General features: G+C 43.3%; 7 protein-coding genes, 2 non-coding genes and 2 pseudogenes across 30 annotated transcripts; 5 read left to right on the top strand and 6 right to left on the bottom strand.

Annotated features, from left to right (window-relative positions):
* Window positions 1-19994: 19994 nt before the first annotated feature.
* On the bottom strand, window positions 19995-20855 carry KRTAP7-1 (keratin associated protein 7-1). Its single transcript, XM_003927674.4, has one exon. It carries the CDS (start codon window positions 20643-20645, stop codon window positions 20382-20384), a length of 264 nt encoding a protein of 87 aa, XP_003927723.1. The 5' UTR covers window positions 20646-20855; the 3' UTR covers window positions 19995-20381.
* Window positions 20856-52137: 31282 nt separating this feature from the next.
* On the bottom strand, window positions 52138-52302 carry LOC120368481 (U1 spliceosomal RNA). Its single transcript, XR_005582597.1, has one exon. It is a non-coding gene; the product is annotated as a U1 spliceosomal RNA (small nuclear RNA).
* A 14937-nt stretch (window positions 52303-67239) lies between these two features.
* KRTAP11-1 (keratin associated protein 11-1) lies at window positions 67240-68170 on the bottom strand. Its single transcript, XM_003927673.4, has one exon. The coding sequence runs from the start codon at window positions 68087-68089 to the stop codon at window positions 67628-67630; it is 462 nt and encodes a 153-aa protein (XP_003927722.1). The 5' UTR covers window positions 68090-68170; the 3' UTR covers window positions 67240-67627.
* A 131469-nt stretch (window positions 68171-199639) lies between these two features.
* Window positions 199640-727972, bottom strand: TIAM1 (TIAM Rac1 associated GEF 1). 19 transcript variants are annotated; one of them, XR_012514870.1, is made up of 37 exons: window positions 641911-642018; window positions 517402-517583; window positions 452342-452518; window positions 439713-440686; window positions 423746-424193; window positions 416121-416293; window positions 395496-395720; window positions 392971-393156; window positions 386985-387131; window positions 382384-382458; window positions 379404-379574; window positions 371242-371346; window positions 361566-361647; window positions 350945-351031; window positions 343339-343563; window positions 325325-325428; window positions 314083-314262; window positions 312905-312973; window positions 312470-312595; window positions 307247-307355; window positions 302817-302996; window positions 302611-302729; window positions 297058-297166; window positions 291789-291847; window positions 291064-291166; window positions 287971-288058; window positions 285272-285444; window positions 278484-278644; window positions 249944-250098; window positions 242980-243115; window positions 237833-237944; window positions 230969-231092; window positions 225118-225342; window positions 219937-220039; window positions 216845-216880; window positions 201582-211027; window positions 199640-201218 (listed from the first exon to the last, which is right to left on the bottom strand). XR_012514870.1 is itself a non-coding variant. In XM_010338326.3 (29 exons), exons 5-29 carry the CDS (start codon window positions 440673-440675, stop codon window positions 281147-281149), a joined length of 4776 nt encoding a protein of 1591 aa, XP_010336628.2. In that variant the 5' UTR covers window positions 440676-440686; window positions 452342-452518; window positions 517402-517583; window positions 641911-642020; window positions 727717-727972; the 3' UTR covers window positions 279202-281146. The 19 variants fall into 19 exon arrangements, 10 of the variants coding, with proteins under 10 accessions (XP_074245456.1, XP_010336628.2, XP_074245451.1 ...); XR_012514872.1 differs by having other exon boundaries at window positions 203238-211027; XR_012514873.1 differs by having other exon boundaries at window positions 210950-211027.
* Window positions 630972-663824, top strand: LOC101054169 (mitochondrial transcription rescue factor 1 pseudogene; annotated as a pseudogene).
* A 76950-nt stretch (window positions 727973-804922) lies between the features above and the next one.
* On the top strand, window positions 804923-814794 carry SOD1 (superoxide dismutase 1). The gene is made up of 5 exons (XM_003927668.4): window positions 804923-805107; window positions 809260-809356; window positions 812584-812653; window positions 813384-813501; window positions 814586-814794. The coding sequence occupies exons 1-5, from the start codon at window positions 805036-805038 to the stop codon at window positions 814691-814693; spliced, it is 465 nt and encodes a 154-aa protein (XP_003927717.2). The 5' UTR covers window positions 804923-805035; the 3' UTR covers window positions 814694-814794.
* LOC120368475 (small nucleolar RNA SNORA81) lies at window positions 809772-809947 on the top strand. Its single transcript, XR_005582591.1, has one exon. It is a non-coding gene; the product is annotated as a small nucleolar RNA SNORA81 (small nucleolar RNA).
* On the bottom strand, window positions 812863-881780 carry SCAF4 (SR-related CTD associated factor 4). 2 transcript variants are annotated; one of them, XM_039480406.2, is made up of 20 exons: window positions 881305-881780; window positions 855614-855697; window positions 854452-854496; window positions 852497-852658; window positions 850652-850787; window positions 850192-850334; window positions 849389-849565; window positions 844458-844639; window positions 844010-844118; window positions 842706-842873; window positions 842141-842226; window positions 840937-841127; window positions 839651-839751; window positions 838631-838744; window positions 837640-837796; window positions 834891-835048; window positions 832980-833145; window positions 832806-832892; window positions 832456-832647; window positions 812863-818305 (listed from the first exon to the last, which is right to left on the bottom strand). In XM_039480406.2, exons 1-20 carry the CDS (start codon window positions 881332-881334, stop codon window positions 817353-817355), a joined length of 3441 nt encoding a protein of 1146 aa, XP_039336340.1. In that variant the 5' UTR covers window positions 881335-881780; the 3' UTR covers window positions 812863-817352. The 2 variants fall into 2 exon arrangements, with proteins under 2 accessions (XP_039336340.1, XP_039336341.1); XM_039480407.2 differs by having other exon boundaries at window positions 832456-832581.
* A 126-nt stretch (window positions 881781-881906) lies between these two features.
* HUNK (hormonally up-regulated Neu-associated kinase) lies at window positions 881907-1136223 on the top strand. Of its 3 annotated transcripts, XM_074389349.1 has the most exons (13): window positions 881907-882908; window positions 896660-896763; window positions 902519-902575; window positions 1052072-1052364; window positions 1065714-1065769; window positions 1071929-1072064; window positions 1084600-1084727; window positions 1095883-1096018; window positions 1103134-1103296; window positions 1111830-1111913; window positions 1119434-1119481; window positions 1125740-1125920; window positions 1128748-1136223. In XM_074389349.1, exons 4-13 carry the CDS (start codon window positions 1052159-1052161, stop codon window positions 1129404-1129406), a joined length of 1797 nt encoding a protein of 598 aa, XP_074245450.1. In that variant the 5' UTR covers window positions 881907-882908; window positions 896660-896763; window positions 902519-902575; window positions 1052072-1052158; the 3' UTR covers window positions 1129407-1136223. The 3 variants fall into 3 exon arrangements, with proteins under 3 accessions (XP_074245450.1, XP_039336559.1, XP_039336560.1); XM_039480625.2 differs by lacking the exons at window positions 881907-882908; window positions 896660-896763; window positions 902519-902575 and adding an exon at window positions 1000124-1001970; XM_039480626.2 differs by lacking the exons at window positions 881907-882908; window positions 896660-896763; window positions 902519-902575; window positions 1119434-1119481 and adding an exon at window positions 1000124-1001970.
* Window positions 887077-919266, bottom strand: LOC101053525 (L-lactate dehydrogenase B chain-like). Its single transcript, XM_039480598.2, is given in 3 exon segments — window positions 887077-887956; window positions 918126-918219; window positions 919195-919266. Coding segments are annotated over 3 exon segments (819 nt in total). The 3' UTR covers window positions 887077-887303.
* On the top strand, window positions 962382-964424 carry LOC101053212 (translationally-controlled tumor protein-like; annotated as a pseudogene).
* Window positions 1136224-1153433: the final 17210 nt, after the last annotated feature.

Here is a 1153433-nt window from a genome sequence, read left to right as displayed (position 1 = left end):
TTCTAGAAGACTGTTCTAATTCATAGTATTGAAATAGTACTAAAATTAAAAATGGAGTGTTTGGATTAATTCTCGTACTGAATTGTCAAATTTAATTTTATAGCCTGAAACATTTTCTCAACTAAATGTTGAAACTCATAAACAGAAAAATGAATGAAAAAATGACCATAAGATTTAGAATATTTTTTCTCTGAGATCTGATAAAACCAGATTGTCTGAAAAAATGTGACATTATAAAGTGCCAGATGACAATATGAAATCAGTTGTTTCACTTTTAGAATGATCATTCACCCCAGGATAAAGAAGGAATGTTATTCCTCTCTAAGCACAGAGTTAGTTCTCAAACATGAATTGAAGAAGGGAGAAGACTGATCAAAACTATCATGGATCATGTAAGACCTGATGTATTATTTATTCCCAGGCACCTGCGTTAAGATTTCTTACAGTGGCACTTAGTGGAGAACTTGCGGAACAAATAGCCGAAGAGGACACGTGGAACAGAAATGAAAGGCACAGAGATATGGGAATCATTCTAGAAGGCCACAAAACAGATATGTATTACACATGAGCTCCCCTAACTTTTACTTCATAACCCAGAGGTAATTTTGCTCCCTGCTATCCGCAGCTACAGATCAAAGACTGAATCCGAGAACAAGATGAGACACTTGGAAAATGCAAAACCATGCTAGCGTTCTAACTGGTTGTATGTCAGAGGCATTTTTTAGTATATTTTTGATTTTTTTGGAGGTGGAGTCTTGCTCTGTTGCCCAGACTGGAGTGCAGTGGCTATTTTGGCTCACTGCAGCCTCTGCCTCCTGGGTTCAAGCACTTCTCCTGCCTTATCCTCCCAGGTAGCTGGGATTACGGGCACGTGCCACTATGCCCGGCTAATTTTTGTATTTTTAATAGATACGGGGTTTCACCATGTTGGCCAGGCTGGTCTCAAATTCCTGACCTCAAGTGATCCACCAGCCTCAGCCTTCCAAAGAGCTGGGATTACAGGCATAAGCCACGACACCTGGAGATTTTTTGATACAGATATGCAATGCTTAATAGTTACATTCTGGAGAATGAAAACACCTACAGTACCCTGCTTCTTGAGCAAACCTGGATGGCTGCCTATGGGGATTCAGCATTTAAAATTCAAACAATACATGCGGCTTATAGCTAAATAAGTTCAGGGAATTGAAATTGGATTTATTCCCAGAAAGTAAAGGTATTCAACAGCAGATTATTCCCTAAAAGTCACAGAATGATTTGCATTCTATTGCTACTGGCATCACATTACTGTGTTTCATGATGGAAAATTTGGTAATGTTAGGGAAAAATAAAAATTAAACAAAAAGTAGCATTGTAGAATGGAAAATTTAAAATTGTGAATTCATATTGTCAAAGGTCAGCTGATGCTCTATTTAAATGAGTTCTCCCATTCACCTACCCAATCTGACAAGAGGCTAGCCTTGCCTTCTGCAGCGCAAAATCTAGCTCTGTACATGAATAGTAATTAAAATATGTTGTCTTTTTTAAAACTTAAGCCTTATTTACAGAGAACAGCTTGAATTTTCTCTAGAAAGTCTACAGAAAATTCCAACAAAAGAAAATTTTAGGGAAACATATCATTTAGCAACAAGTCATTTAAAACTTAATAGCAAACTTAATCCTATATTGAGCCTGTGAAAGCTTTGTTCTGATATTAGGCTTATCAAAGAAAGAGGTTTTCATAAAGCCTGTAAAGTATACAATGTTGAGAGCCCTCTTTGTTAAAAAGTGCACAATATGACAAATATTAAATCAAGTACAAAAGTAAATATTTGTTAAGATGCTTGAAAATCACAAAAAAATTAAACAGTAGCAAAAAATACAAATATTACAAAATTCAGAGAAAAAATATAATTTGTATTATGAGTTGCCTGGCACATTACTGTAATAGTTTTCTTTCCCACAGGCTAGCTTCTAGCTCCATCATTTAAAACTGTTTTCCCCTCCACTCTCATCCTGTGCCCTGTGCCATGGGAAAAAACTCAGGCTGAGATATGACCTCTGGCCCTGCATTTTCACATCACACACTCTGGGTGGATCAGCAGAGTGGTGGAAGAATTCCTGGGAGCCATTCCCACATAAGAATGGCTAGAAGTAGCCTAATTAGATACAAAAGTGGCTGCAAAACACATAAATATATCCCACGATGCCCGAACTGAGTGTATCACTGACTCTACTTCTCCTTAACCAGATCCTAAAAGTGTCCACGGTCTCTCCGGTGCCGCCCTGCATGAGGGGAAATGTGATTGTGAGGCAGCCCAGTAGAAAGCAGCAGCATTTCAAACCAATTGCTGTTAAAATATCTCCTTTTGTAAATCTTCCCTGCAAATAAGCTATGTCACATGAAGGTTTACGAAAAAGAAAAATATATTCTCACATGTTAACTAGCATGGTAATAGACTGATCATTGATGGATATTTATTGGCTTGGATAAAATTTATGACCCTCTTCTCTTTTAATAACAATCCTAAAACGTTGTTTAATAAATAATTTGACTTTTTCTTTCGCATTTCTTTGATTTCAAATAAGACATGACATAATAAAGATAAGAAAAATTCCTGCTTTTTGACTTTCTACAAGGGAGCAGGAAATATATTGTGTACAAATTTCAGAAACAGAATCAATTACAATATGCACAACAAAAATGTTCCTTTCTTATCAGCTTCAAATATAATGTCTATATCTTCAACATATTACAATTTATTAGAAATGAAAGCTAAATTAGAATGGAATAATTTTGTTTGTTTTTATTTTTGTTTTCGTTTGGGTTTTTGTGTTTATTTGTTTGTTTGGGTTTTGGTTTATTTTGAGACAGGGTCTTGCTCTGTCACCCAGGCTAAGTGTGTGGCATGATCACGACTCACTGCAACCTCCACCTCCCAGGCTCACATAATAGAATGGAATGTTTTAAATGGGTTTTAGAATACGTATCAGTGGTTACCATAGAATATAAAAACTACCTTCCACTCATTTTTTTAAACATCTATGCTTACAGACATTTGTTGATCATGTATTATGTTCCATACATTATGTAGGTGCTGGGGATCCAAAGATGAATGAGAAATGGTAACTAAATTAAAAATTACAAATGAATGAAATACCTGTTATATGTTCTGTTGTATGTTCTAGCCTACAAGTCCTACTGCCCCTTGTAAACTTCTGGAGTAAAGGAGACAGTGGATGATTTTACCTGAAGTAGGGGCTACTTGCAGGAAAATTTCAGCATGAAAGGGATAGATAAACTGGGTCTTGAAAGGGGGTATTTTACTGGTGAACATTGGGTAGGAAGATAGTTGGATATAGGGAATATTCCAGAAGGAGGAAGTAGTTTAAAGCAAAGTCTCAAAGATATTAAATATTCCAGTGTCTTCCAGGAACTACAAATAATTCAGAAAGACCATAGCCTTGGATATAAAAGAATAATTAATGGAAGGTGATGCTGGAAAGGCAGTCAGGGGCACATGACTGTATGTGTTGTGGAAGGAAAGGAGCCACTTCATACACTAAAATGGGGGTGACACAAACAATTTTACACCTCAGAAATATCACTACTCAGAGTATGGAGGGTAAATTAGAACAGGGAAACCAAAGAGTCTGAAAGACAAGGTTTAAAACTTTATTTTTTTTTTTCGAGACAGAGTTTCGCTCTTGTTACCCAGGCTGGAGTGCAATGGCGCGATCTCGGCTCACCGCAACCTCCGCCTCCTGGGTTCAGGCAATTCTCCTGCCTCAGCCTCCTGAGTAGCTGTGATTACAGGCACGCGCCACCACGCCCAGCTAGTTTTTTGTATTTTTAGTAGAGACGGGGTTTCACCATGTTGACCAGGATGGTCTCGATCTCTCGACCTCGTGATCCACCCGTCTCGGCCTCCCAAAGTGCTGGGATTACAGGCTTGAGCCACCGCACCCGGCTTAAAACTTTATTAGGAATGCTTTTGGCTGAAAGTTACAAAAACCCCATTTGAAAGTTGATTAAACAGAAAGAGTTTATATTTCACAAATAATAGGAAATGAGAACGTGAGTAATTCCAGGGTTGCTTCAGGCCTTGACAGTGTCAGGGTTCAGGGCTGGCTTCACAGCGATTCCCTCAGCAGTTACATACTTCATATTCTTATGCATCAACATCCAAAACCAAGAAAAGAAAGAGGACTTCTCAACAATTCCTCCTCATTTTGTTTCAGGAAGGAATATGTTTCACATTTGTCCTCCCATGGATTTCCTTTGGGGTCCATTGTCCAAAACTGAGTTACATCTCATGATTGAGTTCTAGGGGAAGGCAGCAAAATGTACACCTGCCCTTTCTGCCTAAATGATGTGAAGCAGGCTCTGGAAGCACAGAAAAAGGGAGAAATAAATGGCCTTTGGATTGATAATCAATAGTGTTGCCACAAAAGCCATCACACTAACTTAGGCAAGACATAACGTGAGTCTGAACTAAGGTAGTAGCATTAGCAAGGGGGTGAATTTAAGAATTGTTTGGGAGTCAGATTTAACCAGACTGCAGCTACTGTGAGGCGGAGCTGTCCTGTGCCAGTGTTCTAAGTCATCCCATTTTCAACTCAGGAATGCACTCTCAGCCAGTACCATGTTGTCCTCATGTGGACAGGCGCTCCTTCTAAATCCCAGCCGTCCGAAATCGATAGTCAGTAGTCCCCATTCCTGCCGGCCAGCCTCGCGCACATAATCACAGGATCCTCTCCTGGCTCACGATGCCTCTTTAAAAAACTTCTCTTCCAGTGACATGGCCTTAAACAATGGGGTCCCCAAATGTACAGTACTTCTCAATGCCGAGGTTGTAACTGGTGCCCTTTCCATCCTTATAGGTGCTGGTCAAGATCCTCAACCAGCCTCTCTTGCCCCAGGGTTCACCCCACGAGTTCCGGACAATCCAGTACTCAGTCCCATCGCTGACACCCCACCCAGCCACGGAAACGACATGGTTTATGAAGGTGGTGCCGTGGTATTCGGCATAGACGCCTCCAGTGTAGTTAGCCAACCTTTCGGTTGCCATTATTCCACAGCTGATGGGACCGTTTGCGTAGATTTCTGTCATCATTTTCTCCCTCCCGGAGACAGAGCCGTAGTCTCCAGAGGGTGTAGTTTCGGATGGCATGGCACTCTTTGAACTCATTGCATGTCCCACATTGGTTAAACTTGTCACACTCTGACCAGTTCAGGAGAATTCTTTCTGGCTGAACAATAAGGTCAGAGAGGCAAAGTAAGGGAGCCCCGCTAGCAGAGAGTGGTACCCAGGAGTTAATTATTGTCTGCTGGGATCATCACCCAATGTCACCAAGGGGGATTTTGACACCAGATATTCATGAAAGACACTGTGAGAAGGAATGACAAAGGCCAGTACCTTTCAATCTTTTCGCATTATATATTCTTATAATGTGACGGAGTAATCTGACAAGACTCACGGAGAGGAGGCAGACATCCCAGGATCTCTGGCACCTGAGATTCTGCCAAATCCGGCAGGTCAGCCACACCTCTGGCACACCTGTAATTCATTGCTGAGGTCCTAGAATTATGAAGCTCTGCAAAGTAATTGGGACAATTAGAGATAATAAAATAGCAGCTAAGGGACAATATTTAATAATTGCTACAAGGAAGCATACAAAGAACACAACTTCATGCTTCCAGAATGTCGAGTTACTTATCCCAAGAAAGATGCTCACTTAGACTTTCCGTCTAAACTCCTAACTCTTGTCTTTCAGTTACTATTGCCTGATAAACAGATACTATGACTCTCAAGAGTGACTTCCTTTCAACTAATTTACTAACTTGCATATAAAATTTAATTATTGTTGTCTAGAATCTCACATTAAGAAACTGCATCTGGTTTTTGCTATGAAACCAAGTTACACCCACGCCTTAGGATGATGTCATCTGAATAAGAACTGAGACTTAGGATTGCCCTGGGCACCCCCTGCATATGCAAATCCAATGTGTCACAACATGCTGTCAGTTTTACCTTCTTCAAGTCTGTTGGATCCATTAATTTCTATACTGCCTCAATTGTTATTGTTTCTAAATGCCACACATTACCACAAAATTGGTGGTTAAAATTTATTATCCCTACAGTTCTGGGTGACAGAAGTCTGAAATCAAGGTGTCAATAGGGCTGGCTCCTTCTGCAGGGACTGAGGGGACAATTCTTTTATTTGCTTTTTCAGCTCTTAGAGGACGTCTGCATTCTGTGACCCATGGCCACTTCCTTTCATCACTCCAATCTCTCACTTCTGTTGTCACATTTCCTGCTACTAACCCTGACCCTCCTGCGTCCCTCTTTCAAAACCCTGCTACAATCAGATTCAAACCAAATAAGACTTCACTGAGACATATTATAAATAAACTGTCAAAAAAAAAAAAGCAAAGACAAAGAAATGTTTGAAAGCAAGAGAAGAGATTCATCATATACAGGGGAACCCCACAAGAGTTTAAGCAGATTTCTTAGCAGAAACCTATCAGGCCAGGAGAGGACAGAATGACATATTCAAAGTGCTAAAAGAAAAAATCTGCCAACCAATGACACTTTATTTGACCAAGTAGTCATTCAGAAATGAGAGAGTGACAAAGACTTCCCAGACAATAGCTGAGGAAATTTATCATTACTAGGTCTGCCTTACAGGAAATGCTACAAGCAGTTCTTCAAGCTGAAATGGATGTTAATTAGCAAAAGGGAAATATATGACAGTATAAAATGCACTGGTAAAGGAAAGCACATCATCTAATTGAGAATTTTCTGATACTGTAATGGTAATGTATAAATCACTTATAATTTTAGGATAAAGACTCAAAGACAAAATTATTAAAAAGGACTTTAGCTAGGATAATTTGTCAGTGGATACATAATAAAATAAGGTTTAAATATTGACATCAAAAACGTAAAGTGTCGGGGAGGCAGCAGAAATGCACAGTATTTGTTTGTGATCAAAGTTAATTTGCTATCAGCTTAAAGTAGACTTTCACCTAAGGCATTCCAAAGTCAAACCTATAGTAGTTATACAAAAGACAAAGAGAAATGAATCAAAGCATACGACTTTAGAAAATCATCTATTTACAAAGGAAGACAGAAAAGAAAGGAACAAACTACAAAACAACCTGAAAACAATTAACGAATTGGCAATAGTAAATCTTTACCTATCAATAATTATGTTAAATGTACTGCTGGCTAAAGACTTGCTTCACTTTTAAGGATGCACACAGATTGAAAGTGAAGACATGGAAAAAGATATTCCATGCAAACAGAAACCAAAAGAGAGCAGAAGTAGCTTCAGACAAAATAGACTTTAAGTCACAAACTGGCACAAGAGACAAGGAAGCTTATTATTTAATGACAAAGGGGTAAATTTATTGATACATAAAATAATTCTAAACACATATGCACCCAACATGAGAGCTCCTAAATATATAAAGCAAATATTAATAGATCTGAAAAAAAGATAGAAATATATTTATAGTACAGAGCTTCATGCCCCGTTTTCAACAATGAATAGATAATCCAGACGGAAAACCAATAATGAGACATTGTACTTGAACTTAGACCAAATGAACCTAACAGGTGTATACAGATAGTCCATCCAACAGCGACAGAATACACATTCTTCCCAAGCACATACAGAACATTTTCCAGTATATATCATGTTAGGCCACAAAATAAGTCTTAATAAATTTAAGATTGAAATCACATCAAGCATCTTTTTCAACTATAACTGTATGAAACTAGAAATCAGTAATAGGAGGAAAATTGGAAAATTCACAAATATAAGGACCTTAAACAACATCTTCTGAACAGCCAGTGGATCAAATGAGGAATGAAAAACATCTTAGCTGGGCATGGTAGCTCATGCCTGTAATCCCAGCACTTGGGAGGCCGAGGCAGGTGGATCACTTGAGGTCAGGAGTTCAAGACCAGCCTGACCAACATGGTGAAACCCTGTCTCCACTAAAAATACAAAAATTAGCTGGGCATGGTGGCACACGCCTGTAGTCCCAGCTATTTGGGAGGCTGAGGCAGGACAATTGCATGAACCTGGGAGGTGCAGATTGCAGTGAGCTGAGATCTTGCCACTGCACTACAACCTGGGTGACAGAGTGAGATTCTGTCTCAAAAAAAAAAAAAAAAGAAAAAGAAAAACATCTTAACACACTAAAAAAAAAAAAAAAAAAAAAAAAAAAAAAAAAAAAGAAAGAAAGAAAAAAGAAAAAAGATACCAAAACTTTGGAATGCAGTGCAGGTTCTAAAAGGTAAGTTTATAGCAATAAATTCTACATTAAGAAAAATTAGAACTTCAACTAAACAACCTAATTTTATATTTAAAGGAACTAGAAGAAAAAGAACGAACTAAGTCCAAAGTTATTAAGAAAAAAAGGAAATAAAGATCAGAGTGGAAATAACTGTAGAGCCTAAAAAACATAGAAAATAGCAACAAAACTAAGAGACGATTTTTTAAAAACATAAACAAAATTGTCAAACCTTTAGCTAGACTAAAAAAAAAAGAGGAAAAAAGACAAATAAAATTAGAAATAAAAGAAGAGATAATATAACTGATACTACAAAAATATAAAAGATCATAAGAGACTACTGTAAACAATTATATCCCAAAATAATTGGATAACCTCCAATAAAAGGATAAATTCCTAGAAACATGCTACCCACCAAGAATAGAAGAAATAGGAAATCTTAACAGACCACTAACAAACAATGATATTGAATCAGTAATAAAATATCTTCCAACCAGAACCAGATGGCTTCCCCATTGAATTCTATAGAACATTTAAGAAGAACTAATACCAATCTTTCTCAGTCCTTCAAAAAATTAAAGAGAAAGAAACATTTTCAAACTCATTTTATGAAGCCAGCATTACCCTAATACCAAATGCAGACAAAGACACTATGAGCAAATGAAATGATAGGGCAATATTCATAATGACCCTAAATGCAAAAATACTAGCTAACCAAATTTAAAAGCACATTAAAAGGATCGTACACATGATCAAGTAGAATTTACCCCTGATATGCAAGAGTGGTTCAGCATACACAAATTAATCTATGTGATACACTTTACACATTAATAGGATAAAGGATAAAAATTATTTGATCATCTCAATCAATAACCCAGCAATCCCATTACTGGGTATATACCCAAAGGATTATAAATTATTCTATTATAAAGACATATGCACACATAAGTTTATTGCAGCGCTGCTCAAAATAGCAAAGGCTTGGGACCAACCCAAATGCCCATCAATGATGGACTAGATAAAATGTGGCACATATACACCATGGAATATTATGCAGCCATTAAAAAGGATGCGTTCATGTCCTTTGCAGGGACATGGGTAAAGCTGGAAACCATCATTCTTAGCAAACTGACCCAAGAACAGAAAACCAAACACCACATGTTCTCACTCATAAGTGAGGGCTGAACAATTAGAACACATGGACACAGGAGGGGAACATCACAAATCTGGGACTGTTGAGGGGTGGGGGGACAGAGGAGGGATAGCAAGGGATGGGGGTTCGGGGAGGGATAGCATTAGGAGAAATACCTAATGTAGGTGACACAGTATGGATGAAGCAAACTACCATGGCGCGTGCATACCTATGTAACAACCCTGCACGTTTGGCACATATACCCCAGAACTTAAAGTATAATAAGAAAAAAAAAAGAATTTGACAAAATTAAACAATCCTTCATGATAAAAATTCTCAACAAATTAGGTATAGAAGGCATGTACCTCAACATAATAAATGAATAAATCAATAACAGTCTTAGAAATAAATGTTTCGATCGCTCCTACTGCTTTTAGGATAATATTTTTTACTCTTTAAACTAACCTAAAAGTTCTAAACTCCCTCTTCACTAAGTTTTGCTGTCCTTTAGTTCTTCAAACTTCACATGCTCCTCTACTCTCAAGCTTTGACACATGCTGTTTTTTCTGTATGGAATTCTCTTCCTTCCTCCCTCCCCTCCTGATCAACGCCCATGCAACCTTCACATGCCAGCTCAATCACTTCCTGTGGGAGGCCTCTCTGCCATTCCTAATTAGCTGGAGCCCATCTGTAACATCACAGCAGCCAACCTCTTTCTCATATCTGTAGGACTGAATCACAGTTGCCATATAACCTTCACTCATGTGATTGGTATCTGTCTGCCTCATTAACATCCCTGTTTCCCTGAGAGCAAAATGGTGTTTTTAATCAGCCTTGATTCCTCGGTGCCTTGCTCACTACTGGGCATAATATAGGTTTCAATAAGTATCAGTTGAATGAATTAATGAAAGAACATTCTAAACCTAACTTGGCTACCTACTTGCTGTGAAGATTTAGGCAAACCACTTTTCCGGGCCTAGTGTGACCCGACTCTAAAATGAGATGAGTTGATTTCCTGGGACGTCCCACCCTAAACATTGTATGATTCTGCCGTCAAAATCACTGATGAGGCAATCCAACACTTTCCCATTGGAATTTGGTCAATTAGGCATGTGACTACCCAGAGTGCTTTTTCTCATCTTGTTACACGTTCCTACAAACTAATGAGCTTCCAGCTGCCATCACTTTGAAAAACAAAATGTAGTGACAGGAATCACAGAAATGTTGAAACTTTTACAAGAATACCATAAGAGTTTTAAAAGTTTAATCTGCGCAAGAATCTCCCAGGATACTTGTTTTAAATGGATATTTCTGAGCTCCATGCCTATAGATTCTGATTCCATGCATCTGATGTGGGGCCAAGGAATCTGAATTTTTTTTTTTTTTTTTTGAGACAGATTTCACTTTTGTTGCCCAGGCTGGAGTACAGTGGCGCGATGTCAGCTCACCACAAACCCACCTCCCAGGTTCACGCTATTCTCCTGCCTCAGTCTCCTGAGTACCTGGGATTACAGGCATGCGCCACCATGCCTGGCTAATTTTATTTTTATTTTTATTTATTTTTTTTTTTTTTGAGACAGAGTTTCGCTCTTGTTACCCAGGCTGGAGTGCAATGGCGCGATCTCGGCTCACCGCAACCTCCGCCTCCTGGGTTCAAGCAATTCTCCTGCCTCAGCCTCCTGAGTAGCTGGGATTACAGGCACGTGCCACCATGCCCAGCTAATTTTTTTGTATCTTTAGTAGAGACGGGGTTTCACCATGTTGACCAGGATGGTCTCAATCGCTTGACCTCGTGATCCACCCGCCTCAGCCTCTCAAAGTGCTGGGATTACATGCTTGAGCCACCGCGCCCGGCTAATTTTATATTTTTAGTAGAGACGGGGTTTCTCTATGTTGGTCAGGTTGGTCTTGAACTCCCAACCCCAGGTGATCCGCCCTCCTCAGCCTTCCAAAGTGCTGGGAGGAATCTGAATTTTTAATAAGCAGACCAGGTGATTCCAATAAAGGCGGTGCTTCATTCAAACTTTGATAAATTTGCAGTGCTCCTTAATAAGATACCTGAAAAGGCGTCCTCTTTAACAAAACGTACAACATAAAATGGGATGGATGTGAAATAGTCAAGGAGGAAACAAAGACACTCTTTTAGCCAGGCTTAATGGCTAAGACTCGAGTTGATGTGACATCGTTATGGGCAACTGTGCTCCTAAGAGGACATCTGACAATGTCTGGAGACATTTTTCTTTGTCATAACTCAGGGTGGGAAGGGTTGCTACTTAGCATCTAATGGGTAGAGGCCGGGGATGCTTTCAGACATTCTGCAAGGCACAGGACAGCCCCCACATAACAAAGAATTACCCAGCTCAAAATGTCAATAGAGCTGAGATCAAGAAACCTGGTCTGAAGTCAAAAATCACACCAAGTCGCCGGGTGTGGTGGCTCAAGCCTGTAATCCCAGCACTTTGGGAGACCGAGGCGGGCGGATCACGAGGTCAAGAGATCGAGACCATCCTGGTCAATATGGTGAAACCCCGTCTCTACTAAAAATACAAAAAATTAGCTGGGCATGGTGGCATGTGCCTGTTATCCCAGCTACTCAGGAGGCTGAGGCAGGAGAATTGCCTGAACCCAGGAGGCGGAGGTTGCGGTGAGCCGAGATTGCACCATTGCACTCCAGCCTGGGTAACAAGAGCGAAACTCCGTCTTAAAAAAAAAAAAAAAAAAAAAAAAAAAATCACACCAAGTCAATTAAAATCACCAGGCAATATTAAAAAAAAAAAAGAAAAAAAAAAAAGAAAAAGAAAAACCTGTCATGTGACAGGATCAGAACTTGCTGACCAGGACTTAGGCTAATTTAAGACACAATTTCAGTACCATGCTACCACAGCACTTTTAGGGATAAGCCACGTTTGTGAGGCTTTGTGGTTAATTATCACAGCAAGCATCTAGTTAACAAAGTTTAACTTCATTTGATGCAGAACCTATGTGGTTTTCTTAAGAAATAACGTGATACCACAACAATGCCTAGATGCATAATAGATTCATGGACTCTGGTGAGAAACACCTCATATGTGATTCATAATGAACATGAAAAAGCAGTTCAAAGGAAGGCACGTTTTCTGCAGCGTGCTTTTTACCACTGGTAGAATAGGAAGGTCAGTTCGGGCACCCATCCTCTATTCTTGGGGATGCAAAATGGAGGGATTAAGGTCCTCTTCTATGACACGAAGGCAGAGTTAGAACCAGCAACTGGAATTGTGTATAAATTTAGATCAAAGCACCAGCCTGCAGGCTGAGTTAGTGGAAAGGGTAACAGATATGGTCAGTTGCACCACCTCAGTGTGAAGACGATCTCACCGAAGAATAGAATCATGATGCTTCAAATCATTTACTCATTGATTGGCCTTTGGAAGACCAAGGGCAAATCCTTCTGACAATCTTTAAAATAATGCTTCCTGTTACTGGCTAACAGCAAATGAAATGGCAAGCTCAATATGTTTTCGAAGTCTTCGCTGATCAAAACTAAACATAAAGGAAATTTAAATTTAACCAAAAAGTATGACCAGTTACAAACATTTCTTTCTTAAAATTTAAGGTTGTTCATAAGGAAAGTCATAAAAATTCTGAAGTTGTGTTCCAGCGCATCAGACATGGAAGCTTCAAAGTGGAAATCAGAAGGCACACTTGCAAAGTAGATTACTAAGAGAGGAGGATGATTGAAAAAGGAAAAAAAAAAAACAACAGAATACGGTGGTGCAAATACCATTGTCAAATATAACGTCAGAAGACTCTGAGGCAAGTCACTAAAAAGGAATTGGTGTCTGAGAAATAACAGCTTATTTTCAGAGACAGCAATGCTTAACATGTTTAGTTTTATAGAACACCTGAAGAGTTCCCTGCCTAGCAAGCTTTAGAATCTGGAAATATTTCCTTTTATCTAATAGAAGGCTCTCCTGCTACAACTTTAAGTTATTTTCCTCTATCCTCAATGGAAATGAAAAACATAATCTGATTTTTCTGTAAATAGCAATTAAAAAAATAGAACAAAAGTATAGGAAAAATAATAAAAAAGAGAAAACTTTCTTTTCTTGATAAAAATATTGATACTATTTCATCAATTATTTTAAGAATCAACAGTGAGAAGTATCTCCCTTTCTGTTTCCTTTGGGATAAGAGTCAACAGAACTGGGCCGGTCCTGAAACTTTATGTCCACACAAATCACCTGAGAATCTTGTTAAAGTGTAGAGTCTAATTTAATAGAGGAGAGGCCGGAGATTGTGAATCTTGAACAAGCACAAGATGATGCCAATGTTTCTTGTCTGCAGATCATATTTTTTTGAGACAGGGTCTCACTCTGTTGCCCAGGCTGGAGTGCAGTAGTGTGACCATGGCTCACTGCAGCCTCAATCTCCCAAGGCTCAGGCAATCTTCCAACCTTAGCCTCCTGAGTAGCTGAGGCTACAGGTGCACACCATCATGTGTAGCTAATTTTCATATTTTTTATTTATTTATTGTTTTGTAGAGATGGAGTTTCATCATGTTGCCCAGGCTGGACTCAAACTTCTGGCCTCAAGTGATTCTCCCACCTTGGCCCCCCAAAGTGCTGAGATTACAAGTGTGAGCCACCATGCCCAGCCTGCAGGTCATATTTTAAGCAACAAGGAATTGGACTTTTTCTCTACAGTTTTAAATAATTATATTAATTCAAAAAAATATTTATCAGCTGGGTGCAGTGGCTTATGCCTGTAATCTCAGCACTTTGGAAGACCAAAGTGGATAGATCACCTGAGGTCAGGAGTTAGAGACCAGCCTGGCCAACATGGTGAAATCCCATCTCTACTAAAAATACAAAAATTAGCCAGGCTTGGTGGTGGGTGCCTATAATCCCAGCTACTGGGAAGGTCGAGGTGTGACAATTGCTTGAATCCTGGAGGTGGAGGTTGCAGTGAGTCAAGATTGTGCCACTACACTCTAGCTTTGGCGATAGAGAGAAATTCAGTCTCAAAAAAAAAAAAAATTATCAGTTGTCTGGGATCCAGACCACAAGTGATGTAACACCGAATAAAACATGGTGCTTGACCTCAAAGAACCTACAGAATACATGGTGTAATGAGGGAATCACAGCCATCAGCTAATGAAGGCACCAGTAAGAAAGATAAACAGCAGCCCTGATAACACTAACATCAAACTAGAGAATCCCCTACTTCCCATCAGCAACTTCCAGAACAGCAAATCGGATGAGGTCAGGCTGTGATGCTGACAGAGTGAGACAAAAATTAGACCCCTCTGTAATCATGTCTGAGACGGGGGAAAACAAGTGCCGTGAGCTACACAAACCACAACAATGACCACACGTTGCCTTTGATGACTGCTGCTTCTTTACCAATTACAAACGTAGACTTGTTCCACCTCCCAAATAAAATTATTTGAAACTAGAATTAGGCTGCAACAGGCAGAATAATGTTCCCCCAGAGATGTCATCATTCTGATCCTGTGAGTATATTATACAGCAAGGCTGAATTAAGGTTGCCAATCTGTTGACCTTAAGACAGGGAGATTATCCTGGATTACCTGGGCAAACCCAGAGTCATCACAAGGTTTCTTATAGGGGAAGACAGGAAACTCCTGGATATGTATCAGAATCAAAGACAGAGCTGAAAGGTGCCGTGCTGCTGTCTTTGAAGAGAGAAGAAGGGGCATAGCCATGAAATGCAGGCAGCCTCGAGAGGAAAATGTAAGGAAGTGAATTCTGCTCTACACCATCCAGAATGAGTGCAGTGTTACCAGCACCTTGATTTGAGCCCAGTAAGACCCATTTGGAACTTCTGACCTCCAGAGAGATTCGAGAATAAATTTGTGTTGTTTTAAGCCACTAAATTTATGGTAATTTGTGACGGTGGCAATGGGAAACAAATATGTAATGTAGACGAGACCTCTGTCTCCTTCAGTCTTCTGGAAAATCACCTAATTCAAGCCCAAATCCCGTAATGAAACCCTCCTCACACTCTGTTATTGAGATATCTTGCAGATTCTCATGTTTTGTGGTCTCTGCTGTGACAAGGTAACGAGCCTAACTTGTTTGACTGTAGGTGTGTTTCTGGTGCTCTTGGTTAGTGGGCTTCAACAGCGCAGTGTGAACAGTATGACATCAAAGTAAACAGAGACAAGACTGTTCAACTGGGAAAAGGAAAGCACCCTGGGGTGGAGGGAGGCCTGTTGAAGGACCTGTGGGAGTTCACTAGATTAAAAAGAATGCAGAAGGGAACAAAAAACCGCAGTAGGCCTCACCGCAGGGAAAAAGGGAGCCCGTTAAGATGTAGGAAATAAGGCTAGAAACATTGGTAGATCTGCGAGCATCCACTTGATCATTGTCCTGAAAGCTGTGGAAATTTTTTTTAAAAATCACCAAAGAGTTTGTGGAAAAGAGCTACATAATTAGACTTGCATTTTGAGAGATTATTGAGCCTGCTGTATGGAAGATAGATTGGAGACTGCCTGGCAGAACAGAGAAGTAGCTGGGCTACTAACCCAGGCAAGAAATGATATGGGTGTGAACTGAGGCAAAAACATCAGGAATGAAGTCCTGACAACATTTCTTAGAAACAGTGAGAAGTGAAAATCTAAGGACTTAGTATTAAGATAAAGAATAGAGCCTAACAATTATGAAAATCTTTTTGGAAAGCTTGTGAAAACCCTAGGGAATCCTCTTCCCAAATAAATGATACAGCCTGAAACAAGTTATTTTACTTTTGAATTTTGGCATCTTCAGTAATAGGAGGATAATAAAATCTACCTCTAATAATTATTATGCAAATAGTGAAACTGTCTATTATTGAATCTGTCACATTCCCGCTGCAAAAGAAAGCCAGTTGTTGTTGTGATTTGTTAATCCCTCTTGACCCTCTTTAAGGAATTTATGGCTTTTAGGTGCAAGTTGTCAGAGTTACCTATACAGATTTCGCCCTCCTATTCCCCAGAAGCCATTAAATTATAGCAAGGGAGTGGAGGAGTGGAAGCCAGTAATGACAGAGAATTGCAGGAATGATGTCAATTGAAGAAAGGTTAACTACATTTCTGGAAGTTGCAAAGGAGATGACGGAAGATCACAAAGAAAGAGGAGCCGTAGCAGAAACGGTGACAAGAGGGAGCTGAAGGAAGGAGGAAGCCTTCAAGCTCCCAGAGAGAACTGAGACTCACAACACTAAGAATAATAAATGCCAGGATTAAGGCTGAAGCAGAGGAAAGGTGATATTAAATCTGGTTCAGGAACAGGGAGTACTGGTATAGTCACTTGGTCAGCACAAAAGACCTTTACACTCTGGCATTTGAAGACCTTCCTCCTGCCGATAGGTCAGCCTCTCTTTTACCTTAAGCAAATTCTGCCCCTCAGTGAATTCTGTTCCCACACACAGAGCTCTAGTGCAGCTTCCGAGTGTGTCATTCTTAAATCAGAAGGAGCAATTAAGGATCATAACAATGATTGTCATAGCATATGATATGCAGCAATGACAGCACAGCATTGAGCTACCTTACCACCCATATCTTACTTTTTTTTGAGTTGGAGTCTTACTCTGTCAGCAGGCTGGAATTCAGTGGCGCCTGAATTCACCTCGGCTCACTGCAATGTCCACCTCCCAGGTTCAAGTGATTCTCCTGCCTCAGCCTACTGAGTAGCTGGAACTACAGGCATGTGCCACCATGCTTGGCTAATTTTTGTATTTCTAGTAGAGACAGGGTCTCACCATGTCAACTAGGATGGTCTTGATCTCTTAACCTCATGATCCAACTGCCTCAGCCTCCCGAAGTACTAGGATTACAGGTGTGAGCCACTGCGCCTGGCTCTTACTTTCTAACTACCAGTTTGCACTTTAAAAACTCAGGACTCCTGGGAGAAATCCCTGATTCTATGATTAGAGCAGAAAAACCCAAGATGAGCCAGGCGGGAATATCTTGTTGAGCCAGAAAGAAAGAAAATGATCAAATAGTGATAGGGGACATTTCTGAAGGACATAGAAGCCAGCACAAAGGTATTCCCACTGTCCAAATCTGAGACAATTTCAAGATCAAAATAAATATTACTGGATTATTATTATTATACATTGAGTAAAATAAGAATCCATGAACCCCTACTGATGTAAGCATGGCACATATAAATAAGCAAACAAAAAAGTAATAAATGGAGAAAAGAGAAAGTTCTTTCTTACAGTAGAATACCAACTAATAAATGTAAAGGGATTTATTAATATAAAGTTAGAAATTTATGGATGAATCATAAAACTGACAAGTAAAATCTTGATAAGAAATAAGATATTTATATAGTGTCAAAGTATCAATGCACAAAATAATTATTCATTACAAAGGGGAAGGAGCAACTTTACAGTAAGGAAATATGAAAGATACAACTTTCCCCAAGTGATTAAAGTTAGTATCAACCAAATTTAAATTTGCCAACATAACGTGCCTCCTGATATGATGTGCTGGGAAGGATAAAACATCACTTTTATGAAGGTCTCAACAAAAGGGCATGATATAAATCTAATCGTGAGGAAAGTCAAACCCAAATCACGATAAGTTCTGTGAAATGACTACCTGCATTCTTCAAGTTGGTTGAGGTCAAGAAAGGCAGAGAAAAGTTGAGGTACTGGTCCAAATTAAAGAAGACTAAGGAGACATACACAATACTGGACTGCATCCTGAGGTGGAGGGGGAGAAAACTATAAAGGACATTAGTGAGACAAGTGATTAAATTTGAGTATGCACTTTGGGTTAGAGAATAATATTAGACTAATAGTAAATTTTTAATTTGTATAGTTATATTGTCTTTGTTCTTGAGATAAATGGTATGATACCTGCCACCTATAGATAGATAGATAGATAGATAGATAGATAGATAGATAGATAATAGATAGATAGATACACACACTATATGCATACATCGTATACACTATTTGTAATTATACATTCAGTGGAGAAAAATGTAAATCTGAGAATGCAGGGCCTTTTTGCACTATTACAGCAAATTTTTCATAAGTTTGAAATTTTCAAAATAAAAATTAACAAAATACAAAAACATGGACTTAAAATAGAAAATAAATGTTAGTCATAAGGATAGAATCTAAAGTCTTGCGGTAGAGATCTCAAATCACCTGTCCAGTACCCAACACCCCTGGAATCTTTCCATCAACAGGTCGTTCTACCTATGTATTGGAGTCTTGCCAGTGACAGTCTATTTCATCTTTAAATAGCCCTATTCTTTTTCCCATTTGCACAGCCATGTTTATCTTGATATGTAACACATACTCCCTCTCATGGTCATGTTTATATACCGAAGCTTTCCTTCTGTGCAAGCCTGTAACACTTTGTATATACGCATGGTTCTTATCACAGGCTGTGTCCAATATTGAGTCCTGGGAAGCAAATGGGTAAGGAATGTCTACTTGTCTTTGGATAGTCATTTACAGCATATTGATCGATATAGAATAGGAGACTATTAAAAGCCCTTTAAATATTGGATAAAGTGTATTTGATTCTTGAGGGCGACGATGTGTTTTAGCTATCTCTAAGATTTGTGTCCCCAAATCTTAAGCCAATGCTGTGTTATACTATGTGATGGGTGCCCCTTAAATGAATAAATCTTGAAGACAGTCAGCTTCTCAGACCAAAAGGACCTCTGCCTAGGTGTTTTTACAACTGCAAAACTATTAACACAGTGCCCACAGCCCAATATTTGATGCATGAACTTTACATTGGACAATACAATATTTTGCACCCATACAGCAGAGATTTAACAAGTAAAATCAAAGAACAATCAAGCACCTTCTCTCAGGCAGAGGTGCAATAAATACATGATATGTAAATGAATCAGTTTTAATTCAAACATGAAGTATTTTGCTTCAATAAAGCAGAGATTTTTCAGTAAGCAAGACAGGGAGAATTTTCTAAGTGCAGACCACATATCATTTCAAGTGCCTTTGATGGCAACTATTATTTCAAAGAACAAACACTTCATTTTTAGTACTATTTATATGTATAATCAGAAATAAAGAAAATGGAGAAAATAAAACCCGTCTATCAAAAAGTATTAAAAATGGTATGTGATTTTAGTAGTTGGCTTCCCTTTATTGACCAAATTTTAGGAACTCCTAAAGATACTTTAATAACTCAGTTGATTTAGTTCCAATTCTTCCAACAATCTGAGGGGTTCAAATCTCACCAGAACTGAGTTTTATAAGCAGTAGGAAAGGAAAAAGGAACAAAATGGAATCGTGTCACTAACGAAAAGGGAAAAGAAAACATGTTTTAGCATTCAACAGCTAAGAAATATTCCTGCTTTATAATCAGCATTGAGAAATGCCAACGATTGCAGTATGTCTGGGTTAAATTTGGGATGCTTCCAGGGAGTTTTTAAAATTGAAGTATCAATGTAAAAATAAAAAATTATTAGGCAACACCCTATCCTGACTATATAGTCTGAAATCAGAATAAAATTTGATTGAAGTCAACCATTACAGGTTTAAACTGGTTGATGAATTCAAGAGCATAAAAGCAAAGTAAAATAAATAACCAGAACAAAAATGTTTATGCTGAAGGAAATAGATTTATTAGGATACTAACAGAAAATCCCCTTCCGACCCACACCCAATTTGTAATACATTAATGTTGATGTAGAAGTTAATAATACATGAGCAGAGCAACCATGGGAGGCAAGCTACTGTTTCACTGCTAAAATTCAAGTATGACAAAAAATGCATCTTGCTTCCTTTGGCTGTAGATGAGTATCAGTTCAGTACTTGAGTCCTGGGTGACTTGTCCAACAGCATCAAAGACAAGGACCACAGCAAGAAGTCAGCAAGAAGATGGAAGACATATCACCCAAGCACTTGGGAAGTCAAGAAGACAGTCATTGCTCTTCAGGTTGCAGAGAATTGATTGAGAGTCCTGTAGTCGCTGGAGCCACTGGTCCATCAGTAGGTGCTGTAGCCAAAGCCAGAGCCAGAGCCCCATGGCCTGTAGAAACTGCCACCATAGCAGCAGTCCAGGTTGTTGATGTTGCTACCACCAAAGCCGTAGCCCAGGGAGCTGTAGCCATTGCATCCACAGCCATAGTTCAGGGGAGAGCCCAGAGGCACAACACAGTTCAAGGGGGTGGCTCTGAAGGTCCTGTGGAAGTTGGTTCCATAGTAGGGATACCCTGGGAAGTAGCTTCCACAGCAGAAGTAACGAGTCATGGTGGCAACAGTTGAGAAGTCTTTAGGTGGATTGCGAAGGGTAAGTTACCCAAGTGTGAATGAAGGTCTCTTCTTGCGCAGGGCTTTTTATACCTCAAGCAGGTGGGCACAACACCTCTGTCTAAACATCTTCCCACTAATTTGCGTAGGTAATCCCATTCTTTTCTAATAAAATGCTTATAAGGAATGCACAGACTCATTGCCCACATTTTTGTTGGCTTTTCTCTGTACTATTTTTAAAGCCAGTGACCATACTTGACATGTAATTGAATTCTTTTCATCAGAGTCCCATAGTTTAACTACTGTGCTTGATTGCATCATGTGAGACTCTTTAAATCCTCTGATTATAAACCCTTCGCAACTGACACAGCTAGACTAAAAAAGCTTTGGCAAGAATGAAAACACTTCAAGCCAAGACAAGGCCATCTATTGAGGTCTTTTGAACATTATTTTGAAAGATCAAACTGAAATTCTATAACCTCTTGAAATTTACTCCACGTGCCATTTTAAAACAATTGTATATCAACTGGTTAATGGGTACAGAGTTTCCTTTTGGAGTGAAGAAAATCATTTGGAACTAGACAGAGGTGTTGATTGCAAAACATTTTGAATGTACTAAATATCACTGAATTTTTCACTTTAAAATGGCTTGGTTTATGTTATACAAATTTTACCTTAATAATGTATTTTTAGTTTTAAAAATCATTGCTACAGAAATCCATCCAAATGACTGTTTTTACAGAGGCTGCAAGGGTGCCAGATAATAAATTGGCTGTGGACAACCTGCAAGTAATTTTCATCTATTTCATTTATGAGCATTCTGTTTGTTAATACATATTTTATTTTTCATGGAGAACATACCACGTTTTCTTGTAAATCATCGTGAACATTGCCAAACTGTCTTTTGTGGAGCTGCCACACTGGCCCTGAGTGGGATGATGCCCAATTTCACAGTCATGTTATGCCACGCTTGCTTCTTACTGACTCCTATAAAACAAGCTTGAATACCATGATCCATTATGAAATACCAGTTATATTTAAGGGTGCAACACTTTCTTCTGCTCTTAGTTTGCCTTACATAACCAGTTCTCACGAAGAACATAAACCAGAAAGAATCTGAGCTCAGCAGAGCTAAGTCTATTTCAATTTAAAGGTTTAAGACATCATCTTTCTTATGTGAATGAAAGTCAGGATTCTCTTAAAGTAGAAGAAAAAAATTCCTGAATACCAATTTCTTTTTTTTATTTCCACTTTAACAATCATAGAGTCCAACAGGCAAAACTAATCATTCCTCTCAGACATCTCTCTCTAAGATTCTATCTCTCTCAGATTCTCTGACAGAGAGCTGCCAACAGAACACTCTATAAGTGTATATAATTTCTTTTATTCTACAAATTAATTATATGTCATGAGAGTTTCTATAGAAAATTAAAGAAAAATAAATTCTATTTTCAAATTCAGTTTAACAAAAAGAATGAATTAAAATGGTAAAAGGCTATGTCCTTAGGGTGCAAATTACATAACTCTACATCCAGAAAACTCAAAGATACGTTTATGATTAGGAGAGGGCAGGGGTGACTAAGAATTAAACGTGGCTGAAGGGTGGTGACTTGAAAAATTTACTGATTCAATCAGGTGACATTGGAACCTGTAATTTGTATATTTTGCCACCAGGTGGCAGTGGTATTTCAGTTACTCCATATAAACCACAGGACTGGATTTGAAATTCTCAAATGTAAACAAGTAGAAGAATCTCCTAAAGAATTTGTTTGAAATTCAGAATTCCAGGAGCTCTCCTCTCCCACCACCGCCTGATATTCTGGAAATCTATATTTATAATGGGTATCTCAGATAATTATCATGAATAATCATCCTGATAAATTCCAAGGTCAGTTTGTCACGAGAATTCAAGAAACTTTTGCTGGGCTGTGTGAAATTGCCCAGAACTGCTTATCTCTTATTGGCAGGAGTGTTTGGCTTCAGTTGCAGGTGAATTAAATCCTTTTACTCTGGATGATAGAGATAATTAAAGAAAAAGCTTTAGTTTGTCTTCTTCCATTTCTTGATGCTGTCTGCTTCTTGTCTCAGGACACACCTGATTAGAAAGGGAAGGTAACGACAATATGTTCAGGCATCTTCCCAGAGGTAAAAATCCACCTGTGTGGGTGCTGGTTTTGTTACCCATAATCCAAAGAAAAAATTATATTTTCCCCTTTGCTTGTTTTTACTTTCCTGTCTCTTAACAGACTTTCCCAGAGAAAACTATCATCCAACTACTTGATTGCTATTCAATAATTTTTATTTTAAATATTGGTAATAACAAAAAGTATTCCTTGAGGACTTACTCTGTGCTAAGGTCTTAGAACAGAATTTGCACATGCTACTTAACTATATATTTTAGCTCTATATATAGGAAAAAGGTTTACTATGCACCATTCTGGGCACTTGACAAGTGTTAATTCATTTAATTTTTATAATGATCTTATGATGTGGGTATTATGATTCTTAATAAGAAAACTGAGTCCATAGAGTTTAAGAGAATTATTGAAGGTCACATGGTTAATAGCAGAATCAAGCTCCAAACTCACGCCATCTACCTCCAAGCTATGCTCTTAACTACTTTACTATCTTGCTTTTCATATGCCATTAAAACTTTAAAAGGCTGTAGCTTCTATGTGCCTCAAATCTATAATTCATTGCATTATTTTCTTGAAGAACGTATGGGTATAGTTTTTGCTGCTAGCTTTTGCTGCTAAAAACTAGAAAACAAAAAAATTAAAGGCTAATTTTTGTTGCTATAACAGACAGATAATCCAAACTTCCATGTTGAGAAATGTATTGCTTGCTCACACTTCAAATTCCGCTCAGATCGGTGAGTGTCTTGGATACACATCATTCTCATTCAGAAAACTTAAGCTGACAGTACTTTCATTATCTGAAACATTACAAACGGGGGAGATGAATAGGGTAACCCACGGTAGCTTTTAAAGGCTCTCCCCAAATACTATACGCCACTTCCACATCTTTCTCATTTCCTAAAGCAAGTTCCACAGCCGCATCTAGCTTCGCAGGTCATGAAGAGCAATGCTACTACGTGCCTGGAGGGAGAAAGCCCACAGTGTCTCAGAACATTCATGACTTCCATGGAGTTTCTAGTCCTTACATGGGCTAAAATAATTTTAATGGATTTTAACACATATTTCAAAAGATTAGATAAGAACAGGAATAAAGTGTTTTTAGGGCTTTACATACGATATTTTTAAATGGTCCTGATAATTCCAACACTAAACAATTTTAAATACGTAGGTTTTCTAGGTTGTGCAATTCATTTATTCTTAGTCTGCCTTTGGTTTTAGATTAACATATAGCTTTAATTCCTTTTCTTTGTCTTCTTTTCTCCATTTCCCCCTAATTACCATGTGTTCTAATTGAGGGAAAAGCTGCCATAAATATTAGCTTTGCAAAGAAAAATCCCTCAATTCAGGGACAGATTAGTTATAATACCAGATTTTATTTGACTTATTTGAATGCATATATTTTCTTTAAAGAAAAGAGAAAATGAATCAACATAATAGTATTTACAAGGATAAAAGCAATAAGGAGCCTACTTGACATATTCACTTGGATATTTGACTCACCACATACTATTCTTCCTCCCTTCCTATAAAACAGTGAAGAATATCTCCTTCCTCACTACCCGTCTTCCTCACCGGAATTCTCTGAAGGTAGGCATCTCTTCTGTCTTGTTCACCATTGTATCTCCAGCATTCTGTGTCATACCTGACTACTACATAATTGGGACTCAATAAATATCTATTAATCTGTTAAATATATGAATGAATGAATGAATGAATGAATGAATGTTTGAATGAATATTGTGGAAGGTAATACCAGTACAGCTAAAGATGATAGAATTCCAAATACTCTCCTGATGGCAAGATAAATATCTGACATCTCCTTGCCCCCAACAAGTCTAGCTCTGTGTTGACATAACCCCTGGCCTCCCAGACTGTGTAACGCTAGTTCTTGGACACTATGTAGACCAGGGATCAACCCATAGTGGGCCTTGATTCTCCTGGATTCAGGAGGTGGAGGTGTCTTTGGCTTTCTAGAATCTTGCGTTTTGATGAGACAGACAAAAGAATGGCTAGGTGTAGTGGCTCACACCTGTAATCCTAGGATTTTGGGAGGCCAAGGCAGGTAGATTGAGGCAAGGAGTTTGAGACCAGCCTGATCAACATGGTGAAACCCCATGTCTACTAAAAAATACAAAACTTAATTGTTAAGGTGTGCCATGAAGGACAGGTATGATTTCAACAGGTGGAGGAGAAAAAGGATATTTGTGAAGCAGGAACACCAAAGGCAAAGACAGAGCATGAATGTCTGGGTTTGTTTGGGGATTGGTGAGCTGACCTATTTCAGGAGAACTTTCCGGCAAATGAGTGCCAGAGTGAAAGCAAGGATGGGCGTATGTGCAGAACAGGCACAGGACTTAGTTAAGAGCAGCTACTAAAACACTTAATTGAGGAAATGATGCAATTAGGACTAACTTAGTGTGAATGATGGATTCTAAAGGAAAGCTATGGAGAAAGGGCCATCTTTTAGTATTCTATCCTAATCATCAATACAAGAAATAATTGAGAATCTGAATTCAGTTGGGGGCGATACAAATGGGAAAAAAAGAAGACAGATCTGAGTAAAACTGGGGAAGAAGAATGTACAGAACTTGTTTAGCAATGAAAAAGATGGCAGATAAGGAGGAAAAAAGATATCCAAAGAATCACTCCTGGTGCTTCTAGTAATGACAATAGAGGAGTTAAGAGAAGGATTTTAATGGTGAGGACTCTCATGCCAATAGGTTGTGATTAAATATTTGGAAATAAAGAAAAACGGCTTAGAAGAAAATAAGCTAAATATAATAATCAAAGCGTCATCTTCCAAGAAGTGATACTTCCAGGAATGTTAGATAGATAGAGAAGACCCACCAGATAAAACAAAAGGCTGAGAACAGAACATTGAGGATGTCTAGTTTTAGAGGGATGAAAAGTAAGAGAAGTCAGAGGACTCAGAGTCAGAGGGTCACGGTGTTGGAGCTCACAGAAGCCATAGGACATGGAGATTTTCAAGGCAGAATAGTCAATAACACCTAATGCCACAATAGAGCTGGGGAAGAGGGGATCAAGAATACTTCGCTGATTTGGCCAGAATCGTTTATTGATGATTTTTAAGGGAGAAAAAGGAATAAGGGAAAAATCTGTTCTGCAAGTGACTAAGAATTGCAGCACCAACAAAAAAGTAATAAATGTAAACTCTGCAGATGCTTAAGGGAAGAAAGAAGAACTATACGAAAATACAGCTCAAAGAGTATACAGATCAGGGCGAAGTTTCTGTTCTTTGGGTCTTTTAATACTAAAAGAAATCCTGGATGTTAGAGCTGGAGTAAATGCCAGTCTAAACTCACATTTCCTTTTATACATGAGGAAAATGAGACTCAGAAAAGAAAGTGAACTGCCCAATATTGCATCATCAGTGTTGATTTGAGCCTAAAATCAAAATGTGAAGTTCTTGTCCATTACAGATTTGAATCAAACCAACTACTCAACAACAACAAAATGTATTCCTTGCCTGCACCTGATATCTGGCGGTTGGCAGACTCAAAGGCAACCCCATGATCCCTGCAATATAGTGTCCACACCCTCAAGAAATACCTTCCTGTGAACATGTGTGGAGTCAGTGGCTCGCTTCTACTCAACAGAGTACAGTGAAGGTGGCAAGATGTCACGTCTGTGATGACATTTATAGACTGTAGTGTCTGGCTGGTTGAAAGACTGTCTCTCTTGCTCATTTTGATAAAGTAGCCATGCTGCCGAGATCTCATGACCAGAAAATGGAGAAAGGAGCCAGGCAACAGCCAAAAAAAAACCAGGCAGCACACACCAGCACTTTGGGAGGCTGAAGCAGGCAGATCACAAGGCCAAGAGATCAAGATCATGCTGGCCAACATGGTGAAACCCCATCTCTATTAAAAATACAAAAATGAGCTGGGCATGGTGGCACACATCTGTAGTCCCAGCTACTCGAGAGGCTGAGGCAGGGGAATCGCTTGAACTGGGGACGCAGAAGTTGCAGTGAGCCGAGATAGCACCACTGCCCTCCAGCCTGGCGACAGAGCAAGACTGTCTAAAAGAAAAAGAAAAGAAAAGAGAAAGAAAAAAAAAGCACTTGAGGTTCTTAACCTAACAGGCTATTCCACCAACAATGTAAACATGGAAGTGAGTCTCTATCTCAATATCTTGACAGGGCAAATATAGACTGAGGCCCCACTCAAGCCTTGAAGTGAGACTGCAACCCAGGCAGACAATCTGGTTGCAACTTTCAAAGAAAACCATGAAGCAGAAAAGGAAAGCTGTGCCCAGGATCTCAACCCCCCCAAAAAAACTGAAATAATAAGTGGGTGCTGTTTTAAACCACTAGGTTTGTGGTAATATTGCTACACAGCAATAGTAAAGTAATACAACGTGCATGTGTGCATAAAGTGGCAGACCCAACCTGCCACTGAAACAGTCTGCTCCAAAATTTGTCTCAAATACATTCACATCTTATTTCTACGGTCACCAGCTACCAAAGGAAGTAGCTCTTGACTCCCTGCAATTTCTGCTTCAACCTTAAGGTGAATTTCTCATCTTCACACTGCCAAGCATAGGGAAGAAGGGGCACTGGCCAGCTCACCCAGCCCCTCCTGAGAAGCTGTCCTCACCAGACTATCAAAATCTCCTGCACCTGCCCCAGCAGACCTGCGTGTGCCCAATCCTGTGTACTTTCTGTCCTTACAGGATTTCATACTTCTGTTGTCTTCTGATGGCAATTTTTTTTCCAGGATTCTTACAGTTTATTATTTTTAAAGAAATTATCTTTCTATCATTTCTATGTCTGTGGGGAGAGATTTGAAGGCAGGCTCCTGTGTTCGGTCTGTCATTTCGATACAATCTTTTTTCCAGGGTGATTGTGATGATTTCATGCTGTCTCCAAAATAAACAAACAAAAAAATCCATTTACAGACATTTTTTTTCAGAAACTAAAGTCTGGTGGAGACTTTTTACAATGGTTCTTGTAAGTACTATGCAGCTACTGCAAATTACATTTATAAGGAATGTTTAATGGTGTTGCCATAAGTTCATACTGTAAGGATAAGTTATAAGACAGTACAGAAAGTATATTGAAGCATCATCCTCCTTGAGGTGAAATGTTAAGCCATGTGAATGAATGATGTACGCAAGAAAACAGAAGAGGGCTGAGAACAGATCTCAGGAAATCCCCAGATTTCAAAGAGAAAGAGAGAGAGACAAAGAATTAGAGAGAGAAAAAACTGCAGACAGAGAGATAAAGGCACTAAACAAGATTGTGGACGTGCTGGAAGGCTTCCTAAAGTAGGACCCAGGTGAGCTGATTCTGCAAGATAAGTTGGAAGGATCCAATAGAAGTGATCAGAGGAATAATGGACCAAGGAATGAAGGGAGAAAAAGGAAGAAAATGAGAAAGCATTTAGATTTGGAGACGCTGGTGTCACAGAACCCGGCACACAGCTGAATTCAATAAGCATTTTTAATACATTAATAAATTGGTGCTAATTGACTAATTAACAAAATCAAAAAAAGTGGTTCAGATAAAATCAACATGGTAGCATTTTTACAGCAGCCAGACCTGCAATTCGAACCCTGGACTCTCTGACGAGCCTGGACCTGCAGTCTAAGCTGAACTCTCTGCTGCCCTCTTGTCTACAGTCACCATCACCGCGCCGCTCGGAGCAGCCAGGGTCCTGGGCAGCCTGCAGTCAATGAGTCACATGTATGAGTCTTCTAACTTTGAGCTACCCGCGCTTTCTATCTCGATATCTTCACAGGGCAAATACAGTCTGAGGCCAACAGAGAGGTACCAGGAAATGGTAGGTCTCAAAAAGCAATTGATACATTATTATTAAATACCTTTAATTTAACTCACCTATGTTTCTGAGTCCCTATGCACCTGTCATAATTATTCTGATGATGCCTATTGCTATACTTTCTTTCTAAATTGCTTCCCTCCTTGGTTTTATCAGTGAGAAGCATGGTGTGGGCTTTAGGTAGGAACTGAGAGATGTCCTTTGGCTCAATCTAGTCCAAGAATATGTTTTCCCTATTTTCCAAGCAGAAAAAAGCAAAACTGAAAAAAAAAATTCTTTTAAAAAACCCAGGTTATCAGAGTGCCTAAATATCATAAAACACAGGCCCTGGGTCACCCTGCAGTGATTGGTCTTGCAACTCTGTGCATTCTTTCATATATTAATTTATAGAACACTCTTGTCCATGCACAACAGCTATAGAGAAAAATCAGAACTTTTTCTACACTGGGCTTGATGCTCTCTGTAAAATTATAGTTTAAGGGACAGAAAAAATTGGAGCAAACTTCAAAACTAACAGTGAACAAATGAAGAACTTAACTACAGAATTATGAAAAGATTTTTTTAAGTTCTAGTTTCATAATTCAAGAGAAAAATAATTATTACATATATTTAATCATTCAATCAAAACTGTATATTCAGTTACTTTTTGACTCAGAGATTGCCTTCTGAATATCTATCCCAAAAATGCAATGGCAAAAATTTAAAATGACATATGCACAAAGCTATTCATTGCATCATTTTTTGTGAAAGTAAAAATCTAGAAACAAGTCCTATATCCATCACTAGGATACTGGTTGAATAAACTATGGTATATCCAGAGACTGTAGGAGTAGGCAACTCTAAGCCAAATAGGAGAAACTCCCAAGATCCCAGCATAGGGAGTTATATTCAGAATTTACTCATTAAAAAAAAATCACAGTGTGGAATATTTGCATTATGCTACATTCTGAGAAAATAAAAAGAGGAATATACAAATATGTATCTATATTTGCTTGAATTTTAAAATAAACAGTGAAAAGGTAATTCAAAAACTCATTAAAATAGTCACCAGTGGGGGTGAGAAGCATGGAGGGATATACCTTGTTTTACTGTTTTGACATTGGGATAACAGATATTTTAATAAATTTTAAACACTAAATAAAAAGAAAAAGGCAATCTGAAAACAGAAAATGATGTGAAATAAATGAATCTAACTAAATGTCAAATCAGTAGCACAACTCAGAGAATTATTTCAAGTGACTCTGAAACACAGAATTTTGGTTGTACATCCCTAGAGGTAAAATATCCTCAGATGAAAAGAAATATTAAAAAGCCTTCAATTGTATTCAGTAATCTTATTGTTCACAATGACATTTGTTTTATTATTTTGAAACTGTCATAGGTAACGATAAGATAAAATAAATAAAAATGAAGATTTTCAGCTTAAGAGGAAAACAAAGATGTTTAAAAATCAAAGAAGAAAATATGAATTTGAAATATCAGAAAAGATTCACTATTTATGTTTCTCTCTCAAAAAATACAGATCCCCTGGCTCTGTTTATTAAAACTGTAATGACAACTCAGTAGCAATGTGGACTCATAGCGTCAAGACTGTGCGCTCTTAATGTCAATTTGTAGCAATAGGAAAGAGCTCCTTAGGAAAATGACTGCTTCCAGGTCTGGAGAAAGACATGAATAAAATGAGCTTGAACCACCTGTGCCTGAAAGCACGTGAGCTGTCAAAGACACCTGGAGTCACAGCAAAAGGACAGAAGGCAACCTGACAGTATTCTTACTGGCCAAAGGTGATATAATATAAACACAAAAATAAAAATTACTATAATTGGTTGAGAAAAAGATTTTTTAATTCCATGAATTGTTAATAATATACAAATAAATGAACTGGCAATATTGAAGGTTGCTATGGCACCAAAATTTTTAGGGTGGGGGGGAGGTAGTTGGTAAGCAAATTTATAAAATATGCACTTATCTTCCCTATTCTATATAAATTCTAAGAGTAAAATGAATAATCGATGAGAAAAAATTAATCTTCATAAAACAACTTCACCTTATAAAGTAACGGCAAAAAATATACAATTTCCCTCCACAACACTTAATGAAATCATGGGTCCTAGCAATGATCATCAATGGATCCTAAAACTATTAGGTAAAAAAATAATGTGACCTGTACAGGGTGGCCAAAAGGTCTGGCAGCATAGGTATTATTTTACCTGGTATTGCCATGTAACATCACTAAAACATTCATGATGCATTTGCCTGTGATTTGAGACTTGGCGGCCACTCTAACAGGTAGATTAAACATACAGAACTCAGACTTACTAATTGATCCCGGCAACGCTACCAGAAAGTCGACCTGTGCCTCCTGATGTCTGCTGTGATGCAATGGAAGTATACGGAATTACCTAGGAGATACCTTTTTGAAGAAGGAAGAAAGGAAGGAAGGACAAATGACTGAGAAGGGAAAGAACAGGAGGGGAGAAGAGAAAGGAAAAGAATGGGAAAGGGAAGAAAGACAAAGCCTGAATTTAATCAAACCCTGAGATCAGAGTTTCTCCACCTCGGTACTATTAAAATTTTTTGAGCTACATTATTCTTTGTGTGAGGGCCGTTCTTTGCAGTGCAGGGTATTTATTTAGTAGAATCTTCAGCCTCTACCATCAGATGCCAACAGCACACTCCCCAACAAAAGGTGACAATCCGAACTGTCTTCAGACACTACCTAATGTCCCATGGTGGTCAAAATCATCCCATTTTAGAATCACTGTTCTAGCTCTCACTACCGTTTTAGATTAAGACAGGATATAAAAGAACAAGTAAATGAAACACGAAGAAACAATGAGCTAAACCTAGAATGAGTTATCCCCACAACACTCCCCATCAGCAATAGAGCCCTTCAGCCATCTGACTGGTTAGTGATGGAGAATCCCTCTTTCAAGAATTTACTTTCTTGGACTATTCCTGTTTTTCATGTCTAAGTCAGTGTTATCTGAGAATCAGTAAATGAAATCAGGTTTGTGTCAAGCAGTTCCCTTGGGAAGAATTAACTCGGCAAGCTGAGGCGGCTGGGATTGTTACATGCCAGCCCCCTAGTAGCACTCATTGTAGACTGTGCCCTTGCATGTTAATTCCTTGGCACTTCCAGCCTGCACCACACAAGAGCTCCAGAGCTCTCTACGGATCCAGAGAAAGGCACTCCGGCATAGAGATTACAGATGCTGATAGCTGGCACCATGCTGGAGCGAGATTTGGGATCATCTGAGAGTTAAGATCAAATGGTATTTAAGATTTGTTTTTAAATACTTAAGCAAAGAAAAAAGTAAGGGAAGATAGGCAAAAAATATATAGGCAAATGTCGATCATTATTGAAGTTGCTGTCTGCACAAGAGTGTTTTTATCAGTCTCTCTGATTTTGTGTTTGAAAGTTTTTATAAAATTTAATAAGAATAATACCACTACCTATCACTGTGTTTATTATTTCAAGAACCATTAACTTCTGAGAGCCCCATCTCTTCTCTTTTATTTCCACTAGTAAATATTTGTGTGAAGTATTGAGACTTTATCTATATTGAGACTTCATCTCAATAGCCTTCATCTATTGAGATTTCTTCCTCTCATCATCTATAAAATAGTATTGGGTTGGTGCAAAAGTAATTGCAGTTTTTGTTATTGAAAGTAACGGCAAAAACCACAATAACTTTTGCACCAATCTTAATAAATGAAAATTACATAATTCCACATTTTTATGCTGTACACAGGATTTGAGTCTAAATAAAATAAGCACTTGTATCATGTCCCAAACTATATATGTAACTTCTATGAAAACATTTAGACCATGACAAATATTAATAAAGAGCATGTACTAAACAAATAAAACAGAGGCCAGGCATAGTGGTTCATGCCTAAGATCCCAACACTTTGGGAGGCTGAAGCAGAAAGATTGCTTGAGGCCAGCAGTTCGAGGTTACAATGAGCTATGACCACACCACTGCATGCCAGCCTGAGCAACAGAAAAAGACTGTGTCTCTAAAATGAATAAATAAGTAGAAAGATGAACACTTATGTTTATAACTTAGAAGAAGAAAAAGACAAACTATTTCTGAAGAAAATTTAGCATATAGACACCAAAAGGAGAACTCTGTCATTTATTAATGATTTTTAAATAGACAAAATAGCAATTCTATGCCAAAAGAGAGGACATTTACCAGGGTGTCAAAGAACAAGCGGCCATTCTGTGGGCTGTCTCATATGGAGTACAAGAAATATAATTAATCGTTCACAATTAAATGGAAGGTTATATTTCCTTAAAATATATTCATTACTAACAGTGACTCAATGAACTATAGAAGTTTTTAGAAAGCTTAACAGAGTTTATTTTATTATGGTTTATTTCACAAATATGAATAGAAGTTAATCTAAAAAATTGTTCCGCAGCTTTGCCGCAGCCCCTGAATCATACAAACCTCCTGAACATTAAGATCTTCACTAACCTTAGTGAAAAGTTTAACAGGAACTCAGGCATAATAGTGTGACATGGAATATCACAACTTTTTAATAAAGGAGAAAGATTTATTTCTTTTCCAATATCCTCAGAAACTCTCGTCTGCATCTTGTTTCATAATAGAAAAAAGCAATTGGCAAGATAATGGTATGCTTTTTATATTTTTACATGTATTCTGCAAGTCATTCATTCATTTTCAAAATACTATTCTAAGAAACACTGCAATCTTATCCTTTTTCCTTTCCAAGAAATATAAAACTTGTAAAACATCTTTCCACATAAATGCTCAAATTTCAAGAAGTTATTGACAAATGAACCACCACATCTGTTCAAACAGGAAGCCAAATTTTGTAAACTCTAAATCAATTTGCAAGAAAAAAGGAGAGAAAAGGAAAATTTTCTCTGTACTTTTGGTAAAGAAATATCACATGCCAAGATAGGAAATAACTTATAATCTTATATCTTTTCTGAAATATCACAATGGCTTCTAATATCTCTCTGATTTCAGACTCTCCTCTTCCTACCCATTTTGCAATTGTTCAAATGTGTCTTTGTAAAACCCTGTGTCATTATGCTGTTGGCCCATTCAACAGCTCTCATCCGTTTTCCATTGCTACTGAATTTCAAACATTTCAATCAAAGATAAAGCCCTCCAAAATCTGTCCCCAGCCAAACTTTCCAAGCATGTCACTCACTATCCATTCCTCTTCCTTTTGCAACGGGGAACTTCAGTGATCACCATTTCCATATGTGCTTTTTCTTTTTCTGTTTTTAGACAGAGTCTTGATCTGTCAGCAGGCTGGAGTGCAGTGGCACGATCTCAGCTCACTGCAACCTCCGTCTCCCAGGTTCATATGATTCTCTTGCCTCGGCCTCCTAAGTACCTGGGACTACAGGTGCACGCCACCACACCCAGCTAATTTTTGTATTTTTAGTAGAGGCAAGGTTTCACCATGTTGGCCAGAATGGTCTCAATCTCTTGACCTCATGATCTGCCCGCCTCAGCCTCCCAAAGTGCTGGGATTACAGGCATGAGACACTGCACCTGGCCCCAATTTTTTACTTTTTATTTCCACTGCTTATTGAAATGACCCTTTCTCTGAAATCCCCTCTGCCTTTGACAGAGCCTCGTTTCAGTCATGACTCAGTTACATGCTACCTCTTCTGAGAAAGTAACCTGACCAAACATCAGAAGTGATTTTTCCTACTCTGAATTCCGTGAGCCCTTGTTAGAGCATATTAGAACCCCTGGTAGGGCAAATGTACCCTTTATGCTTTTTCTTTATCTGAATTAACCCATGAGCCTTTTACAATGATGATTGCAGACATTTTCCTTAGACCTACCTAGCTGTGAGTTTGCCAAGTTCCAGCAAAGGACCAATATTCAACAGGAAGAAAACAGCCCATGCACTCACCCCCTCTAACTGAACTGGATACTTCTGAATGATTACTTCTTGGATGGGTTGAGTGAGACATATGGATGAAACTTTGGGAAACTGAGAAAATTATAAATTAACTTTCCTAAGAACAGGGATAGTAAGACATGTTGTAGGAGGAAAAAAAATCCAGAGGGGAAGGAGGAAGGCTAGAGAAATTATGACTGATGAAGGGAGCCAGGAGGAAGCAGAGGAGGAAGACGTAGAGCAAGAAATGAAGAGATAAAAACACAGACCATGAGAAGAAACCAAGTGACAATTCCATGGGGAGCGGAACTTTGGAGAGGGAAAGAGAGATGAAAAGAAGAATTTTAGGAACTTTAGTTGCAAGGTATGCATATAATCTCCTTCCCTTTATTATCTATCAAATGCCTTGATGTTGAAATTTGTGACACTTTTTAAGATGTGGCAACTTGCAAGACTAGCTTTAAGGGTAGCACATGTTAAGAACAGAACTGCCTGAAGGGAGTCAGTTTGCAATGTATCACAATTAATTCCAGAATCATACTACATTTATATCTGAATATTAGTTTGGGGTCCTGGTACACATGCAGACTCTACAAAAGCTAAATATTAGGAAATTTTATGTAAAGTTTTGATTCACTTATTCTCTAGTATTTATTTCATTATCTGTGCAATATTTCTTTATAAAAGGAAACTCATCTGGTATTATTAAAGAAACACAGTACCTTAACTACAGGAACAAAGTAACACCTGCAGACAATGTTATATCTAATATTCCAGATACCGAGAAGCAAGATCCCTTTAAAGAATTGAGCATAGACAAAGTCTATTTCTACCCCAGTGGGCTGCACTTTACACTAACAAAGGGCATTACTTTTTGACTGGCTGAGGAATGAGTGAAAAATGAATAAATTAAATTTCTCTGTCTCTATTCAGAATTATAATTGAGATTAACAGACTTTTAAGTCAGTGAGTTATTTCCATTACTATATTAACAAATTTGTGTTTTGTCTGCCAAGAATATTTCAAGGCCTTGTGAGTCTCCCACAAAAAAAATAAATAAATAAAAACTCTTTTTAAAACTTATCATTAGACTCTAAAATTGCTTCTCCTCTTTTCTCACAAAAATGCCATTCTCTTAGAGCCAAACAATCCCAGTTAGGTATAGACAGCAGGATGTAGGGGCTGGGGAGTGGATGGAAGAAGCTGAAAACACCAATTATGTGAAATTAACTTATATGACCACTGATCTTTAATTGGTGACATTTCAGTGACAGAAGGGAATCATTTGGGTGGAGATTTCATTTCCAGGGATCTTTAAGAGTTTCCTAACCACATCCTAGGTACATTTTACCTACAGTAAATTCAACACTGAAGATAAATTTTTGGAAGATAAATCTGTACAATCCATCCTCTCCCCCATTCTCCACTTCCAAAGTAACTGAATTAGCTGGGTCAAAAATTTGGCCGATGAAGAATGGTGACATTTAAAATAGCATACTTGCTACTGCACTTTGAGGATTAAACAGAAGCTTGATATAAGACAATAAATCCAAGATCTCTCCAAATGGAGTTGAAAATTAATATGCACCGTCACATCTTAGCAAAGACTTAATCATCTACATAAAGTATATGCTTTCAACATACTGCTCATTATCGTCATCTGAGAGTAAATGCTTTGAAAAAGATAAATGTGAAAATGATTCCTTGAGCTGCCTGCAACTATCAGGCCCAAGGTACATCACTTGAAATCATTTAAATAAGTGAAAGAATGTGACTGCCACAGTGGCTTTACCATCTGTGATCATTTATTAGAAAACGAAAACAGAAAATCTTTACCTCCCTTAAACAGAGCAAACAGAGAAAAATAAACAAACAGGCACCTTTTAGAATTTAAGAAAGCTTGTCCTTGAGCATTTAATATTTAAAGAGATAATTTCTGGATAAAGACAAGCTGGATTCTTAAGAACTATGCATGCAGCTTATGTCCTGACAGCATCCATTAACTCAAAACTGATCTTTGAAACTTAGCCAATTCAAAAATGTTATTGCAGAAAACACATCACCAAACACATTAGCCTAAGAAGTGCTTTGTCCATGACCCATGACCCAAGGTCATCAAAACCCACTGTAGCCCAGCAAGGACCAAGACCCCATGAGCAGCAGCTAACAACATGGACATTGCATTGAAGACATTACTAACTGTTGGATGAATTCAACTCCATGTTCCCAACTGGTCACAGAGTAGAAGGAAAGGTATACTATCTGGATTGAACTGACCTAGGGTCAAAGTCTTCCTAACCTGGACACTTGGAACCAGTTTGTACACCTCTAACATAGAAACATTATTATTTCTAAAGGACTGTTTGGAGGTTATAGAAGAAGATAAGGATGAAATATGTGTCTAAGCATTAAAATGCACTTTGTTCTTGTCAACCACTCATAATTAACACAAATACTCTAACAACTAAGAGCAAATTCTAAAACCAAGTGAATAAAATTCCATTTGTATTATATGTTTAACCTCGAGGGATTAAAAAATGTATCTTGAAATCTCACAGCAAAGAGGTATCATTTAGAAAATGAGATATGACATAATCTGAAGTGTGTTACTTTCTGAAAATTTTTCAGCATGTTAAATCAGATATATCCAAAGTTAAGAAATTTAAACATTTAAAATCATAAAATAATACTTTTAAACATTTTAAATTACTTTTCTAAGAGTTGAAAGTTGAATCAATTAGTAAATTTTTAATAATAATATGTATAACAACTAGAAAAAATAGCAAAATCAGTGAAATTTTTATTGTTAGGTAAGCTTTAATCATTTTTGTAATGTGAGGAGAGTAAGAGTAGAAATGGTCTTTAAGAATTTTGTTATTTCTGTCTCTTAGGTTTTATTAATAGATTCACAATGGAGACAATTATACTATGCTCTTGCTAGACGATGGATGTAGCACTATGGTGAGTCTTGGCATTGCACTTTAAGAGGTAAATTAATAAACGTTGATGTGATGTAGAAGGACAAAGTGCTTGAAAACACATTTATGTACAGAAAGGTTAAAGAAACTTGGGCTTTTGAGCTTAGCTTTTAAAGACACGGAAGAAATAACCATTACTTCCAAATATTTGAATAGCTACTAAAATTACAGACACTAGAATTAGAAATAATTGCAGGCAGCTACAGGAGACTATATATCATTCCTTTTCTGAAAATAGTGCATACTATTAAAGAGGAGGATGGACAACTGTTGAATGTCATTAAAGAGATTTTAATATTAAATGGAGTAAGTAAAAAGTTACACTACATCATATACAAGGTCCCTCGTAACTCAGATTTTATGATTCTATAACTTTCTTTCTTTTATAACTCAATGTAAAACAAATGCAATATATGCAGCTGAAATGTGCCAACAATCTTACGTGAACCATGTATGCGTTTTTTACTAGCATAGCTCTACAACTTAAGGGTGATACTGGCTTTAGAACCAGAAGAAAAATAAATTGAGTTAGAAAAATGTCTTCTCACAAACTTGAAATATGAAAAATGTTAAATGTCCTTTCAGAAAATACAGAAAAAGGGCCCTTGCTGACTTCCACTTTGTGAAGTGCCAGGAAACATCCCTATTGAAAAATAAAAGTAAATTAGTCATTTTTATGCTAGTATCATGCTGTTTTGGTTACTATAGTTTTGTAGTATAATCTGAAACCTGTTAGTATGATACATCTCCAGCTCTGTTCTTTTTGTTCTGAATTGCTTTAACTATTTGAAGCCCTTTGTCATTCCAAAGGAATTTTAGAATGGGTTGGTTTTTTGTTTGTTTGTTTGTTTGTTTGTTTGTTTGTTTTTTCTGTTATCCATTGTGCTATGAGAGAGAACAATTATCCCCTAATCCTCCTGTGTTGTTAAAGACAAAACTTGCACTTCTTGGGGTAGGAAGTGGAGGTTTAGGATAACACTCTGTGTTCATTCCTTTTTATTATCTGATTTGATGAGAGTGGGAGAAAAAACCAAGCAGGTTAGGTTCAAATCCCTCTGGGTTCCCTCTGAGAATACATATATTCATTTCCTTTGCCATGTGGTTTTCTGCCTGCTGCAATGTGGTGACTTGCAGTTGTCTGGCACTTACCTATGACTGTGTCCTAAGCATTATTTAGGGGTAAGTGGAGAGGGTATAGAGCCTAGGTATGAAAAGGCTGTATTTTCTCATTCATTTCTAGGTAACAAAGCTGAGATAGTTTCAGTAGCCATCTGCTGAAAACCTATGTTTATTTTTGAAACTGGCTGTAACTAATGCATGAGGGAAAGACATACGATGAATTATTTGCTTCCAACACACACACAAGTTTTGCCCAAATGACAGAAACACTTCACGCTGTATGCAAATTCATGCTGGCATTGTCCAAGTGACCATGTTTATTTGGGCAGAAGAAACATCCACTAAACACAAAAAAGCAGCAAAGAGGGAATAGACACATAATGAATTTAGAAAGAAACAAAATAAATCCTTATTCAACATATAGAGATTTTTGTTCTTTTCTTACTGTGCAAAGTTATAGATAGTAGCTATTGACTGCACTAAGGGAGAAGAGTTCACTTCAAATTTACTATAAATAGATGAATGAAATACAGCTGGTTTTGAAACTTTACTAAAACCTTACCACAAAATAAAATGTTTTTCACTGCCTATGAAAGGATTCTATAAGAAATGAAAAGAAAATATTGCACTCAAGAAGAAAAAGCAAAACATTTTTAAATAATTTATTACAGAGAAAAGAAAATGTTAAACGCATATGTTGTAACCTCCATAAAATACAAGTAAACAAAAACTCTAGGAAATAAAAGATAAAGATAAGATTAAAAAGACAAGATGAGATAAATAGGGAAATTTTCTGAGATGCAAGTTGTAGTCAAAATGTTTCAAATAATATAACAAAATATTAAAAAGAGTAATAGAATATATATATATGTATACATATATATGTGGGGTTTTTTGGGTTTTTTGGGTTTTTTGGAGATGAAGTCTCACTCTGTCACCAGGCTAGAGTGTCGTGGCACAATCTCGGTTCACTGCAACCTCTGCCTCCCAGGTTCAAGCAATCCTCCTGAGTCAGCCTCCCAAGTAACTGGGGCTACAGGCACACACCACCACACCCAGCTAATTTTTATTTTTAGTAGAGACAGGGTTTCACTGTGTTGGTCAGAATGGCCTCAGTCTCTTGACCTCATGATCTACCCACCTCAACCTCCCAAAGTGCTAGGATTACAGGCATGAGCCACTGTGCCCAGCCAGACTTTATATTTTTAGTACATTGAATACAGAGTAGGATTAGTATGATAGAAATAAGTCTATAAAATGAAAAGAAAGCTTCAAAAATCACAAATGTAAAGGTTAAAAAAAAGATTTAAAAAGTAAGAGCAGTTGGTTTCTATTTTCACCTGGAGCTAAATGGACCACAACAGAATAGAGATGATAGTAAAATAAAATACACTAAATTTTGAAATACTGGCTTCAGTATTTTCAAAACAAAAACATTTGCTTATTGCGTTAAAAAGTCTAAAACATTAATGGTAGGCTCACGCACCAATAAGAGTTATGCAAGAATATAAATATGTGAATCACTGTAGTTAAAAGACAATCAAAACTTTGGGAACTGGGCAAACAGAACACATATCCTATCTAAAGGCCCCCCAAAATAAAAATTTTAAACAAATTTGCAAGTCAGAAAGCATGTATATTAGCTACATTGGGCTCTCTTGTAACCCCCGGCCAACAAATTAACTTCTCTTGATTTAAATCCCTTTATTGTTTTCTCTTTCTTATATATACACTTATATAGATTGTTTTATATATATATATATGCATGTGTGTACATATATATATATATATAAAACAAAACATGAAAATATTGCATTCAAGAAGAGAAAGCAAGGCACTTTAATTAAATGATTTATTGTAGAAAATAATAAATATATACATACATGTATAGATTTATATACACGCAAATAATATATATAACCATGCCTACTTCTCAAAAGGTGTGAGTTATTCAATTAATTTCAAAAAATGTATACATGCATAATAAGGCTCCTAAAATACAGTGTGGAAGCAAGAGCCATATGCCATAGAAGGTGATGGCACATCTTGAAACCAGTTGAATGGATAACACTGAAGCATAGCACTGAGCTTCCTGGCAGGCTCCTTGTAACTGGACTTAAGTTTTGGAATCACAGAGGCAAAGTCTAAAAAGATGTGTGGAATCTAATCAGATAGCACTTTATGATTTATCAGTTGTGATCTGGCCAAAAAAGTGGAATATGAAAAGAATTCAGAAAAGGTTGGACTTTAAATAAATTAACTGTATTCAGTTCAATGGTAAATCAAAAGATGAGAGATTGCAGACCTAATCATACCAATAAGAAATTAGCAGTAGTAATAAACACTGAATACCATGCTGGTTCCAAAACCCTTTCCATCTGAAGTGAACAGACTTAAAAGTCCTCAGTGTCACAGAGACTATCAAAGGGTTTGGTCACAACAGACCTAAAGGAATTCAGATAGTTAGCTGACCTCTTACACTCTGACCCATTGACCATGAAATTTGTAGCTAAGATTTTGACAGGAACAGAATAGAAAACTTCTACATCAAAATCTCCAGTAGGCCTTAAAATGTAAGCCAGCTAAGTGTTGACTCAAAGACAACAATTGATATTAGATACCTTTTCTTGGTCAACCTCCACATTAAAAAAAAAAAAAAAAAAGGCAAACTTAAGTCTGACTAATACTCTGGCCCACATGAAAAGACAAGACAAGGCTCCATTTGTCTTTCTTGGGCCTCCAGCAGAAGTCACAGTCATTTCCATTCCTTACCTTGACAGTTTGGGGCAGGATCAGATATGTGAGACTCTACCCTGTGCCTAATCAGATCATGGCAAGAGCCCAAAATGGACATACACTCACTGAAATATTTGAAATGTCATAGAGAGCCTGGATGAGTGACCATGGTTGCAATTAAAAACACTTCTCCAAAATTTTAGTCCAAGACTCCTCATCACATATTTCAGACTCTATTCATCAAAACTGAACACACCTCAAAAACAAATCTGCTAAATGCAGCCACTAAAATAAATGAAAATATGTGATCATCTTGTTGACTTTGGTAACATCATTATACTTATTTAAGAAGTAGAGCAAAAATAAAGAAGGGAGCATGTTCAGAATATTCTTCTAGAAAAGTGAACTCAATTGTCAACATCAACAGAGCTCAGTCACAAGTAAATACGATCTGGAATTTCGACAGCTACAGATGGTGACTGTTGCATTGGAAAGACCAAGACAACAATTTGTCATTAGCTAAAAAATGATTGTCAAAACCTAGGAAAGCAAAATAATTGTGTAAATCTGCATAAATCTGTGATCCCTGAATTCTAAAGTGTGGGGATTGGTTGATGCTGTGGGCTCAAGTTCAGCTGAATCTTCAGCCTTCAGTAACTGCCACATTCGCAACCAGAGCCAAATCCCCTTGACTTAGCACTGCTATCCTTCCTGTTTCCTCTGGTGCCACAATTCACTGAGCCAAGGTCCCAGCCACTGGAGCTAAAGCTGCCAAACCCAAAACTATAGCCCAAAGAAGAACAGTTGAAAGCCTGCAAAGTCAAAATGGCCAGGCCTATATGCATCCCCGGAGAGAAAACCCAAGATGAGAGCCAAAGAGAGAATGGCACCATTGAAGCAGAAATGTTCCCAAAAGATGAGGTTTGGCTCATTGAGTCAGAGTTTGTAAATGAGGTTTATCGAGCAAAAAAGTTGCCAGAGCTTGATGTCTCTTCTCACAGGCACTGGAGGATAGGGCTTCATCCAGAGCCGTTCTTTCTCAACACCCACATTCGTTTATTTGGAAGATTGTTCTGTTTAAAGACAGGCAAATACGTGTAGGTATGTATGCATATACAAAGTGAGTTTATATGAATACACAGCATGCTAGTGTTCCAATCACTGACGGTAAATAAGAAATGTCCCCTTTAAACGGCAATGTAGGCCAGGCACAGCGGCTCATGTCTGTAATCCCAGAACTTTGGGAAGCCGAGACAGGTGGATCACCTAAGGTCAGGAGTACAAGACCAGCCTGGTCAACATGGTGACGCCCTGTCTCTACCAAAAATATAAAAATTAGGTGTGGTGGCATGTGCCTGCAATCCCAGCTATTTGGGAGGCTGAGGAAGGAGTTCAATCACTTGAACCCAGGAGGCGGAGGTTGCAGTGAGCCGAGATTGTGCCACTGCACTCCAGCCTGGGCGACAGAGTGAGACTCTGTCTCAAAAAAATAAGAAAAAAAGTAAAATAAATAAAAGACAATGTATAGTGACTGGATGGGGCATGAAGGCCTTCTAGGAACTGGTCATGCTCTGATTTCCTAATCTGATTTCCTGATTTATGCAGATTTATGCAATTGTTCTGTGGCACGTACACTTTGAAAAATTGTGTTGCCATACGCGTGTACTTTCTTTTTACTTTCTTTTTATATTTCAGTGAAATTTGCATTTAAAAAGTCAATGGGCATGTACAAAATTGCAATCCATTCCTCACTGGAGTAATTGTGGTGAATCAAGTGCATTCTTACTCATTAACTCCTATTAGCATTTATTTAATATGTTTGGCACATATCTCCCTGTACTTAAGGCTTCTCCTATAACTAATGGTTTCAAATTAACATCTGACTGCAACATTTGGCAAAATGACTCCCAATTGCATATTTTTTTATCTATAAAGGTCAGATACCACCACACATTGCACAAAGAATAAACAATATATCAAGGAAATTGAGAGTTTGGGCTCTGAAATCAGGCTGCCTGGGTTGAATCCAACTCTCTCACTACTTTTTTGGTGTATTTGAGAAAATTTATCCTCTTTGTAATTTTTTAATTTGCATAGTAGTAATAATAATAGTGCTACTTCCTAAGTTAGGATCATTGTGAGGATTATTTTTATTAATTCATAAAAGCTCTTAGAACAGTGCCAGCTCATGGTACGTTTTAACTGTGACTTCAAAAGGTGGAAGTTTATTTTCTCTCATACAGCGATAGGCAAGGTTGGTAGACAGTTCTACCATCCTTAGTACATAGATTCCACGTGGCAGTCCAAGTGAACTGCTCCTAACTTTTGCCACATCGTAGCAGACAAGAAAGTTGCCAAGAGGAGCACAAAACCAGCTCTTTTAAAAATTAAAGTAGGTGGGAGGAGGGTGAGGATTGAAAACCAACCCATCATTGTGTACTATGCTGAGGGCTTTGCTCATGGGACTTCTCAGTTTTCATAACTACAACAGCCGATCCCTCACAATAAACCTCTTTTTGTATATTTATACTATATCTATGTTTATATCATAATGGTCTGTTTCTCTGAAGAATACTCATTGTATAGAAATTGGTGCTGAGAAATCGGTGTTGCTATATAACAAATACCTAAAAATGTGGAAGAATCTTTGGAACTGAGTAGGGATAAAGTCTGGAAGAGTTCTGAGGTCCATTCTAGACAAAGTCTACATTGCTGTTGCAAGTGGACAAAACACAAACTGCTCTCACAAACACCAACACAGAAGACTTTTTTCTTTTTTTTTTGAGATGGAGTTTTGCTCCTGTTGCCCAAGCTGGAGTGCAATGGCGCGATCTCGGCTCACCGCAACCTTTGCCTGCCTCCTGGGTTCAAGCAATTCTCCTGCCTCAGCCTCCAAAGCACTTGAGATTAAAAGCATGTGCCACCATGCCAGACTAATTTTGTATTTTTAGTAGAGAGGGATTTTCTCCATGTTGGTCAGGCTGGTCTTGAGCTCCCAACTTCAGGTGATCCACCCACCTCAGCCTCCCAAAATGTTGGGATTACAGGCGTGAGCTACCACGCCCAGCTAACACAGAGGACTTCTATCACCAAATGTGTGGGGATCTCCTCCAATCAACAAGAAAGCAATCAGTTTTCCAATGGACACCAGCTGAGTATCCTCTGGTTCAGTTCATACTGTCTACCTGGAGATAGTGTCAGATCCCTTAGGTTAAGGGCTCAGTCCCACAAGACCATCTCCTACTTCCAACACCAACTGCAAGCTCCAAGTTATTTTCCCTGTGATACTGACCAACCAGCTATACACTGAAGTTCCCACGATTCCCTCCTTGGATTTAGCTAATATGCTAGGGCCGCTCACAGAACTCACAGAAACACTTATGTTTACTGATTTATTACAAAGGATACAGATGAAGAGATCCATAGGTAAGTTAAAGGGGAAAGAGTGCATAATTTTCATGCCCTCCTCAGGCACTCTACCCTCCAGCAACCTCCACATGTTCAGCTATTCAGAAGTTCTCTATACCACAACCTCTTGGACCTTTCATGGAAACCTCATCGGACAGGCATGACTGAAGCATAGACAGCCATGTAGAAACGTGACTGGACTAGTACTAACAGAGTGAGTGGGAAATCCAGAAATATTTTCATTGGCTTTTCCTCTTTGTGCAGCATTTCTTCCTGCAGGGTATGAGGCCAAACACTTACTGAAATTAGGTTCTTATGACCTACAATCAGATAAGGCAGGTCAGAGAATGTCGCTATGGCCAGTTCCAAGATAGAAAAATGGGTAAAGATTAGAGTATATTTTTAGTTTCTATGGCCTGCCTTGGGGAAAAATAATTAGGGCTATTGGAGTTACGAGCCAGGAACCATGAACAAAAACTATGTCTATATAAAATCACAGCTGTGAATGGACCTATAAAGCAATTACGGTGACTCGGGAATAAAAGAGGAGAGACGTACAGAAAACTTCAATCTTCTTAGATGATATATAAATAATCTTGAAGGGAATATTGATAGAAATACAGATGGTAAAAGCTGTTTGAGGAGATCTCAGATGAAAATGAGCACACGTTATTGGACAATGTAGAAATGATGATCCTTGTTATAAAACAGCAAATAATTTGACTGAATTTGTTCATGTTCTAGTGTTTTGTGAAAGGCAGAACATGTGAGCAACGAATTGGATATTTATTTGATGCTATTTCTAAACAAAGTGTTAAACGCACAGCTTGAAGTCTCCTGACTGGCTATAGTAAAATATGGGAAGAGAGAAGTTTCCTAAAGATGGAATTGTTAAGCAAAAAATGAAGCAGGTCTCAAAGATTTGAAAAACTCTCAACCTATCCATATTGAAAAAAAAAAAAAAAGAGAGAAAGTGTATTCAAGAGAGAACCCTTAGTGTTGTCTAAGGGTGTGGCCAAGAGTTCCTTGGATAAAGAGATTAATATGGGTGTAAACCATGAACTTAATAAGCCATTACAGCTGGAAGCCAGCTTAAACTGAAGAGGAAGAAGATGGAAAGAAATGAAAAAAGGCTGTCAGACTTCCTGGATTTTACAGGCCAGAGAGATAGAGTCATTCAGCTGAGAATGTGCACTATTCTTAAAGAAAAGGGGAGCATGACCACAAAGATGATTCAGGATCATCAGGGCTGCCTTCTCATTTTCAAAATGGGGAACCATTAAATTGTTTTCAACAGGCCAGATGGCCTCTGCCAGCAGCCATGGGGACAGGGCCATTTAAAGTCATTTTTTGTGAGGGGTCGGCCAGACCTGTGTGCATGGGACCTCCCCTCAGAGCCCTAGGGCTGCAAACTCTACCAGTTAGAGCTGGAGGTAAGGGGTCAGGACTTCCACACCATGGGTCCAGAAGGTGAAACCACTGACTCAGTAGGTCTAGAAGGCAGCACTCTTCTCCAGTGGGCCTGAAGCACAGAGCATCAAGCCAAAGAGGATTATTCTCAAGCCTTGAGATTTTGTGCCATTTTCCTTGTAGTTCGGACTTACATAGGACCTTTTTACCCCTTTTTTCTTTTTCTGTTTCTCCTTTCTGGAATGGAAATGTCTGTCCTATGCCTATCTCACCACTATATTTTGGAAGCACACACCTTATTTGGTCTTGAGTCTTGCCCATATCTGATTTAGATGATGTTTAGATGAGTTGTTGGCTTTTAGACTTTTGAGTTGATACTGGACCAAGTTAAGACTTTTGGGACTGTTAGGACAGAATTAATTTATTTTGCATGCAAGAAAGACATGAATTTGGGGTGGGGAGGGGTAGATTACTACACTAAATCTTTGTGTCTCTCCAAAATTTGTATGCTGAAATCCTAACCTCCAATGCGATGTTATTAGGAGGCAGGGTCTTTGAGAGGTAATTAGGTCATGAAGGTGGAGCTCCCATGAATGAGATTAGTGCCCTTATAAAAAAGACTGCAGAAAGTTTCCTTGCCACTTTTCACCATGTGAGGATACCGTGAGATATACCATCTATGACCAGGAAGCAGACCCTCACCAGACACCAAATCTGCTGGCCTTGACCTTGGACCTCTCATCCTATACAAGTATGAGTAATAAATTTTTGTTGTTTATGAGACACCTAGTCTGTGGTATTGTTATAGCAGCCCAAAAGGACTAAAACAGTCTCTCAGAAAGGTTTAAAACCATCATCCATGAAAAAAGAGGAGGGTGTTATTAAAAAGAGGAAGCCATAAAATAAAATTTTAAAACTCTTAAAAATAAATGATTTTTAAAATTCAAAACTTCAGTAAAAGATTGGAAAGATAAAATCAGATGATTTTTCCATATACTACAACAAAAATATAAAGGAATAGAAAACGTAAAAGAAATGAGAAACAAATAGGATCATTCTGAGAGATCCAAAATATAGCCCATCAATTTTGAAAACAGGTAATGATTGGATGCACCTTACCAAAGAAATAATAGAAGAGAATTTTCTATAAATGAAGGGAAGAAAATCAGGAAAAAAGGAATATTCCAGAATATTCTGGAAGGCTTAGTTCGTTTTATGCTGCAATCAGAATATTCTAATTAAAATGATCCATTGTGTATCCAGAATGGTGACTAAAGATAGATTACATCTACTGTTTCAGTTGTCTACTGCTGTATAACAAATCACCCATAGAATCTACTAAAGTAGATTATATCTACTGTTTCAGTTATCTACTGCTGTATAACAAATCACCCATAGTCAGTGGCATAAAACTACAACTACCTTATTATAATCATGGATTTTGTGGATCAGGAATTCATACAAAAGACAGTGAGGATGGTTTTACTTCTTTCCATGTCTGGATTCTAAACTGGGAAGACTTGAATGTCTGGGAGTGATCCAAACAGCTAGAGAGTAGAATCCTCTTGTGGCTTCTCCATTCATGTTTCTGGCACTTGGACTGGGCTTATCTTAAAGAATAAGTTTAGCTCACGGCTGTCAATCTGATCACCTACACATGGCTTCCACACAGGGCCTTGGCTTTTTACAACAAGGCAGCTAGGCTCTGAGAACAATATGTAGCTTCCAGAGAGTAAGAGTTTCACAAGAACCAGGTGGAAGGGGCAAGATCTTTCATGACTTAATCTCGGAAGTCACCTAGTGTCACTTCCTATAAACTTTATTTGTTCAGGCAGGCTTTGACTTTATTTGTGACAAGCAGTCACAAGTCCAGATTCCATAGGAGAGAACATAAACTCCACCTCTCAATAAGAGAAGTATCAAAGAACTTGGGGGTCATGTTTTAAAACTGCAACTCCTACATACATCACTATGAAATTTCATAACACCAAGGATAAAAAGAAGATCCAATACTTCCAGGAAAGAAGGGAGAAAAATGAGCACAAAGTAGAGTCTGCTATTGCAATCAACTAATATTGCAAAAAAAAAAAAAAACAACAACAACTAAAGACAGAGAATCAAACCTGTCTATAAAGTTATAGAATATTATTTTCAACCTCATATTCTCTACCTAGTCCATCACTCAAGTTTGAGAATAATAACGCATTCTCAGATGCAGCCATCCAAAATTCAGACAACTTACACTCTACACATTCTTAAGGATTTACCATAAGCATTGCTCCAACAAAACAAAGGATTTAACCAAAGGCTGGAAAACACAGTGTCTTAGTTCATTTTATGTTGCTGTAACAGAACACTATAGACTGGGAAACTTACAAAGAATGGAGACGTATTTGGCTTGTGGTTCTGGAGGCTGGGAAGTCAAAGATTGAGGCTCTACATCTGGCGAGCAACTTCTTGCTGCCTCACATGTAGCAAAAGGGTCACATGGTGAAAGAGGGCATGAGAGGCTGAAAGTTCATGAGATAAACAGAGAAAACAGGAGCTGAACTTTCATCAGGAGCCCACTCCAGTGATAACTAAATGTGACCCAACACAAATTCATAAACTTTCTTAAAACATTATGAGATCTCTTTTGTAATTTTTTTAACTCATCAACTATCATTAGTGTTAGTGTATTTTATGTAAGGCCCAAGAAAATGTTTCTTCTTCCAGTGTGGCCCCGGGAAGCCAAAAGATTGAACATCTCTGCCGTAAACCTTTTCTCATAAAATTACTGCTTTAAAAACAGCACAGAAAAACAGATTTGAGCTTCACTCAATCTTGTTGAGTTGACATGCAATACAAAGCTCTTTTTTTCTCCAAAATGTCAGTGTTATAGCACTGGCTTCTAATGCATTGGACAGCAAGCTCCTTTTCTCTGTAATAGTAGAGTGTGGAAAGAATGTGGCCTTGCCAGTGAGCACTGTCATCCCTGTTCCATGTAACAATCACTATAATAAACAATGGTCTGCATGATGTAGCTTAGCTTTTAAAAAAGAATAAGATGATGTCTTTACTTTATAAAACTACATCCATGACATATGAAGACCAACAGATGTTTTTCTTTTTCTCTTACCAGAGCATGTAGGGTCACACAGCTGTGGGAAGATGAAGCAGGAATAGGAAGAGTTTACAGTAGCAGGACGTTGGCCAGAGTGGTAGTGCCGTTGGTGAGAACAGTCACAGAAACACCAGGAAACATGAAAGACATGCACATCATTCCCCATGACTTCTCCTTCAGAAGGTTCAGGACACGTTTTTTCTTCAGAAGAGCTTATTTTATTCTTTGTGTCAACAGAGACCACAACTAACTTATTAAAAACTTTCTCTTACGAGGCTTAAAGTGCTTTTCTAACTAAAATGTTCATTTTTATGTCTCGAATGCTTGTTCTTGTTTTTAGTATTTGAGGATTCCTCAAGAAAATTGAGATCGCTTTCTGGCCCTTATTCTTTAAATGCCTGTCATCTTTCTGGTATCTCCTTCTAACTTTCACCTTTCCAGGGAGGAAATCCATAATTTTTTTTTTCTTCTTCTTCTTCAGAAGCTAGCTTTCTCCTTGAATAATTTAGTTACACTTCATGTTTACCTCCTCTTACATCTTAAAATCCAATGATACCTGTAAATAATTGTTCAAAAACCTAAACAAAAACAAAGCCAAACTAACATAATGTCTTCTTCCAGAGGCATGTGAATAAATACTCCAGTTGGTGATGTGATGTGGCTTTAGTGTGGTTGACAGAGGAAAAGATTCACTTGGACCACATCTCCTTAACTTGTTCCTGGCCTCCCTTCTTTAATCACACACTCCTCACTAAGAGCAGGATAAAACGTGAAATATCAATGTGAGGACCATATTTGTGAATGGCTAGAAACTATTCTTCATCTCTCCACCTCTAGCCAAATTTTCACTATGTTTCAGCAGGAAAAAAAACATAAAAGCCAAAAGGACTGCTAGGTAGAATTAAACAGAAGAGAAATGTATTGAATCAAAATAAATTAAGGATGTGTTGTAAAGTTAAAACTTATATGTTATAATGCATACTTGAAAGTGTTGAATTAATAGAAATATATTAGGTTAGTAAATTCAGAAGGCTTTCCATCTTTTAGGAAGACCTAGGAAATCCTGGTTTTATTCTTATGAATGAAGAAAATATTAACTTTTGATGAAGTAGAGCAAAGGCAGCATCCCGTATTAAGCTTACTATAGTAAGAAAATTTGGTGGTTACTCAAGCACATTGCCTTGCTACCTCTACATTGGGAAAGAGACTGAAAAAAAAAAAAAAGTTGGGATAAGTTTGTGAAGTAAGATCATGAACATGGATTGTAAATTTAAAAGATTGAAATGAATCAGCAAGATCTAGAATTTCGGAATAGCCTGTGTAAATAAATAAAATAATCATGAGCACACACTGCCCCTGTATTCAAACTGGTATCATTTTTTTGAATGGAAAAAAACCGAGTGGACATAAAGAACCATTCTCTCAACGCTTTATAAATTGACTTGGGTTGTGAATGGCACGCTTGCTTGTTACCATAATTGTACTTTGTGTCCCTTAATACCACCAGAGAGGACCAAGTCCACTGAGGGATCAGCACAGATGGAAGAAGTTCTAACTGACATTGCAACGTGTTTGAGCTCACAACGTGTATCACATTAATAGCTAATACAATCTTCTACTATCCCAATAGCAATTCAATGTCAAGTTTTGGCTTTCATCTATGCTGAGCCCAGAGATAATCTTATGAGTATTACTGTACTATATTTTTTTCTAATGATTAGGTTGCTAAGCCATAATGGTTTTAAATGGATTCTATTTTTCAGTTCAACATAGTTACATTTTCAAAAAAAGAAAATTTCTTCTCGGTTTCTAGAGTTGTAAAAAAGTAGTTTAATAATTCAACTCTTTTGACAGAAAGTTAAACAGGCCTACTTCATTCTGTGTGATGTAGTTATGGTTGAAATAACAATTACATTAAAAGAACCAAATGCTAAACCATAAGTGGTCCTTGCAATTTGCTTGTTTAATTGGTTTGTTGTAACTACGGTGCTCTCCGCTGTTCCAAGGTTGTATATGATGTTTAACCTTAAATGTAATGTTTTCCAAACAACTCAGTCTAGAATGATCAAGGGAGATGGAGTGCGGAATAGCAGGCCCAACAATACATATCCAACTCCTAACCCCCAGCATTCATGAATATGGCCTTCTTTGGAAATAATAGAGTCTTTTCAGATGTGGCTAAGGATCTTGAGATCATCCTGGATTCAGGATGAGCCCTAAATCCAATGATGTGTATCTTTACAAAAGACAGAAAGAGAAGAGACAAAGAGACACAAGACAAGGCCGTGTGAAGACAGAGGCAGAGACTGGAGTGATGCTGTCAGGAGCCCGAGACCACCTAAAGCCCACAAAAGAAGAAAGAGTCATGGAAGGAGTCTTCCCTATGTCCTTCTAAGGGAGTGTGGCTCTGTCTACACTTTAATTGCAGAATTCCGTCCCCACCGCAGCAAGAGAATAAATATTGTTATTTTAAGCCATGCAGTCAGTAGTGATTTGTTACAGCAGACCTAGGAAACGCATACAGAAGGCATCATGGAAACACAGCATCTCAATGCCACTTTGGAGAACGGGAGGAAATTCAGCAGGAAAGGGATCTAGAAAGGATGCTTATGTATGAAAACCCAGGGCGTTCATAGATAAATTTCTATTTTGAATGAATTATCCTGTTCCTACACACAAATGGTCACATATAGACTGGAAAAGTAATTGCGGCCTGATAGAGCCTTAATGGTCAGCCTCGAAATACATATACAATACTTTATTGAGCAATAGTAGTACTTTACAGGTCTGTTTTGTTTCAAAGTTTACAAAAAGTCTTCACATATGATCTCATTTAAATCCCACAGCAAACTTATGAATTAGACAGCAAGGTTATTACTATATAATTTCTTTTCTGTTTAGGGGAAAGCACAAAATGCAGTCCCCCACTACCACAAATTATGCAGTTGAGTTTCCCACATTTGGGAAAATCGCAGGGGTCAGCACATCTAGACTGCAATGGATAAACCTCGCCCTGGGAAAATCACTTTCGTGACCATGGTATCTGCCCTGCCAGGTAAGTACTGCTATGTAAATGTTATAGGTAGAAATGGATTCACCTCTAGTTGTTAAGTAACCTGCTCAGGGTTGCACAGCTCATAAGTGGCTCTCAAGAATATAAATTTTTCACTTGAAATCCAATATTCTGTTCATTACATCTTGATGATTTTAGGAAATGACAATGACCTTAAAAAGTATGATTATGAGATCACAATGGTGCAGTAAGAATATTAATTTGGATAAGAGATTATAATTAGGCAACCCTATTAGCCAGCTCTTATAATAGTCAGATATGAAACAATCAAGGCCGAGGTCAATGCAGGCACATAAGGGCACATGCAGAAAATGCTGATGAAAAAGCCTCAGCCTATGTTAAAGTGTCCACCGTGCCTTACCAATGTTGTCATATACTCCTAAATCCTTTCCTACTTTGAATTTTCTATAAACATTAATTGCATTCCTGTAGACTGAGATATGAGATATATTATGTTTTTTCTGGCTTCTCCATTTAGCATAACTTTCTGGACACTTTGGTACATCTATTTTTCTACAAAAGAACTAGCAACAACTGCTAGCCTCATCTTTGCATCAGGTAGGATTTATTCTACATGAAATCTAACAAAAAGATTCCAGAATTAAAATTGGTTAAATACAACCACAGCCCCCCCCCACACACACACACATACACACATGAACACACACAAACACACACACACTTGGATTAATCACCTAAACCTATTGTACTCATATGAGTTCAGATAAAATTCTCTGATGACATAAACCACTTACATTGAAAGAGACTCTAAGAAATTGTTATTGGTTTGGCAGATTGGGGGAGCAAATAGACTAAGATTGGACCCCAAAATCTGAAAAACTCTTTCTTACACAATTAAAATTTTTAAATAGCAAGAATGGATAGACCTTGATAACTAAAAGAAAATAGTTTAGCTAACATAGCTACATTTTAACAAAAATTACCCATGTCAGATTGAGTCTATATACCTCAATGCATGACTTCAGAGAATGTGTTTAACTAGACTCTGGTCTCTCAAGAAATTCTAGGGAGAAAAAATGTTTGGGATTTATTCCAAGGCACATTTCACACTGAGACAGTCACAATGTACATCAGCACATTGAGACTGAAATAGAACATACAAGCAGGAAACTAGCTTAACTTTCCTTCACTCAGCATTTTTCACATGTATTTCACCTGGAATTTTTTTGATGGGAGGGATAAAAGAGAAAGGAGGAGTATCTCTTTTTTATCAAAAAAGAAGGATGTCTTAAATCCTTCTTTGGGTGTATATGCTGCAGTATTCCAACATGAATTTTTCTGTGGGTTAATGGATAGGTTCAATTAAACACAGATTTATGTGGAGATTGTCTCCACATAAATTCACGGAATTAGAGCTCCATATAATGCTGCTCCAATATGTTTAGTCAACGTGCCTGCTATGGAACAACTATTTTCCTTTGTGCAAGTGGCAGTGGTTAGGGACAAAATATGAAACAATTCAAATAAATGGCAAGATGGGCCAACCTTGTCAACTGAACTGGTGTCATTATTTTTGTCAAGAAATATAAGATTACACACAGAAACTGAGAAAGCAAAAAGAAAAGAGAAAAAGTGCTGATATTTTTTTAAAAGTATTTGGGAAACAAGTTTTTTCTTTCAGTATTATGCAAACTATGCTCTAGATGAAAAACATCTTGGTTCTTCGCACTGAAGAACAAAACACATGAAACAATATTGCAGAAATGTAGATCTCAAGGCACAGGCAAAGAAGATTGTGACCATTCCAAATCTACTTGCAAACTCTTCCATAGCTGCTGATTTCAAAAGAAAGTGCCATGACCAGTCAACACGATACAACATGTTTTCTAGTCCACAATTTCCAAAGCTGATCCCAAGCAGCAGACCTCAGAAGTTAAGGGAGAAGGGTCCCACTGATAACTCAGAATGGAAGACATTGCGCCAGATATATATTTTTCTATAATAAAATTGCAAGACCAAGGTTTTGGGCAAGTTATCCGTCCTGTAATAGTACAAAAGCAAGTTCCCAGAGAAAAAGTTGTGATTCTCTCAGTCAGGAGAGAAAGATAAGGCGCAAAATGAAGAACAAATTCCTGGAGTTTGATGTTACCTTCTGCCTAGAAACATCTATAACTTTTCCCTCATTAAAAAATGTGTCCCTTGGCTGGGGGTGGTGGCTCACACTTGTAATCTCAGCACTTTGGGAGGCTGAGGCAGGCAGATCACCTGAGGTCAGGAGTTCGAGACCAGCCTGGCCAACATGGTGAAACCCCATCTCTACTAAAAATACAATCATCAGCTGGGCATAGTGGCATGCATCTGTAGTCCCAGCTACTTGGGAAGCTGAGCTAGGAGAACAGCTTGAACCTGGGAGGTGGAGGTTGCAGTGAGCCAAGATTGCGCCACTGTACTCCAGCCTGGATTACAGAGTGAGACTCTGTAAAAAACAAACAAACAAACAAACAAGTGTGTTCCTACCTAAGGACCTTCCTTTGCAGGGTGTGTGCTAATTGATTGAAAAATCCCTTTCTCTAAGCTTAAGTAGCAATATTCCCTCGTTCAGTAAGACATTTACTTAATTTTGCAGAGGAATTAAAGCAACAAATTATAGAAGATATATATACATACATACATATGTATGTATGTATGTATGTATATATATATATGTATGTATGTATATATACTGTTTTCAAAGAGTGGATAGGGCTATTAAATCCATGCACCTTTGATATTCCTCAAGGGACTGCTCTTTCTGCAACAACTTTATTACTTTGTCCTTTGTGAAGGCTACTGTCAAGCCATTGTCAACCTAGTATTTCACAGTATCAAAACACATCAATGATTTGTGAGGGAAATCATGTAAATTTATTTCTAGATGCAGCAAGTGATCAATAGAAATACACAGAACTTGATCATGGAGACAGTCTCCACATAAATCTCAGTGTATTTAATCAAGCCTGCCCATTAACCCACAGAAAAGTTCATATTGGAATAGTGCAGCATACACACCCAAAGACTCAATTGTTTATCTGATCGTACCCACCTGGAGTTCTGTCTATGTCTCAAATGCTGTAAGTGCTAAACAAAAATCATTACCTATCGTCCACTACATGTAATCTTTTAACATGTTCCTCCTCTAGATAAAGGACACGCTATCCACCTAGTCTTTCAGAACAGAAATTTCAAAGCCATTTTTGAGTGCCAGTTCTTTTGGAGATCACCCTTCACCTTCAACCTCACTGGGATCTCTGATCATCAAGAAAAGACAACTCTAAACACCCTCTCATGAGGATTTATTAGTTACATTAAAAAACTAAACTCATCACATGACATTCAAAATACCCAACAAAGAGATTATTGAATTACACTTTGTATTCCTCCATTAATGTTCACCCACCATGCTGGGCGCAGTGGCTCATGCTTGTAATCCCAGCACTTTGGGAAGCTGAGGTCAGTGGATGGCTTGAGCCCAGGAGTTTGAGACCAGCCTGAGCAACATAGTGAAATTTCATCTCTAGAAAAATTAGCTGGGCATCGTGGTGTGCACCCATAATCTCAGCCACTTGGGAAGCTGAGGTGAGGATTGCTTGAGCCTGGGAGAGTTTCAGGCTGGGGTGAGCTGTGATCATGTCACTGCACTCCTGCAGCCTAAGTGACAGAGGGAGACCCCGTAAATATATATATATACATTTTACCCACAATCATGTTATTGTGAAGCCACACTTATTCCAAACACAATCAACATTGTTGGAGCCACATCAAACCTCACTGTTTTCCAAATGTAGTATAAGCTTTCATGCCCCCACAGTGTGTGGCTTGCTGTTTAATCTATGAGAAGCTACCCTCCTTTTTTTCCCCATTCTTCCCCATCCAACGTCACTACTCCTCCCTTTACCTTGTGGGCATCATGACCTCATCTATTCTTTAAGACCCAGGACAAATTATTTCCTTCAGGAAATCGTCCCATAAGTCTCCACTCGAGAAAAATCGATCCTCCTAACTTGATAGATTCACAGCACTTTACATACACTTCTATATTGTGTAACTATTTCATGTCAACTCGTTACTCACCTATCTGCTTCCTTACTATATTAGAAACTTCAAAGAGGCATTGTCCAAGTACTAACAGATATTCAATAAGTATGCACCAGATGAATGAACAATTAGCTGAATGATTGGTTTAGACTGTAAAGTCATTCCAGTACTCCGTGATTTTAAATGTGAAAATGACATCTCAGAGTTACTGAAAACTCCCTTTTCAATATGTCTCCTGAGGTCATCTTACACATTTCTTCTCTTGGAGATATGCAAATTTAGGGGATGAAATGAGAATATAAACCATCAAATAAGAAATGAAAAAAGGAAAGGAGTAGGAGGAGAATCTAATCATAAACCATCAATTTTCCCTATGATCCTGAAGAGACCAGTCAGCAGCTTTGAAAAATCACTCACTTGATAGATTCTGCTCAGAAATAAGTTATCTGGGAAAAAAAAAAAAGAATCAGAGAACCATTATAAAGTATGAAAGGTTTTTGGTGTTTTCCAACTGGTTTTATTTGGCCTTAGAATGTCACACCTCACTTTGAAACGACAAAGCTACCCATCAGAACATTACACGACTCAGTCAGCTATATTTACTCATAGATGTATTTTGCATTTTCAGTTACAGTTGCACCAGAGATACAGGCAACCTCAAAGAATTTCACTGAGAGCCACTCACATAAAACATAGCCTAGACATGTTAATTTAGCAGCACATATGGAACACTGGAGAGCTTGGCAGCCTTAACTTTGAATCAGAGCAGAATTTGATCAGCCAGCCTGTCTGACCCTTTATATCACAGAATGTAGATGATAAAATAACGTAATGAGCCTTCAAGATTATGCTGCACAGGTTCTAGCTCAAGTCACATGGATATTTCCATCTTTCTTCTTAAGATTCATGTGTCTTGGTCTTCTCACCCATATCTCACATTAGAAAAAGAGTGGAATCCATCTCATGGAATCCTGGCACTCGTCTTCCCCAGTCTTTTCCAAAATTCCTTTCACAGAATGATAGTCTCACTAGAAGCTCCAGATAAATTGGGTTCCATAGTTCTAACATACATATATGTACATATGCACACACTGAATATTGTGTCCCAACAGAAGAGATTCATAGTGCCTAGTAACATTATTAAATATCTGAGAGGACCAAGGAAACAAATCATATTAAATTAACTGGATCTGAATTTCCCAAACATCTGCCCTACTGAACACTTTTTTCTCTGCTACTGTTTATATCACATCAAACAAGATGTTTGCAGAAATTTACAAATAAAATACAGGACCCTAGTTACAATTGAGGTTCAAATATCAAAAACGTTTTAGTATGAGTATATCCCAAATAGTTGTCCCAAATGGGATATGTCTATATTAAAACATATATGCATATGCATTTATATATATATATATATATATATATATATATATATATATATATATATAATCAACAAGACCAAAGTCAGCAACAGTGAGAATTTGACATGGCAGAAGGATGATGAGATCTTGTGAAGATGTCCTGAGGTGATAAAGAAAACAATAGCTGGGCGTGGTGGCTCAAGCCTGTAATCCCAGCACTTTGGGAGGCTGAGGCGGGTGGATCACGAGGTCAGGAGATCGAGACCATCCTGGTTAACACGGTGAAACCCCGTCTCTACTAAAAATACAAAAAATTTAGCTGGGCATGGTGGCGCGTGCCTGTAATCCCAGCTACTCAGGAGGCTGAGGCAGGAGAATTGCTTGAACCCAGGAGGCGGAGGTTGCGGTGAGCCGAGATCGCGCCATTGCACTCCAGCCTGGGTAACAAGAGCGAAACTCTGTCTCAAAAAAAAAAAGAAAAAAGAAAAAAAAAAGAAAACAATAGGATTGTGAGATAGGAGATGGCAGACTCATCAACTAGAACCACCTACCAGTTTGCAGGTGCTTGTTGCTATGCCAGCTCAGCCTTCCAGTACCATGATAAGCCCCCAAGGACAGTGGAGGTCACATCAAACAGGACAGGGCAGACATCAGGAGGAGTGGGCCAGGTCTTTGTGCTTAGAGAGCCAGCTGAGTCCTCTTGTGTAAAAACAGCTCCCTTAAGTATAACATAGAATTACTTTCCTGCATAGTCTTATGTGCAGGATATCTGATATGTGTTATGAGCAGGATATCTTTTATCTGTTGTTTATGTCTTAGCAACAAATATAAGACTCTAAGTTACATTTGAATTTCAGAAAAGTAAAACCTAATTATTTTGCTAAATGAAACAGGTTTAAAGGCCCTTGTCAAAGAGCATAGAATCTAAGAGGAAATCGAGAATCTATGTAAGTAGATGGCCCACCCCCGGTTTCACCCACCCCTGGGCCACCTACTTACATAACTCATTAGAAAATGTGAATATTTTTACTATAAATATGAAGGCAATGCTATTCAGCCACAAAATCTGAATAGTGTTGCCTTCATATTTATGGTAAAAATTCCCCAATCAGAAGTCATTTAGTGATTCTATCACTGTCTTTTTTTTTTTTTTTTTTTTGAGACAAAGTCTCACTCTGTCACCCAGGCTGGAGTACAGTGGCCCAATCTTGGCTCACTGCAACCTCCATTCCTGGTTTCAAGCAATTCTCCTGCCTTGCCTCCCGAGTAGCTAGGATTACAGGCACCTGCCACCACACCTGGCTATTTTTGTATTTTTAGGAGAGATGGGGTTTCACCATATTGGCCAGGCTGATCTCAAACTCGAGACCTTGTAATCCACCCACCTTGGCCCCCCAAAGTGTTGGGATTACAGGCATGAGCCACCAATTGGACAACAAAGTCTCCCTCCCTATTTCCTCATCCATTAAGTGAGGGAGTTGTATTAAGTTAGTTCTAAGGTCTCTTCTAACACTAAGATCTTACAAAAAATATTGTCACACAATGAAAATAAGGAACAGACCTAGATAATGTAAGATGATATTATTTGGTTTATATATAAAAATAGATAAATAGAAAAATTATGTGCCTTAGTTTCACTTATGGAGCTAGTTTCTGGTCAATTTCTATTTTTATTTCAAGTGTAAAATATCTAAATTATTTCCAATTATTGTAGACATTACCAGAATTAGCTCCTTTTAAATGAACACTAATTGCTAAAGTCTCAGTTTTAGTCTGGAAGTATTTTCCCTGGGATTTAAAAAATAATGCCTCCTATAAAGATGGATCCTTTACTGCTGTGCACAATCTCTGAATTTGTTAGACTAGTGCCCATAGATAAGGGAGGAGTCAGTGCAGAATTACTATGAATTCTTGTTTCCTAAAGCAGGGCTCCTTTGGTGGGCAGATGAAAACAGAAATCTAGTTCAGATTCAGCCAGCACTTTAAGAGTGCCTACTGTGAGTCAGACTTTAATATCACATTCTTTCATTCTCACAGTCACATTTTAAGGAATGGCAGACACAAACTCGCTCTTCACCAAACCCATTTTCTCCTCTTCCTTTGCCCACATCGAGACCATATAGACCAGACTCCTTTTAAGAGTGGCTACATCCATGGAAACTTGCCAATGAAATGTGAGCAGAAGCCATTGGGGTCACTTCCAAGGCAGCTCACAAAAATTTTCCGTGTGCCTCCCTTGCTCTCTGACCTTCTGCAACTACACTGGAAGCCATGAGTTGAAGCTACAAGACGCACAAGATAAAATGCGCCTATGTCCTCAAATCATATTGAAGAAGAGCTACCCACTAACCAGAACACCTATTCAAGGCTTGAAATGAGCAGGAAATAAACTCCTACTGGGCAAAGCCACCAAGACTACACAGTTGATTTTGTTGTTGTTGTTAACAGCACTGCATATTTATTTTATATATGTACATTTACAAAACTGCAACAATGTTGCATATTGTTCTATTAATCGCATTTTTTTATTTAAAAACAGCACTACTAAGTATTGTTTTGATGGTTAAATTTGTACAGATATTGTCATGATTTATTTAACCACTCTACTACTGCGAAGGTCTTTATGTGGTTTCTAATTTTTGATACAATAAGAAGCACATAATAACATATCTCAATATAATTAATTATGCACATTTATGACTATTTTTCATGAATTAATTTTCTAGGAATAGAAGTAATGGCGCAGTACATAAACTCTCTCTCTCTCTCTCTTTCTCTTTCTCTCTCTCTTTCTTCTGTCTCTCTCTCTCTCTCTCTCTCTCTCTCTCTCTCTCTCTCTCCGTAGCAATGCTTAGAATCCAAAATGCATGTTCCTTTCATCTCTGGACATTTACACCGTTTATCTTTTGTAACAATGAGCCTCGACCTTAGCTAATACTTGCAGTTAGCATTACTGTCCTCATTTACACGGGAGGAGACAGTGACTGAGAGATCAAACAACTGAACTTACTGTCAATGTGCTAGAACTGAATTCAATACTGGACCCCTCCCTCCAAGTCATGTGACTTTTCTAAAGCAATGTTTTCCCTATTCTAGCGTTTCTGATTTCTACAAGAATATTACACATGCTTTTCAGACCATTTGCATGCTTTTCTTGAAAAAGAAACATTTTTTCAAGCTCATTCCAGACTCACATACAGAGATAAGGGAAGAGTCAATGAATTATTATCTTGGCAAGAGCTAACAAAAGATTAAGTTCTTTTCTCATTTTAATCGAAGCAATTTGAAAATGAATGCAACCCTTAACCCCAGGATTTAAAACTATAACTTTTGTCCATGGAGTAAGCTTTGGGGGTAAATTTGCTTCACTTTCCAGTGAATTTTATTTCCATATTTTATTATTTACCATGGAAAAAGAAAGAGGAACAGACTATTGAATCTGTTACTGAAACCACCCAGTTTGTAGCACTTGGGCACCCACAGCAAACTAATCCAGATAGTTCTGCTAGTGTTATGCAGAGAGACAGAGGCAGAAAATAGAAACACTGGGATCGGTTAGGGGCTTATTTTGGGCCCCAGTATAAGGCAAGTCTGCCCACAGTAAGTAGAAGTAGAGGAAACGCTAAGAAAATCACCAAAAGAATTACTATGCTTCCTGGGGAAGAAACAATAACTCTTGGCGTTTCATTAAATATGTGAAGTTAGGGGAAAAGAGGTGAAATGCCAATAACAGAATTTCAATTCTAGGTGACTTGGAGGATGCCGGCACCATTAACCGAGAGGCAAAAATTAGTATGATGAGAGGTTTTAGCAAAAGAATATTTTATTTTTGTGAAAGTCTTCTCTGCCATTGCCAATTGATGTGTTCCTAAGAATGTTTGCATTGGCATTAAAAACACACACACACACACACACACACACAAAATTTCAATAAAGAGAAAGGTAGTTTAGGGGCTAGAGTTTCAGGCCCAAAAATATAAAGTCTTTTTCACGAAGAAATCTAGAGATCATCGTTCTCAGCAAACCGACACAAGAAGAGAAAACCAAACAGCGCATGTTCTCACTCATTAAGTGGGTGTTGAACAATGAGAACACACGGACACAGGGAAGGGAACATCACACACCAGGGCCTGTCACGGGGTGGGGGGACCAGGGGAGGGATAGCAGGGAGTAGAGGGATAGGAGAGAGATAGCATTAGGAGAAATACCTAATGTAGATGATGGGGTGATGGATGCAGCAAACCACCATCGCATGTGTATACCTATGTAACAAACCTTCACGTTCTGCACATGTACCCCAGAATTTAAAGTATAATAAAATATATATATAAAGAAATTCTAATAACTTGTTTTAGCAGTAAGTACATAGCTAAGAAATCCATACATCACTAAATAAATTCTACCCTAGACCACATCCAGTTCTGGATCAAGAGTAATCACCTGTCCGGAAGGATCACTTGAACCGGGGAGATTGAGACTACAGTGAGCTGTAATCACACCACTGCACTCCAGCCTGGGTTGCAGAGTAAGATTCTGTCCCAAAAATGAAAATAAAAAGAGTAATCACCTGTCTTTCTTATGGGAACCAGCAACTATCATTAATGTAATTATTACATACTCTTATTATCTTTATCATCTGTTTTTACAATAGGGCACAAAACAACCAACGCAAAGCAATCATATTTGCTTATAATAGCTTTTTACCTGTGCTAATGTGTACTGGTTCCCAATCATAATTGTTTTATATGAGGTGTACAACACAAATCATGTCTAATTAATAGAATAGATTATATTATAACAATTTGAGTTTTGAAAATTTCTTTGAATATTGGTCAGGCACAGTGGCTCATGCCTGTAATCCCAGCCCTTTGGGAGGCCAACACAAGTAAATCACCTGAAGTCAGTTCAAGACCAGCCTAGCCAACATGATGAAACCCCGTATCTACTAATAATACTCATACAAAAAAAAATTAGCCAGATGTGGTGGCAGGTGCCTATAATCCCTGCTACCCAGGAGGCTGAGGGAGGAGAATTACTTGTTGCAGTGAGCCGAGATCACCCCACTGCACTCCAGCCTAAGCAATACAGTGAGACTCCATATCAAAAAAAAAAGAAAGAAAATGTCTTTTAATGTTACTCTAGGCATCTCTCTCAACATGCCCATCAGGCAGTTAAATACAGGAAAGCACAGTTTATAAAAGAGGTTGAAGTGAGAGATCCTAGTAAGTAAAGCTTTCAGGTGTATAAAAGCAAAACAAATTCTTTCAGATAGGAAACCATTTACAAATTCCTAAGCACAGGTAGGAGTTTTCAGAAAATCTACAAAGACCAAGCCTAGGTCTTTACCAAGGCTAGAGTCGAAGATCAGAGCCCACCTTTATCTACCTACACAGATAGCTTTAAAGGGACTGTTCTGGACTGTGTCCCAATGTGTTGAGTATTCATTCCTGCTATTTGACCAAATCTCAATGTCTTCCTTTGAGTCTTATAATCCTTAGATCACTCAGATTTAAAGACACATATTCCAAAGGTAGGTTATACTTTCAGCTTTCATTGTAGTTTCATTACAAGCAGCAACATGTAAGTAAAAGGATAGAATATCCACCCATCTTTTATTGAGAAATTGCATGATGTCGCATCTTGATAAGCCTTTACATGCATTGGAGGAGAAACGTAAGGTATTTAGAAGTAAAACGCGAAGCCCTAAGGGGAGCAAAACATATAAAAGAAGACGGTGAAGAATCAGTGCATTTGTCCTCCACAACCCAACCATGGGCTTCAGGAGAGCAGGAATAGTAATGGCTTTGTTTGCCACTGCATAACCAGCACCACACATAGAAGCTGAAACATTAGAGGTTTCCTTTCTTTCTTTCTTTTTCTTTCTTTCTTTCTCTTTCTTTCTTTCTGTCTTTCTTTCCCTCCTTCTTTCTTTCTGTCTTTCTTTCCTTTTTTTTTTTTTTTTAGATGGAGTCTCACTCTGTCCCCAGGCTGGAGTGCAATGGTGTGATCTCGGCTCACTGCAACCTCCACCTCCTGGGTTCAAATGATTCTCCTGCCTCATCCTCCTGAGTAGCTGGGAGTACAGGTACATGCCACCACCCCGAGCTAATTTTTTTGCATTTTTAGTAGGGACGGGGTTTCACCATGTTGGCCAGGATGCTGGCAATCTCCTGACCTCAGGACCTGCCTGCCTTGGCCTCCCAAAGTGCTGGGATTACATGTACATTAGAGATATTCTAATGTTTGTTGAAAGAAAAACAGAAGGAAGAGAGGGAGGAAAGGAGGCAAACAGAGAAAAGGGAGAAAGGAGAGGGTGAGAGAAGGTGGTAGGAAGGGAAGAAGCGAGAAAAAGAGGGAGAAATTTGATTTTGAGCTGGGACCCTGAGATAATGTCCCAAAGACAATGGCCAAGAGACTTCAGTCTGGAATGGAGAAAAAGTTCTGGAAATAGTGACATGATATCGTGAATTTACTTAATGCCACTGAATTGTATGCTTGAGAAGACTTAAAATGAAAACTTTTATGCTATATATACATATGTGTATTTTACCATGATAAAAAAAATTTAAATTATATACACTAGAGTATAAATGTCCTCTGTCCTCAGACTTTCAATAAAGTGTTAGAAACACAAATGCCTTGTGTAAGTGGATCTTGTGAAAATAATGGAAAGGAAGTGTAAATATCTGAATCACGGTAGTCTGAACAGAAGCTGACCACGAAATAGGAAGAAAATTCATGAAATGAACTAATTCTTCTAAATTAGAAGCTCAGAGCCCAAGAAGATAAGAAAACAGTTAGGCATCTTCCCCCAACCTCTCTATTCTCAGTTTCCTTGGAGATGTTGGGAATAGCCACGACTTCTACCTAACAGCAAAAGGATATAAGAGAGCTATTTGTGATTCAATGTTAAATGACAGGATGTCTCAGCTGATACTTGGGTTACATGCATATTATCTCAATTTACTCCTGAAAACAAAGGTGTGAGATGCTACCATGATCTCTTGTTCACACACAGATGAACTAACTGCGGCTTAGGAATGTCAGCAAACCTGCACCCAAGTGACAGAACCAGAAAAAGTTATGCTCCTTCCCTGCAGCTATGAGATGCTGGACACAAATTGCATTTCTAGGTTGTAAATGAAGAGAAAGAAATCATCACTGCCCTGTCTTTTAAAAGACAGTTCTCAAAAACAAACTTTGAAACTTTACAATTTATTATGTAATAAGGCAAAGAATGGAGAGAACTTCCAAAGTTCAAGTACAAATCGAATAGCTCTAACAGCAAAAAAAGATGATTCCCCAAACAGAAATGAAGGCAAGAAAATAGCTTTGCAAGACAGCTACCACAGCCTTAAATGTTCACACTGTCACAATAAATAGCCCAAGCAAAAGCTCGTTCATATATATACAAAACCTGTGTTCTTATATATTATTAACATAGAAATCTTCTCTGATAGAGCCAAGTAACCATCTAAATAAAAACATAAAAAAGGCATCTCTGTCCTTATATTTTTTATTGACATCTGGAAAGCTGAAAGTTAAAAAAAAAATTGTAATCTGTCATCTTCTTAAAAGTAGGAATTTTCCAAATCATATGTAGAGTGACTAAAATAAACAACAAATGAGAATCATGTAAATAACAGTTTTGAAAGGGCAATGTAGAGTTCCCCGAGTGATTTCTATTTGAAAATAAATCAGAGCATTCCCAAAAGCTAGAGGGCTTCTTTTAAAAAGAGAGGGCATGAAACTAATATAGACTAAAAAACCACGTCTTGGTTTAATGAGATGTTACCATGAGCCATACATACTAACATTATCCAATTTAATCCTAAGAGAGTCATCAATAGGAAAAATTTTAAATATTGCATCTATATGGAAATAATCTATACATTTTGCCTCTGAAAACCCTTCGGAGAAATAAGAAATCTGTTTTGCACTGACAACACAGAGTGAGATCAAATTCTGCACGAGGCACCAGCATTTCTGTTATGAAAAAGGACATCCATTGTTGGCGGTACGTGTATCTCATATGTTTCCATTTTCTGTAAAAATCATCTGCTTTTGTTTCTCCTTGAAGAACTCTAAAAAGAAAATTGAGATGTTTTCTCTGGACAGAACAGATGAGAAAGGCAAAAGCAAACCAGTTGGTAGCCAGTCTTCACTTTCTTAAAAAAAAAAAAAAAAAAAGGTAAAGGGACTTAGCATGTTGACCTCCACCTATCCAGATGGTTTGTTTTATTTAGTACATGAGTTCCAGAGGAGAGCAAGCAAGAAGTGTGGCTAAGTGTTAATATAAGCCAACAGGGTTTTAAGCTTCTTTTGAAGATTTACTAAAACACAGAGCTTTAGTTTTCTCAGAGCTCTGACTTGATCAATCATTTGGAATCCCCGGTTGGGAGATTCTACCAATCTGCTGCCAGGAGTGAAGAGACTATAAAACTAGAGCCAGAGACACCTTTTTGATGTGATGAATTTCAGGGCCTGAAAATTGACTTCCCTTTCTTCCTCCTTCTCCTTCTATCCCAGTTGATCATGATGAGATCTTTTGCAAATGTTTCCACTGTGATCTTCTAACTAAGTAAGACTGAGAACCTCTCAATGATCCCGCTGCCCACTTCCCTGTACACCTCTCTGTAGTATCTGGTTTTCCGGGTGACTTTTCTTTATCCTACATAAAAGTTATGCCATGTGCCCCTAGAAATTGGGGGAAATGTAGAAGACAAGATACTCCTAGAAATCTCATAGCCCTGGCCTGTAATCCCAGCATTTTGGGAGGTGGAGGCAGCAAATCACTTGAGGTCAGGAGTTCAAAACCAGCCTGGCCAACATGGTGAAACACTGGCTCTACTAAAAACACAAAAATTAGCCAGGCACAGTGGTGAACATCTATAATCCCAGCTTCTCTAGAGACTAAGGCAGGAAAGTCACTTGAACCTAGGAGGCAGAGGTTACAGTGAGCCGAGATCATGCCACTGCACTCCAGCCTAGGCGACAGAGCAAGAATCTGTCAAAAAGAAAAGAAGAAAAAGAGAAGAAGAGAAAAGAGAAGAGAAGAGAAAATCTCATAGTCTTTACTTCACCACACAGCTGAAGACTCTCTCCGAACAAGTAAAATATAAGATAATACTTTGCTTGGTCACAGGGCATAATGACTAAGCCCATATTCAGAAAAAAAAAAAATAGACCCTGATTAGCAAAGACATTTGCAAACAAGGAACTCTGTTGAGGAAACCAAATACCACCTGTTCTTACTAACAAGTAGGAGCTAAACGTTGAGTACCCACGGACATAAAGATAAAAACGATAGGCACTACCACTGAGAGAGTGGAAACAGAAGAAGAGGGAAAGGACTGGGAAGCTACCGATTGGGAGCTATGTTCAGTACTTGACAAACGGGTTCAATCATACCCCAAACCTCAGCTTCACACAGTACACCCTTGTAGCAAACCTGCACGTGTACCCACCCACCCCCAAATCTAAATAAAAAGTTGAAATTTTTTTAAAAGAACTCTGCTGAGACATACATTTGCAATGCCAACTCATGCAGGTTTATTGAGAAATACATGGCGAAACAAGCTCCCTTTTTGAGAGATACAAAAGCAGAGGCCAGGAGATACAGCAGCACAGTGAAAACATGTTAAAAGCATTAGAGACTGGGGCGTGGGTGGTAAAGCTTCTGGACACATCCAGAGGCATACACAGCACCAGTGAGCAACCCTTAAAACAGGCTTAGGGCTGGCCAGAAAACTTTGAGAGTGCCAAAGACAGCGTGTGCATGGCTAGTAGCCAGCAGTCAGGCAGTCAGAAGAGGAGTCAGCGATGAAGAGCTATTAGGGACAAGCAGCGTGCTGGAAGATCCTGGAAACAGCTGGCAGGTCGTGGAGTCTTGATTCGCTCACCGGCTCCCACACACTTAGCAGGTTCTTCGGCAGCTGGACATGCAGGACGGCTGGTACGTCCTGGAGACCCCACAGGCTGGCTGGCAGACAGTAGAGACTCCGCCCACTGGTTGGCAGACACTGGAGATGCCTCCCAGGGGCTGACATCCACTAGAGACAAAGGTGAGTGGCCGGCTGCAGGTAGTTGAACAGGGGTTGGCAACACAGGTAGTTTGCCGAGAGCAGGTCACCTGGCAAGGGTTGGAGACGCATGAAGTTCGCTGATAGCAGGTTGGCTGGCAAGCAGTGGGCCCACAGCAGGTTTCCTGACAGTGGTCCAGGAGCCAAGAGCCAGTCTGGAAGGAACTGGGCAAATAGATGCCACCCAGGCAGTCAGCATCAGTGATGGAAGTCGTGGCAGCTGGGGCCATTGGAGCAGTGCAGCGTCCTCCAATTGGCCTGGAAGAGCAATTTCTTGTGGAGCAGTTGAAGGACATGATGTCAGACAGAGGGCTGCAGGTAGCTTGCTGAAGTTACCTCCTGAGTTGTGAATGTCACTTCAGGCTCCTGAGCTTTTATATATCCTCGCTGGTGGGTGGGGCTCTCTCCCTGGTCTCCCTGGCTTCTTTGGCTCAGACCAGCTTGCCTTAGAACATCTTATGAATCTACACATTAATTGTCTCTTAAGAAGCCTTTACCCTCATAAAGAAATTTAGTAGTTTGGTAACTAAATCACAAGTCTCTGTACTGTACTTAGTCTGATTAAGAAGGCTGGTTGGCAGCTTCAAAGTTATTGGTCATCCCAGCCCACACTTTGTCCTTCATTCATCTTGCTTATGATGAGTATTGATCTGACAGTAACCAAAGTTGCCACCATCCTACCATCACACACTCTCTCCCTCCATACCAGGACCAATTACAAGCCAATGGCCTGTCTGGTTTGTCACTGGACTTAATATCTTTTAAACATAACTTAATCAGTCACTATACCATGCCTAACGGAGCTCCTCATTAGGAAGCTACCTCTTCAAATATGTTTCAAGATTACAAGGACAACATCTGCCAGGAAAAAGGACACAGAGACTTGTAACCAAAGTCTGAGCTGGCTCTCCAAATTAATCAGCTGACTCAAACAAGATGCCCGTGGGAAAGCTAGAGGGCAGTGAGACCCACCCTTTATGTTCAAGTGACAAAGCAAATTAGAAGCTAATTAAGTGCAACGTATTTGTAGCCAAGGCCTTTTCTAAATAGATTGGATGAGCTTTATTCCTAAAATGTTTGATTTAATAACAATGGATAATAGTGACTCCTGGGTCTCATTAATATGCCAGTGGAAAAGGCTTACTTAATTTTTTTAATTATCATAATGTTAATTTGAAAGGGTATACTGTCTTTCTCCCAATTTGCTCAATGTGTTCCAAAAATATTTATTTTCACACAGATACTTATAGATAGAATGCATTTTAATAATAGGCAAACTAAAGACTCTTCAAGGTCACTGTCTCGGTCAGGAATAAGGGGGAGGCAGAGTGTGGGGAAGGAGGCACTTAATCAATGTTTGGTAATGAAGAGACGTGTGAAGTGTGTGCCATAATATTTAATTATTCTTTTTATGCTTGGGGAAGCTATAAGGGTACCATTCTCTTTTATTTCATCTTACTGCGATATAATGAATTTTGAACACCAGAATGATGGCTCATTTGGTCCACCTGAACACAGATGAATAAACTGCCTGACTCTGGCAAAATAAGCAACTTCAACATCACTTCAAGTGGTCAATGGTATTTCTGTCCCAAAACAGCTGTAAGATATGACTCATTTTTAAACTAGCTTATATGGGGGAGTCCAAGGGGATAAAATGGATTTCCATATATTTGAGGGCTACAGGTAATAAGCTATGTTTTAAATGTCCACAAAGCAAACAGTGTTACATCAGGACTCATCAGAAATCCACTTGCAAAAGTTTCATTCATCTAATTGGAAGCTAATGACACACCCAAACAAGAGGGTGCTGTGCTGTGAGCAATAGCATGATTCCCAGATATCAGACCTCAATGTCCCGACCCTCCCTCAGTGACTCACCGTGTGTTCCCTGGAACTAGGCAAAATTAATGAGATGACTACTTTCCTAAATGTTGTGGCTACACTCTTCCCACCAAAGAGAGTATCTTAGTTGGTGTTTGAAGGCCTGAGTCCTTGGTCCTAGGGCCTGGCTTGCATGTTTTAAAATGGATTAGTAGTTTACAGGCTTCTCCCAGTCATAGGTTACAGGCTACTGTGGAAGAGTACTTCTTTGTGGGAATACCCAAAACGTGGCCAGTAGTAGAATTACAAAGGAGAACATCTCCATACCTGTTGCCACATTCCTGGAATGGCAGAGAATTTTATCAGTTATTACTTTGCCTTGATTCCTCTTTCTCATTGAAAGCTGGAAATTACCGATAAAAGGGCCCTGGCAAATATCTTCCATTGCTTCAGAAAAAAAAAAAAAAAGAACATGAGTGTCTTTCAAGTGCTCCACTCTCTTCCAGACATTGAGTTAAAGGTTTGCACAACTCATCTCACTGAGTTCTTACAGCAACTCTACAGAGTAGGTATCACGTCACATGCCGGAGCTGAAGTTCAGAGATGTTGGGTGGCTCGCCAAGGTCATGGAGTTTATATTTGACTAAGTTGAGATTCCACTAAAACAAAGTCTCTGAGCTACCAACTCATACCAAGGATACTTAAACGTGATGAGATGCCTTCCGTAAAGTTATGAACAAGAATGTGTTATTTTTAATCAATCAATCAATACTTCATTGAAGACATTATAAGGAATATAATCATTTATCTTTTAACAATTAACAACGGAAATAAATAAAATAGTAAGTCACAAGCACTGCTGTCCTACTTCATATGTTTTCTTCATTCTGTATCCAATTTAACAATTTTTAATCCTTGCAATAAGATGCAAGGTCACTACAAACAAAGCAAAAAAAGAATAGAGAAACATGAATAGCTTAAAGTTAGTTTGAAGTTATAATTATGTATAATAGCTGTGCATACAACTAATTTTCAGAGCATAGCAGATAAGTGAATTGACTTTTCAGTCTCATCCATTTTCCAGAGTCTGCCATTTTTCAGGTGCTAAATAGAGGGGAAATGTTGAGTAGATCCCTTTGATTAATTATTCAAAGAAACTTTGGCTTACATTAGATCATTTCTGAAGTCTTATATTAAATGATTTCAGAGTTTGTGAATAACACTTCTCAGAAAGGTCTTGCCAACTAGACTTGAAAAATAGATACGCTTCTCTGCTGTTCTCTGAAAATACACCATCCAGCACAGAGGTAGACAAGCTACTAAATATTCTCATGTATTCTATTGTTACTTGCAAGCACTTCCACTCTTTATCTGCATTCACTGTAGGCTGCAAAAGTGTAGAAACATGTACTGACAGTCACATAAGCTTGATGAAACTACACAATTTTAATTTGACAGTGTTGTTCAATGAAATTAATAAGTCATCCTTTCCTTAAAATGTAAGAAAAAATTACACGGCCAATTGCTATCACCGTGTAGTTAGGCACAACATGAAACTTCAACTCAGCAAAAATTCTTATAATGATTATTATTCTCATGTCTGCAGAGCATGAAATGAGGGCAGGGGTATGTAATGGGAGCAGATGAGGAGAGATCAAGGAACTACTACCCATTATCTTCATCACTGATGGATAATTTGCTCTCTTTTGTATAGAACAGTCTAAGCCTTATACAATAATTATCACAGACTGGAAATGAGCAATTCTTTCCCTCAAAACTGAATCACAGCAATCACTTACAAGGCCAAGCATTTGAGAGTAAAATGAACTAAGCATGTGAGGGAGACTGGAGGTTTGATACACAGAAAGGATTTTTTTCCATCACAAAATTGATGATAATGTTGACCAACGCCAGTTCAGAGAAAACCACTTAGCCTCGTCGAATGGAGGAATAGTGAACTTGCTCAAAAATTAATATATATGAAATGAAATGCTGTCATTCTGTACTTTTTCAGGGTGATCACCCTCTCAAATTGGAAGCTATTCATTGTCTCCTAAGAAATGTAAAAAGGAAATTCAGAAGCTTAAGTGTAGAACTTAATGGTTGTCTTAAAAATTAAATACACGTTGGCAGGGTTGTGCTGCTTTCTTTCCAACTTCACACAGACCTCTGGGTTGAATCTCCAGAATCTTTATTAGCCAAGACATTATAAACCCCTGGAGGCTGAGTGATTTGCACCACAAAACTGAACTGAAATTCGTTTTCCAAACTCTTTTCAAAATGCATCAATCATAAGAAGGGTTGAATAATTTGGGCTGGAAGGAAGTCTAGGGTGAAAGAAGCAAGCAAAGACCAGTTGCTGCTTTTAGAACCTGAAAATAGCAGTCACTAGCTACATGACTTGTGTAAAAATAAACCTTCAGAGGACAGTGTCAAGGTTGAAAAATTCTAAATTGAACCATTCTCTCTCTTGATGCCTGTTTTCAGATTCATGTGTTTTTTCATGTGTGTCTTCATTGCAGATCAAAATCAGGGTGCTGTCAAGAAAGGTGAGTAGCATCCCAAGTATTTTTCAGCACAACAAACCCCGCTGTCGCAAAGCCCATGTGTAGTTGGCATGGACTCCAGTCCTGGCCTTCCAAGGAAACAGAGGTAGACCCATTAGTAACAAAGTATGAGTAGTTTTTATGTATAGGGCCTAAGAGAGGGCACCAAGTCACCTAAGATGTATCATCCTTCCCTGATCCAGAACTATTCAGGCCCTATTAGGTACTCTGTGGTGTAAGGATACTGGAATCTATGTAGAAGACAGGCGAAGTAGATATGTCTTTTCTTAACATCACTTAATTGACCTGTGCTTATACCCTTTCAACATAGTCCTTCTTAGTCTGATCTGCCTTTCTGGGGGATTAAAAGTGTAACATTAGGCCAGCACTCTATCAGGTTGGTAATTAGACTTCCAATGCTGGATTTTAAATTCCTCTCATATAATTCTCTTACCCGATTCATGAGAAACGAAGTCCCAAACAGGGAGGATCTTTGCCAAGCACATCAAACATTCTTGTGCACTACTTCGAAACTGTCTCACTTCATTTCTTACTGTAGCCTGTTTGCACATGCTTAAGCCAGTTTCGTGATGGTACAATCCCAAAGTGCTTCCTTCACTTAGAGACAACTCACATGCTCCTTGCTTCTGGCTGGGTATTACCTGATGCCATGGCAAGGAAAGTCCATGTTAATTTTCTCTGCAGTCACATAGGTACCACCCAGAAGTCGGGTCAGCTGTAGGCAGCAGAGAATGCAAACCAAAGGATGAACGCTCCCCACTTTTGTCCTCCAGGTAGATAATACTTGATAGGGCTTTGTCGTGTCCCCACCCAAATCTCATCTCATCTGGTTGTGGGAGATACCCAGTAGGAGATAATTGAATCATGGGGGCAGTTTCCCCCTTACTGTCCTTGTGGTAGTGAATTATTCTCACAAGATCTGATAGTTTTTTAAAGGGAAAGCCCTTTGGCTTGGCTCTCATTCTCTCTTGTCTGCCACCACGTAAGACGTGCCTTTTGCCTTCCACCATGATTGTGAGGCCTCCACAGCCGTGTGGATCTGTGAGTCCATTAAACCTGTTTTCTTTATAAATTACCCAGTCTCAGGTGTGTATTTATTAGCAGTGTGAAAATGGCCTAATACAGTACTGAAACTCATTTCAGAAAGTCCCAGGTCATCATGCACGAGTTGATTGCAGCAGTGGCTGACCTGATAACATTTTCTTGTGGTTGCTCTCTGTACTCTTCTGTTTCACTACCCTTGTGCTACAATCCCTGGAATAAAATTCCAAAACAGTCTCAAGCTTTGCTGTTCAGGAAACTTGGTTTGAGACACCCAGGTTCCAAATACTTGCTGTTTGAAAGAATTAGAAATAATAAGCAGGCCTTCCAATCCCTAGCTTAGGTCCCAAGGATACATGCACGCCTCTGTCCACACAATCCCAGGAAAAGACTTGTACACAAGCTGAGCATCCAGCAAGTCTCATTTAGGTATTTAAAGCCATTTCTTCAATGGCCAAATGAGTAACCACAAAAGTCTTGAAATGCAGCTAGATTCTTAATAGATTTTCAAATGTATTCCTGATAATTTGGATCTACTATGCTGGTGCCTTGACATAGACCAGTCCCTAAGAGTGACATCAAAAACACTAAAAGGTTGGCAAGTACTATTGCCAGTTTCGTGTCACTGTTTCTTTCCAAAATGAAAAGATGCTATTTAACAAAGTAAGACATGCACCAACTGTGAAATGGGAGAAAATTTTAGGTAGTAAATGGACAACTTCTTTATATCTTTAATTAGCCATGAATTTATTTGTAAATGTATTAATAAAATAAGGCTAGGTTATCCAAGCCAGAATTTTGAGGATAGTACATAAAATGGAGCTTAAGCAAGTTTTTTAAAGTGAGTTACTATTAATAAACATAATAAAAGTTAATATAATATAAAAATTAAACATAAATAATATTTGTAATGGTGAGGTTGATATGAAAATAATGACAAAAATTGTCAAGATAAAAATCACAGCAATGTGTTTAATAAATATTTAAATGATTTCATACAATGGTTTCATAAATATTGAAATAATAAATACTTCAGCTTAGTATTTTTTTAATTTTCCAAAATTCGCTTTATTTTAGAGAATATGTCATTTAAAATTCCCATTCACACACATTCACACACACACACACACACGCACACACACACACACCACATTCCAAGTGCTCTGCTCCCTCTTCTGCTTATCAACTAATTTGTAACAAATTACCCCAAAACATAGGAGCATAAGGCACCCATTTATTATGCCTATGGATTCTGTGGCTTGGGAATGTGCACAAAGTGCAGCAGGGCAGTTCCTCGCTGCTCCAGATGTATGGGGAGCCTGCGATTGTCTGAAGGTTCATTCCTTTCAGACGTATGGCAGCTGACACTTGCCATAATGGGAATACCTATGTCTGGCCTCTTTGTGTGACCAGTATTTCTCCCAACACTGAGGCTGGTTCCAAGAGTGAGAGCCTCAAGAGAGTATATATAAATATATGATATATATATCACATATAGGATACATGTATATCATATCATATATATAATAAATATATATCATATGCTTATATGGTATATACTTATATATAACATATAATATATATTTTTATATATAAGTATATACTTATTAATTATATATTATATAAAAATAATATAAAAACAATATATACTTATATATACATATATAAAAATATATTCTATAATATATAATATAATAATATATAATAAGTATATATATAATATATACATATATATAAAAATATATAATGTATTATATATTATATATTATATATAACTATATGTTTATATATTATATAATATATACTTATATATTTATTATATTACTTATATATTATATATTATATAAGTATATATAATATATAATAAATATATTGTGTTTATATATTATGTAAGTATATATCATATAAGTATATATAAGAAATATATTGTTTTTATATATTGTTATATATTATGTAAGTATATATAAGTATATATAATAAATATATTTATATATTATGTATCATGTATTTTTTAAAAATACATATATATATAATTGCAGTTTAGATTTTGGGGTACATGTAAAGAACATGCAGGATTGTTGCACAGGTACATACATGGCAGTGTGGTTTGCTGCCTCCATCCCCATCACCTACATCTGGCATTTTTCCCCATGTTGTCCCTCCCCAACTCCCTACCCCTCACTGTCCCTCTCCTAGTCCTCCCCACAGACTTCAGTGTGTGATGCTCCCCCCCTGTGTCCATGTGTTCTCATCTTTCAACACCCGCCTATCACTGAGAACATGTGGTGTTTGATTTTCTGTTCCTGTGTCAGTTTGCTGAGAATGATGGTTTCCAGGTTTATCCATGTCCCTACAAAGGACATGAACTCATCGTTTTTTATGGCTGCATAGTATTCCATGGGGTATATGTGCCACATTTTCCCTGACCAGTCTATCATCCATGGGCATTTGGGTTGGTTCCAAGTTTTTGCTATTGTAAACAGTGCTGCAGTGAACATACATGTACCTGTGTCCTTATAACAGAACAATTTATAATCTTTTGGCTATATACCCAGTAATGAGATTTCTGGGTCAAATGGAATTTCTATTTCTAGGTCCTTGAGGAATCGCCACACTGTCTTCCACAATGGTTGAACTAATTTACACTCCCACCAACAGTGTAAAGTGTTCCTATTTCTCCACATCCTCTCCAGCATCTGTTGTCTCCAAATTTTTTAATAATCGACATTCTAACTGGCATGAGATGATATCTCAATGTATATGTATTATATATTATGAATTGTATTATATTATGTATTATATATTATCTTTTATTATATATTATGTTATATTAATATATGTTATAATATATAATATGGTTATATATTAATATAACCATATTATATATTGATATACTTATCAATATATTCATATATTTTTATGTATGATAAGTCTATATTAATAAAATATTAAATATTACTTTTTCTGACCTAGGAAGTCATCTACCATCATTTTTGCCGTACTTTACATAGCAAGGCATCCCAAAGACCCATCCAGATCCCAGGAGAGGTAAAATGGACTATACTTCTTGATAGAGAAGTGAGAATGTTCTGGAAGAGGACATGAGACTGAAGATGTTGTTTTAGCCATGAAAATAAAACTACTATCATTCTCTAAATTGCCAGTAAACCAGGACGGGGGATCCCTGAGATAGGCTTAGTTGATGCTCATAAAAATTGAAATGTCATTTTTCACATCATTAGAAATGTTCAGAGTAGAGAGACAGCTCATTATCAAGGAACCCTGTGATGGGGATTCTTACAGAAATTAGAGAGACCAAGGGATGCCTTCAACATCCTAAGACCCATGTGCTTGATGCAGTGAATCAGGCTAATGACCGGCACCCTCGGTACTTTCAAGGAGCATCAGCCACTCCAGAGTCTTCATTTATGCTGGCTCCATTTCTTAATTAAACACTTGGACGCTCCAGAGCCTGTGGAGAACATGTGTATTCAGGGTTTTCCACATCAGATGAAATAGTCAGGCACATGGAAGCTCTCAGAGGTTATAGGAAACTACGGCGACTTCACCAGTCTTGATGGGTCAGATTTTTGAAGAATACACAGTCTTATACACAGTCTAATACCATAAGGGAAATTGTTTTGCAGTTCGTGGTGGATTGAAGAACATGAAGATGGAATTAATAATGGAAAAATAAAATACCGGTAGCAATGCTGAGAATAGCTGACCTAATTCCTCTTAATTGCTCCCAAGTCTGGCCTTCCATTTTCTGTATCTATTGTATATTCTAAGGTGGTTTCCTCGGGCTGTCTCTTGCTGATACTGAATTCCCATTATTTAGGGTGAAGGTCAAACTGGACGCAAACATCTTTTGTGTTTTAGGACAACGTATCTTTCCCCGAATGCTCCTGAGCCACAGGTAAAGAAGGTCATAGCCCAGGCAAAGGATCAGTCATCTTACACTAATTGCAAAGCATCGCTCAGTCCTTGCTTTTCTGATCACAGTTATCATTGATACTGAACTATGAAGTGAACCTGAAGCAAGCAATTGCTTTGACTAAACAGCAAAAGACCTAAAGGTTGATAAAACGACCCTTCTGGAAAATAATCAACCGAGACTGATATACCCAGTCTCATCTTTCACATCCTTCCTTAACTTCAGTATCCTTTTTCCCCTACTAATATCGACACAGCCACCAACTCTTCTTTCCTTCCCAAGAAAGACACAGTATAAATTCCACAGTAACTTTTGGTTTCTGCAAAAATATCTAATGTAAAAAAAATAAATAAATAAGCTCAAGAAAGAAAACTAAAAAATAACTAGGAAGAACTAAAAGGAATGACTAACTTACAGTACGAAAAATTATATAGTATATTATATAAGGGTAGTGGTAATCCCCAGAATTTTGAGTAGTAATTCAGAAGGCAAGCATGGTAATAGAAATTAATGAGGATCAATATAAAAAGAAAGCAATAAAGTGAGTGAAATGTGGTGGGCATATTCAAAATAATCAACTTTGGAAGGCATGACTTTCAAATGGATTGTGTTCAGACCAGATTGTTTTCCACACCTCAACACCCATGCAAAAGCACAATTTTTATTACAGAAACTGTTGTCCAACTAATGAAAACACATAAAGGGTAATGTTATCTTTGCCTACAGGTAGAGTCCTGCACAGCATCCAATCGGCCCCACAAATGCTTTTACTCTTCACTAGGCAAATATATCTTTTTCAGACACGACAGACATGCCATTCAGATCATCTGATCCTTGAAACAGACTTTTCAAATAGAATTCTGATACTGACTTGGTTTTTCAAGTCTCCTTACCTACTAGAAATAAAACACCTTCAGGACTTAGCATAAGTATGCCAATCTGATTTCAGCGTGAGTTATATTTGCACCCTGGTTTGTATGTCAGTCTCTCTAAAATTTGGCCAACTTTGGTTAGTCCTTCAGAACCCACTAACCCTGAGTGAACTGACAAAACTAAAAGCCTCAGCGGCAAACTGGAGGAACAGACCCTGATCCTGTTGTCACTGCATACCTCCAATCAAAATGTAGACACCAGCTTCAACTGGGACAGTCGACCCATCTCCCTCAGTGACCAAACCATTTTATTTGCTACAGATAAGAGGTGCACATTTCACTAAAAGACTATTTTCTCATATTATCTAATGAACTCCTCCTTCTCCAAGTACTTTTAGCAAATGGAATTCTCTTTTAAGTTGAATATAACACAGGTTGAACTGACTAAATGACCTCTATGAAAAGTGGCTTCCAGTTCCTTCACATGCCATCAGAAAAGCTGTTTTGTAATGAGCAATAGCTGTTCTGATAAATTTTTAAAATTATGCCTTCTGTTCACAATAGCAAAGACTTGTAACCAACCCAAATGCCCATCAATGATAGACTGGATAAAGAAAATGTGGCACATATACACCATGGAATACTATGCAGCCATGAAAAGGGATGAGTTCATGTCCTTTGCAGGGACATAGATGAAGCTGGAAACCATCATTCTCAGCAAACTAACACAGGAACAGAAAACCAAACACCACATGTTCTCACTCATAAGTGGGAGTCGAACAATGAGAACACATGAACACAGGGAGGGGAGCGTCACACACTGGGACCTGTCATATGGTGGGGCGCTAGAGGAGGGATGGCATTAGAAGAAATGCCTAATGTAGATGACAGGATGATGGATGCAGCCAACCACCAAGGTACACGTATACCTATGTAACAAACCTGTACATGTACCTTAGAACTTAAAGTATAATAAAAACAAAATTATGCCTTAGCTTACATGCATCTGAAATTGCAATATATTTTTTTTTTCTGGCAGCTCATCATGCCAAATAATTTGGTATGTTGACCTTTGAATTTAGCATTTAAGTTTGCACATTATTGCATACCCAAATAGTTCAGCGTGTCTACTGAAATTAATTCTTGCATATTACACTGCACTTTCTACTATTGCATATTTTAAGCATCTTCCCTCTTTAGTTATGCATATTACATATTGGAAGCCACAAAAAAGTATCCTGGTAGTAGTCCAACAAGCTTTCATTTATATACAAACTTAAAAGCTAAGGCAAATTTTAAAATGTATCAGAACAACTATTGCTTGTTACAAAGCAGCTCTTCCAATAGTTCTTCACTTATCTTCCTCATTTATGAATGCTTACACTTCTTAATGTGTCAAATTCAAGGGGTATGTCAAAAGTTCTGCAAATTCCTTCCCCAACTTTCCCACTGACTCATTGCCTGAGCTGAGGCTGCTCATTGAAACTCCGTGGGTCTGTTTCATGATCATCTGTAAAACACGGATAATGGGATCTGCCTCACCGGGGAGCTGCAAGAACTGAGTTATGGTTTGCAAAATGCTTTGTGATTCACACATAAAAGGCATTGTAAGAAAGCAAACTATCATTGAGCATTACAAACAGTTTTCATCTCAATTATTTTAAAGTAAGAAGAGATTAATATTCTAAGCTTCCAAAAGATATTAAAGCAGCATGATATTACATAGAATTTCCAAAACTAAGGCAGGCAATTTGCTGACACAGGTTTTTTTGTTTTTGCTTTTGTTTTTGCTTTTGTTTTTTTTGCTTTTTTTCTGGGAAATCAGAAATGTCATTCACAGATAAATGCAGGGAACGGCAAAACTGAGGGAGTCCTGATTATTATTGGCTCCGAGATCTGGCAATAAGAGAGTATCTCTGCTTTCAAGTTACCCGTTGGAATCAAGCCCAAGAGAAATGTAAATAAAATATTGTTCCAGTCTTCAGTTGCCTACCCAAATCTTGTTTTGACTTAACTCTTCTTAAAGTTATAGCAATAATTTTCATATCTTAAGGATAAATTAAGGGTTAACCCTATCAGGATTGTTCTTACACTATAGGAGACTAAAACTGAAAAATTAAATTCTAAATTGTACAAAGTGATGGTGAGACATCTATGCTGCACTTTCAATTTTCTACAAATAGCATAAGAGAAGCCTCCTGAGGCATTAAAATAGTCCCCCCCAGGCTTATTCTCAAGGGATATCTTCCAAGATCCCCAGTGGATTTCTGAAACCATGGATAGTACCAAATCCTACATAGACTATTGTTTCCTGGATATGCACACTTATGATAAAGTTTAATTTATCAATTAGGCACAGTAAGTGATTAACAACAACCATAATAAAATAGAACCATCATAACAATATACTGTAATAAAAGTTATATGAATGTCTCTCTCTCTCTGTCTCTCTCTCTCAAAATATCTTGTACTGTCCTGAGGGTAACTAAAACCACAGAAAGGGAAACGATGAAAAAAGGGAGGCAACTGTATTCACAGCTTGTAAAGTTATAATATTTGGCACTAACTAGTAATCGCATTTAGCTGCATTGTACTTATTTTCACCTTTAAATTACAACCACACAGGGAAGGAGTAAATTTTGTCCTATTATCATTTGGTGTATTTCCACATTAAAAAGCCTCTTGGGCACTCTTGGCACTGAAAATATCATAATAATAATTTAAAGGATTAACATTCATCCTCTTCCAATTAAGAGAGTGCCATAGCTGCAGTGATCCAAAGGTGAATGCCAATATCTTGGCTATAATATAAATAGTGGGACTAGAAATTAGCAATATGTAAAGAATGAAAAGAATTTTTTTAAAACAATTACCACAATGATTATTTTTTAAAAAATTAAACCAAGGATGGCCAAATAAACTTAGGGTAACCAAGGGACTTCTTCCGGAGAAATTCTTAAAATTTCAAGTTTCACAACAGCCTTGCCAGATTTCTATTACAGAAAACCCAATTGTCCAGGTAATTTGCATCATTTAAATGAAGCAAGCAAAAACCATTGGCTGTATAGAATATCTTAGAGTTTACTGTGAAGATTACAGATGAAAAGTGTGCTCAACTAAGCTAAGAGGTGGGGTTTGACTGTGAAAGCAAGGCTTGGTCACAGACCAAATTGAGGACTAGCTAAAACAGGTCCAGGGTGGACGCACCTCCTTATAAGACACGCCCACCAACATGTCATGTCAGTTTACCATCATCATGGCAAGGCCCAGATGTTACCACCTCTTGCCATGGCAACAACCCCACCAGTCAGAAGTTACCACCATTTTCCTAGAAATTTCTGCATAAACCACCCCTTATTTGCATGTAATTAAAAGTGGGTATAAATATGAGTGCACCGCTGCTTCTGAGCTGCTACTCTGGGCACACTGCCCGCTCCACAAGGAGCAGTACCTCTGCTGTTGTACAGAGGTGCTTGCCACATCAATAAAAGTTTCTGTTTAACATCACTGGATCATCCTTGAATTCTTTTCTGGGAGAAGCCAAGAACCCTCCTGAGCTAAGCCCCAATTTGGGGGCTTGCTTGTCCTGCCTCACCACCACTTAACCATACAGAACCGTGGGAAAAGCTGTAAGACTGCTAAACCTCTTTTCCCTAACTACAAATGGAAACAACAGTAGGACCTACATAGACTTTGTGTGAGGACTAATAAAGTAATGCCTGGAGCATGTGGACATTCGATACATAATGGTTCTCCACTCCTTTTTTTCTTTCATTTAAGACAAGGCTTTATAGGGCTCCAATTTTTCCCAAATAAAAATTTCAGTTTATTTAAAGTTGTTATACATTCCTAACCATATATAACTTCTAAGTGCATGCAATTCATAAAATACAGACTCCAAGCAACTTATAATCACTAACAATTACAGCTTCATACTTTTAGATTGTGAATAGGGCTCAAGATTTCAACACAAATCCCAAAATTTTGTACTAGCTATAGTTAAAAGGTATTTCATTTCTTCATAACCTTTATAGCTATGGCCAAGATCAACTCACTAGGCTGCCATTCCTCGCCGTGGTGGCAGGGATAAAGGTGGTCCTCCTAAGCTTTAGGATCCACACTTCTGAAAGAGGATGCCTGAAGTGGTGGGTAATACTTGATGCAGGTGGAGAGGAGTGGGAAATGGGTGAGTTCCAAACCTGTCTAAAGTAATTCTGATGACAGTAGAGAGCAAATAAATATCCTTAGGAAATACTGATAGAATCCACTGGGAAGGAGCCTAAAGTGGCCCAGAGCAAGTACAAAAATGTTTTTTGCGGTGGCTCAACCCTGTAATCCCAGAACTTTGGGAGGCCGAGGCGGGTGGATCACGAGGTCGAGAGATCGAGACCATCCTGGTCAACATGGTGAAACCCCGTCTCTACTAAAAATACAAAAAATTAGCTGGGCATGGTGGCACGTGCCTGTAATCCCAGCTACTCAGGAGGCTGAGGCAGGAGAATTGCTTGAACCCAGGAGGCGGAGGTTGCGGTGAGCCGAGATCGCGCCATTGCACTCCAGCCTGGGCAACAGGAGCGAAACTCCGTCTCAACAACAACAACAAAAAAAAAAAAAAAAAAAAAAAATGTTTTTTGAAGACATATTTGGTCTTAGTATCATGGTAGAACCATTATTATCCCAAAAGCAGCTGATTCTTCTTAATGAAAGAATCATTCCTAACCATCTTATTTAGGAACTTCGGTCAGTTCTTTGGAATAGAGGATGAGGCTCTCAGAGCTCTGTTTTTTGTCAGCAGAAGCCAAGGCAACAAAGAGGCAGCTCGTTTACTGAGCCACTGGTACAACCAGAATTGCTGGAGAGAAGAGAAAGGTGTCAAGGAAGAGGAGAGGGACAAGGGACGTAGATGGAAGAGGAGACAATGAGCCAATCTCATATTTTAAGGCTGAGAGATCTCATGGAAATTATGTCAGCTATCTGCATGTCGTAGAAAAGTATAACACTGATCTGAGTTCTTTATCCGTGCTTAACAAAACTTCCTCCAAAGGTAGCGGTGTGAAGGAAATTTCAAGAACGGGAATATCTGTTTTCCACTGTGAAGCTGTTCAAGTTGTCATTATGTGTTCTCTCCCCCACCTCCCCTTCATCAGTATGGATGATACTAGTGAGGTTTGTATTGAAGAGGGAAGAGAAAATTAATGAAACAACATGATACGAAATTGAAATAACTCTAGCAAGCAAACATTGTTTGTAAGAAGGTCCCACCAGAGCCTAAGTTAAGGAGAAATAGTAAGTGCCTCTTCTTCCTTCTGCAGAAAATTAACCTTATCTATTCTCAACATTCCTTAAGAGTTCTCTAAGTCCCTGTTTTCCTTGTGGAACAGCTGCAAGGCCACCGCACAGGTAAGTTATGTCACAAACATGTTTTTTAAGATATAAGGCATGCCCCAAGACAAGTCAGGGATGATTAACTGCCTTTGTGCCCATTTCTGTAAAACTTACTTCCTGCTTTGCATCGAAAAGTATAAAAGAAAGCCTTTCTCCTTTGTCTAATGTTCAGCCATTTTGGACATGAGTCCGAGCCGGGCCTATGTACACCTAAAATAAACCTTTCTGCAACCTCTACAGGCTCTCCAGTCTCTGAATCTCACTACATTTCGCGTGTGTTGGACAGGGCCTAATTTTCACATTTGGTCAACTCAAATGTTGACAAAAGGAGCATGCATCAGATAGATGCCCAAAACAATTCCTGGAAAGAGGCACGTGGTGTTAGGGTATAGACGGAGAAGATAAGTGCCCTAGGAAGACGTCAGGGTCTTCAAATGCCTTTGGACTTCCACAAAGGTGCAATGAACTAATCATTGCTAGATACGGAGCCAGTCTTCTAATCTGTAGCACTCTGATGATGAGAGAAGCTGTTATTTATTTATTTATTGCTGACATGCATTACTTTTTTAGTGAATTGTCTACTTATGGCTATGCCCAATTTTCTATTCAGGCACTTACTTTTCTTACTCATTTGTAACAGATCTTTACATAGTAAACATACAAGCTCTTTAACAGAGATTACATTATTTTTTTCTTTTCTACTCTTGCCTTTTAATTTGGATTGTTGTATTATTCACATACACTTATGAACTATTGACGTTTTAAAATAGTTTCTTCCTTTGTTATTTAGGCTAAAATAGACCTTTCCCACACCAAAAGGTTCATCTACTTTTTCTACTCCTTTGGTAAGAACTTTGTTTTTGACATGTAACTATAACTTTTCTGGAATTTAACTTGCTATAACTCTATTTAGAATGTTGAGATGAGATTTATAAATGAAATCGGTGTTTTGGATTTTTTTGTATTTTCATGACCAGATTGGGGTAATAATAGTTTGTAAAATAGTATCAACTATCTATATATCATAAAAGAGTGTATAGAGTATAACACTAACCTATATTCTTTATCTGTGCTTAACAAAACCACAGAGCTTACCAGTTCAGTGTCTGGGACCAAAGCATTTTCAGAAAGTGATTTTTTAAAAACATTTTTATGTCTAGCTTGATGTTTTATTCAGATGCTCAGATTTTTTGTTTTTCCTTTCTCATTGAGTCATTTTATATTCATATTCCCTCCTATTCATTCATTCTTGAGATTTTAAATTTTAGAAAAGAGTTTTAAATATTTGCCGGTAATTTTTAATCTGTTATTGCATTCCCTTTTTATGCAGATATTTTATTTTTAGGTTTTCTAATTTCATTAATTTCTGCCATCTGTGTGATTTTCCCTTTTTCTTTTGTAAATTATATTGTGTTACTTATCGAATTTTTAGTTATATACTAAGTATATGCTAAGAAAAGAACATGTGCTTTTTTTTTTTTTTTTTTGAGACCGAGTCTTGCTCTGTCGCCAAGCTGGAGAGCCAAAGTGGTGTGATCTCAGCTCACTGCAATCTCTGCCTCCTGGGTTTAAGCGATTCTTCTGCCTCAGTCTCCTGAATACCTGGGACTACAGTCACGTGCCACCCTGCCCAGCTAATTTTTGTATTTTTATTAGAGACAGGCTTTCACCAAGTTGGCCACGATGGTCTGGATCTCTTGACTTCACGATCCGCCCGCTTCAGCCTCCCAAAGTGCTGGGATAACAGGCATGAGCCACCGCGCCCAGCAGTACATGCATATTTTTTAATTTCCTGAATTATACCTGAATTTGTGTTTTTTTGTATAACTTGATATTTTTATAAGTTTGGATTACAAAATGTTTTTACACTTGTCTTTAATCACAAACCATTTTTTTCTGTTTTATATTTTTACCTTGAAGCCTAATTGTTTAATATTATTACTGTAACTCTAGATGTTTTGTTTGATTTTCTTAATGTAGTGTTTTTGTTTTGTTTTTGTTTTCATTTTTGACACAGAGTTTCATTCTTGTTTCCCAGGCTGGAGTGCAATTGTGTGATCTCTGCTCACTGCAACCTCCACCTCCTGGATTCAAGTGATTCTCCTGCCTCAGCCTCCCAAGTAACTGGGATTATAGGCATGTGCCACCATGCCCAGCTAATTTTTGTAGTTTTAGTAGAGACAAGGTTTCACCATGTTGGTCAGGCTGGTCTCCAGCTCCTGATCTCAGGTGATCCACCCACCTTGACCTCTCGAAGTGCTGGGATTACAGGTGTGAGCCTTAATGTGTTTTTTCTTACTCTTTTACTCTTGACCTTTCTTCATTGTTTACTTTATGAGTACTCATAATAAATAGCTCACATTCAGATATTGTTTTTTTAAATTAAAAAAAAAAATGGGGTTTCACCCTGATGGCCAGGCTGGTCTTGAACTCCTGACCTCAGGTGATCCACCCACCTCGGCCTCCCAGAGTGCTAGGATTACAGACATGAGCCACAGCGCCCAGCCAATATTTAGGTTTTAATAAAAAGTACAGTGTTCAGGGCCAGGCATAGTGACTCACGCCTGTAAAACCAGCACCTTGGAAGGCCAAAGTGAGATGGGCAGATCACCTGAGGTCAGGAGTGCGAGACCAGCCTAGTCAATGTGGTGAAAACCCCGTCTCTACTCAAAATACAAAAATTAGCCACGTGTGGTTATGCGCACCTGTAATCCCAGATTCTAGGGAGGCTGAGGCAGGAAACTTGCTTAAACTGGAAGGCAAAGGTTGCAGTGAGCCGAGATCACATGACTGCACTCCACCCTGGAAGACAGAGCCAGACTGTCTCAAAAAAAAAAATAAAAAAAATTAATGTGTTCATATTTATTTTATAGGTTTGGATTTGCTTTTGTCAGCCCATTTTGTAAGTCCTCCTATTTTAAGATTTCCTACTTTTTTTTAACCATTATTTTGATGTACTAATATTTGTATTTTTTTAACCCTACATCTTTATTCAATTCTGTACGTCATCATCTTGTAAAATATTTGAAGACATACATCTCATAAAAGCCAAGAATTGCAAATATGCCAAAAGTTCACCAACATTAGAAGGGATCGATCTATCATATGAAGAGATAATGAAATTCTATAAAGTAATAAAGTTAAATAAACTAGGCTGTATCAACAACATGAATGACCCGAACTATTGAACAAAAAAGCAACATACAAAATAATACATTCACACAGAATTTAATTCTACTTATATAATATTCGAAAGCAGGCAAAAGTAAATCATATTGTTTAGGTGGCAAAATGATTTTATTTCAAAACAAAAAAAGTTAGGATGATGTCCATGGCTAAGGGGAAGGAATGAATTTATAATCAGGGAGGAACAAAGCAGGCTGCTGGGGTAGGCTGGTATCATACTCCTTCTGCCCCTGGTGTTAGCTTTATGATTAACGCACTAAATTCTACCCATTCATCGTGTGCGAGATTCTCTATGGAACACTGTATCTCACAATGAAATAATCTCACACATCTTTATAATTTAAAAAAAGTTAATATCAGAAAATACACAATCGATTGATTCTCCTCCATGGAACTTGAAGACATTCATAATGTTACATCATACTCCCAAACTCTCACTGATATTTTTGTTAGTAAAACTCAATTTCCATTTTTTAATTTGTATCACTTTTCAGTAATTATTTAAAACCTATTTAACTGACTTTACAACTACAATCATAAGACTCATTTAATTATTTTATTCACTATTCACCATTAATCGTTTTGAGGTTTTCTTTCTAATTTCCTGTAGCTTAAGAAGAGAACGTTATTAGCAATCTACATTTTTAGCTAACTATTATCTGGATATGTACTTCAGTTGCATTGCATATGAATAAAAACCCAATTAAGTATTAAACCAAAAATATTAAGGGCAAACATATTCTTTCTCAAAATCCTGCAAGTCTTGTTTCATTTCTTCTTGCAGTTAATGTTCAAACGACAATTCTGAAAGACCACATTCCATCTATTACATTTCCAGGATTCATGAACCATATCATCTTCTCTCTCATCAATTTCATTCTTTATCCTCTTCATCTGAATTCTGGAAAAGCTTCTCAAAGTTGTTTTCCACATTGTGATTCATTACATCACAGAAAAACTTCTCCATTTTAAGCCTCCTCATACAGATTTTAGTCTTTCTCATGCAAATTTTAAATCAGAGATTACATTTTTGTTTCATCTTTTGATGCCTCATCCAACTCACTGAATATTCCTTCGCTTGCTCTCTCTCTCAAGCTGGATCCCTTTTTAATCATTTCCTGGGTTTTTTTTTTTTCCATGCTTCTGCTTCATATTTTCCAGGGTATTATTGAAAGCACAAAGAGATTATTTTACATTTGTTCTCTTTCTTGTGGAAAATATTTTAGAAATACGACATCTGCATCTTCTTTTTCAGCTTGAGAACATTTTCTTCGGTGTCATACTGAGGCATTTTGGTGTGATCCATCCATATTTAATGAGGAGGGGGCAGGCTCTTTGGATCCCTCTCATACACCGTGTATTTTTCCTAAAAAAAAATTTCAGACCTTTGGCAGAAAGCTTGGTTGCTCTAACTCACATGGGAACACGGCTGCTTCAGAGGCTGAGGAGCGACTCTATCTGGTGATCCATTCTGCTGAGGATCAGCGGGGAGCCTTTTTCTCTCTCTGGTTCACGGTAATGCCCAGGTTCCTGGCAAATCTTAACATAATCTGTTTTACCAGGATACTGCTTAGCACGTCAAATGAAAAAATCAAAGGTGTCTCAAAGACATCTTGCCTCCCTGGCAGCTTTTTGCTTAATGTGAATCCTATATGAACTCTAACATCTCCTAATACAAGCACTCTCATAGACTTGATCCACATCCGTGAACGAGGAGTTGGGTGAACCCAAGTCACCATCTCCAGGGTACACACAGCCTCTTACACTCATCCCTGTAAGTTCATCACCAGTGGGACTTTTCTGAAAGTCTCAGACAGCCCCAATCATTTGTTTTGGAAAATTCTACATTAAATATAAAGAAACTTTGGGAGGCCAAGGCGGGTGGATCACGAGGTCAAGAGATCGAGACCATCCTGGTCAACATGGTGAAACCCCGTCTCTACTAAAAATACAAAAAATTAGCTGGGCATGGTGGCGCGTGCCTGTAATCCCAGCTACTCAGGAGGCTGAGGCAGGAGAATTGCCTGAACCCAGGAGGCGGAGGTTGCGGTGAGCCGAGATCGCGCCATTGCACGCCAGCCTGGGTAAGAAGAGCGAAACTCCGTCTCAAAAAAAAAAAAAAAAAAAGAAAAGAAAAGAAACTAATATCCCCAGATGTTTGAGACTGTCTCGCTCTGTCACCTAGGCTAGAGTGCAGAGACACAATCTCTGCTCACTGCAACCTCCACCTCCTGGGTTCAAGCAATTCTCCTGCCTCAGCTTCCCAAGTAGCTGGAATTGCAGTCATGCACCACCACGTCCAGCTATTTTTTTTTTTTTTTTTTGTATTTTTAGCAGAGATGGTTCAATGTATTGGCCAGACTGGTCTTGAACTCCCGACCTTATGATCCGCCTGTCATGGCCTCCCAAAGTGCTGGGATTACAGGTCTGAGCCACTGAGCCTGGCCTATCCCCAGCTTTTTAACAGTACTTTCCCATAATTTCCAGTGATAATGTTTGCATCTCAATATTTTTATATTTCTTCGGATGTTTCTACAAGGACCCAAGGTAGAAATGTTATACAAATTATCACAGTCTTTGTTGTGTAGAAGTCATAATATAAACATTTTTAAACCAATAAATGAGCTAGAAATTCCAGAATTTTCCAAGTGGGTCAATCCTGAAGGAAAAAAAAAAAAAAAAACAAAAAGTAGAGAAAGGCAGAGAGAGAGAACCTTGAAGTATTTTGCTTTTGGTAAGCCTCAAATAATACATCTGTCATTTTGGTGAGCCATCTTATTTAGGCTGCTTTTAACTCAATTTTCAGGTGAGTCACCTCAAAACTTCAAACTGCAAAATGGCCAGCTTGCATCAGGAAGCAATGAAGCTCTCCCAAATCTTGTGAAATAAGATGATTTGTGAGCAGAATCACCCAAATACTATTTCTCTAGGTTATTTTAGGCTTTCGTTTTTCTTGTCTCCCTGATAATTTCAGCTCAGATAAGTACACGGAGCTTCACGATGCTAATCTAAAATATATATATATTAAAATTGGTATTATTGTAAATCAGAATCCAGTTATAGGAATAGATTGGCACAGTTTCATATTACACTGTACAAATATCAAAATGAAATTAAACATCTTTCCTAAAGTCAGAAATCTGAAAAAATATATGTTCTGAATTTCCCCATGATCTGCTGAGCAAGTTGAAATAATTATTTAGTAACTGGAAAAATATGATGGACACATTTCACATGCTTTCTGGGGTTGAGAAATATTTCCTGGTGTTTTTTTCTTTCCATTAAATGACAAGTTGATGAAGAATAGAGCATGTGAGACACAAAGAAAGAATAACACCTACGTGCCCTGGAGTGAGAAGTTTGCCTATAGCAAAAGAGAGACCACTGCTGCCACCAAGCTACAGCCTAACCCTAGACCCACTATCCCCTGAATTCGTGATGCAGCTGCAGAAAAGAAGGAACAACTGTTAAAGGAAAAAAGTCTTCAACGGCCCTTGTTAAAGTAGAATAGGAAGTCTTTGTTCAGGACCACCACAATGGGCATAGGGGCCACGGATTTTGCACCAGAAGAGAGAGATTGGACTCAGCTTTGAATACAGCATGGGCAAGGGGGAATTTATAGCCAAGAAGCAGTGTGGGGGTCAGTGGACAGAAAATTACTAAGAGGAACCATCAGAGATAAGGGGAACTCTGGCTAAACTGACCTAACAGAATTCTTGCCAAAGACGGACAAGGATGATTAGACATCATCTGGGGAATGGTAGAGAATGAATAGCCAAATCAGGTATCAAGGATGGATGGTTTTTACTAAGCGGAGTTCTTGGCTAAAACTGGATTTTACAATGAAGTGCAAAGATGGGTCTAGGAGAAGCTTCAGGAGCCTGAGTAAAGTTTGGTCAAGGATATTTGTTATAACACAAACTCCTCTGTCTTGTATTCCTGTACTTCCAATCAATTAACCTTCAGCTGTCTTGAAGGTCCCTCCTGACCAGCTCTCAGCATCTGATCATCAAAATGTATGAGTTTGTAAAGTGCTACATCACCAATTTAGTCATAAAACCAGATGTTGATGAAACTATGTTCTACCCATTATCTACCACAACACTATGTAACAAACCACCCCAAAACCAAGTGTAAAAAAAAAAAAGCTTTAAATTTACCCAGAGGTCTGCGGGTTGTTGATTTAGTCTGGGTTCAATTGAGCAGTACTTCTGGCCTCGGCTGGCTCAGTCTCAAGTCTGGGGGTGGCTGGCTGTTAGGTGATCTAGGACAGCATCAGCTGGGGCGTCTGGGACAACTCAGCTCTGCTCCATGTGCCTCATCTTACAGCAAGCCAGCCAGGCATGTTCACATGGAAATCACAAAGCTTCAAGAGACTCATCAAAAGCACGCAAGCACTTGTTCAGGCCGCTACTTCAGTTACATTTTCTAACACGCCATTGTACAGGGCAAGTCATGTGTTCAATCTAAAGTCAAGGTGTGAGATGGAATACCCAGCCAGAGGGCACTGAAGAATTACAAGGCAAAGGGATTGGGTACAGGGCGGGTATAGAATGAGGACTGTTAGGTAATCAACCTACTGTACACCTTCAATGACAGTTTGTCTCCCATTTGAGCCATGAGGATACCAAGTAGGCTGGTTATCAATAACAAACCTAATCCCTGGGTTAGGACATCAAAGTCTTCAAGCTACCCACCCAAATAAAGACATCTAGTCAGTTAGCTCCAAAACAGTGGCAATTAAGCTACTGAATAATGAAAATTAGCAATCAATAAACTTTAATTACTAATAGGTAAATACAATTAGTTCATATTCCAATAACACATGCAACCGTGGTAAATCCACATTTGTTCTCTAACAAAGATTATTTGTTAATAATCTTGCATGCAAGATTATCCTCTAACAAAGCAGCAAGTTCTGGAGAAAGGTTGAAGTAAAATCTTTACTGGGCATGAAGGCAGGCAAATTAAGAGTAAGCAACAAAATTAGGTTCCCCAAAAATAAAATCACTCCTTTGGAAGTGCAGGGTCATCAGTATTCCAAATAATAAATACAAAAATAAATTGAAATTCAAAGACGTATTTCCTGAAATAATCATTAGAAATGAATAGGCCAGGCACAGTGGCTCATGCCTGTAATCCCAGCACTTTGGGAGGTCAAGGTGGGCAAATCACAAGGTCAGGAGATCGAGACCATCCTGGCTAACACGGTGAAACCCAGTCTCTACTAAAAATACAAAAAACTTAGCCAGGAGTGGTGGCGTGCACCTGTAGTCCCAACTACTTGGGAGGCTGAGGCAGGAGAATCGCTTGAACCTGGGAGGCAGAGGTTGCAGTGAGCCGAGATTGTGCCACTGCACTCAAGCCTGGGAAACAGAGTGAGACTCTGGCTCAAAAAAAAAAAAAAAAAGAAAGAAAGAAAGAAATGTATCACCCACATATTTAATATATGCATATTAAAGATTTTCATGGTTAGATCTTCACTCAATGTTTTAAAAACAAATTCTGTCTCTAGCTGGAAGCAAAATTCTTTTTTTTCCTTTTTTTTTAATTGCATTTTATGTTTTGGGGTACATGTGAAGAACATGCAAGATTGTTGCATAGGTACACACATGGCAGTGTGATTTGCTGCCTGTTGGAAGCAAAATTACCAGCTATGCTTTCTTAGTTGTTGCATGGATTTGTTTGATATCAAACTTTTTCTCCAAAAAGCTGAATATGATTCAAATATCTCAGGTTAAATAAATTTTTGAGTTAAAATTCAGAGTATATTTTGCACCGTGAAACCCTGAGATAGGAAACCCAAATTACTTGTGATGGTATAAATGTTTCCATAGTAGAAAATTATGAAATAAATCGAATTCTTAACATTCATGCTTTTGTAATAAATTCAGTAATAACCTTTTTTGGTCATTGGCACAGTCTACCTACGTTTTATAAACTTAATCTAATCAGCTGATTTGGATATTTCATTGGGTAAAATTCTGGTTGATAGGACCATAAGTTTTATAGCTTATTCAATGAAAACTGAGTGGATTTTGCATATCTCATAGTTTTTCCTCTTTTCAAAGTCATGTTAATGATAGTGCTTCCAACCCAAAGGACTTTAAATAAAACAATTCTCTATCAAGGTAGCAGAATCACACCCCATTCCAACTCAATTCTTTTTTGGCTGGTTATCTGTGAAGTTTCTTTTCTCTTTCATGATCCACTGTTTCTATCTCTAGGATAAGACAGAATTTCTCTAAAAAACTGCTGCACTGCCGATTTAACTCTCTCTCTTTCTCTCTCTATTTTTTTTTTATTTTCAGACTAAAATATGAAGCAGATCACACGGTACATTGTGATGAGAGTCCTAACAGCAGTCGGCACCTTTTATCCAATTTCCCTTGTAATAGCAGACAGCTGGTTGGGCTGAGGCACTTTCAGAGGCCATAGAATACAGCAAAGTCTCCTCATCCACAGAGAATTATATGCCATGCCAGGAACATAAGGCCTTCTCAGCAATTCTAAAACGGAAAATGGAAAGATTCTACCAATATCTTTCTTTTGTAGAGCTGAGAGACCTCCCCAGCCTTGCCTCAATTTTCAGTCCTAGCTGTCATATGGAATGAACAAAATTATGAAAGGAGCTCTTTATCAGAGAAAGGTTTATTTCTTCCTAAATCTATTATTAGTGCAGCTTGAATAGGCATTCAAAGAAAAGATAATGAAACTTCATTGATGGAATTTTATGAAAGGTATCAGGAAATAAAAAAGCAAATTTATGTCTTTCCACTCTTGAGTAAAGAAGATTTTACTATTTGCTAAAATACACCACAATAATAAAATACCAAAATTTTTTTCTAGCCTTTGTTCCCATTGCCAAACACCCCTCAAAGTGATCTGAAACGTATTTACATCCTGCCCAGACTTTCCCTACCTTCACTTTCTTCTGCCTCAGATGTTACTGAATGTTATGCTGAATGTCAGCAATGTTATGCTGAAATTATTCTCCTAAAGGTCACCAATGACTGCTTTACATTTGACCTTATTTTATTGTAAATGATAATGAACCCACCTTTGCAAAAATTGTAACTGAGGAAATTATGACAGTGAAAGACATCAGCCCTAACCGACTCCATCTTTCTTCTAACCTTTAAGCTGTCCTTGTTCATTCCCAGGCATAGGCCAAACTAACTTTGGGGAGGAATTCGGTTCATGGTTTAACTCTGAAACAAAATTGATAACAGCCCTTTCCCGAAAAGCCTCCCTTCTTGCCTGGGGACCAGTCTGCCTTTGCAGAATTAACAAACTAACTACAAGATTAGGAATTACGGTTTAGGGGTTATGCAGCCTCTGGCTCCAAGAGTCTGAACCTCCCCAGATTGCTCCTGGGAATAGCATCACTATTGTAAAACCTAAAATCAGTGCCTCAGATATTTTGCAGACCCTGCATTGGATGGATCAACTGACACCACCCAGACCAGTAATCTGGTTCAACCAATTCTACGATCCCACCCAGGGACAGAAAACAGCAAGAAAAACTCACTTCAGCCCCCTAGGATTCCATCTCCAATCTGAGCAATCCACAGTCCCCACTTCCCAAGCCCCTACCTGCCAAAATATCTTTAAAAACTCAGATCCCCAAATGTTCAGAGAGATTGATTTGAGTAATAATTAAACTGTGGTCTCCTGCACAGCCAGCTCTGTGCGAATTACTCTTTCTCCATTGCAATTCCCCTGTCTTGGTAAATTGGCTCTCTCTAGGCAGCCAGCAGGTTGAACCCACTGGGTAGTTATATTAACACATAAACAGAAAATTACATAAAACAAAAACACTAATAAATCATCACAACATATTTGTAAAATATCAACTGTCTCTCATGATGAAAAAGAATAGAACATTGCCTAAGCCTTCTCTCCACCCACAAGACCATCTCTAACCTTATGCCTAACACTGGTGTTTCATTTTTCCTGTTTTTCATCTTTTTATTAATGGACTCATGTGCTGCCTTATGGAATTGTGTCTAGTTTATTTCTTCAACATTCTGATGGTGAGATTTATCCATGCCATTGTATGCATCAGTTCATTCATTTGCATTGTTATACAGCATTCGTATTGTATGTGTATTACAGAATTTATCTATATTACTATTAACATTTGGATTGTTTTTAATATTTGACTGTAATAAACAATGTTTCTATGAACATTCTTATGTAGTCTCTTACTGTACTTGCACACAGATGTCTGCTGGGTAACTAAAAGTCAAATTTCAAGACCATACAGTACATATATATTAGCACTAATAGGTAGTTAGCAATTGTACCTATTTCTACTACCTCCAACAGTTTCAGAAAGTTTCAATTCCACGTCAACATTTCATGTTGTCAGTCATTGTAATTTTAGCCATTTAGGGACAGACATTGTACCTCAAAATGGCTTTAGTTTGTAATTTGCTGATGAGGACAGCACTTTTCCATGTCTGTGGCCATGTGAATGTTTCTTTTGTGAAATACCTGTTCAACTCCCTTGAACACTTGTGACGTTCCTTTATGTGATAGGGACACTAGCTCTTTGTCCGTTACTTGCTATGCAAATGTTTTCTGCTGCTTGGTGATTTACTTTTTACTTTCTTAATGAAATACCTTAATCCTGATGTTGTCCTGTCTATTGACATTTCCTTTACTTTATGTTTAATGGGTTTGGGGATCATGTTTATGAAATCTTTCTTCAACTGCAATATATGTGTGTGTGTGTGTGTGTGTGTGTGTGTGTGTGTGTGTGTGTATGTGTGTGTGTGTATTCCTAGCTCTTATCTTTTAAAGTTTGTATGATTCTGCTTTTCACATTTTAATAGAGAATCTAGGGAATTGAATTTTTGTCTACTGTATGAAGTAGAGGTAAAGCCTAAATTTTCCTCCTAAGGATGTCCAATTGCCCCAGAGCCATGCACTGAAATGATTCCTTTTTGCCCACTGTCCTGTAGCACCACCTTTAACAAAAATTGTTCTGTTCCTAGAACATCAGTTCTATCCCTTTGTCTAGTTTTCCTTGTGCCAATATCACATTGTCTTAAATATAGTACAGCTTTATAGTAGGTCTTGACATCTTTATAGCATAACTCTTTTAACTTCTTTTACTTCAAGAGTACGTTGGCTACTCTTGGCTCTTTGCATGTATGTATACACACACACACACACACACACACACACATATGCAAATTGATATATGTATCAGTTTGTAGGGAAATTACTATCTTTACAGTATTGAGTCATTCAATCTATAACATGGTGTAGCCATCCATTTCTTTTATTTCTCAGAATAATATTTTATAGTTTTCTGTGTAGAGATTGTACACATCTTTCACTAGATTTATTCTTAGGTGCCTTATATTTTATGTTATTATGCATAGCATTTTAAAGTTTCATTGTCTATTTGTTGCTGACACACAGAAATACTTTTGATTTTATATACAGACCTTATGCTCAGAAAATATGCTAAATTTGTTTAATTCTTCTACCAATTTACTTGTGATTTTGTTCCTAATTTTGTCCATACGTGATCATAGGATCTGTAATATGATAGCTTTATTTCTTTCTTTCTAACTATAAAGAATTTTGTTTCTTACATTTGCCTTTTTGCAGACAGAGACTCCAATAGAATGATGACTAGAAGAAACAAATATCAGGCATTCTTATTTCAAACACTAATCTCTCAAAATTTCACTACTCAATATAATGTTTGCTGAAGTCTTATTATACGTATTATTGATCTGGAGAATGAAACACCCTTATATTTTTCCAATACTATGTCTTCAATGTATTATTATAAACAGATGTAAAGTTTTATATACTTTTTCTGCATCTATTGGGAGGACCAAATGATTTTTCCCTCCAAATGTTTTTCTACACTATACTTATTTTCAAATACTTAACTAACCTTGCATTTCTGCAATAATTTTACTTTTTCATTGAGTTATAACTTACATAAAATAAACTTCATTCATTCTATGTATACAATTTGATGAAATTTGGCAAGTGCATACAGTCATGTAACACAATCAAGATACACAATAACTCCATCCTAATCCCTAAAATGTTTCCTCATGCCCTATGGCAGTCAGTCACTACCTCTGGTGAGTGGCTTCAGGGAACTACTAATTTGCTTTCTGTCACTATCGTTTAGTCTTAGAGTTTCAGGTAAATGAAATAACAGATTATGTAGTCTGTGGTGTTTGCATGATTTCACTATTTTTGAGATCCACTATTTTTGAGATCCAATGCATTGTTGTATGCATTAATATTTTACTACTTTTTACTTCTGAATAGTATTCCATTGTATAGAAATACAACAGTTTTTTTTTTAATCATTTGCCAATTGATGACTATTTGAGTTGTTTCTACTTTTTGGCATCCATGAACAATACTGGTATGAGTATTCTTGTGCAATATATTACATGCACATATGTTCCATTTCTCTTGGATGATTAATTAGTAATGAGATTACTGAGTTATATGTTAGGCGTAGTTGTATGTTTAACTTCATAAGACATTGCCATATTGCATTCCAAAGTATTTGCACAAGTTTTGCATTCCCACTAACAATATTGTCACGCAACCTCACCAACACTTGGTGTGGTCAGTCTTTTTAATGTCAGCCATCCTAATAACATGTGATATCTCATTTGGGTTTTTATACTGCATTTCTTTGATAACTAATAATATTAAGTATTTTTATATGATTATTGGCTAGTTAGATCTTTCATTTGTGAAGTATCTGCCCAAATCTTTTGTACATTTTAAATAAAGTTTTCTTTTTATTGGGTTCTCTAAATTATTTGTAAAATAGTCTTTAAAATATAATTTAAGGAATTCTTATTCTTTAAACAAATCTTTAATTGCATCCCACATTTTGATATGCACTTTTTAAATTATCGTTGATTTCAAAATAGGTTCTGTTTTCCCTTCTGGTGTCTTTTTTGACCCATCAGTCATTCATTTCCAAAAGTGAGGATTTTCTGGTTAACTTTTTTTACAATTGAGAAATAATACTTGTCTATATTCATGAGGTATAATGGGATGTTTTAATTTATGTATACATTATGGAATGATTAAATAAAGCTAACTAACATTTCTTCCACCTCACTTTTTTTTTTGTGGCACAGACATTTAAAATGCTCTGTTAACAAATTTGCAATGTATGTTACATCATTATGAACTATAGTTACCTTGCCGTGCAATAGATCTCAAAGACACATTCCTTCTAATTGAAACTTTGTACCTTTTGGCCAACATCTCATTCGCTAGTCCCCACAGCCAACCTTTGGTAGCCATCATCCTATTCTCTACTTCCATGAGATTAACTTTTTTATATCTCACATGTCAGTGAGATCATGTGGTATTTGTCTTCAGTGCCTGGCTTATTTCACTTAGCATAATCTCCTCCAGGTTTATCCATGTTGTTACAAACAACAATTCCCTTCTTCTTATGGCTGAATAGTATCCCATTTTGTATATATTCCATGTTTTCTTTATCCATTCATCCATTAATGGAAACTTAGGTTGAGTCCATTCTGGTTAACGTTTTTTTACAGATTTGTGGTTTAATTGTTCTTTACTCAGTGAAATCTTCCATATGATTTAAATCCCTAGAAATCTGGGAGGATTTGCTTTCTGGTCTTGCATGTGGTCAATTTATGTAAATATTCCATGTCTGCTTGAAAATAGAGTTCATCTTACAGTTGTTGAGTATAGTCCTCATGTATCTAATTAAGTGGTAGTTATTCTTGTTCTCTAATTCTATTTTCTTACTGATATTTCTGTCTGGTTGCCCAGTTATTTTTGAGAAAGACATTTTTAAATGCTTCCTTAGGATTAGTAATTTTTCCACTTTTGAAAATTTTGCTTTATATACTGGTATTGGGTATATGCAAACATTGAATTTTTATCTTCTTGTGAATTAAATATTCATTTCAACACTTCATCTGTATTTTATTTATGTTTTTGTTCTAAAATGTATGTTGCCTGGTACGTAAATATATGTACAAACTTTCCTTTGGTAGAGTTTGCATGGTATATCTTCTCTCATCTGTTTTTCCTTTTAACCCTATATTTTTTGATGCAAGTCTTATAAGCTATAAATTGTTAACTTTTTAGTCCATTTGACAAACTTTGTGTTCTAATTGGAGAATTTAGTTCATTGACAATTAATATAATTAGTGACATATTTCAATTTGCATCTGCTATCAACTCAGTCCCTTCTATTTACCTAAACTGTTCTCCTTTTTTTCTTTCTTTATCCTTCTGGATAAAATATTTTTATTATTCCACTTTTTATCACTATCAGCTTAGTGTTAATATCTGGCCTTCCTATTCTTCATTGATTTCCCTAAAAAATCTAATGTTATATGAGACTTTTTGTCTCTTCTAGAGGAAGGCAAAAAATTGAAACATTTTTAATTTCATAAATTCTCCTGTCACTTACATAATACTGTCATGTTTTCTCATAAGGTTCTACTTTTATTTTTTACATAGTCATTAAACATTTAAATTTCTTCATCTGTTTCTCATTTTTATTGTTCCTTATTTCTTTCTGTATCTGAGATTCTGAGCCTGAATAATCTTTCTCTGTCTTTGGTGTAGAGTACAGGTGATGAATTCTGCCAGGTTTTACTTATCTAAAAATGCTGTTTATCTATTTTTGGATGTTATTTTCCCTGGATACAAAATTCACAATAGCAAGTTATTTACTATGAGCAGTATGAGAACTCTGAAGATAGCATTTTATTACTAGCTAGCTTTCATTGTTTCACTTCTTCAGTCAGCTTGCCACTAACAGTTGTCCCTTTGAAATTAGTTTGGCTTTTTCTCCTCTGAATGTCTGAACGCTTTTATTATTTTTTCTTTGTTTTGGCTTTCAGATGTTTTAATATGACAAGCCCAGGTTTGTTTGTTTGTTTGTTCTCTTGCTCAGGATCTGTAGGATGATTGAATATGTGACTTTATGGTTTTTGCTAACTTGAGAAAATCGTCAGATTCAATCTCACTATATATTGCTTCTGGCCCATTATCTCTCTTCTATGCTCCAGGGGATCCAACTCATTTTTTTCCAATGTTATTTACACTCTCTTCTCTATTTCCTAATTTTAACTCTCCATATTTCACTTTGTATTTTGCAGTTGTAGATTTACGTGTGATTCCTTTTTACATTTACTATTTTTTTGCCAAATTTTTTAATGTTTTATTTTCTGGAGCATATTAAGCATAGTTATTTTAAAGTTTAGATTTGATAATATCATTATTTACAGACCCTGTGGGGTTTTCTCTGGTGCTTTATTTGGATTTTGATCTATGTTGTTCTGTCATCTGCTTATTTTCTGTTGAACACCAGATACTACTAATTTGAAAATTGTAGAAATAATTATGCAAGTTGTAGAAATAATATGAATCCTGTGTTATCTTCCTCCAGGGGAAAAAAATATCTTTTCTCTTTCTAGTAGATATCCAAGATTACAAATAATCTGGAATTGCCTTGAATTCAATTTCAGGAAGTAAGATAATTCAAATTGTGGCTTCAGTCCTTGCAAGGACTCATCTAGTTCAAATTTACCCCAACTCCCAGAGCATAACCTTTTGGGTTCTCAACTTAAAATAGGAAGTTTTACAGTGTTCCAAAAGAAGGTACTTCAATTTTTTCTCCCAAATCAGCTTTCAAAATTTCTCCCCAGTTATCCTAGCTTCTCAATTTTCTTTTCCAGATTTCATAGATACCTGTAAGTCAAAAAACAGCCCTCAATGTAGTCTCACTTCTCTGAGTGAGTCAACCCAATTGCTTCCTTAATAACTTCAAGCAGATAAACTTTTTTTCGTTGACATTTTGTCCAGATTTTCTGATTGTTCTCAACAAGAGAATCCAGATGGACTACCTCATCATTCTCAGAGTACAACTCATTTGTTTTAAAATCCAATCTTTTTTTCTGAATGCTCACTCTCCTTTAACTCTCTGAGGCACCCAATTCTGTTGTTTAATTTCTTACTTGAAAATTTTCATTTTCATCACATTATACATTTCTGATTTTTAAATTTTTCTTATTGCTCTCTGTATTTCTTAAATTCCTACATATGCTCTATATTCCTTCCTGACTTATTTTACAGGACTATGCTTATTTTTACACATATTCTTTTTACATAGGTGTCTCTCAGGATAAATAACCCTTTTAAATATATTCCTTCAATAAATGGATCTACTCCTACAGCTGTAGTTACATGAATGATTTCTGTATCTTCATCTTTAGTCCTAAAATAATCATTTGTGCTCACATTTCGTATTTTAAACTTCCTAGAAGACATCTTCATTTAGATATTCTGTCAGTCTATGTTGTTTTGTCACTTGCTTATTTTCCATTGAATGCCAGACATTATGGATTTTAAAATTGGTTTCTTAGAGGTATGCTTAGAGAGACCTTAGAAAGAGGTCAGCACCTGTCTCTAAGCATATCTGTTACCTCCCTTCAAAGCCAATGTTTCATCTCAACTAAACTATTTTGAAGGGTCCAAGCCACTGGGGAGGGACAGAAACAAACACAGAAAAGGAGCAGAAGCAGGCACACATGCCAGAAAGAGCCACATTAAGCTAGTAGGTGACTTCCTGGATTTAGGAAATAAGGAAGAGAGAATTGAAGATGATTTCAGGTTTTCTGGATTGAAAGATGAAAAAGTGCCTTCATTTGACATAAATTAGTTGATTGGGAAGAGAACAGTTTTGGAGAAAGAGATGATGTGCTTGTCTTCTTTTTTTTCTTTTTAGAGACACAGTCTTGCTATGTTGCTCAGGCTGGCTTTGAACTCCTGGGCTCAAGTAATCCTCCCACCTCAGCCTCCAGAGAATCTGGGACTACAGGTGGTGCCCATCATGCCTGGCTATGTGCCTGCCTTCCTGTTACCCACCTTCCTATCCCCACACCAGCCTTTCAACATCACCTCCATTAGAAATGCGTTGTGAATAATGTTGTCATATTAGTCCGCCTAAAACACATTTCTCACATCACTCCAAATATTAAGAATCCAGAGGTGTAATGTACACCATAGTGACTATAGTTAATAAATGTATTGTACACTTGAAGTGGCTAAGGAAGTAGATTTTAAATGTTCTTGCCACAAAAATGATAAATATATGAGGTGACAAATATGTTAATTTATCCATTCTCTAATGTATACGTGTATCAAGCCATCACGTTGTACATCAAATTTTTAAAAAAAGAATCTAGAGTGGGCCATGCACTGTGGCTCATGCCTGTAATCCCAGCACTTTGGGAGACTGAGGAGGGTGGATCACGAGGTCAGGAGTTCAAGACCAACCTGGCCAAGATGGTGAAAGTCCATGTCTACTAAAAAATAGAAAAATTAGCCGGGTATGGTGGCAGGCTCTTGTAATTCCAGCTACTTGGGAGGCTGAGGCAAGAGAATCACTTGAACCCAGGAGGCAGAGATTACAGTGAGCCAAGATCCTGCCACTGCACTCTAGCATGGGCAACAGAGCAAGACTGTGTCTCAAAAAAAAAAAAAGAAGAAGAAGAAGAATCCAGAGTGTCTCCTGTTACCTTCCATATAGACTCCAAACTTCTCTGCCAAATTTTCAAGGTCTTTTATAATCTGTTACCACTCTACCTAGCCATTATTTCCCATGATGCAACCTCTACTCTAATCAATAACTTTTCTCAAAAATTTCATCTTTCTCATTTCTAGAAGCTGGAAAGTCAAAAAGCCATCCTAACAACAAGTAAAAAGCTGAAGAAGTTGAAAAAGCAATGATGCTTCTTAGGTTCATCAGGGAAGTGAGGTCACAGGGCAGGTCATAACCCCCTAAATTGGAAAGACAAACTGATGGAAACCAAGAATCACAACTTACTGGAGCAGAAGCTTATAAAAAGAAACTCTGGGCAGATAGAAAAACCCAAACCCTCATTGATGAATTTCCAGAGACTCAGTGTGGACAAGTCTGCAAGTTAAAAACATGGGAAGCTCAGGCATAAGGGGTCCCCTATGCTTTTGTGAATTTTACTTCCAGAAGCTCTATTCAGTTCTCACAGTGAAGACTAGAGAAAAATCCCCTCATGCTCCCGGCAGAGAGAGGTAAAAAGTTACCACTTTGAAATACACAGTCCTCTATTATTCATAACAAAGCTCTTCATCAAGAGAAACTATTATACTCTTTGTAGTCATCAGAGAACAGCAGACTAAAGAATGCTAAATAAACTAAATTCCTTAAAAAAAATGAGTCCTTCCTGAGTTAGCCAATACCGGTAGCCTCTACCAACCCTAAAGCGAGAGCACAGCAGTCAGAGGAATGAGTCTGCACTAAGCAGAAGTGTTTTACAGTAGACAAAAAAGATCACTTTAACAGCCACAGGGGGGCTGGCATGAATGACCGACTTCAATCTGGAGGACTCCCAAGCAAAGATTGGTCTTCCTCACTAGACAATTCTTTCGCACATAACTTCAGTGAAATAAATAACAGCACTAGGAATTTAGGGTCAGGAAAGGAAAGGGGAGAAAGAGGGAAGGGAAGAGATATCTTTAGTTCTGGGTAATCAGATTCCAAAATTCTGCTTAAAGATATTAACACCAGACGTTAATTGAAATTACCTGGAGAGTCAACCAATCCACCACTGAACCCAGCTTCTGATTTGATTGAATACTTTAATTTCTCACTCTAGCTGCCTCAAAAAAAAATGGAAAGGCAAGCCTTTTCTGAGTCCATGAATATCTAATATTGTTTCTACTACCCTTTCCTATACAATGTCTAGTATGCAATAAACTATTATAATACAGGTAAAGAAGTGAAAAAATATGACCAATTATTAAGACAAAAATAGTCTCCAGAAAGATGACCCAAATGTTGAAATAACTTTAAAAACACCATATTAACTTTATCAACTTTTATTACATTTAACTCTATTATTTAGAGAAACAATGAGAACTTTCAGCATAAAAAAGAACTAAATTATTATTATTATTATTAGGTGGATTTAACAGAAGACCAGACAGAGCAAGATAACAGGTCAGTGTACTGAAAAACAAGGCAATAGAATTAGTTTTCCAAATTAAAGTATGAGAGAAAAAGGAATTGAAACAAATCAAAACAAACAAACAGAAATTAAGGGAAAATATGAAATTATCTAATTTATATGCAATTGGAGTTACAGAGCAGAGAAGAAAGAAAGTGGGGGAAGAAACTTTAGAGAGATCATGACTGAGGATTTTCTAAAAAGTATTAAAGTCATCAACTCACAAATCTAAGCATGCAGCAAGTCTTAAAAATAATTTTCAAAATAAAATTTAGAAGTAGACACATTACAGTCAAACTGCTGAATAGCAAAACTAAAGAGGCAGTCTTCAAAGCATTCAGATAAAAAGACTCCTATTCACAGAAACTGCATTAACAGTAATCACTAAATTCTCATCAGAAGAAAAAGAAAAATAGGAGATAATGGAATAATTCCTTAATACAGTACATCTATAGCCAGCACCAAAATCTTCAAAAAATGAAAGTGAAACAAAAATGTTTTCAGGCCAATAAAAGCTCAGGAAATTAATTGCTACAAGAAATAGTAAAGAAACTTCCTCAGAGTAAAGGAAGAAATGAAGGCAATGGAGAAAGGCGTACCACACTGCAAAGCTGATCATGCCTCGCTGTTGGTTCTGATCCTCATTCCTCATTATGACACAGTCTCACTATGCAGCATAGAGCAGCGAAAGCTACAGGCTCTGAAGGAGAAACAACTACAGGTTGTCTCAGTCTGTTTTCACTCTGCTATAAAGAAATACCTGAGAGTGGGTAATTTATAAAGAAAAGAGGTTTAATTGACTCACAGCTCCACGTGGATGGGTAAGCCTCGGCAAACCTACAGTCATGGCCAAAGGGGAAGGGGAAACAAAGGGCCTTCTTCACACGGAGGCAGGAAAGAGCAGAGGGCAGAAGAAACTGCCACTTACAAAATCATCGGATTTCATGAGAATTGACTCACTATCACGAGAACATTCTAGGGGAAACTGCCCCCCTGATCCAATCACCTCTCACCAGGTCCCCCCGTTGACATGAGAGGATTAGAACGATTACAATTTGAGATGAGATTTGGGTGGAGACAAAGAGCCAAACCATATCACAGGTTAAAATGGTCAATAAAAGCAAAGGTGAATCCTTTGCTTGGTATTTGTTTGGCTTTAAAAAATAGCAGCAACAGAGAAACTCTCAGAGTTGGAGACTGGGTGCTGTGCATATGAGATATTACAGAGCAGAAACCCATACGATGGCTCAGTTTTCCTCATGTGGCAAGTCAAACACAATGATTGGGCTAATGGGAAAAAAGAGGGTCATCCCTCCCCTAAAAGAATAGTATTGCCTAATGTTAGGGAAACTGGTACCCAGCTGAATGGTTTCAGTAGTATAGAAGGGTAATGTCAAAAGACATAAATGTTGTCATCTTGAAGGCAAAGCCAATATTTTCAGAGAAGATAATTATTTGTCTGGAAAAGGCAGAGATTATATTGAGAAATGAATAGAAACATGATACTTTAGTAAGATGATTGTTCATAAGTAAAAATGCCAAAATCAAGGGTTTACTCAAAAGCCAAAAACGAGCAATGAGAAAACATTCATAAAAAGCATATTCAGAAATTTAATGTGAAATGAAATAATTTTCATAACTTATAGCGCTAAAGGCCATTCACTTTACACCTGTGCATTTAAAAAATAAATAAAAAGTTAAAGACATTAATTCTCTCCCAATTTATATGCAAATTTGATGCAATCCTAATCCAAATGCCAGCTTAAAACCAAAGAAGCCGGGAAAGCAGCAAAGCATAAGACAATAAAGTCAAAACAATAGAAGAGTTTCGGGAAACAGATGTCAGGTAATTTTGCATTCATATGGTAATTTAGGAACTAATTAAAGGGTCAGTCTCAATAGTGGGAAAAGGATGGACTACTTTCTGAAAAATAGTGTTAGTGTAACTAATAAGCCATTTGGAACATTTTCTTAATAACTAAGAAATACAGAGGGCTCAATATTTAAACATTTCTTTAAAAAAAGAAAATTTTATTTTACTTATAATATATAGCTTAACATTCAATCCTTGGAGTGCCTGGTAGTAGAAGCCTCCATTGCTGAATAACTGAATAAAAACGGAGCCATACTTTGGGGCTATATTCTATCCCTACAAAAGCTAGAAAATGAGTGTTTAATAAGGAAATTGTAAGTTTATATTCGAGTTTGGAACAACTGAGTATAAGATACATTTTACCCTTTTTATTTTCCCTGCAGCAACTAATACAATTTTAAGATCTACAGACTAAAGCAACAGTAAATATAGTATTGATTGATTCAACATAAATACTACGGTTTATTTCTAGATGGCAAGGAAAATCACATGTAAGAGGTTTCCATTTAAAATAATTCCACAATTCATAAAAATTTTCATCTATTCTTAAGATTGTTTATTTCAAACTAGGTTTAGAGTAGCAAAGCATATGAATTTTACATTAGAAAACATGAGAAAGATATAAAAGTTTGTTTTCTGTTTTCCTTCAAAATTCTTATTTTGAAGGCCTTTGGGGCATGTAAACTATTGGAACTTATCATCATTTAAACTATTTCCTGTAAAGATGAGAATCAGTAAGATTTAGAGCACTGTTTGCACTGCACAGCACATGTTTTAGTAAATACTCAAAATGAATTTCTCTCCCAAAGAAAAAGCTTAAATTAAGTAAATTACTCGATGACAATTTCTCAGTATGTGTCTCAGAAGTCTGAGGGTGGGGCAGATACATAGGGCTCCCCAGCTTGCCTTCTGGGTGGTTTTATTTTAAGCTTACAATCCAGAAGTCTAGAAATGAGTGACTAAATCTAGTAATTCTGGTTTTAGAGTCTAAAATGTTGCTCTAGCAAAAGTCTTTCTCCTTCTACATTTGGGGTACCTTTAATCTGCTTAATTGGAAGTAAAGAGAATAGGTTGGTCAGGAATGGCCAAAGATATCTGGAAGGATAACTTGATCTAAATAGCTCCCTTGTACATGTGCACAGGTAGAAACTTAACATTCTTTTAAAATTTTGAGAGGGACAATCATATCACTTAGTCACATAACAATCTATTACATAGTTGAGATCTGCAAAGGAAAGAGAGAAATTTTATATTGGAGAGAGGCCAGGGATGAAAGAGAAGAGGACCATTGTGGAGCATAGAACACTCTCAGACAAAGGTAGTGTAGTAAGAAGGTGGTGTTCCAATGAAAACATTTCAACAAGAGGACTCTGTAGGTCCAGGATTCAGGATCAGGACAGGAAAGTTGCTAGGAAGCAAGAGATAGTAGAAGAAAAATAGCTGAAAATGCTGTAGTGGTGTCATGGTGACTGTCCAAAGTCCATTCCAAAGCTCATTGTTTGTTGCCTCAAAGTTGTTAGAATAATCAAAATCAACTTCAAAGGTGGATTTTAACTGTTTCAAATCAATCATTCACAAAATGCTGTGGTCCTGAATTAGCAATATTATCATTAGCTGAAAGTGACTAGAAATGCAAATTGTGAACTGAATCAGAGACTCTGAAAGTGAAGTCCTGTGGACCATGTTTCTACAAGCCCTCCAGATGTGTCTGATGCTGTATCGAACTTGAGAAACGGTGGTTTAAACCCATTGTGCTAATCCGATCCCTTGAGACAGTGAAATGGCCTAGGTCAGAGAGCACACACATTCTCCCAGCATCAGTTTTCAGATCAGGACTAGATGCCTGGCCTAAGCTGACCTCATCTAACCAAAGAGAAGATTTCTTTCTGTATTCTGCCTCCTTACCCCCCAAGAAATGAGTAATTTGGCATTTAGTTACCATTGCCTCATCAAGAGAGGGAATACTGCTTAGAAAGATGCTGTCTCAGTTCATTTGGGGCTACTATAACAGAATGCCTAAGATCAAGTAATTTATAAGAAAAAGAGATTTATTTCTTACAGTGAAAGTAGGGAAGTCTAAGGTCAAGGATTGCATCTGGTGATAGCCTTTGTGCTATGTCAGCTCATGGCCGAAGGTAAAACAACAAGAAAACATGTATGTATGAGAAAGAGGAAGCTCAATCTTTTACCAGGAACCCATTTCATTGATAATTATCTATCTCCACAATAATAGCACTAATCAACTCATGAAGGCAGAGCCTCTTAAAGATCCCATAGCTCAACACTGTTGCAATGGGGATTAAGTTTCTAGCACATAAGCTTTGGGGGACACATTCAAACTATAACAGATGCCAATTTTTCAAATGGTGGAGGACATGTAGAGAGACAATGTTCAGTGGCATTGAATCACCAGGTCAACCAACCTAAAGTCTGCCTTACCCATGAACACTTCATAGCTGAGTAAACATCCTTCCTCATTGTTTAAGCCCTTGTAAGTCAGATTTTCTGAAACATTTCCTCACTAATAGAGGTCACAATCTTCACTACTTGGCAAGTGTCACTACTGCCAAAGACTCTAGTATCACCAACCCAAAGTCAAATGCTTGCATGCAAGCAAAAAGTCAATAAAGCATGCAAGTGAAAAGTCAATAACATTGTAGGCACGATAGAACTCCAAGTAAAATAACAGGTGTAAAATATAAAGAGATAGTTCCAACTATCTTCTTGGAGTTGGTTCTAGGACAACATAATCCTTAGACTAAACGTCTACCTGCAGGAGAAACAAACCCCAGCCAGCAGGAAACTCAACAAAAACAATCACAGCTTTTGTTTGTACTCCCTTGAATATACCAGGCAAGATGCTAAATGTGCTCTCTAAACAAAGAACATAGAAAGAGTGGGGGACTATCACCATTTGTCCCCAAATCCTCTCTTGACTGCAGTCAACAAGCAGGCTAAGTTTTGCTTGGCTTCAGGACCAACTACAAACAGACATTAATCAGTTACCAGGCCCTGACACAACACTGAGGGTGCTCTACTTCCAGGGACTGCATGTTCCTGCCACCTTCCTAGACTCAGATGCATTGAACATTGCCTTCTTTGCAAAAACAAACAGCTGTATCCTTAGAAAGAAATGTACTAGTTCACATCTCATAGCAACAAGGTCAGGACTAGGATGAGACAAACAGGTGACTAGGGCATAAAATTTAAGGAGGCAAGGTCATGCAAGTGTTGACTCTGCCCTTGTAGAACCCTGAAAGTGAGTATCTCCTTAAATTCTATGCCCTGAGCACCTAACTCCAGATTATGCCAGTGCAGATTGCATGACCTTGCCTCCTTACATTTTGTGCCCTGGTACTTTGCTTGTCTCGTCCTGAACCAGAGCCTAGTGCTGTGTGATGTGAATGAGTACATTTCCCTCTAAGAATACCACTGCTTGGTTGTTTTGTTTTGTTTTGTTTTGTTTTGTTTTGTTTGCAGACAAGGAAGGCAACATTCAATGTACCTGGTTGAGTAAGGATGGCAAGAATGCTCAGTCCCTGGAAGCTGAACACCTCAGTATTGTGCCGGAGCCTGACATCTGCATAATTCCTGCATAATTCCTGGTTCATATTTGTACTGAAGACCAAATGAAACTCGCCAAGGCCCACCCCTGCATTATGCCCCAGGTTACATATACTCGATAAGAATTTGTAGGCTTGTATTTTCTTTTCACCTTTTTATTTCTCTTCATGACCATTTTAATCAACTGCTCAAGAAAATTTTAAAAACAAATGGGACTCAACTCAAATTTATTTTTCCAACCTTAAAATATCTATTCTTTAATTTTAATGTGCATAAAAAATCACCTGTGGGATATCTTAAAAATCCATATTCCACCTGTTACTGTGGTAGGGCTTCCATAACGAAGTACCATATACTGGGTGTCTTAAACAACAGAAAGTAACTTTCTCACAGTTCCAGAAGCTATAGGTCCAAGATCAAAGTATCTGCAGGTTTGATTTCTTCTGAGACTTCTCTCCATGGCTTGTAAATAGCTGTCTTCCTCCTCTGCCTTCACAAGATCTTTCTATGCATCTGTGTCCTGATCTCCTCTTCTTACGATACCAATCATATTGGATTAGGGCCCACCCTAAAGGTCTCATTTTAACTCACTCACTTCTTTAAAAGCCCTATCTCCGAATAGTCACATTCTCAGGTATTGTAAGGAGTTCAACATATGAATTTTGAAGACACAATTCAGCCCACAGCACCCCCTCACTCCAGCCCCTATGTTTTGATCCCGTACGTCTGAAATGGAGCCAGAGATCTTTCATGGGTTTCTTTTTGTTTTATTTTGTTTTGCTTTAGTTTTCACAAACACTCCCGTGATTCTCACAACATAAAATATACTTTGAAAGGAACATTACTTTAGGCTCATTTCTCCAGAATTTCCTTAGGAATCTCCCCTCACTTCCCTTCCTAACTTATTTTCATAACCACTCATAGTTTCTCCACCAGTTCGTAAGTTTGGGGCTATTTGTCCTCTTCCTGATAATTTTGGTCTATATCCAATGTATTTAACCACTTTTCTGAAGTGCACATGAGTTAATGAAGTAAATCAAATTTCATCAAGAAAAAACATAATTTGTCTTTAAGTATGCATCTCAGTGGCTGAGAAACAGAATTAGAGTAAAAAAATCCTTAACAAATCTTGAGACACCAAGTTCCCAATCCATCTTCAGGAGCAGCCATTTTTCTCCCAACACAGGAAGCACTGTAGATCCTTTAAAGAAAAGCTACTAGCAAAGTTGCTGGTAGCACAGAAATCTTCATGGGATTAAGCAGAGTCCCTGCCTTGAAGGCCTCCATACAAGGCTGACCCCTTTGGGCTCCCATGGGAACACCTAGGTAACACAAGGTACTTGACTCCAAGCTAGCAGTAAACTAAACCAATGATAGCACACCACCAGCCATTATGAAATACACACTGGTTCCAGCCAGATGCATCTGTCCTCTCTCAGCTTCAGCATATGCTGACCACAGGAATTTCAAAAGAATACTTTTCTAAGAGATTCCACTGATTCTTTGCTTCCAGTTTGGCTGCAGCCTGCTAGAGCAGCATTTTTTTTTTTTTTCCAGCTGGCAATAACCCAAAGTAAAAAGCAAAACACCCAACCCACAGGCATATTTACCACTTGACGCTTTTAAACAGAAGCCTGTGAATTAATCAAGATCTTAAAAGCACTTTTCAATTTGTCTTTTAATAACATGATAGTCTAGAGACATTATATTTCCTTTCCTCTCAGGCACAGTATTTCACCTGTTACTGTACTAGGTGGGGTTTATATGACACAGTTATTCAATAAAAGCATTTCATATGAAATTCCAAAAATATAGTAATAAGAATCATTTATAATTTCAAACTTAGTTTGTTTTGATCAGATTTTTTTTAATGTTTACAATGTTTTGGTAAGGAAAATCAGAAGTAAAACCAAAAACTATTTTTGATTTAAAAACCTGAAATATTAAGATGTGTCATATGATAAAATTTAATGTATGTACCAAGAGGTTTTCTGAAACAGGTTTTGTTTTCTCAATTCAATCAATGTTTTTTCAAGATAAGGACAGAAACAGCATTTCAAGGATGTTCTCAAAGATACATTGAAAAAGACCCAAAGACTCCAGCTTACAGGATGCCACAGACAGAGTTAGCTCAATTGAAAAAGTAATCTACTTCAAGAATATCAATATTTTATAAATCTAAGACAATAGCAAAAGACACAAATGTAGCTTTGGTAGCAGCAGTGTGGCCATGAACCAACGAATAACTCAAGGTTACCCTTTCTGCCAGGGATGTGTGTCCAATCCATAATAATTTGCTAGTCCCAAAATTGTCTCATCAGTCACCTCCAATTACACACGTATCCAGGGAACTAGTTTGAAAGATAGTTATGCCCTTTTTTCCTTTCTCTTCCTCATCCTTCTTCCTTTGAAGGCAGTGTGGGATGTGGTAACCCGCACAGCAGCACCTGTGGTAACCATCAAGAGATACGCATGATCAGCCGGATGGCTGACTCCAGGTGCCTAACACTCATTTCCACTCAACATAAAAAGGACCAAAATAACAAATGACTGGATCTAGACTAGAGCATCTAAAGAAGAGTGCTGGAGTACAAGGGAGTAGAGGAAGCCCTGTGGAGCACAGTGAAAACTCAAGATGGCAGCCTGGAGAAGAGAACCAAGCATGCTGCTTCCGTCACCTCTTCTCCCCAGATGAGACTGGTTTAGAGCCAAAAAGCACCTCTCTTTACAGGAAAAAGGTAAGGAGGAGATCCTGAACGGCCTTCATTACCACCATGGATACCTGCAGTCTTTGCTGCTGGAGCATCCCATAGTCCTCACAGACCCTGAGCCCTGTCTAGGGAGATGCCTCAAGTTCACATGGCCTCACTGTTTCAGAGAAGAATCCCATGTTGTGCCTTTCCCAACACCCATGACTCAAGCTTCTAAGGCACAGCGCCATCTTGAAACCGTAGCCACTGCTAGAGTGCATCCTGCAATCCCCATCTGCTAGAGTAAGCACTGCATCTCTACCGTCATTTCACCATGCGCACACAAATGGCTGCAATGCCATGCCCTGAGCTACTCAGAGATTAGGTCCAGTAGAACAGTGGTGACCCCAGTACAAAAGCTCACATGGTTCCCTGCCCTCAAGTAACAAGCAGTCCTGCACAGCAGGGAAGCAAAGCCCAAGTCAGTGCACCCACAGCATACACCCTCTTGGTTTGGGAACCAGTCACCAGTCCAATGTTTGACCCCCCAGGAATTCTACCCCATTATTGGGTACATACCCAAAGGAATATAAACCATTCTATTATAAAAATACATAGATGCATATGTTCATTGCAGCACTGTAGCAATGTCATGGAATCAACCTGAATGCCCATCAATGATAGACTAGATAAAGAAAATGTGGTACATAAACACCATGGAATACTATAGAGCCATAAAAAGGAATGAGAGCATGTTCTTTGCTGGGACGTGGGTGAAGATGGAAGCCATTATCCTCAGCAAACTAATGCAGGAACAGAAAATCAAACACCACATGCTCTCACTTATAAGTGGGAGCCGATTGATGAGAACACATGGACATGTGGGGAGGAATGACACACACTGGGCACCTGTTGTCAGGGAAAGAGGGAGAGCATCAAGAAGAATAGCTAATGCATGCTGGGCTTAATACCTAGGTGACAAGGCACTCTGTGCAGTAAACCACCATGGCACACATTTGCCTGTTAACAAAACAGTACATCCTTCACATGTACCCTGGAACTTAAAAGTTGAAAAAAAGTAGACAGAATGGAATCATTTTTTTAAACACTCTACTATGTGCTGCCTATGTGAAACTCACTTTGCCTGTAAGGATGCACAGAGACTGAAAGTGAAATGATAGAAAAAGACATTCCATACAAATGGAAATCAAAAAAAACCTGAAGTAGCCATACATCTGTGAGATAAAACAGACTAAGTCTAAAACTGGGGAAGAAAAAGTGTCATCTCAGCTGAGAGATCTGTTCAGCAAAAGGATATAACAATTGTAAATATATATAAACCCAACACTGGAGCACCCAAATAGATATAACAATTGTGCAAATATATATATATATATATATATATATATATATATATACACACATAAACCCAGCACTGGAGCCCCCAAGTATATAAAGCAAACATTATTAGATATAACAATTGTGCATATATATATATATATATATATATACACACACACATAAATACAGCATTGGAGCACCCAAGTATATAAAGCAAACATTGTTAGATTTAAAGGTAGAGATAGACCACAATATGTAATAGTAGCAACCAGGCACAGTGGCATACGCCTGTAATTGCAGCACATTGGGAGGACAAGGTGGGTGGATCACCTGAGATCAGGAGTTCGAGATGAACCTGGCCAACATGGCAAAACGCCATCTCTACTAAAAATACGAAAAGTAGCTGGGCCTGGTGGCATATGCATATAATCCCAGCTACTCAGGAGGCTGAGGCAAGAGAATTGCTTGAACCTAGGAGGCAGAGGTTGCGGTGAGCCAAGATCATGCCACTGCACTCCAGCTTGGGTGACAGAGTGAGATTTCATCTCCAAAATCATCATAGTAATAATATGTAATAATAGGGACTTCAACACTACACTCAGAGCAGCGGAAAGATAGACAGAAAATCAACAAAGAAACGTCAAATTTAAACTGCGCTCTAGACCAAATTGACTTAACAGACATTTCAGATCTGTTCACAGAACATTTTATGTAAATGTATGGAACGTTTACCCAATAGCAGCAGGATACACATTTTTCTCAATTGCACATGAAACCTTCTGCAGGATAGATCATAGGTTAGGTCACAAAGTAGGTCTTAACAAATTTAAGAGAATAGAGATGATATCAAGTATCTTTTCTGACCATGATGGTATAAAACTAGAAATCAATGACAGGAGAAATTTGAAATACTTTACACAAACATGGAAATTAAATGACACACTCCTTAATAACCAATGGGTCAATGAAAAAAATAAAATAAAAATTTAAACATTTGTTAAGACAAATGAAAATGGAAACAACATTCCAAAACATGTAGAATACAGCAAAAGTGATACTAAGAGGAACTTTATGACAATAAATGCCTACATCGAAAAAGAGAAAGAGTAGTCTAACAATGCACCCCAAGAAAATGGAAAACCAAGAGTAAACCAAGCCCCAAATTAGAAGGAAATGCAAAATAAAAATAAGAGCAGAAATAAGTGAAATTAAGACAAAAATACAAAAGATCAACAAACTGAATAGTTGAATGTTTGAAAAGATAAAATCAGCAAACCTTTAGTTACACTAATAAATAAACAAATAATAAAATCAGAAACAAAAAAAAAACGTAACAACTGACAACACAGAAATGCAAAACCACTAGAGACTATTAAGAACAACTATGCACCAACAAACTGGTAAACCTAAAAGAAAGAAAGAAATTCCTGGACACATACAACCTTCTGAAATTAAACAATAGAGAAATAGAAACCCTCAACAGACCAGCAATGGGTAACAGGATCAAAATAGTAATAAAATGTCCTCCATTACAGAAAATCCCCAGTCCTGACAGATCCACCACTGAGTTCTACTAAACATTTAAAGAACTGCTACCAATTCAACTCAAAGTATCCCAATAAACTGAAGGGAAGGGAATATTTTGACACTTATTCTATGAGTCCACCATTACTCTGATAACAAAACCAGACAAGGACACAGAAACACACGCACACACCACACACATACACACGAAAATCACAGGGCAATATCCCTGACAAGCATAGATGCAAACATCCTCAACAAGATACCAGTAAAGGGAAGAAAGCAACATATTAAAAGAATTGCATACTGTGGCCAAGTGGGATTCATTCGGGTAAACAAGGACAGCTCAACATATGTAAATCGATCAATGTGATGAATCGCATCACCAGAATCAAGGACAAAAACCTTATGATTATTTCAACAGACACTGAAAAAGCATCTGACAACATTCAACACACCTTCACAATTAAAAAAAAATTCAATGAATTGACTATAGAAGGAACATACCTCAAAAAAAAAAAAAAGGCCATAAAAGGGGACTTCACAAAGTATGTGAAAAATTAAAAGATAAACGTAAAAAATAGAAACTTGGCCAGGTATGGTGGCTCATATCTGTAATCTCAGCACTTTGGGAGACTAAGGCAGCAGGATCACTTGAGGCCAGGAATTTGAGACCAGTCTCAAAAACATAGTGAATCCCTGTCTCTACCAAAAAAGAAAAATTTAGCTGAATAGGCCTGATGTGGTGATTCATGCCATAGTCCTAGCTACTCAGGAGGCTGAAGCAGGAGGATCGCTTGAGCCCAGGAGTTCAAGGCTGAAGTGAGCTATGACTGTGCCACTGCACTCCAGCCTAGGCGACAGAATTATACCCTTTTACAAATAAATTATATATATATATATATATACTCAACTGTCCTCGTATCCCTGGAATGAAACCCACTTGGCCATAGTATACAATTCTTTTAATATGTTGTTGTCTTCACTTTGCTGGCATCTTATTGAGAATGTTTGCATCTATGTTCATAGGGGATATTGCCCTGTGATGTGTGTGTGTGTGTGTGTGTGCGCGCGCGTGTGAGTGTGTGTGTCCCTGTGTGGTTTTGGTATCACAGTAATGCTAGCCACATAGAATGAGTATCAAAGTATTCCCTTATCTTCAATTTATTGGGATATTTTGAGTAGAATTGATAGTAGTCTATGTATATGTGTGTGTGTGTGTGCGTGTGTGTGTGTGTGTATTTACATATATATAATTACATAGATATGTAATTTCTCGACTTCATCTCCAAGTTCAAGGTAATTTTGTATGATACTAGCCACTTAGTCAATTCCTAAAGAACTGGGGGTCCTGGGAATTTAACTATGTCAAAGCAGCCCTTTTTATATTATTAACTGAAGATAATTAGTCCCCTTTAAAGTTTTTTAAGGTTAGAAAACAGAAAAAAGTCAGAAGAAACCAAATCAGAACTGTAAGGTGGATGGCCTTGTTTGATCAGCAGGAGATTGTCATGATGGAGAAAGACTCGTGGAGCTTTCCCAGATGTTTTTCTGCTAAATTTTTGGCCAACTTTTACCAACACTCTCATAATAAGCAGATATTATTATTTTGCCCTTGAGAACATTGATAAGAAAAACGCACTGAACACCCCTCGAAATTATTGCCATGACCTTTGCACTTGGCTTTGATTATGCTGTCTTCAGGATCATATGGATAAAGCCAGGTAGTATTTCTTACCGCAATTTTTTGAAGAAATCCTTTAGGATCTTGATCCTACTTGTTTAAAATTTCCATTGAAAGATCTGCCCTGTCTGCAGCTGATCTGGGCACAACAGTTTTGGCACCCATCAAATGGAAAGTTTGCTCGGCTTCAATGTTTCAGCCAGAATTGTGTAAACTAAATGAAGTGAGATGTCTGTGGTGTTGGCTATTGATTATGCTGTTAATTGTCAGTTCTCTTCAACCAGGGCATAAACAAGATGAATTTTTTTTCCCAAAAATTAATGTGGCTTGTCTGCCACTTCAAGCTTCATCTTTAACATTGTCTCATCCCTTCTTAAAATGAGTTATCCATTTGTAAACTGTTGATTTCTTTGGAACATTGTCCCTGTAAATTTTTCACAAGGCATCAGTGATTTTACCACTTTTTTAAGCTTCACTATAAATTTGATGTTTAGCAAAATTCATGTTGCTCTAATGGGAGCTCTTTTCAAACTGATAGCTTATCTTTCTTAGTGCCTCAAACTAGATTATGTTCAAACAAGTTATAAGTTAGTGTGAATGTGTGTAGGTACCAAAAATTTGAAATTCATGAATAATTTCTCATAATCCTTATTTTGCATGAACCTTTTGAAGACCTCTTCATATGTAACAAACCTGCCACTAATATCATACTGAATAGTGAAAAATTGAAAGCCTTTCCACTAGGATATGGAATTAGAAAAAGATGCCCCTTTTTACCAGTTTTATTCAACGTAATTCTGGAGTTTCTAGCCAGAGCGTGAGTAGACAAAAGAAAGAAATAAATGACATTTAAGTTGTAAAAGAATAAGTCAAATTATCCTAGTTGTAGATAACATGATTTTACATATATAGAAAACTTAAGGACTCCACAAAACCTTTTAGAACTGATAAGCAAACTTAGTAAAGTTGCAGGATACAGAATCAACATACAAAATCAGCAGCATTTCTCTACACTAATTACTGATTGACCTAAAAAAGCAATCGAGAAAGCAATTCTTTTTTACAATAGCTACAAAAAAAAAAATACCCTAGAGATGGATGTAAACAAAGAGGAGAAAGATCTCTACAGAGAAAAAAAAATGTACAAAAAAATTGTCGAAAGAAATTGAAATTGAAAAAGGGCCAGGTATGGTGGCTCATGACTATAATCCCAAACTTTGGGAGGCTAAGATGGGCAAATGGCTTGAGCTCAGGAGTTTGAGGCCAGCCTGATCAACACGGTGAAGCCCCATCTTTTCTAAAAATACAAAAATAAGCTGGGTATGGTGGTGTGTGCCTGTAATCCCAGGTACTCAGGAGACAAGAATCTCTTGAGAACTCAGAAAGTGAAGGTTGCAGTGAGCTGAGATCACACCACTGCATTCTAGGCTGGGCAACAGAGCAAGACATGGCAAAAAAAAAAAAAAAAAAAAAAAAAAGGAAAGAAAGAAGAAAGGGAGGCAGGAATGGGAAGGGAGGGAAAAAGGAAGAAAGGAAGAAAGGAAGGAAGGAAGGTAGGAAGGAAGGAAAGAAGGAAGGAAGGAAGGAAAAAAAAGAGTCTGGCATAGTGGCTCACACCTGTAATTCCAGCACTTTGGGAGGCTGAGGCGGGCAGATCACAAGGTCAGGAGTTTGATACTGGCCTGGCCAACATGGTGAAACCCCATCTCTACTAAAGATACAAAAAATTAGACAGGTATGGTGGCATGCGGCTGTAATCCCAGCTACTCGGGAGGCTGAGGCAGGAGAATTGCCTGAACCCAGGAGGCAGAAGTTTCAGTGAGCTGAGATCATGCCATTGTACTGCAGCCTGGGTGACAAGGCAGGACTCTGTCTCAAAGGAAAAAGAAAAGAAAGAAAAAGAAAAAGAGGAAGAAAAGAAGGAAGGAAGGAAAGAGAGAGAGAAAGAAAAAAGAAAGGAAGAAAGAGAAGAGAAGGAAGAGAATAGAAAGAGAAGAGAAGAGAAATTGAAGAGGGGACAAAAAAAGTGGAAGCATAGCTTATGTCCAAGAACTTGAAGAAATTATGTCATTAAAATGTTCATACTACCCAAATTGATCTACAGATTCATCATAATCACTATGAAAATATCAATGACATTCTTCACAGAAATAAAAAGAACAACTCTAAAACTTATATAAAACCACAAAAGACCCTGAAGCAATGCTGAGCAAAAAGAATGGAGCTGGAGGCATCACACTACCTGACTTCACACTAGAAAGTTATAGTAAGCAAAACAGCATGATAGTGGCATAAAAACAGACACATACACCAATGAAACAGAAGGAAGAACCCAAAAATAAATCCATGACTTTACAGCCAATACATTGTTTACAAAGCTGCCAGGAAGATACATTGGGTAAAGAATAGCCTCTTTAATAAATGGTGCTGGGTAGGCTGGATATTCGTATACAAAAGAAAGAGCCTAGACCTCTATTTCTCACCATATACAAAAATAAACCGAAAATGAATTAAATACTTAAGTAGAAGGCTGTAAACTATAATATGAAACTATGGGAAGAAAGCAGTGGGGAAATGCTACAAGACATTGGTCTGGGCAAAGGTTTTTTGGGGTAAGACCTAACAGTGTAGAAGTCAGAAACAAAAATAGATAAATAGGATCATATCAAGCTAAAAAGTTTCTGTACAGCAAAGGAAACAATCAACAAAGTGAAGAGGCAATCTACAGAATGGGAGAAAATATTTGCAGGAGGAAACTACCTGAGAAAGAATCCATAACCAAAATATATAAGGAACTCAAACAACTCAATAGCAAAAAAAAAACAAATCATCTGATTTTTGAATGGGCAAAAGACCGAAACCTATAGTTCTCAAAAGAACACAAAAATGGCCAACAGGTAAAAGTAATCATCATCACTAATCACAAGATAAGTGCAAATCAAACCAAAATGAGGTATCATCTCGCCCCAGGATAAAGTGGCTATTATCAAAACGACAAAAGATCACAAGTGTTGGGAAGGAAATGGAAAAGAGGGAACCCTATAAACTATTGGGAGAAATGTAAATTAGCATAGTCATCCTAGAAAAGAGTATGGAGTTTCTCAAAAATTAAAAATACAAATACTGTATGATCCCACAGCCCCACTACTTGGTATATATCTAGAGGAAAGGCAATCCATATCTCAGAGACAGATCTGCTCTCCCATGTTTACTGCAGCACTATTCACAATCACAAAGATATGGAATCAACCTAAGTGTCCAACGATAGGTGAATGGATAGAAAAAATGTAATATATACACGCAATGGAATACTATCCAGCTATTAAAAAGAATTAAATCTTTACATTAAGTGAAAAAAGCCAGGCACAGAAAGACAAATACCTCATGATCTCACTCACATGTGGAATCTCAAAAAGCTTACATCACAAAGGAGAGGGTAGAACAGTGGTCACCAGAGACCTTGGAAAGTAGGAGGGAGGAGGGAATAAGGAGGGGTTGGTCAATGGGTACAAAGTTACAGTAAGGAGGAGCAAATGCTGGTTTCCATTCCGAAGTGGGATGACTATAGTTAACAATAATATGTATTTCAAAATAGCTAGAAGAGGCCATTTTAAATATCCTCACTGAGATGAGTTGGCTATGTGTCCAACAAAATCTCAACTTGAATTGTATCTTCCAAAATTCCCACATGTTATGGGAGGGACCCCGGGGGAAGTAATTGAATCATGGGGGCCGGTCTTTCTCGTGCTATTCTCATGATAGTGAATAAGCATCAAGAGATCTGACGGGTTTATCAGGGGTTTCTGCTCTGGCTTCTTCCCCCTTTTCTCTTGCTGCCGCCATGTAGGAAGAGCCTTTCGCCGTCCACCACGATTCTGAGGCCTCCCCAGCCATGTGGACCTGTAAGTCCAATTAAAACTCTTTATTTGTTAAATTGTCCCATCTCAGGTATGTCTTTATCAGTAGCATGAAAACTGGACTAATACGCTCGCCACAAAGAAATAATAAATGTTTGAGGTGATAGATATGCTAATTACTTTGATTTGATCATTACACAATGTATACTTGTATTGAAACATAACATCGTACCTCATAAATATGTGTGATGACATGTCAATTACAATTTTAAACAGGGAAATATGCATGAGATGAAAAGCAATCACTTTAAACCTTAAGGAGCCAATGGATAGAAAAAACCTGAGGACAGTGGACCCTTGACATACCACTGTGCTGGTCAACCAATGTTGAGAACCTCCTGTCTCCGACTTCTGGTTCATTTGTCAACTAATGCCTTGTGATTTAAGCCAGTGGTGCTGAAAGTGAGACACCTAGACCAGCATCAGCGCGGCCATGGAACTTATCAGAAATGTACATCCTTGAGCACCACCCTGGGCTGAATGAAAGATCCTGGGGGTGCGGCCCAGCAACCTGTTCTTTAGCAAGTCCTCCGGGTGATGTTGGTACAAGCTAGACTTTGAGAACTACTAATTTAAGCCATCAGTAGTTGCGTTTTGGTTTTTTTGTTTGTTTGTTTGTTTTGAGATGGAGTTTCACTCTTGTTACCCAGGCTGGAGTGCAATGGCATGATCTCGGCTCACCGCAACCTCCGCCTCCTGGGTTCAGGCAATTCTCCTGCCTCAGCCTCCTGAGTAGCTGGGATTACAGGCACGCACCACCATGCCCAGCTAATGTTTTGTATTTTTAGTAGAGACGGGGTTTCACCATGTTGACCAGGATGGTCTCGATCGCTTGACCTCGTGATCCACCCGCCTCAGCCTCCCAAAGTGCTGGGATTACAGGCTTGAGCCACCACGCCCGGCCGGTTGTTTTTGACTGAAAGTGTTCCTGAATAACATGAGCAATTGTGTCAAATCTCAGTAAGTGTTGCTTCTCTATTATTTATTACACAGGATTTTTCTTCTAACAGTCCCTGTTGCTTTGTGGATGGCAGTGGTGGGCCAGCCAAAGCGTCTGCTGCCATGGTACCAGTTAGAGTGGGGTGCGGGCCTGGGCCACAGTTTCTCAGGTGCTGATGCTCAGGCAAACGGTGTCTGGAGCTTGCCACTTGCGAGCTGCTGCAGAGGGGCCAGGCGCGGCCAAGCCACCCTCCAGCAGGGGAATGGCACAGTCAGGCATGGAGGGGTCCCAAGGTGGAGCTGGGCCTGGGGCAGTGCTGCCCTTGTGCATGGAGCTCAGGGGCTGGGCCCAGAACAACAGAGGTGGCCACGCTGCAGGGGCCTGGGACGGGAAGCAGGAGTGGCACCCATTTCCCAGGCCAGGCCAGCGATGCAGCTGCCAAGCCCACCCTGCCCACGGTGCCAGGACCCTGTGCCTCAGCTGGAGGCCCAGGATCCACCCCGCATCAGTGTGGCTGCAGAGCCTGGCACATCCATGGCCAGGCTGGGGCCAACAATCCACTCCCGGAGGCTACCCCCTGGTAGGGTTGTGAGCTGGGTGAGGGGGACCCCAAGCCACTCCTGAGCACAGGGGTGCAAGGGGAACTTGTGGCAATGTCACCACTGCCCCAGTGACCAGCCTGGCCTAGCACGGGTCTGGAGCTGTGCCCCAGGCTGCCAGGAGGCAAACAGGGCAGCAGAAGTGGCTTCGGGAGCAGCGGTGGCTGCAGTGGTTCCCCTGTGCCCATGTCCCCAAAGCAACTGACTGTGCCCCCCCCCCACCCTCACGTGGCCAAGCAGGACCCACTCCCAGGCCCAGAGCCTCCTCCGCAGCCTCAACCTTGCTCCCTGTCATGTCCCTGGAGCCCAAAAGCACCAGGCAAAAGGCGCATCCGGGACTCGCAGGACTGGTCCCAGGAGCCTCAAGTTCTTTTGCACAGGGTTGGCAGGGACCACTGTGCCACCCACACCTCAACTGCTGCCACTGAGGGGAGATGCAGAGAAACGGCATGGCCAGGGCTGTACACTCTGCAGAGCCAGGGACAGGCAGGACCCTTACCCCACCTTCCCCCTCGTCCGCCAGCTGGCAGGGCTGGAGCTCCCCAGAAGCAGCTGCAGCCACCCAGGTCATGGCTGTGGGCCTAGGCTTCCCGGTCCTCTCAGGACAAACCATTGGCTCCTTAAGGTTTAAAGTGATTGCTTTTCATCTCATGCATATTTCCCTGTTTAAAATTTTAATTGACATGTCATCACACATATTTATGAGGTACGATGTTATGTTTCAATACAAGTATACATTGTGTAATGATCAAATCAAAGTAATTAGCATATCTATCACTTCAAACTGACCGCAGGCTCAGGGGTGTCCGCTCCCACTGCCTGACCTCTCCCCACTCGGAAATCTTGAAGCATCTGCTCAGATCTTGTAGCAGGGTTGGGGCCCAGCCCGGGCACTGTTGCAGCCCAGCTGGATGTGTGCAGGCTCAGGGAAGTGCTGACATGCTGGTCCCCTGCTGCCTCAGACCCTCCAGACGCTGGGCACCAATGAGTGCTGGAAGGATACAAAGATGGCAGTGGGGGCAGCTCAGCACTGGCCTGCAGCAGCCCCTTGGCTCCAGCAGCCTGGGCCCCATGGGCAGCAGGGTACAGACAGGCTCTTGGATGGGAAGGGGTGGTTCCCCAGTGAGGCCCCACCTTCAGGCCCAGGAGGTTTCTCTTCCTGAGATATCAGTGATTACATAATCCTATTCATCATTCTAAAGGCCTTGGTTGGTTTGTTGTTTGTTTTTTCCACAGGAAAAATATACAATGGCAAAGCAGCCGGCAAATGCCGAAAAGAGATGCGAAGATGTAAAGAGAAGCCCCACCCCACGGCATTTTCTCGGGAGGCCAACCCTCGCAAAGTGTCACCCTTGGCATTTGCTGACTTGCTGACTCTTACACTATTTAATCTTGGTCACAAGTACACAAACAAGGAAAAACAATGTCATAAGTCTGCAACTTACCACTTGTAACTGGAATATATTGAGACACTGCCTTATCTCACACCCCTTTTGTATCTAAATATTAAAAACGACTACAAGGATTTCTTCTTTTTTTGTTTTTGAGATGGAGTCTTACTCTGTCACCTAGGCTGAAGTGTGCCGTGGCATGATCTTGGCTCACTGCAACCTCCACTTCCCGGGTTCAAGGGATCTTCCTGCCTCAGCTTCCCAAGTAGCTGAGATTACAGGTACCCACCATCACGCTCAGCTAATTTTTGTATTCTTAGTAGAGATAGGGTTTCACCATGTTGGCCAGGCTGTTCTCGAGCTCCTGACTTCAAGTGATCTGCCTGCCTTGGCCTCCCAAAGTGCTGGTATTACAGGCGTGGGCCACCACACATGGCCGGGATTTCTTCCTAAAGTGTATTTATTATTCCTTTCAGAAATTTTACATTTCTTTTCTTTATTTGAAAAGGACAGGGGAGAGAACTGATGAAGATTCAAATGTTCAGGTAAAACTAAAATTAACCAATCCCCAATTACATTTACAGGAAGTGTGAGGTGCCTGGGTTTTTTCCATTCATCATGATTATCTAATTTAGCCACATAAGCAATGCACAGCATCCTTCATCATCTCACAGATCAAAGGCAGACCAAAAGTACATGTGTCCCAAATAACCAACAACACACATTATTTTTCATGGAATCATACTTACAAAGCTGAGCAAACTGGCTGCCCAAATTAAAATTCCCAGACTTGCAATCCACACTGCAATAAACCTGGAGTCTTTTTTTTTTTTTTTTGAGATGGAGTCTCCCTCTCTCGCCGAAGCTGGAGTGCATTGGCACAATCTCAGCTCACTGCAACCTCAAAACACATATTCAAAAGACAATTTCAGCAATGTCATACCTAGTAGGGTACAACTAACACCTGTTGATCCATTACTCTAGTTCTTTTCCTTTAGGAAAAAGATGGAGAAACATGGATCAAAGTCTCTTGACGTCTCTATGTGAGTAAAGTACCTGCTGTACCTCGTTTTCCTTTGTTTTCTCTTTTCGTGGGTCAGGTTATGCACACACACGCCTGTAAACTGCCTCCTAGCCTCTCTCCACACTCCCCAGCAGTCTCTGGTGGAAATCACAGCTGGACGACCCAAAGACTTATGATGAAATCTGACTAAGCTCTTTGACATCATCACATTCAAGGCATAGAACAAAACTATGTCATTCCAAAAGCGAACGTTGTCATCTCAATTTTACAAAAGAGAAAAATAGAGGTGCAAAATACAAAAAGATGAGCCCCAAATACATTAGACATTTATGATAAATTAGGCTATTTTTCAGAAATATTCACCCCATTCTTTTATTCTACTGTATTTCCCCACCCTTGGCTTTGGGTGGGCCGGGTGACCTTCTTTGGTCAAGGGAGAAGTGAGGTGCTGCTAATTTCAAGCTTTAAAAGGTCATGCATGTTTCTGGCCGGGTGCGATGGCTCACACCTATAATCCCAGCACTTTTGGAAGCAGCGGCGGATGGATCACGAGGTCAAGAGATCAAGACCATCCCGGACAACATGGTGAAACCCCGTCTCTACTAAAATTACAAAAAAAAAAAAAAAATTAGCTGGGCATGGTGGCACACACCTGTAGTCTCAGCTATTCAGGAAGCTGAGGCAGGAGAATTGCTTAAACCTGGGGGGCGGAGGTTGCAGTGAACCAAGATCATGCCACTACACTCCAGCCTGGCAACAGAGTGAGACTCCGTCTCAAAAAAAAAAAAAAATCATGTACATTTCCACTTGATCTTGTCCTTCTGCCATGCCAAGGGGAAGAATATGTCCAAGTCAGCACACCCGATAAAGCAGGAGGACAAGAGATGCATATTGCACAACAACCCTAGTGGGACTCTGTATGCATGGCCAATCCTGAACGAACCCACAGACATGTTAGCAAACCCAACTGAGATCAGCAGAGCTGACTGAGGCCAGCTGGCTTCAGTCAGGCAACGTAAATATGTAAGCCAAATAAGCATTTTTACCATTGAGATTTCCACGTTTGTTGTCTTGCAGCATTAGCTAGCTAATAAATATTTCTTAGATGAATGACTGCATAAGTGAATGAATGGGGGCCTCCAATCAGATGGTTAGTAACTCATACATGGAAGGTTTTCTGAATCCTTGTCTTTTGTTAGTTCTACTCCTCTTGTTTTCTCTTTAGCTAGAAAAGAATGCTATAAAAGAATTTAAAAGTTAGGGGGAAAGAAGGATGACGTAGCCTGGGTAATACAGTGAGACCTCACCTCTACAAAATTTTTTTTAATTGGCCAGGTGTGGTGGCATGCACCTGTGGTCCTAGTGACCCAGGAGGCTAAGGTAGGAGGATCACTTGAGCCCAGGAGGTAGAGGCTGCACTGAGCCATGATTGTGCCACTGCACTCCAGCCTGGGCAACAGAGCCAGACCCTCTCTATTTAAAAAAAAAAAAAAAAAAAAAAAAATTAAAGATGGTGGACAAAAAGGAAATTGAACTAATTACATGGACAAAAGAATTTAAAATGAAATAATTATGCTCACCAGGCTCCAATATGCAAACGATGCCTGAATAGCATCAGTTGTTTTTCAGTCCTCAAAACAAAATGAATTTAATCTGAAAGGGAAAGGCTTGGGTTAGATCCGAAAGAGAATCTGCAAACTATAGGAGTTATTGAGATTGAAATTATGCCACCAAAGTCACCAGAGGAGTCTGAAATATCATTTCTACAGATGTTCCAAAATAATGTATATGCTCATCTTTGCAGAAAGTTTTAGGCTGGTGTCTTCCAAAGGTAGGTATGCAGGCAGAGGCTAGGCTAGCTCTCCAGCTTCTAGAAAAATACAGATTTCTAGACTCAACCACCCCAAGACTCAAACTAAATAGGTAGGGGGAATGCCCAGGAATTCATATTTTTAAAAGGTCCTGAGAGGTTCTGATATACAGCCAGATTTGGGACCCTCTAGTTTAAGGGGCGAGTGCTGAGGAACCTGATCCTTTACCTTAGCAGCATTTTCTTATGGTTTCTTATTTCCCTGAAGGTACTGAGTGAAGACTAGAGTCTGTCAAGCAGCCTGCTGGTAGATAGAAGGAAGATGTAGGACGAAAAAAATGCAGTGAGGCCATTTCATTCAAATGTGTGTTATAAATTAGAAACGTAAATTTAGTTATGATTTCCACGAGTTTCTCGTTAATTTTTTAGTTGGTCTTTTGTATGTTTGTTTGTTTGTTTGTTTAAGACAGAGTCTCCCTCTGTCAGCGAGGCTGAAGTGCAGTTACTCAGCTCACTGCAACCTCCACCTCCTGGGTTCAAGTGATTCTCCCACCTCAGCCTCCTGAGTAGCTGGGACTACAGGTGCTCACCACCACAGCCAGCTAATTTTTTGTTTTTTGTTTTTTGTTTTCTTCAGTAGAGATGCGGTTTCACCGTGCTAACCAGGATGGTCTTGATCTCCTGACCTCATGATCCACCCACATTAGCCTCCCAAAGTGCTGGAATTACAGACATGAGCCACCATGCCTGGCCCCTTACTTTCTTGAAGGTTGTGTATACTCTGCACGTGCTAGGGGGCACTTTGCATCAGATCGGATTTAGTTAACAGGGCACAGTGCTTCTATTCTTGTGTTTTATTTTAGGATACATTTTCATTTTTATTGTTACCATTAGGTCACATTTTTCTCCCAATTAATGAACACGAATCTTTGGCTCAAAGAAGTCTTCTTGGAGTACAAAAGCAGATATTTAAAAAATAATATGAACAGAAGAATGCTGGATAATGTAAATGCAAATGGTGAACAGGAACTTATTGCAAATATGGATTGTAAATTTGTGTATACTAAGATAGCAATCTGTGAATATGATTATTTTATATAAGGTCAAGAAAGAAAAGTATGACTATAGTATCTGTTCACTGGGTTTTGTTGAACTGGCCATCTGTCACCCTAGTGAGTAGTCTACTATGAAATTTTGTCAAGCAGTATCCTAAAGAAACCAAAACTTTTTCATAATTTTTGGTTTGTTGTTTTCAAACAGGGTCTTGATCTGTTGCCCAGGCTGGACTGCAGTGGTACAATCATGGCTCACTGTAGCCTTGACCTCTCAGATCAAGCAATCCTCCCATCTCAGCCTCCAAAGTAGCTGGGACTACAGGTGTGTGCCACCATGACCAGATAATCTTTTATTTATTTTACTTTTTATAGAGATAGGGTCTCATCATATTGCCCAGGCTGGCAGTTTCATAATTTTTAAAGCAAGTCCAGTAACACCTTTTTGTTACAGCAGCTTCACCTACACACGGCTTCTAATCTATCAAAACTAAACTGCTAAAGCCGGGCATGGTGGCTCACGCCTATAATCCCAGCACTTTGGGAGGCTGAGACAGGTGGATCATGAGGTCAAGAGATCAAGACCATCCTGGTCAACATGGTGAAACCCCGTCTCTACTAAAAAAAATACAAAAATTAGCTGGGCATGGTGGCACACGCCTGTAGTCCCAGCTACCCGGGAGGCTGAGGCAGGAGAATTGCTTGAACCCAGGAGGCGGAGGTTGCGGTGAGCCGAGATCGCGCCATTGCACTCCAGCCTGGGTAACAAGAGCGAAACTCCGTCTCAAAAAAAAAAAAAAAACTAAACTGCTATAGATTATCCATCCATCTGTACACAGATGAAGTACAGAAAAGAAGCACCTTGAGACCAGGAGCTACTAATTACAATGGCCAGAACTAAAGCTCAAATTTCCTATTTTGTGTGTATGTATATATGTGTGCACACATGTATGTGTGTTTGACATGTAGTAAACTATTTCCCGTTGATCATCTCATATCACATAACATTTTATCACATTATTTTCACTTAATTATTATCTCACATGTCTTGTATCATTTCTTCCCAATAAACTTGGGGAGCTCTGGGGAAAAAAACAGTAGCTGGCAAACACAGAGCCTATTGAGGAGAAAAGACAGTCTCCATTTAAACTCTCAGCCACTCCCAACCTACTTTCCAATCCTCTTCTAAAAGGTGGGTCCTGGTTTCTCATGGAAAGCTCACTGTGTACTGTGTACCATTAGCCATTTGAGAATTCCCGGCATCCTATTCTTAAAATTACATTTGGCAAGTCAGTACTCTACATTCAGCCAAATCTACTTCAAAAATACCCCCTCTGGAGTTTTTGCAAGCAAGTTCAAAGTCATGTATAATGGTTTGCACATTTGTACTTTCCCTTATGAACTGATGGGATAATCACCTAGGCAGTGGTAGCTAGCTCCTCTGTGTCAGTATTGAACAGTTAGCATTAGCAGTCATGGCTGATAACACATTACGTTCCAAATAGATCAGTTCGAAGCCTGTGCATCTGGGAATGCATGTTGAGTCCTCAATGAAATGGCAATTCAACCGCTCGTTCAGTTGGGTGGCAGTTTATGTGTCTAGGGAGTGAACTGTGCCAGAGTGCAGCCAAGCAGATCATTTCATTTCCTCAGATCCATAAATTCTAATGCCTCCCTGCTTCCTAAACTCTCCTGAACTCACACCCCATCACCCAGTCATGAAAATAAGATATTTCCCTTCACTCAGAAATCACAGTTGATCTTTTTTGTCAGCTGCAGAATACCTCATCTGAAACCATTTCTTATTATTATTAGATTTATTTTTTATTTAGTGGAGTAATAAGAACTTCAGTCAAAAAAAAATGAGGCTTAGTTTAAAAAATGTCTGAGCTGAGCCAATAATTGTATTTAATAAAACCTGAGTATTTTTCCTACAAGGCACTTACTCTGTCCCTACTTTTTCTTCATAAGCAAGTATAATACAACCAGTTGCTGAGTTTCCCACTTTACAACTGATTAGAAACATTTAAAAATGGGATTGAAGTAAAATTTGAATGAGCCATGGACGATCAGACATCAAGGGAGAAGATAAAAAAATTAAAACAATAGATTATGAGAATCAAAAACATTATTCATTTTATGTGATACCAAAAAGCTCAATAATCTTCAGTGGCCCAGAAGGCACCAGATTTTGTATAATACCAAATAATTTATGTGCTTAATAGTAGCCTGAGTAAAGATACTTGTCACAGCAGCATTTATGAAAGTACAAAAAAGGTGAAAGAGCTTAATCATCCAACAATGAAGTAACCATTAAAATTATAACTACCCAGCCGGCCGTGGTGGCTCACATCTGTAATCTCAGCACTTTGGGAGGTAAAGGTGGGTGGATCATCTGAGGTCGCCAGTTTGAGACCAGCCTGACCAACATGAAGAAACTCCATCTCTACTAAAAAATACAAAATTAGCCAGGCATCATTGCGGGCTCCTATAATTCCAGCTACCTGGATGGCTGAGGCAGGAGAATAGCTTGAACCCAGGAGGCGGAGGTTGTGGTGAGCTGAGATTGCACCACTGCACTCCAGCCTGGGCAACAAGAGCAAAACTCTATCCAAAAAAAAAATTTATAAATACCCATGCAATCAAATATTCTACAATTTTTTTCACTTTTTTGTTGATGCATAATTGTACATATTTTGGGGGTACATGTGATATTTTAATGCATATATACAATATATAATGATCAAATCACAGTAATAGGGGTATCTGTTATCTCACTTGTCATTTCTTTGTGTTGAGAAATTTCAATTCTCTTCTAGCTATTTTGAAATATACAATAAGTTATTGTTAACTGTAGCCACCCTATTGTTCTATCAAACACGAGAATTTATTCCTTCTACTTAACAGCATTTTTCTACTCATTAACCAATTTCTCTTTTTTACCCCCTTATCCCTACTTTTTCCTGCCTCGGGAACCAACATTCTACCCTCCTCTTCCATGAAATCCATTATTTTTTTGGTGGTGGGGACAGAGTCTCACTCTGTCACCCAGACTGGAATACACTGGCACGATCTCAGCTCACCACAGCCTTCGCCTCCTGGGTTTAAGTGATTCTCCTGCCTCACCCTAGCAAGTAGCTGGGATTACAGGTGTGCATCACCACACCTGGTTTTTATTTATTTATTTATTTATTTTTTGTATTTTCAGTAGAGATGGGGTTTCACCATGATGGCCAGTCAGGTTGAACTCCTGACCTCAGGTGATCTGCCCTCTCGGCCTCCCAAAGTGCTAGGATTACAGGTGTGTGCCACCACACCCTGCCAAAATCCACCATTTCAGCTCCCACATATGAATGAGAAGATACAGTATTTGTCTATCTGTGCCTAGTTTATTTCACTTAATGAACTCCAGTTCCATCCTTGTTGCTGCAAATGACAGGATTTTATTCTTTCAATGCCTAAATAATGTTCCATTGTTTATACATACCACATTTTCTTTATCCATTCATCTGTTGATGAAGGACACTTAAGTTGATTATATCTTGGCTATTTTGAATAGTGCTGTAATTAATATGAAAATGCAGACATCTCCAACATACTGATTTCCTTTTATTTGGATATATAGCCAGTGGTGGGGTTGCTAGCTCATATGATAGTTCTATTTTTAATTTTTGCGAAACTCCATACTGTTTTTCAAAGCAGCAGTACTAATTTACATCCCCATCAACAGTGTCCACATCCTCACCAGCATATGTTACTGTCATTTTGATAACAGCCATTTAATAGCTGGAGTGTGGTGACATCTCATTTTGGTTTTGATTTGCGTTTTCTTTGCAGATGAAAATTTATTATTTGTATTTTATTTTTTTAATTTATTTATTTTTGAAGATGGAGTCTCACTCTGTCTCCCAGGCTGGAGTACGATGGCATGATCTTGGCTCACTATAATCTTTGCCTCCCAGATTCGGCAATTCTCCTGCCTTAGCCTCCTGAGTAGCTGGGACTACAGGCGCATGCCACCACACCTGGCTAATTTTTGTATTTTTAGTAGAGACAGGGTTTTTCCATGTTGGCCAGGCTGGTCTTAAACTCCTAACCTCAAGTGATCCAGCTGCCTCGGCCTCCCAAAGTACTGGGATTACAGGCATGAGCCATCATGCCCAGCTGATGGCATGGTGTTACAGTTAGAAAAACCTCAACTGTCCACCAAAAAACTCTTAGAACTGATAAATGAATTCACTGAAGTTGCTGGATACAAAACCAAGCAAAGACATCACAAGGAAACTACAGACCAGCATCCTTTATGGATATAGATGTAAAAGTCCGCAACAAAATACCAGCAAACTGGAACCAGCAATAGATTGAAAGAATGACATTCCATGACCAAGTGGAATTTATCCCAAAAAGGCAAGATTGGTTCAACATGCAAAAAATCAACGAATGTAACACAACATATTAATTAAGAACAATAAGAACATGATTACCTCATTGATGTAGAAAAAGCATTTCACAAAGTCTAACATTTGATGGCAAAAACATTCAACAAACAAGGAATAGAAGCTAATCTCTCACCTGATAAAACGTATCCACAAAAAGAGTCACAACTGACATCATACTTAATAGGTAAAGAGGAACAGTGCCCCCACCCCAACAAAGATCAGAAATAAGACAATAATATCTGCTGTCACCATTCTACCCAGTATTGTACTGGGATTTCTAGTAGGGCAATTAAGTGAGAAAAAGAAATAAAAGTCATCCAGATTGAAGAGCAAGAAGTAAAACTATCTTTATATGCAGATTTCATTACCTTCTGTGTTGAAAACACTGAGGAATCCCCCAAAAAATTATTAGAGCTAATAAATGACGGAAGCAAGGTTGCAGAAGATCAATATACAAAACTCAGTTACATTTTTATATACTAAATGAACAATTTATGAATACATTTTTTTTTTAAAGTCCAGGTCCAGATGAGTTCACAGCCAAATTCTACCAGACATACAGAGAGGAGCTGGTTGCATTCCTTCTGAAACTATATCAAATAGTACAAAAGAGGGAATCCTCCCTAACTCATTTTATGAGACCAACATCATCCTAATACCAAAACCAGGCTGAGACTTGACTAAAAAAGAAAACTTCAGGCCAATATTTAGGATGAACATCAACACAGAAATCTTCAATAAAATACTGGCAAACCGAATGCAACAGTACATCAAAAAGCTTATCCATCACAATCAAGTAGGCTTCATCCCTGGGATGCAAGGCTGGTTCAACATACACAAGTCCATAAACGTGATCCATTACATAAATGGAACCAAAGACAAAAACCACATGACTATCTCAATAGATGCAGAGAAGACCTTCAACAAAATTCAACAGTCTTTCATGCTAAAAACTCTCAATAAACTAGATCTCAACAGAATGTATCATAAAATGATAAAAGCTATTTATGACAAACCTACAGCAAAAATCATACTAAAGCAGGAAGAATTCCCTTTGAAATCAGGCACTAGACAAGGATGCCCTCTCTCACCACTCCTATTCAATATTGTATTGGAAATTCTAGCCAGAGAAATCAGGCAAGAAAAAGAAATAAAGGGTATTCAATTAGGAAAGGAGGAAGTCAAACTGTCTCTACCTGCAGACGACATGATTTTATATTTAGAAGACCCATCATCTCAACCCAAAATCTTCTCAAACTGTTAAGCAACTTAGTCTCAGGATACAAAATCAATGTGCAGAAATCACAAGCATTCCTATATACCAAAAACAGACAAACAGAGAACCAAATCGAGGGTGAACTCCCATTCAAAATTGCTACAAAGAGAATAAAATAGGAATACAACTAACAAAGGAAATCAAGGACCTCTTAAAGGAGAACTACAAACCACTGCTCAATGAAATAAGAGAGGACACAAACAGATGGAGAAACACTCCATGCTCACGGTTAGGAAGAATCAATATCATGAAAATGGCCATACTGTCCAAAGTAATTTATAGATTCAATGCTATCCCCATCAAACACCAATGACCTTCTTCACAGAACTGGAAAAAAAACACTTAAAACTTCATATGGAATCACAAGAGAGCCCGCAAAGCCAAGACAATCCTAAGCAAAAAGAACAAAGCTGGAGGCATCAAACTGCCAGACAGTTTGAACAATGAGAACACATGGACTCAGGGAGAGGAACGTCACACACTGGGGTCAGTTTCAGGGGGCTAGGGAAGGGACAGCAGAGCATGGGGAGGGTAGGGAGGCATGATATGGGGAGAAATGCTAGATATAGACAAAGAGGGAATAGAGGCAGCAAGCCACCTGGTCATGTATGCACATATACAACAACGTTGCATGACCTGCACATGTACCCCAGAACCTAAGGTAAAATAAAAATTTTTAAAACTTTATAATAAAATCAAAAATAAGAAAATATTTAGGAACAAGTTTAACCAAAAAAGTGTAAGACTTATACATTGAAAATATTAAATATTGCTGAAAAAAATTAAAGACTTAAGTAAATAGAAAGACCATGGATCTAAAAACTTATTATTAAGATGACAATACTTCCCTTATTATTGATTCTACCCAATTGTCTATAAAGCTCTCAGCTGCCTTTTTTTGCAGAAACTGACAGGTGATTCTAAACTTCTTATAGAAATCCATGGGACCCAGAATAGCCAAAACAATCTTTAAAAAAAAAAAAAAAAAAAAAAAAAAAAAAAAAAAAAAAAACCAAAGCTGCACAACACATATTTCTTAATTTCAAAACTTACTACAAAGCTACTATAATCAAGACTGTATGGTACCTACATAAGGATAGACACACAGATTAATTTGATAAAATGAGAGTACAAAAATTCTTACATTTGTAGTCAATTGATTTTTGACAAAGATATCAAGAAAATTTAATTAGAGAAACAATAGCCTTAACTGTGACAAGTGAGCATTTACATGCAAAAGAGAGTAAAGTCAGATTCCTACCTCACATCATATGCAGAGATTAACTCAAAATAGATCGAAGTCCTAACTGTAAGAACTAAAACTATAACACTCTTAGAAGAAAATATAAGAATAACTTTTTAAATTTTGATTTTAGGCTTCTTTATATGTAAGTCTGAGTGGAAAAGCACAAACTGTCTTTCCTTTGCTCTCACACCGTAACAATCAATATAGACAATTTATGTGACCAAGAGTGTGGGAGCGCCTCCTCACCAGCAAGCAAGCAATGAATTTTGGCATGGGATGCAAGCTAGGTGTCCTGAAATCCAACTCAATTCTGACACTGTTTACCTGGAGACAGCAGCAGATCCTGCAGGTTGAGGGCTCAGTCCCTGAGCCAGCCCCACCTTCAGATGCCAATTGCAAGCCCCGATTGTTTATACCTGTACTTCTGACTGGCTGCCTATAAATCTGGGATCCCACCACCTTCTCCTTGAATCCAATTAGTTGGCTAGAGTGGCTCACAGAACTCAGAGAAACACTTACTTTTACCAATCTATTATAAAAATATATTACAAAGATACAGATAAAAAGATGTATTCTCAGATTGCTCTTGCCCTCTCTGTGCAGTGTTTCTTCCTTCAGAGTGTGAGTGAGGACTTCTTCTAAAATGGGGGTTTTATAACCTAAAATGAGATAGGTCAGAGAATTTCTTTAAGGGCAGCTCAAGACAAAAGACTAGAGTATATTTATATATCTACAGCCTGCTTTGGAGAGAAAACATAAGAGCTATGGGAGTTATGAGCCAGAAGCTGTGAATAAGAATATGTATTCATATGATTTATATACATAAATATCACAATTGTGGAATTTGTTCATTGTCGGACAAATAAGCTGTAAATATTCCAAGATTCTAAGATTATCATGTCGTTTGACTTTGCTTATAGAGATTTTGCCTGGCAATAATTTTTTATTTTTATGTTGTTAAATTTAATCAATACTTTTCCCTCTTTTTTAATTGCATTTTAGGTTTGGGGGCACATGTGAACATGCAAGATTGTTGCGTAGGTACACATATGGCACTGTGATTGGCTGCCTTCCTCCCCATCACCTATATCTGGCATTTCTCCCCATGCTATCTCTCCCCAACTCCCCACCCCACCCCCCACTGTTCCTCCCCTATTTCCCCCCAACAGACCCCAGTGTGTGATGCTCCCCTCCCTGTGTCCATGTGTTCTCCTTGTTCAACACCCACCTATGAGTGAGAACATGCGGTAATTGATTTTCTGTTCTTGTGTCAGTTTGCTGAGAATGATGGTTTCCAGATTCATCCATGTCCCTACAAAGGACATGAACTCATCGTTTTTTATGATTGCATAATATTCTATTATGTAGATGTGCCACATTTTCCCTGTCCAGTCTATCATCAATGGGCATTTGGGTTGGTTCCAGGTCTTTGCTATCGTAAACAGTGCTGCAATGAACATTCGTGTGCATGTGTCCTTATAGTAGAACGATTTATAATCCTTTGGATACATATCCAGCTAGGAGATTGCTGGGTCAAATGGAATTTCTATTTCTAGGTCCTTGAGAAATCTCCACACTGTCTTCCACAATGGTTGAACTAATTTACACTCCCACCAACAGTGTAAAAGTGTTCCTATTTCTCCACATCCTCTCCAGCATCTGTTGTCTCCAGATTTTTTAATGATCACCATTCTAACTGGCATGAGATTGTATCTCATTGTGGTTTTGATTTGCATTTCTCTAATGACCAGTGATGATGAGCTTTTTTCATATGTTTGCTGGCCTCATGTATGTCTTCTTTTGTAAAGTGTCTGTTCATATCCTTTGTCCACTTTTGAATGGGCTTATTTGTTTTTTTTCTTGTAAATCTGTTTTAGTTCTTTGTAGATTCTGGATATTAGCCCTTTGTCAGATGGGTAGATTGCATTGCCTACATATTTTGTAACTTATCTCACAGGACCTTCTATATTATGAAATTACTAAAATTACTAGAAGAACAGGGTGGCAGAGACTACTGGATGTCCACCAAAATCTGTTTTGCAATTTTACAATAAAGAATTGAAGTCGAGCAAATGATGATGCAGCTCAAGGCCCTATTTCCCAGAATCCCTTGCATCTATGTGAAAACACTTGGTTAAGTAACCATCAGCGGAATGCAAACAAACATATGTGACTTCTAGAGATGCTTCCTTAGAGCAGAAACACAATGTGCCTGCAAACTAGCTTCACTCCTGCAGCAGGGGACATTGTCCTAGCAAATGTGATACACTAAGAAGGAAAGAAACTGTGTCTTTGACAGACCATGGGGAACAGAGCTAACCACCACTCTAAACCATTCACTCCAAGATTCTTATTTTAACAGGAAAATAACTTACTATTTTCTTTTAAAACACATTTATGTCCTCTCTATTATAACAGATAAGATTTAATGTTGTTTTCTTTTACCATTTAGCTTTCAGATCAATCCAGAATTCATCCTGAGATAAGGTGTGAGTTATGAATCCAAGCACACAGTTATTTGTTTTTAAATGGCTTCATTTTTTTCCCTTCTGAAATTTGATCTCTCTCATTTACTAAGTTATCCTATAGACTTAGATCTATTTCTGGACTTTCTATTCAAGTGCCAATAACCAATACACCTTTATAATGTTTTAACATCAATCCAGCAGTGTTGTGTCCTTGTTTTGCTTGTAATTTTCAGACTACTTTTCTTAGCTATTCTTGTTGCTTATTATTCCAAAATTTAATTCATAAATTCCAACACAATTCCCAATAAAATACTAATATTCTCTTTTTAATTGGTAAAACTAATTCTAAAGTTCACTGAGCTTTTTTTGTAATGAAAATACATTTCTTTAGTGTTGGAAGTGGAAGTTTTACTTGATTCTTCTTTAAATCTCTTTTTTTATATAGTGTGTTATCCACCACAGCTCCCATCCCTAATCCTTGGGTTCAATTCCATCATGTCTTAATGATTTTAAACAGACTTAGTGTACATTGTCTTTATATCCTTATTGTAGGTATATTATCTCAAAGTCTAATATTCTAGAATGCAGGGTTCCGATCTTGCTGTTTATGATTCCTTGTCTCACTAATTTTGGATCATATTATCATCTGATCATTTTGATTAGTAATTATTGAGGAGTTTTTTCTGTAAAAAATCATTTATGCCTCAATTTATGTCTGCTTCTTCAGGCAGCTTAATGAATATCCCTAGTAAAAAGAGTTCGAAATGTTCAAAATACTGATGTGGTTCGCAAGGAAGAATGTGGGCAGGAGGTGGGAGGGGAAGGAGGTACAGGCAATAGCAGGATTTCTAAAAGCAAAATCAATAATCCCAAACAAGCCAGGCACAGTGGTTCCTGCCTGTAATCCCTACAATTTAGGAGGCCGAAGCAGGCAGATCGCTTGAGGTCAGAAAGATCAGCTTGGCCAACGTAGTGAAACCTCGTCTCTACTAAAAATGCAAAAATTAGCCTGGTGTGGTGGCACACACCTGTAATCCCAGATACTTGGGAGGCTGAGGCAGGAGAATTGCTTGAGCCTGGGAGGAGGAGGTTACCGTGAGCCAAGATCATGCCACTGTACTCCAGCCTGGATGGCAGAGTAAGACTCCATCTCAAAAAAAAAAAAAAAAATCTCAAACATAAGTCAAATAAACAAAAAGAAATTTATTTTTTTTTAACTGAAAGAACACTAATTACAATAGGCATATGATAGGACTCACCATCAGATCTCAGCCTCAAATAACTACCGCAGTCTCCCTGCGCACTCCCTTTTACCTGTTCCTGCTGCCCAGTCAGCTAGATCCAACTTTGACCCCTCTAATGGAGGCAGGCCCAAGAAGGGGACTCAGAAGCTGGTGTTCTGCCATCACGCTCTGCTTGGATCTTTAGGGCCTAACCCAGAAAACCCCAGCAGGCTTTTTAGAACAGACTCCAGGTATTCAGTGTAGTTCTTCTCCCTACGACTAGTAAGCAAGGAGATAAGGATGCTTTGGGCTGGACTCCCTCAGCCAAATAAGTCCACAATTATTTGTGGCTATAGCAACATTATTTGTGTTTCAGATGGGAGGAGGAAAGAAGAAGAAGAAATACATATATATACACACATACATACACACACATAACAGAGAGAGAGAGGTAGTCGAAGATAATAATGCTCACACATTAGCGTACCTAAGCATCATCTTCACAGGTCAGCAATGAGAAGGAAATTTTTCAGATTTTTATTTGGCATTCCAAGTGATTCCAAGGAAAGTGCCCTTTTAAATCATTCTTGAGAAAGAGTACTGAGTTAGGGAAAAAAAGCATTTTCTTTATCCTTTGATTCAATATTGCCCCACCATCTTTTTGGATTAAGAATAAGGATCATTTTCCCATTACAGAATGCTATTCTTACTAGGGCAGATTGTCCAATCCAATCCAGGGATGAAACAACAAAAGCCAATGGAAGGAGTGTGTGTGTGTGCGCGCGCGCGCACAGAGCCTTCGAAACAGACTTAATCTACGACCATAGTAGAATGGTGGAACACTGGGTTCTGGTCCCACCTCTGCCTCTTAGGAGTCAGCTGACATTGATCATATCACAATCTCTCTAGTTCTCAATTTTTTCATATGTAAGATAGAGATAATAATACCTCTTGCTTCACAGAACTGCAGGAGAACTCAAATAAAAAATTGTATGTGAAAGAAACTTGTAAAGAGGATAACACAATAAAAATTTATTCCTTTTCAGTGTTGATTTATAAAATTATTTTCCCCACAATATCAAAAGCCTTTTAAGTTTTATATTTCTTCTCTGTGCAACATCCTCTTCATCTGAGTAATTTCATGAGGGCTGTTCATTCTGCTTCACTGGCTTCTCTCCACTGGCAACACACAGGGTCTTATCTTCACTCACTCACTCGTGGGCTATATGAGAGCAACACTGGTGGTATTGCTTAATACCATAAGCAACACTTGCAATGTCTGGTCTGGAATTTTCGACTTGCCCTTTGAAAGACCCTGAAAGTTCAAAAGTCATCTAGTTTTGTCCAATGTAGCCAAGAACATGCTGGAAACAAGAGTTGTTTCTGTTTCTGCCTTAACTAACCTCACCACAAAAAAGAAAAGGAAAGAATAAAACCTGCCAAAATTACTATTCTAAATGTTTAAAGAAGAAGACTTTCAACTGAGAGATGAATAAAATTATTTCCATAAAAGATAAAGATAGAAACATCAGAAATAATCACAGAAGCAGCAGCAACTTTTTACTGAATCAAAAATTGATCACAAGGAGAACTATATCCCTTGCTTCTACTTACAAATGGTGGTTCCTATTCTCTTTGGCAACACTAAACTATGTTTTCATGCTAATACAGTGAGTAAAATTGCTTCCTATTTTTATTTGTGATTTGCATTACTGATTCCAATTGGGACAGAAATAAATAGAATATGTGTATCGGGATCTCCCTAGCAATTTCACACCAGCCTCATGTGGTTCTGTCAATGACGGCAATTATAATTTTGAATGAATATGTTTGATGTTCACTTAGCAGGAAACTGAACTCAGAGAAGATTTTTGGCCTTTCACTTTAATGTATACACCAGCTGGCTCCCAAATGAGTCAAATACAAATGTCTCCCATCCTGTATTCAAAAGAAATAATAATAGTACCAGGAGCTATTAAATCAGAATATCTTCTTGGGCCTGAAGTGGCACGAAGGAATTACAATGCCATATACCTGCTGTGGTCCAAAGACACAAGGCAGTAACCATAAACCAAAAAGCAACACCCATCTAGACTGAATGTAGCAGGGCTTAGTACCAGATAATTGTATCCATAAGTCCTTGCTCTGCCCAAATGCTCACTTTTTAGGCACAGAAACTTCAAGGGCTGACTTTTATCATTTGGATTCCAGTAGGGTTTATAATGGCCCACCCAAAGATACCAGGTCCCAATACCTGGAACCTATAAATAAATGTTACTTTATAAAGAAAACAAGATCTTTGAAGATGTGATTAATGGGGAGGTTAGCCTGGATTATGCAGGTGGGCTTTAAATGCAATCAAAAGCGTCCTTACGACCGAGTGCGGTGGCTCATGCCTATAATCTCAGCACTTTGGGAAGCCAAAGTGGGTGGGTCACCTGGGGTCAGGAGTTCGAGACTAGCCTGGCCAACATGGTGAAACCCCGAATCTACTAAAAATACAAAATTAGCTGGGCCTGGTGGTACATGTCTGTAATCCCAGCTACTTGGGAGGCTGAGGCAGGAGAATCGCTTGAACTTGGGGGGCAGACGTTGCAGTGAGCTGTGACCACACCATTGCACTCCAACCTGGGCAATAAGAGTGAAATATTGCCTCAAAAAAAAGGGAGGGGTTCTTACAAGAAAAAGACAGAGGGCAATTATACACACACAGCGGGGAAGGCAGTATGAAGAGACAGGCAGAGATGGGTGTGATGTTGGCACAAGACAAGGAACTCTGGTGGCACCAGAAGCTGGAAGGAGCAAGAAACGAAGCCTCCCCTAGAGCCTCCAGAGTGACTTTCTGTTACCTTTACCTAACTGCAAGCCTGTAATTTTCTATCCTGTGATTTTCCAACATTTTATTTTGAAAGTTAGTCATACTGATGAGCCTGGTGGCTCACGCCTGTAATCCCAGCACTTTGGGTGATCGAGGCAGGCGGATCATCTGAGGTCAGGAATTCGAGACCAGCCTGACCAACATGGAGAAACCCCGTCTCTACTACAAATACAGAATTAGCCAGGCAAGCTGGCAAATTCCTGTAATCCCAGCCACTCAGGAGGCTGAGGCAAGAGAATCACTTGAACCTGGGAGGCGGAAGTTGCAGTGAGCCAAGATTGTGCCACTGCACTCCAGCGTGGACGAAAAAGCGAAATTCCATCTCAAATAAATAAATAAATATAAATAAAAGAAAGTTAATCATATTGTGTATGAATTGAACATGTTGTATGTAGTTTATTAATTTTTAAAACTATATAGCATTCTACTGCATGAATATACCATGATTTATGGTATACACTCTGGTGGGCTCCATTCGGGGAACATTTATAGGGATGCATCCTTTTCAGGAGTAAGAGTTTCTCTAGATGGATTCTCAGTGGTAGAATTTCACCTGAATTCCAAGCTATTTCATTTCACTTTCGTCTACCTTAACCTACACATACAGGAAGTAATTTAAGGCCACAATATTTGTTTCTTTCTGTCTACATGTTTCTCTCATTTGAAATTTCCTGTGCTGGGGGCAGTTCCATACCAATGGATACAGTCACCTGACAGGCTAACAGCGCCATGAGGACGAGGTGGCATCCCACACCCTTAAACAACATTCCAGAGTTTCTCTTAAATTACATTTATAGTTTTTCCAAGGGAAAAGTGAGTCCTCTTTAATAATTTATGTTTTGGTTTTGACCCTCTGTTAATATGATTTGGAGACATTTACTTTCTTCTAGACAAGCAAATTACATTAAATCTAATTTAATGCCCTGAACTATTTACCAGCTATTATGAATATGGAATATGCTGGGCATTGTGAAGGAGATCAAGTCACACAAAACAAAGTCCTGGCTCTCAGGATACAGCCATGATACTAGTTGAGAAAAGATCTAAGCCGTTTCATCCATTCAGAGCTATGTCAACTATTATAATGGCACCTCACCATCAAAAATCCAAACACCTGGCAACTTTCTGTTTAGGTTGCCACCATGAAGCAATCCCTTTGAAAAGAAAGATGCCACAAAAGGTACACACTATGCATAGGGATGCCCTTGGTCCTTACAGCCTATTAATACTTTTTAGTGCCTACAGTTTTATTAAGCTAACATCTGGTTTACAAGGCTACCACAAGTCAGGACTAGCAAGTAAAAGGAGGCAAGCAAGACCAAGGACAAGTGACAGCAAACGCGCGACAGCTAGGGAGAAGACCAAAGAGCTAAAATGCAGATCAGCACACTGACACGTCAAGTGAGACATACAGGGACAAGTTGCCCTTCATGGATCAATAAGTCCTGAGGCATTCTGCACTTCAGCATAGCCCGGGAAACAGCTGTGCCTGTTAATGGCCTTGGTGTATCAGAATAAGACAATGCGGGCCCGGTCTGTTCTATGTAAGCAGCAAAGTGAAGGTGTAATACGATATTAAGGTCTTCTATCTAAAGAGTTATGCTGTTAGAGTGCTTTAAAGCTGAAATCAACATGCTTTCAACCTCAAAATCTCAGGTATCTCCTAACTATTATTTCTTTTAAGCTCTATTATATGCCCTGAGCATGTTCCGCCACCTCAAAGACAAAGGCCATTACCCTTATTAAATTGAGACTCAGAGGGGTTAAGAAATGTTCTCAAAGTCACACATATGGCACCTAGCTGATCCAAGATACACACTCTTGTCTTTGTGACTCCAAAATCTATGTTGTGTCATTATCCCATGTGATTTTATGGATCCAGAAGTCACCTTTCTAAGGTTACTAAAATGGTACATTTTTTCTCTCCGTACATTTTACAGAATTAATAGTAAAAGGTTTAAGTTTATAACCCAGAGTTATCAGTATGCTTGAGTTACATATCTGCCTTAGGGAATAATTAGATATCTAGGTTGCTACTGTGTTTAATTTGTACCTACCATATGCCCTGGTGCCCTGTGGAGGAATGGATGAAGAACCTTTCGGCTGACTGCTGAGTTCCCCAGATCCTGAGTTCAGAGACTGCTGGGAGGTAGGGACAGGCTTTGCACTAGAACTTCTGGAGGTCAGCCTGGTAGCAGATGAGGCAGGGTGTCCTGGTCCATCCCAACACGGAAATGGAGGCTGTATCACATAGGCAAATTTACTTAGCAAATGCAGACTTCTGAGTTTTGTTCTAGGAAGGCAGTTTGTGGAAAGAGTTGAAGTGGAAAAGAAAGCTGTACACCCAGCAGCACCCTTGGGAACAAGGACAGATCCTTGGAGGCCAAAAACACACCTAGCCACACATTCATAAAGAGCAGAACCAGAGCTAAGAGAAAGCCAGAAAACTCAGGGATCAATATACATAACAGTTTAATGCAATACTTGAAAACACAACAATCAATAGAAAAAGTTAATGATAAAAGATTATAAATTAAGATTAATATTTCTAATTTTTCCCTTTGCTTCAGGATTCAATAGGGCTTTGCACAACCCCAACAGAGAGTTAACAAAAATGTTTCTTTATAAAAGGAGGGTGAATACATGGTTATAGAAATCCAGTGATTTGGGAGATAATTTTTAAATTATCAATTTCACTAAATGAAGGAAACAGTAATTATCTTCTTGCAGTCTTGTTAAGTCTGGGAGTCTCATGCAACATGAGATAGCAATTCTCAGTTGTAACTCTGCTCAAAATATCTACCATGAGAGGTCTGCCCAAGGAATGTAGCCTAAAAGTACTGTCAGGTTGCAGAGCCCAATGAAGCTGGGCTTGGCCACATGACTTATTTTGGCGCAGTGGAACATGGGCAGAAGGAAAAGACTAACAGTGCCAAGCCTAGGCCTGAGAAGACATAAAATGTTTCTCCTCCCTTCCCTTGCAGTTCTACCATTGTCATGAATACCGTGCTAGTCCCCCAAAAATGAGAGTCACATGAAACCAAGATAAACTAAACTCATGGCCAGAAGCCAAGCCCAGTCAACCATATTGGGGTCATCAGAGCTCCCCAGCCACTCCTGAGATGCACATGTGGACAATAAATGCTTATTGTTGTGGAATTTTGTAATTATCTGTTACACAGCAATAGCTCATTGATGCATTCTCAGTATACCAAAATATTCAGTAGCTTCTTAAGCTTTTGCATGGATCATTCAGTCTTAACCTTGAGTGCACAATAAAATGGATATTCAATTGTCAGAATACCAATGCCCAAGTCTCATCTTAGACCAGCTGTTTCAGAATACCTACTGGTAGCTCCTGGATATAGGCTTTATTTTTAGCCTTTAGCTTTTATTATTATTTTTATTTTACTCATAAATGTCATGGAGAGTAATGAATTGTATATATTAAATACTTAAGAAATATATCTGGTATAGAATTATCACTCAGTAAACGTAAGCAAAAATTATATAGTTGAGGCAATTTTTGAATTAAAGCAATCACTTTTTTGTAAATTTAGTGTTATGAGCTGAATATTTGTGTCCTCCCAAAATTCGTATGTGAAGCCCTAACCTCAAATGTGATGGCATCTGGAGGTGGGGCCTTTGGAAGGCAATTAGGCTTAGATGAGGTCACCAAGTTAGGGCCCTCATGATGAGACTAATCCTCTTACAGGAAAAGGAAGACAAAGTACATACACTGAGGAAAGACCATGTAAGCACACAGCAGGAAGGTGGCCATCTGCAAGCCAGAAAGAGAGCCCTCCCCAGATACTAAATCAGTCAGCACCTTGATCTTGGACTTTCCAGGCCCCAGAACTATGAGAAATGGAGTCTGTTGGTTTAAGTCACAAGAGTTGATGATATTTTGTTATAGCAGTTCAAACTGGTAACAACATTGAATAAACTACATTTGTATATAATCTGAGAAGATTTTTCCAGGAGGATTATAATTACAGAAGAACATAGTTGTCAAGAATTAATATCTTCATTCTGAGCAAAATCTAAACTCTTTTCATGCAAGAGATTTTTATCCTGAGGTCCTATCCAGTTTCTTATGATTGATCTGATATTTGAAAATGGATGTGATCACTGTGCCCCTGCCAAGGAGAAACCTAGAATCCCTAAAAAGAAGAGTGGGACCTGCATCAGATGGTCCCAGGTCCTATCCCAGCTCTACTATCTGCTTGCACAGAGCCCCTCGAGGCATCATTTAACCCCTCTGAGCCCCAGTTGTTCATCTATCAAAAGAAGATAAGGACAGAACCGTATGCAGATAAAATTAAATGAACTACTGAATTAGAAAAAGCTCCTGAAACCATGACACAAATGTTAATCTGTATCATTAGTGAAGAAACCTTTTCCAAAAGACCTCAAGCACAGTGCTGAGCATTCTTAGGATTTCAAAAAGTTGCTTTGAAAATTGGAGCTCTTGTCTCCATCTAAATCTGTCTCCTCCTGTAACTGTTGGCTTCTATTTAACATCTGTTCAGACTTAAAACAGGAAGTTAGAAGGGGAATTAATAATTTTACACAAAAATCTTAGTTAATTATTTACTACAGAGGGAAATAAGGGTTTGTTGTTTAGTTTTTTATTTGCTGTTTTGTTTTAATTTTTTTTTTTTTTTTTTTTTTTTTTTTTTTTTTTTTAGACATGGAGCCTTGCTGTGTTGCCCAGGCTAAGTTCCAATACCTGGGCTCAAGTGATCCTCCCACCTCAGACCCTCAAGTAGGTGGTACTACAGGTGTGTGCCACTATGCCTGGCAGGACTTCTTACTTAAATAATCAGTACATCTGAATCTTGACCAGAGATATGTATACTTTTTTTCCAGCCACGTCCCCCAGGTTTCCAAGCAGAATTTGTCTTCACCTAGCTGTGCTACATATGGTTGTCCAGGTTGTGCACTGCACACACAGGAGGGTCACATCATATAGCCTGATGCCCTCTAGAGCTTTGCAGAATAGAACTACCTAGCTTTACATGGCAGCCTGGTTTGACCAAATACGTTCCTCTGTCACTCAGGGACCTATCTTCTAAGAAATATCCCATAGATGCGGTGGCTTCACCTGTAATCCCAGCACTTTGGGAGGCTGAGGCATGTGGATCACCTGAAATCGAGAGTTAGAGACCAGCCTGAACAATATGGAGAAACCCTGTCTCTACTAAAAATACAAAAATTAGCTGCATGTGGTGGCACATGCCAGTAATCCCAGCTACTCGGGAGCCTGAGGCAGGAGAAACACTTGAACCCTGGAGGTGGAGGTTGTGGTGAGCCGAGATCGTGCCATTGCACTCCAGCCTAGGCAACTAGAGGAAAACATCATCTCAAAAGAAAAAATAATAATAACCCATAGATATTTAGCTTTCACCTTCCAGATTCCCTACTAACTGAGCTTTGGAAATGTTGTTTATCCTAAACTTTGTGTTTCATTAACAGCTAATAGGTGATTAGCAGGGCTGGTTTCATAGACAAGCATGCAGCCTGTGCAGAAACATCAGTCTCTGTACTTGGTTTAATGCTTTGCTGTCTCCATCTTGAAATTCTTAATAATGTTTTGAACAAGGATCCTGCATTGTCATTTTGTACCAGGCCCTGAAAATTATGTAGCCAGTTCCAATGATTAGAGTAAATAAAATTCAAAAGCTCATCAAATTGTATCCAGATATGAGAAAGCCTATAAAGAAATCATCAGCAGGGACACATATATTAAGATCCACAGTAATGTGCACAGGTGGCCTACCTCAGAATCATTTGGAGAGTTTGTAATGTATGCAGATTCCTGGGCCCATATGCTGGAGATTCTGATTTAGTAGGTGTGCCTCTCTGCGGTGTGTGTGTGTGTGTGTGTGTGTGCATGTGGTTTTCTTTTTGTAAATGTCACAAGTCATTCCAATGCACAGCCATGTCAGGAAATTATTACTGTGGGACACACTACCTCTTACCAAGAAGTGGAATCAGAAGAAGTCAATTTCAGTGAAAGCTCACAAGTCATCCTTCAAATGTCCACTGAGATAAGGTTGACTCTTTGCTCTGCTATTGAAATTCCCTTCCCAGGAGCCTAAGAAAAAGACTTTAAACCTTAAACATGGGAGAAATGGCTTTTAAAAATCCAGGGTCTTTTAAAAATCCAGGGATTTTTAATCAGATGTTGTTAAAATCTAAGATTAAAAAGGTAGGAGCTTTTTGCATTTTTCCCCACCTCCTTCTGTCACTAGAGGATTTTTAGCGACTGGAGAGTGTTCCAAAATACCCCTAAATGGTCACAACTTTGGAAAAGAGAACATGAGGATACGAAAGTAAAATGAGATTGTTTGGTGCATGAATGTCATTCTGGAAAATTCCATGGATGGCAGGATGTTCCAGGTGCACATTTTAAGCAATAATTCAGCACAGAGTCAGATTGTGTAGTGTAACAAAACTGTCCTTAGCAGCATGTTTGTCAATCTTTCTGGAAGGTTCCCAGCTCCCCCAGGATGGCAGCTGACTCTCCTCCCTGAGGTCAGAAAGAACTCCTCCCCTGCTACACTAGGACTCACAGACCTCTTCACAAAAGACACAAACTCTGCAGTCAAAGTGATGGACTATGTTAACTTCTCTTCCCAGGTCCACAGAGGCATAGTTTCAAAGGCAAGAACTTCCCAGTGCCATACCTCCACCCACCTCCCCATCCAGGAGCCTAGAGTTCTTTGCCTAACTTTCCCGCTGGCTTGTGGGAAGGTAAACAGCCCAGGTGAACGTCCTTTGTCTAGAAAGCCCGCCAAAAGCCGTGGAAGGAGGGGCCCTATTGTGAGCCAGGCAGCCAATCCAGCATCAGAGTTGAAGATCAATCACTCCAGAGGAAGTTTAAAGGAATCCTCTCATAGAACAAGAACTTGAATGGGGCTGGAGTAACTCCCAGACTAAAAGTCCCCCTACCTGTGCAGACTCCATCTCTGGATACCTTCCCATGACAGCATGGGAACTCACTCTCTCTCTCTCTCTCTCTCTCTCTCTCTGCCTAATAAATCACTTTTCTGCAAAACTCTCTGGGTCCGCTACTTACTTGAACAAGCTCACTGCACCACCAGGGCTCTCTCCCCATTCTTGGGTGAATGAGGCCCAAGGACCTGGGAAAATACATCTGATCAGGAAACAGTGAGCATCTTTGGAACACCCCTGCAACCTGCTCCCATCCCCTGGTTACAAAACCACATCACACATTTTCTATTATCAAGTTTCTCTGTTTCATTGCATTTGATTTCTCCCCCCGCCACCCCCCCCCCCCGAGACAGCGTCTCACTCTGTTACCCAGGCTGGAGTGCAGTGGTGCAATCTCAGCTCACTGCATGTAATCTTCACCTCCCAGGCTCAAGCAATTCTCCTGCCTCAGCCTCCAGAGTAGCTGGGATTACAGGCACACATGTTCCACTGAGTTGGGCTAATTTCTGTATTTTTAGTAGAGACGGGGTTTTACCATGTTGGCCAGGCTGGCCTCAAACTCCTGACCTTGTCGTCCACCCGCCTTGGCCTCCCTAAGCGCTGGGATTATAGACGTGAACCACCTCGCCCAGTCCATTGTGTTTGATTTTGTTTGGTTGGTTGTTTCTCTTTTTTTGGCAGAGGCAGGAAGCGGAGCAGACCATTTTCTATTTGTTATCAAGACGAATAAACTAGCAGGCAAACCACCACTTTATCCTAAAGATCTGTTTTGAGAGAGCCATAGTCAGTTTCCCCATTGTAAGGAGGAAATCGTTGCTCTACACTGGAAAACTTTTCGGAACGTTTTCAGGATACAAAATAGATTCATTCACTCAAGTTTATTCATGGGTGGCTGATGTCAGGAGAATTGTGCCCAGGAGTTCAATGTGTGTCAATCTGACACTGAACCAGTCTCTAACCCATGGCAAGGACTGAGAAGCGGAGGAAATCCCACTAAGAGGAGACCCCTCAGGTGATCATTTCGTGAGTTTAATTCTAAAAAATAGGCAGGGAGTCTGAAACGTATCTGTAAGGCATCTTACAGAACCCATGCATCATTCTAGGGGGTTACGGAGAAGTAGGGGTGGAGAAGGGACAGAAACACCTACCCAGCCCATTTAAATCCTCTCCTACCTCTACAGCCATCCTCTTCAGGACAGATGAGTGCTCAAGCCTCTTTCCCCAGAGCCTTACAGAAATTCACAGACCCCTTGTCTATTTTTGAGAATTAAACTTGGGATAGGGTTACCAAGGAGTCTCCTCTGGGTGTGACTTCCCCCACTTAGCCCACGCAAAACTGGTTCAATATGAAATTGATGCACAGTGGGCTCAAAGCTTCTACTTCACAGGCTTCTCATGTACAGCCAAATGTTCCTTCACCTGGGAATGTTCTGAAGAGCACTGTTGCTGTCTTAAGGGAATATTCTTTTAATTTAATGGTTGCCAAGAGCAGGAGCCTTAGAAGTGTGGTGCCAGCTCTCCTCAGAGGCTGTCTTCAAAGGTCAAAGGGACCCTCAGGAACTGAATCTCCAAAGTGCTAAGAGACCACACTGGGCTCATAAATCAAAGGGGGAAAAAAAACACATCCAAACTTCCTTCTGGGAGGGTACAGTCTAGACTGTCTTATACACTCTTTGTCATCCATTAAATTAAGTAGTTAAATGTCGACACATAAAACAAACTACTCACAAAAAGAAATAAAATGCAGTAGAGTTGCATATTCTGATGGAATTTTCAAAAGCACTAAGTTTGTGCAGCAACTAGAGAAGTGACTGGAGAAGTTTCTTTAGAATCCAGGGGAGATGCTAGGCAGAGTGAACAGGAGTAAGAAATGGGCTGGAAATGGGGGATCCGCTAATGGTCTTTGTTGGAAATAGATGCTCAGTGCCATAAAGAAAAATGAGCACTGAGACAAAGGATCTTTTAGCAACACAATTTTTACTCCCTGGACTGCAGGAAGGGTACTCTCACTAGCCATCCTGCCACCAGAGTACAAAGAACAAAGGAAAACAGAAAAAGGTATTTCTTATGCATTTAGGGGCTGTCTTTACTGCTGTGTCTGATCTCCATTGATGGGAGCCAGACCTCACCATCTAACTAAAACCCGATTGGCTAACAGCTTAAACCTTTTCTAAACAGGTAAAAGCAATGGAGAGCAGGGACATGTCTGTGAGCACCTCCAGCACAGATATCCTGGTTAAAGCACAAGGACATAGAATGTGCTACATGCCTGTAGGCACGGCATAGCTAACAGCCACATAGGATAGGGCTTCACAAAGGTATTAGCACACTTACTCTTTAACAAGAAAGGAAACTTTAAAAAGGAATTTTTCTACATCCCATAGTCTTTATTCAGAAAAACAGAATCTACTGGCACTTCTACCCTCATTGTCCACCTGAGCTCAGGGCTGCAGACTTCAGGCCTGGAGTAAAGGAAATGTAATCCTAGCCCCTTCACGATCCAAGAATAACCCATCACCACAGCTATGTAAACAACAGCTAGCAGTTCTCAGCTCTCCACATTAACTCCCGGACAGCCTCAGAAGACTTGCCGATGTTTGCAGAACCACATAAATGTTAAAGAGTCTGGCAACAGTGAGAAAAGAGGAGGGAACCAAAGAGAAGAAAGTCAGAGGTATTAAGACAGAGAATGTGTGAAAAGGGAAACTGTGATAAAAAATGTATGGAATGAAAAAATGGCTATTTTATTATTTAAAGTTACATTGATGATCAACAGAAATTTTCAAAAACACGAAAAACAAGAGGAGGGGAAGGTGTTCAGAGGGTATCGTAGTAGTGTGAGTGTGAGTCAAACCTTTGTCATAGTGGGAAATCAATAAATGGTACTTAATTTATTTTAATCAAGCAATTTTTTGAGTTGTGGAGTTAAGACATAGAACAACCAAAAACAAAAAGATTCAGAGGAGTTTTCTCCAAAAAATGGAACTGATGTCAGAGAAAGGCTGGGGGAGATGATTGCTTTTTACAAAATCTCCAATATCACATCATGGTTTCTGTGCATATGCATGAAATGGTGACAAGGGATAGAAACTCTGAGACCTGGCCATGCGCTGTGGCTCATGCCTGTCATCCCAGCACTTTGGGAGGCCAAGGTGGGTGGATCATGAGATCAGGAGTTCAAGCCCAGCATGGGCATGGTCAATATGGTGAAACCCCATCTCTACTAAAAATACAAAAATTAGCCAGGCGTCGTGGCATGTACTTGTAATCCCAGCAACTCGGGAGGCTGAGGCAAGAGAATTGCATGAACCCTGAGAGGTGGAGGTTGCAGTGAGCCAAGATTGTGCCACTGCGCTCCAGCCTGGGTGACAGAGCAAGACTCTGTCTCAGAAAAAAAAAAAGAAGAAGAAGAAAAGAAGGAAGGAAGGAAGGAGGGAGGGAGGAAAAGAAAGAAAGGAGGGAGGGAGGAAAAGAAAGAAAGGAGGGAGGGAGAGGAAAGAAAGAAAAAGAAAGGAGGAAGGGAGGAAGGGGGAGAGAGAAAGAAGAGAGACGAAGGAAGGAAGGAAGGAAGGGAGGGAGGGAGGGAGGGAGGGAGGGGGAAAAGAAAGAAAGAAACTCTAAGAACTTACCAGCTATGTGATTTTCAGCAACTTTGTCTAGCTTTTTGATGCCACAGTGTCCTCATTTATAAAATGGAACCAGTATTAATGCTTACTTCATACAGTTGGAAGAATGACGTTGGATGATACAACTACAGCATTTAGTGCAATGCCTGACCAACAGTCATTTCTCAATAAAGGTTTGCTATAAATAAAAATATTTGTTTATTTTTATCATCACTTGGAGAGTTGCTTTTATTCACTTAATACATCATAAGCAGCTCCACAAATATAGATCTATGTATCACTCTTGAACAGCTGCATTAAAATCTGTAGAGTGGAGTGGCATAAATCTTCAGCCTTTGGACTATTAAGGTTCAAACAAGCTTCTTTCCTAAATCTCATGGTTTCTCAACATCAGCTCTACTTAGATTTCGGGTCAAATTATTCCTCTTTGTGGAGTGCTGTCCTGTGTGTTGTTGGGTGTTTAGCAGCGTCCCTGATCTTGACCTGCAGGGTATACCACTACCCCCAAGTTCTAGCAGCCAGAATTGTCTCCAGACATTGCCAGATTGCCCTGGAAGGGAGCGGGGAGATAGAATTGCCCCCAAATGAGAGCCACTGATCAAGCTAGCATGCCTAAAATCCATTCTAAAGACCTCAGGGACTGCTCACCTACAGCCAGCTTTCTTTTCATGAGAAAACCTTCTGAAGCCAGTTACAGGCAGACATGAAACACTGCAGTCCCCATTTCATGTCTCTCACCTGGAAGCAAGGGTCAGAGACACAGCTTTGCAGTGTCCTCAGTCTAAGATACACTTTTAAAGAGTTTGGAAAGGAAACAAGAGATACGATCCAAGGAATTAATAACACTCACCCCTCCAATCAAATAAACTAATTGAGGCCAGGCGCAGTGGCTCACACCTGTAATCCCAACACTTGGGGAGGCCAAGGCAGGCTAATCACTTAAAATTAAGACATCAAGACCAGCCTGGCCAACATAGTGAAACCCCATCTCTACTAAAAACACAAAAAATTAGCCAGGCATGGTGGTAGACACCTGTAATCCCAGCTACTCGGGAGGCTGAGGTAGGAAAATCTCTGAAACACAGGAGATAGAGGCTACAGTGAGCTGAGATCACGCCACTGCACTCCAGCCTGGGTGATAGAGCGAGACTGCATCTCAAAAATAAATAAAAATGAATAAATAAACAAACTGATAGAAAAAATATTGAGCTGATATCATTCCTGCTCTTGCATTTTGTAATCTCAGTTGATCATAATCTTATTAAATGAGATTAATGGGTACAATTTCGGTAGGGCCAGTTAATTTGGCATAAATAATGCTTGTTCTTCCACAAACTGTCTTCCTAACCAGGGCCAACAACCTTACCATTATGTGTCAAATGAGTCAGAGGAAACAGGCAAGCAACTCCAGGAGGCCCAGCCCCATAACTAGGTAAGGACAAAGCCCAAAATCCTCATCTAAATAACACTAGCTCAGAGTTGATTTTCATATATGGGGAGAGGGGACAGCTAATAAATTCAAGTAGAATCTCCCAATTATAAATAGCGTTTTAACATAGAGTTCTGTTCAGTAAAATTATTTCCATGTCCTTTGGGATGGCTTATAATAATGGTGCTTTGCCAATGTGGTTTCAGAAAATTATATTAAATGAAAAATCCTGTAGAACAGATGTGCTCACAAGTCCCTGTCCACATAGCAGCCAAACTGCTTAATGAAAACACGGCTATGGTTCAGAATTAGTGCTTTCTACTGTTACAGTATTGTTATATTAGCATCTCAGAAGAGTAAAGAAGGCTGGAAAGGAATGAGAGAGCGAAATTACCAGAACTAGGGGTCAGGGATGGAATATCTCCAAGGCAAGTACCTCAACATGATACAGAATAAGAGGGAGATGAAAAAAAAGTGCTTTTTTTTAAAAAAAAAAAAGAAAGAAAGAAAGAAAGAAAGAAAGAAAGCAAAACCAAGACATAGAAATGAAATGCCTGCTTTATTTAGATAAACTAAATCAAGTAAATAACACCACCTCTGTGCTCCGTTTAATAGGTTCCATTTAAATATAATTGGAATGTAACAGAGCTATTTCTATCTCCCTCAAATTCATTAAAATGAGATTTTACCGGTGTTCAAGGCTGTTTTTACCCAAATCATCCTTGTACCAGGTTACTCCAAGGACCACTTAGTTTGCTCTCAAAAGTCATACATGAAATTCTATTTGATTCTTCCACGTCAATTTGCAGTGACTGCTTGGTCATCTTTGGAATAATTGATAGATGTTCATATTTTGTCTCCAAAGCAAGCAAGAACAACCTCATCTGAGGGTCTGCAGCAAAGAAGCTCCACTATGGCATTTCTCTTTTGCTGTGTGTGTGTTAACATCTAACAGAAATCACTCAGCATGACCTTTCCCCCAAAGAGCTTTACTTCCAGATAACACACAGTCCCAATCTTATTCCACTATGGTTTGAACATTTGTCCCTTCCAACACTCAAGCTGAAACTTAATCCTTAATGTAACAGTCTTAACAAGCGGGGCCTTTAAAAGGTGACTGAGTCATGAGGGCTTTGCCTTCATGAGTGGATTAATACACTTATGGATTAATTGATTAATGGATTATTATCAAGGGAGGAAGTTTATAATAGAGTGGATCTGTTATAAAAATCAGTTTGGCCATCCCTCATGAGCCTCCTTGCCATGCAATTCCCAGCACCACCTCAGGACTCTGCAGAAAGTCCCCAACAGCAAGAAGGTCCTCACCAGATGTAGCCCCTAGACTTTGGACTTCCTAGCCTCCAGAACTGTAAGAAATAAAATTATTTCTTTATAAATTATCCAGTCTCAGGTATTCAGTAATAACAACAAAAAACAGACTAAGACACATGTCTACCCTGTTCATCTTTTTTTTTTTTTAATTTTTTTTTTTGAGATGGAGTCTTGCTCTGTCACCCAGGCTGAAGTGCAATGGTGTGATCTCAGCTCACTGCAACCTCTACCTCCCAGGTTCAAGTGATTCTCCTGACTCAGCCTCCTGAGTAGCTGAGATTACAGGTGCACACTGCCACGCCCAGCTAATTTTTTGTATTTTAGTAGAGGCAGGGTTTCACCGTGTTGCCCAGGCTGGTCTTGAACTCTTGAGCTCAGGCAATCCACCCACCTTGGCATCCCAAAGTGCTAGGATTACAGGCATGAGCCACCAAGCCTGGCCTATCCATTCATCTTGAAATTGCAAATAAAGACAATTTTATCCCATTAAAAATAAGGTAATTTTAAAGAAAGCCAATAATTTAATTTTAGAGAATAACAAAATAGGCTAGTAAAAATAAAGGTTACCCTTGAAAATAATAACATTGGCAGTTTTAGAGGACACAAAGCTGAAGGATAAAATTTCAATCTTTTCCTGAATGTTGAACCTGGCTAAGAACTACCAAAAGTGTCGAGGTTTTTATCAAATAGCATGCCTCTCCTCCTAGAGATACCACCACACACATTTTTCACTTGAACAGATGAGTTTTTATCTTAAAAAATAAGAGTTTAGATCAAAGCTGGGAAAATGCTTCTCATTAGAAAGAATACAAAACAAATATTTTAATAAAATCTATCCCCTAAGACGTTTCTGAGGTGAAGCCGACACTGCATGCTCAGTTTAAATTAAAATGAATATATGCATTCTCACAGATCTCTGAAACCATCTCTGATAGCAGCTATGCTATTAGTTGCTTTCCAGCTCTTGCTGAAAAAAATAAACAATGAACATCTTATCTGAATTTTGCTGATGCAGGTAGTAATAAAGTTCTTTTAAACAGAGAGATACAGCTAGATTTGTCTTTTCCAATAGCATTATTAAAAGAGATTAATATATGTATTATCCTTTCACAATTTCCAATGCATATACACTATCTCATTTAATCTTTCCAGCCAGCCTGTGAGTTTGGTAATATCATCATCATTTGTAGTGAAATAATTAGATGCTGGAGAAGGAATGGATTTTTGCCAAATATTAATCAACTCAAAAGTGGTACAGACAGAATTTAGTAGAACCAACTAGCTTTTATAAAGTACATCTTGTCTTCCTCACATAAATGAATGAGTTACCCCCTACCAAGAAGTATACACTCATACACATAAGACACAGTTGTTTTAAAAACTTAAAACAATTGGTGACTTATTTGAGAAATTCTTCACAGACTTGAGATCTTTGATAACTAATTTTCTCCTTATGGGCTGCAGTCTTTGTTTGATTACTTAGTGATTTCCATGTTAAATTGAAAGTAAAACACCCTGCTGCTTAGGGTCCTGCTGGGTTCTCCAAGGACAGCCATAGTGACACCATCCCCCAATGAACCCCACTTCAAAAGCATTTTTCATTTTTAATTCAAAGAATACACAAAGTCCTAAAGTCTGTACTAAGTCCAGTATCAATTAATCAAACAAATTAAACTTCTTTCACTTTCATGAAATGTTTTGGAAGACTTCCTGTGATTTTCAATTTGCCTACTAAAATTATGTTATTCAAGAATTTTTTTTAATATGTATCTTTTTGAAAAAAAGTTACTTAGCATTTTTCCATCTCTCACTTCTGATACTATTTCACAGACAGATTTCTCAATGAAAACATCCCACTAAATTATTTAGACCTTGCAAAGAATATTCAAACAGAAAGACAAACAGCAGGCTTCATTTGGTGTGTGACTAAATTAAGCTGGAAACTAACATTACAGTTAACGGTGCACATGCTGGAACTAGGTTCCCTGACTTCTCATCTCAGCCCTACTGTTTTTACTAGCACTGCGAATTTGGAGCACATTATTTAAAGTTTCTGTGCTTCAGTTTTCTTATCTGTAAAATGGGCATAATAATAATGCTTCTTATCTCACTGGTTTATTGTGAGAATTAAGGGAGTCAGTCAAGGTAAAGGTACTTTGAAAAGTAGCAGGCAGAAAGAAAGTGCTGTAGAAATACAGTATTGGGCCAGGTGCAGTGGTTCACGCCTGTGATCTCAGCACTTTGGGAGTCCCAAGGCAAGTGGATCACAAGGTCAAAAGATTGAGACCATCTTGGCTAATACAGTGAAACTCCATCTCTACTAAAAATATAAAACATTACCTGGGGGAATGCTGGGAAGATGGCCACCTAAGAACAGCTCAGGACTTCAGCTCCCAGTGAAAGTGCAGAGGGTGAGTGGACGCTGCATTTCCAGACGAATTTTTATTGGCCACAGACCAGGAGCTACCCAGGCAGAGGGATCGCCAGCTCCGCAGTCCCGGCAGGTGCGGCTGCTTTGGCCCCCACGGGGCTGATTTGGCCCGTGCGGCTGCTGTGACCACGCCCTGTTGCGGCTGCTGTGACCACGCCCTGTTGCCGCCGTACAAAAGCCACTGGTCTAGGAGCCCTCTTAGCTGGCGATCGGATCCCTGAGATGGCAGAGTTGCCCATTCATCTGAAATAGCGAGCCAGGCCAGGAGATTCCCAGGCAAAAAATCCGCCAGGAGCCGGCGTCGCAGTTCGAGCCGACTCCGTGAGTCGCAGCACGGGAGATCCCGATGCCTTTTCAACAAGCGACTGGAACGCGGGGTCGTTCAACTTAAAAGACTCTGAATCAGGGAGCCAGGTGATCAGGCTTGGTTGGTCCCACCCCCTCACCCTCAACAACAACGAAAACAAAAACAGTAATTGGAAACCCTCTGAGTTGAGCGTTTCAAAGCAAGCACAGCTGAACCCAGGACTGTCTGGCTCGGTGGGGGAGGGGCGTCCACCATTACTGAGACTCTCCACCGCTAAGGAGACAACCCGCCGTTGCCAAGGCAACCTGCCACAACAGAGAGAGTCCGCCATAACAGAGGCGGGGCCACTGTTGCCGAGACAGTTCTAACTATGCTCATATAAACAGGACTGCAGGGAAGAGCTCAGGGCAGCTGGGCGGAGCTCACAGCAGCTCAGCAAAGCCTCTGTGGGCCGCAAGTGGCCAGGTGGGCTGATAGCTGGGTGGGGCAGACCTGAAAGAAAAATCAAAAAAGGCAATAGCACAACGGAAACTCATAAAGCCCTAACTCCCCGGGACAGAGCACCTGGGAACAAAAAGTGCTTTATGAGTTCAGCTGCAGCAGACCTAAACGCACCTGCCCAGCAGCTCTGAACGAACAACGGAGCTCACAGCTCAGGACTTAAGCCCCAATAAAAGATAGACTGTCTCCTCAAGTAGCTCCCTGACCCCCATAGATCCAAAGACTCACCTCATAAAGGAGAGAACGGACTGACAGCTGGCGAGCATCCTTCTGGGACAAAGACAGTGGAAGAGGAAACTGGTAGCAACACTTACTGTTCTGCAGCTGCTGCAGGTGATCCCCAGGCAAGCAAGGCCCGGAGAGGACCTCAGCAGTCCTACAGCAGAGGGGCCAGATTGTTAGAAGGAAAGGTTAAAAAAAAAAAAAAGAAGAAGAAGAAGAAGAAGTAACTTGAGCATTCATGAACTAGAAGCTCACTCAGAGACCCAATCTGAAAGACGGTAACTACAAAGACAACAGATGGATAAACCCACAAAAATGGGAAGAAACCAGTGCAAAAAGGATGAAAACTCCTGAAACCAGAACACCTCTCCTCCTAAAAGGGATCACAACTCCTCACCAGCAAGGGAACCAGACTGGATGGAGAAGGAGGGTGATGAAATGACAGAATCAGACTTCAGAAGGTGGGTAGTAAGAAACTACAGTGAGCTAAAAGAACATGTTCTAACCCAATGCAAAGAAACTAGGAACCTTGAAAAAAGATTGGACAAAATGCTAACGAGAATGGACAGCATAGAGAGGAATATAACTGAATTGATGGAGCTGAAAAACACAACACGAGAACTTCGTGAAGCATGCACAGCTTCAACAGCCGAATTGACCAAGCAGAAGAAAGGATATCAGAGGTCAAAGATCAACTCAATGAAATAAAAAGAGAAGGCAAGAACAGAGAAAAAAGCACAAAAAGGAATGAACAAAATCTTCAAGAAATGTGGGACTATGTGAAAAGACCTAATCTACATTTGATAGGTGTACCTGAATGTGATGAAGAGAATGAATCCAAGCTGGAAAACACTCTTCAGGATATTATCCAGGAAAACTTCCCCAACCTAGCAAGGCAGGCCAATATTCAAATACAGGAAATACAGAGAACACCACAAAGATATTCCTCAAGAAGAGCAACCCCAAGGCACATAATCGTCAGATTCACCAGGGTTGAAATGAAAGAGAAAATGCTAAGGGCAGCCAGAGAGAAAGGTCGGGTTACCCACAAAGGGAAGCCCATTAGACTCACAGCAGATCTCTCAGCAGAAACCCTACAAGCCAGAAGAGATTGGGGGCCACTATTCAACATCCTTAAAGAAAAGAACTTTCAATCCAGAATCTCCTATACAGCCAAACTAAGCTTCATAAGTGAAGGAAAAACAAAATCCTTTGCGAACAAGCAAGTACTCAGAGATTTCATCACCACCAAACCTGCTCTACAAGAACTCCTGAAAGAGGCTCTACACATATAAAGGAACAACCAGTACCAGCCACTCCAAAAACACACCAAATGGTAAAAGAGCATCAACACAATCAAGAATCTGCATCAACTAACCAACAAAACAGCCAGGTAGCATCAAAATGACAGTATCAAATTCACACATAACAATACTATCCCTAAATGTCAATGGACTAAATGCCCCAATCAAAAGACACAGACTGGCAAATTGGATAAAAAGCCAAAACCCATCAGTGTGCTGTATCCAGGAAACCCATCTTACATGCAAAGATACACAATGTCTCAAAATAAAGGGATGGAGGAAGATCTACCAAGCAAATGGAGAGCAGAAAAAAGCAGGAGATGCAATTCTCATCTCTGATAAAATAGACTTTAAAGCAACAAAGATCAAAAGAGACAAAGAAGGACATTACATAATGGTAAAAGGATCACTGCAACAAGAAGAGCTAACGATCCTAAATATATATGCATCCAATACAAGGGCACCCAGATACATAAGGCAAGTTCTTAATGACTTACAAAGAGACTTAGACTCCCCCACAATAATACTGGGAGACTTTAACACCCCATTGTCAATATTAGACAGAACATCCAGACAGAAAATCAACAAGGATATCCAGGACCTGAACTCAGACCTGGAACAAGCAAACCTAATAGACATTTACAGAACTCTCCACCCCAAATCCACAGAATATACATTCTTCTCAGCACCACATCACACCTACTCTAAAATTGACCACATAATTGGCAATAAATCACTCCTCAGCAAATGCAAAAGAATGGAAATCATAACAAACAGTCTCTCAGACCACAGTGCAATCGAGTTAGAACTCAGGATGCAGAAACTAACTCAGAACCACACAGCTTCATGGAAGCTGAACAACTTGCTCTTGAATGTTGACAATGAAATGAAGGCAGAAATAAAGATGTTCTTCAAAACCAACGAGAACAAAGACACAACATACCAGAACCTCTGGGACACATTTAAAGCAGTCTCTAGAGGAAAATATATAGCAATGAGTGCCCACATGAGAAGAAAGGAAAGATCTAAAATTGACACCCTATCATCAAAATTGAAAGAGCTAGAGGAGCAAGATCAAAAAAACTCAAAACCTAGCAGAAGACAGGAAATAACTAAGATCAGAGCAGAACTGAAGGAAATAGAGACACAAAAAAACTCTTCAAAAAATCAATAAATCCAGGAGCTGGTTTTTCAAAAGGATCAACAAAATAGACAGACCACTAGCCAGATTAATAAAAAAGAAAAGAGAGAATAACCAAATGGATGCAATAAAAAACGATAAAGGGGATATCACCACAGATTCCACAGAAATCCAAACCATCATCAGAGATTATTACAAACAACTCTATGCACATAAACTAGTAAACCTGAAAGAAATTGATAAATTCCTGGACACCTGCATCCTCCCAAGCCTAAACCCGGAAGAAGCCGAAACCCTGAATAGACCAATAACAAGGTCTGAAGTCGAGGCAGCAATAAAGAACCTACCACCCAAAAAAAGCCCAGGTCCAGATGGCTTCATAGCCGAATTCTACCAGACATACAAAGAGGAGCTGATACAATTCCTTCTGAAACTATTCCAGACAATCCAAAAAGAGGGAATCCTTCCCAAATCATTTTATCAGACAAACATCATCCTGATACCAAAACCCGGCAGAGACTCAACAAGAAAAGAAAATTTCAGGCCAATATCCATGATGAACATAGATGCAAAAATCTTCAATAAAATACTGGCAAACCGGTTGCAACAGCACATGAAAAAGCTCATCCACCATGATCAAGTAGGATTCATCCCGGGAATGCAAGGCTGGTTCAATGCAAGTCCATAAACGTAATTCACCACATAAACAGAACCAAAGACAAAAACCACATGATTATCTCAATTGATGCAGAGAAGGCCTTTGACAAAATTCAACAGCCCTTTATGCTAAAAACTCTCAATAAACTAGGTATTGATGGAACGTATCTCAAAACAATAAAAGCTATTTATGACAAACCATCAGCCAATATCATACTGAACGGGCAAAAACTGGAAGCATTCCCTTTGAAATCTGGCACTAGACAAGGATGCCCTCTCTCACCACTCCTATTCAATATAGTACTGGAAGTTCTAGCCAGAGCAATCAGGCAAGAGAAAGAAATAAAGGGTATTCAAATTGGAAAGGAGGAAATCAAATTGTCTCTCTTTGCAGATGACATGATTGTATATCTGGAAGACCCCATCATCTCAGCCCAAAATCTCCTGAAACTGATAAACAACTTCAGAAAAGTCTCAGGATACAAAATCAACGTGCAAAAATCACAAACATTCCTATATACCAGTAACAGACCTAAAGAGAGCCAAATCAAGAACGAACTGCCATTCACAATTGCTACAAAGAGAATAAAATACCTAGGAATACAACTAACAAGGAACGTAAAGGACCTCTTCAAGGAGAACTACAAGCCACTGCTCAACGAAATAAGAGAGGACACAAACAGATGGAGAAACATTCCCTGTTCATGGTTAGGAAGAATCAACATCGTGAAAATGGCCATACTGCCCAAAGTAATTTACATATTCAACACTATTCCCATCAAGCTACCAATGACCTTCTTCATAGAACTGGAAAAAAAACACCTTAAACTTCATATGGAACCAAAAGAGAGCCCACATAGCCAAGTCAATTCTAAGCAAAAAGAACAAAGCAGGAGGCATCACACTACTGGACTTCAAACTATACTACAATGCTACAGTAATCAAAACAGCATGGTACTGGTACCAAAACAGAGATATAGACCAATGGAACAGAACAGAGGCCTCAGAGGAAATACAACATACCCACAACCATCTGATCTTCGACAAACCTGACAAAAACAAGCAATGGGGAAAGGACTCCCTGTTTAATAAATGGTGTTGGGAAAACTGGCTAGCCATGTGCAGAAAGCAGAAACAGGACCCCTTCCTGACACTTACACCAAAATTAACTCCAGATGGATTAAAGACTTAAACATCAGACCTAATACCATAAAAACCCTAGAAGAAAATCTAGGCAAAACCATTCAGGACATAGGCATAGGCAAGAACTTCATGACCAAAACACCAAAAGCAATGGCAACAAAAGCCAAAATAGACAAATGGGACCTAATCAAACTCCACAGCTTCTGCACAGCAAAAGAAACAGTCAGTAGAGTGAATCGGCAACCAACAGAATGGGAAAAAAATTTTGCAGTCTACCCATCTGACAAGGGGCTGATATCCAGAATCTACAAAGAACTAAAACAGATCTACAAGAAAAAAACAAACAAGCCCATTCAAAAATGGGCGAAGGATATGAACAGATACTTTACAAAAGAAGACATACAGGAGGCCAACAAACATATGAAAAAATGCTCATCATCACTGGTCATCAGAGAAATGCAAATCAAAACCACATTGAGATACCATCTCACACCAGTTAGAATGGCGATCATTAAAAAATCTGGAAACAACAGATGCTGGAGAGGATGTGGAGAAGTAGGAACACTTTTACACTGTTGGTGGGAATGTAAATTAATTCAACCATTGTGAGACAGTGTGGCGATTCCTCAATGACCTAAAAATAGAAATCCCATTTGACCCAGCAATCCCATTACTGGGTATATATCCAAAGGATTATAAATCATTCTACTATAAAGACACATGCACATGAATGTTCATTGTAGCACTGTTCACTATAGCAAAGACCTGGAACCAACCCAAATGCCCAACGATGATAGACTGGATAGGGAAAATGTGGTACATATACACCATGGAATATTACACAGCCATCAAAAACGATGAGTTCACGTCCTTTGTAGGGACATGGATGAACCTGGAAACCATCATTCTCAGCAAACTGACACAAGAGTGGAAAATCAAACACCGCATATTCTCACTCATAGGCGGGTGTTGATCAATGAGAACACATGGACACAGGGAGGGGAGCACTACACACTGGGGTCTGTTGGGGGGAAATATGGGAGGGACGGGGGGTGGGGAGGTGGGAAGAGATAGCATGGGGAGAAATGACAGATAACAGGCGAGGGGACGGAAGGCAGAAAACCACACTGCCATGTGTGTACCTATGCAACAGTCTTGCATGTTCTTCACATGTACCCCAAAACCTAAAATGCAATTAAAAAAATACATTAAAAAAAAAATTACCTGGGCATGGTGGCACGAACCTGTAGTCCCAGCTACTCGGGAGGCTAAGGCAACAGAGTTGTTTGAACCTGGGAGGTGGAGGTTGCAGGGGGCCAAGATCAAGCCACTGCACTCCAGCCTGGGCGACAGAGCGAGACTCTGTCTCAAAAAATAAAATGAAAAGAGAAATACAATATTGACTACTATTACTGCTATCATTATAGCAATGCAAAAAATCTCCCTCTTGATCCTTCAAAGAAAAAAAACTAAAGCAGTTTCAATATAAACACACACTCATTTTTTTCCCTGCCTTCTTTCTAAGGTTTTAGGTTAGGGCTTAGCAAACTTCTGCCCGTAAGCTAAATCCAGCCCACTATCTAATTTTGTACAACCAGCAATCTAAGAGTGGCTTTTACATTTTTGTTTTTATTTGTATTTTTATTGATTGATTGATGGATGGATTGAGACAGAATCTTGTTCTGTCACCCAGGCTGGAGCTGTGGCATAATCTTGGCTCACTGCAACCTTGCCTCTGAGATTCAAGTGATTCTGCTGTTCTCAGCCTTCTGAGTAGCTGGGATTACAGGCATACACCACCACACCTGGCTAATTTTTGTATGTTTAGTAGAGATGGTGTTTCATCATGTTGGCCAGGCTGGTCTTGAACTCCTGACCTCAGGTGATCCACCCATCTCAGCCTCCCAAAGTGCTGGGATTACAGGCATGAGTCGCCATGCCCAGCTTAGCTTCTACATTTTTAGATGATTGAGAAGAAAAGTTACAAGAAGAAGAATATTGCATGATATCTGGAAATTATATGAAATGTAAGTTTCCCCAAATAAAAGGTAGCAGGAGCTCTTAAGTTTAATTAGATCCCATTTGTCTATTTTGGCTTTTGTTGCCAATGCTTTTGGTGTTTTAGTCATGAAGTCCTTGCCTATGCCTATGTCCTGAATGGTATTGCCTATGTTTTCTTCTAGAGTTTTTATGGTGTTCGTTCTTATGTTTAAATTGTTAATCCATCTGGAGTTAATTTTTGTATATGGTGTAAGGAAGGGGTCCAGTTTCAGCTTTCTGCACGTGGCTAGCTAATTTTCCCAACACCATTTATTAAACAGGGAATCCTTTCCCCATTGCTTGTTTTTGTCAAGTTTGTCAAAGATCAGATGGTTGTAGATGTGTGGCATTACTTCTGAGGCCTCTGTTCTATTCCATTGGTCTATATCTCCGCTTTGGTACCAGTACCATGCTATTTTGATTACTTCAGCCTTGTAGTATAGTTTGAAGTCAGGTATTGTGGTGCCTCCAACTTTGTTCTTTTTGCTTAGGATTGTCTTGGCTATGTGGGCTCTTTTTTGGTTCCATATGAAGCTTAAGGTGGTTTTTTCCAGTTCTGTGAAGAAGGTCAACGGTAGTTTGATGGGTGTAGAGTTTCTGCACAGCAAAAGAAACAATCATTAGCATGAACCACCAATAAACAGAATGGGCAAATTTTTTTCCAAGCTACCCATCTGACTGAGGGCTAATATCCAGAATCTACAAAGAACTAAAACAAGAAAAAAAGAAATAGCCCCATCAAAAAGTGGGTGACAGATATGAACAGACATTTTTCAAAAGAAGACATTTATGTGGCCAACAAACATATGAAAAAATGCTCATCATCACTGGTCATTAGAGAAATGCAAATCAAAACCACATTGAGATATCATATCACACCAGTTAGAATGGCGATCATTAAAAAAAACTCTGGAGACGACAGATGCTGGAGAAAATGTGGAGAAATAGGAACACTTTTGCACTGTTGGTGGGAGTGTAAACTAGTTCAACCATTGTGGAAGACAGTGTGGCAATTCCTCAAGGATCTAGAAATAGAAATACCATTTGATCCAGCAACCCCATTACTGGGTATATACCCAAAGGATTATAAATCAATTATAAAGACACATGCACACGTTTGTTCATTGCAGCATTGTTCACAATAGCAAAGACTTGGAACCAACCCAAATGCCCATCAATGATAAAGAAAATGTGGCACATATATACCATGGAATCCTATGCAGCCATAAAAAAGGATGAGTTCATGTCCTCTGCAGGGACATGGATGAATCTGGAAACCATCATTCTCAGCAAACTGACACAAGAACAGAAAACCAAACACCGCATGTTCTCACTCATAAATGGATGTTGAACAATGAGAACACATGGACACAGGGAGGGGAGCATCACACACTGAGGTCTGTTGGTTGGTGGGAGGCTAGGGGAGGGATGGCAGGGGTGGGGAGATTGGGGAGAGATAATTGGGAGAAATACCTAATGTAGTGTCACCTTAGTGGGGGATGGATGCAGCAAACCACCATGGCATGTGTATATCTATGTAACAGTCCTGCAAGATCTGCACATGTATCCCAGAACTTAAAGTAAAATTTAAATCTAAATTTATTTAAAAAAAAATGTAGCAGGAAACCAGCAAGTTTATTTCTTTACATGGTGTCTGAGGCTGCTCTTGTGCTAAGAGGCAGACTGAGGAGTTGTGAAAGACCTCAGGGCTCACAAAGCTTAAAACATTTACTCTCCAGCCCTTACAGGAAAAGTGGCCAACTCATATTTTATTGGTGATTGGTATGTGTACTGCAAACTTTGGAATGTTTCTAAACTTTAGAAACATTCACTTTCCAGTGAATGGAGTGCAGACAGATCCTGAAAGGAAAAATTGAGATTCAGGAAAATCACAAAGTAAAATGCAAGTACTTAGCATTATTCCGTTTTTTTTGTTGTTGTTTGTTTGTTTGTTTTGTTTTGTTTTGTTTTGTTTTTGAGACATCATCTTGCTCTGTGGTCAGGCTGGAGTGTAGTAGCCCAATCTTGGCTCACTGCGACCTCCACCTCCCGAGTCCAAACAATTCTCCTGCCTCAGCCTCCCGAGTAGCTGGGACTACAGGTGCGTGCCATCACATCCAGTTAATTTTTTTGTATTTTTAGGAGAGACAGGGTTTCTCCATGTTGGCCAGAATGGTCTCAAATCTCCCGACCTCGTTATCCACCCATCTTCGCCTCCCAAAGTGCTGGGATTATAGACATGAGCCACCTCACCTGGCCAACATTATTCCTTCTGAAGCATTAGGAAAGATATGATAATGAAGTCCATTAAAAGTATATGCTAAACTAAATTTTGTATATACTATGAGGTTTTATTATTCATAATAAACAAAAATATTCTGCATTCACAGCATAGATGCTCGGTTTTATAATAAAACTTTTATGCAGCAGCTGAAAATGCGTAAGGCATAATCCCCTGCACAGCCAGCTTTACCACTTTCTTTTCTTTCATTTTTTAAAATGCATTGCATAGTTTTTAAAGTCAAATTTGAGCCAGGCGCAGTGGCTCATGCCTATAATTCCAGCACTTTGGGAGGCTGAGGCAGAGGTTGGATCACAAGGTCAAGAGATCGAGACCATTCTAGCTAACATGGTGAAACCCTGTCTCTATTAATAACAGAAACTAGCTGGGTGTGGTAGCATGCCTGTAATCCCAGCTACTCGGGAGGCTGAGGCAGGAGAATTGCTTGAACCCAGGAAGCGGAGGTTGCAGTGAGCAGAAATCGTGTCACTGCACCCCAGGCTGTGACAGAGAAAGACTCTGTCTCAAAAAATAAATAAATAAATAAATAAATAAATAAATAAAATTTTGAACCTGAAAAATCAAAGATTCACTATGAAATAAGTTTACCTAGCCTATCCACTTTCTGATTTGTCTCTGGGATTCTTCTCATTTTTTCTGGGTAGAATCAGTTCTTTCTTTTCTCACTAACCATAATCACATGCTTAACCTTCTCTCACAGTTATTTTATGGCACTTCATTATGGAAATATTTACATTTAGGATTTGTTCATTGTTATGGCCTTCCTGCTATTGTCTTCAACTTTCCTCATCGCCAATGAAATCTTTTCTTATACTTTGGTGAGGCCAAGTTGAAGAAGAATAAAATGGAAAATTCTGATCATGTCTGTCGTTTTTTTCTTGCTTAAGCATATTCTTTCTTTTATTATTTTAATAGAATTATTTTTCCTAAAAGTGTGGTTTCCCTTATAAGTTCATGCAACAACAGCTTTGGGGATATTACAGTTAAATGAGCACTAGGATTCAGGAGTCCTGTGGAAAGTCACAAAAAGTCCATCAGCTCATTTTCTTCACCTGTGAAATGGAAACATCAAAAGAGATGGCTCTGTATTTCTTTTTATTTATTTATTTATTTATTGCGTAATTTTTCTTTATTTAAAAAGTTTTACAAGTAGAACTCAATTTCATATTTTAAGATACAGGAAAGCAAAGTAAGCAGCAGCTGAAAAATTTCAGATGAGCTATGCTTCAGTGTATCTATGTATCTGTGATAGAGACAGCAGACACCCAGGGCTCCCAGGTGAAACCCCTCCTTGAAGCCTGAAACAGCCCGAAGGCTGAAAAACTGGACTGCGCGTCCCGGGATGAAGCTCGTGCTTTTCGGACTGATTACCTCTGAATAACGCCCACCAGTGCACTGGGAGGACAGGGTGGAGCCTCGGGAAGTTCAGGGCGTTTGCAGGAGGGAGGAGTCCGGCCCCTTCCGTTCCTAGGTGATGACCTGGGATTCAACCTGTGAGGTGGGAGTCCTGCCGCACGACTCTCTCGCTTTGCTGAGCATCCATCTTTCCTTCTTTCCTTTTGCCCAATAAACCCTCCCCTACCCACCCTGCAACGTGTCCGCGTGCTTCCGTTTCTGGTCACGTGACAGAAATCTATTTTTTTCTCCATCTGTCTATTTATCTATCAACTTTCATCTCTATCTCTAACCAAATGTGTATTATGCACATGTGTACATGTTTTAAATACAGTGCACATATTGAAATAAATATTGCCATTGATCCATCAATTAGGGGACCCACATTTTTGGCATTTGAAAAATCAAAGGCATAGAACTTTCAATGTCAATAGGAAATAAATGAACAGTTTTTAAAAAGTGGCTCTGTATTTCTATGCAACTCTGAGTTTCTAAGATTCTTGCTTTATTCACAATTCTTGTAGTTATTGGCTCTTTCCGTGGACAATAGTTTCATAATTCTTGCTTTATTCACAGTTCTTGTCGTTATTGGGTCTTTCCATAGATAATAGTTTCTGATGTTGTTCTAACATTGGATAAAACTATTTATTTCTGAATCTCTACAACTCTGTATTCTATACAATAGTTCTAAATTCTGAATTACTAAATCACTTTCTAATTCTCTACTTGACTATGAGCTTGTGACCCAGATTCATCAGCTGTCTTTGCAGCTGTTTTGAAAGACCAGAGGTTGAATGTGAGCCTCCAGGACGTGAGCCCCAGGCATATGGATATCCATTAGGGCTGCTAAAAACCCCACTTCCCTTGCAGTAAAATTGAGAGTTATTGAAAGCCCAGTACTTTTCCTGTCCAGTCCTTACAAGGCAAAGCAGAGTAACAACATTTAAAATTACAAAAGTAATACAAGAATCATGCTCTTTTAAAAAATTCAAATTTTAAAGAATTAGATATAAGAGACAAAATTACCCATTTCATCCTCTTAAAATAAGACCACTCTCTTAGGCAACCAGAGTATCCTTCCAGAACTTTATGCATTTATGTGAATAAATACAGATTTATAGCTACAGATACAGATTCAGATGTCTATTTATGCTTACAAACATAGATTCATACTACACATATTATACTGAAACTCTGAAACAACTTTTTAACTTAATGTTACATCTTAGAGTTCCTTTCATTTCAGTACATACAGATCTACTTGATTCTTTTTATTGGTTTCATAGAATCCTTATATTACCAGTTTCTAATGATGGACATAACAGGTTATTTTCAATTTATTTATTCTGACAAATAAATAATTTTTATATTTTTTGTGCATATATATAAATGTGTGATAGATAGAAAACCTAGGTTAAAGGAAATTACTATTTTAAATTCAGGTGAAAATTGCCAAATCTCTTCAAACATTATTTGCTACTTCATATTCCCATCAATAATGTGTGACAAATGTTCACTTTTTATGTTCATATTATATTAATACATTATTAATAAATGTTCATATTATTTTTGCTAGCCCAATGGATGAAAAATGCTCAATCTTATTATTTTAATTTGCGTTTTTTGGTTAAGTTAGCTTCCTAATTTTTCACATTCCAATGGACTGTGAATCGATTTTTCCTTATCGTTGTTCATTTTTCTATTGGGTCATTCCTTTTAGTGACTAGAGAGTGTTTTACATATTATAGAAATTGATCTTCTGTTTATTTTGCCATTATTGTTTTTCTCATATTACTTATATTTTATCTTTGCTTATGGACAAGTTTAAAATTTTAAACTCTATATCTTTATAGTAACGTGTTCTGTGTCTTAATTAGGAAAATCTTCCCCACTCAAAGATTATTAAAATGTAAAACAAATGTGTATATTTTAGAAAATCAGTTTAAAAAGATGAAAAACCTAACAAAAATGATGGCACAGTTTCACACATTTCGAATGGTCAAATGGTAAAAATGGTGCATACGTTTGATAATAAACGTGGCACTTGACCTTGAAGAAGACCTGGAGCCTGCCCATGGATGCGGGCTTGAAAGGGCAGCAGCTTGTAATTTATGGCGGGGTGGTGGGGACAGGGTTGTCTGAAATCTGACAGAAAGCTGTAACCGCAGGTGTGGATGGGTGTGGCTTATAACACGGTGTTTTGAAGAATTCGATAGACGTTGAGGGGTGTGCACGTGCGTGCCTTTCGTATTCCCATGTAGTGTGGCTTAGCAGATCGTTTTCTGCATTCCCCTAGTGCTTCTCCAGGATGAAATCACGCATTGAGAAATAGGAAATGTGTGGCTCATACCTGTAATCTCAGCGCTTTGGGAGGCTAAGTCAGGAGAATTGCTTGCGGCCAGTCTGGGCAACATAGTGAAACCCTGTCTCAAAACAAAACAAAACCAACCAAACAAACAGAAAATTTGTCTTGTGCTCATATTGTTTCCTAATATTTCAATCAAATTGAAAAAAATAAGTCCTGCATGTTCTTCTTATATTTATAGGGTGTTTTTTCCAGTTTATGTCTTTAAACCGTATGGAATTTATTTTTATATATGGCATAAGGTATAGAATAATTTTTTCAAACATTATTGGCCATGTATCATTTACGAAACAGTCCAATTATAAATGCTTAATTACCAAAGACACATGATTCTGTGGATTCTCAATTCTATTCCATTTATTTGTTCTTCTGTTTCCATGACAAAACTACACAAAACCACACTGCTATGGAAAGTTTTGTTTTGTTTTGTTTTGTTTGCCATCATAGCATGGCTTTATTTGGAGAAAATTCTAAAAAAAAAATTTTGATTGGAATTACATTGAATTTATAAATTAACTTGGGAAGAAATTGCCAGTTTGCAGTTCTGTCTTCCCAACCAGAAATGCTGTGTATCTCCCCAGTATTCACCGCCTCTTTTATGTTTTTCAACAGAGTGTTCTAATTTTCCTTGAACATTTCTCAGGCTCTGAGGTTTATCCTTAGGCATTTCAGAGTTTCTGAGGTTCTGCCCTTATTCTTAGGCATTTTGGTCTTTTTATTCTTATGAATAACATCTTTATGTGCTACTCTTAGATAACAGTAAATTTGTGATCTCAGTGTTTGATCTTATATTCAGGCAATTCAATGAATTCTCATATTAGTTCTAAAAGTTTTTTTAGTTTCTTTGATTTTCTAGGTAGACAATCATACCAACTACAAATGATTGTGGTTTTATCACTTCAATTTCAATGTTTGTACACTATTTCCCTCTTGTCATATTTCATTGGCGGGTATCTGTAGTACGATCAGGAGTAATAACAGAGCTCCCGATTTTAATTAATGTGCTCCCAATGTTTCACTGTTACATAAGATGTTTGCTGTTTTAGTAGATACCTTTTATCTAAGTTTAGGAGGCTGTTTCTTCCTAGTTTTTACCAGGAGTATCTGTTGAATTGTTATAAATTGCTTTTTCTGTACCTGGCAAGATAATCGTGTAATTTTTACCTTTTTCTTTAATGAACTGAAAAAATGCTAATAGGTTTCACAGTATAGAAACATGCTTTCATTTCTGAAATAATCATTTAGTCCTGATGTGTTATTCCTTGTGATCATCACTAAGTTTCGTTGGCTAACATTTTCATTCAAATTTTTGAATCTATTTCAGTAAATAAAGTTAGCCTGTGGTTTTCTTTTGTTAGGCTGAATTTGTTCAGTTTGGAAATCAAAATTAAAGTCATCAAAGAATAAACAAACAAGCAAAAAAATTTGTGAAAAATTTGCAGAGGACTGTGGTTTAAAGTGTCTGTTCCTGTAGGAGTCTAATCTTGTAACATTGGCCAAAAAACAAAAACAAAAACAAAAAAACTATATTTTATATTCCTGTAATTTGCTGTTGCAAATTATAGCTGTAACCCAGATATGAAATAGGTGACATTGGCAAAGAACAATCAGAAACCAACTTGTTATTTTCTCCCCTGCTAGTCGAGGCCATTTTGTGTTGCTGATATTCTTTGCCTGTGGATGAAATCTTGCCTTGCTCCTGGTAAAATCTTGTACAGACCCCGTAAGACATCCCTTCACTCCATGATCACTTAGTTCCCTCTAATCACTTCCACTCCTAAAGGTAGTTTTATTTCAGTAATTAAATATAACATCCTGTGTAACGTCAAACTCCAAACTTTTTTTCAAAGTGAAAGGAGGAAGGACCTCTGCTCTGATTACCTCACCCTCCCAGCTGTGGCTTCTAACTTCTCTAGGACCTGAGCCAAAGAGGAGAGAAGAGATAAGGAGACAGGAAAGAACTCACTTGAAGGGCATCTGTGCGACATAGCTTTGGTTCTTGCTGGTGTTCAGTGACAATGCTGTTGTGGGATACTTTGTGTCTTCTTTGGACAGCATCTCCAAGCTGGGGGTGCCTTACCTGTAATTTCCTTGATGAGCATAAATATATCTTCTTGCTTATAGCTTAGAATTCCTCCTTCAGTCCTGGCATCTACTGGCACACCTCCAAACCCACGCTGTTGATATTTTCTTGCTCATCCTGGAAGCCCTGGTGTCAGGATCTAAGACAACCCCAAGCTGGTGCTCTGACATGTGGCCTTCATCTGGCCTCCAGGTAACAGAAATGTCTGACCCACCATCAGAGGGAGCATACCAGACCCAAACATAACCCTGTCCTCAGCTGCCACAGCTTGTCCAGCCAGCCTCTCAGCTGTGAAGATTTTTTTTTTTTTTTTTGTAGGCATACATTATTAACCGAAGGGCTCATAGCGCCAGCTGTGCAAATAAGCCCCTTAAAGCCTCCTCTCTTACCTTGAAAAAAGTGAATCATTTTTAGGTTAGGAGGTGACGGAGTGGGCAAGAGAGGTCTGGAGCTTGGGTGAAAAATGAAACTCAAAGCCCACGTTTTCCCAAACCAGTCCGCTCTCCAGACTCCAGGTTCTTCTCTCAGACTCTCCGACTTCTTTGACAGCCTTGTGTAGGTGATCAGCTAAAGGCCACAAAGCAGGATTTTGACCACCTCCTTTGCAAGTTCCTGTTAGGAGTCCCATTCTCACATTTTGAAATGTGTGTCGTTGAGACATTATCTCAGAATCTCAACCAAAAATGAGATAGGCAAGCGTATTCAGGCGATGTAGACTGTTTCTCCCACACATTTAAATTTACTTTTGAATTATTTACCTTCAGATGAATATCCAAAAGAAAACTGTTTGTCTCACTCACAGTGTCTCTAGTCCATCGACATTTAAAATCCCCACTCTGAGAAATAAATTATACAATAACTTAAGTGTGTTCTTAAGCCAAGCCAACAGACCAAACATCTTTGATGTGTGGCTAAAAGCCAGGCCATGATGAATCTGAATTTCATGTTTCTCTTCAGTCTATGGGCTTCACTCCCTGACTTTGATCCACCCTTCATAAAGCTATTGGCAAACATATCCCTGATTTTGTTCTTATAAACTACACATACATTCACACACCCTCGTATTCGCCTTGTACTAGAGATGGCAACCTATAAAAGATGACGCAGCAATGACTCAAGAGTTTGAGCAGCTGCCTCACCCCTTTGTATAGGTCTTCATCCAAAATTCTCCCTGGGAAGCGTCCTTGAGGTTCAAGGCTAGTAGCCGAGCAGGCATCTGTCTCCCTGCAAGTGCTTGCAGATCGTCACCCCAGGAGAATCCCAGCTGAGAGGAGAAAGGAAAATAAAGAAAAGAACTCTTTTAACGAATAAACAAGTATGGAATATAGTCCAGAGCCCTGGGTATCTGCATCAGCTTGGGACAGAGAAGCCAACAACTGTTAATCAGGAGGAGACAGGTCACAAGAAGGAGTCATTTCCTCTCTCTAGGCCACCACCTGAGCATCACTAAATGTAGGAATATGAGAAAAGTAATTCCTAAAATTCTGGGATTCTAATTAGCATTGACGTGATTATATTTCTTTTACACTGATTTTCTTGGAGCATCCATTGTAACTAGGATTCTTCAGGGTACATATAAGAAACATTCCAGGTCAGGCACGATGGCTCATACCTGTAATCCCAGCACTTTGGGAGGCTAACGCAGGCGGATCACAAGGTCAGGAATTCAACACCAGTCTGACCAATATGGTGAAACCTCATCTGTACTAAAAATACAAAAATTAGCTGGGCGTGGTGGTGGCGCGTGCCTGTAATCCCAGCTACTTGGGAGGCTGAGGTAGGAGAATTGCTTGAACCTGGGAGGCGGAAGATGCAATGAGCTGAGATCATACCACTGCACTTCAGCCTAGGCAACAAAGCAAGACCCTGGCTCAAAAAAAAAAAAAAAAAGAAAAGAAACTTTCCATAATGATTCTCTACAAGAGGGATAAACAAACTAAGGGACCTTCGTGCAAGCCAGACCACCACGTGTTTTGGTACCACCTGTAAGCTAAGAATAATTTTTAAATGGTTGGAAAAAAAAAATCAAAAGAAAAATAATAATTTATATCCTATGAAAAGTATATGAAATTCAAAATTGGGCTTCTGTACATACAGTTTTATTGTAACCCAGCCACGCGTCTTTGTTTGTGTGTTACTTTGTTTGTTGTGGCTACTTTCACACTATGATGGCAGAGTGCAGTATTTGCAATTGAGTGTGCACAAGGCACACAAAGCCTAGAATACTTACTCCGTGGCCCTTTATGGAAAACTGATCCACAATCATGAAGAAGGCCATGGAAAAGGAGGTGACATCAGTAGGAAGAGGTAGTCTGGGTCCAATTCACTCCCTAGAACAATGGTGAATGTCTCCCAAGTAGCACTGGTGTTTCTACCTTCTAAAAAAATTTAAAACCCAAAACCACTGAGGCACAGAACAGGTATCTTTGTGGACTCTAGAAGAATAAAATGGGGTGGGGAGGGGAAGTGGAAAGAAAAAAAAAAAAGCAAGGGTGTCAAGTCAGTGATTTCTCACATGCAAATGAGCTAAAAAGTTTTTGAGCTCTTAGTAACGAAAGCCAAATGATCTGTGCTTCATTCCAGGTCCAAGATGCTCTGATTTCCTATTTTTGTTTTCTTTCAGGCCTCGAATTTCAAAACTTTACTGTTATCGTATTTAGGGTCACTATGAAAACAGCTTAGAAGTCAGCGTTAGAATTTCAGATCAGAGATATTGGAGACTTTTGTACTTTAAAGGATGTTTGTTTTATTGCCTCCAAATGCCTACATCCAAAGTTTTGCCAGGAACGTATAAGCCAACAAGGAGCTTATATTTGTGGATTGACTAAAAATCCCTAAAAGCTATTAGAGTATAAGTTTCCAATGAAACTGTAAGTTTCCCCAATTAAATAGATAATCCCTTGAGTGGAAAGCATGCCAGCCTCAGTTCTCCTCAAAGAGCCTAGCACCTAGTAAGAAGACATTGTAAATACTTGCTGAATAAATGTTCTATTTATTGAGAGAAGTTGCTTCTTGTCACCAATTGCAATTGTGTGTTAATTATTGACATAATTCTGGGTATTTAATATATTTTAATGTGATCATATTAACTTAAATAAGCATTTGCATCTGCACATCACTATACCATACCTAAGGAATTCTACATGCACAAATGAAAGATAGCAGATATACCATCTGCCCTGCAGACCAATCCAGAGATTTGTATCATGCAGATCAAGATGATATTCCTTCACGTAATGAGAATCTGCTATATGAAATGAACATTGTGAAAACATTTCCCAAATGACAATTAAACATAACTCATCCTGTAAATAAACATGAAGAAGAAAGCAAATTCCTAGGAAAGCAACACAGACAATGTTTGACTGTTGAATCTGGGTGAACATTTGAGGGTAACACAAACCAAAGAATCCATTTCCTAAGTAATGGCAAAAACATTCTTTGGATAACCCTCCACTAGAAGATATTATTTTCCCTTGTAAAGCTAAGACTATTTATAGAATTTCTCTCATTACAGCATGAATTCACAAGTAATTGCATCAGGAATACCCAAAAGAGTATTAGCAGAACCAATTAAAACAAGAATTTGGAGTAAGTTTGTATCATCAGCACTTGCATGGAATGCACAATTAGCCATTAGGAGCATAAAACATTAGAATAATAGAAACACAGTGACTAAAGCTGTGAGTAGTTCAGACACTTGACTTGGAATACATATGGTAGCTGACACAAAGTCTCATTCTCAAGTTCAAAGAAAACGTTCTTCTATTATTAAAAAGAGATACTTGGCAAAATATGTTCTACTTTGTAGTCAGTGTCCTGGGGCCCAGAACAGGAGTGCTGTTCAGGGTTCTTGATTCCATGTAAAGGAAACCAGCATTGGTTACTTGAAGGCAAAATGCAATTTATCAGAAGGATGTAGGTTAGATGACAGGATTCAGGCAAAGGCTAGTCAACCAAGCACAGAAAAATGGACAACATGAAAGGATACCAGAACCACAGCCAAAATCATAATAGAAGATCCTCCATAGATTCTTACTGTGGCATTATTGTACTAGCACCACTGCCAGTCCTGGCCAGGATATTCTAGAATGCCCCCTGCTTCTTTGCCCCATGGAAAGCAGAGCAGTTGGAAACTCAGGCCTCCTTAATGGGTACCAGGATCCTGCTTCCACCAATCTTGAGCTTTCCCAAAAGAGGGATGGTCTTCAGAGTCTCAACTAATGTCCTTTTGGGATTTGCCTCCCCTTTCTCAAGGAACTGCAAAATAAACACAGCTATCACTATTACACACACAAAAAAGAAATAAATTACCATACTAGATGAAGTATGTACTATATACCACAAATGTTCTATGGTCAGTCCTATCTTATGGAGAAATAACACTTCACTTCTGCATGTTTTTTATTCTTTCTAGAATTGAAACCCATGAGGAGGAACGTTAGGTCAACACTGCTCCTCACATGCCTGCCAGAGCAATATGATGTGAGCACTGCAGTTCCATTGAGCTGTGGCAACTGGGGCAGTTTAGGAAGACAGTGGAGAACAGCAAGATGGTTAGATTCCAGTGAAAGGAAGAAGTATCCATGTTTATCCCAACAATGAAGTACATGTTGACAAGTACGGGAACCTTCAATTTCAACTCTACAGCAACAGGAAAGAGACTTGGAACTGAAGGATCCTTAACCAACAATGAGGTAGCTGCAGACATGCATAGAAGCAGTATTTTCTGATCAGCTCCTAAACACCCAAATGTGGAATGCTAATCAATAGCACAGCTATGTGACGTCAACACACTGACTTTTTGCCTTGGGCTGGAAGCCCCAGGTTCAGTCAACCCACGCTCATATGAGACACACACAACCCCAGAGTTTATCAAAATCTAAAGCCATACAGTTTTTAATTGCTTCTCTTTCATAATTAAAAAGAAACTCAGACTACATTTCTAAATTTCTCTGGACAAGGAATGTTTCATTAACTCAAGCGCTCAGCTGGGTTTAAGTCCTCAAAACTCATGCCAATAGAACTATAACAAGAAGAGTGGTTTTTGTCTGCAATTTTTTAAATGGCCCCCATTTTAGAAAAGACAAACATTCATCTACTCAATGCACATTGCAGTGTAGTAAGTACCTCCACTGTATTATTAAAGAACACTCAAACTGGCCAGGCGCAGTGGCTCACACCTGTAATCCCAGCACTTTGGGAGGCCAAGGCGGGTGGATCACGAAGTCAAGAGATCGAGACTATCCTGGCCAACATGGTGAAACCCTCTCTCTACTGAAACTATAAAAATTAGCTGGGCGTGGTGGCGCACACCTGTAGTCCCAGCTACTTGGGAGGCTGAGGCAGGAGAATCGCTTGAACTCAAGAGGTGGAGGCACTGAGCCAAGATCATACCACCACTGCACTCCAGCCTGGTGACAGAGCCAGACTCATCTCAAAAAAAAAAAAAAAAAGATTTCTACATTTTGGGTAGATTTATTTCCCAGTGACTGCAACTGTACACATCGGTCAGGTCAAAGGGAAGGACACAATCCTCGCTGCAGGAGTTAGTGACCTGATACCAAAGAGCTGATCCAGCCCAGGATCAGGGCAAATTCTTCCTGCTTTGCCCCAGACTCCTGTCCTCGGGGCACAGACATAAAGAGGCTGGCATGCTGGACTGAAGGACTGATGTGGAAGGAGACCACATGCATTCAACCCTGTAGGGGGAACAGGCTGGGCATACCACCCCAGAAGCCAAGCCTACTCAGTCAACCTTTCTCAGGCTTGGCAAAGGCATCCTGTAATTAGACATTAACATCTAATAAATAATAAGTGAATGCCATTGTAAAACACTTTGCAAATGGAAAGGACACTATGAGTATGTCCCTATCATCAATAATAATGGTGTTCTAGGTAATCACAGCACTCAGGAAGCAGTTTAGACACAGGCAGCCTCAGCAGGGAAACCACTAAATGTCCAAAGGCCTAAGCATAAAATTTTTCAAATACTGGCCTGGCTGGAAGGCTGCCCAGAAAAGATGACAAGCCCACAGAGCTCAGGAGGTCATGCCTGAGAACTCCACGGAAGATTGTAAACATTGCCAGGGAAAATCATTTCGTTTCCTTAAAGAATATTTGGAGCAGCAAGCTCACTTGTAGATTTACTAAAGTGGAAATCTACACTAGAAGCAGCAGAAACTGAGAAAATATAAAAAAATCAGCCGCCCTCACTAGCCACTTTCATAATCCCAATTAACATCAATAAGATTTCAAGGAGAAAGTCAGGTGGTAGATGCTGTCCACTGAACAATTTTAAAAGGAATTCTAATTCCTTTATATTCTAGTTTTTGTATGTGTGTGGATTATTTACCTGTGAGTATAGCTTTTGCAGAGACTTGGATTTTTATTTTATATTTTATTGCTTTCTAGTTTTACAAAATACTTCATTGCAGCATCTGTCCAAATTCTGCAGCTTCACTCATTTCTCCATTTTTGGATGTCTGCACTGCTAAAAAGTGGGGACTACACAGACATATTGTATATCATCTCATCATATTCTCTTATTTTTTTTATTTTTTATTTTTTTTGAGATGGGCGTCTAGCTCTATTGCCCAGGCTGTAGTGCAGTGGTGTGATCTCAGCTCACTGCAACCTCTGCCTCCCAGGTTCAAGCGATTCTCCTGCCTCAGTCTCCTGAGTAGCTAGGATTACAGGCACCTGCCACCACGTCCAGCTGATTTTTGTATTTTTAGTAGAGACGCGGTTTCACCGTATTGGTCAGGCTGGTCTCCAACTCCTGACCTCAGGTGATCCCCTCACCTCCGTCTCCCAAAGTGCTGGGATTACAGGCGAGAGCCACCAACGTCCAGCCAATATTCTCCACTTTTGACATGTAATTAAATATTTCTCTTCATCTCCAGAATAAAACCATAGAGACCAAGGACAGTGTTTAAGGGCACATCTTTGGATTTCCTCTGGGACTAACATGATAATCCTAATTAGTCAAAATTGCTCTACTCTAAGATCCTCTAACTGGACATTTCCAATCTTAATATTCAGAAAACTTCAAGCAATGTTTTTTGGAAAAACATTAGGCGGAAGCGAACTTCACCTTTGCTTGCAAGTTCCTACTTCATAGGCCAGCTGATCATTTAAACAACATCTCGGAAAGAACACTTAGTACTTGAGGACAAAGCAAGTATGCACAAGACCTTCCTAAATCCTCATTCACTTTATAGTTGACAGGTTCACTCACAGCTCATTTAAAGGAAAGGAAAAAAAGGTAAGTAGTTTTCCTAGCAAGGTATTTCTAACACTTTCAGACCTCCCTCTTTTGAGAGCTTTTTTAAAAAAAATGTAATGTTGAATTTTCCATTTATCTACAAAATCATTAAACAGTCAGTGTCCCCAAGCAAACTAATACAGAGACATTTACAGGAGAAACCGAAGACCTCATTCCCATCCCACTTCACCCTAACAAGATAACCAGAAACAGCATTTTGAAGTATGTTTTCATGTTTTTCTTGCTGAAACATACCAACATGTGTATATTTACATAACAGCTTTTGGTTGGTTGGTTGGTTGGTTTGGGGTTTTTTGCTTGCTTGTTTGGGTTGTTTCCTTTTTTCATTTTTTTTTTTTTTTTTTTTTTTTTGGTTGTTGTTGTTTGATTTTTTGGGTTTTTTTGCAAAACTGAGACCATATTATACACATTATTTTGCAACTTGGCTTGTTTTTCACTCACCAACACATAAAGAACACTTTTCCAGGTCACCTTATCAATCATTCTCCTTCTTTTCAATACTTACATTATATTCCTTTGTGCATGTATACTATTTTTTTCGACTTTCCCTATCATTGAACATTCAGGAGTTTTCCACTGGACACCTCACTTCATTTATCTACCTTAGTTTGAACTCTAAGCTTTTCTCTAACTCTAAAATTTGGAATTCACCTAAAATAAAATCCAGTTACTTGGGAAAAGAAAGAGAAAAGCTCTTTTCCTGGTCAAATTAGTAAATATTTATTAAATTGAATTTCTTAAAGCTGATTTGGATCTGAACTTTAGAACATTCTGATATTCTTGAGGACATCAGATTGTTCTAAAATAGTACTTTTATAACAGGGAATGTTCATGCCTCCGTAATTCCTTTAAAATAAGTAAAACATGCAGCTGAAAATTCTGGCATAATTGCATTACTGTAACACAGATTCAGCTGTGTATATATACATGTATTTATACAAACATTTTCTACACGGCGTTCTGGGGAACACTGTCCAGGGAAATGCTAACAGTGATCAAGTAAGTTTAGGCCAATCAGTTTTAAATTAAATATATGATTTTTAAATTCAGATTTTCCTGTAAAGATGATTACTTCTAATCTCTTTCCCTAGATTTCCTCTTAAGCAACAGAGATACATCTGTACACCTTTATTGAACATCTGTATCTCTGTACATCTCTACTGTATATCTATACATCCCTATGTCTCTACTGTATGTCTATACAGCTATTCATCTCTATTGTACATCTATACATCTGTCCATCTTTACTGTACATCTGTACGTCTCTACTGTATGTCTATACATCTACACTGCACATCTATACATCTGTAGGTCTCCACTGTATGTCTATACATTGATACATCTCTACTGTACATCTATATATTGCCTATCTTTACTATATGTACTATATGTACATCCATATGTCTCTAATATGTGTCTGTATATCTATATGTCTCTACTGTACATCCATACCTTTGTACATCTCTACTGTATGTCCATACATCTATACATCTCTACTGCACTTCTATACATCTGTATATCTGTACATCTCTACTGTGTGTCTATACATCTGTATAGTGTCTATGGTACACCTATACATCTGTATGTCTCTACTGTACATCTATATATCTGTACATATCTACTGTACTTCTGTACACCTGCACATCTCCACTGTATATCTATACATGTGCACATTTCTATCATAAGTCTGTACATCTGCATGTCTCCGTATACATCTGTATATCTGTACACCTGCACATCTCTACTGTATATATGTACATCATACATCTTTACTGTACATCTATACACCTGCATGTCTCCAGATACACTCTGGTCAGTACAATAGAGGACTTCATACTACAAGGTCCCTAGTTCTAGGCACACAGAGCCACCAGGCAAATATATGTAGCCCTCCAGCATCCCTGCCCACCCCTTCTCAGCACACCTCTTTATTCTACATACATTGTCCCTTGCTGAAACATTAAGCAATCAGTCCAGATAGAAGTAAAAAATCATCCTCCTCATTTTTTCTGTGCCCTCAATCTTTTTTATTCTTAAGGCTAAAATGAAAGTGGCATTTGGTTTCACTTTTTAAAAGTTTGTCACTCACAAGAAACTACCTGAAAGTATGGAGGGAAGTGGCTTAGTTTTAACCTAGCAATCAGAATGCCACTTAAACACAGGCATATGGATATTCAATTCTCACCTCCAGCAAAAGAGAAAAATGAAGCTTGGCCTTAACATGCCCACATCAGGGAAAGTGGAAGTACGTCTTGGAAATTCAAACAGCCTGAGGCCTTTTCACAAAGCCCAATCAAGCCCTCCCACCCCCACTCACAATTCAACTCTTACTTTTACAGTGCATCAGAATAGACAGGAATTAATTTTTCAAACTGGGTAAAGTCCAAAAGATTTGTCTTGCGTATCTACTCCTTGGGAAAATCTGTGCTAGAGACTGAGAATCAAAAGAAACTCTTTGGAATAAACATAAAGCTTTAATTGAAGCAATAAATCAAATGCATAGAGATAAGCAGCCCAGGATGTTAAGGGGTAAGAGCCTAATGGCTCACCACTGTTCTCAGAAATGACAGTGCTAGCACCTTCCAGAACAAGAATTCTTGGGCAGGACTAATAATCACAGATAACAATCACCTGGGATTGATCAAGGGCCTGCCCAGCCCACACCTACCTCATCAGACTCACCAGAGTGAGTGCCCTGGAATCTATGCTTTGAATCAGCTCTCCAAGGGATTCCAGTGAACACTAAAATCTTAAAGCCATAGGACAGCATTTTTTCCTGAAATCTGGTTACCAGACCAGCAACATCTGAATCACCTGAATCTCATCAGTGGTGCAGATGTTCCCCTGCACCACAGACCTACTGCACCAAAAATCCTGGCAATGGACTCAGTGATCTCTGTTTAACGAGCCCTCCAGATGGTTTTGATAGCATGCTAGAAGTTTGAGAACCATGGCTATCGTATGTCTCTGCAGACTTCAGTTTGAAAAATATTGCAATAGTAATAAGAACACAAGAGTTTAAAGAGGAGGGCCATTGCCTGAAGCAGGAACAGCCTGTAGAACCTTAAAAGAGAAGAGCTCATCTATAGGATGGGGCATTGAAATAGTGGATTACGTAGTGGAAAAGAAGAAAAGGAAAATGAAAGAAAAGGACAATGGGCAGAACTATGCATCAGTAATCACCTCAGTGAGCACAGAAGCTTCATGCCATTTTTGAATTATAGGATTTACAGTTACACAGGTATGCTAAGCTTGATCTAGGAGAGAACTTAAGAGTTACAGGAAAGAGTGCAGACTTTCTGTTTCTGGCATTGGGGAAACCTTAAAAGAGAATGAGCTGGGGAATATCAAGACACAAGGTTGTGTTTAGGAGATGTGATTATGCATTAATGCACCTAGAGAAACGTAAAGGAGAGTCTAAAAGTAGGTGATTAGATTAAAAGTCTTGCAACATTTCAGAAATAAAGTTATGCAGCTCTGGATTAGGGTGCTAGCTGTAAGAGGCAAAGTTAAATAGATACGGAGATGAGAGGAAGAAAAATGAGCTGTACTTGGAGTTTGGATGGGGTGGGGGAGAGCGAAGGAGGAACCAAAAAAGGAAGGAAAGTGGATAAAGATGCCAGCCCAGCTTCAAGGCTGATCAATGAGGAACATTTATGAACACAGGAAATCCTGAAGGGGTGTGAGCTTGGGGCAGGGAGCAAGGGTGGGGGAGAGATGGAGCCTTATCATTTCTTGCAATTTTCTCCAACCTTTTTATCACATTCAGTTCTCAAACTAAATCATTCTACTGCAAAGGAGAAAAGATAATCATTCTACAAGTTCTGTAGCCAATGGATACCAAGGGCCCTCTGGCTTACAAAGAGAGGAAGTCTAAATTCACCCAAGAAATGTTGTTTATCCGTATTACATCTGGAGAGCAGATTCAATCTTAATCCTCAAGATCTTCCAGGAAATTCCCCAAGGAACCTAGAATACTGGCTCTCATTTACGGCAGCTAAAAACACCTTGGCTAACTTGGACACGCATTTGACCTAAAGTATCTGAAATTTCAAATCTGCCAACAGAAAGCATTAACTTTGCCTTTGCATGAAAATATATCAGGTAAGAAGGTCCAATCTGAAGCAGTCTGAAAGCACATTTTTGCTTCTGCCTCCTCTCATTAATGCCATGCCAGTGTGTTGCTAAAACATGTAAACATTTCAGGGCATAGAAAAACCTGTTTGATGCCAGCATTCCTGCTTAATTCTTCCCTCCCCTGGCAAACCTTCTGGAATGTAGTTAAACTCCCAGGTGTGCTGATGGGTAACAGAATGATTAAAGAGTAATAAAACATTAAAGGTCACTTTCTGGTTCAGGATTTGGCGATGACCTAGCTCCAGGGAAACTGAGTCAGAGGCTCTGGACTTGACTCAGAGATGGTGCTCACATAGGGCAGACTAAAATGCTCTGCAAAGCAGAGGCCAGCAACACACACCAGGATGGGAGACAGAGATGCCTGTTACCAACCACTGCTGCCAGCTGAAAGGGCTCCCAATGACCAAAGCCTGAAAAAGTTGAGCAATAAAATAAATAACATTATATGAGATTGTAATGCAAAATATAAAATAAGCATTCACAAACTCATACTCATTGTATTACTTTCCTATAGCTGCCGTAACAGATTAACACACAGTGGGTGACTTAGGCAAGAGAACTTTGTTTTCTCACAATTCTCAAGGATAGAAATCTGAAATTAAGATGTTGGCTGAGGTATACTCCCTCTGGGACTTTGGGGAGGCTCCAGTCTCCTCCAGCTTCTGGGAGCTCCAGATGTCTCTGGTCTTGTGTCTGCATAACTCCAAGCTCTGCCTCTATCTCCACATGGCCTTCTCCTGGGTGTGCCTCCCCTTCTGTGCCTTGTAAGGACATTTGACATTGGATTTAGGACCCACCTAGATAATCCAGGATAATCTCATTTTGAAATTCTTAATTTAGTTACAACTGCAATGAACCGTCTTTGCAAATAAGGTCACATTCACAATCTGCAGGGTTAGGTAGTGGGCATATCTTTTTGGGAGTCACCATTCAAAAACCACTACACTGATAAAAATGAAAGACTGATTGAATAAATGGCTGAGTAAACAGGCAAATAAATGGAGAGGACAGACAGATCTCCCATGCAAAAGAATTTCAAATAATTGATGGAGCTTCTCCCCACCCAAGTGAAACAAAATGTCCCACTTCTTAAACATGGGCTGCACATAGTGACTTCCTTCCAAAGATTACAGTGTGAGAGGGGGTGGGGCAAGAGTCGCTTTACAGGGGAGAAACCTAAAAAACGCTACCCAAGCCACGTGATCAACGTTCATGTCAACAGCAGAGCCATGTTAATAGCATGACGTGAAGAGAATGGCATTTGTTTCTGTTGTCTTCCTTCCAAAAAAAAAGAAAAAAAGATATCCTCCTCTAACCCTGAAAACAGCATCAGAAAAACCTTAATTGAAAAAACTACATACAAAATACATGACTAGTACTCCTCAAAGCTTCTCAAGGCCACCAAAACCAAAGTCTGAAAAAAGTCACAGTCTAAAGGAGCCTGATGAGATGTGATGACAAAGCATAATTCTGGACGGGAAAAAAGGAGGTTCACTAAAAACTAAGGACATCTGAAAAAAGGGTGGACTTTAGTTAATAGCAGTGTATCAATGTTGGTTTGTTAATTGTGACAAATGAACCATAGTAATGTGAGATTAGGATAACTGGGCCTGGGGTCTATGAGGACACCCTGAACTATCTTCGCAACTTTTCTTTAAATCTAAAACTATTCTAAAATAAAAATGTATTTTAAAAATCCAAATACTGCTGCATTCCTTTGATTAAGGGGGGCACAATTAAGTGGGGGCACGGTGGCTCACGCCTGTAATCCCAGCACTTTGGGAAGCTGACACGCACCGATCACCTGAGGTCAAGAGATTGAGACCATCCTGGCTAACACAGTGAAACCCCATCTCTATTAAAAATACAGAAAAATTAGCTGCACACACACCTGTAGTCCCAGCTGCTCAGGAGGCTGAAACAGGAGAATTGCTTGAACTTGGAAGGCAGAGGTTGCAGTGAGGCCAAGATCACACCACTGCCCTCAGGTGGCACAAGGAGGGGAACACAGCCTCATTGCCTAAGACCCCTTGCTGGATCAGCAACCACTCTTTCTATGAATCCCCCTTTCTTTCATTCAATGCTCATCTTGAATGAAATGTCATGAAATCTAGTCTTCCCTTTACATAGAGTGTGGGGATAGCACAACAATCCACTCTTCTTTAGCGAGGCATTTGGAAGAGGGATTTGCCACTTCCTAGCATTCCGTTTAAAGTGTAGAAACACTTACTGCTCATTATCCTCAGCTTTGGGACTTTAGCTGAAAGTCCTGGCAATAGGAACTATCTCCTTCACCATCCTGTTACTCTGTGTACAGCTTCATTATAAATAATATTACTGGCCAGGTACCTTGGCTCATGAGTGTAGTCACAGCACTTTGGGAAGCTGAGGTGGGCAGATCACCTGAGGCCAGGAGTTCAAGACCTGCCTGGGCAACATGGCGAAAACTTATCTCTACTAAAAATACAAAAAATTAGCCAGGCGTGGTAACACACTTGTGTAATCCCAGCTATTCAGGTAGCTAAGGCATCTGAATCACTTGAACGTGGGAGGTAGAAGTTGCAGGGGGCAGAGATCATGCCACTGTACTCCAGCCTGGGTGACAGAGTCAGACTCTGTCTCAAAAAAAAAAAAAAAAAAAAAAAAGTATTATTTAAATTCTTGGCAGTCTGAGATGTTGACCAGGTAGAGGGTTTATCTCACCAGATATGATGAAAGATAGACCTATCGCATCTAATAGTAACTCAGCGGGCTGGGGTCTGTGCTAAGGCATGCAAAATAAACACTGGGGAGGCAAGGATAGGGACAATGTGAAGAAAAGCAAGAAATAAGCCTATCACACGCCAGCATCATGACGATGTTACCAAGAGCCCATGACTATTTGGGATCCTGCAGTAACACGAGGAAACAAAGATCAGTGTCACACACAGAAATAGGAGGACATGTTGATATCATGAAGATCCTCAAAGGGACCTCAGGGGTGACAATCCTTACCGTAGCTTCAAGTGACAACCTAAGCCAGGCTCACATGGCAAAGAGGAGAATAAGAGAAACCCTCATCCTATGGTGACATCTCAAGACTGTCTCCTGATCTAGCCCCTTCCCATCACCATGCCAACCAGGAGGCGTCAGCCAGGCACTAACGTGGAACTGCTTGTGCTCAGGGTCTGCCTGTTTTCTCCTGGGACCTCTGGGGATTTTGTGTTGCTCACTCACCTCTACTTCTTGGCCTTTCAGCCTTCTCCAAGCACAGCATCAATAGATGAGAAAACATTCCAAGTTACATTGATCTTTTTTTTTTTTCTTTTTTTTTGAGAGTGAGTCTTGCTCTGTCACCCAGACTGGAGTGCAATGGCAGGATCTCGGCTCACTGCAACCTCCAGCTCCTGGGTTCAAGGGATTCTCCTGCCTCAGCCTCCTGAGTAGCTGGGATTACAGGCACCCACCACCATGCCTGGCTAATTTCTTGTATGTTTAGAAGAGATGGGGTTTTGCCATGTTGGCCAGGCTGGTCTTGAACTCCTGACCTCATGATCCACCCTCCTCATCTTCCCAAAGTTCTGGGATTACAGGCATAAACCACCACACCTGGCCCATTGATCCTATTTATTAAGCAAAGGAAGAATATTCTAAGATATAAGGAACAGCTGATAACCAATATAATGTTATTTAATAGATAAGAACTAAAGGATGACAGAAGGTCATGACATTGATCAACCAGGAGAACATTTGGAAGGAAATATTAACCAGGGTAGCCTTGATGCCAGCCCCCATTCCTCAGAATTAGAAGGCTAAAGGTAATCAGAACAGCTCCTGAGCATCCCAGCAAGGATCCCTAGATTTACTCAATTCTAAGATACCATCAACTGTGAGACACAACCCCAAAAATGGGAGGAAATAACAATTTATCAAAAAAAATAATTTTTTTTTTGAAAAGAAGTCTAGCTCTGTTGCCAGGCTGGAGTGCAGTGGTGCCATCTCGGCTCACTGCAACCTCTACCTCCTGGGCTCAAGCAATTCTGTTGCCTCAGTCTCCTAAGTAGCTGGGACTGCAGGTGTGTGCCACCACACCCAGCTAATTTTTGTATTTTTAGTAGAGACAGGGTTTCACTATGTTGGCCGAATGGTCTCGATCTCCCGACCTCGTGATCCACCCACCTTGGCCTCCCAAAGTGCTGGGATTATAGGCATGAGCCACCACGCCCAGCCCAATTTATCAAAAATTTAAACATTCAATCAACAGTAAGGTGCTTCTCAATTTCATGAATATTAAAATGTGAGGGGGAAAAATAATCAGAAAAACAGAATAATTAAATGACTCCTAGGACTAGAATAAAACCTTGAAAGGTCTTTCAGCTGACCCCATGCCTTGAGGCGGGTCCCTACACTTCCACCCAAATCAGAGAAAGCCTGACTCATTTTAAAGATCAGGCTCTTTTCATTTTCCATGGCATTCTGTCAGTGAGAGTGAATTATAATTTGCCACTAATATAAAGAAGAGGGAAAAATGTGCATACAATTTGCATACTAAAAATTGCAAGACTAATGAAGACAAATCACTCTCCTCAGGGAAATGGTCTGCTACTAAAATTCTTTTCCTCTGCTTTTAACTTGGCTTAGTGAAAAATAAATAACTTTTTAAAAACTGGGGAGCTGGGCAATGAATTTCATTTAGAAAGTATTTCAAAGGTACCCTGACTTTGTGCATTTTAAACGTGAATTTCAGTAGATGTATTTATCTTTTTAACTATATTGTGCATGCATGCCAAGTTACTTATAGCTCTTGCAAGAATTTGAAATTAGAATCTGCCCCACTGCAGAGAAAAGTGAAACTGTCTTCATTATACTAGGCAGTATAGGGTAACCTCTGGCTGTGAGCCTCCGGAAACTAGGTTTGAAATTCAACTTTATAACTCACTTCAGCCTCTCACCTCTACCTCTTGAACTTATTTCTTGATTTATAAAACGGCGCAAATAATTCCCGTACATTACATTCAAGATTAGGTGAGATAACCTGCATATATAACACTTTACACAGTGCCAGGGATTTGGTTACGTTTTTGGTCTATCCTCTTATCTCTGCCCCTTTCAAAGAAATTATAATGGAGTTTTTCAAAGTAAATGCTAATTTTAAAGTCAATCACATTGTTCTTAATTATGCTGGTTTAGATGGCAACATTCATGGGAAATGAGGAGGAAGCCTTCTGTTTTTATTTAACAAACAAATGGTGCCTAGTTTATGCCACACTCCATGTTGTGAGAATGGACAGAGAGGAGATGGTGGCACAGTTCTGGTTCCCAAGGGTTCCACCATCTAGTTGCCCACTGAGGAGCATAGCGAAGCCTCGCCAGACACAGTGAGCCAGGCCCTAACAGAGGCATGGTACCAGGGGCGGGACCTTCAGGCTGACAACCTGGGATCACTGATGAGGGCTCCATAGAGGTTCAGGATCCAGAGTACAGCAAGAAATGTATGCAGTTCCTTCTGAGCAACAGGGCATCCAGTTCTCGTTGCAGGGTGGAGTCTGCAATGAGAACTGGATGCCCTGCTGCTCAGAAGGAAGGGAATCAACTGTCATCATGCCTGTGAGCCAAGGGGCCCGGGGAGGAGATCATGCCTTCTATCTGCATAGCTGCCAGAGCATCCAAAGGTCCAGAAAGATCTGGGCTCCTTCAACTTTACTCCTCAGGGACTCTGCAAAGTCTCAAATCAACCCCCTGACCAGCCCTGCTTGGCTTGCTCTTCTCCTGTCTCAGGATTCCAGTGCCTTGCAGTCCCCAGGCTCTTATTGCATTTCATGACCCTCTTGTATATTAGGTTCTAATTCCCAATGCCTCTTTTCCTAGAAAAGCCATGGAAACTTGCATGGTTGCTGAAGCTTAGAAAAACGTCTTGCTCCAGGCTGGCCTCAAAGGATGACACTAAACCAGCAGCTCACCTCTCCGGTATTGATGCAGTTTCTCCAGAGCTGCAATGACCCCTAATGCCATCACAAATGAAGGTCTGGGATCAAATGTAGGGTCCAAATGTAGAAAGAATGTGGGCATCGAGAGGAAATGGGTCTGGGATGTACAGCCACGAAATCACCATGCAGCAGAGAACACACCTGAATGTGCTGAGACTAAGCCATTAGCTTCTGAAAGAACAGCAGGAGCTCTAGAATTTAACACCTCAAAGAGAACGCTTGGAAGAGCCCTCCAAAGGGATGGGAAGCCCCAACCTCCCTCTGAGCCTCCGTGTTCTTGCTCCAACATTCTTCTGCCTGTTTGATTTTTCTTTCAAGCCACAGATTAATACCTGGCACAGCAATGAGCAAACTCCATAGCCTGGAACATTTTTCCACCTAATATTCACCCCTGCCGGAGACTGATTTATGTAGAAATTGTCTCAGTATAACAGGTGACACCTTGTAACTTGGCTGTCCTTCACTGTCAACAGGGGCCCCTGGAACATGCCTTCCTCTCCTGCCTGGTGACTCTGCACCTGTGATTCTTGATGGCTGCTCACTCACCCCTTGACTTACTGGCAGAGGCAGAGGCTGCTGATGGCTGGTATTCATCTCCCCACAGTGGTACCTCACAGTCCTCAACTCCAAGTTGCAGAGGGAGGAAGGGAAGACACAAGTGCCTGTGTCATCTCATTTGACGGAAGCAGTCACGGGTGTTGGATCAGGCAGGGCCCTCACTGGGGCACTTCTGTTCCAGGACCGTCTCCAAGCTGTTACCACCTTTCCATCTCCTTTGGCAGCTGCTCTAAGATCAAATGACTTTGAGATAAACTCTTGCCCAGAGCTGGGTCCGTGGCTCCGACTGGATGCTCCTGAAAGAGATCATGGAGAAGGAGGGGCGGCGGGGGTGGGAGGGGGATGTTCAAGTCTACGACCTCCCGGGAAAATTATTTGAGACTAATTAAAAATAATTTGACTTAAATACAGTTGGGGTTCCCAGGGTAAAACACATCTCTTTTGATGGCAAGGATTAGAAAAATTACATTCAAAAACACCAATGCTCTGAAGCCCCAGTTTGCAAGAGTTTGGCTTTTCTCTACGTTTTTGCAGGAAACATAAATTGTCTGCAATACAGTCCAAAAAGCCTCACCCAACAGCAAAGCCAAAGTGCTTACATTGCACAATCTTGATGGTTCTCTACCCACTCTCAGTAATGGATAATTCTCATGACATGAATAATTTGTTATCTCAAGTGTGAATAAGGTTAGACATTTCTCCCCGTAAGTGTCTAAAACTAATACTGGGAGAGCCTCTTATATATTGACTCAGTTGCTCTTTGGCAAGAAAAGAAGTGTATGTAAGGTAAAAAGTGTGTCCCTCTAATTTTTCTATTCTAACCGAATTATTTTATTTCATGATCTATATCCTAATTGCAGGTGTCAGAAATAACAAGTGCTACCACTTACATGGTACTTACCATGTGCCAGTTACTGGTTGAAGTGCTTTTCTGAACATATCTAATGCCTCAAACTACTTTAGGATAGGCTTAATGATTATCAGTGCCTTTTAAATTATGAAACAAAGGCACAGAGAGATTAAGCAGCTTGCCCAAGATCACACAGCTTGTCCTGTAAGAAGCCAGACCTGTATTCATACCTGAATGTTCTATGTTTAATGTCTGTGCTCTTACCCATTGTTATACTTTTGTGTCTCTCTAAAAATGTCACAAGTGTGAAAAAAGTTAAATATGTTCCATATGTAAGAAAAATATTTTAGTTTTGTTTTTTTTTTTTGGTCTAAATTGGGGGATGTTTAGGGTCTCCAAGCAATTTGTAAAAATTATTTATTGCTAGTGCTAAGAAGAAAAAATCCTAGAGATTATTGAATACAACTCCTGCCATTTTTTAATCAAGGAGGCTCAGAGTAATTAACAGAGATTTCCTTGAGAACTAAGATTTGGTTGCTTTTCTCCTAGTAATCGTGAATAATACTACCAGACAATGAGCGCTTGTATCCTGGTCCCAAATACCATTAATTAATCTTGGGTTAATCCTAATGAGTTTTCTTAGTTCTGAAATGAGAAGCTTAAAATAAATGTTTTCTAGGGTTTCCTTAAGCTGCACTTTTTTTTTTTTTTTTTTTCCGAGACGGAGTTTCGCTCTTGTTACCCAGGCTGGAGTGCCATGGCGCGATCTCGGCTCACCGCAACCTCCGCCTCCCGGGTTCAAGCAATTCTCCTGCCTCAGCCTCCTGAGTAGCTGGGATTACAGGCACATGCCACCATGCCCAGCTAATTTTTTGTATTTTTAGTAGAGACAGGGTTTCACCATGTTGACCAGGATGGTCTCAATCTCTTGACCTCGTGATCCACCCGCCTCGGCCTCCCAAAGTGTTGGGATTACAGGCTTGAGCCACCGCGCCCGGCCAAGCTGCACTTTCAATGATTTTAAATTGACCGACTTGTGTCGGGTCAAATAGTTTTGTGAACAAGGAAAAATATAGGAGAGGGGTAAGAAAGGCAAGTACAACTACTAAGAGGGGTCTGGAGGAACAGGGCTGCACCGTCACTGGAGTGGAAACAAAATTCTCTAGGTGTCTTTTGTCTCATCTAGGAACTGGCTTCAGAGCATGAAAGGAATAAATCAGAACATCAGCCCTTCACCTGATCTTTGTGTGAGTTAAAGCAAGACCTACAGAGGACAGGGACAGCAGAGTATAGCTCAGTAATGAGTCCCGAATTATGCAAAGGGAGATTTGGAACCAAGCTAAACCCAGAATACTAAATTTCAGTGCACCTTCAAGTACAGAGGAATTGAATTTCACTAGGGAACCTGAGGATTGGAGGCCTATAAATCCACAGAAGGGAGTTGTGCCAAAAATATATAACCAAGCAGCATGTAGGATGACTAAAGAAATTGTGATGACCTTTTGTCTGCTCTTTTGTGACTATGAAAAATAAATACATGCCACCTTCCAAAAGAAAAAAAGAAAAAACTGCAGCAAAATCTGTTACGCCAATGCTTATTTGAGAATATAAAGATTGGGAGTTCAAGTTCCACATCTGTTTTAGCAGTGAGCAGATATAGTAACAGTAGGAGAGAAGACTGGATTACAGTCTGTAGGTTTACTAAAAGCAGAAGCCCAGCCTGTATGACCTTTATATATTATGTGACATTTTTTTAATGTCTAGGAAAACATGAGCTCACAGTCATTTTGAAAAGCCTTGAGGAGGTCCTTGGACCTCCCTTGAAATGTTAGATTGACTTTCCTATAGTGTTAGCTAACTCTCCACATGGACAGTGAACACTGGATGACATCTAAGCTGCAATTAAAAAGAACAGAATCAGGACTTCCCAGCAGAGGTAAATGGAAAAAGATAGTGGGTTCTCAACCTTGGCACTCTTGGCATTTCAGGCTAATCATTCTTTGCTGTGAGGGGCTGTGCTGTGTACAGTGTAGGAAGTTAAGCAGCATCCCTGGTACATTGGTCTGATCTCACACTGCTAATAAAGTCATACTTGAGACTGAATAACTTATAAAGGAAATAATTTTAATGGACTCATAGTTCAACATGACTGGGGAGGCCTCACAATCATGGCAAAAGGAGGAGCAAAGTCACGTCTTACATGGCAGCAGGCAAGAGAGAGAGCAAATGCAGGGGAACTCCCCTTTATAAAACCATCAGATCTCATGAAACTTATTCACTATCACAAGAACAGCATGGGAAAGACCCACCCCAGGATTCAGTTACCTACCACCAGGGCTCTCCTACAATACATGGGAATTATGGGAGCTACACTTTGAGATTTGGGTGGGGACACAGCCAAACCGTACCACCTGGTCTCTGCCCACTGGATGCCAGTAGCATCTTCCCTGCTTCCAAGTTGTGATCAAAAATGTCTCCAGATACTGCCAAATATTCCCAGAGTGGAGAGGAGGGCACAAAACCACCCCCAGTTGAGAACCAGTGGAGTAAAGTGATGAAATTAGAAAGTGGTTCAGCAAGCAGACACTGAAACTAAAAAAAAAGCAGGGGGGAAAGGCAGTCAAAACCAAAACCTCATGTATCACTTTAAGACACTTTATTCATGTTAATCAAGCTGAAAAATCTGGAGACGATTTGAGATTCAAAGCTTTGTCACTAATTATTTTAACAAGTACCCTCCAGATGCCCATTGTATTTTCAAATTTTATCTTTTAAAGACTCATTATTTTTCCTTCCTAGGACTGTCAGCTTCCTTCTCCATATTTCTGGGTTTTTTTTAATACTTGTCAAAGTTTAATCAATCTGATTACCAGATTTGAAAATGAATGGCTGTAAAATGCAAGATTTTAAAAACAGCAGATCAATCAACATAATTGTGCACATATCTAATAAAAGGTTTCAGGAGTAGGTTCTCCATGCCAGGAAGCCATGACCCCAGAGACAGTTTCTCAGCATAATGAATTAACCTTCTCATTACCAGAAAAGTCTGATAGCTAATGGGTCACACCCTGATTCAATTATAATAGCTACCTGGAGTGAAGTGATGTATCAGATTCTTAACTCTCATGGATGTGGTGATTGAAAGTTAGGGAAGGAGTATCTGGGAATCTCAAGTTAACAGAAATGTTATGGGTTAAATTGTGTCCAGCCCCCTGCAACCGAAAATTAATATAGTGAAGGCCGGGCGTGGTGGCTCACGTCTGTACTCCCAGCACTTTGGGAGGCCCAGGTGGGTGGATCAGGAGGTCAGGAGATTGAGACCATCCTGGCCAACATGGTGAAACCCCATCTCTACTAAAAATACAAAAATTAGCTGGGCGTGGTGGTGGGCACGTGTAATCCCAGCTACTCTACTACAGAGGCTGAGTCAGGAGAATCACTTGAACCCAGGAGACAGAGATTGCAGTGAGCAGAGCTCATACCACTGCACTCCAGCCTGGCAACAGAGTGAGACTCCATCTCAAAAAAAATAAATACATAAAATAAAAGATTAATATATTGAAGACCTAGCCCTCAGTAGCTCAGAATGTGAACTTATATGGGAATAAAGTTATTAGAGGGTGGGGAGGTGGGAAGAGATAGCATGGGGAGAAATGACAGATACAGGTGAGGGGACAGAAGACAGCAAATCACACTGCCATGTGTGTACCTATGCAACAATCTTGCATGTTCTTCACATGTACCCCAAAACCTAAAATGCAATTTAAAAAATGTCATTTAAAAAAAAAGTTATTAGAAATATAATCAGTTAAGTTGAAGTCATGCTGGAGTAGAGTGGGCCCCTAATCCAATATGACTGCTATCTTATAAAAAGAGGAAATCACCATGGAGTACTCTGCAACCATGAAAAAGGATGAGTTCATATCCTTGGCAGGGACATGGATGAAGCTGGAAACCATCATTCTCAGCAAACTAACACAAGAACAGAAAACCAAACACCACATGTTCTCACTCATAAGTGGGAATTGAACAATGAGAACACATGGACACAGGGAGGGGAACATCTCATACCGGGACCTGTTGGGAAGTGAGGGGCTAGGGAAGGGATAGCATTAGGAAAAATACCTAATGTAGATGACAGGGCGATAGATGCAGTGAATCACCATGGCACATGTATGCCTATGTAACAAACCTGCATGATCTGCACACGTACCCCAGCACTTAAAGTATAAAAATAAAATTATTTTAAAAATTTTAAAAGTTAAAAAAAAAAGAGAGAGGAAATGTGGATACAGATGCAGAGTGAACCCATGTGAAGATGAAAGCAGAGACGTGATGCATCTACAAATCAAGGAACACCCAAACTTGCCAGCAAACCACCAAAGGCTGGAAGAGAGGCCTGGAGCAGACCCTTCCTTGCAGACACAGAAGGAACCTGCCCTGCTGACACCTCCATCTCAGATTTCTGGCCTCCAGAATTCTGAGACAATAAATTTCTGTAGTTAAAGCCACCCAGTCTGTGGGACTTTGTGACGGCAGACTTAGACAATGAACCCAAGAAGCCTATTTACAGCTCTGCTCTCATTTACCTCCATCCAGCCACATCCAGGACATGAGCAGATAATCTTTCTTCAAACTGGTGTGGCTAAAGTATCTCCTACTAGACTCAAGCAAATGGCATCAGCAGAAACTACGTTTTTTAAAGTGAGTACAATTCAAATGCTGCCCAGAGGTCGCATCAGAGGCCTCAAGAACTCTGGCACTTCCCAGCGCATTTGGAGGTTTCAGCCAAGATCACTTATGCGTCTAAACTCAAAACCATTGGCCCTCACAGCTCTGAAACTGGTTTTCCTTTCCATCTCCCAGACCTAATTTTTGTTTCTTTGTATAGGCTCCAGAAGCTTGCATGAAACAGATTTTTTAATATTCTTTTCTCTTTATAAACCATGTACAGACCTGTAGCCAAAGAAAAGCGCAAGGCTCTCGAACACCTTATTTGAGTGGTTACCAAGGAAAGAAATTCAAGAGATGCAGTTTTGCCCAAAGGGATCCAATTCCCTTTTCTAAATCCTTAGCTTTCTGAATTAACAGGTTTAACGAAAGTAATCCAAAATTTTCACATGAGCTATGTTCCAGAGATTATTTATAAAAAGACTTCATTATGAGCATTTTCTCATAGTAATAATATTATGAAAGAATCCCACGCAGTTCAAGAAAGAAAAAATAACTATTTAATCCATAATGTCACTGAACTACCATTCCCAAAAGAGCAGGCTGAGTTTGACATCCTGGGAGCAAGGGTTCCTGTACTTCCAAAGGGAAAGCCACTTTTAAAATGTTTTTAGGCAGGGTGTGGTGGCTCGAGCCTGTAATCCAAGCACTTTGGGAGGCCAAGGCAGATGGATCACGAGGTCAGGAGTTTGAGACCAGCCTGGCCGACATGGCAAAGACCCCGTCTCTACCAAAAATACAAAAAAAAAAAAATAGCTGGGCATGGTGGCATGTGCCTGCAATCCCAGCTACTCGAGAGGCTGAGACAGGAGAATTGTTTGAACCTGGGAGCCAGAGGCTGCAGTGAGCCGAGATGATGCCACTGCACTCTAGCCTGGGCGACGGAGCAAGGCTCCGTCTAAAACTAAATAAATAAACAAATAAAATGTTTTTAGTTCTTATATTTATTTTACTTCCAGGCAGAAGTGGATGTTTTCATGTTAAATTTGGTTTGGCTATGCAACAGGATATAGACTGGGGCTTTGCTTGACTCAGGATTAACTTAGGCACCAATCAAACAATACTCATGTGACTGTAAAATTCAAACCTCCACAAAGAAAATTTATAGGTTGGGTGCAGTGGCTCATGCCTATAATCCCAGAACTTTAGGAGGCTGAGGCAAGAGGATCAGTTGAGCCCAGGAGTTCAAGACCAGCATGAGCAACGTAGCAAGACCCCCATCTCTACAACAACAACAACAACAACAACAATAACAACAAAAATTTAATTAGCCAGCACAGTGGCACATACCTGCGATTCTGGCTACTCAGGCGGCTGAAGTGGGAGGATCGCTTGAGCCCAGGAGGTGAAGGCTGCAGTGAGCCAAGATCATACCACTGCACTCCATCCTGGGTGACAGAGCAAGACCCTGAAAAGGAAGGAAGGAAAGAGGGAGGGAGGGAGGGAGGGAGGGAGGGAGGGGAAAGTTTACACTGGGATTTGAAGACCTGCTCCAGAATTCTTGAATTTCCTCACCTATTACAGGAATATGAAGACTAAAGGCAGTGGCAATGTAGAAGGAAGGTTTCTTTGGTGAGAGCAGGTAATAACCCCTAATTGAGCCTCCAGAGCTGCGTCCTCATCTCGAGTGTGATGAGAGGGGCTTTTACTCTAGGGTGCTCTAAAACCATGTTTTCTGCAGTTCAGTGACTCCAAGGACTAGCACCTAACCCCAGACAACACTAAATAAAACTGTGAAATTTCAACTTCTGGCTATGAGAGCGTAGCTTGTGTCAAAGCAGCTTTCCCTTAGATAAACTATAAAAGCTGAATTTCTGTTTAAAATAGCTGTTTCAAACCACAGCAGATAAAGCAAGGTAGCCAACACTTGAGGGATCAAGATCCAAAGAGAAGGAAAAGGCACTGACATGACCATAATATTCTCTGCCACATTTCTCCTCCTGGCGTTTGCCAGTTTCTCAGTGGCATGGCAGAAGAGACAAGAGAGTCAGTACACACAGTTATCCTTCCATACCGATGAGGTATTGGGTCTAAGACCGCCACCTACCCCCAACCTGCCACCTTCGATACAGATACCTGTGGATGCAAGGGACTTAAGAGTCCCTTACAGAAAATGGCACAGTAGTTGCATATAAGTTATGCAGATCCTTCTGCTTCCTTGTGCTTTATCGATATCCAGGTTGTTTATAATACCTAATACAATGTAAATGCTATGTAAGTAGTTGTTACACCGTATTGCTTTTTATTTTGTTATTTTTATGGGCTACTTTCCTTTTTCTGTTTGTTTGTTTTTAGACAGGGTGTTGCTCTGTCATTGAGGCTGGGATGGAGTGCAGTGGTGTAAACAAAACTCATTGCAGCCCTGACTTCCTGGCCTCAAGCAGTCTCCCTGCCTCAGCCACCTGAGTAACTGAGAACACAGGTGCCTGTCATCACACTCGACTAATGGTTCTAATTTCTGGCAGAGACAGGTCTCTTTAGGTTGCTCAGGCTGGTCTTGAACTCCTGGGCTCAAGCCATCCTCCTGCCATCAAAAAATGCCAGGCATGCCAAGAAATAGAACCAAGTAATTATAAAAAAAGAGAGAGGAGGAAAGAAAATGGCCAATAGATACCCACAGCTCTTTAAAATAAATGTGATTGATGTGTTCAGGAATTGTTGATAGCAAGATGGGGAATTTTATCAGAGAATTGAAATCTACTAAGAAACAATACATAAAATTTAGAAATAAAAAATTCATCAGTTGAAATTAATAACTCCAAGAAATAGGGTTAACACCAGCTTAGATAAATAGACGAAATGATTATTGAACTGATATTGCTCATTGTAAAAATAACTATTATTGAAGCATGATGGGGGAAAAAGAAAATACTTGAGTGGAATCACTCTATAGACCAAGGTTAGAAAAAAAAAAAAGCCTAAAGCATGTATAAGTGGAGTCCCAGGAAGCAAAGGAAGGGCGAACAAACAAGAAATATTTGAAGCGATTATGAATGAGCCTTTTCTGAACTGAAAGACAGCCATAGACTCAAGTTCTGCAAACCACATGCAAGACAATCATTAAGAAATCCACACTGGCCAGGTGCGGTGGCTCACGCCTGTAATCCCAGCATTTTGGGAGGCCGAGGCAGGCAGATCATGAAGTCAGGAGTTCGAGACCAGCCTGACCAACATGGTGAAATCCGATTTCTACTAAAAATACAAAAATTAGCTGGGCTTGGTGGCATGCACCCGTAATCCCAGCTACTCAGGAGGCTGAGGCAAGAGAATCACTTGAACCCAGGAGGCAGAGGTTGCCATGAGCTGAGATCACACCACTGCACCTTAGTCTGGGTGACATAGTGAGACTCCATCTTGAAAGAAAGAAAAGAAAGAAAAGGAAAGAAAGAAAGAGAGAGAAGGAAAGAAAAAAGGAAGAAAAGAAGAAGAAAGAAAGAGAAAGAGAGAGAGGGAGAGACAGAGAGAGAGAGAGAGAGAGAGAGAGAAAGGGGGGGAGGGAGGGAGAAAGGAGAAAGGAAAATCCCCACCAAGGCATATTATGGCAAAAACTGCAAACTGCTGAGAACCAAAGATGAGGGAAAAAAGAAACATGCTAACGCTTTCAGAGAAGCACGAAACTTGCAGAACACTCCTTTCCTTCTGTAATCTGATTTCTATGAAGAGGTGTATTTGGGACTCATTGCCTCTGTCCGCTCTTATCCCCAGTCAGCCTATCCAGAAAGGTGGTCAGGTAAGGAGAATTTCTCTCTATTTAGCAACACAGTCAAGCGGCTCACTTCTTGAAATGGAAGACGCGCTCTGTAATTGTTTGCATTCATTTGTGGCAGAGAGTGCCAGTTTCCTTCTCAATCATTACTCTCCCTTCCTCTTTACAAACAGAACCAGGGTGTCTACCTAAAACCAGACAAAAACCACACTCCCTCATTTCCCGGCATCCACTGCAGTTACGCATAGCTGTGTGACCCAGTTCTAGCCAATGATAATTAAGTAGCATTTTTTCACGTGGCTGCCAGGAAGCACCTTCAACTGGGATAGAATCAGCTGGTGTACAGAAGGTTTGTCCTCTGTGCTTCACTCTTCTCTCCGACTTGCAATGCAGCTATGATGGCGGGACCTACAGCAGACATATTACAACTGAAAATGAAAGAAAAATCTAAAGAATTTCAAAAGTCAATCTTGACATTCGTGAGCTGCTCCACAAACTATGGCCTGACGATCCCAAAACTTCTTTGCCATTTGAAAGGATAATCACACACTAAGCCACTATTATTTGGATTGCTTTGATATATGCAGCTAAACCCAAACTCTGTTAGAACTTCCCTTTTCTTGTGGCTTGAAACAAATCTATGGAAAAAAAAAAAATCTTCTATTGAGTTCAGCTTGTTGCTGCTTTGAGGCTAAGGAAAGCTTCAAAATAACTGACCTAAGAAGAAACTAATCAGTTTCTTATTCTCACATGGCATTTTTTCAACAGATGGGACAGATGATTTAATACAAGATACATGATCATCAAATTCTGGGCCCTTACTCAAGGAAAATCTGATTAGGTAAGATGCAAGTCAACCCAACTTTCATCTCTATTATCTACTTCAGCTCAGAACAGAGACCACAGTATTTAATTATGTCTCAGATTCAGAACACAGAGGAGAATTGGGGAATCCGTTTCCTTCTAACCCTGAGCCTACAGTGAAGGAGCAGATTTTTTTTTCCAATCCATCACAGAGCTATACTTGCATAAAATATAAGAAAAATGAGGCCAAGCATGGTGGCTCACGCCAATAATCCCAGCACTTTGGGAGACCAAAGCAGACAGATCACCTGAGGTCAGGAGTTTGAGACCAGCCTGTCAATATGGTAAAAACCCCATTTCTACTAAAAATACAAAGTTAGCTGGGCGTGGTGGTACATGCCTGTAATCCCAGCTACTTAGGAGGCTGAGGCAGAAGAATCACTTGAACCGGGGAGGGGGAGTTTGCAGTGAGCTGAGATAGTACCATGCACTCCAGCCTGGGCAGCAAGAGCAAAACTTTGTCTCAAAAAAGAAAGAAAATTGAATTACTGGGAAAGTGAACATTTTTTAAAGCATACAAAATACTTATCTCAATATTATATTATCAGTTCAAGAGACATAAAGCAATTCTGTCAAATTGCTTTTGCTTTTAAGTTTCTTAAGTCTTACTCTCAGTTTTACTATTTGTCTTACTGAACAGCTATGGCATTATCTTAGTCAGCTAGGGCTGCTGTAACAAAGTGCCCCAGACAGGGTAACTTAACAGGAAGGTATTTCTCACAGCTCTGGATACTGAGCTCCAACATCAAGCTGTCAGTAAGTTTCATCTCTCCAGAGGCCTTTCTTCTTGCCTTGCAGGTGTGTCCTTATCTGGCCTTTCCTGTGTGCACCTGCATTCCTCTCTCCTCTTATGAGGACACCAGACCTATTGAGTTAGGGCCCTACTCTTATGACCTCATTTAACGTTAATTCTCTCATTAAAGTCCTATCTGAAAATGCAGTCACACTGGGAATTAGAGAATCAACATATGAATTTGAGGTGATAGAATTCAGTCCATAACAAGAGTAATGCTCATAGAAGTTTCTGCAATCGTTCTCTGCCTTAGCCTCGTTATAATCTGAAGAGAGAGACCTCTAGATACGCTTATCTCCGAGGGGATTAGAAAGTGCAAAAAGAAAAAAAGAAAAGCCACTCACAGACAGTGTTCATTTACACACAGTTCATCTCCAATCCAAAAAGATCATTTTAACAAATCAGCTTGTAAATCTCTCCAGCGTGATTCTTCCACCTTCTTCATCTGTTCTGTTTACCTTTGCATAGATATCCTCTGAAGAAGTCCTAAAGGGTCTAGAAAAAAAAAAAAGAAAGAAAGAAAACAGAAAAAACAAACAAAAACCTTTTTTAATGAGTATTTCAAAGTGCAATTGAGCAAAACAAACAGCTTTTGAATAAAAGCATCTTGCCTTTCTTTACCATGACTGTTGGACCTGCTGTGTTTTTCAGGTGTTATTTTTTTGTTTACATTTTACTTAGGTTTCCTTGGGATTTCATTTTGATGTGTGAGTTTTAGTTTGTGTTCCCTCAGCTCAGAGATGGGGATGGAGCTAATAGAGAGCAGAACCGTAAATCAGGTGGTTTTTCTAACACATCTGTAACAGTGTGAGGATACTCCTGTGCTGGTATCTTTGTCTCCTGCCAGCTGTGACCCACCTTGTGTGCGCCCAAGCAGATCAAATATTTTGTCAGGAAGACCAGGAACCACAACAGTGTTCACTTTGTTTGGAGTAAAGATTTTTCTTTCTCCATTGTCTGCAATAGAATACATTTATACTGTCAAATTATGTATCTTGCTACTAAAGATGTCTTTGGTTCTTTTTCTAATTCCACAGCAATCTGCTGATTTAACTCACGTGTCTCTAAAAGGTGACAGTTCAAGAAATCTGGCACATACAATTTGATATTTGTAATCAGTTCTATTAATGGCTGGTGCAGTAAGTCTACTCTTGTTGATAATATTTCAGAAAATGAATGATTGTCAGACTACTTAAAATTGCATTTGTAAGCAACAAATAAATGTTTGATTTAAACTACGTACCTTGAGAGGCCCTTCAAAGAAAATATCGCCACTCAGAAAGTCTTTCTTCAGGACTTACAATCCTTTTTTAATAAGATAAATTAGAATTTTTTGTTTTGTTTTGTCTAGAGAGACAGAGTCTTGCTCTGTCACCCAGCCTGAAGTACAGTGGTACCATCATAACTCACTGTAACTTTGACCTCCTGGGCTCAAGTGGTCCTTCTGACTCAGCCTCTTAAGTAAATGGAACTACAAGTACACACCACCACACTTGGCCAGGTTTTCCTTTGTAATTTTTTTTTTTTTAGAGATGGGGTCTTGCTATGTTGCCCAGGCTGGTTTCAAACTCCTGGACGCAAGCAATCTTCCCACCTTTGCCTCCCAGAGCATTGAGATTGCACGTGTGAGCCACCACATCTGGCAAATTAGAATTTTTAAGTAGAGAAAAGATGACTAGACTGCAGAAATATATGTTATTTATATGCTAATGTTATCTTTTATCATATAAACTTTTGGGCCTGGCACCGTGGCTCATGCCTATAATTCCAACACTTTGGGAGGCTAAGGCTGGCAGATCACTTGAGGCCAGGAGTTACAGACCAGCCTGCCCAACATGGCAAAATCTCATCTCTACTGAAAATACAAAAAGTAGCCGGGCATGTTGGCACATGCCTGTAATCCAAGCTACTTGGGAAATTGATGCAGGAGACTTGCTTGAACCAGCAGGTGGAGGTTGCAGTGAACTGAGATTGCATCACTGCATTCCAGCCTGCATGACAGAGTCAGACTCTGTCTCAAAAAACAAAATTAAAAAAGTTAGGATTTTATTAAATCTACAAACAAAGATCAGAAAACTTCCTTGTGGAACCTACGCTCACCTATAACTGTCGTGAATGTTCAAATCACAGTTAACGTCTGGTCATATTTTAAAATGTACTTCTAACATTTTGTTTCCATAGAAACATTTTTGCCTTATTAAGACTTGCTTAAAATAGCCTGTCCAAGCCTTTGTTTCTTGATCTGCAAAACTTAGAGAATTAGTCGGACTAACCATTTAGAGGCATTTTAATTCCTTTATTCTTTTTGCTGACCTGCATGTTTGTCATCTTGTGATCTAGTTGTTGCTATTCTTGCTTTAAAATTTCACATTATGTTTCTTCAATTAAAATGTAAGCTCTTAGGAACAGAAATCATACCATATCTGTTTTATATCTCAGCCTCAGTTTGATTGTACTGCTATAACAAAATACTTGAGACTAAGTAATTTACAAAAATAGAAATTTATATCTTACAGTTCTGGAGGCTGGGAAATCCAAGATTAAGGCACCAACAGATTCTATGTCTGGTGAATGCTGTTCTCTGCTTCCAGATGGCACCCTGTTCCCACATCCTCACCTGGCAGAAGAGATGAACACTGTGTGCATCCTCAGATGGCAGAAGATGGAAGGGCAAAAAGGGATGCAGCTAGTTCTTTCCATCCCTTTTATAGTGGTGTTAACCTCATTCATGAAGGTGAAGCTTTCACGACCTAATCACCTCTCAAAGGCCCTACCTTTTAATATCATCACCTTGGGGTTTGTGTTCCAACATATGAATTTTGGAGGAACACATACATTTAGACCACAGTGATCCCCTGTAGTGGAGCTACTCAAAATACTGGGCCTCAAATTATTTGTTACTGGTTCCTGATGAGGTCAGGAGCTTATACCAAAATATAATTCAATCATGCAGCAGATCAACTATATCACTAAGCACACTGTTTAATTGAGCCAACATTTTTTTCTGAGAAGGACTTTCTTGATGAAGGAATCTGTATGTTGATTTGCTTTCCATGAGCCAACAGTCTTACCCTCTTGTCTTACTTACTCTGAGTTAGACATATGCCCCTTGAGACTTGAAATGACCTAATACAAGAAATGGGTAGATGGAGTGAAGGCTTGGTGGATGTTGGAAATATTGGGACAACAAGGAACAGAACAGAGGCCTCAGAAACAAGACCACACACCTACAACCATCTCATCTTCGACAAACCTGACAAAAACAAGCAATGGGGAAAGGATTCCCTATTTAATAAATGGGAAATTTATAAAATAAAATGATTTCCTATTTCATAAACTGGCTAGCCACATGCAGAAAGCTGAAACTGGACCCCTTCCTTACACCTTACACAAAAATTAACTCCAAATGGATTAAAGATTTAAACATAAGATCTAACACCATGAAAACCCTAGAAGAAAACCTAGGCAATACCATTCAGGACATAGGCATAGGCAAGGACTTCATGACTAAAACACCAAAAGCAATGGCAACAAAAGCCAAAATAGACAAATGGGATCTAATTAAACAAGAGCTTCTGCACAGCAAAAGAAACTATCATTAGAGTGAACTGGCAACCAATAGAATGGGAAAATTTTTTACAATCCATCCATCTGACAATGGGCTAATATCCAGAATCTACAAAGGACTTAAACAAATTTACAAGAAAATAAACAAACTCTTCAAAAAGTGGGCAAAGGATATGAACACTTCTCAAAAGAAGACATTTATGCAGCCAACAAACATATGAAAAAAAGCTCATCATCACTGGTCATTAGAGAAATGCAAATCAAAACCACATTGAGATACCATCTCACACCAGTTAGAATGACAATCATTAATCAGGAAACAACAGATACTGGAGAAGATGTGGAGAAAGAGCAACAGTTTTACACTGTTGATGGGAGTGTAAATTAGTTCAACCATGTGGAAGACAGTGTGGTGATTCCTTGAGGATTTAGAAATAGAAATACCATTCGACCCAGCAATCTCATTGCTGGGTATATATCCAAAGGATCATAAATCATTCTATTATAAAGACACATGCACACGTATGTTTATTGTGGCACTGTTCACAATAGCAAAGACTTGAAACCAATCCAAATGTCCATCAATGATAGACTGGATAAAGAAAATGTGGCACATATACACCATGGAATACTCTGCAGCCATGAAAAGGGATGAGTTCATGTCCTTTGCAGGGACATGGATGAAGCTGGAAACCATCATTCTCAGCAAACTGACACAAGAACAGAAAACCAAACACCACACGTTCTCACTCATAAGTGGGAGTTGAACAATAAGAACACATGGACACAGGGAGGGTAACATCACACACCGGGGCCTGTCATGGGGTCGGGGGCTAGGGAAGGGATAGCAGTGGGGGGATCAGGGAGGGGTAATATTAGGAGAAATACCTAAGTAGATGACGGGGTCATGAATGTAGCAAACCACCATGGCACGTGCATACCTATATAACAAACCTGCACATTCTGCACATGTACCCCAGAACTTAAAGTATAATAAATAAATGTTTTTAAAAATGATGATGGCATGCTATTCTTGAAACTGAAATGAAACATAAGGCAATAAAACACTTGTTAATATGAAAGAATGAAGATGGTTAAAGACAGAGATGAAGTGTGTCTGCATCTCAGTCTTTAACTCAAGCAGGCAATAAATAATATATTTTTCTACAACTCAACCTAATTGCTATTATAAGCCCCCATTCCACTGGGTTGGTGGAAATTTTTATCCCAGTTGGTTCTGTCAAGGTGCTGGGGTGCTAACAGAATCCTGAAACATGGCTGGGGAGAAGGGAGTAGAAATACTGGTCTGTGAAGTTTTCTGCCAAGCCATGCCTGTTTCTATTCATGGTGGCTTCAAGTCTGGTGGCTTTTCTGCTGTTTCTATATAATGCCAGTGGCAAGGGACTTTCCCTACCACCTTTGTGCCACACCGGGGGTGCAATAATCTCTACTAGACTAAGGGCCCATCTGCTATACACTGTGAGCCCAATTTCTCTCTGCAATTCTGCTAGACAAGGCAGCAGGTGCACTCTCTCTAGGATTTACAAAGAGTGGAGCCTCTGTTCTCACATCATCCCAGAGGAAACCTCTAGTTTGGGGAAGGGCTGAAGCAGGACAGGGATGAGAATTCTTCTTCTTTCATGTTTTTCCCCACTATTGAGTCCGTTCTCAGTTGCCCTCTTTTTCTTAAGAGCTCAGAATATTTGAAACCAAAACCATTAAGACCTACCCTGTCCTACCCCTCCATTGAGATAACAAACATGGAGACCATTTACTGCTTCTATGGACAGGAAAGAAATGATGGAAGGGAAAAAAAAGTGGATAGAGGTTAATATCTCGAAAATATTATCCCAACACTCAGAGAACTTTAGAAATGAAATAAGAAAAAAATGAGAGGAATTCTCATTAGATGGACTTGATCATCTCAGTAAAATAAGCAGTGAGAGTTTTCTGTGGGGAGAGGAGAGCGGAGGATTGACAGCTGATTAAGAGGATTGCTGAACTGCAGAAGGAACTGGGCACCCAGACAACTTGAACTTACCGGCAAGCCCTCAGCACTGTTTCTCAGCTTCCTCTATCAGGTCCTGGCACCCAGAAATGGCATGAGAAAGGGTTTGCTAAGAAGTATCCAGACATGAATGTGACAAATGGGGACAGTGAAGGGCTAAGGGTGGTGAGGGATGCTAAGGTACCAGCGAGGAAGTCACGCAAAGGAGCCACGAGGTCTGGGCTCGGTAGAGGCACAACAGAGGCAGACTGGGGTGAAGATTTCAGACAAGAGAGCAGAGCTGTGGGAGCAGATGTCCCGGTGAGGACGAGGAGCCACTTCAACATGAATGAGAACATGACGGTTGGAGAAGGGGAGAGTCCACATCTGACCAAAGTCCTAAGAGATGATAAAGAATACTGCTGGAAGGTCCACGTCCCCTGCCTATGCGGAGAACCAGGTCTACTATTAAACCCAGAGACGCCCACCCTACGCTATCATCCACCCAAAGACCAACTATATCAGTTTCTGTGGACTCTCTCTAATAATAAATAGGACCCAGTTTCTCTCAAGGAACCTGGAACTGTCCCCACCAAATATTTGGTTAATTCAAGATTTCCAAAGTCTTATGAAAAGAGGGACTAAGAACATTCACAGACCTTTAAGGTACACACTGGATATTAGCAACGTAAAGCAGCCATTTGGTGAAGAACTCCACAGAGTCTAAGGTCTATTGCATGGGGATTGCTGGATGTTTGCACAAAGAGGGCATCAGGCTTTTAATCTTCATTTTGCACAGGATTTTTGCTCTTCTTTGGGTAAGGTAAATCTCACCATTAGTTTTTGTTGTCATTGTTTTGAGATGGGGTCTCACTCTGTCACCAGGCTGGAGTGCAGTGGCAGGATCATGGCTCACTGCTGCCTCAAACTTCTAGGCTAAAGCAATTCTTCCACCTCAACCTCCCAGATAGCTGTGACTACAGGTGGCACCATGACACCTGGCTAATTTTTAATTATTTTTTTTTTAAGACGGTGGTCTCACTATGTTACCCAGGCTGCTCCTGAACTCCTGGCCTCAAGCACTTCTCCCACCTCAGCCTCCCAAAGTGCTGTGATTACAGTCATGAGCCACTGCACCCAGCCTCATCATTGGTTTTTATGTTTTAAGTTTCTCTATGTACTGAGAATAATACCTTTCACTGAGTGATATTGTTCCTGGGATTAAACTGCAAAGTGTATACTTAAAGCTGGGAAATTGGCAAATGTCTTTATTTAACTCTCTCCACTAAAGAGCATTATTTTGCATTTCTAGAGAAATTTGAAGCTTCTGAGAGTTTCCGTGCCATCACTTAGCTGGTGCCTGTGACCTTCTTACAGAAGGAGATGGTGGATTCTACTTTTTGAATAATATACAGGAAAAACAGGCATATTCTCAACAGAGGTGGCATTTGTACACAACCGTTCTCAGCTTCCTGTCTTTTATTCAGGAAACTCATTTCTAATTCTGACTTATAAATGCACACGTCTCTTTTTCCTTCCTGTTGATAGTATGTTTCAATTGTCTCTGTTTGCTGAGGTCTTCAAAACACAAATGCAATCATCTTTATGCCTTGTTTACATTTGTTTCTTGGAAACTGCAATAATCTTACAGAAAGCCTCACTGCCTCTATTTTAAAATCTGGGACACTGGGCAGCTACTAACTAGTTATACACTAGGCGCGTAAGGAAATAAATCAAGCTTGCATGGAGGATCCCCAGCCAAGAAAAAGCTTTTATTTTTTTACATTGGATTGGTAAATCGTATAATCAGGATCTCTCTAGGACTTTGTCCCTGGCATAAAAGGTAAACAATGTTGTGTAAACTCTTTTGAGGGAATTGAAATGCTCAAGGGCATGAGGGGAAATTTCTCAACGAAAAGAAAATAGACAAGAACACACAAATACTGCACTGCGATAATTTGATTAAGAATTGCAATAGAATTGCCCAACATCTCAACAGTTACAGGATCACCAGATTCTCTGAATGACCTCAACACAGAGCCATTATTCTGAGTCTGGGAATGCTAAACGAAATCCATGCCTACTCTGTATGCTTTAAATCAGAAACTAAAAAAGACCAATTTAATTTCATTGTTGGTAGTATGTTGTTATCGTTTTCATTTATGCTTCTTTTGAAGTATCTGCTTCTTTTCCCTATTAAATAATCATGAATTACACTTGCAAAGTACATTCAATATCTTTTGCTTTAAATCCTTCTTCGTGGCTGTTTTCTAATTCATTCTCCACAGATAGGGCAGCTCTTGTCCAAATTTCATAGATGAAACTCAAAGAGGTAAAGTGCAGACTTAAACAAAGCCTTTGGCAGAATCCACTACCCAGAGCGAGGTGTGGGAGTAAGATGCTGTCCACGCAGTCTCCCTTGTCCAGGTCATGGGACTACCTTGGGTCCAGTCAACCTTGGACAATTGTACGAAGCCTTACAAAGCACCCACGGGAAGGGTGACACTTGTTTAGTACAACATCATATTAACCATGTATTTCCGATGCTTTGACATCTTGGGGCCTTGCTAATCTTGAAGGCACTGTCACATACACACCCCCTCCTCCCCAACACTTCCCCGATTGCTAGAAGTAGTAAAGGACTCTCTTGCAAACATATTGCCTTTCACATGCAAACCAACCAGTTCGATGCAAACCAACCAATCTCTTGAGAGGCAAGAGAGCCCATGCCTCTCAACCACCCCCTTTATTGGGCTCTGATACTCTAGGCCAGGCGTCCCCAGACTTTTTACACAGGGGGCCAGTTCACTGTCCCTCAGACCATTGGAGGGCTGCCACATACTGTGCTCCTCTCACTGACCACCAATGAAAGAGGTGCCCCTTCCTGAAGTGCGGCGAGGGGCCGGATAAATGGCCTCAGGGGGCCACATGCGGCCCGAGGGCCGTAGTTTGGGGACGCCTGCTCTAGGCCATTATTTCTTTGTCCTAATCACCCCAGAGCCAGGTACTAGACAAGTGAGGACATTCTCTGCATCTCAAAACCTGCTGAAATTATTCAAACAAACCAATTGTAAGTCGGCTTACCCTCCCTCACCTGCTGTTTCCTATGGAAACCACAGTAGAGATTCTTGCCCATGTTTTCCCCTCTCTCCCTCTGCCTCCTGACCAACCCTCATGCTTTTCTGGGTGCCCCAAGTCCCTGGAGCATAGCAGGTCCCTCTGCTTGAAATCTATAACAAGTCATCTTTTCAATGGCAGTCATCTGCTAACACATTCGCCTCACTATATCTGAATAATGAAACCTACATTTGAAAACATGCACATTTCTTCTCTTGCATTCATTAAACTCCAAAAAAATAAAAATTAAAATTAAAATAAGCTTGGACCAGCAGATGAAGGATAATCCTAACATCTGACTCTCCCTCCTGAACCCCCGCAAAGCCATCACATGTGCAATCAACATGATTTCTGAATTGGAAGATCATCTGCTCAGCTTGAGTTATTCCTTCAAGCTGAACAGGCAACAGAAAGCAGACAACAAATGGCCTAGCTGATGATAAATGTCTAAGTCAAAAATTCATAACAGTTTTCCTCTAACGCAGCCCTTCACACACGTTCATCATAAGGTGATTTCATCAGTTCAGGGCTTACTCACTGAAGGGACTGGTTAGAAGTGGTTTAACTTCCAACAGGACCTTTGCATTGTGATGGGAGCATACAGCACCTACTCGCATTTTTTTTTCTTTTAAATGATACTTTAAGTGCTGGGGTACATGGGCAGAACGTGCAGACTTGTTACATAGGTATACATGTGCCATGGTGGTTTGCTGCATCCATCACCCCGTCATCTACATTAGGTATTTATCCTAATGCTAGCCTACTCTCATTCTTTAAGGCCTGGATTGGAAATAATTTTGGAACTGAAACAAGTTTTGGAGTTTATTCTGAGGTTGGGAGGTGGGGATGGCAGATAGGACTTTTTAAAAAATTCTATTTGCGGTTTTCTCAAGGTACAGAAGACTGCAGGAGAGAAAAAAATAAGTTTCCTGTACATTTGAAATACAAACTCCCTTTTATAGATTGGTTTTAAGATATTATATTCTTCTTTTTATTTCAAAGAGCAGATGAAAATGGAAAATTGTTAGCTATTCTAAAAATCATATAATCATAATTATCAATTTGAATACCTATTTCTAATTCTTGCAACAGCAGTGAAATGATTTATCATAAAACACATCTTGGAATTTTAATTGTGTGCCCTTGAATTGTATTTGCATATTCTCAGCACACTTCATCATTTTCATTCCTGATAAAGCACTTCCAAAGAAACTATGCTCTGTCAGTTTAAAATGTATTGTTTTTGCATATGTTCAAAAACTATGGGTAATTGCTATCACATTCTGAATATGTTTAGGATTAAAGGTAACATGGACTTTATGAAATGGTGCCACCAAGCTAAGATTTCAAGAATGCTGGTCTAGGTGTCCAACATTTAATGTTATTCATGTCCACACCCTGTATAATATTATTGAAGGGGTTTCTTGCGTGATGGTTGAAACTGCAGCAACGTTTCCCTCGAAAGTGAAATTTTCTCAAAACCCATCTTCTTCCTACCTCCTTAAGGAACCAAGAAGCCAAAAAGGAAAAGGAGGCTGATAAGACATTAACCAACCGGATCCTAGTCTGTGGTTCCTTCTGTTTTCCTTCTTCCATCCCTGACTCATGGTCCGCAGCATCATGCTTTTCCCCTCTGAGGACAAAATGGACTAAGAGTCATGAACAAGTGAATGCATCGTGTGTTTTTTAAAAAGTAATAGTAATTCTGTTTAATGAATCCAACAAAAGCACAAACCTAACCCTTCCCACCATCAAAGAACAAAGTTAATGATCTACCTATCACTTATTTAAGCTTTATTTTATTTGTATACCTCAAATGTACATCGATATAAATGTCTAATAGACAATGGATAGATCTTTTGCAGAGCTGAGGATTGTCCATTGAAAATTAACCCTAATCTAGCCAAATATATATATGTGTATATAAATTCAATTCTCTTAGGCATCAGTGTCAAAGGTGTTATGATGCAATAACACAGTAAATAAAATAGCTTCAAAATACTTAAAGCAGGCTGGGCTCAATGGCTTATGCCTGTAATCCCAGCACTTTGGGAGGCCAAGGCTGGCAGATCGCCTGAGGTCAGGAGCTCAAGACCAACCCAGCCAACATGGTGAAACCCCATCTCTACTAAAAGTACAAAAAATTAGCCAGGCACAGGGGCGGGTGCCTGTAACCCCAGCTACTCAGGAGGCTGAGTCAGAATTGCTTGAACCCAGGAGGCAGAGGTTGCAGTGAGCTGAGACCACATATTGCACTCCAGCCTGGGTAACAAGAGCTAGACTCCATCTCAAAAAAATAAAATAAAGTAAAGCAAAAATTCAGAGAAGTACATAAAAAATAAGTGCTTTTACCACTATAAAAAATATTTTAACATACTTTTTCTGACAATAAATCAAACAAAAAATAAATTGGTAAGGATATAGATTGAACACCACCCAAAACATAATCTTATGTGCATATATCGAACACTATATCTTCAAAATATATTCTTTTCAAGAACATGAAGAATATTTCTATTTAAAAATGTATTAAAACTGACCATCTCTTTGACCTAAAGTCTTTAAACATGTCAAATAATTGATCTCATATAGATCACTTTTCAACCAAAAGTCAATGTAATTATTACTTATAATGACAAAAACATACATGAAAATCCCCATATGTCTGGTGATTTAAATGGACAAATTCAATAACTCATAGGTCAAAGAAGAAATCATAAGAGAAATCATAAAATTTAGAATTGAAATGATAAAAAAAAGTACATGCTCGATAAAACTTGTAATATAAAGGTAAAGTGGTATGTACAGTAAAATTTATAAAGTAATGTGATTATAATAGAAAACTTAAAGTGCTGAAAATTTATCTATATATCCCAAGAGTGCTAAAGGACGAGAAACTAAAGATAAGAACATCTAATAGAGGAAAGCAAACACATAATACAAAGTAATGGTGATGTGAGAACTTGGTTATTTGAAATAACAAAACTGGCAGCCCTCTCTAACAAGTTTAATCTAAAAAAGAGAGAGAGAATAAATAATATTGAATTAAAATTAATCAAAATTATAGATGCTACACATATTAAAAAGATAATAACTTGATAGTTATAATTATGAAAACAGATGACATGAACAGAGCATTGAAAAATATAATTTACAGTGAGGCACGTGGCTCACACCTGTAATCCCAGCACTTTGGGAGGCCAAGGCAGGCGAATCATGCTGGCCATGCTGGCCAACGTGGTGAAACCCCATCTCTACTCAAAATACAAAAATTAGCCAGGCATGGTGGCGCGTGCCTGTAGTCTTAGCTACTCAGGATGCTGAAGTAGGAAAATCACTTGAACCAGGAGGCAGAGGTTGCAGTGAGACAAGATCATGTCACTGCACTCCAGCCTGGTGACAGAGCAAGCCTTCATCTAAATATGTGTGTGTGTGTGTGTGTGTGTGTGTGTGTGTGTGTGTAATGTATATACTTATATATTTATATGTATATAAAATATATATATATATACCCTTTATAAAATGGCCTAAAGAACAACTAAAAAACAATAAATATACTTATTAACATTTTTTATTGAATTAGTAAAAAAAAAATTCCTGAAAAGAAAATATTAGTTCCACATAGTTTGATTAGCAAGCTCCAGGAATAAGTAATGGAAAGGTAAGTTTCTAAGAATAAAAAGAGAGACGCTCACCAATTCATTTTATAAAGCTGGCATAACTTTATGTGAAAAACTGGCAAGGTCATTATGAGAATAAAAAATTACAGACCAATCTCACAAATAGCAATGTAAAAATCATATATGTGTCTACGTGCATGGCATGTGTGTTTTTATATATGTCAAAATTTGGTTCATTCAAAACAGTAAAATGGCAAGCCATTAGTAGAAAAAGATATTTACTCTCTATATAGAGAGATAGAGTAAATATATTTATTTATATCATTATATACATGACAAAAAAGTACATTCATAATTCAATTTTTTTAATGTAATGTATATTCACCAGTAAGAAAAAGTAAAGACTATCCAATTAAAGTGGGAGGGAAAGCAAGAAACTACACCTAATCTAGACTTCCCAAATGAAAATATTAATGATTTATCATAGCACAGAATGAAAATGATGAAGTGTGCTGAGAATATGCAAATACAATTCAAGTGCGCACAATTAAAATCCCATATCATGATTAATCATAGCAAATGTGTATGTATATTCCTAGCAATAAATTGAGCAAAATATGCCTAAGACTATGACAGACATGTTAGTTATCAAAAGACTTCAAAGAAGTACTAATTAAATGGAGAGCTATACAAGATATACCACGTTCATGGAATAGAAGAAGCAATATAAAACAAATTAGCTCTCTGCAAATTCATGTATAGATTAAAGGCAATTACAGTCTAAGTTGCAATGAATTTGTGTGTATGTGAGTATATGTAACTTGTCAAAAGAAATTTCCAAAATACATATGGAAAGCACAGAACCAGGATAACCAAGACATTTTAAGACAAGTTAGTGAAGCTTGCTTTACCATATATCAATAATTCTTATAAAACTTTTATATTCATGACACTATAGGATTATCATAGGGAAAAGCAAACAGATCAGTGGAAAAATTAAATCAAAGCCCTTTTTAACCTCTTGCACAGAAATATTCCAGATAGATTGAAGACTTAAATATAAAAGGCAAAACTATAAAACTTTTAGGCAAAATATAGGACAACATATCTGTGATATTAGGAAAAGGAAAAAAGTCTCTTTTTTTTTCTTTTTTTTTTTGGAGATACAAGGTCTCACCATGTCATGGAAGCTGGTCTCACTCCTGACTTCAACCAATCCTCCTCCCACCTTGGCCTTCCAAAGCACTGAGATTACAGGTAGGAGCCACCACACTAGGCCAGAAAAATTGTCTTAAGATGCAAGTCATTTTTTAAAAATTATAAATTAGCTACATTAAAATTAAAGATTTCTGTTCCCTAAAAGATATCAAAAATAAAAAGACAACCCATAAACTGGAAATAAATGTTTTCCCTATGTGTTACTGACAAAGGAATAATAACTGAGCAAAGAACTTTTGCAAATCATTTTAAAAAGCAAATGACTCATAGGAAACTGCAACACGAAATTTAAACAGGTCTTCAGAGAAGAGAACATCCAAAGGACCAAAAAAGTACAAGTAAGATTCTCAGCTTTGTTAATCACCAAGAAAATTAAAATTTAAACCACAATTAGATACTATATTATGATTTCCAGACTGACAAAAATTAAAGAGCCTGTCAAAATCTAAAGTTGGCAAGCATATGGAATTATCCTTCTGGTGGGATTATAAATTGAGACAAGCATCTTTGAAGACTGTATCAACCAGCAAGTGCTTCTTCTAGAAGACAAGTGTATATTCATAGCTGTCCTTCTCATAATAAAAATAGGAAAAATCCAAATGTTCATGAAGAACAGCAGAAATAAACTATGTGAGAGTCGTGCAATAAAAAGACTGCCTTCTTGTGACAATGAATACATTACAGGTAAATGTAAAAACGTGGATGAATCTTCAGAGACATAATGTTGAACAAAAAAAAGCAAATATCATAACACATACCCTATAATTTTATCTATATAAAGTTCAAAAATATGCAACATTAAATAATATGTTACTTAGGGAAATACCATCAAGCAAAACTGAAATTTAAAAAGAGAGAGAGAAATAAACACAAGTTAATTCAGCCAGGGTGGTTTTGTCTGAGTAGAGAGAAAAAGGAATGGGACATGGACTTCAATGGTAACAATAATTTCTTTTTTTTTTTTTTTTTTTTTGGTAGTGGTAGTGGTGGTGACCAGGTATGATACTCTATATGTTCGTTGTATCATTAGTCTTTATATTTTATGGACATTTTACAAGTGTTGGGGGGGGGGGTTCCCTCAATGTTTAATCCTTTAAAAATTTAAAATTTTTAAAGAATGGTCTTCAAGGGTTGTCTTTCAAGAAGTAGTGGGATAGATGGACAAGAAGATTTGGAAGTTAACTAGACTGGATACTCTGGCTGAAATATGACAGGAGGGACAAAAATGGTCAGTTGCAGAATCGTAGTCTCAGAGGGAGTGGCATAGCAGATCAAAAACCAGAGGAGAGGCTCAGATGTAGTAAAATAATCTGAGGATCCAGTTACTGGAAAGAGGTCAGAGGAAAGGGATGGATTACACAGAACAAAGCTAGAACCCAACCAGGGCCAACACTCCAAGTAAATCAGCACTGAGGCTGAATCATTTGAATTATTGTCCTGAGTTCCTTTGTCACAAAGGAAAGCACGGATCCCATTGCTGTTGTACAGGGTTGAATATTAAAGGAGGTTTTTGTTTTTTGGTTTTTGTTTTTTTGTTTTTTTGAGACAGAGTTTCGTTCTTGTGGCCCAGGCTGGAGTGCAATGGCATGATCTTGGCTCACCACAACCTCTGCCTCCGGGTTCAATCTATTCTCCTGCCTCAGCCTCCCAAGTAGCTGGGATTACAGGCATGTGCCACCACACCCTGCTAATTTTGTATTTTTAGTAGAGACGGGGTTTCTCCATGTTGGTCAGGCTGGTCTCAAATTCCCGACCTCAGGTGATCCACCCACCTTGGCCTTCCAGTATGCTGAGATTACAGCAAGCCTGGCCTAAAGGAAGAGATTAAGAGAATCAAGCCTTAAATGAGAAGTCTACAAAGGTGAGAATCTAAGTAGGTATTTATATCATTGTCAAAGAAAAAAAGGAGTTTCTTCGTATTTTACAAGTAGAGCCCCCAAAAGGAGTTAAAGTGACTTATCTGAAGTCATTTCATCATCAATTTGGAACTAGAAATAGAATCCATCAGTCTTAGTTTTTTTTGTTAATGCCATTTCTGGTCTATGCTCCCTCATTCATAAATTACTTAGCAGCTACACACAGGCTTTGCAGGAGGCAGACCGTGATTCACAGGCTCAGGTGTTTCAGATAAGATTTTATTTCTTTATTTTCAGTTCCCATCTTTTTTTTCAGCTCTAAAAACAGAAGCTGTGCCAAAAAGCAGTCAATGGAAGAAAGAAAGGAACCAATTTATAGAGCAAAGGACTAAAATAGTTTACCTAGCATTTATACTATGCTCTTTGGAGTTCAGGGTCAAAATTTTCAGCAGGAGTTTTCTTTAGTAACCTAAAGTTAGTTACTTTCTTTTACTACATCAAAATGGTTTTAAGTGTCTATTCACATAACAGTGAATGCAAGGGTCTATCCAATGCCAACAAGTCAGATCACTACTGAGGTGGAAATAGAGTGGCTTAAACAAGTCAACAGCATATAATTGAGGTCAAAAAAAGACGTTTCACTGGAAAACCCAAGAGGCTGTGGTACTAAAATATGCCTGAAAATGAGAGTAGAAAAGCAAACTATAAAATATTTCCCTACATAAGTGTCACAACTGCATCAGACATTAAACTCACCTTCAGAATTATCTTGCACAAAAGAGTAGTCCTCTGCTTCCTAAACGAAAGAAGATATTTTAAAATAAATAAAACACATTTAAACAACCCAGGTCTACCTCCAGTTTTCTCTATGACCTTACACAAGTTTCCTCTGAGCTTTGGTTTCCCAGCTGGTCAATGGCCATTCCTGACTCCCCAACGAGAAACAGTTACTAGAACACCTGACTGAGCATGAAGAGTCATTCAAATAGTGAATCAGAAGTGCAGTTGAAATTGGATTCCATGGAATTTTCTCATGGTAACCCTAGGAATATCTGGGGGAAATGGGTAGAAGATAAGAAATCCAGCTATTTTGATTCATGAATTGCCCAATGAGAGAGAACTGGTGGTTTCTTTTTAATCTGAGAGGATGTATTAGATTTCTATTGCTGTAAAAGAAATTACTCAAAATTTAGCAGCTTAAAACAACACATTTTCTTATCTCACAGTTCTGTAGGTCAGAAATTCAGTAAGCCTGGCTGGATTCTCTGCTTAGGATTTCACAAAACCAAAGTCAAGGCATCAGCCAGGCTGGACTTTTATCTGGAGGTTCTGGAGAAGAATCTAATTCTAAGCTTGTTCAATTTGTTGACAGAATTCAGCTCTTTGTGTATATAGGTCTACAGTCCCCATTTACTTGCTGGCTGTTAGCTAGGAGCATCTCTCTGCTTCTAAGCAGCACCTGCATCCCTTCATATGGGGTCCATTTCATCGTTAAAGTCAGCAACGATGTGTTGAATCTCCTTCACGCTTCGAATCTCTGACTTCTGCTATCAGCAGAGAAAACTCTCTGCTTTTAAGAACTCATGTGATTAGATCAGACCTAGCTGGATCATTGCAAGGTCAAGTGTGCCATGTAACATAACACAGTCATGAGAGTGCTATCTCATCCTATTCCCAGTTCCCATGAGTCAGGGCAGGGCATTTTTGTGGAGGCCACTGTAGAAATTCTGCCTATCACAAAGAAAGTAGAGGATAAAAACTAATAACGTGGGTTTTGGTGAGGACTGATTTGGTTTCAAATTCCAGCTCTGTAATTTGACTGGGTCTCTGTTTAAAGTCAGATTAAATTGCTAAACTTCTCAAGCTTTACCTTCTGTAGATTACAATCTACTTAGGAGCAGGGGTACCAACTACCACTTCTCATATACTTTGAGCAGTGCCCAAGACATGCCAGTGTTTGCAAATATGTGAAAGAATGAATGAATAGCACTGAAAGTTATTCCAAAAACATACTGTAAAGCCATATTTGGCCCTGTTTTGCCAGTGTTTCTTTCATTGACTTGGGCCAATGAGATGGTGATAATGAATTTACCCAAACTGACTTGGGTCAGTGAACAATAGCACAGAAGTAATGTACGTTACAGAGATAAGTGAAACAAAGCTGGGCCAAACATTGGGTAACACAGCCGGAATTAAGAAGAGTCATAGCAAACAAACAAACAAACAAAAAAAAGCAAGTATGTCAATCAAGTAAAATGAAGATGAATGAGTTTCCTTCATGACCCTGGCAGCCAGGAAGCTTGGAGCTAGGGGTTTTTTTTAACTGAATTGCAGTTTTCCCTTAACCTGGATTACCTGGCAGAGTTGGCCTCTTGTCCTTTGTCTCTAATGCTTGATGGTTTAATGTGATACTATGTTTTACTGTAAATCACCTGAAAGCTTATTAGGAAGCATGCAAGTTATAACGTATGACAAAATGGAGAAAAATCTGTTTTCCAAAATTTCAGGAGTCCTAAGGAAAAGAGCAGAAAGGCATTTTTCCCAGTGAGATCCAGAAACAGAATCACTTACTTAAAGATTCACATAATGAATGTGTCACACATGCAGAGTGTGAGTTTGGGCAAAGCTAGGCTGGTAGGAATTGGCTCCAAGGCAAGATGGTGGAGGTATTGGCCTTATCTGACCATTTTTCCATCACTCTGTGCCCCTCCCACCCTGAAACGTCAGTTAAAGTCCTAATCTGTCAAAACGTTATTATGTAAGTGGAGTGTGGGGGAAGGGGGGGGTGCGTGTGTGCGCATGCACGTGTGTGTGTGCGCACATGTGTGTGTGCAGATGGTTAAGGCCAGGTGCAGAAAGAAGATGGTACAGACTTAGCTGCATAGATAGAAATGGGAGTAAGGAAAAAAAGAGACTTTGTGCTATTATAGGTATTTGAATGTTTTTAATCATAATTGCTAAGACACAGGAAGACCCCAAGCAAGGTGATAACTAAAGAAATAAATTGATAATTATTAGATAAGCTTCAATTCCTACCCTTATGTACCCAAAACCACTTGGCAAGGCTACTCCTGAAGAAATTCATCCATTTAATGTGGGATTCATTGCTCTCTCTATAATTTATTTTTTGAAAACCCAAGATATTGAAAACATAAGCATCTCTTTGTTATGTTTATATGATTTAAAATTTAAATATTTTGTAGATTTAATACCTGTAACATATAATGATAGGAAGGCACATAGATATATGAATTTGGATATTTATTTAAGATTTGGAGTTCCAGGCTGAGTGCGGTGGCTCACGCCTGTAATTCCAGCACTTTGGAAGGTCAAGGCCGGTGGATCACAAGGTCAGGAGATTGAGACCATCCTGGCCAACATAGTGAAACCTTGTCTCTACTAAAAACACAAAATTTAGTCTGGCATGGTGGCACACGCCTGTAATCCCAGCTACTCGGAAGGCTGAGGCAGGAGAATCGCTTGAACTGGGATGCAGAGATTGAAGTGAGCCGAGGTCTCATCACTGCACTCCAGCCTGGTGACAGAGCAAGACTCCATCCCAAAAACAAAAAAAGACTTGGAGTTCCAATAAAGCAGCTCTTACCATTTAGAGTGACAAAAAGGTGTGTCAGCCTAGAAAACCTTTCTACGTCAAGTGTGGAAAATTTACCCCTGATCTTTCCACATCTCCATCATATGTGCCTTTGAGCTACAATAAATTTCAAAGACAAATGGAGCAAGGGATCCCTAAGATACACAAAACAATGCAGTTCTGGCTGAGAAAAGTAACTATGGAAAGACCACCAATTCTCCCCTTTTGGGGCACATAGAGATGTAAGATTGAATACTTGCCGATGAGAACGGGAGCAGAACTGATGTGTTTCATCTCATCCAAAGCAGTCAAAGGCAGGTATGTTTTCTCCATGTTCTGTTCTCTCCTTTCAGGTGTAGCTGGAACGAGAGAGCAGAGGTATAAGACATAGCAGCCCAGATCCCGGAGTCACTGTAGAGAGCTCCAGGGAGAACTGACTCACTAAGACTTAGACAAGAGTCATAAATAACTTTACTGGGTTAAGCCTAAGATTTGAGGGTCTTCTTGTTACTGCAGCATAGGCTCTATTACCCTGATCAATACCGAAACATTATTCCAACTCATAAACTCAAATATTTCTTGATCTGAAGTCAACTGAGATTCAACTCTTTCAAATTACCTACAAAACAAATTAGACATTATAGAGGAACTAGAAAAAAGCTTACTTCTTTATTTATAGATATTTATCATTTATAGACAACTAATAATAGATAAGAAAATAGCCAAAAATCAGGGACATTTACAAAATGCACAGAAATTTTGTTTTGTTTTACTACTTCCAAGCACCTTCCAGATAGTAGTCACCCAAAGTTTAATTTAAAAAATACTAATTTTGGCTGGGTACAGTGGCTCATGCCTGTAATCCTATCACTTTTTGAGGCTGAAGCAGGTGAATTGCTTGAGTTCAGGGGTTCAAGACCAGTCTAGGCAACATGGTGAAACCCTGTTTCTCCCAAAAATACAAAAATTAGCCAGGCATGGCAGTACGTGCCTATAGTCCCAGCTACTCGGGAGGCTGAGGCATGAGAATCACTTGAGCCCAGGAGGCAGAGGTTGCAGTGAGCCAAGATCATGCTACTGCACTCCAGCCTAAGTGACAGAGTGAGATCTCTCTCAAAAAATAAAACAAAAATTAAAAAAATACTAATTTTAAGCAACAACAAAAAATTATTCTTAACAAATATTCTAAACCTTACCATACCCCAGCTTATTTTGCCACATAGGATTAGTGCTAATTATGTTCCAGCACAAACAGGTGTTTTTAAAGCCTCTAGACCTGGCATCATGGGTGGTATAGAATGTCATCTCTCTCTAGGTCATCAGAATGATTCTTAAAGGTTTCCTTTCTTGTAAGATGTGAGCTTGGTTTTCTGTTTAGCTGGTGAGTTGAGGATGAATGTACTTTTTTTTTTCTAAGCCTTGAAAGTTTAATCCATTCTGTGCAAGATAAATCTCAGCAGGCATTTGGGGAAAGTTGAATTTGCCAAGAGGTTCATATGTGGTATATTATTTCTGTCAAATAGAAGATACTAGCTGCCAATGGGGTTATAAAAGCAACTGCCTGGCCAAGATTTGTGCTGATCACTATGTTTATCACCCTCATGAGTAACTCTTAGTTCTCAAGTCATTGTTTTTCCATATATATTTTTCAGACATATTCATTAGCATGAGGAATGTTTAATATCTATCAGCTATCCCAAGCACATCAGACAACACTATTGAAATGCTGAAGACTTCATATGAAATCAAGAATATTGTTGCCTAACTAAAATATCTTTGAGAAACACAAACAATATTATTAACTGTATATCTCTACTTATCCAAACTATTTTAATAGAGTAGATAAATTAATTAAAGGAATGGCAAACAACATTTTTGTTAATATATTTGCGTCTTCCTATCAGCACATTTTCTCACGAATTCAAAAGAATAATTTAGCCTATTATATAATTTTCAAAAATCATCTAGAACAATTTTTAGGCATCAAAATTCCCTTTGAAGTTTTGTCAAAATTGAGCTAGATTTGTTTTCTCTATTCATCATACATATCTCCTACTCATATCACCCACAGCACACTCAGCAAATATACTCAGGGCCCATTGAGCTTCCTACATAAGCTAAAGGGAGAGACCCACAGGTAAGCAAGTTTCTTAATTCATGTTTTTTACTTGATTTTCTTTGTGGTTACTGTTTAACTTTTTTTAGGTCTTATTCTTGCAGATATGATTAGATTTGTGACTAACAATATTAATAACATGTATATATCCTAAAGTTGGGGCTTAGACACATTAGGAGAAACTTCCCTAATCTTCTCCTAAATTTTGAAACAGAAACTCACCACCCACCTCTCAGACCTCCCTTCCCCACCTATGCCTCTATTAAGGGATGCTATATTTTGAGTTTCTTGACACCAAAAGCAATGTGTTTATTCATTTGAAATCTCCATATATCCTAGCCACCAGCATGGAATACATAGTAGGTCCTCAAAAATGTTTGAACCAGCTGAATTATCTGCTCCTAGATGGCACTTTTAAAGTCATGGAATATTGTCAATTTTTAAACAAATTTTAAATTGGAATATAACAAACATGCTGAAAAATACACACCGCATAAATTTAATGACTTAGAAAGAACCTCCATATAACCACTTCCAAATCAAAACATGGAAAATTGCCAGCACCTCAGAAGCCACCCTCAAGCCTTCCCATGAATACTATCTTCCCAAAAGTAACCACCATCCTGACTTCTAACCCTATAATCTCATTTTTCTTCTCCAAAAACTTAAATAAATGGGCTCGTATGGTGTTTATTCTATTATGCCTGGGTTCTTTCATTCCACATTATGATTGTGAGGTTCAGCCAGGTTGTTGCCTATAGCACCAGTCTGGCCATTGTCATTGCTGTGTTATATTCCACTGTAAGAATATGCTGCAATTTATTTTTCCGTTATAATGTTGATAGACATTAGGTTGTTTATGGTGAAGTCCAAGTGTGCAAGTTACGTGGCAAATTTTGTTTGTTTTCCAGTTATGTGGCAAATATTGTTTCCCACTCTGTAGCTTGCCTTAAAAGCAAATAATTTTTTATCTATATTTCTTGACAAAATGCAAGGCATTCTGCTTGACTCTCTAAAGGTATATATATGGAGTGCCACTGTTGAGGGTTTTTTTGTCAGCTGCTGGGATAAAAATAAATTACACGTAAGGTGAGAGATGTTTGACCAGAGTGTGTACATGTGTGTATAAGAGGAAATGGGGTGAGAGGAGGGTGGAGAGCTGTAAAAGAACACCATTATCCCAAAATTAGATGACATTTTAGATAAGCACTGGACAGATTAAAACTGATTTTATATTATAACACCAATAGGCAAGTTTCTTAATCCACAGATATTCTTGTCTGCCTTATACGTGCCGGGCATTCTCATGAGCACAGAATATTCAATGGTGAATGCACACACACAGACCCCGGAAGCTTGGGTCTCGTTCTGTGAAATGAGTCAATAGAAATGAAACCAAGTGAAACATACCAGCCACAGAAATACAAACACTGCACAATTCCACTTTATATAAGGTATCTAAAAGAGTCAAATTTGTAGAATCAAAGAGTAGAGTAGCAGTTACTGGGGGCTGGGTGAAGGGGGAAATGGGGAGTTACTGACCAAGGGGCATGAAGTTTCAGTCAAGCAAGGTGAACAGGCTCTAGAGATCAGCTATGCAGTGTGGAACCTGTAGTTGACAATAATGTATTGTTGACTCAGAAAATTGTTAGGAGGGTAGATCTCATGTCAAATGTTCTTACCAGAATAAAATAGAAAAAAAATTTTTTTAACCAAAGCTGCTCTACTATTAAAATTAGTTTATTGAAATAAAAGAGTTGGGCTGGGTGCGGAGGCTCACACTTGTAATCCCAGCACTTTGGGAGGCGGAGGCAGGTGGATCACAAGGTCAGGAGTTCCAGACCAGCCTGGCCAACACAGTGAAACCCAGTCCCTACTAAAAATTAAAAAATTAGCTGGGCGCAGTGGCAGGCACCTGTAATCCCAGACACTTGGGAGGCTGAGGCAGGAGAATGGCTTGAGGGGGAAATGGGGAGTTACTGACCAAGGGGCATAAAGTTTCAGTCAAGCAAGGTGATCAGGCGCTAGAGGTCAGCTATGCAGTGTGGCACTTGTAGTTGACAATAATGTATTGCTGACTCAGAAAGTTGTTAGAAGGGTAGAGTTCATTTCAAGTGTTCTTACCACAATAAAACAGAAAAGGTGACAGTGAGCTGAAATCTTGCCACCGCACCCAGCCTAGGCAACAAAGTGAGACCCCATCTCAAAAAAAAATACAGCTTTCATGTTAAGACTTCTCACGGTGTAGATTTAATTGCATGAAAAGTATCTCATTCTTCTTAAAACTATAGGACAATTCCTGACACTAATTAAAGCTATTTTCATTTGATTTCTGTGCAGTTTGGATTCCACAGGATGATTATGCTGTCTTCAAAGCCCTCTTGCTTTGACCATCATAGTTAAAGCTCCATAATCAGACATCAGAGCAGCAATCAGCTCCAATTTTGTCACCTAAAATTGTTCTTTCATTACAGCCCCTTCACAGTATCTGATTCTTAATGTATTCATTTCACAAATATTTAATGCCCAACTAATGCATCCCAGGCCCTATGCTCAGAGCTGGAGGTACAACTGTAAATAAGACCTGTCCTTCCCAATCCCATGACTTTTGCCCCTTTATCTTTGTTATTTCAGTTAGTGAAGTAATAGAAGAAGTACACTTACTGTATAAATCCAACAAAGCGGAGCTGACAGCACAACAGGATCACATTTATTTTTTAAGAGAGAGAAAAAACCAAATGGCAAAATTTTGTTTCATTACACATTACTAGCCTTTTATTCAATGTCGTTTATGAAATTTTGATGGCTCTTAGGTCTGACTGCTAGACTTTTTTCTTTATGCAGTGTTCACATAGGAAATACCACTAGGGACAAGAGTTGTGGGTGTGATTTTTGCTAAGTAATACCATATTTTTCATTTTTGTAATCTTCTTCTTTTTAAAAAGTACTCTCCTAAAGAGACTGACATCTGAGTAGCAGCTCTACCCATCTGACTCCACAGCCACAGATAGGCAGGCAGGCCTCTCTGCCTCACTAAATTCCTAACACAATCAGCAAATAGGTTTTAAAAAGTTGTTTTCCAAATTCTAAGATTCTATCTTCTGTTCTCTAAGGAAAACTTAAACTATAATTTATAAAAATATGTAAAATTAAAAGTACTTAAATATGATATTTTCTTTTTGAAGAATGAAGCTCAGAAAACCTCCCTCAGAGGAAGAAGCGGAAGAAAACGATTTCATTACTGAATAAACGTTAGACCAGAATGTGGTGCATATCTCAGGTGACCCATGAAGAAATCGTGAAGACAGAAAGAAGTCTCACCTTTTTATATAGCCAAGCAGATACAGCCTGTTACATACATGTTCTCAGGATAAACAACACCTACGCCTCCATGAGAGACTTGGCAGCACCATTTGTCACACGTGGCTCATCCTAGATTCATTGGGTAATTGCAGTGACCATCTGTGTTTTCCAATTGGTTTGATTCAAAAGAAAAAATTAACTTCTTATATCCCAATAATAGAAGGTAGTTTGAGATCAAGAAACCTGCGAAGTAAGAGAGAATTTACAATGGCAAATTTTCTAAAGTAAATGCTCTAAGAAAAGGGAGGTATCTTTGACGCTTCTTTTTTTTTTTTTTTTTTTTTTGAGACGGAATCTTGCTCTTGTTGCCCAGGCTGGAGTGCAGTGGCAGGATCTCCACTCACTGCAACCTCTGCCTTCTGAGTTCAGGCGATTCTCCTGCCTCAGCCTCCCAAGTAGCTGGGATTACAGGCACTCACCACCACACTCAGCTACTTTTTTGTATTTTTAGTGGAGATGGGGTTTCCCCATATTGGCCAGGCTGGTCTTGGACTCCTGAACTCAGGTGATCCACCAGCCTTGGTCTCCCAAAGTGCTGGAATTACAGGCATGAGCCACCGTGCCCAGCCTCTTGTTTGTATTTGTATTTGCCTTTACAGTACCTGGAAACCTTTACACTTGAGAGGTCTTCCTGGAAGACAATTTAGGTGATGCTCCAGTGAGCAAGGTGGAGAATTATGGAGACAAGAAAAGAAGAGACACGGGATCCAATCAAGCTGTCTTGTGTTGTCTGTTATAGACCTTTAGCTCTTCTTACAAGATGAGAAGTCATTAGAGAGTTTTTCCTAGAGGAATGATACAATTTGGCTTACATGTTAGAGTCACTGATTGTTCATAAGTGTCAATTAGCAACTCTATTCCTGGGACTGTTCTTGGTGCTGAAGAAGGTACACAAGAAACAGAGCTTTGTTGTAAAGTTTTTTACTCTCCTGCTGGGGAAATAACCAGGCAGAGGAGCCACTAGTAACACACGTCATATAAGCAGCTGTCAGTGTACAGAAAAAGGCAAGAAGAAAAGAATACAGAGCAAATGGAAGACTAAGGACTGGAATAGTCACAGAACGCATCACGGGGAAGACAGAATTTGAACTGTGCATTAAAGGGTGGTAATCGTTGGAAGACAGAGAGGAAAATAGCATAACTTAAGGATCAGGAATGACCCAGAATATATTGAATTGGATTTGGAGCAGGTTGGAAAAACTAACAAGATTGCAGAAGTCTGAAGCTGCAAGAGGCCGAGGGTTACTGATAAGGAAGGATAATGAACAGATCATCATGTAACTGGCTTGTAGAAATGTTCCCATTCTCTGCTCTGATATCTTCATCTGGAGCTGAACAGAGTGCCCATGTATTTGCAATGGCCTTCTCCTTGTTACTTTCTACCAATTAGCTGGGTTTAACAAGAAGCAATTATGACAATTACTTCTAATTACTTCTGCCATTCCCTCCTCACCCTATTCTTCCCTTCCTACCCCTTAGATTAAAAACTCACCCTCACTGGTGTGTAAAACTTTAAATAACTTAGAAGCTTTGGACAAAATGCCAGTTTACTGGAGGGTGAGGAAGGGGGCTTCAAGATTGATGAGAACCAAAATTATGATGGTTACTTTTATTTGGCAAACTGACTGGGCCATGGGGTGCTTGCTATTTTGTTAAGTATTTTTCCTGGTGTTTCTGTGAAAGTGCTTTGGATGAGATTAACATTTAAACCAATGGACTAAGTAAAGCAATTGCCCTCCCTAGCGTCAGTGGACCTCATCCAATCAGCTGAAGGTCTAAATAGAGCAAAAAAGCCACCTCTCTCCCAAGTAGGAGGGAATCTCTCCTGCCTGACTGCCTTTTGACTGACATGGGTTTTTTCCTGCCTTCAGATTCACACTGAACCACAGGCTCTTCCTGAGTGCTCAGCCTGACGGCCTTTGGGTTGGTGCCACAACACAGGCTCTCCTGGTTCTCAGGCCTTTAGATTCAGACAGGAACCAAACCATCAGCTCCCCTGGGTCTCCAGCCTACCAACTCACCCTGCAGATATTGCGACTACTCAGCCTCCGTAATTGCATGAACTGATTTATTGCAATAAATCTCTTTCTACATATATACATCCTGTTGGTTCCATTTCTCCAGATAACACTAATAGAGAAACGTATCAGAAAATTTCCCTCCTCTTGTTTTGGGGATGTGGGTTGCCAAGGGGCTGAGAACAGTGAAAGCAGGAGAAGGCTGGAAAGGTATCAGAATACTGGGACTTCTAAAAGCATTTATGGGATTCCCTCAGGCCCAGAGCATTACCCACTCTCATAGGGTAATAAATGTCAGGGGGGGTCACAAAACATGAGATTCTTCTAAGCAGTGGCCTATTTGCCTTGGTACCTAAGGGACTGCCACTAATAAAGTCTGTACAGTAACAATTGAGTACAGATTGGAAGCCACCTGGCCATGCCACAGCCTTCGGGGAGGCATGAGAGACACAGCTGAATACAGCCCTTGGACACACGCCTAAAGACATTTTCCTATAATAGTCACAAACATAAATACAGTTTCTAGTGAATGCTTAGTAACAGATACTGTGCTATGGGCTTTGGGTCCATTGTCTCATGTAATCTTTGCAACAACTCTAGAGGCAAAAATTACTGTCCTCACTTTTCAGATGGGAAAACAGAGGTCTAATGAAGTGTCCAATTAGACAGGGTTCTCCAGAGAAACAGAAAAATGGAATATATATACACATATATACATATGAGACAGAGAGAGGTTTATTATGGAAATTGTCCCATGCAACTCTAGAAGTCAAAAAGTCCCATCATATGCCATCTGCAAGTTGGAGAAGCAAAAAAGCTGGTGGTGTAGTTCAGTCCAAGTCCAAAGGCCTGAGACCCAGAGAAGCCAATGGTACATCAGGCTACATCCAAAGCCGCAAGTACCAAGAGCTCTGATGTCCTTGGTCCTTGAGACAGAAGACAGTGGATTCCCAGCTCGAATAGAGCAAATTTGCCCTTCCTCTGCCTTTTCATTCTATTCAAAGCCTCAAAGTATTGGGTGATGTCTGCCCACATTGGTGAGGGTGATTCTTTAACTCAGACTGATTCAAATGTTAATTTCTTCTGGAAACCCCTCACAGACAACACAGAAATAGCATTTTCTCGGTTATCTGGGCATCCCTTAGCCCAGGCAAGTTGACACATGAAATTAGCCATCACATGAAGTTAAGGGAGAAGTTACAGCTGAAGACACTGAGGGTCCAAGAATCTAAAACTGTGTTGTAAGGACTGAATGAATTGTTCTCAGAAGTGTGTGCAGCCAAACGTCTGGCATGTGATGAGAGCTCAGTAAATGAACTTCATTATGTTCACACTGTCATCATTATCATCATCATTATTATATTCTTCCTTCATTATACTTTATCAACTATGAATACATTCTCTGGCTTTTATAAGGCTAAAATGCTCAAGGAAACACTCTGTATATGCCCTTTAAATTCAAAGCTACCTGAAAGTGTGTTTCTTAAAACTGTCCCACAGGTATAAGGGGTATTTGAGCTTCCTTCTTAGCTCCTTAAAGAAACAAAGATCACCCTCTAGTCTGAAACCCAATTCAAAACCTTTCACCAGGCTGGGCGCAATGGCTCATGCCTTTATAATCTCAGCACTTTGGGAGGCTGAGGCAGGCAGATCACTTGAGATCAGAAGTTCAAGACCAGCCTGACCAACATGAGGAAACCCCATCTCTACTAAAAATACGAATATTAGCATGGTGGCATGCGCCTGTAATCCCAGCTACTCAGGAGGCTGAGGCAGGACAATTGCTTGAACCCAGGTGGTGGAGGTTGCAGAGAGTGGAGATGCCACCTGGACAACAGAGTGAGACTCTATCTTAAAAAAAAAAAATAACTTTCACCAGCGTTTCTCAGGTGTCCATGGGTTTTTTCTGGTCCCAAATATCTTCTGACTGCAGCAGCAAGTAAGCTCAAGGCCATCTGCTGGGTACTTCCATAGGGTTTTCCTTCAGCATCCTTGCATGCTCTAACCCAGAACTTACTCAAGGTATATAGTAGGTACTAAATAATCACTTGCTTAATGCAAACTATTTTCAAGCTTTCTCTTCAATCTTGTCTCTGCATGCATTCAAAAGTAATTTAGAGTTGACCATGTGACTATCACAAAAGGCTGCCTACATTATTTTAATTGTATTTTGTCTTTGACAAAAATACAATTAATACATTTCTTCCACCCAGAAGAAATGGACAAATGTCCCTTAAATTAATGTTTCTGCCCTGTGCATCATGAGCAACCTGATTACATTGAAATCATTTTCTAGTCAATGCCTTTAATTACTTTTCCTTTTGTGGTGACTGTCATGATCCTGCTGCTATTTTCTTCTCCAGACAGTAGAATTATACTGAAATATATCTACTAGTTGTCACACATATATCTTGCAGGTTGCTTATTCCTGATCCCACTTTAGTCCTCATTAAATACAACATGAACTTTGCCTTTGGACAAAGGAAGAGGCAAATCTAGCAGTGTTCCTTGAATTTATGAGGCTGCAAAATGAGCTGTGATTTCAGATAAGACACCACTCCAGAGAGCAAGGTTACTACATCAAGGAAGAAGCTCACGTGACCACCTTCTCCTCTGGCACTGGTGATCCCAAGGTATTCACAGCCAGGGCTTGGTCTGGCTTCCTCTGAAAAGACTGTGATAATGTGCCCTGGGACCTAGTTTTTATGTGAATGTAGCATCTGCTCTTTGAGCACTAGAGGGAAAAGAGGGAAATAATCTACATTTCTTGATCCTTTATTATCAGGCTAATCTCAATAATAAGCATTGCACAACCAATTGCATTCAAACTTACACAGGTGACAAGTTTTTTGTTTTTGTTTTGTTTTTTGTTTTTAAGACAGGGTCTTGCTCTGTCACCCAGGCTGGAGTGTAGTGTGTGAACTTGACTCACAGCAACCTCTGCCTCCCAGGCTCAAGCAATTCTCCTGCTACAGCCTCCCAGTAGCTGGAATTACAGGTGCCCACGATTTTTTGTATTTTTAGAAGAGATGGGGTTTCACCATGTTGCCTAGACTGGTCTCAAACTCCTGACCTCAAGTGATCCACCCACCTCAGCCTCCCAAAATGCTGGGATTACAGGGGGTGAGCCACTTGACCCAGCCCATAAAAGTTTTATTAAATCTGTTTTGTTAAATCTGTTTAAATGAGGAATCTAAAGTTCTGATAAGCTAAATAACTTGACCAAGACCACACAGCTGTGAGTAAGAAGTAAAGTGGGTTTCAAACCCAGGCTTGTGACACCAAAGCTCAGCTACTTCTCTGCATATGACCATGAAGCCTAGAGATGAGACACGTGTTAAACAATGAGCTAGAATTTAGAAGGACAGTGGTGCAGCTGGAACGGTGCGACAGTGGGGGGAATCTCATGACCAATCATCGAGGCTATGAGATCGCTTTCTTCAGTGAGTCTCAGAAGCCACAGAGTCACAACGGAAAAAGCAGATGATCTGAGTGACAATGATCCAGAGTCCGCATGATGGGGGGAGTGGAAGCCCCCAAGGTGAGAAGTTTGGGGCAAAAAAGAGGGCAAGGAAGAGTCCTGGCTGTGTACAGAGGTAAATAACAGCAGGAAGCAGTGAAGGGACTGGGACATTGCAGAGGGACCTGCAGTCTGAGGAAAGGTGGCTGGATGAGGGTGGGGACTCAGGAAAAAGACAATAAGAGAAATACTCAAGGAAAAGGATAGGCAATGTTGTTAACAGGGGGCAATTTCAGAGCCGGAAATAATACAGGCAGAGCCAAAAGCATACCTCATTCTCCAACAAGCTGCTCCTGTCTAACTGTCAAGGTGGGATGATCTGATAAACTAGTTTGTGCAGTCTGTGTCCTGGGATATGCTGCCAGGGTTATCTGTACTTCAGCAGGAGTCTCTTCCTAGACAAAGCAAAGGTACTTGAAAAAAGGATTCTTTCATGATAGGAATGACAGGCACCACCAACAGACACGAACGATTGTACTTGTGAGAGCAATAGTTTCTGGATAAGGACGTCCTTCAGTACGTCCCTCAAATATGATTATGCAAGCGAGGTCTAATCTGCCCTAGAAAGCCTCAGCTCCGCCTGAAGCTCAGCTCTCGAATGGCCTTCGTAGAAGGGTTGTAACTCTCAGTTTGAGGACCTCGGAGCCTACAGTCTCCAGGCCTCCTTCCCTGCTTTTTCCTCCACCCTGCTGCTCTCCCTTTCCCATCCCCTTCACTCATCTCCAGCCACCCAGGTCTCTTCTCAGTGTCTCCAACATTCCTTTCTTCCCAAAAGACTTTGCACATGCTATTCTTTCTGTCTGGAAACTCTTCCATCGACTTTCCAAGAGGCTGCTGCTTCTCACTGTTCAGGTCTCAGCCTGAAGGTCATCACCTCAAGAAGGCGTACCCAACCACCCACCCTCAAACAGGTCCCGCGCCCACCACTCTCAGTTCTTCTCCCAGAGGGTGCTTTGTGTATTCCTTATCCCCCAGCTCTCCCACAGGAAGTGGGGGCTCCTTGCAAGCAGGGATTGCTGGTATGTGCTCAGCCCCTCACACAGCCTTGCCACAGTAGGGGACCTGATAAATGAGTGAAGGAGTAACCCATGAGTAAGCATCTGAGAGAGGCAGCTGAAGGATGAGGGAAAGAGGAAGTGGTTCCATCAGCTGCCACTTACTCTTCCTCTCACAGTGTACCTTCTCTGCCAATTTTTCTTTTGTTGATTTGAGATAGAGTCTCACTCTGTCACCCAGGTTGGAGTGCAGTGGCGCAATCTTGGCTTACTGCAGCCTTGACCTCCCAGGCTCAAGCAATTCTCCTGCCTCAGCCTCCCAAGTAGCTGAGACTACAGGCACGCACCACCGTGCCTGGATAATTTTTGTATTTTTTGTAGACATGGGGTCTTGCCTTGTTGCCCAGGTTGGTCTCAAACTCCTAGGTTCAAGCGATCTGGCTGCCACAGTCTCCCAAAGTGCTAGGATTGGAGGCGTGAGCCGACACACCCAGCCTGTTCGTCAATTTTAATAAAATTTCCCAGCATGGAAGGCTTGTAGGCAAGGAGATGGGAATTTGTGATTTTTGTTGGGTCCCACTGTGCCCTAAGGATGATACTGGGTCCTACACAGCCCAGAGCCCAACTCTGGACATAAGAACATTGTTATGGGCTGAATTCCGGCCTTCCCAAATTCATATGTTGAAGCCCTAACCTCCAGGACCCAAGAATGTGATCGTATCTGGAGATAGGGCCTTGAAAGAAATGTTTAGGTTAAATGTTGTTGGTAGGGTGGGACCTAACAAAATCTAAGTTAAGTCCATATAAAAAGAGGAAATTTGGGCACACGAGAGATGCTAGGAATGTGCGCACACAGAGAGAAGACCACGTGAGTTCACAGCAAGGTGGTGGCCAGCTGCCAGCCAAGGAGAGAGGCCTCATGAATAAAACAATCCTGCTGGCTTTGATTTTGGAGTTCCAGCCTCCTGAACTGTGAGAAAATAAATTTCTGTTGCTTAAGCCACCCAATCTATGGTGTTTTATTATCACAGCCTGAACAGACTAATACAAATGTTAATATAACAGTCTTATTACATCATGGATGTCTTCAGTAGACAATGGTGAGTTAGACAGAGCAGATCCCAGTCCAGGGAAATGCTGTGGTGAGGGTGAAGGACACAGACTTTGCAATCATATCCCAAGGCCACCACCTGCCCCCTTGGGCACGTCACTTAAACTGTGAATACATATCCTCTTCTACAAAGTGACCCTCACGGAAGCATCGCAAGAGATAAGGTTTACAAAAGCACCTTTCATCGTTCTTAAAGGTCATTGTTCAACACATGTCAATGCCCTGCCCTCGCCTTCCCATCCAACTCAGTTACATAGAAGTAGTAAGACCTTGGTTCCAAGAGAATTGCAAAATGACCAATAGATTCATAAAAATTACTGGGAGAAATAAACGTGTATAAGCCTGAGTGAGGGTTCCTAACATAGGGCAGGTGTGACTGTTCTCTGAGCCTATTGTGTAAGCCTGGGATCCATTCTAATGAGCAATTTTGTGCTATAATTATAGATGGATAGTCTAACACCAGAGGCCACAGGTGACCCTGGTGGAACATTTGGAAGAAAAAGCCAGAATTTGATGGAGTATGTTCACCAGTTTCCCAATGCCAAATAGAACTAAAATTAGACTACTGGCCTAGTAAAGAAGAATCCACATAAATTATTAAGAACATGAGTCGTTTTGAGGCTCCTTGGAATTGACCATGTCTTTGAGATAGTCACGTTCTTCTGTAAAGATCTCCCTTAAATGATTATTTTAGTGTGACCTTCCAGAGGAGGAGAGTCCTCTTAAAGTTCCTCGGTTCATGTTGAGCTGCCAGATCCCAAAATGATCAAGTGGGACAACAAGCCAAACTGGAAGAAGCAACCAAACTTTCATTAATTTACCATGAGATTGAAGGCAAGCGACAAAGAAAAAGAAAAGGGAGGGAGAGGGAAGAACGAGAGTTAAAAAGTACGGGGCCAGAGCACCCAATGAGGAGAAGAGTCTTAGTCAAAGTCCCCTGTAAGGAGTATCTTGGTGGACATACCTGAAAAGTGGCCCCCACCCTGCAGGGCTACAGATTACGAAGACCCCGAATGGAGGTGCCTGGACCATGAATGCAGCTATCCCTAAGCATATGAGGAATAAGGGTGGGGGAACCCAAATCCTTGACTTCACCTCCCTCCTCCAGAGATTGCAATGTGGGGAAGACAGCTTTCTCCGATGAGACTGGCCAGGAAAAGCCTTGCAAATGCCTTTGGTCAGACCTGAGAGATCATGCCCAGATCATCACTTTAACCCGGAGCTACTCCTCACTATTTATAAGATCTCCAGCCTGGCACGATGGCTCACACCCATAATCCCAGCACTTTGGGAGTCCAAAGTAGGTGGATCACAAGGTCAGGAGTTCAGGACCAGCTGGACCAACATGGTGAAAGCTGTCTCTACTAAAAATACAAAAATCAGCCAGGCATGGTGGCAGGTGCCTGTAATCCCAGCTACTCAGGAGGCTGAGGAAGGAGAATTGCTTGAAGTTGGGAGGCAGAGATTGCAGTGAACCGAGATTGAGCCACTGCACTCCAGCCTGGGCAACAGAGCAAGACTCTGTCTCAGGGAGGAAAAAAAATGATCTCCACCACACCTTGGTCTGAAATCATGGGTCTTAACCTTAGAGTCCGGAATTTCAAAGCTATGAATCCTCTCCTCTGAAAATGCACATAGGTATATTTAGCATAAAATTTTATGAAATGTATAAAACCATGAAGTCTACCTGTAAACCGAAGGTTAAGAAATCTATGAACTAGAGAGAAATAGATTACTTTGTCAGGTATTTCAACAATGTATAGGCCCGTGTAACTTTATTGTGGGATGTCACTAAAGGATGAAATCAGGTAACCTGACCAGTGACTGCGGAACACTCTGATAGCACCCCAGAACTTTGATATGGTTTAACCATCATGCCCACTTTTATTTATTTTTTTTTTGAGACATAGTCTCACTCTGTTGCCCAGGCTGGAATGCAGTGGCACCATCTCGGCGGCTCACTACAACCTCCGCCTTCCGGGTTCAAGCAATTCTCCAGCTTCAGCCTCCTGAGTAGCTGAGACTACAGGCGCATGCCATCATGCCCACACCATCCCCACTTCTAAAGGTGAATACTGGTATGGGGTGTGTGTGTGTGTGTGTGTGTGTGTGTGTGTGTGTGTGTGTGTGTATAAAACATCTGACTCAATAAATTTAACCCAGCAAGCATATATAGCTTGTGAGACTCAAGAAGTATTTAAGTTGGTGCTCAGTAATTGTATTAGTCTGCTTAGGTTGCCATAACAAAATGCCACAGACTGGGTAGCTTAGACAACAGAAATTTATCGCCATCCTAGAGGCTGAGAAGTCCAAGATTAAGGTGCCAGCAATGTATGTCTCATTCTGAGGCCTCTTCTCTTGGCTTGCAGATAGCCACCTTCTTTTTCTTTAAGACAGGATCTCAGCCTGTCACCCAGGCTGGAGTGCAGTGGCACAATCTCGGTTCACTACAACCTCTGCCTCCAGGGTTCAAGCAATTCTCCTGCCTCAACCTCTCGAGTAGCTGGGACTACAAGCATGTACCACCATGCCCACCTAATTTTTTGTATTTTAGTAGAGACAGGATTTCATCATGTTGTCCAGGCTGGTCTCTAACTTCTGAGCTCAGGCAATCTGCCCATCTCAGCCTCCCAAAGTGCTAGGATTACAGGCATAACTCAAAATTCTCAGCCGGTCTCTCTCTCTCTCTTCTTATAAGGACACTAATCCTATCAGCTTAGGGCCCCACCCTTATGACCTCACCTAACCTTAATTGCCTCCTAAAAACCCAATCTCTAAATATAATCACAATGGAGGTTAAGGCTTCAACATACAAATTTTGAAGGGACACAATTCAGTTCATCATCATGATATTTATACCAGTTCTTCCTTCTTGATCTCAAAATAATTTATCCCACTAAATTGAAAGTCTCTTTGCACTACTGGAGTTGAGCCAACCATGAAAAAACAAGTTACTTCCAGAGATACCCAACATCCTTGGATCATGTTGAACATTTAGCCCCAAAAGCATAGAACCTACCTATTCTTAAAAAGGCTTCTTTCTGCAAAGGAAAATTAAATTTCTTTCCAAAATTTTATAGATTATTCTGGTGGGCTATATACATTGATGGGGAGTAACCACAAATTCACACTCCACTGTGAGATTACATTCCATTCCTACACTACTTCAGCAAGGTCACAAACCCTATTAAAAGCATAGTGGCCATGCAGGGCAGAAATTGATGTGAAATTCTTCACCCTCAAAATGTTTAATGGAGGACATGTAGCCACCATTGACCTTTTTGGCTCAAGGTAAGGTCTTGGTGGAAAACTGCCAAGCCACTGCCCTTTTAATATACATGGCTGATATATCATCATTTGGAAGCATTTACATTAAAATAAGTGAGGTACATTAAAATCTGTGCACTACCCTTTAACAAAATTTTTACAAATATCAAGCTCTCCTGCTTCTTGAACCCAAGTTAGCACTAGCAAGGCTCCATTCTCTTCCAGGGTGTGAGGGTTGTCAGTGCCTAAATGTCCCTTGTTCATTCTCATGCTGCTAATAAAGACACACTGAGTAATTTATAAAGAAAAACAGGCTTAATGAACTCACAGTTCCACATGGCTAGGGAAGCCTCACAAACATGGTGGAAGGCAAGGGGGAGCAAAGGCACATCTTACATGTATGGAGGGAGGCAAAGAGGGTTTGTTCAGGGAAACTCCTCTTCATAAAACCATCAGATCTCATGACTCCTTTTCACTATCATGAGAACAGCATGGGATAGACCCACCCCCATGATTTAATCACCTCCCACCAGGTCCCTCTCATGACACATGGGAATTATGGAAGCTACAATTCAAGATGAGATTTGGGTGGAGACATGGTCAAACCATATTATCCCCGAACCATTCAGCTTCTCCACTTTCTAGAAAATTCGTATTCTTAGGGTACTTAAAACATCATGATTCACTGCATTTTGCCTGAAAGGTGATTCAAACACTCATAAGAAATTATCAGAAGAAAACTAGTTCAATTCAGAAAAATAATAAACGGATTCAGTTAGAGAAACTCAGAGGAATGCATGAATTGGACTGAGAAAACACAGTCACAACAAGAGACCCTCCTCTAGCTCAGCAGCTAGGATTTCTGCATTTCCATGTCATTAGCTAACATGCTCTAAATAACTTTAATTGTTCATATAGATCAGTAACTGAGGTTATACCATGCCCTACATAAAAGGCTGTTTTTCCATAAGTAAGTGAAGGCTTCCGTATTGAAAATTCATTCAAAGTTACCTAATGAATTGCCCAAGGAGCAAATAATTGAAATTATCAGAGTGTCAAATAAAAATATGTTTAAGTCCACTTTAAAAAAAAAAACCTATAAAATGTTGCTAACAAAGTAATTTTTAGTTTTCATTTTTAAATTGTCAGTGCTTTTTTCCAGATGCCATTCATCCTTGAAAAAAATTATCTTTTGGTCTATAACTGCAAAAATTATTTTTCATGGGTAGTTTCATATTTTTAAATGTCACTGCATTTTAATTTTTGTAATTCTATCAATTTCATGTCTGTAGTTCTTCCCTGCCACCTCAGCTGAGCTCACATGACCATTGTAGGTGCTGTGTTTCCCCTCAGCATTATAGCCTTAAGGTACTAATGTTTATTTGAGAGAGGAAGGAAAGAGGAGGATTCTTGTAAATGACTCTGAGCATCTACTGAGGGAGAGAAAACTTTAACTAAAATCAACTTGGCTCTTGAGAACTCATTTTTCTTTGACGATTGAAACACCTAATCTTGTCATTCAAGTTAAACTCAATTTGCTACCATTTTAAAATGTAACGACTGAATATCAAACTCAGTCAATTCAAGCCTCTGTTCCTCAGCTTCTTTCTCCTTGGGAATAATTTTTATTGGTGGGTGGGTTGCAATGTCCTGGTACCAGGTGTAAGAGGCAACTGGAGTTGGCATCCACAACTGACTTCCTCCAAACCCAATCAAGTTTGCCTTAGGTTCATTAGCTCTGTCCCAGAATGCTGCAACTCACCTCCAGTAGAAAAACAGGACATAGAATGAAGGTACCGGGAAAATCTAAGTGACTTTTCTCTGCTCTGCCTCATGCACAGTGAGGTCTAGTGTATTAGTCCATTTTCATCCTGCTAAGAAAAAATAGCAGAAACTGGGTAATTTGTAAAGAAAAAGAGGTCTAATGGACTCACAGTTCCAGTTGGCTGGGGAGGCTTCACAATCAAGGCAGAAGGCAAAGGAGAAACAAAGGAACGTCTTACATGGCAGCAGGCAAGAGAGTGTGTACAAAAGAATTGTCCTTCATAAGACCATCAGATCTCATGAGTCTTATTCACTATTATGAGAACAGCATGAGAAAAAACCCACCCCCATCATTCAGTTATCTCCCCCACAAGATATGAGGATATCTAGAAAGTTCAATATGAGATTTGGGTGGGGACACAGCCAAACCATATCATCTAAACTGTGTGAGACTCTCTCAGTTTATTACCTGGACACTCTAGCCATACAGTCTCAGAGGCCATGCTGGACATTCTTGGGTCAAGAGGAACAAAGTGTGGTCTGCAAGGCCAGGGAGACAGGTATCTTCAGAACACACCAGCATCCAAATCATCCCAAAATCTCCTTGCTCCAGCTGGATCAACTTTTATTTCCTTTCGTTCCCAGTCTTCTTCCCATTTTCACTCCCCAGTTGATGTCCCTGCCTCCTCATATTCCTTTGTGAACTCTGCCCATTGTCCACTTGCACTAGCATTTCAGAAGGCAGGTTATAGACATTTCTCTGATCCTCCAACCCCCGCTTGTAAACCACACTTCTGCAACCCCATCCATAATGGTATAAGGCCTTATTCCTATGATAAATCTCTTACTCTATAAAACTCATAATGGTTCTACTGTCTTTATTGTGCCATGACTGACACAATGTATTACCATTTTGTGCAAAAGAAATTGTGCTAATGTTCCAAGCATAGGCAGTAAAGCACTAACACTGTTAAATGATTCTCATTTCTTGTCCCATTCATCCACTCATTCATTCACTGAGGAAACATTTGCTGAGTGCCTACCATTGGTCAGGTACTGTTCTAAAGTAGCAGACTCAAAATACACGAAGGGCTGTGATGTGAAGATGATCAGCATCTAAAACTATAACCATCGAAGGAAAATTGCCAGGAGGAGATTTCAGTTCAGTATTAAGAACTTTCTGACAATTAAAATTGCCTCAAGGGAAAGACCTCTCTGTTCTAAGGTAGTAAGGCCCTAATACTACAGAAATTACCTAGCAACTTTCTTACCAGGGACACGTCAGAAGCCCGAATGTATCAGTTAGTAGAGTTTAAATATTCGCCAGGTTCACTTTTAAATTTTATGTCTGATGATTCCAATATACTATATGCTATCTGTGAGATTTTGAGACTCTATATTCTGTCTGTATTCTAAGGTGACTATGAGATATATATAGGGATTGTGTTAGTCTCAGAACAATACAAAAAGGGAAGAGAACAGGTATTTTTGGTTTACCACATGCCAGGCAATATTCATTAGTTGTTTTATAATCCTCCCAAAACTCTAAAACGTAAGTGGTATTATCCCCTCTGTATGGATAAAGACACTGAAATTTAGTAAGTTATAGTGACTTATTCAAACATCTCAGCCACCAAGCAGAAGAAACTGAAAACTTTCTGACCCCAAATCCATGTTTTTTTCTTATTCTGTATCTCCTCAAATTTCAGCATTTTTATGTAAGAATTAATATAATATGATTCCTATTCAAAATTGTTATGAGTATTAACTCTCACGTAATAAAGCATCATTTTTCATTTATCAGGTCAAATCTTAATGCATGCATATTTTAATATATATCTTAGAATATACATTGTATTAAATATATTAAGCAATAACATAACATCATTTATCAAATGTCTTGTATGTTCCAACCACCCCGAAGTGCTTTACATTCTCATTTCATCCTCACAGGAATTAAATGGAGATTTTTTTAGCCTTATTCTACAGATAACAATGAAATTCAGGGAGGCTAAGACACGTTTCCAAAGTTCACCAGCTACTAGAAAGTGGCAAGACTGGAACCCATTTTGTTCTGGTCGACTTTGAAGCTCTTTTTCTGTATTCTGGGTACCCTGGATTACTCTTTCCCTTGGGCTGGATCAGGGATGGCAGATTTTTCTTACCATATTTTGCAAGATGACTTGCTCTTTCGCCTACATGTTCCAAGATTATTTGCTGCTTCTCCCTCTAGATGTCTCCTTAAACAACTTGTTGTTTATTTCTACAACAGTTTCTACTTTCAGCCCCATTTAAAATAAAATGTAGGAAGATTCACCCCATCAAGCCATTTCAATATGAGAAATTGGTTGAGCAAATAAAACAAAATATTTGAGAATATTGAAGTTGTCATGAATGACATACTATTACCATTCATTGTAATGTAGGTGTTCTAAGACTTTTTTCTTCTTTTACTTCGCTAAATCAACCACTCCAACTTGATGGCCTTGCTCCTAGCTGATTCAAGTCCACAGAGGATTTCATTTTGACTTTAAACTATAGCTGACTGTTGCTGTAGGAGAGGTTTAAGACAACCAGAGATATAAATTGCCTCATCTACCACCAGGGGAAAAATGATTGCATCGTGTAATACAGACCACAGGATAGGGACAAGCTTGTCTGCTGTGTACCCCTGTTACCAATATCAGCTCCAAAGAAGAAAAATAGACTTGAGGAGAAGAGAATTTGTTTTCAGCTCATTATAGGGAAAGGAAAACTATGTTACTATATATGCTTCATATATAAAGAGGAACATATACATAAATATACAGTGGGAGAGAAGAAAGCTAGCATTTATTAAGGCTTAATATATACCAAGAGCTTCAGGTACTTTATAACAACCCTAAGAGATGTGGTTATTTCCATATGATAAAGGAAAGAATTGGGAAAAAAAAATCTTAGTTTATAAACTCCTCCAACTCAAAAGTCCAAGCTTTCTCCACCATATTCTATTGACTTTATGTACAATCTTACATAAATTCCTCTTAGAAATTCTGAGATCATTGTATATCACGTATCTTTTTAATTATTTCTGAATGAAAATAAAGTCATGAATCTCCAAAGGGGACTTTAGACTCATCTGCAGTCTCTACCAGTTGTCCCCTCTTCTTGAGTTTTTATTACCCAGTTTACAAGTGTCCCTATGTTTAAGTCTCGACAAAAGTTCTTTGAAAGCCTTGACATTTATATGGAAAGTAAATACAAAAAAATTTTCTCCTCACATTTAGAAAGCATTATAAAACTTCTGGCTACCTGGATATGACATCTATTGTTACAAGAAGCCCAAAGCCCATCTCACTTGATTTAGGGGCAATGCCCTGCCCTCTTGTGAAGAAGCACTACCCTCCTAGCTGGTGGTGTTGATGGAGCTGTCATTTAGTGTCCCTCCCCTTTCTTGATTCAAGGGTGAAAAACTAGATCAGATTCTCCCTGCTCCCAGCAAGGATTCAGATTTTGTGCAGCAAACTTCAAGGATAGAAAACACTTGGAGAAGATTTATCCCAAAAGTGATGCTCACAGACACTGTCCATTATTCTTCTGACTCTGCCCCCATTCTTGTCCCACTTATTGATTATTTATTAATCTTTCTTCAGTTCTGTGTGCTATCCCATATCCTCCCAGTACATTTCTTTATTTTCTCTTTTTATTATTAGCTTAAGGTAGCTTCTGTTGCCAGCAACCAAAGTGCCTGAGCTGACCGTCCAAGCTTTGATGGGATACATAGGGCCCCAGTTAGACAATTCACTGCCCTGGGCCAAATTGTGACGTTGGCTCCCTTGGTCTCTCTTTCCTGGCTGCTTGCGCCTCCTTCCACCTGTGTTTACAGGATGTGACTTTCATCATCAATTTGCCATTGTCAGCCAATCCCATCTGAGATGACAATGAATGGTAATAGCTAAGGTTGCATCATCCACTAAAAGAGATTTTAATTCAGCAGGAAGCACAAGAAAACTAGAAAATGTGGCCAGGTGCAGTGGCTCATGCTTGTAATTTCCGAATTTTGGGAGGCTGAGGTGGGTGGATCACTCGAGGTCAGAAGTTTGAGACCGGCCTGGGCAATATGGTAAAACCCTGTCTCCACCAAAAATATATATAAAAATTAGCTGGATGTTGTGGCATGCACCAGTAGTCCCAGCTACTCAGTAGGCTGAGGCACCAGAATCTCTTGACCCCGGGAGGCAGAGGTTGCAGTAAGCCAAGATCCCCCCACTGCACTCCAGCTGGATGACAGAGTGAAACCCTGTCCAAAAAAAAAAGTAGAAAGTATGGCAGACACAGAAGAACGACACACTAATTGCGGTATTCCACATGTGCTAAAAAAAAAAAAAAATACGTACAATAAATCTTTATACGTGATCTAAACGGCATCTTCCAAGACTCTCCATAATTTATGGAATATCCCAGTTAGGGACTCTGTCTATATCAATACTTAATTAACTAATTACTCAGCATTGTACCTAAGACCATGACAGCTTATGCTCTGCCATTCCATGCTCTTCCATACCCAATACAGATAAATTTATTGGGGTTTAATTCGAATTGTGTACAAAGAAAAATCTGCACATTTTTTTAAAGAGGGATCATCTACTCTTTCACTATTAGGAACAGGTTTTAAGCAGATTGCTCAAATAATAAATTCCTGGGATTGAAGCCTACCTACATTATCTTATGCTGCTTGTTTTTCTCTTTGCACATAAACAGTGTAATCAGAGTAAACCACCGCAAGCTGTGCCATCTTGCAGATGTTTCATTACATTCTTCTATGGAATGGGCTTCTTAACCAAGGACAAGAGAAACTGTCAATTAATACCTGTCTCATTTAATCTGCAGGTGAATATGGGGCTCAGACAGCTGTGTTTCCTCAGGGACTTCCTATTAAAAAGGATTAAGAACATATCCCTGCCCTGGGCTTCCCAGATTTCGCAATACAATTGCTTTTACTCCAAGAACTTCAGCTATAGCGGTATCCTATAAATACCAGTCATATTTTAAGACAGGCTCAAATCAGGTAACTAGAAATGCATGCATGAAGTTAGTTCTAAATGGGTTCTGGACCCTACACACTACAGATTCCCACTTTCCCATTTATTTACCCCAGGTGCCTACCTGGAAAACGCTCTCTCCCCTTTCTTCAGTTAAATCCTCCACGTCCTTTGAGGCACATGTCATTCCCTTCCTCCATGAAAGGCTCTGTGACCCGCTGACTTCATGGTGTAGCCCTCCCCTGGGATCCATGAATCCCCTGAAATTGCAAGAGTCACTTGAGGCACTTAGCATGGCTGGTCACACACTCTGACCTCTAGGGAAATCCCAAGGCTTCTCTCCTCCTGTTTAGACAACTTTTTTAAAAATGTCCTTGGACCCTGCCAGACGGACCAGGAATATTTTGAAGAACAGAGATATAATTGGGGCACAGAGCTGACAGGGCACAGGAGGAAGATGCTCAGCTGGAGGAGTGAAAATGAGGTGAATGATCTGCTTTTAAAAAGATTTAAAAGGATTGCCTTCTCTTGTGTGTGGCGTAGGCTATAAGTTAAATTTATCAGGTCAAGATCAGCATTTGGTATAACCTTGATCTACCTCTAGTCTAAGTCTAAATTTACAGGGATACAGGGAGCCCTTGAAGCTGGGCATGATTCAGACAAGCAGCAGCGTTGGAGTCTCCAGAAAAACTAGGTCTGTAGGTAATAAAGAATTCCTTATCTGCAGGGCTCTGTACATGGTATCTATCTAGGGCAGAGGCTGGCAGCTGAAGGGAGACTCCAGGAGTCCTGGGTTCTGCTTCTGGCCTAATCTCATTCTATTAAAAATCATACACTACCCTGTAGAGTTAGTTGTCTATTTTAGATGCTTTCCAATTTTACTAATAGATTGGAAGCCCCTTGAAGAGAATCTTTATCTCCCTAGCATCCATTTATCATGCCTTCCACATGATAAATGCAAAGTGCTCAATGGTTTAAATTAGAAATGACTTCTTAGTGAAAAAAAAAAAAACTCACATGGAGAAAAAGAAATATCCTAACCAAAATATCCTAAACAACAAGTAAAACAGGCTATTTGATACAGCTATGAACTGTAGAACTTGCTAGAATAATTGCTTCCCCAGACTGCAGTCTCCAAGGGGAAAGAGACTATGGATTCACCTTTGTGCCTGACACAGAGGAGAAGCTCTATATAAATATTATATTTAATATAAATACTATATAAATATATTTAATATACTATATAATATATACTATATATATTATATAGTATATATTTATATTATATTTATAGTATATATTTATACTATATAAATATATTTATAAAAGACTATATTAAATATAAATACTATATTTAACTAATTAACTACAAGTAACCCAAAAGTTAATACTTCAACACCACCACCACCCCCAGTTTTCTATTGCCACTACAACAAACTGCCACAAACTTAGTGGCTTACAATGACACAGATTTATTGTCCTACAGTTCTGTAAGTCTAAAGTCTAACAGGACTAAAATCTAGGTGTCAGGAAGGCTAGGTGTTTAGGTATAGGGCTAAGTTCATTCTGAAGGCTGGAGAGACAGCATCAGAAAAGCAGCAGCTCTCAAGCTAAACCATGAGGGAGAGCTTGCAATAAGTAATACCCAAAGACGGAGGGTATGTAATCATTCTGTGATCACCTACTGCATCAGGTGCTGTCCTAGAAACTTTCCATGAAATTGTCCATTTAACCTACCACTCTGTCTGGGAGAGTTAAGGATACTACTCCCATCACCAATAAGGAAGCTGGCAATACAGTTAGGTGAAGGTCATTCAAAGTGGCAGAAAGAGCTAAAGATGTGGAAGAGTTGAGGGTTGATTAAGGAGAAAAGAAAAAGATATTTTTAAGTGGTAGATGACCCCCAAACCCAAGAGGGTCTTCAGAGCTGGGCTGTAGATTTGGGACATTATTAGGTGACAGTGAGGTAAGCAGGGAAGTTTTATCTCCTGAGGAATGACTTGTGTACAGAGTTTTAGAAGATAATCTTGCCGGTGGCATGAAGAACGGAGGCAGAGACCAATAGAAAGATAATCAGACTTCTGTCTTCCATGTAGAAGAAGACAAAGGTCCTGGTGACCTTGAAAACCTGGAAGTGAACAAGATGGTGGGAAGGGTGAAGACAGCCCCAGGGTTCTTCCAAGAGCATATCGTGGTAGCCCAGTGCAACTGAGGGAAACTACATTCCCTATTTGCACTTCTGCACTAACTGTGCAAAGCTCTCATCGTGAGACCTGGCTCACCCAAAGGCTATAGACAAGTGTGAAACTTTCAACTCTCTGTGACTCAGGGGTTGATTTCCAAAGACAGAGAGTGCATGAGGAATCAGGTCCAGCCCTGCCTTAATTCTCACATCTCTCCTGTAGTTGCAGAATGATATCACGTGGCCCTTCCATTTTCAAGCAGTTCTAGAACTTTCCAGATGCGCTTGCTAATTATCACAGACCACTGGGTGCTGGGAAAAGCAGCTACGGTGATCACAGCCATGATCAGAGTACAGTTGGGCCAAAACTAGTGGCTACATTAAAATGAAATGCACAAGACCTGTTTCTTTGCAACATGGCATCATATTCACGAGATAAACATGGAACTCATGAATTATCTTTCAACCAGTAAGATGAGGAACTCTTAGGAAATGATGTCCTACCTGGGATGAGAAAAAATATAGTTTATTATTAATGAAATAGGCAACCTCATACGCAAACACTGATAGGAGATGGGTTTGTATGAGCTTTGTGCTGTTCCAGAAAGCTAAGTCTCCCTGGAGAGTCTGAAAAGGTTATCACACGTGGTTTCTTAATATCAGCCTGTGGGCGAGGCGGGGTCTGTAAGGAACGGTCTCAAGCAAGAGCCTGTCTTAGGAGCCAGTAAATTGCACTCTCTGGAGTCCGCTCCCCACCATCCTTCAGGCCCTTCTACCCCTCCTCAGCAATCACAATTCCAAATCAGTTCCTCTCACTGCCTCAATTTGTGCCCCTAACCTCCACTTGAGGATTCAGAGTATAGAGTTTAGATCTCTTACAGGTCTGCTGTAGAAACTGGCTTTGAAAACATGACTTTAAACTAGAGCATAAGCAACCAGAGAAAAATATTCAAAACCTAGAGAGAATTTCAGGAGAACATTTATACATATCATGGTATGGTATAATAAGTGGAATGGTGGTCCCCAAAACAGGGCCAGGTGTGGTGGCTCATGCCAGTAGTCCCAGCACTTTAGGAAGCCAATGTGTGAAGGATCATTTGAGCCCAGGAATTCAAGATCAACCTGGACAACACAGCAAGACCCTATCTTTACAAAAAAAAAAAAAATTAGCCAAGTATGGTGTTGCATGCTTATAGTACTAGCTACTAGGTAGGTTGAGGCAGAAGGATCTCTTGAGACCAAAAGTTCAAGCCTACAGTGAGCTTTGGTCACACCACTGCACTCCAGCTTGGGTGACAGACCATGTCTCAAAAAAATAAATAAAAATAAAAAAGATACATCCCCATCCTAATTCCCAAACCCTGGAAACGTTCATTCATTGGGGAAAAGTATCTTTGCAGTTGTAATTAAGAATCTTGAGATAAGACGATCCTGGATAATTAGGTGGGCTCTATATTCAATGACAAGTGTCCTCATAAACAGAGGGCAGAGGGAGATTTGAGACAGACAGAAGAGGGGAAGGCACAGAGAATAGGAGGAAGCAATGTAACCATGGAGGTGGAGACCAGCGAGATGCAACCGCAAGCCCAAGAATGCCGACAGCAACCAGAAGCCAGTGGGGCAATGGATGGAACGTCTTCCAGAGCTTCTAGAAGGGATATAGCCCTGATGACGCTGCCATTTCAGACTCCTGGCCTCCAGAACGCTGAGAGAATAAGTTTCTGTTCTAAGCTACATAGTTTGTGATAATTTGTGACAGAAACCACAGAAAACGAATACACCTGGTTTTTAGCAAACAGCTCAAACCACTATTAATCATGTCTTCTTCCATGGCCTGCCGTGCCATACACACAGGCCCGTACACATTAGCAACACTACCGCAATACAACAGCATCTTCTGAAAAGTTTTACTTACATGTCGTTCTGCAGATAACAACCCTTCAGTGCCAGCAGAAGACCCAGTAAGGGATTCTTGCTGAAACTGGTGGGAAGAGAGGACAGGGGATTAAGGGGGAATGTCAGGAGCTCTCTTGAGACCACAGAGGGACATCGGGCTGAGATCCGAGTCAGCACAGAAAAGAGCAGAGTTGAGAACAGAGACATCAAGGCAGCATCCCAAAACACCCCTGGAACCCCTCAGCTTTTTAGTGAAGTGAGATAGATGTGTCCTTGCTTTGCAATTTGAGTTTATGGACCTTTTTTTCACTTGCAATTGACTTGATTTGAGACACAAAGCAGCACAGACCCCAAGAACAGAAGCAACTCCTGAGGTTTTCTGTGAGAACAGCCTGAAAAGCCAACAGTCATTTGAGTGATGATTCTCATCAGTATTTGGTTTTAAAGTTAACACAAGATAAAGTGAAAGAACAAACCAAAACATGAATTTTATCTGTGGTTCGGTTTTCTATATTTTCTATGACATCATCCTGGTCCTGGCTACTGTGTTGTAGAGTCACCAATCTTTCAGCTCAAAGTTGGTAGTTTAATCTTGCCTCCTGTCAGCATCTCTAGCCAATCTTCCAGGCTTCAGAGAAATGGTGTATAAAATAATAGCTTTGTTGACATGGGAGAAGAGGAGCAGCATGTACCAAACACAGCATTAACTAGGTAAGGACATTGCTTCACGTCCTGCTGGAAACAATGGTCAAGTCACATTCCTCTTACCCAGAGGCAGAATCCACCCAAGCCGTTAGCAAGGATATTCAATGTTTGAGATGTGCATGGCACTTTATAGCTTAAACAGTGCTTTCTTTTTAAATTTACTTTAATTTTTCAACAGATATGGGGTCCCACTATGTTGCCCAAGTTGGCCTCAAACTCCTGGGCTCAAGCGATCCTCCTACTTCAGCCTCCCAAAGTGCTGGGATGACAGGCATGAGCCGTTGCTCATAATCAAACTGCTTTCCTATTTTCTCATCTGATTTTCTCTACCTCCAGCCCTGGAGGCAGGCAAGCAGAATGGTACCCTGGCCTGCCACAAATGAGGAAACGGGCTCAGTGAAGTTGAGTGGTTTGGTTGCAGCTATACAGCTAATGCCTCTAAAAGCAGGAACCATGCCATCATGACGTAACAGTGAATCTGAGGAATGCTTCCTTTGCCTCAATAAAAGAACAAAGAAGCTTTGCTTTCCCTCCACTATCTCGCAAGTCACTGAACTAAGGCCTGGGTAAGCTTTTCTATTTTGATTTGGCTGACTACAGCTGTAGATGACTTAGACAACGTAGCTGGGCATGGTGGCATGCGCCTCTATCCCAACTACTCTGGAGGTGAGAGGGTCACTTTAGCCCAGGAGTTAGAGCCTGATGTCAGCTATGATTGTGGCAATCCACCCCTGCCTGAGCAACAGAGTGACCGACCCTACCTCTTAAAAAATAAAAAGAAAAAATATCCAATGCAAAAATATAGTTGTGATAGTTAATATTGAGTGTCAACTTACTTGGATTGAAGCATGCAAAGTATTGTTCCTGGGTGTGCATGTGAGGGTGTTGCCAAAGGAGAACATTTGAGTCAGCAGACTGGGAAAGGCAGACTCACCCTCAATCTGGGTGGGCACCATCTAATCAGCTGCCAGCACACCTAGAATAAAAGCAGGCAGGCCGGGCACAGTGGCTCACGTCTGCAATCCCAGCATTTTGGGAGGCCGAGGCGGGTGGATCACAAGATCAGGAAATCAAGACTATCCTGGCTAGCACGGTGAAACCCCATCTCTACTAAAAATACAAAAAATTAGCCAGGCATGGTGGAGTGCACCTGCAGTCCCAGCGCCTGTAGTACCTGGGAGGCTGAGGCAGGAGAATCACTTGAACCCAAGAGGCAGAAATTGCAGTGAGCTGAGATCACGCCACCACACTCTAGCCTGGGCAGCAGAGCGAGATGCTATCTCAGGGAAAAAAAAAAAAAAAAAAAAAAAAGCAGGCAGAAGAACCTGGAAAGACTAGCCTGGTCTAGTTTTCTGGCCTCCATCTTTCTCCCATGCTAGATGCTTCCTGCCCTCAAACATCAGACTCCAAGTTCTTCAGCTTTGGGACTCCAACTGGCTTTCTTCTCCTATGATCATGTGAGTCAATACTCCTTGATAAACTTCCCTTTTTCATATACATCTATCCTATTAGTTCTGTACCTCTTGAGAACCCTGACTAATAAAATAGTCACTTCCCGTATGGTATGTATTTTTGTCACACAGATGATAGGGGCGAGCTACTTTTCAAATGTGTATATTTCACACAGTCACCCTGTTTTGTTTCTTTGTTTTCTTGACATGACAGAAGCTGAAAAGACATATATCAGACAATAGAGGAAGGTCAGCCTAGGAAGTCGATTTTCACCAATGACTACTAAATTCTACAGTATTCCCTTGGCTGTCAGTCTCTTGCTTGCTTTTATAAAATCTGTCCCGTTTGTTTCTTTTCTTCTAACAATAGTAACAGTCCATGGCCATTAATCAATTTCCCTTCATTTTGAGCCAAAACTGTTGTGGTAAAATAAAATAATTTTTTGAAGTTGAAGGTGTAAAAAATTTGCAACTCTCTTGTTTTTTTTCTTTTTTGGTTTTTGTTTCTTTGAGATGGAGTCTTGCTCTGTCACCCAGGCTGGAGTGCAGTGGTGCGACCTCAGCTCACTTCAATCTCTGCATCCCAGTTCAAGCGATTCTCCTGCCTCAGGCTCCTGAGTAGCTGGGATTACAGGCGTGCGTCACCATGTCAGACTAAACTTTGTATTTTTAGTAGAGACGAGGTTTCACCATGTTGGCCAGATGGTCTCAAACTCCTGACCTCATGATCTGCCCACCTCGGCCTCCCAAAGCGCTGGGATTACAGATGTGAGCCGCCGCCCTCGGCCAAAAGTTTACAACTCTTTTACAAACGCTTTATGAGACTAAACCAAAATGTCCAAGGGTGCCTTTACCTGTGCACTTTCTAAAAACAAGCCATCTTTAGAAGAGCAGCCTGATTGCAGCCTCCTCACACCTCTCTCCTGCCACAGCATTATCAGATCAGTGCTATGATGATGCTCCCATCATGGTTTTCAGACTGATGGACCATCAAAATCACTTTAAAAGCCTGAGGAAAAAAACACACAGATTCCAAGTTTAGTAAGACGGATACATAGCAGCTGTTCTCCAAGTGCGGTCTCCTGAAACTTGCAGAAATACAACTTCCCAGGTCTATCCCAAAACTCCTAAATCAGACACTTTGAGGCTAGAGCCAACAATCTGTAATTCTGAGACTCACTCATGTTTGAGAACCTCTGTAGTATGAAATATTCATGGCATAGGAAGTCTAAGCAATGATAGTAATATGGGAGAAAAGGTGGTTTGTAAAGAAGTGTGTTCAGTCTATTTCTACTTTATAGGGAAATGAACCTCCTAGAATTCTATAAACAAAATATCAAAAGTGGTTACTTCTGGATGATGGTTTTCATTTTTTTCTTTGTCATCTATTACGCAACTTTTCTCAAATAGGTATATATTACTTTCAAAATCAAAACAAGTTAAAAGAGAAACAGAACTTTGAGGCTGAAAGGGAATTAATTTAAAGTTTATAGCACAAGATTTACCATTTTGAGTATTGCATTTTTAAGATATTCAAAAAAAATTTTCCCTTTTCATTTCACACAGAGATTTAGAATAATTTTCCTTACCCCTATAATCACAGTGGAAGATAGGGCAAAGGGAAAAATCATGAGTTGCCGTGGCTTCATGGAAATGCAAATTTATCTGGTAAATTCACAGGCTCCATCCTGGAGAATATGGCTGATGATTATCGTAATTATGGTCACTGTGTCTTCAGTGAAATCCCCAAGGTAATTCCTGTCAGTTTCTGCTCCATGTCACTTCTTTATCATTACCGACAATCTGCTTCAGTGGGTAAAACCAAAACTAAAAGGAAGTAGACCAGCCAGGTGCAATGGCTCACACCTATAATACCAGCTCTTTGGGAAGCCAAGGTGAATGGATCACCTAAGATCAGGAGTTCAAGACCACCCTGGCCAACATAGTAAAATCTCATCTCTTCTAAAAGTACAAAAAACAAAATGGCTGGGGGTGACACCATGCCTGTAGTCCCAGCTGCCTGGAAGATTAAGGTAGGAGAATCACGTGAACCCAGGAGGCGGTTGCAGTGAGGCAAGATCACATCACTGCATTCCAGCCTGGGGGACACAGTGAGACTCTGTCTCAAAAATAAAGAAAAAGAAAAAGAACAATAGACAGAACACAGGTCTGGCTGCATTTCTCAACTTTAATGTGCTCAGTAATTGCCGAGAAACCTCTCCAAATACCTAAGAATTTCATTCTAGTACGGATTCTGATACAGCGGGTGTGGGGTGGTAACCAAGATCCAGCATTTCCAGCAAGCTCCCAGGTAATGCCAAATGCCCACGCTGCTAGCCCTCAGACCATCCTTTGAATTGAGCCCTCATGGAGGTTTCGAGCCCATCATGTTGACGGGCTTGTTGAGTGGTTTTCAGCCTATAACACCAGGTGAATGGTTTGCTCATGTCCTTTGAACAGGGGCTGCACTGTCCCTGTTCCCTGAAGGCGCATTGACAAAACAGCCACCAGTGGAGATCCGTGACCTCAAAAGCAGCTTCCCCCGACAGTCCCCTCTCAGGCGATCCACTTGCATTTTACTTACGGCGGGCTTATCTTGCCAACTCATTTGTAAATACACACTACAAAGGCAGGAAAATGGGCCCAGGACAGTCTTTTTCACAAAAAGTCGTTTCTCAAATTGATTAATGAGTCACAGTGGAAAATGGAAGATGCTAATCTTCCAAAAAGCATAAGCTGGGCACAGTGGGGGGTGGGGTCACACCTGTAATCCCAGCACTTTGGGAGGCCTGGGTGGGAGGATTACTCAGGCCCAGAAGTTTGAGACCAGCCTGAGCAACACACCAAGATTCAATCTCTACTAAAATTTTTCTTAAAAAATAACCAGGCATATGCTTGCAGTCCCAGCTACTTGGGAGGCCAAGGCAGGAGGACCACTTGAACTTGGGAGTCCAAAGTTGCAGTGAACTATAATTCCCTATCTCCAAAAATAAATAAATAAAAGGCATAATTATAAGTTGGCAGAAATAATAATTACGTAATAATTACTACAGTGATAGCTGTCTTTACAACAATCCTACCCACGAGGTTGGTGACATTTTTATCTTATTTTTTGAGATGAGAAAATGGAAGAACAAAGAATTTTAAAGCTTGCTCACCTACTGATAAAAGTAACAAAGCCAGGACTTGAACCCAGGAAGTCAGGCTCCAAAGTGGTCTTTTATTTTATTGATTCACCTTCCTTTTTTCCCCATTCCTGTTCAACTAGAGGCTAGGATCAAAAGTCTTTCCAGAACCAAAAGAAAGGAAAATACAATCTTGTATTTATTGATATTCTGTCTACTTTACTGTAAGGTGAGGCAGTTGCTTGGAATAGTGAATCAGAATCTGAACACGGTGCTTCTAAGACAATAAAGTCAGGGAGAATCATAGAGCTGGCATTCAGAAGATGTCACAGGTCACATCATTCCACATCTCATTGTGTGACAGGGACAGCTGAAACCTTGACAGATTCAGGGACAGGTTCAAAGTCACACAAGCAATGGAAATATAGTTGAAACCAATTTAGGAGGAGGGCCCCAACCAACCTCCTCTTGTTAGTGTGAATAGCCTGAATGAGAAGGAAAAGCGGCATGATATCAATTAGAAGCAGGAAAGCTCGTCTGCCTCCTAACTCCCTAAAGATCCTTCAGCCCCTTTAAAAGACATAGCATCCAAGACACAAATAACAAGTCCATTGAAGGTCTCACTAACCACGTTGTGTGATGAGGCACTTCTGCAGATGACTATTTTTTTGGAGCTCTGAATCATCTCATCCTTAAAGTAAATAATTCTTCCCTCCTGCCCCCACAAGGTAATTTAGAATAAAGAAGTTGTGCTTGTCACACACCTTTCCTGCCCCCAACACACATGCACCCTGATCCCCTCATCTGTCAGGCTACAAAGTTCTTTTAAAAAAAAACTTTTTTCTAATTGATAAAATTTGATTTTGCTTGTTAACTCTCCCAGTTAAAAACCCTGGCTGAGCCGGGTGCAGTGGCTCATGCCTGTAATCCCAGCACTTTGGGAGGTCGAGGCAGGCAGATCACAAGGTCAGGAGTTCAAGACTATTCTGACCAACATGGTGAAAACCCTCTCTACTAAAAATACAACAAATTAGCTGGGCATGGTGGTGCACACCTGTAATCCCAGCTACTCTGGAGGCTGAGGCAGGAGAACTTCTTGAATCCGGGAGGCGGAGGTTGCGGTGAGCCAAGATCGTGCCACTGCACTCCAGCATAGGTGACAAAGTGAGGCTTAATATCAAAAAAAGAAAGAAAAAAAAAAGCCCTGTTTGGATACTTTTTAAAGTAACACAGGTGGGGATACAGGAAAGCAAAGATCAGAAACATTGGTGAAAGCACTGAAAGGAAGGAAGGAAGAAAGGGAGGGAGGGAGGGAGGGAGGGAAGAAGGGAGGGAGGGAGGGAGGGAGGGAGGGAGGGAGGGAGGGAGGGAGGGAGGAAAGAGAGGGCCAGAGCGAGGGAAAGAAAAGCAACAAAACCTAAATTTCCTTTCAGCTGCTTAACAAACTTCTGGAAAGCGATAGTGTCCATCCAGAAAATGAGTTTTGGCTATCAAGTGTCAAAAATCTAAATGCTCTCCAGATTTGACAATGGGTTTTTCTAAACAACTCCCATGTTGCCCTCTCTGGGGCCAGAGCAGGCTCAACTCTGAAAATGAACGGCTGAGGAAAGGAACACTGAACTCTGCCATGTGGCTGTTCAGCTGTTTATCTACACCCAAAAATGAAAGTCCGTTTTCACCCTTAAAAATAGTAAAGGGGAAGGAAAAGTATCTTTTCCATTTGGTCCATTTTCTTGGCAAGTTTGTTATTAAAGGAAACAGTAGTCGTTGGGGAAGAGGTGAATAAATGTTCAAAGAATGTGATGAACAGAAATATTCCTTTCTTGGTATCACATCTGGGCTGACTTACTGAAATAATAGGAGGAGAAGGAAATAAAAAAAGGAAAGGAAAGGAGGAAAGGAGAGAGAGAGAGAGAGAGAGAGAGAGAGAGAGAGAGAGAGAGAGAGAGAGAGAGAGAGAAATGAAAATAAGAATGACAATTTTTGGACCCAACACTATGTATGCTAGAGTTTGCTTTGGATCCTAAAAACATTCATAGTGAAAGAGCGACCTCCGCTGGTCACTGGCAGGAAATTCAAGAACTTCCCTTCTTAAAGTCAATTTTAAACTACAAAAATGGATAGGTTATTACATTGGAAAAGAACTGCATTCAACATTTACTAAATCTGCCATTGTGCACTAAAACCGTATAAACTAGAAAACTCAACCCACACTAAGTGTTCTGAGGCTGAAGAGTTCCAGCAAAATCCAGTGAGAAGTTGGAGTTGGGTAGGCTCTTGCTCACTTTCAATCTATTCTCCCTCACAGTGGTCTTCCCTAGTTACATTAAGTAAAAGTTCAAAATTATCCTCCATGGTGAAACAATTTTCCCAAAATGGTCACCATGGTCTGCTTGTACTCCATCTGGAGCCAGATAGACCTAGATTTGAATGCTGGATTTATACAGCTGCATAAGTTTGGACCAAGACTTAATCTATTTTCCCATCTGTAAAATGGGCCCCATAGCACCTCTCAGGGTTTCTCTGCAGATGCAGGGAAATCACACGCAAAGCACCATGTAGGAAAAATTTTGACAATGTCAAGTTGAGCACCATCCTGTTGCTATTGCAACAGGATGAGTCCAGTATAGCTCATAGCTCATTGAATTGTATGTCTAATTTTTTTTTTTTTAAATGGTGTCTCGCTCTGTCGACAGGCTGGAGTGCAGTGGTACGATATCGTCTCACTGCAACCTCCACCTCCCAAGTTCAAGCAGTTCTCCTGCCTCAGCCTCCCTAGTAGCTGGGACTACAGGCACCTGCCACTAGTTTTTTGTATTTTAGTAGAGACGGGGTTTCACCACATTGGCCAGAATGGTCTTGATCTACTGACCTCATGATCCACCCACCTTGGCCTCCCAAAGTGCTGGGATTATTGGAGTGAGCCACCGCCCCTGGCCATATGTCTAATATTTGTGTATTTGTACTTTTTTATGTTTTACTCATTTTAAAAAGTGAAGATTGTCTTTATAATTTTTATTGTGGAAAAACGTGACATTTGGTAAAATATAATTTACCATTTTAACCATTTGTAAGTGTACATTGTCAGTGGCATCAATTATGTTTGCAATATCGTCCAACCACCACCACTATCCATTTCCAAAACTTTTTCATCACTCCAAATAGAAACTTTGCATCCCTTAAGAAATAATTTCTCCTCCCTTCCTTCTCCTCTCTTTTCTGGTAACTTCTAAACTACTTTCTGTCTCTACGAATTTGCCTATTTTAGATATTTCATATAAATAAGATTATGCAACATTTGTCCTTTTGTGTCTGGCTTATTTCACTGAACATAAAGTTTTCATCCATGTTGCAGCATGCATCCAAACTTTATTACATGGCGTGTGGTGGCTCACGTCTGTAATCCTAGCACCGTAATCCTAGCAAAACCCCATCTCTACTACAAATACAAAAATTAACCAGGTGTGGTGGGCCATGCCTGTAATCCCAGCTACTTGGGAGGCTGAGACACGAGAATCGCTTGAACTCAGTAGGCAGAATTTGCAGTGAGCCAAGATTGCGCCACTGCACTCCAGCCTGGACAACAGAGCAAGACCCTGTCTCAGAAAAAAAAAAAAAATCCTTTTTATTGCTGAATAATTTTTCCTTACATGGATACATATGTTGTTGAGCCATTCATTTGTTGATGGACACTGAGAAATTTCCACCTTTTGGCTATTGTGAATAATAAGCATTAGTGCACAGGTATCTGTTAGGCCTCTTCTTTCAGTTCTTTTTATATATATCCAGAAGTGGAATTGCTGGAACATATGGCAAATTATATGTTTCTTTATTTTTATTTTAATTTTTATAGACAGAGTCTCCCTCTCTTGCAAAGACTGGACTCCAGCTCCTGGACTGAAGCAGTTCTCCTACCTCAGCCTCCCAAATAGCTTGCTTTACCATACCCAGTTATGCTTAGTAATTTTTTCCTTTTTTTTAGGAACCATCCCCTTACTCTTTTCCACATCAGGTGTACCGTTTTACATCCCCACAAGCAATGTACAGGGTCCTAACTTCACACCCTTGCCAACAGTTGCTAAGGGGATTTTTCATTACGCAAAACTGAAACTGTATCCATTAAACAACTTTGGTTTTCTTTCCCCTACCCCTGGCAACCAACTTTTCTTCACTACAAACAGAAACTTCCTACCCATTAAGCAATAACTTCTCCTTTCCTCTCTCCCAGCTCCTGGTAACTTTCAATCTACTTTCTTTCTATGAGTTTGGCTACTTTCCATGCCTCTTATCAGTGGAATCATACAGTGTTTGTCTTTTTGTGACTGGTTGGCTTCATTTAGCATAATTTCCTCAAGGTTCCTCCATGTTGTCACTTGTAACAGGATTTTCTTCTTTTTTTAAGCTGAATAATATTCCTTTGCACGTATATTGCATTTACTTTATTCATTCTTCCATCAATGGACGTTTGAGTTGCTTCTGCCTCTTGGCTCCTGTGACTAATGCTGCAATGAACACCGGTGTGAAAATATCTCTTCAAGCTCCTGCTTTCAGTTTTTTGGCTATATACTCAGAAGTAAAGTTGCTAGATTAAATGATAAATCTTTTTTTTTTTTTTTTTTTTTTTGAGAAATCTCCATGTTGTTCTCCATAGCAGCCTGTACCCTTTTACATTCCCGACAACAGTCCACAAAGGTTCGTTTCCCCACATCCTCTCCAACACTTGTTATTTTGTGTTTTTTGATAGTGGCTATACTAATATGGGTATGAGGTACATTGTGATTTTGATTTGCAGTTCACTAATGATTGAGCATCTTTTCATATATGCTTAGAGGCCATTTGAAACCATCCCCGGAGAAATGTATATTCAGGTACTTTGCCTTTTTTTTTTTTGAGACAGAGTTTCACTCTTGTCACCCAGGCTGGAGTGCAATGGCATGATCTCAGCTCAACACAACCTCCGCCTCCCGGGTTCAAGAGATTCTCCTGCCTCAGCCTCCTGAGTAGCTGGGATTACCAGTCATGCACCACCATGCCTGGCTAATTCTGTATTTCTCACAGAGACGGGGTTTCTCCTTGATGGTCAGGCTGGTCTCAAACTCCCAACCTCAGGTGATCCGCTCAGCCTCGCAAAGTGCTGAGATTACAAGCATGAGTCACTGCACATGGCTACTTTGCCCATTTTTAATTGAGTTCTTGTTGTTAGAGGTAGTAGTTCCTTATATAGTCTATGTATTAATCCCTTGTCAGATACATGATTTGCAAACATTTTCTCCCATTTTGTAGCTTTGCTTTTCACTCTGCTGACTCTTTCCTTTGACGTAAGGAAGTGTTTGTGTTTGGTGTAGTCCCATCTGTCCGTTTTTGCTTTTGTTGCCAAGCTTTTTTGTGTCACATATAAGAACTTATTGCCAAATCCAAGATGACGAAGATTTATCCCTGTGTTTTCTCCTAGGAGTGTTATGGTTTTAGCTCCTATATTAAGGTCATTGATTTATTTTGAGTGAATTTTTTTTTCCTGTTTTGGGGCTTTAAATAAAACAAAATTTTATTGAGCTGTAAAATTATTTATACATAAATTTTTGGCTTACATTTGTATGAGACATCCACTCCAAATGAAATTTCAAATGAAATTTTTGACATTTTATTTCAAAATTATACTTGTGCGGTTTTCTGCATATTTACAAGTCGTTTTTGTTATTTTTTCTTTTATAATTCATTCTTAAACTATAAATGTCCTGATAAATGACTTAGATATCCTTAATTCCTCATGATGTGTCAAACATTTGCTGATTTTATTTCTCTGTATTTTATAGAGGGTATGTCTCAGGTTTGGGATAGTATCTTAATACAATAAAGTGACTTAACACCTGCAAAAAGCAAAAATTCAGATAAAGTCTTATCAAAAAGCAAGAATATTTTAGTTAATTTGATAAGAAAGAAGAATGAACTCTAGACACCCTGAATCAAAAAGAAGCATTGCTGTTTTTTTACTCATCATTAAGAAATATGGGTTTGGCTGGGCTCGGTGGCTCATGCCTGTAAATCCCAGCATTTTAGGAGGCTGAGACGGGCGGATCATGAGGTCAAAAGATCGAGACCATCCTGGTCAACATGGTGAAACCCTATCTCTACTAAAAATACAAAAATTAGCTGGGTGTGGTGGCACGCAGCTATAGTCCCAGCTACTCAGGAGGCTGAGGCAGGAGAATCACTTGAACCAGGGAGGCAGAGGTTGCAGTGAGCTGATATCACACCACTGCACTCCGGCCTGACAACAGAATGAGACTTCTGTCTAAAAAAAAAGAAAGAAAGAAAGAAAGAAAGAAATATGGGTTTTAATTAAAATTTCTATAATTAACTATTGAAAATTCTTTTTTTCTCTTCTATAGTTTTTTATTGATATATAATAATTACACACAATTATGAAGTACATGTGATATTTGGTTAGATGTATACAATGTGTAATCATCAAATCAGGGTAATTAGGATATCTATCACCTCAAACATTTATCCTTTCTTTGTGTTTCTAATACAGAAGTGCCAAATCTTCTCTTCTAATAATAATAAACTATTATTAACTATCATCACTTTATTGCTCTACCAAACATTAGAACTTATTCCTTCTATTTAACTGTATTTCCTTTACTGGATAAGAAAATACATGCCCAATCTCCACTATCCTTCTCACCCTCTGGTAACCATCATTCTATATTATACTTTCATAAAATCAACTTTTATGAGACACATGAATGAGAACATGTGATACATGTGTCTTTCTGTGTCTGACTTATTTCACTTAATATGTCCTCCAGATTCATCCATATTGTCACAAATGACAGAATTTCATTCTTTTTTATGGTTGAACAATATTCCATTGTGCATCTGTGCCATATTTTTTAATTCATTCATCCATTGATGGATACTCAGGTTATTTTCATATCTTGGCTACTGTCGGTGCTGCAATAAATATAGAAATGCAGATATCTTCAACATACTAATTTTTTTTTTTGAGACAGGGTCTCTCTCTGTCACCCAGACTAAACTGCAGTGGCATGATCTCAGCTCACTGCAACCTCCACCTCCTAGGTTCAAGCAGTTCTCCTACCTCAGCCTCCTGAGTAGCTGGGATTACTGGTATGCACCACCACTCCTGGCTAATTTTTGTATTTTTAGTAGAGATGGGGTTTCACCATGTTGACCAGGCTGGTCTTGACCTAACCTCAAATGATCCACCTGCCTCAGCCTCTGAAAGTCCTGGGATTATATGAGCCACCACAGCCAGCCGCTGATTTCTTTTCTTTTGGATACATATTTAGTCCTGGGATTGCTAAATCCTACAGTGAATCTATTTTGAAGTTTTGAAGAACCTCCATACTGTTTTCCATAGTGGCTGTACTAATTTACATTATCATCAACAGTCTACTGGCATGCATTTGTTAATTCTTATATTTTTGATAATAGCTATTTTAACTGGGGGGAGATAATATCTCATTGCATGTAATATAATATCTGATTTGCATTTTCCTGATGACTAGTGACGTTGAACATTTTACCACATATCTGTTGGCCATTCCTATGTCTTCTTTTGTGAAATGTCTGTTCAGATCATTTGCCCATTCTTTAATCAGATTTTGGGTTTTTTTGCTATTGAGTTTCTTATATATTTCTTATATATTTTGGTTATTAATCCTTTTGTCAAACGGATGTAAACATTTTCTCCCATTCTGTAGGTTGCCTCTTCGCTCTGCTGATCATTTTCTGGCTGTGTAAGAAGTTTTTAGCTTGATATAATCCTGTTTGTTGATTTTTGCTTTGTTTCCTGTGCCTGTGAGTTTCTACTCAAAAAAAAATCTTTGCCCAGACTAATGTCCTGAAGCATTTCCCCAGTGATTTCTTCTAGTAGCTTCGTATCTTACATTTAAGTCTTTAATCTGTTTGATTTGATTTTTTAATATGGTGAGAGACAGAGTCCTAGATTTGTTCTGTGGCATATGGATAGCCAGTTTTCCCAGCACCATTTATTGACAAGACAGTTCTTTCCCCCAAGTATGTTCTTGGCATCTTTGTCAAAACTGAATTGGCTCTATATGCATAGGTTTATTTCTGGGCTCTATATTCTGTTCCATTTGGTCTATGTGTCTGTTTTCGTGCCAGTACTATGCTATTTTTGGTTACTATAGCTTTGTAGTACATTTCGATCCCTGGTAGTGTGATACCTCCAGCTCTGTTCTTTTTGTTCAAAATCACTTTGGTTATTCAGGGAGTTCTGTTCTATGTAAATTTTAAGATTTTTTTTTCTATTTCTGTGAAGAAGGTTGCCGTAGTTTGGATATTCGACACCCCCACTCCACCACCAAATCTCACATTGAAATGTGATCCCCAATGTTAGAGGTGGGGATGGGCAGGAGGCGTTTGGGTCATGGGGGCAGATTCCTCATGAATGGCTTGTTGCCATCCTCCTGGTAATGAGTTCTTGCTCTGTGTACAAGATCTGATTGCTAAAAAGGGCCTGGCACCTCCTTCTCTGCTCTCTTCCTCCCTGTCTTGTCATGTGATCTCACCCGGACCTTTTTCAGCTTCTGACATGAGTAGAAGCAATCTAAGGCCTTTGCCAGAAGCAGATGCCATGCTGCTTCTACAGCCTGCAGAACCATTAGCCAAATAAACATCTTTTCTTTATAAATACCCAGGTATTCCTCTAGAGTCACAGAAACAGACTAAGACAAGTGTCATTGGTATTTGGATAAGGATTGCATTGATTCTGCAGATCATTTTAGGTGGTGGGTGACATGGTTTGGCTGTGTCCCCACCCAAATCTCATCTTGAATTGTAGCTCACATAATTCCCTCATGTTGTGGGAGGGCCAGTGGGAGATAACTGAATCGTGGGGCAGTTTCCCCATGCTTTTCTTGCGGTAATGGACAAATCTCACGAGAACTGATGGTTTTATAAGGAGAAACCCCTTTCGCTTGGCTCTCATTCGTTTCTCTTCTCTGCAGCCATGTGAGATGTGCCTTTCACCTTTCGCCTTCTGCCGTGATTGTAAGCCCTCCCCAGCCACATAGAACTGAGTCCATTAAATCTCTTTTTTTTGTAAACTGCCCAGTTTGGGGTATGTCATTATCAACAGTGTGAAAATGGACTATTACAGATGGTATGGATACATCAGTATCAGTTTTTCCAATCCATAAGCATAGGATATCTTTCACTTTTTGTGTCCTCTTCAATTTCTTTTGTTAATGTTTTGTAATTTTCATCGTAGAGATCTTTTACTTTGTTGGTTAAATTTATTCCTGGGGCTCTGTTTTTGTTTTGGATGCTAGTATGAATAGGACTGCTTTCCTTTTCAGATTGTTCTCTGCTGACATATATAAATGCTACTGACGAACAGGCATGGTGGGTCATGCCTATAATCCCAGAACTGTTCAAGGCCAGGGTGGTAGGACTGCTTGAGCCTAGGAATTCAAGACCATCCTGGACAACAAAGTGAGACTTTATCTCTACAAAAATGTTTTTAAAAATTAGCCCAGTGTGGTGGCACATGCCTTTAGTCCTAGCTACTTGGGAGGATGAGGTAGAAGGGTTGTCCTAGGGATGTCTAGGGTTCAGTGAGCCGTGATCCTGCTACTGAACTCCAACCTGGGTGACTGAGCAAGACCTTGTCTCCAAAAAATAAACAAAAAATGCCACTGATTTTTGTACATTGATTTTGTATTTTGCAACTTTACTGCATTTGTTCATCAGTTCTAACAGTTTTTTGTTTTGTTTTGTTTAAAAAAAAAAGAAAAAGAAGAAAGAAAGAGGGAAAGAAAGAAAGAAAAAAAAGAATAATTTAAAAAATAAGGAGAGGAAGAAAAAGGAAGAGGAAGAGGAAGAGGAAGAGAGAATGGGGGTGTTGCTTTATTGCCCAGGCTAGAATGCAATCTAAAAATGGGTATGCCTATAATTGTGCTTAATAATGGAGACATGAAAAAAAAATGAGGGAAGAAAATAACAAACAAGTAGCCAACCAATATTTCATTTAAACCTATAAGTAGGTGTGATGTGGTACTGATAAGAGTGTGTAGTTTGTGTATTGAAAGTGGAGAGTTCTATAAATGTTAGTTAAGTTTACTTGTTCCAGATCTGAGTTCAAGTCCTGGATATCGTTGTTAATTTTCTGTCTCATTGATCTATCTAATATTGATGTTGAAGTCTCCCACTATTATTGTGTGGGAGTCTTAAGTCTCTTTATAAGTCTTATATATCTGGGTATTCCTGTATTGGGTTGCGTATATATTTAGGATCTTTAAGAGGTCGAAGACCTCTTTATATTTAGGATCTTTAGCTCTTCTTGTCGCATTGATCCTTTTATCATTATGTAACGTCCTTCTTTGCTTCTTTTGATCTTTGTTGCTTTAAAGTCTATTTTATCAGAGGCAAAAATTGCAACTCCTGCTTTTTATTTAGTTATTTATTTTTGCTCTCCATTTGGTTGGTCAATCTTTCTCCATCAACTGTTCTAACAGTTTTTTGGTGCAATCTTTAAGTTTCTCTAAATGTAGAATCATCTCATCTGTAAACAAGAATGATTTGACTTCCTTCTTTCCTATTCGGATGCCTCCTATTTCTTTCTCTTACCTAATTGCTCTGGCTAGGACTTCCAGGATCCTACTGAATAAAAATGCTGAAGCTGGACAACCTTGTCTTGTTCCAGATCTTAGAGAAAAGGATTTTGATTTTTCCCCATCCAGTAGGATGTTAGCTATGGGTTTGTCATGTATGACTTTTTGCCATACAAAAGTCATATACGGCTTTTATTGCTTTGAGATATGTTCCTACTATACTCAGTTTGTTGAGAGTTTTTATCATGAATGGATGTTAAATTTTATCAAATGCTCTTTCAGCATCTATTGTAATTATATGGCTTTTGTTCTTGACTCTGCTAATGCGATGCATCGCGTTTACTGATTTGCATATGTTGAACCATCCTTACATTCCTGGGATACACGTGATCATAATGAATTATCTTTGTAATGTGTTGTTGAATTGAGTTTACTAATATTCTGGTGAAGATTTCTGCATATATGTTAATCAGGAATATTGGCCTGTCATTTTTCTTTTATTGTTGTGTCCTTATCTGGTTTTGGTATCAGATTAATGCAGAAATCATTTTGAATTAATTTTTGTATGCAGTGTGTGGTAAGAGTGCAACTACATTCATTTACATGTAAAAATCCAGTTGTCCCAGAACCATTTTTTGAAAAGACTATTCTTCCCCCACTGAATGAACTTGGCGTCCTTATCAAGAATCCATCGACCGTAGATGTATGAGTTCGTTTCTAGACTCTCAATTCTATTACATTGGTCTCTATGCATATCTTTATAACGGTGTCACGTTGTTTTGATTACTGTAACTTTGTATTCAGTTTTGAAACCCAGAAGTGTTAGCTTTCCAACTTTCTTCTTCTTTTTATTAACTTTTATTTTAGGTTCAGGGGTACATGTCAAGGCTTGTTATATGGTATATTGAATGTCGTGGGGGGGGTGGCATACAGATTATTTGACCACCCATATAATAAGCACAGTACCCATTAGGTAATTCCTATTCTTCTTCTTTTTCAAGATTGTTTTTGCTATTTAGGGGCCCTGTGCAATTATGTAAAATCTAACAATTGGCTTTTTTCACTTCTGCAAATAAGACTGCTGGGGAAACTGTTTTTCAATAAGTAAACTGAAAAGATCTTAAAACAACACCCAATGCAAGGTTTTTTTTCAGATACTTAGAAGTTAGTCAGAAGAGTCAAGTTAGTCAGAGAGCAGATACTACCCACGACAGAATGTCTAAGTAATGAGACTATTAGTCAGAAGAGTCAAGTTAGACAGCAGATTACTACCCACGACAGAATGTCTAAAATGAGACTATTAGTCAGAAGAGTCAAGTTAGTCAGAGAGCAGATACTACCCATGACAGAATGTCTAAGTAATGAGACTATTAGTCAGAAGAGTCAAGTTAGACAGCAGATTACTACCCACGACAGAATGTCTAAAATGAGACTATTCCTGCTCTGGAAATAAGAGGAAACAAAAACCTGTCTCATTTACATGTTCAATCAATCCAATTAATCAAACATGGTTTATATTTCGGTTAAACCTGCATAAAAGCCCAAACCAGAGTTTCATTCTTACTTTGCAAAATTGTAGTAGCTCTGCTAAAAACAATGCCTATGAAATAACGTCTTTGGCAAGGATGTCACCCAAGCTGACTCAGCCAGATAAGCTTTGATCCCAAAAGTGGTCCCAGGGGGAAGAAATTATATTTCCAAAGAGGGTGATTTTACCCAAAAATTCTCTATGGCAACTGCTGCACTCACAATAGATTTAACACATGCACACATCCATCCAGCCACACATACACACACACACATTCTAATTCCAATCGGGTCACACCTTGCTTTGGAGTAAAATTGTGTAATAGCGTATTAGCTACTTGTTTATCATTTCCTACATCAGCTTTGTTGTCTTATATATATGACGCTCTGTTTCCAACCAGAGCTTGTTCCTGCACAAGCTTTTAAAGCACCCATCACAGCCCCAGTCTCCTGCGACAGCCTCACCGGCTCATCTGTTCCACCTGTGGCGTTAGCTTGGTCTACTCCAAGGCAACAGGTTTTGTGAATCAGAGTTTGAAAGCCTGAGAAAGCCTCTCTACTGGGGAGACTGAGGCAAGAGAATCACTTGAACCCGGGAGGCGGAGGTTGCAGTGAGCTGAAATCACACCATTGTCAGCCTGAGAAATGTAGCACTACTATGTGTCACCTCTGTGTCCCCTGGGTGTATTAGTCAGGGTCCTCTAGAGTTTCAGAACGAATAGGATAGATGTATATGTAAAGGGGAGTTTATTAAGGAGTATTGACTCACACGATCTCAAGGTGAGGTCCCACAATAGGCCGTCTGCAAGTTGAGGAGCAAGGAAGCCAATCTGAGTCCCAAAGCTGAAGAACTTGGAGTCTGACGTTCAAGGGCAGGAAGCATCCCGCACGAGAGAAAGATGGAGGCCAGAAGAGTCAGCCAGTCTAGGCTGAGCACGGTGGCTCACGCCTGTAATCCCAGCACTTTGGGAGGCCAAGGCAGACGGATCACTTGAGGTCAGGAGTTTGAGACCAACCTGGCCTACATGGCAAAACCCCATCTCCATTGAAAGTACAAAAATTAGCTGGGCATGGTTGTGGGTGCCTGTAATTGCAGCTACTGGGGAGGCTGAGGCAGGAGAATCACTTGAACCTGGGAGACAGAGGTTGCAGTGACCCAAGATTGCGCCATTGTACTCCAGCCTGGGTGACAAGAGCAAAACTCCATCTCAAAAAAAAAAAAAAAAAAAAAGCAAGCCAGTCTAGTATTTTCACTTCTCCTGCCTTTTTTTTTAAATTCTGGCCTGGCTGGCAGTTGATTAGATAATATCCACCCAGCTTGAGGATGGATCTGCCTTTCCCAGTTCACTTACTTACTCAAATGTTAATCTCCTTTCGCAACACCCTGACACAGCCAGGAATAGTATGTTCCATCTTTCAATCCAATCTAGTTGCCACTCAATATTAACCATCACACTGGGTCATAACCCAAAATGTAGTTTTAGTTAGAACCAGAGTTCTAAATAACAATCATGTGGCATCTCCTCTCTCCTCCGCTTTATGACCCTTGCCTCTCTTCCTCCCAAATCATCCCCTCGCACCCTCCAGGCCATTTAAACCCTGATGAAAGGCCGGCTCCATCCTCAGCTGTCATCACGCCACTCACTTCCATATCGAAGCTTCCTGGTTTGCACCTAATTGGGTAAAGCCCAGCACACACATCTGCATTCCAGTTCCAAGGGGTACACACCCCTTACTGGGAGGGCTGGAAAAGGAATTTGGCCAGATTCTACCTTGAGAAAGCAGGACAATGCTCGCAAGATGAGACACTATCTACACAAGAAGGGTGCTCAGCATTTAGGCAGCCACAGCTGGAAGACATCCACTACCCAGGTTTACATAATCATAGGCAAGGGGAAGTTTTGGCAGTGGAAGATTTAAGATAATTTTTTTACCATTTTTATTTTTTTAAAACAGGGTCTCGCTTTGTCACCCAGGCTGGAGTGCAGTGGCACGATCTCAGCTCACGGCGATCTCCATCTCCCGGGTTCAAACCATTTTCCTGCCTCAGCCTCCTGAGTGGCTGGGATTACAGGCGCCCTCCACCACGCCCTGCTAATTTTTATATTTTTAGTAGAGACGGGGTTTCGACTTGTTGGCCAGGCTGGTCTTGAACTCCTGACCTCAACTGATCTGCCCACCTCAGTTTCCCAGAGTGCTGGGATTACAGGCATGAGCCACCGCACCCGGCCTAAATTTTACAGGAAGCAGGACTCAGTGATGGATTGGATATGGATGACAGAGAGAGATGACGAGTTTGAGCAACCTGAGAGAAGGCGAGGCCATTTCCTGCAATGAAATGTGATGGAAGAGGATAAAGTGAAGGGTGGAAACCCTAAGTTCAGTTTGGGACATACTGGCCTTGAGGGGCTTTGTAAGTTTCAGGTTCTGAGGCTGCAGTGGTGAAAGCAGTAATCACCCGTGGCCTTGTGTGCGGCAGCCAGCATCTGTTCTAATTCCATCCATCACCAGCTGGTTCTCATTTCCCAAACCTCTGTTCCGGCTGTCGACCTCCAGAGATCTGGGTTACCCTCTCCTGTTCCTAAACACTGTCCCCAGCCAAACCTCACTTCCCCTCATTACCAGGCAGGTGAGCCTGGGCAAACCGCTTCCCTGCTTTAGTCCTCGATTCCTCGTCTGTAAAATGAGAGGGTTACGAAAGATGCCTTCCAAGGGTCCTCCTTCCAGGTCCGCGGGGGTTCTAAAGAAAACGCGGCACTTCGCGGATCCACCGCGAGAGGGCACCAGAGAAACGTCCTCGCGCAGGACGGCACTGGAAGCGCCCCAGCCAGCCAGGGGACCAGGTGGGAGGAAGGTGGAAAGCCATCCCTCCGCACCCCCCTCACTCAGGAAAACCCTTCAATCTGGGAAAAACCCTCGAAAAGCAGCAACCGCAGCCAACGTCCTATTGATACCCTTTATTTCTTTATCAAGGCAAAAAGCATCGTCCAGCTCTTCACTGCCAGTCTGTTAGTCAAATGCATGAATTTTCAAGGTAAACTCGATCCAGCTGGCACATACAATCAATCAATCACCTGGGTGCTCTTAAATGCAACGATGCTCCGCTCCCAACCCAGAGCAGCGCGAAGGGCCACAGCCCTCTCATCAGCTAAAAGATGAAAAAAAAAAAAAAAAAAGAGCTTGGGACGGATTCCTGCTCGCCTCCCACTCCTGGCTCCTGAAAACTCACAGCGTAGCTGCTAAGTCAAATTCAACTCTTTTGTGGACATTGCCAAAAAATCTTGAGATGACCCTACAGGTAGGTCTCCAGCAGGGAGCAGTGGGGCACACGTGGCACCCTCAAAGCTGGTTCGGCAGAAAGCTCTTAGCATGTGGTGAGCTTGCTCCCTTACCCTTACTACGAACAGCAGGGCAGAATCCTGATCCTTGGATTTCTAGCATGCAGTCCTGTTATGATAGTTCATCAGTGAACTTTCTGTCTGGGAAATGCCTGGCCTTGCCAATCTTTCCCTCTGTGTGCCGTCTAGTCCCGGTCACAAACACGGAACACAAAAGCTGCTGTTTGTGGTGCAAGCCACACCTTCTTCTCTCACCTCTAAGATGGCGAGAAAAGATAAGCGTATCCATCTCCTCACCAGGTTTGTGAGGACGAGACTAAGGTATCTGTACATGTTCTGAAGTGTATACTACAAATGCAAACTCCCGGTGGAATTATTTCAAAGGTGTGCTTATTCATACCATTAATAATGTAATGATACAAGGGTGTAATTATTTTCAAGGTAATGTTCACATCACAGTGTCTGATTTACAATAGCTAAAAGGCAAATGATCTAAATGTCCAAAATTATCAAATATCAAGTTGAGACCCTCGTCAGCAAGTATTTGAGGACCTATGGTGTCTTAGTCTGTTTTTGCGTTGCTATAAAGAAATGCCTCGGTCAGGATTGATACAATCCCATGCACTTTGGGAAGCCAAGGCCGGTGGATTGCCTGAGCTCAGGAGTTTGAGACCAGCCTGCGGACTAGCCTGACAAATATGGTGAAATCCTACTAAAAATACAAAACTTAGCCAGGCATGGTGGCGAGTGCCTGTAGTCCCAGCTACAGCTACTTGGGCAGCTGAGGCAGAAGAATCACTTGAATCTAGGAGGTGGAGGTTGTAGTGAGCCGAGATTGTGCCACTGCACTCCAGCCTGGCAACAGAATGAGACTCCATCTCAAAAAAAAAAAAAAAAGAAAGAAAGAAAGAAAAAGGGTACCTGATGCTGGGTAATTTATAAGAAAAGAGGTTTAATTGGCTCGTGGTTCTGCAGGCTGTACAAGCATGGCTCCAGCATCTGCCTCTGGTGAGGCCTCAGGAGCTTCCAATCGTGGCAAAGGAGAAGGGAGAGAAGGTGATGTCACATGAAAGATGCAGGGGGCCGGGCGCGGTGGCCCAAGCCTGTAATCCTAGCACTTTGGGAGGCCGAGGCGGGCGATCACGAAGTCAAGAGATCGAGACCATCTTGGTCAACATGGTGAAACCCCGTCTCTACTAAAAATACAAAAAATTAGCTGGGCATGGTGGCGCGTGCCTGTAATCCCAGCTACTCGGGAGGCTGAGGCAGGAGAATTGCCTGAACCCAGGAGAGGCGGAGGTTGCGGTGAGCCGAGATCGCGCCATTGCACTCCAGCCTGGGCAACAAGAGCGAAACTCCGTCTCAAAAAAAAAAAAAAAAAAGATGCAGGGTTGACGGGGAGGTTCCAGACTTTTATACAACCAGATCTCACGTGAACTAACCAGCAAGAACTCACTTACCACCTGGGGTTGGGGATGGTGCTAAACCATTCATGAGATACCTGCCCCCATGATCCAACCACCCCCACCAGGCCTCACCTCCAATAGTGGGAATCACATTTCAACACAAGATTTGGAGGGAGCTCACATCCAAACTATTATACAGTGTGTCAACCCAAAGGGGATTTTTGTAACCATTAAAAAGTATGTTACAGGGGCCTAGTGTGGTGGCTCATCTTAGCACTTCGGGAGGCTGAAGCAGGTGGATTGTCTGAGATTAGGGGTTTGAGACCAGCCTGGGGAACACGATGAAACCCCATCTCCACTAAAAATACAAAAAATTAGCCAGGCATGGTGGTGTGCGCCTGTAATCCCAGCTACTCAGGAGGCTGAGACAGGAGAATTGCTTGAGTCCAGGAGGTGGATGTTGCAGTGAGGCCAAGGTGGGTAGATCACCTGAGGTCAGTAGTTTGAGACCAGCCTGGCCAACATGGCAAAACCTTGTCTGTACTAAAAATACAAAAATTAGCTGGGTGCAGTGGCAGGCGCCTGTAATCCCAGCTACTTGGAAAACTGAGGCAGGAGAATTACTTAAACCCAGGAGGCAAGAGGTTGCAGTGAGCCAAGATCACGCTGTTGTATTCCAGCCTGGGAGACAGAGCAAGACTCCATCCTCAAAAAAAAAAAAAAAAAAACCCTAAATGCACTGGACTCTGGAACAACGTAAGAGGGACAACTCCCTATGCAGTCAAAGATTCATGTGTAACTCTCAACTCCCCTAAGACTTAACCACTCATAGCTTATTGTTGACCAAAAAACTTACCAATAACGTCAAGTCAGTTAACACATATTTTGTATGTTATATGTATTACACACTGTATTCTTACAACAGAATAAGCTGGAGATAAAATATATTTACTATTCATTAAATGGAAGTGAACTAGCATAAAAATCTTGTCACCTTCACGCTGAGTAGGCTGAGAAGGAGGAGGAAGAGGAGGGGTTAGTCTCTATCCAGCCTTAGTTTCCTTTCAGCTTCTTTGCCTTCCCACAGTTTGCTATGCCTAAGACTGCCGGTCCTTCTCTTTATCTTGTCACTTCTATAAAGATGTATTGCTCAAAGTACTACATACACCAAAATTCTCAGCCACCTGTTTGACAATTACTCTATGAGTTTTCTCCCATGTGTATATGAAATATACATGTAATAAGCTTCTGTTTGCTTTTCTTTTGCTTACAGAGATCCCAGTTAAAAACTAAGAAAGATAGAAAAACTGTTTTTCCTCCCACAGGCAGTCAATTACAATTTTTAAAACTCAGGTAACATTTTTTAAGAGAATTTCAAGATCAATTGCTTAAGAAAGAGAAATATCAAGAAAACTCTGGTAGAATTCTCAGGTGTGTACCGTATAAAAATTGAGTGAATAATTTTAATTAAAACAAATTGTGTATGTCCTGAATAAGATCATGGAAATTTTTTTTTTAATGGAACAGTTGATGGGGTTTCATGTGTATTTGTACTATAGATTCCTTTCTGGTGAGCAGAGTTATAGGAGAAATCTGAAATTCAACCAGCAAAAAAAAAGGTAGTAAATTTTTCCTATCTTTGCTAAGACACAGATTGTGTGTTTTAATTCTTTTTAAATTCCCAAACTGGGGTACTTCAGACTGAGCTATCTGAACATGAATTATTGAGTAATACGGCAGTGACGCAGGGCTCACCCACGAAATTGCTAGTTTGAGTACAGCGTCCATATTTGCTTTAAAAATCAGGCCAGGAGGGATGATTCCCACCTGTAATCCCAGCACTTCGGGAGGCTGAGGCAGGTGGATCACTTGAAGTCAGGAGTTTGAGTCCAGCCTGACCAACATTGTGAAACCCCGTCTCTACTAAAAATACAAAAATTAGCTGGGCATGGTTGTGTGTGCCTGTAGTCCCAGCTGCTCCGGAGGCTGACACAGGAGAACTGCTTGAACCTGGGAGGCGGAGGTTGTGGTGAGCCAAGATTGTGCCACTGCACTCCAGCCTGGGCAACAGAGCAAGACCTTGTCTCAAAAAAAAAAAAAAAAAAAAAAAGGCCAAGTACTTTTGAACACACTGTCAAGGTAGCTTTTCTGATTTTTAAAATTCAGTAGGAAAATGTTTACTTTTATTCTAAACACTTGGATCACTTTTAAGTCTAGATTGACTTTTACATATTTAACAGGGTGGTGCATAACTTTACAAGTGAATACAAAACCCTAATTAGAATAAAGGCGTTTTTCGGCCTCTTTCTCTACAAATGCAAGTTTTCATGTGATTGGTCAAAACCTGAGCTAGAAGTTTTCAAAGCAAACTTGGCACCATCTCATCATCTCAGAACACTGAGAACACAGAGGCTCCGCTGCTTCCTCCATGCGGGCTAGGGGAGGGAGACACAGCAGGTGGTGACCGCTAATTGGTCACGTGCTAAAGTAGGTATTATTATCCCCACTGCAGAGGTGCAGAAAGAGACACAGAAGGATTGGTGTTTTGCCCAGGTTCACACAGCTGGTCAATGGAAATGTCAAGATTGAAGCACACAGGGGTTCCACCCCAAAGCCCATGCACGTTCTCTGCATTCAGACTCCCTGTTCTCAACAGAGAGGGGAGATTGACAAAGCCTGGACTGCCCTCGAAAACAACCCCGACTTCTCAGCAATAATTTCCAATTTCTTCTCAGAAACTCCCCAAGATCATTTTGAAAATATATTCCCTCTGACAGCTAAATGCCATAAATAAGGGTTTTGATTATAAATTTAAGTAGTTTCAAAGAATGCACTGCCTGGCGATGATAGATTATGGCGGTAATGGTCCCAAAAGAGTCCCACTTCTTTCCTGGATCCAGGACGAGGGAGAGTTCCTTCCCAGCTGGACAGCCGGCTTGCTTTCGCCAAGCAGTGTGGAAAGGAGAGTCAGGAAGAAGCCCGAAAATTGCTCATGTTCTGGGGCTTGCTCTTGCTACTCTTTGGAACCTGTGGTCGCCATGTAAGAAAGCCTTTGCTAGTCTACTGGTGGAAGAGAGATCACGTGAAGCAGAGACAAGCTGTCCCGGCTAAAGTTCCTAGACCAAGCAGCCCTCCAACTGACACATATGTGAAGCCGTAGGGTGTGAGGACACGCAGCCCCAGCTGAGCTGAACCACGAGCTGACCACGGAGATCCACCAAGCCAGCCATGTCCAGAACCACGCAGCTAACCCCCAGATTCATGAACATTGTAAATGCTTGTTGTATTAAGCCACTAAGCCTTTGGATGCTTTTCTTACTTAGCAACTGATACATATTATAAATGTGATACTTTCAAAAACTATTGTCAGTTTTAATGTACCCAGTGTATCCAAAATCTCAAATCAATTTGATGCCCATCATTCATTCAAAAGATATATTTAGGCCAGGTATGGTGGCTCATATCTGTAACCCCAGCACTTTGGAAGGCCAAGGCAGGCAGATCACGAGGTCAGGAGATCGAGACCATCCTGGCCAACATGGTGAAAGCTGTCTCTACTAAAAATATGAAAATTAGCCGGGCGTGGTGGCATGTGTCTGAAATCCCAGCTACTCTGGAGGCTGAGGCAGGAGAATCACTTGAACCCAGGAGGTGGAGGTTGTAGTGAGCTGAGATGGTGCCAATCCAGCCTGGCAACAGAGTGAGACTCCATCTCACACACACACAAAAAAGGTACATTTAAAAACTCAATAATTTCATAGCATTCCTTTTTTCTTTTAGCCCCATTTTATAATACTTTATTACCCTATCATACTTCTTTACAACAAAGATATACACAAAGTTTTATGTTAAAACTTTTGGCATTTCCTATGACCATAAAGCTACAACAATTTTTTTAAAAAATGACTTCCGGATTGTGTTACCATTGCAATTATTATTGGTACACAATTTATCAATATTGGTACACAATTTATCAATATAAAAATGTATCAGCTAGGCACAGTGGCTCATGCCTGTGATCCCAGCACTTTGGGAGGCTGAGGTGGGAAAACGGCTTGAGGTCAGGAGTTCAAGACCACCTGGGCAACATACGGAGATCTTGTCTCTACAAAAATTTTAAAAATTAGCCCCAGTGGTCATGGCATGTGTCTGTAGTCCCAGCTATTCAGGAGGCTGAGGTGGGAGGATTGCTTGAGTCCACTTTGAGGCTGCAGTGAGCTATGACTGCACTCCTTCACTCTAGCCTGGGTAACAAAAATAAATCTCTCTCTCTCTAAGATATATGCCAAAATATATATAGATAATAAATCAATCTCTCTCTAATATATATATATATCTCATATATTATATAATCTATATTATCTCTCTAATATATATAATATACATATTAGAGATTTACTATATATAATTTATATATATATAAAAGAGAGAGAGAGATTTATTATATATATAATTTTGTTTTGGCATTTCCTATGACCATACATATGGTCATAGGAAATGCCAAAACTTTTAACATAGAAATTTATCTCTCTATATATAGAGATAAATTTCTATGTTAAAAGTTTTCTATGTTAAAATATATATATATATTATATATATATGTTAGAGAGAGAAAGAGAAATATAAAAATATAAAGAATAAAATTTCACTGGAAATAATCTCTTAATGAAATGGACAGAGATTTTTATTTTTCAATTAGTTCATGTATCCATTCAGTGGATCTGATTTTTAGCTAGACAGAGTTCTGCTCAATTCTATTTCTGTTTTTCATTTTTGTAGATGCAAGCACAGAAGAGCCTTGGCTGAAGACGACTGGGAGTGAAAGGAGTTTAATTAAGGCAGTTTTGTGTGTCACTCAATTCTCTGACCTCTTGAATTATATGTACCAAATCAGAGATATCATGTATAATTAATGATTTATCACCTGACGACCTGATTAGGTCCTCCTTCAAACTGATTAGGAGCAAATAATTAGAAGCCACCTGGCTCACCCAAGGATTAGCTCCCTGGTCGGTGGTGTCATTTACTTTCTGAACACACCATCACTCTGTGACCATTTGTTTGGGGTCCCTGAGGCTCTTCTCCTTAAGTACAATACAGGACAGCTGAGAGGAGTCTCTCTCTGTCTCTCTCACTCTGTCTCTCTATCTCTCTCTCTCTGTCTCTCTCTCTCTCTATCTCTCTCTGTCTCTATCTCTCCCCCTCTCTTTTTTAATAAAATGGGAGCAAAATGACTCTGAAGAGAGAGGGAGAGAAGAGAATGTGCACTTTATCACAAGCACATTCCCAGGCAGATCAATTTTAGGAAAGGGCATTTGACATTGAGTCTCTAGATACAGATTCCCCTTAAGGCATCTGCATCCCTGAACTCCTGGAAAGTCACATTTTGGTTCAAGGACCGTTGCTCTGTCGGGTCTGATGCACCTTATTCCAACTGGTGGAGAGAAACTCCCTGAGACCGGAAAGGGTAAAAGAAGATCCGCCAGTCATCGTCTGTTTTCCCTGGTTTTCCACAAAAACGTATCTTGTATGCAATGGCTTTTAGTAAAAGCTATCAAGATTTGTTTCAAGTGAATGACACTCCATCCCTACCTTGACTTTCTATCCATTCCCCAAACTGAACAACTCTGTTCCGGGAGCCATTACCACTTTCCCATCTGCTGGAGTCCTTAACGCCCATCAGCAGGGAATTGGTCATGTAAATTTTGGTGAACTATGACCATCGTGATGGATGTGACCATGACTTACAGTGATGAAGACCTTTTTAGAATGTCATACAAACGTCTACAACTTGTATCATTAAGAGTAAAAATCAGATTAACAAAACAGTATGTTAATAAAATATAAACTCATTTTTAAGTGTGTCCACAGGCATACCCCATGCATATACTCAAGAAACCAATCAATGACAATCAAATGTTACAATCTTGATTGAAAGTGAGAGGCTTATAATTAACCAACCATTAATGTCTAAAATACAAGGTAACAGCATCAGTCAGAACAGACAAGCACAGAGATGAGAACAGAACACGGGACATCCTGTTTCAGACGTCAAGGCGCCAAACTCAGTAACCAAATCATTCTTGGGAGCAGCCCAGGAAGCCCCAGGTGGTGCTCAAGAAAAGAAATTAAGTATTGAAGTCAAAAAGGATGAAGCTGATGCCTAGAAAGGCAAAAGCAATTCCACTAGGGCCTGACTGGCTAAAAAAACCGAACTTTGGCTTGCTCTGGCTATGAAATATGTTGAAGAATATGGAAAAAAATTCTGAAGGATTGGCCAGGCACGGTGGCTCACACCTGTAATCCCAGCACCTTGGGAGGTGGAGGCGGGAGGATCACAAGGTCAAGAGATCGCGACCATCCTGGCCAACATGGTGAAACCCGTCTCTACCAAAAACACAAAAAAATTAGCTGGGCATGGTGGTGCGCACCAGTAGTCCCAGCTACTCGGGAGGCTGAGGCAGGAGAATTGCTTGAACCCGGGAGGTGGAGGTTGCAGTGAGCTGAGATCGTGCCACTGCACTCCAGCTTGGTGCCTGGCAACAGAGCAAAACTCTGTCTCAAAAAAAAAAAAAAAAAAAAAAAAAAAAATTCTGAAGGACTGTGTGGTTCCTGATTTTTTTTTTTTTTTTTTAAGTATTAAGGACACTGGACTTGGTTTTTTAAAAAAGTGTACCTCCCCAATGTGAAAGTAGTTAACTGTACAGAAAGTGCAAGGTGTCCAAATAGTCTATATCCCTTGTCATTTTTAATCCCAAGTGACCGCCTGTAATCTCAGCACTTAGGGAAGCTAAGGCAGGTGGATCACTTGAGGTCAGGAGTTTGAGACCAGCCTGGCCAACATGGTGAAACACTGTCTCTACCAAAATATACACAAATTAGTCAGGCATGTGATCCCAACTACTTGAAAGGCTGAGGCAGGGAGAATTGCTTGAACCCGGGAGGCAGTGGTTGCAGTGAGCCGAGGTCAAGCCACTGCACTCCAGCCTGGGGGACAGAGTGAGACTCCGTCTCAAAATGAAAATAAACAAATAAATAAAAGAAAGAAATCCTCAGTGACTAAACAATCACAGAGGATCTACTGCACACAAGTTAGAAATCGCAAGTCCGGCTTGACAGCGGTGACATAAAGATGTCCGTGGGTCACATGTCACTCAGGAACACAGTTGAGGTGGTGAACTCAGTGACAATAGAAATGGACTTACTGAAACAGCAGAATTTATAGGCTAAAACTTGCTTCATGATGTAGAAAGCATAGACCAGAATAAACTCCATTGTCGACAAGTGTTGGTATATGGTGGGGGGCGGGAAGGCATATGACAGGCAGAAGAATGGAAGCAAAGTGATCCCAGGAACAGGACCTGGGACGGTTTATATCCTGCACTGTCCAGCAGAAGACAGTAAATTGCCAACAGCATCCATACCCCACGTGTTTACAGAGGCTTTGCACATTCATGATTTGGGCTATAAATATTCCTTTTTCCTTCTTCCAACAATGACTTCCTGTAGAGAAGCCTAGGGGGATTGTGACGCTGCATTTTCTTTTTTTTTTTTTTTTTTTTTTTTTTTTTTTTGAGATGGAGTCTCACTGTCTCCCAGGCAGGAATGCAGTGGCACGACCTCAGCTCACTGCAGCCCCACCTCCCGGGTTAAAATGATTCTCCTGCCTCAGCCTCCCAAGTTGCTGGCATTACAGGTGTGTGCCACCATGCCCAGCTAATTTTTTATATTTTTAGTAAAGATGGGATTTCACCACATTGGCCAGGCTGATTTCGAACTCCTGACCTCAAGCGATCCGCCTGCCTCGGCCCCCCAAAGTGCTGGGATTACAGGTGTGAGCCATCTCACACAGCCGTGACGCGACAATTTCAGTATCACACATTCTTTGCGTTAAGTGACTATTTTGAGTACTTCTGTCTCTCCTTGTATGTGCACTTCTTCCCCGCAACCTGTTCAATACCGCCCTCCTCAGGCAACTGTCACAGCGGTTCCCTATCACGGAATAGGAATAGGTTCGTGCCAAAAAGCAGAATTGCTTATAAAACTTAGGTATCAACAAAAAGTTTGCAAAAAACACAAGGGCTCCCCACTGCAATCCGGTTTCTCTGTCCTCATCCCCACAATCACCCATACACAGAAAAGGCGACCGCACCTGGCTGGGAACACAGGCAGCAGAGCTCCGTGCAAGGCAAGAAACCAGAACTTGGACGAGGCATCCTGGCAACGCCCCAGAGGGGAGACAGAACGCTGGGGACCCAGGCTCCTGGGTGTGCAAAAGGAAACACTAGAGAGCCCACTGGCCTGCATGAAGGAGCCTGTGGATGGATGGGGACGTTGGTCGCCGCTACAGTTATCTTTGCAGAAGGGAGCACCCCACCCCCACACCTCAAGAACAGAAAGAGAGAGGTAACCTGAGGATGTTTTCTGCAGCCTGGTGGGAGATGAGCCTGAGAACAAACGATAAGAGGGGGAAAGGTATGATGATGATTCCTCTACAGTTGACTTTGAGCACTCATTTCACCCGCACATATTGGCTCCGCTATTGGTGAGGAAAGCAGCCCAAACTGCTAAATCCATTTACACCAGGGTGCAAACTGCTGAAACAACTTCACGGAGTAGGTGTTAAAGCTTCAGTCATCCCCCAAGACGGATGCATTGGCTATGGAGAGAAATCTTTTTGCGCCTTAAAGATGTCTATATTGTTGCTTAATGCCTGAACAGATTGAAAATAAAGAGGAATGTGGTCCAAATCACTGCTCAACATCAAAATGTTTGAAGGCCACCAAACCAACATGTCTCAAACATAAACATGACTGAGTCATCAGAGGATCCTGTTAAGACGGAAGCTGTGGTTTAATGCCTCTGGGTGGGGCCCAAGTTTCTGCATTTTTCTTTTCTTTTTTGAGACAGGGTCTCTGTTGCCCAGGCTGGAGTATGATCAGATTTCACCACAAGCCTCAAATTCTTGAGCTCAAGCGATCCTCCCACCTCAGCCCCCTGCGTAGCTGGGACTATAGGTATGAACCACCACGAGTAGCTATGTATTTTATTTTCTGTAGGGATGGGGGGGGGCGGGTCTCACTACGTTGCCCAGGCCGGTCTCAAACTTCTAGCCTCAAGTGCTCCTCCTGCCTCTCCATTTTCTGCACTTCTGACAGCTCCTGGTGACACTGACATTTCTGATGTCAGGACCTGCACTGAGGGGCAAGTGGCAACACAACAGGGCTCCCCAGGCACCAGAGAGAGGCTCTTCTAGTGACAGGAGGGGGCAATCTTTTCACCGAGGGCAGGGATGGATGGGGTAACGTTGATGGGAAAGGTTTGTAAGGGACTCAGGAGGGTCAGATCTGGGGACTCTGACAGGGACAGAAAGACAGCCCAAGAGTGTACTTACCTTGTTTTGTGGTTCTGTGGAAGACTCAGGCAGCAGGCCCACGGTGATAAAACGTGGAGTGACTCTAGAGCTCAGTCAGTCAGGCCAGTTGGAGCTCTGCACTTCACCCCAATATTTTCACAGGAACCCCCCAGCCTGCTCCCGTCGGGATAGGCAGGAGACTGGAAAAGAAACAGTGCCCAGTAGGGGAAACGTTAGGTCCAGATGCCAAGCGACTGTCGTACACCTTTTTTTGTTGTTAAAACTTCAAGCTCTCGGCCGGGTGCGGTGGCTCTCGCCTGTAATCCCAGCACTTTGGGAGGCCGAGGCGGGTGGATCACGAGGTCAGGAGTTTGAGACCAGCCTGGCCAACGTAGTGAAACCCCGTTTCTACTAAAATACAAAAAGTAGCTAGGCGTGGCGGTGGGTGCCTGTAATTCCAGCTACTCGGGGGCTGAGACAGGAGAATCACTTAAATCTGGGAGGCGGAGGTCAGTGAGTCGAGATTATGCCACTGCACTCCAGCCCACTCAAAAATCTCACTTTTTTGAGATTCCATCTCAAAAAAGCAAACAAACAAACAAACAAACAAAAACCCTCAAGCTCTACCACAACAGTGCTCTCCTGATGATCACGAGTGATTTCCATGAATGACATTCCCAGGCATCTTCTCCCATGGCCTCTCCCACCAACAATTCATACTCATCCTCCCATCCAAAAAGGCATAGAACCATCCAGACACTTTTCATTATTTTTATTGTTTGACAAGCATTTACAACGTTCCATTCATAGACCTAAAAACATAAAAATAGACCTTCTTTCAGCTTATAAAAGAAATATATAAGAACTTTTGACATAGACACGTCATGACCTTATGTACAAGAGACAATGGCACCCTCTCCAAGCACCAGACTTCCGAGTGTTTTCAGATGGATATGTTGCACTGGGACCAGTAAATGCGACGATTAGAAGCCTCTGCTTCCGTTTTCCATCTGGACGCAATCGAACCGGAGATGATATGGAAAAATGCAGTGATACAAAGGGTATAGAAACCATTCTAAAGCTTTTAAGAAAACCAGAAGATATAGCAAAAATTTAATAGAATAAAACTTTCAAAAGATCAAGCTCAAAGCCCTGGAAACCCGAAAGGCGGGGGGAATACGGGGTAGGAAAGCGGGAAAAGCAGGCAGAGGCACAAGAGCGTGATGCTGAACTCTCTATTGTCTGGAAATATAAAGTCATAACTGATTTTTATAAAATATAACTCCTAAAGCTACTATAAAATTCAGGTTTTTAAAGTACCTATTGATGTGTCAGACACCAAATAGATATTTTCCCCAAAAAGAAAGTTTTCATAGTATTTAAACCCTTCTTAGGAAGTGGACGTTGTGACATGGGAAAAGAAAAAGCTATAAACCTTTAAAAAAAAAAAAATCGAAAGTGCTATAACTTGTTTTTCTTCTTCGTATTTGGATATGTGTTTAGACCGTTAACGTTTTGAGCGTGTTTACCCTGTTTTGTTGGCATGAAGAATGTGTTCAACACAAGAGATGTTTTTAAAGAGGTTTTCTGTTAAAAGGTTTGGTTATGGACTGTCAGGGAAGGGGAAGGTAATCTACGGATGAAGATGCAATTTCGATGGAAAAAACCAATGATCAACACGGCAACCTCATGAGAAGGAGGCTCCCCTCCCTGCCACGTGCAACAGACACATACACCGCCCACTTGGGTGTCATGTTTAATCCAACCAAACTCCTGTCTCAAATATAGATTCAAACACTAAAAAAAAAAATAATCATCATCATCTCCTTCTTGGGAAAAAAAAGTGTATCCTTAGCATGAGCTTGTTGGCCTTTCATATATAAATATAAATCCACCACGCCTCAATCTCTCTGTAAAAGATTATATCCTCATTTTTTAGGCTCAGGGTTACACTAACACTGTAAAATTCTCATCTATTTGTGCCCCTGTATATCAGGTAAAATACAAAAAATAGTGTTTCTTTTCTTTCTCTCAAGTGATAAATTTGGATCTCTTTCCAAAGAGTTTGGCATCTCTATAATTCTATGCAAAACTAGAGCTTCCGAACGCGGACATACAGTAAGACCAGCCATAGACTAAAACAGGAAGAAAAAAAAAGGCTAATTGAAACATGAATCGCCACCCTCTCCTCACACATTCTTAAAATACACAGAGATTCTCAGACATGGAAGAGGGAAGGGTACAGTCAGAACACTGCAAGCTGTACACGTTTCATTTTGTGTTTGAAAGTGGTTTCCCCGACTAGGAGACTGATTTCAGATAGAAGGATCGTGTGTGTGCTACTATCCCTTAAATTAATCTGTCGTACGTATGTCAACTCCTGGGGGTGATTTGCTTTCCAGTGCTATAGAATCTTTTTTCTTTTAATTGTTCAGGCCCTGATTCATTGAGAATAAATAAAAGCCCTTAGTAACTATACAGAAGATAGGACTCAAGCTTATCTGGGATTCTGGGCAATTCTTTCTGATGTTGTTGAAAATGACAAAGTTGGGTGGCTACATGGCTTCAGGACCAAGTCAGCTGCCAAAACCGTGTGTGCAAGAGCGCGACCTAAGGGGACATTCTTGTCGACGGTACGGGAGGGTGGGCAGAGTTAGGGCAGGAAGTATCTACACACATTCTCTACGGGGCAGGGCACACAGTCAGATCTCAGTGTTGAGTTTCCGGGAGGGGGCAAAGTCTTCGCGCCTAACCCAAATGACTTCCTCACTTGCGCTTTCCAGACCTCCATTGATCCCCGACAGGGCAGCTTGCTTCTTGAGCTGCGCCATGCGGGATGCGTGACTATCCAGGGTTTTCCGGCCTCTTTCCCGCTGACTGATGGAGGCGGCCTGAAGCTGCTCTTGCAGGTCTCTGTCCACTGAGGCGCCCTTCACAGACTCACAGAACTCATCATCGTCACTGAGAATGTCTGTCTCCTTGATGTCATCTTGCTCCTCATACTGAGCAAGATCAAACTGCTCCTCTACCCATCGGTCAGTGTCCCCGCCACCGGGGGGCTGCTGGGACTCTTTCTCCGGGCTGCTTGTGGAGACGGCATCAGAATCAATGGTAAACCTGTTTCGAGCCAGCCGCCGCCTCCTCCTCCCAAGAGACTTGCTTGGGGCAGACACTGCACACACACACAAAAATATAAAAATAAAACCCCCACATGCTTTATGTGAGATGAAAATCCAGAAAGCAAAGGACAGTAGAAAATGAAACCTCAACAGTATGCACGGAATGCCTTGATGTCTTTCGGGGCTTAAAGTCTAGATATCACCGGTGTGTCTTGGAGTGTTTACCTTGTCGAGGTGTCTGGACTTAGAAGATGTCCCAGCAACTGATGGAGGGGCAACAGGGAACCGGGGCACACAGGAGAGGTTGAAGGTTATGGGAAAAGGGGAACCCAACTCCCTCTGAAATAATCTGCTGTTCTAACCTGTGCACCTAAGAGACGGATCACACAGACTGCAGCTGCTCTCGAGAGACAGACCACTGATTTGGGGATTAGTGTCCTCAGCGCAGTACATGTCCGATGGCCCAGTGCTATGAAGATCCCCCCAGGGTGTCCCAGGGTTGTTTAGCTGGAATAGGTCTTTAGTAAGGCTGGGGGTGCATCTATGGTTTTTCTCTCTTTGTAGAAAATGCCCCTCTGCATCAGGGAGGCAGAGGCACTGGTCCAAGTTACTTGTTTTCTGGGAACTTGAACGTAACATTTCTTGGGATCTGCAGTTAGATTAAGAGCACCACATCCCTCTTAGACAGCCTAAGAAAAAGAGTGGCTCTCAAAGACACAGAGTCTTCAGTTACGTCCCTGTCTTCTTTCTGACGAAGTCCCACATGAGCTGGGAGGCTAAGCAGATGTGAGCCCGTCTCCTCCCATTACATTCTGTGTATCGCTCTTTCTTCTACCGAGCAATTACCTTATCAGTGCCTCAGTGGAATGAGAAATAAAACACCAATGACACCCAAGCACTTTGATCAACAAAGTGCTGTATAAAGTGATGACTAGTTAAGAAGAATTCATTCTTTCACCTACCGCCCTCTAGGAAGCCAGAATTAAAAATAAGTGAACAAAAGACACCATCCAGTCAAGCCAACAGTCCCACCACGCGCACACACAAGAGACTGCTCACAGGGAGGGCTGCTGCTTCTCCCTTGAGAGTGAAGCAGTGATTACATTAGACACAAAAAGGTGAAATGCAACACAGGCTTTCCAGAGGAAGGGCAGAGTCTAAACGCCAACTGGGAGCTGCTTTCCTGAAACCTAAGCCCCCAGAAACCGTCGAACTTCTTCGATGCCGCCAGAAGATACCTCGTTTGCATTACCGCCAGATGCAGCCTTCTCTTCACACACAGCAGGCACAAGGTTAGACATCTCAACAAGGGGCTGAACTGGCTCCCACTGCGGCTCTCCTCTGCCTCGGACCCCTGGGTGTCCATCACTATCCCTGAGTGTTCTGTCATCTTAAAATGCGGAACAAATGGACACCACTCTTGTCTGAGGATGGGAATAAAAGCTATTTCCAGGCAAAATGGAAAAAAGAAATAGAAAAGAGGAAAAACTACCACCTACTTCTACTGAGAGGAGACAAAAATTCTTGTTCACTTTGATCTCAGCACCAGCAAAACACAGCATCTCTCTGCAATCGCTGCATTAGAACGACCCCAACTCAAAGCTACTGGAAATATTGGCTAATGACTTCATGCTGAAGTATCTAGGGGTCAAGTGTGTTAACGTCTACATCTTTGAAATGTGTCAAAGATAAGATGAGGTGGTGGATGACACGGATTCTAACAGATGAGTGATAATGAGAATACAGAAAAATCTTATAGAATATAGATGGTAGGTATGAATTGTTTCAGAAATTCTGTAAGTTTGAAAATTTTCATAAGAAAATAGAAGAAAGAAAAAATTTTTCATTGGGTTATTGGCAGCCGGATAGTACTTTAGGTTTAGTATGAAGCAGAGCATTTAGCTTTACTATCCTGGCCAAACAGAACAGAGGGTGAAATCAACCATCTGAGTATTCAACACAAAGCAGAATGAAGCATGAGAATCTGTCCTTAGTATGCTTAAGAACCCGGCTACGATTACTGGGTTCTTCGAAGTCCTTTAGGGATGCGATCTTTGACTATTTCCAGGGCTCCTTGTTAAGACTGACCGGCCGCTGCTGTGCTGATCTACTCAGGCACCATTTTAAAATCCTCTAGTAAGAAGATTCTGAGGATAGCAAGGTGCCTCCAAAGCAAAGTGATAGACTTTCTTCAGCCAAAAATGAGCCATCAGGCAGAAAAATCTTTCAATCAGCGAGATCCAACAGGCTATGACATCAAAGCTTTCTCTCAGTAATCATGATGATGGATGATGGTGTCAAATTGTAGGCTGGTTTTGTTTTCTTTCCAAATGGATCTCAGCAGGAAAACTTCTGAGTGACAGACTAAGCTCGCTTAGCTTCAAAGTCAATGCAGCTCTGAAGTTCGGTTCATTGATTAACAACTGAGACAGGTGAGTCCCCTGAGGCTGAGATACATATTCCCAAATCTGTTTAAACATTTCCCTGGCAAGCAAGAGGGGCGGGTAAGACAAATCCAAGCTAAGAATCTCTAAAATGAGTTAGAAAGGATCAATAAACTATTCTTCCATGGGGCCCCCATGAAAAACTGCAGATATGGACACACGCAAGACTCTTAGGATACCTTGGAAAACCTCACAAAGTGCTGGGTGTTCATTGCACTAAGTTTTCAATAAACATTTATCAATTGATTGGAGGGGAGATTCACAATAACTAGTCCCCTAACATTAAATTTAAGGTGCTTAATCAATGTAATAGCCCATGTCAAGCCAGGTACGTTTTGTCTATGAAAACCTTCAAGCATTCTCACTTCCGTCCCTGCCTTGTCAACAGGCAGAATGGTCATGGGGACAAAGGCCAGAAACCTTCTGGCAAGTGCAAAGGGGGTCTCTTTTAATGAAATCCTCCCTGCAAAAATTCTAGGCTGCCTCTTGAGAAAGTTATCATAAAAACGTTAGTATCTTGATGTCATTAAGTCCCTAAGTATTCTGAAAACAGCTTTCTTCCTGCATAAATTTTGCTGCCATTTATAGGTGGTAATATTCATTTTACTTCTTCACTGCTCCACTGTGATGGACTAAGTCCTACCAGAGTATTTAATTGGGATCGTTTAAACTCTGTATTCTTTTTTTTCCAAGAATAACTCAAGGCTTCCCTAAATTCACATGGTGACTAAAAGTTGCAGGCACAAGGCAAGGATAAAAACTGGACGTGTCATGTGGGCTCCAAACCTAGAATCCTGACTGCTGAGAGCAGCCATTGCTGGGCTGCCAGTCCGTGGAGCCGCCCTGTTCTCAGAACAGAGGGCTGTGACCCTGCTGATCTGTGACACACGGCTTTCTGCTAGACAAAGCTGGCTGTCATGCAAAGCAGCAACTCTCATTCTGCAAGCAGGCCGAGACAGCCTTTCCCGAAAGAGGATGTGTCAGCTTCCTGGCTTGGCGAATGAGAGAGGAGCTCACCAGCCAAGAGGAGAAGGGAGGCAAAGGGAAGGCTGGAAGGAGGGCGAGAGGTGACACAGGGCGGATCCCCAGGAGCCACCAGGAAGGAGCCAAGGGCAAGGAACCTCACACCAGGGAAGAATCACCCTCCGACGTCAGCCCCCACCCGGCCACACCTCACCCCCACTCAACGAGGAGGTCAAGCTCACTGGATTCTACAGCGGAGTGGGGGTCACGGGGATCTTGAACGTCTGAATCCCCACAGTACCTGCCCTGCTCATGGCCGGCCTGGCCCCCTTCAGTGCACACAATCTTTTGCCTCCAAAAGGGACATATTGCTGGGATGAGGGCAGGCTCTCGGTTTTGAGGAGCTGTCTTCTGTGCTTATCACGCAGGACTGAATGCACAGCCTTCAGGAAATCCTTTCGGCTCTCTGGGGAGCTAGGAAAGAAAGATTTGCACACGTTAGAGAACCAGGGCTTAACACATGGGGAACGTCTAAGGTTATCAGGGACAACCAAACAAACATCCCTCGGGGCCAAAGGCTAAAGACTGAGGCCATGACTCCAATTTCTGTGCTAAGCGGTGATTTCACGGCCAGGGATAAACGGCACAAAACTCCTTTCCCGTCATGCTTTCGGATCCATCTCCTGCCGCTGATGCAGGGCAGAGCAGCCATTAATGAACAGACCTATGGACTGTGGGAGTTTGTACCAGGAAGCTGCCACATTCTGCCTGGTGCGTAAGGCAGAGCTTTTCACTGTCCAATGTTTTTGAGGGCAAATGAACCACAGGATTTGTGTGGCTCTGCAGAGCACCCTAAGGCTGACATCTCAATGTTCCTAATGTCCTCTAGAGCTCAGCTCCCTCCTGTTGAGTATCAGTGGTTCCCATGACGCATTTCAACTTGTAAATATTAAGGCTGTGTGTGTGTGGTTTTTTTTTTTTTTCTTTGAGACGGAGTCTCACTTTGTCGCCAGGCTGCAGTGCAGTGCCACGATCTAAGCTCACAGCAATCTCTGCCTCCCAGGTTCAAGCAATTCTCCTCAGACTCCTGAGTAGCTGGGACTACAGGCATGCACCACCACACCAAGTTAATTTTTGTATTTTTAGTAGAGATGGGGTTTCACCATGTTGGCCAGGATGGTCTGGATCTCTTGACCTTCCAAAGTGCTGGGATTACAGGTGTGAGCCACCGCGCCCGGTCCAAGGCTATGTTGTTAAGAACTATAGGCCCAGGAGGGTAGATCACAAGATCAAGAGATCGAGACCATCCTGGTCAACATAGTGAAACCCTGTCTCTACTAAAAACCCAAAAATTAGCCAGGCATGGTGGGGCATGCCTGTAGTCCCAGCTACTTGGGAGGCTGAGGCGGAAGAATCGCTTGAACCGGGGAGGCAGAAGTTGCAGTAAGGTGAGATCACACCACTGCACTCCAGCCTGGGTGACAGAGCGAGACTCCGTCTCAAAACAAATGCTTCCTAGGTGAGTTATTTTTCTTGTTTTATTCCCAATATTTTTACCCAGGTAAGTTTAACCTGGTATTCCTTATTAACAATAAATACGGCATCTGTGTAGGCTAGCTTACTAAACCCTGTAAATGTTACCAACAGCATCACAAAGGGATGAGCCAAAACAGACGGTAAAGGTGGTGCTCAAACCCCACGTGGTTATACAAAAAACATCTCACCTGCAATCCTGACAGCTTCCCGGGGATCTGCCCCTTGTTGACCTCTGTCACCCAACACAGAGAAGTGATGTAGCAACACAAAACGTGGGTTTTGACGTTAAACCCACCATTCATTTTCTTTTCTTTTTTCTGAGACAGAGTCTCGCTCTGTCACCCAGGCTGGAATGCAATGGCGTGATCTCGGCTCACTGCAACCTCCACCTCCCAGGTTCAAGTGATTCTCCTGCCTCAGCCTCCCAAGCAGCTGGGATTACAGGTGCCTGCCACCATGCCTAGCTAATTTTTGTATTTTTAGCAGAGATGGAGTTTCACCATGTTGGTCAGGCTGGTCTCGAACTCCTGACCTCAAGTGGTCCGCTTGCCTCTGCCTCCCAAAGTGCTGGTATTACAGACGTGAGCTACCACGCCCAGTCCCAGTATTCATTTTCTAAAAGGCCTTAGGCCAAGTACTATCTCTGAGCCTTGCTTCCCCATTTGTAACCAGGAGTAGTAATAGTATTAAGTTGGTGCAAAAAATAATTGCAGTTCTTGCCACTAAAAGTAACGGCACTTTTAATCACTTTAAATGGTAAAAACCGCAGTTTCTTTTTGCACCAACCTAATACATTGGTCTGACTAAATGAAATAATGAATGTAAGGTGCTTAGCATATTTCACACTTGGTATATGTACATTCTTACTACACTAGCATAATAAAATATTGCTAACAATCATATAGTATTGATTCTATTGTCTTTTATAGGTAATCCACAGTATATGAGTACTCACTGTGTGGGGTTACTGGGTAATTATTGAGTAAATTGCTGAGTGTCTATGATTAAATTAAAGCAAGATTAAATATGGGGCACATTTAAAGCCAAAAACATTAAATGTCATCTGTTGGGGTCATGCATCTCATATTTTTAGAAAAATAAAAGAATATATTGTATATGGGAGAAGATCTCAAATTCTCATGGAAGAGGGAGAAGAGAAGAGAGGGAAGAAAGAGGGCAGCGGGATAGAAGAAAAACCACAAGACATAAGTAGAACCCCATGTCACGAGCCCAGCTTTCCCTCAGGACGTGCAGGTGATCAACACAGGCTGTTCTCAAAACGAGCAGGAATCCCGGTAACACCTTCCCATGTTGTCACCTCCTCCCAGGTGACTCTGCATTTACTGTATCTCAGCAATGTTGTAGTACAATGTACCAAACATCAAAACATAACACGATGAGACCGCCATCTCGTTCCCATCTGCAGAATGTAAACACGGCCTCGACCTCACAGGCGCAGCTCACCTGCAGCACAAGTGGAAGACCCTCTCCGGCCTCCCTTCAGACTCGGATTTCACATGGACAATTTCACACACGGCATTTGCCTCTGCATCTAAAGAAATGAAAGCAACAATGAATCAGGGTCTGTTTCAGATGGGTTTATTGACATGGTCACAAAAGCATTTTCCAGCTGTGATTGAGGATTCATAATGCAGAGCTGTACAAGATCGAAGATATTTTCCCACTATCCCACAATCTAAAGAGACGAAGCAACTGAAAAGCTTAATGGATGCCAAGAAGAGAACGCTTGGAGAATTTCCAGTTGCTAAAATCTTCTAGATGGTCTAAAAGGCCAATCAGTCAATCATACTGACTGCACTCACCCTTTCAGCCATGCAGTCTGTTTAACTGAACTGTGCATTTCAATTAAATGATTAGTTGTTTTGGCAACAGCTGGACTAAATGGAGCCAAAGCCTCCTATCCGGATTTTATCAGGCCAGGGATGACAGGTGAGCCCTTGCTGTCTGTCAAGGAAGCCTTCCCCCAGGTGGCTGGACCTAAAGCCCTGGAGACCTAATGGGGTTTCTCGTCTTCCCCTGGGGTCTACTTTGAACACAGCAGAAATGCCAAGAAGGTAAGGAACAATTTTAAAACAGTTTTGAAGCTCTGCAGTGCCTATAATAGAGCAGTACTTTAAGTCATGAATACAGTGTTTATGAAAGGAACAATTACCTACAGACATCCAGGCTACACATTGTGAAGTCTCACTTTTATCCAGTGGTTTAGAACCCTGGTCACAAACCCTCACGGTGGTTGCACGATTTAACCTTAACCAGAATCTATCTGCAAAAAATTTTACAAACTTTCCCAGACTGAGATGAAAACCCAGAAATTCCATATTCTGATTCTCCAATCCACTAAAGTGGATTTCATAATGAAAGACATCTTTGCAACTCAACTAAAATAAGCTTTTATCTTGATGATTTTAAACTTGACTCGAATGAAAAATAGAGGGCGAGAATGGAATGTCATGTCACAAAGATGACTTTGTCTTCAAAATTTAAAGTCTTTATGTGTTTACTTGACGCAGGCAAAATTCCTGGCTTAGAAGCTGTCAGTTTGCTATAGAAATGAACTTTCCCATTTATAAACCTGGCACAAAGAAACAAAGCAACCAGATAATTCATAACCTATGATTTTAAAGTAAGACATTAGTATTTACGTGCTCAAACCTCAAAATGCTACTTGTAGCTATCCTGGACTCACAACTTACAGGTGCCTGCAAATTCACATGGAAATCAATTTTGCAAATCACATCATAAGTAAAAGGACATCCGGCAAATCACTGCTGAAAGCTTAGAGAGAAAACTTATAAGACAAATAATCATTCCAAATATATTTGCCCTACATGGTTTTTGCATTTGAGTTTTTAAAAACTGTGAAGGAGGAGACACCTTGTTTAATTTGGAAAAATAATTCAAAGTGTGCAAAATATTGCAAGAGTGTTCTCCCCATGATGTTGGACTGGGGTGTGGTGGTTTTCTGAGGATCGGATCCAGTTTTACTGCTTATGACAAGTAGAAACAAAGCCAGGCTATACAACAGAAATCGGACAGTAAGAACTTAACATTCACATTAGGTATCAAAAGCCTAAAATAGAAATTCACATTGCCAGCTGGGTGAGGTGGCTTAGGCCTGTAATCCCAGCACTTTGGGAGGCCAAGGCAGGCGGATCATGAAGCCAGGAGTTTGAGACCAGCCTGATCAACATGGTGAAACCCTGTCTCTACTAAAAAAAATACAAGAATTAGGTGGGTTTGGTGGCATGTGCCTGTAATCCCAGCTACTCAGGAGGCTGACGCAGGAGAATTGCTTGAACCCAGGAGGCGGAGGCTGCAGTGAGCTGAGATCGCACCATTGCGCTCCAGCCTGGGTGACAAAGTGAAACTCTGTCTCAAAAAAAAAAAAAAAGATGACAAAAGAAATTCACATTGCTCATCCACCTGCATGTCTCCACTGCCAGGGCTTTTCCTTACCAAAGCTGTACCCGCTGACCAAGTGGAACAGGCAACAGGTGTGGCTAGAGCGTTTCCACCTGACTCCCCAGAGATGCTCTTTCCAGGGTACACCCGGGAGAGCTTGTACTCAGCCCATTCCTCCTCTCGAGAACTTGGTCTTAAATTAGGCCCAGGAGGGGGAGCTTCTGAGTCACAGAAATATCACTTTCCTTAGTCAGTACCCTGCTACTCATGTGTTTAAAGCATTGTCTAATTATATTATTAAGTATACTCATAGCTACCCAACAATTCCTTTCACTACTAGGTGGATTTTAGAAAAAGAATCAACATTTCCACATCTGTAATCCCAACGCTTTGGGAGGCCGAGGCAGGAGGCTCACTTGAGCCCAGGAGTTCAAGACTAGACCCCATTTCTACAAAATATTTTTTAAAATAGCTGGGTGTAGTGGCACACGCCTGTAGCCCCAGGTACTCGGAAAGGATAGCTTGAGCCTAGAAGTCTGAGGCTACAGGGAGCTACAATCAATCGCACCACTGCTCCCCAGCCTGGGCAACAGAATGAGACCCCGTCTCTAAAAAAAATCAACCTAAGTTTTAAAAAGAATCAACATTGTAAAAGCCTTCACATTAATACCAAAGGCAAACATTTGTAATACTTTAGGGAAAAAAGGTTTCATCGATGCTTTTTAGTTCTTTTGGTGGTATTTTTGATCTCTCAGTTAAAAAGCAAGTGAGTAGTTTACATGGGCTTTGTCTGTTCACAGTCTCAAGGATTCTTTTAAGAACCACAGGCTCACTGCTGCTCAGACGGTAGTCACTATACTATTAATACATAGAATAGAATAACTAGAATCTCTGCCAGGAATTTTGAAGACATTACACATCCATTCACTGAGTTCATTCATTCACTTGGTTCATTCATTCAATATTTAATCAATGGCTGAGTAAATAAGAGACAATAAAGAGACTGAGAAACAAGAGAGTTAAGTATAGGGAAAAAAAGATGGTAGGGTGGTTATACTAAGAGTGTGAATTCAAATAATTCCTACACAAACCAGAAATATATGTGTGAAAAACCCAGCACAGGCCAGAGTTTACCTGCACTCGCCAAAGCTCGAACCTGCAGTGCCTCCGTTGGGATCATGTGTCGAAATCGGAAGGGGTCCCAGTCCTCATAAATGGAAAGCCTGTGCGATCCTACCTGCAGAGGAGAAGGAACCAGCTGCATAAGAAGAATCTAACCTGCCCTGGACCAGTTCCCGTTTTCTAAACCAGCGACAGACTCTCACGCAGTAACTCCAGGTGTGCCCAGAGGATCTTCCCGCATGAGCTCCTGTTCATCCAGCAGGAAGTGAGAGGCTGCATGATAAATATATTGAGGGGAGGGTGTGCAAATACATTCGCTAAGCAAATGCAGTGAAGAGAGACACACAGGAAGAGGAGAAAAGGGATCCCAAAACAAGAACAGGGCAACAGACAAAGGGAAGGGTAGTGTTGGAAAGGTTCTGGGCCATGGTAGACCCAGTCACCAACGGCATCCAATGGATTTCAATTCACAAAAATGAGACCAAGTCACCAATTGATTCCAATTCACCAACTGGTTCCAATTCACAAAAATGAGACCAATTCATTTTTTTGCTCTAAATATGAGCCTGCCTGAAAGAAGGCAGGATGGGTGATCTCAAGCATCCTTAGTAACACTTAAGAAAGTAAAAAAGATTTTTAAAAGGCTCATACTGACAAAGTGGTAGAATTATGCAGATACAACTGATAAGCAGATAGAGAAATACTTTCAAACCATGGGGCAATGTAAGAAGTCTTACAAGTTTCTTCTTCTGTTTGGAACCATCTTTATACACAAGGACCACAGCAGTTTTGAAGACTGGAAAAAATAAAATACAGACAGTTATGGCAATGTCACATATAGGGTTTTCCCCTTAACATCACTAACTTGTGGTAATAAACACTACAGTTATGAAGAGGATGTGGAGATCCCGGTTAACTGACTCCCACCTACCTTCCATTCATTCATCACATCTGTGAAAATCAAAAGCCTATTGAGACACAATTTTCCGGGTTCAAAATAAACATAAAAAGCCTACATAAATGGAAATCACCTACGCCCCCAAAAAAACTTTCGGGTAAAATACATTAAGTATGATATCATTTTAAAGTTAAAACTTCAACTGATACATATTCCACAAAAACGTACTAATTCAATAGATGGAGGAAGAATATAAATGTCTTTCATACTAACAATGCAATTCTGAAGATGATTTACATTTATGCAAATTAAGGTAATAGCGCACACACACACACAGTGATAAGTCAGGAAATACAACTCATCTTTTGACCTAAAGAAACAAAAATGAGTTTATGAAATTAGAATTCGACTGTACTTCTTCCCAAAAGACTGAATCAGAGTAAGCTCTCTAGGAGTGGTAAACACAGAGTTTCATTCTTACATTCTCTCAGGGGATGGGGAGATACAACGGAGTTATGCATAATCTTCCAGAGAATTTGTTAAGCAATGCCAAGCACGTTTTACAGTGATTCTGATTCCTCCTAGAGGGGGAAGTAGAGTTGGCACTCAGAAGGACTGGAAGGGGCACTGAGCCCTGATGCTCCTGCGTTCTCTGTGTCAGGGTCTGCTATGGTCCAAATGTTTGTGTTTCCCCAAAATTCATACCTTGAAACTAATCACCATTGTGATGGTTTCAGAAGGTGGGCCTTTGAGAAGTGGGGACTCTGTCCTCATGAATGGAATTACTGACCAATAAAAGAGACTTGAGAGAGCTGCCTTGACCCTTTTGCCATCATGAAGCCACAGCTAGGAAGTATGAGAAAGCAGGATCTTGGACTTCCAGCCTCCCCCACGGTGAGAAGAAATAAATCTCTGTTGTTTGGAAGCTGGCCAGTTTATGGAGTTCAACTCCATTTTGTTACAGCAGCCAAACGGACTAAGACAGTCTCCATTATCCCTTCCTACTCTGACTCCAAGGAATAGCCCAGTCACACAGCAGCTGAAGGAGGCATAGCCTTGTATACCAGACATGGAATTACAAAAGGAACAAACTTCCAGACAATTCTCAGGGATGGGCCCACCAGGCTCAAATGCCCTTTGGAGACGAACCCCAAGTATCTGGTTTAACTTCTGTCCTAGGTAGGGCAGGTTGGTCTTGTCTTCTCTCTGTGTAAGATCATGCTAACCTCCACTGCAGGGAAATAAGCCTTGAGATGCAAAGAAACTGACTCCAGCCGCTGGGTCTAGACCTCCCATAGCCCTTCACACCTCACAGCATCTGACCGCTCAAGGTCCCCAGAGCACAGACTGGCAGGTTCCCTCCGAAGGCTCACACTGACCAGACGAGGCCACACCAGCTCTGCAGAGCAGCTGAGCACAAGCAACCTGAGGATGCCCTTCATTCCCACCATGAAGCCCTCAGAAACCACAGAGGCTGGGACAACTAGGTCCTCTTAGAAGTGAAAGTGCTCGGCCAGGTGCGGTGGCTCAAGTCTGTAATCCCAGCACTCTGGGAGGCTGAGACGGGGGGATCACAAGGTCAAGAGATCAAGACCATCCTGGCCAACCCGTCTCTACTAAAAATACACAAATTAGCTGGGCATGGTGGGGCACACCTGTAGTCCCAGCCACTGGGGAGGCTGAGGCAGGATAATTGCTTGAACCTAGGAGGCGGAGGTTGTAGTGAGCCAAGATCACGCCACCGCACTCCAGCCTGGATGACAGAGTGAGACTCCATTTCAAAAACAAAAACAAAAAGAAGTGAAAGAGCTCTACCCCAATGACTCTAATCTCAGAAAAGCCACCACAGCACTGAGACCACAGCTCAGTGGTGTAACTGCCTCCATTTCCCTCAATCTTCATCATCATGGATCACAGCAGGAGGCCCAGAGAGTGAGCTTTGGCCTGGCACCCGGACCTCAGCCTCTCCCTTTAACTTGCCCTAACCCTTGGAGCTAGTGCTTCTCAAGTGACTCCACCGCACTGTCCAATCCCTTCAGACACGGCCTTGATCTCCAAAACTCATGCTACTTTCCCAGCCTAAAGCATCCTCTCTTTGCACCAAAGGGTGAACGTCAAACACTCTTCAAGGCAGAAGGCTATTTCTATTTTTGTTTTTGTTTAAGGCAACGATCGCCAACATTTGGTCCACATGAGCCATCCTGTGAGGGAAACATCAGGGTACCTCGTTGGCAGCAAGTCAACTTCAGTTTCGTAAGAAAGCTGAGCTACTTCCTGAGGTTAGAGGTTTAAACCAAAACAAGACGACAACCACATTTTAACCCCAAATCTGCCTGACTGAGGGTAACCACTATCCTTCCTTCATAGTAACTCTTCCTTATTTCAACTCCTTGCTCAGCCTTTCCATTAGTTCTGCCTTGCTGCTTGAAAACACACCCAAACCATGAAACTTGTCTCTTTAATGACTGGGAATCCGCAGCTCACCCACATCCACATCCACATCAGGACTAGAGCCTTTTTGTTCATAATCCCAATTTGAATCCTTCCCCTTCTCTTTTCTATCACTCTGGAGAGGATTCTGAATGATGATAAATCCGTCTTGGTTCTCAGAGCCTTCAGTTTTTCTCTTGTGAACTGCAGCCCCTTCTGAGTTTGCTGACAGTGTGATGCCCTGATGCTGATGCTGGAGCATGCAGGCTCCATTTCTACCTAAGACAGGAGGCTGAGGCAGGTGGATCACAAAGTCAGAAGTTCAAGACCTGCCTGGCCAACATGGTGAAACCCCATCTCTACTAAACATACAAAAATTTGCCAGGCATGGTGATGAGTGCCTGTCATCCCAGCTACTCAGGAGGTTGAAGCAGAGAACTGCTTGAACCCAGGAGGCAGAGGCTGCAGTGAGCCAAGATTGCACCACTGGACTCCAGCCTGGGCAACAGAATGAGACTCCATCTCAAAAAAAAAAAAAAGTACCATATGTAACCTTTAACATAAAAGAGTTTGCCAACCCATTTTCTCCTACTTAAATTATTTTCTTATTCTAAATCTGTTGCTTTCTAACTAAGTGAATCTGTAATATTGAGGGCAAAGTCATGAAAACTCTAAATGTTGACTTTGGAATTGCTAGTCTGTAGGCCCACATCATGGTGTGGGGCATTTACATCCGTAGCTTGCATCGCACGAATGACCCACTAAGCAGCATCGGAGAGAACCCAGACTCCTCCGAGAAGAAATCACAGTAGAAGAAACCCAAGTGGTGATGTTGAAAAGAAAGCAAAAACTAATGCCCTCACCAAACCCCTACGCCATCAAAACCTACCAACTTGTTAAAATCTCCTCAATACTCCTCTGCATGGCCTTTTTAGTCACATGCTTTCTCTGCACTTACGTGTTCCTTTTTTTTTTTTTTTTTTTGAGGCAGAGTCTTACTCTGTCACCCAGGCTGGAGTGCACTGGTGCAATCTCAGCTCACTACAACCTCTGCCTCCCAGGTTCAAATGATTCTCCTGCCTTAGTCTCCCAAGTAGCTGGGATTACAGGCACCTGCCACCACATCCAGCTATTTGTTATATGTTTAGTAAGGACGGCATTTCACCATATTAGCCAGGGTAGTCTTGAACTCCTGACCTCAAGTGATCTGTCCGTCTTGGCCTCCCAAAGTGCTGGGATTACACCACACCCGGCCTCCCTTGTTATTTTTAATGAAATGGCATCAACAGCTACAGGGACTCTGGAAATTTTAGGAATATCAGTCAGTAATTTTTTAATGAAGGCTAAGTGATCTAAATAGAAAGTACAATGAATCTTTGCATTAAATACTCTGATTTTTAAAATCACTAGGACATTCCATTTGGGAATACCCTGTTCCTATCATGGAGGAATAAAAAGTTTAAAGAAGGAGTAAGCAAGCCCCACTCCCCACAAGCCCACAAAAATAATGTAAGGCAAGAGAATGATAAGCCAGATTTCCATTATATTATGTTCCTACCCATGAGTCTTTTAGCAAAAGGCTAGGACAAAACGCAACATAAAACAAAAGCATGGAGTGTTGACGGTTTTATATTCACGAACACAGCAATATGCCAATGAGCATTTACACTGCAACAACAAGCCTACATTATGCATAATTCCCAGTATGCTCACCCATGGTTTTTCTCTCTTTCAAAAAGCATATTACAATACAATTACATGAGATCTCTAATTGCAGCAACTGCATCCATCTAAACTGGTTTATTAAAAAATATATCATTCACAAACATGTCTAATTTCACTAGTATTGAGCAGCAATGGGATCAAGATGCACCTCACAGCTGATCCAGGCACTCCAGAGTTGCCACAACAGTTCAGTTGAGAACCAGCATCCTATATCCTAGTCTCTTTGTTTGTTTCTGAGACTGAGTTTCACTCTTGTTGCCCAGGCTGGAGTGCAATGGTGGGATCTCCACTCACCACAACCTTCGCCTCCTGGGTTCAAGCAATTCTCCTGCCTCAGCCTCCTGAGTAGCCAGAACTACAGGCGCGCGCCACTACACCCAGTTAATTTTTGTATTTTTAGTAGAGATGGGGTTTCACCATGTTGACCAGGATGGTCTCGATCTCTTGACCTCGTGATCCGCCCACCTCAGCCTCCCACAGTGCCGGGATTACAGGCGTGAGCCAACACGCCTGGCCACATCCTGGTCTTAAGACCAAACAGCAACAGAGTCAGGAAGAAAATAAAAGATCTAGGATTTCAGAAACAGAGGCCATTTTGTCTTGATTTTTTACTTTGTTTTTCCTTGGTTTATAGTTAACCCATTATTTTGAAAAGATACCCAGAGCAGCCGCCAAAGAGGAAAATTCTTTTCCCGCCCGTGTGTTTATATCTGGAGAAACTTGGGCACTGCCATTTCCGCCCACCCACGTGGCTGAGTGACCACAGAGTGCAATTTAACTCGAAGGTTTCATTTCGTGTTTGTGAAATGTTGGTGGCTACAGCAGGAAGACCAATTCAAGTAACTGCAATTAACTTTATTTTTAATGAATTGGGTCTTGAAAAAGAAATGTTCCTGTTTTGAAAAATAAGCTAGACGTTTCCCCCTTCCATAAAACCCTTTTCTGATACACACCAAAGGCTGCCAATTCTGGTTCCTTTTTCCACTTGCCCAGCGAGGCCGGCGGGTTCAGCCAGATCACCGTGGTGTGCAAAAGCAGGTCTCCCATGCTCAGATCAGCAACCTGAAAGCCAGAGACATGACCAAGTTTACTGAGTGGTGTTATCAATACTCAGATTTTCATGATGTTTGAAAATTCAGCATATGAATATTAATTTTACTTCAAGAAAATACTCCTAAAAACATTTGCTTTAGTATGCGACATAATGCATCAGTTATGCTTGATTTAGCCATTCCGCAATGTAGCATATCAAAACTTCATGTTGTACACTATAAGTATATAAAATTTGTCAATTTCTTTCTTTCTTTTTTTGAGAAAATGGCACCAAAATGACAGATTACATTGTAAAAAAAAAAAAATACTCTGAATTTGTGACTGTCTGAATAAACACCACCTCCCATCGAAACAGGCTGAAGATACAATATCCAAGTTAACTTTTCTAATGGGAAATAAAGTATCATTATGTTCTAGCCAAGTCTGAGCTAGGAAAAAAACCATGAAATTTTAACAACAACAAAAATTCCTTTAGTTCATATGAAATCTCCTAATTGAAAAATAAATCCTCTCTATTCCCAAAGAAACACACAGAATACAGGGGAGAGAAAACATTCATCTTTTTTTCCCGACTTCATTCCATGTTTGTCTACTAGAATTTCAGAACAAGATGGCAAATAGTTACAAAATGGGCTCTGAAATTCACAAGTTAGTCTGTCAAAACTGATCTAAAAAACTAGAGATGTTGGGGCCGGGCGCGGTGGCTCAAGCCTGTAATCCCAGCACTTTGGGAGGCTGAGGCGGGTGGATCACGAGGTTAAGAGGTCGAGACCAACCTGGTCAACATGGTGAAACCCCGTCTCTACTAAAAATACAAACAATTAGCTGGGCATGGTGGCGCATCCCTATAATCCCAGCTGCTCAGGAGGCTGAGGCAGAAGAATTGCCTGAACCCACCCAGGAGGCGGAGGTTGCAATGAGCCGAGATCGCGCCATTGCACTCCAGCCTGGGTAACAAGAGTGAAACTCCGTCTCAAAAGAAAAAAAATTAGAGATGTTTTGTGTTCAAATAGAGAGAGTTTCCCAAGGAGATGCTAATTGCTGTCAATAGCAAAGACCCACCCCAGATAACTGCAGACATTTCCGCCAGTGAGTATCCTCTTTTGGGAAGTGTAAGCAAATTATTTCTTTTTCTAATCCATTTCGAAGAAGATTTCATTTCACTTTAGATGAAGGAGAGAGAAGCCAAATAAAGAGTCTGAAGATTCCTCTATTGGCACGTGCAGCATGAGTGCTAGAATCCCAAGAGACCATGAGGTTCAGTCACTCGCCCCCCAGCAGTCACATGCTAAAGACTGCCAAGCGCTGGTTGTAGAGCCATCTAGACACAATGATCCCAAGAGTCTGATGCAAGTTCAATGTCTATGCCTCCTAACAGTCAGGTCTGCTTTTCTCACGGGAGTCACTGACCCCTTCCAAACCTAGCTGGGTTTCTTATACGGCAGCAACCTGGCAACCCTCTGCTGCTCACAGTGCAGTTGGGATTGCCCTTCTCCAGCCTCCAAAACAGGCTACCGTGTGGAGATGTGGCTCCATCAGTACAGGATACAGAAGTAGTACTGCCTCCCTTGATTGGGATTATTAGAATCATCACTGTCATTACTTCTGAGCTAGAATATCCTAGTACAACCAAGGGTTAAAATAGTTTTCAAGCAGCTGTATTATTTTGTCTATAGATATTAAGTAACTCATCCACCAAAGCCCCAGGATATTATCAGCCAAGGTAATGACACAGTCTCCACTACCTATCCCCCAAAGACCCACATGGAAGAGGAGGAGTTATATACATGAGGCAAATTCCCAGGGGCCACAGCCTAACGGAGTATATCTTTAAAAGTGATTAAAGGCCAGCATGGTAGACTGTCCAAACTCTATTTCCTCCAACAGAATTACATTATCTGCTATGTGATTTTCCAGCACCTCCCACTAGATAGGCAGGGTACATACATTGCTGACCGATGACTTTGGGTGTAGCCAAGTGACTTAGGCAGTGGACATGCCGTAACAAGCCCCTCTTGGGCACCCACCTTCCAGCCAGGGGAAGGACTTGCCCAAAACAGCCACTGCTGCTTTCGCCTGAATGCTGGAAGAAGAGACGAGGAGCACACCAGAACCCTCGGAACTGGAGCCAACCAAGAGAAATCAAACTTTGGTTGACCTACAAAGCCACACATGAGATAACTATTTGGTGGAGATAACCACTGGTATTTTAAGTTATTTGTTACATAACTTAGAACAGGCTGATGCTGTGCCTCTGCACAAGGCTTCTCTCTGGACAAGATTCCCATGCCAGATGGAATAGGAGTCAGGGTGCTCCCTTCGGTCACAGTTTCTCACTGGGGCTTCCACTGGTTCCCTTCTGAATCTTCCTTCCAAAACCCAAGAGAGAGTTCTACTGGGAGGCCTTTACCTTACTAAGGACTGGGATGCCCTAGTGACCTAGGGCTTTTAAGGACTTCTTTTATGGGGAAACACCCTCTGGGATTCTTCTTCCTACTCATTAAGCAAAAGAGATTCCTTAGCCCAACAACCCAAAGTTTAACATCCAGGGGTAGGAGGTTGAAGGCCCAGTTTTCATCAAAAGCTGTTTCTTTGCCATCTTTGTTCTCTGTGAACATATCTGCCTTCAGAGATACCTTGAGGCAAGTTGGCTGAAGATGGGATTCAGGTACCCTGTGTTCCTAGAATGTTACCATTTCACTATAAACCTGCTGTTACCAGCAAATACTGATAGATGTTCCTATTCCTGTTTAGAAAACTTCATAAATCCATTCTAGGCTGTTACTTCATACTGCCACTAACAGGGAACCACAAGGATCAGGAATTCAGGAATTATCTTTGTGAAAATCTGAATATAATTTGGGTACCTCCACAATCACCTGCCTGAGTCTCCATAATTCTTCCAACATGCTGCTGAGAGCAGTGGAACAGAATTGTCATTGATCTTGGCACAGACCATCCTATTTCCCAGGACTCATTTTCCCTAGGGTTTTGTTCTTACAGCATTGAGGCTACTGCATCCTTTCAGTTTAAAGGCCATTCTCCTCAATGGAAGGAAAAGAGATGAAATGGGGCTTGAGGTTTCTCCTTGAGTAATCAACTGCCTTTGAGTAACTGATTCCCACTGGGGGGACTGTTTCCTGCTTGTTTGTCTTGCCCTGCCAAAACACTCTTCTTCTCTTGCTCTCTTTGGCCTCTTTTCCAAGCCAGAAATTTTCTGGGCTTTGCACCTCCTGGTAAAAGTAGGAATTTCCTCCTCTTCAGTCCTGGGACTCAGCCAGTGTCCCTCTTTCCATCTTTTGCACATTTCTTTTTACAGTCTTAGCCCACGAAAAAGACTTTGTATAGCACTGTATCACTGTTCCTCACTGGAAAGATGTCTTACATGTCAGAATCTCATTTTAAAGGACTTCCAGTTTCACTGAAGCCATTTTCCTTTTTATAGTCTCTGACTTTTGATCATATTCATCTTTTTTTCCTAAATTCTTTGCCATCCACTATCCATTTTGCCTTCTAATCTTTAGCAGCACGGTCATTTGCTCCTAAGGTCATTAAAATCCAGTAATTAATTTGGCATATAGAGAAAATAAAAGAGAATGTAATGAAAACGTTCACTTCCATGGGCTAGTAAAATGCTCTTCTGTCAGAATGAAATAAACCAAAGGAAGAGAGGCTGTCTTATAATTTTTAAAATGTTTATAGTATTATTCATATTAGTCAATTAAAAAACAGCATTAAAATTCTGTGATCGACATAAAATCAAGGTATAAAATTACCTTCAAGATACAACTATTTAAACATATACATAGATACTAATTTTTAAAAAATCAAAATCAACACCAAAATACGTTAAGTTGTATGTCTTGAAATCACGGAAGAGTTTTTTTCTTGCCTTTTTCTATATTTTGCCTTCTGCTTTAATAAGTATAATTTTTTTTTCTTCTTATAATGTTTTATAAGAAATGAGAACCAAGTCCAGGGTGGCAACCTTCATTTTTTCCTACACTCTGATAGATTAAATTATCTGCCAAGTAGTCTCGGAACATTCTTATGCTCTGCTTGTCATGTTATGTTAAAAAAAAAATGTGTTTCAGTTGAAAACTAAATATCCTCTACAGCAGACCTTCCTGGGCTATCAGATTCTGACTGTACAGTATCTCTGAGCCTCTGCAACACTTTGTAAGGCGTAGGTAACAGAGACAAGTGTAAATTCTATCCAGTCTGATACTGGCCTGGTTGATTTCCTCCAGCTGTGGAAAAACCAGTTTGTCTCATTTACAATTCATCTAGTCCCTTCTTCACTCTGTATATAACTCTGTGTGATTGTGACTTTTCCAATGAAACCTTAAAACACTTGCCTGGGTCCCCCATATCTTGTGAGTAAAATAAATGATAAGATATCATAATTTTACCTGTTTCTGAAAATGATCCATGAACAGCGGGAAAACTTGTTTCATTTCACTCAGGACATAAACATGAACCTGGATAATGGCCGTTAATATCTCTGGAGATAAGGTGCTTTCTCTAGTCTACACTAAACAACCAAACTTTGCCCTACCCACTTTTTTAACCCTGCTGCTAGTCACAGCAAGAGTGTTTTTCTTCTAAGTTCCTTCCCACATTTTCTCTTTTCTAAGGTGGAAAGAAAAACTGAGTCTAATATTCTAGTTGAATCTGAGTGTACAGAGGCATTGATGAATGTTACTATATATCATTTGCCTATGATCCCTCTAAGTATTAATGGGATTTTTAAATTGAAAATTAGTAATTGTATGTATTCAGGGGTACATATGATGCTTTGATACACGTACTGTATAACCATCATATCAGAGCAATTAACTTATCCATGATTTCAAATGTCTACCACTTCTCTGTGTTGGCAACTTAACTTCATTCAGGCGAGTGCTGCTTGATGACTCAGGCACACCTGTTAGCTTTGCCGTAAGTCTTTCTCAGGTCTATCTGTTCCTGCCACTGCTCTTCCAAGTAAGTTTTTGGGTAGAGTTAAATGATTCAGAGTCATCTGAAATGTTCATTCATTTGACAGCTATTTATTATACACCTGCATTAAACACCAACTATATACCCACTATGTGCCTGATGTCTTTCTAATCTCTGGAGGTAGAGCCCTGGCCTGTTAATAACTGTTTTCTAGAAACAGCCAGATTGTGGTAATGGAAGTTCACTTTCACACTTAACACAGAATAAAGCCAGAGATCCCCAGGGTGAGGAACTGACCATCAGGAAAACATTTCCTATAGGAAGAAAGAGCCCAGCTGAGGAAGAAAATTCCCATTGCAGCCTTGGATAAAGCACAGATGTGCCCCTAAGAAAAACAACTGCATCCTAACTTATTATTTTACTTACAAATAACACCTTAAAAAAAAAAAAAGAGAGAGCAAATGTAAACTCGGCTTTCCTGACAGGTGTCCTGAGAAGATGGGGACTCTCACCTCTTTTTTCTCACCAGTCTGTTCAGCGATCAGCTGGTCAAACACAGCCCCAAACTCTTCGTGGATTTTCTGCATCTCATTGATGTGACTGGCCACCTTGTTCATGGTCTTGATGGCCACTGGAAGAAAACAGGTGGTGAAATGAGAGGCCACTTAGAGACCCTCGTGGATGCAGGCCTGTGGAGAGGTTCTGGGCCGAGGCCTACCGTCCAGGTGGTAGTGCTCCTCGCTCTCGGCATCGGTCAGGGCGAACAGCTCCTTGAGCAGAAGCGGGTACTTGAGGATCCTCTGGATGGGCTTGATGAGGTACGACTCGAGCGTGGACGAGTGCTGCTGCTTTGGGTTCTGGGCATCCAAGAACGCCTTGAAAGCCGTGTCTGTCTTGGCTGGCAGGGTTTAAATACAGGGCATCAGGGTGGAACGTCCACGTGACTCCCTTCCCACAATTTCCCTCCCTTCCTCACTGAGACTCCAAGGTGCCTTTTTGCAGCACTGAGCAGAGAGTGGGTGGCAGGAAGAGGGAAAGGTAGGGGTGGGGGCGGTCAGGGAGACCACGGGAAGGGCCTGTCCCCCACATAAAATCAGTTCTACGTATTTATGTGTCGTGGGGGTGGGGAGAAGCCTGATGAGTTAAAGGATGACAGAGTGTAGATTGCAGACACCCAGATTTCCAGGGGCTGCTGCTGATCCTCCTCCATTAAGCATGGTTTTTTTTATCCTGATGTTTTAACACCTGGGGCCTTGGTATCCCTGGGGAGACCGCCCCGCCCACACTGGCTAGTTCCTGGAGGTAGTCAAAGATTTGCCAGGACATGTGCCTTTTATAGAGTCCCCACACACTGCCACCTCCTCTCTGAGGCTCTTACGCCCTGGGCCACCATCCTCCTGCCCTGGTCACTTCAGGGTGGGGAGCAGACGTCTCGGTTTTGAGCGCAGCCCAGTTCCTACCCTCAGAAATCCCAAGAAAGGCTCTTGGCCACGTTTTCCCCTCACTCCCTCTGCCTCGTGGCCGAACCTGCGTGTCCTCATCTGGCCCGCGTGGCAGGGAGTGCCTGTGCCTCTTGGGAACTGTGAGTGACAAACTGCAGAATCTTCCATCCCCTGAGCTGCTGGTCTTGTCATTTCAAAATAATGATACACCTACATTCTGAACACTCCTTACCCTGGTTTTCCAAGCATTTCACCACTGGAAAAACCTCTTCTGAAAAAGGCAAGCAGGCCGGGTGCAGCAGCTCATGCCTGTCATCCCAGCACTTTGGGAGGCTGAGGTGGGTGGATCACCTGAGGTCAGGAGTTCGAAACCAGCCTGGCCAACGTGGTGAGACCCCCATCTCTACTAAAAATACAAAAAAACTTAGCCGGGCGTGGTGGGAGGTGCCTGTAATCCCATCTCAGGAGGCTGAGGCAGAAGAATCACTTGAACCCGGGAGGCGGAGGTTGCAGTGAGTTGAGATCATGCCACTGCACTCCAGCCTGGGTGACAGACAGAGACTCTATCTCAAAAACAAACGACAACAAAAAAGGCCAGGCACAGTGGCTCATGCCCGTAATCCCAGCACTTTGGGAGGCTGAGGCAGGCAGATCACAAGGTCAAGAGATCAAGACCATCCTGGCCAACATGGTGAAACCCGTATCTACTAAGAATACAAAAAATAGCTGGGCATGGTGGCACGCGCCTGTAATCCCAGCTACTCTGGAGGCTGAGGCAGGAGAATCATTTGAACCCGGGAGCAAAGGTTGCGGTGAGCCAAGATCATACCACTGCACTCCAGCCTGGGCAACAGAGGGAGACTCCATCTCAAAAAAAAAAAAAAAAGAAAAAAATGGTGAGCAGAAGCAGCACCTCACAATGCCGGGAGAGCAGCGCAAGGCAGGATCTCCCACGGTGATCTGCTCAAAGTTAACTGAAATCTGCTCCAAGTGGCACCACCTATTCGCGTCTGTGGGCTCCGACCTGATGCAGCTCAGGCAGCACGTTCCTCACCAGCCGTGCCTTCCTCTGTGTCCCAGCTGGTTTGGGAAGCAGCCCTGGGGAGTTGTGGGGCCGCAAACAGAGGTACCAGCAGCGGCTGATAGAAAGCCGTGGCTAATGCCTTCCACGTGCAAAGCAATTCGCGGGAGGGCAAAACATGGGAAGAGGAAGGGGCAGTGTATCCAAGCAACTAACGGTGGATACACGTCACTTCTGGGCTGGTGAGCACCTGGGGCTGCTGAGAGGGTGGCACAGCCGGCGTGGGCACAGAAACTCCATGCACCCCTCCCCGATACTGCGCCCAATCACCTCTCAATCTGGCTATTCCTCGGATGCATCCTTTATGATAAACCAGTAAATTAACACAATCAACATTGGAAAAAGCACATTCTTCACATTCAGCACCTAAATATTGATCTGGATGACTTTCCCCTACTCAAAATTAGACACAGCACTCCACCTGTAGTCCCAGATACTTGGGAGGCTGAGGCAGGAGAATCCCTTGAACCTGGGACGTGGAGGTTGCAGTGAGCCGACATTACACCACTGCACTCCAGTCTAGGTGACAGAGTGAGGCTCTATCTCAGAAAAAATAAAGAAAAATTATGGGTCATACCTACCGTTTTAAGGAATAGTTTTAAAAGACACTGTAATTTTTTTTTTTAATTGAATTAAGAAAAATCCATGGGGGCAGAATTTAATCTAATTGAGTGATTAAAAATAACAAATTGCTCTAGGGCCATGACGGGTATATAATGTCACTGTAGATTAAAGCACTCTAAAATTATTTAACAATCTCGTAACAATCAGCATTCAATAAAGGTTTTAAAAGAAACACACTGCACACACAGAGCCCTATGACCAACACAGGACACGGGAAAGGTCAGGCAGCGTGACAAGGAGAATCTCAGGTCCCCTCTTCCTCTGGGGCTCCACCGGGACTCTGTTGCATAGAGCACCACTACCAACAAGACTGCTTTTATCTGGGGCAGCTCTTTGTTACCCAGAGGTCTGCACTGTGCTATTATTTCCTATAACAGGTTTTAGGTTAAGTCAAGCTAGTTCTCTCCGGCAGCAAACATAAACACAACACCAGGACATTATTTACATATCCGGGGACCTGATCGGCAGCTGTTTACTTGGCAGCTACAGCGAAGTGTTAAGGAATCGCAGGCTGATTTCCAGAGATTCTTTGAAATCAAACTTTCTGTTGGTGCTACTGTTTGCCAAGAAAATGTTTCCTTAATCCTTTTACCAGAACCTGCCATATGCTGAACTAGGGAGATAGAACCTCCTTCTGGAGACTCTCAGAATGTTCCACCGCCTTCTCAGAACCCTTAAGAAAAAGCGGCTTGCCAATATAAAAACTCTACTTTGTCCTGCACAAAAATAACTACAAATGCAGCAATCTTCGAGGCTGAGACAACTTTTAGAAATGCTTTTGGGAACTGTCATCACACTCCCAGGAACAAAAGTAGGTGAAGGAAAGATGAAAGTCCACAAAAAGGTATACAGTAAGTCTTCACTTAATGTAGTAAGTGCTGCGACTTCAAGGAAAATAACATATAATGAAACCAATTTTTTTCCTCACCAACATTATAATGAAGTTGAACAAAATGACATTAGTTGGGGACCTGCTGTACATCATGTCACAGTTTCCAAGAACCTATCAACAACGTGAAATGAGGACTTAGTTATGAAGTGTGGTAGGTTATAATTGAAATTAATGAAAAACAGAAATAAAGCAGGGAATTTCTAAACCACCTACGTTTTTACATAACTGCAAAACGACCCATCAATTCTAGCCCAAAATAGCAAGGTAAAACTTTCATTGCAAGAAAATTGACAAAATCATTAATTCAAGATCCTGGCCAGGCACAGAGGCTCACACCTGTAATCCTAGCACGATGGGAGGCCGATGCAGTCAGATTACTTGAGGTCAGGAATTCAAGACCAACCTGGCCAACATGGTGAAACCCCATCTCTACTAAAAAATACAAAAATTAGCCAGGTCTGGTGGCAGGCACCTGTAGTCCCAGCCACTCGGGAGGCTCAGGCAGGAGAATTGCTTGAACTTGGGAGGTGAGGTTGCACTAAGTGAGCCGAGATTGCGCCCCTCCACTCCAGCCTAGGTGATAGAGCAAGACTCTGTCTTAAAAAAAAAAAAAAAAAAAAAAAAAAAAAGCCAGGCACAATGGCTTACACCTGTAATCCTAGCATTTTGGGAGGCTAAGGCGGGTTGATCACCTCAGGTCAGGAGTTTAAGACCAGCCTGGGCCAACATGGCAAAACCTCATCTCTGCTAAAACTACAAAAATTAGCTTGGTGTGGTGGTGCACCTCTGTAATCCCAGCTACTCAGGGGGCTGAGGCAGGAGAATCACTTGGACCTGGGAGGTGAAGGTTGCAGTCAGCCAAGATCATGCCACTACACTCCAGCCTGGGCAACAGAGTGAGACTCTGCCACAAAAAAAAAAAAAAAAAAAAACCCAAAGAATGTATTGCATTGCTCAGCACCCATATCCATATCACTGGCTTGCTGCAACATCTATCTGACAACCAATGACTCTTAGATTTCTGTCCAAAAGCCCCCAAGAACCATCAGCCACACAACTGACAAGCGACAACCCCCCACCCACCGCCTCCATATCCTCAGAGGCCTTACCTTTCACCAGCACCTTGGGAACTTTTGTGTGGCTGGCGCAGAAGGCACTGTAGAGCTTGAAGCGGTCAGCATAATACAGGAACGATCCCCCCAGAGAGAACAGCACTTTCTGGATTTAATGAGAGAAGGCACAGGTGGTTTATTTCCTTCCTCCACTGGAAGTAGCAGCAGGTTATGACATGGCGCTCACTTCTGCCTGGCCCGCCCCACAAATCAACATCTTCCGTGCCTGTCGGAGCCTTTCTTTGCTATCAAATGCCCTAAAACTGCCCACTGCAAAGTATATGCATGTACAAGTTGGTGTAAAAGGTGTTGGACTTTTTGCCTTCTCCGTATTTACAGGGGAGATGTTTTTGGTTTTGTAGGTGTCTTTTAATAACCCGTGTAAGCTGTTTGAATGTTGATAAGTATATATTTTTGAAAAGTCAGAAATCTCAATCCTCTCATTAGCTCCTATCAGCAAACTAGATAAAGGCAGGAAATGCTCATACTGCCCCCCTGAAGTAGACAACATGTTTCTCTGATCACTATCTTCATACCTTCCAAAACCACCCTCTCCTCTAGCAGGTAAGAACATAAGCAATATTAAAGAAAGAAACATGCTCAACTATGGAAATCAGGTATCATTTCCCCAGCCTGTGTGTTCTGTCCCAGTAGGATCACTGGTGGGTAAAGCCCTTCTCATTAAGACTTTCGTATGCCTGAGAGGATACTTTGTATCCCACCTAGTTTATATAAATAAATAAATATATATATGAGGCCTCAGAAAAACATCTTCTGTGAAAGAGTCTTATTCAGAGAGAGGCCTTATTATTGAGGCTCAGATTTAAAAGGTAGGTTTCAAGCAAAGAAATAAGGTTTTTTAAAATTTGAGTAACAACTAGGTTCCCCAAAGTGCAATTTATGTAATGAACAGTGAAGAGGCTTCTGATAGTCTGTCCATGACTGAGAACAAGGTTTATTTAAAACCATACATAATTGGTAATGAGAGGCCTCGTTTCTCTTCCTACGTGTTCTCCTTTTCCTCCTTTGCTTTCCAAGTCCTCCCCAAATCTCCACTCTGGCTCGGAAGGTGTCAGCAGGAGTACCCTGGGTGCTGCCATCAGACCGGGAGGGACAGTTATCCTTGGAGCCTGATATGGTTTGGCTGTGTCCTCACCCAAATTTCACCTTGAATCGTAGCTCCCATACTCCCCATGTGTTGTGGGAGGAAGGCAGTGGGAGGTAATTGAAGAATGGAGGCAGGTTTTTCCTGTGCTGTTCTCATGACAGTGAATAAGCCTCATGAGATCTGATGATTTTATAAAGGGCAGTTTCCCTGCACATGCTCTCTTGTTTGCCGCCATGTAAGATGTGCCTTTGCTCCTCCTTCGCCTTCTACCATGATGTGAGGCCTCCCCAGCCATGTGGAACTGTGAGTCCACTAAACCTCTTTTTCTTTATAAATTACCCAGTCGCAGGCATTTCTTCATAGCAATGTGAAAACGGACCAATACAGACCATACTCAAGAATTCAGCAAAAAAAAGTTACGGAAAAAAATGCGCTAAATTTAACTCCTCCCTTTAGCCATCCTAAAGCCATTCATTTAACTTAATATTTACTAAGTGTTTACCCTACAGTAACCACGATGAAATATTAAAGTATTCATTTATTCTTTCTGCCTTAAAAAGTCATTCTCAGGGAACACGGGGCACACAAATATGACGGGTTTATATACAAAGACTGCATTTCCCCAACGTTTCTGTTCTGTGGGACCTGAGAATGCTTCTCATAGGCTGATATACATTGCAAATTTCCATATGAAAATTTTATCAAAACTTATTTGAACTCAGAACTAAGTATTTCTGATACTGCCTTGAGACTAGTGCTCTATGCAACACAGTTTGAAGATTTTAACAATTTTTCTTTTTTTCCATCAAATATACAATGAGGATTTTAAAAAGAGCAGCAATTGTGGAAATCAACAGCAACAGGTTTGGAACCAACTGACTCTCCAGAAACCAACTCAGAGAACCTGGAGAGAAGCCTGCAGGAAGGCATGTTCAGTGTTCATCAGGCATCTCACCTGACAGCTGGAATGGAGACGATCAGACTGTGCCATAAGCAGCAAAGAGAAGGTCTATGAAGAGGGTCCTGCTTATATGGAATTTAGAAGAGTGACCACTGAGTATGAAGTACAGGTTTGCTATCCTTGATCCAAAATGCTTGGGACCGGAAGTATTTCAGATTTTGTATTTTTTCAGATTTGGGAATATCTGCATTGTATTTACTGGTTGAGCATCAAAAATTGAGAATCTAGAATGCTCCAATGGCCATTTCCTTTGAGCAACAGGTTGGCACTCAAAAAGTTTCAGGTTTCAGAGCAGTTCAGACTTCAGATTTTCAGATTTGAGATGCTCCACCTGGAGCTAAAGTCCCTCCCTAGAGAAACACTGCCGTCAGTGCACTCAAGTTCCTATCAAAGTTCTGTTACCCAAAGTCTCCTTCTTGTGAATCCTTTTAGTGATTAACTGGACCCAAACTCAAAGAACTAGCCCCACAGCAAAAAAAACTTGTAAACGAATATAATGAACGTTAGCAACTTCAGCTTAAAACATAGTATGTCTGTATCTATTTTTTAACCAACCCTGGCCTACAGAATACATCCATTTTTATTAAGCAGCTTTTTTGTTTGTCTGACAAACTGCCAGGCCACATTGTGTGTTCTACAGTGCAAATTATTAATTTACTATTTAGAAAACAGATTATCATTACAAACAGAGACAACTGAAACTGTATTTCAAATGAAGAGCGTAACCAGCAAGAAGCAACTTTTGAAAACAAAAATGAACTACATGGAGTATTCAGGGTGAAAAATAGATTATGCTTCCAACTTTCTCTTAAACGGTTTGGGAAGAAAATATTTTATGTGTACACAGATGCACCATACGTGCATACATAATGTACACACAGGCACACACACATACTTATACACATAGGAGACAGAAAGGGAAAGAAAGAGTAAAGCAAATGTAGTCCGATGTTAATATCTGGGGAATCTAGATGAAGGGAATTCAGGAATTCTTTGCACTATTCTTGAAACTTCTCTGTAAGTCTGAAATTATATCCAAACAAAAATGAACACCAATAAATATACATAGATATTCACATATTTATGTGTGTTTGTATGTGATTCTTAGTAGCTCCTGTTTCAGAGAGGCAATGTAAAGAGATAACACACACACAAATATATAGAATGAGTTGAGGCAGTCTTTATCCTCAGCTCCTAAACTTGTACCCTAACATTGCACAGCTAGATCCTGCAAGTGCTGGAGGTCAGGAGAAGTGTATGGGGGCCTATACATATATGAACAACTGATTCTTAACACAAATGCAAAAGAAGTTGAGTAGAAAAAGGTTCAAAGATAGTCATTACAACAAACAGGATTAGAAAAATTGGATATTCAGACACACACAAATTAACTTTGATTCTTACATCAAACAATAACAAATTTAAGTTCAAATAGATTAGAAGACAATGTAAATCCCCAAACTACAAAACTTTTAAGAGAAAACACGGGAAAAAGTCTTTATGATCCTGATTTAGGCAAAGATTTCATAGATATGACACCAAAAGTATGATTCAAAAAGGGAAAATGTGAAAAACTATACTTCACCAAAATTAAAAGCTTCTGCTCTGTGAAGGGCATCGTCAAGAGAATGAAAAGACAAGCCTCAAATACAGAAAAAAAATTCTACAAATCATAGATGTGATAAAGGACTTATAGTCAGAACACAAAAAGAACTCTCAAAACTCAATAGAAGTAAACCAGTAAAATAAATGAGCAAATTATTTGAACACCTCACCAAAGTGGATATACTGAGGGCAAACAAGCACATAAAAAAAGATGCTCATCATTGTAAGTCATTAGGGAAATGAAAATTAGAACCAGAATGAGGTGCTACTACACACCTGTTAGAATGGCTAAAAAAAAAAAAAAAAAAGTGACCGTGACCTCATCAGAACAATGAAGAGGCACTGCTGGAGGGAGCTACAGTGGTAAAAACCACTTTGTAAAACAGTTTAGCCATTTCTTAAAAAGTTAAACATACCCTTACCATATGGCCCAACCATTCCCGTCCTGGGTACTTAAGAGAAATGAGAGCAGATATCCATGCGAAAACTTGGACACAAATGTTCACAGCAGCTTTCTTTGTAATTGCCAAAACCTGGAAACAACCCAAATGCCCAACAAAGGTGAATGGATAACAAAGTGTGGTCTATCCATCCAATGGAAGACTATGCAGCCATGAAAAGGGATGAGCTCTTGATACACACAGCAATATGGACGGATCTCGGTACAACTACACTGAGTGGAAGTAGCCCAGAAAAACAGGTACTTGGTGTGGGATTCCACCAACATAAAATTCCAGAATGTAAACTTATCTATAATAACCGGGAGCGGAGCACAGAACAGGGGGAGAGTGGGAGGGCAGTAAGAGGCAGGAGGGAAAATCACAAAAGAGCAGGAAAAGACTTATAGGGGTAACGATTATGTGCACTGTCCCGATTGTGGAGATGGTTTCATAGAGGTGTATGTGTGAATTCATCAGATTCCACACTAAATATATGCAGCATATTCTACTGCAAAGTTATACCTCAACTGATTTGTTAAAGTACATGAGGGTGACATGAAAGGTGACACATGAAGCGATGTGCTTTGTTAATTGGGGGTGCAACACAGGAAATCTGCAATAAAAGAAAGCCAAGCAGGGGAGCGGAAATAAGCAGGCTTGCTAAGGCACTAGTCATAAATCCTCATTAGGCTGCAAGGACACCGTGTGCTGGAAGATTGTCTTCCTCCTGAATAATGATAAGCATTTCCATTAAGCAAAGCTTCCCAGAACAGGATAAATTAATTTGTTTACTGGGTGACCAGGAGTGTCTATTCTAATTCACTAATAGCTGAAGTATTAAAGGTCCTCACATAAGCCAAGCAAAAGGTCAAGGTTGGTACATCTTCTCGAGTAAAAGCCAGCAGCTGAACCAGTTTAATGCAAATCGATGGCAATGGTCTGCCCCTAACCAGACCAGCAAGACACATTCAGTTCCCCGCTCAGACAACCTTAAGGAACCGACCCTAATGTGGCCCTCCAATGAAGAGGTCAATATGATCAGGGGATTCAACGTGACCCACATCATAGCCCTCTTCTGATGCCAGAGGCAGCTTTGCACTGGTTACCTTAAACTGGTCGACCTTCTCAAGCTTTTCCAAATCAGGTACCAGTCTCACGCCATCTTCTAGAGTTTTAAGGAATTCTACTTGAAACTCTACCATTTCCGTTAAATTTCCAAAAAGCACGTCAAGCTAGAAATGAAACAGAATTTAATACACCTCATATCTCATTAGTCTTGCTAAACTTTATTTATATCTGATTACAAGGTTTTTCTATCAATTCTTATCAATTACAGTAATAATCCCACTACCAGAGAGTAGAGCAGGTCTTTGCTCTCCATGAGCGCACCAGAGCTTAGCAGGCAATGATCTCGCCCAGCTACTACAATTAAATACATTTAAAATGTTTTCAATGTTACACGTGTCCCCCCATTTCTTCTTTTTACCAACAAGTCAAAGCACAGCGTGACGCCCACAAAGTTTAAACCATTTCCACCCTACCTCATCTTGGGTGAGAAAAGTTTCTTTTTGAAGAGGCTTCAGATATCTCTCCATGAGACAGTTTAAGTCCTAAGAATTGAAAAGATACCTGGTTAGCATATTTTAAAGTCTATAAAAGGATCTAGAAGAGAACACACAGATCACGTCCCAAAGGCTAACATGAGAGGCGTTAGGTCACGAAGGTCCATTTCAAGCAGGAGTAAGCCAACCTTTTCTCTCAATATTTTAGGCTTCGAGGCCTAAAATACGGTCTCTGTTGCCACTTCTTCAACTGTAGCACCAAAGCAGGCATAGACAATACATCAAGGAATGAGTGTGGCTGTGTTCTAATAAAACTTTATTTGCAAAAAATAAATAAGTAAAACTTTATTTGCAAAAACAGGCAGCAGGCTGTATTTAACCTAAGGGCTGTCATTTGCTAACCCCTGATTTAAAGACCAAACTATACATACTTAAAGAGATCACACTGCTTTTGCACGGGGAATGTGGCCAGGTGTCAGAAGCAGTGACCGCACAAAGACAGCAGACCTGATTAATTCAGATTGTGAAGACCATACTCTCAACTTTTCTAAAAATTAAATTTAACTTTCTTACTAGGTCAACAACACACACACACACACACACACACACACACACATATATATATATATATATATATATATATATATAAATGAATTGCTGTAAAATTGCTAGGCTTCCTTAAAAATTACAAGGAGGCTTGGCGTGGTAGCTCTCACCCCTATAACCCCAGCATTTTAGGAGGCCAAGGTGGGAGAATGGCTTGAGCCCATGAGTTCGAGACCAGCTTAGGCAAAATGGTAAAAACTCCTCTCTACAAAAAATAGAAAACTTAGCTGGGCATGGTGGTGTGTACCTGTGGTCCCAGCTACTCAGGAGGCTGAGGACGGAGGATCACTTGAGCCCAGGAGGTCAAGGCTGCAGTGAGCTATGAACACACCACTGCACCCCAGCCTGGCCAACAGAGCGAGACTGTCTTAAAACAAACAAACAAAAACCCTCGAAACAAGCTTTTAATATTCAGAGTAAAGGCAAAGTTCCAGGAGGAACCAAGACACTCTTCATGACCACGGTTTGACTCTGCTGTTAGTGAAAACCGGCACAGACACGCCAACTTCACTCCTTTACGAGGCAGAGGGAGGGCAGGGGGAGAAACACACCTTCACATAGGTGCGCTCAGTCTCCAGGAGCTCGCAGATCACCTTGCGCAGCTTATCCGCGTCGGAGAGTTGTCTCATGGTTGCCAGCTGAGGCCCCGTGGAGTCCTGAGGAGATGGGCTCTGGTCAGAGGTGTTCATCTCATGCAAACTGCGGCAAAATGCGGCCACCTGTTCTGTACTCTTCAGAGCACACGGGAAAGGGAAGGCACAGGTCATTACCCCTCATTAGACTCACCTGACACCTAGACCGCTTTGCAGCATTCTTCCTGGTTAATTAACTGTCATATATGAATGTTGTCTCGTGTTTCCACAAATTGCTCCACATATAAGAGAGCTTCCCGAATGCTCAAAACAACCATGATAACAATTGCTAACATACACTGATTGATTCCCACGCGCCTAGCACCGGTCTGATGCATTTCATCTTCCCACACGGTAAAGACAATGGAGGCCCAGAGGGGTTAAGTAACTCATCCAAGATGACGCAGTACGTAAGTAGCAGAGCTGGGATTTGAACCAGGCAATCTAGTTCCAAAGCCTATGGATCTACCACTCCCCAAGAAGTTGATAAATCAGGAGACACAGAAGTTAGCTGCATTTCACCCAAGGCATGAGCCTAATTAATTATCAGACTCCCAGTTCAGCACACTATCTACTTTGCAATGTTGCAAAGATGATTTTACAAGCGAAGGTTCTTCCTGTTAAAAATGGACTCTGAGTCAACTTTCTAGATTAAGAAAGATACTCATACTTAAAAAAAAAAAAGTTTCTTCCTCGCCAGCTTCTCCAAAGGCAGAAAGAGACCACTCCCCTTTAAAAATAAGATAATTAGCCCTAAAACAGGCCTCAGAGAGATCCCAGTCTCTACAGCTACCAGGGATCACTCAGGTGCAGACCATAAAGGTTGCACATATTTTGTTATCCATTTGAAATTTAGGATTCCAGGATTCTAAAATTCCAACCCTTTCAGTTATGCAAACAGTTCTGCAAAGCATGGGCTTCTGTAAAAACTCACGGGACCAGTGGTTCTCCACCTTGGCTGCTTATGAGAATCACCTGAAGAGCTTTTAAACATCCCAATACCCATGCACACCAGAGATCAATTTAATCAGAATCTTTGGGGTGGGATGAGCAGATATCAGGTTTTTTTGTTTGTTTGTTTTGTTTTTTTGAGACAGAGTCTTGCTCTGTTGCCCAGGCTGGAATGCAGTGGCATGACCTCAGCTCACTGCAACCTCCACCTCCCAGGTTCAAGCAATTCCCTGCCTCAGCCTCCTGAGTAGCTGAGATGACAGGCACGAGCCACCACGTCTGGCTAAATTTTGTATTTTTAGTAGAGACGGGGTTTCACCATCTTGGCCAGGCTGGTCTTCAACTCCTGACCTCGTGATCCACCCACCTCGGCCTCCCAAAGTGCTGGGATTACAGGTGTGACCCACCGCACCTGGTCGATGTCAGTATTTTTTAAAGCGCTCCATGTAATTGCTCTAGAGGCTATTTTATAGCACAAAATCTAATTCACTAATACTTGTTCCAATGCACCACTCAATGAATGTTTAGTGGAAATTTTCTTGAAGGTAGTGGCTACCTTTCTCACACTTCTCTCTCTGCTTCTATTGTCTTATTCAACTCTAGGCACAAGGTATTTCCAGTAAATACCGGTGCAAATAAAGAATAACTTCTTCTATCACCCACCTACCTGGCAAGAACATGAGAATATCCTCCCAAAAATAACAGTAGGTACATAGAGCGAAAAGTCAAGCGAGTGTTTTGTGCAGGGCAGAAAAGCTAAAAGCAAGGGTATGCCATGGAGCAATTTTAAACACAGAGGAAGGTAGCTAACACTGAAGAGCCTTTCCCTCATTAGCATATCCGAAAGGGAAGGAAGTCTGGAATAAAGATGGAGCAAACACAGGGAAAATCAGAACCTGACAAAGACGCATTAGCTGCAGTGGCATGACAGGACAGAGGAGAGCCAGCACCCACATCCACGTAATTATTACTCTAATTATCGTACAATCACCACGGCTTCTTTGTTGCCTGCACTAACACTGATCTTATGTGCTGAAGGTGTCAGTCACACATCAGTGGCACTATTTGGAACTATTCAGTGTTTTCTGTGGAAATGCATGTTTCTGACACGGAATAACCCCAGAAACAATTTTCCCCTAGGTGACTGGAAAAACTCATCAAAATGGGCTGTGCTGTATGGTATGTGAATTACATCACAACAAGGCTGTTAAAAAAGAAAAACAATATGTTTTTGATCAAAGTTCATCTCAGTAGAAATAAACTCAACAATTTTATTTAGTTATGCTAGAATTTCACTAATTTGGCCGGGGGAAGTGGCTCATACCTGTATTCCCAGCACTTTGGGAGGCCAAGGCGGGGGCACACCTGAGGTCAGGAGTTCAAGACCAACCTGGGCAACATGGTGAAACCTCCCTCTCTACTAAAAATGCAAAAATTAGCTGGGTGTGGTAGCATATGCCTGTAATCCGAGCTGCTCAGCAGGCTGAGGTAGGAGAAATGCTTGACCCCAGGAGACGGAGGTTGCAGTGAGTGGAGATCACACCACTGCACTCCAGCCTGGAAGACACAGTGAGACTATATCTCAAAAAAAAAGAGAACTTCACTAACCCAAAATCATCATTAAATATACAGTCAATTAGGGCTTTGTCTTAAAAATTACAAAGGAACAAATACATCCATTTTAGCAAAAATCTTCATGTGTCTTTTAGATGATCCAGTGATAACTGTAATAGAAAACTCATTGTAACATACTCATAATGAGAAGGAAAGAAAACCCTTGCCAGAATGAAAATCCATGGACAGACAGTGGTAACAGCTGACAACTAACTGTGCCCTGCCTTTATCTTATCCCAAACTCTCCTTGGTTGCTTTGATTTGATACCTGGCAAAAGCACCTAACACAACAAGTGTATAATTGGCACCTCTGTTTATACTATGTTTTTTTAAATGGTCCAGTTGTAACCTCAGCTGCCTGTTCTTCACAGAATTAACAGAAAAGCTACTACTCATGGCAAATAGATCCTTCACTGCAGTCTATTACAGTGAGTCTTAACATGGTTTATAGGTTCTTGGAAATTGACATAAGAAACCATTTTTACTGTAGGCTATGATACAAACAAGTTCCTACAGCACACTTCTGGTCACAAAAAGCATCACCACACTTCTAAATAAAGAGCAAAATGCTCCTAATATTAAACACTGAAATAAATGTAAGCTAGATATACATTTAAGTAAAATAAACAAAAACAAGTTAAAAGAACTATTTACCCAACTTTTGGTGAACTGGTGGGTGACCATGGTCATAGTGGTAGTGTGTTAAGTCAAGCGATAAATGTTTGCAAAGCAAAAATTGTAAGAAGCACCTCCTCCCACCATGCAGTTCAAAACTAGCAAGAAGAACTCTGGCAGGATCTCTGAGTACTTTGGTACTGCCCAGTTTACCGCTATGCATTTGTATGATTGTATGCAAATTTTTATTTTATAATTATTTGTATTCATTTATTCATCATTTTCCGACCCACTTATTCCAGCTCAGGGTCACTGGAGCCTATCTTGACAGCTCACGGTGCAAGGCAGGAATTAACCCTGAATAGAATGCCATTCCACCATGGGATGCGTGCACACACACACGGACCACTGAGACATACCAATTCATCCCACGCGCAAGTTTTTGGGATGTGAGAGCAAACCTGAGTATCCAGAGAAAACCCATGAGGATCTGAATTGAACACACAAATTCCACATAGACAGCGGTCCTAGCCAGAATTTTTTCACATAAACCTTATGATGAAATGACGTTGAACAAAACGTTATCTGAGGACCTGCCACAGAGGCACAGCACACCTTTTATGATTTAGGCAAACTGTCCCTGTGAAATCAGTGATTCACAAAAGGCAAACCATTATAAACATGGGGATCTGACACATATCAAAGGCAGGAAATTCCAAAAGACAAAGGAACCTCGCACATTCCTCTGTGCCTCCAATTCACACCTCACTACCTCTGGGTTTCCATTCCATCTGTTCTACCAGAAATACTTTGAGAATTCCATTTTTAAGAGTGTGAATGGGGTTTCTGACTTTGTCTATGTAAAGTTTACCCCTTCTGAGGTTTGGCATCCTTCGTTTCAAGCAGGCCTGTGGGGCGAGCTCAGGTGAGTGGGATGTAGGTGCTCTAAATCCAGCTGTATGCTACCTCAACCTCACCCTCAAACAGCCAGAGCTAAGTTCTGGATTATATTAGGAAATACCTTTAACATCTCAGGAGACAACTAAAATTCCGTTGGGTCCTCTTTGGTCATTTCACTGCCTTAAGTATCCGTCTTTTTTTGTTCTTGTCTTTTTTTTTTTTTTTTTTTTAAGACGGAGTCTCACTCTGTTGCCAGGCTGGAGTGCAATGGTGCGATCTCGGCTCCCTACAACCTCCGCCTCCCAGGTTCAGGCGATCCTCCTGCCTCAGTCTCCTGAGTAGCTGGGATTACATGCACGTGTCACCACGCCCAACTAATTTTTGTATTTTTAGTAGGGAAGGGGTTTCACCATGTTGGTCAGGTTGGTTTGGACTTCTGACCATGTGATCTGCCCGCCTCAGTCTCCCAAAGTCCTGGGATTGCAGGCGTGAGCCACCGCACCTGGCCAAGTATCCCATCTTTATCAGATACAACCTAAGCCTATGACAGATTTAGCTGAGTGGTCTCTGAAGTTGAGCAAAGGGCAGAGCCGTTTCCCCACTGGCAACCCTATTCAATGACTCAAGGCACCAACTCTCAGGTATAGCACAAGGAACTGAGTCCAAATGGATGTAATCTCTTTACTGTCAACTGCACGTTATTTGAATAAAGAATGAAAAGGTATCATATACATAATTACAAGTTATAATGATATCAATGTTATTAAGGGGTGTTATATACAAGGCTCTTAAAATTTGCTCGGAAACAATGTAAAAGGATGTCATCAGGTTTGAAATTCCGTTTTATTAAAATTATTACCCCCCCGAAACGTTTTTTGGAAGGAATTAGGAAATGTAGGATTTCTTTAGAATACTTCTAAGCTAGAGATTTTGCCATACTGTGGTGCTCAGCTTTTAAATCCCCCTCCCTCTCTACTGCGGCCAAACTTCTTTACATCAAAATCCATCAGGCCTTCTCCATGCAGCTTAGCCATGATGTAGAATGCAGGAGGAGTAGGGGGCAGGGCTTCGCCACGCTCCTTCATTGAGTGTTAGAGATGGCATCCTGGTCATTCCGACACCAAGCGCTGTAGCCACAAGTACCCAGAAAGGTGGCTTCAATGGGAGGTTTTCAACCTGCCCCCAAAAGCCCAGCATCCTGGATCTGGAAGGAGCAGCTCAGACTCCAGCAATGGGAAGACAGACCAGGTTTCTCCAGTGCGAAAAGTACAAACTTCTCCCCTGCTTGAGGCCTGTAATCAGTCACCCTGGAAACCAACAAGCACTTACAGGCATTTTGAGGGTTTAAAACTGTTCAAGGGTAGCAGAGCTTTTCCACTGTCAGGACTTAGAATTATCCAACCAACCTAGAGAGAAGGAGAGGACAATGGCGAGAGGAAATGGGCCACTTGACTGAGACCAGCGTGATGCTCAATGTTTATAATGCTGCTTTCCTCCTGTGCAAGATGAAAAGAAAGTACAAATAGAGAGGGGTAGACTTTTAAGTACACACTATCAACTCAAGCCACCCAGCTGTTTAAGCTCTTCCTGTTATGCAACCACCAAAGGCAATTTCTAACTCTAGATGAGTTCACAGTTCTAAAACTGTTCTTTGAGTCTGACCGATTTAACACATCCCACAGATTTAAAAGAGGCCAGAGTGGCCTAAAATCTTATAGCCTTTACTTAAGCTTTTTTGGGGGGACAATGCACTCCATAATTTCAGAGACGTTATGTATAATGGTAATCCCTACAGTTCTCTATCACCTTTTCAGTTTCCTCTGGAACAAACTTCAAAGAAGAAATATCCAAGAAGGAAGAGGCTGATTTGAGCAAATCAAGTGCACGCGCTGTAGAAATTCAAGTTTGCTTAAATGACACAACATCTGATAGTTGGCAGACTCTGCTATTAATAATAAACTATTAAAAGGTTGAATCCGATTTTGTTAAATTATTTCTTGCCATGACCCCACTACCCTTCCTTACCGGAGATTTGGCATTGACTGTAGGAACAGACCTGTTCAAATAGGTCGGTTGCCGTCAAACCATTAACACGTCCACTGAGCCAACACTTCTGTATCAATCTGCTTCTCAAGTAAGCAGAAATAAAGTCAAAAACACTTCAAGCCTTATACAAGGAAGCAAGCTGAACATCCTATTCCCAGACCTCCCTGCCAATCACTCAGACTACCCGTTCGTTCTGAGGGAGGATGGGAGAGTCTCACCATGCACATAACACAAAACACAATCAAAATCTCAATTACCTAAACGAAGGCAAAACACACAACTGATCATTAATTGAAGAAAAAAATGCAGATTACATCCTTCAGCCATTTAAGTATGAAAGAGTAGAAAAATGTCAAGATTCTAGGCAAATTCAACTCCATACCAACTGCGGACGTCCCACCTCCTCCACCAAAAGTCATCATAAATACCGTTTATCAACCAGAGGGTAAAAGGATAGAATACGGGGAAATGGGAAAGGTACAGTCACCGTCATTCGGACTGAAAAACAACTGAGCTAGAAAGTCATACCATAAACCAGCCTAGCTAGATAGGATTCAAACAGCAAAGGTGCTCACCAGATGAAGTGTTCGATAAATAGAGTCACCAGATTTGTCATTGTTTTCAATCCTCGGCTTGCGCTTTATTTTCCACAGTGCAGACATCCTCAGGAATGTATTCTCATGGTAATTAATTCTACCACCTGACGTGTTCAGCACGGAGACAGAAGTTTCTTAAAATACACGCCTCCCAGCTCCGAAGAGAGCATCCTCTCAGATGGACGTCCCATGCTGCTTTTCCCATGAAAATCTACAGCCACGTTTCAACGCAGCAAGGACAGTGCCGGTACGACCCCGGCGCTGCGCCCGCGTCCCATCACTGCCCTCTAGGGAGCTGTCAAAGGCTAAACTCTGGACCAGAACTCAGGCTTTGACTTCACCTGGCTAAACCAACAAAAGTTTCCGAAAGGGAGAGCTGAAACTGGCAAGAAAACAAAGCACAACGCCTCCCCGGGATGCAGGCGTCTCAGCCCTGCAGCCTGAGATCAGCTGATTGGCCAGCATCCTGCACTGCCCAGGAATATTAAACCTGCCCGGCTCCCACAACTTCCAAGGCATTCCACACCAAGTCAAGAGCAGGCAACTAAAAAAAGTTGTGTGTGTGTGTGTGTGTGTGTGTGTGTGTGTGTTTTAAACAGTTGATAGTTTCACATTTTTCCACTCATGCTTTGTTATAAAGGCAAACATTTCTGTTTGCCTTTATATGGATTAGATAATATGGATTAGAAAGAAAAGAAAGTCATTCCTAGTGGAAATGTCCTGAAAATGATTCTAATACATTTGCTAAATGGAAAACAAAATCACAGCTGCCAGGAGGCCTGGAATGCATGATGCAGGACTCGACTGCCCTGAAGCTAATTAGCATTCATTTCCAGAAACAAGAGTTTTCAATGAGAAGCAGAGAAAAAAGTAGCCAGTGGTAATGAGGCTTTTTGAGGTTGTCACCCACAGTCACAAGAGAAAGGAGGCAGTTCACAAAGAGAAAGGTCGCTAGACTGCCCCTGCGGTGTGACGGGGCCACCCCCCTTCAGTGGCTGTGACATTCCAGTGTCACCACGCTCAACAACAAACATACAATTATTTACTTTCAACTCCAAAAGGCCAGGCACAGCAAAAACTGCTATTCAAAATAAGTGAAAACCACTGAACTCCAACATGGTTTTTCTTTATCCTGATAGAAATCATGTAAAACAGTCCATTTAGAAAGAAAGCAGGACATTAAAAAACAAAATCAACAGCTCTAACATATTCAGCTGGAATAATAAATGATGACTTGCTTCTGTTTACTTATTTATATATTTACATCTCTATACTCAGCCTGGTGCATTCAGACAGGGTTAAATCATGCTTCCACGTTTAGACAGCTAACAACTTAAAAATTAATTTTCAGTTTATTCTCAAGAAAAATTTCACGCTTACATAGGAGATGTGTAAAAAATATTTAGCCTTAACCAAGAAACTAAAGGTGTTTGCTTGCTCTTACTTTAAATCATAAAAAGAGACACACAGAAACGGTAAGCATTAGGAAAATATTTAAGTGGTTTATGGCTGTATATATGAATGGCTGACAGCATCACTAAGAAGTTAATTCCTTTTTTTTTTTTTTTTAAATGAAGCCTGATATTTAACACCAGATGTTAACAATCTAGACACAAGGTAGTCTTAGCATAGCCACTAACAACACAAGACCTGGAGCCAAACTGGATTTGTATCCTGGTTTTGTCATCACAGAGCTGTGTGACCTTCAGTAAGTTGCTTAACCTCTCTGTTCTAGTGCCCTCATCTACAAAAGAGGGCAAATAATAGCATCTCTCTCAAGAATGTTCTGAGGCTGAGTTAATATAGAACAGTGCCTAATATATACCAGACTTAAGTATTACTTCTCATTTTTTATTAATAACACACACTAGAACTCAGTCACCAAGAACTGCATTTAAGCTTTTAGCTTTCAAATATCCTAAGTGAGAAATTTAATTGACCAAAGGTTATTTTAGCTAATTAATTTGGGTTGCATGACAAAATTTCAAATACAGAAGATGAAGATTGAATCAAAGCAAAACTAGGAAGTATTTCGGACACAGAATTCCGCAGTGCTCCCCCCACAACCAATCTCGCGGAAAGGAATACAAACTTATGGTCTGAACGCCGTCTACTGCACGATCTTTAAAACTATTCAAATCATCACCCAAACTTCTTGTTAACAATTTTTTTTTTTGAGATGGAGTCTCACTCTGTCACCCAGGCTGGAGTGCAGTGGTGTGATCTCAGCTCACTGCAACCTCCGTCTCCCAGATTCAGGCAATTCTCCCGCCTCAGCCTCACGAGTAGCTTGTCAATAATTCTGAGAAAATTCTGTCCGTTTTTAGAAAGCCCACTAGGAATTTCTACAAGAAAATCTTGGAACAGCACCATCTATTTCTACATCTGACCCTTTGTGTTCCAGATGAGTTCCAAGGACCTTGTTCTCTGGAAAAGGAACCGCCGAGTCAGAGTGACACGTGGGACCAGTCCACAAAGCCCTGCAGCCTCTTCTGTCCTCCCTACTGCCAGACCTCATATTATGCAGGACTCTGTTTATGACCTCATGACTCACTATATTTAACACGGAAACGATCTCTCTCAAAATCCACAAGGAGATGAGAACACTGACCTATTAAAGTCAAGTAAAAATGATCCAGTCATTTCTGATCCAATACTTTTTTAAGTGTTCAGAAATAAATGTTTTGGATACAGGAAAAATAGCTGTTTGTCTAAATCCAGTTAGACTGAAAATTAGTATTTTTAGTTTCTATAACACAGTAACCTAATAGATACCCTTCAAAATCGCTTACATCAGTACAGAAATAGCAGTTTCTCCTGAGGACAACTGAATAAATTGCCCCTCTCCCCCGGCCCCCCCCCCCCCACACACACAAATAAGTAAGCAAAAGAAATGTAAGGGTCACCTGCATAAAAAGTCATTTTAAACAGTTTTTTTTTTTAATTTGCCTTAAAAAAAATCTGCATTTCCACCGATCTGCTTTTTAATAAACAACCAACAACATAACAGCTTTCAGTCTATGAATGAAAATCCAATGCTCAGGAAAGAGAAACAAATATGGATAAAAGATATTGAAGAACCAAAGATGTGCACCCAAGAAAGTCCTACAGAATACACACCTACAGAGGAATCAACAGGAAAAGTACAAATGTAGGTTTTAAAAAATAATAGTTTGGTTGGGCACAGTGGCTCACGCCTGTAATCCTGACACTTTGGGAGGTCGAGGAGGGTGAATCACGAGATCAGGAGATCAAGAGCATCCTGGTCAAATGGTGAAACCCCGTCTCTACTAAAATACAAAAAATTAACCGGGCGTGGTGGCACACACCTGTAGTCCCAGCTGCTCAGGAGGCTGAGGCAGGAGAATCACTTGAACCCAGGAGGTGGAGGTTGCAGTGAGCTGAGATCGCGCCATTGCACTCCAGCCTGGCCACAGAGCAAGACTCCATCTCAAAAATAATAATAATAATAATAGTTCATGTTTGAGAAACATTTTTCCATTATCAATGTGCTTTCTCATATTATTTAACCCACCAAAAATCCAATCTCCAGGCAAAGGCAAGAATCACCCTGACTTTGCAGATGAGAAAATGAAGGTATAATTTAAAATTATGTGATTTGCTTAGATCAAGTGACCAGCAAGGGTCAAGCAAAAAAAAAATGAGAGATTATAAAGAAATATAAATATCTCAACAACATTAGAGATAAAGATGAATAAGTATGGAAACATAATCATACACAATTGCCTTTTGTAGAAGGGAGTGTCTTTTGGATTGGGGTAACACAGAGGTTTTAAGTTGGGTTGTGTTTTGAAGACTGCGATAAAAAGAGGCTGCTGACCCACGGCACAGAACGCCTTATGAAGCAGAATAGAAGCACGACCCATTATAGGCAACAATTTTAGTGTCTGGAACCAAAGAGTCAGAAGAACTTTCTTACTATGTTCAACTAAGGAAACGTATATTTGGATTAATTTTAAAATATGGTTTCTTTCCCTTTAACATAAAAGTTGCTCATTTTTAACAAGAGTGGAACACAGATAATTCAAAAGGAGTTCATTATAGAAATCCTAAGTAGCAAAAAAGCATAGCTGACTCAGCCCCACATACTTTGAATGCTACTTCATTCTACACAAATGAAGATGTAATAAGGAAATGGGATAAAATTATGGCATTAACTGGGAGCTCCAGCAGTGGCAGAAATTAAAGAAAAAGGATTCCATTTCATTAGGAGTGATTTCTGCCCTACATTCTCACATCCAGGTTTGTTACCAAGGCTGTAATTTGGATTTCATATCTTGCTATTCAGCAACATCTCAGAAGTGAAAACACTTGGTCCATGGAGACGCCTGGTAACCACATACAGCTGCGAAGGTGACGTGTCAGCTGTGATTCTTCAGTGGTTCAAGGCATGGGATGTGAAAATGAAAATCTCTCACCTTGCTGCTGTGATCAGTCTCATCTGAGGATTCCAAGTCTGGCCCCTCGGTCTCCTCTGGAGCGGTCTCAGCACTGCTGCCCTGCTCGCTGCAGAGGCTGTGCCCTGTCAGATGAAATCAGAAGAAAATGTGGGTCAACATGGATAGTAACTGCTAAAAGCCACCCCTGTGCGAGAGGGACAAGGAGCCGTTTTCATGACATATACACATACTGTAAGACCCTCCAAGTACAAGCTCCGACACCTTGGTTCCATCAAATTAAAATGATAGTTGTTACTGTTACTACTAGTATTACTTTTATTTTTCATAATAAATAATAATTATTGTGGATTGATTGTCTTTGTCTCCCCCCCAACAAATTCTTATGTTGAAGACCTACCCCTCAATGTAATAACAGTAGTTAGAAGAGGGATGTTTGAGAAGTAATTAAGTTTAGATGAGGCCATGAGGGTGGGGTCCCCAGGGATGAAATTAGTGCCCTTGTAAGAAGAGACAGAAACCAGAATTTATTCTCTCTCCACTACGTGAAGACACAGTAAGAAGGCAGCTGTCTGTAAGCCAGGGAAAGAGCCCTCACCAGGGAACTAAATTGGCTAGCATCCAGATGACGTGGCTTCCCAGGCTCTAAAACTGTTAAGAAATAAATGACTGTTGTTTAAGCCATTCAGTTTACAATATTTTGTTATAGCGGCTTAAGCTAAGACAATAATAATTTATAATAAAAGAATGTGTGTGTGTGTGTGTGTGTGTGTGTGTGTGTGTGTGTGTGTGCATTTTTTTTTTTTTTTTGAGACACAGTTTCATTCTTGTTGCCCAGGCTGGAGTGCAATGGCGTGATCTCAGCTCACTACAACCTCCACCTCCTGGATTCAAGCAATTCTCCTGCCTCAGCCTCCCAAGTAGCTGGGATTATAGGCATGTGCCACCATGCCTGGCTAATTTTGTATTTTTAGTAGAGATGGGTTTTCACCATGTTGGTTAGGCTGGTCTCAAACTCCTGACCTCAGGTGATCCGCCCACCTTGGCCTCCCAAAGTGCTGGGATTACAGGCATTGGCCACCATAATAAAAGAATATATATTTTATGTATTAAAAAAGTAACTAATTTTGCTAATGTTACAATTAATACGTTGATGAATTAATTCATTAATTACTAAAATAATTTTTAAAAACATACTGAGACCAGTACAACAAAAAAAATGACTTCCCATATCCATTACCTGAAAAATCCTGCAAAATCTATCTTTGCCAAGTCTGACAAACTATAAATATCTTATAATACCTGCTCTTCCCATGAAATTCTGTGCAAAAATGCAAGCAACTTTCTTCCTTTGCTATTTACTGAGTGCTTACTACAGTGAATCTCTATAGTAGTTCTCTGCATTGAGAAGAGAACATGAGGATCACTTTCCCAAGGGGTGCTTCTCAGACTGACAGAGCATCTGAATCCCTGGGGGATCATGTTAAATGCAGACTCTCATTCAACCGGCATGGGGTTGGGCCTAAGATTCTGCATTTCTTACCAGCTCTGAATAATACTCATCAAAACTGCAGGTCCATGGACCATACTTGGAAGAGAAAGACTGCAACATTGAAAACCTTTCTCTAGCTGAATCTGAGAAGACAGTGGTGTGAGTACCACTGTCCTACAGTAGGAGGCACTGGATCGCGGACTAGAGCATCAACATAACCAGACAAGAGGGAAGGAAAGAGAAGAAATGGAAGCAGAAGGAGCCTCTGATGCTTTAGATGAGAGGCTGCAAAGTGGCTCCCTTGCTCCAATGACACCATTACAGCCATTAGCTGCCTGGCAACGCTTTCTATTCAGGTCCAAGCCGGCCAGGAAACTTAGGGAGGAGGTGGACCTCTGAGCCAACCTGGCACCAACGCTGCCTCCTACTGTCCCTTTCTCCTTCTCTGGAATGAGGCACCAACTAAGTGACGGTACCTTGAATGGCTTAGAGGCTTCTCTTGGTTTCTCCACTTTTTGGCTCTGGCACTTGGATTTTCTCGAGTTTCTTTTCATTATTTGATCACTCATTGCTAGCTCTTAAGGTGGTAGTGGTCAAAAAAGGAAGCTCAACTAACTTGGCAGAAATCATCTATGTCAACTGTCATTGCCAAAACAAAAGTGCTTGAATATTTTGCATCGGGGCAATGACCTAGGTATGGGGCCAGAAAGAAGAGGAAGAGTTGATCCTTGATGTGGAAGAGCTGACAAGCTCATGTGGGAACACGATGGCAACAGCACTCAGTGCTCTGATCACAGGAACCATGCCAGGCTCAGCGCGAAGCCCAGAGCAGCCAGATGCACAACTGACAGGGTCCCCCTTCACAGTGTGGTCTGCAGAATCACAACCTCCTGGAGTTGTACAACCGGTAGACGGTGCAGAGAAATGCCGTAACCCTGCACACCCATCGCTTACAATGCCTAGGATATAGTTGATGCTCATGAAATAGTGAGAAAGCAAATAAAAGCATTTTCTTTCTTTCTTTCTTTCTTTTTGAGATGGAGCTTCACTCTTGTCACTCAGACTGGACAGCAGTGGCGCAATCTTTGTGCCACTTCGACCTCTGCATCCTAGATTCAAGCAATTCTCCTGCCTCAGCCTCCCAAGTAGCTGGGATTATAGGCACCCACCACCATGTCCGGCTAACTTTTGTATTTTTATTTATATATTTTTTAATTATTATTTTATTTTATTTTAAAGATGGGGTTCCACCATGTTGGCGAGGCTGGTCTTGAACTCTAGACGTTAGGTGATCTGCCTGCCTTGGCCTCCCAAAGTGCTGGGATTACAGCCATGAGCCACAGTGCCTGGCCGGACTTTCATTTTTTCTTCCTTCTTTTTTTGAGGTGAAGTCTTGCTCTGTCGCCCAGGCTGGAGTGCAGTGGCTTGATCACAGCTCACTGCAACCGCCGCCTCCCAGGTTCAAGCGATTCACCCTGCCTTAGCCTCCCAAGTAGCTGGGACTACATGTGTGCGCCACCATGCTCAGCTAATTTTTGAATTTTAGTAGAGACGGGGTTTCACCATCTTGGCCAGGCTGCTCTTAAACTCCTGACCTCGTGATCTACCCTCCTCGGCCTCCTGAAGTGCTGGGATTACAGGCGTGAGCCACCATGCCCGGTCAGGATTTTCATTTTTAATAATACTGTGAGAGCAAGGTACCCTGAAGAACAAACAAATAAATCTACTTCTACAAAACACTCAGAGATGCTAAAGTAAAACAAATATCCTTTTAAAACAAAGCTGAGCTCCAAAAACTCTCCAAAGCCCAAGTGAAGAAGATAAAGGAGATAAAAGAAGTGGGGTGGTGTCCATCCCATGGCAGCGTAAGTATATCCATCAATCCCCAAACCCTAAAGCTGTGTTTCCCAAAGGGTGAGAGAACGTGTTGGTGTTGGCAGGGGGACAATTCCTTTGGGACAGAATTGTGCACTTGGTGTGTATACTTGGCACTAGGCTCCCTGGCTCCTGAGCACTAAAACAGTTAAGACTTGATTGTCCTGTGACAATAAAAAATGCACCCACACATTTCCCTACAGCATCACCACCCAGTTTGAGACTCACTGCCCTGAAGCCTTTGGTTTAACTGTAAGGCCTTCTGTCTTTAACAGAAGACAGGGCTTGGGTCTGCACAACTTCTGGAGTTAGAAGTAAATTTCCGGCCAGGTGCGGTGGTTCATGCCTGTAATCCTAGCACTTTGGGAGGCCGAGGTGGGTGGATCACCTGAGGTCAGGAGTTCAAGACCAGCCTGGCCATCATGGTGAAACCCCATCTTTAAAAAAAAAAAAAAAAAAAAAAAAAAAAAATATATATATATATATATATATATATATATATATATATATATATATATAATTTCCCACCTTTCTATGCTTCTGAGGGGTTATGCCCCTCAGTCTAAAAAGACATAGACTAAAAGAAAAAAGTGCTCACTGGCAAAAGAAAAAGAGATGGAAAAAGAAATTCTGCCTATACTTTGGGGTAGGAGGAAAGTCACTCTGTCGCCTGGGCTGGAGTGCAGTGGTGCGATCTCAGCTCACTGCAACTTCTGCCTCCCAGGTTTAAGTGATTCTTCTGCCTCAGCCTCCTGAATAGCTGGGATTATAGGTGCCAGTTACCATGCCTGGCTAATTTTTGTAGTTTTAGTAGAGACGGGGTTTGCCATGTTTGTCAGGCTGGTCTTGAACTCCTGACCTCAGATGATCTGCCCACCTCCCAAAGTGCCGAGATTATAGGCATGAGACACCATACCCTGCCGCTTCCCTGAAATTCTAATCACAGAACTGACTTTATGTGTTTATATAAGGCATCTGATAGGAGAAAAAAACAAATCTACTCTGGAAGAATTCACTCTTAATGATAGTATCATATAATACTCAGAGATAGAACTTGATCAAACAAGGACCCATAATCCCATATTATAAAACCCAAGAGGCAACACATCACTATAAGCAAGAGGCAACACACACAGTAAGTGACAAAATCAGACCCCCAAGGAATGACACTGCAATGATCATATATAAAACATCACGTAAGTATGCTTAAATATTTTTTTTCTTTTCTTTTTTTTTTTTTTTTTGAAACAGAGTCTTGCTCTATCAATCACCAGGCTGGAGTGCAGTGGCGCGATCCTGGCTCCACTGCAACTTCCATTTTCCGGTTTCAAGCAATTCTCCTGCCTCAGCCTCCCGAGTAGCTGGGACTACAGGCGTGCGCCACCATGCCCAGCTAATTTTTTGCACTTTTAGTAGAGATGGGGTTTCACCATGTTGACCAGGATGGTCTCGATCTCTTGACCTCGTGATCCACCCACCTCAGCCTCCCAAAGTGCTGGGATTACACGCGTGAGCCACCGTGCCCGGCCTTAAAATATTTTCTTAAAAGAAGAAGAAAGGGGGCTGGGCACAGTGGTTCACACCTGTAATCCCAGCACTTTGGGAGGCCAACGTGGGCAGATCATCTGAGGTCAGGAGTTCGAGACCAGCCTGGCAAACATGATGAAATCCCATCTCTCCTAAAAATATAAAAATTAGCTGGGCATGGTGGTGAATGACTGTAATCCCAGGACTCAGGAGGCTGAGGCAGGAGAATCACTTGAACCTGGAAGGTGGAGGTTGCAGTGAACTGAGGCTGTAGTGAGCCAAGATTGCACCACTGCACTCCAGCCTGGGATTGAGATATATAATATATATATATATATTTTTTTTTTGAGGGGGAAAAAAAAAAGAAGAAGAAGGAGGTAACTTCAAAAAACATCAAGTAAATTAATAGAATTTTTAGAAATAGGAACTATAACCACTGAAATGAAACTCAATAGACGAGATGTAAATTGACGCAATGAGAAAAGACTGAAACATTTGTCCAAAGACATTGCCTTTCTATAGCATAGAAATCTTCAAATGTTAACGCTATCACTATGGAATAGCATTTTCAACTAAAATATCATCCAAGAAAGAGACTTTAATAAAGACTGTTGAGAAACAAAGAGTGAAAAAGTTTACCATGAACAGAATCTCACTGAAAAAGTTCTCTAAAGAATGTACTTGAGCGTGGGGAAAAAAAGAAAAAGATCTGGTATGCAAGCTAAAATGAGAAACAGATGATACACACACAGATAAGTCTTGGTATATATGAAAACCCCCAACTCCCCAAAAAAAGTACTGGGGGTGAAACAAAATACAAACTGCAACTAAAACAGTAGTGGAAGTGATTATATTTAAAGCCATTTCACAGTTTTGTCCAAGAAGAAACTAGAAAGACTAACTTTGGGAGGCTGAGGTGTGGATCACATGAGGTAAGGGGTTCAAGACCAGCCTGACCAACATGGAGAAACCCTGTCTCTACCAAAAATACAAAATTAGTTGAGCATGGTGGTGCATGCCTGTAATCCCAGCTACTCGGGAGTCTGAGGCAGGAGAAGCCCTTGAACCTGGGAGGCAGAAGGTTGCAGTGAACTGAGATTGTGCCATTGCACTCCACCCTGGGCAACAAGAGTGAAACTATCTCAAAAATAAATAAATAAATAAATAAATAAATAATCATGTTAAAAATTTAAGATCAAATCGAGGATATAGGTCAAAAGGAGAAAGCAGAATTTATAAATGCAACCTAGAAGAGGACAGGAAAGGAAAACAAGATAAATTCAGGGAAACAAGATCATAGGAACAAATAAAAATACACAGCTATTCTAATAAATGTAAAACAGCTAAACACCATACTTAATCCTCATGTTTAGATTAAAGAAGAAAAACAATGCAAAACAAGCCCCCGCTGCATGCTCTATGGAAGCCATAGACTTAAACATAAAAGACACAGAAGATTAAAAGGATGGAAAACTCCATTAGGCAAACATAAGGAAAGGTTCATAAACGTCAGACACAGTCGATTCATCGGGATACAGAAGGTGTAAACATCAGTAATTATATAGCTTGATCCATGAATGCATTTCAGACCTATTCCCAAGAAATTGGTGAATGTACATTTGCCATAAGAATTAGTGATTTCTGCAACTAGGCCACATAGTAGCCACAGTATAAGTTTCAAGCAATAACAAAGAATCTGTATGCATGCAGACCACCCTGGCAACATTTTTTCTTGGAACTAAATATTTTATGAAAGAAAAAAAGGCCAGTAACACCAAAGATAGTTTTGAAACAGAAAAACAAGATTAGGGTATTTTGGATACTGGATCTCAAAACATATTATAAAATTATAGTAATTTAAAGCAGTGCAGAAGAGGCTAACAGAACACAGAGCTCAGAACAGTGCCTCCATCCCATGCAGATGTTCCTTGAAGATGTTCCTTAATTTATGATGGGATTATGTCCCAATGAAATCATTAAGTCAAGTCATCATAAACTGGGGCCAACTGTATATGGGACATGTGAAATACAGCAGTTGTAACATTGCAGACCAGTGAGAAAAGAATAGAATATTTGACAAATGATGCCAGGACGGTGGATGACCCACATGAAAAAACATTACACAGGATCCTAACTCACACCATGCACAAAAATCAGTACCAGAGACATAAACCAGTAAGTGAATAGCTCAAACTGAAAATATAGAAGACAGTGTTTACTACTTCAGGGGCGAGAGAGATTTCTTAAACCAGCTATAAAAAGTACAAACCATATAAGATGGAAAATCCAGATTTTACTGAAATTAAATACTTTTGTTTGTAAAAAGACATCAAATATAGAAGAAACATCATAGACTGATAAAAGTTAACTTCAATACATGTATAACTAGCAAAATACTAACATCTAAAATATAAAAGAACTTACAAATCAATACCTGGAGGCATATCTGATTCTAAAGCCTAGTTTTTATCCCCAAGTCGTATTTTCTACCCTTAACTGAAGATAAAAATCAATAAAATGAATTAGAATGGCCAATGCAGTTTGTAGCAGGTCATTTGCAAAGAGGACAGTTATTGTTTCTTTCATCTCTTTAAGCACAGACTTTTGTGTCTGTTTTGCCACGCCATGAATTTGGGCCGGCTCTGTGATTTGCTTTCACCAACAGAATGCAACTTAAGAGATAATATACTAATTGTGAGCCAAGTCTCTGGTCTTGCCCTGCTGGGAATTCCGAGCTCACCGTACAAAGAAATCTCAAGCTAGCCTTCTATGAGAGATCCCAAGGACAGGAAGCACAGCTGTCTAGTCACCATACGTGGGAGTGAGTACATCCATCTTAAACCCTCCAGCCTCAGTCAAGCCACTGGACCACAGAGCCACATGAGTGAATCCAGGGAAGGTCAGCAGAACAACCAAACAGCTGAGACCAGGCCAAACTGCTGAGTCACAGAACAGGGAGCAAGTGAAACAGCTTTCAGAGTGATTTGTTACATGGTAGTAGGTAACCAATAAGTGGTTAGAGGGAATTTCACAATACAAGAAAGCCACACAGGCAGGAATTGATATTGGTACACTTCAAGAAAGCTGAGGAGAGACATCAGCATGGCAGGAAGAGGGAATTCAAATGGGAAGGGGCATTGTTCCTACTCCCATACTTCAGGACCTTTTCTAAACACCCCCAGCTTAAGAACTGTAGACAACAACATTGTCAAGTTTGTTTGTTTTTTAATCCCATACAAACAGTTCTGCAACTTCCTACTCCAGCTTCCTTTGAACTACTCACAGTAGCAGTAGGCGAGTGGCTTTTCCCTAATGATAGACATTGGAGGAATTATCTTCTTTGTTCTGGACTTTCCTGTCCCCACCTATTTACCAGTAAACAAGGCACCAATCACAGACAAGAAAGTTGACGATGAGGCTCAGTGGTGGCCAAAGTAGCAGCCAGAGCAAGGAGAATGCCCATTCATAGCCCAAACCGAGCACACTGCCAGGCATGGAGCAGGGGCCCAGGAGAGCGGGCACAGGGGCCCAGGAGAGAGGGACCAGGGCTCCATCTAGACAGACAAAGCCTCAGGGAATTAAGAAGCCCAGAGCAGGACTGCAGCCCTCTCAGACAGGGACCATCCACCAAACGAAAAGCCACTGTAGAGGTGGGCGCAGTGGCTCACAAATGGAATCCCAAACTCTTGAGAGGCTAGAGCAGGAGGATGCTTGAGCCCAAGAGTTCAAGGCTGCAGTGAACCATGATTATGACACTGTTCTCCAGCCTGGGTGACAGAGTGAAACCCCAACTCTATTCGAAAAGAAACAAAACAAACACACAAAAAACTGCTGTAATGCCATAAATAAAATCCACTGTGGTGAACAGGTAAAATCAATGCTTTGCCTTTCAAGTTACTTCCAATAATAATATTTTTGTGACTGCAAAAACGTTTGCAATCGGTACTTTCCACACGCCGTTAGCAGGACAGACACTGGGGAGACCTTGGGAAGTGCAAACATATTAGTATATGTTCACACTGAGATTCACCTTTCATTTACCCGGATTAGACACATCCACTTTAAAAAAGTCTGGCCTCGTGAGGTGTCTTAACAATGTGTTTTAAGCAGACCCTCCAATTCAAACGCTTCCCAAGAAAAAAAGTCGTCACACTGAATTTTTAAAAGGTCTTATTAATGCTTGCGTTTAAATCCCTGATTGGAAAAAAAGAGATTGGGGATGGGGTAAAAGAAAGCTTTGACGCTGTCAGTGAAGATACTCAGCTTGGACTCAACCATTAGGATACGATTTTATTTTGCTTTTCAGTCATTTTACTGTTACAAGATTTTAAGAATTCCGTATAAATGCCCATAATAATATCAGCACAAACATCCCTGCAACACAGCTAAAACACAAACCAAAACAACTATTATAGAATGAGAGAAAGAAAAAAGAAAGAGAAAGAAAGGAAAGAAAGAGAGAGAGAGAGAGAGAGAGAGAGAGAAGGGGGGACGTTACAACTTTAACTTGGTAGACAATAACTTCTTTTTAATCAAATGTCACAAAATCTCAGTTTTTGTTTCCCCTAGAGAGAAATTTAAAAATCCATAAAAACTGTAGATTTGGACCTTACTAATCCTGTTAGCTTGTTGTGACAGTCAAATATAAGAGACATTAATAATCGTTAAACATATAAAAATAGATCACCTCAGTCTCTGAAACATTTTGTTTTCCCACAAGCAGGATTTGACGGTGGCATCAATCAAATCACACTGGAAGTCACCCCGCCCCGGCCCCAGCAGGGCCCACCCAAGCAGGCCATGTGCTGTGTGACAAGCACAGCAGGCCGACAGTTTACAAGGCGCGCATGGCTCCAAATGTTATCAACAAACAAACAGAGGACCATGTGCTGCCGCGTATCTGTGAAACTTCAGAGAATCTGAAGCCCTGGACCATATTTGTTTGTGGGAAGAGAAATCTGTGCAGTTCCTCTTCCTTTGCTGCCCCTCCCTGCCGCCTGACTGTCTTCAGTTTTCAGAATCGAGCTCCAGGCCATCTCCATGGAACATCGGACCAAAATAGAACCTCACACTTCACGGGGCCTGCACAGAGGCACGTCCTGCCCATGCGGACCAAGCGGCTGTCCGTGCTCTGCACCTGGCAATTTCCCACTCTGAAGCAAGGTGCCTTGGATTTTCACGGCTATCACAGAGGCCTTTCCTGTTAAACAAATGCTGCTTAATCTACTTCCTGCAGGAGGGACATTGGTCCAGACCACAGAGCACAAGCTTCCACTTGGCATCACACAGACACGCCTGAGGTTTTTATCAAAGGGGCTGACTTTCCAACTCCAGCGCTGGCCTTAATTGCCTTTAACAAGCCATGGGGCTGCTGCTAGCCACAGGCACTAAGCTTTCTCCAGCACAGGAGCAGGAATAACCATTTACTGAACAAGAAGCAGCTTCGGTCCTTGGAACTCTGGAACTTTTATTATTTTTTAAATTATTGTTACTTATTTTTCTTTTTCTTTTTTTTTTTTTTTTTTTTAAAGTTTCGCTCTTGTTGCCCGGGCTGGAGTGCAGTAGTGTGATCACAGCTCACTGCAACCTCCGCCTCCTGGGTTCAAGTGATTCTCCTGCCTCAGCCTCCGGAGCAGCTGGGATTATAGGCGCCTGCCACCATTCCTGGCTAATATTCTGTATTTTTAGTAGAGATAGGGTTTCACTGTGTTGGCCAGGCTGGTCTTGAACTCTTGACTTCAGGTGATCCACCCTCAGCCTCCCAAAGTGCTGGGGTTATAGGCGTGAGTCACCACACCCAGCCTGTTTTTTTTTTTTTTTTTTAGAGATAGGGTCTTGCTCTGTCACACAGGCTAGAGTGCAGTGGTGTGATCAAGGCTCACTGCAGCCTCAACCTCCTGTGTTCAAGGGATCCTCCTGCCTTAGCTGCCTGAGTAGCTGGGACTACAGGTGCATACCACATGCCTGGCTAATTTTGAAATTTTTAGTAGAGACAAGGTCTCACTATGTTGCCCAAGATGGTCTCGAACTCCTGAGCTCAAGTAATCCTCCCACCTCAGCCTCCCAAAGTGCTGAGATTATAGGGGGAGCCATAATCAACGCCTGGCCTCTGGCACTTTTATTGTCATCCTGTGGGCTACTCCTTGAGATAAACCAAGGCACCTGCTTCACCTCAACTGGTCAAGTGGGATTCTAGGGACAATCACAGCAGAGCTGCGTGAAGCGAAACATAAAGTGAACGTGAGCCCGAAGACAGCTATAAACAGGCGCCTGAAACCTTGGAAAGACACTAATGGTGTCACTTGAACTGTGATTCTTATAATTTGCATAAAAGCTGAGGTTTTGCATAATTACTGTTACATAATTGCATTTATTTTTTTCTTTGCTCTCTCCTTGATGTAAAAAGGAAAAACAAGGCCATAAAAGGGTATTTGTGTTGGAATTCTCCCAATAAATGGTTTATAAAACTTTTTTTGGAGATGGAGTCTTCCTCTGTTGCCCAGGCTGGAGTGCAATGGCACAATCTATGCTCACTGCAACCTCTGCCTCCCAGGTTCCAACTATTCTTTTGCCTCAGCCTCCCTAGTAGCTGGGATTACAGGCTCCCACCACCACGCCCAGGTAATTTTTATATTTTTAGTAGAGAGTTCCACCATGTTGGTCAGGCTGGTCTGGAACTCCTGACATCAGGTGATTCACAAGCCTTAGCCTCCCAAAGTGCTGGGATTACAGGCATGAGCCACTGTATCCGGCTTATAAAACTTTGCTTTTCGGCCGCGCATGGTGGCTCACGCCTATAATCCTAGCAGTTTGGGAGCCTGAGGTGGGTGGATCACCTAAGGTCAGGAGTTCAAGACCAGCCTGGCCATCATGGTGAAACACCATCTTACTTAAAAAACAAAACAAAACAAAAAAACAACCACAACTTTGCTTTTCATATTTTTGAGACAGAGTCTCACTCTATTGCCAGGCTGGAGCATAGCAGAGCAATCTCAGCTCACTGCAACCTCCACCTCCTGGGTTTAAGCCATTCTCCTGCCTCAGCCTCCTGAGTAGCTGGGAATACAGGCGTGCAGCACCATGCCCAGCTAATTTTTTTTTTAATTTTTATTTTTTTGTATGTTTAGTAGAGACAGGTTTTCACCATGTTGGATGGTCTCAATCTCCTGACCTCGTGATCCGCCCACTTCTGCCTCCCAAAGTGCTGGGATTACAGGCTTGAGTCACTAAGCCCGGCCTATAAAACTGTTTTAAAAACCTATTTTACATCTAGATTTGCTTTGCTTTCCTATATCGATGTTCACTGCAACATCTCCCTAACTGGGTGATAAAGATGTATCTTTTAATAAATCAGGCCAGTAGTTCTCAACTGGGGAGATCTTGCTGCTCAGTGGACTTCTGGCAATGTCTGAAGGTATGTTTGATGGGCACGACTTGGGGAGGTGGTGTACCATTGTCTTACAGTGGCTTGCAGGGGTACTGCGAAACATCAATGCACAGGACAGCACCCCACAGCAAAGCATTACCTCGCCCAGATTGTTAACATTGCTAGATAAGATCAGCATGTAAAATAAATCACACAAGAACACGAGAGAGACTTTTTTGAAACCTCACACAAATACAGTTCTGCAACTTCCTAGTCCAGCTTCCTCTTCACTACTGAGATCTTTTTATAATAACAGCCGCTGGAGGAACGATCTTTTTGTCCTAGACATCCTTCCCCTTTTTTGCTACAAATACATATGAAAACAAATGCTTTAAGAAAACCAAACAGATGAAAGTAGCTTCATAAGACTGCAAACCAGAACTCATGGATGGCAAACAGCCAAGAGTAGGAAACTGAGTTTTAGAACACTTAGGATAGGATAGACTCTCCTCATGCAGATCCTAGCTTTCTTTTTTTTTTTTTTTTCCTGAGACAAACACAATCTTGGCTCACTGCAACCTCCGCCTCCTGGGTTCAAGTGATTCTCTTGCCTCAGCCTCCCTAGAAGCTGGGATTACAGTTACCTGCCACCATGCCCAGCTAAGTTTTTGTATTTTTAGTAGAGACAGGGTTTCACTATGTTGGTCAGGCTGGTCTTGAACTCCTGACCTCAGGTGATCCACTGGCCTCAGCCTCCCAAAGTGCTGGGATTACAGGCGTGAGCCACTGCGGCCAGCAGATCCTGGCTTTCCAAGCCAACATGGCAGCACATTCAGCAGGCTTCCCTCATAAACCAAGGAACTGGAGAAAGGACAGCGTCCTACAGGACCACCTAACAAATTTTCATGACAAAAAAATCTCAGTGAAGCAGATCACAAAATGTGATCAACAAACTATAGAAGGTTTGCCCGTCACCGTCACCGAAACATTCCAATTATCTTATGATTCCACCAAGATAAGAAAAAGTGGTGGGGAGAGGGGGAGGGAGCAGGGGAACAATAACCAGGAAGAGTTGGTGATGTAAGGGGTCGCCAATCAGGGCTGCACATTAGAAGCAACCACCAGAGAACACGAGGTCAGGAGATCGAGACCATCCTGGCCAGCATGGTGAAACCCCGTCTCTACTAAAAATACAAAAATTAGCTGGGCGTGGTGGCACATGCCTGTAATCCTAGCTACTTGGGAGGTGGAGGCAGGAGAATCCCTTGAACCCGGGGAACACTCCAGCCTGGTGATAGAGCGAGATCCCCTCTCAATTAAAAAAGAAAAGAAAAGAAAAAAAAAAGCAACCACCAGAACAAATGCAGACCCAGACCCCAGACCCCATCTCGGACTAAGTGCCTCATGAGCTCTGAAAAAGGGCCCAGGAACTTCAGCATTCTAGGCTACAGCATTCATTTCTTTCGATTTGGGCAAGGAAAATATAAACAAGGTGTAATTCATGAACTTCGTTATCAGGCAATCCACCTGTTTCAGACTGAGGTGGTGCAGAAGGCAGGGAGATGACTGAAGAAGAGCCATCTCTGGTCACAGGCCGGGGAATCCTCAGGTCCCCCGTGACAGAATGGGTTCAGATACAAAACATTTATTTAGTGCTTACTGGGTAATATTCTAAATGCTTTATTTTTATGACTCATTTAGTCCTGACAACAGCCCAGTGAGATGAGTGTGGCATTATCCCCATTTTGTAGGTGAGGACACCGGGGCCCAGAGGGATTAACCACGACCAGGTCAAGGTCATGAAACTGATGAACATAGAAACAAACGGAGTTCCGGCCGGGTGCGGTGGCTCAGGCCTGTAATCCCAGCACTTTTGGAAGGCGAGGTGGGTGAATCACCTCAGGCCAGGAGTTCCAGACCAGCCTGGCCAACACGGTTGAAACCCTGTCTCTACTAAAAACAGAAAAAAATTAGCTGGGCAGGGTGGCAGGTGCCTGTAATCTCAGCGATTTGGGAGGCTGAGGCGGGAGAATCAGTTGAACCCGGGAGGCAGAGGTTGCAGTGAGCCGAGATCCTGCCATTGGATTTCAGCCTGGGCGACGGAGTCAGACTCTGTCCCCGGCAAATGACTGAGTTCCAAAGAAATGGACTGAGTTCCAAAGAACTTGGTTCCAAGGCCTACTTAGCCAGCAGGCTGTGATGCTTCTACACAGAAGAAATAAACCTCTCCATGAGAAAGCAGTTCAGAAATAATCCAACTCTGAAAGCTAATCCCATACTCACTCAGGGTTCCTAGGCGAGGACCTGGCCGAGTCTGTACCATGGAGCTTGTGAGACAGTGGATCTCTGCAGGACCAGCGTCCAGCACCAGGCAGCAGCCATCACTCACGTGAACCCCAGGGTCCCTGAGACGTGGCAAGGCCGTCTCCCGAGGACGCCAGTCAACCCACACTCCCGTCAAACCTCAAACCTGCCGCTCAGGATGGTTCTTATTTTTAGTTACTTCTAAATTTAGACTAAGGTTGTAGGCCAGCCTGCCTATTGTACAACATTTTCTCGGTTGTTTTCTACTTTAACTGCTGCTGTCTGTCGATACCGCTTTATCTCTGCCCCATCACGGAACAATCTTTCAGTTCTTTTATCCTGTTTACTTTCCTTTGCTTTTACCTTCCACTGTAAAGTGGGGACTAGCAGCAGAAGCGATGAGAAGGCAGAGACCCAGGCGGGGAGCTACAGGCCTTCTCCCCTCGCGCAGGTCCACTTGGGCTGCTACTTGACCAGAGTATTCAGGAATTCTTCTGAAATTTACTAATTGTGAAGCCAGTTTAGAAACCTTACCAAAAAAAAAAAAAAAAAAAAAAAAAAAATACAGAGGCTTTACGTTCACGCTTTATTCCTGAGTCACTCTGATTGCCTAACTTGACAAAGCAGACTGTTCTGAAGGATTTTTGATGACTGCAAAATTTTAAGAGATAAAGCAATGTGGCCGGGCACTCATGCCTGTAATCCCAGTACTTGGGAAGCCAAGGCGGGTGGATCATCCGAGGTCAGGAGTTTCAGACCAGCCTGACCAACATGGTGAAACCCCAGCTTTACTAAGAATACAAAAATTAGCTGGGCAAGGTGGTGGGTGCTTGTATCCCAGCTACTTGGGAGTCTGAATCAGAAGAATCACTTGAACCCTGGAGGCAGAGGTTGCAGTGAGCTGAGACGGCACCACTGCACTCCAGCATGGGCGACAAAGTAAAACTCTGTCTCAAAAAAAAAAAAAAAAAAAGAAGAAGAAATAGACCAAAACATTAACAGTGGCTATCTTTAAAGAAACAAATTGTGAGCAATCTCAGTCACACTTCATATCAGAGGACAGCAAATTTTATGTGTAATGGGCCGTAGAGTAAATATTTTTGGCTTTGCAGACCCTAAGTCCTTGTCACAACTACTTACTTGACTCTGCCATTGCAGTAGGAAAGCAACCAGAGACAAGGCGTAAATGAATGGCATGACTGTGTTCTAATAAAACTTTATTTACAAAGACAGGTGGTGGGCTGGTTTTAGTCTGTGGGTTATAGTTTACCAACCCCTGTTTTTTTAAAATATATATATATATATATATTTATTTATTAATTTATTGGTATCTGTAAACCAGAAGGGCTCAGACAGAAAAAAAAATCCAAAGAAAGTTGAGTAGACACTGTTGCTTGCAGCATCGTAGCATATACGTGCAAGCTTATAAAATCCTTTAAATAATCTAACCTAACATAATAGGTCTCATTCAAAGTCATATTCCAGAAACAACTGTATCTGTGAACCGTTTTATGGGGTCAAGCCTGCCATCTTGTGGCCACATGAAGTAACAGCCTTTGTGCTCTTCATTCTCCTTCATTAAGGGTATGCAACTCACTGGAGCCGCTTTTCAAAAATTTGACTGGGATGTGGGGACCAGAGTGACATTAAAATGAGCCAAGGAAGTCAACTGTAACTGAGAGCAATCAATTTTCTGAAGCTTCAACTTGTCAAATTCTTCCAAGGAGCCAATGAACAAAAGAATGAGCTATCACAGGGCTCCTGCTTCCTCTGCAAGCCAAGCTTCAGAAAATGATTTGAAAAACAATGGTAGGGCAAGAATACCCACGTCCCAAGAGCCTTCCGCTTCAGATTTTGAATGGAACGCTCCTTTTTTATCCCAAGTTTTGAAAAGAGAAAATAATGACAAAACCCTAACTCTCTAAATGAACCCAATAGAGAAATAAACGACAGCAATCTGTGCTGTTCATCTGGTCATTCACTCACCCTCTTGCTGAACAAGATGGGGCCAACCTGTGTAGTGAACCACATGTAAGGAGCCAGGAAGACAAACACGAGGAATATAAACCCAGTCCCAGGAAATACATTCACGCAAAAAGAGACACAAGCAAACAAAAATTGCATGATTGAATGAGGGCCCACATGGAAGTCAAATTTGCAGGGTCGTGGGGCCCAGAGGAAGGAGCTAACTCTGTGGGGTCTCAGGAAGACTTTGAAAGGCAGGTAGCACTCACGCTGCTTCTGGGAGAATGAGCACGGGTTGCCAGAGGGAGGGGGAGAGGAAGGAAGGGCAGGGCAGGGGGTTCACAGATGGGTTCTGGTTCAGCCTTCAGGTTGAAAAAGTCCAAAAGACAAACAGCAAACGAGCGCTCTGCACACATTTCCACTGCGGGCCTCTCAGCATCTCAGCTCACATCCTTCTCCCAGACAGCAGGAAGGCAGGGCTGGGTGATTTAGAAGATGACGACAGGGAAGGCAGGAAGAGAGGCAGGACTTTGTCTCAGCATCTCATGTGATTCTCAGCACTTGTTCTTTCTTTTTGAGACAGAGTCTCACTCTGCGCCCAGGCTGGAATACAGTGGTACGATTTTGGCTCTCTGCAACCTCTGCCTCCTGGGTTCAAGCAATTATCCTGCCTCAGCCTCCCAACTAGCTGGGATTACACAGCTTGGGATTACAGGCACACGCCACCACGTCTGGCTCATTTTCATATTTTTAGTAGAGATGGGAATTTGCCGTGTTGATCAGGCTGGTCTTGAACCCCTGATGTCAAGGAATCTGCCTGCCTCAGCCTCCCAAAGTGTTAGGATTACGGGCATGAGCCACCGCTCCCAGCCTTTTTCTTTCCTCTTAAGAGACAGGCCTCTGACTCTGAGGCTGGAGTGCAGTGGTGTGATCACAGCTTACTGCAGTCTCGAACTCCCAGGCTCAAGCAATCCTCCTGCCTCAGCCTCCAGAGTAGCTGGAACTACAGGTGCTCACCACTACGCCCAACTAATTTTTTTTTTTTTTTGGTAAAGATAGAGTTTCACTATGTTGCCCAGGCTGGTCTCAAACTCCTGGCCTCAAGTTATCCTCCTGCCTCAGCCTCCCAAACTGCTGGGATTACAGGTGTCGGCCACCATGCCTGGCCCAATTTCTAACACTTTTGTGCCTCCATATCTCTCTCCACAACCAAGGGCTTCTAAACATTCACCTGTCTCCAAAATGACAAACAGAAGAAGCATTATAAAGCTGTCCATGATGACAGGTGGATTTGTAGCAAAACGGTTCTATGAGAAAATAAAGCTCCCTGTGCCTTTGAAATTTCAACAGGAAATGCAGGGCCAGTCATCAGCCCATCTTGCACACACATTTTATACCACCTGCCAGACAGAGAAACTCACTGAAATATACAAGCCGCAGGACAAACTCCCTGGGCTGTGGTGGAACGGAGCTCAGACTTGCCCCCAGCACCCTGCAAAGTCATACCTGGGTTGCTGGTGAGAAAGGCGAGGGGGCTCTCGCCGAGGTCCGCAGGGCCGTCCACTCGGTGGGGTGGGCTTTCCAGCAGCTCCACTCCTTCCTCTAGCTCAGGGTAGGTCCTCACCAGGAGGCCCAGCGAGGGCTGTGAGAGGAAATCTTTGAGTATAGACGAGTTCAGGGCGCCAGCAGCACGATTATTGATCTCAAGAATCTCATCTCCTGCTTTCAAGCCTGCCAACGCAAGACGGAAAATTTTTAATTTCACACACAACAGCTTCGGAGCTCTGTTATAAAGGGCACACCTGCTGTGGGTCTCACAGCCCCAGGTACTGCTGCAGACAGACTTCGGTGCTCAGAAGTGACTCTCAGGAGAGGACATGGGCCTCAGGTTCTAAAGGTTCTAGATTTGCAGGTTACAACATGCCTCGCCAGTCCTCGATACGTCAAGCAAACAAGCTTACCCCTTTGTTAATCTCCTTCCTTCCAAGCATCTGCCAATTGCTCACAAATGCTAATTAATTCTGGCTATCTTCCTACACTTTTGGGGCGGGGCGGGGAGAATGGAAGTGCTCTCTGATGACTGCCATCACTGTGTTTTTTTATACATGTTCATGCCTCAGTGCACACTTAAGCCACAGCCAGCTAATATCCATTGATCATTTCCATGGAACCAAAATGCAAGGCGTTCACTCTGGCTCTGAGGACAGAAGGAAGGATGTCTCATTCCAAACACAATTAGAGATGAGTTTCAAAAACCCAGTGCAATCATTTTTGCCCTTTTTGGTTTTGTTTTCAAACTACATCAAGACCTTGGGGTGAATCTCTTTTGGTAGATCCCCAAAAGATCTGCTGGGGGGCAGGGTGCAGTGGCTCACGCCTGTAATCCCAGCATTTTGGGAGGCCAAGGCGGGTGGATCACGAGGTCAAGAGATGGAGACCATCCTGGTCAACATGGTGAAACCCCGTCTCTACTAAAAATACAAAAATTAGCTGGGCGTGGTGGCGCTTGCCTGTAATCCCAGCTACTCAGGAGGCTGAGGCAGGAGAATTGCCTGAACCCAGGAGGCGGAGGTTGCGGTGAGCCGAGATCGAGCCACTGCACTCCAGCCTGGGTAATGAGAGTGAAACTCCGTCTCAAAAAAAAAAAAAAAAAAAAAAAGATCTGCTGGGGAATTGCCAAAGTCTGGCCATGAGCAAGCCCAACCTAGAAGAACAGGAAGTTGAGACACTATGGTGCAGTTCAAACCGGCACTGGAAGAACATTCCAGCAGCTTGAGAAAGGGAGAGGTTGGGAAGAACATGAAAGAAAATAAAATAATCCTTTCAGCTAGGGAAAGAGAAGGAGCCCAATTTCTCATTTTATATACCAATATGGAAAAACCAACTTCAAAAAGAAAGTGAGTGAAGGGCGGGCAAAGACAAATGCTAAATTGCAGGAAAGAGAAGCCTCCCGGGCCCTCAGGCATCCCACCCAGATTCTGCAGAAAATGACCCGATGGACAAGTTCTCACTTCCCAGCATCACAGAGTCACATGCCCTGACATCCTCATTCAGGTTTCTAAAATACCTGAAATCAGTTTTCTTTTGTTTTTGGGAGGAATGGAGTCTCACTCTGCTGCCCAGCCTGAAGTGCAGTGGTGCAGTCTTGGCTCACTGCAACCTCTGCCTCCCGGGTTCTAATGATTCTCCTGCCTCAGCCTCCCGAGTAGCTGGGATTACAGGTGTGTACCACCATGCCCAGCTATTTTTTGTATTTTTAGTAGGGTTGGGGTTTCACTATGTTGGCCAGGCTGGTCTCAAACTCCTGACCTCAGGGGATCTGAAATTATTTTTATTTTTATTTCTTTATTTTTTCTGAGATGGAGTCTCACACTGTTGCCCAGGCTGGAGTGCAGTGGCATGATCTTGGCTCACTGTAACCTCTGTCTCCTGGGTTCAAGCCATTCTAGTGCCTCAGTCTCTGTCTCAAAAAAAAAAAAAGAAAAGATAAGATAGAAAAGACAGTTCTCTTATTTGAAGCCACCCCGATGGCATTGTTTTGTATGGTGAACTACTACAGGGGTCTTCCTGAGTGACAGTACTCTCGGTATTAATAAGTAACTGGGACTATAGGCGTGTGCCACCATGCTTGGCTAATTTTGTTTGTTTGTTTGTTTTGTTTTTTGAGATAAAGTTTTGTTCTTGTTGCCCAGGTTGGAGTGCAATGGTGTGATCGTGGCTCACTGCAACCTCTGCCTCCTGGGTTCAAGCAATTCTCCTGCCTCAGCCTCCCGAGTAGCTGGGATTACAGGTGCATGTCACCATGTCCAGCTAATTTTTTCTGTATTTTTAGTAGAGATGGGGGTTTCATCATATTGGTCAGGCTGATCTCGAACTCCTGACCTCAGGTGATCCACCCACCTCAGCCTCCCAAAGCGCTGGGATTACAGGCATGAGCCACTGTGTCCAGGCTTTGAAATCAATTTTCTATCATAAGATACTCTGAGAAACATTATAGTGGGAGGGGAAATGAAGGGAAAGAAGAATGGTTTACTTCATATCAGAGGCCAAATCCTGAGAAGCAAACCATTTCATTTTCAGAGAAAAGATTTTGGCATCAAAGTATTTGATTTGAAAACACAAAATTTCTACTACATTTGACAAGCGGGGTTTTTCTTCTTTTTCTTTTCTTTTTTTTTTTTTTGGAGACAGAGTCTCGCTCTATCGCGCAGGCTGGAGTACAGTGGCAGAATCTCGGCTCACTGCAACCTCCGCCTTTTGGGTTCAAGCGATTCTCCTGCCTCAGCCTCCCAAGCAGCTGAAATTACAGGTGTCCATCACCATGCCCAGCTAATTTTTTGTATTTTAGTAGAGACGGGGTTTCACCGTGTTGACCAGGCTGGTCTCGAACTCCTGACCTCGTGATCTGCCTTCCCCGGCCTCCCAAAGTGCTGGGATTACATGCCTGAGCCACCACGCCCAGCCTGAGGTTTTTTGTTTGTTTGTTTGTTTTTGTTTTTGTTTTTAAAGAAGTTACGGGTTTATATGACTGGCAGAATAGGACTGTGCACTAGGTTAAATGGTATCACCCTAAAAGATACATCTACATTCCAGAACCTGAGAATGGGAGCTTATTTGGAAAAAAGATCTTTGCTACTCTAAGGAAGTTAAAATCCTTGAGATAATATCAAGATGGATTATCAGATGGCTCCTAAGACCACTGATAAATGTCCTGGTAAGAGGTACACAGGAGAGAGACAAAGAGAGAAGGTGGCCGTGGGAAGGTAGAGGCAGAGACTGGACTGACGCAGCCACCAGCTCCAGCCACATCTGGAGCCACCAGAAACAAAAAAGCAAGAAAGGACTCGCTCCTAGAGCCTTCAAAGGGAGCATAACTTGTGTACAGCCTGATGTCACACTTCTAGCCTCTCCAGACTGTGAGAAAATATCTTTTCCTTGCTGGGCTCAGTGGCTCACGCCTGTAACCCCAATACTTTGGGAGGCTGAGATGGGCAGATCACTTGAGGTCAGGAGTTCGAGACCAGCCCGGCCAACATGGTGAAACCCCATCTCTACTAAAAACACACAAAAAATCAGCTGGGCATGGTAGCGTGCACTGTAAACCCAGCTACTCGGGAGGCTGAGGCAGTAGAATCACTTGAACCTGGTAGGCAGAGGTTGCAGTGAGCTCATTCAGGAGTCTTCCTGAATGAGTACTCTTGGTATTAATAAGGCATCCAACAGCTGTGAGAAATGAGGAGCCTTGCCAGGGTCTTTCTGTCACAGCTTCCCCATGTCCCAGGTCTGTGACTGTGGACATGTTACTGAATCCCTCTTAGCCTCAGTTTCATGTAAGAGGAATAAATGGGTTAAGTGAGATTAAATAAAACAATCAATGTTAAACTCTTAGCATAGCACTGGACACATTGAAATATTCAATGGCTGGTCATGGTGGGTCATGCCTGTAATCCCAGCACTTTGGGAGGCCAAGGCGGTGGATCACCTGAGGTCGGGCGTTTCAGACCAGTCTGACCAACACAGGGAAATCCCATCTCTACTAAAAATACAAAAATTAGCTGGGTGTGGTGGCACATGCATACAATCCCAGCTACTTGGGAGGCTGAGGCAGGAGAATCGCTTGAACCTGAGAGGCGGAGGTTGTGGTGAGCCCAGATAGCATCATTGCATTCCAGCCTGGGCAACAAGAGTGAAATCCCATCACCAAAAAAAAAAAAAATTCAATGGACATTGGCTTCCGTTATTAGTATTTGGTAGAAGAGAGAGGAACAGTTTTCTTTCTAACAGAAAATCATAGCCTCCCCAGAAATAACCCCCAACTGACCACGGGAAACTTGTGAAGTATCCAAGCAATCCAGAGTAATATGACACATGGCTTCCTCTACTGGCCTCTGCCCTGGGTGACAATCCAGAAAAAACTTAAATGCCAGCAAATAACTGTCAGGTGACCCCACGAGTAGAAAGATGAGCCATAACAAACATGCCCACATCAAATAGAGAATGTCCCAAAAGTCAATTCTATAAGTACAGCCAATGTGAGGTCCAGCCAGAGCAGTCTAAGTGTGGAGGGGAGACGGTGGGAGCAGGAACTGAGCTCCCCTGTCACCTTGCTCAAGCTGAAGCCCAGTGAGGCTAACAGAAATAAATCAACAAAAAGCCGAACGTGGGCTGATTTTACACAAGCAGGATATTCAGATTCAATCAGGCTGTGTTCTGCTCCACTCTTCCTGGTTGTACCCCACTCTGGACATCTTAACAGGCACAGTGGCACCTTGTGTCTGAAAGGCAACACCCGGAGTGTATTCTACTGTAATAAATGGCTGAAGGATTTGGAAATGGTATCTGGAAAAGAAAAAGACTCAGCAGTTGTAAGGTTTGGGTAGCAAAGGCTGGCTAGAAAGAAGACTCAGGTAAAACCTAGAACCATCGACGGAAGCGAAAGGAGGAGGGTATTTTATAATCAGAAAGAATCCACAAAGAGGCGGTGGGATCCACAGCACTCTCTCAATCACAGGTGGAGGGGATCTTCAATTCGTGGCTTAATTTTTTGTATTTTTTTGTAAACAGTGTCATTCTATCGCCCAGGCTGGAGTGCATGGTACGATCTCAGCTCACTGCAACCTTCACCTCCTGGGACTGAATGATTCTCCTGCCTCAGCCTCCCATGTAGATAGGATTACAGGCGCACACCACCATGCTCAGCAAATTTCCGTATTTTTTGTAGAGATGGGGTTTCACCATATTGGCCAGGTTGGTCCTGAACTCTTGCCCTCAGGTAATCCACCTGCCTTGGCCTCCCAAAGTGCTGGGATTCCAGGCATGAGCCATCGTGCTCAGCCAATTCATGGCTAAATTTAACACAGAATACCCCCAATATCTTTATAGACACACCGAGTATTGGGATCATGTGTGTGGACCAGGAGGACAAAATGGACATCACTCTTGCATCTGCTGAGGACAGAGCAAGGGGGTTGGTGCAGACGACCGTTTCATCTTCATTTAACACCAGGGTTCTCGGATTCAAAGAACTAAAACAGGATGTGACTGAAACCCAGGGTGGCAGATTCCCCACCCCCATGCCACGCAAACCGGCACACTCATTGTGCTGAAAGAGATAAAAATCAGTCTTTGGGCTTGAAGGGGAAGAAAGTCTGTCATCTCTGCTCTTAGCTGAGCTGCAGCTCAGTGACTGTGTCACACTTTGGCCCCAGGCTGCCTATGGCCTAGAAAGTATGGAAAGAAAAAGAAGGAAAATGCTCCTCCGTGACAATCAGCAGCAGATCAATTATTCTGACTTTACTTCCCACTCATCGTGCCTTTGCCTTTCTGTGCACGGCCAAGTCCGCAGCTGTGCTTCTCCAGCGTTTACAGGACAGGTCAGTGTAACTGGCACAGATAGCTCACAAGCCATGAACTACCCAGAACTCGGCTGAACCAGGACAGAAAAGGCAGTGGCAAAGATCAGCACTCAATTTCCCTCTTCTGCTCCGCTCAGCAGCAGTTAACACGACAGATGCAAGGTGAATACATCTAAGCACAGTTGACCTGGATGTGTTGGTCTCTGACGTTCAACACGTATTATTTTGCCACCGCTTGGATGAAAATTACAAATCCCATAGCAGGAAGGAAGAAACAAAGGTGGATTTCCAGCCCTACCTACCAGTCCCATTTATTTACAGTGAGTACAGTGGGTTGAAGAGCGTGTCCCCGCGCAAATTCATGTCCACCCAGAATGTCAGAATGCAACCTTCTTTGGAAATAGGGATAGATCTATATTGCAGATGAAATTATAAGAATCTCATCATTATAATTATATAATATTACACATGAAATTAAGTTACAATGAACTCATAATGATTTAGAGTAGGTCCTAAATCCAATGGCTGGTGTTCTTATAAGAAGGCCATGTTAATGACACAGAGTGGCACACAGGGCAGAAGCCATGTGACTTAGGGCAGAGATTGGATGATACAGACATAAGCCACAGAATGCCAAGCTTCCGGTAGCCCCCAGAAACCTGAAGGAGGCATGAAGGCATTCTTCCCTCAGAGGCTCTGGAGGAATCAATCTTGCCAATACCTTAAGTTCAGACTTCTGGCCCCCCAAACTGTGAGAGGATACATTTCTGTTATTTTAAGCCACTCAACGTGTAGCAATTTATTACAGGAACCCTAGGAAATTAACACTGTGAGTAAATCATCTAGGTTGCAAAGACTAACCAGCAGTAGAAAAAGAATGGAGAGTTGGGGTTCCCCAGGTAACCCAAATGTATTATGGGCCCTTTCAGAGATGAAATGAAACAGGCAGGGTATAGCATGGAAGTGCTCTCTAAAGAAGGGGAGGGAGGCTGGATCTGAAATCCCTAGGTTCTTAACTTCTGCAGATTCTTTCATGAATGGAAGCAACAGAGTATCTGATTTGAAAGAGCTCTGAGCCTTCAGACAATGACCAGTGTCGGCTTTGACCAGTGTGGACCAAAGTACAGAGGGGTCTTTTCCCATGCCCTGCTCCAGAATAACCCCCCGCCCAACCCCCCAGATACTCCACACCATCCTAAAAGGTGGAGAAGAATGACCACATGATTAGAATGGGATTTCCCACCAGCCCCATGGAAATGGACTCAATCAGATTTAAAATCCAAAAATGTATGACTTGGGAGGCTGAGATGGGAGGATCGCTGGAGGCCAAGAGTTCAAGAACAGCCTGGGCAATACAGCAAAACCTCTGACTCTGATGAATGAATGAATGAATGAATCAGGTGTGGTGGCATGCACCTGCACTCCTCTAGGGACTCGGGAGGATGAGGGGAGAGGATAGCTTGAGCCCAGGATTTCAAGGCTGCAGTGACCTATAATTGCACCACTAGACTCCAGCCTGGGTGACAGAGCAAGACTCTGTCTCTAAAAATTAAAAAAAAGAAAAAGTTCAAGAATGTGACCTTTCCCGTATACTTAAGTCAACGGAATAAAAACTACATTCCCTGGAAGGGTTTTCAATGAGAAAATGTTCAAATACTTTTCACAAATGAATCCTTTGGGCATATGTTTCTCATTCAAAAACTGGAGAAGCCTTAAAGGGCATTTAAGATGGACAGACCAGCCCTTTATTGACTTACCTTTCTTGGAAGCTAAACCGGTTTTCTTCACACTATTCACGTACAGCCTTCGAATACCATCTTCTTCCACAGAAGAAAGTGAAAACCCTGCGAAACACAAAGACAGAATGGCAGGGCTCACACCTTCTGACTGTTTAGCAAACAACAGGAAGTGCCTGCTGTGAACAAGGTATGTTTCATGTTTGTGACTATAGTTTGGAGTGATTTGTTTTTTTCTTGTTTTACAAAGCAGAAAAGTGTATTTTTAGATCACTCTGGAAGTCACTACTTGCAAAAATAAAGATTACTAGATACATCTATCTTCATCTTACCGACCAATCAATTCAAAGGAAAGCAAATTATTTTGTTTGACCTTGCTTCCTGGTAAGCGCCATCACTGTTTCTTTCCCATACACTCCTCCAAAGCAGGAAACAGAAAGATTAGCTTCCCTCAGAGTCCCCAGACATTTCTCATCAAATCTACGTCCTGGAATATGTTGCCACTGTACTGTTGGAGGGTGTGTTCATTCATATGTATGATTGTTAAGGACGCTGCTTTAATTTAACACAATTCTGCAAACAGGAGCAAGATGCAACTCACAATACAAATCTGTAATGTGAGTTACACATTACAGAAACCATACCTGATTTCACCCTCTACCAGTATCTGATTATAAGATTATCTTATATTTCTCTGGGCTGCCAGAGTTCAAAGCCCATTTGTTAATTAACCTTGAGCTATGCTACATTCTTCAGAGAGTAAAGCAGAGTGAGGTCCAGGTATTATTTATGTATGTATTTATTTTTTGAGATGAAGTTGCGTTCTCATCACCCAGGCTGGAATGCAGTGGCGTGATCTTGGCTCACTGCAACCTCCGCCTACTGGGTTCAAGCAATTCTTCTGCCTCAGCCTCCCGAGTCGCTGGGATTACAGATGCCTGCCACCACACCCAGCTAATTTTTGTATTTTTAGTAGAGATGGGGTTTTGTCATGTTGGCCAGGCTGGTCTTGAACTCCTGACCTCAGGCAATCCACCGGTCTAGGCCTCCCACAGTACTGGATTACAGGCATGAGACACCGCGCCCATCTGAGGGCCAGGTATTCTATGTGGCTTGAGGATCCTGGGTACTTACAACTCTATGGTTATAAGCCCTGCTCACTTCTGTTTCCAGATGGCCTCATGTAAAACGCTTTCCTAATCAGTTACTTGAATGTCCTCTATGAATACCTACTTTGCTGAAGTAAAGAAATACCTTTGCAGATATTTCTAAAAAGGGCAATGAAAACACATGTCATTGTGTCTCATTTCAGCTCTGGGAGAAAAATCATCCCATAATATAGATACCTGCCTTAATGCTGAGGGGAAAGCAGGGATTGAAAGAAAAAAAAACCAACAGGCAAATAGCAAAACAACAAGATTTGGTTCCAGGGAGTCATTGAGCCTTTTCAGGGCATGTCATGAGGAAGACATGGTTTTTCGTTTAGTTTACTAGACCAGGAAATAACCTCGCGTAGGCAAAACAGCTAACTGCCATCGCCCGCTTAAGTACTGTAACACCCTCAGATAGGGAACAGCACAGGGCCACCCCCGAGGACTTTCCAAAATCTTCATTTCGTTCTCTTATTTTAAATTCTCTTCTTTCAGCAACTTCTAACTTTCAGATTAAGTGTCAACAAGCCTTACTAAAATCAAAATATTTTTACACAAGAACCATTTAACTTACATTAGCCTTAACACAAGCGTATTTATCTGCATTTTAGGAGAAATTTTTAAATAAAAATTTGTTAGGATAGATAGAATCAAGGGTTATGTCATAGGAAAGAATGAATAGGAGTCATCTAAATATTGGAATTTCCTTTCTGAAATGCCATCATTCTATAACATTCGGAGACCAATTTTTTTTTTCTTTTTTTAAAAAGAGGCATGGTCTTGCTCTGTCCCCCAGGCTGGCGTGCACTGATGTGATCTTAGCTCATTGTAGCTTCAAACTCCTGGGTACAGGCAATTCCCTGCCTCAGCTGCCAGAAGAGCTGGGACTGCATGTGAGTGCTATCACACTTGGCTAATTTTTAAATTTTTTTGTAGAGATGGGGTCTTACTATGCTGCCCAGGCTGCTCTCAAACTCCTGGCCTCATGCAGTCTTCCCACCACAGCCTCTCTGGCAGTGTTGAGATTATAGGTGAACACTACTGTGCCTGGCCCCAATTTCTTTTCTATTAAAAAATTAGCACCCCTGGGCCAGGTGCAGTGGCTCACGCCTATCATCCCAGCACTCTGGGAGGCCAAGGCAGGTGGATCACGAGGTCAGAAGTTCGATGCCAGCCTGGCCCCATCTCTTCTAAAAATATGAAAATTAGCCGGGCACGGTAGCAGGTGCCTGTAATCCCAGCTACTCAGGAGGCTGAGGCAGGAGAATTACCTGCACCCGGGAGGCAGAGGTTGCAGTGAGCTGAGATTGCACCATTGCACTCCAGCCTGGGTGACAGAGCAAGACTTTGTCTCAAAAAAAAAAAAAAAAAAAAAAAAAAATTAGCACTCCTGTGGAGTACCAGGAAATACCCTTGTTTGACTGGAAGATGGCAGGAGAGCCAACACAGTGAGAATCTGCTACGAGTCACCTGAAGTCAAGTTGATGAAGACATCTCAGGTATTCATTTGCTCCATTCCCTTTTTTTTTTTTTTTTTTTTTTTTTTTGTGATGGAGTCTCATCCTGCTGTCTAGGCTGGAGTGCAGTGGTACAACCTCGGCTTACTACAGCTGTACTCTGTCTCCCAGGTTGAAGCAATTCTCCTGCCTCAGCCTCCCTAGAAGCTAGGATTACAGGCACATACCACACCACACTACGCTCAGCTAATTTTTCTATTTTTGGTAGAGATGGGCTTTTGCTATGCTGGCCAGACTTGTCTCAAACTCCTAACTTCAAGTGATCCGCCTGCCTCGGCTTCCCAAAGTGCTGGAATTACAGCTGTGAGCCACCACACCTGGACATTCCCTCTTTTCTTGGTCTTCTTTTTTTTTTTTTTTTTTTTTTTTTTAAATAATCAAAAGGTTAAAAATAGGAGTGAAAATGGAGGAGACTTCCAGTCTGAGGACTGCAGTTGATTATGTTATTTGTATCAGACCACTGGCTAAAAAGAATGGGTCTGAAAAACAGATCATACATTTCTAATTAGTGGGGAAATCTCTATGATAGGAAAGAGGATGGAAAAAAGGATGATGGGCGTGAAGACCACCCAGATGAAAGCTGAAAACTTACAAATCTGAACAGCACTTTAGCTCTGTACTGGAACTCATACTGGACACCAGTTTAGGGGTCAAACAGGAGCCCCTTTCAGTGTTCCAGGAAGACAGCTCTCCCGACACCCCGCCTTGGAACAAACATGTGAGCGGCTTCCACTGAAAGATGCCAACACTTTGCTCAGTAGGGGTAAAACACTATAATCATCTCCTATATTAACAAATATAAAGAAAATTATGAAATATCCTACAGCTGGATTATGTGGAGCTGAATGAAGAACATAATGATTTTAACAGTTAATCAGCAAAGTCAGGTCTATGTCTTTTCAATAGGACAGCAATATTCTAAACCTAAGCAGACAACTCTAACATCATCCAAAATGACCATCCACAGAGGACAGAGGGAGATTGCTCAATATAAATGGATGTATCGACCAACTGGAAGGCTGTTAGTTTCAAAGACAGGAAGGCATCGTGAGTGGCAACTGGAATAATGATCAGAAGAATGAAGGAAATGATTCATAATAACTAAGTGATGAAACTAAGGCCAGGCGTGGTGGCTCATGCCTATAATCCCAGCACTCCTGGGAGGCTGACACAGAAGGAATGCAGCAGGAGGAATGCATGAGTCCAGGAGTTCAAGACCAGTCCTGGCAACACAGTGCGACCTTGTCTCTATGAATTTTTTTTTTTTTTATATTAGCTGGGCGTGGTGGCACACGCCTTGTAGTCCCAGATACTTGGGAGGCTGAGGTGAGAAGGGTCTCTTGAGCCTAGGAGGATGGGGCACAGTGAGGCATGATCGTACCACTGCATTCCAGCCTGGGTGACAGAGAAAGACCCTGCCTCAGAAAAGAAACTAAGAAGAACAAACTCATGAGATGAACAACCCAAAGATTCCTCACACTGGAAAAACCATAACCTGATAAACAACAGAGAATTACTCAAAACTAGAGACCAGGATACAATGAAAATTCAGATAACAAGCACAGGCACCTATAACATGAGGACACATGACTAAAAATTGTAATAGTTCTAGAAGTACCCAGAGAAAAGGAACGCTAAGTTGCTTCAATGGCAGCCTAGGGTCTCATGCTCAGTCTAAGTATCACGTAACTACGTATGTGAACTAATTTCAACAGTAAGGTCTGGAAGTGAGCTGAGGGCTGAGGTGGAGAGAGGGGCAAGAGAGGCAAATTAAGTAAATGTTTCCTCTTTAAAGGTGCTCAATCAGTTGGATTATTAAACGACATTTTCCTCCCTGAAGTGTTCTGAAATAGAAAGCAGCATTGGATCTGTATTGTGATGTGTTTCTGTGTTTGTGCCAGTAGCTTTTACTTGTGCCGAACTCAGTATCTAACCAGAAGCCACTTAGCTAGGTGTTAATCTTAGATAGACATGGGCTGAATTTCAACTCTGTGGGCACTTTTAATCCAGAGGCAATCAGGTCTCTGAGGATTGGGGGAATCTTTCACCTCTTCAATCAATATGCTGTTGGAATCTCATACACCGAAACCAACCTGAGCACTGAGAAGAAATGATTTACCTGAGCATGTTAGCTGTGTGTGGCAGGGCTTTTCAGAGTGAGGGCCAGGAACAGGTGCCAACGGTTTGCTAATGGCAGTAGCGTTAAGGACAGAAATCGCGACTAAACATTGAGAACCTCTTGGAGCCTCGACATTGCCACAACCTCCATGCGTGGGATTTTGTATTTCACAAAAGCAGTGGTGGTCACAAAAAGTGGAAATTGGCCAGGCACGGTAGTTCACACCTGTAATCCCAGCACTTTGGGAGGCTGAAGCAGGCGGATCACAAGGTCAGGAGTTCGAGACAAGCCTGGCCAATATGGTGAAATAGCACCTATACTAAAAATATAATAATTAGCCAGAAATGGTGGCGTGTGCCGGTAGTCCCAGCTACTCAGGAGGCTGAGGCAGGAGGATCACTTAAACCTGGGAGACGAAGGTTGCAGTGAGCCGAGATCGCACCACTGCACTCCAACCTGGGCAATAGAGCAAAACTCCATCTCAAAAAAAAAAAAAAAAAGTGGAAATTAAAACACCTGCTTCTTTACATCAGATGAGTTGAGAAGCACTAAGATTGATGCCTGCTGCCCTGTCATACCCTCCTTAGGTAAATGGGTTCTGTGAGTAATTCAGTGACTTTAATAAAAAGTATTAAAAAGTATACAAACAATAACAGTTTTATGCCTAGTTCCTATTTTTGAGTCCCTGAATCACTCAATCTTAGAATTAGAGTCCCAGGCTGGGTGCGGTGGCTCACACCTGTAATCCCAGCACTTTGGGAGGTCGAGGCAGGTGGAACATGAGGTCAGGAGTTCAAGACCAGCCTGGCCAACATGGTGAAACCCTGTCTCTATTAAAAATACAAAAATTAGCTGGGCTTGGTGCACATGCCTGTAATCTCAGCCACTCAGGAGGGTGAGGCAGGAGAATCGCTTGAACCAGGACCTGGGAGGCGGTGGTTGCAGTGAGTGGAGGTTATGCCATTGCACTCCAGCCTGGGCGACAGAGTGAGACGCCATTTCAAAAAAAAAAAAAAAAAGAGTCCAAGAGCTTTGAAATTCAGCCTTCTGAACTTGGTCTTTGCTAGTTCATCTTTCCTCAACAAAAATTAAGTAGACTGAAGAGAAAAAGAATAATCATTATGGAGCATCTAATTTTGGAGGATCCAGGCTCCAATTACAGCTCTAATTACTGAGGTTGGCCTTTTGCTGCATAATAAGCTGCTCATAAACATTTATTCCTTGCCACCAGAAACATTCTCCTGGCTTTATGATGTCTTTGGTTTTAAGGTCAAGAGATAAACAGCATGAAGTTACACTGCAAGTGGCCAGTGTTCAAAATTGGGCTATCTTCATTAGGCCCAAATCCTTTGTTGAGTATTCCGAGATGAAGATTGGTGGCCTACAGGGGAAGGTGTAGAAGGAATATAACATCCCACAGCTCAGAAAAGAGTTTATTTTCATATGCTAAAAAGCTTCATCACTTGGGCTGGGTGCAGTGGCTCATGCTTGTAATCCCAGCACTTTGGGAGGCCGAGGTGGGTGAATGACGTCAGGTTCAGGAGTTCAAGACCACCTTGGCCAACACAGTGAAACCCTGTCTCTAATGAAAGTACAAAAATTAGCTGGGCATGGTGGTGTGTGCCTGTAATCCCAGCTACTCGGGAGGCAGAGGCAGGAGAATCACCCTGGGAGGTGGAGGTTACAGTGAGCTGAGAACATGCCACTGCACTCCAGCCTGGGCAACAGAGCCAGACTGAGTCTCAAAAAAGAAAGCTTAATAACTTGATTCAGAAAATCTTTTTTTTTTTTATACGGAGTCTCACTCTGTTGCCAGGCTGGAGTGCAGTAGTGTGATCTTGGCTCACTGCAACCTCTGCCTCCCAGGTTCAAGCAATTCTCCTGCCTCAGCCTCCCAAGTAGCTAGGACTACAGGTACATGCCACCACACCAAGCTAATGTTTTATATTTTTAGTACAGACAAGGTTTCACCATATTAGTCAGGATGGTCTCGATCTCTTGACCTTGTGATCTGCCCACCTCGGCCTCCCAAAGTGCTGGGATTACAGGCATGAGCCATCACCACCCAACCTGATTCAGACAGAAATCTTGAGTGAGCATATGCAGGAGTCTTTATGTCTTTCCACCAATAACTCTGTTCTCCTTCTAGCCAACAGTAGAATCACACTTCTGTGCTCCCTTGTACATAGGTATGGTGGTGTGACTTGCTTTGGCCAATGAATTGGGAGTGGGACAATACCTGCTTTCCCACCTCCTCTAACCCGTCTGCTCAGTGACAAGCACTGTCCCAGGTGACAGCTGCTCCAGGACTGGGTGTAGAATGAGGACAACATATGGAGTCTCAGCCAACCCACAAGGGATGTGTGGTGAACGTGAGAAATAAATTTCCCTGTTTTGAGCCACCAGGCTTTGGTGGCTGTCTGTTACCTCAGCTAACCTTGCCGCGCCTGACTGATACAGCACAGTATGGATTTTCCTCACTTAATTTACTCAGGCACCAACTCTGTTACTATTCAAACCATACAGGGTAATGCTAAGTAAAGAAGACTGGTCTTAAACATATGGAAAGGAGTATATATTTAACTCTGCCAGAATGTAGACAACCGCATAGGAAAGCATGAACACCACAGCCCTGACTGCTATTCTTCGAAAGACCTGCTTACCAATTTGGACCTTGGCTGGCATCCTGAGAACTTGGATTTTGGGAAGGTTCCCAGCACCCTCAGTGGCTTACAGCACCTAAACGGTGTGTACAAACAATGGCACTTATGGTGAACGCTTACGCTCCCCCTGGGACTCTGGAATTTTGGTGTGTTCTAGGCAGAGGGTGCCTACGGAACCAGCCTCCCAGAAAAGTCCCGGGCACTGAGTTTCTAACCACCTTCCCTACCGTAGCAGGACTGGCAGGGAACAAACCTCTCGAACACCAAACTGAGAAAGGAAGAGGCTTTTTATTTGGCTGGGAGCTGCGGGAAGCTAATGCCTTGACTACCGAGCTCTCCAAGAAGCAGCTCCTTTCCCTTTTTAAGGGCTTACAACTCTAAAGGGGAGCAGAGGTGAAACTCTGTTATTGTCCATTGGCTGGACGTTTGACCTCACAACCTTTGGCTTCCCTGATTTGCCAGTTCATATGCAGCGCCAGCGGGAACAGGCAGGGGAGGGGGCTTACAGAGACAAGATAAAGGCAGTCAATTACTAGCTGATGGACGTACTTCTAGGAGGAGATCTGGGTCATGCAAACGTGGAGGACATGACCCAGTGCTGGACGTGACCCAGTGCTGGGCGTGATGCAGTGCTGGTAGTGATAACATTCTTTGCAACTCCTTCAAGGCTTATAGATAGCAGAGACTCCGGGAACCGAAAAGGGAGTCATTTTCCCAGTCCTTCGGCCTCTTTATGGCCTGGTCACTGGCGTCAGCAAGTCGCCTGACCACAGATTCAAGCTCTTCGGTATTTTACTTCTTTTGTTTTCACCCTCCTTCCCATCCAGCGGGAGGTAGGGAGGGGGGTCTCCCCTCTCATCCCCCACTTTGAGAACACTATGAGGGAGCATTTCTCAAGTGTTGTCACAACCTGGTGCTGGGGGAGTTATCCTCATTCTCTGTGACTCTGCTGAAACAGGCCTAGCTGAAACTCACAGCTGGTGTCCCCCAGACTTTGCTCCATGCGCTCTTTCCCTTTGCTGATTTTGCTTTGTATTCACAGAGGAGTTAAGATGAAATAATTTAGGCAGATAGTAGGGGAAGAAGGTCCTCAGTAGGGCTTTCCTTTTAATGAAAAGCAGCCCCCAAATAATTTTCTTTCCTATCAAAAAGCAGCCTGTAAAAATCGAGCTGCAGACACAAAGCCGGAAGCTTACACGGGTGAATGGCGGCAGCTGTACCAACAGGCAACGGCTAGCTGGGACGAAGCACGTTCAACACGGCGACTCCATCCACTCTTCTCTTTGCCAGCACAGTCAGGAGCAGGCAACGTGGTCGAGGCCAGGCAAAGACTCCATTTGCATAATAAAGATTAGGATGGGGCAGATGTCACACCTGGTCCAACCAATCGGTGGGCCCTATGTAAATCGGACGCTGCCTCCTCAAGCCTGGCTATAAAATCTAGTGCACGCTGCCCTCCGCGGGAAGACCCAGTTGGGCACCTCTCTCTCTTCGAGAGAGAGCTATTCGCCTTTCTCTTTTTTTGCCTATTAAACCTCCACTCCTAGACCCACTTCTTGTGTGTCTGCATCGTCAATTCCCTTGGCATGAGACAATGAACCTTGGGTATTTACCCCTAGACAATGAAGCTGCTTTGGTATCATTTCGCTATAAAAAAAAAATTCATAGTTATTAGTATGACCAGATGCTGAGCTCTGCGGGTCTTCCTAGGAATCAGCAAACCTAGGGATGGTCTTGGGGACCTCCCCTCAAAAACACAATACCAAGGTAAGTTCCTGTAGCATTATTTGTGTGGGATGGGAGGATAATGTCTATGTTTTCAGGAGAGGAGTGTAAAAGAATAATTCCTGCCACGTGTAGTGGTTCACACCTGTAATCACAGCACTTTGGGAGACCGAGGTGGGCAGATCACAAGGTCAGGAGTTTGAGACCAGCCTGGCCAATATGGTAAAACCTTGTCTCTACTAAAGATACAAAAATTAGCCAGGTATGGTAGCAGGCACCTGTAATCCCAGTTACTCGGGAGGCTGGCGCAGAAGAATCACTTGATCCCGGGAGGCGGAGGTTGCAGTGAGTCGAGATCAGGCCACTGCACTCCAGCCTGGGAAACACAGTGAGACTGTGTCTCGGAAAAAGAAAAAAAAAAAAAAAGAAGAATTCCTACATTTCTAAGGTATATCATAGTATATGTTAAAAAAAAATTAAGGAAGGTCATTGTTGCGAACTGAGTTTTTGCATTACGTCCAAAAGGCTAGATCAAATAAAAATGGAGTCACTCATGCTGGATGCTACATAGAAACTTTCAGGAATCAGGTAGAACCCGACACAGACCAGTTTTTCCTTAAAACAAGAGATTCCAGTCTACCTGAGTCAGCAAAATAAGTAGGTCCCCTCTACTTTAACCCTTGCAAAAAAGTGACCTGAAGTAAAAACAATCAGGTTTGTTCTACTTTTCTGTTTCCTTGTCTTCCCCTTACAAAAATCACTGTTCTGCTATTGCCGAGAGGGGGGAGCACTCATTCTTTTTTTTTTTTTTAAAAGACAGAGTCTCACTCTGTCACCCAGACTGGAGTGCAGTGGTGCGATCTCAGCTCACTGCAACCTCCACCTCCTGGGCTCAAGCAATTCTGTCTCAGCACCCCGAGTAGCTGGGACTACAGACACCCGCCATCACACCCAGCTAATTTTTGTACTTTTAGTAGAGATGGGGTTTCACCATATCGCCTAGGCTGGTCTTGAACTCCCGACCTGTGATCCACCTGCTTCAGCCTCCCAAAGTGCTGGGATGATAGGCGTGAGCCACCGCGCCCAGCCTGGTAGCTCTCATTCTGTTTTGTAGGATAGAGGCTGCCTCATGCATGAATCACAAATAAAAGCTAATCAGATTTATAACTAAATTTGCTGTAACTTTATCTTCTGACATATAAAATATCTACCCACTTCCTTTTTATGACAGTAGAACCCCAATAATAATAAGTTATGAAATTTAACAAGTTATGAAATTTAACACCAAAGTCTGCGTTGTACCCAGAGAAAATATTCCTTTTTTTTCCTACTGTGACTACCCTCCACAGCACAGGAGCCAGGTATGCTATCTGTTTTAGAACGGACCCAAAGGCATTTTGTTGAGTTGTAAATAAATACATGCTTACATAAAAAAATACTTTAAAACCCAAAGAAAAATAAACTTACCATAAGTATCAGCGGCTGTATCTGACTTCTCAATGTGGATGCTCTGAGTGACTTTTGGACAGATTTCAATTTCTTTGTATAGCTGAAAGTTACAAAGAGGAATCTAATTAGAATTTCATTTTCACTAAGTTTTAAGAATGGTCATCATTTCATGAATCTATTTTCTCACAACTGACATTTATCATGTGAATTTGCACTTCACCATCTTTTCATTAAATGGAACTCGTTAAGAGTAAAAAGTCCAAGTAAAAACTTGGCCAGGCACAGTGGCTCATGCCTGTAATCCTAGCACTTTGGGAGGCCGAGGAGGGCGGATCCCAAGGTCGGGAGTTTCAGACCAGCCTGGCCTACATGAAGAAACCCCATTTCTACTAAAAATACAAAAATTAGCTGGGCATGGTGGTGCATGCCTGTAATCTCAACTACTCGAGAGGCTGTGGCAGGAGGATCACTTGAACCTGGGAGACAGAGGCTGTAGTAAGCTGACATCTCACCACTGCACTCCAGCCTGGGCTGCAGAGCAAGACTCTGTCTCAAACAAACAAACAAATCTACAACTGTCATCCTCAAACACAGCTGCAGTTTAGTTTCTAAATAATTCCTCCACATAATTCTGTCTTCCTACCCAATGTCTATCACAGACCTGAAAAAAATGGAAATCTCTAGTTGTGGGGAGAAAAGTCTATTAAAATCAGGAAGAGGTTCTAAAGATCTTGGTACGGAATCCACGGAAATAAGGTACACCTCTGTGCTTCCATTCCAAAAAGTCCATGGTAGTACAAATAGGTAGAGACAAAGGATAGCATTGAAACAGAAACGAATTACGCAAAGGAGGATATTCTTTTTTTAGCCACTGAACTGTATCAAAATTAGCTAGAAAACTGAAGTACACAAATTAATCAGCACTCTAAAAACTCAAGAAAGGAAATAATTTATGACTAAGTCCTCAAATGCGATTGCAACAAAAATGAAAATTGAAAAGTGGGACCTAATTAAACTAAAGAGCTACTGCACAGAAAAAGAAACTATCAATAAACAGGGAACCTACAGTATGGGAGAAAATATTTGCAAACTATGCATCTGACAAAGATGTAATATCCAGAATCTATAAGGAACTTAAATCAACAAAAAATGAATAATCCCATTAAAAAATGTGCAAAAGACATGAATGGACACTTCCCCAGAGAAGACATACATGTAGCCAATAAATATATGAAAAAACGTACACATCACTAATCATCAGAGAAATGTAAATCAAAATCACAATGAGATACCATCTCACACCAGTCAGAATGGCTATGATTAAAAAGCCAAAAAAACAACAGATGCTGGAGAGGCTGCAGAGAGAAGGGAATGCTTTTTTTTTTTTTTTTTTTTTTTTTTGAGATGGAGGCTAGAGTGCAGTGGTGTGATCTCAGCTCACTGCAACCTTTGTCACCCGGGTTCAAGCAATTCTCCTGCCTCAGTCTCCCGAGCAGCTGGGATTACAGAGGTATGCCACCACACTGGGCTAACTTTTTTTTTTTTGTATTTTTAGTAGAGATAGGGGTTTGTCATGTTGGACAGCTGGTCTCAAACTCTGACCTCAAATGATTCGCCCACCTCAGCCTCCCAAAGTGCTGGGATTACAGGCGTGAGACACCATACTGGGTGGACAAGAGAATGCTTATACACTGTTGTTGGGTAAACTTTCCACTTTAGCCACTGTGGAAAGCAGTTTGGAGATTTCTCAAAGAACTGACAACAGAACTACCACTTGACTCAGCAATTCCATTACTTGGCATATATCCAAAAGAAAACAAATAATTCCACCAAACGGACACGTGCATGTATGTTCACTGCAGCACTATTGACAACAGCAAAGATGTAGAATCAACTTCAATGCCCATCCAGGGTGGATTGGGTAAAGAAAACGTAGTGCATGTATACCATGGAATACTATTTAGCCATGAAAAAGAGCAAAACCATGTCCTTTGTAACAGCAATGGATGCAGCTAGAGGCCATTATCCTATGTGAATTAACACAGGAACAGAAAACCAAATACTTTCTCACTTTTTTTTTAGGTGGAGTCTTGCTCTGTCACCATGCTGGAGTGCAATGGCATGATGGTGGCTCACTGCAACCTCCGGCTCCCGGGTTCAAGCGATTCTCTTGCCTCAGCCTCCTGAGTAGCTGGGACTACAGGCACCCGCCACCATGCCCAGCTAATTTTTATATTTTTAGTAGAGATGGAGTTTCACCATGTTGGTCAGGATGGACTCAATCTCTTGACCTAGTGATCCACCCAACTTGGTCTTCCAAAGTGCTGGGATTATAGGCATGAGCCACCGCGCCTGGACCCTACCTTCATGCTTATAACTGTGGGCTAAACAATGAGTGCTCATGGACATAAAAATGGCAACAACAGACACTGGGGACTACTAGAAGGGGAAGGAGGTGGGGGACAAGGGCTGTAAAACTAACTGCTGGGTACTAGGCTTACCACCTAGGTGATCGGATCAATAGTACCCCAAACCGCAGCATCATGCCATATCCTCCGGTAACAAACTTGCACGTGTGACCCTTGAATCTAAAAGTTCAAATTATTTAAAAACTTTTTTTAAACAAAAAAGCCTAGAAAAAGGGCTTTTGTACAAAGCCAAGAGAAGAATGATGCAGAGATCACACATCAGAAGCATTCTTGTTTAAACGATAATTCATTTCATATGTCAAAATCTATCAAGACAATAACTTAAGGAGTTCTGACCACGCGCCATGCCTCACACACTAACTCCATGAGACAACCATGATCTCCACTTTACAAATACAGGCAAGAGGCTAAAGAGAAAGTGCTTTTCTAAGTTCAGAAAACCAGTACGCGCATAGCTGGGATTTGAACCCAGGTCTCGCGGGCTCTAGAGCCAAAGTTCTTCCCACTATACTACAATGCCTCCCAGGCCAGCACTCACTGGAACACAGGGTATGAAAGCAAAGGGAACCTACCCTCTCAGGTCAGTCAAAGGTTCAAATCCAAAATGTATAATAAAAATCTAAAAACAAATAGATGTGTCAAATGCCCATGTAGAATTTTTAAATTATTACTCCATCTTGAAATGAAAACCAATTTTGAGCCAAGGTCAGTAACACAAAACGTGGCTGTCAGCACTAAAGAGAAGTCTTGATGGTTATCTAAACTTGCCCGCAGCTCTGACCACACAGCCATTTGTCCAGAAACAATTTTATTCAGGCAGGTAGAAAAGAGAGGCCAGTTTATTCTCTTTATTTGCTCGGGGCATTTGAGAGGTCAGCATAAGACTTGCGACTCAGGAGCCTGAAAAAACAGTTTGCTGTACCAGAATGCCAAGGAGTGTGGCGGACAGGAACGAGGACAGGACAGCTTGGATCCTCTTCAACACCTTAATTTGATGCAACTTCTACCAAATGCATATGTCAAGGGCATAACTCGATATGGTTTTGGTGTCGTACCTTAGAAATGTTTCATACAAATAAATTTACAAATTAGAATAGATCAGTTGGCCCAGCACAGTGGCTGATGCCTGTAATCCCAGCACTTTGGGAGGCCAAGGTGGGCGGATTTCCTGAGGTCAGGAGTTCGAGACCAGTCTGGCCAACACAGTGAAACCTTGTCTCTACTAAAAATACAAAAAAAAAAAAAAAAAAGGCTGGGCGTAGTGGCATTTGCCTGTAATCCCAGCTACTCAGAAGGCTGCAGCAGGGGAATTGCTTGAACCAGGGAGATGGAAGTTGCAGTGAACCAAGATTGCACCACTGCACCCAGCCTGGGTAACAGACTCTGTCTCAAAAAAAAAGAAGAAATCAGTTATACTACTTTTTCATTCAGAAAATAGCCACCCAAACTCTAAATATTAAATTATTAAATTCAATAAGGTTTACAATATATATCATAACACCACAGAATGTTCAGTGAAACATTATCAACTATATTCATTTCAACCTAGTAGGAGCATTATTTTTTAAAACTTTAGGAGCCAAACTCTTCCTCCAGGTGGCAGCATATAACTGTGTGTTCTAATCATTTCCACAGGATCTCGTGGGAATAGAGCTTTGCGCATAATCTTCCCTGTTTTTTTTCATAATAGTTTTTCCTAGTTTTCTTTGGAATTAGTGTGAATGTCGCTGTGTCTTCTGCTGATCTCAGACAATAATTCAGTATCATATAGACAGGCCCCCTGGCCACACATCCTTAGACTGGTTACACTAAAGCCAGGTTTAGGGAACACCGCTAAAATAGATAAAATTTCAAGAAGGATTTGTCCTTTAAAATATATAAGTGCAGGCCGGGCGCGGTGGCTCACGCCTGTAATGCCAGCACTTTGGGAGGCCGAGGCAGGTGGATCACAAGGTCAACAGATCGAGACCATCCTGGTCAACAAGGTGAAACCCCCGTCTCTACTAAAAATACAAATATTAGCTGGGCATGGTGGCGCGTGCCTGTAATCCCAGCTACTCAGGAGACTGAGGTAGGAGAATTGCCTGAACCCAGGAGGCGGAGGTTGTGGTGAGCCGAGATAGCGCCATTGCACTCCAGCCTGGGTAACAAGAGTAAAACTCCGTCTCAAAAAAAAAAAAAAATATATATATATATATATATAAAAGTGCAACCACAATATTTGGAACTAGAAATTTTGAAATTCAGTAGTTTTATACACAAATGAATTTAACAATGAAATATCTCACATATTCCCTGTCTTTTTTTTTTTTTTTTCCTAACCCTAACCCTTCCCTTTCTTTTATTAAATCGATAATGTTGCAAATTTCAGTTTTCAAAAACTGGTTGAGATCATCAGATTTGCTTTGCTTACCTAGGCTCTCGGATTCTCACAAAATCATGATCATTTCCTTCTCTGTCTCCTTTGGATGGCTTGATCTGAGCCACCATCAGGCTCTTGCATGACAATGGCTCCCTACAGCTGCCTTATGGCCCCTGCCTGCTCATCTTCTCATACGCTGTGGGCCACTCACCTGCCACAGTTAGCCCTTCAAAACAGATGTCAAACAATGCCCTTTCTCTCTGGGGTTTCCTATGGCACTTAAACTCTACATGGCCTGTCCTTTTTCCCTCCTCCCCTCATCTCATCTCCTGGATCCCCCGTTTCGCGCCCTCCCCACCCATCCTCCTCACACACGTGTTAAGCCACCCTCCACCACAGCCACCCTCCAGCTGCCTGGGCCTTAGCCAGCTTTGTTGTCTCAGCCTAGAACACTTTTTTTCGTTTTCTGAGACAGAGTCTCGCTTGGCCATCCAGGCTGGAGTGCAGTAGTGTGATCTCGGCTCCCTGCAACCTCCACCTCCTGAGTTCAAGTGATTCTCCTGCCTCAGCTTCCAGAGTATCTGGAGCTGCAGGCATGTGTCGCCACAGCTGGCTGATTTTTGTATTTTTAGTAGAGACGGGGTTTCACCATGTTGGCCAGGCTGGTCTTGAACACCTGACCTCAGGGGATCCGCCTCCCTCAGCCTCCCAAAGTGCTGGAATTTTGGGATTACAGGCATGAGCCACCAGGCCTGGCCAGCCAAACACCTGTCTGCAAAATACCTCTATGAGTCTACTCCCTCACTTCACACACCTCCGCGTTCAAACATCACATCTCAAACAAAATCCATAAAATAAAATAAAATTAAAATAAATTAAAAAGCAATAAGACCTGCTGCAGTTGCGCCATCTCCCTCTCTCTACTTGCCCCAGCCTCTTGCCTTTCCAGGCCTTGAACATTCCCTGACATGTTACACATTTGCATGTATTTTTATCTGTTTTCTGCAAACTTGAATACAGGTTGCACCAGGAGCAGAATTCTTTTGGTGTATCCCCAGTGCCTAGAACAGCTAGAATAGTGCCAGGCATGCAAATGCTAAATAAGTATTTGCTAGATGACAGCTGGGTGTGGTGATGGGCACCTGTAATCTCAGCTACTTGGGAGGCTGCAGGAGGAGAATCGTTTGAACCCAGGAGGCAGAGGTTACAGTGAGCCAAGATCGTGCCACTGCACTCCAGCCTAGGCGACAGAGACTGTATTTCTTTTTTTTTGGAGACGGAGTTTCGCTCTTGTTACCCAGGCGAGACTGTATTTCAAAACAATAAAATAAAAAATATTTGCTGGATGAGTGAATAAACTAACCAGTGTTTCTGCAAACTTTATTTCTACCTGTCACTTTTTAGAAATGCATTTAGTGTGGGTTTTTGAAAAGAGCTTCCACAGACTACAAGCAATCGTTCTGTGGACTGGACCCAACAAACAAGTCATCAAGAAAAAATAGCCAAACGGGTGTCACTTACATTAAAAACACAACCAGCAAAGCAGGGAAATCAGTGGCTAACTATTCCTGAGTATTCATAAGCAGGAGAATCCCCCGACCGCCAAAATAAACACACTCGACCCTCCAAAAAGATCTTTAAAAAAATATAACGCACACTTTTGCTAATAACTATTGGCCTTACCACTAAAGACTGACGAAACAATGGCATAGAATAAGATATTTTCGGAGAGTCATACACGAGTGAGTCATTTCTAAGGAACTGGCTTGCAACACTTGAAAGCTTCCCATGTCCATCAAAATCAAAATGGACGTGAGCTGGGGAAACCAATTCCCTGTGTGTGGTCTGATGCTTATTCAGTAAGGGACAAGACACTGAATACCTGCAGACTCTCAAAAAGCATCCAGGAATGCTGTTCAGAAACCCCTGTCTCAGAATGACGCTACACCCGCTTAATGGCCTAACGCAGAGATTCAAAACCAGGGATCCATGAATCGAGTTTAAGTGGTCTGTGAACGTGGATGATGAAAACCAGTGATATCTTTATATTCACAAACCTTAAACTGAAAAATCAGCATTTCCTTTTATCATAAATGAATGTAGGTAACAAACGTAGTAAGGGTAGCAGTGCCTGTGACTCCGTCACAAATAGAAAGCACAGTTATTTTCGTATCATGTTTTAGCTGCTGTTCATGTCTCAAAACATTATTTATGCTCATTGCTACTTCAGAACAGTGGTAGCTATTACACCTACTGCTAGGTCTTGTAATTTAATGGCCTGGCTATTAGGTCTACGTCTAGCTATTAAGTCTTATAATTTAATGAGCTAATAAATAAGAACATAAATTATAATTTAAAAAATATTGTTGAGAACTATTTCAATATATTTAGGGCACAGGTAAGCCTATGTATTCTATTTTATGCAATTGAAAATATCATTCTGAGAAGGGGTCTGGAGGCTCTACCGGGCTACCAAGAGTATCTAAAGGACAAAACAGTTAAGAAGCTTGGTCAAAACAGGGGTATTGTAAGACTGTGGCATTTGCATCCTTAGAGATCTATCGCCTGGAGACCTTTTGCGACAGGCCAAGAAATAATACCATGGTCTCTCTGTACTTTAGATTCTTTCGCAATACATATACGGCTGTATGCATACAAAAACTGTAGATCCAAACAGACTAAGCTTGGCACACCTTAGTGTCCTATGTTGGAGGCGACCACACAATGGCCAAGGCTTAAAAATAATGAACGAGGGCCAGGGGCAGTGGCTCATGTCTGTAACCCCAGCACTATGGGAGGCCGAGGAGGGTGGACCACAAGGTCATGAGATCGAGACCAGTCTGGCCAACATGGTGAAACCCCATCTCTACTAAAAGCACAAAAATTCGCCGGGCATGGTGGCACGTGTCTGTAGTCCCAGCTACTTGAGAGGCTGAGGCAGGAGAATCACTTAAACCTGGGAGGTGGAGGTTGCAGTGAGACAAGATTGCACCACTGCATTCTAGCCAGGTGACAGAGTGAGACTCTAGCTCAAAAAAAAAAAAAAAAAAAAAAAGAGTCCAAATAATTTCAAAAGCTATGTCTGAAGTCCCTACACCACTTATGTGTAAAATATGAGGAACATGGAAACTGGTTAGGTATGATCCCTATAATTCAGGATGCAAAATATTCATTAACCTCAAGATACAAAATATATAATCTAATAATTCTTCCAGTGTCAGCAGGAAAGCACTTCCCTTTTTTAAGTAAGATAAAAGGGTTTTCTTTCCTCTACTCATACAGCACCAAGATTGGCCTTTTCCCCAGGCCAGAGAATGAACACATCAGCCCTCTCTGTCAAATATACTGAACACAGAACAGTTACTGATTAAAGTGATAGTTGAAAAAGGGCTCATTATTTTGATCATCTTGTATTGCATAACATGCTAAGAGTGTTACAACAGCACACCCTCTCTTGTATTTCCTTAAAAGCCCTTAAAGGGGCACGAGGTAACTTTTTAGGATAACAGAAGTGTTCCAAAGCATGATTGTAGCAGTGGAAACAAGACTGTATACATTTGTCAAAACTCATTGGATTTTGTCCTTAAAGTTGGCGTGGGTTTTATTAAATGCAAAGTATGCCTCAATAAAGTTGACTAAAAACACACTTTCCTACTCATTTTTAAATCATGCTTCCCTTTTCCAAAAAGAGAATACTACTCGGGTTTAAATGCTGAGTTCCGCTTTCTGTGGTGAAACTCTGAAGTCACTGTTATTCACACATCCATGGCAAGCAGAGCCCCCAGAGGGATGACTAAGTACAGACAGAGCATAAGGAACTCCAAAATAGAGGCGCCTCGCTCCCAAAATGTTTCTTTCCTGGACTGACAATGCACCACTCTGCTAAAGAGCAAAGAGCGTCTCACTGGCTTATTGCAATAATAACCATTGTAATTTACCAAGTAAGCGTATTATCTCTAATCTTTGTAAAATCCTAGAAATTAGGTATTAGCCTCTCACGTTTTTTTCTTGGCCAGTTCCATACGATGAGTAAGCAGGTCTGATTCAGAATCCAAATCCCATAAGTATGTCCAATCTCAAATATACGTAAATGTCCCCTAGAAGGTCTATAAATACAGTTCCAAAAGACTAGGAAGTAGATGGCAGCTTTTTTCACCCAACAAGATTTGACCCAGCAGTTTCAACATGTCTACGGATGTCACCCAAAATTAGAATTAGCACTGTTTTCCGTAACCACAGCCAGCTGATCTTTAAGTCACCAACTTTAAATAAAAGACTAGCTGTGTGTGATGACTCATGCCTGTAATTCCAGCACTTTGGGAGGCTGAAGTGGGAGGATCACTTGAGCCCAGGAGTTCAAGACCAGCCTGGGCAACAAAGGAAATTCCTGTCTCTACAAAAATAAAAATGCAAAATAAAAGTTCATCAGCCATGGTGATGCATGCCTGCGGTTCCAGTTACTCAGGAGGCTGGCACAGGAGAATAGCTTAAGCCCAGTAGTTTAAGGTTGCAGTGAGCTACTATCATCACACTGTACTCCAGCCTGGGTGACAGATGAGATCCTGTCTCTGAACAACCAAATAAAATACTAAAATAAAATAAAAGATTGTCAGTGTAAGGGAAGCTAGTATTATAATAATGACTAAAATTCTATCTAAGAGATAGTTCCGGATTTTGATTTTTCACGATAGCATAGCACTGCTTCTTGCATCAACAAAGGTGGCCATTCCACTCTGGAAATACTGAGCTAACTAAGGCCATCTCCACCAGCTTAAGGGTTCTGACTGAAGCTCATTTATTTTTGAGCTCGTTCCACTCCACCAACTACAATTAACACAAGAACACATCTAATTTGAAAATAATCTCCCACAAAATGTGTTTGGACAACAGTCGTTGACATTACCAGCTCATAGATGTCTTCCTCGGGCTGTGGGACATAGTGCTGCATTTTGTTTTCTATTAAAAACTTCAGACGCAGGTAATGAGCAGAATGATCCAGTTGATGTGTCTGGGCACAAAAAAAAAAAAAAAGAAAGAAAGAAAATGCCTGTTCAATAGTAAATAGGCATAATTAGTTCTCCACCAACATATTATGTATTCCCAAGACAAACAGAGATTTTTTTTTTTTTTTTTTGAGAAGGAGTTTCATTCTTGTCACCCAACATGGAGTGCATTAGCGCAATATTGGCTCACCGCAACCTCCGCCTCCTGGGTTCAAGCGATTCTCTTGCCTCAGCTTCCCGAGTAGCTAGGATTACAGGTACCCACCACCATGCCCAGCTGATTTTTTTATTTTTAGGGGAGACAGGGTTTCATCATGTTGACCAGGTTGGTCTCGAACTCCTGACCTCCGGTGATTCACATGCCTTGGCCTCCTGAAGTGTTGGGATTACAGGCGTGAGCCACCATGCCCAGCCCAATAGAGATTTGATACTAAAAGGAGGTATAAGATTTCTACACTTTTTAAAACATTCACATCATGAACACAAACTTTTAAAATAACTTTCATTGAACACATTGGTAACATTCCAAGGATATCTTAGGATTCAATAGAAACAACCAAGTCCCATCTTGACTTCTTATTTGAGTCACTGTGCTCTCTAACACTGGTAAATTTTCAACAAAATACATCAGATCAAAAAGATACTTAAACATAACTTCATACACAGGTGATTAAAGAACAGAGTAACAAGAAAGGCAGGAAAAGACTGGATATTTACAATGAGAGAAAAATGCTGTGCCTGGGCAAAGCTGTTTTTTCAACCACATGGGGACAGTGGGGCAGTTGTTAACAGTTCATTTGCAAGTGAGTCAGTGTGAAGACAAGGCTTTTGGATTTCAGTCTTATTTATATACTCCCCAAGTGAGACTCCCTCTGAGGGCAGTGCTAATAGGCGTGTGTCCAACGATGGAAACACACTGAATGGCTTGCTCAACGAAAACACTTCTAAAATTGAATTTCCAAGGCTTCTCCTTTGATCCAGGATGGGACAATCGGTTTTTTTTTTTTTTTTCTGTCTAAAAATCCTTGAATTAATTTTGAGGAATAAGTACTAATAGACACATGGTTTTATAAATCATTCTCAGTAGACGTCAGGAGGATACAGGGAAAAAAGAAAACGCTCTTCGAAAGTTACATAGCAACATGAAAACATATTGTTAGAGAGAAAATGTTTAAAACAAGTGATTTTTTCAAGCGTCCTTATCTTTTAGAGATAGATCCCGAAGTGCTAACAGATAGAAATGATATCATGTCTGGAATTTGCTTCCAAAATAAATAAGAGTTGGGGGTGCGAATGAGCAAGTGAATAGAGAAAACCGAATTTGATCATTACAGATTCTAGGCGACAGATACATGAGAACGTATTACATTGTTCCCTACTTTTATATAAACTAGAAATTTTTCACAAAATCAATATAAAACCTCTTCAAATTCAAAGCTCTGGGTGAGAATTCCTTCAAAATATATAAAATTAATTTTTAACTGGTTCAGTATTCTTTCTACTTACCCCACCCTCAAAAACAAATTTCTAAAGCCAAACTAACAGCATTCCAATAACTATTCCAGTAAAATATATTAAGTTATATCTAACAAACTCTTAGATACGCCAGACACCATGCATAGCACTGAGAATACAGAAATTAATACAATCTAAACGCAGTCTTCAGAAGCGTCTGCAGCTTCAGGTGAGAGCTATGTAGATGTAGGCAGTGGAGCAGCAGTGGAATAGCATCTTAAATACATACATATGTGCAGACCAGGCGCCATGGCTCACATCTGTAATCCCAGCACTTTGGGAGGCCAAGGCAGGTAAATCATGAGGTCAGGAGTTCAATACCAGCCTGGCCAAGATGGAGAAACCCTTTCTCTACTAAAAATATAAAAATTAGCTGGGCATAGTGTTGGGTGCCTGTAATCCCAGCTACTTGGGAGGCTGAGGCAGAGAAATGCCTGAACCCGGGAGGCGGAGGTTGCAGTGAGCCTAGATTGCGCCACTGCACTCCAGCCTGGGTGACAGAGTGAGACTCTGTCTCAAAAAATAAATAAATAAATAATACATACATACATACATACATACATGCAGGACAGGCAACTTACACTCTTGCAAAAGCACATTTCCAGAAGTGGAATTGAGTTTGCTTTGAACACAGAGCAGAAGGATAAAGTTTTCCATCAGTGATTCCTGGGAACCCCAACCTTTCTCCTCTCCAGAGTAACAGGATAGTTTGCCGCCTGCTGTGTCCGACACAGACGCCATTCACCGAACACGTCCCCAAGCACCTGGCTTTTGTCCTTTCACTGCCTACATTTGAGACCAGAAGCTCAAGGTCCGACAGACTCATGATTGTTGATGTCAAAGATAATAAGTGTGGATGCAAAAGCCCAGGGAAACATAAAACAGGGACTTTTAAAGTGTGCTACCTACTGCCGGATAATCATCAAGACAAACAGCAACAAAATACTAGTATTAAGGTGATGTGATGAGCAATAAAAGTTTTCCTAAGAGAGATCGAAGCTGCAAATGCTTCCCACCTACCTGGGTCCTCACTGAAATCTTTAATTAGAAGCAAACATTTTGGTTCACCATCTGTTTCCGACTGAGGCGGAAGGGAAAGAAATGAAATTTCATGGGTTCTTAGTAACAGGAACAAATCCGCTTGGAAACCTTATCATCATCATTAATAAACACTTTGTGGGCACTCCTTAATGAGACTGCCACTGAAACAGACTGTCTTCCAGAAATCAGACCAAAATAGCAACCTCACCTAAGAAGATTCTGGTTCCTGAAACCTCAGTGTGAGAGACAGTCCACTCTCAGGCACAAATAGCCTAAGGAAGTCCCGGCGTGGACTATGGGGAGCTCCATCATCCCCTAAATGCTACAGTGTTGAAAACATTTATAAATACATGCAGAGAATGTCAAGGCACCTCACCTAAATTGCATAATACATTGCAGAGAATTAAAGAACGATAAATATAGCAATGGTAAAAAGAATGATCCTTCGCTGGGCACGGTGGCTCATGCCTAGAATCCCATCACTTTGGGAGGCCAATGCAGGTGAGCAGCTTGAGGCCAGGAGTTTGAGACCAGCCTGGGTAACATGGTGCAACCCTGTCTCTATCAAAAATACAAAAATCAGCCAGGCATGGTGGGGTATGCCTGTAGACCCAGCTACTTGGGAAGTTGAGGCGGGAGGATATTGCTTGAGCCTGGGAGGTCAAGGCTGCAGTGAATCATGACTGTGCCACTGTACTTCAGCCTGGGGGACAGAGTGAGACCCTGTCTCAAAAAAGGAAATAAATACATAAAAGGAAAAAAAGAGTCTTGCCATCACCCATATTTTTCAACTTCTTTAAGTTACAATAATGTCTTGATAACTTTAAAAAATAAAAATCAGCACAAGCAGCAAACATAAAAATTACAATGATCTTAGTTGTAACCTAAGAACCCTTATTTTGGTCAGTAAATAGTTACTGTCAAAACAGGACATTGGATTATTTTGGTAAAAGTTTCTGAATTACGAGCCCTTGTTAATCATGGCTGGTATAACATAAAAAGAAAATCCTAATGAATTAATTAAATGAGATCATCAGAACTATCAAGAAGAATTTTATGCTCCTGAGATATCTCTTAGTATCAAAGCAAGTCAAACAACTAACCATGTTCACAATACATCTTTGTGCAAAAGAATTTCAAATGTTAATGAATATTTAAACATAGTAATTCTAAATGTGTGGCCTTGCTTTAGACATAAAACATTCAAGTGGAAATTCAAAAGAAACTTCAGACTTGTAAAACATTCAAGGAAAATTCAGTTACGGAAAAATTTAAATGGTATAAATTTGTTTCCCAATGTACACGTACTGAAGTTACTTAGCATTTGATTCATTTTGAGGCAATGCAGCCACAAATTATACCATAAGTATTATGGTACAACAATTTTTAGTTTAGTTGGCATAATTTTTAAAATTAGCATCTTACTCTATTTCAAAGGATGAAACAGCAAAACACAATGTAGATATTTTCAGTAAACAGTTTGCACCAATTAAAATAGATAACATGTCTGAGAATTTACTGCCTGAGATCTCCTAATCCATTATGTTTTGCTCTTCTATTTCTCTTCATATTCTTCCATGTCAGTCAAACTGCTAGGAGACATATAAACATGCAATTACTGTATACAGAAATACAAACACGCAGTCACTGCAGACGGAAATATGAATACACATACACACACACAAAGCGCTATTGTAGAATTTCTAAAGATACTTCCCTCCCCTTCAAAGTAACCTGTCATTGCTTTAAACACCAATGGTTATTAGCATATCCAAAGCCATAGCTGACACAGTAAAAGCATGAAATAAAACTGACACATGGTCATATGTGAATAATATCAGTAAGTATAAATGAATGAAAATATGTTGCAATTATTTTTGTAGTTGTAACGATCAGAATGTATCCAAAACCGACAGGCCAACACGGTTACCTGCTATATTTAGCAACAATCATTCCAGTAACGTCTCTGACATGAATTGTATAGGAAATGAAGATCTTGAAACATGCACTATACCAGAACTTGACTGGTGCTCAGATGGCAGATGGCAAACTGATGTGAAATGATGTGGATCAGATAGAATAGGAAAGAGAATGAGCTGAATGCAAGAGACAGAAGAAACAGATTGATTATTAAATATTAGAGAAAGCGTCTATCACCAAACATTGAAAACAACAATAATGAAACAAAAGACAGGCATTCTTACAATCATCTTTGTTTTCAATGGGGGGAAAAAAACCATTCGCCATTATATAAGATTGCTAATAACATGGGAAACTGTTTTCTCCATTATCTCCTTCCCTCTTGAGAATAAAATCAGGGCCAGGTGCGGTGGCTCACGCCTGTAATCCCAGCACTTTGGGAGGCTGAGGTGGGCGGATCATAAGGTCAGGATATCAAGACCATCCTGGCCATGGTAAAACCCTGTCTCTACTAAAATACAAAAAATTAGCCAGGCATGGTGGTGGGCACCTGTAGTCCCAGCTACTTAGGAGGCTGAGGCAGGGGAATTGCTTGTATCTGGAAGACAGAGGTTGCAGTGAGCCGAGATTGTGCCACTGCACTCCAGCCTGGTGAAAGAGCAAGACTCTGTCTCAAAAAATAAAAAAATAAAAATAAAATAAAATAAAATCAGGTCCACTTATTACAATGAGGTGTTTTCCAAGGAAGAGGCAAGCTCTAGAAGGCACCTGGCCCTGAGATACTATATCACTTTCCCTACATGGGTGCTTCTCCAAAGACCATTAATTCCTGAAATGCACATACAAACCTTCCACTTTTAAACTCATGACATTTTTTTTCTGCCTGTGTGTATTTTCAGTAGGGATGAGGTTTTGCCATGTTGGTCAGGCTGGTTTTGAACTACTGGACTCAAGTGATCTGCCCACCTCAGCCTCCCAAAGTGCTGGGACTACAGATGTGAGCCATCATGCCTGGCATAAACTCATGAGATAGAAGCTTGTTCCACATCACATTGTCTTTGCTTTTATTTCTATGTCTTGGGAAAAAGAACTGAAGATACAGGGAAAATTAGGCAGGACTACCCTTTACTGTTAGAGAAAGGGATTTGTACCATAACAACATCGTCAGAAACCTTTCAAGTGACAGAAATAAACACTTTAAAGGGGAAGGGGTCCACTACATTATCTAGATAATGGTCTCTAAGCAGCAATGACAGTATCGTATCATTCTTCATTGCCCTAGTTTCTTCCAAAGCAAAAGCTTGAAACATATCTAAAATTGGGCCAGTCACTCATTGCTTCACTCATTGATCAATTTTCCACTAATCAATGGTTATTGGAAAACTCTGGCTTAACCTTCAATTCCTGATTGAGTTTACAGCGAATGTGCACAGGATGCTCCAAAGCCATGTTATTCCTCTGGAACCAGGAAGTCCTACTTTTAACACCTTCAGCTGCAGATCTGACAATAACGCTCCAGCTCTGCAGAATATCAACGGGTCTCTAAATAACTGTGCTAATCTATAAATAAAGGAATGCAGAAATCCTCAACAGACCAATTTTATTAAGTAATTAACATGAAAACATTGTGAAAAGACATACCATTATCTCCAAAAGCTAGAACCTCACACATGAAGGATTCAAAGCACATAAGGTGATATCATTTATTTTAACATCCACGTTGGGGCTGTCTTTGGTTATGGCCTGAAACAAGTGATTCTTCTGTTTTTCCTCCACATACGGAAGACATTGTAAGAGACTAATTTGAGCTGGACTGTTCCATTTCCCTGATTCACATGAAGAGTCATGTTTTTTCTTTAAAAAACCCCCTGTAGAACTACAAAGTTGAAGTACTGGCAGAGGTATTGAAAGTCATTCAGTATTTACGAACATTGTGTTGAATGATGAGGTCTTGAAAATGTCATTTTATCCATCCAACTTCTTCTAGGATAAAATTGTGATAGAAAAGCTTTCCACTTTTTTTTTTTTTTTGAGACAGACTCTTGCTCTGTCACCCAAGCTGGAGTGCAATGGCACAATCTTGGCTCACTGCAACCTCCACCTCCCAGGTTCAAGTGATTCTCCTGCCTCGGCCTCCTGAGTAGCTGGGACAATAGGAGCATGCTACCATGCCCAGCTAGTTTTTTTTTTTTTTTTCTATTTTTAGTAGATACAGGGTTTTATTATGTCAGCCAGGATGATCTCAATCTCCTGACCTCATGATCCACCCGCCTCAGCCTCCCAAAGCACTGGGATTACAGGTATGAGCCACCACGCCTGGCCTCCACTATTTTCTTTTTAGCAGCCCCAAAGAAGGCCAATTCACTCCCCTAAGAATATATTCTGGATCCTTCTGAGCCTTACTGATTGTCCTACCTGAAGACTGACCCAGTTCTGAGAGTTTTTATGGACACCCAGCACTGCGGATGCACTCAGCTATAGAGAAGCCAGATGTGTGTTCAGCCTCTCCTTTGCAACTGACTGTGATGTGAGTTCAGGCAAGCAGCTAAGGCCCGCTGAGCTTCACTTCCTCCATCTGTAAAATGGTAAACTCTGAGCTCTTTCTCAGGCTCAGACCTGGTATGACTACTACACAGAACTATTAATGCTATTCATCATGTAAAAATAAAAACAAGCACATAAGGAAAGTTCTTTCCTCTCTATCCCCTCACTCCAGGCCACGCACCTGGCTGCCCTTCAGGAGGAAAAATGAAACCAGGTTCACTTTGAAAAAGATGGAAGGCATTTCTTCTACGGCTTAAGGGGAAAGTAGAGAAAAGGAGCTCAGTCATTTGTCTTTTTTTTTTTTTTTTTTTTTAAAGGCTAATTCTGGCCAGGCGCGGTGGCTCACACCTGTAATCCAAGCACTTTGGAGGCCGAGGCAGGGGGATCACCTGAGGTCGGGAGTTCAAGACCAGCCTGACCAACATGGTGAAATGCCGTCCTTTTTTTAAAAAAAAAAAAAAAAAGTCTAATTCTGTGTTCACAAGAAGAGGAATTTCCCACCAATGGAGGTCAAACTTGTATTTCCTTCCATTTTCCCCTATTCTAAACATAGCCATAGTGTATTGGTTACTGATTAAAGAGCAGGTGACAAAATGATACTCATAATATGATGCCACTGAACACATGTATGTGTATGTGTGTGGAAAAAAGAATGAATGGTCAAACGCCAAAATGTCTGCAATGGTTATTTTTGGATTTTGCGAATAACAGTGAATAATTAGTGAAAAGTTTGCTGTTCGTGTTCTTCACCTAGATTTTCTAAAAGGTTTGCAACGAGCACGTGATATGCACGTAGGCAATCTATCAAACACGCGCATTGAAAGATGCAACTTAGAAGACATCCTCTCCTCCCAAAGGCGAAGCGTTCCCTAATATAATTAAGAATATTACCACAAAGGAATGCAACGCTACTCTGAAATGAAAGGCAGGTGTGTTTTAAGCACCTTCCCCTCCCGGGACTCAGGGTTTCCACATGTGCCTTTGAAGATTCCTACACCCCATTCTGCTCTTCTTGGAAAAACAACCCAAAGCAGCTCCATACCTTGCAAATCAGCTCCAGGGTATCCCTTGCAGTGTCCCCGGGCCGGACGACCGTCAGGGCAGGCTGATTATTGGGCAGACAGAACCAGGACGGAGTGAAATACTCGTGGACCCAAATGTCGCAGTCAGGGTTGTGCTGGTGAACGCTAGGTAAAACCACTTCTTTCTCCCTCTATAAAAAGAAATAAAGTTAGCCGGGTGGCCGCAGTGGAGCTCTGACAACCCTAGATCCCCAGACTGCACACAGCAATCACCCATTCCTATGAAAACGGCCCAGAGCGGAGGCAGAGGCAGGGGAACCCTTGGAGAGAGATTTTTAACCTCAGCTGTGGGGCAGGCTTCACACCTGGTCCACAACATCCATAGGTGGTCATGGCGGGAAGGAGGAAAGGAGGGAAGGAAGAGAGAAAGGAAGGAAGGAAGGGAGAGAGAGAGGGAGGGAAGGAGGAAGTGAGTCACCCATTTAGCTCAGCTTTATGGCTCTTATTGCCTCCACAAACTCATTTCAAGTTTTAAACAGGGAATTCCTACAGCAAGCATACTTGCCATGGGAACTGATAGTTCAAAACCATGATGAAGCTCCTAGAAATTTTTTTTTCAAAAAGACAATGCTCTAGCGCTACCTATTTATATTTGTAGACAGCATCATTTTTATGCTCTCCTTGGACCTTCAGCACAACCCGGGACAGAGACAGTTCCATTTGCCAGACAGAGTTCAAAGAACTTCACGGATAACCTCACGGCACAAGGTGGCAAAAACAAGCCTCCTTGGCGGCCATCACTGTATCCTCTCCATCACTCTGCCTGAGGACCAGGGAGTGGAATGCAGTCTGTGAATGTGGGAGAAGAGTCCTATGCCCTCCCTCACAGCTGGGCTAAACGTAAGCAAGCGAAGCAGATGAAGCAGAAGACATCCTTAGATTGATGCAATGTTAGGAGCCCCGTGAAATAAGCAAGGGAAGAATGATGTTAGATTTCAGCAATGTAAACGTAACACTGATGCCCAATACATGTTAAGTAATATGTTTTCATTATTGACTTATAACCAAGCCACTACTTGGTAAATATGCATCTACAGATCACGAAGAACAAAGCTGGTATCCGCAAATTACAAGAAGAAACAAATTTCCCAATGAAAGCTGAGAGGTAGCAACATAACCTCTATTCATAAGAAGAACAGGATTTGAGAATGGGGAAACGTTTTAGTAAAAGCCACTAAACTAAACCCAACTGTGGAAGATAATTTCAGCCCTGCCTTTGAATACAGTTGCTTTGGCAGATAAGCTGGACCCCAGGGAAGGAATTGTCAAAAAGCAATCAACATGCCTAAATCCCATTAACTATAATTGGAATCTTCCAAGTCTATTCCAGTGTGCCACATTAAACAAATGCCCCTTAGCATTGGATCAACCCAAGTTTTGCATCTAACCTTTTTGAAAACAAGGCATTCTAGCCTGGATGTGAGAGAAAGAGGTATCCTGGAAAAATGGAAAACCAAAAATGGTACACAGAAATCCACTGGAAAAACTTTTACAGTTTCCAAGTTCTGTGGCTCAGAGAAGGTATCTCAGCACTAAATGTGGACTAACAATACTATGCAGGATGAATTGGTCAACCTCAGAAATGACCCAGTTAACACCGAAACCTATGCTTGGATTGAACGTAGGTCCAACAACTGAATTTCTTCAAATGTCATCGGAGACAGATGCTCAGACAGTGGCCATGGATGAGGATTGCCAAGGACAGGGGCCTTTATATCCAGGATAGTGTCATTCATGAATAGTTGGGATATAAAGGAAAGAAAAGGCCTTCCCATAGCCACCACTCTTTCCTTCCCCTCCAACAGCGGAACTCCCCACGGCACTCTGGTTTCTGAAGCTCAGCTCCATCTAGAACATGGGGCTGAGCCGCTGATGATGGACACTGTTCGGTTGCATGGCAAGAGAATTCAGAGGGCTGAATTCTGTCATATTGTTTCTGAGCCCAAGAACCAGAGGATCACACCAAGGTCATATTATCAACATCAGCCCAACCCCTCTCCCCTATAAAAACAGGATCCCAGTATCACTACTAGAGTCTTGAAAATCAGAGATGTCTATTTACTTAGACACTAAAAAAGCGGCCAAGAAAAAAAAATCAGTATTTTTATGGACTTTCAATCAGAGCAGTTTGGAAGGCTCTATTAAATCCAAGCACAAGGTTGAACCAAGTCTGTGAATCTTTAATTGAATATTTGACTTGCGAGGCAAATGTGTTCTTGTTGTTGTTTTAAAGAACACACTATTGGAACAGTTCGTTGGAATTAATGGGAGCAAAACAGCATGTGTGGGCAGAGAGGGAGTGTGGTAAGAGCACACCTCTTAGGAAGAGAAGTTGTACATGAAAAGAAATTGACAATGGCATAAAATATTCAGCAATTCAGAATCCACATTTCCTCTTACATTCTAGTTAGAAATTCATACATCAGGGCTGGGTGGGAGGCCGAGGTGGGTGGATCACCTGAGGTCGGGAGTTCAAGACCGGCCTGACCAACATGAAGAAACCCTGTCTCTACTACACATACAAAATTAGTCAGGCATGGTGGCGCATGCCTGTAATCCCAGCTACTCAGGAGGCTGAGGCAGGAGAATTGCTTGAACCCGGGAGGCAGAAGTTACAATGAGCCCAGATCATGCCATTGCACTCCCAGCTGGGCAACAAGAGTGAAACTCCGTCTCAATTAAAAAGAAAAGAGAGAAAAAAAGAAAGAAATTCACACATCACATCAAACGGTAAGTAAGAGAACTGTTATGTCAGCAGGAGAATGTTCTCATTATCACTCAGTTTTAAATATAAAATGATTTTCCATCTCTTGTGGACTTATTACATAACTTTAAAAAACTGATAATTTCAGTTTTTAATATTGAGTTTACTTAATTTTAGTAGCCCAAGAAAACACTGCACTATGTATATGCTGATGCAGAAAACAGGTTTATTTTTACCTTGCCATCTGGAACAATGTCATCAAATATTCCCTCTAAAGATTTCTTTACAGCTTCGGTTCCCTCTCCAAACACCTGCACATACAAAAGCACCATCTTAAAAAGGAATCTGAGCAACAGGGCAAATGAAACCTAAGAAGGGGGAAGGAAGTGGACATGGCCGTGACAAAACCTTACACACGTGTTCAGAAGCTCCTACATCAAATCCCAAAGCAGGTGAAATAATTTATGGGCGCAGACCTTGAAAAACACGTCCCTGTATCTAGATCACTTCCCTACTACATCTTTGACAGTTGGAAAAATAAAAAAGTTTGCTTTCAAATCTGGATAATACATCTCCACTTAAAGAAAATAGGCTGGGCATGGTGGCTCACACCTATAATCTCTAGCTCTTCGGGAAGCTGAGGCGAGAGGACTGCTTGAGCCTAGGAGTTCGAGACCAGCCTGGGCAATATAGTGAGACCCCTGTCTTTACAAAAAAAAAAAAAAAAAAAGAATTACAATGCTGGGTGTGGTGGCTCACACCTGTAATTCCAGCACTCTGGCAGGCCTAGGAGGGTGGATCACGAGGTCAGGAGTTCAAAACCAGCCTACCCCATATGGTAAAACCCCATTTCTACTAAAAATAAAAAAATTAGCTGGGTGTGGTGGCATGCGCCTATAATCCCAGCTACTCAGGAGGCTGAAGCAGGAGAATTGCTTGAACCCAGGAGGTACAGGTTGCAGTGAGGCAAGATGGTGCCATTGCACTCAAGCCTGGTGACATCTCAAAAAAAAAAAAAAAAAAAAAAGAATTTCATTAAATTAGCCAGGCATGTTGGTGCGCACCTGTAGTCCCAGCTACTTCAGAGGTTAAGGTGGGAGGATCACCTAAGCCCAGAAAGCAGAGGTTGCAGTGAGCCAAGATCACGTCACTGTACTACAATCTGGGCAATAGAGGGAGACCTTGTCTCAAAAACAGGAAAGAATGAAAGACATTAGGCTAGACGTGGTGGCTCACGTCTGTAATCCTAGTACTTAGCGAGGCTGAGGCAGGAGGATTGCTCAAGCTCAGGAGTTCAAGACCAGTTTGTGCAACAGAGTGAGACCCTGGCCCAACAAAAAACCCTGAAAATTAGCCATGTGCAGTGGCATGTGGCTGCAGTCCCAGCTACTCAGGAAGCTGAGGTGGGAGGATCACTTGAGCCCCGGAGGTCAAGGCTGCAGCAGTGAGCTGAGATCGCTCCACTGTACTCCAGCCTGAGCAACAGACCGAGATCTTGCCTCAAAAAAAAAAAAAAAAAAAAAAAAAAAAAAAAAAGATTAAACAAAAGAAAAAGCAATGAACTAGATAAACTTACAAGGAAGCATTTCTCCTATAGCCTCATATACCCAATCCGATACTTGTAACTAAAATTCTGCTTGCTTTGTAATACTTTTTTCAGTAGAATGTAGGAAGATTACAGTTTTTTTAACTCAACATGGCAACATGGGTGTTTTTTTTTTTTTTAATTTAAAACATAGAAAATTGTCTCTTCTTTGAAATGTAATCAATCCTGCTAATAAAGATATCACGAAAATTAGAATAGGGTAGGATTGCCACTAGGTACTGAAACTCATGGACATGAGGAATTTTATGATTATCCCTAAAACAAGCAAGTAATGTCAGGATAATGTACACAATTAAGAAAAAGCCTTTCCTCCATGCAAGTAAAACATACAAAAACATACAATGTGTTAAATTTTTTTTGGTAGAGATAGGTTGTTGTTATGTTGCCCAGGCTGGTCTTAAACTCCTGGCCTCAAACAGTCCCCCACCTTGGGCTCCTAAAGTGCTAGAATTACAGGCATGAGCCACCACGCCTGGCCAAAAAAAAATTTTGTCCATTTCAAATTACAGAATTAATGAGTAAATTTCTACTGGTATGTTTATGGTTAAGCAAAAGGTTCTTTAAAACTCATACTTTAAGAAAAAAATTACAAGAATTGTTTCTAAGACATTATTACATTGTGCTTTGATTTTAGAAAAATGTTACAACAGTCTCTTGAATTCATTTAAATTTAGTCATATGTTTCAGGAGAAATAGGATGTAACGGCTGGGTGCTGTGAATCACTCCTGTAATCCACCTTTGGGAGGCTGAGCTGGGTGGATCCCGAGGTCAAGAGATGGAGACCATCCTGGCCAACATGGTGAAACCCCATCTGTACTAAAAATACAAAAATTAGCTGGGCATGGTGGTGCGCACCTGTAGTCCCAGCTACTCAGGAGGCTGAGGCAGGAGAATCGTTTGAACCTGGAAGTGGAGGCTGTAGTGAACCGAGACTGCACCACTACACTCTAGCCTGGAGACAGAGCGAGACTCCGTCTCAAAAAAAAAAAAAAAAAAAAAAAAAGAAGAAGAAAAACAAAAGAAGAAATGGGCTTTAACATAACCTGGTGCCAATCACGCAGAAGCACATGAACAAAGCATTTTGCTAGAAAACAAGTCTGATCTGTGAAGTGCTGAAGCAGTGGGCTGAGCCATCTCTAAGAGAAGAAGATACATACATGATGGCACCACCACCTACCAAAAACAAGAGAAATGCTGCTCATTCATGCCTTCCTTTTGCTGGTTTTAACTGAGAACCATCAAGTCTATGTGATTTTTCCGAAGAAATGCTGACATTCCTCCACGGTTTTTCCTTTAGATTTACATAAAAGCAAAACCCATGGAAGCAAGCTCGATGTTCTACTCTCCCAAAAGATCACAGGACAAGCTGCAAAAACTGCTTCAGTCTCACACCGGCTTATCATTTGCTCATCTGCTCTCTCCAGGTTCCATCAAGGACAGAGAAATACCACGTTAAAACAGTGCGTATCGAGCAGGCGTGGTGGCCCACCTCTATAATCCCAGCACTTGGGAGGCCAAAGTGGGCAGACCACTTGAGGTCAGGTGTGCGAGACCAGCCTGGCCAAAATGGTGAAATCCCGTCTCTACTAAAAATACAAAAATAATTAGCTGGGCGTAGTGGCGCGCGCCTGTAATCCCACTTACTCGGGGAGCTGAGGCAGGAGAATTGCTTGAACCTGGGAGGCGGAGGGTGCAGTGAACCTTCATCCTGGGCGACAGAGTGAGACTCCGTCTCAAAAACAAAAATTCTCCAGTGAGTATGGTAGTCAGCTAAGGGACTCAGTGTTATCAGCTTTCAGGATAAATCTCTTTTCTAAATTTCTTAAGTAAATTAATGGCTGGAACTGTCAGAGCAAACAAGGAGAGATCATTCTATCAAGTCAGTCAATGACATCTTCTCACTTTGCGTAAGGGCGCAGGGTGAATAGGTCAAACTAGCAGTTGTAGTCATGACCTCCAAAATGCTTAAGGCCTGACTTTCCAGCCACTGCGGCCCATGAACTGCACATTCTTCTTCCAAAAGCTACAGATGCTCATGTTCCTTTAGCCCCTAAAGTCTAAACAAGCAGTTCTGGAGCTACTCATTTCTCAAAGCCAAACGCCAAGGAGGACAATAACAACAGAGAGTGAGCTTCGCGGAAGTAACTCCAGCAGGAGGCTGGCCTTGGCCAGTGAAGAAGTCAAATTAATGGGGAGGAACTAGGGGGTGCACATGGTCAGTGGAGACCCGTCATGGCACCAGGCTAGGTTGTGCCCTCATGGACATACCTTTCCAGCCCTGGAGCTGAGCAGAAGGGGACTGTGGCAGTGGGCAAGCGCATTTGGATTCCTGGCTCCTCATTCCAGCAGGCAGAGGATCTGCCCATTTAATGCCAACCCCAAAAAGTCAGGGGCACAGAAACAACCGGATTTCCCTAGAGGCTGCCTTTCATCCAGCATAAAGACTTAAAAAGACTCTGCACAGCTGGGTCCAGTGGCCCGTGCCTGTAATCCCAGCACTTTGGGAGGCTGAAGCGGGTGGAACACAAGGTCAGGAGTTCAAGACCAGTCTAGCCAACATGGTGAAACCTGTCTCTACTAAAAATACAAAAATTAGCCAGGTGCAGTGGCTCACACCTGTAATCCCAGAACTTTGGGAGGCCAAGGAGGGTAGATCACAAAGTCAGCAGACCGAGACCATCCCGGCTAACGCAGTGAAACCTGTCTCTACTAAAAACACAAAAAAATTAGCTGGGCATGGTGGTTCGTGCCTGTAGTCCCAGCTACTTGGAAACTGAGGCAGGAGAATCACTTGAATCCGGGAGGTGGAAGTTGCAGTGAGCTGAGATCGTGCCACTGCACTCCATCCAGCCTGGGCAACAGAACAAGACTCCATCTCAAAAAAAAAAAAAAAAAAAAAGACTCTGCATTCAGGTGCCCACTTGACTTCATCATAGAGCCTGCTCTGTCCTAAAGACTCGGGGTGAATTGTGCTCCTTGAGTAGGTCTGTAATTAACCAGGGTTTGGAAAGGATGCAGGCGGCAAACTGGAGCTTAGTGATAGACTAATAGCAGAGTTCAATGTTATGTGTATGCATGACCTATCAAGTGTCTAGCAGAGCTAGCTTCTTTGTGTCAACTACTGATTTTAAATATCACTCGGTCTCAATAAAGAAACACACACATCCCAAACTGAGGTGGCCACAGAAGCAATCTGTGCAGGCTTGCTTGTCATCTGCTCTGGAACCTACCTGGTTGATGCTTGGGCGTCCCTGCTTCTTTTTGGAGGTAGTATCCAGACCCCAAAGAGAAGAAAACCTGCTCCTTCGCTTGCTTGCAGATCTGGACATGGCCTGAGTACGTCTTCTCACTCCAGTTTCGCCAGTGCGTGCTGCAACCTGAGGATGGCAAAGACAAACAGCCACAGGGAGATGCGTGAGGACCACCCGCCTGTGCCCTGAGGTCCCCAGTAAGTCCCACCTTCGGAAACCCCTCCTCCATCATGCCAGCCAACCCTGACCCCAACGTTCAAAGTATTCAATCCATGACCCAGACATATTGGGACTTTGAGAGCCCTTCATGAATTCAGAATGGAAATGAAAGGCTGGCAAATTCGATCCTTGTTTGAAATCATCAGTGAAGTGACCTAATATAGGAATAAAACATGTATGTTCTATTTCCAAAAATGACATGTCCTTCTGGTCACAGGCTTGAACTATAGCAGCAAGGGAAATGAGCCAGGCTTTCTCTCAAATTGCTGCAGAGCTGTTTCTGCATTCTAGTGAAAAATGGTACCCAAGTGTCAGTGACAATAGTGGAAAAACAGCAGATTTTGGTTCCTGGGTTTCCAGGTTAAATCTAAAACTACCAATCCCTACTATTTTGTTTTCTTGGAATATATAAAATCACATTTTAAAATCAGGCAAGTGATTGCCGGCCCCAAATATCCATTCTCTATTCCATCTTAGTCAGAAAAATCTCAAATGTAGGCCAGGTTGGGTGGCTCCTGCCCGTAATTTTAGCATTTTGGGAGGCAAAGGCAGGCAGATCGCCTGAGGTTAGGAGTTCGAGACCAGCCTGGCCAAAACGGTGAAAACCTGTCTTTACTGAAAAATACAAAAATTAGATGTGTACGGTGGCAGGCACCTGTAATCCCAGCTATTTGGGAGGTTGAGACAGGAGAATTGCTTGAACCCAGGAGGTGGAGGTTGCAGTGAGCCAAGATCATGCCACTGCACTCTAGCCTGGGTGACAGAGCAAGACTCTGTCAAAAAAAAAAGGCAGGGGGCGGGGAGGGGCAGAGAATCTCAAATGTAAGTGAGCATGTAGCCAGTAAGTCCAAGATGACTTATTTTCCTTGCAGTAGGGCATGGATTGGGCTTCAGTTCAGGTCAATGGCATATAAGCAAAAAAAACTATTTGCAGCTTCCAGGAATCGTGCTCCATAGGAATGGGCTTTCTGCTATCCTTGACTTTTTTTCCTGATGAAAGGAAGGTCTATGTGGTGGTCTAGGATGTTCCTACAGCAGCCTTTCCTTTTTTTTCTCTCTCTCTCTTTTTCCTTTTTTTTTTTTTTTTTTTTTTTTTTGAGATGGGGTTTCACTCTTTATTGCCCAGGCTGGAGTGAAGTGGTGCGATCCTGGCTCATCGCAATCTCAGTCTCCCAGGTTCAAGTGATTCTCCTGTCTCGGCCTCCCTAGTAGCTGGGATTACAGGCACCTGCCACCATGCCCAGCTAATTTTTGTATTTTTAATAGAGACGGGGTTTCACCATGTTGGCCAGGCTGGTCTCGAACTCCTGAACTCAGGTGATCCACCCACCTGGGCCTCTCAAAGTGCTGGGATTACAGGAGTGAGCTACCATGCCCGGTCCAGAAGCCTTTTCAAGGATGGCAGAATAACAAGACAAAAAGAGACCTGGCTCACTGAAGATGAAGGTGCTTTACCAGACTTGCATCACTTACATGCCCTGTGTTCAGGTAAATGGGAAAGAAACTTGTATTTTTTTGTTAAACCAAAGCCAAACTCTGTCGAGATACTACAATGTACCAGCAACCCAGAGAAGCATTTCACAAGGGAACGCCCTGAATGTAAATCTGTCACCATGATAATAACTACTCAAGGACAATCTCCACAAGGACTCCAGAAAGTCCTCCCAGCAAAACACTCAGGCTTGAACTTTATCCTCCAGGTGGCAAGCAAAGTCCCCGGAACTTAAGGGAACTTCTGCCTGAGGAGGTCTCCACAGGCCACCCACGGACTCGGACTTTCAACAATGGGAGTGGCAGGAGGGAGAGCGAGTCTGACTTGAAATGAAGCTTCTCCACCCACTCTTCTGTTGCCAGAGGTAAATGTCTTGGAACCTACTTGTAGATTCCCACACAGGCAACTCCCAATGTGGCAGATGCCAACTGGCAGCAACTCGGGGGGAGAAGCAGTGTGGGTAACATGTGGGGTCTCCCAGGAGTCTGCGTGCTGGTTGGACCGCCAGCCTCTCTGGGGCTTCAGTATTGACAGTGTCAACACCGCAGAAGCCCCATGGGTGGGTTGGCAGGAATCAAAACAGCTTCTCTACAAGGGTATTAGAGGGAAGGTTTGGGGACCCAAACGAAAATAGGAAGATGAGGGAACTGAGAGGTTTTGCATTTTGCATTTTCTCAGCTTAGCACATTAAAACAATGGCAGCAGCCAACCCCGACCAGGGCACATAAAAATGTGGCATCCAAGACACGGGTGGGAATTTTTACTTGAAAGTGCTTAGTCTAAGATGACACTGGAAGTGTCACAGGGAACAAAATCACAAGACAAACATACCGTAAAATATATATAAATGTTCTCTATTTTCATCACTTTCTGAGTTAAAGGTAAACAAACGTTGTAAAAGGAATAAATTACAACATGGCGACACGCATATGCTCACAACGCTGAATAAATAATGTTAAAATTTTTAAATTCTAGAGGAAAAAGATGTCCATTTGGCCTCAGGGTCATATGATCTTATTTATAAATAAGTCCAGCCATTAACAGCAACACACATATACAGGCAGCCATATAAATATGTTGACATATATTATCATTTGTTTTCTTTATAGACACAGCAATGCCTGTACTTATCGTGTCTAGTTAATTGTTCACTTATTTCTCACCCATCTCTCCCACAAGACTATAAGCTCCAGGAGGACAGGCTGTCTGTGCTGTTCACTATAATCCTAGTCACAAGGATAAAACCGACGAATCCCGGGCACTTACATATATGTTTGTTGCCTGAACAAATAAATAAATAATACCACAAAGCAAAAGCATAGCCTATATAACATGGCAGCAACAATGAAAAGGTAACTCTTCGGTTTACAATTTCCGGACAAAAGATCATGAAAGAGAAACTCATACATCCATACACATTTACACAGTCTCAGTTACCAGCTGACTGGTCAGTTTAGTCTGTTTAACAAACACTTTGCTTACGGTTCTTATAAGCAATCTTCTGAATTGCTCGGGGCCTTGTACACTGCAAAAGTAACCACTGTCCCAAGACAATAATGACTCAAAATGAGCAAAGGGGTTTAGAAAAAAAGGCTGGCAGAAGAACTTCTGGACAAGAGCGCAAGAGTTTCTCAATGATCTTTGCCCAGACAATGCCTCCCTTTGTGGCCTGAACCTGATTACTCTATCATTCTGCTCATCTGTGCAAACAAGAACAATGATAACCTTCATTCAAAGAGTACAGCGGGGACCCTTCAGTTAATTACCGCAAATCACTCAGCATTATGGGAAGCTCTCTCAGTGAATGCTACTTCAATCACAGCTCCCATCTCCCCGACCCAGCCCCGTTACCCTCACACCTCCTCCTCCCTCCTCCCCCACTGAAAAGAAGAAAAAAAAATTCTGGACAAAGACTAAATTGAAGAATGTTTCAACCCCAAGGAGAAAAAAAATCCCAGGGGTCAAATGACAAGGAGAGGAGGGAAGGAAAATAAGAGTGCCTAATAAAACGGACTGCAAAACTCCCTGCCCGGGATCGTCCACAGCAGCTAAAGCGACAAACAGGAACAGACACCCAACAGGCTCGCATGACTTGTTCCGACTGAAATAAAACCCCTCACAGAAAAAGAGAAGTTGCAGGGGCATACAGAAACATCCAGACTCGTATCACTGACAAAACAAGCAAACAAACAAACAAACAAAGGAACAGACAGTTGAATGTATGGACTGAAATATTCTTCTTTAAAACCACTGGCCAAAAAACCTAAAAGAGTAACTAACTCTCCCATTCCCATCTTCAGCTGGCCAAACTTTAATAGCCTGCCCCCTGAAAGAAAAGCACACACACATAGCAGACATTGAGACGAAGGAAATTAGAGGGTCTGAAGATCAATTATGGAAGAGTAAAACGGTAACCTTCTCGGGGAGATTGCATCCAATGGCTTTGAAGAAAATAATGAAAGCATACAAGTTTTAGGGAGAAAGCAACATCATTTTCTCCAAAATGTAGCAAGGTACAGGGAGAGGAGGGAGCCACTCTGACGCTCAGGGTTTAGTATTAATACAGATGGTACCTCGATGACATCACAAGTTCCCTTCATAAAGATGCGTCCTCAATGGATGATAAAGAAGGAAATAAAGAAAAATTTCTATCCTAGTTTTCTGTGTTTGTTTTTTGTTTTGCAGATTAGGTGAACTGAGATTTGGCTAAGTTAAAAACTGGTGTCCAGGTCTCCGAGAGACAGATCTGAAGTCACAAACTGAAAACCTTTTGTAAGGTTATTCAACACAGCACTTTGTCCCACCACTACTGAAAAAACAGGATTTAATAGCTGTATGGAGAGGTGGTAGCCAGGGAGACCAAGAGCTGAGCTGTAATTAGCAGAACAAATCAGGATGCCAGTTTTAATAACTCCAGAAATTGGTTTAAGACTTCTTTAAAAATGTAAATCTACCCCTAATTATCTGAATGATGATGCTAATCTATTTATAAAGAATACAAACGCCTCTGACTGAATTATAGCTCTGAATGCAATTGAAGGGTACAGCTGACACAGCAAGAGAACAGCACAGTTAAGGTTTTACAAAGCACTTTCTGGAACCTGAGACTTAACATTTAATTCCCTGGCAAATGTGCTAAGGTGCAGTACATTTTAAGTGGGTGTCGACTTGGAGAGACTAAAATCATGTTACTCATACAGCAATTTTTGAGAGGGAGCCAAAAGTACACAAAGCTTCTCTCACTTAAGCAAGTACATGAAATTACAGATCACAAACACACAACACGAGTATACAATCTGCCGCTTTAGAGGTCAGATGGAAATTCCCCTCCTCCAGCAATGTGTATTTCAACTGGCAAATCACAAAGTTCTTTGCCTTCCTGTAATGCATTCAGTATTCATGGTCATCAAAACAATGGTAAAAATAAAGTGAAATGGAGATCTCCAAAGAGATCTATGTTCCATATACGGTATATGTGTGTGTGTGTGTGATTGAGTGACAGAAAGAGACAGAATGAGAATGTACACACACACACACACACACACACACACACACACACACACACACACACAGACACATTTATTTATTTATTTGAGACAGAGTCTCACTCTGTTGCCCAGGCTGGAGTGCAGTGACATGATCTTGGCTCACTGCAACAACCTCTTCCCAGGTTCAAGCAATTCTCAGGCCTCAGCCTCCCGACTAGCAGGGATTACAGGTGTGCGCCACCACACCCAGCTAATTTTTGTACTTTTAATAAAGACGGTTTCATCATGTTGGTCAGGCTGGTCTCAAACTCCTGACCTCAGATGATCCACCTGCCTCGGCCTCCCAAAGGGCTGGGTTTACAGGCATGAGCCACCGCGCCCAGCCTGAGAATGCATGGATATATGAGAGTGAGCACTCCACTCACCATTCCCACAGAGTTAATATAAAATATATGCATTTGGATTCAAAACATGACTCTGCCCAAAGATGACAAGAGCTATCGACAAATACTACACATGATCAACGCTGAAGATGGAACCTTTCATGTTTTCTTTGCACAATAGCTTAGTGCCCATCAAGAGATGCTGAAGTAATATATTTCAGACAGGTTTAAACGGAAATTTGCATTCACTGCAAAGAGGGGGTATTTCAGAAATCCACACACAGCAGGAAACTAGAAAAACACTTAGGAGACTCTTGTCAAGTCCTGCTCAGGATTAAGCATCAAGCTTAATGTTTTTCAAAAATTCACTCGCGTCTACTCACCAGGGCATGAAAAGATGATACGGAAAAGATTCCAAGGCGGCCCATGGCCACTTTCGTTGGTCGACTTGCAAAAGCAAGAAGCCTTTTGGGGTTTGGCAGCTCCCCACCCTGAAGGCTGGCTAAGTAACAGCGGAAACGAAAGAGGTCCATTTGGAACTGCTCGAGATTTTGCTCCCAAACGAAGATCTATGGCAGTGAAAACACGGGAAAAGAAACAGTGAGAAAAACGGAAAACAAGTGTTAACAGCTTTATCCCATACACAGTTGCATGCTGTAAAGGCACTCATTATAATTCCAAGGAATAAACAACAAGTACCTAAGTTTCTTAGTTACTTACGTTTCTTCTGCAAAGATCTATAGCTATACATTCAGCATGATAAATAGAAAGTGATGAGTTCTTCTGTTCCCTCCTATCTTGGAGTTCATATTGGGGAGATGATAAGTCTATCAATTCCAAGATCCGGGCCACAAACTCCAGACTGGAGAAGTTAAAATGTAGAGATTTCCAGCACCAGAGAACTATATGAATTAACACGAGGTGGGTTTTCATACAAAGAAAAGTGAGATGAATTAAAGGCCAGAAGCAACTGACCAAAAGCTTTTGGGAAGAGTAGGGTAGCCCAGAACACAGGGTGGAAGAACACCTAGATGGTGCCTAGACTCTGGAATTCAAAGTTCCAACCACAGCACGTCTCTGAGACATTCGCTCATTTCTCTTTTTCTTTCTTTCTTTTTTTTTTTTTTGAGACAGAGTTTTCCTCTTGTTACCCAGGGTAAAGTGCAATGGCGCGATCTCAGCTCGCGGCAACCTCTGACTCCTGGGTTCAAACAATTCTCCTGCCTCACTCTCTCGAGTAGCTGGGATTACAGGCATGTGCCACCACACCCAGCTAATTCTGTAATATTTTAGTAGAGACAGGGTTTATCCATGTTGGTCAAGGTGGTCTCAAATTCCCGACCTCAGGTGATCCACCTGCCTCAGCCTCCCAAAGTGCTGTGATCACAGGCATGAGCCGCCGCGCCTGGCCATTCCCTCATTCTTCAAAGTGGCAAAATGTGTCCCTAGCAGCACTGGTCACAAAAGGTCGGAACAGCTTGAATGTCCATCAACCAATGATCAATAAACAAACCATGGTGTGTACATACAACAGAATGCGATGGAGCCACAACTCAGGAGTAAAGTACTGATGTATGCTACCATGTGGCTCCACCCCCAAAACATGAAGCTCTGGGAAGGAGCCAGACCCAAAAGGCCAACTATTGTGCCATTCCATTCATATAAAACATCTAGAATAGGCAAATCCAAGAAGACAGTGCCGGGGCAGAGGGCAGCAACTGCTTAACAGATATGAGGTTACCTTTTGGGGCAGATGAACACATTTTGGGACCAGATGGGGTAGTGGTTGTACCACACTGGACATGTACTCGATGCTACTGAATCGTTTGTGTTACAATAGTTGATATTTTGTGAATTTTGCCTTAATTAAAAAAAATACAGTGTCAGGTAACACAGGGAAACCCCAGAGGGAGAGAAATATGGAAGGTCTGTGTCAATTGTTCTATGATTTAAATATCATTTATTCATGTAATTATTTCCTAAGCATTAGGACAAAATGTCAAAGGATTACCTGATGGCTGTCACTGATTTTAAAACAGCTGAATAGCAAGTCAAAATGCCCATTGTTCATTTCACTAAATCTTTTCTGTTTGGCATGAAATATACTTATGCACACATAAAGCAGTTGTGTGTGTGTGTGTGTGTGTGTGTGTGTGTGTGTATAAGTATATATAGTCTAGACATAGAGAGAGATAATCTTACTCTGTCACCCAGGCTGGTGTGCAATGGCGTAATCTTGGCCCACTGCAGCCTCCGCCTCCCAGGCTCAGGCGATCCTCCCACCTCAGCCTCCTGAGACTAAAGCTGTGGCTAATTTTTGTATTTTTTTTTTTTTTGTAGAGATGGGTTTTGCCATGTTGGCCAGGCTGGTCTTGAACTCCTGGGCTCAAGCGAATATGCCTGCCTCAGCCTCCCAAAGTGCTGGGATTCAGGCATGAGACACCATACCTGGCCAGATATATTTTTGAATGCACTTCACCTTTTCCAAATTAAGAATTCCAAATTTACTGAGGAGTCAGAAATGAATCCCCACCATTGGAGCACTCCAAGTCAGTCTGATAACATGGAAATGAAATTGCAAACTTTCTAATTACACAGATCCTTTAGAACAGCACACCACTGGTGGGGGCCAGGGGCTCATCTATTAGGTTTCTATCTTTCATTCAATGTAGTATTATTCCATTTAGCTGCTAACAATCAGCTATCAACAACGGGTGAAGAACACTGCCAGTCAAAATAAAGAATTTAGCATCCTGGATGACAAGCTGTCGAGGAGATATCTGATGATGTCTCTTGACTCCAAAACAGCAAAAAAAAAAAAAAAAAAAAAAAAAAAAAAAAAAAAAAAAAAAAACCCTGTTAGAGACCTAACAATTTTGTCCAGCTCTAAACACGGAAGAATGATTACCTGATCTAGTATCGTTTTCTTCTTCTTTGAGTCGGTGACTGAAGACAGCTGCATTTCGCCCATTTTCTTCATCTTTTCATCCATGTCAATCTTCTGTTCCAGTTTTTTGATTTCTGATTTCAGGAGTCGGAGCGTGTCTTCCTTGTGGTGGTGCCTCGCAACTGCAGTGGCGCAGGCAGAGTGGATGGCGGTGATCCAGTTTTCAAGCTCCGTCTGGCTAGTGGTCTGGACCAGGGAGAAGGGGCAGGAAGAAACAGGCACCTTTTAGGAAGTTAAGAGAAATGAACTGGAGCATATCCAGAGAAGCAATGCCTGGGAGTCGAGGTGTCAGGTCTAGACACCCATAGATAAGGCTAACCTTACCTCCTCCTCCTCCTTCAGGAAACCAGTAACAAAAAGTGAGTCTCAGGTCAGATGCCCCCCTCCCCTCCTCAACTTCAAGGGCTGTCCTGAATGAAGCCACCATGTCTGTTCACTCAGTGTACTTACTGAACTCACTTGTGAAATTGATACTACTAACACAGCTTGGTGTCTACTCAGGAGGGTTGCTGTGAAGCAAAGGTCAATTTCCAGATAGGACTGGTCAGTTACAGGGCGTGAGTGGGAGTGAGGGACTTCACTGACATAGGAAGCTACGACAGCCCCGCTCCTAGTGAACCACTGCAACCCAAATCCAAAGGTCCCATCCTGGCGCTAAGCAGCAGGACAACTACAGTTGGGGAAGCGGTCAGGTAGCCAGAAGAAATACTGTCTTGGGGGGCTCCACGGGAGCCTCTATGAATTGCAGCTGGCCAGCAACACTCCATGTGCTAAAAGTGGCCTGTTTGAGAAGGGCATTAAGAAAATGGTGAGTGACAACCACCAATGGACAGGTGACCTAAGTGAGATTGGACTGGCGTGACTCAGGTTCTGAAAGGTAAAAGTCAGAATAGTTTCGAAGAGACAGCTCATGTGTGGTAACTCGCTATTAAAGATTCCTCAGGCATTCAATCAATGAGTTTTTAAAAGTAAGGAGATACTGGACTTTTCTAGGTATTCTCTTAAGCCCAGAGGGGTGCAATACATGCTCAGAAGTTAGCCCATCTCAGGAAACAGTCTATTTAGCCACTACAGTACTAAAGTAGCTCCTAACATCATTTTTAATACACAAAAGCATTTAACTGTTTTTTCCTTTGGAGCACCTTCAATCATCTGAGTGAAGGCTTGTAAACAAAATTCTTTATTTATTTTTTTTTAAATTCTGAGACAGGGTCTTGCTCTGTCACCCAGGCTGGAGTGCAGTAGCACAATCTGGACTCAACTGCAACCTCCGCCTTCCAGATTCAAGCAATTCTCATGCCTCAGCCTCCCGAACAGCTGGAACTACAGACGTGTGCCACCGTGTCTGGCTAAGTTTTATATTTTTAGTGGAAATCATTTCACTATGTTGCCCAGGCTGGTCTCAAACTCCTGACCTCAAGTGATCCGCCCGCCTCAGCCTCCCAAAGTGCTGGAATTACAGGTGTGGGCCACTATGCCCAGCCACTTGTAAACAAAAATTCTATTAACAGGTCCCCACCAGCATATGACTCTATGCTGGCTGGCAGCTGAAATTTAAGCCAAGACAGTACTGTATCATTATTATTTCTGAATCTCATCAGTTTTGTATTCCACAGAAGAAAGAGCATCAAATATTTAAAATGGTGTCAGCTAGGAGCCACTGTGGCTCAGGCCAGTTATCCTGGCGCTTGAGGAGGCAAGGCTATTCATTTGAGCCCAGCCTGGGCAACATAAGAACCTCTCGATCATTTAAAAAAAAAAAAAAAAAGGATGTCAGCCAACCAAATCACCTCCTACTGGGCAAACCTAACTGCTCCAGCAGTTGTTACGTGGATAAAAAATATTTTGCCTGTGGATAAAGAAGATTTCAGTATGCTAGACAAGCTCAAGAAGAAACAGCAGAAATACCACCTAGCAAAGCAAATGGAATCACCTCGCTAAGACTGAATGGGAGGGGAGGTGATAAAGACACTGGAAGCCACAGGTGAGGACTTGTAGGTTGAGAAACTGAGGGGGAAAATGCATGTCTATATATGAGATTAACATAAACTTTAAATCTGCTTCATTTTATTTTATAGTTACATCCTCTTTGCAGGTCATTATCTTATAGTTTGTCCTTATGTATCACCTTGAAGTTCCACCAGAAGAAGAGAGGCCAGAGGCCCTCCTGCGTCTCATGAAAGCACCAAGCTTGCTCCTACCGCTGCACTGTACAAAGTTTGATCACTGATCTCCCAGTGCCTCACAATGAATGGGCATCTCATTACGTGGGGTTACTTTCTCCCTTTTTTTAAATTAGGAAAGGAACCAGCTCAGATGGACAGATAATCTGATAAGGATTATTTCCTTAAAAAAAAGAAAAGGAAAAAAAAAAAAACTTCCAAGATGAAAATACCCAGTGTTGGCAAAGACATGGAGTGACCAGAACTCATATGCACTGCTGGCTGCCAGCTGGAAAGTAAACATGTAGCACTGCTTTAGAAAGCTGTTAGATATTATCTACTAAAGATGAATACATGCATACCCTGTGACCCAGAAAATGCACTCTGGGTATATACTCAGGAGAAATGCATTCATATGCACCTAAAAATATACATACCAAAACATGGAGCACAGCATATCATGGGCAAAACTGGACATCATCCAGATGCCCACCAATAGGAGAATTGAGGAATATGTGGGATAATCACACAATGAAATACTATATAGCAAGAATAAAGGATCTGTAACTATAGACTAACACAGATAAATCTTGCACACATAATGTTGGGGAAGAAAGCAGAAACACTGCAGTATGTACTCTAGGATTCTATTTATATAAAGTACTGTATTAGTCCATTCTCATGCTGCTAACAAATAAATACCTAAGACTGGGTAATTTATAAAGGAAAGAAGTTTAACTGACTCACAGTTCAGCAGAGCTGGTGGGGTGTGGGGGGCCTCAGGAAACTTACAATCATTTCAGAAGGGGATAAGCCAACACATCCCTCTTCACATGGTAGCAGCAGGGAGAAGTGAAGAATGAAGAGGACGAGGGGAAGCCCCTTATAAAACCATCAGATCTAGTGAGAACTCAATATCACAAGAACAGCATGGAGGTAACCGCCTCCATGATTCAATTATCTCCCAATGGGTCCCTCCATGTGGGGATTATGGGAACTACAATTCAAGAGTAGATCTGAGTGGGGACACAGCCAAACCATATCAAGTACCAACACAGATAAACTTGTATATACTATTAGAAGTTGAGAGGCCAGGGTTAGGCCGGGCGTGGTGGCTCATGCCTGTAATCCAGCAACTTTGGAGGCCAAGGCGGGCGGATCACCCGAGGTCAGGAGTTCAAGGCCAGCCTGACCAACATGGTGAAACCTCGTCTTTAAAAAAATAAAATAAAACAAAAAGAGAGAGAGAGGCCAGGGTTTTCGGTGGGATGAGGTGAAATGGGTAGAAATGGGTAAGAAGCATGAGAGAGGCTTCTCGGGTGCCACCTTCTGTTTTTTGATCTGGGTGCTGGCTACATGGGTGTATGACAGGAGTGTGTTCAGTTTGCTAAACACCATCAAAATGTGCCCTTTTCTGTGTAGGCATTAAATGTGTATTAAACCATAATATAAAGTTTCAAAAAGATCCTTCCAAGATATATTACCCAAACATTTGAGTCTAATGTTTCTATAACTATGCTAAAAATATGATACCTCATATTCCAGTTTTCATTAAAAATCATCCTTACAAAACTACAAAGGAAGCTCCAAAAAACTGCGCCCTTCTCCACCATTTATTTACGCTCCCAAGTGGCTGGCAGTATCTGGTCAAAGCTGGTCCCCTGACCGGAAACATGCTTTCCGTTTTATTTGCATGGCTCAGTGGAAATGAGGAGCTTTCAGATTTTAGTGAAGTTCGTGTCATCATCACCCTTTTTTTTTTTTGCTTTCAGATTTTAGTGAAGTTCGTGTCATCATCACCCTTTTTTTTTTTTTTTTTGAGATGGAATCTCTTTGTCACCCAGGCTGGAGTGCAGTAGCGTGATCTTGGCTCACTGCAACCTCCAACTCCAGGGTTCAAGACATTCTCCTGCCTCAGCCTCCTGAGTAGCTGGGAATAAAGGCACCCGCCAGCATGCCTGATATTTGTATTTTTAGCAGAGACAGGTTTTCACCATGTTGTCCAGTCTAGTCTCAAACTCCTGACCTCAAGTGATCCGCCCACCTCAGCCTCCCAAAGTGCTGGGATTACAGACATGCACCACCATACCCAGCTAATTTTTGTATGTTTAGTAAAGATGGGATTTCACCATGTTGGCCAGGCTGGTCTTGAACTCCTGACCTCAAGTATCAGGCCGCCTCAGCTTCCCAAAGTGCTGGGATTACAAGCATCACCATTCAATATTTGGAGTTTTTATCATTCTAGGAATATGGGAGAATAGAACTTTCTGGCCCCCTCTGAAGCCAGGCATGGCAATAATCGTGAGTAAAAGTAATGTCACTACTCAGCAAAAGCCTGATTCGTCCCACTCTTCCACCTTTGCCACAGTCACAGAAGAGTTGTGTCAAGACAGAGCTTCTGTCTGCCTGGATCCATAGGAGTCCAGGATGAGGACAGCTCCGGAGCCAGCCTCGATCACGCTGGGAAGGATAAGGCATATGTGAAGCCATTGAGACTGAAGTGCTTTTTCTTCAGTATTATCCTACCCATTCTGACTGATGTACCAGCAAATAAGAATTCCACTGCAAAAGAGAGGATGCCTCAAAAATAAAGGCGTCTGTACAGTATACTTAGAACCCCAAGAAAGACCACAATTTTTGCGCCTGTAATCCCAGCTACTTAGGAGGCTGAGGCAGGAGAATCGCTTGAACCCGGGAGGCAGAGGTTACAGTGAGCGGAGATTGCATCACTCCAACCTGGGCGACAATGCAAGAATCCATCTCAAAAAAAAAAAAAAAAAGAGGAAAGGAAAGGAAAGGAGACGGGAGAAGAGAGGAGGGGGGGAGGGGAGGGAAGGGGGGAATGGGGGAAGGGGGGAAGGACGGAGGGAGGGAGGGAAGGAAGGCAGGCAGGCAGGCAGGCAAAGAAAAAGACCACAATCTAATATGTTCTGTGGAACAACAGCCTTTTGCTGTCTTTACTTAATGAAAGTGGGTCTTCTTCCCCCTGTCTGTGAGGACCCCAGCCAAGCTCAGCCAACAGGAACACAGTCCATTCTGACGTCAGAGTTCACGTTTGCCTTCCACTTAATAAGCAGAAATGAAGGAAGCTGACCAAAGTCGAACACTCTTTGAATGGTATATATTTAATTTTGGCAAAGCAGCTATCCTGGAACTTACTTATTTAAAATAAAGAAAGGCTTATTGCTAGGGGCCAGAGTGAGGGGGACATTTAATGGTGTTATGTAATGGGGACAGAGACTAAGCTTTGCAGGATGAAAAAGAATTCTGGGCGGGGTGGGACAGCTCACGCCTGTAGTCCCAGCACTTTGGGAGGCCAAGGCAGAAGAATCTCTTGAGGCCAGGAGTTAGAGACCAGCCTGAGCATAGTGAAACCTTGTCTCTACTAACAATACAAAAATTAGCTGCCCACAATGGCACACACCTGTAGTCCCAGCTACTCAGGAGGCTGAGGCAGGAGAATCACTTGAACCCAGGAGGTGGAGGTTGCAGTGAGCCGAAATCATGCCACCGTACTCCTACCTGGATAACAGAGCAAGACTCTATCTCAAAAACAAACACACAAACAAACAAACAAAGAGTTCTGGAGATGGATAACAGTGATGGTTAAACAACCACGTCAATGTGCTTAACGCCACTCAACTGTCCACTTAAAAATGGCTAGATGGTAAATTTCATGTGTGGTGTGCCACAATTTAAAAGAACACATAATTCAAAAATAAATAAATAAATAAGAAAAGAAAAAGCATAGCAGTCCCCCCAAACCTACAGAAATGTATATAGAAATGTTTGACAGCTGCATGAAAAATTCAGCCATCGGCCCTTTTATCCATTAACTATGTCTCAGCCCTCCAAACTTTTAAAAAACCTGTCAGTGGCTGAAGGCAGTTCATTAGCGAGAACTTTGGCTCCCACCGTTCTGTTGAAATAGAACAACAGTCCCTACCGGTCTCTATCATTAAGCCAAATCAATTTCTCAGAAGCACAATTCAATAAGTGAGCTTTTCAGCAAAGTCTGTCCTTTTGCGGGGGCACACAGGGAGCTGTGTGTCAACAAGAGAGGAGACGAAGTCTCCCCTGACAGCTTTCAACAGCTAGTTAGGTGGACAGAAGTCTTGAAACATTTCATGACCATTTACAGGCTTAACATCTCAACTGATCACAGTAGACTCCTGACCTAACACAATGTTCTTCATTATGGCATCTGCAGGATTTAAATTCTGACATGCTAGAAAAAGCCATTTGAAGCCACTAACCTTGCATCACCTTCTTGAACCAGGCAAGGCTAGTTAAAGACATCAGATTCATGATAGGTCCCTTCGCCAGCATCCAGAGGTCAAAAAGGCAGGAAGGAGAGACCACCCAATGGTACCCTCTCAGCCTCCTCACCACAAATCACCTTCCATTAAACAAACAGCAGCAGACAGGTAAAGAGAGAGTGAATTTTGTGATTCTTCCTTTGCCTTCTGGGGATGCTATAAATACTGTATACAGTTCACTGAAGGGAATAAGCAAAGTTCTTGCCAACAGACAAATATAATCAGCAAAAAATGCATTTTGCCTAACAGCCCCTTTGAGTGCAGAGATAAGATGAAGCTCAGGGCTTCATTATGTATTTAAATAGATCCAGCTTCAATTATCCAACGGCCTGGAGGACACTCGGTGATTTCAGATAATCAATGGTTTACGTAAGTGGCAGGAAAAGGGAAATTCATTTCAAACACAAGAAATACTAGGGAATATATGCCAAATATAGGAAACTAAAATTTTAGATAATTCAAATTTATAGAAGCACAAGAATAATTGTAAAGTAGGTCAAACTTTTTCTTTTTTTAAAAAAAAAAAGTTATTTTTTAAGAGACTAAATAGGAATAAAGTTGCTAAGTGAATCTTAAAAGGCTTTTTTTTTCTTGTTGATTCTACATTCAATGTATTTTGTTTACATAAGACTTAATTAAGCTATTAATTTATATATCTGTAAAGAGAACTTAAAGAGTTAGGGTTAGGGTTGGGTTAGATGCTACACCATGATTACAGGCATGGTAGCTCATGCCTGTAATCCCAGCACTTTGGGAGGCTGAGATGGGATCACTTGAGGTCAGGAGTTCAAGACCAGACTGGCCAACAAGGCGAAACTCCATCTCTACTAAAAATATAAAAAGTACCCAGGCATGGTGGCATGTGCCTGTAATCTAAGGTACTCGAGAGGCTGAGGCAGAAGAATTGCTTGAACCTGGGACGAAGAGGTTGCAGTGACCTGAGATCTCACTATTGTCCTCCAGCCTGGATGGCAAGAGTGAGACTCCATCTGAAAAAAAAAAAAAAAAAAAAAAAAAAAAAGATAGAGAACTTTAAATGTGAGGTTCCCCTCCCTCACTGAAAATAGTAATATAATGCATCCCTCTCATTCTCACCCACCTCAGGTTCATTCTTTTTTTTTTTTTTTTTTCCTGAGACGGAGTTTCACTCTTGTTACCCAGGCCGGAGTGCAATGGCGCGATCTTGGCTCACCGCAACCTCCGCCTCCTGGGTTCAGGCAATTCTCCTGCCTCAGCCTCCTGAGTAGCTGGGATTACAGGCACGTGCCACCATGCCCAGCTAATTTTTTGTATTTTTAGTAGAGCCGGGGTTTCACCATATGGACCAGGATGGTCTCAATCTCTTGACCTCGTGATCCACCCGCCTTGGCCTCCCAAAGTGCTGGGATTACAGGCTTGAGCCACCGCGCCTGGCCCACAGGTTCATTCTTTAGAGAAGAAGGGAAGCTCCAGACTGCAGGAAGACACACACAAGGGAAGCAGGGAGCATGTGCTGCTAAGAGGCTAACAGATGGCAGCCTGCCTGAAGGAGGGCAGTGGCAGGATTCATCTCTGGCAAAACTCAGCAGCCTCCAAGGACCAGAGTCCCTCCACAAGAAGGCCACTTACCCATCCGTGCTATGAAAGGTTCCAGTACTCCCTAATATACACAGATGATATCCAAGCAGCTTTTTCATATCTCACATGGAAATAGGACCAAACAGCCAAGGATCACCAGACATTTTCTGAAAGCCACCAGCATGAAAGGCAAAGACTAAAGCAAACAGGAGAAAATGGACTTGGAGAAAGGGGAAGCCATGCCAGAAACAGAGAAAGCTTGCCTAAAATCTACACAACCCTTGGAGAGGCAAGGGAATCTCAAGCTACAAACAAGTGAATAAGCTCAAGTTACAATAAAAAGGAACAATGAGCTTGAGAGGAGAGTGGGAGAGGGGAAGGGAGGGAGGAGGTGGGAAAGGAAGTATGGAATGAGGGAGGGAGGGAAAGCTTTTTTTAGGAATTAAAAAAAAAATTAAAATGTCAATAGAAGGAAATCACTATGAAGGATCAGAACACCAGCAAGGTGCAGTGGCTCACACCTGTAATCCCGGTACTTCGGGAGGCTGAGGCGGGCAGATCACTTGAGCCCAGGAGTTCAAGACCAGCCTGGGAAAGATGGCAAAAGCTCATCTCTACAAAAAATACAAAAAAGAGCCAAGCATGGTGGTGTGCACCTGTCATCCCAGCTACTCAAGAGGATGAGGTAGGAGAACCACCTAAGCCCTGGGAGGATGAGGCTGCAATCAACCGTGATTACACCACTGCACTCCAGCCTGGGTGACAGAGCAAGACCCTGTCTCCAAAACAAAACAAAAAAAAAAAATGTGCTTGCTGTGCTTGCTTCGGCAGCACATATACTAAAAAAGGATCAGAACACCAGTGATAAGAAAATGATGCTAAATGATTCAAAGAGAAAAAAGAAAATAAAACACACACATGCTAATCAGAAATGAGTATATTATCAAAAATAAGTAAATGAAGAGGAAATGATCTCCAAGCCAAAACTGCAAATTACTCAAATATTAGGCAAGTAAAAGGTAAAATGACGACTTTTAAAATATGCATCTTTTTTTTTCTTTTTTTGGAGAGACTTACTCTGTTGGCCAGGCTGGAGTGCAGTGACGCAATCTCAGCTCACTGCAACCTCCACTTCCCAGGTTCAAGCAATTCTCCTGCCTCAGCCTCCTGAGTAGCTGGGATAACAGATGTGTGACCATCACACCTAGCTAATTTTTGTATTTTTAGTAGAGATGGGGTTTCACCATGGGTCAGGCTGGTCTTGAACACCTGACCTCGTGATCCTTGGCCCCCCCAAAGTGCTGGGATTACAGGTGTGAGCCACGTGCCTGGCCTAAATACACACCATTTTGTAGGAAATTACTACAGGTTATTTTCATGAAAACAAAGCAGTTGGTAATTCTAGGGAGACTGTTTTACGTGAGGCCAGGAGAGCAGCCGTATGGGAGCAGGATAATGTGCCAGGGGAGGGCAGTCTTCAAAGAAAAAACAGCACTGATGAACCAGCTAACATACTGGAGATTTAGAAAATATCATTGCCACATAACCTGGGAAATAAGCAATATGAGCCTTCCCAAAAAAAGAAAGAAGTCATTAACTACAGGAAAAAACAAACAAGAAATTGTTACAGAAAAGAAATAAGATTATAGTACACTACTTGGCCCAGTGACCAATACTATTTATGTGGTCATAACAATGTAACAACACTGACTACTGCTTTAATCCTAACCTTCATATACCTATATGGGAAGATGAGGAAAGAATAATTTGTAGCTAACAGCTAAATGTTCATCTACCATAATACAAAGTCAGTAGTTAGTATCTAAAATCCATTACAAACAGCAGTATAAGCAAAGAGGAGATCTAACATGGCTGAATAGAACAGCTCTGGAGTGCAGTTCCCAGCGAGAACAATGCAGAGGGTGAGAGATCACTGCACTTCCAAATGAGTTTTCACTGCCCACAGACCAGGAGATTCCCAGGCCAAAAAGTGCCACGAGTTTCCAGCATGGCTGTTTCAGTGGCACTGGGGGTTTCCGCACAGAAACTCACACAAATCTGGAGGCCATTTCAACTGGTGCATGGAACGCCTGGGAGACAGGGCCGCCCATTCTACTCAAAAAGAGGGGGCTGAAACAGAGAGCCAGGTGATCTGGCTCGGCAGGTCCCACCCCCATAAAGACTAGCAATCCGAAATGCTCTGAACTAAGACTTTCGCAGCAAGCACAGCTGGACCCGGGATGGTCCAGCTCAGTGGGCGGAAGGGAGTCTGCCATTACTGAGGCAGTCCACCACTACCTAGGCAGTCCACCATTACCAAGGCAGTCTGCCATTACTGAGGTAGACTGCCATTACAAGAGGCAGTTGTAACTGTACCTCTGTAAACAAAATAGCAAGGAAGTCTACACAGCAGCTGGGCAGAGCCTGTGGCAGCTCAGCAATGTCTCTGATGGCAGACTATGACTACCTCCTTGCTGGGCAGGGCATTCCTGAAAAAGGGGAGCAGCACATCAGGAACTTATAAATAAAGCTCCACCTTCCCAGGACAGAGCACCTGGGAAAAGAGGTGGTTATGAGTTCTGCTGCAGCAGACTTAAATGTACCTGCCCAGCAGCTCTGAATAAAACAAGGGAGCTCACAGTATACCACTTGAGCTCCTATAAGGGACAGACTGTCTCCTCAAACAGCTCATTGACCCCGTATATCCAAAGAGACACCCCATAAAGGAGAGCTCAGGCTGACATCTGGTGGATATCCTTCTGGGATGAAGGTAACAGGAGAAGAAACCGGCAGCAATCATTACTGTTCTGCAGCCCCTGCCGGTGATCCCCAGGCAAGCAGGGTCTGCAGTGGACGTCCAGCAGTCTTGCAGCAGAGGGACCTGATTGTTAGAAGGAAAACTAAAAAACAGAAAAAAATAACTTCAACATCAACAAAAAGGACTTTCACTCAGAGACCCCATCCGAAAGTCACCATCTACAAAGACCACAGGTAGATAAATCCACAAAGATGGGAAGAAACCAGTGCAAAAAGGATGAAAACACCAAAAACCAGAATGCTTCTCCTCGTCCAAGGGATCAGAACTCCTTACCAGCAAGGGAAAAAAGCTGGATGGAGAATGGGTCTGATGAACTGACAGAAGGTGGGTAATAACAAACTTCTCTGAGCTAACAGAGAGATTTCTATACAGCAAAAGAAACAATCATTAGAGTGAATTAGTAACCAACAGAATGAGAAAAAATTTTTGCAATTTACCCATCTGACAAAGGGCTACTATCCAGAACCTACAAAGAACTAAAACAGATTTAGTTTTAGTTCTAAAGAAAAACACAACCCCATTCAAAAGTGGGCAAAGAATATGAACAGACGGTTTTCAAAAGAAGGCATATATGAGGCCACCAACATATGCAAAAATGCTCATCATCACTGGTCATTAGAGAAACGCAATTCAAAACCACATTGAGATACCATCTTAAGCCAGTTAGAATGGCGATCATTAAAAAATCTGGAGACAACAGATGCTGGACAGGATGTGGAGAAATAGGAAAACTTTTACACTGTTGGTGGAAGTGTAATTTAGTTCAACCATTGTGGAAGACAGTGTGGCGATACCTTAAGGATCTAGAAATAGAAATTCCATTTGACCCAGCAATCCCATTACTGGGTATATATCCAAAGAATTATAAATCTTTATGTTATAAAGACACATACACATGTATATTCATTGTGGCACTGTTTACAATAGCAAAGACCTGGAACCAACCCAAATGCCACTGATGATAGACTGGACAGGGAAAATGTGGCACGTACACACCATGGAATACTATGCAGCCATAAAAAACCAATGAGTTCATGTCCTTTGTAGGGACATGGATGAATCTGGAAACCATTCTCTGCAAATTGACACAAGAACAGAAAATCAAACCCTGCATGTTCTTACTCATAGGCGGGTGTTGAACAATGAGAACACATGGACACAGGGAGGAAGTATCACAGACTGGGGTCTGTTGGTGGGGGACAGGGGAGGGACAGTGGGGGGTGAGGAGGTTGGGGAGGGATAACATGGGGAGAAATGCCAGATGTAGGTATCAGGGGGATGGAGGCAGCAAACCACACTGCCATGTGTTTACCTATGCAACAATCCTGCATGATCTGCACATGTACCCCAGAACCTAAAGTATAATAAAATAAATAAAGTTAAAAAAAAAAATGAAACAGCAGAATAAGCATGTTAATGATGAATGAGGGCAAATGCAAGAAAACAAAGAAACAAAAACATCAGCTGAACTAGTTTGGCACAGTTGCTTCTGGGGAATGAGCCTCGTGAGGTGAAGAGGGTAAAAGGAGGAAAGCAGTTTCACTTTAAACCTTTTAATGTTAGGTGAATTGTTTTAAACTACGCTCATAGTGATTTAATACAAATTTAAACTAATGTAAGAAAAGGAAGAATACTGTTGTAACATTATTTGCATAATACATAACAGGACAGAAATTGCAGAGGAAGATCTAGCTCAACCACAATTATACCTCTGCAGTGTGAGGAATCCTCTGAGACACCCACAGAAGCCATAAAATCTAACTGATTTCCAGCTTTGTATATTTATTTTACACTTCAACATCCACATTCTCCATTAGTAGTCTCCTAAGAGGTAGGCTAGTGGGGCCCCCACCAGGACCCTGCACCTCAGGAGGCCCCATAGTTTAGAGGGCTTTTCTTGAAATTTTCCAAGTTTCCCTCTGGTTCCTCGAAAGGGGAGATTTCAGGAGGTGGCCCCCCCATCATCTCTCCACTTCAGGGAACTCTCTCACCCTGTACCAGCCATGCTGTGTCAAAAAGATGGTCGAAGCTCTTGAACTTGAGTCTGTGGCTAGTGAGATGTACCTACCGGCCTGTGTGGTATTTCTTTCACCAGATTGCTTGAGATCGGGCCACCACACTGGTGCTGACAGTTGATCTGGGTGAGCCAAATTCTTTATATCGATAAAGCCTCTATCCAAAAAAAAAAAAATTTGCCTGGGGCTCCACATATCCTAGAGTTGGCCCTTCTCCATAACTAACCCATGCCGAAATCGAAGGCAAATATTTCTTCAGTGGCTGGCTAGGAGCAGGGATATAATCCACGTTGTGGAGAAAACGGGACTTAGCTACAGCCTAAGTCAACACGGAAAGGAACAGAGAGAATGGAGACCTCGCCCTCAGCTTGTCCTATCACTGGATAACGTGAAGATAAGAGGAACATAAACACCAGGGAAGATCAAACGAGGATCCCAGAGGATTTCGACCATTTATTAGAAGGATAAAAGCCACAAGGATAACATTAAAGAGGTACATTTAAGTTCTGAGTTGGGTTTTTGAAAAAAAAAAATTCTATTAAAATAAGATGGAGAAGGCCTTGTTGGGTAAGAATTGATGCCAAGGGTTTAAGATACCACGAGCCCAGTCTGAGTCAACAGTTTGATGTGGCTTTTAATAAAAGAATTGACTCTAGCGGAAACAAAGATAACGGGAACCTCACTGCAGACCGCACGGGCAGACCACACAGAGGCTCAGACAGGACGCTGAGCTCTGCGCACACTTAATAAATAAGAATAGCGAGAATGGCTTGGGAACCTTAGCAGGGTAGCCTAAAGAGACGTGGTAGGAGGTAAATCAAAGCTGTTTTTAAGTATCTGATGAGTAAGGATAAGCAGAAGACTTGCACAGGATTCTGGGGGTGAATATAGAAATAAAGAGAAATGGCAAGACTTACCAGAAAGAACATATTATCTCAACATGGCAAAGAACTTTCTAGGACTTAGGGCTGCCTCACAAAACCAGTGGTTGAAAGCTGGGAGATTTCCAGGAAGGGGAGGGGCTGCCCAGTGGGCAGGCTCACCTGTTGGCCAGGATCTTGCAGGGACCATACCTCCCTTGAGAGGGACGCTGGGTCAAGATGCCAAACCCCATTAAAGTCTTTTCTACCAAAAGTCCACTTGACACATCCTTCTGAAAGATTATTTACAGGTTATTCTCTAACCTGGCTGCCCTTGTCCTGAGCATGTGGCAATGACCTTCCTCTAATCCGACAGGCACAGCTAGACATGGCTTCCAAGGTGGATCTCTAGAGCCTGATGAAACTCAAGACCTTAGCCTTTCCAGTGAAGCCGCACTTAACTTCTATAAAGTTGCTTATTTAAGAGAAGTCCATCAGGGGCCAGGCACGGTAGCTCACGCCTGTAATTCCTGTACTTTGGGAGGCTGAGGCAGGCAGATCACAAGGTCAGGAGTTCGAGAACAGCCTGACCAACATGGTAAAACCCCATCTCTACTAAAAATACAAAAAATTAGCCAGGCATGGTGGCACGCTCCTGTAATATCAGCTACTTGGGAGGGTGAGGCAGGAGAACTGCTTAAACCCGGGAGGTGGAGGTTACAGTGAGCTGAGGTCATACCATTGCACTCCAGCTTGAAAGACAGAGTAAGACTCTGTCTCTCAAAAAAAAAAAAAAAAAAAAAAGCCCATGGAACTCGTCTTTTTTTCTTTATTACTAAAATGGTAACTGTAACTAACATTTACTGAGCGTTTGCTATCTATCAGATGCTTACAATCATTATCACAATTAATCGGAGTTTCGCTCATTACCCAGGCTGGAGTGCAATGGCGTAATCTCGGCTCACTGCAACCTCTGCCTCCTGGGTTCAGGCAATTCTCCTGCCTCCGCCTCCTGAGTAGCTGGGATTACAGGCACACACCACCATGCCCAGCTAATTTTTTGTATTTTTAGTAGAGACGGGGTTTCACCATGTTGACCAGGATGGTCTTGATCTCTTGACCTCGTGATCCACACCCGCCTTGGCCTCCCAAAGTGCTGGGATTACAGGCGTGAGCCACCAGAGATAACATTTTCTATACCCCTTTAGATACATAACTGCATATGATTTTCTACTCTATCACCTTTCTTATTTGCCTGGTAGCTATGTTCCCAAGGCATCTAACAGACAAAATAATAACTGTCATTAGGATATGTTACCATAAAGGTGAGTGAGCTTTTTCAAATTGTATGTGATAGCCTACAGTAATGAAAGAATGAAGGCTCAACAGGAAGTTGTACTCTGTAGGTGGTAGGTACTGTCTCTGGCTCAGAACTAAACATTACATTGCAAGGTAGATCTCTACATCTTCCCAAAAACATCTTTCTCAGAGAATCACTAACCGACCTGTCTAGCAGGTCCCAGAAAACCCTCTTCACAGAACTTGTTGCTACTTGACCTGACTCAGACCTCATTCACGCAAACACTCTTCACTCCAGGGGGTGTTGGTGAAAAACAACCAATGACAATTGTTTAACATCATAGTTGCCTGAAGCAGCGATAACAGCTGGGCGAATAAGAAGCTGACCAAGAAGCCTGTGGAAAAGCTGGGGAATACAATTTCCACAAAAAGCTCTGAAAAGATATGACATAGTCCTTGGAATCTGGAAGATCACTGATATGGTTGGGCTGTCCCCACCCAAATCTCATCTTGAATTGTAACTCCCATAATTCTCACATGTTGTGGAAGGGACGTGGTGGGAGGTAATTAAATCATGGATACGGGTCTTTCTCACGCTGTTCTCGTGATGGTAGGTCTCACGAGAGCTGATGGGTTTATAAAGAGGAGTTCCCTTGCACATCTCTCCTGCCTGTCACCAGGTAAGATGACTTTGCTCCTCCTTGCCTTCCACCATGATTGTCAGGCCTCCCCAGCCATGTGGAACTGTAAGCCCATTAAGCTTCTTTTCCTTATAAATTACCCAGTCTCTGGTATGTTTTTATTGGCAGCATGAGAATGGACTAATACAGTCACATATATGCATAAGCCTGTGCGCAAGCCCAGAGAGTCCCCAGAAGTTCCTAAGCTCACCCTCTGGCTGACCCTACAGCTCTGTGAAAGCAGAGATGAAGGCTAAGGCAGAGAAGAAAGCCGGCTGCCTGAGCACTGATGATGTGTTTGAACTTGCAAACCTCTGTTCTTAGGAAAGACTAGGAAACTTTTTGCTTCTGGACATTTAAGGAAATCTCTCTCTAATCATTAGCTGATTACTAAACTAGCTGAGCAGAGACTTCAGTGGGCACACATGACAAAGCCTAAATATTTTACAGATTTCAAGAAAGTCACTAAACAAAGAAGCACCGTCACCACCAATAATCAACAATAGCAAAGGATGGGAAGTGTATCAGCTTTCAGAGTTGTCCCATTTATATTATTTTAAATATACAATTTAAACCAAAAAAGTATGAGACATGCAAATAATAAAGTATGGGCCAGGAATAGTGATTCATTCCTATCATCCCAGCAGGTTGGGAGACCAAAATGGGAGGACTGCGTGCAGCCAGGAGTTTGAGACCAGTCTGGGCAACATAGCAAGATTCTGTCTTAAAAAAAAATTTTTTTTTTTTTAATGAGCCAGGTGTGGTGGTACACACTTGTAGTCCCAGCTACTTGAGAGGCTGAGTTGGGAAGACTGCTTGAGCCCAGGAGTTCAAGGTTACAGTAAGCTATGATTGTACCACTATACTCCGGCCAGGGTAATAGAGCAAGGCCCTATTGCCAAAACAAAAAAATTGAATAAAGTATGGCCCATACATAGAAAAAGAAGTCGTCAATAGAAACTGTTTCAGAAAAGTCCAATGTTAAGTATACTAGACAAAGATTTCAAGCAACTGTTGTATACATATTCAAAGAACTAAAATAAACCATGTCTAAAGAAATAAGGTATGAGACTAATATCATATGAAATAGAGAATACTGGCTAGGTGTGGTGGCTCACGCCTGTAATCCAAGCACTTTGGAGGCCAAGGTGGGTGGATCACCTGAGGTCAGGAGTTCAGGACCAGCCTGACCAACATGGTGAAACCGTGTCTTAAAAAAAAAAAAAGAAATCGAGAATATCAACAAAGAAATATAATTTTTATTTAAAAGAACCAGGCCAGGCACAGAGGCTCATGCCTGTAATCCTAGCACCTTAGGAGGCTGAGGCAGGAAGATCACTTGGGGACAGGAGTTTGAGACCACACTGGGTAATAAGTGAGATCCCCATCTCTACAAAAACTAGAAAAAATTAGCTGGGTGTAAAGGTATGCACCTGTAGTCCCAGCGACTCAGGAGGCTGAGCTGGGAGGATTGCTTAGCCCAAGAGGTTGAGGCTGCAGTGAGCTGTGATCACGTCACTGCACTCCAGCCTGGGTGACAGAACAAGACTATCTCCCACAACAGTAAAAATAAAATCATATATATATATATAAATTTTGGAGTTTAAATATAGAATAATCAGACCAGACACAGTGGCTCACATCTGTAATCCCAGCACTTTGGGAAGCTGAGGTGGGCAGATCACCTGAGGTCAGGAGTTCCAGACCAGCCTGACCAACATGGAGAAACCGTGTCTCTACTTAAAAAAAAAAAAAAAAAAAAAAAAAAAAATATATATATATATATGTGTGTGTGTGTGTGTGTGTGTGTGTGTGTATGTATACAAAATTAGCTGGGCATGGTGGCGTATGCCTGTAATCCCAGCTACTCGGGAGGCTCAGGCAGGAGGTGCTTAAACCCAGGAGGCAGAGGTTGTAGTGAGCCGAGGTCGTGCCATTGCACTCCAGCCTGGGCAATAAAAGTGAAACTCCGTCTTAATAAATAAATACATACATACATACCAGAAGAGCACAACAACAGATTTGAGCTGGAAGAAAAAGAACCAGCGAACTTATGGTTAGATCAAGTGAGATAAAGGAATAGGATTAAAAAAAAAAAAAAAGAATAGAGTCTCAGAGGCTTGTGAGACATCCTCCAGAATACCAATGTAAATAGAACAGGAGTGGAGCAAGATAAATGAACAGGAAGACTATTTGAAGAAATAATAGCTAAAAACTTTCCAAATGTGATTTAAATACACAAACACATACACAGAAAATCTACAGATCCAAAAGACACCACCCCATAAATATATACACATACTATTTTGTGGCTACTAGTACCCACAACAATTTTTAAAATTTTTTAAATATTAAAAGATACCTATCTGAAAGACACAATAAATTCCAGGTAAAGTAAACTCAAAGAGAATGATACCTAGACACATAATACTCAAATTGTTTAAATATAAAGTCAAGATCTTCCAATCAGCAAGGAGCCTCATAGGATAAACAGCTGATTTTTCATCAGAAATCATGAAGTCCAGAAAGAAGTGAGATGACATTTTCAAAGCACTGAAGTAAGATTGTCAATTAAGAATTCTATATCCAGTAAAACTGAAGGGGAAATTAAGTCATTCCCAGATAAATAAACATGTCCTGGTTTGGATGATAGAAGACATAGTCACTCAATTCAACGAGTAGGCTGCATTTGTCTGTAGGGTGGGGTTGCGGGAGGTGGCTTAAGTGCCTAAAACTTCCTTTTTCCTTCCTTTTTTTTTTTTTTTTTTTTTTTTGAGTCAGAGTCTTGCTCTGTTGCCCAGCCCAGGTTGGAGTGCAGTGGCAAGATCTTGGCTCACTGCAACCTCCACATCCTGGATTCAAGCAATTCTCTTGTCTCAGCCTCCCAAGCAGCTGAGACTTCAGGCATACGCCACTATACCTGGCTAAGTTTTTGTATTTTTTTTTTTTAGTAGAGATGGGGTTTCACCGTGTTGCCCAGGCTGGTCATGAACTCCTGAGCTTAGGGAATCTGCCCACCTGGGCCTCCCAGACTACTGGGATCATAGGCCTAAGTCACTGCGCCCAGACGGTGCCTGAAACTTCTATTTCTCGTCCCGGTTGTTGGTTACATAATTACTTTATGATAGCTCAGTGAGCAGTACGCTTATGTTTTGTGCACTCTTCTTTCTGTGTTTTACATCACAGATTTTTAAAAAAGAAAACACAGATGCTTTGTCTTTATACAATCAAAACCAGCACTTTATATTTCTTACTTTAATTGTCCAAATAGAAATAGCATCAGAAGCCAAAGCCAGAAACGTAGTGAAATAAATGATTTCTCTCCTCTATACCTTTGTTCCAGCTCCTTCCTTGCATGTTACGGTGTCACTGTCCTCGTCACGCCATTTATACCTGCTCTTCCTTTAACAGTCATTGTTAGGCTTTGCCACATCATAAAGATTTGCTGTGTCTGTCCTCTCTGTTAGATGTGAACACTTTTACGATGATGAACTGTCAGCTGGGCGCAGTGGCTCACACCTGTAATCCCAGCACTTCGGGAGGCTGAGGTGGGTGGATCACCTGAGGTCAGGAGTTTGAGACCAGCCTGACCAATATGGTGAAACCCCATCTCTATTAAAAATACAAAAATTAGCCAGGCAGTGGGCACCTGTAGTCCCAGCTACTCAGGAAGCTGAGGCAGGAAAATTGCTTGAACCTGGGAGGCAGATACTGCAGTGAGTCAAGATCATGCCACGGCACTCCAGCCTAGGCAACAAAGCAAGGCAAGGCTTCATCTCAAATCGAAAAAGGAAAAAAAAAAAAAAAAAAAAAAAAAAAAAAAAAAAAAAAAAAGATGTACTGTCAAAATCTTCTTGGTATTCTCAATAGGGCTATGCAGAGCACATAGGAAACACAGAACAAAGGCTTGAGGAATTAAGTCTTCGACAGAATAAATAAAGAAAGCCTTCCTAAATAACACCTCAAAAATAGTTCTTGCAGAGTATTTTACAACTATCCAAATTCAAAAGATTCCCAATCAAAGAAAATGTTAATCCTGAGGCAGTTAGTAGAGACTTTTTTTTTTTTTTTTTTTTTTTTTTTGAGATGGAGTTTCACTCCTGTTGTCCAGGCTGAAGTGCAACGGCACAATCTCAGCTCACAGCTTCCACCTCCTAGATTCAAGCAATTCTCCTGCCTCCGCCTCCTGAGTAGCTGGGAATACAGGTGCCCGCTGCCATGGCTGGCTAATTTTTGTATTTTTAGTAGAGATGCAGTTTCACCATATTAGTCAGGCTGGTCTCAAACTCCTGACCTCAGGTGATTCACCCATCTCAGCCTCCCAAAGTTCCGGGATTACAGGTGTGAACCACCGCCCCCAACAGGAAGTATTTTTTTAAAGAATGCTGAAAATCAAGGATGATGAGGAGAAAGTTCTGATCAGATGAGGGAGAAAAACTGTTTAGGTGATGCCAGTCATTTCTGAGATGTCATTATTTTACTTTATGATTAATATTAGAAAAGAAAATAATAAGAATTTTTGACAGCTCAAATCATATCTAAAATAAGGAATTCATGATCCCTTTCTTACATGCAACAGAAATGGTGCTGAGACCACACGAAAATATCCTTCAACTCATGACAAACAGAGCAAGTTTCTCACACCCAACCCATAGCCGTCCTTAGCCTTCACTTGGAAGATCGCTGAATATACCTATTCTTAGAATTTCATATAGATGTTTATTTTGTCATTCACTGTTTTTGTTTTCATAATGAGCAACATATTAATCTCACCACTACAAAAAAAGCAGTGGAGGGAGACTGGGCACCTAGGCAGGAAGAGAAGGTACCCAGTTGAGCGGTTTGAAATGCCCTGCCAAGGAAGTGCCCAACAAACCTGAAAAAGGAAGGCATCGCCCAGGGAGTTGCTGAGGCAGAAGACAAAGTCCTTCTTGGGGTGCTCAGGCACAGCCTGCACAATGCTGTTTTCCACCCAGACAGCGTGTTTGGGGATGCTGTTGTGGTCGATCCCAGAACGGCCGTCACTCTCGTAGAAAAATAGCGTGCATCCTGAGGAAACAGAACAGAGGTCTGCATGAGTATTTAGTGCCTGGGAAACAAAAGAACTCATAGCGGACCCCTAACACTTGCACCATGTCAGAGGCTGAAAAATTAAAGCACGTGGAACCCAGGAAGTAAAGAGAATGGGGCCATGCTTGGACTCAAGTCTTGGATGGGCCTAAAGATTGGCTGGGTGCGGTGGCTCACGCCTGTAATCTCAGCACTTTGGGAGACCGAGGCGGGCGGATCAGGAGGTCAGGAGATCGAGATCATCCTGGCTAACACGGAGAAACCCCATCTCTACTGAAAATACCAAAAATTAGACAGGCATGGTGGCACGGGTAGTCCTAGCTACTTGGAAGACTGAGGCAGGAGAATCACTTGAACCAGGGAGACAGAGGTTGCAGTGAGCCAAGATCACAGCACTGCACTCCAGCCTGGGCAACAGAGTGAGACTCTGTCTCAAAAAAAAAAAAACAAAAAAAAAACAAAGATCTTAATTGTAGCTTCTCAGCCTGCCTGGGATTCCTTCCTGCATGCCCTCAGGTTCTCTCAAACCCTTCCTTTGGGTTTTAGAATGATTCGTGACAGGCCTCTTCACAGAAATAGAGTCTTGTGACTTTGTCCCAAGGTGAGTACCAACACGGTCTTCCAGGCCAGAACTGTGCGTGGCACTATGTGAGGACTGGAAGTCACTACCGTCCAATTGAAGCCCATTCCAATATCTCACATGATATGCAACCAGAAAACTCTAGGAAATGTATTTAGTTACCAGATCATGCCCTTGGAGAAAACAATATATAATACTGGCGTTAAGTGCTTTAAGGATAAGAAAAACATACATTTTTGGTCTCATATCTTTTTTTTTTTTTTTTTGACTCGGAGTTTCGCTCTTAATACCCAGGCTGGAGTGCAATGGCGTGATCTTGGCTCACCGCAACCTCCACCTCCTGGGTTCAAGCAATTTTCCTGCCTCAGCCTCCCGAGTAGCTGGGACTACAGGCACGCGCCACCATGCCCAGCTAATTTTTGTATTTTTAGTAGAGACGGGGTTTCACCATGTTGACCAGGTTGGTCTCAATCTCCTGACCTCATGATCCACCCATCTTGGCCTCCCACAGGGCTGGGATTACAGGCGTGAGCCACCGCGTCTGGCCTGGTCTCATATCTTAACCGCAAATTTTTTTTCTAGAAGCCAATCATGCCTGTTCCTACTGAAGGAGGAAATACATGGCACACACACAAAGGCCTGGGAGAAGCCAGAGTCCCGGTCCATATACAAGCGCAGTGTGAAACTAACCAGACAGTAGCAACAGAATATTTCATAGACTTGTGGTAAGATGGCTTCCATAGACGCCCTCCATTATCACCTAAACTTGAGGCTCTTTTTTTTTTTTTGACATGGAATCTCGGTTTGTTGCCAGCCTGTAGTGCAGTGACACAATCTCGGATCACTGCAACCTCCGCCTCCCAGGTTCAAGCAATTTTCCTGCCTCAGTCTCCCAAGTAACTGGGACTACAGGTATGCGCCACCATACCTGGCTAATTTTTGCATTTTTTAGTAGAGACGGGGTTTCACGATGTTGTCAAGGATGGTCTCGATCTCTTGACCTCATGATCCGCCCGCCTCGGCCTCCCAAAGTGCTGGGATTACAGGTGTGAGCCACCGCGCCTGGCCAAGGCTCACTTCAAAAGCAATTACTAGCTGAAAACTTACTCTCAACCAACTGAAATCAATTTCAAGGAAAGCCAGGGTGGACTCTTCTTCAACTTCAACATGAGCTATCAGTCCATTTTCACCATCTTCCTTACCAGAGACAAGTGCCACACTTCCTGTGAACTGCACAGCCCTTGAACGTTCAGTCTATTCAGCTATAATGGGACTCTAAAGCAAATCTGCTCATACGCAATTAATAATATAGAATGATGCAGATCAATGGAAAGGTCCCACTGGTTCAAGGGCAACTGTTCCTAGCCTATAATATTTCCTGTTACCAGAGAACCGCTGTTGAACCCGACGTCCCTCCACACAGAGGAATGCAGCACACGGGTATGCCCTCCCCACTCATTTCACGTTTTTCTCTTGGCACAGCTTGGCCACAGTCTCTGCTTACAAGTCCTTATTGCACGGCGCTCCCGAGCATCAGGATTTCACACTTGCAATCCTTGTCTCCATAATTATTGCTTCTACCCATTCAAGTTACAGTTGCTTCTTTTTTTCAAAGGTAAAGCCCCATGCTAATGCTTTTTTGAAATATAAAGTTTGCCAGTCATCGTGGCTTATGTCTGTAATCCCAGCACTTCGGGAGGCCAAGGTGGAAGGATTACTTGAGCCCAGGAGTTTAACACCAGCCTGGGCAATATAGTGAGGCTTCAACTCTACTAAAAATAAAAATAGTTAGCTGTGCATGCCTGTGGTCCCAGCTACTCAGGAGGCTGAGCTGGGAGGATTGTTTGAGCTCAGGAGCTTGAGGCTGCAGTGAGCCATGATTATGCCACTGCACTCCAGCCTGGGCAACAGAGCAAGACTCTGTCACGAAAAAATAAAAATACAAGTTTTATGTTGCTTATTGTTAGGAAATTTTAGTGGAGTTCAGTTATTTTTCTTTTTATTACTATTATTTTTGCATATATGGGGTCCCAGCGCTGCCCAGACTGCAGTACAGTGGCACAATCATCGCTGACTGCAGCTTTGAACTCCTGGGCTCAAGTGAACCTCCTAGCTCAGCCTCTCGAGTAGCTGGAACTACAAGCATATACCACCATACCTGGCTAGTTCGTGTATTTTTTTGTAAAGACAAGGTCTCACTATGTTACCCAGGCTGGTCTCAAATTCCTGGCCTCAAGCGATCCTCCTGCCTCAGCCTTCTAAAGTGCTGGAATTACAGGAGTTAGCCACCACACCAAGCTCTCTTTATTTTTTTTTTTAGTTTGGGGTTTAAAAGTTGCATTGGAGAACTTAGACACATACCTGTAGAGTCGTCTGCCCCAACTCTATTTTTCCCCAAATCCCCAAGATTTTGAGGATCTCAAGTCTTTTCAGGAACACTTGTATCAAAAAGCAGAATCATCTGTACCTCCTATTTCCATGCCTTAGGCTAGCACAGATTAGAGGTTAAAAAGAAATAACAAAACTGGGAGGGGGAAACTGTTTTTCTCTAAATCAGAGGTTCTCACGAAGGGACAAACTTGGCAGTGTCTGGTGACCTTTCTGGCTGTCACAACCTGGGGGAAGGTGCTATTGGCATCTAGTGGACAGAGCCTAAACCCTCCACAAAAGAATTATCCAGAAAATGTCAATGGTGTCCCTGTTGAGAAATCCTACTCTAAATAAGCTTGACGACAAATTCAACACTAATGAAAAGTAGATTCCAAACATTAAAAAAGCAACACACCTTAGCACAGTTTTAGAACAGAGAAAGAAGCCTGTCGGTGCTGAATTAGGGGACACTCACAAATCCTAAAATGCGCACCTACTGAATGTCGTCTGATCCTACCAGATAATTGTTTTTATACTTTTTCAAATTTGATGTAGATGCATCCATAACAAAGCACCACAAAAGGTGATTACAATCTGATTTTACTCAAATATCAGCTTGTCCCAATTTTAAGATGAATGTGAAGCCGCAAATCCGAGAACCACGTACACCCTGATGAAAGTCTGTTTACCTTCATCTTCCCTGGAACATAACCTGTATGCTCTTCCGCTGGCCATGGAAACACTCCAGAGACTAATTCCAAATGAAATCTTTTCTTAAAAAATCAATTACTTTGTCTAATGGGAAATAATTTGGGGGTGCGGGGGAATCTGTATCCCACAGTTCCCAGGTGTTCTTCTCTTTATTTCTCAGTCGTCAAGTGTTGCTAAGAAAAAGCTGCAAGTCTTGCTTTTGAGCAGCAAGGACAAAGCCCCGAGGATGTCAATAAACGCAGGGAACTCATCAGGATGAAGCTAAGAACCCGGTGGCTCCATGTTCTGGGCCTGAATTCTGACAGGTGCGTCACTCAGATCTGCACCACCAAGAAGACTCCCTTCCCTGAAGGGCCTGTGCACTGTGCACCTAGGTACCTGCACCCTGGCTTCCTGTATCATTTACTCTCCCAGGGAATGGCAGAAACAAAATTAACACCTCTGATATGTCCCAAGTAAAAAAAGTCAACTAAGTATCTTTTTTTTTTGGAGACAGAGTTTCGCTCTGTTGTCAGGCTGGAGTGTAGCGGTACGATCTTGGCTCACTGCAACCTCTGCCTCCCAGGTTCAAGAGATTCTTGTGCCTCAGCCACCCGAGTAGCTGGGACTACAGGTGCGTGCCACCACATCCAGCTAATTTTTGTATTTTTAGTAGAGACTAGGTTTCACCATGTTGTCCAGGATGGTCTTGATCTCTTGACCTTGTGATTCACCTGCCCCAGCCTCCCAAAGGGCTGAGATTATAGGCATGAGCCACCGCCCCTGGCCCTAATTATCTTTATTTCATGCCACTAACATTGCTGCTCTCAACCTGAGAGTAAGAATCCCCTAGGAAGTTTGTTTAAATCACAAAGTCAGGGCCTGTTGCAGGCTGAATTGTGTCCTCCAAATATCCTAAACCCGGTTAGCTCAGAATAGGATCATATTTGGAAATAGAGCCTTTAAAGAGGTAATTAAGATAATGTGAGGACACGGGATGGGCCTTGACCCACTATGAATAGTGCCCTTATAAGAAGGAGGAATTTGAACACAGACAAGTAAAGGGAGGACCGTGTGAAGACACCGGGAGAAGACGGCCATCTCCAAGTCAGCAAGAGCAGTCTCAGAAGAAACCGACCCTGCTCACACCTTGATCTTGGACTTCCGGTCTCCAGGACTGTGAGATAATACATTTCTGTTATTTCCACCATCCAGCCTGTGGTGCTTTGCTATGGCAGCCCCAGTAAACTCATCCAGGGTCCCACCTACAAACCTTGTGATTCAGCAGATGTGGGGTACAACCCAGAAAGACCCTCAAGAGGCTATGATGCAGGTGATCTTCGAATCAGGCTATTAAGAACTTGGCACTAATTAATAAAAAATTGCTAAGATGGGCTACTAAGGATAAGAGGCCGCAGTGTTCAGTGGTGTGCCCATCAAGGGGAGGAGTGGGAAGCGGAAAAGGAAGAAGCTTTTCCCCTCATCTCCTCTCACTCCCTCAGAGCAGAGCAGCAGGTGTGATGATCCAGGCCTCTCAGACATAACCCTGTAGCACATCCAATTAAGCCAAGGCAGGTCACACATGAGAAAGAACACTGAAGTTCTTCAAAATGCTTCCACAGGATGCACATCCACGTTTCACAGGCAAGACCACTACAGCAAATAATCATCAAAAGATAATGTTCTCGGAGGCTGGCACCACGACACCTGTCATCACAAGGCCAAAGTGGGAGGATTGCTTGAAGCTAAAAACTGGAGATCAGCCTGGGCAATATAGCAAGACCCTGTCTCAACAAAAAATAAAAACATCAGCCAGGCCTGGTAGCACATGCCCGTAGTCCCAGCTACGTGGGAGGCTGAAGCAGGAGGATTACTTGAGCGGAGGCATTTGTAGCTGCAGTAAGCTATAATTGTGCCATTGCACTCCAGCCTGGAAGACAGAGACAGACCCAGGTAACGCTCTAGGAAGGAGCCAGGGTCCCTGAGTGAATTCACAGGAAAAGAGTTATCACACAAGCCTTAGATCGTCTATTTCTGATAAGTGGGAGGGAAGTAAAGCTCTTCCTTGCTTATGGCTTTGGCGTTGGCATTGTGGGTCTCTGGCACATACAGCAAAACCTACATCCTAACCAATACCCTCCCTTCCTGTGTGATCAGGCATCTGAGCAACAGCTGGCAGCAAGAATAATGGGGCCAAACCAACCCCAGCTGTGAAGGGTTGACCTGCACCTGCCCATCACTGCACAGTCACGTCTTCACCTCACTGAGCAGAGCTCCGGGCTGCTCCATGTCTCTAGGATTGGATGTTCCCCAAGCAACCATAGTCTGTGAAATCCAGTATCAAATGGTCTAGTTTGATACTGGCAAGCCCAAGCTTCTTCCTCCCATGCGCCTCCATCAATGCTGTTAACCTATCCAACTCAGGCTGCCATGTATTAACCCTGTTTCAAGTCTAGCTTGTGATGAAAACTCTGTGTGCTTGAGAAGTGTTTTTCTATTTAAAACACAGAGCTCAGCCAGGGTAGTGGCTCATGACTGGAATCCCAGAACTCTGGGAAGCTGAGGCGGGTAGATCACAAGGTCAGGAGACAGAGATCATCCTGGACGCTATCTCTACTCAAAAAAAAAAAAAAAAATACAAAATTAGATGGATGTGGTGGCGTATGCCTGTGGTCCCAGCTACTCGGGAGGCTAAGGCAGGAGAATCACTTGAACCCAAGAGGTGGAGGTTGCAGTGAGCTGAGATTGCACCACTGCACTCCAGCCTGGGTGACACAGTGAGACTCCATCTCAAAAAAATATGTATATAGAGAGCTCACAAATATATTACATTTTCTACGCTACCAGGACACATGCAGATACGTGCAACAATACGTACATGCACTTCACAAAAATGTGCAAAATGACCATAGCAACATACAAAAGTATGGTTATGTGAACAGAAAATATAGTGATCTACACATGCATGTTATATATACCTACACACAGACAAATATGCAAAATGTGACCATCAAATAGTGACTGACTTTTTCCTAAACATGATGGTCTACACATTCCATTAACATCAGGTTGAATCCTATGAAAGTAACATTATCCTACCAATTTTTTACCTTAAAAAATGGCAATTTCATAGGATTCAAGCTAATAAATTTCCCTTCAAAATAGTCACTTTAAAAGACACAAAGCTGAATGATTCCAAAAAGTTTTTTTTTTTAAACTCATCCTTCGAAACTGTCATCACGACCAGTTGCAAATATACCGAAACTAGACATGAGACGCTCCTCTAGCGTAACTGTGAAAAAACAAAATAACATTACTCGCAGGGGTGGAGATGGGAGAGTTACTAATCAAGGGACATAAAGTTTCACTGCAGTCACACGAATAGGTTCTAGTTTATAAATTGATTAATTCATTGGAGCTGGCGTCTTGTTCTGCTGCTCAGGCTGTTCGTGAACTCCTAGGCTCAAGCGGACCTTCCGCCTCAGCCTCTCTACGTGCTGGGATTACAGGAATGAGCCACTATGCCCAGCCCAACTAGGTTCTAGAAATCTGTCTTGCAACATGGCACTTGTGGTCTAGAATACTGTATTGCACATTTTAAAAAGTGTGAAGAGGGTAGATTTCATGTGAAGTGCTCTTACCATGATAAAATAAAACTTCAAAATTAGAATGAATTTCAAATTCTATATAATAACAACAACCACAAAAAACCCACTCGCCCCATGAGTACGTTCACGACGGAGCACGTCTGCGGTGCATTTAGCACACAGCCAGGGCCCTCCCAGCCTCACCTTTCAGGGACACCCAGTAGTGCTTCCACTTCCTCCGGGTGGCTGACTCCACCTTCTTGTTCTTCTTGTGCACCAGGAAGTTCTTGACGGCCAGGGCACCTGCCTTGCGCACTGTGCCCTGCGCGGCGGTTAGCAGGATGTCCGACTGGCCCGGGGAGCTCAGGGTGCCGCTGCTCTGCTCGTCACTGTGCGCTGAGCCGGCCTCCTCCAGGCTCTCACTGTTGGTGGTGCTCATCTCCAGCTCCCGCCGAAAGTTCTCATATACCCCCTGGCGAGCCGCATCCCCGGTGGAGCTGCTGCCACTGTCGCTGCCCACAAAGGCCCGGCCAGTAGTGGGTGAGTAGCTGGAGTTGGTGGCATTGGATCGCCGGGACAGGAGGTCCGTGTCGGTGGTGGCCCCTTCAATCCCACTGTCTGCAAATTCACTGCCCTCGCCTGCATTAACATCCTTGGGAGCAGAAGGAGAGAGCAAAGAAGACAAGCGTCACGTGGAGAAGGAACCCAGGAGCTCCTGTGAGTCCAGCCAGGGCTCTGTAGCCCCAGGAGACTCACAGGGCAAAGCCACTCCCCATGGCTCCTGGACCTGGTCCTGCCCAACTCTGGACCCACACAGACCCAGCAGAGCTGCTCAGAAAACCTTTAGCCGCCCTTCGTGAGAGCAAATGATTTGGAATATTCAAGAAATATAAAAGAAATAAGGAATACTTCAAAGAGCTCATCATTTTTCTGAGATAATTAACGAACTGGCAAATCAGTGACTGAGATTCTTCCGCTGCCATGCTGGGAGCCCAGCACCCTCAGCCTCATCAGCCTGCCCTGAACTCCAGGAAATTCTGCAGACAGATGAGTTAACTGTTCTACACGTAGGGGGTGACAGTGAATAACCAGGTCTTTACAACTGATACTTTTAAAAATCAATAAATAAAAGGCCTGCTTAGAAGTCTCTTTTACAATGGAGTGACGGAAAAGATAGGTAGGGCACTGCCTCACCCACTCACCCAGCAAGGCTCCTCGTTCCAGGAGCAGGCAAGAATCCTCATCCTCTAATCAGCTTCGCTTCTTGAAAACGAGCAGCCTCTCACTCTCTGCATTGTGCTAAGTAAGCCTGTGGGGCCCACAGCTCCATCGAGCTCTCCAATTACCTTGCCCTTTCAAAGCCGGGATGCTAGGAGCCCTGGGCAGGCTACTTGCTGCCCCTGGGCCAAGTGATAGCTAGGGGCAACTGCCAAGATACTGGGGGTATCAATTCCCAGTTTAAAAACACTGGGAACTTCCAAAACTGCTTCTGCTCTAAGTTGAACATTTCCGAGACAGACAGGTCTGTTCTTAAATCAGTATCTTATGGGCTCTAAAGCGCTACGGGCATTTCCATAAACAATAATTAAATAATGGTAGTAATCAAGGAAGGATCCTGACTGCAGTACTGGATAGGGCAGCTCAACAATCTTGTGCCTAAGAAGGAGCCTGATTGTTCTCCAAGCAAGAGAAGGCAACCTGAATCTAATATAGAAGATGCCAAAGTAACAAGCAGTTCGGAGGTTTCACCAATGTGGGTGCCTTTAGGCTCACAAATGGCTAATTCTGGTTCAAACATGTAGAAAGGAACCAGATAGCCGGGCGCGGTGGCTCAAGCCTGTAATCCCAGCACTTTGGGAGGCTGAGGCGGGTGGATCACGAGGTCGAGAGATCGAGACCATCCTGGTCAACATGGTGAAACCCCGTCTCTACTAAAGATACAAAAAATTAGCTGGGCATGGTGGCACGTGCCTGTAATCCCAGCTACTCAGGAGGCTGAGGCAGGAGAATTGCCTGAGCCCAGGAGGCGGAGGTTGCGGTGAGCCGAGATCGCGCCATTGCACTCCAGCCTGGGTAACAAGAGCAAAACTCCATCTCAAAAAAAAAAAAAAAAAGAAAGGAACCAGATAGTCTGAATTACCATACAAATGAATGCTCTGGGCTCCTATCTTTGCTGAGAGGAAATGGGAACAGTATGAGTCATGTCACAAACGAATACTGTCCTACACAAGGCTCCAGACAGGCACTGTGCCCGGAGCTCCACGATCCTCACTTAATTCTTTTTTTTTTTTTTTTTTTTTTGTGTGTGTGTGTGTGTGATGGAGCCTCACTCTGTCGCCAGGCTGGAGTGCAGTGGCACGATCCCGGCTCACTGTAACCTCCAAGTTCCAGTTTCAAGTGATTCTCCTGCCTCAGTCTCCCGAGTAGCTGGGAGCCACATGGAGCCACCACACCCAGCTAATTTCTACATTTTTAGTAGAGATGGAGTTTCACCATGTTGGCCAGGCTGGTCTTGATCTCCTGACCTTGTGATCTGCCTGTCTCAGCCTCCCAAAGTGCTGGGATTACAGGCTTGAGCCACCACACCCAGCCCAGTTCTAAGAATTGGTCAAAGTTTACCTTTATCATGAAGAAATGCTAAGTGAGCAGCTAAAAGAGGTGTATAGCAAGACATGGGGAATAAAGGGGTGGTGGCAGTAGAAAGGCAGCAGGAAATAGCTGAGTGAGCTTCTGGGGATCGACTTCTTGACAAACGGAGTCTAGACCCCTGGGAGTTAGAGGCACTTAGGGGAAAGGAAAAAAACCACAAATGCAGCTCAGATGCAGACCCCTGTAACTGCTGGTTCCACAGCTTTGCTATCTGCCCTCTAGCTTATTAACATTCATGGGTGGTCATGAAAGACCTAGAGCTGATTGGTAAAAATCCTCTCCACAATCAGGAAAACGCTGTTACCAACTCACATTTCTCCCAGGCAGAGACACTGACCATATGCTTCTCTCTTGATAAAAGACAAAAAGAAAATCTGACTATTGTTGATTATTTAGGATTACTACTGAGTTACACACGATGAGACTGTGAATTTTCCAGACTTTTGGATTTATTTTCATGTCTCAGTCTTTCTCGGCAAAAGGTTTGGTATGCGTGAAAAAAATCAGCTACTTAGTATTCTTCTCTAAAATGCAAAGAGGTGAAATGCTTCTCTACAAGACAAGGAAATGTAGCTACACAGGTAACATCCCTATTCCATAAGAGAGACTTCAGTAAAAGAAGAGAAATGATCCCAGGCATCTTGTAATTCCCAGAGCTCCAGAAGAGGAAGGGACTTGACAAAGACATCTCATTGATTAAAAGCCTGCAGCTCAGAAAATCACAAGTCTGGTTGGTGGCAGATGGGAGGTTGAAACCTATCCTTCCAAGTATGCTTTCCATTACTGTATAGCGACCTCATGGCTCAGCTGCAGGTAGCAACCCGATCAGATTCTGTCTATATATTCAATCCCAGCAGGGCATGGTAGCTTATGCCTATAATCCCAGCACTTTGGGAGGCTGAAGCGAGTGGATCACCTGAGATCAGGAGTTTGAGACCAGCCTGGGCAACAAGGTGAAACCCCGTCTCTACTTAAAATACAAAAAAATCAGCCAGGCATGGTGGCGTGCAGCTGCAGTCCCAGCTATTCGGGAGGCTGAGGCAGACGGAGGATCACTTGAGTCCAGGAGTCAAAGGTTGCAGTGAGCCAGGATTGCACCACTGCACTCCAGCCTGGGCAACAAAGCAAGACCCTGTCTCCGGGAAAAAAAAAAAAAAAATCAATCAATCAATCAATCAATCAATCCCATGCCTCCCTGCTTTTCTTACCAACAATGGCTCTTCTACCTTCTTTCAGAAAAAGCTCAGTAACTGTTTATCCAGTTGCCTTGACCTGCCTGGCAAAAAGCTAAAACCTGAAAGTGGAAGAAAGGGGAAGAAGGAAATGAAAAGGGGATAATGAAAAGAAAGGCAGAGACCCGACAGACCAACTCTCAAGAGCACGTGTCCTAAGAGTTCACTGCATTCCCGCAACCATCCATCCCTTTACAGAACGCCCTCACATCTGTCTCTAAGAGCTAAGGCCTCAATGGACACTCACCTCTGTATGGGACCTGAACATCTGCTCATGTCAACCGCAGCCTGGCCATGGCCCAGACTATGTGTGTTCAACTCTGGGACAGCCACTAAACCAAGCAAGGAAGTGATTACTCCAGGGAAAAGACCTGCGGGCCCCAGCTAAACGTGCATACTTTGGAAGGACACAGCTCCGTGTCATCACTGGGGAATGCTCTTGTCATCTGTGATCCAAGACAACTCCACCTTGTCTCCTACGTGGTTATTCAGGCTCAGTGGTACACATGGCCCCACTGATATGTGACCCAGCCCACTGGGAAACAGATGCGGGTTGCCCAGCCCCAGCCCCTATTAAGTCATGAAGCTTGGGATGTCCCAAATTCCCAGAAGTCCATTCTCCGGCAAGGTGCCTTCGACCCAGAGGCACCTATAAACCTCCTCAGTCTTCCCAGCAGCGAGGAATACCGAAGACTGACACCACGAATGGTCCCAAGGGAGGCTCAGCAGTGTCTGTAGCAACGTCAAGGTATCTTCCCTCTTAGAGTCAAATGCTATGGTTAAGATCCTGGCTAGACAGAGAAATAATTCTAAACATGGTTCATGATCTAGCAGAGATTTCCAGAAAACAGCTCGAAATAAACTCTCCATGTTAGAACCACTCCATTGAAGAGACTTCCGATCATGAACCAACATTCACAGAGTAGAGAGGCTCTTCAGTTCTGTTCTCCCAGGACAAATTCTCTGAAGCCAGATTTTCAGGGCACTCACCAGCCTCCATCCCACTGGCAGATTCCCAGAAATGAATGTATGTGCAAGTGGCCAGCTGTAGCCTAAAGCGTGCAACAGCTGTGGGCAAGAGTTTTCTTAGCATTTGAGCTGGGCAACAAATGCTTAAATGAGCTCCCACACTAAAATGAGGGAGGCAAGAGGCCAATTCAAAGCCTGTTTTCGCCGCCTTGAAGACGGGAGGGTCACGCAGCATGAATGTGGACTAATGACACATTGTGCTAAGGCTCCAGTTGTTTTGACAGGAGACTTCAAATACTACCAAAAGGAGAGGTTTTCTGTGCTAATGATGTGCGAACACAATTTTGAAAATGCAGTTAGTCAGAAAGTACAAGATCTCTGGGACAATTTCAGGACCAGGAGAGAATCAACTGGCCACTTGTAGTTAAGTTGTAAGTTGAATGCAATTAGATACTGTTTCCTTTGTCACTTTTTCCCTGATAGATCCAGCTTAGCTTGACTATACCTGTGTTAACATGCTAATAGAATGCAGAATTCACTGAATTCCAGAAGGTAAAGAAATGTGGACCTGCAGAAACCCTGAATTACAAGTTTCTGGCTTGTTAGATTTAACATGTCCTTTCTCTGATTTATCATCTTCTTCCTAACCCCAAAATGTTAAGTACGCCTCACCACACACACACACACCCCAGTATTATCTTTGGTTCTCAGTATTCTCAGTACACTCACCTTTGATAATCTCAATACAACAAGTAACAGTTCTAGGTAAGAGACTCTGAACCAATCTGCTCAATTTCTTCATCTGTATAACGGGGAGAATAACACATCTACTTTGTAAGACACCTTATAAGATGCTGTGAGACTGAGTTAACACAGGAAAAGTGTCTTGAACTGAACCCAGCACATAGTACCTGCTCAAAAATGTTAACTATAATGACGGTCATCTCCACTTTCAGAGACGGAAGGCATTGCCCGAACTCAGCTGCTAACTTCCTGCACCAACATGGAAGAAACGTCCCTGAGAAACCTGGGAAAAACATAGGCATACCAAGGCTGGGGCCAGCCTAACGCTAATTAGGCTTGTTCATTGTTTTCACATTTACAAAGCAGCACGAAGCTAGGAAAATGGTGACGTTCTCTTCATTGTAAATTAGTAACTATTGGTCACAATTACGAATTACTAATAAGTGCTACCCCCGATTTGCTAGAATAGGAAATCAGCTCTATTTTCTCTCCTCTTCCTTTCTTAGGGCAAAATCTCCATGCCTTTCTTTTTATGTTTCCAACACCCATGCCTTTTCTTCTAATGCTTTCCAGTGGGAGTGACTCACAACTTCAGTTACAAGCACTGGAACCAAAATTCTTACTGTTACTAAAAAGGGATCCAAAGTTGACAAAAGCTTAAATGTTCCTTCAGGTAACTCCTGATTGGAGATTTTGTGTCTAGGTTAAATGAATCATGACTCTCCTTTCATCTGCTCTTCTGTACACGTGCTTCTGCCTTACAGCCATCCTTCCTCTCCCTCCTCACTATTCCGTAACATCTCAGAGACTCAAGTGTTCTCCCTTCCCCTCCGAATGCCACACCACTGGTTGAGCAATAAGCTCTCTCCTAGTCATCTTCCTTCCATCAATCCATCCAGCACACCATTGCCAGGCCAATCTTCCAGAAGCAACATGGAGGACTCCTCAGGCTGCTGTTCAAGGCCCTCTCCCAATGTCCGGTGTTCCCACTTGAGCTTCAGATGTACCCACCCACCGGTGAAATTGAAGAACTCATTCCAGGTCATACTCCCAACCATTCTCACTCCCAAGAATACTCACACCCCCACCTTTTTTGGCGGGGGATGGAGTCTCACTCTGTTGTGCAGGTTGGAGGGCAGGGGTACGATCTCGGCTCACTGCAACCTCTGCCTCCCAGGTTCAAGCAATTCTCCCGCCTCAGCCTCCTGAGTAGCTGAAATTACAGGCGTCTGCCACCGCGCCTGGCTACTTTTTGTATTTCTTTAGTAGAGACAGGGTTTCACCATGTTGGTCAAGCTGGTCTCAAACTCCTGACCTCAGGTGATCCGCCCGCCTTGGCCTTCCAGAGTTCTGGGATTACAGGCGTGAGCCACTGCGCCCAGCTCACATCCCTGCTTCTACTACAACCAGAAGCCTTATCTGTGCCTCCTCCAACTGCCAAGCCAACTTCTCTACAGCATCTCCTCTCCCCGCCCCCACTCCAGCCATACTGGGTTCCTCGTCCCTGCTCGAATGTGCTGTGTGCCCTCCCATCTAACAACTCAGGAGCCAGCTCCCTCCTCCCTCCTCTCCTTCAGTCCCTACCCAAGTCTGCCCTCTCAAGAGCACCCCCAACTACCCTGTCAGAAATCGCCCCCCACCCATGCCCCACACCTCATCTTTCTCAACATGCTCTTTCTTCCACAGTGTATCGCTTACTTATTATGCTAACTGTTTTCTGCTACACACACCCACTTCACCCCGCCGAGCTCGTGGATCTTTCCTGGTTGACGCGTCCCAAGTACCAAGAATAGAGCCTGGCATGGAGAAAGCACTTCAAAAATAATTGCTGAATGAACTCACTGCTGCTCATTTTCCACCACAATCTTAGAACAAGGAAAACGCTTTCTCATGGAATACACTGCAGTTGGATTTCAAGGCTTTGTCATTTCTAAGCTCAGCTCATGCTCAACTAAGGTTGAGGTGACAAATTAGTCCTAGCTATAAAGCTTACATTTGCAGCCTTCAAGCAGTCCCGTTGGATTATGTCTTGTATGGAAGCAATTGGAGTGCACTTAAATTTTTGTTCCTAAACTTTTTTTAAAAATAGAGAAAGTAGGTCAGGCGCAGTGGCTCATGCCTATAATCCCAGCACTTTGGGAGGCCGAGGCAGGTGTATCAAGAGGTCAGGAGTTCAAGACTAGCCTGTCCATGACGGTGAAACTCCGTCTCTACTAAAAATACAAAAATTAGCCAGGCATGGTGGCAGGTGTCTGTAATCCCAGCTACTCAGGGGGCTGAGGCAGGAGGATCACTTGAACCCGGGAGGCAGAGGTTACAGTGAGTTGAGATCGCGCCACTGCATTCCAGCCTGGGCAACAGAGTGAAACTGTCTCAAAAAGAAAAAAAAAAAAGTAGAGAAGTAAGATTAAGATATATTGGGCTATCTTATGCCCCAAGCTAGATACTCAGTCAACTGGTGGTCCAATGTCAACTGGGTTCAAATGACAAAGTGAAAGGCTAGTCAGGTGTTTCCTAAGTTCTCCATAAGGACCCGTGGAGACCCTGTCAGGTCTTCAGGGGAAGCTGGCTTCACAGCCACATCCAACAGTCACACATTTACAGTTATGCTGTAAAACACCAATGATCACACATTGTTATCACACAAGTTGAGTCAAGGGGCAAGACTTTCCTCTGTTCTTATACTATGAATATGATCTGTTTTTTTCTTTTTTTTTTGAGGTGGAGTCTTGCTCTGTCACCCAGGCTAGAGTGCAGTGGTGCAATCTTGGTTCACTGCAACCTCTGCTTCTCCAGTTCAAGCAATTCTCCTGCCTCAGCCTCCCAAGTAGCTGGGACTACAGGCACACACCACCACACCTGGCTAATTTTTTGTGTTTTTTTTAGTAGAGACTGGGTTTTACCATGTTGGCCAGGATGGTCTCGATCTCTTGACCTTGTGACTCGCCTGCCTTGGCCTCCCAAAGTGCTGGGATTACAGGTGTTAGCCACCTCGCCTAGCTTTTTTTTTTTTTTTTTTTTTTTTTTTGAGACAGGGTCTCGTTCTGTTGTGCAGGCTGGTAGGTATAGTGACATGATCATAGCTTGCTGCAGCCTCAACCTCCCAGGCTCAAGCAATCCTCTCACCTCAGCCCCCTAAGTAGCTGAAACTACAGGCACACATCATCACACCTGGCTAATTATTTTGAAATTTGGTAGAAACAAGGTCTCACTATATTGCCCAGGCTGGTCTTGAACTCCTGAGCCCAAGCGATCCTCCCACCTTGGCTTCCCCAAATGCTAGGATTATAGGCATGAGCCACTGCCCCTAAGAATGTGATCCTCAAAAGCTGAACTGGTGGGCACAGTGGTACATGCCTGTGGTCCTAGCTACCTAAGAGGCTGAGGCAGGAGGATCACTTGAGCCCAGGAGTTCAAGGCTGCAATGCACTATAACACACCTGTAAATGGCCACTGTACTCCAGCTTGGGAAACACAGCGAGACCTGTCTCTTAAAAAAAAAAAAAAAAAAAAAAAAAAAAAAATCCCTGAATGCTCCCAACCTGTATTAGCATAAATGATCAGCTATCAACGTGTGGACTAGGGGGTCCCTAAAATACTTACGGGGGTCCCTCAGCCTCTTCCTTTTCCAGCTACCTGTGCAAGGCCAGGGTTTGCTCCTAGGGTCCAGTCAAACAGCAGGTTGCAAGAGAGTGAATGCAAAAGTAGGTCTGAGACGCTAACATGTTAAGTTAGAAGTCCCAGAGATCTGCAAAATGGAAAACACTGCCTCTGCCTCACATCTTTTATTTTAGAGCATAAACCACTGTATTCTTTTAGAGACAGGGGTCTCATTCTGTCACGCAGGCTGGAGTGCAGCGGTGTGATCCAGCTCATGAAAGCCTCCAGTTCCTGGGTTCAAGCCATCTTCCCACCTCAGCCTTGCAAGTAGCTGGGACAACAGGTACTCACCATGCCCAGCTAAGTTTTCCATTTCGTTTCTTTTTTTTTAGAGGCAACCTCTTACTATGTTTCCCAAACTTTTTCCCCCTCAAAACCTTTTTTTTTTTTTTTTTTTTTTTTGGTGAGACAGCCTCACTCTGTCACTCAGGCTGGAGTGTGGTGGTATGATCTCAGTTCACTGCAACCTCCACCTTGCAGGTTCAAGCAATTCTCCTGCCTCAGTCTCCTGAGTAGCTGGGACTACAGGAACGTGCCACCACACCCAGCTAAATTTTTGTTATTTCTAGTAGAGTTGGCGTTTTACCATGTTAGCCAGAATGGTCTCAATCTCCTGACCTCGTGATCCAGCCGCCTCGGCCTCCCAAAGCACTGGGATTATAGGCATGAGCCACCATGACTGGTGGGTCAAAACATTTTAAATAAAGTTATTTATGTGAACATGTCATGGGTATACTGTCATTTTAAAATGAATTAATAGTTATTTTTTATATTTCTGTTTCAATTTCTAATGTGATCAATATTTACAGATAGAATCCACATAAACAGAAGTCCCTTGGAGTCTGAATTCCTTTTTTTTTTTTGAGACTGAGTCTCACTCTACCACCCAGACTGGAGTGCAGTGGCGCAATCTTGGTTCACTGCAACCTCAGCCTCCCGGGTTCAAGTGATTCTCATGCCTCAGCCTCCCAAGTAGCTGGAATTACAGGCACCCACCACCACGCCCAGCTAATTTTTGTATTTTTAGTAGAGACGGGTTTTCATCATGTAGGCCATGCTGGCCTTGAACTCTTGACCTCAAATGATCGCCCTGCCTTGGCCTCCTGAATTAGTTTTTAAGAGTAAAAAAAGGTCTAAGAACTGCTGACATAAGCTTTCTCTCAACTACCTACCCACCTTTCCACTTCCCAAAAAGAGATCTTGGCGAAGAAGATAAATTTTCTTATTGAAAATGGACGGGTTCATTTTCAAAATAAATACCTCATTGCTTAACTGACATGCCAGACAAAGAACCGAGAAAGAGAAAAGAAAAAAAAAAAGCATCAGACAGAAGACAGAGGAAAAGGAAAGAAAAAGACAGGGAGGTTTTAAAAATTGATTTTACATGAAAATATTTGTTTTATGAAAACCTGAGGTTCTTCACCAGAAGGAAGCCTCTAGATGGACTTTAAGGGATTTATGGACCCCTTGAAATGACATGCAGAAGGGTGGTCCCTGTCTTTATCTAAGGCAGAGGTCCACATTTTTCATCTGATTCTCAAAAGACTCTGTGACCAAAGGTCAAGAATCACATGGTTGTTGATGTGCATTTTCAGCCCAGGAAACAAACTTATCTCTGAGTCACTGAAGCTCAGTTGCAAAATAAAACCAAATTTTAAACATCAAGACAATTGTTTTTAGGAACTCAAGCTCCTCTTCTGACAATGCTGCACTCTTTACCTTGTTATTAATAAAATCGACACGACTACTTACTTATTACACAAAGCAGCCATGAGGGACAGCTCCGCCAGAGTTACCCTGGCCATCTCTCTCCATAATCCCTGTTTTAGGTGACAAGAGTGGGCAGTAACCATTTTCTTTTCAGCCAAGTCCTTTTTTTTTTTCGTGTCTGTACCAGAATTGAGGGTTTTGATCTTAAAATCTGAGGATATTGAACTGAAACCTTTTCAGGCAGGGGGAAGTAGTGCAGCGTGGGTGTGTGCTTTGGAAGAAAAGGCCCTCCTTGATCAACAAGTCAGAAGACTTGAGTTTTTGGCTGGGCGTAGTAGCTCACGCCTATAATACTAGCACTTTGGGAGGCAGAAATGGGAGGATCACCTGAGATCAGGAGTTCAAGACCAGCCAGGCCAACATTCGTGAAACCCGTTTCTACTAAAAATTCAAAAAATTTGCCAGGCGCAGTGACGCGTGCTTGTAATTCCAGCTACTCACATGGTAAGTGCTTGAACCTGGGAGGCAGGGGTTGCAGTGAGCCAAGATCATGCCACTGCATTCCAGCCTGGGTGACAGAGTGAGACTCAGACTCAAAAAATAAAAAATAAAAAATGTGGGTTCTCATCTAGTTGTGACACCTTCTCTCTTTATCTCTTTCTTTTCTGGAAATGCTGCTGTCTGAAACTGGCCAGTGAAACTCACAAACTGACTCACCAGCACCACACCTGGCTAGGGGTGCTCCGAGAGCAGGGCTCCTTGCTGCTGTCCTGAGGCTGAGGTTCTCTGAGACATGCTCAGCACAACCTAGCCATGTTCCTTCATCTCCCAAGTGAATGAATGAAGCTCTCCTCACAAGCATGCACAGTGGCTCCACGCCAAAGCTTCCCACAGAACACAGAACCCGGCAACAACACTCCATCAAATGGTAGGGTTCTCTCTCTCCCAGCTCACCTACTAAAAGTCTCAGAGACACAGGAGAGCCGAACCCCAGAACAATGAGGCAATCTTCACCATCACAACTAACAACTCCCATGTGTTAAGCATTTGTATGTGTAAAACTGTGCCACGAGTTTTCCATTCATTCCCTTGCAGAATCTCCAGCTTCATTTAAGGGACATTGAGAACCATGGAATTTAAATAAACAGCATTCTCAGCAAACTGACACAAGAACAGAAAGCCAAACACTCATAGGTGGATGTTGAACCATGAGAACACGTGGATTCAGGGAGAGGAGCATAACACATTGGAGGTAGTTGGCGGAGGGGCGGGGGGATGGCGGGGGGAGGGGGGGACGGCGGAGGGTTGGGGGGACAGCGGAGGGAGGGGCTGGGAGGGCTGGGAGGGATAACCTGAGGAGAAATGACAGACATAGTATAACATGGGGAGAAATGACATAGACCTAAAGTAAAATAAATAATAAATAATAAAATATACTAAATAAATAAATAACCAAGAGGTCAACAGTCTCAACCTTACAAGCTCAGATATGCTGCTAACTTCTTTGACACTAGGCTGCCCCCTCCTCTGTCTATAATCAAATAAATTCATAAAGTTCAGGCCCAGAAGATAAGCTAGCCGTCAATTAAATCCAAGGAGCAATCTATTAAGTACTTTCACAGAAACCAACAGAAAAAAATTCTGCTTCAAACAGCACGAGGCTTTACCCGTACTGACTCCAACACAACCTTTTTTGCACAGCACGCATGTGCATGCACATAAACATGCTCATAGAACACACGAATTAAACCAAAAATTGCCAGCCAAACCCTGTAGCCCCTATGTGCCACTGCTGAAGACCGAAATGTGAACTCCAACGTCTTCATGCTTCAAAATCCATCCAACTACTGAAAAAAATGCAAACACGGGAAGAATGGCCAAAAACCCTTTTTGATCATTTTCAAATCAAATGAAGTTGTTCACATTATTCCAGATAAAATGTGTTTTCTTCCAGGCTTAGAGGTCATGCTCTTGGGTCAAATGTCTGCCAGGAGCTCTTTTCTGGGGAGTAAAACTGCTGACAGGATGATCACGGATTAAACTACATCACCAGGGCAGCCAAGGAGACTTTAATATCTATGATTCAAGCTCACTGGAGAGGTTCCCTGGGTCAACAACTTTTTCAAAAAAAAAAAAATTTTTTTAAAGCATTCTTTTCAAGGAAGCCTCCACACCCACCGCCTCTTAAAATACACTCTTTGGAACATAGTGGGCTCCCAAGAAATCGCGTGGATGAACACATCAAACTTAGACAAGGAAATGTGGGCGGGTGGATAGTGTTATGCATAATTCTGGGGTTTGTTTCAAGTCATTAAAGATCCTCACTCAACATAAAAAGTCAATACAAAAATAATACTTCTGTGCATTTTCTAGGCTCCGCAGGAGGGTTCCATGCACGGTATCCCTTTTGGTTCTCCTGATAGCCCTGTGGGAAGCTGGTGTCACTCCGACTAGACAGCAACAGATCCTGGGGCACAGAAGATGGAGTGACTGGCCCAAGGTCACCACTGGGTAAGCACACATGCCAGGATACAAATGCCCTTCTTAGGATTCCTGGCCCATGGCACTTCCCATTACATTAGGCTGCCTAAGCAGTGATTTTATGAGACACCACCTTTAGATGATCTCACTTCCATCTATTAACAATTTTAGAAGGTGACAAGCCAAAGGATGGAAATTTCATAAAGCAATGACAGATAAGAGCTTTCAGCGGTACCAGAACTGGATGGGAGAACTGTCCTTTGCTCTGCCCATTTTCTGGAGGTAGCCATAACTCAAAGGCTCAAATCCCCATCAGCCATTGAGTGTGGAGGAGAGCAGAGATCTAGACATCCCTAGTGTCAGAACCATAGAGAGCCAAAATACAGCAGGGTACCCCTCTCAAATCTTACACGGCATATGCACTAACCTAGCACTGTTCAGGAAAAAGTGAAAGTCAAAGGTGATGTTCTGTTTTTAACAATCTATGTCCGTGTATCCTTCTCTAAGCTCTGAAGGCCCCACAGATCATCTCTTTGAATCAGTCCTGCAGTGCCAATCTGATGATGTCTGCCAAGACAGACATTCAATGCCTTTCAGGTTACTCTTTAATAGGTCATCTATCTCCACGATCCGTCAAATTGACAGTGCAGAAGTAGCCCTCACAGGGTAGTCAGAGGGGCTGGAGGTGGGTTATCAGGTCATTTGTGTCATTATAATCTCAATTCAGAAGAGATGGGTTAAAATTCCGGGAGTGCATCCAGAGGCAAGCCTCAGGCTTACCTTCTCAGACCACAGATACAGCCTTTTTAGCAACTTGGTCTCTAGGGCACGAGTGCGTTTTTCTTTCTTTAGAGTCAAGGGAACATGTGCATGTTTGTTACATGGATATATCGTGTAAAACTGAGGTTTGGACTTCTATCGAACCCATCACCCAAACAGGGAACACAGTACCCAACAATTCATTTTTCAATTCTTGCTCCCCTCCCTCCCAGCTTTTGGGAGTCCCCAGTATCTACTCTTTCCAACTTTATGAAGTACTCAAGATACCGATACAAACAACTACCCCGGGTCCTCAACCCCTATGGCTCCACTAACAATGGTGGAAATTACAAAAGCCAGCAGAGTTGCCCTTACTGGCTGCTTCCTGAGGACCAGGCACTATGCTTCACATATTACTTCATTCCGCTTTCTCAAAGAGTCTTATCATCCCCACTTGACAGATGAAGAAATTAAGGCTACAAGAAAGTGAACAACTTATCCAAAGTCACCCCGGGAAGAAGAGGTGGAGCCAAGATACCTGGCTTGGACACCATCAGCAAGACCTGTCCTCAGGCAGGAACACAGACAGTCTAAAGTCAACTTTCTTTTTCTTGGCTCCCACTATGTCCTCCATCATGTGCCCATTATATTTAGACCCCCTTTCCAGCAGAACATCACCTTGAAATGCCTATTTGACTTGCGCTGGAGCAAAACCGGAAGGTGCAGCACCGCCTCCTACTGGCCAGACCAGAGTGCTGACTGCAGTGGCGTTTGCTGGTCACCCCTGAGGCTGCTCTGCCCGCCATTCAACGCAAATGGACAAGTCTGGATTTTTAGCCTGAAGCACCATCTACAAACCACCTCCCCATCCTCGGCAAAAGCCAAGACTCCCTGAACTCTGCCCCAGAGAACAGAAGTTCCAGAAAAGGCCCAATGCATGCAGGATTACTCCACATTTCTTTCTTTCACTAACAGAGAGTCTTGCTATGTTGCCCAGATGGGACCCAAACTCCTAGGCTCAAAGGATCCCCCTGCCTCAGCCACCAAGCCGGCTCAGTTACTCAATATTCTATTATTCTTGATCTTAATTATCATCGCCAACTAAGTGGTAGTGCCTCCTTTCACTAGGAAGACGCTTTCAAAGTTTTTTGTTTTGTTTTGTTTTGTTTTGTTTGGAGACAGAGTCTTGCTTTTGTCACCCAGGCTGGAGCAAAGTCTTTTAACAATGTTTTCCCACCCACAGTTTCATGCACTAGACCCCGAAGCAGGCAAGTTGAGCATCTTTATCCCCATTTTTCAGAGGAATGACTCGAAGTCAGGGTTTGCCCAAGGTCAAACAACTAGCTGGCTGCAAAATACGAACTGGAAGCCACCCATGTTATTCCTTCCGCTACACCTCCCTCCAGAGACAGGGCTGGCCGGCATTGCAAGGAACAGGAAATTGAAATGGCTCCCGGTAAGGTAGCAAGCCTGCCAACCACTGAGAGAAACTGACGAGTGACCCAAACCCGCCCAGAATTTAAAATACCTCCTCTCAAAGGAGTTGCCGACTAACCTCCTCCCACCTGCTGCAGTGAAGAAGTAAGTTCCAAGAGTCTGCAACCCACCATGCCTGCTTTTCCACGCAAGGACCAAGTTAGAAAGGAAGCTTGAATAAGTGGGATGCTGTTGAGGAACTAAGATGCAGAAGCAGTTTCCTGATCTGAACTTCTTAGTTCTATTCCCACTCCTATCACATCGCCACTCCCTACCCCCCAACTTCCCTAATCCCCACCCCTTAACCGCAGAACTGTAAGAGGGGGCAAAGCACGAGAGAGGAATCCTACCAAAACAGCACCAGCTGCAGCAAGTATAGGCAAACAGGAGAAACCCCGATTAAAAGATGGAAATCTTCTAAGAGCAAAGTCATGCACTTAAAGAGTCATGCACCAGTCCCAAAATATTGAAACAAATTTCAATCACTTTACCTGAGTTGTTTTAGCTCTTCTGCCTTGCATGCTGTTGCTATGGCTAATTTGTGGGTTGGTGGCACCTTCGGAGAGACAGTGAGATTTTCTACAGGGAAGTGTGTTATAATTACTGTACGGAGGAGTCTCTTCAGCAGCAGCTGGTGGCATCTTATGGTTTGCAAGATCGGGAATATCAGACACCAAATTCCGACAGTAGCCTGCAAATTTGCTCCCCGGCCCCCTGTTTGCTGTCACTCCAGAGTTTTTCTGAGCATACAAGTCACCCAAGGAGTTGGCTCGCTGACAGGTGCCGAGCTGCCGCGGACTCGCCCGCGTTTCCATCCCCCGAGCCTCCTCGCAGTCCTTCTCTTCGGCAGAACCCAAGATTTCTTCGTTGCTTGTTAAATGTTCTTGGCTCAGATCAGAGAGTGAGAATTCCAGGCTGTCCTCCCGCCAGATGTCTGCAGATTTGGAGCGTTTCTTCTTAAAGCTCGCCATCTCCATGAAAGTGGGCCCATTCGATGTATAGGAATGCTGCCTCCTGCCTCCCTCAGCCAAATACGTAGCGTCATCCCCGTAAAGCCTGCTCTCCTCAGAGTCTGGCATGCTCTGCACAGAGGCTGCTGTGAGGACGATGCTGCTGTCTACGCTGGGAGTGACAGAAGAGTCGGTGTAAGACACAGGTCTCAAGCCCATGTCTACTCGGTCCACCCAGATGGGACTCCCGAAGTCCTCTAGGGTACCATCTTGGGAGAAGGGCTCCAAGCCATTTTCAGCCAGGGATTGGGGGATGCTGGGGGTGCTGCTGGATCGGGTGCTCACTTCAGAGTTCCTGTGGATCGCCTTCCCCGAGGAAGCGTGCCTGGTCCGCCGTGTCTTGTGCGAGAGGCGCAGGGAGCGGGAGGTGTGCTTGCGCCCCAGGCTGGCATGCTTTTCTCCGTAAAACTCATGCTCTACATGTTGACTTTCTGCGTTTCCCATGGTTTTACGGTCTGCAGCAAAGCGGGGGGAAACAGGGAGAACTGAGTCACCATTAGCACAGGTACAGACATTTTAGACAAAGAGCTCAGCCGGCAGGGAGGGCGGAACACCTTGGCTCACAGGGGTGGTCAAGTAACAGCACAACTTCCTATATGCACCTGGTAGGTTCTTGGACTCTTACCTGGGTGCAGGTGAGCAGTAACATCATCTGCTGAGACTGCCCCCTGAGATGTGAAATGAGCTCATATACATGAGCATCAGAGAGTGAGACTTGTCTCTGCCCAGAGGGAAGATGACCACAGGACATAGCTGAGAGCCCTACATTTGTACAGCCGGAAACTGCTGACCTTGACTTCCTTACTAAACATTTAAAGTTCTACTCTATGCATAAATTGAAAACTCTGAAAGTACAAACCAAAGTGTTCACCAGAGTTGTAGTTTCTGTTTGAAATTATATACATATTTCAAAAAACAAAACTCAGCAGTGCGTTGGGTAATCTCCTTCCCTCTGTGCCAATGGGTACTTTTGGGATTTTTGCTCTATTTGAGCTCTAACGATACTTCAAAATCAATCAGAAATGGAAAACCTCTGGCTGGGCACAGTGGCTCATGCCTGTAATCCCAGCACTTTGGGAGGCCGAGGCAGGTGGATCACAAGGTCAGAAGATCGAGACCATCCTGGCCATAGTGAAACCCCATCTTTCCTAAAATACAAAAAATTAGCCGGGCATGGTGGCAGGCACCTGTAGTCCCAGCTAATCAGAAGGCTGAGGCAAAGGGATCGCTTAAACCCGGGAGACGGAGGTTGCAGTGAGCTGGGTTCGTGCCACTGCACTCCAGCCTGGTGACGGAGCGAGATTCCATCTCAAAGGGGGAAAAAAAAAAAAAAAAAGGAAAACTTCAAGGTATAAGTCTGATCAACTTTTCCTAGTAAATCAAAGTCAAAAAAAAAAGGAGGGGGGGCTTTGACCTTTCATGTCATAGCCTTCCGAGAACACCTTGATTTTAGGGGCATTTTTGGAGGGCTATGGAGGGGTGGTGGGGATGGGCAAAACAAAATAGAAACTCCTCTTTCTGCTTTGCAGCAGATTAATGGGTTTATTTCTGGGAGCAAATCCAACCTGCGAACATTAATCTGGTACAGCGTGCCCTGCAAACAGAAATTCATATTATGAAACCACTAAGCCTGATTCAGCCTTCCGGGGCCCCCCAGGTTAATTCAAGTCCCTCCGTAATATTTTCACAGTCTCTCTCACTGACCCGATGACACAATTCTGTTACCCACAGTGGGAAAGAGAAAACTCTAAAGCTCAACAACTATGACTCTACTTAGCCTATTCTCCTTGCTCCATGAGGTCTCTCTGTCACACTTCAAATTGCACGCACTTAAGATAGCGCGCATGAAAATAGCTGGAAAGGAAAGAAGAAAAAGAGAGACTGTGCACATCTCTGAGGTGGTTCTTTTAACCACCTATAGAGCCATTCATTCAGAAAATGCACACTGAGCACCTACCATGTTCTAGAAGCCAGAGATACAGCAGTGAACAAAAGAGACACATCCCCTACTCTCATGAAACTAATTTCTAGCCAGGGAAGGCATGCAATAGACAAGAAAGTAAAAGGCATCGTGAGGAAGCAGGAAATGATATTACCATGATCACTGCAAAGAGATCGAAACACCCTGGAATACAATATACCGTCACACTGATCTGGGACTTACTCCATAATTCCACTGTTCAGGCTAAAACGCTGCTGAAACTCTCACCAGCACATCTTTACTGAAATAAAATCGGTGGCAACACAAAGGGAAACCCTCCATTTAATGTTCCAGTGAGTTCAGAGGTAACTCATGCAGACACCAGATGTTAAACTATTCCCAGGCTGGAATATTCCCCACCAGGTCACACATCAGAGGAGTCTCAGAGGGAATTTTCCAAGAAAGACAATCTCTTTTTTCCTAGCAGCAAGTAGATTTCAAAGCAATATGTTCACGCTTCTCTGGTATCTTTAAGAAGCAAGGAAAAAGATATAAAAACAAAAAGATCAACGGTCTGTGCACAACCATTTATATCATCTAGATTCCTAAGAATAGCACATGCTACGTTTCTTACAAAGTAAATTAAATAAATATGCATTTTGGTAGCACTAAAGACTTGACCAATGTCTTGGAGTTCTTTATTGTTTTAAAGTATAAATTAAGATACCTGGATGTGCCTATGTAACTATACGAATTGCCAATAAATAAGGACTTAGAACCAATGTTAGTCACTGCCCCATTTGAAGGATCACATAGGTTTAAATTTAAAAGAGGAAAGAACGATGATGAAATAAATTGAGTAAAAGAAAAGAAAAAACTGCCGCCTCAAATATGCTAGGATCTACCCTCCTCGAGCACACATATCCAAAGTTTGCAAATATAAATTGACAGATATATTTTCAACAACAGCTTTCTGGTAAGGCTTGTTTCTGCCAACAGAAAACTCATCAAGTTAAAAGCCTCAGGAGAGGTTTCCTGAAGGAAATGGCCCCAACCTTCATGCATCACGCTGACGGGTCTCTTATATTAATAGCATTCTTAGTAGCAAGATTCTTTTCAGCTGGCCAAGGTAGGAAAGAAGCCACTTTTATCTTCAGAACTAGAATGTAGAGACGAATGCCAAATCTCCTAAATCCTACTAAGAGAAATTCTCAGGGAATGGCCCAAGGAGAGTGAGCAGGAAGCTTGGAGCAACTGAAGTTAAGAAAAATAAGTTTCTAGGGACTGCTGAAACACCCTTCAGTTTGAAAGCTATTCCTGAAAGGTTAGTAAGAATGATGAAAGCCCATGTGGGATCAGTGGGGGAGACTCTGAAATAACATCAGCGCAAAAAGTTAAAATTGCTCATTGTGTCCGGGCATGGTGGCTCATACCTGTAATCCCAGCACTTTGGGAGGCTGAGGTGGGCGGATCATGAGGTCAAGAGATCAAGACCAGTCTGGCCAACATAGTGAAACCCCATCTCTACTAAAAGTACAAAATAAAAATTAGCTGCGTCTGTAATCCCAGCTACTTGGGAGGCTGAGACAGGAGAATCACGTGACCCTGGGAGGCAGAGGTTGCAGTGAGCTGAGATCGTGCCATTGCACTCCAGCCCCAGTGATAGAGGGAGACTCCGTCTCAAAAAAAAAAAAAAAAAATTGCTCATTGCATACAGAAGGCACAATTTCCTGCTTCAGGGACAACCCGTGCCCTACCGGCCACCCCCAGAAAGTTGGTGAATTCCAAGTTTTAACCTTTCCATGTACAATGTAAAATGCCAGCTACTTCCATCATCTTAATTTCTTCCTATCCTATCTTAACCCTTTTTATTTTTGTCTTAAACAAACAAAATCTGATTTGCATTTTGTATTTGAGTGGGCTTTGTTGTTCCTGCAGCGTAAAAGAAGCAAATTCAGGGCAGAAAATAACTTTTATTTTTTCACGGCTTTCACAAGACTAGAAATATTCCACGAATGATAAAGAAACAATAAATAAGCTAGGTGTAGTGGCTCAGGCCTGTAAATCCAGCACTTTGGGAGGCCGAGGGAGGCGGATCATGAGGTCAGGAGTTGGAGATCAACCTGACCAACATGGTGAAATCCTGTCTCTACTAAAAATGCAAAAATTAGCTGGGCGTGGTGGCATGCACCTGTCATCCCAGCTACTCAGGAGGCTGAGGCAGGAGAATCGCTTGAACCAAGGAGGCGGAGGTTGCGGTGAGCCGAGAGCTCACCATTGGACTCCAGCCTGGGTGACAGAGCAAGACTCCGTCTCAGAAAAAAAAAAAAAAAAAAAAAAAAAAAAAAAAAAGAATCAATAAATAATGGTGCATTTTAGTAACAAAAGCAAAAAAGCGAAGGAGCAGCACCTCACCAACATCATCACATAGTCACTAGGTAGGAGAGAGAATATTTGGGACAAGAAAGGCAGGCTGAAATAAAAAGATTGGGATTGACATCGAAAAGGAAGATGCCAGAAAACCGATACTAGATCTCAAGCTGGGAAACGTCACCAGTTTTAAATTCATTAAACATTTTTTCTTTTGTGATGGAGTCTCACTGTGTCACCCAGGCTGGAGTGCAGTGGCACAATCTCGGCTCACTGCAAACTTGGCCTCCTGGGTTCAAGTGATTCTTGCCTCAGCCTCCTGAATAGCTGGGATTACAGGAACCTACAACCATGCCTGGCTGCTTTTTGTATTTTTAATAGAGACAGGGTTTCACCATGTTGGTCAGACCGGTCTCAAACTCCTGACCTTGTGATCCGCGCACCCCGGCCTCCCAAAGTGCTGGGATTACAGGCATGAGCCACCAAGCTCGGCCAAATTCATTAAGCTCTTAATTACAGACTACAACTTACTTACATAGAGTGTTACTGGTCCCAGACAGCGCTCATGTTTGGTGGCTAAGTAGGAGGGAGGTAGGACAAGTTATTTATTTATTTTTTTTTAAAGACAGAGTCTCGCTCCGTCACCAGGCTGGAGTGCAGTGGCACAATCTCAGCTCACTGCAACCTCCAACTCCTGGGTTCAACTGATTCTCCTGCCTCAGCCTCTCAAGTAGTGGGATTACAGGCGGGTGCCACCACACACAGCTCATTTTTTGCATTTTTAGGAGAGACAGGGTTTCGGTGGCCAGGATGATCTCGAACTCCTGACCTTGTGATCCGCCCGCCTAGGCCTCTCAAAGTGCTGGGATTACAAGTGTGAACCACTGCATCCAGCCATAAGACAAGCTTTTAGCCTAAGTACAGCTCTTAGTATTCAAACCTCAAGTATGGCTTCTCACACTTTTCTTTTTTACCAATGTTCTAAGTCAAGCTTGTCCAACTCACAGCCCACAGGCCACACGGACGGCTTTGAATGCAGCTCAATACAAATGTGTACACTTTCTTAAAACACTATGAGACTTTTTTGCAATTTTGGTTTTCCTGGCTCATCCATTATCTTTCGTGTTCGTGTATCTTATGTGTGGCCCAAGACAATTCTTCTTCTTCCAGTGTGGCCCAGGAAAGCCAAAAGACTGGACGCCCCTGTTCTAAGTTCTGGCTTCCTTGGCTGGCCTTGGGGCCTGTGCCTGTCCCTCTGCCTAGAATGCTCCGCCTTTCCACCTATTCCACCAAGTTCCTTCAGATCTTCAATCACATGTCCCCTGGTCAGGGAGGCCTTTCCTGGCCCCTCCATCTAAAAGCCAACCAGCGCGGAGAACTCAGCAGTCCTTACCGCTCTTCTTGTCTTCCACCTTCACATTGATCATCATTGTAACCAACCATGTATTTCACTGACTGGTCTTTCTTATTCTCTGTCCTTTCCCACGAGAGCCTAAGCTTCAGGGGGGTGGAAGTTTTACTTCTCTTGTTTCCCGCTGTATCCTCAGTGCCTAGAACCCAGCCTGAAAGGTTGTAGGTGGTCCATTAAAAAAACACCAGAGGCCAGGCGCGGTGGCTCACGCCTGTAATCCCAGCCCCGGCACTCTGGCCTGGGCAGCAGAGCATGACTCCATTAAAAAACAACAACGACACTTCCATTATGCAGTGACCTTTCTTTGAGGTCTGGGGACGTGTGGGTCCAAGGACGCCCTTGTCTCCCATCCCCCGTCCCTCCTCCTTACATTCGCCACTACGTGCCGCCCTAGGGCAAAACCAGGAGTTCCCCAGGAATTCAAGTGGGAACTAGAACCATTTTCTACCGTTTCCTTCCCTTCCTTCCTCCCCGTCTCTACTATAAGCCTTGAACTTCTTGGGGGGGGGGGGGGGGGTAGAAAGAAAAAGAAAAAGAAAAGGAGAGGCCAGTTATGGTGGCTCACACCTGTAATCCCAGCACTTTGGGAGGCCGAGGTGGGTGGATCACAAGGTCAGAAGTTTGAGAACAGGCTGGCCAATATGGTGAAACCCCACCTCTACTGAAAATACAAAAATGAGCTGGGTGTTGGTGGCACATGCCTGTAGTCCCAGCTACTCGGGAGGCTGAAGTAGAAGAATTGCTTGAACCTGGAAGCAGCGGTAGCAGTGAGCCGAGATCACGCCATTGCACTCCAGCATGGGTGAAAGAGCAAGACTCCGCCTCAAAACAAAACAAAAAAATTCCGGATGACAAAGACACTTTAATCTAAGATGTGAAAACTCATACAACTACAATGTAGCATAGGTGAGAGCATGACCACGATGCGAATGAGACACAGCACACATCCATCTTCAATACGCCAGCCTCTCCTCTCAGCGTGCCTGAAGGAGAAGCAGCTGCCCAATCAGCTCGCTGCTCTCTGGGTCCCTTCGACCTGCAGGTCTGTGTCAGTCTCTCACTCTGGGTTAAGGTCACCCTGATCCATGAACTCAGGAGTGAGGGTGTTCAGCTTGTACTCCAGTGTGTTCCTTCCCCACCCCCAATTCTTCTCGGGGAAAGAATTACGGGCTTACACCTGTCTCGCTGCACTTAATTCTCGCCTCAGGTTCTTATCTTCCTCTTCGTTTTGGAGCTGCAGTGCAGAGGTTCAGGAATGAGGTTGAGAGCTGAGAGGGCACCTCTCCACACAGTCAGAGTCACGAGTGCAAAACTGCTCAGGCCTAGGACGATCCAGACAAAGTGGGGGCAAAGGAGACTTCGTGGCATGATGGGCGAGACTGTCGTCAGAAAGTGGGATGGGGTCAAAGCATCAGGAGTTCCCAGAGGAGGGCTTAGGGCCAGGGATCAAAGACAACAGGAAGAGTCTGAATTTTCTATTCTCACCAACACCACGGCCCCTCTCTTAAAGTGATGAGTTAAACTTTTCAATAAGTAATCATCTTTAAGGCCTTTAAATCCCATCAAATTAAATATAGATGCTCCTCCATTTATGATGGGGTCATGTCCTCATAAACCTATTATAAGGTGAAAATATCCTAAGTCAAAAATTCATTTAATACACCTAACTTACCAAACAAGATAGCTTAGCCTAGCTTACCCTAAATGTGCTCAAAACACTTACAGTAGCCTACAGTTGAGCAAAATTGTCTAACACAAAGCCTATTTTATAAGTATTAAATATCTGTTGATATTTATAATAAATATAAATATAAATATAATAAATGTTGAATATTTCATGTAACTTACTAAATACTGTGTTGAAAGTGAAAATCAGAATGGCTGTATATATACCATTGTGAAGTTAAAAAAAACACAAGTTACATCATCCTAAGTTGGGGACTGTCTATTCATAGTAAAAGAATTAAAAGGTATTTTAAGAAACTTTGTCAATATGCACAAATACTTTTTAGTTAGGGTGGTTCATGGTAGGTGGTCATTTCTCACAGACTGCTTTTATAGACTTTTTACAAAGTTTTGTAAAAAAAAAAAAAAGATATAGAACTATACACATACATTGAAACAGCGTCAAATTCCTGGCTTTGGTATTTTACTATGATTATGTAAGATGCAACCACTAGAAAAAAACTAGGTGATGAGGCGAGGTGTGGTGGCTCACACCTGTAATCCCAGCACTTTGGGAGGCCAAGGCCAGCAGATCATGGGGTCAGGAGTTCGAGACCAGCCTGACTAACATGGTGAAACCCCATCTCTACTAAAAATACAAAAATTGGCTGGGCATGGTGGCATGTGCCTATAATCCCAGCTACTCAGAAAGCCGAGGCAGGAGAATCGCTTGAACCCAGGAAGTGGAGGTTGCAGTAAGCCAAGAACACGCCATTGCACTCCGGCCTGGGCAACAGAGTGAGACTCTGTCTCAAAAAAAAAAAAGGATCAAAACCTGAGGATGCCACCCACTTAAGGATGAGTTTGCTATTTTGTTTTTATTGTCCTTGTACCAAGGGTGAGTATAGCTCCAATGAAGCTGTGACACAGGTAACAAAAAACTCTGGCCCAGACCTTGTTGTTCTGCCCAGAGGAACCAACAATGGTCCCCGTAAACCAGAGAGAGTGTGGGGATCTCAGAGAAAAGAGAACTGGAAAAGAACATCCCATGATGGTGTGTATAAATCTGCACAAGTTCCAGGCTCACTCCTCAGATGCACATGCCTAGGACTGACCCAAAGCAAGACGGAGGTTGCAAAAGCTTTGAGAACTGAATCATGACATAAACCACAGCCCAACCCTCAGACTAAGCCCTGAGTGACACAGGAATGGGACAAACTCAAAGCATTATGAAAACCAAGCTGACATTAGAGCCTCCACCCACAGAGGGGAGACAGCCCTTACAATCTGAACCCAGTCAGGTTCATTAACTGCAAAATAACAACAAGGAAAAACCAACATTCTTGAGATGATGTAACAAGACCAGCATCACAACGTAATATTCAAAATGCCCATAGTGCATTCCAAAGAACCAGGAAAATTTAATTAGCTCTCAGGGGTAAGGACAATCAATAGATACCAATCCCAAGGTGGCCCAGGTGTTGGAATTACCATGCAAAGACTTTTAAAGCAGCTATTATAAATATGTTTCCTGAGTAAAGGTAAACACCCTTAAAATTAATGAGAAACTTAACTGCTTGCAATGCCTGTTCAAGATCATTATGAACATCAATGATGAAATTAATACATGAGTAAAGGCCAGGCGTAGTGGCTCATGCCTGATCCCAGCACTCTGGGAGGCCGAGGCGGGTAGATCACCTGAGGTCAGGTGTTCCAGACCAGCCTGGCCAACATGGCAAAACCCTGTCAATACAAAAATACAAAAATTAGCCAGGCATGGTACATGCCTGTAATCCCAGCTACTTGGGAGGCTGAGGCAGAAGAATCACTTGAACCCAGAAGGCAGAGGCTGCAGTGAGCAAAGACCATGCTACTGCACTCCAGCCTGGGCAACAGAGCAAGACTCCTCAAAAAAAAAAAAAAAAAACACACAAGTAAACAAACAGAACATAAATAAAAAAGAAAGGTCAACCCTATATGACCCAAGATACAGCACATACGTTGCATCATTAAACCACCTGTCCTGCATAAGAAAATATTCCAGTTAATAGAAAGGATGGCCCCTGTGGTCAAAGTCCTGGACATAAAGAACATAGAAAAATGCTTCTGCAACCACTGATTGTTGAGAGGGAGAAGAGGGAAGGAAAGAAAAAGACACAAGGGAATCTGGAAACAACTTCATCACCTTGAGGACTAAGGAGGTTATAATAATATTTTTATGGTCTGGATGGCTCATGCCCTCAATGAAACCAGCGGTTCCAGTGGCGCTCCTAGCAGACAGCAGGCTGCCCCACCCCCAGCTGAAGAACAGGAAAGTTTCACATGAACAATGCCCAGCCCTGCAGGTCCGCTGGCCAGGGCCTGCCCAGTGTGGGAGTAAATAATCCAAAAGCTGATTCTACCACAGGGGTCAAACATCTCCAGTGCAAAATTCTTCTCATCCTCCGGAAGTAAAGTCTTAGATTTGAGATGCACATTCAAAATACAGACCTTGAGACAGCTAAAACTTTTCTCTCCAAGAATATTAATATGAGGCCCGGCATGGTGGCTCACACCTGTAATCCCAGCACTTTGGGAGGCTGAGGCAGGTGATCACCTGAGGTCAGGAGTTTGAGACTAGTCTGGCCAACATGGTAGAACGCTGTTTCTATTAAAAACTACAAAAATTAGCTGGGCATGGTGAGGGGGTGGCACCTGTGATCCCAGCTACTCAGGGGGCTGAGGCACAAGAATCTCTTGAACGAGGGAAGCAGAAGTTGCAGTGAGCCAAGATCATGCCATTGCACTCCAGCCTGGGTGATAGAGTGAAACTCCATCTCAAAAAAAAAAAAAAAAACTTAATATGTAAATATGTCACACGCATATACAGATGATAAATCTGTATAAAAATTTTAATAAGCAATTATTCTGGATGGATTGCTTGTAGGGCTTTTTTTTTTCCCCCACTTTGAGATAGAGTCTCACTCTATTGCCCAGGTTGGAGTGCAGTGGTACAATCTCAGCTCACTGCAACTTCTGCCTCCTGGGTTCAAGTGATTCTCCTGACTCAGCCTCCTAAGCAGCTGGGATTACAGGTGTGCACCACCATGCCCAGCTAATTTTTTGTATTTTTAGTAGAGAAGGGGTTTTGCCATGCTGGCCAGGCTGGTCTCGAACTCCTGACCTCGTGATCCATCAGCCTTAGCCTCCCAAGTGCTGGGATTACAGGCGTGAGCCACCACTCCCTGCACTTATTGGGCATTTTAATTTTCACAATTATACTTTCTTTGGTATTTTCTAATGTTTTTATACTAAACACGTAATTCATTTTAAGGAAAGAAAAATAAATAGAACATGCCAACAGGTTTTTAAGTCACTGAATTTCTTTTACAGCTGAAGGGAGTGAGGATGTGGGCACTATGCTGACAGCTACAACAAAACCACATCAAACCCAAACTCTACAACAGATGGCCTGGGAAAATTACCTAGGATGAAGAAAATACTACCTAGCTTGGATTTACTCCACTTGTTCGCTACGTTTCAATGGCACACCGACCTCCACTCATGTTATCTATGGCAGGGTTATTTGTACACTGACACATTCGTCTTTTTTTTAAGTACCCTCTTCTCACTTTATTATAAAATCTCAGTGGCAGAAACCATACCTTACTTGTGATTGTAACCTAAATACACAGAAGTTTTAGCCTAGCTCTTCTGAGTGGGAATCTTCATCACTGACCCTGCCTTATGATTATAAAAAGGGCACTTCAAATACATCAAATCTTCGTTCTCACAGGTGGACCCAAGATAATCCAGTTCATATCATAGTCAAGTCAAAAGTTAGCTATGAAAGCCAGGTTTCTCTGTCTTTGGTAAGGACATTATGAAACCGACCAGAAGGCATTTAATGATGTAAGTTATAATGATTAATAAGACAAATTTTCACTCCCCTGAGATATTTTAAAACTTATTAAAATAAACGTAATCATTACCCTTCTATGACTTGAAAACTGGCCTCCGAAACTGCAGGAGAAGGGATGAAATGTATTTATTTCTAAGTTAAATTTGAAGCGAAATCACAAGACAACAGATTGCAAATTTAAAATTAGATTCTAGTGGGAGGTCTTGGTTTCAAGCCTGTTTTTTCCCTACTGGAGGCTGAGCTTGAAGACGGTGTTGGGGGGTGGGGGTGAGGGAGAGCTAAGATTAAACTGAGACAAAGTTCTGAAAGTTTTCACTAAATTGTTACAACCCATGAAAAGAGTTTTGCCAAGTCACACACAAATACCCCGAACACCAGAGACTGAGCAGGAAAGTTTTGCAACAAATACAAGATGATCTTTGATTTTGAAAAGATTATTATTTTGACTGTGTTTATTTTTACTTTTTAAAGATTATCCAAAGCAGAAACAAAACATATCATTGTTTTCAAGTCAGATTTTGAAGCCTGGGTTGGCCTTTTTCAAACGTAATCCAATATAAAGATGGTGAAATCCAGGGATAAATTTAAGAGATCCTGAGGGCAAGTCACAGGGAGGAAAGGATTTCCTAGGCACCTAACTTTTTCTTGTCTGTTTTGTTTTAACGCTAATACTTTTGAATTGTCAGATGGGTGTGACCCTAATCCAAGGAGGTGATTCCAAATTCTTTTTCCCAGGAGCTACACCCAACAATGGTGGTAAAATGTATCTGTCCCACCACCTTTGAAGCATTTCCATTAATTCATACAGACATACAGGCTCAAATATACATATGCAAACCTACCTTAAAAGGCAACAGTGGTCCCCAGCCCAACTTGCTCCAAGAGCACTGTGGCATTTAGATATTGAGGATGGAAATGATGTCCCGATGAGCAGCCACTGGGCTGAGGATGGTGTCAGCACCTGCCCCCTGGGGTGGCCATGGCAGTTTCATCTAAGTCTGTGAGAATGCATCACAAACCTGGAGAGGAGCGGGTCAGAGGGGAGAGAAAACCAGAAAGGAAATGATGAGGCAGCAGGAAGCAAATAGGCATTTTCTGTCAAAACCCATTTCATCAATTCCATGACATCAACTTTTTGTGAAATATTGTCAGAGGCGTTTGAACCACAGCAACTCCATCTTGAGCTGGGTTAAATGAGGCTGAAACCTACTGGTCTGCATTCCCAGATGGTTAAGGCATTCTAAGTTATGGGATGAGATAGGAGGTCAGCACCAAGATACAGGTCAAAAAGTGACCTTCACTGATAACATAGGTTGCAGTGAAGAAGCCGGCTAAAACCCACCAAAACCAAGATGGTGATGAGAGTGACCTCTGGTCATCCTCAGTGCTACACTCCCACCAGCACCATGATAGTTTACAATGCCATGGCAATGTCAGGAAATTACCCTATACAGTCTAGAAAAGGGAGGCATGAGCCAGGCGTGGTGGCTCAAACCTGTAATCCCAGCACTTTGACAGGCCAAGGCAGGAAGATCATCTGAGGTCAGGAGTTCAAGACCAGCCTGCCAACATGGTGAAACCCCATCTCTACTAAAACACAAAAATTAAGTGGACACGATGGTGGGTGCCTATAATCCCAGCCACTGAGAAGGCTGTGGTGGGAGAATCGCTGGAACCCGGGAGGTGGAGGTTGCAGTGAGCCAAGATCACACCATTGCATTCCAGCCTGGGTGACAAGAGCAAAACTCAAAAGAAAGAAAAGGCAAGAAAAGTAAGGAAGGAAAAGGGAAACGGGACAAGGAAGGGGAAGGGGAAGTGGAAAGGAGGAAGGAAGGAAGGAAGGAGGGAGGGAGGGAAGGAAGGAAGGAAGGAAGGAGTGGCATGAATGATCTACCCCGCGTTTAGCATATAATCAAGAAATAACTACAAAAATGGGTAACCGGCAGTCCTCGGGACTGCTCTGCCTATGCTTTTATTACTTCACTTTCTTAATAAACTTGCTTTCACTTTATAGACTCTCCCTGTGTGAGAATTCTTACTTGTGTGAGATCCAAGAACCCTCTCTTGGGGTCTGGATCGGGACCCCTTTCCAGTAACAATATGACATGCCAAATCAAATGATGTAACATTAGGATACAGGCATAAAATGACAGGCTTAAGCAGATAAATAAATACCAGCTACAAAACATAGCCCTACAGGCTAAGTTATCTTATTATTTTACTTTATCTGTGTATATTAAGGTATTAGAGAACAGAAACAGGTTACTATGAAATGATTCCCATTTCCCACTCAATCTTCAGTCTCAACAAACAGAAATGCAAGGAAACAGGCAACCCGCAGTTATTCTCAAGGTAGTGCTCTATTCATAACAGACACGGAAGAAAATGCTGCAAGAGAGTAAAACAGAAGCCCAAGTCAAGTACACAGAACTTGCCATTGTATACAAGTTTTCCTAGGATGGCAAACATCAAATTCAGAGAAAATGCATGAAGAATATGCACAGGAAAGAATTTAGGTAAAAGATCCAACTGTAATTTAACATGGAAAATCAATGGACAAGAGGTCCAGGAACATGTAGTTGTTTTATTTCCTTTTTCTTTTAAAAGTCTGCCAGTAGAGGTGAAATCACAAATACTACAGCATGCAAAAGAAAGGCCTGAAGGGCCTCTTTGGGTGGTTTCATCTTGGTACTTTCTTCCCAGATACTCCCCTGGGGCTGCCCACTGCTGGTAATTTCAGCAGGTGAGAACCCAAGATGAAAACCACTTTGAGCAGGAACATGAAGAAAACTGCCTATTTTGTAGAAAGGAGCCACATACAGGCAGTAAGTAAATAAATATTTATGTCTAACCAGAACGGAACAATAAGCAAAGACCGTTCTTCCCTATCTTGGAAAATAGTCGATTTAACCATGAAGTTAGTGACTCATGCTCACAAGGACAGGAGCACAAGTTCTCAGCAATACCCCATTATTACCCCACGATGGGTGCCCTTTCCACAGTTCCCCCAAGGCTTCCCGGTTCGCTCCCTTCCCCTGGGCATCCTCCTTAAATGGCTCTCTGCAAAATTTCCAAATTTCTAAAGCAGTTCCTGAATTGCTTAGGAACTGGCAGAAATTAATAAGCAATAGCCCATTTATTCTGAAATGGACTCATTACCGTGCCAGCTGTCAATAATTTGCAAGGCTGGATTCTTGCTGGCAAAGGAGGCCTGCAGGCGGCTGTCCTTCCACCTGCACAGCAGAGGCTGATAATGCATTTTCTATACTTTAACAAAATTATGTATTCAGATAGAAGAATTTTTTTCCTCTATCTATATTCTTCTAGTCCCTGGGTGTGGGGGGAAACAACTTTATAGGGAGAAAGGGCATTATTTTAAAAACATGAAGGAAAACAAAGGGAGTCGAGTTGGTGTGACTTCTTTCTGATCTGGTGGGGAAAAGATTTGCCTCTGACCCTGATTATGAAACGGATCCACGATGTGGACTAACAAAAGCTCCACAATCAGCAGACACGCTAAGGTCACAATGTGCCGACAAGTACGTATCCATTTCCCCTACGGCAAGTTAATGGCATCATGGCCTTGGAAATGGATGCCCCCATGGCAATCTGGGAAGTACCAGTACTATGGATTTTCTCCAAGAGCTACAAAGAACTCAGTTTCGCTTGGAGACAGCTACGTACCTAGCTCAGTGTTGGGAGTCCAAGCGAGGAGTCGTGCTGCATGCATCCGGTCACATCATGGCTTTACAGGTCAAATCTTTACTTTCCGCATTACTTGGGGCAAACTCTAAATGTCCTATCCCTCTAACAAGAGGGGCTGATAAGATTCCTAAATCACTGGGTTGTCATGAGCATTAAATGAGATTATCTATGTTACACAATTTGCCTCGTGCCTATCCCATAATCAGTTCTCAATAAACATTACTATAGCCCACGATCGGTTCTCAATAAACATTAGCTATTATTTCCACTACTATTTAAAATGTTTAAACCATAAGGAATATGCTACAGAATGGGCCACTATTATGCAGGCTTCCTTAGTAAAATGATACCTAATTCGTTGAAACTGAATCATATGTTATAAATTGGATGAAATCAGTCACCTCAAATTTGTGGTGGAACAAGAGGGAGAATTAACTAATCCAGCTAGAAGATGCATGCGGTCTACTGGTCACTTGGCTACAGCTCACACACACAACCATACTGATGAAATCCAGCAGTACCAGTATGCCCGCTTACATTGCATTAACATGAGCCTAGGGAAGTAAATGTTGAAATTACCGAGCTTTTCAGTCTCACTCTGAGGCATCCTTGATATGGTTTGGCTGTGTCCTCACCCAAATCTCATCTTGAATTGTAGCTCCCACAATTCCCACATGTCATGGGAGGGACCCAGTGAAAAGTAGTTGAATCATGGGGTGGGTGTTTCTCATGCTGTTCTCCCAATTGGTGAGTGGGTCTCACGAGAGCTGACGGTTTTAGAAAGAGGAGTTGCTTGTAGAAGCTATCTCTTTGCCTGCGGCCATCCAGGTAAGACGGAACTTTCTCCTCCTTGGTTTCCACTAGGGTCGTGAGGCCTCCCCAGCCACGTGGAACTGTGAGTCCAATTAAACCTCTTTCTTTTTTGTAAATTGCCCAGTCTCGGGTATGTCTTTATCAGCAGAGTGAAAGCGGACTAACACAATCCTCAATTCATCTGGCCAATTTCTGAGTCACGTGTTAAATAACCAGTTTTCACAGGAAAATGTGTATACTGGAAGTGAGGAAAGTATTACCAAAACTAATCTCAGGTTTCAAATACCCACAAAAAATGGATAGGGCTGAGAAGTCCCACTGCTCCACCCTGTAATATGATTTAAGACGAAAATACGGTGTCAGAAATAGTGTGGCCACGGCATTTAATCCTTGGCTTTTCAGAAAATGTCTGCTAGACCGGAACTTTCTTTTTCACCTTCAAAGTGTCAAAGACACTTGGGGGTGGGGGGGTGGAGGACAGATACAGTAGCTCATCCCTGAGGTTTGGGAGGTTGAAGGTGGGAGGACGCTTGAGGACAGGCATTCAAGACCAGCCTGGGCAAAACAGTGAGACCCCCCACCTCTACAAAAAATTAAAATGATTAGCTGGGCATGGTGGTGTATGTGTATTCCCAGATGCTTGGGGAGGCTGCATCAAAGGACATCTTGAGCCCAGGAGTTTGAGGTCATAGCCTGGGCAACAGAGTGAGACCCTAAGTCAAAAAACAAACAACAACCACAAAAACACACTCGTAAGGGACATTCTACCATTTTCAAGTCCTTTCAAGTTCCAGGGATCAGGGTATAGACAAAAGGATACTATATTGTACTTGCCCTTGAAAGACCCAAGTTCAATTACCAGGTGCTATTACTTCATAAATTATGTGATTTTTTGATAGTAAATTACCCGTTCTGAAAACCATCAGAAAAAATGAGGACGTGATATTATCTGCCTTACCAATACTTACGTCTAATATCTTTTCTTATAGGAAACAAGTAGATAATCAACACGTAACACTATAAACTGTAAAATTTATATAAGTATGTTAATTCTTACTGTGTTTACTATGATTTAGTGCCCCCAAGTTTTCCATAACTAGTAGGTTAATGACAATCAGGAAGTTTTCCTTTACATTGAGCTTAAACGAAGGGGGCAGAGGTCTTGGATCAAAATCCTAAACATTTATTTCATGTGCAATAAGCACCAACAGCCTTTAGCTTTTAATAGTCATACTTAGACCCCAAATCAGTATTGACAGATGAATAGATGGATGGTAGATGCGTAGATGGATAACTGGACGTACGGATGGATGGATGGATAATAGATATACAGATGAATATTGGATGGATGGCTGGTGGATGGAGATAGAGATATGGATGAATGGTAGATGAGCAGATGGACGGATAGAGGGATAGATGGATGGTAGATGGGCAGGTGGATGGATGTAGGTGGATGGATCTAGTGCATTGGAAAATTTTAAATGGTTCAGAAATTAAAGAAATTTCATCAGTCACTTTTTAAACTGTTACTTAAGAAAAAACTTGGGAATGGCTTCCAAGGATGCACAATTTAAAAAGTAGTAAGAGGAGGAAGGGTAACCATGCATATCCTATCGAGCCACACACCTAGCTCCATTTAACAGTAAGCTTTATAACAGCCAAGTCAAATAGAAAAAGCACGGCAGTTGTAAAATTCACAATGTCTAAACTGACAGCTCAAAAGAAGCACAGAAGTTTCTGGGGCTTGGATGAGACGGGAGTCTGCACTGGTGGTCCTCTGAGGTCGCTGTGATGTGATGAGCAACGCCCTGGACCTCATCCTTCCGCCAAAGCTCAGTGACAAATTTCACAGGAATGTTTCTTGTCTTGACAATTATTTTTTTAAAAAGTCACAATTCAGCAGCAAGCAGCCGTCCTGAAGACGCAGGATACTGCTGCAGAGTGGACACACGGTGTTCCTTCCAGGAAATTCCTCTTGAGCACTGTCTGCCCTCCACAGAGTACATAAGCATGAGTGAGGGGGAGTGACCTTGAGACGGGCTCAATGGCTCACAGCCGATTGCAGCTAGGACATGCTGACAGATGACCACACCCCATCTGGTGTAAAGCCACTGTTCTACCAAGGGTGTGTTTGTCTGGCTTCTGTGAAAGCTGAGATGGCAACAAGGATTCACCACAAAGCAGAGCTGCCCCTGCTTCCCGCTGACGGCCCTAGGGCAGGGCCAGGACTCCCAGTGAAAAACCAATGCCAGCCAGGTGCAGTGAGTCACGGCTGTAATATCAGCATGTTGGGAGGCGGGTGGATCACAAGGTCAAGAGATCGAGACCATCCAGGCCAACAAGGTGAAATCCCATCTCTACTAAAACTACAAAAATTAGCTAGGCATGGTGGTGTACGCCAGTAGTCCCAGCTATTCAGGAGTCTGAGGCAGGGGAATCGCTTGAACCTGGGAGGCGGAAGTTGCAATGAGCCGAGATTGTGCCACTGCACTCCAAGCCTGGTGACAGAGACTACCCCCCCACCAAAAAAAAAAAGTCCCTCCGAACAGATGAATGAGCCATGATAAGGGGGCCCAAGTTCCCATTCCATAAAGTATGAATGAAATAGTTTTAGCCCAGCCATTTTTTTTATGGCAGGTATAAAAAGACACCCAAATAAGAAAAAATTTAAAAGTTTCCAGAAGTTTCCACATCCACAGACTGCCCTAGTTTTGATCGATGTTACTTCCTAATGTATCTAAATATATCCTAAATAAACTAAGCAAGAAAGCATATTCATAGAATCAATATGTTTAAGTCGGGAACTATCTAAACTCATAGCTTTAATCTTAAAGTAGTGAATCTTTGGCAGTACTTAACCAACAGGATCAGCCAGGACAGACATTGCCATATTTCTTAGGAGTAAGTCGGTACATTGCAAAGTGAAGTTAATATGTCCCACCTGAACTTACGGCAAGCTACCATTTATGGAAAGCTTACTATCTGGCTGGCACTGTGTTCATGGCTTCAGGCCAAAATACGCTTTAGACTTCCCCTAAGCTCTTGGGGTTTATCACCTTGCAACTATACCTCTCGACTGACAGCTGCCAACACACTGCAACTCTGACACCACGTCATTTCCTGCAAAGCTCGCTCCCAACAGGGTTTGGAAGTCACCAGACCCCCAGGGCCATGTCACACAGCCGGTATCCAAATCTCCCAAATATCCATACAGCCTGACCCTAGGAATGGTTCAAATGAGGCCCCAGCTCGCTAAAATGGATGTAATAACTTTTTCAGGACACACCACGAGAATCACGTGCTTTCTGCAAAATCCAAGCAGCATCCTTTTCCCATTTCTTAAAGCCTCAAAGCTACTCAGCACTTGGGAATTCCACCCATTCCAAGAGTAGTGACCATGGAATGCTGGAACCCAGCTCTGGGCTCGCTCTTGGCTCCTAAATTCCAAGTTTCAGTCACATCAAAAAAGCACACCCACGTCACTGTAAGGCAGGGTAGAACATCTGATCCCCAAGAAAATAGAAATGGAGCTGAATGTAATTAACTTCTAATGCTTAGACCTGTCCTTTGCTATTTCACCACATTACGGCTTAACTGACAGGGTGTTTCCTGTGAGAGAACTAGGTTATCGAAGCTCGTACAAGAAGACAGTGGGAGAGGATGTGTTCATCCTCCGTGTTTTCATACCTCCTATGAAACACAGGAAAGTAATAATCCTTAAACCGCACACCAAAATACTCATCTCAAGAACATAACAACGCCTTAGTTTAGAAGAGATGTCAAAACCAAATCACTTTACCCAACAACTCATTTTCCAAAATTGGGCCACCCTTAGGTATCTTCCCTTAAACAGAGCTCCCTCCTACTCCCACGTAAGTTGTAGAAGCCACACCAGGCACAGGAGGAAGCCACGCTTCCTGGGACACATGGCAGGGTGGGTGGAGGGTAAAGAGAGCTTCTCTTTCACTATCAAAGACTCAAGCTCCAGGAAATTTTTTTTTGGCGGAAGGGGGAATGGAGTCTCGCTCTGTCACCCAGGCTGGAGTACAGTGGTGCGGTCGATCTTGGCTCACTGCAACCTCCAGATCTCGGGTTCGAGCGATTCTCTTGCCTCAACCTCCTGAGTACCTGGGACTACAGGCAGGTACTACCACGCTTGGCTAATTTTTTTTTTTTTTTATTTTTTTAGTTCTGATGGAGTTTCGCCATGATAGCCAGGCTGGTCTTGAATGCCTGACCTCAAGTGATCTGCCTACCTTGGCCTCCCAAAGTGAGGAATCTGGTTCTAATTCTCTGTTTTCCACACATGAGGTTCAGCCTGGAGCCAGCCTGAAGACAAGGGAGTCTCTATTCTAAGGGACATGGCCCTACATGGGAAGTCAGGGTAAAAGGCACTGCAAGGGACTCTCAGACTCAGCAGCTTCTATCTACCTCCAAGACACTCTCCAGACCTGCCCCAGTGACCCAAAACGGGAAAGTGCAACCTGCAATTTCCCTCATGACCTCTGACCTCTACAGCCTGGCTTCCCCTAATCTGTTCTCTTACCATGCTGCCAAGAGGAAAGTCTTCAGCCAAAAATCGAGTCAGGATATCAAGGGTTCCCCTTCCTCCATCAGGAAGCAGACCAAGATGGAGTCATCAACCATGATTTCATTCCCCAAGCCAATTCCCTGACCCAGAGCTGCCTTCCCACACAGGGGGGTGTGGCCACTCTGGAATCAGGGAAGAGTTGGGGGTGGGGGTGTGAGGCCATGCACTCCAGAGGGCAGTGTGGCAACTAAGCCTGTTGGCAACAAGGTCTGGGACTGCCTGCATCCAACAACAGAGAAGATATCCCAGGTCCCACTGGAGATGTCACAGGGACAGGGTGTGAAAATCTGCCTTGTTGTCCCTGGATGCTTTCAGCCTAAAGGGTCCATCCAAAAAGAATTCCTCCCCGGCATGGAATTGCCATTTCTGCCTTGGGTCTGTCTCTGCTGCTGCTGCACTTCTGTTGATGTCATAAAATTTTTTTAACAGAACATGGTTAAAGAGAGATGTCAGGCCAGGCACAGTGGCTCATGTCTGTAATCCGAGCATTTTGGGAGGCCAAAATGGGTGGATAACTTGAGGTCGGGAGTTAGAGTCCAGTCTGTCCAACATGGTAAAACCCCGTCTCTACTAGAAATACAAAAAAATTAGCCGGGCACTATGGCAGGTAACTGTAATCCCAGCTACTCAGGAGGCTGAGGCAGGAGAATCGCTTGAACCCAGGAGGTGGAGGCTGCAGTGAGCCAAAATTGCGCCACTGCACTCCAGCCAGGCACAGAGCAAGACTCCGTCTCAATAAATAAAATAAAATAAAATAAATAGAGATTTCAATCTTCTAGATAATGTGAACGCTTTTAAGGCTATGACATTGTAAGTGGAGAGGAAGGAAGAGAATCTATAAAGTATGTAAGTGTGTGTATGTATTTGATTAGCAATTTAAATTAATAACTAAAAGGCATTGATATGATAGTTGGGAAATGAGAGCTGCCATATGTAAAAAGTGAAATTGGAATAGGATCGTATGTTGCGCTGTTGCTGGGGGATATTATGAGCTTCAACCTTGATATGTGTTTAGGTGGCATAACCTAACAGAAGGATTTTAATCAAAGACTAAGTAGAACATCACAGTGCAGCAAAGAATACTGTGCTTTAAAGTTAATGATTTTTAAAAACTATTTAAAGGATCCAGGCATAGTGGCTCATGCCTGTAATCCTAGCACGCTGGGAGGCTGAGGTGGGAGAACAACTTGACCCCAGGAGTTTGAGACCAGTCTGGGCAACATGATGAGACCGTATCTCTATTTCTTTAAAATAATAATAATAATAATAATAATAATATTTAAAGGACCAGGCTTGGTGGCTCACGCCTGTAATCCTAGCACTTTGGGAAGCCGAAACAGGAAGATCACTTGAGCTCAGAAGTTCGAGATCAGCCTGGGCAGCACAATAAAACATCATCTCTACAAGAAATTTTTTAAAAAGTAAAAAAAATTAGCTGGGTGTGGTGGCATGTACCTGTAGTCCCAGGTACTGGGGTGGCTGAGCCGGGAGGATCACTTAAGCCCAGGAGATCAAGGCTGCAGGGAGTTTCGGCTGTGCCATGCTACTCCACTCCAAGCAACAAAGACACCCTGTCTCAAAAAGTGTCTGTGTGTGTGTGTGTGTGTGTGTGTGTGTGTGTGTCTGTGTGTGTCTGTGTGTGTATGTATGTATGTATGTACAGGAATTCTTCCCACAGATTTTCAAAATAGAGGTGATTCTTTACCCATAAATCCTCATCTTTTAAAAGAGAAGAACCAGCTGGGCGCGGTGGCTCACGCCTATAATCCCAGCACTTTCGGAGGCCAAGGCGGGTGGATCACAAGGTCAAGAGATTGAGACCATCCTGGTCAACATGGTGAAACCCCGTCTCTACTAAAGATACAAAAAAAATTAGCTGGGCATGGTGGCACGTGCCTGTAATCCCAGCTACTCAGGAGGCTGAGGCAGGAGAATTGCCTGAACCTGGGAGGCGGAGGTTGCGGTGAGCCGAGATCGTGCCACTGCACTCCAGCCTGGGTAACAAGAGTGAAACTCCGTATAAAAAAAAAAAAAAAAAAAAAAAGAGAAGAACCGAGGTTGAAATTTGAGGACTTTGTCAGAGGTACCACAAGACAGAGTGACGTAACCATGGTCAAAGCACCTTGAGTCTCAAGTCTATCCCTTGGTGCTTCGTCCCAAATTCTCCTTTACTCACTTCTCATTTTAAAATGAAAAAGAAAAGAAAAAAAACCACTTTCAAAATGATCAAGTTTTTATTTGCAAATCATTTCAAGTTGTTTCACAGTTACGGAATTAACACTACAAGCACTAACAGGTAAAAAACATAATTCTTTATTTCACTGATTTTAAGAAACACCGTTTTTCACTTTTAATATCTCTGAAATTAAACAAATCTTACAATCACAATAGTGTACTGGGATTTAGTCGCTGCCATTTTCTCTGCTTAGTGGTATGTAAAACAGTGGTGCATTTTACAAATGACAGCATTTTATGAAATAGAGTATATAAAAATAGACTTCTAAATAGCTACGCTTACGACTATCTAAAAACTGCTTACAAATTGTTTGGGTAAGACAGAGTGTCTATGTAGAATTTTACTGAGTATCACATATTCAGTTCAACTCAACCAACATTTTCCTGGGCGCCTGCTATATGTTTGGAATGAGGAAACAGACCATTTATGAGGTCTACAATCTGGGGAGACAGTGGGCAATCACCCACTCAGACAGGGCTGTAACCGCTAGCCTGGCATTAGTAATAGTGAAGAATGTGGCCAGGTATGGTGGCTCACGCCTGTAATACTAGCACTTTGGGAGGCCAAGGCGGGTGGATCACCTGAGGTCGGGAGTTTGAGACCAGCCTGACCAACAGGGAGAAACCCCATCTTTACTAAAAATACAATATTAGCCAGGCGTGGTGGTGCACGCCTGAATCCCAGCTACTCGGGAGGCTGAGGAAGAACAATCACTTGAACCAGGGAGGCAGAGGCTGCGGTGAGCCCAGATTGAGCCATTGCACTCCAGCCTGGGCAACAAGAGCAAGACTCCATCTCAAAAAAAAAAAAAAAAAAAGAAAAAAAAAGTGAAGGATGTGAAGAAATAAGACTAATTCTGCAAGGAGAGGCTATCAGTTGAATCTGGTCCTGAAAGGTTAATAGGATTTGGCTTCGCTTAGGAGGATGGGAGGAAATGAACAGGGATAGGAGAGAGTTTACGGAAGAGAAGGACAGAAAATTCCAGTAAAAGAGAAGGGTATAAGCAAAGACTCTGACGAATGAAAGTATCATTAGCCCAATGTTGTAGGGAGGCGAGGGCATGGGAAAAAGCTGGATGAAGCTAAAACAATGGGCTGGGGATATGGATGTTACAGAAAGAAACTGAACGTATGTTTGATGGGATTACGTGATGAGATTTTTTTATTTTATTTTATTTTTTTTTTTGAGATGGAGTCTTGCTCAGTCACCCAGGCTGGAGTGCAGTGGCGCCATCTCAGCTCACTGCAACCTCCACCGTGATAGAATTTTATTACAGGAGTTACATGATCAAACATAATTTTCCCTCCTGGTAGCTTGCAAGAGAAGGGGAAGACTTAGCAAGCAAGCCATCACATGGGATGGCCCAACTGGGACATGAGTGCCCTGTCATAGTGAGAATGACACGTAGGAGCACCAGGACTCCGTGGCCACATACATCCTTTGCGGAAGGCAGAAGGGAGAATGAGGAGGCATAGACTTCTCTGAAGTTCCTGGTTTGGTAACTGAAAACACGGAAGGGAACAATAACACCTTCCACTCGGAGGTATAATCAAGCACCCGATTGGTTCAAATGTTATCCCTGAGAGGCCACAATTCACTGACAGTGATCTTACTGGAAATTCAGTGGCCATTCCACAGAGGTCCTCAAAAACAAAGGAATGAAACCCACTAGAACAGCAACACAATTAAAAAAAAAAAAAACAAAACAAAAAACCCTCCTGCCTTAGTGTGTTTGGGCTGCTGTAACACAATACCTTAGATTGAGTAATTTATAAACAACAAAAATGTAGCTCACAGTTCTAGGGGCTGGGAGGTCCAAGTTCAAGTTGCCAGCAGATTCAGCATCTGATGAGGGCCCGTTCCTCACAGAGTATGTTGCACCTTCCTGCTACATCCTCTCCTGGTGGAAGGGGCACACAGGCTCCCTGAAGCCTCTTTTATAAGGGCACAAATCCTATTTGTAAGGGCAGAGCTCTCATGACCTAATCAGGTCCTAAAGATGCCACCTCATAATACTATCACATTCAGATATTAGGTTCCAACATAGGAATTTACACCAACATCCGGAGCAACACAAATTGTTTCAGTAAGCCTCCCAAAAAGCTTGGATCAAGAAGGACATTGGAATGTAGACACAAATAATGGACAATTCCAACATATAATTATAGAACTTAAAACACACACAAAAACAAAAACAAAACCCTCTACTAATCCATGAGAGGCCAGAAGTTTCAAACATTATCTCAACCATACTTTCTATGGAGTAAATCAATATCTGTAATAATAAATGGATTTAACAGCATCAATAACTTGATGCAAAAATAAAAACAGGATGCCTCAGCCTTGGTGTCGTAAAGTTACAAAGTGAATCAGATTTGAGTTCAGCCTCAAAATACTCTCGAGCTGCAGGAAACCCACCATGTTCTTCACTCTTATTATTTAAATAAGATCATCAAATGCAAGCCGTGATCAAAGCTATACAAATCACAGTACGATATATCTGCAATGCATAAATAAGCGTGCCCGAGTGCCACTTAAACACATGTAGCATTTAAGGACAATCACTTAACTTTTCTGTGAGTGCATAAAATAAGAAATCAATAGCTTCGCAATACCAAGCAGATCTCAGGCAATGCCCTGGTTTACGTGAGTGACCAGGACAGCAAAGAATGAGAGTGGAGCACGCGGCAATGAGCAGAGGGTTGGCTAGAAAGATATGAGTTAACTATAGGTCGCAAGTGACTCAGCCCAACTCGCCTGAGCACCCATTCGTTTTGAAGTTAGGAGGACGGTCTGGAAGTTTTTGTGCTCCCCACTCCCAGAAAGAAGTCCGTGTTTCTTTAACTTGCTCAAGTCAAAACCCACGAGCATCACAATGGTAACCACCATGAGATTTTTCTCTACTGGGTATTCTTTTTTCAGTATATAGGTGATTCAATTAAGGCAAAAGTACCACCCCAGAAAAGTAATCTAACCTCACTGTAAAGCTGGTGCAAGAGTTTTTGGCTGTACAACAATTCATGTTCATCCTAGCCAAATGACAAATTGGGAGAGAATAAAAAGCATATGAAGTCATTGCAAACCAGATTTGTTAAAGTAGAAGAAAAAAAAAATCAAAGAGTCCATATCCTCCTCCCCAAAATCATAAGAGGGTAATCAGCCTTTTTTAACATAAAGGCTGTTCCTGGGGAGTCATGGGAACGTTTCTCAAACACTGATACATCAAAGTCCCCATGCAGAAACCAATACATAAAATCACAAAGCAAATCTGTTTCTTATATGACAACTGGCTTTAAAAGCTTGACATTCACTGCCAAGAAATATCTATGGGAACACACACAATGCCGGGAAACAGACACTAGGCTTGCCTTCGAAGAATCAATGAGTATACTCCTGTCCAGGGCATTACGATGCAAATGGTTCTACTGGCATCCATGCCCACCCAAAAGACTATGCCTACCACTGTTTATTTAATGTATAGATTATATACATGAAGTACTGTTCAAATACATTGTGCACATTTCAATTTTCTGTATATATTTATAAAGCACATAATGTATTTGAACCAACAGAAATACACAAAAATCTAAAGGCAAACAAAAAAAAGAAATATAAGTTTTGAAATCTCCTTCCATGGCCTGATGAATTCACCTACATATTCATTGGATATTGAAGGCCACTGCTCAAGGAGATACAAGGCCAATCTGAAACCTACCAAAAAAAATCGGGAAAGTCAACATGTGGAGAACTCAGGCTCAAAAAAACAAAACATCAGCCGGGCACGGTGGCTCACACCTATGTAATCCCAGCACTTTGGGAAGCCAAGGCAGGCAGATCACCTGAGGTCAGAAGTTCAAGACCAGCCTGGCCAACATGGTGAAACCTCATCTCATACAAAAATTAGCCAGGCATGGTGGCACATGCCTGTAATCCCAGCTACTTTGGAGGCTGAGGCAGGAGAATCACTTGAACCCGGGAGGCAGATGTTGCAGTGAGCTGAGATCATGCCACTGCACACCAGCCTGGGCAACAAAGCAAGACTCAGTCTCAAAAAAAAAAAAAGCCAGATAGTGGAATAGCTTTTCTCCAAAGAGGATCTGTTTTCTGCTGCTGGAGAGTGCTTCTGTAACCTGCAAACCCCACTTGAGTTTCCTCAGTTTCCCCATCTGTACATTCAAAATTTTATCTATATTTTAGCCTCATTACGAAGCCACGTCATGTATGAGGGCCAAAATCTCCCAGATTATTCAGGAAGATAGCACATCACCATTCAGGAGACATGTACTGAAATTCTCTGGCTGCTCTGAAATCATCTGCTGATAGCACTAGAGCTCACTAGGGACCATTAAATCCAGTTGTGCTTTTGCAACAATGATAACAACAAATTATCCCTTCACCAGTTGTTAATAAAAATGCACCGTATGTAGAAAAAGAAATTATAGGACAGAAGGACTCATCCCCACTCACCACAAGACAATACAGCATATTGTGATTCACCAAGATGCAGTAAATAAAAAACACCTTTCTGACCATGACTGCATAGCTCAGTATAGGGGAGTTCAGACACAGCCCGGGTAAGTAGCCAAGAAATTTCAGTTGTATAGTCTGGAAGAATAAAGGTTAAGAATAACGAGCATGAAAAATTATTTTTAAAAATTTTATATACAAAACTTTTGTCCTCCTCATAGATAGAAAAACAAAACAAAACAAAAAAGAAAAAAAGCTTCATTTTCCGGAAACCTCTCTCTGGCCAGCTTCCAATCCAGAAAGTCACTGCTGATGATAGAAGGAGCTCTCCTTAGGAGCGCATATGGCTGTGGCCTCCCATCTGCACCTGATCTTGCTGATCCGCACCCCTCCCCAAGTACACACCCTTCCCTTGAATTCTATGCCTTCATTGACTGATTGACTGACTGATTGGGACAGAGTCTTGCTCTGTTGCCCATGAAACAATGCAATGGCGAGATCTCGACTCACTGCAACCTCTGCTTCCCAGGTTCAAGAGGTTCTCCTGTATCAGCCTCCCGAGTAGCTGGGACTACAGACATGTGCTAAAACATCCGGTTAATTTTCGTATTTTTAGTGGAGACGGGGTTTCACCATGTTGGCCAGGCTGGTCTCGAACTCCTGACCTCAGGTGATCTGCCGGCCTCGGCCTCCCAAAGTGCTGGGATTACAGCCGTGAGCCACCGCACCTGGCCAAATTCCATGCCTGTATACCCCTCAGATATTTCTCTTGCCTCAACTGTGGGTTCTGTCCACAGCCTTCTGCCTGGCTCCATGTAGCTCCTTCCAGACTCTCCTTCTTCAGCACAAATCCCTCTTTCTCACCTCCCGGGGTTATCCCATCGATGATTCACCACTTAGGCTCATAACCTTCCCCACCCTTTATGATTCACCCTTATGAGGGCAGTGTGATTGATAAATGAAACATAGGCTTAGGATCTGAGAGACCTGACCCTAATCTGCCACTCAATGCATCCGTGACCTTAAGCCAGCACTTAACATCCCTATGAACCACTTTCTCCATCTGCATAACAGGATTCCTGCCTGCAGGTTTGTGCTAGAAATTAAGCGAGGCAATGTATGGAAACACCTTTCCTTGGTATTTAGTTGAGGCTTCATGAATGTCCATTTCTTTCTTTGCTCCTGTCTCCTTCTTCCCCTTGTTCTTCCTCCGAGGTCCCTGCAGTGTCTTCTATGACTTGTCCCTTCTATTCTTACCCTTCTAATGCAGGTCACCTTGTTTTCAATTACCATTGTTTTCTGTTTGTTTGGATACAGTCTTGCTCTGTTGCCCAGGATGGAGTGCAGTGGTGTTAGCTCACTGCAGCCTCTACCTCCCGGGTTCAAGTGATTCTTGTGCCTTAGCCTCCCGAATAGCTGGGATTACAGGCATGCACCAACATGCTGGGTTAATTTTTATACTTTTAGTAGAGACAGAGTTTCATCATGTTGGCCAGCCTGGTCTTGAACTCCTGGCCTCAAGTGATCCACCCGCTTCAGTCTCCCAAAGTGCTAGGATTACAGGCATGGGCCTTTTTTTTTTTTTTAAAGACAAGGTCTCACTTTTTGTCACCCAGGATGGAGTGCAGTGGCATGATCTCAGCTCACTGCAACCTCCATCTCCCGGGTTTAAATGATTCTCATGCCTCAGCCACACAAATAGCTGGGACTACAGGTACACACCACACGCTCTGCTAGTTTTTGTATATTTGCTAGAGATGGGGTTTTGCCATGTTGCCCAGCTGGTCTTGAACTCCTGAGCTCAAGCAATCCACCTGCCTTGGCCTCCCAAAGTGCTGGGATTATAGGTATGAACCACCATGCCCTGGCCTCAGTCGCCATTGTGAATATCTCTCTGTTCTGTGCAATTTGCCCAATGCCTATGTCACTGTACAACTAAACTAATGACTGTCCTTCAAAAATCCCACCACTCCTATCCCTGCTCTGCTAACTTGAGGTGCAAACCACCGCAGCATATAATACAGCAGAGAGGGGGGCTGCAAGAAGAGAGCAGCATCTTTCAGAAGAATGCATTTTACTCAAAGATCTACTCAGGAAGTTAGGGAGAGCTGGGGGGGGAGCGGTGCAGATTGATACTGGAATACACTTTTAAATATGCATGACTTCCTAAAATGAAATATCTATCTTCCCCTAAAAATAAAATGGCACATGGAACAGTTAGAAGCTTATTCTCCTTTCATGTTGGGATGTTTTATTGGAAAACTTTGCAAACCTCTGATCTTCCAGAGTTTTCATTATCACTTTTTTCCTCTCAATCCCTATGGTTATCAGATAGTTGAATACTTGACTTAATCCCATCCTCTGGTAGAATCACAAGTTCCATGAGAGAAGGAACCACAGTCATGATATGTTTGTCATAGTTCGCGATGCCACATGCTCCCGTGTTAGTGAAAGTGCTCCAGAGAAAGAAACCTATACAGTTACACCTCTACATCTATATGAAGAAAGAGATTTGCTTTATTTATTTATTTATTCATTCAAGACAGAGTCTCGCTTTGGAGCCCAGGCTAGAGTGCAGTGGCACGATCTTGGCTCACTGCAACTTATGCTTCCACGGTTCAAGGATTCTCACACCTCAGCCCTTGGGGCAGCTGGGATTACAGGCGCACACCACCATGCCCAGCCAATTTTTGTATTTTTAGTAGAGACATGGTTTCAGCATGTTGGCCAGGCTGGTCTCGAACTCCTGACCTCGGGTGATCCACCTGCCTCAGCCTCCCAAAGTGCTGGGATTACAGCGGCCACCACCATGCCCAGCTAATTTTTTGTTTGTAGTAGACTAGGTTTTGCCATGTTGGCTACACTGGTCTTGAACTCCTGACCTCAAGTGATCCACCAGCCTGGGCCTCCCAGAGTGCTGGGATTACAGGCATGAACCACCATGCCTGGTTGAGACTTACTTTAAAAAATTGGCTCACGTGCTTTGTGGGAGCTGGCAAGTTTGAAATCTGCAAGGTAGGGTTGAAGACACAGGGAAAAAATGATGCTGCAGTTTGAGTCCAAAGGCATCTGGAGGCAGAATTTCTTCCTCCTCAGACCTCAGTCTTTTGTCTTAAGATCTTTCACTGATTGGATGAGGCCTATCAATGTTATGAAGGGTCATTTGCTTTACTCAACCGCTACTGATGTAGATGTTAATTACATCCAAACATACCTGAATAGCAACATCTAGACTGGTATTTGATCAAATAACTAGGGACCACAACCTACCAAGTTAACAGATCAAATGAATCATCATTCCCCTCACCACAGACTTTTTATCTAGTACCTAGTAATGTCATCAATATTAGCCAGCGGAAGAAAGAAAAAAATGTATTTCCCCACAGAATGTCTACAATGCAACATACAACAGGTGCTCTTAACAGACTCTCTCCCATCCCATAAGGCCACCTGTCCTGTGCTCTCAAGAGAGGTCAGCTCAGGTGTTCCAGGTAGCCACAGTCTCCAGGGCATGAATCGGTCGCTGAAAAGAGCAGCAAGGATTCCAGGATGTCTTCCTTGCCATATATTTCAAGACAATTGCAACCATACAGGCTTATGTTTCTTGGTAGTAAACATCATCAAGAGTGGTGACTTATCTTCTATTTCAACATGGAAAACTGTATCAAAATATATTTGCAGATTGGAACACACACATACCCAGGAATACTGTAGAAGTTTATACCACAGCTTCTGGTTCTTAGAACAGCCCTGACTTTTAAACAATGACACCCCCCCCCAACCCCAACAAACGTAAATTTTGGAGGTCCTAGGTACATAAGGTACCCTGTTGGTGTTATTTCTGCCCTAGTCTTGGATCTGAAATCACCATCTTCTCCCACCTCTGAGCCAAGACTTCACAGCATGGTGGGGGTGGGGGGTGTCCCCAGCAAGTCCTCAATTCTAACACAGCTGGGCTTAAAGTTCAGCATGAAAGCCCAGCAGTGGGGAGGAAGGTCAGAATGATTGTTCAACAGCCTCCCACTCTCTGCTCATGACTAATGCATCATCACACTGGGAGAGCATTTCCTCCCAGCTAGTGAGAACTGACAAGTCACATTTAAACCAAACCAATCCCAAGAAGGCTCAGGAGCCACGCAGCCCCTCCAAGCCCTAAGTATACCCCTTTCCGAAAACATCCACCTAGAGAGAAAACAAGCTGAGAGCGTTGGCTTAGGAGTCCCTTCTAACTCTGCTTCTCCACAGAACAGGAAGTTTGAATTTTCAAGGGTCAAATCAAAGAACATACACAGTGGGTAAGCAATTGGTATTCCATTTTGAGCACCAGGGTAACCTGTTAACTTGGGAAAAATCAGTTAATTTCTCTGTGGTTTCAGATTCTTCTTCAGTACAATTTAGCACCTAGTAAGGGCTTTTAAAATGTTAGGCCCCACAGAAAAGAGAGCCATTGGGTATGGTATGTAAAGAGGAAAAATAGGATTGTGGGTATCATTAATGCAGGGATTTATTTTTCCAGTAGTGATTTTCCATTCAAAATAGCACTCATGAGAAGGAGGGAAATTAATCAAGTGCATTCACTAAATAGAGCTTGGTGATCAAAATAACATCAGCCTTCTGGTTCCGCGGATGCCTCACTCGCACAAGCACGGGGAAGGGGGGCACCGCACACGGCCCAAACGCATGTTGGCACCAGGGTGGCAGCTCTTGAGCCACCTGTTTGGTTCTGTTTCTCTCACTCCATCCCCACACTCACAGGAACAGCCTGCCATCTGTGCTGCCCCTCCCAGCACAGCTTGGTTTTCCATAAAGGTAAATAAGATCCTGATGCTATTTTTCATCTAAAAATGTCCCTTCAGTTATGGCTTCCAGAACTCCATCTCGATTCAGCTCAGCTCCCTTCAGTGTCACTGCACACCGAGTACCTGCCTTGTGCGTGGCATGGTTTAAGATTCCACACAGGATGCTAGGACCAGGAAGGATTAAGACTTCTTACAGGGTCATAAAGATCATTTATCTGGGTGGGTGGGAATGAAGAAATGAGATAGGGACCCCAAAAATGTAATCAAAGGCTCAAGAGTTTGGTGCCATACAATAAACTCAGAGGCTATGAAGACGGAGGGGTGTAATGTAATGAAATTCTTTATGATGAACAGTTAACAGGTTATCCTTGTGCTCAAAAAAGAGTATCAATTGCCACAGTATACAAATACAGGTGAGGGTCTCTACAATTAAATATATGCCCTTAACAGGACAGAGGTAAAGAATATATGTACCTTTTGAAAATATGCACATTAGGATTCTAAGATTCTTGACTCTGAATTTTTAAAACCTGGATTTGATGATTATTCAGGAAAAGAATGCAATCATTTTGGTGTATTATTTAATCTATAATCAGAATACTATTGAAATCCTTGGGAAAAGAAACATTTCTATTTCTGGGGGTTAAAAAGGAGAATTTGGAAATACATCCACTCTCAAATTCTGGTAGAGAAGAGAATATTCATTCCCCAAAAAACGCACACATTTAAAAGGTTTAAACTTTATTTAAATGAACAAAAATAGATAATTTCAAATTTTCAGCTATTTAAATTTTAAATGGATGATCTTCACCTAAAAGTGACAGAAGACTTCCCCAACAAACCCCCAAATCAAGAATAACCATTTCAAGACAGGTAAAAATGACAAAACACATCATTTTAAAAACTCCTGCTTATGCATGAATCATCTACAAGATAATCCACAAGAGAAAAAGACAATAGTTAGGTGCTGACACCCATGTCTCTTCTATTTCAAATCCCTGGCTGAAAAAGAAACAAAACGAGTCTTCTTATCAGGCAGAGTCCAGGGTTCTTTTAGTTCCAATCTCAGGTTGGACTGGATTTTTGATCAGCATTTCTTCAAGTCATATCCTTGACATCCCCTCTCCTAAAATCATGCTCCTAACTCTTCAGGGCTGTCCTACAGGAACAGTCTAGGGATACAAGCACCCTTCCAACTTCATGCTATTTGTTAAAAGAATGGCACTAGGGGTGAGTAAATTAAGAAAATAAATAAAACTCAAAATTTCACATCATATAAAATTAGAGGGTATACTTGAAAACGTTACGCTAATTGAATGAACCAGACACAAAAGGACAAATACTGTATTATTCCACTAATATGGGGTAACTAAACAGTTAAACTCGTTGAGGCAGAAATAGAAAGGTGGGTGGCAAGTTGTTGAATGGGTAGTTTTGGTTCTGCAAGATGAAGAATTCTGGAGATGGATGGTGCTGATGGCCGTACAACAGTGTAAACGCATTTTTTTTTTTTTTGGGAAAACCTCTGAGTTTATCAGATGGTACCTAACTCTTGAGCACTATATTATATTTCGGGGGTCCCCAAACCCTTAAAACACCAAATTGACCACTGCAACCATTTTGAGGCAAACAACTCAGTGGCATTAAATACATTCACACTGGCCAGAGTAAGACAGAATCTTACTCTGTCACCTGGGCTGCAGTGCAATAGTGTGATCTCTGCTCACTGCAACCTCTGCCCCCTGGGTTCAAATGATTCTCCTGCCTCAGCCTCCTGAGTAGCTGGGATTACTGGTGCCTGCCACCACACCTGGGTAATTTTTGTATTTTTAGTAGAGACGGGGTTTCACCATGTTGGTGAGGCTGGTTTCGAACTCCTGACCTCAGGTGATCCACCCGCCTTGGCCTCCCAAAGTGCTGGGATAACAGGTGTGAGCCACCGCACCTGGCCAGTGTGAATGTACTTAATGCCACTGAGCAGTTTGCCTCAAAATGGTTGCAGTGATCAATTTGGTGTTTTATGTTAGGGTTTGGGGACTCCCAAAATACAATATAGTGCTCAAGAGTTAGGTGCCATCTGATAAAATCAGAGGGCTATGAAGAGGGAAGGGTGCAACTTAATGAAATTCTTTATGATGAATAGTTAACAGGTCATCCTGGTGCTCAAAAGGAATACCAATTGCCCGAGTATGACAACACATATATTACAGCAATTAAAAAAAAAAAAAAGAGAGAGAGAGAGTATAATAATAACTACTATTTGCAGGGTGTTCATAATTTGAAAAAGGTTTCTATGTGTATTAGGTAACTTAATCATCACAGCCGCCTGGGGGAGGGGCACGTGAATTACTCTTACACACATGTCTATGTAAGCAGCATGTCTACTGCCGAGTGGATGGAGTGGCTTGGCTGTCATCAGAACCCAAGCAGTCTTCCTTCAAAACTTGTAATGCCTTTTGGGCGGTGGCTCACACCTGTAATCCGGGCACACTGGAAGGCCAAGGCAGGCAAATCACAGGGTCAGGAGTTCGAGATCAGCGTGATCAACATGGTGAAACGCCATCTCTACTAAAAATACAAAATTAGGCCACGTGCAGTGGCTCACACCTGTAATCCCAGTACTTTGAGAGGCTGAGGTGGGTGGATCACGAGGTCAGGAGTTTAAGACCAACGTGGTGAAACCCCATTTCTACTAAAAACACACAAATTAGCCAGGCATGGTGGTGTGTGCCTGTAATCCCAGCTACTCAGGAGCCTGAAGCAGGAGAATCGCTCGAATCTGGGAGGTGGAAGTTGCAGTGAGCCAAGATCACGCCACTGCACTCCAGCCTGAGTGACAGAGCAAAATTCCGTCTCAAAAAAACAAAGAAAAAAAAGCCTGCAGTGCTCACTTCATCCCTCCACACTATCTTCCAATGTTGGGTCTATTTCTGTAGAAAAACAGGAATGTTACCAGGTGCTCCAAGACATACGCATTCTATGGCCAAAGTTGGGAACTCCAACAGTTAAGAAATGGATTTCACTTCATTTAACCTAGTGTTTTCTAAACTTTCTTAATCATTAAAACTTATTTTGTAGACTGTCTATTGAAAACCCACGTAAGAGTGTGTCACGGTTACTACTGTGGGAAATATTTTAATGAAATGTGCTCAGTTCTATTACTACAGATTCTATCTACTTGCAATAGTCAAGTGATCAAGGTGCTTACTTCATTGGCATTTCCAAATATCAGTGTCATGGCTGGCCAGCACTACTGTCATCTGCTGTTCTTCCCTCTCTAATTGTCTGTCTTCCCTCATCCAAAACTTTCCATCAACCATAAAAGTAGCACACATAAAAGACCACGAGGAAGACAATGACTAACCTGACAGACGTCATCCTTGGCTCTTGCATTTCTTACTCACCAAGCATGGATCAGATCAGATCTAACTGAGGCTGTGTGTGTGTGTGTGTGTGTGTGTGCACATGCGTGTGCATGTGTAACAGAGAGAGAGAGAGAAACAGAGAGAGAGAGAGACAGAGACAGAGGTAACTGGGCCATGAGAAGTATAATGGTATATCTCCTCCCCACTTCAAATCCCTTTTCACAGGCCTGCTATAAATGAGTCAGAGAAAGAAGCAAATGTATCACTCTGTGTTAAATAAATGTTATCAGAGGAGGGAGGTGTAGGGTGAACAGAAATACAGGTTCAACAATAATACTTAGATTTGGAGTTTAATATACTTCATTAGCAGTTTCTTCACACCAATTAAAACAAAAACATCAACAACCACAGACCAAAATTTTTAATCATGGGTTTCTTGTCTTGTTTTGTTTTGAACAGAGTGCATCCAAAAATCTTTAAGACAAAGCAACAAATTGTTCAAAAATAATTTGTAATATGATAGGCCTATTTATTGAAAAGACTTCCATATCGCCTTCTGGAATTCAATTAAAAATAAATGCCCCTCCCTATGCCTTTTACAGCCCTCGTTTTTAAGCTGTAAACCCGGCCATGCTACCACGTCACCATGCTCTCCCTTCCATGACATTTCTGAGAAGATAATTAACTGCTGACACTGGCTCACGCTGCAGTGGAGAAACCACTAAACCTATCAACTATTATTTCTTGTTGAGGCTTGCGCTGTTTGTTACGTATGTTCAAGTTATAATGGAGTTCGTCAGCGTATTTTGTTTGAACCTGACACAATGGGAAAAGCCCTTAAGGGTTAATTATTAATCTTGACATGAAATCTGAAACAGATAATGAACAGGTCTTGAGCAACTGTGAAAGACACCCAACAGCATTACTCAAAATAGGAACAGTTCCCAGATGAGAGCAGTCTCAAGCCCTATGGCATGACATTAGCCATTAAGTGGCAGGGAGTAAGGGATTCGTGCTTGGGGATGGGACTTTGGAGCCAGACAGAATTGGCAGGGATTTTGCCCGTGCTACTTGATGCCCAAATGACAGTGGAAAGTCACTTCATTTCACCAAGCCTCAGTTTCCTCAATGGCAAAACGGGAATCATAAGAGTACATGGAACAATCTGTTGGAAATCACAGTCCATTGCTTGAGCCACAGAAGTGATCAATAAATGGTAGCCTGGAAAAAAAAATGTGAGATCTTTCCTGACATCTGCATATTGATGGGTCATTAAAATCTCTAGTCTCCTGAGCTGATAGAGTTTGGAATGTTGTCCTTGCCCAAATTCCATATTGAAATGTGATCCCCCAGTGTTGGAGGTGGGGCCTGGTGGAGGTGACTCGATCACAGCGGAGGATTTCTCATGAATGGGTTAGTACCAACCTCCCTTGGCACTGTCCTTGCGATAGTGAGTGAGTTCTCACAAGATCTGTTCATTTTAAAATGTGCAGTACCTCCCACTCAGTATCTTGCTCCTGCTCTCCCAACTTCACCCTCTGCCATGACAGGAAGCTTCCTGAGGTCTCCCCAGAAGCAGATGCCAGCATCATGCTTCCTGTACAGAACCGTGAGCCAATTAAACCTCTTTTCTTTGTAAACTACCCAGTCTCAGGTATTTCTTAATAGCAACACAAAAATGGCCTACTACATGAGCCATAATAATTGGAAGTTTTAAAAAAAAACAAACAAGTATGAAAAATGCTCTGTGAAATTAGTGCCTGATTTCATAGAATCTCATTCCTTATTGATTACAATGAAAACACACAAGCTCCTTCATGGCCAGGGGAAGTCGCAACACAGAACAGTCATGACGGCATCCTGAACCCTTCATCAGCGATAAACGTCAAGGGTCAGAAGTGACAACGCAAAGGACCACTGCTTGTCAAGTAATAATACACCAGTTCTCTAGCTTCTTCACGTCTTTACTATAAGTGTTTGCAAAAGATTATTTTTGTTCAATCTAGAGTCCTAGAAAGTTTACCTTCTAAACGTGAGTAAGCATTCTTAACTAAAGATGAATAGAAGAAAAATGTAAGGATCTTGGAAAGAACACTGTCAATGGCAAACATTTATTGCCCCAGAACTTATCAGAAAGGTGCAAAGCAAATCAGATTTACCACATATAGATACGGTAAAATACTCATGCTATAATATTTAGACTTTAAGTCACACCTTTGAGGCATAATCAAATTCCAGCTATCTCATGGTAGGAGGTGTCAGTAGTAAAATGTATTTGCTGCTAAGTTGACTCAAGAAAGCCAGCACCAAAAATACGGCTTATGGTAGACAATCCCCAGTTATGTACGAAAATAACAGCAAGGATGGAAGCGCACTGTGAATTTCGGAGCAGAGCGAGATTATACGATGTGATCACTTTTCGTTAACAACCAGACACAACAGCTATTATGATGAATATTCCAAGTGCTTAGGACAGGGGTGAGGGTGGAGGTTCTATCAACTTGAATACAGATGTGCGGTCCTCGTGATTCACCTGGAAGGACCCAGACCACAACAAGGCCTCGTTCTCACGAATTAGGCCTGTTTCTAGAAGGTCTAATTCATAAGAACTAGATTAATACAGTGGAATTAGAATTCTACAATAAAAACCCTGGGTTCAATTTCTAATCCTTCTCTAGATTCTCCTAATAAGCAGCCCATAGGTATGCAACACAGATCAGGCTATATTTAAAAAACACCATTGGGATTGTACAGCATAAAAATGAGACCAGATAGAAATTATATTCTAGGTAGATTAATCAAAATGTAGAATAAATACGTAGTTACCCATCTGTGCAATCTAAGTAGGATTTTTGGCTTAAAGAATAAAAACATTATTCAATATATAATGAAGGCCGGGTACAGTGGCTCATGCCTGTACAATCCCAACACTTTGGGAGGCCAAGGCAGGCAGATCACCTGAGGTCAGCAGTTCGAGACCAGTCTGGCCAACATGGTGAAACGCTGTCTCTACTAAAAATACAAAAATTAGCTGGGCATGGTGGCACATACCTGTAATCCCAGCTACTCAGGAGGCTGAGGCTGGAGATTTGCTTGAACCTGGGAGGTAGAGAGGCAGTGAGCTGAGATCGTGCCATTGCACTCCAGCCTGGGCAACAAGAGTGAAACTCTGTCTCAAAACGTGTGTGTGTGTGTGTGTGTGTGTGTGTCTGTGTGTGTGTGTGTGTGTGTGTGTGTGTGTGTATAAAATATGTATACATATATATAATGTGTATATATAACATATATATAAAATGAAGATGTAACTATCCTACGATGCTATCCACAGTCAATTTTAAGTTTCTTTTTGCTTGTTTGTTTCTCTAAAATTTCATTTTAATTTACATTACAGGGCCAGCCAGATATTCTGATAAGAAATTCAAGAAAATGTATATATCTCGACTTTTTTAAGGGTTAAAAATCACATTAAACAACTGCCTTATGTAAAATTAAACCTTTACAACACAAAAAGAAACCACTTCCAGTAGAATAGTCTTGGTAATATGGACATACTAAACGATCATAACTTCAAATACAGCATTTCGACCTTGAATGTTTTCACATTGTTTTGTTTAAAAACAAAACCCAAGAAGTCTTAAGTACCTTCAGATCCCAGTGCAAGAGTAACACAGGAATGCTGACCCTCACTGTCTTCCCCATGAAAGGCTCTAGGGCTACATCATCACCGCCAAAGTAGAAGCTGTTGTGTTGTTTAAGTTCTAAGAATGAGCTTGGCAAGAAGACGTTCCTTCCACTTGATGTAATCCATGTTTTCGCACTAACTCCACACACACAGCACCACACCACCAAAGCCACTATGCCGCATCACGGCCAAGTCGGTCTTCGTAAACATCCAAGAGACTCTCTTTTCAGGAAGACTAGACTGCTTTCACTACTTTCTCTAGAAAAACATGAATTATCTCACACAGATTCTGGTAAAGGCAGTCTCAGGAAAAGCCAGTGATGATGCAGACTGCCGTTTTAATAAAAATAAAATACATCTATATTTTCTGGACCTATATTCCTAACTGGTGCTCCTTGAAGGTTTTAAAATCTGCTGAAACAGCAATTGGGAGGCCCATTTTACTGGCCAATACATAATTCCATTAGTAAGAGAGACTAGCAAAGAATAATCATATCAATTTCTTAATCAGTTGCAGCCATGCTGAATTTGAACTGGCAAACTCTGATTTGTAAGTTGCTGGTTGTGATCTTCATATCACTAAAATGAACAGATACCATTCTAATAACTTTACGTACACCTAGTCTAGGAGACATTGTTTGGCTGTGGTCACAGTAACAAAAGAATGGTGCAAAATCAGTTACTTTATAAATACTGATAATTTGCAGCTTTAAGGAACAGGGTATTTTTTTAAAAATACATTTTCCCATAGGACACCTATGACTGGGAATTATTCTTTTCCTAAGAGACGCTGAAGTTTTCATTATTCAGTTTCACAACTACTGTACTGGGTTACTTACTCTAAGAAAGAAAAGGTGCTCAGCCGGGCGCAGTGACTCATGCTTGTAATCCTAGCACTTTGGGAGGCTGAGGTGGGTGGATCACCTGAGGTCGGGAGTTCAAGACCAGCCTAGCCATCATGGTGAAACCCCATCTTTAAAAAAAAAAAAAAAAAGGAAAGAAAAGGTGCTCTACAGAGGTTTCCCCGACACAGAAAGAATCAGCATTAATTTAGCATAATGTCTATCATTCACAGATCTGGCAGTTTCATTAACTCGTTTTAAATGAGTAAGGCCAGCAGGGTGCAGGAAGTTGTGCCTGAATGCCACCAGAGCTGTACTTCAGCTTACTGATGGCACCCCATTAGGAAAATGAATACAAAGAATTGGTTTATTTTATTTTTTTCTTGTAATGTTGTGATATCTAAGTAACCTCTGAACTTAAATCTTCCGGCTTCCAGGGCAGCACTGTCTTCATTATAACCAGCATCAAAATGATTTATAATTTTCAAAACAAAAAAGAACTAGACCTTTAAAAAAAAAAAAACACCAAAAGAAAACAAACAGTGGCCAGGTGCGGTGGCTCACGCCTGTAATCCCAGCACTTTGGGAGGCTGAGGCAGGTAGATCACCTGAGGTCAGGAGTTCGAGACCAGCGTGGCCAACATGGAGAAACCACGTCTCTACTAAAAATACAAAAATTAGCTGAGCGTAGTGGCATGCACCTGTCATCTCAGCTACTCGGGAGGCTGAGGCAGAAGAATCGCTTGAACCCGGAAGGCGGAGGTTGCAGTGAGTCAAGTACTGCACTCCAGCCTGGTTGATAGAGCAAGACTCCATCTCAAAAAAAAAAAAAAAAAAAATGAGATACTGAATATGACATAGCTCTGTCCCAAGGCTCTTCTTTCCAAAAACAATGGAATGGAAGATGCTGGCTTGGTGGGGCTTCTGAGAGCTGTGGCCTGCCTTTGGCTGTGAGAGCCACACACATGTTCATGCACTTCACTTACTCCTCTAGCAAAGAAGAAGTCCTTTTCCCAATTTTCTCAGAAACTCCAGGCCAACTTAAAAGTTTCGCATCTTAGTACCCGAGGCATAAAAAATGGTAAATATAGCAACCATGCAAATATGTAGTTAGAGGGAAGGAAGACGCAGAGAAGGGAAGCAAATAAAATTAAAAAGCAACATATAATATAATCTTGGAAACTTTGCTCAAAAGGGAATCAGGATACACAGATTAAATCCCAGTCTTAAGTTTTCAAATGCTCTTTACTCGTTGGAAGCCATCAGGAAAAGCTGCTTTTTTTTTTTTTTTTTTTTTTTTTTTTGAGACGGAGTTTTGCTCTTGTTACCCAGGCTGGAGTGCAATGGCGCGATCTCGGCTCACCGCAACCTCCGCCTCCTGGGTTCAGGCAATTCTCCTGCCTTAGCCTCCTGAGTAGCTGGGATTACAGGCACGTGCCACCATGCCCAGCTAATGTTTTGTATTTTTAGTAGAGACGGGGTTTCACCATGTTGACCAGGATGGTCTCGATCTCTCGACCTCGTGATCCACCCGCCTCAGCCTCCCAAAGTGCTGGGATTACAGGCTTGAGCCACCGCGCCCGGCCAGGAAAAGCTGCTTTTAAGAAAACCATCTTACAGCCTTAAAATTAGGGGCCCAGTTTAATTCCACTCAGCCAAACAAGTACTCCATGCCACAGGTAAGAGCACCGTGCTAAAATATGAACATGGTCGAGATTCCTTTTTAAATGTGGTTGCAGTTACTGAAAATTCAATAAGATAAAAAGAATTTTTCAGTCTTAATAAATCCTGACAACGGATTAAAATATTGTATCATTGGTATGCTTTGAATTTTTTTTTTTTTTTTTTGAGATGTTGTCTCTCTCTAATGCCCACACTGGAGTGCAGTGGTGCAATCTCAGTTCACTGCAACCCCCGCCTCCCGAGTTTAAGCATGTCTCCTGCCTCAGGCTCCTGAGTAGCTGGGGCTACAGGCACACACCATCATGCCTGGCTAATTTTTGTATTTTTAGTAGCAACGGGGTTTCACCATGTTGGCCAAGCTGGTCTCGAACTCCTGACCTCAAATAATCCAACCACGTTAGCCTCCCAAAGTGCTAGGATTACAGGTGTGAGTCACCGCGCCCAGTCCACTGAATTTCTAAATTCACCCAACTCCTGTCTCCAATAAATATCTTTCATCACACTGCTCTGCAGTAATTGTATATGTGTGCAAGAGACAGACAACATTTATAAAACAAATGGTAAAACTTTTAAATATTTTGCCCAACAAGAATGTGCAACTGGAAGTGTTCAGCAGGACATCACTAAAATGCTGATTTTTACAGAATCTACCTATAAACAATATTTTAAATTAAATTTGGAGCCAAGAGTTTTCACTGATTACTTTCGGTGTGATAAATGAGAATAAACCATATAGAAAATTAGGTGATAGTGAATGAGCGACTGTTTCTACGACTGGCCAAAATGGCTGGATCACAGAACTCAGCAGCAAGGGCGTGGCCAATGGATTAGGGAAGGAGGGAGAGGCATTAATCAGTTCTTGGCTTCCTTCTAGGACCCTGGATGAGAATTTTAAAATGATCCCCAAAGGTTCTACTGGCAGCTGCCCTTCACAGAGGTTCACCTTGCCTCTCACGCACACCTCTCTTTAAAAAGCTATCCTCCTGGCTCCCTGGAAATCTTATCAACACCCAGTTGCTGAGAGAAACTTGATTACAACATTTTCAAACTGGGGTTTTACCATGACTGAACCCCTCCTGAGCCTTTTAATAATTTGTATGAGAATCTGCCTGGAGGCACAGAGCTACCCTTCTGTGCTAGTTTACAAATTCTAAACACGCCTCACTTTTTTAATTTAGGCACAAAAACAATTCTCCCTAAAACCTTCAGAAAAAAAAAAAAAAAAAGTCTGTGGCTTATTTAACCCAACCTAACCACGAGATATACTTTTTTGAAAACATGGTGACTGCAGTGGGAAGGTGTCTGCTCACGAGGGTGACTGCCGTGGTGGTGACAAAAGCCCCACAGGGCAAGCCCCCACCCCGGGAGGGGAACCTCCAGGGTCCTCACAGCCCAGGCAGAGCATAGGATGGGGGGACACAGTGAGACAGAGGAGCAAACGTGAAGGGGTTCCTGCAGGCCAAGTCAGGGAAGATTTAAGGATCAAAATAAACAACAGAACGGCCTGGAAACCCAGCAAGACCTCATCTCTACAAAAAATTAAAGAAGCCAGGCATGGTGGTGTACACCTGTAGTCCCAGAGACTTAGGAGGCTGAGGGAGGAGGATTGCTTGAGCCCAGGAGTCTGAGGCTGTGGTGAGCTCTGATTACACCACTGCACTCCGGCTTGGATGACAGAGCAAGACCCTGTCTCTAAAAAAAATGTATCAATAGGCCGGGCGCGGTGACTCACAACTATAATCCCAGCACTTTGGGAGGTTGAGGCGGGCAGATCACAAGGTCAGGAGTTCGAGACCAGCCTGACCAACATGGAGAAACTCCGTCTCTACTAAAAATACAAAATTAGCTGGGTGTGGTGATACATGCCTATAATCCCGGCTACTGAGGAGGCTGAGGCAAGAGAATTGCTTGAACCTGAGAGGCAGAGGTTGTGGTGAGCTGAAATCACGCTACTGCACTCCAACCTTGGTGACAGAGGAAAACTCTGCCTCAAAAAAAGAAAAAAAAAAATGATAAATAATACTACTAGCAGATTATCACCCACTGAATAAAATAGGAAATTATGAGTCCAGATAGATAGAAATACAATTTGCAGCCTGATGAGAAATAAAAGACTTAGTTAATTTCAAAGTATCCCCCTCCAAAACATTTACTAATGACAAGGAGGAAAACAGTAATTGCACAAGGGAGGAGGCTAGCAATGCCGTCTTAACCCGGTGGCCAAGGTGAGCAGACAGCATCAGGAGTGGGACAGGCCAACGTTAGGGGCACTCAGAGAAGACGCAGGGGAACATCCCATATCGTGGCATGTGGTATGCCTGCCAGTGATGCAATGACCCAGTGCAGAGTGACTCATGAGAACACATTTGGGGAAACCAAATGGAGGGGCATTCTACACAGTAACAGGCCTGGACTCTTCCAAAGTATCAAGGTTTTGGGAGTCCAGGCAAGGCTGCACAACTGTTCCTGACTGAAGGAGTCAAAACACACGAGACAATTACACGCAAGCCATGATCTTCCACTAGAAACCTTCGCTGTCTTAAGAGGCACCACCCCTACAGCACCCCGACCAGCTGGTCGGAATGGATCAGCTCATGCGGTGACTCTGACCCCTGGATGGTGGCTGTATAGAACAGTGTCCTTGAAAAACACTAACTCTTTGGTAAGACCCTGTCTCTTAAAAATATATCAATAGGCTGGGCGCGGTGGCTCCTGCCTGTAATCCTAGCACTTTGGGAGGCCGAGGTGGGCGGATCATGAGGTCAGGAGACCCAGACCATCCCGGCTAATATGGTGAGACCACATCTCTACTAAAAATGCAAAACATTAGTCAGGCATGGTGGCACATGCCTGTAGTCCTAGCTACTCAGGAGTGATTTCGAGAAAATACAATTCTTCATACTATATTGCATCACCAACTTTTCTTGAAGTTTGTGGCAATTTCAAAAACAAAACAAAATCTTAAACCTGGCCGATTTATTCTTAGTTACGTATACAGGTGCAAACAGGTATGGATAACTGATATAATGAAATGAGGCACAATTTAGCACATCACTTATTCTAGTCCTGTAAGAATTAATGACAATGTATAAAATTTGCTAATTTTGTATTAGCAAAAACAAAAGGCCCTTTAGCCACATGGGAAGTTAAGCTCTTCTTGTCCTCACCTGAGTATCCACACCCTCAGCCAGCAGTTTATGCAAATACATAACTTTGCTCTCTCTGTCTTTTCATGCCAAGCGACTGTTAGGACTATTACCAGCCCTCGGAGTACACGGAAGGCTCAGAAACACCTCCTGCATCCCAGACACCATCCAGAACACAGCCAGAACTAAGGAATGAAATCGGAATCCCTCTCAGGTCTTCTGCCCGTCACAGACACTGAACACACGGGTTCTGGTCCCAGACCTACCCCGGAGAACTCTGTGGCAGTACCATATTGGATCTCAGTTCTGTCACCTGGAAATTGGGTAGGTGGCTGCGATAATCTAATTCTGATCAACTCCATCAGCATTTAGTAAAGGCCTCCCTTCCAGCCAGGCCCTGGTTCTGTGTCTTCAAGGAGCTCAAGTCGAGCAAGGAGGAGCTGCAGACAGACGCCTCTGGACAAGCAAGGGGTGAGGGAAGATGGGCCATTATCTCATTCAACAGCACAGGCTCCATCCTGCTCAGGGAGAAGACACTGGAGAGGACGGGAGGTTACAGGAAGATGGAGAATCTAAGTTGAATTTACAGGATAAAAAACAGAGGTTTCCCTAAGTGGAATAAAAGGAAGGGGAGAAGAGAGCCAAGTTACGTCCATCAGAGTCAATATTACACACCGGGCTGGGTGCGGCAGCTCACAGCCGTCAGCCCAGCATTTTGGGGGGGCAGAGGCAGACAAATTGCTTGAGTCCAGGAGTTCAAGACCAGCCTGAGTAACATGGCAAAACCTCGTCTCTACTAAAAATACCAAAATTAGTTGGGCATGGTGGTGTGTACCTGTAGACCCAGCTATTCGGGAGTCTGAGGTGGTAAGACCGCTTGAGCCCAGGAGGTGGAGGTTGCAGTGAGCTAAGATCGAGCCACTGTTCTCCAGCCTGGGCGATGGAGTGAGAAGTCATCTAAAAACAAAAAACTGCAAAATGGTTAGTCTGTGTGACCTGTGGCAAGTCAGGGAGCCTCTGCCTCATTGCTGCATTTGTACAAGGACGATGGCATTATCTAACTCACCCTTGGAGGAGAGTTAAATGTTTTCATATATTCTATATACCTATATATTTTTAATATTTAACCTATATTTAATTATTATTAAACCACTAATATGTGGTACATATTATATATTATTACATATATTTTAAACATTTCATAATTCAATCTATTTTTACTATATTCTAAATGCTTCGGTCTCCAGGAATGTTTATGATAGTATACTCTATAAAAACCTGACACACAGTATGCACTCAACAAACGTGTTGTAGTTTGTCATGATGATATCGATAATATCAACTATAATTTGGTGTGATTCGGGAAGGGGACGCAGTATGTGTGTGAGACGGGGTGGGAGGGTTGCAGCAACTCGTGCAACCAGCTGAGGCCAGAAGAGCCAGCTCCAGAGGCCAACAGATGCCAGCAAAAGGAGTCTGAACTTGATTCTGTCGCTAATGAGAGTCATTCTGTTGTACTCCCTATGTACAGCCTATTGATTCTTAATTTAACAAGCTTGGTTATCTGGTTTGACAGCCTACAGCAAACTAAAGGCTGGGAGTTGGAGGGGCTAGTGCTGGTGCAGAGGAGGAATCAGGGATGAAAAATGAAGCAATTTTAGGAAGCAAATGCAATGAGTTTGAAAACTTCACCACTCCGGGCCTTACAAGCTCAACGATCTCCACCTCACCAAATCTCAGAATGACAGACCGATCAATTCTGCAGGGGGGCAAAAAACTGACTAAAGATCAATCAATTTAACAGATTCTATTGAAGATGACTATAACATATGAAAGGTTTAAAGGTCTTTCAAAATTGGATTGGGTGCAGTGGCTCAGCACTTTAGGAGGCTGAGGCGGGCAGATCACCTGCGGTCTGGGGTTCGAGACCAGCCTGGCCAACACAGTGAAACTCTGTCTCTACTAAAAGCACAAAAATTAGCCGGGTGTGGTTGCATGCACCGATAATCTCAGCTACTCAGGAGGCTGAGGAGGAAGACTCATCACCTGAACCCCAGAGGCAGAGGTTGCAGTGAGCCAAGATCATACCACTGCACTCCATCCTGGGTGACAGAATGAGACTCCACTGAAAAATTAATTAATTTTTAAAAGTCTTGCAAAATTATTTCAAAGGTGAAATTACAGGGGGGGGAAAGTCTTTCAGCAGGAAGAGTCATGTACCTAGAATTCTAGACTCCTAAACCGGAGAGTCCACTTGGCGGCGTCCTAAAAAGTCATAAGAAGGCTTCACATGTGAAAAACATGAAGATGTGGCCTGCAAGCCCTAGAAAGCTAGGGTCAGTGAGAAACTCAGGACAAACTGCAAGGCATCTCTAAAGTCAGCATAGATCCCTATAAGAAACTGTAAAACCCAAATACGATTTAAACGGAAATCCATCGTACATGACCAGACATTCATTCTGGCTCTCTGAGCTGGATATAAAGACATCATCAGGCAAAGAAGAAAAGTCCCCAGTGCAGCATTTTGAAAAATCAAAAAACAAAAACCCCCTTCTTTCCCATCTGTGAGAAGCTCATAACCACCCAAGGCAAAAATAAGTCCAGAAATGCAAATCAAATACCCAGCTACCAAGTGAAGTAAATTACACAGCTAACACTTCACCTCAAGATGAAGTTCAAACACACAACAGAGGCAGAGATGCTAGATCAATTTCTTTTTCAGGTGGGAAGTGAGGAGCTTTACATTTCCAGGCCCATCACAGCTATGTGGGGGCCACATGCCTGAGTTCAGGCTGGTGAAATGTGGGTGCAAGATGGCCACTTCCAGAACCTGCCCCAGTCCTCTCCCTGGAGGGCCTCCAAGCTCTGTCTCTAATATTCCCTGCACACCAAAAGCAGAGAAGCCAGGTGAGGATGCTGAGAGCTTAGAACCGACTAGATAGAGGAAGCTTGGGTGCCCGTATGACCCCATGGAGAGACAGAAAGCAGTCCCCTCCCACAGCCAGCCAGCCGGCTTTGGCCTGTGACATAGGCAGTAAGTCAACTCCTGGATCCATGAAGCCACTGAAATGTGGGGTTGTATGTTACAGGACTCAGCCCACCTGGGTGAAAAACGGCCTTGGGTTAAGGAAGTTTTGTGAGAATCTTCTAAGTGGTCTCAAAGGTACCAAAACCACTCCAATAAAGTCTGGGAAATGTACCCCCATGGAGGTTAAATTAATTTCATAGACTTACAACCTGGACATACTTGATTCCTAAAAATCCAGGTCACTCACTGCCTTTCAGAGGCAGAAGATAACCACTCCCTGATGGAAACTCCTACCTATCACATTTCCTTCTGCTGCCAATTTAGTGACCCCAAAACGACCAAGCAGACATGTTAGAAAGTGCTCTTGTTAGCATAGCCGAAAACCCCAAAGGAAAGGTTACGCAACGCTGGACGAGGGAAGAAGGATGGCGCTAACAACCGTCATTGAGGAAAATCCTTTAAGGCACGATGTCAAAATGTTTGTTTCTACAGCAAAGCGTAATTTGCATTTTCAGATATTTACATTTAGCTCAGTGACTAGCGCAGTGCGATCCTCTGACAAAGGGCTGCATTCCAGCTTTTCTTAAGAGAAAATAGAGCACCAACTTGTCTCAGCAAGTCAGCCACACCTGCATTGGTACGGCAGGACTCTCACGGTAAGTAAATACCGAACTGCCAATAAGCTTGTTCCACAACAAAGGAAAGAAACTTGATTCCCTTCCCTGATGTCTCTGCCGCCAGGAAGTGCGCTTTTTTAAAATCAATATAGCAGGAAGAATATTGTCAAAATTGCTAACTTAGGGAAATGAAGACCTTCCGAAGCGGGGAAGGGGCGCAGGAGGGCCTGGATTAGGCTGCCAGCTTGCTAAAAAGGTGATGGACTCTACTTTGGAAACAATTCATATTACTAAGAAATTGTTTTCTCTAAGACACTACTCAGTGAAACACTAAAGCTGTAAACACTTAAATCATTTCAAGCGTGCCCACCATGGGTTCCAGGGATTATGGCTCAAACAGAATGGGAGGTGGTTTACCATCACCCTTGTCCAAATCATCTCCTAAAGACCACCTCACATCTGGGTCTAAGCAAAAATGCCAAAACAGCTCTGTTTCTGCCACACGAGAATGTACCAAGTATGTGATGCGCAGTCCATAAACTGAGCGGGAGAAGACGTTCTGGACATCTCTTTGTCAGCCTATTTATGCCGGGTACCTACTTCTGCAAAAGTCTCCAGTCCCCACGTCTTCATGTGGACTGAGGAGCGACTGAGAATTTAACTTCTGGGCCCAGAAGGACCGTGAGAAGTGCGATAGTTAACACTGAGTGTCAACTTGATTGGATTGAAGGATGTGAAGTATTGTTCCTGGGTGTGTCTTTGAGGCTGTTGTCAAAGGAGATTATCATTTAAGTCAATGGACTGGGAGAGGCAGACTCACCCTCAATCTGGGTGGACACCATCTAATCAGCTGCCAGCAAGGCCAGAATAAAGGCAGGCAGAAGACTGTAGAAAGACTAGACCAGTTAAATCTTCTGGCCTCCATCTGTCTCCCGTGCTGGATGCTTCCCGCCCTCGATCAGACTCCAAGTTGTTCAGCTCTTGGACTCTTGGACTTAACCAGTGATTTGCCAGGGGCTCTTGGGCCTTCAGCCACAGACTGAAGTCTGCACCATCAGCTTCCCTATGAATCTGGGGACTCGAACTGGCTTCCTGGCCCCTCAGCCTGCAGATGGCCTATTGTGGGACTTCACCTTGTGATAGTGCGAGTCAATACTCCTACTAAACTCCCCGTTATATATACATTTACCCTATTAGTTCTATCCCTTAGAGAACCCTGACTAATGCAAGGGGAGTTAACCACAGTAAACATCAGTTTTTCATCCGTAAATGAGCTTCCTAATAATGACCCCCTCCCAGGTGAACTATGAGAGTTAAGAACACAACACTATCTTGGAAGGCAAACAATAAGAAAGGTCAGTTTGCATCATTAGTAGATGCAGCGGGTGGTGTCAGGTCCCTTACAGATCACGGGAAGAGGAGAAATAATGAGATTTCAGGAGTTCTAAAAAAGACCCTCCTTGTTCACAAAACACTTTCCCTAAACAAAAATTTCACTGTTTGATTTTTTAAATTATTTCTCTTCTTAAGAAACATACAGCTGGGCACGGTGGATCACATCTGTAATCCCAGCACATTGGGAAGCTGAGGCAGGTGGATCATGAGGTCAGGGGATGGAGATCATCCTGGCCAACATGGTGAAACGCAGTCTCTATTAAAAATACAAAATTAGCCGGGTGTGATGGTGCATGCCTGTAATCCTAGCTACTCAGGAGTGAGGCAGGAGAACTGCTTGAACCCGAGAGGTGAAGTTGCAGTGAGCTGAGATCACGCCACTGCACTCCAGCCTGGGCAGTAAGAGCAAAAGTCTGTTTTTAAAAAAAAAAGAAAAAGAAAAAAAAAAAGAAAGATACATACATACACCCACAAGGAAGAAAATCTGAGCCTTATCCATATGAGGGTGTTTTTACTGAATCCATCCATAATAATAGGGCCACTTTACAATGAGTAAACTGAGGCTTGGAGAGGTCGACTGTATTGCCCAAGTTCTCGAAAATAGCTGAGAAGAAATTCCAACGCAGGCTCACTTGATCTTAAGTTCATGCCCCTTTTCTGGAGGATTCTGCCAGATACTAGTAACCGCATTCTCCCTAAGGGAAGGTTTTTATAGCCAGAGAGAGGGAGGGGAAGAAAAGAAAAAAGAATATGAAAATATTATGTAAAAAAGAGGGATGAAAGAGCTAGGTTATGATGCAGAAAGGTGTGCCGGGGAGCATAATTTTACAAAGGTCAGGCCCTCTGAGACATAGCTCAGCAGTCTTCTCCAGCTCATGCCATACACAACCCTTAAATTACAGCAGCTACTCAACTGCCTGGTGCAAAAAGAATGTTTCTATGCATAGTGTGTCCTATATATTATTTAATGAGATACAGCAAGCCCAGACTTACATTATTCTTGCAAATTCTTGAGAGTGGTGCAGAAGTAAAGTTTTCATGCATAATTTTCTAAGAATGTGAATACATTTATTTGCGGCAGGCTTTTACTTTTAGTATACTTAATCCTGGAAATTCAGTATGTTTCTTTCCTTAAAAGTCAACATGACACCTACAAAAAGTACTTCCGGAGGGGGGTGGGGGTGGGAAGGAACATGCCAGGAAAATTATTTAGCTCTTTGTGTATTTTTTTCCCACTACATTTACTTTAATAACAATTTACAGTTAAGTTTCAACGCTATTCTTAGTCTTCTGGGAGGCTCCATCTGGGTTCCAAATAATCACCATTTGCAACATTTGTAGGTGAACATACTGTTGGTTCACAATACAGAGAAAAGAAAGACAGATTGTTCTTTTAATGTCATTCATGATGTGTGGGGGCAAAATAATTTATACAGAACTCAGGAGTTCAATAGACTACACTTTATTTATTTTGAAATGGAGTTTTTGCTCTTGTTGCCCAAACTGGAGTACAATGGTACGATCACTGCTCACCACAACCTCTGCCTCCCGGGTTCAAGTGATTCTCCTGCCTCAGCCTCCCAGGTAGCTGGGATTACAGGCATGCATCACCACACCTGGCTAATTCTTTATTTTTAGCAGAGATGGGTCAGGCTGGTCTGGAACTTCCAACCTCAGGTGATCCACCCACCTTGGTCTCCCAAAGTTCTGGGATTACAGGTCTGAGCTACTGCATCTGACTCACTTCATTGGTTTTTTTTGAGACGGAGTCTCCCTCTGTTGCCCAGGCTGGCATGCGGTGGGGCACAGTCTCGGCTCACTGCAACCACAGCCTCCTGGGTTCAAGCGATTCTCCTGCCTCAGCCTCCCAAGTAACTGGGATTACAAGGGTGCACCTCCACACTCAGCTAATTTTTTGGATTTTTAGTAGAGATAGGGTTTCGCCATGTTGGCCAGGCTGGTCTTGAACTCCTGACCTCAAGTGATCTGCCCACCTCGGCCTCCCAAAGTGCTGAGATTACAGACATAAGACACTGTGCCTGGCACACTTTAAAAAAAAAAATGGTTAAACAGATGTTTTTGAAACAAGGACATTACTATATGCTCCAGAGTGCCCATTCTCTTAGTTAACACAGATAGAATGGACAACTTAACAGATTCTCAGAAATCCTAAAGAGAGGCTAAGATGTGATTCCAGCCTGGTAGACAAATAGTACAACTCCTACGAAGAATAATAATGTTTATGGAAGAATTATGCTGTGAATTTTACATATAAAAGCTCATTCAGGCTTCCCAACAATTTTGAGAGAAGAATGTCATTATTATCAGGACCATTTCTCACTTACACACGAGAAAAGTGAGGCCCAGGAGGCCAGGTCTCCCGTGTGAAATTGTTAACTAGTGGCGAATCACATCAATACTTGGCTGGGATTTTTTTTTTTTTTAACTGTTACTATTACAGAAAATCAGAACATTCTGCCGATTTAAGCTTACTGGCATTAGAGGTATTCTGAGAATAACTGTGGATAAATGATGATTGGCAGTAGGATGTATTATATAAAATGTTAGTCAGCCCATTAAACTCTTTGACCCTTCTTATGAAGAAGAAAAAGCGCCAATATATTCAAAGCATGTAATGAAAAGAAAGCAAATATTTCTTTAAATTGCTCCCACTGCCCTAAATATATAGTAAAACAAGCAGCACATACATCAGTTTTTCTTAAACTGGGACTCATATTTTTATTTCTCAATCCCAGTACACACACATAATAGCTTGGTTTATTTTCTATCCTATTCCTTTACAGTTTTTTTTTTTTTTTTTTAGCAATACTGGCTACAAAACACTAAAATTATTTTATTAACTCCAAAAAGGTTTCAACCCTCAGATGAAAAGTGCTACCCAGATGGAAATTACAATTTTGCACATGGAGCTATTTGTATTTTTAAAACATGAGTGCTTGTAAAGGGTAGGGGTCACGTAGACTTGCTAATTTCAGCACTTTTGCATAGGGCCTGGGAACGGACCCAGGACAGGATCCCTGGAGGACTTTCAAAGGTATCTGAACCCTCTGGAATTGAGTGTAAAAATTATATGCAGGGCGGGCCGGGTGCGGTGGCTCACGCCTGTAATCCCAGCACTTTGGGAGGCCGAGGCGGGTGGATCACGAGGTCGAGAGATCGAGACCATCCTGGTCAACATGGTGAAACCCCGTCTCTACTTAAATATACAAAAAATTAGCTGGGCATGGTGGCGCATGCCTGTAATCCCAGCTACTCAGGAGGCTAAGGCAGGAGAATTGCCTGAACCCAGGAGGCAGAGGTTGCGGTGAGCTGAGATCGCGCCATTGTACTCCAGCCTGGGTAACAAGAGCAAAACTCCGTCTCAAAAAAAAAAAAATTATATGCAGGAACATACCTGCCTTTATATGACGAGCACTTCCAAGGCTTTTAACCAACTTTACAAAAGTGGAATCCATCCAAGTTTCAGACATTTATTTATTTATTTTCCTTAACTTTTTGGTGAGAGTCACCAAACCTCGCATCAAAACCACATTTTGGTTAAATATAAATAAAATTAACATGCGATGAGGCTGGGTGCAGTGGCTCATGCCTGTAATCCCAGCACTTTGAGAGGCGGAAGCAGGTAGATCACCTGAGATCAGGAGTTCGAGACTAGCCTAGCCAACATGGTGAAACCCCCATCTCTACTAAATACAAAAAATTAGCCGGATGTGGTGGCGTATGCCTCTAACCCCAGCTACTTGGGAGGTTGAGGTAGGAGAATTGCTTGAACCTGGGAGGCGCAGATTGTAGTGAGCCCAGATCACGCCAAGTGCTCTCTGGCCTGGACAACAGAGCAAGACTCTATCTCAAAAAAACAAAAAACATGCAATGAGAAGAGATCATCCCAACCCTGATAACCCTGAAATCGTGTCACAAAACAAAGGGTGGCAATATGGCAGACTGTCAATAACCTTCATTCATTTCTTCTACATATTGAGTGCCTACCAAGGGTGAGCAACTGTATTAGGACTCTGGGTTAAACTGGAAAAGGATGAAGTTAAATGAGAGGTACCCGGATGTCCTCTGCAGTGTTCTAGTATTATTACACTACAATTCTGAAATCCACAAAATCAAAGACTGTTACCTTCCTATTTCCTGCCTCCCACAGAGAACCTGACAGAATGCTCTGATGAGGATAATTTTAAACCAAAAATCGTATCGTTTTATCACTGCTTGTTCCCAATTAACAGCCAAAATATTTCAAGGAAAGGTTTACATCGATCGAGACAATGGTGAGATGAAGCCAGCTCAGATCAAAAGGCATGTGCACTTTGCATAGAGGAAAGTATTTTGTGAGGGCTAAATCCAGGACTGCATCTCCACTGGAACTTCTATTAAAACACTAATGATGCATTCTTCTCCTCACCCTGTGGCTGTGGCACAATAAGCCCTCTCACTAAGTAATCAGGACAGTGTGATTTGCCCCTCATCGGATCTACGGTGTTCTGAGCTAAGAAAGGATTGTGTGATGGGGACGCCATGCCCCCAGGGTCTCGTTTCCTTCCCCATCAAGGATTCTCAACTATAGGAAACTTCCTGGCCTCTTTGGCCCCTCAGGATGGCTCTGGGAAGGTGAGTCGTTCATGTGGACAGAGGAGACAGTTTGGGAGAATGACCCACACATGCCTAGATCAAGCCCTTCTGTACCACTTGCTTAGGAATAAAGGCCCCTGGAGAACTCAAGGTTGGACCTCCGTGGATCATGAGGTAACTGGAGAGATCTCGCCCCACAGAAGGGAGACCTGTCATCCAGTGCCAGGTCTGCACAGCGGGGTCAGTCTACCTAACTCAACTGGCCAGGGAAGTTCGGGAAACCCACATTGTTGTACCTCTGCGTCACAACCTCCAATCCGCCATTTACCAATAATAACGCTAAGCTTTTTCTCCAACTGCTCAACGCTTTTGTCTCAGTTGGTCTAAAAATTAAGCAGGAAAAAGAACTTCTCAAATCCCAAAAAGCTCTGTCCTCTCCATCTTCTCAACTTCAAGTGGATTGATGACACTTAAAATACTACTTGGCCAGGTGTGGTGGCTCACACCTGTAACTGCAGCACTTCGGGAGGCCAAAGTGTGTGGATCACCTGAGGCCAGGAGTTTGAGACCACGCTGGTCAACACAGTGAAACTCAGTCTCTACTATACATGTGAAAATCAGCAGGACATGGTGGCACATACCTGTAGTGCCAGCTACTCAGGATGCTGAAGCAGAAGAATCCCTTGAACCAAGAAGACAAAGGGTACAGGTGAGCCGAGATCACACCACTGCACTCCAACCTAGGCAAAAGAGTGAGACTCTGTCTCCAAATAAATAAATAAATAAAAACCACTGCTGAACACATCTGCGACTTTCCGATTTTAAGACAAAACTACACGTGCCTACTTGATGAGATAACCGTAGGTCTTATTCATATTCTCAGGCAGCCCAACACCGCACAGATGTTCCTAGAAATCAAAACATAACTAATGACCCAGCTCAACAGGATTTCAGAAAGAAGATACTTTTCTTTAGGTTACTGCCCAGTCACAGTAACAGCAGCTTTGCGGGGTGAGTTAAACAGTAATTTGGGTACAGCTCCCAGGTCTTCACAGAAAGAGGATCAAATTCTTTTTTTCTTTTTCTGAGACAGTCTCACTCTGTCACCCAGGTTGGAGTGCAGAGGCACCATTTCGGCTCACTGTAACTTCTGCCTCACAGGCTCAAGCGATACTCCCACCCCAGGTTCCCAAGTAGCTGGGACCACAGGCATAGGCCACCACACCTGGCTAATTGTTATATTTTTGGTAGAGACATGGTTTCACCACGCTGGCCAGGCTGGTCTCAAACTCCTAAGCTCAAGTGATCTGCCCGCCTCAGCCTCCCAAAGTGCTGGGATTACAGATGTGAGCCACCATGCCGCCAGAGGATCAAATTCTATCATTAAAAGTGAATTTCCAAAATAACAAACACCAAGTGTGAGTGTCCCAAGAAATTCCCACAGGCTAATGAAATCCAGCATGAATTATCAACAATTTGGTAGGCGGGCAAGGGACTCTACTCTGTAGATGGAACATCCAAGAACCCAAAACCTACTTATTCCTACAGAGATTTTCTATTTATGAATCTGATTAGCAAAATATGCCAATTTTATCACTGTAAAGCCAACGAAGTTTACTACTTTGGAAATTCTTTTTGGCTTTGAGTCTGGGAGGGGAAAAAAATGGAAAAAGCTCTGCACATAAATGTTCTTGATGTTATTTTGACTTTATCTTGACAATGTTACTAGAAAGATCAAATCTGATTCATCCTGGTTTCTCATTCAGGATGCTTCCTCCATAACACATTACAAGATGCCCTTCAAGTCGGTGGCTTTTGTTTTTGTTGTTTTTTACAAAGACAGGGTCTCGCCCTGTCACTCAGGATGGAGCGCAGTAGCACAGTCACAGCTCACCATAACCCTGAACTCCTACGCTCCGGAGACCCTCGTGCCCCAGCTACCCAATTGGCTAAAATCCCAGGCAGGCACCACCACGCCCAGCTAAACCTCTGAGTTTTGAATCAAGCTTTTTGTGTCCCCAGCGCACCACAACTGGGCCTCAGTCTCTACTCGCTCAGCTTCCCATCATAATGTACGGCATAAAGGCCGGCAGGCCTCTTGTTTCTGGAGCTTTCCTTTCTGCTGTGCAACAGCTAAACACCCAGTCAGTGAAAAACCAGCCTTGGGAAGAATGAACTGATAAAAAAAAATAATGATACCTGTTCCAAAGCTGCTCAATTGGGGTACAAGTGCGTAGTTGAGTCCCCGTTTTCAATTCTTTTGGGCATATAAGTGGAAGTGGAATTGTGGGTCCTACAGTAATTCTGTGTTTAACATTTGAGGAAGCAGTAAATTGTTTTTGCAGGAGCTGTGCTATTGTACGGTCTCACCCACAATGAACAGGGCTTCCATTTTCTCCACATTCCCTCCAACACCTTATTATCTTCCATTAAAAAAATTACTATAACCTTTCTAGTGGGCATACGGTGGTATCTCACCACGGCTTTGATTTGCAATTCCTCACAGATGCTGAGCATCTCTGCGTGTGCTGAGGTGGCTGCCTCTGTATTATCTTTGGAGAAGTGGCAATCCAAGTCCTATGCTTATTTTAATTGCGTGATTTTTCGTTGTCGCTGAGTTGTTCCACCATTGCTTATCACAGCATTATTCACACAATAGCCCAAAAGCAGAAACAATCCAAATGCTCATTTACAGATGAATGGACAAACAAAACGCATGCATGTATACACCTACATTGACATGTATATAAACGATACATATATATATCATCAAGCCCAAAAAGGAAAAAAATTCTGACACATGCTACAACAGGAACGAACCTTGAAAACATTACACTAAATATGATGTATGATTCCACTTATACGAGGTACCTGGAACAGGCAAATTCATACACAGACAGTAGAATGGAGGTTACCAGGGACAGGGAGGTGGAGGATGAGAAATGGCAGCTATTGCTGGCTGGGTACATTTTCTGTTTCAGATGATGAAAACCTTCTGGAAATAGATCGTGGTAATGGCTGCACAACTGTTCACTTAAAATGGTTAGAGTGGTAAATTTTATATTATAGATATTTTATCAAATACAAACACGTCACTTTGTACTTCTAAATATAATTAGCCAAAAAAAATCCAAAATAAAAAAAGAAAACAAACAAAATATCCACAACATTTTTAAAAAAAAGAATGGCTTCAGTCAATGATGGTTGAATCTTGGGTTTCCAAGGCAGGAATGAGCCAGAAAATGGCATTTCAGGGTATGTGGTATCAGAAGCTTGGGGCAACCCCAGCTGCACACTGGCCAGTGAGGGATGGTAAGTGACTCCCTCTACCTCTCAGGAGCCTCATTAGATGAGGAACTGAAAAAAAAGGAGCGCTTCCGGGCGCGGTGGCTCACGCCTATAATCCCAGCACTCTGGGAGGCCGAGGAGGGTAGATCACAAGGTCAAGAGATCCAGACCAGCCTGGCCAATATGGCGAAACCCCATCTCTACTAAAAATACAAAAATTAGCCAGGCGTGTTGACACGTGCCTATAATCCCAGCTACTCGGGAGGCTGAGGCAGGAGAATCACTTGAACCCAGGAGGTGGAGGTTGCAGTGAGCCAAGATCAGGCCACTGCATGCCAGCCTGGGTGACAGAGCAAAAAGGAGAGCTGGGCAGGGCATGGTGGCTCTCGCCTGTAATCCCAGCACTTTGGGAGGCCAAGGCGGGCAGATCACCTGAGGTCAGGAGTTCAACATCAGCGTGGCTAACATGGTGAAAACCCATCTCTACTACAAATACAAAAATTAGCCAGGCATGTTGGCAGGCACCTGTAATCCCAGCTACTCGGGAGGCTGAGGCACAAGAATCGCTTGAACCTGGGAGGCGGAGATCACAGTAAGCCAAGATCATGCCACCAGCGTGAGACTCCGTCTCAAAACAAAACAAAACAAAACAACAACAAACCGTCTCAGCAGAGGAAGAAATAAAAATCTAGAAAGAAATCATCTAAATATGAATAGTGAATACCTGTGGTAGTTTTGATGGCCATCTTTCTGCTTAGCCGTATTTTCTAGTGTTCCTACAAGGGATGTGCATGATCATCTAAGAATATCACATACAAAGAAGAAAGAAAATGCTAGCTCCGAGTCCAGCTTCTTCCAAGCCTCCCTGCTCCTTCTTCTCCTCCCTGAAGAAGGGAGAAGAAATACACGCGCATGCGTAGATAAGTTTACAATAGTAGGTAAGTTAAAAGACTGACCACAGTTTTCCCTCTCACTCTGTGGCTGCATCTGTCTTATAATGAAGGGAAGGACAATTCTAGCTCGTACTCCCAAAGTGCACCCGTGTCGACCACGTCCTCTAAGTCATGACACATGTAAATTCATTTCCTACTCACAATACCTCTAGAGCGGGGGGTGCCATCATCTGCCATCTTACAGGGGAAGGAACCGAAGCCCTGAGAATGACAGCAACTTGCCCCTAAGTGCCTGCTCACCCCTGACAGGCCTGGCTTCCAATCCACACTGAACCCTGAACCCTGAACCCAGCCTCTTGGCCTTGACAACCTGACCCCTCCCGCAGGTGCTTCTATTTTTGCCACCACCTGTCTCTGTGTCACTATGCAGACTTTCCTGTCACCTCCGCCACACTGTGAAGCAGGGGCTGTGACCCACTGACCTCTACCAGGAATATCTAACCCACCATCTGTCCACTCAATTGAGTTATTGTTGAATGGTCTCCAACGCAATGAATTTTTAAACTTAACTATCTATGCATGCGGTTGTATTTCTATTTCCACAAGGGGGTCAGACAGCCACTGGTAACTTCGGCAAGGCGGGGCCCACTTCACGGTTTTCCCACACAAGCCCCACAGGTGAGACAAAGTGCCCTTCAGGGAACTTGGTCCTTGGCGGAGTCCATGGTAGAATGCTGGTAGGTGCACCTCAGGGCTCCAGAGCCAAAGTAAAGAAAGACGAGAAAGTGCCTGAAGCCATAAAATGTGCTGCTAAGCCAGTCTGAAAAGACGATGCATTGTAGGATTCCAAGTATATGACATTCCAGAAAAAACAAAACTATTTAGAGACATCAGTGGTAGCCCAGGTGCAGTGTCTCGTGCCTGCAATCCCAGCACTTTGGGAGGCCATCCTGGCTGAATCGCTTCAGCCCTGGAGTTCAAGACCAACCTGGGCAACAAGGTAAAACAATGTCTCTATTAAAAATTTAAAAATTAAGCCGGGCATGATGGCTTATACCTGCAATCCCAGCATTTTGGAAGGTCAAAGTGGGTGAATCACCTGAGGACCAGAGTTCAAGGCCAGCTTGGCCAACATGGCAAAACCCCGTTTCTACTAAAAATACAAAAATTAGCCGGGTGTGGTGGCGCAGGCCTGTAATCCCAGCTACTTGGGAGGCTGAGGCAGGAGAATCATTTGAGCCTGGGAGGTGGAGGTTGCAGTGAACTAAGATCGTGCCTCTGCACTCCGGTCTGGGTGACAGAGTGGGACTCTGTCTCAAAAACAAACAAACAAACAAAATTTTAAAATTAGCTGGGTATGGTGGTGTGTGCTTGTAGTTCCAGCTACTCAGAAGGCTGAGGTTGGAGGATCGCTGGAACCCAGGAGTTCACGGCTACAGTGAGCTATGATCACACCACTGCATTCCAGCCTGGGCGACAGAGCAAGACCCTGTCTTAAAGGAAAAAAAAAAAAAAAGATCAGTGGCTTCCTGGAATTAGCAAGAAAAGGGAAGAATGGATAGAGCACAGAGATTTTTAGGGCAGTAAAACTCTTCTGAATGATACTGTCGTGATGGATAATGTAATGGCTGCTTGATCCTCTTGGAAATAAAACGACTGCATGCCTAGAAAGTTTAATTCATTGTGTTAGGGACCTAACGCTCAACAATAACTCAATTCAGTGGACAGACTGTGGGTGGATACCATAAAGGAGATCACTTGAACCCAGGAGGCGGAGGTTGCAGTAAGCTGAGACCGTGCTACTGCACTACAGCCTGGGCGACAGAGAGAGACTCTGTCCCCGCCCCCCTCCCCACAAAAAAGAAAAACTTTCATTTTGTGCTTCCTTATGGGCAGAGGGATGGTGTCCACGACGGTGACAACAGGAATTGTAGTTGATGCTTGTAGGGAGCTACTGTAAGTCAGACGCTGAAGACGTTTCTTGAATTTCTAACAATTCTATAAGAAAAGTACTTATCCCCATTTATAAATGAAGAATCCAAAGCACAGAGACTTTAGGTGACTTATCCAAGGCCACACAGCCTACAAATGATGGAACTAGTGATGTTGACCTCTGAATTCTAGGATGCTATCCACAGAGCCCTAACATTGCACTCCAGCCTGGCTGACAGAGTGAGACCTTGCCTCAGAGGGAAAAAAAAAAAGTATTTTTTACAGTTCCATACTACTAGAGAAGAATCATGGAAAGATACATTCTCATGGAGTATGCTTTTAGAATTTATTCAGATGGGGTCAGGTGCAGGGGCTCATGCCTGTAATCCCAGTACTTTGGAAGGCCGAGGCAGAGGGATCGCTTGAGGTCAGGAGTTCAAGACCAGCCTGGCCAACAGGGCAAAACCCTGTCTCTACTAAAAACACAAAAATTAGCCAGGTGTGGTGGCGCTCACCTGTAATCCCAGCTACTCGGGAGGCTGAGGCATGAGAATCACCTGAACCTGGGATGCGGAGGTTGCAGTGAGCTGAGACGGCACCACTACACTCCAGCCTCGGCAACAGAGTGAGACTCCATCTCAAAATAAAACTATTTATTCAGAAGAATGTTCATCTAAAATAATATAAATATTCATCATGTATCTGAAGAAAGACAGATATATTTCCACCTCTTAAGTCATAAAGATGGAAAGAAGCCAGCCATCAGTGAGTTAAGAGGTGTCGCATGGAGGGGCCAGTGAGGAACCCACACTTTTCAATATTTTTCCCCTTGACTGTTTTCTTTCACATGCGACTGTGAATAAAAGCAGTGTGACATTGTAAAATCAATGATATACTATACACTGGCATTCAGAAATTGTTTAAAATGGAGCTAAAGACTCTGTTTAAGATTAAAGAAGCCCATCCCTTTGCAAACCAGCTGTATCTCACACCCTCTACACCCTGCCGGGGCCTGCTTTCCCACTGTCAGGCAGAGATACCCTGAAGAACAGCTGCTGTGCATAGAAACTCCCTGACCCCAGCGACACCCCCAACTCCCCTCCCACAGGTTAGCAGCCGAGCTCCCACCTGTTAAGGACGGGACCAGGCCATTTCCTGATTTTGTTTTGTTCTGTTCCATTTTTCTTTTCTTTCTTTTTTTGAGACAGAGTTTCTCTTTCAACCAGGCTGGAGTGCAGTGGTGCAATCTCAGCTCACTGTAACCACAGCCTCCTGGGTTCAAGTGATTCTCCTGCCTCAGCCTCCCAAGTGATCTACCCACTTCAGCCTCCCAAAGTGCTGGGGGATTACAGGCGTGAGCCAATGTGCCTGGCATTTTTTAAAAAATTTTACTCTAAGTTCTAGGATATGTGTGCAGAACGTGCAGGTTCATTACATAGGTATACATGTGCCATGGTGGCTTGCTGCACCCATCAACTCTGGGATTACAGGCACCTGCCATCATATTGGCTGATTTTTGTATTTTTAGTAGTGATGGAATTTCACCATGTTGGCCAGGCTGGTCTCAAACTCCTGACCTCGTGATCCACCCGCCTCAGGCCCCCAAAGTGCTGGGATTACAGGCGTGAGCCACCACGCCCTGCCCCATTTTTCTTATAGGTAAAACCAACGCCCCATTCTCTAGGAATAGAAGGGGATGTACCACTCCATTCATGGAGAACTCCCAGTGACCAGCTTGGAAGGCAGCTGAAATGTTAAAAGGAACTTCCTATCTGCATACCAAAATAAAAGGTGGAAAGAAAACCAAACAGCCTTACCAGTTAACGATACCATCCTTCAGTGCATACCGTATTAAGTGGTAAAAGCCCATGAACGGGAAAGAAAGAAGCCTTCTGCAATGACAACACCAAAAACATAGGGCAAGTCCCCAGGATATCTCAGGATATTCCCCACGCCCTGCAGATGTGCGTGACCGCACACTTCCCACCAGGTAATCCTCAGCAAGTATTTAAGGTGCTACATGAAAGGCATCTGTTACCCAGGGGCAATCCCTCCACATTTTCTGCAGTGGTGATTAAAGCAATTGCCCTCCATCCCTTCCCTACCTTCCAGTGATGTGAGGTTTAATTAATATGCACTTGGGGTTTTAAGATCCCTAGATGAAAAGAGGACCAGATGTGAAAGTTATTATTATTTTCTTCAAAGTAACGGGTATGCTAACATCTGTGGGGCAAGTTTACCACATGCCACTTAAAACAGGCTAACAGGGTCACATGCCAAAACATTCAGGTTTGGATTTTTGAAAAGCTCAGAGATCCGACAGATGTCTTCTGGCCACGATTGAACATGCAGCTCCAGCGAGAAGGCAGAACATATGACAAATGGTTCACTTAGTGCAGAACTACAACCCCAGAGGAACAGCCTGAACCGAAAGGGGAAGTGATCAGTGGAAAAGAGGGTGGAACCTGCTCATCCGTGAAGCAAAGTGGGCGACACGGAGCACGCGCAGGGAGGAGGCGCTTTCTGTGTCGAAGGTAAATGAAACATTGGGCTGCAGAGAACCTGGAATTATCTTCAAGCATTTTTCTAGCCACGCTTGAATTCATTCTAGAATTCATCAGCTAAGTACCCTCGTAAGACTAAAAGTCCCTTTTCTCATCCTCTTTAAAGAAAAGAGATCTGTGAGCCCAGCAAGGTGGCTCACGCCTGTAATCCCAGCACTTCGGGAGGCCAAGGTGGACAGATCATTTGAGGTCAGGAGTTCCAGACCACCCTGGCCAACATGGCAAACTCTGTCTCTACTAAAAATAGAAAAATTAGGCTTATGTGGTGGTGCACGCCTGTGATCCCCGCTACCTGGGAGGCTGAGGCGCTTGAACCTAGGAGGCGGAGGTTGCAGTGAGCCAAGTCTGCACCACTGCACTCCAGCCTGGACAACAGAATGAAATTCCATCTCAAAAAAAAAAAAAAAAAAAAAAAAAAAACAAAGAAAAAGAAGAAAAGAAGGAGGGTTGTGCCTAGAGAAGTTGCAAAAATAAAGACCACCACCAGCCGGCACCAGTGGGATCCAGACTGTATAAGCAGTAACTAAGTCTAATCGAGGCTCAGACACAGGCTCGCTGAGAACCACGGTCCACGGGAGATGGTATGTAGTCTCCTCCCAGCACAGCCGGCCGAGAGAGCCTATGAACCTAAACCAGATGGTGTCTCCCTCGTCCTACCCACAGCCTTCAAAAGTTTCCCATCTCACCAGCAGTCCTGAGACCCTGCCCCCCCGGCACTCCTCCATCTGAGTCTCCCTGGCTCTGGCGCTTTGCTCTTCCCACCCAAGCCTTCAACATGCCTGGCCCAGCCCTCTGCCCTCTGCCTAGATGCTCCCTCTGTCAGCGCAGGGCTTGCTCCCTCAACCCGCTTGCCATCTTGGCTTCAATGTCACCCATGCAGTGGGGCCTTCCTAACTCCTCTATATTAAAAAGCTCAAACGCCCAACAATTCTTTGCTTCAAGAGTCTCCACTGTAACGATCGCTTTCCCACGTAGTACATGTTATAACTACAGTCAGCCCTCCCTGTCCACGGGTTCTGTATCCATGGCTTCCATATCCGTGGACTTGACCAACCGTGGATCCAAAATATTCAAAATAAATAAATGATTGTGTCTATACTGAACACGTACATATTGTATTTTGTTTTATTTTTTGAGACACGGTGTCACTCTGTTGCCCAGGCTGGAGTGCAGCTGCACAAGCATGGCTCACTGCAGCCTCAGCTTCCTGGGCTCACATGAGCCTCCTGCCTCAGCCTCTAGAGTAGCTGTGAACAGAGGCGGCATGCCACCACGCCTGGCTAATTTTTTTTTTTTTTTTTTTTGAGACGGAGTTTTGCTCTTGTTACCCAGGCTGGAGTGCAATGGCGCGATCTCGGCTCACCACAACCTCCGCCTCCTGGGTTCAGGCAATTCTCCTGCCTCGGCCTCCTGAGTAGCTGGGATTACAGGCACGCACCACCATGCCCAGCTAATTTTTTGTATTTTTAGTAGAGACGGGGTTTCACCATGTTGACCAGGATGGTCTCGATCTCTTGACCTCGTGATCCACCCGCCTTGGCCTCCCAAAGTGCTGGGATTACAGGCTTGAGCCACCGCGCCTGGCAATTTTTTTTTTTTTTAAATAAAGAAACAATTCTGTCTGTACTGAATACGTACATATTTTATTTTACTTCATTTTTTGAGACAAGGTGTCATTCCATCGCCCAGGCTGGAGTGCAGTGGCGTGATCTCGGCTCATTGCAACCTCCACCCCCTGGGTTCATGCCATTCTCCTGCCTCAGCCTCCTGAGGTAGCAGGGATTGCAGGTGTCTGCCACTGTACCTGGCCAATTTTTGTATTTTTAGTAGAGACAGGGTTTCACCATCTTGACCAGGCTGATCTTGAACTCCTGACTTCATCATCCACCCACCTCAGCTTCCCAAAGTGCTGGGATTAGAAGCGTGAGCCACCGTGCCTGGCATTTTAAAAAAAATTTTACTCTTAAGTTCTGGGATATGTGTGCAGAACGTGCAGGTTTATTACATAGGTATACGTGTGCCATGGTGGCTTGCTGCATCCATCAACCCATCATCTAGGTTTCAAGCCCCGCGGCATGCATTAGGCATTTGTCCAAACACTCTCCCTCCCTTTGACCTCCACCCCCAACAGGCCCAGTGTGTGATATTCCCCACCCTGTGTCCATGTGTTCTTATTGTTCAGTTCCCACTTATGAGTGAGAACATGCAGTGAATTTTTCTATTTTTTGTAAAGACAGAGTCTCACTATGTTGCTTAGACTAGTCTCGAACTTCCAGACTCAAGTGATGTTCCTGCCTTGGCCTCTCGAAAGGCCGGAATTTCAGGCGAGCTACCAAGCCCAGTCCAGACTTCTTTTTCTGGTCATCATTCCATAAACAATATAGTATAACAACTATTCCATAGCATTTCTTTTGTTTTACGTATCCAGAGATGATTTTCAATGTGTGGAAGAATGGGCCTAAATTATATGCAAATGCTACACCATTGTCCATAAGAGATTAAACATCTGTGGATTTTGGTGTCTTCAGGGTAGGGAAGGGACATCCTGGAACCAACCTCCCACGTAGGGACTATGCCTGTTGATACTGTCTGTATCTAGAATGTCAGTTTCCTGAGGGCAGGGATGCTTCCTACTCTTCTGCACTGCTGTCTCCTTACTACCTGCAACTGAGCATGGCACTGTGAACGCACAGATGCTGACTTCGAAAAGTCAAAGACGGCCGGGCACCGTGGCTCACGCCTGTAATCCCAGCACTTTGGTAGGCCAAGGCAGCCAGATCACCTGAGATCAGGAGTTCAAGACCAGCCTGACCAACATGGAGAAACCCTGTCTCTACTAAAAATATAAAATTAGCCAGATGTGGTGGTGCAAGCCTGCAATCCCAGCTACTCGGAAGGCTGAGGCAGGAGAATCCCTTGAACCCAGGAGACGCGGAGGTTGCAGTAAGCCCAGATCACGACACTGTACGCCAGCCTGGGCAACAAGAGCGAAACTCCATCTCAAAAAAAAAAAAAAAAAAAAAAGGAGTCAAAGACAGCCCGCAAGGAGAAAGACTGAGGTCGGCTCCCAGAAAACTCCTCGTAATTGCTTACTTTCATGCTGAGGTACCCGGGCACATAGACCTGGTGACTCCCTGTGGGAAGGGGCTTAAGACTGAGGCAGGATTTGACCATTTGTGGTCCCCAAGTCACAGTACTTTCAAATATGACCAAAGCCCTACTCTCTCTAACCACCCTCAATGCAGGAAAGTGTGGGTCACACGGAATCTACCGTATGAATCCATTTACCAGAAAATGCATCCTTAGTGGCCACAGCACGTGGCCAAAAGGAAGAAACAGGAATGTGAAGTCAGTGCTTTCATAGCTATGAAGCTGCCAGCGAAAATCCCAGTTCTCAGAGTATCAGATCCTCCTGCTTGACCAGGGATGCTCCCCTGCTGCCCAGTGACCGCTGCCCAAGCAGACGAGCTGCAAAGAACTTCGAGAAGGAATACAGGTCAAAAGACACTTTACTAGATGCCATGAGTAGAACGCAGAGCTGTGTCTCCTCAACTTTGGTTTGAATGTTTTTGCTGTTTCGTAAGACCATTTTATAGAGCAGTTTTTGTGTATGTGTTTTGTTTCGTTTTGAGATAGAGTCTCTGTCGCCCAGGCTGGAGTACAATGGCACAACCTCAGCTCACTGCAACCTCTGCTTCCCAGGTTCAAGCAATTCTCCTGCCTCAGTCTCCTGAGTAGCTGGGATAATACAGGCACATACCACCATGCCTGGCTAATTTTTTTGTATTTTTAATAGAGACAGGGTTTCACCATTTGGTCAGGCTGATCTCGAACTCCTGACAGTGTGATCTGCCAGCCTTGGCCTCCCAAAGTGCTGGGATTACAGGCATTAGCCACTAGGCTTTATAGAGCAGTTTAAGGTTCCCAGCAAAATTCCACAGAAAGTACAGAGATTTCCCATATACCTCCTGCTCCACATGCACAGCCTCCCCTACTACCAACACCCTTCACCAGAATGGTCTGTTTGTTGCAATCAATGAACATATATTGACACATCATTATTACCTAAAGTCCATAGTTTACATTACGGTTCAGTCTTAGAGCTGTAGATTCCATGGCTTTCGATGAACGTATAATGACATAAATCCACCATCACAATCTCGTATAGAGTAGTTTCACCATCCTAAAAGTCTTGTGTGCCCTGCCAGTTCATCCCTCTCTCCTCCCTAGCCCCTGGCTACCACCCTGATGGTTCTTCTGTGTCTTTTCATGACTAGCTCATTCCTTTTCGGTGCTGAATAATATTCCATCATGTGGATGTACCACAGTGTTTATACATTCACTTTCTAAAGGACATCTTGGTTGCTTCCAAGTTTCCAATAAAGCTGCCGTAAACATCCGTGTGCAGGGCTGTTTTTGTTTTTTTGCATGGTACTTTGTATCTGTTTTGTTTTCTTTTGTCTTTTTTGGGGATGGAGTTTCCTTCTGGTGCCCAGGCTAGAGTCCAAAGGCGTCATCTTGGCTCACTGCAACTCCCACCTCTTGGGCTCAAGTGATGCTCCTGCCTCAGACTCCCGAGTAGCTGGGATTACAAGTGTGCACCACGATGCCTGGCTAATTTTTGTATTTTTGTAGAGATGGAGTTTCACCATGTTGGCTAGGCTGGTCTCAAACTCCTGACCTCAAGTGATCCACCTGCCTCAGCCTCCCAAGTTTCTTTGTAGTTCTGTTTTGTTTTTTTTGAGATGGAGTCTTGCTCTGTGGCCAGGCTGGAGTACAATGGCACGATCTCAGCTCATTGCAACCTCTGACTACCTGGTTCCAGCGATTCTGCTTCAGCCTCCAAAGTAGCTGGGATTACAGGCATGCACCACCACAACCAGCTAATTTATTTTTTTTTAAGTAGAGATGGGATTTCACCATGTTGGCCAGGATGATCTCAATCTCCTGACCTCATGATCTGCCCACCTCAGCCTCCCAAAGTGCTGGGATTATAGGCATGAGCCACCATGCCCAGCCCTTTGTAGGTTTTTAATAGCAGTTTGTTGTAGGGAGATGCACAGAAAGAGAAATGAAAAGAATGACCTTCATAAGCTGGAGACAAAATAAGCTTCATACTCTCCAAGAAAGTCCCTCTTTCTAAGAATACTTCTGAGAAATTAAATTTGGCAAAGAGGTCTAGTGTTAGTTTTATACACACATGCATCCATTTCTAATACTATGATTTTTTTTCAAGCACTTCAGATGGATTTATAAACTCTGAAAGGTAAAATGTGATTTGAATGTTCCCACTAAACAATCATGTCTGTGGGACTTCTCCATCTATTCCATTATACTTAGGCCTTTTTCTCCCAGCTGGTACTCCCAGCCCAAGTGTTCTGTGCGGGACCCACCATAGCTGCCATACACAGCCAGTGCCCCCCCCCCAAAAAAAAAAAATGCTGGGTGTTGAATGCATTTCAAAGATTCACTGACCAAGCAGTCAGCAAAGATGATGACAAACTTTAAAACAAAGATGCCTACAAGTTTCTGGACACAGGAGTAGACATAGATTAGGAAAGTAAGCATCCATCCCACCAATTAGTCTCAAAATCCACCTATAATGATTAAACCAAAGTTGCATTCATGGAGGCATCACAAGTCAGAGAGGTCCATCCCTTGGAAAAGGAGAGCTCACCACATCAATCACAGCCTGCAGGCCCACCCAACCAGCCAAAACAACTCCCAGGGGAAAAATGAGGAAGGAGAATGTCCCAGAACCCAAATGTGTCTTAAATGATATGGCAAAAGAAACGATTTCACAACGATCTCTAAAACCCAAATGCATTTCTGGTAGGACAGAGCCTACCCTACCATACTCCTCAGGACTGGGAATCTCTAGCTATGCTACGCCAGCTTCACACATCAAGTCAAAAGGCATTTGACAGGGCGTTCTACTGGATAACATGACTTTCCTACTCAGGGCTGACATTTTGCAGATAAATTTCCCACATCCTGTATTTACCATGCTAAGTATTCCCGGGCAGTCACAGCCACTGCGTTTGAATAAAAAAGAGGGCTGGCAAAGAAGCCTGGTGGATATGCAGGGGTCACAGAATGAGGGTCCCACGTGCAGGATTTTAGTCTGATTTCAAATTATGGAAGTGAGAGGCAGGCAACTCACATTTAAGTGCGACTTCATGCGCTCTTTAGAAGAGGAAAACATTGAAACATCCAGATCTGCTTTTTGCTTTCTTTTAACTGCAAGTTCCCAGAGAAAACATAATCCGTGTCTAACATCTCCAGTTACTGTGAAAAAGCAAGTATATACTCCTGTGTTCTCTTCACCTGGCTACTAACAAAATGGTATATTTCCCCATTTTGTTTAATGCTTCTGCTGCTCAAAAGTACTTCCAGATCCTACGTTTTCTTTAGTTTTCATTTTCATCCTACATGAAACCCCCTACTCCTGGAGCAAAGAGAAAGAAAGAAAGAGAACAACCAGAGGTTAACACACCAGTGTAAAATCCAACACCAAAAATATAAAATCCAGCCCCTACATATGAGACTGAAAGAAACAAATCAATAATGTGCAAATACATAATCCAGCACAATCAAAGCTAAGAGTTGAGTCTTAGTACATAATATCCGTATCACAGGCTTTGCCCACTATACAAGGAGAAACTTCTGTATTTCTCGAGGCACGGAAGGATGTAACTCACAGACCTGAGCAACTGGCTCAACTAAGGTCGCAGAGTCGGGAAGAGCCTAAGGTAAGAACTCGGGTCTCTTGTCCAGTTTCTAGTCCAGTGCTCACCTCCTCCTATTTCATTCATGAATACTAACTACCCTACCACACTCCTCAGGACTGGGCATCTCCAGCTATGGCACGCCAGCTTTACACATCAAAGCAAAAGGCATTTGACAAGGCCCTCCATTGAACGCTTCTTTCCTAGTCCGGGCTGACATTCTGCAGATGGATTTCCCACATCCCGTATTTACCGCGCTAAGTATCCTTGGGCACTCACACCATTTGTGAGTCAAAAAAACTCACATTATTTGCTAATAATGATGATCATTTTGTTTAAACATAAATGACTGAACGTACCAGAAATACCCTCACTCACCTCATTCAAAAAAAAAAAAAATTGTTTTTTTCACCAAAAGAGAAAAATTGCTGTGCCCTAAGCAGGAACAGCTTCTAGCGGTGTCAACACTGTCACTGGAACCAACCAGAGAAAATGCTCAAACCAGGGAACTGGCGATAAAACTCCTACACTCACATTCACACTGTTTATGTGATCATTAAAATCACCCTCCACAAAACAGAGTCTGTTGGTTAGATCTCTTCATGACTAAATGGCTCATCAGACATCTGCACAAACTAGATTCCTCTAAATATTGAGGAAGGTGAAGTAGAAATACTAACAGTCCATATTGGTTTTCTGTCCCAACTCTTAAAAAGAAGTAAATAAGCCAGGCATGGTGATGTGTGACTGCAGTCCCAGCCGCTCAGGAAGCTGAGGCAGGAGGATTGCTTGAGGCCAGGAGTTCAAGGCCAACCTGGGCAACGTGATGAGACCCCATCCCTCAAAACCAACCTGTATTTTAAATAAATAAAAGAATTAAATATTGTGGATGCACTGATCACTGACTGAGCTACCAACAGGGAAATCAGGACCACAGAGGCTGGGGGTTCTCGGCTCCCCACGGGGCTGAGGGATCTGGGCAGGCGTGGCTTCTGCACCTGAGCCTGCTGAGCCTCGCTGGGGTGTTCTACTTCTCTGTACCTGTTTTGTTGTTGTTGTTGTTGTTGTTGTTGTTTCCAGCTGTAAAACTGGAATAACAGCTCACTGGATTATTTTGAAGGTTAAATGTCCTGACGCTTCAAATTTATCAAACTTCTAGTTTAGACCCCTCATTTGAACCCTTTTATGAACTCTCTCTTTTTTCGTTTTGTTTTTTGTTTTTTGTTTTTTTGAGACAGGGTCTGGCTGGAGGTCGCCCAGGCTGGAGTGCAGTGGCCCAAACATGGCTCACTTGCAGCCTCAACCTTCTAGACTCAGATAAATCCTCCTGCCTCAGCTTCCTGTGTAGCTGGGACCACAGGCATGCACCACCACACCCTGGCTTTTTTATTTTCTTATAGAGATGAGGCCTGACTTTATTGCCCAAGCTGGTCTCGAACCCCTAGGCTCAAGTGATCTTCCCACCTCAACCTCCCAAAGTGCTGGGACTATGAGCCTCACGCCTGGCCTGAACACTTACGAACTCCTGATGGTCTATCGTTTCTTCCCTTCTACGCTGTCAGCTACACTGTACCCCGAAGATGATATTCTACATGGTACCCCAAAGATGATATTCATAGCTACCTAACAAATGATTTGTTGAAAGAATGAATAAATAACCATACCACCCCCCCTCACCAAAAAAAAAAAAAAATTAATATGAGGCCTAGTAACTAGATGTCACTCTGCTAACTTGAACACATTACCTTAGCTTGGTTTGTTGGGACTTCTGCAAATACATTAGATAAATAGCAAAGTTATAACGCAGAGGTGAGAATCGGAAATGCTTTCAATCAACACTTATGGCTATAGGCTTTTCCACTTCGATTCAATCCCATGCTCGGTTTGCATGCAGGCAATTGCAACCACCCCCACTGTTTCTTCTAAAGCTGAAACCACGAAAACCCCATTTTATTTTCACCTAATGTCAACTCTTGTGCTTTCTTTGAAGAGGGATTCTGCTGCCTCCAGCCCTTCCTGCCTGGGAGCTGTTTCTTTATTCTTCCCCTTTTTTTGACTCGGGATCTCCCTCTGTTGCCCAGGCTGGAGGGCCACAGTGTGCTTCTGACTCACTACAGACTCAAACTCCTTGGCTTAAGGGATTCTCCCCACCGTCAGCCTCCTGAATCGATAGGATTTTATGCAGGAGACGCTGCACTCGGCTGTTCTTCCTCAATGCTTCACTCCTCATTACACAGACTGGTGCTGTTTCATCAGCAAAAAAAAAACAAAACAAAAAAAAACAAAACAAAACAAAAACTCATCGATAAGTGCAGCTAACTGCTCTTTCTTGCCTCTCTGGGGATTTCAGATACCCTCACCTGCGCCTCCTGTAAAGCTAACCCAGACCTCTGGAAAGCATTTTTTCCTAGCTCTGAAAGTAGTTATCTGCAGCCCATCCCTCCCTCCACAGTCCCCACACAGTTCATTCCCATTCCCATAGGCAAACCAAACTCTGCTGAGCATCAATTAGGAGCAGAGAGAAAAGGCTGTGCTTTGAGCAGACTGGCTTCTTCCCAAGCTAAACACGCTTATGTGCATCTGACTCCATTACCGCCCAGCCTGCACAGGTCCCGGGGCGCCTGGCCTTTCCGGAGGTGAGCTTGTGTTTACCCACTGTCAAGGGGTATTTCCCAGTCGGCCTCTCCTCCCCCCAGTGGAGACTGGCTGCAACCACCCTACCCCCCACCCAGGCAACCAAATGTGACATCCAAAGAATCCCTGGAGTGGCCATCTGTCCCTGCCATGCCAATGTTTACGCCACGTGGGCAGGAGAGGGACAGGCCAGGGAAGGCTCCAGGGTACCCTGTATCAGACCCAAGGCGTCACCATCCCAGGCCGTTTGTGCCACAAAACAAGACAGTGAGAGAATAGTCCTCCATCTAACCGGAGAGGCTTCTGGTTCCTAAAGAGAAAGATCAAGCTCTTTAACTTCCCTGAGGGTGTTCAAAGAACCAGCCCGATACAGATGTTTCTCCTGCAGATGAGCATCGAGCATCTAAATATAAAATGAGATCCCTAATTTTGCAGTTTTAAAAATATTACCTGACTGCCCCCGACCAAAGTTAAACCTAAACATGGTATTTCTGACAATAAAGACTTTAACAAGTTCATAGTGAAATGCCAAGAGGAACTGGATAATGCAGAAAAGATTCAGATTAGAAATAAACTCCAGCCAGGTTTGGCGGCTCACACCTGTAATCCCAGCACTCTGGGAGGCCGACGCAGGCAGATCACCTGAGGTCAGGAGTTTGAGACCAGCCTGGCCAAAAGAGTGAAACCTCGTCTCTACTAAAAATAGAAAAATTAGCTGGGCGTGGTGGCGCAGATCTGTAATCACAGCTATTTGGGAGGCTGAGGTGGGAGAATGCTTGAACCCAGGAGGCAGAGGTTACAGTGAGCCAAGATAGCACCACTGCACTCCAACCTGGGTAACAGAGGGAGACTCTGTCACACACATACACACAAAGAAACTCAGGAGTCTCCAAATTCAGCAGTTAATATGACCATTAGACATCCTCATCTAAATGCCTCTGTTTATATTCAGAAGCAGAGGTCAAGATGTGTGGGAACGGTCACAAGTTTTCAGATAAAACACGGTTCAAGTCCAGGGTCAATGCCACAATAGCAAGATTTTAGTCAAGCTACCTGGGTTCCACCAGGTAGACTTGGAAATGAGAATAGGCACAGGCAGAGGAACTGTGAGTGCAATCATGTATTCTATTAGAGATCACAAAGCAGAAGAATGCCAGGCACACAGTAGGCGCTCAACGTTTGCATCTTCCTTTCCAGCCCTAGCCCTCCTTCCACCGCCTTACGATGGCGGGGCGCACCCGCCATGTCCAACACAGCTCAAGTGAAGAGAGACGCCCCTGGGCAGCATTTGGCCGGCCATCAGCTAAAACTCAGCGCACTGACTCTGCTGGGGGTATTTCTGTTATCTTTCAAACAGGGGGACGAAAGATGCCTGACATGCCTCACCTACCATCTGCATGAAATCTGTTGAAATGCATCCCAAGTATTGGGGGTGAATCCACATTATTCATCACATAAATGTGCTTAAACTCCCTCCAGGGGGAAGAGGGGCTAGCCACTGTGCTTGAAGCCAAGAGATGACACATCCACTCTATGACTCAACTTGAGCAGCTGCAGCGTGAAAATACACAGGCTCACACAGAAATGGGCTGACAATTTTTAGATTGGCCCCTTGCTTTTTTTTTTTTTTTTTTTAGTTTTGCTCTTTAACCTCATTATGTTTCTTTGCTCACAGAACCTGGAAGCAACACTGCCGTTTCTTTGGACAGCTCTGACCAGGTTTTAATCCCAAAAGAATCCCTTAATACAGTGGCACAGGGCACAGTGTCACAGCTCTCAGGGACGTGTGATCCTACTTCAGGGAGAGAGCTGAAGGGTAACATCATCTGAGAAGGAACGCTGGTTCCGAGGGGCAAAAATCACAGTGGCTGGGCAGTCCAGAAAGGTAGCCAGGAGGAGGTGGATGTGAGCTGACCCTGAAAGAGAGGTTAAATCTGAATCGGCACAGAGCAGGTGGGAGACCACTGGGGGTAACTGACAAGGACAGGTACCCTGAGACAGGACTCAGGAAGGCTGACTCCGGTGCGTTGTGTGGCTACTCACTGAGGTAACATTTACTAAGCAGACCATGGCAGTCACTAGAGCCATGCTGGGGCAAGTATAAAGAGAAGTCCAAGCAGCCCACCTCAGAGGAATACACAATAGCACAGTGGTCAAGAGACCAGACTCTGGGGCTAGGCTGCCTGGGTTCAAAGCCCGATACCTCATTTCCCAATGCTGTTGCTGTGGATAAGTTACTTAGGCCAGAGGTAAAAAGTCATGTATATATTTTTAATTAAGAAGTGTTGGCCAGGCGTGGTGGTTCACGTCTGTAATCCCAGCACTTTGGGAGGCAGAGGCGGGCGGATCACGAGGTCAGGAGTTCGAGACCACCCCAACCAGCATAGTGAAATCCCATCTCTACTAAAACACAAAAATTAGCCAGGCATGGTGGTGTGCGCCTGTAATCCCAGCTACTCCGGAGCCTGAGGCAGGAGAATTGCTTGAACGCAGGAGGTGGAGGTTGCAGTGAGCCAAGTCTGCGCCACTGCACTCCAGCCTGGGAGATAGAGTGAGACTCCATTTTAAAAAAAAAAGGAAGTGTTTTCAGAGAAAAACAGAAAATAGGCTGAGGAGATCTTGAAGGGAAAGAAGTCATGGGGCACTCTAGACCCAGGGCAGAATAAGACCTCTGCTTGGCCTGGAATACGTGCACCTTCAGGGTTAGCCCTTCCTCAGGATGCCCCGGGGGTACAGAGACTACCGGGTAGTTAGTCAAAGGGAATCCAGCCCCTGTGGGCACTCAGGGAAAGGAAATTTAATAGACAGGTGAAGGGAGCCCAAAGGATAGGGGCCGAACAACGACAGCTGGTCTTTCCAAAGGGTTGTTATTGTTGTTGTTGTTGATATTATTATTATTTTGAGACAGAGTATGGCTGTGTTGCCCAGGCTGGAGTGCAGTGGTGTGATCTCAGCTCCCTGCAACCTCCACCTCCTGGGTTCAAGTGATTCTCCAGCCTCAGCCTCCCCAGTAGCTGGGATTACAGGCATGGGCCACTATGCCCAGCTAATTTTTGTATTTTTGTAGAGATGGAGTTTTACCATGTTGGCCAGGTCGGCTCAAACTCCTGACCTCAAGTAATCTGACCACCTCAGCCTCCCAAAGCGCTGAGATTACAGGTGTGAGCCACTACGTCTGGCCTATTATTATTTATATGATTATTTTTACCCCTTGAAAAGGGCATGAAACCTAATTATGATAATACAATGAGTCTGTATTATCACAGGAAAAGTGAGAGCTTTGACTCCTCTCTCTGTTGGAGGGTGCCCATAGGGGCTGGATTCCCTTTCACCAACTACCTGGGAGTCCCTGTACCCGCAGGGCATCCCTAGCAAGGGCTAACCCTGAAGACAGTGCACACACAGAGGTCTTATCTGCCCTCTGTCCAGAGAGCCCTTGAAAGGAAGTTTGCTCCAAGCCACTGTGTGCATCAGAGAAGGGAGTGGCTATGCCGCTGTGCACTGGGTGCAGACGGAGCGGAGCAGCAGGTAAGACTGGAGGAGCAAGTCCCAGCAAGATCTGCAACTCAGGACCCGAATGCTGGGTGGGAAACGCTGAAAGTTACAAAAACCACGCCTCGGGAAGCATCTGTGATTCTTGCTCTCTCTCAAGTCCACAGTCTCCTGCTGTGTTCACATTCTGGACCAACCAACATAACAGCCAAACCTGGTAACGGTAAAATAATGCATCCCGATGTCACCTGCTAACAAGGTGGAGGTGGGTTTGTGCACGGGAGGAAGGCAAAGTTGAAAAGAGCAAGAGCAACTTTGAAGAGCTAGAAAGCCGCTTTTGGTTGACGTCATTCTCCTCCTAGGAAGTAAACGGGGACTGCATGGGCAGACATCACCATTCCCACTTAGCAAAGGAAAACTGAAGTACAACAGCCCTTTCTGCTGGAATTCCCTGGAAGGGGTCTGTGCCACACACAGGAAGGAGGGAGGGTATCTTTGCAGCATATTTCTTTTTTTTTTTTTTTTTTTTTTTTTTGAGACGGAGTCTCACTCTGTCACCAGACTGGAGTGCAGTAGTCCGATGTCAACTCACTGCAACCTCCGCCTCTCAGGTTCAAGCGATTCCCCTGCCTCAGCCTCCTAAATAGCTGGGATTACAGGTGCTCGCCACCACACCCAGCTAGTTTTTATATTTTTAGTAGAAACAGGGCTTCACCACGTTGGCCGGGATGGTCTCGATCTCCTGACCTCATGATCTGCCCGCCTCAGCCTCCCAAAGTGCTGGGATTACAGACATGAGCCACAATGCCCGGCCCCTGAAGCATATTTCTTCTCATGGAGTAACCGCGAGCGTTGCACAGGGACCACTTGCTCCGTTCTGTGAAAGCCCCAAGCCTGTCGTGCAATAAAGACGTCCAGTTTCACCACAGCAGGGAGGCCCACATGAAATATTCCACTTGAACAAAACCACTTAGCAGTTCACATCAATGTTCACCCTGTCTCGTTAAAAGTGACGTGAACCCACGCCCATCAGTCTCAAAACCAGCACGTTGATACCAAGTTTTCCCAGCGGCATCCAAATCAATTCCTTCCTCCCCTTTCCCACTATCATGGGGGCAGGCAAAAGAAAAGTCAGGAAGACAGAGGATTACGCATGGCCAACTCCAAAACAAAATAACCATGGGAACCACCCAGGAAGAATGGGAAAGGTTCCCAGGAAACCCATTTCAAAGCCTCAGATTGTAATTGGGGAAACTGAGCAACCCTTTAACCACCAAAACCATCGTCAGAAACAATGAACTTTCTATTGTCCCCCAAAAAAAGGTGGATTGGGGCAGGATCAAGATAATAAAGACTTTAAAAGCTTCAATCCTCATTCTCTAGCCTTCTGCAAATGCCACACTTACCCCATTGGAGACAGAAGAAGCTTTGTCAAGATCTCCAAATGTGCCATCTGCAGGGACTGCTCACATCCTAGGTGAGAGACCGGGATTCACAGCATCATACTCCATGGTACCAACCAGCCTTCTCTTCCTCCTTCCTGGGCTTTAAGTCCAGAAACGTGGGCCTCAGTCCACAGTGACTCCACCTATAAGAGCAACATAAGAAAGTAATGGGATTTGGGCTTCTTTTTTATATACCTCTAGAGACTGCAAGATTATCTTCAGAAACGTTAATGTGATAACACATGAAAAGTACCTCATATGTTGTAGACACTCAATACATTAGTATTTAGTATTGTTATTTTCATAAGCAATTCATATTTTAATAAGGAAGCATTGGCTGGGCGCCGCGGCTCATGCCTGTAATCCCAGCAATTTGGGAGGCCGAGGCGGGTGGATCACCTGAAGTCAGGAGTTCCAGACCAGCCTGACTAACATGGAGAAACCCAGCCTCTACTAAAAGTACAAAATTAGCCAGGCGTGGTGGTACATGCCTGTAATCCCAGCTGCTCGGGAGGCTGAGGCAGGAGAATGGCTTGAACCCAGGAGGCGGAGGTTGCAGTGAGCCAAGATTGCGCCATTGCACTCCAGCCTGGGCAACAAGAGCAAAACTTCATCTCTAAATAAATAAATAAACAAATAAACAAAAGAAGCATTTACCAGGCTTAGTTATCTATAGCTTTGTAGAAAGCACCTTGACTGTGGTGATTCTTGCCCACCAAAATCTCACGGTTTATGGAAATAAACCGTGACTACAGGTACCGGAAGCAGCTTCATGATTCAGTACAAGAGCTCACAGATCAATCCACCCTGAACCATTTAGGAAACAAAACTTTCCAAAAGTGATAATCTCTTCCCTAAAAGCTTTACCAATGAAAGCCATGCTAACACTTGTTTTCAAGCAACGGCACCAAAATAAACCAGAGAAGCCGTGTTGCAAAATACGAATACCGAAGCAGCGGGTGTTGCCTCCTTGTTCTCTATTCTCATGAAAGCATCGGCTAGAACAAAATAGCACCACCAGGTGACAGCGGGCAGGCCAGACCAGGCACGGCTAGTCAATCTGCCTTTATTGAAAATAACTCCACACTTGAGGCTGATTCACTACCCAAAATATAAACCAAGACTCACTCCTTGGGCAAAGCAGAATGACTTTAGCACAGCACCAGAAAGCAAATGAAGGCTTTTCCCAGCTCACAATCCCTTCCCGTCCCCAGTCCAGGCCCTTGCAATACCAGATGCATAAATAAACGCTAACTCATTATGTCATTACAAAGGACAAGGTCCTAATACCGCAGGAGCTTGTCAAATGAGAGACCCTTGGAAGAACCAATGGCTCAGGGTTGGGCAAATGTAGTAATGCTATATTCCCTTGTTGGGGAATATTAACCAGTCAAGTTCCTCTGTCCTATGCTCTAATTGTCCATTTTTGGCTACAACATCAACCTTAACACCAAACAATCAACACCTCCCCAAAAGTACTTAGAAACTCCAAGGCCTGAAAAAGTATTCTCAGAAAAGGCAATGGCAATACCAAACTGCTATGGCACTCACCAGCATCATCTACCTCCAAGTTTAATTCTTTTCTTGTTTTAATTTAATTCTTAGAGATGGGGTCTCACTATATTGACCAGGACGGTCTCAAACCCTTGGGCTCAAGGAACCTTCCTGTCTCAGCCTCCTGAGTAGCTGGGACTACAGGCACACACCACCATGAGTGGCTTCCAAGTTAAATTCTTGAGTAACTAAATTAAGCAAACATTTCCTTCATAGAAACAACCCACTAACTTACATCCCAGTCACTGCCAAGATCTGGGCTTTGTACTCAATTTCATTTTTACACTAAAGGCAGGCAAAAAAAAAAAAAAAAAAAAAAAAGGAAAGAAAGTAAAAAGCAGAGCAGTGGGTAAGATCCTCAAGGAGATGAGACAAATTGGGAGAGAAAAAAAAACCCTGGGAAAGGAAGATAAAAATTGGAGGGAAGAAATGGTAGGATAACCAACTAGGAATATACAATGCAAATACTGAAAATACAGAAGGGGACTCTGATAACGCACTTGCCCATGATGAGGAGAGAACAAATGGGGAAAATGGTTTTTGTTTTATTCTACTACAGTAACTTCGCCTTACTGGAAGAAGGGCATTAAGAGAGGTGGGAAGGGGCCGGGTGCGGTGGCTCAAGCCTGTAATCCCAGCACTTTGGGAGGCCGATCGAGACCATCCTGGTCAGCGTGGTGAAACCCCGTCTCTACTAAAAATACAAAACATTAGCTAGGCATGGTGGCGCGTGCCTGCAATGCCAGCTACTCAGGAGGTCGAGGCAGAAGAACTGCCTGAACCCAGGAGGCGGAGGTTGCGGTGAGCCAAGATTGCGCCATTGCACTCCAGCCTGGGTAACGAGAGTGAAACTCCATCTCAAAAAAAAAAAAAAAAAAAAAACAGAGGTGGGAAGGTTGGAGACTGGACAAGAAAGGGTCAGAGGCAGAAAACGGTCATCATTACATTGAAAACGCTGAATGTCACTGTTAAATGCCTACTTTATGCCAAAGCAGGGATAGAAACCTTACATGAAAATTCATAATGAAATCTCATTATTCACTGAATTCATAGTGGAATTTCACAATCAGTTTCCATTTCACATTTCGGGAAATACAAGTTCAGAGAGGGTAGGCAATTTTCCTGAGACCACACAGCCTAAAGTGGTAGAACAGGAATTCAAAGCCAGGCCTTTCTGATACCAGCATCCTTTCTGATATATGCAGAAAGAATGTGTTCTGAGACAACTTTAAAATGCTCAGACTCATGCATTAAATGTGAAACAAAATGAAGTGTCTTCTCGAGTCATTACAGCACATTCGTTCTGCTGTCGTACAAGGTAAATCTGTATTGTCAAGTGGGTTGAAAGTATCGACAATTCACATTAAATTACCAGCAAGTCTTATGTAAATTCTAGTTACATTTTCCCAGAACAATATCACAGGATGTGCCTCAATGAAAACACAAAACCCACCTTGGAACAATTTGGCCCACTGTGTATGGTGTTCACGAACAGAAGATATATTTTAACAAAACTGAAAAAACATAATCTATGTCAAAGATACAAAGATAAATACATGGTGTCCTCCTACTTACAGCTAAGGAACTCAGTTGCTTATTTTCAAAGACTGTTTTCAGGTCTTTTTTGACAGAGTTCCACGGGGCAGAATTTTAAAAATGAATATAAACTCAAGAAAGGAGGCGGCAGGCCATGCACAGTGGTTCACATAATCCCAGCACTTTGGGAGGCCGACGCGGGCAGATCACTTGAGGTCAGGAGTTCAAGACCAGCCTGATCAACACAGTGAAACCCCATCTCTACTAAAAATACCAAAAAAAAAAAAAAATTAGTTGGGTGTGGTGGTGCTTGCCTGTAATCCCAGCTATACTTGGGAGGCTGAGGCAGGAGAATCACTTGAACCCAGGAGGTGGAGGTTGCAGTGAGCCAAGATCATGCCATTGGACTCCAGCCCAGGCAACAAGAGCAAAACTCCATCTCGAAAAGAAAAGAAGAAAAGAAAGGAGGTGGCCTTTGTTTGAATTCCAATTAAGATACCATCAAAAGCCAAAGTTGGTTCTTCCAAAAGACCAATAAAATTGATGTTAACAAGACTGAAGGAGAAAAGGTACAAACGATGCCATGAATAAAAAAGGAAACAGAGCTACAGATGCTATCGTCTTTAAAAATGTTATGAGGATATCATGTTCAATATTATACCAATAAATCTGAAATTGTATATAAAATGGGAAAATTTCTGTAAACGGTCTGGTATCTATTAAACAAATTAACAGTTAACAAACTGTTAGACATGGTAGCACAAGCCTATAGTCCTAGCTACACAGGAGGTTGGGGTGGGAGGGTCACTTGAGCCCAGGAGTTCGAGTCTAGCCCGGGCAACAGAGCAAGACCCTACCTCTAAAAAGAAGAAACAAGGGAATAAAATTTAAAATATAACCAACCAGAGACAAACCGGCTCATTTTACTGGGAGAGGTGGGGAGACAGTATGAAAAGGTAATGATACAGAAATTGCCACTTTCTCTCACATCTGCATGGTCATATAACAGCATTAACCCCAATTTCAAATGCCCGGATGATGGTATCTTCTAACAGTCCCATGTGACAATATCTAAAAACCTTTGCTCTATGAATAATGCATTTCCCCTTTCTCTAGCTAAGAATTATTGTTCCATAAAACTCTATTAGTCAGTTTCACCAGCATTATCATGAGATCCAATTTGGTTGTCTTTAGTGTCAAGTGAGTTACTAAAGGTTCCTTGGGAGGGTGGGGGCCTGAGGGAGTGGGTCACAAGCCTCCTGTCAGCATCAATTTCACATCTACCTGCCACTGGGTCCTTTCTTGAGCCCAAAACCAGCTAGAATTCAGGGCTCTAGCCTTGAATCATACAACCTGTTGTCCTTCCCTAGGCCACATCTAATATGGTTTAAAAGTAATTTCCTTCCCATCTGTTTCTTTAACTTCAAGGAAGCACAAGTCAGAGCAAGCTAAGTGAACTCTGGTGGCCTAGCAGCCTGCCTCCTGACCCCCAAAGTTCAAGGAAAGGTATGCTGAGAAAGTCAGGCAATTCCACTTTGATATTATGATAAAATGATAAAATCAGCTACTGACATTTTTCTGATTGGACCCACCCCAGACCTGGGAAACAGCATTTGGCTTGCTATAAATACAACAGGAGCCACACATTTTTCACCTTCATTTCTTCCCTAGCCTAAAAGTAAGATGATTCTGTAAACATTCTCATGAAGGATCTGCTTACGAAAAACAAAAACCAGCTCCAACTGCTGGTATATTACTAAGTTGTTGATCAGGTAGGAAATAACTGCAACCGTTAACAGTTAACCCAATAGCCTCCATCTGACCCCTATAGACCCAGGCCCAGTGGAAGCCCACTGACCAGCTCCAGGCTTGAAATAAAACCTAAAGCCTGTCTGCGAGAAGCCTCATTTGGGCCAGGTTTGTCCTTTGCTGGAACATACTGTCACTTGCAATGATCCCAGCCCCCAGCGCCACCCTCCACCCAAACTTCCTCTCACACCCCACCCAAAACTGACTTAGGCAATCAATCCAAAGATAAGCCTAGCTGTCACACAAAGACAGACATTAAAAAAAAAAAAAAAAAAGTTCCAGATAAACAAATCACACCTCCACAGCCAGGAACCTAGAGCCGAACTAATTTAATCAGATGTAAAATTAATGAGAAACCCGAGACTTCCCATGTTTCACTCCAGAACTCCCATCCAGGTGCAGTCGCGAGCCACAGCTTCTGAATATTTCTTCAGAACTTTTTTTTCACTTGATTCCCAAACCTGCCATGGGGTTCATTTTCAATGGCACTGACCTGCAATTACCCAACTCGCAGCGGGACAGCCCCGGGCAGGACGCATCCTGCGTGGGTGATAGGATCCCGCGGTCTCCTCCCCAACTCCGCATCCCATACAATGATCCTCGCTTACAGAAGTCAAAGAGGAAAGATGAAGCTTTCAAAGCCGGAATCTCTGTACCCTGGAGCCAGAACCAACGTCGCTGGCGTCCCCGGAGCTCGCCGGCAACGCGCCGAGCAGCTTGGAGACGCGCTTGCTCGTTCTGGGAAGGGGCTCCGGGGCGCACGGTTCACCCGCCCTAGCTGCATGGCTCAGCTCGGGGCTCTCACCTATCCTCGCCCAGAGCCACAATCGGCTGCCCGCCCCCGACCACCCGACACAGAGATTCGCCGGTGCAAAGAATCGATTTCAAAATTCAAGCTCACCCCTGCTCAACAAGGCGCGCACGTTTCTCCCGTCTGGCTTCACATCTCTCAAACTTCCAGTAACAGAAATGAGGAAGCAGCAGCCTTCTCCGGCTGCTGGCGGAGGCAGTGGGTGTAACTTGTGAAGTTTCGTGCTATGATGAATCTGGTCACTTGGGTGTGTTGAAGAGGGTTGGTCGCTCCTCCCTTCCTCCTCCCACCATCACCTCCCTCCTCTCCGCCTCCCTCTCCAATTTAATTCTTCTCTCTGGCATTCGCCGGCTGTCACTCAGAATCCCAGCACCCTGCCCACCGCATCCTTGGGAACAATGTATTTCGAACAGGTCTTAACCATTTTATGGATGAACCTGGTCACCCTGCACAAAGCACGAGTGACTATCTAATATTTTTCTACACCACATAACAAGAAGCAGCGCCTCTTAAAAGATGTAAAAGTCCAGGAATGTTACATAAGCGCCCCCCACGAGTCCTTCACGGGCAGAAAAGTGGGCAGTTCATCAGGTGGAGACCTGACTCCCAAATATCTACGGAAAACCAGTGAAGGGCAGAAAAATAGAAACCAAACTTTCAGTTGGCTGCCTTTTCTTTAATATGTACTAGAAAGCATTTCAACTATACATCCAGGTATGGTGGCTCACGCCTGTAATCCCAGCACTTTGGAGGCTAAGGTGGGCAGATCACGAGGTCAGGAGTTCGAGACCATCCTGACCAACATGGTGACACTCCATTTCTACTAAAAATACAAAAATTAGCCAGGCGTGGTGATGTGTGCCTGTAATCCCAGCTACTCAGGAGGCTGAGGTAGAAGAATCGCTTGAACCTGGGAGGCAGAGATTGCAGTGAGCCGAGATCGCACCTGGGCGACAGAGCGAGATTCCATCTCAAAAAAATAAATAAATAAATTATATATATATATATATATATATATATATATATATATATACACACACACACACACACACACCATATATTTGAAAAGAATGTAATGAACACCCAAGTGCCCACCATGAAGCATAAAAAATTAAAATTACTAACGTTGTAGAAACCATCTGCAATCCTTTTCCTTGCTGAAACACACCCCTCTTTCCTTCCCCCTGGAAAGAAAACTGCCCCACATTTCATTTCCCATGAGCAATTTTTATATCACAGTTTCTAAAAATGTTAATGGGAACATGCTAACTGAAAGTTTACCAGGAAGCCACGCCATGGACACCCCTCTACTGTGCTGGACCTTGGTTTCCAAACAGAAGTTTCCTTAAATAAAACTTAAAATGACCTCAGGTTAAATGAAGCCTCAGGTGGCTGGTTAAAGAGAACAAAAGAAATCACAAAAGAAGAAAACAGTAAATCTAAAGTGACAAGTGAGAAGCTATATCTGAAATGGTTGAAGCATTCATGGATGAAATTGATAGATTAATAGAGCATTATCATTTCATAAGGTTAAAAGCTGTGCCAAAAACTAAGGATACTCATCCATGCTATAAGGAACTTTACCCAAAGACACAGGCTACAAAAATGGAAACACAACATTCATTAAAGAAGTCATAATGACTCAAATGCCAGCCAGAGAGACAGCCCGGAAACAATACTCCAAAAAGGGAACTTTCAGATGCATTTAAACTTGACTCAATATATGGATATATATTCATATACAGTATATATATATTCATATATATCCATATATTCACATATATATTCATATGCACATGAACATAAAGAAAGAGATGCCTGGTTTATCTTTACATTCTTGGTAACTCACATAAAGCCTGGTATAAGCAGAAAATCTAATTACCACTTGAAAAATGAATTAAGGAAATAAACAAAAGTGTCCGTAAACATATCTAAAAGAACTGAAATGAGCATGGTGGCTCACACCTGTAATCCCAGCACTTGGGGAGGCCAAGGCAGGTGGATCACCTGAGGTCAGAAGTTTGAGACCAGCCTGGCCAACATGTGAAACTCCATCTCTACTAAAAATACACAAATTAGCCAGTCGTGGTGGTATGCACCTATATTTCCAGCTACTCAGGAGACTGAAGCAGGAGAATCACTTGAACCCAGGAGGCGGAGGTTGCAGTGAGCCAAGATCACACCACTGCACTTTCAGCCTGGGTGACAGAGTGAGACTGTCTTGAAAATAAATAAATAAACAAACAAACAGAATGAAGAAAGAGAAGAATGTCTGGATAGAGCAATGGTCCTTATTTGGAGGTGATTTTGCCTCCGGGGAACATCTGGTAATATCTGAAGGCATTTTTGGTTGTCACAGCTGGGCGTGCTATTGATAACTGGTAGGCAGAGTCCAGAGATGCTCCTCAACATCCTATCATGCATAAAACAGGCCCCATGACAAAGAATTCTCCAGCCACAAATGCCAATAGTGCTGCTGCTGAGAAACCTCAATTTAGAAGTTTCACTCTCACCTGTCACTTAATTAATGTATTCCATCTATTCCATATAGCATCATCAATTTGAAAGGACTCTCCAGGGACTTATAAAAATGTGAAACAACACTTCTCCTTTTCCACTGTGCAGCATTCAATGGCTGAGAACCATACGTATGGGCTCAGAAGAAGGTAGACACTGAGATCAGAGGCAGGAAAGCATCCCATGGTTTTGGGTGCAGCCTTGGCATCCATGCACTCATCAAGTGAACGACTTATGCTGAATCTGGATGAAAACATTCATGAAGGGGGTGGGAGGAAGAGGATGTAGAGCCGGGGGTACTGGTTTGAGAATCAGAGGTCACCCACTTCAGGGAAGCTGACAGGGTGTGCAGAGAGAGATGTGACAGATACAGAGACAAAGCGGGCTTATCGTGGCCCATCCATCATTTCTCCATTGACCATCACGAGTCTGGGCTGGAAGTACTCCACTCAGAACAGGAAGGCGCTTCATCTCATTACAGCATATAGAAAAGAATGTTACAGGTCACTCATGGGAAGGGGAAGGTAAGCACCACGAAGTCTGTGGTCAGAGCAGTGGGCTTACACATCTTGCCTACAGGTTTTCTGGTCTCATGATTACCTAAGAAGGGTTTCTTTTAGTTCTGGGAGGCCATATACTTTTTTCCCCCCTTCTTTCTAATATTATTATTTAATTTCTGCATGGAGGGAGAGAAGAGCTTTTTTTGTTGTTGTTACATAGTGTGTCCTTTGGGGGAGGCAGGAAACAGAAGGTTTGCTCATCTTGAATCTTCTTGAAGCCACATATATCGTGGGGACGCAACACATACATGTTGGATGAAGCCAAATAGTCCCCACCTTCTTCCCTATCTTTCGGGCCTAAAAGTAAAAGGCCCCCTGTGGATGCTTCTAAATAAAAATACCCTGAGATCAAGAGTCTGAGCAACATGTGAACACATTACATAATCCCCGCTGGCTCCATGTAGTGGCAGGCAGGTTTTCACAGATCTGAACAGAAGGGCTGACCTGATACAGGTGAAAGTCCAACAATATCAGAACTGGAGAGGCCCCAGGCATTGGCCTCAGGCCTCAGAGGGAAGCAGGACTTAGCATCCAAGAATTTACTCCTATAGCAGAAGGGCTGTGTCCTCCTGCCCAGGAAGAATGCCAGGCTGTGAGTTCCCCTGCAACACTACTAGACAAGTGGGCAGTAAGGAAGATGCCCTATCCCTCTTAAAGTACCAGTTTCTTAACCTGCGGTGTTGAAAGCCACTAGTTTTGCTTTTTAAAAGTTACGCAAATTTAGGAAAAGAAAACGTGAACACAGGTCCAAGCCCCCATCAACAGCAATGAACTTATACACAAATGTGCACTATTTCTGCACCAAAGAAATGCAACCAGTAGGGGGAGCACAGCTGACTTTTGTTGTTAATTTCTCAAGATCCGGAAGGACCCGGGGATGATGCTGAATGGTACAAAAATAATACACATCGCAGCAAAAGCAAAGATTTATGCACGAACATTCAGAGAAACTGTAAACCATGACAGCCTTAGAAGGGATTTGAATTGTTAGTGGGTATTTGCACAAAAGCTGGCTAAACAGAAGAGGACCACACAAAAAATGAATTCATGTTGGCAAACAATATGTGGTATGTGGAGAAAAGGTCACATGCGTTGAACTTCTTTTTCCCTTTGTCAAGTGGATTTACACTCAGAAATGAAAACGTATGGAGAGTTTACGTAAGCTTATTCTCTCCAAAAATTTCAACTCAGTGTTTAAGCTTGCTTAATCTCTCTTTATAGATCTACAATAGCTGGCCTTTAAAATTCCTTTCAAATCACATTCTCAATGACACAGATGACTTCCAAAAGCAAGCACTTTCTGGATTGCTGTTCAAGGATCTCCAGAACCAACATGGTCAGGAATCAAGGTGTCTTCCAGGTCTGTGAATTTGAAGCCATCACCCATAACGGAACTTACCTTCACCTTTTCAAACCTTCGTAGAACAACAACAAGGGAAGGAGTGCTGGCACCAACCTGTCCTCACCTATGTCACCTAGCAACAGCCTATCAGCAGCAAGGCCAGGGAAGAGTGTCCTCTTCCTCGTTAGGTGATACACAACAGGAATGTTAACACCACCAAATTACCTGAATCCAAACACAACTTCCCAGCATAACTGCAGTTCCAATTTTGGATCCTGTTAATGGAATCCATATTTGGAACGGCTATGAAAATGCAGAAGGCTGTTCATAAATACATTTTGTGGTTGACTACCAACTGATTGCCAAAATCAATTTTTTATATTTGAAACTGATGAAAGGTCTAAATATGGATCCAGCCCCCCTCTCCCACTCCCATGCTAGGTGATCTGAGGGTCTGTCTGCTCAAGAATGCTGCCACATTTGAAAACACTTTAAACACCTGTTTCAGCCCTGGATGGGGTCTTCCTTTTCTCTGAGAGACAAACAAGGTTCACCTTTTAAAGGCAAAGTTAAAAAAAAAAAAAAAAGTTCATTAAATTTGATTTGATACAAGAATGTTTTACAACTTCAAAGCAAACCTGATGCCAAGCAAACCCAGCGACTCTTTACATAGTTTTCCCTATCTGAAAACAGAAAAACAAATACAGAGATACTCTTAAAAAATAGAGGGCCAGTCAACTCTAATAGCTGTTAAGCACCATCTCCAGAATGCATTGCAGGGACTGTGTGGCAAATTCCCTAAAATCCAAGGGCTTCAATTTCCTTGACCATAAAATGATGACGTTCGATTTAATTTTCTCTATCTTCTGAGTTCTATCTTCCAATTATATGTTTCCATGATGTTAACGCCCCATTGCTTTCATTACCCCAAATTAGATTTCCTTACAGAAGAACAACTTTCATCTAACAAGTCAAAGCCAAGAGGGTCAGTACTCCTTGATGGCCCACATTCTTGTAAGCGAAGCCAGGTTTGTAACTGAAAGGGTGAAGGGAAAGGGGAGGAAGTGCAACCAGAGGATAAAGGTGACAAAGAAGGCCAAGGAAACATCCATGAGCTCTTAGTTCCTACCAACCATAAACCACATGGGGCCAGATGCTGTCCCACACACACACACAGTAAGGCTGTTGATTTCAAGGGCCCTGGGTGCCTCGTACAAATGGGGCATGTATTCGCGGGGGTAAAAGCATCTAAGTTTTTCCTAGTTTGGGAACCTTTCAGATACCTCCCTGCTCAGCAGCAATAAACAATAATAATTGCCATTGGCACTAGACACAAGATAATATAGAATAACTAATTTAAGAAGATAAAAGGTCAAGTTCTAATTTCAGTCCTGCCTTTTCTTCAAAGAATGCCAGGATAGCTTTATAATCCTCAGTGTATCTTGAAAAAGCTGGGTCAGGGAATGTCCCATTGGGGAGGCCTCATTTGGCCATGAGAGAAGCAAGGATACAAACTGAGAAGACCTGGTTCAAGTCCAGGCTCCAACGACAACCAGAATAACGTAGAGCAAGCCACTCTGCCTACCCTTCAGTAAAATGGGAACTTAAAATAATAGATGTCTATTGGCAATGGAATGTGTGGGTTAACAGGCTTTGTACTGGGCACATGCCCAACACTGCCTCTAAACGGACAAATGGGCACAAAACATGTCAAGACAATTTTCTATCAGGAAATAAGCCAACCCTGTACCTTGAACGAGCTTAGCGTTTATCATGTTCTCAATGTTTTCACGTTGACAGTGCGATTTTGGTAATAAAGTGCAGTTCGGGCACTAGTCATGTGTTGGATAACAGAACAGAGGCCCTTCCCAATGGTGTCACAGAGGGCTCCCCTCTTGAGCCCTAAGCCTTCCCCAGAGAGAGCCTACTATGGGGCAGAGGCAGGCCACCCTTGTGAGAGTGGGCACAGTGAGCCACAGAGGCCTGGCACTAACCAGGTCCAGCCAATTTAATGGTATTTGTTTTTGTTATTTATGGGTGGGAATCATTTTGATTTTTATTCTATATTAAGATACGGTGACGGTCACTTTAAAATTTGGGGGGAGCGAAGCACACTGTGGGGTGGGGGAGAACGGCACTGACTAGGAAGGTGATATAGTTTGGATATTTGTTCCCACCCAAATCTCATGTTGAATTGTAATTCTTAGTGCTGCCGGTGGGGCTTGGTGGGAGGTGACTGGATCACGGCAGTGGATTTCTCATGAATAGTTCAGCACCGTCCCCTTGCTGCTGTTCCCGTGATAGTGCGTCAGTTCTCGCGAGATCTGGTTGTATAAAAGTTGGTGGCACATCCCCATATTTCTCTCTTGCTTCTGCTCTGGCACGTGACATGCCTGCTCCTGCTTCTCTGCCTGCCATAATTCTAAGTTTCCTGAGGTCTCCCCAGAAGCCGAGCAGATGCCAGCGTCATGCTTCCCACACAGCCTGCAGAACCATGAGCCAATTAAACCTCTTTTCTTTATAAATTACCCAGTCTTGGGTATTTCTTTATAGCAATTCAAGAATGGCCCAATACACGAAGAGACACCTAGCACAAGGGTGGGATGGGAGGTGAAAAGGACCCCATCCAAAGACCTGTTTGTGACACATGACACCTTACAGAGTTCTACTAACCACAGGCACATAATCAATTAAAATTGGGTGACTTCTAATGAATAATGGCCAAGTGGATTAATGAGAATCCACTTGTGTTCCCTTCCAATAACACAGGCATTCGATTTCACTCTAGGAGCACTTGCTGCCATCTTCCCCAGTGTCAACGAAAACCAAACGTGCAAAGATTACTTTCAATCAGAGAATAGAACAAACCTGTATCTCAAAATAGTAAAGGCCCTAACATAGGGGTAATGCATTTAGGGTCACAAACCTCTTATGTAAGAGCAGAAAGGAGGTCTCATAAATCACTCATTCATCTGAAGTCAGAAGGAGTGACTTGTTCAAGCTCACATAATAAAACCATGGCAGCTTCAGCCCAGCGCCCAGGTCAACAGAAATAAACTTGCTATATGTTCCGCTCAATTACTACCTCCTTTAAAAAATATTCCCATAAAATGAACATGCAATGCAGTATACGCATATGTAATTTGGGGGCCCAACCTAGTACAAAAGGCACATGCAAATAAAAAACAATATGAATTGGGCCCATCTAGAACTAATAAGAAAACCATAATAAGTGGGTACCTGAGAAATTCTTGGCTCAGCCCCAGACAAGGAAGCAAGGGGCCTAAAGAAGTGGGAGGGAGGACGAAGTCAGAGGCGGATGGCTGGAGGCAGTCTGACTCACCAGTAGCCAGCGCCCTCCCAAACAAATCACAGTGGCAGGCTCAGCAAGAATGCAGGGGAAGGATCCACAGGTGCCCGAGGGGTTAAGATAGCAACCTGGTCAAAGACACAGACTCCCAGTTACAAAAGCTCTACCCCTGGAATACCAAGAAATTAAAGTTCATCTCTGGCCAGGCACGGTGGCTCATGCCTATAATGCCAGCACTTTGGGAGGCAGAGGCAGGCGGATCACCTGAAGTCAGGAGTTCAAGACCAGCCTGGGCAACATGGTGAAACCACAACTCTACTAAAAATACAAAAATTAGCCAGGCATGCACCTGTACTCCCAGCTACTTAGAAGGCCGAAGCAGGAGAATTGCTTGAAACCAGGAGGCGGAGGTTGCACTGAGCCAAGATCACGCCACTGCACCCCAGCCTAGGCAACAGAGCAAGACTGTGTGTGTCTCAAAAAATAAAAAATAAAAAAGTGCATCTCTGCTAACACCATAAAATACCATCATTTTCAATTGTCTGTGACTATTCATTGCAGCATTATCACAATAGGCAAGGGATGGAAGCAGTCTGTGTGCCCATCAGCAGAGGAATGAATGAGCAAAATGTGACATATCTCTGCAATGGGATATTATTCAGCCATTTAAAGTAATGAACTTCTGATCTGTGTTGCTGCATGGATGAACCTTGAAAATATTGTGTTAAGTGAAAAAGTCAGACACAAAAGGTCAAATACTGCATAATTCCACTTATGTCCAAGTTTTCGACATAGATAGTGGTGATAGTTGTACAACATTGTGAATGCAATTAACGCCACTTAAGTGTGTACTTAAAAATAGTTAAAATGGCAAGTTTTATGTTATATGTATTTTACTACGACTTTTAAAAAAAGATTCCAAAAATATCATTTTCAACTTTTTGGCTCAAATATATGTAGCTTTAAAAAAAAAAAAAATGGTGCTGCTGTGGTGCAGTGGCTCGTGCCTAAAATCCCAGCACTTTGGGAGGCCAAGGTGGACGGATCACTTGAGGTCAGGAGTTCAAGACCAGCCTGGCCAACACAATGGAAACCCCATCTCTAATATTAAAATAAATAAATAAATAAGCCAGGTGTGGTGACGCAGGCCTGTAATCTCAGCTATTTAAGTGGCTCAGGCACAAGAATAGCTTGAACCCCGGAGGCGAAGATTGCAGTGAGTTGTAACCATGCCACTACACTGCAGCCTGGGCAACAAGCAAGACTCTGCCTCAAAAAAAAAAAAAAAAAAAAAAAAAAAACACAGTAATAAAAAAGTTGCTGCTGAAAACAAAACTAATCAAAGCTTTACGCACATTAACCAAGGCTTCCAATAAACCAACTCTCCCTGTCAAATCACCATGATCTTCGCACACCCAGATGGCTGATCTTCTCTGACGCTAAGAGATAAAATGACACCGCCTCACTTATCAAGGTAAATCTTTCACAATTATAAAGATAAAACAAAGCACACCTTTGCACAGTATGGTAGAGTCACAGCTGTATGGAACAGCTGCTTCCACCAACCTATCCCAATCCCAAATTGCAAAGCAGATCAAGAAACCAAAAAGGGTCAGATAGGAGTCCAAAACCCTAATGGGAAATTAATCAAACACAATTTCTTTATTTTTCTTTATTATTTTTTTTTTGAGATGGAGTTTTTGCTCTTGTTGCCCAAGGTGGAATACAATGGTGTGATCTCAGTTCACCCAACCTCCACCTCCCGAGTTCAAGCGATTCTCCTGCCTCAGCCTCCTGAGTAGCTGGGATTACAGGCATGCGCCACCATGCCCAGCTAATTTTGTATTTTTAGTAGAGATGAGGTTTCTTCGTGTTGATCAGGCTGGTCTCAAACTCCCGATCTCATGTGAGCTGACCGCCTCAGCCTCCCAAAGCGCTGGGATTACAGGCGTGAGTCACCACACCCAGCCCAAACCCAAATTATTAATTGCAAATATTAAATGGTACGTGGTAACTGACCACATTCAGTGTACCCTGAAAAACCCGTGGTAATTTCAGGAGTTAAGACATAAGCAGAGGTGCCAGGCAGTCTAAGTGAGAATTGTGGATCAGCCAGGAACTCCTCTTCCAGTTGCAGGCCTATCCTTTAATCTTCATAAAGCCTCAGTCTCTCACCTGTAAAATGGGAATAGGTGCATTTCCCTCATAAAGCTATGTGAAGACAACTCTGAAGACAATCAGTTGATGACATTTCCTGAGCACTTTCTCTGTGAAAGCCAGGAGGCTAGGGGCTGGTCATTCAATTTTATATCTGGACCTCATGACAACTCAGCAAGGTACTACTTACTACTAGACCCATTCAACAGACAAAGAAAACTGAGGCACGGAGAGGTTAAATGAACTGCCCAAAGCCACTCAACAAATAAGAAGCAGGTCTAAAATTCTGACCCAGTCTCTGTGAAGCTGAGGCCCCAACTCTCTCCAACCCCACTACTGCATTTGGGCTACAATCTTGTCATCCTTACATTCAAATTATTATTATTATTATTATTATTATTATTATTATTATTTTGAGACACGGTCTCACTCTGTTGCCCAGGCTGGAGTGCAGTGGTGTGATCTCAGCTCACTACAACCTTCACCTCCTGGGTTCCTGCGATTCTCGTGCCTCAGACCCCCAAGTAGCTGAGATTACAGGCACCCACCACCACACCCAGCTAATTTGTGTATTTTTAGGAGAATCGGGGTTTCACCGTGTTGGCTGAGCAGGTCTCAAACTCCTGACCTCAAGCAATCTGCACACCTCGGCCTCCCAAAGTGCTGGATTACAGGCGTCAGCCAATTCCGAGCCTTGTTATTACTAAACATTACCTTTTGTTTCATGAATCTCAGCTTCTGGGCTCACAGTCAGAGGGCTGAGTATTACTCCAAAAGCCTACACTTACTCATGGAGAATCTCATCCCCTCTCAAGGACAAGTGTGGCAGGCAAGCAACATACTTGAGGGTTTGTCATGAAGCTCCTGTAAGCAAATCATCACTCGGTCTGAGAAAGGTGAGTGAACAAGGTATCTAACGTGAGCCAACTAAATTGCACAATAGGCAAATAATATGCATAATGGATGTGTGGGAGACTCCTACATGTATTCACGAGGCCCTTTCACAGAACCAACGCCCCCACCGCACCCCCCCACCCCGCCGCCGGAAGAGGCAAGTTCGAACTCTGGACTGAGATAATTAACTGCTGGGTAGATATTTTATACTGACCTATTTTTTTTTTTTTTTTTTTTTTTTTTTTTTTTAAGACGGAGTTTCGCTCTTGTTACCCAGGCTGGAGTGCAATGGCGCGATCTCGGCTCACCGCAACCTCCGCCTCCTGGGTTCAGGCAATTCTCCTGCCTCAGCCTCCGGAGTAGCTGGGACTACAGGCACGCGCCACCATGCCCAGCTCATTTTTTGTATTTTTAGTAGAGACGGGGTTTCACCATGTTGACCAGGATGGTCTCGATCTCTTGACCTTGTGATCCACCCGCCTCAGCCTCCCAAAGTGCTGGGATTACAGGCTTGAGCCACCGCGCCCGGCTCTATACTGACCTATTTATAATACCTCCCTGAAGTACTAATGTTGGGTCATGATCAAAAGAAATCCATACCGAACAGAATCTTGCTTGCAGCTGAACCGCCCAACTTCCCGGTAAAACATGACAGGTGACTCACAGGGATGATACACATGTGTAACTCTTGGTACCGGTGCCAGGAACACTGTGTGGAGCAGGCTCAGCCAGCAAGTTGACAAACACTTCACCACATCACCTAAAATACCAGAGCTCAACACTCTACTCTCGGATGCCTAGTTTCTGAGAAAGGGAATTTCTCAGCATGGGACCACGACACGGACAACCTGCCTAGCTGAGATCTTTGCTGCGGTGGGGCGGACACGAAGATCAGCCCTCTCTGACTTTTCTTTTTCTCAGCCTCAGCAACTTCACTCACCTTGCTTAGGCTCAGGCTTATGATTCAGGCTTCTGACCCCTCCCAAAGCCCTGCACCCTGGGAGCTTTTGTTCTTTTTCTGGCCGCAGATGAACTCAGCCCATTAAAGAACAGCTGTAATCCCTTACACACATAACTTTCCATTGGCAAAAATTAGTCAGGTCGGCTGGGTCTGAGGTCAGCAGTCTCCTGCAGAAACACCCACCAGACACTGTTCCCCCATCACCAAAAAAAAAATGTAGTGGCTAATGAACTGCCCATTACTTGTCTGGCAGACACATACCGGCACATACACACAGATACTACTGGCTCATTTCATTTCAGTAACCAAAAACAATATTCTTGGCCTTTGGCATGAATATTGGTTTTTGTTTTCTTAAGGACATGCGAACAACTTGGTCTGTTTGGTCCTGCGTAAACTTGTTCTTCTGCATATGCAGGTGACCTTAGACTTGAAGTCTTTGTTCGATGCCACCTTCTCCATGAAGGTGTCCTCCTGGCCAGTGGCCCCACCCCACCATGTCCACCCCTCGTCCCTGGCACATTTCCTTTCTTACTTCCCCGATTGATTTTTTCTCTCCTTTATTGTATTTATTCATTTCTTTGAGAAAGAGTCTCGCTCTGTTTCGTAGGCTGAAATGCAATGGTGCAATCTCGGCTCACTGCAACCTCCACGACTCAGGTTCAAGCAATTCTCCTGCCTCAGGCACCTGAGTAGCTGGGACTACAGGCGCCTGCCACCACACATGGCTAATTTTTGTATTTTTAGTAGAGACAGGGTTTTGTCATGTTGGCCAGGCTGGTCTCAAACTCCTGGCCTCAAGTGATCCACCCACCTCAGCCTCCCAAAGTGCTGGGATTATAGGCACAAGCCATTGCACCCAGGTATTTTTCTCTCCTTTATATACATGCTGAAGATTTTTTTATCTTACTTTTTTTTTTTTTTTGAATGGAGTCTGGCTCTGTCACCCAGGATGGACTGCAGTGGCATGATCTCCGCTCACCACTATCTTCGCCTCTGGGGTTCAAGCGATTATCCTGCCTCAGCCTCCCGAGTAGCTGAGACTACGGCTGTGTGCTACCATGCCACCCACCCAAAGCAGGTCTACTTTGCTTTTTTAAAACATCATTTCCTACCTCTAAAACACTAAATCATTAAGAAAAATTAATTAATTTAAAATGAAGACATAATAACTCATTGTATTTATTTTTTTAATAGTAATTCACAAAGACAAGGATCTTTGTCTCTTTTGATCACCAAAGTATCCCAAGTACCTAGTACACTGCCTAGCACACAGTAGGACCTAAAAAATACAAACATTTGTTGAGTGAAAAAATAGTATTTTCTTTTCACAACATTAGGTTGGCCAAATGAAGTGTAAAGGGACAAAAATAAAACGAAGAAAGAGAAGGCAGGAGACAGAAAATACAGTGAAAAGGCCGGGTGTGATGGCTCATGCCTGTAATCCCAGCACTTTGGGAGGCTAAGGTGGGTGGATCACGAGGTCAGGAGTTTGAGACCAGACTGGACAACATAGCAAAACCTCATCTCTACTAAAAATACAAAAAATTAGCCAAGCATGGTGGTGGGCACCTGTAATCCTAGCTATTTAGGAGGCTGAGGCAGAAGAATCACTTGAACCTGGGAGGCAGAGGTTGCAGCAAGCCGAGATTGCATCACTGCTCACCAGCCCAGGCGACAGAGCTAGACTCCATCTCAAAAAAAAAAAAAAAAATACAGTCAAAGGATCTAATATGAAGAAAAAAAGAGAACTATACTGAAGAGATACACTGGAAAGTTCCCAAAATGCAACAAAGATACCAATCCATAGATTCAAGAAGTCCTATAAACCCTGAAAAGAATAAATAAAAATAGATTTACACCAAGACATGTCACAGTAGAACTAGAAAGCCAAAGGCAGAGAGAAACACCATAAAAGCAGCAAGAAAGAGACGGATGATCTACTATACAAAGATGCAACAATGAGGCAGAGAGCCGACTTCTCGGCAAGAACAGATGCCAGAAGATAATGAACTGGGTCTTCTAAGTGTTTGAAGAAAATCACTGCCAACTGAGAATTCTATATGCAGCAGAAATAAAGATTATTTAAGACAGACAAAAGTATAATAATAATTAACAATAATGTCTTAGATGTTTAGAATAGTATAAAAGAAAAAAATTTACTGTAACAATATCTTAAAATCCAGTAGAGGACAAAGGGCGTTAATATACTCCAATGTCCTTGTAGTATCTAGGAAGGCTGCAAAGCACCAATTCATATAAGACTTGGCAATCCAAGGTAACTATGGGTAATCTCAAGATTTTTTTAAAAAAAGGACAGATATTAAAAAGCCAGTAACTGATCATTCTGACTACATTCCAGATAAAAACTTATTTACTTAAGAAATAAACAAGACAATAAAATGCAAGCCACATGGGGAGACAATATTTGAAACTCATGCAACCAACACAGAGATATTATGCAGAATAGGTTAAAACACACACATCAACTACCAACTAAAAAATGACAAGTGATTTGACAGGCAGTTCACAAAAGAAAATATTCCAAGGACCAATAAACCTATGAATAGGAGCTTGGTCATACTGATTTTTCACATTTACAAAATGTAAATTCAAACCAGGAAATCCACTTATTACCAGAACAGCTAGAATGGAAATGACTAATAACACCAAGGTTTTCTGAGGGCATGATGCAAGAGGAACTCCCTTATCCTACTAGGAGAGTGTAATTGGGTCAGCCACTTTAGTAAAGACAAAAAATCAGCAATTTCAATTCTAGAAATACACCCCAAGAAATACCTGCACAGGAGTGCTAGAGAATTTATCTCCAAAAAAAAAGTCCATTGTAGCACTATTCACAATAGCCAAACATTGGAACTAACCCAAATGATCATCAGCAGTAAAACAGAGTATGAAGTTATAGCCTATTTATACCATGAAATGGTGTGATAATTAAAGTGTACAAACTAGAGCTACACTCAAGAGAAAAGTTGAGGAAATAAATCCAGACCCAGAATACTTAATAAAGTATGATTCCATCGATACACAATTCAAAAACAAGCAAAATTAAACTACGGTGTTTAAGAATATACACTCAAGTACTAAATGTGTGACAAGAAACAAAAATGCAATTCCATAAAAATCAAGCCCAGTTGTTATCTTTAGGAGGGAGGGAGAAAACTGTGATTGAGGATGGGAAGAGAGGCTTTCTTGTGGGCTGGCAAGGTTGCATTTCGCAAGCTGGTGATGGCCACATTACCCAGCAGGATGCACAGTCATGTTTTGTGCACTGTTCCGCATGTGTGGCATGTTTCACAATTTAAGAAGAGTTAATAAAATCCACATAAATATCTTGTAGACAAGTATTTCCCAGTGAAAAGTAACCCCTCCCAAATAAGAAAACCTTTTAGATTTTGGCTATAGATTAAAAATCCTGTATAAATATCACTGCTTCATTAAACCTCTCAAAAGCCCAATGAGTAAGACATTTAACAACAGATAAGACAACTAAAGGTGAAATTTAGTTCATTAAGGCATTCTCCTCTTCCAACTATTAAACTAATAGTAGATGATATTATCATAGATTCCTTTAAGGAAGATAGATTAGATAGATAGATAGATAGATAGATAGATAGATAGATAGATAGATGGATAGATAGACAGATAGATGAACAGGTGTGTACATTTGGCATGTATACATATATACATATATATACATGCACGTAAGTATATATATACACACACATATATACACACAAACATATGTATATATACACTTACATGCATTTATGTATACACACATATACACACATACATATGTATATATACACTTACATGCATGTATATATATACACACACATATATATGCATGCAAGTATATATATATGACTGACATAAAAACATGCTCCTTGACTACTCCTGTAGTCCCAGCTACTGCAGAGGATAGACAGAAGGATTGCTTGAGCCCAGGAAGTCAAGGTTACAGTGAAGTATGATTGCACCACTGTACTACAGCTTGGGTGACAGAGCTGTCACCCTGTCTCTTTAAAAAAAAAATTTATATATAATACTCTTTACTGTGACTTTATTTGAAAATGAAGGCAGCATAAGAGTGAGTTCAGTGCATCCACCCTCCTCCTCTACTCTCTCTGATGTCACTGGACTGGATGAGTTATGGACTTGACACTTCCAACCCACAAGCGCTACAAAGTAGTGAGAAGGGAACAGCTGACTTACCGCACACTGAACCAAGAGATTCAAAACAGCCACCCAACATTCGCCTTTCTCCTCAAGACGAGTCATAGATCCATTACCCATTAATATGGTGACAATTATTATTTTTGGGAAAAGGTCTCACTTTACCACTCAGGCTATAGTGCAGTGGCACAATCTTGGCTCACTGCATTATGTGCCTCCTGGGTTCAAGCGATTCTCCTGCTTCAGCCTCCTGAGTAGCTGGGATGACAAGCCCCCACCACTACACCTGGCTAATTTTTGTATTTTTAGCAGAGATTTCATCATGTTGGCCAGGGTGGTCGCGAACTCCCAACCTCAACTTATCTGCCTGCCTCGGCCTCCCAAAGTACTGGGATTACAGGCATGAGCCACCCCACCCAGCTGACAACTATTTTTAAAGCAATACTAGTCCACCACCTCTTAAGGCAGAGAACACTCAATCTCATTCTTTCTTACACTGTGAGGTGGTTCATCATTGTATTTTCTGATTAGGATACCCTATCAGATACAGGACATCAAGTTCTCTGATGGGTGCTTTTTGCATAGGATTGGTGGAAGAGACCATTCCTTTCCCCCTTTACTTGTGATTGTTTTCCTCTGTATGGCATCTCCATATTTCTCCACCATCCCTAACCACAGGATGGGCACAGGATGAGATCCACAGCTGAGATCATCTGAACCTTGAGCCTTGCACAGTGATTGGTCCAGAGGCGGGTTCACGACCAACATTAGTGAATCAGAAAACTTCCTTGGGAATTTTTTGTTTTAAAACTGAGGATGTCAGCCTAGAACTGCTGGCAGCCCTGCTTCTGTTTGGTTGAAGCTGGCCTGAGAAGAACTAATCTGATCCAGGGAAAACAGGGATGAAAGACAATATTTGATGGTGCCAACTTCCCTGGGTCCAACTGCCCCCTAACCCCAGCTTTACACTGATTGGTACACAGCCAAATGTATTCCCACTTTGGCCCTAAATCAACTTAGGTTTCTGATCCTTGCAATCCAACATTCTAACAGGACCAGAATTTGTGTGTGTGTGTGTGTGTGTGTGTGTGTGTGTGTGTGTGCGCGCGCGCGCGCGCGTGCACAGAGGCAGTGGTGGCGGGGGGGGTTCTGATTTTTTTTTTTTTTCCTTATTTATTTATTGAGACAGAGTCTCACTCTGTCACCAGACTGGAGTCCAATAGTGTAATCTCAACTCACTGTAACCGCCGCCTCCCAGGTTCAAGCGATTCTCCTGCCTCAGCCTCCTGAGTAGCTGGGATTACAGATGCCTACCATCACGCCTGACTAATTTTTGTATTTTTAGTAGAGACGGGGTTTCACCATGTTGGCCAAGCTGGTCTCGAACTCCTAGCCTGAAGTGATCCAACTGCCTCGGCCTCCCAAAGTGCTGAGATTACAGACATGAGCCACCACAACCGGCCTTTTAAATGGTTTCATTGCTGATGTTGTTCTGCAGGAGTAAGAAGCAGAGAAGATCTGCTCCTGTGATCCACAACACTTCTCCATACCACATATATGTGCAAAAACATCTTGTTAGTCCCTAAGCTTCCTCTAATGATGTCTTTTAAAACCGCACCTTCCATGTCTTCTCCTTGATTAACATCCTTGTTTATTACCTCAATCAGTCCTCATTTTCCCTTTTCCAAATGCTGAATGATCACACGATGAATGTCTTAGAATTTTCTCTCTTCTGTGAAACTGCTGATCATTCTCAAATTAAAAATTAAAAATGGAGCAGCTGGAGATGCTTTGCTAGCATCCAGATTACAATCTTAAGAGTCCTACCAAAAGAAAGCTCTCTGGTTCTGAGGAAACTCTTGTTGGTTGGGGCAGCCCGAGGAAGTACCTCCAAAACCACACAACATGCAATGAAACCACAGGGAAAAAAAAGGAGGGGTGGAAACTCTTCCTGTATATTTGCTGAAGCGTTTTACTTAAAGAGAGATTCAGTGGTGTTCAATTTTTTTTTTTTTTTTTTTTTTTTTGAGACAGAGTACCCCTCTGCTGCCCAGGCTGCAGTGCAGTGGCACAATCTTGGCTCACTGCAACCTCCATCTCCTGGGTTCAAGTGACCCTCATGGCTCAGCCTGTTCAGTAGCTGGGACTACAGGCCCGCACCACCACGCCCAACTAATTTTTTGTATTTTTAGTAGAGACAGGGTTTAACCATATTGGCTAGGCTAGTCTCAAACTCCTGACCTCAGGATCCGCCCGCCTCAGCCTCCCAAAATGCTAGGATTACAGGCATGAGCCACCACTCCTGGCCAGTGGTGTGCAATTCCAAGAAAGAAACACCTATGAGGAAAAGTGTAGAACAAAACCACCCCAGGACACCTCTGCCCAACACACAGGCCTGCTGGCCTCACTTGCATTGACTTTATACATTTCTCCTTGTCTAGTAATAAAGTCTGTGATTTCAGCATTTTACAGGAAGGTAAAAACACATTCACAGTAGCACTAACCAGTAGCTTTCCTTTTTTTTTTTTTTTTTTTTTTTTTTTTTTTTGAGACCAATTCTCACTCTGTTGCTCAGGCTGGAGGGCAGCAGCGTGATCTCAGCTCACTACAACCTCTGCCTCCTGGGTTCAAGCGATTCTCCACTTCAGCCTCCTGAGTAGCTAAGATTACAGGCACTCTCTCTTATGTAATTGCAGGGTAAGCTTCACCCGACCTCCTGTTCCTAAAGGCAGATTAGAGGCCCGGGCATTGCATTGTTTCAGATTTCTGTGGGCCATCAAAAATAAAAAGTAGCCGTGCGCGGTGGCTCACGCCTGTAATCCCAGCACTTTGGGAGGTTGAGGCGGGTGGATCACGAGGTCAAGAGATCGAGACCATCCTGGTCAACAAGGTGAAACCCCGTCTCTACTAAAAATACAAAAAATTAGCTGGGCATGGTGGTGTGTGCCTGTAATCCCAGCTACTCAGGAGGCTGAGGCAGGAGAATTGCCTGAACCCAGGAGGTGGAGGTTGCGGTGAGCCGAGATCGTGCCATTGCACTCCAGTCTGGGTAACAAGAGCAAAACTCCATATCAAAAAATAAATAAATAAATAAAAAGTATCCCAGGTGGAGTAAATTTGTTAAGCAAAGGGCTACTTAAAAATAAAATTGCTTGTAGAGAGTTCTCTTACAGCTTAATAAATGAGGCTCCATTTCTCAAACTAAAATTGTGATCAAATGAGAAACCCTTCAAAGACCTCTGCTGAATACCTCGCTTGCATTCCTGCCTCTGCAGAGGGAGCCAATGAATGACCCACCAGCAACGGAAGTGAGTGTGGCGGAGGGCAGGAGGTTGTGTTTGAGCATATGATGGTGTAACTGAGAAAGTACTGAGACAGCAGCCATGGAGGGAGAGGAAAGTGCAGCACTCCTACAGGAATCGTTAATAAGAGTTCTATATTCTTTATTAACAAGTCTTGGAACAGCTGACATCATGATGGCCAGGGATCATGGATGGATGAACGGACCGATGGACAAACGGACAGACACATGGACCGAATAAAAAACGGTGTGTGCTGATGGGGGAGGAAGAACAGAGGACAGGCCAACCACACCATAATTGTTGAGTAATGGCACAGTCCAGAGTGGGTAAACCTTTTCTTTGAAGAACCAGATAAATATTTTAGCCTTTGCCAGCCATATACTCTCCACTGTGAGTGTCCAGTTCTGCCCTTGTTAGGTAAAAGCAACCAAAGACAGTAAGTAAATGAAAATGACTTTGTTCCAATAAAACTTTATTCATGAATGCTGACATCTGGATTTCATATGATATTCACATGACACCAATTACTATTCTTCTCCCCCCAGCCGCTTAAAAATGTAAAAGACATTTTTAATTCAAGTATATTACAAACACAAGAACTGGTGGAATTTGGTGCTCAGGCCAGAATTTGAGGTCCCCAGATCTAATCTCCAGTCACTCACCAGCACACCCTGGGAAGAGGTCTAACACAACACACATTTTCTGTTCTGTGCTTTGTATGTACGTCTCCTTCTGTCTTTATTGTGTAATTCTCCATGGACATCTTACCCACTAGGATATAGGAAGCACCTTGTTGGCAGGGTCTGTGTCTCACATATTTCTATATTTTCAGCACTTGCTATAGTACGTGGAACGTAACAGGTGCTTGAGAGATATTCCCTGAATCTAACCATACTCCCCAACAACCGCAAGATTTCACTGTCAAAGTTTGACATGAAGGGCAAGCCACCTCAATACCAGGCATCCCGTATCTGGTATCAGAGCCATGAATATTATGCCCTTGGGATGACTGAGAGAGGTTACGGAAAGTAAACCATACTCATTACCCTGAAGCTGGATTTACGTACCTTCTCTAAACTGCTTCTGGACCACAAAAGGAGACCTGAAAAGCAACATCTGATGCTCAGTTTCAATGGATCAACGAGCTGAACCCAAAAATAGCCACTCTAGAATTTTCATGAGCAGCCTCTCTGTATAACCGGAAACTTCGTACCAATTCAATTCAAAAGCAACTCTTAGTTTGTCACACTGTAAAAGGCAGGAAACCAGTTACCTTATTCTTGCCATGACCACACAGATGTTAATTAATGTATGCATATCTCAGATGAAAAGAAACATATCCATCCATTAGCAGAGGGTGAAAAACATGTCACCTTTTAGCTCCTGAGTTTGGGAATTGATGGGCTGTAAACACACTACTGGCTCCTTTTCTTTCTCATTCCTCTCTCCTTCCAGACCATCCATCAGGAGAAAGCTCAATGTCATCTTCATGGTGGGCACTGTGTAGCCATATCCTCACGATACTTACTTAGGTGTTTCCAAGGAAAGCAGAGGATGTTAAAAAGAGGATGGTTAGGGGCTTTTTTTTTTTTTTTGGACAGAGTGGTGTTCTGTCACCCAGGCTGGAGTGCAGTGGCACGATCTCAGCTCACTGCAAATCCACATCTCAGGTCCAAGTGATTCTCCTGCCTCAGCCTCCCAAGTAGCTGGGATTACAGGCGTGCACCACTGTGCCTGGCTTATTTTTCTATTTTTAGTGGAGACGGGGTTTTGCCATGTTGGCCAGGCTGGTCTTGAACTCCTAACCTCATGTGATCCACCCGCTTCAGCGTCCTAAAGTGCTGGGATTACAGGCATGAGCCACCATGCCCAGCCTCTTTTTAACATTTTATTGGAAATCTTGAATAGAAGTGTGCCAGGGTCAAATCGGTATACAAAGGGAATACAAAGAAGCACAGGAGAATCTTTATGGAAATGGCTCATAAGTATTCAAATTTGGATGGGTCCTAGCATGTGGCTCCAGAAACATAATTGTAATCCGAGACAGGAAGCCAGTCAGGCAGGTAAGCAGGCAAGAAGGAAAGAGAGAAGAAAAAAGGGAGAGAGGGAGGAAGGGAGGGAGGGGGATGGGGGATGGGGGAGGGGAGAGGGAGGGAAAGAAGGAGGGAGGAAGAGAAGGGTACTAACAGAGCAACTCACCTGGTTCATCCTGAACCCCCACCCACCCTGGCAGTATCTTTCGGGTGCAAGCCATATGAACAGAAAGCAAACAGAGAGCTTTAAAGAATGCCACTATTGCCTTTCTCTAGGTAGGTCTGTCAGTAATGCTGCTTGATTTGCACCAAGACTTAATTTCCCAGTCAACAGAATGGGACTAAAAGTACCCAGACCAACAGACCAAAATAACCTCATTCAGTACTTTTTTTTTTTTTTTTGGGGGGGGGGGGAGTATCACTCTGTCACCCAGCTGGAGTGCAGTGGTGCAATCTCAGCTCACTGCAACCTCCACCTCCCGGGTTCAAGCGATTTTCCTGCCTCAGCCTCCCAAGTAGCTGGGATTACAGGCACGCACCACCACGCCCAGCTACTTTTTGTATTTTTTAGTAGAGGTGGGGTTTCACCATGTTGGCCAGGATGGTCCTGATCTCCTGACCTCGTGATCCATCCATCTCTGCCTCTCAAAGTGCTGGGATTACAGGTGTGAGCTACCACACCTGGCCCATTCTGTACATTTTTGAATTCACTAGTTATCCATTTGAAATGGTATTTGGATTCTTTTTTTCTTTGTGAAGAAGTCTCCATAGCAACTGAATTTGAATACCTTGGTATTCAACCCAAGCTTACTTACCTAATAAGTTTAGCAAGAATGTTTTTATTTTTTTTCTTACCAAAGGCCACATTTAAGAGGATCCAGAAATTCTGACAGGCATTGTGCATTCTATCTGAGATCAAAGAGTAAACAAGCAAGAGACGTGTTTATCAGTGAAGGCAGCAACATTCTGTTTCTTCACCATTTGGATAAGACCATCCTTTACCAATTATAGCCCTAGACAGGCTCATTCCCATTCATCACGTATTTATTAGTGTGTGTTGGTATTAATATTTTCCACATCCACATGGGCCACTGTATTATAATATTTTAACTTCAAAATAACATCTAATTTGGAATCACGAAATCCATATTGCTTTACTGGGTGTTTATCTTCCCTAAACTGCTTCATGGACCACAAAAGGAGACCTAAAAAGCAACATCTGATGCTTTGTTTCAATGGATCAATGAGCTGAACCCAAAAATAGCTACTCTAGAATTTTCATGAGAGGCCTCTCAATATAACTAGAAACTTCATACCAAGTTTCACGGTCAAAGAATTCATTTTAAAACACACGGTGGGGAGGGGAACGGTACAAATAAACAAATAAATAAACAAATAAATCACGTTCTCTGATTTTAAACTTGGTTATTTATATGTTAAAGGGACTTTAACCAACTTGATGGTGAACCTAACAAAAGATGTCCACAAATTATTTTAGCTTCATCAAAGGTTTTAAGGGACAATATTTAAGGCATATTAGGAACTTCCTATTTTGTTCCAAAGGCCTCATTCTTAAAAGGGCTTTAATTTCCATAATAATTAATTTTAAGCTTTCTTAATAACCTTTTCTAAAACTCCAGGTGAATCATTTCTGCAATTTGTTACTGTTTGTAGCTCAACAAATTATTCACTCGAGCTGGCTGAGCCACATGCATAACATTTTTAATTAGAGTGCCACAGTTGACTTCAAATCCAAAATATCCCAATCCAAATTTATTCTGTAGGCTTCGGATTTGCTGCCAGGAGTCTAAAAAGCTAAAAATAGCGACCAAACTTTCACATCACAAGGCAGAAAAAAGCATTTCAAGAAAGCTTACAAGCTTCAAATAGATTCATGAACAGATCCCAAAAGGCAGGCATAGGCTGACAAGACTTTAGATTTGACCATCTTCAGTATGCTTTTATTTGTAAGAGAAAAAGGACAGGAGAAAAACTCAGGAAAAAAGCAGCTCATAATGATAAACTACATAGAGTAGCAGCAGGGGAAATATGACAAAACTCATAAAATACAAGCGTCGCATCTATGCTTCTTTAGTATAAAACTAAAGGTATTAAATTAGCAAGTACATTTTCAACAAATCCATAATAATGCGATCAGCACACTTCAGAGTGTAAGATTCTAGGACTTGGACTCTTAAGTACACAGAAAAGAGAAGAAAGAAAGGGAGAATACTGAGGAAGCTACATGAGACTGAAGACATACAAGCATCAGCTGCAAGGTGCTGTGGTCTCAGCGTCCGTGTACCCTTCACATTCATATGCTGAAATCCTAACCTCCAAGGCAATAGTATTAGAAGGTGCAATATTATATGTTGGTAGGAGGGAGGGGAGGATAAGGAGAGGTTGTTTAACAGATACAGACTTACAGCTAGATGGTGGGAATAAGTTCTAGTGATCTATACCACTGCAGGGTGACTATACCTAAGAATAATTTATTATATATTTTCAAAAAGCTTTTAGAAAAGGATTTTTGAAAAGCTTTTTCAAAAAGTATTTTGAATGTTTCCAACATAGAAAAATGATTTTATTTTGAGACGGAGTCTCACTCTGTCATCCAGACAATAAATGTTTAAAACGATGGATCTACTATTACTTTGACCCAAACTTTTTACACAGGGGGCCAGTTCACTGTCCCTCAGACCGTTGGAGGGCCGCCACATACTGTGCTCCTCTCAGTGACCACCAATGAAAGAGGTGCTCCTTCCTGAAGTGCAGCGGGCGGGGAGGCGGATAAATGGCCTCAGGGGGCCACATGCGGCCTGTGGGCCATAGTTTGGGGACGCCTGGATTAGATCATTACACACTGTATACACATATCAAAATGTCATTCTGTATCCCATAAATCTGTACAATTATTACATGTCAACTAAAAATAATAGGAAAAATAAATTTAAAAAAAAAGAGAAGAAGATAGGACATTTGGGAAGTAATAGCTTTCCTTATAAAGGGGGCCTAAGAGAGACCCCTTTCCCTTTCACCACGAGGCTACAGTAAGAAGACAGCGGTCTAAGAACCAGGAAGCAGGCCCTCACCAGGCACTGAATCTGCCTTGGTCTTGGACTTCCCATCCCCGAGAACCATTAGAAATTAATTTCTATTGTTTCTAAGCTACCCAGATTATGGTGCTGTGTTATAGGAGCCGAATGGATTAAGACACAATGTATGGGTATGGGTGTCATTTAGGTTATCATTCAAAAGGATGAGCTGTTAAAAAATTATGAGACATAAGGTAAGTTTGAAAACTGACTATATGTTCCATAATATTGAGATCTATAGGCAATATGGCTTTTCTTTTTAGTTTTCGAAACCAGACGGAGGCTGGACCAATATGGCCTCTTTAGGTTCTTATCTTTAGCAATATCTACAGATGAAATAAGAGCGTATTTGTGATTTGTATCCAGACAATCCAGTATGGGTATGTGGGTGTGTTTGTGTGTGTGCACACGCATGTGTGTGTAGTGACTGCACGTGGAAAGTACATTGACCATAGGTTGATATTCCTCAAAGATGGGTGATGAGTATGTGAGAGTTTCTGTGGGGGGTTATATACTGTCCTCTCAATGTGTAAGTGTTTGAAATTACCCATAATCAAAAGGTTTTCAAAAAAACAATCTGTAGAAGACATACTGTGGTCTATGTGCCCGACTATACCTCCGGGTGGCCTAAGGGTGTGTGTGGCCTGCAGACATATTTTGTTTGGACAGCAGACTGTTTAAAAAAATGTTGTTTCCTTTGTGATCCAATATTTAAAAATAAGCAGACTTCACATAAAAATGAGGATTTCCAACTAATCTTGAAAAAAATAGATCTGGCAACAGTAGGCTACAGCAACAGGCCCTGGAGCGGAGCCTGGCGGCCCTCTCCCAGACCCAGCACCCACTCACTTCCGGGGCCTCCCTGGTCTGTGGCCATTTGCGTATGGCCCCCCAGTGTCCAGGCTTTTCAGAGCAGCAACTCAGTGCCAACCTCCAGGGACATACTGTCCAGAATGACTGTGTTCATCTCTGAGCCCAGACTCCTAGAGTCTTGTTTTCTGACCAGTCATCAAAAGTTCCTGACAACAACTTCAATTCAAGCACTTGAAGAGTTTTAGTTTATATTACACAAAGCGGTGATTCAAAACATATGGGCAGTCAACACACTGCAAAAGAAAACCCCAGAGTTTCTGAAGTTTATTTGGCTTGAGGACCTCTGGCCGGTTCTGCCGACTCTCCTTATCATTCAGGCAACAGGACTGGCTCCTGTCTTGCTCCACAGACTCCCAGAATGCAAAGGCAGAGGGGGAGGAAAGCCCATTTAGAACCTTCCTCCTCCTTTTACGATGAGACTCAAGCCAAGGGAGGTTGAGTAATTCGCCCAACCATTTTCTAAGGGATCTCTGGAGGAAGGGATGGGAATGAAAATGCAACGTGAGATGGAGTGCCGACAGCTCCCATACACATCCCAGAGTTACCAGATGACAATTTGTTCCTGCATGTTTTTACTCCCTGCAAAATACTTTTCCAGTATGATTATGGAACAAGAGTAACATGTCTCTAGAAAAAGACAGATTTTCAACCTTAAAAAGGACTAAGGGTTGAACCACCAGTATTCCTCTTTAATGGACCACTCAATGAGGAACATCTGTTGACAAGATCTCCTAGCACCTAACTGACGTTCCTCACTTGTACAATTACTTCTCTTCAGGCAAAAAGACAAATAAGCTGGGTGCAGTGGCTCCCAGCACTTTGGGAAGCTGAGGCAGGTGGATCCCAAGGTCAGAAGTTTGAGACCAGCCTGGCCAACATGATGAAACGCAGTCTCTACTAAAACTATAAAAAATTAGCCAAATGTGGTGGCAGATGCCTGTAATCCCAGCTACTTGGGAGGCTGAGGCAGGAGAATCACTTGAACCCAGGAGGCGAAGGCTGCAGTGAGCCAAGATCGTGCCATTGCACTCCAGCCTGGGCAACAAGGCAAGACTTCACCTCAAAAAAAAAAAAAAAAGACAAATAAGAGGAAGGACAGGAAAGTCCTTCTAACTCCTCAGGTTCTCTGAAGACTCTTCCAGATCCTAGGCTCTTCATAACTGTTCTCAGACTCATTCACCCCTTCAGCCAGGCTGAGCAAAAGGAAATTCTCCGGGTCCTGCAGTGGCTGCCATATTTGCAGAGCCCACCCTCGGTGAAGTTGGGTTCTTCCCAAAGCAAACTCACCCAGTTAACAATAGACTGTTCTTGAAATCTAATTAATTCAAAAGCCGAAAGAAGAAAAATTAAAGCAATCCTGAGGCAATATGAGTTTGGACAGTGAAGTGCATGCAACACTCTCAGCTCCCCAATGCAGAGCTCTACTTCCACCTCATGGGCTGGCACATCTCATTTGCTTTCTCATCACTTCTGATGTGCTTTAAGTTAGCAACTCTTTTCTACCATTAAAAATGTAGGAAAACATCATCATTTTGCTATCCAAGGTCTACAGGCACCGTAGCAACTAATTGGCTGGGGTTCTAGCTTTCTGGGTCTCAAAAACTGGAGCTTCTTCTGGGCCAGTGGTCAGAGGTGATATCACATTAATTAGTCTAACAAATGAAGAGGTTATGACTCATAATTGCTCCCCACCGCTGTAACAGAAAAGGTTTGAACTGAGCGCCCAGTAGGAAACATGGAGGCTTTGGAGCCTTAGGGGGGCATCTGTGGTCAATCCCCACTCAGCCAGAACCTGAGAACCAGGAAAGCAGTGGGAGAGGAACCACGAAATCAGTCTGGCAAGAGAAGACCAAAGTTGAAACGGACACAGTGGTCACAGAGGTAAAGAGAAGATGTGAATGGGAAGGGGCAAGGGAGGGTAGGGGTGAGGGTAGAGTTTGAAAAACTAAGTACAAGGCCGGGCGCGGTGGCTCAAGCCTGTAATCCCAGCACTTTGGGAGGCCGAGGCGGGTGGATCACGAGGTCAAGAGATCGAGACCATCCTGGTCAACATGGTGAAACCCCGTCTCTACTAAAAAATACAAAAATTAGCTGGGCATGGTGGCGCGTGCCTGTAATCCCAGCTACTCAGGAGGCTGAGGCAGGAGAATTGCCTGAACCCAGGAGGCGGAGGTTGCGGTGAGCCGAGATCGCGCCATTGCACTCCAGCCTGGGTAACAAGAGCGAAACTCCGTCTCAAAAAAAAAAAAAAAAAAAAAAAAAAAAAAGAAAAACTAAGTACAGCTAGTGCTCGACTTACCACCACGGTAGGGACCGTGAAATGGTCGTAACACGATTTGGTCGTAAGTTGAGTAGGCTATATGTACAGTTGAAATGGTGCACGCGGAGATGGTAGTGCTGCCAGAAGCTGGTCCGCACTGTCGTACGCCCAGCTGGGCAAAATCTGCGCTGCCAGACGCGGAGCAGTCCTGGCTAGCGATTGTGGTCGTAAAGTCGAATGGTCATAAGTTGCAAAGGTCATAAGTCGATCGATGCCTGTAGCTAGAGAGGCTATGAACCAACATGACATAAAAGATATAAAACTGGCTGGGTAGGTGACTTACACTTGTAATCCCCTGGCACATGGAAAGGCCAAGGCAGGAGGATCGCTTGAGACCAGCCTGGGCAACACAGTGGTGCAGTGGCTCACACCTGTAATCCCAGCACTTTGGGAGCCCAAGGAGGGCAGATCACGTGAGGTCGGGAGTTCGAGACCAACCTGACCAACACGGAGAAAACCCATCTCTGGCCGGGCGCGGTGGCTCAAGCTTGTAATCCCAGCACTTTGGGAGGCCGAGGCGGGTGGATCACAAGGTCGAGAGATCGAGACCATCCTGGTCAACTTGGTGAAACCCCGTCTCTACTAAAAATACAAAAAATTAGCTGGGCATGGTGGCGTGTGCCTGTAATCCCAGCTACTCAGGAGGCTGAGGCAGGAGAATTGCCTGAACCCAGGAGGCGGAGGTTGCGGTGAGCCGAGATAGCGCCATTACACTCCAGCCTGGGTAACAAGAGCGAAACTCCGTCTCAAAAAAAAAAAAAAAAAAAAAATACAAAATTAGCCGGGCATGGCAGTACATGCCTGTAATCCCAGCTACCCAAGAGGCTGAAGGCTGAGGCAGGAGAATCACTTGAATCCAGGAGGTGAGGGTTACAGTGAGCCAAGATCGTATCATTGCACTCTAGCCTGGGCAACAAGAGAGAAACTCCATCTCAAAAAAAAAAGAAAAAAATTCCTTCTCTACCAAAAACTAAAACAAACACAAAAATTAGCTGGGCATGGTGGCACGTGCCTGTGCTCCCAGCTACTCCGGAGGCTGAAGCAGGAGGATCACTTGAGCCTGAGAAGCAGAGGTTATAGTGAGGCAAGATTGCACCACTGCACTCCAGCTTGAGACAGGCTGAGACCCTGTCATAAAACTTCCTTTCTTTTGCTCTCTATTAGTCTGTTTTCATACTGCTGCCAAAGACATACCCAAAACTGGGAACAAGAAGAGTTTTAACTGGACATACAGTTGCACATGGCTGGAGAGGTCTCAGAATCATGGCGGGAAGAAAAAGGCACTTCTTACATGGTGGCGCCAAGAGCAAGATGAGAGAAAAGCGAAAGTGGAAACCCCTGATAAACCCATCAGACCCCATGAGACTTATTCATAAGCCAAACCATATCATGCTCCTATAACAAATATGTCTTGAGCACCTAACATGTGGCAGGTACCGTACAAAAGCACTAGGATACGAGAGGCAGCAGAAAAGAACAGGGAAGAAACAGAAGGAGAGGCAGGAGGGTGTCTGGAATTTTTTTCTTTCAAGGGAGTACTAGAGCTGAGAGGAGAGTAATAAGCCCATTCAGAGAGATGCTGAGTTAAAGAGAAAGCGGATGAGCAAAAGAAACTAGAGATAACTAATTCAAGAAAATGATCAAATCTAGCCATGCATCTACATAAATATACTTACTTCTCCCCGTCTTTTAAATCAAAGTCCCTCCTATCCGGTTGTTCCCTCTTCCCCTCCCTCACTCCTCCCGTATCATCTTCAACAGCTCCCTCTGGAAGCAGCAGCGTCCTCTCTTCTCGATCAAGCCCAGCCCCAACCAACGTCACCAGAAGCCACCCCCCCCACCCCAACCACCACATCTGTCACTCTAAATGGCTTTCCCCTCCATGGTATCCAGGAAGTACCTGAAACCACCAGCCATGCCCTTGTTGGGGAAGCCTCTTCATCTGAATTCTGTACCGGTTACAGAAAACTCCATGTGAGTTCCAGGCCCAACTCGCTCAGTGCTTGGTGCCAAGAAGAATGTCAACACCAGTATGGAACCCATTCCCCACAAATGGCACAGCTGGCGTGCAGCAGGCAGGGAGGACTCCCAGGAAACAGAAACAGGGTGCTGGTAAGAAGAGGGTGGAAAGCAACCACCGCGCAAACAATCAGAAATATCCACCACAGCATCCACGTCTCCCTCCTATGGCTTTGACAATTTCTTCCCAAATGTCCGCTGGCTCCCATTCTTCCTCCGACCTCTTATACCTACATACATGGAATATTCTGCATCCATCCCTCCAAATGCCCATTGGAGCTCCCTTCTTTTATATCATTGATACCATCTAGGGAACATCAGCAGCTTCACACATGCTCTGGGATCCAACTCTCAGGACTAAAGATCAGATATCCTCCCTCCCCCACTTCCCAAATCGACCTGAATCTCAGGATAAGAGGAAAAGACAGACAGGAACAGGAGGGGCTGTGAAACCCAAGACTCCCTGGAGCAAGCTGACACTTGCTCTGGGTTCCCACCCATCACCCTGCTCCTGTAAAGAAGTTTATCCCATCAAAGTGAAGAAAAACATCACGTTCCCAACAGGGGGACAGATTGTCCCAAGGCAGTATGGGATAAGACTTGGTTCCCAGAATTTATTTATTTAACTTCTAGGACCAAAATGACAACCAGCCAACTGATAATTTAGGAATATGTTTATTAAAAAAAAAAACAAAAAACAAATATTCATGATTCCTCTGGGCCATTAAATTGTTTTAAACAGATAATGCCTCCTTTAAGAGAAGATTACATTTCTACTATCAATCACTGAAAATGAAGTTTGACACAGGTTTCAGTAAAGAGGGGAAGCAGAGAGAAATTTAGCAAGGAATAGCAGAGAAAGGGTGAAATTTCTGGTTTTACATTAGATACAGTGACTCAGATTCTTTGGTTTTTGACCTTACATTAGAATTCTCTGTATGTTTTTTACACACAGCAGAGAAATGTGCCCACTTTTGAACTCTTAATTTTGGCTCTTTATTCTTTACTACTGAAAAGTATTCTAAGAAACATCCAGTATGGGGTAGGATTTAACCAACATTTCAGATTTAAAAAAAAAATCAGAAAGTCACTGTGTAATAGAAAAAAGTGTAATTTCCAATTACTACCAACATTCAGACAAACACTAACAAAGTCATCTACATCCAGGGAAATGCGGTGTTAGTGCGCAAAAACGTGCATGCATATGTATGTATCTCTGTGTAGTATACATGTGTATGTCCAAGTAATAAAGACTAAAGAATGGGCAAAATACCAAAATATCAGTATCACTTTCAGGGTAAGTAAATAACAATTATTTTTTCCTTCTTCCACCTTTTCTGTTTTTTCAAACTTCCCACCACGATCATTCATACACAGAAAAGGAAAAAATCAACAACTTTACTTTTATCACACATATGAAGAGGTATGTTTTTACAAGGTATGCTCATCTTATATCAAAAAAAACAGACACTAAATAGAAACCCACACACCCTGTGCCACCAAAAAAAAAAAAAAAAAAAAAACCCATACATTGGGAAGTGAAGCTGAATTTTTCTTACTATATGCAAACCTTTTTATCAAGAGGAGAAAAGAGTCCTTTGTGTCAAACAGCTACGTATATCGTTCAAGTGTGTCAGAAATGGCACCGCCACAGCCTTCCCTTCATTTTTTGAGATCTCTGGTTCTCTATTTCCTTAATTGTGCTTCCCCACGTACAGCTAAAATGAGTAGCAATAGTGGATGTGTACACTCACACACACATGTACACGCTCGCACACTCACACACATCCCTGATCAATGCGTCTCTGACCATAACAGCAATCACCAAGACACGATCTCCCCAAACCCGAGGTGCCGTCTCAGGCTCCTGGGCTCACTTTCGAGCACTCCACAGGATGCAGGGTACCCAGGTCTCCCTCTGCACCCTCTTCATTTCATGTTTCCGCAGGAGAAGACATATAGTGTTTAAAGCAAACTCCTGATTATGCACGCTAATGAAGGCAAACATTGGCACAGATGCGTGTTTGGCACGAGATTTCTCTAATTGCATTTTGCTTAGGCTACCATCAAAATTAGTTAGTGTTCCCCCAAACACACGCACAGCAGAGGGGGGAGGAGATGCCAATCGAAAGGACTTTTGGGTGAAACTGTGAAATCGGCCTCAAATAAAAGAACCTTTGCCACACTCAGTGCCTACATGCTGACCAATGTCATGTTCAACAGGTCTTAAAAGGGCAGAGGAAATCTAGAGTACCTTCTACAATATCCTGATGAATGGTAAGTGATGGAGCTCCAATCTAGGAAGCACAAAATTTTAGGCAACTCCTTACTCCATTTCTGAGATAGAAATTTTTACTTTATTTTTTGAATCAGTCTCACTCTGTTGCGTGGGTTGGAATGCAGTGGTGTGATCTCAGCCCACTGCAACCTCTGCCTCCCGGGTTCAAGCTATTCTCTTGCCTCAGCCTCCCGAGTAGCTGGGATAACAGGCAGGTGCCACCATGCCTGGCTCATTTTTGTTTTTGTTTGTTTGTTTCCTTAGTAAAGACAGGGTTTTGCCACGTTGGCCAAGCTGGTCTCAAACTCCTGACCTCAAGTGATCCACCTGCCTCAGCTTCCCAAAGTACTACAATAACATGTGTGAGCCACTGCACCCGGCTGACAATTTTTTTTTGGATAAATTTAAGAGAGATTTTTTTTTTTAGACAGATTTAAGAGATGTCTTTCTGCAGCTCCCATCTGCTGGAGAAACTCAGACCAATTCTCTATCATTTCTGTATGCTAAGCCTTCAAATAGCAGAAGGAAGTGGTCCTGTCTTCTCTTACTGTTTCCTCCTCCAGGTAAGCTGCTATCCTTGGCAGGGTTTCCTGCCACCACTTTAGTTCGGCTTGTCTGACTACTCAAGGCTCTCAAGGTCTTCCTTAACCTTGGAGCTGGCTACAGTCCTCAAGGGCTGGGGTGTCCTACTGAAAATTCAGTGGGATCAGGACACTCTGCTTCCCTTAGCCCAAGAGTGGCCTCACTCATCTGCAGTGACCACATCACGCCTCTGACAGACACTAATGCCAAGCCAAACCCTTCTGAATATGTACAGCAATTTATTCTTTTTCTCTCATTGTCCCCAAACTGTACAGGACATCACATTCCTGCTTTTTAAAGGTTACCTGGCAGGTTTCTACCTGCCATCCTGGGCTACTAAGGGTATTTAGGTTTTGTATTGAAGAGTATCACATCTCCCATCCAGATGTGATATCCAAGTTCAAAAACAGCAGCCACATTTTTGGCTGTGCCCATGCAGGAATAAAATAATAATAAGTAGGCTGGGCGCAGTGGCTCATGCACATAATCCCAGCACCTTGGGAGGCCAAGGTGGGTGGATCACCTGAGGTCAGGAGTTCGAAACCAACCTGACTAACATGAAGGAATCCGTCTCTACTAAAAATACAAAATTAGCCAGGTGTGGTGATGGGCACCTATAATCCCAGCTACTCAGGAGGCTAAGGCAAGAGAATCACTTCAACCCAGGAGGCAGGGATTGCAGTGAGCCTAGATCCGTGCCATTGCACTCCAGCCTAGGCAACAAGAGTGAAACTGTCTCCAAAAAAAAAAAAAAAAAAAAAAGCAGGGTGGAAGGTGGGGCTGTGTGCAGTGGCTCACACCTATAATCCCAGCACTTTGGGAAGCCAAGGCGGGAGGATCACAAGGTCAAAAGATCAAAACCATCCTGGCTAATTCAGTGAAATCCTGTCTTTACTAAAAATATACACACACAAAAATAGCCAGGTGTGGTGGCATATGTCTGTAGTCCCAGCTACTCGGGAGGCTGAGGCAGGAGAATCACTTGAACCTGAGAGACAGAGGTTGCAGTGAGCCAAGAATGCACCACTGCACTCTAGCCTGGGGGACAGAACACTACTCCATCTCAAAAAAAAAAAAAAAAAAAAAAAAGTCATTAAAAGCTGCAGGAGAGAGAATGACATAATGAGCCAAAAGAGCTGCAGAGCCCCGAATCCTGGGGGCCCTGACCACCCAGCAAAATCCCTAGATGGCTAACATTACTGCCCATGTTGGCCAGGAGGCACCTTGTGTCTTCCTAAAAAATTAACACCAATCTCTTTTTTAAAAATGCACATGATCTTGACTTCGTGTATGTGACTTGCAAACAGAAGTCCTATCTAACACAGAAACTATTCTAGTAGAAAAACTGAGTGTCCCACATAAGCTACCTTGCCAATGACTCTCAAGGTATTGGGCAGTCTGTCCTGCCAGTGTGATGCTAATTCACTAATTAACCTTCGTTTGTACATTCTAGCCTGCTTCAAATCCGTAAGGATCCCTGCTCTCCCAAGGGCATTTTATTATCTTAACCGTCAAGGCTTTTAACCACTTTACTCTCATTTCTCCTTGGTTTCCCTGACTCCCTGAAGCCCATCTTTTTCCCGCTCATACTTGCCGCCACACAATTTGGCCAAGACAGTCAGCCTTCAGTATACCCACCAGAAAAAAAAAAAAAAAAAAATAGATGGTTGTGTTGAGTCTGTACTGCATAGGTACAGACCTGTTTTCCTTGTCGCTATTCCCTAAACAATACGGTATAACAACTATTTACTAGCATTTACATTGCATTAGGTATTATAAGTAATCTAGGGATTGCTTATGATATACTAAAGAATGTGCACAGGTTTTGTGCAAATACTACATTATTTTATTTTTTTATTTTTTATTTTTTTTAAATCAAGATGGAGTCTCACTCTGTCACCCAGACTGGACTACACTGGCACAATCTTGGCTCACTGCAACCTCCGCCTCCGAGGTTCAAGCTATTCTCCTGCCTCAACCTCCCTAGTAGCTGGGATTACAGGGACCCGCCACCACACCGGGCTGTTTGTATTTTTCACAGAAATGGGGTTTTGCCATGTTGGCCAGGCTGGGTCTCGAACTCCTGACCTCAGGTGATCCTCCCACCTTGGCCTTCCAAAGTGCTAGGTTTACAGGCATGAGCCACCTTGCCCAGCCTACACTATTTTATATAAGAAACTTGAGCATCCATGGATTTTAGTATCTACAGGGGAGAGGGGGTCTGGATCCAATTCCCTACGAATACCAAGGGATGACTATACAGTGACATTAATGAAATAATATCAGTGAATAATTCATGTTTCCAAAAACACTACCCAGTGCCCTAGCCAAAGAAGCACCCAAGGTTGGACTTTAGACAAGTTAAAAGTAACTCTAGACTCCAAAGAGAAGTAATATAAGACCTTGTCCCTAAGAAAAACATGTAAAGACATATGTCCACACAAAAGCTTGTATACAAATGTTTCACAGCAGCATTAGCTGTAAACACCAAAAAGAAAAATAACCCAAGTGGGCCGGGCACTGTGACTCACACCTGTAATCCCAGCATTTGGGGAGGCCAAGGCCGGTGGATCACCTGAGGTCGGGAGTTTGAAACCAGCCAGCCGTCTGGGCACAGTGGCACCTGCCTGTGGTCCCAGCTACTCAGGAGGCTGAGGCTGGAGGAGCGCTATGCCAATCGGGTGTCCACACTAAGTTCAGCATCAATATGGTGACCTCCCGGGAGCGGGGGACCACCAGGTTGGCTAAAGAGGAGTGAAAATCGGCCCAGGTCGGAAACAGAGCAGGTCGAAACTCCCGTGCTGATCAATAGTGGGCTTGCACCTGTGAATAGCCACTGTACTCCAGCCTGGGCAACATAGTGAGACCCCATCTCTAAAAAAATAAAATAAATTTTAAAAGAAAAGAAAATTTAAAAGAAACCAGTCAGCCAGACCAACATGGAGAAATCCTGTCTCATACTAAAAATATAACATTAGGCTGGGCACAGTGGCTCACGCCTGTAATCCCAGCACTTTGGGAGGCCGAGGTGGGTGGATCACAAGGTCAGGAGATTGAGACCATCCTGGCCAACATGGTAAAACCCCGTCTCTACTAAAAATACAAAAAAATTAGCTGGGCATGGTGGCACACACCTGTAGTCCCAGCTACGAGGGAGGCTGAGTCAGGAGAATTGCTTGAACCCAGGAGGCAAGGATTGCACCACTGCACTTCAGCCTGGGCAACAGTGCAAGCCTCTGTCTCAAAAAAAGAAAATACAAAATTAGCCGGGTATGGCGGCACATGCCTGTAATCTCCGCTACTTGAGAGGTTGAGGCAGGAGAAGCACTTGAACCCAGGAGGCAGAGATTGTAGCGAGCCGAGATTGTGCCACTGCACTCCAGCCTGGGCAACAAGAGCAAAACTCAGTCTCAAAAATAAGTAAATAAATAAAATAAAAATTAAAAACAAAATTATGGAAGTGTACATTTTAAATGGATGAACTGGAAGGGGTATGAACTATAGTTCAATAAAACTGTTTTTTAAAAAATCCATTAGAGGATAATTAATCTATTACCACAGTATAAAGAGAAGAAATAGACTCAATACCCTAGTTTTTTTAGTTCATTAAAATGTGGGTCAAAATCCTAAATTTAACATATCCACAATGTTCATAAAGCAGTTTATACACTTAATTCCATATAATTTACATTATACCCAATTGGTTAGGGACAGGGGCTTTGGAATAAAACTAGGTTTGAGTCCCAACCCCTTCACTCCTAAGTTGAATGACCTTGGATCCTCCTCCAAGCCTCAGCTTCTCTACGTGGAAAATGAGGAAAATCATAGTGCTTCTTTCATCGATGAGCGAGTATCTGACACAGTGGAGCACTCAGCCAGTAACTTTCTAAGCAAATAAATAACAACGAAACCAACAAGTGCCTGTGTGCAATGCACTGAACCCTGCTGGAAGAAACAGACAACACAGTCCCTTTTTTTGATTATGACACAAGCGGACTGTTTAGTGCTGCAATTATAAAAATGCTATGGACCGAACATTTGTGTCCCCCCAAAACCTCTATGTTGAAATTCTAATCCCCAGTGTGATGGTATTTGGAGGTGGGGCCTTTGTGGGGTGACTAGGTCATGAGTAGAGCCCTTGTGAATGGTATTAGTGCGCTTAGAAGAAATAAGAAGAGACATTCCCAGCCTAGACAACATGTTGAAACCCCAGCTCTATAAAAAATTAGCCAGACCGCCAGGCACGGTGGCTCACACCTGTAATCCTAGCACTTTGGGAGGCCAAGGCAGGTGGATCACTTGAGGCTAGGAGTTCCAGACCAGCCTGGCCAACGTGGTGAATTGCTATCTCTACTAAAAATACACAAATTAGCCGGACGTGGTGGTATATGCCTGTAATCTCAGCTACTTGAGAGGCTGAGGCACAAGGATCACTTGAATGTGGGAGGCGGAGTGTGTGGTAAGCTGAGATCACGCCACTGCACTCCAGCCTGTGTAACAGAGTGAGACTCTGTCTCAAAGACAACAACAACAAAAAAATAGCCAGACAGGGTGGCACACACCTGTAGTCCCAGCTACTTGGGAGGCTGTGTTGAGAGGATCACCTGAGGCTGGGAGGTCAAGGCTAGAGTAAGTCATGGTCGCACCACTGTACTGCAGTCTAGGTGACAGAGTGAGACCCTGTCTCAAAAATAGAAAACAAAAAGAACAGACACTAGAGAGATCCTCTCTCTCTGCCATGTTAGGGGAGAGGGAGGGAGGAAGGGGGGGAAGAGAGGGAGAGGGAGAGAGAGAGAGAATGAGAGAGAGAGAGAGACAGACTGTCTTCAAACTAGGAACCCAATCAGCCAGGACCTTGGTCTTGGACTTCCTCACCTTCAGAACTGTGAGAAATAAGTATTTGTTGATTAAGCTGCCCAGGGTGTGGTATTTTATTATTGTAGTTCAAACTGCCTAAGACAAAGACCAATAAAGCATTATGAGGAGAGATTTGTGCGAAAGACATTTAAACTGGGTCAAGTGGAAATTCTTGAATTAGAGAATGAAAGGAGGGAAAGGAATGGAACAAAGCGATAAGCCCATCTCCCATGCAAGCCTTCTGCTAACTCTTCTGCAAACACCAGAGACTTCTGGGTGTTGTTTCAACGCTTACCAGAGCACTGTATATCCATATGAAAAACCACAAGGTAAGGTAGAAACCATGGGCTAAAATCACAGGTGACAAAAGACATGACTTGAGATTTACGCCCTGTCTAGAACCAACGTAAGGGCGGAAGCAAATGAAAAGCAGAGAGATTAATCGTCTATTTTAACCAAGGTACCAGGATCAAATACATAAATTTCAATTTCCAATTTCCACATTGCTGATCATTAGGTGCCACACTCCTCTGTATCTCATGGAAGAAAGCAAGAAATGAACTATCTCAGAGCCGGACAACCTCCCAACAACCCTTTGGTCTGTTTTTCCCCAAAGACTGATTACCTCCAATGACACTGTTCTTTGAAAAGGCAATTAATGAGATGGATGTCGCACACTGAATGAGAGGATTAAAGCACCTATGCTTTTTCTTTTGACAGTTTGTAAAACAGATTTTTTTTTTTTTTTTTTTTTTTTTGAGATGGAGTCTCTCTCTGTCACCCAGGCTGGAGTGCAGTGGCGCGATCCTGGCTCACTGCAACTTCCACCTCTGGGGTTCAAGCGATTCTCCTGCCGTAGCCCCCTGAGTAGCTGGGACTACAGGTGTGTGCCACCACGCCTGGCTAAATTTTGCATTTTTAGTAAAGACAGAGTTTCACCATGTTGGTCAGGCTGATCTCAAACTCCTGACCTCATCATCTGCCCACCTGGGCCTCACAAAATGCTGGGATTATAGGCATGAGCCACTGCGCCCAGACAAAAACAGATTTTTTTTAACATGTCAGTCAATTGGTGACATTTTAAATGAGATCATAAAAATCAAGGTCTTTGCTACAAAAAACAGCAAACAAACTAAAAAAAACTAATGAAAGCATGTGATTCTAGTGTAAAACAGAGACCTATGTGACATTATTGTTTCAAGAAGTATGCTTCTGTGCCTTCAATATGGAAAAGTAATAAATTTCACCTTGGCAAATTATCATTATACACTTATGTTTAAACTAGATATCTCAATATTATCAATATCCTTTAAAAGCGTAAAACATAGGCCAGGCGTGGTGGCTCATGCCTGCAACCCCAGCACTTTGGGAGGCCTAGGCAGGCAGATCACCTGAGGTCAGGAGTTCGAGACCAGCCTGGCTAACATGGTGAAACCCCATCGTTTAGCAAAACTACAAAAATCAGCCTGGTGTGTTGGTGGGCGCCAGTAATCCCAGCTACTTGGGAGGCTGAGGCAGGAGAATCACTTGAACTCGGAAGGCGGAGGTTGCAGTGAGCGGAGATCATGCCACTGCACTCTAGCCTGGGCAACAGAGCCAGACTCCATCTCAAAAAAAAAAAAAAAAAAAAAGTATTAAACCTAACAGTTTCATAAATTCAGAATACTTAAAAGAGTAAAGTTTTTAATCCCAGCCTTGTCACCATCTAAACACAAAGTGATTCTCTCAGTGCCATGGGCCACTAACCATTACAAGGATGGTGCAAAATGAGGTTCAGTGAGCACCTATGTTGTGCCCTACCCTGGGCTACATCCCACTCCCCAGGAACTTAAGAGCTGGTAGCACGAGTCCCTTCCCAGGCATCTCTTCACCCTTCAACAGTCTTTCACTCAACTTTACCAACAGGCACAAAATAGGCTTTCACAGATTCACCAAACTGATACCGGCCTTGTCTACCAACACTACACACCTATCCCTTTCAGGCTGTCATTTTCAGGAACAGTTCCTGATGTGCCTGGAGAAAGACAACCTCCTGTACCTACATCAGATTGCAGGTGTCATATTTTATACGTGCATCTTCATACCCTGCGTCTATCTACATCCTAAGGTTACACACCAACACGACCTGTCCATGTAAATAAGGCAGGCATGAGAAATGAAAAGCCGAGCTCATTACAGTCTATGGGGCGCTTGATTTCCTGAAGACCAACTTCATTTGCGGTTATTTTCCACTTTCCAGAGTGAAAACCTGGCATGGAAAATAAAACGTCGTTTCCAAGGTTATGCTGCAAATCATCAGAACAATCTGGGCCAAAGGACAGGTTTCTTGATCTGACAGCTGCTCCTCTATCTGCTGGGACCTGCTGTTTCAAAATTATCATATGCAATCACCCACCACGGGAGCAAGGCAGATTGCTAAAATCTAAGTAGAGCAGGTGAAGACATTTGCTGGCTGATGACCATATTCTTGTAACGCACTTTGGGCCACGTATCCTGTGGTGTTCATAGATGTGCTTCCAGTCTCAAGCAGGGGACTGGGTGCCTTGTAAATTTAAGTTGAATAAATGAATAAGGCAATTAAGATACTCAAGGCCGGGCGTGGTGGCTCAAACCTGTAATCCCAGCACTTTGGGAGGTGGAGGTGGGGGGATCACCTGACGTCCGGAGTTAAGAGGCCACACTCAGGCAGAGGTTGCAGTGAGATTGCGCCGTCGCACTCCAGCCTGGGCAAGAGAGTGAGACTCCATCTCAAAAAATAAAAGTAAGTGGCTCACACCTATAATTTCAGCACTTTGGGAGGCCGAGGTGGGGGGATCGCCTGAGGTCAGGTGTTCGAGACTAGCCTGACCAACAGGGTGAAACCCCGTCTTTACCAAAAATATAAAATTAGCTGGGCATGGTGGTACATGCCTGCAATCCCAGCTACTCGGGAGGCTGAGGCAAGATAATCGCTTGAACCCAGGAGGCAGAAGTTGCAATGAACCAAGATCGCGCCATTGCACTGCAGCCTGGGCAACAAGAGCAAAAAGCGCAACTCAAAAAAACTCAAGTACATATATAACATCTGAAGAGGCCTTGGAAATAAAAGTAATCAAGCAAACACACCATCAAATGAAAAAAAAAATCAAAGATCAAGGGGAAGGTGCCTAAATTAAAAATGTTTTTCCTGGGAGACCAAAGTAGGAGAATTGTTTAAAGCCAAGAGTTCAAGACCAGCCAGGGCAACAAGGCAAGACCTTGTCTCTACAGAAAAAAAATTTTTTTAATTAGCTGGCATGGTGGCACACATTGGTAGTCCCAGCTACCCAGGAGGCTGAGGTGGGATGATTGCTTGAGCATAGAAGTTCGAGGTTGCAGTGAGCTATGATTGTACCACTGCACTCCAACCTGGGTGACAAAGCAAGACCCTGTCTCTAAAACCCAAAAGAAAGTAAGTTTTCCCAACCTCCCTGAATTACTCTGTATTGTCTCTTGTACTTCAGGATTATACAGCTTAAGTTCGCTTTAAATGTAAAAACCAGAGCCCACAAATATCTTTAGTCCCACAAATAGGTCAAGAGCTGTGCGTGGAAACCCCAGAGGGCCGCACAGAAGTGCTACACATACCACTAATGGAATAGAAAACCATTTTTAGTGGTTCATGGAAAACCATGTTTAATCTTTATAGTTATAAGTATTTTTCAACGTGTCTTAAAAAATGTGTTAGTAACACATGAAGCCCATGACTTCGGGACGAGGTAACGTAACCTCACACGCATACAAGCACGCACACACACTGATATGATTTGAATGCCGTCTTCTCTAAATCTTTTGTTGAAATGGAATCTCCAGTGTTAGAAGTGGGGACTAGTGGGAGATGTCTGGGTCATCGGAGCAGATTCCACATGGCTTGAGCCTGTCCTTTTTTTGAATTTTTTTGAGACAGAGTTTTGCCTTGTTGTCCAGGCTGGAGTGCAATGGCACGATCTGGGCTCACTGCGAACTCCGCCTCCCTGGTTGAAGTGATTCTCCGGCCTCAGCCTCACAAGCAGCTCGGATTACAGGCACCTGCCTGCCACCACACCCAGCTAATTTTTTGTATTTTTAGTAGAGACGGGGTTTCACCATGTTGACCAGGCAATGCTGCCCTTTCAGTAGTAAGTTCTTTATAGATAGATATAGATTTTTAAAAAACAAACTTTATGAGGTTAATGACTATTATCAACCATCATAAAATAGAATGAGAGTTTCAAAACCATACAAGCCACAAGGCTCTAGGCTGGCAGGAAAGAAGGGTGGGGTAGAGGGTCCCAAAGCATTGGGGGCTGGGAGACGCAGGGAGAGCCTGAGAGTCACCCAGTGTCTGTGGGGAAGGCTGGGTCAAGGCAATAAGCTAGGAACTATGCAAGTGAAACATTCATTAGAATGTGACCTTGAAATAGGAGAGAGAAAAATCTCTTTTATTTCCCCCTTGAGATGGAGTCTTGCCCTGTTGCCATGCTAGAGTGCAGTGGCACAATCTCAGCTCACTGCAACCTCCATCTCCTGGGTTCAAGCAATTCCCCTGCCTCTTGAGTAGCTGGGCCTACAGGCATGCGCCACCATACCTGGCTAATATTTTGTGTTTTAATAGAGATGGGGTTTCATCATGTTGGCCAGGATGGTCTCGATCTCCTGACCCTGTGATCCGCCCGCCTTGGCCTCCAAAGTCCTGGGATCACAGGCGTGCGCCACCACGCCTGGCCTGTTTTTATGCCTCAATTTCCTCATCTGTAAAATGAAGACAATAATTGACTCTGTATCACAGAGTTCATAGGAGAATTGAATAAATTAAAAATAGTAAGCACTTGATAAAAGCACTACCTATCACTGTAATTCAACACAAATTTAAGGTAAAATCAAGAAGACAAGGGGAAAGAAGGGACAACCAAAGGCTGCCAGCAGCAACATGCCCCGGCTCTGCTAAGCCAGGGTTCAGTCTCGCTCTGTCACCAGGCTGGAGTGCAGTGGCATAATCTCAGCTCACTGCAACCTCCGCCTCCCGGGTTCAAGAGATTCTCCTGCCTCAGTCTCCCAAGTAGCTGGGATTATAGGCATGTGCCACCATATCCAGCTAATTTTTGTATTTTTACTAGAGACAAGGTTTCACCATATTGGCCAGAATGGTCTCAATCTCTTGAACTTCTGATCAGCCCACCTCAGCCTCCCGAAATGCTGGGATTACAGGCGTGTCATCCACTGTGCCCAGCCCAATTCAAAAAACTTACTCTGCAAAAGGCCAGATGGTAAATAGTTTAGGCCTTGTTGGCCATAAGGTCTGTGTCACACCCATTCAACTCCACCACTGGAGCATAAAACCAGCTACGGGCAATACATACATGAACAGGTATGGTGACATCCCAATCAAATTTTATTTGTAGATCCTCACATTTGAATTTTATATAATTTTCCCGTATCACAAAGTATTACTCCTCTTATGACATTATCCCCAACCATTTATTTTATTTACTTTATTTTATTTTTTGAGACAGAGTCTCACTCTATTGCCCAGGCTGGAGTGCAGTGGCACAATAGCTCACTGCAACCTCTGCCTCCCAGGTCTTAGTGATTCTCCTGCCTCAGCCTGCTGAGTAGCTAGAACTAAGCCACCGCCACCAAGCCTGGCTAATTTTAGTATTTTTAGTAGAATCAGGGTTTCACCATACTGGCTAGACTGGTCTCAAACTCCTAACCCCAGGTGGTCCGCCCATCTCAGCCTCCCAAAGTGCCAGAATTACAGGCTTGAGCCACCACGCCCGGCCTCCCCAACCATTTAAAAACCTAAAATCCATTCTTAGCCTAAGTAACAAAACAAGAGTGGCTAGCTAGGTTCTGAGTCATGTGCTGCACATTTATATTCATATGAAGAGACTGGCTGGCTGTACAATCAAAGTCCCGCGTGCTGGACACTGCCTTTTAATCTCTTGTTTTCGATCTCCAGAGAGAGAAAGATTTTAACCAATATTTGATGAACTGTCTAACCTACTCAGTGAGAACAAGCTTCAATTTATCTATCTTAGCCCTGGTATTTTTCTATATAAATCAATTCCTAAAGCACATATTTATAACTATAAATGTCAAGCCTCCACTCTGAGTTTTAGGCTCTTCGTTCTGTACTCCACCACACATTATGTCTAACATGACAAATTTATTTCATTACATTCAGTAATCAGGAATATTTCTAGCAGTGGGAAAAGCCTTGGAACATATCACTTTGCGGTATGGTTTCCTCATTTTAAATAGATTTTTTAAAAAATCTATTAGAGGAATTTTTTAGAAAGCACAAAGACTTTCTTAAGCAAGAATGAGAAAACATGAGAGATTCTTGGAGAATTTAAACTTACTCATTCCTCAGTACCCACTCTGTGGATGCAGTATTATGGACACAATGTTTTCAGTTTTGATTAAATAATTAATGATATAAAAACAAGTATTATTTTAATTCTCTCCAATCACCAGGAGAACAGAACCTCAGAACTCCAACTTGCTTGTTTTTTTACATTCTTTAAAGCAATTTGAAAATTTCACTAATGAACAATTTGTAAAACTTTTGTATTACTGTTACCAAACATTTGAAGGGATTTGCCAGTATACATGTTCATTTCACTATCGTACTCTTTAAGATTGTATCTTCCAATTTAAACTTGATCTTGGTTTTGCCTTTTCCTGTGTACTGAAATTATATTAGGTCTTCTCATCAACATCCCCTTGAAAGTAAGAATGAAGAGTGCAGGAGTACCTATACAATCACAGATGCTATGAGCAGGAAGAAGGCCATCACAGAAGATGCTACGAGGTGAAACACTGCATCAGCTCAGAAGAGAGCCATGATCCCTGGGACCAAAGATCGACAGTTTTTAAGCAAAACTTTATTATGGTTCTTGAAAAGTAAAAAGTCTGAAAACAACAACAAATTACCTTATATAAATGTACCGTAGATTTTGCTATTTGAGTAAGCCCAGAGCTTTTTAAATGAACCTATGCCAGGATACACTGATGTTCACCCATTAAAAACAACTTTTTAACTGCATGCTGCTGAAATCTAATACATTCCAAATGGAGGCTTCTCATTGTCCTTTCTTCATGCTAAAAGTGATGCCTAGCTTTTCCAGGATCAAAGCCAGATCAGTGTTCAAATATTCGTAGTAGGACCTGGGCACTCACATCGAAGGGACTTCTCTGGCCTTCTGCCAGTCACACCACTTCTTAAAGGGGCAAGGCTTCCTGGGCAGACAAGCACATACCTTTCTAGACGACCCCAGGGCACCCTGGACCCCATGCCCACGTCCAGGTCCTCTAGGGGCTCTTTCTTAGTTCTGACCTGACAATGCCAAGTGTGCACTCACAGGCCCAAGGGCAGCTCTTGGTGGGGATTTTAGAGGGGGCTTCTTTATATAGGCTGTTGTGTCCATAAAACCTTTCATGGTCCAAGATGGAGCCAGGGGTGGAGGATAAGGAAGGGTCATGGCTGAGGCTGGCTTTCCCCCACCTTAGGTTCCCACATGGTATTCCAAGGAGTCTGACAATTGTAACTCTGAATCCAGCTTTCCAAGTCATCATGAATGTCTAGGCCAGACACAGAGGCTCACCGCCTATAATCCCAACACTTGAGGAGGCCAAGGCGGGAGGGTCATTTGAGGTCAGGAGTTTGAGACCAGCCTGGACAATATGGCGAAACGCTGTCTCTATTAAAAATACAAAAATTAGCTGAGCGTGGTGGTGCATGCCTAGAATCCCAGCTATTTGGGAGGCTGAGGCAGGAGAATCACTTGAACCCAGGAGGTGGAGGTTTCAGTGAGATGAGATCATACTATTGCATTCCAGTCTGGGTGACAGAGCAAGACACTGTCTCCAAAAACAAAAAGCCTATTTGTCAAGGTAGGAGAATATGTTTTATTTCACAGTTTGTTCGCTTGACTTACAACAACTTTTAGATATCTAGACAAAGGTTACATGTGTCTTCATGCGGGCCTGCCTTCTTCCACCAAAAAGAGATCATGAATACCTAACATTCTTTAAATTAAAAGTTGCTAGACATACAAAGAGAGTCCCTGATTTAGGATGGTTCGACTTACTTCTTGACTTTACAATGGCATAAAACCAATAAACATTCAGTAGAAATCATACTTTATGTACCCATAAACCCATAAATACTGTACTGTTTTTCATTTTCAGTACAGTATTTAATAAATTACCTGAGATATTAAACTTTATTATAAAATAGGCTTTATGTTAGATAATTTTGCCTAACTGTAGGCTAATGTAAGTGTTCTGATAACATTTAAGGTAAGTTAGGCTAAGCTAGGATGTTCACTAGATTAGGTGTATTTATGTATTTTCAACTTACAATGGGTTTACTGAGTCGTAGCCTCACTGTACGTTGATGAGGATCTGTATACTCCCATTCTCAGAAGCTGCCACAGAGAGTATTTTTAGGTTGATGTGGTACTGATTGCCTTGTTAAAGTCAAAAATGAACTTCAGTACCTGATATATTGTAGACATTTGTCTCCTCCAAATCCCATGTTGAAATGTGACCTCTGACACTGGAGGTGCAGCCTGGTAGGTGTTCTGGTCACGGGGGCGGAGCCCTCATGAATGGCTTGGTGCCCTCCTTGCAGGAATGAGTGAGTTCTTGCTCATTAGTTCAAGCGAGTGTTGGTTGTTTAAGAGAGACTGGCACCTCCTACACTCGCTCTTGTTCCCTCTCGCCATGTGACAGGCTTGCTCCCCCTTCATCTGCCATGAGTAAAAGCTACTTGTAGCCTCACGGAATCCAAGCAGATAATGTTGCCCGGCTTATACAGAACCATGAGCCAAGTAAATCTCTCTTCTTTTTTTCTTTTTTTGTTTTTTTGAGACTGAGTCTCACTCTGTTGCCCAGGCTGGAGTGCAGTGGTGCAATCTCAGCTCACTGCCACTTCTATCTCCTGGCCTCAAGCAATTCTTGGGCCCAGCTTCCCAAGTAGCTGGGATTACAGGTGCCTGCTACCACGCCTGCCTAATTTTTGTATTTTCAGTTGGGAAAGCATTTCACCATGCTAGCTAGGCTGGTCTCGAACTCCTGACCTCAAGTGATTTGCCCACTTTGGCCTCCCAAAGTGCTGAGATTACAGTCATGAGCCACCATGCCCGGCCCTCTCTTGTATAAATTACCCAGCCTCAGGTATTGCTTTATAGCAATGAAAAATGGATTAACATAGTACTTTGCCAGAATTTTTTTTTTTTTTTTTTTTTTGAGACAGAGTCTCACCCTGTCCCCCAGGCTGGAGTATAATGGAGTGATCTCAGGTCACTGTAACCTCCGCCTCCCAGGTTCAAGCATTTCTCCTGCCTCAGCCTCCCAAGTAGCTGGGTTACAGGCATGTGCTACCATGCCTGCCTAATTTTTGTATTTTTAGTAGAGACGAGGTTTCAACATGTTGGTCAGGCTATTCTTAAACTCCTGACCTCAGGTGACCCACCCGCCTCAGCCTCCCAAAGTACTGAGATTACAGGCATGGGCCACCGTGCCCGGTCAAGAATTCTTAAAAATGAAAAATGAAATTGCAACAGGCTGTCCACTGATGTCCATTTCTGAGGCTGCTTTTTCGGCATTACTATTCCATTAGCTCAACACCACCCCGTCCTCCCCAGCAGCATCCTTTGTCTCTGCACCCAGAACATGTCCAGGAGATACGGAGGCTCCCAGAACTGAATGCAGTCACATCCAGCCTTATACAAGCTGTGTGCGTCTGAACTGCTGGATTCCACATGAATGTCTGGAATCCCCTCCACCACCACCAAGAACCATGGCTAATGTATATTTGAATTTTTAAGACAAAAATTTCAGTACTTCCTTGGACTACAGTTGTTTGTGAAGACTTCTAACTTAGCCATTTGGTAAAGCCGAGAGTGTTTGTTTGAATGTGGAGTATCAAAAAAATCACTTAAGAAGTGGTTTTAATGGAAACGGAACCAGCATTTGGAATGCCCTAAATATTTCCTGTCTCTATTACTGACTGTTATACTATATAATAACCATATGGCCTGTATTTCCAGGAGAGTTCCAATTTCATGTATCTTATTACAGTAAATTAATAAATAGGCTTATACTGATTCTTAAAGATTTTCTTCTTTTTTAATATTTTCCAAATGTTATACAATAAAGCACGTTTTTTCATAATCAGAAACAAACTTCATTTATGTCTTGTGTAAAGTACATTTATATTTATATTACGTTTACACAAAAAACCTGCACGTGAATGCTTGTAGCAACTTTATTCATAATTGCTAAAACTCGGAAGTAGCCAAGATGTCCTTCAGTAGGTGAATGGATAAATAATCAATGGTACATCACACAAAGGAATATTATCTGGCACTAAGAAGAAATGAGCTAGCAACCCATAGAAAAATATGGAAGAACCGTGAATACCTATTACTAAGTGAAAGAAGCCCATCTGAACAGGCTACCCACTGTATGATTCCAACTACATGACATTCTGGAAAACACAAAACTATAGAGACAGTAACTAAAGCAGTGGTTGCCAGGGGATGGGGGAAAGAAGGGATGAACACGCAGGGAGCAGACGGTTTTCAGGGCAATGAAACTAATTCTGTGGGATACTGTGTGGTGAACGCACGTCACTAAACATTTGTCCAAACGCACAGAAGGTACAACACCGAGGGTGAAGCTTGGGGTAAACTATGAACTCCGGGTGGTGATGACAGCTAATTGCTGGTTTGCTGTTTGTGAGAAATGCACCGGTCTGGGGCAGGATGTTGATGGTGGGGGAGGTGGCCGGGAGTGATGGAGGAGGGATGCATGGGAACTTTCCATCCAATTTGGTTGGAGATCTAGAAATGCTCTAAAAATGAAAATCTGGGCCGAGCTCAGTGGTTCATGCCTGTAATCCCAGCACTTTGGGAGGCCAAGGTGGGAGGATCATCAGGTCAGGAATTTGAGAGCAGCCTGGACAACATGGTAAAACCCCATTTCTATTAAAGAGGCAAAAAAAAATTAGCCAGGCGTGGTGACAGATGCCTATAATCCTAGCTACTCCAAAGGCTGAGGCAGGAGAATTGCTTGAACCCAGAAGGCGGAGGTTGTAGTGAGCCAAGATTGTGCCATTGCACTCCAGCCTGGGCAACAGGGTGAGACTCTGTCTCCAAAAAAAAAAAGAAAGAAAGAAAGAAAAGTAAAAATCGGCCGGGCGCGGTGGCTCAAGCCTGTAATCCCAGCACTTTGGGAGGCCGAGGTGGGTGGATCACGAAGTCGAGATATCGAGACCATCCTGGTCAACATGGTGGAACCCCGTCTCTACTAAAAATACAAAAAATTAGCTGGGCATGGTGGCGCGTGCCTGTAATCCCAGCTACTCAGGAGGCTGAGGCAGGAGAACTGCTTGAATCCAGGAGGCGGAGGTTGCGGTGAGCCGAGATTGTGCCATTGCACTCCAGCCTGGGTAACAAGAGCGAAACTCCGTCTCAAAAAAAAAGAAGGAAAAAAAAAAAATCTACTCATTCTCTTTCTCTCTCATACACACACACACACACACACACACACACACACACACACACACACACACACAAAGAGAGAGAGAGAGACACTGCCAGAGGAACTGGGGCAAACACACAGGGCTCATATTTATGGCAACTTGACCACAGCAGTGGGCAACCATTCCCTCCGCCTCCTTGCCCACAGCCTTGGTTTCTTCTTCCATAACATGTACATGCTTGAAATAGCAGGCCAGCAGGGAGGGCCTGAACAGAAAAAAAATAAGGAGGGAAAACAAAATAAGGCTGTCTAGCAAATAAATGGGCGCATCATTCTCCCATTAGATTCTAGTTGCTACCGATGAGCTACAGACATTTTTATAAAACTAGTAAGTGGGACCAGGCATGATGGCTCACATCTGTAATCCCAGCACTTTGGGAGGCCATGGTGGGTGGATCACTTGAGGCCAGAAGTTCAAGACCAGCCTGGCCAACATAGTGAAATCCCCTATCTACGAAAAATACAAACATTGGCCAGGTGTGGTGGTGCGTGCCTGCAGTCCCATCTACTTGGGAGGCTGAGGCACCAGAATTGCTTGAGCCTGGGCGACAGAGATTGTCCTGAACTGAGATCGCACCACTGCACTCCAGCCTGTGCAACAGAGTGAGACTCTGTCTCAAAAAAACAGGGAGTGGGGAGGGAACAAAACTGTTAAGTGGAGCTCTCTGGAGATGGCACTACTTCTCAGGGGGCTATTCAAGTTACAAATGGCCCCACGTACAGATGATTGTTTGCCTCCAGAGAGAAGCAGTACACTGGAGACATGGTGCTGCTGCAGCCATGTGACCAGAGCAGCAGAGAAAATTGGACAAGAGGAGCCCCCGGAGGCCCAGGTCATCTAAACACAGCCAATCACCAGACACGCCACGGAGGCAAAGAAGAGAGCCAACCCTGCATTCTGTGCCACAGGAGAATACGCTGTTCCCTCCAACTGGGAAAGCAGATTGCGTTACATTTCCCCCACATAAACTGGCCTTACACAGAGGGCATGGGGGTAGTAAAAGGTGCTGGACGAGAGAATAAATATTGACTAAAACATCCGTCGTGGGGAGGGGACACATGTTCCCTTGGCTGTCAGGTGAAAATTTTTGCTTTGTAAATTGGGGAGGTTACTAAAAGGACGTGGGATGCATGGAATTCATGAACTACTATCTGCGAAAATCTATCCTAATTAGGAAATAACACGTACATGCCTGGAACAGCAGGCCAGCAGGGAGGGCCTGCATAGAAAGAAAATAAGGAGCGAAAACAAAGTAAGGCTGTCCAGCAAATGCGCGCATCATTCTCCCGCTAGAGTTAAAATTCAACAGGAACATGGCTTTTTTACTCCGTAATAGCTGTGAAATTGATTGGGATATAGGCTAATGGAGGTCCCCTGAGTGCTAAACTAAATTAGAGGAAGTCCTATAATTACAGCTAGCAGTTAATTATTATATGATGAGAATTGTAATCAAAGTAACAGATACACTATTATTTTCCATCTTCTCTGCAAAAACACATCTAACCAAGTCTCTTAAGAGGAGCAGAGGGGCTTGTGTTGTGGTTCCACTTATGCCGATTCTTACTGCCCAAAATCCAAACAAGAACCTCGCTCCTGCAGGTGATGCTGGCTGTGACCTCAGCCCCTGCACTCCTGCCTTTCCCACACATGCCTCCTGCCAATCTTCAACACATTTGCAGGTCCCTCTGCCTGGAATGTTCTTTCTCTGGATTTCCACAGGGTCTCTCCGTCCATGCACACCTCAGGATCACATCTCCTGGGAGAATTATCCCCAGACCATCCTGTCTAAAACAGACACCCACCACCCTCTGGATGGCTAATCTCCTACCCGCCCCACTGTAGCTCCTGAAACACTGTCTGGCTCTGAATTGGGCCTCAATAAATATTTTAAAAATTAATAAACATAAAATGTATAATATTAATATATGATATGTCATACTAATTATATTATCAATTATAACAATCATATCATATTTAATATTAATTAAAATAAAATATTTAAAATAACATTTTATGCCCTTCTACTTTTTTAATCGTAGAAAGAAATCAAAGCAAAAGAACCCTTCCATCACTGTGAATTTACTTTTTTTTTTTTTTTTTCTTTTTGAGATACAGTCTAGCTCTGTCACCCAGGCTGGAGTGCAGTGGCTCACTGCAATCTCCGCCTCCCGGGATCAAGCGATTCTCCTGCCTCAGCCTCCAGAGTAGCTGGGATTACAGGCACACAGCATCACACCTAGCTAATTTTTGTATTTTTAGTAGAGACAGGGTTTCACCATGTTGGTCAGGCTGGTCTCAAACTCCTGACCTGGTGATCCATCCACCTCGGCCTCCCAAAGTGCTAGGATTACAGGCACGAGCAACCTCTCCCAGCCAGTATCATTGTCATTAAGTGAGCAACATTCTAGCAAGACCTATGTTCAGACCAGCTGGAAGTGACAAGGTCTGTGGCGTTCAATTTAGCTGCAGATCTTTAAATGCAACATCAAAGAGGTAATGAAAGGGAATTGAGATTTTTGAGGTCTCTTTTATATACTAATACTAAGCACTAAGTTTGGCTCTGAAGACACAGGATCTCATAACAAAGAACTATTACGCCCATTTATAAGTGTCATTTTAAAAATAGCAAAAACTGAGGGAAAAAAGTTGGCCAAAGTCACACATACAGCAAGCGCCAAATTCCTATAGAGATCTTTGTGCATCCAAAAGCTCCGCTACGGTCCCATGTTTCAAACTGCTTCCTTCCTCTCTTCCTTTCTCTCCTCCTCTCTTCCTCCCATTTTAATTCCTTGGAATAAAATTCAGAAGTAGAAACCAATACACAAAAATCTTGACACCTACCACACAAAATGAACACTTCTAATTTAAATTACGACAATCACATCGACCAGTACCAAATCAGCTCTTGGTTTAACCTGCCCAATATCCCCGTGCCAGAAATGAGATAAAGGACAAAGAGTTGGGGAGACCTCATTCAAATGACAATTTATGGCCATCCTCCCTGGCTTGGTGCCAACACATTATGATCCAACTCTGTTAGGGGGAGTCTTCCCAGTCAAAGGCAGCTCTGTGTAAAACAAACCTCTCTATACAGAAAGAAACGCTTTCATTCCATTCCAGAAGTCAGAATGTGAAGATGCGGGGCTGCTTTCTGCCAGGGCAGAAGGAAAGACATGGAAAATGGGAAAAGGAGAAGCGGTAAAGGCAACAGGTCTCACGCTGACCATTTACGGAGAACAAAGGAACTGCAGAATTCTTCACTGCTACCTTGTAGAATGGATGAACCATGGAATACCTGATAAACTTCTAAGCAAGCTTCAGCCTGCCCCATGCAGATTTGCGGACTCCAAGCCCCTCCCACTGCCATGAAATGAACATGGACCAATGTGTTGGCTTTGCTTTGACCTCCCCCTACGCGCCCCCCACCACCTCCCCTCTGTACAAGCAGAACTCGACCCAGGGGCACAGGAAATACCTAATCTCTGCAAGCAAATGTCAATCTTCAGGGCAAAAAAAAAAAAATTTTTTTTTAAAGTCTTTGTTCTTAGGTTGAAATGACCACATAAATTCACTAACTTGAGTTCACAAAGGAAGCACCTGTTTTCAGAAAGGCGTGGAAGATTTTAAAACAATCTTACTTTTTATGCGGTCCTTCTGAATAAAGAACTATGGAGACGCTGGGCCTGAGGGAAACCTGGTCATTTTTCCCACACAGTGGTAATGCTTTGTGTTACTGAAGAAAATGTAAAGATTTTTTTTTTTTTTTAATAAACCACCACATAATTTTACACTACTAAAAATGAAAAATAACATAGCCATGGGAAGTAGCCCACATCTTTTCTATTTTCCATCATGCTTCAAACATCTAAACACATGACCAAGCACATAAATAAATGGTGAATATGCTATCATTGCAAAATTCCCACTGCAGGCAGAACTTTGCCATCCACATAGTACATAGTTCTCAGATATGAAAATTCTTTGTGTTCCCTCAGTAAAGGAGAAAAATCATCACCAATTACAATAACAAGGGCATTAGCCACTGTGAGAAATATCTAAGCAAGCTTCAGTCTGTGCCTTGGTAGATATGGAGAACTATTTAAGTGTGATATGAGAATAGTGAGTTGATCAACTTATCATGTGAAACTGAAGAAGAAAGAGAAATGTAAATGTCAGCATCTCTTATCACCCAGGCTCTGTCTCTTCTCAAATAATTAAAAATAGCCCTTGGGCTGGGCCCGGTGGCTCACGCCTATAATCCCAGCACTCTCCGAGCTGAGGCTGGCATCTCACTTGAGGCCAGGAGTACAAGACCAGCTTAGCCAACATGGAGAAACTCCATCTCTACTAAAAATACACAATAAATAGGTAAATTAAAATAAAAATAGCCTGGTCAGGCGCGGTGACTCACGTTCTGTAATCCCAGCACTTTGGGAGGCTGATGCAGGTGGATCACCTGAGGTCAGGAGTTTGAGACCAGCCTGACCAACAATGGAAAAACCCTCATCTCTATTAAAAATACAAAATAAGTTGGACGTGGTGATGCATGCCTGTAATCCCAGCAACTTGGGAGGCTGAGGCAGGAGAATCAGCAAAGGAGAAAAATTATGACCTGGGAGGCTCCTTCACTAAAGGGAGACAGAGATTGCGTTGAGACGAGATCACGCCACTGCACTATAGTTTTGCAACAAAAGTGAAACTCTGTCTCAAAAAAAAAAAAAAATTACCTTTGCCAGAAACTGAAAAGAAATAGCAAAGCAAAAGTTAATTCCACAAGGCAGAATTGGCTGCTTTACTCATTTATACTATATATAATAAAGAGTAATACATTTCTGTTATTATAAATCTTACTTTGACATTTTAGATATAACATTAATGCCCCCTGATATATACTAAAATTTGTCTATAAAGCAGGAAATTTTTTTTTTAATATTGGCTTGGATAAGTTCTCTCTTTAAAACTTCAATCAAAATATCCTTAAATACTTTGTGTCACGTCAAACTGTAATGGTTTTAAGATATATTACAATCTATTGAAGCTTTAAAAATAATACATTAACGTTTAGGTCAACTAAATTAAATAATTATATACAATATATTATTGCTTTAAATCCCAAGGCAAAGAAAAGAAATTGCTTCTTTTAGCTGACAGAATAAATTATATGGATCCACTGTGGGGGGAAATATTTCCTTCATCTAAAAGAGCTTGCCCCAAAAGTTTCTATTTCTCACAGCAAAGTTAGCAAAATGTGAAAGTTTTTTAAATGGAGGATTTTGTGTCTTGAGACATATGCGATAGCCCAAGAGATAAGTAAACCAGAGCTGTTACAAAGAGGCGTTATCTGAAATTTTCCAAGTTTAAATTCAGTATGACATTTAGGGTTATTAAAACGCATTAAGATTTTTGACTTTGAGTTCATACAAGCAAAATGAGTGGCCCCCTGCACAAACAGGCATGTCTTTCCCTGGATCATCAAAGCCAATATATCAGCTCATAAATGTCTCTCACAGGTTTTCTTTATTCCCCTAACTCAAATAAAGCTAACTTCACGTTTGCCTCGGAAAACAGTCCTTTTTCAAAGAATGTTGACACTTGCATTGATTTCTCAGGGCTCCTGACAGCGTAAGGGCACACACATGCACTCACTCACACATCCTGATTTTTCTAAGTTAGGGAAGCCTGTCAGCTATATATGGTCCTATTTAAAAAAAAAAACAAAAAACAAAAAAAAAAAAAACAGGCTCATCTAGAATTTTAAAGAATTGGAAGGAAATATTAGGGGAAATATAAGGACTATGTTTTCTTTTTCTTTTTATTTTTTCTTGTGAGATTGAGTCTTGCTCTGCCATCCAGGCTGGAGTGCAGTGGCGTGATCTTGGCTCACTGCAACCTCCGCCTCCTGGGTTCAAGTGATTCTCCTGCCTCAGCCTCCCGAGTAGCTGGGACTACAGGCACCCATCACCACACCCTGCAAATTATTTTTGTATTTTTAATAGAGACAGGATTTCACCATGTTGGCTAGGCTGGTCTCAAACTCCTTATCTCAGGTGATCTGCCCACCTTGGCCTCCTCAAGTGCTGAGATTGCAGGCAAGAGCCACAAGTCTGGCCAGACACTGCTCTTTCTGATTTATAAATTAGAGTGGTGTAAGCACATGCTGAAATATACACTCCAGGAGAGCAAGATCTTTGTGAATTTTGTGCACTCCTATATCCCAACATGCCTTTGAATAGATCAGCTCATGGAATCCTCTCAAGGACATTATGAGCAGATACGACTCCTACCCCATTTTACAGGTAAGAAACTGAAATTTAAAGAACTTCGTTATCATAGTGACACAGCTGGTTAGTGGGGAATAGATGCCTTTAGCTCTTACCCAGTCCTCTTCTCTGTCTTTACCATTTGGTTACTGTATTCTTGTCATCCAGTGACTTCAACACACATCAGAATTCCTTGATTATAAAAGTGGGATCACTGCAGGGTGAGTCTGTATTTTTTAAGTCCAAGTTAGGAACTCAAAAAGTAAACATGTGCATGTGAAAAGACAAATTCGTTTGCACTAATTTAATTCAAAGGCATGAATGAAAGTATTTTTTGAACTAAATATTCACTGGTGATGTCATGTATCCAACGACCTGTTTCTAGTCAGTGTTAGTAACCCGCTCTTCATCAGCTACACATAGACTCCAGCACTTCTGTACCTTTTCCTCATTCTACTGTCTAGACCTGAAATTTTAAGCGGGAAAAGCTGGAAGCTAACACAAGGCAGGAAAAAAATGGGCCCTGCCTTCCTAATGTAGCCTAGAGCTAAATATAAACAACGGTGAACTGTTCCTTTATTGGGATATGGCAACCGTGTCAATCATGGCCTCCCAACAACCCCGCCTTCTGGAGATCCCGCCTGGGCAAGTCTGAGACCACCCATCATACATACACCCTTGCATCCCAGCAAAAGCTCGGTGAATACATGTTGGAAATAGATGCTCAGTGCTGTACAGAAAAATCAGCATTGAGACAAAGGATTTTTCAGCAATGCAATTTTTACTTCCTGGACTGCAGGAAGGGTATCCTCGCTAGCCGTCTTGCCACAAGAGTACAATGAACAAAGGGAAACACACAAATGTATCCCTTACACATTTGGGGTCGTCCTTACTGCCGTGTGTGATCTCCACTGGTTGGAGCCAGACCTCACAATCTAAACTAAAACCCAATTGGCTAACAACTTAAAACTTTTCTCAACAGGTAAAAGCAATGGAGAGCAGGGACATGCCTGTGAGCAAGTCCAGCACAGATATCTTAGTTAAAGTACAAGGACATAGAGTATACTTCATGTCTGTAAGAATGGCATGTCTAACAGCTACATAGGATAGGGCTTAACAAAGTTATTAGCACACTTATTCTTTAACAAGAAAGGAAACTTTAAAAAGGAACTTTTTCTACTTTCCCACGATACATGACTCAGTACTGGCCAACCAGACTCTGACTCAAAATCTGGAATTGAGGTTGGGTTCATGCCTATAATCCCAGCACTTTGAAAGATTGAGGCTGGAGCCCAAGAGTTCGAGACCAGCCTGGGAAACATAGCGAGACCCTATCTCTACAAAAAATAGAAAAATTGGCTGATCATGATGGTGGTGCATGCCTGGAGCCCTAGCTACTCAGGAGGCTGAGGCAGAAGGATCATTTGAATCCAGAAGTTCGAGGCTGCAGTAAGCTATAATCACACCACTGCCCTCCAGCCTGGGAAACAAAGCAAGACCCTATCTCTTAAAAAAAAAAAAAATTGGAATTGAGACACTGGGAGACTAAGACAGTTATCTAGAGGAAAGGTCATGTAGTACTGGACTAGAGCAACATTGCACCGAGTCAATGTACTTTGGTAAGCAGTAAATCTGAGACATCAGAGGCCAAGCAAGAAAGTCAATCTGCAAGTAGGGACAAGAGAATGGCATAACCTTGCAGAGAAAAGCACACATTCACGCTCCGGGGGCCTCTGAGAGACACGCGGCCAGCGTCCCTTTCTGATTTTCCCGTTTTACACGGCCTACACATCCCTGGCTGCCCACAGCATTTCCCCATATCCCTTCAGTAACACCATTTTTACATGAGCTCACTTGAAGAGATATGCTTCACATTTCATTATAACCAAACGATTCCAAGAACACAGTATTTCCCCTCTCAGTTTCCCCCTTATTAGAAAAGGTGACTAAAAGAATGTATCTTCCTATATGTCTCCAAGAAGACAGGGGCTCACAGCACCACTGATGATGTGCAAGCGTCATAATCACAGACCACTGCCAACATCCCTGAAATGCCAAATCCTGAAAGGCAGCAGCATGACTCAGAAGAAATTGAATTATCCCAAGGTTAACAGTTAAGTATAAAGGTGCTATATCTTCTTTTTTTTTTTTTTTTTTTTTTTTTTTTGAGATGGAGTCTCGCTCTGTCACCCAGGCTGGAATACACTGGCAAGATCTCAGCTCACTGCAACCTCTGCCTCCCGGGTTTCAGCAATTCTCTGCCTCAGCCTCCCGGTAGCTGGGATTACAGGTGGCCCACACCATGCCTGCCTAATTTTTGTATTTTTAGTAGAGATGGGGTTTCACCATCTTGGCCAGGCTGGTCTTGAACTCCTGACCTCGTTATCCACCCACCTTGGTTCCCTAAAGTGCTAGGATTAGAAGTGTGAGCCACTACGCCCAGCAGATGATATACTTTCTTAAGAAAAAAATTCCATAGTATAGAGAAAACAAAAACAACTCCCCACTGCTTTTTCTTTTCTTTTCTTTTTTTTTTGAAGAAAATCTCCCAAACTCTCAGGCTGTTTTTCTGCTATTCAGGTGGAGCTACAGAACAAGGCCAGTCTGACTCACGATACCTCAAAATTATAAAATAATCTCCCATGGATTAAGCCTTACTAGTTTCAAATACACATAACACACAAACAGATGCCCAGATAAATACATAAAGAATTGAAGCTAGAATAAGGAACAGTCTAAAAATGGCTGGGGGCCAGAGAATAGAGAGATCCTTTCTGCTCAATGCATCTTGCTTGATACTAGGAGAAAGGAGGAGGAGAAAAGTCCAAAAATGAATTACACAGCCCCTGCCCTCAAAGACTTCCTAGTCTAGTCAAGAAGACAATCACCCTCACAAACAGCTCAAATCCAGGACAGATAGTGAGAGAGGCTAATTGGAAGTCTCAGCAAAGCGTGATGGGATCACGGAGGCAGGAGCAATTAATCACAGGCAAGCCAGGCAGGCAACACTTAGCCACAACTCATCCAGGGCTGTCACCATAAAGGCAAATCCACTCTAACAGTTATCTTGAAATTGTATCCACGATCTTTGAGTCCTATCAGTCCATACCTTCTATCTGATTAATCGAAATCCCACCCTTTGCCAGGGAAAACATTTGTTTATCATTCCCTCCCAGAGCTCTTAAGATGACACCATGACCTTGAATTATCCTTTTATCTTTAGAAAATATCCTCTCTCTGAAAAGGCAACAAAAAAGTAAAGATAATATCCCCAAAGAGTTCAAGACCATAAATAAAAATAACCAAACTGCTTGGTCTCGATCCCATAACTGAGCTGCTGGATTTCACATTCCACTCAACTGTTTTCTGTTAAAAACACTTCAGCAAACAGAGCTATGTGAAAAACTATGTGTCTGTAAAACATGTATCACAGTCTTAGAGTTTCTCTCCCTCATCAAAAAACACTGGTCAAACTTTACACTAAGTCCTATTAAAAGAAAAGAAAAAGTGTATGCCAAGCTGGTGAAATTCCAGTATGGTCTTTATTATTATTATTAGAGATGGAGTCTTGCTCTGTCACCAGGCTGGAGTGCAGTGGCATGACCTCAGCTCACTGCAACCTCCACCTCCTGAGTTCAAGAGATTCTCCTGCCTCAGCCTCCCGAGTAGCTGTGATTCCAGGTTCGCACCACCACACCCAGCTAATTTTTGTATTTTTAGTAGAGACAGGCTTTCACTGTGTCAGCCAGGATGGTCTCGATCTCTTGACCTAGTGATCTGCCTGCCTCAGCCTCTCAAAGTGTTCAGATGACAGGCATGAGCCCCAGTGCTCAGCTGGTCTTTTTTTTTTTTTTTTTTTTTTAATAAAGATGGGATCTCATTATATTGTCCAGTCTGGTCTGGAACTCCTGACTCAAGTGGTCCTCCTACCTCAGTCTCCTGAGTAGCTGGGAATTAGAGGCCTGAGCCACCACTTCCACCTGTTGTCTGCAGTTCTGTGACTTGCATTGCACGAATCTCAATTTCCTGGTTTTGATAATGCATCACAGTGAAGTAAGATGTCACCACTGGGGGAAGCTGGGTGGTGGATACCCAGGACCTCTCTATTATTTTTCAACTTCTTGTCAGTAAGTCTACCATTATTTCAAAATAAAGAGTTTTAAAAAGCACTCAATGGCATTTATCGCTTTGCAGAGCTCTGCCAATATCCAATAGCTCCCTATTTCTCCTAGATTCTAGTACTTTGATATTGGCCCTTAAAACTTGCAGATACAGGCCAGTCATAGTGGGCGTGCCTATAATTTCAGCACTTTGGGAGGCCGAAGCAGGAGGATTGCCTGCGCCAGGGAGTTTGAGGCCAGCCTGGGTGAGAGAGTGAGACCCCCATCTCTACACAAATAAAAAATTGCCAGGTATGGTGATGCACACCTGTGGTCCCAGCTACTCGGAAGGCTATAGGCAGGAGGATCACTTGATCCCAGGAGGTCAAGGTTACAGTAAGCCATGATCATGCCACCACCCTCCAGCCTGGGTGACAGGGTGAGACCCTGTCTCAAAAATAAATAATAAATCACACTAACAAAAAACTTGCAGACACAATTCAGCAAACACATGACCTGGTCCTAGGAGGGGCAGCCAGAAAGGGGCATCTCCAGCACGGTTCACTCTCTTTAGGAGTCCAACAGAGTCGGCCAGGCACGATGGCTCACATGGGTAATCCCAGCACTTTGGGAGGCAGGGCGGGTGGATCACGAGGTCTGGAGATCGAGACCATCCTGGCCAACATGGTGAAACCCCATCTCTACTAAAATATAAAAAATTAGCCAGGCATGGTGGCAGGCACCTGTAATCCCAGCTACTCGGGAGGCTGAGGCAGGGGAATCACTTGAACCCGGGAGGCAGAGGTTGCAGTGAGCCGAGATCACACCATTGCACTCCAGCCTGGGCAACAGTACGAGACTCCGTCTCAAAAAAATAAAAAACTCAAAAAAACGTTTAAATGAGTCCAACAAAGTCAATGTCCTCAGCCTACCCCTACCCTGGAGCAGTTCCTTTGCTTTGCTCTGCCACTAATCTCCCTTCCAGAGCCCACTTCTCCTGTATTAGTCTGTTTTCACGCTGCTCATAAAGACATACCTGAGACTGGGCAATTTACAGAAGAAAGGTTTATTGGACTTATAGTTCCACATGGCTGGGGAAGGCCTCACAATCATGGTAGAAGGCAAGGAAGAGCAAGTCACATCTTACATGGATGGTGGCAGGCAAAAAAAGAGCTTGTGCAGACAGTCATTTTTAAAACCATCAGATCTCATGAGACCCATTCACTATCATGAGAACAGCACAGAAAAGACCGTCCCAATGATTTAATCCTCTCCCACTGGGTGCCTCCCACAACACATGGGGATTATGGGAGCTACAAGATGAGATCTGGGTGGGGACACGGAGCCAAACTTTATCACCCCCCAACACATACAACCCAAATGGGAGACATTTAAATGCGATATTAAGAAAAGCAAAACCAAGTCAGAATCTCCAACCACAAAACTCACTTCCACCTTCTCAGGCCTAACTCTAATGAACTTCAACCATATTTGCTTTGAAAGTATAAAATACTGGGCTTCTACAGAATTCAAAACACAAGACATACTCAAAGAGGTTGCCATCATCCTAAATTCTTCTCAAAGATACACAAACATGCAAGCCCCCTGGTAATCACTGGCTTTGAGGTCATTAATATGGCTCAGTCCCTACCCCCACCCACGTCAACACAAATTGAGTTCCATGGTTTAAATGTTACCATCTTTAAAAAAAAAAAAAAAAAAGTATCACTCCTAATATTGTCATTGAGGAGGTTCCCAAGATAAAATCCAGACATCATTATCATTTATTAAACTTTTGAGAACTTTAATAGTAGGCCTCTAAGCCAGGCACGGCACAGTGGCTCACACCCGTAATCCCAGCACTTTGGGAGGCCAAGGCAGGTGGATCACAAGGGCAAGAGATCGAGACTATCCTGTCTCACATGGTGAAACCCTGTCTCTACTAAAAAATACAAAAATTCGGCCGGGCGCAGTGGCTCAAGCCTGTAATCCCAGCACTTTGGGAGGCCGAGACGGGTGGATCACGAGGTCAAGAGATCGAGACCATCCTGGTCAACATGGTGAAACCCTGTCTCTACTAAAAATACAAAAAATTAGCTGGGTATGGTGGCACATGCCTGTAATCCCAGCTACTCAGGAGGCTGAGGTAGGAGAATTGCTTGAACCCAGGAGGCGGAGGTTGCGGTGAGCCGAGATCGTGCCATTGCACTCCAGCCTGGGTAACAAGAGCGAAACTCCTTCTCAAAAAAAAAAAAAAAAAAAAAATGAGCTCGACATAGTGGCGCACGCCTGTAGTCCCAGCTACTCTGGAGGCTGAGGCAGAAGAATCGCTTCAACCCAGGAGCCAGAGGTTGCAGTGAGCTGAGGTCACATTACTGCACTCCAGCGCTCCAGCCCAGTGACAGAGTGAAACACCATCTCAAAAAAAAAAAAAAAAAAAAAAAAAGTAGGCCTATAGAGCAATGATTAAGAAGAAGGAATTTGATGCTACAGAGGTCAAATCCCTTTAGCTGGATGCATATAGACCACCCTTTAAGACCTGAAAAACCTTAAGCAAATTACTTAAACTTTCTCTATAAAATGGAGATCGTGATAGCATTAGTTAGAATTTTCCTCCACATAATTTTCAGGAAGATTAAGTCATTAATACAAAAAAGCTTTAGAACAGTGCCCACTCTCTACCAAGCACGTGTTGTCTATTATTGTTATTAGTGCAATAAACTTTTATCAAGCACCTGGGTCCCAAACTCATAAATCCAAGAGAAAAGAAGGCACAGCTATGGTTCTGGAAGAACCTGCAGGTTACTAAACATTCAGAGAACGGTCAGACAATGCTGGTGCCACCAGCCCAAAGGAGCTGTTAGCCCTGTAGGCAGAACTTACAAGTCACAAATAAGATAAAATTTCATCAAAGCAGATGTGAAATGTCAGTGGTATGTGTCACCCTGGCCCCCTCATTCAACTTTCACCTTAAAAAAAAAAAATCAACAAATTCCCAAAGACACCGCCCTGTCTCACACAAAGCTTGTGCCGTCAGACGAGTTTTTCAAGTTCTGCAGATAATTCTATTAAAATACCAGCCATCCCAGTAACGCTGCAGCTACCGGCCACAACCAATCCCTCTCCCCCCACCACTTCTCGTCCTTTCCCAGGACACTTTTATCGTCATACACCAATGACGTCCCCAATGGGGGATCCATGAGCAAGAGAAGGATTCCCAGAAAAGGAATAGCTCTCACAGGAGGCCGAGTTCCATGCAGAACTGATGAGGTTCTCTCGCAACAGCTCTGAGAAGCAGGGGTCCTTGTGGTTGCTGAAGCGTTGCCAATCACACAAAGAAGGCCTAACGCATGGTTTTCAAGTCAGTTTTATAAAACGATTCCAAACCTCTAAGTGTGAGAAGCCAAAATTGTAAACACTGCTAAAATCCCTGGAGTTGTTTAATATTATTTATTACAATTCCTCTTGGCACCTCCAAAGTCTCTCATCCTGGGCTCACAGAGCATTTTATTAATTTACACACCGTCAGTGGAGTTCACAGATGGTGGGACCTAAGCACAAAGCAGCAGCTCGAGCACCTGGGCAAAGATCCCAACAACATGTAAATAAAACGTAGCTCTAAAAGAGCCAGAAGCCCCAGTCGCCCCTCCCAAGCACTACTGCTGCCACCGATGCTGGGGTGAACCACTGAATAGCCTGGCCAAAACCAAAAACAGGCCATGGCTAGTCACTGGGAGCAGACTCCAGTCTAAGGTGAAGGTTTTCAATGCTCTCCTTTTCAATGAGTCACTTGCTCTTTAGTTAATCATTATGAGGATTTTTTTTTTTTTTTTTTTTTGAGACAGCCTCTCTGTCACCCAGGCTGGAGGGCAGTGGCACAATTAAGGCTCATTGCAACCACCACCTCCTGGGTTCAAGCAATTCTCCTGACTCAGTCTCCTGAGTAGATGGGACTACAGGCACGTGCCACCATGCCCGGCTAATTTTTTATATTTTTAGTACAGATGGGGTTTCACCATATAAGCCAAGATGGTCTCAATCTCCTGACTTCGTGATCTACCCGCCTCAGCCTCCCAAAGTGCTAGGATTATAGGCATGAGCCACCATGTCTGCCCCCTTATAAAGATTTTTAAGGAATCAGTGAATGGCTGACCTATCCAATGTGCCCACAGAAGGAAGAGCTCTCTGGAAACTTCCATGCATACAATTGAAAAGTTTTGCTGTATCTCACATTACAAAAATCAAATCCAAACTAAGGACAAAGACATCAGTTCTGTTAAAAACCTAGGATTTACTTCTAAGTCATTCAGGATATTCTTGAAGCACCTGATTATACTGTTTACTATGTGTCTGTCTATCCTTCTTTTGTTTATATTTTAGTTATTTTTACATTTGCGGCCAAAATCTTACACTTATAAAGAAAAGTGAAAGACGGACAAAGAGAAGAAATGAGAGTCTGTCAACTGAAAATTTAGGTCACGAACATCAAGCGGTCATCCTGGCATCAAGGGGACAAACCAGGATGGTGAAAGGTGGGAACTGCTTAGGCCCTTGAATTCTCTTCTTTTCTAAAGAAAGTTCAAATGAGGGACTCTCTTTCCCGAGTCAGCTAAAAGGAATCAAAATTACAAAGAGCCAAAACTCGGTTTTGAAACACTCTTCCTGTTTATAGTGAATAAATTCCCCAAATGCAGAGGAATTAGATTTTAATGAAAGTCTCTACTATCATGCATTGCTCAATAGCATTTTGGCTCAACTGGCTTAACCCTTTCCAGAACTGAGAAAATTCTGACACTCTCATCAACGTGATGGAAAGCAAATTCCTATTCTTAAATCCAATCAGCTTTATTCTTCATCTTCTCCCCGTCTTAGATTAGTTCTATTTTAAGGACACTTCTGAGCTCTGTTTACCTTTCTCACACAAAGACAGTGGTTCTCTTTTTTATTTTTCCTTTGAGAGGGAGTCGCGCTCTGTTGCCCAGGCTGGAGTGCAGTGGCACGATCTCAGCTCACTGCAACCTCTGCCTCCTGAGTTCAAGCGATTCTCCTGCCTCTGCTTACCAAGTAACTGGGACTACAGGCATGCACAACCATGCCCAGCTAAGTTTTTGTATGTTTAGCAGAGACGGGGTTTCATCGTGTTAGCCAGGATGGTCTCTATCTCCACAAGAGTGCCAGCATTACCCAAGAACTGTTAGACATGCAAATTTTCAAGTCTGACCTGAGACCTAATAAATCAGAAACCTAGAAGGGCTTTACAGAGCTTCCAGGTGATTTCGATGCAACACGTTTTGAGTGCCATGGCTCTCAGCCACTGAAACACCTCATCTGTGTCACTCTCATCCCCCCACCCCACTCCCTGTCCCCAGGCTTCACCAGTTTGGTGGGTCCTAAGACTGTCTCTGTAAACACATTGCTTCCACACCCTTGCTCCTCACTCCCCTAAATGGCAGCAGCTCAACCTTCTTCTTTCTCTCTCTTTTTTTTGAGACAGATTCTCACTCTGTCACCCAGGCTGGAGTGCAGGCGCAATCTCAGCTCACCACAACCTCTGCCTACCAGGTTCAAGCGATTCTCCTGCCTCAGCCTCCCGAGTAGCTGCAATTACAGGCACCCACCACCACACCCAGCTAATTTTTTTCTATTTTTAGTAGAGATGGGGTTTCACTAAGTTGGCCAGGCTGGTCTCAAACTCCTGACCTTGTGATCCTTCCGCCTCAGCCTCCCAAAGTGCCGGGATTATAGGCATGAGCCACCTCGCCCGGCCCTTGACCTTCTCCTTTCTTAGATCTCTCTGGCAGCCTCGAAGTTGCATTTTCTCACAGGCTGCCCCTGCAGCCCGCCTCCTGCTCCCCACATCTCTCTAGGATGAGGTCCCACAGTCCACAGTCACTCTGCACACTGACTTCCTGCTCCTCGGAGGCCAAGCACACAGGACTCCATGCTCAGCTCCACACAACGGCACCGCCACCTCTCCCGGAGCCCCATTTGGACCTCCACACCTCCGGCCCGCCTCCCTTGCAACCATGGCTTGTCCCCCCTATTTTGCAACTACACCCCTGCCTCTCTGGGCTGCAGAAAAAACTCATGCTCTCCCCCAGGCCTCCCTCCCTGGTGGGGGGCAGGGGACAGCTGGCTTTTTCTAGCTAAAAGTTCTAACCCTGCCCCCAAAAGCAATGAGAACTAGGTGAGGGGGCAAAGGGTTAAGGAGGCCTTTTTTTTCATTTCGGAGTTTGGATTTTGTTTTAAGGAGGATTTCTAAAGGCTGGCTGTTGATTCCTTTGAGAGAGAAACGGAGATCCAAGTTTTCTCCGGCGCTGCACGAAACAGCCAGGGCCACGCAGCATCCCGTCCTGGGAATCGACCTAAGCAGTTAGGAAAGTCAGTGGATTGTGTGTGTGAGTGTGAGGCTGTGAGTGTGTGACACTGTGAAGAGTGTGCATGTACCTGTCAAAGAGCACGTCAGAAAGGTAGTGTGTGTGTATGAAACAGTGATTGTGTGTGTGTAAGACTGCGTGCATTATGTGAATGTGAGCGTGTGTGATAATGTATATATTTGTGTGGGTATGTGAGATTGTATGTGATAGTGTGTGTGTAATATGAGACAGTGTGAGTGAGTACATGTGTGTGTGACTGTGAGTGCAAGTATATGCATGTGTGAGCGTGTGAGCAACTGTGTGTTTAATAGTATGTATAACTGAGACAGTGTATGTGAGTATGTGTATGAGGCTATGTGTGTAATTGCTTGAGAGTGATAGTGTATATGTGTATGTGAGACAGTGTATGAGACTGAGCTTATGTATAAGTGTCAGCATGTATGAGCAACTTTGTAAGAGTGTGTGTGGGTGTATATGTGTGAGACTGAGTGTACGTATGAGTGTTCGTGTGTATCAGTGACTGTATGAGTGTGTGATGATGTGTATGTATGGAACAGGGTGTAAGAGTGTGTGTGAGTGTGCATGTGTATGAGACTGTGAGTGTATGTGTGAGCGTGTATCAGTGACTGTGTGTGAGTGTGCATGTGTATGAGACTGTGTGTGTGTATGTATGAGTGTGAGCGTGTATCAGTGACTATGTGTAAGTGTGAGTGTGCATTTGTATGAGACTGTGTGAGTGTATGTATGAGTGTGAGCGTATCAGTGACTGTGTGTGTGTGAGTGTGCATGTGTATGAGACTGTGTGTGTGAGTGTATGTATGAGTGTGAGCGTGTATCAGTGACTATGTGTAAGTGTGTGTGAGTGTGCATGTGTATGAGACTGTGTATGTATGAGTGTGAGCGTGTATCGGTGACTATGTGTAAGAGTGTGTGTGTGTGCATGTGTGAGACTGTGAGTGTATGTATGTGAGCATGTATCAGTGACTGTGTAAGAGTGTGTGTGTGTGCATGTGTATGAGACTGTGTGTGAGTGTATGTATGAGTGTGAGCGTGTATCAGTGACTCTATGTGTAAGAGTGTGTGTATGATGTGTATGTATGGGACAGGGTGTGAGAGAGTGTGTGATTGTGTATGTGAGAGAGACACAGGAGAGAGAGGCAGAGGGAGAGAGTCTGAATCCAGTCAGCATGAGTCCTCCGTGTCACTGGCAGGCAGATTAATTACCTGGCGGTTTCCTGTGTCTGACAGCAACTAACATGAGGCATGCAAAAGCATGAACTCAGCTGGAGTGAGAGCATAAGGGGCCGGCCCCTCACTGGACCATGTTAAAAGGGCCCCATGTTACATCACGGCCACATGGCAAGTGGCTCTGAGGGCAAGTGGGCTCCTGACATTTAGAGCAGGGCTGTCCTGCACACTGGGGACAATTTAGAGCCTCTCTCTGGCTCCCACCTCAATCATAAAACCCTCCCGCCTCATAATCCTAAATGTCCTCAAGAGGGAAGTAGCACCCCACAGAAAATGAAACTCCTGAAATAATCCAAGGGCAAAGAGAGTAAGAAGCCAGGAATGTGCATTGAATTTAAAATAATGGTAATAACAAAAAGCAGCAAATATTAAAAGCTAGAGATTTTAAAGACAGGGGATATTCTAGATTTCACTGTCAGGATAAAGGTGACTACAGAGCAGCAGTTGGCAAACTTCTTGTAAGAGATCAGCGAAGAACCTCAAACTCCGGGAGCCATTCAGCATGTCGCAACCCTGACACGGAGGCGAAGGCAGCCATGGAAAATAAGGGAATAGATATGGTCATGTCCCAAGAAATTTTTCTTTTTTGAGACAAGGTTTTACTACCTCACCCAGGCTGGAGTGCGATGACACCAGCTCGGCTTACTGCAGCCTCCAAACCTCAACCTCTCAGGTTCAAGTGATTCTCCTTCCTCAGCCTCCCAAGTGGCTGGGATTACAGGTGCTCGCTACCATGCCCAGCTGATTTTTGCATTTTTAGTAGAGACAGGGTTTCACCATGTTGGTCAGACTAGTCTCAAACTCCCGGCCTCAAGTGATCCACCTGCCTCGGCCTCCCAAAGTGTTGGGATTACAGGCATAAGCCACCGTGCCCTGCCCCAATAAACTTTATTTACAAAAACAGGTGACAGGCCGGATGTGGCCTGTGGGCTGTGGCTTGCCGACCGCTGGGTATCAGGTGTAAGAATGTAAGGAATGGGCACTCGAACAACACTAGAAAGTGCATTTCGTCTGCTCTTTTAAAGAAACAGGACAGCTGCCAAAAGGAAAAGAAATCATTCTATCAGAAAGACACCTACATTTTACATTTATTGCAGCAGGATTCACAGTAGTAAAGATACAGAACTGACCTAAGGTGTCTATCAACAGATGACTGGATAAAGGAAATGTTACATATATACACCACATAATAGTATTCTGTTGTATAAATGAATGAAATCATGTCTTTTGCAGCAACCCAGATGGAACTGGACACCATTATCTTAAGTCATACACAGAAAGACACGGATTGCAAGTTCTCATTTGTAAGTCGGAGCTAAATAAAGTGTACTCATGGATGTAGAGCAGGAGTCCCCAAACTATGGCCCGCGGGCCACATGCGGCCCCCTGAGGCCATTTATCCAGCCCCCCGCCACACTTCAGGAAGGGGCACCTCTTTCATTGGTGGTCAGTGAGAGGAGCACAGTATGTGGCGGCCCTCCAAGGGTCTGAGGGACAGTGAACTGGCCCCTGTGTAAAAAGTTTGGGGATGCCTGATGTAGAGTGTGGAACGACAGACGATGAAGACTTGAAAGGGAGGTGGAGCCACCACACCCGGCCTCAGATCAGTTTTGAAGAAGTCCCAGGCAAAGAACATGCAAACAGACCAACCAGGCGCCATCTCCTTCCACAGGGTTCCTGCTGCTAAATGAGACGTCGATCCAATCCCAAAGCTGTGAGTGTGACTCAGCCAGCCCCCCTGCAACACTAGCTGGGGTTACATCACCTGCACAAGGTCAACATCTGGAAAGCCACAGAGCAGCCTTGGTGATGGGAGTGGTGCTCGGGGAGCATTCTTCCAAGTTCAAGGTAACTGCAAACATGACATTTGGCAGATGGCAAAGGCCTAAAAGGAGAGTTAGGATTTGGCTCAACTCTGTATTTCATCCCCCACCACCTCAGGCTTTCAGGAGCCCATGGAATTTGCCACTCTGAAAGCACAAGAAAGAAAATTCCAGAGTTGCAGAGAAAAAACTGGCAAGCCTCGAAAATAGCCAGAACTCATTTTCTTTGTGACAGCAGAACACACAAGCTAAGGGTCCTGCCTAAAGGTTCCTGTCCTCTTGTGAATTTCCCTAACAACAGGGGAGCAGTCAAGTGTCCGTAAGAAAAGCATTAATATACAGCTTATGTAGACATGTCTGCTGCAGGTGGTTTTCATCAAACTTAAAAGCAAAGCTGTACTTTTTCTTCTCAAATCTAACAGTGAAGAATCCCAAAGGATATGAAAAGCTCTCAGAATGAATCAGCCACCACTGGGAAAAGCTTACTAACAGGGCCAGTTCCAGAGGCCAGTTGCAAACGGAGGTGGGAGCCACAGCCCCTTCCTATATGGCCAGTGAACAAACAAAAAAGCATCCCAGGTCAGCTGAGGACCCTCCACCGCTTCCTCCTGTCTCTTGTCCAACTTGATGACTTCCAGAACTAGAATATTAACGAGTGTCTACGTCAGGAAGTGATACCAACCAGAACAATACGAGCCACTGAAGGACAGGTGTCTGGGCAGTTGGACTTGGACCACAGAAAAAAGAAATTCTCTCTTCTGTTGCCACCAGTGCAGATGGATGAGATCCGAGGATCATTTCCTCGGTGAGCAAAAACCCAGGGAAGAGAGGAACTGGAAAAAGGTCACGTCCAAACAAATATGTCAACCCAACGAGGAGAGTCCCAAAAGGCAGAGGCGGACACACACCGCCCACAAGAAGAGAAAGCCACCACCGATTTGAAATCATCATGCACTCCAAGGAACATTCCCACAAATGGCCCCTGGGAAGTTTGTGTGGTCAGGTGGTCAGATGGCCCCAGAAGGCAGGAAGCCACAGAAACAGCTCACCCATGAGGAATGAGGAATGTTCAGTGTGACTCTTCCAACACTGAATGTCTCCTTCCACCTGTAAAACTAACGCTAATGCAAAATCAGCAGTCCATATAAAACAAATAGGAGGGCCTCAGCAATAGAGGGTCTTCTTACCCACAGGCCCCAAAGTGTCAAAGAAAATCCCACCATCCCATGTAAGATGTCTCTACAAAGTGTTTAGCACAAGGTCAGGAATTCTCAGTAAAGTCAACCAAAATTTATGTTATTTGGTTATCTTATTAACAACAACGAAATAATATTCACAGCTGCCAATAAAACAGGTGTTCCCTCCAGAGATGAAAACTCAGTTCCTGTCTAAGCAAAACCATTGGTTAGCTGATGAACCACTTTCTGGAAATCATAGCATTCAAAATATTCTTTCAAAGTCCAGTATCACCCATGTGTAAACACTGGCGGTGTGTGCCCCTTCTTCCCCTCCCATTTCTAACCCAGGGACATGGGTGATCAGTTACCGATGCTAGGATCCAATGTCCTTATTGCAAAAACACTGTTGGTGGGAGTGTAAATTAGTTCAGCCATTGTGGAAGACAGTATGGCAATTCCTCAAGGATCTAGAAATAGAAATCCCATTTGGCCATTACTGGGTATACACCCAAAGGATTATAAATCATTCTATTATAAAGACACATGCACACTTATGTTCACTGCAGCACTGTTTACAATAGCAAAGACCTGGTACCAACCCAAATGCCCATCAATGATAGACTCGACAAAGAAAATGTGGCACATGTACACCATGGAATAGTATGGAGCCATAAAAAACGATGAGTCTGTGTCCTTTTTAGGGACATGGAAACCATCATTCTCAGCAAACTGACACAAGAACAGAAAATCAAACACCGCCTGTTCTCACTCATAGGCGGGTGCTGAACAATGAGAACACACGACACAGGGAGGGGAGCATCACACACTGGGTTCTGTTGAGGGACGGCTAGGGGAGGGACAGCTGGGGGATGGGAAGGTTGGGGAGGTTTAACATGGGGAGAAATGCCAGATATAGGTAACGGGGGGATGGAGGCAGCAAACCGCCTTGCCAAGTATGAACCTATGCAACAATCCGGCATGATCTCACATGTACCCCAGAACCTAAAGTACAATTAAAAAAAAAAAAAAAAAAAAAAACGCTGCCTTCATCCAGCTTTTCTCTGTCACAATTTTTCTCTCCTCCTTTACTTCTCCGCTTTATGAAGAAATGACAGGACTGCTGTGGCCTCTTCTGGTTTCATCATTCTCAGCTTCTAGGTCCTTTTCTTCGTATTGGTTTCTTTCCGAGGGTTCCGTGACTCCACTTTACTGGTCAGGGGAGAGAGTCTGAACGTTTGAGCTCCTGGGTGATGTGGGGGAGAAAACTGGCCTCTCATTCATTTTTGGCCATGACCCAGCAGAATGACAGAATGCCGTCCCCAGATTGTCTCCTCCATGTCTCCATCTCGGCCACCTCCCAGGTCAAGCTCATCTTTTTTTTTTTTTTTTTTTTTGAGATGGAGTCTCGCTCTGTTGCTCAGTCTGGAGTGCAGTGGTGCAATCTCGGTTCACTGCAACCTCCGCCTCCTGGATTCCGGCGATTCTCCTGCCTCAGCCTCCCGAGTAGCTGGGACTACAGGCACACGCCACCACGCCCAGCTAATGTCTTGTCTTTTTAGTAGAGATGAGGTTTCACCGTGTTAGCCAGGATGCTCTCGATCTCCTGACCTCGTGATCCGCCCGCCTTGGCCTCCCGAAGTGCTGGGATTACAGGTGTGAGCCACCACGCCCGGCCTCAAGCTCATCTTCATCCTAGTTTATGACCATAGGCTCCTAACAGACATCCCTACCCTTCAGGCCTCCTCCAACCACCAGCCTTCCTAATGTACCCAAGGGTTTTCCCTATAAGGCAGGATACAGATTTCATTATTCCCAAATGAAACGTTTTCAGTGGCTTTAGCTTTCTGTTAGTAAAATTCTAGCTCTTTGGGGTTACCTTTAAAAAGGCCTCCATCACATGACTCAAGCAGCGCTTTCTCTTCTACCCTCCCACCAAATCCTCACCAATCCTACATGCCAGCCCAATAGGACAACTCCTCTCCCATCACGCCCCGCCCCCACATGCCACCACTTCCCTGCATGCTTTGCCACCCCACGCCTTCCAATTCTTGCTAGTCTTCAACGCAGCCTACAAGGTACGCCTCAAATACTGCGCACTCCACATAGTGAATTTTTGTAATTTCAATAGTTTGTTAGGTACACGTGGTTTCTGGTTACATGGATAAGTTCTTTGGTGGCGATTTCTGAGATTTAGGTGTACCTGTACCCATCACCCAGGCAGTGTACACTGTACCCCATATGTCGTCTTTTATCCCTCACCCACTTCCCAACCTTTCCACTCTATGCCTTTGCATCATCACAGCTTAGCCCCCACTTCTAAGTGAGCACATTCAGTATTTGGTTTTCCATTCCTTAGTTACTCCTCTTAGAATAATGGCCTCCAGCTCCATCTAAGTTGCAAAAAAGACATAATCTCACCCTTTCTTATGGCTAACATCCCAAGGTGTATTGTTGGGATTTGTTGTATCTACTCATTTGTTGTATCTACTCATTTGTTGTATCTACTCATTGGTTAATAGGCACACAAAGTGAAGTTTAATGTCTAGATAAAAGTCATCACGGCCTGACGCGGTGGCTCACGCCTGCAATCCCAGCGCTATGGGAGGCCGAGATGGGTGGATCACAAGGTGACACGGTGAAACCCCATCTCTACTAAAAATACAAAAAGTAGCCAGACGTGGTGGCACATGCCTGTAATCCCAGCTACTTGGGAGGCTGAGACAGGAAAATCGCTTGAACCCAGGAGGTGGAGGTTGTGGTGCACCGAGAATGCACCATTGCACTCCAGCCTGGGCAACAAGAGTGAAACTCCGTCCCCAAAAAAAAAAGTCATCACTTCGCTCAGGGCTCCCACCCACTTTGCTTACATGACACACATTAAGGCTCATGTTAGAATTACTGATGATTATATCCACCTTCTCCAGCAGACTATAAGCTCGGTAAAAATGGTGATTGTCGGCCAGGCGCGGTGGTTCAGGCCTGTAATCCCAGCACTTTGGGAGGCCGAGGTGGGCAGATCATGAAAGGTCAGGAGTTCAAGACCAACCTAGCCAATATGGTAAAACCCCATCTCTACTAAAAACATAAACATTAGCCAGGTGTGCGTGCCTGTAGTCCCAGCTACTCAAGAGGCTGAGGCAAAAAAAATCACTTGAACCCAGAGGTGAAGGTTGCAGTGCGCCACAATCATGCCACTGTACTCACACCTGGGCTACAGAGCAAGACCATCTCAAAAAAATAAAAAATAAAAATAAATTTTTTTTAAAAAATGGGCATGATGGCTTGTACCTGTAATCCCAGCACTTTGGGAGGCTGAGGCGGGTGGATGACAAGGTCAAGAGATCGAGATCATCCTGGCCAACATGGTGAAACCCCGTCTCTACTAAAAATACAAAAATTAGCTGGGCGTGGTGACATGCGCCTGTAGTCCCAGCTACTCAGGAGGCTGAGGCAGGAGAATCGCTTGAACTCGGGAGACAGAGGTTGCAGGGAGGCAGAGATCACAGTGAGCCAAGATCGTGCCATTGCACTCCAGCCTGGCAACAGTATCAAAAAAAAAAAAAGTGCCCTCTGGCTACTATTTCGAGATAGGGTAGTGGTTTAGAGACAGAATGGTGCGAGGGCAAGAGGAAAGCAGAGGGCCCCACCCTGTGGTGGAGGCAAACACAGTAACCCCAGGGCGAAGGCGCCAAGGCATCCAAGGCATCCATACCGAACAGCTGCTGTTTCCAGGCAGGGTCTATGCACCAGCTACCAGCCTGGATTTGAGAAAATGGCCAAGGGTGTCCACTCTCCCCCAACCCGCAGCTGCAGATACAAAGCCCCACAGCCGCCCTGGCGAAGGATGAAAGGAAAGTTCTCTGCAGTTTTTCAGGCCAGCTCCGCAGAAGCTATTAGAAAGGTTAGCAATAAGCGTGGCCCAGCTTTAAACACAGGAGCTGGAGGGGTCACCCCAAATGAAAAGAAGACTGAGAGACAACCTTCTCTTGGGAGCTCCCCTGGAAACAGAGGAAAACACACACCGCCAGAGAAGAAAGGCGCCCTGCAAATACCAGTGACTCTGGACTTTGCACAGAATCAGCTTCAGAGAGCGGCCCTTTGCTGCAAGCAGGGTGGTGAGGCCTCTTGGAACTATTGCTTCTTTTACTGCAGTTGAAGGAAAAAAAAAGGAGTCAAGGTCACACATTCAGGTGGCTTTGAAGCCCAGCCCCCTACCGAGTGGTCTAGCCCAGTAATCCTAGGTTGAAGATGTGTGCAAATTGCTCTTCTCTGCGCCTCCCATGGTCTCCGAGAGATTTGCTGGGCACACCAGGACTGGCCAGTGACCCTCCTGAAGGAGCTTCAGCTCCGGAATCCACTCAGAGACACAGGTAACCAAACGCCTCCACCCTCCTCACTCCTCCTCTAAAAATCGGTATTCAGTGAGATTCATGCATGAAGAGCACTCAGTACAAGGATGGAGCTCATCAAAGAGGAGTTATTCTTGGGATTATTATTGCTAATTCTCTTCAACTGCACATGAATGCATGAGAAATTCATTTAAAGTAAAATAATGAAAACATTCACAGGTACCATAAGCAATAGATGTATCATCATTAAACAATAGAGTGATAAAAATAGGAGGGTGACGCACCTTGTATTACTGATGTGTCATCTTAAACATGTATTCAAAGAACAGAAGACTCACCTTAAGTTAAATGCCATCCTCTCCAAGATCTTCATCCTTCAGAGATAGAAAATCCTCAGCAACACTTACAAGTGAACTGTTAACACTAGTGCATTCAGATGCTGATGACAACATTAAAACCCTCTTTTTGGACACTAATTCAGCAGTAATATGCATTAGATGCATTTATCAGTTTAAACTCTTTACTCAGTAAAGCTCTATCTAAAAATTTTTCTAAGGATAAAAGAAAAGATACAAATATTTACACCCAAATAAGTTAATACTCCCCACAAATAGAAAAACGAAAGTGGAGGGGGGAAGAAAAACAAAAGTGAAAAACAAAGTAATGAGCTAAAGACACGATTAAATAAACTATCACATAACATCCTAGGCTGGGCGCAGTGGCTCACACCTGGAATCCCAACACTTTGGGAAGTCAAGGCAAGCGGATCACCTGAGGTCAGGAGTTCAACACCAGCGTGGCCAACATGCTGAAACCACATCTGTACAAAAACTACAAAAATTAGCCAGGCATGGTGGTGCATGTCTGCAGTCCCAGCTACTTGGCAGGCTGAGGCAGGAGAATCACTTGAACCCAGGAGGTGGAGGTTGCAGTGAGCCAAGATTATGCCACTGCACTCCAGCCTGGGCAAGAAGAGCAAAACTCTGTCTCAAAAACAAAAAATAAAAAATAAATAAACTATATAACATCTTTATAAGAAACTTCTCTGTAATTTTTGAAAAAGTGACTTTAGGAAAAATATCTATCAGGAGAACCTGAGCCCCCTGAGAACTCAGCAAATGAGCAACGTTGGATGAGAAGCAATTTCCTGGCTTTGCCACATAATAATAATGTCATGGTATAGAAAACAAGCCTTGAAGGAAAAAAAAAAAAAAAAAAAAAAAAAAAAAACACCATATAGCTCAGGACAGCCACATCAGCCTCCATGCCTGTAAAAAATACCCATGGGCCAGAGCCTCCCCATCTCCTGTTTTAGCTCCTCTGGATATCAGTGAACACAAGCTCGACAGAAACTCCAGGAACTAACAGAAAGAACCAGCTGACCATTCCAGGGAGGCTTACTTAAGGGAAATTTGTAAAAACTTTTCCAGTATCCCAGACCCTAAAGAGTCTAAAGGTAAGTACATGCAATAAAGCTTCAAAGCAAAGCACATAAGATTGTCCAAAATGATGCAACAGTTATAGGGTCTCCTCCAAAATAGTGCATCAAATAGGGTCTCCCCAAAAAACATCCACTTAGAACTTCAGAATGTCACGTTGCTTAGAAATATGGTTTCTGTGGATGTAATTAAGTTAAGATGCAGTCGGCTGGGCACGGTGGCTCACGCCTATAATGCCAGCACTTTGAGAGGCCAAGGAGTTTGAGACCAGCCTGGCCAACATGGTGCAACCCCATCTCTACTAAAAATACAAAAATTAGCTGGGCATGGTAGTGGGCACCTGTAATCCCAGCTACTTGGGAGGCTGAGGCAGGAGAATCGCTTGAACCCGGGAGGTGGAGGTTGCAGTGAGCCCAGACCATGCCACGGCACTCCAGCCTGGGCAACAGAGCAAGACTCCCTCTCAAGGGAAAAAAAAAAGATGAGGTCATACTGAATTAGATTAGGCCCTAAATCCAGTGACTAATGGCCTTTAATGAAGAGAGGACATACAGAGAAGGCCAAGTGAAGAGAGAGGCAGTGACTGGACATTGCAGCTACAAGCCAAGGAACACTAAAGACCACCAGGAGCCACCAGAAGAAGAGTCGTGAAGAATTCCTCTGTAGAGAGGGGTCCCCGGGCAGCTGACCAGTACCAGTCTGTGGCCTGTTAGGAGCCGAGCCACACAGCAGGAGATGAGCAGGGGCGAGTGGGCAAGATTCACCACCTGAGCTCCACCTCCTGTTGGATCAGCTGTGATATCAGATTCTCATAGGAGCATGAACCCTAAACTGAGCATGCAAGCGAGCTAGGTTGCGTACTCCTCATGAGAATAGAATGTCAACGATCTTAGGTGGAACAGTTTCATCCTGAAACCTTCCCCCACCCCCAGTCAGTGGGGATAAATTGTCTTCCATAAAACTTGTCCCTGGTGCCAAAAAGCTTGGGGAACGCTGCCCTAGAGCATTCAGAAAGAGCATGCCAGTTGGGTGCAGTAGCCACGTCTGTAATCCCAACGCTGTGGAAGGCCAAGGCAGGAGGATCGCTTGAGGCCAGATGTTTGAGACCAGCCTGGGCAACACAGTGACACCCAATCTCTTAAAAAAAAAAAAAAAAAGCCGGGCGCAGTGGCTCAAGCCTGTAATCCCAGCACTTAGGGAGGCCGAGGCGGGTGGATCACGAGGTCAAGAGATCGAGACCATCCTGGTCAACATGGTGAAACCCCGTCTCTACTAAAAATACAAAAACTAGCTGGGCATGGTGGCGTGTGCCTGTAATCCCAGCTACTCAGGAGGCTGAGGCAGGAGAATTGCCTGAACCCAGGAGGCGGAGGTTGCGGTGAGCCGAGATCGCGCCATTGCACTCCAGCCTGAGCAACGAGAGCGAAACTCCGTCTCAAAAAAAAAAAAAAAATTAGTCAGGCATGGTAGTGCACATGAGTACTTCTAGCTACTCTCAAGGCTGAAGCAGGAGGATCACTTGAGCCCAGGAGGTTGAGACTGCAGTGAGTTATAACCACACCACTGCACTCCAGTGGAGTTGCTACAGGTAAACAAGAGTTCCACTGACCTAGACAGGTGACAAAATGACTCTGTCTCTAAAACAAACCCAGAAAAAAAGGAAGAAGAAGAAGGTAGCATGCCTTGCTGACACCCTGACTTCAGGCTCTTGGCTTCCAGAGAACTGTGAGAGAATATATTCCTGTTTTTGTAAGCCACCAAGTTGGTGGTAAGATGTGATGGCAGCCCTAGAAAACTAATACGACCCACAAACAGAAGTCTCAAAGACAAGACAAGAAAATCACACAAAAGAGGGATTCTTGAGGGGAGAGTATATTAAGAAAATATGCTACTTTACAGCTCCATCTCAGGAGACGTGTCAAGGATGGAAGATGCTTCTGAAGAAATGCTGAAAGCTAAAATTAAGATTTTGTAAGCAGTTTTCTTGTTTCTCTGAGTGGTGGTTTCTAAGCATTGGTGTGCATAAGCATTACCCTGGCAAGAGCATTAGAGTGCAGACTCCCAAGCTCCGACCTGAGGTCTTTGTGCAAGAGATGGTATTTTTAACAAGGAACCCCAGATTCCAGTGACACTGGCCTCTGGATCACATTTATGAAAATTCTGTTGGGTGGTGAACACACATATAACAAAAACATACTCTGGGGATGTTCATCCAACTCCCTGTCCAGCAACCCCAAACCAGATAACTACTTGATGCCTGCGCTCACACCATCCATGACTGCCGCCAGCAATGTCCTGTGCCTACAACTGCACTCCACCTTGCACCAATGAGCACCTCTCCTGAACCCACTGAGTATGTTTTTACCTTGCTCATGATCTCTACTCAGAAGTTTCTGTCCCCCCATCCACATACTGTATTTCTAAGGAACTTTCGTTCACCTTCCAAAATCCCAATTAAGTATCATCGCTCCTTAAAGATTCCCTAGCATGCTTAAGAGAGAATCATCCATTGCTCCTTCAGCACACTGGACCAGCCTGCAGCATACACAGCTGTCTGCTCCATGGCATGGGGAGACCCCTTCCCCACACCCTACAGACACAGTCTCTCTCTCTCTCTCTCTCTCTCTCTCTATGGTATCATTGTCACCTAACAGAGTTACTTAACAAACACTGATTGAGGGGGTTTCCTGATAAAAAATCTGTGAACAGCACTGTCTTGAAGATGTGAAATAAAAGTCAGAGTAGCCTACCCTCACTGTCCCTGTCCCATCATTATACACCTTCAGAGAATCCAGCTTCTCCATTATAGAAACTAGCACACTTGTGATTACTATCAGTGTGCTAATTCATTTAATGTCCATCTTCCCCACAAGCCTGTGAGTTCTCTGCAGCCAGAGCTGTGTCTGCTATTTACTGCTGTACCTCTAGGCCCTAGACCTATAACAAGCTCATGGTGATAAATGAATCCTTCCCATGTGAGATCAGTTGGCATCCTAGAAAGTTTTAAGGGGAAAAAAAAAAAAAAAACCCTTGAAAACATTATGCTACATGAAAGAAGCCAGTAACAAAAAGTCACACATTTTATGATCCCATTTATATGAAATGTCCAGAAAAGGCAAGGCCTTAGAGAAAGTACATTAATGATTGCCTGGGGGTCAAGGGTGTCTAGGGAGAAACAGGGAATAATCTGGGGCATGATGCATGTGTTCTGAAGTTGACTGTAGTGATGACTGCACGTCACTAAGAATACACTAAAAACCACCGAACTGCACACTTTATGTGCATGAACTGCGTGGCATGTAAATTACATCTCAACAAAGCTGTTAAAGTTACAGAAGTTCTGCTGTTACAGATATCTGAAAATTAAGTTTGCTCAGAAAAAGAAAATGGTATAATTGGGAGAAACCATGGAAAGCTTTCAGAAGACGCATGGACTTCTTTTTTGTTTTTAATAGATGCAGATTCGGTTTTATTTAGTATCCTGTAACTAGAGCTTAAATGCTCGTGAACATCTGGTCTGAGCTGCTCATTTTTAAAGAAATAAAAACTAAGACTCAGAAATTCAGTGATTTGTCTACGATCTCACAGCCAGTATGCGGAAGCTTAAGATTCAAACTCAATCACAGCACATTATTTACAGAAGAAAAAGGGGGGATTTGTGGATGCCACTCAAGTACCCATCAACAGGTGTGTGGATAAGCAAAACGTGATATAGACAGTCTGTGGAGTATTATTCAGCCTTAAAAGGAAAAAATTTCTGACACATGCTACAATACGGATGAACCTTGAAGTCATTAGGCTAAGTAAAATAAACCAGTCACAAAAAGAGAAATCCTATGTGCTTCCATTTATATGAGGTAACTAGAGTAGCCAAATTCATAGAGAAGAAAGAAATGGTGGCTGCCGGGGCTGGGGGAACAGGGAGAGAATGAGGAGTTATTATTTATTAAACACACAAGCCAGGCCTGGTGACGCACACCTGGAAGCCCAGCACTTTGGGATGCTGAAGCAGGTGGATCATTAAGTCAGGAGATCAAGACCATCCTGGCCAACCTGGTTAAACCCTGTCTCTACGAAAATACAAAAAAGTTAGCCAGGCATGGTGGTGAACGCCTGTAGTCTCAGCTATTTGGGAGGCTGAGACAGGGGAATCGCTTGAACCCAGGAGGTACAGATTGCAGTGAGCTGAGATTACGACACTGCACTCCAGCCTGATGACAAAGCAAGACTCTGTTTTAAAACACACACACACACATACACACACACACACACACACACACAGTTTCCATTTTGCAAGATGAAAAGAGTTCTGGAGACTGACTGCACGGCAATATAAATGTACTTAACACTACTGAACTGTACACCTCAAAAGAGCTAAAATGGGCCCACGCAGTGGCTCACACCTGTAATCCCGGCACATTTGGAGGCCAAGGCAGGCGGATCACTTGAGGCCAGGAGCTCAAGACCAGCCTGACCAATATAGTGAAATCTCCTCTCGAGTAAAAAAAAAAAAAAAAAAAAAAAAATACAAAAATTAGCTGGGCATGATGGTGCACGCCTGTAATCCCAGCTGCTACGGAGGCTGAGACAGGAAAATCACTTGAACCAGGGAGGTAGAGATTGCAGTGAGCCAAGATCACACCACTATACTCCAGCCCGGGCAAAAGAGGACTTCATCTCAAACAAACAAACAAACAAACAAAACAAAATAGCTAAGATGGTAAATTTTATATTATTTTACCATAATTAAAAATAAAGTTTTGTTTTGTTTTGTTTTTTGAGACAGAGTCTCACTCTGTTGCCAGGCACCAGGCTGGAGTGCAATGGTGCGATCTTGGCTCACTGCAACCTCCACTTCCCGGGTTCAATCAATTCTCCTGCCTCAGCCTCCCGAGTAGCTGGGACTACAGGCGCATGCCACCATGCCCAGCTAATTTTTTTGTATTTTTAGTAGAGACGGGGTTTCACCACGTTGGCCAGGATGGTCTCGATCTCTTGACCTCGTGATCCACTCTCCTTGGCCTCACAAAGTGCTGGGATTACAGGTGTGAGCCACCGGGTCCAACAAAAATGAACTACTTTTTTTTTTAATCCAAAGTCAAGCCTCCTAACTTCCATCCTCAACTTTCTTCTACTGTGGCCCTTCCCAGACCCAGGAATGCACAGATGGAAAGGAAAGCAGGCTGCTTGCTCAAGACTTCACAATCAAGAAATCAGAGAGGCCCAAGTCACTGCTTACAAGGAATTTCGAGAATTTTAACAAATCTCAGCAGGACCAATCAGTACACAGATCAATAAAATGGAGGCCGCTCCACAGGTCTGAGTCATCCCCAAGATGACTTGCCAAGAGGTAAATGGATGGCAGCAAAAGATATCTGGTATTGAGTGCCAAGGTGGTCAGACAGCTTCTCAGACTTAAATGAGTCTAAGTCAACCAGGGATCTGGAGATTCTGTGATTCTGGTTAAGCTAGTCTGCAATCATGCATTGCTAACAAATTCCTAGATGATGCTGGTCCAGGGACCACTGTTTTTAAGAAAACTTTTTTCTTTCTTTCCTTTTTTTTTTTTTTTTTTTGAGACAGAATCTCCAGCCCGGCGCCCAGGCTAGAGGGTACAATGGTGCGATCTCAGCTCATTGCAACCTCTGCCTCCCAGGTTCAAGCAATTCTCCTGCCTCATCCTCCCAAGTAGCTGGGATTACAGGTATGTGCCACCACACCTGACTAACTTTTTGTATTTTTAATAGAGATGGGGTTTCGCCATGTTAACCAGGCTGGTCTCAAAATTCTGACCTCAGGTGATCCACCTGCCCCAGCCTCCCAAAGTGCTGGGATTACAGCACTCGGACTATTTAAATAGTTTTTGGGGATCACATGATTTTTAGTTACATGGGTAAGCTCTTTAGTGGTGATTTCTGAGATTCTGGTGCACCCCTCTCCCGAGCCACGTACACTGTACCCAGTATGTTATCTTTTATCCCTCACCCACCTCCCACCCTTCCTCCTGAGTCCCCAAAATCCATTGTATCAGTCTTATGTCTTTGCCTAAGGGCCCACTTTTTGACATTTTGAGAAGCTAGGGTAGCCATGAAGTGACATCACATTCCTTACCCCAGATGAGAAGCTACCTTCTCAGATTTGGGGCTCCATGGGATCATTCCATTTTCAGTAGAACTAAGCACACAATCACGAACCAATACATCTCAGCTCACTTTAGGCTGAGTTAGAAAACACACATATTTCACTTCCATGGTTTGTGAAAATGAAAGCCTCATCACGTTAAAACTTAGCCAGCGGAGTGGATGCTTGATTGCAGGGGAAGGAAAGAAACCAACTGTGGTCCGTTTCTAAAGGGAATATGAAATAGGATTTAAAACTCAGAAGTCAATGCAAAGTGGTCAAATAACAGATTCAGAAACTAACTCCAGTCCCTTGGTAACTCACAAAGTCAAAAGCTCCCAATGAAAGAGAGCCCAAACATTCCACTGTGCAGAGAGTCATAGACAGCACGGTTTTTTAACTTTGGTTTTCATGAAGTCTGGGGTTTCATGCCAGTTCTTAGTGAAAATTAACTATAAAGAAAAGTCATCAGAACAGTTAGAAAAAGCGATTGGTAAGGCCCAGAGCCTCATCAATCAATAAGACAGATGTTATAAAGACATGCACTTAAGGGAAATTAAAATATTTAATAACACACTCTGTTTTTGGGGGGTTTGGAATTGGTGCTTTAAGATTTTATTTTTATTTTATTATTTTTTAAAACACAGGGTTTGTCACCCAGGCTGAAGTGCAGTGGCACAATCATATCTTACTGCAGCCTCCAAATCCTTGGCTTAAGCAATTCTCCCACCTCAGCCTCCGGGGTAGCTAAGACCACAGTTATGTGCCTCCACACCTGGCTCATGTCTTATGCTCTGTAGAGACTAGTTCTCACAATTTGCACAAGCTGGACTCAAATTCCTGGCCTTGAGCAATCCTCCCACCTTGGCAGCATACTCTATCTTTAAGATTAAAAGGTCACCAATTAAAATTAAAAGCATTATTGAGCCAGGCGCAGTGGCTGATGCCTATAATCCCAGCATTTTAGGAGGCCAATTGTTTGAGCTCAGGAGTTCAAAACCAAACTGGGCATCATAACGAGAACTCATATCTATGAAATATTAAAAAAAAAAATTTTTTAATAGCCAGGTATGATGCTGTGCACCTATAGTCCCAGTTACTCAGGAGGCTGAGGTGGGAGGATTGCTTGAGCCCAGGAGATTTAGGCTGCAGTGACCTGTGATCACACCAATGCACTCCAGCCTGGACAACAGAGCAATACCTTGCCTCAAAAACAATAAATAAATCTAAATAAATTAAATTAAAAGCAGTCTTCTTGTAGAAAGGGAAAGAAAAATATTTTTAATAAAGAAAGCAAATAATTGATTCCTTGCAACCAAAAGCCATCCCCAAATCCTCTACAGAAACTGAATGTGGCCAAGTGTGGTGGCTCATGCCTGTAATCCCAGCACTTTGGGAAGCTGAGGCCAGTGGATTACCTGAGGTCAGAAGTCCAAGACCAGCCTGACCAACATGGTGACATCTTGTCTCTACTAAAAATACACAGTTAGCCAGGCCTGGTGGTGCATGCCTATAATCTTAGCTACTTCGGAGGCTGAGGCAGGAGAATCACTTGAACCCAGGAGGCAGACGTTGCAGTGATCCAAGACTGCGAGAGAGAGGGGGGAGAGAGAGAGAGAGAGAGAGAGAGAGAGAGAGAGAGAGAGACAGAGACAATGTGGCAAAAAAATTGACTCTGCACCAAATAAGCTTCTACTTTCACTGCACCTATTAATACTCCTTCCTATATACGTGTCAGCTAATTTACCTTCACATTTTATTGCTATTATGATGAGTAAGTCCCCAGGACAAAAGAGGGTGGTTTACCTATTACTCATGATATTTATTAAGCAATTTTCTCAAGGTTCAAAACCACTGTTTACTTGTTGCAAAGTCAATTTCATTAAATATATATACACACAGCTCTTCACTTTAAAGGTTGGAAATAAATCAAATGGAAACTTCAAGATGCAAAAGGAGAGACCTGGCACGGTGGCTCATGCCTGTAATCCCAGCACTTTGGGAGGGCAAAGCAGGGGAATGACTTGAGGCCAGGAGTTCAAGACCAGCCTGCAAAACCCCACCTCTATAAAAAATACAAATATTAGTAGCCAGGCATGTGACACATGCCTGTAGTCTCAGCAACTGGGGAGGCTGAGGTGGGAGAGGTCAGGGCTTCTTGAGCCCAGGAGGTCAAGGCTGCAGTGAGCTGCGATCATGCGACACACTCCAGCCTGGGTGGCAGAGCCTGACCCTGTCTCCAAAAAAAAAAACAAAAGAATAAATAAAAAGAAAGATATAAAAGTAGAGCAGATACAGTGCTAAGTACTACCCAAGCTGAGGTCAGATAAGATGCTTCATATCCTACTCTGGTGGCAGAACTGATACAACTTAACTTGTTTGTTTCAGGCAGGGTATCACTCTGTCGCTCAGGCTGGAGTGCAGTGGTGTGATCACAGCTCACTGCAAGCTCCACCTCCTGGGCTCACACCATCCTCCCCTCAGCCTCCTGAGTAGCTGGGACCACAGTGTGCACACCACCCCAGCCGGCTAGGTTTTGTATTTTTTGTAGAGATGGGGTTTAATTATGTGGCCGAGTCTGGTCTGGAACTCCTGGGCTCAAGTGATCTGCCCGCCTTGGCCTCCCGAAGTGTTAGGATTACAGATGTAAGCCACAGCACTGGCCAGCCCACCTTTGTGGAAAGTAAACTGGCAACATCTAAAGAGTCAAAAATATCCAGGCCCTTTGACCCATTCATTCTTGTTCTGAGGATCCTGACCCCAAGGAAATGATCCAAGATTCAGAAAATGTTGCACACGGAAATAAAGACATCCACTGCAGTATTTCCTAAGAAGAGAATAAAAATCGGAAATAAAACCTGGGGAGGCGGTGGGCGTGGGGCGGGGCGGGAGGGTATCACTGCTGCTAAGTGGCTAAGTCAGAGACCTCATTTCCCAGAATTCCCTCTCCCAGACAGCAGGGAGTGAGTGGCAGCCATGGGGGAATTTGCTCACTAAGTGAAAGTAAGAGTGGAGAAGCAAGTCAAGCGGCATCGGGGGGCATACCACCTGTGGCTGCAGCCTCCCACAGTCCCTTGGGTTCCTGGGTCAGGTGCTGTGCAGTCCAATGGCAAGGGCCTGGAGTCTTCTGTGCGCCACTCTCAGTCATCCAGATGGCAAGTCGAAGAAACAGACAGGGCTGCACTGCGTCCTGGCTCTGCCCACTCCACATGCAACTTTTTTTCTTGACGCCTGGCCCAGCCAGAGGCAGGGACAGAGCCTTCCACAGACTTCTTTCAGCTCCCACAATTGCACAGGGGGAGACAGGCATGGTGGCTCACGCCTGTAATCCCAGCACTTTGGGAGGCCAAGGCGGGTGGATCACTTGAGGTCAGTAGTTCAAGACCAGGCTGGCCAATATGATGAAACCCCATCTCTGCTAAAAATACAAACAATTAACTGGGTATGGTGGCTGGTGCCTGTAATCTGGCTACTCCGGAGGCTGAGGCAGGAGAATCGCTTGAACTCAGAAGGCAGAGGTTGCAGTGAGCCAATATCACCATTGCATTCAGCCTGGGCAACAAGAGCGAAACTCCGTCTTGGGGGAGCAGGTAAAAAAAATTGCACGGGGGGAATCCCCATGATAAATCCTCTGCCATGCCCCTCATCAAATCCTAACTGATAGATACATTACCACACATTGAAACAAGAGCGAAGGAAACCCCAGTGCAGTGCCCATAGAATGGGAAACACTTGAACACTTGCTAAAAGATTATTTACAAACGATTTAAAGCCACTTCCTATACAACCATTTTTAAATGGGAAAAATACCAAGCTAGAATTTAAACTTATGTATTACATATAATAAACAAAGACCAGACAAAGAAAAAAAAAGTTGAAATCAAAGTACAACTGAAAAGCAAACAATAGTTCAGTCTAGGCTGAACTGAGTTTGCTTTTGTTTCTTTGGTTTTTAAAGTTATCTGTAGATTTTCTGAAGGGTTTGTTTTAGAATTAAAACTCTTTTCAGATTTTGCTTTTTTTTTTTTTTTTTTTTTTGGAAACCGAGTCTCACTCTGTCACCCAGGCTGGAGTGCAGTGACACTATCTGGGCTCACTGCAACCTCCACCTCCCGGGTTTAAGCAACTCTCCTGCCTCAGCCTCCCAAGTGGCTGGACTATAGGCACCCACCACCATGCCCGGGGAATTTTTTTGTATTTTTAGTAGAGATGGGGTTTCACTATGTTGGCCAGGCTGGTCTCGAACTCCTTACCTCAAGTGATCCACCTGCCTTGCCCTCTGAAAGTGCTGGGATTACAGGTGTGAGCCACCATACCCCACCAAGATTTTGTATGAGTTTCTAAGAATTAAATTCTACATTCTTTATTGTTATCTTCATTGAAATTCTTTATTGTTCTGTATCTTTTTCTCTTTCACTCTCAGCTTAGATTTTGCAATTATAAAATAATTTTTTTTAATTTAAAAAGGCCCTGTTTTTTGTGTATATACAACAGAATTGCAAATATGATATTACGTTGTTTCACTGCTAACAAATCTTTTGGTTATTTTCCAGAAGGAAAGTCAAATTTCTTGGCATGATCTGGCCACCGATCTTGCCAGCTTAGCCCATCTTATAACCCTGACATAAGAATATGTAATAGTAATAATATGGACATGATGACAGTAAGAATAATTGTCATCCCTAGAGGGGATCAACCCTTTGATTGTTCTGTACTTCTGCATGTGTGGGTCTGTTGGCTTAAAATGCTCTCCTTCTCCCCCTTATCCAGCAGAAGAACAACCACTCATCATCTGAGACTTAACTTAAACTTGACTCATCTGAAGACCTACCTAATTCTCCATTGCCTTCAACTTCACCTCCTAAACTACTCTGAGATGCACTCCACATACGTTCAGTAGCTCTTACCAGACTACTGAATGTGTCTATCTCCCCACCTGGAGGGCTTGTTAAAACTCAGGTCGTTCTGGGAGGCGGAGGCTGCAGTGAGATGAGATCACACTACTGCACTGTCGCCTGGCACCTGGCGACACAGCAAGTATCTGTCCAAAAAAAAAAAACAAAACCCTCAGGTTGTTGGGCAGGCGTCCCCAAACTATGGCCCGCGGGCCGCATGCGGCCCCCTGAGGCCATTTATCCGGCCCCCCGCCGCACTTCAGGAAGGGGCACCTCTTTCATTGGTGGTCAGTGAGAGGAGCACAGTATGTGGCGGCCCTCCAACGGTCTGAGGGACAGTGAACTGGACCCCTGTGTAAAAAGTTTGGGGACGCCTGCCCTAGGGTTTCTGATTCAGTAAACTGGCGGGGCAGGTAGCGGGGGCAAAAATGTGCATTTCTAGCAAGTTCCGAGATGATGTTGATGTTGCTGGTCTAGGAACCACAGTGAGAGAACCCCTGAGCTAGACTCGGAGACTCCAGAAGGTGATGACTGTTTTATTCATTGTTGCATCCTAAGGCCCAAGAACAGCACCTGACACTTAGAGCAAGATTGGTCAGAAATTATTTTATCTATTTTACTTTCTAAAATGCAGTCATATATAGTCATGCATCACTTAACAGATACACATTCTGAAAAATGCCTTTAGGCAATGATGTCATCGTACAAACAACAGAGAGCGCACTTAGACAAACCTAGATGGTATAGCCTATTGCTTTAGGCTACAAACCTGTACGGTATGGTACTGTCCTGAGTGGTATTCGTGTATTTAAACATATCCCAATGTTGGAAATAGATGCTCGGTGCCGCAAAGAAAAATCAGCACTGAGATAAATAATTTTTCAGCAACGCAATTTTTACTTCCTGGACTTCAGGAAGGGTACTCTCACTAGCCATCTTGCGATGAGAGTACAATGAACAAAGGAAAACAGACAAATTTATCCCTTACACAATTGGGATCGTCCTTACTGCTGCGTCTGATCTCCGTTGGTTGGAGCCAGACCTCACAATCTAAACCAAAATTCAAGTGGCTAACAACTTAAAACTTTTCTAAACAGGTAAAAGCAATGGAGAGCTGGGGTATGCCTGTGAACACGTCCAGCACAGATATCTTGGTTAAAGTACAAGGACACAGAATGTACTATGTGCCTGTAAGCATGGCATGTCTAACAGCTACATAATATAGGGCTTCACAGTTATTAGCACACTTACTCTTTAACAGGAAAGAAAACTTTAAAGAGGAACTTTTTAACTCCCACAACCCAATAAAGAAAAAAAATACTGCAAAAATATGCAACCACTGTCATATGTGCAATCTTATGAGACCACCATCATGTACGTGATCCATTAACCAAAATGCAACATGTGCCACATAAGGACTAAACAAAACCCATTCCCATACATATGGCTACCATCGCCAGAATGCCACATCACATGCTGTGCAGAGTTACATGCCATCTTACAACTCTTTCCTTGATCATATCTTTGTGAAATCTGGAAACCTTAATAAATATGGAATGAAAATGTCAAAAGTCAAAGATTCCCTTTTTTAATACACACTCTTCGTGAAAAATTATTCACCTTAACCCCATCTTTAAAAAAAAAAAAACAAAACAGGCCCGGCGTGGTGGCTCATACCTGTAATCCTAGCACTTTGGGAGGCAGAGGTGAGTGGATCGCCTGAGGTCAGGAGTTCAAAACCAGCCTGGCCATCGTGGTGAAACCCCATCTTTTAAAAAAAAAAAAGTAATTATTTCACCTTATACATAACCATTGTACTTTCTCTGTTGCGCCAAGCAAGAGGAAATGAAGCCAGAAATAGGAGAGGGACAGAGAAGACTTGGCTGTTCTTTCACTCCAACTTATTGATGGCAAAATCCTAGATCATTGTCCCAAATGCCCTTCCGTACACTTTTTTTTTTTTTTTTCTGAGATAGAGTCTCATTCTGTCACCAGGCTGGAGTGCAATGGCACAATCTCAGCTCACTGCAACCTCCACCTCTGGGTTCAAGCAATTCTCCTGCCTCAGCCTCCCAAGTAGCTGGGACTACAGGCACATGCCACCACGCCCAGCTAATTTTTGTATTTTTAGTAGAAATGTTATTTCACCACATTGGCCAGGATGGTCTCGATCTCCTGACCTCGCGATTCACCTCGGCCTCCCAAAGTGCTGGCGTTACACAAAGATCAGACTGTAATCTGTATGTGGTCACTCCCGTCAAAGGGGAGTGGCAATGATCAGAACTCCATGTTGGAAAACAACTCTAGTGGCTGGATGAATGATAAAGGGGCATTGGAGAGGACATTCTGTGCCTTATAGATAAAGAAATGCCGAATGAAACTGCAAGGGAACATGTAACAGATTAAAACGTACGTGGGTATGTCTTTATCCAACATCGAAGTAAACGTCTTTTGTGTTCTCTTTTCAGTCTCTCTCATTTCATTCCCAAAACAACATAAGCTAGGTAAACAAGCAGTTGAAGCAGTAGGTACTAGAGTCAGAGCTCTTCGGAACAGGGGAGTCACCCAAGCCTTCCTAGATTTGATCCTGGCCTTTAAAAAAGAAGAAAGGCTTCACCAGAATGAACAATGCCACTTACAGTTATTGGTATCACTTCAAGCTACACAGAAGAATTAGATTTGCCTTGTTGTTTACGGCCAAAATCTTCTGAAATGTGCCTTAAACCCAAAGTAACATCATTCAGGTGATTAGACTGAGCAAACTGAGTAGAAGGAGAATGAAAACAAATACATCAGTTATGCCATTTGCAGATACAACATTTCTGAAAGTAGATGGAATAATGTGATTTATACTACAACTGCAATAATGTTTTATGATCCATTCTTTTAGTTGGAAGCTACAGTAATGCATACCAAACTCTGGAAACTCAAATCATTCTTAGAACATAAGAAGAAGAGGGAGCAAATTTAAAAAAGGATTGATCCCTTCCTTGGTACCTTAGAGATCTTAATTATCCTTTGAGATGAGGGTGGTAATTGACTTATACTCCAAAACATCTTAACTCAGTACTCATACAGACACAATGATCAGATTGTCAGGGAATACGTTATTCCACATTTAATGTGGAATTTATCACATAAATGAAGCTTAATATTTCTAAATGTCCATTTTGCTGTTGTTGTTGTTGTTGTTTGAGATGGAGTCTCGCTCTGTCACCCAGGATGGAGAGCAGCGGTGCGATCTTGGCTCACTGCAACCTTTGCCTCCCAGGCTCCAGCGAGCCTCCCACCTGAGCCTCCAGAGTAGCTGGGACCACAGGCAGGCGCCACCACACCCCGCTAATTTTTCTATTTTTGTTAGAGACAGGGTTTTGCCATGTTGCCGTGACTGGTCTCAAACTCTTGAGCTCAAGCGATCCACCCACTTTGGCCTCCCGAAGTGCTAGGATTACAGCCACCACGCCTGGCCTAAATGTCCAAATATTTTTTAAAATGTGTTTAAATCCCTATTTTTAAAGGGAAAAAAAAAAGGCACTGTAAAATATATTGCAGAACTTCCTCATCCAGACAAGATGATGTAACAGGGACCAGATTTATACTCCCACCTGAAACAATTTAAAAATTGGACAAAATCTATGAAACGGTTTTCAGACACTGACGGGCACGTCGCACAGGACACTGATCTCTAACAGACTGAAAACCAAACAGATGAGCCCAGCAATCTGCCCCAGCGTCCCAGCTGCTACGTCTCAGCACAAGCAGAGGGAACCCAAGCAGAACCTGTGGTACCCAAGTCGGAGCCAAAACAGATAGCCATGCCACCATTTGAGATGGGTGTGCTAAAGCATTTGCTTCTTGATGGCAAATGGTCACTTGTATATTCCATCATGCTTGAATACTGTGAAGACCATGGTTGAGTGATGAAAAGGTTTCTTCTCAATACTGCTGAACTTTTAAAAATTCAGACATGCTCTTATAATGAACTGTTACTTCCTCACTTCCTAACAGGCCATCCCTGCAACTAACCCCAAGAGTGTTCTCATTGCAGTTATAGTTCATTCCTCCTTCCATCTTTTTTTTTTTTTTTGGTGACGGAGTTTTGCTCGTTACCCAGGCTGGAGTGCAATGGTGCGATCTCAGCTCACTACAACCTCCGCCTCCTGGATTCAGGCAATTCTCCTGCCTCAGCCTCCTGAGTAGCTGGGATTACAGGCACGCACCACCATGCCCAGCTAATTTTTTGTATTTTTAGTAGAGACGGGGTTTCACCATGTTGACCAGGATGGTCTCGATCTGTTGACCTCGTGATCCACACACCTCGGCCTCCCAAAGTGCTGGGATTATAGGCTTGAGCCACTGCGCCCGGCCCCTCCTTCCATCTTTTGATTCCCAAATGCAGTAGCTCTGTGTGTGTGGACAGGCTCTAGGTGAGACCTGCAGTGACCCTCCAGAACGAAACAATACTACAAGAACTGTGGTGATCTCTGTGTTAATAGCCTGGCTGCCCCAATTCTCTGTAACGTCCCAGGGAGAAGATTTTGCCAGCAAGTGACCTCTGGCCTGGCACTCAGTAGGCATGCAATGAATAACCACTGAATTAATTAATTACTTAGTAAATGAATCAAGTATTATGGTTAAAAGTCTCAGGCAGGCTGGGCGCAATGGCTCACACCTGTAATCCCAGCACTTTGGGAGGCCGAGGCAGGCAGATCACGAAGTCAAGAGATCGAGACCATCCTGGCCAACATGGTGAAATCCCATCTCTACTAAAAATATAAAAATTAGCCGGATGTGGTGGCGAGCACCTGTAGTCCCAGCTATTTGGGAGGCTGAGGCAGGAGAATCACTTAACTCGGGAGGTAGAGGTTGCAGTGGACTGAGATCACTCCACTGCACTCCAGCCTGGGCAACAGAGTGAGACTCCATCTCGAACTAAAAATAAAAAAAGATACAATAAAAAAACTTCACCACTGTAGCAAACTCTGAAATATTTACATTTTTCTCAACTCAAAAGTAATGTCTTTGTAAAAAAAAAATTTGGTAAAGTATCACATTATGAAGAAAATAATTCTCCATTGTTGAAACTATAGACTTTCCAATCTATTTTTAATGTAAATATATCAAAGTTAAGCTCATATTATATATAGTTATTGATCTAATTTATTTTCTATATGATATCCTAAATATACTCCCATGTCACTAAAAAATTATAGCTGAGCACACTGGCGCACACTTGTAATCTTAAGGATTGCTTGAGCCCAGGAGTTTAAGACCAGCCTGGGCAACATGGTGAAACTCATCTCTACTAAAAGCACAAAAATCAGCTGGGCGTGGTGGCAGGCACCTGTAATCCCAGCTACTCAGGTAGCCTGAGGTGGGAGATCAATTAACTCTGGGAGGTCAAGGCTGGAGTGAACCATGATTGAGCCACTGCACTTCATCCTTGGTGACAGAGAGAAATTCTGTCCCCCCACCAAAAAAAAGAAAAAAAACTACATAATATAGTGATATGGTTTGGATTTGTGTTCCCGCCCAAATCTCATGTCGAATTACAATCCCCAGTGTTGGAGAAAGGGCCTGGTGGGGGGTGACTGGATCATGGGGGCAGACAGCGCCCCTGCTGTTCTCATGATACTGAGTTCTCACAAGATCTGGTTGTTTCCAAGTGTATAGCACCTCCCCGCTCTGTCTCTTCTGCCTGCTCTGGCCATGTGAGACTCGTCTACTTTGCCTTCTTCCTGAGGCCTCCCAGTCATGCTTCCGGTATAGTCTGTGCATCATAAGCCAATTAAATCTCTTTTCTTTATAAAACACCAAATTTCAGGTATTCCCAGCAGTGTGAGAACAGACTAATAAACAGGATATTCCATTACTTAACCATTTCTTTGTTTTTGAACAGTTAAATCACTTCTGGTAGTTGGACATTCACAAAATTATCTCAGCTTGCTTTTTAAATAAAAGGTTAATCTTTCCAAGATAATGGTGCAGGAATGAAGTAGCTACCCTCACCAACTACTTTTTACTAACTAACCCCTTAAGCACAAGAAAACAAAAGGTCCCAAGAAGTGACCATGTTAGTAGACCACACATACATAATTGCCTCTTTGTGATCTTTTTTTTTTTTTTTTTTTGAGACAGAGTCTCCCTGTGGTGCCCAGACTGGAGTGCATGGCACGATCTGGGCTCACTGTAACCTCAGTCTCCCAGGTTCAAGCGATTCACCTCCCTCAGCCTCCCAAGTAGCTGGGATTACAGGTACCTGCCACCACGACTGGCTAATTTCTGTATTTCCAGTAGAAACAGGGTTTCGCCATGTTGGACAGGCCAGTCTTGCACTCCTGACCTCGGCCTCCCAGAGGGATGGGATTACAAGTGTGAGCCACCGCCCCCAGCCATATTTGTGATCTTCTCCATGAGTTGACTCTCTGTGCTGTTTGTCAAATACAGCACTGGGGAGAATGAAAGGATCTGTGCACAAACGGACCATAGCTCGCCTGTGAAGATGTGACCCTTTTCCCCCTTTTTCCTGCACGTGTCCTGCTCTCTCCCGCAAGCCCTCTTCTGTACCCCACTTCTCACTACCAACTACTGGTTAAGAAACCTTCCAAAAGTCAGAAGTCTCAGTCTCAGTGCTACTGACATTTGGGGCTGAATAACTCCTTGTTGCAAGGGAAAGAGAGAGGTTCTGGGCACTGTAGGATGTGAACAGCATCCCTGGCCTCCATCCACTGGGATGCCAGTAGCAACCCACCACAACCCCATTATGACAATCAAAAACAACTCTAGACATTGCCAACTGTCGGTCTCCTAGAAGGCAGTTTCATCCCCTGTTGAGAAACAATCATCTAAATTGATCAATTACTTATTTGATAATAAAGCAAGGATAAGACCTACTAGAGCTGTGAGAATTCAGCTTCATTATATTAATATTGCTGACTATAATCAATTGGTAGTGATCACCTGATGTCACGCAGGGGAAAGTGCTACCGTTGACTGGGGATGTCTGCCACAGGTTGGGGAAGGGCAGCCTGTCATCCCCACTACCTCACCAGAAGCAGCTGAGCAGGAACAGAGGAGGCAACAAGAACTAAAACTACACTCAAACTCACGAGACCCAGACCCAATACCAACTTCCCTTGAACTCACAGAAGAATAACAGAAACCTGGTATTCTTTGTTGTTTTGGAGATGGCATCTCGCTCTGTCACCCAGTCTGGAGTGCGGTGGCACGATCTCGGGTCACTGCAACCTTCGCCTCCTGGGTTCAAGCGACTCTTGTGCCTCAGCCTCCTGAGTAGTGGGATTACAGGCATGTACAACCACGCCCAGCTAATTTTTGTATTTTTAGCAGAGACAGTGTTTCACCATGTTCACCAGGCTGGTCTCGAACTCCTAACTTCAAGTGATTCACCCACTTTGGCCTCCCAAAGTGCTGGTATTATAGGCATGAGCCACCGCGCCCGGCAAACGTATTCTTTAACATGCATTTGATTGTAACATCCTACAAAATGATCCCCAGAAGAAACAACAGTTGACCAGTCATTAATATGTATAAGCTTCCTATTCTATCTAAGCATGCTGTACACCATCAAAGGCTGGTAAGAAATAGAACTGACTTTACCCACATCCTCAAAAAGTTGGCAGCACTGAGTGCTAACCCAGAAACCATAATTATCACAAAAGGAAACAGAACCACTTTCTGCTGAACCATGTAATCTATGTATAAAAAAGAGGGAGGGCTCTCTCGAAGAACCACTAGGTTGTCTAAGAATATAACAGTTAGTGCAGAACAAACCAGACTGAGATGGAACAAAACCATGGATGGCTGACGCTTCTGGCGATGGGGTCTTGATCACCAGCAATGCAACCTGCCGTTATTTAACCTCTCTGTGTCTCAATTTCCCTCGTTTGGTAAAACAGGGATAAAATAGTACTCATACCCCCTAGTGTTGTTAGGATGAAGAAATAAGAGAATAACAAAAGCCATATGCAGTTAAGTATTCTACAAATACAGATCTGTATCATGAAGTATTCTACAAATGTTAGCTAATACTGTGTGATGTCAGAACTATATTCAATCGAAACAGCATCCAACAGCTTGTGTCCTATTTGCCAGCAGCTTTGCAACTGAAGGTGTTAAGAAATGAGAAACTCAGAAAAAGTCTCACTCAAAGACTGTATTCACCATCTAGCTTTCCCTTATAGTTTCAGTGTGCTCAAACTACATCTCATGCAGGTCCAAATATTTCTTCTTACCTAGTCCTTAGTGGAATTAAGAAAATCTGATAACCACACTGCTGACCCCCACCATCCCCGAGCCCCACACGTCTGCTTATAGCCTAATTCCTGACACGAAATAAACCTAAATTCTTGGCCTTTAAACAGAAATCACAGCACAAACGGCCAAGTTAATACAGATGCTATTGGGGTTGTCCTGGTCCCAGAGGTTAAGAAAATCTGTAGATTTCCAATGGACTGAAAGAGACAAATGAAGTAGTAAACTGTCCACTTTAATTGGTTACGAAGGAAAACAGGCATTTACATTTTCTGTGCTCCCCATTCTAGTTCCTAGCACCTCATCATGGAAGAAAACACCATAACGTAATATCTCAGTGGGTTCCCAAAGCAGAAGAGTCACAGCAAAATGATTATGGTACCAGTGGCTATTTCATTAGCTGGTCTTAACAGGTCACCTTGCTTTTACGAACTCAGGATATGGAAAGAATCCACTGTGATATTGCTGATTCAATTTCTCTTTTCATCTTAGAGGGAAATGCTAGTCTTTTTCCATGTGAAAAGTCACAGCACAACAGAATCGTAGACCATTAGGGTTGGAGGGCACTTAGCAAATATTATGTACAGCATTTACCAAGGTGTGGTCCAAGCATCCCCCTGCATAAAAGTCACAAGTGACACTTGTTTGAAATGCAGATTCATGTGCTGGTATTCAACAGACTCTATCCTTCTTCTTAAATGTAGCTGCATGGCTTGACTCTAGCCAATAAGGAATGTGAGTGGAAGAGATGTGTCTGCCCCTCTCACAAGCCTGCAAGCTCTTTCCCCTTCTAGGACTTGACTCCCAGGAATATGGCAACATTGGAAGGCACAAGTTGGCAATAGCAGAGCCACAATACGGAAGGAGCCTGGGTCCTGGAATCACCATTTGTTAAAGAACTTTTATGTGGACAAGAAATAACCTTTTGTTGCTCCAAGGCAGTTCACTGGAATTTCAGACTTTGTTCCAGGAGTGAGCCTTCCCTACCTAACGTACAGGTTTCCTATCTTAGACACAGCAAGTAATTTCTGGAGGTCACTGAAGAAAAAAATTATTCTGACACTTGTTAAAAGAGTAATGAAGACTAATACAAAATACTGGCTGAACATGATGGCTCATGCCTATAATCCCAGCACTTTGGGAGGCAAAGGTGGGTGGATCACTTGAGCCCAGGAGTTCAAGACCAGCCTGGGCAGCATGGTGAAACCCCATCTCTACAAAATAAAATGCGAAAATTAGCCAGGTATAGTGGCACATGCCCGGAGTCCCAGCTACTCAGGAGGTTAGGGTGGGAGGATCATTTGAGTCCAAGAGGTAGGGGTAACAGTGAGCTGAGACTGTGCCACTACACTCCAGCCTGGGCAATGAAGTGAGACCCTATCTCAAATATACATATACATGTATTAAATAAGGGTATTGTAACAGGAAAGAGATCAAGTTCAACTCCAAACACAGCAAGGACAGGTGGGAACCTACAGCCAAGGAGCAAAGTTGAAAGGGTCAGTGGATGGACAATTACCAATACAAAACATCAGCAGTAGGGAGATTCTTTTTTTTTTTGGCTTTGAGCCAGAGTCTCTCTCTGTTGCCTAGGCTGGAGTGCAGTGGCATGATCTCAGCTCACTGCAACATCTGCCTCCTGGGCTCAAGTGATTCTCCCACCTCAGCCTCCTGAGTAGCTGGGATCACAGGTGCATATCACCACACCCGGATAATTATTATATTTTTAGTAGAAACACGGTTTCACCATGTTGAACAGGCTGGTATTGAACTCCTGACCTAAAGTGATCCACCCACCTTGGACTCCCAAGGCACTGGGATTACAGGCACGAGCCACCGCGCCCAGCCAGGAGATTCTCGCAATCGTGTGAAAACGAAACTGGCCTAATAGAATTCTTACTAAATACAGCCAAGGACTTACACATCAAAGGTGGAAAATGAGGAACCTGATCAGGTTATCAAGGGTGGTCAGATATCAGGAATGAGAGGATAACCTAGCAGGATTCTTTGCTAAGGCTGACTGCACAGGCCAAAGAGAGGAGGGGGCCAGGGTCACAGCCGAGCCGAGAACAGGGCTCAGAGAAGCCTGACTACGGTTTCATCAAGGAGGGAATTACTGTCAAGGTAGGGCTCTGGAATTCTATATTTAACAAGCTTATTAAGATTTAGAAGGAAAAATAAGCTGAGGAAGGAGAAAGACCATGCACCAGGTCAAGTAGGCAAATCTGGGACCGCCAGGACCTGAAGAAGTCCCCAACGACTGGTCAGACTGGATCCAGTGTTTCAATGAGCTACTGTATTAAATACGAAATTGCAATGCCGCTCCTACATCCATGTTACCCAGGATGGAAAGCAACTATGAACTGCCTTGGAGCAATTTCTGCAGAAAGCGTAGGAGAGAAACCTGGCTGGATGCAGTGACTCACACGTGTAATCCCAGCACTCTGGGAGGCCCAAGCAGGCAGATCACGAGGTCAGGAGATCGAGACCATCCTGGTCAACATGGCCGCCTCTGCTAAAAATATAAAACAATTAGCCGGGCATGGTTGTGCATGCCTGCAGTCCCAGGCACTTGGGAGGCTGAGGCGGAAGAATGGCTGGAACCCAGGAGGCAGAGGTTGCAGCGACCCAAGACCGTGCCAGGGCACTCCAGCCTGGCAACAGAGCAAGACTCCATTCTCAAAAAAAAAAAAAAAAAAAAAAAAGAGAAACCTTGGACTGTAGAGTTTCATTTTACAACTTTTAACTCTGAAAAAAGCAAAGGGAAAAGTGGATAGAAAGGAATGGGTTACAGAAGTGCCCAACGTGGGACATGGCCAGGCCTGTCGGACTCCCCAGCTGCTTTTGGTCACTGGGAATAACTAAACCCTCTAGTAACAGACAAGAAATAATGAACAGACATTTCAGGGCCAGCTCCCCAGATATTAGAAAAAAAAAAAAAAAGAAAAAAAAAGAAAAGCATGGGAAGTGGAGGAGGCAAACTCTTCCCACAAGACAATTATGGTAGAGATGCGCCCGTAACCCAAAATGCTTTATAGAATTGGGTTCAGAGTTATGGACCATGCTGCTATATGTCACTGGTATAATTCTTTTCCTTTTAAGGAAAGATCTCATTTTTTTAAATGGTTTTTTAAAAGTTATCATATGGAGCTAAGAGTTAATGTTTCTTTGATGCATTCTCCCGGTTATAGCCTCTCTTGCCTTCCTTGCAAATCTGCCTGTTGAAGCCCTCTTTGACCATCAAGGAGCAGTTTAAATGCCCTCATGTACGAAATCTCACCTCACCCACCACCACCACTCACTCCTGTGGTCTATCAGCGATGAATCTCTTAGTGTCTGAAATATAATTTCGGATGGTTATTCGAGGCAAAAAGAATCATATTTTAGCCGGGCGCGGTGGTTCACGCCTGTAATCCCAGCACTTTGGGAGGCCGAGGTGTGTGGATCACGAGGTCAAGAGATCGAGACCATCCTGGTCAACATGGTGAAACCCCGTCTCTACTAAAAATACAAAAAATTAGCTGGGCATGGTGGCGCGTGCCTGTAATCCCAGCTACTCAGGAGGCTGAGGCAGGAGAATTGCCTGAACCCAGGAGGCGGAGGTTGCGGTGAGCTGAGATGGCGCCATTGCACTCCAGCCTGGGTAACAAGGGCAAAACTCCCTCTCAAAAAAAAAAAAAAAAAAAAAATCGTATGTTATAGCCATGGTTTCTATAATGAGCCCTAAACTATTGTGGCTTTCCAAGTTTTCATTCTCAAGCTCAGGGCATCCCTATCCCTCCTGCAAATCCCTAAAAACAGGGATTTGAAATTCACTGTACGCAACATAAATCTGACTGGTTACATAATGTAAAACATCAGACAGAGCTGGCTTCCATTCAAGTCATTTAGAACATGTTTCACAAAAGCTCAACCTCATGGGAGGCAGCCTCTCAAAAGCCAAAGCAAAGCTGCACTTCATCCTCAGACCCTCCTTGGTCTCAAATTAAAATATCCAGGAGGATAGAAATTGATGAGATTTCATTAAGTAAAAAATGTCATGAAAATCAATCCTAACCTCTGTGGCTCCCAGCAGCAGGACCTGTGTTTATATGAACAGCATTAAAGATAAGCTGTCCCACGGAAATTACAGCAGCAGTTATCAAACAACTTTAATGCAGTCTTAAGTGGAGGCACTAAAATACAGAATTCGCACCGGCTTTTCTGTTGTTCACAGCGTGGCGCTGAGTCAGCCAGCAACCACACAAGAAAACAGCTGCTGAGAAATACAGCTTCCTGATTTAAAAATAAATCAGTAAATCTCTACTAAAAATTTCTGCTAAATGCCTTATTGCACTCTATTTCAAAGGCGGGGAGAAATATCTAGAATGCCACCATGGTTTTTAAAGCATAAGGGGTTTGATCTGATGAATTTCATGTTTGTACTCTGAGACTTTACTAGAAAAAAACGAGGGATAGATGACTAATTGCTACAATATTAATTTCATACTTACATTCCCCATAAGGAATGAAGCACAAATTGTCAACTTGAGGGAAATGAGACTGGACTAATTATCAGGACCTCAGCAAATAATGATCCAATATCCAAAAAAACGCAGTCTCCCATTAAATAAGTGACAATTAACAAAAAAGTCAGCAAACTTTTCTAAGAAATAAGAGAAGGCAAAGACAACTTCTGCTTTTGCTATCGGTAATTTTATGACCAGTAACAAGTAGATAAAGTTTCTGTGGGAAATGTCTCCTAGCCTATGAGATACAACATCAACTGTCACAGACTAATGTGAGAAACAGTCTATAGTGATGAGTGAATCCTGACTCTGAGCAATACATGGAAACTCCAAGGCCTCAGGTTTTGCTTTTAAATGTATAAAATAAGAAACCAGGCTCGTTTTATTACTGTGCCCCTGCCGGCTTCAATCTTCTGTAATGCTTACTCTGTTTAATATGTGTGTCTTCCAGATGTTCTTTGTTTTTTTTTGAGATGGAGTCTCGCTCTTTTGCCCAGGCTACAGTGCAGTGGTGCAATCCTGGCTCACTGTAACTTCTGCCTCCCGGGTTCAAGCAATTTTTCTGCTTCAGCCTCCCGAGTAGCCGGGATTATAGGTGTGTGCCACCATGCCCCAGCTAAGTTTTGTATTTTTAGTAGAAAAGGGGTTTCACCATATTGGCGAGGCTGGTCTCTAACTCCTGACCTCATGATCCGCTTGCCTCGGCCTCCCCAAGTGCTGGGATTACAGGCATGAGCCACTGCGCCTGACCCAGAATGTTCTTTAACCACTGTTCTTCTGTATGACATTCCCTCTGGTTGTGCTGAAAGAGAGGCAATGCTCACTCCAAAAGACGCTTTTACATAAGTTCCAAACTTTGTGGAAAATCATCTGGTAAATCCAGGAGAAGTTATATTTCCCCCTTCCCATTCTGGATGTCATCTATAATTCCAATTAACAGACACACAGCCCACTGGTAACTGAATAGAATTCTATCATCCCAAATGCTCACCTCTCGCTGCCTACCCTGCAGAAATTTCAGGCACTTAAAACTGCAGGCAGTATCCAAAGACCTGTTCTCTTTATCAAGAGATCCAGGAGATCCCAAATCCTTGTAAACTTCAAGAGTTGATTCAAGACTCTCATCTATTGCTTCCTGCATCAGACTATACCCATTAAATTTTAACAGCCATCTCTGACTCAGGGACGTGAATACGGCCAGGGCGAGGAGGCGGGGAGAGACAATAAGGAGAGATTGGGGTTTTTGTTGGCTGTATTTTAACGTTCCGGTTTTGGGAAGGTTGCTTTCACGGTTTTGCTTTGGTCTTTTGAGGACTGTGTGTGTTTGTTTTTCAACTAACCCTACCATTGGCTGAAATTTCTGCAGCTGAAAAATAGAACCAAGTTCCAGTTGCTTTCTACTGAAGATACGCATGTAAGTTGTGGTTACATCATGCTTCATGACCCAAACAGCCATTCCAGAAGCACAGGGAGCGGGCGGCATGCATAATTCCATCTGTCTCGTGCTAAGAATGAGGGGTGATCACTTTCAGAGAGCACGCTGAGCTTCCAGTGAAACCTTACACACTGGTTTTCGTGGTGGACTGCAAGGTCAACATTTATGGGCACTACTGAGCGAAGGCCAGGGAGTAATGAAGTGTGAATGAGAAAGATGTAGAGAAGGCAAAGAAAACAGAAAAGAAATACAAAGCACATGCCTCTGACGTGACGACGGGAGATGTTCACTCACCACAGACAGGAAATGGAACAAGGAAGATCTCTAGCCACAGCGGCAGCGGCTGGGCTACCCTCAGCCAACCCACCATAGCCTTCTCGTGCAAAATGTCATCCATGTGCTGCACATCTTTAGTGTAAACAAATGCTAAGCACGGAAAAGGTGCAAATCTTGCAGTAAAAGCAAAACAGTAAAGTTCCAACAGAAACATTTTATTCATCTTAAAGAAAAGAAGACTTACTTCGAAGAAAGTAGGGTGGCTGGAGACATTCTTGGAAATTCTGGTTTGCAAACCCATTAGTTTTGTTTACTACGAGGGATTTTGTGCTAAGACAAATGATATCAGTATTATTCTTACCCCTATGAACGACAATTATTCCAGCCACTGTGGGCCTTAAGGTAGGACAGGATAGGGTAGGATAATAAGACAGATGTAAAAGTAGGCCAGGCAGTAGTTCATGTCTGTAATCCTAGTACTCTGGGAGGCTGAGGCAGGAGGATCACTTGAACCCAGGAGTTCGAGACCAGCCTACACAACAAAGGGAAATCCCAACTCTACAAAATTTTTCTTTATTTATTTTACTATGGCTGCTGGCAACTGGGATTTTTTTTTTTAATTAGCCGGCTGTAGTGATGTGCACCTGTGGTCCCAGCTCTCAGGAGGCTGAGGTGGGAGGATTGCTTGAGCACAAGAAGGTCAAGCCTGCAGTAAGTTGTGTTCGCACCACTGCATTCCAGCCTAGGCAACAGAGAGACACCCTATCTCAAGAAAGAAAGAAAAAAAAAGAAGAAAAGCAAAAGGAAAAAAGGAAAGAAACATGGAGAAAGTAGAGAAAAGGAAAAGAAATTCTCCTAAGATCAATAAATTAGAATACAGGAGGAAGAAGGTGAGAATGATCTGAATGTGTTCAAAACTCAGCTGTGAGTTCAGAGATAAGAGGGCAAAAGCGCCAGGCGTGGTGGCTCATGCCTGTAATTCCAGCACTTTCACTTTGGGAGGCCAAGACAGGCAGATCACTTGAGGTCAGGGGTTCGACACCAGCCTGGCCAACATGGTGAAACCCCGTCTCTACTAAAAATACAAAACGATTAGCCGGGCATGGTGGCACACGCCTATAATCCCAGCTACGTGGGAGGCTGAGCCAGGAGAACTGGTTGAACCCAGTTGAACCCAGGAGGTGGAGGCTGCAGGGTGCCAAGATCGCACCACTGCACTCCAGCCTGGGCAACAGAGCAAGACTCCATCTCAAAAGAGGGGCAGAAGCAAATGGAAGGGAAGAGACTGCGGCTCACGTGTTTCCCTGCAGCACCTGCAGGAATGTTGGTCAGATGCCTGCCAGCCTGAGAAATAAGGTGGACAGTGACAGGGATGAATGTTGGTGCTAGTCAGGGTTCTCAGGAGAAACAGAACGCATCCATACACACATTCCTACACAACACACATACATGTATCTGCATGAAGAAATTTATTGTAAGGCATTGACTCATGCAATTATGGAAGTTAACATACCTGATGATGTGCAGTTGGCAAACTGGAGGAACTAGTAGAGCCACAGTGGAGTTCCAGTCCACGGACGAAAGCAGGAGGGAAAAAATGACGTCCCAGCTCCAAAGACAGTCAGGCAGGAGAAAGTCCCCTCACTCAGGGGTACAGCCAGACTTTTGTTCTATTCAGGCCTTCAGGTGAATGGAGGAGGCCCACCCACATGAGACAGAGGCCAATCTGTTTCACTCAGTCTATCACTTTCAAGGTTCATCTCATCCAAAACACCTTCACAGAAACAACCAGAACATGTGACCAGCTATCCGGGCACCTTGTGGCCCAGTCAAGTTGACACAAAATTAACCATCACAGCACTCTTTGTGTAGCAGGCCTCAACAAAAACACATGAGGAACACTGGTCACTCCTAAAACATCTACACTGACCAAGATTAGAGGACAGAATCTAAATTAGCAGTGCAACTCGGAGGCCAGGTGCAGCGGCTCACGCCTGTAATCCCAGCACTTTGAGAGGCAGAGGTGGGTAAATCACAAGGTCAAGAGCTCGAGACCATCCTGGCCATCATGGTGAAACCCCGTCTCTACTAAAAATACAACAATTAGTTGGGTGTGGTGTCACATGCCTGTAGTCCCAGCTACTCGGGAGGCTGAGGCAGAAGAATCACTTGCACCTAGGAGGTGGAAGTGGCAGTGAGCTGAGATCCCACCACTACACTCCAGCCTGGTGACAGAGTGAGACTGTCTCAAAAAAACAAAACAAAACAAACAAACAAACAAAAAAGTGCAACTTGGAGAAACCCAAAGAAGGTGCTGAGCATGGAGGAATCTTACAAATATTCCTTCCCAACTCCACCAAAGACCTAGGGCTGCAAGTTCTGTCACTCAAGGCTCCACAATCAGAACTGTGGCAGCTCCCAGAACCGCTGTAAGACAGGACGGCAAATTCCCAAATTATAGGCATGGGTTTGGGGTCAGAAAATCCAGCTCTACCAAGTGGAGTCCCCTGGCATCTACTTCTGAAAGTCCCTGTGGCCTGGGTACTTGACCTTTCCCAACCTCAGTTTCCCCATTTGCAATAGCAAATACAACAGCACCCACTTGCTGGAATTGGTTTGGGTTTTTTTTTTTCTGAGACAGGGTCACTCTGTCACCCAGGCCTGAGTGCAGTGTCACCATCATGGCTCACTGCAGCCTCAACTTTCTAGGCTCAGGTGATCCTCCCACCTCAGCCTCCCAAGTAGCTGGGACTACAGGCACACACCACCACATCCAGCTAATTTTGTATTTTTTGTAAAGATGGGTTTCTACCACATTGCTCAGGCTGGTCTTGAACTCCTGGACTCAAGTGACCCTCATACTGCTGTTTCCCAAAGTGCAGGGACCACAGATGTGAGCCACCATGGCTGGCCAGGATAGTTATGAGATGAGAAAGAAGTAATAGCTACTAAGGAATTAGCCCAATACCAGACACGTACTAGGTACTCTAAAAAATTCATCATAATTCTTTTTGTTTTGTTTTTTCTTTTTCTTTTCTTTTTTAGATGGAGTCTTGCTCTATCTCCCAGGCTGGAGTGCAGTGACACAATCTTGGCTCACTACAACCTACACTTTCTGGGTTCAAGCGATTCTCCTGCCTCAGCCTCCCGAGTAGCTGGGATTACAGGCATGTGCGACCGCACCTGGCTAATTTTTTATTTTTAGTAGAGACGGGGTTTCATCATGTTGGTCAGGCTGGTCTCAAACTCCTGATCTCAGGTGATCTGCCCGCCTCGGCCTCCCAAAGTGCCGGGATTACAGGTGTAAGCCACTGTGCCCAGCCTATTTTTTAATTAAATGCTTGTTCGCAGGCCGGGTGCGGTGGCTCAAGCCTGTAATCCCAGCACTTTGGGAGGCCGAGGCGGGTGGATCACGAGGTCAAGAGATCGAGACCATCCTGGTCAACATGGTGAAACCCCGTCTCTACTAAAAATACAAAAAATTACCTGGGCATGGTGGTGCATGCCTGTAATCCCAGCTACTCAGGAGGCTGAGGCAGGAGAATTGCTTGAACCCAGGAGGCGGAGGTTGCAGTGAGCCGAGATCGCGCCATTGTACTCCAGCCTGGGTAACAAGAGCGAAACTCCGCCTCAAAAAAAAAAAAAAAAAAAAAAAGCTTGTTCACTCCATAAAGTTTCCACCCAGAAAAACACCAGCCACTTCCACAGAGAAATCTTCCTGGCACTGTCACCAGCCCCTTTTCTTTCTACCCAGGGTAGGCCTGGGTTTGCAGTCACACAACTGACTATGCCAAGTACCAAGAGAGGTCCCGGCAGATTGACCAAGCCTAGGCAGAAAATGTTCACACTGAGGCCTAATTGAATAAGGGGGAAAAGCAAATGCCTGGTAGGTTGGGTGAGAGGAAGGCCAGAGGGCCTGGGAGACTTCCTTCGGGCAGCCAGGCCGACAGTCAGACAGCATCCACATAGCCAGCCTTGCTCTTCCCTCCCAGCAGAATAGAAGGGATGATGGAAGGAGCTGCTCGTGAATCATGCGGCTGCAGAAAACATGCCTCTCGGCCCCAAAGGCACTGCTACCCATTTCCCCACGGCCTGGTACTGGACAAAGGCAAGATGCAATTTCCCTTCATCCCAGAATATACAAGACAACGCTGTATCCTATCATAACTGGAATCCTCCAAATTACCTCTTTTCGGAGAGGCCCCATCCAACTTCCCTACAGAAACAATAGTGCCTCTCTCCTATTCCAAAGAGAAGCAAGTCCAAGATGTTTTCTTGGAATGTTTCCTTGACTTTCTCCAAGAAGCAGGTCCTGTTTAATGGTGGCGGCTCCCCTGGCGGCTGTATAGTTAGGAAGTGTCGCTCTTGCCCCTGGGCGCCCTGCTTCCCACCCAGATCTGAGATTCTTCAAGGCAGAGCAGGTGCCTTCTCCCTGGACTCTGCTTTCCTGGGCCTGGGCAAATGCAGAGCACATACTCAAAGGAGCTTGCTGAAGAGGAGCATTGACCCACAGAGGCACCGGGGGGACAGGAGGGCGCTCCTCCCTCCTTGAGAGTTGTATCAGTCCATTTTTAAGTTGCCGATAAAGACATACCTGAGACTGAGTAATTTATAAGAAAAAAGTGTAGGCTGGGCCCAGTGGCTCATGCCTGTAATCCCAACACTTTGGGAGGCCAAGGCAGGTGGGTCACCAGGTCAGGAGATTAATACCATCCAGACTAACATGGTGGAACACTGTCTCTACTAAAAATACAAAAAATTAGCCAGGTGTGGTCATAGCTGCCTGTAATCCCAGCTACTCGGGAGGTTAAGGCAGGAGAATTGCTTGAACACGGGAGGCGGAGGTTGCAGTGAGCCAAGATTACGCCACTGCACTCCAGTCTGGGTGACAGAGTGAGACTCTGTCTCAAAACAAAACAAAAAGAAAGAAAGAAAAAGAAAAAAGTGTAATGAACTCGGTTCCACGTGGCTGGGGAGGCCTCACAATCATGGCAGATGGTGAACTGCACCTCTTCCTTTGGTGTCAGGCAAGGGAAAGCGGTTTTCCCTTATCAAACCATCAGATCTCGCGAGACTTACTCCCTACCACGAGGGCAGTATCAGGGAAACCACCTCCATGATTCAATTACCTCCCACCAGTCCCTTCCACAACATGTAGGAATTATGGGAGCTACAATTCAAGATGATATTTGGGTGGGGACACAGCCAAACCAGCTCAAGAGTCCATCAAAACAGTCCTTGTGAGCTTCAGACATCATTAAGCAGCACCTAATCCATCCGGCAGTCAATTAAGTAAGCTAAGAAGCCAAAATGAGATTTTCAAAGGGAAAAAAAAGGTTCACTCAGGATGCACATGGCCCAGGCCACACGCTAGGACAGGCCCCGGCATCTGCGTCATCCTGTGGAGCGATCTGCCGCTCCGAGGCCAGCATGAATCAGGCCCAGAGCCGCAGGCCTGCCACAGCACCATCCATCACCCTGGCTAACACCAGGCTGCCCAGCCACCGGCACAGCCAGCCACGGGGACAGGAGGGCTTGGCGACTCCGCTGCCAAACAGCAGCATGTTTGATTTAGTATTATCATATTTTTCTCATGAATTTTTAAATTCAGATAATTCACCCTGCCTTACTTTTATGGATATATATACACATACTGCATACAGGGAAATGAGCCAAGTCTATACACGCTGACAGTTCCAGTGACCTTGATGATTCTAACGTAAAGAATGCACCAGGCTTAAGTGGACCGGAGTCTGCAGTTCAGAGAAAGAGCAAACGCGGAGGCTTGAGAGGATTAACGGGAGACGTGGCCGAGGATGTCCTGGGAAGGAGAGACAAGCTCCGAACCAACACGCAGAAATGCGGAAGTGAGGCAATTTGCTTATAGAGAAAAGGGTGGACAAACCGACACCAGGCACTGGACTCTGGGAGAAATTCAGACCAGACGGACTTGAAAGAGTGAGAGTGAGAGAGAGAGAAAGTGTATGTGTGTTAGAGACACACAGAGAGACAGAGATAAAGACAGTGAGAGATACACAGCGTTTAGGAAGATGGTTTACAAAGAATATGCTAAAGAAAATTTGAGAGTACTTTGTAAGTGCAAGGGTGCTGAAAATGACAAAGAAAAAGAAGTGTCAGTGCTAACAGACTAAAAAGCTGGTGGCTGGAAGACTGGAGGTGATGCTAATACAGATGAGGAAGTTGGAAGAGGGAAACAGTGAGTTCGGGTTTCAAGTTGAACTTCCAAGGCTGGCAGGCCACCTTGCAGAGGGCACATCCTAAAGTGGTCGATTCTTAGTGATCTATGTTCTTGTATAACCCCTTCCCTTGAATGTGGCCAGGACGTGACAAAAACGATGGGGTGTCACTCCATGGATTATAGTTCATTATGTAAGACTTCATCTAAGCCAGCTGCGCCTTGAAAAAGCAAATCGCCGAGCTCAGGAGTTCAAGACCAGCCGGGCCAACATGATGAAATCCTGTCTCTACTAAAAATACAAAAAGCTGGCCAGGCATGGTGGCGCATGCCTATAGTCCTGGCTACTCGGGAGGCTGAGGCATGAGGATCGCTGGAGCCTGGGAGGCAGAGGTTGCAGTGAGCTGAGATCACACCACTGCACTCCAGCCTGGACCATGGAGCAAGCCTCTGTCTCAAAACAACAACAATGAAAGAAAGGTCAGAAGCGCCATGGCTATGACTAGTGTCAAATTGCTGGCTGGTGTTTTAAGAAAACCAGGCATCTGGATTGGACTCTGGAGTGTTCTCTGAGGGACACCTTCGTCACACAAACTCTGTACTTCCTGGAATGGATACCTGTATTTATCTAGTACCAAGTTATGTGCACCAAATTATAAAAGACTTTTCCATAATATTTTCTCACTGAAACTCCCAGGGCTTTTAATATCTCTAGAATATATTTTTCCATTTTCCGTAGGACTTGAAAGTTAGGTAAGTTCTAAAAGATATACTAAAAAGTCACTGCAAAAAGTAGAAGATGAAGAGGACTCTGATGAGGAAAGCGATCACGATGAGATGAGTGAGCAGGAAGAGGCACTCGAGGATGACCCTACTACAGTCAAAGACTATCAAGACCTGGAAAAAGCAGGGCAGTCTTTCCGGTACTATGGTGTGCTGAAAACAGGCCTCAATCGTGGAAGAAACAAGATGGAAGATGCGTTCTACAAAGGTGAACTCCAGCTGAATGGGGAAAAATCATGGAAGAAAAGCAGAAGGCTCACAGTGGAAGAGACAGTGGATCTTCTCATTGGAGAGGATAAAGCAGGAGGAACAGAGACAGTGATGCGGAGTCTCCTGAAAAAAGCGTTTGGCAACACCATGTTCTCACTCATAAGTGGGAGTTGAACAATGAGAACACATGGACACAGGGAGGGGAACATCACACATCCGGGCCTGTCAGGGGGTAGGGGCAAAGGGAGGAATAGCAATAGGAGAAATGCCTGATGTAGATGAGGTTGGAGAATCATCATCTACCTTTCCTGATGTAGATGATGGGTACAGCAAACCATGATGGCACATGTATACCTATGTAACAAACCTGCACGTTCTGCACATGTATCCCAGAACTTAAAATAACAGTAATAAAAAGCGTTTGAAGACTAAAAGTGAAAAAATAGGAGTGGTGTCACAGCAGTGGAAAAACTTAGTTCCCCAGGAAGAGAATGTCTAAATAAATGGATTGCTTTTTAGCAATAAAGCTGCTTTCCAGTGGTAGAGGAAGGGGTCAACTCCAAAAAAAAAAAAAGAAAAGAAAGGAAAATTGCCATGTTCGAACTGCCCATGGAGGGGCTGTGTAGCAAGAACTGTGGGTGTCTACAGGGAGTGCGAGTGACCTCTGAGTGCTGAGGTGACCTCCAGCTGACAGCCAGTAAGAAGCCAGGGATCTCCTCTCAGTCCCACATCTGCAAGAAAATAAATTCTGTCAACAAGCTGAGCAAGCCTGGAGGCAGTTTCTTCCCAGCCTCTGGATGAGGACGAAGCCAAACCAACACCTTGACTGAAGGCTTGTGAGATCTCATAAGCTGAGCCCAAACTCCTGATTCATGGAACTGTCAGACACAAAGTTTGTGTTTTTGTTTTTGTTTGGAGATAGAGTTTCGCTCTTGTTGCCCAGGCTGGAGGGCAATGGCGCGATCTCGGCTCACTGCAAGCTCTGTCTCCTGGGTTCAAGTGATTCTCCTGCCTTAGCCTCCAAGTAGCTGGGTTACAGGCACGCACCACCATGCCCAGCTATTTTTGTATTTTTAGTAGAGGCGGGGTTTCTCCAAGTTGGTCTAGCTGGTATCGAACCCCCAATCTCAGGTAATCCGCCCACCTCAGCCTTCCAAAGTGCTGAGATTACAGGCATGAGCCACTGTGCCCAGACATGTGTTGTTTTAAGACATAGAGTTTGGGGCACTCTGTTATGTGTCCATAGAAACTTCATCAACATCTCTTAGGAACTGGAGCAGCTGGGCTGAAGCTCAGGAGAGGGTCAGGTCAGATGTAGCCATGTGTCCATCAAATGAGGGCTGATGCTGGAGTCTGACAGTCCAGGATTGAGCCCCAGCACCTCCTAGCTGTGTGACTGGAGCACTCCAGTTTCTTCATTCACAAAGTGGAGGAAATAATAGTACCCACTGCTTATGATTGTTACTGATGATGAAATTAGCAACTACTTAGCACTTAAAGCGATACCTGCTCCAGAGCAGCAGGGAGTAAGCAGGACAGGGGCAGAGGGCGGTGCTCAAGTTCTGAACGGCAGAATGTGCTGAGAAAGGTAAAAAAGCAAATGAAAGGACAAAGCCAACACCAAGGGAGGGAAGAAGATGAGCTGGAGAAAACTGAAGAAAGGTCAGATAGAAGGTGCCCAGGAGGATGAGCAGATTCAGTCCAGCGTCTCACTCATCAAGCCACCAGAACGTCTATGGAGATGTTAAGAAAGATCAAGAAAAAGTGGGGCCAGGGCAAAGTCATCAGATGAAAGTGCCATGAAAAAAAGGCCAGCGTGATGGCTCACGCCTATAATCCCAGCACTTTGGGAGGCCAAGGTGGGCAGATCACCTGAGGCCAGGAGTTTGATATCAGCCTGATCAACACGGTGAAAATCCATGTCTACAAAAATACAAAAATTAGCTGGGCATGGTAGCGCACGCCTGTAGTCCCAGCTACTCGGGGGGCTGAGGCAGGAGAATCACTTGAACCCAGGAAGTGGAGGTTGCAGTGAGATTGCGCCACTGCACTCCAGCCTGGGCAACAGAGGGAGACTCCATCTCTAAATAAATAAATAAATGAATAAATAAATAAATAGTAAAATTAAAAGAAAGTACATTAAAATGAATATATTTCCCTGGGTTAAAAAGGAAATGACAAAAAATTGGGGAAAAATAAATGTGCTACCAAGACCGACATGACCCGGCCTGCTTGACCACACTGAACCTTCTGTACTTTCCTTCTTGCTCAGCCTGGTCCAGGCACATTGGCCGTATTTCTGTGGCTCCCACTCCAGCACGAGCTGTTAACGATCTTTTCCCAGAATGCTCTTCCTCCACAGCCACATTTCCTTCCATTGTTTGCCCAAAGCCTTTTCCATAAATGCCTACCCTGACCAATGCATTGTTAATTGCCCTCCAGTTACCTCATTCGTTGCGGTACTTTGATCCAGCCTGTTTATCACCTTCTGCCATGCTATAAGATTTACTATTTGTTATGTTCATTGTTTTTCTGTCTCCCCTGCTAGAATGCAATCTCCATAAAGACCGATTTCTGTCTGTATGTTTTGCTGATAAATTCAAAGAGTTTAGAACAATATATAGCACAGAACAAGTGCTCAGGAAAATATTTACTGAATGGTTCAAGGCAATCATTAAGCAATAAGATCAGTCTACATGTATTACTTAGTAAGATGCCCATGAGACCTCATAAGGTTAAAAATTTCAAGAGCATGTGAAAAGACAACATGTGTACTATGATCCTTTTTATGTATGCCTAAAAAAAAAACCTTCCTTTCCAAGCAGTCCGTTCCTGAAGTCTTAACATGAGCCAGAGCAAGGCAGGCAATCACATAGGAAGGGGAGGCCATGGTGTCATTGAGTAGGGTGTCCAACCCGACCCAGCAGGGTGAGGAAGGGGCCATGTGAAACAGCAGCCCAGCATGCATGTCCAAGCCAAGCACAACAAGGAGGGCACCCACATGGGAGGAGGTACGGTCAGGAAGGAGAGATTGGTTACATACATGCCAATTGACCAAATAAGTAAAGTTATGATGGATAATGAGCACCAGAGTTTTGCTTATTGGAGAAGCCATTTAATTGTGGAAAGGGAGAAAACTAGAATGAACCTTGTGGAGCTGAATGAGAATTGAAGGCATCAGTTGGAACTCACATGTGTAAAGATGTAACTAACCCCTTTTTGAGCATCTTGGGACAGTGACTCCCCAATAAGCAATGAGCACACCTTAAGCCCAGATTTTGGTTTCTACATCCCAGTGTCCAAAAAAAAAAAACATGACTCCTTAGAGAAATGGCTGGTTCCCCTGCTGGGGCAAGGAAGGTATGAGATGAACCTAGAGTCTGGGCACAGTGAGTGGCTCACGTCTGTAATCCCAGCACTTTGGGAGGCTGAGGCAGGTAGATCACCCGAGGTCAGGAGTTTGAGACCAGCCTGACCAACGTGGTGAAACCCCGTCTCTACTAAAAATGCAAAATCAGCTGGGGATGGTGGCGCATGCCTGTAATCTCTGATACTCAGGTGGCTGAGGCAGGAGAACTGCTTGCACCCAGGAGGCAGAGGTTGCAGTGAGTTGCTATGGCACCATTGCACTCCAGCCTGGGCAACAAGAGTGAAACTCTGCCTCAAAAAAAAAAAAAAAAAAAAAGGTGAACCTACAACATAGGCTAGAAAGTAAGGAAGTACTCAAAGAATGACAGCACAGAGAAAACAGCTCCTCTCAGCCAGAAGAGTAGCAACGTAAGTATCAAAGTAATGAGAGCACTGGAATATAGGCCACTGAATAAGGCACAGCAAACTACAAGTTAATAGTAGAACAGCTCAAAATCCGGACCACCAGATGGGAAACGCTAGAACACAGCAATTCTGTGACGCTGCTGCCAACAATGCACAACCAGAGTCTAATCTTGAGAAAATCTCAGGCAAACCAAAATTGAGGAATCTTCTAGAAAACAGCCTGACATCCTCAAAAGTATTAAGGAAAACCAGGGCCATCAAGGAAAAACTGAGGATGTTTCTGAACTACATCCTTTTGCTTTTAAAGGACATTCCAGGAAGAACAGGAGAAATCCGACTGGGGTCTGAGCACTAGAAGGTAGCAATGTATCCATGTTAATTTCCGGATATCAAAGGCTCTCTTGTGATTATGTAAGAGAAGGTTCCTCGTTGCGGGAAGCACACACTGAGAATTCCAGGGCAGCAGAGCATCAATATGTCACTACACTCAAGTGGTTCCAGAAAGGGGTTGTTGGAAGAGAAATCTCTTTTGCATTATAGGCTCATCTTTCTATGACTGTTTAAAATTTGTATATTATCTAGAGAATAAAACATTTGCCAAAAAAGATAGGTTGGTCCACAGATCATTTCTGGAAGGGTACAGGAGAGATGGAGGAGGCTGAGGAAGGAAGACTCTCCCATCAGCTCTGCAGGGACACTATGAGTTCTCTGCTGGCACAGAGAGGGTCATACCTGGCGGAACCTGGGACCAGGTGCATGAGGATTGGGAGCATCCCTGCCGTGCTGGCAAGGGTGAGCTTCCTCGAGCTCCTGTTTCCATATCCGCTTGTCACACAGGGCAAAGGGCCTTTGCCAGGGAAACTGGGAAACGTCTGCTACATTTGGAAGATTCTTTAAGATAAGATTAAAAAGTTGGCAAATTTCTCACACTGTTTCTTTCTTAATTATTTTACGTTGCAAAGAGGTTTGTGATGTACTGCAACTGATCAACTTTCAGGTTTTTAAAATGTTTTACTTGGAAATGTTTTATGATAGGTACGTAATCCTCAAGTACTCACGATACAGCTTCAACTATTCAATCCTATTTCACTATACTCCCCCCAAGGCTGGCTTACTTATTTTGAAGAAAAAAAGCATCATATTATATCATCCATTAATACATCAACACTTATTTCTAAAAGAGAAGGACCTTTTACTTAAATTAACATCCCACATACCCACCCCACAAAAATCTTTAATACTACCAATTAACCATTCCCCGGTTAAAGGTCCCTGATTTTGTCTCCCTCTCTCTCCTTCTCTCACAGTTGTTGTGTTCAAATCAGGATCCATACAAGATTCAATATTGCACTTCATTGATCTGATTCTTCAGTTTCTTCCACAGATTCCTTCTATTTCTTTGCCCTTTGCAACGTTTTTCATAGTTCTCCTTTTCCAATCCAAACATCTTTGCAGTTTAAGATGCTCCTCTTTCCCTCCTTTTCTCTGACTCCCCATGTCTCCTCCCTGATGAATCTTTTTAGAAAATTTCTTAATAACAAATCTTCCAGTCAGGCACGGTGGCTCACGCCTATAATCCCAGCACTTTGGGAAGCTGAGGTGGGCGGATCACAAGATCAAGAGATCGAGACCATCCTGGCCAACATGGTGAAACCTCGTCTCTATTAAACATACAAAAATTAGCTGGGCACGGTGGCATGCACCTGTAGTCCCAGCTACTCAGGAGGCTGAGGCAGGAGAATTGCTTGAACCTGGGAGGCAGAGGATGCAGTGAGCCAAGATCGCGCCATTGCATGCCAGCCTGATGCCTGGCGACAGAGCAAGACTCTGTCTCAAAAAAAAAAAAAAAAAAAAAAAAAAAAGTAAATAAATAAATAAATCTTACATGGGCCCAGAATATTGGCACTGTATGTTCAGGCTCCAACAGGGAGCTCAGTGGAGGAGGTAGAGAACTCTGCTAATCCCGGCACCAACTTCACAGTGAACAAAAGTGCAAGTAAATTCCACAGAAACACCCAGACCTTCATTGCTCTACCATTAACAAGGACTTGGGTGCACCACTATCCCTCTTAGCTTCTTCATCTTTAAATTAAAGGGACTGAACAAGATCATGATAACGACAGCAATGGCTGAGGAGAGAGCTGCCACTTCAGCTTAGGTTCTCAGGGAAGCCTGTCTGGGGAGGCGACATTTGAACAGCTGGCCAGGCGGAGCTTGGAGGGAGAGTATTGGGGGCATGCAGTAGGAAAGCCTGCAGCAGGGGCAGGCTGCTCATATTCTAGTCTCAGCCTCTCGAGTAGCTGGGATTACAGCCATGTGCCAACACACTCAGCTAATTTTGTATTTTTAATAGAGATGGGGTTTCTCCATGTTGATCAGGCTGGTTTCGAACTCCCGACCTCAGGTGATCTGCCCCTCTCGGCCTCCCAAAGTGCTGGAATTATAGGCGTGAGCCACTGTGCTCGGCCTCTGCAGGTTTTAAACAGCCAGCCCCAAACCAGTCTAGCACCTGGTGGACTCCAACTCCCCAGGAAGTTATCCTGAGATCTGAAGCTAAAGCCACTGCCCATATGAAGGAGTCTGTCTTCTCCTCCCTGACAAACCTGAGGCAGCAGTGGGTGGGTGGTCAAGCGTCAGAGGATGCTCCTCTATCCTAGCCCTTCTTCTACCATCTCCTTCGACCACACACACAAAAAAAGGAATGTAGCAAGACCCCACAATCTGTGCACCACTTTGGAAGTGTCACTGTTCAAGGCTGGGCGTGGTGGCTCATGCCAATAATCTCAGCACTTTGGGATGCCAAGGTGGCCTGATCACTTGAGGTCAGGAGTTCAAGACCAGCCTGGTCAAGGTAGTGAAACCCCATCTCTACTAAAAAAAAAAAAAAAATTAGCCGGGCATGGTGATGCACACCTGTAATCCCAGCTACTCGGGAGGCTGAGGCAGAAGAATCGCTTGAATTGGGAGGTGGAGGGAGGTTGCAGTGAGCCAAGATGGTGCCACTGCATTCTCGCCTGGGCAACAGAGCAAGACTCTGTCTCAAAAACAAAAATAGAAAAGGGTGTTCTACTGTTCAAGAACAAGTATAGGCATTCCCCACCGCAAGAGGTCCCTCATCCACCCAAACTCAAGCTTCACACTTAAAGATTGTTAATTACACATTATGATACCAATTATATCGGAATGCATTATAAAACAGAATCTTTACTGAGCAATTTTTTCTTCCACCAATCTTTTCTTCCACCATTTTTAGTAATTAAACTCCTGTTTTTATTACATTAAGATGCAACTTAAAAAGAAAAGTCCTTTAAATGTTCAGCCTATTTCATTTTTTTTACATAAAGAATTCAAGTCATCCATAATAATGTAGCACGCAATATAGCCAAAAGACAAAATCAATAACTTAGATAAAAGGAGATGAATTCCACTTAGGGGGACAAGTCTACTAATTTTGAAAACCTTAACTTGAAATAGTCAAAAATACTAAGAACTCCCGACCAAACACAGATAAAACAAGCCATATGGTATCATACTCCTATGAAAGAGAAAGTTTTCCCGTTAAGGAAAAGGAGGCAGCAGATCAGGTCTCAGAATTCCAAATTTAAGGCTGGGTGCAGTCGCTCACACCTGTAATCCCCAGCACTTTGGGAGACTGAGGTGGATCACTGGAGGTCAGGAGTTCGAAACCAGCCTGGTCAACATGGTGAAACCCCAACTCTACTAAAAATGCAAAAATTAGCTGGGTGTGATACACATGTCTATAATCCCAGCTATTCGGGAGGTTGAAGCAGGAGAATTGTTTGAACCCGGGAGGCAGAGACTGAAGTGAGCCAAGATCGAGCCTGCACTCCTTCTGGCCAGAACGACAGAAAGAGGCACTATCTCAAAAAAATAAATATTTAAAAAAATAAATATGCCGAATTTGGGGACTACCAGCATTCAGTAATCAATGAAGTAAACGGACAACATTATTTAGTGTGAACTTACCCATGCTGAATTACATTTCAAATACAAGGATAATGTCTCACATGTACAAGAGTCAACAAGGAAAATTAAATGATTTTGACCCTTTTTGTTTGAAGAACCTGACCTCGCTCTATGGCCCAGGCTACAGTGCAGTAGTGTGATCATGGCTCACCGCGGCCTCAACTTCCCAGGCTCAGGTGATTAACCCACCCCAGCCTCCCGACTAGCTGCAACCAGAGGCATGCACCACCATGCACAGTTAATTTTTCTATATTTTTGTAGAGATAGGGTCTCTCTAGGTTGCCCAGGATGGTCTCAAACTCCTGGGCTCAAGCGATCCTCCCACCTCAGCCTCCCAAGGTACAGGGATTACAGGCTTGAGCCACCATGTGTGGCCAATTTTTATACTTTTAAGCCAATTTCACATTCATATGTACCAAGGCTGAACGGTATATCTGGACGAAGAGTATTTCTGCTTGCTCCATCTACTACTGCAGCCTTATTTATCCTGTTTATCTTCTAACCCAAAGATCAGCAAACTTTTTTTTAAAATAAAGGGCCAAATAGTAAGGATCTCAGGCTTTCTAGACCATATTTCACAACTACTCAACTCTGCTGCTGTACCAAGAAAGCACAACAAAAAGGAGTGTGGCTGTGTTCCAATAAAACTTTATTTACAAAAACAGGCCCATAGGCTGTGATTTGCTGACCCCTATTCCAGTTCTCAGGGTGCTAGAAATGAGGAGGGAAGCAGACACACTTAAGACATTCCTGTAAGAATACAGCAGGAATAAGCAAAGAGATCCAGTTGATCCAAACGTGTCCAGCACACATAGCTAATTACACCCAGGAGTATTCTTGTAAGACAAAACCAAGTCTAGAGATATTGGGTTGGTGCAAAAGTCATTGCGGTTTTTGCCCTGAAAGTAATGGAAAAACTGCAATTACTTCTGCACCAACCTAATACCAGGGAAGCATCATTTCTCAACAACCACAACTCTTAAGACACAAGGGCTTCTCCCTCACAGAAGCAGCTACCACTCCGTCATGGGGTTTATCCCCTGAACGGCATGTCCACAGAGGGTCTACAGTGACGTCCCCAAAGTGCCTACCCTCCCACACCTTTTTTTTTTTTTTTTTTTTTTGAGACCGAGTATCTCTCTGTCGCCCAGGCTATAGTGCAGTCACACAATCTTGGCTCATTGCAACCTCAACCTCCAAGGTTCAAGCGATTCTCCTACTCAGCTGGGATTATAGGCACACACCACCACACCCGGCTAATTTTTTTATCTTTAGTAGAGACGGGGTTTCACCAGGTTGGCCAGGTTGGTCTCAAACTCCTGACATCAGGTGACCCACCCACCTTGGCCTCCCAAAATGCTGGGATTATAGTGGCATGAGCCACTGCGCCCAGCCAGCCTACCACTTCTTGCAGCTAGCAGCATACCAGGACTAGGGGCGCAGGGCGTGGTCACCAAGTCAAAAGAGGTAACTGGTCTACCAGGGAGTTACCGTGCCCTGGAACTCATCAACTACTCAATGAGAGCTCAGGAGATAAGCCTTTCCACTCCAGCTTTGAACTCCTACCTGCTGAAGGGCCAAAAAGAGCCAGGGAGCCTAGAGCAGCCGTGATCAACCACTGTCACTTCACAAACCCCAAATACATGGGTTCTTCCCACTCCTGGATACGTCTTCCCTCATACCTCACACTCCACCCAGAACAAACTCTGTCAACTGGACCCTCAAAGGGTATCCAAAATCTGCCGCATCTCACCAGCTCCATCGCCGGCACCCTCATCGCTGTCACCTCCTACTTGGTCTCCCTGACTTTGCTCTTGACCTCACTCCCAACAGAATATTGTCATGTTGAAAAAGAAGGGAATGGTGGCTCACGCCTGTAATCCCAGTACTTTGGGAGGCTGAGGTGGGTGGATCACCTGAGGTCAGGAGTTCGAGACCAGCCTGACCAACATGGAGAAACTCCATCTCTACAAAAAATAAAAAAAGAGAAGTAAGAGGCCGGGCGCAGTGGCTTATCCCTGTAATCCCAGAACTTTGGGAAGCTGAGGCAGATGGATCACTTGAGGTCAGGAGTTCAAGACCAGCCTGGCCAACATGACAAGACCCCATCTCTACCAAAAATACAAAAATTAGCCAGGCCTGATGGCACATGCCTGTAATCCCAGCTACTCAGGAGGCTGAGGCAGGGAATCACTTGAACCCAGGAAGTGGAGGTTGCAGTAAGCTGAGATCACGCCACCGCACTCCAGCCTGGCGACAGAGCGAGACTCCATCTGAAAAAAAAAAAAATACAGCCCTAGCCAGGCGTGGTGGCTCCTATAATCCCAGCACTTTGGGAGGCCAAGGTGGGTGGATCGCCTGAGGTTAAGAGTTCGAAAATAGTCTGGTCAACATGGTGAAACCCTGTGTCTACTAAAAATACATTAGCTATTAGCTGGGTGTGGTGGTGAGCACCTGTAATCCCAGCTACTCGGGAGGCTGAGGCAGGAGAATGGCTTGAACTTGGGAGGCGGAGGTTGCAGTGAGCCCAGATAGAGCCACTGCACTCCAGTGACAGAGCGAGACTCCATGTCCAAAAAAAAAAAAAAGGCGGCGGGGGCGGGTGAAAATCAGCAAACAGGCACAGATTTGGGGCTGCGACAGACAGACAAGTCCAAACGCAAATTTATTCACCTACCCTTGATGCCTCTAGAAAGTCCTTCAAAGCACACAACAGGGCGTGTCAACTGCTCACCGTGTGACAGTCAAGCTTCTGAAGCTGTTCACATCTGGAATGCGACCATCAACCTGGAAGGTAAGGGAAGAAACAACAATAAAAACCTTCTGAGTGACAAGCAGCCTCCACGAAGCCCACGCATCTGAGAAGAAAAAGAAGTGCGTCATTGATAAAACACTAGCAGAACACGAACACACACACACACACACACACACACACAAACAAAAACACTAGCAGAGGAGGCGACAGTCATTGCTAACAGCAGAGGAAAGAAACAAGGGACTTAAAATTAGAAGCAGAGAAGCAGAACCATCCAGAACTTTGAGGTAAAGATGGAGTCCACACAGAGTGAACTCCAGCATATCACCCTAACCACCTTCCATAGTAACGATATTCCCAGGTGGGCAACACAGGTTCAACCAGGCTCAGAATCCTGTTCAAGGAAACAAGACGAGTCAACTATGCCTGTTTGCTTTAGCTACTTCAGAGGCTGAGGCAGGAGGATCGTGTGAGTCTGGGAGTTCCAGGCTGCAATAAACTATGCACTCCAGCCTGGGTGGCAGAGTGAGACTCCCTGTTTCTTAAAAAATAAAACTAAGGCCAGACACAGTGGCTCACATCTGTAATCCCAGTACTTTCAGAGGCTAAGGTGGGTGGATTATGAGGTCAGGAGTTCGAGACCAGCCTGGCCAATACGGTGAAACCCCATCTCTACTAAAAAGACAAAAATTAGCCAGATGTGGTGGCACACACCTGTAGTCCCAGCTACTCGGGAGGGTGAGGCAGAAGAATCACTTGAACCCAGGAGGCAGAGGTTGCAATGAGCCGAGACTGCACCACTGCACTCCAGCCTGGGCAACAGAGAGAGACTGTCTCAAAATAAATACATACATACACACATAATAAATAAATAAAATTAGCCAGGCATGGTGGCATGCCTATAGTCCTAGCTACTTGAGAGGCTGAGGTGGGAGGATTGCTCCAGTCCAGGAGTTCAAGGTTAAAGAATATCCATTTCCAAAATAATAATAAAAGTAAAAATAGGCCAAGTATGGTGACTCACTCCTGTTATCTCAGCACTTTAGAAGGCCAAGGTGGGTGGATCACCTGAGGTCAGGAGTTAGAGACCAGCCTGGCCAACATGGTGAAACCCCATCTATACTAAAAATATAAAAATTAGCTGGGTGTGGTGGTGAGCACCTGTAATCCCAGCTACTCGGGAGGCTGGGGCAGGAGAATCACTTAAACTTGGGAGGCAGAGGTTGCAGTGAGCCAGGATCACACCACTGCACTCCAGCCTGTACAAGAGTGAAACTCTGCCTCAAAAAAACAAAAAGTAGAAAGAAGTGAAAGAAATAAAGACGACACCACTGCCTTCCTTGATCTCAAAAATGCGATCTACTTGTTGGGTAGAAGTTATCTGAGAATCCAGAAGGGTTGACTAGAAGTGATGTCTCATGCCTGTAATCCCAGCACTTTGGGAGGCCAAGGTGGGCAGATCACTGGAGGTCTAGAGTTTAAGACCAGCCTGGCCAACATTTTTTTCTATTGCTTTTAGTAGGAAATAAAAAAAGTTAGCCGGGTGTGTGGTGCACACCTGTAATCCCAGCCACTTGGGAGGCTGAGGCAGGAGAATCACCTTAATCCGGGAGCAGAGGTTTCAGTGAAACGAGATCACACCACTGCACTCCAGCCTAGGCAACAGGGTGAGATTAACTCAAAAAAAAAAAAAAAAAAAAAAAGAATCTAGAAGGGTGATGTGCTAAATACTCTCAGGTTGTCCTTCAGGTGACTTTCCCTCTTTTTCCTCTGAGATCTGTGCCCTGGGAGGCTGCCCTTCCTCATCCTCTGGCCCTGGGGAGGCACCAGGGGCAGGGCTGAGGGGAGGAGGGTCAAGACTGTAGGAACGTAGACCCCTGCTTCCCCCCCACAGCAGCACCTGGAAGTCTTTTCATCACACATCCCTGCTTCTCTCAGGCTCAGTTCTAGGGGACAAAGAGGCTTTCCTCCCACTGCCCCAGTGGACCCAATCCCTGTCTCTTTTTCTTTTTTTACTTTTGTTTTTTGAGACAGAGTCTCATTCTGTCACTCAGGCTGGAGTTCAGTGGCATGATCATGGTTCACTGCAGCCTTGAACTCCCATGCTGAGCTTAACATGATCTACTCATTTCAGCCTTCCAAGTAGCCGGGACCATAGGCACACACCACCACACCATACCTGGCTAATTTGGGTTTTTTTTATTTTTTTGGGTAGAGACAAGAAAAAAATTATGTTGCCCAGGTTAATCTCAAACTCCTTGGCTCAAGCAATCCTCCTGCCTCAGCCTCCCAAAGTGCTGAGAGATTAGAGGTGTGAGCCACTGCACCCAGCCTGTCTGCTTTTCTTAACTCATGACACACCTTCTCTCGTGACTCTCTTCTGTCACCTATGAGTGTGCCACTTATTTTCCTGCCAAGCCTCTGACTGACAACAGTGGAAGAAGAAGAGGGCAGAGAATTTAAAATTCAGTTTTCTATCTTTGCCGTCAAGGGAGAGGGAAGAAACAGAGAATGTGGTTTTTAAACTAGATTTCCAGGCATGGGTCAGAGGCAAGCGGGGAGCACTGTCCAAGTGTAAGAGCACCAGTGAAAACGTTGATTTTTTTTTTTTTTAAGATACTCTGGCTCTGTTGCCCAAGTTGGAGTGGAGTGGCACGATCCCAGCTCACTGCAACCCCTGCCTCCTGGGTTCAAGCTCCTCTCCTGCCTCAGCAGGAGAAGCTGGGACTTCAGGCACCTGCCACCACACCTGGCCATTTCTATATTTTGATAGAGACAGGATTTCACCACGTTGGCCAGGCTGGGCTTAAACTCCTGACCTCAGGTGATCTGCCCATCTCGGCCTCCCAAAGTGCTTGGATTATAAACATGAGCCACCACACCCAGTTGAAAACCTCAAATTTTATTGACTGATTGATTGATTTTCTTGAGACAGAGTTTCACTCTTGTTGCCCAGGCTGGAGTGCAATGGCACAATCTCAGCTCACTGCAACCTCTGCCTCCCGGGTTTAAGTGATTCTCCTTCCTCAACCTCCCGAGTAGCTGGGATTACAGGCATGTGCCACAGGCATGTGCTGGCTACTTTTGTATTTTTAATAGAGATGAGGTTTCTCCACATTGGGCAGGCTGGTCTTGAACTCTTGACCTCACATGGTCCACCTGTCTCAGCCTCCCAAAGTGCTGGGATTACAGAGGTGAGCCACCATGCCCAACTAAAACCTCGAATGTTATACACAAAATTGTGTGTATGCTTCCATTTCTCTGAAAACAGAAATCCAGAAAGGAAAAGATCAGTATGTTTCTATATCCTCCAAAGATGACCAAAAATTTTAAGAGACAATGCTGCCGGAAAAACCACATAGAAACAGCCACTGTTTCCCCAGGAGAAGGAGGAGGAACCGGTAGGTTTTGTGCACCCAGGTCAGCTCCATGAGCCGGAACACCACCTCTTCCATTTCCAAGGAGAGCTGGGCTAGAGGAGGGACCGGCAGCGACCCCCTCCACCGCCACCACCACCCCCAAGGGGGCAGCTGGGATGGTACGTTCCTGCAAACCTCCAAAGCTCCCTCTCAACACTCAGTGACATTTGCAAAGCTCATCAGCCCAGCAGGTGTCGGAGGCACAAGCAACAGCAGAAACAGTTCCAGGCCGGGGAAAATCTCATTGTGTTCTCACTCAAAACCTCCAGGCTGCTGAAAGTCTCCAGGCAACAAACCAGGAGGGAAAAAATACTCAGGAGACAAGAGAACAGCAGAGCGGACCACACAAGAAATGCCCAGGTGGGCACAACAAAGCCTGGAGCTGTCTACAGGTTCCTGCCCCAGGGTGGGCAGCAGTCAGCCCCTGGGGAGCCCAGATCCACCCCTTGGGAGCCATGTGGGGTGGGGATCAGTGCCCACCGACACAGAGATGATCATTAAGAATGAACCTCGGCCGGGCGCGGTGGCTCAAGCCTGTAATCCCAGCACTTTGGGAGGCCGAGGCAGGTGGATCACGAGGTCAAGAGATCGAGACCATCCTGGTCAACATGGTGAAACCCCGTCTCTACTAAAAATACAAAAAATTAGCTGGGCGTGGTGGCGCGTGCCTGTAATCCCAGCTACTCAGGAGGCTGAGGCAAGAGAATTGCCTGAACCCGGGAGGCAGAGGTTGCGGTGAGCCGAGATCGCGCCATTGCACTCCAGCCTGGGTAACAAGAGCGAAACTCCGTCTCAAAAAAAAAAAAAAAAAAAAAAAAAAGAATGAACCTCACAGGGCTGTTCTGGGGTCAAGGAGAAAATGTGCTTTGCATGTCACCAAGACCCAGTAAATGCCTTCGGATGTGTGTTAGGATTAGTATCAGAGGTCTTGTCTGTTTTTTTTCCCTGCAGGGTGATTGTGGGTACAAACACCAGGTGACAAGAGAACTCGATGGAATCAACATCCCAGTTCCACAGGGCCACTGCCCAAAGGGAGTGGCCAGCTAGGCAATACCACCTGAGAGGGGCCGGAGCCTCAAGCCCACAGGAGCCCTACGATGATCTCCATCTCCCATGCCGCTATCCCTTTTCCTGCTGTGCCAATGTCCTGGGCTCAGAGGCACAAGGCCGCTGTGGTTAAGAGCCTGGATGGGGAGCCTCAGCAGACACTTGGGTCTTGCCACAGACTGACGAGGTGGCCATGTGCAAGTTATATGATCTCTCTGTGACTTAGTTTCCTCATCTATAAATCAGGATGATCATAATCATAGTGCTTGTGTTTCTATGAGGTGAGATTTTTGTTTGTTTTTGTTTTGTTTTGTTTTGAGATGGAGTCTCGCTCTGGCACCCAGGCTGGAGTGCAGCTGTGCAATCTCAGCTTCTTACAACCTCCGCCTCCCAGGTTCAAACGATTCTCTTGCCTCAGCCTCCTGAGTAGCTGGGATTTCGGGCACCCACCATGATGACCATGTCTGACTAATTTTTGTATTTTTAGTAGAAACGGGGTTTCACCATCTTGGCCAAAATGGTCTCGATCTCGACCTCACACTTCACCCGCCTCAGCCTCCCAAAGTGCTGGCATAACAGGTGTGAGCCACCATGCCCAGTCCATGTTTCTGTGGGGTTTAAAGAAATTCAAACAAAGTTCTCGGAATAGTTGTAGCAATTGATGTGACCTGCTGCAGGCCTTCCCATGTCAATCAAATGTGGAAATTCTTCCTCAGCCCTCATTCAATCCAGGCATCACTTGACCTTGGTACCAAAGACGCATGCATGATCTGGGGCTAGCAAGGAAAATGGCCTTGTTAGACAGAAAGATGCTGTGGCGTTTCAGGCATTTTTTGGTGGTTTTTCCCATTCTGTTGGCTTCCCAGAATTACTTACTAACAGAAGGAACATGGCTTAGAAGTTGCTGCGTTGCATATTAGATCCCAGGTTGATTTAAGGTTAGTGTGTGGGTTTTTTTGTTTTTTGCCCTTGGAGGAGTTTTCAGGTCACTATGCTGGTTTCTTGGTGGCCCCTGGAGCACAGCTGGCCTCTTGTCAGTCTGAGGGCCTCACGGAAGACAAACCAGGGGCACACAAGGAAAACAACCGGAAGTGAAGAAAAATAGCGGGAAAGAGTCTCAGTATAGTCAAAGATCAATGAGTGAGCCACGAATTGAGACCATCACTCAAATCAGTGGCCTCCGCTGTCCATTACAAAGTGTGAAATAAATTCCATAAAATCACTATTTTCCCTTCCTCTGTCACCTTAGCTGCTGCCTCGCTGCACTGGGACTTGAAAAATTATTAGTCCGTTCTTACACTGCTATAAAGGAATGCCTGAGACTGGGTAATTTATTCATTCATTCATTCATTCATTCATTTATTTATTTATTTGAGACGGAGTCTCGCTCTGTCACCCAGGTTTATTTATTTGAGACGGAGTCTCGCTCTGTCACCCAGGCTGGAGTGCAGTGGCACGATCTTGGCTTACTGCAACTTCTGCCTCACTGATTCAAGAGATTCTCCCACCTTAGCCTCCCAAATAGCTGAGATTACAGGCGTGTGACACCAAGCCCAGCTAATTTTTTGTATTTTTAGTAAAGACAGGGTTTCACTTTGTTAGCCAGGATGGTCTCGATCGCCTGACCTCATGATCTGGCCAGGCTGGCCTCTCAAAGTGCTGGGATTACAGGCGTGAGCCACCTTGCCCGGCCTGAGACTGGGTAATTTATAAAGAAAAGAGGTTTATTTCGCTTATGGTTCTGCAGACTGTACAAGCAGCATGGTGCCAGCATCTGTTTCTGGTGAGACCTCAAGCAGCTCCCACTCGAGGCAGAGGCAAAGTGGGAGCAGACATGTCACAGGGCAAGAGAGAGCACGAGAAACAGGAGGAGGTGCCAGGCTCTTCAAACAATTAGCTCTCCCGAGAACTAACAGAGTGAAAGCTTACCCTGCTTACCATGGGGAAGGTACCAAGCATTTATGAGGGATCCAACCAGGCCCCACTTCCAGTACTGGAGACCACATTTCAACATGAGGTTTGGAGGGAACAAGCATCCAAACCATATCAGAGAATATTAAACAAGTAAGGGTACAGTCAATGAAAGGCAGACTCCTAAGAGCATGGGCTCTGGGTCAGACCGCCTGGATTCAAATCCTGGTTCCCTCAACATTTAGCCATGTGACCATGGTCCAGCCCCAGGCACTCTGTGCCTCAGTTTCCTCATCTGTAGGATGAAGCTGGTAGCAGCTAATATGCAAGTGAAGTGTAAATGAATTAATACATCATATGAAGCTCTTGGAAAAGTGGCAGACATAAGATAAGCACTCACAAACCTTCAGTATTTTTTTTTTTTTTTTTGAGACAGATTCATCTTGTTGCCCAGGCTGGAGTGCAATGGTGCGATCTAGGCTTACCACAACCTCCACCTCCAGGGTTTAAGCAGTTCTCCTGTCTCAGCCTCCATAGTAGCTGGGACTATAGGCATGTGCCACCATGCCCAGCTGATTTTGTATTTTTAGTAGAGACAGGTTTCTCCATGTTGGTCAAGGAGTTCTCAAACTCCCAACCTCAGCTGATCTGCCCATCTCAGCCTTCCAAAGTGCTGGGATTACAGGCATGAGGCACTGCACCTAGCCAAACTTTAGCCTTTATTAGTCTTCAATTCCTGTGCCCTGGGAGCACTACAGGGAAGATATTTGGGGTAGGGAGGGGAACTTTTCCAACTTCCTGCAGCAGTGAAATGGGAAGACAACCAGAGACTCACAGAACGGGATTCAAATTGCAGACACTCCACATATAAGTTACTGTGGGCTACTTTATTATTATTAATAAAGTTTTAGACAGGGTCTTACTCATCACCCAGGCTGGAGTGCAGTGGTTTGATCACAGCTCACTGCAGCATCAACCTCCCCAGGCTCAGGTGATTCTCCCACGTCACCCCACCAAGTAGCTCGGAAACAGGTGCACACCATCACGTCTAGCTAACGTTTGTATTCCTTTGTAGAAACAGGGCTTCTCCATGTTGCCCAGGCTGGTCTCAAACTCCTGAGCTCAAGTAATCCACCCTCCCCAGCCTCCCAAAGTATTAGGATTACAGATTACAGGAGTGAACCACTGCATCCAGCACTGTAAGTTATTCTAGTTCTGATGTTCTCTGAAACTCATCTTTTACCAGCTAAATAGGGTTTGGCTACTTCCTGGAATTGTTTAAAGAAATGAGAATACATGGGACCGGCACGGTGGCTCACACCTGTAATCCCAGCACTTTGGGAGGCCAAGGTGGGTGGATCACCTGAGGTCAGGAGTTCAAGACCAGCCTGGTCAACATGGTGAAACCCTGTCTCTACTAAATATACAAAAATTAGCCGGGCGTAGTGGCATGCGCCTGTAATCTCAGCTACTTGGGAGGCTGAGGCAAGAGAACTGCCTGCACCCAGGAGGGGGAGGCTGCAGTGAGCCGAGATCATGCCACTGCACTCCAGCCTGGGTGACACAGCAAAACTCCCATCTCAAAAGAAAAAAAGAAAAAAAAAAAAGAAATGAAAATACACCGTGTAAGTATGAAATAAATGTTATTTTCTTCATCTCTTACCGTTCCTTGGGGTGCAAAGGAGGCAAACCAAAGCAAATGCGACATTCTTGTAACTCTCAGAAAGCTTGTCACCCACGCAGGTCAAAGTCCTAGGGTGCCCTGAGACCCCACAGCCAGCTGGAACTAGTGATGTTTTCCATCAAGAAACCAAGAACCAGCGCACTTCACCGGGGCACACCCAGGTGACCTGTCCACCAATGCTGTGGCCCAGAGAGCAGGGACCAGGAAACCCAGAGACTCCGAGAGAAAAGACCTAGGCCTGGAGTCCGCCCCAGCAAAGCCTGATTCTGACCAAAAGTCATGGGAACAACTTGACAGCTGCTTCATGAGGTGATGTCCGAATGATCAGCAAGAAAGGCTGGGGCAGGTCATTTTTATATAAACATCTGAAGGAGAAAGAGTGTAGATAAATGTCAAAAACAATGCCTGAAACAGTTGCCTATTGCCTGCTTACACAGCTTTTTCCTTCTTTAGACAAATGATAAAACATCAGCACTTCTGAATATAAATCATCTTCAATTAAGACATTTCTGTTGAAAAAGCACTTTTGGCAGGACAAACGAAATATCTGCCACTGTTCTCCAACTTGGGTCTTTCAAGGTTGGCAGGGCAATTTATTTTTGTTGATTAAACAAAATACAAATGGAAAGGGCCTAAAAATTGATTAGCCAATTAAACTCAATGATTCTCAACAATGAAATGTGCATTATTAGCTTTGCCAGAGTTATAAAAATGTCTCCTAACTTTACTGCGGTTTTCACGATTTACACCATTGATATTTGTGCTGACAGAAAGATTAAGTAAGGACTGGCTGATGCAAAATTTGTCTTCTCTCTCGCTGGAACTAAAGGAAGAGAAACGACTAAGGGCTTGGGCCATTTCAGGAAGAACATCTGCAGTGCACTCGTAATTCTTGAAAGAACGGTCTGGGTTGAACGAGGGAGCTGTTGTCACTCATTTTGTGTGTACTTGTTCTTTAGTAAATTACAGATTCACTAATAGGGGCCAATTTGTTGAGATGACAACAACCATAAATACCCAGATTCTTCATTTTCTCTTCTCGTTTTCCAAGGGGGTGAGTGTCCAGACAGGCAGCCAACCAAATGATGGGTATCAGATGCTTTTGCAAAATCGATCCATGGACGGAGGGGCGCCGTGAGCCTATTTCAGTCAAGAACAGTTTTTCTTAATTGCCACCATGAGGTCAAGATCACAACTACAATAAATTTACTTACAATAGCCCAAAACCCAGGGCAGTAGAATGCTGATGCTTTCCGGTGGTCAGAGCAGGAATGTTGCCTACTGCTATGCATTTTTAAACTTGATTGTATATAATTGTTAATCACTGACCCATTCTCCAACCCTTCTGGGCTGGAACATGTTGCTAGGCAACGAATTTTGCTCCAGATACTTCCTGAAAGCTAGTGAGGCAACAACCAAGTGTCAACTAAGTAAACACTAACCATTAGAGACAGGTTCAAATAAAAAAGGGATGCCTGGCTTCCTTAGAGCACATCCATCTCATGTCCTTTTAATGTAGACACGTATTTTCTGCGCTTGCAGCTTAGCAAATAAGCGATCTTAGGTTGAATTGGGGAAAATTGCCCTTTTGGTGGCTCAATTTGGCAATTCATATGAGTCAACCTAATCAGAGGGAGGTTTCCACAGACTGTGAAATAGAAGAACGATTTTTGTCCACCAGCGGAATCATAATTGGGCTTTGCATCAATAACACTTCACTTACCTAAGTCACCTATTTCCTAAAATTCTTTTTATAAGAAAGACTTGGGAGCGGCGATCTGCTGGCAAATGCCTGGATAAGAAGTCACAGTTATTTTTCCATTTTACACTAACACAATCTGATTTTACCAATTCTTATACAATATCCACACATTCCCTACCTTTTCAAATGCTCAGCAACTCAGCAAAGGAAACTAAATGCATTGTTCACTTTTTTTTTTGAGACAGAGTCTCACTTTGTCACCCAGTCTGCAGTGCCGTGGCTTGATATCAGCCCACTGCAACCTCTGCCTCCCAGCTTCAAGCAATTCTCCTGCCTCAGCCTCCCAAGTAGCTGGGATTATAGGTGCGCGTCACCACGCCTGGCTAATTTTTGTATTTTTAGTAAAGATGGGGTTTCACCATGTTGGCCAGGCTGGTCTTGAACACTAAATGCATTGTTCTCAAATTGAGATCAGGAACAGAGGACATCCTGAAGATGAGGACAGAACTGCCAACAGCATGAGAGAAGTTCATTTTGGAGGAAAAAGGAGGGAAGGTAACATGTTGGCATCATAGCATGATGCTTTTCCTGGGCAGCAAAGTGAGTCTAGTGATTCTCCGTGTCCCAGCCAGCAGAGAGCCTCCGAGTCAAGAAATGCTAAAGAAACACAATGGCCCTATGTTAGTTCACAGAATATCTCCAGGAGGTTCTTAGAATGAATCACTGTTGGGAGTCCCGAATAACAACCAGCTTAGCCAGTGCGTGTGCACAGAGGATTAACCTCATTAGGAAAGAACTGGGAAAAAAGTATGAGGAAGAACTCGCAGTGAAGTTTAAGGTTAGATTGCTGGCCTTATTGAGCAGGTGTGAACAGCTATGCAATTTGAATTTTCTAGCAACCAAAATGAATTGTATCTAGGATTACTAAGTAACAATTCATAAACTAGACACATGTTAACTTTGCACTGGGCAAATGGCAAATTGCCTTAAAAAGACAACAGAAAGTTTATCATCCATTCCCAGATGAGTCCTCTTAAAATAGAACCAAGCTTTCTCTTTAGTCTGGATTTGCTTTACTACCTATGTGTAATTTAAAAGTTTTAAAAAAATTTAGAAACATGTAGAGTTAAAAGTGAATGAATTCTATGCTCATTGTCACTCCCCCAGAGGTCACTGCCAATTTGTTTGCCTATTTATTTTTATAAAAGCCACATCCTAATACATATCCTGGCGACTTGGTTTTTCACTCAACATTATAGCATAGAAACTACTTTTAATGGAGTCCTCTGGAACATTCAGTATTCACCAGCCAATGTGTCCACAATTTCGAAATAAAGCTTCTTTTTTTTTTACTTTTTCTTTTTTGTTCAAAACAAAGTTTCTTATTTAGTAAGAATCAACTCCTACCCGTGAGTTTACAGCAATTTAAAGATCACCAAAACCATGACCAATTATTCATCTTTCCAAAAGCTCCAAAGCACACTGTTAAAAGCCCAAGTGTTTCAACCCCATAGATGAGTCCAAGGAAATCCAGCCCAATACAAATGGGTGAAGGCAGCTAGCTGACATCCCAAATGTGTGGCTTAAGTTGGAATCCTAAAGGAACGATGTCTACATCACCCAAAAAGTGAGATTAATGAAATCCAGATACACCAAAGACTGAAGAAATACCAGGAGCTAACTGCTAAATTAGATTCCGATACTATCTGCTATGCACTGGGAAAAGAATGTGATTTCTACAAGAACGTTTTTAACCACCTGTGAAAGAAATCGTGAGCCTGCTGGGAACAAGCAACTACTGAGACAAGGAATAAAAACAGCTTCATGAGCATTAGGACCATCACAATTGTGGTCTGCACAACTCGGATTCCGCATTGCTTCAACTCAAGAATTGCTAAACCATATTCTTTACTCGAATTCTGGAGACAACGGTCCTAATAACTGAATGAACAGAATTTTACAAAGCCACTGGATAAAATAATCCTAAAATCTGTAACATGATTTACTCCTGTGACTCTGTTTGGTTAATATTATGCATGTGGCTGGGCACGGTGGCTCAAGCCTGTAATCCCAGCACTTTGGGAGGCCGAGGCAGGTGGATCACGAGGTCAAGAGATCGAGACCATCCTGGTCAACATGGTAAAAACCCGTCTCTACTAAAAATACAAAATATTAGCTGGGCATGGTGGCGCGTGCCTGTAATCCCAGCTACTCAGGAGGCTGAGGCAGGAGAATTGCCTGAACCCAGGAGGCGGAGGTTGCGGTGAGCTGAGATCGTGTCATTGCACTCCAGCCTGGGTAACAAAAGCGAAACTCTGTCTCAAAAACAAAAAAATATGCACGTGGGTGGATGGATGGATGGATGGATGGATGGGAGGCAGAGGTCTGCTGGAGTGGGATTGTACAGGCTTGTGACCAACTGTTATAGCTTTAGGAGTTTTGCAGACCAGTTGACATCATACTAATAGCTTGGAATTGGCCACGATGGGAAAATTTACACCACAGAAATTGACAAAACACTACAAATCAGGCCATTTTTATTCACCTCGGGAAGCCTATTTACTAACACACCACTGATGGAAGGGAAAAAGGAAGAATAAGAAGGGGAGAAGAAAGACAAACAGTACCTGTAAGTGCCTACAATGTCCTCCCAGTGGGCTATTCCCCCGTATCTCCACATTGAAACACTTCATATTTTCTCTGCCTGAAACCCTATTCCCCACTGGGACCCCTGCCTGTTGTGTCTCTTTTAGAAAAGCCATTTCTGGTGTCTGCCCTCCACCTGAGATGCCCTTACACATGCTCTCACAGCATGCAGCCATCACCCCCTCCACCCTGCTAGCTACTATACATTGCGGCCATTGTCCAATTAGTCAGCCCCACTAAAGCATCAGCTAATTCAGCACAGCAACTGTGCATTTTAGCTCTCGGCACTTAATGCCCAGCACAAAGACAGGCACAGAGTCACATCCAATCAATCGATTTTAAATTAAAGCAATGGTTCTAGCTGCAAGGCAGAGCAAAACCATCTGATGATGAAAGCTTCAGCTTCCAAGAGCAGCGCTTCTTCTAGCCTGATCATCATTGGGTAGCAGGAGCTTTTTCAAGGGCTTAAGCTTTTCAGGTCCACTTTCCCTTACATTGTGGTTTGCCATTAAATCTGTTAACCTACTTTTGTCACAAAGCAGTGCACTGTGTCACTGGCTCATTTCACTTCATTTCTTTGCTACTCAATGACATCCACATGTCACTAGGAATTGCATTTTTAAATAAAAAATTAACTATATCTGTCCTGGATTTACCCAAGGGAGGCTTGGGATGCACCCTTGGTTCTACTGCCTAATACACTCAAGTGACTTGGAGCAAACTGCTTCAGCTTTCTCACCCTTAGCTACCCAATCCATCAAACGAAGACAGAAGACTAGAAATAGTACAGACAAGAAAGAAACCACCACCCTGCCCCATGCCAGAGTAAAGGCAGGGACACCAGCCCTGCCCTCGGCAGTGGCTGCAAATGGAGCCACCTCATTCTATCATCTTTGGAGGAAGGAGGCAAAGTGTCTTAGTCTCCCTGGGCTACCGTAACAAAACAGCACAGACTGGGGGATTCAACAGCATTCATTTGTTCATTCATTTTTTCGTTCATTCATTTATTTTTGAGACAGAGTCTCACTCTGTTGCCCAGGCTAGAGTGCAGTGGCACAATCTTGGCTCACTGCAACCTCCATCTCCAGGGTTCAAGCAAATCCCCACCCCAGTCTCCCAACTAGCTGTGATTACAGGCATGAGCCACCACAATTAGCTAATTTTTTTGCATTTTTAGTAGAGATGGGGTCTCACCATGTTGGTCAGACTGATCTAGAACTCTGGACCTCAAATCATGCACCACTTCGGGCTCCCAAAGTGGTGGGATTACAGGCATGAGCCACTGCGCCTGGCCAACAGACACTTATTTTCTTACAGTCCTAAAGGCTGGAAGTCCACGATTGAGGTGCTGTCTGCATTGGTTTCTGGTGAGGCCATTCTTCTTGGCTTGTGGACAGCCACCTTCTTTCTGTGTCCTCACATAACCTCTCCTCTGTACACATAAGTGTGTACAGGTCCTGTACACTCAACAGTAAGATTTAACCCAGATGCCAAAGGTAGAGTCAACAGTTCCAAGTTAAGCCATAGATCCTTGTTGGGGTACCTGCTTCTATCCTACATCATGAACTGACTTTACTCACACTTCTGACACCAAATGTGGGGGATTTTTCCTCACACCAACCAATGCTCCAACTCTCTGGACACCAACTGGGGGTCCTACAATTCAATTCCAGACTGACACTAACTACCCACAGTTAGCAGAGAAGCCACAGGCTAAGGGCTCAGTCCCAAAAGACTGACCTCACGTTAGACACCAGCTACAAATGGAGTGCCCACACTTCTGCTTGATCAACTACAAATCTTGGGATTCCCATGACCCTCTCCTCAGGCTCAATAATTTGCTAGAATGGCTCACAGAACTCAGGAAAACATCTGACTTATTATTACTGGTTTATGATAAAGGACACAACTCAAAAACAGCCGAATGTTAAAGATGCACAGGGAAAGGTGTGGGGAAGGGCTCCCAGTCCTCTCTGGGCACGCCACCTCCCAGGAACATGTGTTCACCAATCCAGAAGCTCTCTGAATTCTGTTGTTTAAAAATCTTATGGTATGAATGAGTAAATCATTGGCCATTGATGATTAATTCAATCTCCAGGCCCTCTCTCCTCTCCCTAAAGAGAGAATGGAGCTGAAAGTTTCAACCCTCGAATCACATGGTTTGGTCTTTCTAGAGACCAGCCCTCAACCTGAAGCTATCAAGAGGTCCCCCATGTACAAAAGAAAGACATTCTATCAATCCTGAGATTCCAAGGGTTTGGAGAACTGTGTGTCAGAACCTGGGACAAAGAGTGTGTGTGTATGTATGTATATGTGTATATATATACACACACATTTTTTTTCTTATCATCATACCCATCTTTTTTTTTTTTTTTTTTTGAGAGTCTCTGTCACCCAGACTGGACTGCAGTGGCATGATCTTGTCTCACTGCAACCTCCACCCCCCAGGTTCAAGTGATTCTCCTGCCTCAGCCTCCTGAGTAGCTGGGATTACAGGCTCCTGCCACCATGCCCAGCTAATTTTTGTATTTTTAGTATACGACAGGGTTTCACCACATTGTCCAGGCTCGTCTCAAACTCCCAACTTCAGATGATCCACCCACCTTGGCCCCTCAAAATGCTGGGATTACAGGTGTGAGCCACCACGCCCATCCCATCACACTCAACCAGAAATTCTGCCTTGCACACCAACCTAAAGATGGTACCTTCCTGTCACCTGGGCTAAATCAGCCTAGCATGAGGGAATCAAGAAAGGGCTTATTTCTAGCTCCAAGGCAGTGCCAGTTGGTTTTGTTTCTGTCTGGTGATGGCTTCTGGTGGGAGGTGGGAGGAGAGAACTCAGAGTGGGAGTCCAGAAGCACAACAGAAGGGTGATGCAATATGCAAGCCGACACTCAGGACACGCCCACCTGCCTGCCCATGAGCATCTGGTAAAGTGGATTTGAAGCCTGCCAGTTCTCAACTAAACCGGAAGCACCCCCAGTCAAGGACAATCTAACACTGAAAACATCGTGGCAGCCTTGGCAGTGATCCAGAGCATCGTGAGGACTGTGCCAATCATGGGATCATAATAAGAACAGATACCATTTACTGAGTAGCTACTGTGCCAGGCACTGTGCACTGTGCATATATAATCATTGTCAAGCTGGTCATTAAAGTGTTGCACCCATTTCACAGATGAGGACACAGTGGCTCAGTCACTAAGCGGCCTGCCCCAGGCCACACAGCTGGTAAAAGAAGGACACGAAGCCAAGTGTATCTTGCTCCATAGGCCATGGTTTGGCATCACACCATGGTGGGTTGTCTGGCTGGCTGCTTCCATGAAGTCCCCAGACTTATGTTTAGAAAGCAGGCATTTTATAAACATAAGCAAACATAAATAGGCCAAAACTAACAGAACTTGCAGCAAATGGTGCTGCAGTCCTCACCACCCTGGGATCAAGCACCCTCCCACTCCTTTGTTTTATGAAATCTGAGGTCTTAAAAAGACACATACGAACTGCACCCCACGCTTCAACCCGAGAGATTCAGTGTGTAAAAGACAGAGTGGGTCTCGTGCCAAGAAGTTGGAGCCAGTTTATTTTAGTGTCAATGTTAAGACAGCCAGCACCAGGTTGAAGCTGAGAAATGCTCCTTCTAATTAAAACTTTATTTTCAAACACATGTCACAGTTTCAACATGGTGAGACTCATTTTTTGCTCTGTAGATTTCTAAGAGTAGAAGCAGCTGCTTCTACTGACAGTCTCTTCCATTCATTTTGGGACAACCAGAGGATCCCAAGGGGCCAAGATTGGTTTTACATGCAGGGTAGGAGCCATGTGAGCTCTGAGAGCACTCAAGATACCTGCAAAATGAAGAAAAATGAGACACTATCATCAATCTAGCTGATGTTGCAAGAGGCACTCCCCTTCACGACAGAGTCTCTGTATCCAGTCAAGGAATAGCCTGACAAATCTGCACACAGGACCAGAGACAATGTCCCTTCTCCCCATCTGGTGGGAAAGCAGGGTCCAACCTGAGGAACTCCCAAGCAGACCTAAGGCCACCTTGGAAAAAGGGAGTGAACCAGGGCATTCTGGAACCCTGGTCATTGCTGGAAAAGGACTCAGAAAATCCACTGCCATAGGCTGAAAGGTTGGGTCCCCCATAGAACTCACATGGCTCAAATCCTCAGCTGAAAGGTGACGGCCTTTGAAAGGTGATCAGCCATAAGGTGAAATCCTCACATATGGGATTAATGCTCTCATAAAAGAGACCCCAGAGGACTGAGCATGGTGGCTCATGCCTAGAATCCCAGCACTTTGGGAGGCCAAGGCAGGCAGATCACAGGGTCAAGAGATCAAGACCATCCTGGTCAACATGGAGAAACCCTGTCTCTACTAAAAATACAAAAATTAGCTGGGCATGGTGGTGCACGCCTGTAGTCCCAGCTATTCAGGAGGCTGAGGCAAGAGAATCGCTTGAATTTGGGAGGTGGAAGCTGCAGTGAGCTACAATCGCACCACTGCACTCCAGCCTGGGCAACAAGAGTGAAACTCCATCTCAAAAAAAAAAAAAACAGAGGTCCCAGAGAACTCCCTCATCTTCCTACCACGTGAAGAGATGGCAAAAGTTGGCTATCTATGAGCCAGGAAGCCAGCCCTCAACAGAAACAAATTCAGAAACAAATCTGCTGGCACCCTGATCTTGGACTTCCCAGCCACAAGAACTGTGTTGTTGATACGCCACCCAGTCTACGGTATTCTGTGATAGCAACCCAAACGGATGAAGACACCCACTAAGAACACTGCATCCCCACTGCCTGTCACTTTGCCTGTCCCCCACAATACTCCACAAAGAGGATTCCAGGGTGGGGACTGTGCATGCTTTGCTCCCTGGTCCATCTGCAGGCAACTACCCACAGGTATGAGCTCAATACATCAATACCTGCTGGTTGAATTAACCCAGTGGAGCTAGCACTGTGTGTGGCCTGCAAACTCAGCCTGCCTCTGCCTCCAGGGCAGGGACATTACTTAAAACAGTAGCTCTTAACCAATGTTAAAATCAGGCAGAAACACGCAAAGAAGGATTGAGGAAGCCTGAAAGAGCAAACTCCTATGAGTTTCAAATCCTTTGCCACCACTTTCTAGCAGTAAACCTACTCAAGGCTCAGCTATTACGGCAGGGCCCCAAGTCCACAACACTTTGCATCCTGTAATCGCAGCTTCCTGCTCATCCAGGAAGCGGGGCGTGACAGTCTTTCCAGGACCATGACCCCAGCCATGGTCATCTTCATGTTCTGAGGCTCCCACAGTATGGCGGGTGCTGAGATGTTTGTGCCCCACCTCTCTAAATTCCTATCCCCCTGAAATCCTAACCCCCTAGCTGATAGTATCAGGAGGTGCGGCTTTCGGAGGTGACTGAGAAGGAGGGCAGAGCTCTTGTGAATGGGATTAATACCCTTATAAAAGACACCTCAGAGAACTAGCCAGTGCCTTTCACCATGTGAGGACTCAGTGAGAAGACTGTCTTCTATGAACCAGGAAGTAGGTCTTCACCAGACACCAAATATGCCAGTGCCTTGATCTTGTCCTTTCCAGCCTCCAGAACCATGAGCCAAATAAACTTCTGTTCTTTATAAATTACCCAGTCTGTGACTAATTTCTATTCTTTTGGACCACCAAAAGACAGACTAAGACTAGCACCAGTCATAGCATAACACATCCACAGAGGAACAGAGACTGAAGAGCAAGTCTAGAGCACCACACTGCCTTCCCAGAAACCAGGACACACCCACTCCATGGTTCACACACATTCCTACTGGTCCCGAGAAAGGAGCCCCAGGGGCTTCTCAGACATGGGCTACTACCCTCACATCATACAACAGAGAACATAAAATGACTCTGATATCAAGAGGTAGAGCTACTGGGTGGACATTTTACAATGCACTGCAACATTGTCAAGGAACCTATAAAATTCACGTGCTAATCCAGAGACAAAAAAATGAAAACATGCAATGCACTGTTGCCTGGGAGTGTGGAGAGAAGAGGCAGAGAGAAAGCAAAACACTAACTCTAGGATAACAGGTCAAAATTTAGACGAGGAATCTCCAACTCCTAATGACCATATTCTCTCTGTCGCACTTCAGTAGCCGCCATCGTGTCAGGAGCCTCAATAAGCTCTCACATCCTCAGAGACAGCCTGCCCTCTAAAGACAGGACACTCCTGAAGGGAAGGGCTTCCATGGCTTGTGTCCCAGGGAAGCAGCAGTGTGCCAACAATTCCACCACCACCACCACCCACGGCCACTGGGTGTCCACCAGGGCCAGATACTGGTCTAAACCTCCACGTGTTTAGTGCACTCAAGCCTCGCACCTCCCTGAGGGTTAGATGCTACTATGTCCCCACTTTGCAGATAAAGAAACCCAGGCACAGTTCCATATGACTGAGGAGGTCTCACAGTCATGGCGGATAGAAAAGGAGGAGCAAACTCATGTCCGACACGGCGACAGGCAAGAAAGTGTACACCGCGGAACTGCCATTTATCAAACCATCAGGCCAGGCGAGGTGGCGCACACCTGTAATCGCAGCACTTTGGGAGGCCCAGGCAGGCAGATCACAAGACCAACAGATCAAGACCATTCTGGCCAACATGGTGAAACCCTGTCTCTACTAAAAATACAAAAATCAGCCCGGCCTGGTGGCGCACATCTGTAGTCCCAGCTATTCAGGAGACTGAGGCAGAAGAATCACTCGAACCCCAGCGGCGGAGGTTGCAATGGGCCGAGATGGCGCCACTGCACTCCAGCCTGGCAACAGAGCAAGACTCCATTTAAAAAAACAAAACAAATAAACCGTCAGATCTTCTGAGACTCATTCACTACCATGAGAACAGTATGAAGGAAACCACCCCCGTGATTCAATGATCTCCACCTGGTCCTGCCCTTGTCATGTGGGGATGATTATAATTCGAGGTGAGATTTGGGTGGGCACACAGTCAAACCTTATCAGGAGGGGAGAGAAGGAAAGAGGAGGAGAAGGGAAGGACGTAGATATATATGAGAAAAAAAGACAGAAAAAGGATAGGTCACAATGTTCATAGCAGCTACTTATGAGCAGCAAAATGATGGGTCACTTATTTTCTTCTCTGTGCCTTCCTGTATTGTCTGTATTCTGTCTAAGGAAAATGCATGTTACAATCAGAAAAAAACATAATAAACAGAACCAAACACCTACCAAGCATATATTTCCAGACTGCCATCAGCACCAGACAACTAAAAAGCAGTAATAACTGTGGGCCTGGTGTGGTGGCTCACGCCTGTAACCACAACAATTTAGGAGGCTGAGACCAGAGGAATCTTGAGTCTAGGAGTTTGAGAACAGCCTGGGCAACACAAAGACCCTATCTCTACACAAATTTTTAAAACCTTAGCCAGGCATGGTAATGAACACCCGTAGTCCTAGCTACTTGGGAGGCTGAGGAAGGAGTATAGCTCGAGCCCAGCAGTTCAAGGCTCCAATGAGCTATGGTTACACCACCGCGCTCCAGGGTTGGGGACAAAGAGGAGGAGGAGGAGGCGGGAGGGGGAGGGAAGCAGACAAACAAGAGAAGGAGGGGGGGGCGCGGAAAAGGAGGAGGAGGTAAGGAGGGAAAGAAGGAAGGAAGAAGGGAGGGAGGGAAGGAAATAAGGAAGTAGGGAAGGAAGGAGGGAGGGAGGGGAGAAAGAAAGAAAGAGAGAGAAAGAGGAAGAGGAAGAAAGACAATCGTGCTAAGGCAAAAGGTGCAGACCCCCCTTGGCAGATGGGCGGGGCCACCCTGGGTCACTTGGACCCATCATACCTCTACGACCCACCATGACCTTAGGAAGCCATCCTCATGAGGCCACACTCACAGCACAGCTGTAAGGGATCCGCTCCTGAGGAAAAACACTGCCTGGACTCTGAGACAGCGTGTCAGCTCCTCATCCATCTCGGGGCAGAAAGTGCCCAGAGGGAGAGCCCTGAAGGGGAAGGTCAAATCCCCCTCCCCCTCTCATCTCCCCCTCCCCCCTTATCTGGCTGTTCATGGCCATGCTCAAAGCACTTGAAGAGACTTTCAGAAAAACAAGGTTTCCAGATCATTACAACTGTCTTTCAGCAGTCTTATTAACTGGCAGGAGTAAGAAGAAAAAGAAGAATTCTTTATCCAGGTCTTCATGGGAAAGTTTGTTTTAGGGGGAAAAATAGGGAAAGAATTCTAGAGTTCACTGAAAAGTGTGCCTTTCCAATTTTTTCCCAAAAAACATGTACATGAGTTATTGTTAATTCTCTGGAGTCTCCCTCCACCATAAAAACCTACTGTGTGTAGATATGTCCATTATCTAATGAATCTTTTTTATTATTCTCGTTAACTCAGAGAGGTAGGTTCTTCTATCCCTGCCCTATGACCATGACTTGGGGTCACTGTGAGGCCCTCTCTAATTCTACTTTGGATAAAATAATTAACTGACTTTATAAAAAATTATTACAGATATCCTCAAGTTTAAAGAAGAATCTCTGAAGTTTAAGATATTATACCCAAAAATGCAGAGACTCAAAATACCCAAATGTCACCATTGATTAAAACATGAAATCAAATATTTTTAGACTGCCAGCAAGCCTAGACGTAGCCTTTAAATAATAACAATAATAATAATAAATAATCCCTAGTTGCCTTCCCAAGAGCACCTCTTGGATGCCTTCCTGCCTGTCAATAGAATACTGATCATTCAAGTTCACATTCTCAGGCCAGAACAGACCCATGGAACTGCCCCTGCTCAGCCTCAGTATGAAGTAAGCCAGATATAAACCAATGGTAACTTCCCATTACTCCTTGCTTGTGACTGGATTAGGGCTGACCATGTGATCCAGCGGCCACCAATGGAACAAGACAGGAAGTAGCCTGGGCAGTTCCAGGAAGGATTCTCTTTGCAGATGAAAAGAGGCCAACTGGAGGAAATGCTTATCTCTTAATTCAAGTGTTGTTGCAATTACTGGCAGTGCTGCAACTCCAGCTGCCACCCCTGCAACCGTAGAAATAAGCCCAAGGATCAAGCAAAGACCCTGAGGAGAATGGAGTAGAAAAGTGCAAAGAACTCATGACTCTGATGCCATCACTGCATTGCTGAATTAACCTTGGAACCATCATGTGCGACACTACACCCCATATTGTTTAAGGTATGTCTGTTTGGGTCTTTTGTTTCTAGCAACCAAAACCATCCTAAGTGGTAGAACCCTATACCAAGGCTCCTTACTAAGAGTCTGGAATCTTACAAACATATTAAAGCCAAAAGACAATGTGTCAGATTGTCTGGACCAGATCCCCAGCAAGGCACGGAGAAGAACAGAGAGGACAGGTGGCCAGGACCTTCATGATGACTTCCTGTCAGTCACCAACCTGTTTCTCAACTCTCCTTTCTCCACACTCTAAATCATTCTAACGGAACATTGAGCAACTGATACCTTTTATGACATATTCAAGAGGTAGAAAATTGATGCTTTGTGGCCACCTGAGAAGGAGCAGTGAAAACCAGGATTCAAAAGGTCTCTTTGCTTTTGCAATTTATAGACTATCCACTGCTAAACGTCATCCCAAGTCTAGACATTAAATAAAGCTGACTGATGAATCTATGAGACTTTGGAGAAGAAAATCTTCCAAAGCAATTTTTTCAAGTATGGAGGCTGGTGGGGGAGAGAGTGTTAGATAAATAGGTACATAAATCATCTTGTTAAAGATAAGAATTTCTTGTAGGACTCTCCACTCTCAGGAAACAGACGTAAACAAAAGATAACACCATCTGACTGGATAGAAAATTTCTCTAGTATGTGCCTGCAAATTTATTCTTCAAAAATAACTTCCTGAGACTACATGAGCATTAAAACTAATGTAAGTAATATATATGTATGTGATGTGTGTATATACATTTATGTATATACATATGCATATGTGTATATATATAAACAGAGAGAGAGAAAGAAAGGAAAATAAATCTCAAGACCCCAAAATCGCTAAGCCAAGGACAAGTCAAGCTGGGAATTACAGCAGGTAAGCCTGCCTCCCATTTTATTCCTAAATAAGATAGCTACAAAGATTAGGCCGGGCGCGGTGGCTCAAGCCTGTAATCCCAGCACTTTGGGAGGCCGAGGCGGGTGGATCACGAGGTCAAGAGATCGAGACCATCCTGGTCAACATGGTGAAACCCCGTCTCTACTAAAAATGCAAAACATTAGCTGGGCATGGTGGCACGTGCCTGTAATCCCAGCTACTCAGGAGGCTGAGGCAGGAGAATTGCCTGAACCCGGGAGGCAGAGGTTGCGGTGAGCCGAGATCGCGCCATTGCACTCCAGACTGGGTAACAAGAGAGAAACTCCATCTCAAAACCAAAAAAAAACAAAAACAAAGATAGCTACAAAGATAAAAAAAAGGTACGTATTTCCCTCACAATCTGGAATTTCCTGGTGGGCCTCAAGATCTTTACCCTGAAACAGTTCTGAACTGAAAGCTCATCTTCACAGGTGCAGGAAGGAAAGTCATCCCTCTGCTCACCAGAGAAGAATGCGTATCTGATTGCTTCCTCCTCCACCCTACCCTTTAAGTAGGAATGCAGATTCACTGAGCCCGACTAAATTGTGTATTCAGTGAAAGGTTGATCAAGGACTGAAACAATGCAACCTGCAGTCCCTTATCTACCTGCAACCTGCAGTCCCTTATCTACCTACCACCTGGAAACCCCTCACTCAGCGTTCTCCCGCCGTACCACACCAAACCAATATGCATCTTACATATATTGTAAGATGTGTATGTCTTGTGTCTCCCTCAAATGTATAAAAGCAAGCTGCACCCTGACCACCTTGGGCACCAGTCGACAGGACCCCCTGAGACTGTGTCATGGGCTCGTCCTTAACCTTGGCAAAATAAACTCTCTAAATTGATTGAGACTTGAGATATTTTGGGTTACACACACACACACACACACACACACACACACACACACGTATACACATAAAAACGTTAAGTGAAAAAAAGCCATCCATCACATTACATATATACTGATTCAAAAAGTACATATATGATCAGTGAAAAGACCATAAAGAATATGGAGAAATAAAGATGTTTTAAGGTGTGTTTTAATGAAATTGCCTTTTAAATGAAGTCAGTTGATAGTTAAAATACGTATTTTTTTTTAAATGAAGTCGTTTAAGTTGATGAGTATCTGTATGTTCTCAGACATCTGCAGTGCTTGGAATTCTAACTTCACCAAAACCACTCACTGATCTTACCTTTATTAAGCTCAATCCTTCATAATCTAAGGGCCAGCTACATTCCAGGTACCATGCAGGCTCTGCAAAGAATTCCATTATATTTCAGACACAGTCCTGGTGGCCTTGAACTCTTTCTGGAACACGATAAATGAGGAAAAGCATGAAGGAAGATGAATTCTACCTTCTAAGAACGCATAATCTAATTAAGAGCAGGGAGGAGTATGTGAAGGGTAAATACAGACACATATAATGTAAGGCACACAACCAATCAATGATAAAAAGAGGTATGAAGTGATAGAGCTTTAAATGAGGATGAGGTCGCATGGAGAATTTCAGGAAAGGTGTCGTGAGAAAGGCGGCACAGGAAATGGAAACCAAAGGATGGAAATTAGGTAGACTGGCATTTTCAGAGGGTAGCAACAGCTTACGCAAAGACAAAGAACAGAAAACTTTAAGAAGAATTCTGGGAACAATGCAGAGAATCAAGACGGGCTAGAATGCAGGGTATGTAGAGGCAAATCATGGGCTTGGAAAAAAAGCAGATGGCAAGACCCACAAGATGCCAGGCTGCCTTGGTTTGATAGGTAATGAAGGGTTAGGAGAAGAGGCAGGCTTGGCAGTGACGCATCAGAGCTGTGCTTTAGAAATAAATGAATCCAAGGCCAGATGCGGTGGGTCACATCTGTAATCTCAGCACTTTGAGGGGCTAAGGCAGACGGATCACGAGGTCAGGAGTTCGAGACCAGCCTGGCCAACAGAGTGAAACCCTGTCTCTACTAAAACATACAAAAATTAGCCAGGCATGGTGGTGCGCATCTGTAGTCCCAGCTACTTGGGAGGTTGAGGCAGGAGAATTGCTGGAAACTGGGAGGCAGAGGTACCAGTGAGCCGAGATCAAGAAATGAATCCAGCAGCAGCAGGTGACCTGGTCTGGAGCTGGAGAGGGGACCAGCCAACAGCATCTGCACTCACTCACGGCAGAAGTATGGAGTTATAACCATGGCTAGCAGCATAGTGGGTGGAGCACAGACAGCTCCACAGGTATTTGTTAAAGTGAATTAGGTTTCTTGTGGGCAGGAATTAGATCTATTTCTTTCTTTTCTTTTCTTTTTTTTTTTAAGACAGAATCTCACTCTGTCTCCCAGGCTGGAGTGCAGTGGCTCGATCTCAGCTCACTGCAACCTCCACCTCCCAGGTTCAACCGATTCTCCTGCCTCAGCCTCCCCACTTGCTGGGATTACAGGCATGCACCAGCACACCCGGCTAATTTATTTTATTTTATTTTATTTTATTTATTTATTTATTTATTTTTGAGACGGAGTTTCGCTCTTGTTACCCAGGCTGGAGTGCAATGGCACGATCTCGGCTCACCGCAACCTCCACCTCCTGGGTTCAGGCAATTCTCCTGCCTCAGCCTCCTGAGTAGCTGGGATTACAGGCACGCGCCACCATGCTCAGCTAATAATTTTTATATTTTTATAGAGACAGGGTTTTACCATGTTGGCCAGGCTGGTCTCGAACTCCTGGCCTCAAGTGATCTGCCCAACTTGGCCTCCCAAAGTGCTGGGATGACAGGTGTGAGCCGCAGTGCCTGGCCCATCTAATAATTTATTTCCTGTACTCTCTACAGGCTCCGAACACACATAAGGCACTAACTAACGATGCCAGCTCCTCTTGCCCCGTTCTTCCTCTACAAGTGATCCAGTCCAAAAAGCACAGAGATGAAGCACCAAGGATGGAGAAAAACCCTCCCTTTTCCTATTTCCGACGAAGAATCCTCTTTCTCCCAAAGCAAACATGAGGAAAGCACAGAAGCCTAACAAACACTCCAGGAAAGGCCAAAGTGGGAAAGGGTATGGGTCCAAGAAAGAATCCCTTATCAGCCTGATATGAAAAAGTAAGATGCTTTCCACCTCCCTGCTCCTACAGGGGAAAAGTCAATGTAGAAGAGTCCCAAAAATTGGCTGGGCGCGGTGACTCACGTCTGTAATCCCAGCACTTTGGGAAGCTGAGGCAGATCACGAGGTCAAGAGATCAAGACCATCCTGGCCAACATGGTAAAACCTTGTCTCTACTAAAAATACAAAAATTAGCTGGGTGTGCTGGCACACACCTGTAGTCCCAGCTACCTAGGAGGCCAAGGCAGGAGAACTGCCAGCATCCAGTAGTGGAGGTTGCAGTGGGCCGAGATCTTGCCACCACGCTCCAGCCTGGCAACAGAGCGAGAGTGTCTCAAAAGAAAGGCTGGGTGTGGTGGCTCACGCCTATAATCCCAACAGTTTGGGAGTCCGAGGTGGGTGGATCACAAGGTCAGGAGTTCAAGACCAGCTTGGCCAACATGGTGAAACCCCATCTCTACTAAAAATACAAAAATTAGCTGGCCATGGTAGTGCATGCCTGTAATCCCAGCTACTCCGAAGGCTGAGGCAGGAGAATCAGTTGAACCAGGACCCAGGAGATGGAGGTTGTAGTGAGCTGAGATCATGCCACTGCACTCCAGCCTGGCAACAAAGCAAGATTCCATCTCAAAAAAGAAAAAAAAAAACAGAAGAGTCCTACAAATTAACAAAAATGTATACCCACATAACCTACGCAAAGCAACATCAGGTTCTCTGAGCACGTGCACGGACGTCCTCATTCTTCAGGACACCACACTGTAGTACTTAGGCAGCAAAGGGACGTGGTGCTGCTGAAGTACTCTAAACTAGGTCAGGGAACAACTGTGTGTATGTAAGTGTGCATATATAAATGTGTATGAGGATGAATGTGTTAGGCATAAACATGAGTGGGTGCATATTTACATATACAGAGAGAGAATCAGATAGCAAATGGGACAAAATGCAAACAACTGGTGAACTTGGGTAATGTGGATTTAATCACGTGTGCAGCTACATCAAAGTACCTGAGACTAGGTAATTGGTACAGAACAGAAATTTATTTTCTCACAGTTCCAGAGGCTGGGAAGTCCAAGATCAAGGCAGGTTCAGTTGTCTGGGGAACACTGCTCTCTGCCTCCAGGATGGCACCTTGATGTGACATCCTCCAGAGAGGAGCAGTGCTGTGTCCTCACCTGGCAGAAGGAGGAAGGGCAAGAGCGTCGAATGCTGCATGAAGTCTCCTTTGTAAGAGCCTTTTCATGCCATTCACAGTGGAGGAGGCTTCATGGCCTAATCACGTCTTAAAGGCCCCACGTCCCAACATATCACATTGCCAGCACCTGAGTTTTGGAGGGTTGAAACCACAGCAATACATTCATGCACTGCACAATGACATTTCAGTCCATGACAGTGATAGGAACCATATACAACAGTGGTCTTATAAGATTACAATGGAGGCCAGGCGTGGTGGCTCATGCCTGTAATCCCAGCACTTTGGGAGGCTGAGGTGGACGGATCATCTGGGGTCACGAGTTCAAGACCAGCCTGACCAACATGAAGAAACACTGTTTTAACTAAAAATACAAACTTAGCTGGGTGTGGTGGTGCATGCCTGTAATCCCAGCTACTTGGGAAGCAGAGGCAGGAGAATCACTTGAACCCGGGAGGTGGAGGTTGCGGTGAGCCGAGATCCCGCCACTGCACTCCAGCATGGACAACAGAACAAAGCTCTGTCTCAAAGAAAGAAACAAGATTACAATGGAGCCCTCACTGCCCCTGAAGACCTTCCCAGAGGACAAGACGTGGAGGTAGAAGACAGTGATACTGCTGGCCTGGCTTCTGTGTGGGCCTAGGCCAATGAATATGTCCATACCTTGATTTTTAACTAAAAGTTTTAAAAGTTTTAAAAAAATTTAAATGTTTTATATTAGAAAAAAGTATACAGAAAAAGGATATAAAGAATAATACTGACCGGGCACGGTGGTTCATGCCTGTAATCCCAGCACTTTGGGAGGCCAAGGTGGGCGGATCACTCGAGGTCAGGAGGTCAAGACCAACCTGACCAACATGGTGAAACCCCGTCTCTACTAAAAATACAAAAATTAGCCAATGTGTGGTGGTGTACACCTGTAGTCTCAGCTACTCAGAGGGCTGAGGTGAGAAAATGGCTTGAACCCAGGAGACAAAGGTTTAAGTGAGCCAAGATTGCACCACTGCACTCCAGCCTGGGAGACAGCAAGACTCCGTCTCAAAGAAAAATAAAGGGAGAATATCTTTTATACAGCTGTACATTGTGCTTATGTTTTAAACAGGGTTACCAGAGAGTCAAGTTTATTAAAAATCAAAGTCTATGAAGTTATAAAGCTATAGTAAGCTATCTTTTTTTTTTTGAGCCACCGTGCCCAGCTGAAAGTTTTTTATATTAGTATTGCTACTTTTCTATAAGTCTGAAATAATATCGAAGCAAATAGTCACAAGAGTAAAGAAGTTATTTACTGATAAGATCTTTAAAATATGCAAATTTAAGAATGCAGAATGAGATGTGGGAATATTACCATTCATTTCAGAAGTGGAAAGGAAAAGGTACTGATATGTACTTATTTGGATATAACATGCCCATAATGGCAGGTAAGAAATTGGTACCATTAGTTACCTCTTTGTAGAGGGGAGCAGGGTAGTTGGGGATGGAGTAGAATGGAGATTTTTCACTATTTACTTTTATATATTTTGAATTTTGAACCATGTGAACATATTGTGCATTCAAAATATAAATAAAGGAAATAAAATTGCTTTGAAAATACATTTAGCCAGGTGTGGTAGCTCATACCTATCATCACTCTGGGAGGCCAGGGCAGGCGGATCATGAGGTCAAGAGATAGAGACCATCCTGACCAACATGGTGAAATCCCGTCTCTACTAAAAACACAAAAATTAGCCGGGCATGGTGGTGTGACCCTGTAGTCCCAGTTATTTGGGAGGCTGAGGCAGGAGAATCACTTGAGCCCAGGAGGCAGAGGCTGCAGTCAGCCAAGATCACACCACTACACTCCAGCCTGGCAACAGAGCGAGACTCCGTCTTTAAAAAAAATAGAAAAAAAATATGTTCAAGGAAAATAATAAAACAACAGTACAAGCAGACACACTATTTGCAGCTGGACTCTGGTTTGGAGTGGCGTGGGCCAGAGACAGGAATCAGCGAACAGATACTTGGCAGGGCGCTGCCCAGATGTGACCCCACGAGCCACTGTGCTTGGAGAGCTGCCTGTTTAGAAAGGGCTCATTCCAGGCAAGTAAAGCTGGGGGCTTGGAAAGACATGTTCTATCAAGTTTCAGCCTAAATTGGACAGGACTATCCCATAAAATAAATTATGTGATTGACTTACAAGCCACAATTCCCCCTCGCCCTGTTCCCCCAAGCTGATACTGCTGGTTCTGTGATTGAATCTCATGACACACTGGCACATCTGTCCTCGATCGGACTGTCACAACCTGCTAAGCCCTAAGGAGGCTATTCCGTTCCTCCGAAGGACAAATCCAAACATAAACAGCATCCAGAGCACTTCAGGAGCAGCCTCCCTCCTTGGAGATAACAGCCAACAAGCCATTTGGTGGTGTGTCACAGAAGGAAAGAGAGTCTTGAATCTATCCAAGAGCTTTCCAAGATGATCACAGATGATTCCAGCAGCGAGCAATTCTGAATGGAGAAATGAGCCTTCTCACCAGCCTAGACTCGCCATGTTAAACTTTACGGGACTTGAGCAAGCTCTCAGACAACCATAGAAAGACAGAAAGATACTACTGTCTGCAGAAGCCATATTGAGAAGATGGTGAGCGCATATGGCTTTCTGGTTGTCAGAACACCAGGCAAGGAACCCCGCAGCACCCCACTCTCCCTTGAGGAAACCCACAGCTGCTCTCCGAGCCAAGATCCCAGCTCCGTGACTCAGCCTCCAGTGTTTTGGAGGAGGATGGTTCAGCACACCTGTATATGTTTGTACCACATGAACTGTAGAGTCTGAAATGTGATTGATATTTGTATTTGAAAAAGGATGTGGGACTAGGGAGAAGTCAAGACATGGGATGAGAAAAGAGAGTCCTGGCTGGGCGCAGTGGCTCGCGCCTGTAATCCCAGCACTTTGGGAGGCTGAGGTGGATCACCTGAGAGGTCAGGAGTTCGAGAACAGCCTGGCCAACATGGGGAAACCCCGTCTCTACTAAAAATAAAAAAATTAGTTGGGTGTGGTGGTGTGCACCTGTGACCCTAGCTACTTGGGAGTCTGAGAGAGGAGAATGGCTTGAACCCAGGAGGCGGAGGTCGCAGTGAGCTGAGATTGTGCCACCATACTCCAGCCTGGGCTATAGAGCAAGACTCCATCTCAAAAAAAGAAAGAAGAAAAAAAGAAACCAAAGAAAAGAGGATCTTTTTCCCCCAGAACTGTAAGATAATGGATCTATTTATTTCACAAAGATACCTTGAGCATTGGCTCTGTCAATCAGTCAGCAAAGCCCTGGAAAGACATAGCTGAGGAGCTCCCAGTCCAGTGGAGGGATATAAACACCAATCGTGACGGATGGTGAATGTCCTCGCCCCATCTCCCTGGGGTGCTAGAAGGAGGCACATTCACATGCAGGTGACATAGTTTAACAAAGACATGGCCCAGCACAGTGGCTCATGCCTGTTAATCTCAGCACTTTGGGAGGCCAAGATGGACAGATCACATGGTCAGGTGTTCAAGATCAGCCTGGCCAACATGGTGAAACCCCGTCTCTACTAAAAATACAAAAACTAGCCAGGTGTGGTGGCTCATGCCTGTAATCCCAGCTACTCAGGAGGCTGAGGCAGGAGAATCGCTTGGATTGGGGAGGCGGAGGTTGCAGTGAGCTGAGATCGCACCACTGCACTCCAGCCTGGGTGACAGAGCAAGATTCTATCTCAAAAAAACAAAACTGAATAAATAAGTAAATAAACAAATACAAAGAGGGGTGGCAGCAAAGGAGGAAGAGCCTTTGGAAAAGCCAGCTCAGATTCGGGCCCAGCTCTTCACTGACAGCTGGCACGTAATTGGACCACCTACTTCATTCCTGAAACTCAGCTTTCCCTGGAAAGAACAGCAGCAACCTTCAGAAAGGTGAAGCCGCAAGTGTCTGACACAGCATCTGCCATGTAGTAAGACCCTTGGCCACGGAGGCTCTTCCCCTTTGACAGTTGACATCAGGCCAAGCAACCACGTGAGTCCTCAGCCATGGGTTTAATTGGGTCTCCCAGAAAGATACGTTGAAGTCCTTTACCTTACATCCCCAGTACCTTGGAATGTGATCTTATTTGGAAATAAGGTCACTGCAGATGTGATCAAGATAAAAAGAGATTAGCCAGGCACGGTGGCTCACACCTGTAATCCCAGCACTTTGGGAGGCTGAGGCAGGTGGATCACCTGGGGTCAGGAGTTCAAGACCAGCCTGACCAACATGGAGAAACCCCATCTCTACTACAAATATAAAATTAGCCAGGCATGGTGGCACATGCCTATAATCCCAGCTACTCAGGAGGCCGAGGTAGGAGAATCGCTTGAACCCAGGAGGTAGAGGTTGCAGTGAATGGAGATCGTGCCACTGCACTCCAGCAACAAGAGCTAAACTCCATCTCAAAAAAAAAAAAAAAAAAAAAGAGGAGAGATCATCCTGGGGCACAGCAGTCTTTTAATCCAGTATGGTTAGTGCCCTTAGGAGAAAAAGAAAAGATAGAGACACACGGGTACAATGGAGGCACAAAACAGAGGCCAGCCTCTACAAGTCAAGGAACTCCAAGGCTTGCAGAAAAACCAGCAGAAACGAGGAAGAGGCATGGAACTGATGTTCCCACGGAGCCCTCAGAATGAAGCTACCTGGCAGACATCGTGACTTTGGACTTCTGGCCTCCACAATGTTGAGAGAATACGTTTCTGTGGTTGGAAGCTACCAGCTTGTGCTATGTCATAATGGCAGTCCCGGGAAACAGCCATATCCTCCTCCCCACTACCACCACCCTTTTAAGGAAAAACGAAAGTCTTGCCTCGCCTGAGGAAACAGGACACTTTTACTGAGTGTAACTAACAACTGATTTCAGGAAAGGATATCTTCCCTCATGAGCCCCTGCGGCAGGAAGAGAAATGGAGGTGTTTTATTGGTTCTTTTTTTACCCTCCCTCCTCCTCCCTGACCCTCTCATAATGGCCGCCACCATTTGGGGTTGTTAATAATGATTCCCCCAAGGGATAAAGATACAGCTAGAGAAGGACCTTCAAGTCCAGTCCAGAAGGTCGGCACACGCCCCACGACTGGAGAGGCTGGTTCACACCCCATGCACATCGCACCTTCCAGAGGCCCCTTAGCACTGCCACTCAGTTACAATGGTGAAGAACCCCGAGGCTGGATTTTTTTTTTTTTTTTTTTTTTTTACCATAATCGGCTCTCAGCAAACCACAGGTCAGTCAGGATGGGAAGAAGAGAGGGGGAAAGTCAATGCAAAGCAGGAAATCCCTTTCCTGGGCATCTACACAGTTAGAAGGAAAACAAGCGACCTTTGGGCCTGATTCACCCAAAGAAAGTGACTCAAGCACAACTTTCTTTGGCCTTTCCTGTCTACCTGTTATTCTCTCAAGACAAGACTGGTATTCTCACTGGAACCCACCAAATCCATGAAGTGGGTTTTGTTTTGTTTTGTTTTGTTTTTTGAGATAGGGTCTCACTCTGTCTCCCAGGCTGGAGTACAGTGGTGCGATCTTGGCTCACAGCAACCTCCACCTCCGGGGTTCAAGCGATTCTCCTGCCTCAGTCTCCAGAGTAGCTGAGATTACAGGTATGCACCACGACATCTGGCTAAATTTTTGTATTTTTAGTAGAGACAGGGTTTCACCACATTCTGGAACTTCTGACCTCTAATGATCTGCCTGCCTCCGCCTCCCAAAGTGCTGAGATTACAGGCAGGAGCCAACACGCCCAGCCTCAAGAAGTGGTTTTCACTAACAACAAAGAATCCATTTGTTTGGAAACATGTGACCAAAGGGCTGAATGCCCCATTCCCAGCCACCTGGGAATCCAGAGTAAGACTGAGAGCACGTGCTGCCTCCTCCATCCTCACACTCCCTGAGGTTTCACTTAGTTGTTGTGAGAGCTGGGGGAAAGTTCCAGGGTCAAGGAATTCAACTGGCAGAATTAATGACTCAATAGCTTCAGTTCTAATAAGGTTACCAAACCAGTCTGCCAAGTAACATATCTTTTTTTTAAAAAAAAAGGCGGCGGAGGGGGGAGAAATACCAGAGAAGACATTTTAGGGCCCACAAGCACTGTCAGGAAAGAAGCAATGTTATTATTTGTTTTTTATTTATGTATCTTTGGAGACAGGGTCTCACTCTGTCACCCAGGCTGGAGTGCAGTGAAGCAATCTAGGCTCATGGCAGCCTCAGTCTCCTGTGCTCAAGCAATTATCCCGCCTCAGCCTCCCAGGTGGCTGGGATTACAGGCGCAAACCACCGCACTCAGCCTGGAAGAATGTTAAGAGAGGACTGACTTCTATGTCCATTACTACCACAACCACCATCATCACCCATAACCCACTACCCCACTCTCCCAGATCTGGACCAGCACCAAGCATGAGGAAAAATGGAACTAAGCATGGGATTTCAGCTAGGGAAAAAAGGAGATGAGGAGGCCTGGATAATGGGTCAGGTGGGAGGAGTTTCTGCTCCACTCAGGAAGCGCTATAAGATGTTTTTTGCCCAGATCATCTGTCTTGAGTTTCCTGATTCACTCTGGAGTGCACCCTTTAATGCATTTCATAGGTTCCCTTTACGTTCAGATCCTAACAATTCAAGGATTGCTAACCCAGGTGGCGGTACTCTCCAGTTTTGGCTGCCTGCCATTCCTCTACTTAGAAGCATCTCATCAGAGGGAGAGCAAAGGAAGTTTAAAGAAAGGCAATCAGTCAAGCAAGGCACCCTGACATTCCAGCGTCTTACTTGAGTTAGGATGATGAAATTAACTTGGCAGGGGCCAATTCAAAAATAGGAAGGAAAAAAAAAAGGCCAAGCGTGGTGGCTCACGCCTGCAATCCCACCACTTTGGGAGGCTGAGGCAGGCAGATCACCTGAGATCAGGAGTTCAAGACCAGCCTGGCCAATATGGTAAAACCCAGTCTCTACTAAAAACACCAAAATTAGGCTGGGCACGAATTTACAAAATTGACAGCTCACACCTGTAATCCCAGCACTTTGGGAGGTTGAGGCAGGCGGATCACCTGAGGTAAGAAGTTCAAGACCAGCCTGGCCAACATATTGAAACTTCGTCTCTACTAAAAATACCAAAATTAGCCGGGCATGGTGATGCATGCCTGTAATCCCAGCTACTCGCGAGGCTGAGGCAGGAGACTCTCTAGAACCCAGTTGGTGGAGGCTGCAGTGAGTCAAGATCACGCCACTGCACTCCAGCCTGGGTGACACATGGGAAAAAAAAAAGGCAGGGAAAGAATAAGCCCCAGGCGAGGTGGCTCACACCTGTAATACCAGCACCTTGGAAGGCCAAGACAGGCAGATCCCTTGAGGCCAGGAGTTCAAGACCAGCCTTGCTTCCTGGACACTGAAAAAGGCCTTGGTCCGTGTGGTTCACTTTGAGTGCAGCAGTCAGGTCTGGGTCACATGCACGCAAGGAGGCAGGCAATGAAAGCTTGACACTGAAAAATCTCATAGTTAGCTTTGAAAGGTGGGACATACCCAACCCCCACTTTCACCTGGAAAGACCATCCCTGCTCCCGAGTGCTCACACGAGAAGGGCCTACCCTCCCCCCACCAGGCTGCCCCAGGTCTGTTCTGGAGTTGTTTTTTTAACCAGGAACATGTGCACTTTATTGAATGCAATTATAGAAAGAGTGTGACGATAAGGGGCTGATACAGGACTCAACTGGGGGCAGGGCAAGGAATGGAAGCTGGGGTACGTGGGAGACCGGTCACGGGCAGAGCCCCTGGCCAGGATGATTCCTCTGGATCTACTGATAGGCTTGCAGAATCAGTACTGGGGTGATGATCATCAGAATGGTCATGATGATACCCAAAATCAGGGCCCAGATGTTCAGGCACTTGGCGGTGGAGGCGTAGGTCTGGGCCCTGGTCAGGTCACCAACCATCTTCTTGTCCCTAGACGTCACGGAGTAGGTGAATGCTATGAAGACCAGGCAGCAGAAGTTCATGAGGGTGCTGAACAGGGACCAGATGACATGGTCGGGCACAGAGGTGTCACTTTGAATGTGGATCATGGTGGATGTCGGGGGCACAGGGCCGTGGGGCGCCCCCAGCACATCCACTTCATGTTCCTCCTTCAGCATCTCATGGTTCGGGGGACGGTCGGTGCTGGCAGGAGTGAAGAAGGTTTGGACAGTGTGGTTCATGGTGTCCAGGGATGACCGGCCGCAGTCGGGTTGCTGGGATGCTTCTCCCTGGGGTTGTCTGGGTAGTGTAAACACATGCTCCAAATGAGCAGCAAACTCCACGTCTCCCTAAAGGGATAAATCGCAGCCCCACTCAAGAGAAAAGATCTGCTGAGCCTGAAGCACACGTGTCTCCTCTCCGGTGTCCCAAGGGTCCTCGTGCGTGAGCACTTCCAGACTCGTGCATTCCCTATCATTTGAATCTTAGGCAGCTCCTCTTCCGTGCGCCCCAGCGCCACCCCAAGTTCCTTGAAAGCTGTTTTTCCATCTCTTTCCTTGGACCAGGAGGAAACCCAGCAGAGAAGACATACAGTTTGGGGAGCACACAGAAGAAGAGCTTGGCCCCAATCCACCTCATGGAAAAAACTCATCTGGGCCAAGGCATCAGACAGCTGACATTTCCTCCGTTCTCAAATGACAGGGCTCGGATGTACATTGCAGTGACAGGGCTAAATGTACCAAGGTCAAAACTGTACATAATCCAATACTGTGTCTCCCTTAGGAAAATGGTGAAGAAGGTCTGGTGTGGTGGGCTCATGCCTGTAATCCCAGCACTTTGGGAGGCTGAGCAAGCGGGTTGCTTGAGGTCAGTTCAAGACCCGCCTGGCCAACAAGGCGAAATCCTGTCTCTACTGAAAATATAAAACTTAGCCAGGTGTGGTGATGCATGTCTCTAGTCCCAGCTACTGAGGAGGCTGAGGCACGAGAATCACTTGAACCCGGGAGGTGGAGGTTGCAGTGAGCCAAGATTGTGCCACTGCACTCCAGCCTGGGCAACAGAATGAACTGTGTCTCAGAACACAAAACAAAACAAAAAAGGGCAGGACAGGGTAAAGGGGAGGTGGGGAGGGAGGGAGGGAGGGAGGAGGGAGGGAGGACGTCAAATCAGTCAGTGCACCAAAGTACACTCGCTTCTTCTCTGAGAAAACCAAGATGGCAGGCTGTCGAGATCCAGCAGTGTAGTTCCTGCATGAAAACAGAAGCTGATGCTGTCAGGACCCACAATACCTCTTTATTGTCACAGTAAAGTGTGACCTCAAAAGACTGGAGAGGTTGAAAGACCAGGAGAAACTCCAACAGTTGAGACAGTACTAGCCTAAAGTAAGTAGGTTAATTTACATTTTTTTTTTTAAATGTGAGGGCCAAACTATGGCCCCTTCCACATCCAAAATTCTAAGCATGATTTGATAGACTAAGTATCCCCAATATTCCAATGGAAAGGTTGGGATCAGCCCACCCACTTTCCAAAGCTGATCTCTAATGCTTATATAGTGTCATTTGCAAAAGGATAAAAGAATGGCTGGCCACGGCTGGCCACGGTCGCTCACATCTGTAATCCCAGCACTTTGAGAGGCCGAGGCAGGTGGATCATGAGGTCAGGAGATCGAGCGCATCCTGGCCAACAGGATGAAACCCCGTCTCTACTAAAAATACAAAAATTAGCTGGGCATGGTGGCGCATGCCTGTAACCCCAGCTACTCGGGGGGCTGAGGCAGGAGAATCGCTTCAACCAGGGAGTCAGAGGTTGCAGTGAGCCAAGATCATGCCACTGCAGGCGTGGTGGCTCACGCCTATAATCCCAGCACTTTGGGAGGCCAAGGCGGGCATATCACAAGGTCAGGAGTACAAGACCAGCCTGGCCAACATGGTGAAACCCCTTCTCTACTAAAAATACAAAAAATGAGCTGGGCATGGTGGCGCATGCCTGTAATCCCAACTACTCTGGAGGCTGAAGCAGGAGAATCGCTTGAACCCGGGAGGCGGAGACTGTGGTGAGTGGAGATCGCGCCATTGTATTCCAGCCTAGACAACAGAGCAAGACTCTACCTCAAAGAAAAGAAAAGAAAAGAAAAAGAGTAACTGTCCTTCCTGCCAATCCCTGCCCAATCTTATAGTGAACAGGAGGGAGCCTGGATCTTCCCGATGAAGCATGAGCCCTCTCCAAGTTAAGCACGAGCATGCAGATGGCTGGCATGTTGTCTGTCTTGACTTGCTGAGGAGTGACAGGTTCCTGCTTGCCTACGTATGCATTACAGAGCAACCCAAGACTACAATGAACAACTGCCTGAGACGGGCTGCATTTGCTGGTAAAAGGAGATCTGACTGAATCTTCACAGAAATGCAAGGGTGCCTCTAGAAGAGTGGGCATGTCCACTGAGAAGCAAGGAATCCAACCCTTTGGGGTAATTCATTCTCCAATTCTTTTCAAGAACGGGCTGCCGCTATGTCAAAAAAGAAGGTGCGACAGTTCGCTACCTGGCTGTCTTGGAAGCCACCTTGAGAGCAACGCACCACTCCTCCAAGTTCGAGAATGCCAATGAAAGAAACAGAAGCAATATAGGCAGCTGGGATCTAGGTCCCTCCTCTGTTAGCTCTGAGAAGACTAAAACATGAAAATTTCCAAAGCTGGGAAACCTCCTACTTCCCAGTTAGCTCAAAGCAGTGGAACCAAGGCTAGTTCTCCAGGCGAATGCCTCAGCCGCGGAGGGGGAAATGCAGGAACTCAATTTGGTTTTTCTCTGTTCACATCCCAAGCCATCCCTTTCTTCTTTGCATGTTAAAGGGCTACTCATTGCATGCATTTTTTGCAGGATCTCATGCTTGCTAATAACCATTCTTGCTTAAAAACAAACAAACAAATAAATAAATAAATAAACTTCTAGAGAAACCTGACCCTTCTAGAAGGTAAGGACTTAACTGCTACAGTCTTCTCCACATACGAGATACTCCTTCTCTGATCCTGCAAGGCAGAAATGATCTCTTTTCAAGAAATCAGCAAGTACCTTCAACAAATTTGTTAGGAGCCTCTGACATCCCCACACTGGAGACCTTAGAAGCACCAAAAATAAAAAGATACAATCCCTGTCATAAAGGGACTTAGGACGCAGGGGTGACGACTGCCTAGGCCTAACGCTGCATGCCATGGTGGGTAGCTAAGAACAAACCAGATTCAATCACAACTCAGCCACCGACTGGCCGGGTGACCACAAAGCCAACAAGCTACTTAACTGTTTTCTCACCTAAAAAAACGGAGATAATGAATCCACCTCACAATGTTGACATAGGGTTCACTGATAAAACTCAGCCAGGCTTGGTGGCTCATGTCTGTAATCCCAGCACTTTGGGAGGCCAAGACAGGCAGATCATGTGAGGTCAGGAGTTTGAGACCAGCCTGACCAACCCTGTTTCTACTAAAATTACAAAATTAGTTGGGTATAGTGGCACATGCCTGTAATCCCAGCTACTCGGGAGGCTGAGGCAGGAGAATCGCTTGAACCTGGGAGGCAGAGGTTGAGGTAAGCCAAGATCGAGCCATTGCACTCCAGCCTGGGCAACAAGAGGAAAACTCCATTTAAAAAAAAAAAAAAAAAAAAAAAGGTTTAACTCATGCAAAAAAGCTTAGCTATCTATGGGACTATTACCATCAGCCTGAATAATTAGATTATAAGACCAAGCAGTATAAATGTTAAAAGATATGAAAGGTCAAGGAAATTTTAAAACTAGAAGACCTGGAAACTGGATAAACAAGGAGCAAAGAGGTAAGGAGACATCAAGAAAAAAAAATTAAACGTATTCTTTTTTTTTTTTTTTTTTTGAGGCAGGGTTTTGCTCTTGTCGCCCAGGCTAGAGTGCAATGGCATGATCTTGGCTCACTGCAACCTCCGCCTCCTGAGATCAAGCGATTCTCCTGCCTCCGCCTCCTGAGTAGCTAGGATTACAGGCATACGCCACCACGCCCGGCTAATTTTGTATTTTTAGTGGAGACGGGGTTTCTCCATGTTGGTCAGGCTGGTCTTGAACTCCCTCCCTGAGGTGGTCCACACAACCTCAGCCTCCCAAAGTGCTGGGATTATAGGTGTGAGCCACTGCGCCTGGCCAAATGTATTCTTCTTAAGCCAGATTCACTGGTGTCATTCATGAACACAGGGAAATCTTGACCAAAAAGATGACTGCTTCAGCCAGCACACTCTGGAGCACACGGAATTAGGAGAGCACCCAGTGAGAGTACATACTGCAGAGAACTGTGTGGAAAAACATCAGTGAATCAGCATTACCATCTTAGATGTTTAGAGCCTCTGACGTTTTCTGAGCTGGAGAGATGGTCAAAGATTACTACTATTCCAGCTCCTTTTAAAAGTTGATGCCAGGCTGGGCACTATGGCTCACACCTGTAATCCTAGCAATTTGAGAGGCTGAGGCAGGTGGATCATCTGAGGTCAGGAGTTCAAGACCTGTGTGGCCAACATGATGAAACTCCATCTCTACTAAAAATACAAAAATCAGCAAGGTGTGGTGGCAGGTGCCTGGAGTCCTAGCTACTATGAAAGCTGAGGCAGGGGAATTGCTTGAACCTGGGAGGCGGAGGTTGCAGTGAGCCAAGATCTCATGCCACTGTACTCCAGCCTGGGCGACAGAGTGAGACTCTGTCTCAAAGAAAAAAAACAAAAAAGCTGATGCCCACAACAGGAAACAACTGACTTGCTCAAGGTCCCAGAGCTTGCTGGAGCCAGAGCTCTGATCACCACCCAGGCACTGATGGCTGCCCTCAGTTTTCTGCCCAGCACAACTTCTTCTCTTCACAGCAGGAAATCAGATACCTACACCAACTTCCTCCCCATTTCCATCTCTCTTTCCATCCTTAATAGCACTCTCTCTAAACTCACGCACTCGTACACAAACACACACACACACACACACACACAGGTGTACACAAATCTTCTTCCTCTTCCTTTTGCTTCCTTCCATATCTGTAAGGTATAGTGAAATACACATTCATAAAATTGATCATCTTAACCCTTAAGTGTACAGTTCAGTGTTAAGTATTCATATTGTGCAAACATCACCATCATCCATCTTACAAACTCTTTCCATCTTGCTACACTGAAAGTCTACACCCACCCAACACAAACTCCCTTGAATTTGACTATTCTAGGTCCCTCACACAAGTGGAATCACATAGTATTTCTCTTTTTGTGACTGGCTTATTTTACTTAATGTAACATTTTCAAGGTTCATCATGTTGTAGCATGTGTCAGAATTTCCTTCCTTTTTGACCAGACGCAGTGGCTCATGCCTGGAACCCCAGAGCTTTGGGAGACTGAGGCAGTGGGATTGCTCGAGGTCAGGAGTTTGAGACCAGCCTGGGCAACATGGTGAAACCTTGTCTCTACTAAAAAACACAAAACTTAGCCAGACATGGTGGCACAAGCTACTTGGGTGGCTGAGGCAGGAAAATTGCTTTAACCGGGAGGCAGAGGTTGCAGTGGGCTGAGATCGTGCCACTACACTCCAGCCTGGGCAACAGAGGGAGACCCTGTCTCAAACAAACAAACAAAACATTTCCTTTTTAAGGCTAAATCATATTCCATTGTATGTATACACATTTTGTTGACTCAATCAATCAACAGACACCTGGGCTGCTTCTACTTTTGGCTATTGTGAATAATGCTGTTATGTGCTTGGGTATGCAAATATCTAAGTGTCTGCTTTCAGTTCTTTGGAGTAGCGACCCAGAAGTCAAACTGCTAGATCATATGGGAATTCTATTTTTAACTTTTTGAGGTGCACGTACCTTTTAAAAAAAATTTTTTTTTTTTTTTTTGAGATAAGAGTGTTGCTCTGTCGCCCAGGCTGGAGTGCAATGGAAGGGTCTCAGCTCATATAACCTCTGCTTCCCGGGTTGAAGCAATTCTCTTGACTCAGCTTACCAAGTAGCTAAAATTACAGGCATCTGCCACCATACCCCACTAATTTTTTTGTATTCCTAGTAGAGATGGGGTTTTACCATGTTGGCCATGCTGGCCTCAAACTCCTGACCTCAAGTGATCTGCCCACCTCAGCATCCCAAAGTGGTGGGATTACAAGTGAGAGCCACCGTGCCTTGTCCCTTTTAAAATTACATCACACTTCTCCACAACTGCAACCGACAGCAAAGTATGTTTTCTTTTTTTATTCAACTAATGTGTATTCAGCACCAATTATATGCTAGGCCTTGGGCTTTGTACCAGGGATACGACCAATCATGACCTAAAGTCATGGTCCCCATCCTCTAGGGACTGACAGTCTAGCAGGACGGACAGACAGGAATCGGATCACAGGCAGCCGTGAAACTGACGCAGGCAGCAGTAGTAACTCTGCTGTCAATCATATCATGGGAAGGTGTTTTAGTGTGGTAGCCCAAGGGTAGGTCTGTGCTGTGGGATGAACTGAGCGCCTTAAAAGATATGCTGAAGTCCTACCTACCAGAACCTATAATGTAACCCAACTTGAAATAAGGTCTTTGTAGACATAATCAAGTTAAGATGACGTTGTACTGGCGTAGGGTGGGCCCTATTCTAATGACCAATGTCCTGGTAAAAAGAGGGAGACTTGCACACAGACAGACACAGGGAAGGAGGACATGGAAGACACAGGCAGGGACAGGAAGGACTCAGCTGCACACTGAAGCTGCCGTCAGAAGCTGGAAGAAGCAAAGACGGGTTCTCCCCTGAGCCTTCGGAGCGAGTGTGGCCCTGCTCTGAAATAAAGAACTAGGTTTTCACCAGGCACGGTGACTCACACCTGTAATCCCAGCACTTTGGGAGGCCGAGAAGGACGGATCACAAGGTCAGGAAATGGAGACTAGCCTGACCAACATGGTGAAGCCCCATCTCTTCTAAAAACACAAAAATTAGCCAGGCATGGTGGTGCATACTTGTAATCCCAGCTACTTGGGAAGCTGAGGCAGGAGAATCACTTGAATCTAGGAGGCGGAGGTTGCAGTGAGCTGACGTGCCACTGTACTCCAGCCTAGGTAACAGAGCCAGACTCCATCTAAAAAAAAAACTAGGTTTTCATCTTGCAGCTTCTAACCAATTTTTGGCCTGTGGGGTGAGCATGCCCTTACACTATCTCTGAGATCCCGCATTGAAGGGGTCCTAAGATTCGCACTGAGTCTTTTTCAAGCTAGCCCGCAGGGGCCGCTCCCAATCTTCCCTATGGGAATCCAACGGGCACACCACTGGTATTGAGACGTGATGTGCTGCAGGACATTAAGCAAACTGGGCTGTGCTAGGCATGCACCCTGCCCGCCCCCGCTTGCCTTGTCATGAACAAACAATGCCTCCACCCACATCTGGAGAGAAGCCAGCAAGAGGTGAGACTCCCCCCCTCCAGGAGGCAATGAGTCTTAAAGCTGGGTCATAGAGCAGGCCACTAATTTTCCATAAGATGTATGTTTGAATACATGTGGAATGTCTGTGTGCCTCAGTGGTGGAAGTTATGGGGGATGGGGGGGCACCCTGCACAGTGATTCTTCAGGACTACCACCCCCTAAACCCTACCTGTTGAGACTGGGAGATCACCCCAGGCAGAATCACCCACTTAGCGAACCACCCCTACAGCTAGGAGTGCCTCGCCCTGTTGGATGCATCAGGCGTGGCATGGGGAAGCCTCCAGAATATTTCATGGAAAAAGGAAGCAGACATCCCCTGGCACAGGGAGCTGCAAGCCCAGCTCTCCTGGAGTCCTGCAAAGCCCCGAAGACCCACTCGAGAACCATGTGAGCCCCAAGTCACCTGCTTGGCAACAGGCGCCACTTCCCACCCACTCCTCGAGCACCCAAGTGTTCCAGCACCCATCACTGCACCTCCTCCGCCACTGTCAACACAAACACTCACACCCAGACAGGCAGTAAAAATAACCAGCCGTTTAATAGCGTGCCTCACGCCTCATCCCCTGCCCGAGGCATGCCTCTCAGTCCCCTGCCGGCCTTAGGGAGCCACAGAGAGGGGAGAGGGGCAGGGAGAGAGACAGTTCCATGCCTGGAGCTTTGTCTACACTGTCAGACGGAGATCATCTTTAACGCTGCATGTTTCTCTCTCTGGACCCCCCCGCCACCTAGAATGACGGTTCTTTCTACCAGAAAGTTCCACATGCCGGAGAGCCCGCAGAACTTCAGGGATGAGTCAGCCGATTGCCACCTTGATACCCACCGCATGGCCCCTCCCCAGGCCACAAGAGTGTGTTTATTTATCTCAAGCAGCTGTTATTAGTGCCCAGGCAGAAAAATTGTGAAAATCGTAACTTCAGACCAGAACTAGCATTCGCAAGGCACAGCCATCAAAGGACCTCCTAGCAGCAAACCCCGGTGCTAAGGGATGAAGTGTGTCCTCCTAAAAGAAAATGCTGACGCCCTAACCCCTCGCACCTGTCAATGTAACTACATGAGTGCACTAGGCCTGCCCTAACAAAATACCAGCGTCTTGGTGGTGTCAACGACAGCAATTTATTATCTTACAGTTCTGGAGACTGAAAGTCCGAGACCAGGGGCCCAGCAGGGTGGTTTCTGCTGAGGCCTCTCCTCGGCTGGCAGATGGCTGCCTTCTTTCTCGCTGTGCCCTCCTCACACAGCCTCTCCTCTGTGCCAGCACATCTTGGTACCTCTATGTCCAGATTTCCCCTTCTCATCAGCACAACGGTCAGATGGATTGGAGCCCACCCTAAGGACCTCTCCAGAGGTCCTAGCTCCAGACACAATCACATTTGGATGTACTGAGGGTTCGGGCTTCAACATAGGAAGTTTTGAGGGGACATATTTCAGCCCATAACAGACCTCATTTGAAAACTGTTGGGCTCGGTGCCATGGCCCACGCCTGTAATTCCAGCACTTAGGAAGGCCAAGATGGGTGGATCATCTGGGGTCAGGTGTTCGAGACCAGCCTGACCAACATGGGGAAACCTCATCTCCACTAAAAATACAAAAAATTAGCCAGGCGTGGTGGTGCACACCTGTAATCCCAGCTACTCAGAAGGCTGAGACAGGAGAATCACTTGAACCCAGGAGGCAGAGGTTGCAGTGAGCTGAGATCGCACCACTGCACTCCGGCCTGGGCAACAAGAGTGAAACTCCATCTCGGGGCGGGGGGAAAAAAAAAGGGCAGGGCACAGTGGCTCACGCCTGTAAACCCAGCAATTCGGGAGGCCAAGGCAGGGATCACCTGAGGTCAGGAGTTCAAGACCAGCCTGACCAACATGGAGAAACCCCACCTCTACCAAGAATAAAAAATTAGCCAGGCGTGGTGGCAAGTGCCTGTAGTCCCAGCTACTAGGGAGGCTGAGGCAGGAGAATTGAGAATCGCTTGAACCCAGTAGGCAGAGGTTGCAGTGAGCCGAGATTGTGCCATTGCAGCCATTGCACTCCAGCCTGGGCAACAAGAGCAAAACTCTGTCTCAAAAAAAAGAAAAAAAAAGTTAGCAAGGTTTGATGGCGGGCACCGCGCCTGTAATCCCAGCTACACGGGAGGCTGAGGTAAGAGAATTGCTTGAACTTGGGAGGTAGAGATTGCAGTGAGCCAAGATTGTACCGCTACACTCTAGCCTGGGCAACGGAGTAACACAAAAAAAATCTTTTTAATCATATTGATCTGAATTTTGATACAACCACAGTCCTCAAAGCCTCCAACGCTCTGAACTGCAGAGCCCACACCTGGAGATCTGGAGTGTGCTCCCTGCTAGTGCAGCTGCGCTGCTCCCTCTCTGCAAGAAACAGGCCTCCCGCAGCCCGCAGCTGGGTGGAACCACAGGACAAAGCAGACTTTGTTCCAGTGGAAAGCCGATGTCAGGAGTTGGGAGAGATGGAAAGCAAGATACAGTCACTTTATTTCTTGCTTCCAACTCTCATTAAGTCTATTACACAGGTACACGACAGCTTCCAGACCCAGAAGTAGGTAGAAGGGCCCTGCCTGGTTCAGTGACTGTTTGCCAAAGGACATTGTGGAATTGACTATACTTTTGCAGAAACCCAAGATTCTTACGCCCTTCACCAAAAGCAACTCCTGCCCTTTGTTCTCCACCTTTTCCCTTTCTTTGCTATCGACCACAGGCCCCAGCTCCAAAATCAGGACCCACCCTCCCCACGCAGCCCTCGTGTGCCTGGACTGCCCCCTTCTTCTTTTGTCACTCTAGGAAAATCTCACCCATCTTCCAGGTTGAGTTAGATACTCTATTCTCCATCCCATTGCACAGAAATCCTCAAAAGTGGTCCCTGGGCCAGTGGCTTCAATACCAAAATCTGTGCATTGGGTCCCAGATCTACTGAAGCAGAAACTTGGGGTGAACCAGCAATCTGTGCTTCCACAAGCCCTGCAGGGGGTTCCGATGCCCCTCAAGCTTTGCCCACTCCAACAGCCAGAATCAGTACTTTACCCTCTCTACTTAGCTTAGGATCTTTGTCATTGTGAGTCTCTCAGAGCTGGCACAAGCTAGGCACCCTATAAACACCCACTTGTTGAATTAAACTAAATAAGCTCTTCCAAAACTGGAAAAGGCAGTGTAAAATTGGCAACATGACAGGCTGCTGAACCTCCACCGCCACGTTCAGGCATGCAGCACCAGTGGCACCCAGGAATCCTGCAGAATAAAATGGGACTCAGTCAGAATTTCTACGGAGCAAGTGATCTGAGAAGAACTAATGTGTGGATCCTGTCCATGACCACTGCATGTAGTAGGGCTCTAAAACACACTAGGGACTGGGCAAATGGCTCATACCTGTAATCCTAGAACTTTGAGAGGCCAAGGCAGGCTGATCACCTGAGTCCAGGAGTTCGAGACCAGCCTGGCCAACATGACAAAACTACATCTCTACTAAAAATAGAAAAATCAGCTGGGTATGGTGGTGGGCACCTGTAATCCCTGCTACTCAGGAGGTTAAAGTAGGAGAATCACTTGAACTTAGGAGGTGGAGGTTGCAGTGAGCTGAGATGGCACCATTGCACTCTGGCCTGGGAGACAGAACAAGACTCCATCTCAAAAATAAATGAATAAAATAAAATAAAATAAAATACACAAGTGGCTGGGCACAGTGGGTCACACTCTAAGAAGCCAAGGCAGGCAGATCACAAGGTGATCTTGTAATAACAGTAATAGTATTGCCCATTAATATTTTTTATGATATATTGAGGTCAGGAGTTCGAGACCAGCCTGCCCAACATGGTGAAACCCCATCTCTACTAAAATATACAAAAATTGGCCAGGCATGGTGGCAGGCGCCTGAAAACCCTGCTACTATGGAGGCTGAGACAGGAGAACTGCTTGAACCCAGGAAGTAGAGGTTGCTGTGAACTGAGATATCACCACTGCACTCCAGCCTGGGTGACAGAGCGAGACTCCGTCTCAAAAAAATAAATAAAATTAAAAAATAAAACACACTAGGGAAATGTTGGGAATGACACTGGTTTATGTCTCAAAAGGGGTCTTCACTGGCTCCGTCGGGACAGCAGAGTTGAAGCGCTCCCTAAGGAAGAGAATTCTTTAAGAGATATTAACCCACAATATTTCGTGTGCCATCCATCCTCTTGGCTCATTAGAGTCACTGATTCCAAGCTTCCACCCTGCAAAATTCAACACACTATTGATGTTCACACAGCTGGACTTTATCCCACCACCAAAAAAAAAAAAGAAGAAGAAAAGATAGATTAAAAACCAGAATAAAATTATATGACAGGGCAGCATAGCAAAAAATCCTTAGAAATATAATGAATTCAGCCGGGCCCAGTGGGTCACACCTGTATCTCGGCATTTTGGGAGGCCTAGGCAGATGGATCAGGAGGTTAGGAGTTCAAGACCAGCCTGGCCAAGATGGTGAAATCTCATCTCTACTAAAAAATAGAAAAAAAATTAGCCAGGCATGGTGCACACAGCTGTAATACCAGCTACTCAGGGGACTGAGGTAGAGAATTGCTTGAACCCAGGAGTCGGAGGTTGCAGTGAGCTGAGATCCCACCACTACACTCCAGCCTGGCCGACAGATCAAGATTCCATCTCAAAAAAAAAAAAAAAGAAATATAATGAATTCATATGTTCTAGGCTTCTGTCTGTGCTAGGCACTATGCCACGGTCTTCAAGGGCAGCAGTTAAGGCTGTAACTCTACAGCCAGACCGCAAGTGTTCCCTCCTCCGTCACACGATCTCAGGAAGTCCGTGTAGCGAGCTATAAAACAGGCTGAGGATCACGGCTTGTGCCTGTAATCCCAGCACTTTAGGAGGCCAGGGCGGGACGATCGCTTGAGGCCAGGAGTTCAAGACAGCCTGAGCAACACGGTAAAACCCTGTCTCTGTAAATAAATGTTTAAAACTTTAAAACAGTCCTATAACATAAAAATATTAATGGGCGGGCCGGGCATGGTGGCTCACACTTGTAATCCTAGCACTTTGGGAGGCTGAGGTGGGTGGATCACCTGAAGTCAGGAGTTCAAGACCAGCCTAGCCATCATGGTGAAACCCCATCTTTTAAAAATATATATATATATATATATAAATATATGCATATACATATATATAAATATATATATACACATATACATATATATATATGCCAATACTATTACTATTATTACTGATTGTGGAAGACTAAAACTGTCTCCAAAGGCATCCCAGGCCCTAATGTGGGAGGCAGGGGGAGATTCCACGTAGATCTAAAAGAAGAAAACACACAGAACACACAGAAGAGGAGAAAGCTATGTGACCGCAGAGGCAGAGATGGGGCGATACAGCCACAGGCCAAGGAGTGCTGTACGAGGGTGGAACGTGCCACCCTCAAATATGCCACTTTGGTTTAAGGAAAGTTTTTTTGCTTTTGTTTTGTTTTGTTTTGTTTTGTTTTGCTGAGACAGAGTTTCACTCTGGTTGCCCAGGCTGGAGTGCAATAGCATCATCTCGGCTCACCACAACCTTCGCCTCCCGGGTTCAAGCCATTCTCCTGCCTCAGCCTCCCGAGCAGCTGGGATTATAGGCAAGCACCGCCACACCCAGCTAATTTTTGCATTTTTAGCAGAGACGGTGTTTCCCCATGTTGCTCTGGCTGGTCTCAAAACTGCCAACTTCAGGTAATCCGACCACCTCGGCCTCCCAAAGTCCTGGGATTACAGGCGTGAGCCACTGCGCCTGGCCGACTTAAGGAAAGTTTTGAGTTAAAGACCCTTCAACAGCAGATGCAAGAAGGGCACTCTGACCTCCTTTTTCTTCTGCAAGCCAGAAATAAAACCATGCGAAAGGTGTCCTTCTTGTACCAAGAGGAAGGAAACATTCTTATCACCAGAGCTGGTGAGTCGAGGCCAAGAGAATTCTGTACAAACAAACCTTGTTCAACTAACCCTTATCTTCCTAGTCACTCCTCCATGATCAACTGCCTTAGCCCAAACCCCTGTCTTGCCAGGTTCCCAGAGTTTACTATTCTTGGTCTAAACAAGCACATGAGCTCTCAGCCCTCACCACTCCTTCGAGTCTTTATTTTTCTTATGAGGGCTCCCATGGACTTGTAAAAATAGCTAAATAAAAGATGCACACTTTTCTCCTGTTAATCTGCCTTTTGCTAGTCTGATGAATAAGGCCCCAGTCAGAAAACCTGAAATGGGTAGAGGTCAAAGAGTCTCCCTCTCTCATACCACAAGTTGGGAGAGGCAAGCGTTCTCCCGGGAGCCGTGGTATGATTATGGCTCTGCCAATTACACCTGCGCCCGTGGTACTCATTTGGGACTGCTGGTCTCAGAACTGAAAAAGAATAAATGAGTGGGTGTTTCTGTTTTTTGGTTTTGGTTTTGTTTTTTTTCTTTTTGAGATGGAGTCTCACACTGCTGCCCGGGTTGGAGTACAATGGTGCAATCTCAGCTCCCTGCAACCTCCACCTCCCAGGTTCACGTGATTCTCCTGCCTCAGCCTCCTGAGTAGCTGGGATCACAAGCACACACCACGATACCTGGCTAATTTTTTGTATTTTTAGTAGAGACGGGGTTTCACTATGTTGGCCAGACTGGCCTCAAATTCCTGACCTCTTTATCCGCCCGCCTTGGCCTCCCAAAGTGCTGGGATTACAGGTGTGAGCCACCGTGCCCAGCCAAATGAGTGTTTTTTGAGCTACTGAATTTGTGGCTTAGGAATCGAATACCAACGTCACTTCACTTATCCTTCTCAACAGAAATGCAGGCAAGCCAGTATCACCCCCACTGTACAGACAGACAGGGATGGTTAGACTGGGAAGATGGGGCAGCAGCTCACATGATGGAGATGGGGCAAAGCCAGGTGCAAACAACAGCCATCTGGTCTTCCCAGCATGTCTGGCTGGATCCAGTGAATCCACAGGTTGGTTTCTGGCCTTTAGGGATAGCCTGGAAAACAATCACCCTGGTAACATTGTTTTTACAGAAAAATGTACTCTGGATTTCAAATAAAAGACAAATGGGGCCAGGCATGGTGGCTTATGTCTATAATCCAAGCATTTCGGGAGGCCAAGGCGGGAGGATCACCTGAGGTCAGGAGTTCAAGAACAGCCTGGCCAACATGGTAAACCACTGCCTCTACTAAAAACACAAAATATTACTGCTGCATCAAGAGAAGAATAAAAGAAAAAAAAAAATATTAGCCAGGCATGGTGGTACGTGTCTGTAATCCTGGCTACTCAGGAAGCTGAGGCTGAAGAATCGCTGGAACCTGGCGGGCAGAGGTTGCAATGAGCCGAGATTGTGCTACTGCACTTCAGCCTGAGCCAAAGAATGAGACTCTGTCTAAAAAAAAAAATTAAACAGAATTACCATATGATGCAGCAAATCCACTTCACAGTACACACCCGAAAGAAACGGAAGCAGGATATTCAACAGATATTTGCACACCCATGTTCACAACAGCTAAAAGATGGGGGCAACACAAGCGTGGCTTGACGCATGAAAGGACAAGCAAAATGTGACATATCCATACAACGGAATACTATTCAGCCCTAAAAAGGAAGGAAATTCTGGCACACACTCCAACACAGAACCCCAGACACATCATGATAGGAGAAATAAGCCAAAAAAAAAAAAAAAAAAAAAAACACAAATACTGTTAAGATTCTACTTATATGAGGTCCCTAGAGCAGTCAAATACATAGAGACTGAAAGTAGAATGGTAGGTGCTGGGGCCTGGAGGGAAAATGGAAGGGGGGGTTATTGTTCAATGGATACAGAGTTGCAGTTTGGGAAGATGAATAGTTCTGAAGATGGCTGGTGGTGATGCAACGTTACATTGTAAATGTACTTAATCCACTGAACTTGATACTCTGAAATCGTTACAATGACAAATGATGTTATACATATTTTACAACAATAAAAAAAAAAAAGAAGTACTAGGAATAACTGTTTAAGAATAATAGGTTTGTGCCGGGCGCGGTGGCTCAAGCCTGTAATCCCAGCACTTTCGGAGGCCGAGGCAGGTGGATCACGAGGTCAAGAGATCGAAACCATCCTGGTCAACACGGTGAAACCCTGTCTCTACTAAAACTACAAAAAATTAGCTGGGCATGGTGGCGTGTGCCTGTAATCCCAGCTACTCCGGAGGCTGAGGCAGGAGAATCGCCTGAACCCAGGAGGCGGAGGTTACGGTGAGCCGAGATCGCGCCATTGTACTCCAGCCTGGGTAACAAGAGTGAAACTCCGTCTCAAAAAAAAACAAAGAATAATAGGTTTGTGAGTGCAGTTTTACTTTTCCTTTGAGTCCTAAACTTTCATTCATGAAATTTTTCTTAAAAAGAGAAAAGGCATTTGTTGTATAAATAGCAGAAGGAAAGAAACGTGCTGTACTAGGACAGGCCAACTCATTTAGGACCCACAGCTTCAGGGATTAATGGAATTCCTGTGGCAATGACCTTCCCCACTTCTGTAATATGAATTTTCACAAAGTGAAAATCCAATTCCCTCTCTGTGTTTATGAAAGCCATTCCTTTAGGACAGCTGAAGCAACAAAGCCAGTCAAAAGCACTTCCCAGCCGTGCGACTGGAGATTTATATTGCACATCAACATAAAGAAACATTATGTAACTTAAGCTGTGGGCCAGGAGGCGTGGGTCAGAAGCTGAATTCAAGACGTGCTTCGCCCTCCAATTCCCACCACTGGACCAATTAAAAACTCCCCAGGCTTCTGCTGCCTTTTCTGTAAGGTGAAAGAACACCTGCTTCATAAGGTAACCGTAAATCCCGCAAAGAACCCACGCCTGGCAAATGTCAGGGATTTAGACACAGCATGTGTGAAAGAACACAGTCTGCCACAAAGCAGGTGCTTAATAAATGCCCAAGGCTTGCTTCCTTTCGTCCATCCATGCAGGCACTCACACATCAGGTGGCTTTAAATGTTTGCTTGTTCATTCACTTCTTAAGAAGGAATAGATTGCCAGATTTACCCTTAATTGCCTCAACTCCGCCACCTTCTCTAAAAAGAAACCCTCATCCTAAAAACTCTTAATGAGGTCGGCTTTCTATTTTGTGGCCAGATAACTGGAAATGACCAGAGAGTTGGCAAAATATGAAGCTGGAAGGCTTCATTTAAATTAGGAAAAGGTTTCTAGAGTTTCTTTGAAGAGAAATTCATATCGTGATCTTGAGAAACTCAAGAATATAATCTAGAGATCCAGAAAAACCTAAGGTTCCAACCAGTCACTAGCTGCATGACCCTCGGCAAAGTACTTACCCTCAGAGCCTTGATATTCACATCACAAATGATGTAAACCAGATATACACAATTGAGTCTCTTAAAGAAAAGGGTACACACCTGTAATCCTAGTGACTTGGTAGGTGCAGGCAGGAGGATCACATGAGGCCGGGAGTTCAAGACCAGCCTGGGTAATACAGCAATACCCCATCTCTACAAAAAATTTTAAAACGTAGCCAGGAGCGGTGGTGTGCTCCTGTAGTCCCAGCTATTCAGGAAGCTGAGGTGGAAGGATCGCTTGGGCCTAGGAATTCATGGCTGTAGTGAGCCATGACTGTGCCACTGCATGCCAGCCTGAGCAACAGAGCAAGACCCTGCCTCGCAAAAGGAAAGTAAAAGAGAGGAAGAAATCTAACAAAATTTTTTTTTAAGATGGAGTCTTGCTCTGCAACCCAGGCTGGAGTGCAGTGGCACGATCTCGACTCACCACAACCTCCGCCTCCCAGACCCAGTTCAAGCCATTCTCCTACCTCAGCCTCCTAAGTAGCTGGAATTACAGGCACGAGCCACCATGTCCAGCTAATTTTTGTATTTTTTAAGGTAGAGACAGGGTTTCACCATGTTAGCCAGTCTGGTCTTCAACTCCTGACCTCTGATTCGCCCACCTCGGCCTCCCAAAGTGCTGGGACTACAGGTGTGAGCCACCACGCCCAGCCCTAATAATTTTTTTTGTTTGTTTGTTAGACAGAGTCTCACTCTGTGGCCCAGGCTAGAATGCAGTGGCACGATCTCGGCTCACTACAACCTCTGCCACACAGGTTCAAGCGATTTTCCTGCCTTATCCTCCCAAGTAGCTGGGACTACAGGCAGGTGCCACCATGCCTGGATAATTTTGCATTTTTAGTAGAGACAGAGTTTCACCATGTTGGCCAGGCTGGTTCTGAACTACTGACCTCAGGCAATCCAGCTGCCTCAGCCTCCCAAAGTCCTGGGATTACAGGTGTGAGCCACCACGCCCAGCCTCTAATTATTAAGAAATGCTTAATCATGTCCCTACCATCAAACTATTAAACATAATTTTTTATGGTCAGGGAGCCCTTATTCCCAGGCTGGGCCTCAGACTTCCTATCAGTAGTAAATGAGCCAGACCACCCGTTCTCTCCAAGGAAGCGTCTAGCATGAATGGTCCACAACACTTATAAGGCCCATCTGTCCTACTTGAAACAGTCCTTTGCAAAGTTCTATCCAAAAGGGATCACTGGCTATAATACATCAAGAATTGAAAGTAGGCTGGGCGTGGTGGCTCACGCCTATAATCCCAGCACTTTGGGAGGCCGAGGCGGGTGGATCACCCGAGGTTGGGACTTCAAGACCAGCCTGACCAACATGGAGAAACCTTGTCTCTACTAAAAATACAAAAGTAGCCGGGCGTGGTGGCACATGGTGGCCTGTAATCCCAGGTACTCTGGAAGCTGAGGCAGGAGAATCACTTGAACCCAGGAGGCGGAGATTGTGGTGAGCTGAGATCACACCATTGCACTCCAGCCTAGGCAACAAGAGCAAAACTTGATCTCAAAAAAAAAAAAAAAAAAAAAAAAAAAATTGAAAATACTGATAATCAGGAAGTTTCTTTTCATGTAACCAATTAAAAAAACAAAATGTTGTTTTCCGATTCTCAGAACTAATACTACCCTGCACTTCAATGTGATAAGTTTTTTTTTGTTTTTTTTTGTTTTTTTTTGTTTTTTTTTTTTTTTTTGAGACGGAGTTTCGCTCTTGTTACCCAGGCTGGAGTGCAATGGCGCGATCTCGGCTCACCGCAACCTCCTCCTCCTGGGTTCAGGCAATTCTCCTGCCTCAGCCTCCTGAGTAGCTGGGATTACAGGCACGCACCACCATGCCCCGCTAATTTTTTGTATTTTTAGTAGAGACGGGGTTTCACCGTGTTGGCCAGGATGGTCTCGATCTCTTGACCTCGTGATCCACCCGCCTCAGCCTCCCAAAGTGCTGGGATTACAGGCTTGAGCCACCGCGCCCAGCTCAATGTGATAAGTTTTTAAGCTACAATCACAAATTCTGTCATTTAAATTTAGGAGCAATCACTATAATTCACCGTCCAGCTGTAAAATAAATTTTTAGCACATTCTCAATCATTCTCAATAAACCGTCATCATTCACAGATTTCAACAGCACCCAATGCCATGTATTTAGGCAGCAATAACTCCTGTGCAAAGCACTATTTCTCTTTGCACCTTTTCACACCTTACAAAAGGTACATGCAAGGCGAGGTAAATCAAACAAAACATGTAAGTTATATTTATTTTCCCACTGCAAACGGTTTCAAAGTAAAGAGCTACAGCATCAAGATGTAAAAAAGATGCCTTGAAACTGTATTGGGTGCAGTCCTCACTAAATATAGCTCAATGAACTGAACAGTTCCATACTTTTGCAGAAAAAGTCCCAAGTAGTGCAATTAAGAAAAATCTAAAACAACACAATGATTTTATATAAGCAGCAGAAATCTTCCCGATTGAGAACAAGTCATATGAACCACTCATTTAAGACTCTTTTAAGAAAGATATCTGGATTTTGAAAGTGAGGAAGGAAGGCCGGGCGTGGCGGCTCAAGCCTGTAATCCCAGCACTTTGGGAGGCCGAGGCGGGTGGATCACGAGGTCAAGAGATCGAGACCATCCGGGTCAGCATGGTGAAACCCCGTCTCTACTAAAAACACAAAAAATTAGCCGGGCATGGTGGCGCATGCCTGTAATCCCAGCTACTCAGGAGGCTGAGGCAGGAGAATTGCTTGAACCCAGGAGGTGGAGGTTGTGGTGAGCCAAGATCGTGCCATTACATTCCAGCCTGAGCAACAAGAGTGAAACTCCAGCTCAAAAAAAAGAAAGTTAGGAAAGAAGACTAATATTTCAGGGCAGCAGCATGAAACAGCAGCAACTCCCAGCCATCCAGGACGCAGTCTGAAGTGCCTCTAGGCCCTACCCAGCTGTTTCCTAATTGTGTGACCATGGGCAAATCTCTTCATCTCTGAACCTCAGTTTGCTCATCAATAAAGTGGGGATAACAGTAAGTACTCAGTCAGGCAAGGTTGCTCACCCCTGTAATCCCAGCACTGTGGGAGGCCAAGGCAGGCAGATGACCTGAGGTCAGGAGTTCAAGAACAGTCTAGCCAACGTGGTGAAGCCCCATCTCTACTAAAAATACAAACATTAGCTGGGCGTGGTGGCGTATACTTCCAGCTACCCAGGAGGCTGAGGCACGAGAATCGCTCAAACATGAGAGGCAGAGCCTACAGTGAGTCGAGATCGCACCACCGCACTTCAGCCTGGGTGACAGAGCCACACTCCATCTCAAAAAAAAAAAAAAAAAAAAAAAAAAGTAATGTACTCTGCCTGCTTTACAGACATAATTCCCAATGCTCATGTGAAAAAAAGTTAAGATTCCTGATACACTTCCACGACTAGTGTGTCAGGCCATTTTTGCATTGCTATAAGGAAATACCTCAGGCTGGGTAAATTATATAGAAAAGAGGGTTAACTGGCTCACAGTTCTGCAGCTTGTCCAAGAACCACGGCTTCTGGGAAAGTGTCGGGAGCTTTTACTCAAAATGTAAAGTGAAGTGGGGACAGGAGTCTCACGTGGCAGAGTGGGAGCAGGAGCGGTGGGAGGCGCCACACTACAACAACCAGATCTCCCAAGAACTGGCTCACAATGGAAAGACAACAGCAAGCCAGGAGGGATCCACCCTCAAAGCCCAAACACCGCCCACCAAGCCCCTCCTCCAACACCCCAGGTTACATCTCAACAAAAGATCTGGAGGGGACATCCAACTACATTAGCTAGTGAATCCCAGAACCTGGACGCATAAGTATACTCTCTCACTAGATAGCAGAAAGCATTTGCTGGTGAAGGTTCTCATCCTGAGAGCTTTGAGACAGAAAAATGGAAAATCCAGTGGGAAATCAGGAGGAATAATCAGAGTTTACTCTGTGCCAAGGTTATAAGCAAGAGAGCTAAAGTGTCTTATTGAACACTCGGCCCAAATGTTTTCTATTCATTTTATCATGCAATGCTCTTTTAGCTAGATAATTACAGCAAAAACTTACACAGCATTTAGTGTGTGCCTTCTATCATGTGATTCATTTGCTCTTCCCAACATCTCAAGGAGGCAGATACATTCTTGTCTTAGTCTATTTGTGTTGCTAAAAAGGAATGTCTGAGACTGTGTAATTATAAAGAAAAGAGCTCTGTTTGGCTCATGGTCTTGCAGCTATACAAGAAAAATAGCAGCAGCTTCCACTTCTGGGGAGGCTTCGGGAAGCTTCCACTCCTGGTGGAAGGCAAAGGGGGAGCAGGCATGTTACATAGCAAGGAAGGAGGAAAAGAGAGAGGGGCCAGACTCTTTTTAATCAAATCTGAGGCTAGGCACGGTGGCTCATACCTGAAATCCCAGCACTTTCAGAGGCCGAGGCTAGTGGATTATCTGAGGTCAGGAGTTCGAGACCAGCCTGGCCAACATGGTGAAAGGCTGTCTCTACTAAAAATACAAAAATTAGCACACACCTGTAATCTCAAGCCACTTGGGAGGCTGAGGGAGGAGAATCACTTGAACCCGGGAGGCAGAGGTTACAGTGAGCCGAGATCACATCACTGCACTCCAGCCTGGACAACAGAGGTAGACTCTGTCTCAAAAAAAAAAAAAAAAAAAAAAAAAAAAAAATCAGCTCTGATGGGAACTCATGGACTGAGAACTCACTCCTTATGAGAATGGTGCCAAGGCATTCATGAGGTATCCACCCACAAGACCCTAACACCTCCCACTAGGCCCTGCCTCCAACACTAGGAATCAAATTTCAACATGCGATTTGGAGGAGACGAATATCCCAACTAGTATGAATCATCATTTTACAGACAAGGTACCTGAGGCACAGAGCCAAGTGACTTGCCCAAAGTCACACTGCTAGCAGGGCCAGAATTCCAAACCAGTGCCTGGTGCCAGAGTCCATGCTATTAATCCCCACACCAGGAGCTCTCATTATATGAAAAAATAAGAGGGTGAATGACACATTAATTATCTCATACAAGGCCGGGTTTGAGGGCTCATGTCTGTAATTCCAGCATTTTGGAAGGCTGAGACGGGGGATCATTTGAGGTCAGGAGTTCGAGACCAACCTGGCCGACATGGTGAAATCCCGCCTTGATTAAAAATATAAAAATTAGTCGGGCATGGTGGCTGGTGATTGCAGTCCCAGTTACTTGAGAGGCTGAGGCAGGAGAATCACTTGAACCCAGGAAGCAGAGGTTGAAGTGAACCGAGATCGTGCCACCGCACTTCAGCCTGGGTGATGGAGCAAGACTGTCTCAAAAATAAAAATTACCTCATCCAAGTGACCACAACTTGCTTTGGACCCGGTCTGCAGTTCTCACTGCCTGGGCCTCACCATCATGCTGTGCATTCAGGCTTGGCAGGCAGGGTGCCACCTACATAGCACCAACTGGGCCCTGGGGCCAACAAGTAACCAAATAGGATGATCTGGGTCTTCACAGCAGGAGACCGAAGCGGGAAGGACAAGGAACAAGTGACCAGGGAAGACGGAAGGCAGCAGGGAGTAGGCAGCACAACTGAAAGAGGTCAAAGCCTCCATCACCTGTTTCTGCTGACTTTGATGAGTGAGTGCCTGGCAAAAACTTCTGGAAACTTCTGGTTTCCATGACTATTATGTCTGTGCTCAGGGGCTCCATGAGCTGAGTTCATTTAGCAAACTAATGACCTTCTCAACCTTTTAGGTCATTCTAAACAGAAAAACAATTGCTCAGCAAATCACTGGGAGAGGAAGTCCCACGAGGAAACTTCCTTTTATTCTAAGATGATATGACAAAGCTTTCCCACTACAATGCAGACCCCGCATGGTCACAGGTGGGAATTGTGACAGTGAGCTTGGGGTCACATATCTCATCATGTACTGAACCTTCATCATCTATCTACGGGGATTTCAAAAACTATATTCTTTTTTTGTTTCTTTGAGATGGAGACTCCCTCTGTCACCCAGGCTGGAGTACAGTAGCGTGATCTCAGCTCATTGAAACCTCTGCCTCCTGGGTTCATGCGATTCGCCTGCCTTGGCCTCTCGAGTAGCTGGGAGTACAGTGCACACCACCAGACCAAGCTAATCTTAGTATTTTTAGTGCAGGCAAGGTTTTACCATGCTGGCCAAGCTGGTCTCAAACTTCCGACCTCAGGTGATCCACCTGCCTCACTCAGCCTCACAAAGTGCTGCGGATTACAGGTGTGAGCCACCACACCCGGACAAAAGCTATACATTTTTTTTTTTTTTTTTTAAGATAAAGTTTCGCTCTTGCTGCCCAGGCTGGAATGCAATCGCACAGTCTCAGCTCACTGCAACCTCCACCTCCGGGTTTAAGTGATTCTCCTGCCTCAGCCTCCAGAGTAGCTGGGATTACAGGCCTGCGCCACCACGCCCAGCTAATTTTGAATTTGTAGTAGACAAGGAGTTTCTCCATGTTGGCCAGGCTGGTCTCAAACTCCAGACTTCAAGTGATCCACCCGCCCTGGCCTCCCAAAGTGCTAGGATTACAGGCATGAGCCACCAAGTCAGGCCTTTGTCTATTCTTTCTTGATTTTCCATTAAGCTTCCGAGGACTTCCAAAGACGTCAGGCCACACACTCCAGAAGAGACACTGGAGAAGCTGGACTCCCACACAGAGACCAGATTTAATGCACTCCTGCTTGGCAACAGCTGGAGCGTAGAAGCTCTGCACACCAATGCAGAGCCTGCAAAACTCTCCACGCCGCCTGCCTCTGTTAACCTAGCCACCTGGGCTTCCTCTCCCTGTCTTAAGCTGAAGCTCCTCCATTGGTCTTACTCATGCAACATATAAGCATCTTCTAAATATAAAATTCTGGTAGAGAATGAGTAGGGTAAACTCATGTTATTAGGATCTTAGGAGGAGCCCAGAGACACAAAAAGACCACATTTAGGTGCCTCTCAACTTTGCATGAAAGTTTTAAAAATAGAGGGCCTTGATTTCAAGCAAAAGCGATTTTTTTTTTTTTTTTTTTCAGACAGTTTCGCTCTTGTTGCCCAGGCTAGAGTGCAGTGGTGCAATCTTGGCTCATTGCAACCTCCACCTCCCAAGATCAAGCAATCCTCCTGCCTCAGCCTCCCAAGTAGCTGGGACCACAGGCATGTACCACCATGCCTGACTAACTTTTTGTATTTTTAGTAGAAACAGGGTTTCAACAGGCTGACCAGGCTGGTCTCAAACTCCTGACTTCGTGATCCACTCACCTCAGCCTCCCAAAGTGCTAGGATTACAGGCATGTGCCACCACGCTGGGCCGCAGAAGTGATTTTAAACTACAATCTATTGTTTAAATAGCAAACACTTACACTGAGTATCTAAAAAATCAAGACAAAGAAGAGTGAGACATCCAAAGAGCATGGGGACCTAGCAGGCATTTTTGCCAGCTCTCCTTCTGCCCTGATGGATGACTAAATTCAGACCTGACTCTCCAGTGTTCACCATTTTCTTCTGACTGGGTGTTAAGACATTCCCAGAGGGAAGGGATAGGGCTAAAATCACCTATCTATCAGCCACCTGCCCCACCCCATCCCACCCTGTCACTTATCTCAAAATCCTAAAATACAGATATGATCTGAGAGGTCCCCAGTCCCAACCTAATGCTTGGAATCTCCTCAGTGTGTACCATCTCCACCCACCTGGGCCACTTGAGGTCAACAGTCTCTCTGATCACACTGAGTCCTGTGACCAAGCCCACCACTACCCTTCAGAAATAGATCTGCTCCCAAGGAAATGTTTCCTCTTCCCTACACAAACAGGAACAGAGTGGGAGCACCATGTGTGTTGATTCCAACGGGGTGATAGACTGTTGTTGATACAAGTGTCACAGTGTTAATCTAGCTGAGATGCGAAGCCCTAAACTAGTGATTCTAGGCTGCCCAGAATAGGAGAAGACTGATGAGACTTCAGTGTCTAAAAACATTCATTGACGGAGAGAAAGCGGTAACTAGGTAGGTTAAGGGAGCAGGGAGGGAGGATGCCGATCAATGAAAATATTTCTTCCAGAGAATAGGCAGCACTATCAATGCACTAAGTATGTGACCTCTATTTAAAATATTTCTCAAAGCCAGGCAGGGCGGCTAACACCTATAATCCCAGCACTTTGGGAGGCCAAGGCAGGAGGACTGCTTCAGGCCAGGAGTCCAAAACCAGCCTGAGCAACATAGTGAGACCCTGTCTCTACTAAAAATTTGAAAATTAGCTGAGCATGGTGGTGCACCTCTAGTCCTAGCTACTTAGGAGGCTGAGGCAGGAAGCTTCCTGAGCCCAGGAGATTGAGGCTGCAGTGAGCCAGGGTTGTGTCTCCGTACTCTAGCCTGGGCAACAGAAATAAAAACTAAAACAAAGAAAGAAATTTGTGAAAAAGAAAAAAACTCCCAAGATTAAAATTCAGTTACATTTATCATATTCTTTCAAGAAAAAGGAAGAATAGATATTAAATAAAATGTCGTCTTTTTTTTTTTTTTTTGGAGACACAGTCTCACACTGTTGCCAGGGCTGGAGTGCAATGGCGCGATCTCGGCTCACTGCAACCTCCGCCTCCCAGATTCACACGATTCTCCTGCCTCGGCCTCCCCAGTAGCTGGGATTACAGGTGCCAGCCACTGAGCCTGGCTACTTTTTTGTATTTTCAGTAGAGACAGGATTCACTATGTTGGCCAGACAGATATCGAACTCCTGACCTCGTGATCGCCCGCCTCGGCTTCCCAAAGTGTTGGGATTACAGGCATGAGCCATCACACCTGGCCATCTTTTTATTCTTTTAAACAGATATTTGAGTCCAACATGGAAAGGTGGAAAAAAACGTCAACGCCTGTCCTCAAAAAGCTCTCTAACCTGTTAGGTTAGTGAAAGAAAACTAAGGCAGATAAAATAACTAAAAGACAATAACTAGTGTAATCATGGGTTGTTACTTATGTAACAATTACTAGTGTAACTTTGAGTTCCAAGGATGAGATTTCAGAAACAAGGATTATGTTCCCTTCTTAGGGCTACCTTGACTAAACCCAGAGAGGAAGCAAGAAACAAAACATTCCCTTCTTTATCTCCTCAATGTATCTTCTTTATCAGCAAATGGGATTTCCTTTCAGAGAGTTTAAGACCTTGTGGGTCAAGGCTACCTGCCCAGTTCAGGCTAGAAAGAAACAAAGGAAATAAATCAGGTCACCCATCCAGCATGGCTCCTTCCCAAATACCTTCTCCTCAAAGGCAGAGTAACTGTCTGCAAGACAGCTGTGCAGACATGAGTTTATAAACTTAAGAGTCCATGACCTCCAACCTGGTGTCATCTCTCCTCCTTTAACTCCAGGGAAAAGTCATCTCATGCCCCTTCCCTCTCAAGAGGAGGTCCCCAGAGACAATGTAAGCTGTTCTCACCAGGGAAGAGTCCACCTTGCTGGGCCTCCTGTCAGTTTCTCTCGTCTCCAGTGAAATGTCACAGACGTTACAGAATTTTCTTGTTGCCATCTTTCCTGGAGCCAGGACCTAGCACTGCTTTTGCGACCCTCCACCCCCACCCCACAAATGTTTATTTCTACTAACATGCTGGAAGGCAAGAAGACAACTTGGCATTCAAGCAACCGTATCAGGAAACTCCAGGAGGAACCTGACTCCTTTCTTAGAGGCTGATGTCACCATTATTCTCCCAGTTCCTGGCCACCGTCAATGCCATCTCCTGGGGCAACCTCATCTGGGAAGGTCTCCTATGAACTCACACTAAAAAGGTTTTGAAGATGACTTCCACTGATTTCAAGAATAGCTACTATTGACCTACACAAAGTGTGCTGCCGAGCCAAGTTCTCATTGCCTTAACCCTCTCACCACCACTTTACAGACAAGGAAATTGAGGCTGAGACATTCCGAAACTTGGCCAAGATCGCCCAGAGGCCTGGACAGAGACGGAATTCCAAAAATCCCAAAAATCCCCAAATCCCTGCTCTTCACGTCAATGCTATTCTGTCTCTGGCAAATGGAAACCAGCTCAACATACTAAAGCATATTTGTGCGGCTATGAAACCCCCCGAGGAAGCAGGGCCACAAAGATTAACGGAGATCTACAAATCAAACCCCGAAGCCCGACTGTATGAGCCCCCCTGGTGGGCACACACCTGGACGCCTCATGGTAGAAGCAAGGCGCCTTGTGATCCACACTGAGTCATCAGCTGTCCCCACCGGCTGGTCAGCCGCACTTTGCATCCCCAGAACCAACCTCCAAGATCCTGGACCCCTGGGCTGGAAATGTAAGTGGCAGGCAAATGTTTCTGGAAGACACTCTCCTATCTGTTCACTCATATACTCAAGCCTTAGAAAACCCAGAACACAGCAGGACTGGCTTGATTCCTGAGTAATAAATTTAGAGGTTAAATAAATAAATAAATGATTCCTAGTGACTATCAAGAACAAGAAAAAGGACTTAACAGTTCTGGCTCCAAGTCAATCACAGCGCCACTGACTTACGCCCCACAGGGCAGCAACCATGGCTAATTTCTCTCCAGATGGCGGCTTGTACTTTTCCAGGCAGAATCTCATCTCCCCAAGCCTCGTCTCACCTTTCTACGGCTCTTTGTGTTTTCCCAACGTCCTCTCTGTGCACAGAGGGCTTTGCAACACCTCCAAACTTACTGCCACCCACAGATTTAATTAGCAGACTGTTTACTCCCCCCTTCTCCGATTGGAATATCTTAAGTAAAACCAGGCCTCCACTGAGCCCGTGGGTACTCCACCCTGGGCCTCTGTCCAATCAGCTCCCCAGTGAAAAAGAGTGTTTGCCCAGCTCCAACCGTAGGGTTGGCCCCGGTCCAAGGCAGTTCCATGCTGGGAGCCAGCCACCAGTGCCATGCAAGGGCTGCAACCCTGGGGGCTGCCTAGTAAGAGGAGACTGTATGCAAGGAAGGGCAAAGGTGACCAAAGGAAAAACAGAAAACGACACCCTGGGAAGCAAGGCGTTTTTGGTAAAAGTCAGGGTACAGAGACAAACCAGCTGGGCATACACTTCTCATGACTTCCCCATGTGATCCCTATCAGAAAAGAAAAAGAAGAGGAAGATACAGTGGAATAAACTACAGAAGGGAGTGAGAGGGTGAAATAAATGGACAAAGGAGGATCTAAGAGGACCTAGAGGAGGAAGGAGGGCAGGAGAGAAGGGAAGAGAACAATCTCCTTTTTTTCTTTTTAACTCACCACTAACTATACCAATTAAAAACTGCTAAACTGAATACCCATTTTATGTTCAACAATACAGGAGTTAAAAAAAAAAAAAAAAAAAAAAAAAAAAAAACAAGATGCTTCCTTGGGAGAAACAAATCAACTGCAAGAGAAACAAATATGAAACCAACAGAAGGCCAGGCATGGTGGCTCCCGCTTATAATCCTAGCACTTTGGGAGGCTGAGGCAGATGGATTGCTTGAATCCAGGAGTTCGAGACCAGCCTGGGAAACAAAGGGGACCCCCATCTCTATGAAAAATACGAAAATTAGCCAGGCATGGTGGCATGCGCCTGCATGGTGGCATGTCCCAGCGACTCAGGGAGCTGAGGTGGGAGAATTGGTTGTCTGGCAGTTCCAGGCTGCAATGAGCCAAGATTGCACCACTGCATTCCAGCATGGGTAAAAGAGCAAGACCCTGTCTCAGAAAGAAAAAAAGAAACCAACAGCAAGAATGCAAACAGGCCTATAATTCAGTCTTCTACAGAGCCATTTAATGATTCAAGGACCCACACGCTACCTCTGGCTGTGGATTAGGAATGGAGGAGATTAAACAGAAGCACCTCCCTGGTCCTAAAACTAGGCACAGCCTTGGCTCACACACCAAAACAGTCCAATGCTGATGAATAATTACACACTTGACCAACCAACATAAAAATCTCTTCTTGATAGGGTGAGCCTCCCCCGATGCTATGCTGCTTGCTTTTATGCCCTTCGTTCATTTTTTCTAACCTATTTTAGGCTTTTATAACTACTCTTACTTCTTTATTCTTAGACTTTTAAAGGGGAGTCAAGCAATTAAATACACAGAGCTAGTGTCACCCACAATGGGCAGTGATACAATGTCTACCTGATCTTCTAAATGTGCCTAAATTAATTTTGCTACAGAGAAAACGCCTATCTTTCCAATCGGCTAGTCTTGAAAACTCATTTTTGGAAACCACTTAGCCTTGTCCTTTTTAATCCCTGGCTTCAAACATGCTCTGGTGGGTGACAGGGCCCATCAAAATTAAGAGATTCCTGAAATAAGAGAAATTTCCCCATCCTATCCAGCCTGGGCAACATGACGGAACCCCATCTCTACAAAAAAGTAGGCAGGTGTGGTAGCGCCAGCCCTAGCTACTTGAGAGGCTGAGGTGGGTGGATCACCTGAATCCAGGAAGTCAAGACTGCAGTGAGCCAGGATTGCGCCACTGTACTCCAGCCTGAGGGACAGAGCGAGACCCTGTCTCAAAAAAAGGAAAAAAAAAAAAAAAAAAAAGGCCATGTGCAGGGGCTCATGCCTGTAATCTCAGCACTTTGGAAGGCTGAGGCTGCTGGATCGAGGTGGGTGGGTCAGGAGTTCAAGTAGTCAATAAGGGGAAACCCCATCTCTACTAAAAATACAAAAATTTGCCAGGCATGGTGGCAGGTACCTGTATAGTCCCAGCTACTCAAAAGGCTGAGGCAGGAGAATCACTTGAACCTGGGACTCGCACATTGCAGTGAGCCAAGATCCTGCCACTGCATTCAAGCCTGGGCAACAGAGCAAGACTCCATCTCAAGAAAAAAAAAAGTTAATCCAGAAAGTTCTTGTTTCCCAATTTTTTCTCTTATCACCTTAAAACTAAAACACATGACCAAGCACATTGGCTCTCACCTGTAATCCCAGCACTTTGGGAGGCCGAGACAGGTGGATCACAAGTTCGAGACCAGCCTGGCCAACATGATGAAACTCCGTCTATACTAAAGATACAAAAAATTAGCCAGGCATGGTGGCAGACACCTGAAATCCCAGCTACTCAGGAGGCTGAGGCAGGAGAATCGCTTGAACCTGAGAGGCGGAGGTTGCAGTGAGCCGAGATCACACCACTGTATTCCAGACTGGATCACAGAGCAAGACTCTGTCTCCAAAAAAAAAAAAAAAAAATTACAATAACAAAGGTGTGCCAGCTTTTTGGTAGGGGGGTGGGTAGGGTGCAAAAATTAGCATACCTTTGCTCATATAAACCAATACTGTAAGAAATAACAACAAAAAAAAAGTATTAATAGCGCTGGCGTAGAGGCTTATGCCTATAATCTCAGCACTTTGGGAGGCCAATGGGTTGATCACTTGAGGCCAGGAGTTTGACACCAGCCTGGACACCATGGCAAAACCCTGTCTCTACTAGAACTACAAAAATTACCCAGGCATGGTGGTGAATGCCTGTATTCCCAGCTACTTGAAAGGCTAAGACACAAGAATTGCTTGAACCCAGGAGGCAGAGGTTGCCAAGAGCCAAGATCGTACTACTGCACTCCAGCCTGGGCAATAGAGCAAGACTCTGTATGCAAAAAAAAAAAAAAAAAAAAAAAAAAAAAGGAAGGAAGGAAGGGAAGGAGGAAGGAAGGAAGGAAAGTATTAAGGCTGGGCGCGGTGGCTCAGGCCTGTAATTCAAGCACTTTGGAGGCCAAGGTGGGTGGATCACCTGAGGTTGGGAGTTCAAGACCAGCCTGACCAACATGGTGAAACCCCGCCTTAAAAAAGAAAAAGAAAGAAAGAAAAGTATTAATATTTACCCCAGGGGATAGAAAACTGGGGTATTCATGGATGAGGTAGGAGCAAGATTGCACTATGTGTACTTCATTATAATCTTTTCATCCTGAAACCATGTAAAGACATTACTTACCCAAACAAATTAAACTTAAAAACAATGTTTTGGAAGCAAAAATTACAAATGGATGAATCTCACATAACAGTAAACAAAAGACACCAAATACAATCAAATACATCCTGTGTGATTCCTTGCTATCAAGTACAAAAATACATCTGTGGGATTAGAAATCAGGATTGATTAGAAATCACGGAAGCCAGGCGCAGTAGCTCATAACCTGTAATCCGAGTACTTTGGGAGGCTGAGGTAGGTGAATGACTAGGTCAGGAGTTCGAGACCAGCCTGGCCAACATAGTGAAACCCTGTCTCTACTAAAAATACAAAAATTAGCCGGGTGTGGTAGTACCTGCCTGTAGTCCCAGCTACTCAAGAGGCTAAGGCAGGAGAATTGCTTGAACCCAGGAGGCGGAGGTTGCAGTGAGCCAAGATCACCCACTGCACTCCAGCCTGGGTGACAAAAGCAAAACTCCATCTCAAAAAAACAAAAAAAAAAAAGAAATCTGGACTGAGGCTGTCCTTAAAGCAGGGGTGAGAGGAAAACTTCTGGGGTCTCAGCATGTTCTGTTTCTTGATGGATGTGCTGGTTACATGGTTGTATGCCATTTGTAAGAATTCATCAAGCCGTACAAGTACAATAACACATACTTTTCTGTATGTTATATATAATTTCAATAATTATTTAATTAAATAAATATGTGGCCAGATATGGTTACTCACAATTGTAATCCCAGCACTTTGGGAGTTTGAGATGAATGGACTGCTTTGGACCAGAAGTTAGAGACAGCCTGGGCAACACAGTGAGACCCTGTCACTACAAAGAATTTTTTAAATAGCCGGGTGTCATGGCATGTACCTGTAGTTTCAGTTACTCAGGAGGCTGAGATGGGAAAAAACCGTATCTCTATATAAATAAAAAAGTATTTTTTTAAGTAAATATAGAGCTGGGCATGGTGGCTCATGCATGCAATGCCAGCACTTTGGGAGGCTGAGGCAGGCAGAACACAAGATCAGGAGTTCGAGACCAGCATGGCCAATATAGTGAAACTCTGTCTCTACTAAAAATACAAAAATCAGCTGGGCATGATGGCGCATGCTGGTAGTCTAAGCTACTTTGGAGGCTGAGGCAGAAGAATCACTTGAACCTGGGAGATGGAGGTTGCAATGAGCCTAGATGGCGCCACTGCACTCCAGCCTAGGTGACAGAGTGAGACTCCATCTAAAAAAGTAAAAACTTAAAAAAAAAAAATAAGTATATACATAACATTAGTGCATAGCTTCCTATCTGTAAAATGGGCATGATATCAACCTGTTTACAGCAAAGCTCTCCTGCCTGAGGCTGCCCAGAATTCCAAGGGAGAAACACAGCATACTGTCGTCATTCAGGTCAAATGTCATGGACATCCATGTCACATGCTCTAAAAGATTTTTCCAAAAGAAGTATGGACATGACAGTGTTTTCATTCATGCTCTCCTGGTTTCAAAAGAGATTTGGCCCCCATTTGTCAAAGCTTGAAATTTTAGCTGCAAGTAAGAAGGGGAGGGGTCCCTGAAAACATTTTTATGCATTTCTCGATGAAACAAAAGACCAAAAATGGACCTTCCCCAAGAAGTGGTGGAAGGAGGGGCAGCCTGCACACATCGGCCCTCCACAGCCCCTCACTCCAGCCACCTACTATGCCTCCCGTAATGGAAACACCAGATTTAAACAGGTGTCGTAACAGTAAAGGGGCTCCATAAATGGGAAACCCAGGAGGCCTTTTGGAGCTGGCCAGCTGGTGCAGAGAGGGAGGGTTCCAGGCCTAAGTGGTCCCCAGACTTCCGGAGTCTGCTATCCTTCACCTCACACACTCTTAAACGTCCATTTGCCTCCAAGGGCACACACACACCACATACATTACATCTCTCAACAGGAAATTTCGTCCATTCTTAAATGGTCTCACCTACATAAAATACCTTTGACAGAGTTATCTGAGGCACTGGATTGTATTAAATGACAGGGGAAGAGGGAACGGGTTAGTCATTCTATACTAAACAGTCTCTACTAAACAGACTCTGCTCAGTGTCGCAGTCACATGGATACTCCGGACTGCTTGGCAGAGGGACATGACATGAGAGGCGGGGAGGGGAACGTGGTAGCCTTGACAGACGCAGAATTAGGGGGAGGGTAAGAATCGATGAATCCCAGCCACATAACCACCCAGGTGCTGTTATCAGTTGATGAGAGTGGATTTCATCACATCCAGATGATGTGGATTCATTGATGAATCCTGTCACGGTTCTAATCTCTCTGCTTTTCCAATTTTTCATCTGTAAAATGGGGTAACAGTACTCACCTTTTGAGGACTTCTTAATAATAACATGTAAAATATCAAAAAGGCCCAGTGTAAGCTGGGAACAGTGGTACACACCTGTAATATCAGCTACTTGGGAGGCTGAGGCGGAAGGATTCCTTGAGCCCAGGAGTTCAAAACCAGCCTAGGCAATATAGTGAAACTTTGTCTCAAAAAAAATTTAAGAAAAAAAAATGTTAAGTCCTAGAACAAAGAATCAAAAAAAGGTAGTTGAGTACAGGCCAGGCGCGGTGGCTCACACCTATAATCCCAACACTTTGGGAGGCCCAGGTGGGTGGATCACCTGAGGCCAGGAGTTTAAGACCAGCCTGGCCAACATGGTGAAACCCTGTCGCCACTAAAAATACAAAATTAGCTGGGCGTGGTGGCATGCGCCTTCAATCCCAGCTACTCAGGAAGCTGAGGCAGGAGAATCGCTTGAACCCAAGAGGCGCAGGTTGCAGTGAGCTGAGATCACATCATTGCACTCCAGCCCGGGCAGTAAGAGCGAAACTCTGACTCAAAAATAAAAAATAAAAAAAGGTAGCAAGTACAATGGTCATAGTAGTAAATACCACTTACCAAAGTATTCATGCAGTGGCTCACACCTGTAATCCCAACACTTTGGGAGGCTAAGGCAGGAGGATCGGTTAAGCCCAGGAGTTTGCGACCAGACTGGGCAACATACGGGGACCCCATCTCTGCAGACTCTTAATGTCCAGGCTGCTCACTTCTTAAACTTCTGGTTCATACAATCAAAGACTTAAGACACTGCAAGCTAGAAAGGACCTCAGAAACAGCATCTCACAGACGGGAATCCAAAGACAGTTATTCATAGTTTTCTTTTATTTGTTTTGCTCTGAGGCATGTGAATGATTTAAGTGATAAGATCATGCTAGTGTTTTGTAAAAGTTTAAAACAATATTTAAAGTAATAAACACAGAAAGTCAAGTCTACCTGGAAAGTAAAGAAATAGAGAAGGAAGTCGGGCGCAGTGGCTCACGCCTGTAATCCCAGCACTTTGGGAGGCCGAGGCGGGTGGATCACGAGGTCAAGAGATCGAGACCATCATGGTCAACATAGTGAAACCCCATCTCTACTAAAAATACAAAAAATTAGCTGGGCATGGTGGCACATGCCTGTAATCCCAGCTACTCAGGAGGCTGAGGCAGGAGAATTGCCTGAACCCAGGAGGCGGAGGTTGCGGTGAGCCGAGATCGCGCCATTGCACTCCAGCCTGGGTAACAAGAGCGAAACTCCGTCTCAAAAAGAAGAAGAAGAAGAAGAAGAAATGGAGAAGGAGGCTGGTGCGTAATCCCAGCACTTTGGGAGGCTGAGGAAGGTGGATCATGAGGTCAAGAGATGGAGACCATCCTGGCCAACATGATAACACCTCGTCTCTATTAAAAATACAAAATTTAAGGCCGGGCGCGGTGGCTCAAGCCTGTAATCCCAGCACTTTGGGAGGCCGAGGCGGGTGGATCACGAGGTCGAGAGATCGAGACCATCCTGGTCAACATGTGAAACCCCGTCTCTACTAAAAATACAAAAAAACTAGCTGGGCGTGATGGCGCGTGCCTGTAATCCCAGCTACTCAGGAGGCTGAGGCAGGAGAACTGCCTGAGCCCAGGAGGCGGAGGTTGCGGTGAGCTGAGATTGCGCCATCGCACTCCAGCCTGGGTAACAAGAGCGAAACTCCATCTCAAAAAAAAAAAAAAAAAAAAAAATTTAGCTGGGCGTGATGGCACACGCCTGTAGTCCCAGCTACTCAGGAGGCTGAGGCAGGTGAGGCAGAGGTTGCAGTGAGCCAAGATCACACCATTGCCTTCCAGCCTGGCGACAGAGCAAGACTCTGTTTCAAAAAAAAAAAGAAAGAAAGAAAGAAATGGAGAAAGAGAGATAGGGAGATATTGACTCAATTAACAGCCAGAAAATAAAGTGAAATGATTAAGACTCCATTGCTAGTTAGGCTGTAGTGAGTCCAATATACTTACACACTGATGAATTCATATATGGATATATACATCAACTGATGAAGACCAATCAAAACTTTTGAGAGGCAATTTGGCAATTCAAATCAAGAGCCATTTTTTACAATGTCATATTTAATACATATTTAATACAGATCCCACATTCTGGGAATTTATCCCAAGAAAAATAAGTTTAGAAAAGCAAGCAAGCAATATATACTTAAAGAATGTCAGGCTGGGCACGGTGGCTCATGCCTGCAATCCCAGCACTTTGGGAGGCCAAGACAGGCAGATCACTTGAGGCTAGGAGTCTGACACCAGCCTGGGCAATATGGTAAAATCCCCTCTCTATAAAATATACAAAAGTTAGCCAGGTGTGGTGGTGCCCACCTGCAGTCCCAGCTACCCGGAAGTTTGAGGTGGGAGGGTCACTTGAGGGTCACACTGCACTCCAGCCTGTGAGAGAGAGAGACAGAGAGAGAGAGACAGAGAGAGAGCGCCCACGTGTGAGCACGTGTGGGCGGGGGAGGGAGGGAGGGAGGGAAGGAAATTAAAGAAAAAAGTCACAAAAGGTTCTTAGAACAGTGATGAAAATACTGCTACATAAATGTTCAATTACAGGAGAATAGTTAAATAAATGATGAACTCACTCCAATGTATAACCATTATAAATGAGAAGTATGAGGATAAAGTGGCTACAATATACTATACAGGCTGATGATGCAACATTACCTGAAAAGAAACAAAATACAAAGCTGTATCTATTTAAGAGTTAAATTATGTAAAAAGTACATCCAAAATATGGATAAGAAACAAAGAAATCCAAAAGCAACCAATGTGCTCCTATGCTAGGAATGTAAAAGAATGTCTCCTTTTAAATGTACTTTATTGTACTTATAAAAATCACAAAGTCAATAAAAATACATTTTAAAAGATTAAGCTGATCCGTGTGCAGCACAAAATCCCCTGAGAAGCCAAGTGCTTGCCCAGCTGCCTAGAAAAATAGGTTGGGAAAGTCAAGCAAAGGCCTGAACCCTTATCAGATCTCAATTAGCAGTTTTCTCACTTTCCCTAAAACCAGTGTCTTCACCCCTCCCTCTGTGGTCATGCGAAATGAAGACTACACCCTCAACCCTTTACCCAACCACAGGCATTTGAGCTCAGCTCCCCGGATGGAGATCTCTCTCATTCTTCTGAATGCTTCTTAATAGGTACAGCATTGTGGGATCATCTTACCTCCCAGGCAAAATGTGATCTCCTTGAGGTTAGGGAACTCAGCTTCTCTTTTTTTTTTTTTTTTTTTTTTTTTTTTTGAGACAGAATCTTGCTCTGTTGCCCAGGCTGGAGTACAGTGGCACAATCTTGGCTCACTGCAACCTCTGCCTCCCAGGTTCAAGCAATTCTCCTGCCTCAGCCTCTGGAGTAGCTGAGGACTATACGCCTGGCTAATTTTTGTATTTTCAGTAGACACAAAGTTTCGCCATATTGACCAGGCCGGTCTTGAACTCCTAACCTCGTGATCCGCCCGCCTCAGCCTCCCAAAGTGCTGGGATTACAGGTATGAGGCACTGCACCAGGCCAGCTTCTATTTCTACCTGCCCCCCAACCCTTGCTACTTCCTCAAGGATCATCCATGAATCCAGGTAAATTCTTCTGCAACCATTTGCAGGTTAGGTCCTGGGCTGCTCAGTCCCTGTGACACTTTAAAAACCCCAGGTCCAGCCGGGCGCGGTGGCTCAAGCCTGTAATCCCAACACTTTGGGAGGCCGAGGCGGGTGGATCACGAAGTCGAGAGATCGAGACCATCCTGGTCAACATGGTGAAACCCCGTCTCTACTAAAAATACAAAAAACTAGCTGGGCATGGTGGCATGTGCCTGTAATCCCAGCTACTTAGGAGGCTGAGGCAGGAGAATTGCCTGAACCCAGGAGGCGGAGGTTGCGGTGAGCCGAGATCGCGCCATTGCACTCCAGCCTGGGTAACAAGAGCGAAACTCCATCTCCAAAAAAAAAAAAAAAACAAACCCAGGTCCACGGTTGGGCACAGTAGCTCACACCTGTAATCCCAGGACTTTGGGAGACCAAAGGGGCCAATCACTTGAGGACAGGAGTCCAAGAGTAGCCTGGTTAACAAGGCAAACCCTGTCTTTACTAAAAATACAAAAACCAGCCGGGGATGGTGGTGCATGCCTATAATTCCAGCTACTTGGGAGGCTGAGGCAGAACAGCTCAAACCCAAAAGGCAGAGGTTGCAGTGACCTGAGACTGCGCTACTGAACTCCAGCCTGGGTGACAGAGCAAGACTCAAAAAAAAAAAAAAAAAAGGTCCAGAAGGGCTCACCTTGGAATCAAAGGCATATTGGCATGATGGTTTTCCTGGTTTTCTGGCTTCTGTTTATCTGCTGGTTCCAAACTGCTTGCCCACCGCCCCCCTTCCCCTCAGATTACATGCCACCTCATTTTGCCTCTTCCTATAAATCAGTTTCACCCTGGCTGGAAGCTGCTCATCAGCAACTAAGAGAAACTTTCTTCTCCAATGGGCAAAGGGAAGTTGCCCTCCCCGATCTCTCCTGAGTAAAATTCCTTTTTCATCTTGGGCTTCTCATCCCACAGCCGCCACCATTCAGAGCTCATGCTCTTGGCAATGACCTGGGCATCATGCATATGTACAGACCGCTGAGTTACAAATCGGGGCAAGTTTATCCCAACACAGACCAAGCTCCTCCACAGCAGTGCTGGGGGAGATGAATTTGGCTGAGACCTTGCCATTTAAGAGTTTGCAGTCTAGCAAGCATCCACAGAAACCCAAGCTAGTCTATGACAACACACAGAAAAGAGCCATGAAACATTATGACAATTCAGAAGGAAGGGACAACTTCAAGTCATGGGGGAAGGAGAACACGGTAGAAAACTATAAGATGGCTGATTTCGGCCAGGCACCGTGGCTCATGCCTATAATTCCAGCACTTTGAGAGGCCAAGGTGGGCAGATCAACCAAGGTCGGGAGATCGAGACCATCCCGGCTAACAGGGTGAAACCCCATCTCTACTAAAAATACAAAAAAATAGCTGGGCGTGGGGTGGGCGCCTATAGTCCCAGCTACTCAGGTAGGTTGAAGAAGGAGAATCACTTAAACCTAGGAGGTAGAGGTTGTAGTGAGCAGAGATCATGCTACTGCACTCCAGTCTCAGCAACAGAGGGAGACTCTGTGTCAAAAAAAAAAAAAAAAAGAGGAAGAAGATGGCTGATTTCAACCGAACCTAGAAGAGAAGGTAGATTTTGACATGTAGAAACAGCAATGTCCCAGATCTGGAAACAGTGTGAGCAAAAGAATAAGAAAACAGGCCGGGCGTGGTGGCTCACGCCTGTAATCCAAGCACTTTGGAGGCCAAGGCGGGCGAATCACCTGAGATCAGGAGTTCAAGACCAGCCTGACCAACATGGTGAAACCCTGTCTTTAAAAAAAAAAAAAAAAAAAAAAAAAATTTTAATTTAAAAAAAGAAGAAAACAGGATGTATCCCAGAGAATTAGCTCCTGTCTCACTGGCTCAAAGGACTTGAACAAGGAGTCCTATCAGACGAGACTGAAAAATAAGGTCTGGACCAGAAGACTAGCCACAGCCATTGAAAGTTTAAAACACAGGAGGCTGAAGCAGGAGAACTGCCTCCTGAACCCAGGAGGCGGAGATTGCGGTGAACCAAGATCGCGCCATTGCACTCCAGCCTGGGTAACAAGAGCGAAACTCCGTCTCAAAAAAAAAAAAAAAGAAAGTTTAAAACACAAGGTAGCTTATCAGAGCTAAGCTTGAGAAAAGCAAGCCTCTGAGCATTGAGGACACATCCATAGTACGTGTCCTTAACCAATTTAAACAGGCAGTCTAAGGCTAGGAGCAGTGACTCACACCTATAATCCTAGGACTTTGGGAGGCCAAGGCGGGCAGATTGCTTGAGGTCAGGAGTTCAAGACCAGCCTGGCCAACAGCATGAAACTCCATCTCTACTAAAACTACAAAAATTAGCTGGGCCACTGTGGTAGCAGGCGCCTGTAGTCCTAGCTACTCAGGAGGCTGAGGCAGGAGAATAGCTTGAACCTGAAAGGTGGAGGTTGCAGTGAGCCAAGATCGCATCACTGCACTCCAGCAGGGGCAACAGAGCGAGACTGTCTTAAAAAATTACATACATACATAATTTTAAAACACATACATACATAATTTAAAAATAGGCCAGGTATGGTGGCTCATGCCTGCAATCTCAGCACTCTGGGAGGCCAAGGTGGGCAGATTACATGAGGTCAGGAGTTCAACACCAACCTGGCGAGCACAGTGAAACTCCGCCTCTACACAAACACAAAAATTAGCAGGGCACGATGGTGGGTACTTGTAATCCCAGCTATACAGGAGGCTGAGGTGGAGGTTGCTGTGAGCTGAGATCGCGCCATTGCACTCCAGCCTGGGCAACAGAGCAAGATTTCCATCTCAAAAAAAAAATAAACAGGCAGTCTAACGGAGCAGTTGGGCGTTGGGCATGGTTATGGGTTGATCTGTGGCACCCTAAAAAAGATATGTCCAAATCCTAATTCCTGGTACCTGTGAATGTGAGCTTCTTTGGAAATTGCATCTTTGCAGATGTGATCAGGTACAAAAGAGGTCATACTGAATTAGGCTGGGCCCTACAGCCAATAGCTGATAACCTTACGAAGGAAAGGGGAAGATGTGGAAACAAACACACAGATCCGCAGAGAACCGAGTGATAATGTGACCAGCCAAGGCTGGCCCGGCGCCACCAAAAGCGGGAAGAGGCAGGAAAAGAATTTTCCCTAGGGCCTCCAGAGGGAGTGTGGCCCTGCTGACACCTTGATTTCAGACTTCCAGCCGCCAGTTCCGTGAAAGAATAAACGTCTGTTGTCGTAAGTCACCAGACTGAGGTACCTTGCTACAACAAACCAAGGAAACTAAAACAGACAGGAATTAAATGTCTTGGAAATCGTCAATGCTTTGGGACATTCAGAGGAGATGGGATCGTTCACCAACAGGAGGCAATCCCAGAGAAAAGCTGAGGTCATGAGACTCAAGTATGATTGGGACTCTGGATCGAAGACCAGTGTTTAAGGAGAAAGGGGAGAAAAGGGGAGGCACTCGACCTTCCCAGGTCAACAATGTTCTGATGACTGAGGGCCCTGGCTCAGTCCTGGCCTGAAAGGATCCATCAATAGCGTTAATCCTTCTATTGAGATGTAATCACCGGCCCCCACTGGCTTTCTCATCTTTGTTCATTCTTATAGAACCCACATACTCTTTATGCGTCCTGAGGTCCTTGATGCTGAGAGGAGCACTTTGAGATTAATCTGCATGTGTAAAGTGGATTACAAATCGAGGAAAATATGACTCTGGGGGCCTTAAGTGGCCACTAGTCACACCCACTCAAAGATGAATGTGTACATTCACCAATGAGATTCTTCCAATTATAAGAGTAACTCCTATTCATGGCAAAATCTTTCAAAGTTAGAGAAAATCATACAGAAGAAAATAAGTTGCTTTTATATAGGAAGAGGAAAAATAACTTAGAAAAATAACTTAATTTAAAAAAATTTTTTTGCCGGGCGCGGTGGCTCAAGCCTGTAGTCCCAGCACTTTGGGAGGCCGAGGCGGGTGGATCGCGAGGTCGAGGGATCGAGACCATCCTGGTCAGCGTGGTGAAACCCCGTCTCTACTAGAGATGCGGAAAACTAGCTGGGCGTGGTGGTGCGTGCCTGTAATCCCAGCTGCTTGGGAGGCTGAGGCAGGAGAATTGCCTGAGCCCAGGAGGCGGAGGTTGCGGTGAGCCGAGAACGCGCCATTGCACTCCAGCCTGGGTAACAAGAGCGAAACTCCGTCTCAAAGGAAAAGAAAAAAAAAAAAAAAATTTTTTTAAATAAAAGAAAACAAAAACTACCCTTAATCTCGACACTAAAAATGTATTTTTAATAAGTATTCTGGCACACTCTATATAATGAAAAGAAGTATTTATAATCAAAAAAAAAAAAAATTGTGATGGAATCTTCCAGAAGAATCACACAGGCAGAAGAAAAAAAAATGTTTAAAAGAAACGAAGGGGCCGGGCGCGGTGGCTCAAGCCTGTAATCCCAGCACTTTGGGAGGCTGAGGCGGGTGGATCACGAGGTCAAGAGATCGAGACCATCTGGGTCAACATGGTGAAACCCCGTCTCTACTAAAAATACAAAAAATTAGCTGGGCATGGTGGCGCGTGCCTGTAATCCCAGCTACTCGGGAGGCTGAGGCAGGAGAACTGCCTGAACCCAGGAGGCGGAGGTTGTGGTGGGCCGAGATCATGCCATTGCACTCCAGCCTGGGCAACAAGAGTGAAACTCCATCTCAAAAAAAAAAAAAAAGAAACGAAAGGCGAGGCAAAAAACAAAAAGCCGGGCATGGTGGCTCACACCTGTAATCCCAGCACTCTGGGAGGCTGAAGCAGGCAGATCACGAGGTTAAGAGATTGCGACCATCCTGGCCAATACGGTGAAACCCCATCTCTACTAAAAATACAAAATTTAGCTAGGTGTGGTGGCACACACCTGTAGTCCCAGCTACTCAGAGGCTGAGGCAGGAGAATCACTTGAACCCAGCGGGTGGAGGCTGCAGTAAGCCGAGATCACACTACTGTACCCGAGCCTGGCAACAGAGTAAGATTCTGTCTCAGGAAAAAAAAAAAAAAAAAGAAAGAAAGAAAGAAAAAACCAGAGCATGCCTGAGAAAAATGGAGAAGGGTGGGCCCACGTAATCAAAGACCATTAACCATTTTAACACTGCTAGAGGTCAGAAATATTTTATTCATGGCAAAGGAGAAAATCAAGAATATGCATGTCACAGCATCTATAGTCAGAAAACAAAATATTAAACCTGACTCCCCTCTGCTCCAGAATTCCACAAAGTAACTTGTTGAAGCTTGAAAAATCACATTGTCTTATTGCCTTCAGAGTTTTCAAGTTTTTCCCAAATTAAAGTTTTCTAGCAACCATAAGGCAGCAACCAAGACCATATTTTATACCCTTGAAACCAGTTTCCCCAAGCCTGTCACCGTCTCAGCTGTCTAGACTGAGGGGCTGTGCCCCAAAGTAGTGGGGCTGGCTGCTATGTTGTAATAAAGATAAGGTCCAGGCACTCCAGCTTACCAGTTGCTAGTTGCTAGGAGGCTCATAAATTCACTTTTCCTGACTTGGATGAGATTCAGAACTGCTGTATCACAGGCTGAGAAGACATGGATTACTGCAATTAAAATTAAGAGTCTGTCCAAACGGAACCATTTTAGCCCTTCCCACTCTAATAAACTACATTAACTGGTCCTGTTTTAAAGAATAGGCAGTTAACTGGGATCTCTGAACTCTTTGGCAAGAAGACTCCAGGTTCCTTATGATAACCAGCAACTTTTGTGTGTGTGTGAGACAGTCTTGCGTTGTCACCCCGGAGTGCAGTGGCATGATCTCCGCTCACTGCAACCTCCACCTCCCCAGATCAAGCAATTCTTCCTCAGCCTCTTGGGTAGCTGGGACTACAGGCTTGTGCGACCATGTCTGGCTAATTTTTTGTATTTTTAGTAGAGACGGGGTTTCACTGTGTTAGCCAGGATGGTCTCCATCTCCTGACCTTGTGATCCACCCACCTCGGCCTCCCAAAGTGCTGGGATTACAGGTGCACCCGGCCCAAACCAGCAACTTTTTTTTATAAACAAAGTGTATCTTGTTTCGACCCCATTTTCCAAGAAAGAGACAGCCATTTGAGTATTCTTATTTGAAGTGCAACAGACTCCCACAAACCTTTACAATAATTTGAATTGTTTGATACAGCTGGTGAGGTTTCACAGAGCCGAAGTTGGAGGCCGATCCAACCCTCAAATGAAAGCAATTAACTGTCCATCAGGAGGGAGAAAAAAAGAGAGGAAAAAAACTACAGGTGAATATTTTCAATCTACTTTTAAAGAACTCAATTGTTAAATTGTTTAGTTAACTAAGAACCACAGGTACAAGGTTTTAATTTTTCAAATTACATTGAAATGTTAAAGATCAATTGCTATAATTGTGGCACTGAAATGGTAACTTCTTTTTTTTTTTTTTTTGAGACGGAGTTTCGCTCTTGTTACCCAGGCTGGAGTGCAATGGCGCAATCTCGGCTCACCGCAACCTCCTCCTCCTGGGCTCAGGCAACTCTCCTGCCTCAGCTTCCTGAGTAGCTGGGATTACAGGCACGTGCCACCATGCCCAGCTAATTTTTTGCACTTTTAGTAGAGACGGGGTTTCACCATGTTGACCAGGATGGTCTCGATCTCTCAACCTCGTGATCCACCCGCCTCGGCCTCCCAAAGTGCTGGGATTACAGCCTTGAGCCACCGCGCCCGGCGAAATCGTAACTTCTAATCACAGAGATTTCAAGATGAGACAATTATTTAAACATTCATACATCTTTCCTAGAATGTCATGACAGACCATGCACCACACTCGCAACGTTTTCTGAAAATATTTTCAACGCTCGATAAACTGCTTAAGAGGAGTAATATTGTAATAATCCCCAGCAACATATTAACCATAACAGATTTGAGTGTTAAGGATGGCTTTTCGTGACACAGTTAATTAGCAATATCCAGGAGACATTAACGGGGCGAACTTACTCAAGCACAAAGAAGCCCAAAACACCTGAAATTATTAACTAGCTTTTAAGAACTTTCTATTGTATAACAGAAAGATATACTTTCTTAATTCCAGGTAAAATAATAACCAAAAGCTGATGCCCCAAGATACCTCAGTTCCAAATATCTAGAAAGTATAAGGTTCTTTCTTAAGTAAATCAATTTTCCCAAAAGGGAAAAAAAGAGAGTAAGAAACCTGCATAAAGCCCCTACCACATGTAAAGTAGACAGTAAGAATGATCATAAAAAGGGCAAAACTCTAGGCCGGGCGTGGTGGCTCATGCCTGTAATTCCAGCACTTTGGGAGGCCAAGGTGGACAGATAATGAGATCAGAAGTTTGAGACCATCCCGGCTAACACAGTGAAACTCCATCTCTACTAAAAACACAAAAAATTAGCCGGGTGTGGTGGTGCGCACCTATACCAGCTACTCAGAAGGCTGAGGCAGGAGAATCACTTGAACCCGAGAGGCAGAGGTTGCAATGAGCTGAGATCGTGCCACTGCACTCCAGCCTGGGCAACAGAGCGAGACTACATCTCAAAAACCAAAAGGTCAAAACTCTGCCAATGCAAGAATGAGCATTCAAACACCTTAATAACTTTGGGATCCAAAGCAAATTTTAGGTGAAAGAAAGTGCACGTGGCACCTGCTTCATCTCTGCACCAACCAGCACAGCCAGCCCCAGTTAGAACACACTTTGAAATGAAAAGGTAGATTCTGCTAATCACCAGAACAAAGCAGAATTTGCCAGCAGAAAAGTTCTAGACAGAGTTATTTAAAACATAATCAGAGTTACAGCCGAGACACTTGGGACACAGGATTCTGAGAGACCCAAGTGGGTCATTTTTGAGCATGTCACGTGGTAGAATTAATGATGACACCAGGCAACACGCAGAAGGAGTGTCCTAGGGTACCCCAGGGAGCTTGGGGCCTTAGCCGTGTGGAAATGCACCCCAGTGGTTATCAGAATCCAGGGAGCCTACATTATGCTGAAGAACCTAGCCTCCTGATTATCACTTTCCAAAGATATCCTTGTGTTCCGTGAGGAGACGAAGATGCACGTTTTGCAAAGAAGAAATGAACTTCTAACGCTTTACTCCAGCTGGCTGGGTGAGGCTCCCGATAAGTTTCAAACAAAACAAAACCCACGTAAGGTCACGGCAAGAATAAGTGGGCTGGGTGCGGTGGCTCACGCCTATAATCCCAGCACTTTGGGAGGCCGAGGGGAGTGGATCACACGAGGTCAGGAGTTCGAGACCAATCTGGTCAACATAGTGTAAAGCCTGTCTCTACTAAAAATTCAAAAAAAAAAAAAAAAAATTAGCCAGGTGTGGTGGTATGCCTATAATCCCAGCTGCTTGGGAGACTAAGGCAGGAGAACCTAGTGAACCCGGGAGGCGGAGGTTGCAGCAAGCCAAGATCATGCCGTTGCACTCCATGCCAAGCGACAGTACGAGTCTCCGTCTCAAAAAAAAAAAAAAAAAAGAACAAGCCTGTGGTTCTGAGTCTCTGAAAACACTGTCCGAAGAGCGAGTGGGAATGAGCTCATGAGACCCTCTGGACTTTCCTGCAAGAAATTATCATTTGCCTGGAATACAACCACCCAGCCCAAGTGATGGCCAAAAGATAACTGGGTTGATAAGAGAGCGTGTCCACAAAATCTGAAGAATCCCTGGAAGACGAGGCCTCGGGCTGCCATCTTTCCTAACAGACACTGGAGGCCTGCAACAAGGCTCGGAGGAGAGGTTTCACAGGGCAGACCCTCGCCCCTACCCCAAGGCCCCTAAGACTCAACAAGCAGACATCACTATTGCCCAATTCCACCTTCCCTCCAGCGCAAGCAATGGGCAGCAAATCCTAGTCACCCCATTTCCACGGTCCTGACATCCCTGCTTGCCCCAGCAAAGAGGATTCCCAGACTCATTTTTCATTCTCACCTCCCCCTATCCCCAGCTGACCTGGTGGCTTTCTGGGGCTCATTATCACCCCTTCAGAGTGGGAAGAGGAAAGAAGAACAGGAACTAGGATTGATGAACTGATCTATGTTTACAAGGATAGCAGCTCTCAGACAAGCTGGAAGGAACGGTGGAAGGCAGGCAGGAGAGCGCTCCCTTGGAAACAGGCTTGCAAGGGCAGGTTTCTTCGTAGGATATCCTTCCCGTCTTTCTCATGGTCACAGAGAAGCCTATTTGCGTTTTTAAAGAAAAACAACTGAATCCTCATAGCCCAACCCTCAATCTCCTCCACCCATTCCAAGCTTGGACACTCAGGCCCGCTGCCTCCCAGTAAGATCATTTGCCCAGCACACCTGCATTTGAATCCTTTGCTCTGCCAAGCGTGGTGACTCATGCCTGCAATCCCAGCACTTTGGGAGGCCAAGGTGGGCTGATCACCTGAGGCCAAAGTTTGAGACCAGCATGACCAGCATGGAGAAACCCCATCTCTACTAAAAATAGAAAAATTAGCTAGGTGTGGTGGCGCATGCCTATAATCCCAGATACTCGGGAGGCTGATGCAGGAGAATCGCTTGAACCTGGGAGGCAGAGGTTGCAGTGAGCTGAGATTGAGCCATTGCACTCCAGTCTAGGCAACAAGAGCAAAATGCCATCTCAAAAAATAAAATATTAATAATAATAAAAAGAATGCTTTGATCTTTAATAAAATCATACTCTAGGGAGGCAGAAGCTGGAAAAAATAATATAGGTATTATTTTTTTTAAAAACCGAAGACACTTCCCCTTTGCATCTTCCTTCATGAATTCAAAGTGGTCCCAAACAGAAAACATCCACATTATACTTGGGTTTTGCTAGCTTCCAAAATGCTAGATGCCCCTGCTCCAACTACACCCAATCCTTCCTATTCAGAAAGAAATACTTTGCGACAGGACCAAGCCTCAAAGGGCCCTGGGCCCATTCTGAAACTGAGATTGTGCTCAGCTGAAAGAAATTTCCTCCCACAGAGTTCTTCGATGAATCATCACTCTTTGTTTAACATCCTCTGAAAGCAGACAATTGATCGGCTCACAGATCATGCCTGCGTGGTACCCCAACCCCCTCCACTTCTGCAAGCGTCGTGAGCTGAGACCCCACACCAGGGCTCTGTGGTAGGATGCAAAGTCTCCCAGCTCTGCCTCCGCCCAGGGGGAGAAGAACCTCTTCACCTAGTGAAAGAGCTTCAAGGTCTTCCAGAAGAATCTCACACAAGCAATGGAGGAATCTCTGCGGCTTCCCATGCCCACAGTCTAGGCCCTTATGAATTTCTTAATGAGGTCCCTGGAGACCACAGGAACAGGGAAAGTCTTATGCTGGAGGGTGTGGAGGACGGTGCCAGAGGTTAGGAAGGGATGGAAGGGGGAAACGCCACCTATTAATATCGTGTACCCTTTTACACTAGGACATTGTTTTATTTTTAAAAACACTCTTGTTCCTTGTTGAGTACTGCTTTATTTCTGAATGTCTCTTTTATTTTTTTTTAATAAGTGATTGCCTACAATAAAGATGAGAGAGAATATTTTTTTTTAACACAGGAGTTACAGCTTATACAAAATGGAATATTTACAGATGAAAAGACCTCAAGTTTGGAATGGGGAAAAACTGACACTTTTTACTAGGGACCTACCAATCTGATTTTTTCTGGTCCTGAATTGAGGGGAAAACAAAAAGAGATACACCCTCAGAAACATACCGTCTATGTATTTGCTTAATTTAGAAAGGAAATGTACAGGTAAATATACTTGTGTACACAGTATATACATTCACACATCCCCAGTGAAAGTGTGTTTTTGATTTGAAGACCAAATGACTGGAGATCGTAAAACGAGGCTTTTTTTTTTTTTTGAGACAAGAGTCTTGTTCTGTCACCCAGCCTGGAGCGCAGTGGCGCGATCTCGGCTCACCACAACCTCCGCCTCCCAGGTTCAAGTGATTCTCCTGCCTTAGCTTCCCGAGTAGCTGAGACTACAGGCATGCACCACCACTCTCAGCTAATTTTTCTGTTTTTAGAAGAGATGGGGTTTCACCATATTGGACAAGCTGATCTCAAACTCCTGACCTCATGATCCACCTGCCTCAGCCTCCCAAAGTGCTGGGATTACAGGTGTGAGCCACCACACCTGGCCAAACGAGGCCCTTTCTTAACCACAAGCCTGAGTCCGTGGTGTTCAGCACTCCCATGGGAATCTGTACCCAGCCCACAGAAACCGAATTCTCTTCCTGGCTTCTCGCACTCCTCTGCCCTCCTCAAACAGGCAGAAGCCCCCTCTCCCAGCACGGATTTTTAGGCAAGGCTTTGATGTGATTCCCATGCTCTCACCCACCTTCCTCATTTGGAAAAACCAAACGCTTCTACTATACATCTATGAAAGTGCTGTCTCTAACGAAGAACAAAAATGGAAAAAAAAAAAAAAAAAAAGTGTCTCACAAACCGTGTTTCTCCTTTGGGCAGTATGCCCTTGCAGAAACTGCAGAAGTGTTAACACATGCACCTAGTAGGCCCTCAGCAAAGTCTTCCAAGGATTTCCTGCTCAGGGGTCCAGAATGCTGGGGTTCAGTCGGCACACTAGAACTGCAGGAATCTGGGGGGAAGGAGACAGGCCCAGTGCTGCTTTTCCTTTTGGTTTAGAGGGGGAGGGGAAGAAAGAGGAGCAAGGAGAGAAGGGCAAAGGGAAAGGAGAGGAAGTCTTTGTCCAGGCTCTTTGGAGGAGCATTAGAGTGGAGTTAAATTGTCAGCTAATGAGATTTCCTAACCACGTGCTCCCTTTTAAGTCTAGGGCCCCCGCTGATTTGATCCCCACACAACAGCAGCGGGGAAAGAGGCCTTCAGCGTCCCTAAGGGCCCAAGAATTCCCAGAACAAGTACAAGAAGGATGGGAATCAGTTCACCTTTAAATAGGTTATCACATTTATTAATTGGTATCTAGCAATAATGCTACTGGCCGAGTTCCACATCAACAGCACAACAGGGGTTCACGGGAATCAGACTCCACTCCTGGTAACTGAGGCAGGCCCAAGGGAGCAGAAGAGACAGACTGCAATCCTGAGGGCTTCTGCAACCACTGGACAGACTACAAGTCGAGTTTATGTATGTTTGTTTGTTTGCTTGTTTTGGCTGGCAAAGGCCCCTGGGGTCTACTTTCAAAGAATGTGTTGTTGGACCCAATAATTTATTCCAACAGCAAAAGGGTGTTAAAACACGAAGCTGGATTTCTTTTTTTTTTTTTTCAATACAATCTTAGTCTGTCGTTAAGCCTGAGATGATCTTTTTAAACTATCTGATTATGGACTGTTGTTATTTTGTTTGTTTTTCTAAATAAAACTGATTTCTCTTTTTGGCTAAAGAAAACTAGCAGTGCACAGCTCGTAGGGGAAAACAAGTCAAAACACATTCACGTTTTGAAGATACTCAATGAAACTGACTCTCTTCTTCTGCCTTCCCTGCTTAGTCAACAGCCTCTTGCTTAAGTTTTATTTCTCCTCTATTGCTTAGCAATGTCGATGTTTACCACTCAAAGGCATCCACCCTCCCTCGCCCAGCTTTTTACCTTGAGACACAAAAGAGCATATGCTGGAAACCAGGAATTTACCGAACTTCAGCTACAAGGCATCGCTTAAATTTCACCTCTCCTAGACAGTGCTTCTCTCCCAGCCTCCAGACCTCTCTTTGTTCAAATCTCCCTCCTTCCTGGTCTTAATCACTTTCCACAGCAGTCATTGGTTCACTGGCAACTGCTTTCCACCTGGAAGGGTTTTTCCTTCTCCAAACCCAGCTTTGGGCCCCAGCAGAGTCTCGAAGAGGAAGGAAGAAGGAACAACTAAAACCTAATGGAAATTCAAACACATTTTAAAAAGAGCTGCAAGCGATTAGATGAGCCCAATTAAACCTAAGGCCAAGTAAAACAGGTCCTGTTTGAAGCTGAGAACAGCAGTCCTTCATGACTTTAATTGAAAGAAATCGGGGCTGGGGGAGTGAAGAAAACGGAAAAGGAAAGCGACAAGGGGTCATCCCCTATTATAGATTTCCTCTAACAGAGAATGAACAGAACTCTAATGTTTCTTTCTTTTTTTTTTTTTTTTTTTAAGATAGGGTTTCACCATGATGGCCAGGCTGGTCTTGAACTCCTGACCTCAGGTGATCCACCCACCTCGGTCTACCAAAGTGCTAGGATTACAGGCGTGAGCCACCGTGCCCAGCCAACTCTAATTTAGTTTCATACGTGGCTGCCACTGTGCTATGAGGTTAATTTATACGGTCGTTTAAGCTCCGCCCCTCGAAGATACTCCTTATCCCCACTTTACAGATGCGCACACTGAGACGAAGGGAGATTGCGTAGCACGGCCGGGATCGCCCATCTGGTGAGTGACACCGAGCAGGTACTGGAACCTGGGTTTGTCTGACCGCAGCGCACAGGATCTCAACCTCTGCTCCAACTCAAAGTGTGCGCCAAGTCAGCGTGCATGTGTGATCCGGACGGCTTTGACTCAAGCCGCACAGTTGCCCCGCGGGACCGCGAGGGTGTCACCGAGGCGGGCACAGACTGCACAGTGTCCCCAAGGGCTCGTGCGCGTCCTTCAAGACCTGCCAGCGAGCGGGAAATGGCAGGATCCGAATCAACTTCGGCTGACCCGGGGGCCAGAGCAGGAGATGCGACTAGAACCCCGGGAGCGTGGCCAAGTCGGCGCCCCGAGGTCTGCCAGCCGGGACACGGGCGCCCTCGGGTGCAGGGGACCTAGAGGCGCCGCGCGCGGCGGGGGCTGGGCGCGAAGGCGCCGAGACGGCATCTTTCCCCTGCAGCATCCCGCCCCGCGGCCGGGGGGAGGAGGCGTCACCTGACAGTGTGCACCAACTTCTCCAGGTTCGGAGGGGGCAGCCGGCAGCCGCCAGGGCCGGGGGCGCACGGCGCGCTGCTCTCGCCCAATGGCGAGGTCTGTAAACAAAAGCGGGCCCCACGCGGGTCCCCAGCCGGGTGGCGAGGGGCGCGGCGCAGCAGCACCGCTGCCGTGAGGCGGGGGCCGGGGACGCGATCCGGCGCGGGGACCCTCGGGCACGGCCCCCGGGACCTGACCGCCAGGATGAGGCATTGTCTGCGCACCCGGAGGATTCCGCTTTAAATGCCCTCTCCGGGGCTCGCCGCAGGTCCCGGCTCCGCGCGCCCGCCCCGGGCTCTCCGCCCGGTGAGCCCGGCCTCGAGCGCGGCACGGACCGCCAAGGTGAGCACCCAGTCAGCGTCGCCGAAAAGCCAGGCCCGGAGGTGCCCAAGTCAAGGACCGAGACGCAAACATAGACATAGGCACGCACACGCACGCCCTCCCCGAAGTTGACGAAAATCAGCCGATAAAATACAAAGTACCGCCGCCGCCGCAGGTCAGCGCTGACCTCCTGCTGCCGAGAAGACCGAATGCCGACGTCCGGACGCTGTCACTTCCATCTGGCGCCGGGCACCCGGGCTGCACGGTCTAGTCTCCCTCCTTCGCGCGAGGGACGCCTCCTCCTGCCCCCCCTCCACGGATCTCCCCACCTCCCAAGTGTGTGAACACGAAAACAATACGAGGAAAGCCCGATCGGGGGGAGCTAGGACCCGCCGGGAGCCCCAGTGTGCGGGAGACCGGGGTCAGAACGCGACCGGCACGGGCACCGAGGCACCTAGGCTCCGGGCATCCTCGCCGCGGCCCCCCGGGGCGGCTCCGACCGGACGCCCGCGCCCCCCAGGCCTGCGGTACTCACCTGCGACGGTCGTCCGGGAGCTCCGCGACGGGGCCGGGAACGATGCGGGGCCGCCAGGCCCCTGGGGCTGCGGGCGCCGAAGCGTTCGCGGCGCTGCAGAGCTGCGCGCCCGACGGCGGCGGCGCTGCTCTGCCGGCCGCGCTCGGACTCGCTTGCGGTCTGCCAATGGGAGCTGTCAGGACGCCTCCGCCGGCGGCCTCGGGGGCCGGGCCGCGGGAGCCCGTGGGAAACCGAGCTCCGATTGGGCCGCCAGACAATCGCTCCGCCTCCGGCCAGCCAATCCGAGGCGGCGGATACAGGAGCGGGGCGTTCGGAGTTGAGCTGTAGAGCGACCACGGGCGCACGCCGGGTACCCGCGCCGCGTCCGCTCGGAGCGCGCGGCTGGAGGGGCGCGGGGGGCGCGCGCTCCGGGGATGCCTTCCCGCGAGGCTCCGACAGTGCGGCCGGGGTAGATCGCCTGCAGGCAGCCGAGGCACGGCGGGCCGGGGGACTACCAGGGAGCCCCTAACAAAGCAGCTTTGGGAGGGCCGGGCGGCCTCCGCCTCCCCCGGCGATAGGTCCGCGAAGCTGCCTGTCACCCCGCATAGGTGGAGGTGGCCAATGGCGTACACAGATCGAGCTCGAGTTGGCGCGCGCGCGCGACTCGGCATCGGTGGGATTGGTCGGAGGTAAAGGATTTTCCTGCCACCTAAGGCGGAGAGGAAGGGGGATCGGAACGGGGGAGGCGAAGAGCCAAAAAGCGTTGTACCTGGGACAGGTGGTCTGGCTCGGGAGGCGTGTGCCTTGCTCTAGGGAGAAACAGGAACTTTTTTACGAGACAAAAAAAATCCTAAGGCAAACCCTTCCCGTGGATGCCAGAGGATGTTAGACCCTGACCAGCCTCCAGGTAGGGCACGGTGGCCTTCACCAGAGTCCAGGACTCCCGGTGTTCACCAACAGTGCCCAGCAAGCGAACTTGCAGTCACAGCGTGGGGCTTGAGCTCACGTTCACCTGCTGGGCAGAGTAAGTGACTCTGGGCACGGTTCACGCAGACCTCCTGGGCTCTTCTGTAAAATCCGGAAACAATTGCCGTTTACCTTTCGCAAGGTTGTGGGGGACGAGGAAACGGAGACGCTGGCGGTGGAGCCTCCAGCGAAACCTCTTCCCTGCACCAGGCCACAGCTTCCTCCTCTCCTGTAGAGCTCTAGACTTCACCGGTTACCACAAAGGCTGGGACGTATGTTCCTTAGACCTTGATTCCATACTCTGGTTCGCCTGAGGGGCTGGGAACGTCTGCGCTCCTGGGGTGATCTTGTTAAAAACAAAAAGAGTTGCCCATTCTGTGGTAGGTAAACCTAAAGCGGAAAATTGAAAGTCATCCTGGTGTCCTCCTTCTAATCCTCTCCCATCCATTTCTGTTAACCTCCCGAACCCATGCCACCCATCCTGCCTCACCTGGACCACGGTAAAGGGCTCCCATCGTCTTTCTGTCCCAGGCTTTGCCCCCTGAAATCTGTTTTCCACTTTGTAGAATGATCATTCTAAGCAGAAAAATCTCATTGTGCGCTCTCAACTCTGGGTCTCTTTTCTTCCCCAGAACACATCCACCCCCAGATTCTCCCTTCACTTAGCTAATTCCTACCCTTCTTAGATCCCAGCTTGGCCGCCAAGGCACCCATGCGGTAGGCGTTGCTGAACTACTGTGTAGCACTTGCTCATACAGACCCCGGGAAGCCTCCTGTGCCCTGTCAAGGCTAGAGGCCCACGTTTCCACTTCCAGTGCTTCCACGCCCTGTCCTTCCTCACAGCCTCCACGCCTCGGGGCTGAAGTTGCCTGTTGCACTGCAGCACTCCATGGAAGCCGGAATCTTGTCTGTCTTCACTGCTGGATCCCAATCCTAGCACAGTGTTTGGCACATTTGGGGCACTGAAAAAAATATGGAATCAATGAATTCTGGAGGAGCTATAATTATAGGCAAGAGCTTTAAGGATTTGAAGTGCTTCTAAAACATCACTTCGAGAAGAATGGGTGGCATGGTGGCTCCTGAAGGGATGCATCCTCCAGGTTCCATGATGGGTGTTACAGGGAGGTTTCTGAGTCAAGTTTGAGAGATTTTTCTAAAGATACTCCTTCCAAAATCAGCTTCTCGTCAGCCAACAGCTTGGAGTGGAGAATCATTCCCTTGTAAAGAAGCTTTTCTTTTTTCCTTTTTTGGGGGGAGGTGGGGGTGGGGCACAGAGTTTCACTCTTGTCGCCCAGGCTGGAGTGCAGTGGCGTCAGCTCAGCTCACTGCAATCTCTGCCTCTCCAGTTAAAGTGATTTTTCTGCCTCTGCCCCTCTGAGCTGCTGGGATTGCAGGCACGCACCACCATGCCCGGCTAATTTTTGTATTTTTAGCAGAGACAGGGTTTCACTATGTTGGCCAGGATGGTCTCCATCTCTTGACCTCGTGATCCACCCACTTTGGCCTCCCAAAATTCTGGGATTACAGGCGTGAGCCACTGTGCCCAGCCCCCTTGTGAAGCTTGTCATCCCAGGACAAAGAGCCATTTCTTGAACCTTTACAAGTCACCATCTGGGGGAAATATACATATTTGAAAATGAGTAGAGAGTTCTTCCCTAAGGATGTTTAGGAGTACTCTGGCCAGCCAGGTGCGGTGGCTCACGTCTGTAATCCCAACACTTTGGGAGGCCGAGGTGGGCAGATCACGAGGTCAAGAGATTGAGACCATCCTGGCCAACATAGTGAAACCCCGACTCTACTAAAATACAAAAATTAACTGGGCATGATGGCGGGCACCTGTAGTCCCAGCTACTCAGGAGGCTGAGGCAGGAGAATTGCTTGAAGACGGGAGGTGGAGGTTGCAGTGAGCTGAGATTGCACCACCACACTCCAGCCTGACGAAAGAGTGACACCCTGTCTCAAAAAAAGGAAAAAAGAAGTACATCTGGCCATCCTGAAAACAGCAGACCTTGGAGCCAGGCTGTCTAGTTTCAAGCCTGGTTGCTTTCCAGCTGTAATCTGGGGCGAATTACTTCAGACCTCGGTGCCTCAGTTTCCCCATTTAAATAAGTGAGATAACAGTACCTCATGCCACATAGAGTTGGTATGAGGATGAATGTGTTAATATTTAAAATGTGCTGGCTAGTCACACTGCCTGTAATCCTAGCCCTTTGGGAGGCTGAGATGGACGGATTGCCTGAGTTCAGGAGTTCAAGACCAGCCTGGGCAACATGGTGAAATCCCATCTCTACTAAAAATACAATTAGCTGAGTGTGGCGGCATACGCCTGTAGACCCAGCTACTTGGGACGCTGAGGCAGGAGAATTGTTCCAACCTGGAAGGCAAAGGTTAGAGTGAGCCAAGATCCAGCCATTGCACTCCAACCTGGGCAACAGGGCGAGACTGTCTCAGAAGAAAAAGAGAAGGAAAGGAAAACCTGAATGAGATGATGCAGGAGAAATACCCGCTGCCCACAGGGGAGATGGATCTATGAAAACCACTGTTCAGGCTCTTTCATTCATGTTCTCCCTGAACCCCACTTACCTCAACATGGCAGTACTTTGGTTCCTGGAATCTGCTTGCCACTGACTACGGGAGGTGTTCCCACAATCATGGCACTGCCACCAAGGCTGACAGAATTAAGCCAGTCCAGCCTTTGGGTACCTTTCCTAACCTTAGAAACCTAAAAAGCGACTGCAGGCTTCTATGCTGTTTCTTGCTGCTTCACACTGACAGAGGATGGGGCATTTTGATTAAAATACAGACAAATGCCATCTGGCCGAGTATTCTGACATCTTGTCTCCTGAGGGCATTGTTGACATCTAAAGAGAAGATGGAATTGGCATTAGGGGAAAAATGGAGTGGTCACAGGCAGACTCAAGGGTTAGGAGCCGGGCGCGGTGGCTCAAGCCTGTAATCCCAGCACTTTGGGAGGCCGAGGCGGGTGGATCACGAGGTCAAGAGATCGAGACCATCCTGGTCAACACGGTGAAACCCCGTCTCTACTAAAATACAAAAAATTGGCTGGGCATGGTGGTGCGTGCCTGTAATCCCAGCTACTCAGGAGGCTGAGGCAGGAGAATTGGCTGAACCCAGGAGGCGGAGGTTGCGGTGAGCCGAGATCGCGCCATTGCACTCCAGCCTGGGTAACAAGAGCGAAACTCCGTCTCAAAAAAAAAAGAAAAGAAAAGAAAATTAGCCGGGCATGGTAGCGCACACTGTATTCACACCTACTTAGGAGCAGAAGAATCTCTTGAACCTGGGAGGCAGAGGTTGTAGTGAGACAAGATCGCACCACTGCACTCCAGCCTGAGTGACGGATCAAGACTCCATCTCAAAAAAAAAAATAGGCCAGGCACAGTGGCTTATGCCTGTAATCCCAACACTTTGGGATGCCAAGACGGATGGATCACGAGGTCAGGAGTTTGAGACCAGCCTGACGAACATGGAGAAACCTTGTCTCTACTAAAAATACAAGATTAGCAGGTATGGTGGCTCATGACTGTAATCCCAGCTACTCAGGAGGCTGAGGCAGGAAAATCGCTTGAACCTGGGAGGTGGAGGTTGCAGTGAGCCGAGATCGCGCCACTGCACTCCAGCCTGGGCGACGGAGTGAGACTCCATCTCAAAAAACAGTAAACAGGCAGCCAAATTAACCTTCCTTAGCAAGGTCTTGTGATGCATGGCAACCTTGTCCCTGGGTAAAGAACCCTGTGAGTTCCTCAGATTGCTGATGTACGGATTAGCACATAACCCACTGACACTGAAGAGTATGCTGATTTCTTTCTGAGTCGTAAAGTTTCACTGACTGTCTTTCAGGTGGACATTTTAGCCTGTATGTTGCAATCTGTAGCAGTTCTTGCAACCTCCATATTGTACCCTCTAATGAAAAAGGACAACTCAGGTATGAGGAGTCTTCCTCTCTTCTCCCAAACAACTTGTAACGGATTCCAGAACTTTGTTAACTTTGTTGATGTGTTCCAAGAAGCCTTTATTAAATTATTTCAGCCTTAATTTTGATTGACGTGTGTGTGTGTGTGTGTGTGTGTGTGTGTGTGTGTGTGTGTGTCTTCTGTTGGTTCTGGTTTGTTTGGAGAATCCTAACACATCCTAATAGTTTTTCCCATAACTATTCAATATTCCTCTGCAGACTTACTACTCAAAGTGTGGTCTGCAGATCAGTAACAATGGCATCGTCTGGTGTCAGAAACACAATCTCAGACACCATGCCAGACACTGAATTCAAATCTACATCTTAACAGAATGCTCAGGTGATTCATCTGTGTATAAGGTTTGAGAAACACATTATCACTTCTTTGGGGTTTATTTATTTATTTAGAGACAGGGTCTTGCTCTATCACCCAGGCTGGAGTGCAATGGCAGACTTCGAATTACTGCAACTTCTGCCTCCTGGGTTCAAGCAATTCTCCTGCCTCAGCCTCCCAAATAGCTGGAACTACAGGCACATACCATCATGCTCGGCTAATTTTTTTGTATTTTTTTTTGGTAGGGATAGGGTTTCACCGTGTTGGCCAGGCTAGTCTCAAACTGCTGACCTCAAGTGATCTGCCCTCCTCGACCTCCCGAAGTGCTGGGATTACAGGCCTTAGCCACCATGCCCCGCCACATCATCACTTCTTTGAAAATGCATAACATTTTCAAAGAAAGTAATATTCACGCCTGTAATCCAAGCACTTTGGAGGCCAAGGTGAATGGATCACCTGAGGTCGGGAGTTCATGACCAGCCTGACCAACGTGGTGAAACCCCGTCTTAAAAAATATATAAAAGAAAATAACAATATTTAAAACAACTGGCCAGGTGCAGTGGCTCACGCCTGTAATCCCAGCACTTTGGGAGGCCGAGGCGCGTGGATCACCTGAGGTCAAGAGTTCGAGACCAGCCTGGCCAACATGGAGAAACCTCATCTCTACTAAAAATACAAGATTAGCAGGCGTGGTGGCTCAAGACTGTAATGCCAGCTACGCAGGAGGCTGAGGCAGGGAAATCTCTTGAACCTGGGAGGCGAAGGTTGCAGTGAGCCGAGATCCACCACTGCACTCCAGCCTGGGCAACGAGAGCAAAACTCCATCTCAAAACCAAAAACAAACAAACAAAACCACTTGGTAAAGGAATTAGTTTAACCAAGGTTTTCTTACCTGAGGACAGATCTGGGAGTCGGGTAAAAGAGGACCTAGAAAAGAAATCAAGAAGTCAGGACATTTTCCTAGCAACAGTAGGTCTTCAAGTATGGAGAAGAGACCAGGGCAGCCTCAATATGCAAACTAGCATATCCAACCAATACAAGTAAACTCAAGGTCAGAGAGACAGGGCCGGGCAAATCAGGCCTCACTACATTCACAGAGCTAAGCAGTGCCCCCTCTTCGTGATTTGCTTTATTGCGTTTTATTTTCTGTGTTTTCCCTGAAATGGCAGTTTGTGGAGAAACTCTCCCACTTGGCTGCGAACAGGCTCTAAGCAACAGCAACACTTCTGCAGAATTGGCAGGGACAGCGCTATGGAATATTTCAGAAACTTCAAGGCAAAGGGACAAACAAACAACCAAACAAACAAAAAAAAAATCCTCAAAATGTCTTTTCAGAGGAAAGAACTTCCCTGGGAAGGGACCCGTGCATCTCCAAAAACAAACCAATCTGGTTTCATTTTTTCTGCTTCTGCACTCCAGCCTGATTATTAATTCATCAGTGTGGGACAGAATAAAAGCTCCTCCTAAAACAGACTGGAACTACTGCGGGCAGTGGGTTTCTACAGTGATATTGCAGATCTTGGCCTAATGGGCTTTCTCTTCGTTGACACACAAGGTTCAATATTCCTGCCGGCCCCATGAGGTGAGAGTTGAAGCTGCCTCCTTTCCCACCTCCTCCCGGACAAGGGACAAAGGACGATTCAGGGAACCCGCAGAACGCGCACCTGCAGCTCCACCTACTTCAGACCATGCGTTTATTCTCTATTCCCTGGAAGTGTCCTCACTCCCCCAGCCTAACAGAATGGCACGGAAAAAGCTGAACTGTAGCCACACTGCCTCAGCAAAACAATCACTAGGCTTAGAGCTCTCCACGGGCGGGCAAACTGGGACAGTGGAGCCACAGAAATCACCTCCCTTCTTGAGGTAAGGTGACAGCTTCAGTTTCTATCCATATGGAGTTATGACCCTTTCTCTCTCTCTCAGTCTCTCTCCCCCACCTCTCTCCTTCTCTCCCTCTCCCTAGAAAGGCAATAATAGTTATAGGCAAAGAGCCTGGTGATTAAAAAGCCAACTCTGGGCTGGGCGAGGTGGCTCACACCTGTAATCCCAGCACTTTGGGAGGCCAAGTTGGGCGGATCATGAGGTCAAGAAATCGAGACCATCCTGACCAACATGGTGAAACCTTATCTCTATAAAAAATACAAAAATTTGCAGGGCATGGTGATGGACACCTGTGGCCCCAGCAACTCAGGATGCTGAGGCAAGAGAATCACTTGAACCAGGGAGCCGGAGATTGCAGCAAGCCAAGATTGCTCCACTGCACTCCAGCATGGACAACAGAGTAAGACTAAGTCTCAAAAAAAAAAAAAAATTAAAAAGTATACTAGGATTCTCTCCCTAGAGCCCGCAAAAGTCTCCTGAAATCAACCTGTCCCTCATCTCATCATATCCACCCCACCTCATTCCCCAAACAAGAACAAACAAATCCCACTGATGTCTTCTTCCGTTTCCCAGGCAGGTAGTTCTTAGCCTTACCATCTAACCAGGCACTGCCCAAGCTGGAAGAATGGGAGGCAGCTTTCACTTAACCTCCCCCTTTATCCCTCATCTGATACATGCCCAGGCGGTTTCTGGATCTCTCTTCAGAATGACTCTGAACCACATTCCTCCACAGGCCTCTGCTGTTGCCTGAGCCTCCTTCATTTTATATTTTATATCTATATTTGAGACAGGGTCTTGCTCTGTCACCCAGGCTGGAGTGCAGTGGCACAATCACGGCTCACTGCAGCCTCAACTTCCCAGGCTCAAGTGATCCTCCTACCTCGGCCTCCTGAGGAGCTGGGACTACAGGCAGAAGTCACCAAGCCTGGCTAATTTCTAAATTTTTTTTGTAGAATGGGAGGTCTCATTAGGTTGCCCGGGCTGGCCTCAAACTCCTGTGCTCAAGCAATCCTCCCACCTCGGTCTCCCAAAGTGCTGGGATGACAAAGCCACCGCAGCCAGCCCTGAGCCTTCTAGAAGGTACAGAATGTGCACTGATTAGAGACACATGCTGATTTCACAAACATTTAAGACTGCCTGCTTGGTGCAATGTAACAGACTGGGGCTGAAGGAAAGGAGAAATACAGAGACGCACTGCAGACACACGGTGATAGAGAAGGGTCGTGGGGAAGCAATAACTGACATACCGGGCAGGCGGTTCGGCGCTGCAGAGGGGCTGATGGGGTGGGCGTTCGCTTCAGTTTCCCATGTCAGCCACGCTCTCCTGATGATCGTGCCCAACAGCAGGGTTCTTAGATAACAAGGCTAAGAACTGCCTGCCTGGGAAACGAAAGAAGAGAGAGTGGAATTTGTTTGTTCTTGTTTGGGGAATGTGGTGGGGTGGATATTCGATTAGGGACAGGTTGATTTCAGGAGACTTTTGGGGGTTCTCTAGGGAGAGAATCCTAATGTGCCTTTTTTTTTTTTTTTTGGACAGTTTTGCACTTATTTCCCAGGCTGTTGTGCAGTGGCGTGATATCGGCTCACCGCAACTTCCTCCTCCCAGGTTCAAACCATTCTCCTGCCTCAGCCCCCCAAGTAGCTGGGATTACAGACATGAGCCACCACACCTGGCTATCTGTATTTTTAGTAGAGATGAGGTTTCTCCATGTTGGTCAGACTGGTCTCGAACTCCTGACCTCAGGTGATCCGCCCACCTCAGCCTCCCAAAGTACTGGGATTACAGGTGTGAGCCACTGCACTGAGCCCCTAGGTGTGCCTTTTAATTTTTTTTTTTTTTTTTTTTTTTTGAGACTGAGTGTCACTCTGTTGAAGTTTGAGTTTACTTTTTAAGTACTATATTACTTCCTGCAGGCTGCCATAACACAATACCGTAGACGGTGTGGCTTAAACAACAGACATTCATTGTCTCCTGGTTCTGGAGACGACAAGTTCAAGATCAAGGTGCTAGCAGATTTGGTTTCTCCCGAGGCCTCTCTTCTTGGTTGGCAGACAGCCGCCTTCTCGCTGTGTCCTCACATGGTCAGGTGTCTCTCTGTATCCAAACTTCCTCTTCTAAGGACTCCAGTCAGATTGGATTGGTGCCTACCATCATGGCCTCATTTTCACTGAATTACCTCTTTACCTCTTTAAAAGGCTTATCTCCAAACGCAGCCAGATTCTGAGGAACTGGGGGTTAGGGCTTCAACAGATGAATTTTGAGGGGACACAATTCAAGCCATAACAAATACCCAGCATTCCCACCCGTGTCTTCTACATGCTGTACAAGATCACGCCACTGCAGTCCTGCCTGCGCAACAGAGCTGTAAAGAATAAATATGCAATCTGGGCGCGATGGCTCACACCTGTAATCCCAGCACTTTGGGAGGCAGAGGTGGGCAATGAGCCTGGGGAGTTGGAGACCAGCCTCGGCAACGTGGTGAAACCCCGTCTCTACCAAAAATACAAAAATTAGCCAGATGTGGTGGCGTGTGCCTGTGGGCCCAGCTACCTGGGAGGCTGAGGTGGGAGGATGTCTGGAGCCCAGAAGCTGAGGCTGCAGTGAGCTGTGATCGTGCCGCTGCACGTGTGGGCGACAGAGCAATACCCTGTCTCAAAGAAATTAAATAAAAAGGATAATAAACACACCATAGCTGAATATTTGGATCTGCAAAGATACCCCTTCCCCTTGGCTTTCTGCCTAGTTTTTTTAGTTGAGTAACTGTTGAATTAAATTCTTTGGTTAGTTAGCAAAGGGTCATGGAAAAAGTGTCCTCTCTTCTCAAAGGTGTTTTTCCTTTTTTAAAAAAATAAAGAATGGGGCCAGGCACGAGGGCTCATGCCTGTAATCCCAGCATGTGCAATAGAGGCGAGACTCCGCCTCAAATAAAGAAAGAAAGAAAAGAATGGGTAAAATACATTATTGAGATTTCCAAGGGTTTCATTTAAAAGCCTGTCAGTAAAGGAGAACAACCGTTATGAAGACTCAGATCAAAAGAGAGAAGGGCCCAGGGCAGAGTGCAGGAGCACGGTACCCGGAGCCTCAGGGCAGAGATCTCCTCTGCCTGGGAAAAGAGCCCTTTCTCACCACCCTCCACAGGTCCTGAATTAATCCATGGCTGTGACTCCGCTCCCATCTATAGGTGCCCTTCAATAGCTACATTATTCATTCCTTTCAGCATGTAGGTTAATTTCTCCCCCTCTAAAACAAGTGCTGCTTTTATCCTCTCAAAACTGAAGCAACATTCCAGGCCCTGTGATTGCAAATGATCGGTCAAGTCTCAGTATTCTAACGTCTAAGCTGCTATCTAAAAAGTGTACTAAACCACAGCTAGCCAGGCATTTTCCTCTGTATTTACTTCTCATTCTTGGATAATTTCTCCGGCCAGCCAATGAAAATCTAAAGGATGAGTGACTTTTCTTTCCCCTCATTCATTATCCCAAGATAATTCCTGACTGAAAATGCACAACTTGGACATTATTGTAATTCTTTTTTTTTTTTTTTTTTCAGACGAAGTCTTGCCCTGTCGCCCAGGCTGGAGTGCAGTGGTGTGATCTCGGCTTGCTACAACCTCTACTTCCTGCGTTCAAGCGATTCTCCCACCTCAGCCTCCCAAGTAGCTGGTATTATAGGCACCCACCAGCATGCCTGGCTGATTTTTGTATTTTTGTAGAGACAGAGTTTCACCATGTTGGCCAGGCTGGTCTTGAACTCCTGACCTCAGGTATCTGCCCACCTCGGCCTCCCATAGTGCTGGGATTATAGGCGTGAGTCACCAAACCTGGCCTGTAATTTTTTTTTTTTTTTTTTTTTTTTTTTTTTTTTTTTTTTTGAGACAGAGTTTCGCTCTTGTTACCCAGGCTGGAGTGCAATGGTGCGATCTCGGCTCACCACAACCTCCGCCTCCTGGGTTCAGGCAATTCTCCTGCCTCAGCCTCCTGAGTAGCTCAGATTACAGGCATGTGCCACCATGCCCAGCTACTTTTTTGTATTTTTAGTAGAGACGGGGTTTCACCATGTTGACCAGGATGGTCTCGATCTCTTGACCTCGTGATCCACCCGCCTCGGCCTCCCAAAGTGCTGGGATTACAGGCTTGAGCCACCGCGCCCGGCCGTGTAATTCATTTTTAATAGCCAGCTAGGCTGGGTGTGATGGCTCAATCCTGTAATCCCTACAGCTGGAGAGGCTGGGGTGAGAGGATCACTTGAGCCCAGGAGTTTGACACCAGCCTGGGCAACAGAGAAAAGCCCCATCTCTACAAAAAAACACAAAATTTAACTGGGCATGGTGGTGCATGCCTGTAGTCCTACCTACTCAGGAGGCTGAGGCAGGAGGATTGCATGAACCCAGGAATTCAAGGATGCAGTCATCTAGGTCCGGATGCAGTGACCACTCCAGCCTGGGTAACAGAGTAAGATGCCATCTTTAAAAAAAAAAAAAAAAGTAGCCAGCTAATAAAAGACAAAAATAACCCTTTCTTTTTTCTTTCTTTTTTTTTTTTTTTTTTGGAGACAGAGTCTCACTCTGTCTCCCAGGCTGGAGTGCAGTCGCGCAATCTCAGCTCACTGCACCTCCGCCTCCCAGGTTCAAGCGATTCTCCCACCTCAGCCTCTAGAGTAGCTGGGATTACAGGAGGCTGCCACCACACCCAGCTAATTTTTGTATTTTTAGTAGAGACAGGGTTTCACCATGTTGCCCAGGCTGGTCTTGAGCTCCTGACCTCATGTGATCCACCCCGCTTGGCGTTCTAAAGTGCTGGGATTACAGGCGTGAGCCATGGTGGCCGGCCAGTAATTTATTCTTAACTCCTGTTTCACATGTGGGAGGAGGGGAGGGGAGGAACAAGACAGAGAAGGGACAGTCGCCTGGAGTTGTCAGTGTTTTGTCTGCTTCGCACTTATCTCCTTCCATTCTTCTAGTGCTTGGAACCTTGGAACCCTCTTTCTCATGGAGAACCCATTAACCCGACCCCGTGTGAATTAGCTGGAGTTCTTCCAGCAGCAGCATATGAATGGGCACATGGCCCACTCTCCCAGGCCAATCAGAGTGCATGCCATTTTCTGGGTCATTGTGATGGGTCGGTGTGTGGCTCAAAAGCTATGAGTCCTAACCCGGCTGGGCCAATCAGAATTGCTCCCCCAGTTTTCCTGTGGAACGCTTGAGAGAATGACATTTCTCTAGAGCAGAAGCCATGAAGAAAGCTAAGCTGAGAGCTGTCAGGGATGATCTCGGTCTCCATGCGGAGCTATCTGGCCAGTCAATAGTTTTAAGTTATCAGAAATTAGTGTTAGATTGTTGTCAAAATCAAAATTCTTTTTTATTTTTTTTTACTTAGAGCAAAACCCTGGACCTTTATTGCTATTTTTAGGGTTTATAATTCCAATTTATAAACATTTATTGGGCAGTTGTTTACACGCCAGGTACTAGAAATACAAAGGTGAAAAATTATATATACCCTGTGGTCAAAGTACTCGGAATCTATTGAGGGAAGCAGGCCCATGATTCAAAGAGATAATTATTAGAAAAATTAGATTTAACAGAGATTTCAGAACATAAATAAGATAGCAATTAATTTTGTCCCAGTGGGGAGTGGGCTGGCACTACCAAAAGACAGCAGGGATCACAGAGAAGGAGGGGACAGGAAAGAGGTCTAAATGGGATAATTTGGTTTCCTGAACCCAACTCTACCTGAAGCCATTCCCGTTCCTTACTTATGCTGCCCAGATATGGGAAACTAATACATCTCTTTTTTTTCCATACAGTGGTTTGAATTGCATTTATATCACTGGCAAAAACAAAAAACAAACAAAAGCCAGGCCTGGCCGATATGGTGAAACCCTGTCTCTACTAAACATACAAAAATTCACTGGGCATGGTGGTGCACACTTGTAGTCCCAGCTACTCAGGAGGCTGAGGCAGAAGAATCACTTGAACCCAAGAGGCGGAGGTTACAGTGAGCTGAGCTTTCGCCATTGCACTCCAGTGTAGGTGACAGAGCGAGACACTGTCTCAAAAAATAAAAATTGAGAGGCTGAGGTGGGCGCATCATGTGGTCAGGAGTTCAAGACCAGTCTGGTCAACACAGTGAAACCCCGTCTCTACTAAAAATACAAAAATTAGCTGGTCATGGTGGTGGGCACCTGTAATCCCAGCTACTTGGGAGGATGAGGCGGAAGAAGCGCTTGAACCCGTGAGGTGGAGGCTGCAGTGAGCCGAGATCGCGCCACTGCACTCCAGCCTGGGCAACAGAGCGAGACTCCATCTCAAACAAAACAAAACAAACAAAAACTCACCTTGACAAAGATGGAAGGTAAAGGAGAAAAATGGAGACTGGGTTGGACAGGGTGGTCTCTGAGGACCCTAAAAGCCAGGCAGAGAAGCTTACCTTCTTATGATAGATAAATCCTTTCTAGAAAGAAGTGAGCAATGCTGTTACCATCTTTAGCTCTGATTCTTCCCTTAATGTGCTGAGGGGCACTAAGCAGACACTTTCCTTTAAGTGCAAGAAGAGAGTAAGAGCAACATTTCACTCCAAACCACTAATTTAATAAGTTTAGACAGTAGAGATTATTAGCCTCAGAAAGTGTTGCTTTCATTATCATTGAAATGTGCGTTTTCTGCTCTCTCCTATGTTCTATTCTTCCCTCCCTGAATGCCCAGATGCAAATTAGAGAATGTAGCAATGCCCAGAGCAGAGTTATAACGTCCAGCAGTATTACCGCAGCAGTTTCATATAAATGACCATCCTCTAAACTGGGAACATTTGATAAAGTATGCAGGCTCTTCTCATAATTAAAAGCCCAAAAGGGAGCCAAGGAAACATAGAGAACATTATTCTAGTGACATAAAACTGGACTGGGGAAAATCTATGTCCAGAGGTGGAAGAGAAAGGATAAAAGGGGAGCAGGAGTAGAATAGAACATGCAAATGAGAAAAAGATGGCAGCCGAAAGAAGGGCTGCAGGAGAAGACGAGGGAGAAGAGAACGCGCAGAGGCAAAGGCAGGCAGCTAAGTCTGAAGAGGAGGAAAGGACTGGGGAGCGTTTAGATCAAGACTCTTCTTTTTGGCCGGACAGGTGGCTCACACCTGTAATCCCAGCCCTTTGGGACGCTAAGGCGGGCAGATCACCTGAGGTCGGGAGTTTGAGACTAGCCTGGCCAACAAGGTGAAGCCCCATTTCTACTAAAAATACAAAGATTAACCAGACATGGTGGTGCACACCTGTAGTCCCAGCTACCTGGGGAGGCTGAGGCAGGAGAATCACTTGAACCCAGGCGGTGGAGCTTGCAGTGAGCTGTGATTGCACCACTGTACTCCAGCAAGACTCCATCTCAAAGAAAAAAAAAAAAAAAGGCCATGCGTAGTGGCTCATGCCTGTAATCCCAGCACTTTGGGAGGCTAAGACAGGCAGATCACCTAAGGTCAGCTGTTTGAGACCAGCCTGGCCAACATGGTGAAATTTTGTCTCTACTAAAAATATAAAAATTAGCCAGATGTGGGCGGATGACTGTAATCCCGAACCCAGGAGGCTGAGGCAGGAGAATCGCTTGAATGCAGGAAGCAGAGGTTGCAGTGAGCTGAGATCGCACCACTGCACTCCAGCCTGGGCGACAAGAGCAAAACTCCATCCCAAGACCCTTCTCTTCTCTGGACCACCATTTCCTCTTCTGGGGCATCCACAGACAAGGCCAACTACATAATTTGCAGGACCCCATACAAAATCAAACTGTGGAGCCCTTTGTGCAAAATGTATTACGAATCTGGAGGCAGCAGCACAGCATTGAACCAACTGGGGCCCTGTGCGACCATGCAGGTCACATGCCCATGAAGCCGGCTCTAACAAATTAGATCAGAATTTTCAGAGGGTGTTCTATAAAGTCCAGATACTCTAAAAACAAAAGATTCCTTAAGCGCATCTCTGGGAAGTGGGGCACATTTCCCCATCCCTTCGTTGAAGATTCAAAAATGCACATGAACTGCTGCAACAAGCCCTGCTGCAAGGCAAGAAACGCGTGTGCCTTCATTTCACCCAGTACTCCTCAAATGCATTTCCCCCCAATTCTCCATATCAGTACCCCATATAACCCAATTTAGCAAAATGTTTGAAGTCAAAGAGCTTGAGGTCCCTGGAGCTCAAAGAGGTGTTAGCCATCACCCCCAGCAGCCCCTCCTGCCCTGAGAGTGGGTGCTCACCAATCTGCTCTGCTTGGCCTTGATGGTGACGGTGATCAGATTTGAAGAGTGTGGGGCATGGGAGGAGATTACTGGGTTGCAAAACGTGGAGGAGGTTCTCAAAGATGACACAGCAGCTCCCCTAAATACCCATCCACTCAGGCACCACGAAAGCCTCTGTTTGTTGTTGTTGCTTTGTTTTTTTTTGTTTTTTTGTTTTTTTTTAGTGCAATGGCACGATCTCGGCTCACCGCAAGCTCCGCCTCCTGGGTTCAGGCAATTCTCCTGCCTCAGCCTCCTGAGTAGCTGGGATTACAGGCACGAGCCACCATGCCCAGCTAATTTTTTGTATTTTTAGTAGAGACGGGGTTTCACCATGTTGACCAGGATGGTCTTGATCTCTCGACCTCGTGATCCACCCTCCTCGGCCTCCCAAAGTGCTGGGATTACAGGCTTGAGCCACCACGCCCGGCGAAAGCCTCTGTTTTAATCTAAATACACTCAAAATGTTACCCCTTCATGAATTGCTAACTCCCCCGCCAAAAAAAATTTCTGTTTGTTTGTATGTTTATGTTTTTGTTTTTGTTTTTATTTTGAGATGAGTCTCGCTCTATTGCCAGGCTGGAGTGCAGTGGCGCAATCTCAGCTCACTGCAACCTCTGCTTCCTAGTTCACGCCATTCTTCTGCCTCAGCCTCCTGAGTAGCCGGGATTACAAGCACATGTCACCACACCCAGCTAATGTTTATATTTTTAGTAGAGACAGGGTTTCACCATATTGGCCAGGATGGTCTCAATCTCTTGACCTCATGATCCACCCGCCTTGGCCTCCTGAAGTGCTGGGATTACAGGCTTGAGACACCATGCCTGGCCTCCCCAGAAAATTTTAAAAAGGGATTTTGATACCATATGTAGGACAGGGAGTCCTTGGTTGTTATGAATAAATACAATGTTTATAGAACTCTTGCATCTCAGATTATTGTATTCAAAGTGTATCATTTTATTTGGGGAGGATTTATGCTCAGAACTATCAGTATCCCAGCACCTTTGATTAGGAACCCAGGAACTTCTAAAGTGTAGACCGTTATTACCCATAAATATTAGTTAACTTTCAATCTGGGTAAGAAGACTAAAGTTTCCCTGCAAGAGAAAGCCCAGACGCCATCTTTTTCCTTCTCCATAAACACTAGGATAAAGAGAGACTTATAAATAGAAGCTCAAGGTTGAATCTCGTCGCTATCTTTGCTGCACTGAAGTAATCACTACATCCTCCGCTCTGCCTTTGTTTCCTCACCTGTGAAATGGAAACAATAATAATAGCAAAGATTCTTCTAGCAATAGGATAATGCACGAGAAAGCTGTCTAAAAACTGCACTGTAGCAAGCGTTGCTAAAGCACTTCCTACCTGTTACAAATGTCAAGAGCCAAATTTCCACAGCACGGCATGGACATATGCTTTTAAAATTAGAAAGAAACAAAACAGTTATAAAGATCCTTAGTGAGATTCTCCCTCACTGGTCACTTTGCTTGGGGGTTCAAACGATAACCCAAAGCTATGGAATATGCTTACTTGGGAGGTTCTTAAAGCCCCTATACATGAATCTATCAAGGGTCCTTAGAAATCTGATCTGGTGTGACTCTCAGAGCACTCTGATGACACCTGCTGGCTAGGCATGGTATGACAGATGTGCTCTAGTCTAGGCAGAGGGAGGTGGTCTGGAACCCCTGAGTGGAGTGCCTGGGAAACTGAGACTGGAGAGAAATCCCGACCTTCAGTCTTGCTGCTCAAAGTATGGTCCTAGGGCCTCTAGTATCAGCGTTACTACTAATTTGTAAATGTGGAATCAGACTCTACATTTATTTTTTTTTTTTAGAGACAGGGTCTTGCTATGTTGCCCAGGCTGGTCTCAAACTCCTGGACTCAAGCAATCCTCCTGCTTCAGCCTCTTGAGCTGTTGAGATTACAGGCACTGGCTCAGACTCTGCATTTTCATGAGATCCTCCAAGTGATTTGTGTGTGCATTAGAGTTGAAGAAACATTTGTTTTTCTTTTTTTTCTTTTTTTGAGATGGAGTCTCACTCCGCCTCCCTGGCTGGAATGCAATGGCATAATCCCGGCTCACTGCAAACTCCACCCTCCAGGTCCAAGCAATTCTCCTGCCTCAGTCTCCCGAGTAGCTGGGACTACAGGCGCGTGCCACCACGCCTGGCTAGTTTTTGCATTTTTAGTAGAGACGGGGTTTTGCCATGTTGGCCAGGCTGGTCTTGAACTTCTGACCTTGTCATGATCCACCTGCCTTGGCCTCCCAAAGTGCTGGGATTACAGGTGTGAGCCACCGCACCTGGCTGTTTTTCTTTTTTTTGAGACAAGAGTCTGCTCTGTCATCCAGACTGTACTGTAATGGTGCCATCCCAGTTGACTACAACCTCTGCCTCCCAGGCTCAAGTGATCTGCCCACCTCAGCCTCCTGAGTAGCTGGGACCACAGGCACCAGCCACCATGCCTGGCTAATTTTTGTATTTTTTTTGTAGAGACGGGGTTTCACCATGTTACCCAGACTGGTCTCGAACTCCTGAGCTCAAGCGATCCACCCACCTCAGCCTCCCAAAGTGCTGGGATTACAGGCATGAGCCACTGTGCCTGGCCCAAAAAAAAACCTTTTTTTAGGTCGTCATAGGGCTAGCAACTCACAGAACCTTGGCACTTCTGCTGTTTCTGGTCCAAGCCTTTCGTTACACCAGTGCATAAACAGGCCCATCACCCCGCAACTGTCTTCCTTTCCTCCCTCCCTCCCTTCCTTCCTTCCTTTCTCTCCCTCCCTCCTTCCTTCCTTCCTTCCCTCTCTCTCTCTTTCTTTCTTTTTTAAAGATGGAGTTTTGCTTTTGTTGCCCAGGCTGGAGTGCAATGGCATGATCTTAGCTCACCGAAACCTCCGTCTCCCAGGTTCACGAGATTCTCCTGCCTCAGCCTCCTGAGTAGCTGGGATTTCAGGCATGTGCCACCATGCCAGACTAATTTTTTTTTTTTTTTGAGACGGAGTTTCACTCTTGTTACCCAGGCTGGAGTGCAATGGCGCGATCTCGGCTCATCGCAACCTCCACCTCTTGGGTTCAGGCAATTCTCCTGCCTCAGCCTCCCGAGTAGCTGGGATTACAGGCACGCGCCACCACGCCCAGCTAATTTTTTGTATTTTTAGTAGAGACGGGGTTTCACCATGTTGACCAGGATGGTCTCGATCTCTCGACCTTGTGATCCACCCGCCTCGGCCTCCCAAAGTGCTGGGATTACAAGCTTGAGCCACCGCGCCCGGCCTATTTTTTTTTTTTTAAATTTTCGTAGAGACAGGGTTTCTCCATGTTGGTCAGGCTGGTCTCAAACTCCTGACCTCAGATGATCCACCTGCCTCAGCCTCCCAAAGTGCTGGGATTACAGGTGTGAGCCACATGTCCAGCCAACAGTGTTTCTTACTTTCATTTTTATCTATTTTCTACTTATTCTATTGAAGACATTTTTCCTCCCAGAGGAACACTCCTATAATTCTGTAACAAAATGAGAGGCAAACAGGATTCCATTACAGAAAATGTGCTTTAAGATCTCATTTTCCAAAATGCAAAGGCTTCTTACAAGTACGTGTGGTTTGTTTTTATGTTCTGTGTACTGGTCACACCTACAAATAACAAATAATAACAACAACACAAGGGAGGCAGGGTTGGTGTCCCCCTTCCCACAAACACCTGACACTTTCATTTCTGTTGCTTTGTTTGTAGTAGAAATAGATTCTAGGAAATATAAGCAAAAAAGAAATAAACAAGTGAAATGTATTAGATGAATATGGTGGTAACTTATAGTAAAACAATTCAAGCTGAACAACAACATCTCACAAAGGACAGGAAACAGGGTATTAGGTGTCCAGGAAGCTGGTGTTTCCAGGGCAACACCTTTGGGACAATTGTTTTCAGCCCTGCATCAGTATACGAATTCTCAGGACAGAGCCTGTTAGGCCTGGCTTGGTTCATATCCAGCCTCTGGATAAAGAAGGGCAGGATATTTTGGTTTCTGAACTCCTCAAAAGCGTATCTGATGAGGAAGGCTGAGTGAGCATCCGTTCTGACTGGTTGAACCTGTCCCTACCCAAGTCATTCCAGTTGCTGCAAATTTTGACTATCACCCTGAGAGAGGGGTAAATCCCCAAAGGAAAACTGGGTTTTCAGCAGAGTGCAGTGGCTCACGCCTGTAATCCCAGGTCTTTGGGAGCCTGAAGGTGGATAGATCACCCGAGGTCAGGAGTTCTGAGACCAACCTGGCCAACATGGTGAAACCCTATCTCTACTAAAACTACAAAAATTAGCCAGATGTGCTGGTGGGCACCTGTAATTCAGCTACTTGAGAGGCTGAGGCATGAGAATCACTTGAGCCTAGGAGGCGGAGGTTGCAGTGAGCCAAGATTGTGCCACTGCACTCCAGCCTGGGTGACAGAGAGAGACTCTATAAAAAAAAAAAAAAAAAAAAAAGAGGGCCGGGTGCGGTGGCTCAAGCCTGTAATCCCAGCACTTTGGGAGGCCGAGGCGGGTGGGTCACGAGGTCGAGAGATCGAGACCATCCTGGTCAACATGGTGAAACCCCGTCTCTACTAAAAATACAAAACATTAGCTGGGCGTGGTGGCGCGTGCCTGTCATCCCAGCTACTCAGGAGGCTGAGACAGGAGAATTGCCTGAACCCGGGAGGCGGAGGTTGCGGTGAGCCGAGATCGCGCCATTGCACTCCAGCCTGGGTAACAAGAGCGAAACTCCGCCTCAAAAAAAAAGAAAAAAAAGAAAGAAAGAAATGGGGGAGAAAAAAGGTTAATAGGTCGGTGAAACCAGGCCCCTCTGTTGTGAGACATGTATGTGCCATGATATTGATTGTTAGGAATATTTATAGCCTATTGATGGCATTGAGTGATATAAGAATATTTATAGCCTATTTACTCTAAAATCCATGTATTATTATTATTCCGAACCCATTAATTATTATTATTACAAAACATATCTATTTTTAACTATTTAAGCACATTATGGGAACATTCAGTGAGAGCTTGATGATCTTTGATTCTTCAAGGCAAATCAACTTTGTACCATGTCATCGGAATAAAACAGAAATTAAACAGTTGAAAGGGCCTCTACTCTCCCAAGATCTCTGGTGCCCACTCCCCATCTAATATTCTAATATATTCATAGATGTTAAACAAATGGCAAGAGGCTCTTCTTTCTTTTTTAAATGAGAAGAAAGACCGCGTAGCTATGAAAAATATACTCTGTCACCGGAGCCACGCCAGAGTTCTTTAGAGGAATAAATAGCTGCAGTCTCATAGCAACATTCAGCTGAACAATGCTGAGAGCTGAAAGGCGTTCTTCGGTTAGAAATTCATGCCTGCAAGAGGACACCGTGCATGAAGTTCCTCACTGTTAATTACAGATAATAAAGTCAGTCCCCAGGCAGTGGAAATGAGCGTCCATCATGCAGCTGGCTTCTTGGGAATTTTGCAAGGATTGACCAATGTCCTCAGAAGCCTAAAATGAATGAATATGCTTTTTTTTTCCTTTTTTTTTTTTTTTTTGAGACAAGGTCTCTCTCTGTTGCCTAGGCTGCAGTGCAGTGGCACAATCTCGGCTCACTGCAACCTCTACCTCCTAGGTTCAAGCGATTCTCCTGCCTTAGCCTCCCAAGTAGCTGGGATTACAGGTGCGTGCCACCACACCTGGCTGATTTTTGTATTTCTAGTAGAGACAGGGGTTTCACCATGTTGGCCAGGCTTGTCTCAAACCCCTGACCTCAGGTGATCGGCCCACCTCAACTTCCCAATGTGCTGGGATTACAGGTGTGAGCCACCGTGCCCAGCCAAATCTGCATATTGACAGAGAAGACTCAGTGACAGACCCGTAACCTCACAGAGGCTTCTTGAAAGTGTTTTCTTTTGTATTCTGCACACTGGTCGCACCTACAAATAACAAGTAATAATGATAACAGCACAGGGGAAACAGGGATGGTGTCCGTCTCCTACTGGCTACAGACACACCTCAGCAAGCAGCTGATATATTCATGGAGCCTATTTGAAGCCTTATTTCTCTGCTTAAAAACTGTTCTATAAAGTAAAATAATCGATTTTTGTACTCTCTGGGGAATCTGACATCCATGGCTAGCAAATGAACATTTATTTCCTTCTTTCCTTCCCTCCCTCCCTCCTTCCCTCCCTCCCTCCCTCCCTCCTTCCTTCCTTCCTTCTTTCCTTCCTTCCTTTCTTTCTTTCTAGACGGAGTTTCCCTCTTGCTGCCCGGGCTGGAGTGCAGTGGTACCGTCTCGGCTCACAGCTACCTCTGCCTCTCAGGTTCAAATGATTCTCCTGCTTCAGCCTCCCAAGTAGCTAGCTGGGAATACAGGCACCAGCCACCACACCTGGCTAATTGTTGGATTTTTAGTAGAGATGGGGTTTCACTATGTTGGCCAGGCTGGTCACGAACTCTTGACCTCAGGTGATCCACCCACTTTGGCCTTCCAAAGTGCTGGGATTATCAGCGTGAACCACCGCGCCCGGCCTACCCTCATATGTTTTAATGAGAAACTAATGTTTTTCTCCATACTCTGGAGACACACTGGCTCTCTAGGAAGTGGTGGCAGGTTTACAACCATGATAACGTGACTGAGACAGCTCAGGACAGAGCAATGGAACTGGAGTCCCCTCCTGACTCTGTCATCTTATTCCAGAGTGGGCTAGGCCAGGAACCTGGCTTCACTGCACCTCACAATTAAGTGACAGATTTCTGTTCACTACTAATGCAGCTCTAAAAGCCTGCCTTTCTAGCAATCTTCTAAGGGTAGAAAAGAGAGTCAAAAGAGGCTGGGCACGGTGACTCATGACTGTAATCCCAGCACACTGGGAAGTTGAGGTGGGCAGATCACCTGAGGTCAGGGATTGAGATCAGCCTGACCAACATAGTAAAACTCTGTCTCTACTAAAAATACAAAAATAAAAATAAATAAATAAATAAATAAATAAGCCAGGGATGTGCCTGTAAAGCCAGCTACTTGGGAGGCTGAGACAGGAGAGTCACCTCAACCTAGGAGGCAGAGGTTGTAGTGAGCTAAGATTGTGCCACTGCACTCCAGCCTGGGCAGCAAAGTAAGTCTTCATCTTAAAAAAAAAAAAAAAAAAAAAAATTAAAAAGAGGAGAGGGTCAAAAGAAATGAACAGAAAGCCACCTTTCCCTCCTTAAATATATCTTGGCCCTCTCCAAAAAACAACAACAACAACAACTCGCATTTGAAACTTTCCTTTAGGTCCCCCATCTCTGGCCCATGGACTTTGGGGAAGCAGGTCCAGGAAATAAGTCTTTGAATTGGAAGCCGGAAGTACAAGAAAAATGGATCTGGGAGGTTATCCTTTAAATACCAAATCCTTGATCACCTTCCACCAACTGTTCTTTCTTCATCTGAACAAAGAAGCAGTGGTCGGTACCAAAAGGCACTACCGTGCTGGTCTGTTTCTCTCCTGCATTATCACCCTGAATGCTGAGATGGTGGCTTATCAGGACCTTGGAGAGATCAACGCTATGCTGAGAGATTGAATTAAGATTGGCAAATACCTTGGCAGGCTAGAACAATGGATGAAATCTAACAACTGAAATTGAATCAGGATAAATGTACATTCTGGTCCACAGAATGCCAAGTGCATAAAAATAACTAATACTGTGGAAAGCGGTCGGCCTAGAATGGTCAGGTTACTACAATCTCAGTCCGTGCCAACAGGATGACATAGCGCCCTTATTCAACCCAAACGTAGCGTGGTGTGGGCTTGATGAACAAAGCTGATGGAAGCAAGAGAAGAAAAATCCCCCCTTGTCCTTTGTTCAGGCCACATCTATGTCGTTAGCATGACTTGAATGTAAGAAGTGTGGGAAGTAGAAAAGTTCCTTTTTAAAGTTTTCTTTCTTGTTAAAAAATAACATATGCACCGGGTGCAGTGGCTCAAGCCTGTAATCCCAGCACTTTGGGAGGCTGAGGCGGGTGGATCACGAGGTCAAGAGATCGAGCCCATCCTGGTCAACATGGTAAAACCCCGTCTCTACTAAAAATACAAAAAATTAGCTGGGCATGATGGCGCGTGCCTGTAATCCCAGCTACTCAGGAGGCTGAGGCAGGAGAATTGCTTGAAACCAGGAGGCGGAGGTTGCGGTGAGCCGAGATCGCGCCATTGCACTCCAGCCTGGGTAACAAGAGCGAAACTCCGTCTCAAAAAAAAAAAAAATAAATAAGTATGCTAATAACTTTGTTAAGCCCTGTTCTATGTAGCTGTTAGACATGCCATGCTTACAGGCACGTAGTACATTCTCTGTCCTTGTTCTTTAACCCAGATATCTGTGCTGGACGTGCTCACAGGTATGTCCCAGTTCTCCACTGCTTTTACCTGTTTAGAAAAGTTTTAAGTTGTTAGCCAATCGGATTTAGCTTAGATGGTGAGGTCTGGCTCCAGCCAATGGAGATCAGACACAGCAGTAAGAACAACCCCAAATGCGTAAGGGATAAATTTGTCTATTTCCTTTATCCATTGTACTCTTGTGGCAGGATGGCTAGTAAGAGTACCCTTCCTGCAGTCCAGGAAGTAAAAATTGTGTTGCTGAAAGATCCTTTGTCTCAGTGCTGAGTTTTCTTTGTGGCACCAAGCGTCTATTTCCAACAGGAAGGAAAGCCAGATAGATCCCACTCAGGTGAGCGGTGGCCCTGCTGGACAGAGAGACCATGAAAAGAATCCAGAATTCAACCAGGGCCTGAAAAGGTGAATACAGACAGCAGCAACCTTAATGCAGAATCTCAGCCACCGAAAGCAGGTGCTAAAATTAAAAGGGTTTGAGAAAGAATCACATAGGAAAGTCAAAGAGTTGACGGGGTGGAAGTGCCAGAAGGCAAGGCATTTAGGTCTCTTAAAAGAACTAAAAGAAAGGCAATCAAGTGGAAAAAGTTGTTTGATGCAGCCTCATTTGGAGGCTGTGAGTCAAATCAGGGGAGCACAAATTGTAGAATGGGGTGACAGAGATGTGGGAGACAGGGACAGAACTCATTTGCATTGATTATTGGCTCAGAGTCCCTGTTATGTTGAAAATAAAAAGCATTCAGCGGGTCGGGTGCTGTGGCTCACACCTGTAATCCCAGCACTTTGACAGGCTGAGGTGGGCGGATCATCTGAGGTCAGGAGTTTGAGACCAGCCTGGTCAACATGGCGAAACCCTGCCCTGTCTCTACTAAAAATACAAAAATTAGCCAGGTGTGGTGGCATGTGCCTGTGACCTCAGCTACTTGGGAGGCTGAGGCAGGAGAATCACTCAAAGCCAGGAGGTGGAGCTTGCAGTGAGCTGAGATCACGCCACTGCACTCCAGCCTGGGTGACAGAGCAAGACTCTGTCTCAAAAAAAAAAAAAAAAAGCATTCAGCAAATTATCCAGAAGCATCTTGGCCAGAATGTGTCCTGCTCAGATCCCTGTCTCAGCAATCTCTGCCTGATAAGCAATGTTATTGCCCTTGAGCAGCTAAGCCAATATCCTTGGGATGGTAAAACTACTCCCTTCAGCCCAAGCACTCTTTTAAAAAAAGCAGAATCACTATTTATTGAAGTATAACCTATACGCAGGAATGTGCACATAGCTAAATGCAGGGCTTGAAAAGATTGCAGAAACTGAGCACACCCATGGATCCAGAGCCTAGACTGAGCAGCAGACAGAAGCCCCTCATATTCCATTCTTGTCACTACCTCTCCCCAGTGGTGATCTCTGTCCTTTGTTTTTTTTTTTGAGACAGAGTTTTGCTCTGTCACCCAGGCTTCAGTGCAGTGGCATGACCTTGGCTCACTGTAGCCTCCACCTCCTGGGTTTAAGCAATTGTCCTGCCTCAGCCCCTTGAAAAACTGCAACTATAAGGGCCCATCACCACTCCCAGCTAACTTTTTTGGTATTTTTATTAGAGATGGAGTTTCACCATGTTGGCTAGTCTGATCTTGAACTCCTGGCCTCAGGTGATCTACCCGCCTTGACCTCCCAAAGTGCTGGGATTACAGGCATGAGCCACTTTGCCCAGCTTGTCCTAACTTTTTTTTTTTTTTTTTTTTTAAGACGAAGTCTCATTCTGTCACCCAGGCTGGAGTGCAGTGGTGCGATCTCAGCTCACTGCAACCTCCACCTCCCAGGTTCAAGCGATTCTCCTGCCTCAGCCTCCTAAGTAGCTGGGATTACAGGTGTCCACCACCATGTCCAGCTAATTTTTGTATTTTTATTAGAGACAGCGTTTTACCATGTTGGTCAGGCTGGTCTTGAACTCCTGACCTCAGATGAACCACCCGGTTCGACAGCCTCCCAAAGTGCTTGGATTACAGGCATGAGTCACCACGCCTGTCCTGTCCTAACTTTTAATAGCATAGATTTATTCTATACTTTATAAAAATGGAATCATACTCTCATGGGAGTCATTTATGTTGTGTGTGGTTGTAGATCATTAATCTTAGTCCGCTGGGTGAATATACCACACATTATTTATGCATTTTTTTTTTTTGTTTTTGAGATGGAGTCTTCCTCTGTCACCCAGGTTGGAGTGCAGGGGCACGATCTCGGCTTGCTGCAACCTCTGCCTCCTGGGTTTAAGCGATTCTCTTGCCTCAGTCTCAATGCATATTCACAAAAGGCATGAACTGCAAGTTCAGAGCAGCCTTCTATAACAGCCTCACTTGGAAACACCAATACCCATTAACAACGCAGAAATAGGCCGGGTGTGGTGGCTCACGCCTGTAATCCCAGCACTTTGGAAGGCCAAGGCAGCTGAGACAGGCAGATCATCTGAGGTCAGGAGTTTGAGACAAGCCTGGCCAACATGGTAAAACCCCATCTCTATGAAAAATACGAAAATTAGCTGGGCATGGTGGTGGGCACCTGTAATTCCAGCTACTCTGGAGGCTGAGGCAGCAGAATCGCTTGAACTCGGGAGGCGGAGGTTGCAGTGAGCCGAGATCGTGCCACTGCATTCCAGCCTGGGTGACAGAGTGAGACTCCGCCTCAAAAATAAATAAATAAATAAAATAAATAATAATCATACTTTTTGTTTAGATCAGGAAAAGGAAGGTTTTTGTATTCGTTGAAATAATCTGTATATTTTAACATATTTAAATCTGTATATTTAAAGGTTTGTAATATCTAAGGGGAGTTTCATATTAGACTATAATAGAGTAGCCTCGTAAGTCGAATTAGGATGTGTAGTCTGGTAATGATTTCACATTTGTGATTTTAAGTTGAAAGTTATTAGAGAACTTGGTTAAGTTGGTAAACTATATTAGTCTCTTTAAGATAATTTACTATGGCTGAGCGTGGTGGCTCATGCCTGTAATCCAGCACTTTGAGAGGCCTGAGGCCAGGAGTTCAAGACCAGCCTGACCAACATGGTGAAACCCCATCTCTACTAAAATTACAAAAATTAGCCAGGCATGGTGGCATACACCTGTAGTCCCAGCTACTTAGGAGGCTGAGGCAGGAGAATTGCTTGAACCCAGGAGGTGGAGGTTTCAGTGATCCAAGATCATACCACTGTACTCCAGCCTGGGTGACAGAGCAAGACTCCTGTCTAAAAAAAAAAAAAAAAGGATATTTACTATTACAAATTTGACTTGTTTTCTGAGAGTTGTTTAAGCACTTTGGGAGGTTTGGCTTTTAAGTTCAGAAAATAAAGTCCAGTAACTTTGTAAATTGATTTTGAATGCTAAGAGAATTTAACTAAATTTATAAAAGTGACCAGTTGTTTAAGGTACTTACATTTTTTTTTTTTTTTTTGAGATGGAGTTTCGCTCTTGTCACCCAGGCTGGAGTGCAATGGCGCGCAATCTCGGCTCGCCGCAACCTCCGCCTCCTGGGCTCAGGCAATTCTCCTGCCTCAGCCTCCTAAGTAGCTGGGATTACAGGCACGCGCCACCACACCCAGCTAGTTTTTTGTATTTTTAGTAGAGACGGGGTTTCACCATGTTGACCAGGATGGTCTCGATCTCTCGACCACGTGATCCACCCACCTCGGCCTCCCAAAGTGCTGGGATTACAGGCTTGAGCCACCGCGCCCGGCAAGGTACTTACATTTGCCCAATTGAAGTTGATAAAAATTTATCCATAGGACCCTTTGAAAGTGATTGTTAAAATTTACTAGATTTATGAGTCATACAATATTTGTGAGCTAAATTGAAGGTCTTAAGGAAAACTACCTTTTTAAAAATTTACAACTTTAATAATAAATGGAACATTTATTTGAAAATCCAAGTAATGTCTCCTCTGTATCCAAGAAGCTTGTCTTTTTTTGTTTTGTTCTGAGGCAGAGTCTCGCTCTTTTGCCAGGCACCAGGCTGGAGTGCAGTGGCACAATCTCGGCTCACTGCAACCTCTGCCTCCCGGGTTCAAGCAATTCTCCTGCTTCGGCCTCCTGAGTAGCTGGGACTACAAGCAAGGGCCACCACGCTCAGCTAATTTTTGTATTTTAGTAGAGACGAGGTTTCACTATGTTGGCCAGGATGGTCTCGATCTCTTAACCTCATGATCTGCTCACTTGGCCTCCCAAAGTGCTGGGATTACAGGCGTGAGCCACTGCGCCCAGCAAAGAAGCTTGTCTTAAGGGCATATGGAAACTTCCATTTGTCACTCCAGAGGACTGTGTCAGGTCTGGGAAGAATATTCCATGAAATAGACTTTCTGAAGAGTTCATCTGAAGAGTATTCTGCAGGTGACAATGTGGTGAGGCTGTGATGATAATGTCCCATGAGACCACAGAGGAAAATGAGCTTGCTGAGCTGGGAAAGAGATGGAGGCAAGAACTTCAGATCTGGGGAACTCATGTTCAAATGTGTGAAGGGTTGTAACATCCGAAGGACTTCCGATTAAACATGGCAGATTGAACAGATATATACATATAAATCTATAAGTAGAGAAATGGAAAATGTTGATAAACAATATTGGCCTTTTAAGATATTTCAGTATTGGAAGCTTGATTTATTAGATTTTGAAGGGTTAAGGACCTGGGAGGTTTCAATTTTTTTTTTTTTTTTTTTTTTTTTGAGATGGAGTTTCACTCTGTCACAGGCTGGAGTGCAATGGAGCAATCTTGGCTCACTGTAACCTCCGCCTCCCAGGTTCAAGTGATTCTCCTGCCTCAGCCTCCCGAGTAGCTGGGATTACAGGTATGTACCACCACGCCCATCTAATTTTTGTATTTTAGTAGAGACAGGGTTTCACCATGTTGGCCAGGCTGGTGTTGAACTCCTGACCTCTTGATCTGCCTGCCTCAACCTCCCAAAGTGCTGGAATTACAGGCACGAGCCACCGAGCCTGGCCAAGATTTTGCTTTTTCATTTGGAAAATTAAGTCTAGCAATTCTGTAGTAGGCATGAAGTATAATGATTTAAGACAATGGGAGATCAGGCAACAGCAGACAGGATATATTAACAAAATGGCTGGTGCAGTGGCACATGCTTATAATCCCAGCACTTTGGGAGGCCACGGTGGGAGGATCACTTGAGCTCAAGAGTCCAAGACCAGCCTGGGCAGCATGGCAAAACCTAATCTCTCAAAAAAAAAAAAAAATTAGCCAGATATGGTGGTGTGCGCCTGTAGTCCCAGCTACTTGGGAGGCTAAAGTGGGAGCATTGCTTGAGCCCAGGAAGTCTCGGTGAGCCAAGATCACACCACTGCAGTCCAGTATGGGCAACAGAGGAAGACCCTGTCAAGAGAGAAAGAAAAGAGGGAGAGGGAGAGAGAGAGAGGGTGGGGGGGAGGGACGGAGGGAGGGAGAGGGAGAGGGAGAGAGAGAGAGAGAGAGAGAGAGAGAGAGAGAGAGAGAGAGAGAGAGAAAGGAAAGAAAGAGAAAGAGAGGGAGGGGAGGGAGGGAGAGAGGGAGGGAATTTCCTGTGGCACACGTATGCCCGTTGTAATGCTCTTTTCCCAAGTAAACATCATGTTCTTTTGGAGAGCCTCTGTTTATTTAGGTTGACAGTCATAAGAGTGGAGCCCTTATGAATGTGACAAGTGCCCGATAAAACTGATTTATGGTAACAGAAGTCAGAATGGGCTGGGCACAGTGGCTCATGACTGTAATGCCAACACTTCAGGAGTCCTATAGTAATAGAATGTAATTCACAAATAAAAGTCACAAATGTAAACCATATATGTAACTAAAAATTTTCCAGGCGGGGTGCGGTGCCTCACGCCTGTAATCCCAGCACTTTTGGGAGGCTGAGGTGGGTGGATCACCTGAGGTCAGGAGTTTGAGACCAGCCTGAGGAACATGGAGAAATCCTGTCTCTACTAAAAATACAGAATTAGCCAGGCATGGTGGCTCGTGCCTGTAATCCCAGCTACTTGGGAGGCTGAAGCAAGAGAATTGCTTGAACCCGGGATGCAGAGGTCGCAGTGAGCCAAGATTGCACCATTGCACTCTAGCCTGGGCAACAAGAGCGCAACTCCATCTCAAAAAAAAAAAAAAAAAAAAAAAAAAAAAAATGTACATGGAGAATGGAGTGCTCTTGAAGAATCCCAGCAATTCAAATGATCCAATCCGATCCACTCTTTATGATGAGGTAATGGCCTCAGAGAGGTCCCCCAACTAGATATTGATGGAGCTGGGGATTAGAACTCGGTCTCCTGAATTTCCTTCCAAATTATCCCATTAAACACAGATGCCAGGTTACAACTGAGACCAGGGGTACCTTTCTCATTGCATATCTAAGACCATGAAAAATGCAAAATGCAAGAATACGTAAGTGCACCTTCACTGGCTTTCAGAACAAAAACATCAGCATGTCGGACAGCCTCTGGAAAACTCCACTATACACTTAGGAGTGAATGAGAGTGAAAAAGGGAAATCATTTCTTGGTATTGTCATTAAATCGTATTTGACCTATTTGGAGCATGAAGGTCCATGGTCCAGGAGCACCCAACTCTGTGGAACAAAATGCAAATGGTGCCTCCTAGAGTTGTGCAGTGGCCTGTGACCAAACCTAGCATTCCAGCCATCCCCCAGGAGTAATCCTAAAAGCACATTCATTCTTGAGGCTGACCTGCGTGGGTAACGGAGGTGGTGACCGTGAAAACATTGTTTTCCCGTGTGCCCCAAGTCGCCCTATAGAGCTCAGCCCCCAGATCCTGGCTCAATCAACTCTGCTCTAAGGACCTCATTCTGCTAACGAAGGTCCAGAGAAGGAAGGAGTCATGTGTTTCCCAGAGGGTGTGCGGCCAGCAGTGCCATCCAGTTTGCCAAAGTCCCTCTGTGGCCCTGCTGTCACTTTCCCAGCTCCCGACAAATGCTTTTCTTCCCCATAACTCTCAACTCAGCATTGTGGGAACTAAGCATCGCCATCAGCTTCACGAGCCTCACTGTTGCTATGGGTTACATGAATTCAAATCTCAGGATGGAACCAAAACAAGCCCTTAAATATCAGCCCTTGAGTGGGAAGCGAAATGAAGTGCTCACACCGTAAAGGAAAACAGGAGACGCATGGCAAGGGGTGGGTCCCGCTGCAGCGGGATGGGTGGCTGCTGCCTGCAGCCTCGATTTGTTAACAGCTGCTAAAAATCTTCTCTCTTACAGGGCTTGCACGTCACGGCAGATATGCAGAGAGACAAGAAGGAATGTCTGAAACTGCACCTGCGCTGTCCAATCTGGTAGCCACTGGCCACAGGTGGCCATGAAGCTCTTAAACATGGCTAGTCTGACTTCAGATGTGATATAAGAATAAAACCCAGGCCAGATGGCCAAGACTTAGCATGAAAAAGGAATGTAAACGCCACATTCATCATTTTAGGTTATTTGTCTGGTAGTCATTGTATTGGGTTATCTAAAATATACTATATAGTGGATTATCATACAGAACTGAATAAATTGGGTTAAATAAAATACATTACTAGAACTGATTTCACCTCTTTTTACTTTTTGTTTTGAGACAGAGTCTTGCACTGTCACCCATGCTGTAGTGCAGTGGCGCGATCTCAGCTCACTACAATCTCCGCCTCCTGGGTTCAATCAATTCTCCTGCCTCAGCCTCCCAAGTACCTGGGATTACAGGTGTGCACCACCATGCCCAGCTATTTTTTTTTTTTTTTTGAGATGGAGTTTCACTCTTGTTACCCAGGCTGGAGTGCAATGGCGTGATCTCGGCTCACTGCAACCTGTTCCTCTCAAATTCAAGCAATTCTCCCATCTCAGGCTCCCAAGTAGCTGGGATTACAGACACCACAATCATGCCTGGCCAGTTTTTGTATTTTTGTAGAGATGGGGTTTCACAACGTTGGCCAGGCTGGTCTTGAACTCCTGACCTCAGGTGATCTGCCTGCCTCAGCCTTCCAGAGTGCTAGGATTACAGGCATGACCCACTGCACCTGGCTCACATTTCTCTTTTATTCTCACACTTTCTATTCTTTCAACAGGAAAAACAGCTTGCCTGTATTGTTAGATAGGAAGACTAATAAATAGTTAATATTATTTAAAAGGCTAAGTGCTAATGCTTTACCTGCTTTATGGCATATAATCTCCCCCAACTACCTTATAAAGTAGGTATCATTATTAGCACAGAGAGGTTGAGTAATGTGGCCAAAGTCACACAGCTAATACTTAGAAAAACTAGGATTCAAACCCCAGGAAGTCTGTCTCCCAAGCCCTTGCTACTCCACCTACCAAAAAATAAATGAGAAATTCTAATAGATACCTCTTGTGAATAATTGATTGTTTTTTCCCCATTTGCAGTGCCCTGGAGCTGTAGGTAAGATGGTGGTGAAGTTTAAAAGCTAGTGGTGGACTCTAAAATGTGTCCACCGGTGCTCTGAGCTGAATTGTGCCCCCTCTCCATCTTTATCCCCAATATGGTGGCATTTGGAGATGGGGCCTTTGGTGATGAGGTTAAGTTGAGGTCATGAGGGGATGGAATTAATGTCCTTATAAGAAGAAACCCAGAAGCTTGCATGCACTCTCTCTCCCACTCCAACACACACTGAGGAAAGTCCACGTCAGCACACCGCGAGCCAGGAGGAGTGCCCTCACCAGAACCTGACCGTCCTGGCAGACTTCCTGATCGCAGACTTCCAGCCTTCAGAACTGGGAGAAATACATTCCTGTTGCTGAAGCCACCCAGTCTGTGGTTTTGTTACGGTAGCCAGAGCAGACGAAGACATCGGCATTTGGTCATTGCGGCTGAAACAGCCAATCTCTGAGAACTTGCTATGCATTAAGAGCCTATTGAGGGGGCTCTTAGCCTTGGAAGATGGGAACAAGTGGCAAAGAGTCCATCAAAGAGCCTGTGGAGACTTTGGGTGGCAGAGGGCAGAGGAATGACATAGCCAGGAGGGGGCAGGGATGCTGGGCTGAAGATGAGCGAATAGAAGGAGGTTAGAGGCACATTGTATATGACATAAGATCCACAGTTTGTGATGGGGAAAATATGTAACATGTGTGAACAACAGAAGAACCAATATAGAGATTGTTGTAAGTGGGATTTAGAGAAAGAGAATTTCCCTGTTGACCTAGTGGGCTACCGTCGGAAAGGGATGCTCAGCGCCACAAAGAAAAATCAGCCCCGAGAGAAAGGATCTTGTAGCAATGAAGTTTTTACTTCCTGGACTGGGGCACTCTCACTAGCCATCTTGCCACCAGAGTACAGTGAACAAAGGGAAACACACAAATTTATTCCTTACACATTTAGGGTTGTCCTTACTGCTGTGTCTGATCTTTGTTGGCTGGAGCTAGACCGCACAATCTAAACTAAAACCTGATTGGCTAACAACTTAAAACTTCCCTCTCTCCTTCTCTCTCTCCCCTCCCTCCTTCCCTTCCTTCCCTCCCTCCCTCTCTTCCCTCCCTCCCTTCCTTCCTTCCCTTCCTTCCTTTCCTCCTTCCCTCCCTCTCTCCCATCCTTCCCTCCTTCCCTTCCTTCTCTCCCTCCTTCCCTTTCTTCCCTCCCTCCCTCCCTTCCTTCCTCCCTCCCTTCCCTCTCTTTTCCTTTCCTTCCCTCCCTCTCTCCCCTTCCTTCCCTCCCTTCCTCCCTCCCTCCCTCACTCCCTCTTAGAAATGCTATTATTACCATTCTTGAGAGATGAGAGGATCCTAATCGACTAGCTTTATTTATCTGTTCCTGTCAATCATCTTTTCCCCACTCCCCACTGTCCCCCACACTTTCAAGAAACCTCAGAATCAACCCAGTGTAGCAAACCTTCCTCCTCTATAATCTCAAGCCCCTCTCTTCTACCTGGAAGCAGTGAAGGTCTTTTTAGGGGGTCGGGAGAGGTGGGAGTAGCCCACGCCTGAAGCCAGCTGCGTGTTACGCTGAGCCCTTTGGTCTGACTGGTCAAAGCATCTCCTTAGCCCATTGCATCATATAGCTCACATGTCATTCTTTTGCCTTTTGGAAACCATGATTCATTTGGATCTGGGGCTGACCCTAAAATGACTGCAGGGTCTCTGTTGACCCAGGTCCATCAAAATCTGCCCAGGGAGGGAGGCCAGGGCAGGAGCCAGCACAGCCTTGGATGGGAATGTAACAGCTTTACAAGGTCAACCCACTCTCCCCTCAGCCTGCCACAACCAGCAGGATCCTGCTGCGAATCACGTCACCCTGTGTTGCGATACGATGCAGGTTTGGGGAACAAAGGTTCTCTACCCTCTCTTGGAACTCTTAGGCGGCCCCACCCGCCCACTCTACCCGGTGTCTTGAACAAGGTGTGTCTCTTGCAAAGCAGCTCACCCTCCCTATGTTGTGTTATTTTTTCTCTCCAAATTGAGTTGTGAAACAAATGCAGAAGCAAAGACCCAAAGTCAAACGATCCAAGGCAAAGTTTACGACCAGGAAAGTGAACTTTTGCATTTAGATGATCACTGAATTCAGATGAATAAAGCCCCAAAGGGCCGGGTGAACTGGCTCACACCTATAATCCCAGCAGCACTTTGGGAGGCAGAGGCGGGCGGATCACCTCAGGTCAGGAGTTCAAGATGAGCCTGACCAAGATGGAGAAACTCCATCTCTACTAAAAATACAAAAAATTAGCCAGGCATGGTGGCGCATGCCTGTAATCCCAGCATTTTGAGAGAGGCCGAGGCAGCCAGATCACAAGGTCAGGAATTCAAGACCAGCCTGGCCAACATGATGATACCCAATCTGTACTAAAAATACAAATAAATAGCTGGGCGTGGTGGCAGACACCTGTAATCCCAGCTACTTGGGAGGCTGAGGCAGGAGAATCCCTTGAACCTGGGGAACTGAAGTTGTGGTGAGTCGAGATGGCGCCATTGCACTCCGGCCTGGACAACAAGAGTGAAACTCTGTCTCAAAAAATAAAAAAGAACTAAGTTACATAGGGAATCTTAAAAAAAAAAGTAAAACAAAGCCCCAGAGGAAGCCTTCCTTTGATGTTTGTTCACACTGATGGCCATCGTGGGAAAGTTTTCAAACACATGTTATGGCTGGGCAAGTGTGCACAGGCTACACGCAACAAAGGAAATCCACGCACCCCACTGTGTTCTACAGCCCACACCGGAAGGCAAATGTATTTCCAGAGTGCAAACGCAATGCAGCTCAAGTCAACACACGTTCACTGAGCGCCGGGCTGTAGTTAGTGAGTATGAGGCACCTGTCTCGAGCCAGGCTCTCTGGGAGCATCATATACATTGCTGTTGTCTAAGCCACTCAGTTTATGGTGTCACAGTGGCCCTAGCAAACCAACACAGATTTTGGGACTGGTATTTGTGAATTTGGCCTTTTTTGGGAAATAGGTCTATTGCATGTCTAAATAACATGTATGTTATGGTAAGGTCATACTGGAATAGGATGGGTCCTCAGAAGAAGAGAAGAGGCTGGGTGTGGTGGCTTATGCCGGTAATCCCTGTACTTTGGGAGGGCAGGGCAGGGGGATTCTTTAAGGCCAGGAATTTGAGACCAACCTGAGCAAAATAGGGAGACCCCCATTTGTACAAAAAAAAATTTTTTTTTTTTTAAATTAGCCAAGCATGGTGGCATGTGCCTATGATCTCAGCTACTCAGGAGGCTAAGGTGGGAGGATAACTTGAGCCTGGGAGGTTGAGGCTGCAGTGAGCTGTGATCGCATCGCTGTACTCCAGCCTTGGTGACAGAGCAAGGCCCTGTCTCAGAAAGAAAAAGAAGAAGAGGAAGAAGAAGGACGAGGAGGAGGACGAGGAGGAACAGATGAAGACAGAGGGGAGACAGCCACGTAGCCATGAGACAGTGGAGGCGGAGTCCAGAGTCATGTAGCTTCAAGAAATGCCAAGAATTGCTGGCAGCCACCAGAAGCCAGGACGGAGGCATGGAACAGATTTCTTCCTGAGACCCCAAGGAGGAGCCAACCCTGCCTACCTTGATTTTGGATGTCCGGACTCCAGACTGTAAAGGAATCAATTCCTGGTTTTTTTGTTTGTTTGTTTTTTTGAGATGGAGTTTCGCTCTTGTTACCCAGGCTGGAGTACAATGGCGCGATCTCGGCTCGGCGCGATCTCGGCTCGATCTCGGCTCACCGCAACCTCCGCCTCCTGGGTTCAGGCAATTCTCCTGCCTCAGCCTCCTGAGTAGCTGGGATTACAGGCACGCGCCACCATGCCCAGCTAATTTTTTGTATTTTTAGTAGAGACGGGGTTTCACCATGTTGACCAGGATGGTCTCGATCTTTTGACCTCGTGATCCACCCGCCTCGGCCTCCCAAAGTGCTGGGATTACAGGCTTGAGCCACCGCGCCCGGCTGTTTTTTGTTTTTTTTTTTTAAAGATGGGGTTTCTCCATGATGGCCAGGCTGGTCTCGAACTCCTGACCTCAGGTGATCCACCCACCTCGGCCTCCCGAAGGGCTAGGATTATAGGCGTGAGCCACCACGCCCGGCAAATTCCTGTTGTTTTAAGCCACCCAGTTTGTGGTCCTCTATATAGGCAGCCCTAGGAAATAAATACACCAATCTTCCATTTAACCATGTTTTCTGGTTTTGTAGGAGGAAAGCAAATCCTTCCTTAGCCTTGATATCTTCCGTCCTTCCTGCGTCTCTGCAAGGCCTTCTAACCCCTCCCCCAGGCTTTGGTCCTTCGGAGACAGCCGGTGCTGAACTGCTCCAAATCTCCTCTGCATTACCCACATTACCCTCTGCATTACCCTCTGCCTCCTGAGATGCACATTCAGCCCTTGGCTCTCATGAGCTCCCTCTGCATCCCTCTTGGTTAATTTTATCCTAGAAAAAGGGCCAAGTCTGCCCAAGGGAGGGATGGAGGAGCAGTTGAAGCTGGAGACCAGACCCTGAGCAGAGACACACTCCTAGCTGACCTGACCCACGGAGCTTCAGTCTCTCGACAGAGAGGATGGAGAGCTACTGAGGGAATGTGTTCTCTTTCCGGGTCCATGAGTGGGTGCAGGTTTAAAGGCAAGAATTTCCCAGCACCATGCCCTCCTCCCGTCTCCCTCCATCCGGGAGATTTAATGGTTTATGTTTGAATTTCAGTGGTGCAGGGAAAAAAACTAAAAGTCAATCACCCCAGCCGAAGTTTAAAGGAACTCCTTTCATTGGCCAGAGGAACTTGAGAAGGTGGAAATTTCTTCCAGGATACATTGCCCTGCTCCTTCACCCACACTGCATTTCCAAGTCTCTGGAATCCCCTCCCACATGGTGGGAGCTCCCTCTGGGATTTCCCCGCTGAAATCCCCTCCACGCTCTTCGTGCAACTTTCTCTCCTTCTCCTTTCCTTCTCTTTCCTCTACCTAAATAAAATCACCTTTCTGCAGCACTTCTTGGGTCCGATATTTACTTTTACGAGCATACAGCGCATCTGCAGGGGTCCCATCGCTTATTCTTTAAGAGGCTGGGGGCCAAGAACGCACAGCATTCTCTCGAGGGAGCTGTGCCTCACTGGCACCTAAGAAAAAAACCCGGTTACACTACTACTAAGGGCTTGGGAGCAGGAGAGTTCATTCATATGCACGTCTTTATTGAGTGCCTGCTGTATGCTAGGCACAGTGCTAAATGGTGGGGGAGGTCACCAGGTAGGAATGCTTTCAGCTGCAAGGGACAGGACACTTGACTCATGGTGACCTAAACCAGGAGTTCATTTATTGTGTATTTGACAAGTCATCGGGAGGAGATGTGACATGGACGTCTTCATAGATCCAGGGTTTTTCAGCGCTTTGACGCCACTGTCTTCAACATGTTGACATTGAACCTCATGTTTTATTGCCTCATGGTTTTGAATGGTGAAGCCATTGACCAAGATGGGTATTATGGTCTTGAACTGTATACCCCTATTATATGCTGCAGTCCTAACCCCTAGTATCCCAGAATGCAACTGCATTTGGAGCTAGAACCTTGAAAGAGGGAATCAGGTTAAAATGGAGTCACATGGGGACATGCTAATCCAATCTGACTGGTGTCCTCACAAGAAAAGGAAATCTGGACACAAAGAGACATAAGGGTGTGAGGACACAGGAAAGACTATGAGGCGACACAGCAAGAAGGTGGCCATCTGTGAGCTGAGGAGAGCGGTCTTAGAGAAGAGAGGTCAAAGCTGCCCATTTCTTGATGTTGGACTTGCAACCTGCAGATCTGTGAGACAACAAATTCCAGGCCAGCCAATCTCGACATTTTGTTATGGCAGCCCGAGTAAACTAATACCATGGGGAAACGTGGCGGTGAGAACAGGCTTGGGGTGGGCGGGAGGGAGAAGGCAGGCTCAGCCGGTTCTTCGTTGACTCAAGCTGTTCACCCAAACTGCAGGGCTCTCCCCTCCCTGCCAGTCGGGATCAGCCAGTTCCCCTTCACGCCCCCAGTCACTTTCTACCTTGCTTACAGACTCCAGTCTCCCGGGGACACACATTTCAGAGCAGAAGGATCCTCCCTACTACCACCAGCTTGTGAACTGTTTATTCTTTTTCTTTCTTTCTTTCTTTCTTTTTTTTTTTTTTTTGAGACAGAGTCTCCCTCTGTCGCCCAGGCTGGAGTGCAGTGGCACAATCTCAGCTCACTATAACTTCTGTCACCTGGGTTCAAGCGATTCTCCTGCCTCAGTCTCTTGACTAGCTGGGATTACAGGCGCCTGCCACCACGTCCGGCTAATTTTTGTATTTTTAGTACAGCGAGGGGCTCACATCTGTAATCCTAGCACTTTGGGAGGCTGAGACGGGTGGCTTACAAGGTCAGGAGTTCAAGAGCAGCTTAGCTAATATGGTGAAACCCCACCTCTACTACAAATACAAACATTAGCCAGACGTGGTGGTGCATGCCTATAATCCCAGCTACTTGGGAGGTTGAGGCAGAAGAATTGCTTGAACCTGGTAGGCAGAGGTTGCAGTGAGCCGAGATCGCACCATTGCACTCCAGCCTAGGCGACAGAGCAAGGCTCTGTCTCAAAAAAAAAAAAAAAAAAAAAAAAAAAAAAAAAATCTTGAAACCTTCAATTTTCTATTTCCTGAAAATACAACTTTTTAATGAATACAGACGATGAAATCTCATGATAGAACATGAAAGATTTTCAAAGTTTTAGCCTGAAAGTGTGCAAAAGATTTTACAACTATGATTATGAAATGAGTCTTATTAATCTTGGAGAAACTATGGAGAAAGAAAAACACACTAGAAGATCAGAGCTGGGCAACGTTTGACCCAGTTACACACACGGTCTGGCTCTATTCACATAAAGCTTCAAGGTTCAACTCCGTGACTGAGGAAGTTGCTGTGACTATGAAGAACAGCAGTGGACTGAATACCACTGATGTCAGGAAGCTGATCACCTACAGCGGAAAGGAGGGTTGATCTTGGGAAGAGACTCATCAGCGGATTTTGTGGCTTTTCCCGACACTCAACTTACTAATTGTGTGATAGTTCCAGTGATGCTGGATTCATAGTTATTAATTAATTTGTACATATTTATATTTGAGCTTTCTGCATGTGTGTTATATTACACAATTAAAATATTTTAAAAATAGGGCCAGGCACGGTGGCTCATGCCTGTAATCCCAGCACTTTGGGAGGCTGAGGTAGGTGGATTGCTTGAGCCCAGGAGTTTGAGACCAGCCTGGGCAACACGGTGAAACCCTATCTCTACCAAAAAAAAAAAAAAAAAAAAAAAAAAAAAAAATTAACTGGGCATGGTGGTGCGTGCTTGTAGTCCCAGCTACATGGGAGGCTGAGGTGGGAAGATCACTTGAGCCCAAGAGGTGGAGGTTGCAGTGAGTTGAGTTCAGGCTACTGCACTCCAGCCAGAGTGACAGAATGAGACTGTCTCAAAAAAAAAAAAAAAAGATTTAAAAAATATTTATTTTCTTTTTTTTCTGAGATGGAGTTTCGCTCTTGTTACCCAGGCTGGGGTGCAATGGTGCGATCTTGGCTCACCGCAACCTCCGCCTCCTGGGTTCAGGTGATTCTCCTGCCTCAGCCTCCTGAGTAGCTGGGATTACAGGCATGTACCACCATGCCCAGCTAATTTTTTTGTATTTTTAGTAGAGACGGGTTTCACCATGTGGACCAGGATGGTCTCGATCTTTTGACCTCGTGATCCACCCGCCTCGGCCTTCCAAAGTGCTGGGATTACAGGCTTGAGCCACCAAGCCCGGCCAAAAAATATTTATTTTCAAAAGAGAAAAAAGGAGGCATACAGATATCAAAAACCAAAATATTCACTGGGGGAAAAATCTGGAAGAAGGTGTTAACCTGAGTTAGTTTGAGCACTTGGAAAAGAAATCACTTGAACCTGGGAGGCGGAGGTTGTAATGAGTCGAGCTCGCACCACTACAGTCCAGCCTGGCTAAAGAGTGCGACTCCGTCTTAAAAAAAAAAAAAAAGAAAGAAAAAGAAAACTGGACGCTAAAGAGAGACAGGAAAAGAGAAGCATTCCATCCTCAGCGGCAGCAGTCCTTGGTTACCTGCTTTTGGATTGCTTGTTACATGCTTAAGCCATTATTTGTTGCGTTTCCTGCCGCTCGCAGCTAGAAGCAATTCCAGTGGACATGTGTTAGATAAATCAATTTGCAGCAGGTTGAATGACTGAAACCAAAGGGGTTTAATCAGAGCTGGTTTCAAAGGGGTGTGATCTGTGCAGTGACACAGGACCTCACCTTCAGAAGGGCACATGCTGGGCTTAATGCTCCACTAGCTCCACTTTGAAATTCTAAATAATGTTGAGCAAGGGGGCCTGCATTTTCATTTTGCACTGGGACCCCGTAAATTATGTAGCCAGCCAGACCTGGATTTAATGAATCAGGAGGATCCTAAATGAAATTTGTAAATGATCAATGAGCTCTGTCCTCAGACTTGGCTATTGGACATTTTTATTAAAGTCACAGAAGAGGACATAGAAGACACCATCCGATTTGTAAATAGCACAAAATTTGATAAATAGCCAATTAGTTAGATGACATATTTAATATTTTTAAAAAAATCTAGTCAGGAAACTCAAATTAAAAAGAAGACATTTAACAAGAGATAAATGAGAACCCCTGTATTTGGTGTTATTTTAATTTCCAACCCAAGGGCAGAACAGTTCACATAGAAGGAGCTTTGTTGTAGGGTCAGGGGGCTGGGGTCTTGGAATTGCAACACTATGTGTCTCAAGTAAATCGCCACTTCTTTGGTTGACAGTGCTTTCCTTTGTAAGGTAAGGGGTTTAACTGGGTGATAGATGATCAATTGCATTATTCTAAGTGAGCCACTGTCCTGGATTTGAAAATCTTGCCATATAGTGATATTTGGTAACAACATTTCATGTAGGAAGGAGTCATGTGTATATCTTCTTAAAACTTGGAGCTGGTTTGGGCATGGTGGCTCATGCCTGTAATCCCAGCACTTTGGGAAGCCAAGATGAGTGGATCAAGAGGTCAGGAGATCAAGACCATCCTGGCTAACACAGTGAAACTCCATCTCTACTAAAAATACAAAAAATTAGCAGGGTGTGGTGGTATATGGCTGTAGTCCCAGCCAGTAGTGAGGCTGAGGCAGGAGAATCGCTTGAACCTAGGAGGCGGAGGTTGCAGTGAGCTGAGATTGTGCCACTGTACTGCAGCCTAGGTGACAGAGTGAGACTCTGTCTCAAAAACAAAACAAAAAACTTGGAGCTGGTTGGTACCAGGTGAGTGTGATACACACACACACACACCCCCACACACACATACACGCACACCACACACACCACACACATACACACACACGCCACACACATACACACACACACACACACATACACACCACACACACACAATATTAATTTGCATATAGTGGTTATAAATGAAAATATCACCTATTTATAAATAATTTTATTTTTATCACATTTTATTATAGTCACCCAGAAGATATCATATTATCCAATAAAGGTTTGCATATAATAATAAACTAATGAGAAAAATTCATGTAATATTTCTGTAATATTTATTAAAATTGATGTAATATTTTCCTAATATTCCAAAACCTATTGGAATTTGGATTGTCTTTTTGCCCATTTGGGGATATCAGAAATTGCCTTGTGTGTTACAGTTGTTAATGATGTTAATACTATCCGTGGAGCATACAAGGACTGGGAAAGATTGGTTGTACAAAAATACAAATAAAACATTCCTAACTCATTTTCTTCTCATCATACTCCCCAGCCCCACAAGAAATCAAGCCTCAATTGTCACAGTATTGGTCAGTGATCAGGAATAAAAGAGTAAAACAGCCTGTTTCACGCCTATAATCCCAGCACTTTGGGAGGCTGAGGTGGGTGGATCACCTGAGGTCAGGAGTTTGAGACCAGCCTGGCTAACAAGGTGAAATCCCATCTCTACTAAAAAATGCAAAAATCAGCCGGATGTGGTGGTGCATGCCTGTCATTCCAGCTACTTTGGAGGCTGAGGCAGGAGAATGGCTTGACCCTAGGAGGCGGATATTGCATGAGCTGAGAGTGGGCCACTGCACTCCAGCCTGGGCGGCAGAGAGAAACTGTGTCTCAAAACCAAACCAAACCAAACCAGAACTCGCCTCTTTTTCTGACTGCAACAATTAAATGAGATGATCCAAGCAAAGTGCTAGGTGCAAGAGAAGCTCTCAGTAAATGAGTTCTTCTAATCATTCCTTCACCTCATGGCCAAAACTACCAGCTAAATCCTCTGCAGTGTCAAATAAATGAAATTCAAGGAAACTAAATCAATTAGAGCCAGACAGAAGCTACCCATCTTTGGGCCGAAACAATAGGAACAAGTCCAGGATGGCCAGGGCTGTAAAATTTGTTTCCATTTACACTAGAGTTACCTACAAAATGAAATTCTCCCAACCTCAATGTCAGGACAACAATGGGGTGGTGGTGCCACCTGCTGGTCACTAAGCAACAATGCAGTGACAACTGAGGCTTGATTTCTTTAGAGGTTGTGAGGAGGAGAAAACGAATGATGAATGATTTCTTTGTATTTTTGTACAACCAGTCTTTTCAGGCCCTTGTGTGCTCAGCAGGTAGTAATAACACTGTCAGCAATTTTAACACACAAGGCAATTTCCGATGTCCACAAATGGGTAATTTTGCACTTAGATGATACTAGGGAAAACACAAGCCTTGTTTTCATAGGACAGCATGGTTGAAAAAAAAATGGATTTTGTCGTTCATCCCAAGATCTAATTCCAGTGCAACCACTTACCAGGTGGTCTTGGGTAAATGACTTAACCACCCTTAGCCTTGCTTTTCTCTGCTGTAGAGTGACTAACAGAGCCTTCAAAAAGGGTCTGGGTAGACTTGGGGGTAGTGGAGAGTGTCTCGAAGACTTTCTAAAGGCTCCAAAGGCACATGGTGGCATTTTATTTATTTGTTTGTTTTTTGAAACAGAGTCTCGCTCTGTTGCCTAGGCTCGAGTGCAGTGGCTGGAACTTGGCTCATTGCAACCTCCACCTCCTGGGTTGAAGTGATTCTCCTGCCTCAGCCTCCTGACTAGCTACAGGTGTGTGCCACCATGCCTGGCTAATTTTTGTATTTTTAGTAGAGACGCGGTTTCACCATGTTGTCCAGGCTGGTCTTGAACTCCTGACCTAGTGATCCGCCCGCCTCGGCCTCCCAAAGTGCTGGGATTATAGACCTGAGCCACCTCGCCTGGCCCACACGGGTGGTTTTAAGAGGAGCAGTGTGCAGATTCCCATCTCCACTTTCTCCCTGATACGGTTTGGAACTGTGATCTCACCCAAATCTCCTGTTGAATGGTAATCCCAGTGTTGAAGGTGGGGCCTGGTGACAGATGATTGGATCATGGGGGTGGATTTCTCATAAATGGCTTGGTGCTGTGCTCATGATGGCGAGTGTGTTCTTGCAAGTCCTGGTCGTCTAAAAGTGTGTGGCTCATCCTCCTTTGCTTTCTCTCTTGCTCCTTCCATGTAAGACGAGCCTGCTCCTGCTTCCCATCCACTATGAGTAAGTTTCCTGAGGCCTCTCCAGAAGGAAAAGCTGCCATGTTTCCCGTACAGCCTGCAGAACCATGAGCTACCCAAGCCTGTTTTGTTTCTTTCTTTTTTTTTTTTTTTTTTTTTTTGAGATGGAGTCTTGCTCTGTTGCCAGGCTGGAGTTCAGTGGCTCCATCTCTGCTCACTGCAACCTTCACCTCCCAGGTTCAAGCGATTCTCCTGCCTCAGCCTCCCGAGTAGCTGGGACTACAGCCATGTGCCACCACGCCCATCTAATTTTTGTATTTTTAGTAGAGTTGGGTTTTCACCGTGCTGGTGGCCAGGATGTTCTCTATATCTTGACCTCGTAATCCGCCCAGCTTGGCCTCCCAAAGTCCTGGGATTATAGGTGTGAGCTACTGTGCCCGGCCTTTTTCTTTCTGTCTTTTTTTTTTTGGGGGGGGGGGGGATGGAGTTGCATTCTGTCGCCTTTGGTTGAAGTGCTCACCACAACCTCCTCTTCCTGGGTTCAAGTGATTCTCCTGCCTCAGCCTCCCAAGTAGCTAAGATTACAGGCATGCGCCACAAGGCTAGGCTAATTGTTTTTTTTTTTCTTGTATTTTTAGTAGAGACAAGTTCTCACCATATTGGCCAGGCTAGTCTTGAACTCATGACCTCAAGCCATCTGCCTGCCTCGGCCTCCCAGAATGCTGAGATCATAGGTGTGAGCCACTGCATTCGATCTCAAACTGTTTTTTTTTTTTTTTTTTTTTTTTTTTTGAGGAGGAGTTTTCGCTCTTGTTACCCAGGCTGGAGTGCAATGGCGCGATCTCGGCTCACCACAACCTCCGCCTCCTGGGTTCAGGCAATTCTCCTGCCTCAGCCTCTCGAGTAGCTAGGACTACAGGCACGCGCCACCATGCCCAGTTAATTTTTTGTATTTTTAGTAGAGACGGGGTTTCACCATGTTGACCAGGATGGTCTCGATCTCTTGACCTCGTGATCCACCCGCCTTGACCTCCCAAAGTGCTGAGATTACAGGCTTGAGCCACCGCGCCCGGCCCAAACTGGTTTTTAGACTTCATGATCTTTCTTCCCCTTTACTGGAGGAAGGCGTCCCAACCACCTTCCCTCAGTCTTACTAAAGTGCACTTTCTCCCCAGGTAACCCCTGGGCACTAAACAAAGGCACAAAGAGACATATCTGTGCAGGGATGAAAATGTGAATGACTAATAATGGGGTAACAAGTTCCGATGAGTCATTTTATTTCCCAAGTCTGTTTTACCCCAAATTGAAGGAAGACCTAATTGAATTTCCTAATCTTTAAAATATTAAAAGTTACTTCGGCTGGGCGCAGTGGTTCATGCCTATAATCCCAGCACTTTGGGAGGCTGAGGCGGTTGGATCACCTGAGGTCCAGAGTTCCAAACCAGCCTGACCAACATGGAGAAACTCCGCCTCTACTAAAAATACAAAATTAGCTAGGTGTGGCGGTGCAGGTGGATGGGGTGGCTCATGCCTATCATCTAAGCACTGTGGCAGGCCAAGGTGGGAGACTGCTTGAGCCTAGGAGTTCACGACCAGCCTGGGCAACAAAGCAAGCATCTTTACAAAAAATAAAACAATTAGCCAGGCCTGGTGACATAGGCCTGTAGTCCCAGCTTCTTGGGAGGCTGAAGTGGATTGCTTGAGGCCAGGAGTTGGAGGCTGCAGTGAGCCAAGATTGCTCCATTGTACTCCAGCCTGGGCATCAGAGTGAGACCCTGTCTTAAAAAAAAAAAAAAAAAAAAAAAAGTTACGTATTTGTATAATTCTATTTATATAACATTCCTGAAATGACAACATTATGGAGATGGATTATGAATCAGTAGTTGCCAGGGGTGAGGGATGATGGAGTCAAGGGGTGGGTGTGATAATAAAGGGGCAGCAACAGGGAGATCTTTTAGATGAAATCATTCCTATTCTTTTTTCTGTTTGTTTCGAGAGATGGAGCCTTGCTCTGCAACCTGGATGGAGTGCAGTGGCACAGTCTTGGCACACTGCAACCTCTGCCTTCTGAGTAGCTGGGATTACAGACACATACCACCGTGCCTGGCTAATTTTCATATTTTTAGTAGAGATGGGGATTCACCATGGGCTGGTCTCAAACTCCTAACCTCAGGTGATCTGCCTGCCTCGGCCTCCCAAAGTGCTGGGATTACAGGCATGAGCCAATGTACCTTATGTGAATCTACACATATAAGCAAATGACATAGAAGTATACACACATGTCATACCAATGTCAATTTTCTGGTTTTGATATTCTCCTTTGATAAGATTAGTCATTGCAGAAAATTTAGCTGGGCATGGTGGCACGTGCCTGTAATCCCAGCTACTCAGGAGGCTGAGGCAGGAGAATTGCTTGAACCTAGGAGGCAGAGGTTGCAGTGAGCCAAGATCAGGCCACTGCACTCCAGCCTGGGCAACAGAGCAAGACTCTATCTCAAAAAAAAAAAAAAAAAAATTCTAACAGAAGAGAAAATGGGGCCGGGCGCGGTGGCTCAAGCCTGTAATCCTAGCACTTTGGGAGGCCGAGGCGGGTGGATCACGAGGTCAAGAGATCGAGACCATCCTGGTCAACATGGTGAAACCCCGTCTCTACTAAAAATACAAAAAAAAAAACTAGCTGGGCGTGGTGGCGCGTGCCTGTAATCCCAGCTACTCAGGAGGCTGAGGCAGGAGAATTTCCTGAACCCAGGAGACGGAGGTTGTGGTGAGCCGAGATCGCGCCATTGCACTCCAGCCTGGGTAACAAGAGCGAAACTCCGTCTCAAAAAAAAAAAAAAAAAAAAGAAGAAGAGAAAATGGATAGTGAGGCACCAGAATGCTAGAAGGCTGCTATCATCCCTCAGTCAGCAAGTCGTCAGTGGGTTGTAGGGGTGAGAAAGGGATACAGGCGTGAATTATTATTATTTAAGGTATGTTTTTTGGATGAATTCACATAGGTAGAGTGCTTAGAATAATAACTAGTAAGAAGCTAGGCCAGGCGTGGCGGCTCAAGCCTGTAATCCCAGCACTTTGGGAGGCCGAGGCAGGTGGATCACGAGGTCAAGAGATCAAGACCATCCTGGTCAATATGGTGAAACCCCGTCTCTACTAAAAATACAAAAAAAATCAGCTGGGCATGGTGGCACGTGCCTGTAATCCCAGCTACTCAGGAGGCTGAGGCAGGAGAATTGCCTGAACCCAGGAGGCGGAGGTTGCGGTGAGCCAAGATCGCGCAATTGCACTCCGGCCTGGGTACAATTACACGAGCCAGTTCCTTAAACCAATCTCTCTCTTTCTCTCACATGCAAGTGCCTGCATGTATGCACCTACACACAACTATTTCTGCAGAGAAATCTACCTAGAACAGCCATTTTGCAGGCCGAAAACAACAGTCTACTTTCTCAGGAAAGTAGTTATTATTATTATTTGAGAGAGGGTCTCACTGTCACCCAGGCTGGAATGCACTGAGGTGATCAAAGCTCACTGAAGCCTCTACCTTCTGGACTCAAGTGATCCTCCCATCTCATCCTCCCAAGTAGCTGAGACTGAAGGTGCACACCACCATGCCCAGCTGATTTTTAAATTTTTTGTAGAGACAGGGTCTTGCTCTGGTGCCAGGCTGGTCTTGAACTTCTGGGTTCAAGTGATCCTCCTGCCTTGGCCTCCCCAATGCTGGAATTACCGTCATGAGCCACCTCGCCCACCAGGAACTTAGTTTTAAAGAATATATGCGTGTAAGGCTGGAATTTAGTATTGCCAAAATTACTCTTATGAATCTTTGGTTCTCAATAAGGTCTGGTGTAGGGAGCCATCTTTACACAATATGTTGTTGAGTGGCATATCGACTCAAAAATAGTCCTTTTCCCTGCTCTTAGAGATGAACAGATTGCTATTTCTGTGTGTTTGTTTTCAGTTGAGCATCAGTTGAAGGAATTGCTTGGTTATATAAGGCCTTGTTGTATCAAAAATATGTATTTAAAATAGCAAAATCAACTCGCAAGGTGAGCTGCTCACACCACGAGAGAGATCTACAGACTAACAGTGTGTGAAGGAATTTTGGATTCAAATCTCTAATCTTCCTCCGACTCCAGGGCATAAAATTAGTTGACAGGAATAGCAGACAAAATCTCTTTTATGATGTAAACTCATATTCTCTCTCTCTCTCTCTCTCTGCCTATGCCCTCAACACGCATATATGTAGTTAATTTAAGTTATATGTGAATGGCCGGGTACGGTGGCTCATGCCTGTAATCCAAGCACTTCGAGAGGCCGAGGTGGGTGGATCACAAGGTCAGGAGTTCAAGACCAGCCTGGTCAAGATGGTGAAACCCCGTCTTTACTAAAAAAATACAAAAATTAGTCAGGCATAGTGGCAGGTGCCTGTAATCCCAGCTACTCAGGAGATTGCAACCTCCATCTCCCAGGTTCAAGCAATTCTCCTGCCTCAGCTTCCGGAGTAGCTGGGATTATAGCTGCACGCCACCACGACCGGCTAATTTTTTTGTATTTTTAATAGAGATGGGGTTTCACCATGTTGGTCAGGCTGGTGTCAAACTCCTGACCTTGTGATCTGCCCGCCTCAGTCTCCCAAAGTACTGGGATTACAGGCATGAGCCACCATGCCTGGCCCAGAAACATTTATTATTAATCATTATTTTATTTTTTAAAAAATCAGTTTTATGATGGCAAAATGACAAGACTAATCATTTGTGATATCCCTTCCTCCTCTGGTTTATAATTGACATACTTATTTCACTTTTTTTTTTTTTTTTTTTTTGAGACAGGGTCTCATTTTGTCACCCAAGCTAGAGTGCAGTGGTGCAATCATGGCTCAGTGCAGCATGGAACTCCTAGGCTCAGGAAATCCTCCTGCCTCAGCCCTCTGCATAGCTGGAACTACAAGTAGGCACCACTATGCCCAGCTAATTTTTTACTTTTTGTAGAGATGGAGGTCTCACTTTGTTGCTTAGGCTGGTCTCAAACTCCTGGCCTCAAGTGATCCCCCCACCATGGCCTCCGAAAGTGCTGATATTGAAGGCACAAGCCACCATGCCTGGCCTTCACTTTCATTTTATTCTTCACAATTTTCTTTTTCTAGAGATGGTGTTTCTTTATGTGTCTCAGGTTGGTCTCAAAGTCCTGGCTTCAAACGATCCTCCTACTGTGGCCTCCCAAAGTGCTGGGATTACAGATATGAGCCACTGTGCCCAGTCTATTTTATTCTTAGTTGTCTTAGTATCTAGATACATTTCCAGATATTGAAAACTGAGTATAATTATAAAAATATCTTTCAGTACAAGATTTGAACTTGGAAATTAAAAACATTTGTAATCATGAAATGTTCCGTCTATGATCAAGAATGAGCACATTTTTAAATCTAAAGAAACAGAAAAATTCCATGCATGCTTTGGGTAAGGTGCTATGCTACTGGAGGTGAAAAAGACATGATTACTACTTTGAAGAACAGTCTAGTAGGAAAGTTAAGGCACATGTAGTGAGTAAACCTACAATTTGGTGTTTATTTTTTGAGATGGAGTACAGTGGCATCATCTCGGCTCACTGCAACCTCTGCCTCCCAGGTTCAAGTGGGTTCAGGCAATTCTCTTGCCTCAACCTCCCAAGTAGCTGGGACTACAGGCATGCACCCCCACACCTGGCTAATTCTTTTGTATTTTTTTTTTTTTTTTTTTTTGAGACGGAGTTTCGCTCTTGGTACCCAGGCTGGAGTGCAACGGCACGATCTCGGCTCACCGCAACCTCCGCCTCCTGGGTTCAGGCAATTCTCCTGCCTCAGCCTCCTGAGTAGCTGGGATTACAGGCACACGCCACCATGCCCAGCTAATTTTTTTGTATTTTTAGTAGAGATGGGGTTTCACCATGTTGACCAGGATGGTCTCGATCTCTTGACCTCGTGATCCACCCACCTCAGCCTCCCAAAGTGCTGGGATTACAGGCTTGAGCCACCGCGCCCGGCTCTTTTGTATTTTTAATAGAGACGGTGTTTCGCCATGTTGGCCTGGTGGGTCTTGAACTCCTGACCTCAGGTGATCTGCCCACCTCAGCCTCCCAAAGTGCTGGAATTACAGGCATGAGCCACTGCGCCCAGCCTTAAGCAGGATTTTAGATCTAAGTTCCCAATGACAGGAGATAAAGAGAAGAAGTTAAATGGCTCCATGAGGAAGCAGCCAGCCAAGTCCAGAATGGGAGACATTCTGCAGTTAAACTGATATGGTTGTCTCAACAAGACAATGGCATTAAACAAAGGAAAGGTGGGAATTGTTCTATACTAACTCACACCAACTGGAAAAAATTATTTAGGACAAATGGGAAAAATTGAATATGGGCTGTAGATAAGATGATATTAAGGACTTTTATTTATTTATTTATTTATTTATTGAAGCAGAGTCTCACTCTGTTGCCCAGCTAGGAGTGAGGTGGCACCACCTTGGCTCACTGCAGCGTCAACCTCTCAGACCCCAGCAATGTTTCCACTTCAGTCTCCCAAATGCCATGGACCATAGGCACACACCACCAGGCCCAGCTAAGTTTTGTTTGTTTTTTTGTATAGATGGGATCTCCCTATGTTTCGGCTGCTCTTTTTTTTTTTTTTTTTTTTTTGAGATGGAGTTTCGCTCTTGTTACCCAGGCTGGAGTGCAATGGCACGATCTCGGCTCACCGCAACCTCCGCCTCCTGGGTTCAGGCAATTCTCCTGCCTCAGCCTCCTGAGTAGCTGGGATTACAGGCACGAGCCACCATGCCCAGCTGATTTTTTGTATTTTTAGTAGAGACGGGGTTTCACCATGTTGACCAGGATGGTCTCGATCTCTTGACCTCGTGATCCACCCGCCTCGGCCTCCCAAAGTGCTGGGATTACATCTTACAGTTTGAGCCACTGCACCGGGCCTTCGGCTGGTCTTAAACTCCTGGACTCAAGGGATCCTTCTGCCTCAGCCTCCCAAAGTGCTGGGGTAACAGGCATGAGCCTGTTCATTTTCTTATATGTTACAAAGGAATTATGGTTATAGAAGAAATTGTTCTTGTTAATCAGAGTTGAGATGCTATGATCTTCATAATTTATATAAAAATTATTTTTAGAGATGAGGTCTTGCTCTGTGAGCCACACTGGAGTGCAGTGGTGTAATCATAGATCACTATAGTATTGACCTCCTGTGCTCAGAGGATCCTCCCAGCTCAGCCTCTTGAGTAGTTGGGACTATAGGCAAGCATCACAATCACTGGCTAATTTTTAAACTTTTTGTAGAGATGAGGGCTTGCTTTGTTGTCCAGGTTAGTCTCAAACTCCTGACCTCAGGCAATCCTTCCACCTCTGCCTCCCAAAGTGCTGGATTATAGGCATGAATTACTGTGCCCAGCCATAATTTACTTTAAAACAATCCAGAAAGTTCTACAAAACAAAACATGAAGCAAAACTGGCAAATGTTAATAATTATAAAATGTAGATGATGGGTTCATTTTATTACTTCCTGTACTTTTCTGAATATTTGAAATTTTTCATATATAAAAGGTAAAAGAGGTCTGTGGGGCTCCTGGGAAGAACAGGTTCAGGGGTTTTAGTAATCATTTCAGGTTGAAATATCACATCCAAAGAGAAATTGATGGGTATAGTTGTTACTGACCTACTTACCTATGCATGATGCTTGTGTCAGAAAGATTATTTATTCAATCTACTAAGACAACATAACTAACAGTTTGAGAGAAATTCTGAGTCATAAAATTGTAGAGCCAGCCAGGTCCTTGGTGTTCTGTAGTAGATAAGGAAATCCAGGCTGGGGATCTGAAGCTTTGGCTTCTAACCTGAGGCTGCCAGCTGTTTAATTTTCTAATCTGTGCTTGAGTTTTCTGACTTTAAAAATGGTCATTTGTGTCAGTTCAATCAACACATATTTCTTTTTAAAAATAGGCTGTCTGTTATTCTGTTTGTTTTGTTTTGTTTGAGAGAGTGTCTTGCTCTGTTGCCTGGACTGGTGCAATCCTAGCTCACTGCAACCTCGAACTGCCGGGCTCAAGTGATCCTCCCACCTCAGCCTCCTGAGTAGTTGGGACTACAGGTATATGCCATCATGCCCAGGTTATGTTTTTTTATTTCTTGTAGAGTCAAGGTCTTGCTATGTTGCCCAGGCTGGACTGAACTCCTGGCCTCAAGTGATCCTCCTATCTTGGCCTCCCAAAGTCCTGGTGAGGCAGAAGAATAGCGAAAATGAGGCAGAAAAATAGCAAAGGGAATTAAAAGTTGCATAAAGGGCAGAATGAATAAGAGCATGGGAGCCAAATCAGGGTGAAGGGGCTGGTGACCAAGAAGCAAGATAAGAGGTAGAAGTTAAGCAGCCCAAACAAAAAGTTAGATAGAGACAGAGTAAGGACCCTATGGCCAGCAGGATCTGGATGAAACTAGTACAGAGCAGCTCTTCAGGGCTAGGCATGCATATTAGAGAGCAAAAGTATCCTTAACATGACCCTGTATGATAATCAGCTCATTATTTAAGTCTATGCATATAGACCCTAATCTTTTTTTTTTTTTTTTTTGAGACTGAGTTTCGCTTTTGTTACCCAGGCTGGAATGTAATGGCACGATCTCGGTTCACCGCAACCTCCACCTCCTGGGTTCAGGCAATTCTCCTGCCTCAGCCTCCTGAGTAGCTGGGATTACAGGCACGTGCCACCATGCCCAGCTAACTTTTCATATTTTTAGTAGAGACGGGGTTTCACCATATTGACCAGGATGGTCTTGATCTCTTGACCTCGTGATCCACCCACCTTGGCCTCCCAAAGTGCTGGGATTACAAGCTTGAGCCACCGCGCCCGGCAACCCTAATCTTTTATTAGGCAGATATGCTCTGACTGGCTGGCGCCATATTGCCTGTTTCTTTACTGTACATGTGGCAAAAAAGAACAGGAAAGATGGAGCCTCCATGTTGAACACACCTGGCCCCCAAGTAGCCCTTCTCTACTGGTACAGCTGCCAGGATTCACCTGTGCAAGCTTCCAGCTTACTTATCTATGTCTGTAGCTCGATTTTTCAGGCTGTTCTTTGTTAGAAAATAAATGATTTGGGGGCTGCTTTTGTTACAAGAGAAATTCTGATGAGGACTCTTTTACCCTATTTTACCCACTATCTGCCTAAATAACTTCCTTCTAGCTCCTGTATTAGTAGCATATGTCAGAATTTTCTTCCTTTTCTTTGAGACAGAGTCTTGCTCCTTCACCCAGGCTGGAGTGCAGTGGCATGATCTTGGCTCACTGCAACCTTCATCTCTCAGGTTCGAGTGATTCTCCTGCCTCAGCCTCCCAAGTAGCTGGGATTACAGGCACACACCACCATGCCCAGCTAATTTTTGTATTTTTAGTAGAGATGGGGTTTCACTATATTGGCCAGACTAGTCTCAAACTTCTGATCTCATGATCCACCAGCCTCAGCCTCCCAGTGCTGGGATTACAGCCACATTATGCCTGGCCCTTCCTCCCTCCCTCCCTCCCTCCCTCCTCTCTTTCTCCTTCCTTCCTTCCTCCTTTCTTTTCTCTTTCTTTCTCTGTCTCTCCCTCTCTCTCTTTCTTTTTGTTTTTGTTGAGACCATGTGCTCACATTCCTAGAACATGACTATAAAGTTAGGAAAGGGTCCCAAAGATACCAATTTAAAGTTTAAGGGTCCCCATAACCACTTTCAAGTTCAAGAATTCACTTGGTGGACTCACAGAACTTACTGAAAACTATTATTCTTACAGTTTATCATAGCAAAAGGACACAGATCAACCTCAGCTAAGGGAAGCGACACATAGGGTGGCGTCCAGGAGAGCTGCCAGCAGTCCTCTCCCAGTGGAGTCATGGACAACATTAACTCCTGGAAACCATGTGCACGGACCACATACATGGAGTGCCGCCAACCAAGGAAACTCACCAGGCTGTTGGTGTCCGAGTATATAGTAGGGCTTGGTTTTGTGGACATGGCTGGCTTGACTTTAGTCTGTTCCTTCAGGGGTGGGGCTGATATGGTCTGGCCAAGTCTCCCACCGTAAATCACATTGGTCTAACACACTGTGTCTGTCTGACATGGCCCAAGGCCTCCAGGTAAACAAAGCACTATTATTCATCAGGACAATCTAAGGGCTCAGAGATCACCTCCCAAGAGCCAAGAGCAAAGCCCAGATCTCACCAAAAGCAAGCTGAAAATTCTTTACTACACAATACCCTTTTCTTGTTACAGGAGAGTGGGGGTGCCCTGTTGGCTCTCACAGAGGAGGAGCTCATAACTCACAACCCACGTAACTGTGATGAAGGGCAATCCCATCCGACCGAAACACAGGACTGGAAACACACACTGAACATTTCAGAAAAAGAGCAGCATGGAGGAGCGCATAAAAGGATTTAATGACGGCTTGTCTACAGGGAAAAATGCAATCCATTTGGGTTATTGAAAATTTACCCCCAGTATTTTCCTCTACTCACCAAATGTGGAAGGAAAGTCCTCATTGGAGCTTGCTTGTAGCTTGCCTCAGGGCCAGACGACCTCAATCTTGTTCTCTGATTATAGCGTCGAGGACCCCCAGGTGGCGCTGATTTCCAGCTTGGGTGGCATATAATTTAAAAAAAAAAAAAAAAGAGGAATCTGAAAGTTCAACAAACCTCTTCTATCAGATTACATTTCCCAGTGCGGTAAGATGACAAAAATAATTGGCTTGCAATCTGTGCAGTAGGTGTAAGTTCACCTGTTGATTCACTTTGTAAATCTCTGCCATGGGACCACTGTTGGCGGTTGGAAAGATACTCCACTGCCAATAGGACAAAGTTCAACAGGGATGGGGCCAAGATGGGCTATTTAGGGAGAGAGGAGGGAAGAGGAAAACAAATATGGGCAGAGGGTGGCACAGAACAAATAACAGGCATTTTTCCACAAGGCCAGGGCTTCAAAGCCAACAGCTGAGTTTAGCCAGCAGGGGTGCCTGAGTGAGGCCCGCCTGAGGTGCAGTGGAAGAGCGGGGCACTGAGAAGCTGGGGGTGCAGGGGCAAGGTGCGGAGGGAGGGCTAGGGAGCTGGGAATGCAGAAAGAAAGCTTTTTCTGCTTCGACCCCCTACTGCCTTCTCTACACCAACTGGCTGTCTTCAACAAGGAGATACTTCTCTTCGCTCTAGTTTCCCTCCCCACTCCGGCTGTCCTTTTCAGGATTTCCAGTCTCCTCCTGCCTTCTTGGATAGGAAGCCCGGGCTACAAGCAGCTGTTTTCTTTCTTTATGCCATAGACAAAAGCTGCATAAGTCCCAAACTCAAACCTTGGGCACCAAAGTCTTCATGGCTTTTATTTTAGGCACAAGAGTAAAACAAGAGAAGTAAAGTATTGGTTGGAGTGGTGACAAGAGACACAGACAATAAAAATGAACAGGAAAGGCTGGGCGTGCTGGCTCACGCCTGTAATCCCAGCACTTTGGAAAGCTGAGGTGGGCAGATCACCTGAGGTTGGGAGTTCTAGACCAGCGTGACCGACATGGAGAAACCCTGTCTCCACTAAAAATACAAAACACTAGCCAGGTGTGGTGGTCCATGCCTGTAATCCCAGCTACTTGGGAGGCTGAGGAAGGATAATTGCTTGAACCGGGAGGCAGAAGTTGCAGTGAGCTGAGATGGCACCATTGCACTCCAGCCTGGCAACAAGAGCAAAACTCCATCTCAAAACAAACAAACAAACAGGAAAATATCCAATGATGACTATCACTTATGAAGAAGTGAAATTGAGTATCTGATAGTGGATGCATGGGTGGGCATTCTTAGCTATGTCAGGAATGGTTGCTTTAAGAAGGTGACATTTAAACAAAGAGCCGAAAGACAAAAATGAGCCAGTTTTGGACTCAACAGCTTCTGTTGGGGAAAAAAACCCTTGACGGGATTAAGGAAGCCCGGACTTGCCCTAAATCACGTGGAATCAACTAAGACTAACCAAACTGGCTGAGGATGTAGCTTACACACCCAGTAGAACGAGTGTTTGAAATAATAACACATTTCAGTTATATAAGAAAATTAAGAAAGCTATAATCCTCACCACCAAGGGAGAGGCTGGCAAGAAAACTGGGTCTTGGGTGGCTCTACTGAAACCCACCAGAAAGCCTCCAGAAGCTTTCACCAAGATTTGTCCCTAACTTGGTGAGCCGTATCTTTTCCAGCATAGTGGGGGTGGGGACAAGTGAGGACTCTGGCATCAGAGACCAAGCATTGAATTCTAGACATGTGATCTTAGGCAAATACTTAATGACTTGGAGCCTCAATTTCCTCATCTGTAAAAGGGGTATGAGCACCCTCACATTCAGGGAGATGTGAGGGTTAAATGTGATGATGTGTGCAGAGTGTTGTCACAGAACTGTCATTAAAAGGTGGTGTGCAGGGCCGGATGCGGTGGCTCATGCCTGTAATCCCAGCACTTTGGAAGGCTGAGGTGGGCAGATCACAAGTTCTGGAGTTCAAGACCAACCTGGCCAACATGGTGAAACCCCGTCTCTAACAATAATACAAAAATTAGCCGGGCGTGGTGGTGCGCGTTTGTAATCTCAGCTACTCAGGAAGCTGAGACAGAAGAATCGCTTGAACCCGGGAGGCAGATGTTGTGGTGAGCTGAGATCATGCCACTGCACTCCAGCCTGGGTAACAGAGTGAGACCCTGTCTGAAAAACAAACAAACAAACAAACCAAAACCAGATCTGTCCCAGTGATCATTTCTTGGTTGGCTCTTTCTTTCTCCAGCATGAACGTGACATGATCAAAATTATGACTGCCCTTCACAGCATCATTCGGGCTGCCATAAAGGGAGTCTGGTAGCACCTTTGGCCTTGTGCTACTCAGAAACTTTCCATCTTTTTCCAGTTTTAACAGACTGAGATCTTGACCAAGCCTAAAATCTGAGCTTCTCAACTATGATCTCCATGAATTAACAACAAATACTACCTACTTTGCTGATTTCTATGACTCAAATATTCTTTCATTAGCAAAATGCAGAATTACAGAATGGAAGCAGCCTGCATTTTGTTTTGATACGGATTTATTCATCAAATATTTATTAGAGTTGACTCTGTGCCAGGACTATGCCTGCACTGGAGATTTAATAATGAACAAGACAGGCAAGGTTACATTTGAGGAAAGGCCAGATGCAGTGGCTCATGCCTTAATGCCAGCACTTTGAGAGGCCAAGGCAGAGGGATCGCTTGAGCCCAGGAGTTTGAGACCTGCCTGGGCAACATGGTAAGATCTAGTCTCTACGAAAAATAAAAAACATTAAATGGGCATGGTAGTGTGTGCCTGTAGTCCCAGCTACTTGGGAGACTGCGGTGGGAAGTTCCTTTGAGTCTAGGAAGCAGAGGTTGCAGTGAGCTGAGATCATGCCACTGCACTCCAGCCCAGCAGAGTGAGACCCTGTTTCAAAAATAAATGGACAAAAGATACCCCTGTGAGCTAGCCTGCAGTTCTGGGGAAAAAAATCTCTAGGAACTGAAAATCTTAACTTAGTCTCCATGATAACTGAACCTTACCTGCTGTAAGATTTGGCTTAATAGTATGTTTAACAGTTAAAGCATTTAAAAATTTTATGTTAGATTTTATTTCACTTTAGAACTCAGGTTCCAAAGGTAGATTTAATCATACTCCTCAATTTATGGCACACACACAAAAAAGTTACTTTATTGTGCTAAGAACACTTGACGTGAGATCTACCCTCTTGATACATTTTCAAGTGTACAATACAGTATTGTTAAGTATAGGTACAGTGTTGAACAGCAGGTCTCTAGGACTCATTCATCTTGTTTAACTGACACTTTATGCCTGTTGATTAGAAACTTTCCATGGAGGCTGCGCATGGTGGCTGATGCCTGTAATCCCAGCATTTTGGGAGGCCAAGGCAGGTGGATCACCTGAAGTCAGGAGTTCAAGACCAGCCTGGCCAACGTGGTGAAACCCCGTCTCTACCAAAAATACAAAAATTCGCCAGGTGTGGTGGTGCATGCCTGTAGTCCCAGCTACTTGGGACGCTGAGGCGAGAGGATCACTTGAACCCGAGAGGCGGCGGTTGCAGTGAGCTGAGATTGTGCCACTGCACTCCAGCCTGGATGACAGAGCAAGACTCCGTCTCAAAAAAAAAAAAAAAAAGAAAGAAAGAAACTTTCCATTTATCTTTCCCCGGGCAACCACCATTTCACTTTTGTATTGCATGAATTTGTCTATTTTAGGTACTAACCTCAGGCAGTATTTGTTTTTCTATTATTATTATTATTTTTTATTTTTTTTTTTTTTGAGACGAAGTTTCGCTCTTGTTACCCAGGCTGGAGTGCAATGGCGCGATCTCGGCTCACCGCAACCTCCGCCTCCTGGGCTCAGGCAATTCTCCTGCCTCAGCCTCCTAAGTAGCTGGGATTACAGGCACGCACCACCATGCCCAGCTAACTTTTTGTATTTTTAGTAGAGACGGGGTTTCACCTTGTTGACCAGGATGGTCTCGATCTCTCGACCTCGTGATCCACCCGCCTCGGCCTCCCAAAGTGCTGGGATTACAGGCTTGAGCCACCGCGCCCGGCCAGTATTTGTTTTTCTGAGACTAACTTATTTCGCTTAGCATAATGTCCTCAAAGTTCAACCATGGTTGTCCCATATTGCAGAAGTTTCTTCTTTCTTAAGGCTGAATAATAATATTCCATTGCCTGTGTATTCCACATTTTCTTTATCCACTCATTTGCTGATGGGTACTTGGGTTGTTTTTGCATCTTGGCTATTATGAATAATGCTGCAGTGAATATGGCAGTGCTAATAACTCCTTGAGATTCTGGTTTCAATTCTTTTGGATCAATAGCCAGAAGTGGAATTGCTGGGTCATATGGTACTTCTATTTTTAATTCATTTAAAATCTCCATAATTTTGATCTTGTTGCCCAGGCTGGAATACAGTGGTGTGATCTCAGCTCATCGCAATCTCTGCCTCCCGGGTTCAAGCACTTCTCCTCCCTCAGCCTCCTGGTAGCTGCGATTACAGGCATGTGCCACCATGCTCAGTTAATTTTTTGTATTTTTACTAGAGACAAGGTTTCTCCATGTTGGTCAGGCTGGTCTCAAACTCCCAACCTCAGGTGATTCGCCTGCCTTGGCCTCCCGAAGTGCTGGGATTACAAGTGTGAGCCACCATGCCTGGCCATTTTTTTTTTTTTTTTTTTTTTTTTTTGAGACAGAGTCTCATTTCTGTTACCCAGGCTGGAATGCAATGGTGTAATCTCGGCCAACTGCAACCCCCACCTCTCAGGTTCGATTGGTTCTCTTGCCTCCGCCTCCCGAGTAGCTGGGATTACAGGTGCACACCCAGCTAATTTTTTATTTTTATTTTGTATTTTAGTAGAGACGGGGTTTCACCATATTGGTCAGACTGGTCTCAAACTCCTGATCTCAGGTGATCTGCCCATTTTGGCCTCCCAAAGTGCTCGGATTAAAGCATAAGCCACTGAGCCTGGCCCTATCTAATTTTTTGAGGAAACTCTATGCTATTTTTCATAGTGGTTGCACCATTTTGCATTCCCATCTACAGCATAAGAGGGTTCCAGTTTCTCCATATCCTCACCAGCACTTTTTGTTTGTTTGATAATAGCCATCCTGACAGGTGTAAGGTGGTATCTCATTGTGGTTTTGATTTGCATTTCTCTGACGGCTAGTGATATAGTTTGGATATTTGTCCCCACCCAAATCTCAGGTTGAACTATAATCCCCAGTGCTGGAGGTGGGGCCTAGTGGGAGGTGTTTGGGTTATGGGGGTGGATTCCTCATGGCTTGGTGCTGTCTTTAAGATAGTGAATGAGGTCTCATGAGATCTGGTTGTTTAAAAGTGTGTGGCTTTGGGAGGCTGAGGTGGTGGATCTCTTGAGCCCAGGAGTTCAAGACCAGCCTGGGCAACATGGTGAAACCCCATATCTACAAAACATGCAAAAATTAGCTTAGTGTGGTGGTGTATGCCTGTGGTTCCAGCTACTCCAAAGGCTGAGGTGGGAAGATTGCTTTAGCCAGGGAAGTCAAGGCTGCAGTGACTGAGATCGCGCCACTGCACTCCAGCCTGGGTGACAGATCAAGACCTTAACATGTGTGTGCGCATGCGCACGCGCGTGCGCGCACACACACACAGAGTGTGTGGCACCTCCCCCACCAGTCTCTCCCACCCTTGCTCCCATTCTTGCTATGTGATGTGCCTGCTCCTGCTTTGTCTTCTGCCATGATTGGAAGCTTCCCGGGCCCTCCCCAGAAGCAGAGGTTGCTACGATTCCCATACAGCCTGCAGAACTGTGAGTCACTTAAACCCCTTTTCTTATAAATTACCCAGTGTCAGGTATGTCTTTATAGCAGTGCAAGAACAGCCTTCCAGAATTAGTGACACTGAGCATCTTTTTGTTGGGCATTTGGATGGATTCTTTGGAGAACTGTCTATTCAAGTCTTCAGCCCATTTTAAAATTGGGTTATCTTTTTTTTTTTTTGCTCTCAATTTGTAGGAGTTCCCCACATATTTTGGAAATTATCCCCTTATAAGATATATGGTTTGCTGCCATTACTCCACTTTATAGATTGCCTTTTTACTCTGTTATTTCCTTTGCTTCACAGAATATTTTTAGTTTGGTGTAGAACCATGTTTTTATTTCTGCTTTTGTTGTCTGTGCTTCTGGTGTCATATCTATGAAATCATTGCTAAGACTAATATCATGAAGATTTCCTCTATGTGTACTTCTAGGAGTTTTATAGTTTCAGGTCTAATATTTAAGTCTTTAATCCATTTTTAGTTGATTTTGGGTATAAATTAAGGCTCCAATTTCTTTCTTTTGCATGTGAATATCCCATTTTCCCAACACTATTTGTTGCAGAGATTTTTGTCATTGTGTATTCTTGGCATCCCTGTCAAAGATCAGCTGACCATTATCTGCAGATTCTGTTGTCTTTCTATTCTGTTCCACTGGTCTATATGTCTGTCTTCATACAAGTACCATACTGTTTTCATTACTGTAGTTTTTATTACTGTAGTTTTTTTTTTTAATTACTGTAGTTTTAAAATATATTTTGTAATCAGGAAGTATAATGCCTTCAGCTTTGCTCTTCATTTTCAAGAATATTTTGGCGATTTGGGGTCTTTTTTGGCTTCATGTGAATTTTAGAATTTTTTTCCTGTAAAAAATGCCATTGGGGTTTTGACAGGGAATGCATTCAATCTGCAGATGACTTTGGGTAGCATTGGACATTTTAACAATATTAAGTTTTGTAATCCATGACCATGGGATGTCTTTCCACTTATTTGTGTCTTCTTCAGTTTCTTTTACCAATGTTCTGTTGTTTTTTCTTTGTAAGTCTTTCATACCCTTAGTTACATTTGTTCTTTTTTTTGAGACCGAGTTTCACTCTTGTTACCCAGGCTGGAGTGCAATGGTGCGATCTCGGCTCACTGCAACCTCTGCCTCCTGGGTTCAGGCAATTCTCCTGTCTCAGCCTCCTGAGTAGCTGGGATTACAGGCACTCACCACCATGCCCAGCTAATTTTTTGTGTGTGTATTTTTAGTAGAGATGGGGTTTCACCACGTTGACCAGGATGGTCTCGATCTCTTGACCTTGTGATCCACCCACCTCGGCCTCCCAAAGTACTGGGATTACAGGCTTGAGCCACCGCGCCCGGCCCCTACATTTGTTCTTAAATACTGAACGGGGTCTTGCTATGTTGCCTAGGCTGATCTTAAACTCCTGGGTTCAAGTGATACTCCCACTTCAGCCTTTGGGTGATCTGTCAGCCTTGGCCTTCCAAAGTGCTGGGATTACAGGCATGAGCCACTGTGCCTGGATGATTTTTTTCTATTTTTTATTCTCTATGTTGTTGATTTCTTCTCTAATTTTTATTATTTCTTATGTTAATTTCGGGAATAGTTTGATGTTCTTCTTCTAGTTCCTTGAGATGTAAAGTCTGGTTGTTTATTTGAGATGTTTTCTCTTTGTAATATATAGGCATTCATTGCTATAAACTTCCCTCTAAGTACTGCTTTTGATTCATCCCATAAGTTTTGGTATGTAGTATTTTCTTTATTTTTTATTTTACTTTAATTTTTCAGAGATGGAGTCTCACTCTGTTGCCCAGGCTGGGGGGCAGTGGCACAATCATAGCTCACTGCATCCCTGAACTCCTGGGCTCTATATATCCTACTGCCTCTGCCTCCCAAGTAGCTGGGGCTATAGGTATTTGCCACAGTGCCTGACTAGCTTTTTGTTAGTTTGTTTTTGTAGAAAAGGGGTCTCAACATCTTGCCCAGGCTGTTCCCAGACTCCTGGGCTCACATGATCCTTCTGTCTTGGCCTCCCAACCTGCTGGGATTACATGTGTGAGCCACTGCACCCAGCTGGTATGTAGTATTTTCATTTCCATTCTTCGTAAGATAGTGTTTTGATTTACCTTTGGATTTTCCAGGTTTTTTTTTCCCCCCCAGAGTCTTCCTGTCCCAGGCTGGAGTGCAGTGGTGCAATTATGGCTCACTGAAGCCTCAATCCTCCAGGCTCAAGTGATACTCCTGCCTCAGCCTCCAGAGCAGCTGGGACTATTGGCATGCACCACTACACCTGGCTAATTTTTTTCTTTCTTTTTCTTTTTGGTAGAGATGAGACCTCACTTTGTCGCCCAGGTTGAACTCCTGAGCCCAAGAAATCCTCCTGCCTTGGCTTCCCAAAGTCCTGGGATTACAGGCATGAGTCACCATGCCTAGCCTCAGAGTTGTTTTTTTTTTTTCTTTTTTTCTGCTATTAACGTCTAGTTTTATTTCACTGTGGTCAGAAAAGATACTTGGTATGATTTCGGTCTTCTTAAATTTGTTAAGACTTGTTTGTGACTGTTAACGGTTTGAATGGTTGTCCCATCCCAAACTTAGGTCTTGGAGATTTAATCACCAATGCAACAGTTTTGGGAAGTGAGGCTTAATGGAAGGTGTCTAGGTCATGAAGGCTTTATCCTCCTGAGTGGATTTAACGCTGCAATTGAACGAGCTATTTGGAGCGAACTCACCGTCTTCTGCACTTTTGCCATGTGAGGAACAGTGTGCGTCCCTTCTGGAGGGTGCAATGTTCAAGGTGCTCTCTTGGAAGCAGAGACACCAAACTTGCCAGCACCTTGGTCTTTCACTTCCCAGCCTTCAGAGCTGTGAGAAATAAATGTCTAATCTTTATAAATTATCCAGTCTCAGGTATTCTGATACAACAGCACAACGTGGACTAAGGCAGTGGCCTGACATTACCATTTATACTGGAGAATTTTCCACGTGCACTTGAAAACGATGTGGATTCTGCTGCTGTTGGGTGGAATGTTCTGTGTGTGTCTGTTAGGTTCATTTAGCCTACAGTGTTGTTCAAATCATTTGTTTCCCTATCAATAGTCTGTCTGGATGTTCTATACACTATTGAGAGTGGGATATTGAAGTCTTTTACTATAATTGTATTTTTTTTCCTGTTTGCAAAGTAACCAGAGGCTCAGATATTATTGTTCTGCTTTCTCTCTTTAGTTCTGTCAGTGTCTGCTTTATACATTTAGGTGTTCTGATGTTGAGTGAATATTTATAATTATTATGTCTTCCTAGTGAATTGGCCATTTTATCAGTATATTATGTCCTTCCTTGTCTCTTATGATAGTTTTTAATTTTAACTCTGTTTTGTCTGATACAAGTATAACCACTTCTGCTCCCTATCGTCTCAGCCCAAAATCTCCTTAAACTGATAAGCAACTTCAGCAAAGTCTCAGGATACAAAATCAATGTGCAGAAATCACAAGCATTCCTATAAACCAATAACAGACAAACAGAGAGCCAAATCGTGAGCAGACTCCCATTCGCAATTGCTACAAAGAGAATACAATACCTAGAAATACAACAAACAAAGAATGTAAAGGACCTCTTCAAGGAGAAGTGCAAACCACTGCTCAGTGAAATGAGAGGACACAAACAGATGAAAAAACTTTCCATGCTTATTGTTAGTAATAATTGGTATCATGAAAATGGCCATACTGCCCAAAGTAATTTATAGATTCAATGCTATCCCCATCAAGCTACCAATGACCTTCTTCACAGAACTGGAAAAAAACCACCTTAAACTTCATATGGAACCAAAAAAGAGCCTGCATAGCCAAGACAATCCTAAGCAAAAAGAACAAAGCTGGAGACATCACATTACCTAAATACTACAAGGCTACAGTAATCAAAACAGCATGGTACTAGTACCAAAACAGAGATATAGACAATGGAACAGAATAGAGGCCCTGGAGGCAATGCCACACCTCTAAAACCATCTGGTCTTTGACAAACCTGACAAAAACAAGCAATGGGGAAAGGAGTCCCTGTTTAATAAATGGTGTTGGAAAAACTGGCTAGCAGTGTGCAGAAAGCAGAAACTGGACCCCTTACTGACACCTTACACAAAAATTAACTCTAGAAGGATTAAAGACTTAAACATAAGACCTAACATCATAAAAACTCTAGAAGAAAACCTAAGCAAAACCATTCAGGACATAGGCATGGGCAAGGACTTCATGACTAAAACACCAAAAGCACTGGCAACAAAAGCCAAAATAGACAAATGAGACCTAATTAAACTCAAGAGCTTCTGTAAAGCAAAAAAACAATCATTAGAGTGAACCGGCAACCAAAAGAATGGGAAAAAATTTTTGCAATCTACCCATCTGACAAAGGGCTAATATCCAGAATCTACAAAGAACTAAAACAGATTTACAAGAAAACAAACAAACAAACCCATCCAAAAGTGGGCGAAGGATATGAACAGACACTTTTCAAAAGAAGACATATATGAGGCCAACAAACATATGAAAAAATGCTCATCATCACAGATTATTAGAGAAATGCAAATCAAAACCACCTCACACCAGTTAGAATGGCGATCATTAAAAAATCTGGAGATAACAGATGCTGGAGAGGATGTGGAGAAACAGGAACACTTTTACACTGTTGGTGGGAGTGTAACTAGTTCAACCATTGTGGAAGACAGTGTGGCACTTCCTCAAGGATCTAGAAATAGAAATTCCATTTGACCCAGGAATCCCATTACTGGGTATATACCCAAAGGATTACAAATCATTCCTTTATAAAGACACATGCACACATATATTCATAGTGGCACTGTTTACAATAGCAAAGACCTGGAACCAACCCAAATGCCCATGGACGATAGACTGGACAAGGAAAATGTGGCACATATATACCATGGAATACTATGCAGCCATAAAAAATGATGAGTTTGTGTCCTTTGTAGAGACATGGATGAATCTGGAAACCATCATTCTCAGCAAACTTACGCAAGAACAGAAAATCAAACACCGCATGTGCTCACTCGCAGGTGGGTGATGAACAATGAGAACGCATGGACACAAGGAGGGGAGCATCACCCAATATACACTGGGGTCTGTTGTGGGGAGCCAAGGGAGGGACAGAGGTGGGGGGAGGAAGGCCGGGGAAGGATAACATGGGGAGAAATGCCAGATGTAGGTGACGGGAGTGACGGAGGCAGCAAACCACATTGCCATGTGTGTACCTATGCAACAATAGCAAATAATTGTAAACAGTTACAAGTCCATCCATAGGCGAGATGTGTTGAATTGTGTCCCCCAGAAAAGGTAAGTTCAAGTCCTAGTCCATGGCGTACCTGTGAATAAGACCTTATTTGAGGCCGGGCGCGGTGGCTCAAGCTTGTAATCCCAGCACTTTGGGAGGCCGAGACGGGTGGATCACGAGGTCGAGAGATCGAGACCATCCTGGTCAACATGGTGAAACCCCATCTCTACTAAAAATACAAAAAATTAGCTGGGCATGGTGGCACATGCCTGTAATCCCAGCTACTCAGGAGGCTGAGGCAGGAGAATTGCCTGAACCCAGGAGGCGGAGGTTGCGGTGAGCCGAGATCGCGCCATTGCACTCCAGCCTGGGTAACAAGAGCGAAACTCCGTCTCAAAAAAAAAAAAAAAGACCTTATTTGAAAATACAGTATGTGTGGATGTGATTAGTTAAGACAATGGTCCCCAACCTTTTTCACACCCACCAGGGACTGGTTTCATGGGACAATATATCTATGGATGGAGGTGGTTTTGGGATGAAGCGGTTCTACCTCAGATCATCAGACATTACATCCTCATAAAGAGCGAGCAGCCTAGATCCCTTGCATGCGCAGTCCACAGTAGGGTTCATGATGAGAATCTAATGCTGCCAGTGATTTGAGGAGGCAGAGCTCGGGCGGTAATACTCACTCCTCACCCTTCACCTCCCGCTGTGTGGCCAGTTCCTAACAGACCACAGACCAGTATTGATCTGCAGCCCAGGGACTGGGGACCCTTGACATAAGATGAGGTCATATTGATATGGCTCCGATGAGTGGAGGAACTCGAGGATTCTTGGTCCTCGTACCGGTTTAGATAAAATGACAGGGACACAAATGGAGTGGTTTTAAGGAGCAGAGAGCTTAATAGGCAAGAAAGGAGAAGGCAGAAGGAAGAAGCTCCCTGCTACGGAGACTGCGGCGGGGGTGGGGGGTGGGTCTCTCCAAAGTTGAAAGAGGAGACCCCAAGTGGGTCGGAAACCAGCCGGGTACATAGAGAAGCTCGAAGAGGCGGTGTCTGATTTGCATAGGGCTCAGAGAATTGGTTAGACCAGGCATGTCATTCATGCAGCTGGATAAAAAGCTGGCCCTTCCACCCTAGCCTTTTAATATGCAAATACAGGGCACCATGAGGTTCTATACACGTCAAGATATGTGGGGGCGGCCATGTTGCCAGGCACATGGTGGGGGGGGTGAGGGGGGCAAGGGCAAGAAGAAGAGGGTGGGAATCGCCATGTTTGGGTGGACCCAGTTTTTAATGGCCTGCATTTGCATATCAAAGGTTGTCTGCCTGGCTCTGAGAACCAGGACTTTATAAGGAACATTTCTCCAGCAGCTTTAAAAACGAAAACTTCTCAAGGATCAATTTTCCTCTCTGCCTAAAATAATTTCTTAATAACTCCTACCACAACATGAGTTAGTTGACCCTAAACCCAATGATGGGTGTCTTTGGAAGAAGAGTACAGAACACACAGAAACAGACACATATAGAGATGAAGGCCACATGGCCATACTGGCAGAGATCGGTGTGACCGGGCCACAAGCCAAGGAACACCTGGAGCCACCAGAAGCTGGAAAAGGCAAAGAAAGATTCTTTTCTAGATCCATCAGAGGGACTGCAGACCCGTTAACACCTTGGTTTTGCATATCTGCCCTCTAGAACTCTGGGAAAATAAATGTATGTTGTTTTAAGCCACCCAATTTGTGGTAATTTGTTATGGCAGCCCTACAAGAATACTGTAATAAGGGTTAGTTCAATAAATAGTGGTACTGGCCGGGTGTGGTGGCTCACACCCATAATCCCAGCACTTTGGGAGGCTGAGATGGGCGGATCGCTTGAGGGCAGGAGTTTGAGACCAACCTGGCCAAGACGGTGAAACCCTCTCTGTACTAAAAATACAAAAATTAGCTGGGCATGGTAGCCCATGCCTGTAGTCCCAGCTACTCTGGGGGCTGAGGCAGGAGAATTGCTTGAACCCAGAAGTTAGAGGTTGCAGTGAGCTGAGATTGTGCCACTGCACTCCAGCATGGATGACAGAGTGAGATGCAGTCTCAAAAAATAAATGGTACATACACATGACTAAAGATGGAAGTGAAACCCTCCCATCTATTCCCTTTTTGTTTTCTGAGACAAGAGTCTCGCTCTGTTGCTCAGGCTGCAGTGCAGTGGCGCAATATACTCTCACCTCCACCTCTGGGGTCCAGAGATTCTCCTGCCTCAGCCTCCCCTGCAGTTGGAATTACAGGCCCACATCACCAAACCTGGCTAATTTTTGTATTTTTAATAAAGAGCGGGTTTCACCATGTTGGCCAGACTGGTCTCAAACTCCTAACCTCAGGTGATCTGCCTGCCTCAGCTTTCCACAACTCCTAACCTCAGGTGATCTGCCTGCCTCAGCTTTCCAAAGTGCTCGGATTACAGGCATTAGCCACCAAGCCCGGCCTGTTCCCTTTTATGTTTTGGTTTCTGAACCATGTGAATATAATTTCTTTCACAAAAATAAAGCAAAATTTAAGGGCCGGGTGTGGTGGCTCACGCCTGTAATCCTAGCATTTTGGGAGGCCAAGGCGGACGGATCACCTGAGGTCGGGAGTTCCAGACCAGCTTGACCAACATGGAGAAACCCCATCTCTACTAAAAATCCAAAATTAGCCAGCCGTGGTGGCACATGCCTGTAATCCCAACTACTTGGGAGGCCGAGTCAGGAGAATTTCTTGAACCTGGGAGGCGGAGGTTGTGGTGAGCTAATATCACACCGTTGCATTCCAGCCCGGGCAACAAGAGTGAAACTCCATCATAAAAAAAAACCAACAAAACCCAGTTTGCAAATGGGGATAACGATATCTGCCTGACCTGATAACAAGGGCTTCTGAGTACAAAATGAAATGAAGAGAAAGCCATTCATGGACTTTGCCTCTCAGTGCCCAGGAAGTCTTGTGCATGGAGGAGGTCGTTAGTGATAAGGACCACAGGTGCAGTTGCAATCCCTATCTTCTTTTGCAAAAAAAAGGACAGACCCAGCCTGGTCAACAGGGCGAAACCCTGTCTCTACTAAAAAAAATACAAAAATTATCTGGGCATGGTGGTGTGCCCCTGTAGTCCCAGCTACTCAGGAGGCCGAGGCAGCAGAATTGCTTGAACCTGGGAGGTGGAGGATGCAGTGAGCCAAGATTGCGCTATTGCACTCCAGCCTCGGTGACAGAGCAAGACTCTGTCACCAAAAACAAAAGAAAAAAAAAAAAAAGGATAGACCTGCGCCAAAACAAGCAGCTTCATACACCAAGTCAGTGCCTCGTCAGCACACGATCCTGCTGCTGGCACCGCCCTGGTCCTGCCAGTAGCAGACTGGGAGTCCTCACCTACTGCCCGGGCCTTTCAGTAGTTTCCTCTTCAGTTTATCGAGTTAAGCGTTCAGGATAATCCTCCCCTTTTGCTCCCGCCCCTGGCCTCTTCTCTTAACTTTTAAAAAAGACATAATATTGGCTGGACGCAGTGGCTCACGCCTGTAATCCCAGCACTTTGTGAGGCTGAGGCAGGCAGACCACCTGAGGTTGAGAGTTCGAGACCAGCCTGATCAACATGGTGAAACCCCATCTCTACTAAAAATACAAAAATTAGCTGGGCATGGTGGTGTGTGCCTGTAATCCCAGCTACTCAGGAGGCTGAGGCAGGAGAATTGCCTGAACCCAGGAGGTGGAGGTTGCGGTAAGCCAAGAATGCGCCATTGCACTCCAGCCTGGGTAACAAGAGCGAAACTCTGTCTCAAAAAAAAAAAAAAAAAAAAGACAGCCGGGCGCGGTGGCTCAAGCCTGTAATCCCAGCACTTTGGGAGGCCGAGGCGGGTGGATCACGAGGTCGAGAGATCGAGACCATCCTGGTCAACATGGTGAAACCCCGTCTCTACTAAAAATACAAAAAATTAGCTGGGCATGGTGGCGCGTGCCTATAATCCCAGCTACTCAGGAGGCTGAGGCAGGAGAATTGCCTGAACCCAGGAGGCGGAGGTTGCGGTGAGCCGAGATCGTGCCATTGCACTCCAGCCTGGGCAACAAGAGCGAAACTCCGTCTAAAAAAAAAAAAAAAAAAAAAAGACATAATATTATGTAAAGAAGTAATCATAACATTGTACTGTTGGGCTTATGAGATGTATAAATGTAATACATATAATAATACAAAAAAGAGGGAAGAGAATTGAGCTTTATTAAAACAAAATTTTTATGTTTTATCTGAATTAAATTAGTATTAAGCTGAACTATATTTAGATAAGATGCACAATGTTATCAAAATATTAAGTTGTACTTAAATATATAGTTTTATTTGTCAATTATACCTCAAGCTGGAAAAATTACTTTGAGATGGCTCTTATCATTAAAAAATATATATATTAGAATCCATACTAAGCAATGACTAAGAAAATAAATTTTTAAATAGTTTTAAAAAAGAATTTAAATGGTGTACTAAAACATATTTAACACAGAAGCAGTGAAAGAAGGGCAGAGAAACCAAAACAGGAGACATATTGACAACAAATAGCAGACTGGGTACGGTGGCTCACACTTGCAATGCTAGTGCTTTGGGAGCTGAGGTGGGTAGACTGCATGAGCTCAGGAATTCAAGTCCAGGTTGGGCAACATAATGAGACCCTATCTCTACAAAAAAAATAAAAATAAAAATTAGTCGAGTGTGCTGGTGTTTGCTTGTAGTCCTAGTTACTTGGGAGGCTGAGATGGGAGGGTCTCTTGAGCCCAGGAGTTCCAGGCTGCAGTGAGCTATGATCACATCACTGCACTTTAGCCTAGGCTATAGAACGAGACCCTGTCTCTAAAATAAAAAAAAAAAAAATACAAAATAAAAAAAAGTAAATGAAGCAACAACAAAAGAAAACAAATAGCAAAATGGTAAATGCAAATCCAAACATACCATTAAATCATTAAATGTGAATGATCTAAACATTCCAATAAAAAACCAGATATTTGGATTGGATAAAAAAAGCAGAATCTAACTATAGGCAGTCTGCAAGAGTTATGCCCTAGATTCAAAGACAAACAAATAAGGGGAACGTGAAAACATAGAAAAAGATATACTATGAAAATAGTAGGCTGGGGGTGGCAGTATATGCACCTATAATCTTAGCCCTTTAGGAGACCAAGGTGGGAGGATTGCCTGAGCTCAGGAGTTTGAGATTAGCCTGGGCAATATGGCAAAACCCCAACTCTACAAAAAATACAAAAATTAGGGCATGGTGGTGTGTGACTGTAGTCCCAGCTACTTGAGAGACTGAGGTGGGAAGATCCTTGAGCCTCAGAGGTTAAGACTGCAGTGAGCCGTAATTGGGCCACTGTACTTCAGCCTGGGTGACAGAGACAGAGTGAAACCCTGTCTCAAAAAAAAAAAAAAAAAAAAAGGTCACCATAAGAGGATTACAGTCATTAGTTATGTGGCCATCTCTAATGTTAAGTCAAAAAATATTACTAGAGACAAAGAGGAACATTTAGTAATGATACAAGAGTCAATATGTCAGGAACATACAAGTCATAAATATGTACATATCTAATAACAAAGTCTCAAAAACATGAAAGAAAACTGGTAGAATTAAAAGAGATATGAGGAGATATGGACAGTCCAGTGAGACAGGCGGGCTGCTTCATCCTAAGAGTTCTAGATGAGCTTGAGCAACATAGGGAGACCCCATTTCTACCAAATATTTAAAAAATCAGCTCAGTATATTGATGCTCAACTGTAATCCCAGCTAATGGGGAGGCTGAGGTGGGAGGATCACCTGAGTCCAGGAAGTTGAGGGTGCAGTGAGCTGAGATCACAATACTATACTTCAGCCTGAGTGACAGTGAGACCTGGTCTCAAAAAACCAGAACAAAACAAAACATAACAAGAACTTTGAATAGGATGTGTGTTAATTCTGAGACGGGAGTCCAGACCTAGGAATGATCCTGAGGCTTAAAGCCATATCCAAGGGGACAGTTCCAGCCTGGCACTTCTAGGTTCCTCAGGCACTGTACATGCACCCTGTCCTGAATGAAGCCCTTTGTCCTTGAACCTGCTTTCCCTGGTAAACAGCACCAAGCAGGCTGGACACCTCGGGCTGCCCTTACCTTCCTCTCTCACCACACACTGGTAACGAGCGGCTGGGCTTTGTGGTTGCATTTCCACCATCTCCCAGCTTTTATCCAATAATGGCCTTATGCGGGCTCTTATCCTGTCTCCCAAATGACCTCTCTGCCTTGAGTCTCACCCCATCTGCTCTTGGTCCACCCACTCGGCTATTCCAGAGACCATCCTGGCTGCCTGTGGACACCCCTCTGGTGGCTTCTCATCTCTCTCAGTTAGAAATTGCTTTTGACTGCACATAACAGAAAGCTAGTCATGCTATTTAACCAAATAAAGGTTTATTTTTCTCATGTGACGAAAAGTGCACAGATAAGCAGCCCATTTCCACTGATAACCGCTGAGGGTTTCCTATGACTCTTACGGCAATGAAATGTGTATTTACAGAATAAAGATATACAATTTTAAGATTTTAATATAATTGGGCCTCAGCACAGTGTTTTTGTTTGTTTTTTGTTTTTAACTGCCTAAGTGATTCTGTTGTGCAGCCAGGGTTGACAAACACTACGTCTAGGCCAGGTGCCTTTGATTTGCAGCTGAGGTCTAGAGAGAATTATTGAAACTGTAGTCCCAACTACTTGGGAGGCTGAAGCTGAAGAATCACTTAAGCTCAGTGGGGTGAGGCTGTGGCGAGCCAAGATTGCACCAATTCTCTACAGCCTGGGAAAAAGAAAGAGACTCCATATCAAAAAACTACCCTTTTTTACCTTTTTGCCCATCTTTCTTTTTTCTTTTGAGACGGAGCCTTGCTCTGTCGACCAGGCTGGAGTGCAATGGTGCGATCGCGACTGACCGCAACCTCTGCCTCCCAGGTTCAAGCAATTCTCCTGCCTCAGCCTTCCAAGTAGCTGGGATTACAGGTGCCCACCCCCACGCCTGGCTAATTTTTGTGTTTTTAGTAGACACAGGGTTTCTCTGTGTTGGTCAGGCTGGTCTCCCAACTCCTGACCTCAGGTGATCCACCCACTTTGGCCTCCCAAAGTGCTGGGATTACAGGCGTGAGCCACCACACCTGACTGTTGCCCATCTTTCACCACAGAGGTCCCCAAACATGAATTTTCCCTCCCAGGAAGGCTGAAATGACACATTACAAGCAGCTTAGTCATCTGCACATGGTGCCATCTGACTTGAGGCATCTATTCCTCCTCACCACTCCTGATAAGACTGGACTGTCTACATGTCTACATGTACCACATTCTTTTTCTTTTTTTTAAGACAGGGTCTTGCCTGTTCTGCTTCCTTATACCCTGGAGTTCAAGTGCAAAGGTCCCTCTCATCTGATTTCCCTGTTTTTAATTTTAAGTTACATACCCCAGCATGATGATGATGATGATGATTGTTGAGACAGGATCTCATTCTGTTGCCCAGGCTGGAGTGCAATGGTGCAAACATAGCTCACTGCAGCCTCAACCTCCTGGGCTCACACGATCCTCCCATCTCAGCCTCCCAAGTAGCTTGGACTACAGGCAGGTACCACCATGCCTGACTAATTACATGTGTCAGATTCAAGCCATGTTCCAGGGTTCCAAACAACTCAGGCTACTTTAGGATTCTGTTGATTTCTAGGAGACTATCAATGGAACTGGCCTGGTATAAAAGCGAACTCTTCAAAATTACATACTTGAGGCTGGGCATGGTGGCTCACGCCTGTAATCCCAGCACTTTGGGAGGTCAAGGAGGGCAGATCACTTGACATTAGGAGTTTGAGATCAGCCTGGCCAACATGATGAAACCCCATCTCTACTAAAAATACAAAAAGTAGCTAGGCGTGGTGGTGCATGCCTGTAATTCCAGCTACTCAGGAGGCTGAAGCATGAGAATCGCTTGCACCCAGGAGGCGGAGGTTGCAGTGAGCTAAGATTGCACCACTGTACTCCAGCCTGGGTGACAGAGGAAGACTCTGCCTCCAACAACAACAACGTTTGAATCCTGTAGTCACATCCCAGTTTGAAACACATGGACTCTGTGATATATTACGGGGCAGGAGCACCCCACAGTCATAGGATCACGGAGTTTCCAGGTTGGAATGCACAGGCCTGCCCTAACATTTGCAGGGCTGAGACTAAAGCACAGATAGAGGCCCTTATACCATATGACAAATGCTTAGATATAATAAATCATGAAGACACAGCCACATAAATATGTTCTATCAGCCTGTCTTAAGAAACACACCTTCATAAAGACCTAGAAGGCAGGTTCCAACGTGGAATTTTTGGACTTGTTTCAGTTCTGTGTAGAAGGCTGGCAGTAGAGAGCTGCCTGCCTGCCCCTGGCCTGGCCTCTTCTCCCCAGTTCTGCTCCTTGCGGCACTGGGCGGGGCCTGTGTTCAAGGCTAGCAGTGAACTCAATGAGGGACAGTCCCTGCGTGGCCTGTTCAGGATCCTACATACAGGCTCAGGATTCTTTGGGCAGGAAATTCCGGGATGCTGGTACTCAAGTGGTGTTCTAAACAGTGGTCCTTGGCCGGGCACAGTGGTTCATGCCTATAATCCCAGCACTTTGGGAAGCCAAGGTGGGTGGATCACTTGAAGTCACAAGTTCGAGACCATCCTGGCCAACATGGAGAAACGCCATCTCTACTAAAAATACAAAAATTTAGCCGGGTGTGGTGGCGCACACCAGTAATCCCAGCTACTAGGGAGGCTGAGGCAGGAGAATTGCTTGAACCTGGGAGGTGGAGGTTGCAGTAAGCCAAGATTGCACCATGGCACTCCAGCCTGGGCGACAGAGTGAGACTCCATATCTAAATAAATAAAAAATAAACACTGGTTCTTAACTGAGAGTGATTTGGCAAGGTCTGGAATTATTTTTGGTTGTCCCAGCCTGGCAGGGAGGGGGAGGGTATTACTAGTATCTAGTCAGTAGGGGGAGCAGGGCCTAGGGATTCTACTAAACATCCTACAGTGGACAGGACAGCCTCTACAGCAAAGAATTATCTGGCCCAAAATGTCCACAGTGACCAGATTTGACATTCTAAATTAGGACGACACAAATACCCTGAATTATCATGAAGTTAAATTCCTTAACCCTGTTCCAGGAGAGACGATGTTCTTGGGAGGAGTACCTTCTTGGCTTCAACACATTTTTTTTCAGATGAAGTCTCGCTCTGTTGCCCATGCTGGAAGGCAGTGGCACAATCTCAGTTTACCGCAACTTCCGCTTCCCTGGTTCAAGCAATTCTCATGCCTCAGCTTCCCGAGTAGCTGAGATTACAGTCATGCTCGACCATGCCCAGCTATTTTTTTGTATTTTTAGTAGAGATGGGGTTTCACCATGCTGGCCAGGCTGGTCTCAAACTCCTGACCTTGTGATCTTCCTGTCTTGGCCTCCCAGAGTGCTGGGATTACAGGCATGAGCCACCGCATACGGCCTCAACACATTCTTTTGTCCATGGGAGATGATGCCGGAAGAGGGACAGAACAGGGCCCTTTAAAGTATGGAACTCCCGGGCTGGGCGCGATGGCTCATGCCTGTAATCCCAGCACTCTGGGAGGCCGAGGCGGGTGGATCACGAGGTCAAGAGATCAAGACCATCCTGGTCAACATGGTGAAACCCCGTCTCTACTAAAAATACAAAAAGTTAGCTGGGCACGGTGGCGTGTACCTGTAATCCCAGCTACTCGGGAGGCTGAGGCAGGAGAATTGCCTGAACCCAGGAGGTGAAGGTTGCGGTGAGCCGAGATCGCGCCATTGCACTCCAGCCTGGGTAACGAGGGCAAAACTCTGACTCAAAAAAATAAAAATAAAAATATATAAATAAATAAAATAAAGTATGGAACTCCCTTGCTCAGGTGTAAGGATCGTCGTAGGAAGGCACCACTCTGGCATCATTAGACCATCTCAAAAGAAAAGTAATTCACTGTTCCAAAGCTCTCTTGTGTCGACGGGTGGCTCCCTTGGCAAGATTACAATGAACTGAAATCTGCTGAACTTCCTGGAACCCAAAGAAACTTCAGCCTTGGGCAAAGGCCATTTGGCCAGCATTTGCACTGTTTATGTAACCGTCTAGAATATACTAAATGTCTGTAAACTACTAAATACAACAAGCAAAACTACAATTTTGCATACTTCCTGGAAGATGATCAAAAAATGTGAATTGTGTTTCTCTGATAGAGGATGCATTAGAGTCTGAGGGTCTAAATAACATAAATAATAAGTAAATACATAGATAACAGTGTATTCCAAACAAGGCTGGAGTAGATTCTGTTGTTCATACTGGACTTGAATTCAGTCTCAGTATTTTGCCATGCTCAAAAGTAAATGCTAGGCTGCACGTGGTAGCTCACATCTATAATGCCAGCACTTTGGAAGGCGAAGGAGAGCAGACGGCTGGCTTGAGCTCAGGAGGTTGAAACCAGCCTGGGCAACATGGTGAAATCCCCGTCTCTACTCAAAATACAAAAATTAGCTGGCTGTGGTGTCGCATGCCTGTGGTCCCAGGTACTTGGGAGGCTGACGCAGGAGGATCACTTGAACCTAGGAGGTGGAGGCTGCAGTGAGCTTGATCGTGCCACTGCACTTCAGCCTGGGTGACAGAGCGAGAATTTGTTTCAAAAAAACAATCACTCCTCCCCCGAAAAAGTAGTTTGTACTATTTTCTCATTTCATAATATGTTTTTGAAATATTCCCTTGAAAGATAAGTCATCTTTATCATCCTGTTGTACGGAGGGATCATAAATTATGTTATCATTCTATCCTTCTCCTTGAGTGTTGTGGCCTTGGGGCCAGACAAAAACGCAGGAGATGCTAGAAGCCAACTAGTTGCCGTTTTCGTTAACTGTAGGGCTGTGGTCCTGCCAAAGAGGAAAAATGTAAAAGGAGTATGGAATTCTGCCAACCAAATAAACTCTGTGCTAAGGACTAAGAAAATTGCAGGGGAAGAAAAGGTGAGGCCGGGGATTGAGGTGTAACGACTTCCTACACCTTCAGAAAACTGAAAACCAAGACAAAAAAAATGAAAACTACCAAAGCATCCATCTTGGTACGCCCCAATTTCTGAGTAACAAATGAGACGCTGTGACCAAAATCAGTCATAACTAACGACACTTCTAGATAAAGTGACTTCAGATGGCCAAGGCGCACTGTCTGTACCTCATTTTGCCAATGCCGCGTCCTGCATTCGGCGGACGACGCGCCCATGTGGAGAAAAATGTGTTTTTTTTTCCACGTTTCGGGTTTCTGGACCTTTCCGGGCCGTGGGGCGGGGGGAGTCTGCAGCGCACGCGGCCCCTTGGCCCCGCCCCTGGTCCGTCCCGGCCACTGACGACCCGAGGCTGCCGCAGAAGGCGGGCTGATCGCGCGCGCGGCGATTGGTTCTGGGCCAGAGTGGGTGGGGCGCGGAGGTCCGGCCTATAAAGTGTCCGGGGCTGCCGGGCTCGGGTTTGCGCCGTTTTCTTCTGCAGCGTCTGTGGTTTCGCGGGTAGTCCTTGGAACTCGGATCCGGGAGTGGCCTCGCGAGTGATGGCGATGAAGGCGGTGTGCGTGTTGAAGGGCGACGGCCCGGTGCAGGGCACCATCAAGTTCGAGCAGAAGGCAAGCGCCGGGGCGGAGGCCCGTGGCAAGACCTCTCCCGCCAGCTTGCCCGCCCACGCATCCGTGCTTGGAGCGGGCCGCCAGCCAGGCCTCGGGGCTGTCCTAGTCGCGCGCCCTGCCCCGGCCCCGGCCTGTACCGCCCGGTCGGTGCCTTCGCCCACGGTGGTGCGGCGTACGCTAAGTGCTGAGTCACCTGGTGCGCCCGGGCGCGGGGTGTGGGACTGAGGCCGCCGCGGGGCTGGGCCTGCGCGTGGCAGGAGCGCGGGGAGGGATTGCCGCGGCCGGGGCGGGGGCGGGCGCGCTGGCCTCGGGGGGTCGGTGGGCAGCCGCCGCGGGGTCGGTCGTGGTGCTTGGAGCGGTTGTGCTCCTCCCCTGCCTGGCTGTGTTCTCGTTCTGTGGGTTCCGCGGACGCCGAGTGGCGCAGTGCCAGGCCCGGCCCGGGGGTGACGACTGCGCCGGGGGACCCCTGGTCTTCGCATCCCTCTCCAGTTTCCGACTTCAGCGTTCTAGGTCAGGGAGTCTCCGCTTTTGTAAACAGCTCTAAGGCTAAGAATGTTTTTTCTATCTTTAAAAGACTTTGGAAAAGAAAAATACGCAACAGAGACCGTTTTGTATGGCACTTTGCAAGAAAGTTTGCTGGCTGTTCTAGGTCATGGTTGGGCTGCAAGGGCAGAGAAGGTATCCTTGGACAGAGGTCCCTTTCCTCTTCCTAAGCTCCGAAAGCCAGAGATTTAACTGACCCTTTCGGGGATTTTCGAGGGCAGTGATTCTTAATTCTGGATGCACAGTTACCTCATTTGAAGATCTTACTAAAAACACAGACGCCAGAGCCCAGCCTCAGACCAGTGACATCCAAACCTGCCCTAGTGCAGGAATTCCAGATTTTAAAAGTTTCCAAGGTGATTTTGATGTGCACTCACGATTTAGAACTGTTGTTTGAGGTCAGTGGGTGGGGTTTAGGATTTGGAAATTAGAAGAATTGGAGTTTCCATGACACCGAATTGGCACTTAATAACTGTAGTCGGAGCATTTCTGAAGCCACCTTCTTTGTAAAGTGGCTTTAAAATTACTCTGCCAGGCCGGGCGCGGTGGCTCAAGCCTGTAATCCCAGCACTTTGGGAGGCCGAGGCGGGTGGATCACGAGGTCGAGAGATCGAGACCATCCTGGTCAACATAGTGAAACCCCGTCTCTACTAAAAATACAAAAAACTAGCTGGGCGTGGTGGCGCGTGCCTGTAATCCCAGCTACTTAGGAGGCTGAGGCAGGAGAATTGCCTGAGCCCAGGAGGCGGAGGTTGCGGTGAGCCGAGATTGCGCCATTGCACTCCAGCCTGGGTAACAAGAGCAAAACTCGGTCTCAAAAAAAAAAAAAAAAAAAAAAAAAAAAAAAAAAAATTACTCTGCCATTAGGCAGGTTGCTAAGATGGTCAGAGACAAACTGAACGAATCTTGTAGAATAAAATATACAGAAATATTTTCAGAACTGTTATCAGTAAAATTGCAAAACGAGTTGCCAGGAAGGCGGTTGTGATAACACTGTCCCCAGAACCTTAGCGAAGTTGCCAACTGGTGGAAAATTGTCTCGTACTCGGCTTAAAAATCGAGAGGATGTTTACTGTATGAATGAGATTCAGTCTTTAAAAGGGATTTACAGAAAAAGGAGAGGACAGGAACAGTCTGTGTAAGTGTCTGAAATTTATGTGAGGCAGGTACGAGTTTAGCTTTTTTTTTTTTTTTCCTCGTGAGACAGAGTCTCAGTCTGGAGTGCAGGGGCACGATCTCTGCTCACTGCACCCTCCGCCTCTCTGGTTCAAGTGATTCTTCTGCGTCAGCCTCTCCAGTAACTGGGGACTACAGGCGTGCACCACCATGCCCATCTAATTTCTGGTTTTTTTTTTTTTTTTTTTTTTTTTTAGTGGAGACGGGGTTTCACCACGTTGGCCAGGATGGTCTTGATCTCCTGACCTTGTGATCCGTCCGCCTCAGCCTTCCAAAGTGGTGGAATTTCCAGGCGTGAGCCACCGCACCCGGCCAGCTTTTTTCTTTATTAGGCCTTCAGATTTTCTGGAAAAGGTTCTTTGCCATTTGACTTCATTTTGCAGGTTTCATTAGTCACTTTGTTGTGTCCCTCTTGAGTTTTCCTCACATAATTCACCAGTGCTGGTCTTAAGAGCCTTTGAGGAATCCCCCTCCCTGGCCATTGAGAATCCATGCATGAACCCAGGTTTCTGGCATTTTCTACCTTCCCTGGCAGCTTGCAGAGTTCCCTCTTTAAGCTCCAGGCTTCATTTTGGTGATGCCCGTTGTACCTGAGAAAGATCCTTGGATAGTGGAACATTCCAGCTCTCCAGATATGCAGCGATAATTGGCTGTCACCTATTTGGCTTGGCCCATTCTGTGGTTAAAATCTTGGACTTGTTGCCAGCTTTTACGAATCAGAATTTTTCACCTATAAATTAGTCCAGTTTTCCTAGCTTCTCTTGGAGAGTGTTTGGAGATCTCTTCATGCTGAGCCTTCATTGGCCCAAGGGCAGCACAGCTGAAGCAGTTCGTGTATTTTTTCACTTCCCAGGCCTGTGTCATTCCCCTAAGTTAACAGCCTGGTCCCTGTAGGGTTGTACCCAGGCACAGCTGCTTACATGTTCCCAATGCATTACCTGTTAAATGGAGGTTTGAAAGAACCTGCTCTTTTTGGCTCTGTGCTCTTAATAACAAAGAGTGTTTGAGGGACAACTTTCACAGTTGAGTTTTTTTCAAAATTAAAGGTTGTAGAAGGGTCATGGCATTTACTCTCAAAAAGAAAAGAATTAAAAAAGGCAGCAATTGCCAGAAGACTTTGTTTGAGCAGTAGTATTTTCCAGTGGAAAGTCACCTCTTAAGGGCTAATGCCTCTTAACTGTTGGCCCTGCCTATTTGAAAACAAATCAAGGTAAAAATAAGAGACACTAACGTGTTGTATGACTGTGGTGTGGACGCTATGTCTATTTTAGTCAGATCTAGTTGTAATTTCCTTGATTTCTGTATGTAGCCGCTGAGCACCATTACCTGAATGACCGTCCTGCTTATCATCTTCTTGGTAGAGTGGAAGGGTTATCTAGGTTTCAGTGCTTGAAAAGAATTCAGAAAACACTGGTATCTCTGGTTAGGCTGGAATCAATCCTCTCCCACGGGCAGTGGAATAGGATAGTTTCTGACTGCTAATTAAAAATACCTGGCTGGGTGCAGTGGCTTACGCCTGTAATCCCAGCACTTTGGGAGGCCAAGGCAGGTGGATCATGAGAGATCGAGACCATTCTGGCTAACACGGTGAAACCCGTGTTTACTAAAAATGTGAAAAATTGTCTGGGTGTGGTGCCATGCACCTGTAATCCCAGCTACTCAGGAGGCTGATGGGGGAGAATCACTTGAACTTGGAAGAATCGCTTGAACCTGGGAGGTGGAGGTTGCAGTGAGCTGAGATCGCACCACTGCACTCCAGCATATTCGGCAGAGTGAGACTACATCTGAAAAAAAAGAAAAAACAAAAACCTATGATGGAAACTGAAAAACACTCACTGAGTGGGGGAGTGGGGAGCAGGGGTCCTAGGGTTGCCTGTTGGACATTTCCAGGGTACCTTTTTCCTTAAGAGTCAAGTCTGTATGCCATATGGAAGAGTGTCTATGTGAAGAAAAAGCAAGGTACTAATGAGCATAGGATGAGACATACACCTTTGAGTTAAAAAGGTTTACATGTGCATGTGTATTCAACATGTACAAATATGGCCTGTTCAGAAGTATTTACTAAATAAATAGGTACTTAATATTACATTTTTGCTGTAATAGTCAAACCCTACAAAGTATCTAGCCCTGATATGTAGGTACTCACTATGCTTACCACTCCGTTAGGTGCTTTTTATGTTATTTAATCACAAAGCCTGGCCACAGCGCTTGCGCATTGAGTGAGGGACAAGATTACCATCTCCCTTTGAGGACACAGGCCTAGAGCAGTTAAGCAGCTTGCTGGAGGTTTTCTGGCTGGAAAGTGGTGGTTCTGGGATTTGGACACAGATTTTTCCACTCCCAGGTCTGGTTTTTTACTTGCCTGTGAGGGGTGAAGGTAAATCAGCTGTTTTCTTGGTTCAGTAACTCTCTCGCACTTTTCTTTGATTAAAGGAAAGTAATGGACCAGTTAAGGTGTGGGGAAGCATTGAAGGATTGGCTGAAGGCCTGCATGGATTCCATGTTCATCAGTTTGGAGATAATACACAAGGTGGGTGTTGCGTTGTGCTGGTGACCCGTACTTGCTCAGCCTAGTTGTAATGTTTAGCCCCTAGACATTAAAACCTCTCAACTCATTTTCTTTCTGAGACAGAGTCTTGCTCTGTCACCCAGGCTGGAGTGCAGTGATTATTGGAGCTGTGCGATCACAACTCACTGTTAGCCTCAGCTTCCCAGGCTCCAGTGAGCCTCATGCCTTGGCCTGTAGCTGGGACGACAGGCACACGCCACCACGCCTGGCTCATTTTTGTATTTTCTCTAAAGGTGGGGTTTCATCATGTTGCCCAGGCTAGTCTTGAACTGCTGGTATCAAGCGGTCCATCCTCAACCTACTGAAGCGCTGGGATTACAGGTGTGAGCCACTGTGCCTGGCAAAACCCTCAACTCTTCTTTTAAAAAAGAGGTCAACTTTATTGTATAAGCACTGTGCTAAAATTACAGAAACTAGAACCATATCTTGTTTTTGTAATAATGCTAGCAGAGTGAGACAGGAAGAAAAGTAATTGCTCTAGATTGTGAAGACTGGGGTGGACCTGTTTCTTAATGTCCAGTGTCCTTTGTCTTAAGATTTGGTGTAGTATAGCTTTAGAAATAAACAAAAAACATCAAAGTGAAATAACTTATGATCAACCTTAAGATTAGCTGCAAAACTGGTCTTTGACACCTAGGCATGGAAAAGAAGGGGAAAGGGTTGATGTTTTTTGTCTTACCGGCTTCGTTGTAGTAGAGGGTGTTTTGTTTTGTTTTGTTTTGAGACGGAGTTTTGCCCTTGTTACCCAGGCTGGAGTGCAATGGCGCGATCTCGGCTCACCGCAACCTCCACCACCTGGATTCAGGCAATTCTCCTGCCTCAGCCTCCTGAGTAGCTGGGATTACAGGCACGCGCCACCATGCCCAGCTAATTTTTTTGTATTTTTAGTAGAGATGGGATTTCCCCTTGTTGACCAGGATGGTCTCGATCTCTTGACCTCGTGATTCACCCGCCTTGGCCTCCCAAAGTGCTGGGATTACAGGCTTGAGCCACTGCGCTCGGCGAGGGTGTTTTTTAAAGAATGCAATAGAAAATAATAAATTGACCGGTCGGGCGCGGTGGCTCAAGCCTGTAATCCCAGCACTTTGGGAGGCCGAGGCGGGTGGATCACGAGGTCGAGAGATCGAGACCATCCTGGTCAACATCGTGAAACCCCGTCTCTACTAAAAATACAAAAAATTAGCTGGGCATGGTGGCGCGTGCCTATAATCCCAGCTACTCAGGAGGCTGAGGCAGGAGAATTGCCTGAACCCAGGAGGTGGAGGTTGTGGTGAGCTGAGATCGCGCCATTGCACTCCAGCCTGGATAACAAGAGCAAAACTCCGCCTCAAAAAAAAAAAAAAACAAAACAAAAAAACAAAAAAAAGAAAATAAGAAATTGAGCTCTTAACTCTTGGGAGTGATCCCATGTGTTTGAGCTGGGGGTTGAGGGTGGGTGCCTCAAGCAAAGGGCTCTATTTATTTGCATAATGCCATATAAGAGCATGCCCCAAACACAGGCTCCTTAGTGGGACAAAAGTACGCAATCTGAAGGTGGACTGTAGATAGGTGATTATTGGTGCTTTGGAATAAGCTTTTTTAAAAAAAATTTTAAGTATTTTTAAAAATCAGACACTGAACCAGAGTAGGTTCGGAGAAATGCCAAATTTTCCTTTCTTTTTTTTTTTTTTTTTTGAGGCAGTCTCACAGCTGTCACCCAGGCTGGAGTACAGTGGCACGATCTCGGCTTACTGCAACCTCTGCCTCCTGGGTTTAAGCCCTTCTCTGCCTCAGCCTCTTGAGTAGCTGGGATTACAAGCCTGTGCCACCACGCCCAGCTAATTTGTTTTTTTTTTTTTTTTTTTTTTTTTTTTGAGACGGAGTTTCGCTCTTGTTACCCAGGCTGGAGTGCAATGGCGCGATCTCGGCTCACCGCAACCTCCGCCTCCTGGGTTCAGACAATTCTCCTGCCTCAGTCTCCTGAGTAGCTAGGATCCACCCACTTTGGCCTCCCAATTTGGGATTCCAAGCAAGTTCACAAACGTTTATGGGTTTAATTGCATTTGGTGATCTTGTGCCATATTTGAATAATAATCTGAATTTTTTGTTTATAGATTTCTTCTTAAATTAACTTTATTCATCTTGCTCATTTAGTTCCAGATAGTGATATTGAATGATCAAATTGGATTCATTTCTGAAATTGCTGAAATTCCCCAAGTTGCTTTTTGGCTTTCCCGCCTCTAGTTTGGGAGGTGATTGCTCTGCTGTGTCCTGTAACTTGCCTGCTTTTCTCCCTGTGTGGGACTCTTGGGCGGAGGGTCGGGGGGCTGCTGCTGAATGAAGACAGCTGTGTTACGAAAGGGCCTCCTGTGCCGTCGAGGCTGTGCTCTATGAATGTCATCCCCTGGTGCACAGGAGTGCCCTCTAAACAGGATACAGTCGGAATGCCACCCCTGGAGTTGTGTAAGGCAGCAGTCTTGGCCCTGGCACACAAGATGCTGTTGAATATTCTGCCTGCCCCAAGTAAAGGGCACAGATAGAACTGCTTGATAGTATGTTGCTGGGGAGATGAGATTTTTGTAGTTAAAGAATACTACCTTCTTAAAAATTTGGATCATAACCATGGGATTTTAATAGAAAAACTGTTGAAGATCAGTGTAGTCCCCTTATTTTACAGTGAAGAAGCCAAAGCCCAGAGAAGGGTTATTAACTTTACAAGTGTCCAACAGTAGTTAGAACTTACTTATTTTTGAGACGGAGTTTTGCTCTGTCACCTAGGCTGCGGTGCAGTGGTGTGGTCTCTGCTCACTGCAACCTTTGCCTTCCAGGTTCAAGCGATTCTCCTGCCTCAGCCTCCCAAGTAGCTAGGACTACAGGTGTGCACCACCATGCTCGGCTAATTTTTGTATTTTTTCAATAGAGACAGGGTTTTGCCATGTTGGCCAGGCTGGTCTCAAACTCCTGACCTCAGGTGATCCACCCACCTCAGCTTCCCAAAGTGCAGGGATTTCAGGTGTTAGCCTCCATGCCTGGCCGTAGAACTTGTTTCTGTTCCCTTCTCACTGTGCCTGTACCAAGGTGTTGCTTATCCCAGAAGTCATGATGCAGGCCTTTGCTCTCTCTGTTGGAAGTTGTAGCAGTGTTTATTTTTAAAATGTATTTGGGAACTTTAATTCATAATTTGGCTTTTTTTTTTTCCTTATAAATAGGCTGTACCAGTGCAGGTCCTCACTTTAATCCTCTATCCAGAAAACATGGTGGGCCAGAGGATGAAGAGAGGTGAGCAACAAGATGCTTAACTCTCTTAATAATGGCAGTAGCTTTCTGGAGTCCGTGTGGTGTACTACTGTAAATACGTGCCAAGGTAGTTCTGTCTGCTCCCCACCTTTGCTTTTGAACTTGACTCTCATCTAACCCCCTGCCCCCAAATGCTGGAATGCTTACTTGCTGGGCTTAAAGGAGTTGACAAATGGGGACACTTAAAACGATTTGGTTTTGTAGCATTTATTGAATATAGAACTAATACAAGTGCCAAAGGGAATACAGGAAATGTCATGAATAACAGTACTGTCAACCACTAGCAAAATCAGTCATCATTATGAAACATAGGAAACTTCTTAGATTAAAAAAAATTGAAATTGAAAACTAGTTGAGACTCCGTTTGTATGCGTCTTTTCTGAAAGCCTTTCAGGAAAATATTAAAGGACAAAATTATTTTTGTAACAGAGGCCCTGGGACATAGCTTTGTTAGCTGTGCCAGAAATTAACAGGCTTAACTCAGTAACTGAGAGTTTACCCTTTGGTACCTCTGAAACGAGGTGCACCCCTATCTTTCTTCCCAGAGCATTAGTCTGTAGACTTGAAGCCTTGTTGGAAGAGCTGTGTCTAGAATGCCTAGCTACTTGTTTCCAAATTTGTGTTTACTCAGTCAAGTTTTAATTTAGCTCATGAACTACCTTGATGTTTAGTGGAATGAGCCCTGATCCATCTGATGCTGTTTCATTATCAGGCATGTTGGAGACCTGGGCAATGTGACTGCTGGTAAAGACGGTGTGGCCAATGTGTCAATTGAAGACACTGTGATCTCACTCTCAGGAGACCATTCCATCATTGGCCGCACGTTGGTGGTAAGTTCTCAGGAAAGGATGTGCATAAAACTTCCTCTGACATACAGTCATGTATCTTTGCACTTCATGATTGTTAGTTGTGGTTTCTAAAGATCCAAATAAATTGTACTTGCCGTTCAAATTTGGAAAAGCAAATTTTTTTGGATGATTACAGTGAAAATGAATTATTCCATCTAGGTCAGTTAAGAACACTGTTCTGCTAAGATGCAGTAAAAAGCAGGTTACATTTGAGCGTATTAGAAGATCTGAATTGGGAAAGACAGAAGTAATGTTTGGTTTTAAAGTGGTCAGATTTTCTTGCCAGGATTGGGTTTCTCACTTGTTAAACAGAACATTTTGTTAAGTTTAAAACCTGGGACGGACTTCAGTATTCATGTTCACTCAGGTCTGCAGGTTATCAGGACTGGTATAACTTGTGGAAAGCTGCTGCCCCAAGTTATCCTGGGGAACTGCATCTGGTTCATGCCAAACGCCAAGCAGAGGCTCTCTCTACCTACCCTTGAGGGCATTAACAACAGTCATTAGTCCCATCCATTCAGGTGACCCTTTCTATGGTTTTCCTGAGCCATAGTTGTAAAGCAGAAAAGTCATTTATAAAGGTTTGATGAGCAAAATTCAAAATACTATTGCTAAAAGATGAAGGTATTTTTAGGGTTGTATCTTATTTATAGGCCTGTTTCTCATTTGGCATGAAATTTTGAGGTTTTTCGTTCACTTTCACTTTTTTTTCCAAAGCAATTTAAAAAACTGCCAAAGAGTCACTGCTGAACTAAGGTTACTGTAATTTATGGAGGATTAAGAGTAGTGTGGTGGTCTACAACACAGTTACTTGGGTTTTTAGTATTTTCATTTAGACATAGCAACACTTACCTATTGTTTAAAGGTAATGTCTTTGCAACACCTAGACAAAGCCTTTAGTAGTCGTTTCTACTTTTAAACTACTAAATATTAGTATATTTCTCTACTAGTAGGATTAATGTTATTTTTCTAATATTACAGGGTTCTTAAACATCTTTTAGGTATTGTTGGGAAGAGGTAGTGATTACTTGACAGCCCAGAGTTATCTTCTTAAAATTTTTTACAGGTCCATGAAAAAGCAGATGACTTGGGCAAAGGTGGAAATGAAGAAAGTACAAAGACAGGAAACGCTGGAAGTCGTTTGGCTTGTGGTGTCATTGGGATCGCCCAATAAACATTCCCCTGGATGTAGTCTGAGTCCCATTAACTCATCTGTTATCCTGCTAGCTGTAGAAATGTAACCTGACATTAAACACTGTAATCTTAAAAGCATAATTGTGTGATTTTTTAAAAAAAGTTGCTTTAAAGTACCTGTAATGAGAAACTGGTTTATAATCACTTGGAAGATTTATATAGTTTTATAAACCTCAAATTAAAATGTTTTAGTGACCTGTATTTTGCCAGACTTAATCACAGATGGGTATTAAACTTGTCAGAATTTCAATTCTCTTCAAGCCTGTGAATAAACACCCTGTATGGCCCTATTTTGAGCCTATTAAAGAATCCAAATTCAAACCAAATTAGCTCTGATATTTATGTAAATAGCTTCAGTGGAACAGATTTACTAATATTAACTGATAGCATTTTATTTTGAAAGTGTTTTGAGACCATCAAAATGCCTATTTTTTAAACAGCAGGTCTTTTAGCTGAAACTAACAACTCTGCTTGGACCAATAGGCTTTCCTTTGTAAGCTTCAGGGAGATGTCCCTGCTTCGTGATTTTAGCATTCATAAAGTACCTCCTTACTTTAAAAAGCTGTTACGGTGTAAGGGAGCCATTGATAACATTTAGCTTTAAAAGGCAGTTACAGCTTCAGTTAGCAGTATTATCTATGTGCCAGAGTGGCACAAATTCCACATTCAAGGGTAGAGGTAAAGATTAGCCCTTTAAAGAAATCTGTAGCATTAGAAGATGGAACAAAGGAAATGTTTTATTGTGGGTTCTGGCTGTTTCTGAGTCACTTTCTCTTAATGTATTATGTACCTATGAGGGAATGCTTTTATTAAATATTAATCTAACTCAGGTTTGACAAGTTTATTCCATTGGAAATTACTTCTGATAAACCAAGAATAAGTGACAAACCTGTTTCTTCATAAATACGTACTTTATCAAATGTAAGATGATTGAGGAGAGGAAAAGCTAAACTGAAGACAAAGTTGTAGTGTTTCTGAAGTTTTAAAATTACAGGAAAGAATATGCTCACAGTAAGTGGTGAAAACAACCATCCTTTAAATCTTGGTAGAGAATCTTTAAAAAACAGCATTTAACAGATTTCCCTAATGCAGTTTGTTGCACATGTGGAATAACTCAAATACAGAGACCTACTTAAGCCTTTTAAAGTTTCACATGTAAAATCGCACTAGTAGTAGCTTATTCATGTGCATATAGGATGGTCTCAGTACTTTCAATTGGAAATACAGGCTGTAAGTCCTTGAAGTCTGGATGTTGGGTAATCACATTTTCTTCCAAGCCCATTTGTTAGGACTTTTAAACTTCTCAGTGGGACAGTGTAAAATTAAGGACAAGTTTTATAATTTAAATTCAAAATTTCCTCTCATTTTCTAAAAGCAGGAATATAAGGACATTGCCCTAGACATATTCTCCCCATCAAATCAAAGATCTTATTTAAAAACCAGAGTAATAAAGCAGCTTTGCCTGAGGATGAAGGCAAAGACAAGGTTAACTGCTCAACACACTGAAACCAAGAGTTTAATTAAAAACAACTTTGAGGCCATAAATACTGGGATAGTGTGACATCAGATCTTGGCACTGGATTTCCTGCAATTTCAGATGAAGGCTTGGCTTGGCTTTGAATGTCTTCATGTGACAATTCTTGGATAACCTATGATTTTTCCTAGTTAACCCAGCAACTTTAAGCAAAAGAAAGTACATGTGGGGAGAAAGTTCGGTTTACCTCTGCCCAGCAGGGGAATTAAACGTAGAGGCAACAGGCAAGGCTTATATAAGAAAACAATAGGTTGCAGTGAAGTCCTCAAACATATGGCAAAAACCTTTTAGGTTGCAAATGTTAACCTTGATTCTTTTACCCTTTTGAAAAATTTAATAGGATGGTTAAAAAAAAAAAAAAACACACACATGCAACCTTTCAACGTAATACCCAGGCAATCAGATAATTTGTAGTACAACTCGTAACACCGGGATCTAACTTACTCCAGCAAAATCTCCTTACAAATTAATTAGGGCAACATTTACCACAAAGCCAATGAGGGAAAAAAGAAAACTTCGACTGAAATTGCAAACACAGCTTTTCAATTGACATTAAAACTAACCTTTACCTAAAAATCAAAAGTATTACATATGAAAGTGAGAATAACTACATAAAGTGTCTATTTTCATTTCAAGTCTAATTTAGACTCCAATACAGTATTAACAGATCAAACTTTGACAGTGAACAATCCTTTTCCACCTTAATGCAGTGTAGGAAGAATAGCACACATTAAAGTTTGTTACGAAAATAGAGTTTATTAAAAACATCCCTATTGTTTTGAGGAGCTTTCACCGTTACCTTGTCTTAAATTAAAAAAAAAAAAAAAAAAAATAGAGAGCACTTCTAATTACGATTTGTAAACTTTTTAAAGTCAAAACTTTTAAAAAGTTACAGCAAAAAGGGTAATATTTATTCATATTTTCAGTATTTTTTGTTATTTTGTGGCTATTTTTAAATAGAAGGGAAGCAATCAAATTGCTTACAGATCCCCACCAGCTGGCGCGGGGCTGCAGTACAGCGGGAGCAGATATAATACAGCATCTGTACACCTCAAGCTCTACACTCCAGGAAGTGTCACTGTCACATTTTCACAAATTCCAGTCTCTAACGAGGAGCCTCTGCTGCTGAGCCAGAATCCTTTTCGGGTTCAACGGATGAGGTAGCCTCAGCAGGTAACTCTTCAGAAGGCTTTAGGACTGCGGCCTCAGACTCCCCTTTCTCCAGTTCTGAAGCAGTGTCTACATTTCCCACTTGGCTAATGGGAGGTTCAATGGTTTTGTTACCACCTGACCTGTCTGTTACCTCAGGCTTTTCCTTTCCTCGGGTCTCTTCCTTCTCTCTACGAGACTCTCTATCTCTAGAATCTCTCTCTCTGTCTCGATGCCCACTAGAGCGTCTATTTCTGTCTTCCAAGTCTCTGTGCCTGTCCCGGTCAGGGCTCCTCCTTCCCCACTCTCTCCTGTCACGGTTACTATTATCTCTATCATCATTACGGTTCCCATACCGTTCCCGGTCATTTTCCACCCGATTTCCGAAAGATCTTCTTCCAAACCTTTCTTGGTCTCTACCTGAATTGAATTGCTGCCTGTTATCATTTCTAAACTGCTGCGGCGGCTGCTGTGATGGTGGAGGCTGTTGTGATGGTGGCGGCTGCTGCTGCTGCTGTTGCTGCTGTTGCTGGGGCGGCTGCGGCTGTGGTTGCTGTTGCTGTTGCGGCGGTTGTTGCCTTCCGTCTCTGTCTTCAGGGCCCCCTGGGCCTGGCCCTGGGCCCCCGAGCCCTGGCATTCCACCAGGCCTAACAAAGGGGCCATGCGGTGGGAAGGGACCTTTCATTCCGTGAGGCGGAGGCATCGCAAAGCCCGCTGGTCCTGGCGGTGGGCCTCTGTGCATCATGTGCGGCGGCAGGGGACGGGGCGGCATCAGAGGGAACCGCTGTAAGTGAGGTGGAGGCATTCCCGGAGGGCGCTGGAGCGGGATGAGGCCGGGCCGGGCGCCAAGAAGACCAGTAGATGGTGCCTGGAGTCCGATTACAGGACCCGGGGCAACTCCTTGAGTGCCTAAAAGATGATAAAAATAAAAATGTAAATAGGACAGAAGATGGACACTTCAGTTTCAGCTGTGTTCTGTGGAGCTTAAAGCACAAAATTCAATCCACCATCTTCAAATTTCATATTGTTTGCCAGTCTACCTGTCACAAACCCAGTGTGAGGTCCAGTAACAAGCTAAGGCAAGCAACTGCAAAGACATCTTTAAAGTATCTAATACAGGTAGGGGCCAAAATAAACGCGAAAGAAAATAGTAATGCTAATACCTATTTTTGAACAGTATGTCAAAATCTCCTGTGCTTTCATTAGAGGCTGTTTTCCCACTCCAAATACATTTGAGAAACACAATGTGCTAAGTCCAAATGAGATGAATACATTCACTATCAATAACTATTCAAGCCAACTAAGCATACCGCAGGTGCACACTTGGAAAATTTACAAGCTAAGTCTTTTTACTTATTACTAGGAAAAAAATGAGGTCACAGACCTAGAAAACCCAGTAAAAAGGAAGATCTCTTTGATTCCATGCTACACTTAGTCCATATTAAAATGCCTGTAGTTATTATGCAATGTAAATCAATTAAACACTAATGTCTACAAAACAAAGATCCATACGCAAATGTTAAGTTTATTGTTACAGTTCCTTTTTCAAAGCACAGCACAGTATTTAACTTTCGAGGCCATCATGACGTGAATAATGCTCAGTGTTCAGCAGCTCACCTTCTATTCATTCTTTCAAAGATGGCAAGTCTGGTAAGGCTGATGCTGTTGAAAGTAATAGTGACTTCTTGGTTTTATTTTCCCACTTATATGAGGGTTTGCTCATACTGGTGTTAAGAGTCACGTTAAGTTCAACAACCCATCATTTTCTGCTTGGGGTTCACCACTTAAGTAACAGATAAGCACTAGGATCTCTCAATTTATTCCTTTGCAAATACAAATATTGCAAGGCAAATATATAATACTGTAACTGAAAGTTATTCAGTCATATTCCATTATGATAAAAGGAACATAATGGAAAACATTCCAGATACTAAGAAAATGCCATTCACCTACGTGCTGCAGAAAGGTCTCTGAGCAAGTTACGGGTTATCATCAGGTAGCAATGATCAGAAAAATGGCCAATACTTTAGTACTATTTTTTTCTTCCCCAACATGATGTTATTGTTGTAGGTTTACAACTTGTCAATTTCTTCCCACCTACTTTAGCAAACTAACAAGTCCTGTTTCTAGATTTTATGTATTAGTAATTATCATGATAAACAATAACTTCTATGTTTTCGCTACTCACAATGTGCTATCCAGCAGTACTTGTTAAACTTTAGCACTAAAGTGGACCTGAAAATGTATGTAAACAAGTTTGTAACTCTTTTAACCTAAAGACTCACCAGCTTTGGTATTTACATAAACAAAAATATCTTCTTCTAAATGTTTAAAGAGAAATGTTCAGTGAAGTATCTTTTTAGACATGTGTCTTAGTATTCTGGCTTATAAAATGGGCATAGTAATAATAACTGCCACTTACTGAGATCAAGTAGGATAAAATATATGAGTGAGTTCAGTGTTTGGCTCATGTAACTGCTGAAATTATTATTCTGCACATCTGTTTAGAAAGTTAATAAATATCCTAACACTAAAATTCAATTTTGCAAAAAACACATTTCTACTTCTGATAATTAAAATCTTAATCAATTCTTCCTGCTTCTCCAACACCTGCCATAGTTTAAAGTCAAGTACTTGGGTAACTGGAAAAAAATAGACTAAACTTCCCTATGTCAGGTCTAAAGTTGGGAAATGCTAATTACCACAGCAAAAATGCCAGAAATTGTGAAATGGATGAGGTGATGACTGCCCCTTCACAGGCTCTTCAGAATCTTTGGGAAAATCCCAGACAATGAACATGTACAGGTCAGGACACCACCTATACCGTATCTCAGATCAAAAGAAAACTTTCTTTACGTAATTTGGGAAATATCTACTGAGTATACACCATACACTGGGGCATCAGAACATGTCCTTGCTTTCACTTTGTAAAGGAATAGTGTAGTCCCAATACCTGTGGACTTTAATCCAAAACACAAAATGCTATGTCCAGGCAGTCTTTTTTTTTTTTTTTGGAGACGGAGTTTCGCTCTTGTTACCCAGGCTGGAGTGCAATGGCGCGATCTCGGCTCACCGCAACCTCCGCCTCCTGGGTTCAGGCAATTCTCCTGCCTCAGCCTCCTGAGTAGCTGGGATTACAGGCACGCACCACCATGCCCAGCTATTTTTTTTGTATTTTTAGTAGAGACGGGGTTTCACCATGTTGACCAAGATGGTCTCGATCTATTGACCTTGTGATCCACCCGCCTTGGCCTCCCAAAGTGCTGGGATTACAGGCTTGAGCCACCGCGCCCGGCCCAGGCAGTCTTTTAATAGGTGTATCATTATATAGAAACACCTGAAACAAACAGAACTTTACTTTCTCATCACCTTTTATTAGGAAAGATTTGTTTTCCAGGACTAGAATGACCAACGTTTACTGTTATGGAGGTCAGCGTAGCACATTCTGGTGCCTATCTATAGGTTTAAGTGGCCATGCCAAATTTTAAAATAACACCAAAAAAAAAACAAAAAAAACAAAAAAAAACAAAAAAAAAAACACACACCAAAAAAACAGGGGAAACAGTTTCAAAGCATCTTATTTTAACGAGAGAATTTAGTTGAGATGAGTCTTCAAAAGGAAAATGATTCCTGAAGGGCAATGGGAAGATCCTACTCCTGATTGCCCCGTGACTTGGCTTCCTCAAGTATCTGACAGTGGCCAAAGGATGCAAAGCCACCTCAACTTTGTACAGGAGAGACAAAATGGGCCAATACAATAAAATGCCAACCCCAGTCTGAAGAACCACATCTCTTAAGTACTTTACAGCATTCATTTGAGGGTATAAACAGATTAACAGGGTTAATATTTACAATAATCATAAATCTATAAAAGCCCAATTTTTTAAAATTGCATTTTAGGTTTTGGGGTACATGTGAAGAACATGCAAGATTATTGCATAGGTACACACGTGGCAGTGTGATTTGCTCCTTCCTTCCCTTCACCTATATCTGGCATTTCTCCCCAATTTTTTAAAAAGCCCAATTTTTATAAAGAATTACCTATCCCATACATGTGGATATTTGTGTGTGAGATTTGCTTAAAACACTATACACTCAAATCCTTTCCCTTCTTTGTAAACAAAGCTAAAAAGATGTGTGGTCAGCTGGTTTCCTTTTGACCCTTTGTGAGTCAACTAAATTTATAATTTCTGAATTTCTGATAGAATATTCATTCCCACAGCCCCAAATGGCCTTCAGACCACACATTTTTTCCATCTGTAGTTCCTTTTTTCCCTTTTGCAGTGAACATGTAATGCTTTTATAATCAAATTATATTAAAAATACATTAGGTGGCAGAAGACCTTGGCAAGCATGCCAGCTAGGAAAGGTGGCATGATGCATACATCAGAGTATATTGTGAATTACTCAGGTTAAAAGGGCATTCAAAGCAATTATTCAATTCATCTGGAAATATGTGTGATATCACTGACAAGTATTCTAAAGTTATAAATTTTTTAAAAATCCAATTCATTCACATTATGTATTAAATATCTGAATTTTCTATTACCTCATTTAATAGTCCTTTCCTTCAAAATGGACAAAGTTTAGTAGAAACTGACAAATTTCAATTGCTGTAGGAGATGGCACACGGTGGTACAAAGGTAGAAGTGATAAACCTGGTGTGTGAATCTGAGTGGGGGTCCCGGGGATGTCTGAATTGGATCTCAAAGGAAAACAGACAAGGCCAGTGTGAGTTAAGGAGGGACACTACTATCAAGACATTACTAGCAGCTTTTGAAAAGGCATAGCAAGGTAAAACAGTGGCGTGCGTTGTCCAGAGAACCACAATAAAATGACTTTTGATGAAAACTAAGAAGGAAGGAGGAAAATACAGATGAGGTTTATGAGGCTGAAGAGGTTAAGTGAGGGCAATTCAGAGACCATATATGCCACAAGGAAGAACTTGGACTTTGACTTCTAGTGGTGCAGAAAACCGAGTAATTTTTAGCAGGAATAAATGATTCTCTGATTGTTTTTGATAGGTCCTTCTGGCAAGTAGTATACAGGATAACAAAGACAGGAAGGCCCCTAGAGAGTAGTTAGGCACTTATTTGGAGAATCCAGCAATGAGTGACAAGAGACCGAAGTGAAAACACTGAAGACATTTAGTGGACAGGAAGGATGGGGTGTAAGCGATGAAGGAACACAGCTCTCTGCCTTAACTGAGCGAATGCAGCTGTCAATGCATCATCAGAAGAGTGATGGTATTAACTTCTCCTGAAATACAGATGAAACAAAAAAGGGCTCAGACCTGTGAAACAAACTTTTAATAAGTAAGGTTTGAGGGCAGACCAAAAACGTGGTAACTCCAAGTGCCTGTATTCAAATTTGAGGAGTACAGAAAACACACTGGAGTTTAACTAAAAATAACCAAGAATCTGTAAATATTTCCTGATTCAAAAAACAGCCGTTTTACAATTAAAAAAAAAGGAGGTGGGGGAGACACCATTGCCATCTACAGCAAAGATGCCCAGAATGGTGTGAAATAAAGAACAAGTACATTAAAGGGCTATGGGGGAGGTGGGAAAAAGGAAGGTTATTTCATAGTTGGAGTCCAATGTGGACCTTGACATCTCAGGAGAATGTGCATAGGGTGGCCTTCTGTCAAGAAGGACCACAGAGTGTATGCAGTCAGGGAGACGGACATAAAACACTACATGTAAAAGGTGTGACTTAAATACTGTGGGAGTGATCAACTACATCAGTTAGACAATTTTGCAGAAGATGCAAAATTTCAGTGGGATCTTCACAGAAAGAGAGGAATGAGTCAGTTTCTCTACTTTTTTGGCCGACAACCCTATCTTCCATTCTACCAGAGCCACCACCTCTAGGAGCTCTAGAGGTTTGATCACTAATAACATTACTTCTTCCAAATTCCCAATTCAAGTACCCCACTCTTTACCCGCTTCTCTTTCCAGGTTATTCTCTCCAGGTCTCCTTTCTCCAATCTTCAATCCCACCAGGCTCATGCCCGCCAAGGCCCTTCATGTCTTTATGTTCCTCCTTACCTGCTTTGGAGTCCATGGCTCTCCCTCACCATATCTGCCTGAAAAATCCCCAGCATGGTTTTCAATGCAACTCTTCTGCCTAATCTTCACCTGGATGTGGCTGTGAGTTGCCCCACCCCCAGTATGCTGACTGCTCTCATTTAAAATTTTCGTAACTACAGCCCAAGTCCATCCTTCATTCTGGTCAGCAATCTTAACATTTTCCTAGTAAATCCATATTCTCATGTCCTGGATATCTATTTCCATTTGCAAGTTTCTCCTTAATCCTGACTACTCTTAGTTGTTTTTATAGTAACTTTAGTGGTAAAATTCACACAGCCTATAAATTTACCCACATAAATGTACAATTCAATGGTTTTAGTATATTCACAGGATTGGGCAGCTATCACAATCAACTTTAGAACATCTTTATTACCTTAAAGGAAATCCTGCATCCGTGGGCTATCTCTATTTCCTTAGCTTTCCCCTCACTTACCCCAGCCCCAAGCAACCATGTTTTCTGTCTCTGTGGGTTTGCCTGTTAATATTCTGTAAATGGAATCATAAAATATGTGGTCTTGTGTGACTGATTTTTGCTTGATGTATCTTCTCAAGGTTCATCCATGTTGCATTAAGTCCTTCATTTTACTGATAATCCATTATATGAATATACCATATTTTAGTTATCCTAGTTGGCCTGTCATTAAAAACGGTCTTTAGAAAAAGACTTTATCCACCCACATGCCACCAAATCTACCAATTTACCTGCACCTGAATCCACATTACTCCTACTGTCTGTGACTATCCACACTCCAACAGCTACACCTGTTATTTGTATCCCCTCTCACCTATGCAACAACCTAGCACACAGCCCTTCTTGCTTGCACCAACGTTCTCCCCTCTACTGGACTTCCCAATAAGTATACCGTAGTTTTGTCCATTAAATGTCTTTCAGAAACAAGAATAAAAATTAAAAACTCCTTTACTCTGGACCTCCTTCCAGGTATCAGCCCATTCTGTTGTTCCCCTCTATAGCAAATCTCCTGAGATGTTCAAAATTGTAATTGTATCCTTCATCTCCCATTCTCTCACAATCCCATATAACTGGGCTTTGGAACTCATCAATCCAATGAAAGAACTTTTCTCAAGGTCACTAGGAGCCTTCATTTTGCTAAATCCAGCTGCCAAGTTGCAGCACTCTTTCTTGATCCATCAGTGTCATCTGATAGTTCTTTTCTCTCTCCCTCTTTCCTGCCTAGAAACTCTACTTGGCTTCCGGGAGTATATCCCTCTACTTTTGTATTCTAGCCCATGGGCTACACCTCCTCAGTATCCTTTACCGGGGAGTGCAGTATAGATAGTGGTCAAAAGCACAGGCTCCTGTTGGAGCGAGGCTACCTTGAATTCTGACACTGCTACTTGTAGCTATGTGACCTTTGAAGATTATTTCATCTCCAAGTGCTTCACCTTGGCTCCCCCCAACAACTCCCAACTATAAAATGAAGATAACCGTGAGGGCTGCAAGGCTTAAATGATTGAGATATACAAACTGCTTGAGAGTTCCTGGCATGTGGAACTATGTCCATCTTAGCTCTCAGTATCATATTCTTAGCTGCTAAATGCTGAAGAATTATTGTCCTCAAACCTCTCATCACTTCCCTATTAACATTCTCTCCTTAGGTAATCTCACAGGCTCCCGTGGCTTTATATATTAGAATTTACATCTCTATTAGATGCTATCAGTTGCTGACTTGGCATCTGTACCTGGGTATCAAAGTTAAAATATCCAACGTTTTAATTTGATAGGCTCCCCTCAAACCCACTCCTACAGATTTGCACATCACAGGAATGGCAATTACATTCTACCAGTTGCTCACATGAAAAACTTGAGTCATTCTTGACTCTTTCACATTCGTATTTAAACAATAAGGCAATTCTGAAGGCTCTATCTTCAAAATATATTCAGACTCCAATCACTTATCGCCTCCATTGCACCAGCCCAATGTGGGCTAGCTCCCATTTCATCTGCCACAGCAGCATCAGAACTGGTCTCCTTTCCACTCTTACGGAAACGGACTGTAGAAATTGGTAACAGCCACAGTAATACTTTAAAAATTGTAAATGAGATCATGTCATGGGTAAAAAAACTCGTTTCCCACCGCACTCAGAGCCTAGTGCTCAACCACCTTCTCTAAGCTCATCTCCTGCCACTTTCTTCCCTCTGCTCTCCCTTCCCACTATGGTCCTTCAACAAGCCCTGTTCCATCTCAATTCAGGCCCTTATCTTTGGCCCTCACTCTACATTCCTTTCCTCTGTATTTACATGGGAGTATTTTCTTCATTACTGGTTCAGATGCCTTTCCTAGCCATCATATTTAAAATTGCAGATACCCATGTTACACCCTTAAATCTCCTAACTGTCCTGTTTTACTCTCTTCATAGAAGTATCTCCATGTTAAATTATTACTTGTTACCCAGGTCTGCAATAATATAAACTCCAGCACAGGTTTTGTTTTGTTCATTCTGGTATTTCTAGCACCTAGAAGGGTACCTGGCACACAATGGTTATTGATTAGATATTTATTCAATGTATGAGGCGAATGGTGGTTGCAGAGGTGATGACCAAATTCATCAAGGAGAAGATACCCTTCAGGGGATTAAGAATAGAGGCTACAGGGTCCAGATCTTTTCCCAGGGTGGTAACAATCTTTCCAGCATAAACCTAGGAAGATTGGAACTTTGAGATAGGATGCAGTTTTCTTTCAACCTTCTTTTCTGTTCCTTGTTGTAGTTCCACTGTTCTCTACAGAATGAGTGTCACTGTGGCATTTTGCATGAACTCAAAAATGAAATTTTCCCACATGAAGAAAAAGACCAACCACTCTTAACTCTTTCATCAATGCCTGAAGATCCCTAAGCATATATCCCTAAGTATTTTTTAATCAAGTATTTTTCTTTTTTCATTTCAGACCTGCAGAAAACTGAAATAACAGTACAACCAACACGTTATTTCCTTTGCCTAGATTCACCAGTAACATTTAGGCCTATTTACTCTGAAAACACTCCTAGGTGATTCTTATAGTAAGCATTATGTTCTGAGAGTTCAGGAAAATAGAAGCAGCAGCAGCTAGTTTTCAAAGACTAAGAAAAAGCACCTTTTAGACTGTATAATACATTAAGATTATACTGAAAACATGATGCTTAGAATGTTCGCAAGAGATTAAGAGAAATTTGAGTTTTCAATAATACATACTGCAGATATACTGAGATGTACGTAACATCTATTTTTGGCACAAGTGTACATTATGTTTTGCTAACATCTAATACATGAAAAACAATTACAAGTGAAACTGGAGAATGATTATCTTTTTCAAATGCTTGGTTTTTTCAAAATAATGTACAGTAAGCTCTGTATGGTTAACTTCCCAACAGATTTACCTTTTAGAATTTCAGTTAGTATACTATTACTATGTTACTATAATTGACAAAGTACATCAGCTATGAGTTAAAATTTCACTATTAGAGTCAATAAGTTTGAAATCTAGTTAACTTTCTATCACTGAATGAGATTATCTGTAGGCAATTTTATTTTCAATGTTAGCTGGAAAAAATCTTACCTGAAATTCTTTACAGCAATTAACTTTCTCTACCAAAATCAATCTAGAGCCCAGAGTTACTGACCTTCCCACCTTCCTTAAGATGTCCTTCAGAGAGATTTAAATTTAAGACATTCTTCAGACTTGTACTCTAGAGCAGCCTAAGAAGTGACAGCCCAGGAGAAATGGAGACATTGTGTTAAAATATTTCAAGGTTTTCTGCAAGACTTTCTCCATGTTTCATTTGAAGTGCTTTACCCTTTTGAGAAACTATGGTGTGTTCACGTGTAAATGCATATCCATGCCAAATATTTGTTGTAGATTAATCACTATTTTGCTTTATCCACTATATCCAATGAATAATGTTACATACTAAGTTAAAGGTACTATAAAATTCGTATTTAAGAAACCATTTCTACTATGTAACACTAGTGGAATAACATAATGCAATAATTAGAATACCAATTCAAGTATTTTAAAAGCTTTCAAAGAAGAATGCTTTTATAGGATAAGTAAACAGGCTTTTTGGGTACCAAATCAAATATCTGATACATCACTCTAGCTTATAATTTAATGTAATCAAACATTAAAGTTCAGAAAAATTTAAAATGCAAAAATTGTTTTTAAAAAATTAGGTATTATGTTAGTACTTAAAAACTCTGCTTTCTTGAATTTCCTTCAGGCTTCCTTTAAATGTCAGTGGCCAACTAGTGCATTAATAGTAGATTGGTGCTTTAATGTTCTAATAAGTGATACTAAAAATTATGAGCCATCAAAAATCATGAAATTCTAGACAGAAATTGGGTAGAGAAATTCAAACTTTAGTCAAATAATCAAAATCAAATTCCAATTTTAAAGCAACTACTGAAATTGTTGGTAAAGTTATTCAACTTCTGGCAGTTTCAGGGATCATAATGATAGCATATAAACATTTACACCTGTTTAAATATAATTCACAAACCAATTCTGTCCCCACAATTCCTGTGTCCAAATCTGGAATTATCAACGCAAATGCCTACTGAAGCCATGCCGGGACTGCAGCGCATCACAACACTGCCTAGTAATTCAGCCACAGGCCACCAACTTGTGACTCGTGCTTTAAAACCTTTGGTAACAAAAATTCCAAGTAGGAAGTGATCTTACAAATACCCAATTCTTATTTATAAACTTCACCATCATCTACAGTGTGATAAAAACTGGCAGTAATCTCTTCATATTGATAATTAATGAATAAATATACTTAAGGGACTTTCATTTTCCATAAAAGGAATGAGTTCAACCTAGAACAATGTTTGCTTGAAAAGATATTTTGGATATACTGGTAACACAGTAGAGATAGGTAACACAAAACAAACATTTTTTGTGTATTCTTTTTTATTGTTTGGAACACCAAAGTAACCCAAACTTTACATTTACAATGAACTTTTTAATAAAAATATGTTGTACATATTAGAGATACATGTTATACAAAAGTTTTTGAAAAGTAAACACAGACACTTATACAGTAAAGAGAATGAACTGGATTGCTGTCATTTTTAATATTCCTTCTATCCTAAGTGACCAACAACTGTAGAATGTTACCTTTAGCTTTTATGAAACTACCACATTCTAGCTATTTTGGTGTGTGAGATTTCTTTAAAATCAAGTAATAATGAATGATTACTGTGTATAAAGTAATTTTGTATTTTAAGAATGTAAGTATTACTAAAAGAACCAAAATTTCTAAACGTTGGTTTTATTCCCTCCAAATTTAGTAACACAACTCAACTAATTACTAAGACCCACACTTAAGTCTGATGATAAAGAATTTTAAACCAAACCATCCTTAAGGCACCCCCTGCCTCTTTCCAGTATAATCAGGCTTCACTACAGAATTTTTGGAGACCCACTGAACAACTGCTTGGCACCTCCTACTTTAGAAATATTGCCATATTTCACAAATTAAGATCCAACACAATTAAATCTCGCTCACTGGAAAAACTATAGATCCCTAGGTGTGCTATTTATCACTAAACCAACACACATTTTCTCAGTAAGCCAACTGATGGAACTTCGATACGTGTAAATTTATGACCTAATCTATCTCAAAAATATCTGATGCAATTATGTCAAGATAAATTTTTTTCCTAAAAAGTAGGCCGGGCACAGTGGTTCATGCCTGTAATTCCAGCACTTTGGGAGGCTGAGGCGGGCAGATCATGAGGTCAATAGATCGAGACCATCCTGGCCAACATGGTGAAACCTTGTCTCTACTAAAAATACAAAAAATTAGCTGGGTGTGGTGGCATGTGCATACAGTCCCAGCTACTCAGAAGGCTGAGGCACAAAAATTGCTTGAACCTGGGAGGTGGAGTTTGCAGTGAGCCCAGACTGCACCACTGCACTCCAGCCGGGCAACAGGGCAAGACTCTGCCTCAAAAAACAAATTTGCTTCTTCCGTCTGCCAATACAACAGTTACAAATCACAGTTGAAGTAATATAATTTTAGAATGACAAAAGGTATTTTTCTCTAGGTGTTATGAATATTGTCTATGACATTTCTTATGTGTAATATAAGCACCCATCATTCAGTAAGTGCCTGCCCTGCAGCAGGCCCCATACCAAGTGTTTTATATATGTTAGCCCATTACACCATTGTGATACCCTGTTGTGTCTGTCATTTTTATCCCCCTTTACAGATGAGGAAAGTGAAGTTTAGTATCAATTTCTAGGCTTACAGTTTTCTGGTCAGCACAACACTTTCCTTCATTATCTTAAAAGAAAACATTTAGAGCACCAAGAGGAAATATCAAAGCATCTTAGTTCTGGCATTCTATCACTCGGTTATCCCCACCTGATTACTGATCCTTTAGTACTGCAATATTGCAGTGTGGCTGCCACATTCTTTTATCAAAATGATAAAACTGGTTAGTCTTGGATGAATCCTTCTTAATTTGCATACACATTAAAAGCTCATACCTCTATAAGGTCAAAATTCATGTGATATTCTTTACAAGACTGCTGACTGAAGGCACATGGAAGGCATTCTTTCTCATGAGTGGAACTAAACTACTGTATTTTAGTTAAAAGTGCTTATTTTAACATAATTGTTATCATTTTTCTTATGTCAAACTCTAAACCCTTATGGATTTAGAACAGGCTTCAATTTTTAAACTCTGTTTTATAAGTTATGAACGAAGATAATCAATAGAGGTAAAATATGAACAGTCCTGCATTGAAAACCACCCACTCATGTAACAACTGTTCCCTTCTTATGGGTCCATCTAGTGGGAGGAAGATGGACACAGAAACAGGTATGTCAGATGATGATAAATGCTACAACTGATTGAGAATTTAATTACATTTCCAGCTATGCCTAGCTTACTATATATTTCCAAGCTCACCAACTTCTCATCTGTGTTTGGTTTCACATGTTGGAGGCAGAGGTTAAATCTTATGTTCAGTAGTGGTAAGAAATAACAGGACGGGTCTTCAAGACCTAAATGTTAAATCATAGGCAGGCTACTTACTACTCTTCAGGGTTGTTTGAAAGCGGTGGTCATTAAACTCCCGGAGATCATGAGATCTTTTCATTCCTAAGTTTGTTAAGCCCAGTAAAAAGCACAAATGCAGCAATTTTGTAAATAGTTTCAGGTAGTCTAACATCCATGGACCTGAGACTAAGATTCACAACCAAATGTGTGTGTGTGTGTGTGTGTGTGTGTGTGTGCGCGCGCGCACGCATGTAGGATGTGAAGAGAAGGGGTTGATCAGAAAACCATCCACAGATTCTATAATTCTTATGCAATCATGTTAACATGGGGAAAAAAAAGCATAACAAAACAGATCCAAAGATGTTCCCTGGTTCCTAGTCCAATGTTCCTTGTATGATATGATTTCCATGGGAAGGTAGAAGCTCTTAAGCAACTTCCTTATTAAACAAATGATTTTCCATCATTATGGTAACTATGTTCCTTTATCACTTGTGATAAATTTTAATTCCAAATCCTCTTTTACCATTACCTAATCTGTGTACTAAGAGAAATAATATCAAGTCTATTTTCAGCCTAAACTTAGTCTGGGGGGGTGGGGGGCAAAAATACAGTATACCATTTAAAAACAAATTGATTTTTTAAAATTATCAATGTAGTACATGCAAAAAATAAAAAATTTCAATAGTACTGAATAGTATGGGTGAAAAGTAAAAGTCCTCCATTAAAAACCAATGTTTCACTGTCCTACATCTCACAGGTAATCAATGGATTCTTTCCTAAAACAACTCAGATTATAAAAGCAAACAGGCATGTACATAAATCTTTGAAAAATACTATGGGCTCACAGGACTAGAACACTGCAATACTCTCAAGGTATTAACTTCCAATTAGGAGATTCAAGTTAATTATATTTGGCAATACCACTTCAAATATAACAATTTGTTAATTTAAAAGATGGTCTACTATAACAAGCATGAGATGTATTTATTCATAACTTATTATTCATAACTTTTTAAAATTTTTATTTGAGACAGAGTCTTGCTCTATCACCCAGGCTGGAGTGAAGTGACACAATCTCGGCTCACTGCAACCCCACCTCCCAGGGTCAAGCAATTCTCCTGCCTCGGCCTCCTGAGTAGCTGGGATATAGGCGCACGCCACCACGCCCAGCTAATTTTTGTGCTTTTTTTTTTTTTTTAGTGGAGACGGGGCTTCACTATGTTGGTCAGGTTGGTCTCAAATTCCTGACCTCGTGATCCACCCACCTTGGCCTCCCAAAGTGCTGGGATTACAGGTGTGAGCCTCCACACCCAGCCAAGAGTAAGCCCACTCAAAGATGTAAAAGATCTAAGTCACATTGCCCTTGATCACAGTATTCAAGTTGTGGGTAAAAAGCACAACAGATAAACTCCAGGCAAGTCAACTGACAGTGAATGGGAAAGTGGTATCTCAGACTGCAACGATTACTCAGAAAACAAAGCCATTTTATTGCAATGTATCAAAGATAAGCCCACAAAGAATGCTACCAAAGTCCATGCGTTTCAGATGGATAAAAATTGGTCCAGATAAAGAAAAACCTATGCTGTTAAAGAAATGTCCCTTTAAAAGCTGGGAAGAAACTGAGGTTAAGTGAATTATGAACTCTGTACCAATTTCTTTGCACAGAGATTACTTTCTTCATTTTTCTATACCAAATAAGGATGTGAAGATCCAAACTTTTATTCAAGACAGACAAACATGATTTCATCTTTGGATTATCTCTTGGTAAAGACCAAGTACACATACTTGACTTTAAGAGGAGTATCTTCCTCAAAAACAAAAACAAAAAACAACCAAAAAAAAAAAAACAAAACCAGTCTTAGAGATCATTTTCCCAAAATTAACACTGTTTTTTTAAAAAACCTAACTTGGTGATGGGGGGTGGGGAAGGAAAATTAGTAACAAAAAAAAAAATAACTTACCAAGAAGTGAAACAGGCTGGGTTACAGGAGGGGTAGGCAGATTCGTAGGTGCAGCAGGTGGCACAGCAGAGCCATACATTTTCACACTGTCACCAGACTCGGCGTTTCCTCTAGCCCCAGACACCACTGTTGGAATGGGATTTCCAATAGATAAGTCTTTTGTAGTGTCTTCATTTATACCAGCGATAGTAGCTAAGGAATATAATTATATCAACATGTGAAGCTGAATAATTAATTATCTCCCGGTCAACATTCTTCTGCCATACTATAAACTCTATTACCGGTTGACTCTCCCTCCTATACCCAGCTCCAAGACGATAAGCAAACACAAAAGAAAAAACCATGCTTACAGTTTGGGATGCTTATTGGTGGAGTGTGAGGAGGAGGAATGGATACTGGTGGAGTTATAGGAGGTGGGGGTCCAGGAGGAAGAAAACCTAAAATAAGAGAAATAATGTCAACTTATGTTCTGTCATTTCATTGCAGGCTCTAAAGTAAGCATGTTCTCAGACAATTTGGTGTACCTGGTGGTAAATGCATTGGGTTGAATCCTGGGCGCAAAAACGGTGGAGGAGGAGGGGGAGGAGGAACACCAGGACCAAAGCCTGGAGGTGGAATTCCCAGAGGAGGTGTGAAAGCAGGTGGTTGGAGAGCACCAACTACAGGTGGACCCGGTTGATGTGGTGGGACCTAGAAAGAAAGATAAAAAATGAAACCACCTATCTAGACACCTTCTCATCCATACAGTAAACACAGATAAAAGAGCAAACTGTTGAAAAAAGATGTTTCTTAATTTGTGCTTGTTAGACCAGTAAATTCATTAAATCAGGTGATAGTTAACTTCTATTCATACGAACTGATAGAAATCAAAGCTGTGCTCTCCACTTTATGACAGCAAATTCATACTACATTTCATCAGTGTTTACTGGTGTTCTGACATCACACATTTTAAAATGGTCCATGGTCCAATCAAGCAACTTTGGGTAATATAGCTCTAAGCCAGGCTACTTGGCAATATACAGTGGCTAAGCTCGCAGGTCCTGGAGACAAACTGTCTGCCTCTCCCACCCGCTTTAGTTAGCTGTGTGACCTTGAGCAAGCTATTTAAAAAACTCTCTAAAATGGGAAAGTGCCAACCACACATAATTATGCTGATTAAATGAGTTAATATATACTAAGTGTTGGTGCCTGGCACATAATAAACACCCATCAAATGTTAGCTTTTTTTTTTTTTTTTTAAGATAAATCAATAGCAGCATCAGATTCTCATAGGGGCATGAACTCTATATGCACATGTGAGGGATCTAGCTTGTGCACTTCTTACAAGAATCTAACTAACGCGTGATGATCTGATGTGGAGTAGCTTCATCCTGAAACCATCATCCACTCCAGTCCATAGAAAAATTGCCTTCCAATAAACTGGTCCCTGGTGCCGAAAAGGTTGGGGACCACTATTTTAACAGATTAGGCAGGTTTCTAACATATGAGGAATGCCAAAGCCAGGGAAGGGAATTTGCACATTTACAAACAGGAAATTGAAGCTTAGAGATTAGGTTACATGCCAAATGCCACACTGATGAGTATAAACAATAGAGCTGAGAATTAAATCCAGTTCTACCAGAATCCATTCTTTCAAGTAACAGGTTGGTTGACTATACAGCAAAGATTTTATAATAAGAACATAACTTCTTGTTAAACAGGATTAATTATAAATAGCTTTCAATCCATTTACAAATTTCATAATGATAGCACCAAGGTGAAGATTAAGAAAATCCCTTTCCCTCAAAGCAGCAGCTTATTGGGTACATATGCAAGTTCTTTCAGAACATAAAATCCCTGAAGAATGAAGACTCAGAAAAAAAAAGTTGGCACAATCTATGCAACTCGATACTGAGTCACCTGGTTAGATAGATATAAGACAATATAAATTTATTTTGGTTCTATAAACATTTATGGGCCAGGTACAGTGGCTCATGCCTGTAATCCCAGCACTTTAGGAGGCCAAGGCAGGCAGATATCTTGAGGTCAGCAGTTTTGAGACCAGCCTGGCCAAAATGGTGAAAACCCGTCTCTACTAAAAATACAAAAACTAGCCAGGTACGGTGGCACATGCCTGTAATCCCAGTTACTCAGGTGGCTGAGGCAAGAGAGCCGCTTGAACCTGGGAGGCAGAGGTTGCAGTGAGCCAAGACTGCACTACTACACTCCAGCTTGGGTAACAGAGTGAGACTCTGTCTCCAAAAAAAAAAAAAAAAAAAAGAAAGAAAGAAAAAAATAATTAGGAAAATATAAACCTTAAATCTGACAAACCATGAAAAACGAATATGCACATAGATGTACTCATTTTTAAAAAAAAAAAAAAAAAACTATGAATACAGACATATATCTACAGTAAGACTCAGAAAGGGAAAAGTTTAATGTCCCAATATTCTTACCTGTGGAGGTGGCACTGTTATAGGTGCAGGAACAGGAATAGGAGGGACAGGCACGGGTAATGGTTTAGGTATGGGTGATACTGGTTCTGTGTGTGAGGTTTCAGCACCTCCATTTTGAGCAACTTCATTTTCAGGCTTCTTAGGAATTCCTTTCCAATCTGTGAGAGTGAAAGAAATTTAACAAGAGTTTACCATTTTCAGTTTATAACTTTAAATCTAGAAAGGAAAAATGTTGATTATAAAAAACTAGCCCAATTATTAAAGAATGCCTATGCTAATTTTAGAAACAATAATTATTTAGATTAGTAACAACAGACACATGCAAAAGTATGCTTGCTGTGTGCCAGGTGCTGTCACAAGTACTCTATACTAGCTTATTTAGTTCTCAAAATGACTTACAAGTAGATACTATTACTAATCCCATTTTACAAATGAGGAAAGCAAAGACTGCTTGTGTGCCCAAGATCACATTAATAGTAAATGGCAGAGATGGATTAAACTCAGATACATTTTGTTCCACATACTTAACTACAAGAATATACTGTTTGAAGTATTAAAAATAAAGGATAATGAAACATCTGATATTTCCTGAGCAAATTTTCACTAATATTAAAGAATAACTTAAACCTTTCAACTATTTCTACATATCTTCTAGTCAAATGATAAACAGAAAACCATCTTTCTGCTCTGTCCTCTGGGGCCTTGGCTCCATCAGAGATTCTCCAATATTACTGACCCTTTCCATACATTCTCCATTGGACCATGAGCTCCAGATGACACTATCTTAATCTTTTACCCTCGTCCAGAGCCTCCCAGATATCTGGCACATAGGTGGCCTTCAATACCTGATTGCCTGAATACAAGTCTAGCTCTATCCTTAGGTGAAGGTTTTATGCATTAATGGAGGGAGTGGGATGTGGGAATAGTACAGCATTGTTTCACCTCTTTTTGGCTCTCAAATCTCACTACTGCTTGAAGCTTCCTTTATTTTATTTTTATTTTTTGAGATGGAGTTTTGTTGTCTTCCAGGATAGAGTATAGTGATGCAATCTTGACTCACTGCAACCTCCATCTCCTGGGTTCCTGCGATTCTCCTGCCTCAGCCTCCTGAGCAGCTGTGATTACAGGCACCACCATATCCAGCTATTTTTTGTTTTTCTATTTTCACCATGTTGGCCAGGCTGGTCTTGAACTCCTGATCTCAAGTCACCTGCCTGCCTCAATCTCCCCCAAAGTGCTGGAATTATAGGCGTTGAGTCACCACGCCCAGCCTTGAAGCTTCCTTTAAATGTTCTGAGGCCGGGCACAATGGCTCATGCCTGTAATCCCAGCACTTTGGAAGGCTGAGGTGGGGGGGGTGGATCACCTGAGGTCAGAAGCTCAAGACCAGCCTGGTCAACATGGTGAAACCCATCTCTACTAAAAAATACTGCTGAGCGTGGTGATGCGTGCCTGTAGTCCCAGTTACTCGTGAGGAAGGCTGAGACAAGAGAACTGCTGGAACCATGGAGGCAGAGGCTTCAGTGAGCCGAGATCCTGCCACTGCACTCCAGCCTGTGAGACAGAGCAAGACTTCATCTCAGGATAAAAAAAAAAGTTCTTTCTGTGTTGCCATGCCATCCTATGCTCCTCCTTGTTCCTGTCTAGCAATCTCCAGGTCATGCCCATGCATTCTGCCATTCTTCCCACTGGAATCTGTCAATCTGGCACTTAAAATATTTACGCCCACAAACAACTGCAACTCCTGGTCTTACATGTTTACTTTAGATTGCTTCTCTGGACATCTAAAACTATCCAAGGGAATTATTATGAAGCACTGGATTAAAACACAATACCAGGCCAGGTGCAGTGGCTCATACCTGTAATCCCAACTCTTTGGGAGGCCAAGGTGGGTAGACCATCTGAGGTAAGGAGTTTGAGACCAACCTGGCCAACAGGGTGAAAACCCATCTCTACTAAAAATGCAAAAATTAGCTAGGTGTGGTGGTGCACACCTGTAGTCCCAGCTATTTGGGAAACTGAGGTAGAAGAATGGCTTGAACCTGGGAGGCAGAGGTTGCAGTGAATCAAGACTGTGTCACTGCACTCCAGCCTGGGCGACAGAGCAAGACTCCATCTCAAAAAATAAATAAACATAATACCAAAGATGCTCAGTTAAGAGCTATATGATCTGTTAAGTTTCAAAGAAAAAGTTCTACTTAATTCTGTAATTCTTTTTTTTTTTTTGAGACAGCGTGTCACTCTTGTTACCCAGGCTGGAGTGCAATGGCGCGATCTCGGCTCACCACAACCTCCGCCTTCTGGGTTCAAGCAATTCTCCTGCCTCAGCCTCCTGAGTAGCTGGGACTACAGGCACGCGCCACCATGCCCAGCTAATTTTTTGTATTTTTAGTAGAGACGGGGTTTCACCACGTTGACCAGGATGGTCTTGATCTCTCGACCTCGTGATCCACCCGCCTCGGCCTCCCAAAGTGCTGGGATTACAGGCTTGAGCCACCGTGCCCGGCCTTAATTCTGTAATTCTTAAACCCCATAATCAGTAAGTATTTCATTTGTGTTTGCATCTCTTTTGTCTCATTCACTATTTAATCCTCAGTTTATAATAGACAGACTGACACAGGATACAAAAAAAAAAAAAAAAAAAAAAATCTCAAAATCACATCCTAATGCAAGGAACAGGACATTCAATTTGTCATGTGTACCACCAAGCAAACAAGTGAACTGTAAGAGAAATGAAATCCTGCTTTACCTGGGTTAAGTGTGTCACTGTCCAACATTCCTCCTTCACAAAAACTCTCCAGTTCCTCAGGCTTGACTTTGTCCCATGGAATATAAGTAACACCAAGTTCGACATCCCAATACTGCTTATAATCTGCCTTTATTCCTTTGTTTAAGGCCCAGGCAATCTATTTTACCAGTAGTGAAAATAGAAAAGAAAGAAAAACAAGGTCGTAAGTCTTGAAAATACTATTCTCTATCATTCTATCCATTCTAACCTTGGTAGCAAGGGAGCAATCTGGACAAGCTAGGCTTGGATTTCATTCAAAACCTTATTCTCACTAAGGAACTGGTTACCTTTTAATTCTCACTTTGTCCTAGAATGGAAACTTCACTGGCATTTGCTCATTACCCACTCTCACCCAACCCAGCCAACATAAAACTTAGAGAAAAGGAAAAAGTTTATCAGGGAAAGGCAGAAGTTCACTGAATAGCATAGCAGCATACTGGGGACTACTTTTCCAAGTCTAGGAATGCCTTGTAATTACTTAACATCAGACAAAATCCTTTTGTAGTGCAATCCAATGGCAGAACGGGGTGTTAAGACACAAAGAAACAGTGACTTCAGCTTCTTAGGGAAATAATATCCTTAATACTAAGATGGCAAACTTTAAAAATATGGTATCCAAATTTTTTGAACAGGACAAAACATACTGCTAAAGGACAACATATTTAAAGCATTAATTTACCTTGATGAACCCATCTACATTTCAAACAAAACAAAACCAAAATTCTACCATGCATGTAACATTTACAATTTTATGTTAAAACATTGGAGTTCTTTTAGGAGACATTCTCTTTAAAATAAAATAAAATAAAATAAAATAAAGACGCACATGAAATGCCTTAGTGTCAAAAGTCATTTTTAAGATCCAAATTAGTTTTTAAAGGCCACATGTTACTTCGTTCCCTTCTGCCTCTGCCTATTTTTAAAAAATGAATTATAACATGTAAGACCCTACCTTTATGGATTTCTGGTTCACTTTATAGTTTCCTCGGCTCAGCTTCTGCAGGGCACGATAGGCATCTTGCCTATGAACCATAACAATATAGGCACAACCCCTGGGAGGAATCATCTGCTCCAAAACATTTTAATATTATAAAAGGTAACAGAATTAACAGCAACAATTTATAAGTAACCAGTTCCAAGAATCCCACCCCCCATCCCATGCTCTGTAACAGGCGCCCCCAAACTACAACCTGCGGGCCACATGTGGCCCCGAGGCCATTTATCCGGCCCCCTGCTGCACTTCAGGAAGGGGTACCTCTTTCATTGGTGGTCAGTGAGAGGAGCACAGTATGCGGCGGCCCTCCAATGGTCTGAGGGTCAGTGAACTGGCCCCCTGTGTAAAAAGTTTGGGGACACCTGCTCTATAATGTAAGGTTAAATTCACTTCTATGATGGCAATTCAAGTTTGGTCTCAATTGAGTATTCCAAGCTTTGTTATATAAAGAGTTACCTAGAATTTTTTTTGTTTTGTTTGTTTAATTTTTTTTTTGAGACAGAGTTTCACTATTGTTACCCAGGCTGGACTGCAGTGGCATGATCTTGGCTCACCACAACCTCCACCTCCTGGGTTCAAGCAATTCTCCTGCCTCAGCCTCCTGAGTAGCTGGGACTCCAGGTGTGTGCCACCATGCCCTGCTAATTTTTGTATTTTTAGTAGAGACGGGGTTTCACCATGTTGACCAGGATGGTCTCGATCTCTTGACCTCGTGATCCACCCGCCTCGGCCTCCCAAAGTGCTGGGATTACAGGCGTGAGCCACCGCGCCCAGCCTACCTAGAAATGTTTGAAATTAACCTTGGTTATCCAAGAAATGTTAAACACAGAGAATTCTAAATGTGGACTCAGAACACCTAAACTCTAGTCACATCTATAAACCTGGGTAAATTGTAACTTAAGTCTCAAGTCTTTCATTTCATAAAATGACATTAATCACACCTGTCCATCACACTTAAATAAATGAATAAACACTCACGTTAATTGATTCAATTGGACCAAACTCTTCCAAGAGACTGGCAACATCCTGCTGAGTAGTTCTTTTGTCCAGTTGCCCCACCCAGAGTGTAGTACTGCAAACTTAAAATAAAATTACAATCATAAAGAGATTCACATTTGATAATGAGCAGCACTGTAGCTAAAAAAAAAAAAAAAAAAAAAAAAAAAATTACACAAAATATCCATGAACTATATTACAACACCACAAGTTTAAATAGAAAATCTGACATACATTTTTAAAATTCTAGAAAACTGCATTAGTACTTCCAAAAAGAGAACTGGGATAGTGAAAGGTATACATAAAAGTTGGAAAAAACTGGCTTTTTTGTAGATGGATCTAAAGATTTCATCTACAGAAACCGAAGCCAGGGAAGTAATAACTTGCCCACATTACCCTGCCAATGAATAGCAGAATTAGGACTGGAGCTCAAGTCTCTTGATTACCAACCAGCTGAGTACTTTGTTCACTACATGTAACTGTCCTTTCTCCACTCCTGAGTGTTCATAATTTTCTTTTTTAATCCTGTGTCCCAGGTAATAAGCCTTACAGAATCAGAAACCTTATATATGTCCTAGTCATATTATGAATTAAAATCTTAATCGTCTTTTTTTTTTTTGAGATGGAGTTTCACTCTCGTTGCCCAGGCTGGAGTGCAATGATGTGATCTCGGCTCACTGCAACTTCCATCTCCCTAGGTTTAAGTGGTTCTCCTGCCTTAGCCTCCTGGGTAGCTGGGATTACAGGCATGCACCACCATGCCCAGCCAATTTTGTATTTTCAGTAGAGACGAGGGTTCTCCATGTTGGTCAGGCTGGTCTCAAACTCCTGACCTCAGGTGATCTGCCCGCCTAGGCCTCCCAAAGTGCCGGAATTACAGGTGTGAGACACCAAGTCTGCCAATCTTAATCTCTTAATAGTTATTTATTTATATCAAATATATGTCTAGCCTACCTTACTAAATGTAGACTGAAGACGTTTGATGAGACTCAGAAAATAATGCAAGTGAATATATTCTGTAAATGTTTGGTTCACTCCTTACTGCTGCTTTACAGCTGGTTTAAGGTACAAAAGCAAATCTAATTGCTTTTATATAAATCATTGTTTATACACTAATGTATAAACAACTAAGACAAAATAAAGCAATACCTCAAATAAAAAACACAGAGGTAATATTTCTTTTATATTTTTGCTAACAGGTATGAAACACTTTAAACACAAGACAAGAAAAAATAGTGCAGGAAGTCTGAATATAAAGATTGAGTTACCACTTGCAGTTTCTGGTTTGACTTGAGGGAGGCCTTTTTGTCGACGTTCTCTCTCTTTTTCTCGATCCCGTCTTTCTTGGGATCGAGATCGGGGAGAATGTCGGCGTCTATCCCTGGACCGAGACCGAGAACGTCGATGACGAGACCTTCGAGATCTAGAACCAGATCTAGATCGCCTCCTTTTTGGTGACCTAATGTTTTCAAGAAAAGGGAGAATGGATAGCATATAGAAAAAATGCAGAAAATATAAGCACATACTAACTTAAAAAAATACAACTAGGTAATTTAATGTTTGGATTACGTAAGAATGCAAGAGCTGGGAATTCATTTTACAGATTTTAGTATGTCTCAAATTAGAAATCATGCACATTATTTAAATAAAATAAACAATGTTGACAGCCTATATAGAAAGTATCTGTCATCTTCAGTGCCTTTGGTACTATATAAAATTACATTCTTGTAATTTAAGTAGCTAATTTTCATGGTTGAGATACATTGCTTTCACTTTTTTTTTTTTTTTTTAAAGGGATGAGGTCTTGCTATGTTGCCCAGGTTGGAGTGCAGTGGCTATTCACAGGTGCAATCCCACTACTGATCAGCAAGGGAGTTTTGACCTGCTCTGTTTCCGACCTGGGCTGGTTCACCCCTCCTCAGGCAATCTGGTGGTCCATACTGATGCCAAACTTAGTGCGGACACCCAATCGGCATAGCGCACTAGAGCCCAGAACTCCTGGGCTCAAGTGATCCTCCCACATCAGCCTCCAGAGTAGCTGGGACTACAGGCACGTGCTACCACACCCGGCCACTGCTACTACTGTTATCTACCTTCTTAGTATTTTCTGCAGCAATTAAAAACATTCTCTGAGTATAGCATTACTGTGATCTTTCCACTTTTGCTGGCCAATTAAGTTGTAATAGAACCCTGAAAATAGAGTTCTAATACGACATACTGTATACCTAAGGTATAGAATTACATTTCCAAAGTTCCACTACATCTGAGCAACTCAAATATAGAGGAAAAATGTAAGATGAACGAGGTAGATTTTTTAAAAATCAATACTTCTGTCCCCTTCTACACACATATACGAATACAAACATACCAACTGTTATTTTATTAACATTCTGAGTATCTGAAAATAACCCAATCTAATTTTTATGTCTCCTAAGACACACAGGGTTGGAAAAAAAATTTTCTATAGATTACCTGGATGCTGACCTAGATCTTGACTTTCTATTATCAGACATATGTCGCTTAACCTCTTGAATACAAGGTTGTTCTACTTCCATTTCCTTAAAAAACAAAAACCATCATAAAATGAGAAATACAAAAATTATAAAGGCAAGAGAACAAAATCTAACAAATGCCCCTAGGCAATTCTCTTTTGGTTGCTTGGGATCAAATTACTAGTTCAGTAACAACTAGCCATCATCACTGGAAGAAAAAAGAAAAACAAAACAAAAAAACACTTTTATATTGTTTAAAAGATTAAAAGAAATACCTCTCTACTTCTGGCAAAGTTACTTTGCTTAAATTACATACCATTTTAATAAGCCTTTAACACTCTATCTCAAACCTCACAGAATCCTACACAACTTGGTAGTTTTATGTCTACTTTCCAGATGAAACACCTAGAGCACTGGGAGAGTTTAACATGTATCCAGGTCTTTCTTTATATAGTCAAATATGAAGACAGCAAGCCAATTAGCAGAAATCTGCATATAAGTCAAGGCAACAAAAATGATACAATTATCTGAGAATAAAATTTTACCTGCTGATGTGGCTTCTGTGTAAGTGGTTCATTTTGTGCCTGAAAAGAAGCTTGGAAAGGTTGCTGCACTGGTGGAGTTGGAGGAATCACAGGCTGAGCCATGGGAGGAAATGGAGGTGTGGGAAGAAGTCCAAATCCTGGCATTTGTCCATTAGGAGGAAGTGGAACCTTTCATTTTTAAAGAAAGTGTATGAGTAACAGCTACCAAAATAATTTGGAAAACCCTTAGTTATTAAACTAAAATATCTTCAATAAACTTTGGGCAAGGAAAAGTTATAATGATATTCAACATTATTTAATAATTTCCATATGCACAATTTTCAAGCAAGGATTGTTACATACCAAGTATATAGTTAAAAATCCTGTAACTCATTTTAAAATTATGAATACACAGGTTTAGTTTTTAAATATTTAAAGAAATACTTTCATTTACATCAGAAAGCAATGTGATAAACTGAACTTCAAGTCGGTACTACTCTACTGCAAATGGTCTCGTTCCAGCCTTAAAGACAAGTATTTTAAGCCTTTTGGGAGGAAAACCGGCTTTCTAGAAGCAATGACTTCTAGGTTTACTTAAAAAAAAAAAAAAAAAAAAAATTACCATGGGGGAATTTCAACTAACATACTCAACTTTTAGAATTTCAAATAAAGGATCATAATGAGTAAACTACAATTTAACGTATTTCTGTATGTACAATTTAAACGCGAAAACTACAAATACAATGCTATCAGTATTCTTTCTAAATTATTTATGAACTTTCAGTAATTGTTAAACATCTGAAATAACAAAAATGCTTCCTACCCTGTCCCTATAATTTAGATGCACAGCCAAGTTTAAGAAACACTCCATAAGATAATTTACTAAAATACTGAACAAATCTCTACTAACTTCCGGCAACTCTCCAGTGTGCTATGTATGCTCCTTTTATTCCAGATTTCAAACTATATTACTCAATGTTCAGAGCTCAGAGCCCTCTGAAGTATTTAACCACACAAAATACAGAAGAAAAGCCCTTCCAGGGGAAAAGGCTGTATAACTAAATAGGTCGGTTTCTTCAAAGAGAACTGTAATTTCTAAATTATTTTAACTAAAAGGCCTATTATTAAAATATGAGCATGCGATTTTACCATTCTTGTTTTAATTACAGAAAAAAGCAACTCAAAACAGTTCCATGTTCAACAGCTTTTATCGGAGCTATAGTACGACTTAGCCAATCACACAGCAGCATAGTGGTCTGTGGAGTGCAAACCACATGCTCTAATAAACAGATCTTTTTTTTCAACCGCAAGAAAAATGCTTGTACCTGATGGTGCATGGGATCCTGTTGTATTCCCATCATTCGTGGCTGAAACTGATCCATATTTTGATGCTGTGTGTATGCTGGCTGCTGCATGCCATCTCCAGGAAAGCCACTAAAAATAGGTAGAAAATCTTTTTTACCCATTCAAAAGCACAAGCTTCTCAGTCACACTTACACTACAGAAAGAGTGTTGTTCATAAGCCATTAGTCAACATGTAACTGAACCACGTATCTATCTATATATTAAATTTATAAACTCAGTATTATCCCCAACATAAAAGCCATTCTTTGATTTAAATCTTAGAGGATCCCTGCCTCATTTAAGAGAAAACTAATTCCACAAATTTTACAAAACAACTTCATTGAAAATCGTCACTGCTAAATGTTAGATTATGCCTTTACAACTATTATCAATTTTCTATCTGCTGAGGAATAAAAAAAAAAAACTAACAATGGTGCCTGTGGAGGAGGAGGAGAGGCAGCAGTGGGTGCAGCAGCAGCAGGCACAGTGGCGGTAGGAGCAGGGGGCACAGTAGCAGCAGGTGCTGTCGTGGTGACGGCAGTGGTATCCTCTTTCTTTGATTCTTCCACAGCTTCTGGCTCATCATCGTAGTCAAATCTATCAAGCAACTTCTGGAAAAATTATATCAATATTTCATTTTAAAATTTAGACTGATTCACTGCACAAAAAATGTTACGAAAACTAAGGATGTTTACCACTATCTAGAAACCCACAATGTTAAGCATAATCTTATTTTCCCACATGTGCCTAAGGACCTTGGTTTGTAGATATGAACAGTTTTTAAACAGATGCCAGTTTGGAAAACACACAATGTTATTATTCTGTTTTCCTTCCCCAATTGTAAGTACAGTGTTTTCTTTCTATCAGTATATTTCACAAGCAATTTAGCAGCATAGATGTTTTTCTAAAATATTCATTTCCCTAGACTAAAAATGTCTGGAACACTGTGCAAATGGGCATACATTTTCAGTCAGCATAAAATGTACAAAAAGACTGTCTTATCCAATCACCATAAATGCACATAGAAAAGTGTCCATATACTGCTTGCTCAAGAATATACTAACATTATAAAAAGAAAAAACATAGCATAGGGATAGGGACGCAAAAAAGTCACTAGCAGTTCACTAAATAGTTTACTCACTTCTTTCTCACAACTTTAAAGCTTATCAGAAACTTTCTTTTAAAAACAAACTCAGGAGACTTAAGGAGATCACCTATCTAGAAGAATAATTTAAAGATTTATTCAGGAAAAAAGGTAATGCATTAAATACCTACTAATGCGTATCAGATATATAGACTTTATCATCACAAGAACACTGCAATGTAGATATGATTTCTTTTTTACAGACAAGGAAACAAAGGCTCAGGTGATTAAGAAACATGATCAAGATTGTACAGTCAGTGAATGGTAGAATCAGGAGGAGGATACTGATCTTTTTGACTTCAAAGCCCTCAGTCTCTGGCTTTCAATAAGCAATCTTTCCTTTCAAGCTGTGCCCATCCGCTCATGGACTTAAATCCCTTAACTTGCTCAACCTTAAATCCTTAAACTTGTGTCAATCTGTAATAGTTCTGCCTAGAGATTCTGGTTTTACTTTATTGAACAACAGATTTTTAAATGAGTAATGAAAGTTTCCTCCTTAGACAACACAGTATATAGGAATAAACTAAGTGTGAAGAGTGTGGATAGAACTGACTTTTCTTTCTTTTTTTGTAGTTCTAGGTCAAGCGAGTAGTTCTTACAAATGAGCAAGTCATTATTTTCTGAACAAGAACCACAGCCCAGGCACCTTGCTGTTTTATACACATTTTTATTTAACCTTCATGGCAACAATAAAATATTTTCACTACCATCTTTATTTTACACTACTGAATACTAAACATTAATTCAACAACAGGACAGTCTGTAAGTAATTAGAGCCAAAATTAAAATCTGGTCAAAGTTGCCTACAAAAAACAAAACCTATCTTCACAGTTTATTACATATTAATATGTTCTTTAAAGTTTGAAGAACATTGCTCTGAAAAAACTATATAAAACAATTAAAAAATTAACATGGGTCTATCCAAAAAGAAATTTTAGTTGCTTTATATGAAACTGAGGATCTATAAAGTAGCTGAAACAGACAAATTATTTCCAGTGAGTAGACTGAAACAGGCCTTCTTAGCCAAAGGAAAAGTACATAATTACTTTTTCTAAACTTATAGGCAAACCACTTAAATATAGAGGAATTACAATTCACATTAATAAGAGAAAGATGCTCATTATCATGGCTTTTCCTAAATTTACCTGTAAATTCAAAGCATTCTATACATTGACATAGAAACGTATAGAATTTTCCATTTCATTTGGAAAAGTATGCTGTGATGGTTAATTTTATGTGTCAACCTGCCTAGGTTATGCAGTGCCCAGCTGTTCGGTCAAACACAAACCTAGATGTTGCTGCGAAGGTATTTTTTAGATGGGAGTAACCTTTAAATCAGTAGACTTTGAGTAAAGCAGATTACCCTTGATAATGAATGGGCCTCAATCAATCAGTTGAAGGTATTAAGAATAAGAACTGGCAGCGCCTGTAATCCCAGCACTTTGGGAGGCCGAGGCAGGTGTATCATGAGGTCAAGAGATCGAGACCATCCTGGTCAACATGGTGAAACCCCATCTCTACTGAAAATACAAAAATTAGCTGGGCATGGTGGCGCATGCCTGTAGTCCCAGCTACTCGGGAGGCTGAGGCAGGAGAACTGCTTGAACCCAGGAGGTGGAGGTTGCAGTGAGCCGAGATCACACCATTGCACTGCAGCCTGGGTAACAAGAGCAAAACTCCGTCTCAAAAAAAAAAAAAAAAAAAAAAAGAGTAAGAACTGAGTTTTCCTGTAGAAGGAATTACCCTCAACACTGTAGCAGAGAAACCCTGGTCTGAGTTTCTAGTCTGCTAACCTGCAAATTCAGACTCAGACCTTCAATGTTAACTCCTGAATTTCCAGCCTGCTGACCTGCCCTATAAATTTCAAATTCACTAGCCCCTACAATTGTGTGAGCCAGTTTCTTAAGATAAATCCTTCATTCTTTTAATCTAGACAGACAGATGCAGATGTAGATACAATTACTGGTTCTGTTTCTCTGGAGACTTCTGACTAATACACTTTATGATAAATGAAGACAGTTTGAAAAAGAGTAAGTGGGATGGGTAGAGACAGCATACCAAGAAATCAAAGAGTCTGTTACAAGAATTATTATGATGCAGAAACAAATATATTAGTGGGATAGAACAGTGTCCAGAAATGAGACATAGAAACATATGGGAATTTAGTGTATGAAAAAGCAGCGAGGGAGAATTGGGTATTTTCAAAAATTCATATTCTAAAAATTCCAGAGGGACTAAACAAACATTAAAAAATCCCTTACTAGAATATAGAAGTCTTTTTTAATACAAATGAAGATTTTCCTAATCACAAGACAAAAAACAAAAACAAAAAAAAACACCAAAACTAATAAAACCAAATATATGAGTTTATGTTCATACGTGCATGTAAATAGGTGTGCAAGAACATACAGAGACAAATCTGCTCAAACCTATCGTGTGGAATTCCTTCCTTTTTTATTTTATAACTTTCTGTATTTTTTTTCTACAAGCATATATTTCTTTACCCCAAAAAATGTATTCAACTTTCATTTAATCAGTCATTCCTCATAAATCATTAAGATATAATGAAAACTGGTATTTACTACATGGATTTTTAGTTTAGACTATGGGTAATAAAGTCCTTCTGTTTTTATAATTAGGATGTTGGAAAGAATTAGAAATTTTAGAGATGATGAAACCAAAGGCATCAGTCCTGATTTACAAACTTTTGAGGTTTTTTTTTGCAGTGTAAAGTGAAATGATGTTTTATAAAGCCATAAACCAACTAAAACAGACAAGAGTGGAGCCGTTAGGATTAAATTTCAATGAGAAGCTCTGAGCTGTTAGTGGCAGCTTCTAATACATGCCTAAGAAACCATAGGCCCAAAACAGCAGCTGAAAGACACTGACCCAACTCAAATCCTCTTTTTTGTTGTTTTGATTTTTAGAGATAGGATCTCATTCTGTAGCCCAGGATGTAGCACAGTAGCACAATCATGGCTTACTGCAGCTTGTGAATTCCTGGGCCCAAGCCATCTTCCCACCTCAGCATCCTGAGTAGCTAGGGCTACAAGTGCATGCCACCGTGCCCAGCTGGTTACCAAACCCTATTATATATACGGTAACTGAAACTTAATAAAATACAAAATTACACAAACATTAAAAATATTTAATTTTTATATATTATTAAAAATAATACCTATATATTATTAAAACACACACATATATATTAAAAATAGATACATACAGACGGGGTCTCACTATGCTGCCCAGGCTGGTCTCAAACTCCTGCGCTTATGAGATCCTCCCTCCTCAACCTCTCGAAGTGTTGGGACTACAGGCATGAGTAACCACACTTGGCCGTCAGGTTTTTTTAACAGCAAAAAACTGAAAGCAACTTGAATGTCTACTAGTAGTGGAATGGCTAAACTATAACGTGCCCATGAAGTGGAAGTCTATGTACTACATGCATTCAGTAAAAATGTAGATCTAAATCCACTATTAATCTTAACAACAACAACAAGGACACAAAAGTATTAACACCAAAACAAGTGGACATGTATGACGATCAATTAAAGAAAAGCAGCCAGGCGTCGTGGCTCACGCCTGTAATCCCACCACTTTGAGAGGGTGAGGTGGGTGGATCATGAGGTCAGAAGTTCAAGATTAGCCTGGCCAACATGGTGAAACCCTATCTCTACTAAAAATATAAAAATTAGCTGGACGAGGTGGCAGGCGCCTGTAATCCCAGCTACTTGGGAGGCTAAGTCAGGAGAATCCAGTGGGTAGAGGTTGCAGTGATCTGAGATGGCGCCATTGCACTCCAGCCTGGACAAGAGAGTGAGACTCTGCCTCAAAAATAAATGAATAAATAAAAGGAAAGCATATATCTGTAGGAAATTATTCTGAAAACATGTAAGGCAAAATGTTATATCATAATCCCCAAGTGTGGATTAATGAATAATTTTCTATTTCCTTTACTCCCTAAATTTGTTTTTTTTTTTACTTTTTTCATTTTACACTAGCAAATTCAGAATTCAGTTTCAAACCCTGAAAATTTTTGCAGTGAGCACATATCACATTTAAAACCAGGGAAAATAATCGATGTTTTGATGTTGAGGGGGACACTCCCTCAAATTACAAAACAAAAAAAATGAACAATCCACAGCAGGGATAACTTCCATAATTTAAGTTGAGTGATATAAACAGTGGGCTGGGTTATGTGAGAGAAATGTACCTTGTCAAATGCAGTTTTCTGTTCAGGTGGGGGGAAAGCAGCTTTTTGTTCAGATGGTTGTGTAGGAGTTGTCTTTAACTGAGCTGTAATAGCCTGAACCTGAGCCATCACAGCATTGTCAAGGGCAGGAGACTGTGGTTTTGGAGGCTGCTGAAAAGTCTGAAGGATCTGCTGAAGCTTAAAGAATGGGAAAACCAGTAAATCACACAACAAAGTATAATCATACTATCAAAAGTTAATTTACTAAAAAAAAAAAAAAAAAAAAAAAAAAGGTGATTCAAAATAGCATAGGCATAGAATAAATAAAAAAATACTTTTACTAATGGTTAAATTTGTAGTGAATGAATGAATTCAACACAAGTACAATGTGCATTGCTTAAGGTTAAAAAATGTATGCTGACAATGTCAATGATACAAGATGATGGTTGAAGAGAAGAGAAAATACACTAAATTGTAAACAAGGTAAGCAAAACTTTTCTAGAAAAATGGAAAAATTGTCCATTACAAATAATTTTGAAATCCATCAGAAATGCTAGAATTGTGAACACCAACACAAGCCACTTAGCAGTTCTGAAGTCCTCTTCAAAGAGGTACTGCTATTTCTAAGTATGTTGTTCCCTTGTTCATCACTTTCACATTTTCCCTATTATTCCTACATCATTACTTCTCTTATGAAGGCTTTTCTAGTTGAAAAGCAGACATATTTTCTCCTTTGAATGTGGTTATTAATGAAAAATGGAAAACAAGAGATCAGAACAGTACCTAGTCCTGTAAACAATTTCACCTTTGACTAGACACTTTACCTGTTGGCCTTGAGTTGTCTGAAACAGCTGAGCCACAGCAGCAAACGCATCAGAGCTGGGCAACTGTGGTACAGTTGGGACAGAGTTTGGAGTGGCTTGTTGGGGTGGTTCAGAAGAAACTTTTACTGGAGGTGGAGGTGATCCTAAAAAAGAAAAGGGCATTAAGGTCTAAAAAAAACTATTAACCTATGAGTTTTCCTAATTAAGCTTCTTCACTAAAATAAAATTTTTCCAGTTTAACACAGTATAAAATATATAGATTGTGGCACTAGAGTTTATACTGTAACAACAGAAGAGCAGACTTTTATTATAAATAGGAATTATGGAAAGAAAATCACACCTTCCAAGATGTAAATTCAAGTTTCTTTCTACAGAAAAATTCCATCAACATAGATAAACTCTGACTCTTTCATGTGCAAAATACGTCATTGTGTAAGCTCACAAATACATTTGACCATACCTTCATTATTGGTAACATTTTCTGCTACTGGGGCCGCATTACTGGTTCCTGCTGCCATGTCCAAAAGAGGTTGAATGATTTCAATTTTGAACACTCCATTTTTTTGCCAAAGGTTCAGCACACGAACTATTTTACTCTGTTATGCATGAGGAAACACAAATATACAACAAATATTAACATAAATAACCTATTATGCTCTTACAAAAAAAAAAAGGAAAACCCCCCAGGCTAATATTTCCATACTATGTGTGTTTCAGAAATGAGGGGAAAAAAATCAGAATTAAACCCTGGTTAAACTACTTTAATTGCTGGGCACAGTGGCTCACACCTGTAATCCCAGCACTGTGGGAGGCCGAGGCAGGCAGATGACCTGAAGGAGACCAACTTAACCAATGTGGAAAAACCCCATCTCTACTAAAAACGCAAAAAATTTGCTGGGTGTGATGGCACATGTCTGTAATCCCAGCTACTCGGGAGGCTGGGGCAGGAGAATTGCTTTAACTTGGAAGGCGGAAGTTGTGGTGAGCCAAGATTGTACCACTGCACTCCAGCCTGGGCAACAAGAGCAAGACTGCATCTCAAAAAACAAAAACAATGTACTCCAATTAGTCTTTCTACAGTGGTATAATCTAGAGTAAGGCCCAGAGATAGACTGCAGACCCAGACAAGAAATTTATTATTTGACATTTTCATTTTATTTTACTTACAGTTACAAAGAATCTCTCTCACTGACAAAAAAAAAAAAAAAACAAAAAAACTATCTTAAAGAAGTAAATGAAGTACAGGAGAATTTTTTCAGAAAAATTGTAAAAGCTAAAACATTTAAGAAACTGGCCTTTAATCAAAATTTAACTTATGTGGCCAAGTAAATATAAAGGAGATCCAGAGAAGATGTGTTATTCATGGGTGTAACTTTCACCGTTACTCAAGGAATCATCTTGGTTTTTGGTGTATTTTTCCCACAAGTGCACTCTTCCAAGAATATAAAAACAGCCATCCATGACACTCAAATTTATATGCTGTTTATGGTAAATGTCTCTGTTCTTCATTATTCTGAGTATGTTTACGAGTATATTTTCCCCTATTTATAGCCAGTTACTATATCTATAATGCTTTTCTACTTTTATATAGTATGTTGCAAAGCCAACTGTATGCGTAAGGAATTAAATACTGTAGTCTGATTGCTAATGAATACTACTTAAGCTGCAGCACCTCTGTATGTTGGGAAAGAACATCAATTATTGGCCCTTTCTTTCTGGAATAATCAACATTAAGAGGATCGCTGCCTTTTTCTACTGCAGAATTTCTTCATTATTCAACTACATAAGCACATCTTTCCAATGATAAAGCAAGATGATGTTCCTTTCATATTATTTTTAAAAGATTTTACTTTACTGTGGTAAGAACACTTAACATGAGATCTACCCACTTAGCAAATCTTTAAGTGTACAATACAGAATTGTTAACTATAGGTAAAACGTTGTTCAGTAGATCTCTATGATCTATTCATCTTGCTTAATTGAAATGTCATACCTACTGATTAGCAGCTCCTACTGTTACCCTTATCCCTAGTCCCTGACAACTGCTATCACATTTTTTGATGCTATAAATTTTGCTCCTTTCATATTTTAACAGTATGACTGTATTTCTAAAGAACTTTGTAAGAAAATAGATAAATATGAAATGGCCGCTGAAGAAAAAATTGGGTTTTGTTTCAAGCTCACAGACATCACTAAACAAAAATCTCATTCAGGAATACAGCAGGATCCAAATACCTAACATACATTTAAAATATTAATTTTTTAAATAAAGAATACAAGTTTTAGTTTAAAAAATTAACTATACCTTATCTTCGGATGGACAAAGATATAAATATTGGAATGTGGCAGTTATGTTTTTAGAGAATCTTGGCCCAAAAACATCTTTATCAGTTCCAAACTGATGACGAGACTGTCGCACAATTGAGTCAATTACATATAATCCCGGAACCTTGTATTCTGGTTTACACTGCAAGGATAAACATGTAAAATCAGTACAGAAAAAGCAAAGTTACAATTTGACACCCATTAATTTCACCTTTATGAAACTTTATATATCCATCCAATGATTGCTTTTGGTTAAAAACTACTTGAATGTTTCAGCTCTCTGAATGGCTAACTTGTCAAATTTCCCATGTCTATACAGAACTACCATTCTCTTGATACTACTGACCACCAAGATTTTACTCTTCTTTGATTTCTCTGCCTCCCCACACCCAGTGTCCCAGAATCAACATTACTTTACCAATCCTTAAGCCAGTCCCATACAAATTAACTTACTATGATAGTCTCTACAATTCACTCTGCTCAAAAAGATAATTAACAATTTTTTTAATGTATCAATTTTAATTATATTAAAGTATAGTATCAGATAAATTAAAATTAAAAAGAAGTTGTTTTGGGCTAATCAAACCGACAACAACAGAATAACAGATACCTACATATTTTTCTGGTGGTAATATATGTAGGTGTCTGTTTTTGTAGTACAAACAAGTATAACCCTTTATCAAAAACAATTTAGCAATAAAAGCAAGGTCTTATTTAATCCACCAATTCTACATCTAGGAGTTTACGCCAAAAAAAGAAAATTAAGTCTAACAAACTAAGAAAATGGCTAAGTGCCTAATGGTAACAACCATAGCGAGGAGTGTTTTGCAAATGTTTATGATAAACTCAGTGGGAAAAGCAGGCTAACAACCAGTATTATATCAGTTTTTACTTTTATAAATGTATATGTACATAAATAAAAAACAGAACCAAATGTATTAATAAATATACCAGTAATTTGGAGGCAATGCCTGTAGGTAATTTTTTCCATTTTATTTGTCTTTGATGTATTACTATGCAAAGCTTCTACTAACCAGTTTTTTATTTTATTTATTTATTTTTTTGAGACGGAGTCTTGCTCTGTCACCCAGGCTGGAGTGCAATGGCACAATCTCCATTCACCGCAACCTCTGCCTCCTGGGTCCAAGTGATTCTCTTGCCTCAGCCTCCCAAGTAGCTGGGATTACAGGCATGCACCACCATGCCCAGCTAATTTTATGTATTTTCAGTAGAGACAGGATTTCACCATGTTGGCTGGGCTGGTCTCGAACTCCTAACCTTGTAATCTGCCCACACTGGCCTCCCAAAGTGCTGGGATTACAGGCGTGAGCCACCATGCCTGGCCTCTACTAGCCATTTTTTTGGCCGATTGGAGCTTTAGCTACTATACCTAAGCCAGTATACAAAGGCCATGGATTAGAGACATTTTTATAAACACTGAATAGTAGGTATTACATGTACATGTCACAGCTCCAGGTCAGAAGTTAAAACAAAGATGTTCAAGACTCTGTTCTCAATTTTCTACTAATACAGATGTGTGCTAATCACAGTTAAAAATAACTCAGAATATTTTATTCTGATGGGAAAAGTTGGGAAAATTTTACAAAGTAATTTCATTTGAAATACTCAAAAGTGAGTTAAACGTTTAAACACCAACAGTAGACAGGGCAAAGGGCAGAGCAAGCACTTCAGGCTTAGGGAAGGGTCCTGCCCAACATATAAGAATATGCTATGAGCTGAGTGTTAAGTTCACAGTAAGTGAAGTACCAGTTAATGGTACTGCTAAAAATGTTTTTAAACTTCTAGTGATTAAAAAGAACCTAGTGACTACTTTTTTAAGAAGTGGCTTTAGAAACAAGCATCCAAATTAAAATTTACAAAGTAAATTACAAATCATATTGTAACTAAAATGAGGTAATAATGAAAGATAGTTACCTTTTTGATGAACTTTTCTACTATTTGAACTACATGCTTATAAAGCTGAAAAGAATGAAAAGAAAATTACTGTTCAGTTTACATATTTCTACATTTCCTCTAATTAGAAAATACTTAAAACTTTGAAATCTGTATAATTTAAATATTATCAATACTGAATGAACCATGAGAAATAATCATAATCAAAAATTTTTAAAAATCTTAAAAAACAAATCAGAGAGAAATAAACTAAAAACAGAAAACTGGGAGGCTGAGGCGGGCGGATCACGAGGTCAAGAGATCGAGACCATCCTGGTCAACGTGGTGAAACCCCGTCTCTACTAAAAATACAAAAAATTAGCTGGGCACGGTGGCGCGTGCCTGTAATCCCAGCTACTCAGGAGGCTGAGGCAGGAGAATTGCTTGAACCCAGGAGGCGGAGGTTGCGGTGAGCCGAGATCGCGCCATTGCACTCCAGCCTGGGTAACAAGTGCGAAACTCTGTCTCAAAACAAAACAAAACAAAACAAAACAAAACAAAAAAAACCCAGAAAACTACAAAAATTCCTCCAAACAGAAGATCTTTTTTCTTAAATTTTAAATTAATAAACCTTCATAAAGGAGAATATTTGATAACGTGATGAGACAAAACCAATGGAATCAGAGCTAAACAATGTCACTTTTTCTAAAATAAGTCACTTTTTAAAGTGGCTTATTTTGGGTTAGACTTTTAATTTCACAGAGCTTAAATTTTTTCTCTCTTTAAAGAAAAATGAAACTAAATAGTTGGTTTATAAGAAATAAATGAAAAATTTAAAAACTGCTTTGAGGCTGGGCACGGTGGCACACGCCTGTAATCCCAGCTACTTGGGTGGCTGAGGCATGAGAATCACTTGAACCCAGGAGGCGGAGGTTGCAATGAGCTGAGATAGTGCCACTGCATTCCAGCCTGGGTGACACAGTGAGATTCTTGTCTCCCCACACTCCAAAAAACCCAAACTGCTTTGAAAGAATACATTACAATGCAAATATACGCTTATCATGTACCTTCAGCAAAGGCTGGTTAGGGCTCTTTGATTTAGGCCTAAACTAATTCACAAGCTGACTTCCCATGTTTAAAAAGGTGGTATTTTCAAAATTGCAAAAAACATTTCTCAAATTGATTATATTTATGTTATCATTACCTTAATAGCTTTAATAGCAGCTTTAGTGATGAGAATCATCTTGGCTCTAGAGATGGGAGGTTTCATATCCATAAGTGAAAAGAGCTTAAAAGACAAAAATAAGAAAAACTGTTGAAATGAAAAGTTTAACTATTTGACTAGTGAACAACCACCTTTCCTACATATCTGCATCACCACTTGGAAAATACAATCGGGACGTCTTAGCAGCTCAGGCAGCGGGAGGAGCTGCAGTGGCCAGGGAGCCCAGTTTTGTGAAGGCTCTTGGTGTACAGGTACCCAGCACACACCCTCCCCACTGTCATGATACCCAAGAAGGCGGTCAGCTCTGCCAAAGAAGTGGCAAAGGGGTGGTGAAGGAAGAGCCCACGAGACAACAGGCATGGCTGTCAGCTAAACCTACTTCTGCAAAAGTGCAAATGAAGCTGAAAAATGGCAGCAGAGAAGGATAAATTCTCAGACAAAAAAGTGCAAACAAAAGGGAATGGGAGGAGGAGCAAAGAGAAAACAGGATCAAGTGGCTAACCAGGAAAGCAAAGATTACCTGCAGGAAAAGGAGAAACTAAAACCAAGCAGAGTCCAGCCTCTGATGAAGCGAGAGAGAAAGAAGCCAAGTCCACTCAATACACACCATGTCTTAGCAGTGGTCCCTGTCTTCCTTCTTGTACAATCCAGAGTAGTATTTTTATCAAATATTTTGTGAATGCAAGTTGGTCTAGAAACATTTTTTAAGGAGGGAATCCCATTTCTTCCCACTTTTTAAATATAATTTTTTTAAGAGGTAAAAATCATTCACTGGTTGTTTCCTTTGCTTACTTCTTGGTACAACCAGAAGAGTATGGAATACTGTATTGCTTTGACTGTCTTGGGTGTCAGCGTAACATTCCATAGATGGGGAGGTTACTTTTCATATCCTACAACATCTCTACTAAATATACAAAAATTAGCTCGCCATGGTGGCGCACACCTGTAATGCCAGCTACTCAAGAAGCTGAGGCATGAGAATTGCTTGAACCCAGGAGGTGGAAGTTGTAGTGAGCCAAGATTGCACCAAGGCACTCCAGCCTGGGCAACAGAGCAAGACTTTGTTTCAAAAACACACACACACACACACACACACACACACACACACACACACACACAAATAGGGGAGAACCAAATTTAACAAATCTCACAACGGTAAATCCCAGCCATCAGGTGGTTCAATGAGACTTAACCACATATTTTTACTCCTTCCCCCAAATGGTTAAATCTAATCAAAACATAAGGAGAGTCCATAGCGGATTATAAAGATAAAATCCTGGCATTAAGAAACATAACTAGTTTCTTAAATTCTTGTTTTTGTTTGGTTTAATCATAAGCATATACTTCTGAGACTTCCAAAAGATATTATGTGAAATAAGTTTCAGATTCCCAAGATTATGAAACTCATTTCATAATGAGTTTCAATGGTATCACATTTCCATTCTTTCCATTTATGCCAATATTCAAAATATGGACACCTAGGGTATGAACCTTTACTAGACAACTAGCTAACAGGCTAGCCTAAAACAGGAGTGTTTTCTCAAGAGTAAATAGCCCCACCTAGAAGTGTATCCTAAGAATTCAATTTTCATGGCCAGGCGCGGTGGCTCAAGCCTGTAATCCCAGCACTTTGGGAGGCCGAGGAGGGTGGATCACGAGGTCGAGAGATCGAGACCATTCTGGTCAACATGGTGAAACCCCGTCTCTACTAAAAATACAAAAAATTAGCTGGGCATGGTGGCACGTGCCTGTAATCCCAGCTACTCAGGAGGCTGAGGTAGGAGAATTGCTTGAACCCAGGAGGCGGAGGCTGCGGTGAGCCAAGATCATGCCATTGCACTCCAGCCTGGGTAACAAGAGCAAAACTCCGACTCAAAAAAAAAAAAAAAAAAATTCAATTTTCACAACTTTTCAAAACTATGGACATCAGTAACAATTTTAGAAAAGGAATGAAATATAACCCATAAAAAAAAAGATAACGAAGTAAGCAGAAAATAACAGAATTTTTCCATAAGATAAAGAAAATGGGAAAAACACTAAGACACTAAGATATTAACACAGGGATTCATTTTAACAAAGGGATTCTCTAAATAAAGTTGTGATTCTTCGTTGCATTATTTCATTTACCAGGGTAGTAAAAAAATTCTCTTTGAGAATAAATGCTCACTAACTGAAAGGCAATTAGAAATAGTAGGTCAGGTGCTTATGCCTGTAATCCCAGCACTTTGGGGGGCCGAGGTGGATGGATCACCTGAAGTCAGGAGTTTGAGTCCAGCCTGGCCAACATGGCAAAACCTGTCTCTACTAAAAATACAAAAATTAGCCAGATGTGGTGGCACGCGTCTGTAGTCCTGGCTACTTGGGAGACTGAGGCAGAAGAATCATTTGAACCCAGAAGGCAGAGGCTGCAGTAAGCCAAGATTGTGCCACTGCATTCCAGCCTGGGCTGGAATGACAGAGCGAGACTCTGTCCCCACCCCCACCCCCACCCCCACTCCCCAAAAAAGGGAAAGAAATAGTAAATCCTTAAAATTATATAAATCAGTAAAAAAATTTAACATATTTCAACTTAAACACAAATTCTAAAAAATATCAATACTGCATAAATATGTAGCATACATTTATAAAAGGTATACTCTATGTTATAAAATCTATTAAGACAGTTGCTTATTATTGTTCTATTTTCTTTTCTATACCTTACCACAGAGAAAGAAGATGCAAAACACACACACACACACACACACACACACACACACACGAATCTTAAGAATGAGCAACCCCCACACACACATTTAATTCTTGGGTTGTCTTCAGAACTCTTAAATAATTTATGCAAAAATCCTGAAGAAACTAGAAACCCGCCCTTGTTCTCAACCTCCTGAGTCAAGACCACTTCTTGATGTGATTCATGCCAAATACTTGAGACACTGCTATATTTTAAGATGAAATATATCCAAATAATTAATCCATACTTTTAAATATAGATCAATCTATAGTATTATAATTTAATCTATATTTTGGATAGATTAAATCTTTAATCATAAAGTAGAAGCAATAAGGGGCCTACCGTGTAGAAAGTCAAAAGAGTCAGGATGGTCAGGAAGCCAGGATGGTGAGGAATCTAAATGCATATCCAAGGAAGTCTGGAATGTTTATGCAGGTACAAGACACTTATGTTAAAGTAGCCACAAGATTGTTTAACAGGAGATGAACAAATGTGACTCCCTGTTTACTGCTACAGATCAAAGCTTTGTGTGAAATCTTAAATTTATGGGGCGGCAGTGTGAGTAAGAAAGCCTGTACCTGTCTATTCGTTTCCTGATCCCTTCCCCTCATTCCTGAACTGTAAGAGACTTAGCCCCATTGGGCACTGGTATCCCCATCACTGGGGTTGCGAGAGGCAGGGGGTGTATTTGATGATTGATTTTGCTGTACCAAGTACTTCCTTTCTCATTTTCTAATGATTTTGTAACACACATGCTGACTTTTTTCCCTTGCCTTCTCCTTTCCCTGGGAAAATACAACGAATAAAGACTTACTGGTATTGACACTGCAAAAAAAGAGCAACAGTAAGAACTACTTGTCTGGTCATTAAAAGCTTAAGAGTAAATTTTAATAAAGCCTAAGCCAGAGATAACATTCATCTAATGCCCCCAAAAGCACTTCTTTCTCCATAGTCTCTATTTAAATTATCATAATGTATTTAAAAAATTAAAGTATAGACTATACCACATAACAGTATAACCATCATTCAGGCAAAAGACCAGGAGAACTGTCAACTGAGACAGCTGAAAAGTATTATTACATTCCATAAAGACAAGATTATTTGGGAAGAGAAGAGGTAACCAACATTTGAGTGCTTATCAGGCGGCAATGAGCTGGGTGACGTGATGTGTTGTAGTTTTTACTTAATCATGTTAACTAAGGCAGATCTGTTACATCTGTTTTGAGATGATACTCAAAAGACTTACATCTGTTTTAGATGATGCCTAGGCCATGATCTGAACCAAAATTTGTTGATTCACATTCCCTAACAACATACCCATAATACCCGATACAATGCTGCATACAGACAAAATTTGTGCAGAGACCATTAACTATGATAGGAAATATTAGGAAATAAAAAATCCAGGCAGGCATCTGTGCCTGCTTGTTGTATACTGTTTGGATTCAGGGATAACAATGAAACATACTGAATTTAACTTGGGATGCCTACCAAATATCCAGGCAGAGAAAGAAATACGAATCTTGAATGTGTAAGAGAGATCCAGGCTAGAAAGTGAAAGGTTACAGAACCATGAGGATGGGTTAGAAAGAGCTTAAAGAAAGAAAGGAGTCAAGAACATATACACTAGGCCAAGTGTGGTGGCTCATGCCTATAATCCCAGTATTGTGGGAAGCCGAGGAGGGAGGATCACCTGAGGTCAGAAGCCTGACCAACATGGTGAGACCCTCTCTCTACTAAAAATACAAAAATAAACCAGGAATGGTGGCACACACCTATAGTCCCAGGAACTCAGGAGGCTGAGGCAGGAGAATCGCTTGAACTTGGGAGGCAGAGTCTGCAATGAGCTAAGAACACACCACTGTATTCCAGCCTGGGCAACAGAGTGAGAATCCGTCTCCCCACAAACAACAACAACAACACATATATACCAAACATTCCAATGTAGCAGAGGCAAAAACCTAGAAAAATAAACACCGGGACAAAGTAGAATCGCAGAAATTAAAGACATCTGGCATAGCCAAACGCTACCTACAAGAGGTTAATCAGGATGCAAAACAAAAATCTTGTTCATTTAGTTTGGCAATTAGGTGAATGTAAGTAATAATCAGTTTTTGAAAGTGATTCCAAATTCCAACTTTTTAAGGAATGAGTGGCAGGCAAGGAAGCGGAAATGCATTTTTGGCTCATTTGTCATTAATTCAACAAATACCTGACAGCTTAGTTAGTGACAAGCTGAGTGTTTCGTATGTAAAAAGGAGACAGGACCATGTTTCAAAGCTTTCACCCTTACTTAAATCCTATCTGTTAGCATCATAAAGTTTCCATCTCTCCCCTCCTCTCCCCTCCCCCTTCCTCACTCCCTTTCTTCCCTTTCTCTCTCTCCAGAGTTCATTCAAGTGATCCTCCCATCTCAGCCTCCCCAGCAGCTACAACTACAGGCATGTGCCAAACCCACCCAGACATTTTTCAGATGACTTTTATTTTCCTTTACCAACATTTTAAAGAAAGTTTCAAGCTGTGAATTTGCATTTGATATAATTTACAAATAAAAACACTACAGGCAAATACAGATGTTTCAAAATTGGAGGTTTGCAAAATCACCTTTTAACACTCAATGAATGCTGTTAATATTTTATTGACTTCTTTAATGCACAAATTCATCAAAGGGTCTCCACCTTTCGCAAGACAAAAACGTTCCCTGATACCTGTGCCTTTACTGGACAGATACAGAAATCCAGAAATTATGCTGATGTACTTTGACGAAAAGGCTATAAATTGATATACTTTCTTTGTAAGCATGTACATTGACACTGCTCATTTGGACAGAAATAGTTAACAGCCTTTAAGGTGAGGCAGATGTTGTAATTCCAATTCATAGTTGATAGCACTGAGGTTCAAGAATCTGCTCAGTCATGGCCGGGCGCGGTGGCTCAAGTCTGTAATCCCAGCACTTTGGGAGGCCAAGGCAGGTGGATCACGAGGTCAATAGATCGAGATCATTCTGGTCAACGTGATGAAACCCCGGCTCTACTAAAAATACAAAAAATTAGCTGGGCATGGTGGTGCGTGCCTGTAATCCCAGCTACTCAGGTGGCAGAGGCAGGAGAGTTACCTGAACCCAGGAGGCGGAGGTGGCACTGAGCCGAGATCGCGCCATTGCACTCCAGCCTGGGTAACAAGAGCGAAACTCCGTCTCAAAAAAAAAAAAAAAAAAAAAGAATCTGCTCAGTCATAAAGTTAATTAAGTGGTAGAATTCAATCTGTAATCTATTTTCCAAAACTCTAATTCTTTTTAATTAGTATCTAACAGTAACGAAATTATTTCAAATATATTAGCCCAGAAGAATAGTGTACCAATAGTAAAAATAAGGACTATACAGCCATGTTAAGTTGGAAAAAAAAATGCAATATAGACCCAAACTAGAAAATAATATACTAATACATAATTGTTATGAGGGGTTGGACTCAATAATTTTTTTTTTTTTTTTTTTTTTTTTTTTGAGACAGAGTTTCACTCTCGTTACCCAGGCTGGAGTGCAATGGCGCGATCTCGGCTCACCGCAACCTCTGCCTCCTGGGTTCAAGCAATTCTCCTGCCTCAGCCTCCTGAGTAGCTGGGATTACAGGCACGCGCCACCATGTCCAGCTAATTTTTTGTATTTTTAGTAGAGACGGGGTTTCACCATGTTGACCAGAATGGTCTCGATCTCTCGACCTCGTGATCCACCCGCCTCGGCCTCCCAAAGTGCTGGGATTACAGGCTTGAGCCACTGCGCCCGGCCGGACCCAATAATTTTTTAATAAAATAAGCAGCACAGAGGTATAAAGTGATGTGCGCACCCAAGCCACAAATTAGAAGTGATATAAATTACTAAAATAGTGTCAATTTTCTGGTGTGTAAATGGCCCTAGAATACTGAATGTGCTAACTTAGGGGGAAACTGTCAGCCTAATTTATTTAGATGATTAAAATAGTGATCAAATTTCAATTTCTCAAGACTAAAGATCAGTACATTGTTTTTATGTTTTAGAACTCATTTTTATCTTACGGCATGAGGGACAGGCTTAAATAGCCGGCATGTTATATATTCAGAAATTCTTATTTCTGAATACTGACTCATCCAATATTTCTAGGTAAGACATGGGCCCTCTACTGTTGCCAGTTCTGAGTTTGATTCTCCCATTCTTTTTTTTTTTCCTCCAGATAGTCTCGCTGTGTTGTTCAAACTGGAGTGCAGTGGCACAATCTTGGCTCACAGCAACCTCTGCCCTCTGGGTTCAGGCAATTCTTGTGCCTCAGCCTCCTGTGTAGCTGGGATTACAGATGTGCACCCACCATGCCCAGCTAATTTTTGCATTTTGGGTAGAGATGGGGTTTCATCATGTTGCCCAGGCTGGTCTTTAACTCCTGGCCTTGTGATCTGCCTGGCTCAGCCTTCCTAAGTACTGGGATTACAGGTGTGAGCCACCATGTCCAGCCTGATTCTCCCATTTTTAAAACAAATACTGATTACCTTCTTTATAAAACTGTTAATTGCATGAAATGACATGAAAGCATCTAAGATAACCGTGCTTAATAAATGTCTTAGTTTCTAACTCCTCCTACCCCTCTCACAGATACCAACCCCTGACTTTTATTTCCCTTAATTAAAAAATCACTTATACAGTTCATTATTATGTTTTACCTTCCATTTATGCATAGTATGTTTTTCTCATTCTAAAACAAAATGAACTTGTTAGTTATAAATGCTTTATTACTGAGTCCTTACCTCTGTCTAAAGCAAAGTTGCAATTTATTAATCTTAAATAAAAGAGTTAATTGTCATAGTCACCAATATTGGTTGATGAATCTCTCAAGAGAAGTGTATAATCTTGTGGTGATCTAAGATTTTGATGATAGTTATTGATTTTCCGCAATAATTTGTTTTTTCTTCTTCTTTCCTTTTTCTTCCTGCAATTATTTTAAGTGTATGGGCTCAACAATCAACTGCTTGAGAAATCTTGGCTCTACCACTTGCTACCTATGAGAATTTATTTCTCCATCTGTAAAGTGGGGATAATAGGAATCCCTACTTATTTAGTGAAGTCTAAGAATTAAATGCAAACAACATATATAAAAGCACTTAGAGCAGCACCTAGCACAAAGTAAATATAAAATAGATATTCATGAGTATTACCACTACACAGAATGTTTTTGAGAGAGAATCCTGGAGTTAATACAGAGCAGTGTTTTTCAAACTGTGGGTTGAGATCCATGAATAAATTATATAATTCCTACTGTGTGTGTTGTGGTCAAAAAGTACAAAAGACAATAATCCAGGGAAAAATTATTTTGGGCCTTTTTATTTTCCTCATTTCTAAAACTGCCAGTCACCTTTCAATAACTTATAGATTCCTTCAAACTATTAATAAATTTCGCATGGACAAACTGCAGGGGCGGTGGGCGGTGGGGAGTGGGGAGCAGCACACTGCCATGTCGGAAAAAAACTTCGTGTTTTTCAATCAAGGTTAGGTACACATAAGTAGTGTACACAGAGTAGACAAGAGATTCAAAGATAATTCAGTTACTTTTAACCAACATCCAATTTCAGTCAACAAATCTCAAGAAAAAAGCTATTAGCTTTATATAACAAGTCTGAAAGCCAAACAATTTAATATAATTCCAACAAAATCTACTAGTGAGAAAAACCAGAAATTGTGGTATTCTGTAGAGGGAAAGATTTGGTTTTGAATCTGTGTCTCGTCATGCATTTGATTTTAGGCGTATTAATGTCTCTAAGCCATAGTGTCCTCATTTGTAAAATGGATATACCGATACCTGCTTGATAGGTACCAGTTTCAGGGAGAACTAAATGAGTTTCTGTATATGGAATGACTTGTACTGTGTTACCCGGCAGAGGACAAGTATTCAGTAAACATCATTAGGTGCAGAGCTCCCCCAACATTATAGCCTGTATTTGCAATTAATGTCATCTGTGAATGAATAAAGTGCCAAAACAGCTAGAGAAAACCACGAAATCCTCCTGCTTACAGTAACAACAGCCATTCCAAATACAAGACTTCTTTAGAAGTGATAAGCATAGTAGAAAAGCATGCAACTTGTCAGCAGCAGATATGAGTTAGGCTCTTTGCTCTGTCTCTAGCTGAGTGACTATGAAAATGTCTAAACATGACCACTGCCCTGCTGCATGACATATAGAAACTTGAGGCACAAAATACTCTAAAAATTATGAAGAACGATTCATCCTGATCTTTTATGCAAGTAAAGAGTTTCAACTGAAGATGAAGAATGAGAATATTTGGCCTGTGATACCTGGTAGAATTCGCAACGTTTACGGATTAGTGAAAGTAACATGGTACTCTATTTACCAATGGCATAAACCTTGACAAGTTTAGTTAACCTTTCTAAAACTTTTTAAAGGATTTTTAAAATCTGAAAAACAGGGATTAATAGACTCACCTTACCATGCTGTTAGGATTAAATAGGATAATGTATATAAATCTCTTAGCCCAGTAACACGTGTAATGTTACGTGTAGCCCAGTAAGTGCTCAGTAAATGGAGCAAAACAATATGAAGGTAATAAGCATGCTTCCCTCTCTATTCTTTAACTATTAGCCAAATGATAGGGTTTCTAGATGATCCTTGTTAATTCCTTTTAAGTATGGTATCCTCAAATGGACAGGGTCTGGATGTAGTCCTGCATTAATGGAATTTAAAAGTGAATTGGCTTTTTTATTAGTTTCCTATTCCTGTAGTAAGAAATTACCACAAATTTACTGGTTTAAAGCAACACAAATTATTTTACAGTTTTGAGGTCAGAATCTCACTAGCATGAGTAAGGAGACAGTCTTGTAGAGGCTGTAGGGAAGAATCTATTTCTTGCCTTTTCTAGCTTCTACAGGGTGCTTACATTCTTTTGGCTCATGGCCTCTTCTTCCATCTTCAAAGCCAGTGGAACAGCATCTTCTCCTTCTCTCTACTCTACCTCTTTTTCTGTTGTCTAGTATAAGGACCCTTGCGATTACATTGGGCCCACTCAGATAATCCAGGATAATTAACCTATCTCAACATCATTAACCTTATTCACATCCCAGTCTCTTTGGCCTTGTAAAGTGACATATTTAGAGGTTTTAGGAATCAGATTATGAACATCTTTGAAGAAGGGGCCATTTATTACCTTAAAAAAAAAATAGGGCTTAATTCATTAACTTTAATTTGTATTCAACTGAAATCCTCAGGCTGCTTTCACCAGGATTCTCATCAAAACTAGATATTCACATTGACTTTGTGTTGGTTTGTGACAGACCTTTCAACCTATTTAGGTAGTCCGGAAGTCATTTTCTGCTGTTTGATGTAGTCAGCTATTCCAATCGGCTTGTAAATTTCATGAACTTGTTTTGTATGCTTTCCTCCAAGTCAATGTTTTCTAAAAATTAAAACAGGACCTATTTGTAAGATGATCTTAACTGATACTCCTTGGGTATTTATAACTAGAGTCAGCTAAAATTCACTTAGCAATACTGTCACCCTGCCCGTATTTTGCCAATTTATTCATAATGCAAATATACCCAATACTTTTCTGAAATATTTGGTGTATAGTTTTCCCTAGATATAACATACTTTACAAATGAAAAATGTTTAGTCTGTTATAAACTGTTAGTGAATCTGTTCTGGCTCTTAGTGACTAGCAATTTCTAAAAATTAATAGAAATTGGCAGAGACACGTAAACTGACACAGTCTATAATTTCTAAAGTATGCTTTTTCCTACTTATTGAAATAAAGTTGTCAAGGCAATGGTAAGAATTAGAAGACTATATACTAATCTAAGTCATTCTTTAAAACTTAAATCTCTCAAGCAATATTTATTTCTGAATCTTCATCAGTGGGATACATATCCCTTTCTTTTTGAAACCTAAACTTTTTTTTTCCCCTACCCCGAAACCTAAACTTTTAAAAATGTATTTTCCTTAATTTACTTTGTAATGGATTACACTGATTATTTCCAGTATTCCTTCCTTTGCTAGTATGACTTCCAAAATGAGAAAGCAATTTTTCCTTAAGCTCCTATTACCACATAAAGTTGAATTTAAAGAAAAAATAAAAATGCTTCCTAAAAGAAATACATATATACTGACAATGACAGGCTAGTATTCACATCTCCTTCCTGTTAGATACAAATATCAAAGCATTCAATTCTACAGTCTTTCTCCCTCTTTGATTCTCAACTTAGTATATCAAAGAAACTCTTAAACCAAAGAGTTAAATACAACACAATTCTATGTTTATTACCAACATATAAACACTGTATAATAAAGTACACACTAAATTTCTTAAAAGATAATCAGAAAGAAAGTTTTAAAATCGTTTTTCCTGTAAAGATCCTTTATCTACCTAACTTAAACCTGAAGACAACTCCATAAAACACTACTGCTAGAACAATTAGGTAAGGGATTGTGTACAGTCCCTTTCCTACCTGGTATTTCCTCTTATGCCTTTGATATGTAATTTACTAAATATGTGTCTGGGTTAATACTTTCTTAATATCAGATAATAATGATGAGGAAAGAAAACCAATCACATGTTAAATAAGTACCACTATGTCACTCTACCTGAAAGCAGAATACTGTGTATGAGTTAATTAACAATACATACACACAGTTAGAGATACAATGAAACTGAAAAATGTACAGAAGCAACTCATTTAAAAAAGAAAATTCCAGTATTTTGGCAGGGCGAGGTGGCTCACACTTGTAATCCAAGCACTTTGGGAGGCCAAGGAGGGCAGATCCTGAGGTCAGGAGTTTGAGACCAGCCTAGCCAACATGGTAACTACTAAAAATACAAAAATTAGCCAGGCATGGCGGCATGTGACTGTAATTCCAGCTACTCGGGAGGCTGAGGCAGGATAATCACTTGAACCCAGGGGTTGGAGGCTGCAGTGAGCCAAGATCGCGCCACTTCACTCCAGCCTGGGCTACAGAGCTGAGACGAAAGAAAGAGAAAGAAAGAAAGAAAAGAAAGAAAAGCAAGAGAAGAAAGGAAGAAAGAAAGCAGGAAGGAAGGAAGGAAGGAAGGAAAGAAAGAAAGAAAGAAAAAGAAAGAAAAGGAAGGAAGGAAGGAAGGAAAGTAAAGAAAGAAAGAAGGAAAAAAGAAAGAAAGAAGGAAAAAAGAAAGAAAGAAGGAAAAAAGAAAGAAAGAAGGAAAAAAGAAAGAAAGAAAGAGAAAAGAAAGAAAGAAAGAGAAGGAAAGAAAGAAAAGAAAAGAAAGAAGAAAATCCCAATTTCTAATTAACAAACACAGGAAAAAGTGTTCAACCATATCAATTAATAATCAGAGAACAAATTAACACAAGGAGACAAATTCTTCAATTATCTAACAGCATAAAGCAAAAAGAGTACTGGGTTGGTGAGACCTAATGGATGAGTTTTAATTCCAAAGAGAAATTTAAAACTATAAAACAAAAACTAAAAAAGGTCCGTTCTTTTAAACTAGTAATTCTACTTCTAGAAATTTATCTAAGGCAATAATTAGATGTTCTCAAATTTTCCACAATGACTATTGAGAAAATAATAGATAAATTCATGCTATTAAAAAGATCTGGTAGCTATATAAAAATTTCCAAACATAAGTGGAGGAGAAAAAGACTAAAAGGAAATACTCTAAAATGTTAATGGTGTTTGATGGTATTATTTTATTTTCTAATTTAAATTTATGTAACTTGCATTCATTTTTAAATGAAAAAAATAAAATTCATGAATTTAAAAATGAACTTTAATTTGTATCCGTTTGAGATGTATCTTTGTTCAACTTTGGATTATCAATATAACTAAGTGATAAAGGAATGTGGTTATATACAAATCACCATTATCACATAACTTCTCCACAAAGTATCTTTGAAGCTGAGTAACGACATTTAAATCAGTAATTTGCAAATCTTTAATAAAGCCTTTCAAAATTCCAATTTTTTTAAAATTAATAAATTAAACACCCCTCCTCCAACAAATCCTTATAATAAGTGAAGCCCTGTGGATAAAATGAACATCACACATTGTTGGGAAAAAAAAAACAAAACAAAACTGGGAAATCACTGCTTTATGTTTTTGTTGTTGTTGTTAACATTTTTTTTTTTTTTTTTTTTGAGACGGAGTTTTCGCTCTTGTTGCCCAGGCTGGAGTGCAATGGCGTGATCTCGGCTCACCGCAACCTCCGCCTCCTGGGTTCAGGCAATTCTCCTACCTCAGCCTCCCGAGTAGCTGGGATTACAGGCACGCACCACCATGCCCAGCTAATTTTTTGTATTTTTAGTAGAGACAGGGTTTCACCATGTTGACCAGGATGGTTTCGATCTCTTGACCTCGTGATCCACCCGCCTCCGCCTCCCAAAGTGCTGGGATTACAGGCTTGAGCCACCGCGCCCGGCCTGTTGTTAACATCTCTTAATTTGAAAGTGTCCCTTTAATTACTGATACACAGTTTCCTCCCATATAAATTCCATTTGCTTGTGACAGACTCAAACCTTCTGAAATCTGAACACTGACACTCTTCCACTTGCTTAGAGGAAGGTATGAAAACAAGATAGAACTGGCATTGTCAATATGAAATACTCTCCTAAGGTAGAGAAAGTTAGGCCTTTTTTTTTGTACTGATGGGGTTTTGCCATATTAGCCAGACTGGCTTCAAACTCCCGCCCTCAAGGGATCTGCCAGTCTCAGCCTCCCAAAGTGCTGGGATTAACAGGCATGAGCCACCTTGTCCCGCCCTGAAAAGCTTTTTAAAACAGTCAGGGAAACACAGAGTCAGGGACAAGATGCTATACCATTTTCTTGCTCTACTAAGCAGAGTCTTGTTTGAATGTAAACACTAAAAAATAGTTCCATCTACTTCACAAAATGTACTCTTGGGATTTCAAGAGATTCCAAACCAGGTACTTTCATAGGCAACAAAAGTGCACATAATATTCTCAAATTCAAAGGGTTAAAAATTTTTTTCATACTTACTTCCTAAATTTCTTTTTTTTTTTTTTGAGACGGAGTTTCGCTCGTTACCCAGGCTGGAGTGCAATGGCGCGATCTCGGCTCACCGCAACCTCCGCCTCCTGGGTTCAAGCAATTCTCCTGCCTCAGCCTCCTGAGTAGCTGGGATTACAGGCACATGCCACCATGCCCAGCTAAGTTTCTGTATTTTTAGTAGAGACGGGGTTTCACCATGTTGACCAGGATGGTCTCGATCTCTTGACCTCGTGATCCACCCGCCTTGGCCTCCCAAAGTGCTGGGATTACAAGCTTGAGCCACCGCGCTCGGCCAATCTCTTTACCTTACTGCATTCTCCCACAAACTTGTTGACTTTTCTTTAATATTTATATTTAATAATAGATACAAAATCATTTTTAGGTTAACTACTTATATTTCTGTGTCCATTAAGAACATTAAGAAAATAGAATATAATAGACAATGGTTTAAACTTCATCTGCATTATTTTTCACTCTTTAATTGTATCATCAAGCTCTTACTCTCATTTACTTCTGGCAGAACTAATTTTCTAAGTATTAACAGTTAATTTCTGAAGATTTACTCTATAAAGTATGCCCTAATGCAGGCGTCCCCAAACTGCAGCTCCCTGAGGCCATTTATCCGGCTCCCCACCGCACTTCAGGAAGGGGCACCTCTTTCACTGGTGGTCAGTGAGAGGAGCATAGTATGTGGCGGCCCTCCAACGGTCTGAGGGACAGTGAACGGGCCCCCTGTGTAAAAAGTTTGGGGATGCCTGCCCTAACGTATTCTTCATTTTACACTATCTCCCCTACAATTTCCAAGGGTCTACCATTCACTCAAACTTTTCACTTTAAGAACGAAGGCTGTACACCTCATCAGGGCTTTTAACCCTATCAGTTCCAGCTTACCACATTAGGTCATATTCCAAATGTAGTTCCATTTTTGGTTCACTGAACTGCAAATCAATCCACAACTTCTTCCTTTTCACTTGCTTGAAAGATAGGCCAGGAGGTGACTTTAGAAAATGCCAAATGTTTTATCCAATGCCACTGCTCTACTTTAGTAGCACAGATGCCAGATTTAAACATCACATTTATTGTGCTTCACTAATGAACCTTTGGCTATTAAACATTTTTGTGAATTAAATATTTCTTCCTAGATATCAATTCAAGAAATAAAAATTGATTCCAGGATATAAAATCATTTAATTGGAAAATAATTTTAATGTTACCATTATAAAATCCTTAATGAATTATAATTTTTAATTGAGTATCAAATGCTAAAAACATACAGACATCTTAAGTTTTAAATGTTGATTACCTTTACTGCATTACTGTGGATGGCTCAAAAATCTAACCAAACCTTGCTATTCGTAAACTGAGACAACTCCTACTAAACGTATATATTATCTTGATAGTATCACTTGCTACCAAGCTTCAAATGTATAAAAGATAGGCCAGGAGGCCTATAAGAGTTGTTCACTGAGTCTTCTCCCCACACAAATAGTCCATTAGACAAGGATTTGCTGCTCAAAAACGTCACAGGAGCCACGTGGGGCTGTGGACTAGACTCAAATGGGCTCTTACAAGGACTGAGTCAAATCTCAGAACTGTTACTTTTAAACTGCACAACCTCAGACCATTCACCACACTTCTCTAGTTTCCTTACCTTTAAAATGGAAAGAATGCAAAGACATATATGTAACACCTAATTCATTAGCCAGCACCTGGTTATTTAATGAGCAAATGGAGGGTTATTTTCTTGTCCTTCACTTGAACTGTCCCCACTGGATTACTCCTTAAAATAGTATGTCAAAACTAAAGATATTCTTTGAACAAACTTAGGATTGAGGATCAACAAAATAATTTACAGAGCCATGCAGAGGCTACTGGATATTGTTTTCATCTTGATAGAAAAAAGATAAGGCAAGTAAACAACAAAATGATTACATAACCTGACATTTTTGTGTAATTTACAACAGCTTTGTGATATAAATCACATACCATAAAATTCACCCATTTAAAATGTACAATTTTGGTATACTCAACAGCTGTGCACCCACCAACCCTTTAGAGCATTTTCATCATCCCCAAAACAAATTCCATTTCCATTAGCAGTCACTCTCCATGCTCTCGGTCAGCCAATAATCTACTTTCTGCCTCTATGGGTTTGCTTTATAAAGTATGTATCTATATATGTTAAAGTAGATAGTGGTAAAAGATCTGCATAAAGATGTGGACTTATTTCAACTGATCCCCAAACTTGACTGCCCTATCTAAAGTGTTTTATCATCCAGCATCTTTGAATTAATATAATCTAAGGTATGTATAACCATTAAAGTTTAAAAACTATTTTATATTTCTTAGAGGCTTTAAAAGGGATATTACAGTAATTTTCTGTATTACAGGTTTCCTTTAAGCAAAGTATTATAATTCTACTTCAATTGAAAGAAAGTCAAAAGGAGGAAATACAGAGGAATACTTACGATGGAATGCATAAAGATATATTGATATATTGGGGATTTGCAGAGGGAGACTCGACAGACAACTGGAATGGTCAACTATTGTTCTTTAACGCAATAGCATACCCAGAATGAGGCCAGGGGAGCAGGCCACCCAGGTGCAGGCAGTAAGTGGGTGAACTAACAAGACTAAATAAAACAGTAAGATTTTGATTTTGTTCTTTTATTACCAACAAGCATGGACAATTCTTTTTTCTTTTTTTTTTTTTGAGATGGAGTCTCAAGCGATTCTACTGCCTCAGCCTCCCAAGTAGCTAGGATTACAGGCATAAGCCACCACACTCAGCTAATTTTTGCATTTTCAGTACAGATGGGGTTTCTCAATGTTGGCCAGGCTGGTGTCAAACTCCTGACCTCAGGTGATCCACCTGCTTTGGCCTCCCAAAATGCTGGGATTACAGGCACGAGCCACTGCACCTGGCCTAAGCATGGGCAATTCTAAATAACATTAGAGATAAAATGCATATACCTTCAAATATTTTGACAATACTCTTAAACTGTTGCTGTGGTTACTGATGGATTTTAACAACATATAAATGTCAAATCTGCAGGTTTTTATTACATACCCTTAAATAAGCAATCCATCTTAACTGGAAGTTTATTAGGAAATCCCCATTATATAGTCAGTTCCCAATGCATGCAGATTTGATATGCCCATTCATTTGGAGAGTAAGAACGAAAAGGTTCAGGATAGCGTCAGCTCTCCTCAGGTTCAGTATGACTTTAATCCTATTGTACCTGTATATATTCCTGTGTTTAAATAATATCTTCAAAATTATAGCTGTGTCCAATTTTTCTTTTCCGAGATATATTTTTTCTGGCATGAATATTTACAAACAACCAGAATCCACCTCAAGCAAATACAGAGATGAATATAAAACTTTAAAAGTGAAGACCTGTGAACAAAAATTATAGAGGTGCCATCACTAAGCAACCAAGTACAAGGAAATAGAACTGTACTTCCTTGTACCTGAATTATCAGAAGTGGTTATTAAATATAATAGACACATTGAATTTTCAGGTGAAAACCATTTTGGTAAAATTCTGACTGAGGCATTTGAGTCATTAGACTCAATGCTGAAAAAAAAAACACATGGATAGGACTGTGATTTCTAGAATTTATTGTGAAGTGTGCTTATAAATCCCTAAACACAGTATGTTAAAAACTTCCTATTTGTGTATGTGCTGCTTTATGTACAACTTTTTGTAATTAAAATTAATCAAAAGTGCTCTTCAACTGTGGGTGAAAACAGATGAATAAATCTGGTTGTAACTGTCTACTGAACACAAATATGTGAAGATCAATTTTAACAGTCACTGACAGATCTGCCTAACACTTTAAAAGAAACTGGCCAGGCTGGCCAAAATGGTGAAACACCATCCTTACTAAAAATACAAAAATTAGCCAACCGTGGTGGCACGAGCCTGTAATCCCAGCTACCAGGCAGGGCTGAGGCAGAACTGCTTGAACGCAGGAAGCAGATGTTGCAGTGAACTGAGATCGCACCACTGCTCTCCAGCCTGGGTGACAGAGCAAGACTGTCTCAATAAATAAATAAATAAATAAATAAAAGAAACCGGAGCATTTGTATTCATTATTGTGACATATCAGTATGCAGATAAATTTTGCCATGTTTCCAAAAAATAAGTATTAATGCAATTTAAAAGTCTAGTATGATCACATGTATTGTGCTTGTGTGTGCATGCATGCAAGTGTGTGTATGGTTCAGGTTTCCTTTCTGGCCATTTTCATTATTCATTTCATGACTGTTTCTGAAAATAATTTTGTTATACAAAAAGGGTGTGTTTAAAAAAAAATCTGCTCTCTGGCCAGGCGCGGTAGCTCACATCTGTAATCCCAGCACTTTGGGAGGCTGAGGTGGGCAGACCATCTGAGGTCGGGAGTTAAAGACCAGGCTGACAACCATGGAGAACCCTCACCTCTACTAAAAATAAAAAATTAACTGGGTGTGGTGGCGCATGCCTGTAATCCCAGCTACTCAGGAGGCTGAGGCAGGAGAATCGCTTGAACCCAGGAGGCAGAGGTTGCAGTGAGCCGAGATCACACCATGGCACTCCAACCTGGGCGACAGAGCAAGACTCCATGTCAAAAAAAAAAAAAAAAAAAAAAAAAAAATGTCTGCTCTGGATGTCAAATATGCTAGCTATGGCTATATGGCTACTGCTCTCTGTTCTCTTCCAACTGGGATTACTGACCCATATGGATTTATACCAAGAATTAACAATTATCCAAACATAAATTATAACTTTCAAGAGGTATTTATTTGGATGATCATTCACCTTTCACTGGGCCTTGCTGTTCTCTACCACTAGTCAAAAACTTGGCTTCTAATTCTTAACTCCACTCCTGAGTTACACTGGTTTTCTCCCTGAATTTTCTACTAATCTGGTACACTTTACTGGAATACCAGGTAGTCCCACTTTACTGGAATACCAGGTTTCTGTATATTCATCTACGTCTTCAAAAGCACCAATTAAAAAGCTCAAACTACTCAGTAATGAAATGTAATCAATAAATCATGCAAATATTGAACAGGATGAAGGTGATCAGTGCATAATAAATTATAATATTGTTTGTAAAATCTCTTCTAGTTCTCAAAATCACAGCAGCACAGTATTAATCACATTTAATGTTAACACAGAAATATAGACACGTCTCTCCTATTCTAAGCTCTCAACAGATCCTGATAAGGCCTATTCTAAAGCAAATTTAACTATTAGCCACCTCTATATTTTCCGTGGTTCGCCAGAAACATAATACTAATTAATACACCAACGGTACCAAAATTTTGAATGGTTAATAGGTAAGCTGCTTATTCTGCTATATACCTAACAACACAGTGTAGTTTTTAGCTTATCATGAAAGTTGTATGCTGTTGCTCTAAAGTGTGCTAAAAAAAGGATTTGGCATATTGCCTCAACAAATGTTGGGAATAACACTCAAAGTTCATTGCTTATGTAACATTTCCCCCCTACTATGTTATAAAGGTGTATTTCAAATGAGATTTGAATGTGTGCAGATATGTACAGAAAAGTTACTTTGAATTCTGAAGTAAATCGTATTTGCTTGTGCTCCATAACAGAATAACCTAAAATTTTTAGTGACCTAGTATGTGGTAAAGGAAACAAAAAAACACTATCAATTGTCTCATCTTTCCAGTAGGGACACTTGTGAATTCTGTTTCACAATATTCAGAAACCAACTTTTCCATTATTCTAATTTTTCTCTGAATCAATTCCTTATCACATGTTCATTTAATTTTTTCTGAAACAAAATACTAGACAAAATGATAGACTAGGGAGGGAAATACTTACAAGAACATCAGTGATAAACCCTGCCACGGAAAGCTCTGAAGAATCACTTTACTGCAATCACTATAAAGCCAGACCAATGGCCTTGTCAGAGATTAAGAATTCCCTGAGAGTCAAGAAAGCAGAGAAAGAAAACTATGTATAACCAACTTTCAATATTCAAAAACTAAGACAACATGGTCAACTTTGGCAAGGGAAATCTCCAATTTTACTGCAATTATTGACCTGATGTGTGTTATTGCAAGAGACTGAATGAAAAAGTGGAATAAGGATCCAGGTTTTGTTAACACAAAGTTTAAATGAGATGTGCAAACATGTAAAATGATGTGACGCTCACTAATTTTGTTTTAGAAATGTTACTTATCATTAAAAATGTTACTTATGTTAACATTATAAGTGTATTGTTATTTTAAATTAATAAACACTTGCATTTCTCAGTTTAAATTTCTAATACGGTAAATATCAATAGATACAATAACTCATAGATGCAAAAGTTCTCCCTGGCCTTTAACTATTAAGAATTTAAAAGGATCAGGCCGGGTGTGGTGGCTCACGCCTGTAATCCCAGCACTTTGGGAGGCCGAGGCGGGTGGATCACGAAGTCGAGAGATCGAGACCATCCTGGTCAACATGGTGAAACCCCGTCTCTACTAAAAATACAAAAAATTAGCTAGGCATGGTGGCGCGTGCCTGTAATCCCAGCTACTCAGGAGGCTGAGGCAGGAGAATTGCCTGAACCCAGGAGGCGGAGGTTGCGGTGAGCCGAGATCGCGCCATTGCACTCCAGCCTGGGTAACAAGAGCGAAACTCCGTCTCAAAAAAAAAAAAAAAAAGAATTTAAAAGGATCTAGTCAGGTGTGGTAGTTCACACCTGCAATCCCAGTACTTTAGGAGGCTGAGGTGGGCTAATTACTTGAGCTTAGGGGTTTGAGACCAGCCTGGGCAAAATGGCCAAATCCTATGTCTACAAAAGAAAATACACAAAAATTAGCTAGGCATGGTGGCAGCGGTCTGTAGTCCCAGCTACTTGGGAGGCTGAGACAGGAGGATGGCTTCAACTCAGAAGGCAGAGGTCACAATGGAAGGAGTTTGTGCCACTGCCCTCCAGTCTGGCCCAGAGCCAGACCCTGTCTCAAAAAGCAAATATATAAATGGGTCTAAAACCAGAAAGTTTGAGAACAGCTGTCCTACAGAAATTACTATACATGTGCACAGGGAGACATGTTTGAAAAGTTCATTGTAGTCTGTCAGTAAATATTAACTAAATCTTAATAGACAGTATTAATAATATTTAAGCAAAAAAAAAAAAAAGGCAGGTCAAACCTGTAGTAAGCCGTGCTGGCACCACTATACTCCAGTATCAAACAGATTATACATTGTTTATGGACCACAGAGATTAATACTAAATTACCTGACTGCCTCTCCTGCAAGTGGGAGGAGGGTTGGGGCTGGAGGATAAAAGAAAGACTTTATATTTTATTTTTAAATTAAAAACACAAAATAGTAATGACTGTATATTCTTCTTACTGTTTTATTTTCTCTGCACTATTTGTGGTTTTTTTTTTTTTTTTTTTTTTTTTTTGAGTCTCGCACTGTTGCCCGGGCTGGAGAGCAGTGGCACACTGCAACCTGTTTCCCAGGTTCAAGCGATTCTCCTGCCTCAGCCTCCAAGTAGCTGGGATTACAGACACCTGCTGCCATTATGCCCAGCTAATTTTTTTGTATTTTTAGTAGAGACGGGGTTTCACCATGTTGGCCAGGCTGGTCTCAAACTACTGACCTTGTGATCCACCCACCTCGGCCTCCCAACGTGCTGGGATTACAGGCCACCGCCCCTGGCGTATTTTTGTTCTTTTAGTGTCTTAAAATTGCAGATGATGCAAAAAAGTGGGAGAGGTAAGATATAATTCTTCAGGATTTAGGGAAAATGGATTAAAGACTAAAAATACAATCAATGGGTTAAAATATACAATCCGGCCGGTAATCCCAGCACTTTGGGAGGCCGAAGCAGGCAGATCAGGAGGTCAAGAGATTGAGACCATCCTGGCAAACAAGGTGAAACCCCGTCTCTACTAAAAACACAAAAAATTCGCTGGGCATAGTGGCAAGCGACTGTAGTCCCTGCTACTTGGGAGGCTGAGGCAGGATCGCTTGAACTGGGAGGCAAAGGTTGCAGAGAGCTGATACTGTAACTCTGCACTTCAGCCTGTTGACAAGAGTGAGACTCTGTCTCTGGAGGAGAAAAAAAAAAAATTATATTCCATACTCCACAAACTTTAACAAAATCTTCATATTCAGAAATGTATGAACAACACACAGACACAATTAAGTATTAGCCATAATTGATAACTCTCTTTTTAACTCATCTTTTCACCTTTCACAACACGTAATACAATGTCTTGCCATAAAAATTCAACAAATATTCTGTTAAATGTGTATCTTTAATAACCTCATCTTTCTTATCTTCCTTTCCTTCTGGGTCAGCGATGGATGTCTTTTACCTGTGCTTCTGATTTGTCCCATTTCTCTTATTCATAATTCTGCTTCAAGTTAGCCATCCCCTCTTGTTGGTAGACTATGCTTTTCTATATTCCCTTCCTTGAAAATGCTAAAACCCTCTACTCCCATCTAAAAGACTAGGGATTCAACACTACTAACTAAAGCTAAAACCTTATATAAACAAACGTACAGCCTACCACCAGTGCCTAGTACATTGTTAACTGCCCTTCCTTCTCCCATTCCTAAGCAACGTTTCCCTCTAATACCTTAAAATCAAACCTCTAAAGACTACTTTATACCAGCTATCTCTTATTTCCTTATCTCCCATCACCATTCAACCCTAAACTTCAAATCCTTTTATCCCCCAAAATTTCAGTGGCCAAGTCCCCTCATACTACACAAAACATTATCTTCGGGCAGCAATTAAATTGGAGAGATAGATCCTTATTCAAATCCCAGTTCTGCCATTAACTAGTATGCCCTTGGGGAAATTAGCATTTATTATAATTTCTTGGAAAATCAGTTTCCTCATCTGTAATTAGACGTCTGTGCAGAGTTGTGGGAATGCAAATCTATTAAATTAGGTATGTGTGTATATATAAAGTATCTGACAGGCCACTACTGGTGTTACACTAATTCCTTTTTCTCCCCCTTTCGATTTCCTCCCACCTTTCCCATCTGAACTCCAGGATGTCTCCCTCTATCTTTTAGTTGCTTCCAACTTGGAAGTCTTACGAGCCCAACTGCTTGCCAAAAATTTTCACGATTGTTCCACAATTAACTCAAACTCGACCTGTTCAAAAATCAAACACATTTTCTTCTCTACTAAGCAGGCTTTTGATGATTTATGTTAAGGGTATCACCACTCTCTCAGCCCTTAGGATGTGGGGACAAAAGGTGCTTATAAACTCATCAGATGCCAGGGTCCAGGGATTCCTCTGGCCCACATCCTTTCCCTCTTCTCCATGCCCACTATACATTTGCCAAGTTCAGGTTTTACTTATCTTTCCTACCAAGTCTCTGCCTCCTACAACACATACCACTATGAACCAAACAGTTTTGATTATATTATCCCACTGCTTAAAACCGTCAATGTTTACTCAGAGCCTAAATATGAAGTTCAAACAGATTAGGCAAACATGAAACTTGTCAAGCCCAAACTACTTAACCATCCTTACTTTCCAGCAGCCTTCAGAATCCTCCCTTTTCAGCACTATTGCCCTTCAATCACTGCTTCCTATATCTTCTGAAATCCTAAAACTGATAACACCTTCTCTTCCCAAGCCTTCGCTGAATCTCCAATGGCTATGCCACACTGCAATCGAAGGATCCCAAAGGAAGCTGTTCTACTGCATATTTAAATTATTTGTCTAAGTCTTATGTCCTCTGTTAGATTAGACCTTTAGGTGACTGAGATACTTGGTAGCCTGCAGTATTCAAGACATAGCCGTGAAGGTGAGCAGGCACTCAAAAGTTTGCTAAGTGAAGATTAGATCTGAGAGATTCAAGATCATGGGGAACAAATGTAAAACATTTCATGAATGGGGAGAAATAGTTGAGAAGCACTACAAATCAAGTAGGCATAAGAAGATTAATTTTAAAATCAGATTAATTTCTCCAGAAGTTTTAATTTAGCAGAAGAGAGCTGGCATTCTTTGTAGTTCATAAAGACTAGGAATAGAATTGAAATGAACTGTAAAATGAACAATGATAAGAAAATGCTTATTTTGCACATTTAAAAAGGTCAAATACCATTTCCCCTTTTCAAGGAGTCAATACTATTTGTAACTTTGGTTTTCCAAAGTAAAAAATTACTGATGATGCCTTTTCAGGATTAACAGAAAATACTTTGCTTAATAATGTGCCTGATGTCAACTTCCATAATGCCTGAATCAGAACACTTCTGATCTTAAGAATAAACTAAAAATCCTCCTCTTCTTTCATCAAAAACATTCATTCTTCCGATTCTGAAATAAATTTTAAAAATACACATTCATTGTTGGGAGAAAAAAAACGTGTTTGAAAATTTTTAACTATTGTTACGCCATTTGTTTAAATTCTCATTCAACAATTATTTGCAAGGCACCTGTTTTGATTGGGAAAGAAGGGGGAAAGAACAGAAACTTCCCTGCCCTCATGGAGCCTGGAGCCAACATTCCACTAAATTTACCTTCAGAAAACTATCAACTTCCAAACCTGAAATATCTGGAGCATTATCACAAATTCCCTGGCGATCAAAAACTAGGACATATTACTTTTATTGTTTTGAAAATCATCACTACTGAACTTTTACAAGACACTGTCCAGTAACAGTTGCAACTACTAAAGTTAGGGCATTGTACGTACCCATTAATTGAAGAAAGTCATTTTTAGAATAATTTATAACAATAAATTGTCTCAACTGCGTGTAACCGGAGAGTCCATATATTATGGCACTGCAAATTTAAAGGAAAGTTACCGCAACAAGTAAACCTACAAAATCTCTCTGAGATGCAGCACGTTTTCAACGCCATATCCACACACCTCCAACTATTACATCTGATTTTTCAATGCTGGTTATCTTTAGTATTTGGAAAGAGAAGACAATACAACTCAACCCATGACAATAGTTCCCATTCTGTAACTTCATTTTAAATCTCCAATGGTCAAGTCTCCTCCTCCCAAATCGATTCTGACAAATAGGATGTATGAACTCTACACTCCAAAAGCAACACCTGGAAAGACGAGAGAAACAACTAGAGAACTTTAAGGCTGCAGGCAGCTTTGTTCCCGGTTTGGGGAGGTTTTCACATGTAAATGTCCTCGTAGAAGGGAGCCGAGGATTAACTACACCGGGAGGGGGTGCGAGGGTAGGGAACTGGACGACAACGCCAGCTTTCTAGTGGACTAAGGCGGGGCGAACACTCTTCTCTTTCATTCAACTTTTTAGGCGTCACGTTGGAGCCACAGAGCCTGTAAGAGGGTTATGTTCACGACTTTAAATTATAAAGAGCCATCCCTTCTTCATTTATTAGCCCTATTTCCCAAGTGCGTGAATCCCGGAGAAGGGGGATGAACACCGTCTCCAACTCCCGGACCTGGGATCAGAGTCCAGCCGTCGACGCGCCAAGGCCTGAGCAACAGGAGAGCTGAAGCCACCGCTCCGCCAGCCCCACTACCGGCAGATGCTCCCGTTCCCCCGCCCCCAACCCCACACGCCCGCCCGCGCTTCTTTCTTAGCCCCTTGCGGGCTCCTGGCACTGCGAACCCGACAACGGGGCTCGCGGAGCAGACAGCGAGGGCGCCCGGACCCAAAAAAGGCTAAGTTAGAGGAAGGGGCACCGACTTGAGCAGGGGGAAACCGCAAGGGGACGAGGGGGGAAGCCCGAGGTCGCCCTCGGGGGCGGGCGGTGGGGGGAGGGGTGCGGGGTCAGTTCCCGTGGTCGCCTCGACCTCTCCCGGGCCACAGGCCCCGCTCCGCACAGGCCCCACCGCCCCGGAACTGGGGCAGGAAGCGTCCCCACCCGGACCAAAGCTTTAAACCTCCGGCGGCGGGAGAATCGGGCCCCGGCTCCCACAGCAGGCCCCGCACCCCCCTGCCCCGAGCACCCCTCACCTCCTGGTTGAAGGCGTTGACGGCGTCCATGTTCGCGCTGCGGCGGCGGCGGCTGCTCCGGGCCCGCCGGTCACATAGACCTCGCGCCGCGGCGGAGCGAGGCCGGGAAACCGGCCGGGCCTGGTGGCGGTGGGAGGCGACGCGCGGCGGAGCCCGAGGCCCGGGCAGGAAGAGGCTGCGGCCGAAGCGGCGAGGCGGGAGGCCGAGGCAGAGGCGGAGAGGTGGCGGGCCCCCTCTCAGTCCCGTTCGCAGGATGAGGAAAAGGAGGCGGCGGCGGCGCTGGGCTTCAACATGTCCGTTTGGCGGTGGCGGCTGCGCTCTGCGTCTCGCTGACACGACCCCCCGCGCCCTCACGCACTGGCCCGGCCGGCGAACGGGCGGGCCTGTCTCTCCCTCTCGCCAGCGGGATGGCGGCAGCGGCCCGAGTCCACGCCGCGCAGGGCACCCTGGGACAGCTCGGGCCTCCCGGCGCTTCCTGTGCCCGACGTCCGCTCCGCCCCGCCGCGCTGGCCCCGCCCCCTCCCCGCCTTGTCCCGCCCTGTTCCGCCCTATCCCGCCCCGCGCCGCCCCGCGTGCCTGGCTGCTAGCGCGTGACGCCGGGACGCCAGGCGTTTTCCCGCCGGCGGCGGCCGCGGGCGGGGGAGACGGCCTGGCACGGAGGCCAGGCCCGGGCGAAGGGCGCCGCAAAGCGCGGGATCCCAGGGCTGCGAGGGTGACCCGGAGCAAGCCCTGGCTCACGCACGCTCCGCCAGACGCGGCGCTCCCGGGTGCGTCTCTGCTGGCAGTTCGGCCCTAACCGGCCCTGCACCCGACCAGGCCGGGCGGGCACGGAGCCGCTAGCTGTCCGCTGCCGCAAACAAAGGGCGCAGGATTTAACCTCGGCCTGTTGGGCGTGCCTTTGTAGGCCCTCGTGCGCTCTGCTCGGGGCGGAGGGGGGGGAAGCTCTGCCAGTGCCAGTGCAGCTGTGTGTCCGCTGTAGTTGTGCGGATTAATTCTGCGCGAGCTAAAACACCGAGGAAGACAGGCAGGCACTGGATATCCACGCAGGCCTTAAGGAACCCCTGTGCAGCCTTGTGCCACGAGAGGAGTGGATTCACTAACTTTGACGCTGATTCCTCAAACCGGGTTGTTCCATTTTTGGCCAAAACTCTTTATGCTGATCACTTTCCTTGAGTACTACTGTCTGCCTGGCGTTGGGGATTTAGAAATAAAAGATAATTGTTTTGCCTGAAAACACCACACTTTAATGGAGAGGACAAGTGAGCAAATACTTATCAAAGCATGCTTAGTGTTAGGGCAGAGGCCCTGGGAAACAAGAAAGATGCGCCTCCGACCAGAAGGCCAGGAAAGTTTCGCAGAGGAAGTGGCACCCCAGCTACATCTGGAGGGAGGAGAGGCCTACAGAGCCTTATGAGGACTGCACCATCACCTCCCCTTGAAGGAGGACCAGCTGGAGCTTAGGAGCAAGGTGGACTGAGACAGGAGAGTGAGACCAGATCCTAAAGAACCTTTGCTCTTCCAGAGTTTGGATTTTGCTCCCCTAAGGCAGAGGGGAGCCCCTGAAAGGGGAAGGTGGAGTGATGGAGGCAGTGTGCTTTCAGAAGGTTGGTGCAAAAGTACTGAGTGGACAGGGAAAGAACGGCCCTAGCCCCCCGGGATAATGAGGGCTGAAAGTGGCGGCGATGGAGAAGGAAAAACAGCTGTTAGGAAGTGGAGTGGAAGGGCTGAGGCACAATGACTGAGGTTAAGAAACGGGGCGGTGGCTCACGCCTGTAATCTTAGCTCTTCGGGAGGCTGAGGCGGGCAGATCACAAGGTCAAGAAATCGAGACCATCCTGGCCAACATGGTAAAACCCTGTCTCTACTAAAAAATACAGGAATTAGCTGGGTGTGGTGGTGTGTGCCTGGAGTCCCAGCTACTCGGGAGGCTGAGGCAGGAGAGTCGCTTGAACCCGGGAGGTGGAGATTGCAGTGAGCCAAGATGGCGCCACTGCACTCCAGCCTGGCGACAGAGCAAGACTCTGTCTCAAAAAAAAAAAAAAAAAAAAAAAAAGGAAAGGGGGCGTCAAGGATGATGCTCAGAGTCTGACTTGATGAATGACATGGGTGGGGGGTTTATGAGTAAACTTGGGGGATTTATGGGGAAGAAGGTATGGGTTTGAGGGAAGACTGAATGATGGTTAACACTTGCAGATTGCTTACCATGTGCCAAGGTCTACTGACGTGCTGTTCTGTGCTGTTTTCGTTTAATCTTCATAACAGCCTTCTGGGTGAGGTGGCTATTAGTAATGCCCTCATTTTATAGTTCAGGGAGTGAGTTAACTAACGTGCTCAAAGTCACACAGCTGGATCATTTCCATTTGGGGCCTGTGGAGTTTGAGCTGCCCCTGGGACCACTAAGTGAGGATATCTAGGAGGCAGTTGGGTAAACGTGCAGAGTCAGGAGAGATGGCTGAGGTGTTAGAGATCTGGGAGTCGTTAGTGCACAGCTAGTGGTGGAAGGAGCTGAAATAGATAAGGGGAAAAAAGCCCAGGCACACAGGTATGTAAAAGATAGAGGTAAGAAGAGGTGAAGAAAGAGCTCTGAAATGATCAGCTCTGTCTGGTGCTGAAAGTAAAAGTCCAGCAAGGTAAGAATTGGAAAGTGTCTGAAGGACGCTACCTGCAGGGAGCTTGTCTTGCATGTAGGCTGGAGTGGTGAGGACAAAAGCTAGACTTGTGTGTATTGCAGAGGGGAAGGCAGGCAGGAGAAAGTTTATAGAAACTTGGCTGTGAAGGCAAGTGGTGAGGACAACAGGAAAAACCTGCAGGAGGAAGTGAGAGTGTTAGCTTGTGTGTTTTGTGTTGTTTTGAGATGAGACTGATGTACCCTTAATTACTTGTTAAAGGAACAAAGTAGATTGCAAATTTTATTTTCTGGTCGACCCATTTTCTACTTCATTACTACTCCCTATTACTACTTTTTCATCTTCCAACTGAACTAACATATTTTCCAAATCCATCTTGCTTATGTAGAAGCTGTCATCCACAAGACCACTAACATTGCATTAGAAAGTATAGATGTGAGGCTGGGCGCGGTGGCCCATGCCTGTAATCTCAGCACTTTGGGAGGCCTAGGCAGGTGGATCACTTGAGGTCAGGAGTTCAAGACCAGACTGGCCAAAATGGTGGAACCCATTCTCTACCAAAAATATAAAAAATGAGCTGGATGTGGTGACGTGTGCCTGTAATCCCAGCTACTCTGGAGGCTGAGGCAGGATAATCGCTTGAACCCAGGAGGCGGAGGTTGCAGTGATCTGACATCATGCCACTGCACTCCAGCACTCCAGCCTGGGTGACAGAGCAAGACTCCATCTAAAAAAAAAAATAGTAATAATAATAAAAGTACAGAAGTGAGTAGATCATTAGATCTCTGTTTCCTACCCTTTGGCATTTCTGGAGATCTACTGTCTACCAAATTCTGTCCAAGATCCCCACACCATGTTTCCAGTCTATTGCCGGGGCACAACCCAGGTTTTGTCATTCCCTAGACACATCTGGGAATTGACATAGCTGGGCCTTTGCTCTCATAGAAAACCCCTCTCTGCTCCTCTATGGAGGCAGGCCCATCTAGCATCTAGCTGAGATTCAGATGTCCCTGCCTTTTAATTCATTAAGCAGATATTGTCCATGTATTTTGTGCCAGGCACTGTGGAAAAGCTTCCCCTCTCTCCTTTCAGCCAGTCTTGGCATCTTCCACGATATGCTTTTATGACTCCATCATAGCACCTCTTACTTTGTATTGCTGTTATCTGAACAAGAAAAAAAGTCTGCATTCTTCTGACGCAATGTGCCCCCACCCTGCCTCTACTCGTTTCTGCGAAGTAGATCCCTTCACAAATCCAGATGGGATCCCCGTTCCCCAATTCATACAAGCAATCTGCTTTCCTCCTGTGAGTCGGGAAAATAGATTTGGCTAAGGAAGTCGACTTCCTGGGCTCAAATGATCCTTCCATGTCAGCCTCCCAAATAGCTGGGACTACAGGTATAAGCCCCATGCCCAGCTAATCTTCCTGTGTTGCCTAGGCTGGTCTCAAACTCCTGGGCCCAAGCAATTCTTGCATCTCAGCCTCCCAGAGTTCTGGGATTACAGGCATGAGCCATCACAACTGGCCTAATTTTTAAATTTGTTTGTGGACGGGGTCTTCCTATGTTGCCCAGGCTGGTCTTCAACTCTTGTTCTTAAGCGATCCTCCTGCCTCAGCCTCCCAAAGTGTTGGAAATATGGGTGTGAATGTGAGCCATGGCACCCAGCTGTGAAAATGAGTTCTCTCTATGCCATATCCTTTTGGAGCAAGTATAAACTGGCTGTATTATATGAGACTTCTTTCTCCTTGGTCTGCTTTCGTCTCTGGCCAGCTCCTGAATTCAAGTCATTTGTCAGATATGTGTATTGTAAATATTTCCTCCCAGTCTGTGGCTTACCTCTTCATGGCCTTGCCTCCTCTTCTCTCTGAAGTTTTCCCTGACATTTCTGTGATTCTTCTTCCTCCCCACTTCGGGATGTAACTGAACTCTCTCCTGGTTTAGAACTGCATTTCAGCTGCCCGCTGAGGGGGAATTCCACATGTGTATCCCTCCATTCCCAAGGGCCCCACCTGACTCCTTTTTGTACCTTCCTCTGTCTTCATGCCCTTTATGCTGTTGGGGCCAAAACAGTGGAATGAACTGTGTGGAAAGCAGGAACTCCAAGAAGGAAGAGTTCAACAGCAATTGGGCAATGGGATTTTAGGGAATTTTCATTTTCTTCTTAATTTTTCAGCGTTTTTCATACTCCCCACAGAAGGCACGTATCACTTTTTTTGTTTTGTTTTGTTTTGTTTTGTTTTTGAGACAGAGTCTTACTCTGTCGCCCAGGCTGGAGTGCAGGCATGATCTCAGGTCACTGCAATCTCCACCTCCTTCTCTATTTTCTAAAATAGCTTGTGTAGAATTGATATTATTTATTTCTTTTTTTTTTTCCCTAGAGAACCCTAATACAGATTTTGGTAGATATTACTTATTTCTTAAGGTTTGTTAGAATTCACCAGTTAAGTCACTTGGGCATAACGTTTTCTTTATCAGAGGGTTTTATATTAATAATTCAATTTTTAAAATGGATATAGTGCTATTCAGGTATTCTGTTTCTTGAGTGAGTTCTGATAATTTGTATTTTTTAAGAAAATTATCATTTAAAGGTTGTCAGTTTATTGGTATGAAGTTTTTCATGATATTCTCTTATTAATCTTTCAATGTCTGCAATGATATTTCCTCTTTCATTCCTGATAGTGGTAATTTCTGTCTTCTTTTCATGTTCGGTCAAGTTAGAGATTCATCTATTTTGTTGCTCTTTTCAAAGAAACAAGTTTTGGTTTCATTGATTAGCTCTATTGTTTGTGGACTTTATAAGTTCATCGGTTTTCGCTTATTCTTTTCTTCTGCTTACTTTATATTTAATTTGTTCTTTTCTAGTTTCTTTCTTTCCTTCCTTCCTTCCTTTCTTTCTTCCTTCTTTTCCTCCCTCCCTCCCTCCTTCTTTCCTTCCTTCCTTCTCTCTCTCTCTCTCTCTCTTTCTCTCTCTCTCGTCTTTCTTTTGAGAGATGGAGTTTCGCTCTGTTACACAGGCTGAAGTGCAGTGGCATGATCTTGGATCACCACAACCTCCGCCTCCTGGGTTCAAGCAATCTTCTGCCTTAGACTCCTTATCAATTAGAACATTTTCTCTTTATCTCTGATAACATTCCTTGCTCTGAATTCTCTCTCTCTCTCTTTTTTTTTTTCACACTACAATAGTTAATTTTATTTGTTCAAGAACTCGTATTGCAAGCATTAAACCAAGCATAGGCTTTAATTCTGTGAGCCCAAATTCACATATTGAAGAACATCAGAGCAAACTGTGATTCATGTACATGGATGAAAACTAAAGGCTCAGAGTTAATCACATTATAGTTTTTAAACTTCTACAGCCTAGGGCTCAGTAGTCACAGGTCTTTTAGGTCCTTCTGGATGTCCCACAGGGTATCTGCACTTTTCTTGAGCTGAGCAACCTCAGCATCCTTGAGCTTCTGGTTGATAACGCTGGTTAATCCCCGGGCATTGAGGATACACGGAAGGCTCAGGAAGACTTCATTCTCGATGCCATACATCCCCTTTACCATTGTTGACACGGGATGAATCCTGGATAGATTTTTCAACGTGGATTCAATAACATCAGCCACAGTTAATCCAGTAGCCCAGTTGGTATATCCTTTTAGCTTGATGACTTCATAGGCACTTTCAACCACCATCTTATGCACTTCCTTCCAATTTTCACTGTCATTGTCAGTTCCCATTTCTGGATTCAATTCCTAAAGAGAAACACCTGCCACATTCACACCACTCCACACAGCCACACTTGAGTCGCCATGTTCCCCCAAAATCCATCCATGGCAGCTGCTGGGATGAATGCCAAGTTTTTCAGCCATAAGGTAGCGAAATCTTGCGGAATCCAGATTACATCCACTTCCAATCACACGGTGTTTGGGTAATCCACTCAGTTTCCAGGTAACATATGTAAGAATGTCCACTGGGTTGGAAACCACAATTATGATGCAATCTGGACTGTACTTGACGATCTGACGACGGGGAGAGTCATCTCAATCTGGTGCAGAGAAATGTTAATGTCTTCAAATTCATTATTCCTGAATTCTCTTTTATCTGATATTGATAAAGCCACTCTGGCTTTCTTGTGCTTAATGCTTGCATGGTAAATTTTTTCCATCCTTTTGGCTTTAACTTATCTGCTTTTTTATTTTCAAAGTGTATTTTTATTTTTTGTAGACAGCATATAGTTGGGCCTTGCATTTTAGTCTATTCTGATTTAACTGAATTGTTTAGACCATTCACATTTAATGTATTTGTCAGTAGAGTTGAGTTTAAACCTACCATTTTGCTGTTTGTTTTCTGTTTGTCCCATCTGCTCTGTTTTTCTGTTTGTTTGGCTTCTTTTGGCATAGTTAAGTATTTTATTAGTATTTTATTTAATCTCTACTAGTTAACTTACTATGTGTACCTCTTTTTTAGTGGTTGACCTAAGGTTTTCTATATGTGTCTTCAAGTTATCACAGTCTACTTTCAAATAAATTTACGCCACTTGACATGTAATGTGTGGTTATTATATGCCTCTATTTCCTTTCCATTCCTGTGCTTATTGTTGCTTATATTATACTTCCACATGTGTATTTTGTTAGCCCATAATACAGTAGTGTTGTTTTTGCTTTAGTTCTTATTTTGAAAACAAAATGCTTTTTATATTTTTCCATGTATTTAACATTTTCAGTACTCTTCATTCCCATGTATAGATCCGAGTTTCCATCTGTTGTCAATTTTCTTTTTCATAGTGAAGTTTCTTTATTATTAGTTTTAGGCTGGGCACATGGCTTATGTCTGTAATACCAGCACTTTGAGAGGCCGAGATGGGTAGATGAGTTGAGGTCAGGAGTTCAAGACCAGCCTGGCCTACATGCTGAAGCCCCGTCTCTACTAAAAATGTAAAAGTTTGGCTGGGCATGATGGCTCACACCTGTAATCTCAGCACTTTGGGAGGCTGAGGCAGGTGGATCACTTGAGACCAGCTTGGCCAACATCACGAAACCCTGTCTCTACTAAAAATACAAAAATTAGTTGGGTGTGGTGGTGTGTGCCTGTAATCCCACCTACTTGGGAGGCTGACACAGGAGAATCACTTGAACCCAGAAGGTAGAGATTGTAGAGAGTCAAGATCGTGCCACTGCACTCCAGGCTGGGTGACAGAGCGAGACTCCATAAAAAAAAAAAAAAAAAAAAATTATTTCAGTGCACTTCTGCTGTCAGTGAAACCTCTCTGTTCTTGTTGATCTGAAAAAGTCTATATTTTACCTTAAATTCTGAAATAAATTTTCTGTGGGTATGGAATTCTACATTTATAGGATTCGCCTCCTTCCCAGCACTTTAAAATGTGTTATTCCGTAGTTTCCTGGCTTACATAGTTTCTCATGAGAAATATGTGAAGTAATTCTTATATTTTAAAATAATTGCCCTTTGTCCAATGTCTGAAAATTGTTATTTTCTGTATATTTTCCAGTTTTCTGGTTTGTTTCCTTTTTCTATTTTTTTTCTTTTTTTCTTTTTTTTTTTTTTTTGAGATGGAGTTTCGCTCTTGTTACCCAGGCTGGAGTGCAATGGCGCGATCTCGGCTCACCGCAACCTCCGCCTCCTGGGCTCAGGCAATTCTCCTGCCTCAGCCTCCTGAGTAGCTGGGATTACAGGCACGTGCCACCATGCCCAGCTAATTTTTTTGTATTTTTAGTAGAGACGGGGTTTCACCATGTTGACCAGGATGGTCTCGATCTCTCGACCTTGTGATCCACCCGCCTCGGCCTCCCAAAGTGCTGGGATTACAGGCTTGAGCCACCGCGCCCGGCTGTTTCCTTTTTCATGGTGAAATGGTAATTCTGCATCCTGTTACTACCTCATGATGAGAGACAGAGTTCCCAGAAGTTTTTAATTATTATGGAGTAAAATTTATTAGTGTTTTTTTCTTCTATACCAGGCATCCTCAAACTTTTTACACAGGGGGCCAGTTCACTGTCTCTCAGACTGTTGGAGGGCCACCACATACTGTGCTCCTCTCACTGACCACCAATGAAAGAGGTGCCCCTTCCTGAAGTGCGGCAGGGGGCCGGATAAATGGCCTCAGGGGGCCGCATGTGGCCCGCGGGCCCGTAGTTTGGGGACGCCTGTTCTATACTTACAGCCTTTGTGTGTGTGTGTGTGTGTGTGTGTGTGTGCGCGCGCACGTGCGCGCGTGTGTGTGTGTTATTTGTTTGTTTTGTTTGTTTTGAGATAAAGTCTCGGTCTTTGCCAGGCTGGAGTGCAGTGGCATGATCTTGGCTCACTGCAACCTGTGCCTCCTGAGTTCAAGCGATTCTCCTGTCTCAGCCTCCCAAGTAGCTGATACTACAGGTGCATGTCACCATGTCTAGCTAATTTTTGTGTTTTTAGTAGAGATGGAGTTTCACCATGTTGGCCAGGATGGTCTCGATCTCTTGACCTCATGATCTGCCTGCCTTGGCCTCCCAAAGTGCTGGCACTACAGGCGTGAGCCACTGTGCCCAGCCAGCCTTTTTGTGTTCTAAGAAATCTCTGCCTGTCCTAAGATCATGAGACTATCCTCTATGTTTCTTTTAAAAGCTTTATAGTTTTAGTGCTCAGATTTAGGTCTATTACCTATCTCAAGTAAATTTTTTGTATGTGTGTGAGACAGGAATAAAGGTTTATTTTTTAAAAAGTTAATTCATCCTCCTTCATTGAAAAGCTTTCTTCCCTCCATTGAATTGCACTGGAATTTTTGTCAAAAATTAAGTGGCTATATATATGTAGGTAGGGCCTGTTTCTGACCTCATCATTCTCTTCCTTTCATCACTAATACCACACCGTCTTGATTGCTGTAACTTTATAGTAAGTTTTGAAATCAGGAAATATAAGTTTCCAACTTAGCTCTTCTTTGAGGTTATCTTGCCACAAGGACCCCAGTGGAGCAGTAATTTTTAAAACTCCTCAGGTGATTCCAATGTGTAGCCAAGTTAAGAAGTACTGTCTTAGAGGTTGAGGAGGCCTAGGCTGGTCCCGCTGGGTTTGTGGTTTTGTGGTTTTGTGTTTTCAACACGTTTCCCTCAGGACAGCATGTTTCTAGTCTATTTGCTTCTTAACAATTTCATGTGTAAGTAACCACATCCAAGGGCTTTGTAGATAAATGGTATTTAAGCCTAAGAATTCTTGCCTCTGAGCTGCTGGTCATTGTGCACTGTCTAGTCCCCTCTCCCGTGGTCCAGTGGCCATTGCATGAGACAATTTGATAGAAAAGAGTTACATGGGGAATGCTACCCTTAGTCACCTCTTTGGTGCCTAAGTGCCCAAACTCCTGTGCTTACAGTCACTTTGCTGTGTCCCTTGTATTAGCTTCAGCTGAAGGAGAGGAAAAATTGCCTTTATTAACCTGGCCACACTTAAAATAATGGGACTCTCTGTTAAGTTGGATTGGAGAAGAACGTCACATTTAGTAAAACTGAGTTTTCCCTCACTCACCTCTCAAACCAGGTATCTCTAAGTTAAGGTCTCATGTTTTGATACAGTTAGGGTGTAAGATAAGCTGCTGAAACAAAAGGACCCCCACTTCCTAACACAAATATTGTGTTTTTATAAGTTTATTTCTCATGTAATGCTCCAGAAGTGAGCAGTCCAGAGCTGGTGAGGTGATTCTGCCATCCACAACATATGAACTCCAGGGTGACTCTGCCATTTATCATGATTCTCTAGCCACTAGAACGGAGAAAGAGGAAGTAGAAAGCATGCAGTTTCTGTTTTAGGATGTTACATACTTTATGTTTACTCACATCCCATTGGTCAGAGCTTGGTTACAGGGCCATGCAAGCTGTAGGGTAGGAGAGGAAATATATTTTAGGATTGGGTGACCATGTATCTTGCTGAACCTCAGAAAACTTCTATTATTAAAGGGGATTAAGTCTGAATGATATGGGAGGAGAATTATTAATCTTCACCATGGCTCTCTTTTGCTGAGAGCCTGATAAGGTTTGGCTGCATCCCCACCCAAATCTCATCTTGAACCATAGCTCCTGTAATTCCCATGTGTTGTGGGAGGGACACAGTGGGAGATAATTGAATCACGGGGTTATTGGTCAGGTTGGTCTTGAACTCATGACCTCAGGCAATCCACCTGCCTCAGCCTCCCAAAGTGCTGGGATTACAGGCATGAGCCACTGCGCCTGGCCTCAACCTGTATTATTAGGCACATGCCAGACATCATGTTAAGCCCTTTTCATGCATTACACATTAAACCTCCCAACTAGCCTCTACTAGTAAGCCAATTTCACAGAAGAGGAACTGAAGCAAAGGAAAGATAGGCTATGGTCTACAGTGAGCTTGTCCAGCATGCAGCCTGCAGGCTGTCTGTGGTCCAGGACAGCTTCGAATGCAGCCTAACACAAACTTGCAAACTTTCTTAAGACATTCTGAGTTTTTTTGAGGTTTTTTTGTTTGTTTGTTTGTTTTTTGTTTTGTTTTGTTTTGTTTTTAGCTCATTAGCTATCATTAGTGTTAGCGTATTTTATGTGTGGTCTAAGGCAATCCTTCTTCTTCCAAAGTAGCTCAGGTAAGCCAAAAGACTGGACACCCCTGGACTAGAGCCTCACTATTAAGTAATAGAGATGAGATTCAAACCCAGGCAGCCCAGGGCCAGCCTAAGTTCTCAATTGCTATGTCATGCTGGCTGGAAGCACAGCAACCCAAGGCTTGGTTCTCTAAAGGTTTGTTATTGGCTGAGAGGTCTTGACTTCCCCTAGAATCCTCGGATTATGACTTTGTTTTTTCCATCATAGCCTGCCACAGATGCCTGATTATATCTGAGCTGTCCAGAGCCCCTTCGGTCCTCATTGGATCAGCTGGGTCACCAGCACTAAATTGCTTGCAGTGTAGCCTGGACCAGCTCTGGAATGTCCCATTGTCAAAACCAAGATTCATCCATTGAGTCACCCGGCATAGTCCAATGTATTGCACAAGTCTAAAATCCTGTGGAGGCCCACAGACATTGCACCTGAGTCCTAGTGATAAGGCATACCAGGCATAGCAACTTGCTCTTTGTTTTGGTGAAAGAGCCCTAATCCTCCAGATTATTGAACACCTTCCCCAACCTCTGCTCCAAATCCACTGTCCCAAATCTTCTGTAGCTTTGGGATATTTCTCTTCTACCCATTGGTGTGAATTTTCTTTTTTCTTTTTTTTTTCTTTTTTTTTTTTTTTGAGATGGAGTCTTGCTCTTGTCGCCCAGGCTGGAGTGTAATGGTGTGATCCTGGCTCACTGCAACTTCCGCCTCCCAAGTTAAAGCAATTTTCCTGCCTCAGCATCCCGAGTAGCTGGGACTGCAGGTGTGTGCCACCATGCCTGGCTAATTGTTTGAATTTGTAGTAGAGATGGGGTTTCACCATATTGGCTAGGATGGTCTTGATCTCCTGACCTCATGATCAACCTGCCTTGGCCTCCCAAAGTGCTGGGATTACAGGCATGAGCCACCATGCCCAGCCAGCTGGTGTAAATTTTCCTACCCCGGCATCCTTGGTGTCTGCTACTTCAGCTCCCTAGATTCTATCAACCTGATGTCCCGTTAGATGATTAAGGCTCCCACAGACCAAACTTAAGCCCAGCACCAGAGAGGTAACAATACCAAGCTAAGTAAGGAAAAGATACACTATTGTCCTTACCAGGTACAACAAACAAATGAACCAACAACTAATCTGCTTCTAGTGTTCTTTGTGCATCAGAATAAACATTTGGCAATTCCACGGATGCATGCCACATGCCAGAGTCTCTGTATATCTGCTTTGGTCAGGTGAAGTCACCTGGAACAGCAGGTGTAACTGATTAAGTTTATGATAATGCGCTGTCATTCCCCAAGCCCCATCTGGTTTTCTTCACTGGTCAAACTAGAGCATTAAAAGGGAATGTGATCGTAATCATCACCTCTGGATCTTTCAGATCTATTAATCTCTGAAATTCTCCTAGGGATGTGGTATTACTTGTGATGTGCCATTTTGTACATGAAGAGCTCTTTGAGTTTACACTTGGCCATTTGAGCCAATGTGGGCATTTGCTATTGTTATATGTGTATGCATGTCCCATTTATACCCTTATGAGCTGGGGAAATACAGATTTGAGAACTCTTTGAGCCTAGTGACAAACTTAAAACTTAATTTCTTACCTAACTCACCATAAATCTGTTTTTTGACTGGTGGACAACAGTAGCACTCTGGGCTCATAGAAATTAGCATTAGTAATGGATGCAGTTGGCTGGGCACAGTGGCTCATGCCTGTAATCCCAGAACTTTGGGAGGCCAAGGCATGTAGATCGCCTGAGGTCAGGAGTTCAAGACCAGCCTGACCAACATGGTGAAACCCCGTCTCTACTGAAAATACAAATATTAGTCGGGCTTGGTGGCAGGCGCCTGCAATCCTAGCTACTTAGGAGGCTGAGGCAGGAGAATTGCTTGAATCTGGAAGGCAGAGGTTGCAGTGAACTGAGATCATGCCATTGCACTCCAGCCTGGCAACAGAGCAAGACTCCATTTCCAATAAATAAATAGTAATTAATGGATGCAGTTTCCAATAATCCTTCAAAGGTCTAGACATTCCATTTCTCTAGTACACCTTTGCCTTGATAAATGTTGGTAGTGATTTAGAGGACAGATGAGAATGAAGATTTACAGCAGAGTGTCCAGTGTTTTGACTTCCCTGGGCCACATTGGGAGGAGAATTGTCTTGGGCCACACATAAAATACATTTAACACTAACAATAGCTGATGAGCTAAAAAAAAAAAAAAATCTCTCAATGTTTTAAGAAAGTATGAATTCATGTTGGGTGGCATTCAAAGCCATCCTGGGCTACATGTGGCCCATGGTTGGCAGGTTGCACAGGCATGATTTAGAGTATGTATCTGTGGTCGTGCTGTAACATCCTTCATCAAGAATACCTGGTCTCTTTTCATTCAAGAAGCTCTGGGTCTTTGATCTAATTCAGACCTTGGACTTCAGAATGTCTATCCCAGTGGCTTAGTCCATGCCTCTTGTTAATTAGGCCTCAGTGGGCTCCTTCATGCTTTGGTCCTAGAAGTTCCTTGGTCAATTAGCATGGTGAAAGACCCCTGCTAGGCAGCTGATTGGGTTGGATTGGATTGGATTGGATTGGATTGGATTCGATTCTGGGCAAACCAGTTGGATTCTAATCCTACATCCTTGTGCACTGGGGGATTGCTTGGGGATGGGCTGGGGAAAGAAATACAGATTTGTGTTTGCCATCTGGGGGTGGTTTGGGGATGGTGGTGGTTTCTAGTTAGCCACACGTAGGTCACTTATCCACACCCTTGCAACAGAAGAGCCTGGGGAGTTGTGAAACTGACATTTTCAGTTTCAACTGTGGGAAATAGAGTCTGCCTTTCAAGAGGATTTATAATCTGGGGAAGTAAATTCAGATTTTCATTCTAAACATAGGAAGAAGGCTCAGAGATTGCTCAGCCAAAAATGACAAATGCTTCTCCACAATTCACTTCACCTTTTTCTGTCGTTTAACAGCTGTAAGGTGTAGAAGATTAATCTCAGCTTCAAAGGTAGCCCATGTTTTATTCAAACCAAGCTGAATAATGCAATTCTCTTTGCCAGTGATTTGTTCAGAAAATCAGACCTAAGCTAGTTATGCACGTGGCATGTCTCCCACCTCGGGGATTGGTTCAGGTATAAGCATCTGATACACTTTGGTCTAATGAGACACAAGATGATTTGTTTGGGAGATTCCAGGGAGAAGTTTCTCCTCTTCCAAAGAGCCAGAGAAAGACAATAGTATTTTCTGTACTTGATCCCTGCAGGCATCTTGATAGCAGCATGGAGCTGCCGCAACACAGTGAGCAGAGCTAAGAGAATCCTAGAGGAACTGAAGTGGATCTGTTGGGATTTATTTACTTATTTATTATTTATTTATTTCGAGATGGAGTCTTGCTCTGTCACCCCGGCTGGAGTGCAGTGGCGTGATCTTAGCTCACTGCAACCTCTGCCTCCTACTTTCAAGCGATTCTCTTCAGAAGGAGAAGAATCTACTCCTTCTGAGTAGCTGGGACTATGGGCGTATGCCTGGCTGATTTTTGTACTTTTAGTAGAGATGGGGTTTCACCATATTGGTCAGGCTGATCTTGAACTCCTGACCTCATGATCTGTCCACCTCGGCCTCCCAAAGTGTTGGGATTACAGGCATGAGCCACTGTGCCCGGTCTTTATTTTATTTTTTTTAGAGACAATGTCTCACTCTACCCAGGCTGAAGTGCAGTGGAGCAATCGTAGCTCACTGCAGCCTCGAACTCCTGTGCTCAAGAAACCCTCTGGCCTCAGCCACTCCCACCTCAGCCTCTGAAGGGGCTGGGAATACAGGCACATGCCACCACACTCAGCTAATTTTTATATTTTTAAATTTGTTTTTAGAGGTAAGGTCTTGCTTATTGCCCAGGCTGGTCTCAAACTCCTGTCCTCAAGCTATCCTCCCACCTTGGCTTCCCAAAGTGATGGGACTTAGAGGCATGAACCACCCTGCCCAGACTGGATCTTCTGGTTTAAACCAATATGAAGCCTGATTTCCTTCAAGACTTGCTAGATTTACTTCTACACATTTCCTCATTGATTAAAGCCTAATTCAGTTGGGTTTTCTGGTATTTGTGATTGAAAGCATCCTAATTCGATTTCATATAAAATTGTTTGTGTTTACAGCTCCTAGTGTTATCTTCCAGAACTGGTATTCCTTTATAATAATCACTACTGTCCTGAGAGATGAGAGTGGCTGGAATCTGGACAAAAATGGCAATATAACAAATGTAAGTATTGATATGAGGGGAAATAAATATTGATTAAATGAAATAATTATTAAAATGTATAGTTTTTATAATAAAAGAAATACATTTTCGTTACCAAAATTTTTATTATTCTTTTTCTTTTTTTTTGAGATGGAGTCTTGCTCTGTTGCCCAGGTTGGAGTGCAGTGGCACAATCTCGGCTCACTGCAACCTCCACCTCCCAGGTTTAAGTGATTGTCCTGCCTCAGCCTCCCAGGTAGTTGGGATTATAGGCGCCTGCCACCATGCCTGCCTAATTTTTGTATTTTTACTAGAGACGGGATTTCACCATGTTGGCCAGGCTGGTCTTGAACTCCTGACCTTAGGTTATCTGCCCACCTTGGCCTCCCAAAGTGCTGGAATTACAGGCATCAACCACCACACCTGGCCCCCAAATTTTTAAATATACGGACAATTCCACATAATACAAATAATTGAGGCACCATTAAGTATTTAGAAAATACTTATACAAGTAAAATGATAAACTTATTTCTGCCTGTCTCCACCCTTCCTCTCTCATGGAGCCGATTCGTTATTCTGAGGCATTGCAAAGTCAGGGGAGCTGGTTTGTAATATGGCCTTAGGCAGGTGAATCTGCTTTTCTCAATCTTAGGCTTCTGGTCTGCAAAACGATTTTTGTTAGTATCAGATTAGTTCATATGTGTGAAAAATAATCATAAAGCCCAGTGCAGAGAAGAGGTAGATTTTATTCTAGGTTCTGGAGGGATGAGATGGTCACAGTGATCATTAATGAATTTTAGTTACCATGTACATACTTTGTTCCTTATTTTGGTTTCTGATTTTCCTATTTGAAAAAAAATAACAAGGCTGGGTGCAGTGGCTCACACTTGTAATCCTAGCACTTTGGGAGGCCGAGGTGGGTGGATCACTTGAGGTCAGGAGTTCAAGACTAGCCTGGCCAACATAGTGAAACACCATCTTTACTAAAAATATAAAAGTTAGCCAGGCATGGTGGTGGGTGCCTGTAATCCCAGCTACTCAGAAGGCTGAGGCCGGAGAATTGATTGAAGCTGTTGGGTAGAGGTTGCAGTGAGCTGAGATCACCCCACTGCGTTCTAGCCTGGGCAACAGAGCAAGACTATGTCTCAAAAAAAAAAAAGACAAAGAAAGAAATCAATTGGTGTGTATCTCCCAAAGCAACATAATTAGTATCCCACATATATATGATAGACAAGTAGGCATTATTAATAACATTTTATGAGAGTGAACATAAGTAACAAAGTGCTTTCAAATGCGTAATCGAATTTGAGCTATGCAGGAGCTCTGCAGTGGGAGAGAGGGCAGTGTTATGATCACAACTTTGGGTCTCAATTTGTGTGGCCAGTTAGTGGTAGAAGTAGAATGTGAATCCTGTCTTGATAGTATTTTTACCAGAGTTTAATTCGACATTTCTGTTTTTCCCCAACTACTAGCTTCATGACCTTGGACAAGTTACTTAGCCTTTTCATGCTTTAGTTTTCTTATCTGTAAAATGGGGATAATAATAGCACAGGGTTATTTTAAGAATTAAATGAGCGAAGTGTTTGGACTAGAACTTTGCACTTAGTAAGCACCATGAAAGGGTTTGTTTGTTTGTTTGTTTTGTTTTTTTTGAGACAGAGTCTTGCTCTTGTCACCCAGGCTGGAATGCAACAGCACGATCTCAGCTCACTGCAACCTCTGCCTCCTGGGTTCAAATGATTCTCCTGCTTCAGCCTCCTGAGTAGCTGGGTTTACAGGTGCCCGCCATCATGCCTGGCTAATTTTTGTATTTTTAGTAGAGATGGCGTTTTGCCATGTTGACCAAGCTGGTCTCAAACTCCTGACCTTGTGATCCACCTGCTTCAGCCTCCTGAAGTACAAGGATTACAGATGTGAGCCACTGCGCCTGGTGAAACTGTTTTAAAATAATATATAATTTTTTTCTTCCCCTGCTACTATCACCATCACCATGGTTAATTCTTACCTTCAAGTATTTCTCCTAAAATACTTGTGTCATCTTGATCTAGTTTGTTTTTGCCTACTATGCATGAAAGAGTGTTTTACATGACAGTGCGTTGTTACTTTTCACACAGGGATTTAGATCAGGGTTGGCAAAATTATGGCCAAATCCAGCCCACCATCTGCTTTTATAAATAAAATTTTATTGGAACCCAGCCATTGCCATCATTTACATATTTTCATACGCTACGATTGGCAGAGTTGTGTAGTTACAGCAGAGAATGTATGGCCTGCAAAGCCTAAAATATTATCTAGCTTTTAACACAAATAGTTTGCCAACCCCTGTTTAATATATATATATATATGAGACATTTATATATCACAAAAATATATCATATATTTTTTCATATATAGAAAAAATTTTTTCTATATATGAAATTTTTTCTATATATGAAAAAATTTTTTCTATATATGAAAAAATATATGATCTTTTAAGTTTGATCCTGGATTATACCAGGCAGCTTTCTACATTTTCATGACTGCAGGTCTCCCCCTTAATCATAGATATTTGTCTCCTAAGCTTATCAGAAATTCTAGAAGAATTGGGATGATCAGGCCAAATCCATTATGATTTCTTTCTTTCTTTCTTTCTTTCTTTCTTTTGAGATGCAGTTTTGCTCTTGTTGCTCGGGTTGGAGTGCAATGGCACAATCTTGGCTCACCACAACCTCCGGCTCCCAGATTAAAGCAATTCTCCTGCCTCAGCCTCCTGAGTAGCTGGGATTACAGGCATGTGCCACCACCCCCGGCTAATTTTGTATTTTTAGTACAGACAGGGTTTCTCCATGTTGTTCAGGCTGGTCTCAAACTCCCGACCTCGGGTGATCCACCCGCCTCAGCCTCCCAAAGTGTTGGGATTACAGGCGTGAGCTGCTGTGCCCCACCCGATTATGATTTCTTCCCTGGGAAAGCATTTCAGGGCACATGACAAGTGCCCCTGCTTAGACCGGACCAGATCAAATGCCCGGCATGGGACTGTGTCATTGTGTATTTTTACTGTTCTGATGTTTTATGTTTTAAAGTGATCTATGACCCAGTGGCTGCCTCAGTTCTCTCCCATCTAGTTCTTGCAGTGGAATTGCTTTTTCTCAGGGCCTTTCTATACAGATCACTTTGGACAATTTGTCTTTAAAGTTTCTTGAAATGATCCTAATATTCCCCTGCAATTCTCACTACTTTAAGAATCTGTCTCCTCTAGACATAATTCCTATCATTTTATAAGGCAATGATATTGCTTAATAAATCCTTAATGTACTTTACTATTCAGATTGACAGACTATATACTTATTACGTATGACATTTTCATTGATTTCTTTTGCAAAGTGACATTATTACCATCCCAGCCTGGGAAAGATTTAATACCTGATTCTTCCTCCATCCATTTATCAGAGTCATTCAGAACTCCCTCTTTTTTCCCCTCCCACCTCAAAGTATAAATTCAAAGATTTTTCTTTCAAACCTATTTCCTTGGGTATTTTTCTCTAGTAATCACTTTGTTAAAGAGATACTACTACCCAAAGCACAGTCATTTACCCAGTCCCTGTCTGCATCCAGATTTATCGAGATAGTTCATAGGCTTTTAAAGCCAAATTTCATTTTCTTCCTCCCTTCCTCCTCTCCCTCCCTTCCTTCCTTCTTCTTTCTTTTTCTTCAGACTTTGTTTTTTCTTCTTTCAGACAGAGTCTTGCTCTGTCATCCAGGCTAGAGTGCACTGGCATGATCTTGGGTCACTGCAACCTCCGCCTCCCGGGTTCAAACAATTCTCCTTGCCTCAGCCTCCTGAGTAGCGGGATTACGGGTGCCCGCGACAGTGCCCTGGTAATTTTTATATTTTTAGTAGAGACAGAGTTTCACCATCTTGGCCAGGCTTGTCTTTAACTCCTGACCTCATGATCCACGTATCTTGGCCTCCCCAATTGTTGGGATTATAGGCATGAGTCACCGCGTCCCGCTAGACATGTTTTATTATAATCTTATACAGCTTACTTGAATTTTCTTGCATTAAGTTATAACATAGCATAATAAAAATCAAATACCTGGGTGATGAAATAACATGTACAAAAAATTCCCGTGACGCATGTTTACTTATGTAACAAACCTTCACATATACCCCCAAACTTAAAATAAGTTAAGGCCAGGTGTGGTGGCTCACGCCTGTAATCTCAGCACTTTCGGAGGTCAAGGTGGGTGGATCATGAACTTGAGGTCAAAAGTTCATGACCAACCTGGTCAACATAGTAAAAGCCTGTCTCTACTAAAAAAAAAAAAAAAAAAAAAAAAAAAAAAAAAAAAATTAGCCAGCCATGGTGGCATGCACCTGTATTCCCAACTACTCAGGAGGCTGAGGCAGGAGATTTTACTTGAACCTGGGAGGCAGATGCTGCAGTGACCCAGGATGGTGCCACTGCACTCCAGCCTGAGCAACAAAGAGAGACTCTGTCTTAAAAATAAATAAAAAAATAAACAAAAGTAAAAAAGAAATCAAACCACTGGTCCTCTGAAATAAAGCAGAGAATCACCATTCAATAAACACACTTGATTGATTTTGTATAAAAGGGCTAAATTTACAACTAAACTTTTATAAAAAGTTTAGCATGAATAAGTACATCATTACATTTTTTAATGCAGAAATATACATGTTTGCCACTATAAAGAAAACTCTAATTGAAGAGTTTACAAGGTTTCAGTCAATAGATAGATATTCCTACAGCTTTCAATAGGCTTGCGTCAAAAAGGTAATTTCTGACCAAAATACTTCATTTAAGTGACTAAACTGAGGATCCTTCTGTTATTCATGCTCCACTCTTGAAAAAAGGCAAAGTCTGCTTAGATTGGGCAATTCCTTGTGATTTTAACATTTTTGTTTTCATTCCCCATGGTGTGAATAGTGTATAAAGAAAACCTTCCAACTGCAGAAAGGGCATTTAAATGTCTCTTTCATAAACAACGAATATCACATACTAAGTCAGAGAATACCCTGCAAAGATGATCATTCTTATTTTTCCTTCCACATTTTTTCTTTTTCTTTTTCTTTCTTTCTTTATGTTTCGAGACGAGTCTCACTCTGTCCCCCAGGCTGGAGTGCAGTGGCATGATCTCGGCTCACTGCAACTTCTGCCTCCTGGGTTCAAGTGATTCTCCTGCCTCAGCCTCTTGAGTAGCTGGGATTACAGACATGCGCTACCACACCTGGCTAATTTTGTATTTTTAGTAGAGATGAGGTTTCTCCATGTTGGTCAGGCTGGTCTCAAACTGCTGACCTCAGGTGATCCACCCACCTTGGCCTCCCAAGGTGCTGGGATTACAGTTGTGAGTCATTGAACCCAGCCTAATTTTTGTGTTTTCAGTAGAGATAGGGTTTTACCACGTTGGCCAGGTTGGTCTTGAACTCCTGACCTTAGGTATCTGCCCCCCTCAGCCTCCCAAAGTGCTGGGATTAAAGACATGAGCCATTATGCCTGGCCACTAAACCAAACTTCTAAGGAGTTATTCAAATACATTGCTGATGATAAAGGAGCATTGTTCTACTAATTCCTTGCAAATGTTATTTATAATGTCTCTAATAGAGACATTATAAGTGGCTTCTAAGTTGCTTCCATTTAGAGTTTAATGTTTATGGAAACTTAAAATCTTAAACTCTATTTTTAAAGGGATTATTTTTAACAGCCTTAAAAACATCTTCAATTTTGATGACAAATTGTTAAACTTGAATATTAATTTGTGTCTTACTTCAAAGGCAGTGGGAAGGCAGAATGGTGCAGGGTTCCTGCCCTCATGAAGTTTGCGATTTCAGGTAAGAGTCTGACACATTTAAAAAAATAACACAATGTCTTCTTTTGAAGTGTCTGTTCATTTCCTTTGCTCACTTTTTGATGACATTTATGCAGTCAACAAACATATGAAAAAAAGCTCATCATCACTGGTCATTAGAGAAACGTAAATCAAAACCACATTGAGATACCATCTCACACCAGTTAGAATGGCAATCATTAAAAATCAGGAGATAACATCCTGGAGAGGATGTGGAGAAATAGGAACACTTTTACACTGTTGGTGGGAGTGCAAATTAGTTCAACCATTGTGGAAGACAGTGTGGTGATTCCTCAAGGACTTAGAAATAGAAATACCTGCCGGGCGCGGTGGCTCACGCCTGTAATCCCAGCACTTTGGGAGGCCAAGGCAGGTAGATCAAGAGGTCAAGAGATCGAGACCATCCTGGTCAACATGGTGAAACCCCGTCTCTACTAAAAATACAAAAAATTAGCTGGGCATGGTGGCACGTGTCTGTAATCCCAGCTACTCAGGAGGCTGAGGCAGGAGAATTGCCTGAACCCAGGAGGCGGAGGTTGCGGTGAGCCGAGATTGCGCCATTGCACTCCAGCCTGGGTAACAAGAGCTATTAGTTATTTTTCCTGATCCTCACCCTCCACTCTCTGATAGGACCCAGTGTGTATTGTTCCCCTCTATGTGTTCATGTGTTCTCATCATTTAGTTCCCACTTAAAAATGAGAACATGCAGTTTTGGTTTTCTATTTCTGTGTTAGTTTGCTTAGGATATTGGCCTCTAGCTCCATCCATGTTCCTACAAAGGATACGATCTCCTTCTTTTTATGGCTGCATAGTATTCCATGGTATATATGTACCACATTTTCTTTTTCCAGTCGATCATTGATGGGCATTTAGGTTGATTTCATGTCTTTTATTATTTTCTAATTTTATTCCACTGTATTTCATGAATGTGTGCTGTCATAGTTTTACTTTTTGGGATTTGTTGTGATTTTCTTTGTGGCTTAATACGTTCAGAGAATGTCTCATGAGAGTTTGGAAAAAAAATGTGTAATGTCTGTTGGATAAAAACTTGTTTCTCTCCATATGTCTATGGGGTTATAAATGTTAGTTTTGTCAGCCAGGACTTCTCGAGCCATATTCATTTGGGTAGTACCTGATCAGTCTGTTTTTGAGAAATGTGTTTAAAGCCATCTATAATGGGGACTTACCAGTGTCTCCTTGCATTTCTATCACGGCTTGCCTTACAGATTTTGAGGCTGTGGTTGTAGATACATAAAGGTTTATGACATATTTTGTGGGTTATAATGTTATACTTATGATATATTCTTTTTGAGACAGAATTTCGCTCTTGCTGCCCAGGCTGGAGTGCAATGATGTGATCTTGGCTCACTGCAACTTCCGCCTCCTGGGTTCAAGCGATTTTCCTGTCTCAGTCTTCTGAGTAGCTGGGATTACGGGCATGTGCCACCATACCTGGCTAATTTTGTATTTTTACTAGAGATGAGGGTTTCTCCATGTTGGTCAGGCTGGTCTCGAACTCCCGATCTTAGGTGATCCACCCACCTTGGTCTCCCAAATTGCTGGGATTACAGGCATGAGCCACCTCACCCAGCCTCTTAATATTATAAATTATGATATATTCTTTTAATGATTTTCATTTTGAATTTTATTTTGTGTGAGATGACTACTATTAATATACACCTGGCATGCCTCTTTTTTTTTTTCTTTTTTTGAGATAGGGTCTCACTCTGTCATCCAGGCTGGAGTGCAGTGACACAATCTCATGTCACTGCAATCTCTGCCTCCCAGACTCGAGTGATCCTCACACAGCCTCCTGAGTAGCTGTGATTACAGGTCTGTACCAACATGCGTGGCTAATTTTTGTAGTTTTAATAGAAATGGGGTTTCACCAAGTTGGCCAGACTGGTCTTGAACTTCTGACTTCAGGTGATCCACCTGCTTCACAGGTGTGAGCCACTGTGCCCAGCCGACCGTGCCTTTTTCGATGCCTTTTCCATTTTTCCTGTGCTCTTTTCTTTAGGTGTTAGGATCACTGACATATTTGGCCTTCTTTCTGGCTGTGGCAGAAAGGTCAGAATTGTCTTTCCCAAGTACATGCCATTTGGCTATCAAAAATGCATCCCCCTTTTCCTAGCATGGAAAGTGACAGCCCAATCAAGGGCTATTTTCTCAACCCTCCTCATGCCCAGTTATGGTCATGTGATTAGTTCTCAGCAATGAAATGTGAGCAGCAGTGATGGGAATCGCTAAGGTCTTAATTATTTTCTCTGCTTTGATTGAATGCCCACTTAATTGGTGATGAGCTGCAGAGAAGTGGAGAAAGCAGGGGAAGATAAGGCGTTTCCATTTGTTTGCTGATTCTAAGCCCTCAAAATGCCAGGCAATTGGAGGTGATGGGAGGTGTCTGCATTATATTGGTGGTACCAATGACTTACTTGATGTTTGCCTTCTCCATCACTTAAGGTCCCTGAGGCCTGGGACTCTGCCTACCAAGTGACCCATGGTCTCCCTAAAACTTGGCTTGTAGTAGACACTTTATTAACATTTATCATATGAATAAGTGAAATGCTTTACATTTACTTTCTGGCAACCTCATCAACGGATTCTTTTGGTAAGTAAATTTCTGCTTAAACCAGACCAGACCTTTCTTTTCTTTTCTTTTTTTTTTTGAGAGGGAGTTTCACTCTTGTGGCCCAGGCTGGAGTGCAATGCCACAATCTTGGCTCACTGCAACCTCTGCCTCCCAAGTTCAAGCAATTCTCCAGCCTCAGTCTCCCAAGTAGCTGGGATTACAGGCGTGCGCCACCATGCCCCGCTAATTTTGTATTTTTAGTAGAGACGGGGTTTTGCCATATTGGTCAGGCTGGTCTCGAACTCCGGACCTCAGGTAATCCACTCACCTTGGCCTCCCAAAGTGGTGGCATTACAGGCATGAGCCACCGTGCCCAGCCAAGACCTTTCATTATAAGAAACCAGGCCAGTGAATCAAGGAGTGAGACCAGGGGAGAGGAAGTCTCCCTTTTGTGTCTTTAAGTTGTGTATTGTGCCATGAGTAGCTGGAAAAGCTGCAAAATAGAATCATAGAGAGAAGCTGTGTATATCAGCAATGGCAAGGATTACTTGTCTGAGAACCTTGTTTGTGCCACTGATCTTGATGCTTTTCATGCATTGCTTCACTGAATGCTCATAAAAGCTACCACATCGGTGTTATTCTCCCTATTTTACAAATGCCTCAACTGAAGTTCTGTGCAGTAAATAAGTTGTCCAATGACAAAGACCAAGTAAGTGGCTAAGTCAGAACTCAAATCTGTCTTCCTGACTTTGAGCTTGAATTCCCTTCTACCATACCTTATAAAAAGAGTTCAGCAGCCTGCGGTTCAAGGTTCAGCTGCATGATATTGAGAATTCATTTAGTTTCTCTGAGGCCCCATCTCCTTATTTGTGGAATGGAGATAATGATGACACTGATTGATTCTCAGCTCCTCACAGGATTATTGTCAAGGCAAATGAGAGGATGACTATGTGTTTTGCAAGTGATTAAATTCTGCAAACATGAGTCACCTTACAGTATACTGGAGACACTTATTAGACTTTAAAACATTTATATACATTTATTATATATGTATATTTTGGAGACAGGGTCTCACTTTTTCACCCAGGCTGGACTGCAGTGGTGCAATCTTGGCTCACTGCAGCCTATATCTCCTGGGCTGAAGAGGTCAGATACTCCCAACTCAGCCTCCGAAGTAGCTAGGACTACAAGTCTGTGCCATCATGCCTGGCTAATTTTTTTTTGTATTTTTTTTTGTAGAGGTGGGGGTCTCACCAGTTTACTCAGACTAGTCTTGAACTCCTAACCTCAAGTGATCCATCCACCATGGCATCCCAAAGTGCTAGGATTACAGGTGTGAGCCACTGCTCCTGGCCAGAATTTTTTTAAAAAATCCTATTTTTTGGGGTACAGTGGTGTGATCACGGCTTACTGCAACCTTGACTTTTTGGGCTCAAAGGATCCTTTTGCCTTAGCCTCCCATGTAGCTTGGACCACAGGCATGTGCCACCATGCTCAGCTAATTAAAAAAAGTTTTTTGTAGAGGTGGTGTCTTGCCATGTTGCCCAGGCTGGTCTAGAACTTCTGGGCTCAAGCTCCCACCTTGGACTCCTAGTGTTGGGATTACAGGTGTGAGCTAATGCAGCAGGCCGCATTAAACTTTAAAGTTTCTGAATTTGAGGATACAACTTTATGACAGGCAACCTCTCAATTTCTCAGAATAGAAATAATGCTCTCGGTCACACGAGAGACCAGTGTCTTCTATTTTAAGTAGTCAACTTTCTCTTTAGTGTTGTTTGTAGGTGTTTCTGTTCCTGAAATCAATTTTTTAATTTGCATTAGGTAAAAGTGTTGTATAAGCTTATCTTATTATCGTCCAGCTTTTTATAGATCTTTGCTGAGAGACAATACGGGCCTGTCAAGAGAGGCCCTGATTGGCTGTCACAAGGCCTAGGATGGAGTCCTAGCCCTAGCACTTAGCAGCTGTGGGACCGTGGGTGAACTACTTCCCATCCCTGCTTCTTAGGCCCCCACATCTGCTAAGTGAGAACACAGAGAGCTCTTTCCCTAAGGGCCCTTCTGCTGAACCACTTAAAAATGATTGCAGAGAGTCTTGTGTTAAGCCAAAGGGAACACTTGCTGTAAATGTCTGCACCTCAGCAACATGACCCACGTTGGTGGAATCTATATTTAGTTGCATTTGGATAATCTTCCCTCCCCCTTTTGCTTTAGAGCTTCCTTCCTTCCTTCAATTACTTATTACAGCAATGCCCTCTTTTTGCTCTGCTGATTCGAGGGGGAGATGCAAATGGGCCTTTTGAGACTCCTGGCCTGTGTCTCCCAGGCCCCAAATTGACAGATGGGAGACAGAATGATTGTGGAGTACATCTTCGAGCTGATGCGTTTTGGAGGCAGGAAGTGTTAGTCAACACAGGAAAAAAATGGGGTAAACCGCTGGAAAAGGCTGAGCATTAACTGACAGGTTCTTTAGCCAACCGCCCCAGGACTGGATCAGGGCCCTGTGCATGGTGGGAGAGGCACCTAGGACCTGTGGAAAGGGCACGAGACCAGACCTGAGAAACCTCAGGCTGCAACCTGGCCCTCACTTATTACCACAAAACTTAACACAGGTGTGAGCCTGAGCTAGGCACAGTGGCTCACGCCTGTAATCCCAGCACTTTGGGAGGCTGAGGCAGGTGGATCACTTGAGGTTGGAAGTTTGAGACCAGCCTGACCAACATGGGGAAACCTTGTCTCTATTAAAAATATAAAAATTAGTTGGGCGTGGTGGTACATGCCTATGATCCCAGCTACTCAGGAGACTGAGGTAGGAGAATTGTTTGAACCTGGGAAGGGGAGGTTTCAGTGAGCTGAGATCGTGCCACTGCACTCCAGCTTGGGCAACAAGAGCAAAACTCTGTCTCAAAAAAAAAAAAAAAAAAAAGTGTGAGCCTCATGAATCAGCTGCAATAGATTGTTGCCTTCAGGACAGGACAGTCTAAACAACTAAAAATTAGCCAAGCGTGGTGGTTCATGCCTGTTGTCTCAGGGTTTTGGGAGGCTGAGGCAGGAGGATTGTTTGAGGCCAGAAGTTCAAGACCATCCTGGGCAACACAGTGAGACCCCCGCCCTCTCTAAAAAAAAAAAAAAAATTTTAAAATTAGTTGGGCATGGTGGTGCACACTTGTAGTCCCAGCTACTCTGGGGGCTGAGGTGGGAGAATTGCTTGAGCCCAGGAGTTTGAGGTTGCAGTGAGCTATGATTGTGTCACTGGACTCCAGCCTGGGCAACAGAGCACAACTCTGACTCAAAACAACAGCAACAACAAAACACACATACATACACACACATACACACACACACCCCCCCTTAAAAATTATTACAAAATAGTCTGGATTTGGTGGATCCGTTTCTTACACCAGGCATGGTGGCTCACACTTTTAATCCCAGCATTTTGGGAGGCTAAAGTGGGCAGATTGCTTGAGCCCAGGAGTTCAAGACCAGCTTGGGCAACATAGGGACACCCCATCTCTACAAATTATCTAGTCATAATGTCGTGGGTCTGTAGTCCCAGCTACTCGGGAGGCTGAGGTGGAAGGATGGCTTGATCCTGGAAGGCAGAGGCCACAGTGAGCCGAGATTGGGCCACTGCACTCCAGCCTGGGTGACAGAAAGAGACCCTGTATTAAAAAAAAGAAAAGAAAAGAAAGCATTTCTTGAATACTGGGAAACCCAAGATATGACAGCTGATGCACAGGAGGCCATGTTCCTTCGTGCAGGAGGGTGGCAAGGCCTGCACAGGCAGATGTGGCCTCTCAAGAAACATGCCATGATATCTGCCTTCCTCCCCCGGGCAGTTCTGTTCGATTGTGCAGGAGGCAAAGGAAACTGATGGCTTGGGAAATGTCCTCTTGATACACAACTAACCTGTTTAAAATTTGGTGAGATTCAAGTTGTCTCTGAGAAGTACCACTTAGGCCAGCCACGTCGATCCTGCTTCCACACTACTATCTGCGTAACCTGTTCCTACTTATATGTGGCACTCAGCATTTACATCTGGTTTTATAGGGACCAAGCACCCATTACCATTAATGATCTGCCAAGCCACACAACAGTTCTGTGGAGGCGGATAATAATGCCCAGTTTACAGACCAAGAGGATTTGATTTGAAGATGCATAGGACCTTTCCTGGGGCCAAATACTTGGACCAGACACAGGGAACTGTGTTAGAATTTTCAAGTGTATAACTCTTTGCTTTTCTGCAAGGCATGCATACTGTTGGGTGTATTGCAAAGATTGTGGACTCTATTGATGGATACCAACTCATACACAAAAGGGAAACTGTAGGAGTTCTGCCCCAAAAGGAGCCTGTGCCTTGCTTGGGTCTCTAGTTATGCATCTGTCGACGACCATCTTACTTCGCAAGAGGCTTCTCCCCTCCAACGCCCCCACCACTGCCTAATGGATCTTCTTTAAACTTAGCTTTTATCTGGTCAGTCCTTTGCTTGGAAGTTTCCAGAGTAAGAAATATGAATAAAGAGAACATGTATATACAACTAGGGGGATAGTGAGTCCCTTTGTTCATTTCAGAAAACAATTTGAGGAAACCTAGGAAAGCTGGAGGTGCCCTGCCATCCAGAAGCCCTTGCACTTTTGCAACAGACAACACACATATGAATGTCCAGGAAGCAAGTTTTTTTTTTTTTTTTGAGTTGGTGTCTGGCTGTGTTGCCCAGGCTGGTGTGCAGTGGTGTGATCTCGGCTCACAGCCTCCTCCGCCTCCTGGGTTCAAGCAATTCTCTGCCTCAACCTCCCAAGTAGCTGCGATTACAGGAGCCCGCCACCATGCCTGGATATTTTTTTTGATATTTTTAGTAGAGATAGGGTTTCACCATCTTGGCCAGGCTGGTCTTGAACTCCTGACCTCGTGATCCACTCACCTTGGCCTCCCAAAGTGCTAGGATTACAGGCGTGAGCCACCGTGCCCAGCCCCTGGCAGCATTTTTGTTAGAGAAGAAATATGGAAATCAATTCAAAGTTTCATTGATCAGATGTAAAAGTATGAGATATGTTCATCCGATGGAGTGTGGTGCTAGAGAACAATGGAGATGAATGAACCAGAGCCAACACCTCGCCATGCGTGAATCTCTAGAACACCAAGTTGAATGAAGAAAGAAAGTCATGGAAAAACATGCACAGTATGATCCTATTTATACAATGTTCAGAAAGAGGCGAACTCAGCAGTATCTATGGGGAATATACAAATGCAGTTAAGCTATCAAAATAAACAAGAGAATGATGAGTATCTAAATCAGACTGGGTGGTTTCCTTTGAGGGGATGGGAGGGAGAGAGAACAGGGAGGGGCCTGCAAGGGCTTCTACTGCTTTGGTGATATTCAGGTTCCTAAACTGGATAATGGGTCCCAGAGGATTCATTTTATTATTACCCTGCAAACCTTGCATCTGACTACACAAACGCAGTGGCGCAATCTTGGCTCACTGCAACCTCCACTTCCCAGGTTCAAGCGATTCTCCTACCTCAGCCTCAGCTGCAACTATGGGTGTGTGCCACCATGCCCAACTAATTTTTTTTATTTTTAGTAGATGGGGTTTCACCATATTGGCCAGGCTGGTGTCGAACTCCTGACCTCATGATCTGCCTGCCTCGGCCTCCCAAAGTGCTGGGATTATAGGCATGAGCCACCGTGCCTGGCCCACAAAAGTATTCTTTACTTTACGTGACATATTTAGTAAGGAAAAAAATACACAAGTAAACCACCTCCGGGAAACCTTACCTTTTCCCACAGCACCTACGCTTCTCTGTCGAACTGGAAGCCCCTCCCAGTCTGGCAGCTCTGGCCTTCTAACATCAGCCAACACTAGTATTACATTGTGCCAGGAACTGTCCTACGTGCTTTATATCAAATTGCCATATTCAATCCTAACAACTCTGTAAGACAGGCACCATTATTATCCATGTTTTATACATGAGGAAGCTGAGGCCCAGAGAGGTGAAGTAACCAGTCCAAGTTCACGTGGCTAGTTCATGGCAGAGAGACTACAGTGACCTACATGGTCTGATGTAAGAGTAGGAATATTGCTGCTTTCCCCCGCCCCCTAGTTTTCCCCTTCTCTCTGGCTGTGCCTTTCTTCTTAGTATTTCACGCACATTTCCACCTTTCCTGCTCATACTTGCACGTGTCTGGTTCTCTTTATCAGAATGGTCTTTCTCAAGTATATGCCACAAAACATCACAACCTTGAGATCCTCTGCTTAAGCAATGGGAGTGCCACAGTCAGATAAATGGAGCGAATCCTGAAAAGTAAAACTCACTCTCAGAATATAACAATGGTCATCAGTGATTAGATGTTCTCTGGAGGCTAAGGAAGGATCTGTATTTGTGGCTGGCCAGAATGCCAAAGGGTAGGGCAGAGTAGTCTGTGGTCAATGCCAGCAGATGGGTTGTGGAGTATGATATGGGGAGTGACAGATCTGATGGGCATGAAGAGGATGCTGGGAGCACCGAGTGCCCAGCAGGTGGGCAGTCAGCCAGTAGACCTTGGGGAAGCCTGTGGAGAAGGACTCTGGTCCTTAGGAGAAAGGGGGGTAAACCAAGACAGCACCTGAGACCTACAGGGACATTGATATAAGCCCCTCTGGCTGAGACACGAACTCAGGCACAGAGAACACAGCAGCAGCCTGTTTATCCAACTGCGATCCAGAGGGGCTTGTGGCAGTGTTCCTTAATGGTGAGTCTGCTGGGTTACAGATAGCTCAATTCTGCATTGTGTGACAATTTCCTGACTATTGCAAGATATTTGGTATCCCTGGTTCCCACCCACTAAATGCTGGTAACCACCCTAAGTCATTTTATCAATCATTTTTCGATAGTACTGTAAGACATCTTCCAATGTCTCCCTAGGGGGTGGTAATGCTCCCAGGTGATACTGAATTATGACCAGCCTAAGGCTGGAATGGATCCTGGGACTAGGGGCAGCTATGAGCCTGGGAAATAAGCCCACCAGCCCTAGGAGCGAGCACATGTGTGTATAGATGGAGGCCTCATAGGTACAAGAGACACTGTGGTTTTGTTTGTTGTTTTGTTGTTGATACAATGGAACTTATTTTTCAATTATTTTGTGTAGTAGTTTATGCAGTGCTTCTTCCATTTTCTCAACCATCTTCCTTTTCTTCCTTTCCTACTCACAATATTACAATTTTTTCTTTTTCTTTTCTTTCTTTCTTTTTTTTTTAAGATGGAGTCTTGCTCTGTCACCTAGGCTGGAGTGTAGTGGCATGATCTCAGCTCACTGCAACTTCCACCTCCTGGGTTCAAGCGCTTCTCCTACCTCAGCTTCCTAAGTAGCTGGGATTACAGGTACCTGTCCCCACACACAGCTGATTTTTGTATTTTTAGTAGAGATGGGGTTTCACCATTTGGCCAGGATGGTCTTGAACTCTGGACCTCGTGTTCTATCTGCCTTGACCTCCCAAAGTGCTAGTATTACAGGCATGAGCCACTGCACCTGGCCTGTTTTTTCTTTTTCATGATAACTATCCTAGCTGAGATCCCTGTTGTGTCCATGGATGGTTGTGTCACCCTAAATGACTATTCTTTATCCTGTCCCTTCACTCTATCAGCTGCTGTACACATGCCTTCTGGAACATTCTTTCAAGCTCAGATCTCATCATGTGTGCCATCGTCCAATTAATGAGTTTTTTGGGGTCCCCACTGCCAGCCCAGTGAAGGCCAAACTTGGCTGGTTCTGAAGACCCTCAGCCAGTCTTGCTGGGTGGTTTTCAAGCTTTATGTCCCAGCTCTAGAATCTACAATTATCTTGGTTTCAAGTTGTTCCTTCCTGCTGCGACAAGTCCTAATGTGTGTGATGGATTATATTGTTTGCCGAGAACGACAGCAAGGAAAACTGAGCTGGCTCCCCAAGCAGAAAACTGCTCAGGGTGTTCTTTGTTTATGTATATCATACACCAGTTACCCTAAACACGGGGTATGTGACCCTGCCCTCATTGCTCCCTCGTGGAGAATGCTTTCTAGTTTGTTTTTGATCAGTAGTAAGCAGGTACCAGCTGCCTGCCTAGTTTATCTTTATTCTATGGGAAAACGCAGAACACCTGTTTGTTAATAATAATTACCTGTCCAGAGAGAATAAATACGTGGGTCAGAGTCTGCTTGAGGCTCTCAACTCAGAAGGCTGTTAGCCCTGATCCCACTTTGGTGTTCTATCTTTGTGTCTGTTTCTTAATTCCTTCAGCACCGCTGGGTTGGGGTCTCCACGACCGAGCTGGTCTTGGCACCTTCCCCTGGCACACCCTTGGCCATTTGCTTCCACAATCTCTAGATCATCAATGACCTATCCCTATCTTTCCCTTTATGCATCTCCGTCCTGTAATGACTGATTCAAATGGCACACTATCTATGAACCAGTAAAGCACACTGATAAATATGATAAGGTTTCTCAAAAAATTTTTAAAAAGTATTAAATCACTGATTTTACATGGTGTTCCTAAGGACAGACATTATAAAGATTTAGATGCTTCTCATCTACTTTTAGTGATGAAATGACATCCACATTGATGCAAGAACCATATCTAGATTTGGATAGTTAGCAGTGGAAAAAACTAAGTCTCAAATATGAAACCACTTTATTTCTTTCTCTCAATGTCATTTTCTTCAAAAATAAAATATTGAGTTTTCTAATATAAAGGTGGTGTTTTCTTCTGTTTTTTTTTTTTTTTTTTTTTTGAGACAGAGTTTCACTTGCTCTGTCACCCAGGCTGAAGTGCAGTGCTGTGATCATGGCTCACTGCAGCCTCGACTGCCTGGGTTGAATTGATCCTCCCACATCAGCCTCCTGAGTAGCTGGGATTACAGGGATATGCCACCATATCTGGCCAATTTTTTATTTTTGGTAGAGATGGAGGTCTTGGTATGTTGCCTTGGGGGGTCTCAAACTCCTGGGCTCAAATAATCCTTCTGCCTTGGGCTCCCAGAGTGTTGGGATTATAGGCATGAACCACCATGCTGGAGGTATTGTTAATTATAACAAGTTAGAGTATTTTTAAAATTTTTTGGTCATTATGTAAGAAATCTACCCCAAGAGCATTTTATAAAAGTTAAAGTCTGATTCAATACTTTCATACTGCTGAGCTGAAAACCTGAGTAATGGATAAACCCACTCTGAACAGCAGAGGGCTCTTATGTACGCAGAAAAGTCTACATCAGCTGACGTTTTTTAAAGCTCATCAGCACAGGTGTGCAAATCATATGTTTTCCCCTGTGTGCCTCTATAGGCATGAGTGTCAACAGGAGTTATGACTGTGCTCACAGCCACCCTCACTCGTATCTTTCATTTCCCAGTGTTTTTAGAAAGAGCGAAATGAGACAAACAGCCTGTGGGAAAGTATTGTAGCAACTCTAAACCAAGATGCAAATGGGAAATATTATTATTAATCAGTAAAAGAACAGAAGTAATAATAACTTCACAAGATTGCTGTAAGATGAATGAGCTAAGGCATACAGAAGTGTCTGTAAGCCTTAAGCTGCTGCACAAATGCTTCTTTTTCTTTTTCTTTTTTAACTGCAGCTTCAAACTCCTGGGCTCAAGTGATCCTCCCACTTCAACTGCCCAGGTAGCTAGGACCACAGGTATGTGCCACCACACCTGGTACAAATGCTTGTTGTTTGTTGCCTGCTTGCAAGGGGCTGTTAGTTCTGGGCTCTCTCTAGAATTCCAGAGCTGCATCTACAATGTTCTGCTTGGAATCCCTCCCTAATGCCTAACGGGCACCTCAAAATTAATGGAGCTGAAGCTGAACTCTTGATCTACTCCCTACCCCACCTCAAAAAGGAAAACAATCAGTTACACCCAACTGTTCAGGACACACATCAAATTTTTAATTCTGCCGTTTTTCTCATTTTGCTAAATCCAGAGTAAGTCTTGCCCACTTGCATTCTGAGGCACATCTCGACTCTGCCCTCTCTCTTCGTCCTCTATGCTTCTAGCTAGCATAAGGCTCCACAGTTGCTCATCTGGACTCCTGCCAAGAATCTCCCGATGGTTCTCTTCCTCCTCCAATCCCTTCCTCAAACGCAGCAGGGTGTTCTTTCAAAACAAATCACGTCATGCCACTCTCTTGCTTAAAACCCTCCCAAGTCTTCTCCACTGCACTTAAAATAAAAACCAAGATCCTCTCCTTGGCTTAGGAGGTCCCATCTGGTGAAGCCCTGTCCTACATTTGCAGACTCATCTCCTGCCATGCTCCTTCCTCTGAGCCACTCCAGCCCCTCTGTCCATGCTGTGGTCACAGTAGGCATGGATTCCTCTTCTTTTCCTTGCTGATGCATCCCATTCTTAGCTTAAATGTCACTTCTTCAGATAGGTCCTCCCTTCCTCCCCAATCTAAAGCAGTGATCCAGTCTCTCTTTCTTCATTCACCCTACCTGAACTCTATTCATTTCCCAGTAGTTGGTATCACACACCAACCACATCATGTCCTTAATAAAACATTTACATTCACATTCCAGCTAGTGACATCATTTCATCAATGAGATAATTGAGGTGGTATACCATACCTCCTTGGGATTACGAATACAAGAAAAGAATACAGAAAATGCTTTCAAAAAATAAGCAATAACATGTGTTATAACAGAGATAGCCACAACCTGTTAGTGTTCCTTCTCCACTCAGAGAATCAGTGACTTTAGGATGTTGGGGAAAAACACTGGGTCCGGTGGCTCACGTCTGTAATCCCAGCACTGTGGGAGACTAAGGTGGGAAGATCACCCAAGGTCAGGGGTTCGAGACTAGCCCCTGGCCAACATGGTGAAACCCTGTCTCTACCAAAAAATCCAAAAAAATAGCCAGGTATGCTGGCAGGCACTTGTAATCTCAGCTACTTGGGGGGCTGAGGCAGGAGAATCTCTTGAACCCAGGAGGAGGAGATTGCAGTGGGCAGAAATTGCACCATTGCACTCCAGCCTGGGCAACAAGAGTGAAACTCTGTCTAAAAAAAAAGAATATTGGGGAAAAGAATCCATGCAAAATATGACTCTACCACCACCACCACCGAATAAGTCTGTTCTCTGGTGCTAATTAAGACACACGTGAGACTGGGCAATTTATAAAGGAAAGAGGTTTAATTGACTCATAGTTCAGCATGGCGTGGGAGACCTCAGGAAACTTACAATCATGACAGAAGGGGAAGCAAACACATAGTGGCAGGAAGAAGTGCTGAGCAAAGGGGGAAAAGCCCCTTGCAAAACCATCAGATCTTGTGAGAACTCAGTCATTATCACGAGAACAGCAGCATGGGGATAACTGCCTTTATGATTCAATTATCTCCCACCGGGTCTCTCCCAGGACATGTGGGGATTATGGGAACTGTAATTCAAGAAGAGATTTGGGTTGGGACACAAAGCCAAATCATACCAACCTCTATGATCACCTGCCACTACCTCCACCAGCACCACCACCATCATCATCATCATTACCACCACCACTATCACTACCACATCCTCACCAGAGCAGCAGCCAAAACTTTTCTCCATTACCTCAGAAGGTCTTGGGGCAGCGGCTTTATTTTCCCCTTTCCTTCGGTAAATTCAGTCTTACCTGTCTCCTGCTTATTAACATCTCCACCAGGGGGCAGGCTGTGTAAGAAAAATTTGATACAAGAATTTTACTCTTTGAATTTTGGAGCTGCCACTGTGTGAATTCTTCCAGACTCTCCCTGACAGAAACCATACTTTATATATCTGCTCAGCAGTTCTATTTTTTAATTTCTCTGTCACAGAGAGTTCCTCTTGTTCCATGAAATATGTATGGTTTTGAATATTTGAACCTGATGTTTTCCTCTTTGCTCTAACTTCTGAAATGTTTTGCCAAATGTGGGAAAGTGGGGCTTGACGTGAGTCAGTTGCATTTTTTTTTTTCCCTGCCAAAAAGTGATTTCAATCTTCAGCTGCAGACATAGGCAAAAGATGTCTAGAGTAAGAGAGTTAACATTTCCGGGCCGGCAAACATGGTGGCATGCAGGCCACACTTCCCTCCTCTGCACTCACGATGGCATGGTTGATAGATGGTGGCAATTCCAAAAGCAGTTCTAGACACCTTCTCAACACACCACTTCAGTCAGCTTCTACAGATCAATGGCACTTGAGATAAAGCCAACTTGGTATTTCTGAGATGTTCTACCACAAATTCCTTCTATCACTTTCCATTGGAAGTATAGTGCTTGGGTCAGGGCATTCTATTTTAAGAAGAATATTTGTGCAGTGATGCTTAATGAGGGCACTTCTGCTCCCAGGGTGTTTTGCAAATCTGTGGGCATTTCTTAGTAATCACAGCCAGTGGGGACACACCTGGCACATAGTTGGTGGGAGACGGGATTTCTGATTCATCCTGCAAGGTGTGAGGTTTTCTCTCATGATGAAAACTTCTCTCCCAGCCTGCACTGGTTTTGAGTGTCTTGTTGGTCATGTACATAGGTGAAAAACCTGTTGATAATAATCTAATGCTAGACTTGAACTCTATTTTGTATATAATACAAATTATTTCCCTATGCTTTTAATACAGAATTTCCCAGTTGTATAACTGTCATATAAATTGAAATCTTGTACTCTGTTTTGTAGAAACCTGACTAAGAGTTGCTTACCATATTTTTTTTTTGAGATGGAGTCTCACTCTTGTCCCCCAGGCTAGGGTGCAATGGCACGATCTTGGCTCATTGCAACCTCTGCCTCCTGGGTTCAAGCCATTCTCCTGCCTCAGCCTCCTGAGGAGCTGGGATTACAAGTGCCTGCCACCACACCTGGATAATTTTAGTATTTTTTTAGTAGAGACAGGGTTTCACCATGTTGGCCAGGCTGGTCTCGAACTCCTGACCTCAGGTGATCCGCCCCCTGCAGCCTCCCAAAGTGCTGGGATTACAGGTGTGAGCCACTGAGCTCGGCTGAGCTGCTTACCATTTCTGAAAATTGCCTCACCCATGACAGCACTGCCCATAGGATCTGAGTTGCCGAAGCAGCACACGGGGTTCAGCGTGTGCGTGTAGCGGTCCTGTTCACAGGGATTTTACGTGCAAGCCACGCATCTGACTTCTTACTGACATCTTTTATTTTGGTCAGGCTTGGGGATTTACAGGGATGTGTGGTGGTCATGCTATTTACGGATTCTATTTCAGGACAATAAAATAGGTGGTTCCAATATTTGGTCTAGAGAGTCCACTAGGCCGCGTGTGGTGGCTCCCGCCTATAATCCCAGCAGTTTGGGAGGCCGAGGCAGGTGGATCACCTGAGGTCAGGAGTTCGAGACCAGCCTGGCCAACATGGTGAAACCCCATCTCTACTAAAAATACAAAAAAATTAGCCAGGTGTGGTGGCAGGTGCCTGTAATCCCAGCTACTCAGGAGGCTGAGGCAGGAGAATCGCTTGAACCTGGTAGACAGAGGTTTCGGTGAGTTGAGATCACGCCACTGCACTCCAGCCTGGGCAACAAGAGCGAAACTCTGTCTGAAGGGAAAAAAAGAAGGAATAAAGAGAGTCCACTAGATAGAGACAAACAGTAGCTTTTCTTATCTCTGTTGAAGAAGGGGGTACAGACATTCTATGCTGGCCTCGTGTAAAATGCTAAGCTGGGTGGATGTGCATGAGTGAGTGTGTGTGTTTAGTGTTTTAGTTTTTTTTTTTTTTTTTTTTTGAGACAGAGTCTTGCTCTGTCACTCAGGGTGGAGTGTAGTGGCGCAATCCAAGCTCACTGCAACCTATACCTCCCAGGTTCCATTAATTCTCATGTCTCAGCCTCCTGAGTAGCTGGAATTACAGGCATGCGCCACCATGCCTGGCTAATTTTTTTGTATGTTTAGTAGAGTTGGGGGTTTCACCATGTTGGCCAGGCTGGTCTTGAATTCCTGACCTCAAGTGATCTGCTGGCCTCGGCCTCTCAAATTGCTGGGATTATTGTGCCCGGCCTCAGTTTTTTTTTTTTTTTTTTTTTTTTTTTTAAAATAGTGGTAACTGACTTAGGCTGACCCACTTCCACTCTTTCCAGATCCAAGAAATGCCAAAAGCGCAGATTTCGGGGAGACACATCATTTAGAAGAGGCATTGCTCTCGTTCATGTGCCATGTAAGATTCACTGATACATGTTGGATCCAAGGAACCAATGGCCCTTCATTTCTATCATTCTCTAAGAATTTTGGGTCTTCAAATCACTTTTAAGTTATGACCTGTAAGAAGAGATTTAGAAATGGCATCTTTTGGCCGAGTGTGGTAGTTCATGCCTGTAATCTCAGCACTGTGGTAGGCTGATGTAGGGGGACCTCTAGAAGCCAGGAGTTCAAGACTAGCCTGGAAAACATCAAGACCCCATCTCCAAAATTTGTTTTTGAGACAGAGTATTGCTCTGTCACCCAGGTTGGAGTGCAGTGGCGCGATCTTGGCTCACTGCAACCTCCACCTCCCAAGTTCAAGCGATTCTCCTGCTTCAGCCTCCTGAGTAGCTGGGATTATAGGCATGAGTAATTTTTGTATTTTTAGTAGAGATGGGGTTTCACCATGTTGGTTAGGCTGGTCTTGAATTCCTGACCTTATGATCTGCCTGCCTCAGCCACCAGGCCCGACCTCCCATCTCTAAAATTAAAAAAAAAAAAAAAAAAAAAACAATTTGCTGAAGATGGTGGCACACACCTGTAGTCCCAGCTACTTTGGAGGCTGAGGCAGGAGGGAGACTAAGGCAGGGGACTGCTTGAGTCCAGGAGTTCAAGGTTACAGTGAGCCATGATTGCACCACTGAACCCTTAAGGGTATCAAAAAACAAGTCATCCCTTAAGGTATAAAAAATCTGGAAACAGCATTCTTTTTTGACACAGCAACCTCCTAAGTATTTACTCTGAAAAAATATTGGGAAAATGTGCAAAGATGAATAAATAGTTTGCATTACCAGTGAAGAAACAGGAAGAAAAATTTAGCTGTTGAGCAATAGATCACTGATGAAGTGAATTAGTTAAATTTATTTATTTTTGAGATGGAGTCTCGCTCTGTCACCCAGGCTGGAGTGCAATGGTGCGATTTCAGCTCACTGCAACCTCCGCCTCCTGGGTTCAAGCCATTCTCCTGCCTCAGCCTCCTGAGGAGCTGGGGTTACAGGTGCCTGCCACCACGCCCAGCTAATTTTTGTATTTTTTTAGTAGAGATGGGGTTTCACCATGTTGGCTAGGCTGGTCTGGAACTCCTGACCTCAGGTGATCCAGTCTATATGTTTGCTGTATTCATTTGCTAGGATGTCTGTCAAAAAGTACCAGAGACTGGGCAGCTTAACCAACAAAAGGTCATTTTCTTATGATTCCACAGGCTGAAAGTTGGAGCTCAAGGTGTAAGCTTGGTGGGTTTCTTCTGAGGCTTCTCTGTTTGACCTGTAGATGGCTGCCTTCTTCACGTGTCGACACCACCTTCCTCGTGCGTGTTCTGATCTGCTCCTAAAATGACAATTGTAACATTGAATTAGGTCCCACCCGGATGACCTGATTATTTAACTTAATGACCTGTTTAAGAACCCACCTCCAAGTCCAGTTACCTTCTGAGGTACTCGGGATTGGGACCTATACATATGAATTTTAGGGAGGATTCAATTCTGCCCCTACTTTTGCCTTCTAAATAAAATAAGGAAGGTTTGTCCAGGTGTGGTTCACACCTGTAATTCCAGCACTTTGGGAGGCCGAGGTAGGCGGATCACAAGGTCAAGAGATCAAGACCATCCTGGCCAACATGGTGAAACCCCATTTTTGAAAACCCAAAAATACAAAAAATTACTTGGGCATGATGGTCCACACCTGTAGTCCCAGCTACTTGGGAGGCTGAGGCAGGAGAATCACTTGAACCTGGAAGGTGAGGTGGAAGTGCAGTGAGCCGAGATCGCACCACTGCACTCCAGCCTGGCAACACAGCTAGACTTCGTCTCAAAATAAAAAAAAATAAGGAAGTCTTGTAGTTTTCACAGGAAACACCTCTGTTAATAAATATTATCATGACATGATCATACTAATAATTATTTTATAGCAGCAGTTCCAAACCTTTTTGGCACCAGGGACTTATTTCATGGAAGATAAGTTTTCCTCAGACTGGGGGTAGGGAGTGGTTCCAGGATGATTCCAGAACATTCCATTTATTATGCACTCTATTTCTTCATATCATGAAATAATTATATAACTCACCATAATGTAGAATCAGTGGGAACCCTGAGCTTGTTTACCTGCAACTGGATGGTCCCATCTGGGGTGATGGGAGACAGTGACAGATCATCAGGCATTAGATTTTCATAAGGAGTGGCAATCTAGATTCCCTCGCATGTGCAGTTCACGATAGGGTTTGTGCTCCTGTGAGAATCTAATGCTACCGCTGATCTGACAGTAGGTGGAGATCAGGTATTAATGGGGAGCGGCTGTAAATACAGATGAAGCTTTTCTAACTCTCCCTCTGCTCTTCTGCTGTGCAGCCCAGTTCCTAGCAGGTCTCAGACTGGTACTGGTCTGTGACCCTGTGGTTGAGGACCCCTGTTTTATAGCTTAATAAGAGCTATTTTATACATTTGAACATAGATACTCAAAATGTCTCTGTTGATATGAAGAAGACTCAAATGCATACCTACAAAGTGGTCTTCCTTCCCCAGCAGATTCATGGCTTGCAGTATTTGAACTGAGTCATGCTTCTTTTTAAAAAAGTATGAGTATTATTTTCCTTTTTGTATTCACATCTCAGCAGCAGAAGGAAGAGTCACGCCTTCTTAATTTGAGGTCAGCAGTCAGTCAATCCACGTTTACTGGACACCCACAGGGTATGGCACATTTTACTAGATGTGGGGGCGAACTAAAAATAAATAGAAGCTTAACTCATGGCCTAAAGGAGATTTTAATTTCCTGGAAACACAGAACACTCCTGCTGAACACAAATACACTAATAATAAGGAAACATTTCATGTGGGATTTAGAGATAAGCAGTCTAACTTATTTTGTGAAGGGTGATACATTTTGTAATTAAGTTACCGCAGAGTAATGGGAAGGCCAGGACGGGCCCTCAGGCCTCTTAATTGCCTATGGAACTTTTCCTGTCAGGTCACCCTGCCACCAACCGTAACCAGCCCCATCAACTGCAGTACAAATGTGTGCCCTAAATATTGAGGGGGAGTTGAAGTAAAGAAAACAAAATCAGATTTTTTTTTTTTTTCAGAAGAAGTCTCACTATTTTGCCCTGGCTGATGTGCAGTGGCATGATCTTGGCTCATTGCAACCTCCACATCCCAGATTCAAGTGATTCTCCTGCCTCAGCCTCTTGAGTAGCTGGGATTATAGGGATGCACCACTATGCCTAGCTAATTTTTAAATTTTTTGTAGAGACGAGGTTTCACTGTGTTGGTCAGCCTGGTTTCAAATGCCTGACCTCAACCTGGACCTCCAAAAGTGCTGGGATTGCAGGCGTGATCCACCATGCCCCGCAAAATCAGATCTTGGTATCATGAAAAGCATATCAAATGCGTTTTGGAGAAAAGGAGAAACATGGATTAAAAGGAAAGATCAGGGAGTGGGAGCTAAGAGCTGGTCTAAGAGTTGGCTGCATAGAGTGGTACAGAAAGCCAGGAGCTCCTCTCAAACCAATGGAGGGAGGGGGTTAAGGGCTGTGGGAGGCAGGAGAGGTTCTTCTGTGGGAAAGGACAGGTCTGTATGAGCTGAGGGAAGGGGCTGCCTAGAGTTGTCACAGGACGGGGGCCGGCACAGGGAGGCAGAGGTGAGCCTGGCAGAAGCTGGGGTGGCAGAGACCCCTCCCCATTCCATAGCTTCTTTCATTGCAACTTATTTCTTAGTTCACTTAGTAGAAAGTCAGTCTTTTCTTGGGGAAAGTCTATGGGTATTATTCCATAAAATCCGGAGCAGTGGAGTGGATTCGTTTTGACATACATGTGACTACGTGTGTAAGCATGTGTGCGTGACTGTGTGAGCATGTGGGTGGATGGGAATATGCGTGTATGTGAGTGTGACTGCATAGTATGTGAGATACACATGTGTACGTGTTTGTGTGTGCTATATGTGAGTCAGTGTATAGGTACATTGCCCCTAGAGGTCACTGTTTTTGTTTCCTCTTCCCACTGTGACAAAATTACCATGCATTTAGTGGCTTGAACCAACACACATTTATTATCTTAAGAGTTCTGGAGGTCAGAAGCTGAAATCAGCCTCACTGGGCTAAAATCAAGATGTGAGTAGGGCTGCATTCTTTCTGGAGGTGCTAGAGGAGAACCGGCACCTTGCCTGTGGCACCTTCTCCATCTCCAAAGCCAGCAAGTGAAACCTTTCTCATCTTGAGTCCTCTGACCTGCTCCTCTGTCTCTCTCTCCTGCTTTTAGGAGCCTTGTGATTACACTGGGGCTGCCTGAACAACGCAGTAGAATCTCTTTCTCTTAAGGTCGACTGATTAGCAACCTTAATTCCACCTGCAGCCTTCATGTCCACATAACCCAACATATTCACAGATTCTGGTGATTAGGAGGGTGACATTGTTCTGCCCACCACAGTTACCACCATAATCTACTTTCATAAAGCAGAAATGCCTCTTTCCCCTTTCTCCAAATGTTGAAAGGCCTTGGAGGGGCAGTGGGCCCAGGCCTGGAGAAGCCGGTGTAGTCTGCAAATGCACCCCAGGGGATTCTGAGTCAGTCTCACTCTCATTGTGATCCACTGGTTTAAATGTTAGCTTGAAACAGCATTTATCTTTTCACAAATAGCAATGACAGGAAGCTCTTTCGCCGCAATTTAACCCATTCATTTGTATTCACCACGAAATGGAGAGCCCAGCTGGTGAAATGACTTACCCAAGGTCTCCCAGCTTGTGGAGTTATAGCTAGGCCACCTACCAACACCCTCAAAACGCCATCCACCGCTCTTCCTATGGTTAGACTCTTCAATGTCACAAGACTATTTCCCTGCCTTTTCTAACCAAGAGAGATGTGGTTTTTGACCTTCAGAAGGCTTTAATTCTCTGAGGTAACAAAGTATATCTGTCGTGTGTGCATGTGTCTGAAAAACAATCACAATAATTAGATAAGATCCTTACATGGTTTAGTTGCCTTTGCTGCCGGAGGCACATAATGGGTTGAGGAGGTGAGGCTCAACATGAATCTGCCTGGCATTCAATCTGGAGTGCTGTGGTATCAAGAAGATGCAGGTAACTTGGAAGAGGTTTACAGGAGATCAGCTAAAATGGTGAAACGAGGGAAGACTGAAGCAGCTAAGGAGGAAACGCTTCATTAGGCAGCTGGCTGGCTGGAAGAAAGCAGGCTGCAGGCTTTCCACAAATGTTTGCAAAGAGGGGACTTAATTACTTTCGCATTCTGGTGGGTCTAAGAAAATACGCTGAGTGTAGACACAAAGAAAGAAAACTACTTTGTGCCAACGCTGAGGGCAGCCAGTCATTTTACCTTAACTCTGTTGACCTCAGCTTGGAGACATTCTGTTTTTCACTCTGGCTGGCAGCTAGGATGATCCGTCTAAGAAAGACACAATTGTTTGCAGGATAAGGGAGGGTTCATGGTGCTCGCAGGTTGGGCCTCAGCACTGGGAGTTGCCAAATTAGTCATGGGGAAGGCAAATCTGTGTCTCTGAGTCCATCAAGTGGTTCCATTTCTACCTCCATGGCCACTTTGCATATGATTCCATCAAACAGTCAGTGGGGTGGCTGGGAAGGAGGTTGACTGATATCTACAAGGCTGATAATTTTGTTCACTGACTTATTCATTACGTTTCCCACTGTGAAGTAAGGGTCTTCGGGAGAGAGTACACTTTTGGGAAACTTTTCTAGATGCCCATCCACATACCTCGTCAAACCCCCCTGTGGCTAATTCTCCAATCTTGTTCCTTCCACGTTCATGACCAGCTATCCAAACATCAGCCACAACCTGCAGCCCAAGAATCTGATGATGCTTTTTATCTCAAGTTCTCTCACTGTCCAGCAAGAGTGGCCAACACAGTGTTCCACTCAAGCTTCCATCCTCTGGGAGGAGTTCCCTTTACCCACAGCCTTTAGGGCCATTCGAGAGTGGGGATATAGAGCCAGTTGTTTACTTCTGGTTGGAGCCAGCAGATGAAGCAGATCCATCTGAGGCCATGCTTGGCTTTGAGCTGACATAGAGAACGCCCCATGAGGCTGTAGGTGTGAGTGGAGAGGACGGCAGAGTAGCAGGGGTGAGGCTGCTGCTCATGGAGCAACTTGTGTCATCGCAGTCTGCTCAAGCACCCGCCTGACTATCCCTCTGCCACCGCTGATGGAGCTCTGTGGCTCACACCAGACTTTTGCTAGGGCAGAAAAACTGACCACTTCAACAGGAGCAATCCAGATCATGTGGACGCTTGGCATTCAACGATGCCGCCAACATTGTTGAACTGCTGGGCTGGGAGCCAGTCTTTTTTTTTTTTTTTTCCACACAGAGTCTCTCTGCTGCCCAGGTTGGAGTGCAATGGTGTGATCCCTGCTCACTGCAACCTCCACCTCCCAGGTTCAAGCAATTCTCCTGTTTCAGTCTCCCAAGCAGCTACGACTACTATACCCAGCTAATTTCTGTATTTTTAGTAGAGACAACCTCCACCTCCCAGATTTAAGCGATTCTCCTGTTTCAGTCTCCCAAGCAGCTACGACTACTATACCCAGCTAATTTCTGTATTTTTAGTAGAGACAACCTCCACCTCCCAGGTTTAAGCAATTCTCCTGCCTCAGCCTCCTGAGTAGCTGTGATTAATTTCTGGTCCCCGCCACCATGCCCAGCTAATTGTTTTGTATTTTTAGTAGAGACGGAATTTCACCATATTGGTCAGGCTGGTCTCAAACTCCTGTCTCAGGCGATCTACCCGCTTTGGCCTCCCAGAGTGCTTGGATTACAGGCGTTAGCCACCGTGCCTGGCCCAGGATCCAGTCTCACTACAATAGTTTGCACCACCAGCAAGGATTCACTGTCATCCCCACTTGCCTGTATCACTTGGTCTTAAAGCAAAGTGCGTTATGATTATATGAGGCCCGAGCAACCTAGGATTGCATGCCTATGCCTGACTGTGAGGGTAGCTGGGAAAGAAAATATCTGGTGTTTTTAGCCTCTGTAGTGTGTGGGTAGACAAGCTTTATAAAAACAAATTTTCTCTGGGCTGGGCGCAGTGGCTCACGCCTGTAATCCCAGCACTTTGCGAGGTTGTGGGGGCGGATCATGAGGTCAGGAGATGGAGACCATCCTGGCTAACACAGTGAAACCCTGTCTCTACTAAAAATACAAAAAATTAGCTAGACATGGTGGTACGCATCTATAGTCCCAGCTACTCGGGAGGCTGAGGCAGGAGAATCACTTGATCCTGCGAGGTGGACGTTGCAGTGAGCTGAGATGATACCACTGCACTCCAGCTTGAGCAAAAAAAAAAAAAAAAAAAGGAAAAGGGATTTTCTCCAATTATAAGAAGGGATTCAGACATTGGGCAGTTAAAATATCTCTAATAAATGTTTCCTCCTGCCCTTTTTGAAAAAAGTACAAAAAAATTTAAAGAACATTAAAATAAAACATAATTCAATAACTCAGAAATTAAAAATCTATTAAAATTTAGATGCATTTCTTTCACACGTCATCTGTTTTATTTGCTACTGATTTAATATTAATAAATGAATGCCTAAATGAATGGTTGTTTTGTAAATCTTCAATTAATATTGCAATCCTTTTTTATTATTAATAACAATCGTCATGCAATCAGTTTTAATGGCTAGGTAAGGTTTTATCCAGTGAATGTAATATTACATTTGTAGTTAGCTGGAATCTAAGAATGACACTGTTAGAAAATGAAGTGACCCTTGCCACTCCTTGCCTCTTCTGCAGGCTTTTCTTTACCTTTTTTTTCTTTTTGAGATAGTATCTCATTCTGTCATACAGGCTGGAGTGCAGTGGCGTGATCTTGGTTCACTGCAACCTCTACTTCCTGGGTTCAAGTGATTCTCATGCCTCAGCCTCCTGAGTAGCTGAGATTACAGGCATGTGCCACTATGGGCTGGCTAATTTTTGTGTTTCAGTAGAGATGGCATTTCACCATGTTGGCCAGGTTGCTCTAGAACTCCTGTCCTCAAGTGATCTGCCCACCTTGGCCTCCCAAAGTGCTGGGATTACAGGTATGAGCCACTGCGCCCAGCCGTCTCCAGGCTTTTCAAACCTGCCTAAGAGTGACAGGATTCACTACTTACCTCTATCATGAATTTTGATTCTCCCCCAAACCAAACTCATTCGAGGAAGGAAAGGCTAATTATTTGCAATGGATCAGGGCCCTGAACACTTAAGTCTTTTGTGGCAGAAGCAGAAATTCAGTTAACAAAACTTTTTTGTTGTTGTTGGCTTGTTTGTGACGCTCATGAGGTTCTGGTGACGCAGCAGGACACAGATGCAAATACAACAATGATGATGTGTTGACCAACTTATGGATAGACACTGTTCTCAGTGCTTCATGCGTGTTATATCACTGAGTTTTCACAACAACCCTATGAAGTATTATCCCCCAAGGTTTACAGAAGGGTTCACATTGCTGGCGTAGTGCCAGAGTCTGCAGTGAGACGACGGTCTGACTCACTGACAGAGTGTGGTCTCATCGTTCCAGGTGTGGTCTCAGATGAATTTATTCAAGTGCATTCTTGGCAAAGAAGGACGTGAATAAATAACACCAAGAAATGGATGGGGTTTTTTCTCTTAAAATGATGGCAGGATGCATAACTTCTGTTGGGAACCACAGAGGCCCCTAGCTTAGAACAGGTTGAAAGATCTCTAATGATTTCTTTGGGAGAAGAGCTTCTCGGCAATTCAGGAAGACGGGTTGGTAACTTGGGGTTTACAGAGAATCTGCTTGCCCTGTTCTTTCTTCTCTGGCTCTGGAATCCAAAACAGGGCACCTTCTGAACCGAAGTGAGAGAAGTACTCTCTGACTCATTCCACTGGCTCTTGCCTCCATTCTCCTTTGACCTGGGCTTCTTATCTGATCAGGAGAGAGGAATGTCTCATAACAAACCTCCATTTAACTGACTCCCCAAATGAATGAACACTTCATGCCCTCCCAAGAACACACACTAACTAACGCTCACAGCAAGTTGAACACTCATAGCTAGTCAATGACTCTTTCACGCAGCGTGCACCCACCTGCTGGTTTACCTGCTGTGTGTACCAAGAGTCAGTTTCATTAGCTCCCAAACCTCTTTCTGGCATTTGTACTTATTGTTGTAACTAATTAATTTAATTACATATTAAGTAAACCACTTTATTCAACAAATGAAACATCTATAATATGGAAGGCAGTGTTCCTCATGCATGGAATAAACCAGTAAACAAGAAAACAAAGATCCCTTTTTTCATGTAACTTACATTCTATGCAAAAAGACATCATCTACTTCACCAAGGTTTCAGTCGAATGCTTTGGTAAGATCCAACAAATGTAAGTTGCTTAAAATTTTTGCTTAATTTGATGTGGTTGAGACAACTGTAAAAAGATTGAGAAAAATATTGCAAGGCTCTGGAAGGATTCCATTCTCAGAATACTTCACAAGTGTCTTTAAATTCTTGTTCTATTTTAAAGAAATCATAAGTAGAAATATACAGGCATGATTTATACAAGAAAAACAACGAAGAAAGCCAATGCGCAAATTCAAAGGAAGGCCTTGGACTTATATCAAAAAAAATTTTTTTTACATGTTTTAAATTAAAATGAAATGTTTAAGTTTAAATATTTATCTTTTTTTCTTTTTAAAAATGAATTTTCACTGTAAGTGGCTTTTTCGATTGACAGTTGACAACTAGTCCCAACAGAGCTGGAAGAAAGAGTTTCTACTCTATTTTTCTTTTCTCTTTTTCTGCTTACTTCTGAGACGAGGTATTGCTCTTTTGCCCAGGCTGGAGTGCAGTTGTGTGATCACAGCTTACTGTAGCCTCCACCTCCTGGGTTCAAGTGATCCTCCTGCCTCAGCCTGCTGAATAGCTGGGACTACAGGTTTGTGCCACCACACCCTGGCTAATTAAAAAAAAATTTTTTTATGAAGATGGGGTTTCACTATGTTGCCTCAGTTGGTTTTGAACTCCTGGCCTCAAGGGATCTTCTCACCTTGGCCTCTCAAAGTGCTGGGATTACCAGCATGTACCGCTGTGCTGGTCTTACTCTTATTTTTCAAGGACCATTTGAATGAGAATCACCAGGGAGCTGCAGCCCTGAACTGGAAGTTCTAGGGGTTGGCCCAGAACAAACTCCCTAGAGATCAGCTCAGGAGAGCTGGCTAATGAGGGCTCTTCTGCCAATCAGGGCAAACTCCCTGAGTCCTTGGTCTGGACCTACAACCTGGAGGATTAAGGCTCAAAGTACCATTCAGTGGGAAGGGCCTATACCAGGCGTCCCCAAACTACGGCCTGCAGGCCGCATGTGGCACCCTGAGGCCATTTATCTGGCCCCCCCACCGCACTTCAGGAAGGGACACCTCTTTCATTGGTGGTCAGTGAGAGGAGCACAGTATGTGGCGGCCCTCCAACGGTCTGAGGGACAGTGAACTGGCCCCCTGTGTAAAAAGTTTGGGGACGCCTGGCCTGTACTATCTACAGAGAGAAAAACCTATTAGGGGTCTTATTTTGACTTGTGTTATAGCAGAGACCTGGTATTAAAAGAAAGAAAGTCAGCCGGGCACCTGTAATCCCAGCACTTTGAGAGGCCGCACCTGTAAGCCCAGCAGTTTGAGAGGCCGAGGTGGGCGGATCCCAAGGTCAGGAGTTGGAGACCAACCTGGCCAATCTGGTGAAATCCTGTTTCTACTAAAAAATCAAATAAATAAATAAATAAATAAATAAATAAATAAATAAATAAGGCGTGGTAGTGCATGCCTGTAGTCCCAGCCACTTGGGAGGCTGAGGCAGGAGAATCACTTGAACCAAGGAGGTGGACGTTGCTGTGAGTCGAGATTGTGTCTCTACACTTCAGCCTGGGTGACAGGATGAGACTCCATCTCAAAAAAAAAAAAAAAAAAAAGTCACGGCCAGGTGCGATGGCTCACGCCCATAATCCTAGCACTTTGGAAGGCCGAGACTGGTAGATCACCTGAGGTCAGGAGTTCCAGACCAGCCTGGCCAGCATGGCGAAACCCCATCTCTACTAAAAATACAAAAATTATATGGGTATGGTGGCAGGCACCTGTAATCCCAGCTACTTGGGAGGCCGAGGCAGGAGAATTGCTTGAACCCGGAGGCAGAGGTTGCAGTGAGCCAAGATCGTGCCACCAAGCTCCAGCCTGGGTGGTGATAGAGTGAGACTTTGTCTAAAAAAAAAAACAAAAACAAAAACAAAAATTAGCTAGGCATAGTGGTACACACCTGTAAATCCCAGCTACTTGGAAGGACGAGGCAGAAGAATAGATTGAACCGGGGAGGTGGAGGTTGCAGTGAGCCGAGATTATGCCACTGCACTCCAGCCTGGGTGACAGAGCAAGACTGTCTCAATAAATAAATAAATAAATAGAAATAAAAAGAAATGAAGTCAATATGTAATTCTTTGTGCCCAAATTAGAGATTGCAAGGAGATGAAGAAAGGACCCTATTCTTGAGGAGTTTATAATCTTGAGACAAACTCAGTACAAATTACTAGGTTATGTTACTAGATAGCAGACAGTATTGTTAGTAGCAAAATCATATGCAATGTATTCTTTAGAATGGTGAGAATCTTGTAGTCCCAGGTTGCCCAGGACTAAAGGGTTGACTGCCACACAAGGCTTTCAGTATTAAACTGAGGTGGTCCCAGGCAAACACGATGGTTGGTCACCATGGAGAAGGATCAATTTGTGTGCAAGCACGGCTGGGGAAGGCTCTGTGGAGGAGGGAGACATCTGAGTGGGCGTTGAAGTCTAGAAGAATGTACAGCAGCGGGAGCTAGGAGGGAAGAGGGAGAATTCTCATTTGAATGCATGAGCAGCCTCAGAGATTCCCAGCACTATTTGCTTAAATCCAGGTATTAAAAACCCGGTGTGTTTTTAGCGATCTCTTGGCATGTTGCTACAAGATGTGTGACAGAGCTAAGTGGTTCTGCAAGCTGAAGTGGTAACAGTTCATACGCACACCCACCTCTGAGTACAGGTTAATTAGCTTGTGTTGGCAGAGCCTTCGAGTGTGTGCAGCACGCCCCAAAACCCAGATATTATTAGCCGGTTAGCAACATCTTAAAAAATACCACATTGCTGCAGTCTCTTCAGCTCTTGTTTCTTCCCAATTTCATGGAAATAGCTGGATTCCTGCAGATTTCTGCATGAACCTCTCACTGGTACTGAAGTGGTCACAGTGCCCAACACCTGAGTGAATGTGATTGCAAACCAGCCCCGGGCCTGGGCTGAGTTATTGGTCTGCTGCTGGGTCAATTTCCAAACTGTATGCTGTTGCATTCCTGTTAGAATGGGTTGCATTCCTCCTCTCTGCCTCTTCTCTTGTTGGCCTGTTCATAGACATGGTTTCTACACACACACACACACACACACACACACACACAATCTTTTATATGCCATATATGTGATATCATAGACCATACAATATTACATCGTAAATCTTATTATGAGAGATATGCTAATGTCACAGAATGACCACAGACCCAGGACGACAGCCAGCTCTTGCCTGAGCTCAGGCTAAGTCCAGTGTCCTTGCAGGGGGGCAGAGGGGACGCAGAAGATGGAAGGACTTCAGCACAGGTGGCTTCCTCCCTGTCCAGAGCTGCTGCCGCAGGAGCTGGAGGGGTGAGATGGGTCCCATCCTGGAGCTTGCTTCCTCTTCACAGGCAGCTTCAAGCTTAGCCAGGCAAAATGACCATGGTGATGGCTGAACTCTCAAAAGCATGTATGTGTGGATACGTGTTGTGTGTGTGTGTGTGTGTGTGGAGTGGGCGTATACGTGTATCTATGTATGCATACGAGTTTGGGGGTGTGTGTTTTATGTACATGTCTGGAGAGGGTGTATGTGCATCTGTGTGTAGGTGCTTGTGTGTGGAGGAATGGAATGGCGTCCATATGATGCGTCCATGAGAGTGAGAGGCGGAGGGAATGACAGGCTGATTTCGCTGCTAGCAGTAATCAGTCTCTGACCTGCTGCCAATCTGTTGGCTACTATAAGCAGCTCCCCAGCCATTGTTGCTGACCAGGGACACACGGACCTCGTCCTGTGCTTGGCGGCTACATCCTCGGCTGGGGTCTCCCGAAAAAGAAAGCGCATACCCAGACAGGTCCGCCTCAGTCCTACTCACAGGGGAGCCTGCCAATTCCAGGGCTTCCCTGGATCAGGCTGCCCGTCAGGCAGCCCACCATGCAGCTTGGATGGAGTGGCAGTCCAGCAGAGCTGATTTTCCAAAGAGCTTTTATAAAGCCTGAGTAAAAACAAACTCAAAGTGCTTTCTTTTTGTTTTTCTTTTCTTTTTTTGAGACAGAGTCTCACTCTTTTGCCCAGGCTGGAGTGCAGTGGCGTGATCTCAATTCACTGCAACCTCCACCTCCCAGGTTCAAACGATTCTCCTGCCTCAGCCTCCTGAGTAGCTGGGACCACAGGCCAGTGCCACCATGCCCAGCTAATTTTTGTATTTTTAGTAGAGATGGGGTTTCACCATGTTATTTCTATTCCCTTACTCCACAACAATCAACATAGACCAAATGTGTATAGGTTTCCCCTACACTCCAGGGGGGCAATCAGTCTGCAGCGGACACCAGCTGGCTGTCCTCCAGTTCATTCTGATGCGGTCTACCTGGAGCTAGCGTCAGATCCCACAGGGCTGGGGGCTCAGTCCCTGAAGGCTGCCCCCTCTTCTGATGCCGTTCACAAGCCCCTGGTTATTTTGCCTGTGGTTGTGACCCTTTAGCTATAAATTGGGGTTCCTACAACCTCCTCCTTGGGTTTGATTAATTTGCTAGAGCTGCTCATGGACCTCAGGGAAACACTTTCTTACATTTACCAGATTATTACAAAGGATATTTTAAAAGATACAAACAAGGCCAGGTGCAGTGGCTCATGCCTGTAATCCCAGCACTTTGGGAGGCCAAGGTAGGCAGATCACCTCATATCAGGAGTTCGAGACCAACCTGGCCAACATGGTGAAACCCTGTCTCTACTAAAAACACAAAAATTGGCTGGGTATGATAGCAGGTGCCTGTAATCCCAGCTACTCAGGAGGCTGAGGCAAGAGAATTGCTTAAACCTCAGGAGGCAGAGGTTGCAGTGAGCCGAGATCGCGCCACTGCACTCCAGCCTGGATAACGAGTGACATTCCATCTCAAACAACAACAACAACAACACAAAAATAAAAGATACAAATAAACAGATGAAGAGATACATAGGGAGAGGTCTGCAGTCCTGAGCCCAGAGCTTCTGTCCCTGTGGAGTTGGTGTGCGCCACGCTCCAGGCACATGCATGTATAAGCCTCCATGTGTTTGGCTATTAGCTGGCTCTCTGCACCCAGTTCTTTCGGGTTTTTATGCAGGTTTCATTATGCAGGCATGGTTGATGACATCACTGGGCATTGGTGAACAACTCAACCTTCAACCCCCTTCTCCTCCACTGAGGTTGGGGAGGGGCTGAAAGTCCCAATCTTCTAATTGCCTCGGTCTTTCTGGTCACCAGCCTTCATCCCCAAAGTTACCTAAGGGCTGCCAGCCATCAGTCAAATCATTTGCCTACAGAAGACATCACTTTGGAGAGTCTGAGGATTTTAGGAATTATATGCCAGGAAACAAGAAGAAAACCAAATAGATGTTTCACAATATTGCAGGATTCCAGAAATGAAGGCTACTCTTGCAGGACTGCCATACATGAGCCTTGAAAAATCAACATGGCAGTGGAATACACACTAGCCATTTACTGTTTGGTAGTGGAGGGAGGGATGGAGTCTTACCAAGCAAAGCAAAGGTTTAAAAACACAGAGATGGAGACATGGGTGTCAGTCACTAACATGAACTCTGGAGTCTGAATGCCAAAGATTCCTGGAAATTACAGATTCTTGGGGTTTCTCTCCTGACACGTTTAGACAAGAGTTCTTTGGCCTCTGGGTGTTCCCCCTACCCCCATCCCAACAGCGGTGCTCTCATAAATTATTGCACACCTGACCCAGTGTGGTCTTAAGAAAAGGAAAAGATGCGTAAACAGGGGTGTACGGCTGTTTAAAGGGAACATCTCCTCCCTCATATTACATCTTTTAAATTGACTCACCAAAGACCAGCATGGCCTGTGACCCTGTGCCTGCAGACTCACATGCACACATTTTCCAAATGAGAAAGTGCCTGCTGCCTCCCAACAGGATTTCAGACAAGTCCACCTCGGGTCATTGTTTCATTTCTTTTCCCCTTAGGAATGATGGGTTCCCTTCGTCTTCCGTGAGCCCCTTTACCGCTGATAACCATCTGCTTATCCTTCCTTTCTTCTCTCCGTTTTTCGTTCCTTTCTTTGCCTTGTGTTGACAAAGCACCTAGAAGTCATCCTTTCAAAAAAATTGTTTTACTCTTACTGTAGTCAGCAAAGTTCACTTTATATTTTCTCAATGTTCATTTTAAAAGTAGAAATTTCTCGGGGCACAGTGGCTCATGTCTGTAACCTCAGCACTTTGGGAAGCCGAAGTGAGTGGATCACTTGAGGTCAGGAGTTTGAGACCAGCCTGGCCAACGTGGTGAAGCCCCATCTCTAGTAAAAATATAAAAATTAGCTGGGTGTGGTGGTGTGTGCCTGTAGTCCCAGCTACTTGGGAGGCTGAGGCAGGAGAATCACTCGAACCCGGGAGGTAGAGGTTGCAGTGAGCTGAGATCGCACCACTGCACTCCAGTCCTTCACATGGCAAGTGGGAGGTTGGGTTGGGAAAGGCTTACTAAAATGTCAGTAATATGGGTGAGAACATTTCAGTCCTTGGCCAAGCATTTTTTTTTGTTGTTGTTAATACAACAGGTTTACCTGTTTATGCATAAAGGAAAGCAATGGCTAAACCCTGAAATGAAAGGGTGACAGAGTCAGACTCCATCTCAAAAAAAAAAAAAAAGGAAAAATTTCAGATATCGGTCTTATAAGCATTACTTACATTATAGATCAGAGATGTGCACTAGAACTTTTCTCAATGATGGGAATGTTCTGTATCTGCACCGTCCTATTAAACCAGCCACCAGCCACCTGAAGCGCTTGGATACTTCAAACGTGATTAGTGTAATTGAGGAACCACATTTTCAGTTTTATTTAATTTGAATCAATTAAAGTGTAAATACCTGCACGTGGCTAGCGGCTGCACTAGCTAACCATGTAGTTAGGGAACAGGCGTGGATCTCCAAGGCGCTCCTCCTCCAAATCCCAGTTCAGATTGATTTTTACTTGAGCGATCCAGGCACACTCCCCCACCCCTCTCTCGTCCCCCTTGACAAGAGAGGAAGTAAGCAAACACTCAGCTTTTTGCCCTGCTGTTTCTACAGCGCTCAGCGGCCTTCACATGGTGAGTGGGAGGTTGGATTGGGAAAGGCTTATTGAAATGTCAGTCATTTGGGTGAGAATATTTCTTTGTTGACACAACAGGTTTACCTGCTTGCACATAAAGGAAAGGAAAGCAATGGCTAAACCTTGAAATGAAATGCCCGGGTCCCAGGTGGCTCATAGTTCTATTTCGATTTAATGCATGTTTAAATGAATGTAAGTTATTAGAGTTATGCATGCTTGAAGTAATCGATATTAAAGATTTTGAGAGAAAGCCTATGGAAATGACAGTTACATAACCAGAGAAGAATTTGAAGAGTCCTAGGTTTGCATGGAGGAAAGCAGCTCCAGGCATTTCAGCTTCCAAGGGAGGCACTGTCTCTCCAAGACATTACTGTAATCTGACTGTAACTGGGTGATTGATTGTTGGCAAAGACCTAGGATGAGGGAGACAAATAGGAAGCATCAGTTTATACAAAGAGGACAAAAGGACGAGGAATTTTCAGGGTGGGAAAAAAAAACCCTCAAACTGTTTAGCAAGAGTCAAAGGCAATGATGAAACCCCGAAAGGAGGAAGTGGCTGGAAATAGAGTACAGACAATGCTGTACACCTGGAAAGGATCTAAGAACTTGAGAGAGCTCATCAGCGTCAGGAAACAGATCAGCCAGGCCTGCCTGAGCTTGGGTAGCAGACAGAGACTCTGTGCAGGAAGCATTCCCAGATTTGGAGAAGAGTTCTTGGTTAAAACAATAGGAGGTGACCTTTTGTCTGCCTGCCTCTTCCTGCCCTCCCTCCCTCCTGCCGTCCCTCCCTCCCTCCCTCCTTCCTTCCTTCTTTCCTTCCTCTCTTTCTTCTCTTTCTTTTCTTTTTTTTCTTTTTCTTTCTCCTTTCTTTCTCTCCTTCTCTTTCTCTCTCTTTTTTTTCTCTTTCTTTCCCTCCCTCCCTTGCAAGGGGGACATAGAGGGGGTGAGTCCAAGACAGAAATGACAAATGTACTAAGTCAGGGAGAGGACCCAGGCAATGTGTGTTGAGGTCAGTGTTGATACATCAGGTTGTGGGATTAGAAATGGTGGGCAGGGTAGGATAGGTAGGCAGGAGATGACACAGAGAGGCAGGTTGGGGGTGGAAGAAGGCTAAATATGTCATATTAAGAAATTTGAACCGGATCCCAAAGGAAACAGGGAGCCTGAGAGCTCTGGAAACGTTTTAACTAGGAAAGTGTGCCGATTTATGTGTGGGAAGAGGGTAGGCATTGTATTAGTTTGCTGGGGCTACCATTAAAAACTACCACAGACTGAGTGACTTAACAGAAACGTATTTTCTCAGTCCTGGAGGTTACAGGTGTGAGACTGGGGTGTCAGCAGGGCTGGTGCCTTCTGAGGCTTCTGTCCGGGCTAGAAGATGGCCACCTTCTCACTGCGTCCTCATGCGTTCTTTTGTGTATGTGTGCTCCTGTTTGTGTCTAAATATCTTCTTCTTGTAAGGACACCAGTCATGTTGGATTAAGGCCCACCCTAAATACCTCATTTTAACTTATGACCTCTGTAAAGGCTCTATCCTCAAATACAGTTACATTCTGAGGTGCTGGGCGTTAGGGCTTCAACATATGAATTTGGGGGGATACAATTCAGCCTTGCCAGGCATCTATGTTGGAGGTGGGCTGAGTAAGGACTGGCAGGTGGTGAACCAGTGATAAAGCTCTTTTGTGCAAGTCCACTTGTTGAGTGGTGGTGGAGACTGACTGGGAGCTGTCTCGGAGATAATGAGGAGGCAGCAGATTGGGAAGGTATTCAGAAGGTGGATTCCATATCAACAATGTGGGGAAGAGGAGGTGGTGATTTTGGGTCACTTCTACCATGGACATTTTTTTTTGAGATGGAGTTTCACTCTTGTTGCCCAGGCTGGCGTGCAATGGTGCGATCTCGGCTCACCTCAACCTCCGCCTCTTGGGTTTAAGTGATTTTCCTGCCTCAGTCTTCCAAGTAGCTGGGATTACAGGCATGCACCACCATGCCTAGGTAATTTTTATATTTTTAGTAGAGACAGGGTTTCTCCATGTTGGTCACGCTGGCCTCAAGCTCCTGACCTCAGATAATCTGCCTGCCTAGGCCTCCCAAAGTGCTGGGATTACAGGCGTGAGCCACCGCACCTGGTCTAGCATGGACCTTTTAAGAGGAGCCTGGCAGCTTAAATGAAGGCCAGGAATTTAGTAGAGGGAACAAGTTTGGAGGTCTTAACTAAGAATTCTTAGCTATTATCAATGAATTATTGACAAATAAATGAGTATTGGTAAAATCCTATGAGTCTAGAATGTAAGAGACACTCCGATTGCAAAGTGATGAGATCCAGCTCTATACAGCACCCAGCATGTGTTGCATACATGTAAATTAGACATTTTTTTAATAGTAATTTCTTATCCCAGAACTCTTCATCCTACCAATAAATGCTTGCTTCTCTATGTGCCTGAGACCTTCAGCACGTGCTTTAACCAGGCCAAAATAAAGGGACCAGTACATTTCCTAATATCCCAAAGACGGCACTGGTGATAGATCTGATTTCAGAAGCAGGAACACATAGGAAAATAACTGGGAGGACCTAGATGCAGTGAGGGTGGCCCTTTTCCCCCCTTAAACCTCGTTATTCCTATCTTGTGCATTCTCAGCATTTTAAGGTCAGCCTGTATAAAATGACTTGTATTATATACTTGTTCTTGAGTCAATGCCAAGGGAAAATGGACCTGGAAGAGTTCTGCTTTCATAGCTTCTAAGCCCGAATAACTTCTAACATGAAACTTCTAGAGCCTCCCCTTTGAGTCATCACTGCAGAATCCAAGTCTTCCACCTTTTTTCTTTCATCTTCCTTTATGATGCTGAGTTATCACCAGTGTTCTCTTCCTCTAAAATGACTACTGGCGTTTTGAGCTGGCACCACTAAACACTAGGTAAGAGGGGCAAAAGCAATGAAGATGGGCATGGCAGGGTTTCTGCCTTTCAGGAGCTTACAATTAAGTGAAGAGTTAAGACAAGGACAGGAGGCTAAGATGAAACTCTTGTCTCAGTTTTGGCTGAGGCCTCAAGTCAGTAGGTGGCAAGAACAATGGTGTTCCAAAGTCATGGTGTGGTTTCCCATGCAGGACTTGGAGGGGGTTGAAACCAGCTTTGAGAGCCTCCAGTTGATCACCCAGCTGCAACCTATATACCACATGGAGAGGCCAGGAGAGGGGTTGGGTATTAAGAAATGATTTCTTGGCCGGGCGCGGTGGCTCAAGCCTGTAATCCCAGCACTTTGGGAGGCCGAGGCGGGTGGATCACAAGGTCAAGAGATCGAGACCATCTTGGTCAACATGGTGAAACCCCGTCTCTACTAAAAATACAAAAAAAAAAAAATAGCTGGGCATGGTGGTGCGTGCCTGTAATCCCAGCTACTCAGGAGGCTGAGGCAGGAGAATTGCCTGAACCCAGGAGGTGGAGGTTGCGGTGAGCCGAGATCGCGCCATTGCACTCCAGCCTGGGTAACAAGAGCGAAACTCCGTCTCAAAAAAAAAAAAAAAAAAAAAAAAAAAGAAATGATTTCTTGGAAGAGGAATAATCAGTGTGTAATAAGTTTTATCCCTTCATGGAGGGAGGTGGCATGCTACCTTCCTCCTTCAGGTCTGTGGGCATGGCTTCAAAGACACCTTTTACAGAGCATATTAACTGTCCCTGGAGCTCAGGAAACTTGGGGTACTGGTGGCTGATTTCACAGGTACAGTCTCAAGGGTCAGAGGCTGGCTGAGGTAATAGAGAAGAGGGCTGTGTGCCTGCTCTGTCACTGGCCATAGGCCAAAGATGCATGTTCACTGTGGACCAGAGGTGGATCATGTGAGAGAGAGCCCTGCCAGAGTTATCAGATAATTCCCAGAGCAGAAGGCAGCTAGTGGTATTGCTAGATGTCCAGGGACCAAGGGAGAGCTCTTAAGTGGCCACATCAATGGAATGATTTTGCCTGAGTCAAGAGCACATGACAGGTGAGAAATATTCCCAGTGATGGGGGACAGGAGGGAGAGCTGAGAAAGAGTTGGTGTTCTCCATGAGTCATGGCCTGGGGAAAACCAACATCAGATGTGTTTACCTCTGCCTCTTCCCCTGTCTAACCATGGTGATGGCAGAAGGTGCAGCTAGTGAGGTGGGGGAAAGAGACAAGAAGCCAACCACAATCCCTAGGGCACCAGCCAGAAAGAGGCCTAGGTTGACCTAGGGAGGGGCATGGACTTGAAAATAGAAATTTGGTGATTCTCTGGGCTAGATGTCATGAATGCATTTTTGTGAGAAAGAGCAGTAAGCCACAGGAACTACCTGTGACTTCTTCCCAGAATGGTGAAGGACTCAGTCTCACAGAGCAGGTGGAACAGGCCCTTTCAGGGGAAAGAAACATCATTTTCTGATTGTATCTTGCTATGATTTGAATGTGTCCCCATGTGTTGGAAGCTTAATATTAAAGGCAATCATGTTAGATATGGTGCCTAATGGCAAGTGTTTAGGTCATGAGGGCTTCTTCCTCATGAATGGATTAATGCTGATTATAAAAGGCCTTGAGTTACTCTCTCCCTGTCTTTCACCCTCTCCTTGCCCTCCTGAAATGTGCTGCCTTCTGCTGTGTTATGACACAGCAAGAAGGCCCTCACAAGATGCCAGCCCCTTGATCTTGGACTCCCCAGCCCCCAGAACTGTGAGAAATAAATCTCTGCTTATTATAAATTACCCAACCTCGGGTATTCCCTTATGGCAGCCCAAAATGGACTAAGGCACACCTAGTCAATTCCTTACATTCAAGTTCTAGTTATATGCACAAGCAGTGATAATCTCAGGCAGAATAATGTGCATGGTCCTCATCCTCTCAGTGCATACCTGTCAGACATCTGCTGTGTGCCAGGCACTGACCAGGCTCTGGAGAACAGCATGGAAAAAAAAAACAGCAGGGAATAAAATTTGAACCTGATCCCAAAGGAAATGGGGAGCCTGAGGGCTCTGGAAATGTTTTAACTAGGGAAGTGTGCTGATTTATGTGTCAGGCAAGGTACTGACCCTTCACAGAGCTGACAGTTTAGTAGAAAAGACACTAAGACCCCTGAGACAAAGTTACAGTGTGTTTTGAGAATTTGACAGGGGAAAAATTACAGAGAGGTAGAGTGAAAAAGAGAAAAGCTTTGTGGAAGAGAGATGCTTGGAGCTGGATCACACAGAAGCTGTCAGACCTGGGTGGGCAGCGATGGCTGGGGTGGGGAGGGGAGTGTAGACAGAATGACTGGTGTTCTGCACATGGGGACAGAGAGTGGCCAGTTTCATGAGAGCACAGAGCATATAGAAGGACAAATGGGTATGATTCTACTTACGTGAAATAGAATAGAAGAGGCAAGTCTATAGAGACAGAAAGTAGATTAGTGGTTGCCTAGGGTTGAGGTGTGAGGAGAAATGGGAAGTAACTGTCAATGAGTATAGGGCTTCTTTTTGCAGTGATAACATTTTTCTAACAGATTGTGGTGATGGTTGCACTTAATATACTAAAGCCACTGAATTTTAGACTTTCAGTGAGTGAGTTGTTACATGAATTATATCTCAAATAAGCTGGGAAACAGGGGAAGGAGAATCTAGTCATAGCAAAATAAATGTAGAACAATGCAGTCAATAGAAAATTCAGAATTTGGTAATGCTGAGCAAATGATTGTCATTTAGAACTATACGGTAGTACTCTAAGCAAATCAAGGCAATGATTATGAATGTGTCAGGGTTTGGTTAGCTCACAGAGGTGAAAGGGGAATATGTTAAGTGAGGGAGCAGAGGGGAATGGCTAACAAACTCAACATATTTGATGATTTACTGCAAGAGGTGGTTTTTCAGTGTAGTCTTTAGGACAATAATTGTACAACTCTTAGGAACACTCTTTTGAATGTATGACAGATTTTAAAATAAAGAAAGAAAAAATGGGGAGCACAGTCAGAAGTATATATGGAGAGGGTGTACAGAGTTCTGAGTTCCAGGTGAGACATTCATGTTTAACAAAAGTGACAGGGAGCCAGTGAAGGTCCTTAAGCAGGCTGTTGAGTCTGATTCACAGATTTGACCGAGCGACGGATGAAAGAAATACACTGATACAGGCTTGCCAGTCAGCATGAACAGGGGACCTCTGCCAGAGTCAGCAGTGGCCTTGATAAGCCAGCAATGCTTGCATTTATCTAGTACAGACTAAATGACAAAGGTCTCAAGTAAACACCATTAGAGGGTAATTAACATTGCTAACCTCCCAAGTAGACAGCAGTCATGTGCCTGCGGATGATCAAAGCTGGGTCTTAGGACCACATGAGTAAACAAGCTATTTAGATAAACTCCTCTCTATTCCTTTATATCTACCAGCAGACTTGACTGAGCGACAGATGAAAGATGTACACTGACACAGGCTTGCCAGTCAGCATAACCAGGACACTTCTGCCAGAGTCAGCAGTGGCCTTGATAAGCTGGCAATGATCGTATTTAATTAGTACAGGTTTAATGACAATAGTCTCGAGTAAACACCATTAGAGGATAAACTCCTCTACATTCCTTTATATCTACTCTTGGCTATTAGCTCAAGGTAAGAGGATTAGGCTGCCTTCAGCCAAAACCTTCTCCCAAGGCTTTTTGCAAAACCTTCTGGCCTTCCAAGGAGGTTTGCATTTTCTGTAATTTCTCCCACTATTCTGACCAATCCCTATGGCAGGCACCTGAGGGAATGAAAGCAGCAGGCTAGGAAGGGATCCAGGCCCTGTATACAACATGGATGAGGGCAGGGAGGGGCTAGTGGTAGGGAGAAGCCCTAGGAGACTGGTGATAGGATCTGGGTATCTTGTAGGGTAGTAGGGATGGGAGTGCTGTAGGAAGAGTCTGAGGACCACTGTCAGAATGAGAAAGTTGAAGATGAAAGATCAATTATGGCCCTTTGGGCAGAGATAGAGATTCAGGAGAAGAGGATGGAATAAACAGAAGATGAATACTTTAGTCTTGGACATGCAAGAAGTACAATAAACTATGACAAAATGAAGGATCTTGGAGACTGTAACTATAACTCTTGGCAAATTGTAGGCTCCCGGATAATTATGGGGCCTTTCTGAATTCTTTCTGTGCTTGGTTCCTTGAGAAATCTGCCCTTTATCAGTAGTCCTATCTCACTCCATATCCACATCTGATCTTCAGTCCTGGCTCCCACAACTTTCCAGATAGAAGAACAAGATGAGTCCTGTCTCATTTCTCAGGGGCTTTGCCTGGGGCCCTGGCAGTGCAGACTTGAGAGGATGCTTTCCTATTTCCCAACTCCAAAAATTCTCCCTGAATACATTCTTCTTGAATGCTTTGGCTTTGGACTTCTTGTCTCCCTGGGAACCTAGCCTGGCTAGTGTGTGAGAATTGAGGTGAAGGTCTGTAGGGGAAAGAGACTCTTGGATAGGACATGAAGGATGAATGGAAGATGTCATTTGTACTGGGTGGGAGGAGCAGGTGTACAGCTGTTCAGGGGAGAGACAGCATGATTTAAGCAACAAGGGAGAATCCCAAGAGGTAGGCAAAGGCCAAGTTGTTCGAACAGTTTGGACTTGAACCTTCACCCTAAGTGTAACTGAAGCAATTGAAGACTTTGAAGCAGGGTGGTGATATCATCAGTTTCTATCTGCATCTAATGAGCATTTACTGTAAGCCAGGAGTCATTTGGTCTTTCATACACATTATCTTATTTAATATTTTCAGTGCTTCTATGGGGATAGGTGTCATCCTTCCATCCATCTGACAATTTTTTAAAATTAAGAGACCACTTTGTGCCAGTCATTGTATTTATGCTCACTGGACAGATGAGGAAACTGAAGAGTTCTCACTCCCAGGGGATCAAATCAATTCCTAAAAGACTGTAACCAGAAAGAGGTACAACCAGGATTCAAACCCAGGAAAGCAGATTCCAGGGCTTGTCCACTGGGCTTGAGGCATCATTCAGCCAAGCCCTCTCCCTGGGGTGCAGGTGCAGGTCCTGGGTGCATCTTAGAGGCAGCAAGGTCGGTGAGAGCCAGGGTCCTGAAGTATGAACTGATCTTGGGTAAAAAACAGGGGTCAGTGAGGTCACTACAGGTATCGCAAAGAGAATAAAAGGCACTTGCAAATGAACTTGGAAAGCCCGGGCACTTGCTATTTCTCTGCTTTCTTTCTTGCTAACTGATCTCTGATTTTCTTTTTCTTGGTGGTTGGCCTGGGGGATTGGGAGGGTGGATTGCCATATGTGCAGCTCCTATGAATGAATTGTGATTGGTCTTAAGCCAATAATCATGAATATACTAATACTATTTGCCAGGTAGTCAATTGGCTGCCCGCTCCTCTTGTAGCTAAGAGGAGCCATTTGACCAAGTTTTGGTCAGTAAGACAAAAAGGAAGTTTGTTGAGGGCTTGTGAAAAATATTTTTGATCCTCACCTTGCTCCATAGAAGGCAGAAAACAGAAGGTCCCATGTTATCTGGTTGCCTCACTGGGTGCTGACTTTGAATGCAGTCATGATTCTTGGAGCTGTGGCAGCCATCTTGTGACCATGAAGCAATAGTCATAAAGACAAAAAGCCAACAAATCAATAGCAGCAGAATAGAAAGAGTTAAGTACTTCATGAGCCTGAGAAGCTGAACTAATGGCAGCAAGTTTTCCCTCCAGACTTCTTACTATGTGAGAAAGGTAAACCTCTAGAAGTTCATGTGTTTTTATTACTTCTAGCTGACCACGTGCCAGCTGCTATAATAAGCACAGTGGAGATGAGGTAGGAAGAAAAGGTGAACCTATTTGGAGTACAAGATAATGTGTTAGGAACATGGCTTTGTTTTCTAATTTTTTTTTTTTTGAGACAGAGTCTTGCTATGTTGCCCAGGCTGGAGTGCAGTGGTGCGATCCACTGGACAGATAAGGCAACTGAAGAGTTCTCACTCCCAGGGGAACCTGGGAAACCTCTGTTTCCCAGGTTCAAGTGAATCTTCTGTCTCAGCCTCCCAAGTAGCTGGGATTACAGGTGCTCACCACTATGCCCGGCTAATTTTTTTTTTTTTTTGTATTTTTGGTAGAGATGGGGTTTTGCCATGTTGGCCAGGCTGGTCTTAAACTCCTGACTTCAGGTGATCCGCCCACCTTGGCTTCCCAAAGTGCTGAGATTACAGGCGTGCGCCATCACTCCTGGCCTTCTAATTGTTTTATGTGTTGTAAATCTTGAAGACAGAGTCACTTTTTCTTTTCTGTTTGCCCTTTCCCACTTGTACTCTTCTCACCTCTCCTTTTCCTCTAACCCATATTAAGCCCATATGCTCAATAACCATTTTTTGAATAAAGAAATTTCCCCTTTTATTCTCACTGTACTTCTATGAAGCTATAAAAAATATTCAAGGGCAGAGACCTAAACTTTCCCACTGTGCTCGTGAGGACACCACAGAAGCTCTGCTTACTTTATTTAGTACCTTGAAAGGAAGCTGGCAATTTAGAAACTTAGATTATTTTTTGAGGATAAGAAAGACTTGAAAGAGAAAATGTCATGAAAGACTGGGGTGGAGAGGAGGGCAGCTACAAAAATAAAATGACAAAGACAATGGAAGAACGGGAAAGGGAGTATCACTGGCATTTCAGGGTTTTCACACCAGCAGTGTCTTCTATCAGTGAAGACATATTTTTGAGGTCTCTGATTATGATGGTTTCCTATAGCAGACACTGTTAGTTACCCCGCAAACAGCTATCTCCCTTATTTCACTTGAACAGAATCCCATTTTTAATTATCCTCTAGAGTGTGGCAATGCTACTCACATTAGGATGGGCCTTGGAGTAGCCCCAGACCCAGCTAGGGACTCTTACCCCTCCCCACCCAGGGATTGGTTTATGAATGGTCATGTGACACAATTTTGGCCAATGAGATGAGAGGGGAATCCTGCAGGGGTCTTATGGGAAATTTTCCTTTGTTTTTGGAAAGATAGCGTGTGCTCTTTTTTCAGCTTTTGGTGTGCCTGGGTGAGGAGGTAATGCCTGGAACTATGGCAGCCTTTTAGGGACCATGAGGGGAGCCCACCCAAAAGGATCAGCCAACACATGGAGGCTAGTGAAAAAGAAAATAAAAAATAATCTCAAAACTTAACTTCATTTAACCTCCATATTAACAAACTCCGGTTGTATCTGTTAAAACTTATGTAAATAAATGATTAAATAAATAAACAAATGAAGAATTTAAAAGTCTCCTGTGCAGGATAATTTCAAACAATTTATATAGCCACTCTGTCCTCGAGGAGATAGAATGTACCTTCCCACTCCTGAAGTGTGGATTACACATAGTGGCTTCCTTCTGATGAGTACACTGGGTGGAGAGAAGGGTCACTGTACAGTAGGGAAGCCTGGTAAACATTCCCTCATTTGGTGATCACAGTTACCGTCAACAGTGGTAAGTCATGTTGATAGTATGCACCTCTGACATAATGTGATGAGAATGGCACTTTATCTCTCTGGTCTTGTCCAATCATCCCTAGACCTACAACTCTGTCTAATTTGTGAGACAAACATCAGACAAACCCAAGTTGAAGTATGTTCTAAACAAAAATTCTTTTCAGTATTCCTCAAAACTATCAAGGTCTTCCAAAGCAAGGAAAATTTGAGGAACTGTAACGAGAAGCACCCAAGGAGAAATGATTATTAACTGTAATGTGGCATCCTAGATGAAAGCCTGGAGAAGAAGTAGGACACAAGGAAAAAAGAAAAAAACTCTGAATAAAGTATAGACTTTACTGAACAATAGTGCATCAATACTAGTTCATTATGACAAATTTACAATAATATAAGATGTTAATAATAGGGCAAAGTGGGCCTCGGGTTTATGGGAATTTTCTGTAAATCTAAAACAATTTTAAAAGTTTATTTTAAAAATAGACATACTGATATCAAGAATGAAAGGTTCAATCATTCCAGATTCTTCAGATATTAAAAGAGTATTATTAACAACATTATGCCAATAGATTGGTGACAATATTGACTCATAAACCATCAGCTGGATGTTTGCTCCCATGTATGGCTGGGTTTCTGCTTGATCATTACGTCTGAAGTAGGTTACACTTTTGGTCACGTGATTTGCTCCCTCTCTGTGGGTGGAGGATGTTGGCATTCTTAGCCATGTGACTTGCTTTAGCTAGCACAATGTTAGCAAACACCATGGAGCCTACATTGGAGCAAAATGCTTCAGATGCAGTTATGTGGTTTGGCTTGGTCACTTGTGCTTCTGCTTTCTGGAAGAGAAAGGCATGATGTCTTCTCAGAATTGTTAACTTAAAAATTACACAATCTGGCCAGGTGTGGTGTCTCATGCCTGTAATTCCAGCACTTTGGGAGGCTGAGGCAGGTGGATCACCTAAGGTTAGGAGTTCGAGACCAGGCTGGCCAACGTGGCAAAACCCTGTCTCTACTAAAAATACAAAAATTAGCCAGGCGTGGTGGCACATGCCTGTAATCCCATTGACTGGGGAGGCTGAGGCAGGAGGATCGCTTGAACCTGGAAGGGGCAGGTTGCAGAGAGCTGAGATTGCACCACTGCATTGTAGCCTGGGCAACAGAGCAAGACTCTGTCTCAAAACAAACAAAACAAAAAATACACAATCTATACATTTAGAGAAATGAGAGCTTTATTTTGTATCAAAGTCATATCCTACAAGGTGGCCATTCTGACAGGTTAGAGAGAGGAGTCTCCTGTTGAAGCTATTAGCAGGAACTTCAAGGAAAGGAGAGGAAAGACAGGAATTTAAGCTGAATGGGTTGGGCTTATACCTACTCAACAGGATATAGGAGGAGCTATGAACATTCATGAAAGGGGGTTGTGCACATACATGATAAGCACATGTGTTGCAAGTGATGCATATTCACTTTGGGTGGAGACTCAACATTTAAATGTATTACTGTTAGGCCCTGTATGTCAAAAGGTGAGGCAGGGACCTAAGGCATGCCATGTGCAGCCTCTGTAAACTGGCTGGAACCAGTCCATAGGTGGTGGTCTTCCCATCAGGAGAAAGTTACTGAAATCAGTCTCTTGTGCACTCAAAACTGTAGTTACGGCTTGTGGAATGGGTTATTCAGTCAGCATCTGGAGGTGGATGAGCCGTAATTGTTTTAATATTGCTTATCTTGAGGCCAGTGCTTATTTAACCGCTAGAGAAAAAGAAAAACCTTGTGGTACTTAGAACATGCTGTATTCTTTAAAAAAAAATATTTTTTAATTTAAATTTTTTAAAATTATACTTTAAGTTCTGGGGTACATGTGCAGAACGTGCAGGTTTGTTATATAGCTATACACGACGTGCTGTATTCTTTAAGTGGCGGCAATGTGACTTAACCTACCTTTTGTTTATAATTTGGCATCCTATTGCCACAAATAGTCTGTTCTTATGTCTTATGATCTATATTTTTAACATTAATGATGGTCAGTGTTGTGTCTAAACTGAAAAAGGGTCTGGGTGCGGTGGCTCACGCCTGTAATCCCAGCACTTTGGGAGGCTGAGGCAAGGGAATTGCTTGAGCTCAGCAACTTGAGACTAGCCTGAGCAACATAGTAAGACTTCATCTCTATAAAAATTTAAAAATTAGCTGGGCATGGTGGTGCACACCTGTAGCTCCATCTACTTGGGAGGCTGAGAGAGGAGGATTGCTTGAGCCCAAGAGGTAGAGGCTGCAGTGAGCTATGATTGTGCCACTGCACTCCAGCCTGGGTGGAAGAGTCAGGCCCTGTTTCAAACCACAAGAACAACGACAACAAAACTATAAAAGGGAGGGGGCGTCATGAGGCATGTCTGACCTTCCACCCATCATGGCTAAGAACTCAGTTTTTAAGGTTCCTCAGCTAAGTGGGGATCAATTCAGTTGGTTGGAAGGCTTAGGATTTTATTTTTGGCTTATAGAATGAAGGGGCTGTTCCTTCACCTTGGGGCAGAGGATGAAAAGATATACAGAGCGAACTTGAAGACATTCCGATACCTGGAGCAAAGCCACAGCTGACCTGCTGCCCTCATGTCACCAGAGCGAGACATCGAGGTTTGATGTGGAAACCTCTGATATTTTAGAATAGCTTGTAATCCAGCAATACATTTGTCTATTAGAGATGATAACATCTCATAAGGCATAGCATAGCAGTGTGTTTACAACAAAATCTTGAACCTGGGTTAAGAGCATGCCCTAGATTCCACATTGTGGGACAGAGGCAAATGGGTGAATGGGTGAAGACTTAGGGGCAGTGTTAAACAATTCGGGAAGATGCCTCCAAAAGGCACTGTTATGGGAGAAGGCAAATAGAACTTTGGAAATAGGGTGGTGGGATGGGAGAATGGGGTCAGATGGTAGAGATGGAAAAAGTGCATGGGAGAGGCATAATGCAAGCTTGCATGCAGGCCTGGACAAGACGGAGAAAGGGGAAGATGGAGAGGAGGGAAGGCCCATGTAGTCCAAGAACAATGCAGAAATGCTTTTCTCAGTCATCACTGGTGTCCTTTCTCTTCTTAAAAATGATGTGGGTATTACTTCTTTCTCAAATGCATTTCTTACCTCATTTCCTTAGCCAGGAAGTAGAAAGTACTCCAGTGTGGGTTTTGATGAAAGTGTCTGTGGCTCCAGCTGCTGGATGCACCGTGCTGCCCATGTTTCTTCCTTTCCAAACAAGGACTTCCTTTTAGGTTGTGATATGGTTTGGCTGTGTCCCTACCCAAAACTCATCTTGACTTGTAGCTCCCATAATTCCCATGTTTTGGGAGGGACCCAGTTGGAGGTAATTAAATCATGGGGGTGGGTCTTTCCCATGCTGTTCTCATGACAGTGAACAAGTCTCTTGAGATCTGATGGTTTTATAAGGGGAAACCCCTCTTGCTTGGCTCTCATTCTCTCTTGTCTGCCGCCATGTAAGATGTGCCTTTCGCCTTCCGCCATGATTGTGAGGCCCTCCCAGTCATGTGTAACTGTGAGTCCATTAAACCTCTTCTTACTTACAAATTACTCAGTCGCAGGTATGTCTTTATCAGCAGTGTGAAAACAAACCAATACAGGTTGTCTTGTGTACGTGATTTTTCTGGGCACTTGCCTTTGAATCATCCTTTTTCTTTAACCTGGGGGTTTCCAAATCTCAGATCTACTCTTTCCCCTTCTGTGTACATAATTTCTCACAGGGAATATACTAGCATCTTCAGCATTGTTTACAACACCTTTCTTCCTTCCTTGGAGAGTGAATAATTTGATGTCATCAACCCAAGACACTTAACTGAACATGGAGATGTAGGTGGCAAGAATTTAAATTCATACCTAATAACCAGCTTGCCTTTTTTATACTTTAAAGACTTTTTTTTTCCAAAGGAAAAAAATCTAATTATGCACAAGAGCAATTCAGTTAGAATTAATTCACTAGGAATTAAATTGAAAAAAAAGGTAAGGATGTTAACAATCCTTTAAAAAATAATTCAAATTAGAAACACTAATTATAGGAACTCCTTTATATAACATGAAACACAGTTCTCTGAGGCATGGTGAAGAGGGCTGGCTGTAAAGCAAACTCTCAGAGAACAAAGTTTCTGATTTATGGAGGAATTTGTTTGAACAAGGAATAAAATTTCCTTTGAGTAGTTACTGCTCAGTCCTGCTGATCACTGTCTGATTGTTTCTGGGGACACCACAGGACATACATAGCATGACCGACATTTAATTCTGGGATCAAAGCCTAAGGGCTCACCGTCTTGAACTCAGAAAGTCAGAAGGGAAGCAAGTCAAATGCTTGGGTAGCCCCTCTGATCTCAGCCTCCAGTCTCCTCACAGAACAGGAGCATGCAGTGGGTGATAAGAGTGAGATTTCTATCTGGGTGTATCTCACCCACAGTTTTTATTCTTTGCATTTCAGCAAGTTTTCTTGAGGACAGGCAAGGATTGGGATCTGAGGGCCATTTTACTGACTCCTTATTAAGGTTTTATTTGGGCCTGGTGCAGTGGCTCATGCCTGTAATCCCAGTGCTTTAGGAGAATCACCTGAGGTGAGGAGTTCAGGACCAGCCTGGGCAACATGGTGAAACCCCATCTCTACTAAAAATACAAAAATTAGCTGGATGTGGTGGTGCACATCTGTTATCCCAGCTACTTGGGAAGCTAAGGCATGAGAATTGTTTAAAACTGGGAGGTAGGGAGGTTGCAGTGAGCTGAGATCACACCACTGCACTCCAGCCTGGGTGATAGAGCAAGACTCCAACTTAGGAAAAAAAAAAAAAAAAAGGTTATGTTTGCTGATTACCAGGCCAAAGGGCACAGTCAGGTAATAAATAGTGCTTTTCAAACTGTTGGGCTCTGTCCCACTTTTTGGACTGTGAAATCAAATTAGCACATCTCAATATGTAATTTTGAAAAACAGAATAGAATAGAAAATGCCAGTCTGAATTGGATACATGCACAAGGAGTGCTAAGGGCTGAATCATATCTCTGCATATTCATATATTGGAGTCCTAACCCCTAGTATCTCAAAATATGATCTTATTTGGAGATTGGATTTTTTAAAAAAGTGATTAAGATCAAACAAGTTTATTTGGGTGGACTCTACTCCAATATAACTGGTATCTTTATAGGAAGGGAGATTAAGACACAAACGCCCACAGAGGGAAGACCATGTGAGGACACAGGGAGAAGACGACCATCTACAATCCAAGGAAACAGGCTTCAGAAGGAACCACCTTGCTGACATCTTGCAGCATACACACACACACACACACACACACACTCTCTCTCTCTCTCTCTCTCTCTCTCTCTCTCTCTCTCTCTCTCTCAAGATTTATAGCCTAAAATGATTGAAAAATACTCTTAAGACTTATAGCCTAAAATGATTATAATGGGCCCACAACATGTCCATATTCAGTGAGCAACCAGAGAGATGCTTTGTACTCATCCAGGTGTAGATAATGAAGATAGGAAGTAAACGCTCACCATTAAGCGAGCAATCACTGCCTGTTTCTCCCTCAGTAGAAAGAGAAGCCTTGACTTGGCAGTGGGACCTCTCCTATGCCTGTATGTGAAATTCAGTGTTTCCTGTTTCACCAGGGCCAAAAAAAAAATTGTGTGTTAGAACAGAGCAACAATCTATAAGTGAAAATTATTCATATTGATTTTTTTTAAAGGGAGCAATTTATTACACAGTGAATTCCAATTCCATTTGGAATTCACTCAAGGGACTAGAAGAAAGCAAGAAAGTTTATGAGTCAGTGAGCCTAAGTGTTATAAAATCCATTCCCTGAAGTTCACCTTTAATCACAGGAAAACTCCTCCAGCCTTCATTCAGTCTCTTTAGTCTTATTTCAGACTCTAATAGTTTAAAAAGAAGTATTTTAAATTTAAAACATGTGAAAAGTTACTGTATTTGTTGGCTAAAATCGGAGGTGGAGTCTCTTCTTCAGTTCCAGTGAATTCCTGGGGATGAGATACACATTGTAGGATGCCTGCAGACACAGATTCCTTAACGAGTCATTTTGCTCTCTCTTTATTTTCATTCCGAAATTAGAATACATCTTTAGACCAGGTGCAGTGGCTCATGCCTGTTATCCCAGCACTTTGGGAGGCTGAGATGGCCAGATAACTTGTGGTCCAGAGTTTGAGACCAGCCTGGCCAACATGGTAAAACCCTGTCTCTAGTAAAAATACAAAAATTAGCCAGGCATGGTGGCAGGGGTCTGTAATCCCAGCTACTTGGGAGGCTAAGGAAGGAGAATTGCTTGAACCCTGGAGGAGGAGGTTTCAGTGAGCCAAGATTGTGCCACTGCATTCCAGTCTGGGAGACAAGAGCGAAACTCTATCTCAAAAAAAAAAAAAAAAAAAAATTGGCTACGCACAGTGGCTCACACTTGTAATCCCAGCACTTTGGGAGGCTGAGGCAGGTGGATCACACGGACAGGAGTTTGAGACCAGCCTGGCCAAGATGGTGAAACCCTGTCTGTACTAAAAATTCAAAAATTAGCTGGGGCGAGGTGGTAGGTGCCTATAATCCCAGCTACTCAGGAGACTGAGGCAGGAGAATCACATGAACCCGGGAGGTGGAGGTTGTAGTGAGCTGAGATCATGTCATTGCACTCTAGCCTGGGCAACACAGCAAAACTTTCTTTAAAAAAAAATCTTTTAGATATAATTACACATACATCTGCTCCGTTGGTGAGATCATTTATGCTTGCATGAGTAGAAGCAGCACGAAACCCACCAACTTGTAGGGAACCCTGAAACTGGGATCTGCTCAGGAGAGAAAAGTGCTGGAACTTTCAGGGCCTCTCTTGAGCCAATGTGACTGATAGCTACAGCGTCTCATCACATCTCCGTGACTAGGCCTGCCCCTTTTTGGTCTTTGGGACAGATTTCTGGCAAGGGCTTTGCAAGCATCTATGTGTTGAATTTCTTGCAGTGCTGTGGAATTTCCATCTCTGAACCAGGTCCGTGCAGTTCTTACTCCTGAAATACAACATCTCTCTGTATTAATTAGTTCTTTTTATCCCCCAGAAAGAGAAGAGGGGATTATAAATGGTGAGGAGAAGTAGCACTAGGCTTTTAAAGGGGAATCTGGCCCAGCGTCTCTCAGAACTAGCAACCAGAATTCTAGCATCCTCATTCTACCATACTAATTCGACATATTTCACACATCCCAGCAGTCTGATTCACAGCACACTGGAAACAGTAAATTGGAAAATCAAGATTGCTGACAAGAGCAAAGACAACAGCTAATGGAATAATCAGAAAAGTGACAACCAAAATATGACAGCTAGACTTAACAACCCGGGAAGGCATCTCCTGGGGCCATTTAGTGCAGAAACAACCCATCCTGCATACCTTGGTAGCCACTGAGGGCATGGTGGTGTTTCAGACCCAAATGACACCTTTGAGTAGTCAAGAAGGAAAGCCATGATGCCACTGAGTGATGCCAAAGACTCTCTACTTGACCAGACTTTAGGCTCCTTCAAGCCCTCTTTTCAACTAGGCTTCAGCCTTGGCCATTGTTCTTGCCTGGCCCACCTAGTCCAGTTGTAGCAAGAATCCTGCTAAGTCAGTTTAGACAGAGCCCTTGACCGTTGCTATCTGATTGCGCTGGCCTGCCTTCAGCAAGCATCCTGTTAAGTCAGTTTAGAAAGAGTCCTCATGCCTGGGCATGGTGGCTCATGCCTGTAATCCCAGCACTTCGGGAGGCCGAGGCAGGTGGATCACGAGGTCAAGAGTTCGAGACCAGCCTGACCAATATGGTGAAATCCCGTTTCTACCAAAAAAATACAAAAATTAGCTGGGCATGGTGGCACATGCCTGTAATCCCAGCTACTCAGGAGGCTGAGGCAGGAGAACCACTTGAACCAGGAGGAGGAGGTTACAGTGAGCCGAGATTGCACCGCTGTACTCCAGTGTGGGTGACAGAGCGAGACTCCATCTCAAAAAGAAAAAAACAAAAAAGAGTCCTCATACCCTTGATGTCCCCTCTTAGTAATATCCCTTCCACTGACCTTCTCTCCTGCCCACTGGCTATAAATCCCCAGATGTCTTTGCTATATTTGGCAATGAGCCTCATCTCCTTCCTCTATTACAGTAGTCTTGACACCAAATGCAATAATTCCAAATAAAGTCTTCCTTACCATTTTAACAAGCGTCAGAATAATTTTTTCTTCCATAGTAATCAAGAATATAAACTCATTGCAGCAGCTTCAATGCAGATGTTTCAGCTATTTGCTGTCCCTGTTCCAGGAAACGTAGGCACTAGCTCCTGCCCATTTTCCTCTGGATAGCACGAATCTGAAAGAGGAGCTAAGGTAATTATTATTTTGACTTGGTTTTTCCAAAGGCAAGGGTGTGTTGTTGACAAGAGTCCTCAGCTGAACCTAGCCCACACCTATTTGGCCTGTGTCTGGCTCTGGTGTAGAGCTGTGTCCCCAGCAAGGACGCCTTATTTTCATCTTTGCAGCAGCACCATCAGTTCACCAAACTGCGCACCTGCTGGGCGCATTCCCCTGGAGGGTTGCATTTAAACACTGGCTCAAGGTGTGGCTTGGAAAAGTAGTCAGAACACAAGTAAAGGAATGGGTCAGACAGGGCAAAGGATTAATTTGCTCAAACACATTTAGTATCAAATCAGCTGTAACAAAAAGAACAATATCTGCAAGTTGAGTCATCCACCTGCCAGGACAGTGCTTCCCAGATCTCAGTGTGCACCAGAATCACCTGGGGGGGAGCAGATTCCTGGGTTAAACCACAGCTTGCACTGAATTCATTTGCAGTAGGCTGGAGCCCTGGGATCTGTGTTTTAAATAAGGACTTACGTGATTTAGGCGCTCGAGGCTCTTGGACCACACTTTGGAACTCACTGTCTGGAAAGACTATAGCATCCACTTAGGGGGAAAAAAAACCTGCTGTTTTGGTTTTTGGAAACACCTGAGTAGGCAGATTTTGTTTGTCCACCTCTGTGGCTAGAGTTTGGGTGAAAAGATGTGAGTAAAGACAGTACTGCGTTATTATGTGTGATCAAGCAATATGAATCTAGAATTGCTAGAAGCTTCTGCTTCTTCTTCTCCTTCTCCTTCTCCTTTTTCTTCTTTCTTTCAAGATCTTGCTCTGCTACCCAGGCTGGTGGCAGTGGCATGATCACAGCTCACTGCAGCCTTGAACTCCGGGGCTTAAGTGATCCTCCTGCCCTGGTCTCTCTAAGTGTTGGGATTACAGACATGAGCTATTAAGCCCAGCCTAGAAGCTTCTTAAAGATGGAAGAGGCTCTCTCATGAGAGAGGAGGAGAGCCCAGTGACCTGGTAGGAGGCCAGAGCCAGGGGGAAAGATGGGCTGAGCAAAGTTCCCAGTGGTGAGAGTAAACAAGAAACGCTTCAGAACTGTGATGTTGCATATTTGAGTTTAAGTTGTTTACCATTGTGAATCATAATGTCCTTCAATGGCCCTCCAATCTCCAGTAAATCTGTTGTATAAACTGGTCTTGGACCAGAAGTGGGTGAGGAGGTGATGCATCTGCAGAGAGGCTGTGCAGAGAGGGAACTGAGAGCCTTAGTTTGGAGTCAGGAAGGCAGGGAAGCTGGCTGAAGCAAGCCCCAATCAAAGCCGGGAGCAACACACTCTCTCTCCCTCCAGAGGTCCTAAAGCAGTGGTGTCTTACCTTTCCTGATCAGATGTCTCTATCAGCAAAGAAAAATTGGGGGCATGGACACTATATTTCATTTTATGATTGATTCTTCATTAATTCTGCTCAATGTGAGGATGATAAGGATGAAGATCTTCAGGATGATCCACTTCCGCTTGATGAATAGTAAATCTATTTTCTCTCTCTATGATTTCATAACATTTTCTTTTCTCTAGCTTACTTTATTGTAAGAATACAGTGTCTAATACACAGAAAGTACAAAATTAGTGTTAATCAACTATTTATTTTACTGGTAAGACTTTCAGTCAACATAAGCTACTGGTAGTTAAGGTTTTGGGTAGTGAAAGTTATACACAGATTTTAGACTGTATGGCGGGGTCAGCCCTCCTAAACTCCACATTGTTCAAGGGTCAACCGTGTAAGTATATAACATGTAATATGCATGCAACTGTACGAATATATTATTGATGTTACAAAAATGTGTAAAAATAGAGGGTAAAAATAGGAAATCAGTATAAAAGTTCTAATAATATACTTTTACCCCAGTTAACTAAGTTGAGTAGCCATGGAGTACCATGGGCTGTGTATTGAAAAGCCTGATTTTATCCTAAGCAAACTAACACAGTAACAGAAAACCAAATACTGCATGTTCTCACCTATAAGTGGGAGCTAAACATTGGGAACATACGGACACAAAGAAGGGAACAACTGGGGCCTGCTTGAGGGTGGAAAGTGGGAGGAGAAAGAAGATCAAAAAACGACCTGTTGGGTACCATGCGTCTTACCTGGTGATGTAATACTCTGTACCCCAAATCCCAGTGATACGCAATTTATCTGTACAACAAACCTACACGTACTAGGCACATGTAACCTGGAACCTAAAACAAAAGTTAAAACACATACACACAAATTAATTAATTAAGTTTTAAAAAGTAGGGGGAAGGACAGCCCTTACTGTTACACAAATAGGGCCTGTTTAGTTGCAGACACGTGGATTACTCAGCCACCAAAGTTGAGAAGGGTTCCATGATAAGACTCAATTCTGGGGTCAAACCATGGTGTTTTTTGTGCTTCTCAACCATTGGTCTGTAGATCTTCTGTCAGAAAGAAAGTCCAGGAGAAAAATACCTCAAATGTAACCAGTCGTGATCACAAATTAAAAGGGAGGAGAAAACCCCAATAACTTCCTCAGGGCAGCAGCCTTAGGACACTCCATTCTTGTTGCTTAGCATTAGCTGGGAGCTCTTGACCAGGAATCCTTGGATTCTCATGAAGACAAGAGCAGGACATTGAGAGAGATGTGTGATATGGTTAGGCTCTGTGTTCTCAACTCAAATCTCATCTTGAATTGTAATCCCCAGATGTCTAGAGACCTGGCGGGAAGTGAGTGGGTCAGGGGGTTGGTTTCCACAATGCTGTTCTTATGATAGCGAGGAAGCTCTCACGAAATCTGACGGTTTTAGGAATGCAGTCTCCCGTACACTCTTCTGTCTTTCCTGCCACCTTGTGAAGAAGTTACTTGTTTCTTTTTTGCCATCCGCCATGATTGTGAGTTTCCTGAGGTCTCCCCAGCCATGTGGAACTGTGAGTCAATTAAGCCTCTTTTGTTTGCAAATTGCCCAGTTTCAGATAGAGTATCTCTGCAGCAGTGTGAGAATGGACTAATACAGTGCCCACACCGGAAAGGCTGGAGGTGATACCATTTACAGGGGTGTGGGTCCCAGGTTTTGGGCACTTTGCTTTTGTTTGTTTATTTACTTATTTTTAATGTGGTAAAATATGTGTAACATAAAATTTTAAAGTGTCGTTAAGTGCATTCACAATGCTGTGCAACTGTTACACCATCTATCTGGTTCTAAAACTTTTTCATCACCTTAAACAGAACTTCCTTATCCATTAAACAGTAACTCCCCATTCCCTCTCCCATGATCCCAATAACCTCCAATCTATTTTCTGTCTCCATGAATTTGCCTACTCTAGGGACCTCACATAAATGGAGGATATGATATTTGTCTTTTTGTGTCTGGCTTATTTCACTTAGCATAGTATTTTCAAGGTTCAATTATGTTGTAGCATGTGTCAGAACTTCACTCCTTTTCATGGCTCAATAATATTTCATTGTGTGGATAAACCATACTGTGTTTATCCATTCATCTGTTGATGAACACAAATTGTTTCTTCTAGCTTTTGACTATTATGAATAATGCTGCAGTGACTACTGGTGTAAACCTATCTGAGTTACTATTTCCACTTCTTTTTTTTTTTTTTTTTTTTTTTTTTTTTTGAGACAGAGTTTTGCTCTTGTTACCCAGGCTGGAGTGCAATGGCGCGATCTCGGCTCATCGCAACCTCCGCCTCCTGGGTTCAGGCAATTCTCCTGCCTCAGCCTCCTGAGTAGCTGGGATTACAGGCACGTGCCACCATGCCCAGCTAATTTTTTTGTATTTTTAGTAGAGACGGGGTTTCACTATGTTGACCAGGATGGTCTCGATCTCTTGACCTCGTGATCCACCCGCCTCGGCCTCCCAAAGTGCTGGGATTACAGGCTTGAGCCACCGCGCCCGGCTATTTCCACTTCTTTTGGGTAAGGAATAGAATTGCTGTGTCATATGGTAATTCCATGATTAGCTTTTAGAGGAACCTCTAAGCTGTTTTCCACAAAGACTGCACCATCCTTACCAGCAATGTATGAAAGTTCCACTTTCTCTGCATCCTCTACAAACAGGCATCCCCAAACTTTTTACACAGGGGACCAGTTTACTGTCCCTCAGACCGTTGGAGGGCCGCTACATACTGTGCTCCTTTCACTGACCACCAATGAAAGAGGTGCCCCTTCCTGAAGTGTGGCAGGGGGCCGGATAAATGGCCTCAGGGGGCCGCATGCGGCCCGCGGGCCGTAGTTTGGGGACGCCTGCTCTACAATATTTGTTCATTTGAATTTTTAAAAATGACAACCATCCTGTTAGGTGTGAAGTGGTACCTCATTGTGGTTTTAGTGTGCATTGCCCTAATGACTAATGACTAATGACATTGAACATCTTTTATGTGACTATTAACCATTTATGTATCTTCTTTGGTGAAATGTATATTCAAGTCTTTTGCATATTTTTTAATGGAGTTGTTTGTCTTTGTTGTTGCCTTATAAGATTTCTTTATATAGTCTGGATACTGAACTCTTGAGAGATGTAATTTGCAAATATTTTCTCCCATTCTGTAGGGTGTGTTTTTGCTTTCTTGATAATGTTCTTTGATGAACAAAAGTTTTAAATTTGATCAAGTCCAGTTTATTTATATTTTCTTTTGTGGCTTGTGTTTTTGGTGCCCTATCTAAGATGCCATTGGCAAATTCAAGGGTTCAGAGATTTACCTCTATATTTCCTTTGAGGGGTTTTATTGTTTTAGCTCTTATATTTAGGTTATTGACATATTTTGAGCTAGCTTTTTAATATGGTATAAGATAAAGGTCCAACTTCAATTCATTCTTTTACATGTGAAAATTCAGTTGTCCCAGCACCATCTGTTGAAGAGACTGTTATTTTCCTATTGAATGGTCTTGGCATCCTTGTCAAAAATCAATTGGCCATATATGCATGGATTTATTTTTGGACTCTTCATTCTATTCCGTTAGTCTATATATCTATCCTTAGGCGAGTACCACGTTGCTTTGATTATTTTTGTTTTATAAGTAAGTTTTGATATTGGGATTTAAGCCCTCTGACTTTGTTCTTTTTTTCCCCTCAAGATTATTTTAGCTATTCAGGGCCCCCTTGTAATTTCATGTAAATGTGAGGATAAGTTTTTCTATTTCTGCAAAACAGTTTGTTACAATTTTGGCAGGGACTGCATGGAATCTGTTGATCACTTTGGGTACAGCTCTGAATTTTTTCCTGGACTATTAGAATTATTGGGAAGGCTTCTCATCTGGTTCCAGAGGTGCTAATCTTGAATCATCTTAGCCAGGAAGCTTAATAACGTCTCAACACTCTGTACATGGTAAGGTTGGAGCAGGGAAACCAGTCAGAATGTTTATGGCCTATCTTTTCTCCCAGAGCTGGCCGAACACATTATTCAAAATACCAACACATCTCTCTTGCATTTGTTCCAGCCTGGAGACCACACTTTAGAACCCACTGTCTTAGTGGGTTGATGAATCAGTACCCAATTGAGGAACTGAAATTGGACCAGCTGGGTGTTTTGAGCCTCAATTGGAAAGCAGACATTGAATTAGCTCTTAGATTTCCAGTAACTTTTTCCCTTTTGGGAATGTATTTTATCACTTTTGTAGTTATATATATTTTGCAGCTCAGAATGCATTCAGTTGCATGTAACAGAAGATTTATTTTTTTCACACAACGAGAAGTCCTAAGGTAGGTGGCTCTTGGCATTAGTTCAGGCACTCAGAGATCTCAGGGCTGGCAGACTTGCAGTACTTTTTGTCTTTCTCTCACGATCTCAAGATGGCTTCACCACTCCAAATATCACATCTACATTCATAACAGGAAAGGGTGGGAGAAGCACCCCAGAGCTCATATCAAGAAGACAGAAGCTTTCCAGGAAGCCCTAGAAGACTTCCCATTATATTTTATTAATTAGAATTGTATCCCATGGCTCTCTGTAGGTGAAAAGAAACTGGAACCTTAGGGAACAGGATCGTCGTGATTGGCTTTAACCAATCCTGATCCATTGCCTGAAGCTGAGCACATTACCTTCCTAAATAAAATTGGAATTTTGTCAGCGAGGGATAAGGAGCAGCAAGGTATCAGTGTACTACTTAGGCATACACACTTACATGGTTATTTTATTACCTATTTTCTTAAGCACTTTCTACCTCTGAGGGCCTGTTCTCATCCCTGATATTCTACGAATATAGAATAACCAGAAATTTCTCAGCCTGTATATTTTCCTTTTGTGCCTGGATGGTGGCCTGGCACATAATGAAGTTAGTTGCAGAGAAGGCAGGGTGTGGCCACCCCGTAAGGCTGTAAGCAAATGTGAGCAGGCTTACAGGCGCTGTATCTTTAAGGCCCTGAGTTCACACTGTTCATGATATGTTTCCTAATTATTTCCTTTAAATGTTGAAAGCACTTTCTTTTCTTGCCCTTTAGGGGAAAAAAACCAAGTTTCAAAAAAGCATCTCATCAATGATTCAATCAAAGAAATGTCATTAATGAGAAGACAGAAAAAAAAAAAAAAGCCTCCAACATTGTATTTGGGTATATTTCAACAGTTAATTTGTATTTCAAAATGTGAATATAAATTAAAAGGCTAAATACTTGAAAGTCAAAAATATTCCTTATTTGACATTAAAGTCAGTGAGTTGATCACATTTGCTGAATCTAGCTAGTAAAACGTGCTAATTTATGGCTAAGTGATTAAACAGGGAGACAGATGGAGAATCAAATGAGTTTTCTTCACATTCAAATTTGCATACTGTTTCTGATGGTGCATACTCTTATTGCTCTGTGTGGTGCCCTCCAGTATTAGAAGAACATAGAGAGCTATTTATGTCAGCTTTGCACAAGCAACCCCAAAGAAAGAAAAGGGGAATTATATCAAGTCCTAGACTTAGAAAAATACAGAGCTCAGTTAGATGTTCTCTTCTGTTTCTCATTCATTCATCATTTTTGCTTCCATTTCATAATGGGTAGAATAGGCAACTGTCAAATAGTGGAGTTTTCTCCTTTCTCCATTGTATCATGGAAAATGCCATGGCCTGGGAATCAGAAGACAGTCTAATTCTAGGTTTCTCAGCAACTTGTGTGACATTGGACAATTCTGTTCTCTTCAGTCTTAGTTGCCTCGTTTGACAATTGAGTTTTATGTTGCCTAGATCATTTCTAGGCAGTATGGCACAGTGGAGGAAGCAAGTACGCTAATTTTGATCTTGGCTCAACCACCTACCAGATGAGGGATCTTGGATAACTTAGTTTAGCCACTGTGTGCTACAGGTTTTTATTAGTAAAGTGAGGACGTTTGGTGATCATTTTATGTAAAACCCTTAGAACAGTGCCTGGAACGTAAGCACCCCTCTACGTTAGCTGTTTTGTTTGTTATCTCTAAGATTCCTTCCTGTACTAAGGTTCTTCAAGTCTGTGTTAGAGCACAAAGGAAGGTAACTTAATGACGGCTAATCTAGCTTGCTCGCACCCTGTGTCAAACTTGCAATTTCTGGAAGGTACCATCAGAGATAATTTAACTATCAGGACCTTATTTGCATTCCCTTGATGATACAGTGTCACCAGAGGGAAAGATTTCAATGTCTTCCAGCCCATGCCAGTGCTTTCCACCCGCCAGGGTGGTACTGCCTGGAGCAAGTGCTCCATCAGCCAGTGCTGTGCTCAGAGTTGTTTTTATAGTTGCTGGTGAAACTTGCAGAAGGGAACTATGACTCTCTTCTCCTTCATCTCCCATGCCTTCAGTTCAACAGAGAGGACCTGGAAGTCAATATTCCTGGAACTGGTTTTAAGAGATACAACTCTGGCTTTGCCATCTGCTCTCCACTTCCACCTGAGTACTGCTACAGCTGCACAGAGCTCGCTCTGAGCTCCAGGCTTCTCCTAAGCTAGCACCACCATTGACTCCCTCCAACCGCCATCATTATTACCTACTGAGATCTCATCAGCCACAGAGAGGTATCCTCTGACTTCTACAAAGATCCTGGAAATCAGAGACTGGCTGTGCCTGGAGGTGGAGGGAAAGATGGTGAGTAGGACAGACTGTAACACTGAAGACTTGCCATTAGTGAGAATGTCTCCACTGAAGACCCCTAGGGTGAAGGTATAGAAAGCAGAGTCATCAACGCTGTTGTTATCACCATGAACCATCACTTGCCAGAATCCAGCTCCACAAAGAAGCCTACAAGAAGTACATCGAAGATTACATGAAATGAGTCGAAGGCAAACTTGAAGAACAGAGACCATAAAAAGTAAAATCTTTTACGATGGACTGCAGAACAAATCCAGCACATCCTTGCTAATTGCAAAAACTACCAGTTCATTATTTGTGAGGACATGAATCCAGATGGCATGCTGGCTCTACTGGACTACCATCAGGATAACGTGACCCCATATATGATTTTCTTTAACGATGATTTAGAAATGGAAAACTGTTAACAGATTTGACAATTGCTGTGGATCTGTCACCTGTCATTATAACCAGCTGCTGCTCGTCATCCACACAACACCAGGACTGAAGACAAATGGGACTGATGTCAACTTGAGCACTTTATTTTGACCATGATTTATCTGGAGGGGAGGCTTGTTTTTAAGAAAAAAAATGGCTGTATATAGGTTGTCTAACAATAAAATACATTTAAATAAAAATAAAATACAACTCTGTGACCTAGACTAAAGCTGTCAGCTACCCCTCCCCCACCCACATATAGACTCACAGGGAGCTCTGCTGAGGAGAGAAGCAAAATTTCTTTAGAATTTTTTAGAGGTTTATTTATTTATTTATTTACCTTTCACTGGATTTTTGACCAGTCATGGATAGGAAAGACCCAATGGTTGGGTGCAAGTGGTTTTACAATCCATTTCGTTTTCATTTTTGTGGTATAGCCAGTTGTTTGGGATTACAGCAGTCCTAAAATCTTTAAAAATAAAGCTCTTCTCATGCCTATAATCCCAGCACTTTGGGAAGCTGAGGTGGGTGGATCACTTGAGGCCAGGAGTTTGGGACCAGCCTGGCCAACCTGCAAAATCTTATCTCTACTAGAAATAACAAAATTAACCAGGCATTGTGGTGCATGCCTATAATCCCAGCTACTTGGGAGGCTGAGCCATGAGAATCACTTGAACCCAGGAAGTGAAGGTTGTGGTGAGCTGAGACCATGCCACTGCACTACAGCCTGGGTGACAAAGCGAGACTGTCTCAAAAGTTAAAAAAAAAAAAGCTCTAAAACATGTCCATGATGAACATCACTGTCTGGCAACTGGAACTCCTTGTTTTTCTAAAAGAACCTTGATGTATTTCTTATTGTTTTAATGTAATAGCAGATCAAGGTGTTCTGCCGTTCCCTATCCAAGAGTTGCAAACTGGTTCCCAATTAGGCAACTTGGCTTCTACTCTGACTTTAAATCTCATGCAAAGTGGCATAATAATGGGTGTTGGGGAGTCTACATTTATGTCTCTATCTCTGCTCTCGAGCTATGCACTTAACTTGGTGTCCTGCTAGGTTCATCTTTATGAACTACATCAGAGAGCTTCCTTAACCTCTGCCTTCCATTTGGGTTTGGCCAGTGGAAGACACTGGCTGAAGACAAGAAGGTAGAATAGGGAATTTGGGGTGTTTTTCACCTTCTGCCGTCTCTGCTGGGCACTGTAGTTTGGTTCTTTCCCTCTCCTAATGCCTCAGCTCCATATGGCAATCCTAAAAATTAATAAATCCTTTTCCAGCTTGGTACAATCATAGAGCAGCAGACTTGATTATTGCTCTTTGAAAATCAGTGTCAATAATGTGAGTTGAAAACTGTCTAGAAGAAACCCCACCCAATAATATTTCAAAAGCTCTGCATTCAGCAATTAGGTTGGGAACTTAAAAAAAATGAAAATTAAAAAAAAATTTAAAGGCGGGGCATGGTGGCTCATGCCTGTAATCCTAGCACTTTGGGAGGCCGAGGTGGGTGGATCACCTGAGGTTAGGAATTCAAGACTAGCCTGGCCAAAATGGTTAAACCCTGTCTCTACTAAAAATACAAAAAATTAACTGGATGTGGTGGTGCGTGCCTATAATCCCAGCTACTTGGGAGGCTGAGGCAGGAAAATTGCTTGAACCCAGGAGATGGAGGTTGGAGTGAGCCAAGATCATATCACTGCACTCCAGCCTGGGTAACAGAGCAAGACTCTGTCTCAAAAACAAACAAACAAACAAACAAACAAACAAACAAACAAACCTTAAGAGCTTTGCAGGTGCTTAAAAAAATGAGAATTCATTTATAAATTTATAATAAATCAATAAATGTATTAATCTCTTTTCTTGGTAGATGTTTTCATTTATCTAAAAGTATTTTCTTATGTGATTTCTTCTTTGACTCATTGGTTCTTTAGTTGTATTAATTTTCATATTTATGCAAATTTTCCAAATTTCCTTCTGTAACTGATTTTTAATGTCATGGCATTGTGGTCAGAAAATAGGCATTTATGATTTCAGCTTTTTTAAGCATATCAAGGTCTGTTTTATGGCCTAATCTATAGTCATTCCTGAATAATTTTCCTTGTGTACTTTAGAAGAATGTGTGTTGTTCTCTCATTGGGTGCAGTGTTCTATAGAGGTCTGTTAGATCTAGTTGTGTTATAATGTTGTTCAAGTCTTCTATTTCCTTGTTGATTATGTCTAATTATTCTATCTGTTTTGAAGTCTCCAATTATTATTGTTGACTTATCTATTTCTCCCTTCATATCTATTCATTTAGTCTGATTTTGCTTCATGTATTTTGAGGCTCTGTTGTAAGGAGCATATATGTTTATGATTGTTATGTTTTCTTCATAGATTGTTGCAAAGCTTTGCCTAATTTCTAGAGTTCTGAAAAAGTTGATACTACTGTTGCTAGTGTCTTTCTTTCTCTCTCTCTCTTTTTCTTTCTTTCTTTTTCTTCCTTCCTTTCTTCCTTTCCTTATTGCTTTTGCAGGGGAGTAGCTTTTTGAAGATCCTTGCTCTGCCATTTCTGGTCTCTTTGTAGTTTCTAATAAGAGAAAGTCCCTGAGAGTTTTGAATAGAAGCATGCATTTATGTTGTGTGTTCTTGGAAATACTGTTCATATTTTAGACTCACTTTTACATAAAATAAGAAAACAATTCATAAACACTGGGGTAGAATAAACTTTAACATAATTAACAACTACTAAACTGGGGATTTTTACATGAGCATAGGAGGTGTGACATGGATCCAACTATTAGTCATTATTTCAACATCACTAGAAGAATCAATCTGATAAGTCTCTGTCAGTGTTGACCATCTTGACCATCTTTATGTTTTGGGTGATATTTATTGATCTGTGGTTCTCCAGATTCATCTCACAGAGTACAGATGCTAAGTATAGAGACTTTATCTTTCTTAAAATATGAATGGTTATGATCTTATCCCTTTCAACAGTAGATATGTTTTTGATGAAGATTTGCCTCTACCATGGGTTATTCATATAAACATTCTGCATAAGTAGTGGTTCACTGGAGGGCCACTTTAATTTTTTTCCAAGACCATTTATATACTCTAAAGATTAATAATGAAGTAATGAAGAATAATTACTAACTAAAATATTAAACAAATAAAACTGGACACGAAAAAGGAAGTCCATATGAAATCCATGGTATTGCCAATAAACTTAAGAAATGCTAAAAACGATCAGCAACTTTGCAATAGCAATGTTAACTTTTCTTCCCAAATAACTAGTATATTCTTAGATTTTCCTTTTAAGTATTGGCTAAAAAGCCAAAATTACCTCAATTTCCTTGGAACTTTTTGTACCTCATACATGCACCTTGCCACATTTTTGGTCATATCATAATTATTTTAGTTGCTTTTCTCTCTTAGGTCATGTGGGCTTCAGTAGTGTGGCCCGTGCCAGTCATCTATTTTTCTCCAAAGACACCAAGCATAACATCTTGCACACAACTGGTATATTAGAAAAATCAGGTCTTGCATTCAGGAAGTTACCTACTAAAAACAAGAAGGGTTTATGGGAAAAATAGGTTTAACAGCAGACCGCTCAAAACCTAAAGTACTTTATAACAAGAGCACAAGTAAAGACAAACCTAAGAGTGAAAAAGACATGTTAAATTTGTAAAAACAAAAGAAATGTTAAAGTAAAGAATTCTCTCCTTTCAAAAGGTGATGGGATGAGCTTCCCTTCTTAACTACTCCACTGAGCTGATAGATAAATTTTTTCTGGCCCACCAGTTAGGGACTGAAGGTTTTTATCTCCCCAAAATTCATATGTTGAAATATAATCTCCATTGTGATGGATTGGGAAGTAGGGCCTTCAAGAGGTAATGGGTGGAGCCCTCATGAGTGGGACTAGGACCCTTATAAAAAGGAATCCTAGACAGGTAGCTTACCCTCTTCTGCCACATGAGGCTCCAATGAGAAGGTGGCCGTCTGCAACCCAGAAGAGTGCCCTCACCAGAACCCGACCATTCTGGCACCCTGATCTCAGATTTGGCCTCCAAAACTGTGAGAAATGCATTTCTGTTGCTTATAAGCCACTCAGTTTATGGTAATTTGTTAACTTGTTGTAGCAGCCTGAGCTAAGATACCACCCAATTGCGGAGGTTGCAGCTCTCTGACAATTCATATCCACACAAGTGTTTTAATTCCTCCCTCTTCATCTTGCCTAATGCCTCAGCAGCTATTCCCACATGAACACTGAAACCCAAGTGTCTTGGTTATTTAGACCAACATCCAGGTCCCAGCACACCTACAGTTCCAGCTTACATATCACTTTCCAGTTCTCTCCTTCCTGGGGCCGCTAGGGTTTCTTCTTTCCTTCTGCCTTGTGAGCTCAACTATACATTTTAAAAGGGTTTTTAAAAAACCTGCATTTTAGGCAACATAGCAAGGAGTCTATTGAGGGAGGTTTTTGCTGTTATCTATTATTTTAGTCCACCTACCATCTTCCCAGCAGAACTCCCTCCCCCATTATTCTTCTCACAGAATCTTTTGCTAACAGATCACTGTTACTAGAGTAATATAAACATCGGGTTCATCGCGTATAGCAGTTTACACTTATGAGAAGAGAGAGGAGAAACAGAGATTTAGTTCAAAGAGGAATTCATTTTATATGGAAAGTATAATTTTGAGGCCAAGTGTGGTGGCTCGTGCCTGTAACCCCAGAACTTTGGGAGGCCAAGGCAGGAGGATTGCTTGAGCAAAGGAATTTGAGACCAGCCTGGGCAACATAGTAACACTCCATATCTACAAAATATAAAAAAAACTAGCTAGGTGCAGTGTCATGTGGCTGTACTCCCAGCTACTCGGGAGGCTGAAGCGGGAGGATCACTTGAGCCCATGAAATGGAGGCTGCAGCGAACCATGATCATGCCATTGCACTCTAGCCTTGGAACGGAGCAAGGCCCTGTCTCAAAAAACAAAAAATAGAAAGTATAATATTGAGCCAATTCTCTAGGGTTTATCAGATTTTTTTTCTCCCCAGCATTTTCTTTTTTTTTTTTTTTTTTTTTGAGACGGAGTTTCGCTCCTGTTACCCAGGCTGGAGTGCAATGGCGTGATCTCGGCTCACCGCAACCTCTGCCTCCTGGGTTCAGGCAATTTTCCTGCCTCAGCCTCCTCAGTAGCTGGGATTACAGGCACACACCACCATGCCCAGCTAATGTTTTGTATTTTTAGTAGAGATGGGGTTTCACCATGTTGACCAGGATGGTCTCGATCTCTTGATCTCGTGATCCACCCGCCTCGGCCTCCCAAAGTGCTGGGATTACAGGCGTGAGCCACCGTGCCCGCCCCTGCCCCCGCATTTTCTCTAAGATACACTATCCATACAGAAGGTTGAATGATTGCTTTAGGACTAGTTACTCAATGTGTGAATGATTAGCTCTTTTGTCTTCGTCCCTCTTCTCTGTTTATTAGCATGTCTGTGGTTGGCTGGACCATGGAAAAAGATGCCATAGGAAACAGTTAACAAAACTATTTAATAACAATCACTAACATCTCTTATAGAACCATGGTTGGAAAGATGGAAGAATCACCGGCTGAAATAAGATCTGAATCCTCACCTGAATCTCTCTCTCATTCTCCTCTTCTCCACATGTACATTTGACAACCGCATCAGCAACAACCTGTAGGGACCGTCCTAAAGGGAATTTTAAATCTTCTATGGAACACTATGTTTCCTGAGAGTCCTTAATGAATTCTGCAGGAAATAGTATATCTGTTTATTTATTCAACAAATATTCACTGAGCATTGGCCAGATATCTGACACTGGGTTGGGCCTGGCCTTTGGGGAGACGGAACTGCCAAGTTTCTGGCCCAATTTCCTTCAACCAGAGCAGCTCTGCTGTTGTCTGCTTTGTAGTTGATAATCCCTGTATGTGGGGGAGGAGGTTCTCCTGCCTAAAGAAAATTTGAAGTCTTCTGTGGCATAGGAAATGCTTTTATTTAATAGAAGTTCTCATCAAGTAGAGCTATTTTGGGGCCAGCGCCTAATAGTTGTAGGCTTATACATCAGTACAATGAGGAGCACATGGTGAGTATGCGTGTGGTTCAGGGAAGTCTATATTGAGCTGCTGTAACACACGTCCCCTACAACAGCAAAGGTTTACTTCTTGCTCGTGGTATACATCCACTGTGCATTGTCTGTGTCTCCAGTTTGAGTATGAGCTGACTTTTGGACTGCAGCTAACAGAGTGGCCTCTATCTGGAACACCGCTTGTCCCTAGTGGGGGTGCATTAAAAACACAGTGAAGCTGACATTCGTTCTTACAGCTTCCATCTGGGTGTTAGATGGGTCTCTGCTATTGACATCTCATAGGCAAAACAAGTTAAATGGCTTCACTGGATGTCACTGGCACAGGGAAATATAATCTTTTCATAGGGAGGGACAGCAAACATTTCATAACAATAATGCAAAGTACTCTAGTGCTCAGTAAATATGTGCTGGTTAAACAACTATATACAATCAACAATCATGTATCAACGCATTCACAGCTCCCGACCCTATAAACCAGTTTTTTCTGAGAAGTCCCTGAGATGTTGTGCTTTTTGTGTTATGAGAAGAGCTGAAATGAGCTGAAAATAATCTCAAGAATTTTATTGTCACAACTAAGTCACAACTGGCCTTCAACACTCCCCACCAGTTGGGTAAGGAAACCATATCCAGTCCCCAGCCCCATGTCTATCTCGCCTTCTCAAAATGTGTTGTAAAATATTAGAAGAAAGAAGGTCTGGAACTTCTAAGGATTAAGAAGAAATTCACATCAGCAGAAAGCCAGGCTGTAAGCCTCCCAGGAGTTGAAGAGCTTAGTTCAAGAGCCAGATTGTATAAGACGGGGCTTAAAAAGTAATCTGGAGCCATTTTATGTAAAACAAATTGTCGGCCAACAGGAAGCCTCAAAGCAGGCTGCAGAGTATGAAGGAATGAAGTGGATTCCAGGCTGCCATGAGGATTTTCTTGATTGAAACAAGACCAAACTTACGGAATCATGCTCTGTGTGAGTCCACGATTTCCCCCTTTTCTGCAAAAACATGAAAGAAAGCATGTAGAATGTTTGTTGTGGCTGGATTTCATAAGGGGAAGATGCTTCTCTGTGTACAAAGGTATCCAAGGGAAAGCTGTGGTTGGACTCTGCCATGTAAGTGACAAAAATCTCAACTCATAGTTGTCCTTGCAAAAGGAAATCATTCTGGTTCTCAAAGTTGAAAGTCCAGAGATGAATTTTACCTTTAGGTCTGACAGGATCCGGGAGCTCATGCAATATGACCGGGACCCGTTCTCTTTCTCCTTGCTTTTGTTTGGCTTTAGTCTACAGACTGGGTTGCATCCATCCAGGTTTGCCTCATCAGGGCCTTGCCCATTGCCTGCCACACTTGCCTTGGCTGAGCTTTTAAACATCTCCAGAGCTACCTGCAACAGAATTGCCTCTTTAGCCTGCAGCTGGCCTGTGTCAGTTCTTCCCTTGCAGCTGATAGGGCCTCTTCATGGGCTGCCCCCACCAGGTCCTCTGGCTCTCATCCTTGGCCATTTACTGCTGGCAATCAATCCTCAGTCTCTCATCATCTTTCTGGAGGATGTCAGTGTGACTTTGCATTACTTAATCCACGCTGTTGTCTTTTGGGCTTCCCCCCCAGATTCTTCAAAGCCCACATCATTGCACCTGCCACAGGCTTCTCTGCCACTGGGCATTTGGCCAGGTCACAGCACTGGTGAAATCTGTCACATTAGAGCCATTCCTTGTAACAGGGCTTATCCTTGCCCCATGTACCAACCCAGACCTTATTCTCCTGGTCCATCAGGCAATAGTTGAGGAAGCCAGAAATTCTTGTCTTTCCACCTGCATTGTCTGACCTCTTTAGTTACTGCTTAGCTTCTAGATCCTCAAAGAAACAGAAGTTAAAATTGGATTAAGTGTGTGGGAATTTTACTAGGGCAAATGCCTGTGAGAAAATGGGAAGGGGATACCTCTCACCCTTAGTCCTTGAGAGATGAAGGGAAGGAAGGATGAGTGGAAGTGTCCTCTACTGGTATGAAGTTTAAAGAAGGTTCCACAAGGATGCCATGTGGTCCTTGAGCCAACGTTGGCTATCAGAGGAGTCCTGTCTCCAGGAAGGGTTACCTGCATAATCTGAGGGTCCAGTGCAAAATGAGTATGCAGGACTCCTTGTTAAAAATATATTCGCCGGGGCCGGGCGCGGTGGCTCAAGCCTGTAATCCCAGCACTTTGGGAGGCCGAGGTGGGTGGATCACGAGGTCGAGAGATCAAGGCCATCCTGGTCAACATGGTGAAACCCCGTCTCTACTAAAAATACAAAAAATTAGCTGGGCGTGGTGGCGCGTGCCTGTAATCCCAGCTACTTAGGAGGCTGAGGCAGGAGAATTGCCTGAGCCCGGGAGGCGGAGGTTGCGGTGAGCCGAGATCGCGCCATTGCACTCCAGCCTGGGTAACAAGAGCGAAACTCCGTCTCAAAAAATATATATATATATATATTCGCCGGGCGCGGTGGCTCAAGCCTGTAATCCCAGCACTTTGGGAGGCCGAGGCGGGTGGATCACGAGGTCAAGAGATCAAGACCATCCTGGTCAACTTGGTGAAACCCCGTCTCTACTAAAAATACAAAAAATTAGCTGGGCATGGTGGCGCGTGCCTGTAATCCCAGCTACTGAGGAGGCTGAGGCAGGAGAATTGCCTGAACCCAGGAGGCAGAGGTTGTGGTGAGCCGAGATTGTGCCATTGCACTCCAGCCTGGGTAACAAGAGCGAAACTCCGTCTCAGGAAAAAAAAAAAAAAAAAAAAAAAAATTAAGAATTTGGGGCTGGGGCTGGGAGCAGTGGCTCATGTCCATATTCCCAGCACTTTGGGAGGCCAAGGTAGGCGGATTGCTTGAGCCTAGGAGTTTGAGACCAGCCTAGGCAATATGGTGAAATCCCATCTCTACAAAAAATACAAAAGAATTAGTCAGACATGGTGGCATGCTCCTGTAGTTGCAGTTACTCAGGAGGTTGAAGTGGGAGGATCACCTGAGCCAGGGAAGTCCAGGCTACAGTGAGCCGTGATCGGGCTACTGCGCTCTAGCTTGAGTGATGGAGTGAAACCCTGTCTCAAAAACAAAAACAAAAACAGAAACAAAAAACACAAAACAAAACAAAAAAACAAGAGTGAGAGAATTTCAAGACAAAATAGTAGAGTGCTAAACTGAGCACAGGGTCCATCTGAGTTCAGGAGCCCAAGTGAGTGCACGTGTCTCTTCTGAGTTCAGGACCCTGAGTGAGCTTATGGCTCTCACAGCCATGAAACCAAGTGTGGTCTACCTTAGTACATCCCCACTGTGCCTTGTAATCCCATAGGAAACGTGGCCTAAGTGCTACCCGGTGATGGATTTCAGAGTCCAGCAGCCAAGCCCTTGGACAATGATGCTCCCTCTAGTTGGAGGTCTTCCGGCATGTTCTCACAGTTACTACAGATGAACAGATTTATTATTTTTTTGGTATGGTTTTTGCTTTTTGTCTCTTAAGAAAGCTGAGGATAAACACATTATCCTCTATTTTCTAGCTAAAGCTTTAAAAATGTTTTTGGGCTTTAATCCTGATGGAATTTATTTGTATTATTGGCATGAAGTAGGGGTTAACTCATTTTTTTTTCCATTCAGTTGATAACCACATGTCGCATCATGGCTTATTGAATGGCTGGTCTTTCCCCTTCTGATTTAAATGTCCACTGTTGTCAAATATTAGATTCCCATATATAAGGCATGACAGGAAGCGATAATGAAGCTGTTTTTATCTTATTTTTGCTAAATCCCCAAGAGTTCAGATGCCAAGTCTCACATTCCATGTGGAAGCATCTAAAAGATTGAAAAAGTGATGTCTCAAGATAGGTTTTTTTGGGCCTGGCGTGGTGGCTCACGCTTGTAATCCCAGCACTTTGGGAGGTCAAGGCAGGCAGATCACCTGAGGTCAGGAGTTCAAGACTAGCCTGGTCAAAAGGTGAAACCCCGTCTCTACTAAAAATATAAAAAATGAGCTGGGTGTGGTGGCGCATGCCTGTAGTCCCAGCTACTCAGGAGGCTGAAGCAGGAGAATTGCTTGAACCCTGGAGGTGGAGGTTGCAGAGAGCCAAGATCATGTCACTGCACTCCAGCTTGGGTGACAGAGTGAGATTCCATCTCAAAAAAAAAAAAGAAAATTGGTTTTTTGACCCTTTACTTCTCAATAATGTACGATGCATACAGTAATTAAGATTGAGGTTAGAGGAGGATTAGCGTTAGAGTTATTGGTGAATCTTGAGTCTCTCCCACCTCTCTCCTTGCCCCCTGGGTTCTCCTGGAGTTTGGCCATTGCAAGACCCCAGTCAGAGCTGCATGTGGAGACAAGAAGAGAGGTGGGAGCTTGGCTTGCCTGGCTGCCTCCCTGCTGGGGCTGTTCGTGGAATCGCTGTAGTTCTCTGTCTTTGATCACAGCGTATCTGGACTTAGACACCCCTCCCTCCTATGCTCCTTCAAGTCCCGGGGTGAGATGTGTTCCCCGCTTTTGCTACCCTCAGAGGACCTCCCCTCCCATGTCTGTTCCCTCAGCTCTGCCCACACTGTTATTCAGAATCCTCCCTTCATTGCATCATCTTCAATTTTCTCTTCCAAATGCACCATCTGTTTCCAATGGAAAGGAACCTCAATGCGATGCCCTCTCATCTTTCAGAAGATGATATTTCTTCATTTTTCTCCTAATTCAGGCCTTAATATAAGTGGTTTTGTCCATTTTGTGCTGCTGCAACAAAAGGCCTGAGACCAGGTATTTTGTAAAGAACAGAAACATATTTTTCACAGTTCTGGAGGCTGGAGAAGGTCTTTGTACTGTGTTACCCCATGACACAAGGAGAAATTGCGAAGAGAGGGCTAGAGGTAGAGATAGAGATGGAGAGAGACGAAGGGAGCTGAACTTTGTCCTTTCATAAGGAACTTAACCCTGTGAAAATGGCATTAATCCGTTCATGAGGGTAGAGCTTGAACACCTCTTAAAGATCCACTTCCCAACACCTCCACCCTGGGGACCAAGTTTTGGAGTACATGTTTGAATGACAGCAATATGATTATTGAAGAAAATGTGGAAATTAGAGGCATAGCGCAGAAAAATTGCAGGGGATATCCCGAGTGTTCTTCATTTCCCTGTTCTATTCCTTATCCCTAGGTAGTCCCATCTGGGGCCAGGGCTTCAAATCCATCTATTAATATATGCTTCAGACTCTAGAATTTATATCTTCAGCCAGTATTCTCCTAAATTCAAGCCTTGTGTGTCCACAGCCTATTTACTATGTCCACCTGGTGTCTAACTGAGATCCTAATCTTCCTCCCACTCCCGACGCCAAGCCACCCTCCATCTGGTATACCCTACTCCCTCAGACTGGCCTATCTCAGTCATGGCACATCACGCACCCAGCTGTTGAGCCTCCAACTTGGAGTTACTGATAACGATTTCTCTCTTATTCTCTGCTATGGACAGTTTCCGTCTCCTCAAAATTCCCGTGTTGAAATCCTAGCCCCTAATGTGATGGTATTAGGAGGTGGGGTCTTTGGAGGGTGATTAGGTCATGAAAGCAATTAGTGCCCTTATGAAGGAGGTGGCTATGGTCTGACTGTGTCCTCACCCAAATCCCGTCTTGAATCGTAGTTCTCATAATCCCCACATGCTGTGGGAAGGATCCGGTGGGAGTAATTGAATCATGGGGGCAGCTACTCCCACGCTGCTGTTCTTGTGACTGTAAGTGAGTTCACATGAAGTCTGACAGCTTCATAAGGGGCTTTTCTCTCTTTTGCTTGGCATGTCTCTTGTCTGCTGCCATGTAAGACATGTGCTCCTCCTTCACCTTCCACCATGATCGTGAGGCCTCCAGAGCCATGTAGAACTGTGAGTCCATTAAACCTCTCTTTCCCTTATAAATTACCCAGTCTTGGGTATGTCTTTATTAGCAGTGTGAGAATGTACTAATACAGAGGTCACAGAGAGCTTTTGTTCTGCCATGTGAAGATACAGTGAGAAGGCACTATCTATCCACAGGCAACGGGGCCTCTGGCTCATAAATGGGGAGTCCTTTATCAGATATTGAATCTGCTTGCCCCTTGACCTTGGACTTTGTAGTGTCCAGAACTGTGAGAAATAAATATTTGTTGTTTAAGCCACTCAGTCTATGGTGTTTTTGTTACAGCAACTGAGATGAAAGCACTCCTGCCTCCCTTTTCTTTATCCCTCACATTGAATCTGTCATCAGGCACCATTAGTCCACCTCTCCGTGCTGCTGCCATGACCCTTGCCCAAGGAGCCTTTATCACTTGTCCATGCAGGAGGCTTTTTAAGATCTTCCTCCTTCTGTCCTTTTCCATTGAGTCAGACTTGCATCACTGGGTAAATTGAGCCACCTGTGTTTTTCCAAGGTGCATGGCCCAGGTGGCCCAGGGGCTGACATCCAACTTGATTCTGGTCTTGTGTCCTGCCATGGGGTGAGCTCTGCTCTGAGGAAAGGGTTCCTGTCTCTAATTGTGCAAAGAGGTCCTGACTGCAATGCTGGCTCTAAAGACCTGGCTGCTGCTGTCTCTTCACCATCATCCGTTATTGATTGCTCTGTGTGCTGTATCCACCAGTCTTGCTGTGCTGACCTCCTTCCTTCTGTGGACATGCTCGTTCTCACCTCTGTGCTGCAGCAGCTTTGGGTCTGTTTGTGTTGAATGTTTTTCCCCAAACTCTGCACATGCCATACTCATTCTCAGTCGTTGGGTCTCAGTTTGAACATTGCTCCTCAGAGAGGTCTTCTCTGACTATCCATATAAAGTGACTTTCGTAGTCAATTCTTATACTTATGAAGTGATTCCATAAATAGTTAATGGAATGCCTACTGTGTGCAAGGCAGTGGTCTCTGTGCTAGGACAGTGAATCAAATAGACAAGAATTCCTGCTCTCATGGAGGTTACTTTCAAAGTATCAAACAATAGATATGATATGTTAACTCTGTGCATCAACTTGATTAAACTATGATGCCCTGATGTTTGATCAAGTATCAGTCTAGACATTGTTGGACAGGTGTTTTTAGCCAGTAGACTCTGAGTGAAGCTGATTCCCCTCCACAATGCGGGGTGGCTTCATCCAATCAGCTGAAGGCCTTAAGAAAAAAGACTGAGGTCCCCTGAGGAAGAAGAAATTCTGCCTCCCCCTACTTTCAGACTTGAATCTGCAACATCCACTCTTCCCTGGGTCTTGAGCTGACCAGCCTGCCCTGCAGATTTCAGACCTACCAGGCCTCCACAATCATGTGAACCAATTCCTTAAAATAAATCTCTCTAGGTATGCAAATATGCATATACATGCATGCATATGCAAGTATATACATGCACATGTGAATGCATGTATATAATGCATGTACACATACACATGTGCATATACATGCATATGCATGTATGTATACATGCATTACATTCACACATATGCATGTATATGCATACACATACATGCATATCTCTTTCCATGTGTATGTGAGTATAAATATATCTATTTTACTTATTTATCTTTATTGGTTTAATCAGAGTTCTCCAGAGGAAAAAAACCAATGGGTGGTATTATATATATATACATATATCAACAGGAGGTTGCAATGCTACGAAGGCGTGGCTGCTGCTGTCTCTTCACCATCATCACTCATTGATTGCTCTGTAATTTGTATCCAGTACTCTTGCTGTATTGACCACCTTCCATATATACATACATATATATAGAGATATATCCCAATGGGAGGTACACACACACGCACACACACACACACACACACACACACACATATATATGTGTGTGTGTGTGTGTGTATACCTTTTGCGGAGTCTGTCCCACAGACTCTGGCTGAGTGATGGATGAAAGAAGTTCGCAGACAGAGGTATTTTGCCTGTCGGTGGGACTAGGGGACCATATGGCTTAGCACAGCTGATGAGAAAGTGTGGCCCCAATAAGTGGGAGATGCTTGCATTTACTTAGTACAGATTTAATGACAAAAGCTTGGAGCAAACAGGATTTGTGGGTAATTAACTCTGTTGACCCCCCAAGTAGGGGGCAGTTCTGCACACGGATGATCAAAGGCTAGTTTCCGGAGAAATAGGTAAATATACTTTTCTAGATAAATTCCTTTGCACTCCCTTGTTATCTGCCCTCTGCCATTAGCTCAAGTTAAGAGGATTAGGCTGGCTTCAGCCATAACCCTTTCCTGAAGCTTTTGCAAAACCTCCTGGCCTTCCAAGAAAGTTTGCATCTTTCCTATAATTTTTCCCACCACTCTGACTGATCTACATCTCCTCCTTTCCTGTTTTTTTTTTGTTTTTTTTTTTTTGTTTTTTTGCATCAGGTTTTGTTGATTGAAGAGTGCAGATGTGTGCAGCAACAGTTTTGTCAGGTGTAGTGGTAAGCTCGTGCTCCAGCTTTGCATCCTAGAATCAGTAAATAACAAAAGACAAACATGAGTATAATCAGTAACATTCTTTTCCAGTCAAGGAGGGACCCCTAGGAGTTGGGGTCTATCTAGGACAAATATTCTTGGATATCCTTCCATATGGCTGTTTGTTGGGCTTGTAGATCTCTGGTGTTTAGGGAATTCTAGAATTTTAGTTTTAGGTTGCTTTACGTCTGCTGTTAAATTATCATGAAAGGTTCCCCAGAGGTGTTGTTTCACTTCATCCCAACTATATTGATTGATTCCAAGGTAGAGAGGTGACACAGATATGTTTATGCTCCCAGTGGCAGTTTAATTGCTGTCGGAATGCCAGTGCATCTTGTCACTCCCCTATGTATTCCAAGGCAACCTCAAGGGCTTGTAGACGTGCAAGAATCTTTTGATCTATTCCTTGCTGTAGGAGAAGTTCATTAGACACAATTCTGGCCAAGTTATCTACAAAGGTAGCTGTTTGTATTGATTCGGTAATAGAGGCACAGCAACACCAGCAGTTGCTAAGATGACTATGGCTGAGACTATAAAGGCTATAAATTTACCTATGAATCCTTTGTGTCTGACCTGAGACAGGCACGTTCTAAGGTGGCAAGAGCAGAGGAACCTTGCCAATGGCATGCCAAATTGACTGGAAGGAATGCCTCGGATTGTCTCCTTAGTACCATGACACTAGTAATATTTAAGTCAGATATATTGTAATTAGTGATATATGTGGTGAACCAAGTCTGTCCCTGCACTTAGGTCACAAATGTGGAGTTTGGGGGTATCATGGAAATATTGGTTCCCATAAGGAAAACATATGGCTGGGTAGTGCAAATTAGGCACTGATCTGTGTGATTATGAATAAAGGTCATAGTATAATTGTTACTGGAATTATGATATGTCCCATGCCAGGTGTTAATGAGATGCTAAGATGTCCTACGACACATAAAGTGTCTTGGGGTGGCGTGGACTCTACTTAGGGTCTGGGATATCCTGTCCCCCATTGGCCCTAATCATAGGGGTGAGGAACGTGGCTATGAAACTGTGATTGATGCCGCAATAAACACAGACATCAGTATGGTCTCCCTACAAATGGCTGTGGGGGTTCCAGTCTAAGACGTTATAATTGCCTAACTGGAGGCTATGGGCTTGTCCCCATGACAGACCTTCCAGCCAACGTGGAATCCATTACTTTCTCAGCTTCATTCTTTGGCACAGAGAGGAATGTTGGGAAAAGTGGCATTGGTTGTGTTGCCCGGTTTGAGGCTACCTGCAACCAGGAATGTTAAGGCATTTCCTTTGCCATGATGTAGCCATAATTGTGTTTGGGTGGATATACAATAAGGGTTAGAATGTTTATAACTTACACACAGTGGGAGGATAGTGGAGAGATATGTAGTGTTACCTGGCACCTTAGTCTAATGTGTGCCATTAATGAGGGACCCCACTGGGAATAAGTCGGTCTCTCCTAGCCAAGCAGTTACGTTATAAGAGGCTGGGAAGGGTGTGTCCTTCCAGGTAGCAGGGTGGAAAAAAGGTGGATCTAAGACATGAGCCCAACAGAGTGTAGCAGAAATGGGTGGCAGGGAAAGCAAGAGCATAAAAAGGATCAATATCCTGGAGAGTTGCAATGTACAACAAAGAGCATAGCAAGGAACAAATTGTCTGGAATGGTGTCTGTGTCCAGAGCAGGATTCACTCAGCCTCCTGAGTCATCTTCAGCATCCCCCAGGTGATATTTGGGTCTGTGTTGTCCGAGAAAGCCACATCATCTGGGGCTGTGGGTCCTGCAGGGTCATTTCCTTCATTTCTGGTACTGGGTTGGGTCCTACCCACGCCATGGTAGGGTTTGATGCATTGTGCTGGAATCCAAAGAAGGCCTGAGGGGATGTGAACACAAGTATATCCTCTTCCCCATGTTAGCACATCATTTGGACCACACCATACGTTACTATTTACATCTTTCCATAAAACTGCGGGTTTTATGTCTTGGGAAATTTTTGCAAAATGCTTTTCTATGGCTGATTGAAATTTATCATCTAAATTTAAGAAATGAAAGGTAAATAAGGTTTGTGGTAGTATTGTTGCAGGGTCCTTACCCATACTCTCCCTTTTTGTTTTCTGAGTATATTTTTAAGTGTGGAGTGGGCACAGTCTGCTATGGCCTGTCCTTGGGGGTTATATGGAATGCCTGTGGAATGTTGGACATTCCATATGTGAAAAAATTGTTGAAATGTTGAGCTGACATAAGTTGGACCATTATCAGTTTTAATTTTTGTGGGCCACCCCATAAATGCAAAAGTTAAAAAAGATGTTTAATAACATATTGGGTGAACTTTCCAGGAAGCGCATGTGCACTAATTAGGTGAGAACTGGTATCAACGGATACATGTACATATCTTAGTTTTCCAAATTCAGGGACGTGTGTAATATCTGTTTGCCGTAACTGATTAGGTTCGAGTCCTCTAGGGTTAATACCTGTAGAAGGAGGGGACGTGCCTGTGAGCTGGCAATCTGGGCATTGCAGGATAATTTGTTTGGCTAGTCTTTGGGTAAGTTGAAATTGTTTAGTTAAGTTTCTCCAATTTTGGTGGAAAAATTGATGCAGTTGAGTGGCTTGGTCAAGCAGTGATGTCATAACTTGTAGGTCTGCTTGATCATTGCCCTAAGCCAGTGGGCCAGGCAGTGAGCTGTGGGATCGAATGTGTGCGATAAATATCAGATATGTTTGTAGATCCAGCGATTACTGAAGTAGAAGAAAAAGGCATGCAGGGTGGGATTGAGAGTAGACTTAATGAGGGCTGTCTCAAGGTTCTGCAGTGTCTTCACATGGCAGAACAAAAGGTGTAGGAGATCCGTCAGCATGGTGGGAAAAATTACAGAAAAGATGCAAACCCTCTTGAAAGGCCGAGAGGTTTGCAAAACCTTCGGGAAAGGGTTATGGCTGAAGGCAGCCTAATCCTCTTACCTTGAGCTAAGTTGAGTTGTGAAGACACAGTGAGAAGGCATCATCTATGAATGAGCAAGGGGGTCTCTAGTTCATAGATGGGGGCTCCTTTACCATCTACTGAATCCGCTTGCACTTTGATCTATATACCATATATATATGTATATATAAATGGCATATGTATATAATACCTTGATCTATTTACCTCCTGTGTGTGTATATATATATAAACACCTTGATCTATATATATAGATCTATATTTATATAGCTCTATATACCTCCTGTGTGTATATATATAAATAAATATATATATATACATAAAAACCTTTATCTCTATACATCCTGTGTGTGTATATGTGTATACATACATAATACCTTGATATATATACCTCCTGTTTCTATATATATCACCTTGATCTATATACCTCCTGTGTGTGTGTGTGTATATATATATATATATATATATATATATATATATATATGTATAAACACCTTGATCTGTAAGCCTCCTGTATAGATCAATATGTGTATACACACACATAATATATATTGTATTATATATAGTATATATATTATGGTGGGTGTGTGTGTGTGTGTGTGTGTGTGTGTGTGTGTATACACACTGAGCAGCAGTTAGTGATATATGCAACAGACGAATCCACCTAATCTTCTTTACTTTCTTCATAGCATCCCTGGTAGCTATCTTGCTTGTTAGTTACAGGTACAGTTATCTGAGCAGTGCACAGATGGTTGCAGTTATAGGTTGGTAACTTTTTTGCTCTCGCGCTTGCCTACCAGTGTATCATTCACTGCGACATGCTGTTCTGGTTATCTTTGCTGTGTAACAATGCATCCCAAACTTAGCGACACAGCTATTGAGCAGTTATTTTATTATGCTTACACATTTTGTGAGTGTAGATTTAAAAAGGGCGATGGTTATTTAAAAAGTGGAGATGGTTATTCTCTACTCCATGATGTCTTGGCCTTTGTTGGCAAGATTTTAGTCTGGGGGCTAAGAGAGTGGTGGCTGCAGGAACCACCCCTAAACTAGCTTCTTTATGGATACTTGTGGTTTCTGGGCTGGGATGGATGAAAAATGGGCTGAACTGAGACAATTAATGGGAGCATTGTGTGTGGACTCCCATGTGACTTGGGTGTATCTCAGCATGGTGACTGGGTTTGGAGAGAGAACTTCCCAAAGGGGGTCTTCAGACGGTGAGTATCCCAAGAAAGCCAGGTGGGAGGAGCTTAATTTTTTATTGTCTAGTTTCAAAAGTCACATTGCTTCACTTCTGTCACACTCTACTGCAGGCGTCCTCAAACTACAGCCCGTGGGCCGCATGCGGCCCCCTGAGGCCATTTATCCAGCCCCCCGCTGCACTTTAGGAAGGGGCACCTCTTTCGTTGGTGGTCAGTGAGAGGAGCACAGTATGTGGCGGCCCTCCAGCGGTCTGAGGGACAGTGAACTGGCCCCCTGTGTAAAAAGTTTGGGGACGCCTGCTCTACTGGTTCAAGCAGTCATCAGCCCAGATTCAACAGGAGGGGTACATAGATCTCTCAATTGAATGTCCAAAAATTTTAGGTCATGCTCTGAAACCATCTTACATGCTTACCACATAGCATAGTTCCTAGCACATAAAAGGTATTCAACAAATGTCTGTTGATTGCATAAACAGAAAAGCCCAAGCCCAGCAAAATAAATATTAGACTTATTCTACCACCTAGGGATAATCACTATTAGAACATGCTTCTACTATTTTTTCAATGCTGGGACTTAATATGCTTATATTCTTTTTACTCAAAGGTTATTTCTCTAAGTACCTTTAACATTATAGTAGTGTCCTCCTTAGTATTATAACTTTCTCATGCCCACAGATACTCTTCCACACCATAATAACTGTGGGATTGCTGTGTAATTGTGGAATGGCTGTGTAGTTGCATGCTTTTTGAAGATATCACATTTTACCTATTTAATTCCCCTAGTGTTAGACAAGTGGATTTCTTCCAGTATTTTATAAAATATCCTAAATACATAGAGCAGTAAATATATTTATGTTAACATCTCTGGACACTTTTCTAGGATTTTTTTTCTTTTTGAGACAGAATCTAAAAAAAAGCTGGATCTTCTGAGTTTTATTTATTTATTGTGTTTTTTATTTTTATTTTATTAGAGACAGGGTCTCATTCTGTCCCTAAGGCTGGAGCACAGTGCTGCAATCACAGCTCACTACAGCCTCAAACTCCTGGGTTCAAGCAATCTTCCTTTCTCAGCCTCTAGTAGCTGGGACTACATGAACGTACCACCACAACCAGGTAATTTTTAAAATTTTTTCGTAGAGATGGGGTCTCGCTATGTTGCTAAGGTTTGTCTCAAACTCCTGGCCTGAAGCAATCCTCCTGTCTCAGCCTCCTAAAATGCTGGGTTTACAGGCATGAATCACCATAATCAGCCTCTAGGAATTCTTTTAAGGATAAATTCCTAGAAGTAAACTTGCTGGGTCAAAAAGTATGTGCATTTCCAAGATCATTGATATATATTAATATAATTTTCTCATTTTGCAGGAACCAAAATGGAACATCCAACAAAATCCTTTTGCATGTTTTAATTAGATGTATTTTCTTTAAAAACAATAAAGTTATCTAAACACACATTTTGGTAAAAAAAAAAAAAACTATAAAACATAAGGGTATTCCCCTTCATTCTGAATATTTACTTCTATGGTTTTTGCTATGTTACAGTTGGTATTTCAATCAAATCAGTAGTGCTTCTGAAAGGAAATATCAGGAGGCTTTCTAAAAATATCACATCTTTGCAAAAATGTTCAGATTTGAAAATGAAATATGTCCCTAGTAATTGAATTCCAACTGCAAACCTATTCATTTTAGTTCTTAGGAGCAAAGAAAATTGCACCTTGAGAGTCGTGACTATAACACATTACCCATGACTTGCAGACTTGCTTGAACAAAGATCTGGAGCCTAGATAGACACAAAGAGAAAATTCAGGTTTTATTGCGTGATGGCGACACAGTGCTTCATCTCTTACAACATGATAGTGTTCTATGAGTTTTAATCTTGGTAGAGACCATCCTATCTTTTTCATTTTTCACAACTTTAGTTATATTAATTGTGGGTATTGTACGAACGCATACTCTAATTTTTATAGTCTCTAATTTTTATAGTAAAGAAACATTATACTATACTGTATTATACTATAACTGTATTTAAAATGTATGACCTTTGTATAATTGAGCGCCCCCTAAATTCACATATGAAATTCTACTTGCTTTCACGCTGCACGTTCTATGTTTGGCTTTATGGTATCTAATATTTATTTATTTATCTTTAATTATTTTATTTTATTTTTTGAGAAAGGATCTTGCTCTGTAACCTGACCTGGAGCACAATGGTGCAATCATGGCTAGCTGCAACTTCGGCCTCCTGGGCTCAAGTGATCCTCCCACCTCAGCCTCCTGAGTAGCTGGGACTACAGGCACGTGCCACCACCCCCAACTAGTTTTTGTATTTTTTGTAGAAACAGGGTTTTGCCATGTTATCCAGGCTCATCTTGAACTCCTGGGCCCAATTGATCCTCCTGTCTCAGCCTCCCAAAGTGCCAGGACTACAGGCACGAAACACTGCACCCGACCAAGTATTTAATATTTAATCTGGCCAGTGTGATGTCAAAACAATTCAACAGTATTGGGAAGATGACTTGTAACACATCTCTCTCCATATACATGTATCTCCTGGGCTCAAGTGATCCTCCTGTCTTGGCCTCCCAAAGTGCCAGGACTACAGGCATGAGACACTGTACCCAACCAAGTATCTAGTATTTAATCTGGCCAGTGTGATGTCAAACCACCTCAACAGTATTGGGAAGATGACTTGCAACACATCTCTGTATATATCTCCTGGGCTCAAGTGATCCTTCTGTCTTGACCTCCTTAAGTGCTGGGAGTATAAGCATGAGATGTTGTGCCCAGCCAAGTATCTAATATTTATTCTGGCTGCTAGTGTGATGTCAAACGACTCCAACATAGGAATCACGTTCACTCTTAATGGGATCTAAAAAGAAGAAAAAAAAACCCACTTCAACAGTATCAGGAAGATGACTTGTAAAACCTCTCCCCCCATATATATATTAGTTCATATATATATATATATATATATATATATATATATATAGAGAGAGAGAGAGAGAGAGAGAGAGAGAGATAAAAGATATATATCTTTATGTGTATCTTATTTATATATACATATTTATGATATATATGTAAATAAGATACATAAAAAGATATATAAGATATATATATATATATATATATATATATATATATATATATATATATGTGTGTGTGTGTGTGTATATACACGTATCTTCTTTAGAGCAAATGATAGTGGAATAAAAGAATAAAGGCTCCAGGTTTTTAGATTGAAAATAGAATGGTTTATAGTTGTTTTCTCCAGCAGTATTATAGCAGCATCAGTTTGACAGCCTGTAGTGACATTATCACTATTACTGACACCTGCCTCTAATGAATTCTTACAAGATCTCTGTTCAGCAGAGGTTTCCTATTATGTCTTTCTAACTTCTTGCCTTTTTACGGTGTCTTCTTTCTGTGTCTGTGAAGTGAGGACTGGCGTTATGAGGAATTCCCTGCAATAGTTTGAATCATGTTCCAGACACAATTTCACCTGCTAGGGGATGTGACTATAGGCTCAAACGTTGCTTCCTTCTTTTTCCCTACAGCACCATAGGAATTGCGGCATTTTTTGCTTGCTGTTTCACTGGGTTCTGGGAAGAATATGAACATTTGCACATGAAGAGGTTGTAGAATAAGTTTTAAAATAAGAAACAACCATTTAATATTCTTTTCACAAAAAATAAACTTAAATTTTTCAGATATAATATTAGTTTAGTTAAGTTCACTCAACAGATTTGGGCAGGATTTTTTTTTTTTTTTTTTGAGACAGAGTCTTGCTTTGTCACCCAGGCTGGAGTGCAATGGCACAATCTTGGCTCATTGCAGCCTCCACCTCCTGGGTTCAAGTAATTCTCCTGTCTCAGCCTCCCAAGTAGCTGGGATTACAGGCATCTGCCATCATACCTGGCTAATTTTTATATTTTTAGTAGAGGTGGGTTTCGCCATGTTGGCCAGGCTGGTCTTGAACTCCTGACCTCAGGTGATCTGCCTGCTTCAGCCTCCCAAAGTGCTGGGATTATAGGTGTAAGCCACTGGACCTGGCCAAAGCTATTTTATTGATTGATTGGTTGATTGATTGATTGTTAGGCCAAGGAAATTTCTGTTATACCAACACACTGGTACTTTATATCAGCTGGGACTTTGGTGGCTTGACTTATTCAAGGATTATGCACTTGCAACACAGTGGTCCTGTCTGGGTTAGGTCAACAGGGTTCCTGGGACCTGAAAGAAAACACTGGACACTTAGAAGTGTCTTTATTGTTTCCTGTTATTCTTAAGGGGCTCAGAAGACCCTTGGGAAGGAAGTTGATTCCTGTCGATGAAGGGTTATATTCATAACCCATCTAAACACTCATGACACCATGAGACGTCATAAGTCTCATCTCATCTGAGACACTGCATCTCAGTCTTTCTCTGGCCATCTGTGAAGAATTCCAGATGTTTCCATAGGCCCCACACAAAGGCTCAAGTCCACCAAACTGTCTGATATTTCTTAGAGTTTATAGAAATGGTAAAAAATATTTCTGGGATATTTGAGTTCTTAGTTAAAATTTCAGGAAGCTCAGAGGCTCATTGCATGAATAAATAGAAATATTTACTATCTCAATTCATAAATGGTACCTTCGTTCCACATTTTTTTCCCCTGAGGATTAACTGACAAAAAAGCCCAATGGTTTCTCTTACACTTCCATGGAAGTATTCCATGTTTTTTTCACTGTCGTTCCTGAATTTTTCTTCCTTGCCAGTCTTCAGCACTTTTTTTTGGAAGTGAACGCACAACATTGGTCAGTCACCAAGTCACCAAAGCTTGAATTTTTATTTTTATTTTTTGAGACAGAGTCTCGCTGTGTCACCCAGGCTGGAGTGCAGTGGTGCGATCTCTGCTCACTGCAACCTCTGCCTCCCAGGTTCAAGCAATTATCCCACCTCAGCCTCCCGAGTAGCTGGGATTACAAGCACACACCACCACTCCCGGCTAATTTTTGTATTTTTAGTAGAAATGGGGTTTCACCATCTTGGCCAGGTTGGTCTCAAACTCTGGCCCTCAACTGATCTGCCCACCTTGGCCTCCCAAAGTGCTGAGATTACAGGCGTGAGTCAGCATGCCCAGCCCAAATCTTCAATTTTACACCTGTCTTCTTTTGTGCTATGTACTGTATCACTACAAAGCTAGAATGTTTGAAATTTATTTATTTTTTTTTTATTTCCATAGGTTTTGGGGAAACAGGTGATATTTGACTATGTAAGTTCTTTAGTGGTGATTTGTGAGATTTTGCTGCACCCATCACTTGAACAATATACATTGACCCCAATTTATAGTCTTTTATCCCTCACCCCTTCCCACCCTTTCCCCAAGTCCGCGAAGTCCACTGTATCATTCTTATGCCTTTGCATCCTCATAGCTTAGCTCCCACTTAAGAGTGAGAACATATGATGTTTGGTTTTCCACTCCTGAGTGACTTCACTTAGAATAATAGTCTCCAGGAGGCTCAACGCAGTTGGCTCACGCCTGTAATCCCAACAATTTGAGAGGCAGAAGCAGGCAAATCACCTGAGGTTGGGAGTTGGAGACCAGCCTGACCAACACGGAGAAGACCTGCCTCTACTAAAATACAAAATTAGCCCCAGGTGTGGTGGTGCATGCCTGTAATCCCAGCTACTCCGGAGGCTAAGGCAGGAGAATTGCTTGAACCTGAGAGGTGGAGGTTGCAGTGAGCCGAGATTGCACCATTGCACTCTAGCCTGGACAATCAGAGTGAAACTCCGTCTCAAAAAAAAAAAAAAAAGAATAATAGTCTCCAGTCCCTTCCAGGTTGCTGTGAATGCCATTAATTCTAATCTTTTTATGCCTGAGTCGTATTCATAATACATACGTATACCACAGTTTCTTTATCCACTCATTGATCAATGGGCATTTGGGCTGGTTCCACATTTTTGCAATTGCAAATTGTGCTGCTATAAACATATGTGTGCAAGTATTTTTTTTTCTTATAATGACTTATTTTCCTCTGGGTAGATACCCAGTAGTGGGATTGCTGAATGAAATGGTAGTTCTATTTTTTAGTTCTAAAAGTTAGAATTTTGACTTTAATTAAGGTAGACCTGTAATCCCAGCTACTCCGGAGGCTAAGGCAGGAGAATTGCTTGAACCTGAGAGGTGGAGGTTGCAGTGAGCCGAGATTGCACCATTGCACTCTAGCCTGGACAATCAGAGTGAAACTCCGTCTCAAAAAAAAAAAAAAAAAAAAGAATAATAGTCTCCAGTCCCTTCCAGGTTGCTGTGAATGCCATTAATTCTAATCTTTTTATGCCTGAGTAGTATTCATAATACATACGTATACCACAGTTTCTTTATCCACTCATTGATCAATGGGTATTTGGGCTGGTTCCACATTTTTGCAATTGCAAATTGTGCTGCTATAAACATATGTGTGCAAGTATTTTTTTTTCTTATAATGACTTATTTTCCTCTGGGTAGATACCCAGTAGTGGGATTGCTGAATGAAATGGTAGTTCTATTTTTTAGTTCTAAAAGTTAGAATTTTGACTTTAATTAAGGTAGACCTCATTAAAATCTTTTATTACATTTTTGAGAACAAGTCTGGACCCTGAATTTTCTATTATGCATCTAGATTTCTGTTTGTATAAGCTTAAACATATTAATTTTCTTTTGAGATTGGTTTCTATTTCGGATACTATGGTTTTGATCTAAAAAGAGCATTTGGTTTTCACGCTTCTTTTACTTTTCGTGTTTACATTGACCCGGGAGCACTCATTTATCTTCATGATTTGTCTTAGTCTATGTGTTCCTGTAAAGGAATACCTGAGGCTGGGTAACTGATAAAGAAAAGAGATCTATTTGGCTCATGCTGGGATAATTTTTGTAAATTTTGACTGCAATGAATGGGTACAGGTCTATTGATGTTTACATCTCTAGCATATTTTACTGTGTGCATTTTAGCCATTGTAATTCATTTTATTATTTACTTTACAGTAATATTTATTATGTGTTGACTAATGCTGTACGAAAGCATGACAGCAGCACCTGCTTCTGGTGAGGCCTCAGGCTGCTTCCACTCATGGTGGAAGGTGAAGGGGACCAGTGTGTGCAGAGGTCACATGGCGAGGGAGGAAGAAAAAGGGCTGGAGGAGGTGCCAGGCTCTTTGTAACAACCAGCTTTCACAGGAACTAACAGAGCAAGAACTCAATCACTTCTTCCTAGCCCAGAGACGGCAGGAATCTATTCATAAGTGATCTGCCCCCATGGCCCAAACACCTCCCATTAACATTGTAGATCAACTTTCAACTTGCCGTTTGGAAAGGTCAAACATCCCAAACTATAGCACTATTATAGTCTCATCTCCTTGTTAAGGGCAGCTCCTTCCTTTTCCTTGGAGACCATGCAGAGACCCTAATCCTACTTCCCTTCCTGGCCAAGAGGCCAACAAGTAGAGTTAAGTCACAACATGGCATTGGTGAACTGAATAAGGGAGCAATGCAACCCTATGTTGAAGGAGCTGGAGGCTTTACCCAATGTGGGCTGGCAGAAGATGGAAGGAACCGGTTTCTCAGGTGCCGGATCAAGGAGAGTGAAACATAAAGTTGGATAAGTGAGAACTTATCAATTTGGGAGCATCCTGCTGCGATTTAGAATTGAGTATGCTGGCAAGACCCCTGGAAGAGACACACTCCTGAGCTGCTCTTAGAGGCTGGGAAAAGCACTGGTATGCTAACTGAAGCAGGAATGCCAGAACTGCCACAGCAGACAGAGAAGGCCTCAGAGAAGTGGCCATCTAGAACTCACAGACACAAAGGCTAGAAACCTCACCAATTGATTCTATTGCACACAGAGGCACAGAGGACCTTCCACTGTCCTAAGCAATAAGAAATGCACGAGTGAGAGGGGCACCAGAGGCAGCGAGAAGCTCAGGGGTGGCTCTCCCAGGGCTGTAGTAGAAAAATGCCACAGCAGAATGTGGTTTATTGATGTAAATTGATGTGATAGGATACTGAAATAACAGAGGCCAGGAGCAGCACTCAACCACCAGAAGCCAGGCAGGCGCCAGTAAGAGAAAGAGCATCAAAGTTGAATGGCAGTCAGGGAGGATCCACCCACAGGGAGTGGTGAAGACAGTTAAAGAGTGTGATGTCCCTAGGGGTAAGACAGATGGCAAATGAGTGAGGATGTTCTTTAATTTATACAACTAGAAGAAATCAAGGGCAGCTGCCCAATAAACTAATTATAATCCTTTGTTCAGTTTTTAAACTTGAGCCACTTTTCTAACCCAGATCCCATTGATTGAAGAGAAGTCTGGATCTTTGGGAGAAAGAACTTTATTAGAGCAAACAGGCACAGTAATGACTCGGCTGATCCGTCCCCAGAGGGACCTAAGGCCATTTGCTTGGGTAACCACGTGCAAGAGGAAGGGGCGTGGTAGCTGGCTCCCAAGATGGGTCCCAGGGCATCTCACCTCCTACTCTTCCTGCCTCTGTGTGGCCAAATGGGGCTGACCTGTAATGACTAGGACATTGTGCAAATGACAGAGTGTGACTTCCGAAGCGAAGGCATAAATACACTGTGGCTTCTGCCTTGCTCTTAAACATCACTGCATTTGGGAGAAGCCATCTGCCGTTTCATGAGGACACTCAAACCAACCTTTGGAGAGGTTCAAGTAGCAAGGAACTGACGCCTCCTGGCAACAGCACCCATGAACAACAGCCATACATCATGGAATTGGATCGTCCGGTTCCCATCAAGCTTTCAGTTGGCTGTAGCTCCAGCCCACATCTTGCCGGCGACCTCATGAAAGACCTTCTGCCATAACCTCAAAGGTTAGTCACCCTCAAATTCCAGACCCACAGAAACTCTGAGAGATAATAAATGTTTATTGCAGTTTTAAGTCACTAAATTTTAGGGTAATCTGTTACACTGTAATAAAGAATTAAGATAGGGACCAAACATTTCAATGACTATGTAGGTCCGAATTGATATGCAGAGATTTAAAGACTCATCACAGACTCCCTGTTAGGGTGGGGACAGATAGATGCAAGATAATTAATTCAGTCTTGGCATGGGTCAAGCCACAGTGGGTCCACTGTATCCGTGGACTTAGGTGGTGGTTGTCCCCATAGTTGCCAAGTGTACAGTTGGAATGGGCATACTTGCTACCTGCCATAACCGCTGCATTATTTGGTCTGTGAGGTAGGCGATGTTGTAACAGAAGGCTGAGTAGAAGGCTCTAAAACTGAAGGACAGTTGTGCATCCCAAGAGTGCTAGAGATTAGTGTCACCCTTAAGGACTCACAGGATGCAGGTGTGATGGCCCCAGTCCATCTCTGTTTAATTTACCAGCCTGGCCCCTGCGGAAACCACTGGACCCTGGATAACGATAGTGTACTACTGCAAACTCCATCAGAAGGAGCCCAGATTGCAGCTGCTGGGCCTGGTGTGGTATTTTTACTATAACAGATGAATGCAGCCTTTGGGGGATATGTGGCCATTGTTGTGGTGAATGCGTTCTATTACGTCACTCTTGAAAGGCGGAGGAAAAAAACCTTTGCATTCACTTAGACCAGGCAATAGTATGTGTTTAGCCTTCCCTCAGGTGGTGCTAACTCTCCTGCCCTCTGTCATTTATGATACATAGTGACCTGCTGGACACCCTACAGAAAGGCACCCTGGTCCACTGTATCAATGCCTCGTGTCAATCAGATATCAGGTGGATGAGCAGATGCAGCAGGTGTACTGAAGGCCCTGGAAATGCACGTGGGCTTCAGATCATAGGAGACAAACCCTCAAGTTTGAAGAAGTTGTCAGTTGTAGAAGCGTGGTGGTCCAAGGGACACTGGGGATACATTTAAAGGATAAATTATTGCATCTCACACCTCCCACCATGAAGAAGGAAGCACAATGCTGGTAGGTACCATAGTTTCTGGAGGTGGCATAGTCCAGATCTGGGAATACTCTTCCTACCCATAGAGTGGATTACATGGAAGGCTGCCTCCTGGAAGTGAGGTCCAGAGGAGGGCTCTGGAGTAGATCCAGGCTGCAGTGCACACAGCCCTTCTGCTTGGGCTGAATAATCCAGCATGCCTCAGGTTACTCGCAATCTCAGAGGTGGGGACAGGCCACCATATGCAGTTTACAGAAAGTTCCACAGGGGAATCATGAAGGACCCCTAGGGTTCCGGGGCAAGGCCATGCCATCTGCAGTGGAAAGTTTTACACTCTTCAGGAAAGAGTTCGGGGTGTGCTGCTGCTGGACCACGGGAGAGATGAAGCATCTGGACATGGGATACCAGGTGACCATCTGCATCTCCAACTGCCCGGCATGGGCTCATCAGCTTCTAAGGCTGAGTGGGCCCCACAGTAGCCAAGGCAAGACAGACGGTCTGGCATCCATGATCAAATATGTCAGCAAGGCCTGGAGGCCCAAGCCAGCTACACCGGCAGCTAGCTCAGACTTCTGGGGTCCCCATCACTGTTGCACCAAGGGTACTCCCTCAACTCACATCTGCAGCCACATTTGGAAGGGGAAGCCCTTACACTGATGGAGGAAGAAAAAGTAAGCTTTGATCTTGGTTGGTGAATGGGAACAAAAATGGAGTGACTGCATTACAGCTGAACTCAGGATGGGCCGTAAAGACATCAAGGGAAACCCTGATGGGTGGAGCTTCATTGGTGTGCCAGGTTATCTTGGTTTGATAGAGAATACCTATCTTCCTCCCTCCCTCCCTTCCTCTCTCCGTTCCTCCTTCCCTCCCTCCCTTCCTTCTTCCCTTCCTTCCTTCCTTCCTTTCCTTTCCTCCTCCTCCTTCTTCTTGTTCATCATCTACTGATTAATGTGTCTGTTGACCTATTTTGTATCAATCACTTATCTATCTAGATATCATCTATCTCTCTACTTCTTTATCTGTATCTATTAATTATCATCCGTTGGTCATTCATGACGTATCTGTCATGTATTATCTCTATTATCCTTCTCTCTATTGAATCTATCATCTGTCTATTTACCAATCATCTATTTCTCTATTATCTATTTATTGATCTATCTCTTTACCAATTATCTATTATTGGTCAGGCGAAGTGACTCATGCCTGTAATCCCAGCACTTTGGGAGAATGACGAGGGAGGAGCTCAGCAGTTTGAGACCAGCCTGGGCAACATGGTGAAACTCCACCTCTGCAAAAAATACACAAAAAAAGAACGATCCAGGCGTTGTGGTGCGTACCTCTAGCACCAGCTGTTTGGGAGGCTGAGATGGGAGGATGACTTGAGCCCAGGAGGGTGAGACTGCTGCAGTGAGCCATGATGGCACCACTGCACTCTAACCCGGGCAACAGAGCCAGACCCTTTCTAAAAAAGCTATCATCTATTTCTCTGTGTATCCATGTATATGTATCTAACTATCAATCCATCTATCTATCAATCATCTATCTACCTACCTACTTACCTATCACTATCTTTTTACACATATGGACTCACTGACAGTAGCAACTGGCTTGGCCAGTTGCTCAGGGGACTGGAAGGAGGAAACTGGAAGAGGAGGGTTGAGGAGCAGGCCTAGGATAGTGGCGCCCTGTGCATGGAGGGGGCCCAAAGCCTGCAGATGTGTGAATCCTACGCTAATGCTCACCAGAGAGCCTCAGCCATGGAATGAAGAGGCCCTGGACAACCACGTTTTTTCCACCCATTCATTCCTAGCTTTATTTTAAATGTATTGTTTTCATATATATGCATATATATATATATTTTGCGACGGAGTTTCACTCTTGTTACCCAGGCTGGAGTGCAATGGCTCGATCTCGGCTCACCACAACCTCCGCCTCCTGGGTTAAAGTAATTCTGCCTCAGCCTCCCGAGTAGCTGGGACTACAGGCGTGCGCCATCATGCCCAGCTAATCTTTGTGTTTTTAGTAGAGACAGGGTTTCACCATGTTGACCAGGATGGTCTCGATCTCTTGACCTCGTGATCCACCCGCCTCGGCCTCCCAAAGGGCTGGGATTACAGGCATGAGCCACCGCGCCCGGCCCTTGCTTTCAGATTTATGTCCCAGACACTTTTCGTTCTGATTTAAGAATGCTGTGCTAAGCATAACCAAAATAGCTTTTATTTTCATAGCATATGCCCATAATTGGCCTCATTTTACCCTGACAGCAGTCCTGGGACTTAGGAATGACAGGGAGAAGTTCTTCCTTTCCAGGGGGAGAAAGCGGATGCTCAGAGACAGTAAGTGTCCTGCCCAGGGCCACGGAGGCAGCTGGTGAGGGAGGGTCTGGACTCCAATCCTGCTTTTGCTCCCGGGTTCCTTGGGCCCCTCCGGGCTGCGGAGGGAAAGCAGAGCTGAGCTGACCAGCAGGGGGCGCCAGCCCCTTTTTGTCTGCCTCTGTCCACCCGGCTGTGCCAGGCAGGCCTCTGCAATCAGCACGAGGGCCCAGTCCTGTGATTGGTGAGTGGGCTCAGTTCCAGGGTGCCCTCCTCCTCACTGCATCTGCACCTGCTGGGCGCACCGTAGACCATGGCCTGTCGTAGTTGCATGTGCTCACTTCTAAGTCCCCGCAGGCCCCTCGCTGCTGCAGGCTCTACCCAATCCCTACCAAGAAATGGACAGGAGTGGGCGGGCGCGGAGGCTCACGCCTGTAATCCTAGCACTTTGGGAGGCCAAGGCGGGCGAATCACGAGGTAGAGTTCGAGACCAGCCTGGCCAACATGGTGAAACCCTGTCTCTACTAAAAATACAAAAAATTAGCTGGATGTGGTGGCGGGCACCTGTAATCCCAGCTACTCAGGAGCCTGAGGCAGCAGAATCGCTTGAACCCAGAAGCTGGAGGTTGCAGTGAGCCGAGATCGCGCCATTGCACTCTAGCCCGGGCGGCAGTGTGAGACTATGTCTCAAAAAAAAAAAAAAAAAAGAAAAGAAAAAAAAAAAAAGAAACGGACGGGAGTTAGCACCCAGCCAGAGACTGTAAATAAGTCTCAGTGCTAACAATAACTTTTCCCTTCCTGCCGTAGCTTGTCCTGGAGGCCCTTCTTTGAGGCATGAATATTGATCTTTTGCCATATGGCTTTATGATGTGCGCCTTCTCCGGCAGGACCGGGTTTTATTGCGTTTCTCTTTTCTGCCTTCTCTTTTAGTAAGGTCGTCCGCTTCTGCAACTAGAGATCCTGTGAATTACAAGTTCAGTCAAACCACAACAAATTTGTGTTGAGCACTCCCCAGGGGGCAGGCACCATGCATAGTGAACCTAACCAAAGCCCCAGCCCTCATGGAGCCGACATTCTAGGGGAGGAGCCAGACAATAAGCAAAATGAAGAGGGAAATGATGTAATGTGTCAGATGGCAATAAGTGCTGTGAAGGGAAATAAACCACGGAAGGGGAATAACGATGGGGGAGGGGCGTAGCCTAGGGGAAATTTGCATCATAGAGAAAAGCTTAAGAGAAAAGGGCCACAGAGAAGGTGACATTTGAGCAAAGACTGGAAGGTGGTGAGGAAGCCAGTTCTGTGGCTATTTCTTGGGATAATATTCCAAAAATCATGATGGGATGAAGGAAGAGAGACGAGCCCTGGAGGGTGGGATGCAGATTGTGTTGGGCCTGGTAGGGCCATGGGGACGATGTTGGTGTCAGTGTAAGATGGGAAGCCACTTTTTTTTTTTTTTTTTTTTGAGATGGAGTTTCACTCTTCTTGCCCAGGGTGGAGTGCAATGGCGCGATCTCGGCTCACCATAACCTCCTCCTCCCAAATTCAAGCGATTCTCCTGCCTCGGCCTCTCGAGTAGCTGGGATTACAGGCATGCACCACCACACCGGACAATTTTTTTTTTTTTTTTTTTTTTTTTTTTTTTTTTTTTGGTATTTTTAGTAGAGACAGTGTTTCGCCATGTTGGTCAGGCTGGTCTCGTACTCCTGACCTCAGATGATCCACTCGCCTCAGCCTCCCAAATTGTTGGAATTACAGGTGTGAGCCACCACACCAGGCCAGGAAGCCACTTTTGAATGAGAAATGCATGCAAGGGGAAATGGTCCAGATGAGTATGTGTGTTGCCTCTTCCTACAAAATATTTAAAATTCCATTCCTTCTCAATGGCCTCTTTCTCGGATTTAGAAGAGGAGATCACACATCAAGATATCCCAAAGCCCTGGGTCCATTTGTAGCTGGGAGGTGGCGGATACATTTTTCTTACTGAAATAGCCATTGCATTCAGCTTTTGGGTGGAGGTACAACTGTGATGAGTCCTGTGAGAAGCCATCAGCATCTTGTTTGAAGAATGCACCTTTTTCTTCTTGAATATCAGCTAACTGGCTGCTGGGAAGCAGCTGCAGGAGGTTGGCCTGGTGTCACCAACCACACATCATCACACTACAGTGCCACAACCACCCAAAGCCCCAGAAACTCCTTCCTCTCCCACATGAACAGATCAAGAGTTGAGACGAAGCTCCACATTGCCATTGCTGAACGCATACAGTATACCAGGCATGCATGGGATGCATGGGTGTTGGGATACAAAGTCCCTTGCTTCATGGGCCTTAAATGAGAGAGAATGAGAGAGAGAGAGAGAGAGAGAGAGAGAGAGGACCCATAAACAAGTGAATGTATATTCTTCTGTTAGTTAGTGATGAATGACATGAACATTTGAGTGTGGCGATTAGAGACCCTGGGGTAGTCCGCCTGATTTCTGATTTTCTGATTGAGAGAGCTTAGCCTTGAATGAAGCGAGAAACTTCAGAGATGTCAAAGAAGTGTATTGTTGGCGGTGTCATGACAGTTCTCCAACAAGACACTGTATGAATGTTCGGATCTCCCCTGCCCAAGTTCATACGTTGAAGCTGTGATCTCTGATGTGATGGTATTATTTGGTGAGACCTTTGGGAGGCATTTGTGCTTAATTGAGTTCATGAAAGTGGGACCCTTATGATCTTTTTAATAAGATTTATTTTTATAAAAAGAAGAGACCGGGGCGGTGTGTCTTTCTGCCATGAGAGCACTTGGCAAGAGCACTCGTCTGCTACCCAGGAGGAGAGGCTTCCTTCATGAGAAACTGCATCTGCTGGCACCTTTGTTCTGGATGTCTTAGCCTCCATCATGATGTGAGTCAATTCCTTAGAGTAAATCTCTATCTGTGTACATCTGCTGGAACCTAACTCTTGGAGTTCCCAGAACCATGAGAAATAAATGTCTGGTATTTGAGCCACCCAGTCTAAGTGTTTCGTTATGGCAATCTGAGTGGACCAAGACACAGAGGGAGGGAATGGCAAAGGCAAAGGCTTTGAAGTGGGGAGAGCTTGGTGTCTGGCTCCCAGGAGGTGACAGTGAAAGGAAGAGGGAGGCAGGCCACATCGAAATAAAGTTCTTGGGGAATCTTTTCTGCAGGGGTCTGTTGAGCAGGTTTTGAGTCTAGGGGTGATATGATCTGATTCCCCCCCTTTTTTTTTTGAGATAGAGTCTCACTCTGTTGCCCAGGCTACAGTATAGTGGTGTGATCTCGGCTCACTGCAACCTCTGCCTCTGGGGTTCAAGCGATTCTCCTGCCTCAGCCTCCTGAGTAGCTGGGATTACAGGTCCCTGCTACCGCACCTGGCTAGTTTTAATATTTTTAATAGAGACGGGGTTTCACCACGTTGGCCAGGCTGGTCCTGAACTCCTGACCTCAGGTGATCCACCCTCCTCAGCCTCCCATAGTGCTGGGATTACTGATTCCCATGTTTAAGAGCTGGTTTTGGCTTTGGCATGGAAGCAAGGGATACCACTTAGGAAGTGAGAGGAAGGGTCGCTGGCGGGTATGGGATTTGCTGATGGGTTGGATATGAGGATCAAGAAGCAGAGGAAGCAAAGGATGACTGCTAAATTTTGGGGTGAATTTGGGTGAAGCCTTAGGAAAGAAGTACAGAGGTGTGTGTGTGTGTGTGTGTGTGTGTGTGTGTGAATCCCAAGTTAAGTCTAAGATCCTATCAGACAGCCTGGCAGAATAGAAGAGGATTGACCACAGGACTCTGGTTTCAGGGAAGAGATCCGATCTGGAGATTATGCTTTGGGATTCATCAGTTACTGGGGCAGTTGTGTTGGTAGACTTCTGAGGCATTCTTGAGTGACTTCTTTTAGTTTATGATGATGATAGTCGTATTGGTAGAAGGTGTGAAAGCTAAAATTCTGCTTGTGTCTGTAATGCCTGAGTGCTTTGTGTGCACAATCTGATTGACTCCACACCATTCTTTAATATCCCATGTTTGCAGCTTAAGGAAACTGAAACACTAAGAGGTCAGTGTCAGGACTCCTTTGTAGAAGCATTTCATTGTGGGGATGCTGGCAGCCGCCTACTGGGCAATACCACACTAGGCTGCTTTTGCACACGAGTCTCCATGCCCGAGGAATCCTTCCTTCCTCAGCCATTGCATTGTGCATGTTCAACAGCTGGATGTTGTAAAAGAATAATACTGGACATGAACTCCGGGGACAAGGGTTCAAGTCCACTCTGTTATTTACAGGATGCCATGTTAGGGGAGCATGAACACATAGAGCTCACAGGATGTCCTCCAGGCGAAGCTGACCATCCACGTCTGCCGTCTTTGCTTTGCCATCCGTTCCTTCTCCAGTTACCAGTCGGCTTCTGCCAGCCTAACCCCTTCTAGCCAACTCTCATTTCCTGGCTGTGCCAGCCTGATTACTTCTAATTGTCTTTGACTGCTTCCAGCTGGGTCTTCTAGCTGGCGTTCTGCGGGAGCACAGAGGCAGTCTCCCAGCCATATGGGGCGAGGAGATGGGGAAGGAAAACGAGAGGAAGGAAGCAGCTGGTACGAGTCAACTGAGAAAGCTTCCCGAGGCTTCCCAGCCCACTGGGATTGGTCATGGTTTTGAAAGGGTTAACTCATCTGAGTTACAGAATGACCCATCTTTGACAAGACAAACAATTATATTTGTTGATCTCCAAAGGCAACCAACACAATGAAAGTAAAAGCGCTTTTAGAAAGTCACTGGTAACGTCTCCCCCAGGACAGACAGGGTCTTGCTCTCAGGAGCAGTAAAACGCCACTTGAGAATCAAGTGAATGATGACTTTCATTCATTTATTCAATAAATATTTACTGAACAATGATCATGTCTCAGACACTGTGCTAGGTACTGTAGGGCAAATAATAATAAACTTAGACACAGATCCTGTCCTCAATGAGTCTAAAAGAGGAGAAAGCCATAGATGATAAGTACTACAGGACATATGAGGAATGTGAAATGACTAAATGTGCTAAGAGAGAACAGAGGGAGATGGGCTTCTTGCAGCTTACTGGCTGGGGAGGGCTTCACGGGAAAGGGAACACCTGTGCTACCTAGAAATGAGTCCGATACAGCAGATCGGGGGTGGGCATGGCATAGGCAAAGTGTGGCAGTAGGGAAGCCCGATCCTGGCTAATGACACCTGAAATGTAGCACCCCCTCATCCCCCGCCCACCCCAGGATAAGGCTAGAAATTCAGTTTGGGCTAATTAGTAGAGAATTTTCAATGGTGCATTACTGCGGCATTGAATAATCATATGTTTTCTGCACATGGAATATGAGGGCAATACATTGTGTACTAATTTGTTTTACATAAAGACATTTCTGGGGTGATTTCTTTTTAAACAGGCTATTTCAGAGACTAGGACTTGTAGTTCAAAAACCAGTTACAAAGCAGAGGCACGGGTAGGATTTGAACTTCTCTTTGGCATCCATCCCAGCTTATGGAATTAGCAATGGACTTGAATCAAACCCAGGCAACAGGCTTGAGAAAGATTTAATGGGCCTGGATTTTCTTTCTTCTTCACCCCTTTCCTGACCTCTACCCTGAGAGGATAATTAAAAGGAAAGAAAATCTCTATTTCATTGTAAATGTCATCCACCATTTTTGTGAAACTTTTTTTTTTTTTTCTTTTTGGTTCACAAACATACTTGGGGAACAGTCTCTAAAATTTGCCTTAAACTAAAATTTAGAGATAAATAAATCTCTAAATTTTTGCAAAGAGTGCACGTCCTAACATTAAAAAAAAATCTTCCCCTATTAACTCAGCATTGGGTGGACTCCCAAACTGTTTCTGATGGAAGATTCAGAGTGGTTTTCGGCCCCAAAGTGAGCTCCATAATCTTATTCTTTAGACAGTTGCTGGACATCTCTTCTGCTGGCACCATCCCCGTCCCATGCAACCGTCCTCTTAAGATTTGATGACTGAATTAGAGACGTTAAAAGGATTGAATGAACCTTACTGAAGCAGTCAAGGCCTGTGGAAGCAAAGATTTCCCTTAAGCACAGTGAGAAAAACATTTTAAGCTGTACCTTTAATATTGATAAACGGGAACAATGAGACAGAACCACAGAAAACGCAGTATGTTGATTCCTAGTAACTGAGGCTGGTGACTTGTAACAGGTAGGTAGATGAATACAGTAGTGTATTTAAAAATAGACCTATTGAAAGCAGGTGTTTCTCTGAGTCCCTCTTCAGTTGGGTCAGCGAGAACCCAGACACTGGATTGATGACAGCTGTTGTCCACCCCAGCCCCCGCCCCCACCCCCAATCTCAAAGCATTGCTATGGGTCGATGCCATACTTGTTTACTCAGGAATAAACAATGAAAGGAACTTTGTCAGGACCAAATCCTTCCTTTCAGCTGATGTTGCATGATCAGGATGAAGTTTGCATTAAAGGCGGGCACCTCAACAGGTGGCATTTTGTAAATGCCTCCCCCTACCTACCCTCCTGCTTCTCCCTCACAAGACTCTTCATTTTCGGTTTGAGAAAACGTTGCGGATCCTGGAGAGGGTATCCAGTGTCGTCAGGGCAGCTGCAATTGTTTATGCGACGAGCACAGTCACAGCGCTTGCAGAACAAAAGCATCGAAGAGCGGCGAACGCTGGTCCACCTCCTGCAATCACAGGCATCATTTCAATGGAAGGCAAAGAAGGTGTAAGCTACACGCAGAGGCAGCAAACGCCCTGGTTCCTACGTTGCTGCGGCTACTATTACCGCTGTGGCTGCGCCTCCTCCAGCACAGCCATCCAGGCTGCGTGCGAGCCCGGTCAGACGCCGGGACACCTCCCCACCCTTTCTTCCAGCCATCCATCTATCCCTTCACCCCAGGTCCAGGGGGCCCTACTGTGTGCCGCACTCAGGACCAGGCTGTCAGCCCGACCCACAGTCTAAGGAGTTCGAGAGCCTTCCCCCTTCCCCCTGCCCCGGGTAGGTGCGCCCAGTGGGGAATTTCACCGCCGAAAGGTCCAGAAAACCCAAGCCCAGATCCGGGCAAGAGGCGCAGCCAGAGGCTGCCAGACCTGGGCGGCCCGGGAGCGCGCGCCTCCGAGGCCGCGCAGGATCCCCCCGCCTGGCGCTCAGGTGGCTCCTCCGTCCACTCCGCCGCTCCCCTTCCTGGGCCCTCCCCTCTCCAGAGAGGGTCGAATTTGACTGTGGCGCGCGGGGAAGGAGGGGCTACGAGGGATTTGAAAGTGCACGGGCTGCGGAGTGGAGCTCGCATCTGTTCCCGCCGCCCGCGACCGGATTAAATTTCTGCAAATTCAAACTGAATGGGGCTTTCTTCTGCTGCCTTCCAGAGGGCGCCTGCAGCCCGCCGCGCGCTTCTCTCCGGCGGGAGCGGCCGCCCGGTGCAAGGCTAGGAGGGATCGCGCGAGCCGGACCCGAGCCCTTGCGGGCCAGACGGCGGCGGCGAGGCGGAGGCTGCCGAGGCGCCCAGGCTCCGGGACCCAGGCACCCAGGCACCTAGGCACCCGGACCGCGGGACCCAGGCGCCGCCGGACCGCGCCCCACCCCGCGCGCCCGAGCAGGGCGACTGTCATTAGCCTTCTGGACGGGACCCGGGGCGGGATCCCGGCGTCCTGAAAGGGGCCCGGGCGACCCTCCGAGGAAGAACTTTTGGGGGCGGGGTCCCCGGTCCCGCGTCGCCCGGGCGGCCGCTATTGTCTGCGCGCCTCGCTTGGCGGCGCAGGGGGCGTGATCGCGGCAGCCCCGGGCGCGGGGTGCGGATACCCGGGCGGGGCTCGGCCCAGGGCGGCGGCGGGAGCAGCCGAGGGAGCCGCTGGAGCCGAGGAGCCGGAGGAGGAGGAGCTGCGAGCGCGGGAGCCTAGCCGGAGCCGCGCGGGCCGCGGGCGAGCGCGATGCCGGCGGCTGCTGGGGACGGGCTACTGGGGGAGCCGGCGGCGCCGGGGGGCGGCGGCGGCGCGGAGGACGCGGCCAGGCCGGCGGCGGCCTGCGAGGGAAGTTTCCTGCCGGCCTGGGTGAGCGGCGTGCCCCGTGAGCGGCTCCGCGACTTCCAGCACCACAAGCGCGTGGGCAACTACCTCATCGGCAGCAGGAAGCTGGGCGAGGGCTCCTTCGCCAAGGTGCGCGAGGGGCTGCACGTGCTGACCGGGGAGAAGGTGAGTCGCCCGGGCGCGTGGGGCTGCGGGGCCGGGGCGGGAGCGGGCGGCCGGGGCCCCGCCGGGAGCACTGCGCCGGGAGTCCCAGTGCGCAGCCCCGGGCCGGCGCCTTCCCCCTCCTCCCGGCTTTCCTCTTGGGTTAAAAGAGGGGTCGAGCCAAACGCGCGCTCAGACCCTCGCAGCCTTTCCGGAAGGGCGGTCCGGGGTCCGCTGTCCCGGGGCTGGGGGCTGGGAGGGGGCGTCCCGCGCCGCAGTTCTGTTCGTGGGAGGGCGCCGCCTGGCGGACACCGGCGCGGGGGGCGGGATGCGGCCCCTCTGCCCTCCGGGCCCGCCGGGGCGCCGGATCCGTGGCGAGGCGGCAACCGGGGCTACAGGAGGTGGGCTGTTACGTCGGGGGCCGGGGAGCAGGAAAGCTGACAGCCAGCCCCAGCGGAGCTTAGCGTCTGATCCCGGTTCTGTGCTCCGGGAGGAGGTGGGGAAGGCTGAGAGCCTGCATTCCTCCCCACCTGTAGGCTCCAGCAGCTAGGGAATTTTTCGTGCTCAGAGGAGGGTTTTTGCCTCTGCCCCCAACCTGTCCATCCCTCCACCTGGGCTCCTCTCCATCCACTCAAGCCTCCCACCCCTGCCTCCCGTATCACCCACCATTCTGATGCCCGCCGTTCTCATCCCCTTCTCTCTGTCCCCCCAGCTCCTCCGTGCCCTCCAGGCTCAGGGTGGGAGCTGCAGTGAAGACCCTGCTACTGGCAGGAACAGAACGACAGATACCCCCCCTCCTCCAGAGACTTCCCCTCTTGTCTTTCTAGAAGACGGGAGAGGAAAGGGGACCTCCCCGATACCGAAAGGGGCAGTCTCCGGCTTTGCTGGAAGTTAGATGGTCGTGAACCCTTGCCAGGAGAGGGGCAGGTAGATGGAAGGTGTAACTTAAAACTGTGAGAAGAAACCCAAGAGGTGGTGACTTGTTTTTGAGGCCGGGTCACCGAAGGCCGGGAGCTGCCGGGAACTCAGAGCTAATTCAGGCTGGAGCTGCCCCAAGCTCCTGTCATGTTGGGCTCAAGACTCCCCCCAGGCTGGAGGTGGCTCAGCCCTGGAGGAGGACCAGCTCCTTTGTGTGGTCCTTGGGTCAGGGAGGTGTCAGCCGAACGGAGGGAAGGGGGGAGTTCAGGATTCCCAACCGAGCAGGTGGCCTAGGAGCTAAGCCCTCAGCCTTCTGACCTGGGGCCCTCTGCCCAGCCTGGGGCTGCCCTGTGAAACCCCTGGTCACAGAGCCAACGTACCCTTCCTGCCTGTCCCCAGCCTCCCCCACCCCACCTTTAATTTCCCTTCCATTTCTCCTCTTGGTCTTGGAGCTTCTTGCATGTGCATGCAGGTGTCCACCACCCTTGGCATTTTCGCTGTACTCCTGCAGCCGTTCTGAGAGAGGCACCCCTTCATTATGGGCAAGTGGGGTTAGAGTGAGTAGTTTTTAGAAGTGCCTCCTGCCTGAATTCCCATGCAAAAGGGGAGCGTTCATTATGAACTTGAGTAACTCTTCAAAGAAGAAGGAAAAAACCTCCAAACCTCGTCCTAGTCCGCAGGGAGTGAGGCACACTTTTACTCCTCTATTCGATCCTATTCGGAGCGAGCTGTCTGACTTCCACATTGCGAGTCCGTTCAGGGCGTGAGGATGCTGCGAGGCCACACAGTGGGCTAATTAGAGTGAGCGCACTCCTCCCGGCCCTGTGTAAATTCCTGTTGGCACGGCGATGGAAGTTTATTTTCCTTGGAAACGTATAGGATTCAGTCTGGTCGTGCATATTTCCTCTCTAAACATAACAGAAAGAGGCGAGTCTTTATGCTGACAACGTAATGGCAAACACTGCGAGTACATTCTTCTCGCCTGGCCTGCTGCACAGACTTCTGGCTTCTCTCCACTTTCCTGTGTTGTGCTGTGCCTCTGGCTCTGTCTCCGCGCATTTTTGCGCCATAAAACTCTTGGCCTTGGCTGAACTGCCTGGGGATGGATTCAGAGCTCAGCCAGTGCTTGGGTTCTGGAGCTCTGCACCGGGCACGATGGGAACCCCCACATGTAGGGAATTCCTTCCCAAATAGGGTTCACTGGAAGAGACTCGCTGCTCCTCCAGGCCTCCACGCACCTTTCCCTCTCATCTTATCTTTCTTAAATGATGCATCTCGCTTCAATGTTGCAATAACAGGAGATGTTAATTAGATGTACCATTATTTCCCTGGATCCACTGATGGATTGCGGTTAAGGATGGTGGTTCTTTGGGTGGAGGAGGAGGCAGGGGAGAGATGTCTGTGTTGAAAAACTTGGTTTTCCTGGGATGCTCCTCTCCAGCGGGTAGGACTGGGGCTCCAGGGATGGCAGGCATGGGGAGAAATCTGGATTTGAGTTCACTCAATTGCTGGCTTTCAAGAAACAATGGTGTCATTCATAGCATTTATCTCCCAAATCCAACACCTTTAATACTTAACGAATAGATTTGGGTTTTAGCAGATTGTAGGGATTAAAGTGTGTGTGTGTGTGTGTGTGTGTGTGTGTGTGTGTGTGTGTGTTCGTGCATGGGCTTGACTCTGGGAAGGATTACTAAATTAAAATGAGTCCCCATCCGCACTCTAGTTTTGGGTATTGCTAACTAAAGCCAAAAACAAAGATGACGGCAGCCTCTGGCTATTTGTAACCTGAAGTTCTTTTAAACCTTGAGAGGCTAAGAGGGTTTTGGCCTGGGGCAAGTTTCTTCCAGTGAGTAGAGCTGAGGAAAAGGAGGTCATTGAACCTCCAGTGTCCCTCACTGTGGGTGACCCAGGGAGGCCTCTCTTCCCTCATTACGTCCTCTTTTCTTGAGGTGTGTACATTTTGGATTTAGAACTTCCCTTTTCTCCTGTCCTTTCTTTTTAGTTTTAAACATTTTTTGTAAGGAGAGGGGTCTCGCTGTGTTGTTACTCAGGCTGGTCTCAAACTCCTGGCCTTAAGTGATCCTCCCACCTTGGCCTCCCAAAGTGCTAGGATTACAGACATGAGCCACCACACCTGGCGCATCCTTTTGTAAAGTATACATTCCACATTAGGAGGGGAATGAAGTCATTAATACTGTAGTGAGAAGTACTCCCAACCCATGTGGAGTGAAGGGGTTCAGGGGAGCTTGTCTTTGAAAAATCAATCCATGACAAAGCTGAAAGAGGACATAGAGAAAGGGAAGTTGAGAGGGCACCCCAAGTTTGGCCTGCTTCATAGCTGCATTCTCAAACTGTGCACTTGGTTTGGGGTGATTTGTGCTAAAATCTGGGTTGTTGCTGGTTGAAGGCATTTAGTATGGGGTGTGCGTGTGTGTGTGTGTCTGTGTGTGTGTGTGTAGTGTGTTCTGTTTCGACTTGGTTACATTTCCAAAAAGCTTGGGGTGAAATGTTTCATGGTTTTCTGGGAATCACTGTCTGAGTCCAGGTGACAAAAGGAGCCAGTTTTTTTCTGACTTTCCTTTTAGGTTTCAATCCGATCTTGTCAAGAGGCTCCTGTTGCCACCACTGCCTGTGGGACAGTCTTTTGCCTGCTTTTCCTCTGAAGTTGTTTGTTTAGAAGTCATTTGAATCTAGATGGTCCTTTTACTGCTTGTAAAGAAAAGATGGCTCAAGGCTGAGACCTAATTTTGTCCTCCTTTGAGTTAATGCAATCTCTGTTAATCTGGCTTTAAAAATAAATAGTTCACTTGGCCCTGTGAAACTCTTAATAGGTACCTTCTCAGTCAGGGCCGAGTGTCTTTGACCAAACCTAAGTTGATGATTAGACCAGAGGAAATGATCACAAAGCCAGATTCTGGAAAGTACCATTCTCTGGCTTTGAGACAAAGAGCAAAGCCACTAAGAGTGTGGGGTCATGACTTTGAAACACCTGGAGTGGTTGTGCTTGCAGACCCTGGAATTGGTTCATGATACCTATGAGAGGTGTGGTCTCTGGCACATAACAGGTGCCCCCCAGCCCCGGCCCCCAACCAGATAGAGTGACTTGGAGGCTGCTGCATGGTCACATAATGTCGCCTATGGACAGAACAAGGAAAGTGACTTACAGAAAATGGAAGTGAGGCACAGAAACAGATTGGATGTGGTGGCTCTCGCCTGCGATCCCAGCACTTTGGGAGGCCAAGGTGGGTTGATCACTTGAGATCAGGAGTTCTATATCAGCCTGGCCAACATGGTGAAACCCCATCTCTACTAAAAATACAAAAATTAGCCAGGTGTGGTGGTGCACGCCTGTAATCCCAGCTATTTGGAAGGCTGAGGCAGGAGAATCGCTTGAATCCGGGAGGCGGAGGTTGCAGTGAGCTGAGATCGAGCCACTGCACTCCAGCCTGGGTAACAAGAGTGAGACTCTGTCTCAAAAAAAAAAAAAAAAAAAGAGAGAGAGTTTAAGATTTTAAATTTCCATAAACATTAAGCTTTAAATAGAAACAGCTTAGAAACCACTTACAATGTTTCTAATAGAGACATAAATAATGTTTGTTAGGAATTAGTAAAACAATGGTCCTTTACTGTCAGCAATATATTTAGATTAATTCCTTAGAAGTTTGGTTTAGTGGCCAGAGGTGGTTGTGAGGCTGAGGTGGGTGGATCACTTGAGGTCAGGAGTTTGAGACCAGCCTGGCCAACGTGGAGAACCCCCATATCTACTAAAAATACAAAAATTAGCTGGGTATCGTGGTGCACACCTGTAATCCCAGCTACTTGGGTGGCTGATGCATGAGAATTGCTTGAACCCTGGTGTTGGTTCATGATACCTATGAGAGGCATGGTCTCTGGCATGTGACAGGTTATTACGTTTTGTAAAAAATTGATACAAATTGAAAAAATACAGTTGGAAAAATCTTAATTGAGAAAAATGTAGGTATATCTCAGGCATCGAGCCAGTGTTGTGGGCAGGCAAATGACAGAACAAGAACGGATGGTCTGTGCCACTGTTACCTTCTTTTGGAATTGAGTCTCACTGAGAGACTAAGTTGAGTACATAAAATGATTGGTTAAGATGTTGAAATCTCTTGTTCTAACCCTGGGTTAAAAAATAATAAGCCTGCTTGTCACTTCCATTGGAACTATTTTTAGGCTAAGAATAAGGGTTGCCTGCTTAGTAAGTTGCCAATAATCATGTTTAGAGCACGACAGTGCCAGATACCTGGAGTGAAGGACTTACTAAAAATACGATTTACTATGTTTCGCCGAGCAGGAAATATGACTAATCTTAGAGGTGGCCTTTTGGCAGATCTGTTTTTAGCAGGTATTTTTGAAACAAACAGGTGCTAAATCCTGTATTTTTGAAGTGCTAGAAATTTAGGGGTAATTGCTCTGAGGAACAAGAAATGCTTAGAGAACTGGAAATTCCTATTAATCCTTGGCAGGGACTTCTTGGCAAGAAGGAGGCATTGGCGAAGCACCTGCTCGGCGTGCCCTGTGTGACGAGGCCATGCCTGTAATTTCGGAGATGGCATTCTGCAGTTGTGGGCGGATTCTTTTGAACTTCCTGCTCTGCCTCATCTTTTTGAAGTACTTGTGAATGATGGAAATTGGCACGTACGGCCTGGTTCCTAGTGTTCATTGATACAGGTCCCAAGGACTTCAAAGGGTGCTTTGAGTCAGCACAACAGTAGAGAAACGGTGCCCACAGAGAAGAGTACAACCCTACATTTTCTCTGCAGGTGTTGAGTCAACGCTATAGCTACCTGTGCGCACCAATCTGGCTTAGGTCTGTGAGACTATAGAATTCTGCATGCTGCCAGAGATGGCAGGTCGGCATGGCAATCATCTATCCCATCCCAGGGTTTATCTGCCCAGAAGGGGTGGCGAGTGGCAGCCATGTGCCCCCGAAGAGAGGGACAGGTTCTCTGTGGGAAGGTAGCTTGGGCACAGGGTGTCATTTGCCTTGGGACATATATTCCCTCTGTCGATTATTCATGGTAATGGAGAGACCTGCTCTCTTGGCTAATTGAAACCCATAGATAATCCCCAGGCCTTATTTTAGCTGATGGGTGAAACCTCTTTTGCCACTCAGCTCTGGTCTAAGTGCTGACCTGAATTGAATTTCACACTTTCTGATAGAAGGTGCCACCGGGTGGTAAGATGACCAGCAGGAAAGAGTGGAAACACAGGGTCTGAATAGTCCCCGAGCAGGGGGATGCCTCTGTGAATTCGAGAGAGCTGTTTCCTCTCCTCCATCATCAGCCCCAGCCCAGTGCCACAGTGTTTTATGGTTTTTTTCAGGGTCTCCCTCTCATGCACATTCTTGTTAGATGCTTGCAGCAGCCCTGGGGGGTACCAACCAGCTTGCTGGTATTCTTGCCTGCATTGATTATGTAGAAGGGTGCCCTGAGCAGAGCTTCTCTCTGACATTCTCTATGAGTTTGCTAGGATGGTTCTAACAAATTACCACACACTGGGTGGCTTCAACAAGAGAAATTTATTCTCTCAGTTCTGGAGGCTAGAACTGAAAACGCAGGTGTCGGTAGGGCCGCGCCCCCTCGTAAGCCAAAGGAGGAACCTTCCTTGACTCTTTCTAGCTTCTGGTGGTAGCCAGCACGCTTTGGCATTTTTTGGCTTATGACGGCAGCACTCCAATCTCTGCATCTCTCTTCACACGATTTTCCTCACTCTGGGTGGCTCTTCTGTCTCTTGATCTCTTCCTGTGTCTCTTCGTGAGGACAGCAGTCATGGGATGCAGGTCCTCCCTAATCCAGTACTGCCTCAGTTTAACTCAGTGACATCTGCAAAGTCCGTATTTCTATTTCCAAAGAAGATCATATCCACAGGTACCAGGGGCCTTGAAGGTATCTTTTGGGGGAGCATAGTTCCAGTGCCAGCACCTTCTTAGGCTGTCAGTATGGGTTGCGGCTGATTTCCAGGCAAGCAGATCTTGGGAAGGAGATGAATGTGCTTTTAGGGATTACTCTCAGAACTGACATCTGCAAGAGAAGGGGCAAAGCGGCACTGGGCAGAGGGAGAAGCTGGCCTCCAATGCCACTCTCAGCCACAGCCCCCGCCCATGCCATGGTGAGCGCTGGCACTGAGCTGGCCTTTCAGCGCTGTCCAACTTGGGATGAGAGGACTGGGCTTTATATTCCTGCATGTGCCAGCCCTTGATGGAGGCTGCCCAGGTAAGGGGCATGGCCTTGGACAGGACAGTTGCTGAGGGCGGTTCCTGGGGAGAGCTCACAGCTTGAGAGCCTGTGTCTGGGGGAGTCAATTCTTCAGCACTGATGTGGAATCTGGGGTTGGAGCCCAGCATTTTCTGTTTACTGAAAGAGACAGGGTTAGAGCCCAGGGCTCTTCATCTGAGTCCAGGGTGGTGCCATAGACAAAGTGGGCACCTTTTCCATGCCCACTTTGGATATGAGTATTCATCATTTCCATGTGTTGGTATCAAGTCCTCTCATCTCGTTACCTTGGTGTATACAAAGTATGGCCAGGCACGATGGCTCATGCCTGTAATCCCAGCAGTTTGGGAGGCCGAGATGAGTGGATCACCTCAGGTCAGGAGTTCAAGACCAGCCTGGCCAACATGGTGAAACCCTGTCTCTATTAAAAATACAACAACAACAACAACAACAACAACAACAACAACAACAACAACAAAAATGAGCGTGTCTCAGCTACTTGGGAGGCTGAGGCAGGAGAATCGCTTGAACCAGGGAGGTGGAGGTTGCAGTGAGCAGAGATTGTGCCACTGCACTCCAGCCTGGGTGACAAGAGCAAAAATTCCATTTCAGCAACAAAACAACAATAGTAACAACAATGAAATATACAAAGTATTGCTACTAAGTATAGTCGCCCTAGCCAACATTAGCATTTAGTCCTTCTGTCTATGTATGTTTGTACCCGTTAGCCAGCTTCTCTTCTGCTGCCCTACTTTGCTGCTTGGTCTCTCACCCTGAAATGAGGGAGCAGCCATCGTGGCATCTTATTAGCAGATTCTGTGTGCCACACACTGGGAAATATTCTAGCCTCACGTTTCTGTTTGGTTAGAATCCTCGGGGCTCTGTTGTGTTTCTTGGAACTTACAAGGTTGAAAGCTCACTTTATATGCTCTATGGGTTTTTTTCCTGAGGACTCTGGGGCAACTGAGATTTGGCCAACTTCAGAGACAATGGCACTTTCCTGGGAAGAGACTCTCCCTTCCCCATCACTCGTGAGTGATGGGAAAAGTTATTGAAGGAGTTGTGGAAATTTGGATTTTTGACGAGTGGAGTAACAGTTTGGGATAGTCTCGTGGTTGTAAAGAACCACTCAGGGTAGAGCCATCCATTAACATCCTCTTAGCACTGATGGTGCTCACTCTGCCCTAGCTATGCAACTTCTAATCACTGGGTTCCTTTTGGTTTTTAATCATGTTTGTGTTTTCAAGATGCATTTGGTTAAGTTTTGGAATCGGTAATACAGACTCATGGTCTGCAATTCAAAGGTTCTGAGAGGGTTTGGAGTGAGAAGTAACTGCTTCTTATCTGAGCTCTTCAGTTCCTGGGTCATCCCCTGAGGGGTCACCCCTCTTTCTAGTTCTTGTGTATCCCTCCAGAGATACCCTACATGCATACAGACCCACATACATATTCGTAAATGTGTGAGTATGGGGAGATTTTTCTTCTTTTATTGATACATAATATTTTACATATTTATGGGGTACATGTGAGTGTTACATGCATGGAATGTGTAATGATTAAGCCAGAGTATTGGGGTATCCATCACCTGAGTATTCATTTCCATGTGTTGGTATCATTTCAAGTCCTCCCTCCTAGTTACCTTGAAATATACAAAGTATGGCTGCTAAATATAGTCACCCTAACAAACATTAGAATTTAGTCCCATCTATGTTTGTTTGTACCCATGAACCAGCTTCTCTTCATCCATCCCTCCCACCCACCAGGGCAGATGTATTTTTAAACTGTACATGCTGTTCATTATCTTGCTTTTTTCACTTAGCAATACGTCTTGAGCATCCTTCCCCTTGACTACTAGAGAATTGCCTCATTGTTTATGCTACTTAATTATTGCATAGTAGTAGTCATTGTGTGGAGGTATCATGTTGTCAATGGACATTTAGGTAGTACATAATTGTTTTTTTGTTATTCCCAAAATATGCTGCAGTAAATACACATGTTCATTTGTCACTTTGTAAATGTTTCCAGTGTATCAGAGGGTCAAATTCCTAGTTGCCTGTTTTCTTTTCTTTTCTTTTTTTCTTTCTTTCTTTTTTTTTTTTTTTTGGAGTCTCAGATGCTCTGTTGCCCAGGCTGGAGTGTAGTAGCATGATCTTAGCTCACTGCAACCTCCACCTCCCGGGTTCAAGTGATTCTTCTGCTTCAGCCACCTGAGTAGTTGGGACTACAGGTGCGTGCCACCACGCCTGGCTAATTTTTGTATTTTTAGTAGAGACGGGATGTCACCATATTGGCCAGGCTGCTCACAAACTCCTGACCTCCTGATCTGCCCACCTCAGCCTCCCAGTTTTGAGATTACAGGCATGAGACACCGTGTCTGTTTTAACTGTTGATAAGTGTTGCCGAATTGCCTGCCATAGAGGTTGTCAATGTATAATCACATTTATAACCCTTATAATTTATAAGGGTTCCCAACTTGTAATCATATCTACCTGATATGGAAGTGTTTGATTTTCTACATGCCAGCCAACAAGGTACTCTTTTTGATCTTTGCCAATCTAGTGTATTAAACATGAAATCTTGTTTCATTTATTGTTTCTTTTGTTTACAAGGGAGTTGAGTATATTTTCCTACCTTCTCAACTGTTTGTATTTCGTTTCTGTTCATTGTTCATGTCCACTCCCCACTTTTATTTTGTGTTTTTGGCCTTTCGCTTATTGATTTATAGGAGCTCTTTATATTTTAAGGAAATTAGTCCTCTTTGAGTGATACATTTTGCAGTGCCTTCCATCTTCCCTCGCTCCCCATTATTCTTTCTATTTTTCTTTGTGGTTCTTGCCATTTGCAGAGGTTATTTCTTGGAAGTTCATGAACTAGAGGAGGATAACTGATAAACTTTGGAGATCTATGGAGCCCTGTCAATTGTGTACATGTAATCATATTTCTGAGGAGAGGGTCCATGGGTTTCATCAAATTCTACATGGAGTTATTTACCTGTAAAATATTAGTAGCCACTGCTTTGTTGCCCATCCTTGTTGGCTCTGCTGACTAAATGGAGGTTTGCAGATTACTGGGCTAAGGGTTTGGGTCACCTTGTTTGTTAACACCAGTGCCAACTGGGCTAAAGCTGCAGATTATACAAACTCAGCCTTGGCAGGTTGGTTCTGCAACCATGACCCTGGACTAAGCACCCTTGATTCTGCCCCCACCCTTACCATGGCTGGATTGCAAGGGAGAAGCATGCCAGTGTATGGGATGACCTTTGGAAATCTTTGACTCTTGCTGGTTTACGTAAGACAACTGTGAATCCATGCCCCATCATCTCTTCATGGGCAACATGGTACAGTTTATGGTGGATGGTTGCTATGATCAGAATGTTTGTGTTCCCCAACATTCTTTTGCTGAAATTTGAACCTCCAGTGTGATGGCATTTGGAGATGAGGCTTTTGGGAGGTGATAACATCTACCCTCATGAATGAGATTAGTGCCCTTATAGAGGGTGCCCAATGGAGGTTGCAGTGAGCTGAGATCACACCATTGCACTATAGCCTGGATGACAGACCATGACTCTCTCTTGAAAAAAACTTAAAAAAAGCGGCCGGGCGCGGTGGCTCAAGCCTGTAATCCCAGCACTTTGGGAGGCCGAGGCGGGTGGATCACGAGGTCAAGAGATCGAGACCATCCTGGTCAACATGGTGAAACCCCGTCTCTACTAAAAATACAAAAAATTAGCTGGGCATGGTGGCGCGTGCCTGTAATCCCAGCTACTCAGGAGGCTGAGGCAGGAGAATTGCCTGAACCCAGGAGGCGGAGGTTGCGGTGAGCCGAGATCGCGCCATTGCACTCCAGCCTGGGTAACAAGAGTGAAACTCCATCTCAAAAAAAAAAAAAAAAAAAAAAAAAAACTTAAAAAAAAAAAATGGCCAGGCATGGTGGCTCATGCCTGTAATCCCAGCACTTTGGGAGGGTGAGACAGGTGGATCACTTGAGGTGAGGGGCTCAAGACCAGCCTGACCAACATGGTAAACCCCATCTCTACTAAAAATACAAAAATTAGTGGGGCATGGTGGTAGAGAGCTGTAATCCCAGCTACTTGGGAGGCTGAGGCAGGAGGTGGGGTGGGAGGTGGAGGTTGCCTTGAACAAAACCCTGTCTCAATAAATAAATAAATAAATAAATAAATAAATAAATAAATAAAATAAAGGGTGCCTGAAGGAGCTTGTTTGCCTTTCCACCATATGAGGACTTGGTGAAAAGGTGCCATTTCTATGAGGCAGAAAACGGCCTTCATCAGACACTGGATCTGCTGGTGCGTTAGGCTTAGACTTCCCAGCTCCAGAATTATGAGGAATACATGTCTGTTCTTTTTTTTTTTTTTTGAGACAGAGTTTCACCCTTGTTGCCCAGGCTGGAGTGCAATGGCATGATCTTTTTGTATTTTTAGTAAAGACAGAGTTTTACCATGTTGGTCAGGCTGGTCTCCAACTCCTGACCTCAGGTGACCCACCCGCCTCGGCCTCTCAAAGTGCTGGGATTATAGGCGTGAGCCACTGCACCTGGCCAGAAAATATTTTCTGAATGGATCCAGGAATGGTTTGATCTTCTCAAGACATGAGGACAGCCTTCTGGGGAGTAATGTCCAAGCTGGCAGGCTCTGCTCTGCGCTGTTGCTTCTCTCAGTCCTTGCTGCTCTGGGTAAGCCTGTCTGGGTGATGACTAGGTTGAACGGCTGGTTCTCTGTAGAAAAATCCTGGCCCCTGAACAGCTGTGCTTTCTGCAGGGATTTAGGTAGGCACCTCCATGTCTCAGTGACAGGTCATCAGCCAGAACCAGACAGTATTTTGCAGTGTCAGGGGACTGTTAATGGACCCTCGCTCTTTCCTGCAAAAATGTAGCAACACTGCAACAGATGGGAGAAGTTGCTATTTGCAAACATACATTTTTTTTTTTTGGATGTTTCCCATGGAGATATATGTAGGTTTGGAGTCTGTCTCTTTGACTGTAATTTTTTTTTTTATAAGTTTATTAGTCTCCTAAGCCACATTCCTGCCAAAACATTTTGCAATGCTGCTTGCTTCCCTTGCCTATTTTCTGAGCCATTTGATTCATTCTGGGCTCCCTCCCCGCATCACTGCTGCCATTTTGATCCTCTACTTGAGTTCTTGTTGTCTTTTTTTTTTTTTTTTTTTTTGAGACGGAGTTTCGCTCTTGTTACCCAGGCTGGAGTGCAATGGCACAATCTCGGCTCACTGCAACCTCCGCCTCCTGGGTTCAAGCAATTCTCCTGCCTCGGCCTCCTGAGTAGCTGGGATTACAGGCACGTGCCACCATGCCCAGCTAATTTTTTTTTGTATTTTTAGTAGAGACGGGGTTTCACCATGTTGACCAGGATGGTCTCGATCTCTCGACCTCGTGATCCACCCGCCTCGGCCTCCCAAAGTGCTGGGATTACAGGCTTGAGCCACCGCGCCCGGCAAGTTCTTGTTGTCTTACGTTCCACCCCGAGGCTTTGTGGTAAGTTGTCAGACCGCCTTTCTGCCCCTTTTCAGACACTCTTGTGTGGGAAGCTTCTCTCTTTGTCACCACCTGCTCTTTGCCAGAACTCTCTGTATGTAGCAACTTGAGAGTGGACAGCAGTAATGGGCGCCCAGTAAGCATAGATGGTGGTGGCAAAAAGCAAAGGAAACAGTGGATGTTGTAACTGCCTTCAGGGAACTTTGCCAGCTCTGTTTAGGGATGATAGCATGAAGTCTGGATTCTTAGTGATTCCCTTGTCTACCTGGAGCAGAACAGGGATTACGTGACCTTCCAAATCAACAGAAACCTGCAGGAAAGAAATGGGTGCATGGCTTTTGCTTTGACCGTGAGGAGGTCTTGCTGATAACGAGAATAGTGAACATTTATGGATCTCGTACTGGTCTGCTGGGCCATGTCTTGGATGCTTTGCTGCCTAAAACAACTTATTCTTCATAGTAGCCTTTTGTGGTAGATCCTGTTGTCCTGATTTTGCAGATGATGGTGACCAAAGTCTTGGTTTGCTCAGGACTCTATCAAGTTCAAGGTAGTAAGTCCTGCATTTGGGGAAGCCCATCAGATAATGTCAAAACCACATTCATCCAGGAAAACATTTCCTCAGAGTGTTTGGAGTCTGAACTGCACAGGTTTCCAAATAAAAATATTAATAAGCAGCCAATCAGGTCATGCATCAGTGATGAATTAAAGCCCAAAGCTCTAGGCATTACTGGGATCCTTGCTGTGGGTAATAATAACCTCCACATTTGGTCCCAAGGAAGGAGGGGTGCCTTTCTCCCATGTGTAGTACTGGTCTGCCATCTTTATGGGTTCACTATGAGATGAGGAGCTTGAGCTAGTAATAATATGTGTGTTGTCGGGCTGGGCACAGTGGCTCACGCCTGTGATCCCAGCACTTTGGGAGACCGAGGCGGGTGGATCACGAGGTCAGGAGTTTGAGACCAGCCCTGGTCAAGATGGTGAAACCCCGCCTCTACTAAAACTACAGAAAAATTAGCCAGGTGTGGTGGCAGGTGCCTGTAATCCCAGCTACTTGGGCAGCTGAGGCAGAAGAATCACTCGAACCTGGGAGGTGGAGGTTGCAGTGAGCCGAGATCACGCCATTGCACTCCAGCCTGGGCAACAGAGTGAGACTCTTGTCTCAAAAAAAAAGTATGTTTTTTGTACATATGCACACACAAATGTATATGTATATATATATGTAAATACATGCATATACACAGATGCATATGTGTATTATAAGATTAAATATAAATTATATAATACTATGATAAATATAAACACACACGTATACCTTCTTTATAGCAGACTTCCTCAATGAAGGAAGCAGTGGGAACCAGTGGCACCCTGAGTAGCTCTGTGTAGCTTCCGTCTAACTCTAGTACTTTTATGTGCTGGGGGTTGAAAAATCTACAGGAAGGGAGAGGGGTTTTTGAATCACATGGTGAAGCTGGAAATGCATGTCTTATGTAGCACAGTGAACAGTCCCTTCCAATCTGCTTGTGAAACCATCCTCCTATGAGAATGAACACAGGTTACTTATTAAAAACAAAACAAAATACTCAGTGCTTTTTCCTTATGATGCAGACGATTTGGAGGTAGACCAGCTTTCCCAAGCCATCCCTTAGTCCTCAGTTGGGCTGAAAAAGGAGGTCAGAGGCAAATGGAATGAGGAAGTGCCCCAGGTGAAAAGGAAGCCTAGGGAAAGTTAGCTGTTGAGTCTGAGATCAGAATATTTTAGCATTTTATCTGAGCCTACTTCAGTGAAACCACATCCATAAAGATAAGTGTTATTACTTACGTAATCTGGTTTTTAGTTGGAATTACTGCTGCTCTGATGAAGCAGTCTAGCTTTCTCAGTGCATTCTTGATTCCCGGTTAAAAATTTAGTTAGAGAAACTAGTCGATGACTCAGTTCTCAGCTGAACATTTACATTTAATCACACTAATAAAGAAAACTTGTTTTGAAAACATGTCTCCAGGTTTGTATAGTGTCATTCCCATAGGGTGACATTTTATTCTATTAAAAGCTAACATTTGTGAGAAGTAGTTAAATTTCAAGGCCAATTTGATGTAATAAAATTTGAATTTCTCTCTGGAGGGAAGGTGCTGGATGGCTATTGTACTCCCACCTAATTTATTACTCTGAGATGCTTTTTCCAAGATCAAGAATGAGCTTTTTTTTATCATAAAGGGCCATTAAAATAGCTGAGAAAGTATCTGAAAATGTGTGAAGTAACAAATAGTTTCTTTCCAATGTTCAGACTTAGAATTATGTCCTCCAGATTTCAAAAGGACATATTACTCAACAGCACATTTGTTTTTAAAAAGTCTAATATAAATCAGTGATTTTTCTATCATCAACTCTAAATATTTTAACAATAATTTTAAGTATATTTGACCAAGCATTAAGAATTTTAAAATTCTTTAAGTCAGTTAAGTCACAGGTATATTCCAGAATATTTGAGATCTTTAACAGATTCAAATTTCAAACAGAAATCTTGGGCTAATATTTGATAGTTACCATCTAAATCATGTCCACGTATACATAGTTTTTTATTGTCAACTTGGCTACTTGCTAGTATACTAATCACATTGCATTATCCACTTTCTTTCTATTTTAGATATCTTTTTTTTTTTTTTTTTTTTTTTTTTTTTTTTTTTGAGACAGTCCCACTCTGTCACCCAGGCTGGAGTGCAATAGTATGATCTCAGCTCACTGCAACCTTCACCTCCCGGGTTCAAGCAATTCTCCTGCCTCAGCCTCCTGAGTAGCTGGGATTACAGGCACCTGCCACCACACCCAGCTAATTTTTTTGTATTTTTAATAGAGATGGGGTTTCACCATGTTGGCCAGGCTGGTCTCGAACTCCTGACCTTAGGTGATCCACCCCACTTGGCCTCCCAAAATGTTGGGATTACAGGTGTGAGCCACTGCACCTGGCCTAGTGGGCTCTCTTTCTAGACCAAATATTGGAACCACCTATTTTATTGTCCTGAAATAGAGTCCATAAGTAGCATGACCACCACACATCCCTGTAAATCCCCAAGCCTGACTACAATAGAAGACATCAGTAAGAAGTCAGATGCATGCCTTTCATGTAAAATCTCCGTGAACAGGACCACTACACACACACGTGGTATATGTTATGCACATTATATGTTATATGTGTTTGTATGTTACAAAATTGGGATTATAGTGTTTATATTAACTTTGCTTTAAAATACAGAGAATATTTTCCCATGTTGTTAAATATTCTTTTAAATTTTGAGTTTTGGTGATGCATTCTATTATTTGAAGTTGCTGTAATTGTTGAAACCAGTTCCCAACTGTTGGACACTGAGGTTGTTTGAAAATTTTCCCTGGATATGTGATACTGCTGTTACTACCCTTGTAGATTCATCTCTGAGTCATTCCTTAAGATAAATAGTTGGAAGGCTTTTGACATATTGCCACATTGCACTTCAGAAAGGTTATACCAAGTGATACAACAGATACGAAAGTGACTTTTTAACTGTGCATTTTGATAATTAGTAAGGCTCATCATAATTTGGGTACTTGATTGACAATGTGTTTCTTCTTTTATGAACTGTTACTGATCATGTTCCCCTATTTTTGTCCTTTTTATCTTATTGGTTTGTATGGACTCTTCATATTACAGTTATTAGCTTTTTAATCTTTTGTTTAGAAAAGCTTTAGACAAATTGAATTTAGTGGTTTAATTGAGCAAAGAATGATTTGAGAATTGAGCACCCCTCCGCCCCAGCCCCTAACCAGACAGAGTGACTTGGGGGCTGCTGCATGGTCAGATAATATCATCTATGGACAGAAGAAGGAAAGCGACTTACGGAAATGGAAGCGAGGCACAGAAACAGGCTGTACATGGTGGTTCACACCTGTCATCCCGGCACGGTGGGAGGCCAAGGTGGATGGATCATCTGAGGTCAAGAGTTGAGACCAGCCTGGCCAACAAAGCAAAACTCCTCCCTCTCTACTAAAAACACAAAACTTAGCTGGGTGTGGTGATGCACCCTTGTAATCCCAGCTACTCGGGTGGCTGAGGCAGGGGAATTGCTTGAACCCAGGAGGCAGAGGTTGCAGTGAGTCAAGACTGTGCCACTGCACTCCAGCCTGGGCAACAGAGTGAGACTCAGTCTCAAAAAAAGAAGGAAAAGAAAAAGAAAAACAGCTGGAATGCTTACAGCTTGGCATTTGCCTTATTTGAACATGTTGTGAACAATTGGCCACCTGCGATTGGCCGACTCTGTGACTGGTACAACAGTAGGTTACATTTAACAATACCATTAAATGCATTATTACACATCTGTTTTCACGTTCTGCTAGGATCCTGTTTACATATGCGAGTTAGGTTGCAGTTCACCATGTACAGAGAAACCTTTAGGCTGAACTTAAAATCTGCAAGAAAGCAGCTTTAGCTAAACTTTATTTAACACTTTGTTATGTTGCAAATATTGTCTCCCAGGTGATCATTTGCCTTTTGATTTATCTTACGGTGCTTTTGTTTTAGGAAGGGGGCAGAGGCACATAGAAATTTTGTGTTTCGTCTAGTCAACCTGATAATCTTTTTTCTTTAGTTTTCTCTTACTGCTTTTATGATAAGTAAACTAGAGGGCTTGTTGTTGGTTTTGTTTCATAAATGATCAGTGAGCCTTTCCAGTGTTTCATAGTTGTTTGCAGAAAAATCTCTGTCTTGGTAGGGCTGTTTGACTGTATGTTCTAACTTATTACATAGTGATTTAACCTCCTGGTGTTATGTACTGAAGCACAGGCCGTGGGGCTGACAGCTTTGGGCTCCCATCTGCTTTCTGCTACTTGGCATCTGTGTGATCTTGGGCACAGTATTCAGACTCTAAACTTCAGCTTCTGTATCTATAAAATGGTGACAACCATATCTCATGATATTCAATGAGAGTGTGATTTTGAAAAACACATACATATGTGTATGTGTAAAGCACGTAGCCTGAAAATACAGTCATTACTGTGTTAGTTAAGAAACGGTTTGGCGTGGTGGCTCATGCCTATAATCCCAGCACTTTGGGAGGCCAAGGTGGGCAGATCACCTGAGATCAGGAGTTTGAAACCAGCCTGGCCAAATGGTGAAACCCTTGTCTCTACTGAAAATACAAAAATTAGCTAGGCATGGTGGTGCGTGCCAGTAGTCCCAGTCACTCAGGAGGCTGAGGCAGGAGAATCACTTGAACCCAGGAGGCGGAGGTTGCTGTGAGCTGAGATCGCGCCACTGCACTCCAGCCTGGGTGACAGAGCAAGATTCTGTCTCAAAAAAAAAAAAAAAAAAAAAAAAAAGAACTGGTAGTTGGTTGTTCTTTTCATTTAGACGTTCATAGTTCTGTTTGTCCCCTAAAGGTATGTATTATTTAGGGTCTTTCAGACAGCAAGAAACAGATACCCACTCAGTTTATCATAGATAATGGCATTTTATTTTAAGGATAAAGGGAGGTGAGGAGAAAGATTATGGGGGCACCTCTTCCTTCAGCGCCTCTCTGGAGGTCTGCATTCCTGGGATTCCACTTCTCTCTTGCCCACCTCTGCCAGTAATTCCCTCCTTGGCAGCTTCTGTGGTTCCTAGGGAGCATCCCACCATTCATCCTGTTCCCCATTAAAGCTTCTCACTATTCATGGCTTCTCTGCCTCCTCCTGTTTTTCACTTTTTGCTCTTTCTGGATATAGGGGAAGGAAAAATATCTTCCCTCCACCATTCTACTTCTTTGGTTGGGCTACAGATTACATCGACATCAGACAGAGTAGCAGGAGGAAAATCACATTTAAGGACACTGTATGCATGGAAGTCCCACGGAGTATGAGACTCCAAGAAGGGCCAGGTGATGGAAGCTTCTCTAGCATCCTGAGCTGCAGAAAATAATAAGGGCTTGGGGCTTTGGGGGTGGTGGGGACGCATTGTGGGAGGATGAGGGGAAGGAATGTATAGTGGTGAATAAAGGTTGTCTTGTTATTCAGATAAAAAGTCTTCCCGGTAATAAAAAGTTATCTAAAGCAACTCTCTTCCCGATACATAACTTTTCTTTATAGATATTATTTTATTTTTTTGTTTGCAAAATTACAGCTTTTTGGCCAGGTGGGGTGGCTTACGCCTGTAATCCTAGCATTTGAGAAAAGGCCAAGGTGGGCGCATCACCTGAGATCAGGAGTTCGAGACCAGCCTGGCCAACACGGTAAACCCTCGTCTCTACCAAAATATGACCAAAAAATTAGCTGGGCTTAGCTGGGCGTGGTGGCATGTGCCTGGCCTCACCTCCTTGTCACCATTTTGCCACTGAGCGTCGTTTAACAGAGAATCTTTTTCACAGTGGAAGAAAGAATACTATTTATAGATGATCCTCCACGAATTACTAGATTCCTATGGTTGGAGAAAGTTTGCGTGACAATTGAATTCTCCATGTTTTTGGTCGGGTAGGCAACTCATGCCTCAACCCTCAGCAAAACATGTTACTGTCTTTAAGGGTTACACTTCCTCCCCTGTCTGTAGTTTGGGGATAGCTCACTGCCTTTTTTCACTGACCCTTTGCTAGAAGTTCCGTCACTTCCAGTGGGATCTAAGGTCTCTTTAGATTCTGGGACTGGGTTGAGAATTTTGTCCTGGATTCTTCTTGCCAAAATTTCTGGGTTTCCAGTTCCCGTGGTTCTCCCTTCTTCCCCTAGGCAGTGTTATTCTTCCACCTTTTCCACTGCGTTTGGCTGCCAGTTGTCCCGTGGTGTGAGAATAGAATATTGATTGCTTCCTGTTGCTTGTGGGACAGGAATGCTTCTTGAATTAGAGCTAATTTTGGAGTTTAAAGTATTAAATGTCAAATTTGAAAGAAAGCATGTCTAAGACCTCTTTGTTGTGGAAGGGAAGGTCATCCCAGGGCCTAGGGGAAGAGAAAGGAAGAAAAGGGAACGGAGGAAATAGCTGACGGCCTTCTCCCTTTTCCAGATCACTCCCGCTACGCTCATGGAACGCTCTTTCCATTTTCGTAAAGTCCATTTTTAGACTCAGAATTCTGCATCTCAAGCCATTTGCCAGGTGTACTGTGATGTGAGAATACTTGCTGCTGGGGAAATTTCCCAGTTGTAACTAGCTTAAAAAGTAAAACAAATGTTACCTTTACTTGGAGATGATCCTTTGTCTTTTCATTCAAACACTTAATGATTGCCCTTTTTATGTAGATCGCTGATAACCTGCATGGGCTTTTGTATACATTGGAAAAGCTGTGCCTTGCCAGACTAATTAGAAAAAGACATCCCCTCTGGGTAAACCAATTTAAAAAAAGCACTTTCTCAAGTGGGCCAATTGGAACAGGCGTCCCCCTCTGGGCAGCCTAGTTGGACAAAGGCTTCCTGTTTGAATGGATGCAGCTGCAAGGTGCATGGTTTAGCAAGCAGACAGCATTTTGGGAGGAAAATATACCCTTTGCTCTAGGGCACAGAGGTTGGCAGTGGGTTCGGGATTTCTCCCCCTAGATGGCCCCCTCCATTGGCGGCTGCTGTCTAAAGCACCAAATGCCTGTGAACGGGCTCAAGAATCAAATCTGCCCTCAGTGGAGTTTGTCTTCTGGAGTCGTAGCTAAGCTGTGAATCACAAACATGGAACTCATGCTATTACAGTGGAAAAGGCCATGTTTCCTCCAACAGTGACTGATTAAGTGTCCTAGGATTTTACCGAATCTCAGGTAAAAATCTGCAGAATCAGTCTTGGACTCTTTCTTTGGCAGAGTCTACTTTGTTGCTTGTTCTGTAAGACAAAGAGAAGCAAGATGAAGAATATGGATGAGAAATAAATTCAGTGTGTTTATGTCACTCAATGCCCAGGAGACACAAGGCATGCTCTGGCATATGTGATCGTTAGGGTTTTGGGGAAATGCCCTTCACCGGACCTGTGCACTTTCTGTCTCCTGAGTCATCATTCAACCTGCTGCAGAGGCCCTCGGCTCTCAGACTTCCTGTGTGTGAAGAGCCGAAACAGCTGTTGAACTAGGGACCCAGAGACTCCAGTCTGCAAAATTGGAAGAGAAAAATCCCCTCAAAGTGCTGATTGCTTATCAGCCCGGTTCCTTCCTTGGATGGGGAGGTGGTGTGACAATTTAATAATGGGCCTGTGACAATTACATGCAAGTGGAGAGAATGAAAAACCAGCCTTGGAACCGAGATTTTTCTTTTTTTCTTTTCTGGGAATGGAACGTGGTGGTTTTGGCTTTCTCTGTGTGTAATCGGAGAGGCTCATCCATCTCTGTGTGACAGAGGAGAATTTCAGCATTAGGAAAGTAACTTCTGATTTATCACAAACAGCTGGGTGGGCCGTGCCTCACTGGTGCCCAGGCATAAGCAACCTTTTAAATAAGGTGGCTCAGTGTGACTTCTGCCTTCGAAAGGGCTGGTAATCTGCTGTGTGTTTCGCAGTGGCTGCTGAGCGGTTGTCATCCTGAGCACCCCCAGTAGAGGCTCAGTGTGGAGAAGGGCATTACCTTGAACCTGATAAGTCTTGTATCTGTCAAGGAGTTTGCTATGGACTGAATTACGACCCCTCCAACCCCAAATTCATATGTTGAATTCCTAACCCCCAGCATCTCGTAAGGTGACTGCATTTGGAGATAGGGTCATAAAGAGATAATTAAGGCGAAATGAGGTTATCTGGATGGGCCTTAATCCAATAGAGCTGGTGTCCCTAGAGGAAGAGGAAATTTGGACACAGTGGTACACACACACAGAGGGAGGCCACCGGAAGTCACAGTGAGATAGTGGCCATCTACACACCAAGGAGAAGGGCCTCAGGAGGAAGCAACCCTACCTTGATCTCAGACTGTGGGCCTCCGAAACTGTGAGAAAATACAGTCCCGTTGTTGAAGGCGCCCAGTCTATAATCCTTTGTTACGGCAGCCCCAGCTGCCGTAACAAAGGATTAATTAACAAATTAATACACTCGTCATACATCTGCATTTGCTGAGTGTCCTGGATGCTAAGGCCAGCTTCAGGAATCATGCTGGGGAACTTCACCTGATTTGTGAGACCTCTTTCTAATGGGATCCTCTTCTTCGGTAACTTTTTCCTCTGGGAAGGAACCTGGGGTTTCTCTCTCTTACTTCTTGCCTCACTAAACTCTGTTCTGTAATGAGTCACACTCTGCCCAGATACTACAATACCTGGAAACAGTCTCATCCCTGAGTAAGGAAATCAATAATACTCACTGGATTCCTGACTTGTATGGTGTTGTGAGCTGTCTCATTCCATGTTGGGTCAAGAAAAAAAAAGAAGAAAGAGAATGTTGTCACTCTATGGTTTCTTGGTTTCCTTGGAATATTTCTACAAAATATCATCATCATCAGAAGGTGTTTGAAGTTCCTACTAGACTTTCTTCATGGAAACATACACAGATGTATAAAATTATTAGGATGGTTCATAAAGCTCGTTATATTCTTTGTAGGATATTGACACATGACTTGTGATTACTTTGCATATGATTTGTGTGAACCCAAAAGATTATTCTCTGTAGCTCTGAAAATGTTCACTCTTCAGGAACACTCAAAGTGCTCAACTAAAACATGTTGCTAGTAGCATGATGTCCTGTGCATTTGTTGTCTGGGGCTGCCATAACAAAGTACTACAAACTGTGTGGCATAGGGCCAGGCACAGCTCTGCTTGGAACACGTTTGAGAAGTTTGAGAGAAAGGGCAGTGTCTGTTGATGCTAAGAAAGACTGATAGGAAGGCAAATCTTTTAATATCCACAAAGCGACGATCAATACGCTTGAATAGTTTGTTAGGCGCCTCTTGAGGAATACCATCTGTGAGCTTATTCTCTTTTATGGTTCAGTGTTACGAACACTTATAATATATGTTATTGTGGAAATGTTTGAATGATGATAAGCCGCTCTTAAGTTACCACCCTCTTCCACTGTTCTTGATAGGTTTATAAATATAAAAGGGGAAAAGCTCATTCTGCACTTTGTGCCGTGGAGGAAATGATTTAAAAAGTCGAGGCTGGCAATGACTTCCTGCTGCACAAATTTTACTTAGATCCTCCCTTTTTACATTCTGTATTAGTTTCCTGGGCTGCCATACAAAGTACCATAAACTAGGCGGCATAAAACAACAGAAAGTTATTGTCTGACAGTTCTGGAGGCCAGAGCTGGCACAGCCATGTGCTCTCTGAATGCTGGAGGGGAGGGTGTTCTTTGTCTCTTCCTAGCTTTGGTGGTTGCCTGCAGTCTTTGGCTGGCTTTGGCTTATAGAGGCATCATTCCAGTCTCTGCCTACAAATTCACGTGACCTTTGCTCTGTGTGTGTGCCTGGGTTTCTTCTTCTTATGAAGACACCAGTTCTGCGGGATTAGAGACCCATCCAATTCCACTATGGCCTTATCTTGACTAACTACATCCGCAAAGCCCTGTCTTCAGATAACGTCACATTCTGAGGTACTGGTGTTTAGGACTTCAACATAGCTTCATGGGAAATACAATTTAACCTACAATGTGTTCTAAACCAAGCTCACTGCCTTTGCCACTGACCGCTCTGCGTCTTCTTCATTTCTTGCTACTCCTGCTCAGCACCATCTTTGTTCCATCTTCTCAGTCCCTCTTGGGTTATTTGGCTCCTATAAGTTCCACCTCTGGCTGCTTTTTGTTTTGTTTTGTTTTGTTTTGTTTTGTTTTGTTTTGTTTTGTTTTGTTTAAGACAGAGTTTCACTCTTCTTGCCCAGGCTGGAGTGCAGTGGCATGATCTTGGCTCACTGCTACCTCTGTCTCCCAGGATCAAGCGCTTCTCCTGCCTCAGCCTCCCAAGTAGCTGGAATTAGTGGTGCCTATCACCATGCCCAGCTAATTTTTTGAATTTTTTTTTTTTTTAAGCGGAGATGGCGTTTCATCATGTTGGCCAGGCTGCCCTTGAGCTTCTGCCCTCAAGTCATCCACCCGCCTCAGCCTCCCAAAGTGCTGGGATTACAGGCGTGAGCCACCGTGCCCAGCCTCTGGCTGCTTTTTGATTTTACCTCCTGCTGAGTCCCTCTGACACAGTCTAGTTGAATCCTCGATCATTCTCCCCATCCTCTGCTCCTCGAGGCATAATCCACCCTAATGAACTCTTAGAGTCCACAGACCTGCTGAAAAAAATCTTCATGGGTCTTAGTTCATCATGGAGGCTGCTCTCCTCTGCTCAGCTGGAGGTAGTTTCTTCCTGCTCTTTGTTCTGGCTCCATGTCACCTCTCTTACTCCATGTAAGCATCTTGAGCACAATCAAGCGTGTGTTAGCTCCCAGGTTGTAGATTATTTAGGCTAGAACCAGGTCTTAGTTATTAAGACACACACATACAAACTTTACCATGCTTGTCATGATTTTTCACAAATAGTGGGTACTTGGACAGATTCAGTAGAATGAAGGTCTCCATGTGGAAACTCTGGCTGCAGTTCTGAGATTTTGTCGTGTTCCAAAGGTCTCCTCTTTGAGTCTGGCTGTCTCAGCAACACCATTCTACTCTGGAGCCCCATGCACAGTGATACCCAAGTTAATCAGTACTCTGGAAGTAAGGCTTTATCCCGAGTCAGCCATGGATTTGCTGGGGTTTATGTTTTAACTTTCTGATGGACTGGACACGGAGTGGTTGGAAAGCATTTCCCAGGGTGGTTTCAGTGTGGCTCCGATGCCTGCAGCCCTTGAGTACTGCAATCGTTTCCTGGGGCTGCCATGACAAAGTGTCACAGACGTTAGAACGAGAGAAACTGACTGTCTCACAGTAAGCCAGAAGGAGCTGGAGGTCCAAGATCAAGGCACACCCTCTGAAGGATTTGGGGAAGGATTTCTTCCAGGATCCTCTCCCAGCTTCTGGCACTTCCCTGGCTACTTGCAGCATGGTCCCGTCTTCCCATGACATTCTCTGGCATTCTGTGTCTCTCTTGTTTCCAAATTCTGCACCCCCCAACACCCCAACCTTTTTTTTTTTTTTTTTTTTTTTTTTGAGATGGAGTTTTACTCTTGTTGCCCAGGCTAGAGTGCAATGGTGCAATCTCAGCTCACCCGCAACTGCTGCCTCCCGGATTCAACTGATTCTCTTGCCTCAGCCTCCCGAGTAGTTGGGATTACAGGCATACCCACCACACCTGGCTAATTTTGTGTGTTTAATAGAGATGGAGTTTCTCCATGTTGGTCAGGCTGGTCCTGAACTCCTGACCTCAGGTGATCTGCCCACTTCGGCCTCCCAAAGTGCTGGGATTACAGGCGTGAGCTACCGCACCTGGCCCACATTTCACCTTTTTATAAGGACACCAGTCATATTGGATTAGGGCCCATGTGAATAACGTCATCTTAATTAATCATACCTGCAATGACCTGATTTCCAAACAAGGTCACATTCTGAGCTGCCTGGGGGTTAGGATTTCAACATGAAGTTTGTTGGGGACACATAACAGGTTCTCAGCTTGGCTTCTTCTGTAGAGTCTGGGGTGTGTCTGCTGGGTGACTTGGTTGGTCACTGAAGTTTGCAGAGGGGAGAGATGCACCCTCAGCCATGAGGAGAAGGGGGTGACCATCTCCACCTATACTGTCCCCCTCATGGCCCTGGGTAAACAGCTCCTGGTTTCTGCACCTGGCTTCTAATGCATTGCCATGAGTTCTATGATGTGGAGGCCTGAGGCTGGTGGCAGGAGTGATGAACTCAGGCTGAGCATGCAGCCTCTGTCACCTCTGCTTGGCAGGCCTCGGAGTTTGGCAGGCTGCCTTGGAGGGAGCTTTGAAGTCTCAAAGTTAAGAACCCAGGGTCAGTCACATTAGTTTAGCTAATGTTTAAACTTGTAGCTCACCTGTTCTGTTTCTTACAGATACTGTTTCTCCCTCTGCAAACTAAGCTATGATGGTCAGGTGTGGTAAGGCTACTTCTCTATGCTAAGAGAGCATAGGTTGTCTTGCTAGGTTGTCAGTGGTGCAGAGATTTGGGGATTATGCTTTTAAAGTGACAAATTTGGATATTAAGATTTTTTTTTTCCTTTGGTCACATTGAACTACTGCCTGATTTAGGTGTTCACAATGATCAAATAACCCACTAGGTAACCCAGCTCAGGCCTCAACCCAGATCATACCACCCCTCTAGATGGCAAGGGACTACTTAGGTGTTGGTTAAAAGTCACATCCATACCTGACCATGTCCCAGCTGGACAGCCTGTGGGCAGTTTTCTCAGTCTGTGTGAACCAAAAGTTTCCCCTCTGTAAAAAGGAGCGATAATGGCCAGGTGCGGTGGCTCACCCCTGTAATCCTAGCACTTTGGGAGGCTGAGGTGGGCGGATCATCTGAGGTCAGAAGTTCAAGACCAGCCTGGCCAACATGGTGAAACCCTTGTCTCTATTATAAATACAAAAAAATTAGCTGGGCATGGTGGCGTGCACATGTAATCCCAGCTACTCAGGAGACTGAGGCATGAGAATCACTTGAACCCCAGAGGCAGAGGTTGCAATGAGCCAAGATTGAGCCTCCGCACTCCAGCCTGGGCAACAAAGAGCAAAAATTCCTTCTCAAAAGAAAAAAAAAAAAAAAAAAAAGGCGGGTAGGGGGCTGAAATGATGGGATCTTCTTTCTTATAGGGCTTGTGGGGGTTACATGAAATATGTACAGTGTTTTGCGGCCACTTTGAACACTTTGAATACTTACTAAGCTTAAGTTAATCAGGCAGTTGCCTACATTTATTTATTTATTATTTAGGCCATGGAGATCTGCCATGCATGCTGCTTAATTATAAGCTGTCACACTATTCATCTTTATGTAATGCTAACCTGTGTTTAATATAATGAGATTAACACTACTGATCCACTTTTAAAAATTGATAATGATCAAAGTGTCTAATTTTACTTTTTTTTCTTGGTGGGGGCGAGAGATGGGGTTTGCAACCAATAAATCTTGATTCCCATGAAAGCCACATTAAACTCTTTCTAACTTGATTTTGACATAAGAAAGCTTCATTTATGTTGATGAAAGCAACAGATAACTGATGCTTGACCCAAATTCAGAGTTTGGGGCTCAGTGGGATAGGAAATCATAAACTGAGAATAATAGCTCCAATCACAGCTACCCCTCCGCAATAAGTCAAAAAACATATCTCAGAATTTAAAATGGATTTTATAGTTAGTGATTACGTTCTTGTAAGTGGAAAACATCCCTTTGAAGTCAATGATATTTTACTCTCTAGAAATAATTCTTTTATTGAACTTGACAATATAAATATTCATGTTGCTGTGTGTGTATGTATATTTCATATTGTTTCATTAGTTTTTTTTTTGGCCATTGGAAGAGTTAAAAAATGTTCGCTAAGTACTAAAAATACTGTGGAGTTGAAAATAATTTTCATTCTCAGCCACACAGATTAATTTACTCTTGCCAAAAAAGAAAAAAAAAAATCTTTACAGCTAGGTGGTTGACTAAATGATGAATAAGAAGTCTATATTTTAGAAGAATTTCAGAAGTTATTGTCCTGGATAGAATAGAAATGTTTGTTTTTCAGTCTTGGAGTTGCCTGTGTGACTCTAGGCAAGTCCCCAAACCTCTATTAAAATGTACCCCTCTGTCAATGGAAACAAAATAAAACCCTCAATTGTTCCTTCAGTGATCGCAGTTTCAGAAGGACTGAGCTATTTCTTCATGCTCACAAGATAGGATCCAGAAGATTTTGGAGAAAGTAAGAAGAATTTTGTTTTCTTTTTTTTTTTGAGACAGAATATCACTCTGTTGCCAGGCTGGAATGCAATAGCGTAATGTTGGCTCACCACAACGTCCGCCTCCCAGGTTCAGGCGATTCTCCTGCCTCAGCCTTCCCAGTAGCTGGGACTACAAGCTTGTACCACCATGCCCAGCTAATTCTTGTATTTTTGGTAGAGACAGGGTTTCACTATATTGGCCAGAATGGTCTTGATCTCTTGACCTTGTGATCTGCCCACCTTGGCGCCTCCCAAAGTGTTTGGATTATAGGCATGAGCCACCACACCCAGCAGAGGAATGTTTTAAGTAAGTTTTTCTAAAACATCCTCAGGTTGTATCTAATGAGATCAACAGTATTGGTTAAAAGTCATTTTTTTCTCTTTTTGTCTTCTGATAGCTGATTTAGATGATGTTACTTTTAAGTCGTGATGCTGTTTAAGAAAACTAAACAAAATCAACTAAAGAAATAGCCTACTTGAGGGTAGCTGTGAATTTCTCATCCAACAGTTAGGTTACCGCAAGAGTTTAAGTACCTCTTTATGGAGATATTTTGAGTCCCTCTTTTCCTGTAAGCTAAGCAATTAGTCACGGTTCTCCATCTAGTATACAAATCATGGCTATTCACCACAAAAGACTGGCTTTTCAAATACTGAAATCCTGGAAGATTTCGACATGGATTTTGCTTCAGGAAATCTTTTGGGCCCCTTCTGTCTACTCTGTGGGCCCCTTCTGTCTCTGTTTACATTTTGCTAAACTTTAAATGGTTGAACAAATGGTAACGAGTAGCAACTACCTTTATCTGATGTTTCCTAAACTTTATGCCTCACTGAAAGGAGCTGAGAAAATGAAAATCCAAGGTGACTAATGCAAGTAAAAAGATGGTGACCTCTTTTTGCAAAGATAAGCAAGAAGTAGAGATGTCTCCAAAATTTAGATGCCAAAGATAGGCTTATTTGCAGAAAAGCTTAAAATCCTATATCGAAAGTCATAAGCTGGGAAACATGCAATAGAAGAAAAGCAACTCAAAACATCAAGTCTGCTTGGAGATATCATGGGATTGTTGGTGTTTCCTCGAGTGCTTTTGCTTCCTCTCCGGAGTTTCCATGGGTCTTCCCTGTTTTAGATCTATTTCTTTCTTGCTTAGTACGAGAATTCCTGATAAATTTTGCTGGCATTATGGGATGAATTGTGTTCCACCCCCAAATTCACATGTTGAAGCCTTAACGCCCAGTACCATAGAATGTGATTGGATTTGGAGATAGTCTTTAAAGTGATAGTGCTTTGGGAGGACGAGGTGGGCAGATCTCCTGAGGTCAGGAGTTCGAGACTGAGCTGGCCAATGTGGTGAAACCGAGTCTCTACTAAAAATAAAAAAAAATTAACCGGCCGTGGTAGCAGGTGCCTGTAATCCCAGCTACTTGGGAAGCTGAGACAGGAGAATCGCTTGAACGGGGGAGGCAGATGTTGCTGTGAGCCGAGATTGCACCACTGTACTCCAGCCTGGGTGACAGAGTGAGACTCCATCTCAATCAATCAATCAATCAATCAATCAATAAAAAGGTAGTTGAGTTAAAGTGAGGTCCTATGATAGGCCTTGATCCAATCTTATTGGAGTCTTTATAAGAAGAGGAAATTTGGACGTAGACACGTAGGGAAGAGCGTATGAAGACACAATGAGAAGATAAATGGGGTGATAGGAAATAGACTATTAGTTATTTTCACCTGTTTTCTTTTACTTTTTAAAGCCATCTACAAGCCTAGGAGAGAGGCCCCAGAAGTAAGCAACCTTGCTCACACCTTGATCTCAGACTTCTATCCTTTAAAAATTGTGAGACAGTAAGCCACGAAGCCTTTGATACTTTGTTGTGACAGTGCTAGCAAACAAACACACTGGGAGGTAGTGATTAAAATGAAAAGAAAAAGGAGTCAAGGCCAGCATCTTAGGATCTCCATGTTGTTCTTCCTACCCTGCCCACACGTGTGTGCAAACCCCCACCCAGCTCCCACTGAGCTCCCCTGTTATCTGCTTATGGATTCGTGGCCCTTCTTGAGAGCCATTATCTGCTGTCAGTGAAAGCAGAGCATTCGCTATTCCCAGCCAGTGCAGGGAGGCCGCGAGGATTTATGGAGTCATTGCAGGAACACAAATTCCGCTTTGTACAGACTGACACCATAAACGCACATGAATAAATCAGGGCAGAGTGGAAAAAAGACCTACTTTTCCCTTTCTCATGAACACAGGCACGGGGGCTGGCCCTGATGTCTAGTGTGTGATTTAGGTAGGGAGGAAGGAAGCCTCGTGCTCTTGTAGCATAGAGAAGAGCCATCTGCAGAGGTTTATGGAGGACGTCCTGTGAAGGGGTCACCAGGGGCCCGGGGCGGGAGGAGCTGTGATAAGGGTTCCTGTGTTCAGTTTAGTGCACAACTGTTATTTTGATTTTTCTCCCTGGAGCTGCGGTCTCTCTCCCCGCTGGGTGTTTGCTCCCCTGCTCCTGCCATGCACTGGCTTGCTTTGATATTTCCGCTTTGCATCATCTGCACCTATTGGCTATATATTAATTCCACTGTGTTGCCATTATTGTTGGCTCAGTTTTAGCTACAGTTAATGGATGGTCATTATGTGCAAGCACTTTGCATGATCTACCTTTGCCACCATGATTATCCCCGGCTTATTGACGAATAATTGGAGGCTTACTGAGGTTACGTTTCTTGCCTAGGATTTCTCAGTACTAGGACTCTGACCTCAGGTGGGTTCCAAAAGGCATGATTTAATTCTCATTACAAATGTGTGTGACTGGTTGCCCGGCATGGTGGCTCACGCCTGTAATCCCAGCACTTTGGGAGGCCAAGGTGGGAGGATCACCTGACGTTGGGAGTTCAAGACCAGCCTGACCAACATGGAGAAACCCCATCTCTACTACAAATACAAAATTAGCCTGATGTGGTGGTGCATGCCTGTAATCCCAGCTATGTGGGAGGCTGAGGCAGAAGAATCGTTTGAACCTGGGAGGTGGAGGTTACAGTGAGCCAAGATCGTGCCACTGCACTCCAGCCTGGGCAACAAGAGCAGAACTTCATCTCAGAAAAAACAAACAAACAAACAAAAAATCCAATGTGTGTGACTGGTAATCTCATATGTGCTTTGTAGATGAGAAAACAGAGCATTTGTTCCTTCCTTCATTCATTCTCCAGATTTTGTGGTTGCTGTTGTTGTTTATTTGTTTTTGAGACAGAATCTTGCTCTGCCGCCCAGACTGAAATGCACTGGCATGATCCGGGTTCATTGCAATCTCTGCCCCCAGGCTCAGGCTCCTGCCTTAGCTTCCCAAGTAGCTAGGACCACAGGTGTGTGCCATCATATGCAGCTAATGTTTGTATTTTTTGTAGAGATGGGATTTCACTATGTTTCCCAGGCTGGTCTTGAATTCCTGGGCTCAAGCGATCCGCCTACCTCAGCCTCCTAAAGTGTTGGAATTACAGGTGTAAGTCACTGCACCCAGTTTGAACCCGGGAGGTGGAGGTTGTAGTGAGCTGAGATGGTGCCATTGTACTCTAGCTCGGGCAACAAGAGCGAAACTCCATCTGAAAAAAAAAAGAAACAGAGGTCAGTGATGTAGCTCACACCTGTAATCCCAGCACTTTGGGAGGCCGAGGTGGGTGAATCACCTGAGGTCAAGAATTTGAGACCAGCCTGACTAACATGGAGAAACGCCGTCTCTACTAAAAATACAAAATTAGCTGGGCGTGATAGTGCATGCCTGTAATCCCAGCTATTCAGGAGGCTGAGGCAGGAGATTTGCTTGAACCCAGGAGGTGTAGGTTGTGGTGAGCTGAAATCGTGCCACTGCACTCCAGCCTGGGCAACAAGAGTGAAACTCCGTCTCAAAAAAAAAAAAAAAAAAAAAAAAAAAAAGTGCCTGGTCCAAACTGAGATATGCTCTAATTTTAAAAACACACACCAGATCTCAAAACGTCATAGTGTGAAAAAAAATGCAAAATATCTCTTTAAGAATTTCAAGTGGCCAGGCACGGTGGCTTACACCTGTAATCCCAGCACTTTGGGAGGCTGAGGTGGGTGGATCACAAGATCAGGAGTTCTAGACCTGCCTGGCCAACATGGTGAAACTCTGTCTCTAAAAATATAAAAGTTAGCTGGGTGCAGTGGTGTGCGCCTGTAGTCCCATATACTCGGGAAGCTGAGGCAGGAGAATCACTTGAACCCGGGAAGCAGAGGTTGCAGTGAGCCAAGATTGTGCCACTGCATTCCAGCCTGGGCAACAGAGTGAGACTCCATCTCAAAAATAAAAAAAAAAAATAAAAAAATAAAGAATTTCAAAATACTGGTCGCTTGCTGAGATGATAATATTTTAGATAAATGGGGTTGTAGGAAATAGATTGTTAGTTAATTTCACCTGTTTCCTTTTACTGACTACTAGGAAATGTAGAATTACAGATGTGCCCCACAGATCTTGGTTAGATGGCAAGGGACACGTAGCTGAGGCGAGGATGTCTCCTGTGGATTCTCTTGTACCATTCTGAGGTTGTTCCCTCTGAACCAAGCATGAGAGTGCCCATATGGGGACCGTTACTGAGCTGGATGTGTGAGAAGCAGGGAGGCAGCATGCACACCTGGAAGATATAAACAGTAGAGAGGAGTCACAACCATGGGAATATATTTCACACCTCTGACCTGTGCACTTAAAAATGCTGAGGACCATCCGGGCTCTCTGGCTGGCGCCTGTAATCCCAACACTCTGGGAGGTGGGTGGATCACTTGAGGTCAGGAGTTTGAGGCCAGCCTGGCCCACATGGTGAAACCCCATCTCTACTAAAAACACAAAAATTAGCCAGACGTGGTGGTGGGTGCCTATAATTCCAGCTACTCGGGAAGCTGAGGCAGGAGGATCACTTGAACTCAGGAGGCAGAGGTTGCAGTGAGCTGAGATCGCACCACTGCACTCCAGCCTGGGTGACAGAGTGAGCCTCCACCTCAAAAGAAAAAAAAAAATAATGGTGAGGATAGTAATTTTTATTTAGGTGTTTTCATCGCAATAAAAAAATTCTTGCGCACGGGCCAGGTGCGGACAGGCTGGGTGCTCTGGCTTGAGCCTGTAATCCCAGCACTCTGGGAGGCCGAGGCAGTCAGATCACTTGAGGTCAGGAGTTTGAGACCAGCCTGGCCAACATGGTGAAACCCTGTCTCTACCAAAAATACAAAAATTAGCCGGGCATGGTGGCACGTGACTGTAATCCCAGCTACTAGCAGGGCTGAGGCAGGAGGATCACTTGAACGGGGTGGAGATTGCACTGAGCCGAGATCCTGCCACAGCGCTCCAGCCTGGGCAACAGAGAAAGACTCTGTCTTAAAAAAATTCTTTTTTAAATTAACAAAAACTTAAGGAGTATGTGTCTCACTATGACTATTAAGTAAAAGCATTTAAAGAATGAAAATTTTATTTGACCATAGGCAATTTGGCCAAACAAAAATTGATAGAATGTAAGCTAGTCAAAATAAACTTTGTTCTAAAGGGAAAAAAAGTGGAGAGTGAGGCGTGGGTGGCAGTGTGGTGCTGGCAGCAGATCATGAAGGACTTTGAATTTCTCATGGAGGAGTCTGGACTTTATTCAGACGATGACCGTAACTGTCCGTAGAAAGAAGACTCTGGGGCCTCAGTGTGAGAAGGGGCTGAAAGCTGGGAGGTGGAGGAGTGCTGGGGGCCTGGCAGGAGGCTGGCCAGAGCAGGGGGGTGGCCAGGAAGGAACCTTCCGGAGGAGACTTGGCAGTCAGTTGTAGGGAGGAGCAAGGGGGAAGGTGATGAACGGGTCAAGCCACAGGTGGGGAGGATGCAGGCCTCATCGAGGAGGAACGATTGTGAATGTGACCTTAGAGAGGCAGGGAAGGAGAGTGGGGTGCAGGCCGCCCAGCATGTCAGGGTGTTCAGTGGGGATTGAGTCCCCCGTCACGGCTGGTGAGGGGTGGTCATGCATAACCAGCCCATTGTTTCTTTGGATCCTGTGGATCTGTTTGCTTTTAGATTATGTAATTTGAGGCTTCCTCTCTGTTGTTGCAAAGTTATGCTCTGAACGATTAAAAATTGGGCAGAGTTGGAAGAGACTGGAAACAGACAGGGCTGCTGGGGAATGAATGGGACTTTCTGAGGATTTAAGATCATTGGGTGTTCAGGGTTTTTTTGCCAATATATTTATCAATTGGGTTGCGGGGGTCAAACATTTTGGGGAATGCCAAGATGAATTACATAAGGTCTCAAAAAACTTGTAAACTGGGCCATTTTGACTTTACCATTTTTTTTTTTTCTTTCTTTCTTTTTTGTTTTTTGAGACAGTCTCACTCTTGTTGCCCAGGCTGGAGTGCAATGGTGCGATCTCGGCTCACTGCCATCTCTGTCTCCCGGGTTCAAGTGATTCTCCTGCCTCAGCCTCCTGAATATCTGGGATTATAGGCATGTGCCACCACGCCCGGCTAATTTTGTGCTTTTAGTAGAGATGGGGGTTTCTCCATGTTAGTCAGACTGGTCTGGAACTCCCGACCTCAGATGATCTGCCTGCCTTGGCCTCTCAAAGTGCTGAGATTACAGGCGTGAGCCCCTGCACTCAGCCGCATTACCTGTTTTGACAATACTCATCTGCCTTTAAGATGCCTGAGTTTTGGTGCATGACAAGTAGGCAGGACTCCGGAGGGACTGAGAGTTAATTTTATCCTTGTGGATAATAAAATGCATCTTGGATGGAGGAAGAACACATATTTTAACTAAGTAGCAGGCTTCTGATAAGAATTCCGGCCATTGCCCAGGCCCCACAGTTGTCTCTGCAGCCCAGCCATTCTGCCTTCCTATCTCCAAGTGCTCCGTTTTGCATTTCTCTCTTGCAGGAACCAATTTCTGGTTTCTCACCAGCAGGTTGCGTTTCCAGGGTGATTTGCTTACTGAATTGGGGCTGGAGCCCAGCTGTGCAGAGGATCCCCAGGAAAGCGGCTTCAGAACGCCCCTACGTGGGTGTGGGAGGGTTTCCCAGTCCTGCACTGGGAGCTGACATTGTTTTTTTCCTTAGAGCCGAGCTTTTTGCCTTTGCCCAGCACCTGGTTCTGTTAGCACCGCCAAGATCAGTCCTAATGAGCTTTGTCGTTTAAACTGGGGAAGGAAACTTTTTTCCTCTCATTTACAAAAAGGAGAATTTTAGCTCAGCAGCAGAAGGGTGGCCAGGAGGGAGCCAGGGGTCAGAGGCAGTTGAACACTGCTACATAAATAGCAGCAATTAATGGGCCCCTGTAAAAGACAGGGATGTGTGTGTTTGCTGTCTAGCATAGTTTCTCTGTGAATCGGAGCAACACCGAAATTAATTATAAAGCCAGCAAAGGATATTTTCTGTTTTCTGTTAAATAAATATCATCCACGCAGGAGCACGTTCCACTCGGATGCATTTACACACATCGTTTCTTTGGAAGACGGTGTGAAACCAATTTATTTTCAGAACTTCCCACTGGGTCATGCTAATCACCACAGTTTTCAGCCCTTTTATGCAGAATTCAGGCTTGGGCTGGAGCGGAGAGCCCTCAGGCCCTCCATCCTTTCCTTCATTGCTCTGGGACCATTCCCTTTGCCCACCCTGCCCAAATCATTTCCTCCAGCGCTATCCACCAGGTTTTAATTTTTATGATGAGATTTACAAAGCAAACCATTCTGTTATTGCTAATAACCATCAGAAAGGTTCTGTTGTGGTTTGCTGGGGCTCTAGAGTAAGTAACACAGACTGGGGGGCCTTCAACAACAGACATTGATTTTCTCCGAGTTCCGCAGGCTGGAATCCTGAGATCAAGGGGTCAGTAGGTTTGCTTTCTCCTGAGGCCTCCTCTCCTTGGCTGGCTGAAGGCTGCCTTCTCACTGTGTCTTCACACAGATGTCCTCTGTGCTCACATCCCTGGTGTCTCTCCTCTTTCCTTATCAAGACACCAGTCCTTGGGTTAGGGCATCACCCTCATGTCCTCATTTAACCTTATTTACCTTTTTAAAGGCCCTGTTTCCAAATACAGACATCCTTTTGTATTTGCGGGGATTGGTTTCAGGATCTTCTTTTTTTTTTTTTTTTTTTTTTTTGATTGAGACAGAGTCTCACTCCGTCTTCCAGACTGGAGTACAGTGATGCAATCTCAGCTTACTGCAACCTCTGCCTCCTGGATTCAAGTGATTCTCATGCCTCAGCTTCCCAAGTAGCTAGAATTACAGGCATGCACCACCATGCCTGACTGATTTTTGTATTTTTAGTAGAAACGGGGTTTTGCCATGTTGGCCAGGCTGGTATCAAACTCCCAACCTCAGGTAATCCGCCCACTCGGCCTCTCAAAGTGCTAGGTAGGATCTCCTTCAGGTACCAGAGTCCAAGGATGCTCATGTTCCTGATAATAAATAGTGTCGTATTTGCATATGACCTATGCATATCTTCCTGTATATTTTAAATCATCCCCAGATTACTTAGAATACCTAAGGCAGTGCCTACCCGTCACCTCCCTCACGTGGATTCAACTTAGTACTTGGCATGCAGCAAATTCAGGTTTTGCCTTTTCGAACTTTGTGAATTACTTTTTCCCCAACATTTCTGATCTGAGGTTGGTTGAATCCACGGATGTGGAGCCCATGGAGGGCTCTACCATCACACAGGGGTAGAGATGGAATTTTGGGAGAGGACACAACTTAGCCTGTAACAGGTTCTGAAACAGTTAATAGATTCTTCTTCCAACTGCACTTGGATTCATTCATTCAAGACATACTCACCGAGTGCCGCCTGTGTGCTGGGCTGTTATGGATGTGGCAAGTATGTCAGCGAGGAACCATCCCTTCCCTCTGGGGCTTCCAAGCTTCAGGCAGATTCCATGCTCACTCAGTTCTGTGGGACTTCAGAGGGGATAAGTGCTGTGGGGACAGATAGCCTCAGGGTACAGGGATTGTGAGCTCCGGGTGGTGTGGTTATAAATGAGTCAGGGAAGCCTCTCTGAGAGCTGACATTTCGGCAGCATCTTAGAGGTTGAGGGAGTGCCATGTGGCCAAGGCCCCCGGGAGGGAACACACCTGTTTGCTGCTGCTGAGGAGCCGGCGAGGAGGAGGCAGGTCAAGCAGAGGGAGCTGGAGCTGCCTGATGGGGGAGTGGTGCCAGCCTCCTCAGGACTTTGATTCTTTCCTTTGGGAGTGACGGGGAGCCTGGGTGTATTTTCATGGTCCTTGCTTTTGGGGAGCCTTCCTGTCCCTCTGGATTAGCTGCTCTGGAGAAGGTGACAGCTTAGACAAGTTTGGGACAGAGATAGGGTACCCACCAGGGGGATAGCCCAGAATTAGACATTGGCGTGCCAGGAATTTTAGGACGGCACATGGGGGCTGGTGGTGAAGAATGAGGGCCCTTCTGTCATGGAACGCCTGCTGTAATACTGGGCATGTGGTCTCCCCAGCACCCCTTCTCCCCATGACCTGTCCCCAGCTCTTAGCCACACTTTTCGGAAGAGAGAAATCACTTTCTGTAGCAGGAAGGCTGGACGGCTGGCAGATAGTTCACTGCCTTGGACTCAGCAGGGACCCTAAATGCCTGTCTCTGTTGGGACTCCCAGAGCTGCTCAGCATCCGTGTCCCTACTTTCTAGCACTGGCATTCAGTGTCAGCTGGATAATTGTTGTCCATCCCAAAGTGGAATCGGGAAGGCACACCTGGGATCGGGGCCGGCCGTGGCCATGCAGCCATCCTTCCTCTCTGTCCAGGTCCATGCTGGCCCTGTTGTTATCCAGGGCATGCTGATGGAGCTCCTTCCAGGTTCCTGACACGGTGCTGGACGCTGGACACACAGGATTCAGTCACTTTTGAAATGACCAAGGGTTTGGTGCCCGGAAGGGGGTTCTGGAAGTGTTGTAGGAAAAGATTGGGCCTTGAAAAAGGATGAGAAGGAGCCAAAAGCGCTGATCCCAGCAGGGGTTTGGAGGTGGGAGACTTTCCTGTGGTGACAAAAGGAAACCCTGTTGTAGCCTAGTGAGCTGGGGGGAGGCTTTGGGAGGGATGGGGGGTGGGGATAGGGTTAGGGGGTTGTGAGTGCCTGGGTTGAAGGAGGAGGGGGTAGAGTTGGATTTAAGCTAGTTGGGGAAGCCTCTCTGAGAAGGGGGGACATTTCTCTCTCTCTTTTGTTTTTTTTGAGATAGGGTCTCACTCACCCAGGCTGGAGTGCAGTGGCATGATCATGGCTCACTGCAGCATCCCAAGGTCAAGCAGTCTTCCCACGTCAGCCTCTCAAGTGGCTGGGAACACAGGCGTGTACCACTATGCCTGGCTAAGTTTTTGTACTTTTTTGGTAGAGACGGGGTTTCACCATATGGCCCAGGCTGGTTTTGAACTCTTGGGTTCAAGCCATCTGCCTGTGGGACATTTCTCAAAGGGAGGTCTATGGACTCTGCGAATCACAGTCGCACACAAGCTGAGACTATGTCCGCAGAGAGCACCCACATTTGATGATTTTCATGTCTGAAGGGAAGGCATTGGTCTACCTACATTGTAATTGGGAAATCTGAGAGCTTAAGTGGTGAGACTTCCCAAGGCAGTGGCAGAGACAACCAAGAATTTATACTGAATTTATTCCCTCTTTTCCTTGCTCCCATGAGCCCAGCGCTATGCTAGGTGCTGGGAGGCCAGATACCATTTCTGTTTTCCTGGAAAGTATAGTGGAGGGTATCACAGCAGCTAAGCGTGTGTGTGATGGCTGTGACAGCTGGGGAGGCCCCGAGTGACCCCAGCCAGTCTGGGTGGCAAAGCAAACTGTAACCTGAGGCCAGTGGCGGGTGGGAATTGGGAGCTGACCTGGCCAAGAGTGTGTGGGAGGGAATTCCAGGCCGGGCTGGGCGGGGATGGGAGACAGGAGGCAGAGAGATTAGCAGGAAAGCTGAACTCCACCAGAGGGATGATGATGAGGCTGCAGCAGGGGAGTATGGGAAGGAGGGGGAAGGGGACGGAGATTTTCCAAGGTGGAGGTGACAGACCTTGGTGATGAATGAGGTGTGGGACTAGGGGCGGGGTAGCTGGAGGAGGATGTTGCAGTGGGGCCACCTGTGGATGATGGTGCTTTAGACTGAGCTGGGAGCCCCAGAGAGGAGTGGGGGCAGGGGGAGGTAACAGGCTGGGAAGCCTGCAGGTCATCCAGGTGCAGATGGCCAGAGGCATGTCGGAGCTCACGAAGAGGTGTGAGCGGGACAGGCATTGGCACTCATGCGCAGATGGACAGTCATAGTCATGGGAGTGTTGGAAGTAGAGGGGTGGACACGTGCCTCCCCAGCAGAGGAAGCCTTGGGAGAGAACCTCCAGGAGGCTTCATGGGGAGAAGCAGGAGGTGTGGAACTGGGAGAGCAAGGGAGGTGTGAGAGGTCAGCAGGGAGAGTGACCTCCGGGTACCAGGGATCCTGGTGAGGGCAGCCATGGAAGTAGTGGGAGTGGGAGTCTGGGGCAGGGACTGTCTGGCTTCTGTGCCTACCTGCTCCTCTGTACCAAACATGCAGAGCCTACTGACCACCACTTACTGATGGATGCTTCCAATGCTACAGACCTTTTGTAGATATCTCATTTATTCCCTCAACATCCCTATGAGGTAGGCACTATTATCCCTCTTGCATTATTTAAACAAGTGGGGAAAGTAGGGCTTAGAGAGGTCCAAGGTACCAAGTGGCAGAGCCAGGGTTTGCAGGGTTTGCAGCTTCAGAGCCTGCGTGCCCAGCTGCTGTTGCTGTGACGTCCCCAGACTGGAGAAGGGAGGAGGAGAGTGAAACAGGAAGTGTAAGACCTGGCTCTCGCGCCCTCGGTGAACGAATGCTAGCCCTTTGTTCTTACATTTCTACTCTTCTGCAGGGAATCCTGCAGAATTGTAGGATGTCCCGATGGTCTGTTAGTATTCTCAGGCTGACACAACAAAATACCATGGCCTGGGTGGCTTAAACAATGGAAATGTACGTTTCACAGTTCTGGAGTCTGGAAGTCCGACACCAAGGTGCCGGCGGGGTTGGTTTCTCCCAAGGCTCTCCCCTTGGCTTCTAGATGACCGCTATTTCCTGTGTCCTCACATGGCCTTTCTGTGCAGGCTCAGAGACAGAGAAAGAGTTCTGGAGTCTCTTCCTCTTTTTATAAGGACGTCAGTCCTATTGGATTAGAGCCCCACCCTAATGACCTCATGTAACCTTAATAACCTCTTTAAAGTCTCTGTCTTTTTAAATAGTCACTGGGGGTTAGGGCTTCCACGTACACAGTTCTGTCTATTGCAGATGGCAATCTTGAACCATTACAAAGAATCTGAATTATCCTCCCCTCCCCCTAAAACGGACCTAAAGATCCATGACTCTTTGATAGTACAGGTTAATTATCCCTTATCTGCTTGGGACTGGACGTGTTTTAGATTTGGGATTTTTTTAATTTTATTTTTTATTTTGGGATATTTGCTCGTGCACAGTGGAGCACCCTTAATTCCAGGTGCTCCAGTGAGCATTTTCTAGAGGTATCATATTGATGCTTAACAAGTTTCAGATTTTGGAACATGTTGGATTTTGGGTTTTCAGATTAGAGATTAGAGATGTTCAGCCTGCATGCACTTATACCTGGAACACTGGCAGGTTGAAGAAGGAACGATTCATTTGAGTTTAGCATACAGTATTTATTGTATTTATTTATTTATTTTTTGAGACAGGGTCTTGCTCTGTTGCCTAGGCTGGAGTGCAGTGGTGCAATCTCAGTTCACTGCAGCCTCCGCCTCCCAGGTTCAAGTGATTCTCCCACTTCAGCCTCCCCAGTAGCTGGGATTACAGGCACCTGCCACAATTATAAAAATAAGTTTTTGTAATTTTAGTAGAGACACGTTTTCACTATGTTGGCCAGGCTGGTCCTGAACTTCTGACCTCAAGTGATCCACCCTCCTTGGCCTCCCAAAGTGTTGGGATTACAGGTGTGAGCCACTGTGCCTGGCCAGCATACAGTATTTATTAAGAAACCGAAGTGTTCTGGAAAGAAAGCTTTTTTGGGGAGATAATTTCCATGTGAAAAGAAAACTCAGTTGATCAGGGTTTCCCATTTCCTCTGCGTTTTGATATTTAAAACACGGTGTAAATGTGCTTTGATTAGGGAAAGACTATGAACTTTCTAAAATACAGCACATTGTATAATATGTAAAACATGTATGTATATTTCTACGATATTAAAGAGGAGTCTCTGATCAGTTTTTTTTCTTCCTCTCAGTCATACAGAAGATGCATTTTACATCTGACTTCTCATTTTGGAGATTGGATACATCAATACTTGATGTGTTTCAGAGTAATGAATTTTAAAGGCAGTGAAGGGTGATACAGGAAGAAGGGATGACTTTAAAATCCTGTTAACTCTGATCCTATATAGATAGTCTCAGCTAAGTCAATATTTAAAGAAGATGAAAGACTTGCCTGATAGGAAGTCACTGCCTTGGGATTTAAAAGCAACTCTATTCCAGAGAGTTCGAAACACTGATACAGTTCAGCCTTCTTTTTTAATATGCTGAAACCACTGGTCAAGGAAATGCACATTTTTTTCCTTAGCTTGAATGCTTTTTCACCCTCTCTACAGGTTGATTCATTAAAGTAAATTGGTAATGATAATAACAGTGCCAGTTCAAGGAGTACTTCATGTGTGCCAGACATTGTGCTAAGTGCTTTCTTGATGTACATTATCTTAGGGACCTGTTGGTTGATGGAAGTGTGTGTCATTACCGGGCACATTACTGGGCCCAGATGATTTTGAACATCCCTTATTCTAAGTAAAATTCTACATTGGATTTTTTTCTCTTAATGCCTAACAAAGGCCACCAAGCATGAATTCTGTGATGGTTAGCAAATGCCCCTTCTGACGGACTAAAATCCACACACATGGCTTCTTCCTCCTGTCCTATATTGGGGAGAGCAGCACTTTCCTTTCATGCAGGGCAAACTCTTTCTTCTCTTCCTCTCTTCCTTAGAGTTTCCTCTCTCTGTTTTTTCTATTTTTGGTATGGAGTCTCGCTCTGTCACCCAGGCTGGAGTGCAATGGAGCTTTCTTGGCTCACTGCAGGCTCTGCCTCCCGGGTTCAAGTGATTCTCCTGCCTCATCCTCCCAAGTAGCATGGGACTACAGGCATGCGTCAACATTCCCAGATAATTTTTGTAGTAGAGACAGGGTTTCACCATGTTGTCTAGGCTGGTCTTGAACTCCTGACCTCTAGTGATCCATCCACTTGAGCCTCCCAAAGTGCTGCGGTGACAGATGTGAGCCACCGTGTCCAGCTGGGTGTCCCATCTTTCATTCAGTCTCTCCTGCATCTTGTATTTTTTTTTTTAATCTCTGTAGCTGCTGCTAGTGATTTTTTGGCCTTGGGGGATTTCCATTGCTTTCTTATGAGCTTAGTTATTTATTTAAAAGTTGGTGCTGGGTGCAGTGGTTCATGATTGTAATCCCAGCACTTTGGGAGACCGAGGCAGGCGGATCACCTGAGGTCAGGAGTTTGAGACCAGCCTCACCAACGTGGAGAAACGCCATCTCTACTAAAATACAAAATTAGCCGACCCAGGAGGTGGAATTTGTGGCGAGCCAAGATCGTGCCATTGCACTCCAGCAAGAGGGAAAATCCGTCTCAAAAAAAAAAAAAAAAAAAGTTGGTTTGCTGATTTTATCCATCACCATTGATTGGTGTTGTTTGTCTGGCAGGGAAGGAGGGTGGAAATACCAGATTGTGAGAAATGCTATTCCTGTTTTTTTTTTTTCTGAGACAGGGTCTCACTCTGTCGCCTAGGCTTTCATGCGGCGGTAAGATCATAGCTCACTGCAGCCTGGAGGTCCCAGACTCAAGCGATCCTCTCACGTCAGCCCCTCTAGCAGCTGGGCCTACAGGCACAAGCCACCACACCTGGTTAATTTGCGTGAGATGAGGTTTTGCCATGTTGCACAAACTGCTATTTTTTAATTTAAAAAAGAAGTTGATGAATAACTCTTTCAATTGTCATCTCATATTGCAACTGTGCTGTTCTCTTTCTTTTAATTTTCCACCACTGCAGCGCTTTCTACTAATCTTCTTGGAAATATGGGGGAAATATTTGGAAAACTGATTCCTTTGTAAAATTTTGAAAAGCCTTGCAATTGAATCTGTTGCTGAACCTTGGTTTTACTGATCTTTGACAAAAAGTTGTTGTTTTTCTTGTGCTCATGGTGACATCCAGGCTTAGATACCCTTCTGAAACTCCCCATTCCCAGACACACATCCACACCCATGGACTGAATTGGGAGTTCCCTGGTGACACTGGCTGGGGTTCCCTGGCGACACTGGCTGGGGGCCTCATCCTCAAGTGAATCGGCAAACGTGCAGCATTGGTAAGAGCCATTGATTGGTGTCGTGCTATCACTTCTGTTGCCTGGAACATGCTAAACTTGCTTATTTTACCGCCATTTGATAGCAGAGATTTAATTGCACTCTGTAAAACTCTCCCGACTTAAGCCGTTTATTTTGCAGCTAGAGATCCATCATTGCATTGGGCTTTACCCAGTTGGAGTCAGCGTTAGGTCTGTTTTGCCTGCAAACCTCTGATTACTGTCAGATTGAATTAGATGTCTCCCTTTGCTGATCACTGATTGGCTTTTCCTTAATTTCTCATTCATTTTTTTCCCCCATTTCAGTTGTTACAGATGAAGTTGATTAAACGGTTTTGTGTAATCAAGAATGGCATTCCATTTCAGTATTATCAGTGCCGAGCTTGTAAGTCAGGGGGTGGATGAAAACAAGCTGGTAATGAGCTGGTATTTGAAAATCGAGAGGGAGTTTACTAGGAAACATTCTCCCAGGTGAGGTAGCTTAAGGGCTCAGGGTTTTCATGGAGGGACGATTGACTAGCAGAACTTGGGAGTGAAGATGTCAGATGATGGTAGGGCACACACCAGCTGTGTTAGTCTCCTGCAGCTGCTGTAACAAATGACCACAAACTTGTTGGCTTAAAACAACAGAAAGTGATTCCCTCAGAGTCTGGAGGCTGGAAGTCCAAAATCAGTCTCATTGGACCAAAATCAAGGTGTCAGCAGAGCCACGCTTCCTCCAGAGACCCAAGGGGAGATGTGGACTTTGCTTTTCCCAGCTCCTGCTGGCTGCAGCATCCCCTGGGCATGTGGCCACGTTATTCTCTGCCTCTGTTTTCACTTTGCTTCCTTCTCTGCTTGTCTATCTGATCCCCTCCCCACCACTTTTTTTTTTTTTTGAGACGGAGTCTCGTCTCTGTCACCCAGGCAGGAGTGCAGTGGCTTGATCTCGGTTCACTGCAACTCCTGGGTTCAAGCAGTTCTCCTGCCTCAGCCTCACAAGTAGCTGGGCTCACAGGCATGCACCACCACACCCAGCTAATTTTTGTATTTTTAGTAGAGGCAGGGTTTCACCATTTTGATGAGGCTGGTCTCAAGCTCCTGACCTCAGGTGATCCACTCATCTTGGCCTCCCAAAGTGCTGGGATTACAGGCATGAGCCACCACACCCAGCCGCCACCCTCTTTAAAGACACTTTTGATGGTATTTAGGACTCTCAGATAATCCAGGGCAGTCTCCCATCTCAAGACCATTCACTTCATTATGTCTGCAGAGTCCCATTTCCCTGATGAGATAACATTTTCAGATTCCAAGAATTAGCATTTGGGCTCATCTTTGGGAGGCCATTTTTTGGCTTACCACATGGGGCCGGCTTCACGGAAGGCCTTGGTACGATGGCCCAAGGCCAGAGCTGAACTGAGTGGTGTGAGGATGAGGGCCTGGAGGGGTTTCCAGTGGGTATTTCCCCAGCACCCTAGATCACCTCATTGCCTTGTCCTTTCACCTTTAGGAAAGGGAGGAGGATGGGCTGGAGGAAGAGCAAGCGGTGAGGGAGTGGGGAGAAGTGCTTGGAAATACTGCATTTGCGCAAAGTCGGACGGTACAGGAAGAACTGCCCAAAGGAAAGCCTGGCGTGCACCCCTAAGTCTGGCATGTTGGAACCAACACTAATTGTTAGGATGACTGCAGTTGTACAGCTGTGAAAAAGAGGTCCAGACTCATGGAAAGAGCCACCTGGGCTGTTCCTTCTTTTCGGCGGTGGGCGGTGGGGAGGGGGGTGCTCTGCAGTGTAGACGTTTGCTAACTAATTTTGGAGCTTTCTAGAGTTCTACCTTGACAAAGCTCTTGGAGGTGCAAAACCCTGGTATGGGCTGATTCAGCCCAGGGAGTGGAGCCTGAGAAAGAGTTTGTGAAGACTTTGCTCCCTGTAGGTCTCATGGATGTGGGGGAGCAGAGGGGATGGTGGAGTCAACGAGGAATTGTCAAGAGGCTCCTGGGACTACACTGAGGGGCTAGAGTGAGGAGGAGGAGGAGGCTGCCGGTGACAGGTGGCATCATGCGCCACTGCCAAGGAGGGTCTCTCCATGCCTGGAAACGCATCCCAAAGGGCAGCATCAGATAGACTCCTTTCTTATTTTTTCAGAAAAGCTATTTGTTTCTTGTGGCCACTATAACAAATTATCACTCCGGTGGCTTAAAGTAACAAATTGATTCTCTCACGGTTCTGGAGGCCAAAAGTCTAAAAAAGTATTGGCAGGGCCATGCTTCCGCCAGAGACTCTAGGGTAGGATCCTTTCCTGCCTCTTCTGGCTTCTAGTGGCAGCCAGCATTCCTCTGCTTGTGGCCCCAACACCCCAATGTCTCACCCCTTCCTCCAGTGGCTGCTCCCTCTGCTTATTTGTGTGAAAGCTCCTTTTATTGTCTATTTTATGAGGACACTTATGAGAACATTGAGGGCTTTCCCAGGTAATCTAGGTTAATCCAGTCTCCGAATTCTGCACTTAATCACTTCTGCAAAGATGTTTTTCCAGATAAAATCACATTTACGTAATTCAAAGATTAGGCCATTACTCAACTTGGTACAGACAATTAACAAGCTCAAGAAGGTATCTTAAAAATAATCGTATGCTCTGTTCAAAAGGCAGACTGTATTACTGCTGGGCTTTTAGACTTGTTTATTCATAGTACTTTTAAGAATTTCATTGCCAGAGGGTATGATTTTTAAAACACTGCAACACAGAGTTGAGCAAAGACAATGCCTAATTGTACTGTTCAGCGTTCCTTCTTCTCCACCTCCCTGAGGATGGATACGAAATATGTGTGTGTCTATGTGTTTTTGGAGGATAACAGTTTACAAGCTGTTAATTTAGCATCTCTTGAACTAGTTGGGGCCAGACACAGCCAGAGTGTAACTTTAACTCCTGTGGGCTGAGAGCATCGGCCGGAGCTGACTTGGGGTAGTGCAGGCCCCTTGCTGTGAGGTGTGGGTGGCAGGGGCTCTTCCAGCCTGTCTGGTCCCCTTGGGGGCTGATTGACTCTTTGTTACTCCCATCTTTGATTAAGGGCCTGAACTTCCCTATTAAAATAAGATTCTGGGCTAGGTGCAGTGATTCACGCCTATAATCCCAGCACTTTGGGAGGCCCAACTGGGCAGATCACTTGAAGCCAGGAGTTCGAGACCAGCCTGGCCAACATGGCTAAACCCTGTCTCTACTAAAAATACAAAAATTAGTTGAGTGTGATGGCGGGCGCCTGTAATCCCAGCTACTCAGGAGGCTGAGGCAGGAGAATTGCTTGAACCTGGGAGGCGGAGTTTACAGTGAGCCACTGCACTCTAGCCTGGGTGACAGAATGAGACTCCATCTCAATAAACAAGCAAACAAACAAACAAAACAACAACAACAACAGAAAACAGACACTGTTCTATAGAGGGGACAGTAGATTACGCTGTTTACAGCCATTTTTGCTTTGGCGATCTCGTCGGTTAGTCACTATTAGTCACTTACTGTTTATAAAGTGCTGTGTGTCATGAAGGGGGAGTGGTCAAGCCATGACTGTCTTAGAGCTTACCGCTGATTCTGATGTGTAGGGAAGGAGGGTGCAGGGGAATCTCTCTGGAAGGGACGATAGCCTCTGAGGGACTTTGGGTCTGGGGCTTGAGTGGGGCAAGGGTGTGGCTGCAGCACTTGGAGAGTGACAGACTGCATGTCCAAGGGAGTGAGGAGACGTGGCCAGGAGGGAGAGCTGGGAGGACTTGGGGCTGGGTGGTGGTGGGGCTGATGAAGGTGCTTGGCTCCCCCGTGGGCAGCAGTGAGCCCTCAGGAGCTGCTGCAAGAAATCAGAGTTCCAGACCCGCTGATTTGGAGGCAGAGTGCAGAGTGAATTCAGGAGACCAGGAGTAGCCTCAGGAAGAGGTGACGTCCATACCTTAGTCCACACTGGTGGCGGCCAGACTTTGAGTGATTCATTCACTATTTTGTTTAATTCAAAGTTCACCTTTAGTTTGGACTTTTTCCCCTTTTTTGTTTTCTCTTTGTTTTTTTTTAAGGCTTTTTCCCCCCAGCTTTATTGAGGTTTAATTGACAGATGACCACACGTGCTTACAGTGTACAGTGTGAGGCTCCGGTAAGTGCGCACGTTGTGAAGTGGTTCCACAATCAAGCTCGTGCACACGTTCATTACCTCACAAGATTATCATTCTTTTGTGTGTGTTGAGAACATTAAAAAGATCTCTCTTAGCAGTTTTCTGTCTCTCTTTTTTTTTTTTCTGAGATGGAACTTCACTCTTGTCACCCAGGCTGGAGTACAATGGTGTGATCAATCTCGGCTCACTGCAACCTCCACCTTTCTTCCTTTCTTCCTTCTTCCATTCCTCTTTCCTTCCTTCCTTCCTTCCTTCCTTCCTTTCTTCTCTGTTTCTCTCTTTTTCTCTTCTTGGTTCAAGCGATTCTCCTGCCTCAGCCTCCTGAGTAGCTGGGATTACAGGCTCCTGCAGCACGCCCAGCGAATTTTTGTATTTTTAGTAGAGGCAAGGTTTCACCATGTTGGCCAGGCTGGTCTCGAACCCCTGACCTCAAATAATTCACCCACCTTAGCCTCCCGGAGTGCTGGGATTACAGGCATGAGCCACCGTGCTCGGCCTCTTAGCAGTTTTCAAGTGTGCAATACATTATTGTTAACGCTGGTTGCCCTGCTGTACATTAGATCTCAGACTTCTGTTTTTTTCTTTTCTTTTTCTTTATTTTTTGAGATGGAGTTTCATCCTTGTTGCCCATGGTGGAGTACAATGGTGCAGTCTCAGCTCACTGCAACCTCCGCCTCCCGGGTTCAAGCGATTCTCCTGCCTCGGCCTCCCTAGTAGGATTACAGGCGTGTGCCACCACGTCCAGCTAATTTTGCATTTTCAGTAGAGATGGGGTTTCTCCATGTTAGTCAGGCTGGTCTGGAACTCCCGACCTCAGGTGATCTGCCCGCCTTGGCCTCCCAAAGGGGTTATAGGCGTGAGCCACCATGCCCAGCCTGTTTTTTTCTTTATCAGGAACTATGTCCACAAAATAATATTTGAGCCCCTCACTGAAAACATGTGTTCGTCTGTGTTTATTTACTTATATTTATTTATGTACTTGTACCTCTGTATATGGCATATTGCATATAATGCATATTGAGGGCATTGTGAAAAAGGTATAAAATATAATTACAAAAAAGAGAAGTAAAGGGAAATGGGCGGTCCACTGTGTTCCTCCTGCACCGGGAGGCTCCGTAGCTGTGTGAGAAGGAGTTCCTGGGCCCTTGTGTCTCAGTTAATGACAGGGCATCTGGGCGCTGGGGGCAACAGCTGGAATGAACCAGATGGGTGGGTAGGGGAACAGAGAGGAAGGACAGGTGGCGAGGCAGCTGGCAGAAGACATTGACATCATGTGTTGATGTCAGTGGCTGATCACATTGGAGAGAGGAGAGAAGACAAAAGAGAACAGGGCGGCCGGTGCAGTGACTCACGCCTGTGACACCAGCACTTTGGGAGGCTGAAGGGGAGAATCAGTTGAGGCCAGGAGTTCAAGACCGGCCTGTGCAACCCTGGGAGAGCCCTCTCTACAAAGAGAAAAAAATTAGCCAGCCTTGGTGGTGTGTGCTTATAGTCTCAGGTCCTGGGAGGCTGAGGTGGGAGGATCGCTTAAGCCCAGGAGTTTGAGGCTTCAGTGAGCCATGATTGCACCATGTACTCCGGCCTGGGCAATAGCCAGATTCTATCAAGAAAGAAAGAGAAAAAGAGAGTGAGGGAAAGAGAGAGAGAGAGAAGGAAAGGAAGGAAGGAAAGGGAGGGAGGAAGGAAAGGAAGGAAGGAAAGGGAGGGAGGAGGGAAAGAAGGAGGGAGGGAGGAAGGAAGGAAGGAGGGAAGGGGAGAAGGAAGGAAAGAAGGAAGGAGGGAAGGAAGAAGGGAAAGAGAAGGGAAGGAAGGGAGGGAAGGAGGGAAGGAAGAAAAGGAGGGGAGGGAGGAGGGGAGGGAGGAGGGAAGGTAGAAAGAAAGGAAGGAAGGAAAGAAGGAAGAAAGGGAGGGAGGAAAAGGGTGAGCACCGTGCAGAGGTGACTTCCCCTAAAGGAAGGAGGACTGGAGACAGATGCGGATTTGGGGTGGAAATGACAATCTTCCCTTCCCTTCTGTCCCTCGATCCTTCCTTCTGTTCTTCCCTCCCTCCCCCCTACCTCTTGTGACAAGTTGATTGTGGGGGAAATGCCCCAGGAGGAGCTTCCCGGGGGTGGGAGAGATGTGACTGTGGAGTAGCAGCAGAGGTTGGGTCCTGACAGTGGCGGCTGAGTTTCCCTGGGAGTGATTCAACAAGGCAAGGAGGTGGACCCTGCGGCTTGAGGACCTGTGCAGGGCAGAGAGAGGGTGGGCAAGGCGAGGGGGCTGCACCCTGCGGCTTGAGGACCTGTGCAGGGCAGAGAGAGGGTGGGCAAGGCGAGGGGGCTGCACCCTGCGGCTTGAGGACCTGTGCAGGGCAGAGAGAGGGTGGGCAAGGCTGCGTCTTTGGGCAGTGCCCCGCAACCATGCCCTGGAACTAAGATTGGGGGCCAGATTTAGCTGTTTCTGAAGTGGCTGGGGCTCCTCAGATCTGGAGGGAGATGATGGCGAGTCCTGAGAGGGACTGGGAAGAGTCCTTTGCTGGAGGAGAAATTGTTATTTCATCTTCCCATCCTGTAGAAACGTAAGTTGGACATTAACCCTGCACTGTACCTTCCAGACAGCCATTCAGATTTTCTTAAATTCCATTGTCTTCCTTAATAACTGGACCTTTTGATTTTTCCTGATGTTATACATATATGTGTGTATGTGTGTGTTTATGTATGGTATATGCATAAATGTGAATGTGTATATATATATTTTCCGTTGATGCTGTTCTACTTTTTTATTTTTATTTTTACTTTTTTTGAGATGGAGTCTTGCTCTGTCACCCAGATTGGAGTGCAGTGGCGCGATCTCAGCTAACTGCAGCCTCCACCTTCCTGGTTCAAGCAAATTCCCCTGCCTCAGCCTCTGGAGTAGCTGGGATTACAGGTGCATGCCACTATGCATGGCTGATTTTTTTTTTCCTTTTGTTTTTAGTAGAGATGGGGTTTCACCATGTTGAAACCTCGAACTCACGGTGGTCAGGCTGCTCTCGAACTCCTAACCTCGTGATCTGCCCGCCTCAGCCTCCCAAAGTGCTGGGATTATAGGTGTGAGCCACCACGTCCGGCTGATGCTGTTTTAGATAAGTTGTTTCTCCCGTTGCAGAGAAATAGCTATGCATTCTCCCTGGATTCTTGAGAGTAGCCCAGGAATCACTATGGTCCGTCACGTCTGATAACAGTCACGATCTTGGTTTCTCCTTAGGTGGCCATAAAAGTCATTGATAAGAAGAGAGCCAAAAAGGACACCTATGTCACCAAAAACCTGCGGCGAGAGGGGCAGATCCAGCAGATGATCCGCCACCCCAATATCACTCAGCTCCTTGATATTTTAGAGACGGAAAACAGCTACTACCTGGTGATGGAACTGTGCCCCGGGGGCAACCTGATGCACAAGATCTATGAGAAGAAGAGGCTGGAGGAGTCCGAGGCCCGCAGATACATCCGGCAGCTCATCTCCGCCGTGGAGCATCTGCACCGGGCCGGGGTGGTCCACAGGTGAGGGCCTGGCCAGGTGATGATCGTCGACTGCACGCTCTGTGCGTGGCGCTGTGCTTCAGCACTCTCTGAGCCTCTGAGAAAGGCTGAGCAATTGCAGTCTGTTTTACAATTTTTCTACGTTTCTATTTTATTTATTTGTTTATTTTTTTTGAGATGGAGTTTCATTCTTGTTGCCCAGGTTGGAGTGCAATGGTGCAGTCACGGCTCACTGCAACCTCTGCTTCCCAGGTTCAAGCAATTCTCATGTCTCAGCCTCCCAAGTAGCTGGGATTACAGGCGCTTGTCACCACGTCCAGCTAATTTTTTTTTTTTTTTTTTTTTTGCATTTTTAGTAGAGACAGGGTTTCACCATGTTGGCTAGGCTGGGTTTCTATATTTTTATTCCATGGAATTGTTTTGTGAGTTGGATTAATTCCAGTGTGAGGGTTAAAAGAGTATAATCTGAAGCTGGAGTGACTAGGCTTGCAACCAGGGTCTGCCCTGTAATAGTTATGTGACCTTACTTTTAAGTAACTTAAAAGTAACTTGCTAGGAAGGTTACTTTTTTTTTTTTTTTTTGAGACACAGTCTCACTCTGTTGTCCAGGCTGGAGTGCAGTGGTGCGAACCCAGCTCACGGCAACCTCCGCCTCCCGGGTTCAAGTGATTCTCCTGCCTCAGTCTCCCTAGTAGCTGGGATCACAGGTATGTGCCACCACGCCTGGCTAACTTTGTATTTTTAGTAGAGACAGGCTTTCTCCCTGTTGGTCAGGCTGGTCTTGAACTCCTGACCTCAGGTGATCCTCCCGTCTCCGTCTCCCAAAGTGCTTCGATTACAGGCGTGGGCCACTGTGCCTCGCCAAGCCTAAGTCTCTTAATCTGTAAAATGGGAATAATAATGACACGTCTCTCTCAGTTGGAGTAAGGGCCAATGAGTTAATATATGGGAAGAGCTTGAGACAGTGTTTGGTACCTAGTAGGCATCAGGTAAGTGTTAGCTGCTTTTCTTATTTGCGTATTTGTGAGACCAGTTGCTTAGGCCTAAAAGAGCCAGTGTTAAGATGGCATGAGATTATTTTTCACTTAGTGCTAGGGATGATGGTGCTTTCATTGTCTTTGCTTTACGTATGGTAGCCACTCAAGAGCTGTTTTATTCAATTTTTTTATTTTTATTTTTTGAGACAGTCTCGCCCTGTTCCTCAGGCTGAGGCACAGTGGTGTGATCTTGGCTAAATTAGCAACTATATGTACTATAAAAGTCACAGTTTGAAAGTATATAATCTAGTGTTTTTTAGTATATTCACGGAGTTGTGCAACCATCACCACCTAATTTTAGAATATTTTTATTACCCCCCCAGAAGAAACCCTCTATGGATTAGCAGTCACTTCCCATTTCCCTCTTCCCCCAGCCCAGGCAACTACTAATTGACTTTCCGTCTCTGTGGATTTGCCTTTTCTGGCCATTTCATATAACGGAATTATATAATATGTGGTCTTTTGTGACCGATTTCTTGCGTGTAGCACAATGTTTTTCAGATTTGTCCAAGTTAGAACATGTGCCAGTGTCTCCTTCCTTTTCATAACTGCGTCATACTCCATAGATGGATATACCAGAATTGGCCAATCCATTTGAGTGGTTCCCACGCTTTGGCTAATATGAATAATACTGCTATACGCCCTGTTTTCACTTATCAGAAAACTCCAGTCTTAGGAGTGGAATTGCTGGGTCGTATGGCAGCTTTCTCTATCCTTTCAAGAAACACATGTTTTTAAAAAATTCAACATCTAATGATAAATCTAATTTTAATTTTAATAATGATAATCTCGTTCTGTTATAAAGCCTTTCCTTCCCTCCCTTCCTCCCTTTCCCCCTTACTCCTTTCCCCCCTTTCCCTCCTTCTCTCCTTCCTTTCTTTGCTTTCTTTCCTTCCTTTCTGAGATGGAGTCTCACTCTGTTGCCCAGGCTGGAGTGCAGTGGCATGACCTCAGCTCGCTGCAACCTCTGCCTCCCAGGTTCAAGCGATTCTCCTGCCTCAGCCTCCCGAGTAGCTGGAACTATAGGCATGGGCCACCGTGCCCAGCTAATTTTTGTATTTTTGTATTTTTTTTTTTTTTGAGACGGAGTTTCGCTCCTGTTACCCAGGCTGGAGTGCAATGGCGCGATCTCGGCTCACTGCAACCTCCGTCTCCTGGGTTCAGGCAATTCTCCTGCCTCAGCCTCCTGAGTAGCTGGGATTACAGGCATGCGCCACCATGCCCGGCTAATTTTTGTATTTTTAGTAGAGACGGGGTTTCACCATGTTGACCAGGATGGTCTCGATCTCTTGACCTCGTGATCCACCCGCCTCGGCCTCCCAAAGTGCTGGGATTACAGGCGTGAGCCACCGCGCCCGACCTTAATTTTTGTATTTTTAGTAGAGATGGGGTTTTGCCATGTTGCCCAGGCTGGTCTCGAACTCCTGAGTTCAAATGATCCACCCTCCTCTGCTTCCCAAAATGCTGGAATTACAGGCATGAGGCCCTGTGCCTGGCCGTGAAAGCCATTTATTTTCTGAACAGTGATGAAAGCAGCTCCAGGCCTTAGAACTTAGACTTTAGAGACTTCCAGGGTAGAGAGAGCTGCCTCCTTACTAATGGGTTGGGCGCTGTGGGATGCTCTCATGTCTAACCTGGGGGAGGTCCATTGTCCGGGGCTTTTCTAGGGCCAGCCTTGGCCGGGCACCAGTCAGGCTAATCATTTCCTCCTCACCCAGGAGAGAGAACCTCTTCACATATGGACTCAGTTGCACATGTTGTTATGAGATCACACTTCATTAGAACTCTTTGGGTTTAGATTAGCAAGGAAGAGAACATTCAGAAACTGTAAGCGAATCACACTATTTTCGGCTCTTTCCAACAATACCCTGGGGTAGCCTGAGGTGTCATAGCTCTGCCGTTATTAGGAAAATGATAGTTGTAAGTGTGCCTGGCTCTGTCTTTGTTTATTAAAATGACAAAGGCAGAAACCTCACAAGTGAATCAGCTTGGATTACAGGCTCCACAGGTCACAGTTGAAAATGGAACCAGGCCTGGGAGTGGCAGGGCTTTCTGTGGTACTCGGGGTGCTTTTCCAAGGGTTTTGTGCTGTCAGAAATAAGATGAGCATCAAGCTTCTCAGGATTGTGAGAACAACAAAGAAAACCCAGTGAAAGCTGTGCCTTGCACACTGGCCTCTCCTGCAGGAAATTCTCAACAGCCCTTTTAAAGTAATATTAACAAAATCCAATCCCTCTCAGTGCAATTACTGTCAGAATGTCAAAGCAATGAATTTAATAACGTTTCAATAGCAAAGACGGTATGCTTTTTCTTTCTCTGATTTCCAGCTTTTCTTCCTTTTGCCTCTCTCTCTTCGGGAATATATTTATAATCCAATAATGGCAAGGGCTCAGATCTTTTAAGGTTAGAGAACATTGAAAATATAGGTATGATTTAGAAAGATTTTTTTTCACTTTTCCCTCTAAAAATTATGTTAACGTGTGTCACCGTACATGGACATAAGTGATGAGGTGATTGAGACCTCACATTAAAATGCTTATTTAGACTATATTCACAGTGGCTTTAACGGAATGTCTTGACTTTCAAAGACTCTATACTGTACCACTAATTTTGGGTGTTTGTATTTCAGCTGACCATTGGTATGCTTTTTACTGGAGCGCTTTCCCGTAACGAATTTTCTCCTTGATGCTGCAAAGGTGGAATGAATTTCATAAATTATTTTGAGGTTAGGTATTTCAAATGAATAAGAGAGTATTGCATTTCAGAGAGGCCCTGGAGTCCCTGGTGGGAAAATTTCTGAGTAAATACATTGGATCATGCAAAAGGTTTCAGGGTGATTTTTTTGTGGCTGTATGTATACAGTGATTTAAAGGGCTTTTCTCTCTGTGTGTGTGTGTGTGAGTGTGTGTGTGTGTGTGTGTGTGTGTGTGTGTGTGTGTGTGTTAGGGGATGCTTTTTTTAGAGTTCCTGGCTGGGCGCGGTGGCTCATGCCTGTAATCCCAGGACTTTGGGAGGCTGAGGCGGATGGATCATGAGGTCAGGAGTTCAAGGTCAGCCTGGCCAACATAGTGAAACCTCATCTGTACTAAAAATACAAAAAATTAGTGGGGCATGGTGGCGCATGCCTGTAATCCCAGCTACTCAGTAGGCTGAGGCAGGAGAATCACTTGAACCTGGGAGGTGGAGGTTGCAGTGAGCCGAGATCACACCACTGCACTCCAGCACGGGCGACAGTGCAAGACTGCATCTCAAAAAAAAAAAATAGTAAGAATAATGCTGTTCCTGATTAGGCTATTATGTTGCTGTGTTATACTCAACTTAATGCTAGCAGAGCCCTCATTTCCTGTGGCATTAAATTGAAATATTTATTTATCTTTCTAGAACTATTTAAACATCATTTAAAAGAAACAATAAATATTACAAGTAGATTTTTTTTACAAAGGAAGCTAAGCAAGTATAAAGCAGATTCACTTTGCTGGCCGAGAGCATCCTCTTAGATGGACCTGCCGCAGCCTCTGTGTCTAGGGCGTTGTTCATTCTTACAAAGGTAGAGTGTGGTCTAACTTCTTTATTATTCCATGTTAGAATTGTCTAAGCTTCTCTAAAATTTAATGAGTTGTTTTTCCTTCTCCCAAACGTGCTCACCCAGCAGGATGCCAAAATCTGATGATTTGCCTATTGTATACAGAGCATCAACTCTTAACATGAATCACTCAGAAGCCGATTCTGCTGAGAGGCTAATTTGAGATTCATGTGTTCATTCAAAATAACAAAGTCCAATCAAACTGTACAGATAACACACAACAGGGTAATACAATACCACCATCCCTAAGCAGAAAGAGAAAAGCTGCAGGGCTGCAGGACCAGGAGAAAGACACATGATCAAAGGGAGCCCGAGCCTGAGCTGGGATATGTGTCAGCTCTGTGGCTCACGGGGCATGACCTTACCCATTCATCAATACGAGGAAAGGACTCTCTGCGCTTAAGAGGAGGGCAGCGGAAGAGAGGAGGCCCTTCTTTGTTCTTTTGGGCCTGACAAGAAGCAGGCACAACCTGTGTTGGCCGGGGGTTAAGAAGTTCTGTTAACTTTCGGGTTTTCTTGGAGAGGAGAGGGAGGGGATGGCAGATGAGAGGGGAAGGATTTCTGCTCATATCCAGGAGCTGGGTGGAATCCCACAGTCTTCTGCTGAGAGTTAGCACATATCTGGAGGCACCAGTGATAGCAAAAGTTGTTTGTTTGTTTGTCTGAGATGGAGTCTTGCTGTGTCTCTAGGCTGGAGTGTATTGATGCGATCTCAGGTCACTGCAACCTCCACCTCCTGGGTTCAAGCAGTTCTCCTGCCTCAGCCTCCAAAGTAGCTGGGACTACAGGCACACGCCATCATGCCCAGCTAATTTTTGTATTTTTAGTAGAGACAGGGTTTCACCATGTTGGCCAGGCTGGTCTCGATCTCTTGACCTCGTGATCCGCCTGCCTTGGCCTCTCAAAGTGCTGGGAATACAGGCGTGAGCCACTGCACCCGGCCAGTGACAGCAACAGTTTTGTGTTTAATTGGGTTTAACAAAATAGCATTGGAAATATGAGCTCTTGCAAAGCTCCAGCCCAACAGCTTCATGGATTGGGATGTACAGTGCTTCGCAAGCCAGATCCTCCGGTCTACATGCTGGTTTGACCACTCCAAAGTGGCTCTGGACAAATCACTCAGGCTTTTGTGCCTGTCTTTCCACATCTACACAACAGGGAAAATAGATTATCCACTTCACATGTCTGTGGTGAGGAATAGATAAGTCAATCTGCCTAAAGTGCTCGAAACTGAGATGCTGTGTAAGGCCTGAGTCCATGTTCTCTGTAATTACTAGAGTCCCACCCATTGATTTTATCCATGGGAAGCTGAGGCCCACGGTTCTCCATGCTTAGGGCCCCACAGCTGTTCTTTGCTTGCGCTGCCCTTGTTATGTTTGGCTGAATTCTACTCATCCTTCGGGTCCCAGCTCCAGGCTCACCCTCTCCGGGAAGCCCTCCAGGCTGGGCCCCCTGGCCACAGACTCCCAGCATCCTCTGCTTTTCTTTCTGAGCTCTTATCCCATGCTTACTTTTCTCTATCTGCCTTCTGCACAGGCCATAGCTTAGCCAGTGCCCAGGTCTGTGGGCACACAGTAATACTTTGTTGAATGAAGGAAGGAAAATGGAATCAATACAGCTTAGTGTCAGAGTTTGCACTGGGATAGAAGCTTCCTGGTAGCCAGTCCTATGTCTTGGAATAGTCCATATTCTCCCTGGAATTTCAATGGAGTTTCTTCACTGACTTGGTGTCAGTGTGTTTATTTTTTAAGTCACAATTTGTAGAGTGGCATCTTTCTGGTGAATAGGCCTTTCAGTTTTAGAAACAGTATTTGTTTCTGGAACCTTACGGGAACTCAATAAAGGTTTCATTTTGAATAAATAAATCAGGTACATGGATAACACATTATTCTTGTATTTTACCAAAACACCCATTTGTAAATAAATCAAGGATTTGCAAATCATTTGCTTTTAACATAGCGCTTTTGAAGATAAGACCCAACCGAAAATACCATGTTCCCTGCAAAGTGCCTGTTGCCTTGGGGAGTTACGTACTTGGGGAGTTTGGAATGCTTTATTCTTAGTTTATTATTAAAATCCATCTTGAGACCATCCCCGTAGGCAAAACTTTTTCCATCAAAACTTAATCCTGTCTGAATTGGGTCTAGCCTTCCCTGAGCCCCTTCTCTCTTACCTTTCATTAGGCTGGGGGTGGGGCATGACCCCCAATACTGTTTGCTGTGGCCAAATTAATCACCTCTCTTAAGTATTTCCTGGCATCTTTCCTCTTCACCTTGTCTTAGAATCTTTGACTTTAATTATCCTCACCTCCAGCCTCTCACCTCATAAATGGAGTGGCCTGCAAAGTACTCAGGAATGCATCTTCTCATTTCCCTCTGCCAGTGGTTCCACTGGGTGACCCTTCTCATGGTGGCCGGGCTTCAGGGGAGAATCAGAAACTCAGAGATCTTAATTGACTTGCCCGGGGCTGGTTGGCAGGTCCATTAGAGAGAGCCAGACCCCAGCACCTCTCTTTACTCCCTTCCCCTGGCTTGGCTGCCTGTCTTTGCCTGGCCTTCCCACTTGGGCTGTTCACTGGTTCTGCCACGTCTCAGGCTCTCCTGATGCCTCAGGGTTACACCGTTCAGTTCTTCACTTTCATCTTTGGACTCAACCCTGAGTGGCTCCCCCAGACACTTTCCCGGGTTCATGCCCCTCAGCCTAGACCTCCTGGGCTGGGCGTGGCCTGTGGAGGCCCAGGAGAGAGACTCTGCCTTCTCCCATCCCACAACTCTGGATGCATATGATGTATGCACGCACACACACACAGACACACACACACTCCCATGGCCATATACACAGTATGCATGCTGACACATGAGAGCTCACACATTTGTGTGTATGCAACACATATGTGCAAACACATGTGTACATCCATACACACATGAATGTGTGGATGTGTGCACATACATGCACACACTCACATGAACAAATGTCACACTTGCAATGTGTACACACAAACTCATGCGCTTACACTCACATGTAAACACACACACACACACACACACACACACACATATACTCCTGCTTTCCACCTCCCCAGCACTGCTCCTGTCTGCCTCATTGCTCCACAGGTTGGAGCAGCTGCCTTTCTGCCCGCAGGGGTTGGGGGAGCACCTGTATGTTGTCATGGTAACAGGGCCCTCCCTGACTCTCTTCCCTCTGTCCAGGAGGGCAGTGACTCAATTTATGGTGGCCAGTCTCAGAGCCTTCCAACTGACCATCTTGAAAGAGATGCAAGGAGAGTTTGGGTGGGCGGGTGGAGGGGCGGGAAAGGGGTTGCTTGGTAGCCTGTGGGTGAACCTTGAATGGTTAGTTATGGCCTGTGTGCCTGCTCATTCTTTTGAAAGAACTTGGAACAAAGGGCTGTGATTAGGGGATACCTAGAGTGTGTGGAGGAGGCTTTGCCCCTCAGGTCCTTTCTGGATCTCTGTTAAAACACCCTGCACACATCTCAACATCCGGTCTGTCCGGTGTGATGGGTCCCAATTGAGCGTTTCTCCCTGGAACTGCCTAATGAGCAGAGAAGGGTCCTGAAGCCTTCTGATCTGAACCGCCATCCCTCTAGTGGCCTCTTCTCTGCTGGGCTCCCTGCTGCTGCTTCACGTGGCTTCTGGTTGGTCTATCAGTGCTGTGCGTTGTTCCCAAGACATCCCCTGGACCTCTGCGTCCTCACCCCCAGCACTGTCCTCACCCCCCCATCTTCCTGTGCTGCCTTTTTTTTTTTTTTATACAGAGTCTCACTCTATCCCCCAGGCTGGAGTGTAATGTCACCATCTCAGCTCACTGCAACCTCCACCTCCCCGGTTCAAGTGATTCTCCTGCCTCAGCCTCCCCAACCTGTAGCTGAGACTACAGGTGCCCATTACCACACCCAGCTAACATTTGTATTTTGAGTAGAGACAGGGTTTCACCATGTTGACCAGGCTGGTCTTGAACTCCTGACCTTAGGTGATCCACCTGCCTCAGCCTCCCAAAGTGCTGGGATTACTTATTTCTTTTTATCACGGAATATGTCATTGTTTGGATGTAGCAGTTTGTTCATCCATTCTCCTACTGAAGGATGTCTTGGGTGCTTCCAGTTTGGGGAAAGCATGATTGAAACTGCCGTAAACATTTATGTCGATAAGTTTTCCATTCATTTGGGGAAACACTTAGGTAAAACTATTTAAAAAATTAGATTTTAGTGCCTTTTTTCCTAAAGTCAGGAGGAAAGTATCACTCTTCCTTCTGGATACGTTACAAAGGACAAAGCAGGAAGTGGACATAAATAAAGTCAAAGGCTATTTATTGAATGTTCCTTTCTTTTGGCGGGGATAAGCACGCTGATCTCTTGGACAGGGTCTTGGGAACAATGTGCAGCACCGATGTACCAACTCACCTTTCCATTAACTAGTGTGGAACCTTGAGGCAGTTGGATTGGTTGTCACTGAAATCTTTTAGAAATCTGGACAAATAACCCAGGTTAACCAGGTTTGTTCTGTACATTTTTCTTAGGGGATGGGAGCCGGTTATAATGGGATGCTGTGGATGACTATGAGTGGGAAGATAGTGACTTTGAGCTGATTTTATTTTTTTCTTAGTTTGCCTAATTATTACATTTAATATGTCCTCCCTGGTTTTAGGACATTTTAAAAGTGTGTAGTTTTTCTTTTGCGTTTTCTCCTATTTTTTGTCTTTCATTTATATCATTCTTCTAATCATTGTGGTTGTTCTCTAGGCTTTTGTGGCCCCAGAATTACTCAGCTTAGTTTTACTGCTCTTGGCAATTGCTGTCCTTTACCTTGCCTCTTTAGGATGTTTTCACAGTATTTGTTCTGAACCAAATTTCTTCTTTAATGCTTTCGCGTTCTTCCCAGGCAAAGAGGCTTAATTTCATTTGAAACAAACTGTAGCCTTCCTTTAGATTTAGATAGTGCTGCTGTTTATAATCAGGGTTCACGGAATGACAGTTTGGAATATTGCTGGCATACTATTTTATGTGTGTACATGTGTGTGTTAGAATTACCGTATATACTTGGATAGAAGTCAAGCTGATAGTATGTCTTCATTATCTTCAGAAAAGAGGAAGTGCCTTACAGAGTCCTCGCAAATCTCTCATGTTATAAGGGACACAATTTCAATTATAGTATTTTATTTTCAATAATAGACTACTAGTTGCCGAAGATACATGAACGTTGATTTGGCTTACTGATGACTTCGGGTGCTCTAGAAATCACTTGAGGAACCCAGTAGGAAGGAAGGAAGGCAAAAGCATTTTACGTGGCTTTAATAATAACTGCCCGCCGGGTGCGGTGGCTCACGCCTGTAATCCCAGCACTTTGGGAGGCCGAGCCAGGCAGATTACCTGAGGTCAGGAGATTGAGACGAACCTGACCAAAATAGAGAGACCCTGTCAATATTAAAAATACAAGAAAATTAGCTAGGCGTGGTGGCACAAGCCTGTAATCCCAGCTTCTTGAGAGGCTGAGGCAGGAGAATTGCTTGAACCCAGGAAGTTGAGGCTGTGGTCAACTGAGATTGTGCCATTGCACTCCAGCCTGGGCAACAAGAGTGAAACTCCATCTCAATAATAATAATAATAACAACTTCTAGAGGTATGGCCTCATGACTGTGATAGTTTGAGAGACCAGTCTCAAAACAGTTCACTGAGTGATTAATTTACGGAGATTTTAAATGGTTGCATATGATTTGGGATAAGATTTGCAGCAAATACATCATATGCAAATTTAAAAAATGTTTTATCTCAAATATCCAGTCACCTGAAAGATCATGTTACACTGAAACACTGCACAATGACTCAGAAAGTCTGGTGTGACAAGTTTGAATAAAATTGTTTCATGAAATGTGAGTGCAGAAACAGTATTTCTTAAATTAAAACTATGTTAACTTTTTTTTTTTTTTTTTTTTTTTGAGACGGAGTTTCGCTCTTGTTACCCATGCTGGAGTGCAATGGCGCGATCTCGGCTCACCGCAACCCCGACCTCCTGGGTTCAGGCAATTCTCCTGCCTCAGCCTCCTGAGTAGCTGGGATTACAGGCACGCACAACCACGCCCAGCTAATTTTTTGTATTTTTAGTAGAGATGGGGTTTCACCTTGTTGACCAGGATGGTCTCGATCTCTTGACCTCGTGATCCACCCGCCTCGGCCTCCCAAAGTGCTGGGATTACAGGCTTGAGCCACCACACCCGGCCCTATGTTAACATTTTAATATATGTTCTTAAATAGGATGATGCAGCTTCAAAGACAAGTAGTATAAATAGTCATTTAATAATTATATTGCATTCCTAAAAATTATACGTTTGTGTTTTCCAAAAACCTCTCACTGAGGCACAGGGTCTTCCTATTGGAAAAGCAAGGATGTTACCTTATATTTGGCGTCACCCTGTATTTGGACATATATGATATCTTTAAAAGTCAGACACAGTTTTGAAGTATTCTGTGCATTGTTTCATTTGGAATGAAGGGAGAGTATACGATTCTTCTTCCTGTTTGTGGGAGTGTTGGAATGGGGAATGTCTGTTTATATCTCCAGTTTGAACACATATCTCCCTTCTCAGCCAGCGCCCAGCCCTAAGGCTATTGGCAACTTTGAATCTGTTGGACACTTTTTAGAGCTCACCCTTTTTTCTGCATTTGACTCCTTAATTCCTTTTTTATTTTTATTTTTTGGAGACGAAGTGTCACTCTGTTGCTGGGCTGGAGTGCAGTGGTGTGATCTTGGATCACTGCAACCTCTGCCTACCGGGTTCAAGCAATTCCCCTGCCTCAGCCTCCCGAGTAGCTGGGACTACAGGCATGCACCGCTATGCCTTGCTAATTTTTGTATCACCACGCCCTGTTAATTTTTTTATTTTTAGTAGAGATGATAGGGTTTCTCCATGTTGGCCAGAATGGTCTCAATCTCTCGACCTTGTGATCCGCCCATCTTGGCCTCCCAAAGTGCTGGGATTACAGGCGTGAGCCACCATGCCGGGCCTTGACTCCTTAATTCTTAACATCTTGAAATGCCGCCCTTGGTGGTTCCTGTGACTACAGCCTGGCTGACATTCCCCCTGCCCACCCCTGCAACAGCTCTTTCCCAGTTTGCTGTGAATGCCAGTGTTGCCCGCCAGCCTGCTGGTCTTTGCCCCTAGTTTTCTGCCCTCTCCTTGACGACCCCATGTCCCTTCAAGGCTTCAGCTTTCACCCATATTGAGGTAGAAAACTGGTAGCTGCAGGTCATATCTTGCCTGTACCATGGGGATTATGGTTGTTTGAAGTATGAGTTTGTTGTCAACATTTAAACATTGAGATCACATCCAGAACTCTGGCTTCTTTTGTCAAATGAGGTGAGCTGGCAGCACTGGCACCGAGCCAGGAGCAGCTGTCCCCATTAAGTGAAGCACTGCTGTCCTGTTTGCCACAGCCAGTCCTGGCTGCTGTGCCTTTTTGTTTGGACATTGACAGTATCAGTTACCATTTTTGTTTTAACATGATTACACCATTCAGTTCCTTACAATAGAGATAAGAGGAAAATGGAACATTTCTCTTATTCAAAAGTGAGAAAATAAAAGCTGGACCAAGAATGGTATGTTTAAAAACAACAGAAGAAGAGGGCGTGTCTTATTCTCTCTCTCTCTCTCTCTCTCTCTCTGTGTGTGTGTGTGTGTGTGTGTGTGTTTGTGAGTGTGAGTATTCTTACATAGTTAACATTCAAGGTATGTCTGGGCTGGCAGGCTACAATGTAAGATGCCAGAGCTGATAATCATTGACCTAGATGGTTTTGATCCAAATATATCCTTTTGCCCACATAAATACTTCTGCTTCTGAAATCTCAAATGATCTCATTGGTAATCTGGATTCATTGGTATTTACTGAGTACCTGGAATGTGCAGAGGTACTGGGGTACAGTGGGAAGCAGGGCAGACATGCTTCCTGCCTTCCAGGAGCTTATGGTCACAGGTGCAGACACCACAGACACCTCACACTCAGCATGACCCTGGGCTCACTTCTCCCTTCCACCTCCTCCTTTCACCTCAGTGTCAATCCGTGGTGGCATCACCCATTATCTGATTAGCAATCTTCATCCCATCTGGAACTTACATCCCTTTAGCTCTGTAAAGTTAACATATTCCCGGGTGTGACACCAGGAATTAGGACACCGACATCTTTGGAGTCCATTATTCTGCCCATGATGATATCTGCCTGCTGAATAGATGAACTTAGCCTCATTTGCCAGTTTGTCATGGTCCTTGGGCTTGAAACATGGAGGTCACTGGACTCATCAGTTAAGTTGGCTTTCATTTGTTTTTTTTTTTTTTTAATTGCTTCCCCAAATCTGGTGTTGCTCACAGTGTTACCAACCCAGGGCCACATTCGTATGAACAATTTCCCTGGCCACTCAGGCAGTGCCATCTTGAATGATGTATTTTACTCTCGCCATGCAATGGTTCTGCTTTAGGTCCTGCTTTTTCCAGAAGCTTTTCATGATCCCTTCTGCCCTCTTTGCTCTCTGCCATCTCTAAAATTCTTCAGCTTTTATAGTCTACAGCAATTAATTATTAATATTTCATGTCTAAAATATTTACTTGCTGATTGAGTTTTGGCAGAAAGCTTTATGGGTTGGTTAGAAGTGGCTCTAAAACCAGTTCATTTCCCTTCAGAAGCAAAATGTAATTCCATTATTTCGAATGCTTATCTGAAATGTGTGTGGTTTTGTTTATTTCAGAGACTTGAAGATAGAGAATTTGCTACTAGATGAAGACAATAATATCAAGCTGATTGGTATGACTTCTTTTTTTAAAGCAAAATTATCTTTTAAGTGTTGTGTTGTCAGTTCTCAGCTTTGAAAATTATCCATGGCCTTCTTCTAATACCCAGACAGTATTCTAGATTGTCTTCTTTTACCTCTAATATTTAATAATGGTTTTTAGGATGAAAATTAATTTAAATAATAGCTTTAAAATTTAATTTTAATAATAACGTGAACCTAATTAGGGGGGTAAAAATACTATAACTCAGCTAAGAAATGGATTTCACAGCCACCAAATAAATATATCTGGGTCATGTGTTTCCTTGTCTTATTCAGACTATACCTTCTCCATAAATTCAAACGGAGCTGATCTTTTGTAGCTTTGTAGAGTTTATTTTTATTTGGATTAACCGGAATTTTTTTTTTTAAACCAGAGTTTTGCTCTTGTTGCCCAGGCTGGAGTGCGATGGCGCGATCTTGGCTCACTGCAGACTCTGCCTTCTGGGTTCGGGTGATTATCCTGCCTCAGCCTCCTGAGTAGCTAGGATAACAGGCATGCTCCACCATGCCCAGCTAATTTTGTATTTTTAGTAGAGATGGGATTTCTCCATGTTGGTTAGGCTAGTCTCGAACTCCCAACCTCAGGTGATCCACCCGCCTCGGCCTCCCAAAGTTTTGGGATTACAGGTGTGAGCCACTGCGCCCTTCCAGAAAACTCCTTAAAGATAGTGAAAGATAGTTTGGCTTAGAAATGCTTCTCACAGCTTTGCCATGTCTTATTCCACTTCTCAGTGAATGCAGGGATGCCTAAAATAAGGGGGAACACAATTGACCTTCTCTTTTTAATATAATCTTTATTCAGGCTTGTTGGTACAATGGAAGCTGTGCAGAGAGGTCCCCACAGAGATAATTAGAAATCTGAACCAATCAGAAGGGAGCTACAAAGATGGACTATCATAATCCGTTCATAATTCAGGGTCCATAGCGAATTCAATATGACTCATTTTCTAGAAGAATTCAGGTGGTTCTTGTTGTTATTGTCTCCCTCTGTGGTTGCTCTGGGCAGAATTCAGGGCATCATTTTTTTTTTTTTTTTTTTTTTTTTTTGAGACGGAGTTTCGCTCTTGTTACCCAGGCTGGAGTGCAATGGCGCGATCTCGGCTCACCGCAACCTCCGCCTCCTGGGTTCAGGCAATTCTCCTGCCTCAGCCTCCTGAGTAGCTGGGATTACAGGCACGTGCCACCATGCCCAGCTAATTTTTTGTATTTTTAGTAGAGACGAGGTTTCACCATGTTGACCAGGATGGTCTCGATCTCTCGACCTCGTGATCCACCCGCCTTGGCCTCCCAAAGTGCTGGGATTACAGGCTTGAGCCACCGCGCCCGGCCAGGGCATCATTTTTATATCCAGATATTAGATGGCACCATCTTTTATTCCTCTCTCTCTTTTTTCCCACCTCAAATGCAAGTAATTTCTTACACCTCAATGACGTGAAAAGACTTTATATGAGGGGAAAAAAGAAGGATCAATAGGACTTTGTGAATTTCCCTTTTGTACCCAAGAAGGAACTTTTGTTTGGCAAATGTTGAAAGTCATTACAAGATTCTCCAGAATACATCCTTAAAATGACTTATTAGATATTTTGGAATTACAGTCAGCTCCCAATTCAGTACCAGGCAAGAGGCTGCATAGACTCTGGATAATTAAACACCACTGATAGGTGTTAATGGATACACCTATTCGAAAATTAATTGTGAAGAAGAAACCAATTTTTCCCCCAAAAGCACTTAGAAGAATCTATTCTTAGAAGATTCTTAGATAATTCAAAGGATTTTCTTTTTCTTTTTCTTTTCTTTTTTTTTTTTTTTTTTGAAACAGAATCTTGCTCTGTTGCCCAGGCTGGAGTGCAGTGGTGCAATCTTAGCTCACTGCAGCCTCTGTCTCCCAGGGTTCAAGCAATTCTTGTCTCAGCCTCCCGAGTAGCTGGGATTATAGGTGTGCACCACCACACCCACCTAATTTTTATATTTTTAGTAGAGATAGGGTTTCACCATGTTGGCCAGGCTGGTCTTAAACTCCTGACTTTAGATGATCTGCCCACTTCAGCCTTCCAAAGTGTTGGGATTACAGGTGTGAGCCACCGCACCAGGCCAATTTTCTTTTTGTTAAATTGTTTTACTATTGCGTTTTAGTTGTCTTGAGAGCCAAGAGCAGAAGCTGGAAAACAAGGTGCTTGTGTTGAAATGCTTGCAGTATATCTCTCTGGTCCTCATTTCTGGCATCCTCATTGTTAAAAAGGGGCTTCCTGATGGGGTAAGGAATAGAGGAAAGGGGTTTTCTGTTTTAGGTTCCCTGGCAGGCTGACCCCTGGAACTGTTCTTTGGAAAATATGGAGGTGACAGTGACAGAGCTGTCCTCACAGCAGCAGAAACTGTAAGAGAACAGGCTTTATAACAGCGGTATTTATATGACAGTAAAAGTTAGAATAGGCCAGGCATGGTGGCTCATGCCTGTAAATCCCAGCACTTTGGGACGCTGAGGCAGGTGGATCACCTGAGGTCAGGAGTTCGAGACCAGCCTGGCCAACATGGTGAAACCCTGACTCTACTAAAAATATAAAAAATAGCCACCTGTATCAGGTGGCGCATGCCTGTAATCCCAGCTACTCAAGAGTCTGAGGCAGGAGAATCTCTTGAAACCTGGGAGATGAAGGTTGCAGTGAGCCAAGATTGTGCCACTGCACTCCAGCCTGAGTGACAGAGCAAGACTCCAAAATAAAAAGTGTTAGAAGAATTCACTTCCACAGGGTGGCTTGCAGACTGAGGCTGGTGAGTCTTGTAAGGTTGCAGACAGATTTTCCACATCTCAGCTGGGCATTGCCCATCCTGTTTCTTCCCTTCCCTCTTGCCCCTCTGTCTCCTCTGTGCTTGATCTCTCTGTTTTCTCCTTAAGTGATTACCCTAGGTGACCACTGACAGAACTGTCTTGTGGAATAAGCAATGGTGAAATGCACAGACCTTTTTATTGGTTGGACGTTTGCTCAGGGGATTTTAGAAAAACCAATCATTTCACTGCTGCAGTCAGTGGATGCAGTTATAAGGAGCTCACAGATTGGTTGAATACTCAAACCTCTTAGAGGAGACCTGTCCAAGTCAAGTGAGAAAATTATACACCTAAAGCAGAGCCCACCCCTCCCCTCTTGCTGCATGTGATGGTCACTCTTTGGGTGCCAGGAACCATTTTATTCAAATCCCTCAGAGTCATCACCTCTGCTGGCAATGCCTGGATGGGCACTACAAAGACATTTCAGGTCTTTGGGACAAAATTGGGCCCTTCAGAAAGCAGGCTGCCTGCACCTGCTTGAAAAGAGGTAGTGATTGTTGGATTTCCCTTTGCTAACTGTGCCCATTTGGTTGCCAGTTCTCTCCTGACCAGTGAAAACTGAGGAGCCCTACCTCACACCTGCCCCAGAGAGAGCCCTACCTCACACCTACCCCCGAGGGCTGGTGGAAACTGCATTTTGTTAAGAAAGAAGCATTGCCTCACTCACCCAGAGAGATAGATGAAGGCCCAGTCAGTGTCTTGTGAGGTTTCTTGCCCCTGGCTTAGGCAATTTGGATCAAAGGTCTTCCAACTTCTGTCTTTTTGTGACTTGAAAGCTCTTTGAACCTTCTTTTCTTCAAAGGCATTACCTACTTGTTGTTTCAAAGGTGATTATAGCTATTACGATTGCCTCTTAATAGTTTCTCTTTCTTTGAAAGAATTTGGTTTAAATAAATCTACTTAAGCCATGTTTCAAATTAACTAGAATTACCAGGAGTAAGATTTGATTTAATTAGGAGGGTTTTTTTCTTCCCCTTTCAAAAAAAAGCAGTCTGATGTTTGGTAGGTTTAATCTTAAAATGGAAGAGCTGCAACTTAGAACAGTTTTGCACTTCGGTATTCCCAAGCAGGGCTCACTCAGGCGTTGTGTGAGGTTGGTTTTGCAGCTCTCTGAGAATTGGGTGGTCACTGGCTGATATATTTACCAAATCTAACTGAGGCAGACCCATGTGACATTGCTGGGAGGTGGGCTTCTCTCTAGTTCCGCAATTCCAATTATAGCCAGATGTGTACAATTTTAATAATTACATTTATGAATGTGAAGCAAACTGGTTGCTTCTCTACAAATGTGTTTTAAATGAAACCCTTTTGGCTCCATCAACATAAGTTTCCTAACATGCAGATACTGTCTCCTCCACCTCCCCAATCCTCTGCTAAGCTATGTTCTTGAAACTGCTCAAGATAAGGCCAGGCTGTTCCCAAACTTGCCTGGGATGGTGGAGCACAATCTGGCCTCTTATCTCTCTCTCTGCCCTCTTCTGAGAGCAAGTCCTTCTTTCTGAGCTGGGAGAGGTGAAGAAGAACAGAGCGAGGCAGCCCTTTGCTGTGACGGGAACCCTGCTGAGATTAGGAACGGAGTTCTCAGAAATTTAGAGATAATTTTGAGGACTCTGTGGACACTGGGGCTCCCCAACTATTAGTCTTTATTTGATGGTGCTGTCTGTCACAGTAGGTGGTCTTCCTGCATTTGTTTGTTCCTTAACCTTCTTTTAGGTTCATTTTCAAACTGAAAGCAATCAAATAACCCTCCAATTTAAAGCATGATATGATTTTTTCTTCTCCTGAAGGACCTATCTTGGGCAGGGTTTGTGGGGTCTATGGGTGCTGGCTAGGTTGATGGGAAAGGAAATGGGGTGTAGGGGGAGGGTTGGGGTGAAGAGTAGGAGAGTCAAGGAGGAGAGAGAGAGAGAGAGGTTAAGAGAGAAAAATGGAATCATAAAAAAACAAAAGAAAAGTTCAGTGTTTGAACATGCAGCATTCCTGGTTGGTTTGTTCACCATTCCCTCTTGTAGTTAGGGCTGAAGTGTTTGGGTGACATTTAGAGCCTTCAAGAGTTTTCTGAGCTCCGCTTAGATGAGATTCTCTTTAGAAAGGTTTAACCCAACAACTTTTGGAAAACTTTTTGGCTGTGACATCTTGATCCATGGTGTGCGATTAACTTCACGGACTGGACTGTATTCCTCCTCCCCTGAGATTTCCTACAACGTTCCTTCCAGTAATGTGCCTTGCAGGTGGAGACATGTTAGAGTGAGGTGAAAATACAGTCATGAAACTAGACATAATACTGCCGATTGAGAAACTGCGAGAGTCTTGTTCAAGACTGGAAGCCTGTCTCTGCCTGAGCCCTGCAGCCTGAGTCTTCTGTTTGAGGGGGGTTGGACCATAATATTTACACTGAAGTTCAAAGGATGAACTGTGAGCTTAATTCTGAGATCAACAAAGATTAGGGAAAGATTCAGATGATGGCATAACACTAACAGCTCTCTAATTACCTGTCAGTTTCAGTATCTTTAAGATCAAAAGATAAACATGGGGCAGAAGGCATAGTAGACCCGAAGTCGCTATAGATGCATTGCACTTTCTCCCCCCTCTTCCTTGGTATGTTAGTCATCCAGGAACAAAGGAGCGCCATGAGGTCGCTCTGTCTAGTTTGCATTGCCATCTTTCTGGTGCTACTTTTCCAGCCAACATTCAGGGTTGTCTGAATTGCTGGGCATATTTTTCCCCCTCTTCAAGTCACTATATGTGCTGCATGTCTTTAGGGGAATGTTAAAAAGACTTCCATGAAACGAAAACATTCAGCTGAAAAAGTCAACTGTAAATGGCTGGATTGAATGTCACTGGGGGTGACACAGGGAAAATCAATCTTCCTTCAATCTTCCTTCATCTTTTCCCCAGTTGGCAGCTTGGAAGCTACCTCCAATCCTCTCTGCCTGTTCTTTCTTTCTGCCTTGGTCCTAGAAAGCAAATTCTCTCTTTTTTTCCCAGATGACTCATTTACAACAGTGGATGGAAATAGGTTTTAGTGCAGCATACGGTTCGCTCTAGCTGGCTTTTACAGTGAGGCCCGGTGTCATGTGCTCTCAGCTAAGCCAGGGAACCACCACCTGACATTCTTTCGCCTTGAGTCTCATATCCAGAGGTTACGGTTTGCAGCTGCTAAGTTTTTCTTTAGGATGCTAAATTATGTGTCAGCCTGAGAGAATGTTTTCTTTCCTGCTGCCCTTTTCATTTTTCCTTCCCCCCCCCCTCCTTCATTTCCGCAGTTTTCTAATTCGGAGCTTGTTTTGTTCTCCTCTGTTTGCAGACTTTGGTTTGAGCAACTGCGCAGGGATCCTGGGTTACTCGGATCCGTTCAGCACACAGTGTGGCAGCCCCGCCTACGCCGCACCCGAACTGCTCGCCAGGAAGAAATACGGCCCCAAAATCGACGTCTGGTCCATGTGAGTTATCGAGCTTCTGAAAGCGACTGTTCCTCCCGTTGTCTCCTCCGTGCCTGTCTTGGGAAATCATGCTTGAGTACTGATGGCATGCATTAGGTGGCAGGCCGGGGGAGCATGTCGCCAGCGCTTCTTTGGGGCCTGCATCTCTGTTCCTTCTGGTCTTTTCTGCACAAACTGTCAGAGTGGCCTCTACCAAAATTCACTGAGGGGCTGAGCAGAGAAGAAAACAACATCCTGCCCTCACAGAGCCCTCATTCTGTCCTCGCGATTCGTTTTTGTCCCTTCCTCGGCCCTGAGCTTCCCATCGCCCTCCGTGTGAAACTCCATCCTGCTGCCTGGCCTGCGCTCCTTGCGGACTTGTTCGCCCGTCTCCTGCCTCCCCGGGCACTGCCTTGCCCTCTGCTCACAGTTCTTCAGACACATTGGCCTCCCTTTTGTCTCTCCTTTCTTTCTTTCTTTTTTGACACAGAGTCTTGCTTTGTTGCCCAGGCTAGAGTGCAGTCATGTGATCTCAGCTCACTGCAGCCTCCCCTTCCTGGGTTCAAGTGATTCTCATGCTGCAGCTTCCTGAGCAGCTGGGATTACAGGTGTGCACCAGCACACCCAGCTAATTTTTGTATTTTTAGTGGAATTTTAGTGGAGTTTTTAGTGGGGTGTCACCATGTTAGTCAGGCTAGTCTCGAACTCCTGACTTCAGGTGATCCACCTGCCTTGGCCTCCCAAAGTGCTGGGGTTACAGGCATGAGCTGTGAACCCGGCCATTCACTTGTGATACCTGGAATGCCCTTTCCCAGCTCTTTGGATGGCCCGCCCATTCCCACATCCCAGTCCCAATCCAACGGCGCCACTGCTGAGACCATCTCTGAATTCCCTGCCAGAGAGTCCCCCATACTCTCTTCTCACCCTTTTAATTTCCTCTTCACCACCTCTCACTGCCTGTCCTTTTCCTGTTCTAAATCTATTCCTCTTCTGTCTCCCAACCAGCAAGGACTCTCTACAGAGGGAGGGAATTGATTGGTCTGGTTCACCATTTTGTTCCCAGGGTCTTATACTGGAAGGGCCACCAGGGTAAGCACAATGAATATTTGAAGGATGACTCCTCAGTTGCATCACAGGTAGAGCCTGGGTCCCCCATCATCCAAGTGAGTCACCCCCCTTCAGCATACCCTGTAAGTGACAGTATAGGATTAGCTCAGAGTCTTGGATCTTGGAGTAGGACTCAGTCCTTTGCCATAGGGAAGGGAGCTGGACAGAGTGAGGTTCCGATTAAGATATAGGCAATGTGGTGGCCCACGCCTGTAATCCCAGCACTTTCGGAGGCTGAGGCAGGTGGATCACCTGAGATGAGGAGTGTGAGACCAACATAGAGAAACCCCGTCTTTACTTAAAAAATACAAAATTAGCCAGGCATGGGGGTGCATGTGCATGCCTATAATCCCAGCTACTTTGGAGGCCAAGGCAGGAGAATCGCTTGAACCTGGGAGGCGGAGGGCTCCAGCCTGGGCAACAAGAGTGAAAAAATATATATTTATAGACAAGAAGGACTCATTTGCATGAAGGGTATGTTGATCCGGAGTATTTCTGGAACTCTCCTGCCTCTCTTCACTGTAACTCTCTTGTCCAGATTGGCAGAAAAGTTAACCCTTGCTCAGTGTTCGATGTGTGCCAGACATCATGTCACTTAGTTTACACAATGACCCGGTGCAATCGTTACTCTCTATTACCCAATTTTATGGAAGAAAAAAACCCATCATAAGAGAAATGAATAAAATCACCCAAGGTCACACAGCAGCTAAGTGGTGGAGTGAGATTTCAACCAGGAAGTGTCCTTTCGGGGTCTTAGGATACAGCCCCAGCTCTCCAAGTGGCAGGTGGGGGCCCTTGCTTGCCCTGCGGCCTTATTGAAGGCATGCCCCCTTCCCATCTCTCCCCACCTATTCTCTGGCTAACTCGGCATTGTTTCCTGTTCTCTGAACACAGCCTGTGCCTGTTACGTTCCAGCCCTTACATGCACAGATCCTTCGGCCTGGAACCCTCTCCTTTTCTGTCTTGTTTTGTTGGGTGCCGGTTCCTCTGGGCAGCCCTCCCACGTCCCCTCCAGCCCCCTGCTCCCTGTGTTCCTGGGTCTCACTGTGAAGTCTTTGTCCACCTGCTGGAACCCTCTGGGCTGCAGCTGAGGGGGCAGGGGCCACTTGGCTTGTTCCCAGGATTTCCTCAGCACCTGGTGGAACCTGGAGGAAGGGAGGGAGAAAAAAATCGAGGTGAGAAGGAGGAGAAAGGGAAGAAGGACAGGAGGAAGGAACGGGCGTTTCATCCAGAGAAACAGAAGTTGGAAGATCAGAGCGGAAGCTGGAGGAGAAAGCAAACAGAAGAACGTGGATCAGCCAAGGGTCTAGAAAGCGAGAGGCGCTCAGGATGTTCTGGTTGGAAATTGAGAAGAAACAGACCAGAGCGAGATGTGGATAGATGGAGGGTCCCCGGAACTTTCCTGGGTGCTCCACTCACCCCGGATCCTCAGGACAGTCCTGTGAGGAACATCTCTTGCCCCCACTTTGCACAGACAGAAGAGAGGGGTGAGCACTGCCCAGATGAGCCCACCTGTAGTGGCGCTGCACTTTGCCGAAGCCTGGGCTCCCTTCGCAGGTGTGGTCTTGTGTGCAGGCTGCATGTGGGCAGTGTGTGGTGCGCCGATGATGGGGCCGTGTGGAGCCAGTGGAGTGGAGCAGGGAACAGCAGAGGATGAGAGGATGCCTTCTCTTCTAGGGCATGCCTAGTCACAGACTTCGCTTCTGAGAAGTCCTCTGAATCCCTCTCAGTACAGCAGGGACTCCTGGCAGCTAATACCAGTGGATCAGAGTTGTATATGGGAGGAAATCCATTATGGATTTCTTCCAGCTCTTAAGAACTCTCACAGGTGTCTGGAACACTGTCTTCCCTCAATAAATATGTATTGAGTGGATGACTATGAATATGTGTCTATAATCACTTTCCTAACAGAGAACTCATTTATGCTAAATGGGAATTTACGACAGGAAGAATTTGTGTGCGCGCGCACACACACACACACACACACACACACGCACATGGCTATGGGAGACTGAAAGACCAAGAGGTCCCCTGTCTTTGTTTCTTGTTGCTGCAAAGGAATACCTGAGGCTGGGAAATTCACAAGGAAAAGAGCTCTATTTCGCTCATAGTTCTGCAGGCTGTACCAGAAGCATGGCGGCAGCATCTGCTTCTGGTGAGGCCTCAGGCTGCTTCCAGTCATGGTGGAAGGTGCAGGGGACCAGTGTGTGCAGAGGTCATATGGCGGGAGAGGAAGCAAGAGAAGGGAGGTGCCAGGCTCTTTGTAACGATCAGCTTGTGTTGATTCATCCCATCTGCCTAACGACCCTTCGAGGTAGTGCTGTGTTATTCCCAATTTGTGGAAACTGAGGCGTGAAGGGCCTCAGCCACTTGCCCAAATGACACAACCAGTGTGTGACCGAGCCAGGATTTGACCTATGTGATTTGCCTCTAGGCCCTCTGAATCACCACCCTCTACTGCTTCTCTTATGTTGTACTTCCTCTGGTGAGGTTTACGTGCTGGTAGGACAAACAGCTGGTATTTTAAAAAGCTATAAACTGAGTGTGGTAAGAGCTATGGAGGAAGTGAGAGGGATTCAGGGAAAGGGATGGAGTGGCCTCTTGAAGAGAAGACTTCAAAGCCACATCCTAAGGATCAGAAAGAACCAACGATGGGAGGAGGAAGGGGTCCGGGAAGAAGGCCAGGAAAGGTCAAAAGTGAACTGAGGCGTAAGAACCAGATTTTTGGTTATGGCAGCCCGAGCACATACAGCTGCACAGCTGGGGTAAGTCGAGAAAGCATCTGTAGGCAAGACTGATCTGTTCCTGAAAGATGAGTGGAGTTGGCTAGGTGGAGAACAGGCGGGGAAACGTTCCAGACAGAGGGAACACCATATTCCAGACAGAAGGAACAAAAGGCTGGTGGGTGTGACACATCTGATTCTTCTTCCTCTTAATCTTGGCCAAAACATAAAACTTCAGAACTTTTTTTTTTTTTTTTGAGATAGAGTATTGCTCTGTTGCCAGACTGGAGTGCAGTGGTGCAATCTCGGCTCACTGCAACCTCCACATCCCGGGTTCAAGTGATTCTCCTGCCTCAGCCTCCCGAGCAGCTGGGATTATAGGTGCACGTCACCACGCCCAGCTAATTTTTTGTATCTTTAGTAGAGATGGTGTTTCACTATGTTGGCCTGGCTGGTCCCGAACTCCTGACCTTCTGATCCACCTGCCTTGGCCTCCCAAAGTGCTGGTATTACAATGCGCCTGGCTTTTTTTTTTTTTTTTTTTTTTTTTTTTTTTTTTGAGTTAGAGTCTTTCTCTGTCACCCAGGCAGGAGTGCAGTGGCGTGATCTCAGTTCACCGAAACCTCTGCCTCCTGGGTTCAAGTGATTCTCTTGCCTCAGCCTCCTGAGTACCTGGGACTACAGTTGCGTGCTGCCACGACCAGCTAATTTTTGTATTTTTAGTAGAGATGTGGTTTCACAATGTTGGCTAGGATGGTCTGGATCTCTTGACCTTGTGATCCGCTAGGCTCAGCCTCCCAAAGTGCTGGGATTACAGACCTGAGCCACCAGGCCTGGCCCAGACCTTTTAAGAGATTAATTTTCTACTGCTTTGGGGTATTGTGTCTGAGATATGGCTTAGGTTTCTGTTTGATGCCCATGACTTTGCTGGCAGAAGTGGAAATGGAAAACCCAAAGTGAATTTAATTTAGAAGGCTGTTTAAAATGATGGTGAAAATGGAACCAATTTTCTCCCTGGGTTAGACACTATTATTATAAAATGACTTCTCTTTTCATGGCTCTGAAACGACAACAGAATGAAGAGTTCACTTCCAACAAAGCAAACTCCCCTCCCGGGAGGCTTTGGACCCTGATGGATGGCAGGGACTGTATCCACAACTTCTGAGACTGATTTAGAAAAAAAAAAAAAAAAAATCAGCCTGACATTGAAAGAAACCCTGGGAAAGAAAGCTCTTCCCTACAAATGGGGCCCCCAAGACCCTCCTCTAGTGAAGCCACAATTAACAATGGAAATGGGAAATGGTGCACTTTCTTGCGGGTTTTCCATTATTTTCAGTGGTCATTATTTTCAAGACCATAAAAAAATAGTTGTAAAATAATTCACTTCTTTCCTTTATTCCAGATTCTATATAAATAACATATAGATGTGTGTGTCTTCCATGAACTTTGAGATTTCAGAAACAAAAACCAAAAACGATCATTCTGGTGCATTGAACTTTTATTACTGTGAATCGACTTTTCCTCAGAGTGACATATATGCTAATTTAAAACAACTTTAATGCAGATGTACTTTTTAATTGAAAAGAACCAAAATTAATTTTATCTTCAGAATATTGCAATACTCACTGGCAACCTTCAGTGAATCCCTACTGGTGAGGAAAACAGAAACAGAGTTCTATCCCGAGAAAATTGAGAATGCAGTATTTCTGGACTAGATCTGTCTTTTGCATTCATGGGGTCCCTGGGATGGATGGGTGAAGTATTTGTGTGAGGCCTGGTACCTCCTGGAGAGTCATGCACAATACACTCAGTCCACCTTCGCAGCTCATTGAATCTGTTTTCACTTAGTGGAAAAAAAAGCCCTGTCTCCAGTGCTGTACCTTTGCGTAGACAACTTGGCCAAGAGGCACCGTGTCTCCAGATAGCTCTCCTGTCTCCAAATAGAACTGGGTGTTCAGGAGGGAGAGTGAGAGAATTTGTTCTAGTCTCAGACTCAGTGTTTTGTGAAAGTACTACCAGATGTCATCAGCTATCGGCAGGGGCCATATATAGAAGGATGGTAGTAATATTTTGTCTCTGTTGAGACCGTCTCAAAACGAAGGATAGCAGGAGGGAAGCTATGACTCCTTTGGGGAATTTTAGGGCTTTTGACTCCCCGCCAACCCCAAGACAGAGTCTTGCTCTGTCGCCCAGGCTGGATGGAGTGCGATGGTGCGATCTCGGCTCACTGCAACCTCCACCTCCTGGGTTCAAGTGATTCTCCTGCCTCAGCCTCCCAAGTAGCTGGGATTACAGGCATGTGCCACCACGCTCAGCTAATTTTTGTATTTTTAGTACAGACGGGATTTCACCATATTGGCCAGGCTGGTCTTGAACTCTTGACCATGTAATCCGCTCGCCTCAGCCTCGAGAAGTGCTGGGATTACAGGTATGAGCCACTGCTCCTGGCTAGGGTTTTGACTTTTAAGAGAGAGGTTTCCTTTAGCGTCTGAGATTATTCAGTTATAAAATACGATTTTTTTTTTTTGTAGCTAATGTGTATATCTAACATAGAAGAAAGGAAGGAAGGAAAGGAAAAGAAACGTTCTTGAAATCCACAAGAAAATAATTTCTTGTTAAACATAGACCATTTAATATATCAGTGGTGAAATTTGAGATTTTCCAAATGGTTGAATTGGTTCCTAGTCTACTTTCAAGACCTTAAATTGGAAGTCGTATTATTAAAAGTTGATACTGAAAGATGGAAAGATATTGCTTTGAGGTGGCAAGTTATTTTTAATTTATCCAAGGCAGTGTCTTTCTTGGAGAGCCACACAGAAGCATGTGGATCTCTGGAAGGTCCTCTTGGCTGCACCCTGTAAACCGGGCAGTTTCCGAGTCTCCTGACCACATGCCTCTTAAGAACAAGAAATCAGACCCTCCCTCCACCTGCCAGGGTGGCTCTGTCCATTGCTTTGTCCCTTGCATCTTGTTAAAACTGCCGGCGACTTCTCCATGGAGCAGTGACTCCGTATCTTCCCTTTTTAGGATGGAAGGCGATACCACAGCTCTTCCTCCAGGGAATATTTTGTTGTGTACCATACTAAATAACAGGATGGCCATTTGGCTTTTGACTTAATTCCAAAGCTTCTCCGTTTGTATTTCATAAGCAAGGCCCCTTTTCTTTTTCTTTCAGCTACCCGCAGTGTCTGCCTTTCTTCCGCTTTTGAGATCAGAGTATTCCACACTGCCTAGTGTCTTTGAGTTTTCTTCTACCTAGCAATGGCTCACCCTTATTTCACACTGCTGGGAAAAGCCCCCGGTCATATTTGATTGTTGCCCTCTCTCGTCCCAGGCTCTCATCCCTCTCATTTGTTAAGACTGTCTTTGATTTTTGGGAATCCCATGTCTGCCATGGAGAATCCAGAAAGCCCCTGGGCCATATTTCAAAAGACCCATCAGGAAATTCTGAACATGTTTTGAAACTCCTCCTAATTCTATGGGATTACAGAGGTTTATAAACTGCATTCCACATTTTTCCCTTGGTATCCTCACATACTTCTGAAATGTCAAAGGGACTAGATTTCTCTTTATCCAGATATTAAACATGTATGCAAACTCTGGGGGAGAGGAATTAAGATACTCAGTCTGGTTTCCCTTTTCAAGTCTCCTAGCTAGGATCGTATGACTGTTCATGTAGGTTTCCGATCTTACTTGGCAATACGGTACAAACATAATTGTAGCTTTTCCCCTCTTACTTTAAGAAAGTTTTTTTTTTTTTTTTTTGATGAAACAATAGATCCCAACTTATCAAGCTTAATTTATTTCAGCTACAGAATTTAGGTCTTTCTGTGGCTTTGTTGATGTGACCTTGTACAACCTGAGAGGTAGGGACTATTATCCACATCTGATGGATGAGAGAGGTGGGTGGGTCCTCTAAGGCTTTGTGACTGTTTTTGTTTTTGTTTTTTTCATGATAAACTCATCCAAAAGAAATGGAATTCTGGAGTCAGTTTGTAAAGTCATCAAAGTTACTTTGAAAACCGCTTGCTGAATTCTGGCCAGACCTGTCACCTGCATGGCTCTGGCGCCATCTTGAAGACAAGCATCTGTTAAACCTACCTGTGGTCCCAGCCAGAGGATGGGCAGAGGCAAAGACCAGTGTCATATGCAGTGACTTGAGGAGACTTCTGGCATCTCTTGAAGACAGCTGGGGACAAGTAGGCAAGCAGTTTGGTATCTCAAGGTCTCCAAGAAAGAAACATTCATACAGGCTTTACCGTTGGTCTTCTGACTCCATATGTTCTCCAAACTCCTTTAGAGGGGTTCCCTTCCCGTTATCATGACATTCTATTTCCTAGAGGCATTTGCACTGTACGATACCCCCACCTGGGGCAGGAAGCTAGGTGTCCTCTAAAGATTAAAGGGAATATAAAGGGCCATAGAGCAGTGTTCTTCAAACTTGAGTATTATACACTGTCTTTTTAAAGGAAGTACATTCTTGATAACTGTGTGTGTTGACAGCGGGGTTTTACGGGAGGTTTTTTTTTTTTTTTTTTGAGATGGAGTTTTGCTCTTGTTGCCCAGGCTGGAGTGCAGTGGCACGATCTCGGCTCACCGCAACCTCTGCCTCTCACGTTCAAGCGATTCTCCTGTCTCAGCCTTCCAAGTAGCTGTGATCACAGGCCCGTGCCACCATGCTCAGCTAATTTTGTATGTACACGAGTCCCAAATTAAACCCCTTTTATTTTATGGCCCTGTACAACTGAAAAACCAAGACTCATTTGCAAGTTAAATATAACCGAGAGCAAAAGAACCCCAGAATACTGAAATGGGCAACATGAATGCAGTGGCTGATGTTTGGTGGGAAGGGAGTGGGTGTGCATAGCATGAGTGCGGTTCTCACTGCTGAGCACAGGCTCTTTGAGCTTGTGATGCCTCAGCTCCCCTCAAACTTTTCATTCTTCTAGGGTCTTTCAAATTTTTTGAGTACGCATCAGAAGCACCTGGAGGGCTTGCAGCAACACCCCAGACTTTCTGATTCAGTAGATGTGGAGTGGCACCCAGCAATGTACATTTTCTTTTTTCTTTTTTTTTTTTTTAAAAGAGTCAGAGTCTCACTCTGTCACCCAAGCTGGAGTACACTGGTACGCTTATAGCTCACTGCAGCCTCAACCTCCTGGGCTCAAGTGATCCTCCCACCTCAGCCTCCCAAGTAACTGGGACTTACAGGTGCATGTCATCATGCCTGGCTAATTTTGCTATTTTTTGTAGAAACGGAGTCTCACCATGTGGCCCAGGCTGGTCTTGAACTCCTGAGCTCAAGAGAACCACCCTCGTCAGCCTCCCGAATTGCTGGAACTGCAGGTGTGAGCCATTGCTGAATGTGCGTTTTTTCAACAAGTTCTCAGGTGGTGCTGATACCACTGTTCTGAGGATGAACCGCCCATGACTCCAGTCATCAGGAGACTTTCCTTTCTCCTGATAGAAGCACAGATGTATCACTGGCACATTAAATCTACCTCTGCTTCCTTCTCATTAGGCTATGACAATAAAAGTGATTTTTTTTTTTGCAAAAATAATACATTGGTAAAGAAATAAAGAAATATAAAAACAGGTACTGAAACTGTGTGTGCCTGGTGGAGGAAGTTCTTAGCTGTACGGTGGTCCTCCGATGTCCTTGGGCATGCTTTGTGAAATGTGTTAGTCTATTGCCGAAAAGGAAATAAAAATTAGGCCTGCTGAACCCCTGAGGATGTACCTCAGTTTGAGAAACACTGTATGAGTTAGGCCTTGTGAAGCACTTACTGCAGTAATAAATGCCATTGTATAAGTAGCAGGCTCTTCAGCTTTAGGTATGAATATCAGAACCAAGATTAGGGACTCAGAGGTGGTGGGCAGGCACAGATTGTGGTTTTGTTTTTTCCTCACCTTAACTCAGTTCACCCCAACTCTGTTGAAATCGGAGGTCTTTGCTCTGTAGCATGGAAACATCAAAGCTCCTTAACTGCATGAGCCCGCTGGTGTGTATTCAGGGCAGAGAACAGGGTCGTTGAGGAGACTCCCAACCATGTCAAAGGGCCTGAGGTCCCGGCCTGGGGAAGACCCAGAAGGGTGGGAAGATCCTGGTTCCAGTTTTCAAAGATGCCAAGTGTTGACCATGGAAGAGCAACTGGTGGTGTTCCACAACCAATGAATCAAACATGTAGACGTTGGCTTAGTCTTCTTGGAAAGCTTCACTTATGCCTAGAATCGTTCTGGATAGAACAGGCTGGCTCAGAAGCACTGGAAACAGCCTGTCTTGGAGGCTGTTCAGTAGTCCCCAGCAACAGTCTTGTGGCATGTGCCAGAGGGTTTCCATCCACAGAACCCATGCCTCTCTGTATGCAAAAGTCTGTAATGTGGGGACCCTCTTACCGATCTCCAAGAATTTTTTGAAGCAAGAATGTTTAGCTCTATCTCAAACAGACTCAAAGTGCAGCATCGCATAGTACATTCTCAAACAGTGCTAGCCCTAATCCTCCCTCCCTGCATCCCTAACCTGTCTCTCTTCCTCAGCTTCCTCCGCCCCATTCTGTTACCACCATTGGTCCTGTATTCTAAGTTTGCCACCTGGCATGTGCCCTTCAAATGTCTCCACTGCGTCTTTGCCTTTCCCTCGACAGCAACCTGCTGCTTTCCTGCCATAGTTTTCTACTTTCCATTCTGAGCCCCTTTAATGCTCTTATACAACTACTCCCCAAATTATGCGGCCATGCCACCTGCATCCACCTAACCTCTATTCCTCTCCTGGGGCGTGAGTCCCACTAAACACACAGAGGGAAATGCTGCTCAGATCGCTCTGTGTGTGCCTTGTTCATTCTTGTTTCCGCTTCTTTGTTTATGCGCTTTTTATCTCCCCATCCTCACGCCCAGCCAGCCAAAGACACATGAGCTCACACAGGTAGTCGCCACCTGTGCGGCCTCCCCTTTTCAAGTACCTGTTTCTAAGCTCTCTTTCTCCCTTCTTTGAACTCCTCCTCTGGTCAAAAGTGGTGCGATTCAGCATTTTCTTATTCCTTTTGCACTGATCACCGCCTGAAAGGGCTGTGCATATCTATTTGTTTGCCTGTTGCTTGCCTGTCTTCTTTTTCACTCAAAACCCAAGAGGGCAGGTCTTTCTCTGGTCCCCAGTACCCAGCACCTATAGCCGTGCCTGGAACAGAGAGCCCTCCAGCATGTATTTGTGGAATGAATGTTTATGCATGTGTCCCCCTAACTCCACTGTGCGTTCAGAACTAACTACACTTGAGTGGGAACCAGGTCTTACCGTATGTCTGAAATTTGAGAATGATTTCTAGCGGGAGCCATAGGCTCCAGTATCTGTCATTATCTGAAATGGCATAATTCAGAGGTGCCTCCATGGAATTGGGCCTCGAGGGTCTCAATTTCAGTCAGTCTCATTGGATTTGTTTGGCTGGAAATCTTAGTGCCTGTTTTTAAAGTATATTCCCTTGGGCGCTTTTGAGCACTTGAGACCTCTCTGTAGGCAGGCATTTCATCCCCATCAGGAAACCTCATCAAAATGATATTAGATTTGCACATCAGGAAAATAAAAATCCTCCGAGAAGATGTTTTTGTTCTCTAGATTGGCTTTGGATAGACGCAGTTAAGCCTACTCAGAAGGTATTTCAACCACATCTGAGATGTTGGGTTGGGGCCAGGTGGCAGAGTCTCACAATAAACAATAAAAAAAATCAGGAGGAGAAGAAAGAGGACCTCCCCAGAAATTTCTCTAGTTACAAGCCAAAGCAAAATTTAAGAGTAGAGCAAAATGCTGGTTTTTGGTATTAGGCTTCATTTCTGAGGGCTGAGTGGTAAACCTGGCTCACCAGTTTGGCTGTGACTGGAGCTTCTGGTGGGGGGGCTTCTCCTGTATTTTTTGGTCAGCCTTTTCCAGGTACCACCTTGTAAGCCATCCTTGGAAAACCACATAATGGCAGGCCTACTCTTATTTGAGGTTCCTGACCTGTCCCATGTGTTTCTTACATTGCTCCGGGCCTCCTTGCTGTTGACTTCTTTCTGCCCTAGCATTCGGAGAGAGCGGAGGGTCATGGTTGCCTTCTGATGCTCTTGAAACTCCTGTTTTTCTCTGTGGTCCCTTTCCAGGTCTTCACGCTCACTCAAGCCTTTCTTTTCTTTTCTTTTCTTTTCTTTTTTTTTTTTTTTGAGACAAAATTTCACTCTTGTTGCTCAGGCTGGAGTGCAATGATGCGATATCAGCTCACTGCAACCTCTGCCTCCTGGGTTCAAGTGATTCTCCTGCCTCAGCCTCCTGAGTAGCTGGGATTACAGGCACCTGCCACCACACCCAGCTAATTTTTGTATTTTTAGTAGAGACAGGCACCAGCGCGCGCAGGAGCTTCATGCGCAGCTTGTCGCAGTGGTGAGAGGATGAGCAGGTAGTGGTCCAGGCTGATGAGGCAGCAGTTGAGGATGGAGGCACTGCACAGGCTGGTCTTGAACTCCTGACCTCAAGTGACCCACCTCCCAAAGTGCTGGGATTACAGGCATGAGCCACCGTACCCAGCCTCAACCAAGCCTTTCAATGTGACACTGAGTGTTCTACCAAGATAACTTTGAAGAGGGCCTGTTGCGATTGGCATGGAAGCAGCAGCTCCAACGCTTTGGTGAAGCCCACATCCCCAATGTCTTCCCCTCTGCAGGGGACCTGACTCCAGTTTCATGCGTTTTGTCTTTCTTTTCAGAGGTGTGAACATGTATGCCATGTTGACCGGGACGCTGCCTTTCACGGTGGAGCCTTTCAGCCTGAGGGCTTTATACCAGAAGATGGTGGACAAAGAAATGAACCCCCTCCCCACCCAGCTCTCCACAGGTAATGCACCTGCTGCTCTATATCATGGTTCAGGACTTTTGTCATGATCAGTTGGGGTCCACCTGTGAAGCTGTATTTGTTTTGCTGCAATGGTGTTATGTCTATTTCATGATTGTAAGTTTCTTTCTAGTATTAAAATGAAGTGTCAAAGGGTGGTTAGGTTTCCCATCTCTCAACAGCCTTTTACCTATACCCTTTCCTGTTTCGTTATAATTCTGAATCCCTAACTCCTCCTTTCTCCTGCACAAAACAAGATCTGATATTCTCCATTTGAAAAATAATTGCAGGTTTGATTGTTTTAAAACTCACTGTATTATGATGTTGATAGAATTGCAGAAAGAAGATATATTGGAAATGTGACCATAAACCCTCCATGTCTTCTTTCTGCAATTCACTGTGAAGAAATGTTTGTTGCATTCAAGTTGGGGCTGTGATTTGTTTTGTTAGTTTAGTTTTTGAGCCCATCTAAAAGCTTTTAATTATATAGAGGTTAAGTTACTTGATTGGACTGAGTCATCAGGTGTGTTGGAAAAGTTCTCTCGAACTTTAGCTGGTTCACATTTCAGTAAACAGGCTGTATTAAGGTTCAGCTTCAGATCCAGTAAATTAGTACAATTTGTTCTTTTGTTTGGTTCAAAATTCAAGTTCCTGGCCTTGGCTTGGCTTTGATGATCATTTAATTGGCTCCTTAGAATAAACTCAGCTTCACTGAGATAAGGCTTTTGACCAAGGAAGAAAGCAGTTATTTAACTGCAATTTATGATACATAGTTAAAATATAGCATTTTATTTTACTACTGTTATGCATTTTTCTTCTAAGTTTAAAAGCATGCATGAAGCTGACCCTGAATTTATCTTGCCAAGGGGAATCCAAGTGGAGACATATTCTTGAATGCAATTATCTAATTCAGTTCATATTGTCACCTTTGTTAGGGAGGGTAGAATCTCTGGAGGCTTGAAAGCAAAGGAAGCATTAAGTCCTTGGGAAGATAAGTTACAGCTCTGTCATTATACAAGAAATATTTCTGCACTGATAGTCATAACTCCTGGAGTTAGAAAATGTGCAAAATGTCAAACCAGTTGTTATATTTAAGTTTTAGAGCTTTCAGAAATGTTGAAAGTGCGGCAGAACACTGTGAGGAGTCCTCATTCATTCATTCATTCATTCGTTCCACATTTCATACTCATTAGCTTATATCATGAATATGTATTGTGCACCAATTATGTGCTAGGTGTGTTTTAGATTAAGGAAGACAGAGAGCAAACCCGTATCTACCCTTATAAAGCTTATATATCAGCAGGGGAGGCTAAAAATAAATAAATGAGTAATAAGCGTGTGATATTTGGTAATGTTAAATGCCATAAATAAAATGAATTGGGATAAGGGGATACAGAGTAAAAAGTATTTTTTTAACACATAAGATTATTTTAAAAACTTTTTGTTGTGACATAATTGTAGATTCACACACAATTGCTAGAAATAATACAAAGAGATCCAAATAGCCTTCATCCAGCGTATTAGTCCGTTCTCATGCTGCTAATAAAGACATACCTGAGAATGGGTAATTTATAAAGGAAGAGATTTAACAGACTCACAGTTCTACAATCATGGTGGAAGATGAAGGAAGAGCAAAGGGATGTCTTAGATGATGGTAGGCAAGAGAACTCAAGCAGAGGAAATCCCATTTATGAAACCATCAGATCTCATGAGACTTATTCACTACCATGAGAACAGTATGAACTGTCCCCATGATTCAATTTTCTCCACCTGGCCCTGCCCCTGACATGTGAGGATTATTACAATTCAAGGTGAGATTTAGGTGAGGACACAGACAAACCATATCATCCAGTTTTCCCCAAAAGTAATATATTCTTTTTTTTTTTTTTTTTTTTTTTGAGATGGAGTTTTGTTCTTGTTGCCCAGGCTGGAGTGCAATGGGGCAATCTTGGCTCACTGCAACCTTCGCCTCCCGGGTTCAAGCTATTCTCCTGCCTCAGCCTCCCGAGTAGCTGGGATTACAGGCATGTGCCACTATGCCTGGCTAATTTTTTGTATTTATAGTAGAGATGGGGTTTCTCCATGTTGGTCAGGCTGATCTCGAACTCCTGACCTCAGGTGATCCACCCACCTCGGCCTCCCAAAGTGCTGGGATTGCAGACATGAGCCACCATGCTTGGCCAATAGTAATATATTCTATAATTGTGGTAATATATCACTGCTGGGAAATTAAGATTGATAAAACCCATTGGCCTTATTCAGCTTTTACAAGTTTTATGTTGTTGGTGTGTGTTAGTTTTATGCAGTTTTATCACGTGTCATATGTGAGAAGCCACCAGAGTCAAGATGCAAGACAGTTCCCTCCCAAGGATCCCTTGTGCTGCTCCTCCATAGCCACAGCCACCTTCCTTCCTCCTGCTCTCCCTAAGCCCTGTCAACCACTACCCTGTCTCATCTATAATTTTGTCATTTCAACAATGCTATATGTCAGTCACCTTTTTTTTCCCCACTCAGCATAATTTCCTTGAGATAATCCGAGTCATTTCTTTTTAATTGGTGCATAGTATTCCCTGGTGTGGATATACCACACTTTGTTTCACCGTTCACCCATTGAAGGACTGACCATTGGGTTGTTTCCAGTTTGGGGCTATAATGAATAAAGATGCTGTGAACATTCATGTTCAGGTTTTTCTGTGAATACGGTTTTATTTCTCTGGGACAAATGCCTAAGAGTGAATTGCTGGCTTGGGTAGTAAGCACGTATTTAGTTCTGTAAGGAACTGCCAAGCTTCTTGTTCACAGTGGCTGGACCATTTTGCATTCCCCTGAGCAGTATGTGTATGATCTCTGCATTCTTGCCAGCATTTGATGCTATCATTATTTTTTATTTTAGTCATTCTGAGAGGGGTCTAATAATATCTCATGGCAGTACAAATAAGATGTGATGTTTCCGAATAAATGCAGTCTTTCAAAGCAGTCTCTGTAGGGGTTATGCAGTCATAAATATTGCCATCTCTGAGAGTGACTCTGAAGTTTCTTTGAGGGTTCAGAGCCTGTTTTATCCAAGTGACCCATAACAAAGGACAATAGGTAGATGAATGTACCCCCCACAGTTGGGAATGGCAGACCATGCTGTCTTTGAACCCCACGAGAGCCTAAGGAGCTGGAGAACTGCTGATCTGCTGTTATTTCATTGTATTAGTCAGAATAGACCAGTAGCAATGAGCTCCCAAGTCTCAGTGGCTCAGGACCACTAAGGTTTATTTCTCATTCATGCTACATCTCAGTTGAAAGTTGTTTCAAACATTGAAAGGTTCTGCCCATCTAAGGGCCTAAGGCTGATGTTGAAGCCATTTCTAACATTTCTGGTTCATGCAGAGGGAGCGAGGAAAAGAGAAAGAGAAAGAGAAGCACTTTCACTAGCAATTAAATCTTCCACCAATCTTCTGCTTATAAGTGAAATCTTTCTAAAACATCGCACATGGCTTCAAGCAGCTAAAAAGAGTGGGGCGGTGCAACCCTACCATGTGTGTTGAAAGTGAAAAGCCAGAAATATTTATTGATTAGCATTAGCATGAGCCCCACACAGCTGTGAGAAAAGGAGCAGATGAGCATAGGTAGGTTAATAATCAGTCTCATTGCTTCAGAACCATACCTTGTTTTTACTTTCAATAGTATGACACAATCTTAGCAGGCTGAGCTCTAAGTGTTTTTTTTTTTTTTTTTTTATCATTTTTTATTGTGAAAATTAAATTTAACATTAAAGAATCAAAAGTTGCAGTTTGGAAGATGTTAAAAACTAGTGAAAATGTAGTCCCAAAGAAGACATATTAAAAATGTTCCCAGCAGTTTCAGCATCACTGGATTTGCTGACCAACCTCACATAGGTCCTGTGTTGAGCCGACAGCTTATGCTTTGGCCTTGAGCTCTGTGCCTGCTTGTTAAAGATCTTCACATTCCTACAGGACTTTGTTGCCTTGACTTGTCAAGCCTGAATTGCGTTTCTGTATCTGATTTTCTAATTAAGGAATCTGATGCTCTCCCTACCCCCTCCTTTTAAAATAACTATTCGGATATAGAAATATCTTTTTTCAACTAGGATTGAAGTGCTTTGAGCCAGGAGTCAAGTGTAGTGTTTGTACATGATAGATACTCAGGGAGTCTAAGTTGCTGACTCTGGTGTTAAAGTGCCTGTGTGACCTGGAAAGGTGCCCCATAGACGATTGTGATGACTCAGGGCTGGGAATTGTCCTGACCCAGTAGGGTCCAGAGCAGTGCACCAGCTGCCGAGGCAGCCCGGGGCGTCTTTTCTTGTTTATAGAGTGAATGGCTTCAGTTTTGAGGGTCAGCTGCTGCCCTTTTGACAGCCCCCACTTTTTCCGGTCCTTTGCACCCTAGCAAGTTTGTCTCCTCTCCCTTCCAACCAGCCTGGCCCTGCTTATATCCAAAAATGCTGGTTTCCCAGTAACACGAGTAGCTGCCATTTACTGAATGATCCTTTGTAGGTGTTTCTCATGTGGTGGTGTTTTTATACAATCCCGCAAGGTAAGTCCCTGTTTACCAGTGAGGAAATTGAGTCTCAGAAAGATTAAGTCTGCTTGACGGAAAACCTAGATTTTCCTACCATGCTGTTATTTCACTCTTCTCTGATGTCATTTAGTATAAGACGGCTCCCTCCCCACCAAGAGTTAGAGATATTATCTATTGTCTCTGTGTCTTTATGTTTTGAGTAATGTCAATCCAAATAGAAAATACGCCCATTTTATTGTCTCACTAAGGCACATCTTTTTTAATTGGACGACTGTGTCATTCATATTTGTTTCTGTCTAAGACAAGGTTTCGCTGTCATCCTGGCTAGAGTACAGTGGCAACATCACGGCTCACTGCAGCCTCGACCTCCCAAACCAAGCGATCTTTCCGCCTCAGCCTCCCAAGTAGCTGGGACTGCAGGCACATGCCACCATGCCCAGCTGATTTTTCGTAGCGGGTATTTCTTACAGAGACAGAGTCTTTCTAAGTTGCCCAGGCTGGTCCTGGGCTCAAGCAATCCTCCTGTGTTGGCCTCCCAAACTGCTGGGGTTACAAGCATGAGCTCCTGCCCCCAGCCCTGTCACTTTTATGTAACAATCGTATCTGTTAATTCTACCGCTCTTTTAAAAGATTAAGTTGGAAGAATTTTTCCCAAACTTGAGTTGAAAACAACATTATTGCCCTTGTGAATCCACAGAACATGCTTCCAAAGAACGGCCCTTCATCTTTATCATGCTGTTTGCAAAGTTAAGCTTCGAGGGCCTTTCCAAGTCTCTCTTCTACATGCTTTCTTTTTGCTTGTTGGCACTTGCATGTCACAGAGCAGTGAATGTCTTTCACGGCTGAGAAGTTTTTCAGACTGCTCACCTTTTCATCACTACACCTCAATGCTAGCATTTATCATACATTCCAAGCAGTCACTTCAGGTTCTGATGGTTTTGTGCCACAGATTCTCCGAAGTCAAGCTGGAGGAGAAGCGTTAGCTTTTATGAGGGTTGAGCCAGTGCTAACGAAGATGTCCAAGAATGCACAATTACCAGATTATCAAAGAATTCTTTGGCTTGGGAAGTGATGACGAGGGAGCTTTGAGCAGGGAGGCGTCCCTATTTGCATCAGTCGAGCTACTAATGTGAAAAGTCTGATGGCTTGGTCTGTCATCTGCAGCCCTTTCACTTGGCAGAAAGTTCAGATGCCCACACAAGCCAGTCCGGATTTTGGGAAGCTGATGGTTTATGAAAGAAAGTGGGGCTTGCATTGGAGGAAGGTGTACTGTGTGTTGTGTTAAGCAGGGTGGTACTATTTTTCCAGGCTTGAGTGGAGAACCTAAGTGTTATCTTAGAGGGGTGGAGGGTGGTGTGTGGCCTGTGGCCATGCCCGGCATGGCTTTCCAGAATGGTGGAGAATATTTTAATCTCTTTTGCTCATGAGGCATAGGGATTTTCAGGACCCTAACACAAACTTCAGAGAGCTCTAAGGAAGTCTCAAAGTACTTTTTGGATAGTAATGCAATGTCTCTGACGTCCAAAGGAAGAAAATTCGTCAGTGGAGATTTGAACTAAAATTACTTGTGCTCATCAGCAGTTTTTGAAGATGCAGAATGCTCAGTTATGAAAATAGAACAAAAATGCACATCCCGTTTGTCCTTAGCACATCAGGTTCATCATACTCTGAAAAAGCCTGGATTGGTGCCCAAGTCCTTTGAGGGTAAGCAATGTCTCAGAAAACGTCGTCAATGCAGCAGCCCACCCACCTTGATTCATTAAGCCCACATCTTTTTTATCTGGCCAATAGATGCCCCTAGTTAAGATCTAAATGACTCTTGCAATGCAGGGGTGTTAAAGGAAGGAAGATAAACATTCTGAAAAGCAGAGATCTGTTTGCTTTTCGGGTTATTAAAGAACATGGATGGAACTGGAGGTCATTATCCTTAGCAAACTAACACAGAAACAGATAACCAAATACTCCATGTTCTCATTTATAAGTGGGAGCTAAGTAATGAGAACTCATGGACACAAGGAGGGGAACAGTAGATACTGGGTTCTACTTGAGAGTGGAGGGTGGGAGGAGAGAGAGGAGCAGGAAAAATAACTGTTGGGTACTAGGCTTAGTACAAGGGTAATGAAATAATCTGTACAACAAACTCCCGTGACCAAGTTTACCTATATAACAAACCTGCACATGTACCTCTGAACCTAAAATAAAAGTTTTTAAAAAAATTTTTTTAAGTACATTGTTGGAAAGTTTTAGCTGTGTACCCAGTGATAACACTTACAGTAAGTAGTAAATATACCTTGTGGCCTCCATGCATGTATTTCTACCCACTGTTGTTTTTTTTTTTTTTTTTTTTTAAAGACGGAATCTTGCTCTGTTACTTAGGCTGGAAGGCTGGAGTGCAGCGGCACGATCTCAGCTCACTGCAACCTCTGCCTCCCAGTTTCAAGCAATGCTACCACCTCAGCCTTCCAAGTAGCTGGGATTACAGGCACATGCCACCATGCCTGGCTAATTTTTGTGTTTTTAGTAGAGACAGGGTTTTGCCATGTTGGCCAGGCTGGTCTCGAACTCCCGACCTGAGGTGATCCACCTGCCTTGGCCTCCCAAAGTGCTGGGATTAGAGGCTTGAGCCACCGTGCCTAGATTTTCCTTTTTTCAAAATTTCAGTACGTTTCGGGGGAACAGGTGGTTTTTGGTTACATGGATACGTTTTTTAGTGGTAATTTCTGAGATTTTGGTACACTCATCACCCAAGCAGTTTACACTATACCCAGTGTGTAGTCTTTTATCCCTCGTCCCTCCTACTCTTCCCTCCAAGTCCCCAGAGTCCACTCCATCATTCTTATGCCTTTGCGCCCTCATCGCTTAGCTCCCACTTGTAAGTGAGAACGTGCCATGTCTGGTTTTCCATCCCTGGGTAACTCACTTAGAATAATGGCCTCCAGTTCATCCAGGTTGCTGCAAATACCATTATTTTGTTCTTTTTTATGGCTGAGTATCATGCCATTATTTCATTCCTTTTTATGGCTGAGAAGCATGCCATTATTTTGCCTTTTTATGGCTGAGCAGTATTCCGTGGTGTATGTATACACACACCCACGCACACACACACACACACACACACACACATACATATAAATATACATATATATATCATATTTTTTATCCACTTGTTGATTGATGGGCATTTGGGCTGGTTGCATATTTTTGCAGTTGTGAATTGTGCTGCTCTAAATGTGTGTACAAGTGTCTTTTTTCATATAATGACTTATTTTCCTTTGGGTAGATACCCAGTAGTGGCTACCCACTGTTGTTAAAGGGAGATGATCTGATAACTTCTTCAACATTATGGGAACCCGCTCTGGAGGTGGGCTGGCTGTGGAGGTTGGCCTAGTGAAGATTGTGTCTCTTGAGTTGATTCTGGCATCACAACTGGCCCCTTTTCTGATGGCCTCATTTTTACCCTGCAGAAAATGGGTTGACAAAAGTCCCAGCATTTCCTAAAGAACAATGTTAAAATGACAACTTAAAGCCTTTGAGAAAGTAAGACATTTTATGACTTCTTGCAAAGATAGATTACCTTAGAAAACTGAAAAATAGCTTCGATGAGAAGGATAGGAAAATTGGGGGATCAAGCATGTCATTGATTTCTGGGATATACTATTTGGTATGTTGGAAATCAAATACAAAGCTCCATAAAAGAATTTTTTTTTTTTTGTTTTTGAGATGGATTCTTGCTCTGTCATCCAGGCTGGAGTGCAGTAGCATGGTCTTGGCTCACTGCAATCTCGGCCTCCCGGGTTCAAGCAGTTCTCCTGCCTCAGCCTCCTAAGTAGCTGAGACTACAGGTGCACACCACCATGCCCGGGTAATTTTCGTATTTTCAGTAGATGCGGTTTCACCATGTTGGCCAGGCTGATCTCCAGCTCCTGACCTCTTGATCTGCCTGCCTCAGCCTCCCAAAGTGTTGGGATTACAGGCGTGAGCCACAGTGCCTGGCCAAAGAATTCTTTATATTTCTTGGAAAAACATTATAGCGATTCTTTGTAAAATAAGGGCTATAGCACAGGAAAACATCACAGTCCCGCAACGCACGCAAGACAGATCGTCTGCATTTTGAAGTCATCCCTGACGTTCTTTACCCATATGTGGATACGCGTATATTCTCCTGCTGCACAATTTTGTAGACTTAGAAAAGCCTTCATGAGTTGGGTGTGGTGGCTCACATCCTTAATCCCAGCACTTTGGGAGGCTGAGGCAGGAGAATCACTTGAGCTCAGGAGTTTGAGGCCAGTCTGGGCAGCATGGCAAAACCCCATCTCTACCAAAAAAATTAGCCAGGCATGATGGTGCATGCCTGTAGTCTCACCTACTTTGGAGGCTGAGGTGGGAAGGTCATCTGAGCCAGAGAGATCAAGGCTGCAGTGAGCCATGATCACGCCACTGTACTCCAGCCTGGGCGATGGTGTGAAACTCTGTCTCCAAAAAATACAAGATAAATAAATAAAATAAATACAAAATAAAGGCTCCATGTGTGTTATAAATGTATTTTTACCCATCACCCAGTTGTTTCCAGTGTTCCAATCTTAAAGGATGCAAATATTCTGCTTAGAGATGAATGAGCTTCTTATGTCGAGTGCTTGGATGTACAGGTGCTCTGTAAATGTTTGTGAAATGAGAGCAAACCCAGGGCATTTAAAATATTATTTTTGCCTGGGATGGTAGGAAAAGGGGTTGTAGGGATTTTATAGGTTTGTCAATAGTTTCTTATATCCTTTTCTTACACACCATGCTCAGCATGACTAATGTGATACAGTGAACTTCTAGAGACTTGAAAAAGAAAGGCAAATTTATTAGCATACCGTCCATCTAAGCAGCCCCTTCCTTCTTTTTTTGAGATAGAGTCTTGCTCTGTCGCCTAGGCTTGAGTGCCGTGGCGTGATCTCTGTTCACCACAACCTCCGCTTCCTGGGTTCAAGTGATTCTCCTGCCTCAGCCTCCAGAGTAGCTAGGATTACAGGTGCGTGCCACCACACCCAGCTAATTTTCGGTATTTTTAGTAGAGACAGGGTTTCACCATGTCGGCCAGGCTGGTCTTGAACGCCTAACCTCGTGATCCACCCACCTTGTCTTCCCAAAGTGTTGGGATTACAGGTGTGAGCCACTGCGCCTGGCAGCAGCCCCTTCCTTTTAAGAGACAGTGCAAAAGGAGAGACCCATCAGTGGTCATGGGTTCACAGTGTGGGCCTCACTAGAACTTTTTACACAAGCTTGGATTTCAAAATCTGAGTCACTAATGCAGAGGTTTCTTAACACCTTAACGAAACATGTGGCGCTCTGGTGTCTGCCAGCTTGAGTGGCTGGGCTGGGCTGGGTGGGCGTGGGCTCTGTGCAGCCTGGGTGTTGCATCATCAATTCATATAGTTGGGGAAGAGGTGGGCGGCCATGCAGAATGGCTTTAAAGGAAATGATCAGAAAGCAGGACCCCTCTGGCCCCTTGAGACTGAGTGTCCTGTGGTCCCCAGTTGGCAGGTATAGCACAGGAAGGCTCTACACTTCTGGCATCTCCCTGAGTGCGCAAAAACCTCTTGAGGAGGCATCTTCTGTTTATTTTCTTTTGTTCCTACAAGCCTGTAAATAGAACATCTCTTTGGCTCATCTATAAGCAACAAGAAAAGACCACAGGTTGCATTGGGAAGCACAGGGAATGGAGAGACCCAAACTAGTTCTCACTTTATCATGTGCTAGTTGCTTCCCTTGGACAGAGGACTTAAATTCTTTGGATATGTGGTCTTTTTTTTTGAAACAGAGTTTCATTCTCGTTGCCCAGGCTGGAGTGCAGTGGTGAGATCTCAGCTCACCACAACCTCCATCTCTCAGGTTCAAGCCATTCTTTTTTTTTTTTTGAGGCGGAGTTTCACTCTTGTTACTCAGGCTGGAGTGCAATGGCGTGATCTCGGCTCACCGCAACCTCCGCCTCCTGGGTTCAGGCAATTCTCCTGCCTCAGCCTCCTGAGTAGCTGGGATTACAGGCATGAGCCACCACGCCCAGCTAATTTTTTGTATTTTTAGTAGAGACGGGGTTTCACCATGTCGACCAGGATGGTCTCGAACTCTCGACCTTGTGATCCACCCGCCTCAGCCTCCCAAAGTGCTGGGATTACAGGCTTGAGCCACCGCGCCCGGCCTCAAGCCATTCTTCTGCCTCAGCCTCCCAAGTAGTTGGGATTACAGGCATGTGCTACCATGCCCAGCTAAGTTTTTGTATTTTTAGTAGAGACAGGGTTTCTCCATGCTGGTCAGGCTGGTCTCGAACTCCTGACCTCGGGTGATCCACCCAACTCAGCCTCCCAAAGTGTGGGATTACAGGTGTGAGCTACCGCGCCTGGCCATGGTGTGTCTTTTTAAAAGAGGTTGGGGAGGGCAATGAGATTTTCAACACCCCTCCTGTCTAAAGGAGGATGAAACCAGGCTCTACAAATCATTGAATCGGAACCCTCCCTGGAGACCCAGAGGAGCGATCACCCCAGCAGTGGCTCAGGATGGGCAGGTGAGGTCCCCTGTGATGGCGACTTTTCCTGGTATCTGTGTCCAGCCTGTAACATGCGTGTGTTCCTTCCTGAATGTCTTTCAGGTGCCATCAGTTTCCTGCGCTCTCTCCTGGAACCAGATCCTGTGAAGAGGCCAAATATTCAGCAGGCACTGGCGAATCGCTGGCTTAATGAGAATTACACGGGAAAAGTGCCCTGTAATGTCACCTATCCCAACAGGTAATTGCGTGCACCCAGAGGGACTCCTCGGGCAAGATGGGGCCTGTCCTAGGAGCCCTGAGCAGTTTCGGACAGAACGCTGTCTGTGATGGAAGGAAAAGCCGAGTTCTCTCTTGGCTGTCTCCCCTTTCCCTAACACCCACCCTGACATGTCCACAAGAGGAAGCAGAGACAGGGCCAGCATGTACTGTTGTGCTATGTGCCCTTCGGGGGCACCTGGCAGAGAGGCGAGTGGAGGCTGACATCTAGCCTTTGAGGGCCTGTGGCTTCCCAAGGGGGGGGCCTCTTTCTAGTTCACACAAAGGGACTGTTGAGACTAGCCGTGGCCCTAGTTCGTGTGTGTGTGTGTGTGTGTGTGTGTGTGTGTGACAGACAAAGAGAAAAAGAAATAGAGAGTCTATGTCAGCTTGGGTCTTCTTATGCATGGGTGTTGTATCTGTGTGTAAATTTGTATGTGTGTATCTGGGTGAGTGTGTGTATGTATGTGTCTGTTTTGTTTTTGAGACGGAGTCTTGCTCTGTCACCCAGGCTGGAGTGCAGTGGCACAATCTCGGCTCACGGAAACCTCTGTCTCCTGCATTCAAGCGATTCTCCTGCCTTAGCCTCCCAGGTGGCTGAGACTACAGGCGTGCACCACCACACCCAGCTAATTTTGTATTTGTAGTATTTAGATGGGGTTTCGGTATGTTAGCCATGATGGTCTCGATCTCTTGACCTTGTGATGCCCCCACCTCTGCCTCCCAAAGTGCTGGGATTACCGGCATGAGCCATGGCACTCAGCTTCTTCTTTTCTTTTTTTTTTTTTTTTTTTTTTTTTTTTGACACATAGTCTGGCCCTGTCACCCAAGCTGGAGTGCAGTGGCATAATCTTGGCTCACTGCCCTCTCTGCCCTTCTGGGTTCAAGTGTTTCTCTTGTCTCGGCCTCCTAAGTAGATGAGATAACAGGCATGTGCCACCATGCCCCGATACTTTTGTATTTTCAGTAGGGATGGGGTTTTACCATGTTGCCCAGGCTGGTCTTGAACTCCTGACCTCAAGTGATCCACCTGCCTCGGCCTCCCAAAGTGCTGAGATTTTCTGTGTGAGCCAATGCACCCGGCCAGTCTTTGTGTGAGTGTGTTTGCATGTGTGTGATCCACTCATGAGCCCATCTGCCAACATCAGACAGAATCACATGGGATTGCCCCTCCCTTTCCAAACCTCCCTTAGATGCCTTCTTCTGCCTTGTTTGTGATGTTTATTTCAGCCCTAAGTCCTCTGCCTTAAAATGTGGGAGGCAGGAAGGAAAGGCACTAGAAGTCATTCGTCTCAGACCGGGTGTCCCTTTGGACCTTCCTCAAAGACTTTATCAGTTTCCATGAGGAGGGCTCTTTAAGCAAAGCTTGTACACAGGAATCCGCAGCATAGGAGCACTGACCGGCTCCCGGTGGCAGCCCACGCTCCTCCATGTTGTCTGCTAACTACAGATTGGAAAACGTTTCTCTCTTTTTTTTTTTCTTTTTTGAGACAGGGCCTCACTCTGTCACCCAGGCTGGAGTGCAGTGGTGTGATCATGGCTCGCTGCAGCCTCCACCTCCTGAACTCAAGTGATTTTCCCACCTCAGCCTCCTGAGTAGCTGTGACCAGAGGCATGAGCCATCATGTCAGGCAAATTTTTCTATTTTTCTGCAGAGACGGGGTTTTGCCATGTTGCCCAGGCTGGTCTCAAACTCGTGGGCTCAAGTGATTCTGCCACCTCTCAAGGTGCTGGGATTGCAAGCTTGAGCCACTGTGCCCGGCCAAAAGCATTTCCTTGTGTGTTTTTTCTACTCATCTGTCTATTTCTAACTAACCTGAGCCAGGGAATGAGGGCCCTTATTTTGGCTGATTTCGAGCGAACGAGGAGACCACATGGGTTCAGTACCTTCCACGACTGGAACCCACCTGCCTTCATCCTTCAGTGCTAGGGCGGCTTACACATTGACCAAACTTGGATGAAGACAAGAGAATTGCTGACCAGGAGGGCAGAGGGGAGACTGAAAGGGCAGAGAAAGGGTTGTCCTCTGTGGTCTTGTTTTCAATGCCTAGGAAGGTCTAGAAACGCCCGCCAAGCCTTCTGAAAGCTGAAATGCTGAGTTCTTCAAAGAAGACGGGCAAGCAGGGCTCTGCTTGGGATGGAAGTTCTAGAAAAACTTTAAAGGGACGTGGGAGTCTGCATGCACACTACAGTGCCAAATTTATATTCACCGTGGCCAGAGAGGGGGTGGTTTCACTCCGTTGCCATCTAGAATTCTAGCATTTGGCTCATGGGAGGTAATTTAAACAAAGTCTAGGTGACTTAGGTTACCAAGGGAACCTGGAAATAGATTGCTGTTTTCCAATAACAGCTCAATGTGGGCCAGGAACTGAAACAGACACCAGAAATACTACCCTAAAGCGAGGCAGAGAGCAAAGCTGAAGGCGCCTTGCCTCATTACCCATGCTTGTGATGGAAGGCAGCACACAGGTATGCTTTCTGTTAAAGGCGGGGGCCTCGGTGGTGGCCACGTGAGTCATTAAGCTCATGTAATCACCGAATAAATGAGCATCATCAATCCAGTCAATGCGGCAGCTGTGGAAGGAAGCAGAGCTGGGCTTAGAAAGACATTGTTTCCCCTCCTTGTTGGCTGTGTCTTCATTCATGAAGAATTACAAGGCGGGCATCTCGTTCTGTAGCTTTCCCGGGGGTTGCAGACAGGCTTTGATAGATTAACCCTGAAATTCAAACTCCTGTTGTTGCCAGATTAGTGTGACAGTTTTGGCATTTGGACTTGGTCGGAAGTATAAGGGTTCTACGTGAACCCGGTTAGGTGAGCTGTACAGCTGGTTGAGGCCTCCTTGCTCACTAAGGACAACAGTGCTCAGTGTCTTCTGTTTATGGAAGGCCCGTTGTTCATTTTACACCAGAGGCAAATCAGTGTTTGGCTTTTAAATAATGGAACCAGAATTCTTCTTTTTGAAACAGAGTCTCACTCTGTCAGCCAGGCTGGAGTGCAGAGGTGTGATCTCAGTTCACTGCAACTCCAACTCCCAAGTTGAAGCGATTCTCCTGTCTCAGCCTCCCGAGAAGCTGGAATTACAGGCCCGTGCCACCCTGCCTGGCTAATTTTGTATTTTTAGTGGAGATGGGGTTTCACTATGTTGCCCAGGCTGGTCTTAAACTCCCGGCCTCAATTGATCCGCCTGCCACAGCCTCCCAAAATGCTGGGATTACAGGCATGAGCCACTGCGCTTGACCTGGAACCAGATTTCTAAGCTGTTGGAGGAGGTACATGTGATTTACAATGTTTATTTTGAAAAACCTTTATCTTTAAGACAAAGAAATATATTTTTTGTGATTATTTTTCTGGTTTTACCGGCAGGTAGATAAAGGGAGTGAGAACATACAAGCAGAGAAGGGGATATTTTCTTTATAAAGTATGTTTTATAGTTTCCTGACATACGTAGCCCTAGATGTCTTTTAAGCGTTGTCAATATTTTCCTTTCGGGAAAGAAAAGGAAATGAAGGTGTCATATTTTGTGTCACTCTTACATAAAGCCTTCTCCTATGAAGTCATTTCAGCCTCTAAGTTGATCTCCAAAAGTAAAGAGGGAAATATCTTTGGAAGTAAATTTTTTATAAATAAATGTTTATGCCAGTGGGTCCACAGATGTTTGCTAGGTGCCCAGCTCCCCTCCTGATCCAGGTGCAGACTTTTTTTATTGTTGTTTTTTGAGACAGGTTCTTGCTTCGTAGCTTAGGCTGGAGTGCAGTGGCACAATCCCAGCTCACGGTAACCTAGAACTCCTGGGCTCAAGTGATCGTCCCGCCCCAGCTTCTATAGTAGAGGGATTACAGGCATGTACTACCATCCCCGGCTAAGTGTTTCCATGTTTGTTGCAGAAATGGGGGTTTTGCTGTGTTGCCTGGGCTGGTCTTAAACTCCCCGCCCCAAGCATTCTCCCTGCCTCAGCCTCCTAAAGTGCTGGGTTTCAGACATTTGTACAGAGTCAACCTTTCTGCCTCTTCCTGTCTCTCTGCGGGGGCCTGGACAGTCTCTCCACCCTTATAGTTAGATTTGGAACTGGTATGGGGGGAGGAGGTTATAGGCAATACAGAACAGAATTAGACCAAATTAGGTCCATGGTATCAAAATTGATTGCATGTGAATTGGTTCAATTCAATTATAGCTAGTATTCTGGAACATTGTACCATTCTCTGTGTCATCCAAACATGCAGCCATAATACAGATTCAATGACGGATACTGGAGAGCACCAAATTTATCTGTTGTTTATTGGAAAACGTTTAAACTATTCCTCTCAGTCCAGAGTCAGCTGGCCATTTACATTTTGGCAGAGGTTTTTTTTTTTTCTCTCTGTCACCCAGGCTGGAGTGCAATGTCATGGTCTTGACTGGCTCACTGCCACCTCTGCCTTCCAGGTTCAAGCAATTCTTCCACCTCAGCCTCCCGAGTAGCTGGGACTACAGGCTTGTGTCACCACACCTGGCTAGTTGGCCAGGCTGGTCTCAAACTCCTGACCTCATGATCTGCCTGCCTCATCCTCCCAAAGCACTGGGATTACAGGCGTGAGCCACCGCACCCAGCTCAGAGCTTGTTTTTGAACATACTGGACATAAAAGGCAGAGATGGGGTGTCTGCCCCTGAACACGTCCTTCCTTTCCACGCTGCTGACCTTTCTTCCAGGACACCTCATGCCCTTTGGGGGTGCCCTGCTCTTGGCAGGGGTGGGGCTGTATGAGAGCGGCTGTGGTCTGATTGGCCGGGGTAGAGCCACACCCACATTGGGATTCCCAGGTATTTCCAAACCACTGTTCCCTCTGTGTTGATTTGGTAGACCTCAAGTAGTTATTTTAAAAAACAAATGCATTATTAATATACTTTTAAAACCAGTAATCATGCCAATCTCTCTTCCACCTGTTATCTAGAATGTGTAATTTCATGCAAACAGGAACGAGGAAGGCTGATCTCAGTTTGTTGGGTGTGTTTTTGTTTGTTTTTAGGGACAGCACTTAGGCAACTGTGGAGGAGGGAGAACTGACGTAGGTTACACCAATTGACCGGTGGTGGGTGATGGTCAGGAGACCTCGTTCTGCTCTCAGTGCCCCTGCCAACCAGCCGTGTGAACTGGCAAGTTCTCTTCTTCCACCAGAACTTGCAAAGTCTCCTTTACAATGATGGGGCTACACTGTGTGGTTTCTCTGGGCATTATGTTTCTGAGGTTCCATCCAAAATGTCTTCAGACTCCTTGACACGGAGGCTAGCGGCTCTCCAGCCCGATGAGCTTGCCTTCGGCTCCGAGTGCCCTGTTTGCATCACTCTTAAGGGATTTAGAATGTTCTTTTGACACAGCCCCACGACCAACACACACACTCCCTTAGAGCCCTCCGCCTGATTTCTCGTTCTCAGCAGCCATTGGATGTGTCTGTTTATTTGGGAGGCTGTGAGCATCTAGACACAGAGCCAGGCTGCCAGTTGTTAATTCTAGGGCTGCTACTTCCTGCCTGTGTGACCCTGGGCAAGATACTGCATTGCTGTGTGCTTTGGTTTCTTTATCTGTAAAGTTGGGATAATGCTGGTACCTACTCATAGGACTATCAGGATGACTAAGGGAATTTGCATTCTCGCTTCCCCACTGGGAGGGTGAATAAATGAATGGGTAGATAAATGAAGCCCGATTTTATCCCAAATAGTTTATTTTCATAGTACCCCTGTGAAGTAGCTTTAACCTGTCTTCCTCTGAGAGCACCCCACTTTGTTGCTGAGCCCTGGACCCCCCATGTGTGAACTTCTGAGCTCTTTCTGTTCCTCTAAACAGGATCAGGCTAGTTCCTGGATACCTTCCTTTTCCTCCCCAAAACCAGAGTCAGGATGGCTTCTGTCCATGGCAATAAATATATATATTTTCTTTTTTTTTCAGACAGAGTTTTGCTCTTGTTGCCCAGGCTGGAGTGCAATGGCTCAATCTCCACTCCCTGCAACCTCTGCCTCCTTGGTTCAAGTGATTCTCCTGTCTCACCCTCCTGAGTAGCTGGGATTATAGGCATGGGCACCACACCCAGAAAATTTTTGTATTCTAGTAGAGACCAGGGTTTCATCATTATTGGTCAAGCTGGTCTCAAACTCCTGACCTCAGGTGATCCTCCTGCCTCGACCTCCCAAAGTGCTGAGATTACAGGCGTGAGCCACCATGCCTGGGCAAAAACTACATTTTAAGGAAACAATGTGTGATCATAAAGAAATTTAGGGAAAAACTTGGGGGATTTGAATATAATCTGGGTATTAGATGATATTAAGTGAATGTTAAAATTTTATTGGGTACGTTGATGGTTTTGTGGTTCTTCGGGGGACATCTTTGGTTTTTGAAGGTGCACACTGAAGTGTTAAGCGGTAAAAAGTCATAATGTTCCCCTCCCTGTGCCCATGTTTTCTCACTGTTCAACACCTACCTGTGAGTGAGAACATGTGGTGTTTGGTTTTCTGTTCTTGTGTGAGTTTGCTGAGAATGATGGTTTCCAGATTCATCCATGTTCCTACACAGGACACGAACTCATTGTTTCTTATGGCTGCATAGTATTCCAGGGAGGAGAAGGGAACATCACACACTGGGGTCTGTTGGGGGTTGGGGGGCAAAGGGATGGACAGTGGGGGGCAGGGAGGCTGGGGAGGGAAAACACTGGGAGAAATGCCTGATGTAGGTGATGGGGGGCGGGGGTGGGATGGAGACTGCAAACCATCATGGCACGTGTGTACCTATGCGGCAGCCCTGCGGGAGGTGCGCCTGTACCCCAGACCTTAAAGTACAATTAAAGAAAAAATGTCACGATGTTTGTAATTTTAAATACTTCAGAAAAAAAAATGCAAGTATGGCACAGCGCTCACTGGTACATCCAGATGACGGCGCACATGAAGTGACTGGATTGTTCCCCCCCTTGTCTGAATACATGAACATTTTCAAAATAAAACATCAAGTAAATGAATGAACGAGTGAATGAATGAATGAATGAATGAATGAAGCTGACTGTGCACAGGGGGCCGGCGTGGGCCTCTCCGTGACGTGCAGAGGTGACTGGTCCTCTCTCTCTGCGCCCGGCAGGATCTCCCTGGAAGACCTGAGCCCAAGCGTCGTGCTGCACATGACCGAGAAGCTGGGTTACAAGAACAGCGACGTGATCAACACTGTGCTCTCCAACCGCGCCTGCCACATCCTGGCCATCTACTTCCTCCTAAACAAGAAACTGGAGCGCTATTTGTCAGGGGTAGGTGCGACCCTAGAGGCGATCGCCTCTGCTCTCCGTGGAAAAAGAGCTCCTACAGCCAAAGTGTTTCTCAGGTGCTGACACTTGATCCAAGTTACTAATTTAATCCACTGTGAGACTGAGTTTTCTGAATGTGGGATGGAGTCATAGCGAATCCTGCTTCTCAGGGAGCGCCTTTTATGTGCGATGTTTTTCAAATGCTCTCCCACTGAGTTAAGCCCTGGGCAAAATTGAGGTGGGTTCAAGCCTCTTTCTCCTTCAGCTTCTCTGTTGCCTTTTTAAATTGTTGTTCTGCTGCCTCTAAGCTCTTTGGGTTCCCCACGTTGGAGGCATTGGAGGCTTTTCTGGTCATAAAACTCAGGAAGCAGTGCCTCTCGGGCGTCTGTCTCTAAAATATGGTATTACATGTGAGAAAGCCACTATTTAGGTTTAACTTCTCCAGAAAATAAGAACAAAATTGGACTTCTCTGGCTTGACTATGGCACCTGCCCTCGGCCTGGGTGACAGAAAGTCCAAGTGTCCGATGTCACTTGCCAGGTACATCTGAGGGTTCCACAGTGTGGGGTGGCTGGTGGGACCCAGACACCTTGTCCCCTTCATCATTTATGCTATAGGCAGTTTCTGTGTGCCTGAGTAAGGGAATTTACGTGCCTTAGTTGTGACCAAATCGTCTCTCTCCAAATGGACGGACAATGGCTTAAAAAGAATCCTGCAGGCCAGGTGTGGTGCCTCACGCCTGTAATCCCAGCACTTTGGGAGGCTGAGGCGGGTGGATCACCTGAGGTCACTGAGGTCAGGAGTTCGAGACCAACTTGGCCAATATGGTGAAACCCTGTCTTTACTAAAAATACAAAAATTGGCCGGGCATGGTGGCGGGTGCCTGTAGTCCCAGCTACTTGGGCGGCTGAGGCAGGAGAATTGCTTGAACTTGGGAGGTGGAAGTTGCAGTGAGCCGAGATCACGCCACTGCACTCCAGCCTGGGCAACAAAGAGCAAACCTCCATCTAAAAAAAAAAAAAGAATCCTGCAAATTGGATCCAAGACAATACGGATTCTCCATACAATAGCTCATGCATTTACTTAGAATGGTGGGTGCTGACCAGCTCTAACAAGGAGTCAGCTGAAGAAATTCAGAACAGGAAGCCCATCTGAAATTTGAGTGCTCACTTTTGTGAAGGGCCACCTTCACCCTGGCCTCTTGCACCTTGACATCTGATGGCGCAGAGTTGTCACTGTTAGAAAGACATTTGCCATCCAGAGCACGTGCTATTTGAAGTCATGTGATAGCCCAATACATCACCAGGCAATAGGCTTAGAAACCCTTTTGAGGTTTCTGTATTAGAGTTAAGAGGAAACTCTACCTGCCGTTGGGGAAATGATATTCTCCCTGGCCTGGTGGAGATGACCAAATTAATACCCAGAGGACAAGGTGGTCAGTGTGTGTCTTTTGTTAGCAAATCGATTTGGGAGCTGTCTAGAAAACATTGCTGAACATATGAAGAGGCTCCATGGGAGGTTGGTTAAACATTTGGATGAAAGTACAGATGTTTCTAAGCTGATTTCGCTCAGAATATTGACTAGATTTTGCTTCAGCAGGAAATTATCCACAGAACTCCTTTGTGTGTGTGTGTGTGTGTGTGTGTGTGTGTGTGTGAACCACCAAGAGAAAGATCTACATGAGAAGAAATAAAAGGCTTTAACAATGTTTTATGGGGGGGAAAAACGTGTTCTGTGTGATGGGGTGGCACCTCTCTGATGGGGACAGAGTCATAGCTTTGAGTTAGATTTCACAGATGGTGTCACTGTGGCTGCCTTGCTCATAGAAAGCTACTGAAGAAGAGATGTCAAATCCAGAAAGGGCTTTCAACATGTAATATATTATTTATTTTATTTTATTATATGATAAGGAGAGATTAAGAAAATCTCCTGTATCACACAGCAGTTCTCTGTTCTGTCATCATGAAGAACATAAAAGACATACTAAATTTGAAGCTGTTTCTCATTTCTCTTTAAAATTTTTTTGAGACATTCCTTTTTTTTTTTTTTTTTTTTTTTTTTTTGAGACAGAGTCTCACTCTGTCAGCCAGGCTGGAGTGCAGTGGTATGATCTCGGCTCGCTGCAACCTCTGCCTCCCGAGTTCAAGTGGTTCTCCTGCCTCAGCCTCCCGAGTAGCTGGGATCGAAGCCACGTGCCAACATGCTTGGCTTATTTTTGTATTTTTATTAGAGAAGGAGTATCGCCATGTTGTACAGGCTGGTCTCAAACACCCGACTTCAAGAGATCTTTCCATCTCAGCCTCCCAAAGTGCTGGGATTATGGGCATGAGCCAAAACACTCAGCTGTCTTTTTTTTTTTTTTTTTTTTTAATTTTGAGATGAGGTCTCCCTCTGTCACCCAGGCTGGAGTGCAGTGGCATGATCTTAGCTCACTGTAACCTCTGCTTCCTGGGTTCAGGCGATTCTCCTGCCTCAGCTTCCCAAGTAACTAGGACTACAAGCATGCACCACCATGCCCAGCTAATTTTTGTATTTTTGGTAGAGGTGGGGTTTTGCCACATTGCCAGGCTGGTCTCGAACTGCTGAGCTCAAGCGAGCTGCCTACCTTGGCCTCCCAAAGTGCTAGGAGTACAGGTGTGAGCCACCATGCCCAGCCTCAAACTTCTTTCTCATCCTTTAAAATTTCTATTTATTATATATCTTATAGTGTACATGATATATTCGTACAATGTTACATGCTTATAATTTATAAATATGCATATATTGTAGGTGCCTACTTATAAGTTTTTCACACATAAGGGATCAGGGTCATACCATTTGGACACCATCATGCTATAGAGGGTAAAAGTTGAGAATTTAAATGGTCTTCAGATAAAAGGGAGAAAAGAGGGTTCATGCCCTGATTTTCTTTTTCAGAGGATGAATACTGTTGAAAACTTATTCAAATGTGTTTTCATGAAACTGCCTATATTATAAGGTTGATGATTTCACTTATTAGAGAATGACATTGCTACTTTCCAAGTAAGTTAACAGTTCCAAACATTTTTCTTTTTTTTTTTTTTTTTGAGACGGAGTGCAGTGGCTCGATCTCAGCTCACTACAACCTCCACCTCCCGGGTTCAAGTGATTCTTCTGCCTCAGCTTCCTGAGTAGCTGGGATTACAGGTGCCTGCCACTGCGCCTGGCTAATTTTTGTATTTTTAGTAGAGATGGGGTTTTGCCATCTCGGCCAGGCTGGTCTTAAACTCCTGACCTCGTGATCCACCTGCCTCAGCCTCCCAAAGTGTTGGGATTACAGGCGTGAGCCACCGCGCCCGGCCCCAAACATTCTTCTTTTGGTGGAACTAGTTCTTTGGCTGCTGACCAAATTAAATGGAGGGGTCTTAGGTTTTAAAAAACTTTCCTATGGCTACTTCCACATTTAGAGATACAAGCTTTGGTCAGTCACACTCTTCTTAATTACATAGCTCATGCCAAAGAAGAGAGATATTTTGTCTGAAGCCTTTTTGTCTTTTAAAAACAAAACAAAAAGAGTCTTACTCTGTCACCCAGCCTGGAGTGCAGTGGCACAGCCACGGCTCACCACAGCCTCAACTTCCCGGGCTCAAGTGATCCCAGCTGCTCGGGAGGCTGAGGCAGGAGGATCCGTTGAGCCTGGGAAGTTGAGGCTAATTTTATTTTTTTATAGAGATGGGGTTTCACCATGTTGCCCAGACTGGTTTTGAACTCCTGGGCTCAAGCAATCCGCCTGCCTCGGCATCCCAGAGTGCTGGGATTACAGGTGTGAGCTGCTCTGCCTGGCCTGAAGCTCTTAGGCTGTGTCCTGATGTGCCTGGGTGTGTCGCCAGCTGCTGCATTTCTGCCTGTCTGCTTTTCCCAGCATCAAGGCTGCAAGTATTACAAAGCAGAGTGTGGCTTTGTCTTCTAAGAACATTCTCTGGAAACAGCTGGTGTCATTCTAACTGGAAAAGATTTTGGGTTTGTTTTCAATTAAATTTATCTGTTTAATTGATCAAAAACATTGTACGTATTTATCTTGCACAACATGATGCTTTGAAATATACATACATTTTGGAATAGCTAAATCAAGCGAAATAACATATGCATGACTGCACTAACTTATCATTTATTTGTGATGAGACCATTGAAAATCTATTCTTTTAGCAATTTACAAGAATAGAATACACTGTTATTAACTATAGTCACCACATTGTTCAATAGTGTCTTGAATTTTTTCCCGTTTAACTAAAATTTTCTGTCTTTTGACCAATATCTCTTCTGTCCATTTCCCTCCACCCCCTTAAGCCCCTGGTAATGATTATTCTACTCTCTGCTTCTATGACCAATATTTTCTAGATTCCAGGTATAAGTGAGATAGTGCTCTGTTTGTCTTTCTGTGGCTGGCTTATTTCACTTAGCATAATGTCCTCTAGGTTCATCCATATTGTCAAAAACGACAGAATTTCTCTTTGTAGGTTGAATAGTATTCCATTATATATATGTACATTATATATACATATATATGCACACTTTTTTTTTTTCTTTGAGACAGAGTCTTGCTCTGTCACCCACGCTGGAGGGCAGTGGCACAGTTTCCCGGTTCAAGCAATTCTTCTGCCTCAGCCTGCTGAGTAGCTGTGACTACAGACACCCACCACCATGCCCAGCTGATTTTTACATTTTTTTTTTTTAGTAAAGACAGGGTTTCACCATATTGGCTAGGCTGGTCTCAAACTCTTGACCTCGTGATCCACCCACCTCAGCCTCCCAAAGTGCTGGGATTGCAGGTGTGAGCCACTGCACTGGGCCCTACACACTTTATTCATTCATCTGTTGATGGACACATTAGCCATATCTTGGCTATTGTGAATAATGATGCATTGAACATGGGAGGGGGAATTCATATGTGTCTTCAGTATATTGATTTCCTTTGGATATAGTCCCAAAAGTGGAATTGCTGGATCATGTGGTAGTTCTATTCTACTTTTAATTTTTTGAGGAACCATACTAATTTCCATAATGGTTGTACTAATTTACATTCTCACTGTCAGTATGCAAAGGTTCTATCTTCACATCCTTGCCAACATGTGGTATCTTCCATCTTTATGATAAAAGCTATTCTTACAAGTGTAAGGCAGTATCTCATTGTGGCTTTAATTTACATTTTCCTTGATTGGTGATGCTGAACATAGCTATTGGCCATTTCTTTTTTTTTCTTTTCTTTTTTTTTTTTTGAGATGGAATCTCACTCTATCACTAGGCTGGAGTGCAGCGGCACGATCTCAGCTCGCTGCAACTCTGCCTCCCAGGTTCAAGGGATTCTCCCGCCTCAGCCTCCTGAGTAGCTGGGACTACAGGAGTACGCCACTATGCCTGGCTAAGTTTTGTATTTTTAGTAGAGATGGGGTTTCGCCGTTTGGCCAGGATGGTCTCGATCTCTTGGCCTCATGATCTGCCCACCTTGGCCTCCCAAAATGCTGGAATTACAGGCATGAGCCACTGCGCCTGGCTCCTGTTGGCCATTTCTATGCCTTCTTTTGAGAAATGTCTCCAGAACCTATATGCATTTTTTAATTGGGTTGTTTTCTGGCTGTTGAGTTGTTTGCATTCTTCACATGTTCTTTGTCAGATGTGTGGTTTACAAATATTTTATCCCATTCCATAGGTCTCTTTACTCTGTTGACTATTTCCTTTGTTGTGCAGAGCTTTTGAGTTTGATGTAATTCCATTTGTCTGTTTGTGCTTTTGTTGCCTGTACTTTCGGAGTCATGTACAAAAATATCCTTGTCCAGACCAGTGTAATGGAACTTTTTCTGTAGGTTGTCTTTTAGTAATTTTATAGTTTGGGGTCTTACGTTTAAGTCTTTAACTCATTTTGAGTTGACTTTTTTAGATGGTGTGAGATGGGGTCTGATTTCATTCTCTGTGGATACTCAATTTTCTAACACCATTTATTTAAGAGGATCTCCTTTCTCCATTGTGTGTTCTTGGCAGATTTGTCAAAAACTAATTGACCATATGTGCATGGATTTACGTTTAGGCTCTCTTTTCTGTTCCACTGGTCTATGTGTCTCTGTTTTTATGCCGGTATCATGCTGTTTTGGTTCCTATAGCTTTGTGGTATGTTTTGAAGTCAAGTAGAGTGATACCTAAGCTTTGACCTTATTGTTTAACATTGCTTTGGCTATTCAGGGTCTTTTGTGGTTTCATACAAATTTTAGGATTTTTTTTTTTTCATTTCTTTGAAAAACATCATTGAAATTTTGATAGGGATTCCATTGAATCCATAGATTGCTCAGGATAGTATGGACATTTTAATCATATTAATCATATTAATTCTTCCAATCCATGAACATGGAATCTTTTCATTGACTTGTGTCTTCTTCAGTTTCTTTCATCAGCACTTCACAGTTTTCAGTGTCCAGATCTTTCACTTCCTTGGATACATTTATTCCTAAGCATTTGATTTTTTTATGGTGATTGTAAGTGGCATTGCTTTCTTGATTTCATTTTTGAATAGTTTGTTGTTAGTGTATGGAAACACTATTGATTTTTGTATATTGATTTTGTATTCTGCAACTTTACTAAATTTGTTAAGTAATTGAAACAGTTTTTTGGTAATGTCTCTAGGGTTTTCTATATATAAGATCGTGTGTCAGCAAACAGGGACAATTGAACATCTTTTCCAATTTTGATTCCTTTTATTTATTTTAACAATTTCCAAAATATTTTATTTTTATTTTTTCTTCAACTTCTAAGTTCCGGGGTCCATGTTTAGGATGTGCAGGTTTGTTACATAGGTAAACATCTGCTCTGGTGGTTTGCTGCATGGACCAACCCATCACCTAGGTATTAATCCCAGCATTGATTAGCTACTCTTCCCAAGGATGCCTATTCTTTCTTTCTCTTGCCTAAGTGCTCTGGGTAGACTTGCAGTATTATGTTGAATAGAATTGGTGAGAGTGGGCTTCTTTGCTTTATTCCTGAAAAAGTTGTCTGTGGTGATTAATTCACTCTAGGTAGAAACACTTGCTCACCTAGAGTGTGGATTCTCAGACCCGTTGTGAGTTTTATGATGTCTGTTTCACATTTAATGCTTGAATCATAGGGCATACCTAGTCTATGAATCCATACTCTAGGTGAGTGACTGTTTTTAACTAGAATACATTAATCCCTCCAGACAACTATAGTGGGTCTACTCAGTAATTTCAGCGCATGGCTAATTTAATTTTACTGTATGCACTGTCCTGGTAATTAATCTTATCAACCGATTACTTACACCCCTTGTATAATTTTGAAGCCCAATGTAGTGAACTAAAAAGTAAAATGTTATCTCTTCATTGTCATTTCTTCCCTTCTCTCTTGGTTTCCTCTTTTTAAAACCAAGAAGCGTGTATTTTAAGATAGAGAGCCTGTAAGGGCATTCATTAACTATTTATTGGTTGATTAATTAATTAATCCATGCTTTTATTTTACCCATTTCCAGACAGGATTGCACCTACCTCAGCTCAGGTGCAGTTGTTTATCTTATTCCTTGAGCTGTATTATGAATTGTTGTGGCTTTTATTTGGGTGGTGGTGACAGGGAGCTCTGTGTGTGTGTGTGTGTGTGTGTGTGTGTGTGTGTGTGTGTGTGTGCTGCGCTGTGCTGTTTTAAAATAAAGCAAACAAGCAAGACCCATGCTCTATGCAGTGGTTTAATAAAATAAGCTGGCCAGGCAAGGTGGCTCATGCCTGTAAGCCCAACACTTTGGGAGGCTGAGGCAGGCGGATCATGAGGTCAGGAGTTTGAGACCAACCTGGCTAACATGGTGAAACCCCGTCACTACTAAAAATAAAAAAAATTAGCCGGGTGTGGTGGTGTGCAGCTGTAATCCCAACTACTCGGGAGGCTGAGGCAGGAGAATTGCTTGAACCTGGGAGACGGAGGTTGCAGTGAGTTGCAATCGCACCACTGCACACTCCAGCCTGGGCGACAGAGTGAGACTCCATCTAAAAAATAAGTAAACAAATAAAAAAAATAAATAAAGTAAGTTATTCTTTCCATTTCATTTTCTTGCTTTCTGCGATTATGTTTTTTATTTGTTTTTTATTTTTTTATTTTATTGCATTTTAGGTTTTGGGGTACATGTGAAGAACATGCAAGATTGTTGCATAGGTACACACATGGCAGTGTGGTTTTCTGCCTTCCGTCCCCTTGCCTGTATCAGTCATTTTTCCCCATGCTATCTGTAGTCTTATTGCACAGATAAAAGAACTGAGGCCTTCCAAGGGGCAGCGATTTACCTAGGGTCACCTGCCATTTGCTGGCCGCAATAGTAACACAAGTAGGTGGCCTGACTCTGTGTCCAGGCTCTCCCGACGCCACATCCTGCCTGCAAGCCGTCCTGGGGTGAGACTTTGTGTCGCAATTTACTGGCCTGCCACATATTTCCTGCATTCTCTTGGCCAAGCGCTGGTTTAAAAATTAATGACTGCTTAATGGACATTTCTATTTCTGAGAGTTGAGCTGTGCTTTTTCCTTTCTCCTCTGGTAGAAATCTGACATCCAGGACAGCCTCTGCTACAAGACCCGGCTCTACCAGATAGAAAAGTACAGGGCCCCCAAGGAGTCCTACGAGGTGAGTGACCCTCGAAGCAAACCCCGGGGTCTCTTAGGAAGGGTGGATTTCCATTTGCAGTAATTGGAAAAGAAACCAATTTCTGTGGGACACTGAAGTAGCAAAAGACACAGACTTATGCTCGTAACTGAGCCCTTGAGAAATGGTTTACAGTGGAACCAGCATCGTGGCATCTGAACCATGATTCTCAGCTGTGGCTGTGGCTGCATGTTAAAGTCACCGGGAGCATTTAAACATCTGGATGCCCAGGCCGCACCTCAGACCAATTCCATCACATTCAAGGAGGGGAGACTTGGGTATTAGTAGTTTTTTAAAGCTCCCTGGATGTTCCAAAGAGCAGCCAAAGTTGAAAACCACTTTCAGGATCTCCCAAAATGAAAATGAGATGTTCAGTTTCACTCATCTATGAGTGAAACTAGCAAAAATGGATCTCATGGAAGTTCAGAGTAAAACTGTGGTTATTAGAGGCTTGGAATGGCAGGGGGAAGGGAGGGTAGAGAGGGGTTGCTTAACGGACATGAAATTACGGCTAGACGGAAGGAATCAATTCTCGTGTTCTGTGGCACTGTAGGGTGACTATAGTGAACAATAACTATTGTCATATTTGTCACCTCTAACACATAGACTGGTACCAAACACACTATCTAGTCCTTTTCCACATGGATATTGACCTGTGTTAAGCCTTCTTAACATTACACAGCCTTTATAGTCATTCACCAGACATAGCACATCCAAGTCAAGAAATTTCTCACCAACATGGATATCCCCTACCAGACTTTAGTCTCTTAACCTACCAACCTCCGAGAAATCATCATCCCACTCAGGCATGTTACCCTTCTTGCACTGGGCCCACAACACTTGGGGGTGACTATGGTGAAACTATCCCTGGCATCTGGTTCTTATCTCACGGCCACAACACTAAGATTGCCCACAGGTTCCCCTTAAATAAGACATCTCGATGGATCAGTGACTGTCACCCTATTAACCAGTCACAGGAGCATAGAAGAACGTACTGTATATATTCAAAAAGCTAAAAGAAGATTTTGAACGTTCGTAACACAAAGAAATGATAAATATTTGAGGTAATAGATATGCCGATCGCCCTGATTTGATCATCACATATTGAATACATGGATGGAAATATCACTCTCTGTCCCATAAAATAGATGTATAATTATTATGCGTCAACTAAAAATAAAAGGGAAAAATGCAAATGCTAGAAAAGAATGAGATGCTTAAAAATAGAGCCGAGTGTAACACGTGGCATCAGAAGAAAGTGAGCTGAGGAACAGGAAAGTTTGGGATGAAGCAGGCTTTCCCGGCCAGCTGTCCTTGGTGACCTGATATGACCTGGGACATACCTGAGAGAAAAAGACCACGGCTCTTTGATTTCAGAATAAAAACTAGGCTCCTATGCCAAATTGTCTCAGATTTGGATCCCACACCCATGTTTGTTAGGAGGCTGTGCCTGTGAATTCCAGATCCAGGGAGAGGGTCAGAGGTGGGGTGCCAGCTCAGGGCCCCTCATCTGCCTTTTGCCAAGTGAGTCCTTCTTTCTCAGTGATTTTCCTGGGAACCTCCTTCCCTCTCCCCTCTGGAGCCCCTTCCATGTCCCGTGAGTGTCCTTGCCACAGGAACCTCTCTCCTGGGACACCCAGGTCTATTCGTGTGTTCTCACACTGCTGATAAAGACATACCTGAGACTGGGTCATTTATAAAGGAAAGAGGTTTAATAGACTCACAGTTCCACATGGCTGGGGAGGCCTCAAAATCATGGCGGAAGGTGAATGAGGAGCAAAGTCACGTCTTACGTGGCAGCAGGCTAGAGAGAGCATGTACGGGGGAACTCCCTTTATAAAACCGTCAGATCTTGTGAGACTTACTCACTCCAATGAGAACAGTATGGGGAAACTGGCCCCATGATTCAATTATCTCCACCTGGCCACACCCTTAACACATGAGTATTATTATAATTCAAGGTGAGATGTGGGTGGGGACACAGCCAAACCCTATCACCCAGAAGTTTTTTCATTTGAGAAGGGATCAAAAAGGGACCCTTTGTTTATGCCCCCATAAGGTCAGTGGGCCTGGCCTCTCTCCTCTTTCCTTTTCTGACATAAACTTTTCATCCTGATCTCATGAGCAGCTCACATCATTCTGGAAGGATCTTCTCTGGGCTTGTCTTGCACTCAGGGCTGCAGTGAGGCATGGTGATTACCGAGGCCCACACTGGGCTCCCAGGCAGCCAGCTAAGCAGGTGTCCAGGGAGGGTCTGGCTATCATGACACCATGACAGGGAGGGCCCTCCTGCAGGGCCCCAAGTGTGAATGTGACATGAGCTCAGGAGAGGGACCCGCCCCCAGCATTGAGGTGGGCAATGGCATGAGTCTCCATTTCAGAAAGACCATAGGGCAGAGGGAGAAGAGAAACTGGCAAAGACAAGGGCTGGGGGTGGCCGGGCAGGAGGCGAGTAGCCAGGAGTCAGTGATGCCAGGGGGACTTCAGGAACAGAGGAAAGGTCATCCATGAAATGGTCAGCGGTGTCAACTGAGCCGCTCGTTGTCCTGAGGATGTTAGATAGAACAGCTTCATGAAGTGCCAAAGGCAGAAGAGAGGTGGCATGGTTTTGGCGGGTGGGGAGAGGGGAAGTGAAGTCAGCATCCACCCCTCCATAAATGACGCTGCAGTGAAGGGAGAGAACGTGAGCTTGACAGAAGGATGCTTGGGGCTGGGGAGGAATGGTGGGGCTTAGCCTGGACCCCAGGCTGCATACCCCCTGCCTCAAGACAGGCTGTGGGGCACAGGGAAGATGAGGATGGAGACAAGCCCTGTGGAAGGTGGGTCTTGATGGCAGGAGCTAAGCTGAAAGCCCAGGTGTGCGGAGAGCCAGGTGCCCCCTGAACTCTAGAACCCTCTGGCCAGTTGCTTACTAAATGTTAACCCCTTCCTGCATGAATGAAGGGGTCTCGAATCTAGCACGCTCTGAACAAGACTCTCTCTTGCCCTCCCCCTACCTCCCCTCTCTATGCATGGCACCCCTTCCTCCCCGCAGTGCAGGAAAGAAACTCAAGTCCTTGTCTTTGACGCCCCGTTACTCCCAGAGCCAACCCATCATCAAGTTCTACCAATCTGACTGCGAAACCCTCCAACCCCTGCCGTCTCTCCGCCTCCATCCCCACACCTGGTCGCAGCCTCATCACTCTCTCCTGGACCTCAGCTACACCCTCCTAACTGATCCTCTTGCTTCCGGGGTGGTGGCCCACCACTCCCTCCTGCCTGGCCTCCAGAGTGAGCTTTTCACCCTCACACCGCATCACGTCACTTTCCTGCTCGAGACCTTCGGCGGCTTCCTTCACCTGCCGGGCAGACTCCGTGCATGGTCGCCCTGTGTGGTTCAGCCCTTGCTGGCTTCTCCTGCCTTGTCTCCCAGTCCCACGGCCCACACACACAGCGCTGAGTCCGCCCTGTGCTCAGTCCACAGCCTTCGGCCTTGCTGTGCTCTCTCTGCCTGTGGGGGCTGTGCACAGGCCACTCCCTCTTCCAGAATGTTCTCCCTGCCCCTCTTTGCTAAACCTAAGTGTCTTCAGATCCCAGAGCAAGGTCACCTCCCCATGGGTCCCTGCTGTTCCCTGATCCCTGCCATTTAGTCTCATGGTATCTATCCTATCACTTATCCCATCTGCCTGCCACATTCCACATCCTGGGGCCAGTCTCACTTGCTGTTTGTTTCTTTCGGGGTTGTTTGATTAACATCTCTCCCTCTGGGCTGTGAGTTCCAGAAGAGTAGAGTCTGAGTCCCTTTTGCTCCTCGCAGTATTTCCAGAGGCCACACGATGCCTCGCGTGCGGTAGGTGCTCAATAAATATTTGCTCAATAAACAAATGAAAAGATCAAATGGGCCCTGACCAGAGTCTCAGAAAATGGGATAAGCAACGGAGCAGGTAGAACATTCCAGGTGGGACACCTGGCTATTTTAAAGGCAGGGGGATTCCCACAGTGTAGCACACACATGATGTTATCACCACCACATGGCCATGGCTTACGGCAGGGAGGAGCCTCTTACGGTCACCTGCGCTGAGGGTGGTCACCCGACCCAGAGTCCAGGGCATGCAGAACTCACTGTTAGACTTCCTGCCTCGTGCTTTGCATGTCACTCATGAGGGTCTTGTTCAATAACAATGCAAATAGGTGTCTGGAGGGCCCAATGTGCGTGCCCTAGGTGGCCCCTAAGCCACCTTGCTGATGCCCTGGTCCACGCTGACCTCACACCCGCCCCACTGCGACTGTGTGTCGGAAGGGGCCAGAACTCCAGGGGGAAAGGGGTCCTTCTTTCATTCGATTCCTTTTCTATTTCCTCTGGCCTGAAGACACATGGTGAGCGTTTTAAACATTTGTTGAAATATTTAACGGTTAGGATTTAAATAGGAACACTAATGGGCAAACAGCATTCAATTTTCTATGACCCATTTGTTTCCTCTAAACTGCAGCGACACTTCCCTAATTAAATGACAGCTATTACCAGATGATCCAGCTTGTCTCTGGAGGGGCCTAGACAGTGGAGTGGGGCTAGTTTGGGGAAGGACTAAGAAAGGGCCCAGGCTTCACAGAAAAGTCCACTCGGAGCCAGGGGTGTTGGGGGGGCTTTTCTATCCTCGGTGGGCCTGGGAGAAGCCACCCCAGGGCAGGGGTGGAGCTGAATGGGCACAGGGAATAGTGGAGAGGTTTCAGGTTGTGTGCAAACCGGGGGTGGCCCAGGGCTCGTGTCTCCCAGGGATGTCATCAAGCCGTGTCCGGGCACTGAGTGCAAGCAGTGGCCTCTGTTCCTTTTGATTCCAGTTCGTTTTCTCCTAGGAGACAAAGGAGCTGAATTAAGTTGCCAAAACTTCCCTCTTGGGGTTACCAAGCAGTGATTATACAACTTGACCATTTTCTCTCTCTTTTTCCTATCAAAGGCAGAGACTATAAAAGTGAGGTACATTTCTCATCTGAGAACACCTATTGTGTGTGCCCGACAGATTCCTTCCTCCCTCCCTCCCTCCCTCCCTCCCTCCCTCCCTCCCTCCCTCCCTCCCTTCCTCCCTTCCTTCCTCCCTCCCTCCCTCCCTTCCTCCCTCCCTCCCTCCCTTCCTTCCTCCCTTCCTCCCTCCCTCCCTCCCTTCCTCCCTCCCTCCCTCCCTTCCTCCCTCCCTTCCTCCCTTCCTCCCTCCCTTCCTCCCTCCCTTCCTCCCTCCCTTCCTCCCTTCCTCCCTTCCTTCCTCCCTCCCTCCCTCCCTCCCTTCCTCCCTTCCTCCCTTCCTTCCTCCCTCCCTCCCTCCCTCCCTTCCTCCTTCCCTTCCTCCCTCCCTTCCTTCCTTCCTCCCTCCCTCCCTCCCTCCCTCCCTTCCTTCCTCCCTTCCTCCCTCCCTCCCTCCCTTCCTCCCTCCCTCCCTCCCTCCCTTCCTCCCTCCCTTTCTCCCTCCCTTCCTCCCTTCCTCCCTCCCTTCCTCCCTCCCTCCCTTCCTTCCTCCCTTCCTCCCTCCCTCCCTCCCTTCCTCCCTCCCTTCCTCCCTCCCTCCCTTCCTCCCTCCCTCCCTTCCTCCCTCCCTCCCTCCCTTCCTTCCTTCCTTCCTCCCTTCCTCCCTCCCTTCCTCCCTCCCTTTCTCCCTCCCTCCCTTCCTTCCTCCCTTCCTCCCTCCCTCCCTCCCTCCCTCCCTTCCTTCCTTCCTTCCTCCCTCCCTTCCTCCCTCCCTCCCTCCCTTCCTTGCTTCCTTCCTCCCTCCCTCCCTCCCTCCCTCCCTTCCTTCCTTACTTCCTCCCTTCCTCCCTCCCTCCCTCCCTCCCTTCCTTCCTTCCTTCCTCCCTCCCTTCCTCCCTCCCTCCCTCCCTCCCTTCCTTCCTTCCTTCCTTCCTCCCTCCCTTCCTCCCTCCCTCCCTCCCTTCCTTCCTTCCTCTCTCCCTCCCTTCCTTCCTTCCTCTCTCCCTCCCTTCCTCCCTCCCTTCCTTCCTCCCTTCCTTCCTTGTTTCCTTCTTTCCTTCCTTCCCTCCCTCTTTCCCTTTTCTCTCTTTTCTTTCCCCTTCCTCCCTCACTCCCTTCCTCCCTCTCTTCCTTCCTTCCTTTCCTTCCTTCTCTCTTTCTTTCTTTTTTCTTTTCCTTCCTTCCTTCCCTCCCTTCCTCCCTCCTTTCTTTCTCTTTTTCTCCCCTCCTCTCCCATTTTTCCTTCCTTTTTCTTTCTTTGTTTCCAGCCCAAGCTGGAGTGCAGTGGCACAATCACATCTCATTTCAGCCTTGACCTCCCCACCTCAGATGATCCTCCCACCTCAGCGTCCCTAGTAGCTGGAACTACAGGCGTGCACCATTATGCCCAGCTAATTTTTTGTAGAGAGGGGGTTTCACCATATTGTCCAGGCTGGTCTCGAACTCCTGGGCTCAAGCCATCTGCTTGCCTTAGACTCCCAAGGTGCTGGGATTACAGATGTGAGTCACCCCGCCCGGCCCAAATTTCCACATTTTTAAAGGACACCAGTCATACTGCATTAGGGCTCACCCTGATAACCTCATTTTAACTTGATTACCTCTGTAAAGACTCTCTCTCCAAATAAGGTCAAATTCTGAGGTCCTGGGGTTAGACCGTAACCTATGAATTTTGGGAGAGTACAATTCAACCCACAACAGGGATGAAACACTTAAAGGCAAATATTAAAATGTTCACTTTGTGTCTTATTTCAAAATCTATGCAACTTTAAAAAATACAGTTCAGATTCTGATCCAGTAGTCTGTGCTGTTAGACATCAGAAGTGCAGTTACTTGGGTGGGCCCAGTGGCTCACACCTGTAATCCCAGCACTTTGTGAGGCCAAGATGGGTGGATCACTTGAGGTCAGGAGTTCAAGTGAAGGTCAGAGTTCAAGTGAGGTCAGCCTGGCCAACATGACAAAACCCCGTCTCTACTAAACATAGAAAAAGTAGCCTGGATTGGTGGCGTGCACCTGTAATCCCAGCTACTCAGGAGGCTGAGGCAGGAGAATTGCTTGAACCCAGGAGGCGGAGATTGCAGTGAGCCAAGGTTGTGCTATTGCACTCCAGCCTGGGCAATAGAGTGAGACTCCATCTCAAAAAAAAAAAAAAAAAAAAAAAAAAAAGAAGTGAAGTGTCATTACTTTTGGGGACAGAGTGCCTGGGAGAGGACATGGGGTGGCAAGGAGGACCCTCCCGATGCTGGCTGTCTTCTGTTTTTTGATCTGAGTGCCATTTCTGTGGGTGTCTTTGCTGTTTGAGAAAACATTGAGCTGCTGACTTCTCATTAGAGCACTCCTCCATACGGTGCCTTCGATTTTAATAAAATGTTTACCTAGAAAATCTATTCAGCACACGAGTTAGGACATCTGCTGCCTACTTTCATGGCAGTTTCAGGATTTGCTTTCTGTCTATGAAAACTGAAAGGAATAATTCCCAACCAGAGCTGCAGAGGTGCCGGGGAAGAGTTTAGGGTCTAAATGACAGGTGCAGATTCTTGCATTGTTGAAGGATGTTCCTTTTCACAGGCCTCTCTGGACACCTGGATGAGAGACCTTGAATTCCATGCTGTGCAGGTAAGAACCTGGAGAATTATTATGTATTCGTCAGGGTTCTCCAGAGAAACAGAACCGATAGAGTACGCAGAGAGAGAGACGGGGACTGAGATTTAATTTTGGGGGTTGGCAAGCCTGAAATCTGCAGGGCAGACCAGCAGGCTGGTTGAGTTGATGTTGCAGCTTCGAGTCCAAAGGCCATCTAGAGGCAGAATTTCTTTTGCCAGAAGACCTCATTCTTTTTTTCTTAAGGCCTTTGGCTGATCGGATGACACCCACCCACATTATGGAGGATAATCTACTTAAAACCTACTGATTTAAATATTAATCACATCTTTGTTTATTTACTGAGATGGAGTTTCACTCTTGTTGCCCAGGCTGGAGTGCAATGGCGTGATCTCGGCTCACTGCAAGCTCTGCCTCCCAGGTTAAAGCGATTCTCCTGCCTCAGCCTCCCAAGTAGTTGGGATTACAGGTGCCTGCCACCATGCCTGGCTAGCTTTTGTATTTTTAGTAGAGATGGGGTTTCACCATGTTGGCCAGGCTGGTCTCGAACTCCCGACCACAGGCCATCCACCCACCTCGGTGTCCCAAAGTGTTGGGATTACAGGCGTGAGCCACTGATCCCGGTCTGTTAATCACATCTTTAAAAACACATTCACAGAATCATCTAGACTGGTGTTTGACCAAGCAACTGGCCTAGCCAAGTTGGCATATAAAATTACCCATCATATATGATACTAACGATTGGCCAGTCTCTGCCCAGGGCAGCAGGCTCTGCCAGCCCTATCCTTATCCAGAATTAAAACATGCAGAATCCTGTTGTGAGTGGGTTTATCAGAATCCCTTCAGAGCACATTGGTTCTCGCCGTGTGGAGTTGACTGTTTTTATTTTCTTTATTGTGTTGCTACAACTATACACCCTGCTATGCATTTCTGTTTCCACCAGTATGAGAAATGGGGTTTGCAACTGTCTAGAGCTTCCTGGCTCGATGGCCTAGTTTATGATTGAAGCCCTATTTTTTTTTTTTTTTTTTTTTTTTTTTTTGAGATGGAGTCTCACTCTATCGTCCAGGCTGGAGTGCAGTGGTGTGATCTTGGCTCACTGTAACCTCCGCTTCCCGAGCTCAAGTGATTCTCCTGTCTCAACCTCCTGAGTAACTGGGACCACAGGCACATGCCACTATGCCCCAGCTAATTGTTGTATTTTTAGTAGAGATGGGGTTTTGCCATATTGGCCAGGCTGGTCTCAAACTCTTGACCTCAAGTGATCTGCCTGCCTTGGCCTCCTAAAGTGCTGGGATTCCAGGCGTGAGCCACCGTGCCTGGCCTGAAGTCTTGTTATTATCAATTCAATTGTAGGTTTTTCTGCAGCAAAATCAGGTTTCCCCTTATGTGATAGGGAACAAGGAACTAAAACCAACCAGCTATGACATCTGGGCCCTGGGCCATCCCAGCTGGTAGCAGTCAGCACTTGGTTCTGACACACCAAACAGCTCGGAGAGGCTTACTAATCATCAGAGGGAAGGAAAGCTCCAAAAAAGCCCCTGTGGAGCTGGACTTGATAGAGTTACTCAAAGAAAACTTGCCTCAGCTCCCAGGGTTCTTCTGCCACGTGCGGGAAGAGGCAGATTTCCCAGGCAGCCATCCATTCTCTGGCCTGGGGTGATCAGGATTCGAAGCAAGTATTGGTCCCTGTTAAATGCATGCATTTGCTGTTCAGGCGATAAAACAGGTGTGATCTACGCTCATTGTTATCCTCCCAGAGCTGGGAAGGATCCACACTTTTAGTTACATATGGGGAAACACCTCCCTCAAGGAGAAGTGAATTGTCCAGGGTCACCCAACTGTGACATGCTCTCCCACGTTCCAGAGAGAGCAAAGAACGGATTCCAGACTTCCGGACTGCTAAGCTATGACCACGGCTGGGATTCTCAGGTGCAGCACCTACCGCAGCCAAGCTGGGAAAGAAGGGGGCCATGTGGGTCTTCGGAACACAGAAGCCCGTGGTCATTTTCAGTGGCCATTATACCCCAGTTGCGCAGCCAACAGGGAAGACTCTGAAGGGGACCAGCTCTCTGGAGCTCAGCTTCAGAGGCTGGGGATGAGTTTCCCCCTCCTGCGGCATCTCCATCTCCTCCACAGGACAATACACACCATTAAGGGTCTTGGGTAAAGAGTTGTTCATGGGGCCGCGTTTTCAAAATGTCCCACTTTGTAAATATCCATGCACATCTGCAGTGGGTGGAGACAGCTGATAGAGAACAAGAAGCTGTTTAGTGTACAGCTTGCCTCTGGGGCCTCATGTGGCCTTTTCTCTGATCTGCCTCTGGGGATTTGGAACTGTGCCATGACGGTGCAAGAGGACAGACTTCGAACCGAGAGCTTAAATCCCGTCGCCCACCCTCAAGTCCACGTGGATGCTGGAGCATCGGAGGGAAGCCAGGCATCTCTGCAGGCAGCAGCCTTGCCGCGTGCAGAGCTTGCTTGTGGAAGGGGGATGTGATTAGTCCCGCCGAAGAACAGTTTCCGTTATGTAAGGCAATTTAGCATCCTGCTCCCTAGAAAATTTCTTTTGGAGAAATAGGCCATGCAAATGAAAAAGTCTAATTTGGGTGATTGGTTGCGTTTGGTGACATGTGCTTGGAGGGCAGGGAGATTGGCTGGTGGTAAATAAGCTTGCTTTCTCTGGGCTGTTGACCATTCTGCTTGGAGTGACTCTGAGGTTCATCCCCAATAGGGAGCAGCTGAGGGTGAATTCTTGATTTCCCCTTAGAAACTGGTTACTATGAAATCCCTGACTCTCTGCTGAAGAAGGATGTTCTGGGGATTCTTGGGGACATACCAGGGTGTAGATCTTGGGATAAAGTTTAACAAGGGTGGCCTTAGCAGGGTTTCCTGGAACTTTCTGTTTGGGGGTACATTTTCCCTCTTCTCTGCCTCCATTGCAGCTTTCTGCTCATTGCCAAATACCCGCCTTGTCAGCGACAGGAGAAATTTGGTCTTTCAGGCCAACCTTGTTCTCTTTCCACACCAAACTCGCACGCATTACACACCACTGGGTGTCCATGGACCCTATCTGGGTAGTGATACTAGTCCCCAGAAGTTTTCATTTTGATCGTTAAGCTTTTGAGAACTGAAGGAGGGTTAGAAAGGAATGAAAATAGGCTGGGCATGGTGGCTCACGCCTGGAATCTCAGCACTTTGGGAGGCTGAGGCAGGCGGATCGAGACGTCAGGAGTTCAAGACCAGCCTGACAAACATGGTGAAACCCTGTCTCTACTAAAAATACAAAACTTAGCTGGGCATAGTGGGGCACATCTGTAATCCCAGCTACTCAGGAGGCTGGGGCAGGAGAATCGCTTGAACCCGGGAGGCAGAGGTTGCAGTGAGCCGAGATGGCGCCACTGCACTCCAGCCTGGGCGACAAAGCAAGACTCCATCTCAAAACACACAGACAGACAGACAGACACACACACCACACACACACACACACACACACACACACACACACACACACTAAAGGAATGGAAACGAACCTAGACAGCCACCAGCAGCTCTCAAGGTTTGGGGGCCACAGAGCAGCCTGAGAAAGCATTTGCTGATCGATTTAAAAAGCAATCTTCACATGGAAGGAACTGCAATGTTGTCCTTTCTACCAGATACCGTTTGGAAATGTATGACAAAGGCGCATTTGACTACTTTTTCCTGTAGAAGGTGTCAGCAGGTAGAGCTGGTGACTTTTGCATAAAAATAGAGAAGGAGGGAGCCAAGCAAAAGGAGATTCTGCCGGATTTTTCAGGAAAGCCGGTAACGCTGCCTTTGATGCTGGATGGATGTGTGTCTCTGGGTGTGGGAGCGTGTGTGCGAAAGCTTCTCCTTTGCCTTAGAGAAGGTGGCCTGCTGGTGTGTCACGGACACAAAGGGAGAGGGAAGCTGTGGAAAATGGTGATTGTCCTTTGCTGGCTTCAGCCGAGGTGACCTGGAGCACACGGTCCCCTTCGTGGCATTCCAGATCACACCCTGGAGCACATGCCTTTCTCTGGAACATTCGGATCCCACTGGGGGAGCCCAGGACAGTGGCACGCTCCTGCCTCTGGGCCTTTCCACCCCTGGAATTGCCTGACCTCACCCCAGGCTCTAAGAGCGTGGTGTCAAGTCAAGGATTGACAACATCGACTTCAGGGCCGTGAAAATCCAAGTTTCCACGGGCTTGTGGGTGGATTACGTAAGCACTTCGGGCTGTTTCTTCCCGTGGAAAGGAGGTAGTGGAATTTGCCTTGTGGTGGGTCATGCCCTCAGGGCAGCATCTGACACCCTGTGTGTTCTCAAAAAAGGCTGGTGGCAGCTGTGAAGATGCTGAGGAGGGAGTCTGAGGAAGCTTCGCCTCTCCTGTCTTCCCCTGTCGCTCCTTTGCTGGGGAGGAGCCACATCAGCTACAGGCCAGACCCCCAGGGAGCTGTAGCCCCTCCCAGGGGCACTTTCGACGTGGCTCAGCGTCCCCACTTCCCACAGCTACCCTGTCTGCTTTCCCACGAAAACACTGGACGTCATGAACTCTAACCTGCAAAGACTTTGTACAGCCATATTAGAAAGGGCTGTAAAACTGCAAAGAGATGTTTCCTTGAGAAGCTTCTCAACAACATGAATGAAAAATAGATGAGCTCTCTTGGTTTGCAAATGCTCTTAAAGTTGAGGGCAGAAACGTGAAACAGAAACGTCTTTTTTTTCCTCCTCATCCATGGTGAGGTCAGAGGTGCAGTTGCTTTAACAGTAAACACTGAACACAGGCTTTCGGGCTGGAAAAAGAACTTCTGCTTCTTAGTGACATCACTCTTCCCAGAAGCTTGAGCTGAATTAATTTTAATTCAGTTCATTTTCCACCAGCCCTTTTAAAAAACATTTCAATAACTATTTAGTAAGCTTTCTGTAAACATCTGGCTTCATGCCACAGGCTGTGGGCTTGAAGATACATAAGATAGTCAAATTCATTCTCATTAGATGGATTAGAATCTAGTACAACAAAAGCAAGATTTACACCGAAACAATGACCACTGCCAAGCGTTTTGGCTCACATCTGTAATCCCAGTACTTTGGGAAGCTGAGACAGGAGGGTTGCTTGAGGCAGGAGTTTGAAACCAGCCTGGACAACATAAGGAGACCCCATCTCTACAAGAAATCTTTTTTTTTTTTTTTTTTTTGAGACGGAGTTTTGTTCTTGTTGCCCACACTGAAGTACATTGGCATGATCTTGGTTCACTGCAACCTTTGCCTCCCGGGTTCAAGTGATTCCTCTGCCTCAGCTTCCCGAGTAGCTGGGATTACAGGCATGTGCCACCATGCCTGGCTAATTTTGTATTTTTAGTAGAGATGGAGTTTCTCTGTGTTGGTCAGGCTGGTCTTGAATTCCCAGCCTCAGGTGATCCATTCACCTCAGCCTCCCAAAGTGCTGGGATTACAGGTATGAGCCACTGCACCCGGCAAGAAATCTTTTTTAAAAAATAGTTGGGCATGGTGGTGCACACCTGTGGTCCCATCTACTCAGGAGGCTGAGGTGGGAGGATCACCTGAGCCCAGGAATTCGAGGTTGCAGTGAGATATGGTGACACCACTGTATCCCATTCTGGGTGACAGCACAAGACTCTGCCTCTCTCACACACACACACACACACACACACACACACACACACAAAAGGCTACTTACACATGAGTCCTAAGTACACAAGTGAGTGCTCACATGATTAGGGTAGAAAGGGCCAGAAGCCCATCCGGACCGCCTGGGGCTCTCTGGATTTGTTGTCCATGTTGTGTTGGCACCTCCTTGGCTTGAATGCCCCAAATGGAACCTGATGTGAAGGTGGAAGTAGCTATGTTTCCAGTCACCTTTGCAAAGCCATTACTGGAGGTACGATCTTTGGGCTGCACCTTGAATGCAGACGGGAGGTTTCCGGAAGTCCTGCTCTACTTCACCTTCGTTTGTTGGGCTTGTTCCAGAATAATTGACCTCCTAGGAATGCCTTGCCTTTGCTGGAACGCTTGAAAGAGGACAGTGCAAGGGAGCTAGGGTCAATGGAAGGCCACTCGCTGCCCAGGCAGAGGGAGATGGGCTTCCTGGAGCATCGGCTGGGCCACAGCTCCTCCCTCATTCAACGCACAGTTGACAGCATAGAGAATTGAAAAGCTGGAGTTTCTCTAATTGATTTGGATGACTTTTCAAAGAGAATTCCATTGTCTCTCCCAGTGCATATCTAAATGTGTATGTTTGCTTCCAATTTGCAGGATAAGAAGCCCAAAGAGCCAGAAAAAAGAGGGGATTTTCTTCATCGACCATTCTCCAAGAAGCTGGACAAGAACCTGCCCCCACACAAGCAGCCCTCAGCCTCGCTCATGACGCAGCTTCAGAACACCAAAGCCCTGCTGAAGGACCGGAAGGCCTCCAAGGCCAGCTTCCCCGACAAAGGTGGGTCAGCTCTGGGGACTCTCTCAGGCCACTCCTATTGGGCTGCGTGTCTGCTGTGTACCCTTCACAGGGGAGGGCGGTATGGGCCCTAGAGCACAGACGATTCCTGTGGCCCCAGAAAAGCAGGATTCACAGACCTGAGGTTGCCTGAGCACAGTCTGAGACCCAGCTGTGTGGCATTAGCCACCTGTGCAGGAAGGATTTGAGAAAACAGAGATGGGGCACGTGGTATTAATGGAGACAGAAATCGGGGTGGATGATATCGTCAGAACAGAGGTTGGGAGACACAGCGTCGCAGGAGCAGAGATCGGGGTATGTGGTACTATAGGGGCAGAGATGAAGAATGGGGGAGTAGAGATGGGGTGCAGGAGCAGAGACCAGGTATCTTCCCTAGAAAAGAGGACCCTGTGAAGCACGGCAATGTGATTGAATCTGGGCTCTGGGGTGGAAGTAGCGTGCTCAGACCTGAGTTCAAATCCCAGCTCTACAGCCTGCAGAGGTCCAAGATCCTTCACTGCTGAGAATCTTCACTGGCTCTCTTAGTTACTTGTAAGGGCTCCTGCCTGTCACAGCTGTGGATGAGATGGCGATGATATATAAGCTCCCCCACCCGAGTCAGAACCTGCTCATCACAGAGAACTGACAAGCGGGTTTCCCTCCCCCTGGGACGAGTGCTAAAAGATGCCAAAAGGAGAGCTTACTGGGTACAGGCTTAACATGATAGAAATGCCGAGAGGGCACACAGGAGCTGGGGCGTCCTGAGGCTGAGCCGTGAGGTGGAGGAAAGGTTCTTATTACTGAGGGGGGATGAGACACATCCTAGAGTTCAGTCTCCTTAAACATGAAGAAATAGGTTCAGAGAGAGCCGTGGCTCTCTGAGATACCCTCAGGCGTAGTGGGCAGTTAGTCCCTGCACGGGACTTGAACCCGGCTCCTGTCCTTCCGCCTCCTGTGCTGCTCCCAGAGAGAGGCCACTATCCCCACATGGCCCAAAGCAATGTGCTTTCCTTGGAGCAGAGCACAGCGGATCAGGGAGGGGCAGCAGTGTCCACGTGGCAGCGGAAGCATTGGAGACCTTGGCCATTAGTGACGTTGTACTCCTTTCCACTGATGCGTCTCCGGCGCCTGTTTCATTTTGGCACCTATGTGTTTATTGATGCAAGGCAGGGAGGCTTCCCAGTGCCCTCAGCCGCTCCCAAAATCGATCCCAGCGGGCAGCAGCTTGCTTCTGCAGCTGGGCCTCCACAGAGCCTATAAAATGTTACGGGAGAAGAAGGAAGCTAAGACGGAGCTCATTCTGCATGAACTTGGCTTTATTGCCCTCGTCTCTAAATCCGTAGGGGGTTTCGCCTTTCTTTTCTGGCCCAGTTTGCAAACCTGGATTCTAGTCTATGCCAACCGGAAACAGAAACCGTGGGGATGCTCTTCTACCCCCGTTCAGAATTGGGTGAGGCTCCACCCAGATTAAAAGTCATGAGAGAGCCTTAAAAAGGGAAGGAAATCCTGACATATGCTTCAACACGGATGAACCCGGAGGACATTATGCTAAGTAATTACGCCAGTCACAAAAGGCAGATACTGTGTGATTCTACTTGTATGAGGTCCCTAGAGTGGTTGGATTCATAGAGACAGGCAGTAAAATGGTGGTTGCCGGGGGTTTCAGAGAGTGGGGCTATATATAGGGTGTTAGATTTGCAGCAGGAAGACAGTTCTGGAGACTGATTCCACAACTGTGAATATACTTATCACTGCTGAATTGCACACTTAAAAATAGTTAAGACGATAACATTTCTGTTACGTGTTTTTTACCACAGTAAATAAAATTTTAAAAAGTCACGAGGGAAGCACTCCTTCCACTGTGGGCTGTCCGAGGACCGGATTGGCAGAGTTCGGTCAGGGGAGCTTGATGTGCTTCTGGGAGTTTTATGGATGTGCTGTTGAGTACATGTACCTTTTTTATTCCAAGATCCTTTGGCAAGGTCCAGATATTTTTTTTCTTTTTTTTGAGACAGAGTCTCACTCTGTCCCTCAGTCTGGAGTGCAGCAGAGCCATCCCAGCTCACTGCAACCTCCACTTCCCAGGCTCAGGTGGATAATATTTTTTTGAGATGGAGTCTTGCTCTGTCGCCCAGGCTGGAGTGCAGTGGGACAATCTTGGCTCACTGCAACCTCCGCCTCCCAGGTTCAAGTCATTCTCCTGCCTCAGCCTCCCAAGTAGCTGGGACTACAGGTGCGCGCCACTACACTCAGCTAATTTTCATGTTTTTAGTAGATATGGGGTTTCATATCTACTAAAGGCCAGGCTGGTCTCAATCTCTTGACCTTGTGATCCTCCAGCCTCGGCCTCCCAAAGTGCTGGGATTACAGGCGTGAGCCACTGCACCAGGCCTAATGTTTTAAAAAAATTTTACAGATGGGTCTTGCCATATTGTCCAGGCTGGTCTTGAACTCCTGGGCTCGAGCAGCCCTCCTAACTTGACCTCCCAAAGGGCTGGGATTACAGGCGTGAGCCACCGCTGCCTAGGGTCCAGAATTTTAAGCAACCAAAAGCAGGGAGGATGTTGGGCTAGAGCCATGAGGCAAATTGGAATCCTCCTGTCACCAGCCCCCTGTCCCTCCATCCTAGAAAGACTTCCCGGCCTCTTTGGGGAAAGTGACATGCTGCTGGTGACTTCTTGCAAAGTTGCCAAGGCCGTTTGTTGGTTGCTTTCTTCTGACCTTGGCAGGGAACCATCTCTGTCAAGCTGGAGGTCACAGCAGGCGGGAGAAGGGCCATGAGCACTGTCCAGGCGTCCTGATGATTTTTTTGCACTTTCTTGGTGTGCAGATTCCTTCGGCTGCCACAATATTTTCCGCAAAACCTCTGATTCCAACTGTGTGGCTTCTTCTTCCATGGAGTTCATCCCTGTCCCGCTGCCCAGGACCCCGAGGATTGTGAAGAAACCAGAGCCCCATCAGCCAGGGCCTGGAAGCACCGGCATCTCGCACAAGGAAGAACCCCTGATGCTGGAGATGGTGCGCTCCTTCGAGTCTGTCGATCGTGACGACCACATAGAAATGCTGTCTCCCTCTCATCACTACAGGATTCTGAGCTCCCCAGTGAGCCTGGCTCGCAGGAATTCCAGCGAGAGGACACTGTCCCCGGGTCTGCCGTCTGGAAGCATGTCACCTCTCCACACTCCTTTGCATCCCACTGTGGTCTCTTTTGCTCATGAAGATAAGAACAGCCCCCCTAAAGAGGATGGCCTGTGTTCCCCACCTCCGGTTCCCAGCAGCGGCCCCGTGCAGCCTCTGGGGAGCCCGAATTGCGTGAAAAGCCGAGGCCGGTTCCCCATGATGGGCATCGGACAGATGCTGAGGAAGCGGCATCAGAGCCTGCAGCCATCTGCGGATAGGCCCCTGGAGGCCAGCCTGCCCCCGCTGCAGCCCCTAGCCTCCGTGAACCTTGCCTTTGACATGGCCGATGGGGTCAAGACCCAGTGCTAACTTGGGCCAGCGGGATTTGGGGTATTGTAGAAAACAGCAACGGAACAGAGCTCCGCACATCTGTCAGGGTGTGAACATTCCAAGACCTCGTGTGGAGCATCCTTAGTGACCCGTTGGTTCCTGCCACGCAGAGTCCCACCTGTAGCTGAATCCACAGACCCAAAGCCTGCACCACCCAACCTCACTTAGGGACCCCCAGAGATGCTGGAATCACCAGGAGGATTGGCTCCAGGGGCAGCCAATTCCAGTCCTTCAGATCTTCCTTCCTCCCAACCACTCACCAACCCCTTCCAGTTCCCACTTCTGGGCTTGGGGGGGAAATGGGGTATCAGCCTTCTGGGGCACTCAGATAATGGACTGTTACCAGATCTTTCTTCACACTGTGATACCTGTGTGCCTCTCACAGCAGTCGGCCACAGTCACAGGGAGAGAACATCACAGTCATTCATCCAGGCCATGTTTCCTCTGCAGAGTGTAGCAGCCCTGCCTTTCATAGCAGGGATTCCCTGAAGGCCAGCAGGAGCTGGAGGCAGGCCCAGGATACTCAGAGGAAGATGGAAGGGAGCTTCGGACCAAGATCAAACAGTGGGGACCTTGACAGAAGAGAAAGACTGAAGGAGACACTCATTTCCCAAGCAAGATTTTGATAGATTTTTTTTTTTTTTTGGTTGAAACATGCTAATGATTGAATTACCTTTTCCAAAGAGACTTTTTTTTTTTTTTAATGTGATGTTGGTAAATTGAAATAACATAATTTTTTAAAACTTGGATGGAGACATGAGAAGCAATTCCACCAAACTCATGTTTTCACGAGAGGGTTCAGTGTGGAGGGCAAAAGAGCTGTCTGTCGTCATGTGCTGAGTGGCATGGCCCATGGGCAGGGCAAGAGCTCCATGGTCCTGGGTTCATCCTGTTGTTTAAGGCATAGCCCTGATCCTTCTGGAAGGCATAGAACACGGTTATGGCTCGTTCTGTCGAAAGAGAGAAAAGATGATTGTGACCATTCAGAGCATAATTCGGATGGCAAGAAGGTAGCATGACCTCTGTGCGGTGTGGATTTCAAGCTGCCCAGAGAACAAGTGTGGCTCAGAACTCAGCGAGTTTGCTGGAAGCAGGGAGCCGGCTTGCCTGGCAGAGAACCTGTTCAGATACAGGCCAGTTTCTTCTTCGGGGAAAGCCGAGCTCCTCAAACAGGGCTCAGTCCACGTTGTGTGTTCACACCTTTCTCCAAGGATCGAACCAAAGATGCGTCTCCAGTGTTGTGTCTGTGCCCCCCGTGTGTGCGTTTCGTGGAGCCCCGTGCTGTCTGACTGTGTCCAGCTGGCACTTGGCAGGGTGTGCTCGGTTGTGAGCAGAATCCGAAAAGAAGAATCAGCACAGGTTGGATAGGGGTTAATGTAGGAGACTGGTTACAGAAAGGCCTGGAGTCTTCAACCTTTGACCTGCGCATGTGCGACCAGAGACCACCTCTGTGGCCACCTTAGGTGGTCATCTCAGTCCATGGATCCCAAAACACAAATCTAGAATTGCAAAGCCAGCCTTTACGTCCCTGGCAGGCAGCCTTGCCATCGGGCAGAGAGGTAGTTCTGAAACATTCTCTCATTCACCAGTGGGGACGTCTCTTAGTCCCGCATGTCTCTGATGGAGCAGGAGAGAGTGGATACTTGGCCAACCTTGGCAAGACCTGGAGCTGCCTCTTTCCTTCCTAAGGGATCATCCCAGTGTTAGGGCATTCTAGGATGAGGTCAGACCACTTGGCTATTGGCGTTTTTTTGGTATAGCTTCAGGCTGGGTTCCAGAGCTTACCATTGAAAATAGAGCTTTTAGGCCAGGCGTGCTGGCTCACACCTGTAATCCTAGCACTTTGGGAGCCCAAAGCTCAGGAGTTCGAGAGCAGCCTGGGCAACGTGGCAAAAGCCTGTCTCTACAAAAAATAGAATAAATAAATTAGCTGGATGTGGTGGCACGTGCCTGTAGTCCCAGCTATTTGAGGGCGCTGAGGTGGGATGATCTCTTGAACCCAGGAGGTCGAGGCTGCAGTGAGCCAAGATCATGCTACTGCACTCCAGCCTGGGTGGCAGAGTGAGACCCTGTCTCCGGAAAAAGAAAACAGAGCTTTTTAAGCAAGGAGAAGAAAAGAATCATCTAAGACCGTCTCTCCATTTGACATGAAGTGTACCTTTTCTAACGACGGTTTCCAGCTGCAACCGCTCTACTTTGCAAGCTCGCAGGGCGTGCACCGGTGCATTGGGAACTTTCTGGAGCCCCTGATGCCTTTTCCTCACATTATACTTTCCTCAAGAAACAGGAGTGCTTCCGCCTTGCCGTTAGCTGGTGGAGAACGCGCTTCTCATTCCCGGCATGCTTCAAGAACAGCTGCAGATGTGCGGCTAACTGACCGCACTGCCATTGGTCACCTGGACTCTGAACTCAGGTTGATTCTAAACCCAGTGAGAGGTGAGGGGGAGTGAGGAAAGGCATCCACTGTATTTGGTGTGTGTGTGAACACCTTACAAATCTATGAAACCGAGTGAAAGGAGAAATGCTAGATTCTTTATGATTTTATTATATTTATATGGAAAATCTGACTCCGTTTTTGGTAAGTTCGAAGTGTGTTGTCTGTCCGACCGTGACTGCCTTCCTCGGTCTGTGCCTGTGATTCCGGTCACCCTGTAGTTACTGATGGAAATTGACGGGACTGTCGTCTTGTAATGTCCAGGAGGAAAAGTCCATTTTAATTGTATGATTTGGTCATAAGTAAGGACTATATTTATGTCACCATTAGTAGCTATATGTACTTTTGTAATGACTGTGAAATACACTTTTCCCTCACTATGACTGCTGCTTTTTTTGCTGATAAATCTTAAAACATCTAAGTACATTGTGAATAACAGTGCAGGTACCATCTTTTATGTGGAGTTCTTTTTGCTCTGTCACCCAGGCTGGAGTGCAATGACCGATCACGGTTCACTGCAGCCTCAGCCTCTCCAGATTCAAGTGATCCTCCCATCTCAGCCTCCCAAGTAGCTGGGACGACAGTTGCACACCACGATGCCTAGCTAATTTTCTTTGTAGTTCGTGGAAACAGAGTTTCGCCATGTTGCTCAGGCTGGTCTCAAACTCCTGGGCTCAAGCGATCTGCCTGCCTTGGCCTCCCAAAGTGCTGAGATTATAGGCATGAGCCACTGCAACTGACCTTATGTAAAGCTCTTGACCTAGCATCTGACTGGAAACAAGCGGGAATGGCATTGTGGGGAATTTGGGGGCATCTTCTGGGCCAGTATCCCTTCCTTATTTTACCTGCAACAGGTATGCCTACAAAATTCTATATGACATACATACTACACATGGCAGTTTCAATGAATCAGCCTTTTTCATTTGGGTGGATTAAGATCTTCCGTGGAGAATCTGAAAATAGCACACAAAGAATGACAGTTGTAAACTTCACTTCTAGATTTTGTCCTTGTAGTAGGCCTCAGTCATGGATAGGGGAAGAGGGATGACGAGACGGAATGGGAGGGCGGGGTCTGGATGATCTCCTGAGATTGTCCCAGTTACTGCTTCATTCATAAGGATTCACAAAACATTTTTCATATATGCACCTGGCTTTAATCCTTGTTTCCTCCTGGACAGTGAGGGGACAAAGCCTTAGAGGGTCCCATAGCTAGAAAGTGGAGAGGCTCACTGTTCGCTGCACGATGTTCTCAGTAGTTGGATTCCAGGGGAAAAGAGAAAGTAGCTAGTTTTGATGACGGTGTTTTCTTGTAAGAATCACAACATTTTAGAATAGAAAGGGACCTGAGATTCTCTGGCTCAGCCCCAGCCTTTTTGAAGAAGGGGAAACTAGGGCCTCAGGTGGCTTAAGGACACCCCAGAGTCTCCAAATGAGCTGGCATTAGAGCTGATACGGAGCAGGATTTCTTCCTCGAAGAACACAGAGAAAGCAGAGAGTGGCTGCTGTGGTCAGAGGGGGACGTCAATAGCAGATTATCATTGCAACAGGTGTTTTTGAAGTTCCTGCAAAAGGACCAGGTCTTGCATTTGTTTTTTCAGACTTAGTCTCACTCTCTTGCCCAGGCTGAGGTGCAGTAGCGAGATCTCAGCTCACTGCAACCTCTGCCTCCTGGGTTCAAGCAATTCTCCTGCCTCAGCCGCTGGAGTAGCTGGGATGACAGGCGCCCGCCACCACACCTGGCTAATTTCTGTATTTTTAGTAGAGATGGAGTTTTTTCATGTTGGTCAGGCTGGTCTCAAACGTCTGATCTCAGGTGATCCATCTGCCTCAGCCTCCCAAAGTGCTGGGATTACAGGTATGAGCCACTGTGTCTGGCACATTTTTAAGTCTTTTTCAAAACTGCTCTTCAAAGAGCCTTATGCTCTTTGTCCTACCCACTCTTGAAGCTGGTGAAAGACAGCTTTCTTTGGGAACCTTGTCTTTCTCGGTTGACTTTCCAAGTAAGCAGCAAACCCCTCGATAGCCTTGTTATCTACTTTAGTTATTAGGCTATTGGGTTTTACTATATTAAATCAATAAAACATTTCCTACAGAGCCATATCATAAATTGAAGCAAATTCAGAAAGAATGCCAAACTGCTATATTTTAGGGGGAGTCTGGAAGCCTGTTGGTTATTGGATTTGTTTTCTTTGTAGGGTCTTCTGTGTGCTACAGGCACAGTAAGAATAATTCAGAGCAGTACTGGGAGTTGGTTCAATTTCATGTCATCACTTTTCAATGAAGGGAGTGTATTTCCTGAGTAGTAAATGAATATATTATTTGTGGCAGCTTTTCTGTCAAGGGAGCTTTCAGACATCTGGTTCCAAAGACAAACGGGGTATATATTTGTACTTCTTCTCTGGACATGTTTCTGTGACACACCGTTATCTCTAGGAGTTGATGTCTGTGGGCACTAAGGGACTGGGAGTTGGGGGAGAGGGCTGAGGAAGCTTTGGAAGAGAAGGTGAGGACATGGCAGTCTTTGCGGTCCCCCTCCGCAGGTATCCACATCTGAGCCGGTGGTGTCCTGATAATGAGGCATTTGGGGCAAGCAATTCTGTAAGCATAGAATAGCTTTATGTGGGGCAAACTCGAGGATCTATTGGAGTTAAGTGGTTTAAAACTTAAAGATGGCACGTTGAAGAGAGGAGAATGCCAGGAAGCCGTATCATTTACAGGTGAAAAAAATAAATGGGTCTGACTGCAGGGACCGAGCTATTTGTATTTCCTACTTGGAAGATGGGCTATTGGCTATTCTGAAAGCAAAAGCTTTGGTTTACATTTAAACTCTATAATTTTTTTTTTTTTGAATGTGTACTTTCTAGTCCTGTTACCATAGCCAGCTGGAAAGGGCAAATTGCAAGCCTATATTGGGAACAAGGCTTCTTGCCGAAAGTAGGGCAGTGACATTCTTGGCAGGTCTGAGACAAGAATGCCTTGCCATGACTTCATCAGTGTTCAGTGCTCACCTCCTCTGGCAACCAGTGTGCTAGACCGATTAGGCTTTGCTATGATCACAAATTAAACTCCAAATCTCTGTGACTTACCCAATATAGGCTTATTTCTTACAATATTTTTATGAGGCTGGGCTGACTTCAAAATGGCTGTGTTCCATGTGGTGACTCAGGGATCCAGGCTACATCCAGCTTGTGGCTCTGTCCACTCAAAATGGAGTGTCTTTGGCTGCTCCAGCACAAGGGGGCATAGCTGGAGAGTTTTTCACCAGCCCTTAAGTGCTCTTTAAGGGGGCTCATCATTTCTCCCATAGCCCATTGGCTGGAACAAGTCATAGGGCCTTGCCTGCGAGCAAGAGCCTGGGAAATGTGGGAGAACAGGGCTACTTGGGGTGCAGTTAATATTTCTCCCACCTCCGGGAAGGTACGGCTGCCTGCCACTTATTTGTTCTTTGTTTCTGTTTTTGTTTTTGCTTTTGTTTTGAGACGGAATCTCCCTCTGTTACCCAGGCTGCAATACAGTGGTGCAATCTTGGCTCACTGCGACCTCCACCTCCTGGGTTAAAGCAGTTCTCAAGCCTCAGCCTCCTGAGTACCTGGGACTACAGGCATACGTCACCACGCCCAACTAATATTTGCATTTTTAGTAGGGGTAGGAGTTTCACCATGTTACACCAGAATTACAGGCACTTTGGGAGGTACCAAAAACTGGACTATATATAAAGGTACCCTAAAACTGGACTAGCCTTTTTCCATTTTACACAATTATAGCACCTCTTACTAAGAGTTACTTTAAAAAGAAAAATAAAAGAATTAGCATTGGTGTTAATATTTGAGGAAAGTGTTTTGGGCTGAATTCTTTCCCCCACAAATTAATATGTTGAAACCCTCAGCCCCAGTACCTCAGAATGTGACTACTTGGAGATAGGGCATTTAAAAAGGTAAGTTAAAATGAGGCCATCAGGGAGGAACCTAATCCAATCTGACAAGTGCCCTTATAAAAATGTGAGATCTAGACACATAATGAGACACCAGACAGAGGAAAGACCAGGTGAGGACACAGGGAGAAGGCAGCCTCGAGAGTGAAACCTCAAGATGAACCAACCCTACCATCGCCTCGATCTCAGACTTCTATCCTCCAGAACTGAGAAGAGATAAATGTTGCTTAGTTCCCACTCAGGTATTTCATTACAGTAGCCCAAGCCAACTAACGGGGAAAAGCTCAGAAAGTAGTATTTACATCATCTAGGAATCTCACATGTTTCACCCCACGTGCGAAATTTCCATTTATTGTTTTCTGACTAAATCATCCCCAGAAAATTTCTCTTTTTTGGAGTGAAATTCCACCTTTTCTTTCTTTTTTTTTTTTCTTTTTAATTTTTTAATTTTTATTTTTTTTAGAGACAGAGTCTCACTCTGTTACCCAGGCTGGAGTGCAGTGGCGTAATCTTGGCTCACTGCAACCTCCGCCTCCTGGGTTCAAGCAATTCTCCTGCCTCAGCCTCCCAAGTAGCTGGGACTACAGGCACATGCCACCATGCCCGTCTAATGTTTTGTATTTTAGTAGAGACTGGGTTTCATCCTGTTGCTCAGGCTGGTCTCGAACTCCTGAGCTCAGGTAGTCCATCCACCTCGGCCTCCCAAAGTGTTAGGATTACAAGCATGAGCCACCATGCCTGGGCTGAAATTCCACCTTTTCTAAGTGTTTCCTATGTGTTAAGCTCAGTGTGCCCATTATTTTCAAGTTTCTTTCTTCCTTTAATCCAGAGGTCTGCAAACTTTCTCTGTTAAGAACCAGATAATAAATTTTAGGCTTAGCAGACGCCTGCTACACATTAGTCTGTTGCATATTACTCTTTGCATTGTTTTTAAGTTTAGTTTTTGTTTTTGTTACAACCCTTTAAAAATACGGAAACCATTCTTATCTGCTGGACCTACAAAAACATGTCATAGCGGATTTTGGCCCTCAGGTAGTTATTTTGCTAACCCCTGATTTAATCTTCACAAAAACTCCATGAAGTCTCATATTTTTTCTATTCTATAGATTAGTTTTGTGGGGTTTTTTGTTTTTAGTTTTTGTTTGCTTTTTGAGACAGAGTCTGACTCTGTCACTATGCTGTAGTACAGTGGTACAATCATGGCTCACCACAGCCTCAACCTCCTGGGCTCAAGTGATCCTCTCCCCTCAGCCTCCCAAGTAGTTGGACTACAGGCACTTAATTTTTTTTTTTTTTTAGACAGAATTTTGCCCTGTGGCCAGGTGCCAGGCTGGAGTGCAGTGGTGCAATCTTGGCTCACTGCCTCCTGGGTTCAAACAATTCTCCTTCCTCAGCCTCCTGAGTAGCTGGGATTACAGGCGCGTGCCACCATGCCCAGCTGAGTTTTGTATTTTTTTAGTAGAGACAGGGTTTCACCATGTTGGCCAGGGTGGTCTCGATCTCTTGACCTCGTGCCCACCTCAGCTTCCCAAAGTGCTGGGATTACAGGCATAAGCCACTGCGCCTGGCCAGGCACTTAGTTTTTTAAGTTTTATTTGTAGAGATAGGGTCTCGCTATATTGCCCAGGCTGGTTTCAAACTCCTAGGCTCGAGCAATCCTCCTGCCTCAGCCTCCCAAATTGCTGAGAATACAGGTGTGACCCACCACACCCAGCTGACACAATCAGGACTTCTGCAATCACGCACTCCAAATGTTCATGTTAGGAACTCAGCGCCTTAAAAGACAGAGCTCCTTTTGCGACATCTGGGCCAGTAGGCTCTCAGAAGGACCTGTGGCTAATGATAATAAACTTGTTAAGAATTTGTCAAAATGATTCAATCTAAGGGAACTTGAAAGTGGGGAGAGACCCTGGCTCTTTTCTTTGTGACTTCTTCCTGCATTGCTTTTGGTAGATGTCCAGGGTTGGTTGCCAGCCACGGGAACGGCAGTGCTTCCGGAGAGCCGTCCTGCTCTTGAGTCTGGTCGTTGCCATTTGGCCCCACCTCTAGATTCATCCCCGCCTCCATCTGTGCAGAATGGAGCATGGCCCTTATCCCCAAGTGGTTTTCCATTCAAGCTGTTTCCCTTTTGTCTTTTGTGAATAGCCTCTCGAAAATGGGCTCTTAATTGCTTATAAAAAGACAGAGCTTACTCAAAGTCTCAGGGAACAAGTCTAAATCTGGAGCAGATGTGAAGCTGGATGATGCTTGGAGACAGATCATCACCATTACTCACGACTGGATGACGTGTGGGCCATGGGATGGACAAGTGTCCCCGCCAGTGAAATATGAATCATGTCATCTGAGTCAGAGAATTCCAAAGAGCCATTCAGAGTCCCACAGCCCCTTGAATTATTTGAGCCATTCTCACGTTCAGAGCATTAGGGCAAGTCAGAGAATCACAGGAACAATGGCGGCCACCCTGCCCTGGGCTTAGATCCCCAGAAGTTTGAAACAAGACATTTCAGACTTTCAGATTCTCAGGCTAAACACAATGCAGCTTGTTGGAGCATCCGTTTTACAACTCACTGCTACTTGTTTCTTTTGAGACAGAGTCTCCCTCTGTCACCCAGGCTGGAGTGAGAGTGCAGCGACGAAATCTTGGTTCACTGCAACCTCCACCTCCCAGCTTCAAGCGATTCTTGTGCCTCAGCCTCCCAAGTAGCTGGGACTACAGATGTGCACCACCATGCGCAGCTAATTTTTGGATTTTTAATAGAGATGAAGTTTCGCCATATTGGCCAGGCTGGTCTCTGTAAGGTTGGCCGAGAGGAAAGACAAGTAGACCCAAAGTCAGGCTAGTCAGTTTACTGAGCTGCTGCGCTGTTCCTTGACAAGCAGACAAGGCAGCCTAGAGCTTACAGGCTAGGGGGTTTTGATGGAGGCTGATCGTGGGAGTGGGCAAGCTATCCATGCTGAGAAAAACCACATCCCATAGTTGTTTTTGCCAAATCTTAACAGTCTTGCACTATTCTAGCTGGGGTTACCTACCATTCAGGAGAAAATGGGGAGAGGTATAGATCTGTTGGCAGCAACAGCAATAAGGAGGGGGCGTAGGGTGAAGGGCAGAAAGGGGAGGGGAAGAAAAGAGACTGGATTCTTTACCTGACAGTCTCGAACTTCTGACTTCAGGTGATCTGCCCACCTGAGCCTCCCAAAGTGCTGGTATTATAAATATGAGCTAACCCATCCAGCCTCACTGCTTTGAAAACAAAACAAAATCTTTTTAACCTAAAACTAATGTGTTATGTAGCTCAGACACAAAATCAGTGTGAATTTTGTGAGTACAATCCTTGTGGTCCTCTATGCTTTGGGACATCCCAGGGAATCATTTTAATAAGGAGATGATGCATTTGAGACCAGAATGGAGAAATGACACATTGAAGAACTCACAACTTGTCAGTCAAAACATCTGCCTTCAAGCTCACTTCTCCCAGGAACTTGGACAAAGACTCCAGAATTGAAAGAGGATCTGGGGGTGCTTTGGGGTGTCTGGCATCCGGTCAGTCCCTTTTGTAAAATTTTGCACCACAGAGACGGTCGATATGTTCATGGCCATAGTAGGAAGACAGAAACTGATTTGTGAGGAATGTTTGAAGGAAGATGGTATATGTGAGTGCTCTTTTCACCTTTCTAAGCTTGGTTTGTCTTGCCCGCCTCTGAGTACTCCTAGCAGCACTACCTGAAATAATTGCTACATTACTGTTTCTCCCAGGGCTCTGGGACACTGTCTTACTCATCTTTTTAACTACACCCAGTGATCCAACCACATGGATGGATGAATGGATGAAGGGATGGATGAGTAGATAATGGCTGGATGGTCGCTGGAATGGATGGGTGGATGATGGATGGGTAGATGGTGAATAGATGAATGGTGGAATGGATGGTCAGATGATGAATGGGTGGGGGATTGGTAGATGGATGGAAGGATAGATGACTAGATGTTAGATGGTTGGCAAGACGAAAAGGTAGATAATGGATGAATGGGCAGGTGATGAATGGATGGATGGGTGGATGGATGGATGAATTGAGTTGATAATAAATGTTAAGTGTTAGATGAATCAGATTAGTGGATTTCTGGGAGGGCAGTTCAAGAAAAGAAAATACTTCTTTAATCCCGGGTGTAAACTCTCAAATACACAATAAACAAACAAACAACAACAACAAAAATAGAGGGCCTAGAAAACAAATAGGGCTCTAATTTTGGGTACAAACAGCCGTTACGGCATTGCCTCCTCCTATCACAGATCCCCTCTCCACCCTGAAAGCAAGGAATCACAGACCCCGGTTGCACCGTGAAGCCATTGCCCCCGTCATCAGACGCATGTGTGTCTATTTGACTGTTTTCCCTTTGTGACCTTATAGGGATTTGGCAAGGAGAAAAGATGACTATCTAATAAGCCGGAACAGGTACCCTGCCACACTCTCCACCCACACAGCTGTTTTTGAGGCCAGTGTACTGAGGCCCAAACTGCTCTGTAAAGTTGGAGCAAATCCTGACTGCAGTACTGTGCAGCCTCGCTTTCCTGTCTTGCCGGCCCAAGCTTCCAGCTGTGTTGTGCATAACCATCTCACAGCCATAGTCAGCTAATTAGGCGTTTTCACAGGAGATGGGGAGCTAATCAAGGTGACGTTCACACAGCGATGTCTCTCCCCAGCTAACCCAGTCACTCCCCCGCTGCTGTGGGCTGAATTATGTCCCTCAAATTCACATGCAAGCCTTGACCCCCAGTATTGCAGAATGTGTCTGCATTTGGAGCTAGGGCCTTTAAAGAGGTGCTTAAGGTGGGCCCTAATCCAATGTGACTGCTATCCTTATAAGAAGGGGAAATTAAGACACACAAAAAGACACACCAGGGATTCAGGCACACAGAGGAAAGACCATGTGAGGACACTGTGAGAAGGCAGTCATCTGCCAGCCAAAGAGAGAGGCCTCTGGAGAAACTGAACCTGCCAACACCTTAATCTTGGACTTCTAGTCTCCAGATCTGTGAGGAAATAAATTTCTGTTGTGTAAGCCACCCAGTCTGTGGTGCTTGTTATGGCAACCCTAGTAAACTGATACACCCACAAGCCCAGGTGTGGAAATAATGAAGCCCCTTCATGGAGAACAAATGGGCTGTTTATTCAGAGATTGCTGTAGTAAGGGAGTTGGCCACCATCAATTGCATGGGCCAGAGACTCAAAGGCGGGTGGAGGAGTGGGAAAGTGTCATTGTGGGAAAAGGGAAGGCTTCAGCTATGCTCTGACGGGAGGCTGTTGGCACAGGGAGCCTGGACGTGGCCTAATTAGAAGTAGGACATTGTATTAGGCCATTCTCACACTGCTATAAAGAACTACCTGAGACTGGGTAATGTATAAAGAAAAGAGGTTTAAGTGGCTCATGGTTCCACAGGCTGTCTAGGAAGCATAATTCTGGCATCTGCTCAGCTTTCAGGGAAGCCTCAGGAGACCGACAATCACGCCAGAAGTTGAAGAGGAAGTGCGCATGTCTTTATGACTGGCGTAGGAGGAAGAGAGCGATGCGGGAGGTGCTACACACTTTTTAACAGCCAGATCTAGTGCTAATTCACTCACTATCACAAGAACGGCACCAAAGGGGGAAGCTGCCCGCCCGTACGACCCAATCGCCTCCCACTGGGCCCCACCTATAACACTGGAGCTTATAATTTGACATGAGATTTAGGCACAGACCAAAATCCTATCAGACATCCTATGTGATTTTGGTGTTGGGGGAATATTCGACTTTTTTCTGAGATGGAAGTGAGGGCAAAAGTAGGAAAGCCGACAGCCATTGACCAAGTCCTGAGCACTCTGGGCCCACAGCTGCAGAGGTTTGGCTTCATGGGTCAGTTGCTGCAGAGGCTGAGGGCCTGAGTTCTATCGTCGTATGTGATCTGGCCATCACGTGTTTGTGTATTCAGTATCTCACAGGAGTGGTGGGATGTCTTCTCACTCATGCCTGTCTGCTGCATTCGTTTCCTTGGGTTGTTATAATAAATTATCACATGCTCGATGTCTTACAACAGAAGTGTATTCTCCCACAATTCTAGAGACAAGAAGTCTGAAATGAAGGTGTCAGCAGGGCCACCCCCTCTCTGAAGGCTGTAGGGGAGGATGCTTCTTTATGTCTTCCTGCTTCTGGTGGCTCGCAGCAGTCCTTGGCATTCTTTGGCCATAGGAGCATTCCTCTATTCACTGCCACAACTTTTACATGGTGTTATTCCCTGTGTGTGTCTTCATGTGTTCTTCTTATAAGGACACAAGTCATTGGATCTAGTTAGGGATCTTCCCCAACCCAGTATGACCTCGCCTTAACCAATTATAGTTGCAATGACCTTTTCCCAATAAGGTTACCTTCTGAGGTCCCAGCAGACATGAATTTTGGAGGAGACATTATTCAACCCAGTATACTAGGTAAGGGCCCTCTTCTGCTATCACCGGGGCTGAAAGCCTGGTGAGTCAGGACCTGATATGGGGCCACAATGGGGGATTCAACTCTGGGACATCTTGGGACATCCAGAGTAGAAGATGTTAGGATGTGGCCTTTGCATGGAAACTTTGAGACCCTTACAAAAGGGAAGAAAGGAATCCACATCTGACCATGTGGACTGATTGACAGCCCCACTCCAAGGAACACAGATCCTGGGGCCAAGTTGATGATCTGGTGATCTCCTAACATAGACTTTCACAAAGGAACCCGAGAGACAACTAGGATGACTTGGGGGCTAGTGGAAATGCTGTGCCAAGGGTTTATGAAGTCTTGACACGACCTGTGATTCCTCAAAAAGCACATAGATTGTTAACATGTTGTTGACTCTCAAACTGTATCTTTAGAACAGAATATCCTCTAGAGCATCAGGCAGATTTATCAAACCCCAGAGAATATCCACATTCAGTGTCCAGACCCAATGAGCTCATTCCCTGAGACCAGGTCTTCCTGTGCTCCCTCTTGCATGATGAAGGGCATTACAGACTCTACTTCGCCTAAGCATCATCCTGAACCACCCTCTCCCCCACTTCCTGCATCTAGTCCAATTACAGATCTTATCAGTTCTCCCTCTTGTTTGCTTCTTGCTAAGTCAAGTGCCCCAAAGATCAAGGGCCAAATCCACAGGGGAGGATGAAGTACCAACTCCAGAGGGGAGGAGAAGCCCACTCTCTTTCTACTGTTGATGTTTAGCATGGTGCAGTGAAATACACATCAAATCAAGAACCATCTGCAAAACAGGGATTTCAGGTAACAAGACGCTATTGCTAGAATGTTTGTCCCTTCTGAAACTCATATTGAAACTTAATCCCCAATGTGATAGTGTTGGGGGGGGGTCCTTTAAGAGGTGATTGGATCATGAGGGCTCTGCCCTCGTGAATGAATTAATCCACTCCCTGGTTAATGGGTTAATGGGTTAGTGATTTATCACTGGAGTAGGTTAGTTGTGAAAAAGCAGGTTGGCTGTCTCTTGTGAGCCCCTTATCATGTGATTCTCTGCACCACTTCAGAACTCTACAGAGAGTCCCCACCAGCAAGAAAACTCTCACTAGGCACAGCTCTGTGACCTTGGACTTCCTAGCCTCTAGAACTGTAAGAAATAAATGTATTTATAAATTGCTCAGTCTCAGGTATCCAGTTACGGCAACAGAAAAGGGGCTAAGATGTAGGATCAATATGATGATTAAAGAGTTAATATATGCAAGACACTTAGGACAGGCTGTACGAAGTGAGTGCTACAGAAGCACTAGTTATTGCATGGTGGCTGTGCTATTGTGTTATTGGATAGAGTCAAGGGGTTTGGGTTCTCAACCTTCATCTGCAGTAAGCAGATATGGACAAGTTGCCTCCCTCTCAAGGACAGATTCTTCACTGAAAATAAAAAACAAAAATAAAACAAAATCAGAACTGATTTCGGCCCCTTGAGAGACTCAACCTGTGTTCTAGTGTCACTACCCTTTTTCAGAATGCTTTTGTGGAATTCTGTTTTGCCCATGAAATTCATTTTTTTTTCTTAATAAAAACCAACTTTTTATTTTGGAATAATTGAAGATTCACAGAAAAGTTATAAAGATAGTACAGGGAGTTCCCAAATACCCCTCATCCAGTTTCCCTTGTTGTTAGAATCTTATTTAATCACATTACATCTGTCAAAATGAAGAAAGTGGCACTGGGTTATTATTATTGACTAAACTCCAGATTTACCTGGTGTCACTAGAGTTTTTCTTTAATGTCCTCTCTCTTTTCGTTCCAGGATCCAACACAGGGAACTCAATTGCATTTAGTTGTTATGTCTTCACAGTCTCCTGCGGTCTGAAGCAATTGGTCAGTCTTTTACTGTTTTTCATGACCTTGAGAGTCTTGAGAACTGGCCCAGTATCCTATTAAAGGTGCCCCAGTCTGGGTTTGTCTGCTGTTTTCATCATTAATAAACTGGGGTTATGGATTTTTGTTAAGAATGCTACAGAGTTGAAGTGTCCTTTTCATCATATCGTATCAGGGAGTACATGATTTTACTTATGATATTGACCTACATCACTTGGAAAGCTATCTACATCACATTGCAAAGCTTCTCTTTCTCCCTTTCTCTTTTTTTTTTTTTTTTTTTTTTTTTTTTTTTGGGACAGTCTCACTCCGTCACCAGGTGCCAGGCTGGAGTGCAGTGGCGAGACCGTGGCTCACTGCAACCTCCACTTCCCGGGTTCAAGTAATTCTCTTGCTTCAGCCTCCTGAGTAGCTGGGACTGCGGGCATGTGCCACCATGCCCAGCTAATTTTTTTGTATTTTTAATGGAGACGAGGTCACCATGTTGGCCAGGATGGTCTCGATCTCTTGACCTCGTGATCCGCCCGCCTTGGCCTCCCAAAGTGCTGAGATTACAGGCATGAGCCACTGTACCGGGCCTTCCCTTTCTCTAGTCTTTGGAAGTAAGTCACTAAGTCTAGCCTACCTTAAGGTGTGAGAGGGATTGAAAGCCACCCACTAGAGGGGGGAATATTTACATATAATATTTCAAATTCTTCTTTAAGGAAGATGTGTCTCTTTTCCCCCCTTATTTTATTTGCTCAATCATTTATTATCATTTATTTATATCAGTATGGACTCATGGATGTTTCTTTTACAGTTTGGGTTATAATCCAGTGCAGCATTATTTATTTTGTTGCTCAAATTGTTGCAGCTTTGGCCATTGGAAGCTCTTTCAGGCTGATTCCTGTTTCTCTCTGACATGCTTCCTTCCCTTTGGTTTTTGAGCACTTCCTTACCTCCTGGCACTACGAGATGCTCCAAGCTCACGTTGTATTTTCCCTGCTCCAGCCCTAGAATCAGCCATTTTTCCAAAGAGCCTAGTTCGTTACATTCTTTTGAATATTACCAGTTGTGGCAAATTCAATTTCTTTGCAGGTGGAATCAACAACCAAAAGTCGATTGTAATCTTATCTGGAGAAATAGATTGGTCATCAAGAGCATCAAATAGCATCTTTCATCAAAACCTGTGCGGCAGCATCCACACATATTTATAGCAGCGATTGCAGAGATATGGAACCAACCTAAATGCCCATCAGCAAATGAGTGGATCAAGAAAACATGGTATATGTACACCGTGGAATACTACTCAGCCATAAAGAGGAATAAAATCATGTATTTTGCAGCAACTTGGATAGAGCTGGAGGCCATTATTCTAAGTAAAATAACTCAGGAATGGAAACCCAAATATTGTATATTCTCACTTTATAAGTGGGAGCTAAGCTTTGAGGATGCAAAGACATAAGAATTATACAATGGACTCATTATATAACTCCAATGAGCAAGAAGGTTGAGAAGGCGGGTGAGGGATAAAAGACTACAGATTGGATACAGTGTACATTGCTTAGGTGATAGGTGCACCAAAATGTAAGAAATCACCGGCCTGGTTCAGTGGCTCACGCCTGTAATCTGAGCACTTTGGGAGGCCGAGGCAGGTGGATTGCCTTAGCTCAGGAGTTCAAAACCAGCCTGGGCAACATGGTGAAACCCTATCTCTACTAAAAATATAAAACAATTAGCCAGGCATGGTGGCATGTGCCTATAGTCCCAGCTACTTGGGAGGCTAATGAATTGCAGGAAAATTGCTTGAACCTGGGAGGCAGAGGTTGCAGTGAGCTGAGATAGTGCCACTGCACTCCAGCATGAGCAACAGAGCAAGACTTTGTCTCCAAAAAACAAAAAAACCACCACTAAAGTACTTATCCATGTAACCAAAAACCACCTGTACCCCGAAAACTATTGAAATAAAAATTCATTATTAAAAAACAAACAACAACAGCAAAAACCCAGGGTGACAGGAAGTAAGCTCCAAGCTCAAAGAATTGTCAAGCCTGAGAAGCAAACACAGCCAGAGTTTCTTTTTTAAAAAGCCTTTAACATTTTGCGATCACTTTAGTATTTATGCACAAAACAATCTGATCAGCTCTCTGCTTTTGTCAGATGCACTGGGCATGAACAATGTCACAGATGCTAAAGGAGCAAATGAGCATTCTCTTCACTTTTGAAATGGGTATTTTTCTTATGTCTCCGGGATATTGAGGCTTTCTACAGCCAATGCTGATGCTTTACTTCTGGATCATAATAGAAACACCATGCTCCATGATCAGTCATTGTTTTTCTCTTAAACAAGCTGGCTTTTTATTTTTTCAAACTTCCCTTGAAAAATCAGAGCAAATGCCAATGCTTTTGAGTGTAAGTTCATCATTCAAAATTGTTGGCGATTTTCACAGAAATTTCCCTGTTCCAGTTCTCCTCCCTCTGAATGCAACTCTCGGCCAACGTGCTCACGATGACTTGTTCGCACGCTGATTGGTTCAGCACTTCCGCAGCTCTTGTAAGTGACAAGGCTCCGTGGCAGAGCCTTCTCCTTCCTTCCTTAAACCTTCCATGACAACCCCTAACTTTTGTCTTTGCCGTCTGTGCTTGGCTCTTTCTCCAAATGTTTCTTTTTAACATGTCAAATGTCTTGCTGGCCCCACTGAGTTACTTTATGCAAAATGTGAGACTCTTCGTTTTCACTCAGGCAGGAGGCACAGGCACTTCCTTACCCTCTGGCTCAAAACTACCTGCAAGATGGGTTATAGCAAGTCCCTGGTACGACTGGTTTTTGATATCCACCAGCCTCACGGGACACTTCCTTGGATATACAGAAATCTATTTCATTGGCTGGACAGATATTCATGGTGTTAAAAATATCTGTCCTGTCCTTAGAAGGACTATGTGTCTCTCAGCTAGGAGACACCCCCAGAAATTCCCCGTCAAACTCTATTCCACAGAGCCCCCATCAACGAAGAAAAACCACGCTGGTACTGCCCTAGATCAACCCAACACAGTTCCAGTGTGAATCTCTCCTCCCTTTCCCTTCTTATCCCAACTTACCCACATTTAATGAAAATGCTGAAATCGAAACTGACTGAAATAGAAATTGCTGCTCCCATCTTTGCACGTGGTTCAGTGTCTCTTGCTCCCCTGCATTCCGGATTCTTCTCCCACTGCTTCATTGAAATTGCTCTCTGGTTTCACAAGGAGCTCCCTTGTGGCAAAATATAATAGACATTCTTCATTCATTTCACTGGGCTCTCTCTCTGTCGTGGTCGAAATTGTGTGTCTCCTCACCCACCCCAATTCATGTGTTGAAGCTCTGACCTTCCATGTGACTGTATTTGTAGATAGGATCTTTAAGGAGATAATTAAAGTTAAATGAGGTCATAAAGTCAGGGCCCTACTCCAACAGGACTGATGACTTTCTAAGGAGATAGGGGAGAGAGAGAGAGACCAGGGATGCGTGCACAGAGGAGAGGCCATGTGAGGACACAGCAAGAAGGCGGCCATCTGGAAGCCAAGGAGAGGCCTCAGGAGAAACCAAACCTGCCAATTCCTTGATCATGGACTTCCAGCTTCCAGAACTATGAGAAAATCAATGCCTCGTGGAAGGCCCCCAGCCTTGTATGTACTATAGCAGCCTGAGCAAACGAACACACACTCCTTCTAGAAACACTCGACTTTCCCAGCTTTGTGATTTTCCTCCCATCTCTCCTGGGGATTTCCTCATTCAGGTATTCTGAGTGTTGCTGTCTCCGTCTTCTATCCACAGCCTTCTCACTCGGCGCTTTCAAGCATTTCAACTCCTATTCCCAAACCTAAGTCACGAACATCTATGTCCCCTGGAGCTTCAGGTGTGAGTGTCCAATTTCTGGTTGGACGTCTCCCAGGTATCTCCTAGGCACCTCAAAGTCAACACGTGCAAAGCTGAACTTACCCGTTTCACCTGTTTTGACTCTAAATCTGCTCCCATGCCTGTGGTTTCTGTCTGTATCTGACAGAGGCCCCCAAACCAGGCTCCTGGCCCTTGTATTTTCCTCCTCTTTACCCTCGGTTCCCACATGCAACCAGCCTCCAGAGTTTGCTCTGTCCCATCCTCACTGAAGCCTCTCCCCTTCCTCAACAGCCATTACACAGGCCTTTGTTGCCTCTGGCCAAGCCTATCCCAGCAACCATCTGATAAGCTTTCTGAAATCTATCCCTTGTCCAACTGGCCACCGCTCTTAACCAATATGAAGCTTTGACATTGTCAATCCTTAACGTTTGACGTGAAATATTAAAGCTTAACGTCTTTCGTGCCTCTAGAATAACTCCCAAGCTAACGTCCTCACTCTTTAGCAAGAATATAGGGCCCGGTGCAGCGTGGCTCCTGCTCACCCTCCAAGCTCAACTTTTACTATTTTTTGCCTGCAACTCTGTGCTTTAGCCAAGTTCAGGGCACACTTTTCCGTGCATCTGCTGTCTTCTCTGAGGGCCCCACTTGCCTACTCCTCCTTCCCATTTTGCAAGAGTCTCTCAGGAATTCTCACATCCAGAACCTCGTCATCACTAGGTGAATGTATTGCCTGTATCAGTTTCCTGTTACTGCTGCCACAAGCAACCCCAAATGTATGGATTAAAACAAGACAAGTTTATGTCTTACATTTCTGGAAGTCAGAAGCCTGAAACGTGCATTATGGGGCTGAGATCAAGGTTTTGTTAGGGTGGGTTTCTTTGGAGGGTCTGATGTGAGAATCTGTCTCCTTGACTTTTCCAGCCTCTCACAGCTGCCTCCATTCCTTGGCTTGTGGCCCCATCAGAGTGCATGACTCTGATCTCTGCTTCCTTATCACATCTCCTTTTTTCTGACTCTAGTCTTGCTCCTTTCCTACCTCTTTTTTCTTTTTCTTTTCTTTTCTTTTTTTTTTTTCTTTTTGAGAAACAGTCTCGCTCTGTCACCCAGGCTGGAGTGCAGTGGCACAATCTCGGTTCACTGCAACCTCCACCTCTCAGGTTCAAGCGATTCTCCTGACTCAGCCTCCTGAGTAGTTGAGACTACAGGTGCTCACCACCATGCCTGGCTAATTTATGTATTTTTAGTAGAGATGGGGTTTCACCATATTGGCCAAGCTGGTTTCAAACTCCTGACCTTGTGATCCACCTGCCTTGGCCTCCCAAAGTGCTGAGATTACAGGCGTGAACCACCACGCTCAGCCCCCTTCCTACCTCTTATAAGGAACTTTGTGATTAGATTGGGTCCTCCTGGATAATCCAAGATAATCTGCTCTTGGCAAGATGCTTAATTTAATCACATTTGCAAAGTCCCTTTTGCCATGTAAGGTAAAATATTCACAGGTTCCAGGGATTAGGATGTGGATATCTTTTGGGACCATTATTCAGCCAGCTACACTGCCCCTCTGTAATTCTCCCATAACTATATGTGCACATCCTGATCATTTTGCTTACCTCATTATGTTAAAGTTATCTATTTCTGCATCTGCCTTTCTCCTTCCACCCCCAACTATGTGCCCTTCGAGCATAGGAATAATGTCTTTCTCATTTTGTATTCTCAGTTCTGGCTGGGCCTGGAATATAATAGGTGCTCAGCAAACATTTGCGGAATGATGAAATGAATGGTGATCACCTCTTAGTTTTGAAATCTGATCTGTGGCCAGACTCATGTGCTGAGATTGCCAAAGACTCTAGCTAGTTCAGAGAGGAAAGGGCAATTTGTTAGCTTGCTTTCACCCACCTCCCAGGAAGGCCAGAGAAGCAACATGTGTAGATTTCAAGGAGCTGCAGGTCAGGGGTATGCCCAGGCAGTGGAGCCCTGAAGAATCCAGGCAGAGAAGGCTAAGGGTCCTTCTTCCCCCATGCAGGGGGAGTTTGAGGTTTGAAGATGTTAGTACCCTAGATTTCTCACATTGCTAAACTACATAGAGTTGGAGCTCATGATCCCACTTGGACCCATCAAACAGATCCTCTATTGTGGTATATGGGCTGTGGATTTCCTTCATTCTGGGCCAAGCCATGGGCTGCAGGATTGGGGCCACTATCCATGCCTCTTAGAGTGGGAACCTAGCGCCCCTATGCCCTGATTGAGGGCCATGCAAGGGCATGGAAATGGCTGTTTAGAAAGGTCCCCACAGGGCCACACAACCTTGTGCCTTTCAGGCTCCCAGTGTGGCAGGCCCCTTGGGGCCCAAAGGTCATCAAGTCCTGTGATCTCTGCTGTAGGCTGTAGCAGGGTGGCTTTAGGGGATGGGGATGTTGGTGTTAGGAGCCCGATGGTTTTTGTAAGCAATGCACCAGAGCTTACAACAGCAAGACAAAGGACTGGAGGGGCATGAATGAGACATTTGTATCTTTGTGGTGCACATGGAAAAATGACCATTTCAGATTTGGGTTTGGGAAGGAGATTTTAAACTAAGAAGTGTTAATTCAAAGGCATTGAGCCTTCCCTTTAGCCTCCTGAAGGGGATTTTTCAGGAAAACAGTCAGCTTGGGAGAAGCAATGAAGGTTAGCTTACTAGCATTGTGGCAACAAATCACCCCCACACTGGATGGCTGAAAGAAGAGAAATTCATCATCATGCAGTTCTGGAGGCTGGAAGTCCAAAATCCCTGTGCTGCATGGTGGGTTCCTTCTGAGGGCTGTGAGGGAGAATGTGCTCCAGGTGTCTCCCCTGGCTGCCAGTAGCCGCAGGTGTTCTTGGTTTGTAGATGACTCCTCTCTGTGTCTTCACTTCGTCTTCCCTCTGTGCATGTCTGTCTCGGTGTCCAAACGTCTCCTTTTATAAGAACACCAGGCATATTGAATTAGGGACCACCCTGATGACTTCATCTTCACTTGATTACCTCTCTCAAGACCCTATCTTATTCTGCTTGGGCTGTGATAACTAAGTACCACAGTCTGGGGCTTAACCAACAGATATCTATTTCTCACCATTCTGGAGGTTGGGAAGTCAGAGATCAGGGTGCTGGCATGGCTGAGTTCCAGTGACCCTCTTCTCTCTAACAGCTGCCTTCTCCCTGTATCCTCACACAGCAGAGAAAGAGAGAGATCTGAGGTCTTCCTTTTCCAATAGGGGCACTAATCTCATCATGGAGCTTCCATACTCATGACCAAATTTAGCCCTAAGGTTCCACCTCCTAATACCATCACCTTGGGGGCTAGGGTTTCAACATATAAATTTGGGGGCAGGGGGCACAAATATTCAATCTATAACAGAACTCCATCTCCCAGTAAGGTCTCATTCTGACCTCAACATATCTATTTAAAGGAGATAAACATTCAATCCAAAACAGCCAGCCTAGCTGCGGGGTGAGAAAATTTGTTCACACTTTCCTAGAGTGACCCTAGAGAAAATTTTTCTCTGCAATTTGTGGGGTGTGCTGGTTTAGGGGTGGGAATGTGGAAAGGGACAGAGGATCTGATGAAAGATACTGGAGCCCTGATGTGGTGATGACCGTTATAGAAAAGCTTCCTGATCGCCAGTGGCAAGGCCACTAGTCTGTTCATAGCGATGACGTTCTTTCCTGCCCAGGAGAGAGCATCGGATGGGACTGATGCCTTTTGCTTCCTGTGTCCACCATTGGTCTGTCTGGTTTTCATCTTAGCATGATTAGTATGGGAATAGTGATTACGGTTTCTTCAACAGAAGTTTGCGTCTATAACACGCTGGGCATTGTGCAGATTGTTGGAGATCTTAAGCTTTGACTTTGCCGTAGCCCTTGAATATCCAAAAGAGAAGCGCATTTCTCTGTGTTAATGGAGAAGCAGCAGGAGACTTCCTAAAAGTGTTTTCCCCCTAATTGTGATAGTTAAGAAGCTCAGAAGAACAGAAAAAAGTAGACAAAGTTACCACCAAATCCCATGGCCTAAATTTGGTGTATCCTCTTATAATTTTTTTCTATACATGTATAAATGCGTGTGTTACCCCTTTATATGGTATGTTCATTTTTTAAAAATTTGTATTTTAAAATAATGTTAGACTCACATGTAAGTGGCAAAAAGGATACAGAAAATTCCTATGTATTCTTCCCCAGGTTCCCCAGCAATAACATTTAAAAAATTTTTATTTTGACCATTGTGGTAAAATACATATAACTCAAAATTGATCATTTTAAAGCTGTGAAAGTGCACAGCTCAGTGGTGTTAAGAACATTCAGTCCAGGTGCAGTGGCTCAGGCCTGTAATCTCAGCACTTTGGGAGGCGAGGCAAGTGGATCATCTGAGGTCAGGAGTTCAAGACCAGCCTTACCAACATGGTGAAACCTGGTCTCTACTAAAAATACAAAAATTAGCTGGACGTGGTGGTGGGCACCTGTAATCGCAACTACTTGGGAGACTAAGGCAAGAGAATTGCTTCAACCTGGGAGGCAGAGGTTGTAGATCACACCATTGCACTCCAGTCTGGGTGATAGAGTGAGACTCCATCTCGAAAAATGACAATTTTAAAAAATTGTGTTTTTTACAGTGTTATATCACAGTGTTATGCTGACATCACCAGCATCCACCTCCAGACCTTTTCTCTATCTTCCAAAATGGAAACTCTGTGCCAATTAAACAACTTCACATTCCCTTTCCCCACAGGCCCTGGTGATTCCCATTCTACTCTCTGTCTCTGTGAATTCTACTACTCCAGGGACTCGGGGGCCCTGGCTTCCCTGCTGTGAGTGAACTTGAAGGAGCAGGGAGGAGTTTCCAAGACACCCAGTTTCCCTCCCCTGGGCTGTGAGTCCGGTGGGTCACTGGGTTTCCTGTGTCCTGGGTGACTTCTCAAGCCTGGTGACCTGGAATAGGGGTGCGCAGTGGGAGGACAGAGGCTCCCTGATGTGTGTTTGGCACTGCCGATCTCCTTACCAGCTTATTGGTGCAATAAGCCATCAGACCTGGAAATCTCATGATAAGAGGCTAGCTGACAGGGAGCACTGATTTCGAGCATGTGTTCTCGAGGTTCAAAAGGGAAAACAGCCATTTGGGGTTTGCTTGGAGAATGAGGTTTCAGCTAACCATGGCTGATTGCAGAGTTGCTCCAGTAGTGACTGTGTTTGACCTTGACCTCAATATCCCAGCAGCTGCCCCTTGATGTCTTCAGTGAAGCAAGCCTTGCAACCACACCTCCAAGTCCATCATCACAGAGCCCTTCTGCCTCAGTTTCCAGTGGCTGCTGTGATGTAGTACCACTAGCAGGGTGGCCTAGAGCAGCACATTTTATTCTCTCACAGTTCTGGTGGCCAGAAGTTCCAAATCAAGGTGTCCAAACCAAAGCTCTCTTTTTTCTTT

This window comes from Saimiri boliviensis, chromosome 18, assembly GCF_048565385.1.
Source record: "Saimiri boliviensis isolate mSaiBol1 chromosome 18, mSaiBol1.pri, whole genome shotgun sequence".
Lineage (NCBI taxonomy): Eukaryota > Metazoa > Chordata > Mammalia > Primates > Cebidae > Saimiri > Saimiri boliviensis.
This window is presented reverse-complemented; position numbering and strand designations above follow the sequence as displayed.

Excerpts from the sequence above, each read along its gene's own strand:
- HUNK (XM_039480625.2), top strand. The coding sequence starts at position 1,001,710 with ATGCCGGCGGCTGCTGGGGACGGGCTACTGGGGGAGCCGGCGGCGCCG. Across the intron at positions 1,065,770-1,071,928 it reads CAATAATATCAAGCTGATTG|ACTTTGGTTTGAGCAACTGC; the intron begins GTATGACTTCTT and ends CTCTGTTTGCAG. Across the intron at positions 1,125,921-1,128,747 it reads GGCCAGCTTCCCCGACAAAG|ATTCCTTCGGCTGCCACAAT; the intron begins GTGGGTCAGCTC and ends CTTGGTGTGCAG.
- SOD1 (XM_003927668.4), top strand. The coding sequence starts at position 805,036 with ATGGCGATGAAGGCGGTGTGCGTGTTGAAGGGCGACGGCCCGGTGCAG. Across the intron at positions 809,357-812,583 it reads GTTTGGAGATAATACACAAG|GCTGTACCAGTGCAGGTCCT; the intron begins GTGGGTGTTGCG and ends CCTTATAAATAG. Across the intron at positions 812,654-813,383 it reads GGGCCAGAGGATGAAGAGAG|GCATGTTGGAGACCTGGGCA; the intron begins GTGAGCAACAAG and ends TTTCATTATCAG.
- KRTAP11-1 (XM_003927673.4), bottom strand. The coding sequence starts at position 68,089 with ATGTCCTTCAACTGCTCCACAAGAAATTGCTCTTCCAGGCCAATTGGA.
- SCAF4 (XM_039480406.2), bottom strand. The coding sequence starts at position 881,334 with ATGGACGCCGTCAACGCCTTCAACCAGGAG. Across the intron at positions 844,119-844,457 it reads CCTCCTCCACAGGCACCATT|TGGCTTTCCTGGAGATGGCA; the intron begins GTTAGTTTTTTT and ends ACCTATTTTTAG. Across the intron at positions 842,874-844,009 it reads AGGATCCCATGCACCATCAG|GTTCCACTTCCTCCTAATGG; the intron begins GTACAAGCATTT and ends TAAAAATGAAAG.
- TIAM1 (XM_010338326.3), bottom strand. The coding sequence starts at position 440,675 with ATGGGAAACGCAGAAAGTCAACATGTAGAGCATGAGTTTTACGGAGAA. Across the intron at positions 379,575-382,383 it reads ACATTGTTCCAGATGGCAAG|AGGGAGAAAGAAGTGGTTTT; the intron begins GTAAAAATAAAC and ends TTCTTTTTATAG. Across the intron at positions 361,648-371,241 it reads AGGAAGACATCTATGAGCTG|CTATACAAAGAAATTGAAAT; the intron begins GTAATGTCAACG and ends TGTAACTTTCAG.
- KRTAP7-1 (XM_003927674.4), bottom strand. The coding sequence starts at position 20,645 with ATGACTCGTTACTTCTGCTGTGGAAGCTACTTCCCAGGGTATCCCTAC.